Source organism: Diabrotica virgifera, chromosome 6 (genome assembly GCF_917563875.1).
Source record: "Diabrotica virgifera virgifera chromosome 6, PGI_DIABVI_V3a".
NCBI lineage: Eukaryota > Metazoa > Arthropoda > Insecta > Coleoptera > Chrysomelidae > Diabrotica > Diabrotica virgifera.
This window is the reverse complement of record NC_065448.1, coordinates 218,348,498-219,441,627: the sequence shown is the minus strand read 5'-3', so window position 1 is coordinate 219,441,627 and position 1,093,130 is coordinate 218,348,498. Positions and strand designations below refer to the sequence as shown.

The 1,093,130-nt window shown below is 33.1% G+C and overlaps 9 protein-coding genes across 12 annotated transcripts; 2 read left to right on the top strand and 7 right to left on the bottom strand.

Moving 5' to 3' along the window:
• The first annotated feature begins 15,431 nt into the window (after nucleotides 1-15,431).
• LOC114341823 (neuronal acetylcholine receptor subunit beta-3-like) lies at nucleotides 15,432-85,424 on the top strand. The gene is made up of 11 exons (XM_050653698.1): nucleotides 15,432-15,591; nucleotides 18,004-18,330; nucleotides 33,404-33,558; nucleotides 33,759-33,899; nucleotides 41,815-41,859; nucleotides 42,002-42,108; nucleotides 59,797-60,016; nucleotides 68,535-68,700; nucleotides 81,239-81,391; nucleotides 81,460-81,626; nucleotides 85,204-85,424. The coding sequence occupies exons 1-11, from the start codon at nucleotides 15,501-15,503 to the stop codon at nucleotides 85,351-85,353; spliced, it is 1,722 nt and encodes a 573-aa protein (XP_050509655.1). The 5' UTR covers nucleotides 15,432-15,500; the 3' UTR covers nucleotides 85,354-85,424.
• Nucleotides 21,773-24,851, top strand: LOC126886702 (uncharacterized). The gene is made up of 2 exons (XM_050653697.1): nucleotides 21,773-22,303; nucleotides 22,445-24,851. Exons 1-2 carry the CDS (start codon nucleotides 21,983-21,985, stop codon nucleotides 23,858-23,860), a joined length of 1,737 nt encoding a protein of 578 aa, XP_050509654.1. The 5' UTR covers nucleotides 21,773-21,982; the 3' UTR covers nucleotides 23,861-24,851.
• On the bottom strand, nucleotides 24,348-29,041 carry LOC126886703 (uncharacterized). Its single transcript, XM_050653699.1, has 4 exons — nucleotides 28,800-29,041; nucleotides 28,469-28,705; nucleotides 28,086-28,255; nucleotides 24,348-26,768 (listed from the first exon to the last, which is right to left on the bottom strand). The coding sequence occupies exons 2-4, from the start codon at nucleotides 28,686-28,688 to the stop codon at nucleotides 25,701-25,703; spliced, it is 1,458 nt and encodes a 485-aa protein (XP_050509656.1). The 5' UTR covers nucleotides 28,689-28,705; nucleotides 28,800-29,041; the 3' UTR covers nucleotides 24,348-25,700.
• LOC114341821 (mitochondrial dicarboxylate carrier-like) lies at nucleotides 60,995-62,075 on the bottom strand. Its single transcript, XM_050653701.1, has one exon. The coding sequence runs from the start codon at nucleotides 61,917-61,919 to the stop codon at nucleotides 61,071-61,073; it is 849 nt and encodes a 282-aa protein (XP_050509658.1). The 5' UTR covers nucleotides 61,920-62,075; the 3' UTR covers nucleotides 60,995-61,070.
• LOC114341820 (mitochondrial dicarboxylate carrier-like) lies at nucleotides 63,778-65,017 on the bottom strand. Its single transcript, XM_050653700.1, has one exon. The coding sequence runs from the start codon at nucleotides 64,808-64,810 to the stop codon at nucleotides 63,869-63,871; it is 942 nt and encodes a 313-aa protein (XP_050509657.1). The 5' UTR covers nucleotides 64,811-65,017; the 3' UTR covers nucleotides 63,778-63,868.
• A 6,012-nt stretch (nucleotides 85,425-91,436) lies between the features above and the next one.
• On the bottom strand, nucleotides 91,437-140,734 carry LOC114341818 (WD repeat-containing protein on Y chromosome-like). The gene is made up of 11 exons (XM_050653172.1): nucleotides 140,694-140,734; nucleotides 137,197-137,369; nucleotides 136,913-137,085; nucleotides 126,800-127,123; nucleotides 125,333-125,500; nucleotides 124,660-124,848; nucleotides 118,755-118,946; nucleotides 107,487-107,719; nucleotides 104,644-104,841; nucleotides 103,800-103,935; nucleotides 91,437-91,670 (listed from the first exon to the last, which is right to left on the bottom strand). Exons 1-11 carry the CDS (start codon nucleotides 140,732-140,734, stop codon nucleotides 91,437-91,439), a joined length of 2,061 nt encoding a protein of 686 aa, XP_050509129.1.
• A 60,860-nt stretch (nucleotides 140,735-201,594) lies between these two features.
• Nucleotides 201,595-223,018, bottom strand: LOC126886701 (protein phosphatase 1 regulatory subunit 42-like). The gene is made up of 6 exons (XM_050653696.1): nucleotides 222,832-223,018; nucleotides 217,693-218,001; nucleotides 212,231-212,465; nucleotides 211,929-212,054; nucleotides 209,658-209,792; nucleotides 201,595-201,776 (listed from the first exon to the last, which is right to left on the bottom strand). The coding sequence occupies exons 1-6, from the start codon at nucleotides 222,946-222,948 to the stop codon at nucleotides 201,688-201,690; spliced, it is 1,011 nt and encodes a 336-aa protein (XP_050509653.1). The 5' UTR covers nucleotides 222,949-223,018; the 3' UTR covers nucleotides 201,595-201,687.
• A 28,380-nt stretch (nucleotides 223,019-251,398) lies between these two features.
• Nucleotides 251,399-931,346, bottom strand: LOC126887253 (pikachurin). Its single transcript, XM_050654668.1, has 10 exons — nucleotides 930,949-931,346; nucleotides 679,610-679,726; nucleotides 644,897-645,301; nucleotides 478,360-478,561; nucleotides 338,333-338,667; nucleotides 303,618-303,754; nucleotides 288,514-288,774; nucleotides 260,006-260,340; nucleotides 254,905-255,228; nucleotides 251,399-252,274 (listed from the first exon to the last, which is right to left on the bottom strand). The coding sequence occupies exons 1-10, from the start codon at nucleotides 931,067-931,069 to the stop codon at nucleotides 252,010-252,012; spliced, it is 2,502 nt and encodes an 833-aa protein (XP_050510625.1). The 5' UTR covers nucleotides 931,070-931,346; the 3' UTR covers nucleotides 251,399-252,009.
• A 22,246-nt stretch (nucleotides 931,347-953,592) lies between these two features.
• LOC126887254 (putative ferric-chelate reductase 1 homolog) lies at nucleotides 953,593-1,092,902 on the bottom strand. 4 transcript variants are annotated; one of them, XM_050654669.1, is made up of 11 exons: nucleotides 1,092,709-1,092,902; nucleotides 996,817-997,226; nucleotides 984,600-984,972; nucleotides 968,548-968,704; nucleotides 966,666-967,129; nucleotides 966,102-966,258; nucleotides 961,708-961,934; nucleotides 960,832-961,072; nucleotides 959,817-959,929; nucleotides 957,889-958,005; nucleotides 953,593-956,907 (listed from the first exon to the last, which is right to left on the bottom strand). In XM_050654669.1, exons 2-11 carry the CDS (start codon nucleotides 997,215-997,217, stop codon nucleotides 956,785-956,787), a joined length of 2,373 nt encoding a protein of 790 aa, XP_050510626.1. In that variant the 5' UTR covers nucleotides 997,218-997,226; nucleotides 1,092,709-1,092,902; the 3' UTR covers nucleotides 953,593-956,784. The 4 variants fall into 4 exon arrangements, with proteins under 4 accessions (XP_050510626.1, XP_050510628.1, XP_050510627.1 ...); XM_050654671.1 differs by having other exon boundaries at nucleotides 1,092,713-1,092,882; XM_050654670.1 differs by lacking the exon at nucleotides 1,092,709-1,092,902 and adding an exon at nucleotides 1,026,264-1,026,426.
• Nucleotides 1,092,903-1,093,130: the final 228 nt, after the last annotated feature.

Below are 1,093,130 nucleotides of genomic sequence, written 5' to 3'. Positions count from 1 at the left end.
TTTTCTGGGACGGCCTACTGATCTTCTATCGTCTCTCAAAAACACTGTCTTTAATTAACACTCTTTCTTCCTCTGATCTACCACATTACCTGCCCATTTTATCTTAGCGTTTATATATGTCTGACGATGTTTTTAGTAAAACACAGTCATCAATTCAGCTTTGCAGCGCCTTCTCCACTCTTCTGTCAATTCATCTCTTTGAGGGCCAAATATCATTCTGAGAACTTCGCTTTCAAACACCAGCAGCTTATTTATTTCCCGCTGATGTAGAGTCCATGTAGGGCAAACAATTGGCTGTACAGTCGTAATTTAGATTGTCTTTTTAACAGCTAAGGTCTTAATAATGACGATAGGGAATATAATGCAGCTATTCTTGCTGAGACCTCTTTTTATATATATGGTTGTCATCTGTGATTACCGCCCCTAGATATTTAAACTCGTTTACTACTTCGAAGTTGTGGTCATTAATAGGTATGCTCTGCCTAACTATTGGTCTTGGATTTTTGGTTACTAGCATGTATTTCGTCTTCTCTTCATTTATTCGAAGGCTCAGGCTACCAGTTTCTTCCTCGAATTGTGAAAACACCTCTTTCACGTCTCTTGTAGAATGAGCGACTGCACCTATATCTTTAGCAAAGGCCAACAATAGTTTTGATCCTGGATTTGCAAATCCTCTTGTCAGCTCAGATGATATTTTACTTATTACATATTCTAAGGCCAAATTGAATAGCAACAATCATAAGCAACTTTTATATTTGTTGTCAGTAATTTAAGACATTTTGCAACAAAAAAAAATTAAAAGTAATTCAAGTACATTTATTGTGAGCCACAAATATTCCTTCAAAGAGCCAAATGTTGCTCGCGAGCCACAATTTGGCCAGCCTTGATCTAGGGAATCATCTATTTGACAGAAATTTTGAATTATATTGCGTCTTCTTTAAGTGCCGTCTCACAATCGAAGGTTGGATATCATCATCACTATCTTTATTCTATCTAGCGCTGCTCAGAGTTCTATTGAACTGCATTTAAACCAATCCCTTAAATTGTTCAACCATGGCATTTCCATGAATTCGTCCTATACTCCTTCCTCGTCTTATATTTCCCTGTATTATGTATTAATCTTAGCATTTCATATCGCTGTCCTTTCATTACGTGTAAGATATTGTAATTTCCTTATATTTGTTGTGTTTATTATTTAATAGACCTTGGGAAATATGCAAAATGCATATTAAGTGCATATTTGCATATTTTTGGATAAATTTTATAACTGTATATGCATTTATTGAAAATGCATAATTTGAGTTGTTTATGAAAAACCTCTTTAAAATATGCATTTTTTCACGAAAAATCAAAATCTTTGATCTTTGATAACTTAAAAAGTATTAATTTATTTTAATAATTTTATATAAGTTTATATATAATAACTTATATAACAAATTTTTCTTATACATGATTTTTCTATCTATCTGTTTGTGGGGATATTTTAAATAAAGTAATTTTCACTCCCGAACAGGGGCCCCTAGGGTCAAAGCGCAACTATATCACTCTTGTTTATTGAGGTATCGTCTAAACATTCACCAATTTTCGTGAAAATCTATGGCGGTTGACCGAAATCGAAGATAATATTTGATTTTTACCTTCAGTGACGGCACTATAGAAAAAAGATTGCAATTCAATAATCGACTTCCGCATATTTTGCAAGCTCATAAATTAGTAAACGATATGTACTTAGTCGCAAAATAATTAATTTTTTTAGTAAAATTCTCTCGTATGTCGGGAAGATATAGAGGTTTTCTTACACGGAGATTGTAGCTCAATAATCGAAATGCGCATATTTTGAAAGTTTATTCTCAGAATTTATACGCTACATGAATTATATCCTCTTATTTCTTGACATTTTTCTCTTGAGTTGAATCAATTAAAGGGTTGTTCGAGGGTTAAGGGGATAAGCTCAAAAATCTAAACTATGTCACTTTAGAAGCTTATAAACAGCTCGTAATTCCGCAGCAAAGATCAATTAAATATCTCTATTTTTAAGTAGTGGGACGAGAGCTGCCTCAACCCCCTCAAAAATATTAAATTCCTGCCCAATGTAACGAGCCCGAAATTTTTAATCTACGGTATATGAAAGCTCATGAATAGCTCGTAATTTAGCGCTATTCGTATTTTAATCTCTACAAGGTGATAGACGGCACAGTTCTATCAGATAGACGGCACAGTTTTTATCTAGAAAATTTAGGAAAACATTTAATTATATAGTTTTAACGTTAATAACAATATAATAAAAAATGATGATGATAATAACTATAAAAAATACATGAATATAATGATGTAGAAATTTTAATAAACATTTTTGTGACTTTGGCATAATAGTTATTTATAATATAAGTGTTAAAAGTACACGTTTAAGGCACGCATGTGAAAGTTTGCAGAATGAGCGACAGCGAGTTCTGCAATTTACATGAGTGCCTTAAAAATGTACTTTTTAACACGCATATCCTACAATATTTTTTCTACAAACGTAATTACAGGACAATATCTACAAAAACTTTTACTTGAACCTGACTGACATTCCATTTTTATATTTTTTTGACATTACATCAAAATTGCCTATACGCTGTGAGCTCTACGTAGGGGGGATATTTAAAATTTCGCGAGCGCCAGTAGTGACAAGTCTGTAAACGTTTACTGGAAATTTGACATAAATGTCAAAGTGAATAATTTAAAATTTAAAATAAAAACATTAATTATAAAAAATATTAGTTGGTCAAAGCTGTGGTATATATTTTTACCTTAAATATACTTACGTTTTAAATACTGAATTTAAGTTTTTTTAATGTTCCGTAATATGTAATTATAAATTAATCTATTAATCTTAGCGCCATCTACACGATAATTGTGAAAGTATCCGAAGTAAGAAATTAATATTTCATCAATATGAAATGAACGTCAAAATGATTAGCAAAATCTTAAAAAAATCGATTACAATTTAATTACTTTTTTGCGTTGTAAATATTAAGCGATAACAATTAAATACCTAATAAATTTAAAAATTACCAGTGAAAGTTGCATTACTAATCCGCTAGGAGCGACACCAGCGAAGCTCAGAGCCTATACGGTCAATACGAACTGCAGTGCCTTAAAATTTTTAAAGCACTAGTGCCTTAAAGTAGCATTTTTAACACTCGTATGGAGTGCTAAATATTGCATTTTTAACACGGTTGTAGAAAAAATAAATTAAATAAGTTTAATACAAAGATTGCTGCGTTTTTATTTATATGCACTAAATGCATAAAAACATATGTTAGTGCATATTTCAATTGTTTTTTATGCATATTTGCATGCATATTTTAGGGTTTTTTAAGTGCATATTTCCCGAGCTCTGTTATTTAACCTTCAACTACACGCGCTGGCGTATTTTCTACGCCAGATATAAGAATTATACTTCAAATATACTTAAAAATTTAATTTTTGACCTTGTTTATCTCTCTAACCTATCACTGGAATGTGCTTTACAATTTGGTTTTAGTTTCGTTATAATCGGCGTTCTGGGAAGATCGTAATTTACAGTTTATTATTTGTTGTTTCCGGTGATGGACAATGTACGCCACGATTATATTAATATAAGTAGTAATATAAGTACATATTTCAATTGTTTTTTAGTCATTATGGCACAAAATATATTGTTCTTTATTAACAATACTTTTTCTCCAGTAAAAAATCACATTTCAAAAAATTTTTTAATAGTAATTTTATTTATCATGGAATCCAGTCATTCCATGATTCCAGTTATAAATCCCAATTTGTTTACTGAGAAGGAATTCCAAGTATTCACTGATGCCGAATAAGGTTTATAACAAACAACTAAGTGTATTTAAAAAAAATAAACAAATCGGCTGTTTTTAAGTGTATTTCCTTGTGGCGTATAAAGTACGCCACGCGTGTAGTTATGTTATAACTCGATGCGCGGGTAGTTAAAGGTTAATATTCTTTGCTCATTTCTCGCAATACTTCCATGCTCGTTTTCTTCTGTCTCTGCTATTGTAAGCATCCTTCTGTAATACCACATTTCAAATGACTGTAGCTTATTTATGTGTTGTTGCTTCAGTGTCCAGCTTCAAAGTCCAAATTCTAGTATTGAAAACACGCAATATCTCAGAGCTCTTACTCTCAATTATAATCTAAGGTCTTCATTGCAGATTTTTCGCAATTTCTATCCTGGCCTTTGTTTCTGTCGTTTTATCATGATTTTCTGAAATCCAGGTTTCCAAATATTTCTATTTATCAACCCTTTCTATCGGTATATTATATCTCCCAAATGTATGTTTGTTTTCTTTGTTCATCATCATCATCATCATCATCATCATCATCATCATCATCATCATCATCATCATCATCATCATCATCATCATCATCATCATCATCATCATCATCATCATCATCATCATCATCATCATCATCATCATCATCATTATCATCATCATCATCATCATTATCATCATCATCATCATCATCATCATCATCATCATCATCATCATCATCATCATCATCATCATCATCATCATCCAGCCTTCTGCATCCACAGTGCAGTTCTGTCGGTCTTGGGCTTCCTGTAACCAATTCCCAGCAATCCTTTTGACGTCGTCTGTCCATCGTGTAGGTGGTCTACCTCTACTTCTTCTCTCTGCTCGTGGTCTCCAAAATGTAATCGTTTGGGGGTTTGGGTCCACTTCCCGTTCTTCATTCTGGCTACATGGGCGCCCAATTCCACTTCAGCCATGCTATTCTCTCTATGATATCTGTGACGCCTACCTTTCTTTTGATTTCCTCGTTTCTAACCCTTTCTCTGAGAGTCTGTCCAAGTAGTGACCGTTCCATTCTTCTTTGGTCCACTCTAAGTTTGGTTGCTGTGGCCTGGGTTAACGATAGTGTTTCGGCAACGTAAGTCATGACTGGAAGCACATATTGGTGTGTGCTTAAAATGTTTGCATTTAGTGCAATCACTGAATTAAACTAAATAAAGCTCAGAGAGGATTTCTTGTAAGAATGACGGGAGCATTTGGAACAACTGCAACACAGGCACTCACAGTTTTAACTGGAGTAATGCCAATGCATTTAGAAACACAAAAAAGAGCATGTAATTATTGGCTAAAGAAAGAAAAATATGAAAAAATAATACAAATAATAGGATTAGATATAAGAAATAAAAGAGAATTAAAAGAAATAATAAATAGAAAAAGACAAAATGAATGGGAAAATTCAACAAAATGTAGACGTTTATACAATTTTATACCAATATTAGAAAACATTCCAAATTATTTTAATCCAAAACAAGGTTTAGTACACTTTTTAACAGGACATGGACCGTACCCAACATATTTGTAAAGATTTAACTTAAAAGATGATGCATATTGTGAATGTGGAGAACTAGGTACACCAGAACATATAGTGTTACATTGTGAAAATATTATAGAAAATGAAGAACATAGAGAAATGAGAAGAAGATTAGAAAAAATTGAAATAAGAGATATATTACAAAATGAAGAATATTTTGGAATATTACTTTATAATAATAGAAGAAGACAACAAATAATCCAACCCTGATGATGTTGAGTAAGATAAAGTTAAAATAAATAAAATAAAATATAAATTCAAAAATAGATATTCACAATTATAATAATAATAATTCAATATAAAATAAATAAATAAAAATAATAATTCAATAAATAATTCATTAAATTAAAAAAAACAACCAACTCTCTTCTGAAAATAGAGGGACTGTCTTTATAACTTAGAAGGGAGTTGATAGTACCAAAAATATTTTAACAAATATATATTGTTTCTTTAAATTTGTTAAATGTAATTAATAGATTATGGCAAATTATTAATTGTAAAAATAGATTTAGTAGTTTAGTAAAAAATGTAACAATATAAAAAAAAATATCTGTAATCCCATCAGAAAAAAAAACGACCTGGATTAGTCACTAGAGGCCAGGTCATATGTATGAACAATAAATAAATAAATAAATAAAGTCACTGAAGGTGGATATGAGATATTACCTCCGATTTCGTTGAACCTCCAATGATTTGCAAGAAAATTTGTGAGTGGTTAGAGGATATCTCAAGGAACAAATGTGACATGGTACCAACTTGCGCTTTTACTTTGGGGGTGGATGCCACTCCTTCTCGGGGGTGAAAATTATTTTATTAGAAATAACCCCATAGTTCGATAGAGGAACAAATTCTAGGCAACATTTGTTATATAAAGTTATTAAAATAAATCAAAACTTTTTGAGTTATTAAAGATCAAAAATTTTAATTTTTCGTGAGAAAAATGCATGTTTTTAACCGATTTTTCATAAATAACTCAAAAACTATAAGTTTTTACAAAAGCTTATCATTACCAAAATTGAAGCTAATAGAAAACGAAATAAACTCCTTACTAGAAAGATCTAATGTTTACTAAAAGTGAGTTATAGGTAATTGAATGTATATTTTTTCGGCGAGTACCCAAATCTAAGTATTCAAGCTTAAATTACGGGAAAATATATAACAAAAACTTATTAAATATTTGTCAAAGTACTTAGAAATATTTATTAAATGAAATCCCGAACAAGTTGATAGCATCAAATTTACGTTCCAAAAATTTTTCAAAATTTATCTTTTAAAATTTTTTCCAAAAAGTGTTATCGTTTTTTTTAATAACTCCGTTATTTTTAAGACATGAAGTTCACCTAAAAACCACACAAAAAGTTAATTCCAAGGGCTATTAAAGCACGTTGAATTTAATCTTTCAAATTTCTTACTTTTTAAAAAATCAAAGGGTAAATGGCCCCGGTTACATGGTTCTCGCAGCAAAATTTAAGCTTTAAACGTTTCTATCTCGATTATTTTTCACCCTACAGAAATAGTCAAAAATCTAAAATATTTGATAAAGAAAAAACTAAAATTTGGTTAAATATCATTTTTTACCTGTATTGAGTGTTTTTGGAGTTACTTACTTAGTCCTAAGCCTTTCTACCTTTAGGTGTAAGGCTGGTGGAGTTGAGTTTGGCATTGTAGTCTCCATGCTTTCCGATCTTGCGTTAGGTTTCTCGACTTCTTTGCTCATTTCATCTACCCACTAACTCTTGGAGTTATGGAGTTTTTGAAGTTATTATAAAAAAAAAATTAAAATTGCGATAATTTTAAAAATTCTGATTTTTTTAAATCATTTATTTTTTTTTCAAAATATGCATTATAAACCGGTCAAAATTGTTGAAATCATTAGGCTACTTATGCTAATATAAAGAAATTTTTGTAAGAATTACTATAAATTTTTATTTTTGTGGAAAGTTAGCATAGTTTAGTTTTTTAAGTGAGGAGTGTATTCAATTTTTCATTATTTTCAATTTTAGTAATAAAAACTTTTTTAAAGCTCATATTTTTTGAGTTATTAGTGAAAAACAGCTTTAAAAGTTATTTTTACGAAAAAATAAAATTTTTGATCTTTATTAACTCAAAAAGTATTGATTCATGTTAATAACTTTATATAACAAATTTTTCTTAGAATTTATCCCTCTATCGATTTGTGGTATTAGTTTCAACAAAATAATTTAACCCCCGAGAAGGGGTGGCATCCACCCCCAGGGTAAAAGCGCAAGTTGGCAGCATGTCACCTTTGTTTCTTGAGGTATCCTCTAACTACTCGCCAATTTTCATGAAAATCGATGGAGGTTCAACGAGATTGGAGGTGAAAACCTTCAGTGACTGCACTATTTATATTTAGCATATGTATTTTAGTACGTTCTTTAAAGGTAAAATATTACAAAACTTCTAAATTTTAAAGAACCTCTTGGATTGTTATGAAATTTGGCATACATATAGCTAACAAGTCGAAGAAAAAAAGTGATATTGTGCCGATGTGTGATTTTGCCCTAGATGTGAAAAATATATGTTCGAAATAAGTCCGGAAATGCATAAAATGACTAATTCTACGCAACTTTTGTTCTATAAAGTTTTTTTACTAAGTTAATACTTTTCGACTTATTTGAGAGTGAATATGTTCATTTTTCTACAAAATAACCACGTTTTCAGACGGTTTTTCGCAAATCACTCAAAAGGTAAGTATTTGGGTTGAAAAAAGAATTCTTATCAAAAATATGTATATGTATATTGTTATATTTCTATTTGATCTGAAAATTAAATTTTGATAATTATAAGCAGAATTCAATTTCATATAAAATATTTTCAATTTTCTCAACCACGGGCATATAAATTTAGAACAACCTGTATACAACAAATTGTTATATTTAATTTTAAGAAGTGATTAAACGAAACTCGGGAAAATGCGCTTAGAATAAACAAAGTGAATGGCGCGTACCATTATCGTTGTTCGCGGAAGGTTCGATCATTAGCCTATGCTAAATAAGACTCAGTTGGAATCGATAATAGGTCATTATCGTTGTTCGCGGAAGGTTCGATCATTAGCCGATGCTAAATAAGACTCAGTTGAAGTAGATAATAGGTCATTAAATTTTGTAAATAGTAGAAAGTAATTTTAGAATGGGAATTAACTATTTTTTTTGGAAATCCATTAAGCATATTTAGAAAGATTAAAAATGGGTTTTGAGGAATACTGCGAATGAGAGTTGGCGGTGGAAGGTTGATTTGTGAATCTGGAAGGGATATTTAGAAAGTAGGTGAATGACTGAAAATAGAGATCAGAATGTTTTGAGCTGTCGAGAAGTGAAGTCCAGTAGTAGACGGTAGTGTACGGAGAGTGAGAAAGCCGGTGTAGTTCCGTGAGTGTGGAGTATCTATCGTGGAACGAGAGGTAGGCCAGGTTGAGAGTAAAAGAACCTCCTTGAGCCAAGAGTGTCCCGGTAGCTGATTGCAGTTTCGAAAAAGGTAGAATACAGCATCACGACAGAAGCAGGATCGAGAGCCATACGAGCTAGTTTTCAAAGGAGAACATTACTGAAAGCCAGGACGAGGTTTTGATCGCAGCCAAGGATAGCAGGAAACGGGTCTTGTGTGAAGACATTCTCAGTTCACCAGAAAAAGGTCAGTCTCATTTGTTTGGACATGAATGTATGGGTTTTTCGTATTAAATACCACATTATAAATTGAAGAACATAATAAATAATATCAGAAAAGCTTCATCAAACTTAAATAAAATTGTTGCTAATAAATCCTAATAGTTAAATGTTAATAAAAACTTTCAATTGGAAATCAAAAGGAAATAAGATTCCCATTTGTAAATGTTATGTTTAAGAAAAATAAGATCTAGCAAATATTAAGCAGTGATTGCCATTTAAATAAAATAAACAATATTTTGATTATAATTGTAACCCATATGTGTGTATTATTTTACTCTTTTCTTTCCTATCCCGATTAGGAACCATTGAGAAATACTTAGAAGCCACGTAAGTAAGTAATTAATTTTATAAAAAGCCCTGAGATTGAAAACATATTGATATGTGATCTGGTAAATTAATTAAATTATTATTAATGCATTGATTAAATTAAATGACATATAAGAATATTATCTCATATCAATAATCAAGATCACATCAATATGTATATGTATATGTATATAAGCTGTACACTCCCGTGGAAGTTATAGCTGTTTTTCACTTTAATGATCCGTTAAGACGTGGGGGATCAGTCCACTTTTTTCTAATCTGTCTCCTCAAAGCTTCTGGTGTGTCTTCGTTTCCTTCACTACTTTTCTCCATTCATTTCGGTTCTCAGTCTTTTTTTCCAGTTTGGAATTCCCATAACTCTTAAGTCGTTTTCGACTTGCTGTTTCCATCTTGCTTTTGGTCTGCCTCGTGCTCTTGTCTCAGGGGGTATCCAGTTGGTAATAACTTTAATGGGATCATCTTCACTTTTTCTACTTATATGACCATACCACCTTATTCTTCGTGCTTTTGCTTCTTTCACTATGTTTTCTCCTTCTATCCATTGTTCTATTTCGTGGTTCATCCAGAGTCTTCTTTCATTTTCATTTATTACTTTTGGTCCCAGAATGTTGCGCATTATTTTTCTTTCAAATACTTTCAGCTGTTCTTCTTCCTTTAACGTTAGGGTATTGGTTTCTATGGCATACATTACCACTGGACTTATGGTAGTCTTAAATATTTGCATCTTTGTATTTCTGCTTAATGTTTTATCTTTTATTATCCTTTTATTTTTGTGGTAAGCTCTATTTCCTGCTTGTAGTTTCTGTTTCAGGTCTATTCTTTCATTATCTCTACTAATCATCGTTACCAAGTATTTGAATGTATCTACTTCCTCAAATCTGTAATTGTCTATTATCATTTGTGTTAGTCTTGTTTTCTTGAATCTGCTTGCGTTCAGGTACTTTTTTTTCCATATTTATGTCTAGTCGGACACGCGCCAACTCGTAACTCTTAATGACAAACTTTTTTAAATCAAAATGTACACCGGCCAATTCGTAACTTTTCTACCTGTCCAACTCGCAACTTTATACAGGTGAATTCGAAACCATTGTTTAATAGTTGTTAGGTTAAAAGGTAAGAAATAAATTTGAACAGTAACGGATTAAGCCAACACGGGGCATATAGCATATTATTATTGCTAGCGACCAAGCTACATTGCTATACCAAGCGATTGGTTCTTGGTTTGCTTAAACACATGTTGTGTATTATATGTACCTATAAAAAATAATAATAATTGACTTATGCTCCTTCTAAAATATGCCCGGAACATTAATAAAAAAATTAAAATATTTAAAAATTTCGAAAAACATTAATTGTTTTCTACATTCTTTTCTTATAACTTTAAAACGATTCATTTCGGAGCAAAGTCATAGGGAATTAAAATAAAGATAATTGAATTTTTTATGATATACGACTAGTTAAAAATGTCTTAAATTATTACCCTTTCTGCGAAATAGCAATAAATACAAAATAAGGGGCAAACTAAGCCTCCTTTTATTCACTGTTTTTCAACAACTTTGGCTGCACTTAGAACCTTCGTAATTCGCATAGAAAATCCTTATAACATACTTAAATCGTCCACCAAATTTCGTTAAAATCGACCTGATAAATTTTGCATAATAATTTTGCAATCTAAATTGTTTTAAAAAAGTTCAAATTTTTTAAAAACTTTCTGAACAGAAAGTAGACCATATAGAAGTTTGCTAATTTTTTCACATATAAAGAGGCTCTCTACCTATCTAATACACTTTACAGAATTAAAATCGGATTATCTAAGAGGCCTCAGGACTGTTTTAAAGTTATAAACAATTATTTGGCTTATAAACAAATACAGTGAGGACGTTTGAGTTGGAATAAATTCATTTTCTCGAGAATGGGCGTCTCTGGAGATAAATCCTGAAATAAGTCGGTTTTTATTTTTAAATTCTAATTTTTTGGTATACATATCATACTAGTGACGTCATCCATCTGGGCGTGATGACGCAATCGATGATTTTTTAAAATGAAAATAGGGGCCGTATAATAGCAGGCCGTATGATTCCGTCGGTATAACAGGTTGCCTTGCAACCAGATGCAGAACAGTTCCATAAATGTTTTCCACTTTTTAGAACTTTCTTTAATTGAAATTTAAAATTATTTACCACCAATAACTTACACCCACGTGCACTCATTACGAAATCTGTTATCTGTTACAAGAATTTCAGTCATTTTCACAAAATTTTTGGATTTTCTCTAGTAACTCTTCCAAGAGACAATACATAAATGATGAATACCTTTTACACCACCTTCAAAGAGAGTAATTTTTACAGGTACATACCTGGAATACCGGTATTAAATTATCAACATTACTTAAAAATGAAAGTTACTAATTCACCGGTAGTTAGTGGGTTATCGAAGAATTACCTGCGCACCAGAGTTACGAGTTGGCCTGTAATTAGGATGGGGGATTAAAATAGTTACGAATTCACCGAGACCCGTCTAGTCCTCTTCTTTTTGCCCCTTTCTCTATTTCAGAGAATGCCTTATTTAGTGATCTTTTGTCCCGGGCTATTATAACGATATCATCTGCATAACCTACTATTTGTACTGCATTTTTAATAATTATTCCGTTATTTGTTGCTTCTTTTATTGCACAATCTAGAGCTGTAATGAATAACTCAGTTGACAGGGCATCCTCTTGTCTGACTCCGTTTTGGACCCTGATCTTCTCTGTTGTCTTTTGACCTAAATCTATTACTGCTTGTGCCTCTTTCATTGTCATTTTTATTAACTGTATTAATTTGTCTGGTATTTTTATGCGTGTTAGATCTTCTATTAGTTCTCCTCTTTTTAGTTTATCGAAGGCCTGTTTAAAATCCACAAAAAGCATATGCAGTTCCATGTTGTGTTCAACCATTATTTGTCTTATTATGTGAATAGCGTCTATCGTCGATTTTTTTTTCTGAATCCATATTGGTAACTTCCTATGATTTTTATAGTATGCTCTGCTAGTCTGTTCTTTATTATTCCCGTCATGACTTTATATGTCACATTTAGTAAGGTGATTCCTCTATATTTTTTGCATATTTTTTGGTCTCCATTTTTGGGTATCGTTATAATTATTCCCGTTTTCCAGTCTTCTGGCATTCTTTCCTCTTTCCAAATCGTTACAATTAATTCATGTATTTTTCTAGTTAGAGCTTCTCCACCATATTTGATGAGTTCTCCGTTTATGTTGTCATAACCCGCTGCTTTTCTGTTTTTGATCTACTTGATACTTTCTGCTACTTCTTCGTATGTAGGTTCCTTGTATTCCTCCGCGTCCTGTCTTATCCTTATTATGTCCCCTTCCTGTGTCATCTCACCTGTTGCTTTATATAATTCCTCGAAATGTCTTATCCAAATGTCTTCTTCTATGGCTACCATCGGTTTTGGTTTTTTCTCCTAATTTTAAGTAATTATATAGTGGTTTAGAATTATTTCTCATGTTTTCTCTTTCGATGTCCATCATTATTTCTTCTAATTTTCTTTTCTTTTTCATTTTACATGTTTGCTTTGCTATTGTCCTTGCTCTACTATATGTTTCCATATCTTCTGCTGTTCCTGAGTTTATCCATTTCAATCTGGCTTTATTCTTTCTTTCTATTTGTTCTCTACATTCCTCGTCAAACCATTCAAACCATATCAAAAATATAGCACGTAAAAAAGTGAAAAACGTGGTGTACATGTTAGGTCACTATACCTAGTAGAAGCAGAGTTATGGCCAATGAAACATAGGTTCATATTCGTCAAATTCCAAATCGATTATTTTAACGTGCTATAACCAAAAAACGAAGCACTTTTTTGGGGAAAACTCTTAACTTTTTTAAAGTGTTTAAGAAATGCTTATTTTTGTTTTTTAAAATAATTTTTTAGCATCAAAAGTAAACAAGTTACGCTCAAAATGAAGTTGATCCTTTTTTTTGGTAAGAAATCGGGAAAATCACCCCCTAATTAGCATTTCAAATAAACTTAATTGTTACCACTTCACAAGTTTTTTACTCGCGTATGTATTGATCATATTTATGATCTGTAAGTTTCATCGGTTCAAAGTCCTTATTTTTGAAAGAGCTGTAGCTAAAAGGGCTTGAACGAGTCACTTATCACGAGTGTATGAAAATTTAGAAACAACGAATCTTAACCAATTTTTGTCTTACAGATAAACAAAAAATACAAAATATTCAGATAAGTAAAGCCGACTTTTTTTTATTGTTTAAGATTTTTGGTACCTCTAACAATTTTTAATAAACACAACATAAGTAAAGTAACTTGTGAAGCGGTAACGATTAATTTTATTTAAGTTGCTAATTGGGGGGGTGATCTTCCTAATTTTTTTTTGCCAAAACAAAAGGGACCAACTTTATTTTAAGCGTAACTTTCTTACATTTGATGCTACAAATTTTTATTATAAAAACAGAAATAAGGCTTTTTTAAACATTTTAAAGAAGTTATAATGTGTTTTCTCCAAGAATGCTTCATTATTTGGATATTTCACATTGACTTATTCTATTTGGAATTTTTCGAATATGAACCTATTTTTCATTAGCTATCTGCTTTTTCTATTTATAGAGACCTAATGTCCAATATATACACAATTTTTTTTCACTTTTTTATAGGCTATAGTTTTTCTAAGAATTTTTTTCGACAAAATTCTTACGTTTTGCGTTATTTGCGAAGAACCGTCTAAAAACTTGGTTATTTTGTTGAAAAATGAACTTATTCACTTGCAAATAACTCGAAAAGTAGTGAAAAAACTCTATAGAACAAAAGTTGCTTAAAATTAGTCAGTTTATCCATTTCGGGACTTATCTTGGACATATATTTTTTCACCCCCGAGATGGAGTGAAACTCACCCCAGGACAAAAGCACACATCGGCACCATATCACTTTTTTTCTTTGACATGTTAGTTATATGTATGCCAAATTTTATGCCAATCCAAGCGGTTCTTTAAAATTTACAGCAAAAACCGTGAAATAATGTACTTATACCTATTGATTTTTAGGTTATATTCGTCACAAAAACTGCTTGTCTTTTTTGGCAGTAGGATTTGTTCAGCAAATCTTCCCATAATCAAGGTATCATCTACATATTGTTGTTAATAGTTCTTCTGTTACTTATTATTATCTATAATATTTAGTTATTTATATTATTCCTTCACTTTCAGCTTTATTATATTTTAGGTCTTTAAAGCGCTTTCTGTTTTGAATCTCTCTGTATTTGGTAGTAGGTACCCCTGACCCCATGTTTTTTAAGTCTTCAACTGTTTGTGTTATTTTAAATTTGTCCTTCTCTTTCTTGTTACTGGTACCTTTAATTTGGTAATTTTCTTTGGTATTGTCTAAGATCAACACCCAGTGTCGATTTTAGAAATTTTGAGCCTCTATTTCAGTTTTATTTCGTTTAGTTATCGTTTAATGCCAGCTTTAATTTCTCTTAAATCTGAATAAGGCCCTTATATTCAATCTTAATATCAAAAAATTTTCAATAAAAGGCAAAAAAGTTTATCTGGTCATTAAAATTTACACTTTTTAAACCATTATAATTCCATATAGTATTACTCCTATAGAGTAACTAGGTCCATTTTCCGTTGGAATTTACCAAGCTGTAGACGGGGTTGTGAATTGCAACTTTTAGAATTCCCTCTTGTCTTAACTCCAGCATCCATCTGGCTTGCAATTTTTAGAAGCCACGAAGCCACCAGGAAAATGGTCCAATAAGTTTTTCAATTAAATATCTTTTAGAAATATTTTTAATATTTTTATTAGGTTGAAAAACTTTGACTTTCATTATAATTGCATTCATTGACTTGCAATATTGATACTATTATAGAACTTATTAAACGAGAAAATTCATAATTTTTTATACTAATCTAACATCCTTTTAGATTAAAAATCATTGAAAACCGAAAGAATCTTACTAGTATCATTGACAAATTGTTGGTTGGTCTAGATAAATTTGATACACAGGAAATATATGTTGATAGACGGTACATATTTTTTCTGCACTTCAGTTGTTATTGATTATATTAACAGTGAATGAAGAATGTAAAAATGTTCCAAGAATGCAGTGTTTTGGTTTTATGTTTTGCGATTGTGCAAGCTAGAATGTATAATCAGTCTGATATAGGTAAATATAATTTAAAGCTAGTATTACATTTTTTTAACAAAAATATCAAGTTCAGCTCAGATAAATTATACAAGGATAAAAGAAGTTCTCGATTTACAAGTAAAACAATCAAATATAAACAAAAGTAACGAAATGATGTTTTTTTTTATCAGATTCTATTACCGATGGAGTCAACTAATCTTTTACATTATTAAACCCTCAGCCAAATCTTTCAATGATGGTGCGATGATCAATGCCTTAATACAACTTTCGTCTGGGTAAACGGACACTTTGGTGTCACAAATAACTTGGCTAGATACAAGCGATCTAATGGTTACATGGACGAAAATTTTGAAACAAAATTTAGATATAGAGTGGAACGCTTTCTGTTTTCTGCAATCGAAGCAACAATCTCTATACCAAAATTCATCCTGTTTTACCTAGCGAACTCTTTCCCCTCAGAAGTTACCCCAATACTCCCAATAGAAATATATATTTCAAGCTTGTTAGATATTTCTTTATCCATGCCACTGTCAAAACATGCCTTTATATAGAATAAAACTCTCCGAATCACAACTGAAATTGCAATTAATATGTTGGTGACTTTTCATTGGCTGTTTGGATGCAAACATAATGATGATGCAATTAAGTAATAATTGATGCACACTCTGGCTCAAGATCAATTACCTTTTCCACAAAATCAAGCTTGTCTCTTATCTATACTTGTCTGGACGAAACTGTAAAAGAGAAAAAATCATCTGCGAATTTTTAAAAAGGACTAAGAGGATTTAACTTGTATTGATTGAGTCTGTTTGAACATGTTTAGCATTTCTTCTTGATGTTTATCTTTATGTAATATTACTTTCTTCACCGTTACCCGTTTTGTGTTGTAATAACATCGCCATGAAAGGCATCTTAGCGTAAAAGTGATCTTTACTAATTTCTCATTCCTTATTTGTAAATCAATTTAACTTGGTTAGGGCCCTCGATGAAGAGTACACCTACTGGTCTATTTAAATATTCCACCTTTTTTTTGTATTTTTCTTTGTGTTTTATTTATTTATATTGACATATGTATGCGTGTGCATAAGTGTATAGGATTAAGCAATTCAAAGTCATTTGTAAAAACGAGTTCGTGGTGTTTATTTGATTCTCAAATTCTCAATTCTGAATGATCTTGTGGGCTTGATGTGTACTTTTGCTAAGGGAGCGAGTTTCACCCATAATCGGGGTGAAAAAATATACATTCAAAATAAGTCCGGAAATGGACAAACTGACTAATTCCAAGCAACTTTTGTTCTATATCATTTGTCACTTAAATTAATACTTTTTGAGTTATTTGCGAGTAAATACCTCATTTTCCAACAATGAAAAACACTTTTTCAGGCGGTTTTTTACAAATAACTCAAAAAGTACGTACACCAAAAGTACATGTACTGGTCTATTTAAAGTGACATATACAGGGTGTAACAAAAATGCAGGTTATAAATTAAAACACACATTCTGAGACCAAAACTAGTTCGATTAAACTTAACTTACCTTAGTCCAAATGTACACCTAAAAAGAGTTACAGCCCTTTGAATTTACAAAATGAAAATCGATTTTTTTCAATATATCGAAAACTATCGAAAACTAGCGATTTTTTTATTGAAACTGGACATGTGGCTTCCTTATGGCAGGAGTATCTCAGAAAAAAATGCAAGGGAAGTTTGTACACCCAATAAAATTTTTATGGGGTTTTGTTCCTTTAAACCCCCCAAATGTTAAACTATTATTGTGGTACCATTAGTTATACACAGTATTTTTAAAATTTTTGGCCTCTTAGTATTTTTTAGATAAGCGACTTTTTATCGAAATGCGGCTTCTTTTTTTAAAATGTGTCAAAATATACCTAAAAATGTAAATTATAAATAAATTTTTAGATATAACAGGTCTCTCTAATCGTACTTAATCATATACAAATAATATGTGGAAGATTCGACAAATATTCAAAATATCTCGATAAACATAGTTTTCGATATATTGAAAAAAATTGATTTTCATTTTATAACTTCAAAGGGGTTTAACTTTTTTTATGTGCACATTTGTACTAAGAATATGTACAGAATATATGATTTAATTTATGACCTGCATTTTTGTTACACCCTGTATGTATGCGTGTGCATAAGTGTATAGGATTAAGCAATTCAAAGCCATTAATAAAAACGAGTTCATGGTTTGCATTTGATTCTCAAATTCTCAATTCTGAATGACCTTGCCCTTGCTCTTTTTTGTCTTTGGATAAGGGAGGGGTGAGTTGGTGACTTTGTTGCATTCTCATATGAGGACGCAGATAAATCAGAATATTTGTGAGTTTTCATATTCATATTCTGGTTTGATTGACATTAAATTATTTCTCTTCTACCATTAACACAGTTTTTGGTTTGTTTCTAGATCTTTCGAAATGCAAAACTCACTACTCCCGCTCTGGAAGTGTCTACAAAGATTTCTACAGCATCACTGAGACTCCCAGTGCAAACGACACTCTTCTCCTGGACTTTCATTTCTCAGTCCTAGCTCCCAGTGATGCACATATTCTCCTAGCAACATCCGACAAGGTTCAAAAAACTGATCCGGCTTATGAGATTGTTATCGGTGCCGGAGGGAACACATTTTGCGATATAAGAAGAAAGCAGAAGTCTGATGTCAAGTCTTCGATAAGGGTTAAGGGGTTGTTGAATGCGCTGGATCCTCAGTCTTTTTGGCTGCATATCACAAAAGGTGAGTACGATATTAGTTACTAAAATCTAATACTCTAAACCAAAAAGGGATAAACTAAGTTCTCAACCCAGTAGTACAGAAAACGACAATAAATATCGTTCTCATACCACTAGGTTGACAACAGATGGAAACTGTCTGGTTACTACCTCCGCGACTTTCAAAAGTTATAAGCCATACGGGTGAAGAGACGAACATTAAGATGAGGGGATTTAAAAACATTTACGTCCCATCTGCTGCATTCACGTGCCGAGGTAATGGACATCCTAAGTCTTGACGTCATAACATTGGGAGGAGCTTATATTTGACTCCAAACAATTTTGTTTATAATTACTTTATAATTGTTTACGTGGTTTGTGTGACAAAATAAGACTTTTCATTTAGGTATTTAGTTAAGGAAACGTGTTAATTAACAGATCTTTATTCGTTTTTGCCCAGGTGAGTTAATTTAATGCAATGATTAGAACGTAAACAGTTTTGAGGTTATGTTTATTTTCAACCAATAAGGAATAAAAACCATACAGGGTGTCCCGGAAAATAGTGCGTTCCTTAAAGGTATAGGTAGAAGGCACCATGTAGAACAAAAAACTCTTATAACATTTTTTTCTAAATTCAACCGTTTGACCAAAAAACTATAAAACCTTTTGGAACGCAAATTCAAATCTGGCAACTCTGTGAAGTACAAAAATCTAAACGTAAATAGTCCCATGTTTAGTAAACAGATAATTTGGAAGAATCCTGTTTAGTGTCAACGCCGAAAATGTTTTTGGATCGTGGGTTCATGAGTAATATTATGATATTATGTTGTTTATTTATGGCAGATCAATAAATGGAGAGGCATAAGTAATACCTACTAAAATTCTTTCAAAATCTTTTGCTGGAATTTCTCGTCGTATAAGTGCATGTTACTCTATGAATTCATGTGTTCGCAAAAGTGGTGGTTCAGTTAAAATATGTGTTTTCATCGTAAAATATGTAAGTATAATTCGTTTAAAATTATGCCATATTTCAACTACATTTAAAAAAAAATTATAGTAAACAAAAATAGTAAGTATTAGGTTGGATTATTTTAAATAGTGTAAGACACAAACGAGTTCTTATTTACCAGTGCGTAACATGTTGCCAGATTATTTAATTTTCTGAAGATTAAAATTCAGGTATATGGAAACCAATGTAATCTTTTTTTTGGAAACGGTTAACTTTAGAAAAAAATGGTATAGGACTTTTTTGTTCTAAATTGTGTATTCTATCCATACCTTAAAGGAACGCACTATTTTCCGGGACACCCTGTATAAAAACCACCTGAGCAAAAACGAATAAAAATCTCTTAATTAACAAGTTTCTTTAACGAACTACCTAAATGAAGTCTTATTTTGCCACACAAAGCACATAAATGAAAAATTACTTATGACCATTTAACGTTAGGTACAAACAAAAGTGTTTGGGGTCAATATAAGCTCCCAATTTTATGACATTTGTAACGTCAGACTTAGGCTGTCCATTGTAGTGCGTCACTTCTTTTACAGGGGCTTGGTTGTCGTTAAGATGACTTTCTGTTATCTTTTTCTTACTAATGATCATAAGCTTTGTCTACTCTACGTTTAGTGCTTAGTTCATAGTGTTGACCGTAATATGTGATTTTGTTCATAAGGAGTTGCACGTCTTCTAGAATGTATGCAAATACTGTGGTGTCAGATATCTGATGTTGTTTAGCCGGTGCCCGTTTAGTAGAATGCCTTTTTCAGTTTCGTGCAAAAGCTTCGATAAAGATTCTTTTAGAGTAGAGATGGAGAAAATACTTACTCTTACTTCACTCCACACTTCATTTTCACATATTCGGTGTGTTCACCTTTAACTTTGAGATTTGAGGTCAGATTTCAGTAAACATTTTTAATTCTTTTCAGTTCTGTTCATGCCTGCTTCTTTTAGTATTTGCATCATCTTGGCGTGCTATACTCGATCAAACCCTTTCTTGTAATGAACCAGAGAAGCGTTTTGTATCTCTGGAATAAGACTTGTACTGAGAACAAAGCTTTTCTCGTTCCAACAGACTTTATGAACCCAAACTGGTTGGTGGAAATCTGACTTTCGCAGAGCTTGTAAATTCTCGTATGGATTATCTTTAGGAAACATTTTAGGAGCTTTTGAGATAACTCATGGGGCTTATCCCAAGTAGCAATTTGTCGACGCGACAACGTTGTCTACCGCGTGGCAACGTTTTCTTACAACGTTATTATTGCCTAAAAGACGACCCTATTCTGCACTGATTTGGTGGACGATTTTTGAGTTGTCTTGACGTTGCCTAGGCAACCTCCTGTTTAAGCAACATCGTTTCGTAACCGTTGCATAAGACAACTGAAGCGCCTGCGCTTGCAATGGTTGCTCAAGGAGTCAGACTAGTTATGTTTTTTTACTTATATTTTTAACACCTGTATGGTGAATGTGAAAACCAAAAAGTAAACTGTTTGACATCGTATTGGGTATTTAAATTTATATGATATAAATACATAAAGGACTTATTACCTGATGTGAAATTTATAAACGCATCTCAGATTACCGTCAAATATGGATATTTCACCTTTAAAAAACACACGCGCTGCTTTTTTTATGACATTTTTGACAAAAAATATGCAAATTTAAAAAATCAAATTTTAATATAAAGGTCAAAATTTATGTTAAAGATGTTCTGTATAAATTTAATGTATTGATGGTGCTTTTAAAGTTATCAGAAAATGCCTGCATTTTTTATATTCTGTGTTTTCATTTTCTTTACATCCCAAAAATCTCAAGTAAAACCTAATGGCGCAACAAACAATATTACCAATATTACTAAAAAAATACCTAATTACCAACCTTAGACGGATAAGACAACTTAGAAGTCCAATCGCCAACCAAACCCGGCCGCGCCGACTATCAAAACCATTTCAGAACGCACCCTCTTATTGGGTGACAGAGGTCATGTGACCAGTGTCAAAAGTGTATCATTCTCATTGACAGCGTTGCCACATTTAGTAGATTTCTACTTTTTTGGTAGATTTTTGATATTTTTTAAAAAATTCTAGTAGGCAATATTTTTTAGTAGATTTTTGGTATATTTCAACATAATTTGATCCATTTTTGAAGATATTCTTCTTTAGCGACGAATCGATTGAGGGTAAAATTGTACATCAACCACGCGCCTGCGCACACTGACAGTATGTAGTTCATTGCTAATCTTTCAATATAGGTATGTATGACAATGTATGTATCTGTAACCGTGCAAATAAGTCATTAAAAGAATATATTAGTGGTTTTAGGAAATGTATTATTTATTATAATTCTTGTGTTTTTGGATTTGTGTTTCCCTGTAGTAAAATAATAAAATATGTAGGCATCACATGTTTACAGTTTGTCGCCGTGTTGTGTAATTATATCCGAAACTTACGTGTCAATTAGGCAATCCAAACCACGTGACTATTTTGACGTTTAAATGGCGGTCGTATGGCATGCAGTCGATTTTGCTGGTTTACTTGCATTGTTGCACTTGTGCTTTTCGTTGTAGAGTTGGTGTTAAAATTGTTTTATTTAGTTACTTGTACCCTTTGAAAAACTGTCTTTTTCAAGACAACATTGCAATATTATTTGTGAGAGTCGGACTTTTGTTTTTATTACAAATATGGCTTTAAAAGAAAGTTCGTATTTGGACCAACTAAGAATAAGCTCTCCTGAAGCCGCAGATAGATATTTGGACAAAATCAAACAACTTAACTGTGATCCATATGCTCTAAGTGAAGTCGATTTTGATTATGGACTTACCTATGTGCCACCAATAGCTTCCATGGACATTCTGACCTATATTGTTTTTACTCACAGCTTTTATACCCATGAACAAATGAGAGCTTATAAAAGTTTAGCAGCTTACAAATATTTCAAGTCTGGCTTTGTAGAAAAAGTGGGTTTTAAAGTTATTAATGATCTGGTGCTTTTAATAGGCAAGGTAAGAGTAGTACCTGTATTTCAAATTTTTTAAGAAAAAATACCTGATTTGTTAATAATCAATATTAAAGAGATTACTTTTTAGTCTTAGGGTTTAATATAATTGATTGCCTTGATAATTGATTTAATTTTTTTGTTTCAGGTGCAGCATTCAATGAGAGCTAGAGAAACCAAATTAAGAGTTTGGATTATCGCTGAAACAGGTGGTAGTATTTGTACTGCGCATTGTACTTGCATGGCAGGTCTTGGGGAAGTATGTAGCCATGTTACAGCAGTTTTGTACGCTGCAGAGCATGCAGCATATTTGAAGCAGCAGAAAAATGAAAAGAATGTAGCGTGTACAGATGTCAAATCAACTTGGCCAGTTCCAACGCAAAGTGGTACATATCCAATAGAAGCTGCTTCACTAGACTGGGGGAAAGTGATAGAAGAAAAAAATTATAAGGAAATTCCTCCAATGGATGATAGCGAAATGTTGGACTTGCTGCAAGAATTGCAAAATTCCAATTGTGACGCTGTTTTGATGAGGCATGTAGAGCCATTTGCGTCACAACTGTCAGATGAAAATAATGAAAAAGTTAGTATACCAGTCCTTTTTAATGTGTACCATAAAAAATATGAAAAAATGCCTCTAGATGATCTCATTCAACTAGGTATGAAATGTAAAATGGAGGTAACCCAGAATATACGAAGAGAAATAGAAGATAAGACACAGGACCAAAGGAAATGTGCAGAGTGGTATAGACAAAGGACTGGTAGAGTAACAGCTTCAATTTTTAAAGATGTCTGTAGAACCAATGTGGAGAAACCATCCCTATCTTTGATCAAATCAATATGTTACCCTCGCAAAATTTCTACAAGGGCAATAAGATGGGGGATAAATCACGAACAGCTGGCAATTGATGCTTATAAAAAAGAAACTAGCAGGAATCATAGAGACTTTATAGTGAATACAATTGGCTTGGTAGTGTGCATGAAATGGCCTCAGTTAGGTGCCTCACCTGATGGATTTGTGTATTGTGACTGTTGTGCTGCGGGTACCTTAGAAGTAAAGTGTCCATTTTCTCTTCGAGAAAATGGAAATTTACAGGAGTATGCAAGTCGAAAGGACTCCTGTCTTGAATGTGATAAAACTGGTACAGTAAAAATGAATAAAAAACATAAGTACTATTACCAGGTGCAAGCACAAATATTTATTTGTAAACTTAATTATTGTGACTTTGTTGTCTGGTGTCCTAATTTTATATTTATCGAAAGAGTTTTACCAGACATAAAATTTTGGGAAGAAATTAAAGATAAAGTCCTAAATTTTCATGCAAAAGTAATTATGCCTGAACTTTTAGGACGTTATTACACTTCCAGAGTACCAGGTGGCAATATAACAAAGTGGTGTTTTTGCAATAATGTCGATGATGGCCAACCTATGGTTCAATGCTCATATGAGAATTGTAATATTTTCTGGTTCCATATTGGGTGTGTAAATTTATTAGAAAAACCCAAAACTAGGTGGACATGTTCAATATGCAACCAGAAACTATTTCATGATTATGCCACATAAAATTTTAATGGTTCATGTTTCCATTATTTTCATAATCATTATTGAGTCCATTCACTCTCTTCTTCCATTTCGCACTTTCTGCACCATGGTTCATTCACCTTACTTGTCACCATTTCAGTGACCGTTTTCATCTCTCGTTTATTGAGGTTCATGAAACTGTTTGAGTTTTTTATTAATATTCTTGATTATTTTTTTTTTATTTAGTCTAGACTTGAACTTGAGTGGTTCTCCTTTTCTATTGATGATTCTTTATCAGCCATTTCTGAACCTCATTTTTCGTAGCATCATTAGTGATGCCACAGAAAGGTTCTGGACCTTCAAAAGTTTCCCTCGAGCCATGTTTATTCCATATATACATACAAAAGTACAGTGTACCATAGTATACATATACTTTTAAGAGGAAATTTTGAAACTTTGTTTCCTTAATATTTTTACAATTCATTCTACGGTTGATATAGGTCAGTCTCCGAAACATCAAATAAATACATTCTTTTCAGTTTTCATATGATTTATTTTCATTAAAATTGTCACAAATTTTTTATTAATATCAAAATACAAAAACAACCAATGAGGTGTACATAAATAATATACGCTAGCCACAGTCATTATTGTAAGAATGCTACTTAAAGTTAAAATTAAATCATTTGAATGCAAATTATTGTCTGGAATTGTTGAATTCTGGACATTATTTTCGTTCTAGTTGAACACATTTTTTGCAATTTTTTTATGCAATCATTATGTTACTACATGATCTCTTGCTCTTGTATTGGCTTTTAAATTGTTAACTGTACTTAGTTTTTTACAAACTTAATGTCTGTATTTTACATTTCTCAATGGTTCGTTTCACTAGCTGCTTTACTTACAACTTGCTAGTTGCATTGCTTTTTTTCTATGGATGTTTGTTATTTATCAAACTCATTTGTAGATGAACTGGTAATGTTCACTAATTAGTGAACAAAAATGTCTTCAATAAATAGATGAAGTAGCCGAAGTCTTTGTCTTTTATTCTCCACCTTTTGACCAATAAACCTACCACTTTCGAATGATAATATTATGATTTACTATCTTTTAGTAAAGTCGTCCCAGGAACGCAACTCATCAATATTGGCAATATCATTTTAAAGTCTTCTTCATTAAAATGTATAATCCATGTCTGAATTGCTGATATAAATGAGTCAGATTAAATAAATTATTAGAAGAATTTTTTACTAAGCAATAACATTTTTGTTTAATTTAATATTTTGTATTTTGACAACACCCGACTTGGGCGTCGAAACGTTAATAAAATCATTTTTTTGGTAAAATTGTGGCTTATTTCCCATTGAAAATAGTTGATTATAAAGTACTTTACAACATAAAGCAAAATGTTTATTTATTTATAAATCAAACAGACAAAAATGCCCAATTTTGTTTATATTATACCGATTTAACAACAATAGATCATCAGAACTGCAAGCTTCCCCACAACAAAGATTTGTAAAATGATGAATTCAATATTTTTAAAATTATTTAAGTATACAAAAGAGTTTTAATTCTTTAAACAATTAGCGGCCAAATCTGTGAGTAGAACTTTTTAATTTAACATATTTAAAAACCAACAAAAAAAGTTTTAGAAAAATATAAGCTTGTTTGATTTTGTCTGAAACAATGCAAGTTTTCTTGCTGTAGCTATTTATAATTCAAAACTAACTGACAACCTCGACAACATGGCATATATATATCTTAGTTTTGGCCAAAGGTGTCATTGATTGTTTTTCGTAGTGACACTTCAGATGTGTACCAAAAATTATTAAAAGAAATACTAAAAAGGCGACAATCTGGTGAAATAGGTTAAATTTAATTAAATTGGAACAATAGGAGGGCATAAATTAATCAAAACACATGCTATAAAAATTATCTTATCAACTATATTTATACCATCAGTAACATGGGTTAACATAGAAATCGGAAGTGGCTCTGAAAAAATATTAAATTTATTTTTAATGGAGCCAATAACTCTTTCTACGTGGATTCTAACCTGTGCAATGTTTCTAGTTTCTTCCAGCTCTAGTGGAAGCAATTGTTTTTTCCCCTTGGTAAAAGCTGGAATTACTAGCTTTGCTTGTAACACATCTAAAAATTCTTTTATTAAAAAACCTCGATCTGCTATCACAATATCTTGGGGTTCTATTTTATCCAAAAAACCAGAGAGCTCTACTATTTGTTTATCTGATGTTCTTCCTCCCCATGCTTTACTGATATATGAAATACAGCCTTGGGGAGTAATTCCAATAAGGAATTTAACTGTGTTATGATGTTTATAGTTTGACCATGTTTGCTGCTGGGTTAAATAACTAGCTGGTTTTTGGATAAACACCTCAAAGCAATCAATGATAATTGTGGTCTTATCATGAAAGACTTCTCTAAAGCAAGAAGGCATGTTTTTTTTAATAATTTCCCGATCTGGCCATTTTATGCTATTTTTAAATCTTTGATACATTATTGAGATGATGGTATTAAAATAGGTGGAACATGTTGATTGAGAAATGCCAAATTGGTAGGCCAAATATTTAAAATCTAGATTAAGTCTCATTTTCATCAATGTCAACAAATATTGTTGAGAGGGATCTAAAACAGTTACTGAGGATGATGGAATAAATGGTTTAATTCTGTCAAATACTGACTTCAAAACAGAAAAATTTAAACCGGTATAATATAAACATTTCGGATTGTCCGTTTCTAGTGACTCGAAACTTAAAATGGTCTTATTAATTCTGCGAGTCAACTCGTCAATTTTTTTATTTGCAAATTTTAATTGTTGAGCCATCTGTTCAATATCATCTGAGGTTAACTCAGTTTGAGTTTCGGTTCCAGTACTGTCTTCATACATTGCTGTAGTGTTACTTTCACTTACTGTATTGTTTTCATTCTGTAACAAACATAATTGATTATAAATTGGGATCCTTATAGTGGAACCATATGCAAGCTTTAACAGAATTAAGCAAAAATACAACAGTTTTAATTTCAAAATATCAAACTTATGACAGTTTCTTATTATAAAATCATATACTTTACATTTATACGAATCTTGAAGGTTAGTTGTGAGTCAAACTGAATACCTAGATCTTTTATAATGTCTTCACAATCCGATACAACATTGGTAACAGAGTAATTAAGGTTTTTACATGTACTGTCGACTATTATACACTGATCTCTATAATTAAAATTCCCTTTAAGAGTGTAAGCGCAAATATTTTACTGCTATCCCTACCTTTTCTGTCTTTACATGACAAATTATGTGTAGTAAAATTCTCACTGGTATGGATATGTAAACATTAGTTGACAATGTCATCATTAACTTTAAAAATATGGCTTTTGAAAGTTCTTGGATAACTGTTACTTGCATAATGGCTTAAATTATTAATTCAGTTAATTAATATGATAATTTTTTCACTAGCTATGTATTCAGTGATTGTAATAATTTATATATTGTACAACAAAAACTAACACCCAATCGAGCAAAAGTGATTTTTTAATAATATATTGTTACTATAGAACGCTTACAATTTTGAACATCTGTAACAACAAAATACTTGGATCACAGAATATATACTGGTGTATTCCCCGCCTGGATCTTCCATAAATAATAAACAATAAATAACTTTTTATTAAGTTCACGTCTTCAATCAATTATTCATCAAATACACTATCAATATTATTTAATCAATAACTCAAAATATTCCTGATGCCATGTCAAATATTTAAAATTGTCACTGTCTTATCACCATATTCTATTCGACTCAGTGCGTTGTATGATAAAGATAACGAATGTTCGATTTGGAAAATATCACCATTTTTAATCCTGAAAAAACAAATAAATATTTTTAAAAAATTTAAATGCAGAATGAAAGACTAAATTGTTATCAAGGGCCGAAAGTCCCTTAGAATAAATAAAAAGTTTTCTTTTGAATGAGATATTTTAAAATAAAAAACACACTACATTTTCTCTTAGTTTTTCACCCCTGTAACTTATTAAAATAAACATAAAAGTTTTCAGGGACTTTCGCCCTCGGTAATAAAGTAATCTTTCATTCTGCATTTAAATTTTTCAAAAATACTTATTAGTTTTCTCAGGTTTTGAAAAGAATGAATCCGATTTAAATAGCATTGTAGCCGAAACTTTGTACGGATCCCCTTAATTCCAAATCAATTTAAAGTTAATGACATTCTCTTTTAATTAGTATACCTCAATAAATGTATCATTGTCCTCTTGTGAAACCTTTGTGGAAGATCTTTTCTTTACTCTTTCCAGTCTTTCAAGGTCCTGCTTTCGTTTTACAGGTCCCCTAGAGTAACCCATATTTTGGGTTGGTATCCAATCAGGATCATTTACATCTTCAAGTTTTGCAGGTTGTCCTAAAACAAAATTATATAACGTAGATACACAGTTAGTAGGCATTCGCATCGGGTAAAATTTTTTGGGAAAATAGCTTAAAACAATGTATATTTTCATATTTTCCAAAAAATTTTACCCGATGCGAATGCCTACTAACTGCCACGGCACCTACAATATTTTATTGAAATATATTAAGATTAATATTATTTCTTTATAGAAAATTATTGACAAACCTTGAATAAAATGTTTGGAACACACTTTTTGATATTTTAATTTTGATTCTGTCAGGTCTGCTCTTCGTATGGCCCTTATCCATTTTTTTCTGCGTTTAACAGTTAATTCATTCAAGTGGATAGCATGTTTAAACTTCAGTGGTTTGGGAATAGCAAAAAAAGATACTTTATCCCTTTTCGACCTGCTTCCACAGTTCACTACAATACATGTTAGTGGCATAGCTATTACTAACTAACCTAAAATAATAAAATACATAAGTAAAAAATCTATTTTAGGGATGCTTAATATAATTTATTATTAAACTTTGAAATATAAAATTTGTTAACCTACCTTTCTTCAACCTTCCAAATTACTTAGTTAAATAAAACTTTTTAAGTACTTATTCTAGTTTATTGATGTAAACAATATTTTTTATTATGTCACAGAAGTATGTTAGCAATACTTAGGCGGATATAAATATACGAAAATTACTTTAAATACTTAAAAAACAATATTTATCATATGCTTTCAATGTATTGCATGCCAATCGCCAGACATATTGGAATAGTTTGACAGATCGTTGGATTCCCTAATTCAAGTGGCTCGATGGCGTAGTTGGCAGAGCGGTGGGACAGAGAACGGAAGCACACGGAAGGTCGCGGGTTCTAATCCTAGACGATTCATACTTTTTTTTATTTTTCGTTATTTTAATAAAAATTTTTTGGAAGTGGTAGATAAGAAAGTTAGTTTAATTTTTAAATAAAATACAAATAACCTGTTAAGTATATTTACTTCGTTTAAATTACCTATATAATAGAAGAATATCTTCTTACGTGCGTACAAAGTACACACACATTGTTTTTTTCGAATCATGAGGAAACTATAATAAGTCTTTTTGAAAAATTTAAACGCAGAATGAAAGACTGCATTATTTAGAAAAACCAAAATGTTTCTTTTGAACGAGATATTTGGAATTAAAAGTTACTAAATTTTTTCTTTTTTTTTTTTCACCCCTGTAACGTATTAAAATAAACATTATAGTGGTTTTCAGGGACTTTCGGTTTTCGGTAATAACATAATCTTTCTTTGTGCGTTTAAATTTTTCAAAAATACTTATTAGTTTTCTAAGGATTCGCAAAAAACGAAAACATTTAAAATAAATTGAACATTTTAACAGACGACTATCCCCTTAAGTTAGCTGTTGTTTTTATTATAAAAATCCCAAATATATCCCAAAAATACTTAAGTATATTTTAGTTTTTGACTTAGTAGATTTTAGCTAAAAAATGATAATTACCAGTTGGTGGTTTGGAATAATTAGGTTTCCAATTTTGTAGAATTGCTCTTGGGACATTTAGGGCGGATGTGCATATCACTGTATTACTGTATATTTACATGGCCTACAAAGAATCTATTGATTTTGTGAAAACAAAACTACTGAAAGAGTTAAAACTGACCTGGCAACCCTGTCTACCAAAGCAGATACAAAGATGGTTATCAAATCTCAAATCTACTGATAAAACAATGGAATGGAAACCAGCTATTAAAAAAACAAATAAACAGGTTGTTAAATAAATCGAAAATTTCTATCAAAATAAAATATATAATAATTAGTTTAGCATTATAACATTTTTAAGTCGTTGTGATTGTTGAAAAAACTGAAGTGTGATATGTAGTTTTCAAAATGGTAATAAATTAGTTGCCCGTATAACTACAGGTTGTAACATCGTAATGTCAGTCGGGGTAGGGGACGTTGGCCGAAACAACTGAAAATGCTCTCGGGCAACGTTGTAGACAGTGCATTTGTTTGTACTGACAACCAATGCGTCGAAAAATTGCTACTTGGGATTGTACGATGTTATTCGCATTTTTTACATTTGGAAGTGCAATAAACTCAGCCATTCTCTTTGTTCTTCTTCTTCTTTTGCCGCTCCTATCAGAGATTGGAAATCATCAAAGTTATCCTGAACTTGTTTACAGCTGACCTGAAGAGTTCATTAGTGGTGCAGCCAAACCACTCTCTAATTCCGCAACCATGACATTCTCCTACGGCCTGGATTCTGTTTTCCTTATATTTTTCCTTGCTTGGTATTTCTACAGGGTTTTATTTATGTTGTTGAGTATCTTTGTGATTATTACTACTGCTTCTTTGTCCATTAAATTGAGTATATTTCTGCTTGTCAGGTATTACCCATTATTCTGGAAATGGATTTAAGGTAGGTCTGTTTCTCAACTTTAGAGATGAGAAATTACCAGTGACACTTTCTTTCGATTACCAACTCTGATGAGAAATTTCTAACATATTGAAATCTATTAATTTAGAAAGATTGTATTTCTCTATGTATATGTAAGATTGTTAAATAGGCCAGGGTAATAAGACAAAAATATACCCTGTTCGTGACACTTCAGCAGCCAAGGTACTGAAGCGTTTTTTCGACAGGTAATACCTATAGGAACAAATTGTAACTATTTCCTGCGTAGGATCTGGCGGCCATTTTTATTTATAAACAATTAACTGTCAAAAAATGGCATTTCCCCATTTTTTTTCAAATCAACGGAAAGCAGTAAAACTTATAATTTTTTTAGTATAAATATCTTCGAGATTATGGAAAGAGCTTTAAAATGACGTACTGCAAAGTTTGATATACTCATTTATTGTTAATATAATTGCGAAAAAAGGTCAGAATTGCAAAAAAATATTTTCGCAATAACTGTTGTAAAAATTAGTGTACAGCTTTTAAATTTTTTTCAAATGAGGGTTCTTTGGTGCTTAATATGTGATAAAAATTTCAAAGCGATTCATTCAATTGTTTAAATTTTATTCAAATTGTTTTTCCCAGAGAAAATTTTTTGTGCAGTAAAAGTCAGAAGAAAATGATGTTAGGACCATTCCACAGGTGTCAAATGAAAGATCATGAGCTAAATTTTCAACATGGTTTAAAAAAGTGAATAAAAAATTTTTGAATAACTTTTTCCAAAAAAATTAACTTTTTTACAATATTTTAAGTGTACAACTACCGAGTAATGTTATTTATATCATAATTGATAAAAAATTGTAATAAATATATATAATTCCTTATACAGGGTATCCAGAAACTCTACCGACAAACGAAGACAGGAGATTCCTCAGATAATTTTAAGACAATTTAACCCAATTCACCTCGTCCGAAAATGCTTCTTAAGGGAGCTAGAGCTCTTTGAAGATGGCGTCATGAAATTAGTTTTTCTTAAATACCTCCAGAACGCTTCTATTTAGAAAAACGAAAATTGGTATGTGTATTTACTTTTCAGAGATGAATCGATTCCATTTATTGCAAATTTCTAGTACCGGTCATAGGCGTCCGTTTTGGGTAGAGCAACGGGTATTTTATCACATAACTTTTTTGTCCTTAACTTTTATGCATTTTTGACACCGGATTATTAAATTGTGAGATATTCCAGTACTAAAGGGTACTCGTGTTTTAAGTCGGTAGGACACACCGTTTTCTAGAAAAATCGATTTGAAAGTTTTTCGTTTTTGGAATTTGAAATAAAATTGAAAGAACCTTTCATCAAAAAACGAAGTATTTTACCAACATAAAGTAAGAGTAACTTTTAGTACTCGAATACTTCATAATTTAATAATCTAGTGTCAAAAAAGCTCAAAAATTCAAGACAAAAAGTTATGCTATAAAATAACTGTTGACCTACCCAAAACGGACGGCTATGACCAGTACTAGAACTTCGCAATTAATGAAATCGATTTATCTCTGGAATAATAATAAATGTACCAGTTTTCGTCTTTCTAAACAGTTTTTTTTTGAAATTTTCTTTTTGATTCAACAAGCGAAAAATGTTCAAATCGATTTTTCTAGAAAACGGTGTGTCCTACCGATTTAAAACAAGAGTACCTTTTAGTACTAGAATACTTCACAATTTAATAATCCATTGTCAGAAATTCATAAAAGTTAAAGATAAAAAGTTATGCGATAAAATAACCGTTACCCTACCCAAAACGGACGCCTATGATCGGTACTAGAAATTTGCAATGGATGGATTAGATTTATATCTTGAATATAAATACGCGTACCAATTTTTGTTTTTCTAAATAGAAGCGTTCTGGCCGTATTTAAGAAAAACTAATTACAAGACGCCATCTTCAAAGAGCTCTAGCTCCCTTAGGAAGCATTTTTGGACTAAGTGAATTGGGTCAAATTATCTTAAAATTATCGGAAGAATCTCCTGTCTTCGTTTGTCGGTAGAGTTTCTGGACACCCTGTATAACAAAATAAAAAGTTTATAAGGAAGGATTTACGATACTTTTGCATAATTATTTATTACTAATAAATGCATTTTTTATTCACTTTTTTTAAACCAAGTTGAAAATATAGCTCATGCTCTTTTATTTGACACCTGTGGAATGGTTCTAACGTCATTTTTTTTCTGACTTATGTTAGTGCAAAAAAATGCTGTCTGAGATAAACAATTTGAATACAATTTAAACAATTGAATGAATCGCTTTGAAATTTTTATCACATATTAAGCACCAAAGAACCCTTATTTGACAAAAATTTCAGAGCTGTACACTAATTTTTACAACAGTTATTGCGAAAATATTTTTTTTTTGCAATTCCGACCTTTTTTCGCAATTATATTAACAATAAATGAGTATATCAAACTTTGTAATACGTCATTTTAAAGATTTTTCCATAATCTCGAAGAAATTTGTACTAAAAAAACCATAAGTTTCCCTATTTTCCATTGATTTGAAAAAAAAATGAAGAATGTCATTTTTTGACACTTAATTGTTTATAAATAAAAATGGCCGCCAGATCCTACGCAGGAAATAGTTACAATTTGCTCTTATAGGTATTACCTGTTGAAAAAACGCTTCAGTACCCTGGATGTTCAAGTGTCATGGAAAAAACCTTATTACCCTGGACTAAAATTCTATGGTGTATGGTTTTAACTTGTAGATGGAGACATAGCTGTTGGTAAAGAAGGAGAAGAATTGCCCTTCATTTCGTGGGTAGATCCAGATCCTCTTCCTTTAAAAGTAATCAGTTTTAGTACATGGTCCGGTGTGGAGGCTAAATGGTATTTTGATTGCCAATTTAAACATGAAACAGAGGTAATCATTTGTAATTATTTCATTTTTTTTTTCAATTTTACCAGCTCATTAGAAATCATTGATACTTTAGTCAGTGTCATCTTTCAAAGAATATCCTAACTATATCTGTTCTTCCACATACTATCATAAATATTAATTTATATTACCAATGATTGCATTTTGAAAATTATGCCTATCTTGCTGTACTATCTTTGTTTTAGGAGATACAAAAACCTTTGACACATCTTGATAGGCTCCGAAGAGATTACCTCTACCACTATAATCCATACGTTAGGCCTGTTACAGAACATAACACTACTACCACAGTTTCAGTAGCTATTAATATCAACCATGTAGCATTAGTAAGTATTCATCATTTAAAATTTTTGTAGGAATGCTATTCGTAGCAGTGGATAACATTGTGGGAACTTTTTGGCTTGGTAGAGACTAATGAACGAGTAGAAAAATGTTGCTACGGTTCTGTCAAGAAAAAATAAATTGTCGTTTAAATATATTTTATGATCTACAAGCCATAATATTATATTATTATATGAGAATTCTCTCAAAACAATTAACAACATACAGTGCTAGTCAAAAGTCCGGTTCCCCCTCGTATATTTTGAACGGTTATACTTATAATAGTGAAATTTGAAGGGATGAAATAAACGGATGTAGGCTTCTCAACTAGTCTGACGTTAAACTGACAGATGACGTTACAGCGCCACTGTGACCGGTAATTTTAATTGGGACCTTATGGCATGTTATACCTTGTTTGAACGGTATTGAAAATACCTAGTCAATCATACTAACTTTGTTTGAGTTTACGCTCATTTTAATGAATAAATTAAATAAATACTAAAATTGTAGTTTCGCATTTAATTAATAAATATTCAAACGTCCGCCTCTGGTCAGTTGTCAACAAGTTGACGTTTTTAAATTCTCTAATTGTTTTTACGTCAACGTAAACTTTTTTGACAAATAACTAGAGGCGGACGTTTGAATAATATTTCATTAATTAAATGCGAAACTACAATTTTAATATACAGTGGAACCTCGAAAAGTCGGATCAATCGGGACCGCGGCCGATTCGGGTTATCGAAAAGCCGAGTTAGCCGGAGAATATGGTAAAAATTAATAAAACACGGTATACTTACAGATAAACTCTATTATAATTGCAAAAACATGAAATACATATGCACAGTACATCTAAATTACGAACATACAGTTGTATACGGTATTGTTTATTTCTTGGTAAAAAATTTGGTCAAAGTGTGATAGTGATAGATACAAATTGTGTTTGGGTTTAACCTGATTTTAATGAATAAATTAAATAAATACTAAAATTCGAGTTTCGCATTCATTTAAAATAATTCAAACGTCCGCCTATGGCTATTTGTCAAAAAAGGGACGTTTATAAATTCTCTTGTTGTATTTACGTCAGCCTCAACTTTTTTGACAAATAACCATAGGCCGACGCGACGTTTGAATTTTTATTAATTAAATGCGAAACTACAATTTTATAAAGGCAAAGTAAGTTTTCAACTTAATAGAAATATTAATAATATTGAAAAATATTAAAAACATTACTAAAAGATTTTTAATTGAAAACTTATTGGTCAATTTTCCTGGTAACACCTCCATGGCTTCTAAAAATTGCAAGCCAGAAGGATGCTGAAGCGAAGAAGACAAGAGGAAATTCAAAAACTTACAATTCACGACCTCGTCTGTTCAGCTGGTAAATTCCAACGGAAAATGGACCTGGTTACTCAAAGGAGTAAAGACCAATATAAAAAAAAATAAAAATTCCATTTTTATTCAGTTGCAATGCGAAGGTAAAATCGTCTTATTTTTCACTTAGAACAGGGAGCGCAGACCAGCACTCTAAATCGACGATTTTCGACTCTATTTGGAGTCATCATCAGAGAGGCGTGGGTCTGCTGCTCTCTGCCCGAAGTGACAAAATTCGAAAGCTTATCCCCGCATTGCAACTGACGTTTATGGACTAGGTGACTAGCGTCATCTGGCAACTGAAAGGCAAAGTAAGTTTTCAACCTAATAGAAACATTAATAATATTGAAAAATATTACTAAAAGATTTTAAATTGAAAACTTATTGGTCCATTTCCCTGGTAACACCTCCATGGCTTCTAAAAATTGCAAGCCTCTCTGATGCTGACTCCAAATAGAGTCGAAAATCGTCGATATAGGGCCGGTTTTTCAGTGCTGGGTTAACCTATTTATTTTTTGGTTACCGAAATATTCATGTTTAATCAGTTTTTCAGTACTAGGTTAGAGCTTAAACTCTTTTAAGTTAACCACGATTTTAACCGATCCTCGTTAGATAGTTTAACTCCGAATTTTGCGGTTATTCTTGCGCATTGGTGCAGTGAATGCATCATGTTTATTTTTTTGAGTACCTGCCTGACAGTGACAGGAGGGATTAGTTGGGTTATGATATTATCTTCCATCGCGGGAAGTATTCTTATACCTCCTTATTATTATAAGGAAATTATTATTATTGAAATTATAAATTATTATCGTTATTATATAGGAAGGAATTATAAGGAAATATATTTAAATATAACTGTAACAGGTACAGTAGGAAAAATTAAAGAATACCCATGAACGAACATATAAAACACGCTGTATTTTCCTGTCACCGTGTCACACAAAAAATTGACCAGCGCAAATACATGTAATAATTATTATTACATGAACTTGCGATGGTCAATTTTCTTTGTGACCAGAGCCTATTTTAGTTCAAATCAGGCCCGAGGCACTACACAATTTTCGGGCCCCTAAATATGATTTAATAAAAATAATAACTTTTTTAAATGAATTAATTATTTAATAGAAATTTCAATATCGATACTGTGTATCGCATTTAAGATGAAGACAGCTCTATATTTCGGTTAAATACAGATTTTGAGATTTGAAGTTTTGCAGTCATACAGGTTGAAGGTTCATATTTTTTGAGATACTCAACTGAAAATTAAGTTTTAATCGCGGTAAAATACTGCGAATCCAGAAACAGGGTAAATTTTATATATTTTGCTTCGTGCTAGAGATATCGGAAAAAGTTATTTAAAAAAGTTGTTCCAAATATTATTCTAACCCCACATACCAAATTTCACGACAAACTTCGCACTTTTAATTTTTTCAGTATTTGTATTCAGAACCCTAAAATTGATCTCAGCTGTCCCGAGAAGCATCTCGGTCTAGCCATTTTTAAGTTTGATGGTCCTGACTACAAATAATGGAAAAACTAAAAGTGCGAATTTTGTCATGAAATTTGGTATGTGGGGTTAGAATAATATTTGGAATAACTTTTTCAAATAACTTTTCCGATATCTCTAACGCGAAGCAAAATATTAAAAATTTACCCTGTATGTGGAGTCGCGTAGGCTGCGTTTAAAATTTAAATTTTAGCTGAGTATCTCAAAAAATGTGAACCTTCAAACTGTATGATTGTGCAAAACTTCAAATCTGTATTTATCCGAAATATAGAGCTGCCTTCATCTTAAATGCGACACACTGTATATATTATGTCATTTCCTTTTGTAAATAATTTAGTTGTTGAATCAGAATGGGGAAGATCGTTTTTGGACATAAATTTAATGGTTATTACTATTATTTGTTAAAAAACGTTTCTCTAATGTTCCTTTTCTTCTAAATAACTTTTTTCCATTAATGTTACAATTTGTGCTACTGTACTACTTCTCTAGCTCAGAAGATTGCTCATTTTGAATAACTGTCCTATTGATATTTTTCCAGTCATTATACCCATCGAAAGTTAGAAGAACAATAATTTTCGTGGAAATCAATTTACAAACGTAACAATAAACACGGCTACATTTAGGACTGTACACTAACCACTCTCCAAGAATTTTTCCCCATTAGCTTCCATTTAAAAAAAATTCCAAATGACACCTTGCAAATGTCTGGATTTATTATTATCCAGTTGTGTAACACATTTAATTTAATTTTGGGATTTAATTGTGGGAAGTACATGTTTTAATCATAAAAATATCCATAAAGCAACTTGGATATCACCAAATGGAAATACCACAAATCAAATTGACCATGTTATAATTGACAGAAGGCACTTTACAAACCTAATGGACGTGAGAAGTTACAGAGGCGCAAATATTGACTCAGACCATTTCATGGTAGGGGGGTAGGGCCCAAGTTACGACAAAGAATTTCCAATGCCAAGAAAGAAAGGGGCACTAGACAAGTAAAATATAATTTACACATGCTAAAAAATGAAAACATAGAGGAACAGTTCCAGTCAAATATAAAAGAAATCCTAGAACACACCTGGGCAGTCGACCAGTCAAGCACGGAAATGTGGTACAACTGCAAGGAGGCTCTGAAGTTAGCAGCCGAAAGTACCTTGGGAATATCCCGAACCCAAGAAAGAAACGACTAATTCGACCAAGACTGCAAAAAAATAACAGATGAGAAGAACGAGGCATTTAGGACCATGCAACAACGGAAAACTAGACAACAATAGAAAGATACAAAAACTTAAGAAGAGAGGAAAAACGCATACACCGAAAAAAGAAACGAGACTCAAAAAATGACATATTAGAACGGCTTGAAAGCCATATGAGTCACGGAGAAACAAGAAAGTTCTACCATCAAATAAATACTATTAGAAAAGGATTCAAACCGAGAATCAATTATTGCAATGATAAGGAAGGTAACTTACTTACCAACAAAGATGATATCCTGTTACGATGGGTAGGGCACTTTCAAGAGTTGCTGGAAGGGGAACCTACTAACAACATAGAGCTGGAATACCGAAATGAGGAGCTCGTGGAACCCCCCTCGGTAGAAGAAGTGAAAATATCTATTGAAAAACTAAGGAACCACAAATCTCCAGGCAGCGATGGCATCCCAGCAGAGTTATTTAAGCACGGTGGAGAGCAGATCACCAAGGTGATGCGAGAAATTGTTTGTAAAATTTGGTCTGAGGAGCAAATGCCTGAAGAATGAAGTTTAGGCTTAATATGCCCGCTACACAAAAGGGGAAACCAACTGGAATGCAATAATTACTGCGGAATAACTCTCCTAAATACAGCATACAAGATATTGTCAAACATTTTACACGAGAGATTGAAGCCCTATACCGAAACGTTTCTAGGAGAATATCAGGCAGGATTCAAGCGCGGAGGTTCAACCATTAACCAGATCTTTACACTACGACAGATCCTCGAAAAGCGCAAGAGTTTAACATAGATATGTACCATATTTTTGTCGATTTTAAGGCGGCATATGACAGTGTCTTAAGACCAAGTCTTTACAATGCTATGAATGAGTTGGGAATTCCAAAAAAACTCATATCTATGATAAAAGTGACAATGGCGAAGATGCTATCAGCAGTAAAAATTCAAAACGACTCATCAACCCCATTCGAAATACATAAGGCAGGGAGATGCGCTGGCGTGTCAGCTTTTTAATGTAGCCTTAGAAAAAGTTGTACGAGACGCTAATTTAGATAGCAGAGGAACAATATTTAATAGATCAGTCCAAATTCTTGCATATGCAGATGACGTGGACATTATAACAAGAACCAGGGCGAGAACTGCGGAAATCCTAACCAATCTAGTAGCAGCAGCAGAACTAATGGGGTTACATTTAAATCAAAATGAAACAAAATTCATGGCGACCAACACAAACACAAGAGCTGGAAATGTTGATGCAGATCTAATCATCAATGACCAAAACTTCGAAGCGGTCAAAGAGTTCATATATAGGGACATCGGTTAACCCCAATAATGACACATCTGAGGAAATAAAAAGGCGAATAATAATTGCAAACAGGTGTTATCATGGTCTATCAAAGTACTTATCTAACAAACGTCTGTCTCAAAAAACTCGTATAAGGCTGTATAGAACATTGATAGTCCCCGTTCTCACATATAGTTCAGAGGCATGGACGCTAACTAAAACAGATGAATCCGCTCTATCAATTTTTGAAAGAAAGGTACTACGCAAGATATTCGGAGCGGTTTGTGAGAACGGAATATGGAGGCGTAGATATAACTTTGAACTGCAGAATATCTACAAGCAAACGTTTGGTGGAAAAGATATTATCACTATAATTAAGCGAAATCGCCTGCAGTGGGCAGGACATGTAGCCCGAGCCCCTGAATCGAACATGATAAAAAGGATTCTAACAGCTCAACCCGTGGGAATGAGAAGACGGGGTAGACCAAATTTGAGGTGGATGGACGGGGTAACACAAGATGCCGAGAAGATCGGAGTCGGCAACTGGAAAGTGCATGCAAGGGACAGAACAGAATGGCGTAGAACGCTTGAGAAGGTCGAGGCCCTCTAAGGGCTGTAGCACCATGATGATAATGATGATGTGTAACACATTCACTAATTTTATAATACATATATTGATTCGGTCGATTATTATAAAATATTGTTAAAATTCCAGATTAAAAAAATGTTTTGGCGAATCCCATTTATCGTTAGGAAAAGAGTTATTGACATTGTTGTTTTCTATCGAAGATGAGAGAGATATAATTGTGACAGGTGAAGTCGCTTGGAAATCATTTCGCTTATCATTTCCTGTTCGTAAAATGAAAGAATTTTGAAAATTTATTTTGTTATTGCACTAAGTTTTATTTTATCTTTCCGGGCCCCCTTAATATGCGGGCCCGAGGCAGGTGCCTCACGGGCCTAGTGGTAAAATAGGCCCTGTTTGTGACACGGGGACAGGAAAATACAGCGTGTTTTATATGTTCGTTCATGGGTATTCTTTCATTTTTCCGACTGTACCTATGTTTACACTTACTGTAACAGGATTTAATGCATGATTCGTAGTAATATTTTAAAAAGATTATTTTATATTTGTCTATACAGCAAAATACTTAATTATTTACCAAACAGTCTGACTCTGACTTCTTATTTTCTGGTCAATCTGTTCAAATAGTGATAAGACCGTGGTCTTTGACAAACAAAATCGGAAAAAAAGTCTAAATCGTCCCAGTAATTCTAATTCTCTTCTGTTATGGAACCGAGGTAGACGTTATGAACTAAACAAAGATTCCGAACTTGATATTGCATTGCATTAATATTTTTTTTAGTTTGGTTATGAAATTTTTTTTATTTATTTTTCTGTCAAATTGATCATTATTTCTTGAACTGCACATGCGCACGTACAGTTACTGCTGCCAACAGAAGAAAAAAACTGGTTAGCTAACTGAGATTTTCTTAACTTGATTTAAAGCACTGAAAAACGCTATTGGTTAAAATTTAAACTAGGTTAGCTAACCAAAATTTTAACCGCTTACTGAAAAACCGGGCCTTAGAGTGCTGGTCTGCGCTCCCTGTTCTAAGTGAAAAATAAGACGGTTTTGCCTTCGCATTGCAACTGAATAAAAATGGAATTTTTATTTTATTTTTACAATTTTATATTTTATTTAATTTATTCATCAAAATCAACCTAAATCCAAACAAAGTATGATTGGACAGGCATTTTCAATACCTTTCAAACGAGGTATCACTTGCCATAAGGTCCTATTTAAAATTACCTATCGCAGTGGCACTGTAACGTCATTTGTCACTATTACGGCACCTGTTATGACTAATTTCACAGCCTAATAGGGCTTTTCATTCAGACTCATTTGTTTCGAGCTTCTGTCATGTGTCACATAATATTAATATATCGACGTCATACGTTATTGTAGTCATACGACTACAATAATACAAACCAAAGACGTATGACGTATATATGTTAATATTATGTGACACATGACAGAAGCTCGAAACAAATGACAGTCGATGAAAAGCCCTATTGAGAAGCCCACGTCCGTTTATTTCCTCCCTCCAAATTTCACTATGATAAGTATGACCGTTCAAAAGATACAAGGGTGGGACCGGACTTTTGACACCTTTTGACTATCACTGTATACTTAAAAACCAAATTGATTTTATTATAATAAACAAACGTTACAAAACAATTTAAAAACTTAGCCGCTAGAATTAAGGACGAGATAATATTTAAATCAGCTAAATCTGTGTGATATAATACTTAAGAAAATAGTAAAACAAGAGAAAAGCTACAAAACGTACTGAAAAACTAAACCCGGATATCCTTAAGCTGTTGAACGCTTAGTAACTCTAATTAGAAGTGTATAAAAACACAGAATAGATACCAGAAATGCCAGAAATAAGCTAAGATGTGAGACAGACTTACATTCTCTCCCCATTTATGTTTAACATTAATTTAATTTTAATTTTTATTTATTTTTATTCTCAGGATGAAAAGCGATCAGTATTTGAAGTTTTGGGAGTAACAAAATTGGTAAGAATTCCAGCTAGAACTAAATAAACCCATTTGTTTCATAAATCTTTGATAACCTGCACCTTGTAGCTCAAAATTTTTAGTTTATCTTCTTAACTTAGTTTGTAGTAGTTATTTTTTGACAGTTTTTCTTTTCAACAAGGGTTGGCAAGATGAAAAACTTATATGGGACCCACATGATTATAGTGGGATACAAGTTATGCACATTTTTAGAAGAGAAATTTGGCAACCAGATTTGTGTTTGTACAAGTAAGTCAATTTGTATAATAGAAATGCTTTGATACATATTATTCCAGTTATTCCAGCCGTAAAGATATATAGTGTTTTACCCTTTCCAGATTTTTGCCATCTAATTTTCGTAATCTTTGTACAATATTATAGGCCTTGGGCCCGCATATACAATTATTATTTATGACCACACCGTTGAAACTTTTTGTACTTGTTATTTGGGTGGAGTCGGACAAATTTTGAGCTTGGCGCATTATGGTAGTGGGGCGTTTGTCTGTCAAGCGGTGACGAAGTTGTCAATTTTATGCAAGAAAAAAATTTATTACCACATTGGTCATTCTATTTTAATCAATGGATTTTATCATATAAACAACGAAAACAATTTTGTCGGACAAAAATATTGGGGCATATGACGCGTCGGACACGCTAAATATGTCAAATTTATGAAAATAATAAATTTATTACCACATCGGTAATTTTAACGGTATCTATCATAAAACCTTTTTACAATAATGTGGTAACCTTGTCGGACAATTTTCACGGGGCATATGCGCAGTCGGACGCACCGAAGATGTCAATTTCCTGAAAATTTTTTATTTATTACCACAGATGTCATTTTTATTTTGTACTGTTCTTTTACATGTGTAATGCATATTGGATCACTTGTCGGACAAAAATAATGGGGCGTTTTGGTACAATTAAAAGAAGAAGTAATTTTTATGCATACAGGGTGTTTGGTAAAGAATGGGCCATAGCTTAACCTCAGGTTCCTGAGGTTAAAATAGGCCGATTTAAGCTAACTTACCTTAGTACAAAGTTTATAATAGCCGAGATACAGGGTGTCAAAGTTAAACTTTTTTTTTATTTATTATTTAATATTTCCTGATAGGTATGAGATAACAACATGAAATTTTATATTTGGGGGTTTCTTGGGTCGAGAAATCTAAATTCCTTACCAAAAATTATGCATTGCCCAGAGGGCGCCACATATGCCTTTCAGCACTCATTTATTACGTTCAATTTTTTTTATCCCTCACTCTGTATAATTTTGACATTAAAATTTTTATTTTCCCATTTGTTTTACTTAATAAAGGTATACTTCTTTCATCTTCCTAAACTCAACCGTTTTCGAGATAAACGCATTTTAATTATGCGATACACCATCATTTTTAGCATAATATCATTGAAGTTACACCCGAAAAATAACTTAAAATTTATGAAAATAATAAATTTATTACCACATGGATAATTTTAACGGTATCTACCATAAAACCTTTTTACAATAATGTGGTAACCTTGTCGGACAATTTTCACGGGGCATATGCGCAGTCGGACCCGCCGAAAATGTCAATCTCCTGAAATTTTTTTATTTATTACCACAGATGTTATTTTTATTTTGTACTGTTTTTTTACATGTGTAATGCATATTGGATCACTTGTCGGACAAAAATAATGGGGCGTTTTGGTACAATTTAAAAAAAATTAATTTTTATACATTTTTGACTTCATATTAAATTACGTATTTTTCGGCTCATATTACCCGTATGCGCGCCAATGGTGAATATTAAATTCTTAACTGTAGTTAAAAATGTGCAATAACTACCTCTTAAAACCCACCAAATTTCATTTGCATATCTCAACTGGTTTTAAAGCAATAAATAAATCGTCAGTTTGTCAGAAAAACTTCAACACCCCCTATCTCGGAAACGATGCATTTGTGGACATACGTTTTTCTCGTAAAGCAAACTGACTTTATTTTGTCATGCACAATTACTCCTTAAAGTTTGCCATTTAAAAACACACTTTGTCTATGAAAAACATGGCTAGTTATTAAAGTCCTTAACTTTTTTATTATCCAACATAAACGAATGAATGAAAAAACTGAATGTTGAGAAGGAATGAGGCTATAGTTAGGTATTAATTTTAGTATTTTATAGATGCTAGAATATTCCACGGGGTGATGCGAACTTTGAGAAAAAACATTTTTCCCTTTTTAAATAGAAATTGAATAAAATTTCTGAGATCGGTAACTTTTGAATGGTATATACAATTTTCAAAATTACAATGGGATAAGACAGGGAGATTCCCTGAGTCCTCTGTTGTTCAACCTGATCATGGACGAAATAATAAAAAAAGTAAGAACAAAAAAAGAATACCAAATGGGAGAAAAACCACTTAAAATAATCTGCTATGCAGACGACGCAATACTAATCTCTCAAAGTGAAGATGATTTACAACATATGCTGCACGAATTTAATATAACCGCTAGAAAATTTAACATGTAAATTTCCCTAAAAAAGACTAAATGCATGGTTATAACAGCAGATCTAATAAGGTGTAAATTAGAGCTGGAGGGTCAAATAATAGAACAAGTCATGGAGTTTAAATATCTAGGCATCACACTATGCAGCTACGGAAAGCTCGAAACAAAAGTGGAAGATCAGGTGAATAAAGCAAACAGAGCCGCAGGTTGCCTGAATGAAACAATATAGAGAAATAAAAACATCAGAAAAGAAGTGAAAGGCAGAATTTACAAAAGAGTCATCAGACCAATAATGACATACGCGGCAGAAACACAACCTGATACAGAAAGGACAAAAAGAATGCTATAGAAACAGCAGAGATGAAAACATTGCGAAAAATCGATGGTAAGACGCTGTGGGATAGAGCTAGAAGTGCAGATATATGAAGGAGATGCAAGGTGGACAACATTAATAACTGGGTGAAACAGAGGTGTAACCAGGATGATCCTAAGGGGGAGTTACGTCTACTTGAAGGTCTCTGGGGGTATGGAATAATAATTGTGTTAAGCGTATAGAGCTCAAAGTACATCCAAAAGGGGGGTTATAACCCCCAAAACCACCCCCTGGTTACGCCTATGGGGTGAAAAGCAGAAGAGTAGAATGGAACGACCACATAAGCCGAATGACAACAAATAGAGTAGTAAGGACGGTCAGAGAAGGTTCCCCAATAGGAAGACGATCAGTGGGAAGACCACGAAAAAGGTGGAATGACAACTTACTGGAGGCACATTGAAAAACAGACAGAGTAATGTCTATATAAAAGGAAGAAGAAGAAGAAGAAGAAGAAGAAGAAGAAGAAGAGAAGAATTTTCAAAATTAAACATGCTTTGGAAAGGTAATGTTCAGTACTAAAGGAAGCTGTAAAGTCGGACTTAAATTTTCTAAATTTTTGGGAGTTTTGGGGACGAGAACGAAAAACAGACTCTAAATGGGACGTAAAATCCACACCCTTGGACCAAAATGGATGGTTGACATATATCTCTTTTCCTATATTTTAAGATTGGATTTGGCCCAATTTTTTCAATTCAGTCACATTTAGAAAATCGAAAATTTCTTGTATAATATAGTGTCGCATGTACGGGAACAGCCGTTCTCTGGGATATAAAAAAAATAATAAGCATCAAGGAGACCAAAGCGAACTATAAACAATTTTTCTCGGTTAGATCTACATAGATCAAACTGAAAATTTGTATAAATACACCTTATAATATTTATAAGGACGTAACGTAGAGAACATTCCTTCTTCTTCTTCTTTCTCATAATCCTTAGTGCCCTTCAGGGCGTCGGATGTCGGGTTCCGCCTTGTAGAGAACATTCTAAAATTTTAAAAAAAATTTCCGAAATTTTCCCTCTTGTCGGAAAATCTTTTTGGAAAATTTTGTGTACAATTCTTTGTCATGCCCTTTTAAGTGTAGTACTTAGCGTGTGTACCAATTTTTAGTTAAATCGATTCAAAAGTAACCGAGAAACACTGTTTTAATTTTTTTTTTTGATAATACCTCCTCGTCGATAGCCTAAAAGAATTAAGTTTTCTGTTCGTTTGCCCCAACATTTTTGTCAGACAATTATATTTTTTGTTTAAGAATATAATTACTTGTAACCTACTACTTTTGTCGGAAAAATGGTTGTAAAGATAAGGGATGCACGAACCCAGCATAATTTGAAAGTATACTTTACTAATAAAAATAAATTTTTTGTCCGACTGTCGAGTTGCCCCAATATTTTTGTCCGACACTTCGATTTTTTGATTAAGAATATAATTACTTATAACCTACTAATGTTGTCGGAAAAATGGTTTTAAAGGTAAGGGTTGCACGAACCCAGTAAGGTTCAAAAGACAGTTTATTAATAAAAATTAAATTTTTTGTCCTACTTTCGATTTGACCCAATATTTTTGTCGGACACTTAGATTTTTTGATATGGAATATAACTACTTATAACCTGATACTTGTGTCGGAAATTATTTTTTATTTCGAGAAAAAAAACTACAGAACGATGTTTGTCGTTGTTCAAGGAGTATGTACACAAATTATCAGATCACAATTTTTCTAAAATTTTCCCTCTTGTCGGAAAATTTTTTAAGAAAATTTTGGGTTCCGATCTACGTCATACCCTTTTAAATGCTTTACTAAGTGTGTGTACCAATTTTCAGCTAAATCGATTCAAAAGTAACCGAGAAACACTGTTTTAAAATTTTTTTTTGATAATACCTCCTCGTCGATAGCCTAAAACAATTAAGTTTTCTGTTCGTTTGCCCCAACATTTTTGTCAGACAATTATATTTTTTGTTTAAGAATATAATTACTTGTAACCTACTACTTTTGTCGGAAAAATGGTTGTAAAGATAAGGGATGCACGAACCCAGCATAATTTGAAAGTATACTTTACTAATAAAAATAAATTTTTTGTCCGACTGTCGAATTGCCCCAATATTTTTGTCCGATACTTTGATTTTTTGATTAAGAATATAATTACTTATAACCTACTAATGTTGTCGGAAAAATGGTTTTAAAGGTAAGGGTTGCACGAACCGAGAAAGGTTTAAAAGACAGTTTATTAATAAAAATTAAATTTTTTGTCCGACTTTGGATCTGACCCAATATTTTTGTCGGACACTTAGATTTTTTGATTTGGAATATAACTACTTATAACCTGATACTTGTGTCGGAAATTTTTTTTTATTTCGAGAAAAAAAACTACAGAACGATGTTTGTCGTTGTTCAAGGAGTATGTACGCAAATATCAGATCACAATTTTTCTAAAATTTTCCCTCTTGTCGGAAAATTTTTTAAGAAAATTTTGGGTTCCGATCTACGTCATACCCTTTTAAATGCTTTACTAAGTGTGTGTACCAATTTTCAGCTAAATCGATTCAAAAGTAACCGAGAAACACTGTTTTAAATTTTTTTTTTGATAATACCTCCTCGTCGATAGCCTAAAAGAATTAAGTTTTCTGTTCGTTTGCCCCACATTTTTGTCAGACAATTATATTTTTTGTTTAAGAATATAATTACTTGTAACCTACTACTTTTGTCGGAAAAATGGTTGTAAAGATAAGGGATGCACGAACCCAGCATAATTTGAAAGTATACTTTACTAATAAAAATAAATTTTTTGTCCGACTGTCGAATTGCCCCAATATTTTTGTCCGATACTTTGATTTTTTGATTAAGAATATAATTACTTATAACCTACTAATGTTGTCGGAAAAATGGTTTTAAAGGTAAGGGTTGCACGAACCGAGAAAGGTTTAAAAGATAGTTTATTAATAAAAATTAAATTTTTTGTCCGACTTTGGATTTGACCCAATATTTTTGTCGGACACTTAGATTTTTTGATTTGGAATATAACTACTTATAACCTGATACTTGTGTCGGAAATTTTTTTTTATTTCGAGAAAAAAAAACTACAGAACGATGTTTGTCGTTGTTCAAGGAGTATGTACGCAAATATCAGATCACAATTTTTCTAAAATTTTCCCTCTTGTCCGAAATTTTTTTGGGAAAATTTTGGGTACAGCGCTACGTCATACCCTTTTAAATGTTTTACTTAGTGTGTGTACCAATTTTCAGCTAAATCGATTCAAAAATAACCGAAAAAATCTGTTTTAAAATATTTTTGGATAATAACTCCTCGTCCATAGCCTAAAAGAATTAAGTTTCCTGTTCGTTTGCCCCAACATTTTTGTCAGACAATTACATTTTTTGTTTAAGAGTATAATTACTTGTATCCTACTACTTTTGTCGGAAAAATGGTTGTAAAGATAAGGGATGCACGAACCCAGAATAATTTAAAAGTATAGTTTATTAATAAAAATTAAATTTTTTGTCCGACTTTGGATGTGCCCCACTATTTATGTCGGGCACTTAGATTTTTTGATTTGAAATATAACTACTTATAACCTGATACATGTGCTGAAAATTTTTTTTTAATTCGAGAAAAAAAATACAGAACGATATTTGTCGTTGTTCAAGGAGTATGTACACAAATTATCAGATCACAATTTTTCTAAAATTTTCCCTCTTGTCGGAAAATTTTTTAAGAAAATTTTGGGTTCCGATCTGCGTCATACCCTTTTAAATGCTTTACTTAGTGTGTGTACCAATTTTCAGCTAAATCGATTCAAAAGTAACCGAGAAACACTGTTTTAAATTTTTTTTTTGATAATACCTCCTCGTCGATAGCCTAAAAGAATTAAGTTTTCTGTTCGTTTGCCCCAACATTTTTGTCAGACAATTACATTTTTTGTTTAAGAATATAATTACTTGTAACCTACTACTTTTGTCGGAAAAATGGTTGTAAAGATAAGGGATGCACGAACCCAGCATAATTTGAAAGTATACTTTACTAATAAAAATTAAATTTTTTGTCCGACTGTCGAGTTGCCCCAATATTTTTGTCCGACGCTTTGATTTTTTGATTAAGAATATAATTACTTATAACCTACTAATGCTGTCGGAAAAATGGTTGTAAATAAAAAAATTTCAGGAAATTGACATCTTCGGCGCGTCCGACTGCGCATATGCCCCGTGAAAATTGTCCGACAAGGTTACCACATTATTGTAAAAAGGTTTTATGATAGATACCGTTAAAATTATCGATGTGGTAATAAATTTATTATTTTCATAAATTTGACATATTTAGCGTGTCCGACGCGTCATATGCCCCAATATTTTTGTCCGACAAAATTGTTTTCGTTGTTTATATGATAAAATCCATTGATTAAAATAGAATGACCAATGTGGTAATAAATTTTTTTCTTGCATAAAATTGACAACTTCGTCACCGCTTGACAGACAAACGCCCCACTACCATAATGCGCCAAGCTCAAAATTTGTCCGACTCCATCCAAATAACAAGTACAAAAAGTTTCAACGGTGTGGTCATAAATAATAATTGTATATGCGGGCCCAAGGCCTATTACTTTTTCAACGAAGATGCATTTCGCTTTTTTTTTTCGTTAATATTTGAGCTATTTTTAAATGTAGTAATTACTGCGCTCAGCAGAACGTTAAGATGTTCTCGACTTTTAGACATTGATATTTTTGATCATATCTTTACCGATTTTAAAACGATTTTTCAATGCTACTTCAAACACTGATTCAGAGTAGCTATTAAACAGCCAATAACAGCAAATTATATAGGTATATCCCTCTCTAAACCTCAGGTTGTTGAGTATTTCTAATTTTCCCGTTCTAATTCTTTAAAAATATCTCCAAGTAAATAAGTGTGGGAGTGAAGAGTTTAGGGGATATTTTTATTTATTTATTAAATAGACGGGATCACCCCATTACAGCATTATAATAAGATTATATTTTTAATCTAATTTATCTTATAACTACACTTAGAAATAATACATTACTTAGAAATAATTCTAGAGTTTACTCTAAATCATGGTTTTAAATTGATTTAAACTTAAATTAAAAGGATCTATATCACAGTGACTATTTAAAAACCTTAAGGCCCTATCAAATGGATTATTGCAGGCATAATAGGAAGCATGAAAGTTTATTTGAAAAATTTAAAAGATCTTAGTCTATGCTGTGGAATATTTAAGCTTATTTTACTTAAAAGTTCCGGACATTGAATTAAATTATAAAATAATTTATAAATAAATACAGAATCAAACTGAATTCGTCTGTTATAAAGTGTTGTTAGATATAATCTATTTAAAATTACGTTTTTGTTTATATTTGCAACTGGTATTCCCATTTTGTAACCGCAATACCTAAGAAACTTATTCTGAACTTTCTCAATGGAACTGATATACTGGTCATACATAAGAGACCAGACTAGCGTGCCATATTCTAGTTGAGAGCGTACAAGAGAACAATACACAACTTTCGTTACATCAATTGGGAACTCACTACAGTTTCTTAATGTAAATCCAAGAAGTTTAAGACCTTTCAATGTAATGTGTGAAATATGGTCATTGAAAGTAATGCTATCATTAAAAGTGATGCCCAGGTCTCTAATTTGATTTTTATATCTTAATTAACATTATTCATAAGATAGTTTGAGTCATATTGTGTATTCCCCCTAAAAAACTGATATAATAGCATTTATCGATATTTAATGTAAGATTATTCTCAGAGTCGTGCGGTACATTTTTTCAATATGATGCAATTCTTCGAAATGCAGCCCCTTAAATATAATTAAAACTTAACTTTTATTTTTATTAAATGCAACTGCGCAAAATGAACACACTTTTATTTTAAAAACAGAACATAATTTAAATTAAATGAAATCGTAATAACATTACATAACATTTACAAAAATTACAATTTTACCCTTCTAAATTTAATTTTGGCAAATTCGTCAATCAGATTGGTGTAGTCTAAAGTAGCAGCTAGTGAGGGCTCTATTGAAATGAGTGCTATTTTTTTAGTTTTGTTTGTCTTATGGAGATTCGTAACTAGTTTTTAATAATTTTTAATTTTGAAAAACTTCTTTCCTCACTATCTACCGAGACAGGGAGTGTTAATAAAATTCTTAGCGATACAACTACATTTGGGGATACAGAAATAGTTCAAAACTTCTAAAAGTTTCATGGACTATGTTATCATTTGGGATATACCACGCAATTCTTCTAGAAGATCATTTGCCTGTATATCCGATTCTTTTTCTATTGAAAGTGTTGAATGAAGATTCATACAATATTTTTTTAGTGTTTGATCATTTATTTCCCTCAATTTAAAAATATCAAAAATTTATTTATTTATGAATTTCTAGAAGAGAAAATCGACCAATCAAAGAATTAATGTCAATGTCTAAAATTAATATAGATGAAAAAATTTATTTTAAATTTATCTTCTTCTGACGCTTTATTATTGACGTTTTTTTCTCCTGGCTCGAATTTCATTTTCCGCTGGAAATTCCGAGCTTATATCAAGATTTTCTGCAATTTCATTAGCAGTAATTTTCGTTTGGTCATAGCCAGATTGTCTGTAACTTTTAAATTTTTTATTGTTTCTGACAACGTTTTTACACAATCTGACAAATTTATAGTTATATGTTGCAACATCTTCGAGGCTGAATTTATATGAAATAAAATATCATGCCAAAGAACTACACCGCATAAAAATATATAATTTTGTTAATGCTAAGGTTTTTTGCTAATCCTCGTGCTTTGACTTAAGTTTCTGTATCTTTGTTGACTTCTTCTATTATTTTGAATAATGCATCATATATCACAAAATTGAAATCAAGGTTTTCATGCATCTACTCGTATTTGACTTGGCCATCTATAGTTTGTTTTTTAACCAAGAAGAGTGATTCAAATTTACCACGCTGTATTGCTTGTTTGTAATTGGTCCAACCGCAGGCAAGTTTACTCCACTGTTATAAAATTTTGACACTAATGACATTTATCAAATTTTGACACTAGTGACATTTCATAGGTTAATTAAGATATATCGGCGATTTTTGTGTTTTCTGTGTTATTCCTTTAATTTTTAGATTGTTAGTCTGCTTTTATATAAAAAGCAGTTGCTTTTGGAACTCTTTAGCGAAGTATTAATTTAATATAATATTTATGGATTACCGTTGATGGTCAACTAGATCAACCAAAAAAAGAAGATGTATTTGGTTATTATTCTAGTGACTTCTTGGGTGTGAATCTGTCTTTTCAGTTTACTCCTTCTGGTTAAAAAATAAACCATAGTATCGCTTAACAGTTTTAGAGTTGTGAAACATGTTTTATCAGAACTTCCCAACGCTTTGTAGAACCAGAAAAAAAGTGTTAAGTTCTTGTATAATACAAAACAAGGTTGTTGTTTCTGTAGAAGACGCTTTCACTTTTAAAAGTAAGTTTACAGAGTGGATGCGCCACTCTTTAAACTCGAGTGATACACGCCATCAGATATTTTCAAATATTATATTTTGCACACCCTTTCTTATTCCTATAATTATTTTGATGTATTTTTATTTTATTAATTATGCCGCCCCCCTTGTGATGCCGCCTGATGCGACTGCCTCACCGCATCATAGCACCGCACGGCCCTGATTATTCTGTATACTCCAGTCCCATAACCTGTCAATATCCTTTTGCAATATATGTATGTCAGCTACAGATTTTATACATCTATATAACTTTAAGTCATCTGCAAAAAGTAAAACTGATGATTCAAGATTATCAGAAATATCGTTTATAAAGAGATTAAATAGTAATGGTGAACAGTGGATTCCTTGGGGGACACCTGATAAAACCTCAAATTATTCAGACAGGAAATTAAATAGTTTCACCCTTTGTTTTCGATCCTTTAAAAACTTGATATCCATTCTATGGCCTCCTTAGTGAATCCTAAATTTAGGAGTTTTGCAAGCAAAATGTCGAAATTGACTCTGTCGAAGGCCTTGGAGAAGTCAGTCTAGACTGAGTCTACTTGTCGCTTCCTCTCCATGCTATTATGCAATTATGCCTCCTTGTCCTATAATCTCTTTGTGTACTAATCTATTCTGTTCATGTAGCTGTATTCTTAATACTGATTTATTATCTACTTCTTAGAGTATCATCTCCGTGATAGAGGTTGTCAATTATCATAGCTATTCGGACTTTAACGACCGATACTCTGAAAAGTTCATTTGATGTACCTACATGTAATCCGTACCATTCTCTTAGGTTGCACAGCCATGATATTGTACGTCTCCCTATGCTTTTTGAAGTTATACTTCTTTACGCGCGATATGAGGGTGAATTTTAATTGGATTAAAACCTTTGATCCCGGCGCAGTCGCATTACAACTTTGTTCTGATTGGATGTTCAAATGACATGACAAAAATTATCCAATATGGCAAAACAAAAAAGTTTATAATTGTAGTGATTTTTAAATAGTTTTTAAAGCAACAGGTACGTAATAATTGTAAATGTATCATAGGTACCTACCAAAATACATAGTATGTAATATCATTTGAACCTACAAAATACATAGTATGTAATACTTTTATTTACATAATTTGATTACCATCAAAATTTCTATCAATATTCACCTAATATATTGTTTTCTTACTCTATGTTTTGTTGTATTTTTTCAATTCTAAATCATTTCAATTCAAAATCAAAATAATTTGATTTACTTAACTCAAAAATGTCAAAAGTTTAATCCGTTTAGTTAGTCGATCTTCGCACATAATGACACACTGTCTCCGTGGCGAAGCGTTTAATGTGAGTGAACCCCAATACAACGCCAATACCAGCCGCGCTGGTAAGTTGGTTCAAATCCCAATAGAAACTTTTATTTTTTTATTTTTTTTATACATTTTATGATTGTAAGTATATTTATTATATAATTTTATTTTCAGAAAATACGTATTTAGTTAAAAAATTTTCCGACAATTAATGTTCAGAAATCATTTGTGGCATTTTTAATGTGTTTGTGTGTGTTTTATTCTTTTATTATTTTAATTTTTGGCACTGTTTTAATAAAAATGTTTGAGAAGTAGTAAGTATAAGTTAGTTTTATATTTATATAAAATATAAATAAAAAGTATATTAATTTCGTTTATAATCATATAATTATATAATAGAAGTATATCTTCTTACGTGCGTACAAAGTACACACACATACTTTTTTTTTCTTTTGGGGCAAATTGTATCTTTCTCCACGTATAATATGTTCGAGATATTCCATTTTTCTTGTCTTGATTGTATTTAACATTTCCAGTTCTTTAGAGTTGGTATGTGTCTTTTGAACTGGTAAGAATCAGGTGTTCCAATCGAGCAAGGAACCACGTTGCTTTTTTAAGTATTAGAATAGAATTCATTACCATCGACTTAGAGTCGCATTATTTTCTACAATTATAACATATTATAAACCATATATTTTGATGTCACCACTTTCATTAGTGTGCTAGTTTCATGTAGGTAACAGATTGCACTGAGGATGAACTGAATCAGATAGAAAACATTATGCTTTAATCCATTTCGACGACACTTTTAAAAAGTTTAATAAATTTTTTTTATACCAATATACAAATTGAAGTTTTTATTTCTGTATTAGATTTTTTTATTTATCTTTTTCAGAACCTCTTTGATATTATCAGAATCCTTCTATAGACTTACAACTCGAATGTTTCCAGTTTTTTTTATTGATGCCGTACTCAAAGTCTAAGCTCCCATTCCATAAAACAAAGTCCATAAAACAAAGACGTAGCACTTAGCCGATCTAACACTAGCTTCAACTTTAAATCTCTTGTTAAGAAAACTCTTCTCATTTTGTTAAAATTTGCTCTATTCTCCTATTCTGATTTTGATTCTCTGAAGATAAACATTTGTGGAGTTGATCATTGTTTTAAGGTATGCATATTGGTCAACTCTATTATTTGTTTGACTGTGTGTAGGTATTCTGTTGAACTGTAATGCTTTCTGAATCCCACCTGCCCCTTTGGTTGGTGTAACTCAAATGGTTGTTCTTTTCCATTCTATTTGTTATTATTCTCATAAAAAGCTTGAAAATTTGGGAGAGGAGACTTATCAGTCGGTAATGTATGGTATATTTAATATATGGTACTCTACTTCTTCTTCGTGGCGTTACAACCTTTCCTGGGTTTTAGTTGACTTGACAACATGCCTCCATTTCTTTTTATCTTAAGCAATCTCAATCCAATTTTTCACGCCGATAGCTTTAAGGCATTAGCGTACTGATGGATCCGCGGGCCCTGGTTCCAGTCGGAATGCGGGCCCCCTCCCAATAAAAACACACATTGTGTATCAAATGTTTTGAATAAACAATAAATATAAATCATCATATAAAAACTCAAGCTAATTTAAAACAGTAAAATAATATTAAGCCTATCGTTTTTCATACTGACATGACTGATCACTTTACTCCAGTCGTTTTTATACCTAAATAATGAAACTCAAAAAGTTTCTACATCTAAGGGCTGGATCCCGCGTACTTACCAAAAGAAAGTTTATTAACAGCAAGCTGAAAATTTGTTACTAGCTTAACGGTGTCTAGTCTGACAAACTTTCATATGGGAACACTGGAACAGGGGAAGTTTTAATGGTGGAATGTGATTTTAATTGTGGAATTTGTCATCCTGACACGTTTATGATTGTGAAAACTAGCAGGTTGTTTTTAAGTTTATTCAATAGCAAACTTTATATATAATATATAAAAAAATGTTTGTCCGACAAATATGTTGGGCATTTTCATAAGTCCGACACGTAGAACATGTCAAATGGCAGGAATTATGTTGGTGATAGATAGCAGTCTGATTTTTGCATGAGAGTTTAATGAAAGGGTAACAAATCAATTGGACGTTCTGTCCGACAAAATACATGGGGCGTTTTCGTAGTCTGACGTTTGAAACCTGTAATCTGTTTCACAATTAAAACTTCCCCTGTTCCAGTGTTCCCGTACATCAAAGTTTGTCCGACTAGACACCGTTAAGCCATTAAAAAATTTTCAGCTTGCTGTTAATAAACTTTTTCTGGTTTCCAGGCCTGTCCGTGTCCAGTCATAATTAAAAACCCGAATATCGGAGAAGAGAGCTATCTTTCAAAAAAATGAACATTACAATGCAATTTATATCAACAAAACAGATTATCAAATTGCATATAATATATATGATATGTATGATACATTTATAAATAAGTTAAACAATTACATACAAACTCCTCGAGGGAGATAAAACGATTAAATAAAAGATAGCAAAAATAAAACCTTGGATAACGGTGAGGTAGATATCTTTAATCAAGCGACGAGATTTTCTTAAAAAGAAATTAGTAAAGCAATTTTTGCCAACACTTAGGGATAGGCGCAAATTTCAGCTCCAATGTATTTTAAATGCATTCATTTTTTTAGAATCCTGAGAAAACTAATAGGTATTTTTTTAACATTTAAACGCAGAAAGAAACATTACGTTATTACCGAGGGCCTAAAGTGCCTGAAAACTTCTATAATATTTATTTTAATAAGTTTAAGGGGAAAACGAGAAAATTGAGTGTGATTTTTCATTTCAAGTATCTCATTCAAAAGAAACTTTTTATTAGCGTATCCAATAGACGCCGTGCGCTGCGTTGCTGCGTACAGTGTGTATTGGAGACCACAGCCTTAGATCACGGTCTTATCTCTTAGATATTTCAAACTGTAACTATACTGAATAAACTTATTAACTGCAGTGACTGCTTCCACACAGGAAGAGCGAAAGTTCTGATACGTACCTACCTGTTAGTTCAGTTGTCCTCACTTTTGTTTATACAGTAGACTCGCGATTATCCCAGTCTCGGTCATCCGAGCCCCTCGGTTAACCGAGGCAAAAGTCAGAACAGGTGAGTTACAATTTTCAACCATCCCGCAACATCGCCGCCTCAAAATCAAAAAGAGGAACAAAGCTTATGCAAAATCAAATACTTTTTTAAACAGTAACATTATTAAGGTAAATGTTTTTATCTTTTATAGACAGTACTGTATTAATTTTGTCATTAAAATATCCACAGTTATGATTATTCACGTGTTTTTCTATCAATATAACCAATGTCAGTGTTAACCGAGTTTTTCCGTATCCGAGGTAGTCACGGTCCCAGTTACCTCGGATAATCGCGAGTCTACTGTATTTAGAATTTAATTTCAGTTATTTTAGAAGAATTATCTATAAAAGTAGGTAAAAGCTGAAGAATGAAGGTGCTAAAAATACGAACAAAAAAAGAGCATCCGGCTTCTAATTTATTGTCTTGGGATTATTTTTTATAACCGTCCCTATAAATCTTACATTGAATATCTCAATTTGCTTACAACAACTATTCATGGATCGTGCTGATATAAAGACAAGTGTTAGTAGGTACAGGCGGTTATCATTTAAACAAGTGTTGAAACCAGGGCTTCGGCTTAAACAGGTAAAAAGAGTACAGAACCTGACAAAATTTTTCAAATTCTTTGATAAATAGGTATTCTTCGTTTTTATTTATAATTAACTACACAAAAATAAAAATTTGTTAAGTAGTTACATTTTTTAATGTGTACTTGTGTAGTTCAAAATGTCCTCATCAAATTATAAAAAAAGAAACAAAAAACGTATTAGTGGGAGCCCCTGCGGAGCCCGGGCCCTGGTTCCGCGGAACCCGCGGAACCATGCTCAGTACGCCACTGCTTTATGGTCTCCTGCAATATCGTCCATGTTGTCGTCTTCTAGTTGGGACTTCTTTCCATATTAACCTTACTATTCTTTCGGAAAAATGTCTTCTAAGGTTTCCTGCCCACTGGAGTCATCCGTACTTTATTTCTTTTATTATGTTAGCGTCTGGATATAGTTCTTCTGTGGTATTCCACCTATACATTTAATATCTGTGGCAAAAAATATTTGATGCAATCCCCTCTTTGTGAACACACACAACCATATATTTATGTATAGCTCAGTGGAGATAGCATTTGACCTTGCATTAGGAGCTGCCCCAAATTTTATTTTTCTAATCCTTAGAAGGGGTCAATAGTAGTATAAATTTAAAATATCGACTGAATTTCACCGTTGCGTTAGCGGCATTTTTATTTTAAACGAGAATCGTTTTTGCTTGATATCTCCGCCATTTTCGACTTTTCGATAAAAAGTGTAGACACTAAAATTGTTGAAAATACGATTTTCTATAATTTCCATAATTTTTTCGTGCGGTCGATATTTTCCAAGTTATGGGGGGAAAATAGTGACAGTTAGAGCATAATTATTCAATTATTGAATTATCCCGTTTATTATTAATTTTACAACAAATATGTACCTATACAAAAATGAAGAAAATTAAATTTTGTATAATTTTGATCTCCTTAATTTTTTTGATTAAATCAATATTTAAGGTCGTACGTATGCGGTAAAGGTGCGAGGGTAAGACCTGATTGATTTTATAGCAATAGTTTTTGTTCAATATATCCGCCATTTTCAACTTTTCGACAAAAAGTGTAAGGACTGAAATAGTTTCAATTACGATTTACTACAATTTTTCGAGAAAACCAGTGGCGGGTCTAAGAGGGAGGATGGGAAACTTCCCCCAACAGGGTCCAAAATTTAAAAAAATTGTTGGAATATAAAAATATATTAGCTGACATGAAACTTAAAATGTCGACTCACAAATTCAACCAATAAAACCCGCTAGTTAATAAAATGAAGTGAACTTAATGCATATGCATATTATAAGTTATTGTCTATGTTTTTTATGCACATAGTTTGGTCGGTGTTTCATTGGGAGTTTCAAAAATTGTATAAAATATTATTCTCTTTATTTTTGTTTACGTATAATTATGTTGTGAAGTTAATAATAAATGAGACAAGTCGATAATTATGCTTCCCCTCCGCTTCCACTATTTTCCCCCTTAATTAGGAAAATATTGATCGGATAAAAAAATTGTGCAATAGAATTTATAGGAAATTGCATTTCCAACAATTTTATTTCCTACCGGTTTTGTCGAAAAGTTGAAATTGGCGGAGATATTAAGCAATAACGGTTCCCTTTTAAAAACAATGTGGCGGCTACTGTAACCGCAGAATTCAGTCGCGATTTTAAATTTACACTACTATTGATCTCCCCTAAAGGATAGAAATATAAAATATGGGGCAGCTCGGAAACAAGATTCAATTCAATAATTATGCTCCCTTTACCACTTTTTACTATTTTCCCACTTATCTCGGAAGATATCAACCGCTTGAAAAAACTTGTTAAAAAGAAATTGTAGGAAATCATATTTGGACAAATGTTAGTTCTTACGCACGCGCAATTACCGCATAAGTACTACCTTAAATATTAATTTTAGCAAAAAAATGAAAGAGATTAAAATTGTGTAGAATTTAATTCTCTCTCTCTCTCTCTCTCTCTCTCTCTCTCTCTCTCTCTCTCTTTCTATTTTTGTATTGGTACATTTTTGTCGTAAAGCTAATAATAAACGAAATAATTTAATAATCATGCTCCAACTGTCACTATTTTCCGCCATAACTAGGAAAATATCGACCGTACGAAAAAATTGTAATAATAGAAATTATAGAAAATAACATTTTCAACAAATTTGGTTGGTATACTTTTTGTTGAAAATGGCGGAGATATTGAGCAAAAGCGGTTCTCGTGTAAAATCAAGATGGCGGCTAACGCAACGGCGGAATTCAGTCGAAATTTTAAATTTACACTACTATTAACCCCCTCTAAAGATCAGAAAAATAAAATTTGGGGCAGCTCCTAATGCAAGGTTAGGCCTGTTATTCGTCTAACCCGACTGGACTATTATGATTAGGTTTGTTCGTAGTACGATCCAAACGATCAGCAACCGTTGCCAACCATCAGACGCATGCGCAGTTGCCAGTTAGCGCTGCGCAGTTACCAGTTAGAGATCGTAGACTTCGAACACACATGCGTCTGATAGTTGGAAACGGTTGCTGATCGTTCTACGAACAGACCTATTGTTTAATAATTATTAACTCCGATTTTTAGTGCTGTGGGAGACGTTAGAGATCTTTTAGAGGATACACTAATGGTAGTACATTATACTGGTTATGTAGAATGGAATCCTGCCATTAAAATGAAAGCATTTTGCGAAGGACAAGATCTGGAGACTTGGCCCAAGGAAACTCACAAATGTAGTTTAATTATGGGATTCATGAGAGAATTTAGTCATATGCGAATATCGTTTAATAGAAATGACAGCTCTTTGGTAAGTATCAAAATGGTCAAATGATCAAAATCTGCACCAGAAGGAAGATGATATTTTATATTTTTGTATGTGCTCGCAATGTGTATACCTATTTATTGTTTTAAACAATATATCCACAAAATATTTCGTTCTTCTTCTATAGGTGCCGTCTCCACTTCGAATGCTGGCAATCATCAGAGCGATTTTTACTTTTGAGACTTTTACGCGATTTTTTACGTTTCGTATTGCATCCAAACCATTCCCTAAAGTTCTTCAACCATGAGGTATGTTTCCTTCTTATGGATCTTTTTCTCTGGATTTTTCTTTGCATAATGACCTGGAGTATTAGCTATTTATCTCTTCTCATCACATGTCCCATATATCTGAGTTTCCTTCTATTAATTGTTAAAAGTACTTCTCTTTACTTATGCACACATCTCATATTCTACTTGGGTTATTCTATCTACCCATGAGATCTTCAGCACTCTACGGTACATCCAGATCTCGAATGCCTCCAGTCTACTTACGTCAATTTTCTTCAATGTCTGTGCTTCCATCCCATCCATCAGTATAATATGGATAGCACCTAGTACCTCAGCAGTCGAATTTTTAACTCCAGGTTTAAGTCTCGACAGCGGAGAAGCCTATTCACTCTTGTAAATGTGCTTCTGGCATGTTTGATCCTTATTCGTATTTCTTGAGAGCTGTCATTGTTTTTATTATTGGTTGTACCTAGATATTTGAATTCTCTTACTCTTTCAATAGGCTGATTCTGTACACATATCTCACGAATGTCTTGAGTTGTCTTTGGTATTATCATATACCTAATATATGATGATATTATATCCGATATTATAATCTGATATAATATATGATTATATTATGTATAATCAAAATAATTCCAAGAATCCACAATTTGTTAAATATGTTACTTATTTTTTAAATAGGTATGTTTTATTAATATTACAACTTCAATACGTAAACAAACAAATAATAATTATTACTCTCATTATATAATATCCCACAAAATAGCAATAGAAAATATTAATCAGAAATCTAAAAAAAATCGTAAAAATTATTTAAAATATCCAAATTTATTTGTTAAAGCCTCGTAAAATATAAATACTATTATTGTATTCGGTATAATTCTCACAGAAGACGGAAGAATCCCTTTGAAAAAAGCAAACGGTCCTTCTTTTGCTGTAAAAATAACACAGTCCAAAATTCCCTTAAATTCTCCCGGTCTAGCATTCATCTGCCTCGTTTTGATGACGTCCAAAGGTTGTGACAGTAAAGTAGCTGCTATCCCTGCTATAAAACTGCACGTGAAATAAGTCACTGTATTATCTATAAAATATCCTGTCCGCAACAGTTGGGTTTTGATCTCATCGTACACGGATAACTGTCCAACGGTGATCATTACTGCTCTTGAACATGCTGTGGTGGATCCCCTAAACAACTGGTTAATTCCTTCTTCTTTGTAAACTCTAATAAAACCATCTATAGCATGCTTATAATTCCGTCGCTTTTCTGGAGGTAATTTTATGTCATTTTGCATTCGTACATTTACTACGTCACTGGGAACCCCAGTCCAACCCCCTACTGCACCGCCCACTGTTGCTACTAAAACCTTGGTGGCAAAGTGATCCATATCAAAATGAAGTTTAGACATGTCATATAAAGCAAACCTTGTAGTTGAATAGGTAAGCTGTCTACATACAGCAGCTGAAAGACCGTTGTAAAGAGCCAGAATTCCCTGGTTCTCTATTATATTCACTGTCATACTTGCGATGGAGACCTGGCGTCCCACTTGAGTTTGTAAATGGACCTTGAGCAAATCTAAGGGATGCGTGACACATACGGCTGCGGAAGCTGCTAGCCCTCCGAAGAACCATCTTGGATGCCTTTTAATTTCTTCAGACATATGTTGGAGTAAAAATAATTTGTATATTTTTGTCTATATGACAACTAAGTAACGTATTGACAGTTCGTTGCAACTAAGACACTTCAAATCTTCGTTTCAGCCAATATATTTCTGTAACATATTCTTCAGTCAAACAGACAGCAAAGCTTTCTATTAGCTTTAAAATATTTTGGACGGTTGATTGTCAAAGTAACAGAAGCTAATCCGAAAAATTAAAACAAAATCTTCTTCTTTTTGGTTTCAATGTCTACGTGTCTTTCTGCTGTAACCGGATATTTACCAAGGAATTTTAAATAAGGTGACATCCATATAAATTACATTATAGAAAAGAGGGATGGTAACTGACCATGGTACTGGATTACAAGTCATTGGGTAAATATGCATTTGGGTAAAATATTGGGTGTGCCGTATACAGTCCCAAACTCCTTTATACTCTCCAGGATCTGCATTCATCAGCTTAATTTTGATCATGTCAAATGGCTGTGAGAGCAGAGAAGCAGCGATTACAGCAATAATACTACAGTTCAAATGAGTAAAAATATTATCATTCGCCAAACCTGTTCTAAGAGAAATAATTTTGAGTTTATCGTATATCGACAGTTGTCCAACACTTAGCAACACCGATCTCATATATGCCATGGTGGATCCTCTAAAAATTTGGACAAATCCTTCCTTTTGGGATATTTCCATGAGTCCGTGTACAACATTTCAATAATCTCTTCTATACTTGGAGTTTTTTCTTATATCACTTTAAATCCTTACATTTACTATATCTGCAGAAACACCCACCCAACCTCCAACAAATCCTGATACTGCTCCTGCCATTACTTTGGAATATGTTAATTGACGAGAAATAGAAGCTGGTAGACCAGAGTGGAATGCTAGAAATCTCTCAGTTCTGATTAAATTTAGAACCATTTAGGTTGAGCAATTGGAAGACCAGCTGATTTACTTGCACAATATGAAAAAAGATCGCTGATTTTATAAGAACTACGGAAAATGGGTGATTGGTCTATACTGGTCTATACTCGTACTGGTGGATTTGTTAAACTAAATAAGATGAAGACTCAGTTTAAGAACGGGCGGCCAGAACAAAATTAGTATAGTAAATTTCGAAAAAAAAAAATAGGCTGTCCGTAAAAAAATTCCAAAAGGTTGATGTAGCAAGACAAAAAGTTCTAGATCTTTTTACAATAATTGAAAATTACTTTGCTTTACTGAAGAATACTATAGAAGAATTAGACCTTGCAGATACACTAGGATCAGTATGGAACCTTGATGAGAGTAGTTTTAGCTCTAATCCATCAAAAACAAAAGCTATTGGCCAAATTGTAATTCCCTGCGCAAGAATAACGAGCACTTCAGGAAGACAAAATACTATCGTTTTAGTAGCATACAGTTCATGAGGGAAAAGGCAACTGTGCTAATACTATTTAAGGGCAAACATGTTTGTGACGAATTAGCCGCCCTTTAGGTAGATCTAAAGAAGCCGTGTTGTCCTCTGCTATAACTAAAAATGGATGGATGGAAAGTGAAGTTTTCCGGAATGACTTTACATAAGATTATTTTAAAACAGTTTAAAGACCTCCCTGTACTATATATTATGATGGTCATACTACGCATATTGGGTAAAAAATTAATCGAGGATGCAGTGAAAGAAAATGTTAAAATTTTACAACTTCCACCACACTCCAACCATTTGCCGCGGCCATTAGATTGGGCAGTGTTCAAATCTCAGAGTCTTGGGATGGGAAATGAGTTAAACGGCAAACACAATCCTGGTAAAAAAATAATTAAAAAGATAAAAAAACTATACAAGTAAGATTTAATCGAATACAATTTTATTGCTTTCCCCGTATTTTTATTTAGTTTTTATAGTATAGGAATTTTAAGACAAACATACTTTATTAGACAGCTTAAAATGTTGACGCAATGCACAAAAACTGTGGTTATTTCTGTCCAGAAGAGTCCAAAACTTTATTTAAATCTTTCCGAGGAACATAACCAAAATACTTAATCAACTGTTCATACACGATAAAACCTATTACAGTATTTGGGATAATCTTAACAGCAGATGGAACCACACCTTTAAAAAAAGCTCTTGGACCACTTTTACTGGTGTGGCGTACACAGTCCCAAACTCCTTTATACTCTCCAGGCTCTGCATTCATCAGCTTGATTTTGATCATATCAAATGGCTGTGAGAGCAGAGAAGCAGCGATTCCAGCAATAAGACTACAGGTCAAATGAGTTAGAAGGTTATCGTTAACCAAGCCTGTTCTAAGAGTAATTATTTGAAGTTCATCGTATATCGAAAGTTGTCCAACACTCAGCAACACCGATCTCATACATGCCATGGTGGATCCTCTATAAATTTGGACAAATCCTTCCTTTTGGTATATTTCCATGAGTCCGTGTACAACATTTCGATAATTTCTTCTATACTTGGAGTTTCTTCTTATATCACTTTGCATCCTTACATTTACTATATCTGCAGGAACTCCAACCCAACCTCCAACAAATCCTGATACTGCTCCTGCCATTACTTTGGAAGAAAAGTTGTTCATATCCATATAGTATTTCGCTTGCTCATATAGCGCAAATTTGGCGGTGGAATATGTTAACTGACGAGAAATTGAAGCTGATAGACCAGAATAAAATGCTAGAAAGCCCTCAGTTTTGATTATCTTTCGAACCATTTTGGTTGTGGGTTTTGATCGTGCTTTTTGAACTTGTATTAGGACTTTTAGTAGTTCTATGGGATGGGTTACCAAAACGGTGGCTGCTCCTGCGATACCTCCAAAGTACCATCTTGGTAGTTTAGGGTCTTCACGTGAATATACTTCTTGAATTTTATATTTATGTTCACTGGAATTTTCTGTTACTTTCATACCATTATTTATTACATACTTAAGACGTCAAATTGACAGTAACCTTAAAAAGGTAATTTACATGCAATTTTCTTCTTTCTTCACTTTTGGCATGGCTGGATTCAATGACCAACAATATACGGGAGCAGCCTTTCTGGATGTAAGCAAAGCCTTTGATAGAGTGTGGCATGAAGGACTGACATACAAAATGAGAGATTATGGATACAGCGGGGCCATGACGAAACTCATCTCCTCGTACCTAAGCGACCGGAAGTTCAGGGTCCGGATAGGACCAGTTCTATCAGAACACGGAATGCCGGAAGCTGGAGTACCACAGGGGGCAGTTTTATCACCCCTTCTGTATACCATATATACAGCAGATGTTCCAAGAACACCCGGAACATTGATCAGCCTTTATGCAGACGACACTGCAATTGCTGCAAAACACATGAACCTAGATATAGCTGTAAGAAATCTACAGACGGCATTGGATACAATAGAAGAATGGAGTATCCAATGGAAAATAGCAATAAATCCAGATAAGACCCAAGCGGTTATCTTCAAAAAGAGAAGAGATAACCCAGAAGAACAGCTAACATTGCAAGAAAGACCTATCGAATGGCAAAACGAAGTTAAATATTTAGGAGTCACAATGGACCAAGGTCTTACATTCACATCACATGTCAACGCAACAGTCCAGAAAACAGCAGCGGCCAGATCGGCAATAAGAGGACTCACAGGAAGAAGAAGCAAATTAGCTATGAAAACAAAATTAAGACTGATAAATAGCATTATACTGCCAATAATTACTTACGCATCTCTTGCATGGGGTCACATAAGTCAAAGTAACAAAAAGAAGATACAAGCGGCACACAACAACTGCCTCAGAGAAGCTGCAAACGTGCCCAGATACGTCGCCGAACGGTTCTTATTTAGAGACCTTAAACAAATAAGAGTACTGGATATTATGGAGGAAAAAGCCAGAACAAAATTTGCTGAGCTAGAAGACCACCCAAACCGGATCTTGCAAGAGATATTAAGGTATGATGTGTACCATAGATGGAAACATAGGAGACCCAAACAACAAATATTAGTAAATATATAATAAAGGCTAGATAATCGTAGCTCTATCAAAAGAAGACAACTTGCTCACCTTTGGCATCTCATTATATTTATTAATGTTGATTTTTATAATTTTCAGACATCCCTCAAAAAAAATATACAAAAAACTTCAAAACGGCTTCAGCCACTAAACAAATCAATAAAATATTAACAATAGGCGAAAGCCACAAAAAAAAATATTAGTAACAAAACCCAAAAAAGGGCATGAGGGGCCCACATCCTCGAGCGCCGAGTCGCCGAACTGGACATAGCCCAGAGCGGGGACTCGGCGCCCGAGCAAGCAAAACAGATCGAAGATAAGTCACTAGAGATAGCGGGAATAGAGCGCCTCACGCTGGCCTGCATTGATTGGGGTAGGATTTCATATGGGAGTCCGTGTACCCAAGACTCCCATATGATTGAGTGCTATCGGGGGGTAAGTGGATGGTCTGGAGCATTGAAGCGGGGTGGAGTGATTCCTGCTTACGGGAGTTAATCCTCCTCGCCCCAATGAATTGTATCACCCGAATGTCATTCTCTAGGGGTGAGCAAGTCTCTCAGGCTGGGTTAAATCACTATGCTTGCTTGCTACTTTTGGCATGTATACTAGTGCATTTGCCAACACATTTCTTGGTATTGTATTTTTTGGTCTTGCTCATGGCAATATGCAATACTGTGTCTATGATATTAAAATGAATTGAATTTAATGGTATTGGTGAAGTTCAGTAAAACACATACATAGGCCAGGAACCGAAGCTTTTCACCTCGCAATTTTTACAGAATGGATCGATTTGCTTGAAAATTTGAGAATAAGTAGTGGCTAGTTCAAGGATCAAAATCTATATGATTCCGAAAGGCGCTTTTACCATGGGGGTGGTTGCCACTCCATCTCGGGGTGGAAATTTTTTATTATATTTGACCGCAAAAAGTTGATAAAAACATTCATTCTAAGCAAAAAACGTTTTATACATTTTTTTTATACAATTAATAGTTTTCGATTTATTCGCTATCGAAAGTGTTAGTTTTGTATAGAAAAAATCAATGTTTTTCGATACTCATTTACGATTCACTCAATTTTTGCAGTAGAAAACATTTTTTCAAACCATGTTCTTGGGAATTATAAAATCTACAATTTTATATTGAAACATTTTTTCGTATCTCTGATGCTAATCTTTCCATTCTGAAGAAAATTGCATTTTTTACCAAACTACAAAAATTCGTTATTCGCTTTTAGCTCCACTTTTTTAAAAACTAATCATTCTAAGCCAGTCAAAATTCTATAAACTTCAAATAAATAAGGCCAATGACTAAAAACACCGCTAACTTACATTATTATGCTTCCACATGGATATCTCCTTTTTTTTTTCAAAAAAATATAGTGATTTTTTAACCGTAACTTTTTTATTTTTTATCTTAGAAAGTTTCATAAAAATAATTTTGTAGGTTTTTACAAGATATATAAGCCTATTAATATTAAATCTTTTTAAAATCCTCAGTCGCAAAAAGAGGTGACTTTGAAAGGGTTGTTAAAGGAGGTTTTGGCATGTTATTACAAGTTTTAATTATCAATAGCTCACTCAATTTTTGCCGTAAAAAAATTTTTGCAAACCAAGTTCTTGGGAATTAAATAAGCTACAATTTCATATCTAAACATTTTTTCTTATCTCTGATGCTAATACATTAAAAATACATAAATAAAAAAGATCAAATAAGGTCAATGACTAATTTTAATTAGGATGGTGATTAGGGGGTTGCTTGCGATCCCTATTTCGCTGAAAAAAAATAGGGACTGAAATTATTTTCATTATAAGTCACTTAATTTTTGAGCTAGAGACTTTTTTATTTCTGGAGATAGATATTTTTAAGTAAGTACTTTAAATTAGTTTGAACAAGTTGTCCTCAAAAAATGCATAGTTTTCCCGTCATTTGACTTTCAAACTACAATATTTAGCATTTGACGAAGAAGAGCCAACATTATAATAAAGTATAGCTCGATTACTGTTAACCTTAAAGAAAATTAAAAAAAAAACGGTTTTGTTTATTTTTTCAGGAGGTACATTTTCGTTATGTAAAGTTGTTTTGATAAAACGAAAACTTTTGGAGTTATTAGCAGAAAACTTATTAAAAACATTGATTTGTTCGGTATAAAACTAACACTTTCGATAGCGAATAAATCGAAAACTATCAATTTTATCAAAAAAATGTATAGAACATTTTTTGCTTAGAATAAACGTTTTTACCAATTTTTGCGATTAAAATAAAAAATTTCCACATCCGAGATGGGGTGGCAACCACCCCCATGGTAAAAGCGCCTTTCGGCATAGATTTTGATCCTTGGACTATCCACTACTTATTCTTAAATTTTCAAGCAAATCGATCCATTCTGTAAAAATTGCGAGGTTTTGTCCTATTTTAAGTTTCATTACTGGACTAATAACACAGTGTGTGTGTGGTTGGGATATTGACTGCGAAACCTAAGGCTTCATTCGCCTATAATAACACAGTAAGGGAGTTAAAACTTTTCTCTCTCTAGACTCTAGGCAGGTATATAGAACTTTAATTAAATATAGGATATAATTTAATTCTAATTGTTAATTCAGTTTTCCTTTCCAGCGATATATTCATTACTATTTTCTAATTCCAGATATACTATGAGAGCTCAGAATGGTCAATTCTGGAGGCAGATGTAATAACAAACATTTCGGCTGCAGAACAAAATATTGCATCGGAACCAGCGATATTTGAAATGAATTTGACGATTAAAAGGAATACTAAGGCACTTGACTGGATCTTCTTCTCACCGTTTATACGTAAGTCCACTCTTTAAAAAATACAAATTTTATTTGGATGGTGTTATGCAAAAATAATCAATAAAGTTTTATTATAGTATACCTATGTATACAGGGTGAGTCACCACTAACGGGACGGAAGATTACAGCGAAACGGTAAAGATTTGAAAAAAATTTAAATTAAATAGTTTGTAAGTTGATAAAAGCTACATTTTAAAATTATTTTAAAATATACAGGGTGTCCCAATAAATTGGGGCGTATCAAAGTTATATTTTTTCTTATGGAATACCCTATATTTTATTGCATTTTTTAATTGTTCGCAAAAAATAAGTTGTAGTTTCATAAGGCTTCCCTATAGATACCTATGTACAGAGTGTTCTGAGCTATGTTGACTTTTCTTTTAAAGTTTTAAAAGAAGGCTTATTCTCAAGTTATTTAAGAAATTATAAAAACATTACTTTTACATCTAAATAGTTGGATATTGGTTGAATATATTCCATGACTTGGCATCGAGGCTTGAACTTGAACGATACTGTCAAAATACGTTTCGTATTAAAATATAAAAATTTAGTGTAACAAAGTGAAAAATAAACTAATACAAACAAACTATAGTGAATTTAGACAGACGACAGTGCTCCCGATAAAAATAGTTCGTCAAAATTCAGCAGAAACTAGTGAGTAAGCATTGCAAAAAGCATAATAACCTCTCAAACAATTATAGGCCAGGGTAATAAGACAAAAATATACCCTGTTCGTGACACTTCAGCAGCCAGGGTACTGAAGCGTTTTTTCGACAAGTAATACCTATAGGAACAAATTGTAACTATTTCCTGCGTAGGATCTGGCGGCCATTTTTATTTATAAACAACTAACTGTCAAAAAATGGCATTTTTCCCTTTTTTTTTCAAATCAATGGAAAACAGTGAAACTTATGGTTTTTTTAGTACAGATATCTTTGAGATTATGGAAAAAGATTTAAAATGACATATTACAAGTTTGATATACTCATTTATTGTTAATATAATTGCGAAAAAAGGTCGGAATTGCAAAAAAAATGATTTTTGCAAAACCTGTTGTAAAAATTAGTGTACAGATTTGAAATTTTTGTCAAATGAGGGTTCTTTGGTGTTTAATATGTGATAAAAATTTCAAAGCGATTCATTCAATTGTTTAAATTTTATTCGAATTGTTTATCTCAGGGAGCATTTTTTTTTGCAATAACATAAGTCAGAAAAAATTACGTTAGAACCATTCCACGGGTGTCAAATGGAAGAGCATGAGCTATATTTTCAACTTAGTTTAAAAAAAGCGAATAGAATATGCATTTATTAGTAATAAATAATTATGCAAAAGTATCTTAAATCTTTCCTTATTAACTTTTTGAATAACTTTTTCCAAAAAAATAACTTTTTTACCCTGTTTTAAGTGCACAACTACCAAGTAATGTTATTTATATCATAGTTGATAAAAAATTGTAATAAATATATATAATTTCTTATATAACAAAATAAAAAGTTTATAATAAAAGATTTACGATAGTTTTGCATAATTATTTATTACTAATAAATGCATTTTTTATTCGCTTTTTTTAAACCAAGTTGAAAATATAGCTAATGCTCTTTCATTTGACACCTGTGGAATGGTTTTAACGTCGTTTTTTTCTGACTTATGTTATTGTAAAAAAAATGCTCTCTGGGATAAACAATTTGAATAAAATTTAAGCAATTGAATGAATCACTTTGAAATTTTTATCACATATTAAGCACCAAAGAACCCTTACACGACAAAAATTTCAAAGCTGTACACTAATTTTTACAATAGATATTGCGAAATTAATTTTTTTTGCAATTCCGACCTTTTTTCGCAATTATATTAACAATAAATGAGTATATCAAACTTTGTAATACGTCATTTTAAAGTTTTTTCCATAATCTCAAATATATTTGTACTAAAAAACCATAAGTTTCAATGTTTTGCATTGATTTGAACAAATAAGGGGAAAATGCCATTTTTTGACACTTAATTGTTTATAAATAAAAATGGCCGCCAGATCCTACGCAGGAAATAGTTACAATTTGCTCATAGGTATAACCTGTCGAAAAAACGCTTCAGTACCCTGGCTGCTCGAGTGTCATGGAAAAAACCTTATTACCCTGCAGACAAAAACATTCCGATAAGAGGTGAAGTTCCGTCGAAAATAAAAGCGACGTTGCCGGCTATTGAAAAATTTCTGCAATAAAGCCGAAACATTAGAGAGATATCGAAACCCCATTTAACATCGTCCTTTAATAAAAGATCCTTTATTTTGACATATACGCAAGCGCAGTATCACGTCCTTTATTTTTGTCCTGTAATAAAATACAGGCCGCCTGTATTTAAGGAAAAATAAAGGACAAAAATCTTTTAATAAAGGATCCTGTATTTTGACGTAACGTGTCAAAAATGTGACATATTTGTCAAATTATGTGAAGAAACAAGAAAAGAAAGGCGTCTAACTTCACTTATATTTATGTTTTTATCACATCTGGATATTTTTGATCTAAGTTGAAGTTTTATTTATTAAAAAGAACTCCAACTCCTAAATAAAGGAATAACAGTTTATTCTCAGATATAGATTATTAATGTTTTGACCCAAATCAATATAAAAAAGAATATTTAAGACCATTGAGTTATTAGAAAAAGTTTGTAAACAGGAATTTAAATATAATTTTTGTAAATAATTTTAGTGTTTAATAATTAGGTACAATAATCAGACATAGAATTTCTTTACAACTCATTTAAACTCCAGACATTTTTGTATAGAAATAAATATTTTTATTACAGATATATACGATGTACCTACCTAATTTCAATTAATTTGAATGCACAAGTATCATACTTTAGACATTGTGGAAAAGTTTAGGATTTGTTCAAATTCTGCATTCAAAGGTAGAGTTCAATTCAACAGATATATAACATAAATGGTATTAAAATATAAACGGGTTCATACAATAAAACAAAGATTTAAGTGGTTTAAGTATTTATTTTTGAAATTTTTTATCCTTGATGTATTAGAATCTATATCGTTTTGAACCAAAAGTATTACACTTTCGTGCCATCAGCTTTTGTTTATTTAAATATACTGTCAAAATAATTCATCCACCATAAAGCTAATTCATCTATTATTTTTGTCCTTTAAAACACTTACTTTAGTTTTGGGCTATGTCGGCTCCATCTTTGTTGCTGAGCCACAAATCTTCGAGGGTACAAGGATAGTTTCTGCATGTAAGATGTTCCATAGGCTGTATTTTTCCATAGTCACAGTTCACATCATCTTGGTCTATTTTCCTCCATTTTATAATGTTTGATTTTACTGGAGCGACCCCTGGTCTTATCCTATTTATAGTTTTCCGTGTTTTAAAGTCTAGGTCTAGAGATTGTCTGGTTCATTGAACCTAGGGAAGAGAAAAATACTCATCCTGCACTGTTCCAAGGAAGCTTTTCCTGGATTTTAGTCGCTTTTGTGGCGTTCAAGCTTTGTATAGGGCATTCCACTCATCCACAATCTGTTTAATTTTCTATATGTGCTCTGCAACGCATCTGTGTATCAACGGTTCTACAAAACCCGTTAAAACAATTTGTTCATACATTTTTGCTAGTTGTGGAAGTCCTTTTAACGGAAAGTGATATAACATATTTTAAAGGATACGTAAAATCAAACACCAATATGTATTTATAAATTTATTAAAAAACTGCTAATAATAAAATACTTAAAATCAGACACCAATATTAAACTATATATACTATACCTATTTATTTAAAACTTTACTAGCAAACTGCAGTCCAATAAAAATAAAATTATCAACATTAACCATTTAAACTTGCCTTAAATTGCGAATAATTTTACCACAAACAAACACACACAAAATGTAGTTGCACTAGATTTGCTCCTGTTTGAAAATGTACTGCCACAGCATGTTCGATTTGGCGAATGGATTTAGTGTCGGCAGTCATAAATATAAACCCAAATAAACAATAAAGCTTGTTCGATTAAATCGCACCACCTTCATATTTGTTAGTACAAATTTCAATGAAACTGTAAAACTGAACAAGCTCATATTATTCTTTAAATATAACTTGCATCTTATTTCACATATTAATATTGGAAATATTCTCTTCAAAATACAAAATGTTCTTTCAATAACAGCTCTTGAAGCAATTTGTGATTAATTACACAGCACTTCAACTGCTCCCTAACAGATACATTGTCCATAAATTCTCCATTTCGTATACCCATAATATGCAAAAGTATTTAACAACTCCTTAACTCCCTTATAACATAGTATTTCTAATTTCACTTTCATGTTGTACAATGAGTATTATGGGTTAGGTTGTTCTTTAAATGACAAAATAATTAAATTCAACGTTTTACTCTTTTCAATGATCTTATTCTTAATTGTCTTGTTCTTACTCTTATTTTAATTTTTATCTCTATAATAAGATCTTATTTATACGAGATTACAAATAGAATTTTATAGGTTATTTTTATATTTACAAAAATATTTAATGTCATTTGTCAAAATAAAAGATTCCTTAAAACTGCTTTTCGATAACTCTCATTACACATGTCCTGTATTTGTCCTTTATTAAAAGATCCTGTAATAAAGGAACTTTTAACTTACGAGTTTCGATATCTCTCTATTAATACGAAAATCTATATCTGAGTAAAACTTTAAAGTGCTGAGAAGGGTTGACGCTCCGCCAAGTCGATTGGGCTGACCCCCTTACCGCGGTACAATGGAGCAGATATTAGAAAAATTAGAGAGAATGGATGAAAGAAATGTAAGAATCGAAAGCAAAATAGATAAAATGCAAGTAGACCTGGATAAATTAAATAAAGAAAACGAGCAGTTGAAAGCAGATAACCAAGCAATGAGAACTAAAATCACGGAACAAGAAGTTAGAATTGAATTACTGGAAAGACAAGCCAGAAGAAAAAACATAATAATACAGGGGGTCGAAGAAAACCAAACAGAAAGCGAACAAGAGATGATAAATAAGATAAAGGGGATAATGAAAAAAATCGACGTACAACCAAACCTAGATGAAGAACTGGTAGAGATGAGAAGAATAGGTAGACAAGGTGATCCCCAAAATGTACCCAGACCCATCTTATTAGAAATGAAAAAGGAATCTACGAGAATGGAAATTCTGAAGGCTGCTAAAAAACTAAGAGGAACTAAAATATATATCAATGAGGACTTCCCGAAAAAAAATACTACAAGAAAGGAAGCATCTTCTCCAGCACATGAAAATGGTACGCCAGGAAGGACACACAGCCGCACTAAAATACAACAAATTATGGATAAATGGTGAACTGTTCTCACTGGAGCAACTAGAAGGCATGGATGTAAATTACTGGAGGAAACCTGAAGAGAAGAAGAGTAACACTAGGACAATAAACGACAGATCCCCCCTATCTGATGATATAGATCCACGCGGAAAATTGATAAAAATGACGTCAAAAAACTAACAAAACATATAATAAAAGACGGCGACAGTATAACGGAGTTGGCAATGAATACGGACATGAAAATATTTTGTAAGAAAAGACGCAAAAACAAAACAAAAACAAATAAAATAAAAGACAAAAACAGGAAAATAAGAATAGGAACGTGGAACATTAAAACACTTCTAAGACCAGGCAAAATGGAAGAGTTGGCAAAAGAAATGACAAAATACAGGATGGAAATACTAGCGCTACAAGAAATAAGGTGGGCAGGAGAAGGGATGATCAATAGAAGAAACCACACAATGTACTACGCAGGAGAAAGCAAACAGGGTCGCAATGGAACTGCCTTTCTAGTTAGTAATAGCGTAAGAGACAAGATTATTAACTTTAAAGCGGTTGATGGAAGAATATCATATATAAGAATGAAAAATAAACAAGCAAATTTAACATTTGTTAATATATATGCACCTACAGAGAATGCTCCTGAAGAAGAAAAGAATGAATTCTATGAGAAACTTGAAGAATTGTACGAAGAAATACCAAAGAACGACATACTAATCCTATTAGGAGGCTTTAACGCAAAGATAGGGAAAGAAGACACGAACAGAGAAATCGCAGGAAAAGAAACGATCCATCAAAATACGAACAACAATGGCAGGAGAATATGTAATCTAGCAGCAGCAACCAATACTTTTATTATTAGCACCCAATTCAAGCACAAAAAAGAGCACAAAGTAACGTGGCTAATACCTGGAACGACAGACGGAAACCAAATAGACCACATCCTAATTTCAAAAAAATGGAGAACAATTGTACAGAATGTGAGGTCCTACAGGGGAGCCAATGCTGATTCGGATCACATTTTGGTGATAGGCGACATGAAATTGAAAATACTTAAAGACAAAAACGACAGAAAGAAAAGAAAGAGGTGGAATAGGTCAAAACTAAACACAGATAATGCAAACAGAAAATTCTGCACTAAGTTGGAAGAAAAACTACTAGTCCTAAAACCATCGGACATAGATGAAACATGGGAAGACATAAAAGATAGTATTTTAACAGCAGCAGAGGAGACGATAGGACTAATGAACGACAATAAAAGAAAAGATTGGTACGATGAAGAATGCGAGCAAGCTAGTAAAGGCAAGGACCAAGCAAGACACAGGTGGTTGGCCACAGGGAAACAAGAAGATCTCCTACACTATAAAGAGAAAAAGAAAGAGTCAGACAAATGTTGCAGAACTAAAAAGAAGAAATGGATTGAAGACTTACTGCTGGAACTCGAAGCTAATAGTAACGATAATGCAAGACTATATAAACACATAAAAGCACAGAATAAGAAGAAGATTCCGGCAAATATTGGAAAAAAGGAATGGGAAACACACTATAGAGAATTGTTCAAAAAGAAAGGCGATGCTGAAAATGCAGAAAATGAAGAACAAACAGTAAATAGGAATGAAGAACAATCAGAGCCTCCCTCATACAACGAAGCATTGGCGACCATAAACAGATTAAAGACAAGGAAAGCAGCAGGACCAGACGACATTATAAATGAGTTCTTCAAGAAAGGGGGAGAGGAACTAGCCCACAGAATCCACAAGCTGATAGAACGAATATGGGAAGAAGAACGCATGCCGAACGACTGGAATTGCGGTCTGATAACACCAATCCCTAAAAAAGGTGACAAGACGAAATGCAGTAACTACAGGGGAATCACGCTATTAAATACAATGTACAAAATATTAACTAATTTGATCAGACAAAGAATAGAAAAAGAAACGAGAACAAAAATAGGTGAATACCAACATGGATTCAGAGAAGGTAAGTCAACAATAGATGCAATACACATTGTAACGCAAATCGTCGAAAAAAGTTACGAGCATGGAATAGATCTACATATACTTTTTATTGACTACAAGCAAGCCTTTGACAGTGTAATAAGGGAGGAGCTAATTAATGATATGAAGCAACTAGGCATTCAAGAAAAACTAGTAAGTCTCACGAAAATGACGATGAAGGAATCCAAAGCACGAATCTTAACAAGGGAAGGCCCGTCAGATGAAGTACAAATGGAGGTAGGTGTCAGACAGGGAGACTCCCTATCAACAACATTATTTAACATTGCCATAGAGGGTGCAGTAAGAGCAGCCAAAATTAGGGGAACAATTATCGAATCTTCAGCCCAACTGATAGCGTATGCAGACGATATTGCCTTGGTTACTAGAGATTTAAAAACCATGCAGAATATAATATTAATACTAGATAAAGAAGCAAAGAAGAGAGGGCTAGTAATAAACCAAAGCAAAACGAAATACCTCAAGTGCTCAAGAGAGAATACGAACATCGAGAAAGAAATTAAGCTTGGAGCATATACATTTGAAAGAGTACACCGTTTCAAATATCTGGGAGTGATGGTGAATGGCAGAAATGATAGAACGGATGAAATAAATGAACGCATCCTACTGGGTAATAAAACCTATTGGAACTACCAAAAATTCTTGAAAGAAAAACACATTAGTAAGACAACCAAATTAAAAATTTACAAGACTGCAATCAGGCCAGTGATCACCTATGGTGCAGAGACGATGTGCCTAACACAAAAAGATGAAATGAGATTAGAAATCTTAGAGAGAAAGCTAATTCGACGAATAATGGGACCGGTGAGGATAAGTGTAGGCGAATTTAGAAGATAACAAATGAAGAAATTAAAGAAGTCATCCAGGGTGAAGACATAATCAAGTTCGTGAAGGCGCAGAGGCTCAGGTGGCTGGGACACACAGAAAGAGCTAACCCAGACTCTACGCTAAAGCGAGTAACTGACTGGAGACCAACAACAGGGAGACCAAAGGGAAGACCCAAAACAAGATGGAGAGATCAAGTCTTAGGAGACATAAAGAAGCTGAGAATCTACAATTGGAAGGAGCGTTGTAAGGACCGGAAAGAATGGAGAAAAGTTGTAGACAAAGCCAAGTCACACACGCTGCTATAATAATAAAAGACAACAGCGGACTGATTCTCCGCAACAAATGAATCAGAGAGCCCAAAAGGGCGGCAAACACTCCGCCAGGAGTGAATAAGCCATGATGATGATGATATTCCATGATTAATTATTACACATTTGTCTACAGGGTGTTCAAAATTTACAGTTTCATTATTGGAGTATTCAATGTGTCATATGATGCTTATTTTAAACGGAACACCATATATATTAATAAATAATTATACTTACCAAATTTACCTCTTTCGAATGGTATATGAATGTCCTATACCTAGGTGTCATATTTTTTGCGTAATTTACAATTATTTAAATTCTTAATCTGTAAATCGATTTTAAAACAAAAGATTATTGATGTCATTGTAAGACATTGTCAGTTTATGACAGCACGGTCTGGTAATTATCAAAACTATAAACATCCGTGTATGATATTCAATTTTTTTTTACTTAAAAATGGCTTTGGAAGAGCCAATTACAGTCAAATTTAATTGTTCCTAAAAATGAATAATCACACTATCTATGAAAGAGTAGACACGCTACTTTGCATTGGGGAATATTTTTAAAATTTTCTCTTAGCTTTTAAAGTTTACGCTTAAAAGTATCCTGATAGAAGACACCCAAAAAGGACGTTTTTGAGAAATTTCTCGATAGATTCCGTGCTGCTGGTAATGTTGCATAGGAAGGAAAAGGTTGCATAGGTTAAATAAAAATAAACCATTTATTTTTGATGACGTCAACGAACTTGATGTCCTGCATTCTGTTACGGAAAACCCAAATACTAGTACCTACGTAAAAAATGTCGAATCAATTGGAGATCAGTAAAACAAGTGTATGTAGAATACATAAGAAAAACCACTATCATCCGTATAAAACTCAACTACACCAGCATTAGACAGAACAGGAACGTTTAACTTTTCGTTTATAGACTTTAGAATTTGGAGAAGATCCTGATTTTTTTAAGAATGTATTGTGTACAGACGAATCTACCTACTTTTAATAATAATCGTCTAGTTAATAGACATAGCTTTCATTTGATTATGATACAGTAAACAAACATTTTAATGTTGATCGCCAACACCGATGAAGTGTTAATGTTTGGGGCAGTATTCTGAGCCAGTACGTTATCGCCCAAATTTTTTTGACGAAAATCTGAATGGAGCAACTTTTTTAAATTTCTTAAAACAAGTTTTTTGAATCCTTCTTAAAACCTTTCACTTAGCGTGCGAACAAACATGTGGCTCCAATTGGACGGAGCTCCTGCTTATTTTTGACGTGATGTTAAGAACAACCTCAACATAAAATTTAGAAATAAATGGATAGATAGATTCGGTCCATATATTTGGCCACCTAGGTCACCAGGATTGACCAAGATGAATTTTTTAAATAAAGTTATATTAAAAATAGTCGGTCTTGACGGTCCAGTTAGCTGGGACTCAGTCGATCAACAAGTTTAGTGGATTTGCGATTTGCGGTCGCTGGTTCGAGCGTCAGCTAGGTCATGAAATTTATAAAAGGCCAACGCCGTAGTATAAAACTCGATAGAGTCTACGGCTTGGTCTGGAATAAACTGGCGTCTGATCGGCCTATGGAGGAGCGGTACGGGAAGGGAAGACGTTGACGCCTAAGAACGGTGTATACATACATATATTAAAAATATTGTAAATGCTGCACTTCTTAACCCAGGAACCTGTGTTTAGTACAATCTTTGATTAATATACATGGTGCTCTAATAAAATACCCATCATATTATGCTACATTGAATAATCTAATAATGAAACTGTAAATTTTGAACACCCTGTAAATAAATGTGTAATAATCAATCATGGAATGCATTAATTATAAGATAATTACCAGACCGTATTGTCATAAAATGACAATGTCATACAATGACATTAATTAACTTCATCTTTTGTTTTAAAATCGATTTACAGAGTAAGAATTTAAATAATTGTAAATTACGCAAAAACTATGAGACCTAGGTATAGGACATCCATATATTATTCGAAAGAGGTACATTTGTTAAGTATAATTATTTATTAATATACATGGTGTTCCATTTAAAATACGCATCATATGACACATTGAATACCCCACTAATGAAACTATAAATTTTGAACACCCTGTAGACAAATGTGTAATAATTAATTATGGAATACATTCAACCAATATCCAACTATTTAGATGTAAAAGTAATGTTTTTATAATTTCTTAAATAACTTGAGAATAAGCCTTCTTTTAAAACTTTACATTTTAAGAAAAGTCAACATAACTCAGAACACTCTGTACATAGGTATAGGGAAGACTTATGAAACTATACCTTATTTTTTGCGGACAATTAAAAATGCAATAAAATACAGGGTATTCCATAAAAAAAATATAACTTTGATACGCCGCCATTTATTGGGACACCCTGTATATTTCAAAATAATTTTAAAATGTAGCTTTTATCAACTTACAAACTACTAATTTAAAATTTTTTTCAAATCTCTTACCATTTCGCTGCTTCCGTTCCTTAGTGGTGACTCACCCTGTATATATCACTATATCAGTAAAATCTGGAATTATTTTTTAACAGATTTTTTTTATTTAGCTTACATACTTTGAAAACTAATGGCCATTGGCATGGTACAGTTGATTTCTCAATCAGATAGTATAATCTGTAGTGTCTGTCTTGAGTAAATGTCTTGTTACTTAGTAAAGTTGACTTCGCTGTCCCTTTATAAAGACAATGAACTCGACTTTCTGTCATATAGCCACAGCTATGCTTCAGCTTCTGTGTGTCTCAAAGGGGGATGGAGCATGCTATGTTTGACGTTTCATTACGAGACAAAATCCCAAGCCGCCAGCTACGACAAAGATCAGGAGTGGCTGGTGCACTAGAGAGAGTAGCAACATTGAAATGGAACTTGGCAGGTCACGTGGCTCGAATGGCGGATAATAGATGAACAAAGTAGATACTAGAATGGAGACCAAGAGATGATGCCTACCGAAGCAGAGGTCGTCCACCAACACGTTGAATTGATGATCTAAAACGTTGTCATAGGAATTAGATGTCAGAATGGATGGCAGAAGATCGAAATAGATGGAACATTATGAGGGAAATCTATGTCCAGCAGTGGTCAAGCGAAGATTGAATGATAATGTTGCAGCTTCTATATTTCTATTTTGTATTTATTAATTTATTAATGAAATATTATTATATAAAATCATCATCATCATCTTTCTCTTTGCCTTATCCATATGCGGGGTCGGCTTCCCTAATTGCATTTCTCCACACAATTCTATCTTGGGCCATATCAATGTTAATCCCCTTTACCAACATGTCCTGCCTTATCGTCTCCCCCCAGGTCTTCTTTGGTCTTCCTGTCCTACTCCTTCCAGGAATCTGCACTTCAGCTATTCTTCGTATTGGGTGGTTAACGTCTCGACGTTGAACATGACCAAACCATCTTAACCTATGCTCTCTCATTTTGGCATCAATTGGTGCCACACCTAGACTTCCCCTAATATACTCATTTCTAATTTTATCCTTCTTTGTCACTCCACTCATCCATCTAAGCATTCTCATTTCCGCCACATGCATTCGTTGTTCCTCTTTCTTTTTCACTGCCCAACATTCAGTTCCGTACATCATAGCCGGTCTTATGGCTGTTTTATAGAATTTTCCCTTCAACTTCATTGGAATTTTTCTGTCACACAACACACCACTCGCTTCTTTCCACTTCATCCATCCAGCCCTAATTCTACTGCATGCATCTCCATCTATTTCTCCATTACTCTGTAATACCGATCCTAGGTACTTAAAACTATTGCTTTTCACAATCATTTCACCATCCAAAGATACCATTTTATTTGTAGTAACTTCATCTCTAAATGAACATTCCAAATACTCTGTTTTTGTCCTACTAAGGTTTAAACCCTTTTCCTCCAGAGCTTGTCTCCACTGTTCCAGTTTTTGTTCTAAGTCTCTTTCACTATTTACTATTAACACTGCATCATCAGCATACATTAAGCAGAAATATTATTATATGAAATATACATATTAAATAAATATACCTCTTTTTACTTTTAGTTATATCCATTTCTTTACTGTCAAGCTTTTGGATCTCTCCTTTTGGCCAACTGAAGATCTCGATGGTTTCAGTACAACTTGTGATATGTACTTTAATTTTGCTTAGCTTGTCACTGATTGTGCCTAATCATTCTAAGAGAGTTCCGTACATAGGTTAGTCATTTTTTAGATATAAATGATACATTTTTTACAAAGTAAATATTTTTATTTCTTATTTTTAGTTACCCTTTATAGCTATACACTTGTGGCCATTTTAATTGCCATCATTGTGTCAATTGTAGTTGTTAATTTAGCTCGAAGCTATCATAAGAAGGCTGTGCCTCATATTCTCTGCAGAATTTTAACTAGCAAGGTTATAAGGATCTTTTTGTGTCTACCTAATGTGAAGGTAAGTAAAAAGTTAATACAGCGATGGCAAATAATTGATCATCTTCCTCATTAGATCTATAACTCTTTGTGGGTTTCAGCTTGTTATGCAATTTTTCATTATTATGATTTATTCCTTGTTTTTTCCAGCTTTCGAAACTGCTTCGAAAACTTTCATTTTTGTGTTCCGTGATATTTTTTTGTATGCATATACATTTTTTTTCTTCATTATATGATACAGTTGTAGGGTTTTCTTCCTAGAATTGATTTCTGCTTTAAGAGATCATGTTACCTCAATTATTACTTCTAAAGGTAAATACTTATGTTCAGGTGAAAGGTTACGAACCAACAGTTGATTCCACTCCTTCGTGGATAAATTTTAAGGATTTTTTAATAAATTCATATATGCCTACATACAACAGAAGTGTTTACTTCATTCCACGTTGAGGTATTTTTCAGTTTCTGCAAACAAGATTTCTACTCCTTGCAGATGTTTGTACTCTACATTCATCTTTTCACTCCTTGTTGTGCATTTCTTAATAATTTTGTTCGTAAATACATATTACAAATAATAGTTTTGAGTTTTGAGTCGTGTGTGTTTCTTTTTTATTGGGTCTTTTTATTTGTTCCATAATATGTACTTCCTGAGTTCCATTCATTTTCGTCTACTACGAGGAATTATATTCTAGGTGTAGGAAACAGAGGTTGAACCTCCCAAAATGGACAAACGTCCGGTTTTATTTTTTTTTCTGGTACATCAAGGGGTGCTTATTATGAGACTAACCATTTTCATCCCTTTAAAGAGGGTAATTTGTGGTTTTTGCGTAGCCTGCGTGCGGTAACGTAGCCCTTCCTGTAGGTTTTTCAAAAAATTTACTAAATAGTAAAATGAAGAGGACTATATTTCCGACTATTTATTTCCCGACAGCATATGTCTATCACCCACCGTTTAGCGGGGGTGACGCCCCAAAGTTGACAAATTTTTAAAAAAGATGTTTTTAAAAAATAGCTATTTGTATAACAAGGGAGGAAAGTGCTACTTTTCCTCCCGAGAATGAAGTTTACTGCCCGACGCGTAGCGGAGGGCAGTAAACATTCGAGGGAGGAAAGGCACCTTACTCCCATGTTATACATATGGTTTTTCCACCTTCCTCAAATAACAAGTAATTTTTTCATTTTTACTTAATTTATTTATGTAACTAACCAACAAAATTTATTAAAACTAAAACTAACAAGTAGGTACAATATAACTGTCAACTGTCAAATATAAGTCAAATTATTAATGTAAACATTGTTAAATCAAAATAACAATTTAATGTTTTTTATCATTCTGCAAAATACAGGGTGTTTTATAAATAAACGTTAAAATGTATAGATACTTATGTAATAGAAAATAGATATTGTACAGGGCGTCAATAAGTTATATCTCATGAATGAAATACCATGACGTCACTTTTACTTTTCCTCCCTAAATACAACTGTGCTCCCTACAATCAGGTCCGGAAAAGTATACTTTCGGTAGATAGAAAAATTATTTTTCCCTAATTGTAATGAAAATTAAGAATGCGGCAATTAATCAAAAATAAGTGGCTGATTTTTCGGTATAGGTTTCATTTAAGGGCAATTGCAAATTTTTTAATTACAGGGTGTTACATTTTAAAAAATCCCTTTTTATACCATCTGAACCGCCTATGCTAGAGTAAAATACTTTCAGCGATTATCCATATACTGATGTTATTTACACATATTTTCTCCGAAACCAACCACCCCAAAAAAAAGGAGAATTAATAAAGAAAATAACCAAAAATTGATTTTGGGCCACCACTGTGGCTTTAGCATGCAAATAAAATAAAATATGCATAGGTAATAATGTGTATCAGACAGTGTGTTCTTTTATTTCCCATTAGTACGTTATCAATAAAATGAATGGGTGACGAAAAAAAAAACAAAAACTGGAGGTCGCCAAAGCATTTCTGAGGTTTACGGCACCACTGTGCCGTAACGGTTGTATATACCAAAAAAGTGCATAGGACCTTATTTGTAGAGAAAATAGTGGTCTTTAATTCTGTATAAGTTTTGTTTTAAAAAAATGCACAGGTAATGAGAAAATCGTAAAAACATGCTCTTCAAGGGATAAAGGTAGTTTCTGCAGTTTATTTTCAAGGATAGGGGTAGTTTCCGCAGGGATGTTGCAACAATCTTATATATTTATGAAAAATCCTATTGATGGAGCACATGTCCGTATGGGTCAAAAAGCAAAAAAAAATTTTTTTAACCCCTCCTTTATTTATTTTTTTTTTGGCTACAGCACACCTTGATATACCAGAACAAAAAATAAAACCGGCCTTGTGTCCATTTTGCAAGGTTCAACCTCTGTTTCCTACACTACTATTAATAATTCATGTATGGCATTATACAGGGTGTCCCGAAAAGATTGGTCATAAATTATACCACAGATTCTGGGGTCAAAAATAGGTTGATTGAACCTCACTTACCTATATACAATAGTGCACACAAAAAAAGTTACAGCCCTTTGAAGTTACAAAATGAAAATCGATATTTTTTCATATATCGAAAACTCTTAGAGATTTTTTATTGAAAATAGACATGTGGCATTCTTATGGCAGCAACATCTTAAAAAAAATTAAGGTGAAATTTGTGCACCCCATAAAAATTTTATGGGGGTTTTGCTCCCGTAAACCCCCCCAAACTTTTGTGTACGTTCCAATTAAATTATTATTGAGGCACCATTAGTTAAACACAATGTTTTTAAAACTTTTTTGCCTCTTAGTACTTTTTCGATAAGGCAGTGTTTATCGAGATATTTTGAATATTTGTCGAATCCACCACATATTTGTATATGGTTAAGTACGATTATACATAGAGACCTGTTATAATCTGAAAATTGATTTATAATGTACATTTTTGGGTTTATTTTGAAAAAGAAGCCACATCTCGATGAAAGGTGACTTATCAAAAGAAGACTAGAAGGCAAAAAAGTTTTAAAAACACTGTGTTTCACTAATGGTACCACAATAATAGTTTAATTGGAACGTACACAAACATTTTGGGGGTTTGAAGGAACAAAACCCCCATAAAATTTGTATGTAAATATATTAAAAAAGAAGTCGCATCTCGATAAAAACTCGCTTATAGAAAAATTACTAAGAGGCAAAAAAGTTTTAAAAACGTTGTGTTTAACTAATGGTACCACAATAATGAATTAATTGGAACGTACAAAAAAGTTTGGGGGGGGGGGGTTTAAGGGAACAAAACCCCCGTAAAATTTTTATGGGGTAGACAAATCTCACTTTAATTTTCCTTTAAGACGCTTCTCCCATGAGAATGATATACGAGTATGTCTATTTTCAGTTAAAAATCTCTGATAGTTTTCGATATATTGAAAAAAATCGATTTGCATTTTGTAACTTCAAAGGGCTGTAACTTTTTTTATGAGTACATTTGTACTAAGGTAAGTTAGGTTCAGTCGAACTATTTTTGACTGCAGAATGTCTGGTATAATTTATGACCAATCTTTTCGGGACACCCTGTATAGTGGGTCTCCGCTTTCATTTAATGATTATTGATAATTTTTTTAGATGGCCGACAATTATGGCAACTTGTACGACACACAGGAAAAGCATCAAACAATATGGGTACTTATGGGAACTGCTGTAGATAGACTAACGTTCATAATTTACTTGATGTTAAGCATTTATGCCATAGTTTTAAAAAATAATTACACTTAAATAGGTATATCATAACATGTATTGTTTTTGAAGTGTACTTTTACAATTAATAAATATTCAAATACATTTAACGCTGCAGTTGTAACACGCCCATGCCCTGGATGTATTTTTCTTCTTCTTCTTTAGGTGTCGTGTCTGTATTCAGACGTTGGCTGTCATCATGTTTACAAGTTCCTGAAACCTTTCTCTATTGGACGAAGCAATAAAGCACTAAAATCGGCCTTACCTCCAAAAAATAAAGACAAGACGGATCTTAATAATTCTTTTTGCATTCGATTCGTGAATGCCACAGGAAACTTTATGACCCCGAGCCATGATATAATATTGAAAAACTGCATACAAAAAATGCCTTCCTAAAGTGCATCTCAAACAGACAATAAAAAAATTCAGAACTCGTCAATTATCGGCGGAAATGAGTTCAATTTTGTTACTCGGGGTTTTTGGGATCGATGAAAACGAATATGATGTCAAAAGTGATCTCCGGAGTACCTGTTGCCAAGAGTACCTACTGTTTACCTCGCCATTAAAATTCATTAAGAAATTAGCCAAAAATCATTACTCGGGGATTTTTGGGGCCGCTAACGACGAATATGACATCGGAAGTGATTTTCGGAGTACTTGGTGCCCAGGGTACCTACTGTTTAGCTCTTTTGTGGAGTTATCGGCAAAAAATGTATTAAAAAATTAGTCAAAAATAATTAGACGGGGATTTTTGGGGTCGCTAACGAAGAATATGATATCGGAAGCGATCTCCGGAATACCTGGTGCACAGGGTACCTACTGCTTATGAAATTTTCGGAAAATTTTATAAGCACTTCATTCGTGCGGTTTTTGGGTCGCTGACGACGAATATGACATCGGAAGTGATCTACGGAGTACCTGGTACCCAGGGTACCTACTGTTTACCTCAATTTCTGGAGTTTTCGGCAAATTCATTAAAAAATTAGCCAAACATCATTAGTTACGAGATAAACAGTAGGTACCCTGGTCACCAGGTACACCGGAGATCATTTCCGATGTCATATTCGTCGTCAGAGACCCCAAAAACCCCTAAATAATGAGTTTTAACTAATTTTTTAATGAATTTGCCAAAAACTCCAGAAAAAGAGGTAAACAGTAGATACCCTGGGTACCAAGTAATCCGTAGAGCACTTCCGATGTCATATTCGTCGTCAGCGACCCAAAAACCCCGAGTTATGATTTTTGGCTAATTTTTTAATAAATTTGCCGACAACTCCATAAGAAGTAGGTACCCTGGGCACCAGGTATTCCGGAGAACGCATGTCATATTCGTCGTTAGCGACCCCAAAAACACCCGAGTATTTATTTTTTACTAATTTTTTAATAAATGTTTTGCAGAAAACTCCACAAGACGAGGTAAACAGTAGGTACCCTGTGCACCAGGTACTCCGGAAATTACTTCCGATGTCATATTCGTCGTTACCGGCCCCAAAAACCCCCAAGTAATGATTTTTGACTAATTTTTATTGAATTTGCCGAAACCTCCACAAGACGAGGTACACAGTAGGTACCCTGGGCACCAGGTACTCCGGAGATCACTTTTGACGTCATATTCGTTTTCAGCGACCCCAAAAACCCTCAAATAACAAAATTGAACTCATTTCCGTCGATAATTAACGAGTTCTGAATTTTTCTTATTGTCTTTCTCTTCTAGTGTGGAGCCACACCATTGTCTAATATTACGCAGCCATGAACCTTTCTTTCGACCAATCCATCTTTTTCCCTCCACCTTTCCTTGTATTATAAGGCGAAGCTAATGCTATTTAGTTCCAGTTTTTCTCCTCTTTATGATGCTTATAAGCAGACGTTCTGAATTCATAATGTGAAGATTATCCTCATTTAAATGGACGAATCTCACGATATCTTTAAGATTCGTCGATAGCACCACAATTCGAATAATTCTAATTTGTTTGGCATTGTGGTATTTAACGTCCATGTCCGACAATCATACAATAGGATAGACCACACATAACATTTCGGGACCTTATTGCGTATATTTATCGACAGGTTTCTGTTATAAAACTGGTTTCCAAGTCATAAAGCCTTACGTGATATTTCGATTCTAGTTATTATCTCTTCATTAGAGTCGCAATGTACATTTAACCAGCTACCAAGGTACCTGAAATGATTTACCCGTTCTATCTCCTCTCCATTAAGAGAAGGCAGACCCTAGTCTATATTAATCCTCACATTCTAATGAATTTTCCAGAGCTAGGCTATTCTATACATTTTGTTCAAATTTAAATGATATTATGTTGTTACACACAGTTTTTGAACGCAACTACTAAAAATAAGGACTGTATAACGCAAATTAAATATTTCCGTCCCACCTTGACTTTACAGTATATGGAACATAGGCAATGAAGTTCTATGAGAGTTTTAGGCCATGATATCGATTTTATCAAATAGAATTTGTAGTCAAACATTAGACAGATTAAATTAAAACAGATTTAGAAAGGCAATCTACAATTTTAGGATCCATAGGTGTAATAAGTAATAATAGGCCAGGGTAATAAGACAAAAATATACCCTGTTCGTGACACTTCAGCAGCCAGGGTACTGAAGCGTTTTTCGACAGTTAATACCTATAGGAACAAATTATAACTATTTCCTGCGTAGGATCTGGCGGCCATTTTTATTTATAAACAATTAACTGTCAAAAAATGGCATTTTCCCCTTTTTTTCAAATCAACGGAAAACAGTGAAACCTATGATTTTTTTAGTACAAATATCTTCGAGATTATGGAAAAAACTTTAAAATGACGTATTACAAAGTTTGATATACTCATTTATTGTTAATATAATTGCTAAAAAAGGTCGTAATTGCAAAAAAAATATTTTCTCAATAACTGTTGTAAAAATTAGTGTACAGTTTTGAAGTTTTTGTCAAATGAGGGTTCTTTGGTGCTTAATATGTGATAAAAATTTCAAAGTGATTCATTAAATTGTTTAAATTTTATTCAAATTGTTTATCACAGAGAGCATTTTTTTGCAATAACATAAGTCAGACAAAAATGACCTTAGAACCATTCCACAGGTGTCAATTGAAAAAACATGAGCTACATTTTCAACATGGTTTAAAAAAGTGAATAAAAAAGTGCATGTATTAGTAATAAATAATTATGCAAAAGTATCGTCAATTTTTTTTTATAAACTTTTTGAATAACTTTTTCCAAAAAACTTAACTTTTTTATCCTGCTTTAAGTGCATAACTGCCAAGTAATGTTATCTATATCATAATTGATAAAAAATTGTAATAAATATGTATAATTTCTTATATAACAAAATAAAAAGTTTATAAGGAAAGATTTACGATACTTTTGCATAATTATTTATTACTACTAAATGCATTTTTTATTTACTTTTTTTAAACTAAGTTGAAAACATAGCTCATGTTTTTTCATTTGACACCTGTGGAATGGTTCTAAGGTCATTTTTGTCTGACATGTTATTGCAAAAAAATGCTCTCTGGGATAAACAATTTGAATAAAATTTAAACAATTGAATAAATCGCTTTGAAATTTTTATCACATATTAAGCACCAAAGAACCCTTATTTGATAAAAATTTCAAAGCTGTACACTAATTTTTACAACAGTTATTGCGAAAATATTTTTTTTTGCAATACAATAAATGAGTATATCAAACTTTATAATACGTCACTTTAAAGCATTTTCCATAATGTCGAAGATATTTGAACTAAAAAAACCATACGTTTCCCTGTTTCTCCATTGACTGGAAAAAAAGTGAAAAATGCCATTTTTTGACACTTAATTGTTTATAAATAAAAATGGCCGCCAGATCCTACGCAGGAAATAGTTACAATTTGCTCTTATAGGTATTACCTGTCGAAAAAACGCTTCAGTACCCTGGCGCTTCAAGTGTCATGGAAAAAACCTTATTACCCTGGACTATAACTATAGTATACCAAATAAACTTAAACGCACACGAATCTTAAAATTGGAGGTTGTCTTTCTAAAACAGTTTTAATTTTATCTCTCTAATGTTCGATTACAAATTCTTTTTGATAAAATCGGCATCACGGTGCTAAAACTCTCATAAGAACTGCATTGCATAATATCGATGGCTAAGAGGACAACTATTGTATGTCCATTTTTGTTTAAAATGAATTAGCCCCTGGTCTATACCAGTCGAGATGAAATCTTTAATGTGCTCAAATATTGTATATCCTCTTAGAACGGTTTGCTAGTTACTAAAGTAGCGTTAAAGATATATGTCCATTAACAGTACCATAAACTTAGAGCACAAATGTTGTATGTCCAATAATACAATATTTGTTACACATTTCTGTTCACAAAATTAAAACCAAACGACTCTTTTATTGTATGTCCAAAGATACAATATTTTGTAAATATTATTGGAGGTCGTCAACCTATAGTATGTGTTGCACAAGTCTGCGTATGTACTACTTGTTAATACTACTAATACTATTTTAAACCTGATTTTATAATAGTTTCGTCGTTGCAGTATGGAAATAATATATTGTATGTCCATGTTTTACTTCACATTTATTGGATGTACATACAGGGAGTTACTTTTAGCTTGTTAAACGTGATTTAGAAACATAACATTTAACCCTAACAGAAATCGAACTAAATAAGATATAAAAGAAAGGTGTAACACAAACTTAACTGTAATTTTGTTACTTTTAAAGTATGTACGGTTTATCACGGATAACTCAAACTTTTAAATTGATCGAAACATCAATTTTGGTCATACAATATTTGTCCTTTTAGCCATCGATATGTTCCTTATACTGTAAAGTCAAGGTGGGACGGACATAGAACGTATTTAAAATTTAATAAAGTATAAACATTCTGTTTTTGTTTCTTTCTATGATGGGATATACTCAGTTACGGGATCCCGAGTTATCCAGGCAGCACAAGATTAATCAGGTAAATTGGTGTCTTTAACATCAAAACTGGAACATTGGAAATTGGTAAAGTGTGCTATTTTCAAACGAAAGTAGGATTTATGTAAAATCAGATGATCAAGGAATTCGTGTACTTAGAGGTCGAGGAAAACAAGTAAGAACGAATACTGCCAGATCTGTTCACAGATATAAAAAAGAAAGTGTCATATTCTGTAGAGGCATTATGATCGGTAAATAAATTTTTAATTTTAATCCTACCAGCTTTAATGGCTCGCAGGTATGTTGATTTGGTTCTATAACCTGTAGTCAGGATCCGGAGAGGTGCAATGGAAAAAAATTAAATATAGCTTTAATTAATATAGCTTCTATTGTGGTGGTAGAAGCTATATTAGAAGCTATATTAATTAAAGCTATAATATAACGACACCACAATAGAAGCGGTTAATGATTATATATATTTGGGACAGACGATAAAAATAAATAAGGAAAACCAAAGAGCGGAGGTAAAAAGAAGGGTCAGATTGGCCTGGGCAGGATTTGGAAAATTAAAATGGGTCCTAAAGAATAAAAATATACAACAATACTTAAAAACAAGAGTGTTTGACCAGTGCATACTCCCAATTCTCACATACGCATGCCAAACATGGACCTTGACCAAGGCAAACATGGATAAAATAATGAAGACACAAAGAGTCATGGAGAGAGCAATGTTAGAAGTAAAATTGACAGACAAAAAGCAAAACAACTGGGTCAGAAATAAAACAAAAGTCAAAGACGCAGGCCAACATATAGCCAGGCTAAAATGGAGCTTCGCAGGTCATAACGCTAGACAAACGGACAATAGGTGGAATAGCACGATACAACAATGGAGACAATGGACAGGAAAGAGAGCAAGAGGACGACCCCAGATGAGATGGGGAGACTACATTAAAAAGATAGGAGGAACGCACTGGAAACAGAAAGCACTAAACAAAAGCGAATGGAGGAAACTGGGGGAAGTCTATGTTCAAAATTGGACGAATTAAAGGGCAAAATAAGAAGAAGAAGAATATAGCTTAAAATAATAAAACATATCACATGATTCCATGTAAGTTTGGTTGTCTGTATATAAGACAATCATATATAAAAGTACAAAATAAACTAAGTTTTAAGTAAACTAAGTTTAGTAATTACATAATTGAAATAACACTGCTTCTAGACGATTTTTTTGATCTGCTACTGGACGGTTCGGAGAAAGCTTTTTCCCTCATAGATACGTCTTCCAAACGTTTTTTGATTTTATCTATCGTGCTTCTGATTTCCTTCTTCTCTGGTATTACAAGATTGTCTGAGAGCTTTAGCTCTTCGAATTCGGAGAGATCTAACGCTAAATATGGAGCTCCGCTAGCAACGTGGGCCTTCATCTAAAAAAACATATTAAGACTTTAAGAAGGAACTCACACAAACGGCATCAAAAATAAGTAAAACATGTAACAAACTGGAAAAATTATAAAGTAAGTTATCAATCGTAGTAGCACAGAAAACGACAATAAATATCGTTTCCGTATCACCAGATTGACAACAGGTGGAATACTTTCTTTGGTTACACCTCCTGAGATTTTCAAAATTTATAAATCATACAGGATGCCGAGGAAATTAAGATGAGAGAATTTTAAATAATTCACAACTCATCTGCTCAGCGTGGTAAAAGCTCCAACAAGAAAGATTCCTTAATACTCAAACAAAAGAGTAAATGAATTAAAATGTTTAAACATTTCAGTGGCGACGCGTGACTTTTTCTGAAGTGTTACCAAAACCAAATGCAAAAAACCTTATTTAAAAAAATAAAGATATGGCTAAATGTATATTTACACTCACCGGTACAAAATTCCGCCACCCAAAATTTTTGATTAAGTTTGACAATCTATAACTTTATTATTTGTACTTCGATTTTCAAGATTCTTGCACGAGTTTGTAGGTACATGTATTGATGTCAATTGCTATTATTCCGGTAACAAAAACTTTTTGCTTAGATGGCATTATACGGGAGTGAATGTAAGCGTTGTTTTTTCTCCTAACTTTAAAAAATTCTGTGGAAAAATTGGAGGCCTGATTTTGTTTCATACCCTTTTTGTATTATCCTGGAGGTATCACTAAGGCCTGGTTTTTTGAATTATCTGAATATCTCTTTTATTGTAAGAGCTGTAATTAAAAACACTGCTTTGAAGGTTTATTTAATTAAAAATATCAAACGCACTAAAATTAACAAAACAAAACAAATTTAACAAGAAAACAAAACAATTCAATAGCTGTTATGTCCACCTCTTGCAGCAACGACTGCTCGCAATCTGTTTAGCATCTAATAAAGATGTGTTTTCCTTGCTTGGGGAATAGCCCGATATTCCTCTACAAGGGCCATAAATGTACCAACTTTTCTGGAGGCCTAGGATGACGGCAGATAGCTTTTTTATTCATCCCATACATGCTGAATATGATTGAGATCTGGGCTGCATGCGGGCATTCTAATATTATCAATCCAACCTCAATTGTATGAGTCAATCAGTGTTTTTATTTACAAAAAATGGTACAGCTCTTACAAGAAAAAAGATATTGGGATAATTCAAAAAACAAAATGTTGATGATGCCTCCGGGAAAATATGACAGGACTATGAAACAAAATCAGCTATTCCATTTTTCCACAGATTTTTTAAAATTAGGAGAAAATACAACGCTTCCTTTCACCTCTGTACAATGACATGCAAGCAAAAAATTTTTTTACCGGAATAATACCAAACAATATGAATACATGTACCTACAAATTGGTGTAAGAATCTTGAAAATCGGAGCACAAATAATAAAGTTATAAATTGTCAAACTTAATCAAAAATTTTGGGTGGCGGAATTTTTTGCCGGTGAGTGTAGCTTCAATAATATCATTTTGTATATGACTTGAAACTCTCGAAAAAACTGATGTTTCTAGATGTTGACAAAATTTTTGATCTTTTTTGGAAATTAATGTTAACAATTCCCCGTAATTGCCTCGATTGTCAGAGTCGTCGCAGTTAAAATGATCACGAAACGCTAGTTCTTGTTTGGCCCAAAAACATACAGTATCTCTTATAAGTGTGCTAAGGATATACCATATACCTATCTATTTTTGAACAAACTCATTATGTTTAGCAATATTTGCTTTAAAAGCTTGGTTAAGAGAACTTTTGATTTTTGTTTTGCCAAACTGAATCAAATTGGGTATACATCTTACATGTAGGTAACGGAGAAATTTCATGTCTCCTTTTTAAAAATCTAACACCATTTAAATCGTGAACCGGGTCCACCCATTTTTCTGTAGAAACCAGAAGACATGCCCAAAAATACAATATATTTTTCTTGCAACGATAAATATAACCAAGGATTTTCACTGTACCAGTTAAATTTAAAATATAGAACTACTTTTTTTTATTCCTTTTTTAAATTGTTTAAAATAGGTCTTTCATTTTTAATAATCTCCTTTTTTTCTTCAAAATTATACAAGGAGAATTACTTTTCAAGTAGTTGATCGATTAAGAAGCGACACTCTATGGTTAACTGCACGCACACTTTTTATAGGTACTGTCACCAATTTTAAATTTGGTAACAGCCCTACTGATACACAGCGCGCTTATGCTGTCGCTTCTTCAAAATTTTCAGTCACTACCCGGTCCCGAGCGCCAGCGTGCGTATATAGGGTGAGGCAGATAACTGGCCTATTAGAAATATCTCGAGAACTAAAGGCAACAGAATCATGAAAATTGGGATACAGGGGTTTTGAAGGATGATCTATTAAATGAAAATATTCTCATCTCTTTGCAACTTCCGGTTATACCGGAAGTTGCTTATAACTTCGTTTTTTTAAATGGGACACCCTGTATATTTTTACATTTTTGGATTCTCTTCGATGTCTTCTTTCTTAAAATATGAGGTTTTGTAATATTATCCAGGGTATTTTAAAAGGTAATTACATTTTTTTATTAATTTCGTAGCAACATTCACACCCTGTAGAATTGTAGTAGTTTGACATCTAAAACTATACTTACGTTCACATGATTTTTAATATACTCTACTATTGTTAAAAATAATTAGTATAGCTAAATTTTTAATTTTAGTATACAAGGTTGGTCGAAACTCGGAATGAGTATTTTCTGAGTTTTCTTAAATGGAACACCCACTTTTTTACTTTACTTTTTTATTTCTTAAGCATTCCCTATACCTAACTGCTTTAATTTGTGAGATATTGGTGATTCAAGCTAAACAGTAATTGCAACAAAAAATACGTAAAATTTTATTAGGTTGGCCGTGAAAATACTCAATGCCAAATAATTTTTCAGAAATAAATACATATTAATCCAGACTGGTCCTTAAAATTACCAATAATGGTTTAGCTATCAAAATACCTACGTAGTTAAGATTGTTGAAGCGATTAACAATTAAGCACAAATTAAAGCAGTTAGGTATAGGGAATGCTTAAGAAATAGAAAAGTATCATAAAATATCATTTCATTACAATACTAAAATACAGGGTGTTCCATTTAAGAAAACTCAGAAAATACTCATTCCGAGTTTCGATCAACCCAATTTAGCTATACTAATGATTCTTAACAATAGTAGAGTATATTAAAAATTATTTGAACGTAAGTAGAATTTTAGATGTCAAACTAGTACAATTCTACAGGGTGTTAATTTTGCTACGAAATTAATAAGAAAAACTTAATTATCTTTTAAAATACCCTGTATAATATTACAAAACCTCATATTTTAAGAAAGAAGACATTGAAGAGAATCCAAGAATGTAAAAATATACAGGGTGTCCCATTTAAAAAAACGAAGTTATAAGCAACTTCCGGTATAACCGGAAGTTGCAAAGAGATGAAAATATTTTCGTTTAATAGATCATCCTCCAAAACCCCTTTATTCCAATTTTCATGATTCTGTTGCCTTTAGTTCTCGAGATATTTCTAATAGGCCCTTTATTTGCCTCACCCTGTATAACCATTGTCACCAGAAAGTCTGGTAACAGAGTATAATAAAGTGCAACGGAGTCACATAAACTCGCCAATATTTTCGTGTCTACGAGTAGTTGGCTATTTAGTGAGATATTTACCGAGTTAGGTACTATTAGCACATAATATAATAATATATTTCTATTGGTAAAAATATTGGTAAATAGAATTATTCACCGTCATAAAATATTTATTTGCAAGATTTTTAACTGTTACCAATGGTAACAGTGGTTACATGGACGCTCCGCCAGTGAAACATTTTCAATTTCTTTACAACACGAAAATGCAGCAGCTGCATAATACTCTGGTTAAATCGGAGAGTGCAGGAAGAGTCTATACCGGTTTCGGAGGTTTTTCTCCTCATCAGTATTCCCATATCCTCTTCTCACATCCTCTTCTCACCGATTTCCCCAGGTATCATACTTTGGGCCCTTCCGAATTGCAAAGAACGAAATGCCAGGGATGAACTAGAGCCATCTACCGAAAAACAAAGTAAGTTATCAATCTAAGTAGCACAGAAAACGACAATAATAAAAACGATTGATAACTTACTTTGTTTTTCGGTGGATGGCTCTAGTTCATCCGTGGCATTTCGTTCTTTGCAATTCGGAAGGGCCCAAAGTATGATACCTGGGGAAATCGGATAGAAGAGGATATGGGACTACTGATGAGGAGGAAAAAACCTCCGAAACCGGTATAGACTCTTCCTGCACTCTCCGATTTAACCAGAGTATTATGCAGCTGCTGCATTTTCGTGTTGCAAAGAAATTGAAAATGTTTGTACATCGGAAGAATAATGTTGGATTGGCGGTTGTTCTTCTTTAATGCCATCTCCAAATCGCAGGTTGGATATCATCATCAACATCTTTGCTCTATCTACCGCTGCTCTGAAGAGTTCTATCGAATTTCATTAAAACCAGTCCCATAAATTCTTCGACCATACACTTCTCCTTCTTCCTATACGCCTTCCTACTCTTATCTTTCCCTGTATTACTAAGCTTAGAATTTCACTAACATCGCACACATCTTATGGAAAATATAATGTCACTCAAATTCAATAAAATTTTAAACCAATAGATTCGTTTTAAATTAACGATCAAATCTTATCATTGCGCCAACTCTCTATTTTCAAAAATAAGAGCAGAAATTGATATAAATAAATCTGAAATCAAATGGGTAGGTACATAAGTTAGAGAGAGAAAAAATATTTTAAAATACCCAGATTTTCGGTACTCCATAAATCAGCGGATTAGTTTCACTAATCCGCTTAGGCCCAGCTGGATTTAAGCTGTTATGAATAGCACTCAGAGCAATAATGATTGTAAACTAACATTTTATGGACTCCAAAAATGTAATTTTGATAAACTTTAATTGCAATTTGCGCCGTAATTAATCATAATTAAGAGTTGGCGCAATGATAAGAATTGATCGTTATATTAAAACGAATCTAATCGTATAAATTTTATTGAATTTGAGTTACATTATATTTTCCATAAGATGTGTGCGATGTCCTTTTCAGCTTGTTATTAATATACTTTTTTTGGTACGCGGGATCCATGCCTAAAGGTTTTGGTTGCCGAGAATTGTGTTTCATGATAATTTTCTGAAATCATGTTCCCATGTATTTGTATTTCTCAACACTTTCTATCAGTACACTTCCCGAATGAATGTTTGTTGGTATATTTGTTTTCTTTGTTATTATTATATTAAATTTAATTTTAACTATTTATAATGGGAAATAAGCCAAAATATTAAAAAATGATTTTTATTAACGTTTCGACGCCCAAATCGGGTGCCGTTGGCAAAATACAAAATACTACTAACATAAACAAAACTGTTGTTGCTTAGTAAAAAAATTCTTTTAATAATTTATTTAATTTGACTCATTTATATCGGCAATTCAGATACATATGATACATTTTAAAGTAGAAGACTTTAAAATGATATTGCCAATATTTATGAGTTGCGTTCCTGGGACGACTTTACTGAAAGATAGTTCATTCGATTACATGAAATCAACCCCAACTCAAGAATATCCGTCACAAAAAAAAATAAAAAGAAAATCATAGCATGTGATCTGATAGAAAATCACGAGGGAAAACCAGGAAAAACCTCGTGATACTATCCCGACATCGTAAGTATTTGGTCTTACATTTAATTTACTCTCAAAATTAATACCAAATTCTGACTTTACTATAATTTTGTTTAAATTATAAATAATATCAATAATACATGGATATATAAGTAATACTAAAATATAAAATATGTACTAACTCGACTATTGACTTACTAATTGTGGTATTTTCTTTCTATTGACTTCCTCTTTCAGTATGGGTATCCACATCCTACTGCATTCCACCGAGGAATTTGCGACACAATTGGTTTCGTTTAGCATAATTAGAGCCGCTTCTTTGATTTTTCTCTTTTTACTACCTGTTTCTTTCAAGACTATACTTGAATCTCTGTACTGAACTCTATGTTCATTATCCCATGCGTGCTGACATATTTGAGATCTATCAAATTCTCTATTTTTAATATAAGATTGATGTTCACTTATTCTAACGTTTAATGGTCTTGATGTTTCACCTACATAAAACTGTTCGCATTCACAAGGTATTTTATAAATTCTTTGTCCTTTCTTGTTCATTGTTAGGTTTAGTTTTAGATAGAATAGATCTCAATGTGTTGGTTGTTTTGAATGTTGTTGAAATGTTGAATTTATTTCCTATTGTTTTAAGTTTCTCGGATAGTCCTTTAATGTATGGTATTGATATTTTCCTCGTATTATTTCTTGTGAATGTTGTAGGATCCCGTTCTATGTTGTTCTGTTCCATTCGATCCAATCTTGACAATTCCTTATTTATAAACGATAAAGGATAATCATTTTTTAATAAAACAGATGTTAAGAATTGTTTTTCTTCTAAAAATGAATTTTCGTTAGAACAAGTAATTTTGGCTCTATCATATAAGGATTTTATGATTCCCTTTTTAACGTTGATGTGATTTGATTTGTAATTGAGATATCTGTTGGTATGTGTTGGTTTTCTATACACTTGAGTCTCATATCCAGTATCCTTCTTTGATTGTCATATATATAGTCATAAATATGGGCAATATCATTTTAAAGTCTTCTACTTTAAAATGTATCATATGTATCTGAATTGCCGATATAAATAAGTCAAATTAAATAAATTATTAGAAGAATTTTTTTACTAAGCAACAACATTTTTGTTTATGTTAGTAGTATTTTGTATTTTGACAACGGCACCCGATTTGGGCGTCGAAACGTTAATAAAAATCATTTTTTAATAATATTGTGGCTTATTTCCCATTATAAATAGTTAAAATTGTAAAAATGCCACAAGAAAATAGCTTCAGAACAACATTAAATTTAATATTTTTATATTCATTTTTAGTTCAGATTTTTCATAGAAACTGCTTGTCTCGTTTAGTAGTAGTTGTTTCGTATATGCTCATATTGATCCGTCAGTTGCTTGTAGAATTGGTCTTTTGTTTCATCATCTTTTTTGGGTGTATGTTAATTATACTTATATTCCATTTTTCTCCATTCATTCTTATTACGCACAATCCCATCTCAAGGACATAACTTTCCCTTTAAAATTTTTTACAACTGCGAAACCTCTTCACAGCATCCTGTTTTCCCGTCACTTTTCACTCTTAAATGGTGCTTCTTATTCCATTTCCCATTTGATTAGATTTTTGTAAAGTCGTAACATCTATTTTGTATTTCATTACCTTATTAGTTAGATCTTTAAACTCCCCCTTAAAAAAGGACTTTGTAATGTCCCTAGTATCATCTACTTTGTGAATTTTCTCTTTTTATGCCCCCTAACAGCCGTCTTTTTTCCTCCTTCTATTATTTTTCTTGTTTTAACTTTCTCACTCATTATAATCAGTAATTAGTGCATTGCTCCTTGTTTGGGTCGTTTCCTTCGTATCAGTCCTATCAGCTCTTATCAGTTTGTTGCTTTTTCTAATTTTTCATTCCCTGTAGTCCAATTACATACCACTCCTTTTTTTGTTATGTTACTAAAGCCCATTCTTACTTGTTTTCCATTTTTCTTTCTTCGGTTGCTCTTTGTCTTATTATGCTTTGTATTTTCCTTTCTTTTTCAGTCAAATCGTGGTCTATATAAACTCATAAGTCATTCAAGCTTTATATTTTGTATTTATTCTGCATTATTTTTTATTTTTCAACAATGTCTCCTAATTCTATCCGGCATGTATACTCTGTCAATTTCCTTACTACCTTAAGTTTTATCTCACAATAAAACACTGAAAAACGTTTGTTTTTCTATACTTCCACAAAATTTATTACAACTATGTTATTACTACAGCTGTTTCGGCAAAGTGCCTTTCTCAAGTGATATATTTTACAATGTGTTTGCCTTTTTAAGTCTTTAACTGAAGAGGTTGAGGAGTGGGGAGCTGTTTGTCTCGAGTTGGTTATTCAGAATTATATCTGTATTTTTCAATTTATTAATTTCCATTGATTCTAAAAGTGATAGCTTAAGGCCTTTATTTTGAATATGTAGAATTTGAAACTCTTCATTGAAAGAATGATTATGATCTAGAAGGTGAAGTGCGTATGTAGAAGTGTCTGTTTTATGTCTGTCTAGATCATAATCATTCTTTCAATGAAGAGTTTCAAATTCTACATATTCAAAATAAAGGCCTTAAGCTATCACTTTTAGAATCAATGGAAATTAATAAATTGAAAAATACAGATATAATTCTGAATGACCAACTCGAGACAAACAGCTCCCCACTCCTCAACCTCTTCAGTTAAAGACTTAAAAAGGCAAACACATTGTAAAATATATCACTTGAGAAAGGCACTTTGCCGAAACAGCTGTAGTAATAACATAGTTGTAATAAATTTTGTGGAAGTATAGAAAAACAAACGTTTTTCAGTGTTTTATTGTGAGATAAAATGAACTTCCATCAAGTAACGGTCGAATCCATCAATTACCTTAAGTTTTGTTTCTCTCATCTTAAGATAGTGTTAAGGTCTTCTCTGGTGTATTTTTGGTCGCTGAATCGTATGCGACTAGTCGCCATTACTCAAAATATGTTCTTATTTTGTTAATAACAAAATAATTGTTTATTCGCCGAAAAACTCGAAATAACGCGCTATCTACAGCAAGCTTGTAGTCTTTTTCATAGTATTTTTATACGCTAAATGGATTGCCACTAGTCGTGATAGCAAAAATAACGGTTTATAGTACGTTTACTCACGGTTTTTGCTCTAAATAAAAAAAACTACTTGGATTGAAATGAAATTTGGCGTACACGTAGCTAACATGTGATATTGTGCCGATGTGTGCTTTTACCCTGGGGGAGAGTTTCACCCCTTTTCGGGGGTAAAAAAAGAAACCTTTAAAATAAGTCCGGAAGTAGATAAACTGATTAATTCTAAGCAACTTTTGTTCTATACAGTTTTTTTACTAAGTCAATTCTTTTCGAGTTATTTGCGAGTGAATATGTTAATTTTGCAACAAAAAAACCACGTTTTTGGATTTTTTATAAGCACTTTCGAAATGATGAAACTTACAGATCATATAAATACAACATCAATAAAGCAACTTGTGAAGCGGTAACGATTAATTACATTTGAGATGCTAATTAGGGGGTGAATAAAGGGAACAACTTAATTTTGAGCGTAACTGGCTTATTATTGATACTAGATACTTTTTCAAAAAACAATAATAAAGTTTTTTTAAAAGATTTAAATAGTTGTAATAAGTTTTCCTCAAAAAGGCTTAATTTTTTGGTTATTTTATGTTGAAATATTCGATTTGGAATTTGACGAATATGAACCTGTTGTTCATTAGCTACAACTCCGCCTCTACTGGGTCTACAGACCTCATATATATACCGTTTTTTTCACTTTTTTATGGTCTATATTTTTGCTAGGAAAATTTGTTTTTTTTTTAATATTTACTTTTTGAGTTATTTGCTAAAAACCGTCTAAAAACGTGGGTTTTTTGTTGAAAAATTAACATATTCACTCGCAAATAATTTGAGAAGTATTGACTGAGTAAAAAAACTGTAAAGAACAAAAGTTGCTTAGAATTAATAAGTCACCCCCGAAAAGGGGTGAAAGTCACCCCCAGGTTAAAAGCACACATCAGCACAATATCTTTCTAAAACAACTTGTTTTGTTTGACATGTTAGCTACGTGTACTCCAAATTTCATGTCAATCCAAGTGGTTTTTTAAAATTTACAGCAAAAATCGTGAGTAAACTTACTATAAAGCGTTATTTTTGCAATAATTTACTAATACCAAAGTCGGAATGTGGTTTAAGCTATCACGACTGGTGGCAATCGATTAAGTGTATAAAAATAATATGAAAAAGACTGCAAACTTGCTGTAGATAGCGCATTATTGGAGCTTTTCGGCGAATAATAATTTGGTTATTAACAAAATAAGAACATATTTTGAAGAATCGCGACTAGTCGCATTCGATTCAACGACCAAAAATACATCAAAGAAGACCTTAACACTCTCAATTTATTTAATTACTCAATTTAATTACCAGATAAAAGATTCAAGAAAAGTGAAATAAAGGCCACAATAAGATTCAATACCAACCCTAAAAAGCTCCAGGGTACGACCTAATCACAGGACAAATATTACAAGAACTACCGGAAATAGAATATACATATCTAACACAATTATTCAATTCAATCATGAAAATCAGCTATTTCCCGCCACAATGGAAAGTAGCAAAAATAACACCCATTTTAAAACAAGGCAAACCACCTGAAAGGGTAGAATCATACCGGCCCATCAGTCTACTACCAGTGCTATCCAAAGTGTTTGAAAAAGTTTTATTAACAAGACTAACGCCTCTCCTAGAAGACAAGGGAATAATTCCAACTCACCAATTTGGATTCAGGCAGAAACATTCTACCATTCAACAAGCACATCGAATAGTAAACAGAATCTATTATTACACACTACTAAAGTCATACCTTACAAATAGACGCTTTAGAGTCAAATACGACAATGAAATATCAGAACTCCAACCCATAACAGCGGGTTTCCCCCAGGGAAGTGTACTGGGTCCTGTCCTGTACCTACTCTACACTGCCGACCTTCCAACATCACCTGCCACAACAACAGCTGCATTTGCAGATGATACTGCGATCTTATGCTCCAACAAGAATCCAAACATCGCATCAGAACTACTACAAAATAACATAACTGAAGTCGAAAAATGGTTAAAAAATGGAGAATTAAACCAAATGAGCAAGAGTCGATACATGTAACATTTACAAACCGTAGAGGAACCTGTCCACCTGTATGTGTTAACCGCAAACAAATACCACAGAAAGATGATGTAAAGTACCTTGGGATTCACCTGGATGGAAAACTGACCTGTAAAAGACACATATTTTCCAAACCAAAACAACCGGGCCATAAAGTAAGAGTATATACTGGCTAATAGGAAAACAATCATCCCAGTTATTAACCTAAAATAAATTACTCCTATACAAAGCGGTGTTGAAGCCAATTTGGACCTATGGTATAGAACTGTGGGGAACAGACGCAAATTCTAATATAGAAGTTATACTTAGTTAAGTTCCAATCCAAAATACTACGGATGATTTTAAATATACCGTGGTATATCACCAACAACGCCGTATATCGAGATGCAGAGGTAACTTATGTAAAGGAAGAAATTACATATCGAATAAAAAAATACAAGGACCGATTGCGGGAACACCCAAACCACCTAGCAAGGAACTTGATGCAGATGTGTACAGTGCGCAGGTTAAAACGTAAAGTGACTAGTGATCTAGTGTGAGCTAAAAACAAGTGTAGTGCTTATTTATGTTTTCCTAGAACATCAAGAGCGGCTTATTAATGGGTATGCTCGCCACATGTCAATAGTTTAGCCGCCATAAATATTACTTAATGCTTATTACTTTGTAAAAAAACGGCAGATTTTAATAAATTGGGATGTCAATAAAAAAAATATTTACAGGGCTTCTAACAATTCCTGAAAAAATACCTAATTTTACCATAATTTGTTAACAACAATTAAACACACCATATTTGGGCTTCCATACCACTTCCATTGAATTCAGCGACCCAAAAAAACCTATAATACCACCATCAAATCACGGCGAGCTAGAATTTCCCACGGGACCCCCTATGTTGCGGCTAAACTATCAACGTTTTACATATAATTTTTCAAGTTAACAAATTTTAACATACTGAATAATCCAAGAAAGAAAAATGCAAAACTTGGGCCATGTATTAGGAGGGGAAAGATATGATCTACTTTAAATCATATTAGAAGATAAAGTACAGGGCAACAGATCAGTAGGAAGACGCCAGAACTGGTGGCTGAAGGACCTGAGAAGATGGTTTGACCGCTCATCTGCAGAAATTTTTCGTGCAGCAGTTTCCAAAGCCAAAGCTACAGTTGCATTTGGATAGCCAATCTTCGAAAGGAGACTGCGCAATAAGAAGAAAAACATACCTGCATCTTCTTGGCTTCTAGTACTGCAATCTTGTAGTTTATATCAGTTTTCACAGTCCATAAATCAAAGGAATTATTTTCTGTTATAAAAGTTAATTCCTCGTTCGATTCTGTGCTCTCTTCCTCATTACACTGGCTAAAATGTTAGAGTTAATAGTTAATACAACAAGAAAAAAACTAACTGAATCAGTCGTTTTGAGAAGAGGTCACCTCCCCTTTCTTAAATTTTACAGGAGAGGCAAAAAACTTTTTAAAAATGTATAAACATTTTCAATTTCTTTGCCATCAAAAAATACAGTAGCATTATACTCTAGTTAAATCGGAGAGTGCAGGGATATTCAATACCGGTTTCGGGGACTTTTTCCTCTCATCAGTAGTCCCATATCCTGTTCTCTCCAATTTAAAGTACTTCGCTTTGGGCCGTTCCAAATTGCAAAGAAAGAAATGCCGCGGATATCCTAGAGACATCTACCGGGAAACAAAATAAGTTATCAATCAAGTAGTACAGAAAACGACAATAAATATCGTTCCCATACCACCAGATTGACAACAGGTGGAACTTTCTCTGGTACTTTTATCTTTAAGACTATTAGGAAAATAACTGTTTTGTGGAAAATAATGTTGCAGAATGTTATCTCTAGTAGATGGCTCCTTTTCAAACTGAACTGGTTTGCAGGGTATGCTGTGCTTACGCTAATAATATTGAAAGTTGACCCGTTTTCATATGGAATAGACGTGTCCATGTGTAAATACAAATTCCACAGAAAGTGTAAATGCCAAAAAAAAAAAAAAATGGAGATGACTCCCTTACCATAATAACCGATTCAATTATTTTTGTACTTACTTGTCTTCATTTAACTCTGTAATAGGTATCTGCCAACAATTGGGTATTAACACACTGTTTTGTAAAGGAGGAGAGGGTAATATAGACGTTTCGTTTAATCTTTCAATATTATTGTCTTCAAAATTTGTCCGTATGCTGGCAATATGATTACAACACGTCAGCAAAATGTTCGATCTTTCCCATTTGTTGGTGTGTGTTCTAAAAAACAATAGTATACATTTTTGAAGAACAAATAAATAATATTCTCCTAAATTGTGGTAAAAATTTGGTTCCATGACATCTCGTAACACGACAGTTCGTAACCGGACAATAATGGTAACGGACAATTCGTAACAGCGACAGTTCGTAACGGCGACAATTCGTAATGGCGACAGTTCGTAACTATACAAATTCGTAACGTTCAATTCGTAACGGCCAAATTGAATTATTCTGTTTATTGTTGTTAACGTGGAAAGTAACTCTTATTACAGTTATAAATGAAATTAGGTTTATCAATAATTTAACCAATCAGTATCAGCATAAACAATTTTAAGGCATTTCATATTTCGTGTTTCAGAATATAATAAAAGCATTTAAACCAAGTATTAAAGTACTAAAAGCGATTGATTGAAGTAGGAAACGGATGCGGTTTGAGACATCGTTACGCGCTTACAACTGCACGAGACTAAACGCATAGTGTGACAGGTCGGTCCGGTAGCGTTGGAAACGGATGCGTCTCCACCGCATCCGATCAAAACGCATAATGTGGCATCGCCCTAAGTAAACATTTTGTAAAGGAAAGATTATAATTACCTGTTATTATATAAAAAGTTGGGAATGTCTAAAGACGGTTGTCGACTTAAAAGATTTTACGAATTACTTCATTATTCCTTTGTCTAGGTATATGCAAATTTAAGGAACAATAAGTGGGATAAACTTTTAAAAATATTGTTAAAAGTTTGTATGTATTTAAATATTTGTTTGTGTAAAGACTTTTAATATATTCTGAAACACGAAATATAAAATGGGTTAAACATGTTTATTCCGGTACTGATTCATTAAATTGATAACCATAATTTCAATTATAACTTTAATAGCAGTTAATTTCCACTTTAACAAAAATAAACAGAATAATTCAATTTTGACGTTACGAATTGTCCGTTACGATTTTGTATAGTTACGAACTGTCGCTGTTACGAAGTGTCGCTGTTACGAACTGTCGCCGTTACGAGTTGTCCGTTACCACTTTTCCGGTTACGGATTGTCGCGTTACGAGATGTCTAGTCACGAAAAATTTACGGAGTAAGTCTGGAAACAAATTATATCAGCCGAAGGAGAAGCTAGCGAGAAAATAGTTAAGACAACTTCAAGAGAAGTATAAACAAAGATTGGTTTGACGAAGAGTGTCAGGCGATAGCAAAGGAAAAAAGACGATCGTACAACAATTATTACCAGATAATAGAGAATATAAAAAATAAGAATAGAGAATAATTCCAGTAAAACTTAAAGCTCTGTGTAGAAAGAAAAGACATACAAAATAAGTTGAAATTAAAAGAGATAGAAGAAAAGTTCAAAAACAAAGCGATGTGGTCGTTCTATCAAGAAGTTAATAAGATGGGAAAAGGTTACCAAAATCAATTTACATATGAAAGGCTTCTTCTTCCTTCTTGTATGTAGGCTTTAAAGCCTGTTTCTTCTTCAATATTAGCCTCCTAAATTGTTTAAGGTATCGCACTATCTTTTTCTTGTCTGCCAATACTTCTTCGTCCATTTCGTGACTTATCTCGTACTATTCGTACTATTCTATCCTCTGCCATTCTACTAATGTGTTCGTTCCACTCCTGTTTCCGTTTTGTCACCCATCCATTTATATCTTCTACATTGCATGATCTTCTTATGTTTTCGCTTCTCTCCCTATCCAACAGAATTTTCCATGATATTCGTCGGAGTATTTTCATCTCTGTTGTTTCTAGTAGTCGTCTCGTTTAAGATGTGTCAGGTCTTTTCTCCGCCGTGTATGTCAATAATATAGGTCTAATTACTGCTTTATAGATTCTTGCTTTTTTGTCTTGTGTTAGGTGTTTGTTCTTTCAGATTGTGTCATTAAGAGATCCCGCCGCTTTACTTGCTTTTAAGCTTTGTTGTCGTACTTCCTCTTCAACATCTCCGTAACTGGTTATATCTATTCCCAAATATCTAAACCTTGCTTCCTGCTTTATTATTTTCCCATCAATTTCGATTTTACATCGGAGTGGGTATTTAGATTTTGTCATATATTCGGTTTTTTCTGCTGCTATTATCATATTGTATTTCTTTGCTGTTGTATTATGTGTGTGTTAATCTTTGGAGATCGTCTTCTGTCTCGGCGATTAATGCGCATATGAAAGGCAAAGACGGAAGTTTAATTAATGATCCGGTAGAAAAAATAAGGGGAAAACACTTGGAAGAGTTATTGAATAGTGATGTGGAGCTCAAAGCAGTAGTCAGTTGGGCTGTTGGAGATGAGATAGTAGAAAGGCAGCCTATAGAAGAGCAGGTGACGACAGCAATTAATGAAATGAACAATAACAGAAGTCCTGGTAAAAATTACAAAGAAATGATCATGTTTGGTAGAGATAAAATTCAAAGAAAGACACTAATAGTGCAAGTATGGGAAAATGAAATAATGCCTACTGCTTGGTAAGAGACCCGCATATGCCCGCTGCATAAAAAAGGGCACACACTGAAGCGTAAAAACTATAAAGAAATAGTGTATATTCTAGAAACTGTATACAAAATCTTTGCAAGAATATTAGGAAATGGACTAAGTTGCAATACATATGCATTGAGCATTGCTAAACATTGCTATACATATACTATGTTACCCTCGAATTTCTTCATCTAGTTGTGGTCTTTCCTCAACTTCTGAAATACCAAAATATTTTTTATGCAAACTAATGTCATCTTTATATCGCAAATGCTTCGAGCTACGTTTGGCACCTGGATAAATATTTCTTCTACCAAATTCTATACGTTTTCCTAGTATATTAAAAGCTGGAAATTCAATATTGATTGTTTGAAGACATTTATTTTCATTTATTTCCCAAAGTTTTAGTATCTACAACAAAATTGAAATAGAAAAATAATATTAATCCAGCACTAGTAATGTATCGACTAATTAAAAGGGAAACAAGGGGATATACTTAATAGACAAAAAGAAGTAGCAGAAAGATGGTAGCAGAAATATGGTAGCAGAATTGTAGCAGAATTGTATGATGAGGGCATAAAACTTCATATACAGGGTGTTTCATTAATAATTGTCCATATAGTAACTGGAGAAACCTTAGCACAAAATACGAAGATTTAACCTAAAACACTTAAATAAAATGTGGTTCCTTACTGAGTTACAGGGTGTTTTATCTAAAAATTAAAAAACTATTTTTGCTCAGCATTTTAAAACTGTTCTACGTATCCTTTTCACACTTGGCAGAAAGTGCGACTACTATACACCCTACTAAATTATGATAAACAAACGTTTCTAGCTACTACCATAGGCGTACGACAGGGGATAGTGAATGGTTGACCCTTCTCAAATTCTACGCCACTGGAGGAATTACTATTTTAGTGCCATTTTTAGATTCTCCAATACTTTCTACGTAAATAATATACTCTTCATTGGTAACTTCATTTTGATTAATTTATGATATGATTCATAAGATTAAAATTTAAAAATGATTTGTACTCAGTACTTTAAAACTATTTGGCGTATCCTTATCATACTTGGCAGAAAGTGTAGGCACTGTACACCCTACTAAATTAAGATAAATAAACATTTCTAGCTACTACCAGAGGCGTACGATAGGGGATAGTGACTGGTTGTTCCTTCCCAAATTCTACGAAACTGACGAAATTGCTATTTTAGTGTAATTTTTTGATTTTCCAATACTTTTTATGCAAATAATATACTCTTCATTCGTAACGATAAAATGATTAGTTTTGAGATATTTGAAATTAAAAATGAAGCGACACAATACATTAATCAAAATAACCGTGTCGTTTCATTTTTAACTTCAAATATCTCGAAAACTAATGACTTTATCGTTACGAATGAAAAGTATATTATTTTCATAGAAAGTATTGGAGAATCCAAAAATTGAACTAAAATAGCAATTCCGCCAGTAGCGTAGAATTTGGAAAGGGTCAACCATTCACTTTCCCCCGTCGTACGCCTCAGGTAATAGCCAGAAACGTTTGTTTAACGTAATTTAGTAGTTTGCATAGGACCTATACTTTCTGCTAAGTATGAAAAGGATACGTCGAATAGTTTTAAAATGCTAAGCAAAAATAGTTTTTAAATTTTTAGATAAAACACCCTGTAACTCAGTAAGGAACCACATTTTATTTAAGTGTTTTAGGTTAAATCTTCGTATTTTGTGCTAAGGTTTCTCCAGTTACTATATGGACAATTATTAATGAAACACCCTGTATTTGTAGAAGAAACAGGAAGAAACGACAAAGCATCGGGAGTAGATGGAACAGCAACAGAATTAATAAAGGCGCACTTAACCCTGTCAGTGGATATTTTTTTTTGGCTATAATGTACTGAAAAAAAAAATGGACCGATAAAAAGATACCTATGGAATGGAACGAAGGAATGACAATAAAATTAACAAAGAAAGCAAACCTTGATTTATGTGAAAATTGAAGAGCAATTGCCCTATTAAATGTTGCTAGTAAAATAATTGCCAGGATCATCCTGGAACGAATAAGAGACCCCACAAATGAAAAACTTAAAATAAACCAAGCAGGATTTCTGCCGAACAACTCTTGAATAGTTCATGTAAAAAATTTAGTCATTTTGGAAGAGGTAACGGGAAAAAATTAATACCTTTTTATTAATTTTATAGACTTTGAAAAAGCCTTTAATTCAATTAACCGCAACATGATGTGGAATATACTGAAACACTACGGAATATCAGACAAATATATTAGGAAAATAAGGCTCATTTACGACCAATGGACTGCAATAGTTGAGCACGGAGGTGAACTATCCGAACAAATAATAAATATTAAAAAAGGAGTTCGACAAGGATGTGTTCTGTCACCTACGCTATTCATAGTAATAATATATTGGATAATGATCTAGAATTTGGTGACGACATTATGCCTCATAACATCAAATGAACAACATATGCAAAATAAAATGACCAAATTTAAAGACATAACAAAAACTGTTGGATTAAAAATAACCGCAAAGAAAACGAAAATACTCTCAAGCAAAAAAAAAGCAACGACGAATAAATATGTGAAGAACATACAAATAAAATAAGTCTGTGGTACTAAGGCAAAACCCGATATGTCAAAAATTATATGATGACAAAACCTTATATGGCTAAACGCATCCATGTAACAAGTAGATAATAAAATTAGTTTGTCCGATATGTCCACTATTACAACAACACCACGAACTTTTAAACTCATCTGCTGCAAAATCACGTTTTTTGACATATCGGGTTTTGCCTTAGCATCACAGAAGTATGAGTTTTGCTATCTGGGTGGTCTAGTAAATGCAACAGGTGGCACGGAAAAAGACATACCAAGGAGAATGGGCTTAGCACAAAACGCCTTCAACACATTACGCAAGGTATGGGCGTGGACAAGTATTAGCAAAAAAAAAGGAAATTGCGCCTTTTCCACACAAATGTGAAATCAGTCTTAGTATATGGAGCTGAAACATGGAAATATAACAAAAAACTTTTTTAAAAAATGCAATCCTTTGTGAACAGATGTCTATGAATAATATTGAAAGCATTTTGTCCAAATAAAATTACAAACGAAGAACTGTGGCAAATAACGAACGAGGAACAATAGAAATTACAATAAAAAAGCGGAAATGGAGGTGAATAGGTCACACATTACGGAAACCTCTGTCAAGTATAGCGAGACGAGCTTTATACACTACATTCTACCAGGTAAAAGAAAACAAGGAAGATCACTAGCCACATAGAAGAGAACGATAGAAAAAGAACTTAGATAAGTTAATTTAACATGGAACGAAGCAAATATTGCAAGGAAGAGAAGAGAGTGGAGAAAATTACTCAATAGGTCGTAACATTGGAAGAGACTCAAGCAATGATGCGTGATGCTAGGCTAGCAACCTTACTATCAAACCTTTTGCTTTTACTATTTTGCTATTGGAAACTCATGTGCCCGTTGCTCCACTATGGAGCTGTATGATTTATATATAAATAATTACTAACTTTATCTAAATAAAATAAAATAGCTAGACTCTATGCATCTAGGCAAACAGCAGAGATAACTATAAGAATCCGAATGACAAAAATATACCAATAAATCTAAAAAGAAAAGGGTATTCAACAGTTGTATTCTACCAGTTATGACTTATGGAATGGGGACCGTGACACTTAGGTACAGAGGTATCAGCATCAGCCAATAGATTGAAAACGACATATAGAGGGCAATCGAACGAGCTATGTTAGGAGTATCTCTGAGGGAATATATACGAAATGAGGAAGTGCGAAGAAGGACAATGGTGGAAGATGTAATTGGAAGAATTTCGCAAATAAAATGGAACTGGGTTGGACACGTGACACGGCAAAACAACGACAGGTGGACGAGAAACATTGTACATTGGGGACCACGAACACAGTCGTTGTAGAGGAAGACCACAAAAATAATGGCTAGACGACATCAAAGCCACAGTAAGGAGAAACTGGCACCAAATAGCACAAAATAGAGAACAGTGGAGAGCTCATGGGAAAGCCTTTGTCCAGGAGTGGATGCAAAGAGGCGGAAGAAGAAGACTCTATGGGTACAACACTACAACGTACAACATAAATAATTTCATATTAACGTTTTTCTTTGTACAGTATTCAAACATTATTTGTGGTTCTCGATAATATAGAATTTCAGTCATCATCATCATCATCATCCAGCCTCAAAAGTCCACTGCTGAACATAGGCCTCCTCCCCTCGTTTCCAACCCCATCTATCCTGCGCCGCCCTCATCCAGTTTTTATTTACCTTTCTTAAATCGTCAGTCCATCTTGTAGGCGGTCGACCGACGCTTCTCTTGTCTTCTCTTGGCCTCCATTCCAATAACCTCTTCGTCCATCGCCCATCTGTCATTCTGGCTACGTGTCCTGCCCATCTCCACTTCAACCTGGCTATCCTCTCGATGACGTCAGTCACCTTTGTTCTTCTCCTGATTTCTTCGTTTCTGATTTTGTCTCGCAGAGTTATTCCTAACATTGACCGCTCCATTCTTCTCTGCGTGACTCTTAGTTTGGTAGCCGAGGCTTTAGTTAAGGTAAGTGTTTCTGATCCGTACGTCAAGACTGGGAGGACGCACTGATCGAATACCTTTCTCTTAAGACATGTGGGTAGAAGACATGTAGAAGACATGTCTTAAGAATTTCAGTCGCCGTTATAAAAATAAAAGAAAATTGTTCCACAATATCCGAAATTTGGCTTTTCTCTGAATTACTATTGCGTATAAATATTAATGTTATACAGGGCTGGCGATAACGGGCCTGCAAGGGATGCACCGCAGGCGGGCGCCCCTGTCTGGGGGCGCCAAAATGAGATTTTTTTCCGCTGCTGCGATATAAAATATTAATTTAAAATAAACCGAAGGGCGCCTATGCTAGTTTTGCAGACGGGCGCCTCATACCCTAGCGCCGGTACTGATGTTATAAATTAAATTGTTGAATGTTAAGGAAGCAAGCACGGTTGTATTTTAAAAATTATAAACTGGAAACAAGAAACTGCCATCTACCAATGTTTTGAGATAAAACTTTAGGGCCTTCTGTAAAGCACAGTAGTGCTCAAACAAGTAGGTTTGTAAATTTTCTGATAGATGGCGCGACTGATAAGTTAGGGTAATTTCTTTTTCAAGACATATTTGAAAATCGAATAAATTCACTTGCTCAAAAGAAATGTAATAAATTCCACTATTTAAGCAGGTTAAAAATGACGGAAAAAAATTATTAACACTAACAAAATATAGATGTTTAGTTTTTAAGAGGTGTATCTATCATTTTAATACATTTATACTTAATCACAAGAACAGAGTAAATTTTCCCTAATTCTTCAGTAAAATATCTGTCCAATGATTTGCGATGGCTCATTCCTTATTTAAAATTTTGAGTTTTGGTACTGAAAGGGAGGTGGCTTTGAAAAATATCCCCTGATTGTTCTCCCCTCCCGGACCTTGTATTCCGAGCTGCATAATTATTAAGTAAATTATCGATAAGTTCTGTCCACGATAATTTTAACTAATGCTGGGGCCACAGTAACGTTAACGTCTAACGTCCATTATCGTATTAATTAACACACCAAAAATGATGGAATAAACTGCGCGTTAAAGTGACTGGCCACACTTATTTTAGCGCGTATAGTCAGCAGAAAACGCTTTTCTTAATCCAATAATTTCAAGATGGAAGTCGAAGCTGCTACACTGTCATATTTTATGAGTACTAATTATTATTTTATGAATTTATTATTTTATAAATGGATCAAGCAAAAACCAAGACTCAAAAGAATATGGTGGATGATAAAAATGCACAGAAAACGAACACGGTAATGACATCAAATGCAAACCAACTTGTTTTATATACCTCATTCGTTCCCATGCCAGATTTTAACGATTTTTTATATTTATTTAAATGGGTCCTATAGTATCCCATAAGTGTGTCTTTTTTATTTTTCAAATTTTCTACGGTCGCTGAAAAAGATAATGATTGCACAATTCGACGCCAAGCGTCAGGGACGCGCCAAGTAACTTCGGCGCCGTCGTGCAAAATATTGATAAGCGCCTATATCAAAATTACCAGGGTAGAAATATCAATCACTCCTTCACATTTCAACGTGGAAAACTATGAAATTTTTTCTACGTCAACCCAGATTTTTTTTTAAGGAAATAGTAAGTACAGATTACTGTTATAAAAAATAATATATTCTTCTTCCTTCTTGTATGGAAACTTTAAAGCATGTTTATTCTTCAGTATTTGCCTCCTAAATTGTTTAGATAATCGCACCATCTTTTTCTTGGTCTGCCAATACTTCTTCGTCCATTTGGTGGCTTATCTCGTGCTATTCGTACTATCATATTCTCTTCCATTCTACTACTGTGTTCGTTCCACTCCTGTTTCCGTTTTGTCAACCATCCATTTTATGTCTTCTACATTGCATGATCTTCTTATGTTTTCGCTTCTCTCACTATCCATCAGACTTTTGCCTGATATTCGTCGAAGTATTTTCATCTCTGTTGTTTCTAGTAGTGTAGTAGTTGTTAAAAATAATTTTTTAAAACTATATTGCATAATAAAACAGAACAGAATAAAAACTATGTTAAAGTTATACAGCATTACTTAAAATTATTAAAAAATATTGAAGATCAAAAAATGAAACATATTTATATTGCGATTTTTTAAACAAATGTACTTATTATGATGAAAACCAACGGATATTTCTTATAGAAATTAAACTTTTCTTGCTTTACCTTTGACAAATTCATTAATTAGATTTTCATCATTCAGGTCCTTTAAAAACTCAGATTCTGTAGAAATAATAGTAAGATTTTCAAGCCGTTCCTGACCTATTCTAGATCTTAAGTAATTGAAGCGTTTATTTGAAACACAACACTTGTCCAAAAATGAAAATTTTGGAAAATCAAGTAAAACTGCCCAGCTTTAATTTATTTCAAATCTTACTTTTATTAAGACATTTATTGGAAGTTAATGTTGTTCTGAAGCTATTTCCTTGTGGAATTTTTATGATTAATTATTTATATGGGAAATAAGCCACAATTAAAATGAAAAAAATAATTTTATTAACGTTTCGACGCCCAAATCGGGTGCCGTTGTCAAAATACAAAATATTACTAAAATAAACAAAAGTGTTGTTGCTAAGCAAAAAAATTCTTCTAATAATTTATTTAATCTCACTCATTTATATTGGCAATTCAGACATATATTATACATTTTAAAGTAGAAGACTTTAAAATGATATTGCCAATATTTATGAGTTGCGTTCCTGGGACGACTTACTGAAAGATAGTTCATTCGATTACATGAAATTAACCCCAACTCAAGAATATCCGTCATAAAAAATTATAGCATGTGATATGTCTTTAAAAAGACAACCAAATGCAACGACAGTAAAATTCTCGAGTTAGAGATTTCATAGTAAATCACAAGGGAAAACCAGGAAAAACCCTGTGATACTATCCCGACATCGTAAGTATTTGGTCTTACATTAATTTACTCTCAAAAAATAATACCAAATTCTGACTTGTAGCATGTTTAAATTATAAATAATATTAATAATACTAGATATATAAGTAATACTAAAATATAAAATATGTACTAGCTCGATATTATTGACTTACTAATCTTGGTATTTTCTTTCTATTGACTTCCTCTTTCAGTATGGGTAACCACATCCTACTGCATTCTACCGAGGAATTTGCGACACAATTGGTTTCATTTAGCATAATTAGAGCCGCTTCTTTGATTTTTCTCTTTTTACTATCTGATTCTTTCAGGACTATACTTGAATCTCTCCACTGAACTCTATGTTCATTATCCCATGCGTGTTGACATATTTGAGATCTCTCAAATTCTCTATTTTTAATATAAGATTGATGTTCACTTATTCTAACGTCTAATGGTCTTGATGTCTCACCTAAATAAAATTGTTCGCATTCACAAGGTATTTTATAAATGCAATTCTTTGTTCTTTCTTGATCATTGTTAGGTTTAGTTTTAGATAGAATAGATCTCAATGTGTTTGTTGTTTTGAATGTTGTTGAAATGTTGAATTTATTTCCTATTGTTTTAAGTTTCTCGGATAGTCCTTTTATATATGGTATTGATATTTTCCTCGTATTATTTCTGGTGAATGTTGTAGGATCCCGTTCTAAGTTGTTCTGTTCCATTCGATTATCCTTTATCGTTTATAAATAAGGAATTGTCAAGATTGGATCGAATGGAACAGAACAACTTAGAACGGGATCCTACAACATTCACCAGAAATAATACGAGGAAAATATCAATACCATATATAAAAGGACTATCCGAGAAACTTAAAACAATAGGAAATAAATTCAACATTTCAACAACATTCAAAACAACAAACACATTGAGATCTATTCTATCTAAAACTAAACCTAACAATGCTCAAGAAAGAACAAAGAATTGCATTTATAAAATACCTTGTGAATGCGAACAATTTTATTTAGGTGAGACATCAAGACCATTAGACGTTAGAATAAGTGAACATCAATCTTATATTAAAAATAGAGAATTTGAGAGATCTCAAATATGTCAACACGCATGGGATAATGAACATAGAGTTCAGTGGAGAGATTCAAGTATAGTCCTGAAAGAATCAGATAGTAAAAAGAGAAAAATCAAAGAAGCGGCTCTAATTATGCTAAATGAAACCAATTGTGTCGCAAATTCCTCGGTAGAATGCAGTAGGATGTGGTTACCCATACTGAAAGAGGAAGTCAATAGAAAGAAAATACCAAGATTAGTAAGTCAATAATATCGAGCTAGTACATATTTTATATTTTAGTATTACTTATATATCTAGTATTATTAATATTATTTATAATTTAAACATGTTACAAGTCAGAATTTGGTATTATTTTTTGAGAGTAAATTAATGTAAGACCAAATACTTACGATGTCGGGATAGTATCACAGGGTTTTTCCTGGTTTTCCCTTGTGATTTACTATGAAATCTCTAACTCGAGAATTTTACTGTCGTTGCATTTGGTTGTCTTTTTAAAGACATATCACATGCTATAATTTTTTATGACGGATATTCTTGAGTTGGGGTTAATTTCATGTAATCGAATGAACTATCTTTCAGTAAGTCGTCCCAGGAACGCAACTCATAAATATTGGCAATATCATTTTAAAGTCTTCTACTTTAAAATGTATAATATATGTCTGAATTGCCAATATAAATGAGTGAGATTAAATAAATTATTAGAAGAATTTTTTTGCTTAGCAACAACACTTTTGTTTATTTTAGTAATATTTTGTATTTTGACAACGGCACCCGATTTGGGCGTCGAAACGTTAATAAAATTATTTTTTTCATTTTAATTGTGGCTTATTTCCCATATAAATAATTAATCATTTATTGGAAGGAATGTGGATATAAAAATAATTGTACAAACTTACCAAAATATATTCGAAAATAGAGAGGTATTGTGTTGTACATATAGTTTCTGTTATGCTGAACTATTTCTAATTCAAAAGAAACAAACATCACATTGTTACTATCAAAGAATGCACACAACTGATAAATTTGAGGATAAGATCATTCACACTTACAACTACCGTTGACTAGGATGGGACAAGTGTTGTTTTTACAAAAAAAAAAAACGGATGGACATCAAATCTGTTGTTTTTCTAAAACTATCAAAATTTTCTATGCAATGTGAACCAAATGTGTGAACTGGAGAAATAAACTACTATTCTATAAGAACATTACGTAAAGTCGAATTTTCGAAAAATGGACATGTGTTGTTTTTCAAATAAACGCTTAGCTAGAACGGCTGAAGCTACAGAAATCGGTACCTATAGTTAATAATATACGTAACGATATATAGTAATGTTTGGGAATGAGTGGACTAAGTTATTTTTTGCCATGTTTTTTTTTGCTTCAAAAAATATTTAGTTTTGAATTGGATATTTATTTAACTTTGCCGAGTCAAAGGGCGCCTTTAACGCCTTGGCGCCGTCGTGCGCCGCACGACCTTGCCCAAATGGACGGCGCGTCCCTGCCAAGCGTCACCATGAATACCACGATTTTTATGTGATTTTTGTCGGGGATCCTATAAGCAAGTTTCTGTTTCGAACACTGTTAAAAATTCAAGTATTTTCTCGTTACTCTACTTAATTTTCGTAGAATAGTATTATATATTTATGTAACCTATTTCACAAAACAAATTACTCTGCTGCGCTGCAAGCTAGAACTTGTTGAAACATTGCAAGTGTAGCCACAACAACGCGATAAGTAACGGAGTAACTCCTTTGTAGTGTCGAAAGAAACCGACACCAGATATATCGCCTAACGTTTAACGGCATTAATAGTACCATTAACAAATTAGCGCGCTAAGTCATGGCTACACCTATCGCGTTAGTCAAATAACGCGTTAATTAACGACATTAGACGTTACTGTGGCCCCAGCAAGGATATCCATGTGGATCTTTATTAATTGCGGTAGTCATCCTGTGCCTTTATACATGTCAAGGCCGTTGAATAATTTAGCTCTTCTACCTTTGGAGTTTAATTCTCAGCTCCAGGGCAATCTAGTGCCACACCACATGTAGGTTCATCCAGCCCTAGCTGTTAAACTACGAGTGGAGGATTACCTACTTATAGCGGTAATCGTTTGATTAATTAAAAACCTCTAGTATCCAATAGTAGACCGATCCAGGACGTGTTGATGTTGCTGCTGTCAGATGTGAGGATATGCCAGAAGGATACGGGAAGAGAAATTTTCGTAATTTGTTGGAAGAATAAGTTGGGAGATTTCTCTCAGGTACCAGGAGATTGGGACATGATTATTACTCACGTGGGTAGGGCCGCATCATTCAGGTAGATATATCTTCTACAGGGACTATAAAAGACTATTTAGTCGCTATCCGCATATTCCAGTAAGTTAGTGCCTTCAGCTGGATTATTAGCGAGATATACCTAATGATGCAGCCACTCTTGAATGGAAATTTGCAGGACACAACAGCAGACGAAGAAACGGAAGATGGAATGAAGCGATAACCCACTGGAGACCTTGGGACCATAAGAGAGACCACAGTTTAGATTGTCGGATGACCTAAAAAGATACGCAGGGACCAGATGGAAAAAATTAGCGCTGAACCGAGAAGAGTGGAAAAATAAGGGGGGGGGGGCTACGTTCAACTTTGAACAAATGAAGGGTAATAGATAGATAGATACCTAATAATAATCCTAAGAGTGGCATCATTTCTCAGAAAATTCAAAAACTTTGTGCAACTGTTTAATTGCAGATGTAAAATTACGTTGCACAAATAAAAAGAGAACTTATAAATATGCTATATCTATCTACGACCATTGCATAATAAATTACTTACTCCATCTTCAGAAAAGGACAAAATTGTTTTTTGGTTGTCCATTATAGACACATCAATAATTCTTTGCAGGTGTCCAGTAAAAACTGCGATTGTATTGGAAGCTAATACCGAATTCCATACTCTTATTGTTTTATCATCACTTCCAGTAACCAAAATATTTAGAGTTGTACTAAAAGAGAAACAGTTGCATCCCTACAACAAAATATTTCTAATAATTTCTATTTTATTATATTTAAAGAATTATTATTGATTCAATAAAATTGTGTTTTGACTAGGAAAGTTTTGGGGTAGTTCTGATTTCTTTCATTATATATGGATTTTGGGCTGCTGAATCCGAATATGAGGTTTGCGGACAAAATTTCTTGCCGGAACATTGAAAAAATCGCAAAAAAAGCAAAAAATTTTAGCTTTTTTCCGCTTTTTTGCTCAAATCTCGAAAACTATTAACTTTTAGTAAATGGTCTGTTAACAGAAGTTAAAGTACTTAAAATTATCTACAAATATCACTGTTTACTTTTTTTTTCAGACGAACCGTTCGGGCTAAAGTACAAGTTGAAAATTGCCAATTTTTAACGGTCTCGGCAAAACCCACTTTTTACATTCCAAAACTTTATTTTTTATTAGAATGCTGTCATTTGATAAATTTCTCCTAGTTTTCTGTACAAATAATAAATGTTAGTTCATAGGTATGGTATGTCTCTTGTGACAGCTTTCATGAGTCCATTCCGTCCTAAGAGACCGGGAATGTCTCTGCTTTTCCCTTAGAGCCACAAAGGATCAGGCACAGATGGAGTCACAGTTTCAGTTGATGTGAACATTTCCTTCGGATCTGTTATCTTGATTTCTGATAAACCTTGAGGTTTCGTCCTTTTAAAATGAATTAGTTGAACAGCTCCCTGACTTCCATAAACCTCAGGCGCGGGTTTCTTTTTTATCTGAGGAATGGATTGCTTAGAAGCTACTGCATGTTTTGGCATGTACGTTAAAATCAGCGTTATCGTACACCTGCTGTGTAAAGCACGGCAAGTCATCTTTCTGCGGATCGCCTGCGAATGATGACACTTCCAGGCGAACAGCTTCTGTATAGGATGAACAAAACCCCAAAGAGGAAACTCCATCAACCTATTTTCTTGAGCCGTACTTTTTCTAGAGAAAACGACCAACCCTGCAAGGAATGGTGAGACCAACTATCTGGGCCAAACTGCCGCTACAAGACTTTGAGCAAGCGTGTTGCTTATCTGGAAGTATCAGCAATCGCAGACGATCGGGAGAAAATTGACCAGCCGCGCTTTACACAACAGGTGTACGAAAACGCTGATTTTAACCCTTTCTATGCCAGGCCTTAATTTACATGTTGGTCTCTCAATCCCAAAGGTTTTTTCATGCTTAGAGTCCCATTGCCTTATATACAGGGTGTAACGAAAATACAGGTCATAAATTTAATCGCATATTCTGGGACCAAAAATAGTTTGATTGAACCTAACTTACCTTAGTACAAATGTGCATATAAAAAAAGTTACAACCCTTTGAAGTTACAAAATGAAAATCGATTTTTTCCAATATATCGAAAACTATTAAGGATTTTTTATTGAAAATGGACATATGGCATTCTTATGACAGTAGCATCTTAACAAAAAATTATAGTGAAATTTGGACACCCTATAAAAATTTTATGGGGGTTTAGTTCCTTTAAACCCCCCAAACTTTTGTGTACGTTCCAATTAAATTATTATTGTAGTACCATTACTTAAACACAATATTTTTAAAACTTTTTTGGCTCCTAGTGCTTTTTCGAAAATTCAGGTTTTATCGAGATATTTTGAATATTTGTCAAATCCACCACACATTTGTATATGGTTAAGTACGATTATGGAGACTTGGTAATAATATGAAAATTTATGTATGATTTACATTTTTAGGTATATTTTGAACCGTATTAAAAAAGAAGCCATATCTCGATAAAAGTTGCCTTCTCGAAAAAATACAAAGAGGCAAAAAAGTTTTAAAAACATTTTGTTTAACTAATGGTATCGCAGTCATAGTTTAATTGAAGCGTACACAAACATTTGTAGGGTTTAAAGGAACAAAACCCCCATAAGATTTTTATGTAAACATATTAAAAAAGAAGCCACAACTGGATAAAAAATGCCTTATCGAAAAAATACTAAGAGCCAAAAAAGTTTTAAAAATATTGAATTTAACTAATGGTACCACAATAATAATTTAATTTGAACGTACAGAAAAGTTTGGGGGGGTTTAAGGGAACAAAACCCCTATAAAATTTTTATGGAAAGCACAAATTTCACTATAATTTTTCTTTAAGATGCTCCTGTCATAAGAATGCCACATATCCATTTTCAATAAAAAATCTCTAACAGTTTTCGATATATACAAAAAAATCGATTTTTATTTTGTAAGTTCAAAGGGCTATAACTTTTTTTATGTGCATATTTGTACTAAGGTAAGTTAGGTTCATTCGAACTATTTTTGGTCCCAGAATATGTGATTTAATTTATGACCTGTATTTTTGTTAATGACCAAAACATGTTTTTTAATGAGTTTTTTTAACCAACTTAAACGTTTTCTTCTCAAAAGTATACTCATCAGAGAGCAAACCAACTTGAGAAAATGTAACTAACTTAAAAAAGATAATGTAATGTAAATTAACATTAAAAGCTTTCTTTTGTGTGGTACTCCTCAAAACGTGACACTACGCAAAAGCCGACTCCGCATCTTGCACACATGTATCTTGATTCGCTTCTTTTTTCTGGTCTTTGCTGTGGCTACAAACGCTTCACCTTCTAGCAGCTACCTATAAGCGTTGCCACCAGTGCTACAATATAGAATATATCTAAAATATGTGAACAAATATATACGGCAATGGGTGCGCATGACCTGTCTTAGGTGCCAACATTTTGAGGCTTTGGGAACAATAATCTAACATTTTCGGACATATTTCTACGGCATTGGGACACCAATGAGTCTAAAATTTTATAAGCAACGCATATTTTCGGCTTTGGTAAATTGATACCATAACACCTTGAACTTATATATATATATATACGGCGGCTGGGAATACAGACCCACTTTTTCAAAAACATATATTATGCAGCGTTGGGACAGAAAGGGTTAACGTACATACAATCGACGGATACCACACTTTTTACGTCATGGATGGCATTTATTGTATTGCACCAAAACATGCAATAGCTCCTAACCAATCCATTCCTCGGCTAAAAACTAAACCCGCACCTGAGATTTATGGAAGTCAGAGAGCTGTTCAACTAATACATTTTGAAAGGACAAAACCTCAATGTTTATCAGAAATCAAGATCCGAAGGGAATGTTCACACCAACTGAAACTGTGACTCCATATTTGTGCCTGATCTTCTGTGGCTCTAAGGGAAAAGCAGAGTCATTCTCGGTATTTTAGGATGGAATGGATTCATGGAAGCTGTGAGAAGAGACATACCATATTCATATTATGAACTAAAATTTATTATTTGTACAGAAAACTAGGAGAAATTTATCAACTGACAGCATTCTAATAAAAAATAAAGTTTTGGAATTAAAAAGTGGGTTTTGCCAAGACCGTTAAAAATTGGCAATTTTCAACTTGCACTTTAGACCGAACGGTTCGTCTGAAAAAAAAAAGTAAATAGTGATATTTGTAGATAATTTTAAGTACTTTAATTTCTGTTAACATGCCATTTACTATAATTTAATAGTTTTCAAGATTTGAGCAAAAAAGCGGAAAAAAGCTGAAATTTTTCGATTTTTTCGCGATTTTTTCAATGTTCCGGCAAGAAATTTTTTCCGCAAACCTCATATTCAGTTTCAGCAGCCCAAAATCCATATATAATAAAAGAAATCAGAACTACCCCAAAAGTTTCCCACTAGGGAGCTCGTAGAGTACAAATTGACTGAATCATATGAGGAGAAGATTACAAGAAGAGCGCTTGAAGGATGGGAAAAGAACATGTCAATAAATGGCCGAAAAATAAACAACCTACGTTTTGTAGACAATACAGTCCTTCTTGCAAATAGCCAAGTTTTTCTCATACTACTGGTTGAAAACGAAAGTCAAATATATGGTCTGGAGTTAAATATCAAAGACAAAGATCATGATAATGGATACGCTACATAACAGTCAGGCGCGGATCCAAGGGGGGGTCAATGGGATCAATTGCCGCCTCCTTGAGACCTCGCCTGGTGTCTACTGACACTTTTTTTCTTTCTTTGTTTCTCATAATCCATAGTACCCTTCAGGGCGCTGGATGTCGGGTTCCGTCTCTTATCCATTTCTTCCAAGCGCTTCTATTGATAGTCAGGTTCTTCATATCTCTTATACTCAGGTGTCTCCTTTCACATATATCCTGGATCTAGTCCATCCATGTCTTCCTCGGCCTTCCCTTTTTTCTTTTGTTTCTGATTTTGGCTTCATGTACCTTCTTTGTTAGTCTCTTTTGCTACATTCGTTGTATGTGGCCAAACCAGCTCATTTGTTTGTTTTCGATCTAATCATTATCGGTTCTTGTTCCAGATCTTTTCTTATAGTTTTATTCCTGAATCTATCAAACTTCGAATGACACTTTCTTTAAGAAAGAGATAATTACGATTTAATAAAACCCCCGAATAAGAGCTGCTTTTAGAAGGATGTTCAAAGTATTATGTAACCGTGGCCTAAAATTCGCATTAAGGATCCCTCTACTTCACTCCTTCGTGTTCTCGGTCTTACTGTATGGTGTCTAGTCTTGGACTGTGAATAAAATCGATCTAAATCGCCTTCAGGCTTTCGAGGTGTGGTGCTATAGTTTCTTGGGTGTAGAAGATTCGAAACTCCATAATACTAGAACGTCTCAGCAAGACTACTGATACTATAAAAAGCATCAAGAAAAGAAAATGCTGGAGTATTTCGGACATGTAATGAAAGCTCCCAAATATAAGTTGCTACAAAATATTATGTAAGTGAAAATAGCAGGCAAACGCAGTCCAGAACGAAGAAGAACTTCATGGTTGATTTAGGATGGCAGTGAATAAAATTAAGATAGCTATGATGTAACCAACGTTCTGAAAGGACATGGTTCATGAAGAAGAAGAAAATAACAGCCCACCCCGAAAAGGAATCGTACGCCAGTGACAATAACATTTTTATTTCATTGCCCCCTCCTTACAAGGTTGCTGGATCCGCCGTTGATAACAGTCATCCACACGTAACCATAATTGACCGGTTTGAAGTTTTTTTCCATTTTTCACAAACACAGGGTCATTTTGAGGAAGAAATAAAAAGTATATGTGATCAAACAACAATCGTCGTAGGAAAAATGGCCAAAATATGGAAGAATACTCAAATTTCACGAGGAATTACAAAAACGAGGTTCATTAACCGGTTAGTATTCCCACCTACTGGCATTGGGATGTGAATATTGGACCCTAAGACAACCGGAAAAAAGAAAGCCACTAAAATGTTCTGTTAGAGAAGAATGTTACGAATTTCGTGGACCGACCACAGGACAAATAATTCAATTTTCAGTAAAGACAAATAAGACAATTCAGTAAAGTTTATCCCCAACAATATGTTATGAGAGCAAACACAGAAAACATGGAAAGACTCGTTATACAATATGGAAGGTGAAAGGCCGAAGATCACGAGGAAGCCTTAACAGAAACCTTCAAATAATATTTCTACGCGTATATAATAAAATATGTCTAGTGGCTGTAATTCCAGTGTACTCGGCAAAATGATTCTAAAAAAGAACACACCTACCGCCTAAATATTTCGTGTTGGTATCATGTGACATCACGGGCTGTGACGCGGATGACGTGCAACGGTAAGTATATTAGACGAAGTATACTTATATGTATACTTATATGTTTTTTCAAATAATTTAATTAAGTAAAATACCTTTCTCATTTTTAAAATATAAGGCTGTTTATTCGGCGACATATATTTCTTCATCAACGATACATTCGGATCTTTACTGCAAGTGATTACAGCATTCTCTACGCTACAATATTCCATTTGTTCCACGTTGCTGTTGTGGACTGCTTTGTAGGACTGAATTTTCAGGTATATCTTTTCATATTTTAATTCCTATAAAAATAAATAATTTGAGGATTGCAAATATATCCCAATATCAGATTATTTGGAAACTTTGAAACTAGAGAGTATTATTTACTATACAAACACTCAAAGAACAGAGTCGAGATGTCAACTGTAACGTAGATAATTCATGCGTCATGAACTTTGGAAAATCCTTCGACACAAAACAACATAGAAGACTTGCAAACATGTTACGGAACACAGAAATAGATGATCAGAATATACGAATCATTACAAATTTATATACAGTTATCAGAAAGTCATAAAACGAGTAGACTAACAAAAGTCTAAAGAGGTACCGATAAGAAGAGGAGTACGACAAGAATATGTACTATCCCCTCTACTTGAATATGTGCTGAGAAAAGATGGAATCAGAAGGACTTTATAAGGCTCAATCTGAGAAGAAACGAACCGTCCACCTAACAATGTTTTTTATAAAACACATACATAAATTGAGTAATCCTAATTAACTTACGTCCCAATAGAACAACGTTATTCTGTCCATATGCTTTCTTCTTAACAACAATGTTGTCGGCTGAATAAATTTGAACATAACTACATCTCCATTACTGGTACCAGCAAATAAAGCACATTTTAGTTTGTTGTCTGATTGCGTATGATAAAGGTTTTTATACGATAAACACTAAAAAAATATGTTAAAAATAATATCGTCGCCATAATAGTATAATTTCATAACTCGAAATTAGTAGTTCTGAGATAAACGGGTTTAAAGATTTTAAAGATATTTGTGCTGCTACCACGATGTTGGTAAATAGGGAATTCACTCTGCGGCTCTAAAATACTGTTCCTTAATTTTTTGGCTACTGATATATTTAGGAATACATTGCAAATTTGTTTTCCAATATGGAAAATAACATGAAAAAGTAAAGTTATCAACTTTTAGCACTACCATAATGTTAACATTTGGTAATGTCGCATGTCATGCCAAGTTGCATCTAAGTGAACTTTTTAACAAAATTAATATTTTAAGCATAATTTTGGTGAAAATTAGCCCTTTGCCATGAAGGTTGCCAGATCTGCTAACAATTCTCCAATTTTTGCATCAATATGAACCGAATTAACAGATAGCAATTACGTGGTAAGCTCAATGGTTTTAGAAAAATACTTGATACAACTAGGTAATTAGAGTTGGCTGGATGTAGCATTCAGTGTATGTAACATTCAGGATTATTTCGATTAAACAATAACTTGATGACTCATCTTATCAAGTTTTAGCACTGAATATTAGGGGAATGTGAGTTTTATCAACTTTTGTCAACCATAAATAAATACTTAACCCGTTTGGAGCCGGTTATCAAGTTTTTACAGAATATGGAGGCAAATAAAATACATCTTGTGAACTAGTTAGTTCAAAAACGTCAATTTTGGAACTATCAAGTTATAGTACTAAGGCGACGATATATTAATACTACTTACATTAAAAACAAGTATTTTAAAAGATATAAAATATTAAAACTATTTTTTCTCGAAACAAAATAACTTCAGCTGAAAATTCCACCCAATGCCGTCTTCTTGGATGTATTTCTAGTAACGTGAGATCGTGTATTGTGAAAGTTTAAATTCAGCGTTTTTTAGACATGTTTCAAATATCTCATATTTGTTGCCAAAACTTAAAATTCGAAATTTGATTTTATAGATTTTAGTTATTTAACGTTTAGTTATTTAACTGCTTAACTGACTTAATTTGCGGCAAAATGGAAAAATTACATATGAAAGCTGCTCTCTACACCTTTTAAAATTTTGATTTTTGTCCATAGTCCACTATAATCAAAAGGCATCCGATTTTAACTGCCGAGTTGATGCAAATTTTATGAAAAAAAAAATGTTTTTGCGCATGTAACTGCGATTCAAAATCGCCGGTCGCTACAAGCGTTGTTTCTGAGAGAAAGGTTTTACACAAAATGGTTTATTACTTACTTACCTCAATTATATGATGTACTCCCATTATCAACCAATATGGTTCATGTTTGAGTCCGGATGCTTCATATATAGCAATGCTTCTGGTTGAATTAGCCACAAACAGCATTTGTATGTCTTCACAAAAGATGGCATCGGTTACCCACCGGTTTTTTCTTCTTCTTTCATCATCGGTTCTCTCCAAATCTTCCCTCGTCATGATCACATGATACGAAGTCAAAAAATTAAGATTGCCATCGTAAATTCCAATTATGCCGTGCTTAGATATTACGGCATAAGAGAAATATTTTTCTGTTTCGAGTAGTACTATTTTTGTTATAATTTCGCGCTAAAATATATCTTTTTTTGTTAATTATATCTATTATCTATCTAAAGTTATGCTCTAAGGTTAAAAGTGTCAATGGGTATCCCCTGTTAAGTTGGGCAAAATGCACTCACTTTCAGAATTCAATTTTTTTAAATTCTATATGATTAGGCCGATTGAGAATCGTAGTTTGTGACCATAAGCCAACTATAACAAGAAATTGAAAAAGTGTTCTGTAGCAGGGACAGAAGACTTCTGAGATGCTACATGCTCTCCGTATTATTTTATGGGTTGGAGGCTTGGACATTAATGGAAGATGTTTCGGACAAATTAGAAATCTTCAAGTTACGGGCCTACAAAGGGATATTGAATAAGTTGGGTGAATAGAGTCACGAATGTCGAGGTATTGAGAAGAATGAGAACATATAAAGAGGTTTAAAATACAAATAGAGTTAGAAAACTGCAATATCTGAGACATGTCATGAGAGGCGAGCGTTATAATTTTTGCAATTAATAATACAAGGAAGAACAGTGGCGTAACAAACTCCATCGGGGCCCCCCCGCAGAATTTGAAATGGGCCCCCTTTTAATCCGGAAGCAGTCGCTCCGTTAGAAAAAATCCAACTTTTTATCATTTTCAGTGATAACTTAATGAACAATTTTGCAACATAACTTTCCACTTGTAAGTGCCTCGAAGAAGATTGTAGTAATGCTTAGGATTTTTTTGAAATTTTTTTTAATTTCATTTTTATTTTTTTTGGTGGAATTTATGGCTTTGGTGGGAACCAATTAGTTTTAAAATTGTTAGAAATAGATATTTTTAACATAACAAGCAAACAAAAATATTATAAAATTGAAATTTGTTTTAAATTCGTATTGTTAGATTTTGTTCTACGCGCGACTGCTCCCGCGTTAAACAATTACTAAATACGACTTATTTAACAAAAACTTTTTTGTGTTAGCGTTATCATTCACTGTTCATAACAACTTACATTTCTCATCTTTATCGGTATACAGACCCATTCTAAAAAAGTGTGTTTGCGTAGCTTGGTAACTAAGGGAAACTTTTTTATTATGTTTAAATATGCAATTATATCATTCTAGTTGAAATATTGTGAACTATAAAGGTACTTAACTCTTAGAGAGAAATTCATATTTTTCGACATACCTCGTATAAAGTTGTTATGTGATTATCGTTAAATTGAATCTTCGTTTTGAGATAATGCAGAGCTTTTTATAAAGAATCTGATAAGAATTTTATAAAGAATTTTTTCGTAAAATTTAAAAAATTAATAATAAAATAGTTATTATAATTATTGCTCGAATTATTGTAATAAAATGTTGGTTATCGGTAATTTGAGAAATATTTGGAAAAATTAATTATTTATATACAAGGATGTAATTACATATTAAAATTAAAATCGTATATTGTTAAATATAAAAGTACTTTATCCTTGAGTTAAATTCCTATTTTTTGACTTACCTCGTATAAAATTGATAAGCTTTGATATCTGATGGTTTATCTGGCTTATTTTGTATCTCAGATTTAAGACCATTCAGAGCACTTCATGAAGAATAACTTTTTTCGTAAAATTGATAATAAAAATGTTTCCCATATGGTTCGAAGCCACGCAGACATACTGTATAAAAGCCCAAAAAAATTTATTTTGAATTTTCAAATTGTAATGTCTGACAGGGCCGTAACTACCATTGGGGCAACCGGGGCAGTGCATCGGGGCCCCCGGGGGGCACCGCGATTGTAATGGCGTTATACTGCCTATAGGCAATATAACGCGATTAAATACCTACATTATAGCCGAAGAATGTAAGTAACATTATATGTAGTATATTTTTTATGAAAACAGAAAAGATGTTATATTGATCGTAAATATTTAGCTTAAAATAATGTGATTTCAATTTTTTTTTTTGTGTTGGTCAACTAAAATAGCATTATGTAGGTAGGTACAGGAAACTTCAGTCATGGAATACATTAAAATGCGTTTTCAAGTGGTTAAATATCAATTTTCCCGGACTCCTTCTGCTGGGTGATTAACCCCAGACCTCCTGGTAGGGGGCCCCCAGATCACGTTTGCCCCGGGGCCCCCAACATCGTACTTATGGCCCTGATTTAATGATATGTTCGAATTCAGCATAATCAAAAAGCAAATAGAAACATTTTTGAACAAAGTAAAATGATGAATTCGCCGATATCTTTTAAAATTATTTAATATAAAACAGTTTTATTGTTTAAAGAATTAATAAACAATTAGAGGCATCTGTGAGTAGAACTTTTCACTTTAAGATAAGATATATGTATAAACTAACAAAAAATGTTTCAGAAAAATATAAGCTTGTTTGATTTTTTCCGAAACCGAAACAATTCAAGCTTTTCTACATTGACTCCCCTAAAGCGTAACTGTTATAATTTCCTTATCTTACCGTTTATCTGGTGAGAGATTGTACAGTGATTACCTACACAAGAAAAGTCGTCAATAATTGTTAAATAAATGCGTACCAAACTGATGCAACTATAACCGTAAAACAACACAAACATAAATAACATTCAATGCAAACAACCAATATGAAATTACTGGCGATAATATTGTATCGAAATACTAAAGTAGGTAAAGAACAGAGAGAAAGAAAACCCATTTTTAGATTTAAAAATATTGTTCTTAAATTCGTCAAATTGCAATTCTAATATCTTTCAATAGTCACGTACAAAACATTATATAGTTTATTGTCGCTGCCATAAAATTTCGGTAGGCCGGAAGGGATTAACTTTCTAGATATTATGAGATGATTCACTTGGCAAATACGTCTAGTTACAAATTTTTACGTTTTTAAATTTAAACAGACAACATAAAAATAATATAACAATAACAGATTTTTACATAATATCAGATGACAAGATGGGGCCCTTAAGCGATTGGGGCCCCCCCGCAAGCTTCACGCTGCGGGGCCCTCTGTTACGCCCCTGAGGAAGAATACGTTGTAGAAGGGGTTGAGTTGAGGAAGAAGACGCATCTCTTGATTAAACAATTTCAGAGCTTGATTTAACTGCACTTTTGCTTATCTCGTTAGAGTATCGAAAGTGCGAAATGTCATGATGCTTGCCAACCTTCTTGGAGGAAATGGTACATAAAGAAGAAGAAGAAGCCAACTATAAGACTGGTTAGGTACAACAGGACATATTTTTTGGGTGAATATACCCAGTCCCGGATTAAGAATCTTGAGGCCCCTAGGCAACCTAAGCTATGAGGCAGAGCCGTGCGGTACATCTTTTCAATATGATGCAATTCTTCGAAATGCCTCCCCTTAATAGTTATTTATGATATAAGTGTTCAAAGTACAATTTTAAGGCACGCATGTAAAAGTTTGCAGAATGAGCGAAGCGAATTCTGCAATTCACATGAGTGCCTTAAAAATGTACTTTTTAACACATAATTCATACAATATTTTTTCTACAAACGTCTTATATATCAACAATTATAATTTATTCATTCTCAAATACAGGACAATACCTACAAAAACTTTTACTTAAACTTGACTGACATTCAATTTTTATATTTTTCTTGACATTACATCAAAACTGCCTATAATTTCAATACCAATACTTTAGTTTTTTTCTACAAACGTGTTAAAAATGCAATAATACAGTTTATATTAAATTTTAAAAAACCTTTTAAACCACATTTTTCAAATTGCGCAAGTTGTACTATGAATATTAATGTTAATAAATGAAATATAAATATTTTGACGTTTCACAATTTGACAATTCACTTTTAACTGCAGTGCCTTAAATTTTTTTAAAGCACTAGTGCTTTAAAGTAGCATTTTTAACTTGAAATGAGTGCTATTTTTTAGTTTTGTTTGTCTTATGGAGCTTCGTAAATAGTTTTTAATAATTTTTAATTTTGAAAAACTTCTTTCCTCACTAGCTACCGAGAGAGGGAGTGTTAATAAAATTCTTAGCGATACAACTACATTTGGGCACAGTATAAAGAGGGAACCTCTATACATATACTGCGATTTGAGTATACAAAAATACTTAGTTCAAAACTTCTAAATGTTTCATGGACTATGTTATCATTTGGGATATACCACGCAATTCTTCTAGATCATTTGCCTATATATCTGATTCTTTTTCTATTAAAAGTATTGAATGATACAATATTTTTTAGTGTTTGATTATCTATTTCCCTCAATTTAAAAATATTATCAAAAATTTATTTATTTATGAATTTCTAGAAGAGGAAATATAGATGAAAAAATTCATTTTAAATTTATCTTCTTCTGACGCTTTGTTATTGACGCTTTTTTCTCCTGGCTCGAATTTCATTTTCCGCTGGAAATTCGGAGCTTATATCAAGATTTTCTGCAATTTCATTAGAAGTAATTTTAATTTTCGTTTGGTCATAGCCAGATTGTCTGTAACTTTTAATTTTTTTTATTGTTTCTGACAACCTTTTTACACAATCTGACAAACTTATAATTATATGTTGCAACATCTTCGAGGCTGAATTTATATGAAATAAAATATCATGCCAAAGAACTCCGCATATAAATTTATAATTTTTAATGTTTTTTGCTAATCCTCGTACTTTGACTTATGTTTCTGTATCTTTGTTGACTTCTTCTATTATTTTGGATAATGCATCATATATCACAAAATTGAAATCAAGGTTTTTCATGCATCTATTCGACTTGGCCATCTAGTATCGATTAACAGTTTTAGAGTTAGTTGTGAAACATGTTTTATCAGAACTTCCCAACGCTTTGTAGAACCAGAAAAAAGTGTAAAATTCTTGTATAATACAAAAAACGTTGTTGTTTCTGTAGAAGACGCTTTCACTTTTAAAAGTAAGTTTACAGAGTGGCATGCGCCACGCTTTAAACTCGAGTGATACACTCCATCGGATATTTTCAAATATTCTATTTTGCACACCCTTTCTTATTCCTATGATTATTTTGATGTATTTTCATTTTACTGATTATGCCGCCCCCTTGTGATGCCGCCTGATACGACTGCCTCACCGCATCATAGCACCGCACGGCCCTGCTATGAGGCCCCTTAGGAAACCTAGGCTTTCTTCGTTTTTAATAATTTTCACCATTTTTGACCATGTGAGTTCGCCTGTTGGGAAACAACCCAACATGACTGTAGAAGAAATAGTTTTCTCTACAAGTCTTGAAGTTGGGCTATAAAACATTTGAACTGCTCTAGTTCATCTTCAAGTTTAGTTCAGATCTTCAATGGCATCAGGATAGTTTTCATGTACTTTTACCCAGCACACTCATTTATTAGAGTATCACTCAATGTTGTAAAAACACAAAAGACCAAATACTGAGTTTACTGACCCGTACACTGTCAACCGACGACTCTGCTCAGTAATTAGCTTATCGAACATTGGTGGATACGTTTCAACCTTTAACTTTTGTCCACACTGTAGAAAAACTTCCATTGAAATTAGCATCATCAAAATGTAGTTTTCTTGCTGGTTTTCGTTTACTCGCGTCGGAATATTCAGAGTATTGTAGATCGCAGGTCTTCTGCTCGTAGTAAGCAAAACTACTATGTACTTAGGATTAAGAACTCCAAAGGTGAATTTAGAAGGTGAACTGCACTTTGAAGTTCAATCTCTTCTCTTCTTTCTGTAATGATTTACTGACAGCGTAGACGCGTTCTAAAATTGTTGCCCAAAACTCATTCATTATGAATGTTTCTTTTTTTACATTTCTTTCAACAAACACTTAGCCTCATGAACTGTTTCAGCTTTCTGATTAGCGTCTTCAGCAAAAGTATGAACAGCAGATTCAAAAGCGTTGTAACCTTTAGACAAAGGTCTTGTTGCATGTGCCCTTGCAGACCATCTTGTGCTGCTTGTTCTTTTAAGTACTAGATCGTGGCGAATGAGATCGCTTATAATCGCAGATATTTAGTGGAGTTTCATTTAAGCATTTGATCATAACTTTCCAACGGTGGCTAGAGGCTGAAAAAAGTTGTACCTACACGGTCTGAACAAACCCAAAATACTATATTCCATTTGAGGGAGAATACGTTAGCCAATCTCTTTGAATTTTTGTTCCATTGATATATTTTCGAAAAACCATATATTTTGTAAAAATCTTGTAATGCCTTTAAAATTTCGTTTTGATGCTGAAAAACTTTCATCAAGATTTTTTACATTCTGAAGACCTTTCCCGATACAAAATCTCCGTACTTCTTTAGTTATTGTATCCCATTGGCGGTTCTAGACAAAAAACTGGGGGGGGGGCAAGTCACAATAGATTTTGAGTGACCGGTTTACAAAAGAGATTATAGTACAAAAGTCCTGTAAAAACGCCCCGGGCTAGAACCGCCACTGCGTTATCCTATGTCGTTTTCCGAATTTAGGACCCAATTATTTATCTTTAACTTCAATTTCAAAGTTAGTTTCGGTTTCTGGTTCTTTAACTTCTTGAACTGGACCTGTCGTTACATGTTTTTTTATCTTCTTCAGTTACGGAAGATACTATATGTTTCACTCAGTTATTTCTATTTCATCACGTGCACTTTTATTGGTTGCAGCTTCACTGGCTATGGATTTCCGTGTGAAACTGAATTTAAGTAAGTTTTGGTTCTGTTTTCGATTTTGCTTAAGGGTCTTTTCTTTCTCCTGCTTTTTCTTGCGTGTTTCTGCTCCACTCTCGAATCGTCTTTCTTATTTCCATCTGTAGTACGTTCCTATTACCAAAGAGCATTCATTAGCGATTTATTCTCACAACATGAACTTTCTAAGTAAACAAAAGTATGCATTGTAATGTAATGTAGTTTTATACGTCCACCATTACTCTTATAGTCTAAGAGATGGGAGCGGATTTTGTGCGTGATAAGTAATATGGAAAAACTATACGGGAATATGTTGAATTAATTGTGTACATGACTTTCACCAACGGCCGGAAACCAGAGTTGGGGCCGAGGGTAGTTATAAGGGATCAAAGTCGCGGATTTTATTATTTTTTTTATGACGCTCATGATCGAGATAGTGCACCAAAATTTGGGAATAAGTAGGTCATGACGTACCTAAGCAAAATCTATACGGGCTCAACGCTGCGTGGCCGACAAAGTGGTGGGGGTAGGAGTGAATATAAAAAATATAAGGGGTTTTTTGCGACGTTCGTGACTGAGACAGTGCACCAAAATTTGGGTATAAGTAGACCATGACATAAATAATTAAAATCCCCAGAGCCGGAAACCAGAGTGGGGAAGGAAGGTCATAAGGGGTCAACATTCCGATTTTTATTATTTTTTTTGTGACGCTCATGATCGAGATAGCGCGCCAAAATTTTGGAATAAGTAGGTCATGACGTAACTAAGTAAAATCTCCAGGAGTGGAACGCTGCGTGGCCGACAAAGGGGTGGGGCAGGGGTGAATATAAAAAAATGTAAGGAGTTTTTTGCGACGTTCGTGATCGAGATAGTGCACCAAAATTTGGGAATAAGTAGACCATAACATAAGTAAGTAATATCCCCAGAGGTGGAAACCAGAGTGGTGGACGAGGGTAGTTATAAGGGGTAAAAGTCGCGGTTTTTATTATTTTTTTTGTGGCGCTCATGATGGAGATAGTGCACCAAAATTTGGGAGTAATTAAATTATGACGTAATTAAGTAAAATCTTCAGGGGCGGAACGCTGCTTCGGGTAGAAAGGGGTGGTAGGCAGGGGTGAGTATAAAAATATAAGGGGGATTTTTTGCCGTTCGTGGTCGACATAGTGCACCAAAATTTGGGAATAAGTAGATCATGACATTACTAAGTAAAATCTCCAGGGGCGGAACGCTGCGTGGGGGACAAATGTTGTGCCGGGTCACAAAAAAAAAATAATACACACTGCGACTTTGACCCCTTGAAACTACCCTCATCCCCCAACTCTGGTTTCCGGCTCTGGGGATTTTACTTAGCTAAGTCATGGTCTACTTATTCCCAAATTTTGGTGCACTATCACAATCTAGCACGTCGCAAAAAACCCCTTATATTTTTTATATTCGCACCTACCCCCACCCCTTTATCGGCCACACAGCGTTCCACTCCTGGAGACTGTATTTAGTTACCTCATGACCTACTTAATCCCAAATTTTGGTGCACTATCTCGATCATGAGCGTCACAAAAAAAATAATAAAAACGGCGATTTTGACCCTTTATAACTACCCTCATGACCAACTCTGGTTTCCGGCTCTGAGGATTTTACTTAGTCATGCCATGGTCTACTTATTCCCAAATTTTGGTACACTCTTTCAATCACGAACGTCGCAAAAAACCCCTTATATTTTTGTATTCACTCCTGCCCCACCCCTTTGTTGGCCACGCAGCATGCCACCCCTGGAGATTTTACTTAGTTACGTCATGACCTACTTATTCCCAAATTTTGGTGCACCCTCTCGATCATGAGCGTCACAAAAAAAAAATAATAAAAACGGCGACTTTGACCCCTTATAACTACCCTCATCCCCAACTCTGATTTCCGGCTCTGAGGATTTTACTTAGTAATGTCATGATCTACTTATTTTCAAATTTTGGTCCACTATCTCAATCACGAACGTCGCAAAAAACCCTTCATATTTTTGATATTCACCCCCACCCCCACCCCTTTGTCGGCCACGCAGCGTTCCGCCCCTAGAGATTTTACTTAGTTACGTCATGACCTACTTATTCCCAAATTTTGGTGCACTAACTCGATCATGAGCGTCATAAAAAAAATAATAAATTCCGCGAATTTGACCCCTTATAACTACCCTCGGCCCCAACTCTGGTTTCCGGTCGTTGGTGAAAGTCATGTACACAACTAATTCAACATATTCCCGTATAGTTTTTCCATATTACTTATCACGCACAAAATCCGCTTCTACCTCTCCGACTATTATGGTATTGCTAGATATTTGAATTTTTCAACATTTATAGTTTTTATTTAATTCTAATTATTATTTTTTCGTTTTGGGCCCTGCGAGGCCCACTTTGGGGCCGAGGCCCCTAGGCAACTGCCTATTTTGTCTATTGGTTAATCCGGCAATGAATATACCTCAGGTTCAAAGAGAGATAGGGAAACCTTAAATACAACAAATCGGTAGCGATTTGTTGTATTTAAGGTTTTGTTTAAGGTACATACGGCCCAGTAAAGCCGAAAAACTAAAAAGTCGAATTCGAATATTTTTGTCTTCAGACAGTTACTCAAAATTTCCACCTACAAATTGAACCAATAACTGTCAGTTTATATAAGGACTCCAGACGCGTCTAATGGTGTATGTCTCGTTTCTGGAAAAGTTCGAATATTTAAGCTAAGTCGTGAGTATTTATGATAAAATCCATTTCCTGGGAAAAACGGTATTTCAAGCTCATTAAATCCTATATCTTCAGATATTACATCTCAGACACTACTTGTAAGTACCTTTCAAACCCGCATTTAATGATCAAAATCGGTTGAACAGTCTCGAAGTTATCTAGCTCCAAAATTATAATCCACTTAACCATTTTCGCCAAAATGGTCTAGTGATTACGACGCTAAACTTGTGACCGGCAATCAGAGTTCATTTACCAGCCATTCTAATACATTTTTTTTTCAATCTATTCCGAATAGAAAAAATTCAAGTGTCCATTCGATGGACACTAAAAAATATTAAAAAAATATTGGGAGAGCTGGGATATGAACTCACATTGCCTGATCACAAGTTTAGAGTCACAACCACTGGACCATTTCGGCGATAATGGTTTAGTTGTTTGTAACGGTTAACCTGTAGGTAATCAACAGAATCATACAATAAAAAAATATTGACTTACGTTCATGTGCGGCATAGATTCAACTGAAGTCAAGTGTAAATTAACAGGAATTTCAGTTCTCAACGGGATATTTTCTAATAAAAAATCTAAGAAGTCATCCCAATTTATTCTAGTGTGACTTTTCGCTATATCCTCAAATAAAACATTGCATTGGAGTAAATATTTTGTCTCATCTAATAAAAAAAGCTATTATTATTAATAAAAACGAACAAAATGGCTGAAAAATTGGAAACTCCGATGTCCTATGAGTGTCATATTGTCAAAAATATAGTGTTAATACTTACCAAACATTTGACCTATACATTCCGAAAACTGTTCTTTGGTAAGTCCGATTTCTTTGCCGTCTTTAATTTTTTCTTTAAATCTTGTTCGTAGTGAGTCTAGTTGATCGTAGTTGAATTTTTTAATTAAGCCGTACCACGCAGTGTTCTGATTCGTTTCATCAAGTGAGTCCAAACTGAAACATTTTTTTCAATGATGACAATATTGTGTAAATATCCAAAGGCTATATAGATAGCGCTAACACAGACAGAAAATAATTAAGATTATATATGTTACAGTTCAAGTTGATTCTCAGTTAGAGTTGACTCCAACTAGTTGGAGTCAACTCCAACTAAAACGAGCAGTAAAAGTTGATTTTAAAAACTTAAATCAACTTTTACCAGTTGGAGTTGACTCTTCCTTGATCGATTCAGTAAATGTTGATTATACGAGAATCTCAAGTGCATTTTTGATGAGTGTGCGTTTCTTTGTTTTGACTGTTTCAACTACTTATTAGTATAGTCTGTAACGTCGCACCCGTTAGGTAAATTATTCTGATTCGATTTTTTGCATAAACTTACTCAAAGAAATACATCCGTATAACAATCCTTATAACAAATACACAGGGTGTCACGCGGTACCGCGGTCGAAAAATTGTTTAACCAATTGTTGTTAACCAAATTCACAAAAATAATTTTTATCTACTCTATCTCATATTATGTAAAGTAAAGGTTTTATTGTGTGAAAATTGTAAATATAGATAGCAGTACATGAAGGGTTTAAAGTGTGTCTGAAGTAACAAGGTATTTTAAATGGGTTTTACTTTTTCGCACTGTTTTTTAGCACACTTTCGAATAATTAAACATCCTTAACTTTCGCCTTCGGAAACTTAACTGAAATGCTCACAAAACAGCGACCACCGAAGCAAAGATGGATGACAGAGGAAATATTGGATTTAATGGATGAAAGAAGAAAATGCAAACAGCACAAAGCAATGTACAAAGCATTAAATAGAACCATTAAACAAAAAATAAAAATACTTACCTCTTCTAATAAATATGTGAAACACCAACAGCTTGAATACGTAAGCCAGTACAAATATCTTGGTTGCTGGTTCAACAATCAACTTGATTATAAACAAGAAGTCAAGAGCGAGAACAGAGGTAGCCCGACAGGGGTTTATCAAAATGAAAAGCTTATTTTGTAACAGTAGCATTAATATCAGCCTTAGATGTCGTTTTCTGTTGCTATGTGTGGTCAATACTTTTGTATGGAACGGAGGCCTGGACACAACACAACACTGATGAAGAAGTTGGACTCCTTTGAACTCCGGCTTTATAGAAGAGACTTGAAAATACCTTGGACAACCCAAACCACCAACGAATATGTTCTGAAGAGAATAGGTACAGTATCTTGTATGGGGGTCATTAAAATTTTATTTGGTGCCTTTCAGACTTTCATAATAATAATTTTTAACTGAGTTATTAAGCCTTGAAAATGGTCATTTTCGTATTTTTCAAATTTTAAATCGCGTATAACTCGACAACAATCAATTTTAGAGAAAAATCACAAAATATCTTTTTTTGCTCAGAATAACCCAAATGATCTAAAAAAAAATATTCGAAGTGAAAAAATTAATTTTGTGAATTTGTCTAAAAAAAAATTGTTTAAACAATTTATCGATCAAGGTACTGCCTGGCACCCAGTAGATTTGTTATAAGGACCTCTTTTTGAGTAAGTTTGTGCAAAAAATTCGAATCGGAGTAATTTACCCAACGGGGGCGACGATAAATCCTAGACTAATTTGAACACATTCAGTAACATTTAATTTCTAGAATCGGCTGTTTGTGTGAATCAGAATCAACTTTTACTAAACGGCATTGGGAAGAGTATACTTTTCCTAGTTGGAGTCTCTTTTACTAGTAAATGTTGAATAAAAATCTTCATTTTATATTTATAATCAACTTTTACTGAAACCAGCCGTTAGAGTTGACTCGAACTAGTAAAAGTCAACTCCAACTGGATAATCAACTTGAACTGTAACATATACATATTATTGAGGTTTCCATATTTTTCAAAAATAAAACAGAAAATATTAGGACAAAATTCAAATCACCGATCGACAGAAATCGCAACACCCTGTATATTAAGTATTAGATGTAAGAAAGTGTTTTTCGGAATTAGTGAATCGTATTCGGTTTAAAGACATTTCCTGAAAATAATAAAACAATATATTGGTTTTTCTACCGTTTAGTTAGATCGACATTTGTAAACATGTGACGTTGAACTTTCTATTGTACGACATACCACGAAACAATGAAAATATTATACAAAAGAGTAGGTTTAGTAAATGGTTGTTTGAAAATGAATAGGTAATTATCCTTTTTTCCGTAGAAATTGAAAAGGTCAATTATGTGTTTACTAAGAATGACTTACGGATTATTAGATAGTAGAAAGTTGTTTTTTTTTGAGAAGACAGTAACATTTGTTTGGATAGATAGCTTGTGATTGGGTGGAAAAACGAAGTGGGAGATGAAATGATTTGGAATGGAGTTTTGCCAAGAGAGGAGATGGCATTGTGAATTGAGTACCGGAGGAGTACACTACAGTTTCTGTTGAGACGACGTCGCTAATTAGCCAAGTTTTGTTTTAAAAAGTATATGTTGTGAAAAGTTTTCTTTGTGTTTGGTGGAAGGAGTTCCAACTGTGGTAGCAGACGGAAGAAACAACGGACATGCTGTAAGTAATAAACAGATGTATCGTTTTATACTGGACCAAGTCGATTAGTTGAGATATCCTTGTGTCTGGAGAGAAAGGGGTTTATTCGTGTAGTCAAGATTTGGAGCAGAGGAATTGGCAGGAGTATTCGGAGAGACTGAAAAGTACGAACGAAGTGGGCAAGACACAATCAAAGGAGAGTGAGAGGAAGTCATCAATTTTGGAGACAAAAGTTTAGTTTCGTTATTTTAGTAAACAGAGACTATCAATCATGACCACCTATTTAAATTAGAGTTATTTGTTTTGTTGGTTTTTTTGAGAATTAAAATAAATGATAATTTATTGTGAAGCAATAAAATTAAGAAATCTTTGTTTTGGATATAAGTTTAATTAATTTGAATTGATAATTTTGGATGTATGGTTTGATGGATGTTTTGAAATTTTGATTATTCTAATCATTGTATATGATACATGTTTATTCCATTTTTTACTTGATTTTAAAATATAACTTTTGCTTGATAATTTCATAATTTGTTGTAAATTTATTTTCCTATTGTCTATCCCTTTTCCTCAAAGGCAACTAGCAGAAAATACTTTGAAGCCACGTTTTGTTTTAATTAGTAAAAAACCCTGAAATATCATATTAATTGTTTTAAAATAAATATTATTAATATACTTTTGAGCAAACCACAACAATATATAATCAAAGGATATTTTAAAATTTACCGATTCATTTTAAATTATAATCGCTCATTTATTCAAGTATCAAAAATAATTATTAAAAAGTATACAATATTCTTACCTTAAACTATGGAGCTCATCAGAAATTCCATTTGTTTCCATTTTTGTTGAAGAATTTCAGGTTATCGATTTATTTGTGTTACCAACCAAAGGTGAAGCCATAGTAACAATAATAAGGTTTCTGCAGCTAAGATAACATGAACTGAATTCGGACAAATTTATATTGCAAACAATAACAAAAGAAATAAAAAAGAATGTGTGTGTACTTTGTACGCACGTAAGAAGTTATACTTCTATTATATGATTTCTTAAAAATAAATATAGTTTAAACAGTTTGTTTTAATTTTTTTTAAACACCAAACTAGTTTTGTGCTTACCGCTTTCAAAAAAATAAAAAAAAGTATAGGATTGCACTGGATTCGAGCTCAAGACCTCTCGATCTCTGGCCGAATTAGTCGAGGCATTGAAGCACAAAAAAGGCCTTACTGTCGATTTTTGGCGCAGTAAGACGGATTTTAATGCAGTTTGGTGCGTTGGATTCGTGAGAATGACAGGAAATTTTATGAACTAATGTAATGAATACGAAATCTGAAATTGCATTTGTGCATAAGAAAAATGCATTTTAAAAGTGCATTTTGAAATAGGCAATTATTATAAATTTGCAACTCGGTAAATAGTTGGCAACATCCCGATGAATTATTTTAATTATTTTTAATCGTAAGTCCATATAATAACAGTCTAAAGTCTAAGATGTCAATAACCATTAATAATAAACAAAAAATTTTTCCTTATGGGGAATCGAACCAAGTACTAACACGTCCGTAACTAGATGCACATACCGCTAGACCACGCAGACACTTGCTAGGCACGGGCGATATTAGGTATAAACAAAAACAAATAGGTAAGTAAAAATTGTAAAGAAAATTACTACATACTTAAATGTATTATAAAATTACTATATTCCTAAATTTTAGAAGAAACATTCGTAAATAGGTACATTTATAAAAAACATTCGAAAAATCTTCACTTCAATCCTTCAATGCCTCGACTAAATGCTATACCAAATACGCTACGAGGACTGTGTCTGTATCGGTTCGGACGTACCTAATGACAATTCACGGTAACAAACAGACAAGGTGAATAAATATACAGTAAAATGTTTTAATAATACCTATCTTGCTCCTGAGGAAGACAAATCCAAAGACACAAAAATTATAATAAAAATATATTTACTAAAAAAACTAATATATTCTTTTCACACCTTTTCTTGCACTGATATATTTATACATAACTAGAAAGATTTTAGCAACTAAACGCCATACTGTCTGTGTGCGCATGCGCGCGGATTATGAAGTTTTACTCTCAATCGCGCCTAAAGAAGTATAACTTCAAAAAAGGTAGATAGTCAAAAGATATAGATATTATATAGATGGTTAAGGCAATTTGAGACTACGATATACATCAATATTGAGAGCCTCTTCCATAAACAGATGCCAGTTTCTTCTCTGGAAAGTTCAAATACCCAAAGTAGATCTTACCTTATTCAACTATTTCAAACATTCACACAATCCTTTTAAAATAAAACAACAATTCCCGTCTGCTATCTGCAGATATTTTGAGTTCAAACTAATTTTTACTGATGCCTCCAAAAGCTGCAAAAGTGTAGCAGCTGAAGGTATTAGAGTACCTCTGTCACTCGCCTAGCAAAGGAATGTAGCAGAGGATATATTATACTGGAGAACTACAGGCAAATTCCAATGCACTGAACCAATGTACTAGCAACGATATTTATTCATTAAGCATTACAATTTTTAGGGATTGTAGCTAACGCCATGGCGTTCAAAATCCTACTGTTGTTTGAGGTGGATTACTCTTCTGTCATTTATAGCTTCTGTGTGTCTTTGCTGCTTACCCCAGGCTGTGGGTGAAAAATAGGTCGATTTCAGGATATAATTCAGGAATTTTTGAAACCTATCAGGTGTTGTAAAGGACGATGCCAGGAATAACTTCTACTAAAATGTAACCAAAAATATTGTGCGCTTTTTTTAATTGCGATTTTCATTTGTTAAATTTGCAATTTTTATTGATTTTTAATTTTGTAGATTAGGATATTGATTTTAGAGAAAAACTTTTTAATAGAAAGTTGTAGTAAATTAAAAAAACTACAATTTGAGCTATGGTAAGTTTAATTTCGTGAATTGGTTATTGCAAAACAGCCTGCGAAATATCCAAAATGGCCGTTTTTTACAATTGCATTATTTATTGTACAAATAATTTTTTTTTATTTTTTAAAGCTTTAAAATGAAGATCTTTCAATTCCAAACATAAAAAAAATTGTAAAGCCAGATTAACGACTTTGTTGCTTAGATATTATAAATTGTTTATCACAAGAGGTCAAATGTCGAAGGCTATAACTTTTTGAAAAAAAAATTGTAGAAAGTTATTGAATCATCTAATCTCTTTCAAAAGATTTATGTTTTCATATTCTGATGTAAAAATGCGTAAAACATTTTTAAACCTCTAATTTTTGGGTTTGAAAATAAGGGGGCAAATTTCGTTATAAACATTTAGAGCTGAAGCGGCCCTGTACATCCCAAGAGTTTTTAACTTACAGATTATTGTTGCTAAAGATGAAACACAGATTTATAAAAAAATAAAAAATTTCTACGACTAACTGAAGCCGAGATAATTTTTGGGTTTGCAAATAAGGGGGCAAATTTCGTTATAAACATTTAGAGCTGAAGCGGCCCTGTACATCCTATGAGTTTCTTACTTACAGATTATTATTGCTGAAGACAAAACGAAGATTTATAAAAAAATAAAAATTTTCTACAACCAACTGAAGCCAAGATAATTGTTTTCTTTTTCTTAAGTCGTAGTGCCTTTATTTATAACAATTAAGAAATTATTTTACAGTCATTGACTAAAGAAAGACTTATATTATCTTAAAATAAAAATTATTATAAAATATAATTACACTTAATTATTAAAAATTATTTTTAAAATCGGTGCTTTTGCGAGCGGCTGAATTTTGCAAATCGCCTGGCTCGCTTCAAATCCGCGCGGTCGGAAAATTTTTACGTAACTTGTTTTAAATTTTGACAAAAAACATTTTAATAATATTACCGTTATAATATACAATCTATTTACCACTGTATTTGTTTTTCTTGATAAACTTTTATATGTGAAATTTCATTTCTGAAGAAATAATATTACAAAAATGATACATATAAATGAAATATATAACTATATTTTTAATTTTTTCATTGTTTTATAAATATAATAATAATAATGTTACTTCTTACTATAATATACAATATAAAACTTTTTCTTCTTGTAGTGACTATTCTTTTTGGATTTCACATATAAAAGTTTATCAAGAAAAACAAATACAGTGGTAAATAGACTGTATATTATAATGGTAATATTATTAAATTGTTTTCTGTCATTTAATACAAGTTACGTAAAAATTTTCCGAGAGCGCGGATTTGAAGCGAGCCGGGCGATTTGCAAAATTCGACCGCTTGCAAAAACACAGATTTAAAAAATAATTTTAAATAATTAAATGTGATTATATTTTATAATAATTTTTATTTTAAGATAACATAAGTCTTTCTTTAGTCAATGACTGTAAAATAATGTCTTAATTGTTATAAATAAAGGCACTATGGTTTAAGAAAACAAAAACAATTATCTCGGCTTCAGTTGGTTGTAAAAAATTTTAATTTTTTTATAAATCTTCGCTTCGTCTTTAGGAACAATAATCTGTAAGTTAGAAACTCATAGGATATACAGGGCCGCTTCAGCTCTAAATGTTTATAACGAAATTTGCCCCCTTATTTTCAAACCCAAAAATTATCTCGGCTTCAGTTGGTCGTAGAAATTTTTTATTTTTTTATAAATCTTCATTTCATCTTCAGCAACAATAATATGTAAGTTAAAAACTCATAGGATGTACAGGGCCGCTTCAGCTCTAAATGTTTATAACGAAATTTGCCCCCTTATTTTCAAATCCAAAAATTAGAGGTTTAAAAATGTTTTACGCATTTGTTTATATCAGAATATGAAAACATAACTCTTTCGAAGGAGATTGGATGTTTCACCAACTTTGTACGATTTTTTTTCAAAAAGTTATAGCCTTCGACATTTTACCTCTTGGGATAAACAATTTATAATATCTAAGCAACAAATTCGTTAATCTGGCTCTAAATTTTTTTTTATGTTTGGAATTGAAAGATCTTTTTTTTTTAAGCTTTAAAAAATAAAAAAAAATTATTTGTACAATAAATAATGCAATTGTAAAAAACGGCCATTTTGGATATTTTGCCGGCTGTTTTGCAATAACCAATTAACGAAATTAAACTTACCATAGCTCAAATTGTAGGTTTTTTAATTTCCTACAATTTTCTATTAAAAAGTTTTTCTCTAAAATCAATATCCTAAGCTACAAAATTAAAAATCCATAAAAATTGCAAATTTAACAAATGAAAATCGAAATTAAAAAAAAAGCGCACAATATTTTTGGTTACATTTTAGTAGAAGTTATTCCTGGCATCGTCCTTTACAACACCTGATAGGTTTCAAAAATTCCTGAATTATATCACGTTTTTTCACCCACAGCCTGGGTAGCTGTCGAGTCACGACATGTCGTGACTCTGTTCTCTTTCTTCCTGTCCTTGCACTGAACTTTCCAGTCTTTCACATTCATTGCTTTTATGTCTTCTTCTACATCATCCAGCCATCTTCTTCTGGGTCTTCCTCTGCACCTGGGCCATAGTGGTGTCCAGTTTGTTATCCTTCTCAACATATCTGATTGTGGGTGTCTCTGTAGATGTCCTATCCATTCTAAACGAAGATATTTTATGTATCTGACTATATTTTCTATCTTTAATTTTTCTTCAATTTCGGCATTTGTTTTCAGTAGTAATAACCCAAGGACATTGATAATTGTTCAAAAAAATTTTATAGCAGATTTCGAAAGCTTGCTGCTTGGAAACAGACCGACGCCGTAGGCGGAGGTCTGTTGCCTGTAAGCAACAAGCTTGAGAAAGTTGTTAAAAATTTTTTGAGCATTTATCAATGTTCGAGGGTTATTCGGATAGAAAATTTTTTGCTGGTTATGAAAAAAAATACAGAGCAGAAACAATTTATTTAAATGTGCAATTAACAAAGGAACAATTAGAAAAATTTAATGAAGATCCAGACATGTTAGTTTCTATAACTGACGAAGATGTATTTCCACTACGCATGCTGTTAATAATTTTATTATGATGTTCTTCGTCAATGTTCAAGTACGGTTTTATTGAGTTGGGATTAAGATTCTTCGGTGGATAGCTGGATGCTGCGACACCCAGGTAAACCACTATCCATATATGAAGTGGCAGAATGCGTTGGCATATCTCATGAAAAGGCTCTTACGCCAATTCTTCCACCGTCCGATTTCCATCTAATTCATATTTTCTATCATTGCAAAAGTCCATAAACGCTTTCCATACAAATTTTTTACTGTAAACAGTATTCTTTGGTATATTTGATTCGATAATTTCATTAATATTCTCATCAGTATTACAACCAAATCGTGACATTTTGAAATATTGAATATTTGAAATGTCAAAATCGAAATGAAACGAAATGTAGGTATCCATAGCTACATGATTGAGTGAAAACAGCCCATGGGATCTGTTTTCAGTATAATGTTGGTTTTATTGGTTGTATTCAATCAGATGACCACAAATTAATTGATTTCATTGGATTTCTAATTGAGCAAAAAATTTTCACTAGTAATACCACTAGAGGTCAAATTATTTCCGGAAATTTTTTTGAGATCATGAATATTTTGAAAATTTCCCGAGTCGCAGACGAGGGAAATTTTCTAAAAATATTCATGATCAAAAAAAAATTTCCGGATATTAATTTGACTTCGCGTGGTATTCGGTAAGAAAATTCCACACCAAATTTGCATTTGAAAATCCAAAGCTGCATGAACAGATTAATAGCGCGCCATAGCTTTGTCAGCAATTATTTAGGCTTTCAAATTCGTAATTTCTACTCATTGTAGTTGCATGGGAATACCATTTCAAGATAGAAAATAGTATATTCTTCAATTTTACATAAGTTTTGAGTAACTACACGTGATAGAAAATTATTTTTTGGCGTTTTATTTTAAATTATGTAAACAAATAAAAACCAGTCTGTCAAAAATGTTCTGTTATTGTAAACGTCAAAAAATTTCCACTATAATTCGCTGTTGGGTACCCCACGAGCAAAAAATTTCCGATAAAATACCTCCGTTGCCATGGTGATCTGTCAAAATAACGTATTTTGATTGGTTCAAAATTACAGGTGTGGAATTTTCACTATTATTTCTCCCTCTCTTGTTAAATTGTGGCACACTATTATTCTCATTATTTTTTATTCAAATTTCAGAATGCTATCATATTCCTTTCAGAAGACTGTCAGATAGAAAAAGGAATTTCTGGGTAAGAAATATCACAAAAGTTAAGGATACTACTCGTCAAACAGCTAAACTAAAATGGAGATTCTCCGGTCATACTATTAGACAAAAAGAAGAAAGATAGAATAAAATGATTACAGAGTGGAGACCATGGACATACAAACGAAAGAAAGGGAGACCACAGATGAAATGGGTAGATGGTAGATGACCTAAAACACGAAGCCGGCTCAAAATGGATGCACGTGGCTCAGGATAGAAAAACATGGAGGAGCGAAGGGGAGGCCTATGTCCAATATTGGATGTTGCAATGCTGATAGAATAGAATATAAATCTTCCTTTATATTGTTAATCGTCGTTGTTTCTATCCCATATCTAACAACAGGTCTTCTTAAAGTTTCATATAGATTCATCTTTGTTCTCTTACTTAGAGTCTTGCTTCTCAGCAGATTTTTATTCATTCCATAATATACAGAGTGGGCTAAAGAAAGCAGTGCACCTCAATATTAAAACCAGGTCGATTTTCGATCTAAGGGGGACACGTTTCTAGGGTACATACATCTGTCAATTGTCATCCTCCTCCCTTCCACTTCTCCCACCCCTTATTTTTAAATGGGGAATAGGGATCGTGTGCTAGTTCATTTGAAAGGTTATTCAATTCTCTATTCAGTAATAGAAACATTAACATAATTATTTATACAGGGTGTCCAAGAAAAAAATATTTTAATTAAATTAATTGACACAAAAAGAAGAATGTATGTAATTTATTTAATTCAAAATACATTCTGATGCTGTCACAAAACAGAAAAAATGTTTTTTGATAAATAAACATTGTTTTTCGCTTAATTTCGGTGTTCAAGCTGTCACCCATCTGCCTCTTGGTAGGTTGAATATTAAATTTAAGCAACAAACAATGTTTATTTATCAAATAAACATTTTTTCTGTTTTCTGTTAGCAGTAGAATGTATTTTGAGTTAAATAAATTACATACATTCTTCTTTTTGTGTCAATTAATTTAATTCAAAATATTTTTTCTTCGACACCCTGTATAAATAATTATGTCAATGAAAATATTCCTGAATAGAGAATTGAATAAGCTTTTAAATGAGCTAGCACATGACCCCTATTCCCTATTTAAAAATAAGGGTTGGGGGAAGTGGAAGAGAGGGGGTTGACAAATGACAGATGTATGTACCGAAAAATGTGGCCACCTTAGATCAAGAATCGCGAGGACTGTTTTCTTTGGCCCACTCTGTAAATTTTTTGCCTTTCAAAATACTTTGTCTTGTTCTCTCTTTTCCAGTTTTACATATTTATTGTTACTCCCAAGTAGCTAAAGGTCTATACAGTTTCAAATTATGTTTATTATGGTTCTGTGTTATTAGATATTTCTGAGCTGTTGTGTCGTCCTTTCCTATCGTCATGTATTTTGTTTTGTGCTGGTTTGTCTCTAGACATTGTGCTATTGTCTTCGCTTCTTTATCTAATTTTTCAACTGCTTTTATGTGTCATCTTCGGCTTCGCTATGATGACTAGATAATCTACATATGCTACTAGTTGAAGTCGATCTGTAATAATGTTTTTCACCTTGTTTTACGCCTTTACATTGATCTCCTTAGAAGTTATTCCATTGAAACCGATATTTACTGTGGTGTTCTTTAGGCGCACTGTTAGCATATGTCTTCGTTTTTCTGGGATTAAAAGATTAGCAACGATATAAATTTTCTTATTATACCAGATCATTTAGGTACCTTAAATCGTGACTAACACATATGTACCCTACTCATGTCAATACAGCATAAATATTAAACACGCTATGCAATTAATAAACACGTGGGAAAATATGGCAACACGTGGCATTCTATTGTAAAAAACTTTTATAAACCACTCCGCTAATAACCCTAGGTGCAGTAGCGTACCGATAGATCCGCGGGCCCTGGTTCAAGTTGGGATGCGGGCCCCCTCGCGAAATAAAAACACACATTTTATATCAAAAGTTTTTAATAAACATTAAATAAAAATCATCATATATTTATAAAAACTCAAACTAATTTAAAACAGTAAATTAATATTAATCCTATCGTTTTTCATACTGACATGACTGATAACTTTACTCCAGCTGTTTTTATAAATATTGAAACTCAAAAATTTTCTACATCTAAATCTCCAGTCATAATTAAAAACCTTAGTATCGTAAAACTAAAACAGCTTTTATAGACAAGGCGAAAACGGCGGGTTCGGAGGGAAAAATATTCCCTTGAGATTTTTTTCCATAATCACATTCGTGAGACATCCTAGAATAAGGTTCAAGAAGTCGCACAAGTGAAAAGTGGGCCAATTTTTTTTTAACAATTTTTTTTAATCAAATTGCAAGAATCAATATTTTTAACCCGAACAATTTTTTCTTTAATTTTTTGGACCATTCTGGACAAAAAAGGTCTCTTATAATTTTTCTCTAAAGTTGATCGTTTTCGACTTATAAGCAATTTAAAATTGAAAAAAACGAAAAATGGCGATTTTCAAGGCTTAATAACTCAGTTAAAAGTTATTATTATGAAAGTCAATATATGACTAAATCAAAGTTTGAAGCCCCCCCTACAAGATCCTGAAGAAATTTTTGTCATTATTTTATTACTAAGCTGTTATTTTTAAGTAATAATAATAAGCGCCATGCACGTGTGCGGGGCTGTAAATGCTGAGTGCGAGAGAGAAGCTATTCCAGCAGTCCAATTGTGCATCTTACTCGCACTCACATTTACTGCAGCGTCAATACGATACAACCACTCATTGTTATTAATTAAAAATAACAGCTTAGTAGTAAATTAATGACACAGATTATTTCAGGATCATATAACGGCGACTTTAAACTTTGATTTAGTCACTTTCTGACTTTCAAAATAATAATTTTTGACCGAGTTATTAAGCCTTAAAAATGGCTTTATTTTAACTTGCTTATAACTCGAAAAAGATCAACTTTAGAGAAAAATTATAAGAGACCTTTTTTGTCCAGAATGGTCCAAAAAACCTAATAAAAATTAATCCGGGCCAAAATATTGATTTTTGCAATTTGATTAAAAAAAATTGTTAAAAAAAATTGGCCCACTTTTCTCGTGGGCGACTTCTTGAACCTTATTCTGGGATGTCTCACGAATGTGATTATGCAAAAATATCTCATGGGAATATTTTTCCCAACGAACCCGCCGTTTCCGCCTTGTCTATTAAGAAATGAACAAAATAGATTCTCAAATTGCATATATTATGTATGATACATTTATAAATAAGTTAGATAACATAATATGTACAAACCTCTAGGGAGATAAAAGTCTTAAATAAAAAAAATTGCAAAAATAAAACCTTGGATAACGGTGGGGTTGATGTATTTAATCAAAAGACGAGATTTTCTTAAAAAGAAATTAATAAAGCAATTTTCGCCATCATTTAAGGGAATAGGCGCAAATTTCGGCTTTAATGCATTTTAAATGAATTAATTTTTTTCGAATCCTGAGAAAACTAATACCAAAGTATTTTTAAAAGATTTAAACGCAGAATGAAAGATTAGGTTATTGCCGAGGACCGAAAGTCCCTGAAAACTTCTTTAACGTTTACAGGGGTGAAAAAGAAGAGAAATTTTAATGTGATTTTAAATTTCAAATGTCTTATTCAAAATAATTTTTGAATATTCTCGGTAATATTGTAGTCGTTCATTCTGCGTTAAAATTTTTCAAAAATAATAACTAGTTTTTTCACGATTTCGAAAAAAAGGGGCACACATGTTTAACAGTTGTGCGTCAAAGGGACGCACAAGATCATTTCTTCAATGTTCCTTTTCTTCTAAATATTTTTTTCCATTAATGTTGAAATTTGTCCTGCTGTACTACTTCTCTTGACTAACGTACCAATTGAGGAAATATGCTCAGCAGATCGCTCATGTTGAATAACTGTCCTATTGATATGTTTTCAGCCATTATAGAGGAAGTTAAAAGAAAAATTTTCGTATAAAACAATTTACAAACGTAACAATAAACATGGCTACATTTAGAGACTTTACACTAACCCCTCGCGAAGAATTTTTCCCCATTAGCTTTCATTTTATAAAAAATCGCATTTTGCAAATGTCTGGTTTTATTATTATCTAATTGTGTAACACACTCATCAATTTTATCAATATTTTGATTTGGTTGTTTATTTATAAAATATTGTTGAAATTAAAATTTAAATATTTTGACCAATCCCCTATATCGCTAGGAAAAGAGTTACTTACATTGTTGTTTTCTATAGCAGATCATCAGCAGAAAAACAACAGTGGATTCATAAATTCCTTTGATTGCAACTCGCCCTTCATCACATAATTTATTTGCACTATCACTTCCAATAGTCACCATAAATTGATCAGCAACAGGATGGGAGGACGAACTTCTTTCTTGCGCACTGTTGTGGGATGTAAAATATGATAATATTGCATCTTTTTGTGCATGCCGTTCTTGTTCTCTTAATTTTTGCTTTTTTTGTTTTTCACTTTAGGAAATTTAATAGAACGACTAAATGATTAATGGATATATTAATTGAACTAACTTAAAAATCACAGGACTGAAAAATACGAGAAACACGAGCAAGCAATAACTTCTTTGCAGAGCTTCTCTCTCTAATCTTTGCAGAAAACGGCATCAAAATCTAACTAACTATTAAATTTAAAAGTTTATTTTGAATCAATATTATGACAATATTGTGACAATACCTATTATTAATCTTACCCCTTGTTAATCCTTCGGAGTAGTGTCTAACAAATTTGCTTATTGATATTGATGCTGACATTGCCGACAAGGCAATCTACCTACTGTAACAAAAACGAGGTTGTGTTGTGGCAGAATAGATATAGCTTTAAAGGGTAATTACTTATTTATGGAAGTTTCCTCAAAATAGGCTAGCTGGAAATTGAAGAGACTAAACAGTAGGGCTCAGGGAAGGATCAGGCCGTATTTGCACGCCCTAGTAAGACGGTACCTACTGAAATACTTGAATGATAAAGAAAATAAATTAATATAAGGAGTAATGACAAGAAAAGAACTATTGACCAAGAAGATATTCAGAAGTAGTGTTGAGCGCCAGGAAAGAATAGAATATATTGCTCTCCACGTGACCTATATTGCTGTACCTAACTAATACTATTAAAAAGGTAGGATAATAAAACATATAAGTATGTACAACCAACAAATTTAATGAAAAAAAATACCTATAACCCCTATATACAATTTTATACAAACTAGCTAACCACCTGACGTACTAGGCTAGTACGCTGCTGTCTATTACACAGATATTACAGTAGAGAATAGCAAATATATTGAATTTATTATACCAAGACAGTTAATGGATCTAAATATGTGTGTACAAAAACTTATTATTAATGAGGATTACAATATTGGTTGACAATCCCACATCTGATCGGAATGATACACCGGACAATACTGATATATTGTGATAATAACCGAGATAGTGTGCACAATATCTTACCAGATAGGTTATGATCTCCGGACTATTTTAAATAAAATAAAATACAAATACAATAATGAAAATGACATATAAAAGTTGTGGAAAAGAAAAATATTGATTATGATTACCTTAATTGATTTTAGAAAAATGAATTTATATGATTATTAAGATTATATATGTTATTAAAAATGTTAAAGTTGAAATATGCTATGTAAAAGAAATGAAAATGTAAATTTAAATAATAAAACCTGTCGTTTCTACAAACAGTAGGCCTGTGGCTTCTCCAAACTCCGGTTAGGTTGATGCGGGAGAGCCAAGTGAGGTATCTTCCGAGTTTCCTCTACCTTAGGGGGAGTACTTCTCACCAACCAGAAGGTACGACGATGTAGTGCGACAAGGAGGTACTTCCTAGCACCGGGAAAACTGTATATCTCCAAAAAACAAAAAAAAATAAAATCCATCCAATGCCAAATAACCCAAAATGATCCTCTATTTATTCCATATCCAAAAAAAAGGATTGACTTAATCTTGATCTCCACCAGTGGCTAAAAAAACAAACCTTGATCAGCTGATTGCCTTGACCACACAAGAAACAGGGCCTCTGCAAAAAGGTGTACCACCTTATCAGAACTTGACAGAGAAAAAATCTAAGAACAAATGAAGTTTGATGTACTTGCTTGAAATGTCAGTGACCTTGATTATCCTTGACTGGAAAGAGCCTTTTTAAAAGAATATAAGGAAGTATTTGAACAAGTAAATATGAATCTGGTAATCAAGATTACTTTAAGGAGTTATATAAATGAGAGAATAAGAATGGTCATTGATTCCAAACTGATTTTGAACTGGAAGTATATAGTTAGAAAGACTTCTTTTCTCTGTAGAAAAAATAAGTGCGATGGTATTGAAGTATTGCAAATCTGATGATTGAAGAATAACACTTCATTTAAAGATAATATATGTAAGATATTTGAAATGAATAACAGGGTTATTTTTTATTTAAGTAAAAAACATCATTTTTTTAATACATACCCATTACTCTTCAAAAAGGTGTTGGAAAACAAAAAAAAACCTCTTCTTTTCAAAACACTTAACAACCGTGAACAAAACAGCTTCTTCCCACGTAAACTTATATTCTATTCAAACATTTCAACTAAAATTTTATATTCTCTGTAATGGCCACTGGTGTGATGGCTGATGGGTCTGCTTTCAACAGCCGAGATTGAAGTGACGAATAGCCCCTTCTTCAATGACAATCACGTCAGCCGGAAGCCGTATCGACACACAAACCAACTTCTAGGTTCTGAATTCCCCAAAAGTTACCAATTTTGTCGTCGATCAATTGCAACTTTCAATACAATTGTCTGTAAAGTTGGTTGCATACCTAGTTCCTATTGGAATAAATATTTTAGTAACGATGGTAATAACTAATCGTTACACTACCCTTATTGCAGTTTTATGATAAGAACGTTTTATGGTTTATGAATATAACTCTTATTGTTCATTTCATGCATATCATTTCCTGTTCGTAAAATAAAATAGGTAATTTTAAAAATTTATTTTGTGTTTGCAATAAAAATTTTCTTTTGATGATCTTTTCGGGCCCCATTAAAATGCGGGCCCGAGGAAGGGGTCTCAATGGTCTGGTGGTAAAATAGGCCCTGATTCTTCGTTTTTATTTATAGGTATTGTGTAAGTATTGTACACCTACACAAAAATAAAAATTTATTAAGCAGTTAAATTTTCTAGTATGTACTTGTGTAGTTCAAAATGTCCCCATCAAATTAGAAAAAATAAGGAGCAAAAATCGGGTTAGAGCCCTGGTTCCGCGGAACCTGCTGAACTATGCTCAGTACGCCACTGCCTAGGTGATGTGGGTTGATGCAGTTAAAAAAATGTCTATCAATCATGATATCATCATAGACAAGGCGAAAACGGCGGGTTCGAAGGGAAAAATATTCCCATGAGATTTTTTTGCATAATCATATTCGTGAGACATCCCAGAATAAGGTTCAAGAAGTCGCCCACGTGAAAAGTGGGCCAATTTTTTTTAACAATTTTTTTTAATCAAATTGCAAGAATCAATATTTTTGACCCGAACAATTTTTTCTTTAATTTTTTGGACCATTCTGGACAAAAAAGATCTATAATTTTTCTCTAAAGTTGATCGTTTTCGACTTATAAGCAATTTAAAATTGAAAAAAAAAACGAAAAATTTCAAATTTTAATAATTCGGTTAAAAGTTATTATTATGAAAGTCAATATATGACTTAATTAAAGTTTAAAGCCCCGCCTACAAGATCCTGAAGAAATTTTTGTCATTATTTTATTACTAAGCTGTTATTTTTAAGTAATAATAATAAGCGCCATGCACGTGTGCGGGGCTGTAAATGCTGAGTGCGAGAGAGAAGCCATTCCAGCAGTCCAATTATGAATCTTACTCGCACTCACATTTACAGCAGCGTCAATACGATCTAACCACTCATTGTTATTAATTAAAAATAACAGCTTAGTAGTAAATTAATGACACAGATTTCTTCAAGATCATGTAACGGCGACTTTAAACTTTGATTTAGTCACTTTCTGACTATCAAAATAATAATTTTTGACCGAGTTATTAAGTCTTAAAAATGGCCATTTTCGCGTTTTTCAAATTTGAAATTGCTTATAACTCGAAAAAGATCAACTTTAGAGAAAAATTATAAGAGACCTTTTTTGTCCAGAATGGTCCAAAAAATTAAAGAAAAAATTGTTCGGGCCAAAAATATTGATTTTTGCAATTTGATTAAAAAAAATTGTTAAAAAAAAATTGGCCCACTTTTCTCGTGGGCGACTTCTTGAACCTTATTCTGGGATGTCTCACGAATGTGATTATGCAAAAATATCTCATGGGAATATTTTTCCCAACGAACCCGCCGTTTCCGCCTTGTCTATCAGTGAATGCATGATTGCTAAAAACTCAGGGAAACACTAATTATACAATCCACCTAAACTATGTATGTGTATATAAAGCATAATGCAATGTCAATTTAGCCACTTGTTTCTCACGCAATCCATTACAAACCAAAGCGAGGTAAAGCTATTTCAGCGATGAAGAAGCATACACGCAAAGAATTACACAAATTGTTCAAAAAAGCATTTATTATTATCAAACAATCAGATTTCGAACACCTAATAAAAATTTTCGACAGGGGTCGATACATCGGAATAACTCCTTACGATTTTGCTAGTATGACGCAAGGTTTTTTCCGAGTGAGTTTGCCTGTGATGGTGGTATTTTCAATCGTAGCTTATTTGTTTGTAACCGGTATACCTATAGCGCGGGAAATTTTGAAGTATGCTAATAATGCGTATATGGTTTGTTCTATGGCATGTGTATACTACATACTAATATCAGTGAACTCTACTCTTATAGAAGAATGGTTTAAATTTGTCTGTAGCTTAGAAAAACTTGAACAATGTTTGAACAAGCTTCGATTCTCGAATAAAGTAAGTTTTGAACGCAACTTAAAGGTTTTTGTACTGTATGCTATATGTGGCATATACATAGTACCTGGCATAATGATTATTTATGAATATAGACAAAGATATTTCGTGTATTTTTATGTAGCCTTCTGGCATATTGCTCATTTCTTCCAAAATGTGGCAGCTCTCTATATATACTACATAGCACACTACCTTACAGATAGATATAAGTATATAAGTAACTTATTGAAGATCTCTGGAAATGATCCAAAAGCTTTAAGATATATTTTGAAGTATCTGAAGGAGGCCAACAGTACGGTTGGATACTTTAATACAATTTTTAACAAGACGATATTTATGATGATGGTTATAATTGCGACTAATTTATGTATGGGAGTGACCTTGGTACTATATACCAAAACTTTATATCTTTATAAAATCCTAATGTCAGTAGCTTCAACAAAACTCATAGTAAGTATCAAAGTGACAATTAATTTGATGAAGTTCAATTAACCCAAAGGTGTCCAAAGATATTCTAGAACTATTTAATATTTATTTTGTTGACATTTGAATAAAAACAACAATATAAAACACAAACAAATTTATTGCAAAAAAAATAAATTGTGTGAAACATGAATTTGAAGCCGTACTATACAGTGTTGCGAGAAAGTCTGGCAACACGGTAATTTCTCGGAAGCCGCTTGAACGATTTTTATGAATTTTGGTGTGTGAGGGTCTTTTAATACGACCGATATTATAGTGGTAATTATATTGTTGTCAAATCTTCCGTTTTTCTGGAAATCTAACGAACTTTTTATTTCAAATGGAACACCCTGTATATTTTCTGCGTTTTGGAATTCTTAAGGGATACTGATAATTTTTTCATATGCTATTCCCTATACCTAAATGCCATAATTTCGGAGTTATTGCTACATTTATTAAAAAAATTTTTTTTAAACAATTTAGAAAAATCAATTTTTTCGCCCCGGGTAGACATTTTAGGTTCAATGGATCATTGTGAAAAGAAAAGGTCTTTTGTAATTTTCCTCTAAAGTTAATTGTTTCCCAGTTATAAATAATTTAAAACTGAAAAAAAAATCGAAAAATGACGATTTCCTAGGTTTAAAAACACAAGTAAAAAATATGATTTTTGAAACTACGCAGTGCCTAAATTCAAGTTCAAGCCTTATTTTATCAGTTACCGATAGGCAATTGGTCTTGTTTTATTTTAAAATATTATTTTTTAGTTGTTAATGCAGCCAGATCGCCCGTTCTCTCATATGCGCTTCATTAAAAATTAAAAAAACAATATTTTAGAATAAAAAGAGTCAAAAATTCTTATAGGTAAGTATCTGATAGAAGAAAGTTCGATCTTGAATTTAGGTAGCTTGTAATTTCAAAAATTATGTTTTTACGGCCGTGCTAAAAGAGTCACTTTCCCGCACGTATTTCGTTTCCGAAAATTGCACTTTCCCGCACGGCGTGCGTGAAAGTAAATTTTCCCGCACGGCGTGCGGGAAAGTAAAATACCTTGTAATATGGCAATATAATATATTATAATACATGCAATAAACTAATATTTAGGTATTATTTACTAATTTATTTAAAATTTATCTTATTGTGTTCATGTTTTAATGAAATTAGCGCGATTATTTCATTCATAGGAGATTCTGACCAATAGAAAGCTACAGAAATCTGAATTAAATTGATAATTTTTGATAATTGCCCGTCGTTAACTATATTACGTCAGATGTCCTTCGTTGCTACGAAAAAATACATTCAGTGACATTAATGACAATTAAAAAATAATAAAAGTGATGACTTTCAATCGTCAAATATTTATAAAAACTTTGTGTTTAATTGTACTAATTTGTACTTACATAAATAAATTACAATAAAATTTTGGTTTTGAACAGTTTTATTCATGAAATAATCGCAACAAATTGCACTCGAACTAGGGATGGCGGTTTTTGACAAAACACCGGTTTTCGGTTATACCGGTTTTTTCTGCTTACGGTTTAACCTGGCGGTTATAACCGGCCAAAAAACCGGTTTTTGAAAAAACCGGTTTTCGGTTTTTTTAATCCAATAGGTTACAAAGTTACATTTACAATACACTTTAGTTTGCGATACTCCATTCGACTCGATATCAATATGATCAAAATTAGTAATACTATCGAAAGAACATGTATTACTTTTAACACGTTTGTATATTTGTAGAATAGGTACATTTTAACTCATTTAATACTTCCTGTAAGTATAAGTGTATCGTTTTGAAAACGTAGCGAAATTCTTGGAGATTCGTATTCGTAATCAGTAATTCGATATTCATAGTCAGAGCATTATTTTTGGTAAATAATCAGAAAAAGTCATTCACCCACTTTCAATGTCAAGAGTTAAGTGTGAAAAACATATGATGTTTGCGTCTAGTTCAACCAGATCACTTCTTATATAAATATTATGATTACAAATACCTTTTCAAGGAAATATTATAATAAAATTTAATAATTGTTTCTGGCTGATGTGAGATTGCACTTTAAGTTTGCTTCTGTATTTTATAAAATAAAATTAAATTTGAATTATGGTTTTGTTTGGAATAATTACTTGAGAATAATAATTATGATTGGGATCCAAAATAATACCTAACCTAATTCTAATCACCGTAAAAACCTAATAACCGGTTTTTACTTTAAAAAAAGAAACCGGTTATAACCGGGAAAAAACAACCGGTAAAACCGGTTATTGCGAAGTAAAAAAACCGGTTTTAGGTTTAAACCTGTAGGTTTTTCCCATCCCTAACTCGAACTCTAAAATTAATATAGAATTTTAGAGCTCTTGTGCAATTACTACTGATTATTTCATTCATAGGAGATTCTGACCAATAGAAAGCTACAGAAATCTGAATTACATCGATAATTTTTGATAATTGCCCGTCGTTAAGTACATTACGTCAGATGGCCTTCGTTGCTACGAAAAAATACATTCAGTGACATTAATGACAATTAATGTTTTAAAAATTATAAAAGTGATGACTTTCAATCGTCAAATATTTATAAAAACTTTGTGTTTAATTGTACTAATTTGTACTTACATAAATAAATTACAATAAAATTTTGGTTTTGAACAGTTTTATTCATGAAATAATGCAACAAATTGCACTCGAACTCTAAAATTAATATAGAATTTTTGCCCTCGTGACACTTTGACATAATTTCACTCGCCTTTGGCTCGTGAAATTAAAACTGTCAAAGTGTCACTCGGGAAAAATTCAATAATTTTAGAGCTCTTGTGCAATTACTACTGATTATTTCATTCATAGGAGATTCTGACCAATAGAAAGCTACAAAAATCTGAATTAAATCGATACTTTTTGATAATTGCCCGTCGTTAAGTATATTACGTCAGATGCCCTTCGTTGCTACGAAAAAATACATTCAGTGACATTAATGACAATTAATGTTCTAAAAATTATAAAAGTGATGTCTTTCAACCGTCAATATTTATTATGTGTTTAATTGAACTAATTTGTACTTACATAAATAAATTACAATAAAATTTTGGTTTTGAACAGTTTTATTCACGAAATAATCGCAACAAATTGCACTCGATCTCTAAAATTAATATATAATTTTTGCCCTCGTGACACTATGACATAATTTCTCTAAAACTGTCAAAGTGACACTCGGGAAAAATTCAATAATTTTAGCTCTTGTGCAATTACTACTGATAATTCGATGAAATAAAATTAGTTTGACATAATATTTAAAAGTCAGATCAATAGACAATTACAATGGGTGACAATGGTTTTGAATCGGCTTCATGGAAACCAATATCGTCGTCGTGGTAACCCATTATATTGAAAGTTTATTTTGACAACCTTGTCAAAGAATTAATTTGTGTAGTTTCACTCCTAAATAAAAATTGATATAACTCTATTTTTTATGGCTTTTTTCCAAACGTACGGCCCTAGAAAAAATATTGTTCCTAACTCATGCGGAAAGTGTCTTCCCCGCACTCGACCGCTTGCCCGAACTCCGCTATCGCGTCGTTCAGTTCAACGGCAGTCTCGTGCGTGAAAGTATCACTTTCCGCACTAGTTAGGAAAATAACTATTTTTACTTGTGTTTTTGAATCTTGAAGATCGTCATTTTTCGTTTTTTTTTTTCAGTTTTCAATTGTTTATAACTCGAAAACGATTAACTTTAGAGAAAAATTACAAAAGACCTTTTTTGTTCCCAATGATCTAAGAAACCTAAAATAATGTCTACCCGGGCCGAAAAAATTGATTTTTATCAATTGTTTAAATTTTTTTTTAATAAATGTAGCAATAACTCGAAATTATGGCATTTAGGTATAGGGAATATAGGGAATATCATATGAAAAATAATCAGTATCCCTTAAGGATTCCAAAACTTAAAAAATATGCAGGGTGTTCCATTTGAAATAAGAAAGTTCAGTAGATTTCCAGAAAAACGGACGATTTGACAACAATGTAATTACCACTATAATATCGGCCGCATTAAAAGACCCTTATCCACCAAAACCTATAAAAATCGTTCTAGCGGTTTCCGAGAAAATAACGTGTTGCCAGACTTTTTCGCAACCCTGTATAGAGAACATCTGGTAATTCCACGATTACAATTCTCCTTAGCATGACACTATTAATCATGGAAACCTATTTCCATGTAAGGTAAACTGCTCCATAAACCGATTTGACATGGAACGTACCAATTAGTTATGACTGGTTATGACAGTTTTCGTTGGGAGGGTGGCACTAATAAAACACGAATGAAAGTTTCATGAAATTAATCATAGGTTACTTTGAGCTTACTACTACTACTATCGATTTAGAGCGTTCTCCGACGTCCTCCGACTCCTTCTTCTATGTTTAACGATAGGCCTGAAGAAATTTCTCTTTCCTCTAGTTCTTTTTCAATTCCCCTCTCCAGCTTCGTCTCGGCCTTCCTTTTTTCCTTCTCCCTTGTGGTGTCCACGTCAAAATCTGTTTAGGAATCCTGTCATCTGACATTCTCTGTACATGGCTGTACGATATTAGTTGTTTGATTTAACGCCATCAATTATTGCATGCGTGACTCCCATCATTTCTCGTATTTTCTCGTTTGATATTCGATCTCTTCTTGATTTGCCTGCTGCTCCAGAAGTGCATTTATGTTTCTAGTAACATTTCTCCGTTCTTTGTTTCATTTGCCAAACTTCACCGCAAATATGATTACCTGCACTTTTAGGTACGGTATTGTACCGGGTGTCCACTTATATTTTCCCCATTTTAACTTCCTATAACTTCTAAACGGCTCAAGATAGAAATGTGCGGTTTTCGCTGAAATGTTTTATTTTAGTAAAAGTTTTGTCTGAATGGATTGAATTTTTTATATCGCTTTCAAATGCGAAAAAAAATGGCGGATTTTTGAAAAAAACGTTGTTGACTTTTTTTTAATGGAACACCCAGTATATTTTTCTGTAAATTGAAAGAAATGTCATTCACCTATCCAGTGATATAAAGTTTTTCAAAATCGGTTGTCAAATCACTGAGTAATTAATTTTTAAAATGAGGGGTGCAACGTGGATATCACATACCTAAATAACATAACTGAGCAAAATGATATTATGTTATGTGATTTCCACATTGCATCTCTCATTTTAAAAATTAATTGCTCAGTCATTTGGCAACCGATTTTAAAAATTTTTATATCGCTGGATAGGTAGATGACCGTTGTTTCAAGATATAAAAAAATATACTGGATGTTTTAATAAAAAAAGTCAACAACGTTTTTTTTTCAAAAATCCGCCGTTTTTTATTTAAAAGCGATATAAAAAATGGTTACTTACCTAAAAACTTGAAAAAACAGTCATTTATCTATCCAGGGATATAAAATTTTTTAAAATCGGTTGTCAAATGACTGAGCAATTAATTTTTAAAAGGGGAGATGCAATGTGGAAATCACGTAACTTGGTTAGTTATGTGATTTAGGTATGTGATATCCACGTTGCACCTCTCATTTTAAAAATTAATTACTCAGTGATTTGATAACCGATTTTGAAAAACTTTATATCACTAGATAGGTGAATGACATTTCTTTCAATTTACAAAAGAATATACTGGGTGTTCCATTAATAAAAAGTCAACAACGTTTTTTTCAAAAATTCGCCATATTTTATTTCGTATTTGAAAGCGATATAAAAAATTCAATCCATTCAGACAAAACTTTTACTAAAATAAAATATTTCAGTGAAAACCGTATATTTTTATCTTGAGCCGTTTAGAAGTTATAGGCAGTTAAAATGGGGGAAAATATAAGTGAACACCCGGTATAATATGAGCTGTTTGTTTGCTTTAGATATTGTTTGGTTCCACAGAATGACGTTAATCATGGATATGGATTTTATACACTGTATGTTTCTGTCTTTTATAGTAGTATCGGGTGTCCCATCTTGAGTTTCTTCATGGCCAGATACTTGTATTCATAGCAATGTTTAATTTCTACCCCACCGTCTAATGTAATGGACTGCTTTGTCCCTCTTATACACGTGGCTTCAGATTTCTTAATGTTGACTTCTAGACCCCATTTTCTATATTCTTCTATTGTCTTCCGCATCATGTAACTCAAGTCGTCATGGTCCTGAGCAATCAGAATTTGATCATCAGCGAAACATAAAGTGTACAGTCTTGTCTCGTCTTTGAGATGGATTTCCATGCCATTACATTTTCTTTTCCACAGCTTGACTGCTTGTTACAGATCAATTTTGAAAAGGTTAGGCGAAATACAGCAACCCTGCTTCAGTCCTTTCGTGACCCTAAATCCCTCAGATATCCTTGACCTAGTTTCAGTTTTTGCAGATGTTCCATTATACAGACTTTGGACTACTTTGGCAAGACCATATTTAATGTTGGTTTGTTGTTGTGTTGATTTTATAGTTTGCTGAGGGTTACACTGTCATATGTTTTCTGTAAGTCTACGAACTTCTTTATTGGCGGCTGTTTTTTCTCAATAATTTGCGTAATAGAGTACAAGTGGTCTACTGCAGACCGCCCAGCTCTAAAGTCAACTTTCTCTTCTGCTTCGTAAACCCATTTTCTATTTTGTTCTTAATAAGTTTCCCATACATTCTACTTATTGTGCTGTTTACCGCAATTCTTCTGTCATTTTAACATTGATCCTTGTTCCGTTTTTGTGGATAGTTGACATGATAGATAATTTTCACTCTTTTGGCAATTCGGCACCATTTAAGTGGTCTTAACCCTTATCCGGGCAACACATTTTACTTACGTAACCGAGCAACTCGGGTCCGTTGGGCCCACCACTGTTCTTGAATGTACTATTCATATATTCCCATATATTTCTATTAATATTCTTTTAGATATTTTATTAAAGTTAAGTTTAAATTGTCTAGATTAAAAAAGGTGCTACTATAGTATGCGGTCTACTTTGATGGTGCGATACACCTAAAGGATTTGCACAAAATAATGAAATGCAAGAAAACTTTTGTAGAAAAAATATTTATTTACAAGTAATATACATTTGGAGCCAAATAAAAACTTAATTATTAAATAAATAAAAACTTTTGTAAATGTACCAGGTCATTTTATTTGAAAAGAGGGGTTGATGTTTACCAAAAAGATTACGGTGTTGCTGCCTTTCATTATTGTATGAAAAGCCTTCTGAGAAAAGATTATGAATTATGATAATTAGCAAATAAAATTCTTTAAAAAATGAATAAAACGCATAAGTTAGAAGAATATTATTATTTTACTTTTACAAATTAATACTTTGTCATATCAATTTACTATTTTAGTTGGGACTAAGCCACAAGATTAGCTTATTCCCAACTAGAATAGCAAATTGATATGACAAATTAAATTATTATTAAGTATTAGGTTAAAAAAAAACAATAAATAAAAAAACCATAGATTAGTCATTTATTTTCGGAGCAATTCAACATAATTTTAGGAGCTTAGTTGTCGACACTAATATCGATATCAAACGACTGATAGCAGATGCATTATTTATTTCAAAATATGTGTAGCTACCTACCTAACATGCATTGCAACATGATTATCAGCTTTAAAATTAATTCAGAATAGATAAAACACCTATTGTAAGCATCTCTTTGATGTTCATATCAAAGAGATGTTTACATTGTTTGTTACACGTTTAAACTTGGATTTTGGTTTCCGGAATCATAAAAGTCGTTTAGATAATCCACAAAAACATTACCTGACTGCCAGATTATATTCTGTAACAAAGATTTATACTTTAGGTATAAATACAAATAGGGTGCGACGGGCCAGTGTTGCCCCTTTACGTGACAAAATTCTTTCGACGCAATAATTTCAAAAATGATAATAAATATATTGAATAGCTTATGACTATGTTGAAAAAAACATACTTCTAAACAAATTCAGTGGTGCATAAAATTCAAGAATTTTTTTTTATCAGTTTATGACAAAAGAATTGGCGTGTCGGGACCGTTGGATCCACCTTGCCCGGATAAGGGTTAAAAAAGTTTTCTTAGTTGTTCCTGAAGTTTGTATATACGAACTAATTCTGCAGGGATGCCACCAGAACCAGGAGATTTTCCATTTTCCAGGAATTTGTTTATTTCTTTCACCTCTAATTTACTTATTTGTAATGCTGATGAATTGATAATATGTATACCTATCGTGTTGTCTTCCATGTTAGTAAATTTTGTTCTTTGTTCTGTTAGTAATTTATTGAAATATTCTTCCCGTTTTTCCGTTATTGTTGGTGACTTAGCGTATTTTTTCTTATTATTTCTCATATTTTTAATTAATCTCCAATTGCCTGTGGTTCTTCTACCTCATATTATATAGGTGTTGATTATTTGGCAGTTCTTTACCCATGATTCGTTCTTTTTTGAGTTATCTTTTTTCTTATTTTAGCTTGTGCTTTTTTGTAAATTGTTTTTGCTAGTCATAGGGAAAATTAGGAAAAAATCATAACTAAGTTATTTAATTTAATATTTAATATAGTCTTCTGTTATTTTGCACCCTTTCACACTTCCACCTTTTAATCTCATATTCTATTTTATGAAAAATGATAAATATTTAAATAAATAATAAATGCTTCTATCAAATACGCAAACACGCGTGTCCATAATTAAGCGGTAACAAAAAATAAGCGTAAGCTCCATTAAAAAATAATTGATCTAGGTAAATGACTAATTTACACACAATGCGCCATCGCTACCGAGAAATTAATTCGTTTATTTTACCCGCAACATTTTATATCAAAAACCAATGAAAAACTTAAAGCTCTTTCAGCTATGAATGTGAATACACGTCAGGCAATATACCAATTATACCAAAAAGCCTTTATTCTTACCACACAACCAGATTTTAAAAATCTCATAACAATTTTTAACAGAGGCCGATACGTTGGAGTAGTTCCCTATGATTTTACCAAAAGCACCATTGCCTGTGTTTTACGAGTAACTTTGCCCTTAGTAGTACTATTTTCAGCCATCGCTCTTACCTATGTAATTTATGTGCCTCTAGCGCGTAAGCTAATGAAGCTTTCTAATGCTGCGTACATGATGACTTCTACATCACTTGTTTACTACACGATAATATCTGTGAATACAACTCTTCTAAAAGACTGGTTTAAGTTTCTTTGTAGTTTGGAAAAACTTGAACAATGTTTGAATCATCTACAATTCTCAAATAAAAGGAGTGTACGTAGTTCGAAAATATTTGTAATGCACGTCCTATTTCTTCTATACACAATTCCTTCAATAATGGTTATATATAAAACTAGAGAAGAGCTCTACATATATTTCTATGTAGCATTCTGGCATACTGTTCAAGGATTTCAAAGTATAGTAACTATTTATACATATTACATAACGCAGTACCTTACAGATAGAAACAAATATATAATTTACTTATTAAAACAAGATAAAGGCAATGCAATCATTTTAAAGCTATTATTAAACTATATTAAACAGGCTGATAGTACTGTCAAATATTTTAATATCATCTTCAACAAGATAATATTTTTGGCTGTGGCTGTCCTGGCGACAAATATGTGTTTGTTTGTAACTTTTGTAATCTACACTTCGCATTTCTTGATGTTTAAAGCAATAGCGTTAATTGGTACTTCAAGACTTATGGTAAGTATGCGCTAAGAAACCCCACATCACTACTACTATTACTATTGGTTATCAGCGTTCTCCGACGCCTTCCGACTCATAACCGCCATTCTTCTCTGCAGATTCCTGGATTCCTAGATTCCTCTCTCCATAGAACTGGAGGGATTTTTCTTTCCTCTAGTTCTTTTTCGATTCCCTCCCTCCAGCTTCTTCTCGGCCTTCCTCTTGTTCTTCTTCCTTGTGGTGTGCATGCCAAAATCTGTTTAGGGATCCTGTCATTTGGCATTCTCTGTACATGGTCATACCATACTATTGTTTTGTTTTTATGTCATCAATTATTGTATGTGTGACCCCCATCATTTCTCGTATTCTCTCATTTGGTATCCGATCTCTTCTTGATTTGCCTGCTGGTCTTCTCCAGAATGCCATTTCCGTTACTAGTAACCTTCTCTCCGTTTTTTGGTTCAGTGGCCAAATTTCACTGCAACAATTTTTGGTCATTTTGCGATTTTTGTACAATCTGTTAGCTTAGAAAGAGTACCAGTAACCTGTGAATGGGCAAGGGGAAATAAAGATGATAATCGTCTTATAATCACGTCACAAGATTGGACGCAACAGGCAAAAACAATGAATATATTACTTTGTATCTCATTTTACCGAAAATGCTTGCAGATAGACATTCATCGTTCTTCCCCCTGACTAGGGATGGGAAAAACCTACTGGTTTAAACCTAAAACCGGTTTTTTTACTTCGCAATAACCGGTTTTACCGGTTGTTTTTTTGTCCCCGTTATAACCGGTTTTTCTTTTTAAAGTAAAAACCGGTTATTAGATTTTTACGGTGATTAGGATTAGGTTAGGTATTATTTCGGATCCCAATCATAATTATAATTCTCAAGTAATTATTCCAGACAAAACCATAATTCAAATTTTATTTTATTTTATAAAATACAGAAGCAAACTAAAAGTGCAATCTCATATCAGCCAGAAACAATTAAGTTTTATTATAATATTTCCTTGAAAAGGTATTTGTAATCATAATATTTACATAAGAAGTGATCTGGTTGAATTAGACGCAAACATCATCTATTTTTCACACTTATCTCTTGACATTGAAAGTGGGTGAATGACTTTTTCTGATTACCAAAAATAATGCTCTGACTATGAATATCGAATTACTGATTACGAATACGAATCTCCAAGAATTTCGCTACGTTTTCGAAACGGTACACTCATACAGGAAGTATTAAATGAGTTAAAATGTACCTATTCTACAAATATACAAACGTGTTAAAAGTAATACATGTTCTTTCGATAGTACTATTTTGATCATATTTATATCGAGTCGAATGGGGTATCGCAAACTAAAGTGTATTGTAACTGTAACTTTGTAACCTATTGGATTAAAAAAACCAAAAACCGGTTTTTCCGGTTATAACCGCCAGGTTAAACCGTAAGCAAAAAAAAACCGGTATAACCGAAAACCGGTGTTTTGTCAAAAACCGCCATCCCTACCCCTGACCCTTCGTTTTTAAGTATGGTATTGTATATGAGCTGTTTGTTCGCTTTAGATGTTGTTTCGTCCAAAATAATGTCGTTCATCTTGGATATGGCTTTTCTACCCTGTATGCTTCTGTCTTTTATAGCAGCATCAAGTGTTCCATCTTGAGTTATCTTCATGCCCAGGTACTTGTATTCATCACAGTGTTTAATTTCTACTTCATGGTCTAATGTAATGGACTGCGTTGTGCCTACAATATACATGGCTTCAGTTTTTTTAATGTTGACTTCGAGACCGCATTTTTTATATTCTTCTATTAGCTTTCGTGTGATGTAACTCAAGTCGTCGTTATCCTGAGCAATCAGAATTTGTTCATCAGCAAAAAATAAAGTGTATAGTGTTATCTCGTCATTGAGAGGGATTCCTATGCCATTACATTCTCTTTTCCACAGCCTGAGTGCTTGTTCCAGGTAAATTTTAAAAAGGGTAGGCTAAATACAACAACTCTGCTTCAATCCTTTCGTGACCTTAGATCCCACAGACATTCTTGATCCAGTTTTAATTTTTGCAGTTGTTCCATTATACAGACTTTGGACTGCTTTGACCATGTTTAATGTTGGTTTAATGTAGGGTTGACTATAGTTTGCTGAGGGGCACACTGTCATATTAGTCCAGGGCGGATCTGTTTTGAGATGGACGTTGAGAGGTGACTCTAACTTTTGCAGAAATTGCTTGAAATTAACCCATATAATAATAATTGAGTTATCCTCTCACTCAAAAAGGTCCGGAACATTGTTTAAATAATCAAAATGTTAAAAAATGGAGGAAAAATTCGATTTTTTTTCTTCGTTTTTTGATTATAACTTTAAAAGTATTCACTTCCGAGAAAAGTTGCACAAAAATAAAAGTTGCGTAATATTAAATTTTCTACAACATAAGATGGTTTAAAATTTTTTAAAATTGCTACTCTTGTTACAAAATAGCAATAATTACCAAAAAAAAAACATAAAAAAACAAGTATTCACATTTTACGTTTTTCAACCATTTCTGTTACAGTTAGGACCTTCATATTTCACCCATAAAAACTTTATGATATGTTAAAACAAGACTATAAATTAAGTTAAGATTGGTACAATAGATTTTGCAAAATAAATTTTGCAATCCAGCTTTCGCAAAAAAATTCGTTTTTTTTTTAAATGTTGCAGGACTGAAAATAAAGCATATAGTAAGTTAATTTTTTTTTGCAAATAAAAGGATACTGTACCTTTCATTTGCAATTTGCAAAATTAAAATTGGTTAACTACCACGTCGTCAGGAATTTTTTTAAATAAACATTAAATTTTGGTGCTACGCGCAGGAAAATATAAAAAATATTGTAAATAATAAAATTAAATGCAAAGCATACAAAGTTAACAAAAGTTTATAGTATTTTTAATAGTTCAAAATTCAAAAACCACCCCGCACTCGGTTTTATAAAAAATAGCCAATCGCACAGATTTTAATTAAATAGTTATAGGCCAGGGTAATAAGACAAAAATATACCCTGTTCGTGACACTCGAGCAGCCAGGGTACTAAAGCGTTTTTTCGACAAGTAATACCTATAGGAACAAATTGTAACTATTTCCTGCGTAGGATCTGGCGGCCATTTTTATTTATAAACAATTAACTGTCAAAAAATGGCATTTTCCCCTTTTTTTTCAAATCAATGGAAAACAGTGAAACTTATGATTTTTTTAGCACAAATATCTTTGAGACTATGAAAAAAGCTTTAAAATGACATATAACAAATTATGATATACTCATTTATTGTTAATATAATTGCGAAAAAAGGTCGGAATTGCAAAAAAAAAAAATTTTCGCAATAACTGCTGTAAAAATTAGTGTACAGGTTTGAAATTTTTGTCAAATGAGGGTTCTTTGGTGCTTAATATGTGATAACAATTTCAAAGCGATTCATTCAATTGTTTAAATTTTATTCGAATTGTTTATCTTAGTGAGCATTTTTTTTGCACTAACATAAGTCAGAAAAAAATGACGTTAGAACCATTCCACTGGTGTCAAATGGAAGAGCATTAACTATATTTTCAACTTGGTTTAAAAAAAGCGAACAAAAAATGCATTTATTAGTAATAAATAATTGTGAAAAGTATCGTAAATCTTTCCTTATAAACTTTTTGAATAACTTTTTCTAAAAAAATTAACTTTTTTACCCTGTTTTAAGTGCACAACTACCAAGTAATGTTATTTATATCATAATTGATAAAAAATTGTAATAAATATATATAATTTCTTATACCGGGTGGTGAATTGGAAAACGGGCCATAGGAAACTCAATGTAAAATTCTAAATTGTTGAATTCCTGCTTCCCTAATTATTTTACATCAAAAGTCATGAGAAACTATTTGTAGAGGATTAAAATCTGTAATAAAAACAAAAGTTAAAATTGTTCTACGATTTAAACAGAGTCCAAAATTTTGAAAAATAGAATACATTTGCCATACCTAAGTAAGTGCGTAAAAGTAAGGCCACACGTTACTATTTCTGACAGTACGCAAACTATTGACTGAATAAAACATCTTTATTATTACTACTTTCTCCTCAACTGAGGACATCTTCTCGACTATTGTTTTTTAAACAATAAAAACGATAAAATAAAAATACTGACAGTTCAAAATATTGTTAATATAATAATTTCATTGTGACCGAAGGCAACCTTATACACATTTTTGCACTGTGTGTGGCCTAAATTTGGCAAATACTTTGATAAAATTTATTAGATTTTACAAAATTTTTGAATGTGTCTAATTCGTTGAACAATTTTAATAATTGTTTTCAATAAAGATTTTAATCCTCTACAAATAGTTTCTCATGTCTTTTGATGTAGAATAATTAGGGAAGCAGGAATTCAACAGTTTAAAATTTTACATTGAGTTTCCTATGGCCCGTTTTCCAATTCACCACCCTGTATAACAAAATAAAAAGTTTATAAGGAAAGATTTACGATACTTTTGCATAATTATTTATTACTAATTATTGCATTTTTATTCGCTTTTTTTAAACCAAGTTGAAAATATAGCTCATGCTCTTTTACTTGACACCTGTGGAATGGTTCTAACGTCATTTATTTCTGACTTATGTTATTGTAAAAAAATGCTCTCTGGGATAAACAATTTGAATAAAATTTAAACAATTAAATGAATCGCTTTGAAATTTCTATCACATATTAAGCACCAAAGAACCATTAAATGAAAAAAATTTCAAAGCTGGACACTAATTTTTACAATAAATATTGCGAAATTAATTTTTTTTGCAATTCCGACCTTTTTTTGCAATTATATTAACAATAAATGAGTATATCAAACTTTGTAATACGTCATTTTAAAGCTTTTTCCATAATCTCAAAGATATTTGTACTAAAAAAACCATAAGTTTCACTGTTTTCCATTGATTTGAAAAAAAAGGGAGAAATGCCATTTTTTGACACTTAATTGTTTATAAATAAAAATGGCCGCCAGATCCTACGCAGGAAATAGTTACAATTTGCTCTTATAGGTATTACCTGTCGAAAAAACGCTTCAGTACCCTGGCTGCTCGAGTGTCATGGAAAAAACCTTATTACCCTGGACTATTAATGTTTGTAATTAATGTTTGATAATGAAAAGTTCTTATTTAATGAATAAAAAGTTCTATTAATGAAATCGCTGTCCATTAGTGAACTAGATTACATCGGTGGTTAGCCTTAACCACAGATGAAGAAAGGGTTGAGGTAGATAGCCCGTAGATTAGCTCTACTTTTGGAGATAATTGGATGTATGTTTAATTAAGACACTAACAGTAACTCTGCTGATGTTCCTTCTTAAATTGCACTGAATCTAACTTTACTTTAACTAATAATCAAGCACTGAAGTTACTTATATGGTGATTTGGATCTAATCATATGTTAGATCTCAATCAGGAAGATGATAGTGAATTCACACTCAGATAAGATATTAAATTGTAGATAAGATATTCGATACTAGAGACACACGTCTGTACTCCCAGATACTCAGCCACTCTCTCCATTCCTATTCGCAATCTTTGCGATGATTTTTCTTTAAAAGAAAGTGGGGATATATCCCCTCGCAAAAAAAATGGCAACTCTTAGAAAAGACCCGACCTATTTTGGTTTTTAGGTAAAGTAACGGTACATCATACAGATATCGAAAAATGAAGTCAAGGGATCTAACGGTTGTGAAAAACGTTTCCTTTGTTATATAACTTAAACGGAAAGTAGCAATAAAACATTGCAATACAAATTCTCGCTTTGAATAGAGTGGAGTACCTAACAGGATCTTAGTAGTAAACTTCTTGGGAGGTTCTTTAACGGTACCTTTTATACTAAACATAAATATTACAATAACTGGGGCTATATAAAATAAGAGACTTTCGGTCTATTTCCAAAACATGGTGTTTCGGCCAAGCTGCAATAAAAAAATGATCCCGTTTATAATAATAAACTCAGTTATTTGCAGATACGGCCATAGGCGCACCCGTAATGAGTGCTAGTGGGCTTAAAAATTACTCCAAGAGGTATATTAATTATTTACTAATCCTATTATATAAAAAAAAAAGTTACAAGCTGTAGTTGAAAGGGTCACAAGTTGAAAGGAAACAAGTCACTATTCACGAGTGTATGCAAATTTTGAACAGCCATATCGTAACCAATTTTTGTGTTACAGATAAACAAAAGATCAAAAATATTCAGGAAAGCAAAACTTACATTTTTTTAATCTTTGAGATTTTTGTAATCATTAATATAAAAAGTTATATTAAAAAAAGCATTTTTTCAAAATAAAAAATTAAAAAAAGTTTAGTTAAAACCAATTTTTTTCAAGTACAAGCACTTTAAACCGATAATACTTCCAGATCATATATAAATAAAACTTAAGTAGAGCCAATTGTGATGCAGTAACGATTAATTTCATTTGAGATGCTAATTAGGGGGTGATTTCCCGATTTTTTTCCCAAAAAAAGGGACCAACTTTATTTTGAGTGTAATTTGTTTTCTTTTGGCGCTAGAAACTTTTTATTTCTAACAAACAAAAATAAAGCTTGGAATGACTTTCCCCCAAAAGTGCTTCATTTTTTGGTTATTTTACGTTGAGATATTCAATTTGGAATTTTACGAATATGAACCTTATTATTAGCTACAATTCTGCTCCTACAGCGTCTAGTGACGTCGTACATACACAATTTTTTTCACCTTTTTATATGCTATATTTTTACCAGGAATGTTTTTTTTCGATAAAATACTTCCTTTCTGAGTTATTTGCGAAAAACCGTTTAAAAACGTGTTTTTAAACGGTTTCAAAGCAACGTGTTTTCTTTTTTTGAAAAATGAACTCATTCACTCGCAAATTACTCGAAGAGTATTGACTTGAAAAAAGACTGAAAAACCTTTTAAAAGATATAGAAAATAAGTTGCTTAGAATTAGTCAATTTATTACAATTAGTAATTTAAGAACTTATTTTAAATGTATATTTTTTCACCCCCGAGTAGGGGTTAAACTCACCCCCTGGGCAAAATCACACATTGGCACAATATCACTTTTTTTATTTGACATGTTAGCTATGTGTATACCAAAATTAATGCCAATCTAAACGGTTCTTTAAAATTTGGAATCAAAACAGTGATTCAATGGACTATACATAAAGGGTGATTGATTAGTGTGATAAAGCTCCGTAGGTCCGCTAGAGTAATAGATAGCAATAAAAGTTAATAACAAACATTATAGCTAACTTAGAGCTTCACGTTACAAAATTAGATACAATATTACAGGGTGTTCGATAACATAGTGGCAGACTAAATTTATGTTTTTTTTTTTAAATAGAACACCCAGCATTTCATTTTATATTCGAAAGCCTGATAACTTCTCCATTACAAAAATATAACGGTTTGTTATGTTATACAGGGTATTTATAACGTTATAACCAATTTCATATAAAAATCGGAACAAGTTCTACTCACTGTATAAATAAAAATAAGCTCCAGACGAATGGTTTATTGATGCCATATTTTTTTATTTATTGTCAAAATTTTCAAAACTGATCGATATTGATAATTTTCTTTAAATCAAATACAGGGTGAGTCAAAACGCAAGTACATTGTTTTCTCAGTAATTTTAAATAGGACACCCTGTAATTTTAATTTTTATATAACATTTCCTATGTCTTAATTTATTAGTTTTTAAGATATTTTTATTTTTCAGTGTAAATTATTAATTAGGTGTCTAAATTTTAAATAAGCCATGACTTAAGTGTCGAAAACTGACAGTTATAGTCCAGGGCCCATCTGTTTTGAGATGGACGTTGACAGGTGACTCAAATTTTTTTACAGAAATTGCTTGAAAACAACTTAAATAATAATATTTGAGTTATCCTCCCTCTCAAAAAGGTCCGGAACATTGTTTAAATAATTAAAATGTCAAAAAATGAAGGAAAAATTAGATTTTTTTCTTCGTTTTTTGATTATAACTTTAAAAGTATTCATTTCCCATAAAAGATGTACTGACATAAAAGTTGCGTAATTAAATTTCCTACAATATGGAATTAGCTAAAAGTTGAAAAAATAGTCACCCTCGTTGCAAAATAGCAATAATTGTGAAAAAAACCATACAAAAACAGGTATTTGCATTTTACGTTTTTCAACCATTTATGCTACACTTATGACTTTCATATTTCACCCAGAAAAATTTTATGATACAGTAAAACAAAACTGCAAATTTCATTAAGATCGGTTTAATAGATTTAGCAAACTAAATTTTGCAATCCAGCTTTCGCAAAAACAATTCATTTTTTCAAAATGTTTCAGGACTGAAAATAAAGCACATAGCAAGTTGAAATTTTTTTTTTCGTATAGAATTGTACTGTACCTTTCATTGGCAATTTACAAAATTAAAATCGATTAACTACCACGGCGTCAAGAATTTTTTTAAATAGACATTAATTATTGGTGCTACGCGCAGGACAGCGGTGTTCGATTCACATGAAGTTGATTTCCACCAAAATTTCTTCCAATCTTCATCTAATATATTATTTTCTTACTCTAAATTTTGTTGTATTTTAATATTTTAATTCCACAAAAAAAACTAATTTTATTATTGTTTGTGAAATATTGTTTAAACAATTGTATATGTTTAAAAATAATAAACTTTTATTGTCAAGTTAAAATATATGAACAAAGAAAGTTTTTGCTAAAAAAAGTGTTATTTCAAAGGATAGAGTATGTGTTTTTATTTTGCAATAAACAACTTTATTTATTTATATCGAAATGTAATAAAAATTAAAATGTATCAATAATTATCAAAGGTCATTGGAATGCCCAATCAGAGCAAACTATCCGGTGTCCTGCGCGCAACACCAATAATTAATGTTTATTTAAAAAAATTCCTGACGCCGTGGTGGTTAATCGATTTTAATTTTGCAAATTGCAAATGAAAGGTACAGTACACTTCTATAAGCAAAAAAAAAATTCAACTTGCTATCTGCTTTATTTTCAGTCCTGTAACCGTTTGAAAAAATGATTTTTTTTGCGAAAGCTGGATTGCAAAATTTATTTTGCAAAATTTATTGAACCGATCTTAATGAAATTTACAGTTTTATTTAACTGTATCATATAGTTTTTCTGGGTGAAATTTGAAGGTCCTAAGTTTAGCATAAATGGTTGAAAAACGTAAAATGCGAATACTTCTTTTTGTATAGTTTTTTTCCCAATTATTGCTATTTTGCAACGAGGGTGACTATTTTTTAAATTTTCGACCAGCTCTATATTGTAGGAAATTTAGTTATACAACTTTTATGTCAATACAGCTTTTCTCGGAAATGAATACTCTTAAAGTTATAATCAAAGAACGAAAAAAAAAATCGAATTTTTCCTTCATTTTTTAAAATTTTGATTATTTAAACAATGTTCCGGACCTTTTTGAGAGGGAGGATAACTCAAATATTATTATTTGAGTTATTTTCAAGCAATTTCTGCAAAAAAATTTGAGTCACCTCTCAACGTCCAAATGTACTAATATTTTTACAGATGCGCCCTGGTCTATTAAGTATATTGTATTTTGTGGTTGTATTACCTACTAATAAATTATTTTTGTTTCTCTATTTGCTACATTGTTACATTGATTACCGGATAGTAATCGTCAATTTCAGTTTTAGACAATTCAGTCATGGCTTACTTAAAATTGAAAAAATTTAGACACCTATAATAATAATTAACAATTTTCTCTGAAAAATTAAAATATCTCGAATACTAATAAATTTAGACACAGGGAATGTTTTATAAAAATTAAAGTACGGTAATGATACTTTTCGATAGTGATATAAAATTTAGGGTGTTCCATTTAAAATTACTGAGAAAATAATGTACTTGCGTTTTGACTCACCCTGTATTCGACATAAAGAAAATTAGCAATATCGATCATTTTTAAAAATTTTGGCAATAAATAAAAAGTACTGCATCAAATAATCATTTGCTCTTGTGCTTATTTTAATTTATACAGTGAGTTGAACGTGTTACGATTTTCATATAAAATTGGTTATAACTTTGTAAATACCCTGTATAACATAACAAACCTTTTTATTTTTTTGATGGAGAAGTTAAGAAGATTTGGAATATAAAATAAAATATTCAGGGTGTTCCATTTATAAAAAAAAATGTTTGGACTGCCACTATGTTATCGAACACCCTGTAATATTCTAACTTATTTTGTGATGTGAAGCTCAAAGTTGGTTACAATGTTTGTTAACTTTTATTGCTATCTCTTACTATACCGCATCTACTGACTCTTATAACACTAATCAATTACCCTGTATAGGGAAAATTAGGAAACATTTATAATTAGCAGACATTTTAATTTAATATTTAGTTTAGTCTTTCGTTATTTTGCGTCCTTCATACTTCCACATTTGAAACTCAGATTTATATTAAAAAATATTTCTCACAAACATGCACACACTTCTACGTCTACGGCACTACAGCCCAAAGTGAGCTTTCATCATCATCATCATCAACCCGTACGCGTCCACTGCCGGACATAGGTCTCCCTCAGCTCTTTCCATCTTTCTCTGTTTTGTGCGGCTTGCATCCAGTTGCCGACAATACGTTTCAGATCGTCAGCCCATCTGGTTGGTGGTCGTCCTCTGCTCCGTAGTGCTTCTTCTCGTGGCCTCCACTCGACAATACGTTTTGTCCATCGGTTGTCTGACAATCTGGCGACGTGTCCTGCCCAATTCCACTTGAGCGACGCGATTCTTTCGACGGCGTCCGCTGTTTTTGTTCTACGACGTATTTCTTCGTTTGGGATTCGGTCCCTCAGGGAGACACCCAACATCTGGCGCTCCATAGCCCTTTGAGTTATGCGAATCTTGTTCACTACCTTTTTTGTGAGTGTTAATGTTTCCGCTCCATAAGTGAGTACAGGCAATACACACTGGTCAAAGATTTTCCTTTTCAGGCATATGGGTAAGTCCGATTTAAATACATAGCTCAGTTTACCAAACGCTGCCCAGGCTAATCCTATGCGACGTGGGAGCTCGCACGTCTGGTTATCTCTTCCCAATCGAATTTCATGTCCCAAGTACTTATAAGATGCAGTCTGCTCAATATTCATTCCATCAAGAACAATATTACGATTTAGCACCAGATTAGTCATTATTTGCGTCTTGTTGATGTTAATCTTTAGTCCGACCTCTAAGGAAGCGTGATATAATTAGTTCAACATTATTATTGCATCATCCATACGATCGGCTATAAGGACGATATCATCTGCGAATCTCAAATGACTGAGCTTCTCTCCATTTATGTTGATACCATATTCGTTCAGATCTGCCTTCTTAAAACTGTGTTCTAAAAGGGTTGTGAACAGCTTTGGTGAGATGGTGTCTCCTTGCCGTACTCCTCGCTGTATACAGAATTTATTTGTTTGTTGATCAGATAGTCTTACGCTAGCCGTTGCGTTGTGGTAGATATATTTTATCGTGTTAGTATAGCGATAATCTATTCGGCATTCTGTCAATGCTTTTAACATTTTCTGCTGGTTTATGGTATCGAACGCTTTCTCGTAGTCCACGAATATCAGTGCCAATGGTTTGTTGTATTCCGCAGACTCTCGATCAAGTTTTTTATTACCAGTAAGTGGTCGTTAGTGCTGTATCCGGATCTGAAGCCAGCTTGTTCTCTAGGCTGATAGAAGTCTAACTTAGCCTCCAGTCTCTTTTTGATAATTTTTGTGAAAAGTTTATATATGTGTGATAGCAGACTGATAGGACGGTAGTTTTTTAGATCTGTTATGTCACCTTTCTTGTGCAATAAAACAATGACTGCATTGTTTCATTGAGAAGGCGTTTTTCCTTGGTAAATGCATTCGGTGAAAAGTTTGGCCAAAACCTGGATAATTTTATTTCCACCTTGTTTGATTGCCTCGATCACTACTCCGTCATCGCCAGGGGATTTATTATTTTTCATTTCTGAAAGTGTCTTTTTAACTTCGTATGGTGTTACTTCCGGCATTAATTCTGATCCCTGGTTTGTGATTTTGGACAGGAGCTGATCTTGCCTTGCGTTGGTGCTCTCATACATTTCGCGATAAATCTATTCGACAACCTTAAGGATTTCGGCTCTATCCGTAGCAATGCTGTTGTCTTTATTTCTTATTCTGTACATATTTTTGTTGCCAATGTTATTCGTATTTCGCCGCCAAACTTTTAAACTTTTGTTTTCTTGAATTATTTGAGTTATTTCTCTTGTATTGTTTTCTCTTATGTCTTTTCGGATTGACCGGTGGATATCTTTATTTAATTTCTTCGGTGTTGTGTAGTTGGAGTCGTATTTTTCCGTCAGTTGTCTTCTTTTACTTATTAACTCTTTGGTATTTTGGCTTAATTTTTCTTTATGGGTCACGACCGTCGGGCAGCACTCCCTTTCGGTTTCTTTAAGTGCCTCCGTTATGAGATTATTTGCTAGTTCGATGTCTTCTATTTCGTTTTCTAAGTCTTGTATACGTCTGGTTAGTATATCTTCATAGAGGTCGTTGATTTCTGGGGTAATCCATTTCTTCTTTCGTGTTTTGAAGATCATCTTTGTTCTTTCCAAGTTGACATTTAATTGTATCCTTGCTCGGATTAATCTGTGGTCGCTTCCTATCGAAAATTTGTTAAGTACTTCAATATCTTTAATTATTTCTTTTCTGTTCGTTATGATAAAATCTATCTCATTTTTAACACTGCCATCTGGGCTTATCCATGTCCATTTACGCTAAGGCTTTTTATCGAAAAAAGAGTTCATCACGGATAAATTTTCCTGGTGTAAGAAGTTAAGCAGTCTTTGCCCCCGTTCATTTCTTTCGCCGTACCCATACTTGCCCATTGCTACTTCTGCATCATCTTGTTTAAAGCCCATTTTCGCATTAAAGTCGCCCATGAGCCTTAGCCTCTTTTATTTTTTGGCTCCACCTTTGTTTGTCTGTGGCTGCTCTTCTCCATACATAGTCCTGTCGCCAGGGGGTACAACGGCCTCCTTAATTCAGATGGACTTACCCAAGTTTTTTTTATGTATTTTGACCCGTAGAACACGAATTTTTTTGGTAACAGTTGATCCGGATGTCGATAAGTTTGTTATAAACAAAGAACTTGAGGAATTACATAACAGCGATTTTTCGCAAAACAAAATATTTTTTTGTATTTTTTGGGTGATTCTCAGCAAAAAATGGTTTTACAAGTTTTTTCGTAGGATGCATAGTTTTCGAGATAAACGCGGTTGAACTTTCAAAAAATCGAAAAAGTGCAATTTTTGAACCCGAATAACTTTTGATTAAAAAATAAAAGAGCAATTATGCTTACAGCATTTGAAAGCTCAAGTCAAATTATATCGGTTTTGATTATTTGCATTGCTAAAAATTAAGCTTTTATTTGTTAAACAAAGCCATAAGCACATAGTGTTTCCCGTGCCCAATGCATGCGTTTTAATGTACGTAATCTACGTAGAAATTATCTGTATGCGCGCCTACTCGTTCGATTTCAAATGGGAAATGCATTGAAAATATCATTCAATCACTATGTGTTTATAGCTTTGTTTAACAATAAAAAAATTAATTTTTAGCAATGAAAGTACTCAAAACCGATAGAATTTGACTTGAACTTTCAAATGCGATAAGCAGAATTGCTATTTTATTTTTCAATCAAAAGTTATTTGGGTTCAAAAATTGCAATTTTTCGATTTTTTGAAAGTTCAACCGCGTTTATGTCGAAAACTATGCATTCTACGAAAAAAACTTGTAAAAACATTTTTTGTTTAGAATAACCCAAAAAATACAAAACAATGTTTTGTTTTGCGAAAAATCGCTGTTATGTGATTCCACAAGTTCTTTGTTTATAACAATCTTATCGACATCCGGATCGACTGTTACCCAAAAAATTCGTGTTCTACGGGTCAAAATACATAAAAAAACTTGGGTAAGTCCATCTGAATTAAGGAGGCTGTTGTACCCCCACTGGCGACAGCACTGGCGACAGGACTAACATGAACTCCTAAAAGTGCTTGTGCGCCGGTGCTTACTGTGACTTCCCAGCGCTTTCTTGGCTTTCCAACTGGTCTCTTTCCCTGCATTCCAGCGTTCAGTGCTCTTTTTTTAGCCTATCCTCGCCCGTTTTTATCACATGTCCAGCCCATAGCAAACTTTGTATTCTAATGAAGTCTGACAAGGGTGTCTCCTTATAAAGTTCATAAAGCTCGTTGTTGTATCGAATTCTAAAAATTCTGTTTTCGTACACAGTTCCTAGTAATCTCCTCAGTACTTTCCTTTCGAATGTGTCGAGTTTGTTTTTGGATGTCTCCTTCAGGACCCATGCTTCACTGCCATAGCATGCTATTGGTCGAATTAAGGTTTTATAAGTCTTATCTTTGTATTTAGGTAGACAATTTTAACCCGAAAAAAAAATGTGAGAGAACAAAATAAGCTCTGTTTTCCTGCGTTAATCTCTTCCGTATTTCTTCATCTTCTTATCCATCGGCATATATTATTTCTACTCCCAGGTATGTAAACTTTAAAACCGTTTGAATGTCATCTTCTTGTATAATGTTTTGTCGAACTATATTTCTTTTCGTCTGTATCATTATTTTTAATTTTTCTATGTTAATTCCAACACCAGGCCTTTTAGTTTGGTTTTTAACTTTGCGTATCTTTCCTGTGCTCCTATTCATGTTCAACTCATAATATTAAACATGCACACACGTGTGTACATAATTAGGACATACAAACAAATCATATAAAGTTCCATTAGATAATTGGCCTAAATAATTAATTTAAACAGGATGCGCTACATTAAAATTAATTCGCTCATTTTACACGCAACTCCTTGTAACCAAAAACCACTTAAAGCTCTTTCAGCTATGAAGTCGAATACACGTCAAGGAATATACCAATTATATCAAAAAGCGTTTATTCTTACCACACAACCAGATTTTAAAAACTTATTAACAATTTTTAAGAGAGGCCGATACCTTGGAATAGCTCCTTATGATTTTACTAAAAGTGTCATTGCCTGTGTTCTACGAGTAACATTGCCCTTAATAGTACTATTTTCCTTCATCGCCTTCACCTATGTAATCAGTATACCTATAGTGGGTAAGCTATTGAGGATTGGCAATACTGCATACACGATCAGTGCTACATCACTTGTATACTACATTATAATATCTGCGAATTCGATTCTTCTAAAAGACTGGTTTAAGTTTCTTTGTAGTTTGGAAAAACTTGAACAATGTTTGAATGATCTACATTTCTCAAATAGAAGGAGTGTACGTAGTTCGAAAATTTTCTTAATGCACGTGCTATATTTTCTATATACAATACCTTCAATAATGGTTATGTATGAAACTAGACAAGAGCTGTATATATACTTCTATGTAGCATTCTGGCATACTGTTCAAGGTTTTCAAAGTATAATAGCCATTTATACATACTACATAACCCAATACCTTACAGATAGATACAAATATATAGTGTACTTATTAAAGCAGCACAAGAGCAATGCAAACATGTTGAAACAAATACTAAACTATATGAAACAGGCTGATAGTACTGTTAAATATTTTAATATCATTTTCAACAAGATGATATTTTTGGCTATGGCTGTCCTGGCGACCAATTATTGTGTTTTTGTAACTTTAGTGCTGTACACATCGTCTTTTATGTTGTTTAAAGTAATTTTGACACTTGGTTCCACAAGAATTACGGTAAGTATAGGTTAAAAAAATCTTCATCCTTATTGCTGTGCGTATTTGTTGAATCTTACCCCACCGTGGCAAAAGGGTTTAATTATTACCTTTTGCTTAATTGGACATAATATGTATGAGAATAATAATTATGATTGGGATCCAAAATTATACCTAACCTAATCCTAATCACCGTAAAAACCTAATAACCGGTTTTTACTTAAAAAAGAAAAAACCGGTTATAACCGGGACAAAAAACAACCGGTAAAACCGGTTATTTCGAAGTAAAAAAACCGGTTTTAGGTTAAAACCGGTAGGTTTTACCCATCCCTATTATAAAGCTATTTTATTGTTGCAGTGGTGCACCTAGAATTTTGCTCTGGGGGGGGGGTTGGCTTGGGCACATAAATATTTTTGTATTGTTTGTGAAAGACAAGTTACATTTTCTTACTATTCTTTATATATTTTCATATGCCCTGGGAGGGGTTTTAACCCCCAACCCCCCCTGGGTGCGCTACTGCATCTTAATACAATTAACTATTTATATTTTATTGGGAATTTGCGACAATTTTACTTTAAAAAGTTTTTTTGACGTTTTGTTGCACCTTATATTTATTATAGTCTACAGTCTTTGAAAACCAAACATAAACAGTTGAAATTATAATAATTTATTATACAGTGCGCTGGAATAAGTGTTATCCCCCCTTAATAACTTATTTATTGCTAGCACATAAGCAAAAAGCTGGAGACGTCGATTTTTAAAATAATCAAAGTATATTATAACATCAACGTTTCGAACTTTACGCGATACTTCTTCAGGTGACAGTCATAACTTTGATTTTTTTAAGTAGGAAAGTACATCATGTGATAGCTCATTTAAAAGCGTTTGAAATACTGATTACAAAAATTTATAATACTTTAATCCTTTATAAGGGCGTAGGCTCAAAATTTCGATCGAATTGTTTTTAAACGCATTCATTTTTTCGAATCCTGAGAAATCTAAAAAGTATTTTTGAAAAATTTAACAGAATAAAAGATTACGTTATTACCGAGGGCTGAAAGTCCCTTAGAATAAATAAAAATTCCTTTTGAATGATATATTTGAAATTAAAAATCCGACTAAATTTTCTTTTTTTTTCACCCCTGTGCCTTATTAAAATAATCATTATAGAAGTTCTCAGGGACTTTTGACCATCGATAATACTGTACTTTCCCAATATATACGGGTAAAGCAGATAAAATTCCTATTAGAAATATCTCGAGAACTAAAGGCAACAGGATTATGAAAATCGGAATAAAGGGGTTTTGAAGAGTGATCTATTCAATGAAAATATTTTCATCTATTTGCTACTTCCGGTTATACCGGAAGTTGCTTATAACTTCTTTTTTTTTAAATAGAACAGCCTGTATATTTTTAAATTTTTGGATCCTACTCGATGTCTTCTTTCTTAAAATATTAGGTTTTGTAATATTATAGAGGGTAGTTTAAAAGATAATTACGTTTTTTTTTTCTTAATTTCGTAGCAATATTCACACCCTGTAGAATTGTATTAGTTTGACATCGAAAACTCTATTTATGTTCAAATGGTTTTTAATATAGTCTATTATTGTTATTAATTGTTAGTATAGCTAATTTTTTAATTTTAGTATACAGGGTTGGTCGAAACTCGGAATGAGTATTTTCTGAGTTTTCTTAAATGGAACACCCTGTATTTCAGTATTGAAGGGAATGATATTTTATGGTACTTTTTTATTTCTTAAGCATTCCCTATACCTAACTGCTTTAATTTGTGAGTTATGGGTGATTCAAGGCAAATAATAATTGTAACAAAAAATACGTGAAATTTTATTAGGTTGGCCGTGAAAATATTCAATCAAAAATAATTTTTCGGAAATCAATACATATTAAGCTAGACTGATCCTTAAAATTAGCAATAATGGTTGAGCTATCAAAATAACTACGTAATTAAGATTGTTGGTTCAATTAACAATTAAACACAAATAAAAGAAGTTAGGTATAGGGAATGATTATGAAATAAAAAAGTATCATAAAATGTCATTTCATTACAATACTAAAATATAGGGTGTTCCATTTAAGAAAACTCAGAGAATACTCTTTCCGAGTTTTGACCAACCCTGTTTACTGAAATTAAAAAATTGGCTATACTAAGAATTCTTAATAATGGTAGACTATATTAAAAACCATTTAAACATAAACAGAGTTTTTCTTGTCAAACTGCTACAATTCTACAGGGTGTGAATGTTGCTACGAAATTTAGAAAAAAACGTAATTATCTTTTAAACTACCCTGTATAATATTACAAAACCTCATATTTTAAGAAAGAAGACATCGAGGAGAATCCAAAAATTTAAAAATATACAGGGTGTCCCATTTAAAAAAACGAAGTTATAAGCAACTTCCGGTATGACCGGAAGTAGCAAATAGGTGAAAATGATTTCATTAACTAGATCACTCTTCAAAACCCCTTCACTCCAATTTTAATAACTCTGTTGCCTTTAGTTCTCGATATATTTCTAATAGGCCAGTTATCTGCTTCACCCTATATAATAATGTACTTTCCCATTAAAAAAAAATCAAAGTTATCACTGTCACTGAAGAGAGACCGCGTAAAGTTCGAAACATTGATGCTGTAATATACTATGATTATTTTAAAAATCGACCTGTCTGAGCGTTTTGCTTATTTGCTAAAAATAAATTTGCTAAGTTAATAAGGGGGGGGGGGGAACACTTATTCCAGCGCACTGTATAAGTTCTGGAACATAATTGATTCGTCGGTGTGTTAAACTTGCTTTGAATCGCTGCATGATTTATTTGAAACGGCAAATATTATTATCTGATAAAAACAATCTAAATCTAGATAATGGAATTGAATGTTCATTTTTCACGTAATATGTTACTAGCCATATAAACTGCTGGACAAAATAATATGCCGGTTTTGCCCTTTATTGTTTCTTCAGAAAATATCACAAATCATGTAGGTATACATTATGGGTGTTATCTTGTCATATTTCCGTTATCCTTCGTTAATCATCTCTATTCAAAGCCTCTCCTTCTTTTTGACCATTTTAGTGGCCAATTCTGGCCATTTATCACTCTTCTGATGTTATCATTCAACGATATATGTGCTCTATCGTGCTTTATTCTTCCCGATGTCCCACTAGCTTCGCAAAGGCGTAGGAACGGGAGTGACTTTTAGAAGAGAGAAAAATGTACTAATACAAAGGTACCTGGCACCTGGACGTCAATCAAGATGCAGTTGAGTGCGCGAGTCTTTACCCGTACGTTATTAATACCTAGCGGGATAAAACACATACTTTTTATCTAGCATCATTCTCTTCCCCACATGAAACTAATGACAAACCAGCTGCCGCCTGTTATTAAGTAAAAACAAATGATATTTTTATGAACGATCTAGACTCAGTGCATAGGGCTTTTCATCGATTGTCATTTGTTTCGAGCTTCCGTCATGTGTCACATAATATTAATATCTCTACGTCATACGTCTTTGGTTTGTATCATTGGTTATGTCAATAACGTATGACGTAGATATATTGATATTTTGTGACACATGACAAAAGCTCGAAACAAATGACTGTGAATGAAAAGCCCTATTGAAAAGAGATAGGTACAAAGAAAGACGATTTGGGATGTTTTCACATATTTTGAGTACAATTTCTGACGTTTTGGTTTGTTTACTTTTGTGGCTGTCAGTTTGTTGAATTTTTTGCTGTTATTTTGTCGATTTTTTTTGCTTTTGGAAGTTTTTTATAGTACATATACAAACAGTTGTTTTCACAACTAATTTTTTATTGGAAATTTTATGATAAGTTTATGTTATTTTAGGATAAATTATGACAACGTACAAATAGACTCATTGTTGACAAAGTTAAGGAATGCTTGTGTTTAATGTTCCACCAAAGTGAATAAAATAACAAAAAGAAAATATGTTATCGACTTTTTTTATAAATTGTTTATTTATTTATTAATCAATGATAATAAAATAATTTATTAAGCTACTTGAAATGTAGCTGTAATTATGCACCAAAATTATAAAGCAAAACTTAAATTTGACATTATATTTATGTGATAACGTCAAATTTTATAGTATAATCCGTGATCGGAATAATACCCACCTTATGTTGCGTTTAGTAAATTTCCGACTTATTTCGTATGCTTTAAATGATGACGCACGGGTAAAGACTCGGGGACTCAACTGTATATATTATATATATGCGTGTTTTATTGATTGTAATATAGTTTTGGATAAAGCTAGATATGAAAAATTAATAAATGTCCTTAAACCAAAGCAGATAGTCCACAATGACGTCAGGATCATATCGAATTTATACTATAAGCAGCGAGCAAAAGTACGTGTAAACGAACAGCTGTCAGACAAAATTGAAATAAGGAGGTGAGACAGGGATGCGTACTGTCGCCAATGATTTTTAATGCCTACTCGGACGAGATCCTGAAAAAAGCTCTCGAGAAACAGCTGGAATAAAGGTAAATAGAGTTCCCAGTAACAACATTAGATATGCGGATGACCCGATCTCAGCCAAAAATATTGAAAATCTTCACAGACTAGTGACCAGAATACCAGACTATGGAAAAGAATACGGTGTATACTAATTTTTCTCTACTTTCTCCTTTCTACACTAGAATACTACGTTTTCTCGACTTTCTTTTATAGAATGGATGCTGGGGCCTTCAATGCGACACCAATGAAAATACTGGAAATATCGTGGACAGAACACATGTCATAAATAAAGAGGTTTTGAGAAGGATAAATAAAGAAGTATAAAACTGAAAAACTTTGGAAATATATTGGACAGAACACATGTCACAAACAAAGAGGTTCTGAGAAAGATAAATAAAAAAATATAAATCTTGAAAACAATCAAAATGACAATCCGCCAATGAGCAAGCAGATTTGCTTATAAAGAGGAAGAAGGCGAAAGAAGAGGGAAGAAGAATATTTTTTCCAATAGTAAAGAAGTTTTCTGCCCTAATTTTATAGCTCTTTCTACATTTTTTTATTCCATTTATTAAAATACATAATAAATAGTTATTTTCCTAACTAGTGCGGAAAGTGATACTTTCACGCACGAGACTGCCGTTGACCCGAACGACGCGATAGCGGAGTTCGGGCAAGCAGTCGAGTGCGGGGAAGACACTTTCCGCATGAGTTAGGAACAATTTTTTTTCTAGGGGCGTACGTTTGGAAAAGAGCGAGGGAAAATGCCACAAAAAATAGAGTTATATCAATTTTTAGTTAGAAGTGGAAATACACAAATTAATTCTTTGACAAGGTTGTCAAAACCAAACTTTCAATATAATGGGTTACCACGACGACGATATTGGTTTCCATGACGACGATTCAAAACCATTGTAATTTTCTACTGATCTGACTTTTAAATATTGTGTCAAAATATTTTTGTTTCATCGAATTATCGCGCTAATTTTATTAAAACATGAACACAATAAGATCAATTTGAAATAAATTAGTAAATAATATCTAAATATTAGTTTATTGCATGTATTATAATATATAATAATGCCATATTACAAGGTACTTTACTTTCCCGCACGCCGTGCGGAAAAATTTACTTTCACGCACGCCGTGCGGGAAAGTGCAACTTTCGGAAACGAAATGCGTGCGTGAAAGTGGCTCTTTTAGCACGGCCGTAGAAAAAACATTTACTTCCTCGTTTAGATGCATTCTTATAAAATTTGACAAATCTTCCTTTATTTTGCAATCATATGTATCAATCTATAATTCAGTTATTACAATATTGTTTTTTTTTTATTCTTTTTCGAGCCTTTTCTATCTATTTTCACCTAATTTTAAAACGTTTTTATATACTTGACTTGGTTGGTGTCCACGGACTCCGCAAATTTTGTAATCCATTTTAAAAATAGTTCTAGGCTACGTAGGTACCTGAAATTTTCAGAATAGCTGTGATCTAGCTAACAATGCAATATTTAACTGCTATTATACAGGGTGATTGATTAGTAGGGTAAAGCTCCGTAGGATCCATTATAGTAATGGATAGCGATAAAAGTTAATAACAAAAATTGTAGCCAACTTTGAGCTTCACATTATAAAATTAGTTAGAATTTTACAGGGTGTTCGATAACATAGTAGCAGATCAAATTTAGGTTTTTTTTTAAATGGAGCACCCTATATTTTATTTTATATTCGAAATATTCTTAACTTCTCCATTTCAAAAATATAAAGGTTTGGTATGTTATACAGGGTATTTACAAAGTTATAACAAATTTTATATGCAAATCGTAACAAGTTCAACTCCCTGTATAAATAAAAATAAGCACAACGGCAATGGTTTATTGACGCCATATTTTTTTAATTATTTTCAAAATTTTCATAAATTATTGATATAACTGATTTTCTTTATATTGAATACAGGGTGAGTCAAAACGCAAGTACATTATTTTCTCAGTAATTTTAAATGAAACACCCTGTATTTTATATCACTATGGAAATGTACTATTACCTTACTTTAATTTATATATAACATTCCCTATGTCTAAATTTATTAGTTTTTTAGATATTTTCATTTTTCAGAGCAAATTATTAATTACAGGTCTAAATCTTTCCAAATTTTAGGTAAGCCATGACTGAATTGTGTAAAACTGACAAATTACGATTACTGATTATCAATCTGTAATCAAAGTTAGCTACAATTTTTGTTATTAGCTTTTATTGCTATATATTACTATGACGGATCTACGGAGCTTTTCCCCACTAATCAATCACCCTGAATGGATAAATCGATTTTTTTATTTTAAACTATTATAAAAATGTGGCTAATGCAATGATATTTTAAAGTACGTTAATAAATCGATATCTACAAATTGATGGTGGGTCAGTGGCATTAGACTGCACACCGAGAGTTCCCTAGTTCGAACACGGCTGTTGCGTATCTTTCTTTATTTTTTTTAATAAATAATTAAAAGTTGATATACTTAAAATTCGTATTTTATAATTTGATTACTATATATAAATATTATATATACCATTTTTAACACCCGTGGTATTATAAAAAGTACTTTTTTATACTAATGTAATTTTTGGAAGTATAATGTTAACAGTTAAGGTGATACAGTAGCAATCAACAGGTAGCCAAAACGCGTTCCAAGATTGCGGCTGTAATTTTGAATATTTTTTCGAGATATTTGGCACACCTATTCATAATATAATAAAGAATGGCGGTACAGAGCCCAATTTGAAAAATATATTAATATGTGGAAATTACTCTGTAATTAAATACAATATTAAAAAAACGAACCTGTACCGCCAATATGAAGAACAAAAAATACACTTTCTTCAAATAAACTTTTTTATCCCATGCCTAGATTTTGTGTCATCTTGGAACTACTAATTAAATAAAAAATTTTAGTAATTCCAAAATGACACAAAATCTAGGCATCGGATAAAAAAGTTTATTTGAAGTAAGTGTATTTTTTGTTCTTCTTAATGGCGGTACAGGCTCGTTTTTGTAATATTGTATTTAATTACAGAGTAATTTTCACATATTAATATATTTTTTAAATTGGGCTCTGTACCGCCATTCTTTATTATATTACGAATACGTGTGCCAAATATCTCGAAAAAATATTCAAAATTACAGGCACAATCTTGGAACGCGTTTTGACTACCTGTTGATCGCTACTGTTTCCTCTTAATACACCAATTAAAAATTAATATTTTATTCTTTCGAAACATGTTTTGTCCTATATACAGTACGTAAATCGTTCGGCTGGACATAGGGATTATACATTGCGAGAATTGTGGCAACTGCGGTAATCTGTGTTAGTTGAAGCTTCTGTTCGAGTACGAGTTTTTGGTGCAATAGAGCTGTTAGAATGAATAGAATGAGTGAATTTTGAAGCAAGGCTGTCCATAAATAAATCGAAAACAAAGTTTATTATTAATGAGTTAATAACTTTACTTTAATTTTTAAAATATTTATTTTTAAAAACTAATTTCAAAACTAAACAGTTTTCCCATTCCCTTAGGCCAAAAATATTTAGCTACTACATTGTAATATTTTGACGTTTATTTGTGTCAGAGTTGTCAATTTTGAGGTTAATGCCCCTTAATGCTAACAACCATATTGTCATCGAGAGAGCTTAGTTGCCACAATTGTCTCAATATAATACAATGTATGTATTTTTGAATCTAAATATGTACAATGTATGTTCCCTATGTCCAGCTGAACGATTTCCGTACTGTATAACAAAACCGTGTTATTATAAAAAGTACTTTTTTTATTATAGTGTAATTTTTGGAATTTTAAGCATCTTATATCGTCAAATTATTTTATATTCTCTCCTATAAATAATAAAAACGTTTTATTATAAAAAAGTTCTTTTTTATAAAAGTGTAATTATTTCACCTCATTTTGCCCTCCTATCAAATAATATTTAATTTAAATATACCATAAAACAGTTTTAGAATCTCTTTAAACTTATTTTTTATCATAAAACCATCCTATACGCTCTGAGCTTCGCTGGTGTCGCTCCTAGCGGTTATTAATTCAACTTTTACCGGTAATTTTTAAATTTATTAATTACTTGTTATCGCTTAATATTCACAACGCAAAAAAGTAATTAAATTGTAATCGATTTTTTTAAGATTTTGCTAATCATTTTGACGTTCTATTGATAAAATATGAATTTCTTACTTCGGATACTTTCACAATTATCGTGTAGATGGCGCTAAGATTAATTTATAATTACATCTTACGGAACATTAAAAAAACTTAAATTCAGTATTTAAGACGTAAGTATATTTAAGGTAAAAATATATAGCACAGCTTTTAGCAACTAATATGTTTTATAATTGATGTTTTTAATTTTAATTTAAAATTAATCACTTTGACATTTATGTCAAATTTCCGGTAAACGTTTACAGACTTGCCACTACTGGCGCTCGCGAATTTGTAAATAATCCCTCTACGTACGCCCTCACAGCGTATAATGTCTTGCTTTTGAAATATTTTTATAAAATAGTTGTAGAAATTGACAAACATTCAGCTTAGTTTGTTTTTATTGAGCAGTTTATTACAAAATAATCCTATTAGAAAATAATATATTCCAAAAATAAATATCAAAATAAATGTTTATTATCATGCTACAATGAAATATACCCGCTGTGTTAATTTATTTACTATGAAGCAGGCCAGCTTTACAAGTCGTTATAATATTTTCAAAAAGGCTTTTGTTTTAAAAACGCCACAACAAGACTATAAAAAGTTACAAAAAGTCTTTCGTATAGCTCGATACATAGCAGTGACTCCATTGAACTACTCCGAGAAGAAACTGATCAGTTTTTTGAAGGTATCGCTACCATGGGTATTGATTTACGCAGTAATAACATTGACTTACATGACGTACGTGCCAAAAGGGCATTTGATGATGATTATTTCTAATGCTACTTACATAATATCTTGTATAAGCTTTTCTCTGTATGTATATTTTTCAGCGAATTCATTTTTGGTCAAAGATTGGTATTATCTGCTTTGCAATTTGAAGAAAGTTGAACTCCATTTTGCTGATTTAAATTTTAAATATAAAGCAAGCAGTTCTCCAAGAATTGTGATTATGTGTGTCATATTCGTTGTATATCTCGTACAAAGCTTGATCACTATGTATATCTATCTTGACAAGAGATTTGTCATTTATTTTGCGATATACTGGAATTTTCTCCATATTTATCAATGCATAATAGTTGCATTTGTTCACTACATCACAAAATATCTTAAAATCAGATACATCTTTTTACCTGCAGTTTTACAAAATAAAAGGACCGATCAAACATTTATAAACGATTTTATAAAACTTCAAAAGCAACTGAATTATGCTATGAAATATTTTAATAAAGTGTTAGGCGATGTAATTTTTATATATACTTGCATTTATGTCACTAGTTTGTTAAATTTCGTCTCTTTTGAACTTTACACCACAAGCACATGGCCCTTTCAACTTACTGCCCTTTTTGGTAGCCTTCACCTTGCTGTAAGTTAAAAATACATTTTTTTATCATTTTTCAGTCAAGTAGAAATAGTCGTAACTTTCTACTTTAAACAAAGTATAAAAATAATAGTCCTGTCGCCAGGGGGGCTACAACGGCCTCCTTAATTCAGATGGACTTACCCAAGTTTTTTTTATGTGTTTTGGCCCGTAGAACACGAATTTTTTGGGTAACAGTCGATCCGGATGTCGATAAGGTTGTTATAAACAAAGAACTTGAGGAATCACATAGCAGCGATTTTTCGCAAAACAAAATATTTTTTTTGTATTTTTTGGGTGATTCTCAGCAAAAAATGGTTTTACAATTTCTTTTGTAGGATCCATATTTTTCGAGATAAACACGGTTGAACTTTCAAAAAATCGAAAAAGTGCAATTTTTGAACCCGAATAACGTTTGATTAAAAAATAAAATAGCAATTCTGCTTACTGAATTTGAAAGTTCAAGTCAAATTCTATCGGTTTTGATTATTTTCGGAACTAAAAATTAAGTTTCTATTTGTTAAACAAAGCCATAAACACATAGTATTTCCCGTGCCCAATGCATGCGTTTTAATGTAAGTAATCTACATAGATATTGTATGTATCCGCGCCTACTCGTTCGATCTCAAATGAGAAATGCATTGAAAACATCATACAATCACTATGTGTTTATAACTTTGTTTAACAATAAAAAAATTAATTTTTAGCAATGAAACTAATCAAAACCGATAGAATTTGACTTGAACTTTCAAATGCGGTAAGCAGAATTGCTATTTTATTTTTCAATCAAAAGTTATTCGGGTTCAAAAATTGCAATTTTTCGATTTTTTTAAAGTTCAACTGCGTTTATGACGAAAACTATGCATCCTATGAAAAAACTTGTAAAAACATTTTTTGGTTAGCCTGACCCAAAAAATACAAAAAAATGTTTTGTTTTGCGATAAATTGCTGTTATGTGATTCCTCAAGTTCTTTGTTTATAACAATCTTATCGACATCCGGATCGACTGTTACCCAAAAAAGTCGTGTCCTACGGGTCAAAATACATAAAAAAAACTTGGGTAAGTCCATCTGAATTAAGGAGGCCGTTGTACCCCCACTGGCGACAGGACTATAATGTGTAAATACCATTCGAAAATAAATATTCACATCTTGTCTAAGTCACCATTCTGTGATACGTTTTTCGCGCTATTTTTGGCTCTTCAGATGGATCTTGCTTAAAAGACGAGGCAGAAAATATCCTTCTCGTATCCTCCTCTATCTGTTCTCCTTCGTAAGGATGTAGTGGCCTCATGTAAGTCGTTTGACTATTTCTATCCAATCCTCTCTCTCCTGTGCGTGTTGTTTTGCTTCGGAGAACGAGTAACCAGTCATGTCCCTTATTTGGTCCGACCATCGTAATGGAGACCTTCCTCTGGATCTTCTGCCCTCTACGTGCCTTCAACTATCATTCGTTCCATGCCTTCCCTTCTTCTAGTTATATGTTCAAAATATCTTAGTATATTTTGGTTGATAGTTGTGCTGAGTCTAGATTTTATGTTAAGTTCGGCTAATATTGAATTATTTGTGCGATGTACGGTCCATGGTATGCGCAACATTCTCCGGTAGACCCACATTTCAAATGCCATTATACGTTTTGAATCTGCTTTTTTGATGGTCCAAGTCTCTGAAGCGTAGGTGGCGATAAGAAATATTAACTCTCGAACAGGGCGCAATTTTGTGTTTTTTGTAATGTCAGTATTCTTCCATATTTTTGTGAGTTTGGCTGTTGCCGATCTGGCCATTATGATGCGCTTACGGATCTCGTCTTCGCATCCTCCACTCAGTGGCGTGCTGGAACTTTTCAAGCGGCCCGGTGATTTTATAGAAAAGCGGCCTCCCTTCCTCATGTTACCTTCTATAATCAGGATGTTTTATTTTGTTATTTATAAAATCAAAAAAACAAAAATATAAATTATTTTTAAATCAAACATAAAACTTTGGATTCATTGATTTTTTATAATTTGCTATATTTTTTTATTTAACAATAAGTATTTAACAATAAGCAATCTTACAAATAATAAATGATATCGGAGGTGAAGTTTTCACGATATCAACAAAATTGTCTTTTGTTAGTTCATGTTCATTATCACTTAGATTAATAATATCATCCTTCATATTTTCTGTGACTGAATATATTCATTATTAAATCGATGTTCTATAATTTCAGTATTTTGCCAAATCCTATTTTTTAATAAAATTTATTATCAGAATTTATTTATTATTTAATAATAATAAATATTAAATATTATAATATTATTAATATCGTTTATCAGCAGAATCCACAAGTTTTTATCTAATTGCAGTCGCAGATATGGTAGGATAAAAATTTCTTTATTTTTCAGTAAATGGTTTAAATGTCGTTAAAGGTACTTTATGTATAGACCTAGACCTGAGTCTGTCGGCATTGCTTGTTTTCGAAGTATTTTTAATAAAGTTGTTTCACATTTAGTTTTATAACCATGGGTTCGAAGAACGTGAAATCATTGAAAAACATGGGCAAGGTATACGAGTAACTATTGAGGTGTTTTTTTGGGACTGAAACGGAACAATGACATTTCAGTTAATTTCGGTGGGGAAAATTGCTTTGACCGGAACGAATTACCCTCGTATGTCGAGGTACCACTGTATACCATTTTTCATTGTATCAAAGTTTCTAGGATTAGAGTGCTTATATCATTATAAAACGATTTGTCTTGATCAAATTGTTTTTCGATACTTCCAATAATTCGGTCAAAAATGTGCAAGACGTTTTTCCGTTTTTTATTCTGCAGAATTCATACATGTTTGAAGGAAATTGGAAAACCATAAATATACATACTTGTATGTATGAAAATAAAGATTATCTGTAGCAATCTATTTATGTATAGAGTCTTATTCATTTATTTACATTAACTACATACTACTTGACACCGTTCACGTGCCAACGCGCGTTTTAATGATTTAAAACGCGGGTTAGCATGTGAACACCATCCGTATTAGTAATCGTGTGTTATTAAAACGCGCGTTAAGCGCCTATATTATTAACAAAATTAACATTCGATTATAAATTAAAAAAAATATTTCTTTTGTTACGTCTAAATTTTTTTGTGAAAAATCCTATTTGACCGGCCTCAAGAGGCCGCGGCCTCTCGGTGATTGCACCGATTCATTTATATGGCCAGCACGCCACTGCCTCCACTATTAGTAATAACGGAGCCTAAGTAATTAAATTGTCTGACCACTTCGTAACCTGCCAAGTCTCTTATCTCCGGTTGGTTATTTCTGATTCTATCGATAATCATTACTTTGGTTTTCTGTATATTTATTTTCAAACCATATTCTGTACTCACCGTTCCTAGCCTATTCATAATTTCTTCCAGTTCTTCTGGTGAAGACGCCAATATAACAGTGTCATCAGCATAACGTAGGTTTTTTATTTTACTTCCTCCTATCGTTGCTCCATCTTGCCATTCCTCAAAAACTTGGAGCATAATGTGTTCACTATATAATTTGAATATAATGGGGGATATTATACATCCCTGTCGCACTCCAGATTTTAATTTGAAGTTTTTCGAAACCACATTATTAACTTTTACATTAGCGGTGTTATTTCCATAAAGTGCTTGTAATAGATAGATTAGATGTTCTGGCGTACCCATTTCTCTAAGTATATGCCACATTTTATCCCATTTTACGTTATCGAAGGCCTTGGAGTAGTTAACAAAGCACACATATGTTTCTATGTTAAACTCTCGAGATTTTTCGATAATTTGACGAATATTAAGAATGTGTTCTCTTGTTCCCCTACCTGGGATGAATCCGCATTGTTCTTGTGGAATTTGCGGTAAGAGAATGGATTTTAATCTTTCATTGATTATTGTTAGAAGTACTTTGCTCGCGTGAGATATCAACGCTACTGTACGGTAATTACTGAAATCTGTCGGAGAACCTTTTTTGTATATGGGAATAAACGTGAGTTTACCCTAGTCATTTGGCCACTTTCCGGTATGCCAGATCTCACTGCAAATTCTAAGCATTACTTTCGTCCCTAATTCTCCCATTTCTTTGAGTATTTCAGCTGTTATTCCATCCTCTCCTTGTGCTTTTCTACATTGTAGCTTTTTTATTGCCGACTCAATTTCAGATTTCAATATTTGAGGTTCTTTTTCATGTATCAACTTCTTTTCTCTGTATTATGGCCTGGGTCGTTGTTAGAGAATAGTATTTCACAATATTGTTTCCAAACCTCTGCGATACCGTCTGGGTCTGTTATGGTATTTCCGCTATTATCTTTGATGATCTGTGTCTGTGGTTTCTTCCTTCTCGTATAACGGTGGTTAATACACAACCACGCAGTCTTCTACAGACTATAGTAATCTGGATTGTATGGAAGCAACCCATTGACATTAAACTCTCCCATTTTTTAAGGGCACTAGATAGCCCCTGTTATTTAGTAAAAAATATCTAAGAACACCAGTCAAGTAGAAATAGTTGCAACTTTCTACTTTAAACAATGTATACAAATAATGTGTAAATAATATAGGTACCAAAAAAATATTAAAGCTAGGTTGCTATTACTGGTGTATGGTCACTATTGGTATCTTCTTCTTTTTCTTGTGCAGTAGTAATTGGACAAGAGCTCTAACATTCTATATTAATTTTAGAGATCGAGTGCAATTTGTTGCGATTATTTCATGAATAAAACTGTTCAAAACCAAAATTTTATTGTAATTTATTTATGTACGTACAAATTAGTACAATTAAACACACAGTTGTTATAAATATTTCACGGTTGAAAGTCATCACTTTTATAATTTTTAAAACATTAATTGTCATTAATGTCACTGAATGTATTTTTTCGTAGCAACGAAGGGCATCTGACGTAATATACTTGACGATGGGAAATTATCAAAAATTATCGATTTAATTTAGATTTCTGTAGCTTTCTATTGGTCAGAATCTCCTATGAATGAAATAATCTGCGAAGTCTTATACTAACCCTATTTTTATCTTTTTTAGTACAACTTATTCCTAATCATTACTTCCTGTGATAAATTAGAAAATAGCGGAAAAGAAATTATAGATACCTGCTATCGGTTGTCCATACGAAGTACCACTGCCTCCGAAAGGGAAGCTTTGTTGACTTGTGCCATGTATGCAGAACAATGGGCGCCTGTTGTCTCCGCAGGAGGATTCTTCGATGTCAATCAGTGCAGTGTCAACAAAATATTTCACAAGGTGGTCGATTATGTGGTGATAATGATCCAGTTTAATATTATGTTGAACAGTGATTATGTATTTGAGAATGATTATGAAAAACATTAAAGGTTTATTATTAATAAATATGTGTAATACTTTCATATCTTTGTATATAATATGTTCTTTTGTTGGAGTCGACTTAAGTTTCAACAGCATTCAAACTCACTCTATAAAAATTTAGTCAAATTTAATATGTATGCACCTTTCAATATCCAGTCCCTGCTGGTTACAGGTTCACAAGAAATATACAATATTATAGATTTCTTGTCAGACACATGCACGGTTCTACAAGATTTGTACGGGAGAATATGATAATTTTTCATGATAGTGTAGAAGTTTAGGTTTGCATCCTTTGTTTATTCCAAATGTATACATACTCTGAATCTATTGCAACTGGCTGAATGACTAATGTCTATGTCATTAAAAAAAAGACTTAACCTTTTTATCACTGTATACATTTTTACGACTTATTTCGGACGCCCCTGATGATGCTCTAGGAGCGAAAGTATACTTGGGCAAGATCTAATAAATTCAGTGCTCGATATCTGCCTTTTATTTTCGTAAACAGAAGAAATAGGAATAGAAGTGAACATAGTTTCTCTGCCTCTTTTATAGATAGTAAAACATTGTTTTTTCAAATGTAAAGACTGAAATAGTTTTGTACACACTTATGACTACAAGTAAACAGGGAGAAGTGTACTTTTTGAAGTGTGTAAAATAAATAATTCCTAGCTGAGCGCTTTCGGCTTATAAAGCCATCTTCAGAGATATGGTCAAAAAGTTCAAAATATCACTATTAAGAGAGATGGATCCCATGTACGATATAAAAATACTTCTATTTCTTATGCAGTTTTTTTAATGATGGAAAAAACCTTGTCTGCCTGTTGAAAAAATTGCTCAATTTTGCTGTTGGTTTTTTGTAGCCGGAAAAGTTAAAAACATCAAATAAGAGCACAAAGTACTTTCACACAAAAAAATACATTACATATAACGAATATTTGATCATGGTAACGTCAAGAAACCCTACCATCTGAAGTGTACGGTGTCAGCATGCAGAATTGGTTTTTCACTTATATTATAACTGAAAAACAAGTGCCCAGTATATTATTATAGTTATAAAACCATGCACATTAGGCAGTAGCGAAGGAAATTATCCGACAGTGCAGATTGGAAGGAAATTATCCGACAGTGCAGATTGGAAGAATATTGTTAAGCAGGCCAAGACTCACAAAGGGTTGTAGCGTCATTATAAGAAGAAGAAGATATATAAGGTATATAACGTTCTTTTAATAAAAAAACGACTAAGATCCTTTATAAAAGGTATATTTTTAAAAATCCCTAAAAAGGTCTACATCACATGACCAATCATCATCAAAGTTTTTAAAATTTTGACTACGGTTTTAAGAAAAGTTGTAGGTTATACTCACGTGATCTAACATGCTAACCACCAAAATACAATATTATAAAAATATATAAAAACCCTTTAAAATAGATCCGTCATGGAAACATAGATGAAATATGTGAACTTAAATATGGATTTTCAAAATATTCCATGTAATATGCTCTAGGTACCATTTGAGCTCTAAATTGATTTGTTCACATGTTGACTATCTGGTGGCAAGTGACGATGATAGCGGGATTCTTTGAACGATGACATGACAGAAGTGACAGTTCCACAGGAATTTGAAAAATGAACCTGTCAGTTTTGAAGTCTCTGGTGTAAAGCTTGCTAAATTAAGAACAGTAACGACAATCACTCCACTGTGAAATAATAATAAAATAAACTTGATGTTGTAGTTATGAAAATGTATTCACGTATGTTGTCAATGGAGGTGGTAGGCAAACTACATTACACAAGAGTGGATCGAAAACTAAAATAGATAATAATAATCCCTATTGTGATTAGGCCCAGGAGTTAGAAAAGCAATGTTGTGTTGATTTAAGGCCATGGGTACATAATTCTCAAATATTTTACGGCTCTCCCTACTTTTTCTGTCTACACGGCAAATTACGTGTAGTAAAATTCACACTGGTATGGATATGTAAACATTACTAGAATGTCATTCTACTTGAAAATGTCTTGATTAACTTAAAGAGATGGTTTTTGAATGTTCTTGGATAACTGTTATTTGTATAATTGCAAATTATTAAGTCAGTTTATAAATGTGATAATTTTTTCACTAACTATATATTCAGTAATAATTGTAATAATTTATTTGTACAACAAAAACTAATACTCAATCGAGAAAAGAGTAAAAGTGTTTAAGTGATTTTTTAATAATATATTGTTACTATGGAACGCTTACAATTTTGAACATCTTTAACAACAAAGTACTTGGATCACAGAATATATTATCCTGATGTATTCTCTGCTTGGATCTTCCAAAAATAATACACAATAAATAACTTTTTATTAAGTTCACGTCTTAAATCAATTATTTATCAAATACACTATATTATATCAACATTATTTAATCAACAACTCAAAATATTCCCGATGTCATGTCAAATATTTAAAATTGTCACTGATTGTCAGTGTCTGACTGACAATATGCTGACAGTATTCTATTCGGCTGAGTGCGTTGTAAGACAAATGTAGATTTGGAAAATATTACCACGGATATCGTGTTTATTTTTTTCGAATCCTGAAAAAACCAATAAATATTTTTGAAAAATTTAAACGCAGAATGAAAGACTAAATTATTACCGAGGGCCGAAAGTCCCTTAGAATAAATAAAAAGTTTATTTTGAATCAGATATTTGAAATTAAAAATCACACTAAATTTTCTCTTAGTTTTTCACCCCTGTAACTTATTAAAATAAACATTTTAGAAGGTCTCAGGGACTGCCCTCGCTAGTAACATAATCTTTCATTCTGCGTTTAAATTTTTTAAAAATACTTATTAGTTTTTTCGGGATTCGAAAAAAATTAATCCTCATTTGAATAGCATTGAAGCCGAAAATAGGTACCCATCCTCTTAAAGTTATCGAATTTATTTAATTTGTTGGTAGCTGTTGGAATTTTTGTAAGTTTAAAAAAAGGTCACAGAAGAGGTGACTGAAGTGTAAAAATGTCTTAAATAATCTAGGGGGATATATCATTAAAAATATACTTTTTTAAATGTAAATAATTAGAAAAATTCCTTTTTTTAAACAAGTAATTGGACTTCGTAAGTCCTAGGTGTTCACCCAAAGTAATCGAAAGTAGAACTGGAAGACGATATTTGAATTTTACGTGTAACTTTGCGTGGATTGATATACGAATTTACTAATGTTGAGTAATTCTTACTAAACTTTGACATTTGTCACCTCATTTGTGATTCTACCCTGTATAATGGCAGATGAGTTATATTGGCGGTCCTACGGACCGACGGAAAGATTGCCCAGGTCAAATATCTCAACTTAGTACCATCCTTGGATTATCAGCTTTTATTTGACACCTCATTTGCCATTCTACCTGGTATAATGACGGAGAAGTTACATTCGCGGTCGTACGGACCGACGGAAAGACAGCCTAGGTCAAATATCTCACCTTTAGTACCATCCTTGGATTATAAGCTTTCATTTGACACCTCATTTATCATTCAAGCTGGTATAACGATGGAGGAGTTATATTCGCGGTCGGAGGGACCGACGTACAGACAGCCTAAGTTAAATATCTCACCTTTAGTACCATCCTTGGATTATCAGCTTTCATTTGACACCTCATTTGTCATTCTACCTGGTATAATGACGGAGAAGTTATATTCGCGGGCGTACGGACCGACGCACAGACCGCCTAGGTCAAATATCTCACCTTTAGTACCATCCTTGGATTATAAGCTTTCATTTGACACCTCATTTGTCATTCTACCTGGTATAATGATGGAGGAGTTATATTCGCGGTCGTACAGACCGACGGACAGACCGCCAAGGTCAAATATCTCACCTTTAGTGCCATCCTTGGATTATCAGCTTTCATTTGACACCTCATTTGTCATTCTAGCTGCTATATTGCCGGAGGAGTTGTGGTTACGGACAGACGGACAGACGGACGTGGATAATACAAAGATTTCACATTTTTTCAAAATGGGTGAAAACAAAATATACCTTTTATAAAGGATCTTAGTCGTTTTTTTAATATATGGTATACAGCCAACTACAGGAAAACTTTTTCCTTGTGGGTTCTTTTAATAATGTTAAAAATAGATATATATGCATATCCGTTATTTGAAAAACATGCAGACACGTACAAGGAAGGAAACATTTTTTTCTCCATAGTAACTCGCTACACGTGGCATGCGTTCTTTTTCACATGTTACATGTCACAATCGTTAGCAGGTGGTGGTAATTGATATAAAAAAATATATATTAGTAAATGAGTAAGTTTATTAAATTTTGCCAAATATATTGTTATACAAAGTTTATATTTTCTCTTTAAAAAAGAAAAAAAATGTTGATTACGGAAATTTATTGATAATAACGGAGTGGTCCACTGTATTAATGGCTTTAGTCTTTGATTGCCTTGCCATAGGTCTTCTTTGTGGTACTACAAAAAGTTAAACAAAAAAGAATCAAATTAGTAACTGCAACGCCTGGATCCCGCGTACCAAAAAAAGTTTATTAATAGCAAGCTGAAAATTTGTTAATAGCTTAACGGTGTCTAGTCGGACAAACTTTGATGCATGAGAACACTGTAACAGGAGAAGTTTTAATTGTGGAACGTGATTTTAATTGTGGAAGGTGTCATCCTGTTAAGTTTAGGATTGTGAAAACTAGCAGGTTGTTTTTATGTTTATTCAAAACTTAATTCAAAAACAAACTTTATATAATATGTGAAAAAATGTTTGTCCGACAAAGGACCCCGCAACACTCCAATGGAAAAGTAGTCCCCGTCAAATTTGACCAAACTTTGGTCAATGCTAGTTCTCAGTGAGTAGATTAAAAAAGTCTCTGACATCTAGGTCGGAAAAACTATTATTCTCGAGCTACAGCCTTCTGAAGTTCTTAAATACAGGTACTCGGTTTACGTTAAGTGCACTGCACTAATTCACGGTCAAGTGATTGAAAATATCTATTACTGAAAGAGGACAGAATCATTTCCTTTATGCATATTTGCGTGTTGTATATGAATTCGTAGTCAAAAATAGATGCATTGTATTTTAGTCTTCAGAAAACCTCCGAAAAGTACTCAGAATACTAAAGAAGTGCGATAGAAAATGTGCTGATAGAGTGACAACAATTATCATGTTGCCATGAATGCTTCACACTTATCCAATGCCAGCATAGCTCCAGTTCCACCTTATTTTTAGAAAACTACTGAACAGTGGTGGATTTAGGGATGGAATAGGGGAATTCCCCAATGACGCGGTCCAGAATTAAAGAAAAAATTGTTGAAACATAAAAAATATATTAGCTGACATGAAACTTACTACTGACATACAAATTCAACCCACTTAACTCAACAGTTAGGAAAATTAAGGAAACTTATTGCACATGTTATTAGGGAGTTTTTGTTGCTACGTAACGTACGCATCTCCGTATACGTAAAGCAACTAACGTGTCGTAGAGGATGAATGTTAAAATAGGTAGTTTTTGTAACTGCCTTAACGTAACGTAAAGCAAATCGTAAAGTCATTTTTAAATTCCGTTGACATTTAAAAAAATAAAACAATGTTCACACAATATACAATTAATATACAAATGTAAAAAAAGATAAATGAATGATGAAATTGTATGGTTTTAATTGCTTATTTAAATATAAAAATATTATTTTTCCTTAGGTTAAAATTTTTTTATTTTTGTTTATACCTACTTTTTAGTTGTAAATTATTGTATACCTACATCAGAATTCCAGTAGGTATAATGTAAATAGTGTGGTAATATTTATTTGAAAATTTTACTGAAACTAGGTCATTTGTTTATCTAGTTATTAATTGTGGTGATCACTGTATTTCTTAAATTAATACAAGATTTGTTTGTTTTGCTTTATTAATAGACAACTTAAAAACAATAAAATTTTAAATCTATTATGAAGTTCCAATTTCCAATTACAAACACAGAATAATTTTACTCAAATAGACTAAACCAATAACCAATATAACCTTAAAATGTTTATAAACGGGTAGTACGCTGATGAAATGTTCATTTGGTAGGTAATCGGGCAAGATCCTCGTGTGCATTCGGTGACTTTCGGCTCGATAGGGATGCGTATGAACCTAACGTACCAGCCCGTAACCTTAGGTAATACGTATCGCGATACGGAAGTTCAACCATTAATGCGCAAGCGTATATGTCAAAAAGATGCGTTACGTTTACGTATTTGTGTGCACAAAAACTCCCTATTATCTATGTCTTGTAGTTTGGATTTATCTATTTTATGTATTTAGGTGTTGGTGTTTTATTGGAAGTCGCCCCCTCTCCCAAGGCAAATGCTCCGCCACTGATACTGAAGCGCCTTCAGAAAATTGAGTAACAACCACAGTAAGTGCTCCTAGAGCAGAACAAGGCATCTCACGTTTTCACGCATGCAGAATAGAGTGCCTCTAAAAATCATTAGATATACCTACGAAGCACTAGTTTTTGCAAATAGCTTAGGTGATTTGCAAATAATAATCTCCAGCATATCAGATATTATGAGTAGAGAAAATGGACTGATCTCAATAAGAAAAGAAAAAACAAAGTACATACATGGTAGTAGGTAAACACGAAATAATAATTACAATCTTCTATGGAAAAATCGGGTTTATGTCATCTTCGACTCTCTGTACGTTAAGATTTTGCTGATTTCGGTTAAATGCATCATATGTCGTGTTAACAACTAACAACCTATTAGGATACTTCAGTAGCAATGGCGGAACATTTGTCTTGGGAGAGGGGGGAGACTTCCAATGAAACACCAACCACAAAATATATAAAATATATTACCCAAACTAAATAAAAGACATAGGTAATAACACGTGCAATAAGTTCCCTTTATTTTCCCAACTGTCGGGTTAATTGGGTTGAATTTGTCTGTCTGTAGTAAGTTGCATGTAAGCTAACATATTTCAACGTGTAATAATCATATTTCAACAATTTTTTATTTAATTCTGGACCGTGTTATGGGGGGAATTCTCCTATTCCCACTAAATCTGCCACTGTGCAGTAGTTTTCTAAAGATAAGGTGAAACTGCAGCTATGCTGGTATTGGTTAAGTGTGAAGCATTCATGAAAACATAATAATTGTTGTCACTCTATCAGCACATTTTCTATCGCACTTCTTCAGTATTCTGAGGACTTTTCGGGGGTTTTCTATTAATACAAACCTATTTTTGACCACGAATTCATATGGAACATGCAAATATGCATAAAGAAAATGGGTCTGTCTTCTTTCAGTAATAGATATTTTTATTCACTTGACTGTGACTTACTGCACTTAGCGTAAACCGAGTAGGGGAAGGGGGGTATGATGGGGTAGCTAAGGAAAATAACAAAAATACAACATAATTACTACGTTTATTACTATTACTAATTGATGGCACGTTACGTCATTAATCTAACTATGATTTGGTACAATCTTTGGAAAATCAACCTATCACATTTTTCAGCAATTAGCCATTAATAAGAACATTATGAAAAACCATCTTGCCCCATACTATGGGGTATGATGGGGTGATGGAATTGGGGCATGATGGTGATGATAATTAATTCACACAAAACAAACAAAAATGTGTATTTGCTCCAGATCTTCATTGTCCACCCTAGCACAAGCATTGTGAGCTCAACATCCACAAATCTGGCAGCCTACCCAGGGTTCTGACGATGTCACTTTATCTATGGCTGTTTTCATAGCATCTCTCGACCACTCTCTTCTTTTTGTTTTTTTCTTGTAAGTACATACCATGGTATTATCTACAACAATAATCCAATGTTATTTATTAAGAAATTTAAATTAACCCAGACTTGCCACCAATGTCCCATCATACCCCGCACCCAATACCCCATCTCAAAAAAAAATCACCAATTAAATGTTTAACGTATTCACACAAACAATATGCCATTATCAAAATAAGAATACTATTAAACAACGATAAAAAAGACATTAATGAGGTGATCATAATTACCTTAAAATAACGATGGTTGTCCTTGCACAAAATTAGATCAACGAAGCGCTAAAACAGTTTTCCGTTTGTAAACGAAAAACGCGTGCACTCTCATTCACGGTTTCTCTTGCAGTGACCGTTAGTCGAATCCTATTAAGTTACTGCATGCTATTCACCAACATGTAGTTTCTTGTTTGTGTGCGGTACCCCGTCTTACCTCGCGACCCCGTCATGCCCCCCATGCCTCGAATTCAAGAACTTCAGAAGGCTGTAGCTTGAGAATAATTGTTTTTCAGACCTAGGTGCCATGGACTTTTTTAATCTACTCATTGTGGACTATCATTGACCAAAGTTTCATTAAATTTGACCGGGACCACTTTTCCATAAGAAGTGTTGCGGGGTCCTTTGTTGGGCATTTTAATAAGTCCGATACGTAGAACATGTTAAATGACAGGAACTTTGTTGGTGGATCTGATTTTTGCATGAGAGTTTAACGAAAGGGTAACAAATCAATTGAAAGTTCTATCCGACAAAATACATGGGACGTTTTCGTAGTCTGACGTTTGAAACCTGTAACCTGTTCCACAATTAAAACTTCCCCTGTTCCAGTGTTCCCGTACATCAAAGTTTGTCCAACTAGACACCGTTAAGCTATTAACAAATTTTTAGCTTGCTAATAATTAACTTTTTTGGTACGCGGGAGCCAGCCTTGGTAGCTAATAAAATATATTTAGAGCTAGACTGATTGTGAAAATAATATTAATTGTTAGGTATTTATCTATTATCTAGGTATTAGATTATATTACAAATTAGGGCTGCTTTCATTCCGACACTGCGACTTTTACAGATATATTGTATTTGAATCGGGACACGTGATTTAAACCTCGTTTAGGCCTAGGCCTCTTCAAGGTGCGGTATCTCCCTTTTTATTTGTGAGAGCGTAGGAGGATGGCATTGCAGACTAACGCAAGGTGGAGAAGCAACACTGCCTGTGGTGGCTTGTGGAGAGGCTTTTTAGAAGGTGGTTGTTTGTTTAGCGCAGAAGATATAGGAGTATAAAAAGAAGAATCGTTGCGAATTCAACCTGTCAATAAGCGAAGGCACCAAGATGTCACCAGTATACTTGGACTCTTAGATCAGCATGTGAGGGACGCAGCTTAAGTTTTATGCGATATATTAAGGGAAATTGTTCCCTAGGATGTCATAATACTCATCAGGAAGTTCTTTTCTGGCCAATTGTAGAAGATTTGATGGAGGGAATGAAACTTTATTTCTGTATCTCCTGGTGAGTTTGTTACCTAATACTCCCTAGGAGACTTAGAAATAAAATATATTAATGATGAAATCTATTTTGCTCCCCTTTGTCAGTTAAAGCTCCTCATACAACCCTGTCCTCCTAATTTTTTTTGGTCTTAGGTTCAAGACCTATTTAGCCAGCCTATTGGTCAAATAAGAGTTACATTGTTTACTTCCTTTATATTTATATCTGATAATTTCCTACTTCATTCATTCACTCAATTTCCCAACCTTTCCACTGAAAGCACTATTGGTAACGGTACGAAATGGATTGAACGTGGCCAAAGTTTCCTGCTTAGGTTCCCTAAGCAACAATAACAACAAACAATACAAGCAACGGTTAAAGGAAAATAACATCTTCTTCTTCTTCCTTCTTGTATGTAGGGTTTAAAGCCTGTTTCTTCTTCAATATTAGCCTCCTAAATTGTTTAAGTTATCGCACCATGTTTTTCTTGGTCTGCCAACACTTCTTCGTCCATTTAGTCACATTCTACTAATGTGTTCGTTCCACTCCTGTTTCCGTTTTGTCACCCATCCATTTATGTCTTCTACATTGCATGATCTTCTTATGTTTTCGCTTCTCTCCTTATCCAACAGACTTCCCTGATATTCGTCGGAGTATTTTCATCTCTGTTGTTTCTAGTAGTCATCTCGTTTTAGATGTGTTAGGTCTTGTCTCCGCAGTGTATGTCAATATAGGTCTAATTGCTGCTTTATAGATTCTTGCTTTTGTGTCTTGTCTTAGATGTTTGTTCTTTCAGATTGTGTCATTAAGAGATCCCGCCGCTTTACTTGCTTTTAAGCTTTGTTGTCGTACTTCCTCTTCAACATCTCCGTAACTGGTTATATCTATTCCCAGATATCTAAACCTTGCTTCCTGCTTTATTATTTTCCCATCAATTTCGATTTTACATCGTAGTGGGTATTTAGATGTTGTTGTACATTTGGTATTTTTCTGCTGCTATTATCATATTTGGCTGTTGACTGGCTTGGCTGTTGTATTGAAGATGCGTGTTAATCTTTGGAGATCGTCTTCTGTCTCGGCGATTAATGCGGCGTCGTCTGCATAAAATAATATTTGGACTTCTTTGTTCCTCATTCTGTAACCATGACCTTTACTTACTGCTTTTATTATTTCGTCCATTATTATATTAAAGAGCAGTGGGCTTAATGAGTCACCTTGTCTAACTCCGCTTTGTACTGGTATAAACTGCGTTAGTTTTCCATTTATCTTTGGCTGTATTCGATTCTGAAAGTAGATGTTTTCGATGGTTTGTGTAATATTTATTGGTATGTTTCTTCTATGCAGTAAATGTAAGACGTCTTCGAATTGGATGCGATCGAAAGCCGTTGTCAGGTCTATAAAACATAGATATGCTAGTTTATTGTACTCAATGGCCTTTTCTATGATTTTTCTCAGTACAAATGTCTCAGATCTTCCGGATCTGAATTCTAGTTATTCATCTGATAAAGTTGTTAGTTTATTGATTTTCTTGGTTAGGACTTTTGCGGTTAGCTTAAGTGCGGTATTAAGTAGATTTATACCACTATAATTATATAGTGGTATGATACCACATGCTTCTGGTATCTTACAGTGCAATTTTAGTTTTTGTATAAGTCATCTCTGGGGTTATACTTTCTCCTCCGTATTTTAGAAGCTCGTTGGTTATTCCATATTAGTAAAATAACATAAAGGAAAAATTCTAAACCATTTTGCATTCACAAAACCAATGTCTGGAAAAAGTATTTTAAATTTTCCGTTTGGTACGTTTGAAGAATTCCCATAAAATCCATCTAGTAATTGGGTTTCGACTACTTAAATAGAGGAAAAACAAAGTTCTGTGGTAGTATGATATTTTGTTGGAGATGGTTTGAAATAAAAATTGTGTGGCGTTTTAATCATACCGACACTGAAACATCCAGTGGTTAAGGTCGTCAAAACTGCCGTCATATTCCTATACAGCGTGTCTACTTAAGTTGGAAACATATGGGAAGCTTTTTTATTATTAATTTTACGAAAAAAAGTTATTCTTCATAAAAAGTTCTGCATGCTCTAAAACTTAAGATTCAATCATCATATATATCAAATTTTATCAATATTGTACGAGGTATGTCAAAAAATATGAATTTCGCTCAAGGGTAAAGTACTTTTATATCTCTGAATATCGAAAATTCTTATTATGAAAAGTTGTTTGGAATTAAAAACCAAGATCAAATATGTAATTACATGCTTCTAATTGAAAAAAAAATTTACGAGAAAAAGTTATTCTTCATAAAAGCTTTGCATGGTTTAAAACCCAAGATGCAACTATGATATTATATCAACTTTTATTAATTTTATACGAGGTGTGTCAAAAAATATGAATTTCGCTCATGAGTATAGTACCTTTATATTTCACAATATTTCAATTAGAAGGATGTAATTACATAATATTGAAACATAGTTTTTAATTCTAAATAACTTTTTTAATAACAATTTTCAATATTGTGAAAAATAAATTTACTTTACTCCTGAGTTAAATTCATATTTTTTGGCATACCTCGTATAAAATTAAGAAAATGTGATATCTGATGATTGCATCTTAGGTTTTAGACCATGCAGAACTTTTTATGAAGAAAAACTTCTTTTCGTAAAATTAATAATAAAAGAGTTATAATATGAGTAATAAATAAAAACGAAGTTAAGTATCCATAAATTTGAGAAAAATTTGGATTTTTTTTTCAGTTGGAAGCATATAATTGGATATTTGATCTTGATTTTAAATTCCAAACAACTTTTTATAATAAGAATTTTCGATATTCAGATAATTAAAGGTATTTTACCCTTGAACGAAATTCATATTTTCTGACAGACCTCGTATAATATTGACAAAATTTGATATATGATGATTGAATCTTAGGTTTTAGAGCATGCAGAACTTTTTATGAAGAATAACTTTTTTTCGTAAAATTAATAATAAAAAGTTTCCCATATGTTTCCAACTTAAGTAGACACGCTATATATCTGTTTCTGAAATTTTTTTAAACAGTTATGCCTTTTAAATACTTACAGCTAGACCATGCAATATGATTATTTTCCTCCGTTTCACTTATTGTGGATATATTAAGAGGATTGTACTTTTTTCCTTTTAAAATAGACGTAGAAACTGCTTTCTGAACAGCTGGTGCATAGTTATTTGGCAAACCTATAAGAAAACTATAGTGAAGAAATGCAATGCAATATTTTATCGAAGGGTGTATTACGACGAATCCTTCATTAAAAAAAATAAAAAGTTTCAGGATATCTTGCGGTTGTTCGATTTGTCTCTCTCTCTCTCTCTCTAGCACTTTGAAACTTCTTACTTTCTACTTTCCCCCACTAAAAAGAGATGCTGCTATACTATTAGTATCTTGATATGACAGAGACAACAAACAACGAACAAAAAACGGCCTTGTCGTCACTTGGTTCTACCACAGACATATATAATACTTAGACTAGACCTACTCTAGTCTAGGTATTATATGTCTATGTTTTGGATTGCAGCGCGTAGTCTAAGTATTATATGTCTATGGGTTCTACAGACTGCTCAGTCTATGTTAATATAATATATGTCTATGGATCTTATGTGTATGCTTGATACAGTATTGGAAAATTTATTTCGGAATATAGGACTTTTAATGTAATAAGTAGATTCCTTGATTTGCATTTAACCAGAATAAATTTCAATATAACGTCGCGATGTTCAAATAACTAATTTATTTGTTCCACTTTATTTATTTTATTTAGCGTGTGGACTTTCATAGTACGATAAATACACAAATATAATATATTATTCAAACCCTAAAATTTAATGAATGAACCTAAATATTAATGTCCAATTTACATAGCCATTCAACTGCTTCGGGGGAGCATTCCACAAAGTCCTGGAGGTTTCCACGGTAGGCACGATTAAGAAAATCTGAAACACAATGACTTATGGTCTGTCTAGGAGATCCGCAATCGCACTGTGGACTTTCCGCACGACCCCATTTGAACAGAGAATCAGCACATTTACCATGTCCGGTACGTATGCGATTAAGACTCGCCCAGGTGGACCGGGGCTGACCCGATCCGATGAAATCCTGGGTTGAGGTGGATATCTGAATATAATCTGCTGCTATTGTTGGCATCCATCTTGTGGACCATTGCCTTTGTATATCATAGGAATCACCAATTTTTCGGGCAGATCTGATTGGAGGATTTCTAGACCTCAGTCGCTGGTGCTCTTTTGAGATATCTGGTATGTCTTGATGGATTGGTAATTGTATGTTGGCTACAATTTTCTGGTACTCTCTCACTAATGATGCTGTACGGCGTAGATCTGGTAGAGCAATATGGCTCAAAGTAGGCAGCCATCTCACTGGGGTTGATTTTATTGTTCCAGTAATTATTCTCATGGTTTGATTAAGTTGGACATTGATTTTGTTTGTATGTGCACTATTTAGCCATACTGGTGCACAATATTCTGCCACTGAAAAAACCAAAGCTAGAGCAGAGGTCCGAAGAGTATCTGCAGAAGCACCCCAAGTTGCTCCAGCAAGTTTTGTTATTATATTGTTTCTTGTTCTCAGTTTACCGGCTGCATTTGTAAGATGGCTTTTGAAGGTGAGTATTCTATCAAGTGTGACGCCTAGATATTTGGGGTTGTTGTTATGTTTGATAGCTGCATCATTTAGAGTTACATTGAGAGTATCTACCGCAAGTTGATTCAACAGGTGAAAGAGACAGGTTTCAGTTTTGCTTGTGTAAGGACGTAAGCGCCAGTTCTTAAAGTGGTTACTGGTACTTAGTGTAGTTAGGTCCTCATTTAGAGCTCGTTCTCCAGCTTCCTTACTACTATCTTGGAAGCCAATGGCCAGGTCGTTTGCATAAGCGAATTTTCTCGATTTTGTTTCAGGTATATCTGCCGTATGAAGGTTAAATATTTTAAATAATTTGTTCCACTGGAAGGGTGTCGACGTGCGACCACGCGGACTTTGGGGACAAAAGCTTTTTATTCTCCAACGAACTGCAGAGAAGAGGCAATCCGGTGGAACAAATGAATTACTTATTGAACATCGCGACTTTATCTTGAAATTTACCCTGTCCTATATTCCGAAATAAATTTTCCAATACTGCAAGTGATTTACAAAATCAAGAGATTCTTTAAAATTTTCCTATTAATTTTGTGTTAATGTATCAATAAAATGAAATTCAAAATCGGGCAAGATCAAGTAGAACTCTGGTTTATTTTTATATATTTTAAATATTTTAAATAATTTTATTTTTCTTACAGTACAAACAAATATATATGTAAATGTACCTTCTACCACATCTGCTAAATTTGGAACAGCTGGGACAGTATGCTTTGATCGTAAACGTTTTTCCTTTTCAAATCTCTTTAGAAACGCTCTCGTTGTATCTGCTACTTCTTTTCCATCCAGGCTTTCTGCAATAAACGATAATATATGCAGCGAAATGAAATTGCATGTGGTCATAAACCAATTTTTCGGCATATAATGGATTCCGTTTATGGATTTAGTTACTGCTAAAAGTCATCCATAACCGAATATATCATAAAGAAGAAGAATTATTCTTTAGATATTATACAAGAACGTTACCTACCCAAGTAATAACAACTGACGATAATATTTTCTCTGTATCTATGGTTTTTGTCAAAGAGATTGCCTTGAAAATTCGCTCTACTTAGGTAATGCCAGTTTTTAATAGTACCACAAACTTCTTCTAAATCGTCCAATCCACAGTTTGAAGCATCGATACAGATCATTTCAGTGAATGATAATAAATTAGAGAATGATGGTATCTTGTTATGAGATATATTCAATATTTGCAAGGTCTTCTAAAAGATAATATATATAAATATACAGAGTGGACCAGAAGTGTGCAAACGCCTAATTATCTATTAAATACAATTATACAAAAACAGAAATAGACCTATTTTAAAAATTAAGATTTGAAATTTTATGTTTGTAACTTTGCCAAATCTATCGTTTTTCTGATATCATTGGTCAGGTTGAAATTCAATACTTGTATATTGTATTTTATTTATAAAAAAAACTAAATTTCTACGGAATTCGAGATATTTCTTTGAATTGGTTCCAATCTTACTTGGATGATAGGAAACAATTCGTTAGAGCAAATGATACAGACTCTAGTCTCAAAAACATTGTATGTGGGGTACCTCAAGGTTTAGTACTGGGTCCTCTACTTTTCCTTATCTTTATTAATGACATCACTAGTTTAAAAATCGATGGAAAAATATTTCTTTTTGCTGATGATACCAGTATCACTTGGAGCAACTCTAATATTACTACTCTTCATGCCACTATAACTTCTGATCTACTTATAATAAAAACATGGTCGGACTCTAATTTGCTCTCGTTTAACGTAGATAAAACAGTAGCATTATCTTATAAAGGAGCTCTTCAACCCTTACCACTTAATAACAGCCAGATTAGTACCGTTGATTCTGTAAAATTTCTCGGAATTTTTTTAGACAGCAACCTTAAATGGTTCCTTCATATCGATTTGTTAAGGAAGAAATTATCTTCAGCCTGCTATGCTATAAGATCTGTTTCGAAGGAACTCAATTTAGCATCTTCCAAAATGACATATTTTTCTTTGTTCGAGTCACATCTTCGATATGGTCTTACTTTTTGGGGTTCTGGTACAGCTGCCCAATTTTCAAATTACAAAAAAGAGCAATACGATATATGTTTGGCCTCAGAAGAATAACACATTGCAGAAGCTACTTCAAAGATCACAGAATTTTAACTCTTCCTTCTTTATATATTTTAGAAACTGTTTGCTTAATTCGTAAACATCTACATGTCTTTCCAGCAAGACCGAATCATAACTACTTCACGAGAAAGTCTACCTTTGGCGTCTATTTACCGACCCCAACCTCTGAGTTAGTAAAGAAATCCATATTATATTCCGCAAAAAAACTGTACAACCATCTCCCTCTACAACTTAAAGCTGTAACATCTTTCTCCAAATTCCGTAAAATAACAAAAGCCTACCTATCTGAAAGACCATATTATTCAGTAGAAGAATTTCTAAATCAATAACTAAGAAGTTACTGTAAGTACCCTTTGTACGAGTACTTAGTATATTTTTTTATCTATGTTTGGGTGGCATATGCAGCAGCCTAACTTTTTGCCCGATTAGTTACTAAGGTAGACTATGCAATTTGCAATTTATTTACAATTTTAAATTTTGCAATTCATTTTTTCGGTTTACTTCATTATTATTTTTTTTGTGTTATATTGACGATTTATGTAATTTTAGTAAATAATTATGTTGGTATTGTTTTGTGACTTTTCATAAGCTTTGTCGATAAAATTGTACAATTTTTCATGACAATAAAGCATATTTTTAATTCTAATTCTAAAAATCTTCACCTCAATACCGGTCAATACTTTCAAATTTTAGTATGGTATAACTAGATCCAAACCAAGACATCCAAAGTGAAAGTAATCCTCCAACACCAAATTGTTCTATATGGTCCACATAATGTTCAGAAAAACCATTTTGAGCGTCGGGTTTGGGGGGGAGAGGGGGGTGAAATCGGTAAATTCGTAGTTTTTTTAAGTTTCTCGTCAATGTTTCTAAAACTATACGGTTTGGCATGAACAACCTTCTATACAAAAATGTTTTACATTAAATTTGAAACAAAAAAGGCCCTATGCATAATCCTCCTAAAATGGACGGTTCCAAAGTTACGGAGGTACATAGTATAGTATAATTGGTCCAAAATAGGCCTAACCCAGACATTGAAAGTAAAAGATTTCCTCCAACACCAAATTGTTCTATATGGTCCAGATATTGTTCAGTAAAAAGTTACACCATTTTGAGCGTCCGGTTTGGGAGGGAGATAGGGGAGAAATCGGTAAATTAGTAGTTATTTTATGTTTTTCGTCATTATTTCTAAAAATATGCTTCAGCGTAAACAATGTTCTATACAAAAATGTTCTACATCAAATTTAAAACAAAAAAGGTCCTATTGATAATTGTTATAAAATCAACGATTCCAGAGTTACGGAGGGTGAAAATTGGAGGTTTTCGATACTTTTTATATTTTTTTGGGCAATTTATAATATTTTTACTGAAAGAACTTTTCTTTAACAGGATTTGCTATTTCAGTGGCCGATGGTATGTTAGTGATAAGCCCTTGAACAAACGTCAACCTCACCACCCAAAATCATCAATTTCCCAAGAAATATAAAAAGTATCGAAAACCTCCACATTTCACCCTCCGTAACTCTGGAACCATTGATTTTATAACAATTATGGACAGGACCATTTTTGTTTTGAATTTTATGTAGAACGTTTTTGTATAGAACATTGTTTACACTTAAACATAGTTTTAGAAATATTGACGAAAAACGTAAAGAAACTACTAATTTACCGACTTCTCCCCCATCTCCCCCCAAACTGGAGGCTCAAAATGGTGTAATTTTTTACTGAACAATATGTGGACCATATAGAACAATTTGGTGTTGGAGGAAAACTGTTACTTTGGATGTCTGGGTTAGGCCTTTTTTGGACCAATTATACTATACTACCTCCGTAACTTTGGAACCGTTCATTTCAGAAGGATTATGTATAGGGCCTTTTTATTTCAAATTTAATGTAGAACATTTTTGTATAGAAGGTTGTTCATGCCAAACCTCATAGTTTTAGAAATATTGACGAAAAACTTAAAAAACTACGAATTTACCGACTTCTCCCCCCTCTCCCCCCAAACCCGACGCTCAAAAGGTGTGACTTTTTTCTGAACATTATATAGACCATATAGAACAATTTGGTGTTGGAGGATAACTTTCACTTTGGATGTCTGGCTTATGTCATTTTTTGAATCAATTCTATCATACTATTTGTGTAGTCAGTAACATCCTAAAAAGATAAAACCAAAGACTAGAAATGCCCAATCGTCTCAATAAATTTAAAACTATCTACAACTAAACTTGAACAGAATAATTAAAAGTTTACTACGGTAGGGGAGCCCAAGCGGGGACTTTTGCAGTTACTCGAGCGCGTCAGATTCTCATACAATGAGAAACCTTGTACCCTGTAAATGTACCCCTACCATATTTTGGATCTTAATACAGGGGCGTTCGTTAAGGGGGCCAGAAAAAAATTTCTATCCTTTAAAAACCCGAAATCGTCAGATTAAGATAAGGTAAGTTAAGTATATTAAGGCCAAAGCCCTTGCAATATGGAAAAGAAAATGCAGTGGAATGGGCATCCAAATCGACGACAACACCTGCGTGTACACCCTTCAGTTTGCAGACGATCAGATAATATGTGCAAACGATAAAGAAGATTTGGAATATATGACTCGCAAGGAAGCGAGTTCTATATAAAAGGAAGAATACGAAAAATGGGGATTGCAGATGAATGTAGAAAAAACACAATATTTATGCCTAGGTGAGGATTCAACTGATATGATATTGGACAATAATCAGAAAATAACTAGCTGTGAAAAATATAAGTATTTGGGCATTAATTTCAACAAGGAAGGTACTGACGGTGCAGAAATTAAGAGCAGAATAAATAAAGCAAGAACGATAATTAAATTATTGAACGGAGTTTTATGGAGTACCGAGATAGGGAAACAAAGAAAAATGCGAATATACAACACCATGATTAAGAGCACATTGGTATACGGATCCGAAACATGGAGAATAAAGGAACACCTAAAACGAAAATTAGAAGCTACTGAGATGGACGCCCTAAGAAGAGCAAGTAGAACATCGAGATTGGACCGGGTTAGAAATGAGGAAGTAAAGCGAAGAATGAATTTACAAGAAACGGTTGTAGAATGCATTGAGAAGAAACAATTAACGTGGTACGGACATGTTCAGAGAATGGGGGAGGAAAGACTGCCAAAGAAAATTATGAAATGGATACCCACAGAAAACAGAAAAAGAGGAAGGCCAAGAACGACATGGATACAAGGAGTAAGACGATCAATGAGTGTACGAGGATTAGAAGATGAAAACTGCAATGATAGAAGATATTGGCATGGCAACAAGGCATCGGACAACGTCGGAGGACGTTTTGAACCCGAATTTATATATATATATATATATATATATATATATATATATATATATATATATATATATATATATATATATATATATATATAAGTTAAGTATATGCAGAACAGTGTATATTTGAAAAATCTGACGGTTTGAGCGGGGCGTACGGAAATGGGTGAGTCACAAAGTTTCACAAGAAAAAGCGAGTATTTCGAGAAATAAACGTCAGATCGAAAAACTAAAAAATACGTGTTCAATATTTTTAAAAAAATTATCGAATGATACTAAACACGACCCCCTCTCTCTGTGGGTGGAAGGTAAATTCAAAATTTTAAATACAAATCACGCGATATTTCGAGAAATGAACATTAGATCAAAAAACTGCAAAATACAGGTATTCACCATTTTTGAAAAATTTATCGAATGACATCAGACACTACCCCCCACGGACTTGAGGTGGGGTATAACTTTAAAATCATAAATAGGAGCCCGCATTTTTTATTGCAGATTTGAATTCCTTGCGTAAAGATAAGAAACATATATTGGAAATATTTTTTCCAATTATGGATAGATGGCGCTAAAATCGGAAAAAACCATTGTTGGAAATGGAAAATTAAATTAAAAAATGGAAGGTCCCCACTTAAATGGAAAACTTTACTTAATTTTTTTTGGTTTCAGGACTTAATCTTCACAACCCAATAGGTCTCGGTAACCCTTGAGTGACTGCACATTTAGCATACTTTCCTCCACTACTAAAATACTTACTACTACATTCACAGTGACAGTATCCTAAACGATGGTAGAATGCGTGTACAGTTTTGGCTCCAAACTCGTTTTTCAAGGTCAGGTATAATGTAATTACGCGGCAACAACCTTTAGGAACGTGAGACCATGGCTTGTTTGGAAAAGCTGAGTTATATTTCTAGAACACCCGATTCTTTAATCGGAAATAAAGAATAGGAATGCCTCCAAGATCCTTTGCCAAGCTCAAACAACCCTTTTATTTTTTATACTTACTGATAAACTATGAATGGTTCTTGGATCAAAACACAGAGCAATTCCATCTGGTAGGTTCTGTTTTTCAAGATGTAGCTCCTCCAAACTTAACAAATTTTCCAAACCTTCGACAACTGATATACAGTTGTAGCCAATATATAATTTCCTTAAATTTCTTAAATTTAAGTTTTCTAATTTGGAAATACGATTGTTTTGCAAGTAAAGGCTGGTGAGGTTGGGAAAGGCATTTCCGCCCAAATTGTCTATCTTGGTGATATCGTTGGTGAATAAATATATCACATTTACATCTTGGGAAGCAGATAGTTTTGGCTGCAAAAAAGATAAATAATATAATACATGTTGAAAGAGTAAGTATAAGTAAGTCCCAATTATTAAAGATAGCACTTTATATACATATGATATAACTTCATTATCTCAGGCACCTCCACAGGCAAGGAGTTTAAGACCATTTTAAGGATTAATTGTTTTTACCTCCACACCAAATTATCTTTTGATCAAAGACAAACAAGAATCAATAAAGTCAACTACACAAGTAGCTAGAAGAGCTGTAAGCAGAAAGCAGTTGCTTGGAATTATTCAGTAAATTCCAGATGAAGGAGGTTTTTGGATTAAGTGAGAGCAAAAATTGTATATTTGTGGTTTTTGTAGACATAAATATTTATGTAGATAAGGACACACCCTTAAACTTGATAAAAATAATAAACTTAAAGATAAAACCCATAACTAAATTAAAATTCACGGTGACGTTTCAATTATTACTTTAATCATCGTCAGAATAATAAGCTTCTTGAGCGGATGCTTTTAAATAATTTTAAAGGAACAAACATAATTAATGAAAACGTAAAAAATGACATTGACAATCATTGGGTTAAGTTAATAATTTCAAACACGCCATGTCTTGTTGCGTGTTTAAGGGTGGCTTCAAAAGAAATATGGATAATGCCTCCTTGATGCTGAGTTCTGTTGGAGAACTTGGATGACCAATGATTGAGAAGTCCTTACGACTAATAGGGTGGTCAGAATCAGTCATATGTTGGAATACTGCTGAATTTGCAACCGTTCTTGATCGTTTTCCTAAGTGAGGTGTGACACCTAAGTGTTCGCAACATCTGACATTAAAGTGACGTCGAGTCTTCCCGACGACGTAGCTGCACAGCTACTACATTTGAATTGGTATATAATGTTAGATGCGAGATCACTAGGAATCATGTATTTCACATGGAAACGAGATCCTATCCTTTCAAAAGTCGTGAAAGCAAATCTTAATTCTATAGAGGGAAATGCTTTTTTAATTATTCTACGGATGTTGCGTCGGATTTGTAAGCTGTGGTAACCAGTATATGGAAGTTTGATATAGATCTTTTCTTTGATTTCTTCTACTTTGTTGTTTGGTTGGAATTTGTTATTGAAAAAACGTCTGATGTATCTTTCTAAGAAGTTCAACGCTTTCACTATCTGTTCAACCTGGCAATTCCTACATGAAGAATTAGAAAACATAAAGATGATCTTAAGTAAAAATGGTTTTTCGTTGAACTTCTTAGAAAGATACATCAGACGTTTTTTCAATAACAAATTCCAACCAAACAACAAAGTAGAAGAAATCAAAGAAAAGATCTATATCAAACTTCCATATACTGGTTACCACAGCTTAAAAATCCGACGCAACATCCGTAGAATAATTAAAAAAGCGTTTCCCTCTATAGAATTAAGATTTGCTTTCACGACTTTTAGTCCTGTCGCCAGGGGGGTACAACGGCCTCGTTAATTCAGATGGACTTACTCAAGTTTTTTTTATGTATTTTGACCCGTAGAACACGAATTTTTTGGGTAACAGTTGATCCGGATGTCGATAAGATTGTTATAGACCAAGAACTTGAGGAATCAAATAACAGCGATTTTTGGCAAAACAAAACAATATTTTGTATTTTTTGGGCCATTTTAAGTAAAAAATATTTCTACAAGTTTTTTCGTAGGATGCACAGTTTTTGAGATAAACGCGGTTGAACTTTAAAAAAATCGAAAAATTGCAATTTTTGAACCCGAATAACTTTTGATTAAAAAATAAAATAGCAAGTCTGCTTACCGCATTTGAAAGTTTAAGTCAAATTATATCGGTTTTGATTATTTGCATTGGTAAAAATTTATTTTTTTATTGTTTAACAAAGCTATAAACACGTAGGGTTTCCCGTGCTTTTACATGCGTTTTAACGCATGTAACGTAGAAATAGTCTTGATTGCACTAGTACCTATTCTACCTACTCGTTCGATTTTAAATGAGAAATCATAGAAACATCACTCACGCACTAGTGGTTTGTAGCTTTGTTTAACAATAACACAATAAATTTTTAGCAATGCAAATAATCAAAACCGACATAATTTGACTTGAACTTTCAAAGGCGCTAAGCAGAATTGCTATTTTATTTTTTAATCAAAAGTTATTCGGGTTTAAAAATTGCAGTTTTTCGATTTTTTGAAAGTTCAACCGCGTTTATCTCGAAAACTGTGCATCCTACTAAAAAACTTGTAGAAATATTTTTTGCTTAAAATGACCCAAAAAATACAAAATATTGTTTTGTTTTGCCAAAAATCGCTGTTATTTGATTCCTCAAGTTCTTGGTCTATAACAATCTTATCGACATCCGGATCAACTGTTACCCAAAAAATTCGTGTTCTACGGGTCAAAATACATAAAAAAAACTTGGGTAAGTCCATCTGAATTAACGAGGCCGTTGTACCCCCCCTGGCGACAGGACTATTTGGAAAGGATAGGATCTCGTTTCCATGTGAAAGACATGATTCCTAGTGATCTCGCATCTAACATTATATACCAATTCAAATGTAGTAGCTGTGCAGCTACGTACGTCGGGAAGACTCGACGTCACTTTAATGTCAGATGTTGCGAACACTTAGGTGTCACTCCTCACTTAAGAAGACGATCAAGAACAGTTCCGAATTCAGCAGTATTCCAACATATGACTGATTCTGACCACCCTATTAGTCGTAAGGACTTCTCAATCATTGGTCATGCAAGTTCTCCAACAGAACTCAGCATCAAGGAGGCATTATCCATATTTCTTTTGAAGCCACCCTTAAACACGCAACAAGACATGGCGTGTTTGAAATTATTAACTTAACCCAATGATTGTCAATGTCATTTTTTACGTTTTCATTAATTATGTTTGTTCCTTTAAAATTATTTAAAAGCATCCGCTCAAGAAGCTTATTATTCTGACGATGATTAAAGTAATAATTGAAACGTCACCATGAATTTTAATTTAGTTATGGGTTTTATCTTTAAGTTTATTATTTTTAACATAAATATTTATCAAAATTTCTACAGGGGTCATTTTATCTCATGGGTTGAGTCATTTTGCCCTGTTGGCCATTTAGATAGAATTTTTTTTAAAGAAATAATATATTCTGTTATACTCAAAGTGTTTCTAAAGATTATTCATCGTAGAATATACAAAACGTTAGAACAGGACATTGGACAAACTCAGTTCGGATTTAGAAATGCTCAAGGAACCAGAGAAGCATTATTTGCAGTAAATATGCTAATACAGAGATGTTTAGATGTAAACCAGGACATTTATGTCTGCTTCGTAGATTATAACAAGGCATTCGATACTGTGAAACATAATCCGTTAATAAAACTACTGAGAACAAAGAACATCGACACACGGGATATAAGAATAATAAATAATCTGTATTATGAACAAGAAGCTGTCATAAGAATAAATAATTTAAACGCCAATAAAATAAAAATCAAAAGAGGCGTTAGACAGGGCTGTGTCTTGTCGCCATCACTGTTTAAGAAATCGCCATCAGAAGAAATGTTCAAAAAAGCATTAGAAGATGAAGTAGCAGGCATAAAAATAAATGACCTACCCATATGTGAAATTAGATACGCCGATGACACAATACTAATACCAGAAACTATTACAGATCTACAAAGAATTTTAGATAAGGTTGTTGCAACGAGTGAAGAATTTGGTCTGTCACTAAACATAAAGAAAACGAAATTCATGGTTATATCAAAGAAAAATATTTGAAACATCCATCTAGACATAAATAATAAGACGATAGAACGAGTTTAGAATTATAACTGTTTAGGGACAAACATTAGTGAAACAAACGATTATACCAAAGAAATCCGAATTAGAATAGAAAAGGCTAGAAGTGCATTCACTAATATGAAACAAATATTATGTAGTAGAGACCTCAGCCTAAATCTTAGAAAGCGAGTACTAAAATGTTATGTATTTTCTGTTCTTTTGTATGGTGTGGAGACATGGACTCTCAATAAACAATGCCTCAATAGATTGGAAGCATTTGAGATGTGGACGTATCGGAGAATGCTGAGAATCTCCTGGACACACAGAATAACCAATGAGGAAGTACTAAGGAGAATACAGAACAGCAAAGAGATACTGGATTCCATTAAAATAAGAAAACTTCAACACTTGGGTCATATAACACGTGGTGACAGATACGAACTCCTAAAATTAATTATGCAGGGAACGATTCAAGGAAGGCGCAGCATAGGTAGGTAGGAGAAAAATGTCCTGGCTGAGAAATCTCAGAGAATGGTTTGGATGCAGCTCAACTGAACTCTTTCGGGATGTAGTGTCAAAAATGAGAATAGCAATGATGATTGCCTACCTTCGTCACGGAGACGGCACGTAAAGAAGAAGAAGTTCTGTTATATCCCTCTTATTGTTTGATTAAACTGTACTTAATTTATTTCGATTTCTGTTATTTTTAGTCTAAAAACACGAACACGGAAGTAATGAGAGAAACGGGCAAAGAATACGAACTAATAAACACAATAAAAATAAGAAAGTTACAATGTCCGTTACACGTTATGAGAGAACAGCGATATGAAATGCTAAGACTGATATTAGTTAAGAGGAGGAAGGAGTATAGGAACAAGTAGAGTATCATGATTGGAAAAGGGACTGGTTTAAACGTAGTTCCATAGAACTATTCCGAGCAGCGGTCAATAGAGTAACGATAGTGATGATGATATCCAACTTTATCTCACTTTCCCCAAAACCCCGAAAAAAATATATCATGAAAATGGCATGTCTTGTTAAATATAATTATTTCAAATTTGATTGAGTAAATAAATAAACTTACCACTTCTTTTAAATTTCTTTCCTGAAAATATAAGTGACTGCACTTTTTATCTACTCGTTTTTTCGTTTTTTTCTCTGACTGTTTTGGAGGATTAGAACTTTTCTTTGCTTCTGTCATGGTTGATACTTGTCACGTAAAAATCAAAACAAATATAACCCAAACTGACATTTTTACAATCAACGTAATAGGATGTAGTAGGCAATATAGCGTAGTCAATCTAGATTCTAGATATATAGTTTGATCGATATTATGTATGTGACAAAGAAGTGACGTTTGTTTGCAATTTTCAGAGTAAGTTTTAGCACCATGGTTACGAGCTAGAAACGGTTGAGGTTTTTTGTGGATGTTTTCAATTTCTTGAAACATTTCTCTATTAGTCTAGGCGCCAGAGGTGTCACCGTGTCCTTTTCAATTCTGATAGACAAACTAAACGGTTTCTTATGGATTTATGGCTGCTGATTACGAATTTCGAGGGTGGATTTCGACCCAAGTGGTCAAAAAATTGTTATAAACAATTTAATTGTTTATAAATTGTTTATAAGGTTCTGGCTCATAAATTAAAAGAGATAAAAAAGAATGTTTCAAATAAAATTTGTTCGTTAATAAAAAACGAAGAAAAAAACGTTTACTAAACTTAAATCCAACAGTTAGAACTCAAGATATTGTAAAATTGAAGCAATTGATTGGGACAGTCTTATAAGTGATTAAGAACTTTCCGAGATGATAGGTACTTTCTATGATATTCTTTACTGTGTGCTTAATATGTATGTTCCATTGAAAAAAGTTTGTACAAAGAAATTTCCTGGTTGGTATTCTAGTGAACTTACACATTTAATACGTGACAAAAAGACTGCCCATTTAATTTACAAGAGTAACAGGTCTCCTGAGAATTATGCAGGTTTTAGTCAACTTAGAGCTCAGTGCAAAATTTTATCAAAAAATTGTTATGCTAATTATATACATTCAACGGAGATTTCGATCCAAGCTAATCCAAAAAATTTTTGGAAATTTGTAAACAGTAAGAAAGAAAATAATAGTATGCCTGTCTCAATGTCACTCAACAATACACTAGCCTCTAATGGCAACGATATTGCAAATTTATTTGCTAGCCACTTCTCTTCAGTTTTTAGTAATAAAACTCTTAAGCATAATGACAATTTAATACAGTCTAAAGTCTGTGTATCTTCCTGTATTATACCAATTTCAAAAATATACGAAAAACTTTCAACTCTTAATGTCAATAAGGGACCTGGGCCAGATGGTATTTCTTCCATTTTTCTTAAACGATTCTCTTTTATTCTGTCTCGGCCGCTTTATCATATTTTTAATAAATACCTTCAGTTGGGGGAATTTCCTGACTTTTGGAAACTATCCTATGTCACTCCAATTTACAAAGCAGGTAATAAAGCTGACATAACAAATTATCGTCCTATTTCTATTCTCGGCACAATTCCCAAGGTATTTGAGAGTATTGTTACTGATTACCTTAATTATGACTGCTCTTGGATACTAAATTCTCAACAGTTCGGATTTTCTTGTGGTAAATCAGCAGAACTTAGTTTGTTGCTTTATGTTGATACCTTGTCTGAAGCTTTGGAGAGGGGGTTGCAGGTTGATTCAGTGTATACTGACTTCTCCAAGGCTTTTGATAGGGTGAACCATGATCTTTTGTTACATAAGCTCAAATTATATGGCATAGAAGGTTCTGTGTTGAAGTGGTTGGGCAGTTACAGTTTGGGCAAAAATAAACATTATTACTCAAAGATCCATGAAAATGCTTCGCTTTGTTAAAAGGACAACTCGTGATTTCACGAACGTGTTCGCTATTAAAATGCTCTATTGTTCTTTAGTCAGGACGCACCTTGACTACTGTTCTCCAGTTTGGTCCCCACATTATTTACACCTCAAGAACAAACTTGATAGTGTTCAACATAATTTTCTTAGATATATTGGGTTCAAAAAACACATCAATTATAACTATACAGATATGGAACGATTTTTGAATATCTCTTCTCTGGATGTCCGTAGGAAGCGTAAAGATCTTACAGTATTGTTTAATATTATCAATGGCATATATTACTGCCCTGAACTCATTGCCAAAATATTGTTGTTTGTTCCACCACGATCAACAAGACAAATTCAAACCTTTCATATTTCTTTTCATAGATATAATTACTCATATTTTACTTTTGCTCCTAGAACACTAAGACTTGCTAACTCCCTAGGTGACCTTTTACTTTTTGGTAACTCTGTTGATGTTTTTAAGAACCATTTAACCAAATTAAATATTTAGCAATGTCATAACCTTGTTATTTGTTAGTAATTAATGTTTTGTAATTATTTTACTTTGTCATGTCTTTTTAAATGTTTTGTACTCTCTCATTTTATTCTTATATATTCAACACTGTAATTATCAATATCTTATTAATGTATTACCGAATTGGGCTTGCCCGTATAAATAAATAAATAAATATAAAATTAGTGCACAGTGCAAATTGCAAATTGCAAAATAAGTATTTTTCGAAGCTTTATCGATCGTAACTCAGTTTCTACGCATGCAAATGAGCCCTAGTAGATCTTATTTTAAAGTTTCGTTAATAGGCTTTCAAACAAAGTTTGCTAAATTACTTTATCTTTATTTGTTTTAAAAATATACCAGTTTGAAATTATAATTTTCTTAAAAAAATTGTACATTAATTAGTTTATAAGAATTTCAAGTAAATTTGAGCAGTAAACATTTATACTTTAATTAAAAATAATGATAGAAAAACTCAAACGGAATATTATGAGCTTTTTAAAATTTTTAAGTTTATTTTTGGTCAAGATATCGATATTATAATGGTGCGCTATGAGGCGCAAAATCGGCTCACAGACAAGTATGTAAGTATTTTTCGACGCTTTATCGATCGTAACGCGGCTTCTACGCATACAAATGAGCCAATATGTAATATCTATACAAAAATGAATCGAGTTCTTTTACAGCATCATCATTGCATATAAGAGGAGCATTTATGTTGTGGCGGCATACACACAATTGACGTGTCTTGATGATGTTGCAAAAGAACTAGATCCACTTTATATGGATATCATATAGATAATTAGACTCTGAGGCCCCAGAAAGTTTTAGTTTTACTGCCTATAAGAACAGACTTAGTACCACCATGTAACTGTAAAAATTGCTCTAAGAACTTATGCAGAAGTAAAAAAGCTGAGATTCTCTGTATATCTCGATGCAGATGCATGAAACATAATGTTTGTAAAAATAGTATTAATAAATAATATCAACTTACTTTTTAGTTATATTTCTGAAATATTAGTTTTTAATGTTTTTTTCTCATTTAGTACAAAAAATAGAAGACAAAGTAAATAGAATGAAAAGTGATACGAAGTACAGTATGATGATTTAACTATAAGAATTATATGATAAAATTTTATTAGGATCTTCAAAAAGGAAAAATGAACATAACGTATATATACATAGATATTATAATTAGCATCGAGAAGTTAGCGCGTGAACCTTTACGCGGTGAGCCAATCTCGCGCCTCAGAGCGCGCTATTAAAATATTGATATCTTGGCCAAAAATAAACATACGAACATTTTCTTAAGCTCAAAATGTTCCTTTTGCGTTCTTCTATCATTATTATTAATTAAAGTATAAATTTTTATACCCCAAATTTGATTGAAACCCTTATAAACAAATGAATGTTCAATTTTTTTAAGAAAATTTTAACTTTAATCGGATATAACTTTAAAACAAATAGAGACAAAGTAATTTAGCAAACTTTGTTTAAAAGAATATTTATTAAGCTTTAAAATGAGACTTTCTAAGGCTCATTTGCTTGCGCAGAAGCTGAGTTACGATCGATAAAGTTTCGAAAAATACTTATTTTGAAATTTGAACTTTGCATTCTGCACTAATTTTACAATATCTTGAGTTCTAATTGATGAATTTAAGTTTAGTAAACGCTTTTTTCTTCGGTTTTTATTAACAAACAAATTTTATTTAAAGCATTCTTTTTTATCTCTTTTAGTTTATGAGCCAGAGCCTTATAAACAATTTATAAACAATTAAATTGTTTATAACAATTTTTTGACCACTCAGATCGAATTCCACCATCGAAATTCGTAATCAGCAGCCAAAAATCCATAATAAACCGTTGAGTTTGTCCATCAGAATTGAAAAGAACACGGTGACCTCTATTTGGCGCCTAGACTATATCGGCCGCTGCGCGAAATAATTCTTCTACTGTGGAACCCCATCAATGTCTAATATTACGTAGCCATGAAAGTTTTCTTCTACCAATACATATTTTTCTCTGTACTTTTCCTTGTATTATAAGGCGAGGTAGATGATAATTTAGGTCCTCTAATTATATTACCGAAATATTCCGTTTTTTGGGATTTTCCCTTTAATTTGTATTCTGTTTTTCTCCTTTTTGTAATGTTTATGATCAGACGTTCTTAATTCATCATTTTGGGACCATCTTCACTAAAAGTGTGCGAAACCCACGATATCTTTATGATCCATTGATAGCACCATAATTCGAATGCTTCTAATTTGTTTAGAATTATTATGGTTTTTAATGTCCATGTCTTACAAACATACACAAAATATTTCAGGACATTCTTGCGAAGAGGCATCGACAGGTTTCTGTTATATAAAACTGGTTTCCAGGTCATAAAAGCCTTACGTGGTATTTCGATCCTGGTTATTATCTCTCATTAGAGTCACAATTTACATTTAACTAGCTGGCGAGGTATTTAAAATATTTTAAATATTCTATTTCTTCACCATTAAGAGAAAGCAGATCTTGATCTATATTAGTCTTTCCAACTGCCATCCACTTTGTCTTTGAATTTGAAAGGATGATTTTAAGGCCTCTCCGATAACTTGCTCCACTAATAGATTTACTAATGCTTAGAGATTTTGTAAATTTTCTGCAAGGTGCTTCAGCAACGTCCATCTTGCAGATACGGTTTTAAGGAAATTACTGATGGAACTTAAATGTTCGCTACGAAGTACGGAACAAGGTTCGGTTCGTTGCTTATTTCAAGACCCCGTGTGCAACAACGTAGCGAACTTCTATTGATTGCTTCGATGTTCGCGATGAGGTTCGATACGACATTCGGAGCATGTCTGGAACCCACCTTTAGCGGTTGTCTATCAACTGAGCGAATAGTTTGCTATCGCGCAGAGTATGTTCACATCTATTTCCATTCTGTTTCACCTGCACTGGCTATTCTATACTATTTCGTTTTATATGGCTCCGATAAACAAAAAAAGAACGACGGCGAATAAGGCAAAACATTACTATAAACGATAATAACTTCGAAGTGGTTAAAGAATTTAAATATCTAGGAGAAACAACCACAAATGACACCAAAATAGAGCGAGAAATTGAAACGCGAATAATGGCAGGAAACAGATCTTTCTTTGCAATGCAACATCTAATGAAGTGAAAACTTCTTTCACGAGGTGCAAAAATCCAGACATATAAGACCATAACACGACCAGCAGTCGTATATGGAAGCGAAACGTGGACTCTAACAAAAATAGAAGTAAATAAATTGCTGGTGTGAGAACGTAAAATCCTTCGAATGATATATGGCCCTTGCAGAGACAGAGTGACAAACGAATGGAGGCGCAGATACAATACCGAGTTTCTAAGAGTCTCTATTCGGAAAGGAAAATCTAGTCAGATATATAAAGGTCAATAGACTCAGATGGGCAGAGCATGTGATACGCAGTAACGACATTCGCCTTATAAACAATGTGTTCTGGGAAAGGCCAGATGGAAGAAGGTCTGTAGGACGGCCTAAGGTGCAGTCAAAGAAGATCTAGAGAAAATGGGAGTGCGACAATGGGAATTGGTGGCACAGGGCCGATGGAAGGCAATAGTAAACGCGGCAGCAAAGACTCAATTATTCTTCTTAAGGTCCCGAGACCGCTTGTAGATCGTTGGCTCTCATGTTACCCAGCATATTAATAATCACTGTCTTATTTACAGCCGCACGAAATAGTTCAATGCTACTTTTCCCAAACCATTGGCGTAGGTTTTTAAGCCAAGAAGTTGTACGGCGGCCCACACTTATTTTCCCATTATTTTACCTTGCATGGCAAGGTGAAGTATATCATATTTTTCTGGGTGACGCATTATATGACCAAAGTATTCCAATTTGCGACTTTTAACCGTGTTCAATACTTCGCAACTTTTATTCAAACGTTGCAAATCCCTTTCGTTTTTGACTCTTTCTACCCAACTGATCTTCAGAATACGGCAGTAGACCCACACCTCAAATATTTCTAGGTTTTTTAAAAGCGATTCTGTCAGGGTCCATGGTTCAACCCCGTAAAGTAGTACTGGGAATATATAACATCGAACTATTCTTATGTGAAATTTAAAATTCAGATCATGACTGCACAGGACTTTCTTAAATTTCATAAAACTTGTTCTTGCTTTGGCAATTCTACTTTTTATTTCTGTACTAGGGTACCAGCTTTCATTAATATGAGTACCCAGATATACAAGATTACTTACTCGTTCAATTGAGTCATTACCGATTGTTACGTTATAGTTATTATTATTTACGGCTGTCTGTTTACTAATAACCATAAACTTTGTTTTTATTGCGTTGAGTTTGAGTGCATATATCGCGCAGAACGCCACCATTCGGTTCAATAACGCTTGAAGATGTTCAATTGATCCTGTCACTAACAAGGTGTCATCTGCGTATCTGATATTGTTCATAAACATACCATTAATGAGTATGCCCTCTTTTGCGTTTTCCAACACTTCAGTTAAAATTGTTTGAGCGTAAAGATTAAACAACATTGGTGACAATATACAGCCTTGTCGAAATCCATGCTTGATTTTTACTTCTTCAGAGCACTGATTCCCAACCCTAACACATGCAGCCTGGCCCCAATACAAATTTGCGATTATTCTAATGTCCCTACCGTCCAGACCGGTAGTCATAAGAATATGTAGCATTTTTTTGATGGCGAACTTTATCAAAGACCTTTTCAAAATCAATCGCTCACATGAAAACGATTTACATCTCTGCATCTTTGAATTAAAACTTGGGTTGCAAATAGTGCATCACGCGTTCCAAGGCCACAGCGAAAACCGAATTGAGTACTTGAGATTCTTTCCTCAATTTTTCTATATGTTCTTTGATGAATTATTCTGAGAAAAGTTCTCAATACATGACTGATTAGGATGATGGTGCGATATTCGCTGCATTTTGTGGCTCTGTGTTTTTTTGGTAGTACAACAAATAAGGATTGAAGCCAATCTTTAGGAATTTTTCCGCTTTCGTAGATTAAGTTGAATAATTTCATAAGTATCTTAGTGTCCTCGATACCTAAAAGCTTTGGTGTTTCTACGTAAATTCCATCTGGTCCGATCGCCTTGCCATTCTTTTGCGTTCTTTATAGCGTATTGCACTTCTTCCTTAGTTATTGGAGGACCGCTTATGTCATTTAGCGTTTCTAGTTCGCTTCTCTCATCATCGAATAATTCCTTTATATATTCAGTCCATCGTATTAGTTGACCTTCGATATCGATTATAAGTTTTCCGTTTTTATCTTAGATTAGTGGAGGTTTACATTTTTTATTCAGTCCTGCAACTTCTTTCAGTTTTTTGTGCATATTGAATGCGTCATAGATACGCTCGTAGTTCTCAATTTCTTTACATTGCTGTTTGTGCCACTCTGATTTAGTTGATCTTATTTTTTTTCGAATCATACTGTTTAGCTTTTTGTATTTTGTCAGATTAGCATTCTTATATTTTCTTCTTGCACCCATTAAATTCAATACCTCTTCTGTCATCCACTGTTGTTTATTCCTACGCTGATTTTCCATTAGATGGTCTTCTTGGACTTTTTCCAATGTTTTTTTCATGACTCCCATAATAATTGTTCTTCTGAATTTTTATTTCCCAATTTCTGAAACTGATCTTCTAATTTATCGGTTACTATTTCTTTTACTTCCGCATTTGAAATTTTATCTTTGCTCATCCTAGGAGATATTTTGGGTTTTTTAATCTTTTTAAATTTAAGTAATACTTTAGCTGCTAGTAAGTTATGGTGGGAGGGTACATTTGCTCCTTGATATGTTTTGCAGGATAAAATAGCATTTCTATATCTTTTTGATATACAGATATAATAAATTTGATTTCTTACTATTCTTCCACAAGTGTCCATAAGAGATTTCCAGGTTTAAAGTCGTCTCTTAGGCAAGTCAAAGAAAGTGTTGAATATTACTAATTGTTTCTCTACGCAAAATCTAATCATTCTACATATCTCCACGGTCGTTCCTCGTTCCTAAACCAAACTTGCCAACGACATCTTCTTCACTACCTCTTCCAACCTTGGCATTGAAATCCCCCAATACAATGTTTATATCTTGGCTTCCTGTGAGTGATAATAAATAGTCTAGATCTGAATAAAAACTTTCGACAACTTCATCGTCATATGGTTGTGTAGGTGCATAGACCTGAATGATGTTTAAGTCTGTACGATTTGTTTTTATTTGTAACATTATTACATTTGTTAAGACTCACGAAGAGTTGTAACGCCATTGATGATGATGATGATAAACAAAAATATAAATAAATAAAAGTGGAAATATTAGATCAAAAGCATTTATTTAACACACAAATTAGACTACCTGTACAAATAAGAGTTCATATACATAGTTATATAACAAGGTGAGTTTTACACTGGACCAATTAGTACCTAAGTTATTGCAAAACGTGTCAATCAAACGTGAAGAAATATCCACCGGTTTTCAAAAATAAAGCTCGCAAAAGCTGCGAAGATGTATATAATACCTATCCTTATCTAAATGATATGATTTTTATTATTGTGTGCTTGTGCCAATCGAATATGTTCAAACCATATTGTCAAAAATCTTAACTATTTGCTTAAATGATTAGTAATTTCAATTAAGCAGATCATCATGTTATAAAATTTCAATCATAAAAATTATTTTTGATCTTGAAAACGTAAGTAAAATTTACTAAAGATTATAATTTTATTGTTTCTTTGTTTTCTTTATTAGTTCCCCTCGATATAGAGGCCAAGGGCTTTAAAGACGCTTACTGGCAATTTAGAAATACAGAGTGGGCCAAGGAAAACAGTTTAACTCGATATTTGGCAGTAGTTATTAGATTTTAAGGAAATGACGAAACAGGTCGATTTTTGTTCGAAGATGGAAACATTTTTACGATACATTTATCTGTCATTTGTCAACTCCCTCCATTCCACTTCCCCAACCCGCTTTTTTTAAATAGGGAATATACCATGTGCGGCACATCATTAGAAAAGTATTTAGATGGAATATTCAGACATAATGACGTCCAAGATTTTTTTCGATATTTGCACCGTATTTGCAAAAACTGTTACTTCATTTGAAGTACAACACCTCAAAATGAAACGTAACGCCTATGATTTGCTAATATGGCATTCTTTCACATCACATCAAAAATAAATATGACGTGACAGGAAAAATTACATGTTAGCAAACCATAGACGTTCCGTTGCTTTTTTAATAGTTGTTGTACTTCGAATATATTGATAGTTTTTTTGCAAAGACGGTGCAAAAATCTAAAAAAAATCGTGAACGATCATTATGTCTGAATACTCCATCTCAATGCCTTCCTGATGATGTGTCGCACATGGTATATTCCCTATTTAAAAATAAGGAGTTGGGGAAGTGGAATGGAGGGGGTTGGCAAATGACAGATGTATATATATCGTAAAAATGAAATTTTACGAATTAGAACAAAAATCGACCTGTTTCGTCATTTCCTTAAAATCTAATAACTACTGCTAAATATCGAGGTGAACTGTTTTCTTTGACCCACCCTGTATATCCAAGTGATTTAATTATTCCACTTCATGAAATGAGATGGTTGGGAAAGGAATTTTTTGAAAAAATGAATTTCTCTATATTTTGAATATGCCCATACACGAATAGTGAAAAGAAAGAAGGAGCATATAGAAAAAGAAAACCAACTGAAATGACTAGAGAACACACTAGAATATCAATGGTTAGAAACAAAACAGGGGAGGTCTTTGGGAATCAGGTACAGATACTAGAAAAATGGGTAGAATATTTTAAGGAGAGATTAAATATACGAAATGAGATGAGGTTGCAAGTAGCAGAATTTCAGCTCGAAGGCATGGATTGAGATGGATAACATTCGAACAGAGGAACAAGTCATCAAAAAAATACAAAAATTGAAAGAAAATAAATCTCCTAAAGCATTTGGCATTCCTGCTGAGCTATATACTGAAAAAAAAAACGAGAAATGACGTTTTTGTGTGTAAAGGGATGAAGGAGGGGGTGACGGATTGAAATTGCGCCTGAGTCTTATTTTTTAATGACAAAGAACGTAAAAAATGAAAAAAAGGTTGAATTATGAGGGTGAGCGTATCCTAACGGGGTAACCGTTGGTTTAATTTTCCTTTAGTTTAATCCCATTTCAGCTTTATTTTATATCATTTTATTTGATTATCTATAAGAGTCGGTTATTTTACACTAAACTTGAAAAACGAATAGTTTACTGGTTGACCTTCAATAATAAATGTTTTGATAGTTAAAATATTTTATATTAAAGGTGGGTACAGACATGTAAAAAAAACATCGTATCGTAACACCGTCGCCCAACAACTTTGTGTTACGTATCGCAGATACGTCGTATCAGAAAATATAGCGTATCAGTACATCGTCGCGTAACTTACAAGCAGAACATGCTGACGTTGTATCTGAATTGTTTTTTAGTTGTGTAGTACGAAATGGAGGTTGCTATAACAACCCGTAATTTGACCCTTTTTAAATTTGACTTTCCCTCACCTGTTCTGATAATAGAGCCTTCATATTTTCTACACCCTTTTACTGATGTTCGAAATTCTGCAGCAAGTTCTTCCCAAGCGGCTTTTTTATTTTATTATAATATTTCGGATGTTTTCTATTCCACAAAATTTATTTAATTTTGTAACTATAAAATCAAAGGTGTATTCTTCCGCCCACTCCATAACAGCGACTATTTCAACTGAATAAATGAAACTGCTAAATCGAGAGTATGTCCACAGACCGGGCCAAACTTGTAGACAAGTGGTGCAACATCAGCGCGCAACGTTTCTTTGATGCGATGGCACAATGCCGACAAACGATGTTTAGGGATACCCCGATGTTACTATTTTACGGTGTTACGGTGTTTACGCAATACGGTCCAGACTTGTTACGCGACGGTGTTACGATACGAAATTTTGTTAAATGTCTGTACGCACCTTTATTATTATTATACATATATTATTTTAAACGAAATTTAAGACAGTATGTATGATAAATATTTGAGTACATATTTACATGATACTAATGCGACTGAATATAGTCTGAACATCGATTCTGAAGCATCGTGGATATTCGTTGACGTTTCTATAAATACAAAAGAAATATGAACGTACAAAAGCCCGATCTTACCAATATTTTTTAACTATCTACAATCCTAAACACAAATCCCCGAATTGTGCCATTTTGGCGGACAATATACATCTATCTACCGGTAATAGGACTTTGAGGTTGTGATTCTGTAATTGGTTTTTACAAAAGTTTGGTTAAGAGAGTATTTTTAGCGTCAAAGGTATCACTTCATACTTGGAAAGTGTTTGTTTTTATCTATCTGTATTAGCCTAAGATCCGAATTTAGGTTGACCTTCATACATAGACAAATACTTCTTACATGGCTTGCCTGTCAAAATATGTTAACTCCAGCCTTAAGGGCGAGGCGCATTGTCTACTTGCAGTTGAGCTCTTAAAATTGCGCTCTTTCTTATTGCCATGCATTTAGTATTTCCAGCATTTATCTTCAAGCCATACGTCTTTCCTGTGGTATTTATTTTATTTAGCATTAACTGCATGATCATCGCGGTGTCATCGGCGTCACATATGTTATTTATCGGGTACCCGGTTACCTGTCTGCACCAGTCAGAGCCTTCAAGTGCCTCTGCAAAACATTCTTCACATTGAGGTTGAACAGCACAGGAGAAAAAATACACCCCGGTCGCACCTCTCTCAAAATTTCAAATTTCTCTGTGGTCATTGATTTGTTCAGCCTTACTCGTGATTTTTTATTCCAACAGGGATTCTGGATAACTCTTATATCTTTCTCATCAATATTAGCATTTTGTAGCATTTTTACGCTGCTACAAGGAGTGGCGTCCTTGCCTTACGCTAACTACTGGCTTTCTCCTATATCCCAAGTCCCAGGAGAGGTCAGGTCCCTAACCTCTCCTCCCATACACCCCAATTTCCATCACCTATATATCCTTCACCGAATGATTGCCGGTACAAGAAATCCCACACTTACCGACCAACGGCTATGGGCGGATGAGTTAGAAAGTGGTGGGTCACCTTTCTGTCCTGGGGTTGAGAAATCGGCCCCGAAAGTGGAGGAATCAAAAGCATGATCAATGGCATAAGGATGTAGAAGGCAAGGGTAAACCACTAAATTAAAGATCCCTCTGGATATCTGCTTAGCTCTTCTAGCTTTCTGAACCTTCTTGTGTAGAGAATACGAAAAAATACTTTAAGTAAATGATTCAGTCCTTTACTTAAAGTATGTGGCTCTGTGGACTTGGATGTGGTCTAATAATCAATCTGTGGTCCTTGCACCTTGCCGGACCTCATTATAAAGGTTAAACAAAGCCAATTCATTGGAATTTGGCCGGTGTTTTATATGGTATTGAAAATTCTTACCAACATGTCAGCGTTGTCCTCCTCCAACAGTTTTAGTGCTTCCGTAGTAATGCCATCCGGTTCAGGAAATTGCCTAGTTTTGCTATTTTTATAGCGTACTCCACCTCGCCACGAATAATGGATGCGTACTCCACCTCGGACGACCGGATAAAATTTCTGCGGGTAGGTTAGTAGTTGTCAAATTCGGTCTAGTGTCTGCAAAGAGCGACGAATTTCCCCCTTTTCTTGTAGTGATACTAATTCTTCACAGCGTTCTTTCATCCACGTTTCCTTTAGGGTTTTAATGCTTGCTCTTACGTACGTTGGTTTTCCTTGTATTTCTGCTGGTTCTGATGTATTTTGTACTGTCAGCGCTGCTCCATTAGCTCCAATATTTGTTCTGCCATTCTCGTTTTTGTGATTTCTTTTTATTATACTTGCGATTGCTTCGTCCGCATTGGCTATAGCCATTTTTATTTTTTCGCAGGTTTCCTCTATGCAATTTACTTGTATATTTCTCAGGTTCTCGTTGATGTGGTTACTGTGATTTCATAAAATCATGATGTTGCAGGTCTTGAGAGGCTTGGATGAGATCGTCGTTTAAAGCTGGTATTGTTATGTCTTAGGAATTTGTAGGATTGTTAGTCTCTGGTATATCGGCTGAGAAATGCAGCCGTTCGAGCGGGATTCTGGAGATTGAATACATGAAGAATTAAACAAAAAAACATATTTTCAATTCTACTTTCCAAATATTTCGTCTACCCTTTTGAAATTCGATGACATTTTTGAAATAGTGGCATTTAATGCTTCGAGAGAGTAAGAAGTTGCAGAAAAGCGTGATTATATAAGCTTTTCGAAGGCGTTTGATACGGCTATAAAATATCGTTAATGTAGATATAATTCGTTAAATATTTTGGTTATTTAAATTCCGGCTTTAACGATGTATAAATAACAAGTGTTTTAAATTACAGAATCACACCCTGGCTCTTTTAAAAGATACGGTAACAAACGTTTCGGCCTTAAAAGAATTTCTGAATTGGATACAAGTGTAAGGCACGGTATAGTAGAGTAGCAAACTGTGCTTTTGTAAGTGAAAAACTATATTTTACTAATAGGCTAGGGAAATAATCATTAAAAAGCAACAAACTTAACCAGTTTTCCACAGCAAGATTAATCACAATGCAACTTTTCGGTAAAGTGTCAGGAAAGTTTATAAACAAAATTCTTCTTCTTTTTTTATATACAGTACTGCCTGTTATTCGTCAATGTCGCCTTTTATTTTGCTCTTAAGTTGTCGTTCCATCTTTTCCTTGGGCGTCCTATACTTCTTTTGCTTGGTGACTTGTCCCTGGCTATTCTTACTATCCTTGATTAAGACATTCTGCTTATGTGTTGATTTCACTCTTCTTTTCTGTTCTTTACCCAAGTATTTATATTGTCTACCCCACCTATGCGTCTGATTTCCTTACTTCCTACCCTGTCTTGTGCTCTTTTTCAGCAATATTTCTTAAGATCTTCATTTCGTTAGTCTCCAGATGTTGTTGTGCTTTGCATGTGACTGGTCTTGTTTCGGCCATGTAAGGCATAACTGGCCTAATAACTGACTTAATAATTATTTTGACCTTTCTTTCCACTCTTAGGTGTTTGTTTTTCCAAAGTGTGTCGTTTAGACATAGGGCCGTTCTACTTGGCTTTATTTATTTGGTCCTTAACCTCTTCTTCGATATTATTGTCGGCTGATAGATTAATTTCCAGATATTTGAAAGTCATCAATTGTTGTATAATTTAATTGTTTAACTCTCTTTGGCTATTACTAAGCTGTTTATTTTTTGGGCTGATATTTTCATATTCATTTCTTTAATAATAATGTTGAATTTGTGTAGTAATATTTGTAGGTTGTGATCGCACTTTGCTAGTAACACGGTGTGATCAGCGTAACAGATTATTTTTTTCTCTCTATCGCCAATTCTATACCCACTTTTTTTCTTCACTTATTTTATTATTGCATCCAATATTATGTTGAACATTATGTTGGTGAGTCTACTTGCCTGATTCCTGTTTTTGATTCTATGGGTTCTGTTATTATCCCATTGACTTTCATTTCTATTTTATTTGTTACAAATATTTTCAATCAGTTTTATAATATTCAGTGGTAAATTTTTGTCATAATAGTAGGTGTACCACATTCTTTAATTATTGTATTCTATCAAATGCTTTCTCTAGATATTTGAAACAGAAAAAGGCTGGCTTATTATATTCTATTGATTTATTCGCTATTTGCATTATCACAAAAACTACATCGGTACATGATCTTCTACTTCTAAATCCTTGTTGGTTATCCGATATATTTATGCACGCCATTATTTTCTCCATTAGTATTTTTGTTGCGAGTTTCAATATGATTGTCAGTAAATTTATTCCTCTATGTATAGTTACTGCAGTCTGCCTATCACCTTTCTTAAATAACGCTATCATTTGAGTGATTCTCCATTCTTCTGGAATTCTTCCTAATTTTACTTATTAGGACATTCAGTTTGTGACTTGTGGTTCAGTTTTCAGTGACCTTGTGAAGTCTCTCTCCTCTATATTCAACAAAATCATATAGTCTAGTAAAATAAAATTAAACTACATGTAAATCAAAATGTAAATTCGTACAGGTTGAAACAAATTTTATATCAAAGTTTAGGTGGGTACAAAAGAAATTTTCAAGAAAGTGTCCAAATCATACAAGGGAATCATTGTTTAAATAATTAAAAAGCGGTCATTTTTGCAAAAAAATAACTTTTTTAACTGCTGAGGTAATTCAATTACCAATGAAGGTCTATGGGATTTTTTTCTGCAAAGTTGAAGGGTAAATCTTTCACATAAGACTTACTAAATTAAATTTCACCCCCTATTTATTTAAATAATTGTATACAAAACTTTAAAAACAAATTTGCAAAAAATTATTTTTAGCGTTTTAAATAAGCACTATAAAATATCTTATTTTACACACTAAGTTGCGCAATGTTATCAGTATTAAGCAAAAAAAAATTGGTCCAAAAATATTAATATTTTTTGAGATATTGAATTTGTTTTTTAAATGTTACTCTATTTTCTATTGCAAAAACGCGGTTGTTGCCAAAGAAATATTTACCTGTATTAAATCTTATTATTTTTATTTTTATGTATATTTTTGACAAATGTATTGATAAATTCAAATTTCAATTAAACTTCCCGCTAAAATGGCATTTGAAAATTATTCAAATTTGTTTATAATTTGTTTTTTTAATAACGTCGCGGGGATTAAATATTTTGAAATGCCGTTTCGATAATTGGGTCCCTGGGAATTTTTCACTAATTAACAAATTTTTTTGTCTTTTTTTCCTCTTCTTTTTTTTTCTTGGAGTTATATTATTACGTGCCCTTTTAGGGTTAAGTTTCATTAAGAATGTCGAATCTCTAAGTCGTAGATTCTAGACATAAAAATATTAAGATTGATCTAAAATCACTTAAATAAAATGTGGCTACTTACTGAGTTACAGGGTGTTTTATTTAAAAATTTAAAAATTATTTTTACCAATTACTTTCAAACTATTTGACGTATCCTTATCATACTTGGCAGAAAGTGTATGTACTATACAGTCTACTAAATTGTGATAAATAAAAGTTTCTAGCTACTACCAGAGGCGTACGACAGGGGATAGTTAATGGTTGACCCTTCCCAAATTCTACGCCACTGAGGAAATTACTATTTTAGCGAAATATTTAGATTCTCCAATACTTTCTATGTAAATAATATACTCTCTACTGGCAACTATTAAGTCATTAGTTTTCTAGATATTGGACGTTAAAAATGAAACGGCATAGTTATTTTGATTCATTCATTCATTCATTTTGAACTTCCAATATCTCTCAAACTGATGGCTTTATCAATACCAATAAAGTTAGTTACATACAAAGTATTGGAAAATCGAAAAATTTCGCTAAAATAGTAATTCACTCAGTGGCGTAGAATTTGGGAAGGGTCAATCATTCACTATCCCCTGTCTTACGCCTCTGGCACTAGCTAGAAACGTTTATTAATCACAATTTAGTAGGGTGTATAATAGCCACACTTTCTGCCAAGTATGATAAAGATACGTTAAATAGTTTTAAAGTACTTAGTAACAATAATTTTTAAATTTTTAAATAAAACACCCTGTAACTCAGTAAGTAGCCACATTTTATTTAAGAGACTTTAGTTAAATCTTAATATTTTTAGGTCTAGAATCTACAACTCAGAGATTCGATATTCTTAATAAAATTTAACCCTAAAAGGGCCCGTAGTAATGTAACTCCAAGAAAAAAAAGAAGAAGAAAAAACGACGAAAAAATTTTGTTAATTAGTAAAAAATTCCCAGGAACCCAATTATCGAAACGACATTTCAAAATACTTAATCCCCGCGACGTTATTAAAAAAACAAATTATAAACAAATTTGAATAATTTTCAAATGCCATTTTAGGGGGGAGTTTAATTGAAATTTGAATTAATCAATACATTTATCGAAAACATACATAAAAATAAAAATAATGACATCTTAAACAAGTGAATATTTCTTTGGCAACAACCGCGTTTTTGCAATTTAAAATATAGTAACATTTAAAAAACAAATTCAATATCTCAAAAAATATTAAATATTTTTGGACTAATTTTTTTTGCTTAATACTGATAGCATAGTGCAACTTAGTCTGTAAAATAAGATATTTTATAGTGCTTATTTAAGACGCTAAAAATAATTTTTTGCAAATTTGTTTTTAAAGTTTTATATACAAATATTTAAATAAATAGGGGGTCAAATTTAATTTAGTAGGTCTTATGTGAAAGATTTACCTTTCAAATTTGCAGAAAAAATCCCATAGACCTTCATTAATAAGTGAATTACCTCAGCAGTTAAAAAAGTATATTTTTTGCAAAAATGACCCCTTTTTAATTTATTAAACAATGATCCCCTTGTATGATTTGGATACTTTCTTGAAAATACCTTTTGTACTCACCTAAACTTTGATATAAAATTTGTTTTAACCTGTACGAATTTACATTTTGACTTTTTTTTATTTTATTAGGCTAATAGTAGTAAAACGAAAATTGCATTTTGTGCATAAGGAAAAGCATCTCCAAAGTGCACAGAAAATTGGCAGTTCCGGAAATATCGACAGAAATGAGTTCAATTTTGTTACTCGGGAGTTTTCGAAGTCGCTGAACAAGAATATGATAACAACAATATTGTTCTCGAGCTATCTGATGCCCAGGGTATGAATTTTATTTACAAACTTTCCTGACACTTTCCTATTCATCTTGCCGAAAATTGGTAAGTTTAGTGCTTTATTTCGTCGCCTATAATAAATATTATAAATATTATTAAAATATTGGAAAATCTTTCTTTTTTTAAATTTATTGACGCTGCTTCTCTACGGCGATTGATGGTATATCATAATAATATCATTCTACTAAAAAAACTTTCTTTTTTTGTTATCAGCTTCAAATTATATTTACAATACGAATTATGTAGAATTTTACGAATAATTTTAAGTTAAAATTGGTAATGTTACACCATTAAGATCTATGTTTTGTGCTAATTTTTCTTTTTAGGGATTTTAAAATTGTTTTGATCATTCCGTCATAAGCCCCTATTTATATCAGTTAAATGTAATTTTTAAATCTTGTCTTGTTTGTTTACCTATATAGACCAGGGCGGATTTCTGAAAAAATGACTACATTTGTATTTGAAAGATGGCATTCTGATTTTTGCAGAAAAAGTTGTGTATAATAGGTCAGGCCCGGCCCTAGGAATTTTGCCGCCCTGGGCACGATCGGCGACATAGTTGATCTAAAGTATTTTTTTATTAATTGATGGACTCGACTGTTACTTGATGGAAGTTCATTTTATCTAACAATAAAACACTGAAAACGTTTGTTTTCTATACTTCCACAAAATTTATTACAACTAAGTGACTACAGCTGTTTCGGCAGAGTGCCTTTCTGTAAACTATAACACTTATATTGTAAATTATATTGTAAACTATATCACTTAAGAAAAGCACTCTGCCAAAACAGCTGTAGTCACTTAGTTGTAATAAATTTTGTGGAAGTATAGAAAACAAACGTTTTCAGTGTTTATTTTTTTAATTAGTTTTAGCTTTGAAAAGCTTCTCTCTGCAGAGGCCACTGTCACTGGTAGTGTTAATAAAATCGTCAAAGCAACACTAACGTTGGGTGCGAAATAAAAATCATACTCTCTAATTATTTTGAGGGTCTGTAGAAGTGTATTTTGAGTTAATCTTTTAGATCAACATAATTTAGATCTTTTGACTCATCAAAAGTTAAAGCATTACATAGCTTAAAACATTTACCTGATAAATCCGTAGCAGTCATATCCTTAATCTGGTTTCTGTCTTACAAAAACTCAAAAATGTCACTATGGCTCTTGATTTTTGCTGAAATCTATCACTTAATGCATTAAAGGTTGGGTCTATAATTTTTAAATGAAAGTCAACTTTATATCGTGTCTTTAGATCTAGGTCCATACTTTCATCTTCAGCCTCATAGCCAAATTTTCTTCCAATTTTTTCTCTTTCTTGCTATTACCACTTTCCTTCTTTCTTCTAATAAACCGACAGTTTGACACACTCCCATATCAATACTCTACACTCTACAGTGATTTGCTGACTACGTTGATGTTAAGTATAATGTAATGCCATATTACCACAGAGCAAAAAAAAGTAAAATCACGTATATGATTTGCTAAACAGCTTGCCTTATGAGCAACCATTTTATCGTTGTTTTTATTGACAGTGATTTCTACAAGAGCATCGTAGATTTCTTCAATTTGGTATCTGATAAGAGTAATTGCATCAATTCTACTTTCCCATCTAGTTTCGGAAAAAGGTTAGGGTAGAAATATGATTTTTCAGTACAGCTCAACGATAAATAGATGCTAAGAAAAAGTTGTAAATTTTTGTCACTAAGGAGAAGTAAGAAACTGCAAACTGTGAGGTTTTAGCAGCATCGTTCACGACTAAGTTGAGTGAATGGCTAGAAAATGGGACAAAAAGTGCTCTAGGATTCATTTTCAAAATTTTCTTTTGAACTCCCAAGTTCTTCCCTTTCATGTTCGCCCCATAATCATATTACATTGTTCTCTCATATCTTCCAAAGGTATTCCCAGTTCATTCAGTTGTTGCAAAATAACTTCTGTATGTCCCAAGCCTGTGGTTTCCAGTACAGGCACAAATCCAAGAAAATGTTCTGCAATTTTAACACTTTTTGTGAACAGGAACCTAAATGGACAAAACGTACAATGCGTAATAGTCATCTGTTCCACTCCAGAAATATCAGGTGTACAATCTAAAATTATTATGCTATAATATTTTGCTGATTTCAAAAAGTTTAAAAATTTATTTTTGATTTGGTCATGGAGGATAATTTCATTTTGAATACGTTTTCCCAAGTAGTGATGCTGCTTGTTACTACCATTCGTTGTTCCCCTAATGTGCTCTTGTTAAACAGAATCAAATTTTTCAAAGAGCTCAACAAGCTTAAAGAAATACCATTGTTGTGATGAAAAAGTTTATCAGGATTACCCCTCAACGGAAGATACTGTTGTGCTAATAACTGTATTATTGATGTAAGTGGTTCTATTACATTTTTTCAATGACGAGTTTCTGACCCCACTATTCTTGTGCGATGAAGAAGAAGGCGGTCTTGTTGATTTCCCGTCGAATGAACCTTGCAATTGTTATTATTTCACTTAGTTTAATTTTTGCCGCTCTTATTCATAATATTGGTTTTTTATAATATTAAAAACATAATTAATTATTTCTTAAATTTCAAAAATTGGATGTTCTCCAAAGTTTGCCGCCCCTAAATTTTCCGCCCTGGGCAGCCGCCCAGTTCGCCCACCTCTGGGGCCGGGCCTGTAATAGGTAATAAAAGTCTTTGTTTTTGAATAGTTTTTGAATTATTTATATTAAGTTTTTTGTGAATATTTCCGACCTATTTTAGGGGGAGATTAGGCAAATTTTACTACTGAACTTGTACAGTGATGAGCGCGCTAATAACCGGCAAAATAGCACAAAAGACGGAAAGCGTACTAAGTTGTGAGATAAAAAGAAATGAAACTAGTCGAGCTGGGAAATTTAGCGATATGAACCTATAAATTTACATTATATGGATTGTTTCCCACCTTAAGACGTATCGCACGAGTTTGGCAACTACCACTATCACAGTGACAGTTTTAGTTGACATACGCCTCTGATATGTGTAAAGGTGGAAAACAATCAATATACATAATGTAAATTTGTAGGTTAATATAGCTAATTTTCCCAGTTCGACTAGTTTCATTCCTTTTTATCTCACAACTTAATACGTTTTCCATCTTTTGTGCTATTTTGCCGGTTATTAGCGCGATCATTACTATCTATCATACAACTTGTTCTGCAAAAATCATAATACCAATCCTCACATCCATCTCAAAGGAGGTCAGCCCTGGTCTGCTGGTAATTAATCCAATTAATATAGAAATAAATCGAAGTACAAAAAACTCGAAGAAGTACCACAAAATTTTTATATTAAAAGGTCATACAAGGACGCGGTTCGGCTCATCACGGGCCATCATCAGCTTAAAATACAGGAACAAAAACAAAGAACTGACCAGACCAGGAAGGAGGAAGAATCCACTAGTTTATATTATACCTATAGTTCTACAAACTTCATTATTATGTTTTTAAGCTATTTTAACATTTTAGTTGTAAATATCCACCATTAATCGTTTGGAGGCCTTTGAAATGTGGCTGCACAGACGTACACTAAAAATACCATGGACGGCTATGGTGACAAATGTGGCAGTCCTTACGAGAGCAAATGCTGCCCGCGAGCTGCTTAATAACATCAAATATATAAAGATGGCCTATTTTGGACACGTAGTAAGGGGAGACCGGTATAATATTCTTCAACTTATTATGATGGGTAAAATCGAAGGACGCAGAGGAATTGGTAGAAAGCAACCCTCTTGGTTAAAGAATATCCGGGAATGGACAGGAATAAAGAAAGCAGAACAACTATTTAGAATAGCTCGAGACAGAGACAGTTTCGCCATGTTAATCGCCAACGTCAAGGGGACTTAATAGGCCACGTTAAGAAGAAGATGACTCGTGATGAGCCGAAACGCGTCCTTGTATGACCTTTTAATATAAAAATTTTGTGGGACTTCTTCGAGTTTTTTGTACTTCGTTACCTCGAGACCACATTCGAGAAATATGGATACTTCTCTTCATGTAGAAATAAATCAATATTTTCTGATATGTAAGCGAAACAAGCCTCCATTTTTTGCCTCCATCCCCATTGGTGTTAACCACATCTTGACCATTCAACCATATCTTGACCATTTCTCCTCTACCATCTAAATTATATTTTTTAAGTCTTATCTTATTTTTTTAGTATCAGAAAATTAATATTTGGTTATATGTATTATTGGCAGTTTGGTATTGCTCTATTAATTGCTTGCTTTTTGATATGCGTATTGTATTATGGTCTTCTGGATATTATTGCTAGGTTTTGATAATTTGTACGGCGATTAAAAGCCTATTTTACAGATGTTTTTTAATCAATTGATTTGTATTTGTAGGAGAAATTTTTTTGTAAATGTCTTTTTCTGTACTCCAGGTTTTCCGCATATTATGTTGCTTATTCCTACATCCCACTTGATTGCACCTCTTCAAGAGACGTTTTACACTTGTTGCAACCTTGTACCATATGATAACAATATATTTCTTTGTTGATTTGTTGTTTCGAGATTCCAAATTGCAAACCAACAAAAAATCTCGTTAAATTAGTCGGTTCTCATTCTCACGTCCCAAGTTGGGACGGTCACATAACGCGTTCTCTACGTATATTAAATTTGGTGATTCACCATTAACATTCACAAAACGGAATATCTTAGAAAAAAGGACGAAGAAAGGACGAAGAAAGAGACCCACAACTCTCGATACTATACTCATTGCTGTCGTCTCCTAAAATTAGTTAATTTGCATACGAAAACAAAATGATAATTTACAAGTCGATCATTATAATTTCCTTAAAGAAAGTATACGTGTTTTACCCTCAGAGCAGAGGGAATTTGACAGTTTTCAGTGCCACAATTTGACCTAATCTAAAAATATACAAGTTCTAAATATTTTGTTTAAATCATCTTTGTAAACATTTAAATTGAACATATTATACTGTAAGTGCGTTTTTCATCACTCCATAAAATTGTTAACTTAATTTTTCGCTGTTTTACTAAAGTTATAAATAATTTCAGGTTATGTGCTTAACATAGCTAAATTATCTAATTTTTCTTATAAATTCACTATTTCCTAACAGATAATAATTACAAATATATATTATATAATATAAATATTTATATTATCGATATAAAATATTTATTTTTGACGGTTCCATGACATGTCGTAACGCGACAATTCGTAACCCGACAAATGGTAACGGACAATTCGCAACGGCGACACTTCGTAACGGCCATATTTCGTAACTATACATATTCGTTAGGTATAATTCGTACCGCCAACATTTAAGTTTTTTTAGCAAATTTAGTATTACTGAATTTATACAAAAATGAATTTTGCATACATTCCTACACTAAAAGTGATGGTACTTTTTTAAGACCTCTTCTTTTTAAATTAATTTTACACATATGTTTGCGTAATATATTCTTGTTAATGTGATAACTAAAAAATTCTTTTAAATTTTTTTCTTGAATTATCACTTTAAAGTAGTAAAATTCAGTCTGAAAAATAATGAAACAAATAAAAACAGTTTAATAATAATGTACTTATTATAATAAATAATACAATTTGCATAACTAGATTATATTTATTTTAAGACAACATTTTCAAAATACAGTGATGATAATGCAAAAGGTGGACAACATAATGCGCTGTGAAATAAAAACAGATGAAAATAGTAGAGGTGGGAAATTATCGGTATTAACAAATAAAACATTACCACTTACGATAGTTTTCCACAGTTGACTTTAGTCATAAGTATGATTTTTATGATATTTTTATTTAAAGATTAATTTAAAAATTAAACAGACACGGTTTTCCCATTCCTTTGGGCAAAAAATATTCAGCTACTACCTTGTCATACTTTGACGTTTATTTGTGTTTATACCGATAATTTTCCACCTCTACTAGTTCCTCTACTAGTTATTATGTTGTCCATATTTTGCGTTATTGTGCCGGTTATTAGCGCGCTCATCACTGTATATTTCTCCACGAAATATGTAATAAAAATCCATGAGGAAAATAAAATTCCTGTAGCTGGCTCTTTACCATAAATCACAAAAAATAGTAATTCCTTTGTAAAAGGTATATTTAAAAGTCGCTAAATAAGGGGTAACATCAACAGAACGTTTTCGGATTAAAAAATTCTTCATCAGTGTTAAAAAAGCCCTAAAATAAGTATCTTTTTCTTCTTCTTCTTCCTCTTTATAATCAATTCTGCTTGTTCATTATCGGATTGATACCTCTATGGAAGGTTGTCACTCCATCTTTTGCGCGGTCGGCCGATACTTCCTCTACCGATTGGTGATTTATCTCGTGCTATTTGGACCACACGTGTCTCCCCCATTCTGGTTATGTGGTTATTCCATTCTTTTTTTCTATTTAGTGTCCATTCGTTTATACACTGTACGTTATATTGTCTTCTAATATCTTCGCTCCCCTTTCGATCTCTCAGTGTATTTCCTGTAATTCTTCTCAGTACTCTCATCTCTGCCGTTTCCAGTAGTCTTTGTGTTGTGGCTGTATCGGGTCTTGTTTCTGATGCATATGTCATTATTGGTCGTACACTGGCTTTATAAATTCTTGACTTCATCTCAGTGTTAATACGTCGGTTTCGCCATATAGTGTTATTAAGGCATCCTGCCAATCTATTTGCTTTTTGTACTTGATTTCCCACTTCTTTGTCTAGGTCTCCGTAACTTGACAATGTAATTCCAATATATTTTACTTCCATTACTTGTTCAATACTGATACCATCAATTTCTATTTTGCATCTGATTGGTTCTTTACTGATTACTATTGTTTTGGTTTTCTGAGATGAAATTGTCATATTGAATTCTTTTGCTCTTATGTTAAATCTGTGGATTAATCTTTGCAAACTATCTTCATCTTGGGCTATCAATATTGCGTCGTCTGCGTAGCAGAGTATTTTTACTTCTTTGTCTCCCATTATATATCCTCTTCTTTTGTTGACGTTTTTGATGATTTCATCCATGATTAAATTGAAAAGCATAAGACTAAATGAATCTCCCTGTCTTATTCCGCTGCCTATATCTATAGGTTTTGTAAGTTGTCCATCTATTCTGACTTCCATTTTGTTGTTTTGGTAGATGTTCTCAATAGTTTTTATGATATCTACAGGGACTTCTCTATTATACAGAAGATGGATTACATCTTTGAGTCTTACTCTGTCAAATGCTTTCTTTAAGTCAATCAGACATAGAAATGCTGGTCTATTATACTCTAGTGATTTCTCAGTAATTTGCTTTATGACGAATATTGCATCTGTACACGATCTTCCAGTACGAAAACCCTGTTGTTCATCTGCTAAACTTATCCTCTGATTCATTACGTCTTGTAAGATTTTATTTAGTATTTAACAAGTTGATACCTCTGTAGTTTTCTGTCTGCTTTTTATCTCCTTTTTTGAATAGTAGAATTAGTTCGCTCGTTCTCCATTCTTCCGGTATTTTATTGTGTTTTATGATTTTGTTAATTAATGTTGTTAATTGTTCTGTCATTGCTGCTCCACAATATTTCAGTAATTCGTTTGGTATTCCATCTTTACCTGCAGCTTTTCTGTTCTTCAGCTTTTCGAGTGCTTTTCGTACTTCCTGTGCACTTATATTAACATCTTCATTTGTGGTAATTTTTGGTGTTTCCGGTTCTAGCATCATTTGTTCTTCCTCTGCATAGACCTTTTTTAGATAGTCAATCTATGTATTCTTTTCTATGTGTTTTGGTTCTATTAGTTCCTTTACCTCCGTTCTTTGACCTCTTATAAAGCGCCATATTTCCTTTTGGAGACCATAAAAATCATGTTCCATTTCTTTCGAAAAATGTTCCCAGTGATCATTTTTTTATTCTTCTTACTACTGAATGTGTTTTGTTTCTTATAGTCTTATAATTATCGTATGCCTCTTGTGTTTTACTTGACATGTATTTTAGATAAGCTTTTTTCTTCTCTTTACATTTTTCCTTCACTTCTGTACAAAACCATGGAGTTCTTCGTCTTGGAAGCGATTTATTTTTATTAATGTTCTTTCACCAAGAACTTCCTTGGCTGAGGCTAATATATTAGACTTAATTTTTGCCCAGCTTTCTTCGACTCCGTCATTTTCTGTGATATACATGTTGCTGTTTTTTTCCGTTAGTATTTTTTGGAATAGATATCTTGTGGAGTCGTCCTGTAAGCTTTCGACTTTAATCTTGGTGGTGTATTCTGCTGTTTTGTTATCACATATATGTTTTCATTCTGATTTTGCACAATACCAATTTATGATCGCTTCCTATTTCTGCTGACGTTAGTGTTCTTACATCCAAGATTAGTGACGGGTGTAACTCTTTATTCGACAGAACATAGTCTATCATAGATCTTAGATCTAAAATAAGTATAACCTAGTTAATTAAGAAAAACGTGATATGAAATGTTGACTAAGGTTAAAAATGCAAAAGGTCATACTTACGATAGTGTGCATGCCTGAGCCACCAAAATGTTTTGGGTAAAAACCCTTTAAATATTGAAAAGTATTAATGTAGCAAATTTAGTAAATTTTAATGTAGTATGTAAAATGTAGTAAATTTTAATACTTTTCAACATTTAAAGGGTTTTTACCTAAAACATTTTGTTGCATTTTAACCTTAGTCAACATTTCAAATGACGTTTTGCTTAATTAATTAGGTTATACTTATTTTAGGGCTTTTTTTAAACACTGATGATGGATTTTTTTAATTCTAAAACGTTCTGTTATGTGATATCACCCCTTATTTAGGGACTTTTCAATATACCTTTTACAAATGATCTAGTATTTTTGAAATATGAAATGTGTTAAAAATGTTTATCCTGATGCTGGTTCTAGTCCTGGAACCGAAGCTTTTCAGCTCGCAATTTTTACAGAATAGATCGATTTACTTGAAAATTTGAGAACAAGTAGTGGATAATCCAAGGATAAAAATCTATATCATGCCGAAAGGCCCTTTTTTACCATGAGGGTGGTTGCCACCCCATCTCGGGGGTGGAAATTTTTTATTATATTTTGATCGCAAAAGTTGATAAAAACATTCATTCTAAGCAAAAAATGTTCTATACATTTTTTAATAAAATTAATAGTTTTCGATTTATTCGCCATCGAAATTGTTAGTTTTATATCGAAAAAGTCAATGTTATTCGATAATATACTCATTTACGATTCACTCAATTTTTGCCGTAGAAAAAAGTTTTTTTAACCAAGTTCTTGGGAATTACATAGCCTACAATTTCATTTTTAAACATTTTTTCGTATCTCTGATGCTAATCTTTCTATTCTGAAGAAAATGGCATTTTTTACAAAACTACAAAAATTCGATATTCGCTTTTAACTCCTGTTTTTTAAAAACTAATCATTCTAAGCCAGTCAAACTTCTAGAATCTATTAATAATACATAAATAAAGAAGAATGAATAAGTCCATTGACTAAAAACACCGCTAACTTGCATTGTTATTCTTCAAATTGGATTTTTTCTTTTTTTTTCAAAAAAAAATATACTGATTTTTTAACCGTAACTTTTTTATTTTTTTATCTTAGAAACTTTGGTTAAAAGAATTATGTAGATTTTTACAAGGTCTATAAGGCTATTAGTATTAAATCTTTTTTAAATCCTCAGTCGCAAAAAGAGGTGACATGGAAAGAGTTGGTAAAAGTGGTTTTTGCATGCTATTACAAGTTTGTTTTGTCAATAGCTCACTCAATTTTTGCCGTAGAAAAATTTTTTGCAAACTAATTTCTTGGGAATTAAATAATCTACAATTTCATATTTAAACATTTTTCGTATCTCTGATGCTCATCTTTCTATTCTGAAGATAAAGCCATTTTTTTCCAAACTACAAAAATTCGTTATTCGCTTTTAACTCCATTTTTTTAAACTAATCATACTAAGTGTGTCAAACTTCTAGAACCTATTAATAATACATAAATTAAGAAGTCCAAATAAGGTCAATGACTAATTTTAATTAGGGTGGTGATTAGGAGGTTGCTTCCGATCACTTTTTCGGTGAAAAAATAGGGACTGACATTCTTTTCATTATTAAGTCACTTAATTTTTAAGCTAGCCTTTTTTTATTTCTGAAGATAGATATTTTTAAATACTTTAAATTAGTTTGAATCAGTTATTCTCGAAAAATGCATAGTTTTCCCGTCTTTTGACTTTGAAACTACAATATTTAGCATTTGACGAAGAAGAGCTAACATATAATAAAATATAGCTCGATTATTATCAATCTTGAAGAAAATTAAAAAACACGGTTTTGTTTATTTTTTCAAAAGGAACATTTTTGTTAAGTAAAGTTGTTTTGATAAAACGAAAACTTTTGGACTTATTAGCATAAAACTTCTTAAAAACATTGATTTTTTCGATATAAAACTAACCCTTTCGATAGCGAATAAATCAAAAAATAATAATTTTATCAAAAAAATGTATGGAATGTTTTTTGCTTAGAATGAATATTTTTACCAACTTTTGTGGTCAAAATATAATAAAAAATTTCCACTCCCGAGATGGGGTGGCAACCACCCCCATGGTAAAAGCGCCTTTCGGCATCATATAGATTTTGGTCCTTGGACTATCCACTACTTACTCTCAAATTTTCAAGCAAATCGATTCATTCTGTAAAAATTGCGAGGTTTTGTCCTCTTTTAAGCTTCATTACTTGGACTATTCGTTAAATTGATAAACGTAATTTCGATTGGAAAATTTTGACGTTACGAATTATACCGTTACGAAATGTCGCCGTTACGAATTGTTGCCGTTAAGAAGTGTCGCCGTTACGAATTGTTGGCGTTACGAACTGTCGCGTTACGAGTTGTCTCGTCACGATTTTTGACTGTACTTTCTTAAGACGTCGGTATTGCTACTCTACTATCAGTTGTTACTGCCGCATCTGAGAAAGAATATTTTTGTTTCGGTAAATCAGCCTTATGTTTTTTGTTCACACAATTAGCACACAAATGTCAGTGAAGATAGGAAAAGTTCCAGACAGTAGAATTCACACTTCATCTAAAAATCTAGGCCCCTCTTTAGAAGTCTCAACTCGGGCGCCGTCTTGGTCTCAATTGCGCTAAATATTGACTTTTTTGTTTATTAATTGACTCGTTCATGCTTCGCACTCACTTACGTTGTGGCCGATTTCCGAATGGGTGATCAGTTGAAGGTGGAGGTCGGTGTTGATGACCAGATCGGCGACGCAGCCTATGATGCTGGTGGTGTACTTCGTGAGCGTCTGGAGCGCGGTCTGGGGCATGCCTCCTATGTATAGGCCTTCTTCTTTCGGGTTGAAGATTCTTCTCTTCGATAGGTCTACTGATTGGCGCGTGATCGCTGGTCCGTTGTCCACTATCAGCAGACCTGCAGATCCACTTCTGTAAAAACAATATGTTAAAAAACTTTTTTAAGTTAAAGAAGCTTAGGTCAAACAAGATAATGCTTATTCTAGCCTCAACGAAATTAACACGGGAGTTCTTCATGATAGTATCATGGAGCCGGTTCTCTATTTACTATTCACAAGTGACATAATAGTCCACGAGGAAAAATTTCCTCGTGGAAATATATTTTAACAAATATACCTTTTATAAAGGATTTTATGACATAATAGTGTTCGATGACAAAAATGCAGTCATTTTCGATGATGACATTGCCATTCTGGCAGTTGGAAAACATATAGACTCAACTATTAGTCTACAAAATCCAGTCAATAAATTCCATAACTGGACCAGGAAGTGAAAAATCTCCCTAAATGAAGGTAAAACGGTTCATATAGAATTTACTAACAAACGTGAGGAACACAAACCTGTAAATATAAACGGACATGAAATTCCACATGATAATGTTGTATTTTGCTTAAACCTTAATCCCTTTATTTTTCTGCTGCGCCATTGCTCTCCTTTTTAACCGATTTACATGTTTTCCTAAGCCGCACGCCAAAACGCCGTGTTTGAGTTGCGTAGTGAGCATTTTTACGAAACGTAAGTGAGTTACGAAACGTAGAACAGGGATTACTGAGAGGGTATCAAAGTTGCTTTCCTACGAAGGTAATTAAATCCATTTACTAAGGCTGAAGATCCGTACACACATTCTAAATTAAATATAAATAAAAGTTATTTATTATAGTGGGTCAGCTGTATGACGGGACAGAGCCGGTCGGTCGGCCCCAATAGTCGATTGATGAAATGAAGCATTTTGTGTCGCAATTTTTTCGTCCAGTATGGATTTACTTGAAATTTTCACAGAAGGTAGGGAATAGTCCAAGGATCATTTTCTATATCATGCCGCTATCATACTCTAAAACCTTGGGGGTGGTTGCCACTCCATCTCGGGGGTGAGAATTTTTTATTACAATTTAACCATGTAATTCGATGGAAAAAGTGATTCTAAGAAAAAAATGTATTTTACATTTTCTTCGTAAAACTAATATTTTTCGAGTTAGCCGCGTTTGAAAATAACTATTTTTCGACGAAAGAATTTTATCTCCAAAAATATATAGAATATTTTTCGAGGTATTTTCAAAAAATCCTCTAAAAAAGTTTCTTCAAAAACTAGTTTGTAGGATTTTTAAAGAACTATAAGACTGTGTAAATTAAATTCCGTAAGATCCCTTAGTTTTTACTTGGGGCGGGTTTAAAGGGCTCGAATAAGGGGATGTTTGCTGGTAAATAGAGGTTTTAATCAGCTAAATCTGGCTAATTATTCACTGTAATCAAAATTTATGTACGGGGAAATTTTAGTCATTAAAAAAGCTATAATTTAGTAGTTTATAATTTTTTTCGTATCTTCAGTGTTTTCGGAGATATTTTGAAGTAAAATGTGAAAAATACCAAATTGCAAAAAATAAATTTTTCTTTAAACTCAAATTTTTACAAAATTAGGCAATTTAAATAGATCAAACTCCTTGAGTGTATTGATAATATAAATATAAAAGGAACTACAGAAAGGTGAAGACCAATTTTGAATTAGGAAGGTAGTTAGGGGTTTGTTTTCACTGATTTTTTCGTAGAGAAAAGCAGGCACCGACATTTTTTTTGAGTATAAGCCGCTTAATTTTCATGCTAGAAACTATTTATCATTTTTTTGAAAGGTCTAATTTTATACTTGAAAAAAGATTATTCAAGTTTTCCTCGAAAAATGCAAATTTTTCCCATTATTTGGCTTGGAATATTTCATATTATGCATTTCACGAAAAAAGCTAACTTTTAACATGCCGTATCTCGGTTTGTATTGTTCTTAAAGATATTTTTGCAAAACAATTTGATTTGTATTACTAAAAGATACAATTTTGATATCTACAGTTTTTTTGATTAAATGAATATTTTTCGAGGTATTCTCAAAAAACCCTCTAAAAAAGTCGATTTTTTCGTCGAAAAACTTTCAAGCGCGAATAACTCGAAAAATATTAGATTTACGAAAAAAATGTAAATAACATTTTTTTCTTAGAATTACTTTTTCCATCGAAATACATGGTTAAAATGTAATAAAAAATTCCCACCCCCGAGATGGGGTGGCAACCACCCCCAAGGTTTTAGCAAATGATAGCGGCATGATATAGAAAATGATCATTGGGCTATTCCCTACCTTCTGTGAAAATTTCAAGTAAATCCATGCTGGACGAAAAAATTGCGAGCCAAAATGTTTCATTTCATCAATCGACTATTGGGACCGACCGACCGGCTCTGTCCCGTCATACAGCTGACCGACTATAATAACTTTTATTTATATTTAATTTAGAATGTGTGTACTGATTTTCAGCCTTAGTAAATGGATTTAATTACATTCGTAGGAAAGCAACTTTGATACCCTCTCACTAACCCCTGTTCTACGTTTCGCTTGACGGACCGCAGAATGTTTCTCTACACACTCACAGTAATGAACTATGAAAAATCTAGCTTTAGTAAATTCAAAGAGATTTGTCAGCGCTGCCTCTTGGTCTACTACTAGATACTAGATACATTATAATAAAAAAAATCATGCATACAAATATTATCAACAGTATATTTACCTAACGGCTTTTACCCTGTGCCACAATTTATCGTTGACCGTCGTAGAATTGTGAACTACCTTAATTTCCTCTCCTCGTTCCTTAATACTAAACCGCAATACGAGAGCTCCATTCTCTAGTCCAAGAGAAAGAAAACTGTCAGTTCCTAAAGCGTACAAAAGCAGTCCGGACTTGGAGGAAATCTTAAATCGGACATTCACCACAAAAGGATCTGTAGAGATAGCGTCCATCGTTGTAATGTCGTTTAAATGGATGTAGCTGTTAGTGCCGTGGAAAAACGGCGGGCCTCTTGAACACAGATGGTCTCTGTAACCTGGTTTACACCTAAAAGGAAAAAAAATTAATAAATTGTAAGGTCAAACCTGCGAATCAAATTTGATCAAAATGAATCTAATTAAATTGAATCGTTTCCTTCAACTATTGCTGGATTCGAAATGAACTGTATAGAACATCCCCCGTAAATTAAATTTCTCGGCAAATACTTCTTAAGCTCCCAAATATCTAGCTCTCTGATCTCAAAAGAGAAACAAGACGGCTCTTCAATAGGGCGAAGAAATCAGGTGATTGGGAAGCACATAAGGCTAAACTGAAAACCTATAATAAGAAAATCCAATTTGCTAAGGAAAGATCCTCGAGAGAATTCTGTGAAAACATTGAAAGTGCACCTGAGAGCGCCAGGGTTAACAGAATCCTCAAAAGAGATAACATTAAAAAACCCAAGTCAATGAAATTGCCCAATGGGAAGTATACGGAAACAGAGAAGGAGGCTGTAGAGCATCTTTTAAGTGTTCACCTTCCAGGGTCGACGCAACTGACTGGTAATAACAATCATCAAGCAAACAATAGCCCAACCAAAAGGGACTGGCTGACCTCTGACGAGATCTTTGCTTCTCACAAGGTCAGATGGGCTATTGAAACTTTTGAACCTTATAAAACTGCGGGACCGGATGGTATATTTCCTAAGCTTCTCCCGGAGGGTCTGGAAATAATCATGGGTCCCTTGATCACAATATTTAGAGCTAGCCATGCTCTGGGATACATTCCCAAAGCTTGGAGAAGAGCAAGGGTGGCGTTTATTTCCAAACCAGGAAAAACAGATTACACCTTAGCAAAATCCTATAGGCCAACGTCTGACCTCATTCATGTTAAAAACCATGGAAAAAATCTTGAACAAACACATCAAGAAAAACAATTTAAATGAAAATCCACTGCACCAACGGCAATGGGCTTATCAGGCAGGGAAATTAGGTGAAGCTGCCCTGCACAATCTAGTGTCGGAACTCGAAAGGAGTCTGCATTAGAAAGAAGTCGCCCTTGCTGCATTTTTAGATATAGAAGGTGCATTTGATAATACCTCAATCGAGTCTATACAAAGCGCACTGGTGAGGAAAAAAATCAACAACACAACATGCGAGTGGATTATTCAGATGCTTCAGAGCAGAATAATATCCACAGATACGCATGAAGATACCATAAATCTGAGGGCAACTAAGGGATGCCCTCAAGGCGGTGTATTGTCACCGTCATTATGGAACATAGTTGTCAATGATCTGATTCATGGGCTAACCGCCCAAGGAATCTGGGTCCAGGGTTTCGCAGTTGATATCGTAATAGTAACTGGGGGAAAATTTCCCAGCACTGTTGCGTATCAGATGCGATATGCCCTTCACTACATAGAGAACCTCTCAGTGAACCCTTCTAAAACTAAACTGGCAGCCTTTACAAATAAGAGGAAGCTTACTGGACAGAGTGAGCTGAAATTATTTGGAGAGGTAATGGAAGAAACCAATGAGGTTAAGTATCTAGGGGTAACCCTGGCTTAGAAACTCAATTGGAATACTCATATTACCAATATAACCAATAGGGCTAAGCGACTCTTCTGGAACTACAGACAAGTGTTAGGTAAAACCTGGGGATTGAAACCAAAGGTGATATGTTAGTTGTACACATCAGTGATACGACCGACAGTCACTTATTGGTCAGTACTCTGGTGGAGAAAGAAGGCTTTGCAATTTAGTGTGACCTCGCTCACCACCCTACAAAGACAAGCGCTTCTAAATATAACAGGAGCCTTGAATAGTACAGGAACGTCTTCATTAGAGGCTATCACAGGTCTCCCTCCGCTGGAATTATATATTCCGGCGGTAGCCTTTATGACCATCCTGAGACTCAAAGCAAACAATACTTGGAGGCCAAATTATGTATTGATTAGCCCCATAAACATTACTGGGACTATACTTGAGGAATCCATCTTTATGATGAACTCAGATATGATGACACCAGAACTATTCTTCACTGAGAAGATTAACATAATTATACCATCTAGAGAACCAAAACGGTCACTGAAATGGTGACATTGGCGTTTAAGAAATCACCTATACAAACTAGGTAAGGTGAATGAACCCTGGTGCAGAAAGTGCGAAATGGAAGAAGAAACTGCCATACACATACAATGCCATTGCATTGTGCTAGGTGATGTAAGGCAGGACTTCACTGGTCAAATGAGGTTTGAACCAGAAGAGATCCTAAAACTACCAATAAGAAAACTGTTGGCCTTCGTTGAGGCCACAGGACTTATTAAGCAGAAGAACACGGTTTGGTACAAAGGTCTTATGACCAAGTGCCAGAGGCTAACGAGTCTCGCCTGAGTTAAGAAGAAGAAGAAGAAGAAGAAGAAGAAGAAGAAGAAGAAGAAGAAGATAAAGCACTCTATTGGCAGAACATGCTTTGGCGAGTAATATTCGTCAATTGGCAGGTTGTTTTCCAAGACCATTTCTTCGAATCACGTGTTCAAAGCAGCCTATTATTTGTTCTGATATTTGTTTTCTTAGTCCGTTCTTTCCTTAGATAGATTTCCAAAAAGTGTTTGACAAAGTTCAACATGGTAAACTCATACATGCATTAAAGCATATACAGCTAGATATCAATAATATTAATTTAATCAAAAATTTATCGATTTACTGCATTTCCATCAACTTTCAATTAATTAAACAATTCAATTCATATTTATATTTCTATTAACTTTAACTACATTTGTCTTTTAACTTATCTTTCCCGTTTTAACCAATTTTTTACAACTTACCTATTTTGGATTTGATTTCTTTTCTTCTTTGTTTTCCCTAAACAAAAAATTTTTCCGGTATCAGGTACCTACATTGAGGTAAACTAATTGACATCCCAAAGTTTTTTTACTGGGAGCAAACAATCAATCATTTACTACCTATTTGTCTTTTCTTAATGTCGACCTTTGCCCTCAGCTCAAAACCAGTGCACCTAGTGCATAACCAGAGTTAATAACACTTCATCTGCATTTATTAACAGTTCTATCCCAACGTTGTCTTTTTCACAACTAATAACACATAACAATAAAATTAATAGTTTCTCCGTGTAATAAATTAAAATAAAAATAAAACCTAATTCCGTTGCACTTTATAATTTCAATTTAACATCTTCTCTTATTCTAACTTAAAAACAAAATAACTTAAAAAGAACTGTTGGTTTTCTTTCTTTCTTTCTTTCTTTCTTTCTTTCTTTCTTTAATTCTTTCTTTCTTTCTTTCTTTCTTTCTTTCTTTTTTTCTTTTTTATTTTGTTCTTTCTTTCTTTTTTATTTTGTTTAACATGATCTCTCCACCCTCAAGAACTATCCCCTTTATATTATGTGTTAACCTAAGCAGCATTTTCGCCCATCCAGCCCTTATTGACCTGATTATCCTGCTAGCATAATTTGGACTTGAAAACATGTTACTGATGACTTTACAAATCATCCCTTGCAACGGCATGTAAGTAGATCAAATTTCAGTAAATAGTCATAAACCCCATACATTTACATGTGTTTGAGGGCTTATGAGTACTTGTTTTGCTCATGGGTGTGCATGCATATGTATTTGTTTGTTGTTCTAAAATTTCATATTTACATACTCTTCAAAATTTTGGCTCTCTTATTAGCATCTTGTTAGTGTAACCAGACACTATTCCAACTCTGTTTTTTTTTAATTGTAGCATTCAATCACTTGTAACGCTGACCTGACGATGATGTGAATATTGTAGAGATGGAAACCGGTCGTCATTGTGATTGTAATTAAATGATTGTGAGGACGGCTTTCTTTTACTTCATTTAATCAAAAATCATTACTACAATCAAACAGCAGTCGCACTGGTGGAAGATAATGAGACAAACCAAGTCGAAATTCAAAGAGGAGTCAGACAGGGATGCGTGCTGTCGCCACAATTATTAAATGTGTAGTCCCAACTAATATTTCAGGAGGCACTATGGGAAAGAACTGAAGGTGTAAGGATTGGAGGGAGCATCATTAATAACATAAGATTTGCAGACGATACCGCAATCATGGCAGAGAATATAGACGATTTACAAATTCTCCTAGAATCATTAATAGAGAAAGCAAAAAGATAGGACTAACAATGAATATAAATAAAACCAAATACATGGTGATCTCAAAAAACCCTGTTGAAAACTTGAGGGGCAGACAACTCAGAGCTAGAGAGGGTCAAGTATAAATACCTCAGTGCAATTATAAACTCACAATTAGATCAAGATGAGTAGATAATGATCAGAATAGAAATATATCGAAAAGGATTTATAAAATACAAGTCAATGTTTACAAATAAGAAATTGAGTTTGGCCATTAGCTTGAGGTTCGTCGAATGTTATGTTTAGTCGCAACTACTATATGGGGTAGAAGCTTAGACTCTAAAATACCAATCTGTAAAAAAACTGGAGGCATTCGAAATGTGGCTATATAGGCGTACTCTGAAAATTCCTTGGACTGGAAAAGTCTTAAAGAAGTTTTAAGGCGAATTGGACATGGCAGAAAGTTGATAAACACAATTAAAATAAGAAAAACATCATACCTGGGTCACATGCTTCGTAACGATAAATACTCTCTAAATTGAAAATGGTTATTCATTTTTGATTTTATTAATTAGTTTATTGTGCTGTATCTTGTCAAATGCTTTTTCGAAGTCAATAAAGCATACGTCAGGTAAATTATATAAAATAAAGATTAAAATTATAACTATACTTACCATATTTTCTTTTTTAATTTAACTTATAACATGTGAAGCAGATAAATCATACTTACTTGCAAGAAAAATACTCCATTTCTGGTACACACTCGCCATCCTCACCACAAGGTCTTGCAACGCAAGGATGCGGACAGTTATCAACATTAGCCCCACCTAGCGCCTCCGCCAGAATCGTGACTGGTTTTCCGTTGATCTCTACCTGTTGTATGCAACCGACGAATGAAGTTTTTGCGTTGATGTGCGGCGCAACAATGCCGAAGTTCGGTACTCCACCCAGATAGAGGTTCTGAGGTAAGGAAAGCTGCGTGAAGGCGCCGGGACTCAGTACTTCCGTCGGGAGTTGGTTGTCTACTGAGAGGATAGCCAGGCGTCCGGTACGGGATATTCTTAGCTACAAATGATAAAATTGATATTCAGAACAACGTACAGAACTATACTTATATGTAATAATAAATAAGTAATAATTTTATAACCACTTTATTTGTTCGTGGCTTTTTTAGTCTTTAATTTTTTTAATTTTCGTAAGAGTTTCCAAGAAAATATTTTAGGCCCCTAATACCATTCTAAATGAGCAACTGTTAGGTTCAACTGTAATAAACCCTTTTGAAAGTTACGGCTGGTCTCCCACAATATAATTCCCCGTTAACTACGACCTAATTCTTCTTCTTCTTCTTCTTCTTCTTCTTCTTCTTCTTCTTCTTCTTCTTCTTCTTCTTCTTCTTCTTCTTCTTCTTCTTCTTCTTCTTCTTCTTCTTCTTCTTCTTCTTCTTCTTCTTCTTCTTGTAATAAGACTATGTCCTGTTTCTTCTGTTACAGTCTCTGCTGAGATTCGGTGCTTCAGCTCTCGTACCATCGTTTTTGGGTCTTCCTATGGGTCGCTTGGTGTTGGGCTTCTGTGTTTTCACCCATTGCACCATACGTTCAGGGTCCATTCGATCTACGTGGTCTCTCCACATGTGTCGTCGTGCTCTTGTCCATCTCACTACGTCTTGCACGCCTAGCTCTCTCAATGTGTCTTCGTTTCGTATTCTATCTCTGAGTGTAATACCTCTTATGGATCTTAGGGTTTTCATCTCTGTTGTTCTCATTATTTGTTTGGTTTTTGTTGTCTCGGCCCATGTCTCAGCTGCGTATGTCAGGACGGGTCTAACACATCTCTTATAAATGCGGACTTTGCTTTCGGTGCTCATATATTTACTCCGCCAGATTATATTATATATGATTCTATTGGGAACGTCAAAATTGAAGGTTTTATCCTAGCAAGTTGTTATTTGCGAGGTAACTCAATAAGAGGGGGAGGCGTAGGAATTTGGGTTCGAAAAGGTCTTAATTTTAATAACAAACTCAACTCTAGGATAAAGCAATATTGTGTTGATAAACATTCTGAATTTTGTATTATTTCTTTCAAAGACAAGAAAAATAACTCATATGTTATATTACATTGTTACAGATCACCACCTGGTGATTTAAGTGTTTTTTTGAATAACCTCGAAGGTATTTATAATTATTTATATAAACCAAATATACGTTTTGTAGTATGTGGTGATTTTAATGTAGATACCAGAAATATGACTTACGACCATGTTAGTCTACTCAATGTTTTACTGAATTTTAATATTAATTTTAATCTTGTTAATTGGCCAACTAGGGTCACAGATACCAGCGTTACAACATTAGACAATGTATTTGTAAATTTCTCGAACTCCGGTTTGTCATGTGTACTTGACAACACTGTATCAGATCACAGAACAGTTTTGGTGGAACTTAACTTTGAAACGGAATTGTCATACTTTATACAAAAAAGACAATTTGGTGAGGACTCGATAAATCACTTTATCGTTAACCTCATTAACGAAAACTGGAATAGTGTTTATGGAATCTTAGACACTAATCTAGCATTTCAAGCTTTTATAAATATCTTTTTGTATCATTTTAATAATAGCTTTCCATCAACAAGGAAAAAAATCAAAACAACTAAAAATAAATGGATTAATAGTGAAGTGCGAAAATCGAGTTTTGAATTAAGAAATTTACACGCATTATCAAGAGCAGTACCAATTCTTAGAGATTTTTATCAACAACAAAGGAAAAACATAGAAAACTTTTGACCAAAACAAGAAAAGATTATTACCAGAAAATCATTACTTCGTCTGATAATCCTAATAAAATCGCGTGGAAAATTGTCAATGATTTTTCAAAAAGTGCTAATGACAATGCTAATACTTGTTTGATGTATGATGACAATAATATAATTACAGATCCCCAAGAGGTAGCATGCACTTTTAACACATTTTTTTAAAAACGCACCCATTGATATCGTGTCGAAAATTCCATGTAATACAGTAGACAAAGACATTCAGTCAATTATTACAGATCTTGAAAATTTATTTCAGTTGTACCCATTTACTGAGCAGGAACTGATCGAAGTCCTGCAGTGTAAACTTAAAAACAAACCCTCTAGTGGTTTTGACGAAATACCTGCATTTTTGGTGAAAAAGGTTTTACCTTTTATAATCAATCTTTAACTTATCTCACCAATTTGTCTTTTTGCAATGGGGATTTTCCTAATTACTTAAAGACAGGCAAAGTAGTTCCAATTTTTAAAAAAGAAGATCCAAAACTGGTCAGCAATTATAGACCTATAACAATTCCCAGTATATTTTCAAAGGTATTTGAGTATGGATATTTAAAGAGATTAAATGAATATCTAAAAAACAATAATATTATAACTATAAATCAACATGGTTTTCAAGAAAATAAATCTACTAATACGGCAGCCCATGCATTTTATGCTCATTTTACCAGTTTGATTGATGCAGGCGAATGTCCTATTGGAATATTTTGTGATCTCAGTAGGGCATTTGACTGTGTCAACCATGAAATATTATTTAAAAAACTAAAACAGATAGGTATTACAGGAAATTCTTTACAGTGGATTATGTCATTTCTAAACAATAGACAACAATATGTGAGCCTGCAGATGAGGATCGACGATTGTGTAACCAGTTGTGGATCTAGTCTTGTTACTACAAACATGGGTGTTCCCCAAGGATCTATAATAGGACCAATTCTCTTTGTAGTCTACATTAACGACATCGTACAAGTGGACAGGGCGGTAAATTTCACTATATATGCGGATGATACGTCAATTATTCTATCAAACAAATCCAACGTAGTCCTACAACATCAATGTAATGATTTTCTTTCATCTTTATATTCTTGGTTTTGTGATAACTCGTTGCATCTTAATGCAGAAAAAACGCAAGTTATACATTTTCACAATAAACAAAAATATCTTCAAAATCTTCAGTTTATTTTTAACAACATGCAAATAGCTACGATGTCGTCAGTCAAGTTTTTGGGAATAACGATCGACGAAAGCTTTGACTGGAAGTTGCATTGTGGAGCGGTTGTTTCGAAGTTGAGTTCCATTAACTATCTAATTAGAAATTTAAAATATGTTTTGACGGAAAATCAGCTAATTATGATATATTATGCACTCGTGGAGTCCAGGCTAAGATACGGGATATGTTTTTGGGGTATGTTTGGTTATGCAAACGGTATTTTCGTCATACAAAAGAAAATATTGCGTTGTGTCGCTGGTGTCTCCCGACTAACTAGTTGTATAGAATATTTTAAAAAATATAAAATTTTAACATTGGCGTGTCTATACATTTTTGAATTATGTGTTTTTATTTTTAATAATTTACATCAGTTTAAAACGAGTGGTGATATGCATAATTTAAATACCAGATATTGTAATAAACTTTATATACAATTTTCAAAAGGTAACATTAAATTTAAATCGCCTAGGGTATACGGGCTACAGGTGTTTAATCATTTGCCCACAGATGTAAAGTCCACCAGTTCAATAAATGTGTTGAAGAGGAATCTTAGGCAATTTTTGTGTGAAAAAGTGTTTTATTTTATACAGTGGAAGAGTTTTTAGATCTTAGATATTAGCTGTATTTCATTTAGCTTATAAGTTTATTTCATTTTATGTCTTGTTTAGTCTTGTTTAGTCTAGTTTAGTGTTTAGTTTTTAGCAATGTATATTTATGACTAATTTTATACAAACTATGTTTGTCAGAAAGAAAATAAAGAATTTGAATTTGAATTTGAATTTGAATATCCCTCAGGAACCAGATATTCTCGCTGCTTTCGTTGCCTGCGGTTTTGTTTCTTGCCACAGATGTTTGTCGCTAGATATTTCCACACCCAAATATCTACAATCCATTACCTGTTCAATTATATGGTCGCCCACTACTAATTACATCTAATTGGGTTCTTGGATATTATCATCGATTGGGTTTTCTCTGTGGATAGTGTCAGGTTATACTTTTCGGCGGTTATTTTAAATTTTTGTAGTAGGCATTGTAAATCCTCTTCGTTTTCGGCTATTAAGATTGCATCATCTGCGTAGCAAAGTATTCTCATGGTTGGGTTACCCATTTTGTATCCCTGATTCATTTTGTTAACACTATCTATGACTTTATCCATTATTAAATTAAATAGGCATGGACTGAGGCTGTCCCCTTGTCTAATGCCGACATTGATTTAGATTTCTTCCGTTAGCCCGTGTCTGGTTTTTATTCATGTTTTGTTGGATCTATTGAGCTCTTTGATTATGTTTCTATACCTCTGACCTATGTTTTGCTTTCCAAGGATAGTGAGCACGTCCTTCAATCGTACTCTGTCGAATGCCTGTTTCAGATCTACAAAGCATATGATCATGGGCTTGTCGAATTCTATTGATTTCTTAACTAATTATCGCATGATGAAAATATTGTAGATCTGTTTGAGCGGAAACCCTGTTGTTCTTCCGATACACCGACTTTCTTGTATATTTTTTGGGATAGAATTTTTGTCAACAGTTTTGATGTAGAATTGAGTAGTGTAATTCCTCGGTAGTTCATAGGATATGTCTTTACGCCTTTCTTGTAGATGGGTATTGTTATACTCTCTCTCCTATATACCACCTAATTGTTTGGACTGAAGTTGTCAGTGGCTTTTGTTGCTAAATATGGTCCTGTTCTTCTGCTTCTTTATGTACTATGTCCTATGTCGTATGTCATGTCAAATCGATGGTTACCATCATTATTATTTTTTCATTACTACTCCACAATATTTAAGCAATTCGTTTCATACTGCAGACAATAACACGTCTGAGCTGCAGATTTTCTGTCCTTCAGAACTGTGTTTTTCTGTTTTTCGAACTTACTATGTATTTATTTCAACTTCTTTATTTGTAGTAATTTCTGGTGTTTCTGGTTTTAGCATCATTTGTTATATCTCTGCATAGAGCTTTTTTAGATAGTCAGTCTATGTATATTTGTCTATAAATTTTCGTTCTTTTAATCGCCGTTCTTTGAGCTCTTATAAAGCGCCATATTTCATTTTGCAAACCATAACAATCATGCTTCTTTTTTTCTAAAAACGTTCCCAGTGATTATATTTTGATTCTTCTTACAAGTGCATGTGTTTTATTTCTTAAGGTTTTGTAATTATCGCATGCTTCTTGCTTTTGTACAATACCAAGTTAGTTGCCTTGGGAACGATATATTTTTATTTATATTTCTTTCATAACGTTCATTACCAAGAACGTCCTTGGCTGAGGCTAAGATATTAGACTTCATTTTTGCCCAGCCTTGTTCACTTTCTGTGATATATCTTGTGCAGTCATCCTGTAAGCTTTCGATTTTTATCTTTGAGGTGTATTCTGGTGTTTTGTTATCACAAATTTTCATACGGATTTTGCATAATACCAATTTATGATCACTTCCTATTTCTGCTGATGTTAGTGCAATTACATCCAAAATTTGAGACGAGCGAAACTCTCTATTCAACTTAATATAGTCTATCATAGATCTATGTCCTCTAATGTTTTCATTATATCGCTGTTTTGTTCCTGGAACTATATGAATGATTATAATATATTCATCATTTACAGTCTGAAAGGAGTCACACAAGTTTTCTCTTGTGGTGGTATCTCTGTTTTTCTCAGGCGTATAGATTGCTGTCACATTCAGATTTTTGATATCCAGTTTGACTTTTACACTAACTTTTTTGCAGAGATATGTTTATATTTTGTACTTAGTGTAAACATTTTCTGTGTACCAAAAGGGCGACTCCTTCTTTGGGTCTGGTGTCTTTAGAATGCCACTGTAAATAAATCACCAGAGTCATCTAACATAATTTAATCTTTTCATTTTTTCTTCTTCACTTTTAGTGCATATATGTCTATATTTTTTCTACAAGCTCTTTTATAATGTCCTGCTTTCTTGGGGCTAGAGATTTCACGTTCCACGTGCCTCTGCGGAGTATATGTCCCACTTTTCATAAATTCGTAGTCCTTTCTTTGGCGTTGGTCATCGGAATGAAATCATTCGTGTTCCGAAGTATCATCTTGTTTTTATGTGTGTCTGGTTTAAGTCTATCCGTAGGGTGTAAACCTGCCTTCTCTTCCTTTATCCAGTATTGGAATTGGCAACAGATTGGCAGAGATACTCAATCCACCCAACTACCCAACAAATTTCCACGTGGAGCTACGACCAAATAGTTGTGAGGCACAATGTGAGATAAAATGACCTCAGGATTATATTTAATTTATACTATAAACAACGAGCAAAACTACGTGTTAACTATCAGCTATCAAAGGAAATTGAAATCAGACGTGGAGTAAGACAGGGATGTGTGATGTCGCCAATTCTTTTTAATGTCTACTCGGAAGATATCTTGAAAAAGCTCTTGAGGGTAAAATAGCTGGAATAAAAGTAAATGGAGTTCCCATTAACAGCATTAGATATGCGGATGACACTGTCATCTTAGCTGAAAATATTGGGGATCTTCAGAGGCTGGTGACCAGAATAGCGGAGTTTGGACAAGAATACGGTCTAATAATGAACGGCAAGAAGACAAAGTTTATGAGAATATCAAAAACTCAAAGGAATAACGAGAATCTCTTTACAAACGGATCCAATATGGAACGAGTCGACCAATATGCATACCTTGGAACAATGATCAACTCCACAGGAGATTACTTACAGGAAATCAAAATCACAATATATCACAAGGAAAAAAAATTCCCGATATACGTATACCATAAATCACAAAAAATAAAAACCTTATCTTGTAAAAGGTATATTTAAAATCCCTGAAAAGGGCTGTATCACAACAAAACGTTTTCGGAATCAATACTCCATCATCAGTGTTATCACAGGTTTACATGCTTTAAGCCACCAAAATGTACGGGTAAAAACCCTTAAATCGATTTTAAACAGTTGGGGTTACATTATATTATCCGATTTTAAAGGATGTTACAAATATTTCCAGATTAACCCCTGGCATCACATGACATCAACCATATTGGTTGGGAAATTGTAGGTAGAACCTTACATGGCAGAGTTTAGGTGACCACTCAACAAAATCAGAATAGAAAAGACTAAAGCAAATTTTAACAAAATGAGAAAAGTGCTCTGAGCAAGAGATTTGAAGTTTGAGCTAAGAGTTAGGTTGGCTAGGTGCTACGTTTTCTCGACTTTGTTTTACGGAATGGAAACTTGGACCTTGAATGCTGCATCAATGAAAAAACTAGAATCATTCGAGCTGTGGGTGTACAGAAGGATTCTGAAAATATCGTGTACAGAACACGTCACAAACAAAGAGGTTCTGAGAAAGAAGAATAAAGAAATGAAAATCTTAAATACCATCAAAACAAGAAAATTAGAATATCTTGGACATAATACACATGGAGAAAGATACAACTTGCTCCAATTGATTATGCAGGGAAAGATTCAAGGAAAAAGAAGCATAGGAAGACGCAGAATATCGTGGCTGCGCAACCTGAGAGAATGGCACGGATGTACATCAAATGAAGATCCGAATAGATATGATGATTGCCGACATCCGTCGCGGAGATGGCACTTAAAGAAGAAGAAGAAGAAGAAGAAGAAGAAGAAGAAGAAGAAGAAGAAGAAGAAGAAGAAGAAGAAGAGTTGTGACAGAATAATTACAAATAAAAAAGATTACTACTTTTTAATTCAAACCTATTATTTAATCATCATTCTAATATAATCCAGAATCACTACTTTATATCATTCCAGAAATATCTGCTGATCCCTCTCTTTCTGCGTCGTTTAAAAAAGTGTGTCTAATTTTCCAATTTCAATTTAAAAATGGAACTTTTCATCACAACATCGTCCTTTCTGCGTTCAAACAAATGCAATAAAAATTTTACTGGTCGCTTTGAAGTCTGGAACGTTTTTTATTACTTTTTCATGTGAAATAATATTTTGTCTGATCTAGACAGGATAAAATTTTAATAAACGATGTTACAAGTGATAATAGGTAAACGAATATTTTTTGTATCGGTTGATGTTGAAAACAACGTAGTACAATATATTTTAGAAGTAATTAAATTTACGGCAAAATAATTTTCTAGCAAAATAAATAATACAGTGTGTTCATAATGTGTGTACACTTTGCTTTATACGCCAGGGAAATAAGGCAAAAATATACCATGTTCGGGACACTTGAGCAGCCAGGTTGTAAATGGGTTTTTTGGGTACTATATACCTAATACATTATAAATATAAAAATGCCCGTTACAGTTCGGACGAGCATTTTAGTTATTAACAAATAAGCTTCAAAATGGCAGTTTCTTCGTTTAAATCGCTACAGGTAAAAATAAAGTAATTAAATATGTTATTTATAGTGCCCTTCTTTTAGTAGATGGGCAAAGGCTTAAAATGACAGTTTTTAAATCTTATTCCGATCCTTTGTTGCTTCGGAAACTTCAAAATAAAATTAAAATTTCGAAAATAAAAAAATTACTATAAGTTTTGCGAAAATGACCTTAAGACTTTCATATTGCATGAAAAGTTGAGTCAAACAGTCCATATAATGCACAAAAATTTTTAAGACGATTCGTTAATATAATTAGTTTAAATATTATTCAATTTGTTTATCCCAACCTTTTCGCCTAGGTTAATCAGGGTCAACATTAGCCACTTTTTTTATTTAATTCACAGCTACTTTGTTTATAACAATTAAGCAACCTTACTAGAGCCATTTTGAAGTTCAAGGTATATAGTTTATGCATAAAGTTTTACTAAACTTAACGAAATCGATTCTTGGTTGGTGGAGGGGAATAATTATTAAAATCCGTGCACTCAAAAGATGAAATTGATTCTTCAAACATAGGCTGCAATTAATATCTCCGGAGCTTGTTGATGGATTTTGATCGTAATTGTTTAAATTTGTATGTACTCGTAGTCTTGTAGAGTATATCCCCACCTAACATTACAAAATGTTAGGCGGAACCCCCCTTCTCACTCAGGGATATGAAAAATAGATTACGACCGATTCTAAAACCTACCGAATATACATATATAATTTCATAACAATCGGTCAAGCGGTCTCGGAGAAGAATGGCAACTGCAACTAACAGTGTGACAGGAGAATTTTATAGATGCAAATATATAGATGGCTATTAAAAAATGGGGGTTGGTGATAGAAGAGTTAAAATTAAGGATTTTATGTATCTTTCAATTCTACACCATAGATAATTAAAGTAGACAATTTTGTCCAAAATAATAAAAAAAATGTTAAGGGGGCAACCCCCCTTATAATTTATGGGCATGAAAAATAGATTAGAACCTATGCTCAGTCATACAGGGTATACGTGTAGAATTTCATAAATATCGGTCACGCCGTTTCGGGGGAGTATGGTAACTAACACTGTTACAGGAGAATGTTATATATACAGGGTGAGGCAGATAAAGGGCCTATTAGAAATATCTCGAGAACTCAAGGTAAGAAAATTATGAAAATCGGAATACAGGGGTTTTGAGGTGCGAACTATTTAATGAAAATATTTTGGTCTCTTTGCTACTTCCGGTTATACCGGAAGTTGGTTGTAACTTCGTTTTTTTAAATAGGACACCCTGTATATTTTTACATTTTTGGATTCTCCTTGATTTCTTCTTTCTTAAAATATAAGTTTTTGTAATATTATACAGGGTAGGTTAAAAGATAATTACGTTTTTTTATTAATTTCGTAGCAAAATTCACACCCTGTAGAATTGTAGTAGTTTGACATAACAAACTCTGTTTATGTTCAAATGATTTTTAATATAGTCTACTATGTTAAGAATTATTGATATAGTTAAATTTTTCCTTTTTTGTATACAGGGTTGGTCGAAACTCAGAATGAGTATTTTCTGAGTTTTCTTAAATGGAACACCCTGTGTTTTAGTATTGTAATGAAATGTTATTTTAGGATACTTTTTAATTTCTTAAGCAATCCCTATACCTAACTGCTTCAATTTGTGAGTTATTGGTGATTCAAGCCAAACATTAATTGCAACACAAAATACCTGAAATTTTATTAGGTTGGCCGTAAAAATATTCAATCACAAATATTTTTCGGAAATAAATACATACTAATCGAGACTGATACTTAAAATTGCCAATAATGGTTGAGCTATCAAAATATCTAAGTAGTTAGGATTGTTGGTGCGATTAACAATTAAGCACAAATTAAAGCAGTTGGGTATAGGGAATGCTTAAGAAATTAAAAAGTACCATAAAATACTATTTCATTACAATACGAAAATATAGAGTGTTCCATTTAAGAAAACTCAGAAAATACACATTCCGAGTTTCGACCCACCCTGTATACTAAAATTCAAAATTTAGCTATACTAATAATTGGTAACAATAGTAGCCCATATTAAAAATCATTTGAACATATAAATAGATTTTGATGTAAAACTACTACAATTCTACAGGGTGTGAATTTTGCTACGAAATTAATAAAAAAACGTAATTATCTTTTAATCTACCTTGTATAATATTACAAAACCTTATATTTTAAAAAAGAAGAAATCGAGGAGAATCCAAAAACGTAAAAATATATAGGGTGTCCCATTTAAAAAAACGAAGTTACAATCACTTTCCGGTATAACCGGAAGTAGCAAAGAGACCAAAATATTTTCATTAAATAGTTCACACCTCAAAACCCCTATATTCCAATTTTCATAATTTTCTTTATTTTAGTTCTCGAGATATTTATCCCTTTATAGGCCCTTTATCTGCCTCACCCTATATAGAAGCAACTGTGAATTAAATAATAAAAGTGGCTAACTTTGACCGCAATTAACCTAGGCAAAAAGTTTTGTTTTTGAAAATTCGTGTAAAAATACCAGCTTTTTAAATCCCAAAGTAGATTTACTCTACAGTCAATATTAACAAAGCTTTTCAAATTGTTTTTAAGCCAAAAATGCCTCTACTTTAGTAAAATGTTTCCGGAATGATAGAAATGACTTTTTATAGATTTTTTTAAATGATTGGAAAATGTAAGTGTTCTCTTTCATGTGCTTTTCACAGAATTGCTGTATCATTATTATTTTCTGAACAATAACATTGCAAAAAAAGCTCTTGGATAAACAAATTGAATAAAATTTAAACTAAATGACGAATAGTCTTAACATTTTTTGTGCATGATATGTACTGGTTGCCTCAAATTTTCGTGCAATATGAAAGTCTTAAGTTAATTTTTTATTTTCGAAATTTTAGTTTTATTTTGCAATTAGCGAAGCCACAAATGATCGGAACAAAATTCAAAAACTGCCCTTTTGAACCTTTGCTCATCTACTAAATGATGAATACTCTAAATAAGATATTTAATTACCCTATTTTTACCTGTAGTGATTTAAACGAAAAACTGCCATTTTTGACGCTTATTTGTTAATAACTTAAATTCTCGTCCGAACTGTGACGAACATTTTTGTATTTATAATGTATTAGGTATATAGTACCCAAAAAACCCATTTGCAACCTGGCTGCTTAAGTGTCCCGACAAAAACCTTATTTCTCTGGACTATTATTGTTGCAACACATTAATTGTTAGCTTTATGTTCTTAAAATATATGACTTCTTCGCTATTTTTATTATCTAATAGCATATATTTTTATGTCGAAAATCTAAAGCATGTATTTTCCGAGTTCAGCTATTCTAGCGCTGTTTGAAATGCAGTCTCCAATAGTTTGGTTTTATTTCTCTTCTTACTTTAATGTTCAGCAGTACAAAAGAAGAATTACAGGCAATACGCTGCGAGATCGAAAGAATAGTGAAAACATTACAAGAAACTGTAATGTACAGTGTAGAAACGAATGGACCCTAAATAAAAAAGAAATGAATAACCACATAAGCAGACTTGCAGAGATTCGTATGGTCAAAATAACAAGTGAGCCCATCAGAATCAAAACCTGCTAAATCCTAAATTTTTCGTTTTCCCTTTTTTTACACAGTTTCAAAGTTCAAGTATCTATTAATCTACAGGCATAAGGTTTCGACTCAAAACCTTCTAAATTCTCTTCAAAATACCACTGAAATGTTAACGTAGAATCAAACCCTTCTATGTCCATAGTTTTATGAACAATAAAATACGCCTTTTTCTTGTATATTTTGTATGTTTCCTCATCAAAATGGTTCAATTCCTACTTTTAGTGCATTAATTGCGCCTAAAAGCAGTTGAAAATTAGCCATATTATGTGGGTCTATCTGCTAAATCCAAACTAAAAGTACAAATTTCTGAAGATGTAAGGGGTCTGCAGAAAAATGACGCTATACCAAATTAGTGTGCCATTTTATGATATTTATTGATCCAACTTTGATTAAGAAATGCTGGATACTTTTTGGAAAATTTACATGTTTAATGTTTTTTTGGTCCCCTGAAAAATTAAAAAAAATGGATCTAGCAGGTTTTGATTCTATAGGCCTTAACTGATAAATCAACAATCAGTAGTAAAAATATCGAACGACCGCGTAAAAGATGAAGTGATAACCTTCCATCGAGGTATCAGTTCGCCAATAAACAAGCAGAATTGCGTATAAAGAAAAAGAAGAAGAAAAATCTACAGCTAAAATAAAAAATCCTTCTTTTTGTTGATATATATTTTTTAATATGTATGTATAGTCTGTGAATGGCAATAAAACTTTCCATCCACTTTTCTGGAAATATCTTGCGTACATTATTCACTTTTATTGTTTTTAATTAAATTAAAAGCTGTCAGACCACGACCACACCACAAGCATATTTGCCAGTAAAGATAAACAAATCTCCACAAACCTCGGGTAAATTGATACATTTTTCTTTTAAGACACTGTTTATTCAGGAAGATATTTTGTCGGCAGAACTGCTGGTTCGGGAAAGCATAGCAATAAAAATCCAGTATTTTTCTGAAGCTTTTAAAAGGGATTTTCTAACGTTTAAATTTTTAAATTTTTACATTTTTTTCGAACGTTTAAATAAGTGACTAAGTTTAAAGGAATCTGAATTTTCGATAAAGCTTTTTAATATTGTTCTGAAGCTACTTTCTTGTGACATCTTGATGCAATTTACTAGTTTAGTTGAAAATAAGCTGCAATTTTACTTTAAAATTAAGTTTATTTGACGTGTTAAATTCTTCTTCGGAAATATGGCTTCTTAAAATACTTACTTTAAAGGATTTTCTATGAGTTTTGTAATGATATGATGCCAGAGCCGGTGATCGGGGCCGGTCGACCATAGATGATCGAAAGAGTATCCGTGTTGACGCATCCCCTCTTCATACCCCACTAGACGAAACCGAAGGGGAAGTGGCATGGAGAGCGTATTTAAGACGAGGAGGAGAATCATAAAATGAGTTATTCTTAACGTATTGAATTAGGAATAGCTCAATGGCAGAGATGCACCGGGTTGAGGTGGCACTCTGCCTAGGTAGGCGCTGCAGTATTAACGTGGCGTTCCATCGGAACCGTTACCGCAGTGAGCGGTAGTTTCGATGGACGGGTGACTGTGTGTTGCTGTTCAATGTTATCGCATTGCATTGAAATGCGATGTCTCCGAGCCTGAATGCGTAAATAGGTTGATTCCATGTAGCGAGATTGTTATTGTATATACAGTCGGAAAAATGAAAGATAACCCATGAACGATCACATTAATCACTTATTTTGTATTTGCTGTCTTTTTCTATCACAAACGTTTGTTATTTATAGAAAAAGACAGCAAATACAAAATAAGTGATTGATGTGATCGTTCATGGGTATTCTTTCATTCTTCCGACTGTATATTGTGTTGTGTATTGTACCGTTTTAATATTACTATGTTTCGATGACAGTAATAAGTATAATGTTTTTCTTTGCAGAAGATAGAATTATATTTTATTGTATTTATTTTGAACTGTATAGAAATACCTTAAATCTACACCTAGCGCCGGTATTTCAATAGCTACTTAAGCTTTTGCTTAACTAAGCCTGTGTCAAAAGTTAAGGAGAAGCTTAAGCCGGGTGTCGTATTTCCATCATTTCCTTAACTAAACTGATGCTCAACTGTAAAGTTAATTGGTTTGGTACCTCTGAATACGTCAAAATGCCAGAACTAACTGTTCTGAGGTAAAAACCACTACTGTTGACGTTTAATTTTATATTGTCATCTGTATCAATGTCAATTACTTAATTTTGTGTACATGGTACATGTGTTGTTAGTTTATTGTCTAGATTTTCTCTGGTTATATTTTTATTGTTATTTTGCATAAGCAATAGATCCGTCTTTGTAATTTTGTTTATTGGATATATTCCTTAAAATGTCAAATTCGAATGTAAGTTTGTTTTTGTAAAATAAATATACCTACCAAGCATTGTATAAATAAATAATTTCCATGTGCCTACACCTTCCAAAAGTAGTAAGAATTTTAATGATCGTTATTACGATTAATAAATTAATAGATTTATAGATTATTATTTAATAATCTAATAATAACGTTATTACTCAAAAGTTGGCTTTCAAAATAACTCTCTAATTAATAATTTATAGAAATAACCTAATAGAAATAAAAAAGGCAGACGGGATCAATGTGACAACTACAGAGGCATCGCTGTAACGAACTCGATCAGCCGAATATACGGAAAACTGATTAAAAATAAAATCGAAAACGAATATAAAGATATAGAAGCTGAAGAACAGGCAGGATTCAGGGCAGGGAGATCAACGGTTGACCATCTGTTTTGTATTACACAGATTATTGAGAAGAAACTGGCCGTCAACCAGGAGGTGCATCTGTTATATGTGGACTTAAGAAAAGCGTATGATAGCATCCCACAAAACAAACTATGGGAAGCATTAGAGAAAACCAATATAAGCGCAAATTTAATAACAGCGACGAAACAATTGTATACCAAAACTGCATCAAGGGTGAAAGTTGGAAGCAGGCTATCGAGAGGATTCCAAATTAGCAAAGGCCTAAAACAAGGGTGCTGCCTTTCACCGACATTAGACAACTCTAAAACTTTGGAAACGCAAATGCAAAAACATGGGATTACCGATCAGCAACAATACAATATACACTTTGTCATTTGCAGACGACCAACTTGTACTAGCGCAAGACTACGATGATATAGAATATATGACAAGGAAATTAATAGAGGAGTACAAAAAAGGTGGTTTGGAAATAAACATAAAGAAGACCGAATATATGTGTATCGGTGGGACACAGCAGGACCTTACACTGGGGAATGGCGAAATTATTAAACATTGCGACGCATATAAATACCTGGGTATGACCATCACACAAGAAGGAAGCGTAGACCGGACGATAGAAAAAAGAAACAACCAGGGAAGAAAAGCAATTACCCTTCTCAATAGCATCCTGTGGGACCAGTCAATATCAAACAACAACAAACATAGAATATACAATACAATTGTTAAGAGTATAATCATTTACAGCAGTGAAGTATGGCAAATAAAAGAAAGATACAAGAGAAAACTTGAAGCAACAGAAATGGATTTCTGGAGGCGCTCAGCAGGAAAATCAAGATTAGAAAGGGTAACCAACAACAGAATTAGGGAAATAATGAATGTGAAACACACAATAGTAGATGACATTAGTACCAAACAGCTTAGATGGTATGGACACGTACAAAGAATGTCCGAAGAACGACTCCCGAAACAAATCCTAACGTGGACCCCTCATGGTAGACGAAAAAGAGGAAGACCCCGCCTGAGTTGGAGAGAAGGCATAAATCGAGAAATGAGAGAAAGAGAATTGGATGAAGACCTTTGGATGGACCGAAGTGAATGGCGACTAGGCATCGGAAGACGTAGGAGAACGTTTTAAAACCGATATATATATATATATATATATATATATATATATATATATATATATATATATATATATATATATATATATATAAAAAACAAAATATGCACAAGGTGGAATGCAACCATAGACACGTGTTTCTGACTTATTAGTCGTCATCAGTATGATATAGCTAAACAGGAGCAATGCAACCAATTTGTGGCTATAATGTTAGAAGACCCTCAGGATTCGAGAGCAACAACTAACAAATCCACGGAGGAAGCTACAGCTACCTGAGGCAAGGGATGCCAAACGTTTAGAACGTTTTAAACAATCAAACAAGGAGAGGTTAGCGCGAGTTAATAAATATCGGCATGGCTCGCAATAAGTATGAAAAACAAAATATGCACAAGGTGGAATGCAACCATAGACACGTGTTTCTGACTTATTAGTCGTCATCAGTATGATATAGCTAAACAGGAGCAATGCAACCAATTTGTGGCTATAATGTTAGAAGACCCTCAGGATTCGAGAGCAACAACTAACAAATCCACGGAGGAAGCTACAGCTACCTGAGGCAAGGGATGCCAAACGTTTAGAACGTTTTAAACAATCAAACAAGGAGAGGTTAGCGCGAGTTAATAAATATCGGCATGGCTCGCAATAAGTATGAAAAACAAAATATGCACAAGGTGGAATGCAACCATAGACACGTGTTTCTGACTTATTAGTCGTCATCAGTATGATATAGCTAAACAGGAGCAATGCAACCAATTTGTGGCTATAATGTTAGAAGACCCTCAGGATTCGAGAGCAACAACTAACAAATCCACGGAGGAAGCTACAGCTACCTGAGGCAAGGGATGCCAAACGTTTAGAACGTTTTAAACAATCAAACAAGGAGAGGTTAGCGCGAGTTAATAAATATCGGCATGGCTCGCAATAAGTATGAAAAACAAAATATGCACAAGGTGGAATGCAACCATAGACACGTGTTTCTGACTTATTAGTCGTCATCAGTATGATATAGCTAAACAGGAGCAATGCAACCAATTTGTGGCTATAATGTTAGAAGACCCTCAGGATTCGAGAGCAACAACTAACAAATCCACGGAGGAAGCTACAGCTACCTGAGGCAAGGGATGCCAAACGTTTAGAACGTTTTAAACAATCAAACAAGGAGAGGTTAGCGCGAGTTAATAAATATCGGCATGGCTCGCAATAAGTATGAAAAACAAAATATGCACAAGGTGGAATGCAACCATAGACACGTGTTTCTGACTTATTAGTCGTCATCAGTATGATATAGCTAAACAGGAGCAATGCAACCAATTTGTGGCTATAATGTTAGAAGACCCTCAGGATTCGAGAGCAACAACTAACAAATCCACGGAGGAAGCTACAGCTACCTGAGGCAAGGGATGCCAAACGTTTAGAACGTTTTAAACAATCAAACAAGGAGAGGTTAGCGCGAGTTAATAAATATCGGCATGGCTCGCAATAAGTATGAAAAACAAAATATGCACAAGGTGGAATGCAACCATAGACACGTGTTTCTGACTTATTAGTCGTCATCAGTATGATATAGCTAAACAGGAGCAATGCAACCAATTTGTGGCTATAATGTTAGAAGACCCTCAGGATTCGAGAGCAACAACTAACAAATCCACGGAGGAAGCTACAGCTACCTGAGGCAAGGGATGCCAAACGTTTAGAACGTTTTAAACAATCAAACAAGGAGAGGTTAGCGCGAGTTAATAAATATCGGCATGGCTCGCAATAAGTATGAAAAACAAAATATGCACAAGGTGGAATGCAACCATAGACACGTGTTTCTGACTTATTAGTCGTCATCAGTATGATATAGCTAAACAGGAGCAATGCAACCAATTTGTGGCTATAATGTTAGAAGACCCTCAGGATTCGAGAGCAACAACTAACAAATCCACGGAGGAAGCTACAGCTACCTGAGGCAAGGGATGCCAAACGTTTAGAACGTTTTAAACAATCAAACAAGGAGAGGTTAGCGCGAGTTAATAAATATCGGCATGGCTCGCAATAAGTATGAAAAACAAAATATGCACAAGGTGGAATGCAACCATAGACACGTGTTTCTGACTTATTAGTCGTCATCAGTATGATATAGCTAAACAGGAGCAATGCAACCAATTTGTGGCTATAATGTTAGAAGACCCTCAGGATTCGAGAGCAACAACTAACAAATCCACGGAGGAAGCTACAGCTACCTGAGGCAAGGGATGCCAAACGTTTAGAACGTTTTAAACAATCAAACAAGGAGAGGTTAGCGCGAGTTAATAAATATCGGCATGGCTCGCAATAAGTATGAAAAACAAAATATGCACAAGGTGGAATGCAACCATAGACACGTGTTTCTGACTTATTAGTCGTCATCAGTATGATATAGCTAAACAGGAGCAATGCAACCAATTTGTGGCTATAATGTTAGAAGACCCTCAGGATTCGAGAGCAACAACTAACAAATCCACGGAGGAAGCTACAGCTACCTGAGGCAAGGGATGCCAAACGTTTAGAACGTTTTAAACAATCAAACAAGGAGAGGTTAGCGCGAGTTAATAAATATCGGCATGGCTCGCAATAAGTATGAAAAACAAAATATGCACAAGGTGGAATGCAACCATAGACACGTGTTTCTGACTTATTAGTCGTCATCAGTATGATATAGCTAAACAGGAGCAATGCAACCAATTTGTGGCTATAATGTTAGAAGACCCTCAGGATTCGAGAGCAACAACTAACAAATCCACGGAGGAAGCTACAGCTACCTGAGGCAAGGGATGCCAAACGTTTAGAACGTTTTAAACAATCAAACAAGGAGAGGTTAGCGCGAGTTAATAAATATCGGCATGGCTCGCAATAAGTATGAAAAACAAAATATGCACAAGGTGGAATGCAACCATAGACACGTGTTTCTGACTTATTAGTCGTCATCAGTATGATATAGCTAAACAGGAGCAATGCAACCAATTTGTGGCTATAATGTTAGAAGACCCTCAGGATTCGAGAGCAACAACTAACAAATCCACGGAGGAAGCTACAGCTACCTGAGGCAAGGGATGCCAAACGTTTAGAACGTTTTAAACAATCAAACAAGGAGAGGTTAGCGCGAGTTAATAAATATCGGCATGGCTCGCAATAAGTATGAAAAACAAAATATGCACAAGGTGGAATGCAACCATAGACACGTGTTTCTGACTTATTAGTCGTCATCAGTATGATATAGCTAAACAGGAGCAATGCAACCAATTTGTGGCTATAATGTTAGAAGACCCTCAGGATTCGAGAGCAACAACTAACAAATCCACGGAGGAAGCTACAGCTACCTGAGGCAAGGGATGCCAAACGTTTAGAACGTTTTAAACAATCAAACAAGGAGAGGTTAGCGCGAGTTAATAAATATCGGCATGGCTCGCAATAAGTATGAAAAACAAAATATGCACAAGGTGGAATGCAACCATAGACACGTGTTTCTGACTTATTAGTCGTCATCAGTATGATATAGCTAAACAGGAGCAATGCAACCAATTTGTGGCTATAATGTTAGAAGACCCTCAGGATTCGAGAGCAACAACTAACAAATCCACGGAGGAAGCTACAGCTACCTGAGGCAAGGGATGCCAAACGTTTAGAACGTTTTAAACAATCAAACAAGGAGAGGTTAGCGCGAGTTAATAAATATCGGCATGGCTCGCAATAAGTATGAAAAACAAAATATGCACAAGGTGGAATGCAACCATAGACACGTGTTTCTGACTTATTAGTCGTCATCAGTATGATATAGCTAAACAGGAGCAATGCAACCAATTTGTGGCTATAATGTTAGAAGACCCTCAGGATTCGAGAGCAACAACTAACAAATCCACGGAGGAAGCTACAGCTACCTGAGGCAAGGGATGCCAAACGTTTAGAACGTTTTAAACAATCAAACAAGGAGAGGTTAGCGCGAGTTAATAAATATCGGCATGGCTCGCAATAAGTATGAAAAACAAAATATGCACAAGGTGGAATGCAACCATAGACACGTGTTTCTGACTTATTAGTCGTCATCAGTATGATATAGCTAAACAGGAGCAATGCAACCAATTTGTGGCTATAATGTTAGAAGACCCTCAGGATTCGAGAGCAACAACTAACAAATCCACGGAGGAAGCTACAGCTACCTGAGGCAAGGGATGCCAAACGTTTAGAACGTTTTAAACAATCAAACAAGGAGAGGTTAGCGCGAGTTAATAAATATCGGCATGGCTCGCAATAAGTATGAAAAACAAAATATGCACAAGGTGGAATGCAACCATAGACACGTGTTTCTGACTTATTAGTCGTCATCAGTATGATATAGCTAAACAGGAGCAATGCAACCAATTTGTGGCTATAATGTTAGAAGACCCTCAGGATTCGAGAGCAACAACTAACAAATCCACGGAGGAAGCTACAGCTACCTGAGGCAAGGGATGCCAAACGTTTAGAACGTTTTAAACAATCAAACAAGGAGAGGTTAGCGCGAGTTAATAAATATCGGCATGGCTCGCAATAAGTATGAAAAACAAAATATGCACAAGGTGGAATGCAACCATAGACACGTGTTTCTGACTTATTAGTCGTCATCAGTATGATATAGCTAAACAGGAGCAATGCAACCAATTTGTGGCTATAATGTTAGAAGACCCTCAGGATTCGAGAGCAACAACTAACAAATCCACGGAGGAAGCTACAGCTACCTGAGGCAAGGGATGCCAAACGTTTAGAACGTTTTAAACAATCAAACAAGGAGAGGTTAGCGCGAGTTAATAAATATCGGCATGGCTCGCAATAAGTATGAAAAACAAAATATGCACAAGGTGGAATGCAACCATAGACACGTGTTTCTGACTTATTAGTCGTCATCAGTATGATATAGCTAAACAGGAGCAATGCAACCAATTTGTGGCTATAATGTTAGAAGACCCTCAGGATTCGAGAGCAACAACTAACAAATCCACGGAGGAAGCTACAGCTACCTGAGGCAAGGGATGCCAAACGTTTAGAACGTTTTAAACAATCAAACAAGGAGAGGTTAGCGCGAGTTAATAAATATCGGCATGGCTCGCAATAAGTATGAAAAACAAAATATGCACAAGGTGGAATGCAACCATAGACACGTGTTTCTGACTTATTAGTCGTCATCAGTATGATATAGCTAAACAGGAGCAATGCAACCAATTTGTGGCTATAATGTTAGAAGACCCTCAGGATTCGAGAGCAACAACTAACAAATCCACGGAGGAAGCTACAGCTACCTGAGGCAAGGGATGCCAAACGTTTAGAACGTTTTAAACAATCAAACAAGGAGAGGTTAGCGCGAGTTAATAAATATCGGCATGGCTCGCAATAAGTATGAAAAACAAAATATGCACAAGGTGGAATGCAACCATAGACACGTGTTTCTGACTTATTAGTCGTCATCAGTATGATATAGCTAAACAGGAGCAATGCAACCAATTTGTGGCTATAATGTTAGAAGACCCTCAGGATTCGAGAGCAACAACTAACAAATCCACGGAGGAAGCTACAGCTACCTGAGGCAAGGGATGCCAAACGTTTAGAACGTTTTAAACAATCAAACAAGGAGAGGTTAGCGCGAGTTAATAAATATCGGCATGGCTCGCAATAAGTATGAAAAACAAAATATGCACAAGGTGGAATGCAACCATAGACACGTGTTTCTGACTTATTAGTCGTCATCAGTATGATATAGCTAAACAGGAGCAATGCAACCAATTTGTGGCTATAATGTTAGAAGACCCTCAGGATTCGAGAGCAACAACTAACAAATCCACGGAGGAAGCTACAGCTACCTGAGGCAAGGGATGCCAAACGTTTAGAACGTTTTAAACAATCAAACAAGGAGAGGTTAGCGCGAGTTAATAAATATCGGCATGGCTCGCAATAAGTATGAAAAACAAAATATGCACAAGGTGGAATGCAACCATAGACACGTGTTTCTGACTTATTAGTCGTCATCAGTATGATATAGCTAAACAGGAGCAATGCAACCAATTTGTGGCTATAATGTTAGAAGACCCTCAGGATTCGAGAGCAACAACTAACAAATCCACGGAGGAAGCTACAGCTACCTGAGGCAAGGGATGCCAAACGTTTAGAACGTTTTAAACAATCAAACAAGGAGAGGTTAGCGCGAGTTAATAAATATCGGCATGGCTCGCAATAAGTTGCATTGCTCCTGTTTAGCTATATCATACTGATGACGACTAATAAGTCAGAAACACGTGTCTATGGTTGCATTCCACCTTGTGCATATTTTGTTTTTCATACTTATTGCGAGCCATGCCGATATTTATTAACTCGCGCTAACCTCTCCTTGTTTGATTGTTTAAAACGTTCTAAACGTTTGGCATCCCTTGCCTCAGGTAGCTGTAGCTTCCTCCGTGGATTTGTTAGTTGTTGCTCTCGAATCCTGAGGGTCTTCTAACATTATAGCCACAAATTGGTTGCATTGCTCCTGTTTAGCTATATCATACTGATGACGACTAATAAGTCAGAAACACGTGTCTATGGTTGCATTCCACCTTGTGCATATTTTGTTTTTCATACTTATTGCGAGCCATGCCGATATTTATTAACTCGCGCTAACCTCTCCTTGTTTGATTGTTTAAAACGTTCTAAACGTTTGGCATCCCTTGCCTCAGGTAGCTGTAGCTTCCTCCGTGGATTTGTTAGTTGTTGCTCTCGAATCCTGAGGGTCTTCTAACATTATAGCCACAAATTGGTTGCATTGCTCCTGTTTAGCTATATCATACTGATGACGACTAATAAGTCAGAAACACGTGTCTATGGTTGCATTCCACCTTGTGCATATTTTGTTTTTCATACTTATTGCGAGCCATGCCGATATTTATTAACTCGCGCTAACCTCTCCTTGTCTCCTTGTTATATATATATATATATATATATATATATATATATATATATATATATATATATATATAGAAATAACCTCAAAAAAGAGAAAACAAATTTTAAGCAAAGGCTTAAACCAACTCCCGCGCGAGCTTAAAATTATTTGGTTTAAGCCTAGGCTTAAGCCTCAAATTGAAGTGGAAATACAGGCATCTAAGCTTAAGCAAAGGCTTAAAGTAAGCTTTGGCTTAAGTGAGGTTGGAAATACCGGCCCTAAGCATCAAAATTAACGCACCACCCTAAAAGGGACATTTGTGATGTCTCTTATTTCCTAAATATGTTGTCCGATTTTAACGATTTTTTTAATATGTTATAGCTTTATTCTTCAAAAATATCGATGTAATAATATTATTATTGCTAAACAGTTAAGTGGCATTGTCTACCGGGTTTAACAATGATAGTGTGTTTTTTCCTCAAAGTTTGGAACACCCTGTGGAATATTCTAGCACAGAGGTCGGCAAAGTTTTTAATGTAAAGAGTGAATTATCAAATTAAAAATTCATGGCGGGCGCCAACTATTTTTTGACGTAACAAATATATAAATATAAACGTATAAAAAATATACGTTTTGAATTTCTTGTCTAAATTAACATAGTTTAAGGGCGCATTAAAATTTATTTAAGGGCGCGCCGCGTTGCCGACCTCTGTTCTAGCATATATAAAATATGAAAATTAAAACTCAACTGTTGTCTTAGACTTTCTTAATATTTTGCTTTTTGATTCATTCGCTTTTGGTGGGTAATAAAAAAGTTTGGTATTTTAACAACTAGCCTACTTTAACAACTAGCCATGTTATTCATCAATACAGGGTGTTGGTGTTTCTAAATAAGTGCAACAAACTTTAAGGGGTAATTCCACATGAAACAAGTAATTGGACTTCGTAAGTCCTAGGTTTTCACCCAAAGTAATCGGAAGTAGAACTGGAAGACGATATTTGAATTTTACGTGTAACTTTGCGTGGATTGATATACGAATTTACTAATTTTGAGTCATTTTTACTAAACTTTGACATTTGTCACCTCATTTGTAATTCTACCCGGTATAATGGCGGAGGAGTTATATTGGCGGTCGTACGGACCGACAGAAAGATTGCCTAGGTCAAATATCTCACCTTTAGTACCATCCTTGGATTATAAGCTTTCATTTGACACCTCATTTATCATTCTAGCTGGTATAATGATGGAGGAGTTATATTTGCGGTCGGACGGACCGACGGACAGACCGCCTAGGTCAAATATCTCACCTTTAGTACCACCCTTGGATTATCAGCTTTCATTTGACACCTCATTTGTCATTCTACATGGTATAATGACGGAGGGGTTATATTCCTGGTCGTACGGACCAACGGAAAGACAGCCTGGGTCAAATATCTCACCTTTAGTACCATTCTTGAATTATCAGCTTTCATTTGACGCCTCATTTGTCATTTTACCTGGTATAATGACGGATAAGTTATATTCGCGGTCGTACGGACGGACGGAAAGACAGCCTAGGTCAAATATCTCACCTTTAGTACCATCCTTGGATCATAAGCTTTCATTTGACACCTCATTTATCATTCAAGCTGGTATAATGATGGAGGATTTATATATTGGCGGTCGTACGGACCGACGGAAAGACAGCCTAGGTCAAATATCTCACCTGTAGTACCATCCTTGGATTATAAGCTTTTATTTGACATCTCATTTGTCATTCTACCTGGTATAATGATGGAGGAGTTATATTCGCGGTCGGACAGACCGACGGACAGACCGCCAAGGTCAAATATCTCACCTTTAGTACCATCCTTGGATTATCAGATTTCATTTGACACCTCATTTGTCATTCTACCTGGTATAATAACGGAGGAGTTATATTCCCGGTCGTACGGACCGACGGAAAGACAGCCTGGGTCAAATATCTCACCTTTAGTACCATCCTTGGATTATAAGCTTTTATTTGACACCTCATTTATCATTCAAGCTGGTATAATAAAGGAGGAGTTATATTCGCGGTCGGAGGGACCGACGCACAGACCGCCTAAGTCAAATATCTCACCTTTAGTACCATCCTCGGATTATAAGCTTTCATTTGACACCTCATTTATCATTCTATCTGGTATAATGATGGAGGAGTTATATTTGCGGTCGGACGGACCGACGGACAGACCGCCTAGGTCAAATATCTCACCTTTAGTACCACCCTTGGATTATCAGCTTTCATTTGACACCTCATTTGTCATTCTACATGGTATAATGACGGAGGGGTTATATTCCTGGTCGTACGGACCAACGGAAAGACAGCCTGGGTCAAATATCTCACCTTTAGTACCATCCTTGGATTATCAGCTTTCAGTTCACACCTCATTTGTCATTCTAGCTGGTATATTGACGGAGGAGTTGTGATTACAGGCAGACGGACGGACAGACGGACGTGGATAATACAAAGTTTTCACATTTTTTTACAATTGGGTGAAAACAAAAATACTGACTGTTTGCTTTATAAACATATGTCCGCGAATGCTTTGTTTGCGAGATACGGGATGTTGAATTTTTTCTTACAAACTGACGATTTATTTATTGCTCTAAAACCTGTTGAGATATGCCAATGAAATTTGGCAGGTTTTAAGAGGTAGTTATTAAGAATTAAGAATTTTATATTCACCATTGGCGTGCATATGGTATGTATCTAAAATGTTTATACCCGTATGCACGCCAATGGTTAATAAAAAATTCTAAATTTTATGTCAAAAAATGCGCAATAAAGCTCTTAAAACCTACCAAATTTGATTTGGATATCTCAGCCAGCTTTAGAGTAATAAATAAATCGTCAGTTTGTAAGAAAAAATTCAACATCCTATATCTCGGAAACCAAACATTTGCGCACATATGTTTATAAAGCCAGCTGTCATTATTTTTTCATGCAGAATTACCCCTTAAAGTTTGTCGCACCGTTATTTAGAAACACCGTGTATTGATGAAGAACATGTTTAGTTGTTAAAGTACCTAACTTTATTATCCAACATAAACGAATGAATAAAAAAAACAGAATGTTAAGAAAACTTGAGGCTATAATTGGGTTTTAATTTCAGTATTTTATAAATGCTAGAATAGTCCACATTGTGATGCGAACTTTGGGAAAAAATCACAGTTTGATTGGTACACCCGGTATACAATAAATTTACCCGTTTAGCAACAATATTATTATAGTGGTATCCTGAAAGAATCAGGCTATAAAATGTTCAAAAAATCACTTAAATCGGCCAACAGGTTTAGAAAATATGAGACATCAAAATGACCAAATTTTTAAGTGGGCCGATTTCTTCTAATTGTTTATATTCTTCTAATTGAAACAAATAAAAAAAATTTAAAATTTTTCTTCAATTATGGATACCCTTGGATATCCTACGGATATCTTGTTTAAAAATAGTCCTAGAATTTTGTGCAATACACCATTTTTAAGTAAAGAAAATAAGCTTTTTTTGTTATTTTACAATGTATTTACCTAATGAAAAATTAAAAAAATAATCATAAAAAATATCAAAAATCATTAAAAGTAGAAAACCTTGAAAAGCATAACCTGCTTAACAATAGTCGTACAACCTTATACAATAGACCGTTTTAAAGGTAATTAACTTCTTTTTCTACTAAATGTGTGATTGCATATACCTAGAAATGCGTAGAAAAAAGTTACAGAACAATGTTTGCGAAATAATGGGGAAAATGACCCAAAAATGCTGTGAGCGGCGAAATTTAAAAAATCCTATTTCGGAAACTTTAGAACCCAGAGACTTCTACCAAACGTCATTTTAAAGAGGAGGGATGGAGATTATTTTTGCTACAGTAATACCTATACCTATATCTCAGTGGAAAAAGTTATGGGGCAATAAACAAAATTGCTGTCTTTTGTGTTTTTTCTTGCTATTCTTTTGAGTATATTTTTGTAAAAAAAAATATTCATTTCGATAGTAAATTTAACCTGGAACAATTTTTCTGTAGACCTGTTTGTACCAAAAGTGCATAGAACTCACCCTAATTCAGCCTGTGCCTAAGGACTAATTCACCTCTTTCTTAAAAACGCACCCATCTAAATGGTAGTACTCTACGGTTTTTTTAAATTTAAAGGTTAATTAACCATATGAGACAGTCAAATCCCGTAAACGTTGTAGTTCCTTTTAGCTCTCTTATTTTGAACATAATACCGGGTGTCCACTTATATTTTCCCCCAACTGCCTATAACTTCTAAACGGCTCTAGATAGAAATATGCGGTGTACGCTGAAATGTTTTATTTTAGTAAAAGTTTTGTCTGAATGGACTAAATTTTTTATATCGCTTTCAAATACGAAAAGAAAAATGGTGGATTTTTTGAAAAAACGTTGTTGACTTTTTTTAACAGAACACCCAGTATATCTTTTTATAAATTGAAAGAAAGGTCTTTCACCTATCCAGAGATATAAAGTTTTTCAAAATCGGTTGTTAAATCACTGAGTAATTAATTTTTAAAATGAGAGGTGCAATGTGGATATCACATACAACCTAAATAACATAACTAAACAAATTGATATTATGTTATGGGATTTCCACATTGCATCTCTCATTTTAAAAATTAATTGCTCAGTCATTTGACCACCGATTTTAAAAAAATTTATATCGTTGGATAGGGAAATGACCGTTTTTTCAAGTTTTTAGGTAAATGACCATTTTTTATGTCGCTTTTAAATAAAAAATGGCGGATTTTTGGAAAAGAAAACGTTGTTGACTTTTTTTATTGAAACACCCAGTATATTTTTTTGTAGCTTGAAAAAACGGTCATTTACCTATCCAGCGATGTTAATTTTTTTAAAATCGGTTGTCAAATGACTGAGCAAATAATTTTTAAAATGAAACATGCAATGTGGAAATACATAACATAATATCATTTTGCTTAGTTATGTTATTTAGGTATGTGATATCCACGTAGTACCGCTCATTTTAAAAATTAATTACTCAATGATTTGACAACCGATTTTGAAAAACTTTATATCGCTGGATAGGTGAATGACCTTTCTTTCAATTTACAAGAAAATATACTGGGTATTCCACTAAAAAAAGTCAACAACATTTTTTTCAAAAATCCGTCATTTTTCTTTTCGTATTTGAAAGCGATATAAAAAATTCAATCCATTCAGACAAAACTTTTACTGAAATAAAACATTTCATCGAAAACCTCATATTTCTATCTTAAGCCGTTTAGAAGTTATAGGCAGTTAAAATGGGGGAAAATATAAGTGGACACCCGGTATAATCAATAGCCTAATATAATATAAAGACAGTATTTCAATGAATAATGAAAGTTTATGAAAAAAAGTAGTCCATCTAACCCGGATAAAATACCCCGGCTTTTTTTTAGCCATCAATACCTATCATCAGCCTCTTGCACTTGCAACTTTTTAGCCATCAGTACCTACATATCAGAATCTTGCACTCACCTGATGCCATTCTCCAATGATCACACTGAATTGACTTTTAACCGAAACCGATCCAGTTCCGAGATTGTAAGTAAAGACAACGTATCCGTTATCCAGGTAGAGCCCTATGAAATCACCACTGCCATCTATCCTGTGACCGTTGTAAATGAGTAGTCCATCTGGAGCTGTAGGTTTGAACGTGACGTCGAGATCCAGCCAGGTTAGAGCGCTTTCTCCTAAACCACGGTATCTCAGATGACTGGAACCGTTGAATGAAGGCACCTAAAATAGTTATTGTTTTAAATACATAAATGGAAATAAATTAATTATAATTAGCAACAAAAAAAAAAGACATCGGCCAAGATGTGACTGTCCTAAGCAAATTCCTTATAGGTAGTGATCATAGAATGAAAGGTAAAGTTTTCAATCCCAATAGCAGTCTGTGTGTTATTGCGTTGCTGCTCCTGCAATACTTAGAGCAGATTTATTGATGGATTATTATGTAGTTTTGTCTTCTAAATCCAAATCTGAAAACGGCGTTTCGATATCTCTAACCGTCTTCGAGATAATCGACCTCAAAGTCTAAAATGTGACGTCACAATTCTTTTATTTTCTGCCGACACACTAAACGCCAGCTGAAATCGTTGCTAGTAAGTAGGCTAGTTTTTTAATCTGAATTGGTTAAGCAAAGCATAGGTTATTTACATTTGAGTTTGACACTTCATGAATGTCAAACTAAATTTTAAATTAAGTATTAATAAAATATCAATGTCATTTGATAGTGAATTTAATTATTATATAAAATAAATAAGATGTTCAAAAATACAAGTTGAATATATTTTAAAAGCAATAATTTATTAACAATTTTAAAAAGGTTTATACGAGTATACGGCCTCCCCTCTAATGGGAGTACTTAATGATAAATGGACTGTTCCATTTGTTATGAAATGAAAATTGTTTAGTCGGTTCGCTAAACTCAAACAAAACTGGCTGGTGATTTTAGTAGGTAATTTTTTCGTTTTTTGCCAATTTTGCCAAAATTGGCAAAATTACTAATTATTTAGTAATTATTAACTATTTAGTAATTTTTTTTGCCAAAGTAGCAAATTTACTGAATAAAATCACTAGCCAGTTGTGTTTTCGTTTAGCGAACCGACTACCTATATGAAATATTGTTTGGAATAGAAAATTATGGTCTGACATGTGCAATTACATCCTTCTAATGGAAAAAAATATTTGAAGATTTTTCTCAAATTATGGATACCAACAACATTTTCATTTATAACTCATTTATTTTTAATTTGACGAAAAAAAGTTATTCTTTATAAAAAGCTCTTCATGGTCTAAGATTTATGATGCAACTATCATATATCAAATTTTATTAATTTTATACGAGGTATATAAAAAATATGAATTTTGATCATGAGTAAAGTGCCTTTATAGTTCACAATATTTAAATTATAATGATATAATTGCACATTAAAAAATAATTTCTAATTCTAAACAACTTTTCAAAATAGCAATTTTTCATATTATGAATTAAAATACGCAAATAAACAAAGTTTTCGTTATGATAATGCTCGTATTTTCAGCTTGTTAGTAATATTTTTAATATTTTTCAATATTATTAATGCTGCTATTAGGATTGAATTATTAGGACCTTTCAATTGCCAGATGACGCTAGTCACCTAATCCATACACGTCAGATGCAATGTGGGGATAAACTTTCATGGTTTGGTCACTTCGAGCAGAGAGCAGGAGGCCTAAGCCTCTCTGATGATGACTCCAATAAGAGTCGAAAATCGTCGATTCAGAGTGCTGGATTTCGCTCCCTGTTCTATGCGAAAAATTAGATTGTTTTGCCTTCCCATTGTAACTGAATAAAAATATAATACATTTTTATTTTATGTTAAAATATAATCTAAAAAGGATAGATATATATTCTTCTTTCTTCTTCTTTTGCCCTTTAATTCGTCCAATTTTGAACATAGGCTTCCCCCAGATTCCTCCATTCGCTTCTGTTTAGTGCTTTCTGTTTCCAGTGCGTTCCTCCTATCTTTTTAATGTCGTCTCCCCATCTCATCTGGGGTCGTCCTCTTGCTCTCTTTCCTGTCCATGGTCTCCATTGTTGTATCGTGGTATTCCACCTACTGTCCGTTTGTCTAGCGTTATGACCTGCGAAGCTCCTTTTTAGCCTGGCTATATGTTGTCCTGCGTTTTTGACTTGTTTTATTTCTTACCCAGTTGTTTTGCCTTTTGTCTGTTAATTTTAGTCCTAACATTGCTCCCTCCGTGGCTCTTTGTCACCCTTAGTGGCTCTTACCCAGTTGTTTTGCTTTTTGTATGTTAATTTTAGTCCTAACATTGCTCCCTCCGTGGCTCTTTGTGTCTTCATTATTTTATCCATATTTTCCGGCAAAATTTTCTTTCTTATGATATTATATACGAAAATTTTATTTTATATTTATTTATTTTTTCATTAAAATGTTAAATTTAAAATTAATATTCAGGAAAATATGTATTTTAATATTTATATTTATATAAATACAAATATCTTCTTCTTCTTTCTCTTTTTATTGGCCTGCATACTTAAATATAAATATAACTATTCTGGCTTTACATCAAAAAGAATGACGCACTGAACAAAGGGTTTGATATGAACTATACACTAAACTTTTGGCGTATTCTTCTGCACGTATGGATTTTTGACGCTAAACAGAGTAAATGTGTGATCGCGTAGAAAGGGTCAAACGTCAAGAAAGTTCTTCCATGATAAATCTACCATAACAAAATAAGGTACATTTAAATAACTGGCGACAGACTTGATCCTTTCGAATTATTTAAAATACGTTTGCGGAACTGAATGGGGCACAACAAAAGTTTCCAAAGTCTTATTTAGGGCCACAAGATATAATTTGAATAATTGAAATACTGAATGAATATAATTTAGAGGGTGATAAGTGAAGCAATGAGATCAACTTATTTGAATGACGGCATTTTGAGCGCGAAAATGCTGCTTAACAAAACTGAACGAAAAACCTAACCTTTTAAAGCTAAAGAAACATTTAAACGACTAATTAAATAACATTAATTTTGGATTAGGTGATAGAAATCAAAGAGGAGATAGGTTGATACAATTCTGCCAAGATAATAATATGATTGTTACAAACACGTTCTTTGAATTACCTAATAGACGTTTGTACACGTGGAAATCGCCAAGAGATAATGAACATCAGATAATGAGAAATCAAATAGATTATATCATGATCAAAGAAAGATATCGGAATAGTATTACAGCAGTCAAAACACAACCTGGAGCAGATATATCATCTAATCATAATCTCTTAGTAGCTCACATGAAAATTAAAATGAAAAGAATAGAAAAAACAGCAAAAGAAGAAAGAACTGATAGAAGTGCACTAAGAAATCCAGAAATCAGAGAAAATATCAAAGAAAGAATTAACGAACGTCTAAACACCGTACAGATTGAGGGGGAATACAGTGAAGAAAATATCAACAAAAACTGGGAAGAATAAAGGCTGACTTATTAGAACCTTCAAAAAGTATCTACGCAAACCCAAAGAAAAAAAAAAGATTGGATGACAGACGAAATACTAAACTTAATGAACAAAAGAAAAGCATATAAGGACAAAAATAAATCGTTATACCAGCAAACACAAAACGAAATACGGCGACAAATTCGCATAGCAAAAGAAAATTGGTTAAAAGAAAAATGTGATGAAATAGAAACGCTACAACATAAACATGACAGCTTTAATGTACACAGGAAAATAAAAGAATTAACTAGAAAACCAGAATACAAATAAAATATAGTAGTTGGTGAAAAGGGAGACATAGTAATGGATACAGAAAACAAATTGTTGGTATGGACAAACTATATAGAACAGCTGTTTAACGACAACCGATACACAATAGATAACGAATATTTTGTTGAAAAGACTGGACCAGAAATAACAGAAAGTGAAGTAAAACACACCATTAAAGAACTGAAAACTGGGAAAGCTGTAGGACCGGACGAAATACCGACAGAAATATTGCAACTTATAGCCGACTGCAATATACATGTAATTGTCGAATTATTTAATATCATATATAGAACAGGTATATTACCTAAAGAATGGCTTCTATCAACATTCGTGACTATACCGAAAAGGAGAAACGCCAGACAATGTTGCGAACACCGTACCATCAGTCTAATGTGCCACATACTCAAAGTATTTCTAAAGATTATTCATCGTAGAATATACAAAAAGTTAGAACAAGACATGGGACAAACTCAGTTCGGATTTAGAAATGTTCAAGGAACCAGAGAAGCATTATTTGCAGTAAGTGTGCTAATACAGAGATGTTTAGATGTAAACCAGGACATCTATGTCTGCTTCCTAGACTATAACAAGGCATTCGATATGGTGAAACGTAATCCGTTAATAAAACTACTGAGAACATAGGACATCGACACACGGGATATAAGAATAATAAATAATCTGTATTATGAACAAGAAGCTGTCACAAGAATAAATAATTTAAACACCAATAAAATAAAAATCAAAAGAGGCGTTAGACAGGGCTGTGTCTTGTCGCCATCACTGTTTAATGCATACTCAGAAGAAATATTCAAAAAAGCATTAGAAGATGAAGAAGCAGGCATAAAAATAAATGGCCTACCCATATGTGAAATTAGATACGCCGATGACACAATACTAATAGCAGAAACTATTACAGATCTATAAAAAATTTTAAATAAGGTTGTTGCAACAAGTGAAGAATTTGGTCTGTCACTAAACATAAAAAAACGAAATTCATGGTTATATCAAAGAAAAATATTAGAAACATCAATCTACACGTAAATAATAAGACGATAGAACGAGTTCAGAATTATAACTATTTAGGGACGAACATTAGTGAAACAAACGATTATACCAAAGAAATCCGAATTAGAATAGAAAAGGCTAGAAGTGCATTCACTAATTTGAAACAAATATTGTGTAATAGAGACCTCAGCCTAGATCTTAGAAAGCGAGTACTAAAATGTTATGTATTTTCTGTTCTTTTGTATGGCGTGGAGACCTGGACACTCAATAAACAATGCCTCAATAGATTGGAAGCATTTGAGATGTGGACGTATCGAAGAATGCTGAGAATCTCCTGGACAGACAGAATAACCAATGAGGAAGTACTAAGGAGAATACAGAACAGCAGGGAGATACTGGATTCCATCAAAATAAGAAAACTTTAATACTTGGTTCATATCACACGTGGTGACGGATATGAACTCCTTAAATTAATTATGCAGGGAAAGATTCAAGGAAGGCGCAACATAGGTAGGAGAAAAATGTCCTGGCTGAGAAATCTCAGAGAATGGTTTGGATGCAGCTCGACTGAACTCTTTCGGGCTGTAGTGTCTAAAGTGAGAATAGCAATGATGATTGCCAACCTTCGTCGCGGAGATGGCACGTAAAGAAAAAGAATTTCTTAAATGTTTTAAATAAAATAGTTGTTACTGGCAACGGGAACAAATATATAGGACATACACAGTGAGGGGCCAAATTATGGAATAATTTATTTTTTTCGGGAATGGGCGGTTTTGGGGAAATCCCGAAACAGGTCGATTTTGATTTTAAAATTAGGATATTGTGGCATATCTATTCAGTAAGAGGTATAAACTTTAAGATAATTATTTATACAGTGTGGTAAAAAAAACACATTTTGAATTAAATTAATTGACACAACAAGAAGTATGTATGTATGTAATAATTTATTTATCAAAATACATTTTAACGCTGTCAGAAAAGAGAAAAAAATGTTTGCTTGATGGAAAAACATTGCTTTTTGCTTAAGTTAAATATTCAAACTACCACCCACCAGGCTAATTGGCTACGCCAAGCCAAGGCCATAAAGAAAGAAAGGAAAGGAACTACCACCCACCTGCTCCTTCACAGTAAGTGAAATGATGACGACAATCTTTCTGAATATTGCGGATCATTTCTGGTTCTTTCTGTTAGTATGAAAAGGAAAATCGTCAGGACAATTATGGTCCCAATAACATTGGAAAAAGGAAAAATGAGAAGAAAATGCACTAAAAATTAAGAGACTTAATGAATGGAGAAGATATAGTTAGATACATTACAGCGCAGATACAGATGGTTGGGATACATAGAGAGAAGGAAAAGCGACCTACGAATTAAAAAGATCACCAGTTGAACGCCAGAAACTGAAAGACCTATGAAAAGACCCAGAAAGAGATGGGAGGACCAGGTCAAGAGAGATATCAAAATTCTGAAAGTGAGAAACTGGAAGGAACTATGCACAAATCGAAATGAGAGGAAAAAATTGTAACGAAAACCAAGGTATACAACAAACTTTGGCAATTTACAAGAAGCATGGGGAGCATTACAATTCATCATAATAAGCGAATCAGAGAGCTCTAAACAGAAGCGACAAAATTCTATTTGGAATAAAAGATCTTGATGATGATGAATGAGTGGTAAAAATTTTTATGTTGTATCTGTCTAACAATTTTTACAAGCCTCGTTAAGCGCATATAGGCAATTTTTAAACAGTTGGTTGTGTGGATAAAACGTGGAATGGTCATTCATGACCGAACTTCAAAATTAAATCATATATAGTACCTATGTCCCTGTAAGTTGTATCCATATGGAAAACATTTTTATTATTAATTTTACGAAAAAAAGTTATTCTTTATAAAAAGTTCTGCATGGTCCAAAACCCAAGATTCAACCATCAGATATCAAATTTAATGAATGTTATACAAGGTATATCAAAAAGTTTGAATTTCACTCAAGAGTAAAGTAGCTTTATTTTTCACAACATTGAAAATTGCTCTTATGAAAAGTTGTTTGGAATTAAAAAATATACAGGGTGAGTCATAAGGAACTGTACATACTCCTACCTCGTATAGAGGCTCATATGGGGAATAACAAACGACCATTAAAAAGTGTCTGCTCCCATTGTTTAATATTATACAGGGCGAGTTTTGCATTTTGACAGAAAATTATATTCGTCATAATTTTTGAACGGTCAGATCGATGTGTCTCTTATTTTGGTCAATCGTTACACTATTACCGCCTAATCAACTGATTTATTCAAACTGTATACGCTTTTTGAAAACTCTAATATTAATTTTACAAATTAGACAAATAGGCAATTAAAATGACTTATTTTTTCCCCACACGATTACTTAATTTTTTATAAAAGAATCAAATTTGACTATGAATTAAAAATTTGGTAAAGTGAACCATAGATTTAAAAAAATTAACTTTTATTACAAAAATGAATTTTTTAAACAAATATTTGATTTATATTACCACCCAATCAACTGATTTATTCAAACTAGAAAAAAATCAGGTCCGGCTTTAAAAAATTAGTTTGTTTGGGTCTTAGAAAAAATTTCACCCTATATACGCTTTTTGAAAACTCTAATGTTAATTTTACAAATTAGACAAATAGGCAATTAAAATGACATATTTATTTTTTCCCTACACGATTACTTAATTTTTTATAAAAAAATCAAATTTGACTATGAATTAAAAATTTGGTAAAGTGAACCATAGATTTAAAAAAAATTTACTTTTGTTACAAAAATTAATTTTTTTTGAACAAATATTTAATTTATGTTACCACCCAATCAACTAATTTATTCAAACTAGAAAAAAATCCGGCCCGGATTTAAAAAATTATTTCGTTTTGGTCTTAGAAAAAATTTCACCCTGTATACGCTTTTTGAAAACTCTAATATTATTTTACAAATTAGACAAATAGGCAATTAAAATTGCTTATTTATTTTTTCCCCACACGATTACTTAATTTTTTATTAAAAAATCAAATTTGTCAAAATCGGAATTTTAACCTAAAAATGAAAAAAAAAAAGATGAAATCACGGTTTAACTCGCTACAACGTTCCATTTAAAATTTTTTTCTGAAATTTTTACAGCACATATCTCTTACCATTGTGAAGACTATGACAATTGTTGTAGACTTTCAGTGTTCTTCTCGTTAAAGTTATGAATTTTTAAAAATAAAAGGTGCAGCTTCGTGAATTGCAAAGATAAATCACAAAAATTAAGTGAAAAAATTTAAAATTTATCTATTTGATCACGTCTATGTTAAACTAGAGTCCAAAGAGGAGTGTTATGGGGAGTTTTAGATCTAGACGTGTTATAGAAAAAAAATGGTGAAACTTTTAATTTTAAGAAAAATGTTTAATTTTTTTATTTTTATGGTAAAATTGCGATTTTGACAAATTTGACTTTTTAATAAAAAATTAAGTAATCGTGTATGGAAAAAAATAAGTATGCCATTTTAATTGCCTATTTGTCTAATTTGTAAACTTCATATTAGAGTTTTCAAAAAGCTTATACAGGGTGAAATTTTTTCTACGACCCAAACGAACTAATTTTTTAAAGCCGGACCTGATTTTTTTTAGTTTGAATAAATCAGTTGATTAGGTGGTAATAGTGTAACGATTGACCAAAGTAAGAGACACATCGATCTGACGGTTCAAAAATTATGACGAATAAAATTTCTGTCAAAATGCGAAACTCGCAATTTTTAATATTAAACAATGGGATCAGACACTTTTAATGGTCATTTGTTATTCCCCATAGGGCCTCTATACGAGGTAGGAGTATGTACAGTTCCTCATGACTCACCCTGTATTCTAATATGCAATTACATCCTTCTAATTGGAAAAAAATACCTCCTATAAAATTGATAAAATTTGACATAAGATGGTTGTATTTTAGGTTTTAGACTATGCAGAACTTTTTATTAAGAATAACTTTTTTTCTTAAAATTAATAATAAAAGAGTTATCTGAATTGAAATAACTGAAAATAATGTTAGTTATCCATAATTTTTCAAAAAAAAATTGTTTTAGTTAGAAGGATGTAATTGCATACTAGAATATAGTTTTTAATTCCAAACAACTTTTCATAATAGCAATTTTGAATATTGTGAAAAATAAAGCTACTTTACTCTTGAGTGAAATTCATACTTTTTGACATACCTCGTATAATATTCAAAAAATTTGATATTTATGGTTAAATCTAAGGTTCTGGACCATGCAGAGCTTTTTATGAAGAATAACTTTTTTCGTAAAATTAATAATAAAAAATTTTCCATATCGATACAACTTACAGGGACATACTATACCCTCATTTTAGTTTTTCATATTTTGGAATGTTTTCGAGAAAATTTGTTTTTTCTATAATGTTCCCATTCCCTAGTAAATTAGATCTAAACACATTAAGGAAAAGTGTAGTTGAACCTACTAAACTAATTCCACCCTATTTTCAAAGGACACTCTTAAAATGACTGATCAATTTTTCGCACTGCTGCCTTCGGTGGGTACAAACTCGATTTTCCTCTCTCTCGTCTATTCATTGTTAGTAAAAATGCAAGCCAAAGGATAGTTTAGTGATCTAGAAATTCAAAACTCAAAAGGGTTTTATTGTTCAATGGAGCGAGCCGCTCGATAACACGCTATAGCGAATATTTTGATGTCTGTAGGTGAATATATGAAGTGCGCGTGTACTTTTTTTTGCGAGCATTCCACAGAAGTTTGTAAAAACGGAAAATGCGGAGTATTGAGTGTTTTATGCTCAAAGGAAATGCTAAATTATGTTTACTACTAAAGAAGTGTTCGTAGGATGAACAGTTTATCAACTATAGAAAAATGTAGAATATTGCAATTCCTAATAATAAAACACATAGCACTTCTAGGAAGCTTGGATGAGCTTTATCAGATTGTTTCGTTTTTTCCGGGCAGATTGCTAGTTAGGTACACATAGTCTTGAAGCGTTAAGCCCAGAAGGCAGTGTAAACTCGGTATAAGTTGATCTTATATAAGCATAATATTCTCATGTTCAGATTCATTTTTTATCCCCCCCCCCTTCTCAATACATTCCTTGTCGGCAGAAGTAAGAGCTTTTACTCAATTAAAACAAAACTTAACATAAAATAAACAAAAATATTGAAATTCATTAATTTTTCAGATATTCGCTTATTATCCTGACATTAGTGCAGTCACTGAAGGTTTTCACCTCCGATTTCGTTGAACCTCCATCGATTTTCATGAAAATTGGTGAGTAGTCAGAGGATACCTCAAGAAATAAAGGTGATATGATGCCAACTTGCGCTTTTACCTTGGGGGTGGATGCCACCCCCTCTCGGTGGTCAAAATTATTTTATATTAAAAATAATACCATGAATCGATAGAGGGACAAACTATAAAAAAATTTGTTATTATAAATTTATTAATGTAAATTAATACTTTTTGCGTTATTAAAGATCAAATATTTTATTTTTTTCGTAATTAAATTCATGTCTTAAAGTCCTTTTTCACGTATAACTCAAGAACTATAAGCTTTTAAAAAAAGATATTCTTATCAAAATTGAAGATAATAAAAAATTAAACACACTCCTCATTTAAGGAACTAAATTAATGTTAATTGAAAGTGAGTTATGGGTAATTCAATGTATATTTTTTCCAACGAGTACTCAAATCTTAGAATTCAAGCTTAAATAACTGGAAAACGATGCATTTTACAAAATATACCTATTGTAAACTTGTCAAAGTACTTTGAAATACCTATCAAATGAGCTCCAGAATAGGTTAATAGCATCAAAATTAAGCAAGTTGTGATGAAAATAACAGAACCCTTTCGAATATTTTAGGAAAAAGTGAAAAATAAAATATACGCCATTTCCACAAAAATTAAAATTTGCTTACAAGAATTTCTTTATATTAGAAATAATTATAAGTAATAATTTGAACAATTTCGACCGGTTTAGAATGAATATTTTTTAATAAAGTTATAATTTTAAAAAATCATAATTTTTAAAAATATCGTAATTTTCATTTTCTTTTGATAATAACTTCAAAAATAGTTAATATACGTATAAAATGATATATGACCAAATTTTAGTCTTTTTTTGTATGAAATATTACTTTTTTTTACTATTTCTGTACGGTAAACATAACCGAGATGGAAAAGTTTAAAGCTTAAATTTTGCTGCGAGAGCCATGTAAGCGGGGCCATTTAACCTTTAATTTTTAAAAAAGTAAGGGGTTTAGAAGACAAAATTCACCGTGGTTTAATAGCCCTTGGAATTATCTTTCAAATAGCTTTAGGTGAACCTGATATCGCAAAAATTAACGGAGTTTTATAAAAAAAAAACAATAACAATTTTTGGAAAAATTTCTAAAAGAAAATATTTTTTTAGCATAAATTTTATTGCTATTAACTTGTTCGGTGGTTCAGTTGATAGATATTTCTAAGTACTTTGACAAATGTATAATAAGTTTATGTTATAAAATGCATCATTTTTCAGTAATTTAAGCTTGAATACTTATATTTGGGTACTCACCGAAAAAATATACATTCAATTAATTTTAACTCACTTTTAGTTAACAGTAAAAGGTTTTCCTAGTTTTCCAACAAGGAGTTTATGTCATTTTTATTAGCTTCAATTTTGATCATAATAACTTTATTGTAAAAATTTATAATTTTTGAGTTATTTATGAAAAATCGGTTAAAACAGTCGATAATACAGTTTCGATCGCCAGGTAAAATAAATACATTATTTTAAATGCGAAAATTTATGAATATGAAGAGTACGATACCATGCTCTTGGCTAGGACACCATCCTTTGGTCTCCGTAGTGAACGCACCCTAACTCTCACCTTACACCGAAACCGTTCCATACACATCCGTATCAACCTGACTAGTCCTGACTAGACCTGACTAGGAAAGCCAAGTTCTTGCATCGCTGTCCACAGTCTAGCCCTGCATAATCTATCAAATGATTGTTTAAAATCTATGACCATCTGATGATGCTCACGATCAATCTCTGAGCATTTTTCCGTTATCTGTTTTATTGTGAATATCTGGTCAATAGTAGAGCGGTCCGGTCTAAATCCACATTGATATTCCCCAACAATTTCTTCTGTGTGTGTTTAGTGTTTCATTGCCTCGTCTAAATGCCTTTTTCAGTGGAATAAGTAACGTTTTAACTTTCTGTAGCTAACGACCGATCTATGAGACCGTTGATAATTATCGACTATATTTTAAGAACTCGCTTAGCGTTCTTGGTACATTTAAAAGCAAAAATATAATTCAGTATTGCATGGACAGCAAGAGAGCATTTATGCGTTTTGAGTTATCAGGGATTTTGGTCTGAGAGACCGGTGTTAGTTTGTGTTATATTTATATTAGAGTATGTATAACAAATTTAAATTGGTTTTACATAATATACAGAAAATGCTGTCAACAGGTTGTGTATCGAGAATACTGGGTATCAACTTCTCTAAGGCCACTTGCAAAATCGTCTGACTTCTCCAAATCTTCCAAGAACAATAAAATTAGGAATAAATGAGATTTGTAATATTTTCTACAATGAGCAAGCTCCAACCAATTCCACATTTGGTAGACGCTTTTATAGTTCATCCAAAAAAAACAGGAAAACAAAATTCATATGCCATAAATGTAAAGAATCCATAGTTCAGAGAAATAAGAAAAAAAATATCCCGTTGGTGACACAACCCCCTCTAGGCCGAAACCAAATTTTTTGAGTAGTATATACATCTATAATAATAACCTATATGTTTCCTGCAGCCGATTTTGATGATATACATAGTTATAAACAAATGAATATCAAAAAACGGTAAATTTTTGCTTTTTTGGTCTATTACCAAAAAGTTAAGCATTTTAAACAAATTTGAGAGTAAGAAACTCATAAATCGTATAAAAAACTTTAATATGGCGTTCTTTGAATATGTCTATCCTTATTGGTTGCTTAGAAAATTGCAAAATAAATCATAAATTTTGAGTTTTTATAAATATTCATAACTTATGTAAAAATTAACTTCTTATTATACGAAATACGTTCTCTAAAAGAACCTTCTTATTATACGAAATGCTGAGAATTCTGGTGCTTAAATCATACCGTAAATTTCAAAGCAATTGGTTAAATAGTTTAAAAGTTATTTAATTTGTTTATCCCAAATTATTTTTTTTTGCAACACTATAAGTCAGAAAGTGATGAAGTTACAGTAATACTTTGGATAGTTTATGAAAGAAGAAGATTTAAACTATTAACTTAATTAAAAAAATGACAAAAAATAATTCTAAATATTGCAAAATTATTTTGCAAGAACATGTGAATTAAAAAGGGGGGGCTAACTTCGTCCCTAATTTTCCTAGGATAATTATTGTTTTTCTTTCTAAATGTATATAAAGATTCAGTCTTTCTAAATATGAAAAAATAATTTTTCTACAAGTAACGGTTAAAAGTTATTCTAATTGTTTATAAGTAAACAAAAAATCGACATGTTCTTTGCAAAATACTTTTACACTGTTTAAAATTACTTTTTGTCATTTTTTTAATAAAGGTAATAGTATAAATGTTTTTCTTTCACAAACTGTCCGAAGTATTACTGTAATCTCATAATTTTCTGACTTATAGTGTTGCAAAAAAAATAAATTTGAGATAAGCAAATTAAATAACTTTTAAACTATGTGACCAATTGTTTTGAAATTTAAAATATACTTTAAGCACACGAAGTATTAGCATTCCTGTAACAAGAAAGTTCCAACTTAATTTTTACATAAGTTATGAACATTTATAAAATCTCAAAATGTAGGACTTATTTTGCAATTTTTTAAGCAACAAATAAATATAGACATATTAGACAATATAGCGAACGCTATATTGAAGTTTTTTATATGATTTATGAGTTTCTTATTCTCAAATTTGTTTAAAATGCTTCACTTTTTAGTAATAGACGAAAAAACTAAAATTTACCGTTTTTGATCTTCATTTGTTTATAACTATGGATATCATCAAAATCGGCTGCAGGAAACATATACGCTGTGAGCTCGTACGTAGAGGGGATATTTACAAATTCGCGAGCGCCAGTAGTGACAAGTCTGTAAACCTTTATCGGAAATTTGTCATAAACGTCAAAGTGATTAATTTAAAATTAAAATTAAAACCATTAATTATAAAAAATATTAGTTGGTCAAAGCTGTGGTATATATTTTTACCTTAAATATACTTACGTTTTAAATACTGAATTTAAGTTTTTTTAATGTTCCGTAATATGTAATTATAAGTTAATCTATTAATCTTAGCGCCATCTACACGATAATTGTGAAAGTATCCGAAGTAAGAAATTCATATTTTTATCAATAGAACGTCAAAATGATTAGAAAAATCTTAAAAAAAATCGATTACAATTTAATTACTTTTTTGCTTTGTAAATATTAAGCGAAGTCAATTAAATATTAAATTTAAAAATTACCGGTGAAGTTGAACTAGTAGTCCGCTAGGAGCGACACCAGCGAAGCTCCGCGCGTATAGTTTATTAATATAGATGTCCATACTACTCAAAAAAATTGCTTTCGGCCTGGAGGGGGATGTGTCACGAGAAAAATCTTATTTCTCTGGACTATCACGTGTCTAGAGCAGTTGATAGCTATTTGTACCAAATGTGTGGAAACTTATGAATAATTAGAATAACAAAAAATCAGTTCTGCCAAAGAAATTTTATGATTTCCATAGTTCCATGTTATTTTATAGGTTTTTACAAAAATTAATGTTAATTTATTTTTGTACTAATATTTTAATTCAAGCACGGAATTTTATTGGTTAAGGTTTACTGACTAAAAGCTTTCAGAGAAAGTGTATCTTGTTTTATTTTTTTTTCTTTTTGGGAAATTGTTATTAAATTTTTTTGAAAGTGCCTAAAATATTATTTTATTACTATATTAATAAAGATACTGGTAGACGTCATTTTAAAAATACATGCCACAATTTTGTCATGTCGGTCTTTGAGACCCCTGTTAGTTTTTAAGTATAATTAGAACCTGTTGTCTACGAAAAATTAAATGTAGAATTAATAAATATATATGTACAGAAATAAAATAATTATTTCTACCAGTATTTTGTACTTTTTACATATTTTATCGATTTACTCTACAAGAGCATTTATTGCCATCCAAACTGGCATTTCTCTTACTTTGTCTTGTTTATAATTTTGGAGCACGGTATCGCTGCCTGGCTCATTTGAATAAATCAATTTACCTGTAAATCAACCCGGATCTCGCACAAGTCTCCTGAAAACCCCAATGGACAAAGACATATCGCAGAGTTGTCGCTCGTGAGACATTTTCCGCCATGTTGGCATGGCACGTGACTGCATCTGTCCGCCGTGCATTCCTCTGAAAAGGAAAATACATATTGAGCAAGATATATACCATTTTCAATGCAAAGAGAATTTATCAGTAAAAAATTGTAGCAAAGAATGCGAATAATTGAATTTTGTTATTTGAAGGATTTCAAAAATTCCTCGTGTGCAAATAAATGACAAAAATGTATAGGATGTTTATTTGGTTATTATAGAGGGACATAAAAATATTTAAATTTGCATATTTTTACATCTTGTGATTGGGTGGCAGCTGTAGCTCTTTTTATGTACAAAACCATTTTACTCCTTTATTCATTTATTATTTATTTCATCATCTATCGATATAGTAATATTACCGACCATTATATTTATATTGTATCATTCTATCCTATATCAATAAATTATATCTACTATTAAAAACAATCTACAGGACGAAAAGTTCATGATAAGCTACAGAAAAATGTACAATATTAAATTCCTAACAATAACAGTGTGCAAGTACTTGGAACGGAAACGAGAAACGACCGTGCGCGAGTCGCGGAGAAATATTGCAACTATCTTAAATATTTCATATTGTCAATTGAAATTGTCAAATTGACGTATATTTCATACCTTCTGTCATTGAAGCAGAAAAATTATATATTGCTCCACAATACTGATATGATATGCAATTATTATATAAAGGTAAATTTAATTAATTGTATTTTGCTTGCAGTACTGCATTTTAATAACTAATTTTATTTACTACATACAATCGTTAATGTTTGCATAACATAACCTGCATCTTATTTTTCCTTCTTATTATTTTTTTGGACTATGGCCTTGACAATTATCCAGCAACCAGGACTAATATAATTGGCCAATATAATTAAAAGTGCGAATAAAAGTACAGAGCGTAGAAATAGAGGTCGCTTTGCCGAACTTGCACGGTCCCATTGCATGAATGTACTTAAGCGATTCGCTTAAGCATGTATGATACGCATGTATGAGTACTTAAGCGATGCGCTTGAGAACGCCGCTATCGCAAAAGAAATCTCCTCTTATATTATACATTATTGTTGACTACCTGTGTCAAAATTTCAGCGAAATCGGACTAGTAGTTTTGTTTTCACAGCGTGTGGAATTGAGCGTGTATGAGGATTTTAGAAAAATAAAAAAGAGCAATATCGGTCGGTGATTTGAATCCTGTTTTTGAAAAGAAAATCCGGCAGTAAAATCAAAGAGCGCTTGAATGTCGTGTACGGTGATTGTTTTCCTACGATGGCGAACGTCAAAAATTTGTTTAACGAGTTGTAAGATGGTAGCACGTCCGTTTTTAATAAGTAATGACTTGGGGCCTCGAAAACGGCTATCACGGAGGATAACTTCGGAGGCAAAAAAATCACGAGATCGTATTTTCAGACCACCGACTAAAGGTGCATGAGATAGCTTAATCAGTAGGAATCTCGTCATATTCTTCTTGAGATTTTGGGCATAAGAATCGGTCGGCACGATCGGTGCCGCATTTGCTCACTCAGGACAATAAGCGCAACCCTGAGACCACTTCAGAGTTTAAGAGCAGTATTTGAAACTGTTTAAGAGTAACGCGAAGGAGTTTCTATATTATTTCATAACGGTTGACGAAACATGGATGCACTGGTACACACCAGAGACCGAGGAAAGCGAAACAGTTGACGTCAAACCGGGAACATCTTCCGAAGAAATCGAACACTGTCATATCGGCCTCAAAGGTGATGGCCACCGCCTGCTGGGTTCACAACGTGTGATTTATATCGACTTTCTGTTGGCGAAGAAAAAATACTCTTCCATCATAACAACGCACAGGCTCACACCTACACCGTCGGCATGGCGAAATTGGTTGGATTGGCCTACGAACTGCTGCCCAATCCACCTTATTCTCCATATTTGGCTCTGTGCAACTTCTGTTTCTTTCTCCAAACTTGAAAAAGCCACTCGCCGGGCAGAAATTTAAGTCGATTAGAAACGACGCATCGCTGCGTCAAGTAAATCAAGCTAAAAGGAGACTAAGTTCGTCTCAAATCTTCAAAGCCTGCTATGCAGTTAATACTGAAAGCAATAATTGGCATTTGAGAATACTTAAAGCAGAAGTCAATAACAAGTACATACCAACATTATCGGAATAAAGGAAGTCGAAGAACAAACCATCGAAAATCTCATACACAATACATATATGCGACACACAACACAACCATGAACAAAATTATAAAGTTGATTTTTTCATCAATCAGAATTTGATACCCGTACCACACATACCACACATTACCACCGTCCATAAGATCGAAGCCAAATTTGGTTGAAAAGAAATACCGTAAAATGGGGTGAATGGGAAGAGTGGGGTGAATAGGAACAAAACTTCACTAATCAATAATAATAATCTTCCTCCACGTATATATTACTTTGGTTGCGCTATATAAGTTTTGCAAGTTGGCTAACGTGATATGGCTTTGGGAAATTTAGGTTTGTGTTGTTGGCGTCACTGGTTGCTCTATTCTCGGCGTGCAAACAAAGTCGTTCATTTTGAGGTTATTTCTCATCATAAAAACTTTCTTGGTAACTACAAAATCCCTGTCAAAATGGATTAAAGAGTACTCTTTTTTTACGAGGAAAACGAAAAGCCCTAGATACAAAGTTTACTACTTTTTAAACAATTAGAATAATTGAAATAAAAATATAATAAACAATATTTTAAATCCAAGACTTTTCGTTAATAAACTGCTTTCTGGCTGCATCCCATATCTCCGGATTTTACAATATATAATCACATAGAGACGACGAAATAGGAGAAAGCAAATAGAGGACACTTAGGCCACGCATTTACCTTCTCTTCGTCTAGGAAAAGGACCGAAAGACAGTTTCTAAATACTCACAAATTGAGTAAAAATGGAAAAGATAAAAAAGGGTTCAAGGCAGGTTTTGTTTATATTCGATTCAGAGTTGGACCACCATCTCCATATAGTAACTATTTCAGCATCCTTATGCATCATCAGTGAAGATTATGCAGTCACAACTCTGAAGGGAATACAAACATTTTTTACTCAATTTGTGAGTATTTAGAAACTGTCTTTCGGTCCTTTTCCTAGACGAAGAGAAGGTAAATGCGTGGCCTAAGTGTCCTCTATTTGCTTTCTCCTATTTCGTCGTCTCTATGTGATTATATATTGTAAAATCCGGAGATATGGGATGCAGCCAGAAAGCAGTTTATTAACGAAAAGTCTTGGATTTAAAATATTGTTTATTATATTTTTATTTCAATTATTCTAATTGTTTAAAAAGTAGTAAACTTTGTATCTAGGGCTTTTCGTTTTCCTCGTAATACGAGAGATGTCGCTGTTTTGCGTCTCAAAAGGCGGGTTCATCGCATCGCGATGGTTTGCTTTAAAAGAGGCAGAATGTTTGTATTCCCTTCAGAGTTGTGACTGCATAATCTTCACTGATGATGCATAAGGATGCTGAAATAGTTACTATATGGAGATGGTGGTCCAACTCTGAATCGAATATAAACAAAACCTGCCTTGAACCCTTTTTTATCTTTTCCATTTTTACTCAATTTGTGAGTATTTAGAAACTGTCTTTCGGTCCTTTTCCTAGACGAAGAGAAGGTAAATGCGTGGCCTAAGTGTCCTCTATTTGCTTTCTCCTATTTCGTCGTCTCTATGTGATTATATATTGTAAAATCCGGAGATATGGGATGCAGCCAGAAAGCAGTTTATTAACGAAAAGTCTTGGATTTAAAATATTGTTTATTATATTTTTATTTCAATTATTCTAATTGTTTAAAAAGTAGTAAACTTTGTATCTAGGGCTTTTCGTTTTCCTCGTAATACGAGAGATGTCGCTGTTTTGCGTCTCAAAAGGCGGGTTCATCGCATCGCGATGGTTTGCTTTAAAAGAGGCAGAATGTTTGTATTCCCTTCAGAGTTGTGACTGCATAATCTTCACTGATGATGCATAAGGATGCTGAAATAGTTACTATATGGAGATGGTGGTCCAACTCTGAATCGAATATAAACAAAACCTGCCTTGAACCCCCCTTTTTTACTCTTTTTTTGTTAGTTTTAACCTTTACAACAATATAACATGGTCGTATTTTAATTTATCTGTTGACTTTTTTTGTTAACAACAAGTATTATTGTTCACATCATGAATTTGAGATATATGTGGTGAATAGGAACATAATATTTACCGTGTTGCCAGTCACCCTACACATTAGAAATGACTTTTTTTATCTAATATCTCCATAAAGTAAGACCAAACTAATTAATATCGCATTTAACGACAAATTATACCGGAGTATATTGATTCACACAAAGAGAATGGAGAAACCATGCCTTGCAAAACGTGTTTCTAGCGCTTGGCTATCGTCTCTAATCCAAAACAAACTTATACCAAGGTCCTCAACCACACGTGGTATTAATTAACACAATTTTCCAATTATTATAAGTACTAATTATTAGCATCCGGCTCGAAGGACCAAATGTGGAGTCAGTAAATTTGAAATAAATATTTATACGGTTCTCTACAATCATCAGAACTGTTGTCCAAAAAGTTAAAATGTATGTTACGACGCAACAAGACCCATGGAGATTATGTGGCGCAAAATAGTTGAAGAATGGAAAACAAGAGCAGGCAGGAATGAGCCTACAATAGCTAAGGACAAGTTTCCTAGACTATTAAAGAAACTGGTTGATGGTCTTTCAGAGGAAAATGCCAAATCAGAGTTTAAAAAATAATGTTTTTCATTTCAACAACATATTTTTCCAATAACACAAACTTTATATTTATAAACGTGTATGTTGCTTTACACCTTACACATTTTTACCTGTTCCTATTGACCCTATACATGTACGAATAGAAACATAATGGTTTTTAATACAGCTAATTCACCTCGCTTGGTGGGGTGAATAGGAACACCAAGTTTTGATTTTTTTGTGATTAGAGTATTAACTTTCTAATTTTTTAACATCTAAATTCAAAAAGAGGAAGGTAAGAAAAAATAACAATGCATAAGTTTTATGTTTGCAACATGTTTTAGTGACTTTTTTTAGTTGAAAGTTGGAAACCGTTCCTATTCACCCCATTTTACGGTACATAACATAAAAATATCACGATATTTTCAGAATTTTCGCAAAATAATTTTCTTTTCTTTTTGGAATACTATTTCCGGAGTGGAAATAGAAACATCAAACATAAGTTACTTAAAAATGTAATTTTCATTACACCAATAATTGTGTCTCAATCCCATATAAACGCCTTACTTAAAATAAGACCCAATTATAATAAAAACAACGCATTCCATTTAATTACTCCTTCAGATAATTTTGAACTCAATGAAATTGCGAGCAGACTGCAAGATAATTAGTTTTGACATCGTTAGTTACACCCTCATTCATTACACTTAATTAGTCCGTTTTGTACGGTCAACTGGATCCATTTCATACACAATGGACAAACCTCTACGCTGTAATCGACATAATCTACACCTGATTACGTGATAGATAAAGCGAAATGACCTGATCTGTTTCGTTCTAATGCTTTACTAAAGCGCTAAAATATTACTCCGATAGATAGTGCGTATTGTTAGCCAAGTAATGGATAATTAATTGGCTAACAATATGTGACCTTCTTTTTAGAAATAAATTATTAGAACATAATTGGGTAACAAGTTGGGATACGTGTTGAAGAGACTGATAAATTTCTTTTCCAGTGACCGTTGGTTTGCATCAAGGCTCTTCAGTGAGTCCCAACATCTTGTTATGCATATACTGACAGAGAAGGTAATGAAGAAGACTCCTTGGTCAATGCTCTTTGCTGATGACATCGTGTTAGTAGAGAAGATCAAAGAAATGTTGAAAGAGAAGTGGTGGATTGGAGAAGGGCTATTGAAGAAGAGGATTTTTTAAATCAGCATGTCTAAAAGGGAGAACATGGGGAAGGGCTAAAAGGAAAGATACACAAGTGTGTGGTGAGATATGCGTTGGTATACGGCGGTTAAGTGTGGCATATAAAAAGATTTAGGAAAAGAAGATAGAGGTAGCTGAAATGAAAATGTTATGGTGGATGCTCGATAAGACTAGTAGAGACAGGATCAGGAAGAACTTAATTAGGGAAAGGGTCTATAATCTCAAAAAGGATTCAAGAACAAAGACTGCAATGGTTTGCTCACGTTAGGCGTAGAAATGAAAACTATGTCGGATGAAGAATAGAGCTGTTATAAGTTAATAGAAGGAGAAATACAGGAAAACTGAGGAAAAGATGGAAGAACTGTCTGGCAGGAGACTTGAGTTGTAACATTTTTTTTATATTATAGGATTAGTAAATAATTAATATGCCTTTTGGATTAATTTTTAAGCCCACTAGCACTCATTACGGGTACACCTATGGCCGTATCTGCAAATAACTGAGTTTATTATTATAGATGGACCATTGTTTATTGCAGCTTTGCCGAAACACAATGTTTTGAAAATAGACCGAAAGTCTCTTATTTTATATAGCTCTTGTTATTGTAATTTGTTTAGTATAAAAACCTCCCAACAAGTTTACTACTAAGATCCCGTTAGGTACTCCACTCTATTCAAAGCGGGGATGTGTATTGCAATGTTTTATTGCTACTTTCCGTTTAAGTTCTATTTCAAAGGAAACCTTTTGACTGAATAACTTTCCCTTCTGAAAACAACCGTTAGGTCCCTTGACTTCATTTTTCGCTATCTGTATGATGTACCGTTACTTTATCTAAAAACGAAAATAGGTCGGTTCTTTTTAAGAAGTTGCCATTTTTTTAAGAAGGAATATATCTCCACTTTTTTTAGAGAAAATACATCGAAAATATTGCGAATAGGACTGGACTTGGTGGTTGAGTATCTTCGAGTGCAGACGTGTTTGTCTCGCATCTAATATCTTACCTGCAGTATATCTTGGGAGTGAAAAGTCACTCTATTATCTTATCTGAATGTGAATTCACACTATATCATCTTCCTGATTTAGATCTAACATCCGATTAGATCCAAATCACAATATAAGTAACTTCAGTGCTTGAAGTACTAGTTAAAATGAAGTTAGATTCAGTGCAATTTAAGATTCAACATCATAGAATTACTGTAAGTATCCTAATTATACTACCCACAAGTATCTCCAAAAGTAGAGCTAATCTACGGGCTATCTACCTCATCTCAAACCTTTCTTTATCTGTGGTTAAGGCTAACCACCGATGTAATCTAGTTCACTAAAGGACAGCTATTTCATTAATAGAACTTTTTAATCATTAAATAAGAACTTTTTATTATCAAACATTAATTACAAACATTCACTATTTAATTAAAAGCTGTGCGAATGGCTTCTTTTATAAAACCGAGTGCGGGTGGTTTTTGAATTTTGAACTATAAACTTTTGGTAACTTTGTATGCTTTGTTTATATCTTTTCTGATACTTGGTCTCAGAACCTAATTATCTTTCCTTACCTGTTTTCGTTTCTAAGGTTTCTTAATTTTCCCCTTGTGACCCCAACAAGTTAAGTGGTGCCCTGTATCTCTTTTCTTTTCTATGGTAATTTTACCTATCTATCTTTTTATCTGCTTTTCTCTTTTCTCTAATCTACCTTCTCTTGTCTTATCTTTACCTATTTCTTCTATTAGCCCCATTCCACGTTCCAAAAGCTAGTTTCGAACCCACGACTCGCTTTACACCAATCATCTGGCTGCCGTTCGCAGTGTCTCTATTGGTGACCTTTCTAGCACCATCCAAAAAAGGTTTCCGAGGTTACAGTGTGAGAAAGGTTAGGTGAGGAACATACGATGGATAGGAATGGGTGGCGAAGAGTAAGAAACAGCGATGAAAGTTAAGGAAGAAGAAGAAGGCTGTGTTTTATTTTTAAGTTGTTTTAACTTGATGAAGCACTAAAACAGTGGAGAAGATCTTGTTCAGGGATGGGGATCCAACTTGAACGATAATACAATATTGTATACATTGCCTACATTTTGCGAGCGACCAAGTCGTAGTGGCAGCAGAGAGGGAAGATTTAGAATTCATGACGAGACGGTTATTTCAAACATATGAAGAATGGGGTCTTTCTGCAAATAGAAACAAAACAAAACACTTATGCATCGTAGAACGAAGTAGAAGATCTAATGGTCAACGAAGATGAAACAATCAAGAACTGTGAGAAATATACATATTTGGGAACAACAATCAACAAGAGTGAGCGCACCTAAAGAGAGATAAAGCAAAAGATCATGAAAGGAAAAAGGGTAATTGGATGCCTAAATCTTATGCTGTGGTCAAAAGAACTGTCAAATCAAACAAAACATCTCGTCTTTACCTCCATCTTTAAAAGTATAGTGCTCTAGGGATGTGAAACATGGTAACTTATTAAATCCCTGGAACCACGCCTACTTGCATTGGAAATGGACTTCTAGAGAAGTTCAGCTAGAAAATCAAGGCTTGACAGAATACAAAATGACCAAATCAGAAATATAATGGGAGTCAAGTCAACCATCATAGACGAAATCCAAACGAGACCATCAGAAATATAATGGGAGTCAAGTCAACCATCATAGACGAAATCCAAACGAGACAACTGATCTGGTATGGTCATGTAGAAAGAATGGACGACGACAGGCTACCAATACAAATTTTAAGATGTACGCCAAGGGAAAGAAGGAAGACAGAAAAGCCGAAACAATCCTAGCTAGAAGGCATTCAGAAGGCAATGTCGGAAAGGAACCTTCACCCTGACGAATGGAATGACCGACGAAACTGGAAACTAGGAAGCGGAAAGTGGAGAACGCTATATAGTACATTCTTTAACGGTAAGATATTGCAAAACCTCTAAATTTTAAAGAACCGCTTGGATTGACATGAAATTTGGCATGCACATAGCTAATAAGTCAAACAAAAAAAGTGATTTTGTGCCGATATGTGCTTTTGCCCTGGGGATGCTTTTCACCCTTCTTTAGGGGTGAAAAAATATTCGGCCAAAGTAAGTCCGGAAATGGATAAACTGACTAATTTTAAGTAACTTTTGTTCTATATAGTTTTTTCACTAAGTCAATACTTTTCGAGTTATTTGCCAGGGAATATGTTCATTTTTTCAACAAAATAACCACACTTTTAGACAGTTTTTCGCAAATAACTCAAATAGTAAGTATTTTGACGAAAAAACATTATTAGGAAAAATATAGCCTGTAAGAAATTTAAAAACATGGTGTATATATCACGTCTCTATACCTAGCAGAAGCAGAGTTAGAGCTAATGAAAAATAGGTTCATATTCGCCAAATTCCAAATGGAATATTTTATTAGGTGAAATAACCAAAAATGAAGCACATTTCAGGGAAAACTCATTACAAATTATGTAAAGTGTTCATTTTTGTTTTATAAAAGAAATTTATAGCATCAAAAGTAAACAAGTTACGCTCAAAATAAAGTTAGTCCCTTTTTTTGGTAAAAAATCGGGAAAATCACCCCCTAATTAGTATCTCAAATGAACTTAATCGTTACGACTTCACAAGTTTCTTAACTCGTGTATGTATTGTTTATATGATCTGTAAGTTTCATCGGTTCAAAGTTTTTATTTTTGAAAGGGCTGTAGTTAAAAGGGGTTGAACGAGTCATTCATCACGAATGTATGCAAATTTAGAAACACCAAATCTTAATCAATTTTTGTCTAACAGAAAAACAAAAAAATACATGATATTCAGAAAAGTAATGCTGACTTTTTTTGTTTTTCGAGATTTTTGGTATCTCTAACAATTTTTAAGTTATTTTGAAAAAAGCATATTTTTCAAAATTAAAATTATTAAAAATTTTTCTTTAAAACCAAATTTTTTCAAAAATAAGCACTTTGAATCGATGAAACTTACAAATCATATAAACAAAACATAAGTAAAATAATTTGTGGAGCGGTAACGATTAATTTCATTTAAGTTGCTAATTAGAGGGTGGTCTTCCCGATTTTTTTTGCCAAAACAAAAAGGACCAACTTTATTTTGAGCGTAACTTGCTTAAATTGAATGCTAGAAACTTTTTATAAAAACGGAAATAAAGCTTTTCTTAAAAACTTTAAAAAAGTTATAATGGGTTTTCCCCAAAAAGTGCTTAATTTTTTGGATATTTCACGTCGAAATATTCTATTTTAAATTTGGTGAATATGGATCTATTTTTCATTGGCTATAACTCTGGTTCTACGTGGTCGAGAGACCTAGCGCGTACACCATTTTTTAAACTTTTTTACAGGATATATTTTGCTAAGAACGATTTTTTCGACAAAATACTTACTTTTTGAGTTATTTGCGAAAAACCGTCTAAAAATGTGGTTATTTTATTGAAAAATTAACATATTATCTCGCAAATAACTCGAAAAGTGTTGACTTGGCGAAAAAGCTCTATAGAGCAAAAGTTACTTAAAATTAGTCAGTTTACCCATTTGCGGACTTATTTTGGACATATAGATTTTCACCCCCAAGAGGGGGTGAAAGTCACCCCAGAGCAAAAGCACACATCGGCACAATATCACTTTTCTTCTATGACATGTAAGCTATGCGTATGCCAAATTTCATGTCAATCCAAGGGGTTCTTTAAAATTTAGAGCAAAAACCGTGAAAGAATGTACTAATAAAAAACCGGGATAATTAAAAAAAATAAACTTGAGTTATAACAATTGTGAACAATTCGATTCGTACGCAAAATAAATAAACAAAGAAACCAAGTAAGAAACCTAAACTCCTAGGGACATCTTAACATTACTCTATCTAAACCTCAGACACACACACATTAGGTAGGTACATAATAAAGGAAACTGAAATTTGTTTTTGATAATATTTAGTTAACAAATAGTGTCGTCTGCTTAACACATTCTCGCAATGTTTTCATCCCCGTTAACATAATTACTACACAGCGCTTCGCGGGCACACCGAAAGAATGTAAACCCACAATATGGCTGAGCCTTTTGTAGCACGTTTTCACCCCGACAGAGGTTCATGTGCCTCGTAATCCCCGACGTTAATAATTAGTGTAAGCGTACTTATTTAAACTAGCTACCCAGTTTAGTTTGAAAGTAAATACCCATTCTGCTCTAATAGATAATAACTAAACAACAAAGGGAGAATTAAGCGCACCCCTTTTGAATTTATGTCTGAAAATTTTATGAATCAGGAATACGAGGAGGGTTGTAGAAGTTCTTCAAAGCTGTATATATCTAAATAAATATATCTATCTATATAAATATATCTAACGATGGCCAAACAAATGCAACACTATCATCACATCATCATCATCATCATCATCATCATCATCGTCATCATCATCCAGCCTTCTGCATCCAAAGTTGAACATAGGCCTCCCCTAATTTCTTCCAGTTTTGTCGATCATAGGCTTCCTGTAACCAATTCCCAGCAATCCTTTTGACGTCGTCTGTCCATCGTGTAGGTGGTCTACCTTTACTTCTTCTATCTGCTCTTGGTCTCCACACTGTAATTTTTTCGGTCCACCTCCGGTCCTTCATTCTGGCTACATGGCTCGCCCAATTCCACTTCAGCCATGCTACTCGCTCTATGACATTTGTGACGCCTGTGCCTGTCCTTCTGATTTCTTCGTTTCTGACCCTGGCTCTGAGAGTCAGTCCAAGTAGTGACCGTTCCATTCTTCTTTGGCCACTCTAAGTTTGGTTGCTGTGGCCTAGAATAATGATAATGTTTCGGTGCCGTGAGTCATGACTGTAAGCACACATTGGTCGAAAGTCTTCTTTTTCAAATAATTTGGCAAGTTGCTCTTGAAGATGTCTGATAGAGCTCCAAATGTGACCCATGCTAACATGATCTTTCTTTATAATTCAGCAGTTTGATGGTCCCTGGAAATTTGGATTTCATGCCCTAAGTAAATATATTTTTGAACCAATGCTATTTCGTTGACGCCAACTTTTGGATTTTCGCTTGGTTCGCAACACTATGTACACGGTTATTTAGTTGGATCAAAAGTACAGTGGAACCTCGATAACTCGGATTAATCGGGACCACGCCCGATCAAGGTTATCGAAAATCCGGGTTAGCCGGAGAATATGGTAAAAATTAATAAAATACGGTATACTTAGAAATAAACTCCGTTATAATTAAAATAACATGAAATATATATGCACAGTACACATCTAAATTACGTATAGTTGTACAGAGTATACTTTTTCTTCTCTCACAGAATCCAAAAACTTGTATTTATAGTCATGGGCAGCGTTGTTGTCCCCAGATAGACTTTCTCCAGTGATAGATAGTTGGCGTATTAAATGACGTTTTTTCATCTATCCAGCTAAACTTGACACGCAGTGAAATTTGGTTCACAATCAGGCAACATTTTATTTAGCTTGAGTGCTGATTCTTAAATAATTTGTCCAGACACTGGTAAACCACGTTCGCGTTCCGCACAAAACCACACATATAAAGCGTCGTCGAGAGTCTCATTTTTAGCTTTATTAGCTTTGCACCGATTGTCCAAACTCTCTTTTGTTGTCATTTTGAAACAAAATTTTTCAATTTTAGTTCTATTCAATCCTACCTAATGCTTCTAGTTTCTGTTCCATTGCCACTACAACATTTTTACGTTTTGTTACCATTATGTAGACAAAAAAAAAAACGCAAACACAAACCTATCTGAAGCACGATTACAAATCGGAAGCGAACAACACGAGTGTACTAACTATACACAATACTGTCACAATCGGAACGATGTTATGTTATTTAAGAACAGTGGAGACTAAGGCCATTGTTTAAAAAAGAATTTTTTAAATAGTCTTTTAGTCTTTTTTAAACAATGCTAAGACATTTTGAAATCAATAAAGGAATACAGGTGCCTGTTGTTTCCGATAATCCGAGAAAATGAACGTCGGTCTGCCGTGTGCCATAAGTCATTTTTACTATCGTATAGTTCAAATTACACAAATACCCATTATCTCTCAAATATTATCATTGTTGAATTGTTTGTCTGATGAAAATCGGTCCGGGTTAGTCGGATCTCCAGGTTATCGGGGCCGACTTATCGGTGTTCCACTGTATTCATTTGTAAGTCTCATCTAAAAATACATACAGTTAATTATTTATATGGGAAATAAGCCACAATTAAAATGAAAAAAATAATTTTATTAACGTTTCGACGCCCAAATCGGGTGCCGTTGTCAAAATACAAAATACTACTAATGGAAACAAAAATGTTGTTGCTTAGTAAAAAAATTCTTCTAATAATTTATTTAATTTGACTCATTTATATCGGCAATTCAGATACATATGATACATTTTAAAGTAGAAGACTTTAAAATGATATTGCCAATATTTATGAGTTGCGTTCCTGGGACGACTTTACTGAAAGATAGTTCATTCGATTACATGAAATCAACCCCAACTCAAGAATATCCGTCACAAAAAAAATCATAGCATGTGATCTGTCTTTAAAAAGACAACCACATGCAACGGTGATATTAAAATTCTAGTGTTAGAGATCTCATAGTAAATCACGAGGGAAAACCAGGAAAAACCTCGTGATACTATCCCGACATCGTAAGTATTTGGTCTTACATTTAAATTACTCTCAAAATTAATACCAAATTCTGACTTTACTATAATTTTGTTTAAATTATAAATAATATCAATAATATATAGATATATAAGTAATACTAAAATATAAAATATGTACTAACTCGACTATTGACTTATTAATTGTGGTATCTTCTTTCTATTGACTTCCTCTTTCAGTATGGGTATCCACATCCTACTGCATTCCACCGAGGAATTTGCGACACAATTGGTTTCGTTTAGCATAATTAGAGCCGCTTCTTTGATTTTTCTTGGGGTTGATTTCATGTAATCGAATGAACTATCTTTCAGTAAAGTCGTCTCAGGAACGCAACTCATAAATATTGGCAATATCATTTTAAAGTCTTCTACTTTAAAATGTATCATATGTATCTGAATTGCCGATATAAATGAGTCAAATTAAATAAATTATTAGAAGAATTTTTTTACTAAGCAACAACATTTTTGTTTCCATTAGTAGTATTTTGTATTTTGACAACGGCACCCGATTTGGGCGTCGAAACGTTAATAAAATTATTTTTTTCATTTTAATTGTGGCTTATTTCCCATATAAATAATTAATCATAAAAATGCCACAAGGAAATAGCTTCAGAAATACATACAGTATTGGAAATCTGTTTTCGGAATATAGGAACTTTCAATGCTATAAGTTCTGAATCTGAATCTAAATGAATATTCCAAAATGTGATGTAGATCACTTAATTCGATCATTGCTCCATGTAGTAACTGAGTGTATAGAAAAATCGCGGCCTAGTGCCTCATTCTTTTTAGTTTTTTATTTGCCTGCGTTACTTCTTCGTATGTCTCGTAATGGTCTTCTGTTCCAACTATCTCCTTCTATGTTTGATGTATTTCTGCTAGATTTGTCATTTAACAGTTGATAGAAGATAGATTGTTGCGATTTTGAATTAAGTTTACTCTTCTTGCTTGGTACCTAGCGCTGATATCTAAAACACGTTTAAAGAATTGTCTTACTGGGTCATTCTTTTATTTTTTTTCTATATCTCTGATTATTTCGCCCTGGTAGACCTTCTTCTTTCTTTTTGACTTTCACTGTTGTAGCATGACCCTTCTAGCCATGTCTCTTTCTTTTATAGACTTTAGGCAGACGCCATCGAACCATTTTTTGCTGTTCTTTTTTATGTCCTAGTATTTTTTTTTCAAGCAGATATATGGGTATCATGATTTGTGTATGTTAGCACTATTTGTATAACATTTTAAAATTTCTGTTTTATTAGCCCGTACAACTTCGGTATTCCACAATGTTGTTGGATTTCGGAAATCCACAATTATGTGGATTTTTTGGGAGGCTATTCTTGTTCTTACCTTCATATCCAACACATCCAAGGTAATTTTTTCTTAGGTGTAAAGCTATCTTATATAAAATAGTGAAAATAGGGAACTTGCACATTTTTTTATTACATTATAATGTTCAGTTTTGTTTAAAAATGTGACTTCCAAAATTTAACGCTTCAAAAACTCGTAATAACTTAGAAATACAAATTTAAAATCTTCTGCGATAGTCAAATAGTTCAAACGACCCGTGACGTCACATAGTTTAACTATATGGTTATATTTATGGTTATATTTAGGTACTATTGGGTATTATTGACATTGCAGTTGACTATTTTTATCATAAAATTTATGAAATATTTGAGGTGTGTGTACCTAGATTTCGAACTAAGAGTAGAATAAACAAATTTCCTGTGTGGTTTACTCCAGATATTATTCTTTGCAAAGGGAGAAAGAGTTTCATAGGGGTATGCGAAATGTTGCGGTTTATCATGTAACTGAATATAAAAGACTGCGAGCACTTTTAAAAAACAGGATCAGGGAAGCGCATGAGTCATACATACATAATGCCGAAAACAGTATCAATACTAGCCCTAACTTATTTTGGAATTTGGTAAATAGAAACAAGAAAGCGAGTATTGACACTGAATGTAGAATTAATGGAAACAATGAAATAATTTCTGACAGTAAAACAATTTCCCCAGAGTTTGCTGATTATTTTGAGTCTATATATGACCATAAATCTTCTACATACGATTTAAATTTTATTAATTCTAGTCACAATAATTCTCCTTTGCTAGTTTCTTTTCTAGTTTCACTAAAGTTACAGTGCGTGATATACATAACGCATTTTCAAAATTAAAACCAAAGTTTTCTTCGGGACCTGATGGTATTCCGGGGTATATATTTAAAGCATGTCGCGACTACCTTACATATCCTCTAATAATTATCTTCCAAAAAATAGTAGATAATAATTATTTTCCGAAATTGTTTAAAATGACTAAGGTAACTCCTATCCATAAAAAAGGTTCACGAAATGATTGCAAAAATTACAGACCTATTGCAATTTTGAATTGTATAGCAAAAATTTTTGAACACATCTTACATGAAAAAATGTATGCACATGTACAGAAAATGATATGGCCACAACAATATGGATTTTGTAAAAATAAATCTATTGAAGCTAATTTATTATTATTTACTAATTATATTAATGATGTCATAGTCAACAAGAACCAGGTAGACGTGGTATACACTGATTTCGCCAAAGCCTTCGGTAAGGTCAACCATGATATTCTATTAGAAAAATTATTGTACTTTAAGGTAAGCAATTCATTGCTAGAACTTTTTGTAACATACTTGACAGATAGATGGCAATTTGTATCATATAAAGGAGATAAATCGGAGGTTTTCCTGGTGGAATCAGGTATACCACAAGGTTCAAATTTAGGACCGCTATTATTTTTACTGTTTGTGAATGAATTACCTTCTTTAATTACATCTCGGTGCCTTTTATATGCGGATGATTTAAAAATATTTAGAGAAATCAAAGATTTTAATGATTATTTTCAATTACAGTACGATTTAAACGAGATTTATGATTGGTCAATACGTAATAAACTGTATTTTAATTTGAACAAATGTACGATCATGACATATAGTCGTCAGGCAAACCCTAGTTATTTTATGTACAATATGGGAAATAATAACTTACATGGGGTCAATGAAGTGACGGATCTTGGTATTACGTTTGTAAATAATTTAAGTTTCAACTTACATGTGCAAAATATTATGTCTCAGTCATACAAAATGATGGGAGTTATTAAACGTGTAACATATAAATTTCATAATATCGACTCAGTTAATCGGCTCTTTAATTCATTTGTTAGAAGCAAATTAGAATTTGGGAGTATTGTCTGGAGTACCTTATTAAATAGTGGTCACATGCGGCAAATTGAATCAATTCAAAACAAGTTTATTAAATATTTATTTTACAAAAAGCATAAAATATCGCCAGAATATGATTCGTATCAACCATTAAGAAAAGAATTTAATATAAAAAAATTAGAGCAAAGAAGACTTCAACGTTGTTTAATTTTTTTCTATAAACTATGTAATCACTTAATAGACTCGCCTAATCTTTTGGGGTAAATAAAATTTTATGTCCCGGATCACAGAACCCGTCCAAGAAACATATTATTTTTTGTAAATACTTCTAGCCCACTTAATAAAATGTGCCAAATTTACGACGATTTAACAACAACCACTTGTCTGGAATTATTTGGAATAAACTTGCAATTATTTAAACGTCTATTGCATGAATAATATAAAGAGAGGTTTTTTTTTATTATTTTTAACGTTTTTACTGGTAAACATCTGTCGTTTTTCTCTCTATTACCTCGAATTATTACATTATGTGCATGTTGTACTAAACTGTTGTCATTGTAGATACGGATACATGTAAGTAGGGAAACCTGCTTATATCTGTTATTAATAAATATTAGTATATTCTTCTTCTCCTTCTTTAGTTTATTGGCCTCCACCTGCTGGGGTATTTGGCCAGCTCATCGGCGTGGAACAAGGGAACTATATTTATATTCTAATGACATTTATCATATATCATTGTAATAATATATACCAGTTTGTTGAGATTGCAGTTTGATACAGTTTTTGAAAGAAAGGAAAAAAGGTTTACTCTGGAAAATAAAACCATTTTGTAAAAGTACAAGTTTTCTATGTATTAAAAACACTTATGACGTCACGTAACTGTATTTTCTACTGCGTTTATAATGTCTAATTTAAAATTATATATAATTTTGTTTATTTTGTTGGTGCACGAATGTAAACATTAACCGTATGACGTCACGACGCGTTTTGGGCTAGTTGCTTTAAGTTCAATTTAGAATCGTCTTTAGGGGCCAAACGGAACACAAAACAACTTTTTTTATCTTTGATACATGTTTTAAATTATGTTCTGTTGTGATTTATAACATTTTTTTCGAATTTAAAATTTTATGCAAATTCCCTATTCTGTCTTGTTTTTGTTCTCAAAAACAATGAATAATAGACAATAATTTAGAGCAGAGGTCGGCAACGTTTTTAATGAAAAGAGTGAAATACTAAATTAAAAATTCATGGCGGGCGCCAACTATTTTTTGACCTAACAAATATATAAATATAAACGTATAAAACATATACGTTTTGAGTTTCTTGTCTAAATTAACAATAGTTTAAGGGCGCACTAAAATTTAGTGAAGGGCGCAGTGGCGCCCGCGGGCGCCGCGTTGCCGACCTCTGATTTAGAGCATAGCGCGAAAAATTTCCAGAACGTCCCTCGTATACCAGGATGTTCACCATGCAGCATGACAGGGGTGTGCACCAAATGCTTAAACCGGCAGGTAGCTTTTATATAACATTAGTTACAAGCTTGTAAACTGCCACCGATATTGCCGCGCTTTCATTTAGATATTCTGCCAGAATGCACAATTCCAAATGAGCTAAATCGATGCGTTATTTTGGTCTTTGTGGCTGCTAATGATGCTCAACGTAAGCTAAATTCAAATATCTTTCGCCAAATGAAGATAATATGTCTATAGTAGCGATATTAGTAGTGACTAGAAGGCAGTGACGGCTGTCGCTATTACGGTACTGTAAACATTATTCTTATAATTCAAAATTTGAGTTTATTATAAAAGTTTCAATGAAAGTTTCTTCAAATTATTGAAGCTATTTTGATGAGACACATGAGCAGGTACTTGTCTCCACCGAGGTCTATTATCCAACCGCTTCTACGAGAGATATTTTGCGACCGTGTCACGATAGTTTTTTTCTGAGGTGTTTGTGTTAGTCTTTACGTAATTTGGGGTACGAAAAGATAGCTAATTTCTGACGTCACCAGAAATTGGGAATTGCCGTACTTATTGTATTGTACTTATTTATTTAAGTTATTGGGTACCTAATTTTACACTAGGTGCTGTACTTGTCCTAACACTTAGCTCAAAATTTAGTTGAATCTAGTACCGGTAAATGTTACAGAGGATTTATCTTCTCAGAAGGACGAGCTAGTATTTCAGAAAACAAATACTCCTGAGGGACCTGTTCACATGATTTTCTGTGTCACTTTAGAATGAATTTGTTAATTATTAACAAGAGAAACAAAGAAAATTAATAAAATGAAAGATAATAATTATACGATCTTCAATTATGTGTTAAATTAATAAAATTTATTCAGATCCGGTTCGAAGGACCATGTTGGGAGGCTGGTAAATAGTATGAAGTTATTACTCAATCTCAGGTTCTGTAGGTGCTGGTTCGCTGAAAAACGTAATTAGCTGTGGTACCAGCGGGTTCTAAATTGGATAAATCTAGACCATGTGGACTTGGAGCAATAAATTAGATGAAATAAAAAGTATATTCATAATATAAAGTAGTAATATAAATAGCAAAGATTTGACCAACGTATTTCTCTGAATCAGGTGGATGGGTATTTTTCGTCTGAAAGTCTACGGGTAAAAGGTAAAACTACTTTTTGAATAATAACTATTTCGTGACTAATTTTGTGTGAACTTCGCAGAGTCAATAAACCCTGTAACTACCTGAATTTTCCTGTCTAGTTATATTCGGTTAAAGGTGAACTCTTAAACTTCCACAATTTGTTAACTAAACCCACCGCAAGAACAGTCATGTGATGTATTATTCCCACAACTTTTCTCTGCGATAATAGAGACAAATACTAGCGCTAAATAAATAGTCTAGTCGCAACATAGGGGGTCCCGTGGGTACTTTTAGGTCGCCGCGATTTGATGGTGGTATTATAGGTTTTTTGGGTCGCTGAATCCAATGGAAGTGGTCTGAAAGCCCAAATGTGGTGCGTTTAATTGTTATTAACAAATTATGGTAAAATTAGATGTTTTTCAGGAATTATTAGAAGACCTGTAAATAAATTGATAGTGTTAAGGTATTCTATGGTGTATTTTTGGTCGCTCAATCGAATTATACTAGTCGCGATTACTCAAATTATGTTCTTATTTTGTTAATAACAAAAAATTGTTTATTCGCCGAAAAGCTCGAAATGCGCTATCTACAGCAAGTTTGTAGTCTTTTTCATAGTATTTTTATACACTAAATCAATTGCCACTAGTCGTGATAGCTTAAAACACGTTCCGACTTTGTTATTAACAAATTATTGCAAAAATAACGGTTTATACTACATTAATAGTCCAAGTAATGAAGCTTAAAATGGGACAAAACCTCGCAATTTTTACAGAATGGATCAATTTACATGAAAGTTTGAGAATAAGTAGTGGATAGTCCAAGGATCAAAATCTATATCATGCCAAAAGGCGCCTTTATCATAAGGGTGGTTGCCACTCCATCTCGGGGGTGGAAATTTTTATTATATTTTGACCGCAAGAGTTGGTAAAAACATTCATTATAAGCAAAAAACGTTCTATACATTTTTTTGATAAAGTTAATAGTTTTTGATTTATTCGCTATCGAAAGTGTTAGTTTTATATCGAAAAAATTAATGTTTTTAATCAGTTTTCTGCTAATAACTCAAAAAGTTTTCGTTTTGTCAAAACAACTTTACTTAATAAAAATGTACCTTTTGGAAAAATAAACAAAACTGTTTTTCTTTATTTTCTTTAAGACCAATAGTAATCGAGCTATACTTTATTTATGTTGGCTCTTCGTGAAATGCTAAATATTGTAGTTTCAAAGTCAAAGGACGGGAAAACTATGCATTTTTCGAGGATAACTTGTTGAATCTAATTTACAGCACATTTAAAAATGTGTATCTCTAGAAATAAAAAAAACTCTAGCTAAAAGAACTAAGTGACTTATAATGAAAAGAATGTCAGTCCCTATTTTTTTCAGCACACAAGTGATCGTAAACAACCCCCTAATCACCACCCTAATTAAAATTTGTCATTGACCTGATTTAGTTTTCTTGATTTATGTATTGTTAATCGGTTCTAGAAGTTTGATCGGCCTGGAATGATTAATTTAAAAAAATGGAGTTAAAACCGAATAACAAGTTTTTGTAGTTTGGTAAAAATTGCCCTTTTCTTCAGAATAAAAAGATTAGCATCAGAGACACAAAAAAAGTATTTAAATATGAAATTGTGGTTTATTTAATTTCCAAGAACATGGTTTAAAAAAATTTTTTACGGCAAAAATTAAGTGAGCTATTGACAATTAAAACTTGTAGTATCATGCAAAAACCACCTTTACCAACCCTCTCAATGCCACCTCTTTTTGTGACTGAGAATTTTAAAAGGATTTAATATTAACAGCCTTATAGACCTTGTAAAAACTTACAAAATTCTATTTAACAAACTTTCTAAGATAAAAAATAAAAATGTTACGATTAATTAAAAAGTCAATATAGTTTTTGAAAAAAAAGGAGAAATCCAATTGGAAGCAAAATAATGTAAGTTAGCGATGTTTTTAGTCTTTGGCCTTATTTATTCTTCCTTCTTTATGTATTATTAATAGATTCTAGAAGTTTGACTGGCTTAGAATAATTAGTTTTTAAAAAACTGAAGTTTAAATCGAATAACGAATGTTTGCAATTTGGTAAAAAATGATATTTTTTTCCAGAATAGAAAGATAAGCATCGGAGATACGAAAAAATGATTAAATATAAAATTGAAGGTAATTTAATTCCCAAGAACATGGTTTGATAAAATTTCTTCTACGACAAAAATTGAGTGAATCGTAAATGAGTATACCATCGAAAAACATTGATTTTTTAGATATAAAACTAACACTTTCGATAGCGAATAAATCAAAAATTATTAATTTTTTTAAAAAATGTATTAAACATTTTTTGCTTAGAATGAATGTTTTTATCGACTTTTGTGGTCAAAATATAATAAAAAATTTCCAACCCCGAGATGGGGAGCCAACCACCCCCATGGTAAAACGCCTGTCGGCATCATATAGATTTTGATCCATGGACGATCCACTACTTATTCTCACATTTTTAAGCAAATTGATCCATTCTGTAAAAATTGCGAATTGAAGAGCTTTGGTTCCTGGACTATAACTCACGGTTTTTGCTCTAAATTTTAAAAAACCACTTGGCTTGACATGAAATTTGACATACACGTAGCTAATATGTCAAACAAAACAAGTGATAGTGTGCCGATGTCTGCTTTTGCCATGGGGGTGAATGTCACCCCTTTTTGGGGGTAAAAAGAAACCTTTAAAATAAGTCCGGAAGTAGATAAACTGATTATTTCTAAGCAACTCTTGTTCTATACAGTTTTTTCCCTAAGTCATTACTTTTCGAGTTATTTGGTTTTTTTTTGAAAAATGAACATATTCACTCGCAAATAACTCGAAAAGTATTGACTTAGTGAAAAAACTGTCTAGAACAAAAGTTGCTTAGAATTAATCAGGTTATCTACTTCCGGATTTATTTTAAAGGTTTCTTTTTTCACCCCCGCAACGGGGTAAAAGTCACCCCCAGGGTAAAAGCACACATCGGCATAATATCACTTGTTTTGTTTGACATATAAGGCCGATGCCACATTATGCGTTTTGACCGGATGCGTTTCCACCGCATCCGGTGAAAACGCATAGTGTGACAGATGGGTCCGGTTGAGTTGGAAACGGATGCGTTTTGAGTCATCGGTACGCGCTTACAAACTGCACAAGACTAAACGCATAGTGTGACAGGTCGGTCCGGTTGCGTTGGAAACGGATGCGTTTTCACCGCGTCCGTTCAAAACGCATAATGTGGCATCGGCCTTAGCTACGTGTATGCCAAATTTTATGTCATTCCAAGTGGTTTTTTAAAATTTAGGGCAAAAACCGTGAGTAAAGGTACTATAAACCGTTATTTTTGCAATAATTTATTAACAATAAAGTCGGAACGTGGTTTAACCTATCACGACTAGTGGCCATCGATTTAGCGTATAAAAATACTATGAAAAATACTACAAACTTGCTGTAGATAACGCATTTCGAGCTTTTCGGCGAATAAACAATTATTTTGTTAACAACAAAATAAGAACACATTTTGAGTAATAGCAACTAGTTGCACTCGATTCAGCGACAAAAATACACCAGAGAAGACCAAAAATACGTTATCAATTTATTTACAGGACTTCTAATAATTCCTGAAAAACACCTAATTCTATCATAATTTGTAAATAACAATTAAACGCAAACTAGTTGTAACAAATACAAAATTTAAACATAAAGAAGTACACAAATACACGAGAGTACAAGACAGCAGAAACGAAAAATCAAAAATAGATTACTTTTTGGTAAGCAGCAACAAATGGAAAAGAGTACAGGGTACGAAAGTGAAAAGAGGCTCAGAGATTGGCAGTGACCACCATCTAGTAATAATGAGAATGAGAACAACAGAGGAAAAAGAAGAAAAGAGAAGAAAGGTAGTAAACGAAAAAATAAAAAGTTACAAATTAAAAGAGGAAAGATATAAGAAGAAATTCCAAGAAAAATTAGATAATACTTTGAAAGGTAGGGCAAAAAATACAAATATAGAAAAAAAAATAGGAATATCTAAAAACCAGCATAATCAAAGCAGCTGAGGAAACTTGCGGGAAAGCAAAAATAGCAAATACTAACATGAGGAGAACAGAATGGTGGACGGAAGAAATACGAGAGAAAATAAAGAACAAAAAAGACAAATGGAAGAGATACCTAAGCACAAAACACCCGGAAGATTACGAAGAATATAAAGAAAAAAGGAAAGAGGTTAAAATAGCAGTGAAGGCAGGAAAGGAAATGTCATGGGAGAGATTTGGACAAAAAATGACAAAAAATTATAGGGAAAACCAAAAACTCTTCTACGGTGCAATAAAACAACTCAGTCAAAAGAAAGAGCACATTATGCCGAATATAAAAGACAAGAATGGAAACGTACTAGCAGAAGAAAAACAAATAATGGAAAGATGGAGAGAACATTTCAAAGAGCTAACTCATGTAGACAAGGACAACATAGGGGAGATACAAGAAAGGAATGTAGAACAACAAGTGGAATCCATAACAAGAGAGGAATTAGATTAAACAGTAGAAAGAGTAAAACTGGGCAAAGCACCAGGCAAGGATCATATCACCCCGGAAATGATAAAATTCATGGCGACAGAGGGAATGGATAGCATGAAAGAACTAATGAATGATATCATAAATAGAGCAGAATTACCAAAGGACTGGAAGAAAGACGTTTTATTACCAATACACAAAAAGGGAGACAAGAGAAACTGTAATAATTACCGAGGTATCACCATATCAAGTATCCCTGGGAAGGTATTCGCAAGAATAATAGAGACAAGAATAAAAACCCAAATAGAAACAAACAGACACACAGTGTGGATTCAGGAAGGACAGAAGCACGCAAGACCTAATATTCACATTAAGACAAGTAAGCGAGAAGGTAATCAAGAAGAATAGAGAGATACATATGTGCTTCATTGACCTGGAAAAGGCGTTTGACAAAATCCGAAGAAAGGACGTTTGGAAGACACTAAAAGAAAGGGGAGTCGACAGACACATAATAGAAGTAATAAAGGATATGTACAAAAATAATACAAATACAGTAAGAACCAATAACGAGGAATCCAGAGAATTTACTACAAGTCAAGGCGTCAAACAGGGATGCGTGCTGAGTCCACTGCTATTCTCAGTGGTACTGGATAAGGCGATAAAGAAAGCCAAGAGAAGAATGAGAAAACTAACATTAGGATACTGGCAAATAAAACAGACTCAACTATCGGAGCTACTATTTGCAGACGACATGGTATTGATAGCAGAAAACAGAGAAGACTTACAGAACAATCTTGAAATCCTAGAAGAAGAACTATCAAACATAAATATGAAAATTAATCCAGAGAAAACAAAAACAATGATAATTTCAAATACGAGGAAGACACACGCAATAGAATTAGACGGGAAACAACTAGAGCAAGTGGAATATTTTAAATACCTAGGAGTAATAATGGAATCAAATGGTAAACAAGACATGGAAATAAACGAGAAAATGCGACGAACAGGAAGCTTATTTAACACTGTGAAAACAACATTTTTTGGGGAAAAAGAGATACCGGAAAAAGTAAAAACGGCAGTCGTTAAATCAGTAGTTAGACCAACAATCATGTATAGCAGCGGGACATGGACATTGACGGGGAGACAAAAATCCAGAGTCAATGCTATGGAAATGAGGTTCCTGAGGAAAATAGCAAACAGAAAGAGGACAGACAAAATACGAAACGAAACAATTAGACAAAACCTAAAACTAGAACCCATCAATGAAAAAATAGTATAAGGACAACTTAGATGGTTCGGGCACGTGTGTAGAATGTCGAACGAGAGGCTAACAAAAGGAGTGTTCGAAACGAGAGTGCAGGGGAAAAACAAAAGAGGGAAACCAAGAGTTATGTGGGTAGATGAAATCAGGAAAGAAATCGAGAAGAAGGGATTGACATTGGAAAGTGCAAGAAACCTAGCGCAAGATCGGAAAGCATGGAGACTACAATGCCAAACTCAACTCCACCAGCCTTACAGCTAAAAGTAGAAAGGCTTAGGACTAAGTAAGTAAGTAAATTAAACGCACCACATTTGGGCTTCCAGACCACTTCCATTGGAGTCAGCGACCCAAAAAACCTATAATACCACCATCAAGTCGTGGCGAGCTTAAAGTGCCCACGGGACCCCCTATGTTGCGACTAGACTAAAACGTATAATCATTTCAAAAACCTCTACTCCTCTATGCTGTTTCTTTTCTCTTTCGATACAAAATAGACCGTCGGTCGTTGGAGTTTTGGAGACGAGGTCATGAGTTTGACTAATGCGAAATCGATAGGACAATTTACTACAGCTGTCACAAGGGGTCCTTATCTGGACTGACCAATATTGAAACTCTTTTTATACTCCTGACATTAGATATTGATCCATTAAGGGTTCTGATGAATAAGTTAGAAGCGTTTGAAATCTGGCTTTATAAGAGAATCTTGAAAATACCTTGGACAACTCACACCACCAACGGTAGTACCTATCATGAGGTGAATAGGTACAGATAGGGAGCTGCTGAAGTTCATTAAAGAAAAATTAGCTATCTCGGACACATAATGAGAAACAAAAAGTACTGCCTCCCCAATTGCCCATCCAGTAGTGATGTTGATTATAGTTACTTTCGAGTATTCGTTACAAATCGTTACTTTTGTATAAAGTAATCATTTACAGTATTCGTTACTTTGATTACTATGATTACTTTTGTTACTTTTATATTTGAGTACCGGTAACCGGTAATCATATCAAAAATCGTATCTCTCAGTAGGTAGGTAGGTGTATAGGTATTCCGATATAACAAGTAATCATTTACAGTATTCGTTACTTTGATTACTATGATTACTTTTGTTACTTTTGTATTTGAGTACCGGTAATCATATCGAAAATCGTATTTCTCAGTAGGTAGGTATTTTGCATAGGTATTCCGATATAACAAGTAATCATTTACAGTATTCGTTACTTTGATTACTGTTGTTACTTTTGTATTTAAGTACCGGTAACCGGTAATCATATCGAAAGTTGTATTTCTCAGTAGGTAGGTATTTTGTATAGGTATTCCGATATAACAAGTAATCATTTACAGTGTTCGTTACTTTGATTACTTCTGTTACTTTTGTATTTGAGTACCGATAATCATAACGAAAATCGTATTTCTCATTAGGTAGGTTGTAGATACAATTGTCGTTACTCGTTCTGATACGATTGGTACGAAGTAACGAAATAATAAGAGTAATCAAAGTAGATACAATAGTCGTTACTCGCTTTGGTACGATTGGTACGAAGTAATCAGAGTAATCAAAGTAATCAAAGTAGGTACAATAGTCGTTACTCGCTCTGATACGATTGGTACGAAGTAACTAAGTAATCAGAGTAATCAAAGTAACGATTTGCCTCTCTGGTTACTATAGTAATCGTTACTCTCGGTATTCGTAAGTAACGAGTACTGTGTAACGAATAATTACTTTTTCGACATCACTATCATCCAGAGTAAAATTGAAGAAAACGGGGTCCCGATAGGCACCAGATTTCATGGCTTAAAAATATCAGAGACTGGAAAAACATGGATTCCATTTGACTTGCAAATTGTAGAAGTCTTGGAGGTGTCACCAGGAAAGTGTAACAATAAGTTTTCAATTTAAAAACCTTTTAGTAATAATTTTTAATATTTTCAATATTAATAATTTACTATTAGAATTGAAAACTACTTCGTCTTTCAATGCCAGATGGCGCTAGCCACCTACTATCATTACTTCAGTTGCAATGGATGGGAAAACCTCTCGATGCGAATCAGTTAAAATATGGAGAGCAGTGCCTACGTTCTTTCCGATGAAGGCTCCAATAAGAGCCGAAAATCGCGATTCAAGGGACTGGACTGCACTCCGTATTCTAATTGAAAAGTAAAATTGTTTTGCCTTCGCATTGCAACTGAATAAAAATGGTATACATTTTTATTTTATAGTCGTATTACTCCGTAGAGTAACTAGGTGCATTTTTCCGTTGGAACTTTACCAGCTGCAGACGGGGGATGTGAATTGTATAGTGTAGAATTCCTTCCCTCTCGTCTTCACTGCAGCATCCATTTGACTTGCAAATTGTAGAAGTCTTGGAGGTGTCACCAGGAAAGTGTACCAATAAGTTTTCAATTTAAAAATCTTTTAGTAATATTTTTAATATTTTCAATATTAATAATTTACTATTAGGATTGAAAACTACTTCGTCTTTCAATGCCAGATGGCGCTAGCCACCTACTATCATCACTTCAGTTGCAATGGGTGGGAAAACCTCTCGATGCGAATCAGTTAAAATATGGAGAACAGTGCCTACGTTCTTTCCGATGAAGGCTCCAATAAGAGCCGAAAATCGCGATTCAAGGGACTGGACTGCACTCCGTATTCTAATTGAAAAGTAAGATTGTTTTGCCTTTGCATTGCAACTGAATAAAAATGGTGTACATTTTTATTTTATAGTCGTATTACTCCGTAGAGTAACTAGGTGCATTTTTCCGTTGGAACTTTACCAGCTGAAGACGGGGGATGTGAATTGCATAGTGTAGAATTCCTTCCCTCTCGTCTTCACTGCAGCATCCATTTGACTTGCAAATTGTAGAAGTCTTGGAGGTGTCACCAGGAAAGTGTACCAATAAGTTTTCAATTTAAAAATCTTTTAGTAATATTTTTAATATTTTCAATATTAATAATTTACTATTAGGATTGAAAACTACTTCGTCCTTAAATTTAAGTATTTATAGTCAAATATCCATTTTATTAATTATAAATAAATGTTATAAAAACAAAAATAATGTTATCTTTTATCGTTAGGCTTAATATAATAAAATAGCTTATATTTATATTATGACAGCGTTTCATGTTAATACAACGCATGCGTAATCCATGAAATCATCTTAACTGGGTTCAGAAATCTTTGAACGGCCGAATTCCAGCGTTCAAGCATCGTTCAAGTTTAAACTGCCATGCATCGGTTGAACGTGAATTGAGAAAGATGATTTTGACTTTAAACTGACGTTCACTAAAAGTTCAGGTTAAACTGAAGTTAAATTCGATATGAGAAATTGGCACTAAAAAATCAGTTTAAACTGGATAGTTGAACTCGATATGAGAAATTGGCCCTAAGACATATTGTGCCTTTAACTTATCTGCTGGGTATCTCTTGCCTACATATACCGCAAACTTGTCACTCCAATTGCAGTGTTCTCTGGGGAGGGAGGGGGAGGGTTTCCGGCTGAAAGTATATAGGTAAAACCATTCTTTGAATAATAGTTATTTCGTGACTAATTTCTTGAGAATTTCGTACAACAAATAAGCACTGTAACTACCTCAATTTTCCTGTCTGGTTATATTCGGTTAACGGTGAACTCACAAACTGCCACAATTTGTTAACTAAACCCGACGCAAGAACTTCTCAATTTCTCTGAACTGTCATGTGAAATTTATTATTCCCACGCGATAATAGAGACAAATACTAGCGCTAAATAAAGGTATAATCATTTCAAAAACCTCTACTCCTCTATGCTGTTTCTTTTCTCTTTCGATACAAAATAGACCGTCGTGTCGTTAGAGTTTTGGAGACGAGGTCGAGAGTTTGACTAATGCGAAATCGATAGGACAATTTACTACAGCTGTCACACGGGGTCTTTATCTGAACTGACCAATATTGAAACTCTTTTTATACTCCTGACCCGAGATATTGCTCCATTAAGGGTCCTAAAAATACTGATTCCGAAGGAAGGACCGGTGATACTTTTTTTAATTAATTATATTTTGGTTTATTGCGTAATTGCCTGGATTTTTGCTCAACTTTATCGGCGCTTCGGACGGAAAAGGCTAGATTAATGGGAAAATAAGTTAATTTTAAATGTGTTTGAGTGGTACAACGGTGGAGTTTTTTAAAGGAGTAAATGTCAGGGGTAGATTAGTACTTTCTTGTCATTTAATTTTTTAATTGCCGGATATATTGAATTGGCAGGAAAATGGTAAAATTTATTAGCGAGGGAGTGATTGCCACACTTAACACTTATTGCGACTATGCTCTAAATTAGTCTAAATTAAAAATTCCTTTAATGTCCGGTTCACATGATACCACTGTAGTAATCCAGTGAGTTAATCCAGTACAGTACTAGACCGGATCACACTTACTTTTACTTACTTAATCCAGGACGCTTCTACCTTTCGGTGTAAGTTATTGTGGAGTCCGTCGTTTTCTTCCACATTTTATTCCATTTCCTTCTCTCCAAGGCAATCCTTTTGTTTCCTTCCATTTTATTCTTCTTTTGCGGTCGCTTCCCTTATTTATTCTGTCCACGTCTTTCTTGGTTTTCTTCTATTCTTTCTCCCCATATCTTTTGCTTCATATATCTGTCTTACTATTTTTTCTTCTTCTCTTCTCAGTACATGTCCAAGCCATCTAAGTTGTCCTTGTTCGATTGTTGTTGTAACTGAGTGTATTTTCAGATTTTCTCTAAAGGTTTGATTTCTAATTTTATCTTTGCTTGTTTTTTCCTTTATTGTTCTCAAATATCTCATTTTTCTGCTTATTAGTCTATTCTTTCGTCTTTTTGTTAATGCCCAAGATTCTCAGGCATAGTTTAAAGTGGGTTTCACAATCTTTTTTAATATTTCCGTTTTTATAATTCTTAGGTATTTCTTTCTCATTTAAAAAGTTATTCTTGATGTTATTGTACAGCTTACCAGTCTTTGCAATTCTTTCATTTATCTCATCTTCTAATTTTCTATCCCGCCTTTTGATTACCAACAAATACTTATATCTCTCTACCTGTTCAAGCTGCTTGCCATCTACTTCCATTTTATGTTTTTCTTTTGGTCTTCCAATTATCATGGTTTTTCATTTTCTTTGTTTATTTTCACGATTCTGATTTTTAGCTTTTCATACAGTATGTTTATATTTTCCTGAAATTTGTCTTTCTGGCCCCACAATGATCACCAGGTCGTCTGCGTAGCATAGTTCTCTTATTTGGATCATTTTTAACTTACAATATCCTATATTATATGTTCTCCATTTGTGGTTGAATTTATTTATTACGTTATCTAGTACTTGGTTAAAGAGTAGTGGGCTCAGGATACAACACTGTTTTAATCCAATGTTGCTGTTGAATATTTTAGATCTATCATTTCTTGTACATAGCTTTTCGCTTTTTGTATAAACTCTGGATGCATCCTATTAGATCTTGTTACATTTTTCTTTTCTGTGGTATTTTCCAAATATTTTTTCTTTTAATTCTGTCGAAAGCTTTTTCCATATCTATGAAATCTGCACGTATTAATTTTTCTGTTTTAAGAGCCTTTTCTACTATTTGTCTCATGAAAATCTGGTCCTTCGTCCCTTTTTCGTTTTTGAAACTACTCCGGCTTCCCCCAAAGATGTTTCTAGTTTTTCTCTTAGCCTGTTTCCCAGTATGTATACTAACATAAAGTTTTCCTACTGTGCTTCCAAGTGATATTTCTCTATAGTTTAATCATTCTTTGCTATCTACGTTTTTATACAATGGTGTTATAATACCAATCTAGTGGAACTTTCTTTTATTTCTTAGCTTGGTTCATGATGTTTAGTAGTTCGTGTTTTCTTTCTTCATTCATGTATTTGACCATTCATTTCTGAAGTTATATTGTCATATCCTGGTGCTTTGCCCATCTTGATTTTATTGGTTGCATTTGTTAATTCTTTTTATTTTATATTTCCTATCTCTTCCTGTTGCTCTTGTGTGGTGTGATGATTTTTGTTTTGTTCTATCTGGAAACAAATTTCTATTGAAACTCTTTTTATACTCCTGACCCGAGGTATTGCTCCATTAAGGGTCCTACAAATACTGATTTCGAAGGAAGGACCGGTGATCCTTTTTTTAATTAATTATATTTTGGTTTATTGCGTAATTGCCTGGATTTTTGCTCAACTTTATCGGCGCTTTGGGCAGAAAAGGCTAGATTAATGGGAAAATCAGTTAATTTTAAACGTGTTTGAGTAGTAGGACAGTGGGGTTTTTAAAAGAGTAAATGTAAGGGGTAGATTAGCACTTTTTTGTCATGGACATTTTTAATTGCCGGAGACATTGAATTGGCGGAAAAATGGTAAAATTAATTAGAGAAGGAATGATTGCCACACTTATTGCAACTATTCTCTAAATTACCAATTTCTTCAATGTCCGGTTGACATGATTCCAGCGTAGTAATCCAGTGAGTGAATCCAGTATAGTACTAGAACGGATCATACTTACTTACTTAATCCAGAACTCTTCTACCTTTCGGTGTGAGTTATTGTGGAGTTGGGTTCTTCGTCTTTTTCTTCCACATTTCGTTCCATTCCTGTCTATCCATGCCCAATGCTTTTGTTTCCTCCCATTTTATTTCTCTTTTGTCGGCCGCTTCCCTCACTTCTTCTGTCCACGTCTTTCTTTGTCTTCCTATCTTCTTTCTCTCCATATCTTTCGCGTCATATATCTGTCTTACTTTTTTTTCTTCTCCTCTTTTCAGTACATTTCCGAGCCATCTAACGGCCGGTTTCACAAAGTAAAGTTAACTTGTGGTTAAAAGATAACCAGAGGTTCCCCCATTATAATATATTGGGGTAATCTCTGGTTATCTCTTAACTTTACTTTGTGAAACCGGCAGTAAGTTGTTGTGTGATTGTTGTTGTAACTGAGTGTACTTTCAGATTTTCTCCAAAGGTTTGATTTCTAATTTTATCTCTCCTTGTTTTTCCCTCTGTTGTTCTCAAAAATCTCATTTTTCTGCTTATTAGTCTATCCTTTCGTCTTTTTGTTAATGCCCAAGATTCACAGGCATAGGTTAGAGTGGGTTTCACAATATTTTTTAATATTTCCGTTTTTATATTCTTAGGTACTTCTTTCTTATTTAAAAAGTTACTCTTGATATAATTGTACAGCTTACCAGTCTTTGCAATTCTTTCATTTATCTCATCTTCTAATTTTCCATCCCGCCTTATGATTACCCACAACTACTTATATCTGTCTACCTGTTCAAGTTGCTTGCCATCTACTTCTATTTGATGTTTTTCTTTTTTTCTTCCAATTATCATGGTTTTTGATTTTTCTTTGTTTATTTTTACGATTCTGATTTTTAGCTTTTCATACAGTATGTTTATATTTTCCTGAAATTGTTTTTCTGGCCCCACAATGATCACCAGGTCGTCTCCCTAGCATAGTTCTGTTATTTAGATCATTATTAACTTACAATATCCTATATTATATTTTCTCCAATTGTGTTTGAATTTTTTTATTACGTCATCAAGTACTTTGATAGAGAGTAGTGGGCTCAGGATACAACATTGTTTTAATCCAATGTTGCTGTCTAATATTTTTGATCTTTCATTTCTTGTACATAGCTTTTCGTTTTTCGTATAAACTCTGGATGCATCCTATTAGATCTTGTTAAATTTTTCTTTTCTGTAGTATTTTCCAAATGTTTGTTCTTTTAATTCTGTCGAAAGCTTTTTCCATATCTATGAAACATGCATGTATTTGTTTTTCTGTTTTAAGAGCCTCTTTTACTATTTGTCTCATGAAAATCTGGTCCTTCGTCCCTTTTTCTTTTCTGAAACTACACCGGCTTTCCTCAAAGATGTTTTCTAGTTTTTTTTTCTTAGCCTCTTTCCCAGTATACTAGCATAAAGTTTGTTTGTGACGTGTTCTCTCCATGATCTACTCAGAATTCTTCTATACACCCACAAGTCGAATGACTCCAGTGTTTTGTTAATGCCGCATTCAAGTTAGAAGCTTTTATTCCATAAAATTAAGTCGAGGAAGCGTAGCACCTAGCCAACCTTACTCTTAGCTATATCTTCAAATCTCTTATGCAGAAGATTTTTCTCATTCTCCTCAAATTCGCTCTAGAGTTTACTATTCTAATTTTAAGTTCCTGGAAGTAATCATTTGTGGATCATTGTTGCAAGACATGAATATTGGTCTACTCGTTCGACATCGGATCTGTTTATGAGGAGATTCTCGTTATTTCTTTGAATTGTAGATATTCTCATACATTTTGTCTTGGCTATACACCGATATTCTATTCACCAGTCTCTGAAGGTCTTCCATATTTTCTGATAAGATGACAGTATCATCCGTATATCTAATGTTGTTAATGGAAACCACATTTACTTTTATTCCAGCTATTTCACCCTTAAGAGAATTGGAATTAGACTCTATTAGGTTATACGATATTAGACCTATTAGGTTATAAGAAAAAAAAATAAAAATGAATAACCATTTTCAATTTCGTTGCAACACGAAACTACAGCCGCATTTTATTCTAGTTCAATCAGAGCGTGCAGCAAGTACCTCTAACGGTTTCGAAACTTATTAGTATCTCATCAGGAGGCACATGCTGCTCTCTCTGACCCAACCAGGACAAACCCCGGCGTGCAGTCACGGATTGCAACGAACGAAATGGCAGGGATGCCCTAGCGGCAACTGCTAGCGAAAGACTAAATTTTCAATCTAATGGCATATAAAACAAGACCAAAAATATTGCTCTACATCCTACCAGACTGAAAACAATGGGAACCTTATCTGGTTACACTTCCGAGGCTTCTAAAGTTTGCAAGCCATAACGGATACTAAGACTAAAAAGATGAGAGAATTTTACAATTTATAATTTACGTTCCATCTGTTCAGCGCGCTAAAGTTCCAACGAGAATGTTTCCCTTCCTACACGAAACTACAGCCGCATTTTATTCTAGTTCAATCAGAGAGTACAGCAAGCACCTCTACCGGTTTCGAAACTTATTAGTCTCTCATCAGGAGGCACATATGCTGCTCTCTCTGACCCAACCAGGACAAACCCCGACGTGCAGTCACGGATTGCAACGAACGAAATGGCAGGAATGCCCTAGCGGCAACTGCTAGCGAAAGACCAAGTTTTCAATCTAATAGCACATAAAATATCACCAAAAATATTACTCTACATTCCACCAGACTGAAAACAATGGGAACCTTCACTGGTCACACCTCCGAGGCTTCTAAAATTTGCAAGCCATAACGGATGCTGAGACTAAAAAAAATTAATTTCAAAATCAGTTTAAATCAATTTAAAGGTATTCATCTTCAAATAAGAATTTAACTTAGTCGTCCTTTTAATAAACATAGTATATACAGCAAACGGAATATTCTATATAATTATTTAATGACTTGAATTTTATACGTACCAATTCCATAACCCTTAGTAGCTTCTCCTTGAGGTTCTAGCGCAAATTTATACGTATGATCGTTGACTTCCAGATGTCTTATACAGCCCTTCATTCCCTTCGAGACAGGCAGTTTTTCCGTCAATCCTGTGGTGTTTCCTGGACCGCCAATAAAGAGGGGCTCTCTGAAGGTGATTCTGGAAAATAGTCCTTTACTGCGACCTTGGACGTGTTTTCCACCGTTGAGTTGAAGCCAGGCGTCCCATCGATGTCTGTAGAGTGTGATATGGTTCCATTGGTTTAGGAGAACTGTTTCTTCGGATCGCACGACGCCTACGCCTGAACCGCAGTCAAATCTGAAAATTAAAGTAAACAAATTAACAATAATTAAAAAAAAGGGCGTATTTATAGTAAACGTGCAAAGCTTCTTCTTTTCTAGATTTTATTAGCAGATCTACAATATTGTTTCCTTTTATATATGTCGTAGTTTCTTAGAAAATCAGCTTTTTAGATAAGAAACTAGCCACTTGCTAAGAAGCGCTTCTTATGGAGAAATCTCACGACTAGGTCGAAGCGCGTGAAGCGACATTCTGAGTGAAATAAAAAAATGTAACAGGAAAAGATAAAAACTGAAGAAGGGATTCAGCCCTACGTGAATTACAGTAAACGCAATTTGAAATACAGAAATTCCTCTCAAAATTTTGTGATTTACGATCCTTGAACAAATACATATGGTTATTTATGGTGAGCGTTGAGTGACATGGGTTGGTGGTACAGGTATTCATTTCAAATACCCTTTCAGCTGGGCAAACCAGGGAATACATCAGTGTCTAAGTAATTTTGTGGTCTAATTACGTTGGGTTTTAATTTTTATCATTGTGTGAATTAACCAACTACTAATATTTTTAACGGCCCCACTGGCGCGGTGTACCTAATAAATATTCTTGAAGGTAGGATGTCCAACCATGTGCCTGACCCATCTTATCACAAAGTAAATATTACTAATTTTACAGTCCTGTGGAGTTGTACTGTGCTCTCTGTCGTTCTCACTATTATATATATATTATTATCTCTTTTTGCCGACGTCTAAATTTTTAAATACCTGAAGCTCGTATCAACACGCGCTTCAACCTAGTCGTCAGATTTCTCCATTAGACTAATGAAATTAAATGTCTCCACACTCTTGTCTAAAAAGCTGAAAAAAAAACCAGCTTTATAGACAAATTTCGAACGTTTTAGTCTATAAAGCTAAAATCTTCAGTCACTTAGACTAATGTAGTACAATTGCCCCGCCTCTTCTCTATAAAGCTGAAACCGGGGCAGTTTTATAGAAGTTTTTGAAAACATGTGCCTAACAATCTGAAATTGTCAGTCTTCTAGGTATAAGGCGCGGCGCAAATTGAACCTAAGCCAGTCACAACCTGCGCCGGTGGGACGGGTGACCTGTGCAGTTATTTTTCTAGCGTGCCGCATATTGAACACTATAACTCGACCATCGGCTGTCGCCGTAACGAATAGAGACGGGCAAAATAAGTGCAAACCTGTAACGGTTACTATTGATACCAGTTCTCAGTGGTACTGAGTACAAATACTGATTACAAAATACTGATGTATCTGATCCTTGTACTGAATTGAGTAGGCAACTAAAAAACGGTAGTTCCGTACATGTAACTAGTAACGTTTTAAAAATATCTTACATGTCCCTAGTAGTCGTAGCGGTATGACTTTCGAAAACATCGAATTTGATCATAAGCGGGTGCATAAAAAGATATCTTACACTGAGTATTCTATTTCTACATACCTTTATAATAACAAGCATAAGTTAAACACTGCATTGATTGTGATTGCAAAAACGGTTCGCATGTTTTAAATAAGATTTTTGCTGATTATGTCTTTGATAAAATATTAAATCACACAAAAAATACAATTCCCAACCATCATTTAATTTTTAACGATAAACAAAAGTCTAATAAATATATGATGACAAGTTTAAAATTGAGCGACTTTGTCGATAACAGTGTCATTAATAAATATTTTTTACCATGAATTATTTTCCAATGATTGTGTGGATTTAGAAATACATACTAAACAATTTTTTGATCTGTATAAAGGAGATTATAATTATGACACATTATGGTACTCCTTATTTTTCAAATAATATGCTCTTGTAAACGCATAACTTTGATTTATTGGCTAAAGCCACACTAACTAGATACTTCACAAGAAATTAAAAATACTTAACATGTAAAAAATTCACTGTTTTAATCAGATATATTATATTCCCTACTATTGGGCCTACTATATTTTATAATAAAATACATATTAAAACAAGCAAACGAAAACTTGTAGAGTAGTGCTGATTGATACAACAGAGCAATAAAATGTTATTCATTCAAGATAGTGTAAAATATATCGCCGCTTATTCATTTCAGATATTTCCATCTCGCAAAACAAAAACACGTAAAAATTAATATCTGGGGCTGAGTCACCCGTCCCAAGCCCAAGAAAACTGTACGTCGATGACAAACCTTCCCAAGCTCGACCTGCGAACGCATGAACTGATAGTAGGATGCGCAGAACGGTCTACGCAACTCGCCGGTGCCAGGTTGTGTCTGCTTAGGATCAATTTGCGCCGGTACTAACACTATAATAATACTTATACTTCTATTAGTTCTCAATTCGGAATTTCAAAGTCATAAAAATTGTGATCTAAGTAATGCCACCCAGATATATACCTACCCTATTGTATCTGGTGATTTATAAGCGTCCAGTATTGCCGGAAACCATTAAAATTTATTTACTTTTCTTAAAAAAGTTTATTTTGGTAAGCAGATAAGTTATACTTTTTTATGCGCGATTGGGAAAATGTTGAAAGTGAATTTTTATAAAAGCGACAATATGAAGCATGCACATACCGACAATATGAAATTAGTTGCTAAATCTTTCAAGATTTATTGTTGGGCAGCCAATTATATTATATAGTATATGTTTTAGGGTTTTTGTCAGGGGTTTTAGGGGTTTTTACAAGAAAACTCATCATGTGACCTAACTGATACGAACATTACCTCACTTTATAAAAGAAAATGGTCAGAAGCTATTAATATCCGATTGTTTTAGTAATTGTATGTTGACCAATAATGATTCTTGGTCAACATACAATTACTAAAATAATCGGACATTGTTAGCTTGTGATCATTTTCTTTGATTGTGTAAAACAATATTCCTATCAGTTAGGCCACTCTGGCTCTCATGGCCTCAATTGTAATTATTATAGTGATAATTAGTGATGATTAGATTGCATTTTATAAAAATGCCCTAGGTCTTAACGGCCTGTTGTGCGTATAAATAAATAAATCGGTACATGAAGCTAACAGGTTTATTAAGTGGACCATATAGAACAATTTGGTGTTGGAGGAAAACTTTTACTTTAGATGTTTGGGTTAGGCCTTTTTTGAACCAATTATACTATAATATCTACCTCAGTAACGCATAGGGCCTTTTTTATTTAAAATTTATTGTAGAACATTTTTGTATAGAAAATTGTTCATACTAAACCGCATAGTTTTAGAAATATTGACGAAAAACGTAAAAAACTACAAATTTACCGATTTCTCCTCCCTCTCCTCCATAAACCCGACGCTCAAAATGGTATGACTTTTTTTTTTAACGCTATGTGGACCATAATAGAGAACAATTTGGTGTTGAAGGATAACTTTCACTTTGGACGTCTGGGTTTGGGTCTAGTTATACCATACTAAATATCGCGACAAAAATTGGCCGCAGTATTGCAGTGTTAACTATGAAAACCTGTAAATGTTTACATCAAAACAACTAACAAGATTAGTAATTATATAGCGTCAAAAAAATTTAAATTAATAGACTAAGGAATAAAATTAAAATTTAAGGTTTCACTATAAGTCCCCAAATAATTTTTTAGGACTTATATACTGAATTTTCATTGTCACCGTATGCTCGCGGTCTATTCCGCATCATGATGCAAATGACATCGTAGCACATTTTTCGGGATTGAGCTTTTAAATTGTGGGCGATGAGGAAACTGTGCCAAGACTAGAGATCTCTGTTCAGCAGACTAGCATCTCTGATGCTAGCCCTGAAAACTCAGGATTAAAGGAAAAATAAATTCGACTGGCGTGCACCGATGGGTGTATATCACAATTAGTTATCGATTTGTTCATATAACAAAATTTATTTAAATGTTATAGCAAACTTATAATATTGTGAGCTTTTTATACATGCAAACTTATAATTGTAATATTGAAAGAATTAGTATTTTTTTTTTCATTTTTTATAAACACAGATAAGATGCTTAAGAATATTACAATCTGATCAAACAATATAAAATTGCTATGGCCGGTGTCGTTCTAGCCATAATTTCTAGAAATATTTTCAAGACATGTAATATTATGACTTTTATAAGTTGAGAATTAATGACATTTCTAGGTTTTACTAGAACACTAGTTCAATCTTAACCATTATTCCCTGTCATTCAGGTATATAATATGCTCCTAACACATGCCTAAGATGAAGACATTGACTACATTTAAAAGATAGAAATTATCTTGAAAAATTTCACAAAGTAGCAAGTATATGTTATTGGAGACTGTAACGAAAATGTGGGTAAAACTGACAATATACAGTGAGCCCGTAAAGGTTGGAATAAATTCATTTTTTCATGAATGGGCAATTTTGGAAATAAATCCCGAAAGAGGTCAATTTTTAGTTTTAAATTAGGACTTTTTGGCATATATATCATACTAGTGACGTCACCCATCTGGGCGTGATGACGCCATCAATGATTTTTTTAAATGAGAATAGGGGTCTAGTGATAGCTCCTTTGAAAAGTAATTCAATTCTCTATTCAGTAATATAAACACTGACATACTTATTTATACAGGGTGTTAAAAAAATTTTTTTTTGATTAAATTTATTGACAAAAAGAAGAATGTGTGTAATTTGTTTAATTCAAAATATATTTTACAGGAAACAGGAAAAAAATGGTTATTTGACAAATAAATATTGTTTTTTGCTTAAATTCAATAATAAAGCAGCCGCCCACCTGTCTCTTGAGAGTTTAACATTTAATTTAAGCGAAAAGCAATGATTATTTTTCAAATAAACATTTTTAGATAAAATTAGATACATTCTTCTTTTTATGTCAATAAATTTAATTAAAAAAATTTTTTTTGGACACCGTGTATAAATAATTATGTTAATATTTATATTAATGAATAGAGAATTGAATTACCTGTCGAATGAGCTACCACACGCCCCCTATTCTCATTTAAAAAAATAATCGATGTCGTCATCACGCCCCGATGGGTGACGTCACTAGTAAGATGTATATGCCAGAAAGTCGTAATTTAAAAATAAAAATTGACCTGTTTCGGGATTTTTTTCCAAAATCGTCCATTCTCGAGAAAATGAATTTATTCCAACCTTTACGTGCTCTCTGTATGTACCAGATTCGAAAGATAATGTGGCTGGATGATTTGGCATGGGTATTAGAGATAATAACAGCCCTATAAATAAAGAAAAAAGTATGTAAAGAAACGGAGCAACATGCCAACCGCTATGTCATGAACTATTTAAAAAGTTAAAGATTTGGTCTGGAAATTCAGACCACAACTTCAAGCCATTCAAGGCCAAAATGGAGAATTAAAAACAGACACAGAGAGCTTTGCAGAGACCTGGAAAAATTAATGCTCGTAATTATACAATGACAGTATAAAAATATATGCATTAGTCTCATAACACAAAAAACGTGAAATCATAGAGCCAGAATCAATCATTTTACAAGCAGAAGTAGAAAAGGCTCTTAAGCAACTAAGAAATACACAGATAAATGGCCTGATGCGAAGAAACCTTTACCCTATCCATAAAAAGGGACAACTAACCGTGCATTTAGGCTGCATGTGCATATGCAGCAATTACAAAACCATTGCCTCTATTCCCCATGCAAGCAAAGTCCTTCTTCTTCTTAGGGTGCTTGTCCGTTCCGAACGTTGGCGAGCATTCGAGCTATGATGATTTTGTTGATTCCTATTCAGAATAGTTGTGTTGAGGACTTTCTATAAAATGTTCTCGAGTTAGCAAGCTAGGATATTCCATCTTCGTCCTGGTGCCCCTTTTACTTCGATTGGAGTAGCTCCTATCTGCCTTGATTTCTCATTATATGTCCCAAGCACTGCAGGTTACGGCCCTTCACGATGTTGACCAAATCTGTGGTTGTGTTCAACCACCGGAGCACTTTTTCACTGGTGACTTTGTCTGTTCATGGTATCTTCAGGATCCTTCTGTATAACCATAGGTACAAAGCCTGAAGTTCTGCTAGAGTTTACACCTCCAATGTCCACGAAGTCGGTGAATCCGTTTTTATCTAGAATTGGTGGAACATATTCAGAAATCAAATTTCATGCAAAAATGCCAAAAATCAATTTTGATGATTTTTCATATCTATCTCGCTGTATCTTTGGTCGCTATAAATATTTCCTTTTGAAAATTTTACTGTATCATCTTTTGAGTATTTAGATGATAAAGAGATTTGTCCAAAATGTTTAGACGTATTAAAAGAGGGGTTGTTAACTTTAAAACATTTTGTCGTCAGATTTCGTTAGTTTAATTTTTAATTAAAAAAGTTGAGTGAAAAAATTTTTAGTTTATAATTATAACCAACACAAAAATAAAACATAATTCATGATGAAGTTTTCTGGATTATTTCATTCATAGGAGATTCTGACCAATAGAAAGCTACAGAAATCTGAATTAAATCGATAATTTTTGATAATCTCCCGTCGTTAAGTATATTACGTCAGATGCCCTTCGTTGCTACGAAAAAATACATTCAGTGACATTAATGACAATTAATGTTTTAAAAGTTATAAATGTCATGACTTTCAACCGTAAAATATTTTATATCAACTGTGTGTTTAACAGTACTAATTTGTACTTACATAAATAAATTACAATAAAATTTTGGTTTTGAACAGTTTTATTCATGAAATAATCGCAACAAATTGCACTCGGATTAATATAGAATTTTTGAGCTTGTGACACTTTCGACATAATTTCACTCGCCTTCGGCTCGTGAAATTAAAACTGTCAAAGTGTCACTTAGGAAAAATTCAATAATTTTAGAGCTCTTGTGCCATTATTACTGATTATTTCATTCATAGGAGATTCTGACCAATAGAAAGCTACAGAAATCTAAATTAAATTGATAATTTTTGATAATTTCCCGGCGTCAAGTATATTACGTAAGATGCCCTTCGTTGCTATGAAAAAATACATTTAGTGACATTAATGACAATTAATGTTTTAAAAATTATAAAAGTGATGACTTTCAACCGTAAAATATTTATAACAACTATGTGTTTAATTGTACTAATTTGTACGTACGACATAAATAAATTACAATAAAATTTTGGTTTTTAACAGTTTTATTCATGAAATAATCGCAACAAATTGCACTCGATCTCTAAAATTAATATAGAATTTTAGAGCTCTTGTGCAATTACTACTGAAAATTTCAGGTCAAAATATACAATAAGAAAAAAGTTATGTGACTTTATAGACGAGTGGCACTTTTCCAAAAAACGTTTTTTTCTCGAGATACTGACCACGGTGTGGTGAATGGCTAATTTTTATCTTACATTATGTTTTTGATGGTGATGAAAACGAAAATAAGGTTAATTTTGAATTTTAGATGGAGGAACATTGTCAAAATAACAACTTTTCTCCTGAAAATAAAAAAAATGAAATCACGTTTTTCTTAAAATTAAAAGTTTGCATTTTTTTTTTCTATAAAACATTTTATTTTTTGAACCCTATAATTTAAACATACACTTGATTAAAAGCTAAATTTCAAATTTTGTCATTCAACGTTTGCGATTACACTTTGAAATTCAGGAATCTGCACCTTTCATTTTAAACAAATCTTAACTTTTATTATAATGAACCAGAAAGATTGAAACAGGCACCATTGTCTTCAGAAAGGTAAGAAATATTATATAGTATAAAAATTTCAGAACACAATATTAAAATGGAACAGTTATTAAACGCAAAAAATGTGATTTAATTTTTTTATTTATTTTTAGGGTAAAATTGCGATTTTGCCATGTAATCCCATGTAAAATTTAAAATAAACCTAATTTTCGTTTTCAGCACTATCAAAAACATAAAATATGACAAAAATTAGCAATTCACTACACCGTGGTCATTACACCACACAGTATCTCGAGAAATAAGCGTTTTTTGTGGTGTGCCGCTCGTCTATAAAGTCACATAACTTTTTTCCTATTACATATTGACTTAAAGTTTTCCAGAAAACTTTTGCATGGATTATCTTTTATTGCTGTGTTGGTTAAAATTATAAGCTAAAAAGTTTGTCACTTAACTTTTTTAAGTAAACATGAAACTAACGAAATCTGACGACAAAATAATTAAAAATTACCAACTCCCCTTTTAATTTGTATAAACATTTTGTACCAAGCTAGTTGTTATCTAAATACTTTAAAAATTATACAGTAAAATTTTTAAGAGGAAATATTTACAGCGACCAAAGATACAGCGAGGTAAAGATGAAAAATCATCAAAATTGATTTTTCGCATTTTTGCATAAAATTAAATTTTTTAACATGTTCCACCAATTCTAGGTAAAAATAAATTTCATATTTAGATTCAGCGACCTCAAAAACGTAAAAAACTACCAAAATTGGTCATTCACCTTAAAGTCAATTTTCGTGGTCGGTATAACGTAATTTTAGGGTTTGCTGTCGCTCGCTTACTAAAAAAGCTTGGTGTTCAAAAATACATCAAAAAACACAAGCGCAGAGCTAACCCATTATATCGAAACAAGTAGTATTATGTATTAGTCTTATATCCTAAATAAAGCTATCCAACACCTGTTAATACATCGATGCATAATAACTACGGCCTACGACACCTTTCAAAACGTTATAAGACATGTTGCACCGTGTGCCATCAATCTTCGTCGTATATTTATCGATGTCATAGAACGATTTTAATGTATTTTTGTATTATGACGGACCATCGGATCGTCTGCTCGGATGATATATCTCCAATGGACAATAAAATATAAAAGACGAGAGGTAGCAATAGCAAAGCGAATATTAGGCTAGTAAAAAATATAAACCATGTCATTCCATGTTGTACACTGTGAAAAACACAATATATTTTGTAATGGCATATAATATATTAATCATTCAGTTAGTTGCAATTAGATTATAGTGTAATGTGTAGTGTGCGTTGAGTAAATGTCTTGTTACTAAGTAAAGTCGACTTCATTGTTTTTCCAAATAGACGCTAATTGTCTAATAATCTCTGAAATTGATGATCCGAATTATACAAAACCAATTATTATACATATCATATTGCAAAATATTAATAGTAAAAGACCAAATATTAATCCTAAGCAACAGAAAAGATATAGCAGAGACATGGAGATTATATTGCCGGAATCTATATTAACATGATCAACGCCAGGAACTTGTTTACCAAAGTTCCAAAGAAATGGAAGAAGAACCTGACATACTTAAATACAAAATAAAAAGATGAAAAAAAATTTTAAGAAACGCTTTTCTTTAGTTACGGGTGACTAAATTTAAAAATATTATAAAAAAATCAACTAAAAAGCAAAAAATAAAAAAATTTAAACTCGAAGGATTATCCGAAAAAAAATTGTTAGACAGATTAAATATATAAAAATATCACACATTCGTTAGAAAATTGAAAAAATCTAACACATTCTTTAAAGAAAAGCATGGTGCGAAATCCGTTTTTTCGATGAAGAAGCGCCCCACACTTTTCTTTAACGAATGTGTTAGATTTTTTCAATTTTTTAACGAATGTGTGAGATTTTTGTATATTTAATCTGTCTAACAGTTTTTTTTCGAACAATCCTTCGAATTTGATTTTTTTTTATTTTTTGCTTTTTAGTTGATTTTTTTTTTATATTTTGAATGTTAGTCACTCGTAACTAATGAAAGCGTTTTCTAATTTTTTTTTTCATATATTTTTATGTCTTACTTTTTAGTCTTACACTTTTCAAACATTAAAATATATCGTCATGTTTATGAAAATATATGTATAACATGTATATAATATATGTACAAACATGAAAAGTAGTAATAATCTACAAAAATTTGAAACTTTATTGTTTATTTATGAAGCGAAACGTAAACTATTAACGTAAAAAGTGAAATTGTTTATAATTTATATACTTAGCTACAATCTGTAAAAGTTTCAAGTTTCTTCATTGTAAAAAACAAGAGAATTTAAGCATTTTCCCTTAAAATCGTTTTTTTTTATTTAAATGATTAATAAACATAAAAAAATTATTGACTATTCGTGTATTGTTCCCGAGATTGCATGCATATGTCTGCAAAATTTCGTTCATTTGCATTGAAGAAAAGGCAGTCAAATTAACGTCTAAAGATTTGACCCAAACGATTGAACTACAGAAAAGTGAAAACCATCAGTAAATTCAAGTATAACAAAGCACCATGTCCAGATATCATAGTAGCAGAATGCCACTATAAAGTTTTATAGATTATCACATAGCGTTCGAGAGGGTCAAATGGCAACATTTATGGCAAATACTAATATAAAAGTAGTAGCCTTACCACAACAATTAATATCGGTTATAACTGAACTATACTAACACACTATTGGAATAGTTAAATTGCTTGACACACTCTCAAACGAATTTCATCCAGAACAATGTATGGTGTGATATACACTTCATGATATACAGGGTGTCCCGAAAAGATTGGTCATAAATTATACCACAGATTCTGGGGTGAAAAATAGATTGATTGAACCTCACTTACCTATATACAATAGTGCACACAAAAAAAGTTACAGCCCTTTGAACTTACAAAATGAAAATAGATTTTTTTTCATATATCGAAAACTTTCAAAGATTTTTTATTGAAAATGGACATGTGGCATTTTTATGGCAGCAACATCTTAAAAAAAAATTAAAGTGAGATTTGTGCACCCCATAAAAATTTTATGGGGTGTTGTTCCATTAAACCCCCCCAAACTTTTGTGTACGTTCCAATTGAATTATTATTGTGGCACCATTAGTTAAACACAATGTTTCTAAAACTTTTTTGGCTCTTAGTACTTTTTCGATAAGTCAGTGTTTATCGAGATATTTTGAATATTTGTCGAATGCACCACATATTTGTATATGGTTAAGTACGGTTATAGAGACCTGTTAATAATCTGAAAATTTATTTATAATTTACATTTTTAGGTATATTTTGAAAAAGAAGCTACATCTCGATAAAAGGTGACTTATAAAAAAAGACTAAGAGGCAAAAGTCTTAAAAACACTGTGTTTAACTAATGGTACCTCAATAATAGTTTAATTGGAACTTACACAAACATTTGGGGGGTTTAAAGGAACAAAACCATCATAAAATTTTTACATAAATATATTGAAAAAAAAGCCACATCTCGATAAAAACTGGCTTATCTAAAAAATAATAGGAGGCAAAAAAGTTTAAAAACGTTGTGTTTAACTAACGGTACCACAATAATGAACTAATTGGAACGTACACAAAAGTTTGGCGGGGTTTAAGGGAACAAAATCCCCATAAATTTTTTACGGGGTGGACAAATTTCACTATAATTTTGTTTTAAGATGTTCCTGTGATAAGAATGATACATGTCCATTTTCAATAAAAAATCTCTAATAGTTTTCGATATATTGAAAACAATCTATTTTCATTTTGTAACTTCAAAGGGCTGTAACTTTTTTTATGAGCACATTTGTACTAAGGTAAGTTAAGTTCAATCGAACTATTTTTGACCCCAGAATGTGTGGTATAATTTATGACCAATCTTTTCGGGACACCCTGTATATTTCACATATTATATTTCGTCTTGCTTATGTTGACTGATAGTCCATATTCTTTACTTACTGCGATCACTTTATTAAGCAGTATCTGTAGGTTTTCATGTGATTCGGCTAAAACTGTGTCATCAGCGTATCTCAGATTATTTATGATCATGCCATTAATTCTAATGCCTACGCTGTTCATCCATTGCATTACTTAATATGTATTCCGAGTACATATTAAATAATATTGGTGAAAGAATACACCCTTATCGAACACCTCTTTGTATTTCTATTTCTCCTGATGTTATGTCTTCTATTCTCATTACTGCTTTTTGGCCGTAGTATTGAAATTATTCATATATCTCTGTGGTCTAATCTTCTTTTTTCTAATGATTCAATGATCTGGTCATATCTAACCCTAGCACAAAAGCCTTTCTGAAATTTCACGAAGTCTAAAAATGAGGTTGATCAACTGTTTGTCATTCTATCTGGTCTAATGACGGAGTTGTGTTTAGATATTATTGACAGACAGACCTGGATAACATTTTCACATTTTTTTAAACTTGCCCGAACACAAAAATTGATTTTGCGCGCATAACTGGGATTCAAAATCGTCTGTCGTTTCAAGCGTTATTTCTGAGAAACGGTTCCTTCTACACAAACAGTGCCAATAGACCTTTTTGTTCAAAATTATCTCAGCTACATTTCTTGTTTGAAACATTTTTTTCTACGGCGTACAGATTCCCCGTCTCCTATGAGGGGGATTTCAGGGAGAGCCGGTGAGTAGTAATAACAACGTTTTTTTTTTGTATTTTTTAAGTCCCGCTTGTTCGTCTCGTTTTTAGAGATCAAATTTCTGACGCCTGGACTATCAGTAACCTCACAAATAATTTGTTGAATGACACATTACTAACGCCAAACGGGATAAAGATTGATGCAAATATGTTATAATATCTCTTATACGTCTATACGTCAAATCGAATCGTTGTACCCGAGTAACAGGTGGATATAAACTGTGATTGAAAGGATATAGAGCGTACAATATGGTTCTCCAAAGCGTAGTCCCTGTAGCCTGAGCCATAAAACTTGTAACAGAAAATCAATTTTGATATGTTGCCGGCTGTGCGGCAGTAACATTAAGCCTTAATACAAAGCTTTGTAAAATTTCACGAATTTGTTTAAAAGTTTTCCAAGTTATTAATTAAATACTGGAAAACAACATGGTACATTATATTTGGTTTGAAGAATCTTCTGTTAATTCATTTATACTGAGAGAAAATTTCAGTAGGTATTTCTTCCGAGAGAATTGTTGAACATGATTGGAATTAAACAACTAAAAATATTAGCAACTTTTAAGCATATAATTTATTACAAAAATAATATTTCGTCTCTATCTTCTAGAACTTAAATTAACAATATCTTTCTGGAGTATTTTCCGGAGTACTGCAGGGACAAAGAGCAAAAGAAGGAGTTGGTATATTAGTGAATAAAAGAATAGAATCAAGGATAACAAATTACGAAGCAGTATCATCTAGAATAATTACAGCCCAAATAGAACTAAAAGATAAGATAGGGATAATACAAATATACGGACCAACAGAAGGTACTGAAGAAGAGGCTATGATAGAATTAGAGTAGGTAAGGACATTAATAGGGGATTAGGATGTATTGGACAATATGGGGAAGAAACGTTAAATAGAAATGGAATTAAAATGCTAGAATTCCGCCAAACGAATGACCCGATAATAGGAAACAAATTCAGTGAACAAACCATTGAAGACAAATATAGATTTGTGGCTGAAATGAGAAATGCAAAGAACTTAATCGACTATATAGTATATACGAGAAATTTGGAACAAAAAATACAAAACATCTTAACGGAAAAAGAGCCAGAGCTGTTCACACAACACAGGCTTGTCACTGCAAAACTGAAGGATGAAAAAATAGAGGAGGTGGAAAGAAAAGAGTACAAGAAAGTAAAAGTAAACAAACTAAAGATAGAACGTGTGCGAGAACTTTACAAGAAGGAAACCAATAAAAGATTGAGGCAGATAGAGTGCCAAAAAGAAACATGGACAATGGAAGAAAGATGAAAAACTTACAGGGAAGTATTAAAGAAAACAGCAGCTGAAGTACGTGAAATCAAAAAATGTAATAATCAATTGAAGAGGACAAGATGGTGGAATAAAGAAGTGAAAACAGAAATAAAAAAGAAGAAAATGGCATGGAAAAAATACATCGAAACAGGATTAGAAGAAGATAAAGAAGAATATTACAAGCAGAGATGATTGGTAAAAAAGACAGTCACACAAGCAAAAGCAAAATCATGGAGAGAATTTAGAGAAAAACTGCAAAAAGGGTATATAACAAATAATAGAAACTTTTGGACGACAATACGACACATGAAGGGGGGAAAACGAAAGGAGATAAATGCAGTAAGAGACAGATCAATGCAAATTCAAATAAACCCGGAACAAATAGCTAGGGTATGGAAAGAATATTATGAGGAAAAATTTGATACTGAAGTAACACAGGTTGACAATGTAATAAATGAAGGCCAAGAAAACACAGAGATAGACCAAATAAGTAGAGAAGAAGTAATAGAAGGAATATCAAACATAAAAATAGACAAGGCAGGAGATGATGAAATTGAACCGGAAATGGTAAAATACATGGGAGAAGAGGGAATAAACTGGCTATAGGCAATATATAAAGAGGCGTGGGAAAAACAAGCAACCCCTAGAGACTGGAAGAATAACATTATTGTACCAATATACAAAAAAAAAGAACATATAAACTGCGAAAACTACAGAGCTATATGTCTGTCATCGGTATGCTTTAAAAGGTATACGAAAATAATAGAGAAAAGACTAAGACAATAAGTAGAAATGAAATTGGGAGATGAACAAGCGGCCTTTAGACCAGGAAGACAAACAAATGACAACATATTTACCATCAGGAACCTAATCGAAAGATGCTTAGACACGGGGGAAAATTGGTATGAGCATTCATAGACCTAACAGCAGCATTTGACACGATAGAAAGACAAATTGTAGGGGAATGCTTGAGGAAAATAAATGTACCAAACAGATTGATAAAAATTATAGAAAGTACTTACAAAGAGGTAAAAGGAAGAGTACAAATAGCAGGAGAACGATCAGAAGAATTTAATTGGAATAGTGGTATTAAACAAGGAGATAGTCTCAGTCCTTTACTATTCATAATCGTAATAAATGAATTAATAAGAAAAACTAGAGCAAGAACCAACCAACTACAGACAATAATAGGATACCATAGATTACAACCGGTAACAATAGAATCCTTAATGTATGCGGACGACATAGTACTAATAGCAGATTCCAAGAACAAAATGCAGAAACTAATGGATATATGGGTAGAGGAAATAGAAGAGCTTAAAATGGAAATAAACTAGGAAAAAAGTAAGATAATGATAATCAACGGCAAAGAAGATAATGAAATAAAGGTAAAATGCAAAATCTCAGAACTGGAAATAGTTACAACTTACGCATACCTGGGAAGTATCATTACTAACGACGGAAAAATAGACTAGGAAATAACAAATAGAGCAAAGAAATCAAACAAGTTATACTATGCCTTAGCTCCAATAATGGGGAAAAAAGAACTTGCAAGAGAGACAAAAATAAACATATATGACACAATAGTGATACCGACTGTGCTCTACGCAAGTGAAAACTGGACAATTCTGGAAAAACATAAGAGCAGAATAAATGCAATGGAGATGAGACATTTAAGAAGGATAGTTGGAAAGACAAAATGGGATAGATTAAGCAACGACACTACTAGAAGAATGGTCAACCAAGAACCAATAATGAATAAACTAAAAAAGAGACAAATGAATTGGTATGGGCATTTAATGAGGATGCAACCCAACAGAATTACGAGAAGAATCCACGAAGCAAGGAACATTGCAGAAAGAAAAAGAGGCAGACCAAGAAAAAAATGGATACAGCAAATAGTAGAGGCGGGAAAAGTTAAAGGAAAATCAATCGAGGAATTAAAAATAATTAAAAAAAAACAGAAAAGAATGGAAGAGATGGGTGAATGTAAATTAAAATAGTGATCCCAAATCCGACACCCTGATAGTGTACAAGGAAGGGAGAAAGAAGAAGAAGAAGAATCTTCTGTTAATTCATTTATACTGAGAGAAATTTTCATTAGGTATTTCTTCCGAGAGAATTGTTGAACATGATTGGAATTAAACAACTAAAAATATTAGCAACTTTTGAGCATATAATTTATTACCAAAATAATACTTCGTCTCTATCTTCTAGAACTTAATTTATCAATATCTTTCTCTTCAGTCTTGACGCCCCGGAGGAACTATAGTGGTCATCGTGATGTCGTGGTTTGTTTGTCTTCAAAGATCTCTCACTCTGGTCATTTCTTCTTTCAAACGTCATTCTTTTTCATGTAATTTGGTCGATCCATCTGGTCGAATATCCACTTCGTGATCTTCGGCCTTCTATATTTCATTGGATGATAACTAATTCCACGTTTTGATACACATTTGCTATTTAAAAAAACTGGGGGTTTTTCGTATAAAACCCCTAAAAAAATTCGTCCCCCTTGTAACAGTCCCACACGTAATAGAAAATAAAAGCCTAAACGGTGGTGTTGTTTATAGCCAGGGAGGTAGTGTCAAATTTGACCGGAGCATTTTAGCATGGCTGGTTTCTTATTATTTAGGTAGATGCTCCAAAGCTTATTAACAAATGATGTGTCAGCTGGCCCAAAACCGGGGATTTTAGTCAAGAAAAGGTAAAACATGAAAGTTGATGGACCAACGCTACAGCTTAAATGTCAAATATTTATATACGTTACTCAGAACATTTAATGGACTTGCTTACTTGGCGCCTACATTTCACTCGGGTACTTGGCGCCTACATTTCACTCGGGAGATCGGGGTTCAAATCCTGGCGCGGAAAATTCTTTTTGTTTTTTAAATTGACATTTTATTTTGAAAAATATTTATACGAGACAATATAAAAAAATCTGTATGTCTAATTCTTTTTGTTTTTTAAATTGACATTTTATTTGGAAAAATATTTATACGAGACAATATAAAAAAATATGTATGTCTTTTATAGAATTATGCATAGAACTTATGAAATAGCATAATATATACATTTGATCATAAATATTATGATTCACCTTAATAAGCAAAATCACTGTACATTAGTGTACATGAACCCCTGAAGCTTCCTGTGTTAGTACGACCAATCTAAGTGAAAAAGTGGGTTGGCCTCCCCACCCCACCCCCTCCTGACATTTTTTTATCTTTTTAGACTAACTGTTTTTTGCATAATTTTATGTGATGTAAAACCAAAAAATACATACAACTCTAATTTTTCACTTTTCTATCACCAACCCCCATTTTTTAATAGCAATCTAATTATTTCCCTGTTCTCTATAATATATAAAAATGAATTTTTGTCTGTATGTCCCTTATAGAATCGTAAACTATGCATTTAATCATATAATGACCTCAAGCAAAGTTTTTGTACTTACATGAACCCAGGAAGGAGTTAATACGACCAACCTAAGTAATCATTATTTTGTGATGTTTGCGTAAATAAATTATTTACGCAGACACCACAAAACAATAAGTATGTATTGTTTATTAGAAAAAAGTAGTCGCAATATTTTTGAGTATTTTTTGGCTTTCTGGTAATTTTTAGGTATTTAACTTTTAAACATTATTTGGTTCTAAGGCGGTACGAAGTTTGCCTGGTCAGCTACGTAATACTAAAAAAATATTCTTGGACTAGTTTGGCAAAGACTAAAAAGTATAAATCATTAATTTATGAATTTTAGATTGTAAGAAAAAAGCGTCCACATGGAACAAGTGGAAGAAGGTCTGAAAACACTTGAGATTACCAATTGGAGGAACAAAGCAAAGAACAGAACAGAATGGCGGAAAATCTTAAAACAAGCCAGAAGTCAAAAAGGGTTGTCGAGCTACTGATGATGATGATGAAGAAAAAATCGTCAGCTGCATTATGTAGGTACATGGCAAGAAATGTTAGCTGGTCAAGTGAACGTGACAGAAAAATACGGAAATCCCGTATCATTTTTTCTTCATCATCATCATCAGTAGCTCTACAACCCTTTTTGGCTCCTGGCTTGTTCTAAGATTTTCCGCCATTCTGTTCTGTTCCTTGCTTTGTTCCTCCAATTGGTAATCTCAAGTGTTTTCAGACCTTCTTCCACTTGTTCCATGTGGACGCTTTTTTCTTACAATCTAAAATTCATAAATTAATGATTTATACTTTTTAGTCTTTGCCAAACTAGTCCAAGAATATTTTTTTAGTATTACCTAGCTGACCAGGCAAACTTCGTACCGCCTTAGAACCAAATAATGTTTAAAAGTTAAATACCTAAAAATTACCAGGAAGCCAAAAAATACTCAAAAATATTGCGTCTACTTTTTTCTAATAAACAATACATACTTATTATTTTGTGGTGTCTGCGTAAATAATTTATTTACGCAGACATCACAAAATAATGATTACTTAGGTTGGTCGTATTAACTCCTTCCTGGGTTCATGTAAGTACAAAAACTTTGCTTGAGGTCATTATATGATTAAATGCATAGTTTACGATTCTATAAGGGACATACAGACAAAAATTCATTTTTATATATTATAGAGAACAGGGAAATAATTAGATTGCTATTAAAAATGGGGGTTGGTGATAGAAAAGTGAAAAATTAGGGTTGTATGTATTTTTTGGTTTTAAATCACATAAAATTATGCAAAAAACAGTTTGTCTAAAAAGATAAAAAAATGTCAGGAGGGGGGTGGGGTGGGGAGGCCAACCCCCTTTTTCACTTAGATTGGTCGTACTAACTCAGGAAGCTTCAGGGGTTTACAGCCTCCCATTTGATCTTGTTTATTTTGGTTCTTCTTCCTGCAACCCTCAGAGGGGCAGTTTCAGTAACGGTTGGACCGTTACACCACATTGGTGTTAGCTTCGTACCACGGACTTGGGTATTAGACATCAAGGAACATTGGAACCTGTGAAAAGGGGTTTGTTTTGGGGACATTTATTTGTAACGGTTAAAGACATACTGTTTTTTTAATTTTTCAGGACATTTAGCATACTTATACTTTCATAATTTAATTACATATATTTTTTCTTTCCTCCAAAAACATAAGTATACTGTAATTTATCAGAGCCATACCTAAAGTTGATAGTGTTCCCCAAATTTACATAATTCCTTGGTAGAAGTTTCGAGCTCGAATATTCTTCCCACATATATGTTCTTTACCCTTGGTTTGTATTAATTTTAGACTTGTTCCCATGTAAATTAAATATATAATTGTCTTAATTCTCTAACTTTAAAATCATTTAACTTGCTTTCATACTTTATCAATTTTTATTAGTTTTTTGCAAATATTATTTAACGTTAACGTATCAATCATTTCCTTTTTATATTAACTTTGAATCAATCCCTAGTACCTAGCCCCTCAGGACGGTACTAGTTTTACTTGTTATTATTATTAAGAACCACTAGTCATAAAAGGGTTTTTATATCCAGTACTACGTTGGTTCATTTAGGGACTTGTTACCCGTCAACTCATTGAGAGTTATATAAAAATATTATTTATATTAGGTATTTTTATTATTATATTATCAGGTAGTATTCAATTAGGCTGTACGTATTTTATTCGTACTATTATTTGGTGAAGGGTTGTCATTTAACCTAGATGTAAGTTGAGGGTATGCTTCCTAGGAAAGCTACTCCAATAATAATTTAATAGGTAATTATATTTATATCACAATAGGTAATTATTTCTCATTGTCATTTTAGAGTTAGATAGTTACACTTGTCATAACTTAGAGGTTGTCAATAATCTAGATAGTTATATATAATAAATATTTATTTGTTTTGTATACCAATTATTTTTTTTCCCAGTTTTGAATTTAATAATTTAATATATTGAATATTTTACAGCAGTGTAAGATACCTGGAAGTTTGGTCCATTCCAACTTCTGGCGCCCATAATTCAGTCTATTTTATTTATCTTCTATATTCTTCTATTTTATTATATTATTATATTTATTTAATTTATTTTCTGAACATATATTTTTATCTTAAGATTTCCCTTTTCTAGTCATCATCTCTCTTTAGGTTGAGCTACTGTTCTTTGACAGGCATGCAAACGAGCCGTATCCATCCTTGAGTGTCAAGTTGTTCTCTTGCAGCTCTTGCTAGCCAACTCTATTCAGTTTGCCTCTGTCTCTCCATACTTCCATTATCAGTTCATCACCCTTCCTTAATTCATTTCATCTTATCATTTTAGTTCAACAAATACTACTGCAAAGTGGTATATTTTTGTTACAGGTTCATGCACAGTAATTTTGCTTATTAAGGTGAATCATAATATTTATGATCAAATGTATATATTATGCTATTTCATAAGTTCTATGCATAATTCTATAAAAGACATACAGATTTTTTTATATTGTCTCGTATAAATAATAAAAACGTGGTATTAGAAAAATAAATATTTTTCAAAATAAAATGTCAATTTATAAAACAAAAAGAATTTTCCGCGCCAGGATTTGAACCCGGATCTCCTAAGTGAAAGGTAGGCGCCAAGTAAGCAAGTCCATTAAATGTTCTTAGTAACTTATATAAATATTTGACATTTAAGGTGTAGCGTTGGTCCATCAACTTTCATGTTTTACCTTTTCTTGACTAAAATCCCCGGTTTTGGGCCAGCTGACACATCATTTGTTAATAAGCTTTGGAGCACCTACCTAAATAATAAGAAACCAGCCGTGCTAAAATGCTCCGGTCAAATTTGACACTACCTCCCTGGCTATTATATAATAGGAAAAGGGAATAGAATTTTGACAAGATGTTGTTATGCCATATTATAGTCGAGGAAATGAACCTGAAAAAATGGCAAAACCTCGCAATTTTTTCGTCCAGCATCGATTTGTACAAAAATTTGGAATTGGGCTCATTACATCCTCTAGTTAATTTTCTATATTGAGCCGTTGTACGCTTTTGGTTTTGTAAGGGTGAAAACTACCCTTAATTGTAAAAAACTATAAAATAACATTTTAAACTTTAATATTGTCAACATTTGGTTTTTATTAGTTACATAATAAATGTTTTATGCTTTAAGATATACTATCATAATATTTCAACCCTTAAAACCACCCTTGTTGGAGCTATATATAAAAAATTTACTTATCCTTAAAGAATAATTTCGGCTTGCATCGATTTACATAAAAATTTGGGATTATGATCATCTCACCCTGTACTTCATATTCTATATCATGCTTAAGGGCGTTGATTATTTTTAGGGGTGTAAACTACCCCTTATTGTCAAAAATTATATAAAAACATTGTAAACCTTAATACGGGTAAAATTTGGTTTTGATTGGTTAAATAATGATTGTTTTATACTTTAGGATATAATATCATAATATTTCAACCCTTAAAACCACCCTTAATAACATTACAGTTTTTATAAGTAAATATTTTAATAGGTCTATACAGAAAAAAAAGTAGAATTAAAGAATTACAAAAACATTTATTTACACAAAAATACGAATTTACAAATATGTACAAATACAAATACAAATAGTTTTTTAGTCATCTTCCAGTTTACGAACCGGTCCTGTGGTATTATACATACATTGAAAATTATCCATAAGCGGACTATCCGAATTTTTCGAAAAAAAAAATCGTTTTATAAACATATCTCCTTCATTTTTGGCAGTGAACAGTTTTTTCAAAAATGACTTTATAGGATTTTTGAAGAGTTATAAGATTGTGTAAACTAAATTCCGTAAGATCCATCAGTTTTTAATTAGGGTGGGTTTAAAGGGCTCGAATAAGGGGGTGTTTGCTCGTAAATAGAGGTTTTAAACAGCTATATCTCGCTAACTGTTCACTGTAATGAAAATCTATGCACAAGAGAATTTTAGTTATTAAAGAAGCTATAATTTAGTAGTCTATCATTTTTTCCGTATCTCCAGTATTTTCGGAGATATTTTGAAGTAAAAGGTGAAAAATGGGAAATTCCAAAAAATTTATTTTTCTTTAAACTCCAATTTTTCTAAAATTAGGCCTTTTAAATAGGTCAAACTTCTTGGATGTATTGATAATACAAATATAAAAGGAACTGCAGAAAGGTGAAGACCAATTTTTAGGCAGGAGGGTAGTAAGGTGGTTGTTTGCACTGGTTTATTCATAGAAAAAAGCAGGTACCGACCTTTTTTTGATCATAAGTTGCCTAATTTTCCAACTAGAAACTTTTTATGAAAGGCCTTACTGTATGCTCTGTTTTTCCGTTATTTTAATTTGAATCTTTCAAATTATGCATTTGACGAAAAAAGCTAACTTTGACATGCCGTATCTCGGTTTGTATTGGTCTTAGCGATATTGCAGAAAAATAATTTGGTTTGTGTTACTAAAACACACAATTTTGATATCTACAGTTTTTTTGATTAAATGCATATTTTTCGAAATATTCTCAAAAAACCCCTTTAAAAAAGTCGATTTTTTCATCGAAAAACTGTTACTTTCAAGCGCGAATAACTCGAAAAATATTAGTTCTACGAAGAAAATGTAAAAAACATTTTTTTCTTATAATTACTTTTTATATCGATTTACATAGTTAAAATGTAATAAAAAATTCCCGCCCACGAGATGGGGTGGCAACCACCCCAAAGGTTTTAGCGTACAGCAGCATGATATAGAAAATTATCCTTGGACTATTTCCTACCTTCTGTGAAAATTTCAAGTAAATCCATGCTGGACGAAAAAATTGCGAGCCAAAATGCTTCATTTCCTCGACTATTAGGGAATGTTACACAATGAAGGACATGGCCACGGTCGCTCAAGTCTCAGAGATCTAAGGGCTGTGGATTTTTAAGGGATGTTAAGAGTATTTATACTCTTATTAGCTTAGAAATAAAAAATAGAAAAATCAAAATAAGAATGTCAAAAAAATAAAATAAAATATTGGGCGCCACTGCTTACCTAAAGGGAACTAAAAATTTATACAAAAAATAGAAATAATAAAGGAAAGATAGATATATCAAAATAAAACAAAAAACATAGTCAAATAAAAAATATATAAAATACTTTAAATTTACAGCAAATATGGCGTGACTTACCTTGTCTACACTATACTATACTCAGCAAATTATTTATTGTTCTTACGATACAAGAGAGACGGAAAAGAGAAATAATAAGATGGTAATTAGCAAATAAAACATTATTTATTAAAACCAAAAATGAATTTACGGTCTGTGATCTCATGGTGTTACATACTGAGATCGAGATTATCAAACAAAAAAAAATGAAAGAAAAGTTCTACATAACAAAAAATTATACCTTGTGTTACAATCATTGTCCTGGTTCTTTTGGTGGTTGCCCAAGGCGCGATTTCACTTCACTTTAAAGTCACTTTATAAATGATTGATACAGCTACAGTACATAATTGATGAAAATAAAAAGTTCATAAAAAAATTTATATAGAAAAATTCAGCATTGTCTAAATAAATAAGCACTTAGGTACTCGAACAAAAATATTAAAAAAAAATCTTGTTATCTAGTTCACTAAACTGGATCAAAAATACTAAAATGAAAGCAACTCCGTGCTTTAAAAGAAAACTTCTACTTGCTTGTAAAGAACGATGGTACCAACAGTGGAACAAAATTTCGCGTTCGCTTAAAAACGGCGAAAACGCGGTGGTCCACGACTTGCTTAGACCATGATGGGACCAACACTAACTAATCACAAAAAACTTCTGCAATACACTTGCAAAACTTAGCAGAACTGCCTTGCTAATTTTTGCCGGTAGCCGCATATCGCAGCCCGAGGCAACCGGCAAGATCTTAACTTGTCGATAGCTCTCTCTCCTGAACTCGATGACAGCCTTACTAGAACTAAACTTCTCGTCCCCTCAAACTACAATCTCTCTAAAAATCAACGCTCTTTCAAAACCAGAAGTCTACACTCCCATCAAGGACTCAATAACCAATTACAGATTCAAAACACTCAATCAAATCCTAACCAATAAGAAGTTGCAAATTACGCACCAGGGTAATCCCTTTGGTGTATACCAAAACAGCTCATCCAATTCATAAAAAGAATACACCAAGAGACCTCAATATTTCACTCCACCCATTCTCTCCATGGAAAGTGTCAATTCAGCTACATTCACAACTCAGGCCTGTTCCCATCAAAAATGCTTAAGTCATAGGTTTGGATCCCGCGTATGAAAAAAAGTTGATTAATAGCAAATTGAAAATTTGTTAATAGCTTAAGGGTGTCTAGTCGGACAAACTTTGATATATGGGAACACTGGAACAGGGGAAGTTTTAATTGTGGAACAGGTTAAAAATTTGGAACGGTCAGACCACGAAAACGGCACATGTATTTTGTCCGACAGAACAGACTTAAACTCTCCGAACAGAGATTAAACTCTCATGCAAAAATCAGACGGCTATTTATCACCAAATGGGCGTTTTAATGAGTGGAACATGTAGAATATGTCAAATGACAGGAATTATGACAGGTAATAAATAGCAGTCTGATTTTTGCATGAGAGTTTAATCTCTGTTCGGAGAATTTAAGTCTATTCTGTCAGACAAAATAAATGTGCCGTTTTCGTGGTCTGACCGTTCCAAATTTTTAACCTGTTCCACAATTAAAACTGCCCCTGTTCCAGTGTTCCCATATATCAAAGTTTATCCGACTATACACCCTTAAGCTATTAACAAATTTTCAGCTTGCTATTAATCAACTTTTTTTTCATACGCGGGATTCAGACCTATCAGCTATAAGAACACTTGCTGGATTATATAAACATACTCAGAGTGATTTAATCTTTATAAAATAAACATAACAGCGACATCCTGGCATATTTCAGTTTTCAAAATCAATTAGCTCTTTGTCGGCGAGCTCCCAAAAAGCATCACTGAGACACTCAAAGACAATCACGTCATATTCTGTATAAAGACAGACCGTTTTTCTCAGTATAGTAAATACTCGAGGCTACGTCGAAGATAAACAAAACAATATCGGATGATCCAATTCACAGCTAAAAATCCTGAGAACCGTACGATTATCTGATTAACAAATATGAATTTAACGAATCTATTAGACAAAATGCTTAAACCGGGGTCGTAATATAGTTATTGTCTTAACACAAAAAAATTAACGGGGTGGTCATTAACCTTCAGACCGTTATACCCTTTCAATACAGATTGACATGTTTTTTTAAATTCTGAAGAAACTCTTGGTTTCTGAGTTACTGGGGGTAGGGTCAAATTTTCGTTAGAACACTCTGTATAAGTAGTGCTTGATATTAACTTCTAAAATGTTTCATTCTGATTTTTAATAAATGCTTATAAACAAAGATTTAAGAATTGAGCAAACATTACCCAATTTCATTCATAATAATACTGTATACATTAACACTCACTATATGCAGTGATCGGGATAATAAAGCAATATTCCGAATTACGAGCATGTAACAAATTTCAATTATGCATTCGGGGAAGCCACATGATACATGAATATCAGAATTGTATATATTTAACATAACCTACTTTACAATTATGCCACATATTAGTTGAAATACCGTGTCATCGTATTCAGCTGCAAATCTAGATTGTACGTAAAATAAAATTTGATTTAGACTGATTTAGTTTGATTTAGAAAGTGGTTGAATAGCATTTCAACTGAATACATTGTTAATTAGAGAGTAATGTGATACATAAAAAGATCTATCTTATATTTTCGGATTCAATTGTGTTACAATAATTATTCAAATTGTTATCAGCATCTTGCCGTATTTCCGTCATCCGTTGCCAAACGTCTCTGTCCAAGGCATCGTTTTCTTGTAAATTGCGGTCAAAAATCGTTCTTCAACGTTCTTCAGGCATTCTCAATAGGTGTCCAAACCATTTCAATGATCTTCTTTCTATTCTGTCTACTACCGCTTCCTCAACGTTCATTCTCGTTCTTACTTATTCGTTAGTTTTACGGTACCATCTTGAAATTCTTGCACTTCTTCTTATATAGTCCATTTCTACGGCTAGTAGCCTTATTTTCAGATCTGCGTTGAGAGTCCATACTTCCGAGCCATAACACAATACCGATTTCACTATTACTCTGCCCACCCTTTTTTTGTTTTTATGAGAAATATTCTTATCCCACCAAAATGAATTCAAGCATCCATAAAAAGATAAGAGAGATATCTAATTATAGGAGTACAATCAGTTCAATAGGAAAAGATAGGTTCAATAGTTTAACACTAGAAAAACCAGATCGGTCATTTTGACTGCTTTCTATTTTTAACCCTCTGTATCACTTATTCCTAGTTGTTTTAGAAAGTTGATAATTTAAGACTTTTCCTAGATCTACTTGAGGATTATAATTCCTCCTTTACGTACTTAGTGTAATTACTTTTTGAGATGCGTTAATATATACCTAGAAGCACCAGGAATGACTGCTTTCTATTTTTGACCCTCTGTATTGCTACTTATTATTCATAGTTATTCTAGAAACTTAAAAATTTACGACTTTGCTACATCTCTTTAAGGATTACAAGTTCTCTTTTGCAGGTAGGTACTTAGTGTAATTACTTGTTGAATATGTTGATGTCTACTTAGAAAAAATGCGGACCTTATTACGGAGGAGAAGTACCAGATCTGAGCGATAATCAACAGATAAATTTGCACTTGCGTCGGAAATATGGAAGTTATTTATAGAACAGCTTTTTCCCACAAAGGCAAGATGTCACTTCACCCAGTACATGGCGTATAAACCCGATAAGTTTGAAATAAAATTCTGGCTTACAGCTAATGTCTAGTCCAAATATTTATTGCACGAATTTCCTTAACTACGGAAAGATGAACAACGACCAGACAATCAACTTCTAGGGGAATATGTAATTAGCCGTCTAATGGGCCCATTTATGAATAAGGGAAGAAATGTCACGATACATAAAAAGTATTACGAATGAAGACTACCAGCAGTATTGGAACAATAAACCGAGCAAGAATGGATATTCCTCCGTCAATAAAAACGAAAAGATGGAATCATACAAATAAAAAATTTTCATACACCAACACTTGAACTAACCAGGGAAACCAGGTGTGCCAGAGAAAAATGATCAAAAATGTTCTAGCGCTGAATTCTCTATACTCAAGCAATATTGAAATAGACATAGACAAAAAGGAGAAACCTAAAACCATTACCTACTACAACCATACAAAATACGGAGTAGACGTTGTAGATCAGATGGCCATACAGTGCTCAACCAAATCAGCTTCAAGAAGATGACCGTTGCATGCTTTTTTTAATATCTTAGATATGGTAGGGGGACTAAGTGGGGACTAGAAATTAATACAGAAAAAACAAAATACCTGCCAATAGGTACCGAACTCTCGAACATCACATTAGAAAATAATGAAATCATCATGCCCTGCGACCATTACACATATCTGGGAATCGTTTTTGACACAACGGGGAAAGATGATGAAGAAATAAAGAGAAGAATAACACAATCCAGAAAAACAATAGGTTGTCTAAACAGCGTACTGTGGAATCATGAAATAGGAAAAAGAAGAAAACACAACATCTACGAATCTCTTATTAAAAGCAGTCTATTGTACGGAGCAGAAACTTGGCGGATAACCGAAAACAACAGAAGAAAACTGGAGGCAGTAGAAATGGACGCTTTTAGAAGATCAGTAGGAGTGTCACGCAGAGAGAGAATACGTAATGATGAGATAACACAGCGAATGGGGGTTGACGGCTCTCTAACAACAGACATAGAAAGAAAACAGCTGATATGGTACGGACACGTCCAGAGGATGGATAACTCAAGACTCCCTAAAATAATTATGCAATGGGTACCACCAAACCGTAGAAAGAGAGGAAGACCCAAGAAATCTTGGAGAGAGGGAGTAACGAAGGCGATGAGCGCAAGAGATCTTAGAGAGGGCCAATGGGATGATAGAGTGTCATGGAAATTAGGCATCGGACAACGTCGCAAGACGTTTTAAAACCGATTGATATATATATATATATATATATATATATATATATATATATATATATATATATTGATGTGATCTTGATTATTGATATGAGATAATATTCTTATATGTCACTTAATTTAATCAATGTATTAATACTACTCTAATTAATTAACCAGATCACATATCAATATGTTTTCAATCTCAGGGCGAATTATAAATTAATTACTTACTTTCGTGGATTCTAAATATTTCTTAATGGTTCCTAATCGGGATAGAAAAGAAAAGAGTAAAAAAATTACACATATGGGTTACAATTATAATCAAAATATTTTTTATTTTATTTAAAAAGCAATCACTGCTTAATATTTGCTATTTCTTATTATTCTTAAACATAACATTTACAAATGGGAATCTTATTTCCTTTTGGTTTTCAATTGAAAGTTTTTATTAACATTTAACTATTAGGAGTTATTAGCAACAACTCTATTTAAGTTTGATGAAGCTTTTCTGATATTATTGATTATGTTATTCAATTTTTATGTGGAATTTAATACGAAAAACCCATACATTCATGTCCAAACAAATGAGACTGACCTTTTCCTGGTGAACTGAAAATGTCCTCACACAAAACCCGTTCCTGCTATCCTTGGCTGCGATCAAACCTCGTCCTGGCTTCCAGTAATGTACTCCTTTGAAAAACTAGCTCGAATAGCTCTCGTTCCTGCTTCGGTCGTGATGCTGTGTTCTACCTTTTTCGAAACTGCTATCAGCTACCGGGACACTCTTGGCTCAAAGAGGTTCTTTTACTCTCGACCTGGCCTACTTCTCGTTCCACGATAGATACTCCACACTCACGGAACTACCGGCTTTCTCACTCTCCGTACACTACCGTCTACTACTCGACTTCACTTCTCGACAGCTCAAAACATTCTGATCTCTATTTGTCATTCATTCCCCTACTTTCTAAATATCCCTTCCAGATTCACAAATCAATCTTCCACCACCAACTCTCATTCGTAATATTCCTCAAAACCAATTTTTAATCTTTCTAAATATGCTTAATGGATTTCAAAAGAAAATATTTAATTCCCATTCTAAAATACTTTCTAACTATTTACAAATTTTAATGACCTATTCTCTCTTTCAAATGAGTCTTATTTAGCATAGGCTAATGATCGAAACCTTCCGCGAAAAACGATAATGAACTATCATCTATTTCACTGAGTTTTATTGAGCATAGGCTAATGATCGACCTTCCGAGAAGAACGATAATGGTACGCGTCATTCACTTTGTTTATCTAAGCACATCGTTCCGAGTTTCGTACGCTTATTCTAATCACTTCTTAAAATTACATATAACAATTTGTTGTATACAGGTTGTTTTAAATTTATATGCCCGTGGTTGAGAAAATTGAAAATATTTTATATTAAATTGAATTTTGTTTATAATTATCAAAATTTAATTTTCATATCAAAAAGAAATATAACAAAAGACTAAGTTTTCACTCTAATGGCATATAACATATCCCACCAGAATGAAAACAATGGGAACCTTCTCTGGTTACACCTCCGAGGCTTCTACAATTTGCAAGCCATACGGATGCTGAGACTAAGGAAGATGAGGGAATTCTACAATTTACAATTCACGTCACATCTGCTCAGCGCGGTAAAGTTCCAACGAGACTGGTTCCCTTCATACTCCACACAGAGTAAATGTAAATCAAAAATGAATAACCATTTTCAATTTCGTTGCAAAACGAAAATACAGCCGAAGCATATTCCAGTCCAATCAGAGAGTGCTGCAAGCACCTCTACCGGTTTCGAAACTTATTAGTCTCTCATCAGGAGGCACATATGCTGCTCTCCCTGATCCAACCAAAACAAACCCCAGCGTGCAGTCCCGAATTGCAACGAACGAAATGGCATAGATGCCCTAGCGGCAACTGCTAGCAAAAGACTAAGTTTTCACTCTAATGGCATATAACATATCCCACCAGAATGAAAACAATGGGAACCTTCTCTGGTTACACCTCCGAGGCTTCTACAATTTGCAAGCCATACGGATGCTGAGACTAAGGAAGATGAGGGAATTCTACAATTTACAATTCACGTCACATCTGCTCAGCGCGGTAAAGTTCCAACGAGACTGGTTCCCTTCATACTCCACACAGAGTAAATGTAAATCAAAAATGAATAACCATTTTCAATTTCGTTGCAAAACGAAAATACAGCCGAAGCATATTCCAGTCCAATCAGAGAGTGCTGCAAGCACCTCTACCGGTTTCGAAACTTATTAGTCTCTCATCAGGAGGCACATATGCTGCTCTCCCTGATCCAACCAAAACAAACCCCAGCGTGCAGTCCCGAATTGCAACGAACGAAATGGCATAGATGCCCTAGCGGCAACTGCTAGCAAAAGACTAAGTTTTCACTCTAATGGCATATAACATATCCCACCAGAATGAAAACAATGGGAACCTTCTCTGGTTACACCTCCGAGGCTTCTACAATTTGCAAGCCATACGGATGCTGAGACTAAGGAAGATGAGGGAATTCTACAATTTACAATTCACGTCACATCTGCTCAGCGCGGTAAAGTTCCAACGAGACTGGTTCCCTTCATACTCCACACAGAGTAAATGTAAATCAAAAATGAATAACCATTTTCAATTTCGTTGCAAAACGAAAATACAGCCGAAGCATATTCCAGTCCAATCAGAGAGTGCTGCAAGCACCTCTACCGGTTTCGAAACTTATTAGTCTCTCATCAGGAGGCACATATGCTGCTCTCCCTGATCCAACCAAAACAAACCCCAGCGTGCAGTCCCGAATTGCAACGAACGAAATGGCATAGATGCCCTAGCGGCAACTGCTAGCAAAAGACTAAGTTTTCACTCTAATGGCATATAACATATCCCACCAGAATGAAAACAATGGGAACCTTCTCTGGTTACACCTCCGAGGCTTCTACAATTTGCAAGCCATACGGATGCTGAGACTAAGGAAGATGAGGGAATTCTACAATTTACAATTCACGTCACATCTGCTCAGCGCGGTAAAGTTCCAACGAGACTGGTTCCCTTCATACTCCACACAGAGTAAATGTAAATCAAAAATGAATAACCATTTTCAATTTCGTTGCAAAACGAAAATACAGCCGAAGCATATTCCAGTCCAATCAGAGAGTGCTGCAAGCACCTCTACCGGTTTCGAAACTTATTAGTCTCTCATCAGGAGGCACATATGCTGCTCTCCCTGATCCAACCAAAACAAACCCCAGCGTGCAGTCCCGAATTGCAACGAACGAAATGGCATAGATGCCCTAGCGGCAACTGCTAGCAAAAGACTAAGTTTTCACTCTAATGGCATATAACATATCCCACCAGAATGAAAACAATGGGAACCTTCTCTGGTTACACCTCCGAGGCTTCTACAATTTGCAAGCCATACGGATGCTGAGACTAAGGAAGATGAGGGAATTCTACAATTTACAATTCACGTCACATCTGCTCAGCGCGGTAAAGTTCCAACGAGACTGGTTCCCTTCATACTCCACACAGAGTAAATGTAAATCAAAAATGAATAACCATTTTCAATTTCGTTGCAAAACGAAAATACAGCCGAAGCATATTCCAGTCCAATCAGAGAGTGCTGCAAGCACCTCTACCGGTTTCGAAACTTATTAGTCTCTCATCAGGAGGCACATATGCTGCTCTCCCTGATCCAACCAAAACAAACCCCAGCGTGCAGTCCCGAATTGCAACGAACGAAATGGCATAGATGCCCTAGCGGCAACTGCTAGCAAAAGACTAAGTTTTCACTCTAATGGCATATAACATATCCCACCAGAATGAAAACAATGGGAACCTTCTCTGGTTACACCTCCGAGGCTTCTACAATTTGCAAGCCATACGGATGCTGAGACTAAGGAAGATGAGGGAATTCTACAATTTACAATTCACGTCACATCTGCTCAGCGCGGTAAAGTTCCAACGAGACTGGTTCCCTTCATACTCCACACAGAGTAAATGTAAATCAAAAATGAATAACCATTTTCAATTTCGTTGCAAAACGAAAATACAGCCGAAGCATATTCCAGTCCTGTGTGGAGTATGAAGGGAACCAGTCTCGTTGGAACTTTACCGCGCTGAGCAGATGTGACGTGAATTGTAAATTGTAGAATTCCCTCATCTTCCTTAGTCTCAGCATCCGTATGGCTTGCAAATTGTAGAAGCCTCGGAGGTGTAACCAGAGAAGGTTCCCATTGTTTTCATTCTGGTGGGATATGTTATATGCCATTAGAGTGAAAACTTAGTCTTTTGCTAGCAGTTGCCGCTAGGGCATCTATGCCATTTCGTTCGTTGCAATTCGGGACTGCACGCTGGGGTTTGTTTTGGTTGGATCAGGGAGAGCAGCATATGTGCCTCCTGATGAGAGACTAATAAGTTTCGAAACCGGTAGAGGTGCTTGCAGCACTCTCTGATTGGACTGGAATATGCTTCGGCTGTATTTTCGTTTTGCAACGAAATTGAAAATGGTTATTCATTTTTGATTTACATTTACTCTGTGTGGAGTATGAAGGGAACCAGTCTCGTTGGAACTTTACCGCGCTGAGCAGATGTGACGTGAATTGTAAATTGTAGAATTCCCTCATCTTCCTTAGTCTCAGCATCCGTATGGCTTGCAAATTGTAGAAGCCTCGGAGGTGTAACCAGAGAAGGTTCCCATTGTTTTCATTCTGGTGGGATATGTTATATGCCATTAGAGTGAAAACTTAGTCTTTTGCTAGCAGTTGCCGCTAGGGCATCTATGCCATTTCGTTCGTTGCAATTCGGGACTGCACGCTGGGGTTTGTTTTGGTTGGATCAGGGAGAGCAGCATATGTGCCTCCTGATGAGAGACTAATAAGTTTCGAAACCGGTAGAGGTGCTTGCAGCACTCTCTGATTGGACTGGAATATGCTTCGGCTGTATTTTCGTTTTGCAACGAAATTGAAAATGGTTATTCATTTTTGATTTACATTTACTCTGTGTGGAGTATGAAGGGAACCAGTCTCGTTGGAACTTTACCGCGCTGAGCAGATGTGACGTGAATTGTAAATTGTAGAATTCCCTCATCTTCCTTAGTCTCAGCATCCGTATGGCTTGCAAATTGTAGAAGCCTCGGAGGTGTAACCAGAGAAGGTTCCCATTGTTTTCATTCTGGTGGGATATGTTATATGCCATTAGAGTGAAAACTTAGTCTTTTGCTAGCAGTTGCCGCTAGGGCATCTATGCCATTTCGTTCGTTGCAATTCGGGACTGCACGCTGGGGTTTGTTTTGGTTGGATCAGGGAGAGCAGCATATGTGCCTCCTGATGAGAGACTAATAAGTTTCGAAACCGGTAGAGGTGCTTGCAGCACTCTCTGATTGGACTGGAATATGCTTCGGCTGTATTTTCGTTTTGCAACGAAATTGAAAATGGTTATTCATTTTTAGAAATATAACAATATATATATATATATATATATATATATATATATATATATATATATATATAGATATGGTAGGAATAAATGCTTGGATTCTATATAAGGAAGTTACGGGTCGTCAAATATCTGGGCAAACTTTCCTACTTCAGTTAGCAGAAGAATTGCGACAAGATCATCTGACTAAGGGCAGGACAATATCAACGGCAACAAATCAGAGATACAACACCTCAATCAAATAATAAACGTAGGCAGTGACAAAAGCTACAATATCTCGGACATGTGATGCGGAGCGAGAAGTATGGCATCCTATGGCTCATAATGCAAGGAGGGGTAGATAGCAGAAGAAGCATTGGAAGAAGACGAATTTCATGGCTGAGCTTTGGATGCAGCTCAAAACAACTATTCAGAGCTACTGACTCAAAAATTAAAATAGCTATGATGATTGCCAACCTCCGTAGCAGAGATAGCACCTAAACAAGAAGAAGTGGAAAACTGGGAACTAAAACTAAAAAAAATACATAGGAAAGACATATACCTATGTAAAAAATTTATGTGCACTTCTTGTACAAGCAGAATTAAAAAATTTTGTAACTACATAAATTGTGCTTAAATAATTAAATAATTTATTTAAATTAACTAAATGTCTTCTGTTAGTATGTATTAACTCAATATATGTTTTCTTTTCAATTATAAAACGATACGAAAACGACTGGCGATAGAAAATTCTAATACCCGTCATCTTGACCACTCCGGTGCTTCTAGGTATGCAAAAATGTTGGTGCTTCTGGTGTTAAAACAAATCAATGTATTATTACTTTGAATCTATTTTCTTCTTCTTTTTGTTTTTCTTCTTTTTGTGTAGACACAACTCTATCTGTTTTTAAATGTGCCTCCAGTAAGTTGTCCTTCAATTAGATGCATGTAATTGCATAATAGAATATAACTTTTAATTCCAAACAACTTTTCACAATAGCAATTTTCAATATTGTGAAAAATAAACCTACTTTACTCTTGAGTGAAAATCAAACTTTTTGATGAACCTCGTATAATATTCAAAAAATTTGATATTTGATGGTTAAATCTTAGGTTTTGGACCATGCAGAGCTTTTTATGAAGAATAACTTTTTTTCGTAAAATTAATAATAAAAAGTTTTCCGTATGGATACAACTTACAGGGACATACTGTATATCATGTTTGTAATGTTTATTTTTAAATTGCGACTTTTTGGCATATATATCATACTAGTGACGTCACCCATCTGGGCGTGATGACGTCATCGAGGCTTTTTTTTAAATAGGAATAGGGGTCGCGTGATAGCTCATTTGAAAGGTAATTCAATTCTCTATTCAGTAATATAACCATTAACATAATTATTTATATAGGGTATTAAAAAAAAATTTTTTGGATTAAATTTACTGACATAAAAAGAAGAATGCAATACTGCTCTCAGACAACAGAAAAAAATATTTATTTTAAAAATAATAATTGCTTTTCGCTTAAATTAAATGTTCAAACTGTCAAGAGGAAGGTAGGTGGCTGCTTTATTACTGAATTTAAGCAAAAAACAATATTTATTTGTCAAATAAACATTATTTCCTGTTTTCTGATAGGAGTAAAATGTATTTTGAGTTAAACAAATTACACACATTCTTCTTTTTCTGTCAATAAATTTAATTAAAAAAATTTTTTTTTGACACCCTGTATAAATAATTATGTTAATGTTTATATTACTGAATAGAGAATTGAATTACCTTTCAAATGAGCTATCACACGACCCCTATTCTTATTTAAAAAGTTGTAGATGACGTCATCACGCCCAGATGGGTGACGTCAGTAGTGTGATATATAATATGCCAAAAAGTCGCAATTTAAAAATAAAATTGACCTGTTTAGGGATTTTTTCCAAAATCGTCCATTTTCGAGAAAATGAATTTATTCCAACCTTTACGTGCTCACTGTATCTATAATACGTTGTGTAAAATTACGAGTATATCCACTTTTATTGAATATTTTTATTGTTAATTTGTCTACATTTGCTCATCATTTTCTATAACAAAGCAGCTGAACTACCCTGTCTATCTTTCAATGGGAAACAGTTTATTCCATACCAACAAAGAAAATAATAAAAGGCCTTCCGTGTATCAATTGTAATCAAACGATCCATTTCAACGAGAATGACAGAACACGACACAAAACGAAATAATCTGTTTCCCTTCGTTCGCTACCTCTACCTATGAAACTGAAAGTGATTTTCAGAATGTGCATTATCATTGGGGTGAACGACTGAAATTCCCTTGTACAAATAGAATATACATTTTGATGATAAACAAATCAGAAAAGAGAGAGAAACTGGATGGATTATGAAAATGTTTTTTGTTTTAATTGAGCTACCAACTAACTCAATCTTACTTTTTACCTTTATAGATTGTCAAAAGATATTTGTCAATTTAAAACCATAATCACCCTTAAAACAGCACAAGCCTTTTATTTCTAATCATATTCATCATCACCATCATAAAAAAGTAAACTCATCATCATCAGTGACGTTACAGCTCTTTATTAGCCAAAGCCTTCTTCAGAAAAATCCTCCATTCGCCTCTGTCTCTGGCAATTCTTCTCCGTGCTCTAATTCCAATAGATTTTAAATAATTTTCTAAATTGTCTTGGTACCTAAGTCTCGGTCTTTCTCTTGTTCGTTGTCTTATCGGTCAAAAACTTTTCTGACTATGGCATCTTCATCTCGCCTCATTACATGACCTATCCATCTAAGGCGTGCTACCTTAATTTTTAACGCCAGGTTCGCCATAACTTCTATACAGGGTGTCCCGAAAAGAATGGTCATAAATTATACCACACATTCTAGGGTCAAAAATAGTTCGATTGAACCTAACTTACCTTAGTACAAATGAGCTCACAAAAAAAGTTACAGCCCTTTGAAGTTACAAAATGAAAATCGATTTTTTTCAATGTATCGAAAACTATTAGAGATTTTTTATTGAAAATGGACATGTATAATTCTTATGTCAGGAACATCTTAAAACAAAATTATAGTGAAATTTGTCCACCCCATAAAAAATTTACGGGGATTTTGTTCTCTTAAACCCCCCCCCCCCCCCCAAACTTTTGTGTACGTTCTAATTAATTCATTATTGTGGTACCATTAGTTAAACACAACGTTTTCAAAACTTTTTTGCCTCTTAGTATTTTTTCGATAAGCCAATTTTTATTGAGATGCGGCTTCCTTTTCAATATATTTACGTAAAAATTTTATGGGGGTTTTGTTCCTTTAAACCCCCCTAATGTTTGTGTACGTTCCAATTAAACTATTATTGTGGTACCATTAGTTAAACACAGTGTTTTTAAAACTTTTGTCTCTTAGTCTTTTGTTCATAAGTCACCTTTTATCGAGATGTAGCTTCTTTTTCAAAATATACCTAAAAATGTAAATTATAAATAAATTTTCAGATTATTAATAGGTCTCTATAACCGTACTTAACCATATTATACAAATATGTGGTGGATTCGACAAATATTCAAAATATCTCGATAAACACTGGCTTATCGAAAAAGTAGTAAGAGGCAAAAAAGTTTTAAAAATAGTGTGTTTATCTAATGGTGCCACAATAATAATTTAATTGGAACGTACACAAAAGTTTGGGGGGGTTTAAGAGAACAAAACCCCCATAAAATTTGTATGGGGTGCACAAATTTTACTTAATTCTTTTTTTAAGATGTTGCTGCCGTAAAAATGCCACATGTCAATTTTCAATAAAAAATCTCTGAGAGTTTTCGATATATGAACAAAAATCGATTTTCATTTTGTAACTTCAGAGGGCTGTACCTTTTTTTGTGTGCACTATTGTATATAGGTAAGTGAGGTTCAATCAACCTATTTTTGACCCCAGAATCTGTGGTATAATTTATGACCAATCTTTTCGGGACACCCTGTATAACTCAAAGTTTTAAAGCCTGCGCCACAACCCTTGTTCTCTTATGCCTCCATATATACGTCTTAAGATTTTTCGCTCAAAAACTTTGAGCAGTTCTTGGCCACTTTGTGTAAGTGACCAAGTTTCTGAACCATATGTTAGCACTGGTCTAATTAGTACTTTGTACACAGTCAATGTTGTCTTCAGTTTCTGTTTCGTTCTCTATTTGTCCTACCTAATGCAACTTTCCGAAACACAATACATGACCAGGCTTGTACTGGTCAAAAATATCTCGATTATTGGTACACAAATTCAACAAGTGTATACCTCTAAATATCTGGACCACAAGATTCAATTGGGAAGAGACAATCAAACAATATAGTTAAAAGGAAGAAGAGGACTAACATGGGCAGCTTATAGAAAACTAAGGGAAGCCTTTAGATCAGATATTTCTATGAGCTTGAAGAGGAAGGACTTTGATCAATGTGTACCCCCAGTTCTAAGAAATACTATCCCTTACCAGAAACGTAATTAATAAAATACAAGTGGCACAGAGAGCAATGGAGAGGTCAATGTTGAATATATCCCTCAAAGATAGAGTTTCAAAAATATATTTAGGAGAAAAACTGGTGTTACGGACGCAGTTAAAAGAATTACGACGCCGACGCTAAAATGGAACTGAGCGGGATATATTTTCAGCTTAAAAGATGGAAGATCGACCAAGACAATTTTAGAATGGTGACACTATGCTTATCGTAATCGAGGACGTCCTTCAACAAGGTGGACGGAGCCCTCTGTTCATCAGTAGACTCAAAACGGCTGGTGAAGATAATGAATGCCTTATGTGATTTGAAAATGAGTATTTTAATTACATAATATACCTATACAGTAAAGGATCAAACACTTAATAGATAATACCGGTGTTCGACCGGTGTTATCGAATTGAGGACCGCTACCTGAACAGCCAAAATAAGTGCACCGAATTACGGACCGTACGAGAGATAGGTAGGTAGGTAGATTAAGGTAGGTAATTAGGGTTAATAAGGGGTCGATTCTTTAACGAGATTTTAATGAGTAAGGAAATATTTAATAATAAAATATTATTCTAGATTTAGTTTATTTTGAGCTGTCTTGAAAGGTAGTCAAAATGAGTGAATTTAAAATTATCTTAAGTGAAAAGGGAAACTCGTTATTTGTGTTGGATGATTATAAGTATCGTGAAGTTTGCGGACTATTTAATAGACAATTATGTTGGTGAAACTTCTTTATTTCCACCAACACTTTGGGCTGAAGCAGGTGTAACTACAGAAAATTTTACAAATGCTTGCGAGTCCTTTCACTCTCGATTTAATTCAAATTTCTATTCGATGCACACTTCGTTGTATTTATTTGTAAACGTTTTGAACAATTTTCAAACAGATACTTACATCCGTATTCAAAGCATTAAGGAGCCTGTTAAATGTAAGAACAAAATTGTTAGGCGAAGATTAAACATGTTAACTTCTAAGATCAGGGCCGTCTTAAGCATACACGGCGCCGGGGTGCAAGACTCATCTTTGCGCCCCCTCTTGTCAAAAGATTATACAGGGTAGCGAGAAAGTATGGAAACACGGTAATTTCTCGGAAACCGCTAAAACGATTTTTATAGATTTTGGTGAGCCAGGTTCTTCTAATGCGGCCGATATTATAGTGGTAATTACATTGTTGTCAAATCTTCCGTTTCTGTGGAAATCTAATGAATTTTCTTATTTTAAATAGAACACTATATATTTTTGCGTTTTTATGTATCTAAGAAATACTGATTATTTTTCATGTTATGTTCCCTTATAACTAAATGCCATAATTTTTCGCAATTATTATGACATATATTAATAACAATTTAAAAAAAAATTAAAAATTAATTTTTTCGGCCCGGTTAGCCATTTTTTAGGTTTCTTAGATCACTGGGAATAAAAAAGGTCTTTTATAATTGAAGACCTTGGGACCAGAAGGGGGCAAGCCACAATTTCGTCAAAAATGAGTTAAAGTAGAAATCGCACATTTTAAGACCATATTGATGTCCCAAAAAGAAAATTTCAGCAGTTTTCTTATAGATGGCGCCGCTGTAGTTAAGTCCCGTTGTGTCACCATTACTTTATATTGCAACAGAAGGAGACAAGCCACAGTAGTAATCAACATGGCGGCGGAACATTCCCGTGCATGTAAACGGAAAATAGACTTTTCTGAGTTTGATTCTGAACACAGTGACCAAGATCCGTTTTTAAATAAAAGCGAAGATGACAAAGACTATACAGTATCAGGAAGTAGCAGCGATTGGGAAAATATAAACTCAGGAACAGTAAGTTTATTTACTGTGTGGCTTGTCCCCTTATGTTATATTTTTCGAACCTAAAAATATTAGGGTTGTTCTAAAGTTTGTTTGTGGCTTATACATTTTTAGTAAAATATACTTCATTGTAGGAAAATGAATAGGTTTATACCCTACAGATTTCTTGAGTTTTCTTGCCAACTCCAGAAAAGAAGGCGCCTTCTAGATGGAAACACAAGGATACCTAACGACATAAAAAATTAAGCGCAAGACTGAAAAAATCTAGTTTACGAATATGTATATAAATACAAAAGGGAAGAAAATAGAACCAAAAAAATTAGGTGCACCTTGCGGTTGCAAAAAACAGTGTAGGCAGAAATTGGTGCTTGCCAACAGATTCTACCAGATACTGAGAATAATGAACCACTGGAAGACATTGAACATTTGGACGACTTTGCAAATATCGAAAATATTGATAACTGAATTATTTTATTTTTGCATTTTATGTTCATATTTGAGAATATATTTTTTTATACAAATGGGGATAAGCCTCATATTTTTTCAAAAAATGTTCAAAAACTCAAGAACCGTTAAATAAATATCTGTGTTACTTTTATTGTGTATTTAATATCATATTTCCAAACGATTATGGGCCTTACTACCAAGGAAAATTTAAAAATTGGATTTCAGGATTTGAAAATAAGATTAAAATGATGTTTTCTCCAAAATATTGTTTGGTGGCATGCCCCCTTCTGGTCCCAATTGTTCTAATAAGGTCTTCTGGACCAATAAGGTCTTCAATTGTTCTCTAAAGCTTATCGTTTCCGAATTAGAAACAAATTAAAACTGAAAAAATCGAAAATAGACGATTTTCTAGGTTCAAAAACACAAGTAAAAAATACTATTTTTGAAACTACAAAGTGCCTAAATTGAAACTCAAACCTTTTTGTATCAGCTACCGATAAGTGATTTGGTCTTATTTCATTCTAAAATATTGTTTTTTAATTGTTAATGCAGCCCGATGGCCCGTCCTCTCATAATATGATTAATCATTAACAATAAAAAACCATGTTTTATAATAAAACGTGCCAATAATTCTTATAGGGAGCTGATAGAAAAAGGTTTGAGCTTGAATTTTGGTACTTCGTAATTTTAAAAATAATTTTTTTTACTTGTGATTTTGAACCTTTAAAATCGTAATTTTTCAATTTTTTTCAGTTTTAAATTGTTTATAGCTCGAAAACGATTAAATTTAGAGAAAAATTACAAAAAAAAAACATTTCTTTATTCCCAATGATCTAAAGAACCTAAAAATGTCTAACCGGGCCGAGAAAAATGATTTCTATAATTTCTTTAAATTTTTTTAATACATGTCGCAGTAACTCCGAAATTATGGCATTTAGGTATAAGGAATATAACATAAAAAATACTCAGTATTGCTTAAGGACTTCAAAACGCAAAAAATATACAGGGTGTTCCATTTAAAATAAAAAAGTTCATTAGATATCCAGAAAAAAGGAATATTTGACAACAATTCGTGTAATGTGTTCTGATAGCTTATTATCAAAATTGGAAATACATTCTATTAATTTTAAAAAGCTATCCTATTCATGCAACCTTTGACTGGTTCCTCTTAATGGTAAATTTTGTCGTGCTAAAAATGTTATTATTTCGATAATTCTTTCTAAAACCGCCGTCCACCTTTTTCTTTCGCATTCAACTGCTGCTGAATTGACAGAGTCTACTATATGACTTTCTAGTAAGTCTTTTTTTAGATCTACATATTTTTTTACAGAAATTAAGTAGCTACCCTTCTCTCGTGTCTTTCTAAAAACGTAATAAACGTCTTTTTGGCGCAAACGTAGCGCAAACTTATACCTTCCTATTATAAAAGGTGTCGCTAAAAGTGGGATACATACATAGCTCCCCAACGGCAAATTATACTTTTATCAGCAGAATCGGATACACTGATAATATAATTTTTACAAGATGGTGATTTATTGTTACTCGACATTCAATATTGGTCAAAATAGTGTACGCGTCACCTTTTTGAAATTATTGTGGGAATAAACTAAATGGGTTTCATATTACATTTGCGTATTGAAGGTGTAGTCAATAATAGCCTTTGTAAAAAATACCGAAAGTGCACTTGTATGTTTTTGTTATTTTTAGGTTTTTTAAGGACAAAAAGCGCAATTTTGAGCTTAGCAAATGCTCGGCTTGCGCCCCTTGGACTTGGCGCCCGGGTGCCTCGCACCCCTTGCACCCCCGGGTTGAGACGGCCCTGTCTAAGATGTCGGAATATAATAAATAACGGTTTGTTGAGACGAATAGGTTTTGTAAAATTTGCATCATGTTTTCATAAAGTATAAATAATAAATGTAAATATGTGTAACTCTTTTATTTTTGAAGTTATACTTCTTTACGATCGAGAGTGAAATTTTATCACATGCCGGGCGCATGCGCACACAGACAGTATGTATTTTGTTGCTAATCTTTCAAGATATGTATGTATCAGCGCAAATAAGTCATATTATATTATATAAAAGGATATTATATTAGTGTTCATAGTAAATGTATTATTTATTATAATTTTAAGCATATCTAAAGTATTTTTGTATACTTCACTTGGTCAGTATGTATAAGAAATCTTGTAACCTGTCAAAGGAAAAGGGATATAGCTCAGTGGTAGAGCGTGTGACCGGAGATCAAGAGGTCCCGGGTTCAAATCACGGACAATTCATATTCTTTTTTTTTTATATTTTTGGTATCGTTGTAATAAAAAAAATTAAAAGTAGTAGTATAATTTTATAATTAAAAGTATAAAAAGTATAAAAAAGAAAAGTTTTATATAATGATAGTTTATTAGTATTGTGAAAGAATATTTTATTTTTATAAAAGAAAAATTTATTTTTTGTACCTTGTGTATCAGGGATTATTAATTAATAATTATATATTTATTATTTTCGAATTTAAAAGAGCTAAAAAGTAAAGAAAGTTAGTTTAATATTTAAATAAAATACAAATAACCTGTTAAGTATATTAATTTAAATGAAATCATAATAATAGAAGTATAACTTCTTACGTGCGTACAAAGTACACACACATTCTTTTTTATAAATATTAAATGTAAATATGAGTAACGCTTTTATGTTTAAAATATTGTTTCTTACATAGGCAATAAATATCTACGATTATTAGGATTCGTACTTTTAATAATATTTTATACCTGAGTATAATGATTCCATTATCAGAAGTCTTGGTCCTCAATTCGTGCGATTTTTTCAGGTATAAAAGTAAACCCTTACTTAAAATTTCATTTTGGTTCTCAATTCGTGTCTGCCCACTGCGACAACTGTTTTTAGTTGATCGTCAATCTATAATTACCCTCATAATATGTATTCTCGAGAAATTCCCAAAAGCACCTGTATGTACTCCTATATAAAGCTGTTTACACAACCTGGCCTGTTATACTTAATTCATTTATAGGGGGACACAAGGGAGCAGCAATACGAATCGCCCGTTGTCTGACACAAGCTAAATGTAAACATTCCTATCCGATAGGTTGCTATTAATAACACGCTGGAATTGTAATGGCTGATAAATCATCGCAGATTATTGCAAATATTTCAAGTGCTATTGCAAAGGATTGATGAACCTGAACAGCGAATACGGGCCGAAAATTTAGTACACAAGGTGTGAATTATCTGGGCGGACTATCTGGAAAATTGGAAATTGGATCGTGTTTCTAACTATATGTATGTGTTTGCCAATTACTATAATTTTAATTCAAAAAGAGTATCTTTTGGTAGGGGCGCAAAGTATGCTAAATGTGCAGTTCTAGCACACAGTAGATCCTAAAACCAAAATAAGTTAAGTAAGGTTTTCCATTTTACTGGGGTCCGTTTTTAATTTAATTTTCAACAATCGTTTTTTTAGATTATAGCGCCATCTATCCATAATTCGAAAAAATGTCTCGAATAAAAGTTACTTATTTTACGTAAGGAATCCAATTCTGCAATAAAAAATGGGGGCTCCCATTTAAGATTTTAAAGTCTCCCCCCACCCCACCTCCGGTGGGGGGTCGTGTTTGGTGCCATTCGATAGATTTTTCAAAAATATTGAATAAGTGTATTTTTCAGTTTTTCGATCTGATGTTCATTTTGCGAAATATCGCGGGATTTGTATTTAAAATATTAAATTTACCCCACCCCTCTCCATGGGAAGTCGTGTTTGGTATCATTCGATAGATTTTTTAAAAATAATGTGTACGTATTTTTTAGTTATTCGATCTGTAATTCATTTCTCGAAATATTCGCTTTTCTCTTGTGTAACTTTGGGACTCACCCATTTCATTACTCAAATCCTTTCGAACTCAAATCGTCAGATTTTTGAAACATACACTCTTTTGCATGTACTTAATTTACATTAATTATCTGACAATTTCGAGTAATTTTAAGGATAGATTTTTTTTCGGGACCCCCTTAACGAACTTCCCTGTGTTAAGAGCCAATATATGGTAGAGGTACATCTGCAGGGTACCAGATTTCTCCCCATATGACAATATGACGCGCTCGAGTAACTGCAAAAATCCCCGCTTGGGCTCCCCTACCACTTTAAGCAGCTAAAAATTGCCAAGTGACGAAAAAAACTAGCAATGAAAAATGATCAGAGAATTGCACTAAAACATAATTTATTAGGGTATGAAATTTCGGCACATTAAATAAAATTGACTCTATATAAAAGTACTTGCCGTATCAGCATAACGGTGATGATACATAGCTTACCCCATTTGTGCAACATAGTCATACGTGTGCACCAGGTCTTACGTGGTAGACACCAGGAGATGTCCCTGTGATGCAAGATGATCTGAGCAGGGTATTGTTGTATTTGATTGAGCGTCCGACCATTAGTAGGTCCATTTGGTGGTCATATTGAACCCAGTGGCTGGGACCGATTCTGCTGTTTTTATGAGAGATTTTTTGGAGCACAGTCGACTTTTGATTTCATCTTGTATATAGTTATAAATCGGTAGCCCCGTGTTGTTAAAGATTTTTTTAGATTCGTTCGTTAGCAGATTCTTCTTCTTCTTCTTCTTCTTCTTCTTTTATATAGGCAGTACTGCCTGTTTTTCTTCAACGGTGCCTTTCATTCTGCCCCTAAGTTGTCATTCCATCTTTTCCTTGGGCGTCCTATACTTCTCCTGCCTAACGGTGACTTGTCCCTGGCTATTCTTACTATCCTTAATTCAGACATCCTGCTTATGTGCTTATTCCACTCTTCTTTTCTGTTCTTTACCTAGATATTTATATTGTCTACCCCACATATGCGTTTGATTTCCTCACTTCTTACCCTATCCTGTAGTCCTTTTCCAGCAATCCTTCTTAAGATCTTCATTTCGTTGGTTTCCAGATGTCTTCGTGTTTTGCTTGGATCTGGTCTTGTTTCGGCCGTGTAAGTCATAACTGGCCTAATAACTGACTTACATATTCGGGCCTTTGTTTCCAATCTTAGGTGTTTGTTTTTCCAAATTGTGTCATTTAGGCGTCCGGCCGTTCTACTGGCTTTAAGTATTTGGTCTTTTACCTCTTCTTCGATATTGTTGTCGGCTGATAGATTATTTCCCAGATATTTGAAAGTCATTACTTGTTGTATAATTTGATTGTCTAACTCCAATTTGCATCTTATTGGTTTTTTGGCAATTACTAAGCTTTTTGTTTTTTGGGCTGATATTTTCATATTCATTTCTTTTGCGTTAATGTTGAACTCGTGCAATAATCTTTGTAGGTCGTCTTCGCACTCTGCTACTAACACGGTGTCATCAGCGTAACAGAGTATTTTTATCTCTATTGCTCATTTTGTACCCTCTTTTTTTCTTCACTTGTTTTATTATTGCATCCAACATTATGTTAAACAGTAGAGGACTTAGTGAATCTCCTGGCCTGATTCCTGTGTTTGTTTCTATGGGTTCTGTTATTATTCCATTGACTTTCATTTCTATTTGATTTCTTACGTATGTGTTTTGTATCAGTTTTATGATATCCAGTGGTACATTTTTGTCATATAGTAGGTGTATCACATCTTTTAATTGGATTTTATCAAACGCTTTCCCTAGGTTTATGAAACAGAAAAAGGCTGGTTTGTTCTTCCACTTTTAAATCCTTGTTGTTCATCCGATATATTTATGCACGCCATTATTTTCTCTATAAGTATTTTTGTTGTGAGTTTCAGTATAGTGCTTATTAGTAAATTTATCCCTCTATAGTTACCGAGGTCTGCACTATCACCTTTCTTAAATAACGCTATCATTTGAGTGATTCTCCATTCTTCTGGAATTCTTCCTGTATTTATTATTTTACTTATAAGGATATTCAGTTCTTTGTGAAGTCTATCTCCTCCATATTTTAAAAGTTCATTAGCTATTAGCAGTTCGTTAGCAGATTGAGTCGGCGAAAGTGTGATGGTTGAGTGTGTCATAACACAGGTATCCAATGGGTTGATGTGGATTTGATTACTCTAGCGATTATTCTCCAACATATTGTTGTCTCATGGGAGCCTTTCGTTTCGGGTAAGATTGGTTACTTGTAGCAGAGGTAGTAGATTTCTAACGCTATTGAGATGGATAGGGCATGTGATGAGAATGGAAAGAGAGAGAATGCCAAAGATGTTCCTAAAACGGGGCCCAATCACGAAGATAAGAAAAGGACTATTCAGAAAAAAATGGTTTGATAGGTTACAGGAATATTCTTAATGGTTGAGAGCAAGCGAAAAGTTTAGAAGTTCACTCAAAAAAATTTAATTCGTAATATTGATTAACAGTGATTATTGAATAGTATTTCGTTGTAATAACAATTTAATTTTTTGTTTCAACGAACTTTTACATTTATGTATGTATTTGGTAATTGTCAAAATGATTGAATAATAATTGTGAAAATAACTAGAGTACATTAATCAATAACACTCAATTTATTCAGCCAATAAGTTAGTTTCGTATATTTAATAAATGATGATAAAATTCTGGAAGCAAAACACTTTCTTGATTTCGTAAATGATAAGCAATTACCTTGGTTTATCGTGACAAAGTACAGGTTTCATTAAAACAATGTACAAATGTTGTTCATATAGAGTAATATTTAATTATTCCATAGATGTAAACTGATTGTTGTGACAACGAATGTATTAATTAATATACTACTGCGTTTAATAACCACAATCAATGCGTTCATGATAACAATAAACGCAGTTGTTGAAATAATAAATGTTTTGCTTGATCATTTGAAATGTAACGGCTTTTCCTTATCGTGATACCCTGAGCTTCTCTATGTTACCGTTGTTTAAAAAAGAATTCTTTGTTAAACAATTCTGTTACCTCTGCCTAAGTGCCGAATAATTTCATTTCGTTTCCAAGTGTAGTCCGTACTGGAAGGAAGTTTTCGTGTGTCTATTATCGTATTAATTTTTTTTTTCGAATCCTGAGAAAACTAATTAGTATTTTTGAAAATTTTAAACGCAGAATAAAATATTACATTATTATCGAGGGTCTGAAGTTCTCGATAACTTAAATAATGATTATTTTAATAAGTCACAGGAGAGAAAAAGCGAAAATTTTGTATGGATTTTAATTTAAAAGTTTATTCTGAGGGACTTTCAAGCCTCGGTAATAATGTAGTCTTTTATTCTGCGTTTAAATTTTTCAAAAATACTTATTAGTTTTCTCAGGATTCAAAAAAAATGAATGCGTTTAAAAAGAATTCGATCGAAATTTTGCACCTGTGCTCTCAAAAAGATTAAAGTGTTAAAAATACATTTTTGGAATTACTATTTCAAACGCTTTTAAATGAGCTGTCACATGATGTACTTTCCCATTAAAAAAATCAAAGTTGTGCCTGTCATCTGAAGAAGGATCGAGTAAAGTTCGAAACATTGATGTTATATACTTTGATTATTTTAAAAATCGACCTGTCCGAGCATTTTGCTTATGCGCTAAAAATAAATAAGTAAATAAGTTAATAAGGGGGGGTGGGTAACAAGTACTCCAGCGCACTGTGTAAGTGAAATCATATTAGAAATCACACAGTGTAAAGTTCATTAGGTTTACGAAAAACAAGGTATATTTGCAAAATTATTATTAATCAATTAACATCATACATTGAGCTAATGCATTCAGTAATTATTAATATAAAATACGTTCATAGTATGAATGAGCGAAACTGACTGTAGGAACGAATAGAATTGCTTCTAAGAATAACCGTATTTATTGTGGGAATGAACGGAATTAATTGTAAGAATAAACGGAAATAATTGTAGACATAAACGAAATTTATTGGATGCATGAAGCAGTATACGTTAGGAGAAATATCACTGTTTTTGGCACAACGAATAGTCCTCGTTGGTCAACTAACGACGTTGTTGTTTCAGTGAATAGTGTTCGTTGACTCAGTGAACAGTGTTCGTAATATCAATACAGAGATATTATGGTATACATAATTTGAATAAACGTAAAACATTGGATCAACTAAGGAAAATAATGAATTGATGAACATCGCATTGTTGTTCTAATAAAACCAAGAATTGAACAAATTTTAAGTATTGCGTTTATTGTCTGAATTAAATTTTTTATTAAGGCTATGGGTACATAATTCGCAAATATTTTACGTGTATCCCTACTTTATCTGTCTTTACACGGCAAATTACGTGTAGTAAAATTCACACTGGTATGGATATGTAAACATTACTAGAATGTCATTCTACTTGAAAATGTCATCATTAATTTAAAGAGATGGCTTTTGAATGTTCTTGGATAACTGTTATTTTTATAATTGCAAATTATTCAGTCAGTTAACAAATGTGATAATTTTTTCACTAACTATGTATTCAGTGATTGTAATAATTTATTTGAACAACAAAAACTAATACTCAATCGAGAAAAGAGGAAAAGTGTTAAAGTGATATTTTAATAATATATTGTTATGGAACGCTTACAATTTTGAACATCTTTAACAACAAAATACTTGGATCACAGAATATATTATCCTGATATATTCTCTGCTTGGATCTTCCACAAATAATACACAATAAATAACTTTTTATTAAGTTCACGTCTTAAATCAATTATTTATCAAATACACTATATATCAATAATATTTAATCAATATTTCAAAATATTCCCGATGCAATGTCAAATATTTAAAATTGTCACTGATTGTCAGTGTCTGACTGACAATATATGCTGACAATATTATATTCGGCTGAGTGCGTTGTAAGACAAAAATAGATTTGGAAAATATTGCCACGGCATTGTGTTCATTTTTTTCGAATCCTGAAAAAACCAATAAATATTTTTGAAAAATTTAAACGCAGAATGAAAGACTAAATTATTACCGAGGGCCGAAAGTCCCTTAGAATAAATAAAAAGTTTATTTTGAATGAGATATTTGAAATTAAAAATCACACTAAATTTTCTCTTAGTTTTTCACCCCTGTAACTTATTAAAATAAACATTATAGAAGTTCTCAGGGACTTTCGGCCCTCGCTAATAACGTAATCTTTCATTCTGCGTTTAAATTTTTTAAAAATACTCATTAGTTTTCTCAGGATTCGAAAAAAATGAATCCCCATTTGAATAGCATTGCAGCCGAAAATACGTACCGATCCTCTTAATATTACGTTACTTTTTCGTTGAGTGTTGTAAACTTGTTGTAAACCGGACAGGTGCTGATGAAAAAGCTAAAGGACCTGGAATAAGAGGTTCCAAGCATTCAACTTTTAAATATTTTAACGAGTCATGTCCCTATATTAAAATTCATTTATTTACTAAGAGGCGATCTTTAGTGCAGAACATACTCATTTTATTAGATCAATATCCTGCGTATTTATGCACATAATTTCCAATAATTACTAAAATCACTTTTTACTGCAAAAAATCGACAAAAAATTTATGATATTTAGATTCATAGCCAACTTTTTTATCTCCTTGAGCGCAAGAACTAGCTTTGTTTGGGCCGTCGTCTGGGAAATATAAAGTGCACTTCGAGTTTTATTATAAATTCTCGCCATATCTCTTCATTCCCTGTTGTGAGCAGATGTAAAACTTTAGTTCTACCTTAGTTTTAGCTCGCCCATTCGCGAAAATATTCATGCTTTAAGCAGTCTTTTAATTCTATATTTCAGATCAGCTCTTTCAAAATCATATAAAATTTTTAGTACAAAAAAGCGATAAAAAATGTAGATATTGTAGGTAGTAATACAATGTTTAAATTAGTTAAAGGTTAATGCACAGTGGATTAGCAATATTTAAGGTATGATACATTTACAATGTTTGTAAGAACGAGATTTTTTCTTATCTGTACCAATTTTCTTTGTTCATTGGCGAATTAATACATTTTTGGTTGTCTAACCCTTTGAATGCCGATGACGCCTAAAGACGTCATACCGTTACTACTTTCAGGTGCAGATGACGGTTTAGGCGCCACGTGCAGATATGCACAACGTTGAGGTTAGTATTTGTTTGAATTTGACTTGAGGTGTCTTAGGTTCTTCTTCTTCTTCAGATGCCATCTCCGCTACGGTGTGAATTCATCATACCTATTTTAATTTTTGAGGCAGTAGCTCTAAATAGTTGTTTTGAGCTGCATCCAAACCATTCTCTCAGGTTCTTCAGCCATGAGATTCTCTCAGGTTCTTCAGCCATGAGATTCATCTTCTTCCGATGCTTCTTCTGCCATTAATCTTTCCTTGTATTATGAGTCGCAGGATGCCATACTTCTCGCCCCGCATCACATGTCCGAGATACTGTAGTTTTGTTTCTATAATTGTCAGTTCAACCTCCTTCTCTTTACCTATTCTTCTCGGTACTTCGTTGTTCGTAATTCTATCTACCCAGTAAACCCTCATAATACTTCTATAGGTCCACATTTCAAAGGCGTTAAGTCGTCTCATTGTCTCTACATTTATTGTCCATGATTCCACTCCATAGTATAGTACACTGTATACGAACATTTTGTTAGGCGTACCTACTTTAAGAGCTAATGTTAAATCTTTGCTACATAGGGCCATTTTTAATTTCATAAAATTAGAACGTGCTTTTTGATTCTGACTTCGATTTCTGGAGTGTAGTCATTATTTTCTATTATAAGTATTCCTAGGTAAGTGTACTTTTTTACTCTTTCGATCTGCTGGCCCTTTACTATCAAGATTTCGTTAGTATTATGGTTGTTTTTACTAATTTTTATAAACTTCGTCTTTTTGATATTGGGAGAGAGTCCGTACTCCCTGCTACACCTTACTATTTTACTCATGAGTCTTTGCAGGTCTTCTAAACTATCGGCTATTATTACTGTATCATCTGCATATCTGATGTTGTTAACTAAGTAAAATAGACAAAATATTGTAAAGTACTAACTGTAATAAAAAGTGGAATTCCTATTAAACTTGTCCGCTTTCTTCGAGCCCAAGTGGGGATTTTGTGCGTTATTCGAGCGCGTCAGAAGATCACATGGGAAGGAACCTTGTAGCCTGTAAATGTACCCCTAGCATAGATGGACTCTTAATACAGGGGCGTACGTTGGGGGCAGTCCGTAAAAATCTATCTTTAGACAAACTCAAAAATGTCACATTTAGACAAGGGAAGTTAATTACATGAAGAACAGTGTATAATTCAAAAATCTGACGATTTGAGAGGGGCGTAAGGAAATAGATGTGCCACAAAATTTCTCAAATAAATAGAATATTTCACGAAATGAACATCAGTTCGAAAAACAGGAAAATATGTGTTTAATATTTTTCAAAAATCTATCGACTGATACCAAACAAGGAAGGGGTAGGGGTAACTTTAAAATTTTAAATAGGAACCCCGCGATATTTCGCGAAATGAACATCAGATCGAAAAATTGAAAAATACGTGTTCACTACTTTTCAAAAATCTATCGAATGACACTAAACACGACCTTCCACGGAGGTGGGGTTGGGGTTATGTTAAAATCTTAAATAGAAACTCCCATTTTATATTCCAGATTTGAATTCCTTGCGTAAAAAATAAGTAACCTTTATTCAAGACAGGTTTTGGAATTATGGATATATCAGATGGTGCTATAATCGGAAAAAACGATTTTTGGAAATGGAAAATTAAATTAAAAAATTAGGGTTTTAGATCCTAATCTTTACAACCGGGGAGTACATATAGATTTTCACTTCGGGAAAAATCAAACAAGATAAAACTTTTTGTAATTTCTTTAAGAAATGTTTAATAAACAACATATCAAAAAGTTCTACTCGAGAAGTGGGTGCTTCATTTTTTATTAAAAAAAAAAAGAACTGAGAAATTAGATGTTTTCTAATAACTCCGAAAATATAAATTGTAGAAAAAAACTGACTTGACCGTTGAAAAAATCAGCAAAGTTTACAAAAGAAACCTTTTATAAAGATTTATCTAAAATTAAATCTGTAGCTTCTATAATTTTTTATTTATAACTCTAAAGTCACCCTTCTCACAAACATTGGCGCACTGTAAATTAGCGTACGGCAAAGTGCACGGTTGAGTTATTTTAATGTAATTCTTGAACTAATGGATCAAATGAAATTTTATAAATTGATCATGTAAGAAGATTAATTTAGCTATCTTATCTGGTTTAAAAATTATTTAAAAATGTGTAACTAGTACAATTTTTCTTATAAAACTCTAAATTTTGCACAGCTTAAATTTCAGATATCTTACTAAACGATGTTTATCCCAAAAAAATCTAAAAATTTAATTCAAATGTTACGATGTCTCAAAAAATGTAATTTTTTAAAACTTCGTAGTTTTACAGAATTACCACCACTTTAAGACGGTATTACTCAAGTTTGAACCGATTTGTTACAGATTTATAGGTACTTTTTTAAAGTTTAGGATGTAATCTTAAAAAGCACTAAATTATTTTACTTTAGAAATGAAATAAACTATTTATTTTTGAGAAAATTAAGAAAGATAACAAAAATGTAATACAAAAACCGAAAATTACCAGTAAAAAAAAAACGTTTATACAAAGTGATCAAAACTTTTTCCTATAAAACTTACCTAAAATACATTTAATAATAAGCTTTAACAATAATAAATGATCAACAAAAAAAATTTTTAGCTCTTACACAGTATGTCTGCGTTACTTGAAACCCATTGATAACTTTTTTATTATCAGTTTTACGAAAAAAAGTTATTCTTTATAAAATACTCTGCATCGTATATAATCTAAGATGCAATCATCAAATGTCAATTTTTATTAATTTTATACGAGGTATGTCAAAAAATATGAATTTCACTCAGGAGTAAAGTACCTTTATATTTCACAATATCGAAAATTGTTATTAAGAAAAGTTGTTTGGAATTAAAAAATATGTTTCAGTATTCAATTATATCCTTATAATTATATTGTGAATAATAAAGGCACTTAACTTTTAAGTAAAATTCATATTTTGTACATACCTCGTATAAAATTTCAAGTTTGATATCTGTTAGTTGTATCTTAGATTTTAGATCAGGTAGAGCATTTTATGAAGAATAACTTTTTTTCGTAAAATTGATAATAAACTACTTATCATAATTGTTATAAAATTATGATGGGTATCCGTAATTATTTGAGAAAAAATTGAAATTTTTTTTTTCGATTTGCATGATGTAATTATATATTAAAACATAGTTTTTAATTTCAAACAACTTTTCATAATAGCATTTTTTGATATTCTGGAATATGAATGTACTTTACTCTTTAACGAAATTTCTATTTTTGACATAACTGGTATAAAATTGATAAAATTTGATATATGACGGTTGAGTTTAAAATTTTTGACTATCCAAAGAATTTTATGAAGAATAACTTTTTTTCGTAAAATTGATAATAAAAATGTCTTGCATGTGGTTCCTAGCTACGCAGACATACTGTATAAGAGCTGCTGTATAAGAATTTTTAAATTGTAATGCCATATTCGGATTCAGCATAATCAAAAACAAAATAGAAACATATTTGATCAAAGTAAAATGATGAATTTACGATATTTTTAAAATTATTTATACAAAACAATTGTTATCGTTTAAACAATTAATAAACAATTAGCAGTCAAATCTGCGAGTAGAGCTTTTTACTTTAACATGTATATAAACTAACAAAAAAAGTTTCAGAAAAATATAAGCTTGTTTGAATTTTTCCGAAACAATACATGTTTTCGTTCTAATCACACTCCCCTATTAGTAACTGCAATGTATTATATGGGTAGTTAATTCGGCCCCTCGCTTCGGCCCTGAAAAGAATGGGGGTCGGTGTATTAGCGTAGAACATTTTATGGGAGACGGCGTTATCGATCGCAGGGTACCTGGCAGGTGTCACGCAGGGCCACTCCACTATCCACACTCTCTCCACTAGCAGTCATTGGAGAATTGGGGGCTGGAGGAAATTGTATTGCATCTTGCCGTCCGTGAAGGCATCCGGTTAACGGACCGGCGGAGGTTTACGAACGTATGGATGAATTATTAGGCCGACGCAGCTTTTCGAAAAATATTAGTTTGAGGGGGAGCAAAGTTTCGTGACGTAAATATTTATGTATAAAATTACGATGCAATGCTATTAGTACGTATAAGCAAAATTATATTCATTATTAGATATCTTGCAAGTCATCAGCACGAACCTGAAAAAGATTGAAAATAAGCGGAAAACCAGCAGGATATTAACAAAGAATACAGAAACAAGTAATTGAACTTCGTAAGTCCTAGGTTTTCACCCAAAGTAATCGAAAGTAGAACTGGAAGTCGATATTTGAACTCTTCGTGTAAATTTGCGTCGATTGATATTTTGAGTCATTGTTACTAAACTTTGGGTGATCACTGTTTAAATAGAAATGATTTTAAAACCGGAACTAAAGATTCAAACTCAACTTTTCAATACGTTTCCATTGATGTGTTACATGTACTATTTCTGCGACTATAACGGCACTTCTAGTTAGAAACTTTTTAACCGGAAATGATATAGAAACAAAAATTTTACATTTGTTCTCACCTTGCTAAGGCACGTCGAATGATATATCGCTTAAACTATTTTGATGACTTTAAAACGATGTCAAATTTCTCATCTTTAATACCATTCTTGAGTTATAAGCTTTCATTAGACACCTCATTTGTCGTTCTATTTGTATTAACAACGGAGGAGTTGTATTCGCGGATGTACAGACAGTCATAAAACCGGAAGTATATATTTGTTCTCGTCTTGAGAAGACGAGAACAGTAGAAATGATATATCATTTATACTATTCCGGTGGCTTTAAAACAGTATTTTTGGTCGAATTTCTAAAACCGGAAGTCCTGGGTCAAATTTCACCATTAGTACCATTCTTGGATTATAAGCTTTCATTCGACACATCATTTGTCATTTTACCTGTTAAAGTGAAGGAGGAGTTATACTTGCGGTCGGACGGACAAACGGACAGACATCCTAGGTCAAATTTTTCACCTTTAGTACAATCCTTGGATTATAAGCCTTCATTAATTTGACACCTCATTTGTCATTCTAACTGGTATAATGACGGAGGAGTTATATTCGTGGTCAGACGGACAGACGGACAGACAGCCTAGGTCAAATTGCTCACCTTTAGTACCATCCTTGGATTATAAGCTTTCAATTGACACCTCATTTGTCATTCTACTTAGTATAATAACAGAGGCGTTGTGTTCACAGATAGACAGACAGAGAGACATACGGACAGACGGACATACGGATAGACGGACAGACGGACAGACAAAATTGGGTGAAAACAATAAAATGTATCCAAGAATACACTTACTTAGACAGGCGGTCAGGATAAAAGAAACCAAAGTAAAGTAGTAGGTAGAAAAATGAGAATGGTATAGGCAACATTTGGAACATCTTCATGTTTCATTAGAAACAAACGAATATGTTTAAACTTAGGAACGAAGATATTGCCCTGAACTTTACTTTCTAATATGATTTGGAGTAATAATTCATATCTTTCACCTATCAACACATGATCCAAGTATTGTATATTCCTATCTTTGATTAGGTTTTGATTAACTTGGTAATTCTTTTTGGTTACTCATGCGCTGAAGTACCTCATCATTAGTAACTTTTTGTACCCATGGAATTCTCAGCATCAGTCTTTTACATCTCAAAGGCATCTATTATTTTTTATGTCAGTCAGAAGAAAATTATGAACACTGCATAATAATAATACTAAAACATGGTGGAGGTTCTTACACAATCCTTATAAGCTAAATTACAAAAAAGAATGTGTGTGTACTCTGTAAGCACGTAAGAAGTTATACTTCTATTATAATATAATTTCAACGAAATAAATATACCTACTTAACAGTTTCAATACAAAAAATTAACAATAATTACCACAAATGAACCAAAACTTAACAATGCCAAATATTAAAAAAAAAAGAAAAAAATATGAATCGTCCGGGATTTGAACCCGCAATCTCGCGATTTTTTGATCTTTGGTCCAATGCTCTACCAACAAGGCCATCAAGCCGCATGCTACTTACCTTTCAGATATACATAATTATACATCACGGTGACAAGTGAAATATAAAAATAGATGTTTCATTATTTTAAGCCCAAGGAAGCCAAATCCAAAGACACAAAATTATAATAAAAAACCTTTTAAACCACCTTTTTCAAATTGCGCAAGTTGTATTATTAATAGTAATGTTAATAAATGAAATATAAATATTTTGACGTTTCACAATTTGACAATTGAATTTAACTGCAGTGCCTTAAAAATTTTAAAGCACTAGTAGTCCATTTTTTCACGGTTTTTGCTCTAAATTTTAAAGAACCGCTTGGATTGACATCAAATTTGGCATACATATAGCTTACATGTCAAAGAAAAAAAGTAATATTGTGTCGATCTGGGGGTGACTTTCACCCCCTCTCGGGGGTGAAAAAATATATGTCCAAACTAAGTCCGGAAATGGGTAAACTGACTAATTTTAAGTAACTTTTGTTCTATAGAGCTTTTTCGCCAACTCAACACTTTTCAAGTTATTTGCAAGTGAATATGTTCATTTTTCAACAAAATAACCACATTTTTAGACGGTTTTTCGCAAATAACTCAAAAAGTAAGTATTTTGTCGAAAAAAACGTTCTTAGCAGAAATATAGCCTATAAAAAAGTAAAAAAAATGTGTACGCGTTAGGTCTCTGGATATCGCAGAACCAGAGTTATAGCCAATGAAAAATAGATTCATATTCACCAAATTTCAAATAGAATATTCCGACGTGAAATATCCAAAAAATGAAGAACTTTTTGGGGAAAACCTATTATAACTTTTTCAAAGTGTTTAATAAAATCTTTATTACTGTTTTTACAAAAAGTTTGTAGCATTAAATTTAAGCAAGTTACGCTCAAAATAATGTTGTTCCCTTTTGGTTTTGCAAAAAAACATCGGGAAGACCACCCCCTAATTAGCAACTTAAATTAAATGCCTTGTTCGAGAACGATTTCAGGAGTAAAAATCGAAAAGTCAAACATTAGTTAATTAAAATTGTAATTTTCATTACAAATAATTGTGGCTTAATCCCATACAAACAAAATATTTAAGGGAAAGAAAAAAATGATGATGATTGACAAAGGGACTGCTACAGGGCTGCTCCACATCCCTGTTCAAAATATTCCTGCAAAGAACCCTGAGATCATGGAAAAGAAAAAGCTAACAAGTGGGTATAAAAGTAAGAAACGAATACCTAGATAACCTAAGTTTTACTGACAGCCAAATAGTGATCACACAAGAGAAGATGACCTCAGTTTTACGATGAGGAAACTGGAACAGGAATAAACAAAGAATAGGATGTAAAGAATACCTAACAACGAAGACTACAGAAATAAAACAGCTGGAAATAGACGAAGGTAAACAAATCAAAGGAACAGACAAGTGCAAATATTGTTTCGTAATATAAAACAAAGGAATAATCTAAGAGCTAGAGCCGAAAAATCATCGTTATAAGTAATATGGAGTTTGGCATGTGAAATGTGTCTATTGTATATTGATAATTATGACCCCTTTTAGGCTGACACCTCAGTGGATACAGGAAGTAGCAATAAGGGATGAAAGGGGAAAGTTAGTGCAGTCATTAAAGGTTTTCACCTTCTATTTTGTTAAACCTCCATCGATTTGCATAAAAATTTGTGACTAGTTAGAGCATACCTAAAGAAATAAAAATGATTTGGTGCCAACTTGCAATTTTTCCCTGGGGGTGGATACCACCCCTTCTCGGGGGTGAAAACTATTTTATTAAAACTGACCCCACAAATCGATAGAGGGACAAGTTATAAGTAAAATTTGTTATATCATGTTATTAAAATAAATCAATACTTTTTGAGATATTAAAGATCAAAAATTTGTCTGTTTAAAAGCACATGCGTGAAGTTACGGATAATAAAAAGAACATATATAAATTAATTGTATATTACAAATATTATTTTTATATTATTTCGATATTATAAATTTAGCAAAAATGTATTCGAATATGTCCGATGTACCCATTATTGGACACCCCCAGTTTCTGGACATATTCAGTTTATATTGATAGAAAAAATGCAATTAAATATCGAAATAACATAAAAATAATATTTTACTAACATAAAATAATTAATTAATATGTTCTTTTTATCATCCGTAATTTCACGCGTATGCTCTTAAATAGACAAATCTTTCATCTTTAATAACTCAAAAGGTATTCATTTATTTTAATAACATGATACAACAAATTTTACTTAAAATTTGTCCCTCTATCGATTTGTGGGGTTATTTTTAATAAAATAGTTTTCACCAGCGGGAAGGGGTGGTATTCACCACCAGAGTAAAAATGCAAGTTGGCACCAAATCAGTTTTGTTTCTTGAGGTATGCTCTAACTAGTCACCAATTTTCGTGCAAATCTATGGAGGTTTAACAAGATAGGAGGTGAAAACCTTTAATGACTGCACTAACTTTCCCCTTTCATCCCTTATTGCTACTTCCTGTATCCACTGAGGTGTCAGTCTGAAAGGGGTCATAATTGTCAATATACAATGGACACATTTCATAAGAAAAACTCCATATTACTTATGATGATGATTTTTCGGCTCTAGCTCTCCATCTAGAACAACTGAAGAAGATATAAAAAATAGATTAGAACAAAAAAAGTCAGTATAAAAACAAACAGAAGAATATAACACCATGACAGGAATTACCACTTATGGGTGTAAAAATTGAAGAAGAACAGAGATGGAATTCCTAAGGGGAAGCTGCTGAGCAACAAGAACAAATAAAATAAATTTTAATAACATAGAGAATAGAGATTAAGAAAAGAATAGAAATTAGCTCAGATATAATATACAACATAGAACAGAATCGATTAACCTGGTAAGGATATGTCAAAAGAGCAGACCAAAAATGTTGGATGAACATAATAACTGAGTGAAGTCCGACAGGAAGAAGGAAGGTAGACATACCCCGAATATCTTTCAGACATGAAGTGGACGAAGATCTGCAGAAAGGGGAGTGGCAAAACAGAAAGAATTGGAGAGAATTGTTGAGTGAACGAATACAGTGAAAACTATGGAAATCCTTACTGTAAACAAATAATGATACTGTATATCTAGTCTGAATAACTTGGGTTTCAGTATTAGATATGAAACCGTTGAATTTATCAGTAGTAATTGCACGAGAGCTCTAAAATTATCGATTTGTTTCCCGAGTGGCACTTTGACAGTTTTAATTTCACGACCCGAAGGTGAGTGAAATCATGTCAAAGTGTCACGAGGTAAAGTCGATAATAATTTTAGAGATCGAGTGTAATTCGCTGAGATTATTTTATGAATAAAACTGTCTTTTTAAATCATTTTGACTAATATTGTATTGACATCTTCACCTGAATATTTGCTAAACCTGTTTCTTGGTGTTCTCTGTGACCAGTAGTAAAACATTAATTGTCATTAATGTCACTGAATTTTCATTTTTGCGTAATAACGAAGGGCATCTGACGTAATGCTTGATGACGGGATATTTTCAAAATTTATTGGCATTAATAATATTACAATAGAGTGAGAATAAATTGACAATAATGCGACAAGTTTTCGAAAACTTGTTGTTTGGCACTTGTAACTGACACGAGAGCCCACAGGGCTCGAGTGGCTATTGCCCAATGACAACAAATTTGAGTAAAAATGAAGCATTATTTTCTTATTTATTCTTAATGTCGTGTGATATTAGTAAGGTTATTTTTTAATACTTACATATAAAATTCAAGTATTTGTATATAAACATTCAGTGACATGGATCCCAATTAATGTGACACACATTTTTTAACTTGTCATGTGTGAACAGTACAGTTTAATAAATATTTAGACGAAGATATTAATAAAATATTAGTTAATATTATTTATAAATTCAGTTTAATGCATGAAATAATCTTACAGATGGAATCTCGAGCGCTTAAATTTGCCGACTTGTGTTCTCCTCGTGACAATTTGACATTAGATGCAGAACTAAAAGTTTATTAAGGATATTTTCTTTTTTGTGAGTTTCAGTTGTCAAAACTAGGAAACTGGTTGCAATTAAGAGGATCGGTACGTTTTTTCGGCTGCAATGCAATTCGAATGGGGATTCATTTTTTTCGAATCCTGAGAAAACTAATAAGTATTTTTAAAAAATTTGAACGCAGAATGAAAGATTACGTTATTAGCGAGGGCCGAAAGTCCCTGAGAACTTCTATATTGCTTATTTTAATAAGTTACAGGGGTGAAAAACTAAAAGAAAATTTAGTGTTATTTTTAATTTCAAATATCTCATTCAAAATAAACTTTTTATTTATTCTAAGGGACTTTCGGCTCTCGGTAATAATTTAGTCTTTCATTCTGCGTTTAGATTTTTCAAAAATATTTATTGGTTTTTTCAGGATTGGAAAAAATGTACACAATGTCCGTGGTAATATTTTCCAAATCTATCTTTGTCATACAACGCACTTAGTCGAATAGAATATTGTCAGTCAGACACTGACAATCAGTGACAATTTTAAATAATTATTTGACATGAATCGGGAATATTTTTAGTTCAATAATTGATTTAAGAGGTGAACTTTATAAAAAGTTATTTATTGTGTATTATTTATGCAACATAGAAGCAGAGAATACATTAAGATATTATGTGATCCAAGTATTTTGTTTTTAAAGATGTTCAAAATTGTAAGCGTTCCATAGTAACAATATGTTATTAAAAAATCACTTTAACACTTTTGCTCTTTTCTCGATTGAGTATTAGTTTTTTTTGTAGGTACATATTATTACAATCACTGAATACATAGCTAGTGAAAAAGTTATCATATTTATTAACTGAACTAATAATTTGCAATTATACAAAAAATAACAGTTATCCAAGAACATTCAAAAGCCATCTCTTTAAGCTAGATATGACATTGTCAAGTAGAATGACATTCTAGTAATATGTACTGTTGTGATCTTACTTTTGAAATCTAATGATGTTCTCAGATGTAATTTATCTTAATTAATTAATCAATAATTATCTCATTAATCAAACAGATCAAATACCAATATAGTGTCAATCTCAGGGCTAAATTATAATATCAATTACTTACTTTCGTGGCTTCAAAGTATTTCTCAGTGGATTCCTAATCGGGATAGATAAAAGAGAGTAAAATAATACACACATACGGATTTCAATTAGAAATTATAAAAAAAGTTTATTTTATCTAAATGGCAATATCTGCTTAATATTTCTTATATCTTATCTTTCTATCTTTATTTAATACAACAGTTACAAAAATGGGAATCTTATTTCTTTTTGTCTCCAAATTTATTTTATTTATAAAGAACTATTATGATTTATCAGTAACAAATTGATTGAGGTTTGATGAAATTTTTATAGTGATTGTGTAGCTCAATTTTCAATGTGTTATTTAATACACAAACCATACATTCATGTCATAACAAAATAGACTGACCTTTACTGATGGTTTGACAATGTCTTCACACAAAACACGTTTCCTATTGGCTTGGGTTGCGATCCAAAGACTCGTCCCAGTCTTCCAATAATGCCTCTGCTCCTTTGAAAACTAAGCCTCGTACAGCCCTCGTTCCTGCCTTCTCCTGATGCCGTGTTCTACCTTTTTCAAACACTTCAACAGAAACGGGATACTCTAGACTCAAGGAGTTACATACTATCTCGACTCGGTCTATCACTCGTTCCACGATATCTTACTTTTTATTTTTTAAAAACAAAACTAACCAACCCGGCGTTTCACTTTTTTGTACACTCTTCTCGAAAACTGGACTTCGCCTCTCGATCCCTCCTAACACACTGACTCTCATTGCTCATTCATTCTCCTCCTTTCAAATACCCCTTCCAGCATTCAAAAATCAACCAATCCAAAGCAACTTTCAATTATCCGTATTTACCAACACAAACTTTCCTTTTTCTAAATATCTTAATGGATTTTAAGAAAAAATAATATTCCCCTTTCAATTTTATTTTCCACATTAACCCTCTTTACAAATTTAATAACCTATTGCTAGAATATGAATTATCGGTGGTTATTCACACCTTTCCACGAACACCTTCTTTTTAAATATCACTCTAATTGTTTACTTGAGTCGTATTGTTCCTGGGGTTCGTAAACACTTCTCCGAAACACTTTCTTAAAAACTACCTATACATAATTTGTTTTATACAGGGTGTTCCAAATTTACATGCCCGCGGTCGAGAAAAACGAAAACCTTTATTTTTATTTGAATTTTAAATATAACTATAGACTTTTATTTCGTATGTCAAATAGGAATATAACAGTACATATCCATACCAGTGTGAATTTTACTACACGTAATTTGCCATGTAAAGACAGAAAAGGTAGGGATAGCCGTAAAATATTTGCGAATTATGTACCCATAGCCTTAAGCAGAAACAATCTACTTAAAAAATTCCCACTCTAACTTTCTACAGAAGAAAATTACCGATGTAATAACAATCTAATTGGACACAATTAAACACGTGATAAAAAACCTTACTACATGATTGGAAGTTAAAATCATTAAAAAATAATCGCTGTATTTTTTATTTTTATAGCTTTCTATTGGCAGAATCTCCTATGAATTAAATAAGCAACATTAATATCACAAGAGAGTGAGAATAAATTAAAAATAATGCGGCAATTTTTTGAAAACTTGTTGCCTGGCAATAGACACGAGAGCCCGCAGGGCTCGAGTGACTATTGCTGAATGAAAACAAGTTTTAGAAACAAATTATATCAATATTTTAATACTTACATACAAAATTCAAGTCTTTGTACCTCAATAAACATTCAGTGACATTTATCACATTTAATGTTTTTCAACTTGTCAAAGTGCACAGTGCAAAGTGCAAACAGCATAGTTTAGAACATTTTCAGACGAAGATATCAATAAAATATTAGTTAAAATTATTTATAAATAAGGTTTTATTCATGAAATAATCTTACCGAATTTCATTCGAGGGCTTAAAATTGCCGATTTGTATTATCGTCGTGACAATTTGACATTAGATGAAGAACTAAAAGATTATTTTGGTTCATTTAATTAAATATGACAGTTGTCAAAATAACTTGAAATTTATTTCCAGTATAATAATGTACATATACTATAGTATTTTTACTACAAAAACGTGATTACGTAGGTCAAAATTTTTGACGTAAGAGAACTTTTTTTTTTTTTTTTTTTTTTTTTTATTTATTATTTATACATATGACCTGGCCTCTAGTGACTAATCCAGGTCGTTTTTTCCTGATGGGATTACAGATATTTTTTTTTTATATTTTTACATTTTTTACTCAACTATTAAATCTATTTTTACAATAACAATTTGCCATAATCTCTTAATTACGTATAACAAACAAATTTAAATAAACAATTTAAAATATTTTTGGTACTATCAACTCCCTTCTAAGTTATAAAGACAGTCCCTCTATTTTCAGAAGAGAGTTGGTAGTTTTTTTTTTTTTTATTTTTTTTTTATGAATTATGTATTGAATTATTATTTTTATTTATTTATTTTATATTGAATTATTATTATTATAATTGTAAATATCTATTTTTGAATTTATATTTTATTTTATTTATTTTAACTTTATCTTACTCAACTTCATCAGGGTTGGATTATTGGTTGTCTTCTTCTATTATTATAGATTTCTTGTTGTTTTTTAGATATTATTTGTGTGAGATTGTTTAATATTTCAAAATATTCTTCATTTTGTAATATATCTCTTATTTCAATTCTTTCTAATCTTCTTCTCATTTCTCTGTGTTCTTCATTTTCTATAGTATTTTCACAATGTAACACTATATGTTCTGGTGTACCTAGTTCTCCACATTCACAATATGCATCATCTTTTAAGTTAAATCTTTCCAAATATGTTGGGTACGGTCCATGTCCTGTTAAAAAGTGTATTAAACCTTGTTTTGGATTAAAATAATTTGGAATGTTTTCTAATATTGGTATAAAATTGTATAAACGTCTAGATTTTGTTGAATTTTCCCATTCATTTTGTCTTTTTCTATTTATTATTTCTTTTAATTCTCTTTTATTTCTTATATCTAATCCTATTATTTGTATTATTTTTTCATATTTTTCTTTTTTTAGCCAATAATTACATGCTCTTTTTTGTGTTTCTAAATGCATTGGCATTACTCCAGTTAAAACTGTGAGTGCCTGTGTTGCAGTTGTTCCAAATGCTCCCGTCATTCTTACAAGAAATCCTCTCTGAGCTCTATTTAATTTTTCTGCGTTTTTTTTATTTATTAATCTATGTGCCCATACACTTGAACCGTACCCTACAATTGATGCAAGTATTGTACTTAGGTATATTCTCATCTGTCGGAACGAAATTCTATATTCCTTCTGTGCTAGACTAGCAATGCTATGCATGATCTTTGTTGCCTTTTCACAGACACAATTCATGTGTTTTGTAAATAATTTTTGTTCGTCTATTATAATACCTAAATATCTTGTTTCCATTTTTCTTTTTATTGTTTTCCCTCTAATTTTTATAATTGGATCTCTTTCTAAATTTCCTTTTATTAAACTATATGTTGTTTTTGAATCTGATATTGTTAATTTTACTTTATTCATCCAATCATTTACTCTTATTAATACTTCATTTGATTTATTTTCTAATTCTCTTCTTGAGTTTGCATCTATGATCAACAACAAATCATCTGCATATGCTATGCTTCCAAGCACTTCAGGATCTATAGTCAATTGTTCCAACAGTTCCTCTAGCATTACATCCCAGAACATAGGTCCACAAACTGATCCTTGTGGACATCCTTTTGTGATATGTTTTGTCTTTTTTCCTGTTGGACAGCTTAGGCTTGCATATCGGTCTTGACAGTAGTTTCTGAGACTTCCGTACAGATTCTTTGGACATCTCATTCTTCGAAGTCTTTCAAAGAATGACGGCCACCAAAGATTGTCAAAAGCCCCAGACACGTCTATAAAGATCATTAAAACATACTTTTTTATGCTTTCGTTTACTATTTCAAATACTTTATTTATTGCATCTTCTGTTGATCTACCTTTCCTAAAACCATACTGACCAGGATGTAATCCAATTTCTGTTCTTATTTGATTTAATTTTTTACATAGTAATTTTTCTTGTAATTTTCCCATTGTATTCAATAAACATACCGGTCTATATGATTTCGGTAAGGCAGGATCTTTATCTTCCCCTTTATGTATTATTATAACTTCTGCTTGTTTAAAATTATTGGGAAACCTTCTTTGTCTAAGACATTCATTATATAATGATGTTAGTACTGGAATTATTTGTTCCGACAATGCTTGAAGTATTTCAACATGAATATTATCCGGTCCAGGTGCCTTCTTTCTTTTCATTTCTCTCATACTTTCATATACTTCTTCTTCTGTGAATTCCTCTATTTCTCTTTCTTCTTCTATTTGGTATTCTTGTATCATTTCTTCTCTTATATTTCTTTGTTCTACTGTTTCTCCTTCTAATTTATCTGGAGGTAATAATACATTAAGTAATGTTTCGGCCGATTCTTCCCAACTTTCTGTAAATGTTCCATCTTCTTTTTTTAAAGTAGAAAGCATTGTCGGACATCTAATTTTTTTAGAAACTATTTTATATGGTATTCCCCACATATCTAATTCTAAGTGTCTTGATACGAAGGTTTCCCAACTTTTAGCTTTTGTTATTTTTATTTCTTGTTTATATTCTTGTTTTAGTCTTCTATATTCACCTAGAAGGATTTGCCTTTCAAGATAGATACCACATCGTTGATATCGCTTTCGCGCATATCTAACTCTGCTTCTCATTCTTGTGAGGTTTTCCTTCCAGGCTGAGTTTTTTACTTTACTATTTTCTTTTATTTTTGGTATTGCTATATCCATTGCTTTTTTAATTTGTTTGGTTAATTCTTTTGTTGCAATATTTATATTAGATCCCCTTTGTACCAGACAAGGTGGTCGAAACTCAGACTTTAACAGTTCATAATTTGCTTTACCTATATTGTATCTTACCGAAGATATTTCCGTATTACGTGGATTTAGGTTATTAAGATTGAAAGTTATAAGGTTGTGATCACTTATTGTTGCATGCTCCATCACTTTCCAATCCTTAACTAGGTGTGCTACTGCAACATTTGATATTGTTATATCTATATTGCTAGCCGCACCAGCTCTGTTTTGAAAAGTTGGTGGGTTTCCTGGTTTATTGTGTACTATCAACTCTAGTTCATTAATCATATCTTCTACTAATAATCCTTTTTGATCTGTTTGAGTTGAATTCCACAATATTGATTTTGCATTTACGTCTGCTACAACTATAACTTTTTCCTCTCTATACGTTATAAATATAGCTCTTATCTTTTCCACGTATTCATCAATATCTTCACAGAACTGACAATATAGGTTAGCTATGATAAATTTACCTGCTTTTGTTAGCAATTCTACACAGATACAGTGTCGATCACTAAATTGTTTTAGAATTAGAAGTCTCATATTTTTATTGAATAATACGGTTACCGCCATTGGATTTTCTCCTATGCTTGCACATTGTGCATTAACTGGCATGTGTTGAATTTTTCCTAGTCTTGTGTATGGTTCTTGAATGCAAACCATATCAAGACTATTTTCTTCTGCTGTTTTTCTTATTTCATGTAGTACTGTGATACTTCTCATACCATTTATTTGTCCTATTTTTATATTGAATGTTTTGTTTGTCATTAATTAATTTGGTTTGTTTTTTTTTATTAATTTCATTTTGGTTTCCGTGTTTATTAGAATCGAATAAATTTTCATTTTTAGTATTTTATCACCATATCTGTGTATTTTATTATTTTTAATTATTTTATCTGAGTTTATTCCCTCTTCTCTGATACAATAATTTTTATTATTTTTAAAGTATTTTTGTTTTATATTATGATTTATATTTTTTGTATTTTTAGCATTTAAAGTATGATTTTTTGTTCTCATGACTCTGTTTTTAACCATTGCATCACATTGGTTTTTATGTTTTTGAAATTTTTTATTTTTTATTATATTAATTTTTAATGTTATAAAATTTAATTTTAATTTAATTTTAATTTCAAATTTAATTTTAATTTTCATTTTAATTTTAATTTTAATTAAATTTTAAATAATATTTATGTACCATAGTCTGTTTTTTTGAATTAGACGATTTAAAAGTAGAGCATAAGTTGTACAATTTTTATTTTCTTTATTACATTGTTTTCCTCTGTGTTTGCAAGGTATGCATACCTTTGGCTGTCCTGTTTTATTACAATTTTTTCTTTCGTGATTTTCACCACAATGGTTACATGTTGTTTCTTTATTACAGTGTTTGCTTACGTGTCCTAGATCATTACATTTATTACATTTTGCTACCACTATGTAATCTTTTGTGTTTACACTTGTAAAACCAACATATGTTTTATTTATTATTAATTGTTTTCTTATATCAGGTGACACTTCTAATACATAATGGACCGTAGATTTCTCTCTTGGTCCTGTCTTAAATTTTAATTTACAATTGTTTGTAAAGTCTTCTTTTGTTATATTTTCAAAATTTTGAGTATATATTTTATTTAATATAATTTCTTCTTTAAAGAAGAATAAGAATAATAAGTACGTAAGAGAACTGTCAAAACATTAGAATGTGACTTTTCATTATTACCATGGGCCTGATTCTAATTCATTTCGACAGTCGCAATTTAATTTCGACACCGCCATGACAGCCGCAGAGTATTGGGACCGTGCAAGTTCGGCAAAGCGACCTCTATTTCTACGCTCTGTACTTTTATTCGCACTTTTAATTATATTGGCCAATTATATTAGTCCTGGTTGCTGGATAATTTTCAAGGCCATAGTCCAAAAAAATAATAAGAAGAAAAAATAAGATGCAGGTTATGTTACGCAAACGTAAACAATTGTATGTAGTAAATAAAATTAGTTATTAAAATGAAGTACTGCAAGCAAAATACAATTAATTAAATTTACCTTTATATAATAATTGCATATCATATCATTATTGTGGAGCAATATACAATTTTTCTGCTTCAATGACAGAAGGTATGAAATATATGTCAATTTGACAATTTCAATTGACAATATGAATTATTTAAGATAGTTGCAATATTTCTCCGCGACTCGCGCACGGTCGTTTCTCGTTTCCCTTCCAAGTACTTGCACACCGCGAATAGCGATTCTTATTCATTTCGATATTAGTTACAACTGGGGATATTAAGCTTATCATGTTGAGACTGCTCAGAATTTGGGTTGGCGCTCCAGTTTATTGGAATTTGTTGATAGTCTGGGAAAATTATCAAAAAATGCCATTTTTGGGAAAAATTATTTACCAGCTATTTTATTGCTAAAATCGAATCTTAAGATTGCATATATTAGTAATATGGGGTATGACAAGTCCGCAGAAAGTGTGTTATTTTATTTATAAACAAATTAACACTCCTAAATCTTCTTTTTTTTTTCAATTAGTGGTCTGTAACTCCTAAAAATTTTCCTTTGAGCCAAAAACACTCAAATAAAAATTCACCGTAATTTAGTTCTGCACAAAGTTATTTTCTTTCCGATCTCCTTCAACAAAAATTTTACTCAGAAAATCTGAGTTTTCCCAAAAAATCTGCAATTTTCAATTAAAATTTTAGGGAAGTACCTAATTATTTGTCAATAGTTAAATAATTGATGACATGAAAGATTTATTATAGTAGATTATACAGAGGGGCTAAATTATGGAATAAATTCATTTCTTTAAAACGGACGATTTTGGAGCAAAATCCCGAAAAAGGTCGATTTTTATTTTTAAATTAAAATTTTTTGGCATATATTTCTTACTAGTGACGTCATCCATCTGAGCGTGATGACGTAATCGATAATTTTGTTAATGGGAATAGGGGTCGTGTGGTAGGTCATTTGAAAGTGCGTTCAATTCTCTATTCAGTAATATAAACATTATTATCATTAGGTATTTATACAGGGTTGCCAAGAAAAATTTTTGAATTAAATTAATTGGCGCAAAAAGAAGAATGTATGTAATTTATTTAACTCAAAATACATTGTACTGCTGTCAGAAAATAGAAAAAAAGGTTTATTTCACAAATAAGCATTTCTTTTCGCTTAAATTAAATCACAAACAGCCTCTTTCCTACCTATTGGCAGTTTGAACATTTAATTTAAGCTAAAAGCAATGTTTATTTGCAAAATAAACATTTTTTTCTATTTTCTGACAGCAATAGAATGTATTTTGAGTTAAATAAATTACATGCATTCTTCTTCTTGCGTCAATTAATTTAATTCAAAAATTTTTTTGGCTTCCCTGTATAAATAATGATATTAAAGTTTATAATACTGAATAGAGAATTGAACGCCTTTGTAAATGAGCTACAACACGAACCCCTATTCCTATTTAAAAAAATAATCGATTACGTCATCACGCTCGGATAGATGACGTCACTAGATTGAAATATATGCCAAGAAATTTAATTTAAAAATAAAAATCGACCTGTTTCGGGATTTTCTCTAAAATCGTCCATTTTAGAGAAAATGAATTTATTCCATAATTTAGCCCCTCTCTGTATATCAGGAGACCGGCGACAATCTAACCAATAGTTTAGCAATACTTAAAATGTTAATTAAAAAATTTCGGTCGAAATAATAACCAGAAATATTATGATACACCAGAATAACTATGATTTTCGTATAAAAAAGCACTATACCTATTCAACGTACCTTACAGGATTGAAATTGGACCATTTGAGCGGTCTCAGGAATGTTATAAAGAAACAATTTTTTGGCTTATAAACAAATAGAACCCCTCAGAAAATATTAGATTAAATTAAATTAAGTTAACGCTGTTGAAAAGGGCACGGCTTCTGTGTCCTTTTCGAAGAAAAACAAATTGAATTGCGAGGAGTGATTCCAGGTATAACCGGTCAAATTTGACCGGCATTTGCGACAGAGTTATAAACAACAGGATTTTAATCTTTGAACCATTAGATACCTTTTAATTCCGGTCCTCTTTGTACATACAAATTTTCATATCTTCAAGACACTCATAACAAAAAAGATTTATGTCACTGTCACCAAATTATTTAATTATTGATAAATAATTACTTCCCTCAAATTTTAGTTGAAAATTAAAGATTTTGTTTGGAAAACCCGAATTTTCCGAGGAAAATTTCCGTCGAAGGAAATTGGAATAAATTATCAATGTGCAGAATTAAATTACTGTCAATTTTTATGTGAGTGTTTTGGCTTAAAGTTAAAATTTTCGGAGTTATAGAGCAATAATAAAAAAAAGATTTCGGAGCGCTAATTTGTTTATAAACAAAATAGCACACTTTCTGTGGACTTTGCACAGCTATATTACTAATATAGGAAATCTTAAGATTTGATTTCAGCATGTCCAGCAATAAAATAGCTGGTAATTAATTTTCCTTGTTTTTTACTAATTTTCCCAGATTATTACCTTACACCTTTCATTGAGTTGATGATTCATGTTGTGGACATTCTCAATTATTATATTTCTAATTTAATACTATTCTATCTATTCCTCAAAACAAGCAAATTTCAATTAAACCCAGCTATTTTAAAATACCTTTTGCTTTAGTTTTCCTTGCAAGAAATAAACAAAACACATCTAAACTAAATCTAACCTCGCTTTTGGCCATTCATTATTCATTCATCTCCGTGTCAAATAATTTCGACAGTCAAAATTATAATATCAACACCCTTTTTAAAGTCGCTATTAATTTCGATAGTCGCTATTTCATGACGTCACATCGTTAGTTCAACTAAAATCCACAAGGCTCGCACAATCGCATTTCAACCGTCGCGTCGCCATATTGAAAGCGACTTGTTTTTGGTCGAAATTTGATTTAGAATCAGCGCCCATATATATAATAAACATGGCAATAATGAAAAGTCACATTCTAATGTTTTGACAGTTCTCTTACGTCAAAAATTTTGACCTACGTAATAACGTTTTTGTAGTAAAAATACTATAAGTAGATTACTCCCAGTTTAATAACAATCTGATTGGACAGAATTAAACACGTGATGAAAAATCTTACTACACGATTGAAAATAAAAATCATTACAAAATAATCACCATAAATTGTATATTTGATGTAATTACAGTATTACAGTATAGTTATAATAAATTTACTAGAGTGTACATAAAACTCTATACTTTATAGAGCTAAAATTCTGCGCTAAAACATTCATTTCTGAAGTACCAACGGCAACACTACTCATAAAATTTCTCATAATTCCATCAAAAACACTTTACCGAACTCGTGGTTGCTTTGGAGACACGTTGGTGTGTTCGTGTCCTTTTCGTAGCACACTAAAATTGAGTTAAAGTAACGCTCGCTCTGGTAATGGCCAGCTAACGGCCGTTGGTGAAACGGTATGAATAACTGAACTCAACGGAAGGTTAAATGCTGGACTATCGATCGTCAACGGACGAGATGTTATTAAATTGGGGAATTTATTGGTTTTTTGACTGCCGTAATTGGAATAATTATATGCCGAGTCCGGATTTCTAAGCCTAACGCTTATGGTAAATAATGCAAGCAGGAATATTTTTTCTAATATGAAAGAAATATGCAAAAATACGTCATTTGACATCACTTTCTTGCTTTTTTTTTTTTAATTTCAATGCCTTTTTGAATTGGTGTGTTTATTTCGTACTTTTTATATATATTGTTTCAGATTCAAAATGACGTACTGGCTTCTCGGAAGACACTCAGCCTTGTCAATTCATAACAAGCTTTTACTCTCCTCCTCCTAAGTGCTTTCTCTATTGAGGTTGGCTATCAATTGTAGTACAGTAAGGGAAAAAACCCTTACTGTATAATATAATATGTATCCAAACAATGTATATAATTTAGAAAATAGAAATAATTGCGAAAAAACCATACAAAAACAAGTATTCGCATTTTACGTTTTTCAACCATTTATGCTACACTTAGGACCTTCATGTTTCACCCAGAAAAACTTAATGATACAGTAAAACAATACTGTAAATTTCATTAAGATCGGTTCAATAAATTTTGCAAAATAAATTTTGCAATCCAGCTTTCGCAAAAAAAATTCATTTTTTCAAAATGTTACAGGACTGAAAATAAAGCAGATAGCAAGTTGAAATTTTTTTTGATTATAGAAGTGTACTGTACCTTTCATTTGCAATTTTCAAAATTAAAATCGATTAATTACCACGGCGTTAGAAAATTTTTGAAATAAACAAAAATTTTTATGCTACACGCAGGACAGCGGTGCTCGATTCACACAAGTTGATTTCCACCAAAATTTCTTCCAATCATTATCTAATATATTATTATCTTACTCTATATTTTGTTGTATTTTAATATTTTAATTCCACTAAAATCAAACTAATTTTATTATTGTTTGTAAAATATTGTTTAAACAATTGCATATGTTTAAAAATAATAAACTTTTATTATTTAAGTTAAAATATATGAACAAAGAAAGTTTTTGCTAATAAAAGTGTTATTTCAAAGGATAGAGTATGTGTTTTTATTTTGCAATAAACAAATTTATTTATTTATATCGAAATGTAATAAAAATTAAAATGTATCAATAATTGTCAAAGGTCATTGGAATGCCCAATCAGAGCAAACTATCCGCTGTCCTGCGCGTAGCACCAATAATTAATGTTTGTTTAAAAAAATTCCTGACGCCGTGGTGTTAATAGATTTTAATTTTGCAAAATTGCAAATGAAAGGTACAGTACACTTCTATATGCAAAAAAATGTTCAACTTACTATCTGCTTTATTTTCAGTCCTGTAAAATTTTGAAAAAATGAATTTTTTTTACGAAAGCTGGATTGCAAAATTTATTTTGCAAAATTTATTGAACCGGTCTTAATGAAATTTATCTACGACTGATACATAATATATGTATTATACTTGTGGTGTTTGCAATATAATGCCATATAATAATCCCTTAGGGATTAATAATGCGGGATTAATAGCTATTAATCCCTCTGGCACAACAATCACAAAATTCACCACGGAAACAAAATAATCAACCTCAAAAAGTGTCACTGTCAAACGAATAGTATATTTGACAGTTTGTGTTGAGATGGACGAAAATGAAGAATCTTTTAATTGTACACCACCAGAAATTGTAGAACTAGCTACAGCAACAGCATGATAAACAGTAATGTACCATCTTCTTGTTCTACAGCAGTCGAGATCCCAAATATTTGTATTAAAAACTCTACTAAAGTTAATGATGATTCTCAACCAATTCAGTTTATTAATTGTACTATTACTAATTTTAATGTTTTTAACAAATAAAGTTGTTCATTAAAAATCTTAAATTATTTAACTTGTCGTAGATAAAGTAGAGTATACTACTCGCAATAATGGCTCTCATTCCCTCGGAATGTTACTCCCTCGCCGCTAACGCGGCTCGGTTCGTAAATATTCCTCGGGAATAATAGCCATCATTATTGACTCGTGGTATAATCTACTATTAAAGTATTGTTTTACTGTATCATAAAGTTTCTCACGGTGAAATATGAAGGTCCTAAGTGTAGCATAAATGGTTGAAAAACGTAAAATGCGAATACTTGTTTTTGTATGTTTTTTTCACAATTATTGCTATTTTGCAACAAGCGTGACTATTTTTTAAATTTTTAACCAATTCTATATTGTAGGAAATTTAATTACGCAACTTTTATGTCAGTACAACTTTTCTCGGAAATGAACAATTATTTTAAAGTTATAATCAAAAAACCAAGAAAAAAATCGAATTTTTCCTTAATTTTTTTACATTTTGATTTTTTAAACAATGTTCCGGACCTTTTTGAGAGGGAGGATAACTCAAATATTATTATTTGATTTATTTTCAAGCAATTTCTGCAAAAAAATTTGAGTCACCTCTCAACGTCCAAATGTACTAATATTTTTACAGATGCGCCCTGGTCTATTGGGGTTACAGAGCATTTTACGCATGTTAATGAAACCAGACGTTACTATTTCAATGCGTCTTCTAATTTATTTTGAGTGCTCTAGCTGGCTATTTAGCTCTCTGCCCAGGTATATGAAGCTTTGGCAACTCTGAATGGAAACCCCATTTATTTGTATGTTGGGTGTGATTTATACATGGGGTTCTTGTATAATACCATGATTTTGGTTTTGGAAAGGCTAATGTCCAAGTCCAGCCTGTGACTTTCTTCTGATAATATATTTATCAATATTTTTAGTTGGTCTCCTCTTTCCGCTAATACTACGGTGTCATCGGCATATCTTACATTGTTAATGATGATTCCATTGACTCGGACACTTTTAAGGCGATCTTCAAGAGAAGGTCTAATGATATGTTCGGCATAGATATAGACATTAAATCGTAGAGGGGATGGAATTCACGCTTGACGTGAATTTACGCCGTTTTATAAATTAGACTACAACGCATCCCCAATATAGTTTTTCCAAACATTTAAATCGACATCCAAAGAATCGGGAAATAATGTATAAAATTATTATAACTGTGTCTTTAACAATTAACAATTTTTTTAAAATTGGGCTTTGTTGTATTGTTAAATAAATTGTTTAGAAAATTATTATTCCTTCATTTGAAAGTTTCACCTTCTTCGAGTAATTTTCTCCCTAAAGTGCACTTGTGGATCAAAATAATCAGATACTTTAACTTCCAAGTATATTGCCTTTTAAAAACTACTCTCGTTTATTTTCACATTTTTGGCGAAAGAGCACTCCTCCATCGGAGTCGGGCTCTTTCGTCAAAATATGAAAACGAACTCTAGTATTTACGCTTTTGAACGCTTTCAAGCAAAATTATCGATAATTTGGATGCACTCGTGTAATTCCCCCGATTACTTCATTCATAAGAGATTCTGACCAATAGAAAGCTACAGAAATACAAATTAAACTGATAATTTCTGATAATATCCCGTCGTCAAGTATATTACGTCAGATGCCCTTCGTTGCTACGAAAAAATACATTCAGTGACATTAATGACAATTAATTTTTAAAAATTATAAAAGTGATGACTTTCAACCGTCAAATATTTATAACAACTGTGTGTTTAATTGTACTAATTTGTACTTACATAAATAAATTACAATTAAATTTTGGTTTTGAACAGTTTTATTCATGAAATAATCGCAACAAATTGCACTCGATCACTAAAATTATTATCGAATTTTTACCCTCGTGACACTTTGACATAATTTTACTCCCCTTCGGGTCGTGAAATTAAAACTGCCAAGGTGTCACTCGGGAAAAATTCGATAAATCTAGAGCTCTTGTGCAATTACTACTGATAATTTTTTTAGATAATTTCCCATCGTCAAGTATGACGTCAGATGCCATTCGTTGCTACGCAAAAATACATTCAGTGACATTAATGACAATTAATGTTTTACAACTTCTCACAGAGAACACCAAGGAACAGGTTTAGCAAACATGCGGGCGAAGATATCAATGAAATATTAGCTAAACTGATTTAAAATAAGTTTTATTCATGAAATAATCTTACCGAATTACTCTCGAGCTCCTAAACATTATCGATTTGTATTGCCCTTTTGATACTTTGACATAAATTAAAACTGTGTAAATGTCACTCGGGATGCAAATCGATAATTTTATAGCTCTCGCGCAATTACTACTGATAATTTCTCACTAACACTTTCATTTATCAACATTCACATAACAAGAGAGTGAGAATAAATTCAAAATAATACGACAATTTTTTCGAAAACTTGTTACCTGGCAATAGACAAGATAGCCCGCAGGGCTCGGGTGATTATTGCCGAATGGAAACAAGTTTGAGAAAGAAATTAGAGCATTATTTTCTTACTTATTCTTACTACGTTGATTTTTGTACACCCAGTATATACACGTGGTCGATAAAATGTTAAGAAGATTTTTCTTTCGTTAAAATTCAAACCTAATTCCACCAACTCCGTATACGTTTCCCGTCTACAAACTGTTATGCCTTTTGTGCTGTGTAAGACGCCGGTCTTTAAGTTCATTTCGGATAAAGCTCTCCTTTGATCGTGCAAAAATTTAGTTTTGTTCTCTACAGCAGTTTATATATATGTAGGTTACTTTTAAATTCTGTCTGTTGCTTTCTGCTAGGCTTGTAATTTGTACAAAGAGCTTTGAGCAAATTATTTTCCGAATCGAGCGAATACGCAATTTGTTTTTAAATTATTTCTCTTCATAAACGTTTCAGGGTTTTATGCCAATAGCAGCACGGTTGCAACAATTTTTGCTGCCGTGGTAACTAGAGACTGGAATATGTGGAACAGAAAACAGATCAAATATGCACATATACAGTGATGAGCGCGCTAATAACCGGCAAAATAACGCAAAAAATGGAAAACATAATACATTGCGAAACAAATAGAGATGAAACTAGTTGAGGTGAAAATTATCGTTATAAACGTATAAATTGACATTACATTACATGGTTTAGAAGTATCAGAGCAGTATGACAACTGTCACCGTGACAGTTAAATTTTATAAAATACTCCTGTCACAGACGCCTAAAGGTGGGAAACTATGTAATGTTAATTTTTTATAAGTTTATAACGATGATTTCCACCTCCACTAGTTTCATCTCTTTTTTTATCACAACTTTGTGACGATAATATAATTTTACCGTCTAGAGTACGCCAATGATTTAAGCAAAACGTGTTTTTATACCGTCTCGAACGATATAAAAGACGGAACGAAAAGCCTTCTTTCAACATCAATAGAAGTTGTTGGTGCACTATTAAACTTGTTTATGTTGGAAGGCAGTAGTTCAAGATGTGGTACAGGATCAACTTGAACTTAAGGTGACTCAACCTCAGTATAATATTCTGTGTCCGTTTTTTTTCTTCTAAACTTTGGGACACTGGTATTTCTTTTCACAGTGTTCAATTTCATTACATTCTTTACTATGAAATTGTATTTTCGCCTGTTGTCTTCTGAATGATTGTTGCGTGGATCCTCTTGTATTCGTTTTTATTTTTTTCTGGCATCTCTTCTTTCATCCATGAGTCTCAGTATTTCTTCTATTATCAATCCTTGTTTTCTTTATATTTTTACTGCACTTAATTTTGTTTTTGGATGATTTTTAATACATCTTTATCTACTTTCGTCCAGTTCTGCTCAGTACTTTTCTTTATTCTGTATGTCTTTTTTGTTCTAATACACTAGTTATTTGTTTTACGGTATCATTTATCACTTTTTCTATATCAACATAAATAGAAACTTCTTGTTTATTCGTCCTTGTAATCTTTTTCAATTTGTCTTATTTTTTCTACCAAAATATTGTGATATGTTGGTGCATCTGTACTTGGATTTTTACTGCTAATATTGAATTTCTCTAGCTTTTATTTATACAAAGGAAGCCTATTTGGCTACGAGCCACTCGTTTATGGGTATCTGCTTGTGATCTGCACATCAAAGAAACATGAAACGTAAATCACGTTTCATGGAAATAAAACACTGCTAAACAAATAGACGTCCGGCCATTTATGAAACTCTCCGAAAATAAAAATGTTATATGAGCATGAATCACACTCGTTTCATTGGTAGGCGGACTTCAAGATTTGTTTACCTGTGTTTTATTTTCATGAAACGTGTTTTACGTTTCATGTTTCTTTGGTGTGCGGCTTGCCTAAGTGTAAAGACAACTCTTTGAAAGTTTGAACAATAATGCCAATTTATTTAATGCCCATTTTAAGAATTTCGGGTTTTTGTATTGCCAATCTCGTAACATCTATTCTATTTGCCTTTTCTATAAAATAGAAACGACATAACTGATAACCTAGGAGAAGTAAAGGAAATGCTAAATGAGTTAGACGCTATCTCCTGGAAAATAGGCCTGAAACTGAACTTTTCTAAAACTAAATTTATGACTAATCTGATTCCTAGTGGACAGCTGATTATACGTGAACAAGAAGTAGAACTAGTGGAAAAGTACATTTACTTGGGTCATGAAATTAGAATTGGCAGAGATAACCAAACATGCGAAATAAAAAGAAGATTAACTCTTGCTTGGACAGTCTACGGAGCTCTGAGAGACATATTTAGGAGCAGCATACCGATCGGTTTTAAAAGAAAAGCGTTTGATCAATGTGTGCTGCCGGTAATGACGTATGCAGCAGAGACACTGACTCTTACCAAGGCAACAGCGTCGAAAATGTGGGTTGCTCAAAGGCGTATGGAAAGATCCATGCTGGGTGTAACCCTACGGGATAAAATAAGAAATGAGGATCTCAGACAAAAAACCGGTATCGCAGATGTAGAACGTACCACCAGGCTCAAATGGAACTGGTCAGGAAACGTCTCCAGGCTGAAAGACTCAAAAAGGACACGAACGCTGATGGAATCGAGACCGAGGGAAGATAAGCGCAGTAGAGTGAGGGAAGATAAGCACAGTAGAGTAAGGCCGCCTACGCGACGGACAGATGACATCAGGCGGATTAGTAAAAACTGGCAACAATCAGCACAAATACGTGAAGTGTGGAAACAATTGGGGGAGACTTACATCCAACAGTGGACGTGAATTGGTTGGATCACTGTTATCTTTATCTGTTAGTTTCACTCAGGGTCGAATACAACTCGTCTTATCTTCTCAACTCACTCACGAACGAGACCACGAAAATGATTGAAAACGTGCATTATACTCCAGGTCAACGAATAATCACTTAATATATATATCGAATAGCCAAACAATAGATTAAAGAGACATTTGAGAAAATGTAAGGAAAAGGTAAGGAAGAGAAGCCGGTCTCCTTTGGGTGCAATCTGGAAAGTTTAGAGGTACGTCTAGGAAAACTCTCCTACATACATAAATAAGACTTTCATAAGACCTATTACCGAATAAAGAGCTTGTCTCTACACATCACTTAAAACCAACCTCAATAAACGTATCGCTTCGACAGAACGTAGAATTCGCAGGAAGTGTCTCAGAAAGCATTGATTTTACCTATCGGTATTAGTAAATATACTCGCCAGAATCCCCCCAATTTAGGAGAGAATCCGCTCTCTCGGCAGCAAATACGTAGAACATACAATCAATGGCTCCAATACCAGAGCCAAAAATCTCCTAAAAACGCCTTCCAATAGGCGCGGAAACAGACTCACCAGAATACCCAAGAACAAAGTTCCATTCTCTCCAGCCAATCTTCTGCAGTTGGCCAGAAACGAACTTCCTGATAAATAGAACTACGACATACTAGAACATATTCCCCTTATATATCGCAGATGATAACACGCTGCATCCCTATACGCTGAATCCAAGAGCCGTTCCTATAAAACAAGTAACCGTTATCCTTTGCTAGTCTGGCTAAAAGGTTGATGACAACATTCTTTCTACTTTCATTTTCTCCTTAGCTTCTGCGCTAATTATTGTAATTGTGATACTAACCACCCTCCAAAACCCTCGCTCTCCTAACAGATTTGCTCCTCCACTTTACGTGAATGCCATCCCCCATGCTCCTGAAAGGGAGACTCCGTACACTGAAGAGGCCCTAAACGGGGAATAAACAAAGTGTCTTCATTCTTCATTCGTTCAGGTATATCTGCTTGTCATCTCTAGGTGTAAAAACAACTTTTTGGAAGTTTGAACAATAATTACAATTTATTTAATGCCAGTTTTAAGAATTATGGGTTTTTTTTGTATTGCAAATCTCGTATTTTCTACTGTATTTGCCTTTTCTATAAAATCGAAAATCTTTATCTGGAATAATTCCAATTTATTTAATGCCAGTTTTATGAATTTTGGGTTTTTTGTAGTGTGAATGTCGTAGTGTCTACTGTATTTGCCTTTTCTATAAAATAGAAAATCTTTATCTGTTAGTTTCAGTCAGGGACGAATAGAAGGTAATTAAGAGAGCTGGTCTACTTGGAGCGCTATCTGGAAGATTTGGAGGCACGTCTAGAAAAACTCTCCTACACACATATTTATAAGACTTACATATAAGGCCTCTCATCGAATACAGAGCGTGTCCCTACACATCACTTAAAACCAACCGCAATAAACCTATCGCTTCTACAGAACGTAGACTTTGCAGGAAGTGTCTCAGAAAGCACTGGTTTTATACCTCGGCAGCAAATACGTAGAACATAGAATCAACGGCTTTAATACCAGAGCCAAAAATCTCCTAAAAAAGCCTTGCAATAGGCGCAGAAATAGGCTCACCAGGATACCCAAGAACAAAGTTCTATTCCCTCCATAGTCCAAGTAATGAAGCTTAAAAAAGGATAACACCTCACAATTTTTACAGAATGGATTGATTTACTTGAAAATTTGGGAATAAGTAGTGTATAGTCCAAGGATCAAAATCTATATGATGCCGAAAGGCGCTTTTACGATGGGAGTGATTGCCACCCCCATCTCGGGGGTAAAAATTTTTTATTATTTTTGAAAACAAAAGTTTGTAAAAAACGTTCTATACATTTTTTTGATAAAATTAATAGTTTTCGATTTATTCGCTATCGAAAGTGTTAGTTCTATATCGAAAAAGTCAATGTTTTTAATTAGTTTTCTGCTAATAATCCAAAAGTTTTCGTTTGATCAAAACAACTTTACTTAACAAAAATGTACCTTTTGAAAAAATAAACACAACCGTTTTTTTTTAATTTTCTTCAAGACCAATAGTAATCGAGCTATACTTTATTATATGTTAGCTCTTCTTCGTCAAATGCTAAATATTGTAATTTCAAAGTCAAAAGAGGGAAAACTGTATTTTTCGAGGATAACTTGTTCAGACTAATTTAAAGTATTTAAAAATATCTATCTCCAGAAATAAAAAAAGTCTCTAGCACAAAAGTTAAGTGACTTAAAATGAACAGTTTCTATTTTTTTTTTTCAGCGAAAAAGTGACTGGAAGCATCCCCCTAATCACCACCCTAATTAAAATTAGTCATTGAACTTATTTGGTCTTCTTTATTTATGTATTATTAATAGGTTCTAGAAGTTTGATAGGCATAGAATGATTGGTTTTAAAAAAATGGAGTTAAAAACAAATAACGAATTTTTGTAGTTTGGAAAAAATGGCCATTTCTTCAGAATAGAAAAATTAACATCAAAGATACGAAAAAATATTTAAAAATCTGGTTTGCAAAATTTTTTTCTACGGAAAAAATTGAGTGAGCTATTGACAATAATTAAAACTTGTAATAACATGTAAAAACCACCTTTACCAACCCTTTCAAAGTCATTTCTTTTTGCGACTGAGGATTTTAAAAAGATTTAATATTAATAGACTTATAGATCTTGTAAAAACCTACAAAATTCTTTTTGCCAAACTTTCTAAGGTAAAAACTAAAAAAGTTACGGTTAAAAAATCAATATGATATTAAAAAAAAAGGAGAAATCCAATTGGAAGCATAATAATGTAAGTTAGCGGTGTCCTTAGTCATTGGCCTTATTCACTATTCTTTAGTTATGTATTATGAATAGATTCGAGAAGTTTGACTGGCTTAGAATGATTAGTTTTTAAAAAACTGAAGTTACAAGCGAATAACGAATTTTTGTAGTTTGGTAAAAAAAGTCATTTTTATCAGAATATAAAGATTGGCATCAGAGATACGAAAAGATGTTTGAAAATGAAAATGTAGGTTATTTAATTCCCAAGAACTTAGAACACTTTCGATAGCGAATAAATTGAAAACTATTAATTTTGTCAAAAAAATGTATAGGAAATTTTTTGCTTAATGTTTTTATCAACTTTTGCGGTTAAAATATATTAAAAAATTTCCACCCCCGAGATGGAGTGGCAACCACCCCCATGGTAAAAGCGCCTTTCGGCATCATATAGATTCTGATCCTTAAACTATCGAAGTTTGAATGTTTCTACTACGAAGTCTATGAACAGAATGAATGTATAAATTGAACAAAACGTAATTATTGAAAATAAAACCTGCAATTACAAAAATGCAAACGAATTAATACCATAGTTCAATAAACCGTAATGCAAAATCAGCACACTATAGGTCTTTGCACATTTACAGGGGCGGCTTCCATAACTCACGTGAATGCCATACCCCACGCTCCTGAAAGGTAGACTTCGTACCCTGAAGAGGCCTAGGCCTAAACGGAGAATAAACAACGCGTCTTTATTCTTCATTCGTTCAGGTGTATCTGCTTACAACTCTTTGGAAGTTTGAACCATAATTCCAATTTATTTAATGCCAGTTTTAGGAATTTTGGGTTTGTTTGTATTGTGAATCTCGTATTGTCTACTGGATTTGCCTTTTCTATAAAATAGAAAATCTTTATCTGTTAGTTTCAGTCAGGGACGAATACAACTCGTCTTATCTTATCAACTCATTCACGAACGGGACGAGGAAAATGATTGAAAAAGTGCATTATCCCTCAGGTCAACGACTCGAATCACTTTATATATGTATCGAAGAGCCAGACAATAGATTGAAGGGACATTTGAGAAAATACACAAAAGTTTTATAGGATTTCCGTGGAGGATTAGAAACCGATCGATACGCTTGCGTGTCGTGCTGCAATTCGACCTTTCCAGTCTGTGGAGAACTAAACTTTACAGGAACGATAATAATTAGTCCAGGAAAATTAGTGAAAAAAGTACCCCGTTTGTGATACTGACCCGGCCAGGAAAACGACAGTTCTTTTGAGTTGTGTGGACTAGGAATAGCGGTTTTTTACAAAACATCGGTTTTCGGTTATATCGTTTTTTTAATTACGGTTTAATCTGACGGTTATAACCGATCAAAAAACCAGTTATTCCAAAAACTGGTGTTCGGTTATTTTAATCAATAGACAATACCCATCAAAATACATCGATCTAGTCAAATCCGTGTTTTTTTCCAGCCCATACTAGGTTTGAAGAATAATATAATGTACAAGCTGTCTCGCTTGTAAATACTTTTATATCAGCTTATAGAGGTTTATGTGTATATTACACTTATTATGAGGTTTATATGATTGTGGATTAATACATGTGGACCCCATAATATTTAAAAAGCTTTCTCATTTTTTCCCAGATGTCTTTATTTTTCCAGAGGTAACTTATCCGGTTTTACTCCGGTTATTACTTTAAAAATTACCAAATTAAATTTTTTGTAATCATAGAAGTCAGAAGTTACAGTAATTCTGAGGATATCTTATGAAATAAGAAGGTTTATTTTATCAATCCTATTAAAAAAAATAAAGAAAACAATAATTTTAAATATTCCAAAATCATTGTGCAAAAACATGTCGATTTTTGGTTGAATTTTTATGAATGAAAACATTTAAAACAATTTTTTTTTAAATTGCCTGCAGGAAAATAATTTTTTCATATTTGGAAAGCTTGCATTTTTTCGCGAATTAAAAAAGAAATAAAAATGCGAGCATAAGCACAACGAACACTCTGTTTGAAAATCTGAAAATCCGATTTTTTGTCTTTGAGATCAGTTATGCCGAATTTGGTTCAAGATATTGAACTTCCGTTTTCAGATTTGGATGCAGGAGACAAAACTATAGAATAATCCATTGTTAGATCGGGTCCAAGTATTGCAGGGGTGGTGACACACAAACAAACAAATGGAAAGACTTTGCGAATTTATTAACGAAAAGTTCTCGTTGAAAATGTTCTAAGACAATTTAAGACGAAGTTACTATTTTTTAATTCATCACAGCTTTGTTTATAAAAATTAAGAAGTCAAATTAGCATCATTTGAAAGAACACTACTTTAAATATTTAATGAGCAAAATTTAAAAAAATCTTCCAATAGAACCATCTACAAAGCTTCAAAATATGGCCTTCAAAAATCAGCCGGCTTTGAGACTAGCGAAAGCGTTGGAGGAGCTGTTAACTGTATCCCTGGTTCTTGTTTATGGATTTTGACGTTTCTTTTTTAAGTTGTATGTACCTTTTGGTACATCACGAGTATGTATTATTTAGACATTTTTTTATTTTTGTTTTAAACAAAGCTGGTGTGAATTAAAAAAAAAGGGAGTAAATTCGTCCCAAATTTTCCTAGAACACCTTTTTTTTTCTACTAAAAATTGTGAAAAATTCAACATTTCCAAAAAAAAAAAAATTTCCTGTACGCAATGGTAAAAATGTTTTCTAATTGTTTATAAGCAAAAAATCGACATATACTTGCAAATTTTGCATTATTTAAAACTGCTTTTCTTATTTTTTTTTTAATATTGATATATTAAACCTTATTCCTTCATAATATATCCGTACAATTACCGTAATTTATTATTTTCTAACATGTATTGTTGCAAAAAAAAAATAATTTGAAATAAACAAATAAAATATCTTTTAAACTATTTGAGCGGTTATTTTGAAACTTTGAGTATATTTTAAGTACTACAATACCCAATATGAAGATTCTAACTTCATTTCTAAAGAATTTATTAATATTTAAAAAAAACTAAATTTCTGACTTATTTTGAAAATTTTTAAGGGACAAATCAGGATAGACACATTTAAAAAGCGTAATCTTGAATGCTTTTATATGACTTATATGTCTCTTACTCTAAAATTTGTTTCCAGTGCTTCATTTTTTGCTGAGAGACGAAAAAAGCGGAAATTGACCGTTTTTTGACCGTCATTTGTTAATAACTAGTTAAGTCCAAAAAATGAACTACAGAAAACATAAAGGTCCTTGTTATAGAGATCCATGCTACTCAAAACAACTCATAGTTTGCCTGGAGGGGTCAGTATCGCAACAAAAACCTAATTTTCCTGGACTATCTGTGGAGAATTAAACTTCATAGGAACGATAATAAGCTGCTTGGACGATTTCATGAAATCGCTAAATCAAATCAAAATATTAACTACAGTAAATCCTTTCAATCGAGGTCACGGAAAGTAAGGTATTAACTCTCAGACGTCAGTAAGTCTGCATGTATACGTAATTCCAAAAGGTTATACTAATAAACAAGCTATTTTTATCATGGCGCCTGGTACAATCCTTTTATTATTTTCCCTTTCATGATTTGTTCGGGAAAATCCATCGGTAAGCTTTAGAACGTGAAGCAGCTGGTTGGTCTGGGGATTAAGAGCGCCAATGTCAATATTTTGAATGTTTCGTTACAATATTGCAAAATTTGGTGATCTGATGGACTATGAAAATAAGCGTTTATATAATATGTCCATTTTCTGAAAGGCACCTCTCGTTTATGGTAGTGTACAAATGTCTACAATTTTCCTTGAATTTCTTTTGAAATATCCTGATCTCTTGTGTTTAGAGACTTCACGTTCCAAGTACCGATGCGAAGTATATTTATCTTAAAAAACCAATACAGAAGTAAAAACTTCGAGATGTATTCTGGTATAAAATCGTTTATTTAAAACTATAAAATGTCATGGATTGCAAAACGTTTTCGTTCTAAACAGAACATCTTCAGTGCATTCTGCCGAGTATTTTGAAACTAGCACACTGTAAATAGTGTTAACATCATCGTATATGGTTTACATAATGTAATATATTAAAATGTTATGACTACAAGTCGATGTTGATAGATAAAGTGGAACACATGCTAAAAGGGTGCCATGGTTCCCTGCTCGAAGATGCTAGGTACTTGCCAATTCAATGGGCACAGACCAACTCTATTTACTCTATATTTATCTTCTTCTCTTTCTTCTAATGCCAACTTCACTAATGAAGGTTGGCTATAATCACTGAAAATTCATCTCTATCTTCTGCTTTTCCTAAAAGCGTGTGCATAACCCAGTCGCAAATGTTTTTCAGCCAGGATATTATCACTTGTCGTCTATCAGCACATATTTTTTCTTCGATTTTATTTATTTCTAGTAAAGTGGAGTCCCGGTAATCCGAAATAATTGGGACCGAACGGATTTCGGATTACCGAATTTTTTGGATTAAACATATTTTCTTAATAAAAAATAACATAAATATGCCTATCATTATTGAGTACAGTACTTTCGTTTTGAACGTAATAAGAGCGTATGATAATAAGATGAAAGTAATGAACCCTTTAATAGAAAAACACCGTTTTTTAAGACAAACAGTTGGTTGATTTCTAAATCTGTTGCCAAATTCTGTTTCGGATTAATTTTCGGATTATCAAAGTTCGGATTACCGAAGTTCGGATTAGCGGAACTCTACTGTAGTAGTAAATAGAAGTAAATTTCTCGCTTTCCATAAAATTCATTTTCCTCTTTCTCGCTTTGTACGTCGTAAAGAAATGATTTTTACTCAGAGACAGTACACGACAATTAGACCAAAATCATTAGACTGAAAACGGTAGACCGAACTGATTGGACCGAAAGCACTTTACCGAAACCTCACTAGACCGAAAAGCATTAGACCGAATTGGTACATAAATAATGCAAATAAATAAAAAATAAACCAAAAACAAATAAAAACAAAAAAAAATAAAAAAAAGCAAAAAAACAGGCTCTACACTATTTTTAGTTTTTAATTTTTAATATTGTACATAATAAATAAAAAATAAACCAAAAACAATAAAAACAAAAAAATAAACAAAAAGCAAAGCAAAAAACAACCTCTTAACTATTTTTAGTATTGAATTTTTAGTATTGTATTGAATTTTTAGTATTGTACATAATAAATAAAAAAATAAACCAAAAACAAATAGAAATAAAAAACAAACAAAACACAAAGCAAAAACACAACCTCTAAATTGTTTTTAACATTTGATTTTTAGTATTGTATTGAATTTTTAGTATTGTACATAATAAATAAAAAAATAAACCAAAAACAAATAAAAACAAAAAAATAAACAAAAAACAAAGCAAAAAAACAACCTCTAAACTCGCCAGTATTTTGTGCTGCCAGTCCTAAGCCTGGATAAATGGTAAAGAGAGGTTGATGTTATCCTTGCTCAGATTACAATCCTGTTTGAGCACCTTGTACTATGTACCTAATGCTTTTCGGTCTCCTACTGTTCGGTCTAGTGAGGTTTCGGTAAAGTGCTTTTCGGTCTAATGAGTTCGGTCTACTGCTTTTGGTCTAATGATTTTGTCCTCTTTACAGTAAACCCTCAGAGAAATATTTCTGTTTCTATGCTTCTATCAGCTGTATGGTTTTGAAGTCTTTCAGTATCCTCCTTTATGCGGGCTTAGGACCGGCAACAATATTTTTGAGCTACTCGTTCCAGCCAAGAAAACTGTAAGCGGTAATCAAATATAGTTTGATAAACAAAATCGGGTGCAAAAAAACAAATGTATTTCTTCTTCTTCTTTTTGTATGGACACAAATCTCTCTGTTTTTTAAATGCGCCTCCAGTAATTTGTCGTTCCATCGTTTTCATCGTAATCTCTTCACTGATCGTCTTCCTATTTTAAAACCCTCTCTCGCTGTCCTTACTACTCTATTTGTTGTGTTGTCAAATTTGACTTATGACAAATGGTTACCCCATTCTAATTTTCTGTTTCTTACCCAGTTATTAATATTTTTTACCTTGCATCTCCGTCATATATCTGTACTTATAGCTCTGTCCCATCGTGTCTTACCATCGATTTTTCGAACAGTTTTCATTTCGAGCAATCTTTTTGTCCTGTCTTTGTCAGATCGTGTTTCTGCCGCGTATGTCATTATTAGCCTGATGAGTGTTTTGTAAATTCTGCTTTTTATTTCTATCTCGATATCTTTATTTCTCCATATTGTGTCATTCAGGCAACCTGCGGCTCTGTTTGCTCTATTCACTTGATCTTCCACTTCTATTTTGAGCTTTCCGTAGCTAGAAAATATAATGCCTAGATATTTAATCACCATCAATTTTTCTATTATCTGACTTTATCAAATTTAGATCTTATTGGATTTGCTGTTATAATCCTGCATTTTATTTTTTTGCGGAAATTAACATGTTAATGTCCGACTGGTATATTATTTGACAATAATAATAACATGATTTCGAAGTCAGTTAAATATGATATAATGCCCTAGGGCGTTATTTTGAAAAATAACGCCCTTGGGCGTTAAATTTAAATAACTAGTTAAATACTGTTAAGTTGACCAATAAAAACCTAAGTAAAACTATGGTTACCACAATTACGTTACGACTATTGCTGCTAAATGTACTTATGTATTTGAAAACTAATTAATTCAAAATTCATTCAAATTTTTTGCATATAAAGAAGAATTTAGTCGGACATTAAACGTTGAAGGCACCACCGGTATTATAGATAATAACGCTTTCGGCCAACGTAGGGGAGATATGCCTGATACGGCATACTTTTTTTTACATGTTTTTTAATCGATAATCGATAGAGTTAGACATGTAATAAAAATCAAAGTCAGTGCTAGGACCATTTACATAAATATAACATTATTTTTTAACAATGTACATATCAGTTTTTTTCTGAAAAAATAAATTGTAAAGTATTACATGTGCCATCTCACCCATATACATGTGGGTAAGATGGCATAACCTTGAAAGGCACTAAAGGCACTAATCTCGACATAAGTCACAAATAAATTCTTTGCAGTCTTGGGTATACCGGCACATTCGGAATATGGCCAATTGCCACAAATTTGGCATCTTAGTCATAGTCAGGTTTCTCGAGAACGAAATAATGAAAAGAGGACATTACAAAAAATGCAAGCAGCATCTTCCTCGTCACTTGCCTCAACTTCGACGGAATCGATTTTGTCGGTTCGAATTCCTCTTAAAACGACCCATAACTGTAACGATAAACTCCAATCATATAAAAAAATTAATGCAGTGTAAAAACGAATAAGGGTGAGATGGCATACCTATGCCATCTAATCCACCTACTTGCTATGCCATCTCAGGCAACATTGCAATCAGACAGTTTTTTTAACCTAATCTTTCTTAAGCACATTTTTAAGATATAAATCGATGCAGGCGTGATAGGCTAAGGTAAAAGAACATCACAAAATTTAAAAACCTAACTTAGGTGTAAAGACTCGCGAATTATCATGTGATACAAAAAAAGCCAATAAATATATTGTCCTACTTATTAAACATTCCAAAGACTACTGCTGTCAAAATAAAACTAACATGCATAAGTTCAGCAATGTTGACAAATTCTAACTTGAGGAACTGAAAACTGTCACACTAGGTACCAAATTTAAAATAGTTTAAGAAAAACGCGTGATATGCCATCTCAGCCAGTATGCCGTCTCAGGCATATCTCCCCTATATACTTCGGGCCATAGGCCCTCGGTATATACACAATTGACCTCAAGCGTTATTACCCTTATAATACCCTTGGTACCTTAATAACTATAAATTTTCTGGCTATTATATTAAACTGGTGCAGCATACGTTGTAAATCATCTTTACTTTGAGAGCATCGTCTGCATAGCAGATTATTTTAAGTTGTTTTTCTCCCATTTGGTATCCTTTTTTAGTTCTTACTTTTTGTTATTATTTCATCCATGATCAGGTTGAACAATAAAGGACTCATGGAATTCCCTTGTCTTGTCCCATTGCCAGTTTCAATTGGGTCAGTTAGTTCATCTTCTACTTCTGTTCTACAAAACAAATATACATACTAACAAAAGTAAAAAATGAATATATCGTAGACAAAATACAAGAACCAGGAGATAAATAATAATTTTAGGAAATTAATGACAGTTTATACAGATATCAAATGGACTAGGACTCTACCCAAAGTTGTTTATGTTCACTTCTATTTTAAATCAAAATTGTGTAATTTTTTTACTACATAGGAATTACTAAGCGTATAGGATTTTATTGACTTTTTACGATTGACCTACAATTCTTACTTACACTGACACGACTAAATCATTACATTGCATGTCTAACATTTTTTTCCCAAGTAAAAAAATAGCTTGTCGCAGATGATAAGGTTTGCATGTTTAAAAATCGGAGAATTATAGATTTTTACAGTGATATCCATTACATTTTTAATGATTTTAGCATAAGCGTTTTTAATGGGAAAAATAAAATATTATTTATTGACTTTAATAAAGTCTATTAACATAACATTAACATTTATATTATATTGCGCTGCTAATCGCAAGTAACATTAAATAAATTAATGTAAAATTAAGCTTGAAATATATTTCTTTAGAAATTTGCATTGAAATTCCAAATATAATATTAATCGTATGTATCGTTTTATGTACATATTTCTATGTATAGTCAATATTATTGTATGGAATGGAGGCCTGGATGCTCAACCTAACCCTATTGAGCAAGTTAGAAGCCTTTGAACACTGGCTTTATAGCTTGAAAATATTTTGGACAACCCACAACATCAACGAAAATTTCCTGAGGAAAATAGGTACACATAGTTGCTAAAGATCATCACAGTTGGAAAAGTTAGATATGTAGGACACATATTGAGAAACGAAAGCCAGTTCTCATGGCTTAAAAATATCAGAAACTAGACCGGTCTTGACTCAGCATCTTTTTTTAGATGGGATACGATTAAAATACAAAGGGATTCAGAATAACAGAAGGAAAATTCGACAGGCAAAAGAGGAGTGGCACTCCGACAAATGCAACGAAATGGAAGATCTGGATTAAAAGGATGATACCTTTAATTTGCATTAGGTGACCTTTTTAATTTGCAAAAAATCAGAGAGCTGACAGGATTTAGCAATAGCAAAAAAAAGGAATAACTTGAAAAATGATAAAATGATAAAATAATAGCTACTACCGTAAATAAACGTATTTAAGTGTTTTTTATTATTATTTAAAATAGTAGTTGGATAATTCTACCACTGTAATTTATTTTTTCTACGAGCGTGCAAATAAGTCTACTTTTCCGCACGCGTTTTATTTTGGAAAGTTTTACTTTTCCGTATTACTTTTCCGTACTGAATTTAGATATTTTAATATGGCCTTAAAGTAATGATAATACATGCAATAAACTAATTAATCCTGTCGCCAGGGGGGGGGGCAGGGGGTACAACGGCCTCCTTTATTCAGATCGACTTACCCAAATTTTTTTATGTATTTTGACCCGTATAACACGAATTTTTTGGGTAACAGTTGATCCGATGTCGATAAGATTGTTATAAACAAAAAACTTTAGGAATTACATAACAGCTATTTTTCGTAAAACAAAACCTTTTTTGTATTTTTTTGGTCATTCCAATAAAAAAAAAATAGCCTTACAATTTTTTTGGAAGATGCGTAGTTTTCGAGATAAACGCGGTTAAACTTTCAAAAAATTGAAAAATTGCAATTTTTTAACCCGAATAACTTTTGATTACAAAAAAAATAGCAATTTTGCTTACCGCATTTGAAAGACCAAGTCAAATTATACCAGTTTTGATTATTTGCATAGCTAAAAATTAGTTTTTTCATTATCAAACAAAACTATAAACAAATAATGTTTCCCATGTCTAATGCATGCGTTTTAATGCATTCTACGCAGAAATAGCCTGTTTGTTGGCGCGCCTACTCGTTCGATTTTAAATGAGAAATGCATTGGAAACATCACTCAAGCACTATGTGTTTATAGCTTTGTTTAGCAATAAAAATATTAATTTTTGGCAATGCAATTTTGGCAATCAAAACCGATAGAATTTGACTTGAACTTTCAAATGGGGTAAGCAGAATTGCTATTTTATTTTTTAGTTAAAAGTTACTCGGGTTCAAAAATTGCAATTTTTCGGTTTTTTGAAAGTTTAACCGCGTTTATTTTGAAAACTATGCATTCTGCGAAAAAACTTGTAAGAACATTTTCTGCTTAGAATGACCCAAAAATACAGAAAAATGTTTTGGTTTGCAAAAAATCACTCTTATGTAATTCCTCAAGTTCTTTGTTTATAACAATCTTATCGACATCCATATCAACTGTTACCCAAAAAATTCGTGTTCTACGGGTCAAAATACATAAACAAAACTTGGGTAAGTCCATCTGAATAAAGAAGGCCGTTGTACCCCCCCTGGCGACAGGACTAAATAATTAGATAATATTTACTAATTTATTTCAAATGTATCTTATTATATTCATGTTTTATTGAAATTAACGCGACAATTCGATAAAATAAAATTATTTTGACATAATTTTCGAAAGTCAAATCAGTAGACAATAACAGTGGTTTTGAATCTTCGTCGTGGAAACCAAGATCGTCGTCATGCTAACTAATTATATTGAAAGTTTGGTTTTGACAACCTTGTTAAAGAATTCATTTGTGTATGTATTTTTATATTAATTCAATTAATTGCTGAAGATTTGGTCATTTTTTAAACGCTCGTAAAAAATATTGTTCCTAACTCTTGCGGAAAGTTTTGTTTCCGTACTCGACTCAAACTGCAATCGCGCGCGGAAAAATATGACTTTCCGCACTTGTTAGGAAAATAACTATAAACAATATTGACATTATTTTTCTATGCGCCATTTATTATTTATAGTGGGAATAAGCCAAAATTTTACTTTCTAAATTGAGTTTAGTTGACGTTTCGATTTCCACGTTGGAAATCCCTATTAGGATGCAAGACATAGGGCTTTTCAATGCTTCTCATTATTTGTTTCGTCCACTTGTCATATGTCATTTAATATTAATATATCTAACTCATAGTAATGTGGTAATACGTTATTGGTATACACTGATGAGCGCGCTAATAACGCCCATCACTGTAGAGCGCACATTATGGCGTTCATCACTGTATACCAATAACGTTATACTGTGAGTTAGATATATTAATATTATATGACATATGACAAGTGGGCGAAACAAATAATGAGAAGCGTTGAAAAGCCCTATGTCTATTCTGATAGCGATTTCCGAGGTGGAAGTCGAAACGTCAACTAAACACAGTTTTAAAGTAAAGTTTGGGCTTATTCCCACTAAAAATAATAAATGGAGCAAAGGAAAATAATGTCAATATTCTTCTTCTTCTTCTTCTTTTATAGGACTATGTCCTATTTCTTCTGTCACAAGATCTGCTGCGATCTGGAGCTCCAGCTCTCGTACCATCGTTTTTTGGATCTTCATATGGGTCGTTTGGTGTTGTCAATGTCAATATTGTTTAATTGATGGATTCAACCGTTACTTGATGGCAGTTCATTTTATCTAACAATAAAACACTAAAAACGTTTGTTTTCTATACTTCCACAAAATTTATTATAACTATGTGACTACAGCTGTTTCGGCAGAGTACCTTTCTCAAGTGATTTAGTTTACTATGTGTTTGCCTTTTTAAAGTCTTTAACTGAAGAGGTTGAGGAGTGGGGACCTGTTTGCCTTGAGTTGGTTGATTATGATCTAGAAGGTGAAGTGCGTATGAAGTGTCTGTTTTTCTATTGTTGAAAGCCCTTTTGTGTTCTGCTATCCGTTTTTCAAAGGTTCTGCCAGTTTGACCGATGTAAGTTTTCGGACAGTCACCACAAGTTAGTTTGTAGACACCACACTGTAGTTGTTTTCTCTTTCGGCTCTTATTGTTCTAAATATATTTGCTTAAATTGTTGTTCGTTCTGAAAGCTGGTGTTATTTATTTCTTTTTTATGTATCTGGCTATTTTTGTTGTTATCTTGCCAGTATATGTGATAGAGCAGACTGTACTAGGTTCTTTCTGTGGTGGTGGATAGACTAATTTCAGGGCTTTCTTATGGAGTTTTTGGTTTAAAATTTTATTAAGTAATTGTTTGTTCGTTATAGCCATTGTTTACTGCTATTTGTTTAATGATGATCAGTTCTATTTCCAAGTTATTTTTTGACATGGGAATTTCTGTCAGTCTATGTATCATGCTATGGTAGGCTGCTAATTTGTGTTGTGTAGGATGGGATGATGAATTGTGTATAGTTGTGTCAGTATGGGTAGGTTTATAATATACGGAGAACTCATGTTTGTTGTGTAGTCTGGTAATTATTACATCTAGAAAGTTTATGGACTTATTCTGTTCTGTTTCCATTGTAAACGCAATATTACTATGAAGTGAATTAATGTATGATAGAAATTGGTCAAGTTGCCTGTTAGTTCCTGTAAAGCATACTAGTATATCATCCACGTATCTCCACCAATATAAGAACTGTTTAAATACGGGATGTTTAGAAATTGTTGTTTCAAGCTGCTTCATAAATATATCTGATAGCAATGAGCTTAGAGGATTACCCATAATAAGTCCTGCACTGTTGTTTGTGTATATTTGATTATTGAATTCAAAATAGTCTTGATTTATGCAAATTTCAAGAAGTTGTAAAATTTCAGATGCAATGATCGGATTTGTACTATTATGGTCTAAAAGATTTTTAACTATAACAAAAGTTTCTGTATGAGGAATACTAGGAAAAAGATTTTTTACGTCAAATGAAATTAGTCTGGAGTTATTGGGCAATTGAAAATGTTGTATTTTATTAACTAGTTCTAGTGTATTTTTTACGGGGAATTTAGGTGATTATTTCATTCATAGGAGATTCTGACCAATAGGAAGCTACAGACATGCAAATTAAGGCGATAATTTTTGATAATCTCCCGTCGTTAAGCATATTACGTCAGATGCCCTTCGTTGCTACGAAAAAATACATTCAGTGACATTAATGACAAATGTTTTAAAAATTATAAAAGTGATGAGTTTCAATCGTCAAATACATATTTATAACAACTGTGTATTTAATTTCACTAATTGGTACTTACATATATAAATTACAATAAAATTTTGGTTTTGAACAGTTTTATTCATGAAATAATCGCAACAAATTGCACTCGAACTCTAAAATTAATATAGAATTTTTGCCCTCGTGACACTTTGACATAATTTCACTCGCCTTCGGCTCGTGAAATTAAAACTGCCAAAGTGACACTCGGGAAAAATTCAATAATTTTAGAGCTCTTGTGCAATTACTACTGAAAATGTTTTGCTCAATTAGAAATCCAATGAAATCAATTAATTTGTACAATACAAATTTTGTTGAATACAACCAATAAAACCAACATTATACTGAAAACAGATCGCATGGGCTGTTTTCACTCAATCATGTAGCTATGGATACCTATATTTCGTTTCATTTCGATTTTGACATTTCAAATATTCAATATTTCAAAATGTCACGATTTGGTTGTAATACTGATGAGAATATTAATGAAATTGTCGAATCAAATATACCAAAGAATACTGTTTACAGTAAAAAATTTTCTATCCGAATAACCCTCGAACATTGATAAATGCTCAAAAAATTTTTAACAACTTTCTCAAGCTTGTTGCTTACAGGCAACAGACCTCCGCCTACGGCGTCGGTCTGTTTCCAAGCAACAAGCTTTCGAAATCTGTTACAAAATTTTTTCGAACAATTATCAATGTCCTTGGGTTATTACTACTGAAAATTTTTTGCTCAATTAGAAATCCAATGAAATCAATTAATTTGTGGTCATCTGATTGAATTCAACCAATAAAACCAACATTATACTGAAAACAGATCCCATGGGCTGTTTTCACTCAATCATGTAGCTATGGATACCTACATTTCGTTTCATTTCGATTTTGACATTTCAAATATTCAATATTTCAAAATGTCACGATTTGGTTGTAATACTGATGAGAATATTAATGAAATTATCAAATCAAATATATCAAAGAATACTGTTTACAGTAAAAAATTTGTATGGAAAGCGTTTATGGACTTTTGCAATGATAGAAAATATGAATTAGATGGAAATCGGACGGTGGAAGAATTGGCGTCGATTTTAAAGGATTGGGCTGTGAACATGAGAAGAAAAGATAGTACAGAGTTTAAAGAAGCTACTGTCAGAACCATGTGGAACCTAACAAGTAAGCTTTTACAAGAAAAGTATTATAAGGAAATGAAAGTTATTACTGACCCATTCAAAAGCGTTGTATTTCAACAAGCGCGAGCTGCCCGCGATTCTATACGACGAAAACTACAATCGGATCCCTGTAAAAGGAAACAAAGTTCAGAGGCATTGAGTGCAGTAGAAATAACAAAAATGATAAATCTACTTGCAATAGCCTCTTTGATAAAGGATAAAGATCCAGAAACACTGTGTCAGAGGATGGCAAGAGACTCGAATTGAATCAAAACGAAAACGATTATTTTCTTTTTCTTTTTCATGCTTTACTCGGTTTAGAGTACAAAATGACCAAGTGTTCTTAAAGTATTCTGAGACGCATTGTTGGAGAAGCTCCTCCTAGCGGCGCCGCTTGATACTATAGTATCTCGGTTAACAGAATCCTGACTCTTGGTCGAAATTTATTTTATTTATTTTTTAAAAATGATAAATTTGTGGAACGAAGACACCCCTGAAGGGCTACAACGGAAATTCTATCACATAACCGCCGTAGAATTAGCTTGGCGAGGTGGGGAAGCTGCTGCTTGTTTGATTGACTTTTTTCGTATTGAAACAAATAACGATGGTTCTGTAACAAATCGAGTACAATATAACCCTGTATTCAGCAAGACTTGCCAAGGTGGTTCAAGAAGGTGTACTGACAGCAAATTTTTAATAGAAAACAACGACAGTAACGTATGTCCTGTCAGATTATTTAAAAAATTGTTATCAATAAGGGGCCCAAATATTAAAACGGATAGATTATTCCTAAGAACAAATCGTTACTGGAAAACCGAAAATGATCATTGTTATGATAATATGCCCATTGGAAAAAATATGATTCAAAATTGGACAAAAAGGTCTGCCGAAGCGATTGGCTTGAAAACCAAGGAAAAAAAATTACTAATCACTCCAATAGATCGACCGCGGTCAGTTGGTTGGCCAAAAGTGGTGTTCAAGAGCAAGAGCTTATAAAAATTACGGGGCATAACAATCCCAACTCAATAAAACCGTACTTGAACATTGACGAAGAACATCATAATAAAATTATTAACAGCATGCGTAGTGGAAATATATCTTCATCAGTTATAGAAACTAACATGTCTGGATCTTCATTAAATTTTTCTAATTGTTCCTTTGTTAATTGCACATTTAAATAAATTGTTTCTGCTCTGTATTTTTTTTCATAACCAGCAAAAAATTTTCTATCCGAATAACACTCGAACATTGATAAATGCTCAAAAATTTTTTAACAACTTTCTCAAGCTTGTTGCTTACAGGCAACAGACCTCCGCCTACGGCGTCGGTCTGTTTCCAAGCAACAAGCTTTCGAAATCTGTTATAAAATTTTTTCGAACAATTATCAATGTCCTTGGGTTATTACTACTGAAAATTTAGTGTATTCTGTAATAATATCTGACAGTTTTTTGAAAGTTTATATGACGGAGCTGTACAAAAAGAAACACAGGCCTTATTGGGTGGTCAGGTTTGTGTAGTTTAATAAAAGAGTATAATTTAGGAGGTTGTGGGTTCATAATATTAAGGTATTTCTGTTCTGTTCGATTTAATATGGATTTTGAAATTTCAATGGCTAGTTTAATTTGTTTTCGGTATTTTTCTGTGGGGTCTTTGTTGAGTGTTATACTATTTTGGTTATTTAAAAATTCTATTGTTTTGTTATTATAGTCTCTTTTATCTATAGCACTAGTATTGTTTCCTTTGTCTGCTTCTGTATATACATATTATGTCATATTTTATGGATTTATTTTTAATTGAAACGGCTATTTGGTTATCTTTGTAACAGGAATTATTAGTTTCACTACACACATCGGTAACAGATTTTGCAATTATACTTTTTTCTATGTTCTTTGCAGTTGAGAAGGCACTCTGCCGAAACCGCTGTAGTCACATAGTTATAATAAATTTTGTGGAAGTATGGAAAACAAATGTTTTCAGTGTTTTACTGCTAGATCAATATTGTTTAAATATATTACAGTGTTAAAATTATCCAACTTTATATTCCTACAATAATAAAAAAACCACTTAAATAAATTTATTTACGGTAATAGCTAGGAAAATGGAAGCTTTTAGAGCACCTGTAAATATTTATTGTGGAATAAAATAAGCGCAATCTCCCAATATGTCCCTACAACTCGCTGTTTGCTTTTACAGTTTGTCGTGGATAAACAAATAAAGCCAAAATTGCAGCTATTTAAATTGAAACGAGACCGATCTAAACGAATTTCTATGCCAGGTACCATTAAAGTAAAATGTTCTTGTTACTGCAGTATTTCTTCTTGCAATAATTGTCATTGTTAAGAAACGTAAATTTCTCATTATTATCTGTAGTCTACTATAGAGTGATGAGCGTGCTAATAACCGGCAAAATAGCACAAAAGATGGAACACGTATTAAGTTGTGACATAAAAAGAAATGAAACTAATCGAGCTGGGAAATTGAGCGATATTAACCTATGAATTTACATTATGTTGATTGTTTCCCACCTTTAGACGTATCGAATGAGTTTGGCAACTGCCACTGTCACAGTGACAGTTTTAGTTGACATACTCATCTAATATGTGTAAAGGTGGGAAGCAATCAATATAATGTAAATTCATAGGTTAATATCGCCAAATTTCCCAGCTCAACCAGTTTCATTTCTTTTTATCTCACAACTTAATACGTTTTCTATCTTTTGTGCTATTTTGCCGGTTATTAGCGCGCTCATCACTGTATAACGTATACAGTGGAACCCCGATAAGTCGGCCCCCGATAACCCGGAAGTCCGGCTAACCCGGACCGGTTTTCATCAGACACAAATTTAACAAATAAACAATTTAACAATTTTATCAAATAAAAATGTATGTAGGCCAAATAATATTTCAGAGATAATGTGTATTTGTGTAATTTGAACACATAAGTACAATAGTAAAAATGATTCATGCACACGGCGGCAGCCAGAGCGACCGTCTCAGCTTATCGGAAAGAACAGACACCTGTCTGTATTCCTTTTTCTTTATTTATGTCAAACTGTCTTAGCATTGTTTAAAAAAGACGTGACTATTTAAAAATTCTTGTATTGTGTGTAGTACAGCCTATTAATCACTTCCGTTCTGTAATGTAATCGTGCTTCAGATTGTGTTTGCTTTGTCTACGTAATGGTAACAAAACGTAAAAATGTTGCAGTGACAATGGAAAAGAAACTAGAAACATTATTTAGGATTGATAAAGACGAATCTTTAAAATAAATTTATTGCAGCATCATAATATGATATTATGCTACCATAGGTCTGCATCCCGCGTATGAAAAAAAAGTTGATTAATAGCAAGCTAAAAATTTATTAATAGCTTAAGGGTGTCTAGTCGGATAAACTTTGATATATGAGAACACTGGAACAGGGGCAGTTTTAATTGTGGAACAGGTCAAAAATTTGGAACGGTCAGAACACGAAAATGGCACATTTGTTTTGTCCGACAGAACAGACATAAACTCTCCGAACAGAGATTAAACTCTCATGCAAAAATCAGACTGCTATTTATCACCTGTCATAATTCCTGTCATTTGACATATTCTACATGTTCCACTCATTAAAACGCCAATTTGGTGATAAATAGCAGTCTGATTTTTGCATGAGAGTTTAATCTCTGTTCGGAGAGTTTAAGTCTGTTCTGTCGGAAAAAATACATGTGCCGTTTTCGTGGTCTGACCGTTCCAAATTTTTAACCTGTTCCACAGTTAAAACTTCCCCTGTTCCAGTGTTCCCATATATTAATGTTTGTCCGACTAGACACCCTTAAGCTAATAACAAATTTTCAGCTTGCTATTTATCAATTTTTTTTTGTACGCAGGATCCAGACCTACCATATTATGGTGTCGGTACATCTCTACAGTATGACTGAGTTTTTTACCAAGAAATGAACAAAACTCTACACTCTATACAACTATACGTAATTTAGATGTGTACTGTGCATATGTGTTTCATGTTTTTGTAATTGTAATGGAGGTTATTTATTAATTTTTACTATATTCTCCGGCTAACCCGGATTTTCGATAACCCGGATCGGCCGCGGTACCGATTAATCCGAGTTATCGAGGTTCCACTGTACTATATTTGAGGCTCGGAGGTCAACCACACTATGTTATTTCGAACAGCTGTGTCGATATAGTGTAGTTTACCTCCGAGGTCCAGATAATATAGTCTAGTATGTATATACGATCTTTTTTTTTCGCCACTCTTTACATTTTGGTCCGTTCTACTACTATCAGTATGTTGCACTCCAGCAAATTTGCATTGATAGATATACTCTCAATTGAATCTGAGATCGGTTCTTTAAATTCCGTTTCACAGTCACAGTAGACATTGAAAAGTAGTGGGGACAACATGCAACCCTGGCAGACTCCTTTCTGTATTTAGATATCGCGAGTTCTGTGGTTGTCAACTCCTTCTTTGGCAGTTTGATTGCAATAAAATAATAATACTCTCCCGTTTTATTCCGCTGACGTGACTTTGGGATTTTAACAGGGTAGTCTTCTATCTCTAGAGCTTACAGTATACAAGGAAGGTAATAGGGCCAGTGATACGATTCAACCACTTATTATTACCCCTGATTTTACTAAGTTACGCATTTTATTCAGGCTGAGTCGATCTGGGGCCTATAGACTATAGACATTTTTAAAAATATCTAGATATTCTCGCTAGCGCTGGGTTTCGAACCACGATCTACCTGCATGGAAGTCAGATATGCCTGAGCTATCTGGACCCTTGATTGCAATATAGATTAGATGTTTTATTCATATCATGGCTGTCAATATTTGTGCTTTTTACTCTTGAGCTTTTTTATCATTTTAAAGTCATCTACATTAAAATTTATAATATTTATGTATGCCTGAATGGTCAATATGAATGAGTCAGATAAAATTAAATTAATTAGAAGATTTTTTTATCAAGTAGCAAACACAAAATTTGTTTAATTTATTAATGTTTTGTATTTTGAGAACGATTTTTGAAGTGGAAATCGAAACGTCAAATAAACTTAATTTAAAGTAAAACTGTGGCTTACCTATTCCCACCAAAAATAGTAAAACTCATTAAAATTCCACAAGAAAATAGTTTCATAAAAATAGTTACCTGTGTGTTATGTTTTAATATAAAAGTCGGAGAGATAGAAGCGGATTTTGTGCGTGATAAGCAATATTGAAAAACTACACGGGGATATGTTGAATTAGTTGTGTACATAACTTTCCCCAACGGCCGGAAACCAGAGTGGGTGACGAAGGTATTTATAAGGGGTCAAGTCGCGGCTTATATTATTTTTTTTGTGGCGCTCATTATCGATATAGTGCACCAAAATTTGGGAATAAGTAGGTCATGACGTAACTAAGTAAAATCTCTAAGGGCGGAACGCTGCGTGGCCGACAAAGGGGTGGGGGTAGTGGTGAATACAAAAAATATAAAGGGTTTTTTGCTACGTTCGTGATTGAGATAGTGCACTAAAATTTGGAAATAAGTAGACCATGACATAACTAAATAAAATCCTCAGAGCCGGAAACCAGAGTGGGGGACGAGGGTAGTTACAAGGGATTAAAATCGCGGTTTTATTATTTTTTTTTGTGACGCTCATAATCTAGATAGTCACCAAAATTTGGAAATAAGTAGGTCATGACGTAACTAAGTAAAATCTCCAGGGGTGGCCCGCTGCGTTGCCGACAAAGGGGTGGGGCACGGATGAATATAAAAATATAAGGGATTTTTTGCGACGTTCGTGATTGACAATATTTGGGAATAAGTAGACCATGACATAACTAAGTAAAATTACCAGAGCCGGAAACCAGAGTAGGGGACGAGGGTGGTTATAAGGGGTCAAAATCGCGGTTTTTATTATTTTTTTTGTGACGCTCATAATCGATATATGGCACCAAAATTTGGAAATAACTAGGTCATGACGTAAATAAATAAAATCTCCAGGGGTGGAACGCTGCGTGACCGATAAAGGGGTGGGGGTAGGGGTGAATATAAAAAATATAAAAGGCTTTTGGCGACGTTCGTGGTTGAGATAGTGCAACAAAATTTGGGAATAAGTAGACCATGACATAACTAAGTAAAATTCCCAGAGCTGGAAACCAGAGTGGGGGACGAGGAGGGTAGTTATAAGGGGCCAAAATTGCAGTTTGTATTATTTTTTTGTGACGCAGCACAACATTTGTACCCCACTCAGCGATCCGCCCCTGGAGATTTTACGTAGTTACGTCATGACCTACTTATTCCCAAGTTTTGGTGCACTACCTCGATCATGAGCGTCACAAAAAAATAATAAAACCGCGACGTTGATCCCTCATAACTACCTTCGTCCCCCATTCTGGTTTCCGCCCATGGGGATTTTACTTAGTTATGTCATGGTGTACTTATTTCCAAATTTTGGTGCACTATCTCAATCACGAACGTCGCAAAAAACCCCTTATATTTTTTATATTCACCCCTGCCCCTCCCTTTTGTCGGCCACGCAGCGTTCCAGCCATGGAAATTTTACTTAGTTACGTCATGGCCTACTTATTCCTAAATTTTGGTGCACTATTTCAATCACGAACGTCTCAAAAAACCCCTTATATTTTTTATATTCACCCCTACCCTCTCACCCCTTTGTCGGCCACGCAGCGTTCGGCCCCTAGACTTGACGTACTTATTCCCAAATTTTGGGGCACTACCTCGATAATGAGCTTCACAAAAACAATAATAATAACCGCGACTTTGACCCCTTATAACTACCCTCGTCCCCCACTCTGGTTTTCGGTCGTTGGGGAAAGCCATGTACACAACTAATTCAACATATCCCCGTATAGTTTTTCCATATTACTTATCACGCACAGAATCCTCTCCCAGCTCTTAGACTATAAGAAAATATAGAAAATAAAAAATAAATAAATACAGAAAATAAAATAATGATGTGCCAAATTAATGAAAAATATTTGTTTGTTACATAAAAATACTATTGAGTTTGCTATTCAAGTGTTGAATGCATAATTCAAAATTATTTAACTAAACTAAAGGTTACATTATTGATAGAATTAACATTTGCAGTTTCACAACAGTAATTATAAAGTTTGGCAGTTTGAAATCTCGTACGACAAGCGGTTATAACATCTACTCTAGCGCGTCTAGTATCAGGGAAAATAAACTTTCTGCCTAATTGCTTACATTAATGGAAACGATGTGATTACTACCAATTGTTAATATATTTTATTGCAAGACTTTCACTTAAAATTAAAAAGATATGAAATAGTAAAAAGACGCAAAAAAAAGAACGTAAAAAGTATTGTAGAAAATTGGTGGTGTGATTGACAGTGGGTGGTTGCGGAGTCACATGATTATTTTAAGCAAATATCTTCTTCTTCTTCTCCAGCCTGTTTCCATCCGCTGCTGGAAAAAGGCCTCCCCATGAGTTGTCCATTCTTGTCTGTTTTGTGCTATTTGGTGCCAGTTTCTCCCCATTATTGCTTTGATGTCGTCTAGCCATCATTTTTGTGGTATTCCTCTACTACGACTGTGCTCGCGTGGTCTCCAATATACAATGTTTCTCGTTCACCTTTCGATGATTTGTCGTGCCACGTGTCCTACCCAGTTCCATTTCATTTGCGCAATTCTTCCAATTACATCTTCTTCCTTCGTTCTGCTTCGAACGTCCTGATTTCGTATATGTTGCCTCAGGGATATTCCTAACATAGCTCGTTCAATAAAGTGATAAAATGTAGAATCGAGATAGCCCGCACGACATTTTTAAAAATGAGGTCATTCTTCTGTAATGATACCTTGCAACTTCAACTTCGAAAGCGCATGATTAAATGCTACATTTGGTCAGTCCTCTTGTATGGTGTCGAAGCATGGACATTAAAAATATCCACCATTAATCGTTTGGAGGCCTTTGAAATGTGGCTGCACAGACGTACACTGAAAATAGAAATAGGGGGTAGAGGGGGCTCCTTAGCTGTGGTGAAAGCAACCTCTCTAAGAGAAGGAACTCTGAAATCAAACCCTGGTCCTCCAAGGGGGGGTGAAGGCATCGGGCTAACTCCTCGGTACTTGTAAAAAAATGACTGAAGTGGGGTAGAGAGGACTCCTTAGCTGTGGAGAAAGCAACCTCTCTAAGAGAAGGAACTCTGAAATCAAACCCTGGTCCTCCAAGTTGGGGGTTAAGGCATCGGGCTAACTCCTCGATACTTGTAAAAACAAGCAAATGTTAAACGACCCAATAATCAGACTCGGATGAATGGACGGATCACTCGGCAACGAAAAAAGCAACGAAAAAGGACTATGAATTTTGGAACGTGGAACGTTCAAAGCCTCTCAAATAAAATGGATGAAGTTATATTAGAGCTAAAATACATGAAAATGGACATCGCAGTAGCGACAGAAACTAAGAGGAAAGGCCAAGGATCACAGAAATTGGGCTACTATGATCATTTTTATAGTGGAGTTCCAAAACACATAAGAGCTCAACAAGGAATATCGATCTTCATACGCAGAAGATTAAGAAAGCACATAACATCGTGGGAAGGAATAAATGAAAGAATGATAAAGGTCAACATGAACATATATGGCTATAGGATAACTATTTTGGGAGTATATGGTGTAAACGAGGACGCACTGGTAGCTAACAAAGATGAGTTCTATGAACAGCTCAACGATGAAATCGTCAAAATAGGAAATGCTAGAGAAATTATATTATTAGGAGACCTAAATGGCAGAACAGGCAATAAAAAACAGGATGACGTAGTAGGCAGATACGGCGAGGAATTACTCAACAATAATGGAACAAGAATAATTAACATCTGTAGACAGAACAATTTAAGAATTATGAACGGCTTCTTCCAGCATAGATGCATTCATAAATATACTCGGACCCAACCTAATATGAACCAGAAAAGTATAATTGATTATCTTTTGATAAAACAACGGAGTCGAATGAAAATTAACGATGTAAGGGTTTATAGAGGAGCAACATGCGGCAGTGACCATCATCTTCTAAAAGCGGAAGTACTGTTCCCCGGAATGAAATCTCAAAAAAATCTAAATCCACGAGAACAAGGAGGAAACAAATTGGAACCAAAAAAGAACTACAACCTAGAAAGCTTACAACAAACAAGCATAAGAACGTTATACGAAAAGCGACTGGACGAGAAACTGAAAGGACAATATACATTTATAAATACGGAACATCTTCATACACATATAACACAATGTATACACGAAGCTGCATATGAGGCATTGGGGAAGTACAAAGACAACATAAGAAATAAACCATACTGGTGGGACCTAGAAATAGCCACCGAAATAGACGATAAGAGAGAAAAGTACCGGAAATATATGAGTACACAGAAAGATTCCGATAAGGTTTTATACAAAGAAGCACAAGCAAGAGTGCGGAAAAAAATCACAGAGAAGAAAAACGAAACGTGGACAAAAAAATGCAATCAACTTAACGCCTATATAGGGGGGACAAGAAACACAGAGAGCTGGAAATTCCTTAAAACGTTGAGAACAGATACCAAAAGGGATATAATAACACCGATTACTCTGGAAAAGTGGGATGGCTATTTCAAGCAGTTACTAGTAGAAAATAGAGAAGATTTTATTAAAAACGAAGATCACGAAAGTTTCAATGTAATTTTCAGTGGCTCACCGATTCGGTTAAGACTGGAAGAAGTACGAAATGCATGCAAATCCCTAAAAAATAGAAAAGCGTCAGGGCCTGGCGACATAGCACCAGAACTGCTCAAATACGGTAGCAACACCCTGTATGAATACCTAAGAGATCTATTTAATAGATGTATGAATGGCGAAGTCATACCAAAAGAATGGCAATTGTCTGTAATTTCTACAATACACAAGAAAGGCAGTAAAAATATATGCGATAATTACCGGGGAATATCTGTCACAAGCACCATCAGCAGAGTTTACGGAAAAATTATCAAAAATAAAATAGAAGAAGAATACAAGGACTGAGAGGCCGAAGAGCAAGCCGGTTTCCGCGCTGGCAGATCCACCACTGACCACCTATATTGTGTAACACAGTTAATAGACAAACAAATAGCCTACAATCAAGAACTGCATTTAGTGTACATAGACTTAAAAAAAGCATACGATACTGTACCACAAAGTAAACTTTGGGAAGCCCTCGAAAAAACTAACATCAGTCTGAACCTCATTAAAGCTGTAAAAAATCTATACCAACATAATATAGCAAAAGTTAAGCTAGGCAAGGAAATCTCGTCAGGATTTGAAGTGAATAGGGGTCTTAAACAGGGCTGCTGTCTATCGCCGACACTATTTAAAATATATTTAGAGCAAGTTTTGAAATCCTGGAAAAGGAAATGTAAGAATATGGGTATACCGCTAAATGATGATAACATGCTATACACTCTATGTTTTACGGATGATCAGATTCTTGTGGCCCAGGATTATCACGATGTTGAATATATGACCCGAAAAATCATAGAAGAGTACCGGAACTGGGGTTTAGAAGTGAATACCAAGAAAACGGGATATATGTGCGTTGGAGGTATACAGCAGGATCTAGCGTTGGAAATGAAATAACTATTAATCACTGTCAGGAATATAAATACTTGGGTCTTAAAATTACACAAGATGGAACGTTGGACAAGAATATCCAAGAAAGGTGCACACAAGGAAGGAAAGCTATCGCATTATTGAACAAAATCCTATGGGACCAAAATATCTCCAACGAAAATAAACGTAACATCTATAACAGCATTGTTAAGAGCATTATAACATACAGCAGCGAAGTTTGGCCACTTAAAAAATATGCTCAGAACAACTGAAATGGACTTCTGGAGAAGATCTGCTGGTATATCAAGAATACAAAAAATCAGAAATACAAGAATATTGGAGATAATGGATGTAAAGCATACAATAATGGACGATATAAAAACAAAGCAACTAAGATGGTTTGGCCACGTACAACGTATGGAAGAAGACAGATTACCCAAGCCAGTGCTACGATGGGCACCAAAAGGACGGCGGAAAAGAGGAAGACCTAGGAAAAGCTGGATAGAAGGAATCCATAGGGAAATCAGAGAAAGAGGATATTTATATATATATATATATATATATATATATATATATATATATATATATATATATATATATATATATATATATATACTCTTCGACACTTTCGATCTCACTTCCACCTAAGTCGATTGAGGTATCTTGATTTGCCATCACTTTTGTTTTTTTTAAATTCATTTTTAAACCGACTTTTTCAGATTCTTGTTTAAGCTCCTTTAGCATGTTCATTAGTTCTTCGGTATTGTTGTTTATGAAGGCTATGTCATTTTGCCAAGAGGTTGGAATAGCACCCCCAAAGAGACAGTTCTTCATTAAGATTTTAACCGCCTTCAAAATTGTTTGACCTCCAGCTGTAATCATTTCCTTTGTTATTCCATCGTGTCCGGGAGTTTTTCCATTTTTCATCTGTTTTAAGGCAGTTATAACCTCCTCGTCAGTAATTTCTGGTAAAGTTTCAGATCCTACATTTAATATTCTTCATTCCATATCGTAGGTTTCAGGTTTTGCTTCACTGGACGAGTACAATTCTGTATAGTAATCTTCAACAATGCTTACTATCTGTTTTTTTTTCATTTATAATAATTCCAAATGATATAATGATTTGAACAAATATAAGAAAATCAAATTATTTCCCACTTCATTTTTTCCGAGGACATCAACTATTTCTTCAGTTTGTCGGGGATATGTCTATAGCAAAATTGTTTTATCCACTTGTGTCATCAGCCTTGTGTAGGCCGGTTTTTTTACCACCCCACACCAGATTGGTGCCGCATAGAGGCTGATCGACGGCCCCACATCTTATAACGTCCTCCTTCTTTTGAATTTGGGTCCCCCAATTTAGGATATTGTGATTCCAAGTTCAGCCACAATATTGCCAGCCATCCAGATCACTTCCCATACCTACTCTCCCCGCCTTCCGTTCTGGTGTAATGACACTTCTACGTATTTCCACGTTACGTGTTACTTAGATGATAGGCATGTCTCCGTACATTGTTATTCTACACTTTGCCTGTGCCACTTCCCCTTCAGAATGAAGGCTTCGGTCTTCTTTGCCACAATTTTCAGTCATTATTTTGTTGTCTATTCCTTCACGATGAAGCATCCGTTCCGAACCCGGTATATGAGAGATATATGTTATGGCTCATCCTGCGCCATTACTAGTACTAGCTAGTTACTAGTACAGCGAAGTTATTCGCAAATGCAAAGCAGATTGTACCATCATCTGCCAGATCCTTGGGGAACCTCGGCTATCACGCGTCGACGATCATGTCATTTTCCACCATAATCCTTTTCTCCGACAGATACTCATCAACCACATTCATCAGGTAACCAGGACATTTTCTCTCTTCCATTGCCTTTATTACAAGGTTCCAATACAGCGTATTAAGTGCATTCCTTATATTGAACAACACCATGACCAGCGGTCTTCATCCCCTCCGTTACGTAGTGCTTCGAATACACTCACGATTGCATCAATTATGCTTTTACTTTTGGAAAAATCAAATAGCCTCTAGGATGAGCCTCCTGATCACGCAGTCATGTTATTGAGGCAAATGGGGTGACCATTTTCCCCAAATTTGAGGAGCAGTATCAACCTAGATATCCTACAAGACTCAGAACAGGTCTGTGCTGCCAACATGGAATAGATTTTTCTATTGGCGTAACTTCTGAGGACAAAGGCTAAGTCTGGACCTGGGAACTCAATTAACTACAACTACATTTGTCTAACACACCAGGACAAAAGCAATCAGAAAGGCTCATAAAAGTGTCACCTACTGCTACAAACCGCCATCCCGAAATGGGTAAAAAAGGTCACTGGCCATCTCACTTGTCACTGCCCTCTAAGGTATCTCAAAGAATTTGGGCAAATCAGATCTGTGACAACGAAAAAGAAACGGCAGAGCATATAATATGCAACTGCGTAACACTGTTCTGCAGACGACTAAATTTCCTAGGAGAGATCTGTGTACGCTCTCTGACATAGGAAACAAGTCACTTAGAAAGCTTACCAACTTCATCGGAAGTATAAGCATTCTATAGTTTAACTAGATTAAGGTATGAACAAAAGATCTATTAGGTCGAATTACGGAAAGTGGAGAGGCATTTAAGTGATGACATGAATGGATTACAATACCTTTTAAATGCCATTGACACAGTGGGAAGAGAGTTTGGCCTAAACATAAACTGTTCAAAAACAAAATACATGGTATTTAGCCGTTTGGCCCATCAAGATTCACGGTTATATGTTGATGGTCAAATAATTCAAAGAGTACCCAGTTTTAAATATCTTGGTTACCATATTACTAAACAACTAGATCCAGATAAAGAGATAAAATGTAGAATCGAGATAGCCCGCACGACATTTTTAAAAATGAGGTCATTCTTCTGTAATGAAAACTTGCAACTTCAACTTCGAAAGCGCATAATTAAATGTTAAATTTGGTCAGTCCTCTTGTATAATATCGAAGCATGGACGTTAAAAATATCCACCATTAATCGTTTGGAGGCCTTTGAAATGTGGCTGCATAGACGTACACTGAAAATACCATGGACGGCTATGCTGACGAATGTGACAGTCCTTAAGAGAGCAAATGCTGCCCGCGAGCTGCTTGATAACATCAAATATAGAAAGATGGCCTATTTTGAACACTTAGTAAGGGGAGACGGGTATAATATTCTTCAAATTATTATGATGGGTAAAATCGAAGGACGCAGAGGAATTGGTAGAAAGCAGGCCTCTTGGTTGGAGAATATCCGGGAGTTGACAGGGATAAAGAAAGCAGAACAACTATTTAGAATAGCTCGAGACAGAGACAGTTTCGCCATGTTAATCGCCAACGTCAAGGGGACTTGATAGGGCACGTTAAGAAGAAGAGGGAGAGGCTGCATGGACTTACTGCCTCACATATTCTAATAATCTCTAGTATGTGTTGTATATTCATATTTATATGGTAAGTATACTAACATTATAGGAGCTAAACAAAATATTAACATATAAATTCATAAGTTTCTGCTAAAGACAAACACACACAATTTTTATTTATTCCAACCATAAAATATACGCTCGGTCACCTAACATCCTTTTTAAAATGCTTTCATGTCGGCTGTTGCTCTATAACTTACGATTCTTTAGGGAGCTCTATATTTTTCGGGAGCAAGGCGAAGCTATATTTACTTTTATCCAACAACGATATGTTCTGAATAAACATGATAAAGAAACTACTTCGGAAACTAAAGTATTTTAAATCCACATGTTTCGAGCGGATATCTTCTTTCGGAAAATTTAGAGGGGTTAGAGTTTTTAGTTAGTTTATAAAGTTTGGTTTGAGTTTTAAATCTTTTTTAAATAAATTACGATAAAAAATAATCAGAAAAAATTATCCCTTGTATACACATATCTATTCCTTTTTTCTTATTGTCTTTTGATCCTTATTATTAGGATTCGGATTTACAAGCATGGCGAAATGAAAAAAAAAACGCTTCAAAAGCCTAACTATTCTAAAAAAGCATTTTATTATACAAAAAACAGATGAAAATAAACATATGAATTTTGACAAAATAATTTTTCTTACGAAAATTAGTCTAAAATATAATATAATAATTTCTATGCCTAACTTAAGAACTAGTAAGTAGCTATTCTAAATTAAACTGAACTGAAACTTAAAAGAACTGAAAAAAAAAATGCTTTTTCATACGAGAGTGCAAAAATGTCTACTTTCGCGCACGCATTTTAGTTTAGAAAGTTTTACTTTTCCGCACGCGTGTTACTTTTCCGCACGCGTTTTACTTTTCCGCACGCGTGTTAATTTAGATATGATAATATAGCCTTAAAGTAATTATAATACATGCAATAAACTAATATTTAGATAATATTTAACAATTTATTTCAAATATATCTTATTGTGTTCATGTATTAATGAAATTAACGCGAGAATTCGAGGAAATAAAATAATTTTGACATAATATTCGAAAGTCAAATCAGTAGACAATAACAGTGGTTTTGAATCGTCGTCATGGAAACCAAGATCGTCGTCATGCTTACCAATTATGCTGAAACTTTTTGTCAAAGAATTCATTTGTGTATGTATTTTCAGTAATAATTGCACAAGAGCTCTAAAATTCTATATTAATTTTAGAGATCGAGTGCAATTTGTTGCGATTATTTCATGAATACAACTGTTCAAAACCAAAATTTTATTGTATTTTATTTATGTAAGTAAAAATTAGTACAATTAAACGAAAAAAAGGTACAAAATATACGGGAAAACTTTTAAGTATTTAAAAAAGCACTGGGAAGAAGATCCGTGTTGAGCTGCCCCCCCCCACTTGCAAAAATTAAAAAACAAATAGCCCTGATTTATGAGCTATTTATGAGCTCTCATATTCCGCAAACTAAAAATTTTGAGCTCGTTCCACTGAGCAGGAATTTAATACCCTAGTGGGGGGGCTGAGTCAGCCCCCCCACTACTTAAAAATAGGAATATTGAATCGGTTTTTGCGGCAGAATTACGAGCTATTTATGAGCTCTTGAAATTATATAGTTTCGATTTTTGAGCTCATCCCCTTCACCCCCAAACAACCCTTTAATTGATTTAACTTAAGAGAAAGATGCTGAGAAAACTTAAAATATATCGTATTGCGAATATAATTCCTATAGCTTATATACTCTAAGAATAAACTATTAAATCAAGAGCATTTCGATTATTGAGCTACAACCCCTTCGCCAGAAAACCACCCTATCTTCCCGGCTTAAGAGAAAGTTGTATTTAAAATGCGTTAAACTAATTATTTGGCGACTACATATCATTTAATAATTTATAAGCTTCCAAATTACGCGCATTTAGATCAGTAAATTGCAATTTATTTTGTATAGTGCAGTCACTGAAGGTAAAAATCAACGATTACCTTCAATTTCGGTGAACCTTCATCGATTTTCACGAAAATTGGTCAGTGGTTAGAGGATACGTCAAGAAACAAAGGTGACATGGTACCACTTTGCGCCTTTACCCTGAGGGTGGATACCGCCCCTTCTCGGGGGTGAAAATTATTTTATAAAAAATAAATGCACAAATCAATAAAAGAACAAATTAAAAGCAAAATTTATTATATAAAGTTAATAAAATAAGTCAATACTTTTTAAGTTATTAAAGATCAAAGATTTTAATTATTTGTGAAAAAAATGCATGTTTTGAAAAGGTTTTTTGTAAATCACTGAAAAACTTTAAGTTTTTACAAAAAAGTTAATAGTAGTTTAATTCCTATAGCTTATATTCTAAGAATAAACTCTTAAATCACGCGTCTTTCGATTATAGAGCTACAACCCCTTCGCAAGAAAACGACCCCATATTCCCGGCTTAAGAGAAAGTTGTTCTTAAAATAATTTAAATTAATTATTTGGCGACTACATATCGTTTAATAATTTATGAGCATGCAAAATATACGCCTCTCAATTATTGAATTGCCATTTTCTTTCTATAGTGCAGTCACTGAAGGTAAAAATCAACTAGTACCTTCGATTTCGGTAAATCTCCATTCATTTTCATGAAAATTGGTGAGCGGATTTTGATACTATCAACTTTTTCTGCATCTTATTTTTCATAGGTATTTCTAAGTACTTTGACAAGTATTTAGTACCTAAGTGTTATAAAATGCATCTCTTTCCCGTTATTTATGCTTGAACCCTTAGATTTTAACAGTCGCGGAAAAAAATATACATTTAATTACCAATAACTTACTTTAAATTAACATTAAAGGGTTTTTCAAGTAAGCAATTTATTATATTTTTTATTAGCTTCAATTTTAGTGATGAAAACTTTTTTGTAAAAACTTACAGTTTTTGAGTCATTTATGAAAAATCGCTCTAAAGCATGCATTTTCTTTCCAAAAATTAAAATATTTGATCTTTAATAACTCAAAAAGTATTGATTTATTTTAATCACATTATATAACAAATTTTGCTTACAATTTGTCCCTCTCTCGATTTGTGGGGTTATTTTTAATAAAGTAATTTTCACTCCCGAGAAGGGGTGACATATACCCCAGGCTAAAACCCCAAGTTGTTATTGTCAATTCGTGAAAATAAATGGAGATTTACCGAAATCGAAGGTACTAGTTGATTTTTACCTTCAGTGACTGCACTATAGAAAGAAAATGGCAATTCAATAATTGAGATGCGTATATTTTGCAAGCTCATAAATTATTAAAGGATATGTAGTCGCCAAATAATTAATTTAAATTATTTTAAGAACAACTTTCTCTTAAGCCGGGAATATGGGGTCGTTTTCTTGCGAAGGGGTTGTAGCTCTATAATCGAAAGACGCGTGATTTAAGAGTTTATTCTTAGAATATAAGCTATACGAATTAAACTACTATTAACTTTTTTGTAAAAACTTAAAGTTTTTCAGTGATTTACAAAAAACCTTTTCAAAACATGCATTTTTTTCACAAATAATTAAAATCTTTGATCTTTAATAACTTAAAAAGTATTGACTTATTTTATTAACTTTATATAATAAATTTTGCTTTTAATTTGTTCTTTTATTGATTTGTGCATTTATTTTTTATAAAATAATTTTTACCCCCGAGAAGGGGCGGTATCCCCCCTTAGGGTAAAGGCACAAGGTGGTACCATGTCACCTTTGTTTCTTGACGTATCCTCTAACCACTGACCAATTTTCGTGAAAATCGATGAAGGTTCACCGAAATTGAAGGTAATCGTTGATTTTTGCCTTCAGTGACTGCACTATACAAAATAAATTGCAATATACTGATCTAAATGCGCGTAATTTGGAAGCTTATAAATTATTAAATGATATTATGTAGTCGCCAAATAATTAGTTTAACGCATTTTAAATACAACTTTCTCTTAAGCCGGGAAGATAGGGTGGTTTTCTGGCGAAGGGGTTGTAGCTCAATAATTGAAATGCTCTTGATTTAATAGTTTATTCTTAGAGTATATAAGCTATAGGAATTATATTCGCAATACGATATATTTTAAGTTTTCTCAGCATCTTTCTCTTAAGTTAAATCAATTAAAGGGTTGTTTGGGGGTGAAGGGGATGAGCTCAAAAATCGAAACTATATAATTTCAAGAGCTCATAAGTAGCTCGTAATTCTGCCGCAAAAACCGATTCAATATTCCTATTTTTAAGTAGTGGGGGGGCTGACTCAGCCCCCCCCCCCCCACTAGGGTATTAAATTCCTGCTCAGTGGAACGAGCTCAAAATTTTTAGTTTGCGGAATATGAGAGCTCATAAATAGCTCATAAATCAGGGCTATTTGTTTTTTAATTTTTGCAAGTGGGGGGGGCCAGCTCAACACGGGTGGGAAGACGTCAGTTCATAACAAGCTTTTACTCTAAAAGCAGATTCTAAAATCTAACTGAACGTATGGCATCCAGCTATGGAGTTGTACAAAAAAAAAATAATACTAAAATAATTAAGACTTTCCAAAATAAAGTAATGAGATGCATTAACGCACTTCCGCAACCAAGATATCCACAAAGACCGAAGGGTGGGATATGACGGGTAAAAAATCGCCTGCAGGCACGAAGAAAGGTTTTTGCAGCACCAAAACGTCGAGGCCATTACGTTTCTGGATAACCCTAGTCAAAAAAGAAGACTAGAGAGTACAAAGTCATATGAGTTAGTGTGGTAGAAGCTAAGTGCAAATTAAGTGAAAAAGCTATTGTAATTAGCGTACAAGAAACAAATGCTTTAAAAATTAGAACAAGCTAAGAATACACACTGAATGTGGTTATGAGCTATTACCTCCGATTTCGTTGAACCTCCATCGATTTTTATCAAAATTGGTAGGTGGTTAGAGGATACCTTAAGGAACAAAGGTGACAGAGTGCCAACTTGCGCTTTTTGCATTTTAGGGGGTGAAATCTACCCCCTTTTAAATATAATTTTTGATATGTCTGAAACTGCAGTCACTGAAGGTTTTTACCTCCGATTTCGTTTAACCTCCATCGATTTTAATGAAAATTAGGGAGTTGTTAGAGGATACCTCGAGAAACAAAAGTTATATGGTACCAACATGCGCTTTTTGCCTGTTAGGAGAGAAATCCACCCTATTTTTTATATTTCTGAAAGTGTAATCGCTGAAGAATTTTCACCTCCGGTTTCGTTGAACCTCCATCGATTTTCATGAAAATTGTTAACTGATTAGAGTATACCCGATGAAATAAAAGTATTACAGTGCCAACTTGCGCTTTTTGAATTTTAGAGGTGAAATTCACCCTATCTTTTTAATGGTAAAAATGCAGATTTCAGGGTTCTGGCGGAAGTAATCTCGTTTAATATAATATCTCGTCGAATAAAATAAATGTTTTTTTTTAACATTCATATGCATGCTTTATAATTTTAATTAATTTTTCAGCCCTTTTAGCAACCACCCCTCTAATCGAAAACCATGGAAAAATATTTTTGATTGAATATTTTCGTGGGCAACTAATAAAATTTCACGTAATATATTGTTGCTACAATGTTTAGCCAGAGTCCACAATAACTCCCAAATAAAAGCAGTTAGGTATGTGGAATACTTGGAATACTTGGAATACAGGGTGTGAATATTTACAGGTAGGAAATTAACAAAAACAAAACGTTACTTTAAGTACTTCGTATAACATTGCAAAACCTTATATTTTAAGAAAGAAAATATCGAGGAGAATCCAAAAGTGTAAAAATATACAGGGTGTTTCCATTAAAAAAAAGATAAGTTTGTTCCAACTTTTCAATAGGTTTGGCCCTGTATATTTGGAAATATTTTTAAATTCTGATCCTATCTATGCCCCAATGTCAGCTAAATAATTTTTTTCATATCTCTTACTACAATCGAGTAAATGGACTTTACTACTAAGGGTATTCCGAACCCTTTATACATACAAAATCTCTGCTACAAAAATTTTACCAAAAAAAAATGATATTGATTATTTTAGAATAACTCCGTTAATTTTTATGGTATTAGGTTTATCCGACAACCATTTCAAAGATAATTACAAGGGCTGTAACACCTTATTAAACTTGATTTTCTAAATCCATTATTTTTTAAAAGACAAAAGGTTAAAGTGCCTCCGTTACATGGTACTCACAGTAAAATTTAGGCTTTAAACGTTCGTACCTCGGTTATTTTTTATCATACAAAAATTAAAAGATAAGTAAAAGCTTTAACACACGAAAAACTAAAATTTAGTTCTGTATCATGTCATACGTATATCGAGCACTTTTGGACTTATTATCAAAAGAAAATTAAATTTACGATAATTTGAAAAATTCTGATTTTTTTAAATCATATTTTTTTCAAAAATATGCATTCTAAACCACTCAAAATTTTTGAGGTCATTAAAAATGTTAAAATAAAGGAAGATTCGTAGGGATTACTATGCATTTTAATTTTTGTTGAAATGGCGTATGTTTTATTTTTAATTTTTTCCTAAATAATTCGAAAAGGTCCTATTTTTTTTTTCATCATAACTTGCTTAATTTTAATGCTATCGACTTTTTCTATAGCTTTTTGATAGGTATTTCTAAATACTTTAAAATCTGTTTAGTAGCTATTTTCTACTCCACGAACATACAACTGTGTTGAATTATCTCGACAAGGAATATTTTATTGTGCAAAATATGAAGAACGAAAGTAAATTGCAAATTACATTGTTGTTTATTGGAATAATTATTAGAGCCATTTACTTTCGTACTTCTTATGTTGACCACTAAAATATTCGTTGTCGCGATATTCCAAAACAGTCGTATATTCGTGGAATGAACCATATATTTAATAAAATGCATCGTTGTCCTGTTGTTTAAGCTTGAATAACTACTTAGATTTGAGTACTTGCCGATAAAAAATACACCAATTACTTATAACTCAGTTAGTGTATATAATAAAAAGTTTTTATAATAACTTTTTTATTTAATTTTTTATTAGCTTCAATTTTGGTAATGACAACTTTTCTGAAAAAACTTACTGTTTTTGAGTTATTATTTACTAAAAACCGTGTTAAAACAGCATTAAACTAAAAATCAAAATTTTGGATTTTTAATAACTCAAAAACTAGTGATTTATTTGAATAACTTTATATAACTAGTTTAACTTAAAATTGGACCCTATATCGATTCCTGGGGGTATTTTTAATAAAATAATTTCAACCCCTGAAAAGAAGGAGCATCCCCCTCAGGGTAAAAGCGAAAATTGGCACCATGTCACCTTTGTTTCTTGAAGTATCTTCTAACTACTCACCAAATCGAAGGTGAAAACCTTCAGTGACTGCCCTATACTAGGTTATTCTTAGATTAAAATTAGATAGTAAGTTACGATCTCTAAAAAAAGTTACTTATTGATCTTTGACTGGATTGTAGCATTAAATAAACAATATGAAAAAGTATGTGAAACAAAAATATTCCTGCTTTTACCATAAGAATATATTTACCATAAGAAATCCGGACGCTTGGTTATTACCTTCTTAATACCGTATTTGTATTATCAAGAGTAAAAAACCATTAAATTCAAGCTCTCCATATTACCTTTTTAATCTCAAAACTTGTAAGCAGAAAATATCACGAAGTTAAACACTAAACCGTTGCTTTTTAACTTAATTGAATCTAAAACTTTTTGTCTTTTAAAGTTCTTGAACTAATTTTCGCTTATCGAGACGGTTTGAAGCCCATCAGTTAGCATAGCATGGTGTTTTCACAGTGGCTTTTTATGATCCACAAACTTTTATGGTTCTCAACATTTTAAACTTCATGTTCGTACTTTGTAAACAAATCAAATTTAGTGTTATACTAAGAAATGGGAAGAAGTTCTTTGTTACATTTTCTTTGAAGGAATATTGGAAACTATTACCGAGCATAAAATGCAAAGTAACTGATCTTTTCCACGGGCAAAAAGTTAAAAGAACATACATACAGAGTCGTTCCTCTTCTATCTTTAGGTGTCAAGCGAGGTGCTTCTAGCTTTTGATAAATTTTCTCTATTCTTTTCTGTTCATCGGCATTGTATTGCGTCTTCCCTTGCCAAGATCTTTTATCAGAGAACGCGTTAACTGGTTAGAGGCTGACAGGGGATGAGTGATATTGACTGATGAATCCGGATTTTGTTTGTACAATAAAGATAGATGTGTTTTTTCTTCTTTCATGACCTTTGGAAACTGCGCCCATTTAGCCAGCAACACTTCTTAAAATCAACGCCCGACTATACACCAAGACCATTACGAATCCAATCGAACAATCAAGGGTAGGAAAGGAAAAAAAAACTTTTCGAACTCAGGTCGTTCAGGGTGACTAACCACAGGCTAAGTAGGGATACGGGGTATTATTAATTTACACGCAGGGCCGAATTTACCACTAGGCCGACTAGGCACTGGCCTAGAGCGCCAAATTTGTTAGGGCGCGGAACAGGCAGATTTTGTTCGGTGTATCACAAAACCGGCAACCAACTTACACATCATCAAAGCAGCACTATCCATCAGATAAAAAAGACAGTTATTTAACTGATAAGCTATTTTCTGGTAAACTTAAAAATGGAGAAATAATAAATATAAATTGGATGTCATTTTCTCAGAGAAAAGGGTCTGTGTTTTGTGTACCATGCATATTATTCAGTTGCTCTGCTAACGCAAATACATTTACAACCGGTTTTAATGATTGGAAAAATGCTTCATAAAGAGTGGTAGACCACGATAATTCTCCTTTGTCATAAGTCACGCCACAAAACATTAAAATTGAGATGTCAAATAAAAGGACATGTTACTTCAAGTCTTGCTGATCAGTCAAATAAGGAAACTAAAAACTGGAAGAATGTTCTTAAGCGTGTTGTTGCCGCTGTAAAATTTCTATCCACAAAATGATTAGCTTTTCGTGGTAGCCATGAATATTTAGGACTGTTTGATCAAGGCATCTTTTTAGGTTTAATACAATTTTTATTCGAATTTGACTCCTTTCTTGCAGAGCAATTGAAAATATATGGCCACGGAGGTTCCGGTACAACTTCATACATTTCCTAGTCAACATATTATGAAGAGGTTATCCTTCTTATAGTTGAAAATGTTCGAAGACAAATATTAAATGAAGCTAAGGAAGCAAACTATTTTGGGATTATGGTAGACTCCACTCCAGACATATCTCATATTGACCAATTAACGTTTGTACTAAGGAATATAACTAGAGATGGCATACCCGTAGAACGCTTTTTGTGTTTTTGCCTAACGTCGATTGCCTAACGCCTAATGATAAAGTCGATTTGGATATCACAGAATGCCGTGGTTAGACATATGGCAATGCCAGTAATATGGCAGGGACGCAGGTGTTCAAACCAGAATAAAAAAACGATGTACTCAGGCTGAGTATGTCCCACGTGCCGCTTATTCCTAAAATCTGTTAGGATCTGTGGCCGTTAGTTCATGTGTGGTTGCTGTTTCTTTTTTTGGTCTACTTCAAGGACTATACAATTTTTTCACAAGTTCAACACATCGATGGGAGCTTTATTTTAACAAAAATCTAAAACACCTTGGTTAGTGAGAAACGATGCTTGTCGAGCTCTGAAAGAAAATGGGCCGGTAATTACATAATCTTTAAAACCAATAGAGAATGACATAAACGAAAAACCTTCATGCCGTAGTGATGCATCTGCTCTAAGATTAAACCTTGAATCACTAGAGACAGTATTTTTGTCCATATTTTGGAGTACCATTTTAGAACGATTACAAAAAGTCAGTACTAAGCTTCAGTATGAAACTACAACTTTAAGTAAAGTAAAAGGATATTACCAGTCGTTGGCTGCTTTTTGGTAGAGCTTGGTAAAGCCAAAAGTTGTGTTGGTTATAAGGGGGTGGGGGAGGCGGAGATCAAGGCGTAGGGCGCCAGAAATATTAATGCCTAGTAGGGTTCAACGTGTAAATCCGGCCCTGTTTACACGACTAATTTTATGATCTAAAGTTTCAATTTACACGACTTAACATAATCTAGAATCTAGAAGAATCCTAAAGATTAACGGTTTGTTCAAAGCTAGAAAGTTCATCAGATTATATGGGGGATAAACGATTTCTTGCAATAGCTGTATTTTCAATAGATTTCTTTGTGTCACATATTTGTCACATGCAAAAAATATATGATCCCAGTCACTTAATGGGTCTATTGAATAAAAAGAAGTATTTACTTTTACTTACAAATATTTAAGTATTTATTAATACTAATTGAATAAAGTCATTTCTTTAATGCTTTATTTAATTACTATTAAGTAAATACTTGAATACGAGGAAGTAAAAGCAAATACTTCTTTTTATTCAATAGACCCATTGTATTGCAATTTTCGCACAAATCTGACTGTATTACATTGATTTTATATACAATATATTTTATATACTAAAATTTGTAGATGTGCGGGATAACAGGCGTGCGCCAAGGGTGTATTTTATCACCATTGTTATTTAATTTATATAGTGAAGCCATCTCAGAATTAGCGTTGGCCGAAGTCAATGAGGGCCTAATAATAAAGGTTAGCCACTTAATAATATAAGATATGCTGACGATACCGTACTTTTAGCGGGAACACTAGAAGAATTGCAACACCTTGCTCAACAACTAAATATACATTGCAACGATTATGGACTAAAAATAAATTTGAAGAAAACCAAGTTCATGGTATTTACAAAAGCACAAAACATCAGAGTTAGACTAGTACTGGATAATACAGAAATTGAGCAAATATCTTCGTACAAATACCTCGGAGCATGGATCACAGAAGATACTGATCAGACAAAAGAAATAAGATGCCGCATTGAAATTGCACGATCCATTTTTAACAGAATGAGGAAACTTTTCTCTAATCGCAATATCAATATAACGCTCCGGATAAGAATGCTTCGTTGTTATATTTTCTCCACCCTTTTGTATGGGGTTGAGGCATGGACACTAAAACAATCCCACATTAAAAACCTGGAAGCATTCGAAATGTGGTGTTATAGACGTATTCTGAAAATATCATGGACAGATCGTAAAACAAACGCACAAGTGCTCGAACAACTAGGAAAACAATTCGAAGTTTTAAATTCCATAAAAATCAGGAAGTTGGAATACTTGGGGCACATCATGAGAGGTGAAAAATACGAACTATTAAGGAATATAATGCAGGGCAAAATCAAAGGCAGAAGAAGCGTAGGAAGACGTAAGATCTCGTGGCTACGCAATCTCCGTGAATGGTTTGGATGCAGCTCAATTGAACTGTTCCGGCGCGTAACCAACAAAATTATAATTGCCAGAATGATTTCCAATCTCCGATAGGAGCGGAACTTTAAGAAGAAGAAGGGATAACAGGCACGGCTAAATTTTAGTCGAGAGATAGTAACAATATCGTGTCTTGAAAAATCTAAATTTTTATGCCAATAATTTGTCGGGATTTTCGGATGTAAAAGATTATAACTTGTCGGACAATTTATACAGTATTGATTGCATTGAAGTTTCCAGTTATCATGTAGTCTGCTTTTACTTATGGTTATTAGTGATATTGAGAAAGTAACTATTCGTTACAAAGTACTCGTTACTTACGAATACCGAAAGTAACGATTACTATACAGAGAGGCAAATCGTTACTTTGATTACTCTGATTATTCGTTACTTCGTACCAATCGTATCAGAGCGAGTAACGACTATTATATCTACTTTGATTACTCTGATTACTTCGATACTTTGTACCAATCGTATCAAAGCGAGTAACGACTACGACTATTATAGTTGTTATATCAGAATACCTATACAAAATACCTACCTACTGAGAAATACGATTCTCGATATGATCACCGGTACTCAAATAGAAAAGTAACAAAAGTAATCATAGTAATCAAATCATTTTTATCCCTTAAACAGATCGGTGAAGGTCGTTGTTATATCGGAATACCTATACAAAATACCTACCTACTGAGAAATACGATTCCCGATATGATTACCGGTACTTAAATACAAAAATAACAAAAGTAATCATAGTAAGTAATCAAAGTAACGAATACTGTAAAAAATGATTACTTTATACAAAATACCTACCTACTGAGAAATACAATTCTCGATATGATTACCTGTACTCAAATACAAAAGTACCTACCAAAAGTAATCATAGTAATCAAACTAACGAATACTGTAAATGATTACTTTTTACAAAAGTAACGATTTGTAACGAATACTCGAATGGTTATACATTCTTGAAGTCCAATATCATTCAATGTTTCCTCGCCACTGAAAATGCTGTATTTTGCCAGCTGATCTACTTTTTCATTATTTTCAAGACCAATATGAGCTTCTATCCATATGAATACTATATTACACTGCTTAGTTGTTAGATTAGATAATAGTATTTTTAATTATTTTATGCAGGGATTTACGTTAACAGAATTTTCGTCTAGTTGACTAGAGAAACTTTTTAAAACTGATAATGAGTCGGATACTATGTTTATTTGTTTGAGATTTTTATTTTCGGCGTATTGGCATGCTTTTATGATAGCTATGGTTTCTGCTGAAAATATTGATGTATTCGAATTGTTTAAATTTTTCTTTAACATCTAGTGATGGTATGTAAAAGGCACAGGCCGACACCATCACTTTGGTTTGAAGCATCGGTATATATTTGTAGGTGATTAGGGTATTTTGCAGTATAATCATTAAGGGTAGTTTTGTAAGTGTGTGAAGTTCAGAATATATGAGGGAGTTAGAATTATTGATATTTCTAAATCCTGAAAGAAATCCGATTGAGGTGGCTTTTTAATAATTTTGCTAATATTGTAAGTATTACGGAATGCTGAACATAAGGTGGGAGAGGTTTTTTAGACCAATATTTTATAGATAAATCGAAGTAATTTAGTGCAGAAATTTTCTTACTTATTATTGGATATTTTTTATAGGATTTTAGAATAAACTTTTCAGATAAAAATTGTCTTCTGAATTCTAAGGGAGGTTCTAGAGCTTTTACACGCTGATAGATGTGTTCGTGGGTTAATATGCCGGATATGTGATAAGAATGGGAGAGGATAGGCTACCAATAGACTACCATAACTTCCTTTTGTTAACATATATCTTCATTCCGTTTTCGTTCAGTATTTATTTCAATATTTCCAAATTGTTCTTAAGTTCTTTTTCATTTTTTGCAATTAGCACCAGATCGGTAGCAAGTGCTCCTTTCGAGATTTCCTTTTTATAGATTTCTATACCATACATTCAGTTTTTTACTCCTTGTTTTGGATTTCTTACTTTGGAGACTAAGTGCTCCTCCATGCCTTAACCCTCTATTTATTGTAAACGTATCTGATTGCACTACGGCATTGTTGGTCTCATTGTATATTTTTTTATATCATTTTTAGTATCTTGTTGACCAGTACTTTTCTCTTAGTATTTTCAAGAGTTTCATACACGTACATGGCATTGTCAATCCTCGGTAGTTATTACATTATCTACATAATCTCCTTTTTTGTAAATGGGTACTATTAATGGCGCTTTTCAATCTTCCGTAATATTTTCAATTTTCCATAATTTATTCATTGTTATTTTCTTGAAATCCTCTGAACAACAGACTATAAATTACAATGTTACCTAGGTTTACCCACTTTAGATTTAGTCCATCACTCTTCATTCTATTAATAGACATATCTTTTTTATTTAGGTGTAAAATTCACCATAAATATTTTGTTGCATATTATGTCAACAAGTTCTTAAAAATTAGGCTCGGAATTACAATGTTGTCTAGGTTAACCCGCTTTAGAATTAGTCCACCACTGTTTGTTTATTAATAAAAATTTATTTTTATTTGGGTGTAAAATTCATCATAAATATTTTGTTGCATATTAGGTATATGTCAACAAGTTCGTCATCATCATGATCATCATCATCTAGCCGTCGATGTTACGGTCAATCAATCCAGCCTTTTCATCAATTTTACAGTCTTTGCTCAGTATATTATCACCGGCAATACACACTGTTCATATACACGAGCGGGACACCCTCAAAAAAGCGCTTAGTTTTCGAGATACTGACCACGAAGGGCCGAAGGGCTAATTTTATTCATACTTTATGTTTTCGAGGGTGCTGAAAACGAAAATGAAGTTTATTTTGAATTTTATGTGGGGGAACAGTGTCAAAATCACAATTTTAACCTAAAAATAAAAAAAAAATGAAATCACGTTTTTTTGCTTTTACCTCGCTACAACTCTGTTCCATTTTAATATTTTTTTCTGAAATTTTTACGGTATATATCTCTAACGTTTGTGAAGACAACGGTACCTGTTTCAAGCTTTTATTCTAATCTTGATAAAAATTATGAATTGTTCAAAGGAAAAGGTGCGGATTTGTGCATTGCACAGTTTAATCGCAAAAGTTGTGTGACGGAGTTTAAAATTTAGCTTCCTAATTACGTTTATGTTAAAGTAGAGAGTACAAAGAAGTTTTCTGGTAAGTTTTAGATCAAAATGTTTTATAAAAAAAATAGTGCATGTTTTAATGTCGATATAAGAAATCCCCAATATAACGCTTATTTTTCGAGATACTGACCATTTTCTTAAACCATTTCTTAAAATTTAAAGTTGCACCATATTTTTTCTATAACACATCTAGATCTAAATCTCCCCATAAAACTTCTTTGACCTCTATGGTTTAACATAAATGAAATCAAATAGATAAATTTTCAATTTTGTCACTTAATTTTTGCGATTTAACTCTGCAATCCACGAATCTGCACTTTTTATTTTTTAAAATTCATAACTTTTATAAAAAAAAGACTGAAAGACTACAGTTACTTTCATAGTCTTCACAAAGGTGAGAAATATATGCTGTAGAAATTTTAGTAAAAATATTAAAATCGAACAGAATTGTAGTGAGTTAAACGTAAAAATTCGTGACTTCACTTTTTTTCTCATTTTTAGGTTAAAATTGCGATTTTGACAATGTTCCCTCACATAAAATTTAAAATAAACCACTTTTTCATTGTCCAAGACCAAAACTAGCCATTCACCTCCCATGGTCAGTATCTCGAAAAATGTTATGTCTCGAAAAGTGTTATTTTGGGGATGTATAACGTCTATATTAAAAGTTGCGCCATTTTTTTTTTCTATTACACATTTGTAACTAAAACTTTCCAGAAAATTTTTTTGTACTCTATGTTTTAACATAAATGTGAATAATAAGGTAAATTATAAATTTTGCCTCTCAACTTTTGCCATTAAACTTTGCAATTCACGAATCTGCACCTTGTAATTTAAAAATTCATAACTTTTACTAAAATAAGACTAAAATCTTAAAACAAATACCGTTGTCTTCAAAACAGTGAGCAACATATAGTGTACAAACCTTAGAAAAAAATATTAAAACTGACCAGAGTTGTAGCTAGTTAAACGCAAAGAAAAACGTGATTTCACTTTTTTTAATTTTATGGTAAAATTACGATTTCGACAATATTCCCCCACCTAAAATTTAAAATAAATTTCATTTTCGTTTTCAACACCATCAGAAAGGTAATCTAAGACCAAAATTAGCCATTCACCACACATGGTCAGTATCTCGAAAAATAAGCGTTATATTGGGGATTTCTAATGTTGATAATTAAAGTTGCACTTTTTTTTTCTATAAAATATTTTGATCTAAAACTTTTCAAAAAACTTCGTTGTACTCTATACTTTAACATGCATGTGATTAAAAAGCTAAATTTTAAACTTCGTCGCTCAACTTTTGCGATTGAACTTTGCAATTCAGAAATCTACTTAAAAAAATTCATAACTTTTATTAGAATAATACTGAAAACTTGAGGTAAGTACCATTGTCTTAAGAAAGGTGATAAATATATACTGTAAAAATTCATTACAGAAATTATCAGAAAAAAATATTAAAAGGGAACAGAGTTGTAGCAAGGTAAACACAAAAAAACGTGATTTTTTTTATTTTTAGCTTAAAATTGCGATTTTGACAATGTTCCCTCACAAAAAATTCAAAATAAACTTCATTTTCGTTTTCAGCACCCTCGAAAATAAAAAGTATGAATAAAATTAGCCCTTCGGCCCTCCGTGGTCAGTACCTGGTTATTTTAGGGGTATCTCCCGCTCGCCTAATATACTAATACACTTTTCTCTTCAAACATATGGACATATCATTTTTACATATTTCCTTTAGCTTACCAAACGCAGCCCAGCACAAATCTTTTCTACGCTGTACTTCGTGGGTTTGGTTATTCAGTCCAATTTTTATCTTGTGTCCAAGGTATTTATATACATGTGTTTCTGTTATGTCGGCATTATCTATGGACTATGCTGATGTTTTGTTCAAGCACTAAATTTGTCAGTATTTGAGTGTTGCTTACGTTTATTCGAAGAACTACTGCTAATGCAACTATTATGCAAGGATATTATCCGTGATCAGAACGATTTCATTCGTATCAGAACAATGATTTTATTGCGTATTCAAGGACAGCTATTAACCCCTTCGTGTCGGACCTGGGACCGTGCAAGTTCGGCAAAGCGACCTCTATTTCTACGCTCTGTACTTTTATTCGCACTTTTAATTATATTGGCCAATTATATTAGTCCTGGTTATTGGATAACTGTCAAGGCCATAGTCCAAAAAAATAATAAGAAGAAAAAATAAGATGCAGGTTATGTTAAGCAAACGTAAACAATTGTATATAGTAAATAAAATTAGTTATTAAAATGCAGTACTGCAAGCAAAATACAATTAATTAAATTTACCTTTATATAATAATTGCATATCATATCAATATTGTGGAGCAATATATAATTTTTCTGCGTCAATGACAGAAGGTATGAAATATACGTCAATTTGACAATTTCAATTGACAATATGAATTATTTAAGATAGTTGCAATATTTCTCCGCGACTCGCGCACGGTCGTTTCTCGTTTCCCTTCCAAGTACTTGCACACCGCGAGTCGCACCTATATACGGAATTGCGCGTTTACCGAGTGGATCCGCGCATTTCGCGCGCTGACCGTTATAGGTTAAAATACCGTATCACACTACAAATAATTAAATATTTCCCCACCTTTAGATTTCAAGAAGAACATTCGGATCGAAGAAACCTTCCTTAATTATGATGCAGACGGCTGCACCGCCGTACATGGCGAACGCAAAATCATGCTGCACTCGTGCATATACAATCCTATAATTCAACGTTATATCAAACATGGCGTGTGCTATGCTGAGGATATTTTCTATTCACTTATTTATCATAAAGAAATATTAGTTAGTCTAAAAGAAACATCTTAACGGTTAAGAAATTCTATTGCCGAAAACTGAATAAGTTAATAGGTATAAAATAACTTAATATGTAAACTAATATTACTTTCCTGTAATAAAATTTCTTAATGATACCTACCGTTCTTATACCAAAAAATTAATAGTTTTTATGTGGGCCCGTGTATTTATTTTTTTTAATTCCTAAATTTGTCAAAATAAGTATATCTTTATAAAAAAATTTTATAAAATAAGTTTACTTCTTTACATAACGGTTTATAATAACGGTTCCCTCATCTTTATAAAAAAATTTTATAAAATAAGTTTACTTCTTTACATAACGGTTTTATTTTAGTTAATTGCTGATATATATAACGTGCTATTAACAAAAAGAAGGAAATATTGAGAAAGTTGAATTTGCCTCTCCATCCGGTTATTGTTGTATAGAAGCCAGTGGTTTAAGAGTAAAGAAAATATTTGTATGTAATAATAACGTTATATATATCCCGTTTTTATTAATAAAGAATGATTTTGCCTTAACACAATGATTTATTTCGCCGTATGTAATATCACTTTATTTTCAAGAAATGTAACTTAATTTTAAATCTACGATTATATCTGCGAAATATATTTCTTAACAATAAAGACATTAATTAATAATAGTAAGATAACAATATTCCTTACTAAGAAATATTATTGCTCAGAAAGAATAGTTCTGTAATGTCAAGACAATACATCCTTATGAATAATAAAATCAATTTAACATCAAGTGTAATTTCTTTCTGATAAATGAGTTAGAAGTTTGCAAGAAAGTGATAGTTTAATCATGCTTAAGATATATTTCTTTGAGTATATTAAAATTTATTTGAAATATTTTAGAAAATTATATCTTACATACAAAGATATATTTCTTAGGCAATATGCCAAGTCGATCTTTCTTAAATATAAATAAAGTGTCTTTATGTCAAGAATTTTTTTCTCTCGGTGTGTGCATCCCGTACGTAGCGAATAGTCAAGCATGATGCACACGGGTACATCACCGTATGGAAGGGGTTAAAGGTTTAGACGAAATGCTGCCCCCCTGTCGAACTCCTGTGTTCTCCTTAAATTTACCTGTCGTGTCTCCAACAACTTACTTCACACAAAATATAATATAATACAGAGAGAGTCTGTAAAGTGGAATAAATTCAATATCTCAAATACTAATTGTTTTTTTGAAAAATGCTCGGACCCGTCGATTAGTATACCAAATTGTCATTTTTGACATATAATAATAATGTATACAGGGTGTCCCAATTTAGAGATATGACGTCATCGTTGATTTTCTTAAATGGCAACACTGTCATTTTGATAGCTATTTTGATAGCGTGTGTAAAGCTATACACATCTGAAAAATTTCAAATTTTTATTCCCTACCATTTACAAGATAATAAAAAATAACAAAGTTATGAAGAACAAAAAGTAATCAAATAATAATTGAATTTAATTATTTCAATAAATTAAGCAAAAACTCATAATGTTGCCCTCAATTATTGTCAAATTGTCAATGGGCAACGTTATGAGCATTTTCTTAATTGAAATAAATAAATTCAATTATTATTTGATTACTTTTTGTTCTTCATAACTTTGTTATTTTTTATTATCTTGTAAATGGTAGGGAATAAAATTTTGAAATTTTTCAGATGTGTATAACTTTACACACGCTATCAAAATAGCTATCAAAATGATAGTGTTGCCATTTAAGAAAATCAACGATGACGTCATATCTCTAAATTGGGACACCCTGTATACATTATTATTATATGTCAAAAATGACAATTTGATATACTAATCGACGGGTCTGAGCATTTTTCAAAAAAACAGTTAGTATTTTAATTATTGAATATATTCCAAATTACAGATATAACTTTGTTATTTTCTATTATCTTGTAAATGGTAGAGAATAAAAATTTGATATTTTGCAGTTATGTATAACTTTACAAACCCTATCAAATTAGCTATCAAAATGACAGTGTTGCCATTTAAGAAAATCGACGATGACGTCATATCTCTAAATTGGGACACCCTGTATACATTTTTATTGAATGTCAAAAAGGACAATTTGAAATACTAATCGACGGGTCTGAGCATTTTCCAAAAAAACAATTAGTATTTGAGATATTGAATTTATTCCACTTTACAGACTCTCTCTGTATAAAGAGCCCAATAAATGACCGTTTTGGAGTGTAATTTCCAGGGGCAACTGCGAATTGCATGAAAATTTGGATTTAGGTTCTACTTACCCTCCACTTCAAAGTTTAATTTGTGCCGTTGGTTGCTTTTACTTGGGGGGTGACATTTACCCCTTCTCGGGGGGTGAAAAACGCGTGTTTAAAATAAGGCCGGAAGTGGATAAATTGACTTATTTTAAGCACCTTTTTAAGCAAAAAAATGGTGCACCAGTAAAGTCTACAAATTGAGTAGAAACAAAGTTGTAGCTCATGAAAAATACGTTCTTATTCGTCTAATTCCAAATCGAATAATTCAACGCGAAATCACCGAAGAAAGAAGCGTTTTTTTGGGAAAACCTTATTAAGATTTTTAAAGTACATATCGAAAAAAAACTTATTATTTGTTTTTTACAAAAGTTTACAGCATCAAAGATAAACGAGTTACACTGAAAAAAAAGTTGGACCCTTTTTTTGTTAAAAAAATCGTGAAAACCTCCCTTTATTTAGCACCCTAAATGAAATTAATCGTTTGGCTTTACCATCTATTTTAACTGTATGTGTATTGTTTATATGATCTGCAAGTTTGATTGGTTTGAAGTGCTTATTTTTGAAAACATTTGGTTTTATAGTAAAACAAAATTTCTTAAAATTTTTAAAAAATTAAATTTTTTCAAAATAACTCAAAAAGTATTAGTGATAAGAAAAATCTTAAAGAGTAAAAAATGTAGGTTTTGCTAAATATGCTAGTTTCATTTTGTTTCTCCGTAAGACAAAAATTGGTTAAGATATGGCTGTTCAAAATTTGCATACACTCCTGATTAGTGATCCATTCAAGCTTTCTCAATTATAACCCTTTCAAAAATAAACACTTTAAACCGATGAGACTGACAGATCATATAAAAAATAGACAGGTAAGTAAATTGTTTGTAAAGCGGTAGCGATTAATTTCATTTGGGGAGCTAAACACGGCGAGATTTTCATGAGTTTTTACAAAAAAATAAGAGGGCCAACTTTATTTTGAGCGTAACTCGCTTATTCCTAATGCTAAAACTTTTGTTACAAGTAAAACAAAGCTTTTTATAAACACTTTAAAAAAGTTTAAATGGGTCTTTCCCGAAAAGTGCTTAATTTTTCGGTGATTTCCTCTTGAAATATTCGATTTGGAATTAGACGAATAAGAACGTATTTTTTATGAGCTACAACTTTGTTTTTATTTGATTGATAGACTTTACTGATACACCATTTTTTTGGATTTCTTATAAGCTACACTTTTGCTAAGGATATATTTTTCGATATATTTACTTTTTGAGTTATTTGCGAACAACCGCCTGAAAACGTAGTTTTTTTGTCGAAAAATCAACATTTTCAATGGCAAATAACTCGAAAAGTATTGACTTACGTAAAAAACTCTATAGAACAAAAGTTCACCCCCCAAGTAAAAGCAAGCAACGGCACAATTTCAACTTTGACGTGGAGGGTAAGTAGAACCTAAATCCAAATTTTCATGCAATTCGGAGTTGCCCCTGAAAATTACACGGTATCGCCGAATTTCCCGTTCATTTACTGGGCTAAAAGTCAAATTCAAAACAAGAATCAAAGCAATCACTTAAAGTTGCATGGAATCAAATTTCGTTCCCGATTACTACCTCATTTACCTAAGACCTCACACATAATCACAGTCCACGTGAGTTATTAATACCTTATTCTCCTCGACAAATCGATTTATTATTACCAAATATTTCGTACTTAAACTTAAATTACGACTAATTATTTCGTAGCTTACTCGATGGCCCTTGGGGATAAACTTTGCAGATTGTAATTACTTGGGTTGCTTATTTAGTTAGAGAAGTTGTATTTGTTAATTGGTATGAGAGTTTGTCAAAAGTGGGTCGGAAGTCTGATATTCGAAAATTGCTGCATTGTTGGGTTTAAAAGTTTAGAAAGTTTAAGCGCGGTGTTTATTCTGATTATTATATTGATTGCTCATTATGATTTCTTTTTTTCTACTTTCTATTTTATTTTTTTAATTTCTGTTTTCTACGAAAATTTAGACGATCTTTAAAAATCCGTAAAATCGCGGATGTTACAATTATAATGGGAGATTTTAAGACAAGTATTGGAGAATAAAAAGTAGAAAAATTTACACATGGACACGGTTTGGGCAACAGAATCTAAAGAAAAGATAGGCTTATTGAATTTTGTCAAAAGAATAATTTTGTTTGGCCAAAACGCCAGAGAGAACGCTATACATGTGGTAGTCACCAGCAGACCAAGAATAGAAAATTGCAAAGAAACCAAATAGACTATGAAAAATACAAGAACGCAATTATATTTGCAAAAATATGATATATGTACAAGTGCCAACATAAGATCAGATCACAAAAGATCAAAATGAAAATAATAATACAAAAAAACCAGTTGCAAAATTCTCTGCAATACAGTAACAACTCTGATATGTTATGTGCTTTTGGTATTACAATATGGACTTGAAAGCTAAACAATGAAGCAAGAATATACAGAGAGGTTTAAAATTATGGAATAAATTCATTTTTTCGAGAATAGGAACTTTGGAGAAAAATCCAGAGAATTTTTTTTAAATAAGAATAATAGCGGTCGTTTGCTAGCTTATTTAAAAGGTTATTCAATTCTCTATGCAGTAATATATTTCGGGATTTTTCTCCAAAGTAGCTTATTCTTGAAAAAATTAGTTTATTCTATAATTTTGTACCTCTCTATATAAATAAGCTACAGTCATTTAAAATGTGGTGTTACAGAAGGATGCTTAGAATAGCATAAACACAGAAGAAATCGTACATGTAAATGTTTTGAGAAAAAGGTATAGAATAGTAATTAACAAACATAATAAAAGTAAGAACGTTGCAATATCTAGGACAAGTAATGAGAGGACGATATGAATTGCCAAGACGAATAATATATGGAAATATAAGAGGGAGAACGAACATAGAAAGGAGATTGTCATTGTTAAAAACGTTAAGGGACTGGCTTAAATATTTTCGAACAGCTTTAGATAGAATACAGATAATGACGAGAATATTTAACAAACAATTAGTAGACGGCATTTAAAGAAGAAGATAGGTCGTAAATTTAAGGATTGTATCTTTTTGCAATCGCGGGAAAGAAAATAAAGTAAATCATTCAAGCTGTGCTCAGCGCAATAACATGAGTTTTCTATTCACTAAAAAAATCTATCTCTTCAGGAGACTAGTTGTTATAAAAAAATATATTATATAAAATTATAATAAGTGTACGAGTGTATGTATGAATATTATCTGTATTACTATAGACCGCAAGGTTATTGCACGTATCTAAATTTTTCGAATGGCCCTAAATTGGATTTCGGAACCATGCTAAAACGATAGCGATAATCATATCGAGCGATAAGATGTAGCTACTTCAAAACTAAATATATTATTCCCAAAGGGTTGAAACCACCCTAAATCGAGAAGATAATATTAAAAATTCGGAATATATACTTAGTTTTACCTTAAAACATGTGTCCCCTATTTTATTTTGGAAAATTTGAACATATCAACCCTAATATAGTTAAAACCACCACGAAACCAACCATTCATAGAAAATTTGGAATCTATATTTAGTTTTACCATAAAAACATACACTATACTTTTTGGAAAACTGAGCAAATCAGCCCCTGTAGACTTAAAACCAACCTGAAGTCAGTTAAGAATAGGAAATTCGGAATGTATATTTAGTTTTCCTACAAAAACGTATCACACTATATTTTTTGGAAAAAATTGGATAAATCAACCCCAAACCACCAAAGTGTAGGTATAGATATACAGGGTGGTGAATTGGAGAACGGGCCATAGGAAACTCAATGTAAAATTCTAAACTGTTATATTCCTTCTTCCCTAATTATTGTACATCAAAAGAAATGAGAAACTATTTGTAGAGGATTGAAAACAATTGTTAAAATTGTTCTACGAATTAAACACATTCCAAAATTTTGTTAAATATAATAAATTTTATTAAAGTATTTGCCAAATTTGGGCCACACACAGTGCAAGAATTTGTATAAGGTTGCCTTCGGTCAAAATGAAATTATTATATTAACAATATTTTGAACTGTCAGTATTTTTATTTTATCGTTTTTATTGTTTAACAAACAATGAAGTCGAAAAGATGTCCTCAGTTGAGAGAAAGTAGTAATAATAAAATTGTTTTATTTAGTCAATAGTTTTCGTACTGTCAGAAATAGTAACGTGTGACCTTACTTTTACGCACTTAGGTATGGCAAATGTATTTTAATTTTCAAAATTTTGGACTCTGTTTAAATCGTAGAACAATTTTAACTTTTGTTTTTAATACAGATTTTAATCCTCTACAAAAATAGTTTCTCATGACTTGTTATGTAAAATAATTAGGGAAGCAGGAATTCAACAATTTAGAATTTTACATTGAGTTCTCTATAGCCCATTTCCAATTCACCACCCGGTATACGTATATTACGTATATTATTGTATACCACAATGTGCGCGTATTTTAATACAATAATAATTCTTCGATAGTTCCACGACAAATATTTACTTAGAGCATAGATTACTAGGTTGTTTAATAAGTTTTGCAGTTCAATAAGAGTGAGCATTGGTACTAACCTAATTTTTTTTGTTATGTTGGTACACTCTTCATATGAACGTATGTGAGGTTTCATTTCAATCTGTCCATTTATTCTTTATTTAGAAGAATCAATGGAAATAATCAAGTATCGTGCAGTGATCGAATTTTTATTTTTCAAAGGTTTAAATCAAATGAAATTTATGAACGAATGTTGAAAATGTATAAGGAATCTTCGCCTTCAATTAGTACAGTAGAAATATGAATTTCCGAATTAAACGTAGTAGGTAGTACAAAGAAATGGCAAGAAATGGCAAGAAACACGTTCATAAAATTGAAGAACTTACTTTGCAACCGTAACCTTAATCTAGAGATCCGCACAAGAATGCTACGTTGTTACGTTTTTTCTACTTTATTATACGGCATGGAAGCGTGGACAATAAAACAGTCTGAAATAAAAAAAAATAAACTCCTTTGAGATGTGGTGCTACAGGAGAATCCACATAATATCGTGGACTGAAAAAGTAACTAATATAGAGGTGTTACAAAGAATGAAGAAAGAATGTGAAGTCATAAAAGCTATTAAAATTAGAAAGATTAAATATCTGGGTCATATAATGAGGGGCGAGAAGTACGTATTGCTTAGATTAATTATGCAAGGGAAGATACAAGGGAAGAGAAACCCAGGACGACGCAAAATATCCTGGCTAAGAAATTTGAGAGAGTGGTTCGGTTGCAGCTCATTAGAATTGTTCAGAAGTGCGGCTAATAAAGTTAAAATAGCGATGATGATTTCCAACCTCCGATAGGGGAAGGAACCTGAAGAAGAAGGTAGTACAAACTTTGAATTCGATACACGTCAAGGCCTTCAAAAAACAGTGACAACACCAGAAATCGTAGAAAAAATACAGGATATGATATTGGAAACTGATCGAGTGACTGAAAGTGATTTAGTAAAATCCCTTTGCGTCTAATTGAACAATATCAGCAATATTTTGGTAAAAGTATTGGGTTTCAAAAAGCTGTGTTCACAAGGGGCGCCGCATTCGCTAACAACGGAACACAAACACATTCAAATGTGACTTTCTCAGCAACATTTAGAGCGTTTTAAAAAGAATAAAGTAGATTTTGTGTGTCGATTCATCACAATCGATGAGTGGTCTATTACCATGATCGTGAATTAAAAGAAGATGCTAAACAATGGTAGAACCTGGTTTTTCGGCCCCGAAACGAGTTCGTTTCCAGAAATCGCCCGAGAAGGTTTAGCATCAGTTTTCGGGATGTGAAAGGAATTTTGTTTGTGGATTAGGTACATACTTGCAAACTTATAAAACAATAAATTCTGGAGATTATTGTAAACTTTTAGATCAGCCGAAGGAAAAAAATCGTAAAAAAAACCCGGTTTGCAAAAGAAAAAAATCCTTTTTTATCAGGATAATGCACCGTGTCATATTATGAGCATTTTACCAATGGCTAAAATCCATGAATTAAAGTTCGAATTGTTGGAGCATCCACAGTATTAATCAGATTTGGCTCCTAGCGACTTCCATTTGTTTGAATACGTAAAAAAGATTATGCGTGGAAAGCGTTTTTTATCAAATAATAAGTACATAACAGCTGTGGAAGCGTACTTTGCAGCTCTTTCAAATTCTCCCTTCATGGACCAAATTTACAAATTGGAATCTCGTTGGAACAAGTGTATTGATGTTCAGAGAGACCCAGTGGCGGCCCGTGAGGTAGTGCCATAGAGCCATGGTACTATCTTGCTAACTATGCAGAAACATATTTTTCCACCTACCTCTAGCGAAAGTATACTTTTCCGGACCTGATTGTAGGGAGCGAAGTTGTACTTTTCCTCCCTAGGGAGGAAAAGTAAAAGTGACGTCATGGTATTTCATTCAAGAAATGTAACTTATTGACGCCCTGTACAATATCTATTTTCTATTACGTAAGTTTCTATACATTTTAACGTTTATTTATAAAACACTCTGTATTTTGCAGAATGATAAAAAACAGTAAATTGTTATTCCGATTTAACAATGTTTACATTATTAATTTGACTTATATTTGACAATTGACAGTTATATTGTACGTACTTGTTAGTTTTAGTTCTAATAAATTTTGTTGGTTAGTTACATAAATAAATTAAGTAAAAATTAAAAAAATGACTTGTTATTTGAGGAAGGTGGAAAAACCATATGTATAACATGGGAGTAAAGTGCCTTTTCCTCCCTTGAATGATTACTGCCCTCCGCTACGCGTCGGGCAGTAAACTTCATTCACGGGAGGAAAAGTAGCACTTTCCTCCCTTGTTATACAAATAGCTATTTTATCTTCAAAACTTTTTAATTTGTGTTAGTTTTTCTGTGTATTTCTTTTGATCTTCATAAATTATGTACAAAATGGCAACTATGGGCGTAATACAATCCCTGCCGACAGCGGAGATTATTCGACAGGAGAATCTCCTTCGTGCAAAAGTCAGTACTGGCACGACTAAAGAGAGAAAGATTTTACGAGCATTCTATGTAAGTGACAGAGAAAGAGCTATATTGGACTATTAGTATACCTTCAAATGAGAATCTCCGTGCCGGGCACAGGGTTGAGTTTCTTTACGTGCTGGTTTGTCACTTTCATTATGTATATTTTCTGTTAAAACGCTTTTGTATTTATAATTAAACTTTTAGTGCATCATGATCGTGGGTGTAGTAAAAATAATATTTTGATTATTTCTTAAGTTTAATTTATTAAGTGACAATGAAGATTAGTATTTAAAAAATTTTTTTAAGAAATTTAACTTTTTAAGAACCGTGAAATGGGGTGAGATTGATCAAATTTAACTTTATTTGATTTATATTTTAAACGTTTTTGTGTATGTTCTATATTTAAACACTTCACGTGTTATATTAATATCTAAAGAGTAGTGATTTAACACTAGTTTTGTTTTAATTATTAAGAAAATGCACTTATCTCATAAAATAAGGGTGATCAATCTTAGACCCGTGACTGGGGTGAGATTGATCATGATGATTTTATAGCATGAAACAGTAGTGCTTTTAAATAGAATATGATCAATCTTAACCCCGACTAATTCGGTCAGATAGTTTTTCGAATTTTTACAAAGGGGTGAGATTGATCATGCGGGGTGAAAGTGATATTTTTATTGTACTATTCTTTATTTATACAAAAAAAACATATTTTAATAACTAAAAATGTAATTCAGAACAATTTATAGAAAAAGAAAATTTGATTTAACATTCTTTTACATTAATTTCTCCGCGAAAATGATATTTTTGTATCCTATCAGAAATCGTCTCAAGTGTCGGATCTGGTAGTAAAGCAATTACTTCCTTGAAGGGAACAGTGGATATGTCATTTTCAATTATTTTGAAAATCTTCCTCCATCCTGCTGATTTAAGGCCTTGAACTTCGATTTCTTCTCCTTCTAAAACTCCTTTTATCTGACAGACATAGCGAATTCCGTCTTTTTCCGAGAACCAGACAAAAATCTTACTAACAGGAATTTTCCTTTCGTGATGTTTTCTAATGAAGAACAGAAATATTTAACCTCCTCTTCATCTTGGCTAATATCAACATCAATGTTGCTGTCATCTAATTCCAGGTTTTCATTTGAATCATCGTCACTGGACTCCTCTGATGGTTTAGGTGCTGTAACACTTTGACCAGGTTCAGGTGCTAACAGTTTTCCTTTACGTCTAGGTTTTTCAGAGCCGAAATTGTACCTCAAGTCTTTCAAAAAGTTAGTAAGAGAGCATCTAAGCTCGACTTGATCAATAGCGTCTTGTGGTAGCTTTTCCAAAACTCGATTGGGGTTGAATGGTGCAATACTACATGCTTCAAAACTAGAAAGTAAGTTTCTTTTTACAGCACTTTTCTCTCCGTCTGGATTTTTAGGTGGTACTTTATTCATGATTTCAAGTGTTTGCTTTAACAGCTTAGGAAATTAATTTTTCGGAATGCCAGAGGTTTTGGAATTTTGCATTTTCCATGATGTTAAAGTTTTCCTCCAGCTTTCTTGGAAGGGCCTGAAGAATGCGATATCCAACGGCTGGCAAATATTAGTAGAGTTGGCTGGTAAGCATGTAAATATTATATTATTTTCTTAAAATTTTAAATTAATTTCTGCAACGTACGTAAGGTGGGGTGAGATTGATCACTTGATCAATGTCACCCCATTCAATATTATCCGCCATCTTAAAAAAGCTGGCGTTAGCTAAAACGCTAGATACTTAAAATTATTATTACAGAACCATAAAAAATAATTTTATAACACTAGAACTAGCGAACTTACCTCCGTTCTCTCTCTACCATCAAAAGTACACAAACTATAAAAATAGGCCAAAACTATGGTTAATTTCAAAGCAACAGAACTTCTTCCCAATGCCAATTGCAAACTAACAACGACGTGAACTGATCATAGTCAAGATCCAAGAAATGAACAGTGCCACGTACAGAAACAATTTTACATTGTTACCGGTTGTATCTACATATATGTGATATAATGACAAATGATCAATGTCACCCCGGGAGATCAATCTCACCCCATTCTACGGAATATTTTTTTAAAGTATTTAAAAAAAACTACAAATGTTATAAGGTTTTGTGGAGCTTTCGAGTTAGCTTTAAGAAGTCACGACGAAAAAGGAAATTCAGAAAATAGAGGCATATTTAAGGAGCTTGTCAATTTTAGCGCCGAATTAGACAACGACTTAAAGATTCATATTATTCAAAGTACCAGATATTTCAAAGGTCTACCTTCTCCGGACATTTAGTTGCTTCTAATTTAATAATGTCGGAGAAGTTTTCTGCTTATAAGCATCAGTTCTCCGAATCCTTTCTTAATGAAGCATGGAGACAATTTTAATTTTTAAGCAAAATTCGATTTAAAACTGAATTAGAAGTATAGGTACTGTATTAGCGAGACGAATTAAGTACTACCTCTGGGGCTGTTTCGCTATCGGTTTTATTATAGAGGGAAGGCTTAAAAAGCACATTTGAAGAAACTATTAAACTTTTAAGTATTTTAGTTACCATTTCTATATCAACATCTGAAGCAGAACGCTGTTTTTCGATGTTGAAACATAGTGCTTTAGGTATGCTATCTGCAGAAAAGCATTTTGTAAATTGTATTGATAATTTTAATAATAAAGTCATTGAAAACTTTGCAACCAAAAAATAGAAGAATGAACTTCATATATCGTAAACTTTAAAAGTGGCATTACAAAAATTTGTGCATGTGTGTGAATAATGAAATAGTATTATTTTTATAAATTGGTAGATAGAGAATAAATCGTAATAACAAACTTCAATCACTATCAGCAGTAAGTGCTGGTGGTAGGTTAAGAGGTTTTTATTATTAATTAATTTACACGGAACTGTTTTGATCAATGTTGGACAATCGCTTGGCACCTCAGATCAATAAACGTAAGATACGTTAGATAAAATTATCCGCGCATATATTTTCTTAGTTTTTGTTGTAAGTATACCTTTTTTGACAATATCGTAAATCCGTCACTAAAAATTTTGGCGGCTGTCCGAGTTCTGGCACTACCTTCTTAAAGTGGTACCAGCCTTCACTGGAGAGACCATACTGAATAATAAAGTGTATTTCAAATTATAAAATTATGTTTTTCTTATCGAACCGCAAAACTTATTAAACAACCTATGTAGTAAAATTTAGTAAAAAAGTTTTTGCTTGGTAAAAGGTATATTAGTTTAAAAAGCCCCTATAGGGCTACAAACATAGAAACAAAACGTTTTCGCTCTGTAACGTTTTGTTTCTATGTGTGTAGCCCTATAGGGGTGCCCTTTTTAAACTACTATACCTTTTACCAAGCCAAACATTTTTTATTAAATTTTACTTGTAATTAATGGTATACAGCCAGCTACAAGAAATTTTTCCTTGTTGATTTTTAACCTATGTAGTATTACCAAGATTCACTGAACAGGAGAATATTGTAAATATCTAAATCGAAAGTCGACTTCATAAAATGTAACTTTGAGGTGTTTTTATTACCATTACGAAAACGATATCTCTTACCGGAACTCGACGAATCCCTGATGAAGCAACAGAGCCATAAAGTCGCCGGCCATGTCGTCCCTCTCGCCAGTGAGGAAAAAAATGCCGTCGTATGCTTCTGGTCTCAATTCCAGGCTGAGTTGGACGTGTTTGTAGGCCCCTCGAAGCGCTGGAAACGCCAGCCAACTGGAACCCGTAAACCGAGGTGATTGGATCTCCTTGTCTGTAACAAAAAGTGTGGTAAGAGATCTTTAAGAAGAATATAAATCACCTTTAAGAGGTTTAGTGTTAGTTGGGGGGTCATAAAATAAAAAGTTGCGTTGGTGGATGTGTGCCGTTGAAATGAAGGACAAATAAATAAATTGACAATAAATTTACTTTTTCGGGGCAATGCAATTCGGCCGATATTGTGCTATGTTTTAAATAAAAAATTCCAATTTATTTACAGCGATTGTTGTTTTGAGGGATTTCAAATTCTCCACTCTTTCAAAATTATATGGGTCTATCGTAACATTTTGCCCTATTCTATCTCGTCCTTTTTGTCTGTTGATGCACATGTATTTGGTTTTCTCTTCATTTACCCTTAAACCAGTTTTCTTTGCCTCTACCTCCAATTTATTGAAAGTCTCCTTCACATTGGTGACTGTGTTTCCCACAATATCAATGCCATCCGCTTATGCTAGTAGTAATTTTGGTCTATTTACTGTCAGTAATTCTGTTCTAACTTATGCTGTTCTTATTACTTTCTCCAGGATTATAATATTAAAAAGGAGAGGTGACAGCGCGACCTTGGATAATATAAACAAATAAGTTTAAATAACTACTAAGAACGTTTATATCACCATTCAGTCCTAGCTAGTCTGACGATAAGCTATAAAAAACCAAAAATCATCAAATTCAGCCATTTCTCAACAATTTATAAGATTTTTGATTACAGTTCAGCAGTGAAAAAACCTACGTTGGTGGTAAGATATATATTTGTGCCAATTCATTTAAACATGATACAAATATATATTTTTCTTTATCTCCAGGGTTTCTTTCAATGCGCGGCTAATTACCAAAATATTTATGAATTATTTCACCAATGTTACGTTACCGTTCTTTCTGCAGACAAAAACAGAATGGGTTTCGACCTTTTTGGGCCAGTGCCCTTATTATTTGACAACATCTGGAGTCTACCTGCTTTTTCTTAACATATTTTATTCAAGGTTCGCATACTTTTAAAGTAAGTAAACATTATATATAGACGATTTTTTCTACGGTCAATTAGAGACATATTTGTGTTACTCGAAACAAATATGTGTTACTCGATAGAAATATGTATATACAATATACAGCGTGTCTACTTGAGTTGGAAACATATGGGAAACTTTTTTATTATTAATTTTACGAAAAAAGTTATTCTTTATAAAAAGTTCTGCATGCCCCAAAACCTAAGATTCAATTATCAGATATCAAATTTTCTTAATATTATACGAGGTATGTCAAAAAATATGAATTTCGGCTAAGGGTAAAGTACCTTTATTTCTCTCAATATCGAAAATTCTTATTATGAAAAGTTGTTTAGAAATAAAAACCAAGCTCAAATATGTAATTACATGCTTCTAATTGGAAAAAAATATTTTCCAAATTTTTCTCAAATTTATTGATACTAACTTCGTTTTTATTCATTACACATACGATAACTCTTTTATTATTACTTTTACGAAAAAAAGGTATTCTTTATAAAAATCTCTTTATGTCCTAAGACCGAAGATTCAACCAACAGATATGACATTTTATTAATTTTATACGAGTTATGTCAAAAAATATGAATTTCACTCAAGAGTAAAGTACCTTTATTTTTCACAATATTGAAAACGGTTATTAAAAAAGTTGTTTAGAATTAAAAACTATGTGTCAATATGCAATTACATCCTTCTAATTGAAAAACTGTGAAATATAAAGGTGCTATAATATTGAGCGAATTTCATATTTTTTGACACACCTCGTATAAAATTAATAAAAGTTGATATATCATGGTTGTGTCTTAGATTTTAGACCATGCAAAGTTTTTTATGAAGAATAACTTTTTTTCGTAAAATGAATAATAAACGAGTTATGATATTTGTAATAATTAAAAACAATGTTGGGTATCCATAAATTTGAGAAAAATATTTTTTTTTTTCAATAAGAAGCATGTAATTGCATATTTCATCTTAGTTTTTAATTCCAAACAACTTTGTATCATAAGAATTTTCGATATTGAGAGAAATAAAGGTACTTTACCCTTAGCCGAAATTCATATTTTTTGACATACTTCGTATAATATTGAGAAAATTTGATATCTGATAATTGAATCTTAGGTTTTGGGGCATGCAGAACTTTTTATAAAGAATAACTTTTTTTCGTAAAATTAATAATAAAAAAGTTTCCCATATGTTTCCAACTCAAGTAGACACGCTGTATAAAATAGTATATTTGACAATTTATATTTTTTATTGATATCTATGCTATGATCTAATTACGGGTGAGCTGTTGAAAAATCTTCCCCGAAGAGCTATCGTAAAATTAACAAACCTCTTTAACGGTGCATTCAGATTAAAATATGTACCAATGATATGGAAGATGGCGGAAGTCATTATGATTCCTAAACCAGGAAAACCAGCACATGAGGTTTCGTCATACAGACCGATATCTCTGCTTCCTGTAATATCAAAGCTGTTTGAGAAACTGCTCCTCAAGCGAATAAAACCAATTATTGAAGCAAGGAATTTAATACCGACACATCAGTTCGGATTTAGAAATAAGCATTCAACAATTGACCAGGTGCACAGAATCACTAATATTATCGAAAGATCCCTAGAAGAAAAGAAAGTCTGTTCAACTGTATTCCTTGATGCTGCACAGGCTTTCGATAAAGTCTGGCATGAAGTTTTAACATACAAACTAAAATGTTTTTTACCTATACCGTACTCAAAACTTTTACAATCATACATAAAAGAACGGCATTTTAGAATTAAGCAAGAAGACTGTTTTTCAGACTTAAAAGAAATTAGAGCAGGTGTTCCACAAAGCAGTGTGTTGGGTCCAGTCCTATACCTACTATACACGTGTGATATACCTGTACTGGAAGACAACACAGTTGTCACCTTTGCTGATGATACAGCTATTCAAGCAGTAGGGACAAGTGAAGAGGCGACCAACAAGGTCCAAATAGCAGTTAACCAAATCCATAAATGGACACAAAAATGGAGAATCAGGCTAAATGAAGCTAAATCTGTCCATGTTAATTTCACCAACAAAAAAATACCATATATACCAGTTATAATCAACAATATTCAAGTACCATATGCAGATACTGCTAAGTATTTGGGTATAACATTAGATGCAAAACTACGCTGGAAGGTGCACGTTAAGAAAAAAAGGGAAGAACTAAATATAAGATATAAAAAAATATATTGTCTAATTGGAAGAAACTCCACATTGTCGATGCATAATAAGTTACTAATTTACAAACAAATATTGAGACCTGTATGGACTTATGGATGCCCACTATGGGGGTGTACTAGACCAAGTAATATAACAGTAATACAAAGATTCCAGAACAAAATACTAAGAAATATTGTAGATGCTCCTTGGTACGTTACAAACAGTGATCTCCATAAGGACCTAGGAATGGAAACTGTTGATATAATCATCAAGAAGATGGCAGGAAGTCACAAGCAACGACTTCATATGCACGAGAATATTAAGGCAATCCAGCTCCTCGATACCACTGGGCAAGTTAGAAGACTGAAGAGGACAAAGCCTTATGAACTAGTTTAAGTGATAGGTGATAGTGAAAAGCAGAGCATAGTGCTTGTGCGCGTTAGTGTGTATGCTATAATAGTGCACTATCTTGTTAGGTTAGATAAGAGATGCTATGGGGTAAGCTCTTAATTTTAAGGAACAGTAATAGTTTAGGTTAGATTAAAATTGCTCATTGGTCAAGTATCACCAGATTGTAATTGTAATAATCATCATCGTAGTTATGATTATGGGAAAAAAGAAAAAAAATATTTTTTATTACTATAAAAATTATAAAATTAACCCAAAAGGCTTTTCCGGTCTAACAGATTGTAGTCCTCACCGATTAATTTTGAAGTTTTTAATACAATTGGATTTTTACCATTAGAACTCACTCTGTTTCCATATAGGGATAATTATCATTATGATCTTGGCTTTTATGGGTCATTATACTTAATGAAACGGCTTTCTGATACCATGGTTCAATCGAAAATTTGAAAAGTCCACAAACCAAAACGTAAAAAACCACATAACTCGAGTCTTAAGGCCAGCTTTGATGGCAATAAAACAATCCATATTAAAATTATCGATCAAATTCAATAATAAATAGAAGGTTAATAATCACATACCCTTTAATAAGTTTAGTTCTGTAAATAAAAGGATTTCTTCACATAAGAACGTAAGCAATTTTGTTGGAGACACAATTTCTGTTAAAAGCTCGAAAGTAGATTATAAATCACACTTAAGTGCTTTCCTGTAAAAGAACAAAGAAAAGTTGTGAGTGCTGAGAAGTTTGATAATAAAAAAATGTTCTAAATCGCCAAAGATCCAACGATTTTATCGACTTTGCGCCAATTTGTCATGAACGTACACAGCAAGGCAATGTGGTGTGTCATTAATGTCTCTGAAAATATTTTTGCCCTTGTATGTAAAGAGGTTGTTGTATTAATAGTACAGGATCTGAATTTAGGTCGTTAGGGGAGTGCATATAGATTTTCACTTCGGAAAAAATCAAACAAGATAGAACTTTTTGTAATTTCATTAAGAAATGTTTGATAAACAACATATCAAAAAGTTCTACTCGAGAATTGGGTGCTTCATTTTTTATTAAACAAATGAACTACGAAGTTTGATGTTTTTTTAAATAACTCCGAAAATATAAATTTTAGAACAAAACTGACTTGACCATTGAAAAATTCAGAAAAAATTTTACAAATAAAACCTTATATAAAGAATTTTCTAAAATTAAATCTGTATCTTCTATAATTTTTTATTTATAACGCTAAAGTCACCCTTCTCACAAACATTGGCGCACTGTAAACTGGCGTACGGCGAAGTGCACGGTTGAGTTATTTTAATGTAATTCTTTAACTAATGGATCAAATGAAATTTTACAAATTGAACCTAGAAGAAAAATAATTAAGCTATCTAATGGTTATAATAAAAAGAAATAAAATGTATGGGTATAAGTATGGTGGGGGCGGAAAATGAGCCTTACATGAATTTTGTTTAAAAATAATTTAAAAATGTGTAACTAATACAATTTTTCTTATAAAACCCTCAATTTTGTACAACTTACCTCTTAAGCATCGTACTAAATAATGTTTCATTCAAAAAAAATATCAAAAATTTAATTCAAATGATATGACGCCTTAAAAAATGTAATTTTTGAAATCTTCGAAGTTTTATAGAATTACCACCATTTTAAGACGGTATTACTCAAGTTTGAACAAATCTACCTATTAAAGTTTTATAAGTGCTTTTTTAAAGCTTAGGATATAATATTTAAAATGCACTAAATTATTTTACTTTAGAAATGAAATAGACTATTTCTTTTTGAGAAAATTAAGAAAGATAACAAAAATGTAATACAAAAACCGAAAATTACCAGCTAAAAAATTGTTTATACAGTACGTAAATCGTTCAGCTGGACATAGGGAACATACGCTGTACATATTTAGATACATAAATACGTACATTGTAATATATTGAGACAATTGTGGCAACTAAGCTCTCTCGATGACAATATGTTTGTTAGAATTAAGAGTAGCTAAATATTTTTGGCCTAAGGGAATGGGAAAACTGTTTAGTTTTGAAATTGGTTTTTAAAAATAAATATTTTAAAAATTAAAGTAAAATTATTAACTCATTAATCATAAACTGTGTTTTCGATTTATTTATGGACAGCCTTTCTTCAAAATTCACTTATTCTATTCGTTCTAACAGCTCTATTGCACCAAAAACTCGTACTCGAACAGAAGCTTCAACTACCACAGGTTACCGCAGTTGCCACAATTCTCTCAATGTATAATCCCTATGTCCAGCCGAACGATTTACGTACTGTATAAAGTGATCAAAACTTTTTTCTGTAAAACTTACCTAAAATACATTTAATAATAAACTTCAGCAATAATAAATGTTCAGCAAAAAATTTTGTTTTATTTCTTATACAGTATGACTGCCTAACTTGAAACCTATTGATAACTTTTTTATTACCAGTTTTACGAAAAAAAGTTATTCTTTAATGCAATCATGAAATATCAAATTGAATGAATTTTATACGACGTATGTCAAAAAATATTAATTTCACTCAAGAGTAAAGTACCGTTAAATTTCACAATATCGAAAATTGTTATTAAGAAAAATTGTTTGGAATTAAAAAATTTGTTTTAGTGTTCAATTACATCCTTCTAATTAAAATAATCTGAATAATAAAGGCACTTACTCTTAAAAAAATTCATATTTTTTACATACCTCGTATAAAATTAAAAAAGATTAATATCTGATGGTCGTATCTTAGATTTTAGACAAGGGAGAGCATTTTATGAAGAATAACTTTTTTTCGTAAAAGTGACAATAAAATAGTTATCATAATTGTAATAAAATGATGATGAGTATCCGTAATTTGAGAAAAAATTGAAAAAAAATTTTCGATTAGAATAATGTAATTGTATATTTAAATATAGTTTTTAATTTCAAACAACTTTTGATAATATGTAGTATTTTTTGATATTCTGAAATATTACTTTACTCTTTAACGAAATTCATATTTTTGACATAACTCGTATAAAATTGATAAAATTTGATATCTGATAGTTGAGTTTTAGATTTTTGACTATCCAGAGCATTTTATGAAGAATAACTTTTTTTCGTAAAATTGATAATAAAAAAGTTTTCCATGTGGCTCCTAGCTACGGAGACATACTGTATAAGAGCTTCTGTATAAGAATTTTAAAATTGAAATGCCATATTCGAATTCAGTATAATCAAAAACAAAATAGAAACATATTTGATCAAAGTAAAATGATGAATTTAACGATATTTTTAAAATTATTAATAAAAAAAAATTGTTATTGTTTAAACAATTAATAAACAATTAGCGGCCAAATCCGCGAGTAGAACTTTTTATTTTAACATCTATATATAATCTAACAAAAAAAAGTTTTAGAAAAATATAAGCTTGTTTGAATTTTTCCGAAACAATGCATGTTTTCGTTCTAATTGCACTCCCCTACGTCCTTCACCCATCTCTTTGTAGGATTAAACATTTTTTTTATTAAATTTCATACATAGACAAATACGACTTGCATGGGTTCATGGATTGCCTATCAAAATTTGGCCAAATGGCCAATGGCCACAGCTATCCTTAAGGGGGACGTAGGGTTTGAAATAAAAAATTTGAAGAATATTTATGTGAATTTTGTAGAATTTGGAAAGTATGGTAGAATTATTTTATTTTTAAATTATATAGGCATATTCAGTACAATTCAAGGGAATATTCAAAAAAATTTAAGGAAAATTATTACAAAATAAGCTAACGGTGGCAAATGTCTACAGACACCTCAAAAAACAATGGACTTTGCGGTGGACTCATGAGAACTCATCATTGGATAATGGCAAACAAAAAATTCAAAAAGATTTTATTAGTTTCTCTAGGTAACTCTGTCGAGTTTTTTAGTTTTATCGAATTTTAGCTTTTTGATATCACTCAGAAATCAAAACAACGAATTTTGTTTAGTAAAAAGGGTGAAAATCAACCTATTTATTATTGTTAAACAAAAATAGGCATAAACAAAAAAACATCTCGACAGCGTTACCTCAAGGAACGTCTAAAGGAAATATATACAAAATTCCAGAAAATCAGAACTAATCACTGGATCATGTGAAACAAAAAATTCATATTATACTTTATTAGCTTATGAAGTTTTTGAGGCAATGCTGTCGAGTTTTTTAGTTTTATGGATTTTTACGTTTTGGTATCACTCAGAAATTAAAACAACGATTTTTTTTTCAAAAAAGGTAAAAATCAATATATTTATTATTAAAAAACTTTTACAGAAGTAAAAACTTCAAGTTGTATATTGGTATAAAATCGTTTATTAAAAACTATCCAAAATGTCATCCAAGTGGATTGCAAAACGTTTTCGTTCTAATTCAGAACATCTTCAGTGCCTAGAATGAAGTATTTTCACGTTAGATTAAAGCAAAAAGGTTCAAATTGCGACTGTTATAAAGAAAAAACATGTGGGAGTACTTACATTCTGCTGAGTATTTGGAACTAGCACACTATTTAAAGTGGTAACCCCATAATATATGGTTTACATATTGTATTTTAATAAAATATATATTGTTGAACAAAAAACAAGAATAAAACAAAAAATATCTCGACATCGTTACCTCATGAAATATATAAAGAAGATATATACAAAATTGCAGGTGGATCGGTCAAGTAGCTTTTGAGTTACAATATCCACCGCCTTTGAAAAATGCAGTTTTGAGAAAAACGCGTTTTAGGTTTTGTCAACTTTTATTTTCACTTTCTATTTTTTCTATTAAATCGTAAAGTGATGCATGTCGGAATATATTTTGTATCGCGGAATAATTCACAAAAGAGAATGGGAACATCTGTTGGACGTATCTCACTACGCTAAAGCGCGCTGGCGCGAACCTATTGCACATCCACTCGAAGGTAGGGATAACATAATTTTCGGTATAAATAGATTATGTCGGTCTGTGAGACCGCACGTTAGCACTGAAAAGTTAAAAAGAGGAATTTAAGAAAAGGATTCTAGCGAAGGTTATGTTTCATAAATATTATATTCGCCATTTGGCGAGGGATTAAGCTAATTGGTAATTTTATTCAATTTTATTTATTTATTTTCAGATTTTTGTTTGCCTCTTCATACCATTTGTCCACATAAACAAAAACGACACTCAAATTGTATAAATTTTTGTCGTTAAAAAAAGATAATTAACTCCCGAAAGTTATTAAACTTTGTGCTTGAATAACGAATGTCTTAAATTTATCTGGGACTAATTAACAACGATGTGCTTTGGCCATAAACTCAAACAAAACTCTAAGCAAAGTAAAGCCGCAAACGGAAAGCAACAGCTTTTTTATTTCTGTTAATTTAACCCCACATTCTATTTATATTGCGGACCGAAACAAATGAGGAAACTATAATTAAATGTTGTATGTGAAAGTTGTTTAGATATAATAGATTGTTTAAGTGTTTTTCTCACTATTTGACTCTGGCAGAAAATATTTATTTTTAAACGCTGTTTTTTAGTTCAATCGTTTGTGTCAAATCTTTAGACGTTAATTTGACTCACTTTTTTTCAATACAACTGAATGAAAATTTGCATATATATGCATTCGCGGGAACAATACACGAATAGTCAATAATTTTTTTATGTTAAAAAATTAACTGTTAAAAAAACGATTTTAATGGAAAATGCTTAAATTTTCTAGTTTTTTATAATGAAGAAATTTGAAACTTTTACGGATTGTAGCTATTTATATGAACTATACACAACTTCACTTTTTACGTTAATTGTTTACGTTATGCTTCACAAATAAACAATAAAGTTTCAGACGAAATAGTTTTTAATCCCAATAGTAAATTATTAATATTGAAAATATTAAAAATATTACTTAAAGATTTTAGTAATATTTAGATTAGGGTTAAAAACTATTTTGTCTTTCAATGCCAGATGGCGCTAGCCACCTACTATCATCACTTCAGTTGCAATGGGTGGGAAAACCTCTCGATACGAATCAGTTAAAATATGGAGAACAGTGCCTACGTTCTTTCCGATGAAGGCTCCAATAAGAGCCGAAAATCGCGATTCAAGGGACTGGACTGCACTCCGTATTCTAATTGAAAAGTAAGATTGTTTTGCCTTCGCATTGCAACTGAATAAAAATGGTATACATTTTTATTTTATAGTCGTATTACTCCGTAGAGTAACTAGGTGCATTTTTCCGTTGGAACTTTACCAGCTGCAGACGGAGGATGTGAATTGTAGTTTAGAATTCCTTCCCTCTCGTCTTCACTGCAGCATCCATTTGACTTGCAAATTTTAGAAGTCTTGGAGGTGTCACCAGGAAAGTGTACCAATAAGTTTTCAATTTAAAAATCATTTAGTAATACTTTTAATATTTTCAATATTAATAATTTACTATTAGGATTAAAAACTATTCCGTCTTTCAATGCCAGATGGCGCTAGCCACCTACTATCATCACTTCAGTTGCAATGGGTGGAAAAACCTCTCGATATGAATCAGTTAAAATATGGAGAACAGTGCCTACGTTCTTTCCGATGATGGCTCCAATAAGAGCCGAAAATCGCGATTCAAGGGACTGGACTGCACTCCGTTTTCTAATTGAAAAGTTAGATTGTTTTGCCTTCGCATTGTAACTGAATAAAAACGGTATACATTTTTATTTTATAGTCGTATTACTCCGTACAGTAACTAGGTGCATTTTTCCGTTGGAACTTTACCAGCTGCAGACGGAGGATGTGAATTGCATAGTTTAGAATTCCTTACCTCTCGTCTTCACTGCAGCATCCATTTGACTTGCAAATTGTAGAAGTCTTGAAGGTGTCACTAGGAAAGTGTACCAATAAGTTTTCAATTTAAAAATCTTTAAGTAATATTTTTAATATTATCAATATTAATAATTTACTATTAGGATTAAAAACTATTTCGTCTTTCAATGCCACCTACCATCATCAATTCAGTTGCAATGGGTGGGAAAACCTCTCGATACGAAACAGTTAAAATATGGAGAACAGTGTCTACCTTCTTTCCGATGAAGGCTCCAATAAGAGCCGAAAATCGCGATTCAAGGGACTGGACTGCACTCCGTATTCTAATTGAAAAGTAAGATTGTTTTGCCTTCGCATTGCAACTGAATAAAAATGGTATACATTTTTATTTTATAGTCGTATTACTCCGTAGAGTAACTAGGTGCATTTTTCCGTTGGAACTTTACCAGCTGCAGACGGAGGATGTGAATTGTAGTTTAGAATTCCTTCCCTCTCGTCTTCACTGCAGCATCCATTTGACTTGCAAATTTTAGAAGTCTTGGAGGTGTCACCAGGAAAGTGTACCAATAAGTTTTCAATTTAAAAATCATTTAGTAATACTTTTAATATTTTCAATATTAATAATTTACTATTAGGATTAAAAACTATTCCGTCTTTCAATGCCAGATGGCGCTAGCCACCTACTATCATCACTTCAGTTGCAATGGGTGGAAAAACCTCTCGATATGAATCAGTTAAAATATGGAGAACAGTGCCTACGTTCTTTCCGATGATGGCTCCAATAAGAGCCGAAAATCGCGATTCAAGGGACTGGACTGCACTCCGTTTTCTAATTGAAAAGTAAGATTGTTTTGCCTTCGCATTGTAACTGAATAAAAACGGTATACATTTTTATTTTATAGTCGTATTACTCCGTACAGTAACTAGGTGCATTTTTCCGTTGGAACTTTACCAGCTGCAGACGGAGGATGTGAATTGCATAGTTTAGAATTCCTTACCTCTCGTCTTCACTGCAGCATCCATTTGACTTGCAAATTGTAGAAGTCTTGAAGGTGTCACTAGGAAAGTGTACCAATAAGTTTTCAATTTAAAAATCTTTAAGTAATATTTTTAATATTATCAATATTAATAATTTACTATTAGGATTAAAAACTATTTCGTCTTTCAATGCCACCTACCATCATCAATTCAGTTGCAATGGGTGGGAAAACCTCTCGATACGAAACAGTTAAAATATGGAGAACAGTGTCTACCTTCTTTCCGATGAAGGCTCCAATAAGAGCCGAAAATCGCGATTCAAGGGACTGGACTGCACTCCGTATTCTAATTGAAAAGTAAGATTGTTTTGTCTTCGCATTGCAACTGAATAAAAATGGTATACATTTTTTATTTTATAGTCGTATTACTCCGTAGAGTAACTAGGTGCATTTTTCCGTTGGAACTTTACCAGCTGCAGACGGAGGATGTGAATTGCATAGTTTAGAATTCCTTCCCTCTCGTCTTCACTGCAGCATCCATTTGACTTGCAAATTGTAGAAGACTTGGAGGTGTCACCAGGAAAGTGTACCAATAAGTTTTCAATTTAAAAATCTTTTAGTAATATTTTTAATATTTTCAATATTAATAATTTACTATTAGGATTAAAAACTATTTCGTCTTTCAATGCCAGATGGCGCTAGCCACCTACTATCATCACTTCAGTTGCAATGGGTGGGAAAGCCTCTCGATACGAAACAGTTAAAATATGGAGAACAGTGCCTATGTTCTTTCCGATGAAGGCTCCAATAAGAGCCGAAAATCGCGATTCAAGGGACTGGACTGCACTCCGTATTCTAATTGAAAAGTAAGATTGTTTTGTCTTCGCATTGCAACTGAATAAAAATGGTATACATTTTTTATTTTATAGTCGTATTACTCCGTAGAGTAACTAGGTGCATTTTTCCGTTGGAACTTTACCAGCTGCAGACGGAGGATGTGAATTGCACAGTTTAGAATTCCTTCCCTCTCGTCTTCACTGCAGCATCCATTTGACTTGCAAATTGTAGAAGTCTTGGAGGTGTCACCAGGAAAGTGTACCAATAAGTTTTCAATTTAAAAATCTTTTAGTAATATTTTTAATATTTTCAATATTAATAATTTACTATTAGGATTAAAAACTATTTCGTCTTTCAATGTCAGATGGCGCTAGCCACCTACTATCATCACTTCAGTTGCAATGGGTGGGAAAACCTCTCGATACGAATCAATTAAAATATGGAGAACAGTGCCTACGTTCTTACCGATGAAGACTCCAGTAAGAGCCGAGAATCGCGATTCAAGGGACTGGACTGCACTCCGTATTCTAATTGAAAAGTAAGATTGTTTTGCCTTCGCATTGCAACTGAATAAAAATGGTATACATTTTTTATTTTATAGTCGTATTACTCCGTAGAGTAACTAGGTGCATTTTTCCGTTGGAACTTTACCAGCTGCAGACGGAGGATGTGAATTGCATAGTTTAGAATTCCTTCCCTCTCGTCTTCACTGCAGCATCCATTTGACTTGCAAATTGTAGAAGTCTTGGAGGTGTCACCAGGAAAGTGTACCAATAAGTTTTCAATTTAAAAATCATTTAGTAATACTTTTAATATTTTCAATATTAATAATTTACTATTAGGATTAAAAACTATTCCGTCTTTCAATGCCAGATGGCGCTAGCCACCTACTGTCATCACTTCAGTTGCAATGGGTGGAAAAACCTCTCGATACGAATCAGTTAAAATATGGAGAACAGTGCCTACGTTCTTTCCGATGATGGCTCCAATAAGAGCCGAAAATCGCGATTCAAGGGACTGGACTGCACTCCGTATTCTAATTGAAAAGTAAGATTGTTTTGCCTTCGCATTGTAACTGAATAAAAACGGTATACATTTTTATTTTATAGTCGTATTACTCCGTACAGTAACTAGGTGCATTTTTCCGTTGGAACTTTACCAGCTGCAGACGGAGGATGTGAATTGCATAGTTTAGAATTCCTTACCTCTCGTCTTCACTGCAGCATCCATTTGACTTGCAAATTGTAGAAGTCTTGAAGGTGTCACTAGGAAAGTGTACCAATAAGTTTTCAATTTAAAAATCTTTAAGTAATATTTTTAATATTATCAATATTAATAATTTACTATTAGGATTAAAAACTATTTCGTCTTTCAATGCCACCTACTATCATCAATTCAGTTGCAATGGGTGGGAAAACCTCTCGATACGAAACAGTTAAAATATGGAGAACAGTGCCTACGTTCTTTCCGATGATGGCTCCAATAAGAGCCGAAAATCGCGATTCAAGGGACTGGACTGCACTCCGTATTCTAATTGAAAAGTAAGATTGTTTTGTCTTCGCATTGCAACTGAATAAAAATGGTATACATTTTTTATTTTATAGTCGTATTACTCCGTAGAGTAACTAGGTGCATTTTTCCGTTGGAACTTTACCAGCTGCAGACGGAGGATGTGAATTGCATAGTTTAGAATTCCTTCCCTCTCGTCTTCACTGCAGCATCCATTTGACTTGCAAATTGTAGAAGACTTGGAGGTGTCACCAGGAAAGTGTACCAATAAGTTTTCAATTTAAAAATCTTTTAGTAATATTTTTAATATTTTCAATATTAATAATTTACTATTAGGATTAAAAACTATTTCGTCTTTCAATGCCAGATGGCGCTAGCCACCTACTATCATCACTTCAGTTGCAATGGGTGGGAAAGCCTCTCGATACGAATCAGTTAAAATATGGAGAACAGTGCCTATGTTCTTTCCGATGAAGGCTCCAATAAGAGCCGAAAATCGCGATTCAAGGGACTGGACTGCACTCCGTATTCTAATTGAAAAGTGAGATTGTTTTGCCTTCGCATTGCAACTGAATAAAAATGGTATACATTTTTATAATAAAGTTTCAAATTTTTTGCCGATTCCGACTACTTTTCATGTTTTTACATCATGGGTTTTATACATATATTTTAATAAACATGATGATATATTTTAATGTTTGAAAAGTGCAAGACTAAAAAGTAAAAAAATAAAAAAAATATGAAAACATTTTTGAGGAAACGCTTTTCTTTAGTTACCAGTGACTAAAATTAAAAATATTGTAAAAAAATCCACTAAATAGCAAAAAATTAAAAAAATCAAACTCGAAGGATTATTCGAAATGAACTGCCAAAAACATTTGTTAAAAAATTGAAAAAAAAATCTAACACATTCGTTAAAGAAAAGCGTGAAGCGCGTCTTCATCGAATCAACGGTTTTCTTACCATCCTTTTCTTTACTGAATGTGTTGGATTTTTAAATTTTTTGACAAATGTGTGTGACATTTTATTGCGAATAATCCTTCGAGTTATTATTTGTCTTATTTTGATTTATTTATATTCGCCTTACTAACTTTAAAATAATGTACCTATAATAAATATTAAATATAACCCTCTCTTGCTGAATGTCCAAAAACTTCACTTTTTTGTGTCTCTTTGCTTACTATCTACTAACACTTATTGTAAGATCTGTCTATCCTTTATTTAAACACTTCCACGTGAAAATTTAACCTGAATTCATTAACTATATTTACAATTTTTAAGAGATTTCAAAAAAAATTCAAGCTTATTTCTTAGATTTAATTGAATGAGTAGCTACTTATTTGATTAGTATATCATTCTTAATTTTGCTTGTTTATTTTTACATTTCTGACAAATTTTTAACTTTCTTCTTTCATTTTTCCCACATATTTTAATAAAAATTATCTTTTTTCTCTTCTTCTTGTTGTCTGGTACTACAACTATATATTTCTTCATTTTTCTTTATATGATAACACTTCTACCGTGTACATAATTCATCTTCAAATACATATTTTATATAACAATCATAATAATCAATACTAGCCAAGAAACCTCTACGTTTTATCTAAATAAAAGTGGGTATAAATTCGTTGGATAGATCAAATTCTTCTACATATTTTATATAACAATCATTTGTCATTTATATCATAATCATTCCCTATAACCTCATAATAATCACTTCATATACTAGCCACGAAACCTCTGCATTTTACCTAAATAAAAGCGAGTCTAACTTCATTGCATAGATCAAATTTTTCTACATATTTCACAATCTCAATTCCTTGCTTTGAATCCATTGTTTATTCATGAATAATCATGAATAAAATAGATACCCTTCAAAACACAGAGTGGGTCTCTAATAAGCTTTCAAGCTTCTATAAATCACTTAGTACATTCTTAATTTGACAAGAGCAGTTGGTTTCTTATTGTCTCAAATTGCCTCATAATATTCAGCTTATAATACTGTTAGTTTTTCCTCTAATCCATATACTTCTTCTCAAAATTCCTTATCTCGACTCATCAGGTCGGTTCGTTAAATATACGACACCTGCTTATAGCAATGTTTGTCTTAAAGCTCTTATATCAACATATGTCATCACTAATCATTATTTATTAAAAAAAATCATTTATATATCATTTATGACAAAATATTAATTCAGGTTTATATAAAAAAATTTAACACAAAATCGATGAAAATGTATCTATATACTCAATAAATATCAATAATAAAAACAACTGGCTAATAAAAATTCAATAATAGTATACATATTCGACAAAAATTCAATAATAGCATATATAATAAACTTCGATAAAAAAATATTCAATTCAAAAATCACTTCATGTTTCAAAATTCAGAGATATTCTTAAAAAAATCGATACTTTATAAAATATTCAGAAATCAGCAAAAATAAATATTCAATGTTCAATAATAATATATAAAAAACGAGGGAAGCATATTTAATAAAAATAGACTAAATTGCTTACTTACATTTTACTTTCACTTGTGTCTTTTCACTGTCCGCTCACTGGGTTGCCGCTCACAATACAGGCAGTATTGGTTCCCTTATTCCTGGTCCATTTTCGCCGTCTCCATTTCCAACTTGCAGTGTCCGTTATCAAAAGATTCTCTAATTAATTTTCAGGAGCGCCATGTCATACATATGTGTGATGTTATTGCCTTCTGGTCCCAATTAATTAAAACTCTTCTTATTCTTCTTCTTCTTCTTCTTCTTCTTCTTCTTCTTCTTCTTCTTCTTCTTCTTCTTCTTCTTTTTCTTCATGTACCATCTCCTCTAAGAAGGTTGGCAACCATCACGGCAATTCGCACTTTCGGTACCGCTGCTCTAAAGAGATCAGCAGAAGTGCAATTAAACCAAGCTCTCAAATTATTTAACCAGGAGATGCGTCTTCTTCCGCGACTCCTTCTACCCTGTATTCTTCCTTGCATTATTAATTGTAACAAGTTAGGCTCGCCCCTCATAACATGTCCCAGATATTGTAGTTTTCTGACTTTAACTGTATTTAAAACCTCTTTATCTTTATCTTTAAAACTCTTGTTCCTATTCGAATACATATATTTTCGATTTAACATATCAATGACTAAATCATAATAACTTGTTTATATTATCGCGACCTATCCTAAACGTGAATACTTGCTAACTACCACAATAATCATAATATCTTTCTCGCCCGAGTTAATGTTTATATACACCTTTAAATAATACAAATATGACAATCCAATATTACTCGCGGTTATTGAATCCAAGAACAAATACTACATCGATTAATGACTTTGAATGCGTTTTAAACATATTTTATACAGAATGTCCTATTTTATATTACAATCGGATATTTCGGTTTATTCACGTATCCGTCTATCAATTACTCTCTCCCATATTTTCATGGTGTGGCTAAGTAGTTTTATAGTCCTGTAGTTTGTGCATTGTTGTATGTCTCCCTTGTTTTTGTAGACAGGTACTAATATACTGCTTCTCCATTCGTCTGGCTTTTGTCCAACTTCCATAATTCTGTTAAATAGACCTGCTAGCCAACTTATTCCTGTCTTTCCCAATGCTCTCCATACTTTCCCAGGAATGACATCTGGTCCGACTGCTTTTCTTTGCTTTATTTTTTGAAGCGCTTGAGCCACTTCCTCGTTTGTTATTCTGGTAACCATTGCTGTTACTGTCTCCGTTAACTCCACAGGCTGTCTGTCAAATTCTTCATTTAATAAACTGTCAAAATACTTTCTCTATCTCTTTTTGACATCCTCTTCGTGGATTAGTATTTTATTATTTTCATCTCGGATACATCTAATCTGATTAAAATCTCTTGCTTTCTTTGCTCTCTGTTTGGCTATTTTATATTAATGGGATAATAATGGACATCTTCTACTTTTACTTTTATTGTAGTGTTCTGGTAGATGTTTTCGATCGTTTTAATTATTCCTAGAGATACCTCTCTTGGGTATAACAAATGGATAACGTCCTTTAATTTAACCCTGTCAAATGCATTCTTAATGTCTACGATATGCCGGTTTGTTGTATTCTAATGATTGCTCTTGAACTTGACTCATTATAAATATACACATGATATTCGCGACCTAAAACCTTGCTGTTCTTCTGCTAATGTTATAATTTCATTCAGTTTGTTTGTTGCCACTTTGGTTGTTAATTTTAATCTTGTGTTTAAAAAGTTAATTCCTTTGTAATTTTCCGAGTCCAATTTGTCTCCTTTTTTGAAGAGAGGTATTAGGATGCTTGACCTACATTCTTATGGTATTCTGTTTGGTTATATTACTTTTTTTTATCAGTTTTAATAGTTGGTTAGTCAGATTTTGTCCTCCATACTGTAGGAGTTCGTTAAAATAAATAAACAAATACTGTTAGACACAGAGCTTTGTATACATATCCAGTTTTATAATATTAAAAAACGAAAACACTCTTTTAATTTTATGTCAAAATCAGTTTAAACATTAGAATAGAATAGAATAGAAATATGCTTTATTGTCACTGAAAATTTTTACAATTTTATGGACAAAGCTTACACACAGTCAAAAGAAAAATAATATCATAGTGTCAAAAATGATTTATATCAAATGTCACTTCACTTATAAATGTTTAAATTGAGAAAATTACTGTAAAAATAAATAAAACACCTTAAAAGTCATGAAAATTCTCATATAAAACGAAGTCCCGCCAGAAGAATCCCATCTGAAGTATTTCGCAATCCTTTGTTGAATTTTATTAGAGATTTTCGTAGGTCCGATAAACAAAATTTAACGTTAACTGAATTAGTGAGTAGAGGAGCCCAAATTTGAAGACAGATTAGTGAAACAGACTATTTAATACCTTTTTGTAAACTAAGATAAATTAATGTTGTTTTATAATCAAAATTTAACCCTCACGCACAAGTTGTAGTCCATGTGACTAACAACTTCAGTGAGAACTTGGGTTTATTATTATGTACTAATTGTTACAAATAAACTCTATTATTATTATATTGTAGTATAACAACTACAATTTACTAAAATTAGATAAATCGTCAATATACAGTAAATATGATATAAAACCTAAGACAAAAACAATTAATTGCAAAATTCATATAAATTGCAAATTGAGTATACTTACAACAAATAAAATACAACATTAGGAATTGACAGTTTAAGCTACTGCGTATGAAACCCAATTTTCTTAGTTATTCATTAAGAAATTCTTCTATTGAATAATATGGTCTTTTAGATAGATAGGCTTTGGTGATTTTACGGAACTTTGGGAAAGATGTTGCAGCTTTAAGTTGTAAAGGGAGATGGTTGTAAAGTTTTTTTGCGGAATATAATATAGATTTCTTTACTAACTTAGTGGATGGAATCGGTAAATAAATATCAAAGATTGAATTTCTGGTGGAGTAAATATGATTGGGCCTTGCTGGAAAGACATGAAGGTGTTTACGAATTAAACAAACCGTTTCTAGAATATATAAAGATACAAGTGTTAGAATTTCGTGATTTCTGAAGTAACTTCTGCAATGTGTAGATCTTCTGAGGCCAAACAAATATCTTATTGCTCTTTTTTGCAATTTAAAAATAACATCAAATTGAGCAGCTGTACTAGAACCACAAAAAGGAAGACCATATCGAAGATGAGACTCGAACAACGAAAAATATGTTATTTTAGAAGATGCTAAATTGAGTTCCCTTGAGACAGATCTTATTGCATAGCAAGCTGAGGCGAGTTTCTTACTTAACGAATCGATATGAAGGGACCATTTGAGGTTGCTGTCTAAAAAAATACCAAGAAATTTTACAGAATCAACGGTTCTGATCTGGCTGTTATTAAGAGGCAAAGGTTGAAGAGCTCCTTTATAGGATAGTGCTACTGTTTTGTCTATATTAAAAGAGAGTAAATTAGAGTCAGACCAGGTCTTTATCGTCAGTAGATCCGAAGTTTTAGTTTTATGAAGAGATGCAATAGTTGAGTGGCTCCAAGCGATACTGGTATCATCAGCAAAAAGAAAAATTTCCCCATCGATTTTTAAATTAGTGATGTCATTTATAAAGATCAGGAACAGAAGAGGACCCAATACTGAACCTTGCAGTACTCCACATACAATGTTTTTGAGACTAGAGTCAGTATCATTTGCTCTAACTAGTTATTTCCTATTATTCAAGTAGGATTGGAACCAATTCAAATAAATACCTCTAATTCCATAGAAATTTAGTTTTTTAATCAAGATGTCTTGATTTACACAATCAAAAGCTTTGGCATAATCACAGAAAACAGTGGCAGTATAAAGATTATTGTTTATTGCTTGATAAACCTCATGTAGTACAGAAAACATGGCATCAGTCGTACCTTTATTAGTTAAAAAGCCGAACTGATTTTGAGATAAAATGTTGTTATCAACGATAAAGGATATAAGTCGAGTTTTAATGAGTCTCTCAATAATTTTGGAGAATGCCGGTTGTAAGGCAATAGGTCTATAGTTGCAGGCATTAGATTTTTCACCACCTTTATGAAGAGAAATAATGATGGCTGTCTTTAGGCACTCTGGAAATTTACCTTTTCGAAGGAATCATTAATTAGTGAGACGAGGATTTCCAACACATTTTCTGTGAGATTAGAGAAAATTTTTATAGATAGTCCATCAGTACTACAGGATGATTTGCTTTTGACTATTTCACTAGACTGTTTTTAACTGATAAAACGTCATAGCAACACATCGTTTCCTACTGACAAAACTCCTTAGCGACGTGATTTCTCAGCGACAAAATTATGACAGATCCGCCACGAAAGTGTCTGGTAATAACAAATAAATAAAGATTATATTTCGTTGATATGGTGCATTAATTGTCTCGTGAAATAGTATTGTCGAATATCATTCGAGAGAAAATTATTTACCCGCAAAATTTTCTCCTGGTTTCATTCAAGTTCGTTGCCTTTTGGTAATTTTCGCTTATGAAATTTTGACAAAATCACTCGACTAACGTCTCGTGATTTAAGTCAAAATTTAATTCGCGAAAATTGCCAGGCAACAAACTTTCATACCAGTCGAAAATATTGCCGGCAAAATTTTCTCTCTTGTGATATTATATACGATACTATTGATTGTTTGGTTTAGTTCAGAGTTATCGACTGGTTTTAAAAACAATGAATTCGGGACTTTTCTTGAATTAGGGAGATAAGAAATGGGATCTTGTTGCGGCAAAATCGTTGATGTTATATTTTTACTCACATTAACGAAGTAATGGTTTAGACTTTCAGGATTTGGAAGGGAAAATGATTGAGCTCTATGAGTTTTATTTCGAAGATCGTTTATTATAGACCAAGTTTCTCTTGCAACACTTTTAGAGCTTCCCAGACGATTTTGATAATAGGCTTTTTTAGCTGATTTGACAAGTTTTAGATATGTTGTCCTGTACTTCGTGATATATTCAGTGACAGAAACATTGGTAGTAAATTTCTTGATGTGTAGAAGTGAACGCATATTCTTGGCTGATATGCGGATACCTTTCGTAACCCAAGGTTTCCGATATTTTGGCTTAATAGGAATTAAAGGAAATGCCTTATTGAAGATGCGGAGAGGCTTATCTAGAAAAACACTGAAATTATAGTCCACGTCTATAGAAGGAAACTGCCACTCAGAAGTTAAGCATAAATTTTGGAATTTACGAAAATTCTGGGCGGAAAAAATCCTACCTAAACGTCGGGTTTTTGAGGAGGGTTTGCTAAAGATGTTAAACTTCGTATACACTGCTTCATGATCAGATAGTCCCGCATTAATAACTGTAGAGCAGACATCAAGGGGTGAGAAATTTGAGACAATATAATCGATTATGGTAGATGTAGTTTTTGTAATCCTTGTAGGAGAATAATTAACGTGCATTGAGAGACCATACGATTCAAATATGTTGACCAGGGACACTTGGGTAGCACAAGCAGCAGCATAATTAATGTTAAAGTCACCGCATAGAATTTTTCTGCTTTTATAAGGCAGGTCATCTAACAAATTTAGCAGGTTCTGAAAAATTAGTTCCACTGTAGAGTCAGGTGATCTATAAATGCAAATAATGTAAAGATTAAGATTTTTATTATAAACTAAGGAAAACTCAAAGACGGATTCACTTAACAAAAAGTCATATTTTGTTACCAGAGAAAAATCATTATCTCTAGAGAGAATTAGGGTGCCTCCATGAGCCGAACTTGGACGATCATACCTGACAATTGTGGTATATTTTTCTACAAAAAAAGGCTCCTTGACTTCAAGCCAGTGCTCTGTAACCGTAACTATCGGGGGAAATCCTAAATCCTCCAGAAACAAAAATAATTCATCAGTTTTATTTCTTATAGAACGAATATTAATCAGAATCATGCCAAAGTTGTCATCACTAAAATAATTTGAAGTTTCTAGTCCCATCGAACACGTCGTGTTGTTTGAAAGTTTCGGTTCGGAGAGCCAGTGGAATAATAACTTCGGTGACATTCCCTTGATTTTGTAGGTGTATAATTCTTTCCGAACTGAGATAGGACCTATAAGCGGCAAGATCAGCTTCCACTTCAGCTGGACCAATTCCGTAGGCATGGTTAAATTCTAGAATTCCTGTTTAAAATAGTTTCTTTGCCAAGTCAATCACAAAGTTGATTTTTTTCCACAAGTTTAAATTTGTTACACATTTCTCGTCTAAAATCTGAAATGAACCTTTTGCAATAAAGCCGCCATCGATCGGGTATCAAACTTCAAATAGCTGACGATACTTAGCAGTTGAGTTAACAAGTTTTGTCCCTTTTTTATTAAAACTTTTGCGGAAATGATCGAATGGACTGTTACGCCGAAGAAATAACTTGTTAAGAAAAAAGTTTTACAAGTTTCCGTAAAAAGTTGTCCGGTTTGCAAACTTTCAATTACAAAGTTTGCATTAAGATTGCAGAAACTGTTAGTTTAGAGTTTTTTAATTTGGTTTTTTAAATGCATTATTTGCTTTTTGATATCTTTACTGCGTAATAATATTACCTGGAAAAAGTTTTTTAAGATCATTGCGTTATACAGTAGATTGCTTTATAATTAATTAATAATATTGCATAAAAAAAGTAATTAACAAAATCTAATTAAAAGAGTTTCAAATAAAGAGATTTTTCTACGGCCGTGGTTAAACAGCCACTTTCCCGCACGCATTTCGTTTCCGAATGTTTCACTTTCCCGCACGCCGTGTGGGAATGTAACTTTTCCGGTACGGCGTGGGGGAAAGTAGAATACCTTGTAATATGCTATTATAGTATATTATATTACATGCAATAAACTAGTATTTAGATATTATTTACTAATTTATTTCAAATTTATATTATTGTGTTCATGTTTTAATGAAATTAACGCGGTGGTAATTCGTTGAAATAGAGTTATTTTGACATAATATTCGAAAGGCAAATCGGTACACAATAACAATGGTCTTGAATCGACGTCATGGAAACCAATATCGTCGTCATGGTAACCAATTTTATTGAAAGATTGGTTTTTGTCAACCTTGTCAAAGAACGTATTAATTTGTGTATTTTCACTCCTAATAGTGGAGTCACTGAAGGTGGATATGAGCTATTACCTCCGATTTCGTTGAACCTCCATCGATTTGCATGAAAATTGGTGAGTGGTTAGAGGATATCTCAAGGAACAAAGGTGACATGGTGCCAACTTGCGCTTTTACCCTGGGGGTGGATGCCACCCCTTCTTAAGGGTGAAAATTATTTTACTAAAAATAACCCCATAATTAGATAGAAGAACTAACTCTAAGCAAAATTTGTTATTTAAACTTATTGAAATAAATCAAAAGTTTTTGAGTTATTAAATATTAAAAATTTTAATTTTTCGTGAGAAAAATGCATGTTTTTAACCGATTTAAAAAAAAAAACCCAAAAACTCTAAGTTTTTACAAAAAAGTCATTATTACCAAAATTGAAGCTAATAAAAAATGAAATTATTTCCTTACCAAAAAAACCTTTTAATGTTAACTAAAAGTGAGTTATACGCAATTGAATGTCTATTTCTTTCGGCGACTACCCAAATCTAAGTATTCAAGCTTCTTATTAAACTTATTAAACATTTGTCAAAGTATTTAAAAATATCTATCAAATGAGCCCCCGAACAAGTTGATAGCATTAAAATTTATGCTCCAAAAATTGTTCAAAATTTATCTTTTATAATTTTTCCAAAAAACGTTATTGTTTTCTTTTAAATAACTCCATTAATTTTGAGATGTCAGACACACCTAAAAACTATTTGAAAGGTAAAACTAAGGGCTTTTAAACCACGTTAAACTTAATATTTTATACTCCTTACTTTTTTTAAAATAAAAGGTTAAATGGCCTTAGTTACATGGTTCTCACAGCAAAATTTAAGCTTTAAACGTTTCTATCTCGGTTATTTTGTACCCTACAGAAATAGTCCAAAAAGTAAAATATTTGATACAGAAAAAACTAAAATTTGGTTATATATCATTTTTTTCGTATATTGAGTATTTTTGGAGTTTCATTAAAAAAATGAAAATTACGATAACTTGAAAAATTCTGATTTTTTAAAATTATACCTTATTTTCAAAAATATGCATTCCAAGCCGTTTAAAATTGTCGAAATCATTATCTATGCTAATATAAAGAAATTACTGTAAGGATTTATATAAATTTTAATATTTGTGGAAATGGCGTATATTTTATTTTTCACTTTTTCCAAAAAATTCGAAAGGGTTCTCTTGTTTTCATCATAACTTGCTTAATTTTGATGCTATTAACTTCTTATGGGGCCCATTTAATAGATGTTTTAAAGTGCTTTGACAATTTGTTAGTAGGTATATTTTGTAAAATGCATCGTTTTCCCGTTATTTAAGCTTGAATACTTAGATTTGCTTACTCGTCGAAAAAAATATACCTTTAATTACCCATAACTCACTTTGTATTAACATAAGTGTAGTTTGTTAAATGATTTGTGTATTTAATTTTTTATTATATTTAATTTTGGCAATATTAGCTTTTTTCTAAAAGCCTATAGTTTTTGAGTTATACGTGAATAACAGCTTTAAAACATGCATTTTTTACGAAAAAATAAAATATTTGAACTTTAATAACTCAAACAGTATTGATTTATGTTAATAACTTTATATAACAAATTTTGCTTAGAATTTGTCCCTCTATCGATTTATGGTATTATTTTTAATGAAATAATTTTCACCCCTGAGAAGGGATCGCATCCACCCCCAGGGTAAAAGCGCAAGTTGGCATCACGTCAACTTTGTTCCTTGAGGTATCCTCTAACTACTCACAAATTTTCATGAAAATCGATGGAGACTCAACGAAATCGGAGGTGAAAACCTTCAGTGACTGCACTATAAATAAAAATTGATATAACTCCATTTGTTGTGGTTTCTTTCCAAACGTAAGCCCTAGAAAAAATATTGTTCCTAACTCATGCGGAAAGTGACTTTCCTGCACTTGACTGCTTGCCTGAACTCCGCTGTCGCGTCCTTCGTGTCAATGGCAGTCTCGTGCGGAAAAGTATCACTTTCCGCACTAGTTAGGAAAATAACTATTTTTTATCGTTAACTATAAGAAAAAAATCATTCAATTTGTTATTTCTTTCTGTAAATGGAAAGTTTGTGTTTAGGTATTTTTGCACCAGAATAGAAAAGGATAAAGCAAATTTAACAAAATGAGAAGCGTGCTCTGCACAAGAGATTTGAAGTTAGAGCTAAGAGTTAGGTAGGCGAGGTGCTACGTTTTCTCGACTTTGTGAAATAGAAGCTTGGACCTTGAATGCGGTATCAACAAAAATACTGGAATCATCTGAGTTGTGGGTATTTATAACAATTCTAAAAATATCGTGGACAGAATATGTCACAAAAAAAGAAGTTCTGGAGAATAAATCGAACAAGTCAGGCAGCTTAAATACTTGTGTTGTCTGCTCAATATGGGTTGGGACCCTGAGACTGAAATAAAGAGTAGAGTAGAACAATCCAGAAATGCTTTTTTTACGAAGATTCGTAAATTTATGATTGATCGCAAGCTGGATTTCAACCGGAGATACAAGATGCTAAAGTGTTACGTTTGGCCTATTTTCTTGTACACAGTGGAAGCATGGACGTCAAAGGCCAGTTCCATTAACAAACCTGAAGTCTTTAAAATGTGATGCCAGCGCCGAATGCCTAGAATAATTATGGACGGACATTCAGAAATGCGGAAATATTAAGAAGAGCAGGCTTCCAGGATAGGGAAATTTTTGATTATGTAAAAAGTAAGAAGACTGCATACTTATGGCAGTTATTCCCTGGGCTAATTAGCAAAATACAAGGAAAAGTTATTTACCAGCAATTTTATTGCTGAAATCGAATCTTATGATTGTTTATATTAGTAATATAGGTATGCAAAATCCGCAGATAATGTGCTACTTTTTTTATAAACAAAATGGCGCCCGAAAATCGTGTTTTTTTCGATTTTTGCTCTATCATTCCCAAGATTTTAACTCTACACCAAAAACACCCTAATAAAAATTCACCGCAATTAAATTCTGCAGAGAGACGTGTTTTTCCCGATTCATTTTGACGAAAATTTTCCCCGGAAAATGCGGGTTTTTCCAACAAAATCTTTTTTCAACTAAAATTTTAGATAAGTTATTGTTAATCAATAATTACATAACTTGGTAATATAAAAGCTCTTTTCGTATAGATTATAATTCCAGAAGCCGACAGAAATTAAATGAACAGTTTAGCAACAATTAAAATGTTAATTAAAAATTTACGGTCGCTATAACAATGACAATAATTAAGATACATAAGAGTAACTATGATTTGTGTATAAAAAGACACTGTAGATATCTAATGTACTTTACAGAATTAAAATTGGACTATTTAAGCGGCCTCAGGAATATTTTAAATTTATAAACAATTTTTTGGCTTATAAACAAATAGAATATCTCGGTAAATATTAGATTAAATTAAATTATGAAAACGGTATTAGAAAAAAATTGGCAGGATATTTCTTTTAGAATGGTTCCTGAGATACAACCGGGCAAAGTTGGCCGGCATTTACGGCAAAGATATAAACAATAGGATCATAATTTTCAAACCATCACCTTTTTGTCTTTGTCCTCTTTCTCCACACTAATTTTCATATCTTTAAAATACTCATAACATATATTATTATAATAAAAATATCGATATTACGAGTGAAACTTGCCAAAAATAGCAATATTCCATTCAAAAATTAGGTTGGAGAAAATGTAATCTCAAAGTTAAAAATCGGTATAAGTTAAAAAAATGCATTTTCTCGGCTTTTCATGGAGCAATTTTCTTCATTATTCTTTTGCTCCCAAGTAACTCGAGTAGAGACATCTAACTAACGCATTATTAAATGTCAAACTTGCTTTTGTTTTTTTATAGTAGGTTAATTTATTTCTAGGAAAAGAAAACTACATATTTTTTCCAGTTGAAGACTTTTTTTAGATAAACTTAAAACACGTGTAGTACCTATTAACGTTAAAACACAAATTAATATTCTCATTTGAAAGCTTTATAAATATTTAAACAATCTTTATTTAAACAACTTAAAAATTTTTGTTATAATAAATAAATTAACTTATTATAACAAAACAAAAGCAAGCTTGACATTTAATAATGAGTTAGTTAGATGACTCTACTCGAGTTACTTGGGAACAAAAAAAGAATGAAGACAATTGCTCGATGGCAAGCCGAGAAAATGCATTTTTTTAACGTGTACCGATTTTGAACTTTGAGATTACATTTTCTCCAACCAAATTTTTGATTGGAATTTTGCTGTTTTTGTCAATTTTCACTCGGAATATCGATAGTTTTTATTATAATATTATAATATATGTTATGAGTATTTTAAAGATATTAAAATTGGTGTGGAGAAAGAAGACAAAACAAATAGGTGATAGTTCGAAAATTATGATCCTATTGTTTATATTTTTGCCGTAAATGCCGGTCAACTTTGACTGGTTGTATCTCAGGAACCACTCATCACAATTAAACGCTTTTTCTTTTAAAATAAACATCCTGCGATTTTTTTCCAGTAGCTTTTTCATGATTTATTTAATTTAATATTTCCCGAGATATTCTATTTACTTATAAGCCAAAAAATTGTTTATAATTTTAAAATTTTCCTGAGGCAACTTAAATAGTCTAATTTCAATTCTGTAAAGTACATTAGATAGTTACAGTGTTTTTTTTTATACAAAAATCATAGTTATTCTTATGTATCATAATTATTGTGTTTATTATAGCGACCGTAAATTTTTGATTAACATTTCAATTGCTGCTAAACTCTTCATTTAATTTCCATCGGCTTCAGGAATTTTAATCTATATGTATAAAAACAGCTTTTATATTACCAAGTTATTTAATTATTGATAAACAATTACTTATCTAAAATTTTAGTTGAAAATTATAGATTTTGTTGGAAAAACCCGCATTTTCCGGAGAAAATTTTCGTAGAATAAATCGAGAAAAACACGTCTCTATGCAGAATTTAATTACGGTAAATTTTTATTTGGTTGTCTTTGGTGTAAACTTAAAATATTTGGAGTTATATAGCAAAAATTAAGAAAACACGATTTTCGGGCGCCATTTTGTTTATATAAAAAGTAACACAGTATCTGCGGCCTTTGCATACCTTGTATATACAATCACAAGATTCGATTCCAGCAATAAAATTGCTGGTAAATAACTTTTCCCAAAAATGGCCTATTCTCCGATAATCTGCCCAGAATATAATAAGAGGAGAACGATACACTTTTCAGCAATTAGTACTTGATGGAAAGATAGATGGTAAGACAGGTCTAGGACGTAAAAGGATGTCATGGCTACGTAATATTCGCCAATTGACAGGGATCCAGAGTTATGAAATGTTTCGAAATTCTGCTAAAAATAGAATAATTTAATTCTGACTATCTAACATCTCATCTGACAAGACAATGTACTGTGGACGTATACGCAGAAATGCACTGCACCTTTAGAAGAGGAGAAGTCCCCTTTCTCAGGCGAAATTAAAGATTTTTGCTAATTTACTAATAACTTTTCAAAAATTCTACTTTCGCAGCTTTTTTGGAAAAATTAAGCAAATAATTAATAAAAATTAGGTAAGTTATCAATCGAAATAGTACAGAAAACGGCAACAAATATCGTTCCCATACCACCAGATTGACAACAGGTGGAATACTTTCTTTGGTTACACGTCCTGAGATTTTCAAAATTTATAAATCATACAGGATGCCGAAGAAATTAAGTTGAGAGATAAAATAAAAATGTGTATCATTTTTATTCGGTTGCAATGCGAAGGCAAACCAATCTTACTTTTTAATTAGAATACGGAATGCAGTCCAGTTCCTTTAACCGCGATTTTCTGCTCTTATTGGAGCTTCATCAGAAGGAACGTAGGCACTGTTCTCCATACTCCAACTAAATTGCATCGAGAGGTTTTCCCACACATCGCAACCAAAGTGATGATAATAGGTGGCAAGCGCCATCTGGCAATTGAAAGACGAAGCAAGTTTTCAATCCTAATAGTAAATTAATAATATTGAAAAATATTAAAAATCACTAAAAGATTTTAAATTGAAAACTTATTGGTACATTTTCATGGTAACACCTCCAAGACTTCTATAATTTGCAAGTCATATGGATGCTGCAGTGAAGACGAAAGGGAAGGAATTCTACACCTTGCAATTCACATCCCCCGTCTGCAGCCGGCAAAGTTCCAACTGAAAAATGCACCTCGTTACTCTACGGAGTAATACGAAAAATAAAATAAAAATGTGTATCATTTTTATTCGGTTGCAATGCGAAGGCAAACCAATCTTACTTTTTAATTAGAATACGGAGTGCAGTCCAGTTCCTTTAACCGCGATTTTCTGCTCTTATTGGAGCTTCATCAGAAGGAACGTAGGCACTACTCCGTAGAGTAACCAGGTGCATTTTTCAGTTGGAACTTTGCCGGCTGCAGACGGGGGATGTGAATTGCAAGGTGTAGAATTCCTTTCTTTTCGTCTTCACTGCAGTATCCATATGACTTGCAAATTATAGAAGTCTTGGAGGTGTTACCATGAAAATGTACCAATAAGTTTTCAATTTAAAAATCTTTTAGTGATTTTTAATATTTTTCAATATTATTAATTTACTATTAGGATTGAAAACTTGCTTCGTCTTTCAATTGCCAGATGGCGCTTGCCGCCTATTATCATCACTTTGGTTGCGATGTGTGGGAAAACCTCTCGATACAATTTAGTTGGAGTATGGAGAACAGTGCCTACGTTCCTTCTGATGAAGCTCCAATAAGAGCAGAAAATCGCGGTTAAAGGAACTGGACTGCACTCCGTATTCTAATTAAAAAGTAAGATTGGTTTGCCTTCGCATTGCAACCGAATAAAAATGATACACATTCTTATTTTATTTTTCGTATTACTCCGTAGAGTAACCAGGTGCATTTTTCAGTTGGAACTTTGCCGGCTGCAGACGGGGAATGTGAATTGCAAGGTGTAGAATTCCTTCCCTTTCGTCTTCACTGCAGCATCCATATGACTTGCAAATTATAGAAGTCTTGGAGGTGTTACCATGAAAATGTACCAATAAGTTTTCAATTTAAAAATCTTTTAGTGATTTTTAATATTTTTCAATATTATTAATTTACTGTTAGGATTGAAAACTTGCTTCGTCTTTCAATTGCCAGATGGCGCTTGCCACCTATTATCATCACTTTGGTTGCGATGTGTGGGAAAACCTCTCGATGCAATTTAGTTGGAGTATGGAGAACAGGGCCTACGTTCCTTCTAATGAAGCTCCAATAAGAGCAGAAAATCGCGGTTAAAGGAACTGGACTGCACTCCGTATTCTAATTAAAAAGTAAGATTGATTTGCCTTCGCATTGCAACCGAATAAAAATGATACACATTTTTATTTTATTTTTCGTGTTACTCCGTAGAGTAACCAGGTGCATTTTTCAGTTGGAACTTTGCCGGCTGCAGACGGGGGATGTGAATTGCAAGGTGTAGAATTCCTTCCCTTTCGTCTTCACTGCAGCATCCATATGACTTGCAAATTATAGAAGTCTTGGAGGTGTTACCATGAAAATATACCAATAAGTTTTCAATTTAAGAATCTTTTAGTGATTTTTAATATTTTTCAATATTATTAATTTACTATTAGGATTGAAAACTTGCTTCGTCTAAGATGAGAGAATTTTAAATAATTCACAACTCATCTGCTCAGCGTGGTAAAAGTTCCAATAAGAAAGATTCCTTAATACTCCTACAAAAGAGTAAATGAATTAAAAATGTATAAACATTTTCAATTTCTTTGCAACACGAAAATGCAGCAGCTGCATAATACTCTGATTAAATCGGAGAGTGCAGGAAGAGTATATACCGGTTTCGGAGGTTTTTCCCCCTCATCAGTAGTCCCATATCCTCTAGACTCTTCCTGCACTCTCCGATTTAACCAGAGTATTATGCAGCTGCTGCATTTTCGTGTTGCAAAGAAATTGAAAATGTTTATACATTTTTAATTCATTAACTCTTTGGTAGGAGTATTAAGGAATTTTTCTTGATGGAACTTTTACCACGCTGAGCAGATGAGTTGTAAATTATTTAAAATTTTCTCATCTTATTTTCCTCGGCATCCTCTTTGATTTCTAAATTTTGAAAATCTCAGGAGGTGTAACCAAAGAAAGTATTCCACCTGTTGTCAATCTGGTGGTATGGAGACGATATTTATTGTCGTTTTCTGTGCTACTAAGATTGATAACTTACTTTATTTTTCGGTAGATGGCTCTAGTTCATCCGTGACATTTCTTTCTTTGCAATTCGGAAAGGCCCAAAGTGTGATACCTGGAGATATCGGAGAGAAGAGGATATGGGACTACTGATGAGGGGGAAAGGACCTCCGAAACCTGTGTAGACTCTTCTTGCACTCTCCGATTTAACCAGAATATTATGCAGCTGCAGCATTTTCGTGTTGCAAATAGATTGAAATGTTTATACATTTTTAATAAAAATAACTTTACAAGTTCTCATTTTAAAGGATGTGCTATACTTTTTCAGTAAAATTGTGTCACTTTTCCATCTAACCATCGGTGTACAATCAATACTCCCATTCTCTACGGCAGAATTTTTCGCTCCGAATTCAAACTGCACAGCGCGCTATCCTGTATAAATTCCTCTTCACCTACATTATGTCACTTTCCCAGCACCGAAAGTCGCAGCAGTCGCCGCTAGCAGCTTCATGTTTCAAACCTCATGATGGAGAATTTCAGGCGAGGTGCCGCTTGGATTATTAAACAAGTCTCGCCCACCATTTTAGTGCTTCGTGCTGCGGTCTCCGTCTACGTCGACCCTTGCTTGCTATTTTTCCTTTAAGGTATTAACCTGAGGTCGGCTCAAGGCTGAAAGTAAACTTCTATTGAATATATTACATAATTGGCGGTTGGCGGAAAGTGCTTTGTGTAATTATTGGGATTTATTATTTATTGGTACAAACATTCGGAACTTTGAGCTCAACTGGCAAAAGTTAGAACCTTCTTAAACATTCATGCATTCTTAGTAGTTTGCAGCTTTCTATTACTGTACCCCGGAGGTAAAGGACACTATGTCCATTTTTCTACTTTTTCTGGAGAGTAGTTTTAACATTTTTTAAATTTGTAATCAGTAAATACTCGAATGTTTTTATATTTAACCAAGATTAGTATATTATTTTTGTCGTATGTATAGTCGTTTTTCCCTCAATGAAGTATTGTACACCTGAAGTTTACCTTTCATTATAAATTTTTTTTTAATTTATAGTTGGACATAGTGTTTTTTACCTCTAACAATTTTTTAAATAATGTGACAGTGCATGTTAAAATCTCTACGAAATAAACAAGACAAACTTGTTAAACTATTATTATTTTATACTATTATTTTATTAGAGACAAATATTATAATATTATAATAATTCAGAACGATTATAGACTAGGGATGGCGGTTTTTGACAAAACACCGGTTTTCGGTTATACCGTTTTTTTTGCTTACGGTTTAACCTGGCGGTTATAACCGGCCAAAATTATATAATCGGTAATTTCCTAAAACCGGTTTTCGGTTTTTTAATCCAATAGGTTACAATGTTACATTTACAGTGCACTTTAGTTTGCGATACTCCACTCGACTCGATACTCGATATCAATAATATGATCAAAATTAGTACTATCGAAAGAACATCAATATCAATATAAATAAAACACAATTTTTAATAAAACCATGTTATTTTATTAATTATTATATTTATTTATTATTTTATTATTATTATATATGTATTGATTTTTATTAAATATAATATAGCTTAAGATTAATATATACATATTGCAATAATATATAATTTAACCCAACCATTTCAACTTATTTATACAAAATTTCCCAGACTCTTTCAAATAGGATTTAAAAAAAAATAATATCAACATAAATATTTTACTTAAAAATAAATTGGATAATGCAATTTATCTTTTATTTTTACTACCATCAAAAAAAATTTATCATGTATTTTTTTAACAAGTTTGTATATTTTTGTATAATAGGTACATTTTAATTCATTTAATACTTCCTGTATGGGTGTATCATTTTGAAAACGTAGGGAAATCCTTGGAGATTCGTATTCGTAATCGGTAATTCGATATTCATAGTCAGACATTATTTTTGGTAATCAGAAAAAGTCATTCACCCACTTTCAATGTCAAGAGTCAAGTGTGAAAAATAGATGATTTTTGCATCTACTTCACCAGATCACTTCTTATGTAAATGTTATGATTACAAATACCTTTTCAACAAAATATTATAATAAAACTAATTTGTTCCTGGCTGATGTGAGTTGGCACTTTCAGTTTGCTTCTGTATTTATAAAATAAAATTTGAATTATAGTTTTGTTTGGAATAATTAGGTACTTGAGAATAATAATTATGATTGGGATCCAAAATAATACCTAACCTAATCCTAATCACCGTAAAAATCTAATAACCGGTTTTTACTTTAAAAAGAAAATACCGGTTATAACCGGGACAAAAAAAAAACCGGTAAAACCGGTTATTCCGAAGTAAAAAAACCGCTTTTCGGTTAAAACCGGTAGGTTTTTCCCATCCCTATTATAGACGACAAAACTCAAAATTGTTAGAGGCCATCGTCTTCATCTCCTTGGTGGTAATCGTTTGTGGCTTCATTTCTATGTGTTAAATTTTATCAAAAAGCATGACAAACCGCAGGAATAAAGAGCAATAGTGGAATTAAGTCACTGTACTTTTATATGTGGGTTTCATATGTGTGTTTCATATGATAATGGGTTTATTGACCCAATTTATTTGTGCTGTAAACGTTACTTGTTGCCTTCTATACCTCATGAAATCCACCTCATACCCATTTTTATCATTGAAATCGGTTTTATAAAAAAGCTTTCCAATGTGTTGTACTTGTAGGAAAACACATGTTGACAGCAGAACAAGCTCTTTGTTAACATTTTTTTACATACAAAAGGAGGATTAGGTGACGGTTTTTTATCTAACAGCGTTTTTTGAAGTTTTTGAAACCTGTAAGTTCCTGCTGATATTTGCCTAACTAGGCTCTTGACAATCCCATGGTGTTAAAATGATCAAATTTTAGAGTTTCTTTCATTTTCTCTCGATCAAAGCCTGAACACTGTCTGCTTCGATATGTATGTGCCCTTTCACTAAAAACTTTTTTGTGATCGTATTTATTTGAGAGGGTATGTATGCAGTATCCAAAAGTAGCACTTATATTTTTATTTTGGCTATAATAGTTCCTGGTTCACAGAGTGATGTCCTCTACTTGACTACCTGGAATTGTATTGCCAGCCCATTTTCAAATTAACGAGGCAATTTCATTTACACCACATGCACATGCCCCTTTCAATTCGTCCCACATCACAGATTGTACAAAGGAGTCACCTGCATCATATACATAATGTAAAAATATTTGCGTATAACCACTTTTTTACTTTTAGTTTTGTCCACATGTCTTTAATTATTGCATTCATTAATGTACAATTGATGCATCATTTTTATTGTAAGTTCTGTTCCCAGATAATTTCTATCGCTCCTTTCTCTGGAATAATGACTCTCGTAGGTTGGGAAGGAATTGATATATGTTAATGTATACTATTTATGTTTTCGGTAAGACTTTTATTTATTGGCCTGTGTCTACCTCTTTGATCAGCTTTTATTAAACCTCCTGGCTCAATTTTTTTCAACATATTCACTACTACTAAATTAGATTTACAAAGTTTGTTTGAAAACATAACCTTACACACCTTCAATCGCTGATTGTTCACTGTAAAATGGTAGTGTAGTGTATTATTTTTAAGTATATGTCCCGATGATAAATAACAGTGCGCACATTTAGTAGAGGTAAACAACACCAAGTCCACATGGTGTTGTTTACCTCTGACTGGAAGTGGACTTGGTGTTTATTAAAAAGTCGGTAACTTGCCGTGAAATTTTCTCTGGACATAGTGTGGTTTACCTCTGTGTAGAGCTTGAAAAGTTATATTCAAAAGTGCAATAATCCCAATTTCGATAAAAATGGACATAGTGTCCTTTACCTCTGGGTACAGATTATTTCACATAATTCCGAAAATATTGGGGATCTTCAGAGGCTGGCGACTGGAATAGCCTACACGAATACCTGTCTTTTTCACCTCTCTTTTGCCTCTCGAATTTTCTCTCTCCTTGTATTTGCTTATTTAATTCCTTTGTATTTATTTAGTCTGTTGCGGTACAACTACAGCACGACGACCGTAATTTACATAATCGTCTTAAGGAGTCTGCTGGAATATACAGAAAACAAAGACTAACTACAATAGGATAACCAGATAGTGCTGAGTGAAAAGTAGAAAATTGATATATGGGAAAACTATATCCATGACGAAAGACCCATGAGTGAAATTTATATGGACGACCAGTTGACTTGCCCTTCAATCACCAAAGAGTAGATAAAAAAAAGGCAATATTAAATTCAAAAAATAATAAGGCACCTGGGCCAGATGAAATCCCTTCAGATACACTCAAACTACTGAATGAAAGGGGAAACGGTTTGCTATCCACAACAGTGGTTACGCTCTACATTTATTTCCTTAACCAAGAGAGTCAATACAATAGACTGTGAGGATCACAGACCCATTAGCCTGATGAGTCACAATTTAAAGATATTGTCCTACTATCAAAGGAAGGACGTGTTTCTATGCTTTTTAGATTACGAAAAAGCATTTGATCGTGTCCAAGACCACCAGTTAATGCAGATCCTCAATAAACTTGATATAGACCAAAAAAAATGTATTGAAAACTTGTACTGGTATCAAACAGCACAATTATAAAAAGACAATTATATATCCAAACCCATACATATAAGAACAGGGTTGTATGATATTCGAGAGGGATGTGTGCTTTCTTCTCTTTTATTTAACGTTTATTCGGAACCATATTTCATGAGTCTTTGGAAGATGCAGAGATGGGAATCAAAGTGAATGAAGTATTTATCAACAACATACGATATGCTGATGATGGTGTTGTAATTGGTGACAACATAATCGATCTTCAACAACTTGTCACTATAATCGGAGAATACAGTAAGCGAATGGGATTAGAGATTAATACCAAAAAGGCCAAATTCATGATCAGCTCCAGAAACACTTGGATACACTTGAAAACTCCACCAAAATACTAAATACCAAGCCCATTGAAAGAGTGAGCAAATTTAAATTCCTGGGAACGTGGCTTTTTGAAGACGGCATCGGACAGGGAAGTAAAATGTCGCATTGAGCAAGTTCGACAAGCTTTCCTAAAATTCAGGATGGTACTGATCTGCTCAGAGTTCGATTTTCAACTGAGACTAAGGTTTACTAAGTGCTACGTATGGTCGGCGCTGCTATATGGATACTCAAAACGAGGGATATAAACAGATTGGAAGCTTTCAAAATGTCGCTTTATCGCCGTATCTTAAAGATACCATGGACGGCTAAAATCACAAATGTAGATGTCCCTAAAAAATCAACCAAGAACGCCAACTTTTCGAAACTATCAAAAATAGGAAGACGGGCCACATTATGCGAAATGAATAATGCCAATTCCTTTAACTTATAATCGAAGGTAAAATTGAAGGCAAGAGAAGAATAAGACGCAAGAAAATGTCCTTGCTGTGAAACATAAGGCAATAGATAGGGATTACCGACATATAATCTCTGATACATATTGCCAGAAACAAGGAGTTAATAATCCACAAGGAAAAATTTCTTGATAAGAGAGAACAGAGATGCAGAAGCGAAATAGATTTAAGTTTATTGAAATGGACAGGTATGAAAAAATAATGTACTTAACATCTTGTAGAAAAATAAGAGATTATCTATAGAATTGTGTTAGCTAATATACAAAAATTCATACCACTGTCTTCATGGTTTTATCTCTAGGGCGTATGCGCAAAATTTCGCGCCAATATGTTTTAAATACATTAATTTTTGTTTTTCGAATCCTGAGAAAACTAATCAGTATCTTTTAAAAATTTAAACGCAGAATGAAATATTTCATTATTACCGAGGGCCGAAAGTCCCTTAGATGTCCCTTAGAATAACCAACAATTTCCTTTAAATGACATATTCAAAATTAAAAATCACACTAAATTTTCTTTTTTTTTTCACCCCTGTAACTTATTAAAATAAACATTATAGAAATGTTCAAAGTGTTCAGGGACTTTTGGCCCTTGGTAATAAGTAATAACGTAATCTTTGTTTCTGCGTCTAAATTTTTTAAAAATACCTAGGTTATTAGTTTTCTCAGGATTCGAAAAAACGAATGCATTTAAAACACAGTAGCGCGAAATTTTGAGCCTACGCCCTTAAAGATTTTTTTAATTATAAAAATTTATAAATAAAAATAATTCTACAGCTTTATAAATGAAATTTTAAGACTAAATTACAAATACAGCTTTATATAAAGCTTTATAAATCCACAAACAACCATTATATAGAGAAAAAAAGTGTTCAGGGACTTTTGGCCCTTGGTAATAACGTAATCTTTGATTCTGCGTTTAAATTTTTCAAAAATACCTAGGTTATTACTTTTCTCAGGATTCGAAAAAAAAAACGAATGCATTTAAAACACAGTAGCGCAAAATCTTGCGCCTACGCCCTTAAAGATTTTTTTAATTAAAGAACTTTATAAATAAAAATAATTCTATAGCTTTATAAATGAAATTTTAAGATTAAATTACAAATACAACTTTATATAAAGCTTTATAAATCCACAAACAACCATTATATAGAGAGAAAAAAGATAAGGGCAATATTTATAAGATGATTAAGTGAACATTTCTGTCACGTTTTCAGTAAATTGGATACCGAGTATGGAGTGAAGCTAATAGCCCAAAAGGCCAATCAATTGAGACTGAGAACGAGGAAAAGGAAGGAAGCCAAAATTATTTATGGTGCAGGTTTTTATTATCAAAGTTATTGTTTGCAAATCTATTTTTTACAGGGAAGGATCAAAATAAAAATAATGGAAGGAAAAAATGGTATGTCAAAGTGTGCAAAAGTATGTAAAGCGCTTAGCTAAGGAAAGAAATTTTATTTCTTTAACTAAGCAGTTTTATAGTACCACAACTTAAGGTCAAAAGCATGAGCATCTTAACAATTTCTAGCTCCATTACAATATAATCACGTATGAGTATGAACTATTGATGTTCTCTGTGCAACCTCCAAACAGAAAAAATGGGAGAAACATGGCCACACAAACGTTACAAACACATTAAAACCTTTTTTCATAGCGTAACTGTATCTCCCAACCATAATGGCCGAAGATAAATAGCAGACTGATCTACCAACCAGAGTCTGACAGGTCAGTCTGCTTTTTCTATTTGGCCATTATCATTAGGCGATACAACCATGCCATGAAAAAAGTTTTAATGTGTTTTTAACGTTTGTGTGGCCTTGTTTTTCCTCCGTGTGGCATTTAAAAAATGGATTTTGCGGTGGATCTCAGAACTCGTTTTTGGATCATATGGAACGAAAAATGAAAAAGATTTTATTAGCTTACGAGTTTTTCGAGGCAACGATATCCAGTTTTTTTAGTTTGAACGATTTTTGTCTTTTTGAAATCACTCAGAAATCAAAATAACGAAATTTTGTGTAAAAAAGTGGTCAAGTAGGTTTTAAGTTACAATGTCCACAGCCTTTGAAATGATCAGTTTTGAGAAAATTGAGTTTTCCTTTTGTCAATTTGTATTCTTGTTCGCCTGTTAAATCGTAAAGTGATGTAAACTGGAATATGCTTTTGAATCCCGGAGTAATCTACAAAAGAGAACGGGAAAAGCTGTTGAACGTTTCTCATTACGCCCAAGAGCGTTGCCCAGGCAACCAAATAACGTTTACAAAACGTTGAAAAGACGTCATAATTATCACCAAACCACCTCAGTTTGTCACGTTTTTTCGACGTGGAAAGTCACGTGAATATGTCCCACCATAACTGACGTCATTTTTATCACGTTTAAATAGGTGATATAAAAAAAGGTAGTTTTTATATCGTTTTTGTAGATTATTTTTCATTTTATGGTTTTAAAAATACACAATAATAATTATTGGTATGGGTATAGTTGGTATTGCAATTTTTCATTTAACTGTTTATAATTTAGCTTATAGGCTAAGGTATACTTACTGTGTCAACACTGAAGCAACATATAGACTAATAAATAATTTATTAACAAATTAATTTAATTAAACTCGATATCACATGATTAGTTCATTCACAGAAAATATTCACCAAAACAAAACACATAACCTCAAACCGTTTTCAAGAAGAACTATCACAAGAACTATTGCATTAAACTAACTCACAACTCACTTGAGAAAAACGAATAAAAATTTCTTAATTAACACGTTTCTTCAACTAAATATCTAAATGAAAAGTCCTTTTTTGCCACACAAAGCACGTAAACAATAAATGAAAAATTTCTTATGACAATTTAAGCTTATAAACGTCAATATACAACATTAAACATTATAAGCATTAACCCGTTAAGCTCCTCCCATTTTTGTGACGTCAGACTTGGGCTGTCTGAAATGAAAACGTATTTTTAAACGTCTTTTAACGTCATTAATCTTACGTATTTAAAATCACCTACAAAAGACGTTTATACGACGTAATGTTCAAACACGTGTATATATTCAACCAAAAGCTGACGTTTCCTCGACGTTATTGACGTCACTTGGTTGCCTGGGTGACGCAAAGCTGCTGCAAAGCGAGTTGAAGGTAGGGACATTCAAAATGTTGTATTTTCGGTAATTTTGACTTAGCCTCCCTTAAAGATGTGTTCCACAGTTTGCATCGGGGAGGGTCACTGTTTGTGAAAAGATATAAAAGTATTTAATTTTATTTTTAGTTTTTAATTTTCTTTGAAATATCTCTAAGCTTTTATTTGCCTGTATCCATTAGAAACCATATCCATTATCCACTAGATATCGAGGGAAACAAGTAGAAAGAGTGGATAACTACAAATATCTGGGAACCTGGGTAACAGAAAACAACGACCAACGTAGAGAAATCAGGACACACATCGAAATTGCAAGGAAAGCATTTATAAAAATGAAAAAAATTTTGTTAATCGAGACCTACCTCTGTAGTCTAGGCGCCAGAGGGTCACCGTGTCCTTTTTAATTCTCAAACGCCGATGGACAAACTCAACGGTTTCTTATAGATTTTTGGTTGATGATTACGAATTTCGAGGGTGGATTTCGATCCAAGTGGTCAAAAAATTGTTATAAACAATTTAATTGTTTATAAGGCTCTGGCTGTTAAACTAAAAGAGATAAAAAAATGTTTTAAATCAAATTTGTTCCTTAATGAAAAACGAAGAAAAAACGTTTACTAAACTTAAATCTAAAAAATTAAAACTCGCGATATTGTAAAATTAGTGCACAATGCGAATTGCAAATTGAAAAATAAGTATTTTTCGAATCTTTATCGATCGTAACTCGGCTTATACGCATGCAAAATGAGCATTAGAAAATCTCATTTTAAAGCTTAATTAATAGGTTTCTAAAAAAAGTTTGTTAAATTACTTTATCTTCATCTCTTTTAAAGTTATACCAGTTTGGTATAGTTTTAAAGTTATAATTTTCTTAAAAAAATTGTACATTAATTTGTTTATAAGGGTTTCAAGCAAATTTGAGCTATAAACATTTATACTTTAATTAACAATAATAATAGAGGAATCCCATAGGAACAATTTGAGCTTATGGAAATGTTCGTAAGTTTATTTTTGGCCAAGATATCGATATTTTAATGGCGCGCTATGAGGCGCAAGATCGGCTCACAGTCAAGTAAGTGACGAAATTAGTAGCCAAAATATCGATATCTTGGCCAAAAATAAACTTACGAACATGTTTCGTAAGCTCAAAATGTTCCTTTTGAGTTCTTATATCATCATTGTTAATTAAAGTATAAATGTTTAGAGCTAAAATTTGCTTGAAACCCTTATAGACAAATTAATGTACAATTTTTTTAAGAAAATTATAACTTCAAACGGGTATAACTTTAAAACAAAGATAAAGTAATTTAACAGACCTTGTTTGGAAGCCTATTAATTAAGCTTTAAAACGGGACCATCTAAGGCTCATTTGCATGCGCAGAAGCCGAGTTACGATCGATAAAGTTTCGAAAAATACTTATTTTGCAATTTGCAGTTTGCATTGTGCACTAATTTTACAATATCTTTGCAAGAAGAAGATTAGATTTTTCGTTATTATATTTTTTCAAATCTTTTCTGATGTCTGTGTACTTCTTAATTCGTCTTACTTGTAATTATATTATTCTTTATATTTTTTTGTCTGTTTCATTAGGTTTTGATTTCGTTCTCTATTTTGGACAATATTTATTTTGACTTTCTCGGATAATTTGTGTAATACATTCATTGAAATCATTTATATCTTCAGTAGAAGGTGTCCTTGTATTTGATTTTAATTTGGTGTCAATATTTTGTTGGTTCTTAATGAGAAAGCAGAAGAAGAAATCTTTAAACAAGTTGATGAAATATATTTCTGTTATGTCGGATATTCTCCAATAATAAATACATCTTTTAATCTTTTTCTTTAGCTGCCGTCTTCTTAGCGAAGGTTGACGATGAAATCTTCTGTATTTTGAGATTTTCTTATTAAATTTTGAAAGTCTAATCCTGTCCATTCTTTGATGTTGCGCTGCTAGGTCATTTGTCGTCTATCCAGCTCGTGTCCGCCTTCTATTTTCCCTTCTATAATAAGCTGAAGGAAGTTACACCTGTCTTGTCTAAATATGTGTCCAAGATAAGATGTTTTACGTTTCTTGACAATTTCTGTGAGTTCACGTTCTCTATTCATACGCCTCAAAACTTCTCCCTTTCTAACGCGGCCGATCCATGGAATATTCAGCAGCATACGACGAAATACCCACATCTCAAGGCTCTCTAAACCTCATAACGAACTGACTTTTAACGTCCAAGCTTCCATGCCGTGTAAAAATACACTAAATACATATCACTTTATCATGCGGTATCGTAGGGACAGATGAAGATTACGGGTAGTGTATAACTGTCGCATCTTTAAGAATTTGTTTCTTCCCTGTTTTATTCTACATTCAACCTATTTTTCTTGGTCTAAGGTCTCATGTATCCAACATCCTAGGTAGGTACTTAAACTTTTTCACTTGTTCAACGAGATTGTTGTTGACTAGTATGTTTATAACTGGTGTGTGCTTTTTCGAAATTACCATTGTTTTAGTTGTTTTACATTCACCTTAAGGCCATCTAGTTCTCCTTCTCGCACTACTTTGGTTAACACAATTTGTAGCTCTTCTTCACTGCCAGCAATCAGTACCTTATCGTTGGCGTACCTGATGTTGTTCACGATTTTTATATTGAGTTTTATTCCTTCTTGTGCTTCATCTGGAGGTCGTGCAAAGATTTCGTCTGAGTACAAGTGGAATAATAATGGTGATAGTACAAAATCTTGTCTAACTCCTCTTTGGATGTTTATGGTTCCAGTATCATCCATTTCCGTTCTGACAGAGGCGTTTTGGTTCCAGTAGAGTTTACGTATTTTATTAATGTCGTTTGGATCCAGGTTCTTTTTTTGTTCCAAATATTAACTGATCGTGTTTGAATTTGTCAAAAGCCTTTTCATAATCTATAAAGCACAAGTAGATATATTTTTGTTGATCCCGACACTTTTGCAAGAGAACAATTAAACTGAACAAATCTTCTCGAATTCCCAAACCGTTTCAAAAGCCAAATTGTTCCAGACAAATGAAGACACAAGTGCATGAAGGGTCTATGTGACAAATTTTTCGAAACATGTTTTTTATATTAAAAGTAACTTTTTCAAACCTAAAAATTTTTCAAACAAGCCAAAACGCTTTAAAATTAATATTTTCTAAGTTACTAGAGTGTAAGGATCTATGTACACAGTAAATTTTAAAATAAGTGCATAAAGGATCTAGGTACACTTTTTATATATAAAAAATATATAATAAATATTTTTTTTAAGTTTTTTAATAGTGTTAAAAAATATATTAATTTTAGGACTACCTATCCTATAAATTTAGTCTATTTAGATGTTATAGTAAAAAAGTTCTAGTATAAAAACTTTAACTTCATTTTTCTCAATAACTTGCAAATCTCACATACACCCTTCATGCACTTGTGTCATCAAATATCTTCTTCGCATTTTTTATAAATTTTGTTATGGATAAGTTTTAGAAATAGCTTCAGAATAAGGGGCATGAGGCTTATTAATCGAAAGTCGTTACATCTTTTTGCGTTGTTTGATTTAGGCACGGGCACAAACGTAGACGAATATGTTGTTCTGAAGCTAATATAATTTCCCATCTAAATAGTTAGTAGAGTATATATTTTATATAGTACATAAACACATGCGAATTTCATATATTTCACAATTACTGATTGTTCTTTCTATTGAACTATTCTAAGTATTCTATGATGATCACATAGCGTTCATATCAATATAGTACTAAAAAGCTTGATAGCGTATAGGTCTGGATCCCGCGTATGAAAAAAAGTTGATTAATAGCAAGCTGAAAATTTGTTAATAGTTTAAGGGTGTCTAGTCGGACAAACTTTGATATATGGGAACACTGGAACAGGGGAAGTTTTAATTGTGGAACAGGTTAAAAATTTGGAACGGTCAGAGCACGAAAACGGCACATGTATTTTGTCCGACAGAACAGACTTAAACTATTCGAACAGAGATTAAACTCTCATGCAAAAATCAGAGTGCTATTTATCACAAAATGGGTGTTTTAATTAGTGAAACATGTACAATATGTCAAATGACAGGAATTATGACAGGTGATAAATAACAGTCTGATTTTTGCATGAGAGTTTAATCTCTGTTCGGAGAGTGTAAGTCTGTTCTGTCGGACAAAATAAATGTGCCGTTTTCGTGGTGTGACCGTTCCAAATTTTTAACCTGTTCCACAATTAAAACTTCCCCTGTTCCAGTGTTCCCATATATCAAAGTTTATCCGACAAGACACCCTTAAGCTATTAACAAATTTTCAGCTTGCTATTAATCAACTTTTTTTTCATACGCGGGATCCAGACCTAGTAATACGAATATAATAAACCTAATATTTTGTAAAATTTGCGGTAAATGCTGCTTTGGGTCAATTAAAAGCAATTACCGGTCGTTATTTAGAGATAAAATCAAGTTAGCTCTATACATTAGCGGCTTGTAATAAAATATTAATTATTGATGGTCATATAAAATTTATAGACACTAAAAAATTTATTCGGTGCAAAACGCAATTAATGAATTGTAAATATTCACATTTCGTTTATGGAAATAAAATTAAAAGTGACATTTTGCTATTGATGATGGATTAATTATATTTTATTTTGTAATATAATAAGTATACTATGAATAGTGAAATATGGAAACAAATATAAAACTCTAATATGGAGTGACAATATATTAGTTGATGGATTCGACAGTTAGATAGAAATTCATTTTATCTAACAATAAAACACTAAAAACTTTTTCAACGAAAACTTTTCGTTTATAAATTCGCAAAGTCTGTGTGTTATTGCGTTGCCGTTCCTGCAATACTTAGAGCAGATTTATCGATGTATTCTTATGTAGTTTTGTCTTCTGAATCCAAATCTGAAAACGGCATTTCGATATCTCTAACCGTCTTCGAGATAATTGACCTCTAAGTCTAAAATGTGACGTCACAATCCTTTTATTTTCTGCCGACACACTAAACGTCAGCTGAAATCGTTGCTAGTAAGTGGGCTAGTTTTTTAATCTGAATTTGTTAAGCAAAGCATAGGTTATTTACATTATTTGAGTTTGACACTTCGTGAATGTCAAACTAAATTTTAAATAAAGTAGGTATTAATAAAATATCAATGACATTTATTGATAGTGAATTTAATTATTAATAAAATAAATACGATGTTCAAAAATGCAATTTGAATATATTTTGAAAGCAATACTTTATTAACAATTTTAAAAAGGTTTATACGAGTATACGGCCTCCCCTTTAATGGGAGTACCTAATGATAAATGGACTGTTCCATTTGTTATGAAGTGAAAATTGTTATTATAGTCCGTTCGCTAAACTCAGGCTCAATTTTGCCAAAATTGGCAAGATTACTAATAAGATTTTAATTATTTAGTAATTATTAACTATTTAGTAATTATTTTTTTGGCCAAATTGGTAAAATTACTGACTAAAACCACTAGCTAGTTGTGTCTGAGTTTAGCGAGCCGACTATATGAAATGTTGTTTGGAATAAAAATTATAGTCTGATATGTGCAATTACATCCTTCTAATGGAAAACATATTTGAAGATTTTTCTCAAATTATGGATACCAACAACATTTTCATTTATAACTCTTTTATTTTTAATTTGATGAAGAAAAGTTATTCTTCATAAAAAGCTCTTCATGGTCTAAGATTTATGATGCAACCATCATACACTGCGGTGCAAAAAAATCGATCCACTAAAAATTTGGTCATTTTTGATGTTTCGATTTTCCTAAACCTGTTGTCCGATTTAAGTGATTTTTTAACACGTTATAGCCTTATTCATTGACAATATCGCTGTAATAATATTGTTGCTAGACAGTCAAACAGTCATTCTATACCAGGTGTACGAATCAAACTGTGTTTTTGAAGTTATACTTCTTTAGGGACGAGGGTGAATTTTTACATTCCCTGGCGCATGCGCACACTGACAGTATGGTATTAGTCAGTATATCTTTTAAGTTATGTAGCGCAAATAAGGTGTGCGTGAAACGAATATATCGCACCCTCAGTGCAAGACTCCAGTAACTCAAAATTTTATGAGAATAAAGTAATCATGGAATTTGATTGTAAACATGCATATCTATCCCCTGTAAAACTTTAGTAACTTTCAAATGCTTAATGGGCTAAATATTACAACAACAACAGTTTAACTATTTTGCTTTTTTCAACATAAGTTCCGTGCAAAACTGTTGTAACTCTAATGTAATAGAGTTACAACAGTTTTGCACGGAACATTGCAACGGATTCGATAACAAGCAATGAAAAAAGTAAGATATTTTTTATTTTAATATCTATATCTGTGGTGTTTCATTTTAATATACAGAGCGTCTACGTAATCCATTAACGGCTGAGACAATAAACAAAGATTTTCGAGACCAATCTATTCATGTAAATTGTATGTCCTTTGTGTAATATTATATTTATTTTCCATATGATTTTAAAAGGAAAAACAGTTATCTTAAAACTTATGTATTGGCAATACTGAGAGGTCAAAAATATCTATTCTCAGAAAACTTGCCAAAGAACAGCCAAAAATTCAAATGGCCAAAAAAAAAGATTTGGTATACTTATGCCATTCGGGTATGATCCCAGAATCCCACCATAGTTTTTATAAAAATATTTTGGCACAAGATGATGTACGAGAAGAGGACAACTACGGTAAAACCTGTCAGCAACGGCCACTAAAAATGAAAGAACTATTGGCCGATATAGAAAGGTGGCCGGTAATGCCAGTTTTTGTAGTCTAGATATACAGTAAAACCTGTCAATAACGGTCACTAAAAATGATAGAACTATTGGGCGATATAAAAAGGTGGCCGCTAATACCAGGTTTTGTAGTCCAAAAATTTTGGTTTGGGGAACTTTGAAGCTGGCCGGCTAGTTCAGGTGGCCGGTTTTGACAGGTGGCCGTTAACACAGGTTTTACTGTACATAATTAGTTTGGGTAATTTTAAACTGGCCGTTAGTACAGGTGGCCGTTGTTGGCAGGTGGCCGGTAACACGGGTTTTACTGTAAAAGTAAATGTGTCTACGCTTTTTACAATTTTCTCCGTGCAAAACTGTTGTAACTTTGAAATTCTAATACTAAATGTGTAGTGATTAACAATTTTTTCCGTGCAAAAGTGTTGTAACTTTGAAATTCCTAATTTTTTTTGCGTTAATATTATTTTATTTAAATTTCTATTTTTGGTTAATGTAATATAGGCTGAAAAGCATGCAAAATCATAATTAAATGTTAATTTTTCTTAAAATTTGTGTCTTATTTCACCGATGTTAGCACGAAAATAAACAAAATCGTCTTTATCTCGAAACTTACGTATTTTGACTTACTGATAAACTTTGACTTTTGACGACTAAATATATTTATTATAATTTTTATGTCTGTGGATTTGTCTTCCTCCTAATAAGTATTATTGAAAATCTTTATTTTCAATTAATGTACCTATCTGTCACCGTGAATGTAATTGTGTCCGAGAAATGATGGACTGAATACAAAAACGGTGGTAGATGATCGGTAGAGCATTCGCCTAGGGATCGAGAGGTCCCCTGTTCAAATCCCGACAGTCATATCCTTTTTTTTTTATTTTTGTATTCTTTTTGTTCTTTCTAAAATTATTTTAATATTTAAATACAATACAAAAAAAACTGTTTAAAGTAGATAGGCATATTGATTTCGTTGAAATCATAATATAAAGTTAGATTATATTATAATAGAATCATAACTTCTTACGTGCGTACAAAGTACACACACATTCTTTTTTTCTCAAAGTTCGCATCACCCTGTGGATTATTCTAGCATTTATAAAATACTGAAATTGAAACCCAACTATAGCCTTAGGTTTTCTTAACATTTTGTCTTCCGATTCATTCGCTTATGTTGGATAATAAAAACGTTAGGTACTTTAACAACTGGCCATGTTCGTCATCAGTACAGGGTGTTTCTAAATAAGTGCGACAAACTTTAAGGGGTAATTTTACATGAGAAAATAATGACAATTTGCTTTATAATCATATGTCCGCAAACGCTTCGTTTCCGAGATACGGGATGTTCAATTTTTTTTATAAACTGGCGATTTATTTATTGCTTTAAAACCAGTTGCGATGTGCAACTACATATTGCTTTAAAACCAGTTGCGATATGCATACTATACATTTTTTGACATACAAAAGAATTTAATATTCACCTCTGGCGCGCAAACGGGTATTATGACCGATATTATTACCCGTACGCACGCCAGTGGTCAATATACAATTTTTAATTGTATGTTAAAAAATGTGCAATAACTACGTCTTAAAACTCACCAAATTTCATTTGCATATCCTAACTGGTTTTAAAGCAAGAAATAAATCGTCAGTTTGTAAAAAAAAATTGAACATGTCGTATCTCGGAAACGAATCGTTTGCGGACATATGATTATAAAGCAAATTGTCATTATTTTCTCATGCAAAATTACCCCTTAAAGTTTGTCGCACTTATTTAGAAAACACCCTGTACTGATGACGAACATGGCCCAGTTGTTAAAGTACCTAAAGTACCCGAACTTTGAGAAAAAAGCACAGTTTGATTCGTACACCCGGTATACAATGACAGTTTGAATGTCTAGCAACAATATTATCACAACGATATTGTCAATTAATAATGCTATAACGTGGTAAAAAATCGCTTAAAATGGACAACAAGTTTAGGAAATTTGAAACATCAAAAATGACCAAATTTTTAGTTCATCGATTTTTTTGCACCGCAGTGTATATCAAATTTTATTAATTTTATACGAGGTATATAAAAAATATGAATTTCGATCAAGAGTAAAGTACCTTTATAGTTCACAACATTTAAATTAGAATGCAAATTTCCATATTATGAATTAAAATACGTAAATAAACAAAGTTTTCGTTATGATAATGCTCGCATTTTCAGCTTGTTTTTAATATTTCCGCAAAATTTATCATAAATTAGCGTCACTACAGCTGTTTCCGATTCTCTTCTTCTTCTTTCTCATAATCCTTAGTACCATTCAAGGCGTCGGATGTCGGGTTCCGCCTTTTATCCATTTCTTCCAAACGCTTCTGTTGGTGGCCAGGTTCTTCATATCCCTCATACTCATGTGTCTCCTTTCACCTATATCCTGGATCTGGTCCATCCGTGTCTTCCTCGGCCTTCCCTTTTTTCTTTTGTTTCCGATTTTGGCTTCATGTACCTTCTTTGTAAGTCTCTTTTGCTCCATCCGTTGTATGTTTTCAAACAGTGGCGGTTGGTATATAAGTGCTGCGGAGCTGCAGAACCACCAAAATAATCCAAACAAAATTACTTTGAAAATTAAATAAAAAATATCACTACTTATAAAATCTAAATTCATTTAGATGGTTTTCGTGCATGGCCGCCTTTATTTTAATCTGTCGTCCGTCGCATCTCATGGCGATAGCAAGTTCCACTTATTTGACCGGACCGGTGCTACTCCAAGCTGTGAACTGTTAAAGATATCCCCGATAACACCCGCTCAACCCTCGCCTACACTTTTCAGGCGACGACTGAAAGCAATACATGAGCTGCATTTGTCGCAGTTCGAACTAGTGTGTAGAAACCTACGTTTATTGTAATTTTAAATAATCGGTGATCGCGACGCGACGACTGTTAAAATAAGTTGTCCTGCACGTAATTCGGTATTTATATTAAGTATATGAGAATAAAAGTGCTGTTCAGGATGGATGTTATTTATAATTTGATTAATGTTAAGAGATTCTTTAAATATTCTTATGACGAAAAACTAGAATTAAAATGCAAAGGACGTCTTTGCCGGATATTAAAATCGAAAAAGAAGGATCAAGCCGAGGGAAAAATTACAAACGACAATTTAATTGCGATATTTATACGAGAAATAGTTGGATATGTGGCTGCAACAGAAAAAACGCTCTTTTCTGTTTTCCTTGTGTACTCTTTGGAGGTGATAAGTCATGGACGCAAGTTGGTGTAACAGACTTAGTACATTTAAGTGATAAAATAAAAAAGCACGAAACTTCTAAGCATCATTTGCACAATCAAATGGAATATGCTTTATTAGGCTCCGTGAATATTAAAGAACAGTTAGATTCTGCATACTGGATAAATATTCAAAAATTCAATGAAGCTGTAACAAAAAATAGGTATGTTCTCTCAAAAATTATAGACTGCATAAAATTTTGTAGTGTTTTCGAATTGGCGCTTCGGGGACACGACGAGACACAAACATCCGACAATCCTGGAATTTTTCGCGGCCTCATAAATTTTACTGCTGAATTGGATAGAACTTTAGCACAACACTTGGAAGAATCGACGGTTTTTAAGGGCATTTCTAAAGAAATTCAAAATGATATTTTGGACTGCATGTTGGAATTATGCCAGGATAAAATTTTGGAGGAAATTCGGGAATCTCCATATCTAGCTGTCATGGCCGACGAGACTACAGACATTTCTACAATGGTTGTAGTATTTAGATATTGTCGAAATGGAGCACCGGTAGAACGATTTTGGACATATTTGGTACCTTCAAAATTAAATGCAGATACTTTAAGCAAAAACATTTTCAGTGTTTTGGATCCTATCCTGGAAAATTCAAATAATAAACTAATTGCTCAGAGTTATGATGGGGCAGCGGTCATGTGTGGACAGCACGCAGGAGTTCAAGCCAGAATCAAAGAAAAATATCCATTTGCTCATTTTGTACACTGTTACGCGCATTAATTAAATTTAATAATGTCTAAGGCTTGTTCCGAAAACTCTCAAGTTAGACTTTTTTTTGGAAATTTAAATGAAATCCCTACCTTTTTTAAAAATTCGCCACAACGAGTGGCAGTTTTAGATAAAATCGTCCAAAAGAAAATTCCTCATGGCGCTCCAACTCGCTGGAACTTCAATATTCGAACTGTTAATGTTGTGTTTGAACATCGATCTTCTTTTATCGAATGTATGGAAGAAATAGAAGAATCGTTTGATAAGGCAGCTGTCTGTAGTTCAGCGTCTTCCATTCGAAGAATACTAGTGGATCAAAATTTTGTTTTTTGGTTAACATTTTTCCATCGCATAATGCCACAAGTAGACGTTTTGTATAATGCCCTTCAAAAGACTAAAACTGATCCTTTGGAAATCAATAAAAAGGTGACAGATTTCGAAAGATACATGAATTCAGTTAGAAATTCAATAGATGATACCATTGACCAAGGTTCTAGTTTATGCGTTGAACCATTACCAACTAAAAGGTTACGGAAGGATAACAGTCCAGTAGATCATCGGAGAGCATCTATCGAAGTTTGTGATATAATCATAAATTGTGCAAATGATAGATTTGCTTTTAAAAATCACCTACTTGCAACTTCATTGCTTTATCCTGAGCAATTTGATAATTATTGTGCTAATTTCCCAGATGATAATTTAAGCCTGACTTGCGCGTCATATCCAAATTTAGATAGGGAGCGCTTGAAGACTGAATTATCTGTTATTTATTTTAGAAGAGACTGTAGAGACATTAATGGGGCAATACCTTTTTTAAAATTTTTAATTGAAAATAATTTAACAGAGCATTTTCAAGAAACTGTAAAACTGCTTCAAATTCTAATTACAGTGCCCATGAGTACGGCAGAAGCTGAAAGGTGCTTTTCGAGTTTAAAACGGATTAAAACATTCTTGAGAAATTCCATGACTGAAGACCGACTTGTAGCATTAACCATGTTGTCAGTAGAAAAAACACTTATAAAAGAAATACCAAACTTTAATGAAAAAGTTATAGACAAGTTTGCTTTAAAAAAAAATCGACGAATCGAGCTTATTTATAAAAAAAAATAATATATTTGGCTCTGTGTGTAGTTAGTTCGTAAGACCCTATAATGCAATTATTGTTGTGGCGATTTTGTTTGTAGTGTTTTTTCGTTTGCATTCCTTAGTTTCGCGTATTTATCGATAAAATTCTACTAAAAACATAAAATATAAAACAATTACTAGTGTGCCATAATGTACCATTGCTATTTTTGATATAATTGGATTTATCTTCAATTTGAAAAGAAGAAAATCGGTAAGTTCTTTATTATTTTTTAATAGATATATAATGAATAAATATACGGTGTAAAATATCAAACTAAAAACCTCGTTGTAAAATACAACGATTAAAAGATATTGAATTAAAAAAAACCAAAAAATACTGCAGAACTACCAAATTTTTGAGTCACCAGCCGCCACTGTTTTCAAACCAGCTTATTTTTTTTCGATCTTCCTCATTATCGGTTCTTGCTCCAGCTCTCTTCTTATATCTTCATTTCTAAATCTATCAAAGAAAATATGGAACGCTTCTGCGTGTCATCCTTGCGCAGGAAATAATCCTGTTTCCGATTAAAAACTTAAATTCTTTCAAAAGTGTGTTTTTAAACATCAGTTTTTGAAAACTGATAAAGGATTTTTCAAAATTGGAACTCAAATTCAAACCTTAATCTACCAGTTTTCGCTAAGTATTTTAAACTTATTTAATTTTAAAACATTGGTTTTAGTTGTTAAATCGTCTTTCCATAAGGAACCTTCCTCACTAACAATAAAAAAAATATATTTTACAATCAAACGTTTCAAAAATTCTTATCGGGACCTGATAGAAGAAAGTTTGAACTTAAATTTAGGTACTTGATGATTACAAATATACTATTTTTTTACTTCTGTTTTTGATCCTAGGAGATCGTCATCTTTCGTTCGTTTTTCAGTTTTAAATTATTTATAACTCGAACACGTTCAACTTGAGAAAAATTACGAAAGACCTTTTTTGTTTAGAATGATCCAAAAATCTGAAATAATATCTGACCGGGTCGAAAATTTTTGAAGTTATACTTCTTTAGGCGCGATTGAGATTGAGGGTGAAATTATATTGATCTGCGCGCATGCGCACACCGACAGTATGGTATTAGTCGTTATACGGGCTCTGATTGGGTGTTGAAATGATCTGTCAATAATAAATAATTGTTCAATATGAAGGTAAACAAATGTATAATATATAAGTTTTATTATTGTGAGGACAGAAACAAAAAAGTTTATAATTTTAGTGACAATTAAATAGTTTTTAAAAGCAACAGGTACGTAATAATTGTAAATGTATCATAGGTACCTACCTATTTGAACCTACCAAAATACATGGTATGTAATACTTTTATTTACATAATTTTATTACCATCAAAATTTCTATCAATGTTAACCTAACATATTGTTTTCTTACTCTATGTTTTGTTGTATTTTTTCAATTCTAAATCATTTCAATTCAAAAACAAAATAATTTAATTTAATTTAAAAATGTCAAAAGCATAATCCGTTTAGTTAGTCGATCTTCGCACATAATGACACATTGCCTCCGTGGCGAAGCGTTTAACCCGGCACCTGCCACGGCGCCAACTGCCACGTGGGGTGCTCACAGCATCCCTTAAAAATTGTCTGTGATCTACTTGTTTATAAACAAAATAATGTGTTGAGTTACACAAGTATATAAAAAACATGCTTTATCAACTTATTAGCTACTAATATAATATTATAGAAGTTAAAAAATAAAATCAAAAATGTGTTATAAGCAAATTAGCAAGTACCAACCCATAATAAATGAAGTGAAGTAAAATATCTAAAATAATTAAGATTTATTGAGTATAGAGACTATATTAATAATTTAAATCAGTTGTTACAATAAAAAATGTAAATCTGACCTATTTATCAAAAACACAAAAAAAAATTTAAAACTTAAACTGCCAGATGATGACACCCCGATTCGACTTTAGAGCTACAAGTTCAGAATGACACTAAATAACCACTTCAAACGCAAACAGATCTATGTTATATAATATTATATAAAGCTACTATGACGCACAGCACGGTTAACAAACTTGAAATACCAAATATTTGATGAAAATGTGTTATGGGGTGCTGGTAGCACCCGACGTGGCAGGTGCCGGCTTAAGGCGAATGAACCCCAATATGCCAACCGCGCTGATAGCTGGTTCGAATCTCAATAAAAACTTTTATTTTTTTATTTTTTTTTATATATTTTATGATTGTAAGTATATTTATTATATAATTTTATTTTCAGAAAATACGTATTTATTTAAAAAAATTTCCGACAATTAATATTCAGAAATCATTTGTGGCATTTTTAATGTGTTTGTGTGTGTTTTATCCTTTTATTATTTTAATTTTTGGCACTGTTTTAATAAAAATGTTTGAGAAGTAGTAAGTATAAATTAGTTTAATATTTAAACAAAATATAAATAAAAAGTATATTAATTTCGTTTAAATCATATAATAGACGTATAACTTCTTACGTGCGTACAAAGTACACACACATTCTTTTTTTTTTGTTACATTTATAAAAAAGTAATTTTTTAATTATTAATTAATTATTATAGTCAAAACAAAATTTGATCGACCACCCCTTGTTTTTTATAATTGTTAACATACTAAACTACACATCCAATAATTTTTATCCATTGAACAGATCGATGCAGATCGGCCTTATATCCAATTCTCTACTAGAGTACATTATGTAACAAACATTTAATGATGGTCATTATTAGGCGAGTATGAGGGATACGACATTAGCCGCGAAGCGGCAAATACATAGAATACAAGCATTATAATGAAAGTCACGGCGAAATACGAGCTTTATGAAGAAAGTCACAGCGAAATTAGATCTAGGATAGAGCAGGCTAGAGCGGCTTTTAGAAGGATGTCCAAGGTTTTATGTAACAGAAACCTAAAATTTGCATTGAGGATCCGCCTACTTCGCTGCTACGTGTTCTCGGTATTACTTTATGGTTTCGAGTCCTGGACTGTGAATAAAATCGATCTAAATCGCCTTGAGGCTTTCGAAATGTGGTGCTATAGAAGAATTTTAAAAGTTTCCTGGGTGGAGAAAATTCGAAACTCCACAATACTAGAACGTCTCAGCAAGACTACTGAGATCATAAAAAGTATCAAGCAGAGAAAGCTGGAGTATTTCGGACATGTAATGAGGGGTCCCAAATATAGATTGCTACAAAATATCATGCAAGGAAAAATAGCAGGCAAACGTAGTCCAGGACGAAGAAGAACCTCATGGTTGAAGAACTTGCGAGATTGGTATGGTGTTGATATAAGCATGCTATTTAGGGGGGCAGTGAATAAAATGAAAATAGCTATGATGGTAACCAACGTTCTGAAAGGACATGGTACATGAAGAAGAAGATTATAATGGCAATTAAATGCGAGTAGTATACATGATTTATTTTACGATCATTCACAAAAAAAAAATATTCAAATTTATTTATTTTGTAATACAAACAAAGTAAGTACTTATAAGAATAAATTTTGCCTATCCTGAGATGCATCTCAGGAGAGCCATCTGTAGGTTTTACGTGATACTGAAAAGACTAAAAGTGCGAATTGTGTCTGTATCTGTATCTGTATTTATTTTGATAGCCGAAATATACGGGTGTCTTCATCTTAAATGCGACGTACTGCATAATGATAGAGTGTAAATGTTTAGTGTGTAGAAAACTTTTTCGAAAATTCAAAAAATGAGTGTGTGTACTTTGTACGCACATAAGAAGTTATAGGTACTTCTATTTTTATGATTTCAACGAAACAAATATATTTTAAACATTTTAATTGTAACTTTTATTTAAACATTAATCTAATTTTAATACTTAAAATAATACCAAACGTTAAAATTAACGTTAATGCTTCATTTATTTTATGAACTGAAGCGTCCCCTCAATTGCTTTTCTTGTGAAGAATTGTAAAAACTCTAAAAAATGTCGTTTTTCTACAAAAAATTTATATAGTCGGTTCGCTAAACTCAGACACAACTGGCTAGTGATTTTAGTCGGTGATTTTTTTGTTTCTGGCAAATTTTGCCAAAATTGGCAAAATTACTAACTATTTAGTAATTATTAAATATTTAGTAATTATTTTTTTGCCAATTTTAATAAATTGGCAACATTACTTCCTAAAATCACTAGCCAGTTCTATCTGAGTTTAGCGAACTGACTATACTATAATTTTTTCATGGGCTATGGCCTTTCTGCTGTAATTTCTTTAAATTTTAAAATCGTTAAAAATGGTAAATTCTCGATAAATAATGTTAATCCGTCATTTTTTGACGAACTAAAGCGTCCCAGCAATTGCTTTTCCTTGAGGAATCGTAGAAAATCTAAAAAACGTCAGATTTTCTACACAATTTTAATAGAAGTATAACTTCTAACGTGCGTACAAAGTACACACGCATTCTTTTTTCTATACTAATAAGTCCAAAATATATATATAAAAACCATTTAAAAAGTCAGTACAACTTTAAACTCACTTTTGTCTCTGTTCTCAAAACTTTTAAAACACAACTTAACAACCATACCCATAATAATAAAAATAAAAACGCATTCTTTAACCACAGCCGCCATATTGGATAATTTTTGACATGTCATTGGAATACCTAATCACAGCACACGTACAACGAATCTGCGCATAGTACCAACAATTTTTAACCTAACGGTGACTAGTGAACCCTCCGACTAACGGTGTTCCTGTAAGGCTAGAAATTTGTATAGTGATAATTCATAGCATACCAAGGCTAAAAATCATGACCTGGCAGGCATCACCTGATGTCAGTATTTGGGTCGCCTGATGAGAGGTCATAAATACGCATTACTTCAAAATATAATGCAAGCAAAAATAGAAGGAAAACGGAATCCAGGCCGTAGAAGAATGTCATGTTTGCGGAATTTGAGAGAGTGGTTTGGCTGCACCACTAATGAACTTTTTAGGTCAGCTGTAAACAAGGTCAGGGTAGCCTTGATGATTTCCAATCTCCGATAGGAGTGGCATAAGAAGAAGAAGAAGGCAGGCATGAGCCCTGTACGTGTATCTACCAGGTGAATCGAAAAGTGCATAGTTTAGGGGTAAAATAAACTTTCTCCTGTAAGGTTTAAATTTAAGTATGTGTTTGAGTAAGTCATTTAGAAGAAATGTGTGCAGTGACAGGCGATTCTGAACAGCATAAGACTTTGCCAGGCGAGGGGAAAGATTGGGGGTTTTTCCTATTTTTTTTTTGCATCGAACAAAGTTTTTTTAGGTTTTTTTTAAATCATCCCAAACAGAAAAGGTCTTTGGTGACGTTTCTCTTAGGTTAATAGTTTTTGTTATATAAGCGATTAAAAATTTTGAAAATTGCGAAATAGGCTATTTTTAACCCTAAATCGGACATTTAGCTAAAAATTTCAATGTTGCCAAGGTAGGTAGATATTTTTTAAACATTGATTGATGAAATCCCGAAGAGTTTTTTGCAATAAAATATCGAAAACCCCTTTGTATTTTTAATTGCTAATCAAGCGGGCGCGACACTGTAGTATAAGTGAGGACGTTTCAGTTTTCATAAATTCATTATCTCTAGAATGGGCAACTTTGAAGGCAAATCCTCAAAGAGGTCGATTTTAATTTTTGAATTAGGACTTTTTGGCAGATATATAATACTAGTTACGTCATCCATCTGGGCGTGATGACGTAATCGATGATTTTTTTAAATAAGAGTAGGGGTTGTGTGATAGCTCATTTGAAAGGTTATTTAATTCTCTATTCAGTAAACATTTAATTCTCTATTCAGGGTGTACAAAAAATTGTTTCTTCTTTTTGTCAAATTTAATCAAAGTTAATTTAATAAAAAAAATCTTTTCGTACACCCTGTATAAATAATTATATTAATGTTTTTATTACTGAATAGAGAATTAAATAACCTTTCAAATGAGATATCACACAACCCCTACTCTCATTTAAAAAAATCATCGACTACGTCATCACGCCCAGATGGATGACTTCACTATTATTATATATATATATATATATATATATATATATGCCAAAAAGTCCTAATTTAAAAATAAAAATCGACTTGTCTGAAGATTTCTCTTCAAATTTGCCCATTTTCGAGATAATGAATTTATGCCAACTCAAACGTCCTCACTTATACTACAGTGTCGCGCCCGCTTGATTAGCAAATAAAAAACAAAGGGGTTTCCGATATTGTATTGCAAAAAACGTTTGAAATATAGATATATAAATGTTTGAAGAATATCTACCTACCTTGGTAACATTGGAATTTTTTGTTAAATGTCCGATTTAGGGTTAAAAATTGCCGATTTCGCAATTTTCACAAATTTTAATCGCTTATATAACAAAAACTATTAACCTAAAAGAAAAATCACTAGAGACCTTTTCTGTTTGGAATGTTTCAAAAAACCTTAAAAAATTTTGTTCGATGCAAAAAAATAATTTTAGGAAAAACCCCTAATCTTTCCCCTCGCCTGGCAAGGTCTTATGCTGTTCAGAATCGCCTGTCATTGTACACATTTCTTCTAAATGACTTACTCAAACACATACTTAAATTTAAACCTTACAGGAGAAAGTTTATTTTTCCCATAAACTATGCACTTTTCGATTCACCTGGTAGATACACGTGCAGGGCTGATGCCTGCCAGGTCATGGTTTTTAGCCTTGGTGTGCTATGAATTATCACTATACAAATTTCTAGCCTTACAGGAAGACCGTTAGTCGGAGGGTTTACTAGCTCTTAGACTATTTGATGAATTCGCGCACATTTACATTCATTCCCAATCGCGCCTAAAGAAGTATAACTTCAATAAACCACTAATAACCCCAGGGGTTGATGCAGATAAAAACATATTTCATTAATTTGGACAGTTTATTTGAGAATATTGGAAATATGCGTTTTCATCCTGAGCGATGAGTGACGCCTCTATCTAATCCTTGAAATGAATTCTGAACTTTTCAACGTCAAAACCTTTAATCAATGCATCTCCTCATAGCGACGCCAGACGTCTCGATGCCAAATTCATTAGACATTGATAGATGCAGTAGATTTTTAAGGAAATTCCGCTGCTTTTTCTTGTATTCAAATAGATCAGAGAAAAATGTTGCTGTCAACGCAAAGTAATTGGTGCACTTCGCGAACTTTTCATCTCGAGGAACAGATAGGCACGTCTCGTGGTTAAATAGGTACATGCTATTGTGAATTATTAATGAGATTATTAGAATGGCAAATGTTGCAATATCAGACTGATACTTAAATTTATTATTTAATTTTTGCTGATAAAAATGAGAGCTGATCTTATATCAATGGAAGGATTCCAGGGTATGATATAGGGATGGGAAAAATCTACCGGTTATAACATCTTTTTCTTCTTACTGCTTCCTTAATAGGCTCGTGCCTGTTCCATCTTCAGATGCCTCCTCATCAGATATCCAGGTTGTCACTCCATCTCTTCCTTGGTCTTCCTATTCTCCTTCGGCCGTTTGGTGATCTATCTCGTGCTATCTTCACCAGTCTTCCTTCTCCCATTCTAGTTACATGGCTATATTCTTCTTTTTTCTTTTTAGTGTCCAGCCATTTATATTCTAGGGGAGTGCATATAGATTTTCACTTCGGAAAAAATCAAACTAGATAGAACTTTTTGTAATTTCATTAAGAAATGTTTAATAAACAACATATCAAAAAGTTCTACTCGAGAAGTGGCTGCTTCATTTTTTATTAAACAAATGAACTACGAATTTAGATGTTTTTTAAATAACTCCGAAAATATAAATTTTAGAAAAAAACTGACTTGACCATTGAAAAATTCAGAAAATTTTACAAAAAAACCTTATATAAAGAATTTTCTAAAATTAAATCTGTATCTTCTATAATTTTTTATTTATAACGCTAAAGTCACCCCCAGGGACGTAACAGAGGACCCCGCAGCGTGAAGCTTGCGGGGCGGGGGGGGGGGGGGCAATCGAGCAAGGGCCCCATCTTGTCGTCTGATATTATGTAAAAATCTGTTATAGGTACCTATATGATTTTACTTTGTGTGTTTAAATTTAAAAACGTAAATTTCTAAATGTGCGTATTCGGCAAGTGAATCAATTCATATCTAGAAACTTAATCCTTTCCGGTCTCACGAACTTTTATGGGTGACGACAATTAACTATAATGCTTTGTACGAGACTATTGAAAGATTTTAGAATTGAAATTTGCCTAATTTTAGAACAATATTTCTATATCTATAAATGGGTTTTCTCTTTCATGTTTACCTACGTTTAGTATTTCGATACAATTATCCAGAGGCGTAACAGAGGCTCCCGCAGCATAAAGCTTACGGGAGGCCCTAATATGTCAATTGCCCCATCTTGTTGTCTAATATATGTTAAAATGTGTTGTTGAAGTTATATTTCTTTATTCGCGATCGAGAGTAAAATTTCATAATACTGCACTCAAGCGCACACAGTCAGTATGGTGTTTAGTTGCTGAATCTTTCAAGTTATGTATAAATATATCAGTGCAAGAAAAGGTGTGAAAAGAATATATTAGTGTTTTTAGTAAATGTATTATTTATTATAATTTTTGTGTCTTTGGATTTGTTTTCCTCGGGAATAAGATATTATATAATAATAGTAGGTATATTTAAAGTATTTTTGTATTAGATTTGTCAGTATGTATGAGAAATCTTGTAGCCTGTCAAAGCAAAAGGGATATAGCTCAGTGGTAGAGAGTGTGACCGGAGATCAAGAGGTCCCGGGTTCAAATCCTGGACGATTCATATTTTTTTATATTTTTGGTATCGTTTTAATAAAAATTTTGTTAAAGTGGTAGGTAAAGAAAGTTAGATTAATATTTAAATAAAATACAAATAACCTGTTAAGTATATTAATTTCGTTGAAATCATAATAATAGAAATAATAAAATGATGGTTTTGCTTGTCTTCGATCCAGAGGGTTGCACACTAGCTAGACAGGTCCTGTTTCTACCCTTTCAGGCGTCATCAGTAGCTTTCCAAAGTGTGCACACCTCTGAACCGAAAAATAGCTCCACCATCATTTTAAAGGGAATCTGAAAAATAATTCAAATTTCCCATCAGACGCGATACAGCGACATCTACTAAAAAATTTTGAAGAATCTCAGATGCAGAATCCATCAATTTAATAAATTAAAATGGTAGAAAACTGAGATCCTTCGTGTTTGAAAGTTCTTACTGGTACATCCTCAATCTGCGACTTTTTCAATTAATAAGACAGCAGACGACGAATATAGAAAACGAAAGGGAAACGATCACATTTCGCTTTCATTCGTCTAGGAAAAACGGGCAGCAGAGGAACTTTCAGTACTCAAATCCGAGTAATAGGAAATAAAAATAATAAAATGATGGTTTTGCTTGTCTTCGATCCAGAGGGTTGCACACTAGCTAGACAGGTCCTGTTTCTACCCTTTCAGGCGTCATCAGTAGCTTTCCAAAGTGTGCCCACCTCTGAACCGAAAAATAGCTCCACCATCATTTTAAAGGGAATCTGAAAAATAATTCAAATTCCCTTTAAAATGATGGTGGAGCTATTTTTCGGTTCAGAGGTGGGCACACTTTGGAAAGCTACTGATGACGCCTGAAAGGGTAGAAACAGCACCTGTCTAGCTAGTGTGCAACCCTCTGCATCGAAGACAAGCAAAACCATCATTTTATTATTTTTATTTCCTATTACTCGGATTTGAGTACTGAAAGTTCCTCTGCTGCCCGTTTTTCCTAGACGAATGAAAGCGAAATGTGATCGTTTCCCTTTCGTTTTCTATATTCGTCGTCTGCTGTCTTATTAATTGAAAACGTCGCAGATTGAGGATGTACCAGTAAGAACTTTCAAACACGAAGGATCTCAGTTTTCTACCATTTTAATTTATTAAATTGGTGGATTCTGCATCTGAGATTCTTCAATTTTTTTTTCATAATAATAGAAGTATAACTTCTTACGTGCGTACAAAGTACACACACATTCTTTTTATATTATTTGGATACATACATTTTTAAGCAGTGCAGTATTGAAAATGAAATTTTGAAAATGAAGTTGTTCATCCGAATTAATAAAATTGTAGATATATTCGCAGATAGTAGATAGTGCATGAAGAAAGTTGTTCATCTCTTAGAATAATACTAATGTAATCATTTAGTAATTTTTAATGTTGTTCTGAAGCTATTTTCTTGTGGCATTTTTATAATCAAGTATATTCAAATGGGAAATAAGCCACAATTTTACCTAAAAATGATTTTATTAACGTTTCGACGCCCAAGTCGGGTGTCGTTGTCAAAATACAAAATAATACTGTATTATTTTGTATTTTGACAACGACACCCGACTTGGGCGTCGAAACGTTAATAAAATCATTTTTAGGTAAAATTGTGGCTTATTTCCCATTTGAATATACTTGATTAGTAATTTTTGTTCTATTTTGTTGTTTATTTGGGTTTATATGACTGCGGACACTAAATCCATTGGCCAATTTTTCTATTTTTTATTTTATTAGTCATTTTTTCGTATCTTATCCTAAAACTAATACTAATATTAATCTCTAATAAACAATTCTACTAATAAATAATTATTTTTGTATTTTTTTTAATAATTTTTTATATTATATTTTTTTTTATTTTTTTTTAAATGATGTTCTCAGAGTTCCACAGTAAAAACTGCAACATTCTTCTTTTCTTCTTTAGCCCTCTACTTCATTCGAAAGTTTTTTACTGTGGACTGTCCAAGTTCGTCATTCATTTTTTTTATTATATATTTTTTTATTATATTTTTTTTTCTATTTTTTTTATATATTTTTTTGTATTTTTTTTTTCTTTTTTTTATTTTTTTCTTTTATTTTTCTTTTTTTTTCTTTTTTTATTTATATTTTTTTTCTTTTCTTTTTTATTTTAATATATAACAATTTACAAGAAATACTTAAACTATATTTTACAATTACAACTTAAGTTTAATATCTAAAATATGTTTATACAATAGTCGATATACCAACTCATTATTTTCTAATGTTAATAAATAATTTAAATTAATGGGATGGTGGACATCAGTCAAAGAATACAGTGAATTTAAAAACATATTAACTTTATTAGAAATAAGAGAACAGGTAAAAATTTTGTGTTGTCGGTTACCAAACTGACCACAAATACATTGAGGGCTATCAGCTATATTAAGTTTAAATATATATGATGGTGTAAGACGTAAGACAGTGGTTAAATCTCATTCTGCATATGGTTCTTGTCATATTCTTTGTCGACTCCATTTTAGAAAACCAAGGTTTATCTGTGATATAGTTTCTGATTGATCTGTAGTGATTTCCTGTATTTATGTTCTCATCAATATACCTTTCTTTCCATTCTTTCTTAAGCTCCTTGAATAAATCTGATTCAATATCTCCAGACGTACGAAGATAATGTGTTAATACTCCTTTTGTCACCGCGTTTTTAGCCAATTTATTTACCATTTCATTTCCAGTTATTCCGCAGTGGCTTTTAACCCATGCTAACTTAACAGACTTTCCTTGTTGCTGAAGTTCTTTAATTTTATTTATTATATATAATTCAATGTAGTTCACTTTTGATTTAGCATTTATAGCACTAATTTTACTTAGAGAACTTTTACTGTCACTATAAATTATAAACTTTGAATGATTTATATTAGATAAATATTTTAGTGCTTCCATTATCGCTATTAACTCAGCTGTGTATATACTCATAATAGAATTTAGTTTGAACATTTTGCTAATTTTATTACTGCTATCCCAATAGGCACACCCCACACCTTCAATATTTTTTGATGCATCTGTATATACCATACAACAGTCTTTGAACATTTGTGAACTGTCGGATATAAACACTAATTTTCTTAAAGATAGAGAGGCAAATTGCTATAGTCCCTTAAAAAGTATACCTGAACTTGTTCCATAGTATTAGAGTCAATATTATAATTTGGGTTTATGTCATATTTATAAAGTTGTTTATTATATATTGTCATTTTTGAATATAAATCTATTATATTTAGAGTTTTCTTTTTTATCCAATATTTTTCTGTCAAGTCTGCTAAAAACAGTTGATGTATTTTGGTAATTAAATTTGCCTTTTTTTCATACAATCTAACTAAAAGGCTGATGCCTAGTTTTTTCGTCTTATATCCATCGGCATTTCACAGCATTCAACTTGTAGATTATTTATCGGTGTACTTCTTAGGGCTCCTATACACAATCTAAGGGATTTATTAATGATGTCTATTTTATTTAAATGACACTGTGACGCGTCACTGTATAATATTGATCCGTAGTCGAATATAGCTCTTATATTATTTTTAAAAAACAACAAAAAAATATTTGGATCTGCTCCCCAACGTAAGTGTGATACGAATCGAAGAAGGTTTATTCCTCTCTCTGTTTTTTTTACTATATGGTCTATATGTTCTTTCCAGAGAAGCTCTCTATCCAGAGTAATACCCAAATATTTAACATAACTTTGTACTGGATAGGAGATATTGTTTATTAAGATGTGATTAGGTATTTCTTTTCGTTTTCTTGTAACAATACATAATTTGGTTTTGGAATCAGATATATTTAGTCCATGTAATTCACTCCATATTTTTATATGTTTGTCTCCTTCTTCAATGGATTTGACTGCATTTTCTATTTTAAAGTTTTCTTGATAAATAACTATATTATCTGCAAATTGTAAAATTTTTTTTGAGTTTAAATTTTTTTCTATATCAGAAGTGTAAATCAAATATAACAAAGGGCTTAATATTCCTCCTTGAGGTAAACCACCCATCGCTAGTCTTGGACCAAATGTGTTATTATTTACCGATATATAAATTTTTCTACAGTCATACAATTTTATTATTTTTTGACAGAAACATTCTGGCAGACCTATTTGTATCATTTTGTTATATAGTATATTTAAATTAACGTTGTCGTATGCTGCTTCAACATCTAATAAAAGAGCGATTACTGAAGAATTTTTCGTAAACGCTAAATTTATATCTGTTACCAAATGACTCACAGCTTCCACAGTAGAATGATTTTTTCGAAATCCAAATTGTGTTTCTGATAATTTATTGTTTTTTTTCTAGCCAACTTTCGAGCCTAAGTTTTATCATTCTTTCCAGTGTTTTTGTTATGCAGGAGCTCAATGAAATACCTCTATAAGATTCTGCTGAATCAGGATTCCGATTTGTTTTGAGAATAGGAATCACCCGGTACTCTCTCCAGTTATCTGGAATATCTTCTGATAGCCATATTTGATTAAAAAAATTTAATAGTGTTTCTTTTCCCTTTTTGATGTAAATTGGCCAACATAATATAATGTACATTATCTATACCTGGAGAAGTATTTTTCTTATTCTTAAGGCTTATTTCTAATTCACAGAAACTAAATGGAATTGAAAGTGGATGCATAGAGGTTTTTCTTTCCATTACATTAATTTTTGAAAATATATTATCTGGACATAATTTTCTTAAAAACTCCTCAACCCATTCTCCTTCAGTCACTGGATTTACTTGTGGTTTAAAAATGTTTTGTAATCGTTTGGCTTGATTCCACATATCTTTAATTGGTGTATTTTTGTTTAAAGTTTTACAAAAATTTCTCCATGCATTACGCTTACTCTCTAATACAACTTTTTTGGTTTTCGCTACACATTTATTATAATTTACATAATTTTGTATATTAGACTGTAGTTTAAACTTGCGTAAAGCTAGTTTTTGTTCTTCTATTACCTTTTTACAATTGTCATTCCACCAAGTTTTTCTAAATCATGGATTAGTCCCTGTTCTCTTCTCCGTTATACATATCTTACAATATTCGTTTAATTTATTTAAAAATTGTTGGTAACTTAAATTATTATCTATTTCCATGAAATTATCAGTGATAGAAGAGAAAAGAGACCAATCCGCTTTATTTATGTTCCATTGGAATTTTGTATTTACACATTCCGCTTTATTAACATTAATATTTGACTTAATAACAATAGCCAAATGATTTGATCCTAATGTCTCGTCCACAACATCCCAATCGAAAAAATGACTAATATTTGCTGAGCATATTGTAAGATCTATTGCAGATTTATTATTGCTATTCGGTCTACGCATCATCAAAGCTTCTTTACCATTATTTAAAATTACAAGATTACAGTCCTCAATAGCTTCTAACAGATTTTTTCCTATAGTGTCTACAGAACTACAACGCCAAACATAATTGTGGTTATTAAAATCACCACCAATTATAAAAGGCTTCTCTAGACTATTAAAAAACTTTTTCCATTCATTTAGAGTGATTTTAAGATTTGGTTTTACGTATATTGAATAAATGTTTAACTTTTTTCCGGATTGAATTTTAATTGATATGCTATTGCACATTATGTCATTAATATGGTGAAAGGTAGGACTGTTGTAAAATTTTATTAATTTTTTCAAAAGGATGGCTACTCCACCATATCCATCATCTCTATCATTCCTAAAGACATTATAACCAGTAAAGTTAATAAAATTACTTTTTTTTAACCAAGTTTCTGATATTAATCCTATATCTATTTTATTGTCATACAAGAATTTTTCTAAATAACCCTTATTTGTTTTAATTGATCTCGCATTCCATTGAAGAAATGAAACGTTAGCCATCACGAGGTAATAATAATTGTGAAATATTGTTTTTTAATAATTCCAACGTTTATTGATCTAAATTGTGATAAATTTGATTTAATGTTGCTGAAATAAAGTTTACTATTATTTCTCCTATATTATTTTGATTATCGTTTTGTGTTTGTGTTGTGTTAGAATAAATGGGATTATTAAAATTATAACAAGGCTGACTTTGTATTCTTGGTGTTTGCAAAATTTTTCTACGTGCTTCCATTGTTTCTTTGTCTACACTACTAGAATCAATACTACTTGATCTTTTTCGTTTAGATATTGTATATTTATTTGAAGTATTTTCTTGGTCTTTACTTACTGTTGAATAACATTTTTTATATTTATTATTAGCTTCATAATATGTTATATTTTCATTATTCATAATTTTTTTAATATATTCCTGTTTTTGCCTTTCTGTACAATCTGCTCCCTTGTCAGTAGCGCTGTGTTTTCCTTTGCACAATACACAAAGTAAATTATTCGGACTTAATTCGGATTTAATTATTTTCAATTTCAGGTACTGCACTTAAAATCAAACGGTCCGTGCCGATCCTGTGTAATCGACCAATGTTACCGTTTTTATTTTCTATGTGTACTATATAAGGTGCGTTATCTCCAAATTGATATCTATGTTTTAATCTTAAATTTATTACTTTATTTAAATTTTGCTTACCTGACTTATCTATTTGATTTAAATTTGTCAAAGTTTCATCGTTATTGGAACTAAATTTGTTACTTACCTCAATAGTGCTACTTGTTTGGTTTTGTTTGTTTGTTACCTTATTATTTACTCTATTGTTATTTTTATTTAATTTCTCATATTCCATCATCCCATCTCCTTCCATTTCTACATAAAAGTTACCTTTATCTGGAGGTTCGGGTGGTATACCTTCCATATTATTTGTTTTCTGAAATTTAACTTTTAGGCGCGAAATTTCACACTTTCTTACAGATCACTGGTAATACTTTATACTACTCGTAATACTCAAAAATTAAGAAAAATCCTTAAAAATTAATAATTTTTAGGAGAACTTCTAAATAAACTGCCTTTCAATTTGACGTTTATTTGACATTCCCTTGTTCCATTTTATTCTATACCAATAAAGATGAAAAATATCAGTCGTCATAAATAATGCATGAAGACACCAACAGCAGCTCAGTAAATGACAGTTTTGGAGTGAAATTATCAGCGTCACAACGGACGTATTTGCTTGACAATTTGGATTTAGGTTCTAGTTACACTCCACTTCAAAGTTGAATTTATGCCTTTGGTTGCTTTTACTTCGGGGGTGACACCCCTCCTTGGGGTGAAAAACATAAATTTAAAATAAGTTCGGAAACGTATAAATTGACTAATTATAAGCAACTTTTTTTCTATAGAGTTTCTTTATCTACAGTTGAGTCCGCGAGTCTTTACCCGTGCGTCATTAATACCTGGTGAGATAAAACACATACTTTTTATTTAGCATCATTCTCTTCCACGCATGGAATTAATGACAAACCAGCTGCCGCCTGTTATTAAATAAAAACATATGTTATTATTATGAACGATTTAGACTCAGTGTATTGAAAAGAGATAGGTACAAAGAAAAACGATTGGGGATGTCTTCACATATTTTAAGTAAAATTTCTGACGTTTTGGTTTGTTTACTTTTGTGGCTGTCAGTTTGTTGAATTTTTTGCTGTTATTTTGTCGAATTTTTGCATTTTCAAGTTTTTTATAGTATACAAACAGTTGTATTCACAACTAATTTTATATTGGAGTTAGAAATTTTGTGATAAGTTTATGTTATTTTAAAATAAATTTTGAGGACCTACAAAACTAACCATATTGTTGACACAGTTGAATGCTTGGTTCCGCCAAAGTGAATAAAATAACAAAAAGAAAATATGTTATTGCATTTTTTTATAAATTGTTTATTTATTTATTAATCAATGATAATTAAATAATTTATTAAGCTACTTCAAATGTAGCTGTGATTATGCACCAAAATTTTAAAGCAAAACTTAAATTTGACATTCTATTTATTTGCTAACGTGAAATTTTATAATAACCCGTGATCGGAATAATATCCATTTGCCGTTGCGTTTAGTAAATTTCCGACTTATTTCGTATGCTTTAAATGATGACGCACGGGTAAAGACTCGCGGACTCAACTGTATGTTAATACTTTTCGAGTAATTTTCGAGTGAAAATGTTTATTTTTTAACAAAAAATCAACGTTTTCAGACGGGTTTTTCGCAAATAACTCAAAAATAAGTATTTATCGAATTAAATATTAGATATCGAAAAAATATTTGAAGCAAAAATGTAGCTTATAAGCTACAAAAAATGATGTACTTATTCACGAAATCTATCGACACAGTAAAAGCACAGTTAAAAGTCATGAAAAATTATTCTTATTCGTCCAATTCCAAATCGAATATTTCAACTTGAAATAACCAAAAAATTAAGCAACTTTCGGGAAAAACTCATTAAAACTTTTTTTAAATATTTCAAAAAAAAGTCTTATTTTTTTTTCATATATCACCAAAACTATACTAGTTACGCTCAAAATAAAGTTGGCCCCCTTTTTGGTAAATAAAAATCGTGAAAATCTGCCCCTATTTTGCACCCCAAATAAAATTTATCATTAGCGCTTTACCATTTATTTTAAATATTTATTGTGTATAATATAAACAAACATTATGATCTGTAAGTTTGACCCGTTCGAAGTTCTTATTTTTGAAAAAATTTGGTTTCATAGTAAAAAAACGATTTTTTATTTTGTAAAAATGCCTTTTTTTCAAAATAACTTAAAAAGTGTTAGTGATACGAAAAATCTCAAAGAGTAAATAAATGTAGTTCTTGCTTTTATAAATATTTTGGCTTTATTTTGTTTTTCTGTAAGACAAAAAATGGCTAAGATTAGGCTATTTAAAATTTGCACATACTCGTGATTAGTGACTCGTTCAAGCCTTTTCAACTAGAACCCTTTTAAAAATGAGCACTTTGAACCGGTGAAACTTACAGGTCATATAAAAAATTTAAGTAAGTAATTTGTAAGGCGATAATAATTAGTTTCATTTGGGGTGCTAAATATGGGGAGGTACTCACAATTTTTTACCAAAAAATGGGATTAACTGTATTTTGATCTTAACTGGCTTAGTTTTGATGCTAGAAATTTTTGTAAAAAATAAAGCTTCTTTTAAACACTTTAAAAAGTTCTAATGAGTTTCCCCGAAAATTATTACACTTTTTGGTTATTTCACGTTGAAATATTCGATTTGGAATTTGACGAATAAGAAAAACTTTTCATGAGCTACAACTTTTCTTTTACTTAGTCGATAGACTTCATTTTTATTTCATTTTTCTATAAGCTAGATTCATTTTTGCTAACAATATTCTTTTCGATCGAATACTTACTCTTTGAACTATTTGGGAAAAATCGCCTAAAAACGTGGTTTTTTTGTTGAACAATAAACATTTTTACTCATAAATAACTCGAAAAGTCCTGAGTTGACCAATTCGTTTGGTGACACTGAAAATTACACTGTATCGCCATATTTTACGTTTATTTACTGGGCTTTAACACATATGGGTATTTGTTTCACATGTCGCATTTAGTAATTTTTTAAAGGGGGCCCCATTTTTAATTCTGCGGGGGGGGCCGACGGAGTTTGTTACGCCACTGGTCACCCCTATCACAAACATTGGCGCACTGTAAACTAGCGTACGGCAAAGTGCATGGTTGAGTTATTTTAATGTAATTCTGAACATGAACATGAAAGAAGAATAATTAAGCTATCTTATAATGGAAAAAAATAAAATATATGGTCATAAGTACGGTGTGGGCGGAAAGTGATCCTTACATAAATTTTGTTTAAAAATGATTTAAAAATGTGTAACTACTACAATTTTTCTTACAAAACTCTCAATTTCACAGAATGAGTAACACAAAGATTTTACATACAATACAGCAGTTATGCCGAGACTCTCGGTCTTTTTTCTCTGACATAAGTAACACCGACCTTGTTCCCTAGCTCTGTTAGCTCCAGGTGGAACATCAGAAACGTCCAATTCAGGATACGATGTTTTCATCATTTACACCCAAAAGACATTTTTTCAAAAAAGCACGTAAACACAAAGGGTTTTAAATGCTGTAATGGGTGAAATACGTTTAGAATTGAATTTAATACGAATAAAAAAATTGACAAAAATCAAAAAAAATTATTAAAAAAGATAGGTAAGAAAAACGAGGTCTGGGGTGCACCTGCACCCCGCACTGCCTTACGAGGGTTAACATGTGTGGCGCATGTCGTTAGTTAAAACACATATTAAAGAGTAATACCGTCTAGTTTCTTTGTTAGTAAGGATATCAGAGAAATTAAAAAAATAAAATATTCACAAAATATGAGACTACAACAAAACATTGAGGTATACTGTATACTCGCCTTTGTGTCTTTTCCTCCCTACAAGGTGTCTCAAACTTTTCTTTCGGTTAAAACGCATGCTAAAATACAAAACTGTCTATTTTTTGTTTCTAAATGTATCAGCGACATTAAAAAAAACAAACTGTTCACAAAATATAATACTACAATACGATATCGATGAATACTCAAACTTGTACCTTGTCCTCCCTACATACTGTCTCAAACTTAACGTAAGAAAAACATTTCTTTTCTTCCACCCGGTATTACAAAAAAAAAGTTTAAACCTTTGCATAACTGTGTAAATACTAAAGAAAAATCTAAAATAATAAAAAAATTAGCGCAGTTCGTTTATCTGTTCACGAAAAAATCAACTATGAAAATTGAGCATAACTTTTATATCCCTAATTTTTGACGAGCAGTTTATAACAGTATAATTTCCCTACAATAAAAGAGATGATTTTATTGTCAAATCATGTTTATTTCATTTATTTTTAACTAACAACATTAATTTTCAAAGCGAACAACTACTGTTTATGCTAACGCTAAAGCTAAACCATCTAACGAGTGTGTGTATGTATATTTTAGCGAATTTAATTCTCTAGTGGCATTTCGTCTGGTCGTATTGATTTTGTAAAAATATTTTTAAAAGGTATATTTGATTCGGAACGCTAACCCTAACTGTCGTTTACCATATGCAAATAATGCAGGATCTATTTAAATATTTATGCAGATAAAAAATGGGTCAGTAAAGTGAGTTAATGCTAGGGTTGTAATATTTAATAAAACCACTTTTTATGTAGAAAATTTAATAAAAAAATATAAAAAAAAATATTTTTAAGAAACGCTTTTTTTTAGTTACGAGTGAATTAAATTAAACATATAAATAAATCAACTAGAAAGCAAAAAATAAAAAAAAATTTTAAAAATCTAACTCATTCGTCAAAGAAAAGCGTGGCGCGTCTTTATCGAAAAAACGAGTTTCGCACCACGCTTTTCTTTAACGAATGTGTTAGATTTTTTCAATTTTTTTTTTATCTTTTGCTTTTTAGTTGATTTATTTATATGTTTAATTTTAGTCACTTCTAACTAAAGAAAAACATTTCTTAAAAAAATTATATTTTTTTATTTTTTACTTTTTAGTCTTACACTTTTCGATCATTAAAATATATCGTCATGTTTATTAAAATATGCATAAAACATATAATGTACAAACATGAAAAGTAGTCGGAATCGCAAAAAAATTGAAACTTTATTTATGAAGCATAACAAAAACAATTAACGTAAAAAGTGAAGTTATGTATATTTAATATAATTAGCTAAAATCTGTAAAAGTATCAAGTTTCTTCATTGTAAAAAACAAGAAAATTTAAGCATTTTCCGTTAAAATCGTTTTTTTATTTAAACAATTAATACACAACAATCTTTTTATTGACTATTTGTGTATTATTCCCGCGAATGTATATGTCTGCAAATTTTTAGTGATTTGCATTGAAGAACAGGCAGTCAAATTAACGTTCAAAGATTTGACCCAAACGATTGAACTAAGGAAAAGCGTTTAATTAATTAATACGACCAAACGAATTATAATGTTAATTGTAGCACAAAACGTCTCTACCGGTGGTTTTTCTAAGACTACGATAGAAACACGAATTTTTTTAATTTGAGTTTTAGTTGAAGTTTTGTTTCGTATCGTATTGAAATTTGACACGAATAAACGCCGATTTATATATAAACAAATATATGAGCGTTCAAAATTTGAAACTTTATTGTTTATTTATGAAGCATAATGTAAACAATTAACGTAAAAAGTGAAATTATGTATAGTTCATATCGTTAGCTACAATCTGTAAAAGTTTCAAGTCTCTAAATTGTAAAAAACAAGAGAAGCATTTTCCATTAAAATCGTTTTTTCTATTTAAACAATTAATAAACATAAAACATTTTTTTATTGACTATTCTTGTATTGTTTTCGCGAATGCATATGTCTGCAAATTTTCATTTATTTGCATTAAAGAAAAGTCAGTCAAATTAACGTCTAAAGATTTGATGCAAACTATCGAAGTAAAGAAAAGCGTTTAATAAAAACTAAAGCAGTGGTTCTTTGATGGAAGTGATATTCAAGAATAATAAATCAAAACCTAAAAATCTTCTTCTTGGTGTACCTATCTCAGAAAAATGTTTGGCGATCATCATGGCATCATCTGTACCTCGCTTTCCAAATATTTTTCCTTGTAGGGTGGCTTGTAGAACGGGAGGATTAATTTTGCATAATGCGTCCAAAATATTGTAGCTTTCGAGATTTGATCGTGGTCAGTAATTCTCGGTTCTTTTTCATTCTTCTGGAGACCCCTTCATTTGTGACTTGGTCAGTCCATGGTATCTTAAGTATTCTCTTATTTTTTAAGTTAGTTACGAAGTTAAATAAACTCAGACTTAAGCCATTCTGCTGGTATTTTTGACACAAGTTTTATATGATGTTCAGGGCCGCATTTAGGTCAATTGACGCCCTAGGCAATTCTCTAGTAGCCGCACTTCAAACATCATTTTTGCGAAAAAAAATTGCATGAATTTTTTATTTAAATAAGAATACAATAAAATTTAATGATGTTTATATACATATAATTCCAGTTCGATCACATCAGAGATTTCTTTCTTGAGATTTCTTTGGCAAAATCATCTAAAATGTCGTCATAATAATTGTTTATCGATTTTGTTATGTCACTTTCTATGGACAAAATCGACAAATTGTTAAGACCTTCTTGCGTCATACTTGATCGGAAATTATTTTTAATTCTTGACATTTTCGAAAATGACCTTTCAGCGGACACGTTGGCAACTGGGATGTACAAATAAATGCGCAAAACAATGTCAAAATTAGGGAAAATATCTTTCAATCCATTCTTCTTTAAATATTTAGATATGTCAATTGGTGATTTTATTGTGGTATCCAAATGAACCTTTCAGTGAATGCGTTCATCTATGAATGATGTATTCAGGTGGTCTTTATAAATTTGTATCAGATTGTTATCTTCTTTAATAATTTCTTCATTGTTTAATTTTGGCAAATCTGTTATAACACGAAAACGTTGATAAATAAGTCGATAAGATTCCAGACGTCTATTCAGGTCACTTATCAGAGTGTTAATTATAATATAGAATGTGTGGATTTTCGTCTCATCACTAGCTAAAAAGTTTAGTTCATCATCAGCCCCCTCATTGAATTGAATTTTACTTTTTCTCTTTATTATTTCTTTATATGTTTTATTTGGGCACAATTTTCTGGCTTTCTCTTCATAAATGGCAAAATTTTTTGTTTAAAGTTTTTTGAAAGAGCTTCAAAGTAATTTAACGACAGAATCCAGATCCATTGCAGGACTCTGGACATACTTATTGGATAGGTTTACTCTTTATAAAATATGTTGCCAAATGACAGCTAATAAAGCCATTTCACAAGTGTCCATTTTTTCAAATATAGAAAGTACTTGATGCTTCTTCACAGCTGCAGTTTGACATTCGTCGTTAGAGATTTTAAAAACCGCATTTTTTATTTCGCTGAAGCCAGTGTATAACGCTTTAATTGCGTCCGCCCTTGCGGACTACCTAGTTTCACCAAGAGATTTCACAACAGGTGATTTTAAGTTGTCAGTCAAAATTTTGCATCTATGTGGAAGCCGAAAAAAATGTATATAATTCGTGTAAAAAAATAAAAAAGGAAGTGGCGTTCAGACATGATTCTGCTGCTAAAGATCCTACTAAATTGAGAGAATGCCCAAAGCAAGGTACGTACTCAGCAAGTTTATTGTGATTTTTTATTCTGGTCTACAGTCCTGAATATTTTCCAGACATATTGGATGCGTTATCATATAACTGGCCGCGACAATAACTTAAATCAATGGTACATTCCTCTAAAGTCGAAATCAATGTCGATTCCAAAGCAGTAGATTTGTGACATTCAGATAGAATATATTTAATAAATCTTTCATTCGGCATACCATCACCGGAAACATACCGAACTAAAAATGCTAGCTAATCAAAATGTTGAAGCTGAAAAAATATTGTTCGATTTTAATTTTTATGTACAAAGATTTTTTTGTACCGTATTTTTGCATAATTTGCCGCCCTAGGCAACTGCCAATATTGCCTAATGGATAAAGCGGCTCTGATGATGTTGAGTATCTATGTGATTATTACTATTGATTCGTTGTCGAGTAGTTTGAGTAGTTCTGCGTATATATTAACGGGGTCTGCTGCTTTACCATCCTTTGACTGTATTATTACAGAATAAACTTCCTGCTGATTATATTCTTAGTCCATTATTTGCCTCCTCTTTTAGCTCAAAGATTTTATCTCTTTTTGGGTTTTCCAGGGTGATTTTCTAGGGTAATCTAGGTTTGATTAACTTATCTCCATTTAAGTGATTTTTCTGTATATTTTGAACTGTTTGTGTAATCTGTTTGGTCTTTTTTTCTTCGTTCAATGCATCTTTAATCGCTGAGTCTTGCTCGTTTAACGTGGTTTGGTCTCAATTTTTGTATTGGTCATTCAGCATACATAGATCGTAATTATGATCATAGTTTTTCTGCAATATTTTGAGTTTGACTTAGAATAGTGGAACGTGGTCCGTCTCTAAGTGTGCTCATGGATAAGTCTTGACCGATAGGAAGCTGCTTCGGAATCTTCTATTTACTAAAATGTAATCGATTTGATTTCTAACGATTCTCCTTGTCTTAAAAGCAATTCAAACCTGTGTTCTTGGATATAACTCTGTCTGATCTCCATCCTGGGCATTAAAATTTCAAATAATGATGAGGACTTTCCTTCGTGAAATTATTTGTAGGATATCTCTTTGTCTGTAGCAGGAGCATAAACTTACATGATGTCTATATTAATGGTGTTGGCTTGTACTTCTAGTAACATCACTCTTGGTGATATTACTGTAAAGTTATTAAAGCATTTACTAACTGGCAACCTTGGGTGATACGATTACTCCATATTCATATGATTCATCACTTTCCCCGAGTAATATATTTTCTGATCTTCCACTTGTATTTCTTCAAAAATTGGCCAACTCATTTCCGCTATTCCCATGATTTCAATATGCATGCTTTTCATCTCCTATATTGAATTGTTGATTGTTGCTGCTTCATATAAGGTTTTGACATTTCAAAAGTAGATCTCTGTAGATCTTATTATTAATATTATTTATTGAGGATTTAGTCAGGAATTTTTTGGATCGAAATTTTTTTTCTATATCTTTCATGCCTATTCCGTCTATCTCCACATGGTTTTTACGTCTTTATTTCTTCTTATATCTCTTTTAAATATCGGTTATAATCTTCTAATTCCATCTATCTCCAGCAATTCGACCATTTTTGGAATAATTTTTGTATATTATCTTTGTTTGTTATTTATTTATTTTGTATATAAAATGTGTGTTGCACAAATGTACAAAAATAGCTTTTGCAGAATGACTATAAATTGTCAATATGGGCATATGTCTAGTAGTAAAGTCATGACATGAAACGTACTATATATTCCTAATAACTTTTACCTTATGTAATAACAAATCGGTCCCGTAATACTTTTCACAACTAAATATTTATTTTTTACTATTTTTAACGGGAATTAACCACAATTTAAGTTGAAAAAATATTTATGGCGTGCATACGGGTACTATGATCTGTCATATTGCCCGTATGTGCGCCAATGATGAATATTAAATTCTTGATTATATGTCAAAAAATGTGCAATAACTACATCTTAAAACCCTCCAAAATTCATTTGCATATCTCAATCGGTTTTAAAGCAATAAATAAATCGTCAGTTTGTAAGAAAAATTTCAACACCCCCTATCTCGAAAAAGCAAACTGTCATTATTTTTTCATGCAGAATTACCCCTTAAAGTATGCCATACTTATTTAAAAACACCTTGCACTATAAAGAATTTGGCTAGTTGCTAAAGTACCTAAGTTTTTTATGGTCCAACAAAAGCGAATGAATTAAAAAACAAAATGTTAAGAAAACATGATGCAAAACACAATGAACAGTTGAGTTTCAATTTTACTATTATTTTAAAAATGCTGGAATATTCCACAGGGCGATACGAACTTTGAGAAAAAAAAAACAATTTGATTCGTACACCCGGTATACAATAAAAATTTACTGAAAAGTCAAAGTTTTAAAGTTTTCAACATAATAGAAATATTAAAAGTATTGAAAAATATTAAAACTATTCCTAAAAGATACTTAATTGAAAACTTATGGGACCCTTTTCCTGGTAATAGCTCCATGGCTTCTAAAAATTGCAAGCCAGATGGATGCTGAAGCGAAGAAGACAAGAGGAAATTCAAAAAACTTACAATTCACGACCCCGTCTGTTCAGCTGGTAAATTCCAACGGAAAATGGACCTAGTTACTCAAAGGAGTAAAACTAATATAAAATGAAATAAAAATTTATACCATTTTTATTCAGTTGCAATGCGAAGGCAAAGCTGTCTTATTTTTCACTTAGAACAGAGAACGCAAAACAGCACTCTAAATCGTTGATTTTCGACTCTATTTGGAGTCATTATCGTCAGTGCTGGTTTGCGCTCTCTATTCTAAGTGAAAAATAAGACAGTTTTGCCTTCGCATTTCAACTGAATAAAAATGGTGTACATTTTTATTTCATTTTATATTAGTTCTAGTCCTTTGAGTAACTAGGCCCATTTTCCGTTGGAATTTACCAGCTGAACAGACGGGGTCGTGAATTGTAAGTTTTTTGAATTCCCTCTTGTCTTCTTCGCTTCAGCATCCATCTGGCTTGCAAATTTTAGAAGCCATGGAGGTAGAACAGACGGGGTCGTGAATTGTAAGTTATTTGAATTCTCTCTTGTCTTCTTCGCTTCAGCATCCATCTGGATTGCAATTTTTAGAATCCATGGAGCTGTTACCAGGAAAAGGGTGAAATAAGTTTTCAATTAAGCATCCTTTAGGAATATTTTTTAATTTTTCAATATTTTTAATATTTCTATTAAGTTGAAAACTTTAGAACTTTGACTTTCAGTTACCAGATGTCGTTAGACACCTACTCCATAATCGTCAGTTGCAATGCGGGGATAAGCTCTTTGAGTTTCGTCACTTGGGGCAGAGAGCAACAAACCTACGCCTCTCTGATGATGACTCCAAATAGAGTCGAAAATCGTCGATTTAGAGTGCTGGTTTGCGCTCTCTGTTCTAAGTGAAAAATAAGACAGTTTTGTCTTCGCATTGCAACTGAATAAAAATGGTATACATTTTTATTTCATTAAAAATTTACCTGTTTAGCTACAATATTATTACAGCGCTATTGTTAAATAATAGGGCTATAACATATTATTTAAAAGAATCACTTAAATCGGGCAACAGGTTTAGGAAATTCGAGACATCAAATATGACCAAAGTTTATTTCAATAATAATGGAAAATATATAGGATTAAAATGCTACAAGAAAGTACCTTTTGAACAGTATAAATGCCTATTGGCTGCAATTAAATTAAAAAAAAAACTAAATTCAACAAGCCTCACTCTTCAGTCGAGCTCAACCTTGTCATCTCATGAATACTGAAAATATTAAAATTTCGTAAGAGATGAAATAAAACCCTATGCAAATAAGCTATGGAGATTTCTACAATTACTTTCTGAAATATAGCGTTTTAGAAATGATTTAATTACTTTTCTGCGAGCTACCTACTCAAATCACGTTATTAGTTTGCCAGCCAACTCTAATTTGCCACTTTTTATTTCAAAATTATAACGAGGAGCCATTTTTAAAACAAGTGTTAGAGGTACTCAACGATTGCAGTTGAAATTGACTAAGTGTAAATTGGATTATGGTATAAGAAATTAAAGGCGTAAAAAATATGATTTATAATTTATTTGTGTTAAAAAAATCGAAGGGGAAATTAAATTCGTGTAGCGGAAAGTAATGAAAAACTGATGAAAACATTAAATTCAATTGGTCTAGACAGCAGAGATCGCTGTATAATAAACAATATTAATTACGAACAAACTGCAGCTGTTAGAGTAGGGGATCAGTTAACAGACGACATAAAGATAAAAAGAGGTGTGCGACAGGGATGTATATTGTCCCCATTATTGTTCAATACATATTCAAAGCACATTATGGACCTAGCGCTAACGGACATAGACGAGGGAATACTTATAAACAGAGAACGATTCAACAACATAAGATACGCTGATGATACTGTCATTTTTGCAGACAGTCTTGAAGGTCTGCAGACACTTGTCTCTAGGGTGACAGAAGTAAGTAGCAGGTTTGGGCTTGATTTTAACATCAAAAAAACCAAATACATGGTTATAAGCAAAAATAGGATACCACCTGGTCAATTACTAGTTAACCAACAACCTATAATACAAATCACCAACTTTTGTTAGTTGGGTGCAAACTTAAATGAACAGTGGGACCAATCGACGAAAATTAAGATAAGGATCGAGAAGGCAAGATCAGCTTTCGTCAAAATGAGAAAAATCTTTAACAGCCACGATATAAAATTGGAAATAAAAGTTCGTTTACTAAAATGCTACGTATTCTCCGTTCTTTTATATGGCGTGGAGTCATGGACCTTAACTGAAGCATCACTGAAGAGACTTTTCAGGGCAGCAGTCAACAAAGTCAGAATAGCCATGTTAGTGTCCAACATCCGTAACGGATATGCACCATAAGAAGAAGAAAAGCGGAAAGTAGAGGAAAGTAAATAGTCGAAGTAATGAAGCTTAAAATAGTACAAAACCTCGCCATTTTTACAGAATGGATCGATTTGCTTGAAAATTTGAGAATGAGTAGTGGATAGTCCAAGGATCAAAATCTATATCATGCCAAAAGGCGCCTTTACCATGGGGGTGGTTGCCGCCCCCTCTCGGGGGTAGAATTTTTTATTATATTTTGACCGCAACAGTTAATAAAAACATTAATTTTAAGCAAGAAAAACGTTCTATACATTTTTTTGATAAAATTAATAGTTTTCGATTTATTCGCTATCGAAATTGTTAGTAGTTTAATATCGAAAAAATCAATGTTTTTAATCAGTTTTCTGCTAATAACTCAAAAAGTTTTCGTTTTATAAAACAACTTTACTTGACAAAAATGTACCTTTCGAAAAAATAAACAAAACCGTTTTTTTTTTATTTTCTTTAAGACCAATAGTAATCGAGCTATACTTTATTATATTATGTTGTCTCTTCTTCGTCAAATGCTAAATATTGTAGTTTCAAAATATTTTTCGACGATAACTTGTTGAAACTAATTTAAAGTACTTAAAAATATGTATCTCCAGAAAAAATATCTCTAGCTAAAAAATTAAGTGACTTATAATGAAAAGAATGTCAGTCCCTATTTTTTTCAGCAAAAAAGTGATCGTAAACAACCCCCTAATCAATACCGTAATTAAGATTTGTCATTGATCTGATTTGGTTTTCTTGATTTATGTATCATTAATAGGTTCAAGAAGTTTGATCGGCGTAGGATGATTAGTTTAAAAATGGAGTTAAAAGCGAATAACGAGATTTTGTAGTTTGGTAAAAAATGCCTTTTCCTTCAGAATAGAAAGATTAGCATCAGAGATACGAAAAAATATTTGATTATATTTATAGCTTATTTAATAATTCCCAAGAACCTGGTTTGCAAAAATTTTTACGACAAAAATTGAGTGGCTATTGAGAATTAAAACTTATAATATCAAGCAAAAACCATCTTTACCAACCCTTTCAATGCCACCTCTTTTTGTGACTGAGAATTTTAAAAGAATTTAATATTAATAGCGTTATAGATCTTGTAAAAACCTACAAAATTATTTTTTAACGAACTTTGTAAGATGAAAAAATAAAAAAGTTACGGTTAACAAATCAATATATTTTTTTGAAAAAAAAAGGAGAAACCCAATTGGAAGCATAATAATGTAAGTTAGCGGTGTTTTTAGTTATTGATCTTATTTATTCTTCTTTACTTATGTATTATTAATAGATTGTAGAAGTTTGACTGGCATAGAATGATTAGTTTTTAAAAAATTTAAGTTTAAAGCGAATAACGAATGTTTGCAATTTGGTAAAAAATGCTATTTTCTTCAGAAGAGAAAGGTTAGCATCAGAGATACGAAAAAATGTTTAAATATGGAATTGTAGGTAATTTAATTCCCAAGAACTTGGTTTAACAAAATTTGTTCTACGACAAAATTTGAGTGAACCGTAAATGAGTATACCATCGAAAAACATTGATTTTCTAGATATAAAACTAACACTTTCGATAGCGAATAAATCAAAAACTATTAATTTGATCAAAAAAATATATGGAACAGTTTTTGCTTAGAATAAATATTTTTATTAACTTTTGCGGTCAAAATACGATAAAAAAATTTCCACCCCCAGATGGGGTGGCAACCACTCCCATGGGAAAAGCGCCTGTCGGCATCATATAGATTTTGATCCATGGACTATCTACTACTTATTCTCAAATTTTCAAGCAAATTGATCCATTATTTGGTTCCTGGACTAAAATTCCATACCATAAATCATAAAAAATAGTTAAATTCCTTTGTCAAAGGTATATGTATTTATAAATTTTGAAGTTATAAGTTGCTACATAACTCCGCCTGGGGTGGTGATGCTGGGTGAATCGAGTAGCTCAGAAGTCAGCATCACTACCGGTCCCAAGCCCGGGTAAAGGAGGAGGGTTGAAGAGCAAGGCTAGCAACCTACCCTTCGTAAAAAAACAATGCTCAAAGAACTGGAACAGTAGCCTCGAATACTATATGGAACAACTAACGATGACGAGCTAGCGAGAAAACGGAAAATACGAATTTGTAAAAAAACTTGAAGCGAAATATTCTACGATTATCATGCTGGAACACTACATCATGGAACGCTAAAGACCAGGAAATTATATTAGAAGTAGAAAAGCACAAAATAGACATAATGTGTACAATGTAAATATGTAAATCTAGACAAGCTCAAAAAATGTGTCCAACGTCCATAGTCTTTTTATTGAATGAGCGTTGGTAATATAATCAAACAAATTCATAATTTAGTTTAATACAGCCCAAAATAGAAGGTGCACGAGATAGATGAGACAGTAGGTATCTCAAAATTCGCATGGATCACATCCTGCATAAAATTTTGGGCATAAGAAAGCAGTCGGTGCGATGGCTGCCGCATTTGCTCACTCAGGACAATAAGCGCAACCATGAGACCACTTCAGAGCAGTATCTGAGATTGTTTAAGCGTAATCTGAAGAAGTTTCTGCCTTGTTTCATAACCGTCGACGAAAAATGGATCCATTACACACCGGAGACCAAGAAACAGTTGACACAGTGGACATCACCGCGCAAACTTGCTCCGAAGAGAGCGAAGACTATCCAATTAACCGGAAAATTGATGGGCACCATTTTCTAGGATTCACAGGCTGTGATCTATATCAACTTCGTACAAAGGGCAAAACGGTCACAGAGCTTTACTAAACGCCGAATTGCAGAAAAAACAGCCTCAATTGGGGAAGAAAAAGTACTCGTCCACAATGACAACGCACCGGCTCACATTTCCGCCATCTTCATAGCTAAATTGATCGAATTTGACTACGAACTGCTGCCCCGTCCACCGTATTCTCTAGATTTTGCCGTGTACGAACCTTTTTGTTTCCAAACTTGAAAAAGTCACACACTAACTTGACGTGGCAGCAAAAGTGTTAAGATTACCATATAGAAATAGATTTACTGATACAAAGTATTATTCTCTATACTAAAGTATCCTTTCTATTTGTAATAAATAAATAAAGACTTTCCAGATATAACCTTTTGCTTCTCGAATGACAGTAACAAAATCCCATTTCAGGAATAATATGCTACGTATCAAGAGCTGTAATATATCACGTAAAACTAACGCCTTGTACAAAATATCTAATTATACGGTGTCAGCAGTCGCGCAGACATTTGCAGTATTTCATTTTAACATGCTCTGACGCCTTACAGGTAAATCTCGTTATCCTCCTCATTCAGTATTCCTTTTTCAACAAGCAGTTTTAAAATTAGTAGACGTAAAAGGTAACTCATAACAATTACATCAAATATGAATGTCTCCGAAAGGCTTTTTTGGTTTTTCGACTACATTTCTGTCCCATTTTATTGAAATATAATGTTAAATGGTTTTAAATATATAAAATACTGTCACGAAGCTGATTATATGAGATATATACCTCCAAGAGAGGGGATAGAAAGAAATGTTCAAAACTACAGGGGTTAAGTGCCATAAATTCACTCTCAAGATTCTATGGAAAAGTAATAAAAAATTAAATTAAAAAAGAGATGATAGATCTAGATGTAAAAAAAAACAAAATGGCTTGAGTGCAGGAAGATCCTGATATAGAAAGAATGGATGAACAACGAATAACAAAGGAAATACTTAAATGGCAGACCAGAAGGAAAGAGAAAACGAGGTAGAGCCAAAAAAGTTGGAGCGAAGGAATAGATAAAGAGTTGAAGGAAAGAGACATGGAAGAGAACCTATGGAACAACCAGACGAAGTGGCGATTGGTAGTCTGAAAATGGCGGAGAACGTTAATAACCGACATGTAGTAGTAGATCCTGTATGGAGAGCATATTTTCCCTTAAACAGGTTATTGAAAAAAATTAGCACACCTTTTCATGTATTCATATGTAAATACATATGTAAATTTATATACTATTTATAATTTTCAATTCCATGTAATTATAATTGCCTACCTTAAAGAAAGTATTAATTCTCTTCTATTTGATTCTATAATTTTTACCTTTTATCCATCATACTTGTTCAAGGCAGATTCATTTTAATCCCAACAAATTTTTTCACTACTGTTATTATTTTAAATATTAACATGAAATTTAAATTCTTTTGGCTGAAGCAACTACACATATTATTACATTCTGTCAAAGTACGGTGTCAATCTAGTGCTGACATTCTTCAGAGGGCCATTCCGATCAGTTGTCACCTAAACTCTGCCACGTAAGGTTCTACCTACAATTTCCCAACCAATATGGTTGATGTCATGTGATGCCAGGGGTTAATCTGGAAATATTTTTAACATCCTTTAAAATCTGATAATATAATTAATATATAATATAATAAGTAAACGTGAGAACTCCAGACTATATCTTATTCGGAGGTGTTTTTCGAGAGCTTCAATGCAGTCATTCTGTAAACTTTACACTATTTACAGAAGACCGATTCTTGAATATGCTGGCCCAACATGGTATCCTGATTTGGCTCGAGACAAAATTTTGTTGGAAAACGTCCAAAGAAAAGCCACTCGAATTCCATTGGGACTGAGAAGACCTTCCTATAAAGAAAGGCTCAGTATGGCCCACCTAACTTCTTTTGGACTTCGCCGACAACGTGGCGACTTAACCCTTAACTGGTGACCATGCGTCTCACAGACTCCGCACGTTTATTAACACGTCTGCATTTCTCGCCACAAATACGTAGCAACCTGTAATTCGGTGTACCTTCCTAGCTTTTTAGTTTAGAGTATATTCGAATGTGTTAATGAGAGGTACCTCGCTTGTCCCGTTTTCGAAATATTTACGTCGCGGAGTCTACTAGACGCAAGGTCACCATTAGTGTTATTTTAATATGGATAGTTCTCATAAAGCTGAAGAGTATTAGACGATGATTTCGAAGAAGTATGCACAAAATGGTATAATGAGGCGAACAGTGACATTACTGATGATGATGTGGAAGAAGAATATTATATAGAAAGTGATGAAATTTGTATAAATTGTACCAGGGTGTAATAGATTTTTAACGTTTTTTTGTGATTTGCAGGTTTTGTGCAGAATTGCAATTATGTTGTTTTTAACAATTTTTTATATAAAATGTACCTATTTTTAAACATACATATATTATATTTGTCTGTATAGGTTTAATTTTTTTTGGAATATGACTTTAAAAATTTTGTATTATAAAACATGTTACCATTTTTTCTGTTTTTGTGATAAGTCCTACAGTTTGAGTTTTATCTTTTTGGCTAAATAAAAATGACATTACAATATTGTTTTATTATTAAAAACTGTTTTATTGCATTTTTTAAGTGCCAGCTTGACAAAAACAGCTTTTTTAGCCAGGAGTCTATTAGACTCATGGTCACCATTTATGTAATTAAAAATAGGGTCACCAGTTAAGGGTTAATAACCAAATTTAAAATATTAAAATTTAATTTCGGAAATCTCGACGAACTTTTTACAATCAATCAAGATGAACGCCTTAGAGGTCACCAATTTAAACTGAAAAAAGGGAACTTTTGTACGAGACCAAGACAGAATTTTTTACCAAATAGAGTTTTCGATATTTGGAATAACCTGGATGATAACATTGTCTCAGCCCCCTCTACCAACACATTTAAAAACAGACTTGACAGTTTTCTATTATAGTTAAAATATTTTTTTATGTAAACCCAAATTGTATCTTTTTTTTTGTTGTTGTTGTTTTTTTTTATATTGTATTTACTAGTAGGTTACTTATGAAATTTCTTTTTTTGGGCATAATAGGGACTTGTCCCTCTGCCCTTGTTTATGTATAATAATAATAATAATAATAATAATAATAAGGAGACTCATTGAGTCCATTGTGGTTCTGTTTAGCTTTGAACCCCCTTTCCCAACTATTAAACTCCACTGACTCAGGTTTTAGCATTAAAAGCAATAATACTGTGGTAGCGAAGCTCAATCATCTGTTGTATATGGATGATTTGAAATTAATGGCTTCCACTCGAGAACACCTAGAAGAGATGCTAAAAACTGTAGAAACATTTTCTAATGATATTAGTATGCAGTTCGGTCTAGACAAGTGCCGTGTTTTGAATATAGTCAGAGGAAAGGTACAGCCCGGTGGATTCGATATGCAAAATGGCCAGAACATCGAGGCCATGGGCGACAACGATATGTACAAATATCTTGGAGTAAAGCAGGCGCGGAAAATTGACCATAAGCAAATGAAAACTGAGATAACTACTGAGTTTATAAGAAGGGTAAAACAGCTGCTTCGTTCACAGCTTAACAGTAAAAATTTGTTTAAGGCACTAAACACCTACGCTTGTTCCGCGCTTAGCTATTCATTTGGTATTGTTAAGTGGACAAAAACGGATATAGAAAATCTTCAGCGAAAAGTACGAACACACCTCACAAAGGCACAAAAACACCACCCTAAAAGTGCAGTAGAACGAACGACATTACCCCGGTATTTAGGAGGAAGAGGACTTATGGATATAGGTGAGCAATTAGATAAACAAATTGCTAATTTAAGAACTTATTTTCAGATGCAGGCTGAGACATCTACTATACATCGCGCTATCTGCGCAGTAGATGACACAACACCGATCAAACTGAGGGAAGCAGAACTACGCATAAACCACCTTACTAAGGACGAAAAAGTGCGCGCCTGGATGGGTAAACCTTTGCACGGGCGACATCCCAATGAGGTCAGCCAAGATTATGTCGACAATATAGCGTCGAACTACTGGTTGACATCAGGAAAGATGTTCCCTGAAACGGAGGGTTCATTACTGGCCATTCAGGATCAGGTTATACCAACCAGAAACTACCTGAAATATATCATCAAAGACCCTCAGGTTCAAAACGACAGATGCCGATATGGATGTCAAGCCCAAGAAACCATCCAACATCTTACAGGGGGCTGCCAGGCATTTGCTGCAACTGAATACAAGGAACGGCATGACGCAGTGGGAAAAATCCTTCATCAAGAGATAGCTATCAAGCTGGGACTTCTCCAAACGGACCATCTCCCGTATTATCAATACGTCCCTGAGAGTATGCTTGAGGATGGCAACTACAAGCTATACTGGGACCGCACTGTGCTCACAGACCAAACAGTGGCACATAATAGACCAGATCTCGTACTAGTTAATAAATTAACAAGACAAACAACACTAATTGATGTGGCGATACCTAACAACAATAATCTACGTAGTAAATTCACTGAAAAGATCGCCAAGTACAGAGATCTAGAAATTCAAATACGAAGGCAATGGAGAATGCAAAGTACCCAGACGATACCTATTGTTATATCTACTACTGGAGTCATTCCGAAGAACCTCCTCGAAAGCATAAAAAGGCTGGGTCTAAATGAACATCTTTACAAGACCATGCAGAAAGCTGTACTACTCGCAACGGCCAGATGTGTACGAAAATTTTTGGGAGATACACCTGCATACCAAGTCACCTAGGGCTCGATAACACGGAAAGAGTCCCACCAGAGCTCAATCCTTTTGATACCGTAGGTATCTGGGATGAGTCAGTTTTCCCCTTAGAGGGAGTGTGAGCCGTATGGCTAAATCTGGAAATAATAATAATAATAATAATAATAATAATGGTATAATAATAATAATAATAATAATAATAGAAACTAGGTGCCCTGTTACAAATTGTGAATACTGAAGTCCTACCCAATTATATCGTAGAAGCCCACACATTGGAGCATCTGCATATGCTAATCTACTGTGCAGCTACAGCAATTGCCAATGTAATGGGCGTTAAGATCAGAACACGACGGGGTACTAATAACGGAAGGACTGGTAACAGAATTGCACCCTGGGAAAAAAGACTTCTCGGAAAAATTGAATTACTGCGTAGGGATATTGGTCAAGTCACAGAATATATAAGAGGTGTAACAAGTAGAAAAGTCATTAAAAGAGCTGAAGAAATAATGCAGAGCACTGCAAGACACTCGAGATACGATCCAGAAAATAACACAGCCCAACAGTGTCTGGATACATTAAAACAAAAACTCTCCGTCTATTCAGGACGATTAAGAAGGTATAAAGTTAGTAACAACCGAAAATGTGACAATGCACTTTTTGAGAACTCTGAGAAGGCGTTCTACCGAAAACTCAATTCCACCGTAGAAAGTGTCGACAAGTCTTACCCAAGCCAAGAAGAAATTCATGAGTTTTGGGGAAATCAACTTTCCACACCAGCTGCTTTTAACAACAATGCTGGCTGGATAGAAGATACGACGCACAACTGTCACCACTACGTCACTGCTAACTACGAACCATTCACGACTGAAGAAGTCTCAAATGTCATCAAAGAGCTACATAACTGGAAATCTCCTGGACCAGACGGAGTTCAGAACTTCTGGCTTAAAAAGTTTTGGAGTATTCATGAGTGCTTATCAACATTAATTAATCATGTTATTTCTAATCCGCAGGAATTACCATCATTTCTAACTCAGGGAACTACTTATTTAATACCCAAGGATCAAAATAACACCCAAGATCCATCCAAGTACCGCCCAATTACTTGTCTTCCAACTTTGTATAAATTGGTCACATCCTGTGTAACCCGGCGTATCTACCAACACTGTGCTCTAAACAATATCATAGAGCCTCAACAGAAAGGATGCGCTAAGGGTTCCATGGGTTGCAAAGAACAGCTTATCATCGACTCAGTCATTTCTAACCAGGCATTCACTAAAAAAAGGAACCTTTTTACTGCTTTTATTGACTATAAAAAGGCCTTTGATTCAGTACCGCATGAATGGCTAATAGATATATTGAAAATATACAAAGTAGATGATAACATAGTGACCTTTTTAAGGCATATAATGAGAGATTGGAAGACTAAAATTCACCTCCAAATACCTGGTGAACACAATATCGAAACCGAAAATATCGCAATCAACCGGGGCCTATTTCAAGGAGACTCGTTGAGTCCATTGTGGTTCTGTTTAGCTTTGAACCCCCTTTCCCAGCTATTAAACTCCACTGACTCAGGTTTTAGCATTAAAAGCAATAATACTGTGGTAGCGAAGCTCAATCATCTGTTGTATATGGATGATTTGAGATTAATGGCTTCCACTCGAGAACACCTAGAAGAGATGCTAAAAACTGTAGAAACATTTTCTAATGATATTAGTATGCAGTTCGGTCTAGACAAGTGCCGTGTTTTGAATATAGTCAGAGGAAAGGTACAGCCCGGTGGATTCGATATGCAAAATGGCCAGAACATCGAGGCCATGGGTGACAACGATATGTACAAATATCTTGGAGTAAAGCAGGCGCGGAAAATTGACCATAAGCAAATGAAAACTGAGATAACTACTGAGTTTATAAGAAGGGTTAAACAGCTGCTTCGTTCACAGCTTAACAGTAAAAATTTGTTTAAGGCACTAAACACCTACGCTTGTTCCGCGCTTAGCTATTCATTTGGTATTGTTAAGTGGACAAAAACGGATATAGAAAATCTTCAGCGAAAAGTACGAACACACCTCACAAAGGCACAAAAACACCACCCTAAAAGTGCAGTAGAACGAACGACATTACCCCGGTATTTAGGAGGAAGAGGACTTATGGATATAGGTGAGCAATTAGATAAACAAATTGCTAATTTAAGAACATATTTTCAGATGCAGGCTGAGACATCTACTCTACATCGCGCTATCTGCGCAGTAGATGACACAACACCGATCAAACTGAGGGAAGCAGAACTGCGCATAAACCACCTTACTAAGGACGAAAAAGTGCGCGCCTGGATGAGTAAACCTTTGCACGGGCGACATCCCAATGAGGTCAGCCAAGATTATGTCGACAATATAGCGTCGAACTACTGGTTGACATCAGGAAAGATGTTCCCTGAAACGGAGGGTTCATTACTGGCCATTCAGGATCAGGTTATACCAACCAGAAACTACCTGAAATATATCATCAAAGACCCTCAGGTTCAAAACGACAAATGCCGATATGGATGTCAAGCCCAAGAAACCATCCAACATCTTACAGGGGGCTGCCAGGCATTTGCTGCAACTGAATACAAGGAACGGCATGACGCAGTGGAAAAAATCCTTCATCAAGAGATAGCTATCAAGCTGGGACTTCTCCAAACGGACCATCTCCCATATTATCAATACGTCCCTGAGAGTATGCTTGAGGATGGCAACTACAAGCTATACTGGGACCGCACTGTGCTCACAGACCAAACAGTGGCACATAATAGACCAGATCTCGTACTAGTTAATAAATTAACAAGACAAACAACACTAATTGATGTGGCGATACCTAACAACAATAATCTACGTAGTAAATTCACTGAAAAGATCGCCAAGTACAGAGATCTAGAAATTCAAATACGAAGGCAATGGAGAATGCAAAGTACCCAGACGATACCTATTGTTATGTCTACTACTGGAGTCATTCCGAAGAACCTCCTCGAAAGCATAAAAAGGCTGGGTCTAAATGAACATCTTTACAAGACCATGCAGAAAGCTGTACTACTCGCAACGGCCAGATGTGTACGAAAATTTTTGGGAGATACACCTGCATACCAAGTCACCTAGGGCTCGAAAACACGGAAAGAGTCCCACCAGAGCTCAATCCTTTTGATACCGTAGGTATCTGGGATGAGTCAATTTTCCCCTTAGAGGGAGTGTGAGCCGTATGGCTAAATCTGGATAATAATAATACTGCAAGACAATACGGAATACTGCAAGACACTCAAGATACGATCCAGAAAACAACACAGCCCAACAGTGCCTGGATACGTTAAAACAAAGACTCTCAGTTTATTCAGGACGACTAAGAAGGTACAAAGTGAGTAACAACCGAAAATCCGACAATGCCCTTTTTGAGACTGCTGAGAAGGCGTTCTATCGAAAACTCAATTCCACCGTAGAAAATCTCGATAAGTCTTATCCAAGCCAAGAAGAAATTCATGAGTTTTGGGGAAATCAACTTTCCACACCAGCTGCTCTTAACAACAATGCTGGATGGATAGAAGATACGGCACAGAACTGCCAACACTACACTACTACTCTCTACGAACCCTTCACCACTGAAGAAGTCTCAAATATCATCAAAGAGCTTCATAACTGGAAATCTCCTGGACCAGACGGAGTTCAAAACTTTTGGCTCAAGAAGTTTTGGAGTGCTCATGAATGCTTATCAACACTAATTAATTATGTTATTTCTAATCCGCAGGATATACCATCATTCCTAACTCAGGGAACCACTTATTTAATACCGAAGGATCAAAATAACACCCAAGATCCAGCAAAATACCGCCCAATTACTTGTCTTCCAACTTTGTATAAATTGGTCACATCCTGTGTAGCCCGGCGTATCTACCAACACTGTGCTCTAAACAATATCATAGAGCCTCAACAGAAAGGATGCGCTAAGGGTTCCATGGGCTGCAAAGAACAACTTATCATCGACTCAGTCATTTCTAATCAAGCATATTCCAAAAAGAGGAACCTATTTACTGCTTTTATTGATTACAAGAAGGCCTTTGATTCAGTGCCGCATGAATGGCTTATAGATATATTGAGAATATATAAAGTCGATGATAATATAGTGACCTTTTTACAACATATAATGACAGAGTGGAAAACTAGAATTCACCTTCAAATACCTGGTGAAAGTAACATCGAAACTGAAAATATCGCAATCAGCCGGGGCCTGTTTCAAGGAGATTCGTTGAGTCCTCTGTGGTTCTGTCTAGCTATGAACCCACTATCTCAGCTATTGAACTCCACAGATGCAGGTTTTAGCATCAAAAATAACAACAATGTGGTGGCGAAGCTTAATCATTTATTGTACATGGATGATTTGAAATTAATGGCTTCCACTCGAAACCAACTCGACGAGATGCTAAAAGCTGTAGAAACTTTTTCTAATGATATTAGTATGCACTTCGGACTAGACAAGTGCCGTATTTTAAATATAGTCAGGGGAAAAGTACAGCCCGGAGGATTCGATATGCAAAATGGCCAGAACATCGAGGCCATGGGTGAAAACGATATGTACAAATATCTTGGAGTAAAGCAAGCGCGGAAAATTGACCATAAACAAATGAAAACAGAGATAACTACTGAGTTTATACGAAGGGTAAAACAGCTGCTTCGCTCACACCTTAACAGTAGAAATTTGTTTAAGGCACTAAACACCTACGCATGTTCCGCGCTTAGCTACTCATTTGGTATTGTTAAGTGGACAAAAACAGATATAGAAGCTCTTCAGCGAAAAGTGCGAACACACCTCACAAAGGCACAAAAACACCATCCTAAAAGTGCAGTAGAAAGAACAACATTACCACGGAATCTAGGAGGAAGAGGACTTATGGATATAGGTGAGCAATTAGATAAACAAATTGCTAATTTAAGAACTTATTTTCAGATGCAGGCTGAGACATCTACTCTACATCGCGCTATCTGCGCAGTAGATGACACAACACCGATCAAACTGAGGGAACCAGAAATGCGCATAAACCACCTTACTAAGGACGAAAAAGTGCGCGCCTGGATGGGTAAACCTCTGCACGGGCGACATCCCAATAAGGTCAGCCAAGACTATGTCGACAATATAGCGTCGAACTACTGGTTGACATCAGGAAAGATGTTCCCTGAAACGGAGGGTTCATTACTGGCCATTCAGGATCAGGTTATACCAACCAGAAATTACCTGAAATATATCATCAAAGACCCTCAGGTTCAAAACGACAGATGCCGATATGGATGTCAAGCCCAAGAAACCATCCAACATCTTACAGGGGGCTGCCAGGCATTTGCTGCAACTGAATACAAGGAACAGCAAAAATCCTTCATCAAGAGATAGCTGTCAAGCTGGGACTTCTCCAAACAGACCATATCCCGTATTATCAATACGTCCCTGAGAGTATGCTTGAGGATGGCAACTACAAGCTATACTGGGACCGCACTGTGCTCACAGACCAAACAGTGGCACATAATAGACCAGATCTCGTACTAGTTAATAAATTAAAAAGACAAACAACACTAATTGATGTGGCGATACCTAACAACAATAATCTACGTAGTAAATTTACTGAAAAGATCGCCAAATACAGAGATCTAGAAATTCAAATACGAAGGCAATGGAGAATGCAAAGTACCCAGACGATACCGATTATTATTTCTACTACTGGAGTCATTCCGAAGACCCTCCTCGAAAGCATAAAAAAGCTGGGTCTGAATGAACATCTTTATAAGACCATGCAGAAAGCTGTACTACTCGCGACGGCCAGATGCGTACGAAAATTTCTGGGAGATACACCTGCATTCCAAGTCACCTAGGGCTCGATAACACGGAAAGAGTCCCACCAGAGCTCAATCCTTTTGATACCGTAGGTATCTGGGATGAGTCAATTTTCCCCTTAGAGGGAGTGTGAGCCGTATGGCTAAATCTGAAAATAATAATAATAATAATAATAAGAAACCTTAATAATAATAAGAAACTCAATTCCACCGTAGAAAATCTCGATAAGTCTTACCCAAGCCAAGAAGAAATTCATGAGTTTTGGGGAAATCAACTTTCCACACCAGCTGCTCTTAACAACAATGCTGGATGGATAGAAGATACGGCACAGAACTGCCAACACTACACTACTACTCTCTACGATCCCTTCACCACTGAAGAAGTCTCAAATATCATCAAAGAGCTTCATAACTGGAAATCTCCTGGACCAGACGGAGTTCAAAACTTTTGGCTCAAGAAGTTCTCGAGTGCTCATGAATGCTTATCAACACTAATTAATCATGTTATTTCTAATCCGCAGGATATACCATCATTCCTAACTCAGGGAACCACTTATTTAATACCGAAGGATCAAAATAACACCCAAGATCCAGCAAAATACCGCCCAATTACTTGCCTTCCAACTTTGTATAAATTGGTCACATCCTGTGTAGCCCGGCGTATCTACCAACACTGTGCTCTGAACAATATCATAGAGCCTCAACAGAAAGGATGCGCTAAGGGTTCCATGGGTTGCAAAGAACAACTTATCATCGACTCAGTCATTTCTAATCAAGCATATTCCAAAAAGAGGAATCTATTTACTGCTTTTATTGATTACAAGAAGGCCTTTGATTCAGTGCCGCATGAATGGCTTATAGATATTTTGAGAATATATAAAGTCGATGATAATATAGTGACCTTTTTACAACATATAATGACAGAGTGGAAAACTAGAATTCACCTTCAAATACCTGGTGAAAGTAACATCGAAACTGAAAATATCGTAATCAGCCGGGGCCTGTTTCAAGGAGATTCGTTGAGTCCTCTGTGATTCTGTCTAGCTATGAACCCACTATCTCAGCTATTGAACTCCTCAGATGCAGGTTTTAGCATAAAAAATAACAACAATGTGGTGGCGAAGCTTAATCATTTATTGTACATGGATGATTTGAAATTAATGGCTTCCACTCGAAACCAACTCGACGAGATGCTAAAAACTGTAGAAACTTTTTCTAATGATATTAATATGCACTTCGGACTAGATAAGTGTCGTATTTTAAATATAGTCAGAGGAAAAGTACAGCCCGGAGGATTCGATATGCAAAATGGCCAGAACATCGAGGTCATGGGTGAAAACGATATGTATAAATATCTTGGAGTAAAGCAAGCGCGGAAAATTGACCATAAACAAATGAAAACAGAGATAACTACTGAGTTTATACGAAGGGTAAAACAGCTGCTTCGCTCACACCTTAACAGTAGAAATTTGTTTAAGGCACTAAACACCTACGCATGTTCCGCGCTTAGCTACTCATTTGGTATTGTTAAGTGGACAAAAACAGATATAGAAGCTCTTCAGCGAAAAGTGCGAACACACCTCACAAAGGCACAAAAACACCATCCTAAAAGTGCAGTAGAAAGAACAACATTACCACGGAATCTAGGAGGAAGAGGACTTATGGATATAGGTGAGCAATTAGATAAACAAATTGCTAATTTAAGAACTTATTTTCAGATGCAGGCTGAGACATCTACTCTACATCGCGCTATCTGCGCAGTAGATGACACAACACCGATCAAACTGAGTGAACCAGAAATGCGCATAAACCACCTTACTAAGGACGAAAAAGTGCGCGCCTGGATGGGTAAACCTCTGCACGGGCGACATCCCAATGAGGTCAGCCAAGACTATGTCGACAATATAGCGTCGAACTACTGGTTGACATCAGGAAAGATGTTCCCTGAAACGGAGGGTTCATTACTGGCCATTCAGGATCAGGTTATACCAACCAGAAATTACCTGAAATATATCATCAAAGACCCTCAGGTTCAAAACGACAGATGCCGATATGGATGTCAAGCCCAAGAAACCATCCAACATCTTACAGGGGGCTGCCAGGCATTTGCTGCAACTGAATACAAGGAACGGCATGATGCAGTAGCAAAAATCCTTCATCAAGAGATAGCTATCAAGCTGGGACTTCTCCAAACAGACCATCTCCCGTATTATCAATACGTCCCTGAGAGTATGCTTGAGGATGGCAACTACAAGCTATACTGGGACCGCACTGTGCTCACAGATCAAACAGTGGCACATAATAGACCAGATCTCGTACTAGTTAATAAATTAACAAGACAAACAACACTAATTGATGTGGCGATACCTAACAACAATAATCTACGTAGTAAATTTACTGAAAAGATCGCCAAATACAGAGATCTAGAAATTCAAATACGAAGGCAATGGAGAATGCAAAGTACCCAGACGATACCGATTATTATTTCTACTACTGGAGTCATTCCGAAGACCCTCCTCGAAAGCATAAAAAAGCTGGGTCTGAATGAACATCTTTATAAGACCATGCAGAAAGCTGTACTACTCGCGACGGCCAGATGCGTACGAAAATTTCTGGGAGATACACCTGCATTCCAAGTCACCTAGGGCTCGATAACATGGAAAGAGTCCCACCAGAGCTCAATCCTTTTGATACCGTAGATATCTGGGATGAGTCAATTTTCCCCTTAGAGGGAGTGTGAGCCGTATGGCTAAATCTGATAATAATAATAATAACCTGTGGGAGTTTTATGTCAGTTCTTCTATCAGGCGCGGCCCCCTGCGAATGGGGGATGCTTTCTGGGTATTCGTAGCGCCAATACCCAGAGAGTAGCAGGAATACTTGCCGTGGAACAAAAACTGACACCTGGCAGTAGGTATAAAATGCACACCCATGAGAATGGAGACTAATAGTTTATGTTTAGGGCCGCTGCCTGGGGATCGCCAGGGCACGTCTGGAGCCGACGCTGGACGTGACAGCATGCGGGACGTCGGTGGCAGGGTGTTGAGGAGGCGGGCCCCTGTCACACAAACAGCTACAGCCCAACAACAAGAACAACAACCACAAGCGAGCCAAACAACAGCAAGAGCTCCACTCGCTGAAGGTGCTGCGCCGGAACATCAGCCGGCGCTCACTCAAGCGGGACGACCGAGGCAGCGCATGAAATGGACTGTGTCCATTAACGAAAGCATTTTGCGCTTCTATTATAAGGTGACAAACCTCGGTCAAGAAACGATCGGCTACAGACAACAGCTGTATGCCGAATTTTGCAGGGAGTACCCAGATATTCAAGTATCGGAGCAAAGAGTATCAGATCAATACCGGGTAATCGTAAGAAACAACCTTATCCCAGAGACTAGACGCAATACGATCAAAAGCGAAGTCGAACGGGAGATTAATAACCAAGAGCTAGTTTTAGATCAAGTCCCTAATGAAATCCTTGATGAGCAGATTCCTGAGATTTCCATACCAGAAACTCAACCTGACAATACAGAGCAGGAAAACAACGAGTTGCGCGATAGTCTAGAGAACGAAATGGCTCGTGCCGTACAAGAGTTTAATGGAACAAATCCACTTAGCAGACCACCGCTACCACGAATAAACTCTTGTAAGAAACTAGGTGCCCTGTTACAAATTGTGAATACTGAAGTCCTACCCAATTATGTCGTAGAAGCCCACACATTGGAGTATCTGCATATGCTAATCTACTGTGCAGCTACAGCAATTGCCAATGTAATGGGCGTTAAGATCAGAACACGACGGGGTACTAATAACGGAAGGACTGGTAACAGAATTGCACCCTGGGAAAAAAGACTTCTCGGAAAAATTGAATTACTGCGTAGGGATATTGGTCAAATCACAGAATATATAAGAGGTGTTACAAGTAGAAAAGTCATTAAGAGAGCTGAAGAAATAATGCGGAGCACTGCAAGACACTCGAGATACGATCCAGAAAATAACACAGCCCAACAGTGTCTGGATACATTAAAACAAAAACTCTCCGTCTATTCAGGACGATTAAGAAGGTATAAAGTTAGTAACAACCGAAAATGTGACAATGCACTTTTTGAGAACTCTGAGAAGGCGTTCTACCGAAAACTCAATTCCACCGTAGAAAGTGTCGACAAGTCTTACCCAAGCCAAGAAGAAATTCATGAGTTTTGGGGAAATCAACTTTCCACACCAGCTGCTTTTAACAACAATGCTGGCTGGATAGAAGATACGACGCACAACTGTCACCACTACGTCACTGCTAACTACGAACCATTCACGACTGAAGAAGTCTCAAATGTCATCAAAGAGCTTCATAACTGGAAATCTCCTGGACCAGACGGAGTTCAGAACTTCTGGCTTAAAAAGTTTTGGAGTATTCATGATTGCTTATCAACATTAATTAATCATGTTATTTCTAATCCGCAGGAATTACCATCATTTCTAACTCAGGGAACTACTTATTTAATACCCAAGGATCAAAATAACACCCAAGATCCATCCAAGTACCGCCCAATTACTTGTCTTCCAACTTTGTATAAATTGGTCACATCCTGTGTAACCCGGCGTATCTACCAACACTGTGCTCTAAACAATATCATAGAGCCTCAACAGAAAGGATGCGCTAAGGGTTCCATGGGTTGCAAAGAACAGCTTATCATCGACTCAGTCATTTCTAACCAGGCATTCACTAAAAAAAGGAACCTTTATACTGCTTTTATTGACTATAAAAAGGCCTTTGATTCAGTACCGCATGAATGGCTAATAGATATATTGAAAAGATACAAAGTAGATGATAACATAGTGACCTTTTTAAGGCATATAATGAGAGATTGGAAGACTAAAATTCACCTCCAAATACCTGGTGAAAACAATATCAAAACCGAAAATATCGCAATCAACCGGGGCCTATTTCAAGGAGACTCGTTGAGTCCATTGTGGTTCTGTTTAGCTTTGAATCCCCTTTCCCAGCTATTAAACTCCACTGACTCAGGTTTTAGCATTAAAAGCAATAATACTGTGGTAGCGAAGCTCAATCATCTGTTGTATATGGAGGATTTGAAATTAATGGCTTCCACTCGAGAACACCTAGAAGAGATGCTAAAAACTGTAGAAACATTTTCTAATGATATTAGTATGCAGTTCGGTATAGACAAGTGCCGTGTTTTGAATATAGTCAGAGGAAAGGTACAGCCCGGTGGATTCGATATGCAAAATGGCCAGAACATCGAGGCCGTGGGCGACAACGATATGTACAAATATCTTGGAGTAAAGCAGGCGCGGAAAATTGACCATAAGCAAATGAAAACTGAGATAACTACTGAGTTTATAAGAAGGGTAAACAGCTGCTTCGTTCACAGCTTAACAGTAAAAATTTGTTTAAGGCACTAAACACCTACGCTTGTTCCGCGCTTAGCTATTCATTTGGTATTGTTAAGTGGACAAAAACGGATATAGAAAATCTTCAGCGAAAAGTACGAACACACCTCACAAAGGCACAAAAACACCACCCTAAAAGTGCAGTAGAACGAACGACATTACCCCGGTATTTAGGAGGAAGAGGACTTATGGATATAGGTGAGCAATTAGATAAACAAATTGCTAATTTAAGAACTTATTTTCAGATGCAGGCTGAGACATCTACTCTACATCGCGCTATCTGCGCAGTAGATGACACAACACCGATCAAACTGAGGGAAGCAGAACTGCGCAAAAACCACCTTACTAAGGACAAAAAAGTGCGCGCCTGGATGGGTAAACCTTTGCACGGGCGACATCCCAATGAGGTCAGCCAAGATTATGTCGACAATATAGCGTCGAACTACTGGTTGACATCAGGAAAGATGTTCCCTGAAACGGAGGGTTCATTACTGGCCATTCAGGATCAGGTTATACCAACCAGAAACTACCTGAAATATATCATCAAAGACCCTCAGGTTCAAAACGACAGATGCCGATATGGATGTCAAGCCCAAGAAACCATCCAACATCTTACAGGGGGCTGCCAGGCATTTGCTGCAACTGAATACAAGGAACGGCATGACGCGGTGGGAAAAATCCTTCATCAAGAGATAGCTATCAAGCTGGGACTTCTCCAAACGGACCATCTCCCGTATTATCAATACGTCCCTGAGAGTATGCTTGAGGATGGCAACTACAAGCTATACTGGGACCGCACTGTGCTCACAGACCAAACAGTGGCACATAATAGACCAGATCTCGTACTAGTTAATAAATTAACAAGACAAACAACACTAATTGATGTGGCGATACCTAACAACAATAATCTACGTAGTAAATTCACTGAAAAGATCGCCAAGTACAGAGATCTAGAAATTCAAATACGAAGGCAATGGAGAATGCAAAGTACCCAGACGATACCTATTGTTATGTCTACTACTGGAGTCATTCCGAAGAACCTCCTCGAAAGCATAAAAAGGCTGGGTCTAAATGAACATCTTTACAAGACCATGCAGAAAGCTGTACTACTCGCAACGGCCAGATGTGTACGAAAATTTTTGGGAGATACACCTGCATACCAAGTCACCTAGGGCTCGATAACACGGAAAGAGTCCCACCAGAGCTCAATCCTTTTGATACCGTAGGTATCTGGGATGAGTCAATTTTCCCCTTAGAGGGAGTGTGAGCCGTATGGCTAAATCTGGATAATAATAATGTAACCCCAACTGTTTAAAATCAATTTAAGGGTTTTTACCCGTACATTTTGGTGGCTTAAAGCATGTAAACCTGTAAGTATACCTATCTATTCACTTTTTTTGCTTTTGCAAAATTTAACCTCACGTTTGTTTTACTTATAGAGTTATACTTATTTTAGGTAATAACACTGATGATGGAATATTGATTCCGAAAACGTTTTCTTGTGATACAGCTCTTTTTAGGGATTTTAAGTATACCTTTTACAAAATAAGGTTTTTATTTTTAGAAAATATTGGTTTATACGGCGACAAACTCTGAGAAAACAATCAAAGAGACAAATAAAAAATTAAGGCTGTGGACATAAACTATTGGAGACGATGTTGCTGGCTCAATACACTTGGTAAGGAGAGAAATGAAGATATTATGAGAGAAATGAAAATTGATCTAGACAAAATAGGTACAATAAAAGCCACAAGACTTAACTGGTATGGACCTCTGCAGGAAATGCCTGAAGATACATAGATGGCCAAAAAAGATAAAAATAAACTCCGACCACTAGAAGAAAACGAGGTAGACCAAGACGGAACTGAAGACAAGATGTCGAAGGTGCAATGGCCGACATAAATCTAAAAACTGTAGATTGCTTCGACGGAAAACGCTGGAGATTAGGATGCGATAATTAAACAATTAAAGAGAACTCTATAAATCTTTCTAATTTCCCTGTATAATCGTGTAATTCCGAACACCCTGTATAATCGTGCTAAATCTCGCATTTAATTTAGACCTAGTGTGCTATAATTATCGTAATTTACACTTGCTAATTCGATTCCCGCCATTCTCAAACCGCTGATAAAATTTACTTACACGAACCTGTTAATCCAATCAAGCCCGATGAACTCTGCACTATCTGTAATTACAACTAACTGGAAACTATCAGATACATCCTGCCGGATTGTCCTATTTACTTTGAACTCAAGTCCCTAAACCTCAAACGCAGCCGATACCAAAACTTTGACAGTGTTAAAAGTAGATGCGAACGCCTCTCCAACAACACCAACGATTTTGCTAAAATAAATATATTGTATAGATAGGTATGTCATTATGTATGATTAATAGGTAGTTATGTTAGATATTGTGTTTATATGGAATTAAGCCGTAATTGATTGTAATAGTCTAAGATCCAAATGTAGGTCGATCTTCACCCATCTGTTTACCGGATGTTACATTTTTTTATTAAATGTCATACATAAATAAATGTGACTTGCATATGTTGCCTATCCAAATATGTTCATAACTATCCTTAAGGGGGGCAGAGGGTTTGAAATCAACATTTTAAGCACATTTTTGTGAATTTTTTTTGAAGGGTGGGAGAATTATTAAATTTTTAACCCTAGAATACAGGTCATTCGTAAACTTTACGACGCTCATAATACATTGGGCATTTTTGTCCACTCTCGTTTATTTTAACGATTTCCCCAATTGACTAGTTGACTACCTTCCACATTAGTATTGAGCTTAATAATGTAGCAGACGTTTGTTATAATTTCCAATTATAATACCATTTTTCGTCGCTTGGTTCGTAAATTTAAGAAAGTCCCGTGTTTATGTCATATAATAAATCATCTGGCTATTATTTAAGGCCAGATATTCGCAAATATCTTACGGGTATTCCTACTTTTTCTGTCTTTACACGGCAAATTACGTGTAGTAAAATTCACACTGGTATGGATATGTAAACATTACTAGAATATCATTCTACTTGAAAATGTCATCATTCATTTAAAGAGCTGGCTTTTGATGTTCTTGGATAACTCTTATTTTTATAATTGCAAATTATTAATTCAGTTAATAAATGTGATATTATTTCATTCATAGGAGATTCTGACCAATAGAAAGCTACAGAAATCTAAATTAAATCGATAATTTTTGATAATTGCCCGTCGTTAAGTATATTACGTTAGATGACCTTCGTTGCTACGAAAAAATACATTCAGTGACATTAATGGCAAATGTTTTAAAAATTATAAAATTGATGACTTTCAACCGTCAAATATATATTTATAACAACTGTGTGTTTAATTGTACTAATTTGTACTTACATAAATAATTTACAATAAAATTTTGGTTTTGAACAGTTTTATTCATGAAATAATCGAAACAAATTGCACTCGATCTCTAAAATTAATATAGAATTTTAGAGCTCTTGTGCAATTACTACTGATAATTTTTTCACTAACTATGTATTCAGTGATTGTAATAATTTATATGTACAACAAAAACTAATACTAAATCGGGAAAAGAGGAAAAGTGTTAAAGTGATTTTTTAATAATATATTGTTACTATGGAACGCTTATAATTTTGAACATCTTTAAGAACAAAATACTTGGATCACAGAATATATTATCCTGATGTATTCTCTGCTTGGACCTTCCACAAATAATACACAATAAATAATTTTTTATTAAGTTCACGTCTTAAATCAATTATTTATCAAATACACTATATTTATATCAATATTATTTAATCAACAACTCAAAATATTCCCGATGCCATGTCAAATATTTAAAATTGTCACTGATTGTCACTGTCTGACTGACAGTATGCTGACAATATTCTATTCGTCTGAGTGCGTTGTATGACAAAGATATATTTGGAAATATTACCACAGACATTGTGTTCATTTTTACGAATCCTGATAAAACCAATAAATATTTTTGAAAAATTTAAACGCAGAATGAAAGACTTATTACCGAGGGCCGAAAGTCCCTTAGAATAAATGAAAAGTTTATTTTGAATGAGATATTTTAAATTAAATATCATACTAAATTTTCTCTTAGCTTTTCACCCCTGTGACTTATTAAAATAAACATTATAGAAGTTCTCAGGGACTTTCGACCCTTGCCAATAGCGTAACCTTTCATTCTGCGTTTAAATTTTTCAAAAATACTTATTAGTTTTCTCAGGATTCGAAAAAAATGAATCTCTATTTGAATAGCATTGCAGCCGAAAATACGTACCCATCCTCTTAAGGTAAATTGTTGTTTCACTCTCATTACATAATATACTATTTAATATTTGAGCTTTTCTTATTAGAATGTCAAATACAAAGTTTTTGTCCGCAAAACAACTGGAGGAGGAAGCGGCACGTCTTATGAACGGGGAAGAGAGTGATCCAGATCCGTTTGAAGATAGTGATAGTGACTGGGAAGAGGACAATTTATAAACTGAATCCTATGGTTTCGATATTGGTCATAGTCATGGCGATAAACACATACAACGCCCAACGATGCAAGTTTACGTCGAAATATTCGCCAAGACATAGCTGAAATCCTCAACATAACTAAAGGAGATGATGCGAATGTGACCAAGGAAAAAATGAGGAAGACTTGTTTCTACTGTCCAGGCAAAAAAAGGCGCATGACCACCAACTATTGCAAGGAGTGCAAGAAGCCAATTTGCGGAGAACACCGAGGAGATATTTGTACCCTATGTTCCTAAAAATACCTAAATTATATTTGTTTCATAATTTTACGCCTTTATTTTTATTCTAAGAATCGTAATTGTTTTATGTGCACTGAATAAAAAATTCAAAGTAAAAAATATAAGCTTTTTTCTATGTAGTAGTAAAATTTACGATAGTCTCGTATTTACGTTTGGCAAAAACGGTCCCGTATTCTAGGGTTAAATTAAATTAGCATATTCAAAGAATATTAAAAAAAAAAAGGAAAATATTGAAAAATAAGCCTCAAAGACACCTCAAAAAATGGATTTTGCGGTGCATATCAAAACTCATCATTGGATCACGTGAAACAGGAAATAATAACGCTAGTAAATAAATAGTAACGCAGTCGATTCCTTGTTAGTATTTTTGACGATTTTTGACTTTTTGGTATGATTCAGGAATTAAAAACACGAATACAGTTGTTGAGTCCGCGAGTCTTTACCCGTGCGTCATCATTTAAAGCATACGAAATAAGTCGGAAATTTACTAAACGCAACGGCACGTGAATATTATTCCGATCACGGGTTATAGTATAAAATTTGACGTTGTCAAATAAATAGAATGTCAAATTTAAGTTTTGCTTTAAAATTTTGGTGCATAATTACAGCTACATTTGAAGTAGCTTAATAAATTATTTTATTATCACTGATTAATAAATAAATAAACAATTTATAAAAAAAATCGATAACATATTTTCTTTTTGTTATTTTATTCACTTTGGCGGAACCTTAAACACAAGCATTCATCTGTGTCAACAATGCGGTTAGATTTGTACGTTGTCAAAATTTATCCCAAAATAACATAAACTTATTACAAAATTTCTAACTCCAATATAAAATTAGTTGTGAATACAACTGTTTGTATACTATAAAAAACTTCAAAATGCAAAAATTCGACAAAATAACAGCAAAAAATTCAACAAGCTGACAGCCACAAAAGTAAACAAACCAAAACGTCAGAAATTGTACTTAAAATATGTGGAGACATCCCCAATCGTCTTTCTTTGTACTTATCCCTTTTCAATGCACTGAGTCTAAATCGTTCATAAAAATAACATGTGTCTTTACTTAATAACAGGCGGCAGCTGGTTTGTCATTAATTTCATGCGTGGAAGAGAATGATGCTAAATAAAAAGTATGTGTTTTATCTCGCCAGGTATTAATGACGCACGGGTAAAGACTCGCGGACTCAACTGTAGTCCAGGGCGCATCTGTTTTGAGATTGACGTTGAGAGGTGACTCATATTTTTTGCAGAAATTGGTTGTAATTAACTCATATAATAATATTTGAGTTATCCTCCTCCCCCTTAAAAAGGTCCGGAACATTGTGTAAATAATCAAAATGTCAAAAAATGAGGGAAAAATTCGATTTTCTTCTTCGTTTTTTTATTATAACTTTAAATGTATTCATTTCCGAGAAAAGTTGTGCTGACATAAAAGTTGCATAATTAAATTTTCTACAATACAGAACTGTTTAAAAATTTTAAAAATTGTCAGTCTTGTTGCAAAATAGCAATAATTGCGAAAAAAACGTAAAAACAAGTATTCGCATTTTAAGTTTTTCAACCATTTATGCTGCTAAACTTAGGACCTTCATGTTTTAACCAGAAAAAGTTTATGATATAATAAAACAATACTGTGAATTTCATTAAGATCAGTTCAGTAGATTTTGCAAAATAAATTTGGCAGTCCAGCTTTCGCAAAAAAAAATCATTTTTTCAAAATGTTGCATGACTGAAAATAAAGCAGATAGCAAGTTGAATTTTTTTTACGTATAAAAGAATACCGTACCTTTCATTTACAATTTACAAAATTAAAATCGGTTATTTACCACGGCGTCAGGAACTTTTTTAAATAAACATTAATTTTTGGTGCTACGCGCAGGACAACGGTGTTCGATTCACACAAGTTGATTTCCACCAAAATTTCTTCCAAACTTTATTTAATATATTATTTTTTTACTCTATACTTTGTTGTATTTTAATATTTTAATTCCACAAAAAACAAACTAATTTGATTATTGTTTGTGAAATATTGTTTAAACAATTGCATATATTTAAAAATAATAAACTTTCATTCTCTAAGTTAAAATATATGAACAAAGAAAGTTTTTGCTAAAAAAAGTGTTATTTCAAAGGACAGAGTATGTGTTTTTATTTTGCAATAAACAAATTTATTTATTTATATCGAAATGTACTAAAAATTAAAATTTATCAATCATTATCAAAGGTCATCGGACTGCCCAATCAGAGCAAACGTATCCGCTCTCCTGCGGGTAGCACCAAAAATTATTGTTTATTTAAAAAAATTCCTGGCGTCGTGGTAGTTAACCGATTTTAATTTTGCAAATTGCAAATGAAAGTTACAGTATTCTTATATATGTAAAAGAAAATTTAACTTGCTGTCTATGTTATTTTCAGTCCTGCAACATTTTGAAAAATGATTTTTTTTTGCGAAAGCTGGATTGCAAAATTTATTTGCAAAATTTATTGAACCGATCTTAATGAAATTTACATTATTATTATTATTATTACTGTATTGTTTTATTATACCATGAAGTTTTTCTGGGTGAAACATGAAGGTTCTAAGTGTAGCAAAAATGGGTGAAAAACGTAAAATGCGAATACTTGTCCTTTCTGAGTAGGAAGAAAACTCAAATATTATTATACATATGAGTTATTTTCAAGCAATTTCTAAAAAAAAATATGAGTCACCTCTCAACATCCACATGTACCTACTAATGTTTTTACAGATGCGCCCTGGTCTAGAATGTTTCCAAATGTTGCCAAAAAAGTGTGAAAATCAACATATTTATAATTGTTAAAAAAAAATAAGTACAAAACAAAAAATATCTCGACAGCGTTACCTCACAAATCTCTAAAAAAATATATATAGAATTTTAGGTGGATCGATCAGGCAGTTTTTGAGTTACAATGTTGACCGCCTTTGAAAAAAACAGGTTTTAGAAAAACTCGTTTAAAGTTTTGTCAACTTTTATTTTCAATTTCTTTTTTATCTCTCTAACTGTAAAGTAATGGCCACCGGAATATAAGTATGTTAATGGGATGGGAGAGTTGGGAGGCTGTAAGGCGGTATGGTCTGAAAAATTTGAAATTTTCGATATTTTTATTATTTCAAATGAAAGTATATTAAGAGTACTCTCAGAAAAATTCAGATTGATTGGAGCAAAAATAACGAAAATACACCATGTTGAATATACATACATTCGAATTGCTTTGCAGCAGGTTCGCGCTTGAGTGTAGTGAGAAACGTTTCAACAATTGTTCCTATCCTCTTTTGTAAATTACTCCGCGAATAAAAAACATATTCCGGTATGCATCACTTTACGATTTGACAGACCAAAAAGAAATTGAAAATAAATAGAAGTTGAAAAAATATTAAACGCGTCTTTCTTGCTTATTCTTTGTTTAACATTAATAAATATGTTGATCTTCAACCTTTGTTTGCAAAAAAACGTTGTGTTGATTTCTAAGTGATAGCGAAAAGTCAAGAATCGTTAAAACTAAACAAACTTGACAGCGTTACCTCGAAAAGCTCATAAGCTAATGAAATATTTTTGAATTTTTTGTTCTGCATGATCCAATCATGAGTTCTGATGTCCACTGCAAAATTCAATTTTTTTGAGGCGTCTTTAAAAATTTGCACCATCTTTAAATTTTTATTCTTGACTTTTTTTAATATTATTTGAATTGTACTGAATATGCTTATTTAACCCGGGTCGAGCCGTTAGAAACAATCTAACATTTTATCTTTTTTCGTAATAACTCGATGAAAAATTTTCCAACATAACTTTCCAGTCGTAAGTGCCTCGAGGAAGATTGTAGGTAATGCGTGGGGTGGGAAGTTTTTTTGATTTTTTTTTTTATTTTTCTGTGGAATTTATGGCTTTGGTGAGAAGTAATTAGCTTTAAAATTCTTAGAAACAGATATTTTTAACATAACAAGTAAATAAAAATATTATAAAATAGAATTTTGTTTAAAATTCGTATTTAAATTCGTGTTGTTAGATTTTTTCTCTATGCGCGACTGCTTACGTGACAGAAGTGAGCGCGACTGCTCCCGGGTTAATTTGAAAATAAAATAATTCTAAGATACTTTCAAAAAAAAATGTAAGATGTAATCATGATAATGTAAGATATTTTCAGATCTTCGTTATTAATTCCTGCTTATTTAGTATTTGCATCATATTTTCGTGCTGTATTCGATCAAACGCTTTCTCGTAATCAATCAGATACGCCTATGTGACGTAATTGACGTCTCTGCATCTCTGGAATAAGACATATATTGAGAACAAAATCTCTCTTGTACAGCATTTATGAACGCGAAGCAGCATTTATATAGATTCTATTATGCATTATCCTTAGGAACAATTTTAGGAGGTGATAATATATGTTGTTAGATCCTGGATAGTTCAGGAGCTAGTACGTCTGACTTCCACGCAGATAGGCTGGGCTTCAAAACCCAGCGCCGGCGAGAACATCTATAGACATTTTCAAATGTCTATATGCCCCAGGTTGACCCAGCCTGAATAAAATGAGTACCTTGGGTAAAACCAGGAGTAATAATAGGCGGTTGAAGCGTAGCACTGGCCCTGTTACCCAGGCGCGGATCCAAGGGGGGGTCAATGGGGTCAATTGCCCCCTCCTTGAGACTTCGCCTGGTGTCGCATTTTTTTAAGAAAGAGATAAATACGATTGAAAATAAATAGTGAGTTTTGTGTTCTGTTGACAATTGAATGACGGAATAAAACATAAAACAGAATTCCTTCTCCAAAGTACGTGTTCTCGGTCTTACTGTATGGTGTCGAGTCTTGGACTGTGAATAAAATCGATCTACTTACCTAAATCGCCTTGAGGCTTTCGAAATGTGGTTCTATAGAAGAATTTTAAAAGTATCTTGGGGGAAGAAGATTCTAAACTCCACAATAATAGAACGTCTCAGCAAGACTACTGAGATTATAGAAGGCGTCAAGAAGAGAAAAGTGGAGTATTTTGGACATGTAATGAGAAGTTTCAAATATAGGTTGCTACAAAATATTATGCAAGTGAAAATAGAAGGCAAAGGCAGTCCAGGATGAAAAAGAACTTCGTGGTTGATTTAGGGTGGTAGTGAATAAAATTAAGATAGCTGTGATAGTAACCAACGTTCTCAAAGGACATGGTACATGAAAAAAAAATAAAGTAACTGCCCATACCGAAAAAGAATCCTACGTACGCGAGTGACGAGAAAATTTTTATTTCTTTGCCCCCTCCTTGCAAGGTTGCTGGATCCGCCGTTGCTGTTACCTTCTTGTATACCGTCTGCCCTAGCCTATACTTCTTCTTTAAGTGCCGTCTCCTAATCGGAGGTTGGATATCATCATCAATATCTTTACTCTATCCACCACTGCTCTAAAGAGTTCTATAGAACTGCATCTAAACCAGTCCCTTAAATTCTTTAACCATGACACTCTCCTTCTTCCTAGACTCCTTCCGCCTCTTATCTTTCCCTGTATTATCAGTCTTAGCATTTCATATCGCGGTCCCCTCATTACGTGTCCCAGATATTGTAACTTTCTTATTTTTATTGTGTTTATTATTTCGCATTCTTTACCCATTTCTCGCAGTACTTCCGTATTCGTTTTCCTCTGTGTCCATGCTATTCTAAGCATTCTTCTGTAACACCACATTTCAAATAACTGTAGCTTATTTATGTGTTCTTGCTTTAATGTCCAGCTTTCAAGTCCATATTGTAGTATCGAGAACACGTAGCATCTCAAAGCTCTTGCTCTCAGTTCTAAGCTAAGGTCTTTGTTGCAGAGAACTGTTTTCATTTTTACAAACGCATTTCTTGCTATTTCTATCCTGGTCCTTATTTCTGTTGTTTGATCATTTTTCTCTGAAATCCAGGTTCCTAGGTATTTGTATTTATCAACCCTTTCTATCGGTACATTTCCCAAATATATACTTGTTTGTATGTTTGTTTTCTTAGTTATTATCATGTATTTGGTCTTTTTTATATTCATTTTTAGTCCATATTCTTTACAGAAATTGTTTGTTTTGTTCAGTAGTAGTTGGAGTTGTTCAGCAGAGATTGCTATAATCACGGTGTCATCTGCATATCTTATGTTGTTAATAGATCTTCCGTTAATTATTATTCCTTCACTTTTAGTAAACAATGCTTCTTCAAAAATGGCTTCACTATATGCATTAAAGAGTAATGGAGACATAATACATCCCTGCCGAACTCCTCTCCTGATTTCAATTTCTGGACTGGGTTCGTTATCTATTACAATTTGTGCTCTTTGATTCCAGTAAAGGTTTGTTATTATTCGTAAGTCCCTTTTGTCTATGTTTTTTGTCTTTAGAATTAGCCTATACTACCCTGCTATAATCCCAAAACCGCGTTAGCGGTATAAAACGGTAGACTATTATTAATATATAATATTTTTTTTATTTAGCTAATGCCTTGACAACTAATGGCCATTGGCATGGTAGGTACGGTAAATTTTTGCAGTTAGGTACCTAGTGTCATGTGTAGTGTGTGTGTTGAGTAAGTGTCTTGTTACTTTGCAAAGTCGACGTCATTGTCTTTGCAAAGAGACGCTAATTGTATCCGAACATCTGCGGTCCCTCCGGTGAGTACCGATCCCACGATTATTATATAATATGTTGTTGAGTATCTTTGTGATTATATATTGTGTAACAAGACTAATGTAAGTATACTTTTTATATCGATTTTCTTTTTCAGTAAAAGGAATACTTATATCCCTTCTCATTTCCAATACTCTTTCCCAGTCTTTCTAAACCCCTGACAGACATACCATAAATATAATTAAGCTTCGGGGTTAAATCAGCTTAATTGCAAAATCGATTAGAACGGCATTACTTGTCGAATTAACTGAAACATTAAATCTGCCTTATCAGAATTTCTGTCATACTTTTCTAGATATCTGAGAATTATTTCGATCCTGTGAATACGGTGAAGCTAGCGCTCGGTCTCTCGATTTATCTAAAATTTATGATTCCAGCCGTGCTGATGAAGGGCTTTCTGATATTGATATCTGGAGCAATTGTAATTAGGTTAACTGGGGTTGCAGAGTATGGTGCAGTAAAAAACAAAGAAAATTCATTTACTTTTTGGTATTATTTTCGAAGCTTAGAACAATTTATTCCAAGAAGTACAAAGTATTAATAACATTGTAGGTAAGTGGTAAAAAATGGTAAAAGATAGCAAATTAACAATCTTAAGCTTATGAAAAAAATAATGAACGGGGAACAAACATATATATTATAACCTTCATAGACCTTAAAGCAGCGTTCGACTCAGCAGACCGGAAAGTATTGTGGAATACTATAGAGAAGCTGGGAATACCGAGGAAACTATTATAGAGAATTAAAAGTACGTACAGTAGAGTGGTGGGAAAAATATAAATGGGAGGTGCCAGATCACTAGGATTTAGGATGAACAAGGGGTTAAAATAGGGAGATAGCCTAAGCCCACTCCTATTCGTCATAATTATGGATAAATTATTTAAAAATGTAAAAACAAGGACAAATCAGTTAAAAACAATAATAGGCTACACACGCCTAACACCAGTTATGATAGAAGGATTACTGTATGCGGACGACGTCGTTCTCATAGCAGACAACCCGAGGAAAGTGCAACGACTAATTGATGTATGGACTGAGGAAATACAGGAAATAAAATTAGAAATAAACATCAGCAAATGCAAGACGATGAAAATAGGTCAGCAGGAGATTGGAGGCGAAACCCGAGTGTTCTGTAGAGGACAAGAATTGGAGAGGGTGACGGCCTACGAGTACCTGGGCACGATAATATCAAATGACGGAAAGCTAGACCTAGAAATTGCAAATAGGCCAAAGAATGCTACGAAAATATATTAAGCGATTAATAATACGATACTGGCAAAAGGGGAAATCAGCGAGGAAACAAAAATACATATATACAATAAAATCACAGTACCAACTCTTCTATATGCAACCAAGACATGGGTCACAAATAAAAGACATGAAAGTGCCATAAGTGCAGCAGAAATGAAGCAGCTGAGAAAAATAGCTGGAAAGACGAAGGCGAACAGGGAAAGGAACGAAAACATCAGAAACCTGCTAAGTCAGGAACCAATCGAAAAAAATTTGAAAAAAAGAAAACTGAATTGGTTTGGACATACAGGGTGTCTGCGTAACTTGGAACCACATGGGAATCTTTTTTAATATCAATTTTACGAAAAAAAGTCATGCTTTATAAAGTGCTCTGCATAGTCTAAAACCTAAGATGCAATCATCAGATATCAAATTTTGTCAACAGTATACGAGGTATGTCAAAGAATATGAATTTCGCTCAAGAGAAAACTACTTTTATATTTCAAAATATCAAAAAATTTGATTATGAAAAGTTATTTTTAATTAAAAACCACATGCAAATATGCAATAACAGCCTTCTACTTGAAACAAAAAATTTCTGAAATTTTCCTAAATTACCCATTCCGAACATCATTTTTATTTATAAGACATGCAATAACTCTTTTATTAATAATTTTAGGAAATAGTATTGTATAGTTAGACCCAAACCCAGATATCCAAAGTGAAAGTTATCCTTCAACTCCAAATTGTTCTATATGGTCCACATAATGTTCAGAAAAAAGTCACACCATTTTGAGCGTCGGGTTTGGGGGGGAGTGGGGGGAGAAATCTGCAGATTCGTAGTTTTTTAAGTTTTTCGCCAATATTTCTAAAACTAAGCGGTTTAGCATGAACAACCTTCTACACAAAATTGTTCTACATTAAATTTGAAATAAAAAAGGCCCTATGCATAACCCTTCTAAAATGAACGGTTCCAAAGTTACGAAGGTAGTATAGTATAATTGGTCCAAAAAAAGGCCTAACCCAGACATCCAAAGTAAAAGTTTTCCTTCAACACCAAATTGTTCTATATGGTCCACATATTGTTCAGTAAAAAGTTACACCATTTTGAGCGTCCGGTTCGGGGGGGGGGGGAGATGAGGGAGAAATCGGTAAATTAGTAGTTTTTTTTAAGATTTTCGTCAATATTTCTAAAACTATGCTTTAGCGTAAGGAATGTTCTATAGAAAAATATTCTACATAAAATTTAAAACAAAAAAGGTTCTATACATAATTGTTATAAAATCAACGGTTCCAGAGTTACGGAGGGTGAAAAGTGGAGGTTTTCGATACTTTTTATATTTACCTATTTCTCTCCCCTCTCCCCGCCCCCCAAACCCGACGCTCAAAATGGTGTGACTTTTTTCTGAACATTATGTGGACCGTATAGAACAATTTGGTGTTGGAGGATAACTTTCACTTTGGATGTCTGGGTTTTTGGTATAGTTATATCATAAATATTGCCCAAAAAATATAAAAAGTATCGAAAACTTCGACTTTTCACCCTCTGTAACTCTGGAACCGTTGATTTTATAACAATTATGTATAAACATATTTTGTTTTAAATTTCATGTAGAATATTTTTGTATATAAAATTGTTTACGATAAAGCATAGTTTTAGAAATATTGACGAAAAACGTAAAAAAACTACTAATTTACCGGCTTCTCTCCCATTTCCCTCCCAAACCGGACGCTTAAAATGGTGTAAATTTTTACTGAACAATGTGTGAACCATATAGAACATTTTGGTGTTGGAGGTAAACTTTTACTTTGAATGTTTGGTTAGTTCTTTTTTTGGACCAGTTATATTATACTACCTCCGTAACTTTGGAACCATTCATTTTAGAAAGATTATGTATAGAGCCTTTTTTATTTCAAATTTAATTTAGAACAATTTTGTATAGAAGGTTGTTCATGCTAAACCGCATAGTTTTAGAAATATTGGCGAAAAACGTAAAAAACTACGAATTTACCGATTTCTCCCCCCTCTCCCCCCCAAACCCGACGCTCAAAATGGTGTGAATTTTTTCTGGACATTGTGTGGACCATATAGAACAATTTGGATTGAAGGATAACTTTCACTTTGGATGTCTGGGTTATACCATCTTTTGGATCAACTATACTATACTAAAAAGAATTCTTTCTAAATTCATATTATTTGACACACCTCGTATAAAATTAACAAACTTGGATAACTGATGGTTGCACCTTAGGGCTTAGACCATGCACATATTTTTATGGGGAATAACTTTTTTTCCTAAAATTATTAATAAACGAGTTATTACATGTCTAATAAATAAAAATGATGTTCGGAATCGGTAATTTAGGAAAATTTCAGAATTTTTTTTTAAGTAGAAGGCTGTTATTGCATATTTAAATATAGTTTTTAATTACAAATAACTTTTCATAATAAATTTTTTTGATATTTTGATAATTTTGATAATTTGAAATTCATATTTTTTGACATACCTCGTATACTGTTGACAAAATTTGATATCTGATGATTGCATCTTAGGTTTTAGACTATGCAGAGCACTTTATAAAGAATGAGTTTTTTTTCGTAAAATTGATATTAAAAAAGTTTCCCATATGGTTCCAAGTTACGCAGACACCCTGTATAATGAGGATGAACGAGAACAGACTAGTAAAGAAGGTAACAGATGCCAAAACACAGGGGAAAAGAAGAAGGGGCAGACCTAGAAAGGGGTGGATGGAGAAAATCGAGGAAATCGGGACAAAAGAGAGAAAACAGTGCAACAGATGAAAGAAATGGCAGAAGACATGAAGGCGTAGAAGAAATGGGTAAAAGATGGATAGGTGATACCAAAGTCCGACGCTCTTATAGGACATAAGGACAACGAGAAGAGGAAGACGAAGCTTAAAAAGTTATAAACCAAACAATGCAGTGGAGGTAGTAAAATTCTGATGCTGAAGAAGATTGAAAAGTTAAAAACTAAACTGTAGGTTTTTGATATATCATTTCTTGTACAGTATGAGGCAAATGAAAGGAATACATACAGATGAATATTTTATAATCCAGCGACTTTAAGGAAAAATCCTGAAACTCGTCGATTTTTATTTTTAAATTATGATTTTTTGACATGTATACCATACTAGTGACGTCATCCATTTGGGCGTGATGACGTAATCGATGAGTTTATTTAAATGAGAATAGTCTGCTAGCTCATTTGAAAGGTTATCCTATTATATATACAGGGTGATTGATTAGTAGAGTAAAGCTCAATAGCTCCGCTATAGTAATAGATAGTAATAAAAGTTAATAACAAAAATTTTAGCCACCTTTGAGCTTCACATTACAAAATTAGTTAGAATGTTACAGGGTGTTCGATAACACAGTGGCAGACCTAACTTCTGTTGTTTTAAATGGAACACCATATATTTTATTTTATATTCGAAATATTGTTAACTTCTCCATCACAAAAATATAAAGGTTTGTAATGTTATACAGGGTATTTACAAAGTTATAACCAATTTTGTATGAAAATCGTAACAAGTTCAACTCATTGTATAAATAAAAATAAGCACAACAGCAATGGTCTATTAGTGCCATATGTTTTTATTTATTGTCAAAACTTTTAAGAATTATTGATACTGCTAATTTTCTTTTTATTAAATACAGGGTGAGTCAAAACGCAAGTACATTATTTTCTCAGTAATGTTAAATAGAACACCCTGTATTTTATATCATTATTGAAAAGTAACATTAACGTACTTTAATTTTTATATAACATTCTCTATGCCCAGATTTATTAGTTTTCGAGATAATTTCATTTTTAAGAGCAAATTATTTTAGGTTTTTAAATTTATCTAAATTTTAAGTAAGCCATGACTGAATTGACAATTGAAGATTACCGATTATCAATCCGGTAATCAATGTAACACTGTAGCAAATAAATAAATAAAAATAATTTATTAGTACCTACTACATTTTACAAACAAAAACACGACCACTACATGCAACATTTTTGAAACAATTAAAAACTGTCTTTTATGTAAATGCAACAAATAAACAAAGAAAATTAGTAATAAATTTAAAAAAAAACACAAACACAAAATACAATATTTTGTGAAGACAATTAAACACTACTTTTGTATGTAAATGTAACAATGTAACAAATAAAGAACGAAACATAATTTACCAGTAATATATTTTGCAAAAAACATGTTTGAAAAAATTAGAAGCTACTTTTAATAAAATATTTTTAATATTAAATTACATAAGGTGTTCAAAATTATCTCCTAACACATGTATATATGTACGCCTAAAAACGATCATTGAATGAGCTACTTACTCTACGGAGCATTTGTAAATTAACACATCAAAATACACTTTGTATTCTATTTTTCATCTAATCCCTTGTTGTTGGAGGTATTTTATAAACTTCATTATTAACGTAACCCCAAAAAAATCAGTCCAGTTTATTAAATTCTGGTGATATGGGTGGCCACGCTACTGGTCCATTGAAAAATGAAAATATCTCGAAAACTAATAAATTTAGACATAGGGAATGTTATCTAAAAATTAAAGTACGGTAATGGTGCTTTTCAATAGTGATATAAAATACAGGGTGTTCCATTTAAAATTACTGAGAAAATAATGTACTTGCGTTTTGACTCACCCTGTATTTGATATAAAGAAAATTAGCAACATCGACCATTCTTGAAAATTTTGACAATACGTTAAAAAATATGGCATTAATAGACCGTTGTTGTCTTGCTTATTTTTATTTATACAGGAGTTGAACTTGTTACGATTTTCATATAAAAATTGGTTATAACTTTATAAATATCCTGTAAAACAAAACAAACCTTTATATTTTTGTGATGGAGAAGTTAACAGGATTTCGAATTTAAAATAAAATATAGGGTATTCCATTAAAAAAAAAACATAAGTTTGGTCCCTGTAACCCTGTAACATTCTAACTAATTTTGTAATATGAAGCTCAAAGGTGGCTAAAATTTTTGTTAATTACTTTTATTGCTATCTATTACTATAGCAGAGCTATTCAGCTTTACCCTACTAATCAATCACCCTGTAGAGTAATATAAACATTAACATATTTATTTATACAGAGTATCCAAAAAAAAGTTTAAATAAATTAATTGACTCAAAAAGAAGAATGTATGTAATTTATTTAATTCAAAATTTTTTATAGATTTTACTGCTATCGGAAAACAGGAAAAAAATGTTTATTTAACAAATAGACAATGGTTTTCGCTTAAATTCAATGTTCAAGCTGCCACCATGTGCCTCTTGGCAATTTGAACATTGAAATTAAGCAAAAAGCAATTATTATTTGCTAAATAAACATTTTTGTCTGTTTTCTGAGAGCAGTGTCAACTAATTTAATGCCATTTTATTTCATTTCATTTTTTGGATCATGAGAAAAGTAATAAATATTTTTTAAAAATTTAAACGTAGAATGAAGGACTATATTATTATGAAAGACCGAAAGTTTCTTAGAATAAACAAAAAGTTTCTTGTGAATTAAATTTTTCAAAAATACTTATTAGTTTTCTCAAGATTCGTAAAAATTAATGCATTTAAATAGCATTGGGCCAAGATTTTACGCCTACCCCCTTAATTAAAAAAAGAATGTGTGTGTACTTTGTACGCACGTAAGAAGTTATACTTCTATTATATGATTTAAACGAAATTAATATAGTCTTTATTTATATTTTATTTAAATATTAAACTAATTTATATTTACTACTTCTCAAACATTTTTATTAACCCTTAACTTGGCGGTGTGTACTCCAGGATACGTTGTTTATTATAATTAATTTCTCTATATATACGTAAAGTTGCCGCGAGATTTTAAAAGTACCCTCTCCACAAAGTATTCGCCTAACCAATAAATTAATTTGAATGTCATACACAGAGATTTCCACCAATGAGAGAGCGTTTTATGTAAGCGTGCTAAAAATGGCTTCCAAAAAAGGTGTTAGTTTGTGTCATTCGGAAAGTAAATTCATTTTTTAAATGTTTCAAGTTATTATATGAATTGGTAAACTATAGTTCTAGATAAATAGGCCTGCAACAAACAATCGTATAAAATAATATTCAGGATTTGTTTATAAACAAACAGATAGGATCACTTTGAAAAGTAGTATCTCTGATAATACATGGCCAGGTTAGCGGCAATTTAGATAGTATCCTTGAATATACATTGGCAGGTACTGATGAAAATTGAATGAGTATCTTTTTGGATACATCACCCGGTATACGGACAAATACTAACTGTTTCTTATTAGCTACTTTGCCCATTAGAGAATTAACAGAAAAGTGATAAAAACATTTGGTATATTATGTTGTAATGATTTATCGTATGTTCTTATCTACTCCAAAAGCTTGTATGTATGTCCCAGCTTGTATGTATAAATCATATATGTATGTCCGGTCAATATTTCTTGAAAGTATTAGTATAAAGAAATGTTACAGTATGTTATCATATTATCAAATTCTATTTTTTACATATTAGGTATATACAGTGCGACTATAAAGTAACTAAGTAACGCATAAATTCATTAGATATTATCTAAATAAACATAGAAATTCCCGAAACATATCGATTTTTATTTTTAAATTACGATTTTTTGGCATAATACTAGTGACGTCATCCATCTGGCCGTGATGACATTATCGATGACACCGAAAAAGAAGATTCGTAGTCACGTCATATATTCGTAGAATATACCTGGAGAAGATGTCAGAAGAGATCTTTTCGGACATTTTCCAACTTTTACAACCAAAGGACGATGCCGAAACTGTTGCAAAGGACAAACAGCAATGAGTTGTACAAAATGTAGGGCGAGATTATGTTTGACGGAATCCCGTAATTGTTTTTATGATTTTCATAATAACTAAATTTTGTAATTTTTTATACTTATAATTACTTTCTACTTTTATTTTTTGAGTGTTCCAAGTTTTATTTGAAGTTTTGAATTTAAGTTTTAAAAATAAATGTTTGATCATCATTGTAGTTTATTTATAATTTATAAATGTACATGATTATATATTAATTAATACAATACTATGTGTATGGTTGAAACCCCTACACAAAAAGCCATCTATTCATAATTATTGAAGTAACACAAAATTCCACAAAATAAAATGACAACATTAAACAAATCTACAAATATTTCGCTAAAAGTCTTGAAAATTCTAAAGACTTTTAGCGGAACAATTTATTGTAGATTTGTTTATTGTTTTCATTATATTTTGTGGAATTTTGATAATTTTGCTTTAATTCAATGACCCAATAATATTTAATATATTGGTCCAAACTACAAATATACATCTTGGCAATGTCTCTTTCTAGATACGGAGGTATTTTTTTAATAACCTGGCAATGTATCTATGGGGCATCAGTACTTGTTTTATAGTGTACCTGGCAATGTGTCTTGCGAGGTACATTGTAATGTACGGTACGCCTAGTAGTGTATCTTATGGGATACAATGTCAATAAAATGTCAAAAAATTTAAAATAGAAAAAAAACTGTAATTGACTCTGATAATGGAGCCCTCTAAAAATGACATCCAGTAAGCAAAAACATGTTTCCCTCAGCGGTTATAGGCGCGCCAAGTTAAGGGTTAAAACAGTGCCAAAAATTAAAATAATAAAAGAATAAAGCCCACACAAACACATTAAAAATGCCACAAATGATTTCTGAACATTAATTGTCGGAAATTTTTTTAACTAAATACGTATTTTCTGAAAATAAAATTATATAATAAATATACTTACAATCATAAAATGTATAAATAAAAATAAAAAAATTAAAGTTTTTATTGGGATTCGAACCAGCTATCAGCGCGGTTGGTATATTGGGGTTCATTCGCCTTAAACGCTTCGCCACGGAGGCAATGTGTCATTATGTGCGAAGATAGACTAACTAAACGGATTAAGCTTTTGACATTTTTGAATTAAATTAAATTATTTTGATTTTGAATTGAAATTATTTAGAATTGAAAAAATACAACAAAACATAGAGTAAGAAAACAATATATTAGGTGAACATTGATAGAAATTTTGATGGTAATCAAATTATGCAAATAAAAGTATTACATACTATGTATTTTGGTAAGTTCAAATATAGGTACCTATGATACATTTACAATTATTATTACGTACCTGTTGCTTTTAAAAACTATTTAAATGTCACTACAATTATAAACTTTTTTTTTCTGTCCTCACAACAATAAAACTAATATATTATACATTTGTTTACCTTCATATTGAACAATTATTTATTATAGACAGATCATTTCAACACCCAATCAGAGCCCGTATAACGACTAATACCATACTGTCGGTGTGCGCATGCGCGCAGATCAATATAAATTATTCACCCTCAATCTCAATCGCGCCTAAAGAAGTATAACTTAAAAAAAAATTTTTTTCGAAGTCCTATAAAAATAATTATGTAAATGTCGTCAGACGTCTTAAAACTGGTGGTTTGACACACCCTGTATGGTAGCTGACTTGAAAAATGACCCACGAAAACGCGTATCATTAAACAATTTTTTTAATACGTTTATTTATAACAAAATTGTAGGGGAAGCAAGGTTGCTAAATTTGCAGATACTAAAGCGTTATGGGACCTATTATTGGGTTGTGAATATTAGACCTTAAAACCAAAAAAGTTAAGCTTTCTATTTTAGCGAGGCCTTTCCATTTTTAAATTTACTTTTCCATTTCCAATAATTATTTTATCGATAATATAACTCGAAAAAATATCTCGAATAAAAGTTACTTATTTGTACGTAAGGAATCCAAATCTGCAATAAAAAATGGAGGCTCCTATTTAATATTTGAAGTAACCCCCCACCCCACCTCTGTGGTGGGTCGTGTTTAATGTCATTTGATAGCTTTTTCAAAATATTTAGTACGGATATTTTTCGGTGTTTCGATTTGATGTCCTATACGCGAAATATTGGTGAGTTCCTATTTAAAATTTTAAATTTACCCCCACCCCTCTCTGTGGGTAGTCGTGTTTGGTATCATTCGTAGATTTTTGAAAAATATTTAACACATATTTTTAGTTTTTCGATATAATGTTCACTTCGCTAAATATTCGCTTTTTGGTGAAGCTTTTTCATGTACTTAACTTACCTTATCTTAATCTGACGATTTTGAGTTTTTCTAAGGATAGATTTTTTCGGACCCCCCTTAACGAACACCCCTGTATTTGGGACCATTATATGATAGTGGTACATTTACAGGGTACAAGGCTTCTCCCCATATGATTTTCTGACACGCTCGAATAACTACAAAAATCCCCGCTAGGGCTCCCCTACCAAAAGATTTACGTAGTATCAGTGTTTTACAAAAAGTTGTTTTTAATTATGGTTGTTTAAAGACTGCTTCTTAATAAGTTGGTAATACGTATTTTTCAGTAATCTGCTTGTATTTTTTAGTAATTAGGGCTTTCAGTTCGCTTTTTGATGAGCAAAAACGATTTTTATTTTTTTGGACTTAGACTATAAGCCTATTAATAATTAAATTAACTAATCGTTGTATATCACATTTCAAAACAACAAAGTAATGAGAGTATAGACTTCTTCAATTAAAAGTTGCGACTTTGAATTAAACTGATTATGTTCGTGACATTTTATGAGACGATTACTCCATGTCGCTGATAAAATAAGAGCCCAGGATCGTCTGGAGAAGTTAGCAACTCCACTTTTTATCGTTTTGTTTATGTATTATTCGCTCGTTCTGAAATATGCTTGCCATCTCAAGCTTCGCAGCTTTTAATTTATTTTTATAGAAGTTAGTGATATATTATTTTTAACTAAATCCACCTGAAACCAAGTGAGTAAACGAAATATGATATATATTTTAAAACTTAGATTATACTGAATATGTTAAAAGAGCTTAGGCGAAAAATTTCGGCCCAATGTGTTTTAAATGCATTCGTTTTTTCGAATCCTGAGAAAACTAATCAGTATTTGAAAAATTTAAGCTCAGAATGAAAGATTTAATGTATTACACCGTTCTTAGGCGACAACGCCCTTTGGTAGGGATCTATGGGGGAGTATTACCGAACCGCAAGCCCTTATCCCTTGCCATACTGCTCCCTCATAGGTCGATCAGATGCCCGCATATTCCAGTCTAAGCGCCAGATTCATATTTAGAATTTTATACTGGTGCGTTAGCCTTTTTGTTTTTCCGATGTCCTGGGCTGGGCTTGAACTCACATACCTGACATGAAAGATTTAATAAAAAAGATTATTAGCGAGGGTCGACAGTCCCTTAACACTAGAAAGCCGGAGGGGCCAATTTGGCCCCTGTTGCGATTTAAAGTTATTGTAGTTTTTTATTTGAGGCAATAATATTTTCATATTTTATGACTTTTAATATTTTGATACAAAGCCTTATTTAAAACAAAAAAATATTGTTTACTAAATTTATTTAATGGTTTTTTTAACAAATCTACCATAGAAGTCTAAAGGGGCCAAATTGGCCCCGTGTAAGTTATTATCGTTTTCTGGTAAATTCGACAATCCTTTCTTTCAAATTCCTGTCGAATGGGTAAAATTATATTTATTTATGTTTATTGTAAATGGTTACCCTTATACTGGTACTGATCATCTACGTAATAAAGATACAATTGTTGGAGAACACAAGTGAACACAAAGATGCAATTGTTGGTGTAGAGGACCAAATGAAGCGTCTTTATACTACAAAAGCAACTTCAAGACGATGGCCTGTGTACGTGTTTTATCATACTCTTGACTTGGAAGCAATAAATGCATGGATTATTTATAAAGAAATAACTGGAAGTAGACTCAGTTTCCGTAAGTTTATTCTTCGGCTGTGTGAAGAATTATGGGCTCCATACCTTGTCTCCGGAAATCTGGAACTACGTCTAGCAACACCAGGTCTACCAACAACTATCACTGTTACTATTCAAAAACGAAAAAAATATCAGTTGAAAATATTTTGTAAAGAAAATCATACTTCAAATCATTGCCACGGTTGTAACAAGGCAATGTGTGACAAATATCAAAAACTGCAAATTGTATGGTGTTCCGAATGTTTTTGATGGGCAGCGAATGTGTTAAACAATAAAAGTAAAAAATAAAATTAGATTCTACCGTCTAGAGTTGATTTAATTTCTTTAAACTGAGTTTTAATTGATTAAAGAACTTGGGGCCAAAATGATCCCTTCCGGCTTTCTAGGTAGGTATGCTAAGCCAGACATTCTAGTGTTAAAACTTCTATGTTTATTTTAATAAATTATAGGGGTGAAAAAGAAGAGAAAATTGAGTATTAATTTCAGATATCTCATTCAAAAGAAATTTGTTGTTTATCCTAAGGGACTTTCTGCCATCAGTAATAATGTAATCTTTCATTCTGCATTTAAATTTTTCAAAACTATTTATTAGTTTATTCAGGATTAAAAAAAATAATGCATTTAAAAAGCATTGGTTCGAAATTTTGCGCCAACGCTCTTAATTAAAAATATTTTCTCTTTTGTCTTTTTGAGCCGTTTCCATACTTGAGTTCCAGTCTCATTCTGTTGTTCAATTCTATGGCTAGCCATTAATTAACTTTTTTCTTCTTTTCATACTTTTCCGTTTATTACTTTCATTCATTAAAATTGACCAAAGCCATACAGCCGTTATATCTTTTGTAGCCCAGTGTATCTACCCACATTGTGCTCTAAAAGATATCATCGAGCGTCAACAGAAAGAACGCGTTCTGTGTTCATAGGCTGTAAAGAACAACTTCTCATTGACTCAGCGTAAAAAACGAAACCTCTTTACTACTTTTATTAACTGTAAAAAAAGCGTTTAAGTCAAGAGCCAACACTTTTTTGTCCTTAATTAATGATTAAAATTTTGGTGGAGGTATTTAAATTTTTGGTGAATGCCCTAATAATTTTAAATATTAATGGGCAGATTAATAATAATTCTAAATGTGATCATTGGTAGGTAAATATCAAGATCATATTAATGTTTTCTATTCATCTATATTTTTAGCTTTTTTAGATTTCCTTAAGAGGAAACAGTAGCGATCAACAGGTAGCGAAAACGCGTTCCAAGGTTGCGGCTGTAGTTTTGAATATTTTTTCGAGATATTTGGCACACGTATTCGTAATATAATGAAGAATGGCTGTACAGAGCCCAATTTGAAAAATATATTAATATGTGGAAATTACTCTGTAATTAAATACAATATTAAAAAACGAGCCTGTACCGCCATTAAGAAGAACAAAAAAATACACTTTCTTCAAATAAACTTTTTTAACTGATGGTTTGTGTCATTTTGGAACTACTAATGAAATAAAAAAGAATGTGTGTGTACTTTGTACGCACGTAAGAAGTTATACTTCTATTATATGATTATATGATTATAAACGAAATTAATATACTTTTTATTTATATTTTATTTAAATATTAAATTAATTTATACTTACTACTTCTCAAACATTTTTATTAAAACAGTGCCAAAAATTAAAATAATAAAAAAATAAAACACACACAAACACATTAAAAATGCCACAAATGATTTCTGAACATTAATTGTCGGAAAAATTTTCAACTAAATACGTATTTTCTGAAAATAAAATTATATAATAAATATACTTAAAATCATAAAATGTATAAAAAAAATAAAAAAAAATAAAAGTTTCTATTGGGATTCGAACCAACTTACCACGCGGCTGGTATTTTCGTTGTATTGGGATTCACTCGCATTAAAACTTCGCCACAGAGACAGCTTGTCATTATGTGCGAAGATCGTCTAACTAAACAGATTAACCTTTTAACATTTTTAACTTATGTAAATCAAATTATTTTGATTTTGAATTGAAATGATTTAGAATTGAAAAAATACAACAAAACATAGAGTAAGAAAACAATATATTAGGTGAATATTGATAGAAATTTTGATGGTAATCAAATTATGTAAATAAAAGTATTACATACTACTTATGTATTTTGGTAGGTTCAAGGTAGGTATCGGAGCCCGTATAACGACTAATAAATTTCGCAATCACTTGCGTCGTGCAAAGTGGCTATGTTCAAATATAACAAAATTTGATCAACTATTTATAAAACACTTACCAGTGAAAGATTCTTTAGCTTTGAATAAGCGAGATCGGCGGCACTCATACTAGTCACAGTTTGATGAGCTTTCACATTGGCATGCAACAATCATCTCTTCTATGTAAATAAGTCCAAAAATATAATATGAAAACTATTTAAAAAGGCAGTATAACCATTAACTAACTTTTTGTTTGTTGTTTCTCTTCCTACAAATTTTAAAACGCAACAAGCATACATTATAACCAAACCACAGTCCCACAGCTGTGCCACAGCTGCCATATTGGATAATTTTTGTAATGTCATTTGAACATCCAATCAGAACAAAGTTATAATGCGCATGCGCCCGGTCGCTAGGTTTTACCATATAAAATTTCACCGTCATTACGCCCGTAAAGAAGTATAACTTCAAAAATTTTAGTAGTTCCAAAATGACACAAAATCTAGGCATCGGATAAAAAAGTTTATTTGAAGAAAGTGTTTTTTGTTCTTCTTAATGGCGGTACAGGCTCGTTTTTTTAATATTGTATTTAATTACAGAGTAATTTCCACATATTAATATATTTTTCAAATTGGGCTCTGTACCGCCATTCTTTATTATATTACGAATACCTCTGCCAAATATCTCGACAAAATATTCAAAATTACAGCCGCAATCTTGGAACGCGTTTTTGCTACCTGTTGATCGCTACTGTTTCCTCTTAATCTTTTTTTCTTATTGATCTTCACATGCTCTTCACATACCTGCCCGTGCCCATATCAAAGGGCTATAGTATAAAGTAGAAGTCTAAAAAAAAATAATCTCTTAATTTGTTCAAAAAGTCACCGAAGCTGCAGAAATCTATAACCGTAGAAAACCAGAGGGTACAGAGGATGTAGAGGTTTATAGATACATAATATAAATAGAACAAAAATTAGATCTGGAAGACTTATATAGAAGAAACTTTTAGAAATTAAAGAAACATATAATTATCTGATATAAACTGTAATACGTGAAGTAACAATCAAGATAATCAAGAAATAACAATCAACACCAGTGAAAACAAAAAAAAAAACAGTAAAACCAGAATTTTACACAAAATTGCGGGATATTTCGAACAAGAAGCGAACATTATATTCTCTCTCTCTCTGTCTCTCTCTCTCTCTCTCTCTCTTTATTCTCTGATTAATCTGCGTACCAGCTCCTTACATTCTCCTCTGTTTTTTGCCTTGTGTTTCACTTAATCCCATCTTAAGCCGATTCTGTTGTGTTCACTGGTTACTGTTTTCTTCCAGGTATCTGTATCTCTCTGGTATCTGTATGGTCAAGATATTAAATACACTGATTTTTGTTGCTTTTGATATTTCACTTGTTTGTCAGATTTCATTTAACGCATTGAAGGCGAACTGTGCCTTCTTTATTCTTGCTTGTGTGTCTTTTGTGTATTCTTTTTTTTTCATGATTTATCCCAAATAAGTGACTTTCTTTATTTCTTCATTCTTTTTACAATTTATGTTTGTTTTATTAATTTGCGGGTTATTGTTTTTGAGATTTTTGTCTTCTCTGCATTTATCTGGAGAACAATTATGTCGGAGCACTGTGTTAGCTTATTGATTTTTGAATGTGAGTTCTATGTTCTGATAACAGGCAGACATTTGCAGTAAATTCAAGATCTTCGTTGATTAAAGAGGGTTCATCTAATGCCTGTCCGATCATCTGTTACTTTCCTCATAATCCAGCCTACTAAGATTAGGAATAACGTAGGAGGCAATATACAACCCTGTTTAACACCGCTTTCAATAGCTATTTCTTCTGTGATCACTCCCTCGTGTTCTAGTCTAGCTTTGTATCCTTCATTAAGCAGTTTAGTCAGGTTAATAATTTATGTTGGTAGTCCATACTGTCTTAAAAATGTTTACATATTTGTTCCATATTGACTCGATCTAAAGCCTTTTCAAAGTCGATAAAACTTACATTTATATTTTTCTGCCATTCACTGCCTTGTTCAAGGATGATTCTTAAGCTTCATACATATGTGATCTATAGTAGTGGCGACGGGTGACTTTTTCTAAAGTGTTACCAAAACCAGATGCAAAATATCTTATTTAAAAAAAATGAAGATATGGCTAAATGTATATTATTTCAGGGTGGCAATTCGGGAAATTACATCCGTAACTCCTGTTCTTCGTCTTAAGTCTTCATTTCTAACTCGGTCACGAAGCGATATACTTAGCATGACCTTTCCATTTTCCTCTGGGCTATTTGCAGCATTTTAGAAGTTGTAGCTCTCAATGTCAAAGTTTCGGCACCATAAGTCATCACAGGCAACACACATTGGTTAAATGTTTTACGTTTTAAAGAAATTGGTATATCGCTTTTAAAGGTGTCTTTGAGTTTTCCATAGGCTGCCCATGCTAGGTTTATTCTTCTTCGTAGTTCGCATGTTTCGATTTTCACTCCGGAAATCGTTATCAAAAATATATTTATAAAAAGTTCTGGGAAGATATATAACCTGGTTTTATTAGGTTATGTGTATCTTGTCAGAACCTGTCTACCTTTGCAGAAATCCGGACCTGTAGAAAAATCATTTTCTCGATAAAATAAAATCCTTTCCCGAGGCCTAGATGTAATCCGAGAAACCGTCTTAGAGAAATGTGTTGCTCAATTTACTCATGTTAGCCGGCTTTATAAAATAACGGAGGAATTTCAGAAACAGCAATCACAATAAAAATTGATGTTTGTGCTCTTGTAAGCCTAATGATCAACGGAAAGGAAAGTGTATAAAAATAACTCGGACGATTTAATCTATATAAGGGAATAAACGTCACAGTATTTGTGATAAAACATATATTTCTATATCCAAAAGGAAAAAACATCATTTCGCTGGCTGTATACTATTAATCACAAAACATAGTAAAATTCTTTATAAAATGTATACTTTATTTAAAAACATTTGTTAAAGGGCTAGATCGCAAAACGTTTTCGAACTAAAAAGTTCACCGTCAGTGCTGTTAACAGTTTTTTTACAGGAGCCACCAAAACATATGGGCGAAAACACTTTAAAAGTTGTACAATTATAGAAAGTTTGCATCTTTATGTTAAATTAAATGTAAGGGTCATTCCATTTCAAATCACTCAATTTTGGAGCAAAAAAATTTTGGACCACCGATTTGTCTGAAAATTGGTATATAGCTTCTGCGGGACGTAAAAATAAGATATTTAAGGTTAAAAAATCTTCTTCTTCTTTTTTCTCAAAATGTTATTTTATGCGATTTTACAGTGATTTGGTGTTTATTTATAAAAATTTGCATTTTCTATCGTAAAGTATCAATGGAAAACATAATATTTTAATAGAAGGGACTCAAAAATGTCGTTATATGGCATTATAACAAGTTACTTTGATTAAAAACAAGCTTTTGATCAAATTTAATAGTGTAGAAAACGTTAAATACGGTTTTTCACATTTTTCTCCATTCCCAAAATACATCATAATCGATTTGGCTGAAAATTTTCCCACAGATAGACAAAACATAATAGGACTTTAAGTGGTGAGAAGGATTTGAATTATATTACAATACCAAAAAAGTTTCATGCAATATTGTAGTCAAAAATATAGGCGTCTACTGTAAGTACAATTAACTCGAAAATATCGACCTCACGACAAAAATTGTTAAAAAAAATTGTAATAATTGTAAATACGGTTTATTTGGAACAATTTCGGTTCCTACCATTTTTATCGAAAAGTTAAAAATGGCGGAGATACTGAGCAAAACAGGTTCTCCTTTAAAATCAAGATGGAGGCTAACGTAACGGAGGAATTCATTCGTGATTTTAAATTTAGGCTACTATTGACTCCTCTCAAGATCAGAAAAATAAAATTTTGGGCAGCTCGGCATTCAATTTCAAATGCTATCCCGACTGGACTAATATATACTTTTGAGTCTGATATTACTGCATGTAACTTTTCTGGTATTGTAATATAATTTAAATCCTTCAAACCACTTAAAGTCCTATCTTTTGGCTATCTGTGGGCAAATTTTCAGCCAAATCAATGATGATGTACTTTGGAAATGGAGGAAAATGTAAAAAACGGTATTTTAACGTTTTTTACACTATAAAATTTGATAAAAACTTGTTTTGATTCAAAATAACTTGTTATAATGCCATATAATGACATTTTTGAGTCCTTTCTATTAAAATATTATGTTTTTCATTGATACTTTACGACAGAAAATGCAAATTTTTATAAATAAACACCAAATCACTGTAAAATCGCATAAAATAACATTTTGAAAAAAAAAAGAAGAAGAAGATTTTTTGACCTTAAATATCTTATTTTTACGTTCCGCAGAAGCTATATACCAATTTTCAGACAAATCGGAGATCCAAAATTTTTTGCCTGAGTGATTGGACATGGAATGTACCGTAATAATAAAATAATCCTAGATTTAACATCAGGCAATACAGGACTCCCCACACAATACGTGGTTTGCCTGTCCAGAGAGTAGATCCTCACATTACGGACTCTATATAGCAACTTAGTTGCTACATAAATATCAAACATCACATTCAATTTGACATAAAGATGAAAAAAATCCACAAGGAAAAGAAAGAATTTTCCCGTAGTTGGCTGCATAGTATCAATCACAAAAATTTTATTGGAAAACTATCCTTTGTAAAAGGTGTAAAAACTTTTATTAAAATCCCTTTAATGTCTACATCACAACAGAACGTTTTCGATTTTCTTACAATATCATCATCAATGTTATATTAAACAGGTTGAATGCTAGCTGAGCCACCAAAGAAATACCAGGGTAAGAATCCTTTAAATGATATTTTGTAATATTACAAATGCATACTTGTTTAAAATTGCATAGGATGGATATGACTAATAAACAATTATGCCCTTGGGTAAGGTATGCACCTTCCCATCACGTGGGATGTAAACTGAGTTGTTGTTTTTACATTACGACAATTTGATGGCAACATTTACATCCCACGTGATGGGAAGGTGCATACCTTACCTAAGGGGATAATTCTTTATTAATCATGTCCATTTTATGGAATTTTAAACAAATATGCATTTGTAAGATAACTACATACCATATAAAGGGTCCTTACCCTGGTATTTCTTTGGTGGCTCAGCTATCATTTAACCTGTATATTATAACACTGATGATGATTTTGTAAGAAAATCGAAAACGTTCTATTGTGATGTAACCCTTAAAGGGATTTTAATAAAAGTTTTAATACAAAAGATTTTTTCAATAAGATTTTCTAAAGATGAAAACTTTCTATAATTTTACAACATTTAAAGGGTTTTTATCCATATATTTTGGTGGCTCAAGCATGTTAAAAACCTACTAAAAGCTGACGAACATGATGAACTATTTAGTTCCAAAACATTTTATGATGTAACCCCTTAAGGGATTTTTTAAATAAAATATACCTTTTATAAAGGATTTTACTTATTTTTTATTATATATTTTTATATTTTACATATTATTATAATTAGAGTTAGAGTAGTTGTGTGAATTGTGATATAGCTTTTTTGTAGGCGTTGCCAGTCAATGTCTTTATTTTAGCTAACGCGTTTTCTGGTTTTTAAGTCTTTGTGTCATTTTTGACGCCTATGATATGTATCTTTAAAAATATTGTTTGAAGTAGAGGAAAGCAGACCTATTCGCTCCGTGCATGACCATGGTGGGGATAAACGAAACTATGCCAGCGCCCATAGCGGCGAAATATGACAGCTTTAGCGAATAATTATTGAACAATAATTTTTTTTCAATAGATATTTTGATTACCTTATTATTGCCGTTTTGGTCTTTATTATTTATATTTATATTTTCGTACTGACTTTCTTTCCGTCCCCGATCTGGTGGTATACTCCTATCGTCATCTATTTCCATTTTGTGTTACTCACATACCATAAAATTAATAGTTCAATAGACCCAGCTAATGTTAAAATCTGGTAATAATAATTCACACTGCCTAATTACTTTCGATGTACACTTAATTAATGTTAACACCGATAACTAACCTATAACGAAAAAGTGAAGAAAAACCCTTAAAATAAATATTTTCTTCAGAAAACATCCAAATATGCGCTTTTTAATTTGAAGTTTATTTGACACTGGAACTTTAGTATTTTTTGTCTAATAAATTCTGTCAAAAATGGTAAATAAAATATTACATTAACGTCAAATATGTCATGTGTGTATCATATGTTTAACGTCAAATTGTGTTCGCCAAAAATTTCAGGAGACTACGCTAGGCGTCGCGACAGTCATGCACGAAGCGAATAATGCATACATCATCGCTATAGCGGACGTGTACATAAACGCACAAAGTGCCGTTAAAATTTCAGAAGCATTTCATGTCACAAAAGACTTTTAAGACAAGGATGTTACTTATCCCTAACTCTATTTAAAATCTATATTCACGAAGCATTAACTAACTCAAAAAAAATGCACAGGGGTGAATAGAACTTAAGAATAAGTACATAACAAATATGTCTTTTGTAAACGATTAACTGAGTATGACAAACTTGATTAAGACATAAATTATATTATTCAAAAAGTAATCGAAGAAGAAGAAACATAGGTAATTATTGTCAACATTAAAAAATACAAAGAGTTTAAAACCCCAGGGACAGTGAAAGGAAAGAAAGGAACATTGAAATGGGACATTTAGAATAAAATACTGCAGGGTCGAAATGTGAGACAAACACCAAGACCATTACTTTGTTCTCCTAAAATCTTCCATATTCAAAAACCCAAAAATCTGTTTTTTTAGGGGATTTTGTGAATTTTCCCCATTTTATAGACTTCTATGGACAAAATAGATCAAATACTATTTTTACATAGAAATGAATGAATGGGAAAGAAAAGTATTTTTAAAGTGTGTAAAAATAATTTCTAGCTGAGAGATTTTGGCTTAGAAAGCTATACTAAAATAAAATAACTTTTGTAAGTTACTAACTAATTTTACATGCTACAAAATTTAACTTACGTTAAAAGTAGGTTTTTGTGAGTTTTTGTAGGATTAATCATATTTTTTGAGCTCGATGCAACCTAAATCAATGTGTCTCCAATTCATATTCCAAAAATATGACAAATAATAGTTTTAGGCCTCAACGAAGCAAATACAATCTTCGTTTATACCAAAAACAAGGTTTTCAAGGGATATTTGGGAATTTTTACTGGATTTATCAAAGTTTTTTCACTTTTCTACATCATTAAGCTCATACAGAGATGTTATATATTTCTTGAATCATTTGAAAAACCCGGTATTTTTAAGTATATTTCTGGATTTTTCTACTTTTTTGTCGTTATACGCCATTGAATAAATATCTATGTTCTTGAAAAACATGAGATGACGTATTTTTCAGCCGTAGATATGGTTCAAGTCAAACAATTAGACGTGCACGTAATAGAGTCATAGATTTAATGACATCATAACCCACTGGCACAAACTTGATGACAAACAAATTCAACACATGTTTCCTCATATATAAGTTTTTTCGCTACTCACGGTGGAATATTTTTCCTAAGCGTCGTCCGTTTGATATTTATATCGTTTTGACATATTTAAGAGGTTATGGGATTTCAAGATTTTATACTTTTAACGATTTTTTATATTTATTACGATTATTTTTTAAATTTCTCATTATAACTTTTTTTCTTTCACATTTATGTATATATTATATTTTATAATAAAAAAGAAATCTTATTTTGTTTACTTTAAAATGGTTGTAGGATTATTTTTGAATAAAATATGCTTTTTCAAAATGTAATAAGTACCTGCAACGATTTTTGATTTTAGGATTATTTTTTAAATTTCTCATTATAACTTTTTTTTCTTGTACATGAATATACTATATATTGCTCAATAAAGAGAGCTTACCTTCTGTTCTTTAAAATGGGGTCTCATCTATATTTAAATAATGGAAACCGAGTGATTTTTTGATATTTTTTTACCTGTATTATTTAAAATTATTTCTTTTACAAAAATTATATAAACATTAGTCTTAGAAAACATCACTTTAGTTAAAATTATTTAAACGTTGACATTTAAAAAATATTCAAAATCATAGTCCATCTCTTCGTTAGCATTAGCTTCAATATATTCCTCTGACACCTCAGTTACCTTAGAGTTCTCACAATTAATACCCATGCACCCTTTGCAGGATATTGAACAACTAATTCCTGTCTTCCTACAACCGCAGTTTTTTGTACATCCTTTGGTACATTTACATGCTATTTTTTCAATCAAAGCTTGTGGTGCAGGAGCTTTGACAGTAAATATTGGAATTACCTAATCTATATTTTGAAGTTTGCCAGCCCCAGTCAAACAGATCCAAAGTATTACCTATAAAAAATAAAATTCAATCATAGCACACAATCACATAAAAAAGTTAGGTATAATAAGAAATTTAAAAAATAATCCTCAAATCAAAAATCGTTTCAAGTACTTACTACATTTTGAAAAAGCATATCTTATAAAGCGAATTTTATTCAAAAACAATCCTAGAATTTTTTATAATACACCGTTTTAAAGTAAACAAAATAAGCTTTCTTTTTTATTATATAATATATACCTAAATGTAGTAGAAAAAAGTTATAATTAGAAATTAAAATATAATCATAAGAAATATGAAAAATCGTTAAAGGTATAAAATCTTGAAAAACCATAACCTCTTAAAAAAGTCGCACAACGTTATGCAGTAGACCATTTTAAAAGTAATTCATTTCTCTTCCTATTACATGTACCATTGCATATACCTAAAGTTACGTAGAAAAAAGTTACAGAACAATATGTGCGAAATAACGAGGAAAATTGCCCAAAATTGCTGTGAGCGGCAAACTTTGAAAAATCATATTTCGAAAATTGTAAATCGCAATGACCTCTACCAAGCAGCATTTTAAAGAGAAAAGATGTAAGTTTTTTGAAGTTATACTTCTTTACCGGCGATAGAGGGTAAATTTTTATATGGGAAAACCTAGCGACCGGGCGCATGCGCATTATAACTTTGTTCTGATTGGATGTTCAAATGACATGTCAAAAATTATTCAATATGACGGCTGTGGCACAGCTGTAGTTAGATTATTTATGGTTGTTGCGTTTTAAAATTTGTGTGAAAAGAAACAACAAAAAAAAGTTAGTTAATAGTTATACTGCCTTTTTAAATAGTTTTCATATACCTATATTTTTGGACTTTTGGACTATTTTGGACAAGAAAACTCATTCTAATTTGGTAAGTAGTTTTTATTGTAATCATATTGTAATTATACATTTGGATTAGGTTGAAATACATACATTTATTTTCTCAAGAATGCGGATTTTAGAGAGAAATCCCAAATTAGGTTCGATTTTTAGTTTTAAATTATGATTTTTTGGCGTAGATTTATTTATCTAGTAGGTATGTAATGCTTTGATTTACATACTTAATTTGATTACCAACAAAAGTTCTACCAATCTTCATCTAATATATTGTTTTCTTACTGTTTTGTTATATTTTTATATTTTCTTCCACAAAAAACTACATAATTTAATTTTCAAAACAACTGTCAAACAGTAAAACGTTCAGTTACCGTATTTTTCCACATGATAAATAATGTGGGATTGGACCAGTGAGTCTACGCTTCGGTTACGAGTCAAAGCGGCACGAAATTCAAGGGTTCAATTCCCGATGCAAGTTTTATTTTTTTATTTTTTTATGCATGTTATGATTGTAAGTATACAGCGTGTCTACTTAAGTTGGAAACCTATGGCAAACTTTTCTGTTATGCATTTTACGAAAAAAAGTTATTCTTTATAAAAAGTTCTGCATGCTCTAAAACCTAAGATCCAATCATCAGATATCAAATTTTCTCAATATTATACGAGGTATGTCAAAAAATATGAACTTTGTTCAAGAGTAAAGTACCTTTATTTCTCTCAATATCGAAAAATTCTTATTATGAAAAGTTGTTTGGAAATATAAGCTAAGATCAAATATGCAATTACATGGTTCTAATTGGAAAAAAATAGTTTCCAAATTTTTCTCAAATTTGATACTAACTTCGTTTTTATTTATTACACATACGATAACTCTTTTATTATTACTTTTACGAAAAAAAGGTATTCTTTATAAAAATCTCTGTATGTCCTAAGGCCGAAGATACGTCCATCAGATATCACATTTTATTAATTTTATACGAGGTATGTCAAAAAATATGAATTTCACTCAAGAGTAAAGTACCTTTATTTTTCATAATATTGAAAACGGTTATTAAGAAAGTTGTTTAGAATTAAAAACTATGTTTCGATATGCAATAACATCCTTCTAATTGAAATATTGTGAAATATAAAGGTACTATAATCTTGAGCGAATTTCATATTTTTTGACACACTTCGTATAAAATTAATAAAAGTTAATATATCATGGTTGCGTCTTAGATTTTGGACCATGCAAAGCTTTTTATGAAGAATACCTTTTTTTCATAAAATGAATAATAAACGAGTTATCATACTTGTAATAATTAAAAACGATGTTGGGTATCCATAACTTTGAGAAATTTTTTTTTCCAATTAGAAACATGTAGTTGCATATTTGATCTTAGTTTTTAATTCCAAACAACTTTTTATCATAAGAATTTTCGATATTGAGAGAAAAAAGGTACTTTATCCTTGACCGAAATTCATATTTTTTGACATACCTCGTATAATATTGAGAAAATTTGATATCTGATGATTGAATCTTAGGTTTTGGGGCATGCAAAACTTTTTATAAAGAATAACTTTTTTTCGTAAAATTAATAATAAAAAAGTTTCCCATATGTTTCCAACTTAAGTAGACACGCTGTATTTGTTATATATTTTTTTTTTTCAGAAAATGCGTATTTAAAATTTTTGCCAACAATTATTATCGTTCAGAAATCATTTTTTCTTTGTGGCATTTTTCAATGTGTTTGTGTGCGTTTTATTCTTTTATTTTTTTAAATTTTTGGTATTGTCTTAAAAATCACATAATATGTAGTAGAAGTATAACTTCTTACGTGCGTACAAAGTACACACACATTCTTTTTTTTTGTTGTGAAGCAATATCTATACCTATATCCCCGTGGACAGAAGTTAAGGGACAAAAAACAAAATTTCTTTCTTTTGGGTTTCTTTGTGCTTTTTCTTTTGAATATATTTTTGTAAAAAAAAGTATCTTTGACTTAAAAAAGTGATATTTAGATAGGAAATTTAACCAGGAACAATTTTTATGTAGACGTGTTTGTACCAAAAGTGCATAGAACTCACCCTAATGTAACCTGTGCCCAGGGACTAATTCACCGATTTCTCAAAAACGCACCCCTGTAAATGGTAGCACTCCGCGGTTTTTTTATATATAGAGATCCATTGACCATATGAAATAATAAAACCCCGTTAACGTTGTAATTCCTTTCTACAGTACATAATCAATAGCCATAACCATCAATAGTTATAACCACCCTCTCCTTCCAAATGAACGATATATCTGGGCTTGAATCGTCGTCGACATTCATTTTCATTCATTTCATAATAATATATCTATATGTTTTCTTCCCAGATTATAATTTGAAAACAAAATTTAGACATTATATTATATACCTTCAATATTATGACAGTTAAAATTTTCAATCTCACAAAATGTAATAATGACGTAATATAAACTCGTCACTAGTTCTAGCCAATGAAATGTTTAGAATATAGTAGCAAGGGGAAAATTACGTGCAAAATTTATTGTTTGACTTTTCCTATCAACAATTTTATCTTATGAAAAACCCAGTTTTCAAATGTTCTTAGAAGTTTTTACTGGATTTTTCCATCTAGAAAAGTAACAATAGTTAACTAAATTTTTCTCTTGAAACGTATAGAATTAGATGTTATCAGTATCAAAAAGTATTATTAGGCCCGCAAAAGCCTTCAAACCCGTTTTTGGGGGTATAAAAATATTTTGCACAATTTTTAAATTTTTTTATCTGCTAAATTTATAGTCCTGTCGCCAGGGGGGGTACAACGGCCTCCTTAATTCAGATGGACTTACCCAAGTTTTTTTTATATATTTTGACCCGCAGAATACGAATTTTTTGGGTAACAGTTGATCCGGATGTCGATAAGATTGTTATAGACAAAGAACTTGAGGAATTACATAACAGCGATTTCTCGCAAAACAAAACATCTTTTTGTATTTTTTGGGTCATTTTAAGCAAAAAATATTTCTACAAGTTTTTTCGTAGAATGCATAGTTTTCGAGATAACCGCGGTTGAACTTTCAAAAAATCGAAAATTTGTAATTTTTGAAACCGAATAACTTTTGATTAAAAAATAAAGTAGCAATTCTGCTTACCGCATTTGAAAGTTTAAGTCAAATTATATCAGTTTTGATTATCTGCATTGCTAGAAATTTATTATTCTATTGTTAATCAAAGCTCTAAACACCTAGTATGTGAGTGATGTTTTCAATGATTTCTCATTTAAAATCGAACGAGTAGGTAGAGTAGCTACGAGTGCAAGCGAGGCAATTTTTACGTAGCATGCGATAAAACGCATGTATTAGGCACGGGAAACACTATGTGTTTATAGATTAGTTTATCAATAAAAAAATTAATTTTTAGCAATGCAAATAATCAAAACCGATATAATTTGACTTAAACTTTCAAATGCGGTAAGCAGAATTGCTACTTTATTTTTTAATCAAAAGTTATTCGGGTTCAAAAATTGCAATTTTTCTATTTTTTGAAAGTTCAACCGCGGTTATCTCGAAAACTATGCATTCTACGAAAAAACTTGTAGGAATATTTTTTGCTTAAAATTACCCAAAAAATACAAAAATATATTTTGTTTTGCGAGAAATCGCTGTTATGTAATTCCTCAAGTTCTTTGTCTATAACAATCTTATCGACATCCGGATCAACTGTTACCCAAAAAATTCGTATTCTACATGTCAAAATATATAAAAAAAACTTGGGTAAGTCCATCTGAATTAAGGAGGCCGTTGTACCCCCCCTGGCGACAGGACTATTATACCCATTGTTTATCTACTGTTTGTTAATAATGTGTGGTAATAAAATATTAGTAAGAACAAAGTGCTTCTTCGTACAAGGGTCCCATTACACAAATAAATATTTTTAGTTTGTAAACGAAACAGCTTTACTCTGTTATAAAAAGAAACAATGTAAAGTACTACAATAAACTAGTCGAATAAACGCTTTAAGGCTTTAAGGTCAGCTGATTTATTCCTTAGATTCAGTTTAGCAGCAATTGGAATCCATAAGGGCAGCTTAACAGCCCGCGATGCATCAAGTGTGTCTTTGTTCAGCAGTATACAGAACCTTTTATTCGTTTGTTCTCCTGGCGATAAAGTAAATAAAAGTTGGTTATTGACGAATAATATATACCCCTCTTGGGAAATTTAAGTTTTCCAATAAATTCTAAATAGTTCTTTTGTGATTTTTGTGTAGCTCGTCTTGTCGCATACCGGATGAAATATCTAGGAAATGATAGAAGATGTGAGGTTATGGAAATTGGTTTTGTAGCCGATGCGAACGTAGCGAATAAAGTAAAGTGAGTAAATATTTCTCTATTTTATTTATCTCGCTTTTTGTTTCAGTAAATTTAACTTGTGGGTTACAGAATTTGGTTAGATCCTTTTTCTATCTGCAACTTATTTCATGATAAATAATATATTCACTATGTTTATCTCCTTGAACTTTTTTACTACTTCAAGTGCCCAGCTATATTGGTAGAGGCCGCATTCAATGAATGGTTGAACAGTAGAATTGCGAGACGCGAAATTTCCAATTAGTGTAACGCGCACCATTACCCGACCTATTTGGCTAATGGTGCGCACATGACGGATAATTGTGCACAATAATAGAACTTAAAAATAACCTTCAAACATGTAGTTCATTGAACATGAATATTAAAGGGACAAGCAAATATACAGAAAAAGATTAGACACTTAGTTATAGAATAGATATATTTTTATATCTATTTTCAACGGGGTTAAAGCTTACACTTCGGGAAGGCCACGGAAGAACATCGGAAGAACATTAACATGAGTTTCTTCCAGCCATTTTTGAACAATTTTACTCATATGCACCGGGCAATTGTCATTTTGGAAGATTGTCGTCGTTGGGGAATCTCTGGATGAGCGATGGCAACTTTGTGTTTTCAAGAATATGTTTGTAATGTAATCCAGTTAATTTTTATTCGATATGATAACAAACTCCCGGACTTTCAGCACTTATATATCCCAATACGTTTACCGAGAATCCTCCATTACTTCTTAAATGATGCGTATATTGTTCATGATACATTTCTCATCATACACTATTACTCGACCATTGCTATATGACTGAAATAATTTTTCATGGGAAAATGCAACCCTAGACCAAAAGTTCTCTTCACGGTTTAGAATTTCATTACAAAATGCGATTCTTCTACTCTTGTGATCCTCAGTCAAAAAAGGTTTCTTTGCAGCTACACAATTGATCAGTACTCAATTGATCAGATTCTCTCAAACAATCTACTAACATATCATCCTGTTGATCTGTGGAGATCTTCTCTCCTCTGGAATCGTCTAGCAGTGCTATAGAGAGAAAATTATCCCATCTTTGTTTGATTTTGCATATGCACATATGGCTTAACTCAAAATCTGCAACAACTTGTTTATTGACCAACCTACTTCGAGTTTGGCAATACCTCTTGCTTTTTCCGCATCATTAAAATGTAGTCTAATTATTTTGGAGGAGTTTGATATCGTTTCATTTTATTTTTCAACAGTCGCAAAATTTTTGACAAGCATTGACTGTTTGAAATATTTTGACTTTACCGTTTATTAAATCCGTACGACACTGCAATTTCACAGTATTACAATATAAAAATTAAGGTGTAAACTATTCAGTGATCATATAGCTGTACAAAAAAAGAAAGTCGAACCAAAGAAAAGTGTAAAGAGAGCACCAACTCAACAATGATAACATTTGATATATTGATTGAAGCAACATGAATGTATTTCTCTCTAAAACATCCCTATTCTGTAGGATAATAGGTAAAGTGTTCCGATTTCATCCTACAGCGGCTATTCCTTCTGATGTTTATCCGAAAACCGGATCTTTTACCTATCTTACTCTTTCGAAAATCCATTATTTATATTGGAATGAGAGGTCGATAACAGATAAAACCCATATTTGTAAGTATAAAATAAGAAAAAATCGCGAACGACTTGCAGACAAGATCTACAAAAGAAACGTAGAAAAAGTTTAAAAAAGGATTAACGTCGATATTCACCAGACGCTCTTAAGGATTTTCCTGAACTGTAACGTATAAAAACTTTCATGGGCATGTTGGCCAGGAGTGCTATATAGTCAAAATTATCCCATCTTTGTTTGATTTTTCATATGCACATATGGCTTTACTCAAAATCTGTAACAACTTGCCTTATTGATTGATCAACCTACTTCGAGTTTGGCAATGCCTCTTAGTTTCTGCGCATCATTCAAATGCAATCTAATTATTTTGGATGAGTTTGATATCGTTTTACTTTATTTTTCAACACTGGCGAAATTTTTGACAAGCATTGTAGTCTTGTCGCCAGTGGGGGTACAACGGCCTCCTTAATTCACATGGACTAACCCAAGTTTTTGTTATGTATTTTGACCCGTAGAACACGAATTTTTTGAGTAACAGTCCATCCGGATATCGATAAGATTGTTATAAACAAAGAACTTGAGTAATCACATAACAGCGATTTTTCGCAAAACAATAGCTATTTGTATAACAAAGGAGGAAAGTGCTACTTTCCTCCCGAGAATGAAGTTTACTTACAGTAATCATTCAAGGGAGGAAAAGGCACTTTACTTCCATGTTATACATATGGTTTTTCCACCTTCCTCAAATAACAAGTCATTTTTTCATTTTTACTTAATTTATTTATGTAACTAACCAACAAAATTTATTAGAACTAAAACTAACAAGTAGGTCCAATATAACTGTCAACTGTCAAATATAAGTCAAATTATTAATGTAAACATTGTTAAATCAGAATAACAATTTACTGTTTTTTACCATTCTGCAAAATACAGAGTGGTTTTAAATAAACGTTAAAATGTATAGATACTTACGTAATAGAAAATAGATATTGTACAGGGCGTCAATAAGTTATATTTCATGGATGAAATACCATGACGTCACTTTTACTTTTCCTCCCTAGGGAGGAAAAGTACAACTTTGCTCCCTACAATCAGATCCGGAAAAGTATACTTTCGATAGAGGTAGATGGAAAAACATTTTTTTGTATTTTTTGGGTCATTCTAAGCAAAAATATTTTTACAGGTTTTTTCGTAGGATGAATAGTTTTCGACATAAACGCGGTTGAAATTTCAAAAAATCGAACAATTTTAATTTTTGAACCCGAATAACTTTTGATTGAAAAATAAAATAGCAATTCTGCTTACCGCGTTTGAAAATTCAAGTCAAACTCTATCGGTTTTGATAACTTTCACTGCTAAAAATAATTTTTTTTATTTTACATAAAGCTATAAACACATAGTGATTGAATTATATTTTCAATGCATTTCTCATTTGAAATCCAAGGAGTAGGCGCGCAGACAGACAATTTCTACGTAGATTACTTACATTAAAACGAATGCATTGAGCACGGGAAATACTATGTGTTTATGGCTTTGTTTAACAAATAAAAACTTAATTTTTAGCAATACAGATCATCAAAACCGATTGAATTTGACTTGAACTTTCAAATGCAGTAAGCAGAATTGCTATTTTATTCTTTAATCAAAAGTTATTCGGGTTCCAAAATTAGACTTTTTCGATTTTTTGAAAGTTCAACCGCGTTTATCTCGAAAACTATCCATCCTACGAAAAAACTTGTAAGACTATTTTTTGCTGAGAATCACCCAAAAAGTACAAAAAAATGTTTTGTTTTGCGTAAAATATCTGTTATGTAATTCCTCAAGTTCTTTGTTTATAACAAATCTTATCGATATCCGGATCAACTGTTACCCAAAAAATTCGTGTTCTACGGGTCAAAAATGTGTACTTTGTAGGCACGTAAGAAGTTATACTTCTATTAATGATTTCTTAAAAATAAATATACTTTAAACAGTTTGTTTTAATTTTGTTAAACACCAAACTAATTTTGTGCCTACCGTTTTCAAAAAAATTTAAAAAAAGTATAGGATTGCTCCGGACTCGAACTCATACCTCTCGATCTCTGGCCGAATGCTATACCAAATACGCTACGAGGACTGTGTCTGTATGGGTTCGGACGTACCTAATGACACTTCATGGTAACAAACAGACAAGTATAATAAATATACAATAGAATGTATTAATAATATTCATCTTACTCCTGAGGAAAACAAATCCAAAGACATAAAAATTATAATAAATATATTTACTAAAAACACTAATATATTCTTTTCTCACCTTTTCTTGCACTGATATATTTATACATAACTAGATAGATTCAGCAACTAAACGCCATACTGTCTGTGTGAGCATGCGCGCAGTATTATGAAATTTTACTCTCAATCGCGCCTAAAGAAGTATAACTTCAAAAACTTAAGTAAGTCCATCTGAATTAAGGAGGCCGTTGTACCCCCCCTTGGCGACAGGAGTATTGAATTTTTGAAATTTTTTGATTTTAACATTTATTAAATCCGTACGACACTGCAATTTTACAGTATTACAATATAAAAATTAAGGTGTAAACTATTCAGTGATTGCAGCTGTACAAAAAAAGAAAATCGAACAACAGAAAAGTGTAAAGAGAGCACCAACTCAACAATGATAACATTTGATATACTGATTGAAGCAACATGAATGTATTTCTCTCTAAAACATCCCTATTCTGTAGGTAGATAGGTAAAGTGTTCCGATTTCATTCTACAGAGGATATTCCTTCTAACTTTTATCCGAAAACCGGATCTTACTCTTTCGGAAATCCATTATTTATATTGGAGTGATAGGTCGATAACAGATAAAACCCATATTTGTAAGTATAAAATAAGAAAAAGTCGCGAGCGACTTGCAGACAAGATCTACAAAAGAAACGTAGAAAAAGTTTAAAAAATGATTAACGTCGATATTCCCCAGACGCTCTTAAGAATTTTCCTGAACTGTAACGTATGAAAACTTTCATGGGCATGTTGGCCAGCAGTGCTATATAGTAAAAATTATCCCATCTTTGTTTGATTTTTCATATGCACATATGGCTTAACTCAAAATCTGTAGCAACTTGCCTTATTGATTGATCAACCTACTTCTAGTTTGGCAATGGCTCTTACTTTTTGCGCATGGTTCAAATGCAGTCTAATTATTTTGGATGAGTTTGATATCTTTTTATTTTATTTTTCAACACTCGCGAAATTTTTGACAAGCATTGTAGTCTTGTCGCCAGTGGGGGTACAACGGCCACCTTAATTCAGATGGACTTACCCAAGTTTTTGTTATGTATTTTCACCCGTAGAACACGAATTTTTTGGGTAACAGTCGATCCGGATGTCGATAAGATTGTTATAAACAAAGAACTTGAGGAATCACATAACAGCGATTTTTCGCAAAACAAAACCTTTTTTTGTATTTTTTGGGTCATTCTAAGCAAAAATGTTTTTACAAGTTGTTTCGTAGGATGAATAGTTTTCGACATAAACGCGGTTGAACTTTCAAAAAATCGAAAAATTGCAATTTTTGAACCCGAATAACTTTGGATTGAAAAATAAAATAGCAATTCTACTTACCGCGTTTGAAAACTCAAGTCAAATTCTATCGGTTTTGATAACTTTCATTGCTAAAAATTAATTTTTTTTATTGTTAAACAAAGCTATAAACACATAGTGACTGAATTATGTTTTCAATGCATTTCTCATTTGAAATCCAAGGAGTAGGCGCGCATACAGACAATTTCTACGTAGATTACGTACATTAAAACATATTCATTTGACACGGGAAATACTATGTGTTTATGGCTTTGTTTAACAAATAAAAACTTAATTTTCAGCAAAACAAATCATCAAAACCGATAGAATTTGATTTGGACTTTTAAATGCAGTAAGCAGAATTGCTATTTTATTTTTTAATAAAAATTATTCGGGTTCAAAAATTACACTTTTTCGATTTTTTGAAAGTTCAACCACGTTTATCTCGAAAACTATCCATCCTACGAAAAAACTTGTAAGACTATTTTTTGCTGAGAATCACCCAAAAAGTACAAAAAAAATGTTTTGCTTTGCGTAAAATCGCTTTTATATAATTCCTCAAGTTCTTTGTTTATAACAATCTTATCGACATCCGGATCAACTCTTACCCAAAAAATTCGTGTTCTACGGGTCAAAAATGTGTACTTTGTACGCACGTAAGAAGTTATACTTCTATTAATGATTTTTTAAAAATAAATATACTTTAAACAGTTTGTTTTAATTTTTTTAAACACCAAACTAATTTTGTGCTTACCGCTTTCAAAAAAATAAAAAAAAAGTATAGGATTGCTCCGGACTCAAACTCAAGGCCTCTCGATCTCTGGCCGAATGCTATACCAAATACGCTACGGGGACAGACAAGTATAATAAATATACAATAAAATATTTTAATAATATTCATCTTACTCCTGAGGAAGACAAATCCAAAGACACAAAAATTATAATAAATATATTTACTAAAAACACTAATATATTCTTTTCACACCTTTTCTTGCACTGATATCTTTATACATAACTTGAAAGATTCAGCAACTAAACGCCATACTGTCTGTGTGAGCATGCGCGCAGTATTATGAAATTTTACTCTCAATCGCTCCTAAAGAAGTATAACTTCAAAAACTTGGGTAAGTCCATCTGAATTAAGGAGGCCGTTGTACCCCCCTGGCGACAGGACTATTGACTTTTTGAAATTTTTTGATTTTGATATTTATTAAATCCGTACGACACTGCAATTTTACAGTATTACAATATAAAAATTAAGGTGTAAACTGTTCAGTGATCGTAGCTGTACAAAAAAAGAAAATCGAACAACAGAAAAGTGTAAAGAGGGCACCAACTCAACAATGATAATATTTGATATATTGATTGAAGCAACATAAATGTATTTCTCTCTAAAACATCCCTATTCTGTAGGTAGATAGGTAAAGTGTTCCGATTTCGTCCTACAGAGGATATTCCTTCTGACGTTTATCCGAAAACCGGATCTTTTACCTATCTTACTCTTTCGGAAATCCATTATTTATATTGGAATGAGAGGTCGATAACAGATAAAACCCATATTTGTAAGTATAAAATAAGAAAAAGTCGCGAGCGACTTGCAGACAAGATCTACAAAAGAAACGTAAAAAAAGTTCAAAAAAGGATTAACGTCGATATTCCCCAGACGCTCTTAAGGATTTTCCTGAACTGTAACGTATGAAAACTTCATGGGATTTGTCTAGCTTTCAAATTCAAGTTTGTACTGTATATTTGAAGTTGTGTATGTGTGCTTGTTGGATAAAATTTTATGCACTTTATGCTGCGTTATCACTTTAAGTACATTATAGAAAGCAACAAAAATATATAGAATATTTACTCTTAAAACTACTGTTTTTAATACTGCACAGCACAGGTTTTCTCATTAAGGTCGATTTGTATTCTGAATGAGACACGATACTTTACTTGAAGCAATACAGTTCAATTTAATACATACAGGATGCGGCATGTGTACGAGAAAATCTTATCACTTATATATTATTTGTCGTACACATTTCAAGATGCAATAATTCCAGTAAGAGAAAGATTATAGCAGTTCTGATGATATTCTTACTACAAAAATGGAGATTCCTACTAAAGTTTAAGATATTTATTTAAATTTTCTAAGCAAAGTATTTCAAATACTTTGCCAGAAGTTTGTGACGCTCTCATTGACTGTTTAAGAGATAGAATTAATTGAAGTATATTTTTTAGACTTTTTATTAGCTTATCATTATTTTTATGGAATAGTGGATTAAGTGTAAGTTGGCTCATTATGATTGCGCTGGTCCAAAGTTTCATACTTGGATCTGTGATGTCTGCAAGTGAATTAAGCTACTTCTTTCATTTTTCACAATTTTCTTATTTAAATTTATTTGATCTCAGATGTTTTTGTCTATTTTTGTTACTGATATGTTGGTTTATGCCTATATTCCATATATGGGTACCTATTCCATATATGGGTACCTATTCTATATATGGGTACCTATTCCATATTTGGTTACTCATTTGGGATTTTGTTTTTTTTTTTGTTCGATTTTTTTTTTTTGTTAATTAAGATATTTAATAGAAGGCTTTTAATTACTACATAAAAATGTATGACTGATGTGTCCTAACAATAAATTGTTTTCATTTCTATAAAGGTATTATTTTATATCCCCAAAACAAAATAGTATTCCATAATTGGCGACTTTATTCTATTATTATGAAAGTCAGAAAGTGACTAAATCAAATTTAAAGCCCACCCTTCATGATCCTGAAGAAATTTGTGTCATTAATTTATTACTAAGCTGTTATTTGTATTTATTAATATTGAGCGGTAAGATCGTATTAACGCGGCTCTAAATGTGAGTGCTAGTGAGATGTGCCATTGGACTGCCTGAATGGCATCTCTTTCGCACTCATTATGGACGGCCGCCTAATACGTGCATGGCGCTCATTATTTTTACTTAAAAATAACAGCTTAGTAATCAAACAATGAAAAAATTTTCTTCAGGATCCTTTAGGGAGGCTTTAAACTTTGATTTAGTCACTTTTTGACTTTCACAATAATAACTTTTAACCGAGTTATCGCCTTGAACATCGCCATTTTTCGTTTTTTTTTTTTTCAATTTTATAATGCTTTTACCTCGAAAACGATCAACTTTAGAGAAAAATTACAAATTACGCACTCATTATGGACGGCCACCTAATACGTGCATGGCGCTCATTATTTTTAATTAAAAATTACAGCTTAGTAATCAAATAATGACAAAAATTTCTTGAGGATCCTTTAGGGAGGCTTTACACTTTGATTTAGTTACTTTTTGACTTTCAGAATAATAACTTTTAACCGAGTTATCGCCTTGGAAATCGCCATTTTTCGTTTTTTTTTTTCAATTTTATAATGCTTTTACCTCGAAAACGGTCAACTTTAGAGAAAAATTACAAGATACCTTTTTTATCCAGAATAGTCCAAAAAACCTAAAAAAAATTGCCTGAATGGCATATCCTTCGCACTCATTATGGACGGCCGCCTAATACGTGCATGGCGCTCATTAATTTTACTTAAAAATAACAGCTTAGTAATCAAACAATGAAAAAAATTTCTTCAGGATCCTTTAGGGAGGCTTTAAACTTTGATTTAGTCACTTTTTGACTTTCAGAATAATAACTTTTAACCGAGTTATCGCCTTGAAAATCGCCATTTTTCGTTTTTTTTTTCAATTTTATAATGCTTTTACCTCGAAAACGATTAACTTTAGAGAAAAATTACAAATTACGCACTCATTATGGACGGCCGCCTAATACGTGCATGGCGCTCATTATTTTTAATTAAAAATTACAGCTTAGTAATCAAATAATGACAAAAATTTCTTCAGGATCCTTTAGGGAGGCTTTACACTTTGATTTAGTCACTTTTTGACTTTCAGAATAATAACTTTTAACCGAGTTATGGCCTTGGAAATCGCCATTTTTCGTTTTTTTTTTTAATTTTATAATGCTTTTACCTCGAAAACAATCAACTTTAGAGAAAAATTAAAAGATACCTTTTTTGTCCAGAATAGTCCAAAAAACCTAAAAAAAATGTCCGCGCCAAAGATATTGATTTTTGCAATTTAATTAAATTTTTTTTTTTATTCTGGAATGTCTCACGAATGTGATTATGCAAAAAAATCTCATGGGAGTATTTTCTCCCAAGAACCCGCCGTTTTCGCCTTGTCTACATTGCTTTACGATCACATTCGACTCTCATCAGAGAATATATAACTCTGTTCCATTGGCCAAGGTTTCAATTGACGTGTTCACGGGCAAAATAATGTCGAGCTTGTTTCTGACGTGCGTTCACTTTGCGCCCTGTGTTAGCTTGTCTGGGAGCCAAAGTGGCAGCCTTAAGTCTTCTCCTAACTATACACTGAGTGACGGTGACACCTCCAACATTCTTCAAAGATTGTTGAAGCTCAACTTCTGTCACATGCCGATCCTGCAAGGAACCCAGGACAATAAATCGATCATCCCTCCCTGGTCCCGACGACCCGAACCTGGTCGTCGACTGTGGCTACTAGAGATGTTGAACAAGTATCTATTCGTTACAAAGTACTCGTTACTTACGAATACCGAAAGTAACGATTACTATACAGAGAGGCAAATCGTTACTTTGAATACTCTGATTACTTCGTACCAATCGTATCAAAGCGAGTAACGACTATTGTATCTACAACCAGTACACTTGATTACTTTCTACCAATCGTATCCCAACGAGTAACGGACGGGACCGGTATTTTACGAGTGTTATCGAATATCGTTTTCGGTATGAAGCGTTTTAAGGGTGTGACGGTGAGGAGAAGATAGAAGATGAAACAGAGGGAGGTAAAATTGAGGTAAAATATGTAATGTATGTCTCTAACAAATATCGAGTGCGAGAACCGTATATTTTTATCTACATCTATATCTATACCTATGCAAAATACTTACCTACTGAGAAATACGATTCTCGATATGATTACCGGTACTCAAATACAAAAGTAACAAAAGTAATCAAAGTAACGAATACTGTAAATGACTACTTTACAAAAAAATAACGATTTGTAACAAATACTCGAAGGTAACTATAATCAACATCACTAGTATAGTATTTTTACTACAAAAACGTTATTACGTAGGTCAAAATTTTTGACGTAAGAGAACTGTCAAAACATTAGAATGTGACTTTTCATTATTGCCGTGTTTATAATAAACATAGCAATAATGAAAAGTCACATTCTAATGTTTTGACAGTTCTCTTACGTCAAAAATTTTGACCTACGTAATAACGTTTTTGTAGTAAAAATACTATAGCTACTGGTCTCCTGGTAGCGACGATAAGCCATTGAGATAGCAAATTGCGTCATAAGGAGGCGACGGGCGAACTTCACTGGTATAGTATCTATTTGTAAAATATTGACTTACTGCACTAAGTGTACACATTACGTCAACATTTGAAAAGCGACTGAGACGACCACCAGAAAATTCATAGAGGTCTAAATTGCGTAAAACATACCCTCTGCAACGTTTGCTGCATTCCTTATGCCATGCAGAAATAAGCAAATATTACAGCACGTTACCAATTTGCATAATACAATCATTTTTTGGAAGCTCTATAATAGACAATATAATTTTGCATTAGTTGTTTTAATTCAAAGAACACAACAAAAAAATACTATGTATAGACTACAATTCATCCAGTGAGTCGCCTTTTTTTGCTCTCATATAAATATATTTTATACCATTGCTAGTGCCAGTAAAAATACTCTTTTTAAACTCGTTGAAATGAGAAAGCTTATACCCTAAACTTAAATTTAACTTGCCTTCGGGAATTTATATCGTTTCCATTATAACGAACATTTTTACATCTTCATCAAAACTACTGAATCTCAAGGAGATTCATTGTCATATAAAACAAAAGGCCAGAATAAAATCCTATCGTATATCCCATCGTCTACCTGCTTCTGTCGAAAGGCAAGCACGTGAACTCATATTTATGCCACCGCCAATTCTTTGTATATTAGAAAAAAATGGAGCGCAAGAATCCTGTCAACGTGAAATATGGTACTCATATTACGGTCTGAGTGTCAGCTCGGAGTATTATATTTTCACATGAAAGAAAATATTAAGGTAAGAGAATGAGGTAGGAATTTTTTTTGTATTATAATAAATGTAAAGAAAAAGCGGTTTTGAGTTTGATGAAAAATTGAAGTATATCTGAATCACTAATATTATTACTGCATTCACTATAAGGGCTGTTTCACATTATAAGAATTTTGAACGTGCGAGGGTTTTCTCGTGCGGTAGTTTTGACGCACCTATCCTTTTCACACAAGAAGAATTGAGTCGTACGAAGATATTTTGCTGTGTTGTTTGGTATATTATTTTTATTTACACTTTGTGGCTGAGGTAACTACATGATACGATGTCTGATATGTGTCATTACGATGTATCATTACAAATGGGTATTTTTTGTCCATACTTTTGTCCTAATGGTCTGTAATGCGTATTTTTCTATTTTCATACTATAATCAAATACATCCAACTCCCACAGAAATCTGGAAGCACGTTGCCACTAACGCCACTGTCGGCTTGCGGTGAAATTATGTTGTGACAACGTAAAATTTGACTTAAACATCCAAATTTAATTTTATAAATTTTTGAATAACAAGCTAATTTTTCTAAATTAAATTAAAATAAAAATAGTTCAAACATTTATACAAAAACAATAATAAAACAATTTTATAAATGTATGGTTAGATTGCTCTGGTTATCACCGTAGACCGCCTAGATGGCGCTATTTTTTTGCTTCCTCAAATGTAATGGGAAATGTCAAGAGTTGTATGTATTACAGTCCATAGTATTTGCTATAATATGCTTCTTTTCATGAGCATTTTTAAGTGCGTCACAAATGATAGAAAAAAAGGTAAGTCCGTGATAATATACATTTTAGTGACATGACATTTTAGTTAAATCTGACAGTTGACAAATTTTATTTGCAATTTGACATAAAAACAAATCAATTGTGTTTATTGCATTTATAAAATGGTATTTCCTTTGATTTGTATAGTCTTTTAAATTGTTCAGATTATATTCGTAGATATATTATATAATTCGCAAATTATTTTGTGTTCGATTATAGCGCCATCTATTGACAACTAGAATAAATGTTATAAATGTCACCGACGAAATGTAATCACCGACGTGCGTTTTTTTCTGTCACATACAATTTAATGCGTTAGAAAGAAATCGAAAAACTGTGACGCACTGAAAGATCCTCATGAGAAAAAGCATATATCAATTATGATGTCACTACCTGTATCATAATTAACTTCATTAGGATACAGATTTTCATTAAGAAACAGACTTTTAACCAATAGAATCGCGATATGGCATTCGCGATAAAGGTGGTACACGCGCAGTGACCAATGGCGAGTCAAATACATACGCTTTGACAGTTCTCAATATGTAAACAAACCGTCAAACTGACAAACTACTGAATTTATTTGTGTTACAAAATTAATAAATTTGAATATATTTTTTGTTGTGAATGCTCATAGAGAAAGTAGTGTATACAACTTGCATTTAATTATCATTATGAAGCTTGTACTCTATACGAAACTCGCTTCATAATCTCTCTCTCTCTCTCTCTCTCTCTCTCTCTCTCTCTCTCTCTCTCTCTCTCTCTCTCTCTCTCCTGTCGTTTCCCCATTACTGAGGATCGTGATTTCTTCCAATATTTCTAACAATGTTTCTCCATTGGTCTCTATCTTCAGCTGCTCTAAGAGCTTCGCAGAATGAGTTTCCAGCTGAATGCTTTATTTGGTCAGACCATCTAGTTGGTGATCGTCCTCTTGATCTTCTCCCCGGAACGTTTCCAGAAACAATTAATCTCTCCAAACTGTCGTCACCTCTGCGAACCACGTGACCAAAGAATTGCAGAATTCGTTGCAGACATATTGTGGACAGCCTTTTTTTAATATTGAGTTGGTTTAGAATGGAAACGTTTGTCCTATGAGCTGTCCAAGGTATGCGCAGCATTCTTCTCCAGCACCACATCTCAAAGGCATCAATTTTTTGGCGCTCGCATGCGCGAAGAGTCCAAGTCTCTGCTCCGTATAGAAATATTGAGAATACAAGGGCAGTCACCAGTCTCATCTTGATATTTTGAGAGAGAGATCTGTCTTTCCAAACTTTAGTTAGGCGACTCATCGCATTTTTTGCCATACCAATACGTCTCCGAACTTCTGCTTCACAGTTACCATCGTTAGTTATACTAGACCCGAGATAGACAAAGGTGTTTACTAACTGGTATTCCTCTAATATGTTAGTCAGTTGAATAGTGTCAAATCTGTCGACCACCATTATTTTTGTCTTAGCTTTATTGATTTTCAGACCAACTTTATGGCTTTCGTATTCAACTCTTCGCAGAAGATCAAACATTTCTTGCTCATTTGCTGCTATAAGTGTAGTGTCATCAGCAAATCTTAAATTGGAGATTTTTCTACCAGCTACTGTTACTCCACCGGCCCATCCTTCTAAAACCATCCTCATGACATGTTCACCATAAATGTTAAATAAGTCAGATGATAACACGCATCCTTGTCTAACACCTCTCTCGATCTTGAATTGGTTTGAGAACTTCTGATCTAGTCGTACTGTCGCTATATTAGACTGGTACAGATTTTTAATAAGTGTCACCAGGTACATTGGTGCGCCCATTTCTATTAAAATTGACCACAGATTTATCCAGCTTACACAATCAAATGCCTTTTGGTAGTCAACGAAGCATATAATCATAGGTACTTGAAATTCTCTAGACTTTTCAATGAGTTGTCTCAGGTTCAGGATTTGTTCCCTTGTACCTTTACCCTTTACAAACCCCGCTTGTTCCTGAGGTATTTGGTAATGTAGATAGGTTTTTAATCTGTTTCTGATGATATGCAACAAGATTTTACTAGCATGTGTTATTAGTATCAGTGTGCGGTAGTTTTCACATCTGGTAGTAGTTCCTTTTTTGTGTAGTGGGATATAAATTGAGGTACACCAATCAGATGGCCATTTACCTGAATTCCAAACAGCGACACAGATAGAATGGATGATATGTAATCCTTTGTCACCTAGTAACTGTAGTATTTCACATGGTATTGAATCAATGCCTGGGGATTTATTTCTCTTTAGTTCTTTAATTGCATCTTTGTCTTCAGCGAGTAAGACAGTAGGTTCTCTAGGGTAGTCAGAAGGCCACTGATTTTCTGCTGATACCTCGTTATTTTTATATAGCTCGCCACAGTAGTTTCGCCTTCATAAATAACGCTTCATAATGACCATCATTAAATGCTCGTTGCATAATATACTATTAATTCATTTACAATTTCTATTTTGTCAGTTATTATTTCTTATGTTTTTAATTAAAAGTCTTAATTTGTTTTTATAATCCTTGTTCTACTATGTTATTTGTGGAATCTTGGATTAGCTCATCTAATTAGCTCATTCAATCTATGTAATAAACTATTCTAAATGGGAAATAATCCACAATCTACCTAAAAAATGATTTTATTAACGGTTCGACATCCGATATGGGCGGCCAAAGCCGCTTGCCGTAAAGGCAATTCTATGGGGAATTGACTTGGGGACTCGACTGGCCAAAAGATATTGCTTGGAGTCCAACCGTATTGAGTTATAGCCAAACCATCCTTTTTTAACGTATTGAGTTATAGCCAAACCATATATAGCTTATAATCCAGCTATTATATAAATACACACACTCAAAAATGTTTTGCATATTATCTGTAACGTCACTGAACGTTTCTCATTTGAAATTTTTTGCGCTGATTTTTTTTGTCTACTAAAATAATGGATTTTATTGCTTGTTTTTTGTTTCTTAATCGTCGCAAAGATTCTCAGTATTCATATTGCGTTCATCAGTTTTCGAAAACCGATATTTGTAAAAATTGGTTTGCGTTTTATTCACTTTGTAGTGAACAATATGAATAGACAAGTGATATCTGAGTTCAACAGAGCTAGAATCGTTACTTTGATTGAGGAAGGCCACACACAAGTCGACGTTGCTGTAAACACGTTATATTCGGCGAATTTATTTACAAGAAGACCATTGTTTGTACCAAAGCTTACGTTAGAGCAGAAAAGGACTCGACTGGAATGGACCAATGAACATTTACAATGGCATGACAATAGATAGGGAAACGTGTTATTTTCTGATGAAACCAAAATTAGCCTTTCGTCGGATAATCGCCGAATTAGGATTTGGAGGAAACCAAATCGACAGGATAGACTTAACCAAGCTCTCCAAAGAGTCCCATATCAAGGTGGCTCCATAATGTTTTGGGGCGGCATCATGCTAAATAATAAAACTCCTTTAATTCCTATTGTTGGTAACATGAATGGACAAATTTATATTGATACCATTCTTAGGCCTGTTGTACGCTTGTGGCGAGGAGCTGTTGGTCCAGAATTTATTTTTATGGACGACAATGCGCCTCCCCATCGTACGAGACATGTAGCAGATCTTTTAGAGACAGAAGATATCGTCGGATTACAATGGCCACCTTGCTCACCTGACCTCAATCCCATTGATCGCGGCTGGGATATGCTCAAAAGGAAAATTCAGTCTCGGCAGCCACCCCCAAGGACACTACAAGACCTTAGAATAGCAGCGATTGAAGAATGGGGCACCATGGACCAGAACTACATTAATACACTTAAAAGAAGCATGGGACATCGTATTCAGTCTTGCATTGATGCAAGAGGTGGAACTACGGCATATTAAGTATTAGTTCCTATATCTGTACAAATTTAAAAAAATATATTTATAATACATATTATAAATAATAATAATATATTGTTAATCCTTTAAAATTTGTTTATTGTTTTTTTCAAAAGATACAATTTTATATAATATATTTGGTTATATATAATATAACCAGATTTGGTGGATAATTTTGAAAATATTACATTATGCAAAACATTTTTGAGTGTGTGTATATATTCCGGTTTTCTTCTACCGTGGGGTGTTCAGAAATGTGTTTTTACTTCTTAATCATTTCTTTCCAAAGTTTTCTGTTGGATGTCCTTCCCTTTGCTACTTCCCATGTGAGGTTTCTTCTTTGTAGTGATTCTTCCACAGCATCGTTCCTTTGTTGACACACTCTTCCTCTTCTTCTTGTACCAATTCCCTTTGCTTCCAAAACTACCTTGACACCGCCAATTTTTTGTATATTAGAAAAAAACTATATATATAGGGCAATAATCCTGTCAACGTGATATATGGTACTCATATTACGGCCTGAGTGTCAGGTCTGGGTATTAAATTTTCAAATGAAAGAAAATATTAAGGTAAGAGAATGAGGTAGGAATATTTTTTGGTATTATAATAAATGAAAACGAAAAGCAGTTTTGAGGTTGATGCGAAATTGAGGTATGTATGTATAGCTAATACTATTATTACAATAACTGTAAAATCCTATACAAGATACATTTTCACTGAATTACTTCTTGATGTTAAGCAAATTGTTTGTTTTATCCTAATACTATAATGGGTCCTTGTCGAAGAGCATACACACGCGCTGCCACTAAATTCAACTACCACCAACGAAGGCTAATAACCGTACTGGTGATGGATTGCGGTAATAATATAAAGCCACTTATCGTAACAGAAAGACAATTCTACGGGAAATTGATCTGGGGACTGGACTGGACAAAAGATATTTCCTAGAGGCCAACCGGTCTTTTAACGTGTTAAGTTAAAAGTCAAACCAGCCATCGATTAAGTACTGATTAATTGCTGATCCGTTACTTTTCGACCGCGTATTGAGCGGCCTGTCCCATCTCCTTCCTGGCACCAACTATCTCTCCTATTTTTATGTGTTTATATGTTCTAATAAAGCCTCGTGTTTATCATATCAATTAACTTATTTACTTTTGTTTACTATATACCAGTGTGTTTGGCTTTCTCGAACCTCCTCCGGGAATTGAATATTATTTTGTCATAAACGAAGCATAACAACGCAGATAAAAGCTTTCTTTTTCAATTTTGTAGTATCTATTGAACTCAAGTGAACCTTCTTGAAATTTTTATAGCTGAATATTGGTGATATTGTTCCAATTCTCACGCAAAATAAAAAATACTTGTGCATTTTTAGATAAGCTATTAATGATATTAAAAACATATAATTTTGAAGCTTTTTTGCAACAATTAATTAACAAATCTTGGTTTTCTTAATGTTCATAACGTTCATTTGTAGTCCATGAATACCTTCACTTTGCACTAAATATATTAAGTGCCCTTGCAAGGTTTAATTCAAAAAACGTTATTTAGACGAAGCAACGAAGCACTAAAAAGCCCAAAACCTAGGAATTTTGTGCAGTAAGATGAATCGTCATGCAACTTTTTGTATTCAATTCGAGAGAGTGTCAGGCAATTTTGTGAACTAAATTGATCTCCGGCAAAAAAATTTGTGCATGAGAAAATGCATTTTCAAAGTGCCTCTCGAAGAGATGGAACATGAAAATTTAGAACTCAGGAAATATTAACGGAAATGAGTTCAATTTTTATATTTGGTGGTTTTGGAGGCCAGTGAACAAAGATTTCATGACGGCGATGGTCTCCGAGGTATCTGGTGCCCAGGGTGGGGCTCGTCGCCTTGGACGATCGAATAATTCGCGGAACGATCGAATAATTCGCGAAATTAAGATTGGATTGAAATACTGAAAGATGCGCGTTTAATATTTTACAAAAATCTATCTAATGACACTAAAGACGACCCCCACTCCATCCACTGGAGGTGGGGTGGGGGTAATTTTAAAAGCTTAGACGGAAAGGCCATTTTGTTATTACAGATTTGGATTACTTACGTAAAAATAAGCAACTTTTATTCGAGAATTTTTTTTGAATTGTGGATAGATGGCGCTATAATCGAAAAAAACGATTTATCGTGATACCATAGGTAAATTATAGAAACGGTCTAATATCTCGAGAAATACACTTATTTACAGAAAAGACCAAAAAATACGTATTTAATATTTTTTCAAGAACCTATCGAATATCATTAAATACGACTTTGCACTTCAATTTGTGTAGGTGGAGTGGGGGTTAACTTTAAAATTTTAAATGGGTATCCCCCATGTTTTATTGCAGATTTGGATTCCTCATGAAAAAATAAGTAATATTTATTCAAAACATCTATTAGAATTGTTAATAGATGGCGCTAGTAAATAGTGTTTTTCCGATTATAGCGCCATCTATCCATAATTTGAAAAAATGTCTTGAATAAAAGTTACTTATTTTTACGTAAGGAATCCAAATCTGCAATAAAAAATGGGGCTCCTATTTAAGATTTTAAAGGTACACTCCACCCAGGGGGTGGAGTGGAGGGTCGTGTTTTATGTTATTCAATAGGTTCTTAAAAAATATAAAAGACGTATTTTTTGGTTTTTTATTTGGAAGTGTATTTCTTGAGATATTAGACCGTTTCTGTAATGTACCTATGGTATCATGAAAAAATCGATTTTTCCGATTATAGCGCCATCTATCCACAATTCTAAAAAAGTCTCGAATAGGAGTTGCTTACTTTTACGTAATCAATCCAAATCTGCAATAAAAAATGGGATTTCTATAAGATTTTAAAGTTACCCCCACCCCACCACCAGGGGGTGGAGTGGCGTGGCCGTGTTTAGTGTCATTTGATAAATTTTTGAAAAATATTAAACACGTATTTTTCAATTTTTTGATCCAATCTTCATTTCGCGAATTATTCGATCGTTCCGCGAATTATTCGGTCGTCCCAGGCGACGAGTTCCCGTCTGGGCACCAGGTACCGCGGAGACCATCGCCGTCATAAAATTCGTGTTCAGTGAGCTCCAAAACCCCCAAGTAATAAAATTTAACTTATTTCCGTCCATATTTTCTGAGTACTAAATATTTTATTTTCCATCTCTTCGAGATGCACTTTAAAGATGCTTTTCTCATGCACAAAATTTTTTGACGGATATCAGTTTAGTTCACAAAATTGCCTGAGACTCTCACTAATCGAATGCAAAAAGTTGCATGACTATTCATCTTATTGCACAAAATTCCTAGGTTTAATGCTTCGTTGCCTCGTCTAATTTACAACTTACAACAAATTTCCCAAGAATTTCTTTCATCTTATGATTGAATATCAAATTCGATTGTGAGGCTACCTTGATAATAAAATCCCATTAGACGATATGATTCACCGCTTTATAGAAGCTACATGGCAATAACGAAGTTCCATCTACCTTCTAACGACCCTTTCAACTCATTATTACAACCTGAAGATTGTATTTTCCGACCTCTGAAGCCGCTGTGAACTTTTTATTGAATCGATTAATCGCTATTCGATTTACATAATACTGCAATTAAGGAAATTTGGCCAGTAAAATATCCGAGCTATTTTTGATTTGAAAGTGATGATGCTTTGATCCTTAATTTTGAAAGATGTAGGTAAATTTAAATCGAGTAGCGAATTTATTTAGAGAATTATCTGGACTATCACGAACAAACAGATTTAACCGATTAATTAACAACAACAATAAATTTATTAATAACCCAATCGGTGTTCATGAATGCTTATCAACACTAACTAATCAGGTTATTTCTATTCCGCAGGAAATACCATCATTCCTAACTCAGGGAATTACGTATTTAATACCGAAGGATCAAAATAACACCCAAAATCCTGTCAAATACCGCCCAATTACTTGTCTTCCAACTTTGTATAAATTGGTCACATCTTGTGTAGCTCTACGTATCTTCCAACACTGTGCTCTCAACAACATTATAGAGCCTCAACAGAAAGGATGCGCTAAGGGTTCAATGGGTTGCAAAGAACAACTTATCATCAACTCAATAATGTCTAACCAGGCATATTCCAAAAAGAGGAATAACATTCATTGATTACAAGAACGCCTTTGATGCAGTACCGCCTCAATGGCTTATAGATATATTGAGAATATATAAAATCGATGATAATATAGTGACCTTTTTACAGCATATAATGACAGAGTGGAAGACTAAAATTCACCTTCAAATACTTGATGAAAGTAACATTGAAACTGAAAATATCGCAATCAGCCGGGGCCTGTTCCAAGGAGATAAGGAGATTCGTTGAGTCCACGGCGGTTCTGTCTAGCTATGAACCTATCACTATCTCAGCTATTAAACGTCACTGACGCAGGTTTTTGATATCAAAAATAACAACAATGTGATGGCGAAGCTTAATCATCTGTTGTATATGGATGATTTAAAACTAATGGCTTCCACTCGAAAGCAACTAGAAGAGATGCAAAAGCTGTAGAATCCTTTTCTAATGATATTAGTAAGCACTTCCGACTAGTCACGTGCCGTGTTTTAAATATAGTTAGAGAAAAAGTACAGCCCGGAGGATTCGATATGCAAAACGGCCAGAATATCGAAGCCACGGATGAAAATGATGTGTATAAATATCTCGGAAGTAAAGCAAGCGCGGAAAATTGACCATAAGCAAATGAAAACTGAGATAACTACACAGTTTATACGAAGGGTAATAGAGCTGCTTCGTCCACAACTTAACAGCTAAATAAATCCATAGCCAGGAAGCTCCAATAATATTATAATCTGAAGTCCAATAGGTTATAAACAACTCAAAATACCCCTGGGCCAGATGAAGTTCATATCGAGCTGATTAAACTTATAGATGAAGACAATTTAAGCGTCTTTTTTACCAACATATACAAATTTGGTTAGACACCTACGGAATGGCTACTATTGACCTTTAATTCGCTACCAAAAACCCTGTAAAATATATTCTGTAAAAATTCTGTAAAATATATCTATAGATTAGTCAGATTAATGTCACAATTATTAAAAGCAATTTTAAAGGTCATATAAACATAATAGTCCTGTCGCCAGGTGGGGTACAACGGCCTCCTTAATTCAGATGGACTTACCCAAGTTTTTTTTATATATTTTGACCCGTAGAATACGAATTTTTTGGGTAACAGTTGATCCGGATGATAAGATTGTTATAGACAAAGAACTTGAGGAATTGCATAACAGCGATTTCTCGCAAAACAAAACATATTTTTGTATTTTTTGGGTCATTTTAAGCAAAAAATATTCCTACAAGTTTTTTCGTAGAATGCATAGTTTTCGAGATAACCGCGGTTGAACTTTCAAAAAATCGAAAAATTGCAATTTTTGAACCCGAATAACTTTTGATTAAAAAATAAAGTAGCAAGTCAGCTTACCACATTTGAAAGTTTAAGTCAAATTTTATCGGTTTTGATTATTTTCATTTCTAAAAATTAATTTTTTTATTGTTAAACAAAGCTAAAAACACATAGTGTTTACCGTGCCTAATACATGCGTTTTAACGTATGCTACGTAGAAATTGCCTCGCTTGCACTTGTAGCTACTCTACCTACTCGTTCGATTTTAAATGAGAAATCATTGAAAACATCACTCACTCACTAGGTGTTTATAGCTTTGTTTAACAATAAAATATTAAATTTTTAGCAATGCAAATAATCAAAACCGATATAATTTGACTTAAACTTTCAAATGCGGTAAGCAGAATTGCTACTTTATTTTTTAATCAAAAGTTATTCGGTTTCAAAAATTGCAATTTTTCCATTTTTTGAAAGTTCAACCGCGGTTATCTCGAAAACTATGCATCCTACGAAAAAACTTGTCAGAGCATTTTTTGCCTAGAATGACCCAAAAAATACAATAAGATGTTTTGTTTTGCGAGAAATCACTGTTATGTAATTCCTCAAGTTCTTTTTTTCTATAACAACCTTATCGACATCCGGATCAACTCTTACCCAAAAACTTCGTATTCTACGGGTCAAAATATATCAAAAAAACTTGGGTAAGTCCGTCTGAATTAAGGAGGCCGTTGTACCCCCCCTGGCGACAGGACTATAAACAGGTTGTAGTAGCATTAGATAGAAATAGCACGGATTCGCAACAGATAAGTACAAGAGTGAGACCAGACTATGTACTTTTATCATTACTATTTAATTATATTTATAATCCGAAGAGTTATTTACACAACACTTGAAAACTGCATACAAGGGATCAAGATAAATGGTGAAAATGTAACAACAGCAGTTATGCCGACGATACAGTTATTATCGCTGAAAGTGAGAAAGACCTGCAGACGCTATTGGACACAATTTGTGATACCTAGGTAACAGTTTGGTTTAACACTAAACATAAAGTAAATAAAAACCATGGTTTTCAGTCAGAGGGGTAAAGTTATAACAAGTATCCAGATAAAAATGGATATATTAAACAAGTAGACAAAATGAAATATTTAATAGTATGGATTAAAGAAGATCTAAATCCGAAATTCGATCAAGAATAGAGCAATCAAGAACAGCCTTTTTAATTATTAAGAAATTTCTGAGTAGGTAAACAAAGACTCAATCTGCAAATCCAATATCGGATGGTAAAATGTTATATCCACTCTATTTTTCTTTAGAGTGATGAAGCCTGGGCTGTTAATGTTGACTGGAGATGTGGCTTTTAAGGAATATTTTGAAAATACCATGTACCGATCATATTACGAACAAAATGGTGTTAGGCCAGGAACCGAAGCTTTTCACCTCGCAATTTTTACAGAATGGAACGATTTGCTTGAAAATTTAAGAATAAATAGTGGATTGTATATATATATTCGGTTTTATAACGTCTTATGACGTTGTCCGACTCCCAAGCGCCACTGTATTCTGTCCTGAGTTAGGTCTTCATTTAGATTTCGAGCGCTAATCGCTTTCCTAACTTCCAGATTCCAGCTCTGTGGTGGTCGTCCTCGTTTTTTCTTCTCTGGGGATTGCCACATCATAGTTTTTTTAGGAAATCTTTCGTCCCCCATTCGGCTCACATGCCCATACCATATGAGCTGTTTTCTTTCAATATCCTCAACTATAGTGCCCTCTACACCCATTTGTTGTTTTATTACTTCATTCCTTATTCTTTCGGCTCTTGATATTCTCATCGATCTTCTGATGGCATCCATTTCCGTGGCTTCGACCTTTTTCTTATATTTCTCGGTTATTCTCCATGTCTCGGCTCCATAAAGTAGGCTAGTTTTAACCATTGTCTCATATATATTCCATTTTCTTTTCTTTGATATTTCTTTACTCCATAGAACTCCGTTTAGACATGCTATAGCTCTTCGGGCTTGTATGATTCGATGTTCAGTTTCTCGTTCGTCTTTTCCACTAAGGTCGAAGATGACGCCCAGGTATTTATATTCGTCACATGGATTTATTTGGATTGTCCAAGGATCAAAATCTATATGATTCCAAAAGGCGCTTTTACCATGGGGGTGGTTGTCACCCCATCTCGTGGTTGGAAATTTTTTATTATATTTTGACCACAAAAGTTGTTAAAAACATTCATTCTAAGCAAAAAATGTTCTATACATTTTTTTGATAAAATTAATAGTTTTCGATTTATTCGCTATTGAAAGTGTTAGTTTTGGATTAAAAAAATCAATGTTTTTTGATATTATACTCATTTTCGATTCACTCAATTTTTGTTATAGACAAATTTTTTTCAAACCAATTTCTTGGGAATTAAATAACCTAAAATTTTATATTGAAATATTTTTTCGTATCTCCGACGTTAATCTTTCTATTCTGAAGGAAATGGCATTTTTTACTAAACTACAAAAATTCGTTATTCGCTTTTAACTCCAGTTTTTTAAAAACTAATCATTCTAAGCCAGTTAAACTTCTAGAATTTATTATTAATACACAAATAAATAAGGATAAATGAGGCCAATGACTAAAAACATCGCTAACTTACATTATCATGCTTCCAATTGGATTTCTCCTTTTTTTTTCAAAAAAATATATTGATTTTTTAACCGTAACTTTTTATTTTTTATCTCAGAAAGTTTGGTGAAAAATAATTTTGTAGGTTTTTACAAGGTCTATAAGCCCATTAACATTAAATTTTTTTTTAATCCTCAGTCGCAAAAAGACTGAGGAGTCCTTTGAAAGGATTGGTAAATGTGGTTTTTGCATGTTATTACAAGTTTTAATTGTCAACATCTCACTCAATTTTTACCGTAGAAAAAATTTTGCAAACCAGGTTCTTGGGATGTAAATAAGCTACAATTTCATATTTAAACATTTTTTCGTATCTCTGATGCTAATCGTGCTATTCTGAAGAAAAAGACTTTTTTCCAAACTACAAAAATTCGTTATTCGCTTTTAACTCAATTTTTTTAAAAACCAATAATTCTAAGCCGGTCAAACTTCTAAAACCTATTAATAATACATAAATAAAAAAGACCAAATAAGGTTAATGACTAATTTTAATTAGAGTGATGATTAGGGGGTTGCCTGTTCACTTTTTCGCTGAAAAAAATGGGGACTGACATTCGTTTCATTATAAGTCACTTAAGTTTTGTGCTAGAGACTTTTTTTAATTTCTGGAGATAGATATTTTTAAGTACTTTAAATTAGTTTCAACAAGTTGTCATCGAAAAATGCATAGTTTTCCCGTCTTTTGACTTTGAATCTACAATATTTAGCACTTGACGAGGAAGAGCCAACATATAATAAAAAGTATAGCTCGATTACTATTTATTGGTCCTAAAGAAAATTAAAAAACACGGATTTGTTTATTTTCTTGAAAGGTACATTTTTGTTAATTAAAGTTGTATTGATAAAACGAAAACTTTTGCGGTCAGCAGACAACTTATTAAAAACATTGATTTTTTCAATATAAAACTAACACTTTCGATAGCGAATAAATCGAAAACTGTTAATTTTATCAAAAAAATGTATAGAACGTCTTTTGCTTAGAATAAATGTTTTTACCAACTTTTGTGGTCAAAATATAATAAAAGATTTCCACCCCCGAGATGGGGTGGCAACCACCCCCATGGTAAAAGCGCCTTTCGGCTACAGAAAGATTTTCATCCTTGGGCTATCCACTACTGATTCTCAAATTTTCAAGCAAATCTATCCATTCTGTAAAAATTGCGAGGTTTTGTCCTATTTTGAGCTTCATTACTTGGACTATGTAGCATATAATGGGAAGAGAGAAAATTTTTGATAATTATTAAGAGGAGAAAAGCAATATACAGGGTGTCCCGAAAAGATTGGTCATAAATTATACCACATATTCTGGGATCAAAAATAGTTCGATTGAACCTAACTTACCTTAGTACAAATGTGCTCACAAAAAAAGTTACAGCTCTTTGAAGTTACAAAATGAAAATCGATTTTTTTCAATATATCGAAAACTATTAGAGATTTTTTATTGAAAATGGACATGTATCATTCCTATGGAAGGAACATCTTAAAACAAAATTATAGTGAAATTTGTCCGCCCCATAAAAAATTTATGGGGATTTTGTTCCCTTAAACCCCCCCCCCCCCCCAAACTTTTGTGTACGTTCCAATTAATTCATTATTTTGGTACCATTAGTTAAACACAACGTTTTTAAAACTTTTTTGTCTTCTAGTATTTTTTCGATAAGCCTTTTTTATCGAGATGCGGCTTCTTTTTCAATATAATTACGTAAAAATTTTATGGGGGTTTTGTTCCTTTAAACCCCCCAAACGTTTGTGTACGTTCCAATTAAACTATTATTATGGTACCATTAGTTAAACACAGTGTTTTTAAAACTTTTGCCTCTTAGCCCTTTTTTCATAAGTCACCTTTTATCGAGATGTAACTTCTTTTTCAAAATATACCTAAAAATGTAAATTATAAATAAATTTTCAGATTATTCACAGGTCTCTATAATCGTACTTAACCATATACAAATCTGTGGCGGATTCGACAAATATTCAAAATATCTCGATAAACACTGGCTTATCGAAAAAGTTCTAAGAGACAAAAAAGTTTTAAAAATATTGTGTTTAACTAACGGTGCCACAATAATAATTTAATTGGAACGTACACAAAAGTTTGGGGGGGTTTAAGGGAACAAATCCCCATAAAATTTTTATGGGGTGCACAAATTTCACTTTAATTTTTTTTTAAGATGTTGCTGCCATAAAAATGCCACATGTCTATTTTTAATAAAAAATCTGAGAGTTTTCGATACATGAAAAAAAATCGATTTTCATTTTATAACTTCAAAGGGCTGTAACTTTTTGTGTGTGCATTATTGTATATAGGTAAGTGAGGTTCAATCAACCTATTTTTGACCCCAGAATCTGTGGTATAATTTATGACCAATCTTTTCGGGACACCCTGTATTTGGGGCACATACTTAAACATGATAAATACGTGTTCGAGCAACTTGATTATGAAGGGTAAAATCAAAGGAACGTTCTCTCCACATACCTTCACCATCCTCCACCCTGGATACTCCCATTACTTTAATTAAAAGCTCAATAAATATCTATCATCCAAATCTAGTGATGGTGAAGACTCATATATAGTTTCCCAACATCTAATATTATATTCAAACTTTCCTCAGAAACAATCATTTTCACCGTAAAACTTCATGCCATATACCCAGCCGTAAAATATTTAAATACTTTTAACGTTCCACGAGCTCTTACTCTTACCAATTCTCTTAGCTCAATCACAGCCATATAACATCTATATCCCAAACACCGCATAAAAAGAAAATTAAATCCAAATCAAATAAGTTAATACAATTTGTATAGAGGAAAGGAATGCCCAGAAAAAGATGGTTTGATATTGTCCAGGAAGATCTCAGATATGAGGGAGTTGGGAAGGAAAATTTAAGGTAAGAACAGAACAAGTGGGTCAAGGTGGAGGTTTAGGTCGCGGTGGATGCAACTAGTTAAGTCGCGGTCGATGTCGATAGCACATAGCAAGGAGCTCACCTGCGCTGTCAGTCGAGCTAGAGCTAGAACCACTATCAAGTGAAGTAGTTTAATGAAATTTGAATGACAAAAAGACTGTGCTTCTGCGATGTTGTGTCAGTAAAGTGATGAAAATAATGAAATGTCAGCTGTAAATAATCATATCCTCCTTCATATTTCAAAAATTTACTGAATTTAATTACTTTAGAAATTCAAAAATAAACTGAATACAAAAAAGCGATTATATAAAAAGTATCAACTCAGATAGCGCAGGTAATGACAACTTGGCTTCGAACGGACCAATCACAAGGAAGCATCCTTGTAGGCCGCGCAGTAGACATCCATGTAAAACAAACTCATTTTATTTTCAAAAGCATCGATGTAAACCTCCTGAATGGTATCGCACTAAACCTACACCGCGACTTACCTGCTCTGTTCTCTTCCATTGACTACAACGTGTTTGTTTCGGTGTTCTCGAATTGAGGGCCACTACCTGAACAGCCAAAATAAGTGCACCGAATTACGGATTGTATGAGAGATAGGTAGGTAGGTAGATTAAGGTAGGTAATTAGGGTTAATGAGGTTCCGATTCTTTAACGAGATTTTAACGAGTAAGGAAATATTTAATAATAAAATATTATTCTAGATTTAGTTTATTTTGAGCTGTCTTAAAAGGTAGTCATAATCTTAAGTGAAAAAGGAAACTCGTTACTTGTGTTGGATGATTATAAATATACAAATTTTGAGTACGGCAAGCAAACGGAAAGCCATAGAAGATATCACAGAGCGGCCATAAAAATTTATCCATTCTGTAATAAGGGAAAACAGTGATGCTATGAATTTTTTGACAAGAAAAGACATTACCTACGTAAGAAATAATATGTATTACAAGAGACGTCAAATCCAACCGCGTTTACCCTTACAATTTTCAAACAGATACTTACATTCGTATTCAAAACGTTAACGAGCCTGTTAAATGTAAGAACAAAATTGTTAGGCAAAGACTAAACATGATAACTTCTAAAATATCGGAATATAATAACGGTTTGTTATTGATAAGCAAGTCAAAGCAGGCCTGCGCAAGTAGAAAATATTGAATTTCGATTCTTCTCCGGTCGCCTGCACAGGCCGCTATAATACCTGTGCAGTTTTGCCTGCAGCTTCTGGTATACATGTTTCGGTTTACCTGTATAGGTCACCTGGACAGACAAACCTGTGCAGGTATACCGGAACGTGGATGGCCGCACTACACATCTTTAAGCATCAAGCATGTATGTATATTAATGACTATGACGTTATGAATAACAACAGTCTGATTGTCGCCTACTTAACGATTTATCCAAGCTGCTAGGTGACTATACATGTATATCACAATCTATATCATATCTTATGTTGGTGCTAATACTTATGGTTGATGAGACATTCTTCCCTAAATAATAAAAAACTCAGATTTTCACGTTACGTGCCAACTTTTTAAATGTATACAAAATTATAATTTGACCTACCTTCATTACACCTTTCGCCGCCTCGCCCCAAAGGACACAGACACATCGGCGATTCGTCGGCGTTTTCTAAACTGCAGCCCCCGCCGGGACCGCAGTCCAACGGACACGGTTTCACTGTCGACACGGTAACCGTAACGTTAGCCACCGAAGGCGTTATGGGTTTCGTCACCTTTGACGCGGCTAAACTTTCCGACGTTAATTTTTGTTCCAGGCGAGGGCCTTGCGTCGTATAATTAATTTGACTTGAAGGAGCCGTTGATAATTTCGAAATTTCCTTGGAATCTGACAGGTTCAACGGGGAGAATTCCACTACGTCTATCACTGCGTCTTTTTGGTATAAAATGTCTTCTACACCGTTGTATCTTAGGTCTTCTAAGGACGGAGGCGATGCCGTTGAATTTATTTCTGAAAAGAAAAAGAAGAAGTCGTTAACTCTGGGTAAAATCTCACTAGATAATACAATTTTAACTGCAATTAAAACAACAGGGAAACCGAAATTTTCCGACAGCAAAAGTAACGAAAGTTTACGAAAACGTAAAAACTTACGAACCACTACAGAGCCCAAAATTTATAAGTCACCATTGAAGCTCTTTATACTGAAGTATTACTTACAAAATTTAAGCCTTTAAATCACTTCTATTTGAAAAAGTAAAGGAAACTAAGGTTCTTCAGTGTTAGACAACACACATACATAATATATTCTAAATTTGGTTTATTAACGTAATTGCTCAACTATCTTTAATTTAAAAAGAAATATTGTCCCAACCATTTCAATTTTTGCAGATGTAATAATAAATGTAAATCCTTCATTACAAAAAATATATGTCCTCGATGCATGTCATATTCTGCGTATAGTGACATGTTTGAAATCACTGTGGTTCCAATGCATGCGCCAATATATCGACAACAACCAACTGATGCGCCGTTCGCAAAGAAGGTTTGAGGTCCTGCTCCTTCTACTTTATCCCCATTTCAACCCCCAGTATTCAAGTAGTTAGTCTTATCCCTGATCCCATCTGAGCAGACATGTAAAACGCTTCACCATAAAAAGGATCACTAATCGTACGCTAGTACAAAACCATTGCCCTCATACAATTAAAATCCTGCTACATATAACCAATGGGCAGCTAAAGAAATTTCTAGTTCCTGAGATAGCAAAAGAACAAGAGGATTCGTACCAGGGAATTTAACGGTTGAGCAGATATTGAACACCAGACGGATACTAGAAAAAGTGAGGGAACACAATATACCAATACTACAGAAGAACACAGAACCAACTTATCAGTTTTGGAAGAGTTGCATATAAGAGACAGGATATTAAAAAAAGTAAACCGAGGGTACCTAAGTTACTTCGGCCATATAGCCAGAACGGAGACCATGGAATTGTTGGTACTAGAAGGAAAGGTGAGGGAACACAATATACCAATACTACAGAAGAACACAGAACCAACTTATCAGTTTTGGAAGAGTTGCATACAGTCGGAAAAATGAAAGAATACCCATGAACAAACATATAAAATACGCTGTATTTTCCTGGCACCGTGTCACAAAGAAAATTGTCCAGTGCAACTACATGTAACAATAATTATTACATGTACTTGCGCTGGCCAATTTTTTGTGTGACACGGTGACAGGAATATACAGCGTGTTTTATATGTTCGTTCATGGGTATTCTTTCACTTTTCGTACTGTATAAAAGATAGTATATTAAAAAAAGTCAATCGAGGGTACCTAAATTACTTTGACCATATAGCCAGAACGGAGACCATGGAACTGTTGGTAGTAGAAAGTGTCAAACACGATGGGCAGACCAAATGGCGACCCTGGTGGGAATATTTCGTACATGGACCCGTCCATGAGGCACAAGATCGCAGCCAATGGATACAGCAAGCTAACAATTGTTAAATTGTCACCTGACAAGGGCTCAAGAAATGAAGAGGAAGAGGTGTGGCATCAAAAGAAAAATGAAACCGTCTGATTTCTGAGAGTTCACAGGTGTTGGATGTTTTTTCTTTTCGTATGTATTTAGTCCAGGGTGGATCTGTTTTGAGATGGACGTTGAGAGGTGACTAATTTTTTTGCAGAAATTGCTTGGAATTAACCGATATAATAATAATTGAGTTATTCTTGTAACGGTACCAACTTTATTTGAAATTTCGATCTAGTTTACATTTGTAACATTTTCGTTACACCCTATATATCATAATCGTTGAATTCATATTTGTTTTTAGAGATTGTTGAGTCTCGCAAATCTATCGCTTTGGAGTGTGTAGGTATGACGTAGTTTGTTTCTCACAGTACTTAATCAATAAATTCTTATTTCCTCGTATGATGGTGTTTTGTCGATCGTACGGTTCTCAGGATTTTTAGCGGTAAATTGGATCATCCGATATTGTTTTGTTTATCTTCGGCTAGCTATCAAAAGCATTTAATGACTTTTTGAGACAGAGAGACTGGGAAATGTTTATGTTAGAGCCGAAATTTCGTCATAAATAAGGTCTCCAAGTGCCGATAAGTGGTTGTGTTAGTCCACTGAGCTACACGTGCAGAATTGCTGACGCATATGAGAACGGGCCTTAGCTGTGAATACGTCCAAGTCAGCGTTTTTTTGTGGGAAGAATTGGCGGTACGAAATATTGAAATCTGCTTGTTTGTTTTTTTTGTGATTGGTCGAGCTGTTTTGGTATACGCCAGAGGGTTCAACTTGAAGCGTAAATTGCAACTTCCTATTGGCAAAGATTTAATTGATTCGAGTGTTTTGAATCTGTAATTGGTCGTTGGATTATCGATGGGAAAGATCGTGTGATGATTTTGGATAGGGCGTTTTGGTTAGAGTCTGAGGAGAGAAGAGGAAGTTCCATCTGGTCCATTTTCAAGTTAAGTTCTGTTAGGTCCGGCTTCAAGTTCAGTTCTGTTAGGGCCGTCATCAAGTGAAGTTTAGTTTTGAGAGGCAGTTAGTTTCCAGTGAAGTAAAATGTAGTTACAAGTTCTTCGGCCGGCTAATAGAACTCAGCCCAGCGACACATGGCGGACAGAGTACGTGAACTCCGGCAATTTTAGCTGTTGTTAGGCTATTTTCGATATGGTTTACCACTTTTGGTATCTTTTTTTACATGCATGCAGATCCAGGAATTATGCAGAAGAAGTTTTCGTTTTGTGTTACTAGATTCAACACCCTAGTTAAAGCATGATGTTTGCTTCCATTCTAATATTTTTTTATTCCGTTTAATGAACTATAAAACAAATCACTTTTAATATTATTGTTCGAGTAGAACTAATTTGTTTTTGAGAATGCAGAATTCATCATACAATGCTGAATTTTTCTATAAAGATTTTTCTATGAACTATGGTTTCATCGATTATGTACTGTTGCTGTATCAATCATTTATAAAGTGACTTTAAAGTGAAGTGAAATCGCGCCTTGGACTTAACAACCCCCAAGAAGAACCAGGACAATGATTGTAACACGAGGTATAATTTTTTGTTATGTAGAACTTTTCTTTCATTTTTTTTTGTTTGGTAATCTCGATCTCAATTTGTAACACCATGAGATCACAGATTCATAAATTAACTTTTTTGTTCTAATAAATAAGGTTTGATTTACAAAATACAAATTTATTATTTCTCTTTTCCTTCTCTCTTGTATCGTAAGAACAATAAAGAATTGGCTGAGTATAGAGTAGATAAGGTAAGTCACGATATATCTGTTTTCACGATATATTTGTTTTCACACCATATTTGTTTTCATACAAAAGTATTTTACATATTTTTTATTTGACTATGATTTTGTTTTATTTTGAGTTAGCTTTCTTTTAATATTCATATTTTTTGTATAATTTTTGGTTCCCATAAGGTAATCAGTGGCGCCCAATATTTTATTTTTAATTTGACATCCTTATTTTGATATTTCTATTTTCTTTTTCATTTCTAAGCTAATAAGAGTATACTATTAACATCCCTTAAAAATACACCACCACATCTCTTCCGATTCTGAGCTTACCGTGGACATGTTCTTCATTGTGTATCATCCCCTAATATGACATAACAACATCTTGTCAAAATTCTATTCGCCTTTTCATGATATACAAATGTCACCCTCTTTTGGGGCATGTTATATCCTTCCAGTCAAAAAGGTCCGGAACATTGCTTAAATAATCAAAATTTCAAAAAAGTGAAGAAAAAAATTGATTTTTTCTTTGTTATTTTACTAATATTTACTTCCGAGAAAAGTTGCAATGAAATAAAAGTTACGTAGTTAAATTTCCTACAATATAAGATTGGTTAAAATTTTTTAAAATTGTTACCCTTGTTGCAAAATAGCAATAATTGCGAAAAAAACATAAAAAAACATTCGCATTTTACGTTTTTCAACTATTTCTGCTACACTTAGGGCCTTCATGTTTCACGCATAAAAACTTTATAATATTATAAAACAATACTGTAAATTTAGTTAATATCGGTTTAATAGGATTTTGCAAAATGAATTTTGCAACCCAGCTTTCGCAAAAAAATACATTTTTTCAAAATATTGCAGGACTGAAAATAAAGCAGGTACCAAGTTAAAAATTATTTTACACATAGAAGAACACTGTACCTTTCATTTGCAATTTACAAAATTAAAATCGGTTAACTACCATGGCGTTAGGAAGTTTTTTAAATAAACATTAATTTTTGGTGCTACGTGCCGGACAGCGGTGTTCGATTCACACAAGTTGATTTCCACCAAAATTTCTTTCAATCTTTATCTAATATATTTTCTTACTCTATATTTTGTTGTAAATTCACATTTTAATTCCACACAAATCAAACTAATTTGAATATTGTTTGTGAAAAATTGTTTAAACCATTTTTCACAAAGTGTAGGTGACAGAGTATGCGTTTTTATTTTGCAATAAACAAATTTATTTATTTATTCCGAAATGTACCAAAAATTAAAATTTTTCAATCATTATCAAAGGTCATCGGAATGCCCAATCAGAGAATGCCCAATCATATATCCGCTGTCCTGCGCGTAGCACCAAAAATTAATGTTTATTTAAAAAAATTCCTGACGCCGTGGTAGTTAACCGATTTTAGTTTTGAAAATTTCAAATGAAAGTTACAGTATTCTTTTATATATAAAAAAGAGTCAACTTGCTGTCTGCTTTATTTTCAGTGCTGCAACATTTTGAAAAAATGAATTTTTTTTGTAAAAGCTGGATTGCAAAATTTATTTTGCAAAATCCATTAAACCGATCTTAATGAAATTTACAGTATTGTTTTATCATATCAAAAAGTTTTTCTGGGTGAAATATGAAGGTCCAAAGTTTAGCATAAATGGTTGAAAAACGTAAAATGCGAATACTTGTTTTTTTATGGTTTTTTTCGAAATTATTGCTATTTTGCAACAAGGGTAACATTTTTTTAAAATTTTCAGTTAATCCTATATTATAGAAAATTTATTTACGCAACTTTTATGCCAGTGCAACTTATTTGAAATTGAATACTTTTAAAGTGATAATAAAAAAACAAAGAAAAAAATATAATTTTTCCTTAATTTTTTGACATTTTGATTATTTAAACAATGTTCCGAACTTTTTTGAGTGGGAGGATAACTTAAATATTATTATATGATTTATTTTCAAGCAATTTCTGCAAAAAATATGAGTCACCTCTTAACATCTAAATGTAGATAGGTACTATTTTTACAGATGCGCCCTGATAATTTGTATACTTGTCCAATCGAGACAAATAAATATTTTGGCATATTTAAACTAACTTATTTTTATCACTTCTATTTCTCTTCGTTTATTATAATAATAATTGGGTATATTGTCTATTATATTGTGAATATTTTCTAATCACATTTTTCATGATATACCCCTTAACAGGGAAACAAGCAAAAGTTGATTAAAACCGCCAATTAATTTACACTAAACCCGATAACCTAATTTAAAAGTATATAGTTAGAAACCTCTAAGGCGCTACTTACAGTGTAACGACACCAAGGCTCCCAGGCCTCCCAGTCCTCGTAGAGAAGAGGGTAAAACGGAATAAAGAAACCAATTTTCTACCAATTATCCGACATAATTAGGCACTTTGTCATCTGATTAAAGTCTCAGAGCTCAACTTTAATCTCTGATAAGAAATTTACGCTGCTTTAATTACTGTGGAATAATACGTCTCAGAAGGGAGCACGGAACTTTTCTATTCAACTTTTTTACTATGTGCAGCCGTGAGATAAAAGGTTAAGGTATTTTAGATGGCACTCTGGAGGCAAAGTTGGCCTCGAGATCAAGATTGTGCGTTTATGTGCTAGTTAGGTATTAAGTTCTGTTATCCATTTTCTAAAGCTACGCGTATTAAAAGTTTTCGCTGTAGCTGTTTCAGCTTTTTTGTATTTTGCTTTAAGAATTTTAATGAAGAAAGTTTTGTTTCCTTATCACATGAGGGTTATAAAGATTTTTTTTTATTTACAAAATTGCATCAACCACTAAGGGTCATTAGCATGGTACAATAATTACATCAATGGCTAAAATGTTACATTAAATTTTGTGAACGAGTCTTGCATTTCTTAAAAAGTTTATAGTTCTGTCGTTATTTGACCCGTTTAGGCACTCTTTGGATGTAGTCGGTAATCCAACTTGATGTCGCTCTAGGGTGTATAAAGGGCAGTCCACTAGCACATGGTTCACTGTAGTTACACTATCACAACTGTAGCAAATGGGAACTTGTTCGCCACTTAAAAGGTAGTCGTGTGTTAACTTCGTGTGGCCTATACGCAACCTAGAGATGCATACTTGGTCTCGTCGCTTTTGTGGGAGATTGTATACAGCTACCTCTTCTTTAATGTTCTTCATAGATGTCTCTGAATTGCTCCAGTGAAGTTGCCAATTCTCACTTATTTTGTTTTTAAAATGTTGCTTCAGGTCGCTATGAACGCATTTAGTGACTAATGTTGATTGTGGATTTTCTGTTGCCTCCCTTGCTAACTGATCAGCTTTTTCATTTCCAGTTATACCACAGTGTGACGGAACCCAAAGAAATTTAACAAATCGATCGTTTTCTTGACACCTCATTAGTTCTGACTTTATAAGCAATAAGATGGGATGTTTTGCGTATAACTGTTTCATAGAGCTGAGGGCACTTAAAGAGTCGGTTATTATCAAAGAATTTTTTATGTTTTTATTGTTTACAAATGTTATTGCTTGCAAAATAGCAAGAAGTTCTGCTGAAAATACGGTTGATCTAAGGGACAGTGAGAAGGAGAAATCTTGGTGTAAAGTTGTAAAAGAAGCCCCTACCCCATTGTCAGATTTAGACGCATCTGTAAAAATGTGGAAGTTCTTAGCAGAGTTTAATTTCTCTGCTGCTTTCTTTTTAATTATACTATGTGGTGTGTCATATTTGTCGTGGATAGTAAGACTTGTATCACAAATAGGTAGCTGTATTCTCCAAGGAGGTTGATGTTTAAGGTTAGTTACATTGTATGTCTCAGGAAAATGTATGTTTAAGCTATTTTGTAATCTCTGTATCCGGATATAAAACGGCGGACTTAATCTTTGTGAGGTGTTAAATGTCGATGTGAATCTGTCGGCAAACGTGTTTTTAAATGTCGGTATATGTGGATTAGCCGACAATTTAGCTGCATATACAAGGCTGAGGAAGTTTCTTCTTAGTTGGAGGGAAGGTTCACCTGATTCACAGTATAAACTTTCAATCGGGCTAGTATGATGAGCTCCCAGCGCTATTCTTATCGCTGTATTATGTACAGGATCTAGTAATTTAAGTATTGGTGCTTTGGCTGAATTGTAAGCAACTGCGCCATAATCTAGTTTAGAACGAATAAGCGTTCTGTAGACAGTTATGAGTGTTTGGAAATCGGCTCCCCAATGTTTGTGAGATATGCTTTTTAATAAACTAAGACCATTTTGAGTTGTTTGTCGAAGATGAAAGATATGATCTTTCCAGGTTAACCTATGATCTAATTTCATTCCTAAAAAGGTAGTTGATTCAACATAAGCAATAGGTAACGAGTTTAAGGTGAGCTTAGGTGGTAATATGATGTTTTTTGGGTTCTTGCTAAAGAAAATTGCTTTTGTTTTGTTTGGACAAAACTGTAGACCACAACTCTCTGACCAATTTTCTAGTTGATTGATAGAGGCTTGTATATATCTGGTAAGTGTTAAAACATTTTTCCCTCTAGAAAATATGACAAGATCATCAGCATATAAGCGTGCTTTTACTAATGAACTAAAGGATTTAAAGGATTTAGAGATATCATTAATCGCAATAAGGAACAGTATTACGCTTAGTGTAGAACCTTGTGGGATACCGTTAGTTTGCGTTGTTGGCTCTGAAAAAACATTATCTACACGAACTCTAAACTGACGAAATTTTAGAAAAATTTTTATAAATTTGAGGATGTTACCTTTGATTGACCATCTGGATAAGTTTTTTAATATGTCAGATCTCCAAATTGTATCATACGCATGAGTTATGTCAAAGAAAACTGCTAAACACTCTTGATTGCATCCAAATGCTTCATGAATCTCGGATTCTATATCAACTAGATTATCTAAAGTAGACCTTGATTTCCTAAAACCACTTTGAATAGGGGTAAGAAGTTTTTTATCTTCTAGATACCACAGTAGTCTGTTGCTTACCATTTTCTCCAGAATTTTACATATAGAACATGTCAGCGAGATCGGTCGATAGGACTCAGGGTCTGATTTACTTTTCCCATGCTTAATGACTGGAATAATAATTGACTGGTACCAACTATCTGGAAATACATTTTTTGTCCAGATAAAATTGTAAATTTTTAGTAAGTATTGTTTACCTTCTTCTGGTAATGATTTTAAAAATGTAACTGGAATGTTATCAGGTCCAGGACTGGTATCTTTTGTACAGTTTAATGAATATAGTAACTCATCCATTGAGAGTATGGCATTAAGAGGAGAATCTGTATGATCCTCTAAATCTATGTAAGTGTTCTCTAAATTTTGTTTGTGTATTATGGACTTAGTAGAGATACTGTCATTACTGGAGTGTCTTAGATATGTATCAGCTAGTAGAGCGGTTATTTGTTCTTTCGTCGAGCAAGTAAGATTGTTATATTCTAAATAATGGATTGTATTGAAGGATTTTTTACCATTCATTTTATTAATCATTTTCCAAACTTCGGAAATAGGAGTAGATGAATTTAAGGACGAGACATATGTTTTCCACGCTTCTCGCCTACTTTTCTTCAATATATATCTACAGTAGGCTCTCTTTTGCTTATATTCGAGTTGGTTTTGAAGTGTAGGAAATTTTTTAAATTTGTAAAAAGAACTTTTGGACTCTCTGATTGCTACTTTACATTCTTGATTCCACCAAGGGACTGGAGGGTGTTTTTTTGAAAATTTTATAAAACCTACGGATAATTCTGCAGCTGTTGTTATAAGCTGAATAAAACTGGAAACTATATGATTAATACTTGCATGGTCATCGCTGGGAGGAGTTAGCTCAGATACGGATCGAGATATTAAAGAAGAATATAAAGACCAGTCGGCATGCTTTAGATTCCATTTATTAGACGGGATAGAAGAGGGAGTTACATTATTATTTGTTATTAATATTGGGAAGTGATCGCTTCCATGTAGATAAGGTGTTACTTGCCAAGACAGTCCAGGTTGTAAAACAGGGTCACATAGAGTTAAATCAATCGCTGAACCGCCACCTGTAGAGACATTAAATCTTGTAATACTACCGTCATTAAGTAAGTTGACATTAAGGTTAGTTATAATTTGTTCAATTTTACGCCCTAGACTATCTGATTTACTTGAGCCCCATAGGACATGATGTGCATTGAAGTCGCCTAAAATAATTCGTGGTTGAGGAATTTGATTAAAAAGGTCTGATAATTCGCGAGCTGAAGGATCAGTACCGGGAGGAATGTATATATTGCAGATGTTTATTTTTTGAGGTCCTTTCAGAGATATTGCTATAGCCTCTAATTGTGTATTTAAATCTATTATTTCAGTATTATATTGGTTATGTACATAAATAGCTGTCCCTCCACTAGCCTGGTTTGCATTAAGTCTATTTTTAATATATGATGTATAGTTTTTTAGTTTATAAAATTTCTGCTGTTTAAAGTGTGTTTCTTGTAGACAAATGATGGACGGTGTGAATTTTGACATTAGTAATTTGAATTCTTCTAGACGGGTGTAAAACCCGTTCAGATTCCATTGAATTATGGAGTTGAATGTTTTTAATTAGTGGGTGTGTCGCTAAAATCTGTAGAAGAATAGTCATCCTGTAGTTTGCTAAGCTTATTCCTCAGTCTTGTACATCGAGATTTCAAGTATCTATGTGATAGCACTGGATAAAGCTTTTTTAAGAGATCTATTAACCCTTCGATATCTTCCGTGTATATTTTAGCAATACTAAGTGCATCTGGAGATCCGTGAGCGTTTTCAAATAAATCTATTAGCTCCTCTTGACTTAAACAGCTACTGTTCGACTTATCTTGGAAAAAATTCACTGTACAGGTCGTAAGATCTTCAGCTACGTTATGATGGGTTTGGAGATCTGTTTTTGTTCTTTTGTGTTTTGTAATAGGTTCTTTAAAAGGACTTCCACTCTCTGTTTCAGGAGAAGTTAGATCAGAAGCATTTCTTTTAGGTGTTTGCCCTTCTGTTTGAGTTGCTGTTATAGTTTCATTTGTTTCAGCCGGTTCCGTCACCATTGTTTGGGAGTTATCGAAAGGTGTAGAGTTTTTTGGTGCGGGTGAAGTGATTGTTGCAGTGGAGGTTTGTGGTGCGAGTGCAGTGAGTGTTTCAGTAGAGTTTTGTGGTGCGGGTGAAGTGATTGTTTCAGTAGAGTTTTGTTGTGCGGTTGAAGTGGTTGTTTCAGTAGGTTGTGAATTACTGATATGTTTAGTAAGTACAGGAGAATTTGCTGTTGGTTGAGTTTTATTTTGTTGTGAACTAATAGATTGATCACATTGTGATTGGGAAATGTTTGTTGTATTGTCATCGGTGGATTGATTATTAGAATTTGGGCATCGAGATGCTAAATGATTAGTTTGTTTACAAATAAAGCACGTTTGTTTTTCTAGTGAGAAATATATTCGGTGGTTCGATTGATCGTGGTTAATTAATATTGAATCGGGAAGATTTTCAAGATTTTTAGGGGCTATATAAGTAAAACGTCGAAAACTAATGATATGCCTAAAACTAGGATTTGATGTTCCGATCCGTAGAAAATCTACTGGTGTTATTTGATAGATTCCTATCTTCTTGAGTTCATTTTCTATGACGTTATGTGGTATGGAAGGAGGTACATTAGAAATTATTAGTTTTTCATTTGGAGTAATTAGCTTTCTAGCTTGAATGCGATGTTGATTTACTATTATTATCCCATTGTCTGTTTTCAAAAATGTTTCAACAATATTTTCTGGAGTGAAGTAGATGCATATACGATCATTAACAATTCGGGATATTGCAAGTATATTTTTGGGGTCAACTGAGTTGGCTACAGCATTCAGGTAATCCTCGATTTTTGAATTTGGAACTGAATTTAATACAACCGCTTGTTTTTTGGAAGGGAATAATATACTGGTAGGTTCATTTAAAACTGTTGAATATAACTTTGGTGAAGTAGTATCATTTTTGGGAATTTCTCGTTGAGGAAAAACATTTGATGATGAAGCTTCGTTCATATTGATCTACGGAACCTGAGTACGGTCCTTACACCAACACGCAATCATTGGTAATAAGTCGATTTAATTAAATAAATTAAATAACTTACAGTAAATGTCCAAGTATCGGTAATTTTTGTCGATAATTTACACTTTTCACTTTTAGTACTCAACGTTTATAAACAAACCGCAAAAACTAGTTGTGATTAAACTAATTAGGTGTTGCTTCGTTGAACGCTCGAAGACGAATTGGTTATAAAGATTCTAAAGTTATAAATTTTAAACTATTTATTAAAGTATATTTCATAACCAGGTTTAAAATAAATATTAGGTTTATATGGAATTTAGCCACAATTATTGTTTTAATGAAAATTGCATTTTGTAATTAACTAATGTTCTCAAAATCGTTCTCAAAAGAAAAAAAAATAATTGTGAAAATTCCACACCTGTACTTTTGAACCAATCAAAATACGTTATTTTGACAGATCACCATGGCAACCGAGGTATTTTATCGGAAATTTTTTGCTCGTTGGGTACCCAACAGCGAATTATAGTGGAAATTTTTTGACGTTTACAATAACAGAACATTTTTGACAGACTGGTTTTTATTTGTTTACATAATTTAAAATAAAACGCCAAAAAATAATTTTCTATCACTTGTAGTTACTCAAAACTTATGTAAAATTGAAGAATATACTATTTTCTATCTTGAAATGGTATTCCCATGCAACTACAATGAGTAGAAATTACGAATTTGAAAGCCTAAATAATTGCTGACAAAGCTATGGCGCGCTATTAATCTGTTCATGCAGCTTTGGATTTTCAAATGCAAATTTGGTGTGGAATTTTCTTACCAAATACCACGCGAAGTCAAATTAATATCCGGAAATTTTTTTTTGATCATGAATATTTTTAGAAAATTTCCCTCGTCTGCGACTCGGGAAATTTTCAAAATATTCATGATCTCAAAAAAATTTCCGGAAATAATTTGACCTCTAGTGGTATTACTAGTGAAAATTCCACACCTGTAATTTTGAACCAATCAAAATACGTTATTTTGACAGATTACCATGGCAACGGAGGTATTTTATCGGAAATTTTTTGCTCGTGGGGTACCCAACAGCGAATTATAGTGGAAATTTTTTGACGTTTACAATAACAGAACATTTTTGACAGACGGGTTTTTATTTGTTTACATAATTTAGTTTTGATTCATTTTCTATCACTTGTAGTTACTCAAAACTTATGTAAAATTGAAGAATATACTATTTTCTATCTTGAAATGGTATTCCCATGCAACTACAATGAGTAGAAATTACGAATTTGAAAGCCTAAATAATTGCTGACAAAGCTATGGCGCGCTATTAATCTGTTCATGCAGCTTTGGATTTTCAAATGCAAATTTGGTGTGGAATTTTCTTACCGAATACCACGCGAAGTCAAATTAATATCCGGAAATTTTTTTTGATCATGAATATTTTTAGAAAATTTCCCTCGTCTGCGACTCGGGAAATTTTCAAAATATTCATGATCTCAAAAAAATTTCCGGAAATAATTTGACCGCTAGTAGTATTACTAGTGAAAATTTTGGGGAGTTTTTTTAACCTGGTTTTTTTAGGGTATGCAATCATTTCTAATAATCAGTATTCATTTACGAGGATCCTAAGTAGGTACAATAGTTGTCGAAATTTGTCCTAGAAGATTCATCTGCTTCTTTTATGTCTACTGATCCTTTAATTTGTGCTACATATTTCGCCACTGCCATTTTATCGCAAATCTAAGTTTTTCCCTTTAGTGCTATAAGTACTATTGAAATCAAAAAATCTTCTCTCGTCATTGACGTTCTTGTCTTGACATACAGGGTGTCCCAGACTAATTTACCTACGCTATATCTCTTAAACGAATAGAGATTTTCGAATGGGACAAAAGGTGATATATTCTACTTGTAATACACTTTAATATGGCGTAAAAAAAATCATCCCCTAAATAATCATCCCTTAGTTACAATCCCTAACTTTAATTTTTTTAATAGCACCCTGTATATTTTTTTATAGTTTTGGATGTGGTCTTTTATCGTCTATTCAACACATTTTAAACATAAAATCGGTTCGTAAATAACCTAGAAACTATCAGTTTATTTTTGTTAAATTGTGTGTCCCAGACTAATTTATCCAGGCTATATTTCTTAAACGAATAGAGATTTTCGAATGGCACAAAAACTGATCTATTCCATTTGTAATACACTTTCATAAGGCTAGAAAAAAATGCACCCCCTAAATATTCATCCCTAACTTACAGGGTGCTATTTAAAAAAAATAAAGTTAGGAGTTGTAACTAAGGGATGAATATTTAGGGGATTTTTTTATACGCCATATTAAAGTGTATTACAAATGTAATAGATCAGTTTTTGTCCCATTCGAAAATCTCTATTCGTTTATGAAATATAGCCTTGATAAATTAGTCTGGGGCACATAATTAACAAAACTAAACTTATATTTTCTTGGTTATTTACGAACCGATTTTATTTTCAAAAAATGTGTTGAATAGACGATAGAAGACCACATCCAAAACTATAAAAAAATATACAGGGTGCTATTAAAAAAATTAATGTTAGGGGTTGTAACTAAGGGATGATTATTTAGGGGATGATTTTTTGTACGTCATATTAAAGTGTATTACAAGTAGAATCTATTACCTTTTGTCCCATTCGAAAATCTCTATTCGTTTAAGAGATATAGCGTGGGTAAATTAGTCTGGGACACCCTGTATATGCTGTTTCTCCATACTTTTTAGGTGTGACTCAATATTAGCAACGTACAAGAGCGACAAAATCAAATTTTACATAAACATTCTGACTTAGTATAAGTCATATAAAATTATATGACAATATAGTATTTCTCAGTGAGAAAGTCGAGCCATCTTTGTTTATTATCGTTGACAAATGTTTTTTCGTCTCTCTATATGGTGGAAAGAAAAATGGTTCTCTGGACAGCATGGGATACAAGCCTACAAGCGATTGGTCAAGACAGATTGGCAAATACATTTAGTAGCAGTGGTCAAAAATATTTAGGATACAGCCAGTTTCCACATCGAGTTTACCACCAGGTTCTGGTGATCCTGAAAATGGGCGCTAGAGAAAGCATGGAGCAATTTGAACACCAATCCAAATCTCCAGCACTCCCGAACTTCTGAAATTAATTTTCTGTAGATGCAAGGGAAACCGTGGAAGTACCTCTGTGTGTTTGTCGAAAATCAGGTCTCAGATGTTCTGCAGTTTACTTCAATTATTATTCTGATGAACTCTGCATTTACACTGTGGAATTATTAATATTAATTAAAGAAAATGAATTCGAAGATGACTTATCCAAAACGACGACAATATTTGTGGAGTAACTCCCGTTATTCCGCAAATATTTATCTCAGATAATAAATTAGATCTTGAACCGTAGCTTGTGTGTTGCACTAGGTTAAGCAACCCGACACCTACAAGGATAATAATTGACGACCTAGAACTGGAAGGTGTCGACACCTTCATATATAGACTATAGTTATATCTGTTAACTAAAGATAGTTAACTACCAATGCCAGTGAAGAAATTAAAAGAAGAATAGTGCTCGCCAATAAGTGTTACTATGGCATACGAAGATAGATGGCCTCAAAAACAACCTACAAAAACTAAATTGGCTGTCTACAAAACACTAATAAGACCAGTACTAATATACGGTTCAGAAACTTGGTCAGTTACACAGAATGATAAAGAATTGCTCAAACTTTTTGAGCGAAAAATTCTAAGCTGAATATATGGAGAGATAAAAGAACAATGTTTGTAGCGTAGACGTTACAACTTTGAGTTGTACAGAAGTTGGAGAACCTGACGTTTAAAATTCATTAAGGTGGCACGTCTTAGATGAATAGGTAGTGTAATCAGGCGAGAGGAAGATACCATAGTCAGAAAAGTTTTTGACCAAAGAGGGTCGATAGGACAATGAACAAGAGAAAGACCGATACTTAGGTACCAAGACATCTCAGAATATGATTTAAAATCTATTGGAATTAGAGCATGGAGAAGAGTTACCAGAGACAGGTTCATCATCATCATCATGACTGATGATGATGATGATAAATCTTAGCCTGAACTATTAAATATTATAAAAAAAACCAATAGCTGGAAACACCTTTAATATAAAATAAATATGCTCAATATTATCGCGCCTGGAAATTTTACGTGGTTGGTTCTTCTGGGGATACCCTCTGAATAAAAGCACCTCCAAACTCTACCTCATACGTGATGGTGAAAAGGGTCGATAAATAAGTAAAATAACAAACGAGTGCTAAGAAAATGTGTCATATTCTTACAAGTATTCACGAACGGGCCAATTTCAAAGCGCTGTAAATCCCAGATAAATTAATGAAATCAAACAAATTTGCAGAAAAAATTATTCGTTGAAAAACCTTGTACAATATTGCTTTAATATAATTGTATTGTAAAATGAACGAAAAAAAATTATAATAGGTATCTGTCCATAAGAAAAATTTTTCATCAAAAATGCCCTATTATATTTCTCTGTTTTCCTACTGTCTTACTAATATTTAAATCTACAAAATTAGCCAAATTAACTGAAGTACCTAAACTTAATTCTACCTTTATCAGAAATCAATTTTTGCCTGATTTTCTTATTTTGCAACTAAATCCACTTGTTGTGCTAATAAATGCCTCTGGAATTTTCCGCAGAAGGTAGTTGAGTTTAAAACGATGTTTCTCATAATAATGAATACCTTAATAATTAGCGTTTTTAATTAGTTCTAACAGAACCGTATTTAAAACAAATTCTTAGAAAAAAATATTTTTATTGATTTTAATTAAGATTTTAATGAAGATTAAAAAAATTAAATCGAAATGTATATGATAGAATTAAAAACTGAACAAATAAAACATTCATGTCAAATTTTGCCAACATTTTTCGACATTTTTGTTCGGAGAGTCCAATATTGGTAATGTACAGTATAGGTATAAATGAGAAAAAATTATTGGCAAAGGTTACAACGTGGAAGAAAGTTTGCACAAAAAAATATAAAAAAAAATGAAATGCAAACGTAGATATGTATTTCTGACTAGATGGTTAATTTCCCAAGTTAATTTCCTCATATTTTAACTTGGCTACACCGTACTGGTTGCACTTATCATTTTATACAGTGATAAGCGCGCTAATAACCGGCAAAATAGCACAAAAGATGGAAAGCGTATAAGTTGTGAGTTAAAAAGAAATGAAACTAGTCGAGCTGGGAAATTTGGCGATATTAACGTATGCATTTACACTATTATATTGATTGTTTCCCACCTTTACACGTATCAGATAAGTATGTAACATAATGTAAATTCATAGGTTAATATCGATCAATTTCCCAACTCGACTAGTTTCATTTCTTTTTACCTCACAACTTAAGTAAGTTTTCCATCTTTTGTGCTATTTTACCGGTTATTATCACGCTCATCACTGTATATTTTTTTGCATTTCTTCCACTTTCTAAGTCAAAGACAATATCACAAATGAACAACACGGAGTTTAATTCCCTCTTCAGACGGACTCAATCTTATAGAGGCCAAACCATCCGTAGAATCCAAAATAGACTTTATGAACATTCCATATCTATTCGCAATTCCGATTCACTTTCAGCTCCAGGCCAACACCATCTTCATACAGGTCACAAAATTGAGTTTGAACACTCCAGAACCATGTCTTCCATGTACTTCTGTAAACCAAAAATTATCTCAGAAGCCATAGAGATCAAAAAACGACCAAATTGTCTAAAAATAAAAGAGACAATGACATCTGGTTGCGTTCGACATAAAGACCTCTCCCAAGGAAAACATGCTCCACCTACCAATTAAAATCCAACCGTGAAGAAAAATCTCCGGGCCAACCCCCACCCAAGCGCCAATCCAAATCCACTATCAAAAATCTTCGTGCTAGCGCTCACTCACAAGTCCCACTCCAGGGAACCTCGGTACAAATTGATGCTCCAACAGTATAGCATTGGCCAGCGTGAAATGTAGTAGTGTCTGGGGACTCGAGAGACTGAGGCCCCGGAAGCCCCAAAGATGACGCCAAAAGATGTCGAAAGCTCGGCCAAGAAAGTATCAACGCAGTTTAACCAGGAAGCTAGTTTGATAATTTTTATATCAATTCTTATAATGATATTGATTTAAGCTTTAATTTTTTATATAACATAAATAAAGGGAGTCCAGAAACTCTACCGACAAACAAAAACAGAAGATTCTTCAGATAATTTTAAGACAATTTAACCCAATTCACTTAGTCCGAAAATGCTTCCTAAGGGAGCTAGATCTCTTTGAATATGGCGTCTTGTAATGAGTTTTTCTTAAATACCTCCAGAACTCTTCTATTTAGAAAAACAAAAATTGGTACGCATATTTATCTTCCAGAGATAAAACTATTAATCGATTGCGAATTTTTAGTACCGATCATAGGCGTCCGTTTTGGGTAGGGCAGCGGTTATTTTATCGCATAACTTTTTTGTCTTTAATTTTTAAGCATTTTTGACTCTGAATTATTAAATTGTGTGGTATTCTAGTACTTCTATTACCGTTTTCTAGAAAAATCGATTTTAAAATTTTTCATTCTTTGAATTTCAAAAAAAAAAATTTCAAACAAAACCTATTTAGAAAGACGAAAACTGGTACATTTATTTATATTCCAGAGATGAATCGATTTCATTAATTGCGAATTTCTATTACCGGTCATAGGCGTCCGTTTTGGGTAGGTAAACAGTTATTTTAATTTTAATAGCATAACTTTTTTGTCATTCATTTTAGGCATTTTTGACAATAGATTATTAAATTATGAGGTATTCGAGCACTAAAAGTTACTCTTGCTTTAAGTTAGTAAAATACATCGTTTTTTTTTGAAAATTTTTTTTTTAATTTTTCTTCGAATTCCAATAATGAAAAACTGTGAAATCGATTTTTCTAGAAAACGGTGTGTCCTACCGACTTAAAGCAAGAGTACATGTTAGTACTAGAATACTTCACAATTTAATAATCAAGTGTCAAAGATGCTTAAAAGTTAAAGACACAAAAGTTAAGCGATAAAATAACCGTTTTCCTACCCAAAACGGATAACCGTTTTCCTACCCAAAACGGACGCCTATGACCGGTACTAGAAATTCACAATGGATGAAATCGATTCATTTCTGGAAAGTAAATATGCATACCAATTTTCGTTTCTCTAAATAGAAGCGTTCTGGAGGTATTTAAGAAAAAATAATTACAAGACGCCATCTTCAAAGAGCTCTGGCTCCCTTAGGAAGCATTTTCGGACTAGGTGAATTGGGTTAAATTATCTTAAAATTATCTGAGAAATCTCCTGTCTTCTTTTGTTGGTAGAGTTTCTGGACACCCTGTAAAATATTAGGCTTTTTAACGTTACATTTTTGCGTTAGTGTGTTTTTTTATGTTTGGTAAATTATGTTTAAAAGACACTATAAAGATTAGTCCTCTCTATAGTCATATTTAGCCTTTTTTCCAGCTTTTCATTTCTAATAATCTTGTTATGGTTCGTAACTTTAGTTTTTCTTATTACAGGTCTGTAAAACGAGAAAAGTTAGCGCAATATCTCGCAAAATGAAATAAATATTGAATTAAAAGAAAATCCACTTTTAATTTTCCTTGAAAGATCCGTTGCCGAGAAATGAAAAGTGGTTGACTTGAAAATCACACCAACTCGGACTAATCTGGTAAGTGGAAAATGGCGTATTTTTATTTGAAATGTTTATTTGAGAAAATTCAAATAAAAAGAAGGAAAGGTAAAAGTTTTTTTCTTTGGTGTATATTGAGTTACCTGATTTATATGGAGGAGTTTATATAAATATTTTTTCTACATTATCTGAGGGATGGAGTTGATCTCCATTTTTATTCAGTTATTCATTTTTATTTACTATTTTATTTAGAATAAACCACAATTTTACTTTAAAATAAGTACAACTATTCATATTAATAAGAAAAAACAATAATGCAAAAGAAAAAATGCTACAGAGAGTCAAAGAGATGTCTCTTTCAATTCACAATGGGCATTGTTAAAAGTGTCCAAAAATGAAGCTCAGCAATGGACCGCCGCAGGGATCTGTTTTGGCACCCTTATTGTTTATAAGTATAATATTGTAACACTCTGTATAAAATATGTTTTAAGTTTAATTTTATATAACCTTATAAGATTTATAAGTTTGATTAACATTGAACCGTAATGAACTCGGTAGACGTGTTGAGTGAGTTAACAATTATAATATAAAAAGACGACAACAACAAACATGGTTAATTATAATTATATTTATTGTACGTAGTATTACGTACCCGGAGGCAGGTTGATTCATTGTTATTGTTTGTATTAAATGATCGAAGACCAGATAAATAAAGTATAATGTTATCAGATGGAGTAATATTTATTATAATTAATTAAATAAGGACTATACGGGCTATTTGAAAACCAACCCTTCAGTTCTTTGTGACACTATGACAAGTTGGGAGAAATTTCAATTGTACAGAAATACGCTGATGACTGTACCTAGATGGACTGGATGCATGAGGCTATGGTCTAATGCAAAAAAGACCGAAGTGTGTTGTTTCCATCTACATATAGTCCAAGTAATGAAGCTTACAATAAAACAAAATCTCGAAATTTTTACAGAATGGATCGATTTGCTTGGAAATTTGAGAATAAGTAGTGCATATTCCAAGAATCAAAATCTATATGATGTCGAAATGCGCTATTACCATGGGAGTGGAAATTTTTTATTATATTTAGACCGCAAAAGTTGGTAAAAGTTGGTAAAAATATTTATTCTAAGCAAAAAACGTTCTATACATTTTTTTGATAAAATAAATACTTTTCCATTTATTCGCTATCGAAAGTGTTAGTTTTATATCGAAAAAATCAATGTTTTAATCAGTTTTCTGCTAATAACTCAAAAAGTTTTCGTTTTATCAAAATAACTTTGCTAAATAAAAATGTACCTTTTAAAAAAATAAACAAATCTGCTTTTTTTCATTTTTTTAAACCAATAGTAATCGAACTATACTTTTTTATATGTTAGCTCTTCTTCTTCAAATGCTAAATATTGTAGATTCAAAGTCAAACGACGGGAAAACTATGCATTTTTCAAGGATAACTCATTGAAACATTTAAAATATTTAAAAATATCTATCTCTAGAAATAAAAAAAGTCTCTAGCTCAAAAATTAAGTAACTTATAATGAAAAGACTGTCAGTCCCTATTTCAGCAAAAAAATTATCGGAAACAACCCCTTTATCACCAGCCTAATTAACATTAGTTATTGACCCTATTTGGCCTTTTTTATTTATGTATTATTAATAGCTAAAAGTTGGACCGGCTTAAAATTATTAGTTTATAATAAAATGGAGTTAAAACCGAATAATTAATTTTTGTAGTTGGGTAAAAAATTCAATTTTCTTCGGAATAGAGAGATTAGTATCAGAGATACGAAAAAATGTTTAAATATGAAATTGTAGTTTATTTAATTCCCAAGAAAATGGTTTGCAAAAATTTTTCCTACGTCAAAAATTGAGTGAGCTATTGACAATTAAATCTTGTTATAACATGCAAAAACCACCTTTAACAACCCTTTCAAAGGCACCTCTTTTTGAGACTGATGATTTTAAAAAGATTTAATGTTAATAGCCTTCTATATCTCATAAAAACCTATTAAATTCTTTAGCACTAAACTTTCTAAATAAAAAATAAAAAAAGTTACGGTTAAAAAATCAATATATTTAAAAAAAAAAGAGAAATCCAATTGGAAGCATCATAATGTAAGTTAACGTTGTTTTTAGTCATTGGTCTTTTTCATTCTTCTTTATTTATGTATTATTAATATATTTTAGACAACTGGCTTATAATGATTATTTTTTAATAAAATGGAGTTAAAAGCGAATAACGATTTTCTGTAGTTTGGCAAAAATGGTATTTTCTTCAGAATAGAAAGACTAGCATCTGATCAGAGATACGAAAAATGGATTCAATATGAAATTGTAGATTATTTAATTTCCAAGAACTTGGTTTAAAAAATAATTCTGCGGCACAAATTGAGTGAATTGTAAATGAGTGCCTATACCGAAAAACATTGATTTCTTAGATATAAAACTAACACTTTCGATAGCGAATAAATTGAAAACTATTATTTTTATCAAAAAAATGTATAGAGCATTTTTTGCTTAGGCTGAACGTTTTTATCAACTTTTGCAGTCAAAATATAATAACAAATTTCCACATCCCAGATGGGGTGGCAACCACCCTCATGGTAAAAGCGCCATTCGGCATCATATGATTTTGATCCTTGGACTATCCACTACCTATTCTCAAATTTTCAAGGAAATCGATCCATTCTGTAAAAATTGCGAGTTGATAAGCTTCAGTTCCTGAACTAATAATGTCAAGTCAAAGGCAACATAGAACTCTCCTATCCGTTCACTTTGAAAAGAGACTACTCACTTACAACTAAGCACCACAATATCTTGAAATAACTCTTAATAAGAGTAACAGAACTTAATATTTTAAGTTTTTTAAATAACACCAAAGAACGGCAGTAAAACTAAAAACTCGAAATAATAACATCTCAACCTCCGTAATCAGATCATCTTATATAGAAAAATTCAAGTTAACCATCAACTAAACATCCACCATTATTATGGAAATGATTAGACTGCGTTCCAGATATCCTCGATTGTTAATGGCCAACTCATTACATCAGAAACATTTTAGTCTCACCAACGCCTGAAAAAGACAATGGAAGAGACAGACTCGTATAATATGTATTGATGTACCATATGGAAATGGTCTGTATTGATCATAAACCGTCAAGCTTTCTACTGTCCTGCAATATATGGACAACACTGAACATAATAAGAACAAGCAACGATAGATGTGTTAAGAGATTACGTAGATGGGAAAAACGCTGTTACTTCTGAGTGTGACTATGGTGTGCAAAGACAGATTGCCCGTCGTTGAAGAATGCCCCCGAAGGAACTTTTGATGAGTTCGTGAATGCGATCGAAAATGTTTTGTATTATATTGATAAATTAGATGTTGATTTATAATACTCCATGGTACGTTTCCTATGGTTTTTTAGTATGTGTTGTTATTGTATGTTATACGCTAAATAAACAAGTAAGGCTTTATTTAAAATATTTCCCTTTTTAGTTTCTTACATGAGTAAGGTATCACTGATAAAGGTCGCGAAAACTGTAATTTGGTGGATATGCAAGGAGAATTAACATCTACGCCTCCACCAAAATCTAAAGTCCATTATGGTAATATTTGACACTGTTTGTGGTGGGGATAGGTTCGTCGGATGGTGAGGTATGAGACCTCGTGGGAAAGAAGAATCGGGGACCGAAGGTACCTTAGGGATGTAGCGCCCAAACCGCGTAAGATATGTGAATGTACGACGGCTTGTTGAAAAGCAGAAAAGTCGAGAGATACAATGACATAGCAAAATCAAACATAGTAACTGTGACAAAAATGCATCAGGGTTATAATGTCTACAGCCGGAAAAATGAAAGAATACCTATAAACGATCACATCAATCACTTATTTTGTATTTTCTGTCTTTTTTTATAACAAACGTTTGTTATTTATAGAAAAAGACAGCAAATTCAGAATAAGTGATTGATGTGATTGCTAAGTATGGCGGTTGTTGATAAAACACCGGTTTTCGGTTATACCGGTTTTTTAACTTGCGGTTTTACCTGGCAGTTATAACCGGTCAAAAAAACCGGTTACTCCAAAAACCGGTTTTCGGTTTTTTGAATCAATATTCAATACCCAATAGTTACATTGTCCTACGTTAAATTTACATTGTCCTTTAGTTTGTGATACTCCACATGCCTATTTTCAATATAAAATTTCACAGTTTTCGATAGATTGAAAGAAATCAATTTTCATTGGGTAACTTCAAAGGGCTGTAACTTTTTTAAAAGTGTACATTTCTACTAAGGTAGGTTAGGTTCATTCGAACTATTTTTGGTCCCAGAATATCTGATTCAATTTATGGCCCACCTTTTTGTTACATCCTTTATAATAATCTAACGCCATGAAAATTTCGGGTCCAAGTAATAATACCAAATAATTAAAAAATTCAAAAGTAGTAAAATTAGGAACCTATATAAGACTATAATAAACGTAATATGAAGTAAATGAGACTAAAACGTGTATGTACATGTATATGAATTATAAAACAAAAACAAAAATGGAACATCAAAAATAGCAAAAACAAATAATGAATCATTTTCATTTTTCTAAGTGATTCCATATTCCACACTCCACTGACTCATTTGTGTAGGTATAATTTATTATAATACAACCATGACTGCACAGCTGATTGATACTAATATGTGTTTTTAAAAGGATTCCCGAATTGAGCAAACAAGACGTGCTTATTCTCAAGTTCATCAAAATAGTCAATTCAGCTTATCACATTTCTCAGTGAGTGTTTAACGAATATAAATATTAAAAAAATTAACAATTATTGATGAATTTAAGCAAATAATCTTTTTCCTCCAAATTCCGTATTTTTTTCGAAGGTAATTTTTATCCGGTTTTTCACCGGTTATTACTTTAATAAGAAAAAACCGGTTATAACCGGAACCAAAAAAAGCGTTAAAACCGGTTATTGCGAAGTAAAAAATCGGTTTTAGGTTATAACCGGTAGGTTTTTCCCATCCCTAGTGATTGCTCATGGGTATTCTTTCATTTTTCCGACTGTAAGCGACTTAACTTATAGACCAATCAAGTTAGTAAAAAATAAGCCGTTTTTCGACATAATTGAAAAGACGAGGTTTGACAGTTGAAATGTGTAGTATGAGATATTACAAAAGGGCTACCATCTTGGGATTCATCAATTTTTTAGTGGAACAATTTTTAAATAAACAATCAAAACGTCAAACTTAGTTTTGTGCTCATAACTTAAAAACTTGTTTATTTAGAGATTTGACGTTCACAGGTAACTTTTTTAGAATAAAAAGATACATCGAATGAGATACGCTAAATGAAAATCGGTTAATAAACAAAAAAGTTATTGCAAAACAGACGACAAAATCATTGTTTTTTAATATTGTTAATAACAATTTTATTGTTTATTAGAATATGTTTAAATATACATAAACTTGAGGGCATTATGGTGTTTGAATGGTTTGAAAAAATGGTCCAGATCTGTTCAATAGTTTTCGCAAAATTGAATTTGTTTATAAATTTTTTTGAAAAACGAGCTAATTTCTGAGGCTGGTCCAGTTAATATAGCTGAATGTATCTCAATAATCCGGAGCTCATTTCCTTCGTTAAGATGTATACTAACAGCCTATGAAAAATAAGTAAAAAAAAATACATATACGTACACAAAATTATTTGTTAATAAATAGCAGTTTTTAAGCTTATAAACAATTACAATAATTTCGTAGAAATTAGATCAAATTAAATGGCAATAAAAAATACGGAAAGCTGGTTAAAATACACAACTTCTAAAAATAAATTTTAGGTCGTACGACCCTTGGGGTCTGAGATAGCCCCTTTTTTTGAAAAAATCACTGATACGTTAATTAACAACACTAAGATCTGAAATTAACCAATATTTTATAAGAAAATTCAAAGTTTTTAACAAAGTTTTTAGCAAGAAAAAATGTTAAAAATTGTTTAAACAGTAGTGTTATAAACAAAAAGTATTTTGCGTTCCGACTAAAGTAAAAAATAGCGGGCGTAGTCGACTGACTGAATAGTGCACGCGGTTGACGACCGGCAGCAACTCCTAAAATTACGTTATACCGACCACAAAAATCAACTTAAAAGTGAATAACAAATTTTCGTCATTCCTTATGTTTTCGAGGTCTCCAAATCCGAATATGGAGTTTATTTTTTTCTAGAATTAGTGGAACATGTTCAAAAATCAAATTTTATGCCAAAATGCGATAAATCAATTTTGATGATTTTTCAGTTTTAACTCACTGTATTTTTGGTCGCTGTAAATATTTCCTTTTGAAAATTTTACTGTGCTATCTTTGAAGCATTTAGATAACAATGAGATTTGTCCATAATGATTAAACACATTAAAAGAGAAGTTGTTAATTTTTAAACATTTTGTCGTCAGATTTCGTTAGCTTCATGCTTACTTAAAAAAGTTGAGTGACAAACTTTTAAGTTTATAATTTTAACTAACACAGAAATAAAATATAATTCATGAAGAAGGTTTCCAAAAAAATTTAATTTAAAATATGCAATAAGAAAAATGTTATGTGACTTTATAGACGAGCGGCACACTGGCACACCCCAAAAAAAGCTTATTTCTCGAGATACTGATACTAATTTTGGTAATACTTTATATTTTTGATGGTGCTGAAAACGAAAATTAGGGTTGTTTTGAAAAAATGCCCCTTTTTTGAAAAAAATCACTGTTAGGTTAATTAACAACACTAAGATCTGAAATTAACCAATATTTTATAAGAAAAGTCAAAGTTTTTAACAAAGTTTTTAGCAAGAAAAAATGTTAAAAATTGTTAAAACGTTAGTGTTATAAACAAAAAGTATTTTGCGTTGCGACTAAAGTAAAAAAAAATAATGGGCGTAGCACATTTTTAACATTGACAGTATACCGGATTTGAAGCTTAATATTATATTTATATATTTTGGTAGAAACTTACATTTTATGAATATTATTATCTTGCACATTTATTTAGTAAAATTATATTTTAAATAAATAAATTTAAAAAATGACAATAAAAAGGCCACTTAAAAAAGGTTTATACATCCCATTAGCTGCTTTATTTTGGATAATTTTGCAATGAAAATAAGATAACCATTATTATTTTAATGTGGTACCATAGATAAAAAAAAATAGTAAACTTGGTACAGTAGAACCCGATTGGTAGGTATAGGCCATTTTTTATTCTCTATTTTGAATCCGTGTGTAGTCCAGGCTGTATCGTCGACCCCGTTAGGTAAATTATTCCGATTCTTATTTTTTGCACAAACTTACTCAAAAAAAAGTTCCTTATAACAAATCCAAAGGGTACCAAGAGCTACCGCGGCGGGAAAATTGTTTAAACAATTTTTTCATTAGTTTTCTGTCAACTTATAAAAGTTGGGTTACAAACTGTTTAGTTTATAATTTTAATCAACGCAGCATTAAAACATAGGTCCTGAAGAAGTTTTCTGGAAAATGTCAAGTCAAAATATGCAACAGAAAAAAAGTTACGCGACCTTATAGACGAGTGGTACTCCCCAAAAAAAACGCTCATTTCTCGAGATATCAACCACACCGTGGTGAACGGCTAATTTTGGTCTTACTTTATGTTTTTGATGGTGCTGAAAACGAAAATGAGTTTTATTTTGAATTTTAGATGGGGAAACATTGTCAAAATCGAAATTTTACCCTAAAAATAAAAAAAAATGAAATCACGTTTTTCTTAAAATTAAAAGTTACACCACCTTTTTTCTATAAAACATTTTGTTCTCTGTACTCTAGATTTTAACATAAAATTAATTGAACAGCTAAATTTCAAATTTTGTCACTCAACTTTTGCGATTAAACTTTGCAGTTCAAGAATCTGCACCTTTTACTTCAAACAATTTATAACTTTCTTTATAGCAAGACAGAAATATTGAAGCAGGTCCCATTGTCTTCAGAATGGTGAGAAATATATACTGTAAAAATTTCAGAAAAAAATATTACAATGGAACTGAGTTGTAGCAAGTTAAACGCAAAAAACGTGATTTTTATTTTTAGGGTAAACTTACGATTTTGATAATGTTCCCCACGTAAAATTCAAAAAAAACCCTAATTTTCGTTTTCAGCACCATCAAAAATATAAACTACCTCTTTTTGGGGTGTGCCAGTATGCCGCTCGTCTATAAAGTCACATAACATTTTTCCTATTGCATATTATAAATTAAATTTTTTTGGAAAACTTCTTCATGAATTATATTTTATTTCTGTGTTATAGGTCTGGATCCCGCGTATGAAAAAAAAGTTGATTAATAGCAAGCTGAAAATTTGTTAATAGCTTAAGGGTGTCTCGTCGGATAAACTTTGATATATGGGAACACTGGAACAGGGGCAGTTTTAATTGGGGAACAGGTTAAAAATTTGGAACGGCCAGACCACGAAAACGGCACATTTATTTTGTCCGACAGAACAGACTTAAACTCTCCGAACAGAGGTTAATCTCTCATGCAAAAATCAGACTGCTATTTATCACCTGTCATAATTCCTGTCGTTTGACATATTCTACATGTTCCACTCATTAAAACGCCCATTTGGTGATAAATAGCAGTCTGATTTTTGCATGAGAGTTTAATCTCTGTTCGGAGAGTTTAAGTCTGTTCTGTCGGACAAAATACATGTGCCGTTTTCGTGGTCTGACCGTTCCAAATTTTTAACCTGTTCCACAATTAAAACTGCCCCTGTTCCAGTGTTCCCATATATCAATGTCTGTCCGACTAGACACCCTTAAGCTATTAACAAATTTTCAGCTTGCTATTAATCAACTTTTTTTTCATACGCGGGATCCAGACCTATTAGTTAAAATTATAAACTAAAAAGTTTGTCACTCAACTTTTTTAAGCAAGCATGAAACTAACGAAACCTGACGACAAAATGTTTAAAAATTAACAACTTCTCTTTTAATGTGTTTAATCATTTTGGACAAATCTCATTGTTATCTAAATGCTTCAAAGATAGCACAGTAAAATTTTCAAAAGGAAATATTTACAGCGACCAAAAATACAGTGAGTTAAAATTGAAAAATCATCAAAATTGATTTATCGCATTTTGGCATAAAATTTGATTTTTGAACATGTTCCACTAATTCTAGAAAAAAATAAACTCCATATTCGGATTTGGAGACCTCGAAAACATAAGGAATGACGAAAATTTGTTATTCACTTTTAAGTTGATTTTTGTGGTCGGTATAACGTAATTTTAGGAGTTGCTGCCGGTCGTCAACCGCGTGCACTATTCAGTCAGTCGACTACGCCCGCTATTTTTTACTTTAGTCGGAACGCAAAATACTTTTTGTTTATAACACTACTGTTTAAACAATTTTTAACATTTTTTCTTGCTAAAAACTTTGTTAAAAACTTTGACTTTTCTTATAATATATTGGTTAATTTCAGATCTTAGTGTTGTTAATTAACGTATCAGTGATTTTTTCAAAAAAAGGAGCTATCTCAGACCCCAAGGGTCGTACGACCTAAAATTTTTTTTTAGAAGTTGTGTATTTTAACCAGCTTTCCGTATTTTTTATTGCCATTTAATTTGATCTAATTTCTACGCAATTATTGTAATTGTTTATAAGCTTAAAAACTGCTATTTATTAACAAATAATTTTGTGACCGTATATTTAATTTTTTTTTACTTTCTTTTTCATAGGCTGTTAGTATACATCTTAACGAAGGAAATGAGCTCCGGATTATTGAGATACATTCAGCTATATTAACTGGACCAGCCTCAGAAATTAGCTCGTTTTTCAAAAAAATTTATAAACAAATTCAATTTTGCGAAAACTATTAAACAGATCTGGACCATTTTTTGCACACTATTCAAACACCATAATGCCCTCAATTTTAGTTATATTAAAACATATTCTAATAAACAATAAAATTGTTATTAACAATATTCAAAAACAGTGATTTTGTCTTCCGTTTTGCAATAACTTTTTTGTTTATTAACCGATTTTCATTTAGCGTATCTCATTCGATGTATCTTTTTTTTCTGAAAAAGTTATCTGTGGACGTCAAATTTCTAAATAAACAAGTTTTTAAGTTATGAGCAAAAAACTAAGTTTGACGTTTTGATTGTTTATTTAAAAAATGTTCCACTAAAAAATTGATGAATCCCAAGATGGTAGTCTTTTTGTAATATCTCATACTACACATTTCAACTGTCAAACCTCGTCTTTTCCGTTATGTCTAGAAAAAACCTAACTTGATTGGCCTATTACAGGGATGTGCTAGATCTCACGTGACAGTATTCAATAAATAGAATAAAACGATATAGAACAATCAATGATACCAGCATGCAATAAGGGTACTATACGCGTATATTTGGTCAGATTACACCGTTTGAGGTGTCATTTGAGAGGGTTTACCGAATATAATAATTATAGTACGATAACATAAGAAACTTCATAATAGTGTGCTAAAGGAGCCTTATCCGAACATATAAGAAAATACAATGATACAAAAAATGGTGTCATGTTTTATAATCAGTTATCAAGTAGTGGACTGACATAGTAAATAAGATATTATGTAAAAGACTAAGTTTTCAATCCAATAGCACATAAAACAACACCAGAAAATGTTGTTTCACATCCTACCAGGCTAAAACAATGGGAACCTTCTCTGGAAACTCCTACGAGGCTTCTACAATTTTCAAGCCTTAACGGATGCTAAGACTAAAGAAGGTGAGGAAATTTTACAATTTATAGCTCACGTCATATCTGCTCAGCGCGGTAAAGTTCCAACGAGAATGGTTCCCTTCCTACTCCAATCAGAGTAAACATGTAAATCAAAAATGAATAGCCATTTTCAATTTCGTTGCAACACGAAACCACAGCCGCATCATTGTTCCAGTTCAATCAGAGAGTGCAGCAAGCACCTCTACCGGTTTCGAAACTTATTAATCTCTTATCAGGAGACAGATATGCTGCTCTCTCTGACCCAACTAGGACAAATCCTGGCGTGCAGTCACGGATTGCAACGAACGAAATGGCAGGGATGCCCTAGCGGCAACTGCTAGCAAAAGACTAAGTTTTCAATCTAATAGCACATAAAATAACACCAGAAAATATTGTTCCACTTCCTACCAGACTGAAACAATGGGAGCCTTCTCTGGTAACACCTCCGAGGCACCTACAATTTGCAAGCCATAACGGATGCTTAGACTAAGGAAGATGAGGGAATTAAGGGAAGACGAGGCGCGATAAAGTTCCAACGAGAATGGTTCCCTTCGTACTCCTATCAGAGTAAACATAGAAAATGGTTATTCACTTTTTATTTACATGTTTACTCTGATTGGAGTCAGTGGCGGCTCGTGGTAATTTAAGGAGGGTGTTCAATTAAAGAATGTAATTATACGAACGGTAAATACGCGCCGCGCCGCAGGCGAAAAATTTTTGGGGCCTCGCCAAAAGATGTTCTGTAAAATGAAACCTATCTTTGACCCGATTAGTCAGGATGTAACACACTTTTTTTGTTTTGTGCAGAATATGATACCTACTGAATGATGGCACTTCTTCGGGGTGAAGGTGGAGACAGAAGTTACGAGTAATGAAATGGCTTTGTCAAAACTGTTTAAAAATCCGTTTATTTTAACGGCATCCAAAGACCGAGATTGAAATTATAGGTAGTTTTATTCTTTGAAAATACTAAACATGGAAAACAAGATAAAGAATGTAGTTTATCACACCCACATAATCACTAAGTTTTTCTATATTGTTCAACTTTAAAACAATGTTTAAACTTTTTGTTTCTTATTGCACATTCTTGTAATACCAAGTTTATCTCCGGCCAATTAGTCCATTCTTTTTATAAGAAGTCGATTTTCAAAACTATTTGCATTTTCTTTTATAAACTTCACTGAATAAGGCTCCACCATCCTAAAAAAACTACCTACCAATATTGTATTTAATAAAATCCCACAACAGAAAATGCCAAACTGTGAATCGAAACGCTTCGCCCCGGTCTCTGTGTGTGTGCAGTGCACAAATGGTCAATGTTTTAAGATAGGAGAATCCCTGGTTCACGGATTTAAGAGCTCTCGTTCTTCTATAGGGTTACTGTATAGTGGCTGGGTTCAATTTGAATTCTGCACTTAAAACGTGCATCTAGCGTAGCGGTGTTGTGCAAACAAATTATGTGATTAATAAATACAGTTATATTTTAATGATACTATGATATTTATGATATTTATGAGATTTAGGAAAAATATTTTAATGACATTTATGAGATTTTAAAAAATATGTATTTTAATGAAATTTCATTGGGTGTTCACTGCACAAGTGAACCAATGGAGAAACCGCCCCTGATTGGAGTACGAAGGGAACCATTCTCGTTGGAATTTGACCGCGCTGAGCAGATGGGACGTGAATTATAAATTGTAAAATTTCCTCATCTTCCTTAGTCTCAGCATCCGGTATGGCTTGCAAATTGAAGGGTTCAGGCAAAGAAGGTCCTATGTCAAAATAATAAGTTTCGGGAAAAACGGTTTTAACGGTTAAAACTCTCTGGTGTTTATTTATTATTTATGCATTGACCAAAACTCGTTTATTTACTAAATTTGCTGGAATTATGGCTAAAAATGGCATTAGCCTACGTGTAAAACATGACATAGCACTTTTTTCGCCGGGACAGCACGGACTTGCTACCTTCGTAGCCTAATTAGAGAAATATAAAATATGTTGTTATTCCTGACTGAACACGTTCATAGCGGTGATTTATTTATAGAATGGTAGTCGACATCGCTGGTTAACAGAGGGGACCAGAAACTCATTTTCTGCAAAAATTGACATAGCACCCTTTTTTGCCTGTACCCTTCAATTGTAAAAGCCTCGGAGGTGTTACTAGAGAAGGTTCCCATTGTTTTTAGTCTGGTAGGATGTGGAACAACATTTTCTGGTGTTGTTTTATGTGCTATTAGATTGAAAACTTAGTCTTTTGTTGGCAGTTGCCGCTAGGGCATCCCTGCCATTTCATTGGTTACAATCCGTGACTGCACGTCCAACGTCACGTTGGATCAGAGAGAGCAGCATATATGTCTCCTGATGAGAGACTAATAAGTTTCGAATCGGTAGAGGTGCTTGCTGCACTCTCTGATTGAACCGGAATAATGATGCGGCTGTGTTTTCGTGTTGCAACTAAATTGAAAATGATTATTCATTTAAGATTTTATGTGTAAATTTCATTACAATGCTGCCAGTTGTTTCGAAAAATTGTAAAAAATTAGAATTTTTTTTCCTTTAATGCACTCTATCTTGAACACGGTTGACAACAAGCCCTAATTATTTTTCAGTTTTGTACCTATCCTAGAGAGGGTGTTACATTTTTTAAACACCCTGTATACGATCGAAATAGAATTGTTATGGGATTTTTAAGCGTCAAATAACGTTAGTATAGTTTCGACTAGTTTCGCAAATAACATTTTATATGTATAAACATTTTCAATTTCTTTGCAATCCGAAAAAGCAGTAGCATTATACTCTAGTTAAATCGGAGAGTGCAGGAAGAGTCTATACCGGTTTCGGGGATTTTTTCCCCTCATCAGTAGTTCCATGTCCTCTTCTCTCCAATTCAACCAGGCACGTCGCTTTGGGTTTTTCCGGATTGCAAAGAAAGAAATGGGAAAAATAAATTTCGACTCAATTCAAGCTTTCTGCTTAACCCAGGTATAAACATACCAAAAGGCACTGCCAGGAAAACATTCCACTTTGCGGTTCAGAGAGCCCATATGAAACGAGTCTTTGTACTCTATGCAGAGTATGGCATTAACAAAATAAGAAAATCTACGGTTTCGTTTTGAATAAAATTTGTCTTCCTCCATCCCCCGATAGTACTATTTCTAGGTCTACCTGTTGTCAAGAAGGCTCTAAGGAAGACAGATTTTTACCATTCCGACCGTAGATTGTCGATATAAATTAAAATAATTTATATCGCAGTATGGATAGAACGCCCTCTAACGGGGAATAAGCGAAACGAATTTCGACTCAATTCAAGCTTTCTGCTTAACCCAGGTATAAACTTACCAAAAGGCACCGCCAGGAAAACATTCCACTTTGCGGTTCAGAGAGCCCATATGAAACGAAACCGTAGATTTTCTTATTTTGTTAATGCCATACTCTGCATAGAGTACAAAGACACGTTTCATATGGGCTCTCTGAACCTCAAAGTGGAATGTTTTCCTGGCGGTGTCTTTTGGTATGTTTATACCTGGGTTAAGCAGAAAGCTTGAATTGAGTCGAAATTAATTTCGCTTATTCCCCGTTAGAGGGCGTTCTATCCATACTGCGATATAAATTATTTTAATTTATATCGACAATCTACAGTCGGAATGGTAAAAATATGTCTTCCTTAGAGCCTCCTTGATCACAGGTAGACCTAGAAATAGTACTATCGGGGGATGGAGGAAGACAGATTTTAATCAAAACGAAACCGTAGATTTTCTTATTTTTTTAAAGAAAGAAATGCCGCGGATATCGTAGAGACATCTATCAAGTAACAAAATAAGTTGTCAATAAAGTAGTACAAAAAAACGACAATAAATATCGTTCTCGTACCACCAGATTGACAAGAGGTGGCACTTTTCTGGTTACTACCCCCGTGATTTTCACAAATTATAAATCATACGGGTGCCGAGACGAAATTAAGATTAGGGAATTTTTAAATAATTCACGTCCCATCTGCTCAGCGTGGTAAAAGTTCCAACGAGAAAGATACCTTAGTACTTCACAAAAGAATAAATGAATTGAAAATGTTTGTACATTTTCAATGTATAAACATTTTCAATTTCTTTGCAATCCGCAAAAAGCAGCAGCAGTATATGTACTCTGGTTAAATCGGAGAGTACAGGAAGAGTCTACACCGGTTTCGGGGATTTTCCCCCTCATTAGTAGTCCCATGTCCTCTTCTCTACAATTCAACCAGGCACCTCGCTTTGGGTTTTTCCAGATTTATCCGTATGATTTATAATTTTTGAAAATCACGGGGGTAGTAACCAGAGAACTTCTACCTGTTGTCAATCTGTTGGTACGAGAACGATATTTATTGTCGTTTTCTGTGCTACTTCATTGATAACTGATTTTGTTAACATTTTATATTTTTGCCTGTAAATAATTCCAGCAATTTCTAGCGCCATTGGAATTAAATTTCAACGCAAAATACTTTTTTCCCTAATTCCGTAAAATTTTCCGCTCGTACTATCTAGTTAAATAAAATACATTTTCCGAACTGAAAACTAATTACTCCTTTACTTACCGTAGCAGCTGTACCCATCTTCTCTTAAAATAAACCTTTCTTTACAGTCACATTCATACATTCCGTCATGCAATTCGTAGCAGAGCTGCTCACAGGGGCTGCTTTCGTCGCATTTTCCTGAAAACAAATAATAAACTTGAAACTTTTAATCGACTAACAAAATAAAAGTTGTTTTTCTCCTTTTTATACAACTACTGTTTAAATGGAACTTGCTATGCACCGGTTTATATTCATTTAAAACAGAACTTTTTAGAAATACGAAAAATAAGAGGAAAAAATACATATTTTTCCGTCGTGTTTAGTTTCCTTATATTTTAATTGATTTTACTATTTAATTTTTAAATGTGTAATTTTTAATATTCGTTCGGTAATTTTTTTTTTATTTTTTTTATTTAGCTAATGCCTTGACAATTAATGGCCATTGGCATGATAGGTACGGTAATTTTGAACAGTTAGGTACCAAGTGTCATGTTTAGTGTGTGTGTTGAGTAAGTGTCTTGTTACTTTGCAAAGTCGACGTCATTGTCTTTGCAAATAGACGCTAATTGTATCCGAACGTCTGCGGTCCCTCCGGTGAGTACCGATCCCACAAGGACAGAAACTATATTCATTTATTAATTTATAATAAATGAAAAATTTCTGACCCTGGTGAGATACGAACCCACAACCTTTCGGATTTTTTCATTCCAAAGGCAGGCACTCTTACCACTAAGACATGGAGGGGGTAAATTTATTTACCCGAAAATCTCTTAAAAAGATTAAAATACACACACCGGCAAAATAAAAGGAACACCTTAAAAATGGGACATGTCTTACGCAGTCATACTGTGTTTTTTCCTTAATGTTCGGAGTACCCTGTGGAATATTCTCTAGCCTATATAAAATATTAAAATTAAAACTCAATTGTAGCCTTAGGCTTTTTTAACATTCTTTTTTTTTAGATTAATTTGCTTATGTTGCATAACAAAAAAAGTTAGGTACTTTAACAGCTAGCCATGTTCTTCATCAGTACAGGGTGTTTTTAAATAGGTGAGACAAACGTTAAGGGGTATTTCTGCATGAAAAAACAATGACAGTTTAATTTATAAACATATGTCCTCAAATGCTTCTTTTCCGAGATGCTCTAAAACCGGTTGAGATATGCAAATGAAATTTGGTAGGTTGTAAGAGGTAGTTATTGTGCATTTTCTGACATACAACTAAGAATTTTTTATTCACCATTGGCGTGCATACGGGTATAAACATTTTAGATATATCCCGTATTCACGCCAATGAAGAAAATAAAATTTGTAATTGTATGTCAAAGAATGCGCAATAGCTACTTCTTAAAACCGACCAAATTTCATTTGCATATCTCAACCGGTTTTAGATCAATAAATCGTCAGTTTGCAAGAAAAAATACAACATCCCGTATCTCGGAAATGAAGCATTTGCCGGCATGCGTTTATAAAGTAAACTAACATAATTTTTTCATGCAGAATTACCACTTAAAGTTTGTCGCATTTATTTAAAAACACCCTGTATTGATGAAGAGCATGGCTAGTTATTAAAGTGCCTAACTTTTTTATTATCCAACAGAAGCAAATTAATCAAAAAGGAAAATATTAAAAAAGTCTAATAGTCCAGGGTAACAAGGTTTTTTCCATGACACTTGAACAGCCAGGGTACTGAAGCGTTTTTTCGATAGGTAATACCTATAAGAGCAAATTGTAACTATTTCTTGCGTAGGATCTGGCGGCCATTTTTATTTATAAACAATTAAGTGTCAAAAAATGGCATTTTTCAGTTTTTTTTTTCAAATCAATGGAAAACAGGGAAACTTATGGTTTTTTTAGTACAAATACCTTCGATATTATGGAAAAATCTTTGAAATGACGTATTACAAAGTTTGATATACTCATTTACTGTTACTATAATTGCAAAAAAGTTCGGAATTGCAAAAAAAATTATTTTCGCAATAACTGTTGTAAAAATCAGTGTATAGCTTTTAAATTTTTGTCAAATAAAGATTCTTTGGTGTTTAATATGTTATAAAAATTCCAAAGCGATTAATTCAATTTTTTAAATTTTAATCAAATTGTTTATCCCAGAGTGCATTTTTTTTTCAATAATATAAGTCAGAAAAAAATAACGTTAGAACCATTCCACAGGTGTCAAATGAAATAGCATGAGCTGTTTTCAAATTGGTTTAAAAAAAGTGAATAAAAAATGCATTTATTAGTATTAAATAATTATGCAAAAGATCGTAAATCTTTCATTATCAACTTTTTATTTTGTTATATAAGAAATTATACATATTTATTACAATTTTTTTTTCAATTATGATATAGATAACATTACTTGGTAGTTGTACACTTAAAACGGGGTAAAAAAGTTAATTTTTTTGGAAAAGGTTATTCAAAAAGTTTAAAAAGAAAAATTGACGATAATTTTGCATAATTATTTATTACTAATAAATGCATTTTTATTCGCTTTTTTGAACCACGTTGAAAACGTAGCTCATGCTCTTTCATTTGACACCTGTGAAATGGTTCTAAGGCCATTTTTTTCTGACTTATGTTATTGCAAAAAAAATTCTTTCTGGAAAAAACAATTTAAATAAAATTTAAACAATTGAATAAATCGCTCTGAAATTTTTATCACATTTAAACACCAAAGAACCCCCATTTGACAAAATGTTCAAAGCTGTACACTAAGTTTTCCAACAGTTATGGAGAAAATATTTTTTTTGCAATTCCGACTTTTCTCGCAATTATATTAACAATAAATGAGTATATCAAAATTTGTAATACGTCATTTTAAAGCTTTTTCCATAATCTCGAAGATATTTGTACTAAAAAAATCATAAGTTTCACTGTTTTCCGTTGATTTGAAAAAAAAAAGGGAAAATGCCATTTTTTGACAGTTAATTGTTTATAAATAAAAATAGCCGCCAGATCCTACGCAGGAAATAGTTATAATTTGTTCCTATAGGTATTATCTGTCGAAAAAACGCTTCAGTACCCTGGCTGCTGAAGTGTCACGAACAGGGTATATTTTTGTCTTATTACCCTGGCCTATAAGGCACCAATCGAGTTTTAACTTAAATATTTTATATAGACTAAAATTTTCCACAAGGTGTTCCTGATTTTAAGGAAAAAACACAGTATGATTCTTTCACCCGGTATAAAATGACATTTACATGTCTAGCAAAAATATTATTACACCGATATTCTTAAATAATAAGGCTACAATATGCTGGAAAAATCACCCAAATCCGACTGCTTTAGGAGATTCGAGACATCAAACATGTCCCATTTTTAAGATGTATCTTTAATTTTGCCGGTGTGTATCATTTTTAATACATATTTATATACGTTTTAATAATTTGTTAAAATTCGACAATTATTGTAATTTTTATTGTTAGGAATGGCTATAAAATTTACCGTTTTGTAAGGAATAAGTTGTTTAATATTTGTGAATATCGAAAAAAGGCATTCATGAAAGATTCGTGTAGGCATAGGTAATTTACACAAAATTTAAAATGTATATTTTTATAAGACTGTTTTTACTACCCCTCCGCTATCTAGATTATATTAACCATTTTGTAACTTGATATATTATTTTAAATTAATAAAATAATATTTTTGCAGTTATTATAACTCCCGGCAAACTGGTCGTGGTTCAAGACACGCCGGTTCCTGATTTTCTTTTATTTAGCTCCTGAAGGAATCATTCAAGGGACAGATTCATAAATGAAGAAATAATTCAAATCTTGGGTGTTTCGAAGGAACTGCTAAAAACTTACGGAGCAATCGGTAGGGATGGCAACGATGTATCAATACAGTCAATATATCGATATATTTAAAAACTGTATCGATATTTTTATATCGATATTTTATTTTCGATATATCGACACATATATCGATATTTGGGATTCAATGTATCGTCACACGGGATTAATAGATTATGTTAGTGCCTATTTAATATTACAAAAAAAATATATATAAAAAGTAATCTAATGACGTTTGCTATTTGTTTAAAGCTCTATCAAGAAAGCTCTGTCTAATAGACAGAGTCGTAAATAGAGAAATTCTACTATTGGACGTACTTAAACAAACGCCTAAACTAAAAGAGCACTGTGTAAGGATGGCAATGATGTATCAATACATTTAATATAGCTATGTGTTTGAAAATTGTATCGATATTTTTATATTTTCACACAGGCACGTATTTAATATTATACAAAAAAATATATATTGTATATAAAAAAAATTAATCTACTGACGTTGGCTAATTTTATAAAACTATTTCAAGAAAATAACAAATAAATAAAAGTTCACTGTATGATTAGATAGCATGACAGCTGTGTATCTGCTCAGCTGTCAACCTCCATTTAGGCTTGCCAGCTGTTAACAACGCGAGCTATCAGAGATACACAGATAGTGAAAGAAAGCTAGCGCGCATGCCACTGGTATAACAAGATAACTGCTTTAACAACTCGCATTCGCTATCAAACATTGTTAAACAAGGGAAACGCAAATATTTCATAACTTGTAAGTACCTGCGTCATGACATTTTTTTGCCAAAAATTGATAAGTACAATGAGGATATTGACTATCTTCAGTAAAAATTTTGCTATAGATTTTACATTATGTACAAATTTGACCCATCTCTTTTTATTTTTGGCCAGCGTCCTTGCTTCTATCCATGTTGTTCCCATTGTTTCGAATATTTTTCCTAGGGTTCTATCACATGTTATCACTATCTATCACATGTCAAACTTTCTTCTTCCTTCTTTGTGTTTTTGCCTGCCTAACTTCTTTCACATGTTTTTTATAATCCATAAAAATCCACAAGGAAAAATTTCCTGTAGCTGGCTGTATACCATTAATTACAAGTAAAATTTAGTAAAAAATTTTTGGCTTGATAAAAGGTATATTAGTTTAAAAAGCCCCTATAGGGCTACAAACATAGAAACGAAACGTTCTCGCTCTATAACAAGAGCATCATCAGTGTTACAAGAACATGGTGAGTCAACCAAAAAATACAAAGGCCAAAGCCTTTAAAAAACAGACTAAAAGTCTTATATAGATGCCAACATGGCAAAATCCAAAGGATGGATAAAATTCCTACGGCTACGGCCCGAGTTGCTGTCACCTCTTGTAACATAATGACCTAATGATACCTATTGACCCACTTACCACGTGTGGGAGTCATATGTTGCCCAGGGCCGTAGCCATAGGAAGTTTATCCATCCTTTGGATTTTACCATGTTGGCATCTATGTATATAAGACTTTTAGTCTGTTTTTGAAAGGCTTTGACCTTTGTATTTTTTGGTTGGCTTACCATGTTCTTTTAACACTGATGCTCTTGTTATAGAGCAAAAACGTTTTGCCTCTATGTTTGTAGCCCTATTGGGCCTTTAGACTAATATACCTTTTACCAAGCCAAACATTTTTTATAAAATTTTACTTTTTATAGTCCATTCTCTGAAGATGACACCAGTAACTGAGTTGCCCGTTTTCTATAAATTCTAAGGTTAATTCTATTTCCAAATCTCTTATTTGAGTGTTCCGTAGTCTATCTCGTTTGGTAATTGCTCGAACTCGTCCAAGAAATCTCATTTCTACTGCCTGTATTTTACCCTTTTGTCGTTGTGTTAGAACCTACGACTCGCAACCAAAAGTTAATACAGGCCTATATATTGACGACTTGAACCCATTAATTTTTATTTTTCTTGAAATTTCTTTATTATTTCTGAACTTATTACTCATTGTAATATAGGTTCAGCATTTTTTAAATTCTATTATTAATTTCTGTTTCCTGTTTTCCGCTGTCTTCTCATTCTACTCCTAATTGATCTATATTTACTTCTATTTTTATGTTTATCTTTTCTTTTCTTTATTTTTTCCCATGACCATAACTTTTGTTTTATTTTTATTAATTGTCATGACATATTTTTTTAGTATTTCGTTCCATATTTCTATTATTTTTTGTAGTTGTTTCTCATTTTCGACCAATATGACGACGTCGTCAGCGAATTCTCCTTCTGAAAGGTCTACTCTTCTTATATTTCTACAACCCACATGCATTTTTTTACAGTTATACGTTACATTCTTTAATTATCTCGTCCATGTAAATTATAAATAGTGTTGGACTTAATCCTCCACCTTGCCTCAGACCGTCATTTGTAGTAAATGGTTTTGAAGTAAGTACTTTAAGCAGAGATATTTAACACATTTTAAAACAGCTATTAACCTCACGAACGTTAAAAAGGTCACAATGTTATAATTCTTAGTCACGTTTTTTAAATGGAGCTCCTGCTTCGAAGTTTCATTCTCGGAAATGACCTTCTTTCTTTCGTACTTAAAAAAAATGCCAAATTGTCGTCTGACATGCGGCACAATGTCAACAGTTACGGTATTATAAATTGGAGTTTCACAAGTTGAGAGATTTAAAGGTAGAGTTTTAATGGTCCCTGTGTTTTAATGGGCATTTTTTTCGCATAAGGAACTGCGCCGTATTCTCGGAAGCACTTATTTCCGTACTTAGCAGAAACTGGCGCTCTATTTTTTATCATTCGTGTAAATTAATGGGCTTTTGGATAATTTGAATAATATGTAAGTTACTTTGTTACTGTTTTAAAAAAAAAATTGTTCACAGTTTAAAAATTCTTACTGAAATGTATTCAGTTTTATTTAGCGTATGGCTTAAGTAAATCACAGAATATATTTAGATTTATGCATTATACAATGCATCACAAACAGATGTCCAGCCTTTTTATATATTCGATTGACCCTTCGGTTGCCATGACAAAGTCTATAGGGTCGCCTGTGTATGCTCTGCGTCGGCAGTCCTGAACAATGTGACTGATCGTCTGTCTTGCGGTGCCGCAGTAACAAGAATGCGAAGGAAGTTTACCCCATCTGTAGAGGGAGTCGGCGCATCTTCCACAGTTTGTTCGAATTCGATTAAGGGCTGCCCAAATCTTACGGGGACGTTCAAATTCGCCAGGTTTTGCTATAATGTCCGGTAGACTATGGTAATGCGGATCTGTCCTACTTTCCCAACCTTCTTTCCATCGGGTATTTAAGTCAAAGTTGGATTGCTGCAGCGCTTGAGCAGATTGTAGAGGGGTAACCTGGATCGAAGACGGTTTCCAAGTATATCGGGGATGTCGCTGTGGACTAGAAGCTGGCGACTGTCCATTATTTTGTTATATTCTTTAACCAATGCATGTTCGCGGCGTAGGTTGGGTGGTGCTGTATTACTAAGGGTAGGTAGCCACATTGTAGGGGTGGGCTTAATTGTGCCTGTTATCATACGCATAGCACAGTTTAGTTGGGTGTCGACCAGGTGGGTATGCCTGCTATTTAGCCACACTGGTGCACAGTATTCTACCACCGGATATATCAGGCCAAGAGCAGAGGATCTTAAAGTTGATGATGTGGACCCCCATGTAGTGCCGCAGAATTTCTGTATTATATTGTTGCGTGTTTTCAATTTTGCTGCTGTTTTCGTCAGGTGTTCTCTGAATGTGAGCGTTCTGTCTAGAGAAACCCCAAGGTCTTTAGGGTATTTATTGTGTTTTAACAGCTTGTTATTAAAATACACTCGCAATTCTCTGTTTGCCAGCTTGTTGTTGAGATGAAAAGCTGATACTTCAGTTTTTTTAGTACTTGGTTATAGTCTCCATTTCTTAAGGTATTCGCTGAGGATGGATAAGTAATTCGTGAGAGTGATTTCTGTAGTTTCTAAAGATTGGTGGCTTGTTGCAAGAGTCCAGTCGTCAGCATATCCACACTTCCGAGATTTGGTTTCAGGCATGTCAGAAATATAGAGGATGAAAAGTAAAGGGGCAAGAACAGAACCATGTGGAAGACCATTGTTAAGTTTCATCTGTCTACTCGTCTCCTTTCCCATTATAACCTGGAAGGCTCTGTTTGTCAGAATGTTGTCAATGAGGTTAATTATCTTTCTGCAGGGGATAATACGTGCGAGTTTATATATTAATCCCTGTCTCCAAACAGTATCATATGCTGGTGTTAGATCTATAAATACTGTTGCTGTCTTTTGTTTCTTTTGTTTCTTTTGAAAACTAGCTTCTATAAAAATTGTTAATGACATTGTTGTTCAATGGGGACATTTTCTAGTATTCTGTGACTAATTCTGTTAAGGAGAAGCTTTTCTAATAGTTTATATACCATGCTGAGTAGAGCTATGGAGCGGTAGTTTTCTGGCTTATCGTTTCATGTAGTATGTATTCAGTGAAATATTATTACAGGCCAGGGATCTTTCGTGACCGATCAAAATTTACGGAGTTTCAGAGCTTATTTTGACCTGCTAAATTTAAATTTCATACTTGCTTTTACGTCAGCAAATGCAATTAAACAATTTAATTGTGTAAATGTGAATAAAAGTTTAGACATAAGGACATAAAGCTAAACACAAAAATGAATATCTACAAAACGAGCATAAGATCAAGAATGGTGTATTCTAGATATATTTACATTCTCAGCAAGACAAGACATTTACATTCTCAATGGTTTGGACACATAATGATGAGAGAGAAGAGCAATCCGTTAAGAGATATAACCGAATGAATACCACCAGATAAAAGAACCAATAGCAGAACTAAACGGAGATGGAGACAACTAGTTGAAGAATCCTTAAAGAGTATGGAATTTAGAAATAGAAGAAGGACAATCAAAGAGAAAGAGAAGAATGGTGAAAAGTAGTGAAAACAACGAAGTTACACCAGAAACTGTAAAACCAAATCCAGAATGGGATGATTCCCCACACAAAAGGATCTTCAAATGAAAATAATGTCAGCTTCCTCAGTAGCTTATAGCTTTTATAGTTATATCCATCCATCTAATGGCACCACAGCCCAAATCGAGCCTTGCCCGCCTTCAACAAGTTTCTCCAATCATTGCGATTTACCGCTGTTCTTTTCCATAAACGCGTTCCCAGGAAGTTCCTGGCATCCTCATCGACTTCGCCGTCCCATCTCTTTTTAGGTCTTTCAACAGGTCTTTTTCCCTGCATTCTTGCATTTAGCAATTTTCTGGGGATTCTATTCTCATGCATGCGGACCACGTGCCCTGCCCACCGTAATCTCTGCAGTTTAGTGTATTGTGCTAGAGTTGGTTCGCTATATTGCTCGTATATTTCTCTATTATACCTAATTCGCCAGTTGTTATTTTCACTTATTGGACACAGTATCCTACGTAATATTTTTCTTTTAAACACATCTATTGCATTGGCAGATTTCTGTGTCACCACCCATGTTTCACAACCATAACTTACTATGGGCCTGATTATTGTTTTATAGACCCGGTGTTTTGTTTTCCGGTGTACGTCTCGCGATTTGAATATGTGGCCAATCGTGAAATATGCTTTATTTGTCAACACAAGCCTTTTATTTATTTCCAGTTCTTCTTCATTTCTTGCGACCAGATCCATTCCTAGGTACGTGAATCTATTCACATGTTCTATATCGTCAATAAAGTGTTGTTGCGCCGGTCTATTTGATCTGGTTTGTATGAGTAGTTTTGTTTTATTTGTATTTCCCTACTGCTTCTGCACTCTGTTTCAACTGAACGTTGGTTTCTTCCGCTGCATTCATTCTTCTGCTCATTATGTTTATATCATCTGCGTATGCTGCTAATTGGGTAGATTTGTTTGTAAGTATGTTATTTCCGCTCACCGTCAACCGTCTAATTACATATTCAAGAACAAGATTAAAAAGCGTTGGAGCCAGTCCGTCGCCTTGTTTCAGTCCTTGCGTTATCGTAAACGCATCAGTGATCTGTCCTTGAATACATACCTGTGCTTCTGTTTCTGTCATTGTCATTTGCACTAGTCGTATTAATTTTGATGGTATGCCAGATTCTTCCAATATATTAGGTAGATTTGTTCTATCTATTGAATCATAGGCTTGTTTAAAATCTACAAAGAGATTGTAAACGTCCATGTCATATTCCCATGCTTTGGCTAGTATTTGTTTAACTGTAAATAGTTGGTCAATGGTAGATCTATTTTGCCTAAACCCTGCTTGATATTCCCCGATGATTTTTTTCGTGAGACGTTGAAGTCTTCGATTAAGGATGTTTGTGAATATTTTGTATCCCGAACAAAGTAAAGAGATGCCTCTATAATTCTGACACAACAGTTTTTCTCTTTTTTATAAATAGGGCAGATTATATTTTTCTTCTATTGTTGGGGGATTTCTTCTTCTATCCATATCTCTCGTATTAGCTGGCACATCTGTTGTGTCGAATTCCTTCCTCCTTGCTTGACCGATCAAAATTTACGGAGTTTCAGAGCGTATTTTGACGAGCTAAATTTAAATTTAATACTTGCTTTTGCGTCGGAAGTCACAGGCAATGGGAATTTGTTATAAACAATTTAATTGTGTAAATGAAAAAAAAATGTTTAGACCTCAGAAGATAAACCTAAACACATAAATGAAAATCTACAAAACGAGCATAAGACCAATAATGGTGTATGCTAGATACATTTACATTCTCAGCAAGAAAAGACATTTACATTCTCAATGGTTTGGACACATACTAATAAGAGAAAGAGCAGTCCGTTAAAAGATATAACCGAATGAATACCACCAGGTAAAAGAACCAATAGCAGAACTAAACGGAGATGGAGACAACTAGTTGAAGAATCCTTAAAGAGTATGGAATTTAGAAATAGAAGGACAATCAAAGGGAGAGAGAAGAATGGGGAAAAGTAGTGAAAACAACGAAGTCACACCAGAAACTGTAAAAACAAATCCAGAATAGGATGATTCCCCACACAAAAGGATCTTCAAGTGAAAGTAACGTCAGCTTCCTCAGTAGCGTATAGCTTTTATATTTATATATGTATCTATAATTGTGTAAATGATTATAATTCGTAAACTAAGAAACAAAAATTATTTTTACTGAATGACATTCGTTCCTTAATAAAAACCCATAAAATGATATAAGGTAAACCTTGATCCAATAATTAGAACTGGAGATATTGCAAGATTAGTGCAAGAACATTGCAAAATTACGTCATTAAGGTGATTTCTCACTTGAAACTCGATTGCATTTTGAGTAAAGTACCTTGATAATAGCTCAAATTAAACGAAAAAATACCAGCTTTAAAACTAAACCTTAATTATAATCGAAATGTTAATTATTCATTATTTGTTTGTAATGATTTTTAACTACTAAAACTTTACCTAGATTATAACAAAATAAGCTATATGCTTGTACAATCCAAGACAGAGAATGTTATTTATTATAAGTATGTCCAAATATATTTTTTAATGGCCTAAAGCGGTTTTTAAGTGTGTTTTAACCGTATAACTATGAGAGTTTTCGCGCTGTGCATGACTGACGCGAGACCAAGCGTCGTCACCTGACATTTGTGGTGACATATTCTGAAGTTATAAATGATTGATAGTCAGTTTTTTAACGATACTTTTAAAATCTATGTATAAAATATATCTAGTATTAAGAACTGGGTTTCTAAAAATTCACCACAATTTATCTTTTCAACCCCATACGAAACAAAAAGGGAAAAATCTCGCCTCGTTTTTAAACTGGGAGGAGTAATTTAAATTTACCACGCTGTAATGCTTGTTTGTAATTGGTCCAACCGCAGCCGAGTTTACTCCACTAAATTATGAAACTTTGACACTACATAATATTTATGCAATTTTGACACTAATGACTTTTAAATTTCTTAGGTTAATTAATATGTATATCGGCGATTTTTGGTTTTCTGAGTTGTTTTTTTAATTTTTACATTTTTGTCTGCATCTGTATAAAAAACTGTTGTTTTTAGTACTCTTTAGCAAATTGATATTAGTGTTAGTAAGGGCCGGTTGTTCGAACGCTAATCAACAATGATTATTATCAAATATTTAATTACTGTCACCAACTGTGAATGTCAACTTTGTTTGGGTTGCTGAAAACATAATTGATTACAATTATGAGACTAGTTAATCAATTAACATAACAATTATTAACATAATCGATTAATAAATCTCATAATTATTGTAATTAATTATGTTTTCAGCAACCCAAACAAAGTTGACATTGACAGTTGGTGACAGTAATTAAATATTTGATAATGATCATTGTTGATTAACGTTCGAACAACCGGCCCTTATAATAATAAATTGTCCGATACTGATTACTGGATTACCGTCGAAGGCCCACAGGATCAACCAAAAAAGATGATGAATCTGGTGTATCCATCGAGCACTGGTTAAAATTTTCTACAGCGAGAAAGTACTAATATACAGCTCTATATCTTATTGTTTTCACCCAATTTTGAAAAAATTTGAAAACTTTGAATTATTCGTGTCCGTCTGTCCGTCCGTCTGTCTGTCTGTGAACACAACTCCTACGTCATTATACCAGGTAGAATGACAAATGAGGTGTCAAATGAAAGCTGATAGTCCAAGGATGGTACTAAAGGTGAGAAATTTGACACAGGATTTCCGGTATCAGAAATACAACCGGAAGTACTGTTTTAAAGTCACCGGAATAGTACAAGTGATATATTATTAGACGTGTCTTAGCAAGACGAGAACCAGTGGCGTAGCTGAAGATTTCGGGGGCCCCGCGACAATTTTTGTGGGTCCCCGTATTATAAACATAACGACAACTAATAACAGTATAATTACTAAAATAGATGTAAATAACAATATTTGGCCTTTCTTTAATAAGTCTTCATTAGTTACATAGGGTTAGGTAATAGATTTTTTTGGGAATAGACATGAAAACCTATTATACATGTATCTTTTCCGACAAACCTGTTAGTAAGTTGTTGCAATATTATATCTAAATTTCCATTGAAAACATTAACTACAAAACTTTTTTTGTTAAAATTTATTTTTTCGTCGCAGCTGAGCTCATCGTAAAATTTTTTTATAAGTTTTATCTGTTTATTTTTAAATTCCGGTATAAAACCCCACTATTCTGCTATTCCTGCTGCTTTTGCTAAAGTTTCGGAAAACGAATTTCTCATTTTTAGAAGATTATCACGAGTTTTTCTAAAACGTTGAAGGGCGACCGTTAACTCTGCCGTATCAGATTGCAAAAGTGTTGATGTTAGATTAATAAAGTTAAGTATTTTAGATTGAATAGTATATAACGACAAATTCAAAATTATTCATATGCTCTAATAATTAACTTGTAATTTATAATTTTTCATCATTATTTAGTTAGCAATGAAATTTTCGTTAAAGTTTTCATTACTTGTCGGAAAGCTCGAAGCAAAGTCATAACAGCATCATGTCTGGATGACCACCGGGTTTCACATCACCTTTTAAGTGTTGGCAAACGCGATGGATCCAAAGTCATAACAGTACATAGTACATCAATCTTATCTTTTAATACTTGCACTAAAAAAATAATCTTTTTAATTATATCCTAAAGCAACCAACTCCTGAACACCAACAACTGCATCATTCAACACTAGGTTTTTCAATATCAGTTAATACGCCTTTGTACACCTGAATATACACATACACCACTCATAACGCTTGTCCCATCATACCCCTTTCCTCCGCAGTTGTGTACGGTAAGGTGCTTTGATTGTATAAATTTTAAAATTTTATTTATAAGACCTTCTGCACTTTGGTCTAATGCGAATAAATCCCAAAAAACTTTTGGGATTTATTCGCATTATGGGAACAATTATTTCTGGTTTAGAAGATAAATTATTTTCATCGCAAGTTACATACCAGAAAATAAAATTAAGCTGATCGTGTTTCGAAATATCTTGAGTGGTATCAAGAATTATTGAATAAAAACATTTTTTTTAATTAAATTAATCAATTTGTTTTCAGTTTCTTGAGCCAGCAAATTTATAACTTCGTTTTGTATTTGGGGGCTCAAGTAATTTGTTTTTTTTTAAGTTATTGTTTTTATCGATTAATTTAGCTAAAACAGGATCATATTTAGCAAGTAAAAGAACCACCGACAAAAATTACCTTTTTGGAATTCACTTTCATCTAAACTACCAACATGTCCACGAAAGTACGAAACGCTAAATTGCACCCGCAAAGAGTTACGTCAATTACCCGCTTCATTATTTCCTTACAAATTCCCTATTTTGATGCTTATTAGGAAAATATGTTTTGGTCCCCAATTTAAAGAAAGTAGAAGTATTAGGCTTTATGGTGGCCCCTCCTAACGTCAGAGCCCCCCGCCTTGCGGGCCCTGCGAGCCTGTCAGCTACGCCACTGACGAGAACAAATATATTCTTCCGGTTTCATAACTGCCTGTCCGTCTGTCAGTCCGTCTGCGAATACAACTTCCCTATTATTAATAAAGATAGAATGACAAGTGAGGTGTCGAATGAAAACCTATAACCCAAAGATGATACTAAAGGTGAGAAATTTGACATAGGACTTCCGGTTTCAGAAATACAACCAGAAGTACTGTTTTAAAGTCACCGGAATAGTACAAGTGATATATTATTCGATGTGCCTTAGCAAGACGAGAACAAAAATATGTTCTTCTGGTTTCATGACTGTCCGTCCGTCCGTCCGCGAATTTAACTCCTCTGTTATTAATACAGATATAATGACAAATGAGGTGTTGAATGAAAGCTTATAACCCAAGGATGGTATTAGAGATGAGAAATTTGAGCGCGGGTTTCTGGTTTTAGAGTTGAAACCGGAAGTACCGTTTTAAAGTCACCGAAATAGTATAAGCGATGTATTACTCGACGTGCCTTAGCAAGATGAGAACAAGTGTATAATTTTGGTTTTTATATAATTTCCTGTTAACAAGTTCTAACCGGAAGTGCCACATTATATTCGCAGAAATAGTACATGTGACATATCAATAGAAGTGTATCTATAGGGCTTTTCATCGACTGTCAATGTCCAAAATCCAAATACTTACTCTTTGAACTATTTGCGAAAAATCGCCTAAAAACGTGGTTTTTTGTTGAACAATAAATATTTTTACTTATAAATAACTCGAAAAGTCTTGAGTTGACCACTTCGGTGGTGACATTGAAAATTACACGGTATTGCCATATTTTACGTTCATTTACTGAGCTGTAACACATACAGTCGGAAAAATGAAAGAATATGTTTTTCTCATGAGGATCTTTCAGTGCGTCACAGTTTTTCGATTTCTTTCTAACGCATTAAATTGTATGTGACAGAAAAAAACGCACTTCGGTGATTACATTTCGTCGGTGACATTTATAACATTTATTCTAGTTGTCAATAGATGACGCTATAATCAAAAAAAATTATTTACTAATTATATAATATATATCTACGAATATAACCTGTACAATTTATAAGACTATACAAATCAAAGAAAATACCATTTTATAAATGCAATAAACAATTGATTTGTTTTTATGCCAAATTGCAAATAAAATAGGACAACTGTCAGATTTAACTAAAATGTCATGTTAGAATAAAAGTCATAAATGTGTATTATCATCACGGACTTACCTTTTTTTCTATTGGTCCAAGAGCTGTGAGACATTTTTGAGTAGGTATTTTAGGCAACCTGAAAATTTTTCAGGTGACTCTTCCATGATAGCCTAATACAAAAATGCCGGTCTGGCTGGAGGGTAGCGGTTATTTTCCCCAAAAATCCCCCCCAAAGTTAAAAAAAGGGCAAAAATTGTTATTACAAAAAAAATCATTGACGTGACTTTAAAGTACATTTAAGTATTCAAATATAAAGAAAATAAACAAGCCAGGCGATTTGAGGGCGATTTTAACTCTGCAAGATACTTGCATGGGCGTCCCAGGATTATTTTCAGGGGATGCATCTGAACTTCAGAAGATTTCATCTGAATCTGTACATACTATTAACGAGTATAAAATATACAACTATACATACATAGCTATGTATATTCTATCCGGACAGGGCGATGCAATTGTTATTTTGACAGGGTATTTTTTAATATTAAAAATAAATATTCTAAAGACAGGTTTTTTGGTGAAATTTTCCAACTGCCATGTCATCAAACAAATTACGCGTGCATATAAATGAAAAGCGCTATAGGTAAGCAGCAGTGTGAGAAAGGGCGTATACCGATAGCTGTTTGTGTCCTCTGTTCTAGCGGAGCGAGTCCGTTCGCTGGAGAAAAATCACGTGACCTGGCGATACCCATGTTGTTGTGCCTCGAAACGTTAGAGTAATTATTATATATTATAGTTTTTTAAGTAACTTTTTGTTAATTAAAGGAAAATAATACGTACTATACAATAGATTTTGCAAATATGATAGAAAAAGACAAATTTATTATTATAAATATATAGGTAGAAAAGTATAAAACGATAAGCTAAATAAATTCGGTGTCCGAATCTTGTACATCTTCTTCAAACCCCTCATCTGAGCTTAAATATTCATTCTCTTCTTCTTCGTCAGACTCGTCAGTCGAAGCCTGCACAATCACGGGCGCATCTGAAGAAAGACTTGCCATTGGTGAGATGTGGTGTTATCGAATAATGTAAAAAATATCATGGACACAACACATAGCAAACACGGAAACATTAAGAAAGATGAAGAAGGAAAAAGAAATACTCAACACTATGAAGGAAAAAAATGAGCTACTTTGGTCTTATACTAAGAAATAAAAAACCTGATGTGATTGGTTATATAAGGAAAAGTATTAAGTATTGGTTATATAAGTAAGAATACGTAGCAACTCAATTAATTAATCACTAATTAATTTTTAATTAACTCTAAATACATATTACAACTATTTACAGATCAGGTAGAAGAGGAATCTGAGTCTCGAGTGGAGTCTGACGAAGAAAAAGAGAATGAATATTTAAGCTCAGATGAGGAGTTTGAAGAAGAAGTACAAGATTCGGACACAGGATTAATTTAGTTTGTAGTTTTATACTTTTCTACCTATATATTTATAATAATAAATTTGTCTTTTTCTATCATATTTGCAAAATTTATTGTATAGTCCGTATTATTTTCCTTTAATAAAAAAAAGTTACTTACAACAACATGGGTATCGCCAGGTCACGTGATTTTTCTCGAGCGAACGGACTCGCTCAGTTACAACAGAAGACCCAAACAGCTATCGGTATAAGATCTTTCTCACACTGGTGCTTACCTATAGCGCTTTTCATTTATATGCACGCGTGATTTGTTTGATCACATGGCAGTTGGAAAATTTCACCAAAAAACCTGTCTTTTTTAGAATATTTATTTTTAATATTAAAAAATACCCTGTCAAAATAACAATTGCACCCCCCTGTCCGGAAGGAATGTACATAGCTATGCATGTATAAATGTATATTTTATACTCGTTAATAGTATGTACAGATTCAGATGAAATCTTCTGAAGTTCAGATGCATCCCCTGAAAATAATGCTGGGACGCCCATGCAAGTATCTTGCAGAGTTAAAATCGCCCTCAAATCGCCTGGCCTGTTTATTTTCTTTATATTTGAATATTTAAATTTACTTTAAAGTCACGTCAATGATATTTTTTGTAATAACAATTTTTGCCCTTTTTTTAACTTTGGGGGGGATTTTTGGGGAAATAACCGCTACCCTCCAGCCAGACCGGCATTTTTGTATTAGTCTATCATGGAAAAGTCACCTGAAAAATTTTCAGGTTGCCTAAAATACCTACTCAAAAATGTCTCACAGCTCTTATACTATATCATTTGTGACGCACTGAAAAATGCTCATGAAAAGAAGCATACCCATGAACGATCATATCCATCACATATTATTAAGATAATTAATAATCAATCTCTCGCGTTTGTTATTTACAGAAGAAAAAAACAGCAAATACAAAATATGTGATTGTATGTGACTGATATGATCGTTCATGGGTATTCTCTCATTTTTCCGACTGTATAGGTATTTGTTACACATGTCGCATTTAGTAATTTTTTAAAGGAGGCCCCATTCCCAATTTTGCGGGGGTCCAGACGGAGTTTGTTACGCCACTGGACAAGTGAGGTGTCGAATGAAATCCTATAACCCAAGGATGGTACTAAAGGTGAGAAATGTGACATAGGACTTCCGGTTTCAGAAATACAACCGGAAGTACTGTTTTAAAGTAATCGAAATAGTACAAGTGATAAATTATTCGACGTGCCTTAGCAAGACGAGAACAAATATACAGGGTGTCCCAGACTAATTTAGCCAGGCTATATCTCTTAACCGAATAGAGATTTTCGAATGGGACAAAAACTTATCTATTCCATTTGTAATACACTGTAATATGGCGTAGAAAAAATCATCCCCTAAATATTCATCCCTTAGTTACAACTCCTAACTTTAATTTTTTTAATAGCACCCTCTACATTTTTTTATAGTTTTGGATGTGGTCTTCGATCGTCTATTCAACAAATTTGCTAAAAATAAAATCGGTTCGTAAATAATCAAGAAAATATCAGTTTATTTTTGTTAATTATGTGTCCCAGACTAATTTATCCAGGCTATATTTCTTAAACGAATAAAGATTTTCGAATGGAACAAAAACTGATCTATTCCATTTGTAATACACTTTAATATGGTGTAGAAAAAAATCATCCCTTACATGTTCATCCCTTAGTTACAGGGTGCTATAAAAAAAATTAAAGTTAGGTATTGTAACTAAGGGATAAATATTTAGGGGATGATTTTTTTCTACGCCATATTAAAGTGTATTACAAATGGAATAGGCTAGTTTTTGTCTCATTCGAAAATCTTTATTCGTTTAAGAAATATAGCCTGGATAAATTAGTCTGGGACACATAAAAATCAAAAATAAACTGATATTTTTCTTGATTACTTACTAACCGATTTTATTTTAAAAAAATGTCTTGAACAGACGATCGAAGACCACATCCAAAACTATAAAAAAATGTACAGGGTGCGATTAAAAAAATTAAAGTTAGGGGTTGTAACTAAGGGATTAATATTTAGAGGATGATTTTTTCTACGCCATATTACAGTGTATTACAAATGGAATAGATAAGTTTTTGTCCCATTCAAAAATCTCTATTCGTTTAAGAGATATAGCCTGGCTAAATTAGTCTGGGACACCCTGTATACTTCCGGTTTCATGACTTTCCGTCCGTCCGTCCGCGAATTTAACTCCTCTCTTATTAATACAGATATTGACAAATGAGGTGTTGAATGAAAGCTTATAACCCAAGGATGGTATTAAAGATGAGAAATTTGACCGCGGATTTCTGGTTTTAGAGTTGAAACCGGAAGTACAACAAGATGAGAACAAGTGTATAATTTTGGTTTTTATATAATTTCCGGTTAAAAAGTTCTAACCGGAAGTGCCAAATTATATTCGCAGAAATAGTACATGTGACATATCAATCGAAGTGTATCTATTGAAAAGTCAAGCTTGAATCTTTAGTTCCGGTTTTGAAGTCATTTCCGTTTAAACAATTATGACCGAAAGTTTAGTAAAATGACTCAAAATTAGTGAAATAATATATCCATCGACGCAAAGTTAAACGAAGAGTTCAAATATCGACTTCCGGTTATACTTTCTGTCACTTTGGGTGAAAACCTAGGACTTACGGAGTCCAATTACTTGTTTTGTAAGTAATTGCATTATATTGGCATTGCTTTTTAATTAGTATATTTTTTTCACTTAATTACTGTATCATTAAAAACTTTAGCTCAACATTCAAATTCTACAACGTAAACACTTCTACAAACATCATATCGATTTCTCATAAATATTTAAGAGCAGTTACTGTAGTACACAACATGAAAACACTATTTTAAATTAAGTGGAAACTGGAAAACCATACATAGTGCGGCAGATTCGTGCAATATATTATAAGAATTGCACATTTAATGATACAAGCGTATAATTTGGTCCACATATACTGCATAAATAAAGGTTCAAATTTAGATATGAGGCCATCTCAGATTTTGCCTTTTACAAAAATGGCGGTCATTCAAAATGGGCGACTATACATATATGACTAATAGCACGATATCTTTTGAATGAAAAGTCCGATTTCAACCAAATTTGGTACGTAGGTTCGTTTTGTGATTTACAAGATCGATGCCATAAACTAGAAGAATCGTTTTACCAGAAGTTTTGTTTTTCCTGGTTTTTTATGTAAAACTATTTTATATTATGTAAATAATTTATTTTCAATTTTTTCACCCTGTATATATTAATTTTTTAAAATGGTAATACCACTATTGAAAAGAGCGTAGGAATATGTTTTAGGAAATATTTTGAACTTTGTAGTTATGTTAATTATAATTACCATTTAATAAATGCATAACGTATCTTCACATGTACCTACCTATATGTGGCAGATTCGTGCAAATATTATAAGAATTATTGTACATTTAATGGTAGAGTCATATAATTTGGACAACATATACCACACATACAAAAGTTCAAATTTAGATATGAGGCTATCTTAGATTTTGCCTTTTACAAAAATGGCGAGCATTCAAAATGGCGGCTATACATATGTGACTAATAGCACGATAACTTTTGAACGAAAAGTCCGATTTTAGCCAAATTTGGTATCAAGTTTCTTTTTTTGATGAATAAGATCGAGGTCTTGAACCGGAAGAATCGATTTACCAGAAGTTGTGTTTTTACTGTTTTTTATGTAAAAATATGTTGTTGATTTTTCAATTCTTTCACCCTGTATATATTAATTTTTCAAAAAGGTAATACCGCCATTGAAAATAGTGTAAAAATATTTTTTAGGAAAGATTTTGAACTTTTTAGTTGTGTTAATTACCATTTAATAAATGCATAACGTATCTTCACATGTACCTATGTGCGGTAGATTCATTTTGAATGCCTGCCATTTTGGTAAAAGACGAAATCTGAGATGGTCTCATATCTAAATTTGAATCTTTGTATGTGTAGTATGTGTGGTCCAAATTATGTGCTTTTACCATTAAATGTACAATAATTCTTATATTATTTGCACGAACGCGCCGCACATAGGTTCATAGGTACATGTTAAGATACGTTATGCATTTATTAATTGGTAATTAATATAACTAAAGAGTTCAAAATATTTCCTAGAAAATATTTTTACGCTCTTTTCAACGTCGGTATTAGCTTTTTGAAAAATTAATATATACAGGGTGAAAGAATTGGTAAAGAAACAACATGTTTTTACATAAAAATCAGGAAAAACACAACTTCTGGTAAATCGATTCTTCCGGTTCAAGACCTTGGTCTAACACATCAAAATAAGAATCTATATAACAAATTTGGTTGAAATCGGACTTTTCGTTCAAAAGTTATCGTGCTATAAGTCACATATGTATAGGCGCCATTTTGCATGCCCGCCATTTTTGTAAAAGGTAAAATCTGAGATGGCCTTATATCTAAATTTGAACCTTGATATGTGTAGTATATGTGGTCCAAATTATATGCTTCTACCATTAAATGCACAATAATTCTTAAAATGTTTGCACGAATTTGCCACACATAGGTACTTGTGATGATACGTTATGCATTTATTAAATGATAATTAACATAACTAAAAAGTTCAAAATATTTTCTACAAAATATTTTTACGCTCTTTTCAATTGCGATATTACCTTTTTGAAAAATTAATATATACAGAGGGAAAACATTGGAAAAAAACATATTTTTACATAAACAACCAGTAAAAACACAACTTCTGGTAAACCGATTCTTCCGGTTCACCATATCCCTCTTGTAAATCAAAAAGAAAACCTATATACCAAATTTGGTTGAAATCGGACTTTTCGTTCAAAAGTTATGGTACTATTAAACACATAAGTATAGCCGCCATTTTGAACGCCCGCCATTTTTGTAAAAGACAAAATATGAGATGGCCTCATATCTAAATTTGAACCTTTATATGTGTAGTATATGTGGTGCAAATTATATGCTTGTATCATTAAATGTGCAATTGTTTCACATATCGGCCACACTAACATACAATTTATAATTCTATTACCGTTCACAAGCAGAGTGTCAGGTGGACAAGATTCCTATCAGCCCGTATGTTGTACAAAACAGACATGAGGCATTAGTTACAATGAACAATGTCCGAAATTTCGATCTGAAATCAACATAAAGGCGCAACAAATTGGGTTCGTGACTGGTGACGTTGATTGAGTAAAATACATACGAGATATGTAGAAACTATCTTTGGAATACATGAATGAATAAAGGTATGGCATTTATACCTCATTTAGACTTACGCCTGCACCGGTTCAAATTATCTCCCGTTTTTATGGGGAACATTAGATTGGTACTTGCAAGAGTATTGCAGGGTGGAGTAGAAAATACTGCCAGTGAAGCGGAGGGTTTTGAAAGTGGTTAACTGTAGCTTAGAAGCTATAAGTGTATGTAAGGTAAAATGATATTTGCAATAAAACCAACCGGAAGCAAAGGGTACTTCTGATGTTGCCAACATACATTGGAATCGCCTCTAGATCAGCGTTTGTGGGATTCAGATTATGTTATCTGCGATATTTAAGGAGGATTTATTTTAGGATGTTGTAGTATTCATGAGGAAAATAGTTTCTGCATGGTCAATTGTAGACGATTGGTTGAAGAGAAGGGAACTTGGTTTCTGGAACGCCTGGTTAGTGTTTGACTTAGTCGGTGGAATAGTGTTTTAGAGGTTTCTATAGCTATGGTGTTAGAGCTGCTTATCGTACGGAGTACATATTTATTGCTGAGAGAATGAATTCTCTCTTGTATGCTGGGTAGCTTAGCGACTGGATATTCCAATGATACTGGGTGCCACTAACGCTTTCTCAAACACTTTCTTAGGATTTTTCTTTGCGTTGCCATGATAATATCGTGGCGTATGTTTAGTTTAGAGACATGCCTTGTATTCGATAATTGGCCTAATGAAAGTTTTTGACATCCAAGGCTCTGTGCTTAGTCCGTATTTATTCTCATTAGTTTTGGACCAGATAACAGCGAAACTACAGGGTAACATTCCATGTTGCTTAATGTATACTGATGATGTCGTGTTAGTAGGAAATAGTAAAAGAGACTTAGAAAAAAAACTGGAACAATGGAAGCAAGCTCTGAGGGAAAAAGATTTGAAACTTAGTGGGACAAAAACAGAGTATTTGGAATGTTCATTTAAAGATGGAGTTACTACAAATAAAATGGTATCTTTGGATGGTGAACTGATTGTAAAAAGCAATAGTTTTAAGTACCTGGGATCGGTATTACAGAGTAATGGAGAAATAGATGGAGATGCATGCAGTAGAATTAGGGCTGGACGGATGAATTGGAAAGAAGCGAGTGGTGTGTTGTGTGAAAGAAAAATTCCAATGAAGCTGAAGGGAAAATTCTATAAAACAGCTATAAGACCGGCTATAATGTACGGAACTGAATGTTTGGCAGTGAAGAAGAAAGAGGAATAACGAATGCATATGGCGGAAATGAGAGTGCTTAGATGGATGAGTGGAGTGACAAAGAAGCATAAAATTAGAAATGAGTATATTAGGGGAAGTCTAGGTGTGGCACCAATTGATGCCAAAATGAGAGAGCATAGGTTAAGATGGTTTGGTCATGTTCAACGTCGAGACGTTAATCACCCAATACGAAGAATTGCTGAAGTGCAGATTTCTGGAAAAAGTAGGAGAGGAAGACCTGGGGGAGACCATAAGGCAGGGCATGTTGGTGAAGGGGATTGACATTGATATGACCCAAGAGAGAATTGTGTGGATAAATGCAATTAGGAAAGCCTACCCCGCATAGTAATAAGGCAAAGATAATGATGATGATGAAAGTGTTTGACATCAATGTTCCAAGTTCCAATGTTCAATGTTCCGGTGAGAGTCCTGCTAAAATGAATTTTCAAATAGACCATTTGGAATACATAACAAATGCTTACAGACATTATAATGTATGATCAGTCAATCATATTTAAGTCACTGTTTCAGATTCTATGAGTTACAGTACAATGACAACTATGATCTAACATATTCAATCTGCAATAAGAAGTTACTATCCTGCCAGTACCAAATATTCTGAACAATTTTAACACAAACTTCTACGTACTGGAGCAGCAAATTCAGCACTCGCATTAATGCAAAAAAAAACGTATGGCAAAACCACCATTTTTTAGTCTTATTATAATATTTTAAATTGTAACTAAAATCTTGACTAGCGTTAATAAAAGTTTTATTTGAGTGTCTCTGCTTTTTAAAAGTGAGTTTCAAAAGAACATTTATAATTGGCGCAGTCAGTAGAATGTGAAAGAGACTTGGAAGATGCTCGTCGTTGTTTAAGTGTCTGTCCACTATTCCAAAAACCAGCCCTATGGAAACCGCCTGCAGAGATTTTGCCCGATGTAATTAAAAATTAAAATTCTTCAAAATCGAAATAAAGAACACTAGCACCATCTTCATCCTCTAAATGAATTTTATTTCTCAAAATCAAGAAGATTTATTTTTCTTGAAAATGATTTTTATGCCAGACTCCTCCGAGTCCTTAGATTTTGACATAAAGTTTTAGTTAAAATTCAAAGGCTAATTTAAACAAGTTTGTAGCTTGTTTTTATGAGGGAATCTCATTGCGTCCAGGTTCAATAACAGTATTCTGTAAGAGATCATCGTTTAAAAATAATATGTAAGCTTCTAAAGGATTTTTTATTTCGGTAATGTTAAAATTTAATATAGATAAGTCTTGATATTATTTATATATAAACAATGTATCTTGGAAAATAATAGATGGGAAAAGGTCTGTACAACGGCCCAGAAAAAGGAGAAAATGGTAGATCATAAAAGATCTGGAGAAAATGGGAGTAAGTCTTGATATACTCTCATCTATATTATGTTACTCGTTTTCCATCATTTTCAGATTCACATAATTTTTCATTTTCAATTTCTACCTAACTATTATCATCAAATAAATCACTTATACTTACATCACTGTACGATTGATCTGAAGAATGAACATAGTTTTTGTCGACTACAGAATCATCCGAATCAAGAGGATTGTCCCGTTTATTTTCACTGTCACTATTTGGCAACTCTGTAAGCACATTATCTTCGTTTTCTTCATTATGTTTTTTATTTTTAACTTACTACACAGTTCGTTACACTCTACAGTTGTTTTTGCAGCATGTTTTTAATGCTAGATCAGGGCTTCCCAAACTTATTCGTATTGTGACGCCCTTGGGACTTTGCTATTTTTTTGCGACGCCCCTCAACTCAACCTCAATAATACTTACCAATTTTAGTACTAGCCTAGTAACATGTTATTGTTATAACAAAAACACTATTTGAACATTTTAAAATTTCTATTAGAAATTAAGAACGAAATCAAAACATATGCACAAAAATAAAAAGGGATATTTATTTATGTAACTGGCTGGTTAATGTGAGGGATGTGCTTGCTATTTTGAGCACAGCTTATGAAACCGGGGCTTCAGTTAGGAAATTGCCACTCTAATTTCTTGTTCTACGTTTATGTTTGACTTGTACTTGTTTTTAATTACTACTGCTACTGCAGAAACGTCCGTTTCGCACAAGTACGAAGTCGCAAATGGTAATAAAAACTTTGATGCAGAAGTACTGACGGCATGATATTCATGAGAAACTGAGCTCCAAATTTCAAACAGTTTGTCCTTGTCGTATTGAAGCTTTAGGCTGGAATCGCAGGACAATTCTGTCAGTTGTTCTTCTTCCTCTGTTGAAAGTGTCGATTGTGTGGATGACTAGAAAGGGTTTCTGACCCAGTCGTATTGATCCAGATCTTCGGGAAAATATTTCTCAAAGTATTCGCTCAATGATAACATGTGTTGTGTAAACACATTTTTTAAAGAGAGATCGAGGATTTTTATCGATTGTTCTTTTGGAATACCTTATAAAGCAGGAAACAGTCAATTTCTTAATCTTCTAATTTTCTCTTCCATAAGAGCAACTTCTTCTGAAACCCAGTAATTTTATCTGCCAATTACAGGATATGAGTATTGTTTCCCTGCAAAGACTTATTACGATCTTTTAATTTGTTAAATATGTTTAATTTGATTATAAACACTGAATTAATAAAGTTTTGCGCATCATTATGTCATTCTGTATGTAGATACGTATAAAATTCCTTTCTTAAGTCGTATATATATGTAAGTACGTTGCCGTTGGACAGCCAACGAAAATTGCAATTATTATAAATTAAAGAGGTGTGGTCGGCCCCCATTTCTTCACAAAGTTCTTGAAAAGTCCTGATTTCACGGGTCATGTGTAGTTCACCACTTAAATAATGCTATTCATCACAACACTTAATTAAGGTGTAATTTCTTTGCTGTTAAGGCCTCTGTATGTATGACACAATGTGTCCATTTTACACGTAAAATCTTGGTTTTGATGAGAGCTTGTAGTCCTCCATACTGTCCAGGCATCGCTTGGGCAACATCCGTACACACGCCTACACAATTATTTAAGTTAAGAGCACACAGTAGCGATCAACAGGTAACAACAAACGTGGTCCAAGATTGCGAAAGTTCTGCGAACTTTCAAAAGTAAGGCAACAGTGCGTTGGTAATTCGACACTGACAGTGACGTTTATACTATCAAAAACAATAATTTTTATACACATAGGCGCGAAATGTTGCTAAGTCAGTGACGTTCGATTTCTTGTTATAAAAAAATCGATTTTTAGTATTTCCAATGTGACACAAAATCTAGGCACGGGATTAAAACGTTTATTTGAAGAAAGTGTATTTTTTTGTCTTTCTTAATTGCGGTACAGGCTCCTTTTTTTTTCTATATTTTATTTAGTTATAGAGTAATTCCCACCTACTAACATATTTCTGAAATTGGGCTCTGTATCGCCATTCTTTACTATATTACGAATATGTGTGCCAAATATCTCGACAAAATATTCAAAATTAGAGCCGCAATCTTGGAACGCGTTTGTTGCTACCTGTTGATCGCTACTGTTTGCTCTTATTATTTTCAGTCATAATAGGAGTTTATTACACAGTGCTACTCAAAAGTCCGTACCCCCCCTCGTATCTTTTTAACGGTTATACCTATAATAGTGAAATTTGGAGGGAGGAAATAAACGAATGTAAGCTCCTTAACTAGTCATGACAGGTGACGTAGTAGTGACAGATGACGTTACAGAGCCACTGTGACCGATAATTTTAAATGGGACCTTATGGCAAGTGATACCTCGTTTGAACGGTATTCAAAATACCTATTCAGTCATACTAATTTTTTTGGGTTTAAGTTGATTTTGATTTTGGTGAATACATTAAATAAATATAATATTATAGTTTCGCATTTCATTAATAAAAATTCAAATGGCCGCCTATGGTTTTTTTGTCAAAAAAGTTTTTACGTCAACGTCAACCTTTTTGACAAGTAATCATAGGCAGAATTTTGAATTTTTATTAATTAAATGCGAAACTACAATTTTATATTTATTTCATTTATTCATCAAAATTAGCTTAAACTCAAACAAAATTAGTATGACCGAATAGGTATTTTCAATACCTTTCAAAAGAGGTATCACTTGCCATAAGGTCCCATTTAAAATTATCTGTCACAGTGGCGTTGTAAAGTCATCTGTCACTATTACGTCACCTGACATGACTAGTTAAGAAGCTTACGTCCGTTTATTTCCTTCCTCCAAATTTCACTATTATAGGTATAACCGTTCAAAGATACGAGAGGTGGTACGAGACTTTTGACTAGCACTGTATAAGTATATTTGTATAAGTTTAAATATTGTTGCACATAAGACTATTGGATAAATGAGAAACGAGCGGATAAGAGAGAAACCCAAAGTTACGGATGTTAGACAAGAAGTTGCAAAATAGAAATGGAGATTTGTCGGACACACTATAAGATAAAAAGAAGACCGATGGAACAAAATTCTTATAAATTGGAGACCGTGCGAATATAAACGAAGCAGAGGGCGCCAAATGTTATGGGCAGAAGATATCAAGAAGCACGTGGGCCCTAGGTGGATAACTGTAGCGACAGACAGAGAAAAATGGAAAAGGATTGGGGAGGCCTCTGTCCAAAGATGGACCGAGGAAGGCTAATTAGATAGATAGATGTATGAGTATAAAATCGCGAATAAAATTCCGCGCTGACACGCGACGCCCCTGGAACAACGCCGCGACGCCCCAGGGCGTCGCGACGCACAGTTTAAGAAGACCTGTGCTAGATGATATTTTTTGAGTAGTAAAACACAGGCGTAAGAAAACAATAGCAGAGTAGAGCAAACGCTACAATTGTATCACACAATAAAAAAAATTAATATTAGCAACGAATCATGGGTGCTAAATAACTGTACGGCAAAAGAACAGACTATAAAGATGAAGTTTTTAAAAAGAGTTAAAAGTGCTAATAAAATAGTGAACACAAACTAAGACAGAGACAGCTTAGTTGGTGGGGTCTTTCACCGAATGAAGTGAGAAGGGCGTGAAAAGCAAAAATATTAAAAAATAAAAAATAGGGAGACCAAGACAGATATAGGATGAAGTAATCTAGGAAGATATTGCAGAATAGAGGAATGACTTGACACACGCAAGGATGTTGACTGTTGACGCGAAACCGCATAGAATAGAAGAAATTTGTTAAGAAGTAAATTAAACCCTACACTATTATATTATGGTAGAAAGTATTTTAATTATATGAATAAATATATTTTTTTTTATTAAGAAGAAGTCGCATCCACCTAATGGTTATTAGCGACAATATTGAACAATAATGAACAATACATCGGTTAAAAAAAATGTGGTACAATATAAGTATAGTACAGAGGTAAGGTTACATGCATTATCTACAAAAACTTGTTGTTAGATTTTATTTAATACACCAATTGTTTTTAAAAAGTCAATTAAATTTTTTGGTAATAAATATATTATTCAATCAATCAGCTCATTTTTTTGCTTCGTAAACTTCATTAAAATAGAAAATTAAACGTATGTATATTGTGTGTACATATGTGTTCATCGTCGCTGATTTGCAAAAAGGAGCCATGTAAACTAAACTCCTTTTTACACAACCATTTAAAAAAATATTACTTGGCACCAAAAAATTATGAGACTATCTCAACAACAATAAGTAATACACTTGACCCCTTTTTACAGAATAAGTAGAACCTTTGTAGCTATCCTTTTTGCACATTAGCCCTCTTTTGAATAAAATGTCACTTGGCACCTTTTTTGGAAATCAGCGACATGTGTATTTTCTGCAATGATATTATAAATTTATGTATTTTGTTTTACTTATATATTTTTTAAAGAGCAGTATAAAAACATTATTGTTCATTGCCTTTAAAGCGAATAAATTTCACGGTTAAGGCACATCAAAAGTAAATAACATTTCCAGGTCCAGGTAGGGGATGCTGGAACAATATCTACACTACAAACGCTGTCACGACGTGGTAATTTGATGGAGAGTTTATGTAATTACCTCCCGGTGACATTAAGAGCCCCAGCTCGGACATTTGCCAAATTGGATGTAACACAAAATTGATGTAAAATTCAAATCACGTTTGACAAAACCGAATCATGCCTCTATTTGCATAACAAACCTGTTTTTATATAGCTGAGGTTACAGTTTAGCAAACTGGGATTTATGGATCGGAGATTTTGATTTGCAATTACTTTGTTTTTGGGATAGGTCAAAAGCAGAGGTAATCGGATTTTGGAATTTTTGGGAAACCAATTTAGTTTATTGAGTATTTTAGAGGTCCACCGAAAAATTATTTAATTTAATGATTTCAAATCATTAATAAAAATTAATAAAAAGCTCAAGAGACCTTAAAGACTCGTGGATTTGAATTTTTCAACTGTTTTCCATCACTTCCTTCTGTTCATGGCCGCAGTTCTCTAATTTGATATCCTGATTGCTTCAAGGTCTTCCTTACATGATTCTAGCTACTTTTTCCGTGGTCGCCTTCTCCTCTTCTTTCCTTCTTTTCTCCCACCTTCCATCAGCCATTCTCGCAAGATCACCTAACCTTCTAAGTCTCTTTGCTCTAACTATCTGGCTAATTTCTGCATTTGTTCGTCTCCTCCAAACGTTTTCATAGTCTTTTACTCTCCGGAATATCTTACTTAGAACACGTCGCTTCCAAATGTTCAGCATATTTTCTTAATTTTTGTTTATGACCGATGTTTCGCTTCTCTAAAAGACTGTGGACTGGATTACTGTTCGGTATAGTCTCAATTTTGCTCTCTGGAGCTGTTTTTTCTTCTTTCAAAATTTTACAAATCTTCTAAATTGGATATAACACAAAATTGATGTAAAATTCAAATCACACTTGACAAAATCGAATCATGCCTCTATTTGCATAACAAACCTGTTTTTATATAGCTGAGGTTACAGTTTAGCAAACTGGGATTTATGGATAGGAGATTTTGATTTGCAATTACTTTGTTTTGGGGATAGGGCAAAAGCAGGCCTAATCGGATTTTTGAATTTTTGGGAAAACAATTTAGATTATTAGTCCAACGAAATATTTTAAAATAATCGAGCACATTGTAGCGTTACAAACGTCACATCTTTGCTATTTTATTTTTGAATAATTATTCTATTTTCTTTTCTTTAATATTTCATTAGTATTAACTTTCTTCTATTTGTTTTACCTGTTTTCTTCGTTAAAAACTCGTTTGCGCCTTCTTTTAATAACTTCTATTTACTATCTCTTTTTACTTAAATCATCAACTGAACATACTGAACGTCCCCCGTATATCCTTACTCTATAGATATCTGGCTTTTAGTACGGAACATGCCTGCCACCTCCTACGTCCCACTGTCATGGCAGTGACACTTCGTCTCTCAATTCTCAGTATGGAAAATTAATTTCGGTTTAAAAGCCGAAGAAGCTTCAAAATTAAAACATTTTCCATTAACACTACGTATTCTCTTGGGGTGAGTTGTAAGCTTTTTATAGTCTACTTTTAATTTTTATAAACATTTTTTCTTATACCTAACCTCCAAATGTTCAACCATGTTTTTGGTTTCTATATTTCATTTCATCTATTGATATGCTTTTAGTAATCAGATAGTTTAACTATTAGTAATTGATTCCATTTAATTTACCCTTGCCCTTGCCCTTAACTTGAGAGTTCGAGTTTGGCAAGCGAGGCGAGAGGTCGTGTGGCAGGTGTATTGGCGATAAGGTAATTTCGAATTCGAAACCTATCACAATAAAAACACCGGTTTTTTAAAAGACCTATCGTTATCGATAATCGTTAAACTTAAAAAGCGTTCTTGTGCGAAATAAAAATAAACTTCTAAGTGTATAATAATAATATTTATATTAGTGCTGAGGTTAACATTTAATTTAAAATGGCCAGTGGCGGAACAGGAACAATCCGAAAGGAAACCTATAGAAAGAATGAAGAACTATCTGATAGTGGCGACGAAGAATCTAAGAAGAAAAAATATAAAGAAGATAAATTATATTTTGAAAAGAGTAACCTGACGAGACGAACACCGAATAAAAGCAACGACACAAATGAAGAGATGATAAAAATGATGCGGGAAGTTATGTGGAAAAATGATGAAATGATGGCAGAAATAAGAACCATACGGAAAGACCAAAAAGAAACGATGGAATATATTAAGGAGCTGAAAGAAAAAAACGAAAAATTGGAAGAAGGTTTAAAAATGGCAAACAATAGAATAGAACAATTGGAAAAAGATAGACGGAGAAATAATATAGTATTAAAAGGCCTAACACTAGATGCTACCGACGGAAAGCCTGTAAAGGAGTCAGTAGAACACTTCATAGGAAGAAATCTGAAATTAGAGGTCAGACTGAGAGGAGCGGTGAAGATCGGCGACCAAATCTTTGTAGCAGAAATGGAAAACCTAACGGATAAGATGAGTGTACTAAAAAACAAAGGAAAACTGAAAAATCTACAGGGACAAAAGGTGTATATAGAATCAGATTTAACAAGAAAGGAAAGGGAAATACAAGCAAAAATTAGGAAAATGGCAAAAGAAGAAAAAGACAAAGGTAATACTACGAAGATAGGATATATGAAACTGGAGATTAATGGAAAGGAGTGGAAATGGGAACATAATAAAGAGAAACTTATACTAACTCACAGAAATATCGGGGAAGGGACTTCAAAAAACTAAAAGAAAATAATGAGACCGGACCCACAACAATGACAACCAAGGCAATGAATGGGAAAAGCGATAGGGAAAAAGATGATGCAAAGGTAAACAAGGATGAAAATAGGAAAAAGGGGAAAGCTAGATTGCAGAAAAAAGGAGAGATAAAAATGGGAACATGGAATGTGAGAAGCATCAATGGAAAAGAGGAAGAACTGGTAGAAGATATGATAAGACAAAAAATAGAAATACTAGGAATAACAGAAACGAAGATGAAAGGAAAAGGTCTTAAGAAAATACACAAAGGATATTGGTTACTTTGGGTAGGAGCGGATACAAAAGAGAGAGCAAAAGAAGGAGTCGGGATAATAATTGCACCGAATAGACTACAACACGTTATAGAAGAAACATATGTTAACCAGAGAATATTATCGGTGAAAATTAAACTGATGGACGAAGAAATATGGACAATAATAACAGCCTACGGAGTAAATGAAGATGCAAGAAAGGAAGAGAAAGATAAATTTTTCGAGGAGCTCCAAATGCAAATTGATAATGGGGAAGAAAACATAATTGTAATGGGAGATCTAAACGGTAGAGTCGGAAACAACAACAGCGGAATAGAGGAGTGCATGGGAAAAGAAGGAGAAGAAATGCTAAACAGAAATGGTGAAAGAATAATAGAAATATGTATGGAGAATAAACTAGTTATAACAAATACAAAATTTAAACATAAAGAAGTACACAAATACACGAGAGTACAAGACAGCAGAAACGAAAAATCAATCATAGATTACTTTTTGGTAAGCAGCAACAAATGGAAAAGAGTACAGGATACGAAAGTGAAAAGAGGCTCGGAGATTGGCAGTGACCACCATCTAGTAATAATGAGAATGAGAACAACAGAGGAAAAAGAAGAAAAGAGAAGAAAGGTAGTAAATGAAAAAATAAAAAGTTACAAATTAAAAGAGGAAATATATAAGAAGAAATTCCAAGAAAAATTAGATAATACTTTGAAAGGTAGGGCAAAAAATACAAATATAGAAAAAAAATGGGAATATCTAAAAACCAGCATAATCAAAGCAGCTGAGGAAACTTGCGGGAAAGCAAAAATAGCAAACACTAACATGAGGAGAACAGAATGGTGGACGGAAGAAATACGAGAGAAAATAAAGAACAAAAAAGACAAATGGAAAAGATACCTAAGCACAAAACACCCGGAAGATTACGAAGCATATAAAGAAAAAAGGAAAGAGGTTAAAATAGCGGTGAAAGCAGGAAAGGAAAGGTCATGGGAGAGATTTGGACAAAAAATGACAAAAAATTATAGGGAAAACCAAAAACTCTTCTACGGCGCATTAAAACAACTCAGACAAAAGAAAGAGCACACGATGCCGAATATAAAAGACAAGAATGGAAACGTACTAACAGAAGAAAAACAAATAATGGAAAGATGGAGAGAACATTTCAAAGAGCTAACTCATGTAGACAAGGACAACATAGGGGAGATACAAGAAAGGAATGAAGAACAACAAGTGGAATCCATAACAAGAGAGGAATTAGAGAAAGCAATAGAAAGAGTAAAACTGGGCAAAGCACCAGGCAAGGATCATATCACCCCGGAAATGATAAAATTCATGGGGACAGAGGGAATGGATAGCATGAAAGAACTAATGAATGATATCATAAATAGAGCAGAATTACCAAAGGACTGGAAGAAAGACATTATATTACCAATACACAAAAAGGGAGACAAGAGAAACTGTAATAATTACCGAGGTATCACCATATCAAGTATCCCTGGGAAGGTATTAGCAAGAATACTAGAGACAAGAATAAAAACACAAATAGAAACAACTATGGAAGACACACAGTGTGGATTCAGGAAGGACAGAAGCACGCAAGACCTAATATTCACATTAAGACAAGTAAGTGAGAAGGTAATCAAGAAAAATAGAGAGATACATATGTGCTTCATTGACCTGGAAAAGGCGTTTGACAGAATCCGAAGAAAGGACGTTTGGAAGACACTAACAGAAAGGGGAGTCGACAGACACATAATAGAAGTAATAAAGGATATGTACAAAAATAATACAAATACAGTAAGAACCAATAACGAGGAATCCAGAGAATTTTCTACAAGTCAAGGCGTCAAACAGGGATGCGTGCTGAGTCCACTGCTATTCTCAGTGGTACTGGATGAAGCGATAAAGAAAGCCAAGAGAAGAATGCGAAAACTAACATTAGGATACTGGCAAATGAAACAGACTCAACTATCGGAGCTACTATTTGCAGACGACATTGGTATTGATAGCAGAAAACAGAGAAGACTTACAGAACAATCTTGAAATCCTAGAAGAAGAACTATCAAACATAAATATGAAAATTAATACAGAGAAAACAAAAACAATGATAATTTCAAATACGAGGAAGACACACGCAATAGAATTAGACGGGAAACAACTAGAGCAAGTGGAATATTTTAAATACCTAGGAGTAATAATCGAATCAAATGGTAAACAAGACATGGAAATAAACGAGAGAATGGGACGAGCAGGAAGCTTATTTAACACTATGAAAACAACATTTTTTGGGAAAAAAGGGATACCGGAAAAAGTAAAAACGGCAGTCGTTAAATCAGTAGTTAGACCAACAATCATGTATAGCAGCGAGACATGGACATTGACGGGGAGACAAAAATCCAGAGTCAATGCTATGGAAATGAGGTTCCTGAGGAAAATAGCAAACAGAAAGAGGACAGACAAAATACGAAACGAAACAATTAGACAAAACCTAAAACTAGAACCAATCAATGAAAAAATAGTAGAAGGACAACTTAGATGGTTCGGGCACGTGTGTAGAATGTCGAACGAGAGGCTAACAAAACGAGTGTTCGAAACGAGAGTGCAGGGGAAAAACAAAAGAGGGAGACCAAGAGTTATGTGGGTAGATGAAATCAGGAAAGAAGTCGAGAAGAAGGGATTGACATTGGAAAGTGCAAGAAACCTAGCGCAAGATCGGAAAGCATGGAGACTACAATGCCAAACTCAACTCCACCAGCCTTACACCTAAAGGTAGAAAGGCTTAGGACTAAGTAAGTAAGTAGTATTAACTTTCTTCTATTTGTTTTACCTGTTTTCTTCGTTAAAAACTCGTTTGCGCCTTCTTTTAATAACTTCTATTTACTATCTCTTTTTACTTAAATCATCAACTGAACATACTGAACGTCCCCCGTATATCCTTACTCTATAGATATCTGGCTTTTAGTACGGAACATGCCTGCCACCTCCTACGTCCCACTGTCATGGCAGTGACACTTCGTCTCTCAATTCTCAGTATGGAAAATTAATTTCGGTTTAAAAGCCGAAGAAGCTTCAAAATTAAAACATTTTCCATTAACACTACGTATTCTCTTGGGGTGAGTTGTAAGCTTTTTATAGTCTACTTTTAATTTTTATAAACATTTTTTCTTATACCTAACCTCCAAATGTTCAACCATGTTTTTGGTTTCTATATTTCATTTCATCTATTGATATGCTTTTAGTAATCAGATAGTTTAACTATTAGTAATTGATTCCATTTAATTTACCCTTGCCATCTACTACTTTCTGAATACTATTTGGCAAAGGTACAATTTGGTTTTTTTAACTTCTTGATTGTCACTTATACGCATTATTCTTCTAGTTTTTGGAAAGAAATCAACTCTTTCTCCCTTCGGGAGCCTCCAGCATAAAGCTTATCACCGGTGATGACACTAAGGCTGACAGCAATGAGACCATGACATCTAGACTGCAACGGCTACCATCTCCAGCTGCAGGGGCTTAGAGCCGAACATCTGCCCAGGTCTACAAGAAGTCTACAGCAGTACCATTCGACATCAAGAAGTTACCAGCGAACCAGATTCCAAAAGCCATAAGTATAATCCAAAAATTGTTAGTTTTTGGCAAGAATTTGAATATATTTGTTAATGCATTTGATAAATCATATTTTTATTATATCTTTATTGAATAATAAACATGATTAGTTAAAAATACTGTTTTGTTTGCTTCCATTCTAAATTTTCAGAGTTCATATTCCAAGATTAGAATAAGACGAACACACACCCTGAGAGACTGAGCTAGGCTGGGGTGAACGATAGCTATCTAGGTTGGTTGAAATATTATTTTCGAATATTATTTTCAATTAGTTGGTGTAGTCTATAGTCGTTTTTGTTTCAACATCAAATGGACAAATAGACCCGTTTATTACAGAGAATGTAAAAATAAAACAGCAAATGTAAAGAGATTAAAATTAATAAAGAAGAAATAAAAAATATATATGTTACAGTTCAAGTTGATTATCCAGTTGGAGTTGACTCCAACTAGTTGGAGTCAACTCTAACGGCTGGTTTCAGTAAAAGTTGATTATAAATATAAAATGAAGATTTATATTCAACATTTACTAGTAAAAGTAGACTCCAACTAGGAAAAGTATACTCTTCCCAATGCCATTTAGTAAAAGTTGATTCTGATTCACACAAACAGTCGATTCTAGAAATTAAATGTTACTGAATATGTTCAAATTAGTCTAGGCTGTATCGTCGCCCCCGTTAGGTAAATTACTCCGATTCGAATTTTTTGCACAAACTTACTCAAAAAGAGGTCCTTATAACAAATCTACTAGGTGCCAGGCAGTACCTTGATCGATAAATTGTTTTTTAAACAATGTTTTTAGACAAATTCACAAAAATAATTTTTTCACTTCGAACAATTTTTTTTTAGCATTCTGAGCAAAAAAAGGTATTTTGTGATTTTTCTCTAAAATTGATTGTTGTCGAGTTATACGCGATTTAAAATTTGAAAAATGCGAAAATATCCATTTTCAAGGCTTAATAACTCGGTTAAAAACCATTATTATGAAAGTCAGAAAGTTACCAAATCAAAGTTTATAGCCCCCTCTACAAGATCCAGCAGAAATTTTTGTCACTATTTTATTACTAAGCTTTATCTTTAATTATTAACAATGGGCGCTAAGTGCGTATTAGGCGGCCGTCAATGGTGAGTGCTAAAGAGATGCACCATTCCAGCCATCCAATGGTGAATCTCACTAGCACTCACATTGACGGCCGCCTCAATACACGGTTAGCGCTTATTGTTGATAATTAAAAATAATATCTTATTAATGAAATAATGACAAAAATTTCTTCAGGGTCTTATAGAGGTAGCTTTAATCTTTGATTTTTTTTAGTTTCTGACTTTCATAATATATAATATCGTATGGCATTTTTGCCTTTTGGACAGTTCCGGCGCCAATTACATCTTTAACCCTGTTTCAAGTAACTAATGTCGATGTACACTAGCCCAGGGAGACCGACTGCTTAACGTGCTCTCCGAGGCACGGTGAGACGGCTCGTGTCATTATTGAAAATGAAAATGGTTTGTTTTTAGCAGGGCTCGAACCCACGTGCACTGGCGTATGAGGCCAGCGATTATGCCGTTACTCCACGGCCGCTCGCTCGACTTTCACAATAATTATCTTTAACCGAGTTATTAAACCTTGAAAATGGTTATTTTGGCGTTTTTCAAATTTTAAGTCGTTTATAACTCGACAACAGTCAATTTTACAGAAAAAAAGGCCCAACGGATCTAAAAAAAATTTGTACGAAGTGAAAAAATTATGTATTTTGCGAATTTGTTTAAAATCAATGGTTATCGCCAAACTTCACTAAAATCATTCATTATTGTACTCATTTGCCCTCATTTTCGGCAGTAAAGTAACACTTTGTTGTATTGAAAGAAGAATGTTACTTTACCTGCCGCGATAATTAATCAAATTAACAGAGATTGAATGTAAGTGGTCAATGGCAGCAATCGATTATTTATTTGAGTAAAATTAAAATTAATTTACTTTAATTATTAAAAATATTGTACAAAATTTATCTTATTATTAATAAAATTTATGTCAAAAAGTAAAATGCTGTAGTGTTTCGCAATTATATTCATACAAAACGAATCAAAACTTTACAGATTTAGTAATTAGGTAGGTATAAAATATTGATAACTATCGATTAAACATCAAAACCGGCCATCATGCAAAAGTCATCTGTCATTACTGTCATTACCGTCATACGAATTTTTTATTTCGTCTAAAATTAAAAAAAAATCCTCAAAGTTGTAAGTAAGTGTTAATTTTTTTTATGATTAACGATACAATTTTGTACGCACCACCTCAATACTCTTTATCGAACGCGTCTGTTCCTCTGCTCGTAATATCAGACTCGTTCGATAAAGAGTCACTTTACTGACTGACTTTACTGAAATTGGTTAAACAATTTTTCGACCGCGGTACCGCGTGACACCCTGTGTATTTGTTATAAGGATTGTTATACGGATGTATTTCTTTGAGTAAGTTTGTGCAAAAAATCGAATCAGAATAATTTACCTAACGGGGGCGACGTTACAGACTATACTAATAAGTAGTTGAAACGGTCAAAACAAAGAAATGCACACTCATTAAAAATGCACTTGAGATTCTCGTATAATCAACATTTACTGAATCGATCCAGGAAGAGTCAACTCCAACTAGTAAAAGTTGATTTAAATTTTTAAAATCAACTTTTACTGATCGTTTCAGTTGGAGTTGACTCCAACTAGTTGGAGTCAACTCTAACTGAGAATCAACTTGAACTGTAACATATACAAGGATCTGAAACAACTTTCTTGTAGCACATCTATTAAATACATACTAAGTTTATGTGATATTAAGCAACAGATATTATATCTCGAGTGTCTTGCAGTACTCAACATTATTTCTTCAGCTCTCCTGATGACTTTTCTACTTATCACTCCTCGTATACATTCTGTGACTTGATCGATATTCCTGCGCAGAAATTCAATCTCCACGAGCAGTCTTTTTTCCCAAGGAGCTATTCTGTCACTTTGATCTTAATGCCCATTACATTAGCAATTGCGCAGTAGATAAGCATATGCAAACATTCTAACGTGTAAGCTTCTACGATAGTAATTGTTCACAATTTGTAACAACGCACCTAATTTCTTACAAGAGTTTCTTTTTGGTAGTGGTGGTCTGCTGGATTTGTTCCATTAAACTATTATAAGGCACCAGCCATTTCGTTTACTATGCTATCGTGCAACTCGATGTTTTCTTGCTGTGTATTAACAGGTTGAGTTTCCTTTATGAGAAGCTCAGGAATCTGCTTATCAGGGATTTCATTAGGGACTAGCCCTTGGTTCTGAATCTCACGTTCGAGTTAACTTTTGATGATATCGCTTCTAGTCTCCGGGATAATAAGAGAAAGATCCGAGTAAGATCCTGTTACTCGTTGTTCAGTTACTTGAATATTTGGGTACTCCCTGTAAAATTTTGGCATACAGTTTTTATCGGTAGCCGATCGTTTCTTGACCAAGGTTTGTCACCTTGCAATAAAAGCGCAAAAGGTTTTCGTTTATGGACAGAGCACATTTCATGCGTTGCCTCGGTCGTCCCGCTTGCGGAATGGGACGTTTCGGCGTCGCCGTTTCGGCGTGGCCATTTCGGCGTGGCCGTTTGGGCGTAGAGCCGTTTCGGCGTAGGCCGTTTCGGCGTAGGCCGTTTCGGCGTCGGCCATTTCGGCGTCAGAAATTTTATTTTAGTTGACTAAATACCTACATTGAGGTTTATTGGTCAGGCAATTTTTTGGAAAAAAATCTTTTAATATAGTTATTTAAAATACATTGGAGTTCATTGGTCACACAATTTTAACATTAATGGTCAAGTAGAAAAATAAACTAAAATATATTTCTTTTATAAACATTTTGTTATATTTTATTCTGCAAATACCTATATTGGATTTTTTATTAATGCATATTAATAATAATTGCTGTTCTCTTAATTGTCCCAGAGCTAATTAGATGATAACTGACATTTTTCAACTTTAATTAGACATACATTATATGGTATATAGACGGAGAATTTTAATATTGTTAAAATATCTTTTTTAAGCAAAAATATTTGCAGAATGTATATTTTTAAAAAAAATTAAATTATACAATATTTTCTTGAAAGGAATCTGCTTTTAAAATATTTACCATTAGTTAGTATAATAATAGTTATCCCTATATTTATTGCAGTTTCTTCGAAAATTTAAATACAAAATTCTATAAATCACATAATAATGTTATTAACATTTCCTCGAAAACTAAATTACCTGTTAATTCCAAATGACATTATCATGTATCAATTAGTTGTTGATTTCAAAAATTACATTATAATGTCATTAACGAGAGATGCAAGTTATTTGTTGATTTTAAATATTCGAAAACTAAATTAGTTGTTGATTTCAAAAATTACATTATAATGTCATTAACGAGAGATGCAAGTAATTTGTTGATTTTTTAATCTTAAGGGAAATTTTAAGTAGGTACCTACCTATTATTGATTTGATTGGTTGGATTATTGAGGGTACAGCTATATAAACAGAGATCAGTTTAAGAGTTTATGTAGTGTCTTATAATATTTCATAGTAGTATTTATACGATATACAGACGAAGAATTTTTAAGCTATGGAACGAAAAATTTTATCGACCAGAGGAAGAGAGAAATTTACCACTGATGGTTTCATGTATGTTTTTGACGCTGTTAGTAAAAGCGATGAATCCCTAAAATTTTGGAGGTGTGAGAGGAAACAAACGTGCAAAGCAAGAATACATACAAGAGATGGTGAAGTCATCAAGAAAGTAAATGTTCACACTCACGACTCCTCGGCGATGGACGTGGAAGTAGCACAAGTTGTTACAAAAATGAAAAAGCGTGCTACAGAAACAAACGAAGGGACAATAGTGGTAATCAATGAGTGCCTGAGAAATACAAGTCAAGCTTGTCATGGTCGGCTCCCAAACACTGGCGCGATGAGAAAATTCATCAGACGAAAACGTAACGAAGTTCATGCAGCCCCATCAAATCCGACAACTGTTGAAGAGTTAGTAATTCCCGAGTCTTATCGTGTTTACACGTTACAAGATGGTGTAGAAGAAAATTTTTTATTAGCAGATGATGGAGAAGGATTGCAAAGAATTTTGATTTTCGGGAGAGAATCGTGGCTGCAACATCTACAGACCTCAGATGTGTGGTATGGTGACGGTACATTTGCTATAGCACCATCTCTATTTTTACAAGTATACACAGTTATGGCCACAAAATATAATGGAGTCCATCCAATATTTTATGCCATGCTGCCGAATAAAACAAGATCCACATATACCCGTATGTTTGAATTGATCAGACAAATTGTACCAAATTTGCAACCCAGAGCAATCCATTGCGATTTCGAACAGGCGGCATTTAAGGCAATGGAAGATTGTTTTCCAGGCGTCGACATCAATGGATGTTTTTTCCATTTGGCACAAAATATGAAGAAACAAGTGGCTGCTATGGGATATACGAGAGAGTATAATGCTGATCCACAATTCGCTTTAAATTGCAGAATGTTGACAGCATTAGCATTTGTTCCTATCGAACATTTAGATGATGCCTTTGCCGTTCTAGCGGAAGCTCTACCTGCTGAACACCAACCACTTGTAGACTGGTTTGAAGACTACTATATTGGACGTATGAACAGAAGAGGAAATGGCAGAAGACCAAGTTTATTTCCCCAAAGGATGTGGAACCTCTACCAGAGAACTCTGGATGGAGAAGACCGGACAAATAATCACGCTGAGGCCGCCCATAGAAGACTCAAGATGGAATTGGGAGCAGATCATCCAACCATATGGAAATTTATAGATGGCCTGCGTCAGGTGCAGAAAGGTCGAGATGTCTATTTCGAGCAACTTGTGGCAGGTAATCTCCCACCATTGAAATTAAGAAAATACAGAGACGCAGATGATCGCATTTCACGGCTTGTGGGAAATTTTGATGCAAACGGGGATGTTTTAGAATTTTTAAGAGGACTAGCACATAATTATAATATGTAAGTAGGTACTTTATTTTAATTAATATTTCGTGAATAAGTTTTGTAGGTTAAATATAAATGTCTTGTATGTAAGTATAAATGTTTCAGAATTTTTAATTGGACTAGCACATATCTAATTATAACATGTAAATACTTTATTTTAATTAATATTTCGTGAATAAGTTTTGTAGGTTAAATATAAATGTTTTGTATGTAAATATAAATGTTTCAGGATTTTTAATTGGACTAGCACATATCTAATTATAACATGTAAATAATAACTAAAATAAAATATTCATTTTTCCAAAATCTTGTTTATTCATTTATTTATATATAATATCTACAGCTAGAAGCCAATTACAGATATTACATTAACTATGAGCTAAATAACAAGCACACACACATAAGTATAAAATTGACATATACAAATTTACCATTAATATTAAAATTTTGTGATCAATGGACTCCAATGTATCTATTTAAATAACTATATTAAAAGATTTTTTTCAAAATAATGTCTTACTAATAGACTCCAATGTAGGTATTTAGTCAACTAAAATAAAATCTCTGACGCCGAAATGGCCGACGCCGAAACGGCCTACGCCGAAACGGCTCTACGCCCAAACGGCCACGCCGAAATGGCCACGCCGAAACGGCGACGCCGAAATGTCCTAGACCCTCCCGCTTGGGTGAGCGCCGGCTGATGTTCTGACCTTCAGCCAGTGGAGCTCTTGCTGTTGTCTAGATCGCTTGTGGTTGTTGTTGTTGAGCTGTAGCTCATTGTATGACAGGCTCCTCAACACCCTGCCACCGACGTCCCACATGCTGTCACGTGCAGCGCCGGCTCCAGACGTGCCCTGCCAATCCCCAGGCAGCGACCCTATGCATCCACGGCAAGTATCTCTACTACCCTCTGTAGAGAGAATACCCCATTTGCAGTGGGCGCGCCTGATAGAAGAACTGACAAAAAACTCCCACAGGGAGTTACGAGTATTATTATTTGTATTATAATAGTATCTAGATTCATCCATAAGGCCCACACTACCTCTAAGGGAAAAATTCACTCATCCCAGATACCTACGCTATCAAAAGGATTAAACTCTGGTGGTACTCATCCGTGTTATCGAGCCCTAGGTGACTTGGTATGCAAGTGTATCTCCCAAAAATTTTTCTTATAGAGATATTCATTCAGACCCAGCTTCTTTATGGTTTTTAGGAGGTTCTAACAAATATTCTGTATGTATATTATGTATACTCTACTTTTTTCTATTTTCAATATTTTTATATCAACTTTTAAATATTTTCATAAACTAAAATAAATTTATCATGTTAATTTCCACAACAAAAAATATAATCAAATTCTAATTTATAACTGTACAAACTTTGTATTCAAACTAATAAATTCTCATTTATTTTTCATCATGTACAATTCCCAGCATGGAATGCAATATTTTAATAAAGCTGGAGGATTTATGGAAAATATCAATTAATAATTAATTTTGCGAACTAGCATTATAAGCTGAATGTTTGATAAATTCAATACATTGATATTTATACAGAGTAGACTAAAGTCTGAAAATATCTAATTATCTCTTAAAGGGATAATCTGAATTAAAAACTAGGATCCATCTATTTTGCAATATGAAGATTTCGTCATTTGTCACACATCTGTCATTTGTCAATCACCTCCCTTCCACTTCCCCCCTTATTTTTAAATATGGCATAGGGGTCGTGTGCTAGCTCATTTGAAAGGTTATTCAATTCTCTATTCAGTAATATAAACATTAACATATTTATTTGTACAGGGTGTCCTAGAAATTTTTTTTAATTTAATTCATTGACAGAAAAAGAAGAATGTATGTTTATTTAATTCAAAACACATTCTACTGCTGTCACAAAACAGAAAAAAAAAATGTTTTTTGATAAATAAACATTGTTTTTCACTTACTTTCAATGTTCAAGCTGCCACAAATCTGCCTCTTGGCAGTTTGAACATTGAATTTAAGCAAAAAGCAATGTTTATTTATCAAATAAACAATTTTTTCTGTTTTCTGTCAGGAGTAGAATATATTTTGAGTTAAATAAATTACATACATTCTTCTTTTTCTGTCAATTTATTTAATTTAAAATATTTTTTCTTGGACACCCTGTATAAATAATTATGTCAATATTAATATTACTAAATAGAGAATTGAGTAAACTTTGAAATGAGCTAGCACACGACCCCTATTCTCTTTTTAAAAATAAGGGGTGGGGTAAGTGGAAAGGAGGGGGTTGACAAATGACAGCTGTGTGTACCATAAAAATGTGTCCCCTTAGATCAAAAATCGACTTGTTTCGTCATTTCCTTAAAATCCAATAAATACTGCCAAATATCGAGGTGGACTCTTTTCTTTGGCCCACACTGTACATATATTTCTCACATCTTTCATCTAAATTTTTTATTACTCCTTCCACCTAGGTCCAAGAAAGAAGAGGCTAGACCAAATAGAAGAATATGGAAGGAAAAGAGAAAATCCCGTAGAGGAGATGAAAGAATTCGTAAAAAATATAAGAGAGTGGAGAATGGGTAAATGATAATGGTAATGATAAATATATGGTATCCTAGATACAAATATTGCTTTTAATACCTTTTTTAATATTTTTATGTATCATTTTAACATTAATTTTCCTATTATAAATAAAAGTCCAAATTAAATAATAATAAATGGGTTAATAATGAGGTGAGACAATCAAGTTGCCAATTAAAAAATTTGCATGCATTATCTAGGGCATTTCTAGAGTTGCGTGATTATTATAGACATAAAAAAAGGGAGCATCAAAAGCTTCTAAATTTAACCAAAGAATGCCATTACCAAAATATAATAAGCACCTCAGATAATCCTAAAAGTGCTTGGAAAATTATATCTGATTTTTCAAAAGGTAAAAAAAATGAGAGTAACATAACACTTTAAAACGGGGATAACTTAATTACAGATTCATTAGAAATAGCCAATAAATTTAACCTATTTTTTAAAACTGCTCCATTGGATGCAATTGCGACAATTCCAAACAAACCTGATAATACATATCCTTGTAACAACACTGTTTTGGATGTCCACTTTTTTCTACATCCGTACACTACAATAGAATTATACAAATTATTAAACCAAAAACTAAAAAACAAAAAATCTCAGGGCTTTGATGAAATCCCTGGGTTTTTAATAAAAAAGGTTGTTTCGTTTATAATACCGCCATTAACATATTTAGTTAATTTATCATTTTCAAATGGCAATTTTCCAGATTGTATAAAAACGGGAAAGGTGTTACCAATTCATAAAAAAGGTGACCCAAAACAAGTAAATAATTACCGCCCAATAACAGTTTCTTCGGTATTTTCAAAAATTTTTGAGTACAGTTATTTACAAAGACTTAACTCATTTGTACAGACGAATAAAGTGATTGTTAGTAACCAACATGGTTTCCAGTCCAAAAAATCTACCCATACAGCAATGCATTCCTTTTATGATACTCTCGCATTTTTAATAGATACTGGAGAGACATCCCTGTTGGGATATTTTGTGATCTTAGCAGGGCTTTCGACTGTGTCAATCACGAAATTTTATTTTATAAATTAAAAAATATCGGCATTCAAGGACGTGCGTTAAATTGGATAACATCATATTTAACTGCACGTCGTCAATACGTCAGCTTAACAGAAAAAGGAAAATTATCAAATGCGACGCATAAATCCAACTATCTCGATATTGACATAGGTGTACCGCAAGGCTCAATTTAAGACCTGTTCTCTTTCTTATTTATGTAAACGATGTTGTCTCGGTTAACTCGGATGGACATTTCACGATATTTGCAGATGACATAAATGTAATAATCAATGGACCTGATACTTCTTTGAAGTCCAAATGTAACAGCTTACTGTCAGATCTTTACAACTGGTTCTGTAATAATTATTTATTGTTGAACACCCAAAAAACTCTTTTCATGCAGTTTCATAATAGGCAACGATGTATTAATCCAATTAACTTAAATATAAATAATAATGATATTGAACTTGTTTCATCATTAAAGTTCTTAGGACTTCATTTAGATGAATGTCTTAATTGGAGGAAACATTGTGATACGCTGGCCGCAAAGTTAAACTCAGTAACGTTTTTGTTTCGAAATTTAAAACAAGTATTAACGGAGAAACAATTAATAATGCTTTATTGTGCCCAAACCGAATCTCGTTTGAGATACGGGATTTGTTTTTGGGGATCAAGTTGCCATATCAATGAAGTCTTTTTTGCACAAAAAAGAATAATACAGACTATTGCTGGTATCCCTCATAAAACAAGTTGTAGGCAGTACTTTCAAAATTTCAAAATATTGCCATTGGCCTGTATTTATATTCTGGAGACTTGTATATATACAGGGTGTCCCGGAAAATAGTCCGTTCCTTAAAGGTATAGGTAGAAGGCACCATGTAGAACAAAAAACTCTTATAACATTTTTTTCTAAATTCAACCGTTTGACCAAAAAACTATAAAACATTTTGGAACGCAAATTCAAATCTGGCAACTCTGTGAAGTACAAAAATCTAAGAGCCGGTATTTCCAACCTCACTTAAGCCAAAGCTTACTTTAAGCCTTTGCTTAAGCTTAGATGCCCGTATTTCCACTTCAATTTGAGGCTTAAGCCTAGGCTTAAACCAAATAATTTTAAGCTCGCGCGGGAGTTGATTTAAGCCTTTTCTTAAAATTTGTTTTCTGTTTTTTGAGGTTATTTCTATAGCTTATTAACTAGAGAGTTATTTTGAAAACCAACTTTTGAGTAATAACGTTATTATTAGATTATTAAATAATAATCTATTAATGTATTAATCGTAATAACGATTATTAAAATTATTACTACTTTTGGAAGGTGTAGGCACATGAAAATTATTTATTTCTACAATGCTTGGTAGGTATATTTATTTTACAAAAATAAACTTACATTAGAATTTGACATTTTAAGGAATATATTCAGTAAACAAAGACGGATCTATTGCTTATGCAAAATAACAATAAAAATATAACCAGAGAAAATATAGATAATAAACTAACAACACATGTACCATGTACACAAAATAGGCCGTTCCAAGATGCTGTCAAAATTAAATCAATATGGCTACCGGAAGGCAAACATTGAATATTATTCTATCAGGTTCTTATGGTTTTAGATCATTTTAGTTGTTGTACAAAGATTAATTTAACATTTTCTCTGGAAGTATTAATTTAGAAAGATAATATGCCTCATTGGTGTTGTGTTTTGAAGTGTGAAATGCAAAGTAATCGTGATAAAGTTAGCTTTTACCACTTACCATCAGTGCTACATTCTAAGCACAAAACTGAACCAATTTAACTAAATAAGTTATAGTTATCATCTGAGAGACAACAACAATGGTAAAATGCAATAAAATATTAAGATTTTACTAGCAAAATGGAAATTCCCCTGTAATCATCTTATATCTGGTAAGTTACAACATTTGAACATTAACCATTTTTGAAGATGTTAACAGTCTAATCTTGTAGGAAAACCAGCCGACTTAACTGATAATAACAATCCAGATTGGGTTCCTTCAATAAATATGGGGTATATAAACAGAATGAAATGAGTTCCCCAAAATCTAAAATGGGAATTAAGGTACCAAAGGAGAATTAAAAGAAAAGGGTACCTACAAGAAAAAATTGCTTTTTTATTCCTCTTGAAATGATTTATAAGACACTGGACTGTCTTATATTCTACAAATACTAGGTAGGTCTATGATTTTACACATTTTTCATTAATGATACATTACTGTTACTTTAGAAGACACTGGACTGTCTTATATTCTACAAATACTAGGTAGGTCTATGATTTTACACATTTTTCATTAATGATACATTACTGTTACTTTAGTAGATTTAGAAACAGTGGATAGTTAGTGGTAGATAGCAGTTATTTGGTATAAAAGCTAGTTTAGTAGAAGACAAGATTTTGCCAAATAGTCAAACATATATTACAATGGAAAAATTAACAAATACATTTTATGTCATTAACATTAACACAGGATTTTAAATATCAGCTTAAGAAATTAGCTTTATCTTGTGAAAGTATAGAAAATGATGATGCCAAAACTAAAAATTATACTGGTTTAGCAAATTACAATGTTTTTAAAATAGCTTTAAAGTATATTACACCATTTATCAAATACCATCAAAATACTGTTTTGTCACCAAGTGATCAAGTATTGCTTACTTTAGCTAAACTAAGCTTAAACTTAGATTATAAAGATTTGGGATATAGGTTTAGTATTTCACCCTACCCGGTATCAACTTATTTCAAAAATACTTTGTATATAATGTGTCTTAGGTTAAAAAAAATTTGTGTTCTGACCTGATAGAGATATTTTAAAGAAAACTATGCAAAATTCACTTAAAGAATCTTTTCATGGAAATACTACAGGTATAATTGACTTTGGACGAATGTTGGTATGAAACGAATTATTTATTGTTCTGAAGCCAGTTATTTGAGGCATTTTTGTAATTAACTATTCTAATTGGGAAATAAGCCACAATTTAACTTAAAAAATAATTTTATTAATCTTTCGACTTCCAAATCAGACGTCATTGTCAAAATACAAAATATTATTATTTATGCATATTATTACCTGTAAATATTTCTTCTGATTGTTAATTGTAAAGGATAGAAAAATTACCATTTATTTTACTTTTTTTAGAATCAGCTGAGAGAAGTGGTCTACAAAAACCCAGGAAGGAAACGGAATATGTGGCTACGAAAGGCAAAAGAAAGGTTTACAAAGCAAATGTGACACATTTTTTTGAAATATTTAGGAATATCAGTAAATTGCATTAAAAAAATGTATGAAAAGATTTTGTTCAATAAAAATGTTTATATTTATCAAGGATGTATTAATTGGTATGGCCACATATTGTCAGTGATGTAATAATACATCCTATCTGTTTTTTCATGAGTTTCGTAAGAGAGACTAAAAACTTGTCTTAGGGTCACCTCCTGTTTTCATATGATATTTTTTGACTTGTTTTGTAGTAAATTAAACTATCTATGAACTACAAAACAAGTCAAAACTTACATATGAACACAGGAGGTGACCTTAAAACATGTTTTTCCATCTCTCCTACAAAACTCATGAAAAAACAGATAGGAGGTATTGTCACATCAGCAAGGATGTACAGTGATGAGTGCCCTAATAACCGGCAAAATAGCACAAAAGACGGGCAACATATTTAGTTGTGAGATAAAAAGAAATGAAACTAGTCGAGCTGGGAAATTTAGCGAAATTAACCTTTAAATTTTATTTTATATTGATTGTTTCCCACCTTTACACATATCAGAGGAGTATGTCAACTAAAACTGTCACTGTGACAGTGGTAGTTTCCAAACTCGTCTGAAGGTGGTACACAATCAATACAATCTAAATGTATAAGTTAATATCGCTAAATTTCCCAGCTCGACTAGTTTCATTTCTTTTTATCTCACTACTTAATACGTTTTCCATCTTTTGTGCTATTTTGCAGGTTATTAGAGCGCTCATCACTGTATTTCTGGTATATCCAGGGAATGTCTACAAAATATATTTTGAATGTCCAAAGAACATTCGTGGACATTCATGGAATGTTCCAATAAGACATTCAGGTAATGTTTAAAATGCTGACACAGGATTTTCCTGGCATGTTCAGGGAACGTGTTTTCGGGGATATTCCAGGAATTTTTCAATGTCTGTGTACCTTCTATGGACATATATGGAATATTTTGGTGTTATTAGCACCGCACTCCACTTGCGATTTGTAATCAGGAAGATTGAACACATTGTTTCAAATACAAGTCAATCCATTTGTAACTAAATAATCATGGATTGACTTCTATTTGAAAGAATGTGTTCAATCTTCACGACTACAAATCGCAAGTGGAGTCCGGCGCTTAGAGCTACTTCCTCTTCGGTATTATGTATTATACTACAGAAATTAGGAACTTTCCTTCTAAATATATGTATGCATCTTGGCCATCAAACATTTTTTTAAGGGGTTACATAGGTCTTATGGGTAAAAAAAGTGACTTTTTAAAAAAATTATATCTCGAAAACTAAAATTTATTTTTATTTATAATTGGAACATGTAAAAGTATAGTACTTAAGGTAGTCTCAAAAAGAGTTTCAGCCAAAAATATTCATTTTTGTAGAGTTTAAGTTTTTTTGCGGTGGGCAGCATAATTAAGTCCAGTTTCATTTGAAATCAAAAAGTTTCTTGTAGTTTATACCTCTGGCTAGTAAATGAACGAAGGAATTAAAAAAAATGAAATTTGAAGATTTTACATAAGTTTAAACACATTTTTGACCCCAATTTTTCTCATTTTTAAAGTAGTTTTTTTTTTGATAAAACAAAAATGACCTCATCTAATAAAAAAATCTTTGTTCATTCACTAACCAGAGGTATAAACTACAAGAAATTTCAGATGAGACTGGACTTGTTATGCTGCTCACCGCAGAAAAGGGCTGTTGTCGAAAAATTGCAGTCAACTCTACAAAAATGAATATATTTGGCTGAAATTTTTTTGAGTGTACTATACTTTTACATGTTCCAATTATAAATAAAAATAATTTTTAGTTTCCAAGATATAATTTTTTTAAAAAGTCACTTTTTTACCCGCAAGACCTATGTAACCCCTTAATAACTGCCTTTCCATGCTGTAGCAAACTTAACAAATTGTTGATTTCAAATTGTAACAGTTAAGTTTTGCAAAGTATGCTGCCCTCTTGTATCTTCTGTGTTATCTTCATCATACAATTACTTCATCTAAAAACTTTCTGCGATATATTCATTTTGTTGCTAAAATTATTTCCTGATCCATGGGTTGAATAAGCGATGTATTTTTTGGCAAAAACATACAACTAAAGTTGCCATGTTTTGATCATAGAATATTTTCAGAGGGATGAGCAGGAGCGTTGTCTAAAATCAAAAAACATTTCACCTCTTCCGGCAGATTCTCAGTTTCTTCTCTTGAAATTTTTTCACTGCAGGTACAGTCGGAGAAATGAAAGAGTACCCATGAACGATCACATATTATTAACATAATTAATCTATCTCTATCGTTTGTTATTTATAGAAAAAAACAGCAAATACAAAATATGTGATTGTACCTGTTTGACGTGACTGTTCATGGGTATTCTTTCATTTTTCCGACTGTACAAATTCTTTAAAAGGTCAATTTTTTAAGATATCTGGGGTGAACCACTATGATGAAATTATTTATTTTTATAGCTCCACAATTATATACAACTCCTACCTCAAAATATTTGTAAGAATTTAAACTCTTGAATGCCTTCATTTGTTGACCTGTGTAAAAACTATTACTAAGCTCCAAATACAAAAAAAACTATGTCCATGTAAGTAACTATATTTGTCCATGTTGTCACCCTTGAAAAACTTTTTCTACTGTAGGTTAACTCATACCCCTTGAGGGAAAATGGATCTATATACCAAAAGCTTTTGAAAATATTTACTTATGTTTATTTATTCACTGCTTACAACTAAATACAGTCGTTAAAGTACTTCTACAGCTAGAAGCTACAGAAGTCAACAGCAAAATGTTCGGAAAATACAACTATAAAAAACTATTATACAACGATTAAACTATTATATAAAAACAATTATATAAACCACTATTTTATAACAACAATAACTATTTTATAAAAAAACTATTAAACGTAAAAAACTTAAGAAACTCAATGCGGTACAAATATAAATAATTTCAATGTTTGCCTTCCAGCTTTCAATTAGTGTCATAAACGTCAAAGTCTTGAAATGGCCTATTAAGTGAAGTAATTGACATTGATACAGATGACAATATAAAATTAAACGTCAACAGTAGTGGTTTTTACCTCAAAACAGTTAGTTCTGGCAGTTTGACGTATTCAGAGGTACCAAACCAATTAACTTTACAGTTGAGCATCAGTTTAGTTAAGGAAATGATGGAAATACGGCACCCGGCTTAAGCTTCTCCTTAACTTTTGACACAGGCTTAGCTAAGCAAAAGCTTAAGTAGCTATTGAAATACCGGCCCTACTACACGTAAATAGTCCCATGTTTAGTAAACAGATAATTTGGAAGAATCCTGTTTAGTGTCAACGCCGAAAATGTTTTTGAATTGTGTGTTCATGAGTAATATTATGATATTATGTTGTTTATTTATGGCAGATCAATAAATGGAGAGGCATAATACCTACTAAAATTCTTTCAAAATGTTTTGCTGGAATTTCTCGTCGTATGAGTGCATGTTACTCTATGAATTCATGTGTTCGCAAAAGTGGTGGTCCGGTTAAAACATGTGTTTTCATCTTAAAATATGTAAGTATAATTCGTTTAAAATTATGCCATATTTCAACTACATTTTAAAAAAATTATAGTAAACAAAAATAGTAAGTATTAGGTTGGATTATTTTAAATACTGTAAGACACAAACGAGTTCTTATTCACCAGTGCGTAACATGTTGCCAGATTATTTAATTTTCTGAAGATTAAAATTCAGGTATATGGAAACCAATGTAATCTTTTTTTTGGAAACGGTTAACTTTAGAAAAAAATGGTATAGGACTTTTTTGTTCTAAATTTAGAACGCACTATTTTCCGGAACACCCTGTATATTTAATAACCTCGAAAATTTTAAAACCAATGGGCAAATACATAACATGAATTCTAGATATAAAGATACCTTGCGTGCCTCAATGTGTGGGGGAAATATATATTGCAGGTCCCCGGGTATAATGGGACAAAGACTCTATAATAGATTACCAGCGCATATACAATTTTGTAGGAGCCTGACAAGCTTTAAACTAAATTTAAAAGAATTTCTGATGACACATACTTTTTATTCGGTTGAAGAATTTCTTCAATTTTAAATGTATTTTCATTGTTTGTTTGTGTAGTGAAATTGTTTATTTGTTTGTTATATTTACTTAATGTATTACTTTTGACTAATTCTATTGGTCCAAGAGCTGTGAGACATTTTTGAGTAGGTATTTTAGGCAACCTGAAAATTTTTCGGGTGACTCTTCCATGATAGCCTAATACAAAAATGCCGGTCTGGCTGGAGGGCAGCGGTTATTTTCCCCAAAAATCCCCCCAAATTTAAACAAAAGGGTAAAAATTGTTATTACAAAAAATATCATTGACGTGACTTTAAAGTAAATTTAAATATTCAAATATAAAGAAAATAAACACACCAGGCGATTTGAGGGCGATTTTAACTCTGAAAGATACTGGCATGGGCGCTCCAGAATTATTTTCAGGGGATGCATCTGAACTTCAGAAGATTTCATCTGAATCTGTACATACTATTAACGAATTTAAAATACACAACTATACATGCATAACTATGTACATTCCTTCCGGACAGGGAGGTGCAATTGTTATTTTGACAGGGTATTTTTTAATATTAAAAATAAACATTCTAAAAAAGACAGTTTTTTTTGGTGAAATTTTTCAACTGCCAGGTGATCAAACAAATTACGCGTGCATATAAATGAAATGCGCTATAGGTAAGCAGCAGTGTGAGAAAGAGCGTATACCGATTGCTGTTTGCGTCCTCTGTTGTAGCTGAGAGAGTCCGTTCGCTCGAAAAAAAAATCACGTGACCTGGCGATATCCATGTTGTTGTTCCTCGAAACGTTTGAGTATTTATTGTAATATATTATGGTTTTTTAAGTAACTTTTTCTTAATTAAAGAAAAATAATACGTACTATACAATAGATTTTGCAAATATGATAGAAAAAGACAAGTTTATTATTATAAATATATAGGTAGAAAAGTATAAAACTATAAACTAAATTAATTCTGTGTCCGAATCTTGTACTTCTTCTTCAAACTCCTCAGCTGAGCTTAAATATTCATTCTCTTCTTCCTCGTCAGACTCCCCTCGAGACTCAGATTCCTCTTCTACATGATCTGTAAATAGTTGTAATATGTATTTAGAAATAGTTAAAAATTAATTAGTGATTAACTAATTGAGTTGCTACGTATTCTCCGTCCTCTTATACGGAGTCGAAGCCTGGACAATCACGGGCGCATCTGAAGAAAGACTTGCCGTTGTTGAGATGTGGAGTTATCGAATAATATTAAATATATCATGGACACACATAACAAACACGGAAACATTAATAAAGATAAAAAAGGCAAAAGAAATACTCAACACTATGAAGGAAAGAAACACTTAACAGTATAAAAGGACAGAGAATACGTAGCTCAATTATAACTCAATTAATTAATCACTGATTAATTTTTAATTAATTCTAAACACATATTACAACTATTTACAGATCATGTAGAAGAGGAATCTGAGTCTCGAGGGGAGTCTAACGAAGAAGAACATAATGAACATTTAAGCTCAGATAAGGAGTTTGAAGAAGCAGTACAAGATTCGGACACCGAATTAATTTAGTTTATAGTTTTATATTTTCTACCTATATTATATATTTATAATAATAAATTTGTCATTTTCTATCATATTTGCAAAATCTATTGTATAGTACGTATTATTTTACTTTAATTAAGAAAAAATTACTTAAAAAATTATAATATATAATAATTACTCTAACGTTTCGAGGCACAACAACATGGATATCGCCAGGTCACGTGATTTTCTCGAGCGAACGGACTCACTCAACTACAACAGAGGACGCAAATAGCTATCGGTATACGCTCTTTCTCACACTGCTGCTTACTTATAGCGGTTTTCATTTATATGCACGCGTAATTTGTTTGATCACATGGCAATTGGAAAATGTCACCAAAAAAAAACCTGTCTTTCGTAGAATATTTATTTTTAAAATTAAAAAATACCCTGTCAAAATAACAATTGCACCTCCCTGTCCGGAAGGAATGTACATAGCTATGCGTATATAGTTGTATATTGTATACTCGTTAATAGTATGTACAGATTCAGATGAAATCTTCTGAAGTTCAGATGCACCCCCTGAAAATAATCCTGGGGCGCCCATGCAAGTATCTTGCAGAGTTAAAATCGCCCTCAAATCGCCTGGCCTGTTTATTCTCTTTATATTTGAATACTTAAATTTACTTTCAAGTCATATCAATGATATTTTTTGTAATAACAATTTTTACCCTTTTTTAACTTTGGGGGTGATTTTTGGGGAAAATAACCGCTACCCTCCAGCCAGACCGGCATTTTTGTATTAGGCTATCATAGAAGAGTGACCTGAAAAATTTTCAGGTTGCCTAAAATACCTACTCAAAAATGTCTCACAGCTCTTATACTATATACAGACTCTGTCTGTCTAAAAGAAAATAAAGTATTTAGTTATTTATTTATTTATTTATAATCTGGACTCACACTCAGACCACTGAAATAAAAAGCAGAAGACTCCTAAATGTATGTCCCAAGGACATCCCAAAAGACGTAAACCAGCAAGAAATCCATCTCCAAACTCAATTATTACAGAATTAAGAATTGCTGCACAGGAGGAATGGAAGCGACTTCCGCAAGAAGTCATCCAAGACCTTCTGTGAAGCCTATAAGGATACAGGCTTTCATTAGAGATAGAGGGGGAAGTACCAAGTAATCAACTATTACAAAGTTGCAGTAAATAGATAAAAATATGCTTTATTGTCACTGAAAATTTTACAATTTTGTGGACAAAGCTTACATAGAGTAAAAAAAAAGAATGTGTGTGTGTACTTTGTACACACGTAAGAAGTTAAACTTCTATTATAATATAATCTTACTTCATACTATGATTTCAACGAAATCAATATATCTACTTTAAACAGTTTTTTTGTATTGTATTTAAATATTAAACTAATTTAAAAAGAACTAAAAAAAAATACCAAAAATTCGAAAAAAAGAAAAAAAATATGACTGTCCGGATTTGAACGGGCGAATGCTCTACCGATGAGCTACCACCGTTGTGTATACAAACGATCATTTCTCGGACATAATTACAATCACGGTAACAGATAGATTAATGGAAAATAAACATTTTCAATAATACTTATTACGAGGAAGACAAATCCACAGACACAAAAATTATAATATATTTACTAAAAACACTAATAATATATTCTGTTCACGCACACTTTATTTGCGCTACAAACTTAAAAGATGTAGCGACTAATATCATACTATCGGTGTGCGCATGCGCCCAGAAAAATAAAAATTCACCCTCGTGCCTAAATAATTATAACTTCAAAAATAACAATAACCAATACAATTTTCTGAAAGTAGATAAATTGTCAATATAAAAAAATACAATTTCATAAAGTAAAGCCAAAACAAAACCAATATACATATTGCAAAATTAATATAAATTGCAAATTGAGCATACAACATAATAAAATACAAACATAGGAACTAATATGTTTAAGCTGCTGCATGTGACACCCATATATGGATATAGTTATTTTCTTAACAATTGCAGAAAGTCATACTTTTCCGCACTCGACTGCAGTTTGCCGAACGACGCGAAGCGGAAGTTCGGCAAGCAGTCGAGTGCGGAAAAGAGACTTTCTGCAAGCGTTAGGAAAAATCTTTTTTCTACGAGTCTTTAAAAAATGACCAAATCCTAATCAATTATTTTAATTATTATGAAAATACATACACAAATTAATTCTTTGACAAGGTTGTCAAAACCAAACTTTCAGCAAAATTGGTTAGCATGACGACGATCTTGGCTTCCATGACGACGATTCAAAACCACTGTTATTGTCTACTGATTTGACTTTCGAATATTATGTCAAAATTATTTTATTTCATCGAATTCTCGTGTTAATTTCATTAAAACATGAACACAATAAGATATATTTGAAATAAATTAGTAAATAATATCTAAATATTAGTTTATTGCATGTATTATAATTACTTTAAGGTGAAACAGTAGCGATCAACAGGTAGCGAAAACGCGTTCCAAGATTGCGGCTGTAATTTTGAATATTTTTTCGAGATATTTGGCACACGTATTCGTAATATAATAAAGAATGGCGGTACAGAGCCCATTTTGAAAAATATATTAATATGTGGAAATTAATCTGTAATTAAATACAATATTAAAAAATTGAGCCTGTATCGCCATTAAGAAGAACAAAAAAATAGACTTTCTTCAAATAAACTTTTTTATCTGATGCCTAGATTTTGTGTCATTTTGGAACTACTAATGTAATAAAAAAATTTATTAGTTCCAAAATGACACAAAATCTAGGCATCGGATAAAAAAATTTATTTGAAGAAAGTGTATTTTCTTGATCTTCTTAATGGCGGTACAGACTCGTTTTTTTAATAATGTACTCGATTACAGAATAATTTCCACATATTAATATATTTTTCAAATTGGGCTCTGTACCGCCATTCTCTATTATATTACGAATACGTGTGCCAAATATCTCGAAAAAATATTCAAAATTACAACCGCAATCTTGGAACGCGTTTTTGCTACCTGTTGATCGCTACTGTTTCCTCTTAAGGCCCTATTAACATATCTAAATTAACACGCGTGCGGAAAAGTAAAACGCGTGCCGAAAGTAAAACGCGTGCGGAAAAAGTAGACATTTTTGCACTCTCGTAGAAAATAGCTATTTGTATAACAAGGGAGGAAAGTGTAACTTTTCCTCCCGAGAATGAAGTTTACTGCCCGACGCGTAGCGGAGGGCAGTAATCATTCAAGGGAGGAAAAGGCACTTTACTCCCATGTTATACATATGGTTTTTCCACCTTCCTCAAATAACAAGTAATTTTGTCATTTTTACTTAATTTATTTATGTAACTAACCAACAAAATTTATTAGAACTAAAACAACAAGTAGGTACAATATAACTGTCAGCTGTCAAATATAAGTCAAATTATTAATGTAAACATTGTTAAATCAAAATAACAATTTACTGTTTTTTACCATTCTGCAAAATATAGGATGTTTTATAAATAAACGTTAAAATGTATAGATACTCCGTAATAGAAAATAGATATTATACAGGGCGTCAGTAAGTTATATTTCATGAATGAAATATTATGACGTCACTTTTACTTTTCCTCCCTAGGGAGGAAAAATATTTTCCTCCCTAGGGAGGAAAAGTACAACTTTGCTCCCTACAATCAGGTCCGGAAAAGTATACTTTCGGTAGAGGTAGGTGGAAAAATATATTTTAGTTACTTGTACTGTACATTGCTGTAATTTCTAAGTCAGTCCATTAAGAAACTCTTCTAGTTAATAATATGGTCTTTTAGATAGACGGGCTTTTGTCACTTTAGGAACTTGGGGAAAGATGTTGCAGATTTAAGTTGTAAAGGGAGAGGGTTGTATAGTTTTTTTTAGGAATATAATATACATTTCTTTACTAACTCAGATGACGAGATCGGTAAATAGACATAAAATGTTGAATTTCTGGTGGAGTAGTCATGATGAAGCCTTTCTGGAAAGACATGCAGGTATTTACGAATTAAGCAAACAGTTTCTAAAATATATAAAGCCGGAAGGGTTAAAATTCCGTGATCTTTGAAGTAATTTCTGTAATGTGTCGTTCTGAGGCCAAACAGATATCTTATTGAAATCCACAAGGAACAAGTTTTTCTGTAGTTGGCTGTATACCATGTAATACAAAAAACAGTAAATCCTTTATAAAAGGTATATATTTAAAATCCCTAAAAAGGGTTACATCACAATCACATAACTAGTTTTTGACTGGTTTATCAGTTATCATCAGTGCTTACGTGAAGTTTACATGCTAACCACCAAGATATAGTTTAACAAAAATATGTTGGTCAAAGCCCTGTATAAGTGGTCCGTTAAGGAAACATCGGTTGAAAATGCCAACTAAAGCATTGATATTAAAAATATTTTAATATTATGCCCCAGGTAACATCTGAGCTATGGTTGGTGAAAACCTGGCAGCAAATGACATGCAGCGAAGTGTTTCAATATTCATTTCAGTACTGTATATTTTGCCGCACATTGTACTTCAAAACACACTCAAAATAAAATACCTATGCAATATGTTTGTCTGTGAGTGTATGTATAAAGAAACGAACCCGCAATAGGCAGCTATATGTAGTTTATTTGTAGTTATAGGTTACCATAGCAATTTACAGCCTTTGTTCCTGGCGATAATACGTTTATCGATCCTTATAACTCTCCATTATGATTACGTAAAAGTTATAAATCGAAAATCATCGAACAATATGATTACGTAGGTCCGCTCCTGAGCTTTCAGGTGCTCAACACAATCTCATGATAAACTTATTAGCGGAATCGACTCAAAGGGTGAGGTCTACTGTGATAATTGATTAATTATGGCACCCTAGTAATTAAAATTGAATTGAGAAGGCGGCTGTGACCCGCCAAGTGGACCATTCAGACTTGTCGGTGGTGAAATGCTCAAAAAGTAATAGTATAGTAAATACTTTATGAGAAAATCATCGTCTATACATAAATAAATAATTACGTTCATTGTGAGTTCATAATTCCCGACCTTTATACTTCCATTTATCGCTGTTATCGGTAATATGACTCAGGGATTAAAAACTTAAATAACTTTTGCACATTTTCTACTATACCTAATAATTATGTTGTGAGGACTATATCTGTTATTCTTCTATCTTTTCTCCTTCGTAAGGATGTAGTGGCATGTAATTTGTTTGACTATTTCCGTCCAATTATTTCTCCACTGTGCATGTTGTTTTGCTCCGGAGAATGACTAACCAGTCATGTCCTTTATTTGGTTCGACCATCGTATTGGAAATATTCCTCTGGATCTTTTGCCCTCTACGTTGACTTCAGCTATCATTCGTTCCATGCCTTCTCTTCTTGCAGTTGTATGTCCAAAATATGTCAGTATATTTTGGTTGAGAATTGTGTTGAGTCTAGTTGTTATTTTCAAAACCAAAGTCATCGTTATTTTCTAAAGAGTGTTTGTCTAAAGTTGTAGTGTTTAATTTATTGGTTTGTACATACTGTTTATATCCTTCTATGTCTTCTTCTTCTTTTTCTTCAGCCTGTGTTCGTCCTTTGCTGGACATAGGCCTCTTCCATTTACTTCCATTAATTTCTACTCCTGGAAATTCTCATTCACTGCCTGCCCGCGACTTGTTTGATATCATCTGCCCACCTCTACTGCGGTCTGCCTACTCCTCACCTGTTCTCTCTTGGTCTCCAGTTTGTTAGTCTCTGTGTCCATTTTTCGGGATTATCTCGGGCAACCTGTCCGACCCATTGCCACTTGAGCCTTGCTATACTTTCTGCAACATCAGAAATCTTTGTTCTTTCATGAATGTCGATATTTCGAATACTGTCTCTCAAACTAATCCTTAGCATGGCCCTCGCCATCGCTCTTTTAGTTGTACTGAGCTGCTCTAAGGTTTTATTTGTAAAGGCCATGGTCTCCAGTCCATATGTAGTTACAGGCAAGATATATTTGTCATAAACTCTACGTTTTAGACACATTGGTAGATCTTTATCCTTCAAGATAAAGCTTAACTTGCCGAAAGCTACCCAAGACAATTGTATGCGTCTTTTTATTTCGGCTATTTGGTTTTCTTTGCCGATTTTAATGGTATGTCCAAGATATATTTAGTAGTCTACATCCTTCTATCCAGATGTTGGTATTATTGCCCAATGTATGTTGAATTGCGGTCTTTAAAATATAGTTATAAGCAACATCCGACTGATGATCTCTAGTAACATCTCTAGGGTTTAAAGAAAAATATTTTCTGGGTGTTTTGGATTAGATGATTTATTTCTAAATTGATGTCGAAAATTTTGGCAAAGTATAGCTTCGTGTAATGTGTTCTGGGTGTTTTGGATCATTACTTGTAATCGTTTATTTTTTTTTTCAGAGATTTTTACACATCAGACTTCGGTAGGTTTTTATAATATATGGATACTACTAGTAATACTGTCAAATCTTCATGTTTTCATATTTTATTTATTATTTTCAAGTAAAAGTAGAATTAGTTGTTATTATGCTGCGTAACCTCGACTGTGAAATCGAACGAGACTGATTGTGAAAAGGCTAATAAATAATGTTATTGAGGCCACGATCAAGGAAAATTATATAAAAAAGAGAGGATGTCTTCATCCCGCGTATACCGATGATTCCAACAGCCGTACCATTTGATTTTAAGAGTCTTCAATTTCCAGTACGTCTGAATTTTTATTGAAATTTGACACAATATTTAATTTTAAGGCGTTGTAAAAGACTTTTTATATACAGAGTGTTCCAACGAAAATTTGACCCCCCCCCCCCCAGAAACTCAGAAACCAAGAGTTCCTTCACAAATTAACAATTTTATTGGAAGGGGGACAAATCTTCATGCAAAATTCATGCCCTTGAATATAACCCCCTACTGCCTCGCATCAACCCCCAGTTTTTTTTTAAATAACAAGTGCAGTCGAGTGGCACATCATTGAAAGGTAATTTTTTTCTATATACGACTCACTCTCTATGTTTTTTAATTTGCATGGTAACTTTAAAAATAATTTTGGATTTAACCAATTCCAAGTCCAAAAATGATCTTAAAACTTATTACGTAAATTAAAAACGCTGGACGGAAGGGCCGCCCGAGAACTTTATCGTACCGATCTATTATCGTTATCGTACTAGATACTGGCATTCTATAAAAATAACAAAGTTACCTACTCGTTATTTTAATATTTTAGAAACACCTTGTATACTTGAAAATATTTTATGGTTCTACGCATCATTAATTCCTGCATTTGAGAAAATGTTTGGGGACACACTATAGATTATTGCATAAATCAATAGAATATTAGTCATACTTTCATTTCAAATTAGTTCATTTTTCTGAGAAATTAATAGTTTACAATATTTGCATTTTACTGCATCGATTTTAATGAAATTTTTTGAGTAGCCCAAAGCCCAATCTCCTAATTCAAAGTCTAACCTATATACTATATACTATGGCGCTTTTATCATGGGGGCGGTTCCCACCACTTCTCGGGGATAGAACATTTTCATTTTCGAATTGCATGGAGCAAAAAGAAGAATTTTAAGAAAATTTAAAAATGCGCTCTATAATTTGATCTTATTTTTTTCACCCGTCCAACTTTTTGAAAGTAGAAATAACACTATATTAAGAGGTATTGCAAAAGAAAAACAATGCATTTTAATTCTGGTGGATGAGGGGTTAAATGTAGGTACTTCTCATTTTTCCTTAAAGTACATTAGTCATATATTTTTTGCACCATATCTCGCTTAGTTTGAATGTAACCGACATTTAACGGTGCTCGTTTTAAAGGCCTTTTCAAACAGTACAAAAGCATGAGCACTTTGAGCATGCACCAAAAAACAAACTCTTTTTGCCTACCATATCTCTGTTTGTATTATAAATAGAAAATTTACGAAGGAACGAATCTCTTTGTTATTTATAATCTAAAAAAATTTTATATAGTGTTTTTAGTTTAATGCATAGTTTTTAAGATATTCACAAAAGACCGTCCGAAAACGTGTCATTTTTAAATGAGAATGGCCAATTTTAAACTAGGCATAACTCAAAAAGTATTGAGTTTTAAAAAAAAAATTTAGATCAGCTTTTACTTAAAAACAGGTTCTCTAGCCACTTCCATGCTTATTTTGACCAACAAATTTTCCACCTTGAAAGGGTGGGAATTGCCCCAAGATAAAACCGTCATAGTATATAGGGTAGATTTTGTTTCTTGAGCTATTCCCTACTTACTGTGAAAATATCAAGTACATAGATGTAGTAGGATGGAATTCGGAGCCAAATACCCTCATTGACTGCCCTATAATAATGCACTGCTATGATTGCGTGAGAGGGGACACACACAAGATTCTAGCAAAATTTCTATTTTCTGTAACTTTTCGAGTTTTTGAGTTACAGCAACGGCTTTTATGTCATTGGAAAGGTAATTTTACATTCTTTCAAAATATGTAAAAATGTACAGGGAGTATCTAAAAAATTAAGATTTTTTTCATTTCCGGTTCAACCGGAAGCCATATTGTAGGTACAAATTTATTGTGCTAATAGATAATAAAGTACTATATATATCTACCAAATTTCAAATTTTAGTTTCTATTACAGAGGAAGTTACGGGGACTCGAATATTTTTTTATAAAAAATTCATACCTTCCCTTCTATGAGGAGTTAAGAAATCTGACTAATGTTATTCAATTTACCGATAGGATATAAAAAACATATCAAAAAATAAACAAATTCGTTGGAGCCATTTTTGAGAACATCTAGTTCAAAGTTATGTCAAATTTTGACCCCTTAAATATAGGCAACCCATAACTTTCTCTGAAAAACGATAACATTTTTGTTATAGCCCCATCTTTAGGCTATATAAATGTTTTTTCAGATTAAATTTATCTTAAGCAACTTTTAAGATTGTTAAGGAAATGTATCGGGTGGGCGGTGGGCCATGCTGGCCGCCATTTTGGATTTGGAAGTGTCAAATTCCGTATATCTATTTACCTATCGATGAGCTAACTTTAAGTTAAATTTCATTCGTTTCGGTAAAAATTTGCAAAAATGGGCCCCAAATAACCCCCCTATTTCGGCCCCCCTTTGAGAGGTTTGTTTCAAAAGCTTATTTTCTCAACAAAATTCTCTTAAACTTACTCATACCGAATTTCATCGAAATCGGTCCAGTAGTTTTTGCTGGGTGGTGGCGACATACGTACGTACATACGTACGTACGTACATACGTACGTACGTACATACTTCCGACATGTTTTTTTTATTTGCTTTTTAGACTCAGGGGGACTCAAAACGTCGAAAAAAAGTGAAATCTGAAAATTTTTTTTTTGCACGATCCTATAACTTTATCTATTATACTCATACTACGTATGTAGTACGATAAAGTAAAAAAGACTGTCGTTTAGAGAAAAAAATTACCTTCCAAATGATGTACCACTCGACCACACTTGCTATGTAAAAAAAAAGAATGTGTGTGTACTTTGTACGCACGTAAGAAGTTATACTTCTATTATATGATTTCAACGAAATTAATATACTTTCAACAGGTTATTTGTATTTAAAGATTAAACTAATTTTTACTTACTACTTTCCAAAAATTTTTATTAAAACAATACTAAAATAAAAAAATATGAAAAAAAGAAACGCTTTTTTAAGAAACGCTTTTCTTTAGTTACGAGTGACTAAAATTAAAAATATTATAAAAAATCAACTAAAAAGCAAAAAAAAATTGAAAAAACCTAACACATTCGTCAAAGAAAAGCGTGGCGCGTCTTCATCGAATAAACGGTTTTAGCCCCACGCTTTTCTTTGACAAATGTGTTGGATTTTTAAAAAAAAATTTTTATTTTTTGCTTTTTGATTAATTTTTTTATAATATTTTTAATTTTAGTCACTCGTAACTAAAGAAAAGCGTTTCTTAAAATTTTTTTTTCATATTTTTTTATTTTTTACTTTTTAATCTTACACATTTCAAACATAAAAAAACATATGATGTACAAACATGAAAAGAAGTCGGAATCGGCAAAAAATTTAAAACTTTATTTTTTATTTATGAAGCATAACGTAAACAATTAACGTAAAAATGAAATTATGTATAGTTCATATAATTAGCTACAATCTGTAAAAGTTTCAAATTTCTTCATTGTAAAAAAAGAGAATTTGAGCATTTTCCATTAAAATCGTTTTTTTTATTTAAACAATTAATAAATATAATTTTTTTATTGACTATTCGTGTATTGTTCCCGTGAATGCATATGTCTACAAATTTTCAGTCATTTGCATTGAAGAAAAGGCAATTGAAGAAAAGGCAGTCAAATTAACGTCTAAATATTTTACCCAAACGATTGAACTAAAGAAAATCGTTTAATTAATACGCCAAAACGAATTCTAATGTTAATTGTAGCACAAAACGTCTCTACCGGTGGTTTTTCTAAGACTACGATAAAAACACGAATTTTTTGAATTCGAGTTTTGGTTGAAGTTTTGTTTTGTATCGTATTGAAGTTTGACACTAATAAGCGCCGATTTTTATATAAACAAATATATGAGCGTTCAAAATTTGAAACTTTATTGTTTATTTATGAAGGATAACGTAAACAATTGACGTAAAAAGTGAAATTATGTATAATTCATATCATTAGCTACAATCCGTAAAAGTTTCAAGTTTTACATTGTAAAAACAAGAGAATTTAAGCATTTTCCATTAAAATCGTTTTTTTATTTAAACAATTAGTAAACATAAAAATCTTTTTTTATTGACTATTCGTGGATTATTCCCGCGAATGCATATGTCTGCAAATTTTCATTAATTTGCATTGAAGAACAGGCAGTCAAAATAACGTCTAAAGATTTGACGCAAACTATTGAACTAAAGAAAAGCGTTTAATAAAAAAAAGTTAGATAACACACAGATTCGAACCAGGGACCTCTCGATCTCCGGTCGAACGCGCTACCACCGAGCTAAACTCCCTTTGCTTTGACGGCTTACATGATTTCTCATACATACTGACAAATTTAATAGACCAAGTGAGGTATAAAAATACTTTAAAATTTAAAGTAAATATACTTACTATTACAGTCGAACCCGCTTATTAGTCCTGTCGCCAGGGGGGGTACACCGGCCTCCTTAATTGAGATGGACTAACCCAAGTTTTTTTTATGTATTTTGGCCCGTAGAACACGAATTTTTTGGGTAACAGTCGATCCGGATGTCGATAAGATTGTTATAAACAAAGAACTTGAGGAATCACATAACAGCGATTTTTCGCAAAACAAAACATTTTTTTGTATTTTTTGGGTGATTCTCACCAAAAAATGGTCGTACAAGTTCTTTCGTAGGATGCATATTTTTCGAGATAAACGCGGTTGAATTTTCAAAAAATCGAAAAAGTGCAATTTTTGAACCCGAATAACTTTTGATTAAAAAATAAAATAGCAATTCTGCTTACTGCATTTGAAAGTTCAAGTCAAATTCTAACGGTTTTGATTATTTGATTTGCTAAAAATTAAGTTTTTATATGTTAAACAAAGCCATAAACACATCGTGTTTCCCGTGCCCAATTGATGCGTTTTAATCTACGTAGATAAAATCTACGTAGAAATTGTATGTATGCGCGCCTACGCGTTCGATTTCAAATGAGAAATGCATGGAAAAATTCATTCAATCACTATGTGTTTATAGCTTTGTTTAACAATAAAAAAATTAGTTTTTAGCAATGAAAGTAATTAAACCGATAGAATTTGACTTGAGCTTTCAAATTCGGTAAGCAGAACTGCTATTTTATTTTCCAATCAAAAGTTATTCGGGTTCAAAAATTGCAATTTTTTGATTTTTTGAAAGTTCAACCTCGTTCATGTCGAAAACTGTACATCCTACGAAAAAAATTTTAAAAATGTTTTTTGGTTAGAATGACCCAAAAAATACAAAAAAATGTTTTGTTTTGCGAAAAATCGCTGTTATGTGATTCCTCAAGTTGTTTGTTTATAACAATCTTATCGACATCCGGATCGACTGCTACCTAAAAAATTCATGTTCTACGGGTCAAAATACATAAAAAAAACTTGGGTAAATCCATCTGAAGTAAGGAGGCCATTGTACCCCCACTGGCGACAGAACTATATTGGAATAGCCTTCGTGCAAAGCAAAAGTATTCCTATAACAGGGATATTCTAATAACCGATCACTGGTGGATAGTAGAAACGTTTCGGGAACTCAAATTTCTATTCCTTAAACCGGGATATTTTTTTAATCGGTATTCTAATAAGCGGGTTCAACTGTATTGTAAAATATTTTATTCCCGAGGAAGACAAATCCCAAGACACAAAAATTTTAATAAATAATACATTTACTAAAAACACTAATATATTCTTTTAATGACTTATTTGCGCTGATACATACATAATTTGAAAGATTAGCAACGAACTACATAATGTCTCTCTGCGCATGTGCCAGGCAAGTATAAAATTTCACCCTCGATCGTAAAGAAGTATACCTTTAAAAAAATGGAGGTTGCATTTGAGGGCATGAATTTTGCATGAAAATTCGTCACCCTCCCAATATAAATTGACGTATTTGTTTAAATTTTGAAGAAGCTCTTAGTGTCTGAGTTTCTGGGGGGTGGGGTCAAATGTTCGTTGGAACAGACTGTATGTACATTTATCACTTTATAAGTATCTTCTTAACGTAAAACCTACTAATATAAATAATTTATTAGTTATGCAGTAGCTGTGTCGTAAATTGGATATTTTTTATATATAATAATATTTGAGATATCCAAACCATGGAATTATCAAATTAAATAAAACATAATAATAAGCGTATTTCAAAGAGGAGGTTCACGTCGTCTGAGAGTTGAAAATTAATGATATTATCTTATACTTAGCAAAACTCGTTCTCTTACAATGCAAACACAAACCGACTCTTTAAATTATTGTAGAAAATGATACAAAAGCAAAGCACATAGCAGTTTAATTTCATTGTTACAGTGGGTAGGGCCGTACTTGATTCACTAAACGAAATAACTGGTGTGCTCTTTTTGATTTTTTGGTAATTCTGACTATTTCTTCCCCAATGGTAAACGTCTTCGTAAGTATTTAAATTATTTGGTGGATTTATCTACTACTTTGTTCAGCAAAGATTCATTATTTTGTGACGGAAATGAATAGGTGCTATAAATCAATCAAATTGTGTTTTCACTAGGAAAGTTTTGGGATAGTTCTGATTTCTTTCATTATATACATATGTATTTTGGGCTACTGAATCCGAATATGAAGTTTGCGGACAAAATTTCGTGACGGAAGTGAGTGAGTGAATCGCGAAAAAAGCGAAAAATTTCTGCTTTTTTGCTTAAATATCGAAAACTATTAACTTTTAGTAAATGATCTTCTAACAGAAATTAAAGTACTTAAAATTGTCTACAAATGTCACTAAGTACTCACTTTTTTCTTGAGACGAACCTTTCAGTCTAAAGTGCAAGTTGAAAATTGCCAATTTTTAACGATCTCTGCAAAACTCACTTTTTACATTTCAAAACTTTATATTTTATTAGAATGCTCTCATTTGATAAATTTACATTCTCCATGCTGTGGAGAATGCTGATATCCTAATTATCACAACAGCTCTTGAGATGGCACCGTCAAATAAACATGTGACAGTGATGGGGGAAGATATCGATCATCTTGTCATTTTTATTGGCCTGTGGAACCCTAACACAAAAAATGTATTTTTTCTAAAACCAGGAAAAGGAAAGGTTTCGTGAAGCTTCTACAACCCTCATCTATCTGGCTGCTAAAAAATCCAAATGGGCCATATCTTATTCCTACATGCGATGAGTGGTTGTGATACTACTTCTGCATTTTTTAATCAAGGGAAACTGAGATTTCTTAAAGTCCTGCAGAAGAATACAGACTTGCAACCAACCATTGAGACTTGAAACTTGAAGCCAATTAAAAAAATATTATAGAAGATCATGTTTTGCCATTTGAAAGCCATATTGGGTATGACATATTGGTGCTAATGCACGTCTTCATGTAGCTAGCATAGTGAATACTTACCCCAATGAGATTCAATTTAAAAATTATACTGGCCAGTATATAGCCCAGATCAGATTTAAATCTGATTATTAGTGCAGTCACTAAAGGTGAATATGAGCTATTACCTCCGATTTCGTTAAACCTCCATCGATTTGCACGAAAATTGGTAAGTGGTTAGAGAATATCTCAAGGAACAAAGGTGACATGGTGCCAACTTGCGCTTTTACCCTGGGGGTGGATGCCGCCCCTCCTTGGGGGTGAAAATTATTTTATAAAAAATAACCCCACAATTCGATAGAGTGACAAATTATAAGCAAAATTTGTTATATAAAGTTATTAAAATAAATCAAAACTTTTTGAGTTATTAAAGATCAAAGATTTTAATTTTTCGTGAGAAAAATGCATGTTTTTAACCGATTTTTCATAAATAACTCAAGAACTATAAGTTTTTACAAAAAAGTTATTATTGTCAAAATTGAGGCCAATAAAAAATTAAATAAATTCTTTACTAGAAAAACCTTTCAATGTTAACTGAAAGTGAGTTAGAGGTAATTGAATGTATATTTCTTTCGTCGAGTACCCAAATCTAAATATTCAAGCTTAAATACCGGGAAAATGATGCATTTTATAACATAAACTTATTAAACATTTGTCAAAGCTCATTGAAATATCTATCAAATAAGTGCTCGAACAAGTTGATAGCATTAAATTTTATGCACCAAAAATGTTTCAAAATGTATCTTTTAAAAATGTTTCTAAAAAATGTTATTGTTTTTTTGTAAATAACTCCGTTAAATTTTAAAATAGCAAGTTCATGTAATAACTGGTTAAAATTTTATTCCAAGATCTATTAAAAAACGTCAAAATAGTCATTTATACCTCTTACTTTTTTAAAAATAAAAGGTTAAATGGCCCCGGTTACATGGTTCTCGCAGCAAAATTGAAATTTTAAACGTTTCTATCTCGGTTATTTTTTACTCTACGAAAATAGTAAAATTGGTAAAGTATTTGTTACAGAAAAAACTAAAATTTAGTTATTTATCATTTTTTACGTATATTGAGTATTTTTGGAGTTTATCAAAAGAAAATGAAAAGTACGATAATTCTAAAAATTCTGATTTTTTTAAATTATACCTTTTTTTCAAAAATATGCATTCTAAACCGGTCAAATTTGTTGAAATAATTTACTGTGATAACATAAAGAAATTCTTGTGAGGATTACTACAAATTTTAATTTTTGCGGAAATGGCGTATGTTTAGTTTTTAACTTTTTCCTAAAAAAATCGAAAGGGTTCCCTTATTTTCATCATAACTTGCTTAATTTTGATGCTATTAACTTCTACTGAAGCTCATTTGATAGGTATTCTGAAGTACTTTGACAAGTGCTTAACAAGTATATTCTATAAAATGCATCGTTCTCCCGTTATGTAATCTTGAATACTTAGATTTGAGTACTCGTCGAAAAAAATATACATTCAATTACCCATAACTCACTTTAAAATAACATTAGTTTAGTTCTTTAAGTAGGGAGTGTATTAAATTTTTTATTATCTTTAATTTTGGTAATTATAGCTTTTTTACAAAGAGTTTTTGAGTAATACGTGAAAAACAGCTTTAAAACATGCATTTTTTTAAGAAAAAATAAAATCTTTGATATTTAATAACTCAAAAAGTATTGATTTATGTTAATAACTTTATATAACAAATTTTGCTTAGAAGTTGCCCCTCTATCGATTTCTGGTATTATTTTTAATAAAAAAATTTCACCCCCGAGAAGGGGTGACAACCACCCCCAGGGTAAAAGCGCAATTTAACATCATGTCACCTTTGTTCCTTGAAGTATCTTCTAACTACTTACCAATTTTCATGAAAATCGATGAAGGTTCAACGAAATCGGAGGTGAAATCCTTCAGTGACTCCACTATATAGCATTTATATAATACCTTAAAACATCGCATTAGGAAAAGAAATCGTATTTCTGTGATACAGGGGGGCTAAGGATAACAGCACAAAAAATTTCGTTCCATATGCTTATTATGCAATATTTTTGTCCGAGCGTATATAAATTCAACAGCAATAGGAGCAGAACACAGCCTTATCTGATTCTCTTTGAAGTCTTACAGTTTCTGACGACTACCAATTAATAAAAATGGTCGTTTTTTGACGCCAATACTAAATATAAAAATAGTAATTAAGAAATATCTTAAAGCAAAATAAGCATTAAAAAACAATAAGTATAAATCCCGAAAATAAATTGTCGATAAAAACAAACATCAAATTAAACTTGTTCAATACATTTATTACCACTGAACGCTGCGCCATCCTGGAAAAACTCTCAAAACGATACGTTTCCAGTGTCAAGAAAATTAATTTTCCAGGCAAAAAATAAACACCTTTAAGCAATTTAAAAAGAATCTGAATTTCATCCCTCAAAATGGAAACCGAAGCTATTTATATCTCGCCTTTTAGACAGCTCTATCTCTACAAAACATATTGCGTTGCGGATTTTGAACCTGATGGTTTATTTAAGTCATTAATTACGTTTAGAATTTGGAATTTCTCAGAGTTAGAAAGAGATTTGTTTACAGAGCCGCTCCCAACTTGTCGAATGTCATTGAACCGCCGCTTAGGAACTTGTAATTGGATAGAATGGCATTAGACACTTCTATGAGATGCTTATACTTATAACTTAGTTACAATGTATTTATTCGGGTGAATAACTAGAACAAAAGGATTGTAATAGTCCTTAAGTAAAAGGTACATTTATTTGACCCTTCTAATACAAGAGGGGAGAATTTTCCGTTAATATTTTTGTTTCTGTATTCCGAGGAATGACATATTAATAATATTGGGTGACTTCAATGCAAAGATCGGAAAGGAGGACTATAATCGTAATATAGCGGGCAAAGAAACCATTCATGAAACTACGAACGATAATGGAGGAAAAATCTGCAACCTAGTAGCAGCAACAAACAAATATATAGTTAGTACTAGACATAAACATAAAAAAGAACACAAGATAACATGGATGATACCAGGAAGAATGGATGGAAACCAAATAGATCATATTCTAATTTTGAAAAAGTGGACACAAATAATACAAGACGTAAGGTTATATAGAGAGGCAAATGCGGACACTGATCACATATTGTTGATAGCAAAACTTAAGATGAAAATAATCAAAGCAAATAATCATAAGGAAAGAAAAAGGAGGAAATGGAATATAGCCCAACTGAAAATGCAAGAGAAAAAGCAACAATATACAGAACAACTGGAACAGAAACTGGGTAGGTACGAGAACATAGAAATAGAAGAGGAATGGAAAAACATAAAGAACAGCATAATAGAGACAGCAGAACAAATAATAGGATTCCAAAAATACAAAGAATTGAAAGAATGGCTTGATGAGGAATGTCACCAAAAAAATCATCTGAAACACCTCGCAAGAAACAAATGGCTACAGAGTGCCGAACAGGAACAACTGGATCAATATAGAAAAGAAAACAAGAAGCATTGAAACTCTATAGAAGAAAGAAGAACTCATAGATCTCTGAACAAATGCAAGATTTAGAAACGAATAATAAAGACAACAAAAAATTGTTTGAATACATAAAACAACAATACAGCACCAAAAAAACTGTCACAAAAATAAACAAAAAAGATTGGGAAAAACATTTCACGGACCTATACAAAAACAGCAACAAGGCTGATTCAGAGGACGAGGGTATAAGAGATAACAGAGATGAAGAGGAAGGCGCACCTACTTATCAGGAATTCATGGAGGTACTAAAACAACTAAAAGTGAACAAAACGCCAGGGCCAGATGAAATCAACAACGAACTGATCATCAACGGAGGAGAGGAGCTCACGAAGCTAATGCACAAGTTAATGGTTACAATTTGGAAGGACGAAAGCATGCCCATAGAATGGAAAAACGGACATATCGCACTAATCTTTAAGAAAGGAGATCCAACTAAGTGCTGTAACTACAGAGCAGTTATGCTACTAAATACAACGTATAAGATATTGACCAGAATTATAAGAAACCGACTAAATCAATACACAGAAGAAATTATAGGAACATAAGAACAGGGCTTTAGAAAAGGAAGATCAACAATATATGCAATGCACGTACTAAGGGCCAATTTCTCATATCGAGTTCAACTCCAGTTTAACCTGAACTTCTAGTAAACGTCAGTTTAAAGTCAAAATCGTCTTTCACAATTCACGTTCAACCGATGGCAGTTTAAACTTGAACGATGCTTGAACGGTGGAATTCGGCCGTTCAAAGATTTCAGAGCTCAGTTCAGATGACTCCATGGACTACGCATGCGTTGTATTAACACGAAACGCTGTCATAATATAAATATATCCTATTTTATTATATTAAGCCTAACGATAAACGATAACATTATTTTTGTTTTTATAATATTTATTTATAATTATTAAAATGACTATTTGACTATAAATACTTAAATTTAACTTTATTCAAAAACAGCGTAAAAATGGTAGTTCAAAATGGCGACAGTTTTTTACCTTTTGCCATCTATTGGCATTTCTCGAAAGCTGTAGAACGAGCGCTGACATGAACGCGCAATGAGAAATGCATTTCAAACAAAACCACAGATCACGGGTGAACCTGGTTCAACTGAACCATAGATTAACGCAGGTATGAGAAATCGACCCTAACACAAACAATTGAAAAAAGCTATGAACATGAACATGACAGAATTACACATATTATTCATCGATTTCCAACAGGCCTTCGACAGCATAAACAGACAACAATTATTAAAGGAAATGAAAGAAATGGAGATACCGACAAAATTAATAAGACTAACTAGAATGACAATGAAAGACTCAACAGCAAAAGTTAAAACAAATGAGGGAGATACAAACGACATCAAAATAGAACTTGGGGTAAGACAAGGAGACAGTCTGTCAACGACACTATTTAGTATCGCTCTAGAAGGAGTAATTAGGGACACAGGTCTGAAAAAGACAATAATTATTCAAAGCTCAACACAGATCATAGGATATGCGGATGACCTAGGACTGGTAGCACGAGATAAAAAAGACTAGAAGAGGCACTTTTAACCCTGGTAAGAGAAGCAAAGACGAGAGGATTAATAATCAATCAGAATAAAACAAAATACCTTATAAGCACAAGAGACAATGTAAACAGAATAACAGAAATAAAGATAGGTGAAAATACATTCCAGAAAGTAGATTGCTTCAAATACCTGGGGGTGATGGTGGACGGCAAAAACGGAAGGAGTATAGAGATAAACGAAATAATTAAAGTAGGTAATAGAGTATATTGGAAATATCATCGACTACTCAAGGACAAAAACCTGAGCAAAAAAACAAAATCAAAAATATATACAGCAGCAATTAGACCAGTGATAGCCTATGGAGCAGAAGTAATGTGCCTTACGAAAAAAGACGAAGAAAATTTAAGAATAATCGAGAGAAAATTTATGAGAAGAATACATCGCCCAGTGAAGACAGAAACAGGGGAATATAGAAAGCTGATGAACCATGAAATGATAAATATAACTGAAGGTGAAGATATAGTAAAATTCATTAAAGCACAAAGGCTCAGATGGTTTGGGCACACATAAAGAAGAGGGGTAGAAGAACTGATCAGGAAGATAATGAACTGGAGACCAGTAACAAATAGACCAAAAGGAAGACCAAAAAAAAAGGGAAGATCAACTGCTAGATGATTTATCAAAGATGGAAATTGCAAACTGGAGAGAAAAGATTCAGAACCGGAGTGAGTGGAAGAAGATAGTGAAGAAGGCAAAAAAACATCACAACCTATGAACGACGACCTAAAGGAACTTGCGGACTAATTCAGCGCGTAAAATTGATTAAAAGAGCTCATAGTATTTGAGCGACCTCTACTCTAACAAGAGTGAACGGTCCATATATAAATATATATTTTTGTTTCTAGAGTACTTACGAGGTTGTCCTCGTAGCACATTATTTATGTAAGCTTAAAAAATAACAACATCAAATCTGTTTATTATTTCTAAAAATTAAGAGAAACCTACTGTAGAAAAAAGGTAATAGCATTACATGTGGGTCGAAAAATGACCCCACTTGGTGTTGGGCGTCGGAGATTTATAATACATTTATTGACCAGAACTCTTGAAAAATTTCTTATGATAATGGCTTCTTTCCTGTAAATTACAATTTCCTGATACTTACAAAAAGATACTTACATATTCAAGCTATTATTATTCCATTAAAATAGATGTGCCTTTCTAGAACGGTTGCATAAATTATATAAAATAACGTACTGAAACCGTATTCAGTATCATATTCAAACAATTCTTATATTGGTGAAGATACGTGAATGACTATTATGCTTTACAGGAACTAAAAGGCAACTTGACCAATTTGTATCATACATTAATTCACTTCATAGTAATATTGAATTTACAATAGAAATAGAACAGAATCAGTCCATAAACTTTCTAGATTTAGAAATTATCAGGCTGCAAAACAAAACATAAGTTCACCGTATTTCATAATTATACACAATTCACCATCCCACCCTTCTTTTTCTTCAGGTGCCATCTCCGCTACGGAGGTTGGCAATCATCATAGCTATTTTAATTTTTGAGGCAGTAGCTCTAAATAGTTGTTTTGAGCTGCATCCAAACCATTCTCGCAGGTTTTTCAGTCACGAAATTCGTCTTCTTCCCGTGCTTCTTCTACCACCTATCTTTCCTTGCATTATGAGTCGCAGGATGTCATACTTCTCGCCCCGTATTACATGTTCGAGATACTGTAGTTTTCTTTCTTTAATTGTAAGTTCAGCTTCCTTCTCTTTACCTATTCTTCTTAGTACTTCGTTTTTCTTATCTCTATCTACCCAGGAAACCTTCATAATTCTTCTATAGGTCCACATTTCAAAGGCGTTAAGTCATCTCATTGTCTCTACATTTAACGTCCATGATTCCACTCCATAGTATAGTACACTGTATACGTAACATTTTGTTAGGCGTTCTTTAAGAGCTAATGTTAAATCTTTGCTACATAGGACCTTTTTCATTTTCATAAAATTAGAACGTGCTTTTTCGATTCTGACTTTGATTTCTGCAGTGTAGTCATTATTTTCTGTTATAAGTGTTCCTAGGTAAGTGTACTTTTTTACTCTTTCGATCTGCTGGCCCTCTACTATCAAGATTTCGTTAGTATTATGGTTGTTTTTACTAATTTTCATAAACTTCGACTTTTGATATTGAGAGAGAGTCCGTACTCCCTACTACACCTTAATATTTTACTCATGAGTCTTTGCAGGTTTTGTAAACTATCGGCTATTATTACTGTATCAGCTGCATATCTGATGTTGTTAACTAAGACTCCATTTACTCTTATGCCGACTGTTTCATCTTCCAGAGTTTCTCGCATTACCTCTTCAGAATAAGCGTTAAATCATAGAGGTGATAGTATGCACCCTTGGCGGACTCCTCTCTTTATTTCCATTCCTTCAGATGTTTCTTTTTCAATTCTTACTATTGCTCGCTAATTGTAATAGAGGTGTGTTATTAGTCTTAAATCTCTTTCATCTAGGTTTTTAGTTTTCAGAATTTGCATGAGTCGATCATGTTTTACTTTATCAAACGCTTTATTGTAGTCTATAAAACAGACGTAAAGAGGACGGTTAACATCCAAACCTTTCTGTGTCAGCACGTTTAAGGAGAATAATGCCTCTCTGGTACCCATACCATTGCAGAACCCATATTGAGTGTCACTAATATCCAGCTCCAGTTTAGAGTCCCATCCCATCCTACACAAGATAAATTAGCAGCCTACCATAGCATGTGATGTAAATTGACAGAAATTCCCATGTCAAACAAAAATTGCGAGATAGAATTATTGAAAATCATTTAACAAAATTTAAACTAAAAGGTGTATAATAAAGTCCTGAAATTAGCCTATCCACCACCATAGAAATAACCAAGAACCTTCTGCTCTATCACATATATAGGCAAGATATCAACAAAAATAGCAAAACACATAAAAAAAAGATAGGAATAACACAAAATTTCAGAACTAACAACTTAAGCAAATACATTAAGAACAATAAGAGCCAAAAAAAGCAACTACAGAGTGGTGTGTACAAACTGACTGGTGGTGACTGTCCAAAAACTTACATCGGTCAAACTGGCAGAACCTTTGACAAGCGCAAAGCAGAACACAAAAAGGCTTTCAATACTAGAAAAAGAAATTCTACGTATGCACTTTAACAGCCTACTGTAGCGCGTCATCAATACATATATCTTCGGGAGATAGTATCATACCCTTTTTCGAAAGCTCTGCGAAACTTTGGCAACAGTGGCAATATTTGACATTATCTACTGGCATATACTCATAGGCGCGCTAAATGGAAGTAACAGAAAATAATTTTATTATTCAATTATTTTATAAATGACTATTTATAAAAATAACCCAAATGGGTGAAAATTTTATTTGGTACTTTGCACGAAATAATAATAAACCAATAATAAATAATCATTTCGTTGTGAAGCAAAACAAGAGCCGCTTTATTTTATTTAGTTCGTAGAACGCCAAAAGCACTCTAACTAATTTTAACCTCTTTTTTAAAATAGAACTTTAAATGAACTTTTCCCATTTTTTTAAACTATTGATAATATTTTTAGAATAAAAAATCCTCCTAAAACTGTATAGACTCGCATTAGAAATCGGACATATATACTCGCATTAGACTCGCATATATTCGCATATACTCGCATTAGAATTCGGACAAATCTTTTTACGCACTTACCTATAAGTAAAACTCACAATTAACAATAATCTATTTTTCAAATATTCCAACAACTTAGGTCTATTACACAAAAGTATAATAAATTAATTATAAAATAAACACTACTTCCCTATGGATTAACACTAACGAATTCTTAAAATAATACACTACTGCACTGAACAGATATCGATACAGATAACAGAACAGATAAGAGAAAAAAGGGGGGGGGGAATGCAGTTTTGTTTTAGTTTAATTCAGAGTTGGATCACCATCTACAGATAGCTATTTCTGCATCTTATGCTTTATCAGTGAAGCTATGCCATAAGTCCCAACTCTGAAACAAAAATCAACAATCCTGCCTTTTTAAGGTAAATCACCGCGATGCAGTAATTCCACCTTTGAGGCGCAAAACAGCGACATCTCTAGTGAAACTAGGAAGACGACGAAAAGACCCAGATGCAAAGTTTACTGTAATAAAATAATTGAAATAAAACAATAAAAAATATTTTAAATCCAAGACTTTTCGTCGAAAGAAACTGCTTTCTGGTTACATCCTGAATCTCCGGCTTTAAAAGCACGGAGACGACGAATATAGAAGAAAGTAGAAAGGGCAACAATCACGTATCTACTCTAGATAAGAGAAAATCTGATGCAGTTTTGTCAAAATGACAGTGACAATTTCTCTATGTTGCCTAATTAGTTATTAGTTATAATATGTTCGATTTCTTGATAGAAATAAAAAAATTTAGTAGGTCCACAATGACACAAAATCTAGGCATGTGATAAAAAAGTTTATTTGAAGAAAGTGTATTTTTTTGTTCTTCTCAATGACGGTACAGGCTCGGTTTTTAATATTGTATTTTAGGTCTGGATCCTGCGTATCAAAAAAAGTTGATTAATGGCAAGCTGAAACTTTGTTAATAGCTTAAGGGTGTCTAGTCGGACAAACTTTGATATATAGGAACACTGGAACAGGGGAAGTTTTAATTGTGGAACAGGTTAAAAATTTGGAACGTCAGACTACGAAAACGTCAGATGTATTTTTCAGACAGAACTTTCAATTGATTTGTTACCCTTTCATTTTAGTTTATTTTCAAGAACATGAAGGAACTCTATAATTTGCAACTCACATCCGATTTGTCCAGCGCGCCAAAATTCCAACGAAAATGGAAACCTACATACCCAGATAGGAATAATACTAATATAAATAAAGATGAATTATTACCCTTTGCATCTCGTTGCAACACGAAGTCAAAGTCGTCTTATATTTCAATTCATTTAGAGAGCGCAACAAGTACATTTTTATTTAGTGTATGTCTTTTTAACTCGCGTGTCATTTAAATATTTTATTTCTCACCAAAGCCCCGGAGATATTACTTCTCCCAATCTTAAAACACATCCAAAACACTCACCCTCCATCTGCAAATATGAACGGCTTGGAAAGCCAATCCCCATGAATGTTAATTAAAAATTTCGGGGTCTCTTGGGCCGTTTTAAATCCTGTGGCATTTATGACAGTCAATAAAAAGATTTACAGAGGTTCTCCCCATTTCAAACAGATCACGATCCCACCAAACACCCAATATCGGGTTTATGGTTTTTAATGCCTACTTATTGGCAGTGGCTCAACAAGCACGAATTCATAAGGGTGGAAATATTATTAACTGTGAGAATGTATAGTTTTTATGATTTTTTAGTGTGCTTTCTAAAATGGTGATAACCACGAGACAAACCGAGACTGTCATTACTTACTGCTCAACTGAAAATGAATTTAGATTCAAAAGGTATACCTTTTTCTATAAAAAAGTTTGTTTTGTGAACTTTAAAAAGGCATTTGAAATAGTTAAAATAAAAGACATTATTCACTTATTGTATGCAAGAAAGATACCTTTAGAAATAATTATCACAATCGAAACTATCAACCAAAACAACAAAATAAAAGTAAAAGTAGAAGAAGAACTAGCTGACCAATTGAAGCTGAACAAAAAAAGTAACGCAATGCTAATCTGTCAAATGAAGATGATTTAAAAATTTTAAAACGTATATTGCACAAATTTAATATACTCGTAACCACTAGAAAATGTAACATGTAAATTTCTACAAAAAAGAAAAAAATTTATGGTTATAACAGCAAATATATTAGGATGTAAATTAGAGCTGGAAGGTCAGATAATTGTATCAAAAATATCTGAACACAAAAAACGTGGAAGACAGAATACATTATAAAAGAATGCAAGCGAGGGTCAGGAGAAAAATATGTCAAAACAAAAACGAACTCTGGACAAAAAAGTGTACCATGCTAAATACATACATAGGTGGAAGCCAAAGTTCAGAAAGTTGGAAACTATTAAAAAATTTAAGAAACGACAGAAAGAAAGACATTATTCAGTCCATATCACCACAAACTTGGGAAAGATACTTTGAAGATTTACTAACAGAGACAAGAGAGCCCTTCAAACAGATACAATCCAACGGTATACAAAGCGTCAGGTTGATAGGATCACCAATCAGAGTAAATGAGAGAGAAGTCGAAACCATATGTAAACAGTTGAAGAATGGCAAATCACCGGGCCCAGGAAATATAGCTCCGGAACTCATCAAATATGGACCTAAGGTTTTAATTAAGCGGCTAAGACAACTTTTCCAGCAATGATTGAATAACCATGAAATACCTAAAGAATGGAAAGAGTCACATCTGAGCACTATCCACAAAAAGGGAGATAAATCAAAACCTGAAAACTATAGAGGAATTGCAGTCACTAGTAGTATCAGCAGAATATATGGAAAACTTATTAAAAATCGAATAGAAGAAGAATACCAAAATATGGAAGCCGAAGAACAGGCTGGTTTTCGCGCAGGTCGATCTACAATAGATCATGTTTTCTCCATTACTCAGATAATTGAAAAGAAAGTTGCTCGTGGCCAAGAAGTCCATCTGATGTTTGTAGACCTTAGAAAAGCGTATGATAGTGTCCCGCTGGTTAAATTATGGGAGGCACTGGAGAAAACAAATGTAAATATAGAATTGGTTGAAGCCGTAAAAACGTTGTACTACCAACAAACAACAAGAATTAAAACGGGAAATCTCATAACACCTGGATTCACAGTAACTAAAGGACTAAGGCAAGGATGCTGTATCTCATCAACACTATTCAAAATATACCTCGAAGCAGCACTCAACAAATGGAAGAAAAAATGTACGAATATGGGCATACCACTAACGGACTCAACTTTGTACACGCTGTGCTTTGCGGATGACCAGGTGATCATCGCACAGGACTCTGAAGATCTTAGTTACATGATGCGAAAACTATTAGAAGAGTTTACAGAGTGGGGCCTAGAAGTGAATATGGAAAAAACTGAATACATGAGTATCGGAGGAGACCAACATAGCCTCCGAGTAGAGGAAAATCAAGAAATAAAATTATGTGAAGACTACAAATACCTGGGAGTAAAGATCACTCAAGACGGAAAATTAGATGCAGCTATTAAGGAACGAAATATACAGGGGAGGAAAGGCATATCCTTACTAAACAGCGTACTGTGGGATAAAAATATTTCTAAGGAGAATAAAAAAAGAATATATAACACTATAATAAAAAGCATCACAACATATGGATGCGAAGTTTGGCCCCTAAAAGACAGAACAGAGAAAATGCTTAGAGCAACAGAAATGGACTTCTGGCGCCGTTCAGCGGGAATATCTAGACGCGACAGAATAACAAACGAGAGAGTCCGAGAAATCATGGGGGTTACACATACTATTGTTGACGACATCAGGACGAAACAACTCAGCTGGTACGGACACGTAAGGAGAATGCCGGAGAATAGAATACCAAGACAAATCCTCGAATGGCAACCAAGAGGAAGGCGCAGACCAGGAAGACCTAGAAGAAGTTGGAGAGAAGGAGTTGATAGAGAAATCAGGGACAGAGAACTCGAGGACGATCTATGGAATGACAGAACAAGATGGAGATTGGAAATCGGAAGACGTCGAAGAACGTTGTAAACCGATATTATATATATATATATATATATATATATATATATATATATATATATATATATATATATAGGTCAGATAATAGAACTAGTGAGGGAGTTTAAATATCTAGGCATGACACTATTATAGGGTGAGGCAGATAACTGGCAGATACTCGGAATGAGTATTTTCTGAGTTTTCTTAAATGGAACACCCAGTATTTTTGTATTGTAGTGAAGTGATATTTTATAGTAATTTTTTATTTCTTAAGCATTCCCTATACCTAACTGCTTTAGTTTGTGAGTTATTGGTGATTCAAGCTAAACATTAATTGCAACAAAAAATACGTAAAATTTTATTAGGTTGGCCGTGAAAATACTCAATCCCAAATAATTTTTCAGAAATAAATACATATTAATCCAGACTGGCCCTTAAAATTACCAATAATGGTTTAGCTATCGAAATACCTACTTAGTTAAGATTGTTGGTGCGATTAACAATTAAACACAAATTAAAGCAGTTAGGTATAGGGAATGCTTAAGAAATAAAAGAGTTCATAAAATATCATTTCATTACAATACTAAAATACAGGGTGTTCCATTTAAGAAAACTCAGAAAATACTCATTCCGAGTTTCGACCAACCCTGTATACTAAAATTAAAAATTTAGCTATACTAATGATTCTTAACAATAGTAGAGTCTATTTAAAAATCATTTGAACGTAAGTATAGTTTTAGATGTCAAACTACTACAATTCTACAGGGTGTTAATTTTGCTACGAAATTAATAAAGAAACGAAATTATCTTTTAAAATACCCAGTATAATATTACAAAACCTCATATTTTAAGAAAGAAGACATCGAAGAGAATCCAAAAATGTAAAAATATACAGGATGTCCCATTTAAAAAAACGAAGTTATAAGCAACTTCAGGTATAACCGGAAGTTTCAAAGAGATGAAAATATTTTCATTTAATAGATCTTCCTTCAAAACACCTTTATTCCGATTTTCATGATTATGTTGCCTTTAGTTCTCGAGATATTTCTAATAGGCCCTTTATTTGCCTCACCCTGTATAGTTACGTAAGGCTCGAAACAAAAGTGGGGAAAAAAGTAAAAAGAACACACTGAGCCGTAAGATGATTTAATGGAACAACATGAAGAAATAAAAATATCTGGAACGAAAGGAAAGGTAGAATTTACAAAACAGTCATCAGACCAATAATGACATACCTACGCGGTAAAAACCCGACCTGACACAGAGAATACAAAAATAATGCTAGAAACACCAGAGATCAAAAACACTATAGTTTTTTTTCTCTGATTCTGGCTTTGGTTTAGAACTAGAACCTTTAGCCACGTAATTGTATAACTTATCACTAAGTCAGGGGAGTAATGTGTAGTGTGTGTGTTGAGTAAGTGTCTTGTTACTTTGCAAAGTCGACGTCAGTGTCTTTGCAAAGAGACGCTAATTGTTTCCGAACGTCTGCGGTCCCTCCGGTGAGTTACTATAGTTAGACACTATAAAAAAATCTATGGTAACACACTATGGGGCAGATGTAGAAGTACAGAAATATGACAGAGATGCAAGGTGAGTAGTAAGTAACAAGAACTATGAAGGCAAATGATAAAGAATAGAGTATTAAAGATGCCGAGAGACTGTTCCCCAATAAAGTAAGATGGTCAATAGGAAAACCACGAAAACGATGGAACGAAAGATTACTTAGGGTACATTGAAAAATAGTAGAGTAGTAAGATATAGCTCGAAGAACGGAGATTGTTACTAGTAGAAGCAAAGGTAGAAGAACTAGTACGAGTAGATCTCTAACACAGTGGGTAGAACAAATAAAGGCTCTGGTCGAAAAATCTCTGCATGAGATGTCCTGTCCATCTATCACAAGATCGCAGCGAATGAAGAAAACAAGCTAACAACAATTTCTGACATGGGCTCAAGAAATAAGATAAAGTCGCACATTAACTCATAATAACTTGTTTTAAAAGCATTTTAAATAAAAGTAAATATATGTACTGTTATGCTCTTTATATTCTCTCTGTTATGAGAGTGATCAGCATATTCTTATTTCGATTAATTAATTAATTATTTTAATTATTACTTATGAAAACAAAACCAAAATAAAATAAAACTTTCCAATAAAATTTATTCTCATGGCTAAATTATATTAATGTATTACCTTTAGTTTGCGGCTTCTAGTATCTCTAGTTGCTTACTTCATCCAGGAAAGAACAAGGAAAATAAATATACTCAATATCGTATAAATACCATAAATATTATTTATTTATCCAATATACCATAAATATAAGATTTAAATGTATGCTAAAACTGAATTTTGTTGCAACTATTTCTTATCTAATAAATTAATCTTTAATGCTGCTATCTCCTTTTTTTAACTAAATTTTCATTTAAATAATTCGTTAGATTGTTCTTACTATTATATAAAAAAACAAGATTTACTTTTATCCTTTTGAATAGATTACTTATTTCTTCTTTGAATTTATGAATGACTAAATGATGCTGTAGAACTGTTCAATAAAAAAATAAACAAATATGGTATGTAGTATAAAACGACTCTCTCCCTTTTACAAATAATCTGACTAACCTTTTTTTCCCTTCTTTACTTCTTCTCTTGGATTGTGTAGTCCTCGTTTCTCCCACGCGTGCTCCTCGGATGCTGCGATTATCTTTCTCGTCCAAACTGCTTCACAAACAAACAACAGCACTCGCTCGAAATCTCTCCTCAGTTTTCTCTCTGCTCGATATCTTGTGCAAATTGATACCAACCGACTACTCGTTCCCGACAGAAACAGGAATCTCTTCGGATACGAGGAGATTGAACAACTCGATCAACGATTTCATTTCAGCACGATTCTGCTTATACGGCCACCAACTTCACTACTTTACACAGACTTCTTACTTTTCAAAAACTGGACTGCTCTCTTCAGATCTTCATTACACAGTGAAACTTTTTTCCTCCTCAAACTCAGACTCTATCACTCTATTCTCCCTCCATCCGTCTCTCTCACAAATCACAAAACATCTTCTCTACACTACTTTCATTTCTTAAGAACAAATTCATTTTGAATACAACTTTTCCGTTTTGTCAAATTCCAGGAGATACCAAAATTACTTTTGTGTTTCTACATGCTATAAAAAACCCGATACTCTAAAACTCAACAATTGTGTTTACCGTCTTTCCTTCTAAAAGCATTTATACACGTCCTATTGTTCACTTCATAGCGAATACATGTATTTTCTAATCCGACCGTATTAATTGTATAAGTCTGTTCATAGAATCATTAATACTAAACGATTTTCACTTTCCACGAAACACCGCTTATGACTAACTAATACTATTTACAATTTTTGGCCATCTGATCTCGTGGCCATCTTTTGAAATATATGATCTCGTGGTTTTTGACATAAATTAATTTTCTAAATTTTTCCCATAAAAATTATATAACAGTACGTACACGTGGTAGGAATAATCTAATAAGAATGCGTTTGTACGCATTTGAAATATTAATACAGATACCTTTAGCTTTAAAAAATACTGAAATTCCTTAGTAAATTTCTCAATTTCTGAAGGAACGTCCATACGATAGCCGAATATGTAATTTCTTCCGCACTATTACAAATATTATCATCCTTGTAAGATATACGGATATTTCTCGCAAAGACGTGCTCAGACTCTCTATGAAAATCATTCTCTCAAGCTCTCCAGTCTGCTTTATGTCGGCCGTAGTTTAATATTTATTCAGCTAAGTTTTATTAAATGCGTAAACAGTGCATTCCTTCTCAAACAGCAGTTCGTTTCGGCAGTTCTTGGAGGTGTCAGAACAGAGGAATATTTAATAGCAGTCGTGGAGTTACACCGGCAAGGGTGTGCTTTTGTTTGAATTTTAACGTGTTGATGCTTTGGCTTCTTCAAACAGAATTTTTGATCAAATATTGTACACAGTAGGACTAACTTTATATTGACTTAGCACCTTAGCAGTCGAGTTTGTTGCAGCAAATAATTTAACAATAATTATTATAGCCTGATTAAATTAAATAAAATCAAAATGTAATTCCATGTAGGTTCTAACAAATTTTATATAAGGTGTCCCGAAAGTAGCGAGACGGTCGAATATCTCGCGAAATATAGATCGGATCAAAAAACTGAAAAATACGTTTTTAATATTTTTCAAAAATCTATCGTATAACATCAAACACGACATACCCTGAAGGTGGGGTTAAATTAAATCTTAAATAGGAATCAAAAATAAATACCTTTATTCGAGGCATTTTTTTTAAATTGTGGATATATGGCGCTATAATCGGAAAAAACTATTTATCTTGATACACTAGGTAAATTATAGAAACGGTCTAATATCTCGAGAAATACACTTCCAAATGAGAAACCAAAAAGCAAAAAACACGTGTTTAATATTTTCCAAAAACCTATCGAATAACACTAAACACGACCCACCCCCACTGCATCTTATGGAAGTGGGGTGGAGGTAATTTTAAAATATTAAATAGGAACTTCCATTTTTTATTGCAGATTTGAATACCTCATACAAAAGAAGTAACATTTATTCGAGACATTTTTAAGATTTGTTGATAGATGGCGCAAATAAATCGTATTTTTCAATTTCAGTACCATCTATCAACAATTCTAAAAAATGTCTCGAATAAACATTCCTTATTTTTACTAGTAAAACAAAGGGGGGTTCCTATTTAAGATTTTAAAGTTACCCAACCCCATCTCCCGGGAGGAGTGGGGGGCCGTGTTTGGTATCGTTTAATAGATTTTTGAAAAATATTGAAAACGAATTTTTCAGTTTTTCAATGGGATGTTCAGTTCGCGAAATATTCGACAGTTCCGCTGCTTTTGGAACACCCTCTATTGGGTGTCCCGAAGATATTATCAATAAAGTATCTTCTTTGGATGTATAAATAAGGTTAGAACTAGCATTGATGATATCCAAACTATGATAAGAGGGGAACAAAAAAAAAGAAGCGATTTAGGCTAGATTATAATTTCTTATTGCTTATTTATTACCGCGTAGTAAATTTAACCAAATAAAAAACAAAACAATGTATGTTGTCACCACTATTTAAGGTGAATGGCAATATGAAGCAATGGATAAGATGAAAGCAATGAATAAGATGAAAGACAATAAACCACTCGGAGATGATGGACTAGCAATAAAATACCTTAAGAACGGGGCGATACACTGATCCTCAGAATACAATTTTTTTTTAGTATCCAAGAAAAGTCTAGACCGTCTAAATGGAATAAGGCTGTAATAATTCTCCTACATAAAAAGAAGGTAAAGCTGGTCTAGCAAATTATCTATCCGTTATCCTATTAAGCCGTATGAACACTATCTTCACAATAATCATAACAACATGATTTGATAAAAAACTAGATCTGTACCAAACCAGAGAGCAAGCCGGATTTCGGTACAATTTTAGCACCAACGATCATCTGCAAACTATAAAACAACTCATTAAAAAATGCATAGAATACAACAGACCTCTAGTCTTAGTGTCTATAGATTTCCACAAAGCGTTTGACTCGGTAGAAATAGATAGTGTAATTGAAGCATTAAAAATGAAAGTCGCATTTATAGCCGTTATTCCAGATTAGTATACGATATTTATAGAAACGCGAAAAATGCAAAAAAATTACATGGAAATAGTTACGAAATAAAAATTCAAAGAGGTTTCAGATAGTGTGACACATTAGCACCAAAGATTTTTATAACTGCCCTAGAACGTTTTTAAAACCCTTGATTGTGATCATGAAAAAGAATAAGTGTCGACGGAAAATTGCTGCACCACCTGGATTATATTGGTGACATAGTTTTGATAGGAGATGACCTAGGCGAGAGAACACTATGTTAGAAGAACTGGAAAGAGCCCGCAGAGAAATCGGTTTAAAAATGAATATCCCAAAAACACATGAGGAACCTTGTGACCAGTAACAATTTAAAAATTCAGAAAGACAAAGTAGAAATTACATAGTGAACTAATACATGTACCTTGGACACGAAATTGGAACAGGAAAAGACAACCAAATAGGTGAGGTATCAAGAAGAATAACACATGGATGGGCAGCGTATGCAGTTTTTAAATAAATATTTAAAGATCTGATTAAAATATATCGGATGAACAACAAGGATGTAGAAGTGGAAGATCATATATTGTAACGATGCAGTTTTTGTGATAAGGCAAATAGCGGAGAAATCATTAGAATATAACCAACCAGCCTTTTTCTGTTTCATAGAACTAGAAAAAGCGTTTGATAGAATCCAATTAAAAGATGTGATACACCTACTGTATGACAAAAATTTACCACTAGATATCATACAACTGATAGAAAACATATATGTAAGAAATAAAAAAGAAATGAAAGTCAATGGAATAATAACAGAACCCATAGAAACAAACACAGGAATCAGGCAAAGAGATTCACTAAGCCCTCTACTGTTTAACATAATGTTGGATGCAATAATAAAACAAGTGAAGAAAAAAAGAGGGTACAAAATGGGCAATAGAGAGATAAAGATACTCTGATGACACCGTGTTAGTAGCAGAGTGTGAAGACGACCTACAAAGATTATTGCACAAGTTCAACATTAACGCAAAAGAAATCAATATGAAAATATCAGCCCAAAAAACAAAAAGCTAAGTAATTGCCAAAGAACCAATACGATGCAAATTGGAGTGAGACAATCAAATTATACAACAAGTAATGACTTTCAAGTACCTGGCAATTAATCTATCAGCCGACAACAATATCGAAGAAGAGGTAAAAGACCAAATAATTAAAGCCAGTAGAACGGCCGGATGCCTAAACCACACAATTTGGAAAAACAAACATCTAAGATTGGAAACAAAGGCCAAGGAAAAAACAAAAAAAAAGTTCCAAAACTAGGAATCGCAAAAAAAAGATGCAACGCTCAATAATAGGATTAACAGTAGAAAACAAAAAAATCACAAACGAAGACCTACGAAGTAAAAAATCGATCCAGAGTTACAGGTGTAATGGAGAGACCTTGGCAGATTGAACTGGAGATGGGCTGGCCACGTGGCAAGGGTGAAGGGTGAAAGGTGGACTCGCAAATTAATAATGGAGACCAAGAACATAAACGAAACAGAAGAAGACCACATATACAATGACAAGATGATTTACTAAAGATGGTGAAAAATTGAATCTGTGGCGACACGCTTCAATTACTATTTTGCTAATTTTAATTTTTAATAACTTTTTCAAAATGAAATAATACGTCTCATTTTAAAATTCACAAACCATATGCATAAAGCGCCTGTTAAATTTTAAGAAACGAAATATATCAGTATTCAGATAAAATGCCTTTTCAGCTTTTAAAACACCAGATGTTGATGGCCTGTTCAGTTTATGTACGGGAAACGCAAATTCCATAATAGATTACGGGACGATAAAAGGCCAGCCTCCTCATGTCAATGAATCAGTCTTCAACTTCTTTAAAAACCAGAGAAATGTAAAACTAATATTTTTAGTTCATCCACAGGCAGTCTGACACAAACCCGCGTCCCGCAAAGAATAATAAACCCTCTTACGAGATATAAGCACGCCTTTTTAACCAAAAATAAATAAATATATTATTGTTTGTTCTCTTGCGCTTATTTTAATTTCATTTAATTGTTTCCGTCAACACACCAACCACGGAACAAATCCATACTGCACAAGATCGTGCAGTCTGAATACAAATGGAGAAGGCCTATGTCCTGCAGTGGACTTAAAAATGGCTGATGATGATAATGATTTGATGTGAAAAGATAAATTTATATTTTCATAATTTTTAGTGTGTAATATTTTTTGAATATTGCGTTTTCGATAACATTGTCTATTTGTTTTAAACGGCACAACTGAAACTGAATAATTATCATATTCGCCTCTTCTCTGATTCATCATTTCGTAGGCTTTACATGAATTACAGTAGCCAATACTTTAAACAGCCAATCGATACATGGCGATCAATTCAGAAATACCAAAACATAAATCCAGGTTTATCCCGAGGGATTATAGGTTTACCATGGATTAGTGCGTTTCTGTCACCATAAAGCTTATAACGTAATGGATGTTTAAATAGTGAAGTACAAAGTTTGATTCGGAAAGTGCGTTATTTTGAATTCCATTTAAAGCGTCGAAAGGAGGTTGTGTAATTGGGATTAGTTTTTTCATGAATTAATTTATTTTTTATATTATTTTAAGTGCGGCAAGCAGAAAGCGGATAGGTCTGGATCCAGCGTATGAAAAAAAAGTTGATTAATAACAAGCTGAAAATTTGTTAATAGCTTAAGGGTGTCTAGTCGGACAAACTTTGATATATGGGAACACTGAAACAGGGGAAGTTTTAATTGTGGAACAGGTTAAAAATTTGGAACGGTCAGACCACGAAAACGTTACATGTATTTTGTCCGACAGAACTTCCAATTGATTTGTTACCCTTTCATTAAACTCTCATGCAAAAATCAGACTGCTATTTATCACCTGTCATAATTCCTTTCATTTGACATATTCTACGTGTTCCACTCATTATAATTCCCATTTGGTGCTTAACACCAATCAACTAGGGAGTATTTAAAATCTGAAATAGGAGCCCCAAATTTTTATTCCAGATTTGGATTCTTTACGTAATAATAAGCAACTTTTATTCGAAATATTTTTTCAAATAATGGATAGATGGCGCTTTAATCGGAAAAAACGATTGTTGGAAATGGAAAATTAAATTAAAAATGGAAAGTCCCCACTAAAAGGGAAAACTTTACTTAACTTTTTTTTGTTTTAGGACCTACTCTTCACAACCCAATAGGTCCCCAAAGCGCTCGAGTAACTGCACATTTAGCATACTTCGCTCGCCTACTATAAATAATTCTATTCATATTCATTCATATTCTATTCTATTCATATGATACATTAAATAGTCCATTCATTAACGGTAAAATATTGCAAAACCTTTAAATTTTAAAGAACCGCTTGGATTGACATGAAATTTGGCATACACACAGCTAACAAGTCAAAGAAAAAAAGTGATATTGTGCCGATATGTGCTTTTCCCCTGGGGGTGGTTTTCACCCCCTCTTGGGGGTTAAAAAATATTCGTCCAAACAAAGTCAGGAAATGGGTAAACTGGCTAATTTAAAGTAACTTTTGTTCTATAGAGTTTTTTCACTAAGTCAATACTTTCCGAGTTATTTGGCAGTGAATATATTAATTTTTTCAACAAAATAACCACGCTTTTAGACGATTTTTCGCAAATAACTCAAATTGTTAGTATTTTGTCGAAAAAGCATTCTTAGCAAAAATATAGCCTATAAAAATTTTTAAAAAATAGTGAATATATCACGTTTTTTTATTTAGTAGAAGCAGAGTTATAGCTAATAAAATATAGGTTCATATTCGTGAAATTCCAAGTGGAATATTTAACGTGAAATAACCAAAAATGAAGCATATTTCGGGAAAAACTCATTTAAACTTATTTAAAGTGTTTAAAAAAAGCTTCATTTTTGTTTTATAAAAAAAATTTCTAGCATCAAAATTAAACAAGTTACGCTCAAAATAAAGTTAGTCCCTTTTGGTTTTGGTAAAAAAATCGAGAAAATCACCCCCTAATTAGTATCTTAAATCAACTTAATCGTAATGACTTCACAAGTTTCTTGACTCGTGTATATATTGTTTATATGATCTGCAAGTTTCATCGGTTCAAAGTCCTTATTATTGAAACGGCTGTAGTTAAAAGGGGTTGAACGAGTCACTGATCACGAATGTATGCAAATTTAGTAACACCAAATCTTGATCAATTTTTGTCTAACAGAAAAACAAAAAAATACATGATATTCAGAAAAGCAAATCTAACTTTTTTTTGTATTTCGAGACTTTTGGTATCTCTAACAATTTTTAAGTTATTTTGAAAAAAAGCATATTTTTCAAAATTTAAATTTTTAAAAAGTTTACTTTGAAACCAAATTTTTTCAAAAATAAACACTTTGAATCGATGAAACTTGCAGATCATATAAACACAATATAAGTAAAATAATTTATGGAGCGGCAACGATTAATTTCATTTAAGTTGCTAATTAGGGGGTGGTCTTCCCGATTTTTTTTTGCAAAAACCAAAGGGACCAACTTTATTTTGAGCGTAACTTGCTTAAACTTAATGCTAGAAACTTTTCGTAAAAACAGAAATAAAGCTTTTTTAAACACTTTAAAAAAGTTAAAATGGGTTTTTCCCCAAAAAGTGCTTAATTTTTTGGATATTTCACATCGAAATATTCTATTTGAAATTTGGTGAATATGAATCTATATTTCATTGGCTATAACTCTGGTTCTACGAGATCCAGAGACCTAACGCGTACACCATTTTTTTTTTACTTTTTTATAGGCTATATTTTTGCTAAGAACGGTTTTTTCGACAAAATACTTACTTTTTGAGTTATTTGCTAAAAACCGTCTAAAAATGTGGTTATTTTGTTGAAAAAATGAACATATTCACTCGCAAATAACTCGAAAAGTGTTGACTTGGCGAAAAAGCTCTATAGAACAAAAGTTACTTAAAATTAGTCAGTTTACCGATTTCCGGAGTTGTTTTGGACATATATTTTTTCACCCCCAAGAGGGGGTGAAAGTCACCCCCAGGGAAAAAGCACACGTCGGCACAATATCACTTTTTTTCTTTGACATGTAAGCTATGCGTATGCCAAATTTCATGTCAATCCAAGCGGTTCTTTAAAATTTAGAGCAAAAACCGTGAAAGAATGGACTAAAAGGTCTGCAGATAAAATTCTGATAATTTTTCTATTTCGAGAATTTTATTTAAAGAAAGATTATTGGAGAATGTTATTAACAAATCATCTCCTTTTGATTTCTTATTCCAAAAATTAACCATTTATTGCCTTTGTCAACGTCAACCTTCCACCATCTCCTCAAGAACCGTTTTATTCTTCTTCTTCCTTTCGGTTTTTAATTTAGTTTTTTTTTCAGTTGGTCCATTTTTATTCATTTAATCCTTTGGTATTATAGTTTAAGCTCTCGCCTTTTATCCCATTTTTACGTCGATTAGTTCTGTTTCTTCTTGTTTTAGTTACAGCTTACTGTGTATTCGGGCTGATTTCGTTATCTGTCTCGATCTCTTCCTGTTTCTGTATTTCTTTTTCTATTATTTTATTTGCCATTTTCCATCTTGTTGTTGATCGTCCTGGGCATCTTAGTTGGATCGAGGTCCACTACGTAACTTTTTTTGCCCTTCTTCTGATGATCTGTCCTGTGACCAGATGAAGATAGAGACTAATGGAGAAATTTGTTTAGCAGTATTGGAGGAAATCACGATCCTCATTGGGGGAAACAACAATAGGAATAGAATAATAGCTCCAAGTTACTTGTTTATTGTTGGACTCCAAGATCTCGAAATGAAATCTGTCCAACTAATTACAGCTTTATTTAAATATTTAACCCTATTTTTATCTCTCTCTCTCTCTCTCTCTCTCTCTCTCTCTCTCTCTCTCTCTCTCTCTCTCTCTCTCTCTCTCTCTCTCTCTCTCTCTCTCTCTCTTGTCGTTTCCCCATTACTGAGGATCGTGATTTCTTCCAATATTCCTAACAACGTTTCTCCTTTGATCTCTATCATCAGCTGCTCTAAGAGCTAAGCAGAATGAGTTTCCAGCTGAATTCTTTATTTGGTCGGACTATCTAGTTGGTGATCGTCCTCTTGATCTTCTCCCCGGAACGTTTCCAAGAACAATTAATCTCTCCAAACTGTCGTCACGTCTGTGAACCACGTGACCAAAGAATTGCAGTATTCGTTGCAGACATATTGTGGACAGCCTTTTTTAATCTTGAGTTGGTTTAGAATGGAAACGTTTGTCCTATGAACGGTTCAAGGTATGCGCAGCATTCTTCTCCAGCACCACATCTCAAAGGCATCAATTTTTTGGCGCTCGCATGCGCGAAGAGTCCAAGTCTCTGCTCTGTATAGAAATATTGAGAATACAAGAGCATTCACCAGACTCATCTTGATATTTTGAGAGATAGATCTGTCTTTCCAAACTTTAGTTAGGCGACTCATCGCATTTTTTGCTATACCAATACGTCTCCGAACTTCTGCTTCACAGTTACCATCTTTAGTTATCAATGGCGTAACAAACTCGTCGCCCCCCTCCCCCGCAGAATTGGAAATGGGGCCCCCTTTAAAAAATTACTAAATGCGACATGTGTAACAAATACCTATATGTGTTACAGCCCAGTAAATCAACGTAAAATATGGCGATACCGTGTAATTTTCAGTGTCACCACCGAAGTGATCAACTCAAGACTTTTCGAGTTATTTATGAGTAAAAATGTTTATTGTTCAACAAAAAAACCACGTTTTTAGGCGATTATTCGCAAATAGTTCAAAGAGTAAGTATTCGATCGAAAAGAATATTGTTAGCAAAAATGTATCTAGCTTATAAAAAAAATGAAACAAAAATGAAGTCTATCGACTCAGTAAAAAAAACTTTTAGCTCATGAAAATTTTTTCTTATTCGTCAAATTCCAAATCAAATATTTCAACGTGCAATAGCCAAAAAAATTTTAAAATAGTTTAAAAGAAGCTTTATTTTTAACAAAAGTTTCTAGCATCAAAACTAAGCCAGTTACGCTCAAAATACAGTTAATCCCATTTTTTGGTAAAAAATTGTGAAAATCTCCCCCTATTTAGCACCCCAAATGATTATTGCCTTACAAATTAATTAAACTTTTTTATACGGCCTGTAAGTTTCACCGGTTCAAAGTGCTTATTTTTAAAAGGGGTCTAGTTGAAGGGCTTGAACGAGTCCCTAATCACGATTATATGCAAATTTTAAATAGCCATGTCTTAACCAATTTTTGTCTTACACAAAAACAAAATAGAGCCAAAATATTTATAAAAGCAAAACCTACCTACATTTCTTGACTCTTTGAGATTTTTCGTATCACTAATACTTTTTAAGTTATTTTGAAAAAAGGCATTTTTCCAAAATAAAAAAACTTTTAAATCTTTTCAAAAATAAAAACTTCGAACCGTTCAAACGTACAGATCATATAAACAATCAATATTTAAAGTAAATGGTAAAGCGCTAATGATAAATTTTATTTGGGGTGCGAAATAGGGGTAGATTTTCACGATTTTTTTACCAAAAAAGGGGCCAACTTTATTTTGAGCATAACTCGTATAGTTTTGGTGTTTCATCACCAAAACTTTACGGGTATCAACTTTTATAAAAAAAAATAAAAATAAAGCATTTTTTTGAAACATTTAAAAAAAGTTTTAAGAGTTTTTCCCGAAAACTGCTTAATTTTTTTTGTTATTTCAGGTTGAAATATTCGATTTGGAATTGGACAAATAAGAATAAAAATTGGAAAGAAATCCTTTGTAAAAGGTATAAAATTTTTTTTATTAAAAATCCCTTAAAAGGGCTACATCACAACAAACCGTTTTCGATTTTTATAAAAAATCATCATCAGTGTTCGATAAACTGGATGCTAGCTGAGCCACAAAAGAAAAATATTTGGGTAAAAACCCTTTACATAAAATATAGATGCCTTAAAAGTGCATACTTCAGTAAAAAGGCCTGTGATGGTCACATGGCAAACAGGATAATGCCCTAAGGTAAGGTATACAGGTTTCCCAACACGTGGGATCCAAATTGAGTTGATCACATTTCAATGACTTAATGGTAACTTAATCAATAAGAATAATTTTTCATTAGCTTCAACTGTGATTTCACTGTGTCGATGGACTTCATGAATAAGTACACCATTTTCTGTATCTTATAAGCTACAAATATTTTTTCGATATCTAATATTTAATTCGATAAATACTTATTTTTGAGTTATTTGCGAAAAACCCGTCTGAAAACATTGTTTTTTTTTTAAATAAACATTTTCACTCGCAAATGACTTGAAAAGTATTAGCATAGATAAAGAAACTCTATAGAAGAACAAAAGTTGCTTATAATTATGTGGCTTGGTTCTAAAAGGGCCAATATCAAATTTTTATTTTTTTGAATTTAATATTGACCAAACAAAATGCAAAAAATTGAAATTGGCCATTTTAACATCAAGTCACATAATGTGGCTTAATGCTAAAAGGGCCAGTGTCAATTTTTTGCATTTTGTTTGGTCAATATTAAATTCAAAAGAAAGCTGTACAAAAAAACAAAAATTTGACATTGGCCCTTTTAGAATCAAGCCACAGAATTAGTCAATTTATACATTTCCGAACTTATATTAAACGTATGTTTTTCACCCCCCGAAGTAAAAGCAACCAACGACATAAATCCAACTTTGAAGTGGAGTGTAACTAGAACCTAAATCCAAATTTTCAAGCAAATACGTCCGTCGTGACGCTGATAATTTCACTCCAAAACTGTCATTTACTGAGCTATTGGTGTATTCATGCATTGTTTATGACTACTTATATTTTTCATCTTTATTGGTATAGAATAAAATAGAACAAAAATTACTAAATGATTACCTACATTAGTATTATCCTGAGATGAACAAATTTCTTCGTGCATTATCTACTATCAGCGAATATATCTACAATTTTATTAATTTGGATGGACAACTTCATTTTCAATACTGCACTGCTTAAAAAACGTATGTATGCAAATAATATAACACATTTTTACATATTATTATATTAGACAACAAGATGGGATTGGGCCCTTGACATATTGGGGTCCCCCGTAAGCGTCATGCTGCGGTGGCTTCTGTTACGTCTATGGATAATTGTATCTAAATACTAAACGTAGGTAAAGATTAAAGAGAAAACCCATTTCTAGATTTAGAAATATTGTTCTAAAATTCGGCAAATTGTAATTTTCAAATCTTTCAGTAGTCACGTACAAAGCATTATAGTTTATTGTCGTTACCATAAAATGTCGGTAGGCCGGAAGGGATTAAGTTTCTAGATATTACATATGAGATGATTCACTTGGCAAATACGTCTATTTAGAAATTTACGTTTTTAATTTAAACACACAACGTAAAATAATATAACAATAACAGATTTTTACATATTATCAGATGAGCAGATGGGGCCCCTAAGCGATTGGGGCCCCCCGCAAGCTTCACGCTGCGGAGGCCTCTGTTACGCCCCTGTTAGTTATACTAGACCCGAGATAGACAAAGGTGTTTACTATCTGGTATTCTTGTAACATGTTAGTCAGTTGAATAGTGTCGAATCTGTCGACCACCATTATTTTGGTCTTAGGTTTATTGATTTTTAGACCATCTTTTTATATAATCTATTAAATCAAATTTTTATTAAAAGCTTTTAAATACCAAATAATACATCGTAAACTTGCTAAAACACCTTCGGCTGTTTTTATCATTTCAGGGCATCACCCAGTTGCGTTTATTTAAGCTGAGAGCCGCACAAAGCTGTTTTTCATAGCGTGTTTTTGGAAAGGTTATAATAGCGTAAAATTGCAGAGGCAGATTTATACAAACAAGTTCATTTTCTGTTAAAAACCCGCCCAGCGGGATGCGCAACGCAGAGGATTATTATTAAAATTTTGCCGATTCTGCTGAATAAAAACTACGCTCAACTGGAGAGATATATGGATATGAAAAAAGTAATTTCTAAATATACATATTTGCTCAATTGTATTTTCAAACATTTTGCAGAAAAACGCTGATTTTGATGAGCTGTATTTTTGTCAAACCCTTAATGTGTATTCGATATTTCGATATATTGCAAATATTGTCATTATACACCGTGTGTGCAGTCGAACCCGCTTATTAGAATACGGGTTAGAGGAATATTCCGGTTTAAGGAATAGAAATTTGAGGTCCCGAAACATTTCTATTTACTCTTTAATAGATTTTTAGTTTAAAGGAATACACTTTATCAAAGGTATCAATAATAGAATATTTTTCAGGCAAACGGATATTTTTTTATGTACATAATCGTAAAAATTTAAATTATGTCTGGTTTGCTAGGATATGTGAAGTAATGAATACTTCGATACTTCTTCGACAAATCTATAGGTCATAAAGTACTTTTTCATTTATCTAAAAAATTATATTGCCCACTCACTTCGTTAAAGAGTCACAAAAAAAATCAGGCTAAGATTAACGAGTATTTTTCAAGAAGAAGTAATTCTGTTGTATGTATTTAATAAGAAAATATAAATATATTATATTGCATACATTTCATACCTGTTTATAAGTGTATACATGCACATTGCACATATAACGTTATTTTTGGTTTTCTTTAGTTACCCTACTGTATTATTGTCATAAAAAGACGTATGTATGTACTTACGTCTTCTATGTACATACTCGTATGTATGTATAAAGAATTAGTATGATAAGATTGATCCAAAAGATGGCATAACCCAGACATCCAAAGTGAAAGTTCTTCTCCAACACCAAATCGTTCTATATGGTCCACATAATGTTCAGAAAAAAGTCAACCACATTTTGAGCTTCGGGTTTGGGGGAGAGAGGGGAGAAATCGGTAAATTCGTAGTTTTTTGCGTTTTTCGTCGATGTTTCTAAAACTATGCGGTTTAGCATGAACAACCTTCTATACAAAAATGTTCTACATTAAATTTGAAATAAAAAAAGGTTCAATGCATAATCGTTCTAAAATGAACTGTTCCAAAGTTACAGAGGTAGTATAGTTTAATTGGTCCAAAAAAGGCCTAACCCAGACATCAAACATAAAAGTTTTCCTTTAACACCAAATTGTTTTATATGGTCCACATATGGTTCAGTAAAAAGTTACACTCGATACTTTTTATATTTTTTGGGCAATTGATGATGATTTTGGGTGGTGAGGTTGATGTTTGTTTAAGGGCTTATCACTAACATACCATCGACCACTGAAATAGCAAATTTGATTTATAAAGCCCAATCCTGTTAAAGAAAATCAGTAGGAAATTGCCCAAAAAATATAAAAAGTATCGAAAACCTCCACTTTTCACCCTCCGTAACTCTGGAACCGTTGATTTTATAACAATTATGTATGGACCTTTTTTGTTTTGAATTTTATGTAGAACATTTTTGTATAGAAAATTATTTACGCTAAAGCATAGTTTTAGAAATATTGACGAAAAACGTAAAAAAAACTACTAATTTACCGACTTCTCCCTCATCTCCTCCCCAAACCGGACGCTCAAAATGGTGTAACTTTTTACTGAACAATGTGGACCATATAAAACAATTTGGTGTTGGAGGAAAACTTCTACTTTGGATGTTTAGGTTAGGCCTTTTTTTGGACTAATGATATTATACTACCTCAGTAACTTTGAAACCGTTCATTTTAGAAGGATTATGCATAGGACCTTTTTTATTTCAAATTTAATGTAGAACATTTTTGTATAGAAGGTTGTTTATGCTAAATCGTGTAGCTTTAGAAATATTTACGAAAAATATAAAAAACTACGAATTTACCGATTTCTCCCCCCTCTCCCCCCAAACCCGACGCTGAAAATGGTGTGACTTTTTTCTGAACATTATGTGGACCATATAGAATAATTTGGTGTTGGAGGGTAACTTTCACTTTGGATGTCTGGGTTTGGGTCTAGTAATACCATACTAAATGTAGTATTATTTATTTGGTAGACTTATTTCGACTGGCCACTACCGATCCGTTATTAGAATATCCCGGTTATAGGAATATTATTGCATGGAAGGAAGGCTAATAAGCGCGTTCGACTATACAATCAAATCCATTTTACGTCTAAAAAACGTATCAGAGCGTGCATGTAACATTGGCCGTAGCTGGAGACTCCATCTTCGAAGGCTGCTAGGCCGACACTGAGCTATGCAACGAGCTGAAAGTGGTGGGATAAGAGAGAGGGAGAGTTGATATGTAAGGCAGTGTTGCCAGATTTCACCCAGGGCATCGCACACTTTCTCAGTGGCAGAGGGAACCACTTTTACGAATTATACTCGTAGATTACAAGTATCATATTGCCAGTTCGATATCTCAAAGCAAATTCGATATAATCGATCTCAAAGTCCAAAAATCGAATTTTCGACTATATTGATATATGATAATATTTATGATAATATATAATATGATATTCGACTTCGGAATACGATATATGATAATATATAAATTCAGGTTATATATTGCATATACATTTTTAATACCTACCCATTTATACAGGGTGAGTCATAACTATAGGGACATAGACTGAGGACAGGTTATTTGGACCAAAATATGGCTATTGGGCCAAATATGCCTTAATAAAATGTTGCTGAGAAAAAAGGTACAGGGTGTTAAAGTTAATTTTTGTTCTTCGTTTTTTGCTAATAGTTTCCCTGTATATTTATAAATTGCTATCAAAATTGGTACAGAGGCATAATCTTAGAAAAGAAATAGTATTTTATCTACAATTTTACGTTTTGTCATAGAGGGCGCCACGTGGATCATTCCTGATGATCAAATTGAGTCTAAACTTTTTCTGATGAAACTTTTTAGTAATTTTTATTAGAAAATATGACGTAAACATCATTTTTACGTAAAATTGGTACTCGTGTTTAAACATGATAATTTCAACCGTTTTCGATAAAAACGCAGTCGAACTGCTTAGAGTCTTAAAAAAGGATTTCAAATATTATTTCATTTATGAAAAGTGTGCTTTGGACTGTCAGATAATTGTTGTTGGTAAATGTCATTTGTTCAGAGTAAATTATTTTTGATGTGACAGTGTAGTGTAGTGTTGCATTTTTTTAAAGTAATCATTATTTTTTGATTGAAATGCCTCGTCACAATCATTTTACTAATGAAGAAATGCGAGATATGATTTACGTATACGCACAAGAAAATTTTTGCGGTCGCTCGGCAGCCAGAAGGTATGGAATGTTATACGCAAACAGAAGGCAATCAAATCACAAAACTTTTGCAAGATTATATCATAGTTTAGGAGAAACTGGGTCATTTCACACTAAAAATCGGGGTGGTCGACCGAAACAAATCACACCTAATCAAGAAGATGAACTTTTGGTTCGAGTAGATGAAAATCCTGAAATAAGTTCACGACATCTATCAGCAGCAACAGGAGTAAGTCAGTCGTCGATTGCTGGAATTCTAAAAAAAGAGAACCTCCATCCTTATCACTTCACTCCTGTTCAAAATTTACTTCCAACAGATCTTCCACGACGCGACGGTTACAGTTTTGCCAACGTATTCTGAATAAACATCGCAATGACAGGCACTTTATTAAGAATATTATGTTCACCGACGAAGCAACTTTTACCAGACGAGGGGTTTCTAATTGGCGAAATAGTCATTATTGGGAAGAAGAAAACCCGCATGCTATTAAAGCTAGACATTTTCAGCATGAGTTTAAATTGAATATTTGGTGTGGCATTATAGGCGACCAACTACTAGGGCCTTATGTTCTTCCTCCGAATTTAAATTGAGATTCTTATTTATTCTTTTTGGAAAATACTCTTAGTAATATTTTAGGTGATCTGTCACTGGATGTAAGAAGAGAAATGTGGTTTATGCAGGATGGAGCCCCACCTCATTTTTCATTAGCTGTTAGAAATCATCTTAATGACGTATTTCCTCAACGATGGATTGGCAGAGGCAGTGATTTTCAATGGCCACCAAGAAGTCCTGAGTATAACCCGCTAGATTTTTATTTTTGGGGACATATAAAGTCCTTAGTTTATGCTAATGAAATTAATACACAAGACGAACTTTGGAGATACATTCAAAATGAAGCTAATCTTATAAGGGGACAGAATAATATTTTTTAACGTCCGAAAATCCTTTATAAACAGAATTAGAAAAGGCATGGAAATCGGAGGAGACCATGTAGAACATTTAGTTTGAGTTTTTGTGAGTTCTTTTAAGTTAAAGTGTGTTTAGTTTTGATTTATCGTCAAAACGGAAACCTTACGTTAGTTGCAACTTTGTTTATTAGTTTGGTATTTGATATCCCCTTCTGAGTTCCTGAAATCTTCAATTGCGTTTTTATCGAAAACGGTTGAAATTATCATGTTTAAACAAGATTACCAATTTGAGGTAAAAATGATGTTTACGTCATATTTTCTAATAAAAATTCCTAAAAATTTCATCAGAAAAAGTTTAGACTCAATTTGATCATCAGGAATGATCCACGTGGCGCCCTTTATGACAAAACGTAAAATTGTAAATAAAATACTAGTTCTTGTCTAAGATTATGCCTCTGTGCCAATTTTGATAGCAATTTATAAATATACAGGGAAACTATTAGCAAAAAACGAAAAACAAAAATTAACTTTAACACCCTGTATCTTTTTTCTCAGCAACATTTTATTAAGGTATATTTGGCCCAATAGCCATATTTTGGTCCAAATAACCTGTCCTTAGTCTATGTCCCTATAGTTATGACTCACCCTGTATAGGCTAAATAATAATATTATTATACAAAATACATTTTATCATTATTCCTGTTCCTAGACATAATCCTGTTTCTACGAGCTGTATGGTCTTAAAGTCTATCAACAGGGTGCTAACCTAACTGTGCCTCTTAATCCTTTATCCTGGCTTGGGATCGGCAAGAGTTCTATCGAGCTACTCGATCCACCCAACAGAACTACGGGCGGAGAGTTTATAAAGCCAATTAAAGACCAATAATGACATATGCATCAGAAACAAAGACCCGATAGAGCCACAACACAAAGACTACTGGAAACGGCAGAGATGAGAGTACTGAGAAAAATTACAAGAAATACGTTAAGAGCTCGAAAGAGGAGTGAGGACATGAGAAAAAAATGTAACGTACAGTATATAAACGAATGGACACTAAATAGAAAAAAGAATGGAATGGGAAAGACACGAAAGAATAACAAGAGGTAAATCACCAATCGGTAGAATAAGTATCGATCGACAGCGCAAAAAATTAAGTGACAACCTTCCATAGAGGTATCAATCTGCCAATGAACAAGCAGAATTGCTTATAAAGAGGAAGAAGAAGCAGAAGACAGATATTATAGTAATATTATTTATTTAGCTTAAATGCCTCGAGAGTTACAAATTATATCAAAATATCTGCGGTTCCTCCGGTGAGTACCGATACCACAATGATAGAAATATAGTATAGTTCTGCAATCAAACTAATAGAGTCATTCATATTCAGCTAAGCGGTGGCCTATTCTTCAAGGTTCAATTCCATCAACAATGGATTAGTGATGTTAAAAAAGTAACTGTTCGTTACAAAGTACTCGTTACTTACGAATACTGAAAGTAACGATTACTATACAGAGAGGAAAATCGTTACTTTGATTACTCTGATTACTCCGTTACTTCGTACCAATTGTATCAGAGCAAGTAACGACTATTGTATCTATTTTGATTACTTTGATTACTCTGATTACTTCGTACCAATCGTATCAGAGCGAGTAACGACTATTTTGTCTACTTTGATTACTCTGATTACTTCGTACTTCGTGAAGGTCGTTATTATATCGGAATTATTATACGATTCTCGATGTGATTACCGGTACTCAAATACAAAAGTAATCATAGTAATCAAATCATTTTTTATCTCTTAAACAGATTGGTGAAGGTCGTTGTTATATCAGAATACCTATACAGACCTATCTACTGAGAAATACAATTCTCGATATGATTACCCGTACTCAAATAAAAAAGTAACAAAAGTAATCGCATAGTAATCAAATCATTTTTATTTTTATTCCTCAAACAGATCGGTGAAGGTCGTTGTTATATCGGAGTACCTATATAAAATACCTACCTACTGAGAAATACGATTCTCGATATGATTACCGGTACTCAAATACAAAAGTAATCATAGTAATCAAAGTAACGAATACTGTAAATGTTTATTTTACACAAAATACCTACCTACTGAGAAATACGATTTTCGATATAATTACCGGTACTCAAATACAGAAGTAACAAAAATAATCATAGTAATCAAAGTAATGAATACTGTAAATGAATACTTTATAAAAAAAGTAACGATTTGTAACGAATACTCGAAAGTAACTATAATCAACATCACTACAATGGATCTACCTGTTTTATAAAATGATCCCTTGTTTATTTAAGTAAACATTTCCACCAATAGTACTCCGCTGTGCTGAATATTAATGACCCTTTTAGTTTGCTTGCAGAACTATAATTTAGTTTGCTAACGATTTCGTTATGATATTTCTAGCATTCTCAGCTTGTTAAATTTTATATAATAATAAGGAGAAGAAGTTATTTAAAAAATAATCTGCTATTTTGTTTTCACTTTAGTAAGTTGTGTTGTGGAGTATAAATTCGTTTAAATGATTACTTCTTGTGTTCTCCACCGTATTTACTTTCACTTTGCGAAGTGCAGTTAGATGAATTACCCTTGCAAATTTTTATCCAACTTTTGTATCTGCAATAGACTCAGACATTTTACTGCAACATTCGAAAGCCTCTTCCTAACAAAAAATTCGAAAAGGTTCCAGTCACTTTACGATGGACATAAAAATCCGAGAAGGTATTTTTATAGTTTCCGTTTTATTGGTTATTTATTGCATCAGACAAAATTAGGGTATAAAAGAAAATTGGATGGAGTGAGTATTTATTTCCGCTAATGTATCGACTATACAAAAAAGTAAAAAATTTATGGTCCTTCGACCCTCTCTTAATCCAGAGAGAAGTCTGGCTTTAAAAATAATTACTGAGATCCAGGAGAAAGGAATTGATTAGGAGATATAAAATTGAAATGTAGAAATGATTTTGAAAGTTTTAAAGGGTTGTGATTATATTATCGGAGGTAAGGGTTGAATCGTTTTACGATAACTACCGTTTCATTAAACGGAGTATTGTAAAAAAATTCGCTCATCTGCAGGGCCGCAGAGAGGGCGGCATAGCCGGTACATTTTACCGGGGCCCGGCGATGTAGGGGCCCGGCGTTGACCAGACCACAGACGTTATTTTTCCCGTATTCTTTTGCTCTTCATTTTATGTGCATAATGCGTTTAATTTTATACTCGGCTATATTTAATTTGACAGCCATTATGGAATAAACCCAGAATGTACATCAAATAAATAAAAACGGCGAGAAAACCCGAGATTTTTTGATGATTTGCCTGGGCCTAGTAGTAGCGCGACTGATAAATTTTGAGCCCGAATATTTCGCTGTGAAATATTGAATATTGTCATTGTATACTAAACAATTAACCAGAAGATTTAATGCGGCAAATGAAATTCATTCGCTATTTAACATTTCATGGATATTCCGAGATGAAGATGACGACAATATTAAGAAAAAAATTTATATATTGCGCGAGTTTTATAAAGAAGACATCAGTGAAGAATTGATAGATGATATTTTTTATTTGAGACCGATATACAAGTATAATATTGGTGAATATCAACTTCCTCCAATAGATAAACTTAAAGATAAAATTAAAAAATAAATAAAATTAAAGATCTCAAATTGGAATTATTACTTCCTAACGTCTTTATTGCGTTAAGAATATTTTGCACATTTCCGGTGACAGTCGCAGAAGTGAATATAATGAAACAGGATCGGTTAACTGGCCTAGCAACTTTGTGCATTGAGAATAATTTAATAAAATCATGCGATTTTTCGAAAATTTTAGAAATCTTTCTCAATCACAAAACTCGAAAAGCACCTTTATTATAAATATTTTCACTGTTATAATAATCAAAATTTAATAAAATTTATATTTGAAATGATTCTTATTATTTATTATTGATAATTTTATTTCTATAAAAATTAAACAACTTTTTCGCTCTTCACTTTTTGCAGGGGCCGCTCTTCACTTTTTACCGGGGCCAGCTCATCCCTCTCGACGGCCCTGCTCATCTGAGACCAATTTTGAGAGATTCATAGTAGGAAATCTATTACACAAAAATTCCTACCTCACCCTACTAACACATCAAATACACTTTAAATTACATAATTCTTTCATTGATAAGTTTTGTTTCTGTAACCTCGTAGAGACTCACGTATAGTTTTACTTTTCAAAGTCCAAATTATAAGGAGATATAAATAGCCCACACAGGGATTGATTATTATTATTATAGTATTGTTATTATTCAGATCGTTACTATGCTAGTGAGCCGTCCTGCGAGAAGGGTTTCCTAAAGGACCATCCCGCGAAACAAGATCTTAACCTTATGTTGATTGATGTTGTAAATCGTAAATAAAGTTATAAAGTTAGAGTCAGTGTTTCAACTCGACATTTCAACCCCGCAAGATTATCATGGCAATCTACCAACGTAACAATAGCAACATAACAGGATGCTGCTCACCTCCCAGTGTGCCCAGCCCTGATAACAGACCCACCTGAGGAGGATGAAGATCGCCTACGAGAAACGGCTCGTCTATACTGGCCAGCGCGCCACCAAATGGCTAACATGCCAAGGGTGGGCGTTGGCTAGTAAGTAAGTAAGTCTAAAAATTCAAGCCAATCGGATGCTGGAGCTAGGAAGATGAGGATACTCTATAATTGGACGTAAATTGTAAATTATTTGCCAAAAATGCCAACGAAAGTGGAACCCTACATACTCAGGTAGGAGTAATACTAATAGAAATAAAAATGAATAACCATTTTCATATCATTGCACATAGACGGTTTGGCTCCGTATTGTGCATCATCTCATCTCATTATATTCATCTCTTTGCAATACGAAGCCGTCTATGTACATACAATGAGATGAAAATGATTATTAATTTTTTTTTTCAAAACGACACCAAACTATCGGTAGAGAACAAATTCTCCATCGATAGTTATTCCTTTCCCTTTCTTTATTAATCTAAAAAGATTAAATATTTCTATTTCAGAACTTTCTTTTATAGTTTGTAGAATTTATTTCATAAAAATTCCACAAGCAGCTTTGATCCAATAAAAATAGATTGATCGTAACCTCGTAAAAACAATACAGATTATTTATGGTATTTACCCACTTCGAATATCACACACAAATCGGAAATTTTCTCACTTTTTCGAAAACAAACATGGCTTTGCAACAGGTGTAAATTTTCGTAGTACAATCGCTGGTTGTACAATCATAGTAAACGAAGTAGTTTAGCAGGATAGTAAGAATCTGTTTTGAGGACGATGTGGGAGGTGGAATTCTGATTTTTGCGGAACAAATTGAATCTTCTTCTTCTTCTTCTTCTTTTAATAGGACTATGTCCTGTTTCTTGTGTTAGAGCCTCCGCGATCTGGACCTCTAGCTCTAGTATATGGGTAGCTTGGTATTAAGCTTCTGTGTCTTCGCCCATTTCGCCATACGTTTAAGGTCCATCCGATCTGAGAGGTCTCTCTACATGTTTCGTCTTGCTCTTGTCCATCTCACGTCTTGAACGCCTAGCTCTCTCAACGTGTCTTCTTTTCGTATCCTATATCCGAGTGTGATATCTCTTATGAATCTTAGGGTTATCATCTCTATTGTTCTCATTACTTGTTTGGTCTTTGTTGTCTCGGCCCTCGTCTCAGCTGCGTATGTCAGTACGGGTCTAACACATGTCTTATAAATGGTGACTTTTTATTATTATAAGATTTTCCAGGTATTACAATTCTCTGAGTTACTGGTTATCTGGCAACATGTAGAAGTTTAGATCAAAGAAAAGTACTAGTAGTCTAGGATTTTTTCCTGGCTATCCAATGGCTACCTTTACTTTGACCTTGACCTTTAACGAACGTCGTCTTCTAGAGTTTCGAGGGTTTTCGGCATTAAATTGACATGAGCAGATTACTTATGGAATCTTGAGATCGCTAAACACGAATATGCCATCAGAATTGACCTCCGGAGCACGTGGTGGTCAGGGCCACTGCAAGGGACGTCATCTTCTAGAGTTTCGATGGTTTTCGGCATTTAATTGATGCAAATGAATTATTGGAGGATTTTTTGAGGTCGCTGAACACGAATATGCCACCATAACCGACTCCCGGGGCGCCTGGTTTCCAAGGTCAATGAAAGGAGATCCTGGAGTTTCAAGGGTTTTCGGTACTACATTAAATCAAACGGATTAGTTATAGGTTTTTGGGGTTGCTGAACACGAATACGTGATCAGCACAGACACAGGAGCACCTGGTGCCTAAGGAACGTCATCTTCTGGGGTTTCGAGAGTATTCGCTACTGAATTGATGCAAGAGGATTACTCTTGTGTCTTTGGGGTTGCTGAACACGAATATGACTTAGATAAAAGAGTCTGGAGTATCTAGTGACCACGATGAATAACTCTATCAAAATAAAATATAGTAAATTGATCTTAAAGAAAATAAAGGAAAAACATTGTCAGATATAAATTGAGTTTAGATTTATAAATAATTAAAACCATTGAATAGCACAATATAGTTATTTTATTAAAATCTACAAATAGCAAAAAAAAAAATTTTCACCAATGTGTACGCTTTCTTTGAACAGCAACTCAGAAAACCTCCGAGTACTCGGTGTGTACCAATCCGTTAGCATCAATTTAGTACCGAAAACTCTCGAAACTCCAGAAGATGACGTGCCTTAGGCGCCAGGTGCTCCAGTTCTGTTCTGATGGCGTATTTGTGTTCAGCAACTTTAAAAGCCATGAGTAATCCATTTGTATCAATGTAATGCCTAAAACTCTCTCAGAAGATGAATGACCTAAGTCACCAGGTGCTCTGTGGGTCGTATCTGATGACGTATTTGGTAAAAAGCCATGAGTAATCCGTTTTTATCAATTTAATTCCGAAAACCCTCGAAACTCCAGAAGATGACGTGAAGTAGGCACAATGTGATTAGTGTATTGAATCTGATATAGTGTATTTCCGTATGCATGTTCAGCAACCCCAAAAAACTAATAGTAATCCATTTGCATCAATTTAGTACCGAAAACTCTCGAAACTCCAGAAGATAACCTGTCTTAGGCACCAGGTGCTCCTGTGTCTGTGCTAATCACGTATTCGGGATTAGCAATCTCAAAAACCTATAACTAATCTGTTTGAATTAATGTAATTCCGAAGATCCTCGAAACTCCAGGAGCCCCTTTCATTGAGCTTGGAAACCAGGTGCTCCGGGAGTCGGTTCTGGTGGCATATTCGTGTTTAGCGACATTAAAAAACCCTCCAGTAATTCATTTGCATCAATCAAATGCCGAAAACCATCTAAACTCTAGAAGATGACGTCCCTTGCAGTGGCCCCGGCCACCACTTGCTCTGAAGGTCAATTCTGATGACATATTCGTATTTAGCGATTCCAAAAACCCATGAATAATCTGTTTATATCAACTTATTGTCGAAAACTTTCGAAACTCTAGAAGATGACGTCCGTTGAAGGACAAGGTCAAATTAAAGGTCGCCATTGGATAGCCAGGAAAAAATCCTAGACAACTTGTACTTTTCTTTGGTCCAAAGTTCTACATGTTGCCAGATAACCAGTAACTAAGGGAATTGGAATACCCGGTAAATCTTATAATTTTTCGAGTTTGAGCCTCTATATCTTGAAAATCTTCCATACGATCGAGATGTGCCCATGAGAACTTTTTATTAGGATGCTTCAAAGAGTATTTTCCCAAAGTATGTACCAAATCCTCTGGGACCTAGTTTGTTCGGGGTACGTTCTCCATGTTCTGTGCTTGATTAATTAAGTCATTTCTTGTTGTGTGGGCCCAGCCTCAGATGTTCCGTAGCATAATATTTTGTAATATTTTGTAGCAACCTATGTTTGAGACCCCTGATGCTTTTTATAATCTCAGTAGTCTTGCTGAGATGTTCTAGTATTGTGGAATTTCGAATCTTCACCACCCAAGAAACTTTTAATATTCTTCTATTGCACCACATTTCGAAAACTTTAAGGCAATTAAAATCAATTTTATTCTTGGTCCAAGACTAGACACCATAAACTAAGACCAAGAACACGTAGCAGCGAAGTACTCGGATACTCAATGGCAAATTTAGGTGTATCTTGGATACTATTGTCTAAAAGCGGAGCTGGCCTGCTCTATTGTGGATCTAATTTCATCGTGACTCTCTGCGTTAAAATTTAACTGATATCTAAGGTAAACAATGTAATTAACTTGCTCAAGTTTGGTGAATAAATAAAATTGGAGAATAAATAAATCCAAAGTTTCCAATATTTTTTGGATCTCTACCTGGCCTATTTCGTGATACCCCCAAGAATGTTTTTATCTTTGTATTCCTTTCTTTTTTGATCCTATTTGTCGTTCCGTTGGAATTCGGAGACTGATAAACGAAAACAATCCGTTTTATTTGTCACGTATCTATTCCTGCTATTGGATTTTCATCTGCATGCCAATTTAAACGGATGTAATCCCACTGAAAACCGGTCAAAGGGAATTGAAAATGAATTTTTCATGGATTGCTCAAAATCCGAGAAATCCTGCTGTTTATTTTAAAACGTAAACAATGTAATATTAAACAAACATTTGCAGTAAGGATTCAAGTACGAATTATGGTAAATATAGAGTTCACAAAAAAGGAATCAGGACGAAACAAATTTGTTCACTATTTTTGTATGTATGTATAATGTAGGTACAATTATTTTTATACATATGTTGTATCTGTGTGTAAAATATAATATACACTTTGGTATTTACATTAGGTCGAGGGAATCTTACCAGAGAACAGCAGTTCTCGCCAGTGGAGCATCCATTAATTCAAAGGATCATTAGTGGAAACAATAATAATTTTCTAAATTTTTAAATGATACCTGAAATAATAATTTGGAACTACCTACTGACCCTATCATACACCCAATTGCAACTAAGGCGTATATAAATCATTTTATTATCGGTCTGTTATTTGTGGCCGTAGAAGCAGAATGAAATAAGTGAAAGTACATGGCGACATATTTTTCTTCAAGACCAAGAAAATTTTTGCAATTGGTAGAAGTTGCGTATAATTCTGGTGTAAAACATGAACAAACTGTTACTGAGTGTCAGTTTGTAAGTATCCAAAGCTAGCAAATGTTATAACTTTTAGAAGAGTATGAAAACTTAGTGGACGACTACCTAGATGCGAACACAATGATGATAGCTCAGAAATGAAAGACAACATAGAAATCGTCATAGAAGAAAGTAACGCGATTACCGGCGATTCTAATGACGATGAGGAAATGATGGAGATTAACAACCTACAAGACATATGGTTCCACAAAGATGATACGCTTTGGATAAAGAAACCCCTTCTAAGAAAAATAATTATGTGAAAAAATATAATCAGAACTGCCGTAGCGGTTTAATAGCCTCCACCAACAACTATAAGTATAACGGAAAAGTTATTGTTCCTAGATATTCGAATCTCTCAACTATCTGGAATCTATGTATACGTAGATATTATTAGTTTATTTATACTGTTCAATACTTGCTTCTTACATATTCTTGTTCTATGCATTTCATGTATTTTGTTTTTGTTTCATTAATATATATCTAGTCCTTTTTTAAGGTCTTTACTTCTAATTGTATAGTTGTCCATATTACTTCCTGTTTGCTTCTTGTTACTATTGCTATATTATCACCGAACGCCAGGCATTAATGTTTTTTGTGATATATTTATATTGGCTTCCCGCAGCACGTTTTCTAGAAGAAGACTAAAGAAAATAGATGAAAGTGACCTTGCCTTACTCCTTCATTTACTAGGAAAATGATGTTTCATTATTTACTTTCACTTGATTTTCACTTCTTCTTAGTGTTAGTTGAACCATTGAAATATTTTTCCTACTTTCCCTAATTCTTCAAGTGATTTATCTTCCTTTTTACTTTATCAAATGCTTTAAAGTCTATAAATAAAATCAGAGTCTGTTTCTGATATTTATAGCTTTTCTCTAGTATCTCTGACGAAAATTTGTTCTATTGTGTTTCTTCCTTGTCTAAAGCCTGCTTGGTCTTCTTTTTCTTCTTATGCAATCCACTACTGGATGTTCGTGATTACATTTGACCATTTTTCTCTATCCCTTGCAGTATGTATTAGGTCGCCTATGTTTTTTAGTCCTGTCCATTGTTTGACATTACGGAGCCATGACATTTTTTTCCTGCCCACTTCCCTTCTTATCTTCCGTCGACCTTTCCTTCAATTATGGTTTGCAAAACTGGTATCTTTTGTTTCTAATTAGGTGCCCCAGGTATGCCGTTTTCCTCTGTTTAATTGTGCATAGCAGTTGTCGTTCTGTACTAATTCTTCTCAGGATTTCTTCATTTGTTATTCGTGCGGTCCAGGTATTCCCTGGTATTCCTCTATCTTATTCATTATGTTTATTTTTAAAGTTCATCCTTCCATGCCATATAGGAGCACCGATTATATATAGCATTTCATGAATCTTAGTCTTAGGTTCAGGTCAAAGTCAGAGTTCGTAAAGACGTCTCTGAATTTCATGAATGCACTTGTGGCCCTTTCTATCGGACATTTAATTTCCATATCCGACATCCAGTCCTCACATAGCCAGGTTCCCAGGTACTTAAATTTTCTTACGCGCTCTACATCTTGGTTGTTATATGCTAGTCTTGCATTTTGATGTTGACATAATTGACGGCTAATTATAAGGAACTTCATCTTTTTTATGTTGATGCTAAGTCCCATGTTCTCGCTATGTTCTCCAATTTTATTAAGAAGGTTTTGGAGGTCTCCTATATTGTCTGCTATTAAGACCGAATCATCCGCATATCGTATATTATTGACCCAGGTACCATTTACTTTGATGCCGCTTTCGCGGCGGAAGAGCTCAAGAGCTTCGTGGAAGATACTTTCTGAATATAGATTGAACAGTAGTGGGGAGAGAATGCATCCCTGTCTTACACCTCTGAGAATTTTTTGAGCTTGCGTTGTTTCATTATTCACCTTGACGAAAGCTGTTTGATTTCAGAAAAAAGCTTCTATGCAGCGAATGTCTTTTTGATATATGTCGAGTTGTTTTAGTATATGTACGAGTTTATAATGTTGTACTCGATCGAAGGCTTTTTCATAATCTATAAAGCACATCATTACATCTTTTCTTTGATCGTAGCAGTTCTGAGCATCCTCTTGGGTTCTGATCGTAGCATCCTCTTGGGTTGCAACTAGTGCTTCCCTGGTACCCAGGCCTTTTCGAAATCCAAATTGTGAGCAACCAATAACCTTTTAAAATCGGATTTTGTGGAGATTCTGTAGTGAAGAACTTTGAGGAATATTTTTAAAGAATGGCTCATCAGACTTATCAGTCGGTGGTCTTAACACTTTGTTGCGTTGTTCTTTTTTGGCAAAGGGATAAAGGTAGATAAAAGCCATTGGCCAGGGAATTTTCCTATTTATAGATATGCTTGAAAAATCTTTGAAGTATCGTAATTCCCTCTTCATCTAACAATCTGAGTAACTCAATAGGAATTTGATCAGGTCCAATTGCTTTCCCGTCTTTCGAGGTATCTATTGCTCCAGTAATTTCTTCAATTCTGGACCTCGGAGGTAAACTACACTATGTCATTTCGAGCAACTGTGTTTAGCGTGTGTTTGCAACAAAGTATAGAGCACTTAGAATGTTAATAAAAATCTGGTATTAGCCATAATGGTTTGATAGACAATACGTCTATATTTTAATGATAATATACAATCAATTTCTGTAATCCAAATAATAAAACAAGTGGATTGAAGAAACTTGTTCAAAAAAACACCATGTCGCATTAGTGTAGTTTACCTCCGAGGTCCAGAATTGTAATCTCGTGACCAGATAGGTTGTTAATATTTATCACTTTTTCCTGAACGACTTCTATCTCAAGCCTCTCGTCTGCAAAGAGATTTTTGATACATTCTTCCCATATGAGTTTTCTCTCTCTATCATCTTGTGCCATTTGTCTTGAGCTTATTTTTTGCCGTTCTTATCTCCCCTCTTATGCTTTGTTGTTGTTCACGATATTTGTCTCGTTTCCCTTGGTTTTTATGTTTTCTTCTTCCTGCTTGGTATTCACTAATAATTATATCTGGCATTCTTTTTTTTTTTTTAGTAAATTCTTTATATAGTCCAGTAAATGAAATTGCATGAAAATTTGGATTTAGGTTCTACTTACCCTCTACTTCAAAGTTGAAATTGTGCCGTTAGTTGCTTTTACTTGGGGGATGACAGTCACCCCTTCTGGGGGTGAAAAAACATACGTTCAAGATAAGACTGGAAATGTATAAATTGACTGGTTTTAAGCAACTTTTGTTCTATAGAGTTTTTTACGTAAGTCAATACTTTTCGAGTTATTTGCCATTGAAAATGTTGATTTTTCGACAAAAAAACTACGTTTTCAGACGGTTTTGCGCAAATAACTCAAAAAGTAAATATTTTATCGAAAAAGATATTCTCAGCAAAAGTGTAGCTTATAAAAAACCCAAAAAAATGGTGTATCAGTAAAGTCTATCACTTAAACAAAAACAAAGTTGTAGCTCATGAAAAATACGTTCTTATTCGTCTAATTCCAAATCGAATATTTCAAGGTGAAATCACCGAAAAATTAAGCAATTTTCGGGAAAAACCCATTTAAACTTTTTTAAAGTGTTTATAAAAAGCTGTGTTTTAATTGATAACAAAAGTTTTCGCATTAAAAATAAGCGAGTTACGCTCAAAATAAAGTTGTCCCTCTATTCTTTTGGAAAAAATCATGAAAATCTCGCCGTGTTTAGCTCCCCAAATGAAATTAATCGCTACCGCTTCACAAACAATTTACTTACTTATCTATTTTTATCTGATCTGTCAGTCTCACCGGTTTAAAGTGTTTATTTTTGAAAGGGTTACAATTATTGAGAAAGCTTGAATGGGTCACTAATCACGAGTGTATGCAAATTTTGAACAGCCATATCTTAACCAATTTTTGTCTTACGGAGAAACAAAATGGAACTAACTTATTTATAATAGCAAAACCTACATTTTTTTACTCTTTAAGATTTTTCTTATCACTAATACTTTTTAAGTTATTTTGAAAAAATGAAATTTTTCAAAAATTTTTAGAAAAATTTTTTTTACTATAAAATCAAATGCTTTTAAAAATAAGCACTTCAAACCAATCAAGCTTACAGATCATATAAACAATACACACATAGTTAAAATAGATGGTAAAGCCAAACGATTAATTTCATTTAGGGTGCTAAATAGAGGGAGGTTTTCACGATTTTTTTTTACCAAAAAAAAGGGGCCAACTGCTTTTTTTTCAGTGTAACTCGTTTATTTTTGATGCTGTAAACTTTTGAAAAAAAAAACAATTAATAAACTGTTTTCGATACTTTAAAAATGTTAATAAGGTTTTTCCGAAAAACGCTTCTTTCTTCGGTGATTTCGCGTTGAATTATTCGATTTGGAATTAGACGAATAAGAACGTATTTTTCATGAGCTACAACTTTGCTTCTACTCAATTTATAAACTTTACTGATACACCATTCTTTTCGTTTTTTTTTATAGGCTACACTTTTTCTAAAAACATTTTTTTCGACAAAATATTTACTTTTTGAGTTATCTGGGAAAAACGGTCTGAAAACGTAGTTTTTTTTGTCGAAAAATCAACATTTTAAATCGTGAATAACTCGAAAAGTGTTGACTTACGTAAAAAACTTTATAGAACAAAATGTGCTTAAAATAAGTCAATTTATCCATTTCCGGCATTATTTTAAACACGCGTTTTTCACCTCCCGAGAAGGGGTAAATGTCACCCCCCAAGTAAAAGCAACCAACGGCACAAATTCAACTTTGAAGGGGAGGGTAAGTAGAACCTAAATCCAAATTTTCATGCAATTCGGAGTTGCCCCTGGAAATTACACTCCAAAACGGTCATTTATTGGGCTAATATGCATTGCCAATATCTTGTATGGTACGTTTAGCGATGGTATTAGGTTCCAGTAATTTTTGCATTCGGCCTTATCTCCTTTTTTGCAAACTGAACTTTCAACTAAAGTTTCATAAAAATAATTAACAATTATTTTTTATTAAACTGTACATAGTAGATATTGAGGTCTCTTTTTTATACTTAAACAATATTTTACAATTCTCGGGTGGCAATGCTACTATCTCAGTGGTATTAAAAAATACACAAATACATTTTAAATTTTCTACTATATTATTCATAATGTAATCATTTTGTTTCGAAACACAGTAACACTTTATACTTCACTGGTAAAATAAAAACTGCTGTTTCATCCCTTGCATACATTACCGAATAATATTAATGTCTTTAATCCCCCAAAAAACCATAAAGGTAAGTACGATGGCATTTCGAACATAGTAATAAAACACAAGGATTATCCTGGCAGTGATAATAAATTTAAAAATACATAACTTTCATTTTTATATCGTGTCTAACCTGAAACACCAAACGAGTGATTTATAGTAACAACCCTTGAATCGTAAAAGTATACAGCGACGAATATAGAAGGTTATTTAGTTTGTTTTTAGCATGTACTGGTTTACAGGGTATTACGGGTTTATTATTACTGAATAAATCTTAAATAAATTATATAGATTAACTCTGGAAAAAAGTCGTAAAAAAATGAACCATCCATTTCGTCACAATTCTTGTTCCATGTTATTAAATAAGTCCCTTGGAAATATTATAACATTTCCCAATTATTTTAATTCTAAACAATTTATGTATATCATGAAAATGTTTTTATACGCCCTCGATTCACAAAGCTGAAAGCTTTTGAAGCTTTCAGCATTTTCATTTTAATGAGAAATCTCTATGGCCCGCAAAGAAGCAAGCCGGGCCACCCTGTTGAGTGAGTAGTTACAATGGATAACAATTCCATCTCTTTACCCATTTAACTCAAAACTTTTGTATTGCTCACTCTGTCTTTTCAAAGTATTGTCGTATGCATCGGTACAGTCACATTTCTAAAGGCTGTAGCATTTTATAGCTGCTGCTGTTATCATCCACGCTTTTACTCCGTAAAGTATCTTAGATGGTAAGTAACATTTCGTGGCGTACCATCGGATGTTAATGCTTAGGGTGCGGAGGCTTAAGAGCTTTTTATTTTTATTCTTAATAGATTCTGTGATAATCTCGGTTAACCAAATCAGTCGAAAACAAGATTTTTTTATGAAGACATTTATTTTGAACCGATCATACAAAAGAAAGGATAATTATCGTTAATTACTTGTTATGAAAGATATAGACTACTGCAACTAATCTTACAAGGAAAAGTGCAGGGAAAACGAGGACCAGGAAGGCGAAGGATTTCCTGGCTGAAGAATCTATGCACATGATTCAACACAACAACCACAAGTCTTTTTAGAGCAGCATTGTGCAAAGTACAGATTGCCATGGTGGTCGCCAACATCCGAAACGGATAGGCACTACAAGAAGAAGAATTACTTGTTATTTTCATTATTTAAATAATATAATTACAATCTACATATGAGGCCATCAATATTGGTCAACATACAATTACTAAAACAATAGGACATTGACAGCATCTTAAAGAGAGCGAGTATCTCGCTCAGCGCGCCAGATGGTAAAATATGTAATGATAGCTACGCTCAACTTGCATAACCGTTGGAGGGGATCGGAATTCGTCGATTTCGCTGAGCTTGCCAAATCGACGTGGCTCGAAAGGCTTCGGAATCTGGTTGGTTATCCTCCATTTAATTCACAGAGATTGGCCTAATGGATTTCTGTTCCATCTTTTATACTGCCAGAGACGATTTGTTTCGAACACGTTTTGTTATTTACATAGGCGTACTATAGACGATAAAAGTACATTATCTTCACTTCCATGTTATTAAATAAGCCCCTTAGTAATATTTTTTGATTTTTTTTTCAGATTATTTCTCTAAATAACATTCCCCAATTATTTTTATTTCAATTCTAAACAACCTATGTGTATCATATAAATGTTTTAATACGTGCTCGATTCTATTCACAAAGCTGAAAGCTTTTGAAGCTTTCGGCATTTTCATTTCAATGAAAAATCTCCATGGATTGCAAAAAAGTAAGCCGGGCCACCCTGTTGAGTGAGTATTTACTCGCATAAAAAACAATGTTAGCGGTGGAGTTTCCTGTAGATCCTTTGGTACATGGACAAGTTATTTTTTTTTTCAAAAGCTTGTGGTGCCGGAGCTTTCACAGTGAATATTGGAGTAGTAAGTGAAGAAAGAAAACAACAATTCACTTCGTTTTCTAGATGTGTTAGTCACAAATAAGGATACAGAATATGAAACCAAAGTTAACAGAAAACCAACCTATACCAGCAGATATTTAAATTACCACTCAAACCACAAAGTAAACATCAAAAAAGGAAAGGGAAATATTAAATTATTATATGATAGAGCCCAAAATGCCTGCTCTAATGAAAATGCCTTTCAGGAAAAAAAACCTGCTAACAAAGGTTTTAAAAAAGTTTTAACAAAAAATGATTATCCAGTGTCATTTATTAAAGAACTACAGAGGATTTAAAAAAAGAAACAGCCAAACACCAGAAACAAATCAGAAACGCCTACAAGAAGGTACGGAAAAACTTAAAAGGATAGAAAATAATTACAAAATCACAAAAACATTCCAAACAACCAATACACTGAAACCTATTCTGTCCAATACAAAACCTAACACACACAAGAAAGATCAAAGAACTACATCTATAAAATACCCTGTAAATGTAATAGTTTTAATTTGGAAAAACACACAAGACCACTAAATGTCAGGATAAACGAGCGTGTAGCACAGTCTACTTATCAATTCCATATATTTACCCATTTATCGCAATACCTTTATATTGGTAACTATGTATGCCCAAGGCATTCTCAGTATGCGTTCTCAGCTACATTTATAAAGCTTTATAGTTGCCGTTATGAACGTCCATTCTTCTACTCTGTAAAGTAGCCTAGACGGTAAGAAAGGTTTGGTGGCGCGCATTCGGGGCGCAACCCATGCTTAGTATCGCTTAGGTTGCGATGGCCGAAGAGCTTTTTCAATTTTATTCTTATTAGATTCTATATGTTATTAAATAAGCCCCTTTGAACTATTTTTTTGATTTTTCGTTCAGATTATTTCTCTAAATAACATTCCCCAATTATTTTATTTCAATTCTAAACAAATGTGTATCATAAAAATGTTTTTGTACGCGCTCGATTCTATTCACAAAGCTGAAAGCTTTTGAAGCTTTTAGCATTTTCATTTTAATGAGAAATCTCCATGGCCCTGTTGCAAAAAAGCAAGCCCAAGCCGGGCCACCCTGTTGAGTGAGTAGTTACTCGCATAAAAAACAATGTCAGCGGTGCAGTGTTGCCGACAAGCCATCCGGGGTTAATTAATGACGTGAATTTAAATAACAAAACACATTAATTAAAGGGCAAAAAGCGACGCCAGTTGTGACGTTGACGCTCTAAGGCGGCCATTGTGGAAAATTCATTAATTGCATTTAGAGCAGTCATATAAGATTTAAAAAAAGGAATTTGTAAAATATTTATAAAGGAAATAAAAGATAATAAGCTAAAACCTTAACATTAAAAAGGGGGGACCAGAAGCATAGAAAGCTGGAAATTGAAAAAAAAAAGAATAATGACATAATCATCATCATCAACAGCTATTCCATCTACCGTCAGATGTAAACCTCCCTCAGGAATGTTCATTAATTTCTGTTGTCTGTTCTTGGATCCATTTGTGGCCAGCGATTCGCTTGATGTCATCAGTCCATTAGAGGTCTGCCTCTACTTCTCTGACTTGCCCTTGGTTACCATTTAAGAATTCGCTTCGTCTAATGGTTGCCTTTAATTCTTCCTATGTGCTCTGCCCAGTTTCATTTTAACATGGCAAACTTTTGGATCATCTCATGTGTTACTTTTGACCGTTTTCTTATTTCTTCATTGGATTTGCGATCACTGAGCTTAAAGTTGAGCATTCTCCGTTCCATAGCTCTCTCACTTGAAGTTTGTGGACTACGTTGTTGTTAAAAACTTAAGTTTCAGTTCCATATGTCAGGATCCGCAATACGTACAAAGGTTTTTGCCTTTAAAGTATTTGATAAGTTTGATTTAAATACAGTTTGCAATCGACCATTATGCTGCCGATGCGAAAGAACATCTTCTATTTAAATTAGCCTTTAGGTTAAGCTTTGTCAGTTCGATTTTTTTGCCTAAAGTATATAACGACACAACCTTTTCCATATTATTATTGTCCACAGTAGTTATATCCACCCGTGTTGAGCTGCCCCCCCCCACTTGCAAAAATTAAAAAACAATTAGCCCTGATTTATGAGCTAACTATCAGCTTTCATAATCCGCAAAATAAAAATTTTGAGCTCGTTCCACTGAGCAGGAATTTAATACTTTAGTGGGGGGGCTACCAGCCCCCCTACTACTTAAAAACTACTACTTAAAAATAGGAATATTGAATCGGTTTTTGCGGCAGAATTACGAGCTATTTATGAGCTCTTGAAATTATATAGTTTTGATTGTTGAGCTCATCCCCTTCACCCCCAAACAACCCTTTAATTGATTTAACTTAAGAGAAAAATGCTGAGAAAACTTAAAATATATCGTATTGCGGACATAATTCCTATAGCTTATCTACTCTAAGAATAAACTATTAAATCACGTGCATTTCGATTATTGAGCTACAACCCCTTCGCAAGAAAACCACCCTATCTTCCCGGCTTAAGAGAAAGTTGTACTTAAATGCATTAAATTAATTATTTGGCGACTACATATCATTCAATAACTTATAAGCTTCCAAGTTACGCGCATTTAGATCAGTAAATTGCATTTATTTTGTATAGTGCAGTCATTGAAGATAAAAATCAACGATTACCTTCAATGTCTGTGAACCTTCATCGATTTTCACGAAAATTGGTCAGTGGTTAGAGGATACCTCAAGAAATAAAGGTGACATGGTACCACCTTGCGCCTTTACCCTGAGGGTGGATAGCACCCCTTCTCGGGGGTGAAAATTATTTTATAAAAAATAACTGTACAAATCTATAAAAGAACAAATTATAAGCAAAATTTATTATATAAAGTTATTAAAATAAGTCAATACTTTTTAAGTTATTAAAGATCAAAAATTTTAATTATTCGTGAAAAAAATGCATGTTTTGAAGCGGTTTTTCCTAAATCACTCAAAAACTGTAAGTTTTTACAAAAAAGTTAATAGTAGTTTAATTCGTATAGTTTATGTTCTAAGAATAAACTCTTAAATCACGCGCCTTTCGATTATTGAGCTACAACCCCTTCGCAAGAAAAGCATCCCATATTCCCGGCTTAAGAGAAAGTTGTATTTAAAATAATTTAAATTAATTATTTGGCGACTAGACATCGTTTAATAATTTACGATCTCGCAAAATATACGCATCTCAATTATTGAATTGCCAGTTTCTTTCTATAGTGCAGTCATTAAAGGTAAAAATCAACTATGACCTTCAATTTCGGTAAATCTCCATTCATTTTCACGAAAATTGGTGAGCGGATTTTGATGCTATCAACTTTTTCTGGAGCTCATTTTTGATAGGTATTTCTAAGTAATTTGACAAGTATTTAGTACCTGAGTGTTATAAAATGCATCTCTTTCCCGTTATTTAAGCTTGAATCCTTAGATTTGAGCAGTCGCAGAAAAAAATATACATTTAATTACCAATAACTTACTCTAAATTAACATTAAAGGGTTTTTCAAGTAAGCAATTTATTATATTTTTTATTAGCTTCAATTATAATGATAAAAACTTTTTTGTAAAAACTTAGTTTTTGAATTATTTATGCAAAAAAAATCGCTTTAAAGCATGCATTTTCTTTCACAAAAATTAAAATATTTGATCTTTAATAACTCAAAAAGTATTGATTTATTAATATCATACCATGAAACGGGCTGTTCTTTTCTAATTTCTTGGGGTTGAGAGCGGACTGTATTTCTAATCGGTTGGAACAGCCACGGTGAGCAGACCTAGAATCACTATTCGTGTAGGTATCTGCTCGTTTGGGGTAGAATTAAAAGGATGGCTAAATATTATGCCGTTTAATCAAGCGAAGAAAATTATGAATTTGGAATCAAAAACAAATTTTGCTTACAATTTGTCCCTCTCTCGATTTGTGGGGTTATTTTTAATAAAGTAATTTTCACCCCCGAGAAGGAGTGACATATACCCTAGGCTAAAACCGCAAGTTGTTATTGTCAATTCGTGAAAATGAATGGAGATTTACCGAAATCGAAGGTCATAGTTGATTTTTACCTTCAGTGACTACACTATAGAAAGAAAATGGCAATTCAATAATTGAAATGCGTATATTTTTCGAGCTCATGCATTATTAAACGATATGTAGTCGCCAAATGATTAATTTAAATTATTTTAAGTACAACTCTCTCTTAAGCCAGGAACATGGGATGGTTTTCCTGCGAAGGGGTTGTAGCTCTATAATCGAAAGGCGCGTGATTTAAGGGTTTATTCTTAGAATATAAGCTATACGAATTAAACTACTATTACCTTTTTTGTAAAAACTTACAGTTTTTCAGTGATCTACGAAAAAACACTTCAAAACATGCATTTTTTTTCACGAATAATTAAAATCTTTGATCTTTAATAACTTAAAAAGTATTGACTTATTTTAATAACTTTGTATAATAAATTTTGCTTTTAATTTGTTCTTTTATTGATTTTTTGCAGTTATTTTTTATAAAATAATTTTCACCCCCGAGAAGAGGCGGTATCCACCCTCAGGGTAAAGGCGCAAGGTGGTACCATGTCACCTTTGTTTCTTACCTAACCACTTTCTTACCTGTTAGGTATCCTCTAACCACTGACCGATTTTCGTGAAAATCGATGAAGGTTCACCGAAATTCTAGCCTCTATGTATTCTATTATTTACTAATCTATTCTTCATGATATGTACTAAAGCTGCATGGTCTGTTTCGATTGTGAATTTTGCTCCCAATAAGTAAAACCTCAATTTGTTTACGCAATATAGTACACTGGCAAACTCCAATTCTGTAACACTATATTTTCTCTCATGTGTTTTAGTCACTCGAGATATAAAACATATCGGCACTTCTTGGTCGTTTTGTATTTGAGACAGAACTCCTGCAAATTTTTGTATGGACGCATCAGTTCGGAGTATAAAAGGTAAATTGTAAATGGGGTGGTATATTTTCGTTCCTTTTGCGAATTCTCGTTTTAATGTTTCGAAAGCTTCCTCCTGTTCTTCTTTCCAATTCCATTTTATTCCTTTTTTAAGCAATTTTATCAGAGGGATTTCCTTTTGGCTCAAATCGGGAATCAGCTTTTTAAAATAATTAATCGTGCCAAGAAAACCTCTCAATGTTTTCAAATTCGTTGGTCTTGGGTATTCATCTATGAGCTTGACTCTGTCTTCGGCTAATCTTACTGTTTTGGTGTCCAATTGAAAACCCAAATAAATGACTTCTTTTTGAAAAAATTGACATTTTTCAATGTTTAATTTCAATCCCGCTGTGTCCAATTCTTCCAGAATTATTTCTATGTGTTCCAGATGACTCTGAGTGTCTTGTGAAAAAATTAATAAATCATCGATATAATGAACTATGAAATCTTCATGGCGATTCAAAATGGTATGTAGAGCTCGGACGAGTGCAGCACAAGCACTCTGCAATCCAAATGGCACTACTTTAAACCGGTAGACAATACCATCAATAGAAAAAGCGGTGTAGTTTCTACACTTTTCAGCCAACGGTATCAACCAAAAACTGTGTTTTAAATCAATTTTCGAAAATATGTGTGACCCGGTGATTCTTCCAAAAATGGCCTCGATGTTTAGAGGTGATTCATATTGTGATAGAGTGTGCTGGTTGATATTCCTGGCATCTAAACATAATCTCAATTCTCTATTGCTTTTCTTTACTATCACAATCGGGTTAACATACGGTGAATCACATCTTACGATGATTTGATCTTCCAACATTTTATTTATTTCTTCTTTCACCTCTTGTCGATACTTGTATGGAATCGGGTAAGTCTTTGATCGAAAATTTCCCAAGTTTTTCACCTCAAATGAATGTTCGTACTTTTTAGCCACTCTGTTTTCCTCATTGATCAAATTTTCGTAGTTTCTTAACATCAACCGCAATTCTTTTTCTTTCCCTTCTCCACATATTAATTTTCTGTTTTCTTTCTCAGATTCTTCACACATGTTTACCGTGCATTCTGCATCCTCGTTTGCATATACCTCCTCTTCAAATACCACTGTTTCAATCATATTCTTTTCACTTTCATTTTTTAGCTTTATTTCTTCTTCTCCTGAGCTCGTCTCTTCTTTTGAGGAATCCCAGGTTTCCTTTGTTTCTGATACTCTCAAATTTTCTTCTTCTGGGCTCAACTCTTCTTTTGAGGAGCCACAGGTTTCATTTTCTTTTATCTTTTTCTGACCTTTTCTCCTTTTTTTTTCTTTGTCCTTGCTTCGCTGCCAAATTCATTTCCACTGTTTGTTCTTTACCTGATTCGTCCGTATTTTGTTTCTCATGCTCCTTGTCCTGTTCTTTTTCTTTTTCTTCTGTTAGTTTCATCGTATTATTTTTAAAATCTATCACTACATGTTTTTCTGCCAATTCGTCAACTCCTACTATCATGTCATGTGACATGTTTGGCATTATTACACATTGTAGTGCATACATATTCTTACCCAGTCGTACCATTACTCGTATGCCTTCATTTATAGTTGCCAATGTCCGTTTGTTTGCGCCCACTAAATTTACCCTAGGTATTTTGTAAATTAAATTTGTTAAGTTAACTTCTTCTATTAGTTTTCTGTTGACCAATGTTATTTCAGATCCAGTGTCTATCATAATTTTAATTGGTTTCTCGTTGATAAATCCATCCACAAATTTTAAATTAACTCCATTTTTCTTTTCGTTGTTTCCTGCCAATTTAATAAACTCCTTGGGGTGACAAAAGATTCCTGTTTGATTTTTGGTTTTTAGTGAGCGCCGTCGTGAAAAGACGCCGGTTGCTCATCGTTGTTTATATTTTCGTCATAATGTCTCTCTCCGTCATATTCATCTGTCTGGGTATTATTTACTTCTCTTCTATTTTCTCTTGGTCTGTCTGATCTGTTTCGGTTTTCTCGATATCCCTGTTCATTTTGTCTACCATTATTTCTGTTTTCTTGATTTGAGCGTGTGGTGTTTCTATTCTGGTATTCTCGATTTCTATCCTCATTCCATTGCCTATTTCTTTGTTCATAATTTCCTCTTCCGTTGTCTCTATTTTCGTTTTCCCTTCTGGGATTAAAATCTCGTCTTGTATAGTCCCTCCTATTTTGATTTCTATCTCTGTAATCTTGTGTTTCTCGGGGCCTGTAATCTTCTCGCGACCTTCTTGATTTTCTTTCTCTTAGACGTGATTCTCTTATTTGTAGGAATTTGCATAAATTATCTATGTCTTTGTAATTTTGCAATGTGATATGGTCTTCCAGCGTTTCCTCGAAATGTCTTGCAATCAGTTCGACTAATTGTTCCGATGAGTAATTATATTGTAAATGTTTTGCATTATTGTAAATTTGCAAAGCATATGTCCTTTCTGATACACCCATCCTATCATTGTATTTCCCATTTTGCAATTCCTTGTTAATTTCCAATTGTTGGACCTTTCCCCAAAAATAATTCAAAAATTTTTGTTCAAATTGTTGCCAATTGCCGAATTCTTCTTCTTTGCTATCGAACCATAGGCTTGCTTCATATTTGAGATGGTTTCTGATAGTTTCTTTTGCTGTTTCGAAATTTCCGATGTGTTGTATTTTCTTTTTCAGGCTATTTATGAACGGCACTGGGTGTAATCTTCTTACGTCCCCGCCAAACCTTATCTTCACGTCATCTGTGCTATGTATAACCATTTCTCTTCTTTCTCCGACATTTTGTTGAGTATTGATTTCCGCAATCTTTCTTTCCACTTCTTCTATGTCTGCTTGAATAGCGTTTTGCAACTTGTTTTCCAAACTTTCCATTTCTTTTTTCTGGCAATTCGTTATCTCCTTTATTTTATTTTGAATTTTCATTTCTTGTTCTTTCATCTCGTTTTTCATTGTTGTCAAACATCCTTTTACTTCCTTTTCATACTTTCCTATGCGTTCCTCCATTTTCTTGTTGTTCTCTTCTATTGCTTGTTTCATTTTTTGTTGTGTTTCATCCATTTTTTGATCCAATTTTTGTTGTGTTTCATCCATTTTTTGTTGTGTTTCATCCATTTTCTGTTGTGTTTCATCCATTTTTTGATCCAATTTTTGTTGTGTTTCATCCATTTTTCGATCCACTTTTCGTTGATTGTCATCCAGTTTTTGTGACTGGAGTTGCATCAGTTGTAATAGTTTATCTATTCCTGATAATTCTTGCTGTTCTGATGCCATGATTGTCGTGTCTAAAATCTCTTCTTGGTCTGAATGTTCTTTTTGTTTTTTGTTGTCTTTGCTTTGGTTTCTTGTCACAGACATTTGTTTTCAAAAAGTACTATCCCCGCCAAATATGAAATTTTACTAGTATGTTACCAAGACGACTTTTTCTCACCCAAATATTATAAATTGTCAATAAATATATCAAATGTAAATATCGTAAAAATAAAATATTAAATCAGTTATGTAAAATTTGTACCTAAAGAGATCTAAAATTTTATGTTATCAAATGTAAGTATCTCACTTTTTACCACAGGCATATAAATTTTCAAATACCGGCTTTACTCTTTCCATCCTTCAAATTTGCCACTAGAAATACTTTTCAATGTCCCACGTTGGGCGCCAGTTGATGTGATCTTGATTATTGATATGAGATAATATTCTTATATGTCATTTAATTTAATCAATGCATTTATAATAATCTAATTAATTTACCAGATCACATATCAATATGTTTTCAATCTCAGGGCTTTTTATAAAATTAATTACTTACTTACGTGGCTTCTAAGTATTTCTCAATGGTTCCTAATCGGGATAGGAAAGAAAAGAGTAAAATAATACACACATATGGGTTACAATTATAATCAAAATATGGTTTATTTTATTTAAATGGCAATCACTGCTTAATATTTGCTATATCTTATTATTCTTAAACATAACATTTACACATGGGAATCTTATTTCCTTTTGGTTTCCAATTGAAAGTTTTTATTAACATTTAACTATTAGGATTTATTAGCAACAATTCTATTTAAGTTTGATGAAGCTTTTCTGATATTATTGATTATGTTCTTCAATTTTAAATGTGGTATTTAATACGAAAAACCCATACATTCATGTCCAAACAAATGAGACTGATCTTTTTCTGGTGAACTGAGAATGTCTTCACACAAGACCCGTTTCCTGCTATCCTTGGGTGCGATCAAAACCTCGTCCTGGCTTCCAGTAATGTTCTCCTTTGAAAACTAGCTCGTCTAGCTCCCGTTCCTGCTTCTGTCGTGATGCCGTGTTTCTACCTTTTTCGAAACTTCAATCAGCTACCGGGACACTCTTGGCTCAAGGAGGTTCTTTACTCTCGACCTGGCCTACCTCTCGTTCCACGATTGATACTCCACACTCACGGAACTATACCGGCTTTCTCACTCTCCGTACACTACCGTCTACTACTGGACTTCACTTCTCGACAGCTCAAAACATTCTGATCTATATTTGTCATTCATTCCCCTACTTTCTAAATATCCCTTCCAGATTCACAAATCAACCTTCCACCACCAACTCTCATTCGCAGTCTTCCTCAAAACCAATTTTTAATCTTTCTAAATATGCTTAATGGATTTCAAAAAAGAAATAGTTAATTCCCATTCTAAAATTACTTTCTACTATTTACAAATTTTAATGACCTATTCTCTATTTCAACTGAGTCTTATTTAGCATAGGCTAATGATCGAACCTTCCGCGAACAACGATAATGACCTATTATCTTTTTCAACTGAGTCTTATTTAGCATAGGCTAATGATCGAACCTTCCGCGAACAACGATAATGGTACGCGCTATTCACTTTGTTTATTCTAAGCGCATTGTCCCGAGTTTCGTAAGCTTCGTCTAATCACTTCTTAAAATTAATCATAACAATTTGTTGTATACAGGTTGTTCTAAATTTATATGCCCGTGGTTGAGAAAATTGAAAATATTTTATATTAAATTGAATTCTGTTTATAATTATCAAAATTTAATTTTCATATCAAATAGAAATATAACAATATTTATTAATCAATGATTTTTAGGAACAACTGTAACAGATGGCTCATTAAACTAATTGTTTTATATTTTTTACAATAATTACTGTTGGCCTTTTTTGATATTGCAACAAACGTTGATTTGATTCAGTCTTTAGAGATCCACATCCTAATCCATTTTGACCGGACTAATTCAGATTTAACCGGAAAGGCCCGCGGTGATTGTATTTCATTAGCACTCGAGAACTAGTGAATAATCTATTCGGCAGTCGGTACTTCCCATCGCTTTATTTAACTACACGATGGAAAATGAGAGGAAAATGCATCTAGAGAATTATGTGGTTTAGCTGAACTGAGACTAACTATAAAAGTTTTTGCAAAGCCAGACACAGCGAACAATCCGATTGCAGTGTCTGAAAATTGTTTTGAATTAATAATTTCCCGATAATTTTCAACGTTGTAAAATACATTGCTGGGCAAAAACACTGACCACACTAATTAGAGCAGGGCGAATATGCTTTTAGGTAAATATGTCATTCTTATTTTTGCAGAAAAAGTTATGTGACAACTTCGTTAATAATTAATAATAATTGACTAATCCTCCCCTCTTAAATAGATCTGAAATATTAGTAAAATAATTTAAATATCTAAAAATGACTAAAACCATGATGTTTTTTCTTTATGACTTTAAAACGGATCATTTTGAAGCAAGGCTGCAATGAAGGAAGATAGTGATAATTGAATTTTCTATAAAATACGACTATTTAAACCAATATGACACAACCATACACAATTCATCATCTCATCCTTTTCTTCTTCTTCCATCCTCTTCTTCTTCATCCAAGTTTTTCTTTCCATTGTTTTTTATTGTACGCTACTTGAAGCCAATTTTTCCCGGCAGTCCGATTCAGATCAACTGTCCATTTCATAGGAGGTCTGCCGCTGGATCATCCCATCCTATACAACATAAATTAGCAACCTACCATAGCATGTTACCTAGATTGATATAAATTCCCATGTAAAAACATAACTTCATTAGAACTGAACATCATTAAAGAAATAACAGTAAGCAATGGGTACAACGAACAAACAATTAACAAAATTTAAACCAAAAACTGCATAAAAAAGCCCTGAAATTAATCTTCAAACTACACAGAAAAAAACCAGTATCTTTTGTTCCATCAAATATACAGGCAAGATATTAACAAAAATAGCCAAACACATAAAAAAGAAAGGAATAACATCAGATTTCAGAACTAACAACAACTTAGACAAATTCATAATGATTCATTAAGAACAATAAGATCCAAAAGCAAAACAATTGCAGAGTGGTGTATACAAACTGACCAAACTGACATGCAGTGACTGTGCAAAAACTTACATCGGTCAAACTGGCAGAACCTTGAAAAACAGATTCTACATACATACAGTAAGCCAAACATAGCTGAAAGTGTAAAATTCCCATTGTCTGTGTGAACAAGGAAGTGAGAACGCATATGCACATAAGCCGAATGACAACAAATAGAGTTAGCCCGATCAAAGAACAATCTGACCCCAAAAAAAAAATAAAGGAAGGATGAAAATTTTGGAATAGGTAGTTGAAATTGTTTATTATTTTATATGAAAAAGTTCACAATTCTACATCCCCTCCATTTTACAAAAAATCAAACATCAATATACACGTAAATAATAAGACCATAGAACTAATCCAGAATTATAACTATTTAGGGACAAACATTAATGAAACAAACGATTATACCAAAGAAATCAGAATTAGAATAGAAAAGTCCAGCATTCAATAATATGAAACAAATATTAAGTATGTAGTAGAGACCTCAGCCTAAATCTTAGAAAACAAGTAATAACGTGTTATGTATTTTACAAAAATGGAGGAAAATACCCACTCTCGAAGGTGAAAAATATACATTCAAACTAAGACCGGAATTGGATAAAATGACTAATTCTAAACAGCTGTTGTTCTATAGAGTTTTTTCACTAAGTCAATACTTTTCGAGTGAATATGTTCATTTTTAACAAAAAAAACATGTTTTTGGACCGTTTTTCGGGCATAACTCAAAAAGTAAGTATTTTATTGAAAAAAATATTCTTAGTAAAAATATAGTTTAAAAAAATTGAAATAAGTGGTGTGTGCATGAGGTCTGTAGACTTAATAGAAGCAGAGTTGTAGCTAATGAAATATAAATTCTTCGTCGTCAAATTCCAAATCGAATATTTCAATGTGGAATAACCCAAAAACGGAGCACTTTTCGGGGAAAATTCATTTCAACTTTTCTAAAGTGTTTAAGAAAAGGTTTATTTTTGCTTTTTGAAAAAACTTGAAAAAAGTAAGTGAGTTACGCTCAAAATATTGTTGGTTCCTTTTATTTTTTGGTAAAAAGATAGCGAAAATCACTCCCTAATTAGCATCACAAATAAATTTTATCATTACCACTTGACAAGTTACTTTGCTTATGTATTATTTATATGATCTGTAAGTTTCATCGGTTCAAAGTGCTTATTTTTGAAAAAGCTGTACTTAAAATGACTTAAATGAGTAAATAATCACGAGTTTAGGCAAATTTTGAACAGCCATAGCATAACCCATTTTTGTCTAACCAGAAAACAAAAAATCAAAAAATATTCAGAAAAGCAAAACGAACATTTTATTACTCTTTGAGATTTTTGATATTACTAATAATTTTTAAGTTAATTCCATACAAAATACCATTTTTTTTTTCAAAATTAAAAAAAATGTTTTATATTAAACCCTTTTTTTAAATGGGCACTTTGAACCAATGAAACTTATAGATAATATAAACAATACATAAGTAAAGTAAGTTGTGAAGCGGTAACGATTAATTCTATTTGGGAAATTAATTAGGGGTGATTTTCGCGATTTTTTTAGCAAAAAATAAAAAGACCAGCAATATTCTGAGCCTAACTCACTTACTTTTAATGTTAAAGTTTTGTTTAAAAACGAAAATAAACCTTTTTTTAAACACTTTAAAAAAGTTGTAATGAATTTTTCCCGAAAAGAGCTCCGTTTTTGGGTTATTTCAAATTGAAATATTCGATTTGGAATTTGACGAAAAAGTACCTACTTTTCATTAGCTACTACTCTGCTTCTACTGGGTCTACATACCTTATGCATACACCATTTTTTTTCAGTTTTTTACAAGCTATATTTTTGCTAAGAATATCTTTTTCGCTACAATACTTACTTTTTGATTTATCTGCGGAAAACCGTCCAAAAACATGTTTTTTTTTTGTCAAAAATGAACATATTCACTCGCAAATAACTCGAAAAGTATTAACTTAGTGAAAAAACTCTATAGAACAAAAGTTACTTAGAATTAGTCATTTTATACAATTTATGACTTATTTTGAACGTATATTTTTTCATCCCCGAGAAAATATTTTTCACCCCGTATTTCCCAATTTTTTAAAATGGAAGGGATGTAGAATTGTAAACTTTTTATTATATTATAATAATAGACAATTTCAACTACCTATTTCCAAATTTTCATCCTTCCTTTATTTTTTTGGAGGTTTTATTTTAAAATGTAGTAACTTTAATAAAGTATCTGAAGTGCAGAAAACGTTGTGGTTCAACTGAACAATGAAGTAGCAACAACTGAAGGAAAATATAATTAAACGTGTACCGATTGTAAACAATTATTTTGTACGGTCGACAAAATATTCCTTCAATTGGACATATAAATGATGGTGCTAGTGATTTGGAAAGGAAATGGAATCGTCTGAATCAATCAATAGTTCAAACGAAGGGAACTTCAGGGAACTACTTAAATATAAAGTTTATGCAGGTGATCATATTTTTGAAAACCATCCTAAAATACTCAGAAGAATTCAGCGCGTAAGTAAAAAAAAAGGAAAATGCTTACAAGTAAAATATTTAATTGCAAATTCAAATGATCCTTTATGTTGCCTTTGGTGAAAATAATTTTAGTTTACCATATTAATAATAATAATAGTTTCGGTAAGTCTAGCCCTGCCTATTATAAATTTCTAGATTCGCGCCTGTGTAAACGAAATCCATTATTTGAGAAAGTTACTAAAATGCATTTTGTGGAAATATTGAAAAGAAAAGTTTTTAGCGTTTTATTGTTAGAGAAAATATTATTAAGAAAGGTCAGAATATTCACCAAAGAGACACCATTGAAAGCTTTGGTTCCAAGAAGTTAATAACGAAAAGTTGAGATCGGTTGATCGCGTGTTTCCTCGTTCATCTCAATATAAAATCGTTATCCCGAAATACAGATAAGGTCTCCCTAGAGCAATCACAACAACCCACAAAATTTCTTAAGGTAACGAACTAGTTTTCCCTTAGTAAAATTGGGCATTAATCAGAACTCCCCTTCCTATTAGTCCGCAGACGATTCCTCTACTCTTCCCTTGCTAAAAGAACATCATTACTCGCTGCTACTGGAAACTCCCCTAATTATATAACAAACAAAATTAGGTTTTTGTCTTGCGGTTTAACGATGCTCGCAGTAGTGGCGGCGCCTAGTGTAAAATATTGGGGGTGGCTATTTTATTTATATTAACCCATTTACGACCAAAGGTGCGTAAGCGCAACCTTTATTGTTAATTTTTTTTGGTCCGAGGATAATTTTTTTAATGTTTTATTTTTGTTTAAATAACATCTCAATAGATTGAGGTATATAGTATCATTTTTATTTTAACAAAGATATTACTTTTTAAATATTTTAAGATTATTATAATTTTACATAACTTAATGATTTATTCACGTCTTCGTACACAATTTTTTTCCGAAACTAATTATAAACATAATTTATATTTATTTTGTATGCTATAGTTATAAATATACAGTGAGCACGTAAAGGTTGGAATAAATTCATTTTCTCGAGAATGGACGATTTTGGAAAAAAATCCCGAAACAGGTCAATTTTTATTTTTAAATTACGACTTTTTGGCATATATATCATACTAGTGGCGTCACCCTTCTGGGTGAGATGACGTCATCGATGATTTTTTTAAATGAGAATATGGGTCGTGTGATAGCTCATTTGAAAGATAATTCAATTCCCTATTCAGTAATATAAACATTAACATAATTATTTATACAGAGTGTCCAAAACAAATTTTTTTGGATTAAATTTATTGACATAAAAAGAAGAATGTATGTAATTTATTAAATTCAAAATACATTTTACTGCTCTCAGAAAACATAAAAAAATATTTATTTGAAAAGTAATCATTGCTTTTCGCTTAAATTAAATGTTCAAATTGTCACGAGGCTGGTGGGTGGCTGCTTTAATATTGAATTTAAGCAGAAAACAATATTTATTTGCCAAATAAACATTTTTTTCCTGTTTTCGGATAGCAGTAAAATGTATTTTGAATTAAATAAATTACACACATTCTTCTTTTTATGTCAATAAATTTAATTGAAAAAAAATTTTTTGGGTACCCTGTATAAATAATTATGTTAACGTTTATATTACTGAATAAAGAATAATTACCTTTCAAATGAGCTATCACACGACCCCTATTCTCATTTAAAAAAATCATCGATGACGTCATCACGAACAGATGGGTGACGTCACTAGTATGATATATATGCCAAAAAGTCATAATTTAAAAATAAAAATTGACCTGTTTGGGGATTTTTTTTCAAAATCGTCCGTTCTTGAGAAAATGAATTTATTCCAACCTTTACGTGCTCACTGTATGTTGAAATTTTTATTATTCTAAAAGTTATTCACTCATTCTTAAAAATAAGGCCTATAATTGCGTGTTTATACGATGGGTGCGTATACGCATCTTTGGCCGAAACTATACTATATTTTTTTTTCGTTAGACGTCATTGCGCTTCATGCACCATTTTTTTATAAATTTCTGTGTGCTGTAAACGTTATATTTGTTTCCTTTTTAACTTGAATCCGTTTGACAGTTTCCCTGTGTTTATTTGTTTTACATACCATATAAATTAAAATGAGGTAAGCTTAATTATTATCATGGGGGTGCCTTTTTTTGTTTCTTTTAGTAAATCCGCGAAATATGAAATGAAGAGGGCACTAACGACTAAAGGGTTAATGGCTTTGTTAGAAGACGACTCAGATTGTAAAAATGCTTACTCACTTAATGTGGTTTATGTGCCATGAGAAAAAGGTGAATTTTCCGATGTAGAAGACATTTTTGATAATATTGTTGGTGAAGAAGGAATAAAAACGAATATTGCAGGTACATTTATGAAATGTAAGTGAATTTGAATTCTGACGATTCTGATTATGATATTACTCTGAACCACAGATCAAAACGTCCAAAGAAAGAACCAGGCAAAATTAGTAAATCCAAATGTGTCCAAAGTTGGGTAAAACCAGATACTGCTTCGTACTCAGCAGTGATTCAACATCAGTCTGATCGATATTTAGAAAATATAAAACATGGAGGCAAGTCACCTATTGAAGTTTTTTCACTCTTTTTTTGATAGGGAAGTAGTTGAGAGCATTCGATATTTTACAAAAAATATTTATGCATCGCAAAATAACCGTCAGGATTTTGGAATGAATGATATAGATTTAAAAAAATCGATAGGAATATGTATATTATCTGGTTATCATACTCAGCATCAAGTTGATATTTATTGGTCGAAGGATGAGGATAAAGAAGCATGAGCAATATAAGAGAAAGCACGAGCCGACATAGATGAAAAATGTTTAAAGTTGAGAATAATTCTAAAATTTCCCAACTGAGGTTTCGTTCGAAATTGGTTCCTAACTTACTAAAATATAGTGGACATGCAGAGAATAGTGAAGAAACCGCTACATCAGTGTCAAACTCACTAAATGGACGTCCATCTAAATTTGCTTTACCAGATGAAACTAGATTCGTCAATATTGGCCATATTATAAAAAAGGAAGATAGCACAAAAAAATGTAGGATATATAAACGTAATAATATGTATTTAAGTAAAAAGTGTAGGGTGCACCCCGAATGTTTCTAAAATTTTCATCTTAAAATTTAAGTTACATTTAAGGTGATACAGTAACGATCAACAGGTAGCAAAAACGCGTTCCAAGATTGCGGCTGTAATTTTGAATATTTTTTCGAGATATTTGGCGCACGTATTCGTAATATAATAAAGAATGGCGGTACAGAGCCCAATTTGAAAAATATATTAATATGTGGAAATTACTCTGTAATTAAATAAGATATTAAAAAAACGAGCCTGTACCGCCATTAAGAAGAACAAAAAAATACACTTTCTTCAAATAAACTTTTTTATCCGATGCCTAGATTTTGTGTCATTTTGGAAATACTAAAATTTTTTATTTCATTAGTAGTTCCAAAATGACACAAAATCTAGGCATCGGATAAAAAAGTTTATTTGAAGAAAGTGTATTTCTTTGTTCTACTTAATGGCGGTACAGGCTCGTTTTTTTAATATTGTATTTTATTACAGAGTAATTTCCACATATTAATATATTTTTCAAATTGGGCTCTGTACCGCCATTCTTTATTATATTACGAATACGTGTGCCAAATATCTCGAAAAAATATTCAAAATTACAGCCGCAATCTTGGAACGCGTTTTCGCTACCTGTTGATCGCTACTGTTTCCTCTTAAGATACAATATGTTGTTTTAATTTACTTTTAATGGGAAATAAGCCACAATTTTATCAAAAAAAATGATTTTATTAACGTTTCGAAGCCCAAATCGGGTTTCGTTGTCAAAATACAAAATACTACTAAAATAAACAAAAATGTTATTGCTAAGTAAAAGAATTCTTCTATTAATTTATTTAATCTGACTCATTTATATTGGCAATTCAGACGTATATTATACATTTTAAAGTAAAAGACTTTAAAATGATATCGCCAATATTTATGAGTTGCGTTCCTGGGACGACTTTACTAAAAGATAGTTCATTCGATTACATGAAATCAATCCCAACTCAAGAATATCCGTCACAAAAAAATCATAGCATGTAATCTGACTTTAAAAAGACAACCAAATGCAACGATGGCAATAAAATTCTCGCGTTAGAGATTCCATAGTAAATCACGAGGGAAAACCAGGAAAAAACCTCGCGATACTATCCCGACATCGTAAGTAGTTGGTCTTACATTTAATTTACTTTTCATAAAACTAATATCAAATTCTGACTTTAATATGTTTAAATTATAAATAATATTAATAATAAATAGATATGCAATAAGTAATACTAAAATATAAAATTTGTATTAACTATATATGTTATTGACTTACTAATCGTTGTATTTTCTTTCTATATATTCTAAAGTTAATAAGACAGCATAATTTGCTAATAGTAGTCAGCCAATTACTCGGCCGCATACTATTGGTAAACAACAATCATGTTTGTAAATTATAAATTTAATCTCAAATAATTGACAATTATATTTTTTTATGAATTAAAATAAAAAAAGGTCGTAGAAAAAGTATAGTATTCTACTCGCATGTAATGGCTATTACTCACAAAGTTCCGTTTCCACTATACCAACCATATAAATGTTTTTAAGAAAATAATTATTGTGTGAGTGCACGTGCATGCACTCATAAAGGAACCGCCACTGCTCGCAGTAGTGGCGCGGGTGCAGTTTGCGATGCCGCGAGGTGAATATTATATGAAATTATTTTGGCCTCAAATTAATTTAAAAAGATTTATGAGTATCATTATACGACAAGAAGAACAGATTCTGACACTGAATTGTTTTAGGAGCTTTGTTACATTTAATAAAATGGTTCGTTGTTGTCCTGAAGGAATATTCTTTGTTGGATTTGAATTAAATTAAACTTTTTTAGTACAAATAATAAAACAGAGTTGCCAGAATTTCAATATAAAATTTCAGTACACAAAGTTTTTAATTGGAATATGTAGTTAAATATTTTTAAACATTTTTCTTAGCTCAATCGTTTGGGTCAAATCTTTAGACGTTAATTTGACTGCTTTTTCTTCAATGCAAATGACTGAAAATTTGCAGACATATGCATTCGCGGGAACAATACGCGAAAAGTCAATAAATTTTTTTTATGTTTATTAATAATTGTTTAAATAAAAAAAACGATTTCAACGGAAAATGCTTAAATTTTCTTGTTTTTTACAATGAAGAAACTCGAAACTTTTGCAGATTGTAGCTTATTATATGAACTATACATAATTTCGCTTTCTACGTTAATTGTTTACGTTATGCTTCATAAATAAACAATAAAGTTTCCTAATTTTTTTCCGATTCCGACTACTTTTCATGTTAGTACATCATATGTTTTATACATATTTTAATAAACATGACGATATATTTTAATATAACTTGCTCTTCATTTCGTTATGGTACAATTCAGTCTTCTTGTAAAGCCTCTTTGACGAGGAATAGATTCTGAAACATCAGATGTCAGAGGATGGCAAAAGACTCGAATTTAATCAAAACGAAACGATTATTTTCTTTTTGTCATACCTTACTCGGTTTTAGAGTACAAAATGATCAAGTTTCATAAAATATTAAGTAATCTGCGACGCACTATTGGAGTGTTCTCCTAGCGGCGCCGCTTGGTACTAGTGTACCTCGGTTAACAGATTACTTAATACGTGGTCGAAATTATTTTTCACTCATTTCATCATTCCTCGTTAGAGGAGAGTCTAACCGTACTCCGGTGCAAATATTTTAATATCTGCACTTCCTCTTCGTTTCGTTATGGTACAATTCAGTCTTCTTGTAAAGCCTCTTTGTCAAAGGAATAGATTCCGAAATATCAGATGTCAGAGGATGGCAAGAGACTCGAATTGAATCAAAACGAAACGATTATTTTCTTTTGACTACCAAAAGAGACATCGAAAACAGAACGCAGCAGGGCAAAAAAGCGGTAAACATTCTAAGCTCTCTACTGTGGTCTAAAGATATAAGACAAAAAACGAAATTGACAATCTATCATACCTTGGTAGAGCCTATTATGACTTAGGGGGCAGAAGTTTGGCAGATCACGAAGAAAGATCGAAAAGGAATAGAACTAGTAGAAATGGATTATCTAAGGAAAGCGTGTGGTATATCCAAAAGAGATCACATCAGGAATGAAGATATTAGAAGGAGGACAAATTAGGGATGGGAAAAACCTACCGGTTTAAACCTAAAACCGGTTTTTTACTTCGCAATAACCGGTTTTACCGGTTGTTTTTTTTTTGTCCCGGTTGTAACCGGTTTTTTCTTTTTAAAGTAAAAACTGGTTATTAGGTTTTTACGGTGATTAGGATTAGGTTAGGTATTATTTTGGATCCCAATCGTAAATATTATTCTCAAGTAATTATTCCAAACAAAACCATAATTTAAATTTTATTTTATTTTATAAAATACAGAAGCAAACTGAAAGTGCAATCTCACATCAGCCAGAAACAATTATTAAGTTTTATTATAATATTTCCTTGAAAAGGTAGTTGTAATCATAATATTTACATAAGAAGTGATCTGGTTGAATTAGACGCAAACATCAAACATCATCTATTTTTCACACTTAACTCTTGACATTGAAAGTGGGTGAATGACTTTTTCTGATTACCAAAAATAATTCTCAGACTATGAATATCGAATTACTGATTACGAATACGAATCTCCAAGAATTTCCCTACGTTTTCAAAACGATACACTCATACAGGAAGTATTAAATGAGTTAAAGTGTACCTATTCTTCAAATATACAAACGAGTTAAAAGTAATAGGTACATATGTTCTTTCGGTAGTACTAATTTTGATCATATTGATATCGAGTCGAATGGAGTATCGCAAACTAAAGTGTATTGTAAATGTAACTTTTTAACCTATTGGAATAATAAAAGCGAAAACCGGTTTTTCCAAAAACTGGTTTTTTTGGCCGGTTATAACCGCCAGGTTAAATCGTAAGCAAAAAAAACCGGTATAACCGAAAACCGATGTTTTGTCAAAAACCGCCATCCCTAGGACAAATACTGTATATTCCATTGTAGATAGAATTGAAACGAGACAACTAGTGTGGTATGGTCATTCATAAATAAAGATAGATGACCAAAGAAAGCTTTAAGTTATATACCACAAAAAAAGAAGAAGAAGAGGAAGGCCTTCAGTTGCCTGGGAAGAAAATGTACGGCACATCCTGAGAGAAAGAGTCATCAAAGAAGACGAATGGATGGACAGAAAAAGATGGCGATCGAAATGCGAGAAGTGACAGAGGCTGTAGGAACCTAGCTTAGTGATAGATAAATAGAAAAAAATGCACAGACATTTAATAGACGTCATTTAACATTTATATATCGACAAATTTCAGGGACAGACTGCACAACGTGTAGTATTAAACTTTTAAAAGATTAGATGATATAAATTCCCTTTTAAAGCAAACTAAAAATATGCCGCCGTTCAGATTTTCATATAGAGCACAATATTTTCGCTCTATTATTATGACTATCGAAAAATCACATTCCCTAATAAGTATATGTGGATTTTTCCGCTTGCCATCCATTTTTATTAATATATCCGCTATTTTTCAACAATATTTCCGTTTTATCGCCACGTTTTATAGCCCAATACGAGCTGTTCTGAATTTCAATTGATTTATATGGTAAAACCTTTTCTTTTTTATAGACACCATAGAAAATAATAGACTAAAATGTTAGTTTAAATATATTTGAATTAGAGTATATCTTTCTATACTGTGAACGTTTTATATACTGCCCAAAAATAACAAAAGTGATATTTCTGATATAAAGTAAATATTTTGTCACTGGAATAGTTACATTTAACAACTTTTTAATAATAAAACAGAACAACTGTCATTTGAAACCACAGAGGATGTCAGAGCACTAATATTACGAGAAGAAGTTGTCTATGACAGTGGCCGGCAATCTTTTTAGCCAAAGAGCCAAATATAAACATTAGAGCAATTAAAAAATGGGAGCCAAATCTGATTGTTAAATAAACTTTTATTACACTAAATAAAATTAAACGGTCTATCGTCTAGCCGGTTAAGATAGTGAAAAATGTCCCCAGCGATATTCCAAAAATAAAAAATACGGTGTTCAAATTCTGCGTCAAAAGAATTATTCAACCAACAAAAATTTTTAGACACCTAGCCCCAGCCATAAGCCCCCAAAAAATTGAAACTTGTTTTTTTTGTTTTTTGGTGATATTTTCTGTTTTTATCATAGTAGAAACTTCTACTTTCTTTCGTTTTGTAGGGTTTAAATTTTCTTCTTCCTTCCGTCCTTTAATTTTTACAAAACTTTTGGCGTAAAATTCGTTTTATTTTTAATTGTGATATGTAGAACCGAAAAGAGAAAGAACAGCAAACATGAGCTTTTTTAGGCGATCGTAAGAAGCAGGAAAACAATTCCAAGTATTGAAAATGATCATGTCTTGCCTTTCCAGGTCATTTAAAGCAGACCACTTGTGTTGTGAAATAATATCACATTTTTTCTTCTCCAATATTTCCACTTTAACACAAATATGCTCGAATGTAGAGTGCCAAACTTCCTTGTATTTTTTTAATCTAGGAATTGCATTTTAAAGCTACCAATGTCAGTTTCAAAAAGAGGAAATTTTCAAGTCAGTTGTTGTAGCATTAAGAGGATTTTTGACAAATTCCAAAGTTTTCAAATACTAATTTATGAAAATAAGATGTAATTTTTTCCTACCAACGTTTTTTAAATAAAAATATTGCGGCAAAATGCGGCTCTGCAACCACTGATCTATGCCATCAAAAACAGAAAGAGGGCAAAGCTACTGGACCAAATAATGTGTTCATCGAGTTATTAAAAATCATTGATGAATATGTTGTTGTTGTAATTGTTGAACTCGTTAATTTATTATATTGGACTGCAACCTTAGCAATTCCCAAAAAGTCAAGTGCAACAACTTGCTCAGCTCACAGAACAATAGCTTTAATGATCCACACACTTAAAATATTTTTTGAAAATAAGGGCAGAATGGTTAAATTTTTGAATATTATGTAATAGTGACACACAATTTGGCTTTAGAAATGATTTTTGGTCACAAGAGATGCTGTTTTGGCTTGAATTTACTGATCCAGAGATGTATGGACATAAATTAGTACGTTCGTTTATGTTTTCTAGACTTTAAATAGTTATTTTCCTAACTAGTGCGGAAAGTGATACTTTCACGCACGAGACTGCCGTTGACCCGAACGACGCGATAGCGGAGTTCGGGCAAGCAGTCGAGTGCGGGTAAGACACTTTCCGCATGAGTTAGGAACAATATTTTTTCTTGGGCCGTACGTTTGGAAAAAAGCCACAAAAAATAGAGTTATACCTATTTTTATTTAGAAGTGAAAATGCACAAATTAATTTTTTGATAAGGTTGTCAAAACCAAACTTTAAATATAATGAGTTACCGCGACGACGATATTGGTTTCCATGACGACGATTCAAAACCATTGTAATTGTCTACTGATCTGACTTTTAAATATTATGTCAAAATAATTTTATTTGATCGAATTATCAGTATTAATTGCACAAGAGCTCTAAAATTCTATATTAATTTTAGAAATCGAGTGCAATTTGTTGCGATTATTTCATGAATAAAACTGTTCAAAACCAAAATTTTATTGTAATTTATTTATGTAAGTACACATTAGTACAATTAAACACACAGTTGTTATAAATATTTTACGGTTGAAAGTCATCACTTTTATAATGTTTAAAACATTATTTGTCGTTAATGTCACCGAATGTAATTTTTCATAGCAACGGAGGGCATCTGACTTAATATACTTGACGACGGGAAATTATCAAAAATTATCAGTCTAATTTAGATTTCTGTAGCTTTCTATTGGTCAGAATCTCCTATGAATGAAATAATCAGTAGTAATTGCACAAGAGCTCTAAAATTATTAAATTTTTCCCGAGTGACACTTTAACAGTTTTAATTTCACGAGCCGAGGGCGAGTGAAATTATGTCAAAGTGTTACGAGGGCAAAAATTCTATATTAATTTTAGAGATCGAGTGCAATTTGTTGCGATTATTTCATAAATAAAACTGTTCAAAACTAAAATGTTATTGTAATTTATTTATGTAAGTACAAATTAGTACAATTAAACACACAGTGGTTATAAATATTTGACGGTTGAAAGTCATCACTTTTATAATTTTGAAAACACTAATTGTCAATAATGTCACTGAATGTATTTTTTCATAGCAACGAAGGGCGTCTGACGTAATATATTTGACAACGGGAAATTATCAAAAATTATCAGTAGTAATTGCACAAGAGCTCTAAAATTATTGAATTTTTCCCGAGTGTCACTTTGGCAGTTTTAATTTCACGAGCCGAAGGCGAGTGAAATTATGTCAAAGTGTCACGAGGAAAATTCTATATTAATTTTAGAGTTCGAGTGCAATTTGTTGCGATTATTTCATGAATAAAACTGTTCAAAACCAAAATTTTATTGTAATTTATATATGTAAGTACCAATTAGCGAAATTAAACACATACTGCCTTACTAATAAAACACTCGTATTCTAAGGTTATTCCGTATTTATATCTGGAATAGTTATCCTAGGTATAAGGTAGATATAATACGAAAATAATTTGTTACCAATAAACTCAGTATAAGTTAGTTATAAGTATTCCCACTTTATTCCGAAATAATAGTTTGGCAACGGCGCAATCTTCTACACAATTGCATAAAACAACGATATATTGGGTGAAATCATGGTGAAATATGTCAATTTTGACTTTTCTCTACAACTGACAAGCCAAATTCCGTCATTTTTCGTACTTTGTATTTTCTGCTATATTTTAATAAATCGTTATTTCGTATGTTGTATGTTTAGTTTGACTATTTCATAAAATGGCTTCAAATAAAAGAGAACGTTGCATTAAATGGGATAGTGAAGAAAAAGTAAACAAATTGATTTATTTTACTTATAAATGCAATGTAAATATGTTAATTTCAGCATATTGTGAAGAATATTGTGAGAGATTTTCTACATATTATAGAAAATAAAGACCTTATTTTTCTTGTAGATTGGAGGATATGCCTCCGCTTGTTCACAATAAGTGAATCACCTACTAGTTTTTCTAAAAACCTTACATCATCTTTAGGAAACCGGATTTTTATTCTGCATTCTTTGAAAAGGAATTTATGATTTCTTTGAAAGTTTTCCTTTTTCGTGTATTTTACATCATGTTAATTAAATTATCAACTTCCTCGTTAGCCGCAATACCTCTTAAACACATTTTTTTTATTATATGTCTACTCAAAAGACAAATCAAAAAATAATAAATTTTTGTCTGTGATGACTTTCGACATTCATAAAATAGGTTATACCAGACTTAAACAAGGATGTGGGTCGGTATAAACTTGGACTAAATTCTTATACCAAGTATAACCTATACCGAAGTTATTCCATGTTTATTAGTAGTGATTTTGCCTATACTTGATTTATTCTCAGTATAACTTTTATACTTGGTTTATTAGTAACAGTGATAGTTGTTATAAATATGTATTTGACGGTTGAAAGTCATCACTTTTATAATTTTTAAAACATTTGTCATTAATGTCACTGAATGTATTTTTTCGTAGCAACGAAGGGCATCTGACGTAATATGCTTAACGACGGGAGATTATCAAAAATTATCACCTTAATTTGCATGTCTGTATCTTTCTATTGGTCAGAATCTCCTATGAATGAAATAATCGGTATAATATCACAATAGAGTGAGAATAAATTGAAAATAATGCCACAGTTTTTTGAAAATTTGTTGTCTGGCAATAGACACGAGAGCCCACAGGAAGCGAGTGGTTATTGCCCAATGACAACAAATTTGAATAAAAATGAAGCATTATTTTCTTATTTATTCTTACTGTCGTGTGATATTCGTAAGATTATATTTTAATACGTATATTATGGATATTTTCTTAAACTTTACAGTTGTCAAAACTAGGAAACTGGTTTCCATAAAACAGAAACAATCTACTTAAAATTCTATCGGTAATTTTCTACAGTAGATAATTCTAAGTATAATTTTAATCTGATTGGACAGAATTAAACACGTGGTCAAATATCTTAGTATACGATTGGAAGTTAAACTCATTAAAAAATAATCAGTTTAATTTTTATTTTTGTAGCTTTCTATTGGTCAGAATCTCCTATGAATGAAATAATCGCGCTAATTTCATTAAAACATGAACAGAATAAGATAAATTTGAAATAAATTAGTAAATAATATCTAAATATTAGTTTATTGCATGTATTATAATATATTATAATGCCATATTACAAGGTATTTTACTTTCCCGCACGCCGTGCGGGAAAATTTACTTTCACGCACGCCCTGCGGGAAAGTGCAACTTTCGGAAACGAAATGCGTGCGTGAAAGTGATTCTTTTAGCACGGCCGTAGAAAAAAGGAATTTGATACGGATCAACATAAAAAGATTTTAGATTCATTAAAAATAAAACAAAACGTAAAGTCGTGATATGAAAATAATATCTGATCTATATTTGAATCAACCTTATAAGGTAAGAGTTGGCAACCAGAACACCCGAGATATCAAATACACAGAGGATTCCATCAGGGCTGCGTGCTGTCTCCACTAATCTTCAGTGACAAGACTCTCCAATTCTTCAGATTTAGTGGCAGGTATATCTATCAATCAAGATGTTTTAAATAATTTACATTTTGAAGACGATACAGTAATAATGACGAATAACCGTGATGATTTACAGAAAGTAATGCAATGTCTTAATGAGTGCTGTCATGAATACCGACTGAAGATGAAAATGAAGATAACTAAATTGATGATCATAAAAAAATCAGCAGATTCAAACATCCATTTGATTATTGAAGATACTGTTAGTAAGAATGTAGATACCTACAAATACCTAGGAGTATGTATAACATCAAATGTAGACCAAACTAAAGAAATTAAGACACGTATAGAAATATCACGCCTCATACATTAAACTTAAAAAAGCTTCTTTGTTTTCTCGTGTTCTCTACTCTGCTGTATGGCTTGGAAGCAAGAACACTAAAACATGTGCATCTGAATATGTTGGTCGCCTTTGAATTTTGGAGTTACAGAAGAATCGTACGAATATCATGGATTCAAAAAATGTTAAATGTGGAAGTAACGGGAAGGATAGGAAATAAACGGAAAGAATATTAACTATCAAAGACGAAAATTTAAGTACATGCACATTGTGATGAGAGAACCAGAATATTCATTCCTATAACTTATTACACAAGGCAAAATTCGAGGAAAGCGGAATGTGGGAAGACGAAGTGTATCCTGCCTTAAGATCTTGAGGAAATGATGTGGATGCCGTGGCTGCCGAAGTTCCTCTTTATTAAAATGGCATTAAAAAACAGAAAAAATGGAAAAGCAGTAGGAACATACCAAATCCCAGTAGAAAGCTTAAAAAATACATAAATTATTTAGCTTCTTCTTTTTGTATAGACATGACTCTGTCTGTTCTTTCAATGTGCCTCTAGTAAGTTGTCGTTCCATGGTTTTCGTCGTCTTCCCACTGATCGTCTTCCTCTTGGGGAACGGTCTCTCGCTGTTCTGACTACTCTATTTGTTGTCATTCGGCTTACGTGGTCATTCCTTTCTATTCTTCTGTTTCTTACCCAGTTATTAATGTTATCCACCTTGCATCTCCGTCGTATATCTGCACTTTAGCTCTGTCGCATAGTGTCTTACTATCGATTTTTCGAAGGGTTTTCATCTCCGCTGTTTCAAGCAATCTTTTTGTCCTCTCTGTGTCGGGTCGTGTTTCTACCGCATATGTGATTAGTGGTCTGATGACTGTTTTGTAAATCCAGCCTTCCACTTCTTTTCCGATATTTTTATTTCTCCATATTGTGTCATTCAGGCAACCTGCGGCTCTGTTTGTTCTATTCACTTAATCTTCCACTTCTGTTTCGAGCCTTCCGTAGCTAGATAGTGTAATGCCTAGGTATTTAAACTCCATCACTTTTTCTATTATCTGACCTTCCAGCTCCAATTTACATCTTATTGGATCTGCTGTTATAACCATGTATTTTGGCTTTTTTGGGGAAATTAACACGTTCAATTTTCTATCGTATATGTTAAATTGGTGTAGCATACGTTGTAAATCATCTTCACTTTAAAATATTAGTATTGCATCGTCTGCATAGCAGATTATTTTAAGTTGTTTGTCTCCCATTTGGTATCATTTTTTAGTTCTTACTTTTTTATTATTTCGTCCATGATCAGGTTGAAAAATAAAGGACTCAAGGAATCCCCCGTCTTATCCCATTGCCGGCTTCAATTGGGTCAGTTAGTTCATCTTCCACTTTTTCTTTTATTGTGTTGTTCTGGTAGATGTTTTCGATCATTTTAATTATTCCTAGAGGTACGTCTCACGAGTATAACAAATGGATAACGTCCTTTAATTTGATCCTGTCAAATGCTTTCTTAAGGTCCACGAAATATAAATATGCCGGTTTGTTGTATTCCAACGATTTCTCTTGAACTTGTCTCATTATAAATATATCGTCAGTGCATGACCTTCCCGACCTAAAACCTTGTTGTTCTTCTACTAATGATATAATTTTATAATTATCAGAGAAGGATTTTTATAATATATCAGAAAAGATTGCAGAGAATGGAATATTAGAAAACGATAACACCGATGAAAGCTGGCAAAACCTCAAAGATAACATAATCAACGCTGCAATAAAATCACTTAGAGAGAGAAAAGTAAAGAATACTAACGTATTAAAGAGGAAAACCTTGTGGTTTAGAGAGGAAATGAAGATAAAATGTGAAGAAAAGAAGAAAGGCTTTTTACAATACAGAACAAAACAGACACAACAGGCATACAACCACTACAAACGAATAAGAAACAAAACGAATACTTTAGTGAGATAAATAAAAAGGGAGCACTGGCAGAGTTTCTCAAAACAGATGGAACACGACTTATACGGAACACAAAAAGAAGTATGGAGAATGATCAGAAGGCAAAGAAAGGAGATGAAAGGATTAATAAAAGCGAAACAAATTCAGAATGAAACATGGGCAGACTACTTCCGATCTCTATTTGCTAAAGGCGACGATATTGAACATAAACTTAGCCTTAGACATTATAGTAGGCTTGTTTAATACAATATACAAAAGAGGATATATAACGAAACAATGGTTACTCTCCACATTTTGTCCTATCCTTAAAAATACAAACGCTAAAATTGCAGTGAGTTTGCTAACCTACAGCATTTAAATTTAAATTTCACGAATTACTCTAATTAAAAGTTGTTATCTTGGTGGATCGGTAATACGTCTGTAATAATCAGAAACAATAACTTAAAGGCAATCAACAACCGATACGCCTCTGGCTTGCAGTAATCTTGAAAAAAGAGTCTATTGGGATGAGCGTGACTTAACGAGATAAGATAGAAGCTACGTAAATTAGTTTAAGTTAGTTTGTGTGCTGTGAAGTAATTCAGTAGTCTATAGTAGTTTGTTTTATGTTGATTTTCTCATTTGGAGCGTAGTTCTGAGAAAAAGGGAAATTTTCAGTTAAATAGTAAATTAATTATGTAAACTTTGTTAATCAGCGCAGCGCCGCGAAAAACATCGTTATATTATTATTAAAATGGAACTAATAAGAATAAGAAATATAGATTTATAATTATAACACATAGGTAGAAATCATAAACACATGTTTTTTTAATTATTGATATGCACAGCAGGCCCTATTTTTATAAAAATAAGTCATAATCTAACAATAAAACGTTTGTTTTCTATACTTCCACAAAATTTATGATAACTATGTGACTACAGCTTTTTCGGCAGAGTGCCTTTCTCAAGTGATTTAGTTTACTATGTGTTTGCCTTTTTAAAATCTTTAACTGAAGAGGTTGGGGAGTTGGGAGCTGTCTGTCTCGAATTGGTCATTCAGAATTATATCTGTATTTTTTAATTTATTAATTTCCACAAATTCTAATAAAGATAGCTTAAGGCCTTTATTTTGAATACGCAGAATTTGAAACCCTTCATTAAAAAAATGATTATGACCTAGAAGGTTAAGTGCGTATGTAGAAGTACCTGTTTTTCTATTGTTAAAAGCCCTTTTGTGTTCTGCTATCCGTTTGTCAAAGGTTCTGCCAGTTTGACCGATGTAAGTTTTCGGACAGTCACCACAAGGTAGTTTGTAGACACCACTCTGTAGTTGTTTTCTTTTTCGGCTATTATTGTTCTTAATATATTTGCTTAAGTTGTTGTTATTTCTGAAAGCTGGTGTTATTCCTTTCTTTTTTATGTATCTGGCTATTTTTGTTGTTATCTTGCCAGTATATGTGATTGAGCAGAAGGTACTGGGTTCTTTCTGTGGTGGTGGATAGACTAATTTCAGTGCTTTTTTATGGGTTTTGGTTTAAAATTTTATTAATTGTTTGTTCGTTATAGCCATTGTTTACTGCTATTTGTTTAATGATGTTCAGTTCTATTTCGAAGTTATTTTTTGACATGGGAATTTCTGTCAGTCTATGTATCATGCTATGGTATGCTGCTAATTTGTGTTATATAGGATGGGATGATGAATTGTGTATAGTTGTGTCAGTATGGGTAGGTTTATGATATACGGAGAACTCATGTTTGTTCTGTAGTCTAGTAATTGTTACATCTAGAAAGTTTATGGACTTATTCTGTTCTGTTTCTATTGTAAACTCAATATTACTATAAAGTGAATTAATGTATGATAGAAATTGGTCAAGTTGCCTGTTAGTTCCTGTAAATCATAGTAGTATATCAACCACGTATCTCTACCAATATAAAAACTGTTTAAATACGGAATGTTTAGAAATTGTTGTTTCAAGCTGGTTCATAAATATATTTGATAGCAATGGGCTTAGAGGATTACCCATAATAAGTCCTGCACTGTTGTTTGTGTATATTTGATTATTGAATTCAAAATAGTCTTGATTTATGCAAATTTCAAGGTGTAAAATTTTAGATGCAATGATCGAATTTGTACTATTATGGTCTAAAAGATTTTTAACTAGAACAAAAGTTTCTGTAGGAGGAATACTAGGAAAAAGGTTTTGTACGTCAAATGAAATTAGTCTGGAGTTGTTGGGCAATTGAAAATGTAACGGTAAATGTAAGTAAAGGTCGAATCCATCAATTATAAGAAAAGTCATAAGATTAACTAAATACAAGTATTTTAAACAAAACTCAAACTTCTGCTTTATGCTTTTCCTCTCCAGTTCCTCACTTTCACGTGTTTAGGGTCTTCCTCGTTTTTATTAATCCACTCGTTCTGAGTCTATCTCTTCTTCTGGGATTAATTAGTTTTCTGGAAGTAACTATTTTGGGCATTCTGTTCACTGCCATTCTTTCTGAATGTCCCAGCCATCATGCGTTTCAATATTTTTCTCTTTGCTCTTTTCTATCACTTGTCTCATAATTAATATATTATCTAGACGTGCTCTGGCCTTTCGGAATCCGGCTTGTTCTTTGCCGCAATGGTTCATGTGTTGTTCTCGTTTTTCTTTTATAACTGTGGAAAAGATTCTCGCTATTGAAGATTTTACACTGATCCCTCTACATTTATTCGTTGATCTTTTGCCACCTTTTTTTAAAATGCATGTATGATAGATTCCAATCATCTGGAATCTCCTCTCCTGCTTCAATTTTATTCAACAACACTCATATAAAGGACACGATCCTTGCACCTCGATACACTCAAAAAGATTTAGTTCGTAATATTGATTAACAGTGATTACTGAATAGTATTTCGTTGTCACAACAATTTAATTTGTTGTTTCAACGAACTTTTAGACATTGCCGAATGTATTTGGTTATTGTCACAATGATTGAATAATAATTGTGAGAATAACTAGAGTACATTAATCAATAACACTCAATTTATTCAGCCAATAACTTAGTTTCGTATATTCAATAAATACTGTTAATTCTGGCAGCAACTCACGTTCTTGATTTCGTAGATGATATGCAATTACCTTGGTTTATCGTGACAACGTACAGATTTCATTAAAACAATGTACAAATTTTGTTAATATAGAGTAATATATGATTATTGAATAGATGTAAATTGATTGTTGTGACAACGAATGCATTAATCAATCTACTACTGCATTTAATACCCACAATCAATGCGTTCATTGTGACAATAATCGTAGTTGTTGAGACAATAAATGTTTTGCTTGACTATTTGAAAGTTAACGGCTTTTCCTTATCGTGATTCCCCTAGCTTCTCTGTGTTACCGAAGTGCCGAATAATAATTGCATTTCGTTTTCAAGTGTAGTCCGTAGTAGAAGGAAGTTTTTGTGTGTCTATTATCGTGAAATTTCTTTCGAATTCTTTTTAAATGTATTCATTTTTTTCAAATCCTGAGAAAACTAATTATTATTTTTGAAAATTTAAATGCAAAATAAAATATTACAGTATTATCGAGGGTCTGAAGTCCCTGAGAACCTCTATAATGATTATTTTAATAAGTTACAGGGGTGAAAAAGAGAAAATTTAGTATGATTTTTAATTTCAAATAGGCATACCATTCAACAGAAACTCTTTGTTTATTCTAAGGGACTTTCTGCCCTAGGTAATAATGTAATATTTTATTCTGCGTTTAAATTTTTCAAAAATACTTATTAGTTTTCTCAGAATTCCAAAAAAAATGGATGCGTTTAAAAAGAATTCGATCGAAATTTTGCACCTGCGCTATCAAAAAGGATTAAAGTGTTATACATTTTTGGAATCACTATTTCAAAGGCTTTTAAATAAGCTGTCACATGACGTACTTTCCCATTAAAAAAATCAAAGTTACGCGCCTGTCACCTGAAGAGGGATCGTGTAAAGTTCGAAACATTGATGTTAATATACTTTGATTATTTTAAAAATCGACCTGTCCGAGCGTTTTGCTTATGTGCTAAAAATAAATAAGTTAATAAGGGGTGGGGGGAGTGTAACACTTATTCCAGTACACTGTATAAGCACGTATAAGTGAAATCATATGAAAAATCACACAGTGTAAAGTCCTTTAGGTTAAGGAAAAAAGGGGGATTTAAAAAATTATTATTAATCAATTAATAACATACATTGGGCTATTGCATTCAGTAATTATTAATATAAAATACGTAAAACTGATTGTAAGAATGAATAGAATTGCTTGTAAGAAAAACAATATTTTTTGTGGGAATGAACGGAATTAATTGAAACAATAAACGGAAATAATTGTAGAAATAAACGAAATACGTTAGGAGAAATAACACTGTTATTGACACAACGAATAGTCTTCGTCGGTCAATTAACGACGTTGTTGTTTCAATAAATAGTGTTCGTTGACTCAGTCAACAGAGTTCGTAATATCAATAAATAGTGTTCATTGACTCAGTGAACAGAGTTCGTAATACCAATAAAGTGATATTATGGTATACATAATGAATGTTCATCCATTCAATAAACGTAATACATTGGCTCAACGAACGAAAATAATGAATTGATGAACATCGTTTTGTTGTCCCAATAAAACCAAGAATTAGACAAATTTTAAGTATTGCGTTTGTTGTCTAAATTAACATTTTTATTGATATTACGTGCCTTTTTCGTTGAGTGTATTTCAGCGGTTCCATTTTTATGCTCCCTGGTTCTGGTGCTTTGTTATTTTTGGCTTTCTTTCTTTTTTTCTTCCTTTTTCTAAATTGTTTTTTCTGGCCAATATGTTACGACTTCTAATATAGATATTTACAAGAAGGACGAAATCAAGAATTATTTAATAAAACAAATGGACAATAGCTGAATCCTTGTGTTTTAGTCGCTACAATGCGATAATACGTTTCTACGCATAAAATATTCTTTTTGCACGATTGATCATTTTTGACTGTTTACCGTGACAGATTTTACGTCAGTAGGTGACATTTACTAGCAACTCTACGGTAAGTAATCCAACTCGACGGTAAGTACTCCAACTCGACGGTAAGTAATTCACTTACCGTCAAGTTAAAAAATCTCTTAATTTTAATTTATTTTTTGAAAGAATAAAGAAAACTAACGAATTATTTATTAATATTGAAACTTATGGTACAATTTATTAATTTTTCCATTCAAATACGCGATCAAAGTTGAAAACTTGGAAATATCAATGCCGTCATAAAGAAAAATGGTGGATTTAATCATTGAATATTCTGCCCAGAGGCTTCCAGGAGCTTTCAACTGCATATGTCTTTGAACGAAATATGCCAATAGAGTCTTTTCTTCGATTCTTAAATTCTTGCCTTCGCACCATTTTTTAAAACTTTGGTAGGTATTTTGATAACGGATTTTCGATTTTTCGGGAATAATTGCGGAACACCCTTCTTCCCAAGCCCGTTCAAATTCTTCAAATTCACTTTCGCTCATATTTTAATTTATAATAATCAAAATTGTACTTAAAATTATTGACAACTAAATAAAAACTCAATTCTCCATTGTTGTTATGCACCCTAGTTACTACCTAACAACCAAAGTATCTATCTTGATAAAATGAATGAAACTAGTCAATACGACGAAAATGTTTAATTTTATAATTTATAATGGTATCAATCGTGCAAAAAACGTTATAAACATGTCGAACGTTAAAGGTAACTGATCTCAGACAATAATTGGAGACGTCGCTCCGCTCCTCCTTCAAACAATTGTCTTCGATCGGTATAAAACCCTTACCGTTCTCCATACTTAATATACTATATCATTTCAAAAATATATTTGGCTTTGAGTTGTAAACAAATATTTTTTTACCAAATGCAGACTGTCGGAGTATCTGCATTCTTTTCGCGAAACCCAATCAAACATTAGCTTAGTATAAAACGAAATAACAAGCGAACGGGGCACGAAACACCACAAAGAGAAACTCGTTAAATTTCTCATTTGCCTATCCCTTTTTAAAACATGTAAAGCCATGCCGTTTCTGCCTCGGTGCAAAACTCAATTCAAGCAGGATGAATGTTATTCTCTAAACCTTTGAAAATGCCAATTTCCTGATTATCGAACAAATCGGATATTACTTCAAAATTGCATCACCGAATTCCAATATCAATTCTACATCTGTCCGCATTAGATCCAACCAAATTCCGAGTTTATACTACAGTTGGCTTATTCCACATGTTGATTTTGTGTAAATATCATTTCTTGTAAAAAATGGGCTTTTTATAAGCATAATATTTCAATCGATGATGATCGATTTTGAAAGAAAATCAGGCTAATGTGAATTGAGGCAACAAGGTTTTTCAAATTTTGTACCCCATTAGATCCATCAGACATTTTGTTTATTTTAATTTTTGTAATATTTACAATCTATCCTTAACTAAGAACTGTAGGTAAATTATTTGACTGAAAATTGAAAATTTGACCTGTAGAGGGCGATCTACTGATCACTATTTTTACATAAATTAAATGAAAACAACTTTAGAAGTTAAAACAAGTTTAATTATTGAAGATTATTCGAAATTTCTTGCTAGGTCTACGATTTTGAATCTCTTCAAGCGTCGTACATCATTCTGATCATCAGTAAGGTTGCTTGCTAGCTTGTTTGAATGAAATAATTCTAGTCTCTTATAATATTTTCTGTAATATTCTGTTATTACTGTTTTATGAATGGCACATTGAGGTCTTGCTCTATTACAGAATTTGGTACATAACAACAGGCATTCAGCATTGTTCTAAGAACTTTGTTCTGGAATCTCTTCAGTATTTAGATATAGGTTTGTTTGCCTGGCTGTCCTCTACAGTTGCAAGGTCCATACTGGCTTTAATATGGCTTTATATGTATGTCAGTAGTTTGTTTTCAAGATAAAGTTGAGATTTATGACCGATGATCCAGTACATTTTTCAGAATTTTATTCCTAGTTGTTTTCTTTTTGTGAAAATGTGCTTTTAATACATTATTTCACGGATTTTGCTGTAAATTTTAAAGAACCGCTTGGATTGACATGAAATTTGCCATACGCATAGCTAACGAGCGATCCACAATTATTGGAATCAAAACTAGCCGTGCAAAAAATTACGTATGTCTTAATCTGAGTTTATATCACTGGTTTATCAATTAATTTTGATTAACATTATAAAACATATAAAATCAGTCAAAACCTTTAACACAGAACTTTAATCAAAAATAAAAAGAAATAACAAAATGATAAGTAACAATAATAAAACTGAAATCAAACAAGATACTGTATATGTCCACCACCAACACCTCTACATAACCTAACTTTTCTTGTTAAGTTGACGTGCACTGCAAAGTTGACGTAAACTGGAAAGTATATCTGAATTAAGAATAGACATACACTGTATAGCTATCTCTGTCGTTCAGAGCCACCTATGGTGACAATAATTTTGGATCACACGTTATCATGTCAAGGAAAAAAGTGAGATTGTGCTGATGTGTGTATTTGCCCTGGGGGTGAGTTCCCCCCTCTTGTGGGTGAAAAAATATATGTCCAAAATAAGTACGGAAATGGATAAACTGACTAATTTTAAGCAACTTTTAATTCATAGAGTTTTTTCATCAAGTCAATACTTTTTGAGTTATTTGCCAGTGAATATGTTCATTTTTCAACAAAATAAGGTGTAGGTCTCTACACCTAATAGAAACAGAGTTATAGTTAATGGAAAATAGGTTCATGTTCGCCAAATTCCAAATGGAATATTTCCAAAAGTGGAATATCTAAGTGAAGTATCCAAAAAATTAAGCACTTTTTGGGGAAAATTCATTATAAGTTTTTTTAAATTGTTTAAAAAAGCTTTATTTCAGTTTTTATAAAAAAGTTTATAGCACCAAATGTAAGCAAGTAACGCTCAAAATGAAGTGGGTCCCTATTGTTTTGGCAAAAAAATCGGAAGATCAACCCCTAATTAGCAACTTAAATGAAATTAATCATCACCGCTTCACAAGTTACTTTACTTATGTTATATTTATGCGATTTGTAAATTTCACCGATTCAAGGTTCTTATTATTTTTTTAAAAATTGGTTTTAAAGTAAAATTTTTAAAATTTTTAATTTTGAAAAATTTTTTATCAAAATTACTTAGAAATTGTTAGATACCAAAAATCTCACACAACAAAAAAGTCGGTTTGCTTTTCTCAATATTTTGTATTTTTTTGCTTTTCTGTAACACAAAAATTGGTTAAGATTTGGTGTTTCTAAATTTTCATACACTTGTGATTAGTGAATCGTTCAAGCGCTTTTAACTACAGCCCTTTCAAAGGACGGATGAAACTTACAGACCATATAAACAATACACACATGAGTAAAGAAACTTGTGAAGTCGTAACGAATAAGTTCATTTGAGATGCTAATTAGGGGGTGATTTTCCCGATCTTTTTACCAAAAAAAAAGACCAACTTTATTTTGAGCGTAACTTGTTTACTTTTGATGCTAGAATTTTTTTTATTAACATAAAACATAAAGCACTTTAAAAAAGTTGTAAAGAGTTTTCCCCAAAAAGTGCTTCACTTTTTGGATATTTCACGTTAAAATATTCGATTTGGAATTTGACGAATATGAACCTATTTTTCATTAGCTATAACTCTGCTTCTGCTAGGTATAGGTTTTTCTGCATTTTTTTTTTTCAGTTTTTTACAGGGCATATTTTTGCTAAGAATGTCTTTTAGCTACCTGTTAGCTATGTGTTTGCCAAATTTTATGTCAGTCCAAGCGGTTCTTTAAAATTTAGATGTTTTGCAATATTTTACCGTTAAAGAACGTACTATTTTGCCAAGTTAGTCTCATGTCAAGGTGGATTTATTTAGAGTTACAGTTGAATATATTTGTTTTTTCATGGTGAAAGTAACATGGGTGGATTTACTCTCATTAGACTTTATCTTTCATTTTTAAGGCATCGTTGGATATTGTTAAGGTGTTTTTGAAGGATTTTGGATACTGTGATTGGATCATGGTGAGAGGTTAGTATAGCGGTGTAATCAGCTAAAGTTGCACACATTGTTCTGTTACTTGTCGGTATGTCAATAGTGTAAGCAAGTACAAAATTGGTCTAGGGACACTTTTTTGCGGTACTCGACTTCTATTGGTCTTGTGTATTTATTATCCTACTTAACTAGGAAATTTCAGTTGGAGATATAGAGTTTTAGGATTTGGTATAAAGGATTAGGAAGGCTTTTTTCTTTAGCTTAAATAGCCTATCCCTTTTTAATACATGTAAAGCCATACCGTTTCTGCCTCGGTGCAAAACTCAATTCAAGCAGGATGAATGTTATTCTCTAAACCTTTGAAAATGCCAATTTCCTGATTATCGAACAAATCGGATATTTCTTCAAAATTACATCACCGAATTCCAATATTAATTCTACATCTGTCCGCATTAGATCCAACCAAATTCCGAGTTTATACTACAGTTGGCGTATTTCACATGTTGATTTTCTGTAAATATCATTTCTTTTAAAAAAATGGGCTTTTTATAAGCATAATCTTTCCATCAATAAGCGATCAATTTTGAAAGGAAGTTGGGCTAATATCAATGGAAGCAGCAAGATTTTTCCAATTTTGTACCCCAATAGATCCATCAGAAATATATCAAGACATAAAATTATATTTTAAATTACAGGTTACCCGAAATAGGAATAGACGTGAGCATACTGTGCTTGCTAACAAATTTCAAATTACGTCAGAGAGAGCTCAGTTAAGGGAAAACAGCTTAGCTGTTTATGTGGATAGTTTTACTAGAGGGCCGATTGGCGACTTGGACAAGTTTTGTGTAAAATCTCAATTTTAAATAATAGTGATTTTTGCTTTTCGAATTTCTCTGCCTCGGTGTAAAAGTCAATTTAGGCAGGATGAATGTTATTCTCTAAATCTTTGAAAATGCCAATTTCCTGATTATCGAACAAATCGGATATTACTTCAAAATTGCATCACCGAATTCCAATATCAATTCTACATCTGTCCGCATTAGATCCAAACAAATTCCGAGTTTATATTCCAGTTGGCTTATTCCACATGTTGATTTTCTGTAAATATCATTTCTTGTAAAAAATGGGCTTTTTATAAGCATAATATTTCAATCGATGAACATCGATTTTGAACATAAGTCAGGCTAATGTCGAGTGGAGCAGCAAGCTTTTTCCAATTTTGTACCTCATTTGATCCATCAGAGATACATACATCATGACATAAAATTATATTTTAAATTACAGTAAAACCTCGATATAACGGACTAATTGGGGGGTATAAATATAACCGTTAAAGCCGAAGTCCGTTATATAAAAATAGGTTTAAAATAAATAAAAAACTTCTCTTTTGAAAATATGTACCCTGTATTTTAATATAAATAAAAAACACAAAGAAAATTATATTTAATTATCTTCAGAAATTCGTCGTGAAGTGACGTCTTTTGATATCGACACGCTTGCTTTCGGTAATCCTGCTTTAAAAAAGGAATCAAGTTTTGTTTGCACTTTTGAAATTTGCTGTTTTTTTATAATCAACTCTCTAAAATTACGAAATTGCGTATAATACAGTTGAACTTCGTTATCTGAATAATCAATAAATGTTATTAGATCGTTAAGATGCGATCTTACCTCTGAGAACTTCATCTTTTCAGTGTTGTTTTGCCTTCTTTGCTATCTTCACTTCCATCCTCATGTTTTAGGTTCATAACTTCATCTGCTATTTCATTTTCAGTCGTAATAATATACCCAGGGACACCTTCATCTACTTCTAGCCCTTGTAAAATAAAACATCTTAGCTACCTATTTCTTCACCGGCATTAATAGATATCTATTATCTTACAGAAATCAGGAATTTCCAACCCTTCTAATTTTATGTCTGCATCTTGGCCAAGAGACAATTTTTTTTACTAGATATTCGTTTGGTTTCCAAAATTATTCCCTGATCCATGGGTTGAATATGCGATGTTGTATTTTTGGCACAAACATACAACTAAAGTTTCTAGGTAGGCGTAGCATTTGGGGTCCACGGGGACCCCGTTGGTATTCAATGTATTTTGGTATGTGACAGGTTAAGCATGTATCATATCAACAGGACTTTTTTAATTTTTTTACATTTGACCGGATTTTTCGTCCGTTATATCCGAAGTCTGTTATATAGAGGCCCGTTATATCGAGGTTTTACTGTACTAGTAAGCGAGAAAATGAAGCAATATACATGGTGTCCAGAAACTCTCCCGACAAACGAAGAGAGGAGATTCCTCAGATAATTTTAAGACAATTTAACCAAATTCACCTAGTCTGAAAATGCTTGCTAAGGTAGCTAGAACTCCTTTTAGATGGTGTCTTCTAATTAGTTTTTCTTAAATACCTCCAGAACGCTTCTAGTTAGAAAAACGAAAATTGGTACACATATTTATCTTCCAGAGATAAATCGATTCCATCCATTATGAATTTCTAGTACCAGTCATAGGCGTCCGTTTTGGGGGAGGCAACTGTTATTTTATCGCATAAGTTTTTTGTCTTTAACTTTTAAGCATTCTTAACTTAAAAGAAAAGTAACTTTTAGTACTAGAATACCTCATAATTTAATAATTTATTGTCAAAAATTCTTTAAAAAAAAGACAAAAAAGTTATGCCATAAAATAACCGTCCACCTACCCAGAACGGACGCATATGACCGGTTCTAGAAATTTGAAATTAATGAAATCAATTCATCTCTGGAATATAAATAAACGTACCAGTTTTCGTTTTTATATAAATAGTTTTTTTTTTTATTTTTTTTTGATATTCAAAAAACGAAAAATTTTCAAATCGTGTTTTCTAGAAAACGGTGTATTATATCGACGTAAAGTAATAGTATCTTTTAAAACTATAATAACTTACATTTTAATAATCCAGACTCAAAAATGTTTAAAAATTAAAAACAAAAAAGTTATGCGATAATAAAACTGTTGCTCTACCCAAAACGGACGCCTATGACCGCTACTAGAAGTTTGCAATAGATGAAATCGATTTATCTCTAGGAGATAAATATGTGTACCAATTTTCGTTTTTCTAAATAGAAGGTTTCTGGAGATATTTAAGAAAAACTAATTGCCGGACGCCATCTTCAAAGAGCGCTAGCTCCCTTGGGAAGCATTTTCGGACTAGATGAATTTGGCTAAATTGTCTTAAAAATATCTGAGGGATCTCCTGTCTTTGTTTGTCGGTAGAGTTTCTGGACACCCTGTACCTATCAAATTTTTGGAGTTGGATGAATCTTAGCAAAAAGAGTCTTATCAAACTGTGGAACAAAACCGATAATGACGACATGCAAATTGCATTATTAAACAAGAAAAATGCATTTTCCAAGGGCATTTCGAAATGATAAAAAATGATAAATTTATAATTCGGAAATAGTTGAAGGAAATGAGATGAATGAAAATATTCAGTATTTGGGAAACTCGCGTATTTTTTGGGCTTGTTGAACAAGAATAACCTAAGGGCGATGCTATCTTAAGCAACTGGTGCCCATAATGGGGCTTGTCTGGAGTTTTATGGAAATTCGATACAATATTAGTGCAAACTTATTAGTAGACCAGGGCGCATCTGTAAAAATATTAGTACATTTGGATGTTGAGAGGTGGCTTATATTTTTTGCAGAAATTGCTTGAAAATAACTCATATATTTGAGTTATCCTCCCACTCAAAAAGGTCCGGAACATTGTTTAAATAAACAAAATGTCAAAAAATGAAGGAAAATTCGATTTTTTCTTGGTTTTTTTTATTATAACTTTAAAATTATTCATTTTCGAGAAAAGTTGCACGACATAAAAGTTGCGTAATTAAATTTCCTACAATATAGGATTAACTGAAAATTTTAAAAATTGTCACACTTGTTACAAAATAGCAATAATTTCGAAAAAACCATAAAAAACAAGTATTCGCATTTTACGTTTTTCAACCATTTATGCTACGACACTTAGCTTCATATTTCACCTAGAAAAACTTTATGGTATGATAAAACAATGCTGTAAATTTCATTAAGGTCGGTTTAATAAACTTTGCAAAATAAATTTTGCAATCCAGCTTTCGCAAAAAAAATTAATTTATTCAAAATGTTGCAGCACTGAAAATAAAGCAGACCGCAAGTTGAATTTTTTTTTACGTATAAAAGAATACTGTACCTTTCATTGGCAATTTGCAAAATTAAAATCGGTTAACCACCACGGCGTCAGGAATTTTTTTAAATAAACATTAATTCTTGTAGCTACGCGCAGGACAGCGGATACGTTCGCTCTGATTGGGCATTCCAATGACCTTTGATAATGATTGATATATGTTCATTTTTAATACATTTCGAAATAAATAAATAAATTTGTTTATTGCAAAATAAAAACACATACTCTGCCCTTTGAAGTACCACTTTTTTTAGCAAAAACTTTCTTTGTTCATATATTTTAACTTCTAGAAAGTAAAAGTGTATTATTTTTAAACATATGCAATTGTTTAAACAATTTTTCACAAACAATAATCAAATTAGTTTGATTTTTGTGCAATTAAAATATGAACATACAACAAAATATAGAAAAATAAAATAATATATTAGATAAAGATTGGAAGAAATTTTGGTGGAAATCAACTTATGTGAATCGAACACCGCTGTCCTGCGCGTAGCACCAAAAATTAATGTTTATTTAAAAAAATTTCTGACGCCGTGGTAGTTGACTGATGTTAATTTTGCAAATAGCAAATGAAAGGTACAGTATTCTTCTATTTGCAGAAAAAAATTTAACTTGTTATCTGCTTTATTTTCAGTCCTGCAACATTTTGAAAAAAACGAATTTTTTTTGCGAAAGTTTTATTGCAGAATTTATTTTGAAATATCTATTAAACCAATCTTAACTAAATTTACAGTCTTGTTTTATCATGTCATAAAGTTTTTCTAGGTGAAATATGAAGGTCCTAAGTGTAGCAAAAATTGTTGAAAAACGTAAAATGCGCATACTTCTTTTTTATGTTTTTTTTGCAAGTATTTCTATTTTGCAACAAGGGTAACAATTTTAAAAATTTTTAACTAATCTTATGTTGTAGGAAATTTAATTACGCAACTTTTTTCTGGTGCCCAGAAAGTGACTCCTGTGCCCCAGGTCTATACTCGTTCGATATACAATTAGTTGGTCCTGCTCATCAGGTGCCTCGGATACCATCGTCGACACTGTTTTCGTGTTCCATAAACATCAAAAAGAAAATTATCAAATCAATCACTATACTATTATGGAGTTCAAAATATTCTCTAAGCAAAACTAGGATTTGTGAAAGCCGTTGGTACGAGGGAGGCTTTATTTAGCGTACAGGTGTTGTTTCAGAAATGTAGAGATATCAGCTGTGATGTTTTTCATGCCTGATTGACTGCAAGAAGCCTTTTGATAGAGCCAGGCATGAACAAATGATGGAAGTGCTGAAGAGGACAGGGATTGACGGAAGAGGCCTAAAGGAGAGTGAGACAGGGGTGCATAATTTTACCGCTGATATTAAATCTGTACTCAGAGCACATTTTTGAAGAGGCTCTAAAAGATATTGATGAAGGCATCTTAATAAATTGAGTCAAGCTCATAGTAACCTGCGGTATGCAGATGATACAATAGTATTTTACAATACCATAGAAGGGCTGCAAAACTTAATGAACAAAATAACGAAAACAAGTAGAACGTATGGACTGGATATAAACACCAGCAAAATCAAGATCATGATCATCAGCAAAGAAAACATAAATGGAGCAAACCTGTATGTGAACCAAATGAGAATTGAACGTGTCTCACAATACAACAAGAGCCATGACGTCACTCTACAAACCAAAATTTAGGCTCGTTAAATCTTACGTGTACTCAGTGCTTCTATACGGAGTAGAAACGTGGACATTAAAGTCGGAAACTTTATCAAAACTTCAGGCTTTTGAGCTATGGCTGTACAAAAGGATCCTGAAGATATCATGGACAGACAAAGTCACCAATGAAGAAGTGCTATGGAGGATGAACACAAACGGAGATTTCGTTAACATCGTGAATTGCCGTAAGCTGCTTGTAACATATAAAGAGAAATCTTTATAAATCTTTACGTACTTGTGACATATAAAGAGAAATCAAGGGAGATACGAGCTACTCCAATGCATTTTGCAAGGTAAAATTGGAGGAAAAAGAGCCCCAGGATGAAGAATAATACCCTGCTTTGCTAACCTGAGAGCATGGTATAAAATGACCTGAACACAACTATTCCGTATAGCAACCAACAAAATCATCATAGCCAGAATTATCGCCAACGTTCGAAAGAGACAGGCAGCCTAAAGAGAAGAAGCAAAACTTCAATTTCGGAAGGAAAAAACCAAGTGAAAAAGAACCAAAATCAAATTTAACTCTTTAAATGAACTAATTAATTAGAATAAATAATTAACCAACCGCACATAATTATATCAGCCAATTTGCCCACAGCTGATTGCATCCCAGATTATAATAGCTTTACATGTATGCACTTCTCTTTGCTGACATTAACTTTAAGACTAAGTATTTAATTGCCACAGTTTCCTATTTTAATTTCCGACTTGTATACTATCACTATCATAATTAACTACAGAGGGAACTAATTAAGGCTGAACATAAGCAGGCTTCCTAAGTAAACCAGCTTTATGAGTGAGATCATTAACAATTACGGTATATTGCTTTAATGGAGTGTCTGGTAATATCTGGAATGCGTATTTAGTGACATATAAAACGGACAAAACTGTAATAACCGTAAAATGTGAGCTGGTTGTCTTGTTAGATATAAAACCATAAGAAATAAACAACGTGATTGAAAATAGAATAGTCCAGGGCGCATCTGTTTTGAGATGGACGTTGAGAGGTGACTCAAATTTTTTTGCAGAAATTGCTTGAAAATAAATGAAATAATAATATTTGAGTTATCTTTCCTCTCAAAAAGGTCCGGAACATTGTTTAAATAATCAAAATGTCAAAAAATCAAGGAAAAATTCGATTTTTTTCTTCGTTTTTTGATTATAACTTTAAAAGTATTCATTTCCGAGAAAGTTGTACTGACTCAAAAGTTGCGTAATTAAATTTCATATAATATAAAATTGGTAAAAATTTAAAAAATAATCACCCTAGTTGCAAAATAGCAATAATTGCGAAAAAAACCATACAAAAACAAGTATTCGCATTTTACGGTTTTCAACCATTTATGCTAGACTTAGGACCTTCATATTTTACTCAGAAAAACTTTATGATACAGTAAAACAATACTGTAAATTTCATTAAGTTCGGTTTAATGGATTTTGCAAAATAAATTTTGAAATCCAGCTTTCGCAAAAAAATTCATTTTTTCAAAATGTTACAGGACTGAAAATAAAGCAGATAGCAGGTTGAAATTTTTTTTTGCCTGTACAATTGCAATTTGCAAAATTAAAATCGAATAATTACCACGGCGTCAGGAAATTTTTTAAATAAACAATAATTTTTGGTGTTACGCGCAGGACAGCGGTGTTCGATTCACACAAGTGGATTTCCACCAAAATTTCTTCCAATGTTTATCTAATATATTATTTTTTTACTCTATATTTTGTTGTATTTTAATATTTTAATACCACAAAAATCAAACTAATTTTATTATTGTTTGTAAAATATTGTTTAAACAATTGCATATGTTTAAAAATAATAAACTTTTATTTTTTAAGTTAAGATATATGAAAAAAGAAAGTTTTTGCTAATAAAAGTGTTATTTCAAAGGATAGAGTATGTGTTTTTATGTTGCAATAAACAAATTTATTTATTTATATCGAAATTTAATAACAATTAAAATGTATCAATCATTATCAAAGGTCATTGGAATGCCCAATCAGAGCAAACTATCCGCTGTCCTGCGCGTAGCACCAATAATTAATGTTTATTTAAAAAATTCCTGACGCCGTGGTGTTAATCGATTTTAATTTTGCAAAATTGCAAATGAAAGGTACAGTAGACGCAAAAAAAATTCAACTTGCTATCTGCTTTATTTTCAGTCCTGTAACATTTTGAAAAAATGAATTTTTTTCACGAAAGCTGGATTGCAAAATTTATTTTGCAAAATCTATTGAAACGATCTTAATGAAATTTACAGTATTGTTTTACTGTATCATAAAGTTTTTCTAGTGGAATATGGGGGTCGTACGTGTAGCACATTTTTTTCGCAATTATTGCTATTTTGCAACAATGGTGACTATTTTTGAAATTTTTAACCAATTCTATATTGTAGAAAATTTAATTACGCAACTTTTATGTCAGTACAACTTCTCTCGGAAATGAATACTTTTAAAGTTATAATCAAAAAACGAAGAAAAAAATCGAATTTTTCCTTAATTTTTTGACATTTTGATTATTTCAATAATGTTCCGGACCTTTTTGAGAGGGTGGATAACTCAAATATTATTATTTAATTTGAGTCACCTCTCAACGTCCAAATGTACTAATATTTTTACAGATGCGCCCTGGTCTAGAAGTAGTCTACGTTTATACGGCAGTAAATGTTAGCCTGCAGACTTCATTTGCATCGCGCACGTTTACTTGGGCAGCTAGCCGATTTGGAAGCGAAGCAACGAAGCACCAAAAAGCTCAAAAACTAGGAATTTTGTGCAGTAAGATAAATCGTCATGCAACATTTTGCATTCGATTCGAAAGAGTGTCAGGCAATTTTGTGAACTAAATTGATCTCCGGCAAAAATTGTTGTGCATAAGAAAATGCATTTTCAAAGTGCATCTCGAAGAGATGGAAAATGAAAAATTTAGAACCCAGGAAATATTGACGGAAATGAGTTCAATTTTTACACTTGGAGATTTTTGAGGTCACTGAACATGAATTTCATGACGGTGATGGTCTCTGAGGTACCTGGTGCCCAGGGTGGAACTCGTTGCCTGGTACGATCGAATAATTCGCGGGACGATCGAATAATTCGCAAAATGAAGATTGGATCGAAAAACTGAAAAATACGTGTTCAGTATTTTCAAAAATTTATCGAATGACACTAAACACGACCTTCTTACTACACCCCCTGGAGGTAAGGTGGGGGTAACCTTAAAACCTTAAATGAAAACCCCCATCTGTTATTTGCAGATTTGGATTGATTATGTAAAAAGAAGCAACTTGTATTCAAAACATTTTTTCGAATTGTGGATAGATTGCGCTATAATAGGAAAAAACGATTTATTGTGATACCATAGGTAAATTATAAAAACGGTCTTATATCTCGAGAAATAACACTTCCAAATAAAAAACCAAAAAATACATGTTTAATATTTTTCAAGAACCTGTCGAATAACATCAAACACAACTCTCCACTTCACCGCATGGGAGTGGGGTTGGGGGTAACTTTAAAATATTAAATAGGATCCCCCATTTTTTATCGCAGATTTGGATTCCTTACGTAAAAATAAGTAACTTTTGATCAAGACATTTTTTCGAATTATGGATAGATGGCGCTATAATCGGGAAAACACACATTTGTTAGCGGCATCTATCAACAATTCTAGAAATGTTTCGACTAAATATTACTTATTTTTTTATCCTGGTACGATCGAATAATTCGCGAAATGAAGATTGGATCGAAAAACTGAAAAATACGTGTTCAGTATTTTCAAAAATTTATCGAATGACACTAAACACGACCTTCTTACTACACCCCCTGGAGGTAAGGTGGGGGTAACCTTAAAACCTTAAATGAAAACCCCCATCTGTTATTTGCAGATTTGGATTGATTATGTAAAAAGAAGCAACTTGTATTGAAAACATTTTTTCGAATTGTGGATAGATTGCGCTATAATCGGAAAAAACGATTTATTGTGATACCATAGGTAAATTATAAAAACGGTCTTATATCTCGAGAAATAACACTTCCAAATAAAAAACCAAAAAATACATGTTTAATATTTTTCAAGAACCTGTCGAATAACATCAAACACGACTCTCCACTCCACCGCTTGGAGGTGGGGTTGGGGGTAATTTTAAAACATTAAATAGGAGCCCTTATTTTTTATCGCAGATTTGGATTCCTTACGTAAAAATAAGTAACTTTTATTCAAGACATTTTTTCCAATTATGGATAGATGGCGCTATAATCGGGAAAACACTATTTGTTAGCGCCATCTATCAACAATTCTAGAAATGTTTCGACTAAATATTACTTATTTTTTATGAGGAATCCAAATCGGCAATATAACATGGGGATTCACATTTGATTTTAAAGTTACCCCCACCCCACCCCACCCAAGAACAAGACATATTCATTTAATTTTTAAATGTCTTATAAAACAAACACCACGTTTGTTGTTAAATAATTAGGTGACACCGATTACTCAACACAAATGCATTAGTTTTCAATAACGCTTTGTCAGCTATTCAATATTATTCATAATTCACGCCATGTCGTGTCAGCATTAAAAACATCAACACTTTTCGAGTTTATTTATAGTTACAGCAAAGCATCGCGGATCATTCTTTTATCAATTATCATTCGTGATTCAGATACATTATTAGACAGTTAGACTTCAAACGCACCAACTAGTTACTGACATATCTAGTAGTGCTCAATAAAATATAGTATGAACAAATAGTGTTTTACCAAATCAACCCTCTCCTCAGGGTAACTTCCCCGTAAAATAAGGAGTTTCTATTATAAGTGGAGGGTCGTGTTTAATATTGTTCGATAGGTTCGTGAATAATATAAAACACGTATTTTTTGGTTTTTTATTTGGAAGTGTATTTCTCGAGATATTAGACAGTTTCTATAATTTACCTATGGTATCACGATAAATCGTTTTAGTCATGAAGGTCGTGTTTGATGTCATTCGATAGATTTTTGAAAAATATTAAACACGTATTTTTTAGTTTTTTGATCCACTTCATTTCACGAATTATTCGATCGTCCCACGACTTATTCGATCGTCCCAGGCGACGAGTTCCACCCTGGGCACCAGGTACCTCGGAGACCATTGCCGTCATGAAATTCGTGTTCAGTGACCTCCAAAACCCCCAAGTATAGAAATTGAACTCATTTCCGTCAATATTTCCTGAGTTCTAAATTTTTCATTTTCCATCTCTTCGAGTTGCACATTGAAAATGCATTTTCTCATGCACAAAATTTTTTGCCGGAGATCAATTTAGTTCATAAAATTGCCTGACACTCTCTCGAATCGAATGCAAAATGTTGCATGACGATTTATCTTACTGCACAAAATTCCTAGGTTTAATGCTTCGATGCCTCGCCTATAGACGGTGTATGGTTATATGGTTTCTTTGATGGATTTTAAAGGGATATCAAACTGAATGACGTCGTTACTGACGTAGTAGGGAACATCAACAACAGCTCGTAGTACTTTTGGAACCTCTGCAAGATGGATATGTTGGAGTTGCTATCAGTCCCTCACAGCTGGATGCCGTAGGTCCACATGAGTTTCAAGATTGTTTTTTATAATAATATTTTATTGTTTAATAAGAGTTTTGATCTACGACTGATGAGCTAATAGGTCTGGATCCAGCGTATGAAAAAAAAGTTGATTAATAGCAAGCTGAAAATTTGTTAATAGCTTAAGGGTGTCTAGTCAGACAAACTTTGATATATGGGAACACTGGAACAGGGGAAGTTTTAATTGTGGAACAGGTTAAAAATTTGGAAGGGTCAGGCCACGAAAACGGCACATGTATTTTGTCCGACAGAACAGACTTAAACTCTCCGAACAGAGATTAAACTCTCATGCAAAAATCAGACTACTATTTATCACCAAAGGGGCGTTTTAATGAGTGGAACATGTAGAATATGTCAAATGACAGGAATTATGACAGGTGATAAATAGCAGTCTGATTTTTGCATGAGAGTTTAATCTCTGTTCGGAGAGTTTAAGTCTGTTATGTCGGACAAAATAAATGTACCGTTTTCGTGGTCTGACCGTTCCAAATTTTTAACCTGTTCCACAATTAAAACTGCCCCTGTTACAGTGTTCCCATTTATCAAAGTTTATCCGACTAGACACCCTTAAGCTATTAACAAATTTTCAGCTTGCTATTAATCAACTTTTTTTTCATACGCGGGATCCAGACCTATAATACATGTTTCTTAGTTAAGGGCCAAGTTGCTTGCGCTTAGTGAATATGTGTTTTATCCAAGTCAGTCGTCGATCCAGGTGCATGCCGAGATATTTGGCGCTATCAGATTGTGAAAGTAGACAATTAATAAACTGGAAAAATGAGCACGTTTCTCTGCAGAAGGAAACGTCATGTGTGTTAATTTCAATCCATTTGCTTTAATACGCCATCTTTTTAGCCAGTTTTGGACCTAGTTCAGACTAGTTTGTAGGTTCCTAGAGACTGATGTTGGATCAGTGTGGGATGATAAAATGCCTGTATCACCAAAAAATGTCGGAACAGTGGTAGAAAGTGTTTATGGTACGTTTGCAGTATACAATAGGTACAGGATCGGTCCAAGCACGTTACCTTTTAGAACTAATTAAGGCTGAACATAAGCAGGTTTTCTTAATAAACCAGCTTTATAACTAAGCTTGGATAAAAGTAACTATCATAGTGTAGGAAACAGAGGTTGAACCTCGCAAAATGGACGCAAGTTCGGTTTTATTTTTTTTTTTCTGGTATATCCAGGGGTGCTTATTATGAGACTAACTTTTTCTTAAAAAATTTCATTCCGGCACCCCCCTTTTCATGCCTTTAAAGGGGGTAATTTGTGGTTTTTGCGAAACGTAGCCCTTCCTGTAAGGTTTGCAAAAAATTTACTAAATAGCAAAATGAAGTGAATTTCCTACTATTTATTTCCGGATAGTATATGTCTATAACCCACCGTTTAGCGGGGGGCGGAGCGCTCCAAAGTTGACAAGTTTTTAAAAAAGATGTTTTAAAAATAATATTTTTCCCTAACTGTAATGGAAATCAAAACCGTGCGTCAATTAATAACAAATAAGTGGCTGATTTTTTGGTATGGGTTTTATTTAAGAGCATTTTTTTACATTTTAAAAAACCCCTTTTTTGCCATCTGAACCGCTTATGCTATAGTAAAATAACTTTTAGAGATTATCCGTGTACTGGTGTTATTTACAAATTTGTATAATGTACCCCCATTTTCCCCGGAACCACCCCAAAAGGGAGAAATAATAAAGAAAGTGATTTTCTTGGAATCCTTCACATACCATGCCGTTTAATAAAATGCTTCATATATCATTTTGTGCACGTTCTTATTAGCCATACAGAGACACCAAAAAGGATTTCTTGATGCAACTCCTGTAGCCAAAAAAAAAATAAAATGGGGGGTTGAAAAAACTTTTTTTTTCATTTTTGACCCATATGGATATATGCTCCATCAATAGAGTTTTTCATAAATATATGTGGTTATTGCAACGTCCCTGCGTAAACTACCCCTATCCTTGAAAATAAACTGCAGAAACTACCCCTATCCCTTGGCGAGAATATTTTTACGATTTTCCCATTACCTATGCATTTTTTTGAAACAAAACTTATACAGAATTAAAGACCACTATTTTCTCTACAAATAAGGTCTTATGCATTTTTTTTCGTATAAGCAACTGTTACGGCTCAGTGGCGCCGTAAACCTCAGAAATGTTTTGGTGGGCTCCAGTTTTTGTTTTTTTTTTTGGTCACCTATTCATTTTATTGATAACGTAGTTATGGAAAATAAAAGAACACACTGTCTGCTACACATTCTGACCTATGCATATTTTACTGTCTTTGCACCCTAAAGCCAAAGTGGCCCAAAATCAATTTTTGATTATTTTCTTTATTAATTCTCCTTTTTTATGGTGGTTCCGGGGAAAATATGGGGGTACCTTATACAAATTTGTAAATAATACCTACACATGGGTAATCGCTGAAAGTTTTTTTACTCTAGCATAAGCGGTTCAGATGGTATAAAAAGGGGTTTTTTAATTCAGATGGTATAAAAAGGGGTTTTTTAAAATGTAACACCCTGTAATTAAAAAATGGGCAATTGCTCTTAAATGAAACCTATACCAAAAAATCAACCACTTATTTGTGATTAATTGCCGCTGAGTTTCTTCTTGATTTTCATTACAGTGTGTGATAGACACATGCTGTCGGGAAATAAATAGTAGGAAATATAGTCATCTTCATTTTACTATTAAGTAAATTTTTTGCACAACGTAGACGAAGGGCTGCGTTTCGAAAAAAAAATCACAAATTACCCCCTTCAAAGGGATGAAAAGGGGGGTTCCGGAGCGAAAATTTTTAAGAAAAAGTTAGTCTCATAATAAGCACCCTTTGATATAGGGGAAGGTGGGGGCAAAAGTACGCACTGGGCAAAGGTACGCACTTACATTTTTCAGTAACTTCTTATATGTTGGCGACAACATCTTGTGGCATATGTTTGTACTACTCAGTAGCATTGGATGAGAAACTTTGACGCAATCAGGGCCATTACAACAACAAAAATGAGGTAAAAATTATTTTTGTACCTTTTGATCTTTTTTCTTAAAAATTTATTGATTCTAATTCTAAATCTTTCAAACTCAGATTATTATTGGTTAGGCATGTTTAAAGTTTATTGATAGAAGACTTCTCCTAGATGTCAGTTTGAAGTTCACAAGTGCATAGTTTCATATTGAGGTTAGATATATTATTAATTGCCGGATGGGGCAAAAGTACTCACACAAATGGGGCAAACGTTCGCAGTGTATACCTTTGCCCCCAGTGAGGTAGACTTGGCAAATGCATGTTTCAAGTCAATCTTCAAAGTGAATATCAAGTTGAGCTTGATATTCTATCAGCTAATTTTGTCTCGATTGAAAAATGTCTCAAATCCGCAAAAGTACGCACATGCGTACTTTTGCCTCATTGGGTGGGGCAAAGGTACGCATTTAGATTTTTTCTTTTCAAAAAGTTATCAACACTACAAAAATAATATTGAAGAATTTCCATTTGCCTAATATGATTACAAAATGTATTAATTTCACTTTCAGCTATACTCTGTGCCAATTCAAGCATTAGGAGATTCACTAGAGATGAAAATTTAGAAAATGCGTACCTTTGCCCCCACCTACCCTACCAGAAAAAAAATAAAACTGGACTTGTGTCCATTTTGGCAGGTTCAACCTCTGTTTCATAAACTACTCAGATAATTAAACATTAAACCATCAGAAGTAAAAAGCCATATAAAAATATCCGCTGTAACATAAAATATAACAAAATATAAAGAGAAAGGCTAAAATTAATCAATCCAAATATACCTGAATTAGGGATGGGAAAAACCTACCGGTTTTAACGTAAAACTGGTTTTTTTACTTCGCAATAACCGGTTTTACCGGTTATTTTTTGTCCCGGTTATAACCGGTTTTTCTTTTTATAGTATAATTATTATTCTTAAGTAATTATTCCAAACAAAACCATAATTCAAATTTTATTTTATAAATACAGAAGCAAACTGAAAGTGCAAACTCACATGAGCCAGAAACAATTAAGTTTTATTATAATATTTCGTTGAAAAGGTATTTGTAATCATAATATTTACATAAGAAGTGATCTCGTTGAAGTAGACGCAAACATCATCTGCTATTTTTAACATTTGACTCTTAAAATTGAAAGTGGTTGAATGACTTTTTCTGATTACCAAAAATAATGTTCTGACTATGAATATCGAATAAGCGATTACGAATACCAATCTCCAAGGATTTCCCTACGTTTTCAAAACGATACAACCATACAGGAAGTATTAAATGAGTTAAAGTACCTATTATACAAATATACAAACGTGATAAAAGAAACACATGATAAATTGTTTTTATGGTAGTAAAAATGAAAGATAAATTGCATTATCCAATTTGTTTTTAAGTAAAATATTTATGTTGACATTATTTTTTTAAATCCCATTTGAAAGAGTATGGGAAATTTTTTATAAGTTGAAATGGTTGGGTTAAATTGTATATTATTGCAATATGTTTACATATATTAATCTTACGCTATATTATATTCAATAATAATCAATAAATATATAATAATAATAATAAAATAATAAATAAATATAATAACTAATAGAATGAAATGGTTTTATTAAAAAATGTGTTTTATTTATATTGATATTGATGTTCTTTCGATAGTACTAATTTTGATCATATTGATATCGAGTATCAAGTCGAGTGGAGTATCGCAAGTTAAAGTGCATTGTAAATGTAACATTGTAACCTATTGGATTAAAAAAACCGAAAACCGGTTTTTACAAAAACCGGTTATTGGTTTTTGGGCCGGTTATAACCGCCAGGTTTAACCGTAAGCAAAAAAAAACCGGTATAACCGAAAACCGGTGTTTTGTCAAAAACCGCCATCCCTAACCTGAATCTATTTTTTGGTGGCTGTTCTGGTCACCACCAAAATATATTATATTTTATAGTTATAGGTTATAGTATAACTGAACACTTTTAGACCACAGAAGTAAAGGCCGGTTTTCACGCTACGTCTTATTAAACGTTTTGTTGGATATGACAAATTCTACACAATAAAAAATGGCGTGTAAACAGCAAAAATAACATAATTTTGCTGTTTACAGGCCACGTTTTATTGTATAGGATTTGTCCTATCCAACAAAACGTACAATATTACGTAGCGTGAAAACCGGCCTTTTTATTATGTTACCCAGATACTCTATGATACAGGTTTGTCATAACTGCTTTTGATAAACCGGGTGATAACAATATGTAACAAACAAAATATGTATAACATTAAACGTCATTTTTTATTTAAAAACAAAATATTAACAATGTACGATCGCGAATTGATTTTAAACACGGTAAATTATATGGTAAAGTGAGATGATTTTACTTTAAAAGCATAGAAAATCTTTTAAAATGAGAGTTTGTGAAGTTATGTTTGTTAAATTGTTGCTTAATTATTGCAGAAAAGCCTAAAAAGTCAATTTGTAACCCAAATTAAAAAAAAGATATAAGTTTTCCTCCTCAGCTTCTGAAATAGTAAAATCGGAAAATTAAATAAAAGGTCTAACTCGGGATCTAAGAGTCGTAGGACATTTTATTTTAGAACAAAACTAAACATTTGGAAAGGTAGGGGAGCCCAAGCGGGGATTTTTGCAGTTACTCGAGCGCGTCAGATTATCATATGGGGAGAAACCTGGTGCCCTGCAGATGTACCTCTACCATATATTAGCTCTTAACACAGGGAAGTTCGTTAAGGGGGGCCCGAAAAGAAAAATCTATCCTTAAAAATACTCGAAGTTGTCAGATTAAGATAAGGTAAGTTAAGGACATGCAAAACAGTGTATATTTTAAAAATCTGACGATTTGAGCGGGGCGCAAGGAAACGGGTGAGTTAAAAATTTCACAAAAAAAAACGAATAATTCGCGAAATGAACGATCAAAAAACTAAAAAATACGTGTTCAATATTCTTCAAAAATCTATCGAATGATACCAAACATGACCCCCCAAGGAGAGGGGTGGGGGTTAAATTTAAGATTTTAAATACAAATCCCGCGATATTTCGCAAAATAAACATTAGATCGAAAAACTGTAAAATACAGTTAATCAATATTTTTGAAAAATCTTTCGAATGGTACCAAACACGACCCCGCCCCACGGAGGTGGGGTGGGGGTTACTTTAAAATCTTAAATAGGAGCCCCAAATTTTTATACCAGATTTGGATTCTTTGCGTAAAAATAAGCAACTTTTATTCGAAACATTTTTTCAAATTATGGATAGTAGATGGCGCTTTAATCGGAAAAAACGATTGTTGGAAATGAAAAACTAAATTAAAAATGGAAAGTCCCCACTAAAATGGAAACCTTTACTTAACTTTCTTTGGTTTTAGGACCTACTCTTCACAACCCAATAGGTCCCCAAAGCGCTCGAGTGACTGCACATTTAGCATACTTCGCTCCCCTACTATAAGGTTCCCAGAATTTTGACCACTAGCGTATATTTCGTTTTATTGAATATGGAAAAATAATCGAATTAATTTCGTTCTATAAAACATACTATATTAAAACATACTATATATTAATATTGGCTTTTATTTCGGCAACGTCTATAAACATATAAAAATAGAACGTTCAAAAATCTCTGATTTGACTCTGTTACTCATCGCCGTTACAGAATAATCCTCCCTTAAAACTTTAAAATCTTTTTTTTGCTCTATCAAATATCTTGGCAATAACTGCGGCAATATCTGCAAGCTCCTTTTATAACCAATGAACACTCTCTCATCACTTTAACCCCGTGTTGAGTCCGTAATCCTGCCTAATCTTCCGTGGCGTAAAACCTGCCCTATGTCTGCAGTCCGGAAAACCCTTCCCCTCTAATGTGCCTTCGCCACTTTCGGCCCCCCAGGATCGGACCGCACATTTCCCGTCATAGAAATATTGGGATATGACGAGTTGAGTTCGAACATGCTGCGGTTACCGGATAAGTTTGGATATAATTTAGAAACTTTTAACATGTTAGCACGAATGAATACACCTTTCAGAGCCAACAAATTTGTGTTTTTTACACACACCAACAGACAAAAATATTAGACCAGGACTAATCTGTAAAAAAACGTGTATTTTTGGATGTGAGAGGTGGCATTCGGATTTTTGCAGATAAAGTTAGGTGACACCTTCAGTAATAATAATTGACTTATGCTCCGTCTCAAATATACCCGGAACATTAATAAAAAAATTAAAATATTTAAAAATTTCGATTTTTTTTCTGCTTTCTTTGCTTATAACTTTAAAACGGTTCGTTTTCGAACAAAGTCGTACAAAAAAAAATAAAGATAATTAAATTTTGTATGATATACGACTGGTCAACAATGTCTTAAGGTAAAACCTTTTCTGCCATATAGCAATAAATACAAAATAAGGAGGCAAAATACGCCTGTTGTTATTCAATGTTTCTTAACCACTTTGGTGGCACATAGAACCTTAGTAATTCGCTTAGAAAATTCTTATAGCTTACTTAAATGGTCTACGAAATTTCATTAAAATCGATCTAATAGATTTTGCATAATAAATTTGCAATATAAATGTTTTTAAAAAAGTTCAAATTTTTTAAAATCTTTCTGAACAAAAAGTAGACCATTTAGAAGTTGGCTAATTTTTTTACATATAAAGAGGTGCTCTACCTATCTAATAAACTTTACAGAATTAAAATCAGATTATTTAAGGGGCCTCAGCAATGTTTTAAAACTATAAACAATTTTGTGGCTTATAAACAAATAGCTTTGTTTAATAATAAAAAAATTAATTTTTAGCAATGCAAATAATTAAAACCGGTATAATTTGACTTAAACTCTCAAATGCTGTCAGCAGAATTGCTGTTTTATTTTTTAGTCAAAAGTTATTCTCGTTAAAAATTGCAATTTTTTGATTTTTTGAATGTTCCACCGCGTTTATCTCGAAAACTGTGCATCCTACGAAAAAACTTGTAAGAACATTTTTTGCTTAGAATTACCCAAGAAATACAAAAAAATGTTTTATTTTGCAAAAAATTGAGGTTATGTAGTTCCTCAAGTTCTTTGTTTATAACAATCTTATCGACATCGGGATCAACTGTTACCCAAAAAATTCGTGTTCTACGGGTCGAAATACATAAAAAAAATTATGTAAGTCCATCTAAATAAAGGAGCCCGTAGTACCTCCTCCTGGACACAGCACTAATTTGTTTATAAGCCAAAAAATTGTTTATAAATTTAAAACATTGCTGAGGCTGCTTAAATAATCCGATTTCAATTCTGTAAAGTGCATTAGATAGGTGGAGTGCTTTTTTATATGTAAAAAAATTGACAAATCTTTATATGTTCTGGTTTTTGTTGTGCAAGATTTTAAAAAAATTTAATTTTTAAAAAAAATTTTAGATTGCAAAATTATTATGCAAAATTTAGTAAGTCAATTTTAATGAAATTTGGTGGACGGTTTTAGCACATTACAAAAATTTTCTAAGCGAATTAGGAAGGTTCCAAGTGTAACCTAAGGGATGGAAAAACATTGAAAAAGGACAGGCTTGTTTTGCCCCCTTATTTTATATTTATTGCTATTTTGCAGCAAGGGTGTTAAATTAAGACATTTTTAACCAATCGTATCTGATAGGAAATTTAATTATCTTTGTTTTATTCCTATACGACTTTGTTCCAAAATGAATCGTTTTAAAGTTATAAGCAAAGAAAGTAGAAAAAAAAACAATTTTTTTGAAATTTTTAAATATTTTATTTTTTTTATTAATGTTCCGGGCATATTTGAGAAGGAGCATAAGTCAATTATTATTAAAGAAGTTATCACCTAACTTTATCCGCAAAAATCCGAATGCCACCTCTCACATTCACATATTGCATATTTTATTTTGAATCTGTTTTTGAAGTAGCTATATTTTTTCCCTTTACAAAATTTTTAATTTTTATTGCTAATTAAGCTGTTCTGGACTATTCTACGTATATTTATTGTCAAATAACTTGCATATTAGCTACAACAAATTTGTAGAGAAATTAACTAAATAGTCTGATATTGCTTATAGCATTAACGGTACTATTAGGACACTTTTTTGCAGCAACATTGCAACAATTTAGTACTTCATTCTTATGCATCCTGCATCCTTCTAAATATGATTCGCTGAATGTCTTACAGTCAAAAAAATTTAGTTCGTAATATTGATTAAGAGTGATTATTGAATAGTATTTCGTTGTAACAACAATTTAATTTTTTGTTTCAACGAACTTTTAGACATTAATCAATGTATTTGGTTATTGTCACAATGATTGAATATTAATTGTGAAAATAACTAGAGTACATTAATCAATAACACTCAATTTATTTAGCCAATAACTTAGTTTCGTATATTTAATAAATAATGTTAATTCTGGCAGCAACTCACTTTCTTGATTTCGTAGATGACAAGCAATTACCTTGGTTTATCGTGACAACGTACAGATTTCATTAAAACAATGTTCAAATGTTGTTAATATAGAGTAATATATGATTATTGTATAGATGTATACTGATTGTTGTGACAACAAATGCATTAATCAGTCTACTACTGCGTTTAATAACCACAATCAATGCGTTCATGGTGACAATAAACGTAGTTGTCGAGACAATAAATGTTTTGCTTGACCATTTGAAATGTAACGGCTTTTCCTTACCGTGATACCCCTAGCTTCTCTGTGTTACCATTGTTTAAAAAATAATTCTTTGTTAAACAATGCTGTTACCTCTGCCGAAGTGCCGAATAATAATTTCATTTCGTTTCCAAGTGTAGTCCGTAGTAGAAAGAAGTTTTAGTGTGTCTATTATCATGAAATTTCGGTCGAATTCTTTTTAAATTTTTTTCGAATCCTGAACTAATTAGTATTTTTGAAAATTTAAACGCAGAATAAAATATTACAGTATTATCGAGAGTTTGAAGTCCCTGAGAACTTCTATAGTGATTATTTTAATAAGTCACAGGGGTGAAAAAGAGAAAATTTAGTATGATTTTTAATTTCAAATATACCATTCAAAAGAAACATTGTCTTTATTCTAAGGGACTTTCAGCCCTCGGTAATAATGTAGTCTTTTATTCTACGTTTAAATTTTTCAAAAATACTTATTAGTTTTCTCAGGATTCCAAAAAAATTAATGCGTTTAAAAAGAATTTGATCGAAATTTTGAACCTGTGCTCTCAAAAAGGATTAAAGTGATATACATTTTTGGAATCACTATTTCAAATGCTTTTAAATGAGCTGTCACATGATGTACTTTCCCATTTAAAAAAATCAAAGTTATGCCTGTCACCTGAAGAGGAATCGTGTAAAGGTCGAAACATTGATGTTATAATATACTTTAATTATTTTAAAAATCGACCTGTCCGAGCGTTTTGCTTATGTGCTAAAAATAAATAAGTTAATAAAGTGGGGAAGGGGAGTGTAACACTTATTCCAGCGCACTGTATAAGTGAAATCATAACATGATTTCTCATATGAGAAATCACACAGTGTAAAGTCCATTAGGTTTATGACAAAAAAGGGGGATTTAAAAAATTATTATTAGTCAATATCATACATTGGGCTAATGCATTCAGTAATTATTAATATAAAATACGTTTATAGTAGGAATGAACGAAACTGATTAAAAGAATGAATAGAATTGCTTGTAAGAATAACCGTATTTATTGTGGGAATGAACGGAATTAATTGTAAGAATAAACGGAAATAATTGTAGAAATAAACGAAATAGGTTAGGAGAAATAATACTGTTATTGACACAACGAATAGTCTTCGTCGGTCAATTAACGACGTTGTTGTTTCAATGAATAGTGTTCGTTGACTCAATGAACAGAGTTCGTAATATCAATAAAGTGATATTATGGTATACATAATGAATGTTCATCCATTCAATAAACGTAATACATTGGCCCAACTAACGAAAATAATGAATTGATGAACATCGCTTTGTTATTCCAATAAAACCAAGAATTGGACAAATTTTAAATATTGCGTTTGTTGTCTGAATTAACATTTTTATTGATATTACGTACCTTTTTCGTTGAGTGTATTTGGTTTCATGCGGAAGTCGATTCCATTCCTCCTGTGCAGCAATTCTTAATTCTGCAATTGAGTTGCTTGTTCTATGTTATATGGGATTTGCATCAGGACTCATTAGTGTTCAGTATAGAATCCCAGTGCCAATATCCTCAAAATATTGTATGACTGTTCCTGCAGTGTACGGGTAATATCATACATTAGTACAGCGCCGGATAAAGGGGCGGGCGAGCCGGGCGATCGCCCGGGGCGCCGAATTTTGAGGGGCGCCAAATTTTGAGTGATGCCGATATAAAAATAAAATATTTTTTTATAACTTTGAGCATTATTAAGACATGATTGAATAATAATTTTACTTATAAGAAAACTATTGCTAGCTATAATCAGAATCAATAACTCAAAAAAAGATTAATAGACAAAAACAAGAATTCTCTAATCACAATAATGCAACTTAAGAATTTTTATCATCCATACAATATTAATGCAGACTAAAATGTTTTTTACGATCTAAAAAGTTTATGTATTCAGTTTTTAAAAGGACATTTTTGTCACGTACCTATCACTCATACTTAAAAAAATTAACAAAGATCAAATTTATGAATAGTGAGGGATATTGTAATACTGGCGCTTGTATATTATTTCAGAGATGTTATATTATACGCCTCAATGGTTAAGGTTAAATAATTTTGTCTTTCAGGTCTGTACACTTTGTGTTAACAAGAGTGGCGTGTGCCCGCGGGTGTATAATAATTAAAGTGAAATGAAGCAAAGATTTGTTAGATATTGGGAATTTGTGGCATTTTGGTACAGTCGAACCCGCTTATTAGAGTACCGGTTATAGGAATATTTCGGTTTATGGAATATAAATTCGAGGTCCAGAAACGTGTCCATTTACTCCTTAATAAATTTATCCGTTTATTGGAATACGTATTCATAAGACAATATCGTTTATTAGAATATATTTCAGGTCAACGAATAAATTTTTACCGATAATTTTGAAATTCCTAAAAATTTAAATTATGTCTTGTACTATAATTTCTCGTCAAAGGCTTCGAAGGCCTGTAGTGCTGTTTAATTATATTATTTGGGTTTGTCAGATAGGTAGTAAATATTTTATTGCGTTATTATGAGTACCAATTCAATCGTTTACCGACAAATTAAGTCGTAAAATAATTTCCTTTGTCTAGAAACTATACATATTGCCACCCAGTTGCCTGTAATAAAATTGTTAAGAAACAGTTCGCCCATCCTAATAGCTTGTAAAGTTATAAAACGTTTTCGGGGTGGCCAAACTATTGTAAATTTTTTTAGTTTTTATAATTCAGAGCAACAAAAGTGACTAGTATTTTATGTAATAAAAAAACAAGCTACAATTACCGATTATTTTTCAAGACTAAATAAGTAATTTTCAGTAGTAGTAACCCAAGGACATTGATAATTGTTCGAAAAAATTTTATAACAGATTTCGAAAGCTTGTTGCTTGGAAACAGACCGACGCCGTAGGCGGAGGTCTGTTGCCTGTAAGCAACAAGCTTGAGAAAGTTGTTAAAAAATTTTTGAGCATTTATCAATGTTCGAGGGTTATTCGGATAGAAAATTTTTTGCTGGTTATGAAAAAAAATACAGAGCAGAAACAATTTATTTAAATGTGCAATTAACAAAGGAACAATTAGAAAAATTTAATGAAGATCCAGACATGTTAGTTTCTATAACTGATGAAGATGTATTTCCACTACGCATGCTGTTAATAATTTTATTATGATGTTCTTCGTCAATGTTCAAGTACGGTTTTATTGAATTTTTCCACCGTCCGATTTCCATCTAATTCATATTTTCTATCATTGCAAAAGTCCATAAACGCTTTCCATACAAATTTTTTACTGTAAACAGTATTCTTTGGTATATTTGATTCGATAATTTCATTAATATTCTCATCAGTATTACAACCAAATCGTGACATTTTGAAATATTGAATATTTGAAATGTCAAAATCGAAATGAAACGAAATGTAGGTATCCATAGCTACATGATTGAGTGAAAACAGCCCATGGGATCTGTTTTCAGTATAATGTTGGTTTTATTGGTTGTATTCAATCAGATGACCACAAATTAATTGATTTCATTGGATTTCTAATTGAGCAAAAAATTTTCTTATTGAGTATATTATGTATTTTAATACGAAAATATTTACATTACACATTGCATACATTTCATATTAATTACTGTATGCATCCACATAATATAATGTAATTTGGTTTTTTAATACATACGTTACGCTATTGTATTATTGACATAAAAAGACCTAAAACCATATACATATTAACATAGTATATACTATTATTACGTATATTCGGTACACTTATTACGGCTAGCCACCAATGATCGGTTATTAGAATATCCCGGTTATAAGAATATTTTTGCTTGGTACGAAGGTTATTCCAATATGCGGGTTCGACTGTATTAATTAGGTATTTTTTTTATTTTTACGTTATATAAATTTCGGTAAGTAGGTATTCACGTAATAATAAATATAAAATTTATGGTAGGAAACAATATTAAATTGCACATTTTCAGGAGGTAAACGACGGGATTTTGAACATTTGAAGTGATTTTTTAAAATTATTATTCTCATCCGTAAATAAATTTACCTATTCTTTCATTGAAAAGTGATTTATTTCTTCTTTTAACAATTTTTTCTGCCAATAAACTGGGTATGAATGAATTAGAAATGACAAGTTCTTTTTCATATGAATATATAGAAACTTATTTCAAATACTTTGTAAGGTTAAGAGGTTTTATTTTTGCATAAAAACGGTGCGTCGCATGAAAAAAAGGAAAGGTAGATTTTTGTATCACAAATTAAACGAGGAATTCCAAAATGATTTTTTATTTGAAATATCTTAGTGGCGTACTTTTTTTTTTAATCCAGACCATTACCGGTATTCGCGCCAATGCATGGTAGATACAAAATTCTTAATTTTATATAAAAAAATGCGCAATAATTATCTCTTAAAACCTATCAAATTTCATTTGCATATCTCAACCGGTTTTAGAGCACTAAATAAATCGTCAGTTTGTAACAAAAATTTCAACACCCAATAACTCGGAAACGAAGCATTTGCGGACATACGCTTCATAGAAACTGTCATTTTTTTTTTCATGTAGCCCTTAAAGTTTGTCGCAACTTATTTAAAAACACTCTGCATATTACTAAGGATTTATGCAGTTTTCACTGTATTGTTGTCTTAAATGGACTGCATATTCTATTATCCATTTTTATAGCTACTTTGTTATTCTTGTAGAGTGCTTTTATTAATATTCGTGGAACTTCGATGTCTTCCATTGCTTCCCATAGTTTGGTTCTAAGTGTCGGGTTATAGTCCTACTCATATGAGATAAGTAGTAAAAAAATTAATGAATGATTTTTAATTAAATTTAGGTGATTGTAGTCCAAGGATACGACAGTGGCTCTAACATGAATGGAAAAAATAAAGCTGTACAAACTCGTGTTTGCAAAGAATATCGTCTTGCTTTTTTGATGCCATATGGATGCCACTTCCTCATTTTTTTTGGATTGTACATTATCGCTCCTACGTCGTTTCAACTTCCTTATGCTATGTCATATGTTGGATCAGTTATAAATAATAACTATTGTACTGTACTATTTTTTAAATAAATATATTTTTACATAGTTCTTTATAGTGAAATTTTGATTTTTTTGCTATTTTTTAATTTTGTAGTAAATTTGTAGGTATATTCTTGTTTGAAAGGGCGCCAAATTTTATTTTGCCCGGGGCGCTCAAAGCCCTAGGACCGGCCCTGCATTAGTATAAAGTTACCATACCCAATGAAGCCGGCATAAGGAAAAACATGCTCTTTGAGGATACTAAACGCAAAAGAAGAGAGATAAAAACGGCAAAAAATAAGTGGCTAAAGAAACAGTGTGAGGAAATGGAACAGTTACAAAAACAACATGATGACCACAATCTACGTAAGAAACTAAAGGAGGTAGCTGGAATATACAGAAAAAAGAAGTTTTCTAACTTAGAAAATGAACAAGGAAAAATGGCACAAGATGATAGAGAGAGGAAATTCATATGGGAAAAATACATCAAAAATCTCTTTGCAGACGAGAGGCCTGAGATAGAAGTCGTTCAGGAAAAAAATTAATATTAACAACCTATCTGGTCACGAGATTACAATTGAATAAATTACTAGAGCAATAAATACCTCGAAACACGGGAAAGCAGTTGGACCTGATCAAATTCCTGTTGAGTTACTCAGATTGTTAGATGAAGAGGGAATTACGATACTTTAAACACTTTTCAACCAAATCTATAAAAAAGGAAAATTCCCTGTCCAATGGCTTGTAGCTACCTTTATCCATTTGCCAAAAAAGAACAACGCAACAAAGTGTTAAGATCACCGACTGATAAGTCTGATGAGCCATTCTTTAAAAATATTCCTCAAAGTCCTTCACTACAGAATCTGCACAAAATGCGATAAGGTTATTGGTTGCTCACAATTTGGATTTCGAAAAGGCCTGGGTACCAGGGAAGCACTAGTTGTAACCCAAGTGCTAGCTCAGAACTGCTACGATCAAAGGAAAGATGTAATGATGTGCTTTATAGATTATGAAAAAGCCTTCGGTCGAGTACAACATCCTAAACTCGTACATATACTAAAACAACTCGACATAGATCAAAAAGACATTCGTTGCATAGAGGCTCTTTACTGGAATCAAACAGCTGTCGTCAAGGTGGATAATGAAACAACGCAAGCTCAAAAAATTCTCAGAGGTGTAAGACAGGGATGCATTCTCTCCCCACTACTGTTCAATCTATATTCAGAAAGTATCTTCCAGGAAGCTCTTGAGGAATGCGAAAGCGGCATCAAAGTGAATGGTACCTGGGTCAATAATATACGATATGCGGATGACTCGGTCTTAATAGCAGACAATATAGAAGACCTCCAAAACCTTCTTAATAAAATTGGAGAGCATAGCGAGAACATGGGACTTAGCATCAACATAAAAAAGATGAAGTTCCTTATAATCAGCCGTCAATTATGTCAACATCAAAATGCAAGACTAGCATATAACAACCAAGATGTAGAGCGCGTAAGAAAGTTTAAGTACCTGGGAACCTGGCTATGTGAAGACTGGATGTCGGATATGGAAATTAAATGTCGGCTAGAAAGAGCCAGAAGTGCATTCATGAAATTCAGAAACGTCTTTACGAACTCTGACTTTGACCTAAACCTAAGACTAAGATTCACAAAATGCTATATATGGTCGGTGCTCCTATATGGCATGGAAGGATGGACTTTAAAAATAAACACAATGAATAAGCTAGAGGCATTTGAGATGTGGATAAATGAAGAAATCCTGAGAAGAATTGGTACAGAACGACAACTGATGTGCACAATTAAACAGAGAAAAACGGCATACCTGGGGCACCTAATTAGAAATGAAAGATACCAGTTTCTGCAAACCTTAATTAAAGGAAAGATAGAAGGAAGAAGGGGAGTGGGCAGGAAAAATGGCATGGCTCCGTAATGTCAAACAATGGACAGGACTAAAAAACATTGGAGACCTAATATATACTGCAAGGGATAGAGAAAAATGGTCAAACGTGATCGCGAACATCCATTAGTGGATTGCATAAGAAGAAGAAGAAGAGGATATTAAGTATCTACCAGTCAGCATTTATTCGAATGTTCACCTTAATAAGCTCCGTATACGACTCCCCCTACTACATAATTCTACTCCATAACATAATGCAATCGCACATAGAATCTTTAGGTATTCTTCCACATTATGCTAACACATTATGTACAAAGTTACAATTCTGAAAAACGTTCCCCAGACCTTCTTTATACTCTACCACGTCTATCTGGCTTCTCTAATTGTATTCCTCTTTCACCTGTGAGAAGAACTCTTCCCCATTGATATTGATTCTCTTCCTCTTTCCTCACTGATTCGTTTCAGTTAACATGGGCCCGTTGGAAATTGCAACCTTTGGGTTTTGTGCCGTGGGAATAGCTGTGGAACTCTGGCAGGCCGTTTTGGATTTAAATCAACATGTCTTCAGCCATTAACTTAATTATTGGCCATTGTGTCATTGTGTAAAGTACTAACCAAGTGGGTTATACCATTTTGAAATCCATGATTGACTTAGGATCGTGAAGAAGTCGACCTTAGCTAAAGTGTCTCCCCTTCACCACCACAAAGACAATCATGGTGATCTCTACCCTGCCTAGGCTCTTCTCAGAGGTAGTTTGGCTAATACCTAAGACAAATAATGGTAGCAAAAACGAACACAAATGAGATCAAAGCATAAGTCAAAAATTTAAGTAAAGATTTTATTCAAGAAATAAATATAGACTTGCCTCTACGTTACAGCAAGTCTTGTACAAAAATGGCTGAAGACCTAAAAAAGGTGACTGAAGGTCCAAATAAAATTAACTTGTCTTTGGTTAACTACCTAAGTGTGAAATTCTACGAAGATTAAAGTCTCAAATATTGGTCATCTCTTGGCGTTGTAAATTGTATCTGTCACTGTCATATTGCTTTACTACACGAGAAACAGTAGATTGATGGTTACGCAGTCCCCGTCCCCGCTCAATATTTTCTTGTCTTTAACCGTCATTGGCTGAAGTTACAATTTTAACAGATACTAACTCGCTTAAATGGGGCATATCAGCAAGAAAACTGCAAAACGAAAAAAACTCTCCAACTGACATATTCCAATTGACATTTCAATACCGAGAAACAAAAACAATAACAAAGTATGTAACAAAGGTTTACAAAAAAAAAATAAATTGTGGACTATTTAACGAAACCATATAACTAGGGGGTTTTGGGGTCTCTGATCACGAATCCGGGGTCCGCTGATCTCTATCACGTCAGGTAAAGGTCATTTCAAGGTCAAATCAAGATAAATAGACAATCGCTCTGAAAAGTATATTAGGGGGTTTTTGGGGTCGCTGATCAAGAATCCGGGGTCCGCTAACCTCTCTCACGTCTAGTTCAAATCTTTTTAAGGTGAAATCAAGATAAATCGACACAATCGCTCTGAAAAATAAATTAGGGGGTTTTTGGGGTCGCTGATCACAAAACTGGTCTATACCATGTCAGATAAAGGTCATTTCAAGGTCAAATCAGTTTTGTGGTCAGCGACCCCAAAAACCGCCTAATATGCATTTTAAGGGCGATTGTGTCCATTTATCTTGATTTGACGTTGAAATATCCTTGAGCTAGACGTGAGAGAGGTCAGCGGACCCCGGATTCGTGACCAGAGACCCCAAGAACCCCCTAGTATATTTTTTTAGAGCGATTGTCGATATATCTTGATTTGACCTTGAAATGACTTTTACCTGACGTGATAGAGATCAATGGACCCCGGATTCGTGATCAGCGACCCCAAAAACCCCCTTGTCATATGGTTTAGTCAAATAGTCCACAATTTTGTTTTTTTTTTTTGTAAACCTGTGTAATCATTTTAAAACAATTTGGATAACTATGACATAGATGAAATATTTTTAACTTCCCTTTTAAAAATATACATGTCGCCTCAAAGCAACAGTAGGATATGTAAAATAATGTAGTTTCGAGAAAAACGCAATTGAAAATTTTACGAAACTTTAGTAATTAATAACTTTTTATATTTGAATGGATTTACATGGAATTTTGTTTGAGTACATAACTTTACATGCATCACATAACAATTTATATTAATTTATAAAAAAGTGAAAAATAATTTGAAAAAAAGTTAGTTGTCTTACTGTTACCCTCAAAGATAATCTGTTTTTTAACGATAGGTATCCGTAAATTTCTGTTATATAAACTTAGATTGTACTAAAGTTTTATGTAAAATTTTACTCATTTCAATACAAAAAAACAAAATAATTCTGTTGTTCAAACATGTTATTACATAAATTATAACATGAACATACTTGTTTTCCAAAAATTTAAAAATTTCACAAGATAATAAACAAAATAAGATGAAAAATCTTCCGAATTAGTTTTAGTAATAGCGGATGCTGAAAAATGTGAAAGTAAAAACTTATTGCAATTTCTTAAATCAGCCCGAAATTTCTAAAGGGGAATTTATCATGAATTTGACTTACCTTTTTCCTGTGCTTGATAAATTCCAGATAACAACTTAGAATCAGTATTATTTTTGTTCGCTAAATACACTAAATACTGACTTCTTCTAGATACACATAATTTTTACAATTTAAATTGGCTGAATTATTCATTTTTACTCTTAACATACACCTTTTAACATCAATGTAGGACATACACCTAATAGAACTATTGTTTAAAATTATTGAAGATAAAATTGTGACCACAAGCTGGATAATATAAACAAAGACATAATCGCAACTCAGCAATACTTATATCGCAACAGTAGGATATGTGCGTAAGATAACTTCTTCTTCTTAAAGTTCCCTCTCCTATCGAAGGTTGGATATCATAATGGCTATGGTCACTTTGTTGGCTGCTGCTCTGAACAGTTGTAATGAACTACAGTTAAACCATTCTCTAAGGTTCCTCAGCCAGGAGATGCGTCTTCTTCCTGTGCTTCTTCTTCCTTGGATCCTTCCTTGCATAATAATTCTCAGCAACTTGTATTTTTCTCCTCTGGTAATGTGACCCAAATATTCCAGTTTTCTAGTTTTTATACTCTTCATGATTTCTAACTCCTTATTTAAACATCGTAGCACTTCAACATTGGTAATCCTTTGAACCCACTGAATTTTCAATATTCTTCTGTAACACCATACTTCGAACGCTTTTATTCTTCTTATGTGTTGTCTCTTCAATGTCCAAGCTTCCATTCCGTATAGCAATATAGAAAATATGTAGCATCTTAGAGCCCGCAACCCGAGAGGCAACTGAAGGTCTTTGTTTGTAAGCAGTGTCTTCATTTTTATAAATGTTTGCCTTGCAGTTTCAATTCGGACTTTACTTTCTTTGCTTTGGTCATTTTTGTCATCGACCCAGGTTCCCAGATATTTGTATGTCTTTACTTTTTCTATTTGGGTTTGCTCTATCATTAACCTTTCATTTCCATGTTCTGTTTTTGAGGCGATCATAAATTTAGTTTTTTTCTTGTTTATTTTTAGTCCGTATCGAATGCAATAATCGTTAATTCTATTTAGCAATTCTTGTAGCGATTCCAGGTGTCTGGTGAAAAAAGGGGTCTTTGGGAAGACCTTTCGATGCAATTTGATTGGATTAAGGAGAACAGTGCCTACGTTCCTTCTGATGACGCTCCAATAAGAGCAGAAAACTGCAGTTAAAGGGACTGGCTGCACTCCTTATTCTAATTAAAAAGTAAGATTGTTTTTCCTTCGTATTGCAGCCGAATAAAAATGGTACACATTTTTATTATTTTATTTTCGTATTACTCAGTAGAGTAACTATGGTGCATCTTTCAGTTCCTAGCCGGCTGCAGACGGGGGATTTGAATTGCAAGGTTTAGAATTCCTTCCCTATCGTCTTTACTGCAGCATCCATATGACTTGCAAATTGTAGAAGTCTTGGAGGCGTATACATGGGGATGTACCAGTAAGTTTTCAATTTAAAAATCTTTTAGTGATTTTTGATATTTTTCAATATTAATTATTTGCTATTAGGATTGAAAACTTGCTTCGTATTCGTACCAATAAGATAACTTAGTGTTGCATTAATATTGATGACCCAAATGGGTAAACGACAAAATATAATGGTATGATATGTATGTTGTCTTAGTGTTGCATTATAGAAATTGGGCTAAAAGGAATTAAGCTACACCAGGAAATGTAATATTATGAAAAAAGTATTTCACTTTTTATTTATCTTACTGTTACACTTAACAGAAGGGTTCATTTCGAATCATTTGACATGGATATCACAAAAGTCATTTTTTTTCATATCCTACTGTTGCTTTGAGGCGACGATGTGCATAGATATAGGTACATACCTACTACTACCAAGAGTTATATTCCATTAGATAAGAATTATCTATTTTAAATTACTCATATCTGTTTGTTGATCTTTATCTAAACTATTCCTATTGGCTGTTACAGTACGGAAGAGCAGAACATTTCACTCGTGGGAAATATCACCTATAAAACATCGATGGCGCTGTTCTGATGTGTTTTGTCTCGCCAGGCCGGAAGGAGAATTTGCTGCTGGAATGACAACGCTATAAAGGCCCAAAGGGATTAATAAATCTCGCTTTATGTCAACAAACTGTAGCAACAGTATCGATGATTCATAGAATTTTTATTAACTATCTATGATATCGAATGTGGTTAAATGTTTGAAAACAGTAACTAAATAAAATAAAGATACCGTGTAGTCAGCTTATATAAATCAAAGTATTTCTGTCGTCGGAGTTATGTGTTATAGAGAAAAAATTAGTTAAAAAGATATTCTTCTGATGGTAAAGTAAGTGGAAATGTCCTCTTAAAATCCACGAAACATAGATATGGCGGTATGTATGTTGTATTCTAATGATTTCTCTTGAAACTACTTCATTATAAATATAGCGTCGGTGCATGATCTTCCTGTCCTAGAACCTTATTTTTCTTTTTCCTGTGTTATAATTTCATTTAGTCTGTTTATTTTTTTTCGTTTGAAATTAATTCCTATATTCAGAAAGAAGAAGGATCGTACATGAGAACCAATTTGGATTCAGAAAAGGAAGACACTGCAAACTATAGCTTGCAAGAATCATCAGCGACGTTGGTTAGTAATAGCAGTCTGATTTTTGCATGAGAGTTTAATGAAAGGGTAACAAATCAATTGGAAGTTCTGTCGGACAAAATACATCTGTCGTTTTCGTATTCTGACATTCCAAATTTTTAACCTGTTCCACAATTAAAACTTCCCTGTTCCATTGTTCCAATATATCAAAGCTTGTCCGACTAGACACCCTTAAGCTGTTAACAAATTTTCAGCTTGCTATTAATCAACTTTTTTTTGGTACCTACGCGGGATCCAGACCTATATTCAATTTGGCAAGGAAAATATCAAAAGATCATTGTAATAAAACATCCACTGACTTATCGACTATCGTTGGCTGGCTACGCCTATTAAATATTAACCTACACCAATCAATAATTCAGTTATTTGAACAGCCATCTACTAAAGATCGATCCTGTAATAAAATAGGTATATTTACACATGTGCAAATAATTTATTTAACGGTATTTTCCTGTTTTATTCGCGACTGATGATTTATACATACAAAATTTAACCAATTTATACATTTTTCACCATTTATTATTTTTTAAAAGGCTTTCTTTGTTTACGTGATGTAAATGTTTGGTCAATTGATTAAAATGGCGAATGGCTCTATTTTAACATAGCTGGGTTGTTATTTATTTAATTATGTATGTTTTATCTTTCAAAAATGATTTCATTGTATTATATGCTGTAAATGCATTTTTTTGGTAAACCACATACGTAAATAATCCATTAATTTGGGTAAGTCATTTTTAGGCCTGGGTCCCGCGTATAACTATGATAGCTTAACGACGTCTAGTCGGACAAACTTTGATATATGGGAACAATGGAAAAGGGGAAGTTTTAGTTGTGGAACGTGATTTTAATTTTGGAATGTGTCATCCTGGCAAGTTTATTATTGTGAAAACTATTATTCAATAGCAAACTTTATATTATAATATATGAAAAAATGTTTGTCCGACAAATATGTTGGTCATTTTAAAGTCCGACACGTAGAACATGTCAAATGACAGGAACTATATTTGTGGTAAGTAGCAGTCTGATTTTTGCATGAGAGTTTTATGAAAAGGTAACAAATCAATTGGAAGTTCTGTCCTACAAAATACATGGAACTTTTTCGTAGTCTGACGTTCCAAACCTGTAACCTATTCCACAATTAAAACTTCGCATGTTCCAGTCTTCCCGTATTAACAAAGGACACCGCATACATCTTATGGAAAATATAATGTCACTCAAATGAAATAAAATTTACACGAATAAATTCTTCCTGAAATTTCAATCATTTGATACCATTGCGCCAACTCTGAATTTTGCTTAATTAGGGCGGTAATTGTAAATAAAGTTTATCGAAATCGCATTTTGAAGTCCATAATGCTGGCATTCATAAAAAATATTAGTCCAGCGGCTATTTAAAACAGTCTATTCACTATTAGCTTAAGCCGATAGAGGCGGTACAACTAACCAAATTATACCTACTTTATTATCAATAATAATAGGATAAGATAAGAATGCCTCTGCCTTAATCCCTCAAAAAGATTTATGGAGTAAGCGAATTACAAAATCTTTTTTATCTTAAAGAATGGGTTGCATGTGTGAGTCCATACTAGTGTAGTAAAAAAAGAGAGACGTTCTCACAAAAAATTTATTTTACAACTGACGACCGGTTTCACTGTCTACACTTTGCACGGCATCTTCAGGTCCCGGTTAAAGTAAAATTAAATGCTACAAACAACAAAAAACCAGAGTTAGTTAAGTGGTCTGGTTTAAATCAAGAGTTAATGATCAAGCCAATATCAAAGTACATATATTTATGCATACACATAAATACCCACATGTACGTACGTATGGTGTGTAACCCTCCCACTCACATATATGCACGCATTTATATGTAGTGGTAACAAAAGTATTTCAAGTCCATGATTTACACTTACTTTCCGGTATAAGGGAAGAACATAGTAGTAGTATTAATTCAATATCATACTTTTTCTCTGGACTTTGCTAAAGGGAGGGTTGGTAGAGGGATAGATTTGAATGTAAAATATTAACAAAACATTGGCAGGATCTTGAGGGGATTAGTAAGAAAATACGACATTAAACCAAGAAACGAAATTTGTTAGATATATATAAAGTGATGTTATTTTTAATTAATTGTGTAGATTTTATTAAATAAAACCAAAAATGCGACCAAAAATGTTTTAGATTACATAGATATGGGTGGGCAAGATCCTTGATAGTCCGAGCCACTTTCCAAAATTTGAAATTTTTCGCGAGCCGCAATTAAGCAATTATTTAAAAAGTTTAAAAAAGGTATTAAATTTTTCTCTCAGTGTTTGGATTTCACGAATTTTACAGTGAAACAAAATAGTTCACGTCGTCGTTTCAAATATGCAAATAATTCTACAAGCAGCCTTTACTAATTCAGAATTCTTCGATTCTTCAACATCGTTCCAGCTTTTTATGGGACGGCCTACTGATCTTCTACCGTCTCTCAAAAAACACTGTCTTAAGATTATGTCTTCCTCTGATCTTACCACATGACCTGCCCATGTTATCTTAGCTTTTATAAGTCTGACGGTTATTTCAGTACATACACAGTCACCAATTCAGCATTGGGGCACCAATTCCGAGAATTAAAAAAATATATAAATTTAAATATTTGCATTTCAAATGTTTTTAGTTTCAAACACATAAATATGTACTAAACAGGGGATAAATAATGTTTTCTGGACTAGAATTGAGCAACAGCAGTAACGAAAGCTTTAAGAATGACATAGGATGTTTTATAAATCAAAATGTAGATAATTTTACAAAGTGCCAATTGTTAGAACCACCTTGGCAGCCATCAAAATCTTATCAATTCCCATATTCTACACACACAAAGAATAAAAAAGAAATGAAGCGTTACTTGGATCACAAGAACTTAGAACAAAGGAGTTGGTTGGTGTTTTCGCACAGTTAAAAGGGATTGTTTTACAAGTATTGCATTTAATTTTTCTAATGAAAAATATGCTCATAATAAAGGGATGACAACCCGAAGCCTTGTCACGAAACCTTCAATATCTTTCGCCAAACTCATGGGCAAAGACGGAGCCATAAACACTCATGAAAAACATCAAACAAAGTTATCGTAACCCGCAAAAGTCAATCATTAACCAGATAGACTCTCAAAGGTCTAAACAGATAAAAGAAAATAAAGAAAGACTACGACTAATAGTATAGTATATAGTGTTCTTAGGTCGACAAAATATTCCTCTAAGAGGCCATCATAACGATGGCCTTCTACTTCTGGACGAAGATGCTGGACCTAGCAATGAAGAGTCCAGGGCCAATTGTCAAGGTTTAAAATCGCATCAGGAGATGACTCTTAAACGACACCTATCCGCAGCAACATGCACTAGTAACATCAATCAAAATCAATTGATAACATGTTGTGGTGAAGAAATAATTGAAAAAACAATGAATCAGATTCAGAGTGCAAATTATTACTCTGTGATGTTTGAAGAAATACCCACATTGGCAATAGAAAGAAACACCCATAGACTGGAAGTTGGGTGTACTGTGTCCTCTACACAAAAAGGGAGACATGATGGTGTGTGATAATTACAGAGGCATCATTCTACTCAATATGGCATATAAAGCGTACAACGAGCAAGAGGAAGACCGAGACTTAGGTACCAAGACAACCCAGAAAATGATTTAAAATCTATTGGAATTATAGCATGGAGAAGAGTTGCTAGAGACAGGGGTGAATGGAGGATTGTTCTGATGAAGGCTTTGGCTCATAAAGAGCTGTAACGTCACTGATGATGATGATGATGATGATGATGATGATATTTGAAGAAACGACCGACGTATCCCACTTAGAACAGCTTTCTCTAAATTTAAATTACATACACAATAACAACATTCGCTTATGAGAACATAAAATCAATTAGTGAAAATTAAGAAAGAGGGAAGAACAAGGTCTGACAGGAGAAGCATTGGGAAAAATAGTATTAAACTTGTTGAAAGAACTGCATTTGGATCCGAAGAAATGTGGAGGAATCGGTACTGACTTTAATAATACTTTAATACCTATAACTTTTGAATGTCTGTATGCAACTCAAAATTGTGTGAAAAGTGCCTTAAAACTCACCACTGTAACCCTAATTTTTAAAAATTACTCTCTGGCTCCCCGGTACCCCTTCCCAAAAAAAAGTTCATGGCCCCTCCCGAAAATTGGTCCTGGATCCACCCTTGTGACATATGCTGTAACATTACATTGTAACAACTGGGCGAATAATTGGCATGTACAGTCTTAATTTAGATTGTCTTTTTTAGCAGCTTTTTGATCTTAATAACAGATCTTAATAATGATGGTAGGGAGTAGTATAATGCTCTATTACACGCGGCTATCCTTGCTGATACCTCTTTTTATTTGTGGTTGTCATCTTTGATGATATTTAAACTCTTGAATTACTTCGAAGTTATGGTAATTAATAGTTATGTTATGCCTAAGTCTTGGTCTTGGATTTTTGGCTACTAGCATTATTTAGTCTTCTCTTTATTTATTCGAAAGCTCAAACTACCTGTTTCTTCCTCGAGTTGTGAAAACACACCTCTCACGTCTCTTGTAGAATGAGCGACTGCACGTAGATCATCAGCAATAGTTTTGATCCTCGATTCGCAAATCCTCCTGTCAGCTCAGATGATATTTTACTTATTGCAAATTCTAATACCAAATTGAATAGCAAGAGTGATAAGGCGTCTCTTTGTCGTATCAGTCCTAATGTTACACTTAGTCTTTTATATTTGTTGAAAGTAACTTAAGACATTTTGAAACACAAAAATTAAAAGAAATTCAGGTACATTTGTTGAGAGCCACATATTATCCTTCAAAGAGCCACATGTGGCTCGCGAGTCACAGTTTGGCCACCCCTGTATGTTCGTTTTTAATACTCCAGATAACGTTGCTTATTGTTTTTAAGTATGTGTTCTTACTGTTTGCCAGACGCTAACTAAGTAAGTCTTTCATTCGCTCGTTACAGAGAAATATTCCAATAAAACCAAACTAAATCAGCATATAATATTGATTAAACTAAAACACAGTAGCAATTTTCTTGAATATATGCCACACCACATGCTCATATTCAATATATTTGACATACACGTCTTAGAAAGCCCGAAGAAGGATTTTAACAGAGAACAACATGACGTCATATTCATTTCAAACTTGAGAAAATCATTAAACGCAGTGTGGATAGTTTTAGTCTGAGTTAAATTATACATAGCCCGAAGTTTCTAATTGTTTATTACGGAATTATTAGATATGGCGACTGTGGTAGCATGTACTTGGCGATTATTTAATACATTATTAACATTTCAAGGAGTTTGAAATGAGCCGTTTTAAAACAATAAGAAATTCCACTAACCTACTCTATACTTTGACCCAGTTGTGAGTCATATAGAGTTTACGTTTCAGTTTCATTAGTCCGTCCCTCCACATATTTTTGATTATTATTCCTTATTAAATATTTTATTGAAGTTATACTTCTTTAGGCGCGATTTCATTGAGGGTGAAATTTTATTAATCTGCGCGCATGCGCACACCGACAGTATGGTATTAGTCGTTATACGGGCTCTGATTGGGTGTTGAAATGATCTGTCAATAATTGTTCAAAATATGGAGGTTACCGGTAAACAAAAATATTGTATATATTAGTTTTTATTGTTGTGAGGACAGAAATAAAATCAAATTTATAATAACTATAGTGACTTTTTAAATAGTTTTGAAAAGCCGCAGGTACGTAATTCTAAATGTTTCAGTTGTATTCCAATAAAAAATTATCTTCATACCTGTCTATTTGGAAAATGTAAAAAAAAATAATGTAGTTACCTATTAGTAGGCAATGCTTTAATTTACATAATCTGATTACGAACAAACTTTCTACAAATCTTCATCTAATATATCGTTTTCTTATGTATTTTAATTCGACAAAAATCAAACTAATAATTTGATTAAATTCATATAAATAAACAAAATGTCAAAAATTTATGGTGTAAACGTTTAGTTTGTGTATATTCCCACATGACGTATACGCGAAAGTGGTCTAGTGGAAAATCGCACTTTCGTACGGCGCGATAGACGTGAAGTGGGTTCAAGCCCCAAGTAAGTTGTTATTTTTTTATTTTTATAGATTTTATGATTGTAAGTATATTATTATATAATTTTTATCAGAAAATGCGTATTTAATTAAAATTTTTGGCAACAAATATGGTTCAGAAATCATTTGTGGCATTTTTCAATGTGTTTGTGTGTGTTTTATTCTTTTATTTTTTAATTTTTGGTATTGTTTTAATAAAAATTTTTGGAAAGTAGTAGAGAAACTGTTTAAAGTATATTGATTTCAAAAATGAATAACCATTTTCAATTTTCAATTTCAACCAGAGAAGGTTCCCATTGTTTTCATTCTGGTGGGGTGTGGAATAGCATTATGTTGTTTTACATGCCATTAGAGTGAAAACTTAGTCTTTTTTTCTTATATTGATTTCGTTGAAATCATATAATAGAAGTTTTCTTACGTGCGTACAAAGTACACACATTCTTTTTTATTTTTTTTTTATTAAAATAATAATAAAATATAAAATAAAATATCAAAAGGTTTCCTGGCCACTAAAGGTCTAATGCAAGGATGCTGTATATCGCCAGTATTATTCAATATATATATTGATGAAGTCCTTAGACAATGGAAGAAGAAGTGCAATGTAATGGGACTACCAATAGGAGATGCGATACTCTACACGCTGCACTATGCAGATGACCAAATAGTAATTGCTCAGGACAAGGAAGATCTTGAATATACGGCAAGGAAACTAATAGAGGAATATAGAAAATGGGGCCTGGAGGTGAATACCAAAAAAAAACAATATCTATGCGTAGGACGGGAAGAAACGGAGAACCTGAACCTGGATCAGGAGACAATTACAAGCTGCAATGGATACATATATCTGGGAATAAAACTAACTAGTACAGGACGAAACGAAGAAAATATTAAGGAAAAGATAGTAAAGGGAAAACAGGTGATACGAGCCCTGAATTCGGTACTGTGGCACAAAAATGTAAGAACAGAAAATAAAAAACGAATTTACAACACAATATTAAAACTAGTGTTAACCTATGGAACTGAAGTCTGGCAACCAACCAACAACTACAAAGATAAATTACTAACTAGCCACTGAGATGGATTTTTGGAGAAGGTCAGCAAGAAGATCTAGACTAGAGCACATAAGAAACGACGACATTAGACAACAAATGGAAATAGAAAGAACAATCATAGATGACATCGAAAGACAACAGCTAGTTTGGTACGGACACGTAAGACGAATGGACGAAAGGAGCATCCCCAAAAAGTGTTAGAATAGACTCCCATAGAAAAACAAAAACGAGGAAGACCAGCAACTACATGGATAAAGGGCATATCCAAGGCGATATCTGAAAAAAATCTAAGAGAGGAAGCCTGTCACAATAGAAAGGAGTGGCGATTAGGAACGGAAAGGCATAGAACGCTATAAAACCGATATAATATATTATTTTTTTTACATATCCTTTATTACTTCTATTATGTGCCTGTCGATTCCCCTTTCTTGTAGTGCCTTCCATACGTTCTCTCTTCGGATTCTATCAAACGCCTTTTTTAGGTCGATGAAGTATATAAATGTATCTCTCTATTCTTATTTATTATCTTCTCACTTACTTGTCTTATTGTGAATATTAGGTCTTTCGTGCTTCTGTCCTTCCAAAGTCCACACTGTGTACCTTTCACAGATGTTTCTATTTGGGTTTTTATTCTTGTCTCTATTATTCTTGCGAATATCTTCCCAGGGATACTTGATATGGTGATACCTCGGTAATTATTAGTTTTTCTTGGCTCCCTTTTTTTGTATTGGTAAAAGAATGTCTTTCTTCCGCGGTCCTATGGTATTTCTGCTCTATTTATGATATCATTCATTAGTTGTTTCATGCTGTCCATTCCCTCTATTCCCATGAATTTTATCATTTCCGGGGTGATGTGATCCTTGCCTGGTGCTTTGCCTAATGTTACTCTTTCTATTGCTTTATCTAATTCCTCTCTTGTTATGGATTCCATTTGTTGTTCTTCGTTCAATTCTGGTATCTCCACTATGTTGGCCATGTCTGCATGTGTTAGCTCTTTGAAATGTTCTCTCTATCTCTTCATTATTTGTGTTTCTTCTGTTAGTACGTTTCCATTCTTGTCTCTTATATTCGGCATCGTGTGCTTTTTCTTTTGTATGAGTTCCTTTAATGCACCGTAGAAGAGTTTTTGGTTTTCACTATAATTTTTTGTCATTTTTTGTCTAAACCTCTAACCTCTTTTCTTTTTTCTTTATATGCCTCGTAATCTTTCGGGTGCTTTGTGCTTAGGTATCTATTAGGTATTCCGACCGTCCACCATTCCGTTCTCGTCATTTGTATTAGCTATTTTTACCTTCCCGCAAGTTTCCTCAGCTGCTTTGATTATGCTGGTTTTTATATATTAACATTTTTCTTGTATATTTGTATTTTTTGCCCTACATTTAAAAATATTATCTATTTTTTCTTGGAAGATCTTCTTATATCATTCCTCTTTTAATTTATAACTTTTTATTTTTTCGTTTACTATCTTTCTTCTCTTTTCTTCTTTTTCCTCTGTTGTTCTAATTCTCATTATTAGTAGATGATGGTCACTACCAATCTCTGGGCCTCTTTTTAGCCCGAAATTTCTAATGGTTTATTACGGAATTATTAGATATGGCGGTGGGGGTAGCTTGTACTTGACGATTATTTTTAATACATTATTAACATTTCGAGGAGTTTGAAATGTGCCTTATTAAAACAATAAGAGATTCTACTCTATATTTTGACCCAATTGTGAGTCATTCATTTAGAGTTTACTTTTCAGTTTAATTAGTCCCTCTCCCCACACATATGTTTTGTGATTCTTCTGTTTCTTCTGTTACAGTCTCTGCTGCGATCCGGAGCTCCAGCTCTGGTACCATCGTTTTTTGGGTCTTCCTATGGGTCGCTTGGTGTTAAGCTTCTGTGTCTTCGCCCATTTCGCCATACGTTTAGGGTCCATCCGATCTACGTGGTCTCTCCTCATGCGTTGTCGTCCTCTTGTCCATCTCACTACGTCTTGAACGCCTAGCTCTCTCAATGTGTCTTCGTTTCGTATTCTATCTCTGAGTGTGATACCTCTTATGGATCTTAGAGTTTTCATCTCTGTTGCTCTCATTATTTGTTTTGTTGTCTCGGCCCTTGTCTCAGCTGCTTATGTCAGTACTGGTCTAACACATTGTCTTATAAATGCGGACTTTGCTTTCGGTGCTCATATATTTATTCCGCCAGATTATATCCCTCAGGAAACCAGATATTGTCGCTGCTTTCGTTGCCTGCTGTTTTGTTTCTTGCCACAGATTCCACACCCAAGTATCTACAATCCATTACCTGTTAGATTATATGGTCGTCCACTACTAATTTATATCTAATTGGGTTCTTGGATATTACCATTCATTTTATAATATAAAAGCTATACTTATTGAAATGGAAGGTTGTAAGTGACATGATAATATCAATCTATTATATGAAAGTAAACTTGAATTCAGGATTTGATTATAATATTATTGGACTATATTTGGCAAAAAATAATTTAATTCATATACACATGTTAGAAATTTTATTTAGAAAATCATTTAATATTAAATGGTAAATAGTTTTGTTTAGTAACAAAAAAAAACAGATGGCCATAAACAAAAAACCAGAAATAAATATAATTATATGTTAAAAGGGAACTTATCAAACCTGTCGGGATTCTGGCCTGTCGGGATTTTGGCCTGTCGGGATTTTGGCTGTCGGTATTTTGGGGTAGACCCCAACATAAATTGTACCAGCATGAATTTTGTTCACTAACTATTCTGACATTTTCTTTTTTTGACAGTTGCACAGCGATTCATCTTGCTGCAGAAAATTGCCTAAGTTTAGTGCTGCATTGCCTCGCCTATGGTTATTTAAAGAAACGAAATTAGCATCCAGGAAAACACTATGCAATTTTATTATTTTTACGCAAACAATCAAACCACAAACAACATTGTGCAATTCCAAATACATTTTCAAATCCAATACAAATCCCATTAAATTCCTGTTTTCCATTTTAGAACTTCACAATATACGGCAACATGATTTTTCTTCTCACAATACACGTACCATTAACCATTTTCCGGATATTGATTTCCACAAATGAAAGCGGTCGTTTTTATTAGCTTAGTCATTTCATTTTTCAGCAATTTTCTTTTTCCTTACTTGTGACAAATGGCTAAATAAGTGGTGTTGCTAATGGAATGTCGACTTCAATATATTTTTTCTTTTTTCTCCATTCTTTTATTGTAAATGAAACACCCAAATCAATATCCCCTTCATTTTTCAAGTTTTCCGCCGCTTGCGTACAAAGTGGTATGGAAATAGGAGTATTTTCCATTTTTCCACTTCGGAAAGCGTGTAGCTCATTAATTATAAATAGATACTGACGATTTTTTTCTGAACAAAGTTTATTAAAATATCTTTTATACACTCACTGCCACAAAATTCCGCCACTAAAAATTTTTGATTAAGTTTGCCAATTTATAACTTTTTGATTTGTAATCCGATTTTCCAAATTCTTGCATCAGTTTGTAGGTACATGTATGAACATTGTTTTTTATTATTCTGCTAATAAACAGTTTTTGATTATATGGCATTATACGGCGGTGAATGGAAGCGTTGTATTTTCTCTTAACTTTAAAAAATTCTTTGGAATTGAAGTGCTGATTTTGTTTCATAGTCCTTTCGTATTACCTCGAAGGCATAACTAAGATTTTATGTACTGAATTATCAGAATATCTCTTTTTTTTTTGTAAGAGCTGTAAATAAAAACACTGCTTTCAAGGTATACTTAATTAAAACTATCAAACGCACTAAAATTAACACTAGAAAGTCGGGCTTAGCTTACCTACCTAGAAAGCCGGAAGGGGTCATTTTGGCCCCACGTTCTTTAATCAATTAAAACTCAGTTTAAAGAAATTAAATCTACTCTAGACGATAAAATCTGATGCTATTTTTTACTTTCATTTTTTAACACATTCGCTGCCTATCAAAAACATTCGAAACACCATACAGTTTGCAGTTTTTGTTATTTGCCACACATTGCCTTGTTACAGCCGCAGCAATGATTGGAAGTCTGATTTCCTTTACAAAATATTTTCAACTGATGCTTTTGTCGTTTTTGGACAGGGTTGCCAGATTGGGGGAATTTTCACCAAACTTGGTGTATTTTTTCTTGTTTGTGGGATTTTTTGGGGGTATACACTGAATGGGGGATTTTTTGGAGGAAAATTTTTTCGCATTGGGGTTTTTTGGGGTATAATTTTAAGAACACATTCCATTGCTAACACATTCCATTGCTTGGTCGATTTTGAATTTCAAGTTAAACTGTGATTCACAAAAATCTTTGATATAATATGTAAATTACTTTATAGTCGATTCTGCCATCTAATACAAACTACTTAACTTATTTTGTAAAGCATTACAGTTTTCTTCAATAGCGACACAACAAAATTTGGATTTTGGGCGCTTGATGGTGTATTTAAATATTCATAATGGTACCTATGTGAAACACAGAAAATTGTATCTCCAAGTTTAACTTTATTTACTTTTCTAGAATTAACTTTGAAGAAGGTTATATTTCTGGTGTGTTCAATAATACGCATAATTAATTTAAATTAGTGTTTGTAGACGTGTTAATCTAAAAATATGCCTAAAGAAAAGGAGTATACCCGAAAATACCGACTTGCTTGGGAATCGGATGCTGAATTTAAAGAAAGGTAATCTGTTTAATAGAATTTTAATGGTATGGGTCATTAATAATTAATTATTCTATGTATGATGGATTGGTCCTGTATCAGAAGATGACACAAAATCAAAGTAAATGTAAATGGCAGATTTACAATATATTGTATAAAATCTACTAAAATTCTACGCTGGCAAAATGACACTTGACAGCCAAAAAAGAAGAAAAAATGACAGGAGACAGCCGAAAAAGAAGAAGAAATGACAGATGACAGCTCAGAAAAAAGAAGAAGAAATGGCAGATGAATTTTGGGGGATTTTTTTTTAAAATGTCATTTTTGGGGGAATTGTATAAATCGGTCTGGCAACCCTGTTTTTGGATAGTAACAGTGATAGTTGTTGGTAGACCTGGTGTTGCTAGGCGTAGTTCCAGATTTCGGGAGACAAGGTATGGGGCCCATAATTCTTCACACAGCCGAATAATAAACTTACAAAGACTGAGTCTACTTTCAGTTGTTTCTTTATAAATAATCCATGCATTTATTGCCTACAAGTCAAGAGTATTATAAAAAACGTACATAGGCCATCGTCTTGAAGTTACTTTTGTAGTATAAAGACGCGTCATTTTGTCCTCTACACCCACAATTGTATATTTGTGTTCACTTGTGTTCACCAACAATTTTATCTTTATTACGTAGATGATCAGTACCAGTATAAGGGTAACCATTTACAATAAACATATATAAATATAATTTTACCCATCCGACAGGAATTTGAAAGAAAGGCTCGTCGAATTTCCCAGAAAACGATAATAACTTGCACAGGGCCAATTTGGCCCCTTTAGACTTCTATGGTAGATTTTTTAGAAAAACCATTTAATAAATTTAGTAAACAATATTTTTTTCTGCTAAATAAGTCTTTGTATCAAAATATTAAAAGTCATAAAATATGACATTATTATTGCCTCAAATAAAAAACTACGATAACTTCAAATCGCAACAGGGGCCAAATTGACCCCTCCAACTTTCTAGTGTTAAAAACACAAAACAAAATTAACAACAAAACAAAACAATTCAATAGTGGGTATGTGCACCTCTCGTAGCAATGACTGCTCGCAATCTGTTTGTTATCGAATGAATAAGATGTGTAACCCTTGCCTGGAGAATAGCCCGATATTCCTCTAACAGCGCCAACCTTAACTGTACCAAATTTTCTGGATGCCTAGGATGACGGACAAAAACCGGTTGATAGCACCACAATTCGAATGTTTTTAATTTGTTTAGCATTGTGGTTATTACCGTCCCAGACTCACAACTATACAATAGTATGAAAGCCTCACCTGATATTTCTGTCCTGGTTATTATCTGTTGATCAAAGTCACAATTTACATTTAACCAGCTGCCAAGGTATTTGAAATGGTTTACACGTTCCATCTCTCTCCATTAAGTGAAAGCAGATCATGATCTATATTAACCTTTCGAACTTCCATCCACTTTGGTGGATGGAATTGATAACTTGCTTTAACTGACTAGTGCCAGAAGATTTTTAAAATTTTCTGCAAGAATTTCTGTAACTTGAGCGTGTCTAATATTGTGGATTACTTCTCCACCTAGTCTTTCTCCCTCTTGTCTATACCACAACTGCCAATAAATTCAAAGTTAATCTATAGAATTATACACCAAAGCGCAATACAAATAATAATGATAAAAACATATTCTACTTAATGTTTCTCTGTCTACTTTCCTCATTACTTGATATCAATATAAATGAAAAGTATAACTCATCTTAAGAAGTAAGTATATAAATCTCAAGACGGATAAAATAATTTCCATTAATGTAGGTAGGAAGATTGATGAGGCACCATTTAAGCAGGAATATTCGAGGGGCACTGGATTTGTAGCACGCATTAAAGCAATTTTCCAAAGATTGTTAGGGAGATAAAATGAAAGTCAAACTGGGTAATGTAATTCTGATTTTGATTGAATTTAAATCAAGTGTTATAAATGAATAAATCGAGTTTTTTTAACGCATAATAAATGAGATAAAGTATTTATAGCGGATAATACAACAAATAGATGTAGTTACACGTTTTGTTTGTCTTCTTCTTCTTTTTCTATAAGTAATTTTGCTTGTCGGGACACATAGGTGTGGAGGGGAATGAACAGGCTAACGCCCTGACAAGTCGGGACTCATCCACTCTGTGGGATCCGAACCAGTGATTGGGGTGCCATTCTTGCTCCTTCTGCGAAAGTTCCAAGACTCTTGGGACAGTTGTGGAGATATGAGACAGGCTAAGCTCCACATAGAGCGCCATCCAAAAGTCTCACAGCCCAACTTCTTCTTCTAGACCATAGAAGATGCACCCTGGTGGTCAGTATGCTCACCAGCCACTGTAGACTCTGGCATCACCTTCATTTACTTGGATGGGTGGATAGTCCACGGTGCCGTTTATGTGATGAGGAGAAGAAAACCCTAACACAAAATATTCCAGGAATGTACTATCAAAGTTCTATTAATGTTTGAATGTCCTGGACATTCAAGGAACATTCGGTGAACATCTGATTAAATTATTGGTGGAATGTTAGCACAAGACATTCTATGAACATACTACCAATGTCCTATATTTTAAGAGAGACCATTTACTATTCAATTTGCGTTCATTTTCAAATTTGCCGCGCGTGTATCTATGTATTAGGCAATCCAAACCACGTGACTTTTGGTTGGCATCAACGGTTGGCATACAAAAAGTAACAGAGGTTATGTTTGTAAGATATATTCAATTTTTCATTGTTTATTGTCATATTTTGTCTATTTTGGATTCATTTGGATTTCGTTTACTGTATTTTGTGAACTGTATAAACTTTACCACAATGCAAAGTGATTATTTAAGGAAATTATTATTGGAAACTCTAGATGTTGGAGAAAGGTAGGGGAAACAATATTTATTTACTGTTCATTTTTCCATGATACTTGTCAATATTGATGAATTTTGCAAGCAATAACATTATTTCTTTTTTTGTTTTAGATATTTCAGTCAGTCAGAATTGGATTTTACAGTAAAGTGCATTCCACCAAATTACTATTTTAGATATTTATACATATCTGGTAGAGTCTCACAGTTACTACTCTAAGCAGCAGATGTAAGCATACAAAAGCCTTCAGGCATATAAATATTTTACAGCTGGATTTGTTTTTAAAGTTGGAGTAAAGTTTTAAGTCACGAGCAACAAGTTCATAAGTACCTACAAGAATATTGAGGAAATCCAGCTCCTCGATACTACTTGGCAAACTAGACGATTGAAGAGGACAAAGCCTTTTGAACTAGTTTGAGTGATAAGTGATAGTGAAAAGCATAGCATAGTGCTTGTGTGCCTGTGTATGTTACAATAGTGCACGATCTTGTTAGATTAGATAAGAGATGCTATGGGGTAAGCTCTTTATTTTAAGGAACAGTAGTAATTTAGGTTAAATTAAAATTGCTCATTGGTCAGTTATGACCAGATTGTAATTGTAATGTACAATTCAATACAATGAATCATCGTCGTAGTGATGATTATAGAAAAAAAATATATGACAAGATTTTGTGCAATAAAAATGTTTATATTTATCAAGGATATATTATTTGGTATGGCCACATATACTTCTGATTTATCGTCGGTGATGTGACAATACCTCGTATCTGCTTTTTCATGAATTTTGTAGGAGACGAAAAACCATTTTTATGGTCATTTCCTGTTTTCACATGTAAATATTGACATATTTTGTAGTAAATATATAGTTGAATTTACTACAAAACATGTCAAAAAATATCATATGAAAATAGGAGGTGACTAAAAAAGTTTTTAGTCTCTCTTACAAAACTCATGAAAAAACAAATCGGAGGTATTATCCCACATCAGCGACTACATCCAGGGAATGTATAAAAAATATACTGTGAATGTCCAAAGAACAATCGTAGACATTCATGGAATGTTCCAATAAGACATTCAGGGAATGTTTAAAATGCTGTCAGATGACTTTCCTGGGACATTTAGGGGACATTCTTGTGCTATTGAGGACATTCCATAAATGTTTTCAATATCCTGTGTGTACATTCTAGAAACATACATGGAATGTTTGGTGTTATTAGGGAACCTCCTCACATGTCCGCTGGAAGTGCCCGCCATTGCCCTATCAGAGGTGGCAGATCCTGAGTTCGGCCTCTATGTAGCCGAGCCAGGTGAGGGAGTTGCCATCGAAGAGACTTGTAGCTTTCTGTGAGGCCATAATGTTCGGGGTCGCAGAAGGAGCTTAGATTTGCAGCCCTTGCTGATTCCAACAGATATGGGAGCCCGGTGCAACATGGGTACCGGAAACGTCGAACACCAGGTTCTTATGGACTGTATGATACGGTTGTTGTAACTGACCCACCGTAGGAGGTTCTAAGAGTCTGAAGGGCTCACTAGAGGGCCCTGTCCCGATATACCATACCAGGTAGAAAGATTGATGAAGCACCACTTAAGCTAGAATATTCGAGGGGCACTGGATTTTTAGCACGCATTAAAGCAATTTTATAAATATTGTTGAGGAAATAAAATGGGAGTCAAACTGGGTAATGTAATTCTGATTTTGATTGAATTTAACCAAGTGTTAAAAATGAATAACTCGAGTTTTTTAACGCATAGTAAATAATAGAAAGTGTTTATAATGGACAAAACAATAAACTACGTAGTAAAATGACAAAGAGGAAGGTATGATAATACGTTTTATTTGTGCTCGATATTACAGTGTGGAATACTTAAGGACAACTTACGGAATAAAAATGATTTTCTATGCATTTTTGTGACTTCAATAACGTTTGTTTCCCCCAAGAGCTCTAACAATTGCAGTAATTCGTCTTCTCATACTTCTGATAAGGCTATCGATCAGTTATATAAGCAGTCTTTCCCATTGCTTAATCAAATCAATTCTTTAAATAATTGATGGATTCGACCGTTACTTGATGGAAGTTCATTTTATCTCACAATAAAACACTGAAAAACGTTTGTTTTCTATATTTCCACAAAATTTATTACAACTATGTTATTACTACAGCTGTTTCGGCAAAGTGCCTTTCTCAAGTGATATATTTTACAATGTGTTTGCCTTTTTAAGTCTTTAACTGAAGAGGTTGAGGAGTGGGGAACTGTTTGTCTCGAGTTGGTCATTCAGAATTATATCTGTATTTTTCAATTTATTAATTTCCATTGATTCTAAAAGTGATAGCTTAAGGCCTTTATTTTGAATATGTAGAATTTGAAACTCTTCATTGAAAGAATGATTATGATCTAGAAGGTGAAGTGCGTATGTAGAAGTGTCTGTTTTTTTATTGTTGAAAGCCCTTTGTGTTCTGCTATCCGTTTGTCAAAAGTTCTGCCAGTTTGACCGATGTAAGTTTTCGGACAGTAACCACAAGTTAGTTTGTACACACCACTCTGTAGTTGCTTTCTCTTTCGGCTTTTATTGTTTTTAATATATTTGCTTAAGTTGTTGTTAGTTCTGAAAGCTGGTGTTATTCCTTTCTTTTTTATGTATCTGGCTATTTTTGTTGTTATTTTGCCAGTATATGTGAGAGAGCAGAAGGTACTGGGTTCTTTCTGTGGTGGTGGATACACTAATTTCAAGGCTTTCTTATGGAGTTTTTGGTTTAAAATGTTGTTAACTGTTTGTTCGTTATAGCCATTGTTTACTGCTATTTGTCTAATGATATTTAGTTCTGTCTCGAAGTTATTTTTTGTCATAGGAATTTCTGTCAGTCTATGTATCATGCTATGGTAGGCTGCTAATTTGTGTTGTGTAGGATGGGATGATGAATTGTGTATAGTTGTGTCAGTATGGGTAGGTTTATGATATACGGAGAACTCATGTTTGTTGTGTAGTCTGGTAATCGTTACGTAACGTTTTTCTGGTAACGTTTTTCAGTATTTTATTGTGAGATAAATCAATTCTTACTTCCTCTCTGTTTTGAATGGCAGGAACCTATGCTTTTAATTGTCTGCTTAGAATGTCTCACACATGCTCTACGGATTTAAGTCTGGGGAATACGCTGGCCAACTCATCGATGTTATAACCACTTGTAATTAGAAGTATCTTACACAGCGTGCGACGTGTAGACGCACATTATCCTGCATTAAAATCAATTATTCTCCAATGTATGATGCAAAAGGTACCACATAATTTGGAGTATATCTCTGATATACCTATTTGTTGTTAACGCTCCACCATCAACAACCACTAACTCTGTTTGTGCCCCCAAACATAACACAAAAATTGAAAGGAGTATTTTATTCCCCTTGGCGTTGACACAATCTTTCTCGTCCGTAAAGAGAATTTGACTCCACTAGTTATCATTCCAATTTTGTGTCATTTTTACTAATCTTATTTTTTTTAAGAAATAAAATGAAGTGGATGAAAAATTAGTAATTCTAAATAGATTTTAAAATAAATACGTTCCACTTGATTACAAACGGATCTTAGGGGACTGTTTTACTGTAATTACTGATTTTCTGTGCCAAATCGTCCAAGAGTTCTCCTACAAAAGCAATATTCTACGATAATTGGTGATATTGTTTCATCTTCGATACTTATCTTCACAATGGTGTCTTTGTAAATCCCTCTAATCAGCTTTGTGTTTTCATAGTCCCACAGGAAGTCTGCCTTTGTTTGAGCTCTCGCCATCCACCTAAAGCCCTTAAAATTCAAAGTGCGGTTCAGAGAAGACGGTTTGTTTTGTTGATCTTGTTTTGATGTCTAAATAAAAGAATAAATGTTGGTAAAAGTTTACTGAATCTTGAAAATCTTGAGTTCTCTCTGTTTCCTTTTACGTTGCTATGAAAATGATCATTATTACAAAGGGACTATTAGAATTTAATCCAAAATGTGGAACGTCAATAATTCTTAAGCACGAAATGTGATCTAATGCAATACAAGAAAAGTTATACGGGGGAAGGTTATGTAGGAAATATTGGAAGTTTAAAAAATTATGCTGATTATTTTTTAATGATTTTAACTTCCAATCGTGTAGTAAGATTTTTCGTCGCGTGTTTAATTCTATCCAATCAGATTATTAATACAGGGGTAATTTTCTACTGTACATTATTACAGTGGGAATAATTTTAAGTATATTGTTTCTGTTTAATTACAAACAGTTTCCTAGTTTTGACAACTGTCACATTTAAGAAAATATCCATAATAATCTTTTAGTTCTGCATCTAATGTCAAATTGTCACGAGGAGAACACAAATCGGCAATTTTAAGCGCTCGAGTTTACTTCAGTAAGATTATTTCATGAATAAAACTGTATTTGTAAATAATTTTAAGTAATATTTTATTAATATCTGCGCCTAAATATTTGCTAAACTGTGATGTTCACTTTGTCAATTTGAAAAATGTGTGTCACGTTAATTGGAATCAATGTCACTGAATGTTTTTATACAGACTTCAATTTTATATGTAAGTATTAAAAAATAATCTGTCGAATATCACACGGTAGTAAGAATAAATAAGAAAATAATGCTCCAATTTTCTTTCTTAAACTTGTTTCCAATCGGCAATAGTCACCCTCCGGGCTCTCGTGTCTATTACCAGGCAACAAGTTTTAAAAAAATTGTCGCATTATTGTCAATGTATTTTCACTCTCTTGTGATATTAATGTTGAGAATTAAAAACAAATAAGTAAATAAGTACCCTTGAAAACAAAATGTAATAATCAACAAAACTTAGACGTATAATTAGTGGAATAAGAAGCAATAAATCATTACAATATAGGTTTTTGTTGTCAGCTGATATAAAATATAAATATGAGTTTTTTTTATTTAAATTAAAGTGTCTCGGCAACTAATAGCCATTGACACTGGTACAAAATTTTACAATATTATTTACATACAATAATTGCAGTTTGTTTTTGTACAAGTTACAACTTAATATTAAAATTACAATAAATAGTAAAGGTGATAATCTTTTAGGAAACAAATTATGGCACTGTATATATGTTTGTAGAACCGAGTAGGTCACTTAAATTGTTTTGAAAGTTTTAGTGGACTCTTTGAACTCTATACTGGACACATTCCAGTAATATGTGCTGGACTGTTAATGGCTCATCACAATGTTCACAACGAGGACGATTTTCAGAGGACATCAGATATCCATGTGTAAGATGAGTGTGACCTATTCTGAGCCTTCTGATAATAGTACTGTCTTTTCTGCTCATTTCTGGCATGGTGATGGAGGTAACAGTTCGTTGGATTGTGCGTAGTTTTGTATTTTGCATGTTCCAGTGTGTTTGCCAAGTGCTTAATACGTTGTTCTTGATTTTAGCCTTTAGATCTTGGTGAAGTTGCATGTTTTCTAGGTTTTCAAGAGAGCAGGCCTGTTTTGCTGTTTGATCAGCGTTCTCATTTCCATTGATACCAACATGGGATGGTATCCAGATCATGGTTACTGAAATATCATTTTTTGACTATTGTTGGCAGATATTGTGGATTCTCTGTACAATGGGATGTAAGGAGTATATATTTTTGATTGAACCAATCGCAGCGAGAGAATCGGTACATATCGCTAATGGTTTCTTGTTAGTAGTGGGCAACTCTAATGCCTAAGTATTCCGTACAGTTTAGCTGTGTGTATACTGCATCTGGGAGAAAGTCGATATCATGCTACTGTTGTATTTGAGGTGGTAATGGCACAACCGATGGCCTGTTCTTCTTTGGAGACATCTGTGTAAAAAATCTTGTCATAGTACTGTGTATGTATAAGTTCTTGAAATTTCTGTACCAAGAGAGTTCTGGGCGTTTCTTCTTTTTTGTATCGATTTAAGCTGGTAACGACAGTAGGTAGCTTTTTGGTCCACGGAGGAATACTGGACGTAGTAACAGGAGTTGTGAGTGATAGATCTGTATCTTTTAGCAGGATTGCATACTTGCAAACTGAATAATACTTCTCTGGTTCAAAGGTTGTTCCTGTAACCAAACTGTGTTTCTGAAAAATTATCAGTACATGACTCATCAGACTGATAGTGCGATGACCGCTACACTGTTTGGCGTGTTTTTTTTTCGGTACCATTACAAATGTTGACCGTAGCCAGTCTGTTGGTGTATGCCCTGATTCGTATATTTTATTGAAGATACCTAGAAGAGAGTATTTACCCATATCGTTGAGTAGTTTAATTATTTCGATGGGAATTTCATCTGGACCGGTTGCTTTCCTATACTTTGATAGTTTAATAGCTATTTTCATTTCATCGCAGCTTATGTCTGAATCAGTCGATATATTTTCGATTTGAATTTTATAATAACTTATAGAAGTTAAGTAAATAGTTCATAATAACTTTCAAATCGTGGGCTCATGCATCCAACACATAAGAGTTGTAGTCGTATATAGCTAGTTAGCATAGAATGCCTGACGTAAATAAACATTTTGACAGATTAATTTGGATTCGTGAACGTTTTTAATGGAAAACGTATTGATGTGAAGAGTCGATCAGAAAAATATATTGGCTACCAAACGTATGTTATAATAACCACCAACGAACGAATAAAACTGTAATTAAAAATTGTGTATGTATGAGCTAAAAGTATTTTACACTGTTTTCCATTTTGCCTGTGAAAATATGCCAGGGTGGTTTCATTTTCAGAATGGCTATATTAAAACTAAATATTTTTGCAATGATAAACTTGATGGTTTTTGTTTGTATTACGTTTGATAGGCTGTACTATTAGTGAAACAATTTCATTGTGGTATAAATGTGGGAATTGGAGAAGCTAAAACTGGTATTTTTATTCATATAAATTTGACACTGTTTTGTTTTGAATAATACTCATTATTTGGGATAATAAATATACATATTTATATTAAACCGTTGTTATAGCTTCATAAGCCTTTCCGTTCAAAATTACCACTCCTTTCTACTGTGACAGTTTTCATCTCTTAAATTTTTTTCCGATATCACCTTGGAGATGCCCTTTAGGCGATGAAATAAAGCACTAAAATCGCTTAAACCTCTAACTTTTTTAAAGTAAGTACGGATGAAACTTTGTGAAACCTAAATAAGATTTTATGAAACCTTTTGCACTTTAGTCGTGAGAGCTTCAGGAAAATTCGTGGAAATGGGAATAATCCTGGAACTGGGTTCAATTTTCATACTCGGGGGTTTTTTGAGGAAGTTGAACGGGAATATCGAATCGGCGAAACTGTAAGAGGTACCGGAGGTATCCCAGTAAGCATGTTGTCCTCCGAAGTTTTGTGCAAATTCGTTATGAAAAACAATGAAACTTGTTATCCAGACGTTTATAAGGTCAATGAACACCAATAATTGCTTCGGTGATGCTGTACGAGATACTTGGTGCCTGGCTTCTTTCGGAGTTTTATGAAAATTCGTTATGAAAATAGTTGAAATTTATTATCTCGGGGTGTTTGAAGAGGAGGAGGTTAGAGGAATATTGTTGATTAACACAACATACAAAATTATATCCATAATACTGTTTAGAAGACTACCTCCATATGCAGAGGAAATAATAGGCGACTACCAAAGCAGATTCAGACCGGGAAGGTCGACCATAGACCAGATCTTCGTCCTACACCAGGTGTTGGAAAAAAACTGGGAATTTAACCGCGACGTACACCAAATCTTCGTGGACTTTAAACAAGCTTATGATTCTGTTAGCAGAGAGGCATTATGGCAGACTATGGTGGAAATGGGAGTACCTGGAAAGCTGGTACGATTAGCACAGGTGAGCACGGAGAACGCTTCCGCACGAATTAGAATTGGCAGCACCACGTCGGAGGAATTCCTCATTGACACCGGCCTTAGACAAGGAGATCCTCTCGCCCCCCTGCTGTTTCGCACTGGAACATGCAGTAAGGAAAGCTCAGCCACAACTGACAAACGGATTTGCAGCCCAATGATCAAAAATACTATTAGCCTTTGCGGATGATGTGGACACAATTGCACAATTAACCAGAGATGCAAAAGAAGTTTTCACCCTATTCGAGAACGGAGCCAAGGAAGTTGGTCTTAAGGTCAACGAGGACAAGACCAAGTACATGGTGGTTACCAAGAACCCAAGACTAAGGGTTAGACAAAATATAACAAATAGTGAATACAACTTTGAAGTCGTCAAAGAATTTAAGTACCTGGGAGCGATTATAACATCTAAAAATAAATATTAAAAGGACGTAGTAGCCAGGATCATTGCAGGAAACGGGCATATTACTCATTAATGACCCTACTTAAATCAAAAATACTCTCAAGACCAGCAAAAATAAGAATATATAAGACAATAATTCGTCCCACAATAACGTATGGAAGCGAAACATGGACTCTGAATCAGCGGGAAACGACAAAATTACTGGTACTTGAAAGAAAGATACTGCGGACTATCTATGGGCCTTGCAGAGACGAGACAACAGGAGAATGGAGAAGAAGACACAATGATGAACTCCAGACAATATATGGAGATCAAAACATAGTACGCTACATTAAAGCAAACAGAATACGATGGGCGGGTCACGTGCTAAGATCAAGTGACGAAAGACCTCTGAACGCCACATTCTGGGAAAGGCCCGATGGAAAAAGATCAGTTGGTCGCCCAAGAAAGAGTTGGAAGGACGCAGTAGCCAGCGATCTACGCAAAATGGGAGTACAGCAATGGGAAATAGCTGCTCAGGACCGACAACAATGGAGGGAAATAGTAAACGCGGCCAAGACTCACATAGAGTTGTAGAGCCAAATGATGATGATGATGATGGGGTGTTTGAGGTCGCTGAATACAAATATTTTGCATCGGAGATGCTCTACAAGGTAGATGTTGGCCTGTATCTAAGTCGCATCCAGGAATTTTATGAAAATTAGTAATAAAACCTGTTAAATTTTTTTATTTCAGGGTTTTTAAGGTTACTCAGTGTTTTAATCATGTAGTCGAGGATCTGTGACATCTTTATATCTAAAAAAAAAAAATTAAATGTAAAAAAAAATTCAATTTTTTTTTTATAATTTGCGCTCTGAATTACCTACTGTTACTGTTACTCACTGTTGAATTTTATAATGAATTTCCATACCTCGCATGTACAGCATCGCCGAAGCAATATTCGTGTTCAGCAACCCAAAAACCTCGGAATAACAAGTTTCAACTTTTTTCACAACGAATTTCCATAAAACTTCAGAGGACGACGTGTTTACCGGGATACCGGGCTCCAGGTACCTCTTACAGCTTCATCGACCAGATTTTCCTGTTCAGCATTCTCAAGAAGGCCCTAGTATGAAAATTGAACTCATTCCCATGATTATTTTCCGAGTTGTGAATTTTTATTTTTTGAACACTTTGAGATGCATTTTGGAAAATGCATTTTCCGTCTACAACAATGCAATTTTCATTTGTCCCTCATGCCAAGTGGTAAAAAATTTTCCAAAAGCTCTCCCGAATCGAATGCAAAAGTTTCATAGTAAAAATTTAGAGGCGCAATGCCTCTAAATTTGCCTCTTTCTTCGCCTATCTCATTTTTGTGATTTCTGGGCTTTCTTGTTTTCGTTCTTCTGCGTGGGTTCATTCTAACCATTTTTAAAGGAATCTTCTTTTACGTGCCCGTGTCATAATAGTCAGTATCATAATTCGAATTTGTTGTCTAATATCTTCGTTTCTTATGTGTTCTGATCTATATCTTCTTACTGACTGTTATATCTGTAGATTGAATAAGTAGAACATTTCGATAAATATATTTTGACAACTAATAAAATATGAACTGACATAACTACATATATCATTACATAACAACTGCTATAAATAGAGGAGGATACTATAATCTCCCACGCTATTTTGAACTTAAAAAAATAGAAAAGAATTAAAAACCTAAATCTAAAATCTTGACTTGAAAAGTCGAATTCGTTCAGATCTTCTTAACTGTGGAAGATCATTACGTTCTTCAACAGCAGGTTCATTAATGGGTACCGCAGCAGGTTCATTAATGGGTACCGCAGCAGGTTCATTAATGGGTACCAGTTCATTATCAGGATGATCAGGTTCTATCATTGGATCTACATTTTCGTTGATTGGATTTGGATGTAAATGGACTGGAGGTTGGATAGATGGCAGAAGATGCAGGGGGAGTTCTTGATACTGTAGCTGATAATGAATTACTTCTGGTTCGTTTACAAAGGTTACATTCTTTTTAGGTACCATGGTTTTACGAATTTGGTCAATGTGACGTTTTAAACAATAGCCATCATCAAGTTGGACTTCGTAATGTAACAATCCATACTTTTTAACAATTGTGCCAAATTTCCAAAGTTCCTGGTTACCTTGGTAATACCGTACTTGTACTCTCTCCCCCACATTTGTCTTGCACCATTGGGTTGATTTTCTGATCTTCTAAGTTTTGGTGGACGTAGTCCGTCGAGTTTGATTCTTAAACATCTGTTCAGGTACATTTCAGCTGGTGATTTTCCACAGGAAAGTGGTGTCGTTCTATATTTTAAAAGAATTTCTTGTACTTTCTTACTCATGGGTAAACGATCAGTAGACATAGCTTTTAGTCTCATTTTTAGGGTTTGAACGTTTCGTTCAGCTAAGCCGTTTGTAGCAAGATGACCAGGAGCAATAAACTTTTGAAAAATACCATGAGTTTTTGAAAAATTTTTAAATTGATCACTTACAAAAATTGTAGCGTTGTCTGACACCATAACCTGAGGATATCCGTGAGTAGAACATATCTCTAACAGAAGATCGATGTTTTTTTCTGATGTTGGCGCATCCCTAAGAATTTTGATTTCAGCCCAGCGTGATTTAGCGTCAACCACAACAAAAAAATAAAAACCTTGGAATGGACCCGCATAATCAATATGGATGCGGTCCCAATTTTCTGTTGGAGTATCCCAGTGGTGCAGTGGAGCTTTTGAAGGTGATTTTCGAATTTCAGCGGAAGGTTGACATGACTTGACCATAATTTCAATGTCTTTGTCAATGTTTTTCCAGTAGCAATACTTTCTTGCAAGTTGTTTCATCTTTGTAATACCTATGTGAGTTCTGTGGAGTTCCGATAGGACCAGTCGTTGGAGTTGAGTTGGAATAACAATTCTCTGACCTTTAAAAAGGATCTCGTCTTCTAAAATAAAATCATGTTCATTTTGATTTTGTGATTTTAAATCAGATTTAATTCTTGATAAAATAGGATCTTCGTCTGTGGCATCTTTGATATTTTGATAGGTTAGATCGTATGTTGAAATTTTATTTTGATATTGTATTGATGTTTTTGCTTTCCCTAGGGGATAAAATACGTTTTTTGTATATGATCTAAAGGCAATATCGGATTTTTGAAGTGGTAAATCAAGATCTAGTTCTTTAAATTTTGATTCTGAGATGAGTGTAAATCCTGCTTCAGAATCAACTTCAAATGTTGCCGGTTTGTTTTTAATAAGGACTGTCACATAAAACTTTTGAGCATCCGTGTAAGATTGATTTTCATAAATATCTACAATTTTATTAATGCCAAAAGTATCCTCTGCTTCTGTTTCGCTGGTTGATGGTTGATATTCATTAATTAGATGATGGGTCGAGTTAGTTTTATCTTTGTTTGCTAAAAGCGTTGAAATACAGACTAAAATGACGTGACCATATTTTTTACAACCTTTGCAAAAAAGTCGTTTAGGATTGATTTTACAGTTTTTAACAAGATGTTGCTGACCACATCGTAAACATCGATTGTCTATCCCCAACTCTTGAAAATTGATTCTTGATCTAGACTGGGAACGCTTCCTATTATAAGACGCTGAATTTGGTTTCTGTCTAGATTGATTGATTTGGTTGATATTTAAAGAATTGTTACTTGATGAAAATTCTTTACCCTCGATAATTGAAGATTCTAAGATTAAAGCCTTTTCTTCTAATTTTTCAAATGATTTTTCATTGGATTCCAGCAGACGTTCTCTAATTAAGTTATCATTGATGCCTCGAATAAACTGAGCTCGTAAAAAATGTTCAGAAATGTTTGCCTGACATTCGCACGTAGAGATAAATTCACATTCAAGAGCAGCTTGTTTTAGAGCAGTAGTATATTCGGAAATTGACTGATTTTCTTGTTGATATAAGGAAAAAAATTTATGCTGCAACACGAAAATATTTTTCTTTGGATTCAGGCGATTATCAAGTTTCTTTACAATGGTGTTGTAATCAAAATCTCTAATTTTGTGAGGTGCAACTAAAGATGAAAGCATTGAAAAAGTTGCAGAGCCAATAGAATTCAATAGTAAGTCTAAAGCAAATTTCTTGTCATCGAAAACGTGTTTGATTTTAACCCTTAAGTACTAACACACCGTCTCTCAGACGGCATCGTTTGTTGAAAGTGGGATATTTCCCTTCCTAGAAAAATTTGAAGGACATCCGTTTTTGACTTTTCAAGTTGGGTTGTTATTTACTAGTATTGAATTCGGCAATTTGCTGCAAATTGTTATTCGAAAGATATTTAGACTCAAAGTGTGATTTCCGTCTAATAGACGGGGTGTTAGTGTTTGTGCCCAGTTCGTCATTAAACATAATGTGCCCCAGTTCATCAAAAAGTTCAAATAAGGGGATAAAGACTATGAGGAAACTCTTTTGAAATGACTTGATGAGGTAGAAGACGACGTAAGCGAAGTGGGATCAATTTGTGATGAAAATGTTTCCACTGACTACCATTGCTACACTGTACAAATTTTAGTGCCTGTCAGTTTTTTTTTGTTTTAATATTTTTAAAATTTTTTTTTATTTTCATGTTTATTACTCTTTGTTTAACTCGATTATAAAGTTTTATCAAGATTCTTTAATTTGTTTCATTTTTATCCCACTTTTTTTCGGGAATAAAAAGTCACACAAACAATCCTTCCATTCTTGTTATAATGTTTTGTATTTTAATAAATACAGAAAAACTAGATCAATTACTGTGTTTTTCAGATAAGTAATACTTTCAGTAAGTCATCGACATATTTTTTTGCATTATAATATTTAACAAAAGAAAAATAACCAGTAAAATGTGAAACCCGTCTGAGAGGCGGTTAGTTAGTGTTTGCGCCATTGATTTAAGATGTTAGTACTTAAGGGTTAAGGTAGTTTTCGAAACGTTCTATGTAAATTTTGAAGTTTTCTTTTTGTTCATCAAAATTTTCGAATAGAGGTATAAAATTATTAGTATTATTTGAATTTGAAGTACTTGCCAAACTTTTATGCAGTTGATTTAAAATTTCCTGGTTTACCATCATAAATTGTTTAAATTGATCTGGATCCATGTTTGATATGTAGTTTAAAAATCTGGTTATTCAATGATTTACCTCGTCGCCAATTTGTTACATCTGCAGATTGAATAAGTAGAATATTTCGATAAATATATTTTGACAACTAATAAAATATGAACTGACATAACTACATATATCATTACATAACAACTGCTATAAATAGAGGAGGATACTATACTGACCTTCTCCAAAAATCCATCTCAGTGCTTAGTAATATAGTATTGCTCTTGTTGGGTAATTGGCAGACTTCAGCTCCACAGGTTATTATTGGTTCTAATATTGTGTTTTAAATTAATTTCTTTATAAAAACAAAATCAATGAGAAAATCCCAGTAGCTGGCTCTATACCAGGGGTGGGCAAAGTGCGGCCCGCGGGCTGCATGCGGCCCTTTACACATTTTTCTGCGGCCCTCAGAAGAAGTGAATTATTTTCATTTAAAGACTGATTGTTTTTTAGCAGGGTTGGCAAAAACCAGGGTTTTTTCGAAAAAACCAAAAAAACCAGGTTTTTTGATACAATGTATTATAAGTCTAAAAACTTTAAAAATGAATAAATTATTTCATAAAATGAAGTAATAAACAATGAAAAAAATGGATAAAACAACTTTTACTTTTATTTACACACAAAAAAAATTAATATAACAAAAAAACATCATCAAACGGTATAATATTCAAAATAACTAAGTTCGAAAGTAAAAAAATAGAAATTATTTATCTTAATTTTCTTCCTTTGAGGCAGCTGTAGTAAAACCTTACCAGAAATAAAAACACCAGTTTGGAGGCTCAGTAAAAAAAATAAAAACAAAAAAAAAACAGATTTAAACCAACTGGTTTTTTCAAGAAAAAAACCAGTTGGTTTAAACCTTGGTTTAAACCTGCCCACCCTGTTTTTTAGTTATTGCTAATACAATAATATGTGGTAATAAGTAAATAAATATAACATAAAACGTCATTTTAGATCTAAACATAAAAAGTTTTTTAATTACCCAAAAATTAATCAAAGAGGATAAACCATTGTCAATGGTGAATTTATAAAAGATTGTTTAGTTAAAGCAAGGGGAATTTCATGCCCAAAAGAACAACAAAAATTCAAAAATAAAATATGAACTGACATAACTACATATATCATTACATAACAACTGCTATAAATAGAGGAGGATACTATACTGACCTTCTCCAAAAATCCATCTCAGTGCTTAGTAATATAGTATTGCTCTTGTTGGGTAATTGGCAGACTTCAGCTCCACAGGTTATTATTGGTTCTAATATTGTGTTTTAAATTAATTTCTTTATAAAAACAAAATCAATGAGAAAATCCCAGTAGCTGGCTCTATACCAGGGGTGGGCAAAGTGCGGCCCGCGGGCTGCATGCGGCCCTTTACACATTTTTCTGCGGCCCTCAGAAGAAGTGAATTATTTTCATTTAAAGACTGATTGTTTTTTAGCAGGGTTGGCAAAAACCAGGGTTTTTTCGAAAAAACCAAAAAAACCAGGTTTTTTGATACAATGTATTATAAGTCTAAAAACTTTAAAAATGAATAAATTATTTTATAAAATGAACTAATAAACAATGAAAAAAATGGATAAAACAACTTTTACTTTTATTTACACACAAAAAAAATTAATATAACAAAAAAACATCATCAAACGGTATAATATTCAAAATAACTAAGTTCGAAAGTAAAAAAATAGAAATTATTTATCTTAATTTTCTTCCTTTGAGGCAGCTGTAGTAAAACCTTACCAGAAATAAAAACACCAGTTTGGAGGCTCAGTAAAAAAAATAAAAACAAAAAAAAACAGATTTAAACCAACTGGTTTTTTCAAGAAAAAAACCAGTTGGTTTAAACCTTGGTTTAAACCTGCCCACCCTGTTTTTTAGTTATTGCTAATACAATAATATGTGGTAATAAGTAAATAAATATAACATAAAACGTCATTTTAGATCTAAACATAAAAAGTTTTTTAATTACCCAAAAATTAATCAAAGAGGATAAACCATTGTCAATGGTGAATTTATAAAAGATTGTTTAGTTAAAGCAAGGGGAATTTCATGCCCAAAAGAACAACAAAAATTCAAAAATATCAGCTTATAGCGAAATACTGTCGTCTGAAGACTTGAAATAATGAATAAAATTATGCAAAATCAACCGAAATCTATTTTAGAAGGTAACTTGATGTGGTATTCAATTCAATTGGATAAAAGTGTTGATAGAACTGACACAGCTCAGTTATTAATATTTATTCGAGGAATTAATACGATTTGGATATTTATAAAGAAGTGTTATCAACGGAATCCAGGAAATCTCAAACAGCAGGAAACGATACTTTTGAAGTAGTCAGGAATTTTTTGGAAAATTATAAATTACCTCTTAACACATTCGCGGACACGCTGTCATTTGATACACGTATTGTTATGGAGTAAATGACTTCATATGCAGTCATGACCGCGAATGTGTTAAGCAATTAATAAGTGTAAAAACTGACAGAGCACCAAATTTAAGATGAGCAAGTATTGGCATGTTGAGAAAACTTAAAGATTATATGCATGAACAATTTCCACAACGTGATTTATTATTATTTCACTGCATAATCAGCTGGTATTTTTCAAAAATATTTTGCATGTAGACAAAGTCATTTCAATTATTAGTAAAATTGTTAATTTTATTCGTTCAAGAGGATTCAAAATTTTGAATTCATAGCATTTTCGAAAGAGTTAGAAACAAAACACACTGATGTCTTACTTATACCACAATCATTTTCGATGGATAAGCTTGGGAAAAATTCTTAATATGCTGCAAATTAAGGGAGGTAATTTCTTTCTTTTTAGAAATGAAAAACTGCGACACATTTTCTAAATTTATAAGTTTTGAATGGTCATGAGATTTTGAGTATACCTGGACATAATCATTTAAATATTTTAAACATAACATTGCAGAGCACAAATTTATACGCACAGAAACTTTTACAATGAAACTATTCATTCATCATATTTATAAAAAAAAAGTTCGAATTTGTTCATGTTTCATCATTAAAATCATTAAATAATGTAGCAGAAATATTTTTTTATTATTTAGTTCTTTCAAAGAAAACAAAAACTGTAAATAATATTTTAAGCCACAATTTAAGCTTGAAATTAAATAAGTATATGTGACGTCTCGATTTCCACTTCGGAAATCGTCATTTTTTTCAAAAATCGTATTTTGATAACGATTTCCGAAGTGGAAGTCGAGACGTCAAATTATATTTATTTTAAAACTTAAATTGTGGCTTTATTAGCCAGAGCTTCAGAACATTATTAAAAAAGAGTGAAGGGAATCTAAGAATTTTTCAAATTTATAACTTCATTTATTTTTATTTAAATGACGTTTCCATCTATTTAAGTACGGAATTTCTCTTTAAATATATAAGTAGCTAATGGCAACGGGAAAAAAGAACTATATATTTCTATTTAGCTTAAGAGAGTAGGCGCAAAAGTTTATTTTGAATGAGATATTTGAAACTAAAAATCACACTTAATTTTCTCTTTTTTGCACCCCTGTAACTTTTAAAATAAACATTATAGAGGTTTTCAGGGACTTTTGGCTCTCGGTAATAATGTAATATTTTATTCTGCGTTTACATTTTTCAAAAATACTTATTAGTTTTCTCAGGATTCCAAAAAAATTTATGCATTTTAAAAGCGTTTGCCCGAAATTTTGCGCATACGCTCCTTAATGCCTCGACAACTAAGGACATTGTCATGGTACAGTGGATTTCGCAATCAGATTATAGTGTCATATAGTTGAGTAAATGTCTTGTTACTTAGTAAAGTCGACTTCATTCTCTTTACAAAGAGACGCTAATTGTATCGAACATCTGCCATCCCTCAGGTGAGTACCGATCCCACAAGGATAGAAATTAGTTTTATTTATTAATTTTTTATAAAGAAAAATCTGCTGTCCAGTTAGGATTCGAATTCAGAACCCAAAGAACATCATTTAATCAAAATTATATATAAAGTTAAAAATTTGAACATGTCAATTTAACAAAAATACGGCCCTTGATAATAGACCAAAAACTTTTTTGGCCCTTGCCAAAAAAAGTTTGCCCACCCCTGCTCTAGGTATACCATAATTAAAAAATCATACAGAAGTAAAAAATTCGTTTGTACAATGGTATAAAAAAGTTTATTAAAAACAATTAAAAGTCATCCAAAAGGATTCGCAAAACGTTTTCGATCTAGATCAGATCATCTTCAGTGCGTTCTGCTTAGTACATGAAACTAGCAACCTTATGAAATTGGTAACATCGAGAAATATGGTTTACATGATACTTATACGATATTTATAGCGACTCCAAGTCGATGTTAAAATATTGAATGTGTTAGGAGTGCTCAAAGGGCAACGTGGTTCCCTGCCCGATAAGAACTTGTGGTTCTTGCCAGTTCAATGGACACAGACCAACAAAAGTGAAGGAGATGACTAGGGAGCGGATTTATATGCGATCAATTTTGATGAAATATGCGCATATATATGCAGTAAAAAATTACGAAATATGCGCACGATATGCACAAAAATTAAAAAAATGCGCATATCGAGAAACCACAAATTTTCTGTTCTATTCTATTCTAGGGGGTTTTTAAAGGGGGGGCGGCAATCTTATTTATTTTCTTTCAAATAAAATCATTATTTTTTATATATGCAATTTTTTCACATTTTTTAAAAAAACGGATACCAATAGTTACCTATTTAAAATAAAACAACAATATCACTATTATATCTTCGATTATAATTCACTAAAATGTGTTTTTCCAATTTTTTACGAGGAAACATTTTCTTTGATCAGATAAAATATTTTTATAACTAGAAAAACTCCTTTCAACATCAACAGAAGTAATTGGGGCGTATTTAAAATAACTTGTTAAAGCCGAAAATGCTGCACCAATATCAATTGCAAAATTTCCATTAAAAATTTCGCATATTATGTCCTCCAAAGTGTTAAAGCCGTTTAAAGACGGGATCTGATCTAAAGCATGAATATTTCAATTTCCGTTAGAAAATCGTAAAACTATGGTTAAAGGTGTAAATTCCCTTAACAATAGGGGATTTAAAAGAATCACCAGAATTATAGCTATTAAATTGGGATACAAATTGTACTAAATATAATAAAAGTAAATAAAATTCGTATTTCCCGGTAAACCATCCTTCATCACTTTAACATCCTACAATCATTTTATCGATTTGTTGAAAACGAATGATGTTTTATCGATTTTGAAAAAGCGTTTGACAGAGTACGCCACGATAGGCTAAGAGACATTCTTGAAAGAAAAGACATAGATAATAAAGATCTGCGAATAATTCTCAACTTATATTGGAATCAGAAAGCTAACATCAAAATGTGGACCTATAGAAAAATTATGAGGGTTTCCTGGGTAGATAGAGTTACAAACAATGAAGTACTGAGAAGAATAGGTAAAGAAAAGGAAGTTGAACTTACAATTAAAGAAAAGAAGCTACAGTATCTCGGACATGTGATGCGGGGCGAGAAGTATGGTATCCTACGACTCATAATGCAGGGAAAGATAGATGGCAGAAGAAGCATCGGAAGAAGACGAATTTCATGGTTGAAGAACCTGAGAGAGTGGTTTGGATGCAGCTCGAAACAACTATTTAGAGCTACTGCCTCAAAAATTAAAATAGCTATGATGATTGCCAACCTCCGTAGCGGAGATGGCACCTGAAGAAGAAGAACATCAAAATAGAAAACGAGATATCAAAAGCAATAGAAATACGTAGAGGAGTAAGACAGGGATGCATTTTGTCACCACTGCTATTTAATGTATATAGTGAAAGCATCTGCAGGAAGCCCTTTTGCAAGCAAATGAAGGAATCGTAATCAATGGAGAGGTTGTAAATAATATTCGATACGCAGACGACACTGTACTAGTTGCAAGAACAGTAGAAGAATTACAACGATTACTTACAAACATAAATATTGCTTGCAACAATTATGGCATAAACATTAATATCAAAAAAACCAAGTATATGGTCTTCAGTAAAATCATGACACAACCAGCACATATTAGTATATACGGCATTCAAATTGAAATAGTATCAAGTTATAAATACTTGGGAACTTTAATAAACGAAACTGGAGACCAAAACAATGAAATAAAAAGACGTATCGAAATTGCCAGGGCCACCTTCATAAAGATGAGAAAATTCTTCTGCAACAGAGATATAAGCATCCCTCTACGATTAAGAATGCTAAGTGGCTACGTATTTAACACGCTATTATACGGTGTAGAGGCCTGGACTCTCAAACAGAACAACATAAAAAATATTGAAAGTTTCGAGATGTGGTGCTACCGTCGAATGCTGAAGATAAGTTGGGTTGAAAGAATCACAAATCTTGAAGTAATACGAAGGATAGGAAGAGACCCAGAAATTTTATTAACGATAAAACGAAGAAAACTCGAGTATTTGGGTCACCTGATGAGAGGTCATAAATACGCATTACTTCAAAATATAATGCAAGGAAAAATAGAAGGAAAACGGGATCCAGGCCGTAGAAGAATGTAGTGGATGCGGAATTTGAGAGAGTGGTTTGGCTGCACCACTAATGAACTTTTTAGGTCAGCTGTAAACAAAGTCAGGGTAGCCTTGATGATTTCCAATCTCCGATAGGAGTGGCACAAGAAGAAGAATCATTTTATAACGGCGTACTATAAGCACTATAAGTACTTTGTGTAAAGATCAAGTATTTTCTAAGAAAAAATGAAAAGGCAGTGAATGAGCCGTCTCTCTTCAGGTAGTTCTCGAATTAATAGATAGGACAGCCTGTGCGGAGAAATATTTTTTGTCGAATTAAAAAATTTAAATTTTTTTTTGGACTTAAATGTTTTTAAATAGGTACAAAATATGCATGTTTCTTTAAAAATATGCAAATTTTAGTAAAGTTCTCAAATATGCGAAATATGCATGCAATATGCATTTAGCATAAAATCCGCTCTCTAGAGATGACAATCTCATGAAAAACAATTAGATTGTCATCTCCTTCACTTTTGTTGGTCTGTGTCCATTGAACTGGCAAGAACCACAAGTTCTTATCGAGCAGGGAACCATGTTGCCCTTTGAGCACTCCTAACACATGACTTTTAATGGTTTTTAATAAACTTTTTTATATCATTGTACAAACGAAGTTTTTACTTCTGTATGATAAATTTCTTTATTTTATGTTCTTATGTTTTTTTGACAAAATACCGAGTTCATGGCTCCTATCACCTATTTTGTCCTTTCTTTAATACTAGCAAATTTAATTTGCCCATTTTTTGAAGACTCACTGTTTATTTTTTATGAGTTTGCTGAATATCGTGAGTAAAATTTAGCTCACGTTCACAACTATTATTAGTTATTAAGGTACCAAGAGTATTATAAGGATAATAACGCTTGAGGTCAATGGTGTATATACCGAGGGCCTTTGGCCCAAGGGATATACGTTGACCGAATGCGTTATTAACTATAATACCCGTGGGGCCTTCAACGTTTACTTTCCAACTAAATTATTCTTTATATGCAAAAAATTTGAACGAATTTTGAATTAATTAGTTTTAAAATAAGTACAGGGTTATTCACTATAATTTGACCCGCCTGTAAACTGCTTTATTTAGAGAATTAGAAAAAATGTAAAATATAAAAGTTATTCGATTTTTAAATTATGATTTATTGACATATATATCGTACTAGTGACGTCATCCATCTGGGCGTAATGACGTAATCGACTGTTTGTTCAAATGAGAATAAATAGAGGTCGTGTGCTAGCTCATTTGAAAGGTTATTCAATTCCCTATTCAATAAGTAATATAAACATTAACATGATTATTTATACAGGGTATCCAAAAAAAATTTAATTAAATTAATTGACACAAAAAGAAGAATGTATGTAATTTATTTATTTCAAAAAACATTCTACTGCTGTCAGAAAACAGAAATAAATGTTTATTGAACAAATAAACATTACTTTTCACTTACATTCAATAGTCAAGCTGCCACCCATCTGCCTCTTGGCAGTTTGAACATCGAATTTAAGCAAAAAGCAATGTTTATTTGTGCAATAAACTGTTATTTCTGTTTTCTAACAGCAGTAGAAGATATTTTGAATTAAATAATTTACATACAGTCTTCGTTTTGTCAATTAATTTAATTCAAAAAAAAATTTTTTGACACCATGTATAAATAATTTTCTTAATTTATATTACTGAATAGAGAATTGAATAACCTTTCAAATGAGCTAGCACACGACCCATATTCTTATTTAAAAAATAGTCGATTACGTCATCACCCCAGATGGATGACGTCCAGTGGTGTCATGGTGTGGGAACGCGTGGGAACGCCGTTCCCACACTGGTTAAGAAAAGAAAAAAAAAATAAAGAATTTAGGTTTTGCAAATAAATCACGGATTATAGAAAACGCTCTCTATATTTCGATACAGTACAACGATTCACTCCGCTCTCCGTGAGTCGTTGTACTAGGCCTACTACTGCCTAGTGTACGAAAACCAGAGAGTACGGCCACGGCGTGAAAACTAGACTGTACTTCTACGAAACTCATAAAAGTTAAGTAAATCTGATAATTATGTACAAATCGGCAACACTGTCGATTTTATACACTGTCTGGTGAAAAATGCTGTGTCATTGTATTCACTGTCTGTTTGTTCACCGAGAAGTTCTGTACTAGTCTCTGTTAACTGTGTTCGACTCCTGGATTATTTATTTACGGTTTGTGTATAGTTTACTCGAAGAAATCATAGTAAATAATTCGCGTATGTTATGCCATGTTTTATGTTTATTTTAAATAAATGCTTTAGGCGGTACATATTAACAAGTATAGTAGGTGTACAGTATACAACTTTTATTCAAGTGAGATAAGTGATAAGTGTAGTGGAAAATACTGCAATGGAATCCCAGAGGAAGAAGCAAAAAAACAATAATGTCATTTTTCGAAGTGGGGAAAAAAGAACCAACTTCTGTTTCTCCTTCATCATCAGCTACATGTGAGGAAAGTAAAGATAATTTAACCGAACAGTCTAATTCAATTGAACGTTGTCCTAAACCGGATGAGTCTGATAGACTTATAGTCACTAATTTAAAATGGCCATCTATTTGGAACCAAGAAATGTGGGAGCGAAAAAAACAAGCTTTTCCTTGGATTGATTGTAGGGAAGGAAAACTTGGATGTAGTGTTTGTAAACACGTGTCGCACTTGGGTGCTAATAAGACAGAGCGCTCCAGCATTGCAAAAGAATGGTGTTCTTACCAAGTTACTTCTAATGGTAAAACTAAGGCTGCTCAACTCAGATCGCTGAGAAAAAAAATGTTCATCCACAAAACAACCTCTAGTCATAAGGTAGCCAAAAAGATTATTGAAGTAAGCAAATCCCAAACTATTGAAAAAGTCACAGATGTCATGAATGTTTCGCACCTCGAAACAACAAAAGTTATTTTCAGAACTACTTACTATCTAGCCGAGAGCAATAGGCCTTACTCAGACTTCTTTGACCTGTTAGAATTGCAAAGAATGAACAATGTTGATGTTGGAATCGGGCTACATTCTAGAAATACTGCTGTAGAAATAATAATTGATCACGTTTCAAGTGAAATGAAATCAAAAATTATCAAGTCAATTTTAAACATTTCGGGTAAAATATCAGTTATTATAGATGAGTCAACAGCTGTAGGCTCAAAATCTAATCTAATAGTGTATTTAAAATGTGAATTCAGCAAAGAGCAGAATCCTCATTTTTTGTTCTTAGAGTTGATTGAACTGAGCAGTCAAACATCTCAGGTAATTGTTGAAAGTTTGCTAAGCTGTTTGAAAATAAGCGGATTTGATGATGATTACTTGAAAGAAAATTTTGTTTCATTTGCAAGTGACGGTGCCAGCGTCATGTTGGGTAAAAAATCAGGTGTAGCTGAAAGATTGCTTGAGATGTACCCAGATATTATTGTTTGGCATTGCATGAATCATAGACTAGAGCTAGCCTTAAGTGATGCAGTTGATGAAGTTGGGGCCGTAAATCATTTTCAAATATTTATGGATAAAATATACTCCACTTACAGTAAGTCACCGAAAAACCAACGTGAACTCTCCGAGTGTGCCTCAAAGCTGGAACAACAACTCCAAAAAATTGGAAAAGTTTTAGGGACTCGATGGGTTGCAAGTTCATATCGTGCAGTTTCGGCTGTGTGGTATGGTTACTCTGCCATTTACAACCACTTTGAAAAGGCGAAGACAGACAAGAACAGAAGTTCTACTGAAAGATCTATGTACTGTGGCCTATCAAGGCAATTATCATCATTACAGTTTCTGTTAAATTTAGCCATTATGTATGACATTTTGGCTGAACTTTCGATGCTTTCAGAGGCTTTGCAAAACAGAAACTACTGTTGTTTATGCTGATAAATTGATCAGAAGAAGCATTAGATTTTTTGAAACTCTGAAAGAAACGCCTGGAACCAAGAGCCTTGAGGCTTACATTGCTGAGAAGGACGGTAATTTCAACAATGTCCCCATTACAAACAATCCAAAAATTGCGACCATCAATCACAAACAAGTGATAACAAGTGTAATAAACAATTTAACTAGAAGAATGTTTACTACTAAATCCAGTCATGAGTCAAAATCAAGCGCCTCTTCAAACTGTAAGCAACAATACGATTCTCTTCTATCTGATTTAAAAGTACTGGAAACTGATCAGTACCCAACTGACAAATCAGTACGATATGGGGAAGAACAAATTCAAAATCTCTGCAAAAGGTTTAAGCTTAACAAAGCGAAAATAACAAACTGCTTTCGAGATTATATCGAAGCCAATTCACCTTCTAGAATACCAAAAGATCTCATCCCGTTGTTGAACTGCACTAAACTGATTCCATGTAGTTCGTCAGAATGTGAACGAGGTTTTAGTCTCATGAACCAGATATAATGACTGATTTGCGAACTAGACTCTTAACCAGACATGTTTCAAGCCTTATGTTTATAAAACAACATGGACCAAGTATAACCGAGTGGAATGTGGAGCCCTATGTGAACACCTGGTTGAGGAGACACCGCACAGCAGACGACACTAGGACACGCACGGCAAAACCTTATCCGGAAGAAGAAAATCCATTTGTTCAGTTTTTGTAATTTTGATTGAATGTGAAACACTTTCCTTTGTATGTTAAACACCACCTTTCGTTCCTATGTTATCTTGTCATGTAAATAATAAAACTGGTTTATAATTATTGTGTGGTTTAATATTACAAATAAATGGTTACATTTATGTCTCCAAAACATTTAAATTAGCTATGTTGTCTTATTTTCTCACAATTAAAATAAAATAAAAAAAAAAACAACAATTCCAGAATTTAAATATTTTTGAATTAAGCAAATGCATACACATTTTTAAAATCAGGGGGGGGGCAGACGTGAAGATGTTGTATATTATATTTTCTATTTTTTGGATAACCATATATATTATACAGCACCTGAAAGGCAAGGGGGGGCACGCCCCCCCCCCCGCCCATGGGTATGAGCGCCCATGTAATATTTTAATTGTAAAAAAGTTAAGGAAAGTGCGTTCCCACACTGCTAATTTTGCCATGACACCACTGATGACGTCACTAGTATGATATATATGTTAAAACATTATAATTTAAAAATTGAATAACTTTTGTATTTTACATTTTTTTCTAATTCTGTAAATAAAGCAGTTTACAGGGGGGTCAAAATATAGTGAATAACCCTGTACATTTGCCAGCAATAGTCGTAACATAATTGTGGTAACCATAGTTTTACTTAGGTTGTTGTTTGTCAACTTGACAGTAGTTATTTAAATTTAATGCCCTAGGGCGTTATTTTTCAAAATAACGCCTAGGGTTATCTCATACTTAACTGACTTCGAAATCATGTCATTATTTGTCAAATAATATACCAGTCGGACATTATAGTACCTATATAATTGATTATATTGTATTTTATTAAAAATATTATAATAATATGAAAAATTATTCAATGGCATAAAATGTAGCGGAATAGAGACTGAATTTTATGTACCTATTTCAGTTTATAAATGCTAAACATGTTTATACTGCAGTATAAAGAAGTTTTATATCGCCCTCTGTCACGAAAAACTTTTAGGGGTTTATAACAGGGGTGTCTCTAGATTTTTAATAGGTAATAATAATTATAATCATGTATAACGGCGTAAACGTTCTTTAAAGAATGAAAATAGAAATAAAAGAATATGACATATTATAATACCTATGAAAAGACGAAAACTGGAGTACCTAGGACATGTGATGAGAGGGCGAAATACTCATTCTTACAACTTAATATGCAAGGCAAATTTCGAGGAAAGAAATAAAAACTTGAGGGAATCGTTACATGCATTAGTGCAGAATTATGTGCCTATTTAGAGCCACGTTGAACAGGGTCCGCATAGTCATGTTGATTTCCATCCTTCGATAGAAAATGGAACTTAATAAAGAAGAAGCACATATTACAAATATAATTATTTCTGCTGTATATTTAGTCCATTGAAATGTTACATTTAGGGTTGAATTTCTTAGACGAGTCAATTTTATTTTTTTAAGAAGCTTAACTTAAAGTTTCTGGGGTTGCCACTCTTGTCCCCCGGCCGCCATCTTGGAAAAATGGGTGCAAAAGGCTCTCGCACTGTATCTCATAAACTAGTACACTCACAGAAAATTTATTTTTACATAAAATGTATCAAATTAAATTTTCTACAAATTTATATCTATTACTTTTTATCATCAAGTGACCAACAAAAAAGTTATAAACAAAAAGAAGAGAAAAATTTGTACGAAGTTTCCTTTTGGAGGTCATAACTTCTTTTCGTTCAGTTCGCAATAAAATAACATTATAGCGATTTTGTAGAGGATTTTTCAACGAACCATTTTCACTATAAAGTTGCTTAATTTTATTTATTTACCTAGGTTTTACAGCGCTCCAAACTTGACCAGATTCTCGAATTCTCATAGGAATACAATAAAAACAAAACCTTGGGCTTACTTTTCTATCGATATATATTTATTTATTATGATTTTAACATTCCTATGCTATTCTATTTATTATTAAGCTATTTTTGACCCTTTTCCCCGCCACCTAAGAGTTAAGAGATAGAGTCTGGAAGCGCGTTTTTTGTGATATCCCCAATAGTAGGCCTATCCACGGACAATTTCTAGACAAAATAATATTATTTATTATTATATTATGTTGAAAAAGATCTATTATAGTTATTATTTTTTCTATTGTCCAGGCTGCGAGTCAAGATCTGAATCGGTATCCGAGGTGAATTGTTGTGGTATAATGAGAATTAGAGTTTGCGTCATTGTCGGTAATTCATCTTCCAATTAATTTTCTTCAATAATTAATGTTGATATGTCCAGACGTTGCTGGAACTTTCACCACCACAATGGAGGCACACTGCTGAACATTTGAGGTCTGCTTTTCGGCAACCACATACACTTCCAGTTTCCATTGCATCTGCAAAATATGAATTTAATAAGCTCGGGTGTACTGGATGCTTGGAAGTTTGGATTGGTATCCAAAATTTTCCATGCTTTTTCCAGCCCCAATCTTTTGGACCACAATGTTTACCGAGCCATGACTGAATCTGGTGATACACTCGGAGTCTGTGGAAATGGGCTGCATCTTGTGTTGGAGGAAGTGAGAAGAGATTAAATGCATTTTTTGTCGCTATTTCAGCGAATAGTTTGTATCTCAGGGTTTCCAGAGAATCGTCTTTATTTCCGCCATATAAAGAGACGAAAAACGTTCGCCGACAACAGTGAGTAAAGATGGCTCGACTTTCCCACTGACATGATAATTTTCCCCAGAGGTTTCTTACAACTAAAATAACCACGACTCATGATGCGCGCTTACAAAAAACACAAAATGCTTATCTAGTCACAAAAATATAAATTTAATCCAAACGTTATCCAATCGTATTTTCTATAAAACTCAAAATACTTTTCACAATTTTTAATACGACTGCACGTGGCCAAATAGGTAGTACAACTGTAAGAATCAGTTAAGTAGAGGGGAACCGACTGCTGTGCCACCTAGGATAAATTATAATAAAAAAAGTAATAGCAGGCAGATATTCAGTCCGGTAGGGAAAAAGAATGACGTAACTGCAAATTTTGTCAATTCCTGTTTATTGCGTAATTAACTTCTAAAATACTATGTACAGATGATACAGAAACGACCGAACTGTAAAAATGTACTGAGCCGCTATAGGGTAGTTGCGTCGTTACTTAAATACGCGCTGTTAGACCTTGTTTCAGATGCATGATGACGCAACTGTAGGTAGGGTTGAAAATGGGGCGATTAAATTAAGATAGTGAAATTCGAACCGATCTCGATGAAAATAAAAGCCATCGTTGTCAAAAAACAAACGCCATACCGATGTTCCTGAACGATTACTTTTCATTTAATCCTTATTTTAAATATTTAAAAATCGTTTTTTTTTGTCTTCTGCAGAATTTTGCAGTTTTCGGTTGCGTCATTCTTCCTCTGGACCGGCGAATTTGTCCTAAAACATCTTCTTGGACCTTTTCTATATACTCGTATGGTTAGGGTTATAAGTTTTATAGTGGGGAGAAAGGTCAAAAATATATTAATAATAGCATAGGAATGTTAAAATCATAAAAAATTGTATGAAGAAAAAATATATCGATAGAAAAGTAAGCCTAACGTTTTGTTTGTATTGTATCTCTACTAGCATTGGAGAATCTGGTCAAGTTTGGAGCGCTGTAAAACCTAGATAAATAAATAGAATTAAACAAGTTTATAGTGAAAATTGTTCGCTGAATAATCTTCTACACTACAAAATTGCTATATAGTATATTAAGTATGAAGAACGGTAAGGGTTTTATACCGGTCGAAGACAATTGTTTGGAGGAGGAGCGGAGCGACGACTCCAATTATTGTCTGAGATCGGTTACCCTTAACGTTCGACATGCTTATAACGTTTTTTGTACGATTGATACCATTATAAATTATAAAATTAAAGTATATAAAACTTCGTCCATTACAAGTAAAATCAAATCATTTGTTCTTAAGATACGCCAAAGGAAAATGTTGTGCTCAAGTAATAGGGAAAGGGACAATCGGTGACTGGCCTTCTCAAATTGCTAAATTCTTAAATTTGCCTAATCCCGAGAACTATACTGGCCATTCGTTCAGGAGGACATCAGCAACGCTTTTGGCTAATAAAGGTGTTGATGTCCTCGGATTAAAGCGTCATGGAGGTTGGCGTTCATCGACAGTGGCAGAAAGCTATGTAGAAGATTCTCTTCAAAATAAAATAGATTTTGCCGAAAAAATATTGTGCAATACTAGTAATACTAATAATGTATGCGATTCTGCAGGAGTTTCTGTTAGAAGTGAAACCACAGCCCAAACAAGTGGGATTTCATTAAATAATTTAACAAATTGTACCATAAGTTTCAATATTAATAAATAATTCGTTAGTTTTCTTTATTCTTTCAAAAAATAAATTAAAATTCGGAGATTTTTTAACTCGACGGTAAGTAAATTACTTACCGTCGAGTTGGAGTACTTACCGTCGAGTTGGATTACTTACCGTCGAGTTGCTAGTAAATGTCACCTACTGACGTAAAATCTGTCACGGTAAACAGTCAAAAATGATCAATCGTGCAAAAATATTATTTTATTGTAAAATGAACTGAAACAAAGTTATAACGTCCAAAAGGAAGCTTTTAAAAACAATTTTACTTATTTTTGCTGATATCTTTTTTGTTGGTTACTTGACGATAAAAAGTGATAGAAACAAAATTGTAGAAATCTTTATTTTCTACATTTCATGTTTATTAGATTTTCCGTAGAGTTAGTAGTTTACAAGATATAGCGCGAAATCCCTTTGCACCTCTTTTCCAAGATGGCGGTCGGAGGACAAGGGTGCCGACCCCAAAAACTTGAACTTAAGCTTCTACTGATCCTTCCTACACATTAAAAAAAATTAAATTGACGCCTCTAACAAATGCAAGGTCAGGCATAAAAAATGTAACATTCCAATGGACTAATTACTTAACTACAAAGTAACCAAAATATTGTATGGCAAATGTGTATGCTTTAATTTACCTTAACTTTTGACCATCAGTTTATATGAACAAATTAGGCGAAGCAATAAAGCACTAAAATCGGCCCTACCTCCGAAAAAAACGACAAGACGGATCTTAATAATTCTTTTTTGCATTCGATTCGCGAATGCGCATGGAAACTTTGTGAACCGGAGCCATGATATAATATTGAAAAACTGCATACAAAAAATGCATGTTTAAAGTGCATCTCAAACAGACAATAAAAAAATTCAGAACTCGTCAATTATCGGTGGAAATGAGTTCAATTTTGTTACTCGAGGGTTTTTGGGGTCGCTGAAAACGAATATGATGTTAGAAGTGATCTTCGGAGTACCTAGTGCCCAGGGTACCTAATATTTACCTCGTCTTCTGGAGTTTTCGGCAAATTCGTTAAAAAATTAGTCAAAAATCATTATTTGGCGGTTTTTTTGGGTCGCTGAAAACGAATATGACGTCGGAAGTGATCTCCGGAGTACTTGGTGCCCACTTCTGGAGTTTTTGGCAAATGCATTAAAAAATTAGTCAAAAATCATTACTTGGGGGTTTTTGGGCTCGCTGAAAAAGAAGATGGCATTGAAAATTATCTCCAGACTACCTGGTGCCTAGAATACCTACTTTTTAGGTCAACTTCTGGAATTTTCGTTCTACAATCAGTCAAACCTCTAAACTTGGAACTTATTGGATTAACGAAAGTAAAATTCTGAATGTTAATGGTCATCAAGGTATGTAATATAGATTGCAGTTTGTTCTAATGCGAATTCTTTGATTTTGTATTATAAAAATACCTTTATTAAAAAAATATAGTTAAATGGATGGACACATATATTTTATATTTTATTATTTTCTTCTTTTTCTTCGCTTTCCAATGGATTTATTAGACTATCTGTATTCGTACAATTTACTCCTGCACAATTTTGATATGCAACGTAGCATAACGCCATGTTTCCTGCACTCTCATAAATTTTCACCGTCTGTCTTGCAACTACAGAATATCAAATTCATTATACTGAGTGGATCAGGCACTTGAGTCATTTTTACGGGTATTAACGATTTATCCATTAATTCCCATCCCCACTGTGTTGGATTCAAACAGTCTTCACCTTCTGCATACATACAACTTTGGACTTGAAAATACATCCTTTTTAAATGTTGGGTGAAGGCATCTACAGTAGGAAGTATACTGTATTAGCTACATACTGTACCTTGGTGTTAAAATGGCCAATGTCAATTTTTTGCGTTTTGTTCTGTCAATATTAAATTTTAAATAAAGCTTTACAAAAAGTAAAATATTGACATTGGCCCTTTTAGCACTAAGCCACGGATATATTTTTACTTCCTCTATTCTCTCCTTCTTTTCATACGCAGTGGTTCCATCGATTTTATAGAAGTTTATCAATGCTACCAACAAAATTTGAAGCGCCAAATTAAAAAAAATGTGTTACTTTTTAAAGATATGAAATGAAACTCTATGACGTAGAGGTTGCTCAGAAGATCGTTTTCGATATTAAATACCTTCTCAGCGAGCACAAAAACCCCCCAAGTATCAAGTTTTGACTAATTATTTATCAAAATATCGAAAAGTCCAGGAGACGAGGTAAACAGTAGGTACCGTGGGCACCAGGTTTTCCTGAATTACTTCCGATGTTATATTCGTCTTCAGCGGTCCCAAACATCCCCGAGTAATGATTTTTGACTAATTTTTTAATGAACTAGCCGAAAACTCCAGAAGACGAGGTAAACAGTAGGTACCCTGGGCACCAGGTACTCTGGAGATCACTTCTGATGTCATATTCGTCGTCAGCGACCAGAAAAACCCCCCAAGTAATGATTTTTGACTAATTTTTTAATGAATTTGCCGAAAACTCCACAAGACGAAATAAACAGTAGGTACCCTGGGCACCAAGTACTCCGGAGATTACTTACGACATCATATTCGTTTTCAGCGATCCCAAAAACTCCCCGAGTATCAAAATTAAACTCATTTCCGCCGATAATTGATGAGTTCTGAATTGTTTTTATTGTCTGATTGAGATGCACTTTAAGAAGGCATTTTTGTATGCAGTTTCTCAATATTATCTCGTTGCTAGGGGACACAAAGTTTCCTGGTGCATCCACGAATCGAATGCAAAAAGAATTATTAAGATCCGTCTTGCCGTTTTTTAGGAGGTTCAGTGCTTTATTGCCTCACCTAAATCGCTAAAACCAATAAATTAATTGACGGAAAACTAATTATATCCATCCCCACATTATAGTCTGTTCTTTAACGGTAAAATATTGCAAAACCTCTAAATTTTAAAGAACCTCTTGGATTGACTCGAAATTTGGCATACACATAGCTAATAAGTCAAAGAAAAAAAGTGATATTGTGCCGATATGTGCTTTTGACCTGGGGGTGGTTTTCACCCCCTTTTGGGGGTGAAAAAATATTCGTCCAAAGAAAGTCAGGAAATGGATAAACTGGCTAATTTTAAGTAACTTTTGTTCTATAGAGTTTTTTCACTAAGTCAATACTTTTCAAGTTTTTAGACTGTTTTTCGCAAATAACTCAAATAGTAAGTATTTTTTCGAAAAAACATTCTTAACAAAAATATAGCCTGTAAAAAATTTAAAAAAATGGTGTATATATCACGTCTCTACACCTAGTAGAAGCAGAGTTATAGCTAATAAAAAATAGGTTCATATTCGTCAAATTCCAAATGGAATATTTTAACGTGAAATAACCAAAAATGAAGCACATTTCGGGGAAAACTCATTACAATTTATTTAAAGTTTTTAAAAAAAGCTTCATTTTTGTTTTGTAAAAAAAAATTCTAGCATCAAAATTAAACAAGTTACGCTCAAAATAAAGTTAGTCCCTGTTGGTTTTGGTAAAAAAATCGAGAAAATCACCCCCTAATTAGTATCTTAAATGAACTTAATCGTTACGACTTCACAAGTTTCTTGACTCGTGTATATATTTTTTATACGATCTGTAAGTTTCATCGGTTCAAAGTCTTTATTATTGACGGTTGTAGTTAAAAGGGGTTGAACGAGTCACTGATCACGAATGTATGCAAATTTAGAAACACCAAATCTCAATCAATTTTTGTCTAACAGAAAAACAAAAAAATACATGATATTCAGAAAATCAAATCTGACTTTTTTTGTTTTTCGAGATTTTTGGTATCTCTAACAATTTTCAAGTTATTTTGAAAAAAATCATATTTTTCAAAATTTAAATTTTTAAAAATTTTACTTTGAAACAAAATTTTTTCAAAAATAAGCCCGTTGAATCGATGAAACTTACAGATCATATAAACACAACATAAGTAAAATAATTTTTGGAGCGGTAACGATTAATTTCATTTAAGTTGCTAATTAGGGGGTGGTCTTCCCGATTTTTTTTTTGCAAAAACAAAATGGACCAACTTTATTTTGAGCGTAACTTGCTTAAATTTAATGCTGGAAACTTTTTGTAAAAACGGAAATAAAGCTTTTTTTTAAATACTTTAAAAAAGTTAAAATGGGTTTTTCCCAAAAAGTGCTTAATTTTTTGGATATTTCACGTCGAAATATTCTATTTGAAATTTGGTGAATATGAATCTATTTTTCATTGGCTATAACCCTGGTTCTACGAAATCCAGAGACCTAACGTGTACACCATTTTTTTAACTTTTTTATAGGCTATATTTTTGTTAAGAACATTTTTTTCGACAAAATACTTACTTTTTGAGTTATTTGCGAAAAACCGTCTAAAAATGTGGTTATTTTGTTAAAAAATGAACATATTCACTCGCAAATAACTCGACAAGTGTTAACTTAGCGAAAAAGCTTTATAGAACAAAAGTTACTTAAAATTAGTCAGTTTACCCATTTCCGGACTTATTTTTGACATATATTTTTTCACCCCCAAGAGGGGGTGAAAGTCACCCCCAGGGCAAAAGCACACATCGGCACAATATCACTTTTTTCTTTGACATGTAAGCTATACGTATGCCAAATTTCATGTCAATCCAAGCGGTTCCTTAAAATTTAGAGCAAAAACCGTGAAAGAATGGACTATTACAAAATTGCGTTGTTTACATATTATATTTTAGTTAAAATGAATGTGGTATTTCCATGAAATAGATATTTTCAAATATGAAACCTATAAATAAATCAACGAATCAAACCAAACTATAAATAATAAATAAACGCATTTTACTCATAATATAATACATTCATTAAAAATTTTTCACATTACTATTTTTATAATAATCGATGGTAATTTCGCTCTAAATTATCATAAATTCTTCTTTGAAACAAAAAACGGTCAATGTTAGTTCTCAGTGCATAAAAAAATTTATGGGACCTAGGTCTGAAAAACTACTATTCTGAAGCTACAGCCTTCTGAAGTTTAAGTGCACTAATTAACGGTCAAGTGAATGAAAATATTTACTATTGAAAAAAGAAAGACTCATTTTCTTCATGCATATTTACGTGTTGCATGTGAATTGGTGGTCAAAAATAGATGCATCGTATTTTAGTCTTCAGAAATCCTCAGAAAATTCCTCAGAAAACTGAAGAAGTGCGATAGAAACTGTACTGCTAGAGCAACATAAGAATTATCATATCCCCGTAGTGCGGTCCAGATAAAAGAAAAATTTGTTAAAACATAAAAAATATGTTAGCTGCCATGAAACTTAAACTACAGACAGACAAATTCAACCCAATCGACTTGACAGTTAGAAAAATTAAGGTAATAGGTTATTATCCATGTCTTCTATGTAGTTTGGGTTTACATTTTTATGTCTTTTGGTTGGTGTTCCATTGGAAATCCCCGCCGCCCAAGGAAAATATCTAGATCCGCCAATGCTAATGAAACACCTTCAGAAAACTGAGAAACAACCATGACAGGTGCTGCTAGAGCCGCACAAGAATTCTCACGTTTTCACATAGAATATCAACCTAATCTCAGCAACGGCACCAGTAACAAGTAAGAGGGAGGAAACAATACAAAAGTAATGGAGTAAGATTAAGACGCTAACATGGGAATCAGCTAAAAGACTGACAGAAATTGAAAAATATCAAAGGAAGAAGCTTTGGTTTGAAGAAGAATGTAAAAAAGCAATATACAAAAGAAATTAAACATTTTTTTTAACTAAGTTAATGGCACTGGCATAGCCAAAAGGCCAGTCATGTTTTCTTATAGTTTTATCAACAATGCTTACTTACATTTGTATACAATACAATAATAGTGTGTTAGTAAATGCCTAAGGATTTTGTTTACGTATTTTTATTATTTTTTTATGTATTTTTTTTCTTTTTTTTTCTTTTTTTTATTTCTCTTCGTTTTATTAGGATTTATGTATATTTTTTGATTGTTTTGTTTGTTTTGTTTTTTTTATTAATATTATTATTTTTTTATTTTTTAGTACATATTTTTTTTGTTGTTGTTTGCTTCCTTTTTTATTTATTTTTTTAATTATTTTTTCGTTTTAGGCTTACAATAATTTTTTTTGTCTGTCGCAGTACTGCTTACAAGGTAATGTTAGTAGATTTTACATACTGATATATCCAGATTTAGCCATACGGCTCACACTCCCTCTAAGGGGAAAATTGACTCATCCCAGATACCTACGGTATCAAAAGGATTGAGCTCTGGTGGGACTCTTTCCGTGTTATCGAGCCCTAGGTGACTTGGTATGCAGGTGTATCTCCCAAAAATTTTCGTACGCATCTGGCCGTTGCGAGTAGTACTGCTTTCTGCATGGTCTTATAAAGATGTTCATTAAGACCCAGCTTTTTTATGCTTTCGAGGAGGGTCTTCGGAATGACTCCAGTAGTAGACATAATAATCGGTATCGTCTGGGTACTTTGCATTCTCCATTGTCTCCGTATTTGAATTTCCAGATCTCTGTACTTGGCGATCTTTTCTGTAAATTTAGTACGTAGATTATTGTTGTTAGGAATCGCCACATCAATGAGGGTTGTTTGTCTCGTTAATTTATTGACTAATACGAGATCTGGTCTATTATGCGCCACTGTTTGGTCTGTGAGCACAGTGCGGTCCCAGTATAGCTTGTAGTTGCCATCCTCAAGCATACTCTCAGGGACGTATTGATAATATGGGAGATGGTCGGTTTGGAGAAGTCCCAGCTTGATAGCTATCTCCTGATGAAGGATTTTTCCCACTGCGTCATGCCGTTCCTTGTACTCAGTTGCAGCAAATGCCTGGCAGCCCCCTGTAAGATGTTGGATGGTTTCTTGGGCTTGACATCCATATCGGCATCTGTCGTTTTGAACATGAGGGTCTTTGATGATATATTTCAGGTAATTTCTGGTTGGTATAACCTGATCCTGAATGGCTAGTAATGAGCCCTCCGTTTCAGGGAACATCTTTCCTGATGCCAACCAATAGTTCGACGCTCTACTGTCGACATAGTCTTGGCTGACCTCATTGGGATGTCGCCCGTGCAGAGGTTTACCCATCCAGGTGCGCAGTTTTTCGTCCTTAGTAAAGTGGTTTATGCGCATTTCTGGTTCCCTCAGTTTGATCGGTGTTGTGTCATCTACTGCGCAAATTGCGCGGTGTAGAGTAGATGTCTCAGCCTGCATCTGAAAATAAGTTCTTAAATTAGCAATCTGTTTATCTAATTGCTCACCTATATCCATAAGTCCTCTTCCTCCTAAATACCGGGGTAATGTCGTTCGTTCTACTGAACTTTTAGGGTGGTGTTTTTGTGCCTTTGTGAGGTGTGTTCGTACTTTTCGCTGAAGATTTTCTATATCCGTTTTTGTCCACTTAACAATACCAAATGAATAGCTAAGCGCGGAACAAACGTAGGTGTTTAGTGCCTTAAACAAATTTTTACTGTTAAGCTGTGAACGAAGCAGCTGTTTTACCCTTCTTATAAACTCAGTAGTCAATTCTTATGGTCAATTTTCCGCGCCTGCTTTACTCCAAGATATTTGTACATATCGTTATCGCTCATGGCCTCGATGTTCTGGCCATTTTGCATATCGAATCCACCGGGCTGTACCTTTCCTCTGACTACATTCAAAACACGGCACTTGTCTAGACCGAACTGCATACTAATATCATTAGAGAATGTTTCTACAGTTTTTAACATCTCTTCTAGGTGTTCTCGAGTGGAAGCCATTAATTTCAAATCATCCATATACAACAGATGATTGAGCTTCGCTACTACAGTATTATTGCTTTTAATGCTAAAACCTGAGTCAGTGGAGTTTAATAGCTGGGAAAGGGTGTTCAAAGCTAAACAGAACCACAGTGGACTCAACGAGTCTCCTTGAAACAGGCCCCGGTTGATTGCGATATTTTCGGTTTCGATATTGTTTTCACCAGGTATTTGGAGGTGAATTTTAGTCTTCCAATCTCTCATTATATGTCTTAAAAAGGTCACTATGTTATCATCGACTTTGTATATTTTCAATATATCTATTAGCCATTCATGCGGTACTGAATCAAAGGCCTTTTTATAGTCAATAAAAGCAGTAAAAAGGTTCCTTTTTTTAGTGAATGCCTGGTTAGAAATGACCGAGTCGATGATAAGCTGTTCTTTGCAACCCATGGAACCCTTAGCGCATCCTTTCTGTTGAGGCTCTATGATATTGTTTAGAGCACAGTGTTGGTAGATACGCCGGGTTACACAGGATGTGACCAATTTATACAAAGTTGGAATACAAGTAATTGGGCGGTACTTGGATGGATCTTGGGTGTTATTTTGATCCTTGGGTATTAAATAAGTAGTTCCCTGAGTTAGAAATGATGGTAATTCCTGCGGATTAGAAATAACATGATTAATTAATGTTGATAAGCACTCATGAATACTCCAAAACTTTTTAAGCCAGAAGTTCTGAACTCCGTCTGGTCCAGGAGATTTCCAGTTATGAAGCTCTTTGATGACATTTGAGACTTCTTCAGTCGTGAATGGTTCGTAGTTAGCAGTGACGTAGTGGTGACAGTTGTGCGTCGTATCTTCTATCCAGCCAGCATTGTTGTTAAAAGCAGCTGGTGTGGAAAGTTGATTTCCCCAAAACTCATGAATCTCTTCTTGGCTTGGGTAAGACTTGTCGACGCTTTCTACGGTGGAATTGAGTTTTCGGTAGAACGCCTTCTCAGAGTTCTCAAAAAGTGCGTTGTCACATTTTCGGTTGTTACTAACTTTATACCTTCTTAATCGTCCTGAATAGACGGAGAGTTTTTGTTTTAATGTATCCAGACACTGTTGGGCTGTGTTATTTTCCGGATCGTATCTCGAGTGTCTTGCAGTGCTCCGCATTATTTCTTCAGCTCTCTTAATGACTTTTCTACTTGTTACACCTCTTATATATTCTGTGAATTGACCAATATCCCTACGCAGTAATTCAATTTTTCCGAGAAGTCTTTTTTCCCAGGGTGCAATTCTGTTACCAGTCCTTCCGTTATTAGTACCCCGTCGTGTTCTGATCTTAACGCCCATTACATTAGCAATTGCTGTTGCTGCACAGTAGATTAGCATATGCAGATACTCCAATGTGTGGGCTTCTACGACATAGTTGGGTAGGACTTCAGTGTTCACAATTTGTAACAGCGCACCTAGTTTCTTACAAGAGTTTATTCGTGGTAGCGGTGGTCTGCTAAGTGGATTTGTTCCATTAAACTCTTGTACGGCACGAGCCATTTCGTTTGCTAGACTATCGCGCAACTCGTTGTTTTCCTGCTGTGTATTGTCAGGTTGAGCCTCTGGTATGGGAATCTCAGGAATCTGCTCATCAAGGATTTCATTAGGGACTTGATCTAAAACTAGCCCTTGGTTGTTAATCTCCCGTTCGACTTCGCTTTTGATCGTATTGCGTCTAGCCTCTGGGATAAGGTTGTTTCTTATGATTACCCGGTATTGATCTGATACTCTTTGCTCCGATACTTGAATATCTGGGTACTCCCTGCAAAATTCGGCATACAGCTGTTGTCTGTAGCCGATCGTTTCTTGACCGAGGTTTGTCACCTTATAATAGAAGCGCAAAATGCTTTCGTTAATGGACACAGTCCATTTCATGCGCTGCCTCGGTCGTCCCGCTTGAGTGAGCGCCGGCTGATGTTCCAGCGCAGCACCTTCAGCGAGTGGAGCTCTTGCTGTTGTTTGGCTCGCTTGTGGTTGTTGTTGTTGTTGGGCTGTAGCTGGTTGTGTGACAGGGGCCCGCCTCCTCAACACTCTGCCACCGACGTCCCGCATGCTGTCACGTCCAGCGCCGGCTCCAGACGTGCCCTGGCGATCCCCAGGCAGCGATCCTAAACATAAATCAGAATTCTCCATATTAATGGGTGTGCATTTTATACCTACTGCCAGGTGTCAGTTTTTGTTCCACGGCAAGTATCCCTGCTACTCTCTGGGTATTGGCGCTACGAATACCCAGAAAGCATCCCCCATTCGCAGGGGGCCGCGCCTGATAGAAGAACTGACAAAAAACTCCCACAGGGTGATATATATTATTATAAATATTATTATCCTCTAATGTGAATAGATTTGAAACATTTATTGGAAATTTCATGTTGTAAGATATTAAATTTTGATAAAGCTTGTCAATTTCTAATTTTTTTAAAGGACATTCTAAAAGAATATGTTGTAAATCGGCAATTTCATCACGCAGACATTTATTATTATCTAACAAACCTATTCTACATTTATACACTGGAAATAAGGCATGGTTACAGCGCATTCGACTTATAATCCGAATAATTGAACGATTACATTATATTCTCAAACCATGGTTTGTCCCTTATTTTTGGTTGTATATTCTTAAAAAACTGTCCTTTCTCTCCTAATTCATATTTTAGCTGCCAATTTTCCTTTAGTTCCTTTCGAAAAATTGGAATAAAGTCAGACTCTGGTATTTTTGATCCGAGTATTCTTCCATTTTTCGCACCATTTTTTGCTAAAGAATCCACTTCTTCATTTTCATCTATACCTGAATGGGCTTTGATCCATGAAATATAAATTGCAAAAGAAATTAAACATGAAACTATGGAATTACGGAACAACTATAGGAATCATCTATTAGACGCAGCTGAGGAAAGGACCCCGCAGAATCCTTATGGGAAATGGCTCTCTGTCAAATGCTCTGAAACTTTGGATTCTGGTAGTCCTTGATATGTAGAATAAAAGACTCCATGGGCGCGTAGCTCCAAAAAATCATAGCTCTAAGATATAAGCCTCTGAAGTTATAGGTACAATGAGGACGTTTGAGTTGGAATAAATTCATTTTCTCGAGAATGGGAGATTCTGGAGATAAATTACGAATCAGCTCGATTTTTATTTTTTAATTTATTGGCGTATATATCATACTAGTGACGCCATCCATCTGGGCGTGATGACGCAATCGATGATTTTTTTAAACAGGAATAGGGGTCGTGTGATAGCTCATTTGAAAGGTAATTAAATTCTCTATTCACTAATATAAACATTAAAAATTAGTTATACAGGGAGGCCAAAAAAATTTTTTAATTAAATGAATTGAGACAAAAAGAAGAATGTATATAATTTATTTAATTCGAAATACATTTTACTGCTGTCAGAAAACAGAAAAAATGTTAATTTATCAACCCTCTCCCTTCCACTTCCCCCTCCCCTTATTTTTAAATAAGGAATAGGGGTCGTGTGATAGCTCATTTTAAAGGTAATTCAATTCTCTATTCACTAATATAAACATTAACGTAATTATTTATACAGGGTGGCCAAAAAAATTTTAAATTAAATTAATTGAGACAAAAAGAAGAATGTACATAATTTATTTATTTCGAAATACGTTTTACTGCTGTCAGAAAACAGAAAAAAATGTTAATTTGAAAAATAAACATTGCTTTTCGCTTAAATTAAATGTTCAAACTGCTAAGAGGCAGGTGGGTGGCAGCTTTAATATTGAATTTAAGCGAAAAACAATATTCATTTATTAAATAAACATTTCTTTCTGTTTTCTGACAGCAGTAAAATGCATTTCGAATTAAATAAATTATATACATTCTTCCTTTGCCTCAATTAATTTAATTAAAAAAAATGGGCACCCTGTATAAATGATTATGTTAATGTTTATATTAGTGACTAGAGAATTAAATAACCTTTCAAATGAGCTATCACACGACCCCTATTCCTATTTAAAAATATCATCGATTGCGTAATCACGTCCAGATGGATGACGTCACTAGTATGATATATATGCCAAAAAATTATAATTTAAAAATAAAAATTGACATGATTCGTAATTTATCTCCAGAGTCGCCCATTCTCGAGAAAATGAATTTATTCCAACTCAAACGTCCTCACTATACCTATAATTTCAGAGGCTTATATCTTAGAACTATGATTTTTTGGAGCTACGCGCCATTGACAGAGAGCCATTTCCCATAAGGTTTCTGCGGGGTTCTTTGTGGAACAAGTAAAAAAGACTCAACAAAGAAACAGACATCGCGGTGGTCCGAAGAAATAAAAAAAAGTAAGTAAAATGAAGAAAAAGCATGGAAACAATATCTGAAAACAAACTGCAATTACAGTAACTATAAAAGTTAAAGAAAAAAGGTAAAAATATTAGTAACAGCAACAAAGAGAAATAGTTTTTTATTAAAGATTGGGATACATTTTTAAGTTTTACGAAAAAAATTTTTGTTTTAATGCTCCAAACGAATGTTGGAAGAAATATTTTTCCACATAAAATGTTGACCTGATATATTCAAAGAAATAAAAGAAAATGAAACGGATGTAAGCGTCTTTGAATGTTAAATTTGAGTTGAATATTCTTAAATTCTCCTCAATTTTCTGTATACAGCGGTAAAAAGTAATTTTGTTAGGTCTCTTTTAATATCTGTAGAGTATGAAATTCAATGCATCAATTTTACATATTTAATAAAGTTTTATTGGCCTATCTCGTTCCCTTTTTATTATATTTTCTTTTGATGTATGATTGTCATTTGTTATAATTTGTCTTTTATGTTGTTGTTTGTGTTTGTCAATTCTTTTCCCCTAATTAAATAAATGTTAGCTAGACATATCATTTTCTTAGACAGATATTATTATTCTTTCTTGATTCAATAGAATTGATTTTAAATATATGTTTGAAATTAAATATAATGTTTCGTATATGACTGGATCACGCGTACCAAAAAAAATATTAATAACAAGCTGAAAATTTGTTGGTAGCTTAACGGTGTCTAGTCGGACAAAGATTGATGTATGGGAACACTGGAACAGAGGAAGTTTTAATTACAAGTAAAATTTAATAAAAAACTTTGGTCTTGGTAAAAGGTATATTATTTTAAAAAGCCCTATAGGGCTACAAACATCGAACAGAACGTTTTCGCTCTAAAAAGAGCATCATCAGTGTTGCCTAAAATAAGTATAACCATATTAATTATCAAAATGTTGAACTTAAAGTGATGACCAAGGTAGAATCAAAGTTTGGTTATACTTACAAGAACATGGTGAGCCAACCAAAAAATACGAAGGTCAAAGCCTTTCAAAAATGGACTACAAGTCACATCAAAATGCTAACATAGCAAATTCCAAAGGATGGATATAATCCCTAAGGATATGGCCCTAGGATAACATATGACTCCCACACGTTGTAAGTGGGTCAAAGGTAACAAATTAGGTCATTGTGTTACAAGAGCTGACAGGCAACTAAGATGTGAGATATCAAAAGCGAATCTGTCTGATGTCAAGACAACAATTGTCAATGGAACTTGAAGTATCATGAAAAATTGGTTACACAGCTACTAAATTTATAGTTGTTTATAGTACAAGCAATGATAACAGCTAACATCAGTGTGTTGGAATTATAAAAATAAAGAGTTAGTGAGAATAGATTATCTAGATGTAAAATAGAAGGGGGGAATTTGAGTACCCACAATCATCAATGAAGTGTACGTAAATTGATGAAGAAAGGTAGGCAAAACAACATACAGATAATGTAATGTATGGTTTATGTTTTGAAATTAGATAATTTATATTTGTGAACCAACACAAATGATGGCTGAGAGACTGGCTGAAAAACTAGAGACAAAATAGGGGTCGTGATATCAAATGCTGAAAAAGTTGTAAATGCAAAATCTTATTTATAAATTAATAAAATATAGATGGGTTCATCAACACAATTTTACAAGACTGAAAAGGTTGTATTACAAGCTTAGTCCAAATTTCTTTATTATGTCCTTTTATGTTAAATAACATCTAGGGCAAAGAAAAATTAATAACTTGGATAAAAGTGTCTAAGCTACAACTAAAGTGGGGTCAGATGAAGATAAGTGTTGAGTAAGATTATGGAGTATATGAGAAAATTAAAAATTGTGTTTATTTGAGATAGATGAGTTTGTGGTATATAAAGTAAATTTGACATCACTATTGAGACTAATGAACATTATTGAGAGACTGGGGACTCCAGAGACCAGGCAACCAAACAAGTCAACCAGAAGTCAACCCGGCAACCAGAAGTTTTAATTGTTGAACGTGATTTTAATTGCAAACTTTTCATCCTGACAAGTTTATGATTGTGAAAACTAGCAGGCTCTTTTTAAGTTTATTCAATAGCAAATCTTATATAATATATGAAAAAAGTTCAACACGTAGAACATATCAAATGACAGGAATTATGTTGGCGATGAATAGCAGTATGATTTTTGCATGAGAGTTTAATGGAACGGTAACAAATCAATTGGAAGTTCTGTCCAACAAAATACATGAGACGTTTTCGTAGTCTGATGTTCGAAACTTGTAACCTGTTTCACAATTAAAACTTCCCCTGTTCCAGTGTTCCCGTACATCAAAGTTTCTCCGACTAGACACCGTTAAGCTATTAACAAATATTCAGATTGCTATTAATAAACTTTTATTCGGTACGAGAAATCCAGACCTATTAGAAACACCATTTTCTGACGACAGTTTCGTTCTTTCATGACTCAATACCGATCATGGAACAAGAAGAAGAAGAATGACTTAATAAAATTGATTTTAATTAAAAACAGTTTTACGAGAAAATTATTCTAAAGCTATTTTCTTGTGCTGTCTTAATGCAATAATATACTATAATTGGGAATACGCCACAATTTTACTTTGAAATTAAGTTTATTTTAAGTTTCGATTTCCGATTCGGAAATTGTCAAAATAAATTTATTATCCTCGTTCTCAGAGACGAAAAAACCATCGAGATGGAAAAAAGATATGAGGAAAACTATTATCGAAATAAAAGGAAAATAAGCCACAAGAAAAATAAGAGACAACCAGTTAGGGTTTACGCCAGGCAGGAAAACAACAGATGCCTTGTTTGGTTTAGAACAGTTGATAGAAAAATACGGCGAGAAGAAAAGAGAGTTATATTTGGTATTTATAGATCTTGATAGAGCGTACGACACAGTTCCTAAACAAGACCTATGGAGACGAATAAGACAGAAATAGGTTCCTGAGAAGAACGTAAGCATCGGAGAAGAATATGTGTAAGGTAGCGTACACCAAAATAAGGACTATTTACCATAAGAGTTCCATTGACGGTTGGTTTGCATCAAGGCCTTTCTCTGAGTCTCTACCTGTTTAATCTTGTTATGGATGTACTGACAGAGAAGGTAAAGGAAGAGTCAAAAATAAATAACCATTTTCAATTTCGTTGCAACACGCAACTACAGCCGCATCATTATTCCAGTTCAATCAGAGAGTGCACCAAGCACCTCTACCGGTTTCGAAACTTATTAGTCTCATATTAAGAGGCACATATGCTGCTCTCTCTCTCTCTCTCTCTCTCTCTCTCTCTCTCTCTCTCTTTCTCTCTCTCTCTCTCTCTCTCTCTCTCTCTCTCTCTCTCTCTCTCTCTCTCTCTCTCTCTCTCTCTCTCTCTCTCTCTCTCTCTCTCTCTCTGACGCAACTAGGACAAACCCCGGCGTGCAGTGACGGATTGCAACGAACGAAATAGCAGGGATGCCCTAGCGGCAACTGCTAGCAAAAAACTAAGTTTTCAATCTAATAGCACATAAAACAAGATCCAAAAATGTTATTCTACATCCTACCAGACTGAAAACAATGGGAACCTTCTCTGGTAACACCTCCGAGGCTTCTACAATTTGCCATCCATAACGGATGCTGAGACTAAGGAAGATGAGGGAATTTTACAATGTATAATTCACGTCCCATCTGCACAGCGCGGTAAAGTTCCAACGAGAATGGTTCCCTTCGTACTCCAATCAGATTAAACCAGTTTTGTGTAAAGGAAGAGGTTCCTTGGTCAATGTTCTTTGCTGATAATATCGTGTATTGTGTTAATAGAGCAGAGTAAACAAGTGTTGGAGAATTAAAAAAGGGCCATTAAACAGGAAGGACTTAAGGTTAACGACTTATAGTCCAGAGAAATAAGAGTTTTCTCGTGACACATCCCCCTCCAGGCCGAAACCAAATTTTTTGAGTAGTATGGACATCTATATTATTAACCTATATGTTTCCTGCAGCCGATTTTGATGATATACATAGTTATAAACAAATGAAGATCGAAAAACGGTAAATTATCGCTTTGTTCGTCTATTACCAAAAAGTTAAGCACTTTAAAGAAATTTGAGAGTAAGAAACTCATAAATCGTATAAAAAACTTCAATATGGCATTCGCTGAATATGTCCATCCTTATTGGTTACTTAGAAAATTGCAAAATAAATCATAAATTTTGAGTTTTTATAAATATTCATAACTTAGGTAAAAATTAACTTAGAATCTTCTTATTACACGGAATGCCGAGACTCCTTGTACTTAAATTATATTTTAAATTTCAGAGCAATTGGTCAAATAGTTTAAAAGTTATTTAATTTGTTTATCCCAAATTTATTTTTTTTGCAACACTATAAGTCAGAAAATTACAAGGTTACAATAATACTTCAAACAGTTTATGAAAGAAGAACATTTATACTATTACCTTAATTAAAATAAATGACAAAAAATAATTTTAAACAGTGTAAAATTATTTTGCAAAAACATGTCGATTTTTTGCTTACTTATAAATAATTAGAATAACTTTTTAACCGTTACCCGTAGAAAAATTATTTTTTCACACTTAGAAAGACTGAATTTTTATACACATTTAGAAAGAAAAAACAACTGTTCTAGGACATTTAGGGACAAAGTTAGCCCCCCCATTTTTTTAATTCACATGTTTTTGCAAAATTATTTTGCAATATTTATAAGTATTTTTTGTCATTTTTTTTTAAATTAATTAAATATTGTAAATTTTCTTCTTTCATAAACTAGACAAAATATTACTGTAACTTCATCATTTTCTGACTTACAGTGTTGCAAAAAAAATTAATTTTGGATAAACAAATTAAATAACTTTTAAACTATTTGACCAATTGTTTTTAAATTTAGGTTATGATTTAAGCACCATAAGTCTCAGCATTCCGTCTAATAAGAAGGTTCTAAGTTAATTTTTACATAAGTTTTGAATATTTATAAAAAATCAAAATTTATGATTTATTTGGCAATTTTCTAAGCAACCAATAAGGATAGACATATTCAGCGAACGCCATATTGAAGTTTTTTATACAGTTTATAAGTGTATTACTCTCAAATTTGTTTAAAATGCCCAATTTTTTAGTAATAGACGAAAAAAGCGAAAATTTACCGTTTTTTGATCTTCATTTGTTTATAACTATGTATATCATCAAAATCGGCTGCAGGAAACATATAGGTTATTATTGTAGATGACCATATTACTCGAAAAATTTGGTTTCGTCCTGGAGGGGGTTGTGTCACCAACACGATATTTTTTTCCCTTATTTCTCTGAACTATTATGTAGTTGGGAGGAACAGTAAAGGTTGGGGATGTAAAATTGCTTAGAGAGAAACTAGGACGAAAATTTACTAGGAAAATTTAAATACCTCGGCTCCTCCATAATGGAAAATAGGACATAGGACACAGGCTGGTTGGTTTAACTGGAAGTGAGTGGGGTACTCTGTTATCGAAAAATTGGGGAAGGGCTGAAAGAAAGTTGTACAAGAGTGTGGTGAGGACTGCGTTAGTGAACGGTGGTGAAGTGTAACCTATAAAGAAGAATATAGACGTAGCTGAAAAGAAAATGTTGGATGCTCGGTGGATGCTCGGTAAAACTAGAAGAGACAGGATCAAGAACGCCTTGATTAGTCCAAGAAGAAGATGGAAGGACGGTGTGGCAAGGAACTTAGAAGTTCTCACATCACCCAACCATGTGTAACCCATGTCCGAAGCATTTCAAAGGGCCTGCATGATGAATGCCGACCCTTGTCTCGTACTAGGCCCTAGAGACCCTTAAAACGCTTTACTAGCACATTACGCGCACGTCACACAAATTATTCCAAATTACTAATGGAGCCATCAAATGTAGGATGCACCAACACCGAAATAAAAGAAAAATAAGCCTTAAGAAAAATAAGAGACGACCAGTTTGGGTTTATGCCAGGAAGGAGAACAGTATGGCTTTAAAACAGTTAATAGAGAAATACGGCGAGAAAAAATGAGAGCTACATGAGCCTTTTATAGATCTTGAGGGAGCGTACGACAGAGTTCCTAGAAAGTTTTACAGTGACGGTGGGCTTGCATCAAGGCTCTTTACTGAGTAGCTCTTTAACCTTGTTATGGATGTACTGACACAAGGTAAGGGGGAGGTTCCTTGGCCAATGCTCTTTGTTGATAATATCGTGTGAGTAGTGGAGAGCGAAGAAGTGTTGGAAAAGAAGTTAAAGGGTTAAAGAAGGGATATTGAAGAGGAAGAACTTAAGGTTAAAGACATGTAGTTGAGATGAATAGGAAAGGCTGCTGATAGAGAATTGCTAAGCGAAAAACTAGGACGAGTAGCAGATTTAAATACTTTGGCTCCTGCCAAATATGACATAGGATACAGGATGATTGGTTTAACTGGAAGTGACTGAGCAGAGTACTCTGTGACCAAAAATCGGAGAAGGACTGAAAATCAGTTATACAAGAGTTGGTGAAGACCGCGTTGGTGTACGGTGATTAAGTGTAGCATATTATAAAGAATAATTAGGAAAATAAGATGGAGGTGGCTGAAATAAAAATGTTATGGTGGATGCTCGGCAAGACTAGACGAGACAGGATCAAGAACGCCTTGATTAGTCCAAGGAGAAGATGGAAGGACGGTGTGGCAAGGAACTTGAGAGAAAAATGTTTAGATAAAGAAGGCACGATTACTAGATACATAATTTTATTTTATTTTTTCATTGCAGTGTTTTAATTTAGCGTTTTATTATATTTAAGAACATGCTAGCCAATTGTGTTGCTAGCATTTTAATCAACCACATTTTATCTTATAATTGTGTGTTTTTTTTTGTAAAATAATAAAGGCTTATGAATTTTTATGATTAACACAATCAAATAACAAGAGCTATGGTTTTTTAAAGTTAAATCAATATTTTTTTAGATTTTCTAAATCTTTAAACCTTAATATCTCAGCTTTCTTATTTAGTGGCTGATCATTATGTTGCAATAAACTCTTTAATAAACAGTAATTGTATTTTTCAACATTGAAAGAACCACAATTATTGTATTCAATGATTTATTTGGAGGTGCGAATGGGATAATGATTTATTTATGTTTATTGACTATACCTTGAAATGCCGCCTCAAATTGCAGTTTATCAGCGTCCGCGTTCTCGTGCCCAGTGCACTCCACCATCAGCAATAGCCCCACCAGCCCCAGCAGGGGCCCTATGCCCCTCGTGTAACCCATGTCCGAAGCACTTCAAAGGGCCTGCATGATGAATGCCGACCCTTGCCCGTACTAGGCCCTAGAGACCCTTAAAACGCTTTACTAACACATTACGCGCACTGTCACACAAATTATTCCAAATTATTAATGGAGTCATCAACTGTTGAATGCACCAACACCACGGCCGCGGGGTTGTTATTCTTTGGTCATAATAGAGTGTCACTCTCGGCTACATACGCATTCCTCGATGTAGGCTTTATATGCCCTTCTGTCAAGTATGGAAGGTTGAAATAGTATACTGTGCTTTCGCGACGGTTCAATAAGTTGTGAAGAAAAGCGATCGAATTGACGGAAGCGACATCAGCGGAGGGTTGAGGGAGCGAAACGTGAAGCGAGGAGCCGAGGAAAAGGCGCGCCCTCTGCTCGGCTCCGAGCGCAGGCGGAAAATCGGGGATGGAAAAGCTAAAGGGAATCTGTTGTTGCAGTAAATCGATGAGGAATTGAAATAAACCAGGGCGAATCCGTTTTGAACTGAACGTGAGAGGTGGCATAATGAATTTGTGCAGAAAAAATTGTGTGATAATTTCAGTAATATTAATTGAGTTATCCTCCCTCTCATATAAGTCGGGAATATTAAATAATAGAAATTACTAAAAATATGGTTTTATCTCATTTTCTTGTATACAGGGTGTTTGTGTAACTTGGAGCCATATGAGAAACTTTTTTAATATCAATTTTACGAAAAAAAGTCATTCTTTATAAAGTGCTCTGCATAGTCTAAAACCTAAGATGCAACCATCAGATATCAAATTTTGTCAACAGTATACGAGGTATGTCAAAAAATATGAATTTCGCTCAACAGCAAACTACCTTTATATTTCAAAATATGAAAAAATTTTATTATGAAAAGTTATTTGTAATTAAAAACCATATTCAAATGTGCAATAACAGCCTTCTACTTGGAAAAAAATTTCTGAAATTTTCCTAAATTACCGATTCCGAACATCATTTTTATTTATTAGACATGTAATAACTCCTTTATTAATAATTTTAGGAAAAAAAGTTATTCTTCATAAAAATCTGTGCATGATCTAAACCTCAATATGCAACCATCAGTTATCCAAGTTTGTTAATTTTATACGAGGTGTATCAAATAATATGAATTTAGAAAGAATTCTACAATTCTTCATTTGACACACCTCGTATAAAATTAAGAAACTTGGATAACTGATGGATGCATCTTGAGGTTTAGGCCATGCACAGATTTTTATGAAGAATGGCTTTTTTTCCTGAAATTATTAATAAAAGAGTTATTACATGTCTAATAAATAAAAATGATGTTCGGAATCGGTAATTTAGGAAAATTTCAGATTTTTTTTCAAGTAGAAGGCTGTTATTGCATATTTGAATATGGTTTTTAATTACAAATAACTTTTCGTAATAAAATTTTTTGATATTTTGAAATATAAAGGTGGCTCTTGAGCGAAATTCATATTTTTGGACATACCTCGTACACTGTTGACAAAATTTGATATCTGATGATTGCATCTTAGGTTTTAGAGGTTTTAGACTATACAGAGCACTTTATAAGGAATGACTTTTTCTCGTAAAATTGATATTAAAAAAGTTTCCCATATGGTTCCAAGTTACGCTGACACCCTGTATAACTTTAAAACGATTCATGTTGGAGCAAAGTCGTACTGAAATTTTGAGCAATAATTAAATTTTCTACAAGATACAAGTGTTTAAAAACGTTTTAACTTTTTATCCTGGCTGCAAAATAGCAATCAATACAAAACTGGGAGAAAACAAGCCTTTTCTTATTTAGTTTTTTCAAACACTTCATAATTCGGTTAGGAATTTCACGATTACACTTAGGACCTTCATAATTCGCCTAGAAACTCTTTATAGTAGAGGAGCATTGGATGTTAATTTTCAATTACTAAAGCGTCATGGAAACCTATTGGGTTGTGAAGATTAGATCCTAAAACCAAAAAAAGTTAAGTTTTCCATTTTACTGGAGACTTTCCATTTTTTTAATTAAGTTTCCATTTCCAACAATCGGTTTTTCCGATTATAGCAGCATCTATCTATAATTCGAAAAAATATCTCAAATTATATCGTTACTTATTTTTACGTAAGGAATCCAAATCTGCAATAAAAAATTGGGGGTTCCTATTTAAGATTTTAAAATAATCCCCCTCCCCACCTCCGTGGAGGGTCGTGTTTGGGGCCATTCATCGATTTTTCAATAATATTTAATACGTGTATTTCGCAGTTTTTCGATCTGATGTTCATTCCGTGAAATATTGCGGGATTCGTATTTATAATTTTAAATTTACCCCCATCCCTCGCCGTGGGGGGTCGTATTTGGTATCATTCGATAGATATTTGAAAAATGTTAAACACTTATTTTTTAAAAATGTATAAACATTTTCAATTTCTTTGCAACACGAAAATTCAGCAGTTGTATAATACTTTGGTTAAATCGGAGAGTGCAGGAAGAGTCTATACCGGTTTCGGAGGTCTTTTCCTCCTCATCAGTAGTCCCATATCCTCTTCTCTCCGAATTATCCACGTATCACACTTTGGGCCTTTCCGAATTGCAAAGAAAAAAATGTCACGGATGAACTAGAGCCATCCACCGAAAAACAAAGTAAGTTATCAATCGAAGTAGCACAGAAAACGACAATAAATATCGTCTCCGTACAACCAGATGACAACAGGTAGAATACTTTCTTTGGATACACCTCCTGAGATTTTCAAAATTTATAAATCAAACTGGATGCCGAGGAAATTAAGACGAGAGAATTTTAAATAATTCACAACTCATCTGCTCAGTGTGGTAAGTTCCAACAAGAAAGATTCCTTAATACTCCTGCAAAAGAGTAAATGAATTAAAAATGTATAAACATTTTCAATTTCTTTGCAACACGAAAATGCAGCAGCTGCATAACACTCTGGTTAAATCGGAGAGTGTAGGAAGAGTCTATACCGGTTTCGGAGGTCTTTTCCTCCTCATCAGTAGTCCCATATCCTCTTATCCCCGACTTATCCACGTATCACACTTTGGACCTTTCCGAATTGCAACTTACTACGCTGAGCATAACTTAAATGAAAACATAATTAGAGCCATTGAAGAAAGTCAACGAAAAAACTGCCCAAAAAAGAAGAGAGATGAAAAAATAAGCCCAGAAACTAGAGAACTAATCAAAACGCGAAGTAAAATGAGAGGAAGCGAAAATACTGAAAAAAGTGCGTTAAGAGACATCAACAAGAAAGTGTCAAAGGAAATCAGAAAAGATCTAAGGAAGTATAAAACTCAAAGCATCCAGAAAACCATAGAAGAAAATAAAAGTTTGAAAGTTTTACGAAGGAAATTGACCAACGGAAAATGCGAAATACATAAATTAAAAAATAAAAACAGCGAAATAACATCAAACAGAGAAGATTTACTAAATATCGTAGAAGAATTTTATTTGGAACTATATAGGAGCCAAAGGCTGAATCAAAATAATCTGAGGGAAGCGGTTTCAAAGAAAATAATAAACCAAGGCTCCGAAATACTACCAGAGATAACCACTAGCGAAATCCATCAAGCACTGAGAAAAATGAAAAATGGAAAAGCACCAGGTGAAGATGGAGTCGTAATAGAGGCCATTAAAAACGGAGGCCACATTCTTATAGGTAAAATAAAAAATCTCTTCAACTTATGCCTTCATCAAAAGTCGATACCTGAAAAATGGAAAAACGCAGTAACAATACTTTTGCATAAGAAGGGAGATAAGACATACTTAGAACATTATAGACCCATTAGCCTGCTAAACCACTTATACGAACTCTTTACAAAAGTAGTGACATCAAGAGTAGAAAAGAAGCTAGATTTTTACCAGCCAAAAGAACAAGCTGGATTTCGATCAAACTTTGGGACAAACGACCATCTGCAGGCAGTCAAGTTACTAATTGAGAAGTCAATAGAATATAATAAACCCCTTGTCCTAGCATTCGTGGATTTTCATAAAGCCTTTGACACGATAGAGCTGGATAGCATTTTAGAAGCTCTAAATGAATGCCGCATTGACTACCGTTACAGTACACTCATCTATAATATTTATAAAGAGGCAACAATGAGTGTTAAGTTACATGATAAAACCAAACAAATAAGCATAGAACGCGGCGTAAGACAAGGCGACACACTCTCGCCAAAACTATTCATAACTGTTCTGGAATATGCCTTTAAGATGCTCAACTGGGACAATAAAGGGATCAAAATAGATGGAGAAAAGTTAAATCATCTTCGTTTTGCAGATGACATTGTCCTTATAACTGATGACCTAGGAGAAGTAAAGAAAATGCTAAATGAGTTAGACGCTATCTGCTGGAAAATAGGCCTGAAAATGAACTTTTCTAAAACTAAATTTATGACTAATCTGATTCCTAGCGGACAGCTGATTATACGCGAACAAGAAGTAGAACTAGTGGAAAAGTACATTTACTTGGGTCATGAAATTAGAATTGGCAGAGATAACCAAACATGCGAAATAAAAAGAAGATTAACTCTTGCTTGGGCAGCCTACGGAGCTCTGAGAGACATATTTAGGAGCAGTATACCGATCGGTTTAAAAAGACAAGTGTTTGACCAATGTGTGCTACCGGTAATGACATATGGAGCAGAGACACTGACTCTAACCAAGGCAACAGCGTCGAAAATTCGGGTTGCTCAAAGGCGCATGGAAAGATCCATGCTGGGCGTAACTCTACGGGATAAAATAAGAAATGAAGATCTCAGACAAACAACCGGTATCGCAGATGTTGTAGAACGTATCACCAGGCTCAAATGGAACTGGGCAGGACACGTCGCCAGGCTGAAAGATTCAAGATGGGCACGAAGGCTGATGGAGTGGAGACCAAGAGAAGATAAACGAAGTAGAGGAAGGCCGCCTACACGATGGACAGATGATATCAGGCGGATTAGTAAAAACTGGCAAAAATCAGCACAAAACCGTGAAGTGTGGAAACAATTGGGGGGGAGACCTATGTCCAGCAGTGGACGTAAATTGGTTGGATGATAATGATGACGCTGAGCAGATAAGTTGTGAATTATTTAAAATCCTCTTATCTTAATTTCCTCGGCATCCTGTTTGATTTATAAATTTTGAAAATCTCAGGAGGTGTAACCAAAGAAAGTATTCCACTTGTTGTCATCTGGTGGTAAGGAGACGATATTTAGTTGTCGTTTTCTGTGCTACTTCGATTGATAACTTACTTTGTTTTTCGGTAGATGGCTCTAGTTCATCCGTGACATTTCTTTCTTTGCAATTCGGAAAGGCCCAAAGTATGATACGTGGATAAGTCGGAGAGAAGAGGATATGGGACTACTTATGAGGGCGAAAAGACCTCCGAAACCGGTATAGACTTTTCCTACACTCTCAGATTTAACCAGAATAATATGCAGCTGCTGCATTTTCGTGTTGCAAAGAAATTGAAAATGTTTATACATTTTTAATTCATTTACTCTTTTGTAGGACTATTAAGGAATCTTTCTTGTTGGAACCACGCTAAGCAGATGAGTTGTGAATTATTTAAAATTCTCTCATCTTAATGTCCTTGGCATCCTGTTTGATTTATAAATTTTGAAAATCTCAGGAGGTGTAACCAAAGAAAGTATTCCACCTGTTGTCATCTGGTGGTACGGAGACGATACCTATTGTCGCTTCTGTGCTACTCCGATTGATACCTTACTTTGTTTACTTATTTTTTAGTTTTTCGATCTGACGTTCATTTGCAAAATATTCGATTTTTTATGAAACTTTGTGACTCGCCCATTTCCTTACGTCAGATTTTTTAAATATACACTCTTTTGCATGTGTTTAACTTACCTTATCGTAATCTGACGATTTCAAGTTTTTCTAAGGATAGAATTTTTTTCTGGCCCCCCTTAACGAACTCCCCTGTAAGAAGAGCCAATGTATGGTAGAGGTATATTTACAGGGTACAAGGTTTCTCCCCATGTGACAATTTGACGCGCTCGAGTAACTTCAAAAATTCCCGCTTGAGATCCCCTAGCTACCATAAGGAATAGAAATATAATGTTTCTATTAGTCACTAAATTTTGTACAGATTTCTACGTATACAATTTTCGTTCTTATAACTAGTTCGCTAGTAAGATCAATCAGCAAATATTTCTAGTGTAGTAAAAAATGAGGTTTCATAGCAATACTGGCTTATTGTCGCGAAACATTGAAAATTTATTGGTATAGGATTCCTACGTAGGCCTCAAAAACATTGAAGCACCTAGATTTATTTTATTTTAAATAGACTTTAATAATTAAGTATTAAGTTTAGTATGATATAATATCATTCATTCATTCACTAAGCATTACAAACCCTAGGGATTATAGCTAATAGGTTATTGATTATATACTATAGAAAGGAACTACAACGTTAACGGGGTTTTATTATTTCATATGGTCAATGAATCTCTATATATGAAAAAACCGAGGAGTGCTACCATTTAAAGGGGTGCGTTTTTGAGAAACGGGTGAGTTAGTGCCTGGGCACAGGTTACATTATGGTGAGTTCTATGCACTTTTGGCACAAACACGTCGACATAAAAATCGTTCCTGGGTAAATTTCATATCTAAATATAACTTTTAAAGTTAAAGATACTTTTTTTACAAAAATACATTCAAAAGAAAAAGCACAAAGAAACTCAAAAGAAAGAAATTTTGTTTTTTGTCCCATAACTTTTGTCCACTGGGATATAGGTATAGACATTGCTTCACAGAAAAAAAACACACATATTTTCTCTTTAAAATGATGTTTAGTAGAGGTCATTAGGATTTACAGTTTTCGAAATATGATTTTTCAAAGTTTGCCACTCACAGCAATTTTGGGCAATTTTCCTTGTTATTTCGCAAATATTGTTCTGTAACTTTTTTCTACGCAACTTTAGGCATATGCAATGGTACATGTAAGAGGAATAGAAATCAATTACCTTTAAAACGTTCTACCGTATAATGTTGTACGACTTCTTTTAAAGAGGTTATCTTTTTCAAGATTTTATACTTTTAACGAGTTTTTATATTTTTTACGATTATTTTTTAAATTTCCCATTATAACTTTTTTTTCTACATTTAAGTATATTTTGTATTATATAATAAAAAAGAAAGCTTATTCTGTTTACTTTAAAATGGTCTATTACAAAAAATTCTAGGATTATTTTTGAATAAGATATGCTTTTTCACATTGTAATAAGTACTTGCAACGATTTTTGATTTTAGGATTATTTTTTAAATTTCTCATTATAACTTTTTTATGTGATTGTGTGTTATGACTGAATCTTATTTTTTATAGGTAATACTTTGAATCCACTTGACTCGGCCGGGTAAACTTCAAAATATGGATTAATTCCAATATTTACTGTCAAAGCTCCTGCACCACAAGCTTTGCTTGAAAAAATAGCATCTAAATGTACCAAAGGATGACCAAAAAACTGCGGTTGTAGGAAGATAGGAATTAGTTATTCAATATTCTGCAAAGGGTGCTTGTGCATGGGTACTAATTGTGGGATCTCTAAGATAACCGATGTGTCAGAGGAAAATATTGAAGCTAATGCTAACGAAGAGATGGACTTTGATTTTGAAAAATTTTTAAATGTCAACATTTAAATAATTTTAACTAAAGTGATGTTTTCTAAGACTAATGTTTATGTAATTTTTGTAACAGAAATAATTTTAAATAATACAGGTAAAAAAATATCAAAGAATCACTCGGTTCCCATTATTTAAATATAGATTTTACACCATTTTAAAGAACAGAAAGTAAGTCCTCTTTATTGAGCAATATATAGTATATTCATGTACAAGAAAAAAAAGTTATAATGAGAAATTTAAAAAATAATCCTAAAATCAAAAATCGTTGCAAGTACTTATTACATTTTGAAAAAAAATATCTTATTCAAAAATAATCCTAGAATTTTTTGTAATACACCATTTTAAAGTAAACAAAATAAGCTTTTTTTATTATGTAATATAATATATACCTAAATGTAGAAGAAATAAAGTTGTAATGAGAAATTTAAAATAATCGTTAAAAATGTAAAAAATAATATTTTTATATTAGGTAATATATAATATATAATATAATATTATATTATATATACTATATATAATATATAATATGTAGTATATTATATAATAATATAATTTTATTTTTATATTATATTATAAAAAATCGTTAAAAGTATAAAACCTTGAAAAACCATAATCTCTTTAAAAAAAAGTCGTACAACCGTTGTACAACGTTACACAGTAGACTATTTTAAAGGTAATTGATTTCTATTTCTATTACGTGTACAATTGCATATCCTAAAGTTACGTAGAACAAAGTTACAGAACAATATTTGGAAATAACAAGGAAAATTGACCAAAATTGCGTGAGTGGCAAACTTTAAAAAATCATATTTCGAAAACTATAAATCCTAATTACCTCCACTAAACAACATTTTAAAGAAGAAATATGTAGATTTTTTTTCTGTAAAGCAATGTCTATACCTATATCATCGTGGACAAAAGTTATGGGACAAAACACAACATTTCTTTCTTTTGGGTGTCTTTGTGCTTTTTCTTTTGAACATATTTTTGTAAAAAAAGTATCATTGACTTTAAAAAGTGATATTTAGATAGGAAATTTAACCAGGAACAATTTTTATGTAGGTAAGTTTGTACCAAAAGTGCATAGAACTCACCCTAATGTATCCTGTGCCCAGAGACTAATTCACCTATTTCTCAAAAACGCACCTCTTTAAATTTTTAAATTGTAGCACTCCGCGGTTTTTTCATATATAGATGTCCATTGGCCATACGAAATAATAAAACCCCGTTAACGTTGTAGGTCCTTTTAGCTATCGTATTTTGAATATAATCAATAGCCTATAACGCCATGGCGTTTAAAATCCTATTCTTGGGTCAGGTGCATTACTCTTCTATCATTTATAGCTTGCTGTGTGTCTTTGCTCTTCTCGTAACTCTTTTCCATTTCTTGCTGCCTTTGTAGGTACTGAATTTTACAGTCTTTCAAAACTGAACACTTTGAACAAATGAAACTTATAGATGATATAAAACAAAGCAGTAGCGATTAATTTTATTTGAGAAGCTAAGTAAGGGGTGATTTTCGCCATTTTTTACCAAAAAATAAAAGGGACCAACAATATTTTGAGCGTAACTCACTTACTTTTAATGTTAGAAGTTTTTTTAAATAACAAAAATAAACCTTTTTTGAACACTTTAAAAAAGTCGTAATGAATTTTTTCCGAAAAGTGCTTCGTTTTTTGGTTATTTCACATTTGAAACATTCGATTTGGAATTTGACGAAGAAGAACCTACATTTCATTGGCTGCAACTCTGCTTCTACTGGGTCTGCAGACCTCACGCGTACACCATTTTTTTCAATTTTTTATAAGCTATATTTTTACTAAGAATATTTTTTTCGCTAAAATACTTACTTTTTGAGTTATCTCCCAAAAAAACCGTCCAAAAGCATTTTTTTTTTGTTAAAAGTGAACACATTCACTCGCAAATAACTCGAGAAATATTGACTTAGTAAAAAAACCCTATAGAACAAAAGTTACTTAGAATTAGTCATTTTATCCAATTCCGGACTTATTTTGAACGTATATTTTTTCACCCCGAGAAAAAATTTTTCACCCAGTATTTTCCAATTTTTGTAAAATGGAGGGGATGTAGAATTGTAAACTTTTTCTTATATAATAATAGACAATTTGAACTACCTATTCCCAAATTTTCATCACTCCTTTATTTTTTTGGAGGTTTTCGTAAAATTTTGCGTTCCCTGTTCGGGCTATTCTGCCAACCCATAATAAACCCCTGAGATAAGAGCGTAGAGCGATCGATTAAATTTGTATTTTGTTATAACAACTACTTTATTATAACTAACTTTATAAGTATTATAACATCGTTATTTATTCAGTATCATCCCTCGATCTTTATTTAATTGTAACATTCTTCGTAGTCTAACAATAAAACACTGAAAACGTTTGTTTTCTATACTTCCACAAAATTTATTATAACTATGTGACTACAGCTGTTTCGTCAGAGTGCCTTTCTCAAGTGATTTAGTTTACCTACTATGTGTTTACCTTTTTAGCTGAAGAGGTTGAGAAAGGCACCCTGTCGAAACAGCTGTAGTCACATAGTTATAATAAATTTTGTGGAAGTATAGAAAACAAACGTTTTCAGTGTTTTATTGTCAGATAAAATGAACTTCCATTGGCAATGAATACGGACATGAAAATATTTTGTAAGAAAAGACGCAAAAACAAAACAAACAAAAATAAAATAAAAGACAAAAACAGGAAAATAAGAATAGGAACGTGGAACATCAAAACACTTCTAAGACCAGGCAAAATGGAAGAGTTGGCAAAAGAAATGACAAAATACAGGATGGGAATACTAGCGCTACAAGAAATAAGGTGGGCAGGAGAAGGGATGATCGATAGAAGAAACCACACAATGTACTACGCAGGAGAAAGCAAACAGGGTCGCAATGGAACCGCCTTTCTAGTTAGTAATAGCGTAAGAGACAAGATTATTAACTTTAAAGCGGTTGATGGAAGAATATCATATATAATAATGAAAAATAAACAAGCAAATTTAACATTTGTTAATATATATGCACCTACAGAGAATGCTCCCGAAGAAGAAAAGAATGAATTCTATGAGAAACTTGAAGAATTGTACGAAGAAATACCAAAGAACGACATACTAATCCTGTTAGGAGACTTTAACGCAAAGATAGGGAAAGAAGACACGAACAGAGAAATCGCAGGAAAAGAAACGATCCATCAAAATACGAACAACAATGGCAGGAGAATATGTAATCTAGCAGCAGCAACCAATACTTTTATTATTAGCACCCAATTCAAACACAAAAAAGAGCACAAAGTAACGTGGCTAATACCTGGAACGACAGACGGAAACCAAATAGACCACATCCTAATTTCAAAAAATTGAAGAACAATTGTACAGAATGTGAGGCCCTACAGGGGAGCCAATGCTGATTCGGATCACATTTTGGTGAAGGCGACATGAAATTGAAGATACTTAAAGACAAAAACGACAGAAAGAAAAGAAAGAGGTGGAATAGGTCAAAACTAAACACAGATAATGCAAACAGAAAATTCTGAACTAAGTTGGAAGAAAAACTACTAGTCCTAAAACCATCGGACAAAGATGAAACATGGAAAGACATAAAAGATAGTATTTTAACAGCAGCAGAGGAGACGATAGGACTAATGAAAGACAATAAAAGAAAAGATTGGTACGATGAAGAATGCGAGCAAGCTAGTAAAGGCAAGGACCAAGCAAGACACAGGTGGTTGGCCACAGGGAAACAAGAAGATCTCCTACACTATAAAGAGAAAAAGAAAGAGTCAGGCAAATGTTGCAGAACTAAAAAGAAGAAATGGATTGAAGACTTACTGCTGGAACACGAAGCTAATAGTAACGATAATGCAAGACTATTTAAATAAATAAAAGCACAGAATAAGAAAAAGATACCGGCAAATATTGGAAAAAAGAAATGGGAAACACACTATAGAGAATTGTTCAAAAAGAAAGGCGATGCTGAAAATGCAGAAAATGAAGAACAAACAGAAAATGGGAATGAAGAACAATCAGAGCCTCCCTCATACAACGAAGCATTGGCGACCATAAACAGATTAAAGACAAGGAAAGCAGCAGGACCAGACGGCATTATAAATGAGTTCTTCAAGAAAGGGGGGGAGGAACTGGCCCACAGAATCCACAAGCTGATAGAACGAATATGGGAAGAAGAACGCATGCCGAACGACTGGAATTGCGGTCTGATAACACCAATCCTTAAAAAAGGTGACAAGACGAAATGCACTAACTACAGGGGAATCACGCTATTAAATACAATGTACAAAATATTAACTAATTTGATCAGACAAAGAATAGAAAAAGAAACGAGAACAAAAATAGGTGAATACCAACATGGATTCAGAGAAGGTAAGTCAACAATAGATGCAATACACATTGTAACGCAAATCGTCGAAAATATGTAGTTACGAGCATGGAATAGATCTACATATACTGTTTATTGACTACAAGCAAGCCTTTGACAGTGTAATAAGGGAGGAGCTAATTAATGATATGAAGCAACTAGGCATTCAAGAAAAACTAGTAAGTCTCACGAAAATGACGATGAAGGAATCCAAAGCACGAATCTTCACAAGGGAAGGCCCGTCAGATGAAGTACAAATGGAGGTAGGTGTCAGACAGGGAGACTCCCTATCAACAACATTATTTAACATTGCCATAGAGGGTGCAGTAAGAGCAGCCAAAATTAGGGGAACAATTATCGAATCTTCAGCCCAACTGATAGCGTATGCAGACGATATTGCACTGGCTACTAGAGTTTTAGAAACCATGCAGAATATAATATTAATACTAGATAAAGAAGCAAAGGAGAGAGGGCTAGTAATAAACCAAAGCAAAACGAAATACCTCAAGTGCTCAAGAGGTAATACGAACATCGAGAAAGAAATTAAGCTTGGAGCATATACATTTGAAAGAGTACACCGTTTCAAATATTTGGGAGTGATGGTGAATGGCAGAAATGATAGAACGGATGAAATAAATGAACGCATCCTACTGGGTAATAAAACCTATTGGAACTACCAAATATTCTTGAAAGAAAAACACATTGTTCACATTTTGACAGTGATCACCTATGGTGCAGAGACGATGTGCCTAACACAAAAAGATGAAATGAGATTAGAAATCTTAGAGAGAAAGATAATTCAACGAATAATGGGACCGGTGAGGATAAGTGTAGGCGAATTTAGAAGATTAACAAATGAAGAAATTAAAGAAGTCATCCAGGGTGAAGACATAATCAAGTTCGTGAAGGCGCAGAGGCTCAGGTGGCTGGGACACACAGAAAGAGCTAACCCAGACTCTACGCTGAAGCGAATAACTGGCTGGAGACCAACAACAAAGAGACCAAAGGGAAGACCCAAAACAGGATGGAGAGATCAAGTCTTAGGAGACATAAAGAAGCTGAAAATCTACAATTGGAAGGAGCGTTGTAAGGACCGGAAAGAATGGAGGAAAGTTGTAGACAAAGCCAAGACACACACGCTGCTATAATAATAAAAGACAACAGCGGACTGATTTTCCGCAACAAATGAATTAGAGAGCCCAAAAGGCGGCAAACACTCCGCCAGAAGTGAATAAGCCATGATGATGATGAACGGCCGAATCCATTAATTATTCTTCGTAGTGCTAGTTGCATCATTCTAATAATTTGTCTGCTTATTCCTAGTTCTTCAAGTGATCTATACAGTTCCCTCCTTTTTTACTTTATCAAATACTTTAGTCTATATGGTAAGTTTTTGGTATTGATAGTTTTCCTCTAGTATATCTTTCAGCATGAAGATCCATTCTGTTTTGCTCCATCTTTGTCCAAAACCCGCTTGGTATTCACCAATAATATCTTCCATTCCTGTTTTAGTATATTCTTTATATGTATTGCCAAAATTTTATTTGCAACCTTTAGCAATGCAATGCCCTCTAATTGTGAATGGGACATTATTACTTCCGACCGTTCTTTTGCTAATTATTCTTCATTCCATATTTTTTCTTCGAATAATATCTACATTTATTCATACATACGATTTCCTCCATATTTGAACATCTCGAATGATATTTTGTCGTTCCTTGACTTTTGTTATTTTAAACGAAAGTCCACACGGGTGATAATTGACGGCGCCGTAAGAGCAGTAAACCCATCCCAGGCAACCAAGTGACGTCAAGAACGTTAAGTAAACGTCAGTTTTTCAACTTCAAACACATGTTTGAAGATTACGTTGTATAAACGTCTTTTGTAGGTGATTTTAAATATGTAAAATTTAATGACGTTAAAATACGTCTTAAAAACACGTTTTCAATTCAGACAGCCTAAGTCTGACGTCAGAAAATTGAGAGGAGCTTAAAGACGTAATGCTTATGACTCCAAACAATATCCATAAGAAGTTTTTCATTTATTGTTTACGTGATTTGTGTGGTAAAATAAGACTTTTCATTTAGATATTTAGTTGAAGAAACGTGTTAATTAAGAGATTTTCATTCGTTTTTCTCAAGTGAGTTAGTGTAATGCTTCACGAAAATTGTTTAAGGTTATGGTTTAATTTGTTCTGGTGTTTATTTTCTGTTAATAAACTAAGTAGGTGTTATCGATTTTAATTAAATTAATTTGTTAATAAAATATTTATTAGTTTATATGTTGTTTCAATTTTTACACAGTAAGTATATATAAAAAGTGATACATTTTAGAGAGCCTTCCATTTGGTTTTACTCTCAGCATATGGGCTAAATTTAAAACGGTTAAATGAAAAATTGCAGTACCAACAATGCCCATACGAATAATTATTTGAGTATCTTTAAAATGAAAAAAAATCTAAAAAACGACATAAAAATTACGTTTTTGATATCACGTATTTAAAAGGTGATAGAAATGACGTCAATTATGGTAAGACAAATTCACGTGACTTTCGACGTCGAAAAAACGTGATAAGCTGACGTGGTTTGGTGATAAGTATGACGTCTTTTCAACGTTTTGTAAACGTTATTTGGTTCCTGGGATTGGTTGACTAACTCCTCCACCAATTTTAGATGAAATAGGAGTTAGTCAATAAATGCCTCATCAGGTTTACTGCTCTTACGGCGCCATAAATTATCGCTCGTGTGGCCTTAGATTTAAGATCTCTATAATATTTTCAACTTTAGTAGGGGAGCAAAGTATGCTAAAGGTGCAGTCACTCTAGCGCTTTGGGGATCTATTTAGTTGTGAAGAGTAGGTCCTAAACTTAAAAAAAGTTAAGTAAAGTTTTCCATTTTAGTGGGGACTTTCCATTTTTAATTTAATTTTCCATTTCCAACAATCGTTTTTTTTATGATTATAGCGCCATCTATCCATAATTCGAAAAAAAGTTTCGAATAAAAGTTGCTTATTTTTACGCAAGCAATCCAAATATATAATAAAAAATGGGGGCTCCTATTTAAGATTTTAAAGTAACCCCCCACCACTCATCCTTAGGGAGTCGTGTTTGATGCCATTCGATAGATTTTTCAATAATATTGAATAAATGTATTTTACAGTTTTTCGATCTGATGTTTATTTCGCGAAATATCGCGGGATTCGTATTTAAAATATTAAATTTACCCCCCACCCCTCTCCGTGGGAAGTCGTGTTTGGTATCATTCGATATATTTTTAAAAAATATTGAGCAAATATTTTTTAGTTTTTCGATCTGTCATTCATTTCGCGAAATATTCGCTTTTTTCTTGTAAAAATTTGGGACTCACCCATTTCCTTCGCCCGGCACAAAATCATCAGATTTTTTAAATATACACTCTTTTGTATGTACTTAACTTACCTTATCTTAATCTGACAATTTCGATTTTTTTAAGGATAGATTTTTTTTTCGGGTCCCCTTTAACGAACTCCCCTGTGTTAAGAGACAATATAATATATTATGGTAGAGATACATCTGCGGGGTACCAGGTTTCTCCCTTATGATAATCTGACGCGCTCGAGTAACTGCAAAGATCCCCGCTTGGGCTCCTCTACGACTAGTGGAAGGCATCTCGTCGAAATAATTTGGATTTGATTGTGTACTTGGATGTTCTTCCTAGTTATCTAAGTTTACTCTCATTGCATCAGCAAATATTCGAAATGTTCCTTTCATGTGTATAGAATGCCTTTTTCATCCATCATAGTTTCTCCATTTTGGTCTCATAAATAGAGGTTTAACACAATACCGTTGTTTTTTATTTTTTGCCTCCGATACAGATTTCTTATATCGTTAATTTTGTAATTTTCCTCAATTTCTTTCCAAAATTTTTCATTATAATATGTATCTTCTTCTTTTCTCTGTTAATATTTTTTTAGTTATTTCTCGTTGTTCATTGTACTTAGCATCTTTTGTTCCTAATTTCAGCATTCTTAGTCTTAATTTACTTCGTATCTCTAACTCTTTTTTACATTCTCATCGAACCATGCTTTCTTCATTTTTTTTTATTTCTTTTCTACTCTTCTTAGCTGATTTTACCTACTTTTTTTAATTATTCTTCCCCACATTATTTTGTACTCGATTCTCTTCTGCTTTGGTTTTGTGCATCTCCTCAATGAATGCTTGTTCGTAATTTATTTTTTATTTTCTGTCGTTAATCTTGTAACTCCATGTCTTCTTATTTTTTCTGAGTTAAAGTTATTCAGAACTGGTATGATCTGTTTCATTCTCGCTCCTACCATAAAATCATCAGAGTCTGCAATAGGTCCCATGTATGTCCTGATGTTAGTAATACACATTTCTTGATCAGTTTCAAAAAGTAGGTCTATGGTAAAACATGGTTATTTGTTAGCTTTTTTAAATATCTTTGCTTATTTTTTCCAGTGTGTATTTTTCTGTATTTCATTTCCATACTTCATTGTCGATAAATATCTTTTGAAATTCAATCTTAGTACCTATGCTTTTCTTTTGTTCTTTCGTCCTTTGCATAGTTCCTGATTTTTGCTTGTGTATCTCTTTCAACTTTGGTCATATCGTCATTTATACAGATCTTTTCTTTCACGTTCTTTAATTTATTTTTATTTTTACTTTATTGTATTATGGACTCACACTGGTAACCTTTTTCGACGGGCTATATTTTTTCTTCTCTACTCTTAACTCAATCAAATATGTTTTCTCTCCCAATTTTTTCACTACATTCACCATTATTTCAGCTCCCATTTCATCCCTCATAAAATGTTTTTATTCTCTCGCAATTTTTTTTGTATATTATATTTTAAAGTGAGTTCTTGTACTACTCTATTTTTTACTCGTTGTTCACTCTTTTTTTCCAAATTTGTCAAAGTGGACTCTTATTTTGGTTTCTACATTTATTTCCTGGCTTGTTTATTGACTTTCTTCAGATCTTTTATTTCTTTTTTTATATTCTTTTTGTTCATTTTTAGGCTCCTTGATATCCTGACCTATATTATTATAGCTTTCATAGGCCAGGAGATCCAACATGTGAGATGAAAGCATATTATATAGAAAAAATGCAAAATATATGGAAATAAAACATAACTAAAAATAATTTTATTCACAGTCAACATTTAACAACTAACAGTTAGCAATATAGATATATATTTAAATAAAAAATAAAATAAAACTTTAGATACTAAGTGTAAACTCGAGTAAAATAAAAAATAAGTAACATCACAATATATCAAACAAACAGTAGGGGTTCTCGGTAATATTGATGAAGTAAACATATCTTACTGAAATCACAGAAAAGTCAAATTATAAAAAAGTAGGTAGGTATCACAAAAATAATAAAAGTAGGAACAAATAGAACAACTGAATAAGAGATTCAGTTTCCTTGATCTCCTATTAGTCAAAAAGTATTGGTGTTCAAGACTAATAAATTTTAATGACTAATATTTGTACCTAGTCTGAATGAACAAATTGGTCGGGAAAACAAGACTCCAGAGAAACTTTTGTAGCCTCTTAACCATTATGTGGCAACACCAAAGATGTTCCAAGAAACGAGATTCAGAAGTGGCTGATAAAGAACCATTAAAATAATAAAGAATATTGATAATAAACTCTCGGACGATTCGATCAAGCTCAATAAATGGGGATTTAAACCGTCACCGAAAGAGTAACTCAACATTGTCGTTTAAGAGAAGACCTTAACAAAATATCCAAGGTGAATGGACCACGATGCAGAAAATTCGAAATGAAAGAAGAGATTGCTATACACACCATTCTATGCCATTGCAATGGACTAAGTGAGATAAGGTCAACTGAGAATTGAAACAGAAGAAATTCTTAAACTTCCAATGCTCTCCCTCGTTGAGGCTACATGAGTTATTTAAGTTTACTGAAAATAACGCAGAGTTTGGTACAAATATCTTATGACCAAGTGCCAGAGTTATCTCGTCTGAACTAACAAAAAAAAAAGTAATATTTGAGTCCTACTCGAAACCAAAACAAGTCAAATAAAACATGCATAAATATGTACCTAATATTGAACCAATTGGGCTCTATTTGTAGTAAAAATTAACAAGTTTTGTTTCACATCATTCTTCTTCTCCTTCAGGTTCCATCTCCGCTACGGAGGTTGGCAATCACCATAGCTATTTTAATTTACGAGGCAGTAGCTCTAAATAGTTGTTTTAAACTGCAACCAAACCATTCTCTCAGGTTTTTCAGCCATGAAATTCGATTTCTTCGGATGCTTCTTCTGCCATCTATCTTTCCCTGCATTATTAGTCGCAGGATGCCATACTTCTCACCCCGCATCACATATCCGAGATACTGTAGTTTTCTTTCTTTAATTGTAGGTTCAACTTCCTTCTCTTTACCTATTCTTCTCAGTACTTCATTGTTCGTAACTCTATCTACCCAGTAAACCCTCATAATTCTTCTATAGGTCCACATTTCAAAGGCGTTAAGTCGTCTCATTGTCTCTACATGTAACGTCCATGATTCCACTCCATCGTATAGGACACTGTATACGTAACATTTTGTTAGGCGTACTTTAAGAGCTAATGTTAAATCTTTGCTACATAGGACCTTTTTCATTTTTATAAAATTAGAACGTGCTTTTTCGATTCTGACTTTGATTTCTGCAGTGAAGTCATTATTTTCTGTTATAAGTGTTCCTAAGTAAGTGTACTTTTTTACTCTTTCGATCTGCTGGCCCTCTACTATCAAGATTTCGTTATTATTATAGTTTTTTTACTAATTTTCATAAACTTCGTCTTTTCGATATTGAGGGAGAGTCCGTACTCCCTACTACACCTTACTATTTTACTCATGAGTCTTTGCAGGTCTTGTAAACTATCGGCTACTATTACCGTATCATCTGCATATCTGATGTTGTTAACTAAGACTCCATTTACTCTTATGCCGACTGTTTCAGCTTCCAGAGTTTCTCGCATTACCTCTTCAGAATAAGCGTTAAATAATAGAGGTGATAGTATGCAGCCTTGCCTGACTCCTCTCTTTATTTCCATTTCTTCAGATGTATCTTTTTCAATTCTTACTATTGCTCGCTGATTGTAATAGAGGTGTGTTATTAGTCTTAAATCTCTTTCATCTAGATTTTTAGTTTTCAGAATTTCCATGAGTCGATCATGTTTTACTTTATCAAACGCTTTATTGTAGTCTATAAAACAGACGTAAAGGGGACGGTTAACATCCAAACATCTCTGTGTCAGCACGTTGAAGGAGAATAATGCCTCTCTGGTACCCATACCATTGCGGAACCCATATTGAGTATCCCTAATATCTAGCTCCAGTTTCGAGTGTATTCTGGCGTGGATAATTTTCAGCAGAATTTTCAAGGTATGATTAAGCTTATGATTCGGTAGTCACTGCATTCTTTGGCATTCACTTTCTTTAGCAAACACACAAATGCTGATGTCAACATTTCTCTAGGGATCATTCCCGTAGTATAAATAGCGTTGAACAGTTCTACTATTATGTCAAGGTTTTTCTCGTTGACCAACTTTATCAGCTCGCTAGGTAATTCATCTGGACCAGCAGATTTATTGGTTTTCATAGAGTCTATTGCCTGACTAACCTCTGATTTGGTTATCTCTGGGCCCACATCTCCGGTTTGGCTATCTACGGATGTACTAGCTTCTCTCTGGTCATAAAACAGTTCCTCGATGTACTCGATGTACTCACATCATTCAGATATTAATAATATTGGTTAGAGGATAAAAAAATGAGTCAATGAATAAAAAAAAAACTATGTCATCTAAAAAAAATATGAGTTCCTACTGTTTGTTGGTTATACCGTGGTAACATTATATTATATACAATAACATTTTTAAGTGTTTTAGGCCCACTAAATACTGTTTCATTAAAATTCGTTAGTAAGAAAATTGTGCTCGATGTGGCAGTGTGGCTTTTAAATTGTTGATAAGTATCGGTGAATTAAGGGTAACAATATTCGGGGTATGATGTAAACCTAACGAAACCGACTAAAAAACCCTTACTAACCTTTCAAATCTAAGTGGTAACCACTTTTGGAAGTTTATTTTTGTGATATACAGCAATGAGTACTAGATTGTAAGCACAAACAGCACCTAATAGGAAACTCTTATTAACCTTTCAAGTGTAAGTGGTAGCTATATTTACCACGTTTGTTAAGGCCGGCCGTTGTATGAAAGAGAGGTCCCCAAATGCCGGCGCAACAGAGAGAAAAGATTCTTTCCCGAGAGATGCTGCCTCTATCGGAGAAATAACGCAATAGATATCTAAGCGAGGCCGCAAACGGCAGAATTTTTAGTGAGTCGATAGTTTAGTTAAGTACAGAGAGTATGCAGGTGCGGCCTCGCTAAGATGACTCGAAATCGTTTTATATATCAGGTGCGAACTTTTAATTTTTTAGTAGGCGGTTTAAGGACGGGGTCTCGCTGAAAATTTTACTTGGATAAATACTGTGCTCGTATCTCGTGGTAAAATCTAAACCAAAAGTAATGGAGAAATCTATTTTAGTCCATGTGGTGAGACCGCTCCCGTCTGGGAAAATTTCTGATTCGGTTTCTTTGTGGATTCCTATTCAAACATGTCCCCTCTAAACAAATCTTAAGGGTGCCGGGCGGAATTTTTGGGTAGAAACTGTTTAAACAATTTTTATAAACAAATAGAAAAGATCACGTTTTTTTGCCCCGGAACATATATTTTTAAGTTTAGTGGGTCATTCTAAACAAGAAAGGTATCTTGTAATTTTTTTCAAAAATTGATAGTTTTCGAGTTATAGGCGATTTAAAATCTGAAAAGTGCGAAAATGCTCATTTACGAGGCCTAAAAACTCATATTTAAATTAGAACTTTTGAGGTTGCCAGATTCTTAAATTGAAGTTTAAACATTCAGCTTGAAGATTCTAAAGAGTGATTGTGTCTAACCCTAATTTAAACCGTCGTGTTTTAATTGTTAAATATACATGTCCATCCGATTTTTTTGTCGGTGCGGCGCGCTCTATTTCAAAAATCTCCAGTTTTCCTCCAAAAAATATTTTTTCTAGATTTTTTGGGACATTTTAAATAAAATAAGTTTCTTGACATTTTTCTCAAAAGTTAACAGTTTTAAAGTTATAAGCGATTTAAAATCCAAAAATGCGTTTTGGCATTTTTCGGATTTAAATCGCTTATAACTTTAAAACCATTAACTTTGGAGAAAAATGTCAAGAAACTTATTTTATTTAGAATATCACAAAAAATCTAGAAAAAATATTATTTGGAGGAAACTAGAAGATTTTTGAAATAGAGCTCGCCGTACCGGCAAAAAAATCGGATAAACATGCATATAACAACTAAAAAAAACGGTATAAATTAAGGTTAGACGCGATCACTCATATGTGGACCATATAGAACAATTTGGTGTTGCAGGAAAACTTTTACTTCGGATGTCTGGGTTAGGCCTTTTTTGGACCAATTATAACATACTACCTCCGTAACTTTGGAACCGTTCATTTTAGAAGGGTTATGCATAGGACCTTTTTTGTTTCAAATTTAATGTAGAACAATTTTGTATAGAAGGTTGTTCATGCTAAATCGCATAGTTTTAGAAATATTGACGAAAAACGTAAAAAACTACGAATTTACCGATTTCTCCCCCCTCTCCCTCCCAAACCCGACGCTCAAAATGGTGTGACTTTTTTCTGAACATTATGTGGACCATATAGAACAATTTGGTGTTGGAGGATAACTTTCACTTTGGATGTCTGGGTATGGGTCTAACTATACCATACTATATTCCCTAAAATAAAATGTTTCATCATAACGGCTGACCTGAGTAAAAATCACTTATTTATAAGTTAAATTTGAATTATAGGCTTGGATCTCGCGTACAAAAAAGAAGTTGATTAATAACAAGCTGAAAATTTTTAACTTAACTGTGTCTAGTCGGACAAACTTTGATGTACGGGAACACTGAAACAGGCGAAGCTTTAATTGTGGAACAGGTTAAAAATTTGGAACATCAGACTACGAAAACGTTCCATGTATTTTGTCTGACAGAACTTCCAACTGATTTGTTACGATTTCATTAAACTCTTATGCAAAAATCAGACTGGTATTATCACCAACTGGGCATTTTAATAAGTTTAACACGAAGAACATGTCAAATGGCAGGAATTATATTTTTGATAAATAGCAATATGATTTTTGCATGAGAGTTTAATGAAACAGTAACAAATCAATTGGAAGTTCTGTTCGAAAAAATACATGGAGCGTTTTCGTAATCTGACGTTCCAAATTTTTAAACTGTTCTACAATTAAAACTTCTCCTATTCTTCTCCTGAAAAAACTTCTCCTGAAAACTTAGTGAAAACAGAGAAAATTTAGTGAATTGCAAATATTTAATTCAAAAGAAACTTTTTATTTATTCTAAGGGACTGTCGGCCCTCGGCAATAACGTTTTCTTTCATTCTGCGTTTAATTTTTTTTAAAAATACTTATTAGTTTTCTCAGTATTCGAAAAAAATGAACACATTTAAAACACAGGAAAATTTTGAGAGGCGACATTTTGCGTCTTTCCCCTTAAATTTTTTTGCAACATGAATGAAGCACCCTGTGTATTAAATTAAAAATATACATTCAAGTAAATAAACAATAATATTTTGTTATATCAAAGTTTTCAAACAAATTTTATATAGGGTGTCTGCATAACTAGCAACCATATGGTTTCATATTAATTTTATTAATTATTAATTTTAATTATTATTAATACATTATTAATTTTACGGGAAAAGGGAAAAGGTAATACCCAAGTTAAATACATAATCATAATTCATAGAGTATGTGTTTACTTAAGGGTAATTATCATTAGAGTAAAAGATTCACTTTATAGGAGTAAAACTGCTAAGTTGCGTTATGGGTACTAATTTATGTTTCTAGTCGTCAAGGAGTGTGATTTGATGTTTGATTTTCATATGGCAAGCGTAATTCAATCTATCTACATACTTCAAAGAAAAAAATTAGGAAGGGACAATAAAATGTAATATATTTTAGACGGAGTACGTTCAACATTTCAGGACGGGAATAATAATCATTTTTTCAGTAATAACACAATATTTGATTTTTGAGATTTCTCTAGCTGTTCATGAAATAAATAAAATTGTATATAAAAAATGATTATCTCATTTAAAATAAATATTTCTTATTTACCAATCCTTCGGTTTGGCGCCCATTGGGGTTACGCACGCGTGCGCCGCACGCGTTGCACGCCCGGTTACGGGGCCCTGATATTATTCCAAGTACGCAATAATGAACCACCCGCATCCCTCAAAACGGTATTACTCTCAATACAGTACCGAAATTTCCAAAGGAAAGTTTCAAACGGGCCATACCGCTCCTGAATTTTGCACATGTATATAATATTTTTCGTAGCGCCATCTTATACATAATGGCTACATTAACAGAGCTTAGATTCTTACAGATTCCTATACTGTATTCGTATTATATGTCGAATATTTACGTTTCACATGCCAGTTTCTATTAATTTCAGAAATTTATTTTAAAAGTACACCACGCAAAAAGTACTTTATTAATTCACATTTTTTTAACGTTATATCCTTCCATTACTTCTACTGTAGTGCTAAACGGAATTTTATCATGAAATTCATTTAAATACTTAAGTAATTTAGATATAAACGCTCTTATATTTATTGAGAAAAAAGCAAAACTTTCACATTTTTTTATAAACAATACACAACAGGTAGGATAACAAAAATATGGCTGGAACTAGCGACATATATTGTTAGTAGGTTAAGCATTTTTCGGTATACATATATGCTCTAGATTATGAGTGGTGTACTTTATAAAGGTGATGGGATCGGCTATACTTATAACATTACCAATGGCCGGCCTTAAGGTTTATTTTTCTGATCTACATAAATGAGTACTAGACCGTGAGCACAAACAGTACTGTTGGAAAGGATGTTTCATGAAATTAGACACCACATGGCTTGCGTATGCCTGTAGCAATCTGAAGGTCGTTGGGCAGTAAAGATACAAAACTTCTGGATAAATCCAGAAAAAGCTTCCTTGGAAGAGTACATTAGGAACTGCCCGAGTATTTTCCTTTTTCCCAGGTTCCTTGGACCAACCAATCTCTAGATTTTAAAACGTGGAAAAAAATCATCAACAAACTCATTCAAGTTTGGATTTTACAGGTAGCGGTGATAAAGATGATAAGAATTCAGTTTTGAAACCAGATTATTCCGCCCAGAGGAGTTAACGGGGGTCCAGTGTTAAGATATCAAACACTCCTTTCTTTCATCTTCCAAAAATCGGAATTTCATCTATAATTCCGACCACGCAAAAACCTTGTAAAACATCTCTCATACAGCTGCAATACAGAAGCCAATTATCTGATCAACTTCTCGGTTTATTCACATAAAGAAAGCGACCTAGATTAAATTCTGGTTAAGTTGGCGAGAAATAAGGTCACATGTTGTTAATGTAACATTATGAAAAGAATATTCTTCAATATTCTTCTTAGCATTCTATCGTCCACGTTTGGACATAGGCCTCTCCCAGCTCCTTCCATCGGTCTCTATCCTGAGCAACTTATTTATAATTTGTTCCGGCTACTCTTTTAATATCATCAACCCACCTCATGTGGTCTTCCTCTTGGTTTTTTATTTTCGTAAGTTCTCCAAACTTGTATTGTGGCTTTCCAACGTTGGTCTTTTTGTTTCGCAGTGTAGCCTGCGAAGCTCCATTTGAGTTTGGTATTATTTTTTTGTTATATCCTTGACTTTTGTTTTTGATCTTATCCAGTCCTTTCACTTTTTACCTGAGAAGCGTATATCTAACATTGCTCTTTCCATTTCGCTTTCTACTGTGGCTAGATTATTCATATTTGCCTTGGTGAGAGTACAGGTTTGACATTCATATGTCAGTATAGGAAGGATGGACTGGTTGAACACTTGGCTCCGCAAGTATTGGGATATGTTGCGGTTCTTGGTTCTCTATTACCCAACTCTTGGAACTGGGTTCTCTAGTACCCAACTAAGTTCTCCAAATTCTACTCAGGCTAGTCTTGTTTTTTCTAGTGATTTCCGCACTTTGGTTCTCTTTGTCAAGTTTCCGAATTTGGCCTAACTAGATACATTCATGGACTTGTTCTATCTCTCTGCCACTTTTAGTTATACGTCTGGGGTGATCTGTGTTTGTCATTCTTACATATATCATAAAATTTATGAAGTTTGAAATAAATGTTGATACATAATATCCCCTTATTGAACATCTTTTCTTAATTTTTAATTCGTTATAAATCATTAATTCATCGATACTTTATAAAATTATTTTTTGCCAAATTATCACAAAATGTGTTAATAAATTGATGGGAGCTGTTTTGGTGACAAAGGACTTGTTCTTAAACGATTTATTTCTCAAATAATAAGGTTCAAATAAGTAAACATGTTTTGACAATAATTAAAAATCATCAATTTTTTAATAAATTTTGTGAAAATTTAGTAGTCGAAAATAGTTGTAACATTTTATTTATGGTTTATAAATACTTGTAAAAATATTTATCTACAGTAAACTGGCACCATCAGCAAATCTTTTCGATTTCATTTCGTTAAAATTTATGACTCCATGTTGAAGAATTTTATTGTTCAGTTCTTTTTTAAAAATGGCCATGGGACGGGAGCCAAGACTGTGATGAGGACTAAGCCCACGACTAACACTACTAGTATCACAATGTATATACCTAATATGCACTTTCTTGCGGTGGAAAACTAAAAAAGAAAAAAAATGTTTAGTGAAGAAAATGGCATATTCTTTTGATGGATATTCATGATGTTTTATTTGTAAACATAAATAAAGCAACTTATTGATCTTTTATTGCTAGTCTGGAGTTATATAATCCACCAGAAACGAATTTCTGTAATTAGTTTTAAAAACAATGACATATTACGCATAAATAAAGCATGTATGATCTGATCATTCTGTCCAAAAAATTGTTTATCATAAATGGGTTCACTTTATTGGCCTCAGCAGATAGTAAGACGCCGAACACCAGCACAAATATTCTATGTAAGAGTTATTCCTTATCATTCGACTTAGATGATTTTTTCATTCCACTCCTCTGTATCTTACCCAGTCCTTGATTTTCTCCACCTTGCATCTTTCTCATATATCTGTACTTGTAGCTCTGTTCCATAGTATCTTACCATCGATTTTTCTAAAGGTTTTCATCCGTTCTGTTTCTAGCATTATTTTTGTCGTCTCTCCAGTTATTCCTCTCTGTTGCTTGTTCGTGAAGAAGAAGTTTATCTTCAATTTTCCATTTTCTTTTTTAACATTCTCATTATTTTTGCTTTATTCCTACTTGATTGCCTATTCGAGCATTAAAATCTCCCTAGGTTATTATCTTTGATTATTATCTAGGATGTTAAGGTCTCTTCCTTCTCCATTCTTATATTTGTTGTTACAACCCATTTGCAATGAAATAAGATGAGCATCACAATCATTTTTGTAACTCAGTCTCAGTGACTACTATGATGTTGACTTTTCATCTTCAACTTTAGCCATCTAGTATTTTTAAGATCTCTTAAGACACTGACTTGCAATTAAAATTTAAACCTTATTTGATAAAGGTTCAAGGTTTAAATATTAAAAATAAGTAATCAAAACGCGTTTTTTATGATTATTGTTTAAACAGTAGTTATTAGCTATTATACTATGAATTATTTTACTTAATATGTTTTATAACTTACCCTTGCGTCCAGATTTCTTTCATTATAAAGGGAATTTCTTCCTCCTGCTCCAAGATCCTTCATTGGGAACGAAGAAACTCTACTATCTGATGATTTTTCCGATACGCAATATAAAAGCTAAAACATAATGACAATAAAATATTTTTACACGTAGAGAGGATATAAGATATAGATTAGATAGATAGAGAACAAAAGATATAGTTGAAGGAGGTTGCGACCATTGTTGAAAATAATAATTATTACATGAGTGCGCAAGCGCAATCATCTATTACATCATTATCCTCATTATGCGTCTGTTACGTTTGTCAGTCCACTGACTGATGTAGTAAATAAACAGCCAACACCATTACAGTGACGAAATGCAAGATCTGTTGAAAACATCGCCGATTTACGTGTGGGGTGTGCAGAAGAATATGAAGCAGTTAATTTTACGTCACTCATGAGAACTCGGCCTTTCACAGACCACAACTCTGTAGCAGTTGTCTTCTTCTCCTTCTTTCTTCTTGTATATAGGTTTTAAAGCCTGTTTCTTCTTCAATATTAGCCTGCTAAATTATTTAAGTTATCGCACCATCTTTTTCTTTGTCTGCCAATACTTCTTCGTCCATTTGGTGACTTATCTTGTGCTATTTGTACTATCCTATCCTCTGCCATTCTACTAATGTGTTCGTTCCACTCCTGTTTCCGTTTTGTCACCCATTCATTTATGTCTTCTACATTGCATGATCTTCTTATGTTTTCGCTTCTCTCCCTATCCAACAGACTGTTCCCCGATATTCGTTGGAGTATTTTTATCTCTGTTGTTTCTAGCAGTCCTCTCGTTTTAGATGTGTCAGGTCTTGTCTCCGCCGTGTATGTCAATATAGGTCTAATTGCTGCTTTATAGATTTTTGCTTTTGGGTCTTGTCTTAGCTGTTTGTTCTTTCAGATTGTGTCATTAAGGGATCCCGCCGCTTTACTTGCTTTTAAGCTTTGTTGTCGTACTTCCTCTTCAACATCTCCGTAACTGATTATATCTATTCCCAGATATCTAAACCTTGCTTCTTGTTTTATTATTTTCCCTTCAATTTCGATTTTACATCGTAGGGGATATTTAGATGCTGTCATACATTTGGCTTTTTTGCTGATATTATCATATTGTATTTCTTTGCTGTTGTATTGAAGATGTGTATTAATCTTTGGAGATCGTCTTCTGTCTCGGCGATTATTTCGGCGTATTCTGCATAACATAATATTTGGATTTCTTTGTTCCCCATTCTGTAACCATGACCTTTACGTACTGCTTCTATTATTTCGTCCATTATTATATTAAAGAGCAGTGGGCTTAATGAGTCACCTTGTCTGACTTGGCTTTGTACTGGTATAAACTGCGTTAGTTTTCCATTTATCTTTGCCTGTATTCGATAATGAAAATAGATGTTTTCGATGGTTTGCATAATATTGATTGGTATGTTTCTTCTATACAGAAAATGTAAGACATCTTCGAATTGGATGCGATCGAAAGCCTTTGTCAGGTCTATAAAACAGATATGCTGGCTTATTGTACTCGATGGCCTTTTCTGTGATTTGTCTCAGTACAAATACGGCGTCTACGCAGGATCTTCCGGATCTGAATCCTTGTTGTTCATCTGATAAAGTTGTTAGTTTATTGATTTTGTTGGCAGTTGTAGCAGTTGTAATGTTTGTAGCAGTTGCAATTTTCCTATTTATAGGCCCTAATTTTCATCAAAACAGCATCGACAGCGATGAGGGCCATTTTTGATGAATGGATACATCAACAAACAGACTTTTTGATCCATTGCATCTCGAAAGTCACAGTTTGGTATGGATTTTGGGCTGACGGATAAACAAATCAAGCATTCAAAATGAGAGGTTATTGTGAAGCAATGCAGTTAAATCTTGTAATCCATAACTTAGATTATACTTACCGATAACAATAAATGTGCCACTACGTGTACCACCACGTATGCCACAAGAATGTATTCCACTTGTTCTGGCAATTCTGCTTTTGTCTGTCCAACAGCAAAGAAAAGTGTAACAACTAAAACAATATAGATAATCGTTACCTGTGTAACAAAATGCATTTATTAAACAATTCATCAAAACAACAATGAACATCACTATTATATTCATATGTTTAACTGCGGATCAAATATTTGACTTTTGTTTTCAAACAGTCAAATGAGATCTATTAACTCTTGTTGAATATTTGCAAGAAAGGCTATGTCATCCGCAAAACGTAGGTTGTTCAGCCATTTACTGATATGCCATTTTCCCTTCCTTCAAGCACTCTTCTCATAATATGTTTCCCATATATGTTAAATAATTGTGGATACAGTATACATCCTTGTCTGACATCTTGTTCGGGATGGAATTCGTTTGAGGGTTTTAACTGTTCCAGTAGTGTGTTCGTATATTTCATTTATAAGCAAAATTAAGTGTTACGCCTATTTCTTTTAGTATCTATCATAACATAAGCTTTGCCATTTGACCATGTCGAACGCTTTTGTGATAATCTATAAAACAAAAGTATGGTGGGATATTGAATTCCATAGATTTTTCTATTATTTCTCTTATGTTCAGTTATCCTTTGGTAAATCCAGTTTGATCTTGGTATTGCTCTTGGTTTGCTCTTGGTATTGCTCTTGTTTGCTATAATGTATTTCTCTTTGTAAGAAAGTTTTCAGTTTTTGATTGATCATATGGAGCACTATTTTCCTGGTATGTGAGATACGGGACATGGTTATATGCTATAGTTTTTTTTAAATAGTAGTAGTATTTCATTTAAGTATACTAGTAGGTTCTTCTTCCATTTCTTAATAATTGCTGTTATTGAGAAAATTGGAAAACCCGTAGCGATAACAGATATTTGGTTATTTATTTGTATTACATTACTACTTATAATAAAATTATGATCAAAAAGATGTAATAAGTATTACTTACTCGCTATAATATGCGCCGTATTTCCCACCAACCAATGAGCCCAGTTAAAGATTGGTCTTTTTGACGTTCCAGGATGCGGCCTGAAGTAGGCTCCTATTGGTTGGAAGAAGCATAAAATCGTAGTAACTGTACCTAAAATAGCGTGAGGATTGTTTGGAGACCAAGCCTTCAATTCGACAAATATCAGTACAAAAGCTGCCATTGTAAACAACCAAGTCAAAACCATGAAAAATCGATGCATCTAAAATAAAAACCATCAAATTAGTTTTAAAACGATATAAAAATTTTAATATTTCAAACATATTATTTAGAGTCAATTACATGACTATGGTTTAATTACAGATGTGCTGTTGAAATATCTTTCCCGAAGAGCTATCGTAAAACTAACAAACCTCATAATTCTGAATTCAGATTAAAATATGTACCAATGATATGGAAAATAGCCGAAGTTATTATGATTCCTAAACCAGGAAAACTACTACATGAGGTTTCGTCATAGAAACCGATATCTCTGCTCCCTGTGATATCGAAGCTATTTGAAAAAATTCTCCTATAGAGAATTAAATCAATTATTGAAGCAAGAAATCTGATTCCGTCACATCAATTTAGGTGTAGGGATAAGCACCCAACAATCGACCAGATAACCAAGTGTACCGTATCATCATCACCAAAGGTCGCTAGAAGAAAAGAAAATCTGTTGGCTGAAAGATCGAGAAGATATTTGATCGCTCATCTACAGAAATCTTTTATACGGCAGTTTTCAAAGCTACAATTGCCATTTGGATCGCCAATCTTCGAAAGGAGACGATGCAATAAGAATAAAAAATAAACTGACATTTTTAGATTAAAATATTTTCATTATTTGAAATTACTTACCGCAAACCACATATCTTTTCCCATTAAGGTAGATCCAACCCATGTCTGTCTGTAGTACCTGGCTAGTATAATTCCCAGCGAAGCTGTTCCTATCCATGCAACCAACATAAAGGATCCGTGTAGTTTTATTAACAACTTGGAAGCTGCTTTGACTTCTCCCGTATCTGCTAATGACATTGCTTCAGCGCTAGGTGCATATCCAAGGTCATGATAGCCTACAGATGTAGCTAAAAATATTGATACTGTTAAGTAAAGAAGATATCAAAAAACAAAGTCACGCGAAACACCAACAGACCAACATACAATCTAGGCAAATTAAGAACGGCCCCAGGAAGACCCATGTTTAGGGAGGAACTTCAACTCAAAACAAGATAACGTGAAGTAGATAGCTGGGAAGATTTGGCAGATGTTTTGACAGAAATAGCTGAAGATAAACTGGTTAAAAAAAAAAGATAGAAAAGAATAGGTATCAGATGAAACTTGGAATCATCGGGGAAAGAAAACAGCGAAAAAAGATATCTTGCAAGCAAGAATATGAAACAATAAATAAAGCAGTTAAAAGGAATGCAACAAGAGGCAAAAGAAGGTGGGCTGAAGAACTGGCAAAACAAACAGAAAAAACTGCACAATACAATAGAACTAGAGAGCTATACCAAATTACTAGACGACTAACAAAAAATGGACCCAACTGTTCGAACATTGTAATATCCAAAACATATGATTTAAGAAAGACGAAAAGAGCATTTTCACAAGATGCTAGGCACGCCCAGGGTTAACGCTATTGTTAACGCTATTTTTAACAAATGCTAACACATTTGTTAAAAGATTAACACGCAAAGTTGAATTTCGAGCTAAGCAAGCAGGCTTTAGACCAGAAACCTCCTGCATAGACCACATTATTACTGTGAGGATAATAATGGAACCATCGATGGTTTTCTTTATTTCGAGCGTGCCTTTGACAGCTTATCTCATGCTGCTATATGGAAAATTTTAGAGCTAAGAAACATTCCGCACAAAATAATTTCCATTATAAAGTCACTGTACACTGAGGCGAAATGGGACCAACAGTAACGAATTTGACGTACTTACTGGAGTCTCAGACAGAGATGAGTGTTTTCCCCGTTTCTTTTTAACATAATTGTTTCTCTATCTCGCTCTTTTTTGTTTAAGATGTTCTTTCCAAACTAGACACCGACACAAGAGGGATACAATAGACGTTAACCACATGTCTAAGCGATCTAGAACACGTCGACCATATCTGCCTATTACGACAATCCAAGATGTGGCTGACCAATAAATGGAAACACTTTCCACTGAAGCCAATAAAGCAGGTTTGAAAATCAATATTTTTAAAACCAAATCCATGAGAATAAATGCAAAAGAGAACACGCTACTTATAATCAACATCATGCAGATTGAAAATGTGGGGAACTTTGCGTATCTTGGAAGTGTCACAGACAACAGCAAGCGGTGGTACAGAAAACGATATTCTTATGAGGATACGAAAAGCTCAACAGACATTCAGCATTCTCAACCCTGTTTAGATATTTAAGTATACTACAAGGACAAAGATCCGAATATTTCAGTCAAATGTCATGTTAGCCCAGAGTAATAAGGATTTTCTCGGGGCACTTAAAGATCTAGGTAGCTGACTACTTTTTTAGTTATTGTAGACCTATAGGAAGAAAACCTACGTGTTTTCTGCCTAGAGTTCGCGTCCGTTTTTTAATCATTAACAATTTAGTGCAAAAATCGCGATTTTTTCGATTTTTTGCACTCTATTCAAAATCTAAATAGTTGACATAAAATTACAAAATTCAGTTTTTTTGGAACATTGAAAAACCTTCAAAATGCCGATTTTTGAAAGTTAAAAAGTTAATTTGTTGCTGCGCAAACTGCAAGATAAGTGAAAATCGTTATTTGTTAATAACTTTTACAAAAACTACCTTAGAACTTTAGTGTTTCACCCGAAGTTGGGTATTGGCGTACTGAACAAACCTTCAAAATTTGAGACCGATCCATTAGTTAGTTTAAGAGTTATTCTATTTGTTTTTCCCAGAGACCTTTATTTTGCAATAAAATAAGACAGAAAATAATGAAGATATGCCAATTCTGAGTATGTCAAATGAAAGTAGAAGAGTGATAGTATCAAAATTTATTAAAAAAAAAGATAAAAAAAATAATTAAAGTAGTCAAAAATCCTAATACCAAATTTTTCAAATTTTGTAGTTTATAAACATTTAGAATAACTTTCAAAAATGTTGTCCGTAGAAACAATATTTTTATATATTCGAAAAGATAGTATTTTAACACGAATTTTCAAATAAAAAATTAGCCTGGGTTCATTTGAGACAGTTAGCCATATGTTTTTTTTTAATTCACAGCTAATTTGTTTATAATAATTAAGGAATCTTATTATTGCCACTTTAATAATGGGATTTGTATTTTTTCTTAAAAAATTTGCACAAACATTGTACCTTCACAGCACTCTCTACGATTTTTCAAAAATGTAGTTCAAACGATTACTAGGGGGAACCTACAAATCCATCGAGTTAAAATACCGAAAAAGCAATTTCATACGAATATAATTTTCTGTATCTCCAGATCAACTCAATGGATTTTGATCTTTCTTTTATTAATTCGTATGTAATTTCTACGTACATTACAAATATGCAATTTGTTTACAAATTTATTAATTAATAAACAGTCTAATTTGTTTAAACACTTCTTAAAAAAATATTTTGTATACAAAAATATATTTTTTAATCACAGTATCATTAATGATCATAGAAACAGTTAAAGTACACTTTAATAAATAAATGATTTTTATTAGATAATTATTTATTGAAGATAATTTATTTATTAAAGTATACCTTAACTTTTTCTATGATTAATAACGATAGTATGATTCAAATCATTGATTTTTGGGAAAAAATTATTTTTCCAAAAATTGTTTAAACAAATTAGACTATTTATTAATTAATAAATGTCTAGAAAAATTACATATTTGTAATGTACAGAAAAATTGCATACAAATTAAAACAAGAACGATCAAAATATATTCAGTAGATCCCGAGATATATGTAGAAAATGATAGTAGTTTTAAGTTGCCTTTTTTAGTTTTTGAACCCGTGCATTTGTCGGCTCCCAGCTCCCCCTTCACTTACTACGGCTGGTCACCAATTGAACTACATAATTTTTAAAAATTCGTGTAAAATACCAGCTTTTCTAATATGTAAAATGATTTTTTCTACGGCAATATTTTTAAAGTTATTCTAAATGTTTATAAACTACAAAATTTCACAAATTTGGTATTAGGATTTTTGACTATATTAGATAATTTTTTTAACTTTTTTTAGTACATTTTGTCATACAGTCAAACATCAGTTTTCTACTTTCATTTGGCATACGCAGAATTGCCCTATCTTCATTATTTTCTGTCTTATGTTATTGCAAAATAAAGGTCTCTGGGATAAACAATTAGAATAACTCTTAAACTAATTATTGGATCGGTCTCAAATTTTGACGGTTTGTTAAGTAACCCAATACCCAACTTTGAGTGAAACACTAAAGTTCTAAGGTAAGTTTAGTAAAAGTTATTAACAAATAACGATTTTCACTTATTTTGCAGTTTGCGTAGCAACAAATTAACTTTTTAACTTTCAGAAATCGGCATTTTGAGGGTTTTTTAATGTTCTAAAAAATTAAATTTTTTAATTTTATGTCAACTATTTAGCTTTTGAATGGGGTGCAAAAAATCGAAAAAATCGCAATATTTGCACTAAATTGTTAATAATTAAAAAACGGACGCGAACTCTAGGAGGGAAACAGGCAGGTTTTCTTCCTATAGGTCTACAATAACTAAAAAAGTAGTCAGCTACCTGAATCTTTGAGTGTCCCGAACATGGTCTATTTCCAGCTTATTACCCTGGAGTATGTATGTTCTACTCTACGGATGTGAAACCTAGAAAGTGACAAAAACAAAAACATTTGAACAAATGTCTACGAAGAATTATTCGTATTTTCTGTCCTAACATCATCAGAAACGAAGATCTACTACACCTGACTAAACAAAAGAGGGTAGAAAATTAGATAAACTCCAGAAAGTGGGGTTGGATCGCCACACACTCCGAAAAATAGGTTCAATATTGCAAAGACTGCCCAAGAGTGGAATAATAGACCCATCACAGAACGAGAACAGATGTCAAGCAAAGTCTTGGAATGAGGTGAATGCCTTAACGCAAAATAGAACCCGATGGCGCGATTTCGCTGAAGTTCTATGATTCATTTAGGAATTCAGAAACCTAAGTAAACGAGAACCTTACTAGGCTAAAACAAAACGCTGTTGACCTATTACCATTGAGGTTCCAATTTAGAAAATGAAAGGTACTTACGGGTAATTTCGGATCCAGTTGCAACTAACAAATTATACTTTTCATTCACCAAGTCAAATGTTATTCCGCTTACATTGGTAACTATATTTCGTCTTACTTTGCAATAAATCGTGTCATCAACAATACTTGAATTAAGAAGTTCGATTCCAAGTTGGGGCTAAAAAATGGAATTGTTTTAATTTTTATTTAAATAATAGTTTTTTATGTAATTCCTTATCAGTAGACACCAAAATATATGCAAAATGTATTTTTTCTGCTACCAGAGTCAACACCGAGAGTTTTTAGCACCTCTGTTTCCTGTGGAGGTCAACACAAGAGATAGAGAGAGGCAGAGTTTTTGTTTGCAGTGTCTAAGAACGTCTGTATCTCTAAAAAAGTGGGAAATATGATGGAAAGTAGAATTATTAAACAGGGTTGGCCTAAGTAATTATTTAAAATTAATTAAGGACAAAATTGAATACGTACAAATGCGCATATTTATTCTATTTTCTGTTGCATACATTCCGGTCTCTACTCATAAGTTATAAAATTTTATAATACTGTATTAGCAAATGTAGTACTTACATTGTCCAATCTTTTTGCGCTGTAAGGCCTCGCAGCAGTAAACGACATGTAAGCTTTCACTCCATTGCCGTCGTTGACACATTCAATGACAGAATCGTCTCCCATTTTATCGTCTAGTGATAAACCTACACCTGCCCATTTGGGAGTTCCTTTTTCAGTTACTCTAGACTTCAATTCAAAATCATATTTATCTCCAGTAACCTTGACAGCTGTGGCAACCATGCAGTTTCCAGACTTGATGCAATTGCCGGGATGGCCGAAGCAGAGCTTGTCATTGCCACATCCTTTGTAGAAAGGATCGTACTCGAAGGACTGTTCGTTGGATGCAGGTGGAGAGAAGTATGGGGGAGTGGTGGTTTCTATTTTTGTTGGTCGGCTATTGAATATGGTTTGGGAGTTGGGCGAAAGGACTTGGGGATCAGGGCTGGCGTAGTAAGCTAGGTTGTGGAAACCGACTGATCCAGCTGCAATAAAACGTTTTTATGTATTAGAAAAAAATGTAGAGATGGTTCGGTAACTATTTGACTGTAGCTTTTTCAGTTATCTACAATCATTAACAGGAATCATCCCGGAAATCATTGCCAAATTAACATTGTTCTAGTGGTGGAATAACGAAGACCCAATACTTGGCATAGTGTGGAGCTGAAAGATTGCTTAACCTTTCTCTCTCTTTATGCAGTCCTAACTGACTCCCGAAGGGAGTGTACTGGTCATTGTGAATTCGTGCATTGTCTGTCTCCAAAGATATCTGTCCCTAGTCATTTCTTTTAACTCATGAATTTTGGTCTTTTGCATATTCCTGTATTTTGGTCCATATACCTTGTTAGGGATAATTCTCGTGATAACATGTCCAAAGTATTCCAATTGTTGAAGATGGACTATGCTGGATAGCCGTTTGGAGCTCTTAGCTCTTTTAAATTTGAATTATTTGTCCTTTGTCTTTGTTCTTTGTCGTTTCTGGGCGATCCAGAAAATTCGTAACATTCTTCTTCAGTGGAACATCTCAGTCTCATTGGTATCTATCTTTGTTCTTTCCGCTTGTAGTAGAGTCCAAGATTCACATAGGTATGTAAGTATTGTCAATATTAAACAGTTGATCAACCTCATCAACATTAGTGTTCGTGAAATTTGAGAATCCTTACATATTTTGGCCATTTTTCGTAAGGTAACTTTTGCTAGATCACATATATGTTGTATTTCTTTTTGTAGTGGCCCTCTGTCTGTTATCAATGATCCAAGATACACTACTTTCTTGGTTATATCCTCTTTGTCTCTCTTCGTTTGTTGGGCGCTTTAACTTTGAGCTTTACTTTAGCTACGAGGAGAGTATGATCTGATTGACATATCGCTCCTGAATATGATCTGATGGTTTGGATTGATTATCTCTAGCTACTATGAGTAAGGAAGTATGTAATCAATTTGATTTCTAGACCTATCTGCAAAGCTTTTCCAAGTATAAAGTCGACGTATATTAAATTGAGTATTCATGATAGAATGGATATTTTTGAGATTAAACTCAATTAATATGTCTTATCTTTCGTTTCTCTGGCCTATGCCGGACTTTCTCAGTACATTCTTTAGGTCATTTTCTGTAGTGTAGCCAATTTTGTTTTTTTAAGTCTTCTCACATTTAGGTTAGTTCTTTATTTAGAATTTTGGCGATTGTTGTTTCCAATTTTTCGTACAATTCCTCGACTTTTATGTCCTCTGCTGTGCTAGTTGGTGCATAAACTTGTATGATATTGAGATTATTTGGTTTGCCTTCCAGTTTAAGGAGAACTATCCTATCACTCAGAGCTTTAAATTCAACCACAGATTTAAAAGGGAGATCGTGATTAAAAAAAGATACATATTATGTGATTTAAAAAAACTTAAGTCTTACTTTTAAGTTCACTTCCGGCGGCAACTAAGACGTGGAAAGAATTCTTTCTGAGGTCAAATACGTTTCCTTTGACAGTGGTAACGGTATCTCGTCGAACTTTACAATAAAATTCTTCTCCGTTAACGCTTGCGTTGAGAAGATTAATTCCCAATTGGGGCTGCAAAATAAAATTGAGATTAAAATATAAAGGAAAAAATCCTCTCATTGGCTGTGTACCATAATAAAAAATTACTAATGAAGTAAAACTTCTCTTGTAGGTAGATGGTATATAAATTTATTAAAATTTTTTCTAAAAAGATCCAAGTTGGATTAAAGTGGGTACATCACTATTACAAAATAAACGTTTTCGGACTAATCAGTCCATCATCAGGTTGAAACTTCAGATCCAAAGTAGTTGGAAGTAGCTACATAGGTAGGTCCAATGACCTTACCATTATAAAAATTAAGCCATTTAGGCTACAACAATGTCGAAAATAAGTCGATGTTAAAAGAATACAATTAGACTATTATTAGATAGTCTAATTGTATTCTGTTAACATCGACTTATTGTCGACATTGTTGTAGCCTAAATGGCTTAATTTTTGTAATGGTTAGGCCATTCGACCTACCTATGTAGCTACCTAGAATACAATTAGACTATTATTAGATAGTCTAATTGTATTCTTTTAACATCGACTTATTGTCGACATTGTTGTAGACTTAATTTTTATAATGGTTAGGTCATTCGACCTACCTATGTAGCTAGTTCCAACTACTTTGGATCTGAAGTTTCAACCTGATGATGGACTGATTAGTCCGAAAACGTTTGTTTTGAACTAGTGATGTACCCACTTTAATCCAACTTGGATCTTTTTAGAAAAAATTTTAATAAATTTATATACCATCTACCTACAAGAGAAGTTTTACTTCCTTAGTAAAATTGAAATTATTCTCATCGAGCATGTCCGAACTGAATAATAGGAAATATGTACTTGCATTTCTGTGAGCCGTGTTGAGATTTTACTCCACGTAGGGGCCTAACCTGGCCTGAGAAATCTCCTCCTCCACTCGGGCTTAGGACCGGCAATGGTACTGTGAGCTACTTAATCAACCCAGCAATACCATAGAAGATATGCTCGTCAACACCGAGAAGACTAAGTGCGTAGTAATTTCCAAAGAACCAATAAGATGCAAATTGCGAATTGACTCCAAAACTGTGGAACAGGTGAATCACTTCAAATATCTTGGTAAGAAAATAACAAGCTATGGAAATCTCTCAAAAGAGGTCAGAGAACAAACAATGAAAGCAGCTAGAATCTCGAGATGCCTGAAAGTAATCGTATGGAAAAACAAATATCTAAATACTGAAAGCAAAATCAAAATTATATAAAACAACAACAAGACCTATTATAACATATGCGGCAGAAGCAAGACCAGACACAAATAGAACGTAACAAATGATGAGAACAGTTGAAATGAGAGCACTAAGAAGTACACAAGGCACAACTCTACGTGACAGAATAAGAGTGAAGAGATCAGACAAAACTGTAGAATACAGGACATAGGTAGGTGGGTTAGGCAGAGTCGAAGATGTTGAAACAAACACATAAAGAGAATGAAGGACAGCAGACTCGTTCATCACCATGCCTTTCTCAATCCACTGCTGGATATAGACCTCCGCTGTTTGTCTCCAAAGTGTTTTATCTTATGCTTTCTGCATCCAGTTTTTTGTTGTCTTTCGTAAGTCGTCTTGCCATCGTGTTTGTGGTCTTTCTCTGCTACGTTTATCGGCTCTCGGTCTCCATTCAACTAGTGTTGAAAGTTTATTATATAATCCAAATTCTAATCTTTGCTTTATTACGCCCCTAAAATTATGTCACATTTAATACACGATTTTGGCCTTCTTAAAAAATCTATCTCAAAAAATGAGTGACAATTCCTAAATAAAATATTTGTCAATGTTACATATAAAAAAAAACGATAGCTTTTTCAATTATAATAGTTCATAATTAAGTCCAAATTAATATTTGGGACTTTTTTGTACCATATTAATTCTCGATGTGTCTGGCGTAAAAGCTAAACTTAGCTTTAGTAAGTGTAGTCTTTTTAAATAAACCAATTAGGAAAAAGAAGTAATTTATTCTACAACCAAGAGACGGAGAAAACGGTTTGGGAATTTATACCAAAGCGATACTTCTTCATTTGGCCTACATCGAGCCGGATTTTTGACCAGCATAAAACTTATGGAAAGTTCTTCAAGATTATTCGCCGACACAACAACAAAAGGATATACTGGGTGAGATAAGTCCATTTATATACCCTTTGTTTCATTATTCTATTTGGCTATCAGTTATTCAAAGACATTAAAATCAATAAATTCTGTGATTCAAAGACATTTTCGTGTTCCAATATCTTTAATAAAAATGGATGAGTTCAAAAAATATAGAAAAATTGCTAAGTCTTCTCTTACTCGTATGTCTAACTGGTTTATAGCCAAAAAAGACGTAGAACTAGATGTTACCCAGTTCGAGACGCGATTAAGTAGACTTCATTTAATATTTCATGATTATGAAAAAGCACAAAATGAAATCGAATTCCTTGCATCAAATACAGGCAAAGAAGAAAAAGATAGAGAGTTCACAGAAAATCAATATTTCAAACTTGTAAGCGATTTGACCGCTTGTGTTAATAAATTAAAAGCTGCACCTTCTCAGATAAGATCTAGTTCATCCAGTGAGGGTTCTTGTAGTGCTCCAATAGCAGTTCGTCTTCCGGATATAAAAATTTCACAATTCTCAGGTCATATTAGAGACTTTCAATCGTTCATTGAGCTCTTCGATGCGCTCATAGTGAAAAATGAGACATTAACAGATGTCCAAAAACTTGTGTACTTGAAGAGTTATTTAAAAGGTGAAAGCCTTCAACTTATAGATTCATTACCGATAATTAATGAAAATTTTGTAATCGCGTTAAATATTTTAAAGAAGAGATACGAAAACAAATTCGCCATAATAAATTCTTATTTGCAAGCAATTTTTGATTGTAATGATATTTCTAAATGTAAGTCAGACACATTAAGAGAATTAATCACTACAATTCAAAAGAATATTTTGTCACTAAAAAATTTGAATTTAACTTCCGAAAATTTATTTGACTTAACACTTATATTCATTCTAAAAAAGAAGTTAGATTTTCAATCGGTTAAGGCATATGAATCTGAGAGGAATCACGATGAAATACCTACTTTAAATAATTTCTTAAAATTCTTAGAAAAACGTGCAGTAATTCTGGAAAATGTTGAAATTTCTAGTCCTAAAACTGCCAGAAAAAATTTCTCATCTCATTCGACAATGCATGAGGCAACTTCAAATCACCAATTTCAATTAATTTGTATCTACTGTAACAAGGTGGGCCATAAAATTTACACTTGCTCTGAGTTTAAAGATATACCTCATTCTTCCAAATTGCAATTTATTAGGGCAAAGAATTTATGTATAAATTGTTTTGGTAAACACAATTTGAAAGAGTGCAAATCCTCTAAAAAATGTTCTTTTTGCTCCAAGCCACACAATTCGTTAATGCACATAAAAATCAGCGAAAATCAACATTCTCCTCCAATGACTAGTAGTAAGAGTCATTCGCATTCTCTATATAATAATGGTGCAAATTCTCAACCTAATAGCTACGCAGGTAACCATAGCTCTCTAATCTCATCTAATAGTTCTTATTTAGATAATACTGCTCATTTTCAAAATGGTAATAATTCATCTTCTCATCTCGATAGTAATTCAAATCTTCAAACCCGTTCTCTGGATATCCAACCAGTACAGGAAAATTCAGGAATAACAAATTTTCAAGGTCCTTCGAGAAATTTTACGGAAAATAACCCTACCGCAAATAATCATTCAGCGAATCACTCTGTTCAGTCAGTAAAAAATAGTCATATTCTTCTGGGTACTGCAAAAGTAACTTTACTTGGTAAAAACGCTAATTTCTGCATAGCGAAAATTCTTTTGGACACAGGATCCCAAAATTCATTTATCGTAGAGAAGCTTGTGAACAAGTTACAATTAGATACGTATAACAAGTCAGTACATATATCAGGAATAGGAGGGAGTGGCTCGACTTGTACTAAAATGTCAGATATAACCATATTTTCCAATTATGATCGTCGAAGAAGTTTTCATTTTTCAGTAGTTGTATTACCCGAGATTACTTGTGCTCTCCCTCAATCAAAAATACTAGTGAAAAAATTAAATATTCCGGAACCATTCTTTCTAGCAGACGACGAATTCTTTAAGCCTTCTGAAATTGACATTCTAATTGGTTTAGATCTTTATTACGATATTATTTTACCTAACTTCGTCAGACTTGGCAAAAATCTTCCAGTCTTACAAGAGTCTCACTTAGGTTTCGTGGTAGCTGGTACAGTTCCTGATCATTTTACTGTATCCAATATGTCTGTTACAGATAGTAGTTCAGAAGTTTTAACTGAATCTAATTCACTTCTTTCCACATTACAATTAGACAGCCGTTTGAAAAAATTCTGGGAAATCAAGGAAATTCCCAATAAATTCTATCTTTCAGAAGCTGATGAGGCATCTGAAAGCCTATTCCGTTCTACAACCAAAATTTTACAAAATGGTAGATTTCAAGTAAGTTTGCCGCTGAAATCACCTTCAGAAAATCTAAAGTTAGGAAATTCTTATTACATGGCCAGAAAGCGTTTCATTTCTTTAGAAAATAAATTTAAAACTAATTGTAACTTTTATCAAGACTATAAAAAAGTTATTGATGAATTAATTGAACTTAAACATGCTCATTATGTACCCCTAACTCTGCTAAATGCCAAATCTGAAAATAAATATTTTATTCCGCACTTAGGTGTAGTTAGAGAATCCAGTTTAACAACGCGTTTGCGCGTTGTCATGGACGCCAGCGCCAAAAGTTCCTCAGGGTATTCCTTAAACGACGTGTGTTTAAAGGGATATCAGGTCCAGCCAGAATTGTATGACATTCTATGTAGATTTAGACTTTTTCCTTTTGTATTCACGGTAGATATTAAAAAAATGTTCCGTCAGGTCCTCGTGAACCCGGAACAAACTTTTCTTCAAAACATTTTATGGCGAGAAAACCCTGATGAAGACTTTAAATGTATCCAACTCGATGTTGTAGTTTTTGGAACCAATTCAGCCCCGTTCTTGACAACAAGGGTTCTTAAAGAAATTGCTTGTCTAAACTTTTTAGAATTTCCTCTTGCGTCTGATGCAATTCTGAATCAATTCTATATGGACGATGGCCTTTGTGGTTCATATAATCACAACGAACTTTTCAATTTATACTCTCAATTAAATACCATCTTAAATAAGCATGGGTTTGAGTTGCATAAATATTGTTCAAATAGTGATTATTTTCTTAAAAATATTTCCAAAGACATTTCGGAAAATCAAAAAGCTGATTATGACATAAACATAGATGAAGTCCCAAGTAAAGTTCTTGGGCTAAAGTGGAGTACAGCAGAAGATACTCTTTGTATTTCCGTGCCTCAAGAAATCGTGCACGGTCCAGTTACCAAAAGAAAAATACTTTCTATCTTAGCTCAATGTTATGATCCGTTAGGCTTGATAAATCCTGTTATAGTAAAAGGTAAGATACTGATGCAAAAATTATGGTTCAAAAAGTTTCATTGGGACACCGTAATAAACGACGCTTGCATTCTTAAAGATTGGCACAATTTTATTGAACATATCCCCTTGCTTTCACAACAAAAAATAGCTAGACAATATTTTCGTCCGAAAACTATTAGCAAAATAGAAATTCATGGCTTTTCTGATGCAAGCATAGAGGCTTATGGTGCTTGCATTTATTTTCGAGTTCTTTATTCTGACAATGATATTTCTTCTACTTTAGTATCTTCAAAATCTAGGGTCGCCCCACTTAAATCAATTACCATTCCAAGGTTAGAACTTTGCGCTATGCTCTTGCTGGCGAAACTTGTAAACAAAATTCTACAAGTCTTCGAAAATAAATTAGAGTATGACTCAATAAATTTGTGGACCGATTCTCAGGTCGCTTTATGTTGGTGCAGGGCACACCCTAGTAAATGGTCAGTGTTCGTATCGCATAGAGTTGCTCAAATTCAAGAACTGACGCAAAATTGTCAGTGGCGATACGTTAAATCAGCTGAAAACAGTGCTGACATTCTATCACGCGGTTTATCAGCCAAAGAAATTCTGGACAACAAGTTGTGGTGGTCCGGTCCTGCTTTTCTTCTTAATCATTCTTTAGAATTCTCTGATGAACCCCCAATGACTGATCAGCTAATTACAGAGCACAGAAAAACTCGTTCCAATATACTCACAAACGTCAACTCAAAACCTCCTTGGGAACAATTATTTCAAAAATTTTCTTCTTTTTCTCGATTACGTCGTACTATCGCATATGTACTCAGATTTGTCAGTTGTTTAAAAGGAAACAAACAATCTGATTCCCTCACTGTTGAAGAATTGGACCAAGCTCTATATTTTATAGTTCGGCAAGTTCAGCTAACCAATTTTTCTAAAGAAATTTCCGAACTTTCTGCAAACCAGCAACTATCAAATAAACAATTATTATCTTTAAATCCATTTCTCGATGAATTATCAATGCTGAGGATCGGCGGACGGCTTTGTAACGCCTCCATTTCCTACCAACAGAAACATCCCTTGCTTTTGCCACCCCATAATCATACGACCTCCCTCATACTAGAGTACGAACATAGGCGGCTCGGGCATGCTGGTGCTCAAACCGTTCTGAGCAATATTCGTTTACGTTTTTGGCCCCTTAATGGGCTCAGAGAGATCAAAAAAATCATTCGAAATTGCAATATGTGTTTTCGATTCAATAATCAAGTCTGCCAACAGATTATGACAAGTTTGCCCTCTGATCGTGTAAATGTTTCTAGACCATTTCAGAAAGTTGGAATTGATTTCGGAGGATTCTTTCAAATAAAATCCTCAAGGCTTCGTAAATCTCCACTCATAAAATCATACATTGCGGTTTTTGTTTGCATGGTCACCAAGGCAGTTCACATAGAGCTAGTTCTTGGACTGTCTACTGACTCCTTTCTGAACGCTTTAAAACGGTTTGTCTCGAGAAGAGGAAATCCGTCAGTGATCTATAGTGACAACGCCACCAATTTTTTAGGTTCAAAAAATGTCCTACATGAGTTGTATCAATTTTTCAAAACTAATAATAATGTAAATATTATCTGTGACTTTCTTTCACAAAATGAGACCAAATGGAAATTCATTCCACCTCGATCTCCGCATTGGGGTGGAATCTGGGAATCCGCCATCAAAAGCGCAAAATTTCATATCAAGAGATTGGTGGGTAATGCTTTGTTCACTTCAGAAGAGTTTAACACTATTCTTTGTCAAATCGAGGCAATACTAAATTCTCGGCCCTTAGGTCCAGTTTCTAATGACCCTACAGATTTAACCTGCCTTACACGGGGACACTTTCTGATAGGGTCTCTTCTCACCGCTTATCCTGAAAAGGATCTTTCACATTTAAACGAACATAGACTTTCCACCTTCCAGCAGATTTCTAAAATTCAACAAGTTTTTTGGAAACGTTGGTCGGTTGATTACTTAAATCGCCTTCAGAACCGGCCTAAATGGGCTGAAGAATATTCTAACCTGCAAGTAAATAAACTAGTTTTACTCAAGGAAGATAATGTACCTCCAATGATGTGGCCGTTGGCGCGCATCATGGAAGTATATCCTGGTAAGGATGGCAAAGTCCGTGTGGTTAAGCTCCGTACGGCTTCCGGAGAGTTTATCCGATCCATTTCAAAGCTTTCTTTATTACCAAATAAAACTCAACCTTAAAACGACCAACATGCTTATTTCTAGTTTTGTTACATTCTTCCTAACACTTTGTTTTTTCTGTTTCTGTTACTGTGTAATTTAGTTGAAGCAGGGATGCTTCAACGCGGGGGAGAATGTTGAAAGTTTATTATATGTATAATCCAAATTCTAATCTTTGCTTTATTACGCCCCTAAAATTATGTCACATTTAATACACGATTTTGGCCTTCTTAAAAAATCTATCTCAAAAAATGAGTGACAATTCCTAAATAAAATATTTGTCAATGTTACATATAAAAAAAAACGATAGCTTTTTCAATTATAATAGTTCATAATTAAGTCCAAATTAATATTTGGGACTTTTTTGTACCATATTAATTCTCGATGTGTCTGGCGTAAAAGCTAAACTTAGCTTTAGTAAGTGTAGTCTTTTTAAATAAACCAATTAGGAAAAAGAAGTAATTTATTCTACAACCAAGAGACGGAGAAAACGGTTTGGGAATTTATACCAAAGCGATACTTCTTCAACTAGTTTGCGAGTCCATCTTCCGTCCTTCATTCTGGCAACATGTCCAGCCCATTTCCACTTTAAGTTACAGCTTCTTTCAATGACGTCTATGACTTTGGTCTTAGCTCGTAGATCTTGATTTCTGCGAAAAGCGATAATGTTTCTGCACCATAGGTCATCACCGGTAGCAAGCATTGGTCGAAAACTTTTTTCGTCATGTTAGTTGGAATATAACTATTAAAAATGTTCCTAAGAGCTCCGTATGCTGCCCATCCTTATATTATTCTTCTGGATACTTCGGTTGTTTGATTGTCCTAAACCTATCTTAATTTCGTGACCCAGATATATATATATATATATATATATATATATATATATATATCTATATATATATATATATATATATATATATATATATATATATATCTATATATATATATATATATATATATATATATATATATATATATATATTTTTCTCCCAGTTCTATTTGTTCATTTTGTATTTCACGGTGTTTATTTGGTACTAAGTTCGTCATATATTTTGTTTTTGTTATATTCATTTTTAAGCCTATTTTATGACATGCTGTAATAAGTTCTTCCAACATTTTCTTTGTTTGTCCAAAATCGTCTGCAATCAGGACTATTTCGTCTGCGTAGCTTAGGTGGTGTAGCATCTCTCAATCCATATTTATTCCTTTATCACCCCGTTCGAGGGTTTTGATCGCTTGTTCTAGAGCCGATATAAAAAGTTTAGGTGACAATGTATCCCCTTGACGGATACCTCTTTGGATCTTTATTTGGTTGCTGTTAGCGTGTAGTTGTATCGAGCTTATCGCATTTTTATAATATATACTTATTCCATATTAGCCTCGAATATCGGCTATCAATGCGGCTCTCGTTTAGTGCTTCTATAACACTGTCGAGTTCTACTGAGTCGAAGGCTTTGTGGAAATCTACGAATGCTAAAACTAAGGTTGTCATATTCTTAAAAACTGTTGTTAAAAACTTGTTATATTCTATGGATTTTTCGATTAATTTGTTTTATTGTTTGGAGGTGATCGTTGGTTCCAAAGATTGCTCTGAATCCAGCTTGTTCTCTACTTTGATATAGGTCTAATTTCTTGTCTAATCTTGTGGTGATTACTGTCGTGAAAAGTTTATAAAGATGGTGTAACAGACTGTTTGGTCTCGTTAAAAGCGCAAGAACGAATAACCCAGTATGTAAAACTACCAAAACGATGGCGAGAATGGACCAGATGGCAATGATATCCAATCTCCGATAGGAGAGGCACTCAAAGAAGAAGAATATACATAAGTATCTATCTGGTCATCATCGAACCTTGATTAATAATTTACAGTCTACTTCATATAAGATTAGAATCTTCAACATGATTCTTACCGCAGATAAAGAGGCGGGACAACTACGAAGGAAAACATTTTTAATGACGTATAATTTATGTACACAAAATAAAAATTATTATGTGCGTAATATTAAATACACCTTTAATAATATCAGGTAAAAATGTTATACAACGAATTGCTCAACGGTGAGAAAACCATATGAACCACAAACAACACAATAGATTGATGTAAAACTGGCCGTAACTGCATTTTGTTTCAGAGTTAAACCACCATGGGATTCAGAGAGGTCTAGGGTCTGCTCTGAATTTTCTGATCTAAGGGTACGTTCATAACGGAGACCATCGCATCGTATCCTTGCCCAGGACTACAGCATAGTATCGTACACCTCATGTTCGTGAACGCTCGCATCACTGGGGAACAATTTGAAACACAATTTCTGTTGAGTTAGATTTTTTAGCTGTTCTTTATAGAATTAGATGATACAACTGAATCTTTTTTCAACGAACTGGAATCGTATCTGCAAAATATCCCAAATAAAGAAATCGCTATCATCATGGGTGATTTAAACTCAAAAATCGGTGTTACTATGGATGACGAACATATACGAAATATTGTGGGTAGATATGGAATAGGTGAACGTAATTCAAGGGGAGACCGCCTTATCCAGTTCTGCGTTGACAATGACTTGACAATAATGAACTCTATGTATAAGCACCACCCCAGAAGATTGTACACTTGGATCTCACCTGGCGGACGACACCGAAATCAAATCGATTACATAATGATTAAACATCGCTGGAAAACATCTATTAGCCAATGTAAAACACGACCTAGCGCTGACTGCGGCTCTGACCACCAACTTCTTTTTGCAACGCTAAAGCAAAAATTCAAGGCATGTGCTAGGATCCGAAACAAGAGGATATCAAAAATAAAAGATACACAACAATTTAAAAGCCAACGTAATGAAAGATTCGAAAATATTTTACCAACTATCGCCACTCATGATTCCGAAAAGATTTGGTTATCTTTTAAAAATACCTTGATACAGACCTTGGCTGACTGCGAGGCACAGTCTAATGCCGTCTCAACCGGACCAAAAAAAGTGTGGATGTCTGCAGATACTTTTGACCTCGTTGAAGAATGTAGAAAACTTAAAATTGCTGGAATCGAGAACCCTCTCAGGAATTCCCAGTACCGACAGCTATCTAGAGCTATTCAGGCTGCTTGTAGACGAGACAAAAACAAGCATATAGAGAAAATCTGCAGAGAAATTCAACTACACGCCGACACAAATAACACCCAGGAACTCTTTGATAAAGTCAGACTACTCACACGTAAATTCAAACAGAAATCTTGGTCTATCAAAGATGATGAAGGTAATGTACAGACGGATTTGGACAAGGTTATTGATGTTTGGAGGGCGTATTGTAAGTCTTTATACGCCAATGCGGACCAGATGCCAGCGGACACCCCGTTTGTACCTGACTGCCAGACCTCCACTTTCCATTCTCCTTCAACAGAGACACACCACACTAGTTTTGAATCTGAACCTGACATACTTTTTTCCGAGGTGGAATTCGCTTTAAAAATACTTAAGTTAAACAAAGCAGCAGGATATGATCTCATTACTGCAGACGTCTTGAAGCATCTTCCGGAATGTGGAGTGAAAATATTACATCGATTGTGTAATGAAATATGGCACACAGGCGTTTGGCCTGAGGATTGGAGAAAGACCATAATCATACCTCTTCATAAGAAAGGTTCAACAAATAATTGTAACAACTACAGGCTATTAGCTCTAATATCACACGCCAGTAAGGTGATCCTCTACATACTGCAACGGCGTCTAGAAAACTTCATAAGTTGGCAAATAGCACCTGAGCAGGCTGGATTTGTAAAGGGCAGAGGTACCAGAGAACAAATCCTTAATGTAAGAAACATCATAGAAAAAGCCAGAGAATACCAGATCCCGATATTTATATGTTTCGTCGATTATACAAAGGCCTTTGATAATGTTAGATGGGACAAACTATGGAACATATTGACGACAATGGGTGTACCTAAACACTTGACTCACCTTATTAGCAAACTGTACCAAGATAACCTGGCATATATTCGAATGGACGGATACCTGTCTGACAAATGCACTTTGGAGAAGGGAGTACGCCAAGGATGCGTTTTATCTCCCTTATTATTTAACATCTATTCGGAGTTCATAATGCGCAGAGTCTTGGATGGTTGGGAGGGAGGAGTAAACCTAGGTGGTTTTAAGATATCTAACTTGCGTTTCGCAGACGACACTACACTTCTAGCCTCTACTCCAGAAGAAATTATTGAATTATTAAAAAAACTCGAGGAAGAAAGTGCTAAATTTGGACTCATGGTTAACTACAACAAAACCAAAATCATGGTTATTGATCGCCAACAACAGTTTCCTGAAACCCAAACTATTGCGGGATGCGAGGTAGTCTCATCTATGATATATCTTGGAGCTCTAGTTAACAACACAGGCAGTTGTGAGCCCGAAATTAGAAGACGCATTCAACTAGCAAGAGCAGCAATGAGTGAACTAAACGGGGTCTGGCGTGATCGTCACATTACTATGACAAACAAAAAGAGACTCGTTTCAACTCTGGTCTTTTCCATATTTTACTATGCATGCGAGACATGGACAGTCAAAGAATCAGATAGACGACGTATAGACGCCTTTGAAATGTGGACATGGAGACGCCTGCTTCGAATTCCATGGACGGCTCGCCATACAAATGTCTCGGTTCTGGATGAAATTAAACCGGATCAGCGTCTCTCCAGTACCGTTTACTCTAGAATTTTAAAGTTCTTTGGTCATATCCATCGGAGTGATCACAAAATGGAGCGGTTGGTGGTCCAAGGAAGGCCTCAGACTCAACGCCAACGCGGAAGATCTCCACAGCGATGGGCGGACATTACTAAAAAGCTTCTCAACAAACAGTATACTGAGGTAATACATGTAACTGATGACGGCGACCAGTGGAGAAATATTATCAATCAAACTGTCCGAGCTGCTGAAGCCCAATTATGAACCACAACACATCTACTAAGATGTTAATGACTATGATGATGATGATATAGAATTAGGCATCCTGGTTTCAAAACTGTTTTTCGTTTTCTTCTATCACGTCACGTTCGTTTTCTATGTGGGTGGGGGCAATGACGCGCTGATAACTGCAACTGGTCTAGACTTGCCTGTTCCTATTCAGTTACGTCTGCTATACTGTGGTGAAACGTTGTGTGTCGGTTAGCAGTATTTAGTATTTCGTTACTGAAGTGCATAGAACTACTTAGTGTGTTTGATCTGAAACGTTTCCTTATGGCTACCTCTGCTCCTACACGTCGTAAGTGCGAAAACAGCCCCGATTCGTTGTGGCATATAATGTGGAAGTTTTACCATTCCCACTTAAAGGACAAACATCAGTACATTTGTCAGACAAGCATATTTTGCCTATTTAAAGTGAAACTTGGTGATCAAGACAGAGCATGGGCACCTCATAAGTGAGACATGGGCACGCAATGGGCACCTCAGTTTAAAAAGTTGACGTGATAGACAAAATCTGAAGTTATTCTTAGATTCAGACGCCCAAAATTAGTGAAAAATCAGTGTCAGATCTAACTCAACAAAAAATGTGTTCCCCCAGTGTAATGCATTTGTTTTACCTGGCGATCAATACTATTGTACGAGCGATACTATGAAGCGAGGGTGGTCGGCGCCTCGTTGTGAGTGCCCACTAAGTGTAAAAACATGCCGAAGATACATGAATGAGCGCGGTGTAGGTCGCGATCGCGGTCGAAGTTTACATCGGTGATGGGCAGAACATAACGAAGATACCTTCCTTTCAGTGTTCTTTGCAGTTTCCATATAATCAAAACTTGCTTACAACAACCTTGCTTACAACCAGTCGCAAACTGACTACAACCAGAAATAAATAAATTCACCAGCCGTATCTTCGGCGAATGTCACGTGGTTTAAAAACCACCTTCTTCTTCTTCTTTACGTGCCATATCCGCGACAGAGATTGGCAATCAGCATGGCTATTCCGATCTTAGATGCTGCTGCTCTGAATAGTTCGGTTGATGTTCTTCCGTACCATTCCCTTAAGTTACGCAACCATGAGATTCTTCTTCTTCCTACACTTCTCTTGCCCTGGATTTTCCCCTGTATAATTAATTGAAGTATGTTGTATCTCTCATTACGCATAACATGCCCCAGGTATTGCAGCTTTCGTGTCTTGATGGTTTCCAATATTTCCAGTCTTTTGTTGACTCTTCACATGACTTCGTTGTTTGTTACATGCTTGGTCCATGATATCTTCAGGATTCTTCTATGCTTCACAAGCATTTACATATCTGTGTAAATGCTCAGTTTAAATGCTTCACAAATGCTTCCAACTTTTTCCAGTAAACTTTAATTTACCACGCAATCAGCAGCTCGATCGCGATGTAAAACAAACTATTTTGTTTTGGCATCGACATCGTTGTAAACCGCAATGAGAGGTCACGAGGGTGAACATCGAGGGAGACATCCTTGGTATGTGCGCTCTCATAATAGAATGAGGGTTTGTTTTGGCATCGATGTAGCGACCGCGATCGCAACCTACACCACGCACATCCATGTATCTTCGGCATGTTCGTACCCTTTAGGCAAGCCGCACACCAACGAAACATGAAACGTAATACATGAAACATGAAACGTAAAACACGTTTCACGAAAATAAAACATGGCTAAACAAATCTTGAAGTCCGCCTACCAATGAAACGAGTGTGATTCATGTTCATAAAACATTTTTATTTTCGGAGAGTTTCATAAATGGCCGGACGTTTATTTATTTAGCAGTGTTTTATTTCCATGAGACGTGATTTACGTTCCAGGTTTCTTTGATGTGCGGTTGAGACTTCTGATTGTGTTGACAGTTGTGTCTCAAGACAGTTGGTTTTCGTTTTGATTCAGAGCACACAACAGAGGCCTCTCTGAAGAACACAATAGTGTGAAACGTACGTAAGAAGATGGTGGTTGCCTCTGAAAGAGAATAAAATATTAACTTCTTTCATTTTATCTTAGTTTACTCTTATGATGAGTACAAAGAATCAAGATTCAATGGAAGTTACTTAGATAAATTGACAAGAGGTGAATGCATATTGAAGATTCGCTCTTGTCTGCTTCATTTATCTTTCGTTTGTTTTACAAATTTTAGAAAGCATGGATTTAGGTTGACACCAGAATGTTGGTTCCCAAGATAAAAGTTTTAGATTTGCCAATCTAAGACTTCTCATTGTGTATAACAGAATACTTGACGAGCCGAAAAAGTGTACTGAAGAAATAGAACGATCAGCAACTGCTAAAAAAGCTACTAGTCATCAAAAAATCAGACTACTAGTAAGATGCTTGCTCTTTCTAGTTTTCCTGAATGCTACCAAGTGCTGCCGTCTACTCTCAAAGGGAAAAATAAATGACTCATATATGAGTTTTGAGATGTCTTGTTGGAGGCGAATGCTTAGAATCCATGGGTGGCTCCAACAGCAAATAAATTGGTACTAAGACAACTTAACATCAAGGCAAAAATAAGACTTTTGTTTATATTATTAATAATGAAAATGCAGACTTCTATCTTGTCATCAACATTCGATGAAACGCTATAAGGGGTAACTCATCCAAAACGAAGAAATTATTATCAGAACGGTGTTCAAGTTTATTTATGTTTTTAAACACACTTATGATCTTTACCAGCAGTTCTTATAAAAATAAAACAAAAGGTTTGTTCAAATGCACCTTTTTTGTTATTTGCAGGTAAAACGAGTTTGTTAAGTCATTTTATTTATTGAAGACCCATCAAAAAAAGAGGAGAAACTCTGGTTGGTTTTCTTCTTTAGAAGGATGAAGCCTTCGATGATAGGAGTAACAATAAAAGACAAGATCATAAACGGGACATACGAACCGGAGTTACAAATATTGTGGAGATATGTTGCAGACTAAAATGGAGACGGGCTGGTTAAGCGGAAAGGAGGAAGGATAGAAGGTGGATGCGTAAGTTAACCGAATGCAAACCAAGAACAGATAAACGCAACCACCTACACGATGGCAGTATAATCTGAGAAAGATGACAAAAAATATTTTTTGTGCGGTATAGATCCAATTATTGGGGAAACCTATGTGCTGCTGTGAACCTAAAACGGGCTGATATTGATGACGAAGAGCTAGATCATATAATTTTCCACTCGTATATACTTTAAATAGAGAATATTATAAAACCGTTGACAAGGAGGCGAGACTAAAATTTATTGGAATTTAAGACTAAATAATAACAGAAAATACTTACATTTTCCAATCTTGTAGCTCTAAAAGGAGCCCGTCCTGTCCAAGACATATACGCATTGACCCGTCCATCTTCCTGGACACATTCTACAACGGAGTCATCTCCCATTTTCGCATCATCCGACAATCCCACTCCCATCCAGACCGGGTTCCCGTTGGCTTTCATCTCAAAGTCGAAAGCGTCTCCAACGGAAGTGATTGCGACAGCCACCTTGCAGTTTTGACTGCTTACGCAATCGATGGGGGCCCCATAACAATATTTGGTAACTCCACAACCGCTGTAGAATGAGTCGGCAGGAACGGATCTTTTACGGATCTGGACCGGTTGGGATTGGATGCCCACCCAGAAGGTACTGTAGTCTTGAGCTATAGTTGAACTAGAAAAAAATAACACATTTTTATAAAAATCATAGTTGAATAGGCTGTGGAATATAAACGACGCCGCACACATCTTATAAAAATATAACGTCACTCAAATGCAATTAAATTTATATGAATAGATTCGTCTCGAAATTGGAATCATTTCATAGCATTGCGCCATCTCTGAATTTTTATTAATAACCGCCTAAATCTAGTTTTCTTTGGAAAATATTAGATACAAGTACATATGCATTTTTAAACCCTGTATTACAAAATTAGATCAAATTAGCAACAGACTAGCGAGAACCGCATGTCGATACCTTTTTTCTATCTCGAGATATCTTAAAACCTGTAAATTTTAAACCTAACCGTTACTGTCACCGGTAAACGAAGTTAAGGAAAGGTAGTGTGCTGTGGAAAAAACAAAGAAACATTTTCCAGATCTCAACGTATATAACTAATTAATTAATTAATTAAAATAAATTAAAACAATAAGACAGACAACACTATAAAATATAACAAAGAAATAAAAATAACTACTTAGTGACGACTTAAATGTTCAAATTATTGCCCATCATTTTTGATTCAAGCATTTACTCTTTCAAGAGTAGATTGAACAGCAGTCTTAATTTCTGCTCTCTAAATGCCTTGAATGGGGTTTCGTATTCTCTGGATCATTTTTTCTCGAGTAGGCCTAGCTCATAGATTTAAGAAGCCAAGAAGGTGTTTTCATTAATCTAAGGCCTAGCTGCAAAAACAAGGTCTTTAATCCGTTCCCATACGTAAACAAAAGTGAAATACCAAACCATCCCTACACCAAACAGTTAAATCTGGTGATAGTCAGATAATTGGATCCTTTCTTTTCGATAACGCTATTATTGGTGAACGCTCTCTAATTTTTTTAAGGAATGAATTGCCTCTTCTTCTGGAAGATGTACCGATAGCAGTTCGTATGTCCATGTTGTTTTGAGCACGATGGTTGTCCCGCGCATTTTTCCAGAGTAGTAAGAGATTTTTTAGATGATTCGTTCGCTGATAGATGGATAGGACGTGGAAGCCTTTTTTTGGCTAGCCAGATCACCAGATTTAACTGTTTTACACTTTTATTTATAGGGACGGATTCAAGACCTTGTTTTTGCCGCTAGGCCCACTACTCGAGAAAATATTATCCAGAGAGTAGGAAACGCCATGCAAAGCATTGCGAGAGCAGAAGTTGAGACTGCTGTTCAATATACTTTTAAAGAGTAAATACTTGCATCGAAAATTATGGGCCATAATTTAAACATTTAAACAAGACGTCACTAAGTAGTTGTTTTTATTTCTTTGTTATATTTTATAGTGTTGTTTGTCCGATTGTTGTTTTAATTAATACACGTTGACATCTAAAAAATAGTTCTTTGTTTTTTCCACAGCACACTACCTTTCCTTAACTTCGTTTACCGGTGACAGACAGGTATGTTTAAAATTTACACGTTTGTTAAGATATCTCGAGATCAAAAAAAGTATCGACATGCGGTTTTCGCTATTCTGTTGCTAATTTTATTTAATTCTGTAATACAGGATTAAAAATTTATACCTACTTGTATTTAATATTTTCCAACGAACACTAGATTTCTGAAAATAATAAAATAAGGCCTCCTAGCTGACATATAACTTAATGAGCTGTTTGGAAATTATAACTCTTACATTAACGAAAAAGAGCTGTTTTCAGCAAGACCAAGTTTGCAAAATTCGATTTAGCAGAACCGGACTTACAGCCATTTTTTCATAACAAAGTTCCCACTCACCCCCACCTCTTATTTGCAAAGGTAGAATTAAACTTGTGAAATCAAATATGCGCAGAAATTTATGAAGAATACGATGATCGAATTTCCAGTGCCCTTTCGTTAGGCAAATATTGTAAAAATTTTATTTTCTAATTTTTAATATTTAATTACGCCCTCTAGCGGTGAACCTACAATTATGAAAATGATTTCCAGGCCTTTCCCGAGGCAACTTTTGTTATGAATATTTTTTTCTCAAAGTTGTACTGTAAACGGTTCCTGAGATATGACCGAGAGCCGTTCTTATTGGGACACCCGGTACGTGCGTTAGAGTGGAAGAGATTTTGTAAATCAGCAGTTCATAAATATTTCTGCAGGTATTAAGGCAATTATTGTCGCAATAGTAACCATAGATGACAACGAACTTTTAGTGACGCACCGCAAAATATGGGCCTTTGACTCACTGCTCACCTCTAATTGGCTTAGCTCACTCTCAGTTAAGCTATTTTTAATAGCAACTACACTAATAATATTTATAAATATGACAGTTTTATGGACATCAAAAACAGTTTCAACATAAATATTAATTACAATTTATGCCGTTATTAACCAAAAATCACAGTTGCCGCAATGGTATGAAATGATTGTAATTTCGGGACGAATATATTCATGTTCATTTTATTAGACCAGGACGAATCTGTTTTGAGGTGGATGTGAGAGGTGTCATTCGGATTTTTGCAGATAAAGTTAGGTGACAACTTCAATAATTATAATTGACTTATGCTCCTTCTCAAATATGTCCGAAACATTAATAAAAAAATTTAAATATTTAATAATTTCGAAAAATATCGATTTTCTTCTACTTTCATTGCTTATAACTTTAAAACGTCTCATTTTGGAACAAAGTCGTAAAGAAAGAAAATAAAGATAATTTTCTATAATATATGACTGGTTTAAACTGTCTTAAATTATTCCCCTTTCTGCAAAATAGCAATAAATAGAAAATAAGGGGACAAAAATGACTCTTTTTATTTAATGTTTTTCAACCACTTTGGTTGCACTTAGAACCTTCATAATTCGCTTAGAAAATTCTTATAACATACTTAAACCGTCCACCAAATTTCATTAAAATCGACCTAATAGATTTTGCATAATAATTTTGCAATCTAAATTTTTTTAAAAAAGTTCAATTTTTTTAAAAACTTTCTGAACAAAAAGTAGACCGGTTAGAAGTTTGCTAATTTTTTACATATAAAAAGGTTCTCTACCTATCTAATACACTTTACAGAATTAAAATCGGATTATTTAAGCGGCCTAAGCACTGTTTTAAAGTTATAAACAATGTTTTGACTTATAAACAAATACAGTGAGGACGTTTGAGTTGGAATAAATTCATTTTATTATATTGGAATTAATTTAATTAAAAAATTTTTTTTAATTCAAACTCTGTATAAATAATTATGTTAATATTTATATTAGTGAATACAAAATTAAATAGCCTTTCGATTGAGCTATCACACGGCACCTATTCTCATTTTAAAAAATCCTCGATTACGTCATCACGCCCAGATGGATGACGTCACTAATATGATATATATACCAAAAAATTAGAATTTAAAAACAAAAATCGACGTGTTTCGGGATTTATCTCCAGAGACGCCTATTCTCGAGAAAATGAATCTATGCCAACTCAAACGTCCTCACTGTATCTGTTTATAAGCCAAAAAATTGTTTATAACTTTTAAAACAGTTCTGAGGCCGCTTAAATAATCAGATTTTAATTCTGTAAAGTGTAGTAGATAGGTAGAGAACCTCTTTATATGTAAAAAAATTAGCAAATTTCTAAATGGTCTACTATTTGTTCAGAAAAATTTTAAAAAATTTGAACTTTTTTAAAAAAATTTATATTGCAAAATTATTCAGCAAAATCTATCAGGTAGATTTTAATGAAATTTGGTGAACGATTTGAGTATCTTGTAATAACTTTCCAAGCGAATTACGAAAGTTTTAAGTGCAACCAAAGTGGTTGAAAAACATTGAATAAAAACAGGCTTATTGTACCCCTTATTTTGTATTAATTGCTATTTTGCAGAAAGGGTAATAATTTAAGACATTTTTAACCAGTCGTTTATCATACAAAATTCAATTATCTTTATTTTATTTCCCTACGATTTTGTTCCCAAATGAATCGTTTTAAAGTTATAAGCAAAGAAACTAGAAAAAATCGATGTTTTTCAAAATTTTTAAATATTTGAATTTTTTTATTAATGTTCCGGGCATATTTGAGAAGGAGCATAAGTCAATTATTATTGTTGAAGTTGTTACCTAATTTTATCTGCAAAAATCCGAATGCCACCTCGCACATCCAAAAATAGACGTTTCTTCACAGATCCGCCCTGGTCTATATTGCATTTGAGTGAGATTGCATTTTACATTAGATGTGTGCGGTATCCTTTCTGTGTTTTAATTAATGCTTTGTATTAATCCCCCAAAAATCTTTCGAAGATTTTCTCTTAAATATGCCAAGTAGTCAATATGTATTATTTATTCTTCATGTGCCGCGCTCAATTATCGAATGTTGGCTATCAAACTGGCTATAGTAATTTTGTTGACGGCAGCTCGGAAAAAGGATGCAGAGGATCTGTTAAACCATTCTCTCAGGTTTCTAAGCCATGCGTCCAAGATTTCGAATCGAAGATTGGATGGAATTTTACCTAGATAACTAGACAGGTTGTGGAATGCAATCTTAGATTGCCCCTAGTCCTCTTCTAATTTATCGTTCGTTATCTTTGCAAATTTTAGAAAGCAAAAATTTGGGCTATCACCTGAGCTCGGTTCCATTAGAAGTCTTTAGATTTTCGGATCCAAAACATATGTTCTGTTGGTGGTTTACGGAATCAATTAAATGAAATTAAAATAAATCTAAACACAACAAACTGTCAATAATATATTTATTTGTGTCGGTAAAACAGCGTGAATATTTCTTGAAAGAGGGTTGTTATTCTTTGCGAGTGTGGTGGTGTGACTGCCGCGGTTGGCCGCTATGACTATACTGAACGAGATCACAAACACTTTAGTCTGTCTGGTGTTCTACCATATGGCCAGCTAGGCGACAATAATTTATTAGATCTGTCGTTCTGTGGTTTTTAAGAAGTTGGCATAAAGAGGCTGGCCCTTTATCTGGTACCTATCGTAATCTATGAATTTGTGTTTCCAATGAAATAGTATATTACATACCTAGCGGGAAAGTACTCTATTTCAGCCGAGCGGCAAGGTAGTTTGCCGTAAACTACAGACGCGAGGCTAGAATGAGTACCCGCGAGGTTTGTATACTATTTTACTCACAATCGGTTAGTAGTTTATGGATTTCTAATACTCACAATCTACCAATAATAATTTCGTTTCAAATATCTGTGTCCATTTTCATTATGTGATAAGATGGATTATTTTAAGTAACCTGTGAGATCGTTGCTAGGTAACAAAACAAGTTTGTTGAATCTGACATTTAGGCGATACACGACGCCATTAATTGAACATATAATCAAATTGTGTTTATTTTACAAAAATGTCTGATAGTGAATTTGAATGTACGCCACCAGAACTGCGGGTATTCTTTCTAAACCATCTTTTAATCAAAAATGACATTGACATTTGCAGGTAGAAAAGTGACAGATGCTAGCCGGGAAAGTACTTTCCCGGCTAGCTGGGAAAGTAAAGTAGGTAATAAGTCGCTTCCTGATTACTTCAAAGGTTAGAAATCCATAAATTACTAACCGATTGTGAGTAAAAGCCATTAATTTATACAGTCTGGTTTTGTATTTAGGAGCAAAAGACATGTGAATTTTAAATGACTCATATTATTTTCGTTTAGAAAAGAAAGTTAATATTTAAAATTAGCAATTAAAAAAATAGTAAAATAATAATTGAAACGTGTCGCCACACATCTAATTATTGTTTTAATAAATATATAAATTATATCATAAACAATAAGATTTATGTTCCATTGCACATTGGTAGGAAATATCACTTAATGATAAATTACTTTAATAAGGTACCATCATTATCGTACAATATAATCTACTAGACTGTTCTACAATTTAACTGAAAATCTAAAAATGTTTCTATTAATCTTCCTGTAGATCAATGAACCAGACGGTCATTTACCACGCTCAATTACTCCGCTAAAGTAGCAGAAAAATCACAATACGTGGAAAGATAAAAATCCGATACGCTTAACCATTACGAAAATCTTAATCGCAGAAAATAAATTACATTATTTTATTTCCAACGGCTCCATAGGAAATGAATTAATTCTATGTAGTTAAAATGTAACAATTAAAGAGTTTAAAACCATGTTGCACAAAAAATATAATAAATTGAATGTTGACTAAAATACAGTTTGAGAAGTTTATACACAGATTATACAAAAACGCTCTAGGTGACAACGTAATCAAAGAATAATTGAATGGTAATTTGACAATTTGTTTGGAGAATATTGGCATTCAACATAGTTATAGGGTGAGGCAGATAACTGGCCTATTAGAAATATCTCGAGAACTAAAGGTAACAGAATCATCAAAATTGGAATAAAGGGGTTTTGAGGAATGATCTATTAAATGAAAATATTTTCATCTCTTTGCAACTTCCGGTTATACCGGAAGTTGCTTATAACTTGGTTTTTTTTAAATGGGACACTCTGTATATTTTTACATTTCTGGATTGTCCTCAATATCTTCTTTCTTAAAATATGAGATTTTGTAATACTATACAGGGTATTTTAAAAGATATATATATAAGAATAATTACGTTTTTTTATTAATTTCGTAGCAATATTCACACCCTGTAGAATTGTAATAGTTTGACATTAAAAACTCTGCTTACGTTCAAGTGATTTCTAATATAGTCTATTGTTGTTAAGAATCATTAGTATAGCTTATTTTGAAATTTTAGTATACAGGATTGGTCGAAACTCGGAATGAATATTTTCTGAGTTTTCTTAAATAGGACACCCTGTATTTTAGTATTGTAATGAAATGGTATTTCATAGTACTTTTTTATTTTATAAGTATTCCCTATACCTAACTGCTTAAATTTGTGAGTTATTGGTGATTAAAGCTAAAAATTAATTGCCACAAAAAATACGTAAAATTGTATTAGGTTGGCCGTGAAAATATTCAGTTACAAATAAGATTTCAGAAATAAATACATATAAATCCAGACTGATCCTTAAAATTACCAATAATGGTTTAGCTATCAAAATACCTACGTAATTAAGCTTGTTGGTGCGACTAACAATTAAGCACAAATTAAAGCAGTTAGGTATAGGGAATGATTAAGAAATAAAAAAGTACCATAAAATATTATTTCATTACAATACTAAAATACAGGGTGTTCCATTTAAGAAAACTCAGAAAATACTCATTCCGAGTTTCGACCAACCATGTATACTAAAATTAAAAATTTAGCTATACTAATGACTCTTAACAATAGTAGACTATATTAAAAATCATTTGAACGTAAGTAGAGTTTTAGTTGTCAAACTACTACAATTCTACTGGGTGTGGACATTGCTACGAAATTAATAAAAAAAAACGTAATTATCTTTTAAAATACCCTGTATAACATTACAAATCCTCATATTTTAAGAAAGAAGACATCGAAGAGAATCCAAAAATGTAAAAATATACAGGGTGCCCCATTTATAGGGGTGCCCAGGGTGTTCCGGTATAACCGGAAGTTGCAAAGAGATGAAAATATTTTCATTTAATAGATCACCTTCAAAACCCCTGTATTCCAATTTTCATGATTCTGTTGCCTTTAGTTCTCGAGATATTTCTAATAGGCCAGTTATCTGCCTCACCCTGTGTACAAGGTGTCCCAAAAGTAGGGGAACGGTCGAATATTTCGTGAACTAATTATCGGATCGAAAAACTGAAATACACGTTTTCAATCATTGTTAACAATCTATCAAATGACATTAAATACGATCCCCCACTCCACCCCTTGAAGGTGGGGTGGGGGGCAACTTTACAATCTTAAATAGAAAGCCTCAGTTTTCATTATAGATTTGGATTCATTATGTAAAAGTAAGCAACTTTTATTCGAGACATTTTTCGAATTGTGTATAGATGGCGCTATAATCGGAAAAAAACATTTACCGTTATACCATAGGTAATTTATACAAACGGTCTAATATCTCGAGAAATACACTTTCGAATGAAAAACCAGAAAATACGTGTTTAATATTTTTCAAAAACCTATCGAACAACACTAAATATGACCCCCCATCCCACCCCCTAGAGGTGGGGTGGGGGGTTACTTTAAAATCTTAAATAGCAACGTCCATTTTTTATTACAGATTTGGATTTGTGATGAAAAATGAAGCAACATTGATTCGAAACATTTTTTAGAATTATTGATAGATGGCGCTATAACTGGAAAAGGACGATTTATTAGCGCCATTTATCAACAATTCTAAAAAATGTTTCGAATAATGTTGCTTAATTTTTAATGACGAATACGAATCTGCAATAAAAAATGTAGGTTGCCTTTGAATATTTTAAAGTTACCCCCACCCCACCTATAGGGGTGGGGTGGGGGGTCATGTTTAGCGTTATTCGATAGGTGTTTAAAAAATATAAATGCGTATTTTTTGGTTTTTCATTTGGAAGTGTATTTCTGGAGATATTAACCATTTCTATAATTTACTTATGATAACATGATAAATTGATAAAACATAACATGATAAAAAATGTCCCGAATAAAAGCTGCTATATATATGCATTTTTCGAATTGTGTATAGATGGCGCTATAATCGGAAAAAAACATTTACCGTTATACCATAGGTAATTTATACAAACGGTCTAATATCTCGAGAAATACACTTTCGAATGAAAAACCAGAAAATACGTGTTTAATATTTTTCAAAAACCTATCGAACAACACTAAATATGACCCCCCATCCCACTTACTTTAAAATCTTAAATAGCAACGTCCGTTTTTTATTACATATTTGGATTTGTGATGAAAAATGAAACAACATTGATTCGAAACATTTTTTAGAATTATTGATAGATGGCGCTATAACTGGAAAAGGACGATTTATTAGCGCCATTTATCAACAATTCTAAAAAATGTTTCGAATAATGTTGCTTAATTTTTAATGACGAATACGAATCTGCAATAAAAAATGTAGGTTGCCTTTGAATATTTTAAAGTTACCCCCACCCCACCTCTAGGGGTGGGGTGGGGGGTCATGTTTAGCGTTATTCGATAGGTGTTTAAAAAATATTAAATGCGTATTTTTTGGTTTTTCATTTGGAAGTGTATTTCTGGAGATATTAACCATTTCTATAATTTACTTATGATAACATGATAAATTGATAAAACATAACATGATAAAAAATGTCTCGAATAAAAGCTGCTTACTTTTACATACGGAATCCAAATCTGAAATAAAAACTGGGGGTATCCATTTAAGATTTCAAAGTTACCCCTCACCCCACCTCTAGGGGATGGAGTGGAGGTTCGGGTTTGGTGTCATTCGATAGATTTTTGAAAATTATTGGAAACGTTTTTTTCAGTTTTTCGATACGATGTTTATTTCGAGAAATATTCGACCGTTCCGCTACTTTTGGGACACCCTATATACAGTACGTAAATCGTTCTGCTGGACATAGGGAATATACATTTAGAGAATTGTGGCAACTGCGCTAACCTGTGTTAGTTGAAGCTTCTGTTCGATTACGAGTTTTTGGTGCAATAGAGCTGTTAGGACGAATAGAATGAGTGAGTTTTGAAGCAAGGCTGTCCATAAATAAATCAAAAACAAAGTTTATGAATAATAAGTTAATAATTTTACTTTAATTTTTAAAACAATTTTTATTTAAAAACTACATAATTTCAAAACTAAACAGTTTTCCCAATCCCCTAAGCCAAAAATATTTAGCTAGGTACTACGTTGTTATATTTTGACGTTTATTTGTGTTAGTGCCCCTAATGCTAACAACAATATTGTTATCGAGAGAGCTCAGTTGCCACAATTATTTTAATATAATACAATGTATGTATTTATGTATCTAAATATATACAACGTAGGTTCCCTATGTCCATCTGAACGATTTAAATACTGTATACGGTGAGCACGTAAAGGTTGGAATAAATTAATTTTCTCGTGAAAGGACGATTTTGGAAAAAATCCCGAAAGAGGTCGATTTTTATTTTTAAATTATGACGTTTTGGCATCTATATTATACTAGTAACGTCCTCCATCTGAGCTTGATGGCGTAATCGATGATTTTTTAAATGAGAATATGCGTCGTTGTGATAGCTAATTTGAAAGTTTATTCAATTCTCTATTCAGCAAAATAAACATTAACATAATTTTGTATACAGGGTGGCCAAAAAAATGTTTATTAATTAAATTAATTGAGACAAAAAGAAGAATGTATGTATTTTATTTGATTCAAAATACATTTTACAGCTGTGAGAAAACAGGAAGAAATGCATATTTATTTGACAATAAATTTTATTTTTCGCTTAAATTCAATGCTAAAGCTGCCACTGCCACCTGTCTCTATGCAGTTTGCACATATAATTTAAGCGAAAAGCTATTTTTTTAAATAAATACTTTGTTTCTATTTCCAGATAGCAGTAAAACGTATTTTGAATTAAATAAATTACATACATTCTCTATTTTGTGTCAACTAATTTAATTAAAAAAAATTTTTGGACATCCTGTATAAATAATAATGTTAATGTTTATATTACTGAATAGAGAATTGCACAACCTTTCAAATGAGCTGTCACACGACCCCTATTACTGTCAGATGGATGACGTCTCCTGTATGACATATATGCCAAAAAGTCATAAATTAAAAATAAAAATCGACCTGTTTCGGCATTTCCTTCTAAAATCCCCCATTTACGAAAAAAATAATTTATTCTTTTTTTTATTTACGTGCTCTCTGTATATGGACGCTGTTTAACGACAAATTGTGAATAACACAACAACCGGTCACAGGGTTTAAATAATTGAAGAAAATAATTAAACAAAACTGTCTTACCTAAAATTGAAAAATAAAGTCGTAGGCTCTTGTTAGTAGAGTTTAAACCAACTTTGTTCTTAATGACAGCTTATTAAGACGGCTCGATCTTGCATACTTTTTATCAAATTGTCAATATCGTCTTACTCAATTTGTTGCCACTGCTCTGGCATACAGTTTAGCAGCTCTTCCTTTTCTGGAACACTAATTCTTGCTGTTGTAGACGTCTTTTTGGTATATTCTAAATGTGCTCGATGGGATTTTTGTCGGGGGATTGAGCAGGCCAGGGCAATACCTGAATATTGTTCTGCTCTATAAAATTTCTCACGATGCTTGCAACATGCGGGCGTCCAATGTCGTGCATCAGCATAACAGTTTCTTCGAATTGGCAGCATATGGACGAACAATAAGCTCAAGAATATAATCTCGATATTCATTTGCTGTTAAAAATCCTTCAATATGAACCAGATCAGTTCAAAAACCTATTGAAACTCCAGCCCAAACTATCTAAGTTCTTCCTTAATATACATATGTCAACTTCTTAAACAGTTTTATTCTCCTGTTTAACTGAGGAGGGAAATCTTTAGATCAGATATTCCCATGTACTTGAAAAGCAAGGTCTTCGATTAATGTGTACTCCCAATTCTAACGTATGGAGCAGAAACATTGACCCTAACCAGGCAAGTAATCAATAAGATACAAGTGTCACAGAGAGCAATGGAGAGGTCAATTTTGAATTGGTTCCCAAGAGACAGAGTTTCAAATCAAATAGTTAGGAGAAACACTGGTGTTACGGATGCTAAAATGGAACTGGGAGGGACATGTTGTCCGATTCAGGGGTGGAAGATGGACCAATAATTTTAGAATGGAGCCCTAGACACGATGCTTTTCACGATGTTAATGATGATGATGATGATGATGATGATGATGATGATGATGATGATGATGCTGATGATGATGATGATGATGATGATGATGAAATGCCTTCTTTATTCGTTTTCTCGTTCGTGTTCGAGTACTGTATTAGTAGAAATACCAAGAAAACTGTACTTACTTGAAAACAATAGGTCCCTCATATCCTACAGGTGGCACCCAAATGAGATCCAAATGGTCTTTCGGACTCGGATTGTTGTGCGTAACGGAATCTGCAGCCTCCCTACAGTCGAGGGTATGTGCTGGTGTACCTCCTGGCAATTGGAATGTCCCCACTATTTCTCCGTTCGGCGTTCGGCCTTGGATTAAGAATCCCTGGAATTTGAGACCTAGTGTGGAGCCCACGGTGAGTTGAACTACGTCGTTCTGCAGTCGAGATACGATGGAGTACTGTGGAGGTCCTTTTTGAGCTGCCAGTCCACCCCCGTGGAAGGGTGTGAGGGAGTTACATGCTGAGGACGGGGCTCCGTCGGGCAGTGCTTGCGTTGAGCAGATGAGGAAGAGTAGGAACGGCAGTTTCATTGTGAATTTCTGAAAAAAAAATATATATTCGTATAATTTTAAAAATTTTTAAAAAATTAAATAAAATTCCTATTTTAATAATATCCATATTTAAAAACAAACAAAAACAAACAACTAGACTCCGTAAGTCCTAGGTTTTCAGCAAACATAACCAAAAGTAGAACAGGAAGTTGATCAGTTGATATTTGAACTCTTTGCGAAAATCTGCGTCGATTGTTTTACGTTTTCACTAATTTTGAGTCATGTTTGCTAAACTTTTCATATTTTGCCAAAATAAATATTCATGCTCGACTTTTCAATACGCGATGACTTATATATCACATGTACTATTTCTACGACTATAATTTGACCCTTCCGGTTACATCGTTTTAACCGGAACTGATATTAAACCCGGAAGTATACATATTTATTTTGGTCTTTTTAAAGCGCGTCTATAGTCCAGAGAAATTAGATTTTTCTCGTCACACATCCCCCTCCAGGCCGAAACCAAATTTTTTGAGTAGTATGGAAATCTATAATAATAGCCTATATGTTTCTGCAGCCGATTTTGATGATATATATTTTTTTTTTTTTTTTTTTATTTTATAATATTTTTATTTAGATAGATAGATAGATAGACATTTATTGTTTTTAAAAACTACAGTTTTATAACAATGAGTTTAGTAAGTACAGAATATAACTAACAACTAGTCTAGAACATAAATAACTATTAACAAATTTAAACAAAAGTTAAGCGCTATCACTAACTGAAATGGAGAACTTGGTTTTTTTAATAAACACCAATGAAGGAGAAACTGAAGTACAGAATATAACTAACAACTAGTCTAGAACATAAGTAACTATTAACAAATTTAAACAAAAGTTAATCGCTATGACTAACTGAAATGGAGACTTGTTTTCTTAAATAAACACCAATGAAGGAGAAACTGAAGATTATTCATTTAAAACAAAAGATCTAAGTTTTATGATATTCCAAATATATATTGAAATTGCTTTCAGAGATATTATAGTTACATTATTAAGACAACCAATAAGGTCGGTGCAATTATTAAGGGGGGCCATATTAACCGGTTTCATTGAACTGTAAATGGGACATTCAAACAGTAAATGTTCAAGAGTTTCCAACTTGTTTGTGTTACAAATAGTACAGATTTCAGATGGTCGTATATGATATGTTATACCATTATAGGTAAATTTTAACACATGGCGATTAGATGTTCGAAGTTGCGCCATGGCACGAATGTATTTTATGGGAATTTGAAATTCCAGATATTTCTGTACTGAGGTATCTACGGATAAATGTTTGTAAATAGTTGAGAATGTTGACATGGAGACTGCTTGAATGTCTTCTTGATGAAGCATATCCATATACTTTTTTAACATGCTTTTCTTGTTTTTTAATAGCCAATCAGAGATGTTTTCATCCCAAGAAAATTCATAATCTAATATTTGAAAATATTGCTTAAACTGTGAAACCCAGTTGTATCTGTTCGTATTTATTGAATTATTTGCTGAAGAAATTTGAAGCTGACGGAGAAAACAAATAAGAGGAAGTCTTAAATCATGCATTTGCGATAGCTTGATAAGCCAATTTAAAGTTAGCTTGAAAATAGTAAAAGAAATTTTTACTCTTCCTGTCTCCAACCTAACAGCATAATCAGGTGTATTGATACTGAGATGTAAAAGTTTTTTAAAGAAAGTTATTTGTATTCTTTCTAACTGGTCAGCATATCTCATTCCCCAAACGGGCACACAGTTCATAACAAGGCTTTGAACTAGCGAATCGAAAAGTTGCACACGAGATGTCCAAGAATTCATTTTGGTTTTAGCCATTAAACCTATCACGTTACCAATTGCGTGTTTTGCTCTTTCCACTGTTGTATCGGCCATTGCTTTAAAAAGTGATGTTGTGGTTAGGGTGACTCCAAGATATACAAATTTGTTAACAACTTCTATTTTTTCATTCTTATATAGGAACTTAACGCCTTTATTGCCAATTTGACCGCTTCGGGCAAATGGAAGAATTTTGGTTTTGCCAACATTTACAGTTAGCTGGTTTTTGTCACTGTATTTTTCTAGATAACTTAAATTTTTACCGAGTTCAACTTCCGAGTCACATAGAATGACCAAATCATCAGCATACAATAGCATTATTATTTGATTTTGGCTATCAATGGAGATACCTTGTGATCCTTGACTAATAAAAAACTGTTCTATATCCGCAATAAATAAACTAAATAATAGTGGACTCAAAGGTTCACCCTGTAAGACTCCTGTTGAAATATCAAATGGTCTTGTGTAGCCGTTTGGAGTTTTGATGTACATCCTAGCATTATCATAAATGTTTTTCAAAATGGCTATTATTTTAGAACTCACCCCAAGGCCAAATAGCTTTTGCCACAGCAAATGATGGATAATGGAGTCAAAAGCCCGCTTATAATCTACAAAGGCAGCGTACACTTTGCGTTTTTTCAGTCGTAGTTGCAGTTGTACAGCAGAAGTGAGGGTGAATACATTATCAATGCAACCCCTTGATCCCCTGAAACCCGACTGACATTCGGGAAGAACATTATTTACTTCAACCCAATCTCTGAGTCTGTTTAACAAAATATTAGTAAATATTTTTTCAACACAATTAAGTAAGGCAATACCTCTATAGTTTGCTGGATCATCTCTGTTGCCCTTTTTAAATATCATAGTAAAAATGACTTCACTCCAGTTATGCGGCGTAATGGTTGTTTCCAGTATTCTATTAAACATGCCCGTTAAATACAGTATCCAATTATTTGGAAGATTTTTAAAGAATTCATAAGAAATATGGTCAGTTCCAGGTGCTTTACGATTGGGACAGTTATTTAGGACTCTATATATTTCGTCACTGGTTATAATAGCGTCAAAAATGGGATGTCTTGCATCAAAAAAACGGGCATTATGATATAGTTTTGGGGGATATATATTCGAATAAAATTGCTCCCATACGTCTACATCGATAAAAGAAGTATTGTGATTTTTCCGAAATTTCCTAATCACTGACCAGAATGTTTTGGAGTCCCTGCTGTTTGCAAGTTGAGAATACAGGTTATGAAAATATATATGTTTTTTCTTTTTAATTATTTGTCTATAGGCTTTTTTTGATGTCAAAAAATTTGTTTTATAGGGGTCGCGGAAGTTATTTGATTTAGCTGTTTTGAGGCTTTGTTTCATGTTGTTTTTAGCTGAGGTACATTCATGATCAAACCATGGAGGACTTTGCCTGATACACGACGGGAAAGATTTTTCTTTACAAAGTTGTAATTGCGAAGCAGTTTCTTTAATTGCTGACATTAGATTATTGTATAGTTCCTGTGCATCAATATTTATAGAAAGAGACGTTTTATTCGAATGTTGCATAGAAATTTTATAGAAAAAGGCAAGGTCAGTATTCCATTGATATATAGTTTTTTTTTGTATAGGAAGTGCTTTTTTGAAACGACTTTGTCGAAAAAAGTCGGGAACGCAAGTTACCAGTATACCAAAGTGGTCAGAAGGGCTGTTATGGTTCATTACACATAAATCTTGGATAATAGGTATTGCACTGTTCTGGATAAATGCTAAGTCAATTACACTATTTCCAGCTTTGCTAATGTGAGTAAATTGTGCCGGTGTATCAGACTCAGTCCTCCCATTAAGTAGACAGAAAGAGTTGGTGTTCATGAAGTCAATAATATGGCGCCCCTTAGTATTTAAAACCATGTCATTGCTTAGACGATACTCCGATAGATTTGTGCCCTCCAGCATCTCTGGCGGAACTTCTCCAATATCTGATATTCTACTGTTAAAGTCACCGCCAATTAGAAGCGGAACATCGAAATGGTTTTCTAGAATTTCCGACAGAGATACTTGAAAAAGTTCTAGAATATACACAATATCTAAGGACGGTTTAAAATATACTGTGCAAATAATAATAGACTCTTCCGAAGGAGAAACCAGTCTGCAAAATAGCCACCACGGTGTTTTTTCTAAAATTACACAGTTGTATACATTTTTATAAAATATGTAGATACCACCGCTTGCTCTGCCCACGGATTTCTCTTTCGAAGCAGGACTACTTATAACATTATAGGATGACAAAACAATTGACAAATTATTACACTCATTAAGTAGCCATGTTTCAGTAAGACATAAAACCGAAAAATCATCGTAATCTCTAACAAATTCATCCAGATTGGCAAATCCTTGACAGTTCCAAAATACTATTTTGAATGATTGCTATTCAGGTACAGATGAGTTTGCCCCACATAAAGCAGGCTTTGAAGTCTTGAGTCCCTTTTCACGTCTAGGTGATTCCTGTTCCTCTCTATCACGTTTGGTTGTTCCTCTTGTAGTAATTCTAGGTATTTTGTTTATGTATCTAATCGTTAAATTTTTCTCCCCATTATCTATACGACTTTGTAGCTCTGTTCGTAATTCAGCTAGATATTTTGACTGGCAAGGTGTCAGATCTTGTTTTATGTATATGTTTGAGTTTGAGTTTTGATTCAGTTTAGATTTATTTTTAAGAACAAAAAGGGCATCTTCACTGGACATCATAGTAACTTTCAGCGGCCTTGGTTTCATATCTTGGCGAGTAAAGCCAAGCCGGCGATGCGAAGCTATTTGTAAGTTAGGAGCTACCTGATTTAATATTTGTTGTGCATTAACTTCATCGGATTCTGTATTTTCTGGAACACCCATGAGCAAAACATTTTTTTCCCTTTGTTTTCTATCAGCCAGCTCTATAAGGATATTTTCGGGAGGAGAGGATTCTATTTTCTGGATTTTAATTTTTAGCTGTTCGTTTTCTCTTCTTAGAACCGCTATTTCCGAGATGCAAGCGTCAATTTTTGTCGACTGAGAATTTACTAAATTATGTAAGTCAGACATTCGAGTGTTACATGTTGCGATAGCGTTACTTAAATTAGCAAGCTGAGCCATAATTGCGTTGAAGTGCATTGTGCTAGCATCTGCTTCTGTGGTACAATTTTGACACTTCCATGTCAACAAGGTTGCAGGTGAAAAATTTAAGGGTTGAGGTTGAGCACAAACACCGTGCCATGTTGTTTTGCATCCAGAACATTCCAGTTTGCTACCATCTGTCGGTGTTATAATTTTATGGCATGCCTGACAATTTAAATCCATTATAGTAATATTAACCGTACTATTAAAGGTACCACTAATTACTTAAGTTTTTGTCTAAGGCAATACTCAAGTTTCAATTAAGTAGATCGCTGAAATGTAGATTGTATTTCTTGTTTAAAAATTGGGTTTTTCTCCTTACAGGTGTGTTTATAGTAAAAACTATTCAACTGTTCTAAGGCAATATTCTGGTTTCGATTGAGTAGAACGTTGAAATGTAAATTGTATTTCTTTTTTAAAAATTAAGTTTTTCTACTTACAGTTGTGTTTACAATAAAAACTGTTTAACTTTTAACTTATATTGGTTAAATTCACAAGCCACTATTAAACGATGTTACCTCTACGGCTGCTAGAACTAAACTATATATAGTTTAGAACTCTTTGCGAAAATCTGCGTCGATTGTTTTACGTTTTCACTAATTTTGAGTCATGTTTGCTAAACTTTTCATATTTTGCCAAAATAAATATTCATGCTCGACTTTTCAATACGCGATGACTTATATATCACATGTACTATTTCTACGACTATAATTTGACCCTTCCGGTTACATCGTTTTAACCGGAACTGATATTAAACCCGGAAGTATACATATTTATTTTGGTCTTTTTAAAGCGCGTCTATAGTCCAGAGAAATTAGATTTTTCTCGTCACACATCCCCCTCCAGGCCGAAACCAAATTTTTTGAGTAGTATGGAAATCTATAATAATAGCCTATATGTTTCTGCAGCCGATTTTGATGATATATATAGTTATAAACAAATGAAGATCAAAAAACGGTAAATTTTCGCTTTTTTCGTCTATTACCAAAAAATTAAGCATTTTAAACAAAGGACCCCGCACAAACCTTATGGAAAATAGGTCCCAGTGGATTTCGTTCATACTTTGGAAAAATACTCTTTGAAGCATCCTGATTCTCATGGGCACAACTCAATCGTATAAAGGATTTTCAAAATATAGAGGTCCAAACTCGGAAAATTATAAGATTTACGGGGTATTCCAATTCCGTAAGTTACTGGTTATTTGGCAACATGTAGAAGTTTGGATCAAGAAAAAGTACTAGTAGTCTAGGATTTTTTCCTGGCTATCCAATGGCGACCTTGACCTTCAACGGACGTCATCATCTAGAGTTTCGAGGGCTTTAGGCATTAAATTGATATAAACAGATTACTCATGGGTTTTTGGGATCGCAAAACACGAATATGCCATCAGAATTGCCCTCCGGATGACGTGGTTGCCAGGCCAGGGCCACTGCAAGGGACGTCATCTTCTAGAGTTTCGATGGTTTTCGGCATTTAATTGATGCAAATGAATTACTGGAGAGTTTTTTGAGGTCATTAACACGAATATGCCACCAGAACCGACTCCCGGAGCACCTGGTTTCGAAGGTCAATGAAAGGGGCTCCTGGAGTTTCGAGGGTCTTTGGTACTACATTGATGAAAAGGGATTAATTATAGGTTTTTGGGGTTGCTGAACACGAATACGTGATCACATTGTGCCGTAGGCACAATGTGATTCGTGGGTCGGATCTGAGAGTGTATGCATGTTCAGCAACCCCAAAAACCTATAATCCATTTGATTCCTCCGAAACTCCAGAAGATAACCTGTCTTAGGCACCAGGTGCTCCTGTGTCTGTGCTGATCACGTATTCGTGTTCAGCAACCCCAAAAACCTATAACTAATCCGTTTGCATTAATGTAGTACCAAAGACCCTCGAAACACTAGGAGCCCCTTTTATTGACCTTGGAAATCAGGTGCTCCGGGAGTCGGTTCTGATGGCATATTCGTGTTTAGCTATCCCAAAAACCCATGAGTAATCTGTTTATAACAATTGAATGCCGAAAACCCTCAAAACTCTAGAAGATGGCGTCCGTTGAAGGTCAAGGTCAAAGTAAAGGTCGCCATTGGATAGCCAGGAAAAAATCATAGACCACTAGTACTTGTCCTTGATCCAAACTTCTACATGTTGCCAAATAACCAGTAACTCACGGAATTGGAATACCCCGTAAATCTTATAATTTTCCGAGTTTGAGCCTCTATATCTTGAAAATCCTTTATACGATTGAGTTGTGCCCATGAGAAATTTTTATCAGGATGCTTCAAAGAGTATTTTCCTAAAGTATGAACGAAATCCACTAGGACCTATTTTCCATAAGGTTTGTGCGGGGTCCTTTGAGAGTAAGAAACTCATAAATCGTATAAAAAACTTCAATATGGCGTTCGCTGAATATGTCTATCCTTATTGGTTGCTTAGAAAATTGCAAAATCATAAATTTTGAGTTTTTATAAATATGTATTCATAACTCATGTAAAAACTAACTTAGAACCTTCTTATTACACGGAATGCTGAGACTTATGGTGCTTAAATTATTTTCTAAATTTCAAAGCAATTGGTCAAATTGTTTAAAAGTTATTTAATTTGTTTATCTCAAATTCATTTTTTTTGCAACACAATAAGTCAGAAAATAATGAGGATACGCTAATACTTCGAAAAGTTTATGAAAGCAGAACATTTATACTATTAACTTAATTCAAAAAAAAGTACAAAAAGTAATTATAAACAGTGTAAAATTATTTTGAAAAAACATGTCAATTTTTTGCTTACTTCTAAACAATAATTAGAATAACTTTTTAACCGTCTCTTAGAAAAATTATTTTTTCATATTTAGAAAGAGTAGACTAAATTTTTATACACATTTAGAAAAAAAAAACAATTGTCCTAGGATAATTGGGGACAATTCACATGTTCTTGCAAAATAATTTTGCAATATTTAGAATTATTTTTTGTCATTTTTTTAAATCAAATTAATAGTGTAAATCTTCTTCTTTCATAAACTATTCAAAGTATTACTGTAACTTCATCATTTTCTGACCTTATAGTGTTGCAAAAAAATTAATTTGGGATAAACAAATTAAATAACTTTTAAACTATTTTACCAATTGCTTTGTTTAAGGTATGATTTAAGCGCCAGAAGTCTCAGCATTCCGTGTAATATGAAGGTTCTAAGTTAATTTTTACAACTTTTAAAAACTCAAAATTTATAATTTATTTTGCAATTTTCTAAGCAACCAATAAGGATAGACATATTCAACGAACGCCATATTGAAGTTTCTTATACGATTTATGAGTTTCTTACTCTTAAATTTGTTTAAAATGCTTAACTTTTTGGTAATAGACGAAAAAGCAAAAATTTACCGTTTTTTGATCTTGTATTGCTGGTGGAAGCACTCTCGGTGTAAGGTGGATTTGCCGAAGTTATGTGGACTGGTATTATATAGGTAGTAATCATTTCATAAAAAATATATGATAAAAAATTGGCTGTAGTACGATTAGTGCCGAGAATATGACCGACAAAGGAGATAAAACATAACGTCATGATGTAATGTTTTATGAATATCGAAAAGCCACACAGATACACGAAAAACGCATTTTGATAATGGATTTACGTTGTTTTAATTCTAGATTTGCGATAGTCAGGATCATGATGCAAACTGGAAACATATTATTGTGGTCAGATAGAAAACCGCAATGAACTATATTAATTATTATTATAGGTATAATTTTGCGAAATTGCCGATTGGGAAAATATATTGGTAATTAGTAATTGTCATAATGTAAGTTTATTTAAAATACCTTTTAACGAAAAATTTCTTTATCTACAAAGTGTAATTGAAACTGTCATTAATATTTTTGCTGTTCTGTGACTATCTTACAACCCTGTTTAGTAACGTGGCCGGTATAAGATACCTTCTGGATTCGACGATAAAACCACATTTCGAAAGCCTCAATTTTCTTGCAGGTGGCGTTTGTAAGGGTCCACGACTCAACTTCATACAACAGTATAGGAAAGATATAACATCGTAGTAACCAGTTTTTTTGTGGGTATTGATAAATTATGTCATTTAAATAGCCTAGCCATTTTTTAAATGCAGATCTTGCTTTCTGCATCCTGTTTGATTTCTAGGGAATGGTCCCAATTTTCATTGACGTTCGTACCAAGATAGCTGTATGTTTTTACTCATTCTGTTTTTGTTGACCGTTCACACTGATTCATCCAACACTAGAATATAATAGATCCGCATTCATACGTTTGATTTACTTGAAGAAAGCATTTGACAAAGTACGACTTAAAGATTTAATACATCTCTTGTACATCAAAGAGAATCCGTTGGACATTTAAATCCAAATGAAAACGTCATAGAAATCAGAATAGATGGACAACTTACGGAACCTGGAATACAGGCAATGGAATAAGACAGGGGAATTCACTACGGGACATGCTTTTTAATCTAAGCATGGATAAAGTTATATAGAGAGTCAATACAGGGAGATACAATGTGTCACCAAAGATTACAAATGTGATAGTACCAAAGATGCAACTAGCACCATCTATGAATAGTTAGTCAAAAGAAGCAGGAACTAAAATTCGAATTGTTATGTTCTGATGCCTTTTAAGATGTAAATATAAAGCAAAACAGAGTCGACAAGGGGATCTATAATTTCATCCACGACCTCTCGTTCACCGTTTGCATTCACGACCTGTCATTCACCGTGATAACCTTCCTTTGATACCCGCAAAAGTGGGTATAAAAACTTCTTTTGACTAACTATTCATAGATGATGCTAGTTGCATCTTTGGTAATTATTTTAATAATTACACCCAAGAGATGGAAAATATTTTATTCCAGTTCAGTGCCTCTACAAAGGTGCTCCGACGAGACTAAGTTAAAACCGAAATATGTATAAATACATATAGTATGGTAAAGTTAGACCCAAACCCAGACATCCAAAGTGAAAGTTATCCTCCAACACAAAATTGTTCTATACGGTCCACATAATGTTCAGAAAAAAGTCACACCATTTTGAGCATCGGGTTTGGGGGGAGAGGGGGAGAAATCTCTTAATTCGTAGTGTTTACGTTTTTCGTCAATATTTCTAAAACTATGCGGTTTAGCATGAACAACCCTTTATACAAAATTGTTCTACATTAAATTTGAAATAAAAAAGGCACTATGCATAATCCTTCTAAAATGAATGTTTCCAAAGGTACCAGTACCTTTGGAACCATTCCAAAGTATAGTATAATTGGTATAATTAGTATTAGGTAGTATAGTATAATTGGTCCAAAAAAGGCCTAACCCAGACATCCAAAGTAAAAGTTTTCCTTCAACACCAAATTGTTCTATATGGTTAACATATTATTCAGTAAAAAGTTACACCATTTTGAGCGTTCGGTTTGGGGGGAGATAGGTGAGAAGTCGGTAAATTAGTAGTTTCTTTACGTATTTCGTCAATATTTCTAAAGCTATGCTTTAGCGTAAACAATGTTCTATACAAAATTGTTCTACATGAAATCAACGGTTCCAGAGTTACGGGGGGTGAAAGTGGAGGTTTTCGATACTTTTTATATTTTTTTGGGCAATTGATGATGATTTTGGGTGGTAAGGTTGACGTTTCTTCAAGGGTTTATCACTAACATACCATCGGCCACTGAAATAGCAAATTTTATTTACAAAACACAAGAAAAGAAAATTTCTTGTTAAAGAAAATTTTTTTTCATCAGTAATAATATTATAAATTGCCCAAAAAATATAAAAAGGATTGAAAACCTCCAATTTTACCTTCCGTAACTCTGGAAACGTTGATTTTATAACAATTATGTATACGACCTTTTTTGTTTTAAATTTTATGTAGAACATTCTTCTATAGAACATTGTTTACACTAAGATATACACTTTAGATATATTGACGAAAAACGTAAAAGACTACTAATTTACCGACTTCTCCCCCATCACCCCCCCCCCCCCAAACCGGACGCTCAAAATGGTGTAACTTTTTACTGAATGAGATGTGGACCATATATAATAATTTGGTGTTTTAGGAAAACTTTTACTTTGGATGTTTGAGTTAGGCCTCTTTGGGACCAGCTGTACTATACTACCTCCGTAACTTTGGAACCGTTCATTTTAGAAGGATTATGCATAGGACCTTTTTTATTTCAAATTTACTGTTGAACATTTTTGTATAGAAGGTTGTACATGCTAAACCGCATAGTTTTAGAAATATTGACGTAAAAAGTAAAAAACTACGTATTTACCGATTTCTCCCCCATCTCCCCCCCCCCAACCCGAAGCTCAAAATGGTGTGACTTTTTTCTGAACATTATGTGAACCATATAGAACAATTTGGTGTTGGAGGATAACTTTCACTTTGGATGTCTTGGTTTTTGGTATAGTTATACCATACATTGCCCAAAAAATATAAAAAGAATCGAAAACCTCCACTTTTCACCCTCCGTAACTCTGGAACCGTTGATTTTATAACAATTATGTATACAACATTTTTTGTTTTAAATTTCATGTAGAACATTTTTGTACATAACATTGTTTACGCTAAAGCATAGTTTTAGAAATATTGAGGGCAATTCTGATGGCATATTCGTGTTTAGCTATCCCAAAAACCCATGAGTAATCTGTTTATAACAATTGAATGCCGAAAACCCTCAAAACTCTAGAAGATCGCGTCCGTTGAAGGTCAAGGCCAAAGTAAAGGTCGCCATTGGATAGCCAGGAAAAAATCATAGACCACTAGTACTTGTCCTTGATCCAAACTTCTACATGTTGCCAAATAACCAGTAACTCACGGAATTGGAATACCCCGTAAATCTTATAATTTTCCGAGTTTGGGCCTCTATATCTTGAAAATCCTTCATATGTACGATTGAGTTGTGCCCATGAGAACTTTTTATCAGGATGCTTCAAAGAGTATTTTCCTAAAGTATGAACGAAATCCACTGGGACCTATTTTCCATAAGGTTTGTGCGGGGTCCTTTGAGAGTAAGAAACTCATAAATCGTATAAAAAACTTCAATATGGCGTTCGCTGAATATGTCTATCCTTATTGGTTGCTTAGAAAATTGCAAAATCATGAATTTTGAGTTTTTATAAATATTCATAACTCATGTAAAAACTAACTTAGAACCTTCTTATTACACGGAATGCTGAGACTTCTGGTGCTTAAATTATTTTCTAAATTTCAAAGAAATTGGTCAAATTGTTTAAAAGTTATTTAATTTGTTTATCTCAAATTCATTTTTTTTGCAACACAATAAGTCAGAAAATTATGAGGATACGCTAATACTTCGAAAAGTTTATGAAAGCAGAACATTTTTACTATTAACTTAATTAAAAAAAAAGTACAAAAAGTAATTATAAACAGTGTAAAATTATTTGGAAAAACATGTCAATTTTTTGCTTACTTCTAAACAATAATTAGAATAACTTTTTAACCGTCTCTTAGAAAAATTATTTTTTTATATTTAAAAAGAGTAGACTAAATTTTTATGCACATTTAGAAAAAAAAAACAATTGTCCTAGGATAATTGGGGACAATTCACATGTTCTTGCAAAATAATTTTGCGATATTTAGAATTATTTTTTGTCATTTTTTTTAATCAAATTAATAGTGTAAATCTTCTTCTTTCATAAACTATTCAAAGTATTACTGTAACTTCATCATTTTCTGACCTTATAGTGTTGCAAAAAAATTAATTTGGGATAAACAAATTAAATAACTTTTAAACTATTTTACCATTTGCTTTGTTTAGGGTATGATTTAAGCGCCAGAAGTCTCAGCATTCCGTGTAATATGAAGGTTCTAAGTTAATTTTTACATAAGTTTTACAAAGTAAAAAACTACGAATTTACCGATTTCTCCCCCATCTCCCCCCCAACCCGACGCTTAAAATGGTGTGACTTTTTTCTGAACATTATGCGGACCATATAGAACAATTTGGTGTTGGAGGATAACTTTCACTTTGGATGTCTTGGTTTTTGGTATAGTTACACCATACATTGCCCAAAAAATATAAAAAGAATCGAAAACCTCCACTTTTCACCCTCCGTAACTCTGGAACCGTTGATTTTATAACAATTATATATACAGCATTTTTTGTTTTAAATTTCATGTAGAACATTTTTGTATATAACATTGTTTAGGCTAAAGCATAGTTTTAGAAATATTGACGAAAAACGTAAAAAAACTACTAATTTACCGACTTCTCCCCCCAAACCCGACGCTCAAAATTGTGTAACTTTTTACTTAACAATATGTGGGCCATACAGAACAATTTGGTGCAGGATGAAAACTTTTACTTTGGATGTTTGGGTTAGTCCGTGGAACCATTCATTTTAGAAGGATTATGCATTGGGCCTTTTTTTTTCAAATTTAATGTAGAACAATTTTGTATAGAGGGTTGTTCAATTTGTTCATGCTAAACCGCATAGTTTAATAGTAGAGGCCCTGTTCTGTAATAAAATCTGAATCATCTTTAATTTAATTTTATTTGTATTCACTTTTGTGGGTATAAAAGGAATTAGTTCGCTAAAGATGGTTATAACGGTGAACGACAAATCGTTGATTCAATTATAGATCCCCCTGTCAACTCATTCATCACTCTGTTTTGAGTGTTTTGCTTTATATTTACAAAGCATCAGAGGATAGCAATTCGAATTCTCGTTCCTGTCTCTTTTGACTAACTACAATAATTAAGAGACCTGGGGAAATCGGAGAGAAGAAGATATGACTCTCCCTGCACTCTCCGATTTAACCAGATTATTATGCAGCTGCTGCATTTTCGTGTTACAAATAAATTGAAAATGTTTATTCATTTTAATTCATTTACTCTTTTGTTGAGTACTAAGGCATCTTTCTTGTTGGAACTTTTACCACGCTGAGCAGATGGGTTGTGAATTATTTAAAATTCTCTCATCTTAATTTCCTCGGCATCCTGTATGATTTATAATTTTTGAAAATCTCGGGAGGTTGTAACCAAAGAAAGTATTCCAACTGTTGTCAATCTGGTGGTATGGCAACGATATTTATTGTCGTTTTCTGTGCTACTTCATTGATAACTTACTTTGTTTTTCGGTAGATGGCTCTAGTATATCCGTGACATTTCGTTCTTTGCAATTAGGAAAGGCCCAAAGTATGAGACCTGGAGAAATCGGAGAGAAGAGGATATTGGACTACTGATGACGGGGAAAAGACTTCCGAAACCGGTATAGACTCTTCCTGCACTCTCCGACTTCAGACTATTATGCAGCTGCTGCATTTTCGTGTTGCAAAGAAATTGAAAATGTTTATACATTTTAATTATTATTGTCTTCATTCTGGGCACTTCATAATCAACATATATCACTCTTTTATTATGAATGTACAATTTATGAGTAACAAAACTGGAATTCCACAAGGATGTTTACCACTCTGACATTGAAAAGCCATTTTTGAATACATTATTGCTTTCCACACTCTGTTAAACACGAAATCTGATTATGTATATTTGTTACAAGAAACGCAACGAGTTGACATTTTCTTGCGCCCGCGACAAAAAATATAGCACAAGGTTTAGCTTTGACGAAATAAGAGCATTGCATATATTTTTCATATTAATAAAAGTTGCTATAAACATTGTTATTAAAAGTAACGATTCCGGTTACAACGAATGTTTCTAATGTAAGGTAAACGCATCATTTTATCAGCTAAATAAGTAAGTAGGTCATTTTTAAGTGTTGGATATTGCAATAATAGTAGTAATATATAGTGGAACAAGTTTTAGCAAAAGTTTCAAATAATTAAAACCGTTGTTATAACTATTGTCTTTATTATCAAGTCCTTCGAAAACGTTTACGTTTTTAAAGATGATTTGTGATACCTAATTGATTAATAAAATAAAAAAAATTAAAATTCTCTCCCCTTCATACAGGAAAGTCTTTTGATATAATAAAGAGACTTCCAGAGATGATTAGCTAGGAGTAGAGATCACTAGTGACAGGAATGTAAGAACAGAGACCACAACACAAGCAACAAAAGCGGCAAGAGTAAGTGGTTGCTTCCGAGAAACCATATGGAGAAACAAATATCCGACCACGAAAACTGAAAAGCAAAATAAAAATATACAATACAACAATAAGACCTATCCTAACATATGCAGCGGAGACGAGGACCGATACAAGAAAGACGAAACAACAAATCAACAGTATCGAAATAAAAGTAATAAGATCAATAGCGGGCATATCATTAAGAGCCAGACAAAGCAACAGAAGTAAACGAGAACGATGCAAAATTCAAAATATTAACAGGTGGATAAAAACAAGAAAGAAAAACTGGAACGAACATGTAAACTGAATGGAGCCAGATAGATTAGCGAACATCTGTAAAAACAACAAGTCGTATAGCAGAAGACCCGTAGGAAGGCCGCCGAAAAGGTGGAAAGACAATGTACAGTCAACAACAACTGAAACAGAATAAGAGGCAGACTAACAGGAGTCGGCGCACATGGATTCGCTCCCAACCCCTATAAAACCACTTTTATTGTACACGAGTTGGCTCCAAAACTCATACCCGAAAGTTAAGTTATGACCGAAGGGTTAGGTCTTCCTACCTGAACCCGGGAGCGAATCCATGTGCAGCCACAGGAGTAATTCTAGTCGCACAAAGAAGAAGAAAAAGACTTCCAGAGGAATTCATAGGATGAGTGGAGTAACAAAAAAGGATAAAATTAGGAATGAGTATTATTTTGTTTCAATTTATCAATCAAAGATAGAATAAAAATTTTTAATTTTTTTAATATAACGCGGGCACATAAATTTGATACACCCTGTATATTGATTTGTAAATATTTATTAGAAGTTAGCTTTCATGCAAGGTGGTTTCTCCTTAATGAATTTCTCCATGAAGAATATTAAAAACATTTGTAAATAAAAGTGAAGTGAAAGTTATTTAGGATTATTATTATAAACCGATTGTTTATTACGGGAAAGGTAGAAGCCATAGGTAATTAGTTCTTAGAAAATTAAGATAAAGAAAGTTTGAAATTTTAATCTCTTTTTGTTTAACCCCGAGTAAATTTTGTAGAATTTCCCGAAAGTAATTATTATGATGGTAGGAATATTTTTGAAAGTATGAGTGGGTGTTTCGAATGAAAAAAAGAATGGGGAAGAAGAAATGTCTCTAATTGGTTTAAAAATTTGGAATGGGAAGGAGAGAAGGTTGAATTTTCAGATAGTTTTGGAAAGAGGGATTATTGTGTTACCGGCAGCCGAGAGGAGCAGTCAAAAGTTTTCGTGAGTAGTTCAGAAGCAAGTACTAGTGGTGGTTTTGATAGTGAGAGTAGCTGAAAAGTGTAACGAGAGATAAATCAAATCGAGAAGAAATACCTCTTTGATTCTGTAAAGTCCAAGAGAGTAAGTTACAAGAATTATCGTTATTAAAATTATTTGTGACACCAAGTAAAAAAAGATACTTGGGTCTCAGGAGATTATTGTTGAGAGAAAGAGAGGAGAGAGTTTTGGAGTTATTGAACGAGTACTGGCAAAAAAGAGGCCTGGCTTGTGTTTTGGAGCAATAGTGGCTGATATCCTGCTGGATTGTTTGCTGAGAACGGAGAGGGCTTTGATTGGTAGCCTAACATAATCAACAAGGAGGAGCTGTTTGGGTCAAGAGGAGACATCATTGTGTGTGAATCAAAAAGGTCGGTCAATAACCTATGTGATAGATTTTCTTTATAACCAGAAGTTAAATTTTTCTACGTAAAAGCATATGCATTTAAGATTCCAACATTTCAAAAATTTAATAGGAAGTATAAGTAATTTGCGAATACCAAATTTGTTTGTTTAGTTTGTTTTTTATTAAGGGTATCAAGAACAAAGCGATAAATATTTGTTTGAATTAGATTAATTTTATATGGTAAAGGTTTTTTTGGACAGTTGTGCCCACAGGATTTAATCGATAAATTTATAGAGCACTGCTTTTGATAATAAAGGTATTTGTATGTGTTTATTTATGATTTTTCTATTTATTTCCTTTTCCTATTTTATCCCGATAAGGATCAACTAAGAGATACTGAAGCCACGAGAAAGGATAAGTATAACCTAAGAGAATTTAATTAAATTTTTTTTTGACAAAAGGCACCCTGAGATTTTTTCTTAATATTTTTATGTATGATTTGCGTTAATTAAATAATTGATCAAATAAAAAATAAAAGTAAGGGAGCCCAAGCGGGGATTTTTGCAGTTACTCGAGCGCGTCAGATTAGCATATGGGAGAAACCTGGTACCCTGCAGATGAAGCTCTACCATATATTGGCTCTTAACACAGGGGAGTTCGTTAAGGGGGGCCCGAAAAAAAAAATCTATCCTTAAAAATACTCGAAATTGTCAGATTAAGATAAGGTAAGTTAAGTACATGCAAAAGAGTGTATATTTCAAAAATCTGACGATTTGAGCAGGGGGTAAGGAAATGGGTGAGTCCCAAAGTTTCACAAGAAATAAGCGAATATGTCGCAAAATAAATGACAGATCGAAAAACTAAAAAATATGTGCTCAATATATTTTAAAAATCTATCGAATGATACCAAACACGACTTCCCACGGAGAGGGGTGGGGGGTAAATTTAATATTTTAAATTCGAATCCCGCGATATTTCGCGAAATGAACATCAGATCGAAAAACTGTAAAATACACTTATTCGATACTTTTAAAAAATCTATCGAATGGCACCAAACACGACTCCCCAAGGAGGTGGGGTGGGGGGTTACTTTAAAATCTTAAATAGAAGCACCCATTTTTTATTGCAGATTTGGATTCCTTACGTAAAAATAAGTAACTTTTATTCGAAACATTTTTTCGAATTATGGATAGATGGCGTTATAATCGGAAAAAACGATTATTGGAAATGGAAAATTAAATTAAAAAATGGCAAGCACCCACTAAAATGGCAAATTTTACTTAACTTTTTTTGGTTTTAGGACCTACTCTTCACAACCCAATAGGTCCCCATAACGCTCGAATGACTGCACATTTAGCATACTTTGCTCCCCTACCATATAGAAAGCAAATCATAACAGTATATTAGGAAAATCTAGGAGTGTCACAAATTAAGTGTCAGAATTTGTAAACAGTATGTGACGTCAGTTCCATCGTTGATCAGATGCATGTAAAAGTATACACAGTTAGACCGCTTGGTTATTACTTATAATTTTAGTACCAAGTTATACGTTAAACTGAAAATATTGCCTTTCACATGGCAAATGAGACGCTGTAATGGAGGTTTTCCTTGAGAGTCTCCCTTTAATTGGTAAACTATTTTATGAATTTCACTATTTCTCTAATAGACCAACAACTTTTCACCTTGCCATCGTAGTTATACAAAATCTCAAGAGCAATAAAAATTGTACCGGTCACCTATTCAATTATACCTACTCATAAAATCATAAAAATTTGATAAACATTTAGACGTAGTAAAATGTTTTCATTAATATAATCTGTGAAACACTGGCATTTATAAAATAATTAAACATCAATTTAAGAATAATTTAAAGTGTTTTAGTACATTTAACTATCAGGAAAAACCCGATGACTAATAATCTAAAATGGGAGTGTCAACCAAAAAAAAACTACGCATAATAAATGAAATTCCTTGGAATACAATAATAATTGGAGGAAAATGTAGGGATTACCAACAATAATAAAGCAAAAAAACAAATTATATGAGGTTAGTCACTACTTTCTATAAAGTTGGTAAATAAATAAACATTACGCGATTTTTGCCATTTTTATACTTCTTATGAGATCATTATCTTTAAAACATGTGGCAGGTATAGCATGAGATTTCGATTTTGAGTTTTAGTAACAAATATGAGGCAGTTTTCGTACGATGAAAAGGTTGTAACTGTGAGTACATGATGTATAAATGATTTTTTTTGAAATTATAATTATAATTATACAATTATGTATAATTGATTTTTTTATAAATCTATAAATATGAGGCATTTGACACGTGCCTAAAAAGGCTGTTTCACATTTTTTTCAGCTTTCACATTACAAATTTTTAATCAAAGTCGAAGGACTAAGTACGGAATCCACGGAGTACTTATATAGAAAAAGAATATCAGAGAAGATTGCTGATAATGATATACTAGAAAACGATAACATCGAGGAAAGCTGGGAAAAACTCAAAAGAAAAGTAACATAATTAACGCAGCAACATAATCACTTGGAGAGAGGAAAGTAACGAATACCAATTTATCAAAAAAGAAATCCCCATGGTTTCGAGAGGAAGTGAAGATAAAATGTGAAGAAAAGAACAAAGCCTTTTTACAATACAGAACACAACAAACACAACAGGCATACAACCACTATAAAAGAATTAGAAACGAAACAAACACTCTAGTCAGACAAATAAAAAGAGAACACTGGGAGAGTTTCTCAAAACAGATGGAACACGACTTCTACGGAACACAAAAGGAAATATGGAGAATGATCAGAGGACAAAGAAAAGAGATGAACGAACTAATAAACACGAAACACATTCAGAAGGAAACTTGGGCAGACTATTTTCGATCCCTGTTTGCTAAAGATAACGATAACGAACCACCAACACCTGAAGTGACAACAAACGAAAAAACAAATATTGAAGAAGCAGAGGTAACGGAAGCATTAAGGAAATTAAAAAATAGAAAATCACCAGTAGAGGACAGAATATCGAATGAACTCCTAAAGTATGGAGGACAAGACCTGACCAAACAATTATTAAAACTAATCCAAAAAATAATAGAACAGAACAGAATACCACAAGAATGGAGATCAAGCATTCTAATACCTCTCTTCAAAAAGGGGGAAAAATCGGACCCGGAGAATTACAGAGGAATAAATTTATTAAACACAACACTAAAATTAACGACCAAAGTGATAACAAACAAACTGAATAAAATTATAACATTTGCAGAAGAACAACAAGGTTTTAGGTCGGGAAGATCATGCACCGACGCTATATTTATAATGAGGCAGATTCAAGAAAAAATCGTTCGAATGCAACAAACCGGCATACTTATGTTTCGTGGACCTTAAGAAGGCATTTGACAGGGTCAAATTAAAGGACGTTATCCATTTATTTTACGCAAGAGAGGTACCTCTAGGAATAATCAAAACGATCGGAAATATCTACCAGAACAACACAATAAAAGTAAAAGTAGATGAAGAACTAACTGACCCAATTGAAGCTGGCAATGGGATAAGACAGGGAGATTCCCTGAGTCCTCTGTTGTTCAACCTGAGCATGGACGAAATAATAAAAAAGTAAGAACAAAAAAAGGACACCAAATGGGAGAAAAATAGAAAAACAACTTAAAATAATCTGCTACGCAGACGACGCAATACTAATCTCTCAAAGTGAAGATGATTTACAACGTACGCTGCACGAATTTAATATAACCGCTAGAAAATTTAACATGTTAATTTCCCTAAAAAAGACTAAATGCATGGTTATAACAGCAGATTTAATAAGGTGTAAATTAGAGCTGGAGGGTCAAATAATAGAACAAGTCATGGAGTTTAAATATCTAGGCATCGCACTATGCAGCTACGGAAAGCTCGAAGCAAAAGTGGAAGATCAGATGAATAAAGCAAACAGAGCCGCAGGTTACCTGAATGACACAATATGGAGAAATAAAAACATCGGAAAGGAAGTGAAAGGCAGAATTTACAAAACAGTCATCAGACCAATAATGACATACGCGGGAGAAACACGACCTGATACAAGAAGGACAAAAAGAATGCTAGAAACAGCAGAGATGAAAACATTGCGAAAAATCGATGGTAAGACGATGTGGGATAGAGCTAGAAGTGCAGATATACCAAGGAGATGCAAGGTGGACAACATTAATAACTGGGTGAAAAGCAGAAGAGTAGAATGAAACGAATACGTAAGCCGAATGACAACAAATAGAGTAGTAAGGACGGCGAGAGACGGTTCCCCAATAGGAAGACGATCAGTGGGAAGACCAGGAAAAAGATGGAATGACAACTTACTGGAGGCACATTGAAAAACAATGTGACCAGACAGAGTAATGTCTATATAAAAAGAAGAAGAAGAAGAAGAAGACATTACAAATTTACAGCAAAGCTCTATTTGGAGTTATGATTGGTTCTTGTTTTATCATTGTTGTTCTTTTCCACATTTTCCATAAGTATGTAAGTTTTCAGTTGTATTAACATTTAGTTTTATTAAAGAATCTGTACAAAGAATATTACGAAGAGGTGTTCGATAAGGGTGTATACTTTTACCAATATTATTTAATGTATACGCGAAAGACATATTAACTAAAGCAATGTTTATATTGGCATATTAATTTAAGCATTAGAATTAACGGCATGATCATAAATAACTTCAGATACGCTAATGATACAGTTCTTTTAGCCGAATCACATAAAGACCTACAGATACTGTTTAATAAAGTGACCGCAGTAAGTGAAGAATATGGACTACATATCGGAATATGGATAAGGAATATTGACAACATAAGCAAGACGAAATGTATGATAGTAACAAAAACAACTCAGGACATTCGTAAGATACATGTACAGAATCAGCCTATAGGGCTTTTCATCGATTGTCATTTGTTTCGAGCTTCTGTCATATGTTGTATAATCTGTGTATAATATTAATGTACACGGATTATACGACATTTGTATGAGAAGCTCAAAACAAATGACTGTGAATGAAAAGCCCCATTGAAAGAGTAAGAGAATTCAAATAACTAGGTACAATCATTAATGAACACAATGACAGTTCTCAAGAAATACGAATCAGAATCAAACAGGCAGGAAGCGCACTTACAAGAATGAAGAGGCTTCTCTACTGTCGGGACTTAAATATTGAGTTAAAAATACGACTACTGAGTCGCTATGTGCTATCCGTATTATCCTAATACTCTGGGCTAATGAGCAAAATACAAGGAAAAGTTATTTACCAGCAATTTTATTGTTGGAATCGAATCTTATGATTGTATATATTAATAATATAGGTATGCAAAGTCCGCAGATAGTGTGCTAGTTTTTTTATAAACAAAATGGAGCCCAAAAATTGGGTTCTTTTCAATTTTTGCTCTATAACTCCAAAGATTTTAACTTTACACCAAAAACACTCAAACAAAAATTCACTGCAATTAAATTCTGCATAGAGACGTGTTTCTTCCGATTTACTTCGACGAAAATTTTCCCCGGAAAATGCGGATTTTTCCAACAAAATCTTTAATTTTCAACTAAAATTTTAGATAAGTAATTATTTATCAATACAGTGGAACCTCGATAAGTCGGCCCCCGATAACCCGAAAGTCCGGCTAACCCGGACCGATTTTCATCAGACAAACATTTCAACAATAAAAATGTATGTATTATGTTAAAACATTTTATCTGTAGCCGCTTCTGGAATGTCTTAAAAATATCGAGTTTCATTGATAAAACTTAGCTTGGACCATAATATAATATTTGAGAGATAATGGGTATATGTGTAATTTGAACTATACGGTAAAAATGACTCATGGCACACGGCGGCAGCGGCGACAGAGTGACGATCATTATCCATTATCGGGCTATCGCAAACAACAGTCACCTTTTATTCCTTTATTTATTTTCAACTATCTTTTAAAAAATTATTTTTAGAACAACGGTGTTTTAAACTTTAAACAATGAAAGAGCCACTGTTCTTAAATAACATAACATCGTTCCGATGGCAGACGAAATTGACACAACCGAAACTGACTGAGTTTTTTTTACCTAGAAATGAACAATACTCTATCTATACTGTCTAATACTTATACTCTATACAATATACAACTATAATAGGTAAGTTAGATGTGTACTGTGCATATATATTTCATGTTATTTTAATTATAACGGACTTTATCTATAAGTATACCGTATTTTATTAATTTTTACAATGCACTCCGGCTAACCCGGATTTTCGATAACCCGGATCGGCCGCGGTCCCGATTAATCCGAGTTATCGAGGTTCCACTGTAATTAGATAACTCGGTAATATATAAAAGCACGTTTCGTAGAGATTATAATTCCAGAAGCGGATGGAAATTAAATGAACAGTTTAAGTGTTAATTAAAAATTTACGGTCGCTATAATAACCACAATAATTACGATACATAAGAACAGTTATGATTTTTGTATAAAAAGACACTGTACCTATCTAATGTACTTTACAGAATTAAAATTGGACTATTTAAGCGGCCTCACAAATATTTTAAAATTATAAAACAATTTTTTGGCTTAAAACAAATAGAATATCTTGGAAAATATTAAATCAAATTAAATCATGAAAACGGTATTGGATAAAAAGCGGCAGGCCGCTTCTTTCAAAATAAAAAACGTTTAATTGCGATGACTGGTTCCTGAGATACAACCGGTCAAAGTTGACCGGCATTTACGGCAAAGATTTAAACAATAGGATCATAATTTTCAAAGCATTGCCTTTTTATTTCGGTCCTCTTTCTCTACACCAATTTTCATATCTTTAAAATACTCATAACATATATTATTATAATAAAAACTATCGATATTACGAGTGAAAATTGCCAAAAATAGCAAAATTCCAATCAAAAATTAGGTTGGAGAAAATGTAATCTCAAAGTTCAAGATCGGTATACCTACGTTAAAAAAATGCATTTTCTCGGCTTCCCATGGAGCAATTTTCTTCATTATTTTTTTGGTCCCTAGTAACTCGAGTAGAGCCATCTAACTAATGCATTATTAAATGTCAAACTTGCTTTTGTTTTGTTATAATAGATTAATTTATTTATAAGAAAAGAAAACTCCATATTTATTCCAGTTGTAGACTTTCTTTAGCTAAACTTTCTACAAGTGTACCTTTTAACGTTAAAAACACAAAAATAAACAATCTTTATTTAAACAAATTTAAAAAATTTCTTATAAAAATAAATTAATTTATTATAATAAAACAAAAGCAAGTTTGACATTTAATAATGCGTTAGTTAGATGGCTCTCTTCGAGTTACTTGGGAACAAAAGAAGAATGAAGAAAATTGCTCTATGGGAAGCCGAGAAAATGCATTTTTTTAACTTATACCGATTTTAAACTTTGAGATAACATTTGCTACAACCTTATTTTTGATTGGAATTTTACTATTTTTGGCAATTTCACTCGTAATATCGATATTTTTGATTATAATAATATATGTTATGAGTACTTTAAAGATATGAAAATTGGTGTGGATAAAGACGACCGAAATAAAAAGGTGATGGTTTGAAAATTATGATCCTATTGTTTATATATTTGCCGTAGGTGAATGTGGGTCAAATTTGACCGGTTGTATCTCAGGAACCACTCATGGCAATGAAACGTTTTTTTCTTTTAAAAGAAGCGTCTTGCCACATTTTTTCCAATACCGTTTTCATGATTTAATTTAATTTAATATTTCCCGAGATATTCTATTTGTTTATAAGCCAAAAAATTGTTTATAATTTTAAAATATTCCTGAGACCGCATAACTAGTCACATTTCAATTATGTAAAGTACATTAGATAGGTACTGGGGCTTTTTATACAATAATCATAGTTATTCTTATGTATCATAAATTTTGTGGTTATTATAGCGACCGAAAATTTTAAATTAACAATTCAATTGTTGCTAAACTGTTCATTCAATTTTTATTGGCTTCTGGAATTATAATCTATACGAAAAGAGATTTTATACTACCACGTTATTTAATTATTGATGAACAATTACTTATCTAAAATTTTAGTTGAAAATTAAATATTGTGTTGGAAAAACCCGCATTTTCCGGGGAAAATTTTCGTCGAACTAAATCGGGACAAATACGTCCCTAAGCAGAATTTAATTACGGTAAATTTTTATTTAAGTGTTTTTGGTGTAAAGTTAAAATCTTTGGAGTTATAGAGCAAAAATTGAAAAAACACGATTTTCAGGCGCCATTTGGTTTATAAAAAAAGTAGCACACTATCTGTGGACTTTGCATACCTATATTATTAATATATAGGATCTTATAATTCGATTCCAGCAATAAAATTGCTGGTAAATAACTTTTCCCAAAAATGGCATATTCTCCGATAATCTGCCCAGACTATAAGGGATGGAAGCGTGGACACTGAAGAAAATTGACGTGAGAAGACCGGAGACATTCGAGATATGGATGTACCGAAGAGTGCTGAAGATCTCATGAATAAATAGAATAATCAACGTAGTGGTAATAAGCTTTATGCATAAGGAAAGAGAAGTACTTCTAACACATAAGAGAGGAAAACTGTGATATGTGAGACGTGCTATGAGAGGAGATAAATATCTAATACTCCAGGTCATTATGCAAGGAAAAATTTGAAAAATTCTTCATGACTGAAGAACCTTAGAGAATGGTTTGGATGTAGTAACAGCGAATTATTTAGAGCTGCGGTCTGAAAAGTAAAAATCGCTCTGATGATTGCCAGTCATCGAAGCGGACACGGCTTCTAGAGAAGCAGAAAAAGAAGGTTCCGGTATAATTTTCCGACAGAGCTTTTCACGTTAACAGTTTAGATTTTTAACATCGCAATATGTATGTACCGAATCACCAAATTTTTCCTTATGTAGGTGAAGGATAACAGTATAGCTCAAATTTTAATGTATCAGATTCCTATATCCTCATATTGCACGGTAGACAGAGACCGTATCTGTCTACCGTGCTCATATTGTATCTATAATATGAGCTTTACGAACCTTATGAGATAAGTGCCTTAAAAACCGGCAAAATAATGCAGAAGATGATAAACATAATACGTTGTGATATAAACAGAGACGAAACTAGTAGAAGGGAAAAATTATCAATAGAAACCTATAAATTTACATTATATTGATAGTTTTCCACCTATAGACGTATCAGAGGAGTTTTACAACAGCCACTCTGACAAGAGAATTTTATAAAATTCTTCTATCACAGTTTGATTCCGATAAATCTAAAGGTGAGAAGCTATCAATATAATGTAAATTAATAGTCTCTATTAATAATTTTCCACTTCTACTAGTTTCATCTCTTTTTATTTCACAACTTATTATGTTTTCAGTTGTTTTCGTTATTTTGCCGTTTATTAGTACACTCATCACTGTATAAAGAAAATCCATAGATGTTTTGTAGATTTTTAGTCGCCTTTTTTTAATTAATAACAATTTATTGTAAAAAATGAAAATGTTTTAAATTTTTTATTTACCATTGAAAAGCCTAGTATTTAAGGTAAAATTGCAAACCTTTATATTTTAAAAGATAAAACAAGTATTAAAATGACGGCTACTTAAATTTGTAAAATTACTTTGTTGCATTGAAAACTGCAAAATAATTTATAATCAATAATTGTTTATAACTATTGTAAAAATAAAGCTAGATCTTTGTTATTGCGCCCAAAGTTGGTATTTGTATTCCCTAACAAATCCATAAAATTTCAGATCGATTCATCAAGTAGTTTGAAAGGTGTTATATTTATTTACCCCAGAGACCTTTTGCTTGTAATAACATTAGTCAGAAAATAATGAAGATACGGTATCTCTACGTATACCAAATAAATGTTTTGGGAGTTGAACTATCAATATATTTTAATAAAAAGTTAAAAAATGTCATATTCTGGGACGATTAGATAAAAAGTAGGCATTATTTCAAATTTTCTGCTAATTTGTTTATAACAATTAAAACAAGTAAATTTTCAAAAATTGATTTTAAAAATAAAGATCTATAGTTTTATTATACCTACAGTAGACAAATAATTCGAATAGAATAAACAATTAGAATTTTTTGAAAAAAATATATTTGTATAACTGTTTAAACAAATTACGATGTTTTTTATTAATAATATTGTTAAAACATTGAATATTTGTAATATAACCAAAAAGTACATATCTACGAATTAAAAAATAAAGATGAAAATCTATCAACTAGAATAGAAGATATAAAGAAACTTCAGTACATATCTGTATTTTGAAGATTATTATCATTCTTTAACGATTGAATGTGTTTGGGCCCCCCTTAATATGGTTCAACTTATTTTCATCTCAGCCTCATTCACACTCAGAGACAATGTATTAACTATAATCCGTGTATATTGATATTATACATAGATTATACAACATATTGTGACAGAAGCTCGAAACAAATGGCAATCGATGAAAATCCCTATTCTAAAATAACTTTATTTTTTGTTTAAGTTCATGTAAAACTATCAGTTTATTACATTATGTTAAAATATTTCGTCTAAGAGTAATAACTTCAAAGTTATTCTAATTGTTTTTACCTACGTTACAAATTACAGTAATTTTGCAAGACGATTTTTGGTTATAAAATAGTTATTTATGAAAAAACAGTTCGTGAAGTATGCTTTTTGCGAACGCACGCGATGTTTAGAGCACGTGCGACAGCGGAGCCAGTGCTATACAGAGCGTAAGTTCGCAAAAAGTAATTCACGCACAGTTTCATACAATATTTTATCTACGATAAACAAATAAAACAAACTGTAACTCTTCGTCACTAGAATTCATTTCTATTCTACAATTTTTAGAACTTTGACATTTAAAAATTCTAACTTCTTTCAAGCCACAAAACTGTCAAAAATTTTGTTGTAATTTATTGCTCATATGTCATCACCATGACAACGCGAAAGTTAAGGATATTTGATTATATGAAAGTGTGCCAAAAAACAGTGCGAAAAAGTAAATTACATATAAAATACATTGTTACTTCACGCACACTTTAAATCCTTCACGCACTGCTATCTATAATGACAGTTTTTACAAACTAAAAACTTATACATACATAATATGAGATAGAGTAGATAAATTATTTTTTTTAACTTTTTCGATACATTTAACTTAATTTTACTCTTTATTATTGAACTCTTTTTATTTACACCCTACTTTAATTGAACTCTTTTATTTAGTTTAACTCTGAAACTGTAATTTGGTATGCGTATCTTCATTATTTCTGGCTAATGTTATTGCAAAAAAGGTGTCTGGTATAAACAAATAGAAAAACTATTAAAATAATAATTGATGAATCGATTTAAAATTTTGGAGGTTTATTGGGAACCACAATACCCAACTTGCCACAAGCTCAATAACAAATATCTAAGTTGATTTTTACAACAATTATAAACAATTAAGGCGAACGGAGCAAAATGTAAAATTTTGACGCTTGCCAAAATTTTCAATGTATTTTAAATGTAGTCATTTTTTTCGAATCCTGAGAAAACTAATTAATATTTTTGAAAAATTTAAACGCAGAATGTAAGGTTACATTATTACCGAGGGCCGAAAATCCCTGAAAACTTCTATAATGTTTATTTTAATAAGTTCCAGGGTTGAAAATAAAAGAGAAAATTTAGTGTGATTTTTAATTGCAAATATTTCATTCAGAAGAAACTTTTTATTTATTCTAAGGAACTTTCGGTCCTCGGTAATAAAGTAGTCTTTCATTCTGCGTTTAAATTTTTCAAAAATACTTATTAGTTTTCTCTGGATTCGAAAAAAATTAATACACTTAAAACACATTGAAAATTTTGACATACGTCAAAATTTTGGATTTTATTTCGTCCCCCTACACGATTTTGCCTTATTTTGCAGTTTTCGAAGCAACAAATGAATTTTACAAATTTAAACAACCGCCATTTTAATGCTATAAAGTTTTGTAATATTCGGCTTTTTAATGGTAAGCAAAAAATCGAAAAAATGACATTTTAAGACTAAATTGTTAATAATTAAAAAATGACGCCGAAATATCTGCAGAAGACGTATAGCTTTTCTTTACTTATAGACCTACAATAACTAGAAATTCAGATACCCGGATTTGTACAAGTTCTGAAGAGAGTCCTTTTTGCTTATTCCTTATTTCCCGTATATGGCTTAGGATCTAATGTACCTACCAGATTATCCTCCTCTCTTATACTTATGAGTTTTTTCTTTGACATACTTTATAACTCAGATAAATTATTGTCAAGTTTTACAAAACAGTATTCTTTTAACAATATTTTAAATGTTGTAAAAAATCAATACTTACAAACGATATATCCTTCAAAAATAATAAACACTTGATTGTATCTTAAATTTTTGTTACTCGAACGCACCACACTAAGTTCTTTAACTACCGTCACGGCGACGACCTCAGCCAACTGAATCGATAGCTTGAGGTCACTTCATAAGAAACTTCATCATGACTAATATCAACATTAAAACAAACGCAACAGTCTCTTAGGGAATTCCCATTTGGTAGTAAGAGGTATGCTCCAGTGTGACTTTGCGAATCGCTGCGATGGCCGTGAAATTCGCAACCATAGGTAGGTTGGAATATAATATGGAATGCGAAGAATTATGAATAAGAATTCATTTTGCTTCGAGCGAGCTTACATTGGCGTAAAAATTTACAAGGCTTTTCGTTTCTTATACTCCGTTTGGAAATTATTGATAGCATAGTCCATCTGATTGGTGCACCTCAATTTATATCCCACTACACAAAAAAGGAACTACTACCAGATGTGAAAACTACCTCACACTGTCACTAATAACACATGCTAGTAAAACCTTTTTGCATATCATCAAAAACACCTATCTACATTACCAAATACCTCACGAACAAGCGGAGTTTGTAAAGGGTAAAGGTACAAGGGAACAAATCCTGAACCTGAGACAACTTATTGAAAAGTCTAGAGAATTTCAAGTACCTATGATTATATGCTTCGTTGACTACCAAAAGGCATTTGATTGTGTAAGCTGGATAAATCTGTGGTCAATTTTAATAGAAATGGGGGCACCAATGCACCTGGTGATACTTATTAAAAATCTGTACCAGTCTAATATAGCGAAAGTTAGATCAGAAGTTCTCAAACCAATTCAAGACTGAGAGAGATGTTAGACAAGGATGCGTGTTGTCACCTGACTTATTTAACATTTATGGTGAACATGTCATGAGGATGGTTTTAGAAGGATGGGCCGGTGGAGTAACAGTAGCTGGTAGGAAAATCTCCAATTTAAGATTTGCTGATGACAAAACACTTATAGCAGCAAATGAGCAAGAAATGCTTGATCTTCTGCGAAGAGTTGAGTACGAAAGCAATAAAGTTGATCTGAAAATCAATAAAGCTAAGACAAAAATAATGGTAGTCGACAGATTCGACACTATTCAACTGACTAACATATTACAGGAATACCAGATAGTAAACACCTTTATCTATCTCGGGTCTAGTATAACTAACGAGAGTAACTGTGAAGCAGAAGTTCGAAGACGTATTGGAATGGCAAAAAATGCGATGAGTCGCCTAACTTAAGTTTGGAAAGACAGATCTATCTCTCAAAATATCAAGATGAGACTGGTGAATGCCCTTGTATTCTCAATATTTCTATACGGAGCAGAGCGCCGAAAAATTGATGCCTTTGATATGTGGTGCTGGAGAAGAATGCTGCGCATACCTTGGACAGCTCATAAGACAAACGTGTTCATTCTAAACCAACTCAATATTAAAAAAAAGGATGTCCACAATATGTCTGCAACGAATTCTGCAATTCTTTGGTCACGTGGTTCGCAGAGGTGACGACATTTTGGAGAGATTAATTGTTTCTGGAAACGTTCCGGGGAGAAGATCAAGAGACGATCACCAACTAGATGGTCTGACCAAATAAAGCATTCAGCTGGAAACTCATTCTGCGACGTTCTTAGAGCAGCTGAAGATAGAGACCAATGGAGAAACATTGTTAGGAATATTGGAAGAAATCACGATCCTCAGTAATGGGACGACAAGTCTCAGTAAAACGACAAGAGAGAGACAGAGAAAGAGAGAGAGAGAGAGAGAGAGATAGTTCAGTGATGGAGAACCTATGACACGCGTGTCAGTGCCTATACGGAGCTTATTTTTAGTGAAACATATCATCAAATAATTTTATAATTCTAATATTTGTTGATTCAGAGCTGATCATATAGCCTCTCTGATAAGATCTGGAGAGCCTGAAACGTACGTAAGTAAATGATTGACCATATCTTAACTGCAATGAAACATCAGATGTCTTTTATTTTCTCAGTTTGCTCATATTGTGAGTACAGGGTGTAACAATGTGCTGTCCACCCGGCGTTCGATAGCTCGTCAACAGATGACCGAATCCAAAGAGTGATGGTTACCGAGAGTGTACTTACGAAGAGAATCGAGGATCATGAAATCAGTTCCACTCGGTGTACTGAACCACGAAAGAACTCACAGGGCAGTTATGCAATGGAGTGAGTTGGAACTCTGCCGTGGCAAAGGCACTTTGGACTGAAAAGATGCTTTGCCGGAACTGTGACAGCAGTGAGCGGTTGCTGCCATCTCCGACCCGGAGCTGTCGGATGGCGAACTGTATGTCGATGTTCGATTGTGGTCACACTGAATTGAAGTGTGATGGGCTACGAGTCCGTGTGTGTGTAATTATGTAGATAGATTGCTTCCGTGTAGCGTGATTGCTATTGAATATACTGTATGTACTGTGTATTGTATCTTTCTAATATTGTTATTATGTTTTTGATTATGGTAATAAATACAATTTTATAATTCTTGTGCAGACGTACGTCTAGGGAGCTTACTCCAGAAAACGGGGCGAAGATAGAATACTATTTTATTTTGTTATTTTAATTTTAAACTATATATGTATAAATATCCTCAATACATTTATTTTATTTTGAACCTGTGTGTTACTGAGTCTGTTGTCCTGAAAGAACTACGCGTCACAACGGAACCAAAGGACACCGCACACATCTTATGAAAAATATAATGTCACTCAAATTCAAAAAAATTTACATGAATAGATGCGTCCTGAAATTTCAATAATTTGATACTATTGCGCCAACTCTGAATTTTGCTTAATTAGTGCGTTAATTGTACCTAATTTAAGTTTATCGAAATCGCATTTTGAAGTCCATAAAACTGGCATTCATAAATAATATTAGTCTAGCGGCTATTGAATACAGTCTATTCACCACTAGCTTAAGCCTCTTAGAGGCGGTACAACTAACCAAATTATACCTACTTTATTATCAATAATAACAGGAAAAAATAAGAGTAAGGCTCTGCCTTAATCCCTCGAGAAAGATTTATGGAGTAAGCGAATCACAAGATATTTTTTCTCTCTTTGACACACGGAGATTCCTATTTGATTTTAGATTTATTTTTATCAATCTACGCTCTTGTTAACGAAAATACAGAGTTGGCACAATGGTATCAAATTGAAATTTCAGGACGCATCTATTCATGTAAATTTTATTTCATTTGAGTGACATTATATTTTACATAAGATGTGTACGGTGTCCTTTCGTTGGATTTTTTTCCTAAGAGAATAGACGGAATATGACTGCATATTCTAGAGTTTCTTTCGTCTCCTTTATTCATCGCCTGCTAGCCTTATAAATTGTAAAAGGTAGAGATTTAGGATGTACCCATAAATTGGTTCCATGGTAGAGATTTTCAGATTTGTGAATCTGGGACTTCTCATTCCGTTAATAGATCTCGCTACAGCGTCCAAAGGCGAAATATTTTTATAATTCTGCTTAAATGACAGTTTGGTTTCATTTCGAATCAGAGCTGATCATATAGCCCCTCTGATGAGGCCTGCGGAAACTGAAATGTACGTAAGGAGACGACTGGTCATCTCTGCACCGACATGGAAAAACGTTCGTCGACTTCGAAAAAGCATTCGACAGGGTTCGACATGAAAAACTAATAGAATTATTGAAAAACAGAGATATAGACAGACGAGATTTATGAGTTATCATCAATCTGTATTGGAATCAAAAGGCCAATATAAAGATAGAAGAACAGGTTTCCGAGAATATTTATATAAAGAGAGGAGCAAGATAGGGTTGTGTTCTGTCGCCGCTACTGTTTAACGTGTACGTACAGTGAAGCGATATTTCAGGAAGCGATAGCGGAGCTAAGTGATGGAATCTCTATAAACGGAAGAATAGTAAATAACATAAGATTCGCTGATGACACCGTTATAATCGCAGACACCCTGGAATCGCTACAAGAATTGCTAAATAGAAATAAATATTATTGCATTCGATGCGGACTAAAAATAAACAAGAAAAAAACTAAATTTATGATTGTCTCAAAAACACAACAGGGAAATGAAAGGTTAATAGAGCAAACCCAAATAGAAAAAGTAAAGACATAAAGATATCTGGGATCCTGGGTTGATGACAAAAATGACCAAAGCAAAGAAATTAAAGTCCGAATTGAAACTGCAAGGCAAGCATTTATAAAAATGAAGACACTGCTTACAAACAAAGACCTTCAGTTTTCTCTCCGATTGAGGGCTCTAAGATGCTACATATTTTCTATATTACTATACGGAATGGAAGCTTGGACATTGAAGAGACAACACATAAGAAAAATAGAAGCGTTCGAAATGTGGTGTTACAGAAGAATATTGAAAATTCAGTGGGTTCAAAGGATTACCAAAAGTGCTACGACGTTTAAATAAGGAGTTAGAAATTATGAACAGTATAAAAACTAGAGAACTTTAATATTTGAGTCACATTACCAGAGGAGAAAAATATGAGTTGCTGAGAATTATTATGCAAGGAAGGATCCAGGGAAGAAGAAGCATAGGAAGGAGACGCATCTCCTGGCTGAGGACCCTTAGAAAATGGTTTAACTGTAGTTCATTACAACTGTTCAGAGCAGCAGCCAACAAAGTGACCCTAGTCATTATGATATCCAACCTCCGATAGGAGAGGGAACTTTAAGAAGAAGAAGAACCGACATGAAACCTAAGCTCTCTTTCATTTTCTAATATTTGTTTGTCATAACGGCCAGAGTGGCTTATTAATAATGTTTTATGGAAACTATTGAATAGTCAGTTATTCCTTTCACGTTGTCCACACAATTTTTACTATCTAAGCAATAAATTCACCAATCGGGCTTTACAACAACTTTTTTTATCATTGGAATTGAAAGATCTTGATTTTAAAGCCTTGAGGATTAAAAAAAGTTATTTCTACAATAAATAATGCAATTGAAAGAAACTACCATGTTGGATATTTCGCGGGCTGTTTTGCAATAACAAATAAACGAAATTAAACTTGCGATACCTAAAATTGTAGTTTTTTTAATTTACTACAACTTTCTATTTAAAAGTTTTTGTCTAAAATGAATATCCTAAGCAGCAGCATTAAAAATCTTTAAATATTGCAAATTTTATAAATTGATATAAAACATTACAACAAAGTAGGCGCACAAAATAAGGTGTTAGGTGCATTTTAGTATAAATTATTCCTGACATCGTCCTTTACAACAGCTGATAGGTTTCAAAAATTCCTGAATTATAGCACGTTTCTTCACTCACAGCCTGGACTAAAGAACTAATAAAATTTTATTATACAGTGGAAGATTATAGTTAATCTAATCTAATAATAATTATAGTAGAATAAATACAATTAGAATTTTTTGGAAAAAAAATATTAATTTAACTGTTTAAATAAATTACATTGTTTGTTTATTACTAATATTATTCAAACATTGCATATTTGTATTTCCACGAGATTTTCCCATTTTTCCCTTCGTCGGGTTCTGTCATTTTTTAAGATTTTTCAAGTCTGCCTATATATCTCACCTCAGCTAAAAGAGTGTCATAAGTCAAAAAAGCAAAGTTTCGAGAAAACGACGTTTAAAGTTTGTCCTGCAACATTTTCGGGTTTAATTCAAAAACTATTAAAATTAGAATAATAACTATTTTAGTCATTTACAATGGTTTTTGAAGCTCTATAATATAGCGTATTAAGTATATCAAAAATATTTAAAAAAAAATTTTTTGAGTTATACCACTATACAGATAAAATAACGAAAAATTTACAAAATATTATTTATCAAAAGTGACACTTGCAGTACAGAATATAATATTATTATTATTATCTGGTTAATAGACTTATACTTTTTAATGATGTAACTTTAAATACAAATAACAACATTAAACACAGAATACTGCAAAAAGAAAGATAAATAAGTGATAAATGTGTCACTTTTTTGAGCACATACGCAGATTGTTTTGAATAAAGTAATCACATATACTGTCTTAACTCGCCTAAATAAAAATAAAAGTGCCTAAATATTTGTATTTGCTAACTCGATCGATAATTTTATTGAGTAAATATAAATTTTGGACATTTCTTGTTGATTTCGATATTACCATAAATTTAGTTTTCTTTATGTTCAAAGATAGTCATATTCTTCGCTGCAGTCTGCTATCTTATTCACCAATGTCTGTAGCTCTTCAAGTGTTTCTGCGATCAGAACGGTGTCGTCGGCAAATTTCAAATTGTTTAATCTAACACCATTTATTTTAATACCTATGGATTGCTCAGAGAGTGTTCTATTCATTACGTCTTCGGAATAGAGATTAAACAGGTTTGGTGACAGTATACACCCTTGTCTCACACCTCGCTTTATTTCAATTTCTTCAGTGGTATTATTCTCTACTCTCACTACTGCTTTTTGATTGTAGTACATATTTGCTATTAGTCGGATGTCTCGTTTATCTAAATTATTTTCTGCCAGGAGTCTGATTAGATGATCATGTCGCACTTTATCAAAGGCCTTGTTATAATCTATGAAACACACGAATACATCTTGATTTATGTCAAGACATTTTTGAGACATAACGTTTAGTGCAAACAACGCCTCTCTAGTTCCGAGTTCATTTCGGAATCCAAACTGGGTATCATTGATGTCCATTTCCAGTTTTCTGTGTACTCTAGTGTGTATAATTTTCAGGAATATTTTCAGTACATGGCTCATCAAACTGATTGTACGGTAATCACTACATTGTTTGGCATTCATCTTTTTTGGTATAATAACAAAAGTGGATAAAAGCCATTCTTGTGGTATTTTTCCTGATGTATAAATGCTATTGAAAAGTTCAACTAAAATGTTAATCGAGTCTTCTTTTATCGGTTTAAGGATTTCCGTTGGTACTGTACAAACTACTAAATTACCTGAGGCTGTTACCAGAGGCGTACGACGGCTGCAAATGAATGGTTGACCCTTTCCAAATTCTACGCCACTGGCCGAATTGCTATTTTTGTTTAATTTTTGGATTCTCCTATAATTTTTGTAAAAATAATATGCTTTTCATTCGTAACGATAAAGTCATTAATTTTCGAGATATTTGAAGTTAAAAATGAAACGACACGGTTATTTTGATTAATGTAGTGTAATGTAATGCTTCATTTTTATCTCAAATATCTCGAAAACTAATCATTTATCGTTACGAATTTACAGTATATTATTTACATAAAAAGTATTGGAAAATCAAAAAATTACACTAAAATAGCAATTTCGTCAGTGGCGTAGAATTTGGGAAGGGTCACCAGCCACTATTCCCTGTCGTACGCCTCTGGTAGTAGCTAGAAACGTTTATTTATCTTAATTTAGTAGGGTGTACAGTATCTACACTTTCTGCCAAGTATCATAAGGATACGCCAAATAGTTTTAAAGTACTGGGTACAAATAGTTTTTAAATTTTAATCATATGAATCATATCGCAAATTAATCAAAATAACTTTGCCGTTTCCTATTTAACTTCAAATATCTCGAAAACTAATGACTTTATCGTTACCAATGAAGAGTATATTATGTACGTAGAAAGTATTAGAGAATCTAAAAATGGCACTAAAGTAGTAGTTCCTCCAGTGGCGTAGAATTTGAGAAGGGTCAACCATTCACTATCCCCTGTCGTACGCCTCTGGTAGTAGCTATAAACGTTTGTTGATATAATTTAGTAGGGTGTATAATAGTTGCACTTTCTGCCAAGTATGAAAAGGATACGTCGAATAGTTTTAAAATGCTGAGCAAAAATAATTTTTTAATTTTTAGATAAAACACCCTGTAACTCAGTAAGGAACCACATTTTATTTAAGCGTTAAAGCGTTTTAGGTTATATCTTCGTATTTTGTGCTAAGGTTTCTCCAGTTACTATATGGACAATTATTAATGAAACACCCTGTATACAAAACACAAAACCCAGAATCAATACGTCCAGCTGATAGGCCCCCAAAACTTTGGTAGGAAAGCTGGATATATAAACATCACAAGAAAGCAGATGACAGAAATGGTAGGACTTGGTCCTATTACAAGAAGAAGATTATTTGCATTTTTTACTTCGAAAATCGTTCATTCAACCTAGAAATTGTTTAACCTGACCATTTTTGTATTTGTTTTTGAGGTATTGTGGTAAGTCCACGTCTTTGCCAATTACTCCAATGATTCAAACTGATATGAAATAAACAGTAGCAGACTATGACATCGACCTTAAGCGGTTAACCAAAAATATTACCAATACGTAATAATTCGGTAAAAATATGTGAAAATTAACCTTGAATCATTTCCTTGATGAATAATCGCAACATTATGTTATCTAAGTTTAGAAAGGAATATAATGTTGATTATTTCATTCATAGGAGATTCTGACCAATAGAAAGCTACAGAAATCTAAATTAAATCGATTATTTTTTAACGATTTTAACTCCCAATCGTATAGTAAGATATTTGATCACATGTTTAATTCTGTCCAATCAGATTAAAATTATACTGAGAATTATCTACTGTAGAAAATTACCGATAGAATTTTTTTAAGTAGATTGTTTCTGTTTAATGGCAACCAGTTTCCTAGTTTTGACAACTGTCACATTAAGGAAAATATCCATAATATACGTAATAAAAAATAATATTACGAATATCACACGACAGTAAGAATAAATAAGAAAATAATGCTTCATTTTTACTCAAATTTGTTGTCATTGGTCAATAGCCACTCGAGCACTGCGGGCTCTCGTGTCTATTGCCAGACAACAAATTTTCGAAAAACTGTCGCATTATTTTCAATTTATTCTCACTCTCTGGTGATATTATACCCGATAATTTTTGATAATTTCCCGTCGTCAAGTATATTACGTCAGATGCCCTTCGTTGCTACGAAAAAATACATTCTGTGACATTAATGGCAATTAATGTTTTAAAAATTATAAAAGTGATGACTTTCAACCGTCAAATTGATATTTATAACAACTGTTTGTTTAATTGTACTAATTTGTACTTACATAAATAAATTACAATAAAATTTTGGTTTTGAACAGTTTTATTCATGAAATAATCGCAACAAATTGCACTCAATCTCTAAAATTAATATAGAATTTTAGAGCTCTTGTGCAATTACTACTGATAATCTTTTTACGATCGAATCAAGTCTAGATTATTTCAGAATTTAGTAATATAATAGTAATAAAGTTGTCGCGTATAAATCAGAAAAAAGTGCGTCTCATAAAATTTAAATAATTTTGGCATCATCATTATTATCATGGCATCTACACTCCTAGTCCAGAGTATTAAGATTTTTCTCGTGACACATCCCCCTCCAGGCCGAAACCAAATTTTTTGAGTAGTGTGGATATCTATAATAATAACCTATATTTCCTGCAGCCGATTTTGATTACAGTCGGAAAAATGAAAGAATACCCATGAACGAACATATAAAACACGCTGTATTTTCCTGTCACTGTGTCACAAAGAAAATTGCCCAGCGAAAGTACATGTAATAACAATCATTACATATACTTGCACTGGCCAATTTTTTGTGTGACACAGTGACAGGAAAATACAGCGTGTTTTATATGTTCGTTCATGGGTATTCTTTCATTTTTCCTACTGTATATACATAGTTATAAACAAATGAAGATCAAAAAACGGTAAATTTTCTCTTTTTTCGTCCATTACTAAAAAGTAAAGAATTCTAAACAAATTTGAGAATAAGGAGCTCATAAATCATAAAAAGTTTCAACATGACGTTCTCTGAATATGTCTATCCTTATTTGTTGCTTAGAAAATTGCAAAATAAGTACCTAATAAATTTTGAGATTTTATAAATGTTCATAACTTATGTAAAAATTAAGTTAGAACCTTCTTATTATACGGAATGCTGAAACCTCTTGTCCTTAAATTATATTTTAAATTTCAAATCAATTGGTCAAATAGTTTAAAAGTTATTTAATTTGTTTATCCCAAATTCATTTTTTTTTGCAACACTATAAGTCAGAAAATTATGAGGTTAAAGTAACACTTCGGAGAGTTTATGAAATGAAGAACATTTATACTATTACCTTAATTAAAAAAATGACAAAAAGAAATTTTAAACAGTGTAAAATTATTTTACAAAAACATGTCGATATTTTGCTTACTTATAAACAATTAGAATAATTTTTTAACCGTTACCCGTAGAAAAATTATTTTTTATATTTAAAAAGACTGCATTTTTATACACATTTAGAAAGAAAAACAATTGTCCTAGGACAATTTAGGGACAAAGTTAACCCCCCCCCTTTTTTTAATTCACATGATTTTGCAAAATAATTTTGCAATATTTAGAATTATTTTTTGTCATTTTTTCTTAATTAAACTAATAGTGTAAATCTTCTTCTTTCATAAACTATCCAAAGTATTACTATAACTTCATCATTTTCTGACTTGTAGTGTTGCAAAAAAAATTAATTTGGGGTAAACAAATTAAATAATTTTTAAACTATTTGACCAATTGCTTTCAAATTTAGGGTATGATTTAAGCACCAGAAGTCTCAGCATTCCGTGTAATCAGAAGATTCTAAGTTAATTTTTACTTAAGTTATGAATATTTATAAAAACTCAAAATTTATGATTTATTTTGCAATTTTCTAAGCAACCAATAAGGATAGACATATTTAGTGAAGCCATATTGAAGTTCTTTATACGATTTATGAGTTTTTTACTCTTAAATTTGTTTAAAATGCTTAACTTTCTGGTAATAGACGAAAAAAGCGAAAATTTACCGTTTTTTGATCTTCATTTGTTTATAACTATGTACATTATCAAAATCGGCTGCATGAAACATATAGGTTATTATTATAAACGTCCATACTACTCAAAAAATTTAGTTTCGCCCTGGAGGGAGTTGTGTCACCAACAGGATATTTTTTTCCTTATTTCTCTGAACTATCCTAGCGGAGTGATGGCCGCCTTCTTTGGGCCCTTCCCATTCATTTGTCGCGAGGAATCAGTCCGCAGTAACATTTTGGTTTTACAATTGGTTGTGTGACTTGGCATCTTTTACAATTTTTCTCCATTCGTTCCTGTTTTTGCTTATGGTTACCCATTCACTAACTCCCATCTTCTTAAGGTCCTCGACCATCTGATTCCCCCATTTGGTTTGGGTCTGCCTCGTGGTCTGCCTGATACAGGTCTCCATTTAGTAATTTTTTTGATAACGGTTTCTGGATTTCTCCTTTTTATATGTCCCTTCCATCTAAGCCTCTGTGCCTTGATAAATATGACGATTTAGATCTTTCAAAAGTTCTCTTACTTCATGAATCATGAGTTTTCTAAATTAATTATTAACCAAGTTTAGTGGGCCTACTATCGTCCGAATTACTTTTCTCTTCACCACTTTACTTCAGCACCATATGTGATTAATGGTCTAATTGCTGCTCTGAAATTTTCAGTTTAGTATTCTGAGTAACCTTCGTATCTTCAAGGAAGTTGTATTTGCAGTAGGATCTGGTTCCTGCCTGGATTCATTGATTTTGTCATTAGTTCCATTAACTGAGACCCCAAGATATTTAAAGTGTTCAACCTTTTTAAACTCATGTTCACCAATATTTAAACTTGTCACATTAACTGGATTTTTTCTTGAACAGAGTAGATATTTTTTTTGTTTTGATTTATTGATAAACCGATTTTGGATGCTTCCTTAAATAACTTTGCAAATTCTTCCTTTATACTGTTTAGGTTTCTGCTAATTTTTGGTGATCCCGTCATCTGTTATTATAGCTACAGTCTTTCCTTCCATTGTAATGTTCAAACAACGTGAAAACTATCATGTCTTCTCTAATATCTGCTATTTGGTATTTCTTCTATATCCGCGCATTGTTCTTTTAACCATTATTCTTTCGCTTGCTTAATTTTGTATTTAAATTTAAATCATTAGAATCATTGGATAACTTTAATAATGTTGACTCTATTTTATATATAGAATTCATATTATTTATAAACTATAATAAAAATTATTAAAACAAGTTACCTAAATATTTTCTGATGTAAAAAAAAAGAACACATTTGCATATATTATGCAAAAATGCTGTGGTTTCAGACAAGGTTGCATGTTTGTTTATTCCATTGTGGAAATATTTCATCAATAACTTATTCTAATATTGAGGATTAATACTATCTGTTCTAGTCAATAGGACACATAAATATCAAACTAACGGCTAATTCGTCATGTGTCAATTGTTGACATAAATATTTAAATACCTTTAAAAGGTTATTTATAATATTTCTACAGATTATAATAAAAAATTAAATCCGCTTACTAATGAAGTCATTATATCAAAGCAATATATTTCCTTCAAAGTATACGTATCTATATCTGGGAAAATTTAATGGATATTTTAAAAATGGAAAACTGAGAAAAGGGAGCAATCAGAATGCTCGCAATCATCTATAATAATAATAATAATAATCTACTCATTTGGCATTGTTAAGTGGACAAAAACGGACATAGAAAATCTTCAGCGAAAAGTAAGAACGCACCTCACAAAGGCACAAAAACATCATCCCAAAAGTGCAGTAGAAAGAACGACATTACCACGGAATTTAGGAGGAAGAGGACATATGGATATAGATGAGCAATTAGACAAACAAATTGCTAACTTAAGAACTTATTTTCAGGTGCAGGCTGAGACATCTACTCTACATCGCGCTATGTGCGCAGTAGATGACACAACACCGATCAAACTGGATGGGTAAACCTCTACACGGGCGACATCCCAATGAGGTCAGCCAAGACTATGTCGACAATACAGCGTCGAACTATTGGTTGACATCAGGAAGGATGTTCCCTGAAACGGAGGGATCACCATTACTGGCCATTCAGGATCAGGTTATACCAACCAGAAATTACCTGAAATATATGTTCAAAGACTGTCAGGTTCAAAACAACAGATGCCGATGTGGATGTCAAGCCCAAGAAACCATCCAACATATTACCGGGGTGCCAGGCATTTGCTGCAACTGAATACAAGGAACAGTATGACTCAGTTGGAAAGATCCTTCATCAAGAGGTAGCTATCAAATTGGGACTTCTCCAAACGGGCCATCTCCCATATTATCAATACGTTCCTGAGAGTATGCTTGAGGATGGCAACTACAAGCTATACTGGGACCGCACTGTGCTCACAGACCAAAGAGTGGCACATAATAGACCAGATCTCGTAGGTACTAGTTAATAAATTAACAAGACAAACAACACTAATTGATGTGGCGATACCTAACAACAATAATCTACTTAGGAAATTTACTGAAGAGATTGTCAAGTACAGAGATCTGGAAATTCAAATACGGAGACAATGAAGAATGCAAAGTACCCAGACAATACCGAATATTATGTCTACTACTGGAGTCATTCCGAAGACTTTCCTCGAAAGCATCAAAAAGCTGGGTCTGAATGAGCATCTTTATAAGACCATGCAGAAAGCTGTACTACTCGCGACGGCCAGAAGTGTACGAAAATTTTTGGGAGATACACCTGCATACCAAGTCATCTAGGGCTCGATAACATGGAAAGAGTTTTACCAGAGCTCAATCCTTTTGATACCGTAGGTATCTGGGATAAGTCAATTTTCCCCTAAGAGGGAGTGTGAGCCGTGTGGCTAAAGCTGGATAATCTTGAAACACTTTTCACCAACTCGTACTCGAAGGAAAGATAGATGCACCACGGGCATCTTATTGCAGCACCTCACTTCGCTATGTGTTATTCGCTATGCGTCTACGCTGTATGCGCCCAAATATTTGTCCTTTGAAGTGTCAAAAAACCGAAAACTGGATGAATAAGGCGTATTTGCTATTGAACCGACGAATGAACCCTTCACACTTCGTCCTATGCGCCCGAATAAAGACTGATTTATGTTATACCGGAACGTGGACGGCACGGCGCGCAGCACAATAGAAATCGCACGTCCTCGGCACTTCCCGGTCTCGCCCCGTTCCGTTATAAGATAAACCAGCCAATGCTTTTCATATCGGACGATCCTTCAACGTGCCCCGTCCCATCCACGTCCCAGTTGTAACGTACAGTCCGTGGCCATATTATTAGACGCACTATAAGATTTTATAAAAAAAAAGTAATTATGAGGTGATACCAAATAGGTTTTTTGTATGTACCAGACACAATGTAGATCTATTATTTTGTTGTCCATTTAATTGTCTAGTTTTTATCACAAACTAATCATCATTATTAATTAACAAATATGTATAGTAGGAAAAATGAAAGAATACCCATGAACGAACATATAAAACACGCTGCATTTTCCTGTCACCGTGTCACAAAGAAAATTGCCTAGCGCAAGTACATGTAATAATTATTATTTCCACCTACCTCTACCGAAAGTATACTTTTCCGGACCTGATTGTAGGGAGCAAAGTTGTACTTTTCCTCCCTAGGGAGGAGAATATTTTTCCTCCCTATATGTATAACATGTATGTGCTCCGCTACGCGTCGGGCAGTAAACTTCATTCTCGGGAGGAAAAGTAGCACTTTCCTCCCTTGTTATACAAATAGCTATTACATGTACTTGCGCTGGCCAATTTTTTGTGTGACACGGTGACAGGAAAATACAGCGTGTTTTATATGTTCGTTCATGGGTATTCTTTCATTTGTCCTACTATATTTATTGACTCTTGAGAAAAACAAAAATAACAACAATTAAATGTTAAATATTTTGTTGAGCCACCTTTAGCCACTATTAGAGCTTTAATTATGCGCGGCAAACTATCACTGCAAACCTGTACTACGATACCTGTAGAATTAAAGCTCTAATAGTGGCTAAAGGCGGCTCAACAAAATAACATTTAATTGTCGTTATTTTTGTTTTCCTTCAAGAGTCAATAAATACATATTTGTTCAATAATAATGTTGTTTAATTTGTGATAAAATATAGACAATTAAATGGATAACCAAACAACATACATTGTGTCTGGTACATACAAAAAACCTACGTAGTATCGCCTCATAATTAACATTTTTTTTTAAATCTTATAGTGCGTCTAATAATTTGGCCAGGGACTGTAAATCCGGCTTAAGGCTCATAGCAAATAACACATAGCGAAGTGTGGTGCTGCCATGATGACAAGAGATCCCCAACCGTAGTGTTTTTCTCTATTTATACACTAAGAATTTTGAACGTGCGATGGCTTGAAACGTTCAGTGATGGAAGAAAGATTCCATATGATTGCTCGAGCCACTATTAGATTGTCATCGTGCATTTCAATCATCGCACGTTCAAAATTTTTAGTGTGTGAAACGAGGGTTAGTCTTGCAAAACCCCGCTAACACCTTAGTCCATGTGGTGAGACCGCTCCCGTCTGGAAAAAATTCGGATTCGGTTTCTTTGTGGATTCCTATTCAAAAATGTCCTCTTTAAACAAATATGAAGGGTGCCGGGCGGAATTTTTGGGCAGAAATTGTTTAAAATTGTTTTTAAACAAATACAAAAGATTACGTTTTTTTGCTCCGCAACATATATTTTTAAGTTTTGAGGGTCGTTCTAAACAAGAAAGGTATCTTGTAAATTTTCTCAAAAATTGATAGTTTTCCAGTAATAGGCGATTTAAAATCTGAAAAATGCAAAAATACGCATTTTAGATGCTTAAAAACTCATATTTAAATTAGTATTTTTGAGGTAGCCAGATACTTAAATTGAAGTTTAAACATCCAGCTTCAAGATTCCGTAGAGTGATTGCGTGTAACCTTAATCTAAACCGTTGTTTTTTAATTGTTAAATATGCATGTCCATCCGATTTTTTACCGGTGCGGCGCGCTCTATTTCAAAACTCTCCAATTTTCCTCCCAAAAATATTTTTTCTAGATTCTTTGGAACATTCTAAATAAAATAAGTTTCTTGGCATTTTTCTCAAAAGTTATTTACAGTTATAAAGAATTTAAAATCCAAAAATGCGTTTTTTGGCATTTTTCGGATTTTAAATCGCTTATAACTTTAAAACTATTAACTTTTTAGAAAAATGTCAAGAAACTTATTTTATTTAGAATATCCCAAAGAATCTATAAAAAATATTTTTCAGGGAAAAATAGGAGATTTTTTAAATAGAGCGCGCTGCACCAGCAAAAAAAATCGGATAAACACGCATATTTAACAATTAAAAAACAACGGTATAAATTAAAGTTAAACACGATCACTCTTCAGAATCTTGAAGCTGAATGTTTAATATTCAATTTAAGTATCTTGCAACATCAAAAATACTAATTTGAATATGAGTTTTTTAAGTCTCGAAAATGCGTATTTTCGCATTTTTCAGATTTTAAATCGCCTATAACTCAAAAACTATCAATTTGTAAGAAACATTACATGATACCTTTCCTGTTTAGAATGACCAAAAAAACCTAAAAAATGTTCGAGAGCAAAAAAAAAGTGATCTTTTGTATTTGTTTAAAAAAGTTGTTTAAACAATTTCTGCCCAAAAATTCCGCCCGGCACCCTTCAGATTTGTTATAAGGGGACATTTTTAAATAGGAATCCACAAAGAAACCGAATCAGAAATTTTTTCAGACGGGAGCGGTCTCACCACATGTACTACCTAATTGTGGAGTGACCGTTACACAGTTCGGAAAGAGGTAAAACTAATACAAAATAATTAACTGTAAAATGAAATTAAGATACGTCTTATTTGTATTTCTGGACATTCAGAGAGCGTCATAATCGCCCTTACGTACATTTCAATCTCATTAGAGATTTTCAGAGAGTGTATAAATATATGACTACCTCTGAACAAACTGAAACAAATCCAGCCTCCCAATACCGAATTACAAAAAATAAGTCGATATGGATGCCATAGCGACATCTGCGAAAAACAATTCGAAGTTTTATTTCTGGATTTAATTCCTGATTTAGCCATACGGCTCACACTACCTCTAAGGGGAAGATTGACTCATCCCAGGTACCTACGGTATCAAAAGGATTGAGCTCTGGTGGGACTCTTTACGCGTTATCGAGCCCTAGGTGACTTGGTATGCAGGTGTATCTCCCAAAAATTTTTGTTCACATCTGGCCGTTGCGAGTAGTACAGCTTTCTGTACTCATCTTCTAAAGAGATGTTCATTTAGACCCAGCCTTTTTATTATTTCGATGAGGTTTTTCGGAAAGACTCCAGTAGTAGACATATTAATAGGTATCCTCTGGGTACTTTGCGTTCTCCATTGTCTTCGTATTTGAATTTTCAGATCTCTGTACTTGGCGATCTTTTCAGTAAATTTACTACGTAGATTATTGTTGTCAGGTAGCGCCACATCAATTACTGTTGTTTGTCTTGTTAATTTATTAACTAGTGCGAGATCTGGTCTATTATGTGCCACTGTTTGGTTTGTGAGCACAGTGCGGTCCCAGTATAGCTTGTAGTTGCCATCCTCAAGCATACTCTCAGGGACGTATTGATAATATGGGAGATGGTCCGTTTGGAGAAGTCCCAGCTTGATAGCTATCTCTTGATGAAGGATTTTTCCCACTGCGTCATGCCGTTCCTTGTATTTAGTTGCAGCAAATGCCGGGCAGCCCCCTGTAAGATGTTGGATGGTTTCTGGAGCTTGACATCCATATCGGCATCTGTCGTTTTGAACCTGAGGGTCTTTGACGATATGTTTCAGGTAATTTCTGGTTGGTAGAACCTGATCCTGAATGGCCAGTAATGAACCCTCCGTTTCAGGGAACATATTTCCTGATGTCAACCAATAGTTCGACGCTGTATTGTCGACATAGTCTTGGCCGACCTCAATTTGATATCGCCCGTGCAGAGGTTTACCAATCCAGGTGCGCATTTTTCGTTTTTAGTGAGGTGGTTTATGCGCGTTTTGTGTTCCCTCAGTTTGAGTTTATTTAATTTAATTATTATTTTGATTATTACATATTTAAAAGCATAAAATATTTATACAAAATTTTTTTGTCGTACTATTTTTGGATGTTAATATTCTTCTTTTCTTTTCAGCAATAGCCCTATTATAGGTAGATACGAGTTGGTAAATAAAAAAGGACAGTATAAAAAAAATAAAAAAAAAGAAAAACACATATTTGGCGGCAAAAATTACAAATCGAGCAAAGCATTGTCTTTAAATTAAAATAAAAAGGTGTCAAGAGCGAAAATCTAGTGTGCAGTTTTAAATCAAAACTACTCACATTAAGGTTTTTCAATCAACAGTTATTTAGTTTCGTAGTTAACTTCGTTAGTTGTAGCAAATTGAATCAATCGAACACAAAACACGTAGAGCATCGCTCGAAGTCACTGACCATGACAGGGCCGCAGGCCGCACAATTTGTCTTTTTTGTATTTTTAGTAGTTCAACCGTAAAGATTGCTAAAATAAATTAAGATTGTTGTCCCGGAGTATGTTGAATAGACCGTAAAGAATCAACAAAAATGACTGAATGTAATTGAATTTTTACATAAAAATGCTGCTCAAAGTACGTACAATGGACGGCAAAAGCGTAACAGAAAACAATAAAAAAACCCATTAATGAACTTGATATCAAATTTATTCCTGCTTGACGGCGATCCCCCATACTGTGAATTATTGTTCTACAAAAGCAGTTGATTTGACATGTTTGGTAGACTAGGTAATTATCGTAATAATCGCCCTACGATATCCCAAACATAGTCTCATAGGCCAAACCATAGCAGGAATTCCTCCTGATGAGATCGCTGCACAATTCTTGCAATGCGCAGGCAAAGCCGTTTCTGAGCCGCCACCGTAAAGCTTTCTTTACAGCCTCTTCAATATTACACTGTGCGTAGCGTTCCTCATAATGAATAGCTCTAGTCAACGTTTGTAACCCTTCCAAAAAAGCATAATGCCAAGAGTTGCTCTGACTATCGTACAATGAGTTTGATGAGTCACGCACTGAAAATCCGAAAATCCTGTTAAAAGTAATTCATAATAGAATATGCAGGAAACTAGATATAGGCATCAGCAATTCACAACTTGGATTCCGTAAAGGCCTACGAACAAAGGAGGCACTAATATGTCTAGATATGAACCAAGAACTGTACGTGTATTTTATAGACCATAATAAGACTTTTGATAGGATTAGACATGACCAACTAATGGAAGCATTAGAAAAAAGAAGATTAGATCACAGAGATATAAGAAGAATTTCAAACTTATGCTATGGTCAAAAAGCAGTAATGAAAATAGAGGACATAACATCAGAAGAAATAAAAAAACAAAGAGGTATTCGACAAGGGTGTATACTTTCACCAATATTATTTTATATACTCGGAAGACATATTAAGTAAGTCCATGGATGAACAAAACGTAGGTATTAGAATGAATGGCATGATCAAAAATAACCTGTGATACGCTAATGATACAGATTTTTAGCCGAATCACATGGAGACCTACAGATACTGCTTAATAAAGTGACCGCAGTAATTAAAGAATATGAACTATCGCTCAACATTCAACATAAGTAACACGAAATATAAATATGATAATAACAAAGACAACTCAGGACCTTCGTGAGATATATGTGTAAAATCAATCTGTTGAAAAAGTAAGAGAATTCAAATACCTAGGTACAACCATGAATGAAAACAATGGCAGCTCTCAAGAAATACGAATCAGAATCGAACAGGTCAGAAGCACATTTACAAGAATGAAGAGGTTTCTCTGCTGTCGAGACTTAAACCTTGAGTTAAAAATACGACTTCTGAGGTGCTATGTGCTATCCGTATTATACTACGGGATGGAAGCGTGGACACTGAAGAAAATTGACGAGAGGAGACTGGAGGAATTCAAGAATGGATGTGTCGAAAAGTCTTGAAGATCTCATGGGTAGATAGAATAACCAACATACATCTACGTTGATACGTTGATATGAGACGTATATGCATATGCATAAGGAAAGAGAAGAACTTCTAACAATAATTATGAGAAGAAAACTGGGGTATATGGGACATGTGATGAGAGGAGATAAATATCTAATACTTTAGGTCATTATGGAAGAAAAAATCCAGGGAAAAAGATCCATAGATCCATGATGATTACAAACCTTCGAAGCAGAGACGGCACCTAGGAAAGAACCTTTCCACAGGTTTTCCGTATACTTTTTTGAGGTCCCAAACTTGACATTGTCTGCAAAATTCAGCTTGTTTGTATAATTTTTAGAGGTTCAGTGGCACTCTCTAACGTCTGCGCTGTATATCTGTATCTGTAGAGTAAGGAAGACGAGTCAAGTCCCACAACACTTAAGCCACAATTGACCCATTGTACATCCTCCCAGGGGGTTGTCATCCTTAGTTCATTGTCCATCCTGCCATTTCCAGGAAAGTGGACAAATCGCCAGAAGACATCTCCCCTGTGTCGGTAGGTGTAGGTCAAAGCTCGCCGAACGCATACTCTTGTATTGACGATAACTCCGGACATTCACATAGAATATGTTCGACAGTTTCGTCATCTCGTTCACACTTCCTACACAGAGGTGTGTCTACTAGCCCCGTGTGTGGAGGTATTTAATTAGTTGACAATGGCCAGTTAAATAACCAACTGTCAAGTGTAGGTTTTTCCTGGTCATTCTCAAGTACTTTTCTGATGCTGACTTCCCAAGGTTCCTTGGTGTTACCTTGGCAAATCTACATCCTGACCCTTCTTCCCATCTTTTCACAATTTTCGTGTTGGAGTGACATTTGGCAATTTCCGCTATTGTTGCAGTTGACCAACCAAAAAGATCACCAGGTCCAGATTCTTAGGCCTGCTGCCTTCATAGCTAGCTGGTCAGTAATGCGGTTTTCTTTATCTTCGTTGTGTCCTTTAACCCGCCTCAGGATAATGTTGTTACCATCTGAAGCTTGAGTGAATCATGACACTCCATTACTAGCCCTGGTATGACACGTGGTCTATTCAAGGTTGGTAGGGCTTGTCTCCTGTCTATGCAGATTATTATGGTTTTACCGGCTATACCTTTTCGGGTTATCTCTTTTGCAGACATGGAGATACCAGCCAGTTTAGTCTGAACCTCGCTGGCATTTCTGCTCATACCCCATTTTATACTAAGGTTCAGTGATCTGGAGCATATCCCGCATCCTGAGCCTTCTTTTATTTTAGAGCGATCGGTGTAGATGCAATATGCATTTGCCACGTTTGGCTCCCTATTTTGACTTTTTCGATTTTGTCGAGTTTGTCGAAGACAAACGTAGGTTTAATTGAGTCGGCTCCATGGCCTGCATGTAGCAGGGATAGTACGTCCAGCTCACCTCGACAAACACGACATCTTAATTTTCCCATTCCTACATCTTGGTTTACATCCGCTGAGCACACGGGCATCATCTTCATCATCGCCACTTCTCTGATATATATGTCTAAAGAGGTGATGCCAATGACCAACTCCATTGCAGCAGTTTGTGTTGTTTTCATGGCACCTGTTATATTTAGGCAAGATGTCTGCTTAATATGGATTAGTGTTTAGATCGCTGTTGCCTGTAGACATTTTGGTACCCAAGCGATAGCTCCGTAAGGTAGCAATGGTCTGATGACAGTAAGTGAGAGTTCCATGTTAACTTACTGTCAAGGGTAACACCAAGGTATTCCACCTATTCAGAGATGAGGTGAGTCAAGGAGGCTCTGAACGTTCCCACAAGGTACGTCAAAAGGATATCCAGTCTCCACCGTAGTAGGGCTGGATATATACCGTCAGGCCTCGGTGACTTCAAATGGGTGAAGCACGATATGGCCCATCTTAGATAGCTTTTCCTCACTATTTAATGTTCTGGCAAGATGCCAGTCATTCTATAGACTGGACTATATAATGAGCTTAATTATTAAAATCAATGTTACTAACTGTTCTTGGTCTATATTAAAATATAAGGAATGGTGAAAATATTTAGGTACCTAAATAAACTTAAAATGAAACAATTAATGTTCCATTAGTACTTCTATATTACACGTGAATAAAAGTCACTTAAATTATTACTACATCATCATTATCATCTATTTTTGTTATTCTCGTCGGTGTTTATAATAATTTTCCTAGAATCATGCTAGTTTATTACACTATACTGAGTTATTTCTAGATCGTGACATTGTACTGTATTAATTAGTATACCTATTGCACATAAAAACTAATTATAGCTGAGTCATTGTTGACTGAAACGCTACACATTATATTTTTATTATATATTTTATAATAAGGAGCAGCTTTATAAATGTTTTTAGTAAAAACACTGTTTGATGCAGTATAAAATAGTGTAATACCTCATCCTAGGGAGTAGAAGAAAACAGCGCAGTTGTCTTCTCCTCCTTCTTTTTCTTCTTCTTCTTCTTCTTCTTCTGATTGTGTAAACATTTATATTTATACGAAATAAGTTCTCAATCCAGTAATATTAATTTAATTAATTATTCACGTCCCATCTGCTCAGAACTTTACCACGCTGAGCAGATGGGACGTGAATTATTTAAAATTCCCTCATCTTAAGAGGAAACAGTAGCGATCAACAGGTAGCAAAAAAGCGTTCCAAGATTGCGGCTGTAATTTTGAATACTTTTTCGAGATATTTGGCACACATATTATTAATATAATAAAGAATGGCGGTACAGAGCCCAATTTGAAAAATATATTAATATGTGGAAATTACTCTGTAATTAAATACAATATTAAAAAAAACGAGCCTGTACCGCCATTAAGAAGAACAAAAAAATACACTTTCTTCAAATAAACTTTTTTATCCGATGCCTAGATTTTGTGTCATTTTGGAACTACTAAAATTTTTTATCTCATTAGTAGTTCCAAAATGACACAAAATCTAGGCATCGGATAAAAAAGTTTATTTGAAGAAAGTGTATTTTTTTTTCTTCTTCTTAATGGCGGTACAGGCTCGTTTTTTAATATTGTATTTAATTACAGAGTAATTTCCACATATTAATATATTTTTAAAATTGGGCTCTATACCGCCATTCTTTATTATATTACAAATACGTGTGCCAAATATCTCGAAAAAATAATCAAAATTACAGCCGCAATCTTGGAACGCGTTTTCGCTACCTATTGATCGCTACTGTTTCCTCTTAATGTTCGTCTCGGCTCCCTTAGCCAGGCCGCACATCAAAGAAACATGAAACGTAAATTACGTTTCATGGAAATAAACCACTGCTAAAAAAATTTACGTCCGGCCATTTATGAAACTCTCCGAAAATAAAAATGTGTCATGAGCATGAATCACACTCGTTTCATTGGTAGGCGGACTTTGAGATTTGTTTAGCAGTGTTTTCTTTTCATGAAACATGTTTTTCGTTTCATGTTTCATGTTTTTCGTTTCATGTTTCTTTGGTGTGCGGCTTGCCGTATGGCTTATACTTTTTGAAAGTCACATGGGGTAGTAACCAGATAACTTCCACCTGTTGTCCATCTAGTGGTATGAGAACGATATTTATTGTCGTTTTCTGTGCTACTGGATTGAGAACTTGTTTTGTTTCTTGGTAGATGTCTCTACGATATCCGTGGCATTTCTTTCTTTGCAATCCCGAAAGGCCCAAAGCAAGATGCCTGGTTGAATTGGAGAGAAGAGGATATGGGACTACTGATGAGGGGAAAAAATCCCCGAAACCGGTATAGCTGCTGCGTTTTCGGATTGCAAAGGAATTGAAAATGTGTATACATTTTTTTGAAAATGTTTATACATTTTTTATTTATATTTGTCTCTAAAACTAAAACTCTAAAACCGTCTATTTTTCATTTTAACTCCAGTAAATTATTCGATTATTTTCGCGGTCTTCCCACTGAACTCTATTTGTTCAATAATTCTACTCTTCTATTTCTTACCCAGTCCTTGATTTTCTCCACCTTGCATATTTGTTTTATATCTGTACTTCAAGCTCTGTCCCATAGAGTCTTACCATCGATATTTCTAAGGGTTTTCCAGGCCCGCCGAGAGGGGGGTACAGCCGGTACATGTTACCGGGACCCGGCGTCGACCAGACCAAAGACGTAATTTTTCTTGTTTTTTTTTGCTCCTCACTTCATGTGCATAATGCATTTAGTTAATACTCAGCTATATTGAATATGACCTTTACCTCTATTTTGAAATATGGGGGCTAGTATTGAGGCGACTGATAATTATTTTGAGCCCGACGCAATATTTAGCTGTGAAATATTTAATATTTTCATAGATTATAATAAGCAACTTACCCAAAAGATTTAATGCAGCAATTGAAATTCATTCACTATTTAACATTTTATGGACATTCTGGGATGAAGATAACGACAGTATAAAGAAAAAAAATTGATATATTGCGCCAGTTTATAAAGAAGACGATAGATTTACGATAGACGAAGATTTACTTAATAAAATTAAACATCCCAAATTGGAATCATTACTTCCTAACGTCGTTATAGCGTCAAGAATATTTTGCACATTACCGGTGGAAGTCGAAAAGGGAAAAAGATCCTTTAGTTTTCTTTCTGTCATAAAAAATGCTATGAGATCTAAAATGAAACAGGATCAGTTAACTGACCTAGCAACTTTGTGTATTGAGAATGATTTGGTAAAATCATGAGATTTTTCGAAAATTATAGACATCTTTGCCAATCAAAAAACTCGAAAAGCTCCGGTATTGTAAATATTTTCAATATAAATAAAAATATAATCAAAATTTAATAAAAGTTATATTTGAAATGTTTCTTATTATTTATAATTGATAATTTTATTTCCATAAAGATTAAACAATTTTTTTCGCTCTTCATTTTTTGCAGGGGACCCGCCCATCCCTCTCGGCGGCCCTGGGGTTTTTATATGTGCTGTTTCTAGCATTTTTTCTTCCTCTCTGTGTCAGGTCGTGATTTTGTTGCGCAGTTGGTCTGATGACTATTTTGTAAATTCTGCATTTTATTTCTTCCACGATATTTTTATTTCTCCATATTGTGATCTTCCACTTCTATTTCGAGATTTCCGCAGCTAGATAGCGTGTTGCCTAGATATTAGAACTTCGTCACTTGTTCAATTATCTGACCTTCCAGCTGCTCTAATTTACATCTTATTAGATTTGCTGTTATAATCGAGAATTTGGCCTTACATACGTTTCAAATCATCTTCACTTTGAGAGATTAGTCTTGAGTTGTCTGCTTAGCAGAGTATTTTGTTGTTATATTTCTTCTATTTGGTATCCTTATTTAGTTCTTATTTTTTTATTATTTTATCCATAATCAAGTTGAACAATAAATAGAGAATGCCCCTGTCTTATCCCATTGCCAGCATGAATCTACTTTTACTTTTATTGTTTGTTCTGGTAGATATTTGACAGTTGGCACACGTCATGTGTCAACTGTCACTTATTGTGGAAAAAAGAAGCATTCAGGAGAGGACTTCCAATTTTAGTCAACTACGGACTATCAGTTTAGGTCATTCTTAATTCTGCCTTCATGCCTTCTTAACTCTGCATGTTTAGATGGTAGGTTTGTAAAACCTTACCATTCTCAATATTATATTAACATGTTTTATGAAAGTCCTTTGTGCTGTGTGCTATGAATGTTTTTAATTAAAAAAAAATTAATGAAAAATCCTGTGTAAAAGGTATAAAATTTATTAAAATCCCTTTAAGGGTTACATCAGAGAACGTTTTCGATATTTAAAAATATCATTATCATTGTTTAGAACTGATATACATACATCTAGCCATACATAAGCTGAGCCACCAAAGAAATACCGGGAATGAACTCTTTAAATGGTATAACAATTTGTTATATTAGCATATTTGTTTAAAATTCCATGGGATGGATAACATTATTTATAAAGAATTAGGCCCTTGGGCACAGCATGACTCCCTTATAGTTATCACGTCGGTTGCTAAACAGGTAAATATGATTCTATATGAAGACAAATAGATTGCAACCAACAAAACAATGTTCCAGCTACCCGACAGAAGATTGTACACTTGGAGATCTAATACAGACAACAAAGACCGCATCGTCAGAAACCAAATAGACTATATACTGGTCAAAAATAGATACAAAAATTCAATTAAAGCAGTAAAGGCGTACCCCGGAGCAGATGTCAACTCAGATCATAACCTGCTGATAGCAGTAATGCACTTGAAACTCAAAAAGATAGTAAGATGTAAAAATAAACCATCACTTGATTATACGAAATTAAGAAAAACAGAAATACATCAAAAAATGATTCAACGAGTCAACTCAAATCTAACACAAGTAGAAGAAGAAATTTTAAAATATAAAGGAAAAGATTCCTCTCATTGGCTGTATACCATAATAAAAACTTACTAATGAAGTAAAAACCTCACATGTAGGTAGGTGGTATATAATTTATTAAAAAAAATTTTCTAAAAATGATCCAAGATGGATAAAATCACAAACGTTTTCGGACCAATCAGTCCATCATCAGGTGGTAGAAACTTCAGATCCAAAGTAGTTGGAACTAGCTACATATTTAGGTCAAAAGACCTTAATGTAATAATAATTATGCCATTTAGGCTACAAAAATGTCGACAATAAGTCGATGTCACAAGAAATTAAATTGCAACGGTACTACAAAGTGGTCTTCATCTTGGCCTCAAACTGACCTGGTCAGTTTGAGGCCAAGATGAAGACCACTTTGTAATACCGTTGCAATTTAATTTATTGTGACATCGACTTATTGTCGACATTTTTGTAGCCTAAATGGCATAATTATTATTACATTAAGGTCTTTTGACCTAAATATGTAGCTAGTTCCAACTACTTTGGATCTGAAGTTTCTACCACCTGATGATGGACTGATTGGTCCGAAAACGTTTGTGATTTTATCCATCTTGGATCATTTTTAGAAAAAAATTTTTAATAAATTATATACCACCTACCTACATGTGAGGTTTTTACTTCATTAGTAAGAAGAAATTTTAACATCAGAAGTTGTCAATGAAAAATGGAGTAAAATACAAAAAGCATTGCTAAAGGCTGGGGAAGAAAATTTAAAGCCTGCAAAGACAAATAAAAAGCAGAAGTGGATGACTTCGGAAATTCTAGCATTAATGGAAGAGAGGAGAAAAGCTAAAGGGAGAAATGAGCCAAAATACGAAGAACTACAAAATAAAATTAAAGTAGAGATAAGAAAGGCCAAGGAAAAGTGGTTAACAGAACAATGCAAAGAAATAGAAGAGTATGACAGAAAATATGACAGCATTAATATGCATAAAAAAATAAAAGAACTAACAAGTACCAAAAAGCGAGCACACTATGGGATACTTAAAGATCATAACGGTAAACTCATCGCAGACATCAAAGACAAATTAAGGTTTTGGCAGGAATACATAATGAAACTATTCGACAATGATAGAATGATACAAGAAGAACCACAGGACCGAAAATAATAATGTGCGAATTAGAACAGGCAATTAGAAATGCAAAGACCGAAAAAGCAGTAGGCCCAGATCAGATACCCACTGAGCTAATTAAATGCATTGACGAAGAAACACTGCATATACTTTTAGATCTGTTCAACAAGGTATACACAACATGAGTGATAACCCAGGATTGGTTGCTGTCCACATTTGTAACACTACCAGAGTCAATACATGCGACAGAATGCTCCCAGTACAGAACAATTTCTTTAATAAGCCACACACTTAAGATATTCCTCAAAATAATACATGGAAGACTATAAAAAAAAATAGAGGAAGATATAGATGACACCCAGTTTGGTTTCAGAGGAGGACTAGGAACGAGAGAGGCTCTGTTCGCTTTTAACGTTCTCGCGCAAAGACGACTAGATATGAACCAAGATCTCTATGTCTGCTTTATAGATTATCAAAAGACTTTTGATAGAGTACGACATCAGAAACTCATAAAACTTTTAAAAGAGAAGAATGTGGACAGTCGAGATATACGGGTTATTGTCAATCTGTACTGGAATCAAAAAGCAACGGTTAAAATCGAAAATGTCAAAACAGCGGCCATAAAAATCAAGAGAGGTGTTAGACAGGTTGCGTGTTGTCTCAATTGTTATTCAATCTGTACAGCGAAGCTATTTTTAAACAAGCAATATCAGAGGAAGAACAGGGTATATCAATAAACAGAAAAATCGTGAACAACATAAGATTCGCAGACGACACCGCTATTTTTGCAGACAGTCTAGATGCACTGCAACTATTAGTAAATAGATTACATCAAGTCAGTATGGACTATGGACTACAAATGAACGGTAAGAAAACCAAGTTCATGATTATTTCTAAGCAACATACAGTAGGAAGGTTGGATATCGAGGGAAAACAAGTAGAAAGAGTGAATAACTACAAATATCTGGGAACCTGGTAAATGAAAACAATGACCAAAGCAGAGAAATCAGGACACGCATTGAAATTGCACGACAAGCATTTATAAAAATAAAAAAAAAGATGTTTGTTAATCCACACCTTCCTCTGGAGCTGAGGATAAGAGCCTTAAGATGCTACGTGTTCTCGACTTTGTTGTATGGAGTGGAAAGCTGGACACTAAAAGTAGAAAATATAAAGCCTTTGAGATGTGGTGCTATAGAAGGATTTTAAAAATACCATGGAACCAACGAGTTACAAATGCAGAAGTGTTAAGAAGGCTGCAAAAGGATTGCGAGGTGATAAAGAACATCAAAACAAGAAAGCTAGAATATTTAGGCCACATTACCAGAAGTGCGAAATATGAGATATTAAGGCTCATAATGCAAGGTAAAATAAAGGGTAAAAGATCTATAGGTAGAAGAAGAATTTCCTGGCTGAGAAACTTAAGAGAGTGGTATAGTTGTAGCTCAGTAGATCTTTTCAGAGCAGCCGCCAATAAGGTACGGATAGCTGTGATGATAGCCAACCTCTGATAGCAGATGGAACTACAAGAAGAAGAACAAAAAAATATGTGGATAATATATATTTAATATATTATCATATATTGTTGTCCCTATACGTTGGCATTTAAATTTTTGAGTTCGGTACTGTCTGAATAAAAAAACAGCTTAACCTGGACTAATGTTGACTTCAACTACCCCTAGCGACTGTCTGCATGTAAAGGGGTCGTTTAATAAAACTTTCAACGGTTCATTGACTGTGACATACTTTCAGAAATTTCACTGAATTTATTCCGGCGTTATAACATACTTCTTAGAAATAACAGTAATGGGGTAACAAAGTGCTACCTAATTATAGTAATCCTAAGTTAAATATAGACATTAATTTAGGGGTTAAAGGAACTGTTGAATTTTCACAAAGGATATGTGTGTCAAGAACAAGTTATCATGATTTAGAAGTGACGATCTAGAAATTGAAATAAAATGTTTAAATAATAATTAGAGTATAACACAAAAGATTTATTTTGTTTTGTAATCTATGTCAGGGGTCACCAGTTGGTGGACCGCGGTCTGCATCCGGACCGTGGGCTAGTTTTGTGCGGACCGCGATTAAATTCAGAATATAGCGTTTGGCAATTTTGAACATGTTTGCACTTTATCAAGAATAAACTTTATTAAAAATCGTTACAAATCTCAGGTAACAGATGAATATCTTAACTCCCCAATAAGAATCAGTTGCACTAAACTCACTCAAAACTTCAGACAGGTACATAATAAAAAAAGTCATTTTTCTCACTGATAATTTAATTTTGTAAAGAGGTTTCCCCTTATTGTTATACATACTTATTATAATGATTAATTTTGAATTTAAGTAAACTGGTATATAAAATTGTCACGTGCGTTTTTTATATTGATTTCCTCTCTACTATAAGTAGATTTAAGTGGGAGTACTTTTCAGCTGTGCATTTAATTGAAATAGTTTTCAGATTTAATAAGTTTGCAACAAACAGCTTGCATTGAAACTAATGTAGAAAAGAGAACATGTTAATAGGGCTTTTCATCGATTGTCATTTGTTTCGAGCTTCTGTCATGTGTTGTATAATCTGTGTATAATATTAACATACAACAGATTTTACAACATGACAGAAGCTCGAAACAAATGACTGTGGATGAAAAGCCCTATTACCATTTTGTACTATGATTATTTATTTTAAATTTCTTAGTTTCAATAACTGGATTTAAAGAAAGGGTCATTAACATTCACAATATAAATTCTTAGCTTTTCAAATATTACTGTATTGCTGTGTCCAAAATAACATTTTTCTGATTCGTTTTTTGCGGATTCCTGTTCAAATAAAAATATGTCCCCTCTAAACAAATCAGAAGGGTGCCGGGCGAAAATATATTTCTAAACAAATTCAAAATTGTCTTTCTGCCTTTTTTAGGTAATTTTAAACAAAAGATGCCTTATGTCATATTTCTGAAAAGTTGATAGTTTTCGAGTTATCAGCGACTAAAATCTGAAAAATGCGAAAATAAGCTATTTTCAATACTTGAAAACTCATATGTAAATTATTAGTTTTCAGGTGGCCAAGTACCTAAATTAAAGTTTATTCATTCAATTTCAAGATTCTAATGAGTAATCGGGACTTATTTCGCGCTAATTATCGCGCATATTTTTTTAACAATTAAGAATAACGCTCTAAAATTTAGATTGTAAATAATTGAAATAAGCCCCGATTACTCATTAGAATCTTGAAATTGAATGTTTAAACTTCAATTTAGGCACTTGATCACCGCAAAAATAATAATTTAAACATGAGTTTTCAAGCTTCAAAAATGCTTAATTTCGCATTTTTCAAAATTTAAATCGCTTAAAACCGGAAATCTGTCAAGTTTTATCACAAATCTTTTTTGTTTAAGATGACCCAAAAATTCTAAAAACATATTTTTGTGGGCAAAAACGGTGATGTTTTGAATTTGTTAAAAAAATTGTTAAACAATTTCTGCCCAATAATTTCGCCCAGCACCCCTCTGATTTGTTTATAGGGTATATTTTTGACAAAAATCCGCAAAGAAACCAAATCAGAACAACCAGACACATGTAGCATTAAATCCGGAACCCGGAAATGTCATAAGTTTTCGAAACGAAAACTAATCGATGCACCCTCAGGGAAACTAATTGGTGACCCCTGATCTATGTGATAACAATGTTGATGTGATAACAATTCAGATGTTGGCCATCATCATGTTTATAGTTCGTGAAACTTTTCTCTATCGCCTGCTGCGAGAAATAATTCTTCAACTGTGGAAACACACCATTGTCTAATATTACGCAACCATGAAAGCTTCTTTCGACCAATCCATCTCTTTCCCTCCACTTTTCTTTGTATTATAAGGCGAAGTATATGGTATTTAGATCCTCAAATTATATGGCCGAAGTATTATGTTTTTCTGCATTCATGTTTATGAGTAGACGTTCTAAATTCATCATTTGGAGAACCTGTTTCATTGGAAGTATGCAAACCCAAGATATCTTTAGGATTCGTCGATAGCACCAAAATTCGAATGCTTCTTATTTGTTTAGCATTGTAGATTTAACGTCCAAGTCTCACAACCATACAATAAGATATTCTACATAACATTTAAAAACCTTCTTGCGAGTATTCATCGGCAGGCTTTTGTTTCATAAAACTGGGTTCCAGGTCATAAAATCCTTACGTGATATTTCGATCCTGATTATTACCTCTTCATTAAAGTCACAATTTGTATTTAACCAACTGGTAAGTTTTTTTTATTTGTTTTTAAATACAATCTGTTACATCACAAAAAAAAGTAACACTAAGCATTTTTGTTGAACAAACAAATGTGAGAGGAGTTTTAGTCCAATGACTATCAACTCCTAGTAGGTTTGTTACTATATAACTACACTAAGTCACTTATTTTCACTTAAAACCTTAAAACACTTATGTTCTAAATGGCAAGTCAAGAGGAGTTCTAATTTTCAGTCTATTTAGTTGTGTAGAGTTGTCCAATAAATTCACTGCTAATTCGTTGGGATGATTTTCCAGTCGTTTGAAATATTTATCGCATCATTTGATGATCATCTACTTCACTGTCTCGATCTTTAAGTCCCTGTAAATGTCTGCATTTGGAATAAACTACGGTGAATGTGTGATAGCACGAAGAACCTTGGATTGAAACCGCTCCAGTATTGCTAGGTTGGCTGTCTGCTGCAGTTCCCACAGTTCAATCCCGTATGTCCAGATGGGCCGGATGATTGCTTTATACACTAATATTTTGTTAGATAGAGATAAGGTGGATTTTCGGCCGAATAACCAGTAGTGCTTTTTGTATTTTATTCCTAATTGCTTCCTCTTCGTCCAGATGTGTGTTCTCCATGTTAGCCCCTTGTCAAGGTGTAATCCGAGATATTTTACAGTATCATTTTTAGGAATATTCTTGTTATGCATTAAGATATTCGGTGTTTCTTTGTGACATTTAGTGAATACCACGTTAACTGATTTTGCTTCGTTGATCTTTATCTTCCATTTCTTAGCCCATATTTCAATTAGATGTATGTTTTGTTGCAATATTTCAGCTGCCTGTATGGGATCTGGGTTTTTTACCAGAATTGCAGTGCCATCTGCGAATGTTGCGATTGTAGATTCTTCTCCAGTTGGGAAATCAGCTGTAAGGATTGTGTACAGAATTGGTCCCAAGACATGGCCTTGCGGGACCCCAGCATTTATGTTGTGAATTTCAGACACACTTTCGTCGTATCTTGTGTAACATAACCTTTCTTCGAGATATGATTTTAGTATTGTATATTGCGGCTGAAAGATTTCTTTCTTCAGTTTGAAGGTAAGGTATTTAAAATAGTTTTAAATAAAACCCCAAAAACCGCCTATGTGTATGCATTTAAGGCCAAAAACCTTTGAAACTCCAGAAGATGATGCCAGAAGATGACTGCTTTAGCAGTGACCGTGGGCACCACGTGCTCTAGGTGTCGGTTCTGATGGCGTATCCGGTTTAAGTAACCCTAAGAACCACATGAGTAATCTATTTGCATCAATTTAAGGCTTAAAACCCTTGAAACTCCAGATGATGACGTGCTATAGCAGTGACGCTGAGAATTAGGTTCTCCGTGAGTCGGTTCTGATGACACATTCGTGTTCAGCGACTCAAAAACCTCCAAGTAATCTGTTTGCATCAATTTACTGTCGATATCCCTCGAACCTTAAGATGACGTACCTTAGCAGTGACCCTTAGCACCAGATGCTCCGTAGATCAGTTCTGATGGCGTAGTCGTGTTCAGTGACCCCAAAAACTCACTGGTAACAAAATCGGGCTCTTAATATGCTTATTTTGACATGTTTATTAGGGTGGAACGAAAATTTTTAACAAAAAAATACAAACATTTTCAAAATATTTTATATATTTAACCTGGTGCCAAGCTAACATTTCTTAGTCAAATATTGTTTATAATAACAGTTAATATTGCTATCATTGCTATATGTACACATTGCTATAAGATTACTTTAGTTACAATATTCCTCTTGAGACTCAAACATTGTTTTTTTGTCTCAAACTTGGGCATAATCTTTTGGGAAGCAATATTGGCTCCAGCAAAGCAATTTCTTGCTTCTAGACCACAGACACTAAGAGATGACTCAGTCACGAGCTTTATGACTTCTGTATGATAGGGAAAACACTAAAAATCCACACAGTGCACCTGGTCTCTTGCTTCACTTATATATTTTAAGTCCTCGTCAGTTATATGTTTTGTCATAGGAGGTTCAGTAATTCCTTCTTCCGTCCAGTTACTTATATCAATGTAGTCATTGGCATTAACGTTAAGCTTCGGGACAACAAAGTTTCTTACACCATGCCATTTATGAGTTCCGATCTTGCGTTCCAAAGTCGCCGTAGACCCTAGCTCTCTTATTTGTTTTCTCTTGTCACATAACATGGAGAGAAGCATATTTTCTGGGTGAGAGAAGTAAACATTCCTTTGAGTTACTGGATCAGTCATTTGGATATGTTCCTCACAAAGATAACGTAAAAATTTGATGAGTCCCCATATATGTTTTGATCCATTTACACAAGATGGTTTTAAACTAAAAAGGGTAGTTCCCTGGGTTGGCTGTATACCATATAGTTAAACAAACTCTAATATTGAAGTAAAACCACTTCTATGTAATAGGTATAATTTACCAAAATCTTAAAAAATCTCAATGGATTGAATAAAATATGTTCAGAACGAAGATGGTTTTAGTTTGAGATGAGACAAAACTGGGGCATAAACCTTCATCACATACATAGTTAAAGTTTTCAGATTATCTGAAGGATTCTCTCTTGCAACATATAACCGAAGAATGTGATTGGCCAACGTAAGCCATCGTGAATGAGCTAATTTCCCAGGGGTTTTTAAAGACAGATAAGAAGGACATACACCACTGGAGATTGCTTTGCACATTTCAAGTAAATATTTTCGATCTGTGCTTAGATCATGCTTAATCTCTAGAATAGGGAGGTTGTTTTGTATGGGAGCGAAATTGACCACAGGAAGCTGGTTACAGATTTCAAGTTTTTTCCTTAAAACCTCTTCAAATTCATTAGGGTTTTTAGGTTTTCCATCCAATGTACAAAACAAATAAGGCAAAGGCAATTCATTGGTAGGGAACAAACAAATCAGCCACTGCAGCGGCTTATTTAGGTTATTTTCTATTAAAGTAATTACACCATTGTTAACACCGGTGATAGTGGCAGTTCCATCACATCCGACAGCTGTTATATTGGAAATGTTTAAAGGATTGTCACCTTGAAAATGCTCCACTATACTATCTTTTATAGCTTCACTTGTTCCTGAAGCAGGAGTTATATGCCCTTGGAAGGTTGATCCAGGTTCCTCTACTATTGAAATGTGCTCTTGTGGTATAGTTTTTTTTGTAAAACTTGTGTCCTCGTTTTTCTTGATTAATTGTTTTGTCTTCTCTTCCATCAAAGAATAACCCCCCGCGTTTTTTCCAATTTGAGTGAAGCTAATTTCTGTGGCTTTTGTACGATTTTTCAACCGTGCTCGACGTATTTTCATCCTGTCAATTACCTTACATTTATTATCTTCCATAATAATGCCAACAACTTGTACAGCACTGGTGATTGCTGCTGCTATTCTGTCTGAGACACCAGTCCTGTCACAGATAGAAGCTACTGTTGGCAGTTCTAATCGCATTTGTTTAGTTATACTTAAAGAACTTAGGGGCTTTTTGAAATTATAAATAAATTCTTGCCAGTAACTTTGATTATGATCATCAGCATGTTACACATGTAATATTCACAGCTGTGTCACCATCAGCTATTGATTATTGTCTGTGATTCAAATGCTGCTGTACTAGTTTTTGCCTCTTTTCCTCCCTCGTTGTCAGAACCTTTGAAACTATCTTGTCAACTCTACCAATACACATTTCTCTCATGTCTTGGCTTTGATCTGCTCCTAAGAATGTTAAATTATATTAAGGAATGAAATAAATATTTACTATTAATATTTCCTTAAATGTGGAATTCTAAAGTTCAAACTTTGTCAGTTTTAGTAAAAATAAATATTGGATTGTTGTTAAATTAAAACTAAAATTATCTTTAAAGAGTAGTTTTAAAATGTGTATTTATCATTTAAAATAGGAATTAAGACATCACAATAGCTATTTTTGACCAAAATAAAATCATCAAAATTCGCAAAATTTAACTAAAAATTCTAATTTTCAATCCTTTTGCGGCACCTCTAAAAATATTTTGTTTTGAAAAATATTTTATTTGTGGCTTAACAATGGCTATCGGCTACTTCCTATCACTATTACCTTTTGAAATTATAAAAACATTTTTTTCGTTCAACCCTAATGTTTATGCACTTTTGGGTGCATTTTATGCAGTTTAAAATGCAATTAAGCATTTCCACCATTTTTCTATATAGTAGACTTTTGTAGTAGATATCATTCTAAACACAATGGAAAAAGTTGCAAGTCTCTAGGTACTGTATTTGAAAATCGATTTATTCCGGCGTTTTAGTGTGAAATGCCCTGGTCTATTAACGCTTCTCCGTCCAAATTGGATGCCACTGTACACAATTATATCCATTACCATGTGCATACTCACAAAGTACCTATTCAAAGAATAACCGACAATTGTAATTCTTAAATATAAACTTTTAGTATGCCTACTGCAAAGTTATTAGATAATCCTGACCTTTCATGGTTCGCTAATTCGTATTCTTGACCGTAGCTATTTTCCCACCTAAGTATTACTCGAATTAATACTTAGTATAAAGGACAAATGTGCAGGATTACCATCTACGTAGCCTCATTACTAATTGCATTTTTGTTTATGTTGAATTTTTATGACGTTTGATACAATAAAAGGTTTTTTGTAAGGTAATGGTCAATAATGAGACCGAAATGATTATTGGAGCGATTAGGGAAACATTCACTTCACGTCGTTTTAAATTAGTTTTTAATGGTTAAACCAGTGTAAATATAAATTAGATCCGACTGACGATTTGATAATGACTTTATTAAATAGCCTTTTCCGATGATTAGTAAACCATATTATTAGTTTATTAATTTTTTACATAAAGTAGTTTCTAGACAATGAAAAATAACTAATCCATTTAGGCAGTCAGGCAGTGGCCAGTGGCGGCTGGTCAGAGGAGGCAAGGGAGGCTTTTAGCCTCCCCATAAATTTTTACACATGCTATTTAACTGTTTTGTTTACTGTCCATATCTACTAACAAAGGTGGAATTGTTAACAAATAAACAACACAAACATTGGTATTACACTTTTATAATTAGACTAACTATTTTAAAATGATATTTAAAAATATATTATGAAGTGTAAATAAAAAATGGTCAAAAACAAATAGGCCCTTAAGTTACATTTTTGCGCATTATTTTGCTAGTACAAATTTATTTATATATTTTACAGTTATAGCCTCCCCTATTGTAAAAATCACGAGCCGCCACTACATTTAGGAACGGTGGTATAAAATTTTAATCCATGCTGGATGTTAAGACTTAATGAGTAGCGTATAAAACGTATAATAAACCAACCAAAAACTGATCTTCTTCTTCTTAAGTTGCCGTGCATTTCTGCGTAGGCGTCCATCGTACAATGTCTTGTCAGATGTTAGTCAGGATTAAATTATTCTGTTTCAGCAGCATTGCAAAGCATTTCATAGCTGTGGATTCCTGTCCATTGGCGAATGATACGCAGCCATGACATTTTTTATGTCCTAGACCTCCCTTACTCTCTATTTTCCTTCGAGTACCATGTGCCTTAAGTATGCAGTCATCTTACTTTTTACATAATTAAAAAGTTCCATATCTTGGAAGCCATGATAATATAAGCATTCGGTGCAGACACCATATTTTAAAAACTTCATGTTTTTTTAATGGATCTAGCCTTTAACGTCCATGCTTCCATTCTGTACAATAGAACAGGCTAAATATAAAACTTTACATTTAGCCCAAAGTAAATCTTGTATTAAAGGGTGCAATCCAACATGCGATGATGTTCTGAAGCTATTTTCTTGTGGCATTTTTATAATCAAGTATATTCAAATGGGAAATAAGCCACAATTTTACCTAAAAATGATTTTATTAACGTTTCGACGCCCAAGTCGGGTGTCGTTGTCAAAATACAAAATAATACTAAATAAATAAAAATGTTGTTGCTTAGTAAAAATTTCTTCTAATAATTTATTTAATCTGACCCATTTATATCGGCAATTCAGACACGTATTATACATTTTAAAGTAGACGACTTTAAAATGATATTGCCAATATTGATGAGTTGCGTTCCTGGGACGACTTTACTAAAAGATAGTTCATTCGATTACATGAAATCAATCCCAACTCAAGAATATCCGCCACAAAAAATCATAGCATGTGATCTGTCTTTAAAAAGACAACCAAATGTAACGTTGGCACTGAAATTCTCGCGTTAGAGATTCCATAGTAAATCACGAGGGAAAACCAGGAAAAACCTCGTGATACTATCCCGACATCGTAAGTATTTGGGTTTACATTTAGTTTACTCTCAAAACGAATACCAAATTCTGACTTGATATTTTAAATTTTAAATAATAATAAAATACTAAATGTACTAACTCGATATGTTACTGATTTACTAATTGTGGTATTTTCTTTCTATTGACTTCCTCCTTTAATATGGGTAATCACATCCTACTGCATTCTACCGAGGAATTTGCGACACAATTGGTTTCATTTAGCATAATTATAGCCGCTTCTTTGATTTTTCTCTTTTTACTATCTGCTTCTTTTAGGACTATACTTGAATCTCTCCACTGAACTCTATGTTCATTATCCCATGCGTGTTGACATATTTGAGATCTATCAAATTCTCTATTTTTTATATAAGACTGATGTTCATTTACTCTAACGTCTAACGGAATTTATGGAATTTAATTTACTATGGAATCTCTAACGCGAGAATTTCAGTGCCAACGTTACATTTGGTTGTCTTTTTAAAGACAGATCACATGCTATGATTTTTTGTGGCGGATATTCTTGAGTTGGGATTGATTTCATGTAATCGAATGAACTATCTTTTAGTAAAGTCGTCCCAGGAACGCAACTCATCAATATTGGCAATATCATTTTAAAGTCGTCTACTTTAAAATGTATAATACGTGTCTGAATTGCCGATATAAATGGGTCAGATTAAATAAATTATTAGAAGAAATTTTTACTAAGCAACAACATTTTTGTTTATTTAGTATTATTTTGTATTTTGACAACGACACCCGACTTAAGCGTCGAAACGTTAATAAAATCATTTTTAGGTAAAATTGTGGCTTATTTCCCATTTGAATATACTTGAACATGCGATGAGTCAAAAATTTACGAAATTTCATAAAAGTTTTTCTGGTTTGTTTTACTCGGTTCTATATCTCAGTCTCAGGGAACCAACTCTCGTTTTCCAGACAACCCAAGTATTTAAACTGGCTAAATTGTTCGATATATTCTTCACCTAATACACATATAGGTAGGTATTTGCTTTTGGATAATTCTTGCTAGGTACCTGTAATCATTGTTTTTGTCTTCTTGATATTTATATTCAAATTCAGAGCTTCACTTGCAAGAGGTAAATCATTTAAAAGACATTAATGATTTTCGATGTTATCTGCCACTATATCGCTGTGTCATCGTCATCCCTAATGTTGTTAACATATGCCGTTTACTTTAACATTCGTATTACAGTATACCACTACCTCTGCGTATAGTGCATGGGTGGTTATAGGCTTCTTCGCATAAACCTTTGACTTCAGATAACCCCATAAATAGAAAATTAAGGGGTTATATAGGTCTTGCGGGTAAAAAAAGTGACTTTTAAAAAAAATTATATCTCGAAAACTAAAAATTATTTTTATTTATAATTAGAACATGTAAAAGTATATTAAGGTACTCTCAAAAAAATTTTCAGCCAAAAATATTCATTTTTGTAGAGTTGACTGCAATTTTTCTACAACAGCCCTTTTTTGCGGTTGGCAGCATAACTAAGTCCAGTCTCATCTGAAATCAAAAAATGAAAAAGTTTCTTGTAGTTTATACCTCTGGCTAGTGAATGAATGAAGGAACTAAAAAAATGAAATTTGAAGATTTTACATAAGTTTAAACACATTTCATTCATTCACTAGCCAGAGGTATAAACTACAAAAAACTTTTTGATTTTTTGATTTCAGATGAGACTGGACTTAGTTATGCTGCCCACCGCAAAAAGGGCTGTTATCGAAAAATTGCAGTCAACTCTACAAAAATGAATACTTTTGGCTGAGTTTTTTTTTTTTTGAAAATACCTTAACCCTCCGTTACTCGCACACGGTGTGGGAGACCGGGCCTGTAAATAAATTCCTGTAACTCTGCTTGTAGTGGGGATTTTGAATGGCTACTTCGTATATCTCTTCAGTGGTCAATCAACTGTGGGTAAAGTCAGTTCGCAGTGTAAAAAATAGTACTGTCCTTTTGTTATTACGCAACACGGTCCCGTACACCGTGTGCGAGTATTTGTGCACCAATTTTTGTGTTTAGATCACACATCGATATTTTTAATTAGTAAGGTAATTTAAGATCTTTTCCTTATTTTCAATGTTTATAGATTAGTTTATTTATATTTATATATAAATATAAATATATAACTTTCCCATAACCATCAGAATGAGGTTTAGGGAGATATGTGGTTTACCCACAGAACAAGTACCAGTCGTAACACCAGGAACTTCAGATCGCTGTGCTGTTTGTGATTGGAAGAAAAATAGAAAAAAAAAGTTTTACTGCCAAATATGCTCAAAATATCTGTGTTTGGAACACCATTGTTCCAATGAATGTGACACCATTGTGTATTTCATGTTTTAAAAACGTTAATTAATTTTTATAACTTTTTTTGTTATTACAATTAGGTACTCTTTATTTTTAATTTTTTTGTGTATTGAATTAAGATCTAAAGTTCTTAGTAAACAAATTTAACCCTATTCAATTTTTTTTTCACTTCCAAAGTTTTTGTATATACATATAAATGGATAACAATGAAAATTATTAAATTTTTGATTAAAGTAATATAATGTGAACACAAACGCATATCTACAAAATTATATGATCATATATTCATTAAATAATTTAATCGTACACAATTTTGCAAAAAAAATAATTTTAAAACACTGCTGACCCATATTTTTGGACCCGGTCTCCTGGACCGTGCGCGAGTATCCGATCACAAAAAGTTGGCGCGAGTAACGAACATGCGCGAGTACTGTACATTTACATGTTCCAATTATAAATAAAAATAATTTTTAGTTTTCGAGATATAATTTTTTTAAAGTCACTTTTTTTACCTGCAAGACCTATGTAACCCCCTAATGATGCTAAAAAATGAATGAACTATCTTTCAGTAAAGTCGTCCCAGGAACGCAACTCATAAATATTGGCCATATCATTTTGAAGTCTTCTACTTTAAAATGTATAATATATGTCTGAATTGCCAATATAAATGAGTCAGATTAAATAAATCATTAGAAGAATATTTTACTTAGAAACAACATTTTTGTTTAATTTAGTAATATTTTGTATTTTGACAACGACACCCGACGAAACGTCAATAAAATTATTTTTTCAATTTAATTGTGGCTTATTTCCCATCTAAATAGTTAATCATAAAAATGCCACAAGGAAATAGCTTCAGAACAACATTAATGATGCTAAATCACAGGATCTAGGGAGCAAATTCTGATTACCGAAACGAGAGATTACACGTCCAGAAAATGTCTCATACAATAATTGAATTAGTCTAAGAACTGTATGACATGTCTGTAGAGCACCGTCTTGTTCTTCTTCTTCTTCTTCTTCTTTTTATATAGACATTACTCTGTCTGTTTTTCAATGTGCCTCCAGTAAGTTGTCAACCGTCTTGTTGAAACCACATATCGTTCACAATATCAAGCACCAGTAATAGTCGCTGCTTGGCCAGCCTCATTTTCAAAGAAGGATGAAGCGTAAGTCAAACCTCTAGCCCAATATCGGCAGTAGATACTTGTTAATCAATGGCATAGAGATGCAGATCTTCAGTGAATTTTGTAAATTTGTAATCCTTGTCCACGATGTCGAATTGATGTTCTTGGACTTTCACTAAAACTCTCACGCACTAATTCAATGTTGAAATTTGAGCGGCTTGTTTTTGGACGACCAGTGTATAGCGTCACCGATTGATCCAGTTTCTCTAAATTTTTCAATTACTCTCTTTACAGTTTGCCGAAATTAAATCAAAATTCCGACCATATTTTTTACGAAATTTTGAAACTGTGGCCCCCAAACTTTCAATATTTTGAAAACATTGTTCAACGATGAAAACTCGTTGTTCTCTTATGTTGCTCTCTATTTTTACTAACCCACAACTATCAGCTGTCAAACTGATGTTATTTTATTGTTGTTAACACTGTACTGCACAATGTCAGTTTCGTGAATTTTGGGCCCTATTTGATTTATTTCTTTATAATACAATGGCATTTATATATTTGTTTATTTTGTTTGTATTCATAAGTAGGTACATCATAAAGACTCACCCCTACACATTATTTACATACAACATATATTATTTAGACCTATTATTCTAGTTCACTTTTGTTCAGAAATTTTCTCAAATTACACGATAAAAAATTAAATTCCTCTAATTGACTATTGTATAAGAACAAACAAGAATCTACAACTTTCACTTTTAACCGGTTAACATTTACCGAGTCTATATATCGGCATGCCGATATACTTCGTAATGTCACCTACTTTTTTCAGTATAAACATATGGGTATTGTAACTTTGCTTTATGATATGAAGTCATTTAGGAAACAGTTTAATGGTTACTTCCAATAGGTTTTGACACATTCGTATGTAGATTTTATTACTTCCTTTGAAAAGTTTTCAGAATGTTGAAATTATTATTTTAGTGAGAATATAAGAATTTTTAACTGTTAAATCAGTTTCACTTCTTGAGTCCAAAGCCATAAAGTAAAAAAAAGAATAAGGCATTTAGAACAAAATCGGCTTTTAAATACGGCACCTATCAACTTAAAACCTTTTTGCAGTACGTTCAAGATGACGTCAGGAAAAAAGTCTACAATAGAAAAATGGGTGAAAATGCATAATTACATTTACAGTGCGTAAAATGGACGGGGTCGAGTTCGTTCCCAATGGTAAGAATTTTACCTGAACTAAAAAAGGTAGAGTCCGAATTGGCTCCCATAGACAAAATTTATTTTACCTAAACATGTCGAAAATATCACCCAGCGTTGTCACTTCTTTCAAATTTTCTCTTTTTGTTAGAAACAGGTACCTTCCTAGAAATATCTATGGGAAAGGAGGAAGACCTAACCCTTCGGTCCTAACTTAACTTTCGGGTATTAGAGTGTAGAGCGCAAACCGGCCGATTTCAGGTAAGAGCGCAAAACGGTCGAGCGCATACCGGCCGACACCGATAATTTGTGTTAAAATTGCCACATATGCCAATGTTGAACTAAAACAAACTCTAAAAGTATTTGTCTAAAAGTATAATTTTCCTATAAAAAGTCTATATCACTATGTAAATTTCCTAAGCAGTATAAATATTACACGATTTGGCAACAATGTCTAATGTTTCCGCGATTATATGAGAGCCTACCCGCATTCATGCGGGAGCCAATTCGTACCCTTCTAAAATATACCTGAACGAAGCGGAGCGAACTCGACTTCACCCCGTAAAATGCATCCAAAACTGTATAAACATGGCAAAATCGGTTTTTTATGCACCGGATTTTGTTACTCGGTGGTTTTTTTAGTCACTCGGAGCACCTGGTGCCCAGGGTTACTGTTAAGGCAGGTCATGTTATGATGGAGCTTCGACTGTTTTCGGCACTCAATTGATGCAAAAAGATTACTCGGGGTTTTTGGGGTTGCTGATCACGAATACATCATCAGAACCGACACCCGGAGCACCTGGTGCCCAGGGTTACTGCAAAGGAACGTTATCTTCTGGAGTTTTTTAGTGTTTCAGCACTAAATTCATGCAAACAGATTAGTCGGGGATATTTGGGCGCCATTTTTATCGGCATGCCGATATACTTCGTAATGTCACTTTTTGTACATTTTTAAGAATAAACATACGGATATAGCTTGGCTTTATGATACGAAGTCGTTTAGGAAATAGTTTAATTGCTACTTCCAATAGGTTTTGACACTTTCGTATGCAGATTTTATTACTTCTTTGAAAAGTTTGTAGAATGTCGAAATACTTGTGTCACTTCACGAGTTCAAGGCGATAAAATAAAATTACTATAAAATAAAATAAAAAATTATTATGCTTTTAGTAGTTGTTTTTAGTACTAAATATTTCAATAAATTTTGATTAATCATTAAAGTATTAATTTAAAATATTGTTAATGACTCCTATAATATATCTGCCATATTCTTCATATATTCTCTTGTAGGTGGGGCATTAAAGCAGCAAAAAGCCCAAAATCTACCAAATTTTTACAGTTGGATGCATACCAATGAACCTTTTTCATTCGATTCGTAACAGCCGTAGGAAACTTGTGAACAAAAACGATGATGACGAAATGAAAAAGGAATTGATGAAAATGAGTTCAATTTTATTACTCGGGGGGTTTTTGGGCTCTCTGAATATGAATATCATGACGGTGATGGTCTCCGAGGCACCTGGTGCCCAGGATTGGTCTCGTCTTCTGGAGTTTTATGAAAATTCTATACAAAATCAATGCAAACTCGTTACTCGGGATTTTCGGGGTCGCTGAACACCAATATAACGTCGGCGATGGTCTGAGAGGCACCTGGTGCACCGGATGGACATCATCTCCCGGAGTTTTATGGAAATTTAATACAAAATCAATACAAACTGGTTACTCACGAGTTTTTTAAGTTGCTGAACACTAATATTATGCCGGCGATCGTCTTCGGGACACCTGGAGCCCATAATGGGTCTAATCTGGAGTTTTATGGAAATTTGATACGAAATCAATGCAAACAGGCACAAACTCGTTATTCGGCAGTTTTGGGAACGCTAATTACGAATATCATGACAGTGATGGTCTTCGATGCACCTACATAGTTTTGTGACAAATCGATATAGATCAGTCCAAATTCGTCACTCGGAGATTTTTGCTGAACACGAATATCATGTCGGCGGTGGTCTTTGACGGTGGTACCTCATGAGAAGGTTTAACTGATTCTGTATCGAATTTCCATAGAACTACTGTAAACAAGTCCTCCATAATATTCGTGATCAGCAACTTTAAAAACCACCAATTAACAATTTTGCACACTGATTTTGTGTCTTAATGTTCACAAAACTTCACGAGGTGAGGCCGGTCCTTGTCACCAGGTATTCGTGATCAGCGTCCCCAAAAACCCCTGAATAATAAGTTGGCACTGATTTTGTATAGAATTTTTATAACATTTCAGACGAGGCCATTATGGTCACCAATTATCTAGGATACCATCACCATCATGATATTCGTATTCTACAAGCCCAGAACTCCCGAATAATAATACTTATTTCTCAATTTCCTCGCCTATTGGACTTTCTGATGTTATTTTGTTTAACTTTTATATAGAACGTTTTGGTAGGAGAGCACAAGCGGTGAATTTTGCCTTTATAGTATGGTATAACTAGACCCAAACCCAGACATCCAAAGTGTAAGTTATCCTCCAACACCAAATTGTTTTATATGGTCCACATAATGTTCAGAAAAAAGTAACACCATTTTGAGCGTCGGGTTTTGGGGGAGAGGGGGGAGAAATCCGTAAATTCGTAGTTTTTTACGTTTTTCGTCAATATGTCTAAAACTATGCGGTTTAGCATGAACAACCTTCCATACAAAAATGTTCTACATTAAATTTGAAATAAAAAAGGTCCTATGCATAATCTTTCTAAAATGAACGGTTCCAAAGTTACGGAGGTATTATAATATAATTGGACAAAAAAAGGCCTAACCCAAACATCCAAAGTAAAAGTTTTCCTCCAACACCAAATTTGTCTATATGGTCCACATATTGTTCAGTAAAAAGTTACACCATTTTGAGCGTCCGGTTTGGGGGGGGGGAGATGGGGGAGAAGTCGGTAAATTAGTAGGTTTTTTAAGTTTTTCGTCAATATTTCTAAAACTATGCTTTAGCGTAAACAATGTTCTATACAAAAATGTTCTACATAAAATTAAAAACAAAAAAGGTCCTATACATAATTGTTATAAAATCAACGGTTCCAGAGTTACGGAGGGTGAAAAGTGGAGGTTTTCGATACTTTTTATATTTTTTGGGTAATTTATAATATTATTACTGATGAAAGAAATTCTATTTAGCAGGATTGTGTTTTGTATATAAAATTTGCTATTTCAGTGGCCGATGGTATGTTAGTGATAAGCCCTTGAAGAAACGTCCACCTCACCACCCAAAATCATCATCAATTGCCCAAAAAATATAAACAGTATCGAATACCTCCAATTTTCACCCTCCGCAACTCTGGAACCGTTCATTTTATAAAAATTATGTAAAGGACCGTTTTTGTTTTAAATTATATGTAGAACATTTTTATATAAAACATTGTTTACGCTAAAGCATCGTTTTGGAAATATTGACGAAAATTATAAAAAAACTACTAATTTACCGACTTTTCCTCCATCTCCCCCCAAACCGGACGCTCAAAATGGTGTAACTTTTTACTGAACAATATGTGGACCATATAGAACAATTTGGTTTTGGAGGAAAACTTTTACTTTGGATGTCTGGGTTAGGCCTTTTTTTGGACCAATTATACTATACTACCTCCGTAACTTTGGAACCGTTCATTTTAGAAGGATTATGCACAGAACCTTTTTTATTTCAAATTTAATGTAGAACATTTTTGTATAAAAGGTTGTTCATGCTAAACCGCATAGTTTTAGAAATATTGACGAGAAACTTAAAAAACTACGAATTTACCGACTTCTCTCCCCCCTCTCCCCCCCCCATACCCGACGCTCAAAATGGTGTGACTTTTTTTCTGAACATTATGTGGACCATACAGAACAATTTGGTGTTGGAGGATAACTTTCACTTTGGATGTCTGGATTATGCCATCTTTTGAATCAATTGTATCATACTATTACTCCAGCGCGTCAAAAAAGCACATGGCAAAAAGTTTGTACCCTGTAAAGGTACAATACAATTTTTATAGATAGCGCTATAATCGGAAAAAAACTATTTTTGGAACTGGAAAATTAAATTAAAAAATTGAAAATCCCCACTAAAATGGAAAACCTAACTTTTTTTGGTTTTAGGACCTAATCTTCACAAATCAATAGATGTGACGTTTTAGTACCCCCTGACGTTTTAGTAGGTATTTAACTGCACATTTCACATCCAATGCTCCCCTTCTTCTTCTTCACGTGCCATATCAGAATTATCCAACGTTGGTGATCACCGATGCTCCCCTACTATTTGATATTACCTCATAATCATAGTAATTTAAAAATAAATTTATTAACATTAACATAATAATAATAAAAATAGAGATTTAATATAATAAATACCTACTTTAGATTACAAAATTAGTTTAATACGAACTCTATCTACCTAATTAAAGTACTAAAAGGATACATAGGTATATTTAACTAAAATAAAAAGATAATTGCTTTGTGGTATTTTATAGTAACAAAATATTTTTATTCTGTCGCAGGTATGCAGTCAATAATGCAAAAAGTGGTACAAAGCAAGATTGGTGAAGGGTACGGCCTTCGTGAATTAATTGCTTAAACAGTTATACTACGCTTACGCTACCTAGCACAAGACATACTTACATAACATGATGTAACTTATTAGAGGTAGTGTGGTACATAAAATTCATTTTATTACTCTACATGAGATAATATATCTATTTTTATTAGTCATTCTAAAATCTTAGAACAAGAACATCCGGAAATTATATTAGAAAGAGAAAAATTTTAGACGTAATAGTTCTTATCAATGATTTTAATAATAATAGTATGTAACCCGTGGGAGCATTTGTTTAGTTTATCTTATAAGGCGCCTAGAGAAATTCCCTTCTTCTTCTTCTTTTTCTTCGTGTAGTGCCTATCCGTTTGGAATGTTGGCGACCATCATGACAATCTGTACTTTGCACACGAGGACATGAGATTGGTTTTTTCTGCTGCTCTGAAAAGATTAGTGGTTGTTGTGTTGAACCGTAGATTTTTCAGCCAGGAAATCCTCCTTTCTGGTCCGCGTTTGCCTTCTACTTTTTCCTGTAACATTAGTTGCAGCAGTTCATATTTCTCGCTGTTTCTCATGATGGGATCGAGATATTCGATTTGTGCTAATGTTATTGTGGTTAATAGCTTTTTTCCTTTTTTTATTCCTAATAAGGCGTCCTGGTCAGTAACGTGGTCGGTATAAATAGTCAAGGAAATGAAGCTGAAAAAATGGCAAAACCTCGCAATTTTTTCGTCCAGCATCGATTTGTACAAAAATTTGTGATTAGGCTCATTTCACCCTCTAGTTCATTTTCTATATTGAGCCGTTGTACGCTTTTGATTTTTTAAGGTTGAAAACTACCCCTAATTGTAAAAAATTATTAAATAACATTTTAAACTTTAATATTGTCAACATTTGGTTCCTATTAGTTACATAATGATTGCTTTATGCTTTAAGATATACTATCATAATATTTCAACCCTTAAAACCACCCTTGTTGGAGCTATATATAAAAAATTTACTTATCCTAAAATCCTAAAAGAATGATTTCGGCTTGCATGAATTAACATAAAAATTTGAGATTAGGATTATCTCACCCTGTACTTCATATTCTATATCATGCTTAAGGGCGTTGATTATTTTTAGGGGTGTAAACTACCCCTTATTGTCAAAAATTATATAAAAACATTGTAAACTTTAATATGGGTAAAATTTGGTTTTGATTGGTTAAATAACGATTGTTTTATACTTTAGGATATAATATCATAATATTTCAACCCTTAAAAACCACCCTTAGTAACATTAGAGTTTTTATAAGTAGATATTTTAATAGATCTATACAGAAAAAAAATAGAATTAAAGAATTACAAACACATTTATTTACACAAAAATACGAATTTACAAATATGTACAAATACAAATACAAATAGTTTTTTAGTCATCTTCCAGTATACGAACCGGTTCTGTGGTATTATACATACATTGAAAATTATCCATAAGCGGACTATCCGAATTTTTCGAAAAAAAAATTCGTTTTATAAACATAGCTCCATCATTTTTGGCGTTAAAAAGTTTTTTTCAAAAGTGACTTTGTAGGAGTTTTAAAGAGTTATAAGACTGTGTAAACTAAATTCCGAAACATCCCTTAGTTTTTATTTAGGGTGGGTTTAAAGGGCTCGAATAAGGGGGTGCTTGCTCGTAAATAGAGGTTTTAAACAGCTATATCTCGCTAACTGTTCACTGTAATGAAAATCTATGTACAAAGTAATTTTAGTTATTGAAGAAGCTACAATTTAGTAATCCACCATTTTTTTCGTATCTTCAGTATTTTCGGAGATATTTTGAATAAAAGGTAAAAGTGGGAAATTACAAAAAATTAATTGTTCTTTAAATTTCAATTTTTCTAAAATTAGGCCTTTTACATAAGTCAAACTTCTTGGATGTATTGATAATACAAACATAAAAGGAATTACAGAAAGGTGAAGACCAATTTTTAATTAGAAGGGTAGTTAGGGGGTTATTTTCACTGATTTTTTCATAGAGAACAGCAGGTACCGAATGTTTTTGATCATAAGTCGCTTAGTTTTCAGGCTAGAAACTTTTTGTTTTAAAAGGCGTAACTGTATACTTAAAAAAATATTATTTAAGTTTTCCTCGAAAAATGCAAAGGTTTTCCGTTATTTTACTTTGAATATTTCAAATTATGCATTTGACGAAAAAAGCTAACATTTAACATGCCGTATCTCGGTTTGCATTGGTCTCAAAGGTGTTGCAGAAAAATAATTTGGTTTGGGATACCAAAATATACAATTTTTATATCTACAGTTTTTTTATTAAATGCATATTTTTCGAGGTATTCTCAAAAAACCCTCTAAAAAAGTCGATTTTTTCATCGAAAAACTGTTACTTCAAGCGCGAATAACTCGAAAAATATTAGTTTTATGAAGAAAATGTAAAAAACATTTGTTTCTTAGAATTACTTTTTACATCGATTTATATTGTTAAAAGAGTAATAAAAATTTCCCGCCCTCGAGATGGGGTGGTAACCACTCCCAAGATTTTAGCGTACAGCGGCATGATATAGAAAATGATCCCTGGACTATTCCCTACCTTCTGTGAAAATTTCAAGTAAATCCATGCTGGACGAAAAAATTGCGAGCCAAAATGCTTCATTTCCTCGACTAAAAATATCTTCAGGATTCCACGATAAAGCCACATTATGAAAACCTCAATTTTCTTGCAGGTTGCGTCTGTGAGTCCACGACTCCACTCTGTACAACAATATAGGAAAGATATAGGGTCGTAGTAACCTGATTTTTAGAGAAATTAACAAAATAAGAGCCTTGTTCGTGACACTTTTTGATACAAGTATTTACCAACTGCTTGTGATAAAGAAGTTATATTACGAATTTTAGAATTTTTGAAAAACAAGGTCAGATTCTAAGGGTCGTAGGACATTGTATTTATTTTAATTCGTGTAAAAATAATATCATTACTCCTAGCTCCTACTCAAGAAAATCTGTAAGCCTTACTTGACAGAGTCGTTGAGAGCTGTAAGGAAGCAGATCTGAATCTGAACATAGGGAAAACCAAAATACTCGTAATAAGTAAACAACAGTATATAAAATCGACCATAATAATTATGTAAATACATAGTACCAAACTTAAGCAAGTTGGTCAAACTATTTACCTTGGACCCTAACAACACAAAACATTCCAGGAATGTACTATCAAAGTTCTATTAATATTTGAATGTCCTGGACATTCAATTAACATTCGGTGAACATCTGATTAAATTATTGGTGTAATGTTACCACAAGACATTCTACGAACATACTACCAATGTCCTATATTTTAAGAGATGCCATCTACTATTTAATTTGCGTTCATTTTCAAATTTGCCGCGCGTGTATCTAGGTAGGGTCGCGTGGTCATCACATTTCATAACCTAAAAATTTCTGATTTGAGTTTGATGGAAAATGGAAATTAGTGGCTTTTTTGCTGTCCTGTCTGTTAGTTTTGCTCTGGCTGGATCTATTTTGTTTAAACAATTATGTAAGCATTATAAAATCCGTTTTCAATTTTCTTTATTTTTTATGAAACGAATTTTAAATAGTACCTATTTCTTTTTATTTTTAATTGTAAAGAATAGAAAAATTACCATTCATTTTAATTTTTTTAGAATCAGCTGAAAGTGGTCTACAAAAAAAACAGGAAGGATACGTATAGTTTGAAAGGCAAAAGAAAGATATAAAAAGTGTATTGGCTAGTGTTGGAAGAAACTCCACATTGTGGATGCATAATAAGTTATTACTTTATAAACAAATATTAAGACCTGTATGGACTTATGGATGCCCACTATGTGGGTGTACTAGACCAAATAATATAAAAATTATACAAAGATTCCAGAACAAAATACTGACAAATATTGTAGATGCACCTTGGTATATGACAAGGGTGATCTCCATAAGGACCTAGAAATGGAACCTGGATATAATCATCAAGAAGATGGCAGGAAGTCACGAGCAACAACTTCATAACTACAAGAATATTGAGGAAATCCAGCTCCTCGATACCACTGGGCAAACTAGAAGATTGAAGAGGACAAAGCCTTTTAAACTAGTTTGAGTGATAGGTGATAGTGAAAAGCAGAGCATAGTGCTTATGTGCCTGTGTATGTTAGGTTGCGTTCACAACGGAGACCAAAGGATGGTTTCCTAGCCTAGAGCATGGTATTCATATTCGTGAATTCTCGCATTTAAAATAATGTATTTATTTTACCTGGCGATCGAAACTATATTATCGATATCTATGTAAAATAAATGCATTATTTTAAATGCGAGAATTCACGAATATGAAGAGTACGATACATTGTAATGTGCAATAAAAATGTTTATATTTATCAAGGATGTATTATTTGTTATGGCCACATATTATACTTCTGGTATATCGTCGCTGATGTGACAATACCTCCTATCTGATTTTTCATGAATTTTGTAGGAGACGAAAAACCATTTTTAGGGTCATCTGCTGTTTTTACATGTAAATTTTGACATGGTTTGTAGTAAATAGATAGTTGAATTTACTACAAAACATGTCAAAAAATATCATATGAAAACAGGAGGTGACTGTAAAAAAAAGTTTTAGTCTCCCTTACAAAACTCATGAAAAAACAAATCGGAGGTATTATGTCACATCAGCGACTATATCCAGGGAATGTCTAATAAATGTACTGTGAATGTCCAACGAACATTCGTAGAATGTTCCAACAAGACATTCAAGGAATATTTAAAATGCTGACACAGGACTTTCCTGGGACATTAAGGGGACGTTCTTGTGCTTTTGAGGACATTCCAGGAATGTTCTCAATGTCCTGTGTGTACATTCTAGGAACATACATGGAATGTTTGGTGTTATTAGGGGATATCAGTTAAATTGTAACGCAGAGAGTCACTGTAAAATTAGATCCAGAATTTAGCAGGACAGAACTGCTTTAAGTTATTATGTAACAGAGACCTAACATTGGCATTGTGGATCCGCCTACTTCTTTGCTACGTGTTCTCGGTGTTGACTCTGAATAAAAGTGATCTAAATCGCCTTGAGGCTTTTGAAATATGGTGCTATAGAAAAAATTTTAAAGTATCTTGGGTGAAAAAGATTCGACACTCTACAATATTAGAACATCTCAGTAAGAATGCTGAGTTACTGAGACAATAAAAAGCATCAATAAGAAAAAGTTGGAGTACTTTGTACATGTAGCAAGAAGAACCAAATAAACGTTTCTACAAAATATAATGCAAGAGAAAATAACAGCAAATACAGTCCAAGTCGAAGAAAGTCGGGTTGATAAACTTGAGAGGTTGCAATGAATAGAATTAAGATTGCTACGATGGTAACGAACATTCTGAAAGGACAGAAAGGAACACGAGTACACGAAGAAGAAGACATTCATATATGAAGAGTACAGGGGAAAAACAAGGAATGTCACTTTTTCATGAATTTTGACTTTTCTCGCCATGTGCTAGCAAGAAAAGAGTACTGACTATCGATTCAGAACAATAACCAGAAAGATCATCATCATCAATGGTGCTACAGCCCTATGAAAGAGCCTCGACCTTCCCAAGTCTATTACGCCAGTCAGTCCTATCCATTGCCAACCGTTGCCAGTTTGCTGCGCCTATTTTTCTCCCATCCTCATCTACACCATCTTTCCATCTAAGTTTTGGCCTACCCCTATTTCTACTTCCCACAGGTTGTGACATAAGGATTCTTCTAGGAGGGTTGTTATGCTGTGATCTTGCTAGATGTCCTGCATATCTTAGTCGTCCTATTCTTATAAGAGATACTACGTCTTCTCCACCAAATATATGTTTATATCTGTGATATACCTCATAGTTGTACCTCCTCCTCCAAATACCATTTTCACAGATGCCACCGAATATGCCTCTCAGGATCCTTCGTTCAAATATAAGCAGAAGGTTTTCATCTGCCTTGGAGATGGTCCATGTCTCCGATCCATATGTCAACACTGGTTGTATAAGGGTTTTGTATATGGTTATTTTTGTTTTTTGGCTTAAGTTTCTGCTTCTCATATGTCTACTCAGTCCAAAATAGCATTTGTTCGCTAGGATTATCCTTCGCTTGATTTCTTCTGTCATGACGTTTTCCTTGGTGATCAGGGAGCCCAAGTATGTGAATTTGTCCACCACTTCAAAGGTAGAGTTATCAACAGAGAATTGGTGACCGATGTTTATGGCTCTATTGTTGGGTGTTGATGCCACCATCTTAGTTTTCTCCTCGTTTACTGTCAGGCCCATATTTTTTGAGGCATTTGAGAAGGTGGTATACATTTCTTCTAGTTTGCGTGTTGTGCGGCAACTAGGTCCACGTCATCGGCATATGCCAAAATTTGGGATGATTTATTAAAAATATTTCCTCTGTTGTCTATTCGGGCATCTCTGACCGCCTTTTCCAGAGCTATGTTGAAGAGGAGACACGCCAGCTCATCTCCCTGTCGCAGCCCAATATTCGTTTCAAACGCCTGTGATTGTTCGCCCTGTATTTCGACTTTGCAAACGACTTTACGCATTGTATCCTTAACCAATCTTATCAGTTTGTCAGGGATGTGGAATTCATCCATGGCTTCATACAATTTATTTCTTAGGACACTATCATAGGCCGATTTAAAATCTACGAAAAGATGGTATGTGTCGATATTGAATTCATTGGTTTTTTCCAGTATTTGTCTTAGCACAAAGATCTGGTCTGTTGTTGATCGACCAGGCCTAAAACCACTTTGATATTCTCCAAGAAGCTCCTCTGAATATGCACTTAGGCGACCATATAAGATGCTCGAAAATATTTTGTAAGCTGTATTAAGGAGGGTTATTCCCCTATAGTTTCTACATTCCAATTGATCACCCTTTTTGTGTAGCGGGCAAACGATTCCAAGACACCACTCTTCCGGGATTTGTTCCTCATTCCAGGCTCTTAGTATTATTTTATGTATTTGATTAGTCAGGGTAGCACCTCCATATTTAATAAGTTCCGCGGATATACCATCACTTCCTGGAGATTTATTATTTCTTAGGTGTTTTATTACATCCCGTACTTCTTGAATTGCCAGAAAGATCAGTCTATATAAATTTTTTATAAATTTCTATCCAGGCGAAGGACCAGGATTGTCCTTACGCCGCTGGATAAAAATAAGGAATGTTAGCAGTTTTTTGGTGCATTATTAAATTAACAAGTTAATATAGATTAATATTATATTAATATTATAGACTAATAATTGCTAGAATTATGCTAAAAATCTCCTAAGTAGTTTTTAGATATCATAAGAATTAAACCTTTATTGGTGTTTATCTCAATATGTATAAAATGTGACATTCCTTGTTTTTCCCCTGTACTCTTCATATACATTTTGTTTATTACATAATTCTTATCATCAAAATCAAAAGCAATTGTTAGGTACCTGTATAGGTCTTGGGAAAATACATAATTACATTACTAAATAACTAAGCTATAATTTGGTAGTGAATATTTTTATCAATTCTAACTATTCTAAAATATAGGTTTAAGCACCCACTATCATTTTTGAATAAATTGGCATAAAAATATTGTAAACAAATGACTAATCCATATAGTTATTGCTAAAAATACGAGGCATAATTATCAAATAAATACAAAAAAATAAGAGAAGCAAAGGAATATTGATTGAATGAGAAATTCTGTGGAATAGAAAATATACAAGGATACATTCAATCAATATTCCTTTACTTCTCTTATTTTTTTGTATTTATTTGATTTCTCTGCGTTTCTTGGCACATATTCTTGTGTTTAAGTTTTAGTAATCCTTCTGTTTTACATTAAGTGTATTTCATCGATCATCCGTCTGTTTTCATTCCTGGCTTTTGTTATTTTCATATTTGCTTATTTGTAATATATTGTCTTTTAAGTTTTTTCATTGAATATTTGTATCCCGACCTTTTCTGTTATTATTTGCCGCTGGTAATAGTCATTTTATATACAGGGTGTAACAAAAATACAGGTCATAAATGAAACCACATATTCTGGGACCAAAAATAGTTCGAATGAACCTAACTTACCTTTGTACAAATATGCACACAAAAGAAGTTACAGCCCTTTGAAATTACAAAATGAAAATCGATTTTTTTGAATATATCGAAAACTATTAGAGGTTTTTTGTTGAAAATGGACATGTAGCATTCTTATGGAAAGAACATCTTAAAAAAAAATATAATGAAATTTGTGCACCCCATAAAAATTTTATGGGGGTTTTGTTCCCTTAAACCCCCCAAACTTTTGTGTCCGTTCCAAATAAATTATTATTGTGATGCCATTAGTTAAATTCAATATTTTTAAAACTTTTTTGCCTCTCAGTATTTTTTCGATAAGGCAGTTTTTATCGAGTTGCGGCTTCTTTTTTAATATGTTTACATAAAAATTTTATGAGGGTTTTGTTCCTTTAAGCCCCCCAAATGTTTGTGTATGTTTCAATTAAACTATTACTGCGGTACCATTAGTTAAACAAAGTGTTTTTAAAACTTTTTTGCCTCTTTGTATTTTTTTGATAAAGCATCTTTTCTCGAGATGTGGCTTCTTTTTTAATATGGTTCAAAATATACTTAAAAATGTAAATCATAAATAAATTTTCATATTATAGGTCTGGATCCCGCGTATGAAAAAAAAGTTGATTAATAGCAAGTTGAAAATTTGTTAATAGCTTAAGGGTGTCTTGTTGGATAAACTTTGATATATGGAAACACTGTAACAGGGGCAGTTTTAATTGTGGAACAGGTTAAAAATTTGGAACGGTCAGACCACGAAAACGGCACCTTTATTTTGTCCGACAGAATAGACTTAAACTCTCCGAACAGAGATTAAACTCTCATGCAAAAATCAGACTGCTATTTATCACCTGTCATAATTCCTGTAATTTGACAAATTTTACATGTTCCACTCATTAAAACGTCCATTTGGTGATAAATAGCAGTCTGATTTTTGCATGAGAGTTTAATCTCTGTTCGGAGAGTTTAAGTCTGTTCTGCCGGACAAAATAAATGTGCGGTTTTCGTGGTCTAACCTTTCCAAATGTTTAACCTGTTCTACAATTAAAACTACCCCTGTTCCAGTGTTCCCATATATCAAAGTTTATCCGACTAGACACCCTTAAGCTATTAACAAATTTTCAGCTTGCTATTAATCAACTTTTTTTTCATACGCGGGATCCAGACCTATTATTACCAAGTCTCCGTAACCGTACTTTACCATATACAAATATGTGGTGGATTTGACAAATATTCAAATATCTCGATAAAAACTGACTTTTGAAAAAAGTAATAGGAGACAAAAAAGTTTTTAAAAATTTGTGTTTAACTAATGGCTCTACAATAATAATTAAATTGGAACGTACACAAAAGTTTGGGGGGTTTAAAGGAACCAAACCCCCATAAAATTTTTATGGGGTGTCCAAATTTCAATATAATTTTTTCTTAAAATATTACTGCCATAAGAATACCACATGTCCATTTTCAATAAAAAATATTTAATAGTTTTCTATATATTGGAAAAAATCGATTTTCATTTTGTAAGTTCAAAGGGCTGTAATTTTTTTTCCGTGCACATTTGTACTAAGGTAAGTTAGGTTCAATCGAACTATTTTTGGTCCCAGAATATGTGATTAAATTTATGACTTGTATTTTTGTTACACCCTATATGTCTTTTAAATGTAAATTTTCTTTCTCTGTTTCGAAGTGTAGGATGTGTTGTATTTATTTTGGCTCTGTTCAGGTTGTTTTAGATTTCACCTGAATTCAGCACAACAACAACTTGATTGTAATAAAAATCTACGTCAACACCCAGATACGTCTATGCGAATTTAATATAATTTATGTATCTTCTTTCTATCATTTATGGTCTCTCTAGTTTCTTATGATTTATTTTCTGCATCCTGAGGCGATTTCCAGTATATTGTTGATGGAAGCTTGTATAATCTGTTTGATTATTACCAAATTAAAAATTAAATTAATCAAATTGTGTATATCTAAATAAATTCTTGTCACAAACTGAACCATGTCGTTTATGATACAATTCACAGTCCCAACCTAATTGCCAATGTCCGCCAAATCTTTTATTGCACTTTGTGGAGGTTAACTACTTTTGTCTGTTTCCCTGTTTCAAAACCTTCGACTAATGAGCAATACAATTTTAACCATTCCATTGGTTTTTTAGTATCCTTCAGCACTTGAAACTTTCACTTTTCACTAGAGGAACACGATTAGTTCATGTAAGCTAAAAAAACAGAAAATAAACTTTAGAGGTAAAATCGGAACTTAAATTAATATTAACGTCTTAATATATATTTATGAAAGTTTACTGCTGAAAAGCACTCGTATATATCGCCAATAGGTACACCGAAAGTAAAATAAATTCGTATTCTACCACAGTATGATACACAGATTTAAAAACTCCTTATGTGAGAAAATATATACAGATTTAAAAACTCCTTATGTGAGAAAATATATACAGATTCACTATTAGAAGACAAACAAAAATAAACGACAGCTACATAGATTCATCAACATCAATCAGCCAATTGCGTCCACTACTGGACGTAGGCCTCCCTCAGTGCTTTCCAGTTCTGGACTACTACTACTATCATTGTTTGATTTGCGTGTACAGATATAATGCTATGTGGAAATGAGATCAATGATTGTCCCCGTTTAGGATTTTGTCCTCTTCAGGGTTTGTAGTGAATGTATAGTGTTGGCAGCAAAAGCAAACAGTCCGAAAAACACACTGGGGCAAGCGCCGTGTCCTGGTGTTTTTGGATCCTGGGTTATGCCGGACGGTGGTGTCCAGAAGGCTAAGAAGTCAACAGAGAAGAAAGTTTGATGGATTGTTGTTGGTTCCATAGACATTTACGTGTACTGTCCGTGCTTTGCTCTCGACCAGTCTCCCTAGAAACTATATTTCTGGACCAGATTATGTGTCTTTTTAAAAAAGTGTACATTGCATACAGTTTGTTCTTTTTATTTACATTTTAGGCCCAGAAAAACCAATTTTTTTTTAAATTCGTCTGGTCCAACTGCTTTATCTTTTTGGTTTTTAAGTGCTTTAGCAAATTGTTCGTTTTTGATATTTTGGTGAACATTATTAGTATATTCGGTTAATAAACAGCAGTAGTAATACCGAGTAGCACATAAGGCGAGGAAGAAGAAAATGTTGGGAAGAAATACTATTAAAAATTTCCAATCAGGTTTAAAAGCAATTTGTTCTTATTCGGATAATACAAAAGTTCATTTTAACTTTGTTGTTTACCTGATTACAGGTGGTATGTAAATTTGAGACCCCATTAATATTTATACTATTACTAAGACTTTTTTCTTCCGCTATTGATAAGGTGTCAGTAGGAGTTTAAAAGTCAATGTGCTCCTTAAAATATAATAGACTAGGAGGTATCCGTTTTGGGTTGGGTAAATCGTGATCCTATTTTTTTGCTTTAATCGCTAAACATTAGATATGATAATTTCACTATGCGGACACTTCAAAAGGTGGGCTAATTTTTTATTAAACAATTTGTGAAAAAAATTAGAAAAAGTCAGTTTTTTCTGGTTCTTGTTGCCATATCTCGACAGCTGTCCATTTTAGAAAGCTTTTTGTGAAGTCAAAAAAGCGATTTATTTCAAAATTATGCAGAGCCAACAAAAAAAGTTGTAAATTCTTGAAAATTGTTGTACATGTAAAAGGGCATTCAGGCATTCAAATAAAATTCGAATTATTGAACTCCATTGAATCGGAGAACCTATGGAATTTTTGAAGTTATACTGCTTTAGGCGCGATTGAGAGTGAATTTTTATTATTCTGGGCGCATGCGCACACATACAGTATGGAGTTAGTTGCTAATCTTTCAAGTTATGTATGTATCAGCGCAAATAAGGTATTGTCCTTTTCATGAGCATTTTTCAGTGCGTAACAAATGATAGGAAAAAGGGTAAGTCCGTGATAATACACATTTATGACATTTATTCTAACATGACATTTTAGTTCAATCTGACAGTTGTCACTTTTTATTTTCAATTTGGAATAAAAACAAATCAAATGTGTTTCTTGCATTTATAAAATGGTATTTTCTTTGATTTGTATAGTCTTATAAATTATACAGATTATATTTGTAATATTATTATCTAATTAAAAAAAAATATTTTTTTATTATGGCGCCATCTATCGACAACTAGAAGAACTAGAATAAATGTTGTAAATGTCTGTAATCACGGACGTGCCTTTTTTTCTGTCACATACAATTTAATGCGTCAGAAAGAAATCGAAAAACTGTGACGCACTGAAAGATGATCATGAGAAAAATAATATGAAAAGAATATATATTAGTGTTTTAAGTAAATATATTATTTATTATAATTTTTGTGTCTTGGGATTTGTCTTCCTCGGAAGTAAGATAATAAGTAGCTAGTAGCTATTATAACGTCTTTATACTTCACTTGATCTATTTGTTACCGTGATTTGTAATTATGTCCGAGATGTCACGTAAACAGAGCGATGATGTCTTCGTTAGTAGAGCATTCGACCACAGATCGAGTGGTCCCGGGTTCGAATCCGGAGGGTTCATATTTTTTTTAATTTTTGGTATTATTTTAATAAAAAAATTTGAAAGTGGTAGGTAAGTATTTAAATTAGTTTAATATTTAAATAAAATACAAATGAACTGTTTAGTATATTTATTTCGTTGAAATTATATAATAAAAGTGTAACCTTTTACATGCGTACAAAGTACACACACATTCTTTTTTTTTTAACAAAGAGGAGGGTGAATATGTAAAGATTGTGTTGCTTAGTCCTTATTTATGCCCATTAGTCTTTGATACGGTAACAGATAAACTACAGGGTAACATTCCCTGGTGCTTAGTGTATACTGATGATGTAGTGTTAGTAATAAATAGTGAAATCGAAAAACAAACTGACGCAGTAGAGTCAGGCTCTTGAGGAAAAAGGTTTAAAACTTAGTAGGTACGAGGTGGAGTTACTTCAAATAAAAAGAAATCTTTCGATGGTGAAATGATTATAAAAAGTAATAGTTTTAACTATCTAGGATCGGTATAACAGACTAATAAGGAAATAGATGGCGATGCGTGCAGTATAATTAGGTTGGATGGACTAAGTGGAAGGAAGTGAATGGTATGTCAGTAAAGTGGATTGACGTTGATATGATCCAAGATACAGTGGAACCTCGATTATCCATCAGGGCACCGGACCAAGGGTATGACGGATAATTGAAAAGACGGTTAATAGAACATTAACAAAACTTAATTGATCAAACGACTAAGTGACAAAATCTATGTTCGAATTTGAATCAAATTTAATTACGGCGACACACAGATATTGACTGTAATAATTACTAGTGCTGTGCATTTTTATTTTCGTCTTGCGATTCTAAAAATAGAACTCTAAAAGCACGGTATCATTTATCACCTTTTTAAATTGAAATTTAATCCAAAAGCCCTGAATAAGAACAAAAATTATTTAATTGGAAAGAAATCCTTTGTAAAAGGTATAAAATTTTTTTTTATTAAAAATCCCTTAAAAGGGCTACATCACAACAAAACGATTTCGATTTTTTTAAAAAATCATCATCAGTGTTCGATAAACTGGATACTAGCTGAGCCACAAAAGAAAAATATCTGGGTAAAAACCCTTTACATAAAATATAGATGCCTTAAAAGTGCATACTTCAATAAAAAGGCCTGTGATGGTCACATGGCAAACAGGATAATGCCCTAAGGTAAAGTATACAGGTTTACCTTAGGGCATTATCCTGTTTGCCATGTGACCATCACAGGCCTTTTTATTGAAGTATGCACTTTTAAGGCATCTATATTTTATGTAAAGGGTTTTTACCCAGATATTTTTCTTTTGTGGCTCAGCTAGCATCCAGTTTATCGAACACTGATGATGATTTTTTATAAAAATCGAAAACGTTTTGTTGTGATGTAGCCCTTTTAAGGGATTTTTAATAAAAAAAAATTTTATACCTTTTACAAAGGATTTCTTTCCAATTTTGTGATTGATGGTATACAGCCAACTACAGGAAAAATTTTTCTTTTCCTTGTAGATTTTAAAAATTATTTACATAAAAAATGAGGTGGTGGCATAACTGCACGTGTACATTTCAACGAATTTCATTTGGCTTATCGCAATGCTCAAACAAAATGAATCGATGACTAAATTTTTACTTATGTAGTCAATATAACTTATGTAGGTATGGACCCTGACGGTTAACAGAGGTGACGGATAATAGAGAGACGGATAATCGAGGTTCCACTGTAGAAACTTATGGAGAAATGTAATTAGGGAAGCCGACCGCACATAGGGATAAAGTCAAAGAAAATGATGATAATGACGATGACCAAGTCCTCTATTTAATTTTAGTTCTTTTCTTAGCGCTCATTTTATTAAAAAAAACATTTTGTGTACATAATACACCATGTACTATCAGTTATGGTAAACAATTTGTTGTTTTCAAATTAAAATTATTTACAACAAGGACATGGGAATAGTTAACTTTACTGTGAATAGATAATAAATAAGTAATTAAAAGATAATGGCCCAATTTGGAAAATGTTCATGCATGCCACTGGTAAGGTTATCGAATATTATAAAAAAAGAAACAATTTATGGTAAATGTTAAGTTAGTTATTATAAATTTGAATATACTTAGATCATGTAGGTATTAGCATAAAAAAAATGGTTAGATTTAAAAATAGATATGGATATAGAAATAACTAATGTACGCTAGCGCTAAAATTTGGAATAAAATTATTAATAAAGTTTAGAACTAGTCCTGTCGCCAGGGGGGGTACAACGGCCTCCTTTATTCAGATGGACTTACCCAAGTTTTTTTTATGTATTTTGACCCGTAGAACACGAATTTTTTGGGTAACAGTTGATCCGGATGTCGATAAGATTGTTATAAACAAAGAACTTAAGGAATTACATAACAGCGATTTCTCGCAAAACAAAACATTTTTTTGTATTTTTTGGGTCATTCTAAGTAAAAAATGTTCTGGAAAGTTTTTTCGTAGGATGCATAGTTTTCGAGATAACCGCTGTTAAAATTTAAAAAAATCGAAAAGTTGCAATTTTTGAACCCGAATAACTTTTGATTTAAAAATAAAATAGCAATTCTGCTTACAGTATTTAAAAGTTCAAGTCAAATTATATCGGTTTTTATTATTTGCATTGCTAAAAATTTATTTTTTTATTGGTAAACAAAGCTGTAAACACATAGTGTTTCCCTACCTAATACATGCGTTTTAATACATCCTACGTAGATATTGCCTCGCTTGCACTTGTACCTACCCTACCTACTTGTTCGATTTTAAATGAGAAATCATTGAAAACATCACTCACGCACTAGGTGTTTATTACTGTTTATAGCTTTGTTTAGGAATAAACAAATTAATTTCTAGCAATGCAAATACTCAAAACCGATATAATTTGACTTGAACTTTCAAATGCGGTAAGCAGAATTGCTATTTTATTTTTTAATCAAAAGTTATTCCGGTTCAAAAATTGCAATTTTTCGATTTTTTGGAAGTTCAACCGCGCTTATCTCGAAAACTATGCATCCTACGAAAAAACTTTCCAGAACATTTTTTGCTTAGAATGACCCAAAAAATACAAAAAAATGTTTTGTTTTGCGAGAAATCACTGTTATGTAATTCCTCAAGTTCTTTGTCTATAACAATCTTATCGACATCCGGATCAACTGTTACCCAAAAAATTCGTATTCTACGGGTCAAAATACATGAAAAAAACTTGGGTAAGTCCATCTGAATAAAGGAGGCCGTTGTACCCCCCCCCCCTGGCGACAGGACTAAACCCTAAAGGAAATGAAAAACAATACGGCTCCGAGAGACAACCAAATAGGAATAGAAGCTGCTGCTAAAGTAGAAGGCAAGAAATTGCTGGAAGTAGTAACTGAACTATTTAACCTTTTAACCTATGTCTTAACCAAGGCATCCCAAGATACAGCTCCTGGAACGAACAATGGCGGGTGACAAACGCTGTCGTCGCGTCGGTTGTACGTACACCCACCTAAACTGTATGCAGAGAGGATGTCTCTCACAGGTATTTAAAATGGTTAACTTTTGTTAAAGGGCCATTATTGACAATTAGTTGCATAGGGCCGACGTCTTGTTTGCTAACCACAAGTAACTTTGTCTTTGTTGTGTTTATGCCAAGTCCGTTATTGGAGCATTTTCTACTAACTCGATCTATAAGGAATTGAAGATCTTCGATACTTTCAGCCATGATCGTGGTGTCGTCTACGTATCTGATGTTAATAGTTTCTCCCCCGATTCGAACTCCTCATTGCCCTTCCAAGGCTTCGTTAAAAATTATTTCTGAGTATACGTTAAACAAAGTTGGGAATAACACACAACTCTGTCTGACACCTCTTTGAATGCAAATTTTGTCTGTCTCTTTGCCATCTACCAGAATAAAAGCTTCTTGATTCCAATATAGTTGTAAAGGTCTCAGATCTTTATCATCTATTCCAATAATTTCTAGTTATTCAAACACCCTATCACGTTGAACCCTATCAAACACCTTCTCAAAATCTATAAAGCAGACTAAATTGGTTTATGTACTTCCCATGACCGTTGAAGTAATGTTAACATTGAGAACAAAGCTTCCCTTGTTCCCAATCCTTCTTTGAAACCGAATTGTTGAGTTCACATTGAAATTTAGTATAGTCCCTACAAAATGGAACAATGCAATTACTATCATAGTAGGTACACAAAAAATGTGATATTATCAGACCTAGAGAATTATAAACTGATACGTCTGCTGTCACATCTCTACAAATGGTTTACCAAAATCATCACAAAACGCTTAGAACATAAATGAGATTTCTATCTGCCTAACGAGCAAGCTGATATTAGGAAAGGTTATGGAACGAATGATTACGAAAAATGTTTTGAATATAATAAATAAATTTAGTTGATTATCATCGAGTTCAAAAAAGCTTTTGATATCGTGGAATTACCGGCGGTATTAAGAGCATTGAAACAAAAGCGAGTAGACTGTAGATACACAAATTTTATAAAACATATACAACAACGCCACAACATCTGCTAAACTCCATGACTTTACCGATAAATATAGAATTGAGCGAAGAATTACATAGGGCGACATAGTCTACCAATAATTATTTACTGCAGCTCTGGAATATGCATTTAAAAAACTGGATTGGGCTAAAAGGAAAATAAATATTGATAGTGAATATTTGCGTCACTTGCGCTTTGCAGATGACATTGTCATTATAGCCAAGAGTTTAAATGAAGTTCACAAAATGATGGAAGAACTAAAACAGGCAATAGAACAAGTAGGCCTGAACATCAACTTTCAAAAAATTAATACATTACCAATTTAGATGCAAGTGATATTATGAGAGTAGGCGGGCATGAAGTACATCAGGTTTTTAGCTATATCTATTTAGGGCATGAAATTAGAATAGGAAAAGACAATCTAACTTGTGAAATTCAGCTTCGTATAAGCTTGGAATGGGCAGCATTTGGCAAAATCCGATATATTCTAAAAGAAACGCTACTAATATTCTTGAAGACACAAAATTACAACAAATGCATCTTCTTCTTCTTTTGCTCTTTAATTCGTCCAATTTTGAACATAGGCTTCCCCCAGTTTCCTCCATTCGCTTCTGTTTCCAGTGCGTTCCTCCTATCTGTTTAATGTCGTGTCCCCATCTCATCTGCGGTCATCCTCTTGCTCTCTTTTTTGTCCATGGTCTCCATTGTTATATCGTGGTATTCCACCTATTGTCCGTTTGTCTGGCGTTATGACCTGCGCTGCGAAGCTCTATTTTAGCCCAGCTACATATATATTTTCCTGCGTCTTTGACTTTTGTTTTATTTCTTACCCAGTTGTTTTGCTTTTTGTCTGTTAATTTTACTCCTAACATTGCTCTCTCCATGGCTCTTTGTGTCTTTATTATTTTATCCATGTTTGCTTTGGTCAAGGTCCATGTTTGGCATGCGTATGAGAGAATTGGGACTGGTCAAACACTCTTGTTTTTAAGTATTGTTGTATTTTTTTATTCTTTAGGACCCATTTTAATTTCTCAAATCGTGCCCAGGCTAATCTGACCCTTATTTTTACCTCCGCTGTTTGGTTTTTCTTATTTATTTTTATTATCTGTCCCAAATATATATAATCATTAACAGCTTCTATTGTGGTGTTGTTTAGTATTTACGTTTCTATTATCTTATGTGTTTGACATTGTTTTTGTTTTGGCAAAATTCATTTTTAGACCTATTTGTTCGAATTCATTTGTTAATTCGGTTAGCATGGTTTGTAGTCCTTCAAAACTTGATGCTATTATTACTACATCGTGTGCATATCTTAGGTGGTTTAGTTTCTTTCCATTTATGTTTATTCCCATGTTTGTCCATTCCATTGTTTCCAAAACAATGAAAACAATGGTTTTCAACCAAATGCACACTGCCAGTAATAACATATGGTTTAGAAACCATAACTTTGACTAAACATTCTACAAATAAATTGAGAATAATCCAAAGAAAAATGGAAAGAGCAATGTTGGGAATAACAAGAAGAGATAGGGTACCAAATAGGATAGTGAGAGAGAGGACTAAGTGACAGATATCATAGAAAAAATTGCACAAACCAAATGGAGATGCTGGACATGTAGCACCTTTAAATGATCATAGTTGGACCAAAAGACCCATAGAATGCAGACCTAGAGAAGATAAAACACACCGAGGTAGACCACCAAATAGATGGAAGGATGACTCGAGAAAACAGTGGGAATAAATTGGATGCGGAAAGCACAAGATAGAGAACAATGGATTGAAAGAATTTGGAGGAGACCTATATCCAACAGAGGATGCAGGAGGTTGAGGAATAATGATGATTAAATGATGTCACTGGACGTGGACAGTCTCCTGCAAGTCTCTTGTAATTTAATTAAACAATTCACTATAATCATATTATAAATTGTAAATAAATTGGATGTTAAAAACAATTATACTAAAATCATCCTAAATACAGTCAAGTTCACCAATTAAGATGACATACTTAAGTTTGGATTTCACTGTATTATGTACGGCAGTTCTGGCCGGGCTAAGCCTTTCCCATCTGTGTATAATCTCGCGGATTCATTCATTACAAATAAAAATTAGAAAGTACGACCCAAACATAAAATCCATCACAATCTAGCATGATATCATCATGACTAATCAACTTTAATGAAAAAAGTACTTTACCTACTATTTCCTCTTAGTTCTAGCGATAACAGAAACTGAGAACATCCATTAACACACAAAAACACTGAAAATAGCACAAGCGCACCTGAATTCACGCGAGATCACTTTACGGTAGACTTAGCAGTACCGTCGAGGTTTCTGGTAGTACTTACGAATACGAATACGAAGCGAACAGGTACCACCGCTGATACTCTCGCATTCTTCTCGCAGTTTCTTATTAGCGTGCTCCTATTGGTCGCCAAGGTCGACAGGTGTGACGTCAACTAGCTAAGACAGCGTGAGGAAATAGCTTGGCTGTTAGATTTTCTTTCCTAGGCGAAATAGAAACATGATTTTCGGTTTAAAGCAATCTGGGATAGAACATAAGGTACAATGTACAATTATGGGTTAGGTACCATTTTTTTATCTTAACTGTCGTTGCT

Bases quoted from the DNA above. Each gene is read 5' to 3' on its own strand.
- LOC126886702 (XM_050653697.1), top strand. From the start codon at position 21,983: ATGGCTTTAAAAGAAAGTTCGTATTTGGACCAACTAAGAATAAGCTCT. The intron at 22,304-22,444 runs GTAAGAGTAGTA...TTTTTGTTTCAG, and splicing joins TGGTGCTTTTAATAGGCAAG to GTGCAGCATTCAATGAGAGC.
- LOC126887254 (XM_050654669.1), bottom strand. From the start codon at position 997,217: ATGAAACTGCCGTTCCTACTCTTCCTCATCTGCTCAACGCAAGCACTG. The intron at 984,973-996,816 runs GTAAGTACAGTT...ATTTTTTTCTAG, and splicing joins GAGGGACCTATTGTTTTCAA to TTCAACTATAGCTCAAGACT. The intron at 961,073-961,707 runs GTAAGTAATTTC...TTTTTATTTTAG, and splicing joins GAAAAGATATGTGGTTTGCG to ATGCATCGATTTTTCATGGT.
- LOC114341821 (XM_050653701.1), bottom strand. From the start codon at position 61,919: ATGTCTGAAGAAATTAAAAGGCATCCAAGATGGTTCTTCGGAGGGCTA.
- LOC126886701 (XM_050653696.1), bottom strand. From the start codon at position 222,948: ATGACAGAAGCAAAGAAAAGTTCTAATCCTCCAAAACAGTCAGAGAAA. The intron at 218,002-222,831 runs GTAAGTTTATTT...TCTTTTTTGCAG, and splicing joins AAAGAAATTTAAAAGAAGTG to CCAAAACTATCTGCTTCCCA. The intron at 212,055-212,230 runs GTAGGTAACGTT...CGTTTATTGCAG, and splicing joins CGTCAGTTGTTATTACTTGG to AAAGCCTGGATGGAAAAGAA.
- LOC114341820 (XM_050653700.1), bottom strand. From the start codon at position 64,810: ATGAAAGTAACAGAAAATTCCAGTGAACATAAATATAAAATTCAAGAA.
- LOC114341818 (XM_050653172.1), bottom strand. From the start codon at position 140,734: ATGGAAACAAATGGAATTTCTGATGAGCTCCATAGTTTAAG. The intron at 137,086-137,196 runs GTAAGTATTAAC...TTTTTTTATTAG, and splicing joins ATGTATAGGTCAAATGTTTG to ATGAGACAAAATATTTACTC. The intron at 107,720-118,754 runs GTAAGTAATTTA...ATTTTGTTGTAG, and splicing joins TGTCCTTTTCTGAAGATGGA to ATACTAAAACTTTGGGAAAT.
- LOC114341823 (XM_050653698.1), top strand. From the start codon at position 15,501: ATGAAGAATGTAAAAATGTTCCAAGAATGCAGTGTTTTGGTTTTATGT. The intron at 68,701-81,238 runs GTAAGTCCACTC...TTTTACTTTTAG, and splicing joins CTTCTTCTCACCGTTTATAC to TTATATCCATTTCTTTACTG. The intron at 81,627-85,203 runs GTAAGTAAAAAG...TAATTTTTTTAG, and splicing joins TGTGTCTACCTAATGTGAAG to ATGGCCGACAATTATGGCAA.
- LOC126886703 (XM_050653699.1), bottom strand. From the start codon at position 28,688: ATGCCACTAACATGTATTGTAGTGAACTGTGGAAGCAGGTCGAAAAGG. The intron at 28,256-28,468 runs GTTTGTCAATAA...ATTTTGTTTTAG, and splicing joins TTCCAAACATTTTATTCAAG to GACAACCTGCAAAACTTGAA. The intron at 26,769-28,085 runs GTATACTAATTA...TGTTTGTTACAG, and splicing joins ACAATGATACATTTATTGAG to AATGAAAACAATACAGTAAG.
- LOC126887253 (XM_050654668.1), bottom strand. From the start codon at position 931,069: ATGGGTTACACGAGGGGCATAGGGCCCCTGCTGGGGCTGGTGGGGCTA. The intron at 478,562-644,896 runs GTAGGTCAAATT...TTTTTGTTACAG, and splicing joins CGGCGAAAGGTGTAATGAAG to ACAAGGAGATCCAATCACCT. The intron at 288,775-303,617 runs GTAAATTGATTT...TAACTATTTTAG, and splicing joins AGATCCGGGTTGATTTACAG to GTGCCTTCATTCAACGGTTC.